At 40.9% G+C, this 1,132,061-nt stretch overlaps 6 protein-coding genes, 5 long non-coding RNA genes and 2 pseudogenes across 26 annotated transcripts; 4 read left to right on the top strand and 9 right to left on the bottom strand.

The window, feature by feature from the left end:
* Positions 1-2,505: 2,505 nt before the first annotated feature.
* On the bottom strand, positions 2,506-21,824 carry LOXL4 (lysyl oxidase like 4). 2 transcript variants are annotated; one of them, XM_082722219.1, is made up of 15 exons: positions 21,680-21,824; positions 17,608-17,916; positions 16,878-17,056; positions 15,776-15,981; positions 14,384-14,422; positions 14,052-14,238; positions 13,013-13,196; positions 12,678-12,832; positions 11,840-12,007; positions 10,427-10,589; positions 8,130-8,373; positions 6,932-7,047; positions 6,123-6,259; positions 5,710-5,821; positions 2,506-3,550 (listed from the first exon to the last, which is right to left on the bottom strand). In XM_082722219.1, the coding sequence occupies exons 2-15, from the start codon at positions 17,879-17,881 to the stop codon at positions 3,483-3,485; spliced, it is 2,232 nt and encodes a 743-aa protein (XP_082578345.1). In that variant the 5' UTR covers positions 17,882-17,916; positions 21,680-21,824; the 3' UTR covers positions 2,506-3,482. The 2 variants fall into 2 exon arrangements, with proteins under 2 accessions (XP_082578345.1, XP_082578346.1); XM_082722220.1 differs by lacking the exon at positions 21,680-21,824 and adding an exon at positions 21,346-21,492.
* Positions 21,825-52,612: 30,788 nt separating this feature from the next.
* Positions 52,613-60,127, bottom strand: LOC309858948. Its single transcript, XR_014308452.1, has 3 exons — positions 59,916-60,127; positions 54,802-54,937; positions 52,613-52,835 (listed from the first exon to the last, which is right to left on the bottom strand). It is a non-coding gene; the product is annotated as an uncharacterized lncRNA (long non-coding RNA).
* Positions 60,128-123,318: 63,191 nt separating this feature from the next.
* PYROXD2 (pyridine nucleotide-disulphide oxidoreductase domain 2) lies at positions 123,319-150,444 on the bottom strand. The gene is made up of 16 exons (XM_082722260.1): positions 150,266-150,444; positions 145,962-145,981; positions 143,590-143,683; positions 143,433-143,506; positions 137,939-138,094; positions 135,633-135,786; positions 133,817-133,878; positions 133,623-133,720; positions 131,476-131,617; positions 130,931-131,065; positions 129,557-129,629; positions 129,162-129,318; positions 126,853-127,007; positions 126,082-126,188; positions 124,228-124,348; positions 123,319-123,569 (listed from the first exon to the last, which is right to left on the bottom strand). The coding sequence occupies exons 1-16, from the start codon at positions 150,390-150,392 to the stop codon at positions 123,499-123,501; spliced, it is 1,746 nt and encodes a 581-aa protein (XP_082578386.1). The 5' UTR covers positions 150,393-150,444; the 3' UTR covers positions 123,319-123,498.
* Positions 150,445-152,232: 1,788 nt separating this feature from the next.
* On the bottom strand, positions 152,233-175,392 carry HPS1 (HPS1 biogenesis of lysosomal organelles complex 3 subunit 1). Of its 9 annotated transcripts, none has more exons than XM_082722251.1 (20): positions 175,020-175,392; positions 173,638-173,740; positions 172,157-172,264; positions 167,156-167,293; positions 166,804-166,946; positions 166,423-166,531; positions 165,551-165,711; positions 164,972-165,074; positions 164,290-164,388; positions 164,113-164,182; positions 162,252-162,307; positions 160,837-161,004; positions 160,562-160,741; positions 159,503-159,564; positions 158,830-158,964; positions 158,686-158,751; positions 157,478-157,622; positions 155,279-155,392; positions 153,435-153,517; positions 152,233-152,940 (listed from the first exon to the last, which is right to left on the bottom strand). In XM_082722251.1, the coding sequence occupies exons 3-20, from the start codon at positions 172,262-172,264 to the stop codon at positions 152,778-152,780; spliced, it is 2,103 nt and encodes a 700-aa protein (XP_082578377.1). In that variant the 5' UTR covers positions 173,638-173,740; positions 175,020-175,392; the 3' UTR covers positions 152,233-152,777. The 9 variants fall into 9 exon arrangements, with proteins under 9 accessions (XP_082578377.1, XP_082578379.1, XP_082578382.1 ...); XM_082722253.1 differs by having other exon boundaries at positions 173,638-173,749; positions 175,261-175,343; XM_082722256.1 differs by having other exon boundaries at positions 164,831-165,074; positions 173,638-173,749; positions 175,261-175,327.
* A 7,547-nt stretch (positions 175,393-182,939) lies between these two features.
* Positions 182,940-896,369, bottom strand: HPSE2 (heparanase 2 (inactive)). Of its 2 annotated transcripts, XM_082722258.1 has the most exons (12): positions 895,912-896,369; positions 892,779-892,936; positions 819,632-819,793; positions 441,974-442,147; positions 429,535-429,706; positions 410,994-411,041; positions 353,629-353,722; positions 337,572-337,678; positions 332,496-332,610; positions 215,334-215,479; positions 207,883-208,029; positions 182,940-187,464 (listed from the first exon to the last, which is right to left on the bottom strand). In XM_082722258.1, exons 1-12 carry the CDS (start codon positions 896,199-896,201, stop codon positions 187,299-187,301), a joined length of 1,779 nt encoding a protein of 592 aa, XP_082578384.1. In that variant the 5' UTR covers positions 896,202-896,369; the 3' UTR covers positions 182,940-187,298. The 2 variants fall into 2 exon arrangements, with proteins under 2 accessions (XP_082578384.1, XP_082578385.1); XM_082722259.1 differs by lacking the exon at positions 441,974-442,147.
* LOC309860311 lies at positions 304,113-332,242 on the top strand. 2 transcript variants are annotated; one of them, XR_014309306.1, is made up of 6 exons: positions 304,113-304,310; positions 313,216-313,319; positions 320,563-321,172; positions 329,674-329,909; positions 330,019-330,199; positions 331,946-332,242. It is a non-coding gene; the product is annotated as an uncharacterized lncRNA (long non-coding RNA). The 2 variants fall into 2 exon arrangements; XR_014309307.1 differs by lacking the exon at positions 320,563-321,172.
* Positions 462,498-463,107, bottom strand: LOC309860310 (ATP synthase subunit O, mitochondrial pseudogene; annotated as a pseudogene). The gene has a single exon. The product of its transcript is annotated as an ATP synthase subunit O, mitochondrial pseudogene (transcript).
* LOC309858756 (large ribosomal subunit protein eL6 pseudogene) lies at positions 765,587-766,358 on the bottom strand (annotated as a pseudogene). The gene has a single exon. The product of its transcript is annotated as a large ribosomal subunit protein eL6 pseudogene (transcript).
* Positions 893,567-920,716, top strand: LOC309860312. Of its 2 annotated transcripts, XR_014309309.1 has the most exons (5): positions 893,567-894,776; positions 896,379-896,509; positions 897,784-897,879; positions 917,323-917,447; positions 920,264-920,694. It is a non-coding gene; the product is annotated as an uncharacterized lncRNA (long non-coding RNA). The 2 variants fall into 2 exon arrangements; XR_014309308.1 differs by lacking the exon at positions 917,323-917,447 and having other exon boundaries at positions 920,264-920,716.
* A 34,433-nt stretch (positions 920,717-955,149) lies between these two features.
* On the top strand, positions 955,150-1,015,680 carry CNNM1 (cyclin and CBS domain divalent metal cation transport mediator 1). Of its 2 annotated transcripts, XM_082722247.1 has the most exons (12): positions 955,150-957,087; positions 980,851-980,994; positions 984,040-984,180; positions 986,894-987,063; positions 988,691-988,790; positions 989,182-989,229; positions 992,368-992,430; positions 1,001,576-1,001,739; positions 1,010,102-1,010,285; positions 1,010,431-1,010,580; positions 1,012,151-1,012,252; positions 1,013,239-1,015,680. In XM_082722247.1, the coding sequence occupies exons 1-12, from the start codon at positions 955,521-955,523 to the stop codon at positions 1,013,316-1,013,318; spliced, it is 2,913 nt and encodes a 970-aa protein (XP_082578373.1). In that variant the 5' UTR covers positions 955,150-955,520; the 3' UTR covers positions 1,013,319-1,015,680. The 2 variants fall into 2 exon arrangements, with proteins under 2 accessions (XP_082578373.1, XP_082578374.1); XM_082722248.1 differs by lacking the exon at positions 992,368-992,430 and having other exon boundaries at positions 955,151-957,087.
* A 1,959-nt stretch (positions 1,015,681-1,017,639) lies between these two features.
* On the bottom strand, positions 1,017,640-1,048,314 carry GOT1 (glutamic-oxaloacetic transaminase 1). The gene is made up of 9 exons (XM_082719954.1): positions 1,047,699-1,048,314; positions 1,038,925-1,039,106; positions 1,031,252-1,031,375; positions 1,030,690-1,030,802; positions 1,030,353-1,030,457; positions 1,028,482-1,028,632; positions 1,028,236-1,028,401; positions 1,027,425-1,027,567; positions 1,017,640-1,018,210 (listed from the first exon to the last, which is right to left on the bottom strand). Exons 1-9 carry the CDS (start codon positions 1,047,814-1,047,816, stop codon positions 1,018,071-1,018,073), a joined length of 1,242 nt encoding a protein of 413 aa, XP_082576080.1. The 5' UTR covers positions 1,047,817-1,048,314; the 3' UTR covers positions 1,017,640-1,018,070.
* Positions 1,048,315-1,057,365: 9,051 nt separating this feature from the next.
* Positions 1,057,366-1,066,782, top strand: LOC309860313. Its single transcript, XR_014309310.1, has 3 exons — positions 1,057,366-1,057,444; positions 1,060,657-1,060,751; positions 1,065,803-1,066,782. It is a non-coding gene; the product is annotated as an uncharacterized lncRNA (long non-coding RNA).
* A 949-nt stretch (positions 1,066,783-1,067,731) lies between these two features.
* Positions 1,067,732-1,071,439, bottom strand: LOC309860315. The gene is made up of 3 exons (XR_014309311.1): positions 1,071,354-1,071,439; positions 1,070,070-1,070,158; positions 1,067,732-1,067,894 (listed from the first exon to the last, which is right to left on the bottom strand). It is a non-coding gene; the product is annotated as an uncharacterized lncRNA (long non-coding RNA).
* Between the last annotated feature and the right edge of the window lie 60,622 nt (positions 1,071,440-1,132,061).

Raw genomic sequence — 1,132,061 nt, forward strand, 5'->3', positions numbered from 1 at the left:
GCCTGACATTCTGCAGAAGGCATCTGGCACTCGGCAAGTTCTTGGTTTCGTCTTCCCAGCCTGTGCCAGAGGCGCTTGGCAAGCGACACCAAACCATCCATTACAATGAAGAGTTGCCAGAATAAAACAAACACCTCTGGGCAGTGAGAAATTTCCTAAAGGACACTGACGAGTCTGAGCCACCATTTAGGCTTTATTCATATTCTGCCTGCATTCTCATTGCTTTTCGAAAGAAGTTCTTCGCTGAAGAAATGGCAGCGCTAGGCCTTAAAGAGGCTGAGGTAGCAAGAAATAATGTCCCATCCGTGCTTTCACTGAGGGCAAGAGCCTCATATGTGTATGATTTCACGCCCATGACAATGATGGAGTATTAGCATTGCCTAAAACATGGTGGAGTGGGGGCTCTGTTCAAATGTTCCTCAAAGGACGCTGGCCTTGGTTCTTAGCCCTGACCCGGCAATCCCTGCTGCTCTCTGGTCTTGGAGCCCTCTTGCAGTTCTTCCTCAGCATTGTTTTCTCATTCTTGGTCAGTTCCGAAAGTGTCCCTTGTTCATACTCAGTGCTCCTTTTCACGTTTGGGGCATTGAAAAAAATCCTCCTCTTGACCCTCATCCTAGTACTGCCTAGACCAAGGCACCTCTCTCCGGCAGGCAGCTAGAGGACTTGTGCTCTCGGTCTTCACGCAGCAGCCTTCTCTAAGACAGGCAGGTCTGTTTGGATGATATGGCTGCATTGGAAAGGCAGCAAATTCTCCACATTGAATGGTTTCTCTCTGAGGTATACCTTTGCTCTGTTTTGATTCTTCAAGGCTAAGAGTGACCTGGGAGAGTAAAAAAGATGATTGTTCCTATCACTTGTCTTTGAGGTGCTCCCCCTTACTGATAGCATTCTGGCTTTTAAGGGCCTCATTAATGGTAACGTAGAGCCACATGTTCATTACCCAGTTTTCTTGTTTTACTCATAACTCCATAAGGTACTGTTCTCATTCGGATTCTGTGTACTATGTGGCTAGTAGAATATGCTTTTTTCCCAGCCACCTTGAACTTTCAGATTTATCCTTATAATTAGGCCCAGAAAAGGGATTTGTTTTTAGCTAATACTGAAAGCTATGGAGTGTTGGTGCTTCCACCATTAGTAGAAAATGTGCTTTTTAGTTCTATTTTTCCAGTCGTTGGGATTGATGTATAGTGGGTGGGGGTAGGAGGAGCTTCCCTGGCCCAGCAAGGACTACACTGAGCTTGTCCAGAAGGGAACCAGATTGCTGGTCCCATCTAACCCGTGCCTTCACAAGCAGAGCTGACCAGAGACACCCCGTAGCTGCCTCTGGCTCCTCTGTTAGATGTTCCAGAAGACAGTGAATGCATTCTGCAAGGTGTTTTTGTTGCTTCGTGTAAAATGACTAAATCCCAGTGTCACCTGGAATTTGTAGTAAAAAGGTATATTTCCATTGAGTTCTGATATGCTCCCCGTAGAGTGAAGGTTTTGGTGGAATAGAAATAAATTGGGCTTCTAATTAGTAAGCTGCGGTTCCCAGCCCTTCAGCCTCTGTGAGACTAAAGAATGCTGAAGTGAAAATCTTCCGACATTTTTGGTTCTGTCTGGAATTTGGTGGTTGGTATTCTGTTAACATTCCTCATCTAGTTACAAGTCATGCCCGCCAGCAGTCTTCCTATGTCCTTCCCTTTCAACTCGGTGGTATAACAGCACAGCCCTTGTATAGCTTTTTCCAAGAATTGGAACTGGCTGCATCTATCGAACGTGTGATGTGGGCAGCAGGACTGAGACCAGAGCCAGTGGCTGGCTGCCTGGCCTGCGTTTCCTGGCTCTCTTGGAAACTGGATCCAGGAAGAAGCGGTGGGTCACCTCCCTGCCTGAATGTAGTCATCAGTCGCCACACACTCCCCCACGGGCTGCACATTTTTTCACAGACCATTAGCCGCATGTGCGAGTATAATGTTGTTACTGTTCGGGCGATGTTTGCTGGGTCCAACAGGAAATCAGTCCTTCCCTTGTTTACCTAAACTGCCATGCCAAGATATAATGCTCCCTTTGCCTAATGAAGGAGATGAAGAAGGAGTGGAGGAGAGAGAAGGTAGGAGAGAAGGAAGAAAGTACGTCTGTGTATTCATAGAGGATAACTGCAGATCGTGTCCCTTGTTACTCCCTGAGGCAGGGACGGCGCTCATGGTGTGGGGAGGGGAGTACTGTTGTAAATCTGCCCGTCTGCTACCGCTCACTTTGGTTTTACAGCCTCCGTTACAAAAGTTTACAGTCCTTAGACTTTTCCTTCTTGCCTCCTCCCTTTCATCCCTTGACCTTTCTGACCCACATTTCAGCGCTGAGCCTGGGAGGGAATTGGGAAGCAGATGATAGGCTAATATCGGAGAAATGTAGTAGGACTGTTGTGAGTAGTGTGTCCCCCACACATCCTAGTCCCCAGCTCAGCAAGAGTGGAAGAAGTTAGACTTCGTGTGCTGGGAACTGCAAAAAGCCAGTCTCGTCATTATAGCTGTCCATAGTGAGCAACCTTTATTGGGATTAGAGCATCAAACCTGTAAAAATCATTTCTTATGTGTATCTAATTTATTCCATGCGAAGTTCACTCCAGAAGCTTGGTTGAGACCTGAAATTTAGGCCAGTCCTGAGACGTACAGTGATTTTGAGGGAGACTGGATTGCCTGCCAGGGGCTTGGCATATATATATATATTTTTTTTCCATGGCAAGGCCCTGGCAAGGGCTGGAGTCCATACCACCGCAGCAATCTTTCTGCTTGGCCTTCTCTAGCTGTTTTGTAGGAAGGCCCCATCTGGCCAGCTCTGCAAATCCTGCCCCTTCTCAAGCACTCAGTAACGGGTGGTGTTGGCTCATCAGAAGATAAGGGGATGCCTGAGGCCTATGCTTCCAGAAGCATAGAAACGCCCATATGTGGGGTAGGATAAAGGTAAAGGCACTAGAGTGGATTCTTAGGAATAACAGGTGAGTTCTAAAGGAGCACAGACCAAATGGGGGCCTGGATTCATCAGCATCTCTGCCAGTTGTGACTTTGAGCTTTTAGCAGAGTTAATCCTATCTTCCATGTATCTTTATCCTTTTGTCCCCTACTCCTCCAAGACATTTGCAAAGCACCATTCAAATGGGGGACTGAGCCATAGTCCATCTCTAATTGCTCCTGAATCAGGAACTCTGGGGCAAGATCCAGTAAGGACTGGGTCTCCTTGTGGAAGACGAGCTCAGCTCAACAAAGCCTGGAGGCCATAGACCATAGACCAAAGACCCTTTAGGGGATAGGCCCAGAGTCCTCCTGAGGGAACAGTACCATTTTGGTTTGATGGCCTTGCCATCAAAAGGCTTCCTGAGCGGTTCTTGGTGCCCCTTGGCACTGACCCCTTTCCCTCTGAGTTAGGGCTCTGTGAAGGGCATGGCTCCAATAAGCTGAGGTATCTGGTGTGTGGGCAGCAGCCGGAAGTGTGCAGTCATGGCTTCAGATGAAGTTGTTCCTGAGACGCTCCTGCTCCAGGGAGAGCTCTGAATTAGCTCGGTAGGAATCCCCTGTGGACCAAAGGAGAACGGGTAAGAAGCCAGCCTTCCCATGCTCTTAGCCCCTCCTGACAATTTCTCTCTCTCTCTCTCTCTCTCTCTCTCTCTCTCTCACACACACACACACACACACACACACATACACACACACAAGTTACATTCTGCCCCACTCACCCTTTACATCAGGTCAGCCATAGGCATAAACAATTTTGTAGAAACAGACCCTGCTGTGTAGCTTCAAGCACGTCAGGAAGAACAGGCTATTGAGTAGAAAGGGTTGTGCTGATACTCTGCCTACCCACCATCCCCAGATTCACTCTCTACCCTTATTTGTTTTCTCTGTGCTCTAGATAGCTTCCCTCTGGCTTCCTCAGCCTCTGTTTCTGGTTGATTTAGGTCAATGAGAAGCAACAGCAGAAGATTAGTGGATAGAAGGAGGGAGACATTGGTGTATTTCTTCCCTGTTCCTGTGGTGGTGGCCTCCCTTGCCTCCTGCTAGGGTCAGGTTCTCCCTCCAAGCTTGAACTTGAACCTGCCTCTAGGACACCTTATGCCCCTTCAAGCTGAAAGGCATGAACAATTTCCCACTCTGGCTTATCCTCAGATGCCTCCACGACCCTCATTTCCTTAGTCCTATTCACAGCTCTTCACACCAGTCCTTTCATTAAATAACTGCATTCTCACCTGGTATGTCCTCTGTTTTGTGCAAGGACCCCTACGGTGCTCAAAAGTGCACTGTTTTCCTTTCCTCCCTCGCCACCCTGGATCCCTTGCAGCCCACCACTAGCATCTGGGAGGCTCGCTCCACTGTGCAGCCTTAGGTTCCAGTCCCTGGTAACTGATGTTCTTGTCTCAGTTTGGGGCAGCAAAACCTACTCAGTTACACAATTTTGAATCTTTGGACTATTTCCTCTTTCTCCTCTTACAGTGTTGCATCCATTGCTATAGTGACCTTTCTGAAAACATAAATCTGATCTTTTTGCACCTCCTTTGACTAAAATTGGTCAGTGGTCCCCAGATCCACAGGAGAGTCATTCTCTTAGCAAGACCTATCATAACCCCCCCCTTGCAAAGCACTTCAGTGGGTTTGAAGTACACAGTTCCCCCATTTTAAAAAAGAAAACTTCTTTGAGGTTGAGATATTCCTCAATCTTACAGCTAGAAGGTGGTGGACTTGGATTTGGAACCCAATGAAGCCTTCAGGGGCCAAATCCTGTGCTCGTTCTCTAGTCTTCCCTTCTTCCTGGACTTGGGCCTCTCCTTTGAAACCCGGTTCAAGCATCGTTTCCTCCGGGAGACCTTGCTAGTTCCCAAGTTGTTGCTTTCTCACTGTGCCTGCTCAGCATTAGTTCTTACGGGTTTGGAATAATCAGGAGTATTGGGGTTATCCTTTGGCATGCCTGCTTACCCTGTTTGACACTGAGCTCCACATTTTACTCCTATTTTCCTAGTGCCTGGCACAGTATTCAACACAAAAGTAGGTCTTCGGTGTTTGTTGACTGAATAAACCAGTCCCGTCCTGCCCTATGTGCTAAGTGTGGGTACGAACACACACCCCATAGCAAGTTCAGGCATTTCGTAACTTGAAGCCAGAGGAGGGACTGCTACCTTCCTCTACAGACAAGTAGGGCAACCATTTCCGTACTCTGTCCCTTACTGAATCTGCTTCTTCCATTGTCCAATACGACCAATCCTGTAAGCGTCCTGAGCCCTGTTCTCTGTGGCCACCTTCTTGTGCTCCGTGATCCCAGCTGGAGACAGCAACACAGAGCTGGCGGACCTCCCCTTCTGCCTGTGAGGCAGTCAAGTTAGGACGGGCACGACTAAGAAAGACCATACGAAAGGGAGGGCGAACAATAACGGGACTGGGGAAGAGAAATCCAGACTTGGCTTGAAGTAACAGAAAAGACTCCAGGACAGATGGGAGACTGAGTTTATAATCCAAACAGCCTTAAGGACAAAGATGGGTGTAGAAGTCAGTTGTGACTGGGTGAGGCTGCTGGTGTCACCAGTTGGGTCTAGAAAGGGACCTATGAAGATGTCAAGGGATGTTCATCTCTGTCCTACCCCTAACCTTCCACATCAACCTTCCAGCCCCATGGAGGGTGCGGGCAGGGGCTCCCAGCTTCCCGAGCCCATAGGTGGCTGGCCCTACGAGGGCTCGTGGTTACCTGTGTGGCAGTTGTGCAGCCACACCCGGTGCCCATCATACTTGCAGTGGCACCGCATCATGTTGTTCGAGAAATCAGACTCCGCCACCTCGAACTGGGGGTTCACAACCACCTGCAGAGAGACAAGGGGACAAGTGAAAGCAGGTGACGATAGTGGCTGTGATCATCATTTACATTACACGCAGTCTCGCAAAGGGTGTTTACACCCTTCGCTTCACTAGTCCTTCCAGGCACCCAGAGGGCAGGCATTAACGTTCCTATGCTACGTTGTCCACTGACTCAAGACTCAAACCCAGGTCCTCGGGATCCTGTTGGAGACCCTATTTGTGAAACTCTTCCCTCATGAGACTGCAGGGAGACTTGGAATATCTGCAGGAAATGGAGTTCCTCTGGGGGATCCCCAGCCCCCTTACCTGGAAGATGTAATTCCCAGGGGCCACATCTGTGATGTCCACCCACTGGCAATCGATGTCATGCCGGTAGGTGTCCCAGCAGCCGACAGTCACTCCCTGCTCCCCAAAGTTGGCACACGCATAGCGTTTCTGCAGTCCTGTATGGAAGGGCACCAATGGTTACTGAGGCATGGGGGAGGGGCTCGGGACCCTGCAAGCCAGGCCCTACACACGGAATCCTCACACTGGTCCTCTCCCTCGGTGGAATCAGACAAGGGACCTGCAGTTCTGTTAGATAACCTGCCTGGGAATCAGAGCCTGAATTCCTACTAACCATGAATCCAGCACAGTAGCAAACCCCATATGTGATAGGATTTCTCTGGATGCACTAGTGGGAACTCCTGTTGGCTAGGAATTATGGGTGGAAGGTTCCAGCCCTACATCCTTCTGACCCTCTGAAAAGCGAGCGTTTGCCATGCCATTCTGAAAGGCTAGAAACTGTGGGACTGCAAACAGGAATTAGACAACCCGTGTCCTCAGAGAACTTAGCCAAAGTGAAACACGCCTGCAACTCTTCTCCAAAACCAAGAGTATAAAGCCTTTACAGGTGGTACAAAGCATGCTGGGAATGCAGCAGCAGCAGGGACCTTCCACCTAAGATGTCAGGAGGTAAGACACCGATCTTTCTGGAGTGCCTTGAGTGCTGACTGTTGCCAGAGCAGAGTCTCCAGGTGCCTGAGGGGGTCTTGGCTGAGGGCGTAAAGGAGCCTCACTGGGACAGGGCTGAGGAAGAGAACACCAGGAGGCTGTGCAGCCGGGGATCCGCCTACCTGGGGGGCAGTGTGTGTCCTCCAGGCAGAAACTGGCTTTGTGCCCCTCAGCCACCTTGGAGCCGTTGAGAGTGAGGAGGTCATAGTGTGTGAAGACCTCGATGCTGTGGTAGTGCCTGCGGGAAGGGAAGCGCTGTCAGCCTGGAGCAGTCGGCAGGCCAGACCGAGGCGCTGGGCCCCGTCACTATCCAGAGAGGAACGGTATGGTCAGGGCAGCGCCCTTCTCCCTCACCAAGCCAGGATCCCTGGGACCATGGTCTACTTTCTGGCACCCCCCTGCCCGGCAGCCAGGCACAGCTGCCCTCACCCGGTGTGGACCCAGGGGAGGAGGGGAGAGCACAGCCCTTCGAGCCTCCAGGAGGCCGGTGCCTGGCCACAAAGCCCACTCGGAGGCAGGAGGGAGGGGCACCTCCAGGAACGAGCCTCGGGCCGATCTGCCAAGGAGGGGTGCTTACTCTGCTCCCTGGGAGCCTGCGACCAAATTGCTACCATTGCTTCCAATCCAGGCCTGATGACAACTCTGTTCCTGCTACAGGGGAAGGTGCTTATTATCTGAGCAAGGCCAAGTCCCAACGCTGCTGCCCGCTCCACTCCGCTTTCCCCACCCATGCTGCATCCTGAAGGCAGAAACCACCACTTTCCCATTCTGCCTTTGTCACAGGCCTTGTCTCTCCTGTCTGGGCTGGAGGCTCCTGATAGGAAAGAGAACCCATTGTCTCCTTTTAGTCCCTGCGTTCCCACTTTTCTCTGGGTGGCCTTGCTCTACTGCTGCAGAAGCCAGAAAGCTTTTTCTGCAGAGCCAGCATCCTGGCTGGGATGTCTATTTTGGGTTTCCAGGTTTCTAGGAGTTTTCACTTTATGTGGCTTTTAAAGACAAGGCCTAAGCTCCACCACAGAGAAATTAATTGTCCATATCATTCTAACAAAGACCAGCTCTGCTGACAATGAGTGCCGCTGCTGGGGGAGTGCACCCCATGAGCACCGTTAAGGGCTGTACATCCAGGGCAGGGATGGCCAGTGCCCCCGCAGTTCCCTACTGGCTCCTGGAGGCAAAGCCAGTGAGGCGTCGAGGAAGGAAGGCTCTCAGAGTGCGCAGCCCTCCCAGGAGAGCGCCCAGGGTCAGGGGAAGACCACACTGGTTTGATTCTTGGACTTGGCTGTTTGTCCCTCGAGGGCCATGGTGTGGCTGAGCACTGACCTGTGGCACTGGTGCCAAATCCAGTTGTGGCGTCCTGTCTTGGGACGGAAGTCGGCCCGGCCTAGGTTGTAGATCTGGGAGGAGAAGCGCAGGAGGCGCCGGTAGCCATAGGGCCAGTCCATGTGGTCGGCAGACTGGGAGAGGCAGTTCTCTTCGTGCGCGCAGTACAGCTGGCTGAGGTGCCGGTCCTCCAGGTAGGCGGTCTCCTGCACGAGCTGGGCGTTCATCACCAGGTCTGGAGCGCCTGCGGCCACAGGGGAAAGGAAGGGAGGCAGCCGTGTTGCTCTTGGGCAGATGGGCTCTCTGGGGGAGCTACCAGCAGCGCAGGCAGGGCTCTCCCCAGGACAGGAGTCAGGGAAGGTGGGTTCAAGCACTCCCAGGCCCTGGTTAGGCATGACGGCTTTGGAGTCGGCTGCCGGCGTTCAAGTCTTGCTTTGTTTTTGGCCACACCTTTCACTAGCTCTGTGACTTGCTTAAGCTTCTGGCTCTCGATTTCCTCAATTTCCTCATCCCTATGGTGGGGATCGTAATAATGCCAGTAGCGCCAGTACCCGTAACATGCTCAGGTCACTGTCGGGTAAGCATGCCCTCGATGTAAGCTGGTATTTCCTTTGTAAAATGCTCCTCAGCTTCCAAGTGCCTCTTTGTGGTCTAACTCACACAGCCCCTCCTGAGCCCTGCTGCCCAGCTTGGCTTCCCCAGCTCAGTCACTCTCTCTGGGTCTCAGTTCCTTCAAGGGAGGGGCGCGGAGGGGAGAGGGCAGGCAGGAAGAGCCGCAAGAGATCATCTCTGAGCCTGCTCCTGGGCTCTGCCATTCGGTCCACCCTGCTGCAGTTTCAGGCCCGTGTCTCCCGCAGGGTCCCTGTTCTAACCTGACTGCTCTCCTGGGTACTCGCACTGGCCTGTCCTGTGCATTCTTCCCTGATGACATTCCCAGTGCTTCTCTGTGCATAAGCGTCCATCGTGCCGGAAATGCCTGTTCCCTTCCTGCCACTGGGGCTCTCACCCACCTTGGAGCCCCATGTGTCCTTGCCCCCATGCCAGTGGAGCTCTGCTGCTGTTACCATGTCGCATCAGGGGAGAAAAGTTGCCCGTTCTCAGGACTTTGCCTTGCAAGAGCGGGGTGACAGTTCAGATCTGGGGAGAGGCATCAGCTGGGTGAGAGTCTATGTGCTGAGGACAGTGAGATGGGACTCTGGTTAGTTTCGGCAGGCGGGCACTGTGGGTGGTAGCGGGGGCTGGGCTGGGCGGCCAGAGGGGGCTTGGACCATCACCGAATGTTCCCGAAGGTCCTGCGCTTATTCCTAGGCTCTGCTCATGGCAAACCCTTGAATTCCTGAGGGAAAGAAGGAGAAGAGCTTCCAGAGAGATGGAGAAGGAGAGAGGGCAAAGAAGAAAAGGAATGAGAAAGATCACAGAGGAGAAATAGGGATGGTCACACAGTGGGCAGGTTGCCTGTCCGTGCTCACCCATGGCAAAATGTCAGAAGCCTTCAGGCTGAGAGCTGCTGCTCTGAGGGAGGGGTACAGGGGCCCCAGGCTGGGGAGCAGACCCCCAGTGCGCTGGGAAGGCACAGGCTGGTGCCACAGCTCCCTGCTGTGAAGGTGTGTCGTGAGGACCCGGTATTTTCTAAGGTGTGTGGGACGGAGAAGAGCGCTCAGGCTCGCTGACAAAGGTCAAGGACGTCTTGGCGTGCAAGCCTGGCTGGGGAGAAGGTCAAGTGGCCGCTTGGTGCGGTGCCAGCCGCAGCCTCGGGACCAGATACAGTATCTCAGCGTCGACCTGGTCAACAGGTGTCAGACCGATGCGGCTGCCCCAAGCACCCGGATGCGTGGGGTGGACCCCTGCCTCGGAACCGTCTCGTCCTGTAGCCTGCCGGGGGACCAACAGCTCAGGACGAGGACACGTGGTTGTGGCCTACTGCGTGTGTATAGAATTCCCAGCAGAAAAGACTGCCCTTACTAAGTCTAACTCATTCTCTTGTTTTCTCACCTGTTTCTTTTTTTCTTTCAACTTTCATTCACAACACAGGAAGTGAAAAACATGACTGTGCATCCTCGTGTGTTCCCCTATCCTCTGCTTTAATCCTCACCATAACCCTGTGAGCCGGGCAGGGCAGGACTGTGTCCCCAGGGGATGGGTGACTTGGGCACCCACAGCTGGTAAAGGGCAGGGCCGTTGCTCCAAGTCCAGCCCTCCTTCTACCCCCGACCCTTCCAGGCCCTCCCCGAGGATGGGCGGTGTGGGCTGGCCAGGCTGGGGTGGCGGGGAGCGGCGGCGCCGTGGGTGCTACTTACTCTCTGTGCAGGAGACCCCGGCCGAGGAGCTCCCTGAGCCGTGGGAGCAGAGCACCGGCCCATGTCTCTGACACTGCTGCAGGGCCAGCTCTGTGCCCGAGCAGCGCACGCCGCTCATCACCACGTTGGTGGCCCCAGGCGTCCCCTGCCAGTACCAGGTGTCCTGAGAAAAGAGCCGGCGGCACCCGGTCAGGGGGGAGGGATGCTTTGGAGTCATCCCCTCCGACGCCCGTCTGATGCTGGAACCCCGTTGGACCACCACCATCTGGTTGTGCCCGGCCCCAGCTTGAAAGTCTCCAGCGTGGTGATAGTCCCCGCTGCTTTGCACCCCTCCGGCAACAGAAGTTTCTCCCATGGATCTAGGCAGGGAGATTCTCCCGCCACTGGCCTTGCCCCACCCTCACCCACATGGCAGCCCTCAGCTGTTGAAGAGGACAGTCCCGTTCCCTTGCTGTCCACTCAGCTTTGCTTCCCACAGCTGGGTGGTGGGGGGTGGCGGTGCTCATGAACAGGTCCCATTTCCTAGGGGCAGGGTGCCCGGCATTCCCCCAACCAACAGTGTGGGCCCAGCAGAGGACGTTGTGCCAACCCAGCCACTCCACGGCCTTGTGGTTTTCTTTCCCGGATCCCTCTCGAATCTACCCACAACTCCCCCAGGACTGCCACTAGTCTGGGCCACGCCAGCATCGTCTCTCAGCGGGGCTGCTGCAGTGAGTGTCAGCGTTCTTGCTGCTCCAGCAGTGTGCCGAACAGCACAGAAGAAATGTTTGAGACATCTGCATTGCGGACTTTGAACGTTTGCCAGCCTCTTCCTCCCTCCCTCCCACATCACACCCTTGACAGCCCTGCTCCGGCCCCAGTCCCTGATCTTCCCAGTGGGGTCAAGCTTTCCCCGCGTGGGCTATTTATCCCCTCCCCACCTGGTCTGCTGAGCCTCAAGTCCTCTTCCCTAGAGACGGAAGTATGGGCCTGTTGCATGAATGTTTTTTTTTTGTTTTTATTTTTTAAAATTTTTTTAAAAGATTTTATTTATTTATTTGTCAGAGAGAGAGGAGCGAGAGTGAGCACAGGCAGACAGAGTGGCAGGCAGAGGCAGAGGGAGAAGCAGGCTCCCTGCTGAGCAAGGAGCCCGATGTGGGACTCGATCCCAGGATGCTGGGATCATGACCTGAGCCAAAGGCAGCCGCTTAACCAGCTGAGCCACCCAGGCGTCCCATGAATGTTTTGTTAATGACCGCCTTCCCCACTTCGCTGACTGTTCCTGAGACAGGAGCTGTGTCTTGTTCACCACACTGTCCCCAGCCCCCAGCATGGCATCGGCCCCCAGTTTCACTCAGTAACTAATCAATGAATGCATGAATGAGTTGTTCGCACTTTTAACAGAGGAAGTTTGGAAGCAAGACAGAGACCTACCTTGATTGCGTGGTTGGCAAAACCCAGGCCGAGCTGTCGGCAGGCCACCATGGCTTCGGTGAGCCCCCAGTGGTCACTGCACACGGCCCCCCAGCGCCGGACTCCGTTCACCTCCACCTGCACTTCCACCACACCCTCCTGGGGGTTGCGCCCGCCGGCCAGGCGCACCTGCAGTGGTCAGAGGGGTGTGAGGAGCACAGTGGCCTCCGGGCAGAGGGCTCAGGACTACAAGCCTGGAGCCGGGTCCCGGCTGGCTCTCCCCTTCTCTGGCTTTATCTCTCTGTCACTTGAGATACTTAGCTAGAGAGTCCCTGCTGTCCCTGACCTCTAGAGCAGTCGGACTCAAGGTGCCTGCCCCTACCATTCGCGATGACTTGCCAGGTGCAAAAGGATTTCGTATCTCTTATTGCATTCATAATAACCCCAGGAGACAATTAACCCCAACTGACAGAAGACAGATCCACGCTCAGAGACAGTAGTGACTTGTCCACTGTCTGCATGACACATGACACCTGAACTCTGGCAATTCCGTGCAGCCTCGCAGTGACACTCCCCAGCACCGACAGCACTGGGGTCCTCTGCCCTAGCCCCCTTCCGAACAGGGCACCTGTCGTGGAAACGCGCATCTGCGTGAAGGGCCCCCATTGCCATGGACATCTCTGAAGGCCAGACCCTGGCCTTGAGGACACATGGGCCAGTTGGGGGAGGCTTAGAGGAGAGGCTTTCCAGACTAGCTCTGAGAACCCCCTCTCCATGGGCTCCATGTGGTGTCCTGGGGTGCTCTCCATGCCTTCCAACCCTCCCCCCCAATGGAGGCTATGCCGGAAGCTGAGCTCACCTGATTCTTGAAGCCCATGTCAGGGATGTTGCACCTGACGGCAGCATCATTCTCGTGCTTACAGCCATTCTGGGGCCCCTCCAGTGAGGGGCAGTCACTGAGGGTCCGCTCAGAACCCTTGCAGCGTACCTCGCGCAGGTGGATGGGTCCCAAGCCTAGCGGGGAGATGGGGAGATGCCAGGTAAAGCTCCACCTCTAGAACCCTACCCCCTTTGACTTCCCCCCCATCGTCGGGGAGAACTTTCTGTCCTGGGCCTCAGCACCAGGGCCACCAAGGGACGGAACAGTGGCCCATCCACAGCCTCCTACCCCCCACCCCAGGCCTCCTTGCTTACCCTGCCCCAGTTGGGCCCCAAAGAGGGCCTCCCGAGCTGAGCCAAAGCCAAGCTGACGGCACACGATGCTGGCGGAGATGAGGTTCCATCCGTGGTCACAGACCGTCCCCCACTGGTGGTTCATGAGCACCTCGACACGGCCCTCTCCCATCTGGGCCCCCGAGCGGAGGCGCACCTTCAGCTCCTGCTGGGAGAAAACCAGCTTCAGGTCAGGCAGAGGAGGCAGCACCGGGCACAGTGGAGCTGCTGTGGGGAGCCTGGGCTAGGCCCCTTCCCGCAGGTAAGCTGATGATCAGGGTTCCAGTCCCACCTCTGGTGGTTCAGAGCTACTGCCTCGAATCCACCAGTAAGCCGTTCTTCATAAGCGCCCTTCCCTCATGACAAAGAGCCACCGCAGGGGCCACAGTGGTTACAAGGGAGCCTTAGGAGCTGGGGTTACTGGCCTTCACAACCCTCTACCTGCTCTCTTCCGGGGGGGGGGGTCCCCTTCCTGTCGTCTGGCCCTGGCTCCTTCCTTATCCTTGGGGTTAAACTAGATCAGTGTTCCCAGCGGGATCCGTGAGATGATTTCAAGCCGCACAGGGACGTGGTATGAATGAAGCTGACTCACACGGTGGGGCAGTGACTTCCGTGTGAAACCTTCTCCAGTCCTTCCGTTTCACGGAGAATGCTATCCCACTGCCAGGAGGCCATGTCCGTAACACCTCACCAGCACTTGCTTGTTGCTTTTTCTAACAGAGGGCCAGGCTCAGGTTCACTAGTTTGGCCTCAACCCTGGAGCTACGATGTAATTACTGTCTTTATGGTTACCTGCTATTCCTGGCCCGTGATGTCAGCTTTCCATTTATGGGCGGGTTATAAACGGTTCCTTTTAAATAAATCCCACGTTTTTACCATGCTAGGCTTCGCTCTCCTCCTCCCAGTCTGCACCAAGTCCTCCTCGATGGGGGCGATTGGTCCTTCCACTCCGGCCTGTCCCGGAGTGTCCCTCCCTGCCTGTCCCGCTCACCCACTCCTGCTGCCACGCAGTGGGACCCACCTCTGCCCGGGACTTCTTGTGCCCCGCCACGCAGCTGACCACAGCGTGCATGCCGCCCAGGCAGGCCGGCTGCAGCCTGCCCTGAGCTGGGGCCACCTGCACCTGGCAGTTGGCCAGGTGGGACTCTGTCCCCAGGCAGTTGACCCGGTGGATCCAGAAGGAATTCTTCTGTGTCAGGTTCTTCAACCTGGAAGACAAGGGAGCCTGAAGGTGGGGAGGGGTTGAGGGAGCTCGGGGGTCAGGGAGGCTGAGGCACCGGGGAAGAAAGGGATGTGCCCTGCCCCTTCGTGCCATACCCCTCGGCACCCTCCCCTCGGGATGCGGCTCCTCACCTAGATTTGGGGTCCTCCATCTTCAAATTCCAGACTCTCCTAGGTGGGAGAAAACAAGTCGGGGGGATGGAGGGAGTGCTGAACACCAAGTGTGCCCTGGCTTCTCATGGCTGTCCTTGAGTTTGCACGGGGATTCCGTCTGGAAACTCGCCCGCATTATTTTAATGCCAAGCCGCACAGCAGCCCTCTTAGCGTGGTCTTGTCACAGACGCCGGTGATCTCCATGTCCCAGAGAGAACAGCGGGGCCCAGCAAGGTACCTCCTCAACTAGTTGCAAACTGGGGTCTCTTCGGCACTGGACTGCCCCTGAGTGGGCAGCCCCCCAGCTCGCCCTCTCCCCATGCAGATGGACGGGAGCCTACAGGGAGTGTCCCGAGAAACGCGACCCAGCGTAAACGTCCTCTGGGGGCAGGAGCAAGTTGAAGGCTTTCTGGTAGGGGCTGCCCACCCAGAGGCTATAATCAGGGCTGCCCTCCTCGGGGGTGGTGGGTGAGCCAGCCGGGCCCAGAGGTGCAATTACCAGGCAGTGGGGAGTCAGGGGCCCACATCCCAGTCGTCCCCACGGATGGAGCCACGTGGCTGGTTCCAGGGAGCAGACCCATCTAAGAGCCGCTCAACTGACTGGGGGTAAGCAAGGGGAGGCCACACAGACAAAGTGTGGGGGGGTGTCTCCCTTGATGAGAAACACAGAGAGTTTTCACTGGCACAGAGCTGGTGTCGTTTAGAGGCTGATGCAATCTTGCGACAGTTCAGTCACGTTTTGGACAGAGTGTTTTTATGTCTTGTCTCCCAAGTGCTGCCCCGCCCCCCCCCCCGCCTTGCTCACATGCGCAGCAGTCAAAGCCTGGCTCAGATCAGAGCAGAGGACATTCCCTGCCGACTGGCTGATCGAGGCCCGGAGGCCCTACCGATGGCCATGGCGTGTTACTGGCAGAGCTGAGACCCGGGGCTCAGGTGGTCTGTCCTGGTGGGTCCGGCCAGAAGCATCTTCAGTCAAGTCCACTTCTTTAACCAGGCACGCGGGTTTGCATTCAGTTGTTTTCAGCTTCTCCATATGACTAGCAAAGGCTGTTTTTCTTTTCTGACCCTTTCTAGGTATTTACCAGGGTCTCCAAGTTCATCCTCAGTCCTCATTATTCTGAGAGCCCCGCAACTCGGAAAGTCCATGGGACCTGTTTCCCTCCCTATCACACACCCAGGGAGTGTCCTGCAGCAGACACCACCCTGCACATCTCCCTGGACTCTGTAAGGCCGTTGCCTTACAAAGGCGCATGCATACACACGCACACACACAGGAACACGTGTGTATAGCTCGCACAGGCATGCACACACTCGGCCACCTCTCCACGACCCCAAGCCCCCCACGACCCTCTGTCCACTGGTTCTCCTTACCTGTAGTAGTGGCTTTTGACAGGTGCCTCGCTGGGGAAGCCCAGCATGCCACACACCACCTTGCTATTGCTCTCGGTCCAGTCCCGGTCACACACCTGCCGCCAGTGGCCCTCGTACTTCACCTCCACCGCCCCCTCGGTCACCAGGCTGTGCCGCTTGGCACTGGCAAGGATGGGTTTGAGCCGCACCTCCTCCAGCCGCTGGTCCTGCAGGGCGCAGAAGGTTACCAAGGGCCCCAGGCCTCCTGCCCCTGCTGAGCCCGCTGCAGACCTTCATATGGGCAGGCGAGGGCTCAGAACACTTAAAGATCACCCCCCAACCCTGGCCCTCCCTGGACAGGTCAGAAAACAGAGGCCCAGATACGAGTATTTGCCAAGGCCACACAGTGAGCACGAGGCAGAACCTTGGTCTGTCTGCACTCCTCCCCTCAACTCAAGAGAGGACTGTGCCCTCCTTGGGATCAGGCTCGGGGCCTTTGGAGTTTGGGAGACTTCCGCGGGATGCAGAGGGACCTTCTCTGTGCCACCTGGGGAGAGCGGAAGATGGACACAGACCCGCTGCTTGAGACTACCAGCAGGATCCTTGGCCAGAGGACCCCAGGTCTGGGGTGACTTAGACCATGAAGACCACCGACCGCACCCTGGTCTGCTGCATCTGTGGGCCAGGTTCAGCCGTCCTCAGGCTAGGGCTGCCCAGCAGTGGAGGGTAAGGGCCAGGACCTGCCCTGCCCGCTTCTGTTGTTTGGCTTGGGCTGTTTTTAGTTCGAGGTTGTTTGTGTTGGGAAGAGGCAGCAATTGTGGCCGGCCTTGTGGGTAAGGCAGCCCCGCACCCCCTCCTGCCTCCCTTATGGGGAGCAGCTTCAGCAATCCCCAGCAACCCCAGCCTAGACCCCCCGGGCCCCCAGCCTGGCCTGCTACAGACAGGGCCTCTGTCCATGCACCTGCTCCGGGCCACCAACAGGAGGTGGGGTCCCCGGGGACATTTCTCAGCCCAGTCTGCTGCTCCCTTTCTCTTCCTTCTTCCTCCAGGTTCATCACCCAGGAGGCTCTATGTCCCATGACTCAACCCTTAGCTCCGGCCAAGGCCTGAACGGCCTCCTTACCTGGGGCCCAAGGACATTGGAGACGCTCTCAGAAAGATAGCCGCGGTGGCGCTGGGGGTGGCACACCACCCCGACGTCCTCTGAGTGGCTACAGTCGTTGACACCCCAGCCATTGGACCTGCACTGGTCCAGGGAGCTCTCTGTGCCCATACAGCGTACATTGTCCAGCCAGATGGGTCCTGAGAGCAGGGGAAGGGGGGTGCTTAGGGACAGAGAGGCACTTGTGGACTGTGCCTCCTTCCTAGGACCCCACAGGTATCAACTGTCTTCTTCCAGAGCCTGTGTAGAAAGTAGGGGTGGGGGAGGGGAGTCGGTTCTCCTGGGATCTTGGTATCTATAACCCTACCCACTGCCAAGAGGAGGTAGAATCTGTTTTTGGAAAATGCCAGGTAGGTCTAGCAATCAGATCTACCTGTCCACCTATCCCTCCGTCCATTCATCCACTCAGCGACATTTGCTGAGCACCTCCCTTGTGCCAGGCACTCTGTAAGAGTGGACTAGGGTGGCAGCGGGGGGGTGGGAGGGTGGGAAGGGTGGTGGCCTCACTGCGGGAAGGTCAGAGCAGGGGCAATGGCAGCTGGGGTGCTCAGGGAATGCCTCCCAGGGGAGGCCACCGGAGCTGGGTATTAAAGTGTGGGCAGGAGTGTGCGGAAGCCTCAGTGAGCCCAGCCTTGGAGCACAACCGACCATCATCTCCTCGTCATCCTGCTGGGTAGCACCGGGCACTCACCCTCCCCTTGACCATAGTTGGCACTGTGGGCCCAGGTCAGGGCTGTTTCAAAGCCCAGTTGGCGGCAGGCCACAGTGGCCTCCTGGAGAGCAAAGTCATCATCACACACGGTACCCCACTGGCCCTGGTGGAGCACCTCCAGGCGGCCCCTCTCTGGCCTGCTCCCTGGGCCCACCAGCCGCAGCTTCGCGGGGCTCAGCGCCTGCAGCCAGCAAGGGGGGGCCTGCAGCAGCAGCAGCAGGAGCAGGGAGAGCGCGGCCGGTAGGGACCACATCCTGGTGACTTCGAGGGCAGCTGGGGCCAAGGCACCTGGGGAAGGAGCAAACGTGACGGTGATCACCACCTCCACCCCTGAGCTCAGCTTCTTCTGCAGGCAGGGACAAAAGATGGCAGGACCCTCCAAGGGTGTGTGTGCTATGGGTACGTGTCTACGGTGGTATCGATGGAGTCTGGGTTTGGAGGCTGGTAAACTGGGTTGAAACCCACTATTCAGTGTTCACGTGACCTTGAGGAAGTTTACTGAGTCTTGATTTCCTCGTCTATAAAGTGGGAATAATAATCCTTGTCTCAGTGTTGTTAGTGTTAAATAAAACACTGTATTTAAAGTGCTTAGTACAAGCCTACCACATAGCTCTCAATAAATAGCTGACCTTGACATAGTCCTGTATGTAGGTGGGAGGGGGGGGGGTGAAGGTGGAGGCATGGGCTGGGGCCAGACAATTGGGGGCCTTGTGCACCTGTGGATGGTCTGCTCTTCATCCTATAGGAGGTGAGGGGCCGTAGAAAAATTGTAGGCAGTGAGTACACGCCAGAGAGAAGGCTCCTGTTTCCAGAAGCCTATAATCAGCTGCTCTCTGGGTCCTTAGAGGGGTGAGGTTAAGGGCGGGTGTTCTCCCCCTCACACATGAGCAGCCTTGGTCTTGGGCATGGGGGCAGGGGGAGGAGATGGGGGGCATGGGGGAGAGGTCATGGCTGATGAGGGCTGCCAGAGGGTCTGCAGTCACCAATGCTCGATGTCTTCCCCTGCCAGGCTCTGCAGCCGGTGAGGAGTTGATGCCAGTCTAGGACATGATGGAGGACATTGTGTCCTTGACTCCCTGTTCTGCACTGGAGTCATAAGAGAGCTCATTCTGGGGACACCCGCTCTTGCATGGCCACTGCTGTCCCGAGGGTCCTGTGTAGCTGGTCAGTCTCGGTAGGGGGAGCCTCCCAGGGCCCCCTGCTGCTCCCTTTCCCACAGACTGCTATGTTGGCTGGGCCTCAGTCCTATTCCTTCCTGCACACAACCCCCAACCCCTCCGGCCACCAATCCTCTGGCTTTGGGGAGCCCAGAGCTGGCCGGAGGGGGCTCCTAGAAGTACACTAGACAGGCTCAGGACTTATGCTCCACAGGGACAGCGTCTCTGTGTCATGCCCCCAGTGCTCAGAAGAGTGCCAGGCCGGTACGTAGGTGGTCCTAGTAAATATCCATGGTTGCATGGCTGCAAGGTGGCACTGCACCATGCTTAATGGGAGAGACTGGGAGTCAGGCTGTCTGGGTTCTCATTCCACTTCTGGGCAGTCTTGGGCAGGTGATTTCATAGCACAATGCCCCAGTTTTGCCTCCGTGAAACAGGGATACCAAATAGCAAGGACCTCATAGGATTCTCGTGAAGCTTAGACGAACGGATGCACGCTGGATGCTGACAAGAGCAGCTGTCCTGGACGAGTAACTATCACACAGCAGCAGGAACGGCCCTTGGGGAGCCCTGGGCTGGGGCGGTCCCAGCCCGTCTCAGATAAAGAAGGAAGAGAGGCCATATCTGAACTCAGCAGCAAGTCCCCACGACACTTCTTTGTGACATCCTCCAGATTTGCCTCTTTTCCCTCTGAGCCCAGGTTCTCCGGGTTCCCCTCCCTGGGGCCGGGTGCTGTGGTTAAGTCTCTTCCCACCGTGATCCCTCTTGCACTTCCTTTCCAGACTTAAACACTGTTTTCTTTATGTGACTCTCTGCTCTGGAGCAGGCGGGGGCTCCTGACGGGCTGTCACCATGAGCGGCTTGTGCTTGGCTGCTTGGGACGTTGCCCCACTAAGGATGAGGTGGACAGCTAGGGACTGAGCCAAAATGAAGTCGCTCTGGGTAAGGACCTTCCCCAGATGACAAGAGAAAAAGGACTGGGTTCAGAGCCCTCCAGCTGCTAGGGCTCAGTGGTCACCTTGAGTCTGACCTGAATGAGGACCCCCACCCCCGACCCTTGCCCCATCCCCCAGGAATCAGGATGCTCCTTGCTCTGGCACCAAGTCCTTATGTGACTTGAGTCAGGAGCTTTCCTCTCTCTGCGACTCCGGTGCAACACCTATAAAATGATGGGGTGGCACTAGGGCTCCAGCTCCCCATGACATGCGATGATGGGCCACGGAGTGGGCTGATGTCCCACAGCACCCTGGAGCTCTCATTAGAGGAGCATAGTCCCAGGCCTGCCTGGAGCTGGGGTGGCCTTCTGCAGCAGGACGCTGGGATCTGGGTGAGGACAGTTCCCTTCCATGTGAGTGGCCCCAGAAGGGGGAACAGGTGGCAGCAGGAACCGAGGGTCAGATGTGGGGAGGACCCCTCTTCCCAGCCTGCCTGCCACCACAGGACCTTCTGTAGCTTCTGCTCACCCCAAACTTGCCTTCTCACCATTCCCCAAACATCCTCTGTCCATCCTCTGCTTCCACATCCAGGCCTCTGCTCTCACTGCTCCTTCTACTTGGAGGACCCTCTCCCTCTGTGTCAGATCGGTAAATCCCTACAGGTGTTCCAGCTTAGATGCTGCCTCCTCCATTAAGCCCTCCCAGCTACCTCCCACCGCCCCAGCACTCAGTGTTTGCTCGCTGTCTCCATACCCAGCCTCCACCGCATCTCCCCAAAACTGTTCCTCCAGTGCCCAGCACGGGGAAGACCACCCAGCTGAGAAGTCTCCCTTCAAGAAGGCAACAGCCTCAGAAGTGGCCATTCTCTTCACAAGCAAAGAAGAGGATAGTGTAGGGGAAGGAAGGTTGGGGGATAGTTAATAATTAATTATTGTAATACATTTGAAACTATTTACGGAGTACTTATCTCTACTTTATAGGTGAGAAGCTGAGGTCCAGAGAAGCTAAGTAACTTGCCCAGCCAGGATTCAAAGCCAGGCAGCCCGGCTCAGCCGCGGGAGACCTGGACGCTGGATCCAGGAGGAGGAGAAGGAGGAAAGGAGGCAGGGGGATGAATGAGATTCCACCCTGCTGCAGGCTGATTGATGACCCAGCCGCAGTGTAAGGGCACTGGGGGTGGTGCCAACAGAGTGCAACTGAGTGACATCCAGGATCCCTCCAGCTTGATGCAGACAGGCACCTGCTCAGGTGTTCCCAGCGGACGCTGGCACCTGGCCTGACCTGGCCCCCCTGGAAAGGGCTGGAAATGCCCAAGGATATTCAGGAGAGAACATGGTTGGGGGAGGGGGGCTGCCCTCATGTGCACCAGCCTTGGGATCACTCGAAGCCCCTTCTCTCTAGCTCTTTGGGGGATGGGGTCCCTCCCTGGGACCACGAATTATGGTGACCTGAAGCAGTGCCAGCAAATGACTCTGAGCTTTACCTGGCCAGGCACGGGACATACTGCGGTTGAAGCCCTCTGCCCACCTGCACTTGCTGTCTCCCTACCCCTCAGCGTAATCATCTCTGGTTTATGTACCCTGCCTCTTTGTCCTCCAAGTCACAAGTTTGACATCTGAACCCACCTTGCCCTTTCCCTTGCTTCTTCCTGGATGAGGGCAGAGAAATGGTTCCCCACAGCATGTTCACAAACAAGACGCAGGCACCCCGGGCAGGCCAGGGCCAGCCACCCTGGGCGGGCCTTGGGCCAAGCTCCCTAATTTGGTCACTTCCCTTGGAAGCAGGTTGGTGAGCGACTAGGAGGCTAAGCCATCTGCCCATGGGACCCCCACCTCTCCCAGCCCCCAGCCTTCAGGAACCTTCAGAGGCTGGCAGCCTCACAGAGAGACAGAAGTGGGACAGACAGGACAACGCGAGACAGACCCGGGGCCAGGGGCCAGGGGCCAGGCGGGGGCTCACCAGCCGCAGCACAGAGGACGGTCGGGCAGGGGCCGGACGCCGGGATGAGAGCGCTGACGGGCCTCCCGGGGCGCCCTGGGGCCCTTTTATTCCGCTGCGGCCCGCGGGCGCCCCCCACCCCGCCGCCGCCCGAGGAGGAGGCCCCGCAGGCCCCGCCCCCGGGCGGACCCGGTCAAGGCGGGCGCTCAGCCCGGCCCGCTGCTCCGCGCCTCTGCCCTGTGCCCCCGGCCGGCCGGGAGCGGGCGTCCACGGGGCTCAGCCCGGGAAGTCCTGGAGTGGCTAGGTGCAGGGGGCGGCGGGGGGTCGGGAGGGGCTGTTTCCCGCGGAGGAAACGGGCGCGCTGCAGCAAGGAGGGACTGTGGGAGGATCAGAGTCCCCTGGAGAGGCCTTGCGGCAGGGCGCCAGCGGCTGCGTTTGCCTGGGATGCCTGTGGCCTCAGGAGTCCCTGTCCCCAGCGCAGTGTCCTCCGCGAAACCGGGTGACCTGCCCCCCCCACCCCGAATCCCCAGATCCAGTGAGGACAGGGAGGTGTCCGTGCCCAAAGCACAGTTTTCCTTCACAAGGAAGTGCCTCGTGGTCACAAGACACCAGAGCCTCTTGCTGGCTGGAGCGGTGAGCGGTGAGCGGGGAGTGGGGGGCTCAGTTCAAATGAGGTTGGGATGGCGTGGTGCAGGTGTGCTCTCTTTGGAGTAACAAGCGGCCCTCGCCATTGCCCTGGTGCCTCCAGATGTATTGAGTACTCCGGGAGCGCGTGGTCTCTGGTCTGCCCATTGCACAGCTGGGAACACTGAACCTCCAGAGACGCGACTGACTTGCTTCCCCCAGTAATAAACAGTAAATGGCAGAACACAAGTCCTTCTCTACAACTCCTTACACAGTTGAATGAGGCCCTGCTGGCCCTTGACAGGCCCGTGGGGGGAGGGTATGTGCAGAGGGTGGGTTGGAGTTAGGGGTTACTGTGAAATAAAAGGAAAGTAGAAAAGGCTGAAAGAGGGGAGGACCAATCAACTTAGCTGAACTCCCAGGCATGGGATTCCCAGCCCCTTTCCTCCAAATTCTTTCCCATGGTCCTCTTCCCTCCTGGTGCCTCAGTGTCCCTGTCTATTAAATGGGCAGAGAGTTCCAGCCTCCCAGTCTCCTCCCTAGGTCCAGATAAGTACAGCCTGGTTCCCCTTCTTTCCCTAACCTCACCTGAGTGTCCTTCCAAAGGCTCATTCATTCAGCAAATCTTTATTGATTTTCTCCTCTTTGCTAGACAGGGTGCTGGAGTGCTAGACACTGCGGGGGAGCGAGGGGGGGCTTCCCAGTCTGGTGGCGGAGACAGACGTGTTAGGAAATACCACCACAAGGCATGAGGCTGAATGTGATAAGGGCTAGGATGGCAAGGTAGACCTTTCTGACTCCTGGGGGACAGCCAGGTCACACTGACCCAGCTGCTGGAGGACTACTGTCCACCCCTGGCCGCTCATGTCCCAGATGTCCCTCCAGTGCCCCTGCCCCACCCCAACAGGGCCCAGAGCGTTCCCTGCGTGAATCAACAGGAAAGAATGCTCCCAGCCTTGGGTCAGTGGTAGCAGCAGCAGCCCAACTCCACCCGTGGGGACAATGAGGCAGCTGTGGGTTAGGGTGCCAGGTATGCCTCAACCCCCTCCCCAATCCCAGCCACTTCTCATGCCGAGCCAGGAACAACACAGAGGGCTCCACCTGCTGCCGATCACCCGCCCAGGCCCGACTGCCCAGAACTAAAAATACTCTGGAGGCTGGCCCTGGCTAGAGCCAGGGAATGAATGGATGTGTTGCCCGGAAGTCCATTGACCTACAAAGCACTGGGCAGAGGCTGAGGCTGAGAAGCAATCTCCTGGGGAAGGGGGGAGGGGGTCACTGTGAGCCTCTGTTATTGAGAAGTGAGGGGCGTGGGTCCCAGGCTCAGGCCTGTGGCTTACTACTGGGGGGATTTTCTCAGCTGAATGGCCATCTCCTCACCCTTAAATTTGATTGCTATGGGGATCAGATGGGACAGTTCAGTTCATCTCAATAAGATTGGGCTTGATGGAGACTGCCTGCTTCCTCCTTTGTGCCTGACTGTGCTCAAACCTCAGCCAGAGCCAAGGACCTCTTGATACGCAGGTCTATGCTTGCCTCGACTCTGGGGGTCCTTGGAACTTCTCATTTATCTCTCAACCCAGAGTCCATCACGGGGCTTAGGGCATCACACATGCTCAGTATTTGCTGGCGATTGGAATAAATGGGCCTGCTTCGTGCTGATGCCGGAGCTAGAGCTGTGTGGTGTTGGGAGACACAAACAAGCCAGATGTGATCCCTGTCCTCAAGGACTTTGCAGGGTGGTGGGGGAGACAGACTCATCATCAGCCAAGAGAGGAGACATTGTCATTGTCATCGTCATAACAGTGGTGTGATTGGTCTGTGTATCATCTCATTTAATTCTCTGAAAATCCCCACAGATGACACTTTCATCACCCTTCTTGACGGATGATGAAACTGGGCCACAGAGAGGTTAAGTGATTTGGCCAGAATCACACACCCATTATCTGCGGACAGTAGCCAGCAGCGAACTGCAGCAGAAGCCCGGTTAGATCTGGGCTCCAGGTGCTGCAGGGGGTTGGGCAGGGGGAGTCTGAGGATTGAAGGCTTCGTGGAAGAAGTGCCTGGAAGGATGGCTAATGGCTAGACCTGCTCCTGTTACGATAATGTTGACGATGCCTCATCTTTTGGCTGATGGGGGGGGGGGTCTGTCTTTCCCACCACTTTCACTAAGTGGGGAGGTCATGGAGCCATGGAGCACTGGGCAGGTGTCAGCAGTTATCCCGTCTCCCCTCCCCCAGGCCCCCCAGAGCCCAGAGTATAAGCATCACTCTCTGCCTCCCCACCAGGGTGAGGACCTGAGAGGTTGAAAAGTATCTGAGTCTCTTCCCCATGGGGTGTTCCTCAAACCTGCCCAAGTCAGGGCCTATGCTTCCAAATGGGAAGGCCAAGGTATCCTGCAGAAAACTGTGTCCTGGGTTGTTGCCAGTACCCCAGGTATTGTACCTGGCTAGAGTCCCCAGTGCCTTGGCTGTTGGGCAAGATTTCCTCCTCTATGGCCTTCAAGGCTCGGTCTGGCCCCACTTCCTTGGAGACTCATTATGGAGGAAACTGTACAGTTTAGGGATTGGGGGAATCTGAGCTCTTGCTCTGACTGTCTGAACTGTGTGGCCTCAGGCAAGTCCTTCTGCCCATCCCAGGGTAGAGCCTCTTGCATACATGCCCTCTGACGTCCAAGGGCCAAACTCCTATCTTCCCGCATCTTGGCTGTTCCTGACTTCAGTAAGTCCTCGCTGACTGATTTTGTCATGCCTCAGCTCAAGAATCCTCAGTGGCTCACTCTTGCCCATAGGATATGGAGAATCCACTGCTGCTCCTCCTGTTCCCTGTCCTTCTTTCCTCTTCTGACTTCATTTCTTATATTCTACCTGTCCTTGAGGCCTCGGTCTGATCCCAGCTCCCTACGAATTCGCCCATGAAAGCTTGCATGAATGCTCTCAAAGCATCAGGTCCTAGAGGAGTCACAGAGCTGAAGCAGACAGTCTCTGTCCTCAGTTGTGCGCCAACCTGATGGGAGCTGACTCACAGACGTGGCCGGGGTGACAGAGGGCAGGACACGGGGAGGGGAACTGACCATTTCGACATGGGACCCTTTGCCGAAAGCTATTTAACCAGGCACAGGACTTTCGTTCCAAGGGGAGGGGTGGGAACTGGGGGGATTTTGAGAAGTCTGGCCAGCGGTGAGGGGTGAAGAGGTGGATTGGTGGTGGGGGTGGGGGGTGCTGCCAAAGGGAGAGTCTGGCCTGGGAGATGGTTCCTGGGGATAGAGAGAGAGAGAGAGAGAGAGATGAGCTGACTGCAGGAGGGAGAGCTCATTTGGGGGAAGACAGAGCTGGTTGAAGAGAAATTTCAGAAAGTTTTGCTTTGTGATATGCACAAAGCACCTTCCCCTCAGTTTCTCTGAAAACTTTGGAAAAATTGCCATTATTTGATAACATTTGGGATTGGACAGGCCCCCTCAACATGGGCGGGGCCTGGGCAGGAGTCAAAGGGGGCCTCATAGCATATGTCTAAGAGTTAAAAATCCAACTAACTCATTGTTAAATAAAGCGTAGTCCATCTTCCTGTCTTGACAAACAACCTTTGGAAAGACCTGGAAGGTCGGATTTGAACCCAGAACTTTCTACTCCTTAGAGTTCTGTGTGAAACATGGTATTACGGGAAACATCTACCCCTATCCCTGAGCCCCATTGTGGCACACCTCCTTCCTCTCCACCTTCTGCCCCATCCCACACAGCAAGGGACCTTCTGCTGTGACAGGATCACACACACAGGACGGTCTGTCCAGACCCCCACAGCAGGGGTCCTTTGGCCACCCTGGGCCTGGGCACACAGCTTGGAGGTGTTCTCTGCACTCAGGAGGAAGACCTGGAAGCAGGCTTGGCTTTTTGGTCAAGAAACTGAGCTCAGATTTGGAAGTGGGATGGGGGCTCCCATGGGCACATCCACTTGGCCCTGGGAACTCTGTGCCCTGTGGGGAGGGAGCACCTAGACAATGGCCTCGGGGATGCCCTCCGATGCATGGAGGGCAAGAGCAGGGAGCGTTTGCCCAGTTCTGAGGATGGCTATGGGTATGGGTGGGGGACCAGGAGGTGCCACATGGAGATGGGACTGTGGCTTAGAAGAGGGCCCTGGGGGTACAGGGGGGTGCCTAGACACTTGTGTGGTGCTTAGAGAGCTGTGGGCCAGGCAGCCCCGCAGCTAGGTGGGGCCTCACCTCACCTTGGCAGGTGGGGGGCACTGAAGCTCTCTGAGGAGGGGCAGGGGGTGAGGGCGGGTTTGATTGGAGCCTGACTGTGGGTGTTTTCCTCTTTGCTGGTGCTGTCTTGAGCTGGTGTTTAATTCTTCACAGACTCATACCTCTGGTGGGGGGCTGGGGTAGGGGGCTGGGGAGGGGTGTTCTGGTGGGGTGCACAGGGAGGATCGTAATAACCCATAAGCTGCTGGAAGGCAGAGAACCTGACTTAGGCTCCCCTGTTTCCACCTCCTCCCCTGGGAGCCCCAGCTCAATGGCCCTGAGTTCCTACAGATGTGTGGGCGATCAATTTGATTTGATACCGATAGCTTAGCACATGCCTCTGTCGCCAGCCTGTTTCGGCCCCCATTCCCCCCAGATACAGGCCCGCACCTCATTACGCTGCTTCTCATATTGAAGTCCTTGCCTGAGGAGGGTCATCAACCAGCATTCTCCCCCTCCTCTCCTCCCTACCCCCTCCCCTCCAGGCCCTCCCACTCCTGTTCACCCCCTCTCGTTCTCTCCCCACCTCCCGCCCTCGGCTACGTGCCCCAGCCCTTCTTCAGTTCCCTTGAGAATCTCTCTCCTCCCATTCTCTCTCTTCCCCTCTAGTGCCACCTGCAAACCCCCCTTTCCCTGTCCCAGCAGCTAATGCTGGCGGTGCTGGGATGCACGTCTATTCAAGTAAATTAAAGTCATAAGTTCTGGGGGAAATGAGACGGGATGAAGACTCAGTGCACAGCCTAGAAGCCTCTGAGGCCCCTTCAGAAGCTCCCAGAAGTCTGTGCTGACCTTCTCACATGCGTGTAATTGAACCCCTTTGTCCTCAGGCAACACGAGACAAGTTAAATTAAAAAACATTTCTTATTCCAAGCTGCTTTCCTGGATCTTCAAAAGCAGCAAATATAGTAACTTCACTGTTTCTCCCAGTTTCCTGTGGCACTGGAGGGTACTAGGCTTTAGTGGGCCAGACCGGGCACCTTGAAGCCGGTGTAACATCTCCCCTAGCCCGGGGTCTCGCCTCTTCTTAGCCTCCTGGGGAAGATTGTTGACCAATCTGGGGACAGAGCCAGACTGAAGACCTAAGTGTTAGGAGCCACTCCTAGCCCCGGATCAACCATTTCTGAATCATCTCCGGGATTCATTGTGTTAGTGAGTAGGAAATCCAAGTTCAGGAACAGAGCTATTGATTCAAGAGAGATACACGTGCCCTAAACATAGTCTTGTATTCTCTCACATTGGATTTTGTTGATCTAGAACTTTGCAAATATTTTCACAGTTCTTTGTGAGAAATTGGTTCTCTCCAACTGGCTAGAATCTAAGATCAGTCTTACAGGCTCCAAAGGGTTAATTTTGTAACCGAGGCTCAACTTCCAGGAACCAGGAGGGGGCAGCAAGGAACTGTCTGGGTGGAGATTTCCCCTGACCTGGCTTGCCAGGGAGGGTGAGGGTGGGAACCTGCCAGGACAGAGGTCAAGCGAAGTCCCTGGATGAAGCAGGAGCTGAGCCAAGACCAGGGCCAGAGTCCTGGAGGTGAGGTGAGGAACCATTGACCTTAAAGGCCACACCAGGAGTGAGGATGGAGGTGAGGTGCAGGGGAGAAAGACAACCCCCACCAGAAGGCACTGCTGACGGATGGGCCTATTCGGACAACAGCAGACAGAAGAGACGGGCCTGGCAACGCACAACGCCCAACATTTCCTGGGCTGTGGTCCTAGACCAGCAGCATCAGTATCCCCTGGGAACCTGTTAGAAATGCCAGTTAGCAGGCCCTGTGTTTCAACATATCTTCCAGATCATTCTAATTCCTGCTAACATTTGAGAACCTCTTCTCTAGATGATACTGTTGGAAAATGTTTGCATCGATAGAATTAGAGTCCTGTGGATGCCTTTTTCCTTAGAGTCCCAGATATGCCTGGTAGGCTCAGTCCTCTTGGGGTCCTCTTGCTTTATGAGGAGCCTCCTTCATGTATGATGGGCCGAGTTTTGGGGGGATCATAGTCTTCTACATCCCAGTTATTCTCAAATGGATTTTCAATCCTTTCATGCCATATTTTCTGTCCTATGTAGAGTTCTACCAGGACCTTTGTGTGCCTAAGGAGAGCATCACTGGGGTGGTGGTGGAGGGATTCCCCACTCCTCAGGAGCCCTGCTCTTGCTGGGCCAGGGGTAGGAGGTCAGGCCAACGTCGAGATTCCAGGAGGATCTTCCTGCACAACAGGAATTTCACCATCTATTCAATACCACAAAATCTATGCCATTGTGAACATCAGCCTAAAGTCTGAGATCTGGGAGACCAGTGGGCCAACAGGTACCACAGATCCCCACCAGCTCCAGGCAGGCTGAAGACACCTGGAGCTGATTCTGGAGGCCCTCTCCTTCCTCCTGGAGCTGGTCCTGGCTTTCATAATTGACAGTACATCATGAGTTGCAGGGATAATTTTTCATCTTGGACCATTCTGGACACACCAGTGGCTCAAGAAGAGTTAAAGAGCTACAAGATTGTTAATTTGTTCACAAAGGAAACTGCCCAGAAAGGACAAGAAAAGCTTCATTTCCTAGCCATTAACTGAAAACCACTTTTCTTAGGACAGCTTGACCTCTAAAGTATGACTGAACTACCCAGAAAAAAAAAAAAAAATGCAGATAAACCATGTCTCCTTTTAGCACTGAGTGCTAATAAACAAAGTGGAAGAGAAGGAATTCCACCAAGATAGCAGCAGAAACTTAACTTCTTAGGGGAAATAATTTCCTCTCCTCATTAGCAATTAATGAGCATAAGCTCCTGCCCACCAGCATTCTGAATTACTGTCGCTGTGATGAGGTGGTGTGATGGGAACTTGGTGCACTGCCTTGTGCCTTGGGCAGGAATCTGTAAACCAGAGCTAATAGGTGAATGTGTCTCATTCAAGTGGGGATGTTATCTTGTATTTAATATCAGGCAGGTATCTGTCATATCCATATCCTTTGCTATGCTTGGTGGAGATACAGAGAGATAAAGACCCAGTTTCCTATCCTCAATGTAAGTCACATATGTCGTGAATTATATTTACATCATTATATGAATTACATCAATTACGTCAGCCAGTGAAATCTGTTTGTGCAGATAAGATCCTTTATTTACTTGTTCATTCCACAGATGCTTATTGAGCACCTATAATTTAATGTAGGTGCTTTGGGAAATCTAGAAAAGTAAATATAACCCAAGTTTCCCAGGCTCTTCATGCTACTGAGGTCATGGTAATGGAAAAGGTTACATTTTCTAGGTTCTTGTCTCTATTATTTAAGGAGCTCTTCCAACACCCCTTGGCCCCACCCCCACCCCAACCAAATTCTCACCCAGTTCACATCTAGGACACATGCTCATAAACCAGGCTATTAACTAGAGTTAGATTGCAGCGTCTTCCTTAATCTTCTACCCCAGCTTTGCATCCTCCCCTCTCCCACCATTGATGTCCATTATCTGAGAAGCTTCTTGAAAAACAAGTATTCATGGCTAGTGCTCACTGGGGAAAGTGCTGAGATCCAAGCCAGAGGGACTAGCTCTTGATGCTTCTGAAGCTGCCACATCTCAAGGCACAGAATGGTGCCACCTTCCCACAGAAGTGAGGAGAATGTCTCCCTGCCCCTCCTCACCCCCGGTTCCGTGTTGTGTCACCTGCACTCTGGTCTATTTCACTGGCCTACAGCCTATCTTTTCACCAGTAACACCCTGAGTTGATTGCTAATAGCTTTATAATAAGTCTTAGATAGTATGAGTCCTCCAACTTTGTTCTTTTTTCAAAATTGTTTTGGTTTGTTCTAGTTCCTTTGTGTTTCCACATACATTTTAGAATCAGCTTATCAGTTTCTACCAAAGAACCCACCAGAATTTTGATTGGAATTGCACTGAATTTATACATCAGTTTGAGAGGAATTTTTAAGAAAATTGTGCCTTCTAAAACATGAACACCACATAGTTTTCCATTTTTTTTTTTTTTAAAGATTTTATTTACTTGTCAAAGAGAGCACAGGCAGGCAGGGGCAGAGAGAGAAGCAGGCTCCCCACTGAGCAGAGAGCCTGATTCGGGGCTTGATCCCAGGACCCTGGGATCATGACTTGAGCCAAAGGCAGCCGCTTAACTGACTGAGCCACCTAGCTGTCCTAGTTCTCCATTTCTCACTGAATTCTTTATTTAATGATTTGTAGTTTTTGGCCTGAAGATGTCAAATATGACATGGGTATGGTCTACAGGTGTTATAGTCCCTGCTTTATTCCTGATATTGGTAATTTGTATATTCTCTCTCTTTTTCTTTGTCATTTTCTTGCTAGAAGATTATCAATTTTGTTAGTCTTTTGAAAGAACCAACTTTTTGTTTCATTAATTTTCTCTGTTGCTTTTCTGTTTTCAATTTCTGCTCTTATCCATATTATTTCCTTCCTCTGATTTGTGTTTATTTTGTTATTTTTCTAGGTTCTTGAGGTAGGAAATTAGATTACTGATTTGAGACTTTACTCTTTTCTAATGTGAGCATCAATGCTATAAGTTTTCCTCTTAATACTGCTTTATTTCTGTCTTGTAAGTTTTGATGTTATTTATTTATAAATAAATACTATAAATATTTAGTTATATATAAACATATTTATATAACATAAATATATTATAAATTATATATAAATATATTTATATATTATAAATAAAAATCCATTTATGTTATAAAGAGATATGTATATGATATTATATTTTCATTTTCACTTAGGTCAATTTTTTTATTTCGAGACTTCTTCTGTGATCTATGAATTATTAAGAAGTGCATTGTTTAATTTCCAAGTATATGGCAATTTTCCTATGAATTAGTTACAAGTGTGTCATTTAATTTTCAAGTATTTGGCAATTTTCCAGTTTTTTCTTTCTTTCTTTCTTTCTTTTTTTTTTTTTTTAAGATTTTATTTATTTATTTGACAGACAGAGATCAGAAGTAGACAGAGAGGCAGGCAGGGGGGTGAAGCAGGCTCCCCCCTGTGCAGGGAGCCCAATGCAGGGCTCGATCCCAGGACCCTGAGATCATGACCTGAGCCGAAGGCAGAGGCTTTAACCCACTGCTCCACCTAGGCACCCCTCCAGTTTTATTTCTAGTATTGATTTTGATTCTATTATGGTCAGATAACACATTCTGTATGATTTAAATTTTTAAAAATTTGTTGAGGTCTGTTTCGTGACCAAGGATATGGTCTATCTTGGCGTATGTTCCAGGGATATTTGAAAAGAATGTGGATTCTGCTATTATTGGGCAGAGTGTTCCATAAATGTCAATGAGATTCTGTTGACTGATGGTGGTGTTGAATTCTGTATCCTATTAATTTTCCATCCAGTTGTTCTATCAGTTGTCAAAAAAGGAATGTTGACATCACCAACTATAACTATAGATTATAAAAATAATAGATATTCAATATTTTTTCTTTCAGTTATTGCTTCACATATCTGCAGCTCTTTAGTTCATACATACATATTTAATAATTGCACTTTTTGGTGGATTGTCCCTTTTATTATTACATAATGCCTCTCTCTTTCTGGTTGTCATCTTTGCTCTCAGCTATACTTTATCTGAGATTAATATAGCACCGCTTGCCTTCTTTTGATCAATTCTTGAGTGATGTGGATTTTTTTCCCCTATCCTTTCCTTCCAGCTACATATGTCATTATATTTGAAATGAGTTGCTTGTAGACAGAATATAGTTGGGTCATGTTTTTAAGTCCACTCTGTCAACTCTGCCTTTTAATTGGTGTATTTAGACCATTTACATTTAATGCAATTACTTATATATCAGTGCTTACGTCTGTCTTTTTGGTTCTTTTTTCTTTTCTGTTTTGCCTGGTTTTTTTATTAGTTTTTTTCTCCCTTTCTTTTCCCTGCCTTCCTGTGGGTTACTTCAACATTTTGATTAATCTATAGTATTTAAAAAAAAAAGATTTTATTTATTTATTTGAGAGTGAGCGAGAGAACAGCATGCGGGGGAGCGCCAGGGGGAAAAGAAACATCTTGCCTGCTGAGCAGGGAGCCAGACACAGGGCTCATAACCTTAGCCAAAGGCAGAGGCTTACCTGACTGAGCCATCCAGACACCCCTAATCTATAGTGTTTTTGAGAGTGTCTCTTTGTGTAGCATTTTTTAGTGGTCACTTTAGGTAATACATTAAACATATATAATTTTTAAGTCTACTGATATTGCCATTTTCCCAGTTAGAGTGAAATGTAGAAACCTTATCTTCCTTTGTCTCTTTATCTTCTTCCATTTATAATAAAGTTGTCTTAAATATTTCCTCTACACAATTTATAACCATACCAGATAGTGTTAATAAGTTTTGCTTCAACTGTCAAACATAACTTAGAAAACTCAAGAACAGAAGAAAATAGGTATTTACTCATCTTTTTATTTTTCTGTGTTTCTTTCTGATGTTTCAAACTGCTTTCTTTTTACCATTTCCCTCTGTTTAGAGAACTGCTGGTCATTCTTTTAGGATACACCTCCTGACAACAAATTCTTAGTGTTTTTTTTTTTTTTTTCATCTGAGAAGGGCTTGATTACCCCTTCATGCATGAAGAATTTTTCTTGTTGGATATAAAATTCTGTCTTGACACTTCTTTTCTTTCATTTCTTTCCTTTCTTGAAAATGTGCCATTTATTTCTGGTCCTTAGTTCCTGATGATAAATCTACTGTCATTCAAATTGTTTTTCCCCTATAGGTAAGGTAATTTTTCTTTCTCTGCTTTCAAGATTTTTCTGCCTTTGGTTTTCAGAAGTCTGACTATGATGTGTCTTGGTATGAATTTGTTTGGGTTTATCCTGTTTGGAGTTTGTTCATCTTCTTGAATTTATAGGTTTATTCATTCTGCTAAATTTGGAACATTTTCAGCCATTACTTCTTCAAGTATTTTTTCAGTCCTGCCCTCATTTTCTGCTGTTTCCGGGATTCCAATGACATGAATGATGAATATTAGATCTTTCGTTATAGTTCTGCAGTTCCCTGAGGCTTCATTCATTTTTCTTCTTTCTTTCTTTAATTCTGTTTTCTTTACGTTGTTCAGATTAGGTCATTTCTATTTCTCTATCCTTGAATCCAACAGATTCTTCCCTCTGTTCTCTCCATTCTGTTCCCAAGTTTACCCACTGAGATTTTAAAATTTGGTTATTGAATTTTTCTGTTCTAAAGTTTTCTTTTGGTTTTTAAAAATATTTTCTTTCTTTCTTTCTTTCTTTCTTTCTTTCTTTCTTTCTTTCTTTTTTTCTTCTTCTTCTTCTTCTTCTTCTTCTTCTTCTCCTTTTTCTTACCCCTCTCCCCTTCTATTTCTTCTTCTTCTTTTTTTTTCTCTTCTTCTTCTTTTTGTTCTCCTCCCCACCTTCTCCTTCCTTCTTTTTCTTCTTTTTCTCCTCCTCCACCTCCTCCTCCCTCTTCTTCTTTTTTTTTTTCCCTCCTGAATATTTCTTAATATGCCTCCACTCAGTAGAGATGCAAGTCTCAGCTCCCTACTCAACCTTCTACTATTATACCACCCTGCTTTGGGGTGGGGATTAGATGTCTTGTTACAGCCTCATAATGGTGGAAATCTAGACTCTTTACTAGGCTCTTGCTGTTGTGTATATAAGTGTATGTTCCTTAGGTTGTGGGGGGAATGGTACCACAGTGTTGTTGTTGTGTTTGTTTGTTTGTTTGTTTTCCCAATGGTGTTTGCAGAAGTAGAGCAGATATTGTCTAAAAGTTTTCTGTCTGGATAGACTTCCCGAGCCTTTGGCTGAGAGAGTAGTCTTTGGCTGGGGCTTTTGTGGTCTGTGACTATTGGTGTTACCAGGTAGCTGGCTTCTTCACTAACAAGTCTGGAATATATGAGGCAAAAAGAAAACTCAGGGAACTCAATGTCATGTCATTCCTTGGTTTCCAAGGTCCCTAGATGGTTTGCCTTCTTCTCTCTACCTTTTAGAGTCTTATGTTTAGGGCATTTATTTACCATCTCTTTCTCCAACTGTGTCCTCTATTGTGAAGTTTACCTTTGAGGGGTGAACCACCCTGCGGGGATGTGGAATGGTGCATAAGAAGCATCTACTATATTACCATGCAGTGAGCATGGAATCTATGTGCACTGACTAATAGTCCTATAATCTTTGCCCTGCAGCATATTTTGACCTATGGCATACCCCTGACCATTATGCCTCGGTTGCTCCTAACCTGATTCAAACTCTGCTATACTTTTAGTCAATCAAACTTCCTCCAGCATTGACTCCCATGAGATACAGACTGCTTTCTGATGGGGGGGGGATGGGGGTAGGAAAGGCTGGATTCTATTCTCAGATACCATCTGTAGCAGGTTGAATAGTGGCCCCAAATGCAATATGTCCAAGTCCTAACTCCCAGAATCTAAGAAGGTGGCCTTATTTGGAAGAAAGGTATTTGTAGATGCAATTAGGGACACAAAAATAAAATAATCTAAGATTTAGGGGGCCTCTCAAATCCAATGACTAATGTCATCATGAAAGAAAGGAGAGGGAGATTTGAGATACATGAACACAGGAAAGAAGACCACCTAAAAATGAAATTAGAGACTGGAGTTGTACTGCCAGAAGTCAAGAACTTCTGGAACTTCCATGAAGCTGGATGAAGCAAGGAAGGACTCTCCCCTAGAGCCTTCAGAGAGAGCGTGGCCCTGCCAACACCTTGATTTCAGACCTCCGGTCACCAGATTTTCAGAGAATAAATTTCTGTTGTTTTAGGCCAGATAGTTTGTAGTAATTTGTTACAGCAACCATAGGAAACCATACTTCTAGAACAGATGGATGGACACTTCTGCTTTGAGAGGACCAAGCTCTGCAAAGAAGGAGCAGCCCCATTGCTGTGTCACCTCTGGTTGCTGGAAAGTGGCTATTCCACAGTGTTTTGTCTTCATGGACCTCAACCCTGATATGGCTGAACTTGGCCACACCTGCAGTGTTGGTACCTGCTCAATATGGCCTTGACCTGCATGGTGCCTACACTCAGGCTAGTCCTAGAGCAGCTTGCATGCTCCCACCCTGTCCTGGTAGAAAACACAAGATACAGCTTCTTATCTGGCACCCCTTGGATCTTTCCTACGAGGGCCCTTTGGGGTGACATGGATCAGTTAGTCAGCCTGTGTTACCTAGAAACAATAGACACCAACTTTAGCTAATTTAAACAAAAAAGGAATTTATTGCAAAGATATAGGAAAAGCTGAATAATCCAAGCTGGTAACAGGCTCCCAGTGCAGAGAGCCTGGTTAGTAGCCAGAACCAAAGGGCAGTTGGTTTACGTGGCTGCCCGTAAAGCGGTCTTAGGTTATATCTGTCAAGTTGAAATTCAACCAGTGAAGCTCCGACTGGGGCAGAGGATGCTTAGGGACAAGGGGGTGGGGGTGGAATGGGGAAGTTTGGCAGTGGTACCAAGGCATCATGGAATGAGGTTTGAGTCCCTCAATGGGAGTGTGGGACTCAAAGTGGAGTGCCACAAAGGGGACAGGATGCCGGACAGATAGAAACCCCAGCTGCCTAGGCAAGGGACAAGAGTGGGCCCACTGTTCCTCTTCTCCCCCTGAGTCCCCACCCTCAATCTCTACTTCTTCCTGCCTAAGTTCCCCAGAAGGAGTAGGGATAAACCACAGATGGTTTTTTCTAACTTTAGAGTGTACCTCGAGTCAGCGATGAGCGATCATTAGACTGGGATTGTTTTATTTAAGCGCTTCACTTAATCAATTTACAATCGCCTATGCTGTCTCCAAGTATTGATTGTGGAGTCCCGCGTCTTGGAAGTCTTAAAGTACCTTCCTGGGATGTCCTCCGGCCCCGTGATTCTCACAGGCGCGTGAATGCCCTGGGCTGAAGCCGACCTTTCCATGTGGTTGCTTGGGATACTTCTTCATCTTAATTGTTTCTGAAGACAGGACAGAACAGCAGCTCCTTCTATCGCTAATCTGAATCTAAGCGGGAAGGAGCTGCCCGGTTAATGGGGCATACGGCCGTTCCCAGGTGGGAAGGATGGGGTTGACTGCTCCAGACGCCCTATCAGAGAAGACACTGTTACAGCCTAGAGATTGACCATGAACCTTTGTGAGGATGATAATTGAAGTGAGGTGACCCTGGACAGACATCAAGCCATCCCATCCACCCATAATCATCATGGCAAGCAACAGGGGCTCAGGACTGGCCTGGGGCCCCGCGAAGCAGAAGGGCCTTAAGAAGGGTCAAAGCAGTGTGGAAAGGGGAGGAGAGACTGGTCTAAAGGAAGGAGGCAAATTGCAGTGTTTTCAACTTGACCGCACATTAAAAAAGATTCAAGCCTCCTTCCCGCCCCAGACAGATTGCGTCAGAACCTCCAGGGTGGTGGTTATGGGCGTCTCTGGGCATCTGTATTTTTTAAGTGCCCAGGCGACATCTTATTGAACACCTATGGTTAAGAATCGCCGAGGTAAAGCAGGGTCCTTGATCTGGGTTCTGTGGTGGGCTTTGGGGGCATCTGTGATGTCCTGCCAAATTGCATGCAATATATTTTTTTGATATTTTATTTATTATTTGTCAGAGATAGAGAGCAAATGCAGGTAGAGTGGCAGGCAGAGGCAGAGAGAGAAGCAGTCTCCCCACCGAGCAAGGAGCCCAATTTGGGACTCGATCCCAGGACCCTGAGATCATGACCCAAGCCAAAGGCAGTGGCTTAACCGACTGAGCCACCCAGGCATCCCTGCATGCAATATTAAGAGTAGATGTGCTTTTCTAGGGGAAGGAATCCATGGCTTTCATCAGGTTTGCAAAGTGGTCTCCAAGGGACCACAGAGAGTTGAAATAAAGGGATAGCTGGCCTGCACCAGGGAAGAGGAAGGGGATTCAAGCAACGGTGATTCTGATGCCAGCGGTGCCTTGAAGCAATCTGGTCACCACCCTGCAAAGCTGCCCTCCCCACTTAGCTCACAGCCGGGCGGCCGGCCACGGCAGCCGGCTGCATAAAGCCAGCTGCAGAAAGAGAACAAGATTTGGCGATGGATGTAAAGTAACCAGGGATTTCCCTCAGGCTCATCTCACCCAAAATTAGGGCAGCAGGAACCAGTTCCAAACCCTGGAAAACAGTGGTTCTCAAAGTGTGTCCCCTAGACCCGCAGCTTCAATATCCCCTGGGAGCTTACTAGAAATGCCCATTATCAGGCTCCAACCCAGACCTTCTGAATCCGAAACTCTGGTGGGGCCTCCACTGAGTCTGAACTAAAGTCCTCGACTCCCGTGCAGCCCAAGGTGAGAATGCTGCCATCAGGGAGAGAGGGTGTGGGGACTGTAATTGATGCGTTCTGGGCTCACCCAGCGCCCGGTGAGGCTGGCCCCGCAGCTCAGAGCCCGCAGCTGAGGGAGGCTCAGCAGAGGCTGGGAGGTGGAGGGCTTCGGGGCCCACAGCCAGGCCTGAGGAAGGACTGGGCCGTCACTTGCTGAATCAGAGAACACAGAACTCGCTGGGACTGGGATTTCAGACATTACGAGGCTCTGTGCACTGGTGCTAGCAGTCAGCTAAGAGGGTCCATTTGACGTGCGAAGAAGACGCAGCAAACTTTAAGTCACGCAGGGAACACGTGAAGGCAAGAAGGAGGCAACTACCTGTGAACGCCACGGTCCTCCCTCGGGGTAGAGCCTCTCCTGCCCCCAGCCCAACTTAGAGCGAAGATCCCAACAGGAGGGGGACATGTGTCTGGGGAGTCCGAAGGCCGGCGGGAAGGCCTGCAGCGGGAGTGATCTGAGGGGATCTCGTGGAGGAGTGAGCCCCCTGCGGGGTTTGAAGAGCAGGTGGTTTGTCCAGAGGGACACAGCCTGGGTTGGGAAGGCTGCCCGCACAGCCTCCCGCATGGCACTCAGTCAGAGAGTGGGCACTCCCCACGGGTTGGAGCAGGTCGGTGGCGGGACCCGAAGGGGGGCGACCCTGGACAGGCGTGGACTGGATGGAGCTGTGGCTGGGGAAGGAGGCGGGCCCTGCCTGGAGCCGCCAGTGGAGGAGGGGAACAGCCCAATCTCATGCTGGGTTAGGAAGCGCCAGGTGGTGGCATCAAAGGGAGACACAGCGGGGAGGTTATTCCACATCCCAAGGGGTTAAGGTGTAGGCAGGTAAGTGAGAAAAGCTCATGTTTGAGCTAAGGGCCTCCTTGTTGTTGGAAGGCTGTCCACCGAAGTGCCGCCTCGCCAGGAGCCGTCCCCAGAGCTCTCTGTCTCCTTCCTTGCCTAGGCCTAGTGCCCGTAAATAGTAAGAGTGGGAATGAACCCCAGGCTTGTGCAAAGAGATGTGGCTAGTGACCAGAACAAAGGAGGGGGGCCGTTTACACATTCCTCAGCGGGGGACTGATGAAATAAACCACGGCAGAACCTAGTTATGCAAGGCCATGTGAGACAGCGAGAGAATGAGAGAGAGAGAGGGAGACGGAGAGAGAAACAATGAGGCAGATCTGCAGGCACGGACACGGCGGCGTAGCCTGGCATTTTGTAAAGGGAGAGAAGCAAGTTCCCCATCAACACATGTAGCATGACGCCATCTGTGTACCTGAGAGGAACTTCAAATGACATACGGGTCTGCAAATACATTTTTAAAAAGGTCTAAAAGAAAAAAAAATAATAAGAAGGTCTAGAAAGAGGCACCACGAACGAGTGACAGTGTGGCCCCACTGGGAGGGAAGGGTCGTTCCGGCGTGGCTCGCGGAGGGCCCTCGCATGCGGGCGTGCTGGCACGCGGGCGTGCTGGCACACGGGCGTGACCGGGAGTGGGTGAGGGGAGACTCATCCCCGTGCAGGGATTCTCAAGCCCCAGTGTGCACCAGGGTCAGACAGGAGCTGGCTGACAGGCAGGTTCCTCGGCCCTGTCCCAGCCACAATGTCCTGGGATGTCAGTGGGAGGCCCAGGCTTCTGCATGTGAAGAGCTGCCCACGACACTTGACACCCGTGGTCCCTCCTGGGGTGACTCCATCAGCCTGCCTTCCCCACCTTAGCTCCGCAGCCAGGCGTTGGGGCAACCGTGGGCCTTGCAGGGTGACTGGGCAGGGCGGCTTCTCCTCCAGAGGAGGGAGGAGCAGGGGTGCATTGGGGGGCAGCCCTTTGGCTCTTCGTGGGATTCCCACCATTCCTAACAACCGCCTCTCACTCACTCACTCACTCGTGAAGCCTGATGCCACTGCCTCCTCCAGGACCTTCACATTCTGAGGGGCAAAGGTAACTATGCGGACATCCCTGGGCCATTTTTAAAAGAGATCAGAGCCCCCCAAATCATCCTTCCCAAATTCATTTGGAATTCAAAGCGAGTAGGGAAAACGGGCATTAATTAAATATTTAATTGATGTCCATTAAGGCTGGAATATTGGTTTTAGTTCAGATTTATGACACAGTTGTATTTTTTATAGCTGCACATATATTGCATATAGGCCATTGGTTCCTTTCATGTAGTAAAGTGTTCAGTATATTTATGCCCATTTTATAGGACTTGGAGCAGAGCTGGAATATCGTAAGTGATTATGGAGACATACAGTATTTGCTTTTATGACGTTGTTGGTGATATAAATTTGCTGTTAAGTCACCACTGATCAGACCAGTAACCACCAATTACAACCGTGGGCCTCTGGGACAACGTGACTGCTTTACAACAATTCATTTTATTATGCAGTTTTCAGGTACCTGTTGAGGCAAAATGGAGTCTGCTTGTACATTTATGAGTTGGGGCGGGTGTTGAATGTCCCCTCACGGTGTGTGGCTGAGTCCAGGAAAAAACCTCCATGACTTAAAGCATGCGTTTGGAGTATGACTGTGGGCCGGAGGGGGCGTGAGTTGACAGATGGCTGCAGGCCGGACCAGGACCCCAGGCCCCTCTGGGTCCTGATTCAGCCTCCAGAAGCCCTTGACCTGACTCCTTCCACCAGGGATGAGGAGCTTGAGAATTTCTGGTCTGCAATCAACAACAACAACAACATGGTCATGTCATTTTGGGTCCAGGGGTGAAAACTAGGCCAGAACTGGCTCTTTTCCCAGGGTAGCCCTTGTTTCCAGGAAATCAGTTTTGGATGACTGTAGATTTCCAGAATGATGAAGTAGGACCCACTCTTTTAACCAAGACTAGAGCTGGGAGAGAGTTTCGGAAACTGAGGTCCGGCATCCTTCCTTGAATTTTAAAAAATGATCACAACAACAGAACAACAAACAAACCGACTTTTCCGGAAACACAGTGTGCGCCGGGCCCACGTGGAGGGCGGTCCAGGTGTTGCTTCATTTGACGCTCAGGACAGCCCCGTGATGGAGGGGCTGTTATCACCCCCATCTACCGATGAGGAAAGTGAGGCTGGCAAAGTTGAGGGACTCTTCCACAGTCATCCAGCCAGAAAGTGGCTTGAACAAGGCCTTGAACTAGATCTCCCTGGTTCAAGGTCTCATTTCCTGACCGACCCTCTGCTCGGGGAACCTCCCTGCTGCAGAAGCTTCGATTCTCAGGGTCCAAACCCAGGAAGGTGAGGAAGAGCAGAGGCATAGGGGTGGTCCCAAGAGAAAGTTCTTATTTACACCCCACTTTTGCCATTTTTACTCTCTCCCCTGGGTCAGTTCTGCTCCCTGGCTCTCATGTCCAGGAACTCTTCTCCGACCACCACAGACTTCTTAGCAGGGAGTTTGCATGGCTACAAAGTTAACTTGTTCTCACTATTTCAACACCGCTTCCAGATAAGCCACACTTGGGGCCTATGACTTTGTGCAGACCTTCTTCACTCACCACCAAGCCTGACCCCCCCCTCCCCACGGAAACACCCTTCTCAAACCACCTGCAAGCATCAGTCCCAGTAAATGGAGGTTCAGAAAAGCCCAGAAGCCTGCCGATGGGCACACAGCTGAGGCCAGGCTAAGACCCAGCTCTCTGGTGACAAATCCCCATCTCTCCCCACCAATGATCATGTTCCCCTGAGTCCACCTGAAGCCTCGGCTTGAGGGGTTCTCAACCTTACGCACGTTACGGTGTTTTGGGGGAAGCCCCGAATGGCTCACCATCCCTGCTGCCCGCCATGTAATGCATTCCTGGACTTTGTTTTTACTTGGTTGGCAGAAGGTCTGCATTGCCAGGGGTTGTGATGGAAGGAGGGTTGTCTACGAAGCAGCAGCGCGAATTTTGGGGGTGAAGGAACTGTCCTATACCCTGACTTCTGTGGTGGTTATGTGAACCTATACACGTGTTCCTGTACGCCCCAAATAAAATCAAAATGGAGAAGTGAAGGATCTCCCTCTGCTGGGCCATGTCTAGCTCTGACAGTCCCAGGAAGACAGACGACATGTGCAGGAGGGCGGTTCTGGGGCCCAACCCGTGGACCCTGCCTTTAGTTCTCTGGACTTCAGTCCCACAGCAGGTCTATCCACCAGGGCCACTTGCCTCAGGTCTTGAAGGAGTGTCCACACTGCCAACCGTCTGCCCCCCTGACCCCATGGTGTTGGTCTGTGGGGGCAGCAGGCTCCAGGGCTTTCTCTGGAATCTTTTGGGACTGCCTGAGGGACCCCAAAGCCCTTTTCCCTCTGGATGCTGGGGAGCAGTGGATGGCTGTGGGGGCCATGTGAGGTCTGTGTGGATATTCCTTTGAGTTATGCTCTACTTCCTAGGGTCCCAGAGAAAGAAAGCCCACCCCTCACTCCCATCCCCCAAATCATACACATGCCCAGAGAGGACAACATACAGTCACTCCACTTGCTCCTGGGGAAAGCCCCCCAGAGAGGAATGAGCCGAAACTGGCCAACCGAGCCAGGGTCCCAGAGCACATGGGCATGAGTGACCGAGGACCCAGGGAAGAGACCGGGGGCGGTGACACGGATGTTGGCACTACCCACCAGCCCCATGTGGCTTCAGTGCCTCGAGGAGCTGGAGTCTGCGGATGGCCTGGGCCCCGCGGGGCCACACCAGGAGGTATGGGGAGGAAAGGCCAGCGTGGTGACTTGACCCAGTTGTGGTTCCACAAGGGAAGTTCTCTGAGTGGCAGCTCATGGCATGAGCGACAGGCACAGGCCTTGGCACGGAGCCGGGCCATCCCCGGCGGGACTGGGCTGCTAGCCTCGGCTGCCAGTACTTTTCCTCGCTTACTCATCAGACTCAAAAACAACCCCACCCACTTGTGGCGAGCGCTGCCCTGCATTTTTCACCTTTGGGCTATCATTCTCAAGAAGAAATACCAGCCTAGGAGGAAAGTTTTGGCCAGGTTCAAAGCGAAGGGTTTGGGGAATGGAAAGTCCTTTGAAACCTTGCTTGGATAGTGACTGTCTGACCTAGATTTTCCCTTTTCAAAAGTATGCTTGGAGCTCAAAGGGCCGGGTGTCATGTAGATATGGGTGTGACAGAGTTTCGGGGAAAACATACCAACCCAGGCTCAGCAGGGCTCGCTCAGAGAAACCTCAAGCCTGAGTGGGCCAGCCAGACTCCCAAGGGCAGCCCGGCTGCAGGCACTTCCCATGGGGGCCTCCAGGGCTGCCGGCAGTGGTAGAGGCCCATATGTCATCCGTATCTGGGTCTTCTTGGAGGGCCAGCTTTGGTTTGAATATGAGGCTTCTCTCCTTTTCACCATTTCCTAGGGGTCTTGGACCCCAGATGAGGATGATGAGGCCCAGGAGGGGATCCCAGGCAATCGGGCTGTGGGGGTGGGGAAGGGGGTCTCTGAAGATAGAGGAGAATCCAATTCTGCTGAAGGTGGTGTAGACAGGCACCTCAGTATCAGCGCACCTGGGAGCAAGGGATTGGTGAGGGCTGCCAATTCAATCACTGCTTGTCCTGAGCGGGGGGAAGAGGGGGCGCAGGCTGCGGCGGTGGTGGGAGATCTGGCTGCCCCATGACATAGTAAAGGCCGAGGGCCCGTAGCACACAGTGTGGCTGCTCCACTGGGTCATGTTTCTGTACAGGTCTACACAAGCAACTGCTTCCCAGACTCGGCGCTCCAAGGTGAAGGAACCAGTTCAAAGAGACCAACACAAAATTTGACACATGGCTCTGGTGCATTGCCGATATCTCTAGTATAAGAATAGGAGCTCTAACCCTTCTTCCAGTGGTGAGTAGGTTTGACCCAGCAAGGACAGTGGTTGGTGGAGGCAGAAGCAGGGCCCCCCGGGGGTAGGAGGGGGGTTCCTCACTTCTTACCCATACCTGCATGGAGGAGGCATGGGTTTCCCCAGGTCTCTTCCGGCTCACCCCAGGGGAAGAAGCGTGGACATCCCAAGGGATGAGGCCACAGGCCAGCCTTTGTCCACTTTCCTGTCTCTGGAGGGGACTTGTCCAGCCCTGAGTTACTGAGACACCCACTGCTGCCATCCTGAGCTTGGGTCTCACTCCAAATCCTGCTACTGGACCCTGGGACTTCCCTGGATCCCTAAGCATCACATCAGAGCAAGCTTTAGCTGAGTTTTCACACTGCCGCCCACCCCCGACCTCCTGAATTCTCCCCCACCACCAGGCCCCATGGCTACCCAATAGTGACTCAGCCAACCCCATTCTCTGCATTTAGCTCTGTGGTGCCCCAGCTGGGCCAGTGGAGAGACCGGAACAGGACAAGAAGGCAAGAGGAGGAGAGAACTCTTTCTTGCTCTTTCCAGATTTGCTTCTTGTTCCCGTCAGCCTCACCCTAACGAAGGTCCTGCATCCTGGCAGCAGAAGTTCGTTCCGACAGGCTTCTAGAATCAGCCTCCCTGCACCCCAGCTGGGCAGCAGATGCCCGGCTCCCCGCTCACTCCTCCCGCCGCAGCCCTGCTTACAAGCAACTTCACTCTGGAGTCCATGGTTGTCCCTCTGCTCCTGCCCTGGGGCCAGCGGCTCCCATCCATGGCTTGAACCAATTCTCTAGATTAAATTCTCTCTGCTAAAAGAACTGCTGTGGTTTCTGTTTCCCCCACCAGAGACTGACTGATGCAGACCCCACAGCTACCAGATAGCACGAGGAAGCTGTAATTCAGCATCTGTTTTTCATCCATCAAAGGCGTGGGTGGCTGCCCCCTTAGCCAGTTACCACACTGCAATGGGTAATTCCAGCCTGGAGCAAAAAACCTGATGCCCTGATCAGCCTGCGTAACTTGATTGTGAGCAGAAATAGGGTTTCCCTTCTGCCACTGGGAGTAGTGAGCCCTCCTTGCAGGGTTCCTTGAGGTCCTTGGGGAGGGCGTTGTAGGAAGAAGCCCACGATGGGAACATGGGTCTGGTGTCGGGTCTCCTTATGCTGTCAACCTCTCTGCTCCTTAGATGGCTGTGATACCCCACCTCCATGGCCCCCTCGCAGGCTGCCAGACTCCTCCTTCCTCCTAGTCTGTTATTAGGGGTGGTCCCCTCAGAATGGGGGTGAGGTGGTCCCACAGACCCAGCCTGGGGTGAGAGGGAGTCCAGCACACAGAGCAGCCCTGGTTGAGTCTCCCCTGCTTGATGGAGCTGGAACAGAACCTGAAGAGCCGTGACTCCCGCTCCGCCATTTTACTGATGGAAAAACTGAGACCCAGCGAGGCTTGGTCGCTTGTCCAAGGTCGCACAGCTTGTTAGAGGCAAGTTTTTGGCTAAGGCCAAATCCTCTGCTTCTGGAGAGGTCTGAAAACTCTTCTCCTGAAATTTCCCCTGAAATTACTCAAGTCTATAAGCCTCTGTAGGCCAGCTGTGGTCAGCTTGTTTCTGCCCAGTATCCTTCTCTGGACTTCCTGAGAAGTTGGTGTTTTCTGTCTAGTTCTTTGCTCCCTCTAACTGAGTTTCCTCTGAGCTCCCCAGTCCCCTCGAGCTCTTCCATATTCTCTGCTTGTTGTCCAGCTGCCCTGAATCTTTGCTGGTCCTAACTGTCCTCTCCCACCCAGCGCCAGAGCCTTTCTGCCCCTCTTAGCCAGGCTGAGGGCTCTTGTTTTCCAATAGCAGTGACTCTTAGCAATTAGTCCTGGCTGTTGGATTATGTAAACAGTGGCTCAAGGAGGAATATGGCCCTGTAATCACAGGCCAGTCCCTGCCCCACTGTCCCATGGGCATTCACGTAGCTGTCTTTCATTGAAATATTGTTCTTCTCCAATTGCAGGCTTGTAGGTACCATTCTTCTGAGAGCTCTTGGGAAAACGGGACATAACCCTTCATGGTACGGAAGCAATCATTCTGTTAATCACCCTGGGGTAATCCCCAAGGCATCGTGCTCTGGCAAGCTTGCCAGTGCAGCAGACAAGAAAGCCATCTTTTCCCTCTGAGGAGTGAAGCAGAAACAGTTTATAGAAATCATATCTAAAGCCTTTACCCCCAGGCTTAGCATAATAGAGCCTTAACTTACGTTTGTGCTAAAAGACTGTTTACTCTGGTTCAGGGCTCTCAAGTCTGATGTAAATCCAAATCACCCAGGGAAGCTGTTTAAAAATAAGTTCCTCCCCATCCCCCCACCCCACCCCCAGCTTTAAAACAATCCCTGGGAAAGGGGTGGAGGGTGAGGATGCTCTAAGGATCCCCACACTTTAAACACTCTCTACGTGATTCTGATGGTTGGCTAAATTGAGAAGCACTACCTAGGCAGGTAACAGAGGCTGTGGTGAGGCTGTTAGGACACACGGGTAGGAAAAAGGATGTGGAGAAGTATCCCAAGAGCATGGAGAATGAGGTTATGCAGGTAAGCCCTTTGAGCCTGGACATTTATTCTAGAACAGGTTGTATGGAGACGGTCTAGGCTCGCTTCTATGTATGGCAGTTCTTCTTGGTCAGGAGTATCTTCTTCACGGTGCCATTGTCTCTGGCACACAGACTGGGAAACCAATATTGGATGTGTGTTCACTCTGTCTCTCCTGGGATGGGCCAGTAGCCATGTTCCCGCTGGGTGACCCGCCCCCACTCTGGCTTGTTTTAACCAGGGGACATTCCCAACAGGTCCAATCTTATTTTCTCTTCCAAAAAACAAGAATCAGAACTGAAAAGATAGAGCCAGTCTAGCCCAGTATCTATTTAGACCTATAAAGTGAATGCTCGTGAACATCAGAGTGCATTTTCTGCCGGTGGATGGAAGAACAGAGACAATTGCCTACAGATGGAATAAGGAGACACCAGAGAGGAGCAGGGATGGGAGATGGCAAAGGGTGCTGGTGACCTCACCACTCCCAGGTTACCATCCTACTGAGGTGTGGCACACTCAGGCTCTTGGCTTCCTTTAGACATCATCATGTCCTTGTAATGCGACACCCCCCATTTTTTTTTTTAAAACATAAGCCCATGCCCATTTTCTGTTGCTGGTGACCACTGAGTCCTAACTCAAGAACGGGGAATTAGGGTCACCAGTCCAGGGATTGACAGGTTGCTAAAGCAGCCCAGGCATGGCACGAAAGCTGACAAACATCATAATGTCATGCATTTGTTAGTGAAATCTGCTTTATGTCAGACACAAACAAGATAAGTATTGAATATTCAACAACATTAAAAAATTTTCCAACCCAAAAAGGCACATGTTGTTATCTAATTTTACAGAAAAGAGAGTTGAAGCTTAAGGAGAAGAGGTAACTTTCTCAACTCACCTAGGGGATGGTAGAACTGTGATCCAAACCCACATCGGACATGAAAATCTAGCTTCTTTCAGCTACCCTGATTTTGCATGCTGTGTGAATCTGCAGAGGCTACAGACACTGGCAAGCTGTTCATATTAGGTGTAGCTGGTCTCTGGAGGGTAAAAGCCAGGAAGGCAGAGACTACAGCCCAGCTCATGGCCCGCCCATGGCCTGATGGTCCAGTAGGTCAGTTTCATGCAGAGGCTGTCCAGGACCCTGGAGAGCTCCCAAGGAGTAAGGAAGACCAAACCCTTCTGCTTGGCCGCTCAGCCCCTTCCCTGCACCTTTGGAAGCTGAAGGCTGTTCACTGGCATGCAGGGAGGCTTTCTTCCCTGGGACCCCAGGGATTATCTTGGGTCATCCTCTGTACCCTCCTTCCCCACCTTATGTTTTCATCTGCGTCAGCTTTTGGGAGAAAATGCTGACTTTGGGTGCTCATGCCTCCGTGTCCAAGAAGTTGAAAACAACTTAAAAAAAAATATCTTTCAGGCTAACCCACCTTTTCATAGATGAAGTGATTGACAAATGTGATCTGTTAATCATCCAAGCTTCCTTTGGCAATGTAAAACCAAACTGGCTGCTTTGCATAATAAAAGGTTAAAATTATGAGCCATACAGAGAACAAATAAAGCTTGATCATTCAGGCTCGAAATCTGTGACTGAACATCCTTGCACTTGCTTTTCGCATTTGCTCCATTGTCACATGTCTGCCCTCAACCACGGCTGTTTATTTTTAATCTACGTCTCCCCAAAATAGATATTAATAATTTTCCTACAGCTTCTCCAGCAGCACCCTCCGCATCGACCAGGAGCAACAATATTTCTTCGACCCCAGGCATTGGGGGTTTTCTTTGACACTGTAAATGGATACTTTGCTTGGTATTTAAGTTGGCTCTTTGTGGGAAGCACTGGCCGGTTCAAACTTCCTTAATACGTTCTTCATGACTGCATTTGTGATGACGTTAATGAAATCATTCTGAATATCAGTGGGCAGATAATGAGCCCAGAGGCAGTGACAAGGGTGAGGGCCCAGATGGATGGCAGGAGGGTTAGTGGGGTAAGGGAAGAGAAGTGGGAGACTTATTGGCTCCTAAAGGAAGGTGGAAATAGATTTTAAGCCCCCAGGGTCTGACTTCCATCTTCTTCCCCTATTTGGAGAGATTGTGGTGGGGAGGACTAGGAGTCTGGTAGTTCTGTCCTCAGCCTGTGGGGAATCTTACCCAGCAATCTGTTCTCCCCCCGAGAAATTAGTTAGGATAATCCTTTCCCTGCTTAGAGAAAAGACCCTGGGAGTAGAGTCTCAATGCTTTCTGGAAGCATTCAGCGCTCTGCCCCATTTATTGCTCTCCTTACATTCCTCCGTGCTGGCTGGTCCTCAATACCCACCACCCCTTCAACACCGTCCATCTACACGGCTAATAGCCGCTCCCTGCTCTCCTGCTCTGCTCTTCCTGTTCTAAGCAGATGGTAGCCTCTGAGCTCCTATCTCTATGCAGAGCCTCTGGCCATTTCCCTGTGCCGGGGAGGGCTGGGGAGGCACTTAGGGCCTCGCCAGGGGTACCCTCAATCTCCTCCCTGAGTTTGTGGGTCACCACCAGCTGTCTGTCCCAGGCTGAGCCAGTTGTTCAGGGAATGGAAACGGAGAGTCATAGGCCTGGACAGGGCCACTTTGGAAGGGTCTGAGGTAAGAGGCGGTGCCTTAGGCCACCACACACCCCTGGGCCAGTGACATTGTGCGTAACTGTAGCGGTTCCCTTCACGTCGTGTATGTTCCAGGTTTGTAAACGAAGTACCATAGTTTCCTGGCCATCAGGTATCTTGTGCTAACAAAATCAATACATCACAACAACTTTTCAATAGTTGGAAACAAAATGAGCTATAGAGGGGAATTTCTTAATGTCTGAGCCACCCAGGCGCCCCTGTAGAAGGGGAATTTCTGTCTGTTTTGTACAAAGAGGTTGTATGTGCTGCTGTGGTCCTCTATTTGGAAGCCCCGTATATTTTGAGGTACTTTCTGCATCTCACTTATAGTAAATCTCATTCTGTCCATGGTGTCTGGCCCAGGTACCTGGCACTAAAGTGGTTTCCAAAACTCCGTTTCTAGAGGGAAGAGCGGGAGCTAGCGGCCAGGCTGCTTGGTTGACTGCTTGATCCCCAGCTGATCATCTCTGGGCTGTGGTGGCTCCAAAGCCCCTTGGTCCTAACCTCTCGGGGGCCATGGGAATGGGCGGGCATGGAAATGATGCATACAGGCTTTGAAATCGGGGACCATTTAAGAATTCTGACCTCATAACACACGCAGGGCTAGCACCAGGCCCAGATCACTCCCCGTCCCTGTAAACAGCTACTTCATCCTTCTAGACATTCCAGAGTTGCTGGAATAACAGTCCGCTCTTCAGAAGGGCCATTCAATTGCTGTGGCCCTGCCTGGCCCCTCTGGCTCTTCCTGTAAGAAAACAAACAGGAAGGCGATGCTGGCAGTAAACAGAGTGAGACCAGGGGCCAACCAGATGGCTGGAGAGGGGCGCTGGTGCAGCCAGATGTGGCCGTTACTCCGGGCAACAGATGACCTGGCTGAGTAGCCCAGCCAATGAGTCCCCCAGGGAGGTCATGGTGAGGCCAGGAGCTGTGGCTTTGCCTCAGTGAGGGCTCAGAGAGCGCCTTGCTCTTTGGCCTTAGCTCCCTAGCTGTTTGCCAGAGAGGCTGCAGGAGAGGATTTCTGTGGCCTCGCCAGCCCTAATAGGTGTGGTTCGGGGCAGCCCACTTCCTGACATGGCTTGTAGGTGCCAGGTAAGGGGGGGGGGGCTCACATACGGGTTTGTGTCCACCTTGGCCCTGCCTCTAGAGCCTGGAGCTCTCAGGCCACCCCCAGACAGTTGGTCTGGGAGAAAACGCGTTCTTCTCCCATCAGGCGTGGGGGGCAGTGGTGTGTATGCCAGAGCTCAGCTCCTCGGCCCAGCATCCCAACAGCTGGTCTCCCAGCTGGAGCTCACAAAGGTGCCAGAGCAGCAGAACCACTCTTGCAATTGATTTTAAAGAGAGGCTTAGAGGTTATGTGGGTTTTTTTTTCCCCTCCCACCGGAGAAGCTGTTCCCTGAAGCCAAAGAGCTCAGGGGAGTACAAAGCTGATAAAAATAGATTTTAGCCAGGGCAGCAGAAATGGGAGGAGGGGACAGGGGTTCAAACCCTCTTCATCCTAAAAAATCAGCACAGGCCATGTGCTCTATCCTGGGGGAAGGGACGATTTGTTCTTGGAGGGACTCGCTTCCTGCCATTTTCTATCTCCTGAAATACCATAGGACAGCACCTGGGCCAGTGTCCTCGTTCAGGGAGGGACAGCAGAGAGAAGAAGCTTATGTCAGGAGGAAGGCTTCTATCATCTCTTAAGAGAACGGGAGCTTGGTTGTCAAGCTCATCATACCTGGCCAGGAATAATAATAGTAATCATGGCAACAGTAATAATAGCAACAGTAACTAACATTTATTGAGTGCTGGCTATGTACTGCCAATGACTAAATGTATTATTTCATTTAATCTTCATGGCAAAAAGGATAAGATAGTCACTATTCGCTTCATTTCCCAGACAAGAGACTGAAACTCAAAGAGAGTAACTTGCCTGAGGCCACCCAGCTGGTCCGTAGTAGCAACGCCAGGATTCAGACTCAGGCCCACAAAGACTCAGCCACAAAGCCCACCCACGTGTTTCGCCATGGGGCGGTGCTCGGGTGGTGGGGAAGCAGATCTTCCCATAGGGCTTGTGGATCCCCAGCTGAAAGGGGCGAGAAGCTGACCAGCCTGGGGCTCTGGGGAGGAGGACCGGGGGGTGGGGGCGGTGGTGGACAGGTGTTAGTGGTTCAAACTGACAGCCAACACTCAGGAGGATGTCCTGTAAGAAACAGCTGGGGACATGGGCCTGGCAGATGGGCCTCGGTTATTCAGAGTTTGGGAAGTTGGGAGGACCCTGGGCAGGTGGTCTGTGTTGGGTGCCTTGCTGGAATGCAAAGCAGAACTAGCAGCAGGGGGTCAGTCCTGGGGAGGGATGCCAGGAGAAAGAAACCCTACCTCATACGAGAAGGCAGCCTTCAGAAACTTCTACAAACTCTTAGGGGTTGGTTTTGCACAAGCTCCTTGGGTGGTTTTGATTCGGATGTGCTGGTTTGATACTTTGAAACACTCTAGCCTGGGAAGAGTGAGGAGAACAGGGAGGCCCCAATCTCAGAGAAAATGGACTGCAGGGCAAATAATCAAGGCTGGAAATTGAGCACCAGGACAGTGGGGGCTGGCGGCCAGGACAGAGGGGGCTGACGGCCAGGATAGTGGGGGCCGGCGGCCAGGACAGAGGGGGCCAGCGGCCAGGACGGTGGGGGCTGGTGGTCAGGACAGAGGGGCCGGCGGTCAAGACGGTGGGGGCCGGTGGCCAGAACAGAGGGGGCCGGCAGCCAAGACAGGACACTGGCCCTTGGGGAGGAAGCAAGAGCAAACAGTTAGGTGAGTGAGGTCCTTAGATCCTGCCACGTGGGACTGGTGGGGCAAAAGTTAGGATTTGGGCTTATAGTGACAGGGATAGGAGAGATCTTATCATTCCCCAGCTTGAAACTTTACAGGGATTTTCTAGACCCATAAAATAAACCCCAGTTCCTTCCATGGCTGTCCAGACTGCGTGCTTGAGCCCTTGGCTATCTGTCAGGTTCATCTCTTCCAGTCTCCTTGTCATTATCATGTTGTATCCATATCGCTCTTCCTTCAAGTCCCCTAACATTCTGCTCCTTCCAGCTCTGAGCCTCTGAACACTTTGGCCCGATGGGCTTCCTCTCATTTATGACTGCCTCCTTCTTTTCTGAAGGAAATAAGCCTTCTTTTCTGAAGCATTAGAAAGGCTTTGGACATCCTGTGTGAGACGGATGCCTCACCCTCTAGCCCCCAGTTATTTTCCATCTTGCTCCTTGTTGCTTTCTCTCGGGGCTCTCATCAATATTCATGATGCCTCGTCCCCCACCCTCTCCCAGTGGACCATGAAGTTGGAAGGTGTGTCTGCCTTGTTTATGTGTGTTTCCCTGGTACCTTTTGCTTTGTTGACACCTGATTAGTATTTCCGGGGGTGGTGGGAGATGTGGGGAAACTACAGGGCTTAAGAAAGATCTCTCTGGAAACTTTCTAAATGTTTTCTTTAACACGATTTTAATTTTTAATCATAGGAAAGGAGGGAAAATTCACATCACCACCTATTTATTGTCCAGGTCTGAAAGGGATGAGGTCGGGGAGAGAATGTATATTCTCAGTGCTTAAAAGGGTAAAATAAATAAATACAACAAAACTCATGGATAGGTTACCCTTCTTGAAGGCTGTGCTTGAAATGCCACCTCCTTCAGGAAGCCCTTCCTGATCATCCCCTGCTTTAGCCAGTCAGACCTGACTACTCCCTCCCCTGTGTTTTTGCTTATCTTTGGTATGTCTCCTGCTATGCTTATCACATCCTGCCTGGATTGTGCTATGGCTGTGTGTGCGTGTCCGAACTCATCAAGATGCTTTTGACTGCAAACAACAGAAACTCAACACAAACTAGCTTAACCCATGAGGAATTTATTGACTCATGTAACTAGGAATAAAGAGGTATTTGCTGGCATCAGAAAAGGCTGGATGGATCCAGAGTAACTATGATGAGAGCTCATCTCTCCTCTCTTTTTCTCTCCCTCTCTTCCCCTCTTTCCTTCTTTTCCTTCTCTCCTCCACATCACTCCATCTCTTGGCTCTTCTCTCTTCTTTCATTGTAGAGTTTTATCTGTCTGTAGGGAATAATATGGCTGTCAGCTCTAGGCTTATGACATCATCCATTGCTCTCTATGGAGGACGAAACCTCTCTCATTGTCCTTACATCAAATCCTATGGAAGTATCCCGACTGGCCATGCTTGGGTCACATGCTTAGCCCTTTGACCAATCACTGTGAATGGGGGGGGGTAGGTGAGGACTTGGTTACAGACCCATTCTTTCTGCCAGGGCATGGCCCACCATGATTGGCAGTCTCATTAGAATCACATGATTAGAGAGGGGGAGGAGTAGTTTGCCGCAGGAAAGGGACATGGACAAGTGGTGTTGGGAAGAGGAAAGATGTTTACTAAAATATCTATAATGTCTTCTATTTCCAAAGTGTCTATATGTTAGATTTGGTGCAAGACCTTTTCTATATGTTATTCTAATCCTTTTACCAGCCAGTCAACATAAGTAGTATACAGGCAATTAAAGATGAGGAAACTAAGTTCAGAGAAGTAAAATAACTTGCCCAAGCTACAGGATCCAGACACAGGTGTGCTTCCCCCAAGACCCAAGCTCGACCCACTCTACTATTATTTCTAAAGGTAGAGATTATCTGGGAATAAAGTGGTAGATATTCTCACACATTCCCACATGTGAATTATATCAGTCAAGATAGGTTTGGGTAAGATACAGTAACAGTCTCCAAACTTCAGTGAGTTAAAACAGTTTTCTTTTTTGCTTGGTCAGCATGTCCATTATGGGATAACAGGAGTGCTGTTCTCATCATGGTGGTCTAGGGACTCCGACTGATGGAACAGCCACCGTCCCAAATGTCACCAGTCACTGTGCCAGAGGGAAAAGGAAATTTGGAAGTTCTAGAAATTTCTACTTCCCAACTCATTGGCCAGAAGTGGGCATACAACTTTATCTAACAGCAGGGCCTCACAAATGCCTATCCGTCCCAGAACCCAGAAAGAAGAAAAATTGCAAAAATTTAGAGAACAACACTAATTAATTTTTAAAAATCATTTTGTAATTTTTCTGTGGTATGGAAGAGAGTAATTTTTAAATGTAATAATATAATTTTAGTTCAGGGTGTTATTAAAGATTGTGTTATAAAGTTTATTTTAATCACTCTTTAATTATATCCGTAATGCTTAAAGATGAATTTAAGCATTTCTCCCACTGCATAAGTGATAAATAATGTTTAATTTGTTTTAAGTTAATTATGCAGAAAGGTGATTTGTTGACAAAATTATAATTTGATGTTTAATTTGGAGAACAAATATATTTTAAAATGCAGGTTTTAATTATAAGTTGCAGCATCAAAAGCTGTTTTTTTTAGGACACATTTCTTGGGGTTACTGAAATTTTTGTGTTTTGAAAAATCAACTTAAAAGAAAAAATTATTTATTTATTTATTTGTCAGAAAGAGAGAGAGATGGCACACACAAGCAGGCAGAGGTGGAGAGAGAAGCAGGCTCCCTGCAGAGCAAGGAGCCCAATGTGGGACTTGATCCTAGGACCCTGGGATCATGACCTGAGCTGAAGGCAGCTACTTAACTGACTGAGCCACCCAGGCGTCTCCCCACTCCTTTTTTTTTTTTTAACGTAAAGGATTTTCTTCCATATATTCCGTATATTGAGACTAAGAAGAAAGCTTGAAACTGCTATTTATAAACACTTTTCAAAAACACATTACAGTGGATCATCTTTATTCTTAATAAATAAAAAGGCCAAATTGGCTATAATTAATATTCTTAATAAATTAAAAGGGCAAACTGTGTGTTTGCCCTTTTTAGCAATGGCTTATGGAGTACCGGGAAAATTTTGAGAATTATTCTGTTTTTTATGCTCCTCATTAACTCAGTATCATATTTCCATCTCAGTGTTCCTTATGCTTCTTGTCTTAAACCAATGGTCCATACTGGGTGTAAATTAAGCTGAGTATGACTAAACATAAAAAGAATTTAATACTGTGTGATGGCGAAAACTACCAGGGTGCTTCTCAGGGGTCTGCTACGTGATGAGCCAATGGGCTGGGGACCGAGTCACTGGCAAGTTTTCCTGATCTCAGCTGAGTCGGTGCGTGTGTTTTCATGGCATGCCTTCAGAGCACGCACACCATCCCATCTGAAAAAGCAAATATTTTATTTTTTATTTAGACGAGAAATGAGAACACAGTATCATTGTCTTAAGCTCCTAGATCCCCTGTTCTACCTTCATGAATCCCTGGGCTCATAGTCAACCCTTGGGAAATGCTTCACACCAGCTTCCACTGGACAGCAGGGCAGGGGGGCCTGTCTTGGAAGTCAATCATCTTTGCATGGTGCCATCTGGAGGTGCTGGCCAGGTGTACACCCCACGGTGTAGATGCTTGGTATTTGCAGATTGGACGGAGCAAAGAGAAAAAGGAGGGAAAGACCAACGTCCCCTTCTTCTTCTTCTTCTTTTTTTTTTTTTAAAGATTTTATTTGACAGAGATCACAAGTAGGCAGAGAGGCAGGCAGAGAGAGAGAGGAGGAAGCAGGCTCCCCGCTGAGCAGAGAGCCCGATGCGGGACTCGGTCCCAGGACCCCGAGATCATGACCAGAGCCGAAGGCAGCAGCTTAACCCACTGAGCCACCCAGGTGCCCCCCAACGTCCCCTTCTTGAGGAGATTCTGCTTCCCAGTTTACAAGGGGGAGGACAGCACGGCCCAGGTCTGCAGCCAGGGATCGGGAAGTGCTGTTGGGCAGAAGGACAGAGATGGGGCTGGAAAGAGAGGCAGACCTCCCGCAGTAACCCATGTGTGAACTCCTGGGCAGTACCCTCCCCTGGCCATGAAGAGCCGAGATAATGAAGATAGAACAAATTCAGAGGAGGGTGGTAGAAGCCATCGGGGAGACATGACTTACGGGCAGAGTTTAATTGATTTAGCCTAAAAAGCCCGTTATGCTCTCTGGTGGTCACGGTGATGCTATAAATATGAGCAAGGTGACAACAGGAGAGGGGGTGGAATCCGTCTGGCGGGCACTAACGTGAAGACAAGGCTTGGAGGAGCTCAGCACCTGCTGAGGGTGTGGCCCACCTTAGGGGCTTGAAGCCTCCTCACACTCAGAAAGAACTCTTTGTTCAAAGAGAAGTATATGCATGGAATTCTGTTACATGAAACAGACTGACAGTTGGGCCTCTCGAGTAGAAGTGGGGAAGGAGGACCAGAGCCCCTCTCTGCCTGCCACCCTGGAGGCACCTCTCCAGCTACCCCCCACCTCCCTCCTCTGCTGGCCCCCAGGGCTTGGTCCGGGAAACCAAGGTCTGAAGCTCGCCCACTGAGGGAGAGGGCACATAAAAACAGAGGCGATGGCATGCAGCTCGGAGCAGGGCAGCTGAGTGGAGAAAGGTCTGGGATGAGATGTTGGGGGCTATGAGATAATCCGCCTCTCAGGAACTGGGTTCATGTCGTGGTGAGTCGCCCTCCTGTCCTCACTGCAGCCCCTGGGGTAGGAGCTGGTGGGAGCGGGGGCCTTGTGCGCATGCCTGTGGGGTCTGGCAGGCTTGGAAAAGGAGCTCAAGCTGTCAGGAAGCCCCTTGGGCTGTACAGGCCGCAGGTGTTAGAAGAGAGGCCAAGAGTGGGGTCCTCTGAGCTTGGGGCTACCCAGAGGAGGCAGGGTGGCAAGGACAAGGACCCAGGCCCAGAATGGGGGTCTGAGCTGCAATCCTGGCTCCCTCCAAATCTGCAGCGTGAGCCAGGGGTGACTGGGTACGAGAGGTAAGTCTCTCTTGGATCTGACAGCGCAGACGTGGAAGCCAGCTGCAAGGGCTTGGGAAAAGCTCCGAACTTCTCCATACCTTGGCTTTCTAGTCTGTGAAATGGGACAGTAACCTCATAGGGCTGTTGTTGAGGATTGAATCAAGTGTCCCCTGCTTAGCAGAGCACCTGGGGCATTCAGATGTTTGCTCTACTCATTCTTATTTGCTCACTTAATTGGGTTCCAAGGTTCTCTGCAGCTCATGGCTGGGATAAGGGTTTTCTACAGGAAAAGGGATGGGCCACACAGAGGGGAGCAGGGAAGGGAACACAGAAGAGCCATGCTGTCTTTGAGCACTGTAGGGTGGGCGTAGTCCTCAAAGGCCATGGCTTCTGTGCCCGGATAAGCCATCCACATGCCCAGTCAACATCTGGAGCATCTGTCTACCCCAGGCCAGATACCGCTAAGGGTTGGGGCTGTCCTGATTCAGGCTTTGTCCCTGTCCATGGGGAGCTTGTGACTGAGTGGGGCGGTAGGTGATTAGAACTCAGCGTGGTTGGTGATTTGATGGAGGGATGGAGGGAGTAAAGAGGCAAGCGAGAGGGGACTCCTAACCTGGCCTCGGGGAGAGGGGACAGGAAGGCCTTGCAGAGCATGTGAGTTTTAGGTGGAGAGCACCTGGCACGTGGGAGCTGAAGAAGGGAAAGGAGGAGCTGGGGAAGAGAAGGGAAGCCTGGGGACAAGCATTCTAGGAAGGGCAGCGCACATCTGGGAGCCTCAAGCCTTTGGGGAGTATGAGAGATGGGCAGAGGCATGCGCGGGACCGTGTGGGTCGTGTTGGGCTGTGTGATTTTTATCCTGGAGGCCATGGCAAGCCCTGGGGGAGGTGAAGCAGGAGAGTGACATGATCATATAGGTGTATTAGGAAGATCCTGTGATACTTTTTTGTGGAGGGATCAGAAGGACAAGACTGTGGACTGGGTGCTGTTGGAGTCATCCAGATGAGAGAGTGATCAAAGGCAGGACAGAACTGAGAGATATCTAAAGGGTGATGGAGTGGCCACAGGGGGTTGGGTGAGGAGGAAGGCCAAGCTTCTAGCCTGGGTGGCCCAGGCTATTCCTAGAAACAGAGAGCTTGAGGGATAGGAGAGCTGGGACCAAGGATACAGTCCTTCCTTTTATGTTCTGGATGAGTTGCCTGGACCTCTAACATGAGCTCTGCATGGGTAGAGGTTGTGCACCCCTGTCAGGACCCAGAAGGGAGGTTGCCCTTGAAAGAACCAGACACCGTGCTTCGGATCTGCACACTGGCATATCTGGTCCTTAAACCTTGATAAGGTGAGCAGTGCTATTATCATTGCCTCCATTTTACAGATGGGAAAACCTAGGCCCACAGAAGCAAACTGGTTTGCTTAAGGTTGCAGAATCTGTTCCAGTCTTAATCTCCTGATTCTCAGGGTGAGCAGTTCTCCTAGGAGCTGGTACAGGGAATCTTGTCTAGGAGGGCCCATGAGTGGCGCTTAGCTGGGGAATCCATAAATTCACTAAAAATGTATGCAGAAAAGAATGTGACGGTGGCTTTCTCTGGGGAAAAGTTTCGATTGCTTTTATGTGATTCTCAAAGGGGTCCATGACTCCCTAATTGTAAGGACCTAGAGATTACTAAGGTGGTGACCCAGGGCCAGCTGCTTCTATTTGCATGATCTAGGGTGAGGGCAGGGGGGCTTGTGGTCCCCAGTAGTTACCAGGTAATTGGAACACAATGTGATGACCACACATATGTATTGGGTGAACTGAGAGACCCCCTGTTGGGGGCTGGGAACCCCCAAAATAGTAATACAGGTGTGGTCTTCACCTCTGTTCCCCACCACCTCTCTGAGCATCCCTAGGGGCCATCAGTGAAGGGGATCTAGCACCCTTCTCCCTTAACCTGTAGATCCTATGGGGACAAAAGTGGGGATGTGCAGGAGGCAGAAGAGGAATGGGATTAAGAGCCCCAATTTACCCAGGCAACTCCCCGGGGAAGACTTTCCCTAAGGTCCGCGCTCTGAGACTCTGTGTGTGCATGTGTCTCATGGACTTCAGACTCACTCTGCTCTGGAGAAGTGGCCCTTGCAGGCTTCTTAGGGCATAGGTGGAACGAATTCCTCGAGGGGACCCTCACACTTAGAGGCACATCCTGGCCACACCTTGCAGTCAGGTGCTGGGTGGGCAAGCTTCCTGGTGTTGCCTGGGAAAGTGATAAGGATGGGGTGAGGGACGAGGGTGAGAGGGGCCCTGGGGAGACTGCAGGTGAGTGACCCCAGTGGACTTTCTTCCAAATAAAGGTGAGAGAAGCCCCCATCCCTGACCACATTCAAACCACTGTCTGTGCACCTCTGTGTAAGACAGGCATTGGCCAGAGCTTTAGGATCATTGCAGGACTGCCCCCCCTTCTTTGGTGTGAACACCTCAATAACTTTGCTGTTAACATTCCCTAATTTCCCTTAGAGGAAATGACGCACAGAGAGGTCCATTAACTCGCCCAATCTCACACAGCCAGGAAGTGATTCATCTGGGAATCCAACCCAGGTCTGTCTGACATAGTCCAGTGTTCATCGTGGTATTTGTGACAAGGGACGGTGTTAGCCTTGCTCCCCTCTCTCTCCTTCTCTTTCCCACACCCCACTGCATCCCACCCCATCCCATCCGGACACCTGGACACCTGGCAGTGCTTCCAGGGTCTCCCGCTGCGGGTCAGGCCCCTGCTGCTCTGCAGAAGCAGAGGCTGCTGCAGTGCCTATTACCAGAGCTCTCCTGCCCTCTTATGGCCATTCCTGAACCAGCTTCTGCTACAAGGCTCCCTGGGGCCTCCGGGGCCTTGGAGTCCAACCCCGGGGAAAGCTGGGGCTTAGGCAGGCTCCGCAGGGCAAGGGTGTCTCGGTCCTGGCTCCTAGAGAGACACAGAGGGCTCAAATCTACCCTCAGAGAGAGAGGCTCGAGAGTTCCTTCTGCAAGGGACCCCACCCTATGGGGCAATCCTTGGACCTTCTTTACACCAGGGAACAGAGACAGCAACACGTTATCACACCCTGTGTGGAAACAGGGCTCTCTGCTGCCTGGAAACCAAAGAAAACAGCCCACCCCGCGATGCGGAAGCACTTCTATGCTCTGGTTTCCCAGTCCCAATCCTCCCAATTCCCTCCTCGGGCTCTGGGCTCCACTAAACCTCCAAACTTGGCCAACCCCAGCTCCCTGCACAGCCAGTCCCTTTACCTGTAAATGCTGGTCCCGGCCCCCAGCACCTCCAGTCCCACCGGGGAAGTCTTACCTTCCTTCTGCTCCCGTAGCGTGGGCACCTGTGCCCTCTCTCCCCCACTTACAAAATACAATTAACTCACGTGAGAATCCACCGAAAAGCCCACTGCTCACATCTGGGGGTGTCGCCCCCTCGCCTGCAGCCGTGGTGCACCCGGCATTTTGCTCTCGTATTTTCATCGTTCTCCACTCATTTTCTTCTGTCTCTCCCTAATGCTTATAATAGTAATTTAGTGGCTAATGATTCATCATTTCCATTCACTGACCAGGCGGTAACAGACACCTCCCTTGAAAACAGATCATCTCTCTCTCTTTTTTTTTTTTTTTTTTTTGCGTCTTTCCTCTCCCCAGCTTGGTCCCCAGGTCTTCGTCTCCCTAAATGTGAAGTGAAGCTAGTCTTGCCCAAACCACAGGGCTACATGTGTACTCGCTGATGTACAACCCAGCACCCCCGGTGCCGTGGTCGGCTCTTAGTATGAGCTCAGTGAAGGTCACTTTTATTTAAAGGAAGGGAACCTATGCAGGTTGTTGGAGTGCTAGGCTGAAAGTCAGCTGAGTCTCCAGGGAGGCGGTCACAGCAAGCTGTCCCCGAAGGGTATGACACTGCCTCCATTGCAGGATCCAGAGAGAAGAGCCTCCTTGCCCTGCGCAGCCCATACCACACCTCGGAAGCCCCGGCACATCACGGGGCTTGTCCCAAGAAAGAACATCAAAACAGCTTCTCTTTGAATGGGGGGACACTCCACAGTTTATAAAATCTTTCCATTTTGCTCATTTCATCTTTGTAATAACATTCTGAGGAGATAGGCATCATGATTCCCATTTTATAGGCAAGGAAAATGAGGCTCGAAGACATTAGCATGCTCCCAATCACACTGCTACTAAATGGCCAAGCCAGGACACCGGGGCACATGTGTCTGTCCCTCTCTGCTGGCTCCGAGCTGCCGACTGCCCAGCGTCAGCTTCAGTGCCCCGAGAGGGAAGTCGAGTTTGGTGATGCGGGTTATGAACTATTTGCTAAAACCTCAGGCTGAGTACCAGGCACTCTGTGGTTCTGAGTAAGTGTAGATGGCTTCCGTCCGGCAGAGGACCTCTGTAAGCTGGGACAGCTCAGCCGGGACCTCACTTTTGGGCCTCTGGGGAGGTACAACGTTGCCGTTTCTGAGCCTTTCGTTGGGTCAGTTGGAGGTTTGCGTTTCCCTCTGCAAAGGTCTCGCCCAAGCTCCTCGGCAGCACCTGTCAGCAGGTGAACCTGTCTCTGGGACTCACTCAGACTTGGGGAAGTGTGACGAAGGAAGGAGCTAATATTGAGAAAGGGCCCACGGTGTGCTGGGTATGTCACTTCCATTCTCTCATTAAATCCTCAAGGTGAGCCTAGGAAGGAATCACTCTCATGTTTCCCATGAGAAATGGAGTCTGTGTCCTGCTCAAGGCCATACTCCAGGGAAGGGAGGAGCTGGCTTGTAGCCGATTGCTTTTCTCTTGACTTCAAGGGGAAGAGCTAGGTATCCCAGGAAAGAGTTCTCAGAAGCCAGTAACATCCTGGGCAGGAATTTAAGCTACATCTAATTGAGGCCAAAGTAGAAACTGCTTCGAGTTTCTTGGGAGCATTAAAATCTGTTGCTAGAATTCCAAGGACAAACACCTTGCAAAGCTGCTGACGAACAGCTTTAGAATGAAAAGGGGTTTAGAATTCAGTTAAAGTCAACAAACTTTTATTGCTGTCTACTGTAGGACAGGTGCTGTGCCAGGGGCTTTAGGGAAGCAACGATGAAGAAGGCGAGCTTGGCTTTTGTGGAATTCTCAGGATGGGGACATTTCCAGAATGGCCGCATTTCCAGGGCCCGTTCCCCGGGGGGTGGGAGACGCTGATGGAAAGCATCTCATTCTGGACCCTTCTCTTGTAGCTCCTCTCTGTTAGCATTTTCAAAAGCTTGAGAAGGAAGGACACTGGTTTAACGTTCTTTAGTCCAGACTTTCTCAAACTTATTGGGTAATGGCACCCCCTCTTCCAATGCCTTCTTGCACCTGGTGAAATATTTATTCACATTGCTGGAATGTTCCATGGAGCATATGTTGGGACCCGAGGCCCTGGGGTAGCTCCAAAGTGGGGCTAGGGGAGTAATGAACATATTTTATTCTTTTAGAATAAACTAGAAGGATCTCTGTTTGGGGCTGCTGGTATTCATCCATCTTTGCTCTCTTCCACAGAAGAAGTATCTGCTGATGCTTGGGTTTAGCTTTGGCTGCTCTCTTAAAGGGTGTCTTTTGAAATCGGGGGATTACTCAGGCCTAGCCATAGGGATCCCTTGGGTCAGCAAATGAGTGTTTGGGGAACATGAGTACCGTCACAGTGTCCACAACATATGCAAAAGCACAATTTCCAACAGGGCATTGACATAGGCTGCATTTTAATGGGGAGAAAATACTGGAAAACAACAGAGGAGGGGCCATTTGCCTCCAGCTTGGGGAGTGGGGTTGTCAACAGGGCTCTGCTTTCATCTCTGCTTAGGTCACCCTGCCCCTGGCCAGACGCCAGGTGTTTATTTACAGGATGAAAAGAGGTGAGCAACTGTTTCTAGCCTGTCAACATCCAAGGTTTGGCCTTGTAACAGTGGTCCCTTCTCAGAGGTGACATGTAGCAAAGCTGTTTGCCCACAGAGCCGGGGCCAAGAAGTAACTTGGATCCCCAGGGCTGTAAAAAATTAAACGTCTCCATGGGTGTGGTGACATTTTTTCCTTGGTTGGGAAATAGCCTGGCACCGTGATGAAGGGGATACTCTTCCGTGTCATAAGGCTTGGCCCGGCCTTGGGTCTGTCACGTGTCCTTTCTGATCCTTGAGTTCTTTTGGCAAACGGGCTAATTCCCACTTTGGAATGGCCAGCACCCTGGGGTCTGCCACTCTGATTGGACGGTCAAAAGGAGAGACAATATGTAAAAATGCTTTATAAACTGTAAAGTATGGTACCGATAGGGTTATAGCCAAACTCTACCGAGGGCTCATGATTTGCCAGTGTCTGTTCTAAATGAGTTACATGCATTATCTCATTTAAGGCTTAGCCCTAGGGCATTGGGCACCATGATTTCCCCCACTTTACAGATGAGGAAACTGAGACCCGGCGAGGCTAAGTACCTAACGTATGGGGACATGTAGCAGACCTGGGGTTCCCGCCCTGGTCTCTCTCTACAGAGCCCCCGGCCTGAATTCCTGAATCTTTGCTAGGGGAGAAGTGTTCTCCTACAGAGGATGTGGGGGGTTCTGTGTAGGAGGGCACAGGGTCCTAAGGGTTCCAGATCCTTTCCTGGGGCCTTTGATGTCGGGTGCTCCAGTGCACGGCATAGGGACTGAGGGGGCCTTCTCCGCGAGTTCTTGCTGGTGACGGTGCTTCCCCGTCTCTGGGGATGAGGAGGAGTCGTCACGAACAGGCTGTCCCTGCTGCTGCTGTGAGGTTACTAGTTAGAGGGACAGTCCTCCGGCCTTTCCCTTCCTTCATCCTCACAACTGCGGAAGAGGAACGAGTGCACGCCATGTCTTAGAGCCGGAGAAACTGAGGCATAGAGGAAAACCGTGAAGTCGTGCAACCAGGAAGCTGTGGAGCGGAGGCTCTGAGCCGGGACATGTGGTTCTAATGCATTTTACTGCCGTCCTGTGTGAGGCTGTGTTTCAGACCCAGAAAGACTCAGGCCAGTCCCTAGGCCAGATCAGGAGAGACCTGGGTAGGCCCTTCACGTATTTGTATCTTATTCATCCTCATAATTAAGAGGGCTCACCGTCCTGTGTTTATAGGTGAAGAAATGCAGCTTTTGAGGGCTGAGGCTCCCCCGAGCCACCCAGCTGGGCCGGAGCACCCACTCAGTCTGCCCTCTCCAGAGTCCTGTCCCTCCACGTCTTGGTCACCCTCAGGAGCCCTCTGCTCTCTGAGACTCTGATTCCTGGAGAACAACCAGGTTCACTCTGTCCTTCTCGGTGGGCACCCCGGGGACCAGGCCTCTCCTCACATCTACTTTATGCCTCTTTACTCAGCAGCCGACACCAGGCACAGGTGGTCTGCAGAAGGAGAGGGAGGGGAGTCACGAAACAGGAAATGCGTGGACAGGACAAACCACTTGTCTTCACCTGTGGTGGCCACACCCACGGGAGCCCTGGCAGACAAGTTTGGTTTCTCTCTCTCCTCTTCTCTCCTCTCCTCTGGACTTTCACTCTGTAGAACTATGACCAGCTACCCCCCTCCCCCGCCCCAGTCACACTGCAGCACCGGTGAAGTCAGCAGGCCGGGGTCCTTCAGTGGGAGGCCTGGCCGGACTGGCCAGGCTGCAGTCTCAGTGCTGGGAAGAGCTGATGGGGGTAGGGCCTGCTGAGCGTGGGCAAAGCAGGGCCATAGGGACAAGGTATTCATTTTTCTACTTGTTCTTTTCGCTGCATTTTATGAAATGCCTCCTGGGTGACAGGCACTGTGTTTGGCACTGGGGGTAAGAAGAGAAGCTTTGGGGGCACCTGGGTGGCTCAGTGGGTTAAGCCCCTGCCTTCGGCTCAGGTCATGATCTCAGGGTCCTGGGATCGAGTCCCGCATCGGGCTCTTTGCTCAGCGGGAAGCCTGCTTCCCTCTCTCTCTCTCTGCCTGCCTCTCTATCTACTTGTGATTTCTCTCTGTCAAATAAATAAAAAAAAAAAAAGAAGAAGAGAAGCTTTGGTGTCAGCAGGGTCGGATTCAGACTCCAGCTCCATCCCTGGGCCACTTCACCCACCGGTGTATCAGCACCGTCATCCTCAAAACGAAGCCAGCAGCAGCACCCAGCTCGCCGAGCGATAATGAGGTTTCGCCGAGGTCGTGTATATGAAATAAATGCTTAGAACAGCGCGGGGCCCACAGTAAGCGCCGGATAAATGGTGGCTATTAGTGCTATGATCATCTCTGTCCTTGGGAGTTCACAGTCTGGTGAGACACAAGACATTAAAAAAAAAAAAAAGAACCCAGACTATTTTCTAACTACTCGGCCAGGAAGTGATGCTGAGGTACCCCTCAGCCAGAATTTCCTGCTTGCTGCTTTGTCTGAGACACACTGAGGTCATGGTCCATGCTTGCCGCTGGAGGTGGGTCTGTCCATGCCGGCGATCAGCCCTGTAGGCTGGGAAGGGTCCGGACGGGGGCGGGGCGGGGGGGTTCCCCCTCACCGCCTTGCTTCCGTTCAGTGTCACCTTCTGCAAGGAGAGAAAAACGGTGTTGGCATTGGAAAGAGCCGTCCAGGCTCCTTCACCATTCTGCACTGCGTATAAGAGACAATGAGATGGAAAATCCAAATGGCTCAAATGAATATATAAGAGGAAGAATTTTAACAGCCTGATGACAAGCAGCACGAGAAATGATTATCCTCTGGCAGATGGTAAGCATTTCAAGCACCAAAGCACGAAGGGATTCGTGGGGGTAAAGTTGGGGACCCGCACTCACCGGCCCCATGGAATTCCTCTGGGGTTGGGGCTCTGTCTAGACTTCGCAGCGACTTGATCTTTCCATTTTGCCGCACCTGGAAGAACCAGCCAGAGGTGAAGCTCTGTTCTCAAGCATCACCTGCTTTATTATATTCACCATCTTTAGGACAATATTTCCCCAGAGGCAGAGGAGATGAGGCTTTCCAGTGGCCTCAGAAAGTCTCAGCTTTAATCAGACTGTGATAATCCTACTTTCTGGTCCTAATGGTAGAAAATAAACAATTGAAATTGTTTTCTTTACTATTGTCAACTTTGTCCCCAAAAGACCATATCCAGAAGCTAGCTTTAAAAAGATAAAATTAAAAAAAATAATTTATTTATCATTTTGGAGTAAGCCTGTTTGTATGGAAAATCTACTTCCTTCAAGAAGGTTAGGTGTGCTGGTCTTAGGATATGGGAGTGAAGCTAAGTGCAATTCTTAGGTTCACCTGTTGGGGGGGGGCTGTTCATTCCTTGGGGTTGCTTCTGTAGGGTCCAGGCATGATCTAGATCTTGCAATAATCTAAGCCAAGACTGTGGGCAAGAGTGAGATGGGGAAGCAGACTAGGGCATAGGGAACACACAGAGGAGGGATGTATAGGCAAGCTAACATCATCCCTGGTGATGAGATTTTTCACTAGAGTGATCCTATCTTGGGTGTAGTAGATTGAGCAGTGGACCCCCGCAGGTCCCCAGTTGCTTTCCCCCAAGATATGTCCATTGCCTTAATCCCCAGGAATTATGAATGTCACCTTATTTGGCAAAAGGGTCTTTGTGGTTGAGATCACATTAAGGATCTTGAGGTGAGATCATTCTGGGTTATCTGAGTGGACCCTAAACCCTTATAAGAGACAGAAAAGAAGAAGACCAGATAAAGTGAAAGAAGGAGGGCTTGGAGTCAAGCAACCACAAGCCTAAAGAACATTTGGAACCAGCCACAGCTGGGAGAGGCATGGGATCTCTCCTACAGCCTTGGAGGGGGTGCAGCCCTGCTTGATTTTGACCTAGTGATATTGCTTTTGGACTTCAGGCCTCCAGAACTATGAGAAAATAAATTTCTATTGTTCTAAGACCCAAAGTTTGAGGTCATTTGTTATGGCAGCCCTAGGAAGTGGGTGCGAGGGGTACAGAGCTAAGTGGAGGAAAACATCGGTGGAAGACAGGAGTCCACAAAGACCGCGGATGGCAGAAAGAGCAGAGGGTGGGGCTGTGGTGGGAGAGGAGGGAATAAAACAACCTCTTCTTGGGTGGCACCTGCTCCGGTCAGGGGTGAGATCATCCTGGATTATCTGGGTGGGGTCTCTCCTGGGTGACATCCATTGTCAGGTGGCAGCTTTTTGCTCCTCCATCCTTCTAGTTACAGCCACCTGGTTTGTCACGGTCACGAGGGAGAGACTGGCCCAGGTGATGTAAGGTTGTATGAGAACGTGAGATCGTAGGGATCAGACGAGGAATCAAGGGCTTTAGCCCCAGGTCTTAGCAGTTGCAGGGCCTGGGGACAGTGCAGGAGGGCTGCCAGAGTCCCTGGGGCACCGCAGACACCAGAGCCCCTTGTCTGGGCAGCTGGAAGGGGCTTTCTGACCCCCGAGGACTGCCCGCTCTGTCTGCTTACCTCCATCCCTGAGTTCTTTCTTAAGGCTTTGGTGTCTACAGCTCCTTGCCTGCTGGGCAACCCCAGAAGGAAACAGCATGAATGAACAAGCAACCAACAGATACCAACTAGAAACTGTGCACAGAGCCGATCTCAGCCCAATAGCTTTATTTCCCCCCCCTTGCAGGACACGTGTGTTTGTGGTCATGCTATTAGATGGCACACATTCATAGAGTCATATTTTCTGCTAGTAAAATTGGTCCTGGCCCACATAATGGGATTAAATGTATCAGTATTTCATGGTGTTCCGCAAAAAGCCCTTAACTTCCAGGTGCTCAGCCGCACGGACAAGTTTGAGAACCACTGATCTATAACGAAGGGCAAAATCATTGAACACGTAAGTAAGCAGGATGTTTGAGAGAAGCCGTTTGTCACTAATTCATCAGTATTTGGGGAGGTGGAAACCGTGTATAGGAATGGGCAAACTGATAAATGTAAGGCATTGAAGATTTTGCAGAAGTATCTCATTAGACTTCATGTCTAATAGAATTGATAGGAAACTCTCTTGAAGACATTTTTTGGCCTTTGGGATGAAACCAGAAAAGCAGCTTCGTTTCATTAGCCAAGCATAGCCTCATTGCTTCCTGGCCACATTTTGACTTGTCTTTCTCCACCTGCCCATGCAGAGGGATGTTGTGTGGGTCAAGGCCACATCACAGATGTTGGCCCTGGGCTCTAGAGTCCATACACCCCACTTCTCAATCAGTCTGGGGAACAACCTATCCTGGGATCAAGGCCACTGTCCTCCTGACCTAAACTGCATCTTACTGAGCTCTCCAATAAAACCCAGTAAAAGCACCTGGTGTCCCTGCAGAGCCCCTGCAGGAATTTACAGGAGGACCTGCTGCAAAGACCCGGATGCCCAGATGTCGGACACTGATTAGCCCTCCTCCTAGAAAACATTGCCTACCTCTGAACTCAGCATGAACTAGCCACGGGGGGTGTGTGGCATGCTTCTTGATCACTGATAACCCCCAGGTCAGAAATGGTTCAGAGAAGTTTCCAGAACACCAAGAGGGCGAAGGTTTGGGGTGAGAAAACAGAGAAATAAAAAGAATAATTAGACTATACAAATAATAATAAAATTATTTTAATAATAATATGAGACAAGGATGAAAGAGAAAAAAATAGTTAAGAGGGAGCACGTAAGCAAAGGATACACTCTGGACCTGGAAGAAATGACTTTAAATCAGACAAAAAAAAATACTCTCTTATAAAATGGAGTCTCTTTTTAAAAAGCATACGCAGCAAACAGAGCTGGAGGAAAAAAAAGATTTAGGGAGATCCCTCTTTGATGAATCCACAATAGGCTCTTAACGAAAATGATGGGTTTGGGGCATGGTGTTCCTTCCATTATAATGTACTCAGCCCTTACCATGTGTCAGGCTCTGGCCTAGGCTCCACGGAGACAGCAGGCAGAAGGCAGACACTGTCTGCCCTTTAAGGAATGAACTCTTAGGTGGGAATCCAGAAAGAAGGGTGGTAATTCCAGGATCAGCTGTAATGATGGATGATAGGAAAGGACCCCATGGGAACACCAGCATCTGAACAAAGCGGGGACATCCCCCTAGCCTGAGAGAGAGGGGACAGAGCAGACATTGTTGCAGTCACTGGCACTGAGCCCCGGAAAGCTCCTGCCCCCTGGAGAGGAGCTATCAGGAGCATAAATGGTTTTGAAAGTGTTTTAATGACTGGGCGCGTCTGTAATGCAGCTGCCACTGGCCCCAGAAACTCAGACATCGGGCTGCATGATGGAGTCTCCCCTGTTATAAATATTTGATCTTCTAAAACAGTATTACCGTAAATACTATTTGCTGCCCTAAAAAGCTTCGAGCTCATAGTTTTAATTTCCCACATTAGGAGTCTAATGAAGAGGATTTCCAAGTGCCCTCTCTGGGGAACAGAGTTTACTGGCAGGTTCCACGCTAGGTCCTGGGGGAGGTCAAATGCGGATCAGGTGATTCCTGTTCTCAGCAACTGGAGGGGTGCAAGGAGGAGTGAGAAGCACAGCAGGTGTGGGTGAACCAGCCGGTGCGGGGTGGGGTCTGAGGACAGCCTCCTTCTGAAGGTCCTGCGGAGAGTGGGGGAGGCTGCACTTCACCAGGGCCCCAGAGAGGGGGTAAGGCATCGCTGCCTGGGGACCGGAGCTAACTTGGCTTCTGATTCTCCCAGGGGCCTCACGTGGGGAATGAGGTTGCTTCCCCTGTGACATGCAGGTGCTGACTGCCTTCCTTTACGGTGACTTCTCTGGGAAGACCTGTGTGTGGCGCTCGGCAGGCAGTCAGTGCTCAGGACACGTGTGGGCACAAGTTAGCTCCTCTGAGTCCAAGCTGCTGCGGCTGACCGCCACCCTGTGATCTCAGGTTAGCTCCAGCTCCCTCGGGGTGGCCTACGGGCTCCTGCATGAGCCTGCCTTCTCTTCCCGCTCCTGATCTCCTGCTGCGGATATGAGCCCGAGGCCCCAGTCGGTCATCTCATCCTCCTTGTCCTTCCTCTCCTGCTCTCTCTCAGCCTTTGGTCTGCCTAAGCCCTTCTGGTTGTCACGTTTTAACAGTTCTTGCCTCCTCCAGGAAGCCTCCCTGACACGGGGCACACCTGCCACTCTCCCTGGCCTCCCCCAGACCCTGTCCTGAGGATAGGAGCTTCCTGACTGCCTGCTTGTCCGCACAGCCGAGAGTGGTTGGTGAGGATGGAGGCTCACTCTTCTGTCCATCTCCAGCGCTTGGCAGAGGGCTTGGCTCGCGGCGTTCAGTGAATGTTTGTTGAACAAATGAGTGAATTATGCAGAGATTTACAACTTCTGAAGGACTTTCATCCTGATGCCGTGTGTATTCTTCCAAAGTCCCTGGGAGCATTACGAGACTCAGAGAGGTTAGATGACTTTTCTGGAGTCACTCAGCAGATTCACAGTGTAAAGCAGCATGCCTCTGCTCTACCCTGGGCCCCAGGGCAACTCTGAGTGATTTCAGAGTAGTCCAGGGTCTGAGCCATTTAAGGCTGGGTCAGAGCATATCTTTCTGACTCTGGGTGATTAAGAGTTGATGGCTTCTACAGCAACATGAATCGTGGGCCTCTGGTGTTCCAGGTCATGGTGGAGTGAAGAGGGAGGAGAGGGGTTCTTCCTGGGGCTGGGAGCTACCAAGAGCACCCAGAGTCACCGTATCCTATAACACTACCCTTGAACTTCCTAGGCATTCTCTTTCAGGTGCTTACAGCCCCGCCTACAGAAGAGGAAACTGAGGCACAGAGATGTTCTGTCACCTACTCAAGGTCATACAGCTAGTACGTGGCAGAACTTGGCAAAGAACCAAGCTATTAACTACCACTCATTTCCCTGGGTCTTTGACACAGAGATCATGCCAGGGTCTAAAACAAATCTAGCCCCCAGGATGGCTGGTGCTGATGATTTAAAGGGACCAACAGTGCTTAATCTTCCTGCCGGGCTCCCTCATTTTAGTAAATGTTGAGATTTAAGAGCTCATAAAACTGAGCTATAACAGTGCCCTGCCAAGAGCTCCACACAGGGCTTTCTATCCTAGGCTGCGCCCGGCCTGGCGATCCTCGCCTTGTCCCAAGTCACCCCGCCGGAGCTCTACAGCCAACTTCGTTGCCAGGCTCCTTGAGTCCTCAAGGGGCCCATCAGGTTGTTTATGTCCTTGCCAGGGCGAGACTGACATGCGACGTGGCAACGTGCACAGTGACTGACTGAATTCATAAATTGTTCATGATGCTGGCAGCAGTGGTGGGAACGCAGGCGGGCGTCGGGGTGCAGCCTGGTCACGGGGGCCATTGACTGTGGACGGAGCATCTGCACGGGGACCGTCTTCCTGTGGCCACAGCAAGACAGAGACGACTCTGTTCCTGCAAGCAACTGTGGCTATCAGCAGCACCTCCCTTTGGATCTGCTTCCATGGTGGCTTTCTTCAGACTGGAACCTGCTTCTGGAGTCTGGGGCTCATGTCGCCACCATGCACGTTCTCCATCCATGCCTCCAGCACATGGCGTGGTTCTGTCCTATGGTTGGTACCCAAGCAGTGTGAAAGGATAGATGGAGGGATGGAAGCAGGGGTGGATGGCGGAAGGAGGGGTGTATTGAAGGATGGATGGATTGATGGGTGGATGGATGGACAGATGGATGGATAGATGCAAGGATGGATTGAAGGACGGAAGCAAGAAAGGGGAAAATTGATTAAAATGTCCTCAATTCTTCATATCTCTCTATAAGTGTACCTTTTCCAAGGTAATTCTAACTCCTCCCATGAAGTGGTAGAGGTCCCCCTACGCTCACCCCTTAAATAGGGGCTGGCTTTGTGACTTTCTCTGGCCCGTGGAATACAGTAGAAGCAACAGTGGCTAGTCCATGTCAAGACCTCAAGACGTCTTGGGCGCCTCCGCTTTGTCTTTTGAACCCAGCTAAGTGGCCGAGTGAATAAGCAGGAGCTAGCTTGCTGGGTGATAGGAGACTCACAGCCCAGCACCCCATCACCCCAGCCTGCCCCGTGTGAGGGGACCCCAGCTGACCTGCCAGCTGACTGCAGATGCAAAATGGAGCTCAGTTGAGGCCAGCCAAGCCTGGCTGGGACCTGCCCCGCAGACCCATAGCCTCATGAGCAATCGTAAATGCTTGTCACGTCGAAGCCATTTAGCCACGACCTGGCCAGTTGTGTGGAGAGCTGCTTGGGGGCAGACACCTGGGAGATGAGCCCCGTTGGGTTCAGAATTGTCCTCACTTCTCTTCTTACTTCCCTGCTTAGTGCTGTGCCCTCATCTCCTGTCACAACCTGGCCAGAACGTTCCACCCCATGTTGGACTTTCTTCGTCTAAGTCTGTGTCTGAGCTGCAGAGCAAGTTGCTGCGGTTCAGTTCAACCGATTACCGTCACGGAGCACCTGCTGTGTGAAAGGCGTCCTTCCAGCCACCGTGGGGGGTAGAGAAAACCACCAAGGGCTCCTGCTTTCCATCGGCATCCGGTCGCCATTACGACATTAATAATAAGTGCTATCTTTACAGCACCTGGCAATAGTCAGAGGGCTTTCATATCTATCACCTGGTGGAGCTTAGGATTTGGGGGCGACACAGCAGGTTAGCTACAGAATTAGCTGGTAGTGAGTGCCTACTGCATACTGAGCGACTACTGCATACACAGCACCGTGGCGGAGGCTGGGGAAGGAGACATAGAGGGTCAGGGTAAAGATGCCTGCTTCTCTGTTAAGGCGGCTCCCTGGATGCACCCACCCCTGCTTGGTTGAGGAAACAGAGATGCAGAGCCCAGGACCACAAGGAACAATGTATAAAGTTCCACTTTTAGGTGAAGGAATCAGTGCGGCAAATGCAGGAAAGAGGAGTCGCGCCTGAGTACCAGTTCTAGAGAACAAGACCTGAGGAGGTTTCAGCTGTCCAAGCTACACCCGAAGAGCCCTTCAGATTTTAGATCAGAGAACACATCTGAATTTCACGTGGGATCACAGTGAAGGTCGTGAGAGCCCCTGGGCCGGTCGGGCCACATCTAGACGGATCTGTTCCAGGCTCTGCATTGTAAAGAATGCATTAATGCTGGTTGTCACAGTCCCAGGGTATGGTCAGGGGAGTGACTGAGATGGAGAAGGGTCCAGAAACTGGTCCTGGAATACTTGAAGGAATTTGGGCTTTTTTTAGCCTGAAGAAGAGAGGATGAAGGAAGGATGGGGTGGGGGTGGAGAGTCAAATATTTGAAAAGCCTGTTATGTTGGAAAAGGTCCGGTTTTCTTCAGTGTTGTCCAAGAGGGTGCCTGGCAAGGAATTGTAAAAGGAGAAATTTCAGTTCCACTTTTAAGAAGTCCCTTTCTAATATCTTGAGCTGCCCATCACTGAAAAATCTCTCTCCATGGAGACCAGTATCCATTGACTAGTGGTGGCTGGAAACGGAGCTCGTAGACATGGCTAGAGTTTGGGTTCAGTAACTCCTGAGCTTCCTTCCACCTCTGAGTTCCTTAGAGTGACCTCTAAGCCCCGGGGGATCTGCAACATTCTCCGAGAGGCAGGCTAACGTGGAAGGCCTCCATCAGCACGTTGGACTCTGGTGGCTGCTGAGAACGTTTGAGAAATGGTCTGTGCCAAGAGAATGCACATTCACCTTCTTAGAGGAACCCACATAGAGAAGTTATCTATATAAAGGTTCATATGTACATGTTATAAAAACATTGCCTATAATTTATATAACTATATAGCATCTATAGAAATGTGATGCATCATTTACCATTCTGCTCTGAAGCGGTGGGAGCAAAAGCCCAAACCCCTCTTTTCATTTTGACGTGCCTCGCCTCTCCTGATTAAAGGGTGTAAGAAAATGTGAAGCCACTGTGTCAGTTGGGGAGGAGCTGGAGAGGAAGGCACACAAGGGAGGGAACGAATGAGACACACGGAGCCAAAGGAGTTGTTGGAATAACGGTGCTGCAGTGTGGGACCAGTCGGCAGTGCAAATGGATGGGTAGGGTGCAGTGTTCACTGGCTTCCAGCTTGCTGCTTTGGGACAACAATGTTGTTGATGATAATAGCAGTAATCGTTAACATTTACTGAGCACTTAGTATATATGCCAGGGAATAGGAGTTCTAAATATCATCTCATTTAAACCTCACACCAATCCAACGCAGTAAGTGCTCTTGGTACTTCTGTTTTATAGAGGAGCCATGCAAGCACAGAGAGCTGAGGTAACTTATTCAAGGTCACACAGCCAGGAAGTGAGAGAGCTTGCATTTGAACCTGATTTGATCATCTGACTGTGAGAGAGCTTGCATTTGAACCTGATTTGATCATCTGACTGGAGCCTGCATTTTCTGCCTCTTCTTGGTCACATCTTGTCTGTCTGTCTCTGTAGGGCTAGTGGAGGGCCATCTGTCTGTCTTTCAGTCACCTGCAGTCCCTAGAGGGTGATGGCATCAAGGAACATTTGAGAGAGCGCTGAGCGAGCCCACCACCTCAATATATTGATTCCTCCTCTGGAATGAGACAGGCGAGAAAGATGAGTTCTGCCTAGTGGCATAAATTAGCTCTGTGCCCTTGGGGGTCCGTCTCACCATGCAGCCTCCTTGCCATTCCGGCGGCGGCCCGCCTGCAGCAGTGCTCTGACTCTGGAGCGATTCACAGCCGGCACGTGGCAAATGCCGGGACAACAGCTTCCATGTTGAGCCTGGACAAATGGCAGAGCAAAGCAGAGGGCAATGCAATTTACAAGGAGTCTTAGCAACCAGGCAACGGGCAATAAACCAGAAAATCGCCGAGGAAACGCAGTGGAGCGCGGGCGAAAGGAATGGCAGGATTTGTGAGCCAATTTACACCTGTCAAGGGAGGGGTGAGGGAGGCGCCCGGCGGCTGCGAAAGCCAGGGGACCTCCAGGCTGTCACCTCTGGCAGACCTGTCGAAGGGCAGTGGGGACATGCATTCCCCGCTGTCCTCTGGGGACATTTCTGAGTGGATCTCAGCCTCCCTCTCTGTGAGGAATCCGGGTCTGTAAGAGCACTGTGGGCCAGGCATGGGGGTAAAGATGGGGAGGGAGTGACCCTCTCTGTTCTTTGCTCCTGGAGAATCGATACAGGATAGATAAAACCTTCTCAGACACAAACAGAACCCACCTTGGGTCACCACTCCAAGGAATTCGTCTCTTGGGAAGTAAACCTCATCTCTCAGGTGAGACACTCATTGCAGGGTGGGAAGCAGACGTGCTAGGAGGTGGAAAATAAGTGGAAGTAGGGGGACCCCTTCTCTCCAGGATGCCACTGGCACACGTCTGCTCGGAAACATATTCCCATCCCTAGAGACTTCTGGGGGGAGCAAATTCTACCACCCCTGGGGGCTGTGGAGTAGGGAAGGGACAGGTTTTCATGATATTAATCTATGCACCTAAACAAAAGATCTGGAGGTGTCTAGAGGAAAAGGGGCACCTTCCATTCCTGTGGGGCCCAGAGAGTGTCTGCCTTGGGAGAGTCTGGTGCATTCAAGCCTCGGCTGAATGAGTTCGCACACGAGGAGTAATGCTCCAGATGCAGAATTAGGATTAAGGGATACGATCTTGAGCTAAGTTAAAGACATAGGCTTATAATAAGCTTTGCTAAGAGGACCGTCATGCTGCTCTGGCCCTATACTTCTTGCTGCTGCTGCTGCTGGGAAGTGTGGAGTGGGATCCTGCAGAGTAAAGAAACAGGCCACAGTTTCCCCCTTTGGAACCAAAGTTCTCCAGGGTCCTATCCAGCTCTGCCTTGCTGTGACTGTATGGTTTGGGACAGTTGTGGGCCCTTAGGCATCCACCTGGAGAAGCAAGTGATCCTTTGCACAAGCCACCTGGAGCTCCCCATTGAAGTTCTGGAAAGCCTTCTTGAGGATCCATCATTCCCTTGCTTCTGAATTCTCTGGCCTCCTCCCCCACAAGGCCTCACTCCTGCTCAGCAGGACATTAGCAAGGGGGTCTTACATGGGACCTACACAGGCTCCTGTCACGATCCCCATCTAGGACGCCACTTGCAGGAGTATTAGGAGTGTGGGGAGGGAGCAATGGTGAAGTGGCAGCTACCCAGCCCAGCACATGGCCCCTCATTCAGCCTTCTGCCCCAAGCACAGAGATGAGGTGAGCCCAGCATGACTGAGACTGCTTTGTCTGCCAACCTGGTTGACACTCACACAATTAAAATTAAAAAAAAAAATTATTTATTTGAGAGAGAAAGATAGAGATTGCGAGAAAGAGCGTGAGCAGGGAGGAGAGGGAGAAGCCATCTTCCCTCTGAGCGGGGAGTTTGATGCGGGACTCGATCTCAGGACCCTGAGATCATGACAAGAGCTGAAAGCAGCTGCTTAACCGACCAAGCCACCCAGGCATCCCCAATTCACACAATTTAGGCAGCTAAAAGGGTGACTCTGGACTAGCACATAGGCAGGTTTGAGTTCCCCTTTCCTGCAGCCAGGAGATCTGAGCGAGTTACTTTCCTTTGAGGGCCTCTGTCTCGTGTACAGCGAATATGAGGATAATACTTACCTCGTAAATCTACGGAGCATTGGAACTGACATGTGGAGGCACTAAGCACAGGCCCAGTGTGTTGTTACTGCACCCTGGGAACAGGGCACTATGCTTAGTGCCAAGGACCCAAATTCCAGGGACAGATGCATACATTCCACAGTGACCTAATTAGAGATTCTAGCCACGGGACAAACAGGAGGCTCAGGACTCTGACCTCAGCTGGGCTATTTGGGACAGGCTGGGACCATACAGGGAAGTGAAATTGGATTTCCAGGGACCTGGGAATGCACCAAATGGTCTGCAGAATCCAGGCCAAAGGATAAGGGCAGAGAAAAGAACCAGATCTTCCCAGAAGTATCTGTCACAGGGTGTACCAGTCAATTTTGCTGTATAACAAACAAAGATAGCATCTCTGTGCCGTAAGACAATAGGCATTTGGTTTGCTCACAGATGTACAAGTTATCCAGGAAAGCTCTGTGTCCTATGGAGCCCAGCCTGAAGGGGCATCAGTGTCCTCAAAGCTCACAGGGTACAAGAGGAAGCCTGCCAGGCCTCTGGAGACCTTGGCTGGCAACTGTACATTGTGACTTTGGTCCCTCTGCTATTGGCCGAGGCAACCGCCAGGGACCAGCGTGAAGTCAGGGAGTGGGGACCTGCATGTGCCCATGCTGAGGCCAGAGGAAGTGCGTATTTGCAGGGAACGCGTGAACAATTGTGGTCTCTACTCTAATCTACCATGCAAAGAGTGGGCCCTGAGAGGAGGAAGAGCGTTTACAAGATCGAGAGATCATCAAGGTGACAAACACCAAAGTGAGAGACACACACCAGAGAAGTCTGGGTTCTCTGCGCAAGGGAAATGTGTGACATTGCGGGGCTTTAGGGGGATCTGTGGCAGTGGGGCTTTAGGGGGAAGGAAATGTTCAGTGACAGAACTGGGTCAGAAAAAATAGTGTCCCCTCCCACAGGTCCCAGGGCACTGCCTAGAAGCCCCTCTGCATTTTATTTTATCAGTCACCAAGTGGGCTGGCATGGAAGTGGCTTGGCTACCATCCTTGCAGGGAAACAACCTACTGTCACAACAGTAAGAAGTGTATTTTTTAAAAAGACTTTATTTATTTATTTGAGAAAGAGAGAGAGCATGAGGAGAGAGGGAGAAGCCGGATGTGAGGCTCTATCTTGGGACCCTGAGATCATGACCTGAGCTGAAGGCAGACCACCCACTGAGCCACCCAGGTGCCCCGTGAGAAGTATATTTGTTCTGAGAGAACACAAGGACTGTGGTTATACAGGAAAATGACTAAGCGGCACTGATATATTATAATTTATTCCTAAAAAATCCAACTCTTCTCATTCAGGTCTAATGTATCCAAGTGCATCTTATAATAGCTCCAAGTGCAGTTGTCTGGAAATACCAGGAAGGCACTTGGAGTTAATGAAGGGAATTATTAATTACTAAGTCAGATATGACCTTAAAGAGGGGACCTATGGGTCAAGATGATTGTTTATTTATTTATGACGGGTGTTCCTACCAACTTCCAAACAAATTTGCGATGACTGACAATCAAAAATATAGGCCCCAGGACAGTGAGGTTAGAGATGAAATATCCAAAGTCACATGGATGAAGGGAGGAAATGATTAAAGCGGAAACCTAGCAGAAGATAGTTACTGCAATTGCACATTAAATTGAGCTAAAGCGAAAAGGGAGATATGATGAGTTATTGGATGAAAGGAAGTAGAGCCATTTGTCGGGAGAGGCAAACTTTTCCTCGGCACTCAGTTTGAGCACAAATTTCTCACGAGGCTCTCAATATTAAGGACATAGAGGCACATCATACACGCTCTCTCCAAAGACCTCTGCAGGAAATACAGAAACATTCTTCAGGCGGTCGTTCATTACACAGGTCCTGGAGAGAAGCTGAGGTCTTAGGGATGAACCTTCTAGACTTTATGCAGCCTCAGCTAATGGCTTATGGGTGGTTGTAGAGGCAGGCCTGGTTAGGCGTGTTTAGAGGCCTGGGTTAAAGCCAGAGGTCAAGGGCTTGGGGGAGATGTGTGACATCCCCCCGGGACCCAGGCCGAGAAAGTACAGCACCGGCACCCCCCGAAGCCGCCTTGCCCTGGTCCCCCTGAAAGCAAGAGAAGCAAGCAAGGCAGTGTCTTAAGTGGGAGAAGGAGGACAAGCCATTGGTAAAGGACAAAACATGATCACAACACGGAATGGTACCAGTATTATTTTCTTTACATGAACAAGACACATCTGCCGACATGAATGACCAAAAGGAAAGCTGCTGGAATCATGGCGCGAACCTCTGGGTGGTGGAAATTCAGAGGATTCTTTTGTTCCCAATGTGCTGCACCTCCCAGACCTTCTGGAGGGAGCTCGTGTGCCTTCTCTAAGTAGAAAAACAAGAGAGAGAAGGCTGGCTTTTGTAAATCCTGATTCTGGAGGTCTGCTTGAACAGACCTGTTTCATTCCTGTTTCTCCTTCTCTCATGGTTGCTAAACCTGATCCCACTTTTCCAAATTGGGTAAAGAAATCACATGCATTAATTTCGCAATAGGATAAAGAAGATGCTGGAAGACACGGGCAGCTGCCATCTCCTGCCAGGAAGAACGTGTTGCTTCATTGATACAACTTCTTGGGCAGAAAACCAGGCAGTATATTATAAAAGCTTTTAAAATGTGCATCCTGAGACACCTGGGTGCTTCAGTGGGTTAAGTGTCTACATTCTGCTCAGGTCATGATGGGTCCTGGGATCGAGTCCCATATCCGGCTCCTTGCTCGGTGAGGAGTCTGCTTCTCCCTCTGCCTGCTGCTCCCCCTGCTTGTGCACACTCTCTCTCTCTGTCATATAGATGAATGAAATCTTAAAAAAACAAAGTACGCATACTATAGCTAGACTAATTTTGTCTGTGGGAACTTATTCTAAGGAAATAGTCACAGTTGCGTGTGAGGACTGAGCTCTAAACAGTATTCCTTGCAACATCGTCTATAAAGTGCGGAAGCAACCGAAGTAGTACCGTCAGATATTGAGTCAAATACCTGGTGTTCCGCGGGAACATAGTACAATCAACACAAAGCATAGCTTGGAAGGATTCTTAACGACGAGGGACGATGCTTCGTGTTCCCCGTTCGGTGAAAAATGGAGGTTGCAAAAGATCAGGCATAGGACCATTCTATTTTTGGAAAAAGAAAAATACGTATTTATCAGTAGGACTGTAGGCTATTTTGTTTTCTTTCCCTCACCCTCATTTTGAGCTTATCTGTATTTACTAAAATACTGTGTATGTCTTCGGCAATGAGAAAAAGTGGGGAGGAAGCACTTTTAAAACGCCGTACTATTTTATAGTTCTGTCTTGTGGGGAAAAGAGAGGAAGCCGCGTGTCGGGGTGCCCTTCGGGAAGCATGTTTGGAGGCAGCTTGCCGGCTTCGGGAGAGTAAGTTGGCTCTGAATAGAATCAGAGCATCTTTAGGGCCATTTGTCTGTACTGTCCTTTCTTCTCTGTCCCCCTCGGTTGGAAGCAATTCGTGTGAGAGCCTGAAAGCCCAGAGGGTCCATCCTTCTCTTCTCCCTCTCGAGTCCCAGCTGACATGACGGTGATGGATAGACTAGGAGAGGATCGTGAGGCCTGTCCCGCCACGGCGGCTCCCTGGCCACTCCCTACTGTGCGTGACAAACGATGGGAGAAGAGCCCAAGAACAATTGCTCGTCCTGACATCAGGCTGGCTTTGAAAAGATGACACATTCTTCTCCAGATAAACCAGCCTCTCAGAGACAAGGACCCAAAGCCCTGCCCCTGGGTCTCATGTATACACTCCTTCAGATTTATTTGGCTTTTTGCTATTAAGTTCAGTCCTTCGAAAATTCATCTCAGTCCAATTTCTTACCGTGTTGCTCCTCTTTGCAGACAGGCTGCGACAGACAAACATTTTTCCTCTGGGTCTCCCCAGCTTATAAGCCATGAGGAGTGAAAGGAAGTGTCTTCAAGGGAAAAGAATAAATTTGAGAGCGTCAGAAGCATCACCGGAGCTCGGTGCTGCGAGATGAAGGGATGTCTGGTTGAAATAAAGACAGGCAGAAGGAATGGCATTCGGGGGAAGGCAAGAAATCACAGCCGGCTGGAGTCCTGGGCTCGGAGAGATGCCCGTGAACCTGGCAAAGTGCCTCTGGGTCTGCTGAGATGGCTCCCAAAGCATGGCCCAGGGATCCGGGTGGGCCTTGACGTTTTCCGTACTTCACAGAAAGCGAGGTGACAGGTATTTACTGAAGGTCTTTCAAATGCAGGATGCTTGACATCTAGTACCTCCTCAACCCTCACCACAACTGTAGGAAGGAGCTGCTCTGATACCCACCCTCCAGGCCCGGCAGCCAAGGTACAGAAGGGTTGCGGGACCCGCCTGAAGACACACAGCTGGAAAGTGGAGGAGTCCGAGTTCGAATCCAGCCACGGCAGACTCCCAGGCATGGGCTCCTCAGGCTCGGCTGTCTTCTTCAATGTTGAGATTTGTAACAGGTCTGAAGTAAATGAAAACATTATGGACAGTGATTTTTGCCTCGGCACAATCGGATCCAGCCGTTGCAAGAGGCACTTATATTAACATTCAGAATTTCGACTTCCGGCCTGAATTGGTAGTTTGCTTTTGAGAAACAAGGGGTTTACCTCATACTATCTTACCAAAGCAGGACCAGTTCCTTGTTTACTCTCGTGAGAGATTTTAAAATTTTATTTTATTTTGCTTTTTTTTTTTTTTTTAGTTTTTATTTTGTTTTGTTCTGTTGTTTTTGTTTCTTGTTTTTTGGGGTGTTTTTGTGGTGGTCAGTAGAAGAGGGGAACATCCTTGCTTCACTGAGGTAGATAATGGCTGGAATTTTTCAGAGGCTCTGCTCGGCAGAGTGAAGAGGCTCTTCTTTCCAGTTACATCCAGAGTTCAAGGGCAAGATGGAATGGATAGAAATTGAAAATGCATAGAAATTTAAAAACTTGTTCACTTTTTAAACAAATTTTTATACTTTTGGACTTTTATCCTTTTGGACTTATGGGAACTTGTAAGAAGAGTTCCAAGAACTTCCTTAAGATACCTTCTATTTATACTTAATGTCCTTGGATGTATCTACTTCCATTATTATACCTTTATCCAGATTCCCCATTTGTTAACACGATACCCCGTTTGTTCCATTACCGTCTCTGTTTCCATGTTTCTACCCATTATCAATATTCTTTTCCTGAACTCTTTGAAGATGAGTTGCAGACATGATCCCTCATGCCCCTAAATACTGCAGTACGTACTTCCCTAAATCAAGGACACTCTCCTCGGTAACAGCCACAAATCCTCCAAAACAGGAAATACTGCTGTGACAGGGCCATCTCGTTCACAGAGCTCATCCAGAATTTGCCCACTCTTCCAACAATGTTTCCTCTTCTTGCCTGGTTCAAGACCAGTCCAAGATCCCCTCTGGTTATCACACTGAGTTCCTTTCAGTGTGGGACAGGTCCTCAGTCTTTCCCTCTCTTTCTTGACCTTGACCTAGATCTCTCACTAGGGTTTTCCAGTGAGAATCTAGGCATGTTCTTCATGCCTAGACTCAGGCCATGCATTTTAACAGGGAAAGCACAAAAATGAGGCTATGGGGCATTTCATCAGGAGGCTCACGGTCAACTCTTTGTACCACCGTGATGGGTCCTCAGTCACCGGTCAGGTCAAGGTCGTGTCTACCGTCAACTCACCACTTACCCCTCTGTGGCTGACAAGTATTTTTTAACCACAGAATACGGTTGGGGAGACATCTCCGCCTCAGCATTTGTTTCTGCCTTTATCAACAGCCCCTGCAATGGCTGCCCAACAGGGATAATTGGTTGCCATCATTCTTTCCCCACTTGTTTGTTGACATCTTAAGATAAAGAAGAGCTACTTCTTCCTTTTCACTTGCCTGCCTACTTATCTCTGTCATCTCACTGTCTCTGTCTCTGTTGGGTCACAGGTTTACACCAACACTTCCAACAACAGCCCATCACTTCAGGATACTATGGTTCTTTGTTCCCTCCTTGTAAATCCCTTCTCTAGCAGAGAGAAACTTAGCTCCATCCAGCCCCAAAGTATTTACTCCTCCACTCACTCCCCCTTATGTCTCCCATCTCCTGACTAGGCCAGAAGCCTCTGAATTTCCAGCCTGGCATCCACCATCTTAGCCCATAGAAGCTTCCTGAGCCATGGGCCAGGCACCACCGCCTTGGCCCAGCTGTCCCTTAGCCCCTGGCCCTATTGTCACCTCCAAGGGAAGGAAAGGGAAATAAAGAGAAGGAAGAGGAGGAAGAGCAACTGGGGGACTCGGTCATTTTCCTCAGCGTCTTTCCCTGTAGGTTGCCTCTCACTGCGGTTAACACAGTCTGGGGCTACCTTCTGTGGGGATCCCCCTCACTCAAAGGCTATGTTGAAAGGACAGCTGCATTTTCATACCAATGGATTCCCCTCTGCTACACTCTTCCCAGTGATTGGATGAGGTGAGAGTCAGGCATTGTTGGCCAATAACTGGTGAGATCCTTTCTAGCCAGGATCTGAGCCGAAAGCAGCAGCAACTTCCGGCGATGTACCCAGGCCCTGTGCTGAATGATATGTAGAGACTGGCCTCAGGTTGACAGTTTAAACACTGCCCACAGGTCGGTAGGCCAGAAGAGGAGGCCAATCTGCAGAGAACCAAAGCATGGAGCACAGGAATAGTCCAGCTTGGGTGGGGGCCGAAGCTTAAGAATATATTCTTTAAGAAGAAGAATGAGGATATGAGTGTGTAACCCTGTGAACTTCAGATGCCCTTCACTCTTTTCATAACTGTTTTATTTAAATTAGCTCAAGTGGCTTTCTGTTTCTTGCACCAAGAAGCCAGAACATGGAGTATTAAGGCACGGACAGAGAGCAAACACAAGCTGTTTTCTCTTCTTTCAATTTTGAAGGCAAACTCAGTTCAACATTTTTGTCCCTGAGAAATGTCCCTCTTAACTAGACCGCTGAATTGACAGATAAGGTTTGGGATTTGGCAGCAGTAAATAAAGAAGATTCAGAAGTTATAGTTTCGACATTGCTATCCCAGATTTTTAGTCTGGTTCACAAAGATGCTTCTAAATCAACTGTCTGGGTGTCCTTCAGAATTGCTATTGATTCAAGATCACTGGGGAGGCTTTCCATCCATTTCCGGATAACTTCAGAGTTCAAATCAGAAACAAGTTCTCTGACTCACTAGCAAGAGATACTTTTGGAAGTGGGAAATTAACCTGTTTTGCATGGGTCAGTGGACCCCAGGTGAGGAGAAATGACCTGCTAATTGGGGAAGCTATTAAGGTTTCGAGGACTCACCAACATGAGACAGTGCCCTCTGGTGGGGGGGTCCCTCCAGTCACTCCCACCTCCATTTCCTTGCCAACAAGGGGCAATGTCCTGGATCGGGGACTCTGCCTACTCTCTTTATCTCCCTGACAGTCCAAGAGTTGTAAGTGGGATTTGGGAGACCTTGTAGGAAGGAAGATGTGGAGTTAACATTGCTGGTGTCAAAAAAAAAAAAAAAAAATTACCTCATGCTAGAGTGGGAGGGACCTTTCCATCATATAGTCAATTCGGGGCTCAAGTTTCAGCTTGATTCACTAACTAAGCAAGTTACTTAACTTTCTTAGACCTTGGGATCCTCCTCTGTTGCATGCATACAAAACAAACACCTAACGCTCTTTGTAAGGGGCACAGGAATGAACAGCCACAGCTATTGCATCAATTCATTTAATGCTTATGTAAACCATATGACTACCCGTATGACACATATGGTCATAGTGGGTCATAGTCCCATTTCACAGATGAGAAAAATGAGGCACAGAGACATTAGACGATTTGCCCAATGCCACTTAACTAATAACTTGTTATGTTTATTGTATCTGAGGGAACTAGTGCAAGGAAGGCTGACGTGACTTGCTCAAGGTCATGGCATTAGTCCGAGGAAGGGATACTTTATTAGTTTCAGAGGGGAGTCAGCCACAGGTTCTTTTCCTGCTAATTGGGGAAAATTGAGACTTGAACACTTGCAGGCTTATGAGGTGTGGGTACAACAATCTCAAGACCCAAAAAGAGAGAAAAGAAAAGCTTCTTATCCCTCTTCCAAGCAGGATGGAGCACTGGGATATGGAGAAGAGCTAAGAGCTCTGATTCTAATAACTTTCTTCTCTGGTAGGGAGGGGAATAGGACTTCCCCTTGTGGGACTCAGAAATTCGGCATCAGCAGTCCTGTCCATGTGGATAGCCTGCTACCTCAGCTTCCCAGAGGAGTGGCCATGAGGGACTCTCAGTGACCCACCCATTTTTTAAAAATATGGAGTAGCTGGGGCACGTGGGTGACTCAGTTGGTTAAGCATCTACCTTTGGCTCAGGTCATGATCCCAGGGTCCTGGGATTGAGCTCTGCATCAGGCTCCCTGCTCAGCAGGGAATCTGCTTCTGCCCCTCCCCCTGCTTGTGCTCTTGTGCTCTCTCTCAAATAAATAAATAAATGAATAAATCATAAAAAAAAACCTCATTAAAAGTATGCAGTGGAAAGTCAAATGCACTTTTATGTTTCAAACATAGTGACTCCTACATTCAAATTGCCACATTATAGTTAAATGGCATCAGCCAGCTTTTTATTTAAGACTTACAGGCTTTGACTAATTTTGGAAATAAACTGGTGAACCTGCCCCACCCCCCATCCACCCAAAAGGGGGAAAGTCTTATTATAAAGAGACATTGCTTGAGAGGTGTTCAGGCCCTTGGAAGCATATTTGCATGGGGACCCTTTCAACTCAGTCACTTGGCTGTTTAGTGGCAAAGCTAGGACTAAATACTTCTTTGGATTTAGGAGATTAGGCTGTGGAGCCATTTTGATATGGGTCCAATTCCAGCTCTACCCCTTACATACTGAAGGAATTTGAGCAAACTACTCATTATTTCTACACCTGCCTTTCCTCCTAAGGTTGTTATGAGGATTTAATGAGATAATGCTCATCGTGGTTGACACGGGTTATGCACGGTGCTGAAGATGAGCTGTTACTGTAGTCTGATATTCCTTCTATGGCTCAAGAGTAATGAACAGCACTGCCTATCTTATTCTTTTGGAGTAGTTTTAGTTTTCCCATCTTTTTTGAAGTATAACCAATGTACAACAAACTGTACATACTTCAAGGGTATAATCTGATGAACTCTGACATATGTATCTGCTCACGAAATCATTGCCACAGTCAAGATAACGAACATGTCCATCATCCCAAGATTTTTCCTTAAGGCCCTATCATAATCCCTACCCTCCTCCCTTATTGCTCCTAGCAAATGAAGATATGCTTTCTATCACTATAGATTAGTTTGCATTTTCTAGAATTTTTATGAGTGGAATCCTTCCATATGCACTTATTTTTTTGTCTGGCTTCTTTTACCCAGCATAATTATTTTGAGATTCATATATTTTATCTGTTATTGATTTGTTTTGGAGGGGAGGTGTCCTTTTCTCTTGCACGTGGTGGACAAAGACAGCTTCTTCAAGATCTCAGCTGGGGTTTCTAGGCATAGACTTGCAGTGGCCTGGCCTTTCTACCACCTGCATTTTGATTACTCAGATGTTCCCTGTGACCTAGTAGAATGCACGTGCAGATGGTTCCAAAACAGTGGGATTGAATGAGCTCAAACCAGGCAACCTTTTCACATTACACGTACCCAGACTCCATCTGTAGGTGCTCATAGGTCGGAGTTGCGAAGGGGTGGAAAACCACTGATCTGAAGTAATGCCACTAATTTCCAAAAGTCACCCAGGCAGCGAACACTAAAGCGAAAGGAAAGGAATTCAAGGAGCACTTAGTGGAAGGAATCACGTTTTGTAGAAAAAAATGGGATGTTCTGTGGTGTCTGAAATTCACTGTAAGACATCCATGGGCCATCATGAACGTGGCACCTACAGGTTTTGTGACCACACGTGAAAATAAGTCTGCTCCCTGGTTTACATCCACATTCTCAACAGAAGTGGCCAGAGGGCCACTGTGTGTTGTGTGTACCAGGAAGTAAACAAGGGTGGTACCAGGACCTGCCTCCACCTGCGATTCCAGAAAACCACACTCGAGAGGGTACTGAAATCAGTATCAAAATTGAGACACTCAAGTTTACCGCAAAGAGCTATTTTGGCTTTTTCCAAATTGCTCTGTTTCTCTAAGGCGCTATTTTCGTGGCAAAGCCAGCTTCTTGCCTGGCTATGTATAGGGACGACTCAGCAGCTTAAAAACAAGTGGGAAGGGAAAAGAAATCTGCAAATAGGCTCACACCCCAGGGATAAATCTGGGGGCAATTCAAAAGGTAGTGTGAGTTGGTTATTTTCCCAAATATCCGGCCTCTTCAAATTCCGCCCAAGGTTGGAAACCGTCAGGAGCTAAATATATGTGCACATTGGAGGGTCACTCTCTAGTAAGTGCTCAGTGTTTAAAAATAGGGATTTGAAAGGAAAAGTTTCCTTTGCCTCTAGCCAAGGCAGTTCCCCAGCCTATCGTCTGCTTTGCTGTCCAGGGACAGTGTTTAGATGATGGCAGGTGAGCGGAAGCTTGGATGTATTTTTAAAGCTCTCTGGTTTTCTGACTGTTGGAGAAGGTGGCCAGAAGTGGAGCACCGCAAAAAGAAGGTCACCTCAAACATTGGCTCAGTGAGTCACTGAACAATTATTTACTGGTGCTGCCTCCCCAAAATACATTGCATCTGACCACTTGATTCCATCTCCTTGCTGCCATATTTGCCCAGGCGGCCATTGTTTTTCACCTCGCCTTCGTGGACTTCCTGTTTTTGCTCCTGGCTCCTCCTGGACTCCATTCTCCACCCTGCAGCCAGACAGAGCTCTTTAAAAGTGGAAATCATACCCTTGATGAATGGAAATGCATAATAAAAGGTCTGGACGCATACCGGACAACCTATTCATAGCAGCTATCCTAGGGGAAGAGGTGAAGGGAGACCAGAATGTCTTCCCTAGGTGGTTTGAATTTCACACTGAGAGCTGAATTTCTTTCATAATTGTGAAAGGGTCTCAAATATTTCATTTGGTCCCTACACTCGAGGAGCTCTTAATCTTGCGTTCAATTCCCAGACACTGAAAATTTGAGGAATTATGCTTTTTTATGATGGCCCCGGAGAGGGAGAAGCCATGATCACGGAGTGGAAGTCATTTTGGAAATGAACAGAAAGAGAGCGCGCTGAGAATCATGGTGGCCCAACCACCTGCTGGTTGGCCAGCAAGGGTAGCCATGACCAGTGCTGAGTTTGGAGCTGAGGCTGGGTGCCCTCTTCTGGAACTGGTGTCATGGACTTCAGCGTCACAGTTCCATGAATCTACGTGATGCCCCAGAAGGCACATTTTTGTAGCCTGACTGCTGAGGGGGGATTCTCCCAGGGGTCTAGTCATGGTCTGCTCTCTTTCGTGTCTACCTCTAATTTGTTATTTATTTATTTATTTATTTATTTATTTATTTTTATTTGACAGCCAAGAGATCACAAGCAGGCAGAGAGGCAGGCAGAGAGCGGGGGAAGCAGGCTCCCCGCTGAGCAGAGAGCCCCATGTGGGGCTTCATCCCAGGATGCTGGGATCATGACCTGAGCCGAAGGCAGAGACTTTAACCCACTGAGCCACCAAGGTGTCCCTCTACCTCTAATTTCAATCAGTCAAATACAGCCCTAGAAGCTTTGCGTTAGTCTCTGAGATCCATGTGCCAAGAAGGGGTGAACAATGGTCCTTCCATAAGAAAAAAGAGAACACATACGAAGTACGTGGAGCCACATGGGTTTCTTAATGTGGAAAGGGGAAAGAACTCCTGGAAATGGGGCCAAGGAGAAGTTAGCAGCATGGGTTTTCCCAGCTAAGCTTTGCTTTCAAGCCTGGAAGCTACTTCCCTGGGAGCTGCTGTTGGTCCTGCGGCGTGTGGCTGCCCGCGGCTGTCCCCACCGGGCCCCCTTCTGATCGCCTGGCTCATTCCCTCAGGCAAGGTGCCACTTCTTGATGTAGCTCATTGTTTGGTTTCTGGAACAGAAGTCATATCACTGTCCAAAGGGATGACATAGCCTTTGAAATGTCATTATTCTTATTTTGGAATAAATAGAGATATTAGTCTGATTGGACAAGGGCTTTATGGAGCCTACCTTGTTCCCTGGAGTCTCTCAGACATTTACAAATTGGTTGAACCATGTTTTTATTTTTTCCACCACCTCAAGACCGTACCATTTTTCTTCTTAATATACAGACCATGCCTTGCACAGAATAAGTGTTCAATAAATATTTGTGGAATTGATTTTCCTGTTCAGAGATGTGGCAGAAAGACCCTCTTGCTTTATGGGCATAATTCTCTGGTGCGGTATCTTCGAATTCCTTTCTTGCAGATGCTGGTCACACCGCCTCGCACCGGGGGTGTGTCTTGAGGTCTGAACCGAGCGTGGTTTAGCTCAACAAACACAAAGGCAACCCAAGGCTGAATGTGGATCGTGGTGGGGAGGGGAGCCCAGAAATGGTAGAGAAAGAACATGTCCCGTCCCGCGTGGACAGGGATAAATATGGGCCACAGGCTGGGGTCAAGGTTGGAAGTCGAAAGTGTAGGAGATGAGGAACAGATGAAGGAGTGGAGGACGAGGCAGGATGATGTGGCAGGTTCGAGACCAGACGAGGAACACCGAGAGGAGCCCGGTCAGACAGCCTGGTTTCCGTGCGGGTCCTGGGATGCACCTCACCTTGGACAGCGCAGCTCATGGCCCCCACGGGGTCGTAACCCCAGCAGTGAAATGAGGGGCAGGCAGTCCCCGTGAGGACTTCATGAGGGAGCTCACATAAGTGAAAACACTGGAAACTGGGAAATGGGCTGCTGAGAGCAGGAGAATAGCAAGACCTGAAAACCTCGAGTGTCTTTGAAGAATTCTTTGCAAGCATTCCTCTGCCTCTCATCCCTCCTGCAGTTTTGCCAGGGGGAACCCAGTGTGTCTGCGTGTGGGTTGAGGGAGGACCTCGGGGCTCCCTTGGCCCATTTCTGCTATGTTCTAGACAAGCACGTGGGCTTGGAGAAATTCTGTCACACGTGCCTACTCGGTCTGATGGCAAATCAAAGGCCATCCAACCCATCAAATGTCCGAATTGGACTTCCTGATTTCAATTTTTGCTTTGTTCTTTACGCCCCTAGCTTACATTTTACTTTCATTCTGCATGTCCTTCTAAGGGACTCATGGTGCTTAGCGTCTCACCATGGAAAACCGAGGTCTGACCGCCGAGTGTGGCAGAGTGCAGCTCACTCATCGGAGCCCAGGCCCTGTCGTCTTCTTGGACTCTCTGTGGCGATGGGTAGTCCTTTTCAGAAAGGAGTCAGGATTCCACTGCCGAGGCAGGAGGGAAACAGATGGAAAGCCTCTGCTCTCCCGTGTCTAGCATCATCATGCCCAAGTCAGGGTTTCCTCCCATTCTGTTTGGTGTCTCATGCGGAGACCGCTTCCCGCCACCCGATTCCTCAGATGTCCCTGACAGACTCCAGCACCATCTCAATGACCAGTCCCCCCCCCCCCCCGCCAGCTTCTGCCCCAAGGGCGCCTGCAAACACGATGGACTGATACGTGTCCACACGTGCGTGCGGACGTGTGAGGTTACCCAGCAGAATGCTTAAAGAACCGATCAGAGAGTGAATAAAACGTGTCCTGTGTAGGTTTTGTGGGTTTTGGTTTTGGTTTTGTTTTGTTTTTTTAAGACTAAAAGTCGAACGGTGAGCAATCTGGAGAAGGATGGTGCTTGGTGCTCTGAGTTGTCTCTTCTTAGTGGATGGAGGAGGAGGGAAGGGCGGAGAGTCCTTGCGAAGGCGGAGCCTCGGCGAGGGAGCCAGGAGCATTTTTTGTCACCTCATTTAGCAGACTGCCAAACGCAGCCGCCTCCTCAGTCGTTAGGAGACATTTCCTTCTGCCTCTCCGTCCCGCAGCCCCCACAGCGCAGTTGTTTCCCTGCAGCTGTGCGCAGTGACCCGCCAGGGGCTCCTGGCCTGCCCCTCGGTCCTGGCTATTGAACGGAGTGGCCTTGTGACCTCCCCAGATGTCTCACCCCGCACTTCCTGACTCAGAAAGCTGCCTCCCTGCTCGGTGATGATGTCCCTTCCTCCCGGCCAGTCTCCTCCTGGCTCCCCACATCAGGGTCCTCCCTACAAACCTGATGATGATGGGGGAAATCCAAGACCCACCGAAGGCACCCAATAAATATATGAACCCATACATTTGTCAAAACCCGGCATGCGATACTGCTAATGCCCGGATGAGAGCGGGGAGCCCTCCCTGGCTGTGAGTTGCTGCTAAAATGAGTCTCAGTTTTCTCATTTGCAAAATGAGCTTCAGGATCAAAATAATGCCTATTCTGGGAGGCACTTGGGTGGTTCAGGCTGTTAAGTGTCTGCCTTTGGCTCAAGCCATGATCCCAGGGTCCTGGGATCGAGCCCCACGTTGAACCCCAGTCCTAGATGCCTGTCTGGGGCACCCTGCTCAGTAGGGAGTCTGCTTGTCCTTCTCCTTCTGCCCCTGCCCCCCCCCCAGCTCTCACTTTCTTTCTCAAATAAATAAATAAAACCTTAAAACAAAATAATGCCCATCCTGTTTATTTTACCAGGTTCTTGTGAGGATCAAAAAGCACAAAGTTCTATGAAGCCCATACAAATAAACAAACCCTATACTTCTACCCAAGATGATTTTTTTCCCAACAGCGAAGTGCCTTGCTCAAAATAAGCGCTCACTAGATTTGAGAACTATAGTCCGACTGTGAACGAAAATGTTATTATTTTGTGACATTTCCTACCTGACATTCTTGTTTCTTTGCCTGTCTCCTCCATTAGACTCAAAGCTCTAGGAGAGTGGGAATTCTGACGCCCTTCCTCAGCTGTCGTCCTTATGCCTTGGTGGCCTTGGCGCATAGATGATGCTCATTAAGGAGTCTCTGAGGGGATGAATGTCAGCTTCCTGGCTCAGAAGGAAGCAATGGAGGGGATAGTCAAAATGGGCTTAATTCTGGTGAATGCATACGGATTTAACTAGAATTTGCTGCCAGAGTAGAAATAAAGTGTATTTTAGAAACTGGCCGGTTCGTCGTAGAGATGGAGATACGGGCGGAAATGCTGGGCTTGAAGTGAGGTGAGGGAACCGTAAATTTCAAGCAGAGAGAAAAGATTTGTTCTTGTCTTCTAAAGGCCTGCCTCCATTTGTGTTGCTCCAGGAGGTAGAGCCAGCAGCTGCAGGGAGAGCGAGCTTGGGTCATTCAAAGATACTTGAAAATGGGCGGGCTTAGGAGGTGGGAGATAGTCAAGAAGAGGTTAACTGAATTTGTGGCATGACTTTCAAGAGCCTGAGTTACTATGATATGAGAATAGACAGACTGTGGCCTCCATGGTTCCACTGAATTCTGCCCGTAGGGCTCTGGAGGCAAAGACCAGAATCAATAAATAATATAAAATAATAGGAAAAGGGGAAAGAGGCGGGGGAAAAGGGGGGACCTCTGTTATTTTGCTTCTTTGAGAACCCTTCCATCCACAAATCCCAGATCGCCTTTGGGAAGCCTCAAACCCCACCCCTCTCAGAGTAACCTGTGGCTCACACACCCCTTCTCCAGCCAGACCTATGCATCTCACTGGGATGCATGACCTAGGTCTAGCCCTCAACCCCAGTAACCCCAGTTCTCTGCCACCGCTCTCATCAGACTCGCCCAGGTGCAGCTCTCCTTGAAGGAGAGCAGGTGTAAGCAAGACAAATGTTTGCTTGCTGAGCTGGATATAGGGTTTTTTTTGTGTGTGTGTACTCACGTCAGATCAGAATCAGTAGCCCTCCATTGTGAATTGTGCCTCCACCCCCAATTCATAATGCAAAGCCCTAACCCCCAGTGTGTCTGTATTTGGAGACAGAGCCTCTAAGGAAGTGGTTGAGGTTAAATGAGGTCATGGAATGGGGCCTCGAACCCATAGGGCAAGTGTTCTTCTAAGAAGGGACACCAGAATGCCTGTCTGTCTGTCTCTCTCTCTTTGTCTCTTCCTTTCTCCCTGTTCCTGTTCTCTCTCCCTGTCTCTCGCTCTTCCTCTTCCTCTCTCTCTGTCTCTGTGGTATGAGGACACAGCAGGAAGGTAGTGGTCGACAAGCCAGGGAGAGGGCAACCCCCCCAAATCGGAATGGACTAGCACCTTGATATTTCACTTCCCACTTTCCAGCACTATATCCAGCACTGCTGTTGTTTAAGTCATCCAGTGTGGGATATTTTGTGAGAACAGACCAAGCAGATTAGTACATCTGTTTAGCAGTAAAGGAACTTCAAGAAGGGGGGATGAATTGAACCTCTGTCCTGCCACTTGCAAGCTGAGGGCACATCCTTTGGTGCTTTCTGAGCCTCATTGTCGTCATCAGTAAAAGATGGATCCCAGCACCGGTGGCAAAAGGCTACTGGAAGGACTGGGAAGTCTCATGCAGAGTATCTGGGACACAGCAAAACTTTATCTTAGAAAATGTTAGGTTTCAATGAAGACACTCTTCTCTTAGGAATATCTCTTGTTGGGATCCTTTGGAAGGACAAAAATGACAGCAAAAACCCACCTGTCCCCAGTAGGTCTGTCACCTGTGGACATTGAACCCGATGTTCCCACTGGTTCATCAGTCGCCTCCTGGATCAGACTGGGACTGTTCCCCATCCATCAACACTGGCCTCTCCTGGGCCTCTGACACTTCCATCCAACAACTCCTTCGCATGTTCTTCTCCATAGAATTTCTAGATCACAGCTAAGTGAATCAACCAATCTGCTGGAACATTTAAGTTCTGCCCTCCTAGGACCTGCAGACATAGGTAACAATTCCATGTGCAGAATTTCCAAGTAATGATCATGGCCCGGGGGCCATAATTCATTCCCTGAGGCCACCTCCCCGCAAAGGACAGCTGGAGGTAGACCACTGAGAGCCAACCTACCTGTGTGTCCCATGAGGGCTGGCAGCTTGCTAGATCCAATCAGAGGTGGGAGAGATTTATAGCCGATCTCCAAACCCCCTGACCGGCAATGTCAATTCCAGACAAACGGCAGGAAAGGGTACTTGGTGCCAAATTACAGGCCTTGCTTCTGAAGAGCAGCTGCCCTGAGTGTTCACCTTGAACGCTTCTCAGCGTGCTGTCTCTTCTGAGTGTGCACATCTGGACTCACAGCTAAGCAAGAACTATACATTTTTCTTGCTGTTGGAATATAGCTCCCCGGGGACCCAGCGGGTCTGGCCAACACAGATCCTTCCCGCATCCTGACCTCAAACAAGCCCACAGTCTCCAGGATAACGGAGGGAAATCTTCCAAGTCTGCAAGCGGCTGTCAACTAAGAATTCAGGCATCCTTGCTTCGTGCTGAGAGGAGGCTTTAAACATATCACAGCCTGGTCTGAGTTTAGTGGCAAAGGAAGTAGAAAATGGGATTAACATGTAACTATAAAATGTTGCAGCCATTACAAAAAAAAAAAGGGAAAGAGGCTACGTGTGAGTAATGGCTGTGTGAATGGCCACATCAAGTCACTTCCAAAAACACCATCTCACTAAAAAGCAGCAATCTCGCTAGCCAAGGGGAAACCACTTTAAGGCATTTCAAAATTAGTGACATTCTTCCAGCAGCCACACTAACTGACTACACAAAGACCCACTACCGTCAACTTGCGTTAGGTTTGAAAACATAGGCTGCATCTTGCAGGATAAAATGATGGGGGTTGATTTGCTGTCAACCACCGTGTCCTGATCAGGCGGGATATGTTACAACTCGTTTCTTTCAGAGGTAAAGACATCATACTGGGAAGAAGAAAGAGAGGAAACCCATTTGAGATTTCTTTGTAATACACATCATCATCCCCCTTTGTAGTTCGAAGGGATCGCCTGAGCGAGAGGGAAAGAACTTGTTCAAGGAGAACCAGAGACCACAGGTGACCCACGAAAGGCTTGCTTTGTGATGGGACTCACACAAGAGGAGAGATCCATTGAGGTGCTCCAGGACGGAAAGCGGTCTGGGGAGTTTATGTTCTAGAAAAGGGAGTTTCATTGTTGCTATGCTAATAAAAGAATGAATTGTAGAGCTTGGACAGAGTGGAGTAAATCTGGAAGTCCGTATGTGATGATTCCATACTCTGGATCCACAAGGCCATAGGTGAAGATCCATGAGTCCACACCAGCCAATACCCAGTGAATCCACTGGTCTATGCGTGATGAGATAAAACAAAATCACTTTTCACGGTTCAGGAGATTCTTTCTTTGGGCACAACACACTGGGCATTGCTCACAGTTCATGGTCCTCTTTTGGTTCTGCCTGGTTAGAAGCAGTAGGAAAGACACACAACCTCCAGTTTTGATATCCCCGTAGCAAATGAAGCCGCAAGTGGGAATTTCTTTTGGAGAATGGAGTAGGAATAAGGTGGGAATGGAGGCAGGCACCCCGGAGTCTGCTCTGAACAGCATCACTGCTGTGTGGGGAGGAAAACGTGGAGATTTGCGGGTCTCTGTGTATCTGTAGCACCTTCTAGGTGCCTCCTTCCCCCCCTGCCACTTACCCCCCCTCCAGCGATCTTCGGCAATGCGTTTCCAACCCGATCTGACACGGTTCTCAAGCCTCCGGCTCACACCTCTGTCTTGGCTTGCCCTTCCCTGCGAACCCAGAGAAAACCTTCTTCCTGCTCAATTTCATTCTCTTACAAATCCATTCTCTTGGGTAAGGTTGACTTCTCCTTAAATGATGTTGTTTTTCTATTTTCTGCCACAAACCACTTTCCACACTAAACATTTGCTAACCTGAACCCGGAGAGTGTCAGGTTCTGGGGACGAAATCAGACAAGGCAGATGTAAGGATGATATTCTCCTCAGTCTCTGGGTTCAGATGGTCCAGCCCAGCCTGATCCTCCACAGGTACAGGCTAAAAGGGGCTCCTGACCCGGGCCCTGAGGCGACATAGTGTGGTTGGCTATATGACAGAGAGCCGAAGACCCCAGCTTCAGTCCTTGCTCTCTGCCCCTTACTAGCTGTGAGACCCTCGGGAAGACGCGTGTCCATGTTGTACTTCGGTCCTAATGATTATAATTAATAATTCAGGAGACAATCATAGACTCTGGCTATACAGGAAGTAAAGGAGATTCTGCTTAGCAGAGCACCGAGAACCTTTTTAGGACCCTATGAAAGGGAAGCTATATTTTTCATACAGATAAGATAGTTTTGTATTTTGGCTGTGTTGGTGTTTACATAAACCTAAATGGGAGAAATGGCATAGAACCAAGGTCACATGTTGCCCCCAGGGTCGATTTCCTTGTTTTGAGATTAGGCTATAATTACATAAGAATTTGGGGAAACGAGGTAAAGTTTTGTGCTCTCTTTTAAAACGAAGATCAGCAAAATGAAGTTTTGCCCATCTTTGTACTGTTTTGCAACTTCCTTGGGAATCTAAATTATTTCAAGATAAAAAAAATACCAAACTGGAAAAGGTAAAAAGAGGTGGGGGTAGGAATTGCTAGGAATGGGGTTTTGTTATTTATTTGTGCTTGTTTTATTTTTTTCCCAGTTTTACTGATGTATCATTGGCAAATACAATTGTAAGATAATTGAAGTGTAGCCCTGGTGATCTGATATACATACGCATTATGAAAGGATCTCCCGATCAATTTAATTAGCACTTTCATCACCTCACATAGTTTCCTTTCTTTTTTTCCTTTTTTTTTCCCAGTGAGAATCAGATTCTAAGATTTAATTTCCTGAACTGCCCTACGCTAAGATTCCATTGCTCTCTTTGCTGACCCGGCTCTCCTTTCTCCTGTGCCTGTCATTACCATGAGCCTTGGTTTAGGGCATACGGCTGTCTCTCAGAGAGTTTTGCTTTCATCAGACCAACACTCCCACGGACAGCTCCCCCACCCCTGTCCTACGCCCACAAGACACACACTCCTTGAGCTGTGACTTCTCGGGAAGGCTCCCGCGACTGGAGGAAAAGCTATACAGGGAGAATCCCATGCCAGCGGGGCACCTGGGTGGCTCAGTGGGTTAAAGCCTCTGCCTTCAGCTCAGGTCATGATCCCGGGGTCCTTCGATCAAGCCCTGCATCGGGCTCCCTATTCAGCGGAGAGCCTGCTTCCTCCTCTCTCTCTGCCTGCCTTTCTGCCTACTTGTGATCTCTGTCTGTCAAATAAATAAATAAAATGTTTTTAAAAAAGAAGAAGAAGAAGAAGAATCCCATGCCAGGAAGAACTATCTCACTGTGCGAACAAGACTCTTCCCAGTCCCACAGAAGGCAGGCTGTATAGACAGGAGGTACTGCTGAGGACTACAAGTTTGTGTGATCCCCAAATTCACAGGTTGAGACCTAATCCCCAGCGTGATGGTGTTTGGATCTGTAGGCTTGGGGGAAGTGGTTTGGTCATGAGGCACTTCCATGAATGGAATTAGTGCCCTCATAAAAGAGACCCCCAGAGAGGGGTCCCTTCCATCATGTGATGAGACAGTGAAAAGGATCATCTTTTATGAACCAAGAAGCGGGCCCTCACCTGCCACCGAATCTTGATCTTGGACTTCCTGGACTCCAGAATTGTGAGAGATCAAAGTGTGTTGTTTCAGCCCCCTGCTCTATGGTAATCTGTTACAGCAGTCCGAGTAGACTGAGACAGGTGCTCATGGTGGTGGCCACAGGCTTTGGATCGTGGGGATGGTCCAAGCTTGTGAGCACAAGCCCAGAGGAAGTCCTATTTCTGAAGGATGTGGTCGCTTAGGCCATGGAGTCTGTTCGAGCCAAGATGAGAAAGCGTCCCGTGTCTCTTCCAATCAAGAAGGAAAGCATCAGTTATGAAGAATTTAAAAGGTTCATAAGTTCCACGGGTGTTAACGTCCAGAAATTGCATGCAATCAGGAGAACTGTATAAGTTCAAGAGTGGGGTGGGTGGGTAGGGAGACGGGCAGCGGCAAGGTTATCGAAGACGTTCCCGTGTAACTTCCAAAGTGTTTTAGAATGTTTGGAAAGGAACAGATAAACTCTACTGTGACAACCTATAAAATGCAGGGACTGATGCATTCTGCAAAGAAGGTTCTAGATGTTGAGAGGGGGCAGAGATGTGGGAGAGCTGCCAGACGTGGCCCTGAGGCCAGACTGGAGAGGGGGGTGGCAGATAAGCCTATGGAGGGGCTCTCATTGTCCCCCACAGAGCAGAAGAGACCTGGAGCCTAGAAACATGGGACAAAGAGGAGCAGATACCGCTCAGCCCTTGCAGAAGTCAAAGAGTGGTGGCCCAAATTCTCCCTTTTCCTGGTTGCTGAGCTTGGGCAGACACAAACACGCACGTGACCCACAGCGCGGTCCTCCCAGAGAAAGAATGTATCGAACATCCCTGGGCTGTTGCTGGTCCCAAGTAATGAGGTAAAAGGAGCAAACACACTTTCACAAGGCAGGCGCCAGGATGGCTGGCACGGCAGAGCAGCCTCAGAGAGTCTCTGAACCTCAGTTTCCCCAGCAGCGAAATAAGCTTGGGGTCACTGGGAGGGTTACCTGGGACAAGGAATGGGCTTGGAAAACGGGGACACCTCCCACGCTAGTTCGTATTGCTATGAGGACAGATGAAGAAGCCGAGGCTTGTGGTCTGGGGGGCATCTTCCTGGGGAGAAGGGCGGAGAGGGGCTGCAGATACTTGGCCTTGGGGCAGAGGTTATCATCGCAAGGAAGGGAAGAACTGCACCACATCCAGGACACAAGCGGGGACAGAGCAGCTTCAGGAGACTCAGGAAGTGCCCACAAAAGTCTTCAAAGGCTGGGGGGGGGGGCGGCAGCGGAGGTCTGTGATTAAAGCAGGACCAACCCAAGGAACAAATAGTGGGAATTAACGCTCTGCACACAAGAAAAGGCGGGGGAGGGAAAGCCTCTGCTCTCCCTGAGGGCGCTTCCTTCATCAGGTGCAGGGAGGAGGTGAGCCAGCCCGGGAGCTTTGAAGAACAAAATGGGGCAAGTCCAGGCCACCTCATAGCTAATGAGATAATGACAGGGTGATAAAAGCAATTTCCAGATCTTTCAGAGAATGTAGGCGGGACAAAGCTGGAACACAACTTGGAGGTCCCCATAAGATGCTACCGACAGAAAAGGAAGCAGGGGATTTAAGCATCAGAAATCTTGCCCTGGGAAGCAGGAGCCCTGGAGAGGAAGGACCCTCTCTGGAACTTTCTCCTGGTAGCTGCTGCCTCAGCGTCCAGCGGGGAGGGGAGCTGGAGAGAGAGCAAAGGCTGGTCAAGTCCACCCCTACCTGCTGGGGCCGGCACCCCTGCCTGCTCCCTGGACAGCCTGGAGGTCACTCCACACCACCTCATGTTTGCACAGCCCTGCACATCAATTCCAGGCTGGGGTTTGAGCCGCACTGCTGTCAGTGGCCACAGCGGACGAGGGAGACTGAGGCACAAGTATGCTCCCCAAGGAATGCGGGAGCCTCCTTCTCTCCTAACCTCAAGAGGCCCCGATCTGGGTTCTCATCCCAGTGCCACTCCCTGCTAACCACATATCCTTGCAAAGGGACTGGGCCACCTCGCCATGTCTCCGCTTCCCCAACTCTCAAGTGGGAATACAGCACCTGCTGCAGAGGATGACCGGGAAAATCACCAGAGATGACAGGTACTGTGCCCATGGTTATACCGCAGTACGGCACTCGGGACAGCCCTTCCTTCCTGCAGCAGGAAGGGAAACCAAGGTGCCTGGAAGGGCAAATAGGGTATTAGTTTGTAGCTGCCCAGACATGTAGACATCAGTGCAGGCTCAGAGAAGTCATGCTAGTCTCCTTTGGGCCTCTCCCACCTTCCCAAGTCCTGAAGTGCCTTCTAGAAAACGGGAAAGGCTAAACCCCTTAAAAGAAATACCAAGTGCCAGGCTAATGCCATCGTGGGCAGTGGGGGCTTAGCCCCTGGGGTCCACCTTCTGGCTTGAAGGGGGGTGGTGCAAGGCGCCAGCCTTTGCTTTGTCCTCAGCCAGCCTCCTGCTCCTTCAGGCCTTGGCCCCATCTGCTCCTGACTGAGCCCCATGTTCATTCCTGCGGGGCCTGCTGGCTTCTTCCCTGGTTTTGGCCGCTCTGCCCTAGACTTTATATTTGCCCACGTCTTCTGGTTGGGCCCTTTGTTCTGTAGCATCCTGCTTTTGTAGTTCCAGAAGCTTCGGGTCTCAGGTCAGTATCAAATGTGCAGTTCTCCGCCTTCCCTTGGCTGATAGATGGCGCTAATCTACACAGAGGGGTGAGTGAAGCGTAACTCGGGAGAGTACTTGCCGCCCGCCCGCAGGAGAGAAGAGAAGGTGTGAGAGAGGGAGGGTGGCAGGCAAGGACAGACAGGCAGACACCAGATGTGCAAGGACGGACAGGCAGACACCAGATTTGCAAACCGACCCGCACCTTCAAGAGCAGCAGGATGGCCCCTAGTCCAGGAGGACGGCCTCCTCCCCCAGCAGACAGGTTCTCCCCAGGCTGTTCGGGGAGACAGGGAAGCACTAGACACAGGAATCATATGGGCCAAAGTGCCCTTGGTCTGTGGCTGTGCCGGCCACGGGACTGGGCCGAGTCCTCTTCCACCCCCGCCACCCTGGGGCACAGACTCCTCACCTAACAAATATGACCAGGACCCACTGGCTAGCCGTGAGCTCAGCGTTTTATTCCCCTGCTCTGACACACAGTATTAGAGCTGTGAGATCCCATTAGCTCTCCCCTGACCCCGGGGCTTTAAATTTTCCATTGAATTCATTTTGACCAACATTTATTGGCTGTGCAAAGCTCTGGGCTCAGCGGTAGAAAAGAAAATGGTTACTTGGCCCCGGGGGAGCCCACGGTGTAACAGGACCAAAGCTATAAGCCCACGCTTTCAGTACTGGGCAGGCCACCGGGCTGGTGCGTCTGCAGCCAGCAGGAGGGGGCGGGGGCCAGGCAGTGGGCCTGTTGTTGTTCAGCAAGAACTCGGGGCAGGGGAGACGTGATGTGGGCCTTCTTAGAAAAGTGTCTTCAGAAAGAGGGGATCTCATGAGTAGAGACCGGAGGACAGAGTGTGGGCCCCGTCTGTAGCAGGTGGTGGAGAGAAGCTGCAGAGGTCGTTGGGGCCGGATCACAAAGGGCATTGGTTAATATACTTGAACTTGAGGGCCAGAGTGTAAGGGGGCATCTTGAAGGTCTGTGATCTCCCAAATTGTATGGCAGTATCTGAGTGTGTGTGTGTATTTTTTCGAGTGGAGACAATATATTTCATCTGGAGTCTCGGTGAAATCCGTCACTGCTGCTAGAGGCCCTGGGTTCCCGGGGAGCCATCAGAACACTGTTTCCATGTAAAAATTTTATTTTAGGGGCGCCTGGGTGGCTCAGTGGGTTAAAGCTTCTGCTTTCGGCTCAGGTCATGATCCCAGGGTCCTAGGATCGAGCCCCACATCGGGCTCTCTTCTCAGCAGGGAGCCTGCTTCCTCCTCTCTCTCTGTCTGCCTCTCTGCCTAATTGTGATCTCTGTCTGTCAAAAAAAAATTTTTTTTATTTTAGCAGTTTTCCAAACATCCCCAAAGTAGAGGGAACAATACAAGGGACCCTGTCTAGCTCGTGGCCAGTCTAGTGTCTACTGGACCTCCACTTCTTCCCACCCTCCTGGGGTAATTCACCACTGAGTCCCAGACATCATGGTCTCTGACCATTTAGGATATGTCTCTAAAAGGGTAAGACTCTTAAAAAACAAACAAACAAACAAACAAACAAAACAAAAAACCATGACCACCATACCCTTAAGTCATGGAAAATGTTTAACAATGTTTCCTTAATATCACCAAGTATGCAGTCAGGTGTCATTCCCCGCCCCCCCTCCCCGCCCCCGCTTTTTCTTAACAGTTTACTTAATTTATATGAAATTTGTAAATTGCTTTCTGAAGTCCCTTGAATTCATAGGCTCCCCTTACATCTCTTCTCCCCCTTGCAATTTTTTGTTGAAGAAACCTGGCCATGGGTCCCGTAGAGTCTTCTACAACCTGGATTTTGTGGGCTGCGAACCTATGGTGTCATGAAGCATGTACTTTATCTGTGTGTTTCCTATAAATTGCAGGTTAGAGCTGGACACGGTATCAGATGCAGGTTTGACTGCTTCCCCCCCCCCCCCCCAAAAAAAAACTACATCAGGAGGTTCAGAATGTCTGGCTGTCTCCCTTCCTGCCATCAGGGAGGTTTTAAGCCGGGAGGAGAAGTGCTAAGACATTTCTGAAAGGTCTCGGAAGGAGTGCAGCCTGGGCAGAGGGACAGAACCTGGAGGCAACTGAGGCCCAGTTCAGAACCTTCTAAACCAGTTCCTGCCCTTCCAGCCTCACAGATGATCTCCTGCAAACAAGGGGGCCTTTGTGTTTGCATTTAGAAGGTCCCGCTGGAGCTGCTGGCTTGTTTTTGTGACCTGGAGGGACTTGTGAGCCCCCTGAGGGCCTTGAAGCAACTAAATATGGTAAAATAAATGGGCCATTTATGGCTCTGTTTGCTTTCTCTGTGTCTGCCTGAAGTTTGCTAGGTGAATTAGATTTCCAGTGTGCTGCCCCTTCCGGGAAACATAAAGTCCCCGGGGGGTTAGGAGGTAGGATGGAAGTGACTGGTTCGCAGAGAGAACCCCCCGCCTGTGCGGTTTGGTATGTGTGTTTTAAAGGAGAAAAACAGCAGCTGGTTATTTAATGGCAAATGCTTCTTCCACAGTGAAAAAGCCCCAGATTGCAATATCTCATCTTTCCAAAAAGGTACAAGGGACTTAATGTTTAAAAGTGGTTTTAAATTTCTATGGGGGCCCAAAATATTCTGTTGTCTCTATGCCCATCAGTCTCTGACTCTCTTTGAAAAGCAGGAGAGCAAGGGGTGGGGGAGGGAGAGAAGCATGTTATACCTCCTTTTGGAATGGGAACACATAAAAGATTTCAGTAATGTAATTTTTTAATGTAACTAGGCTTATTTTCTGATAGTCTTGAGTCATAAAACCAGACATTAATTTTAGAAAACATTTTGATTCCAAGATGTAATAAAATCATATTGGATGCTGTGAAACATTTTCAAGTGTGCTTTTAAAGGGAAATACACTTCGGATAGCTATTAAGGAGTTCAGCTATTCAGAATAAACTAGAAAATGCAAATAAAAATGTACTTCAATTATATTTTGAATTCTGGCCCCACACTTTAGAGTTCTGCTTTCACAACAAGAATGGCAGCTAAACAGAGCAGACTCCACAGGGTCTGGCGCCCACCGTGGCACCCACTCCCCAAATCCTGCAGCTCGAGCTAATGCTGACTGATGGCTCCTCAGTGCCCGTTCCTGAGAGTTGCAAGGAAGCTGATTTTAAGAATGACCAGGTTGTTGTGGAGGGACCATGTTGTGCGTGGAGAGAGCAGAGAAGTAGGCAAGGCCCAGCCCCAATGTGCCCACCCAAGTGTTTTGGACCGTGGTTTGGAAAGGAAAGACTCCAAAATCTGATGAACTTGACTACCACTTCCTGGTCGGGTGATCTTGGACATGTCACTTAACCTCTTCTTCTTTTTTTTTTAATCAATAAATATGTATAAAAATCTCCTGATTCTATACCCAGCAATAAGTGGGGACTAGAAATAATGGCCAGGAAAATTGGCTGTGTGCAAGGAACCAAGTAGTTTGCTTGAGAAATGATAAATTTTATTATTTCCAGGATGTAGAGAAGGTAAATTGATAATAGAGGAATGAATAGCTATCGCTTGTAGCTGAGGAAATCTTTTGTAATCTTATTTTGTTATTCATTAAAGGTAACATAAGGGATTTCTCTGATTTATGAATATGAAAGTCTGTGGTATTGTAACCAGCTTCCAAGATGGTGCCCAGTGATTCTCACTGTTTTCATGACCAGAGGAGGAAGTGTAGTCTCTTGCCACATCGTAGCCAGAATTGGCCTTTATGGCAAACAGAAAATGGCAGAAAAAAATTCTAAGTCACTTCTGAGATTAGGTCATAAAATACATTGTGTCCGCATGCAAATGAACAAAGTTGGATCCTTACCTTACACATGTGCAAAAATTCACTCAAAATGAATCAAAGACCTGGACGTAAGAGCTAGACCTATAAAACTTTTAAAACATGTGGAAAATCTTTTCAATCTCAGATGAGGCAGTGGTTTTTAAAATATGACACCAAAGCACAAAGAACAAAAGAAAAAATAGATAAACTGGACACCATCAAAATGAAAACCTTTTGTGCTGTGAGATCAAAGTCTGATCTGCTGAGATCAAGAAAGTGAACAGAAAACCCACAGAATGGAAGAAAATTTTTGTACATTGTATTTGAAGGGGCTCTTGTACCTGGATTGTATTAAGAGCTCTTAACAGCTCAATATTAAAAAGTCAAACAACTCAACTAAAAAATGAACAAAAGGTCTGAATAGATATTTCTCCAAAGAAAATACACATATGGCAAATAAGCTCATGAAAAGATGCTCGGCGTCACTAGCTATGAGGGAAATGTAAATCAAAATGAGCTACCACTTCATGCCCATTAGGACGACTGCAATCAACAAAAAAGACAGTCACAAGTGTTGGCATGAATGTAAAGACATTGGAGCTCTTATCCCTCCCTGGTGGGAATGTTAAGGTGATGCAGCTACTCTGAGTAGTTTCTCAAAATGTTAAATGGAGAGTTACCGCATGACCAAGCAATTCCACTTGTGACGTATACCCAAGAGAGATATAAACATATGTTGACATAAAAACATTGTACCTGAATGTTGATGACAACGTTTGTCATTATAGCCAGGAAGTGGAAACAACCCCAATGTCTGTGGATTGATAAATGGATAAATGAGATGTGGTATATCCATACAATGGAATGTTCTTCAGCAATAACAAGGAACGAAGTACTGTTATCCTGCCACCAGGGAGACCTTCGAAAATGTTACGCTAAGTCAAAGAAGCCGATCACAGAAGAATGTGTATTGCGTAACTGCACTTCTTTGAAGTGTCCAGAATAGGCAAACCCATTGTGGCAAAAAGTAGATTACTGGTTGTCTAGAGCTGGGGGGATTTAGGGAGAAATGGAGAGGGACTGCTCACGGTTATGGGGTCATGAGGTAATGAAGATTGTGGGAATGGTTGCATAGTACTGTGAATGTATAAAAAATATTCACTTACCATTCATCCAAGTACTTAAATATTAAATAAAAATATTCCCAAGTTTTAAAAACAAAATATTACCAAGAACATTAGTTTCATATGCTTTCCCCAGTGGAAGTCCCCTCTCTCCTGTCAACAGTAGCTCTGAGTTTGATGTTATTCATTCCCTTCCTTTTCTTTCCGTCCATTGTTCTCTGAGGTTTCTAGCTGTTTGATTGCTTTTAATGACCAGCATGTTCGCAGCGGGGAAGATTCTAGACCGGACTAAACAAGTTCTTAGGTTTCTGAGTGAGAAATCCAGACAAGAGGAGTAAAATAGCTGTCTTCGCGCTCCCATGGCCACCCTAAGGATCAGGGATTCTGGGTGCCCTGGCTCTATCTTAAAACAGATTGGTTTAGACCATTAGTCATGGGCTATCAAAGGTCAAAGGGATTTTAAATATCATCTAGGCCAGAGGTGGTAAATAGACATGGGCTCATGCAGACATCACTAATCAATCATGGCATTCTCTCACTGTCCTGTCTGGCTCCAAAGCCAAACAGTTTATTTGTTGTTAAATTACAGCCATTCCTCATAGTCTAACTCAAGCCTTCTCCTCCAAAAGTCTGTACAGAACAATTCAACTCCCACTTACTTCTGCACATATTGCTCTGAACATACTTTTCTGGGTCTGGTTGGCATGGCTCCCATGGGGTACTTGTAAGCCACTGGAAGGCAGGGGCCTTCGCCTGTTCTTATATTCCTCTGGGTGCCTAGGCAACCGTGGGTATACAGTTGGTGCTTCATTAGCACCCACTCATCGATGGATCTGCTGAGTTCATGTTTGGCCAAGCCTTGAGTGGGTCTCTGACCATTTGAAAGCCAAAGGTCAGCTTCTCCAGGACGATGCGATTGGGAGAGACTCTAATTCACTCACAGTATCCCTAGATCTTGTCCTTAAAATCATTTACCATGATCTACTTGGATCTTTATTTCCCACGTATACCTAAGTCTCCCAGACTGTGACCTGCCAGCTTCTGGCCTGTCTTGCCCCATCAGCACCGGCGCAGCCACCATGACGGGGATGCATGCGCTGAACTTGCCTCCGGCCACGGCTGCCCTGTCTGCCCTGGGCAGCTGCCTCGCTTGGCCCAGCTTAACTCTCCTGGGTTGGGCCCCTCCCAAGTTTGCCTGGCAAACTGGACATCGGGCCACTTCCCTTTCTGTGGTCCATTTATTTGTTTAGAAAGTGAATTTAACTTAATTTCCAGAAAGTTTTGTCTCAAACCTCTAATTTTTTGCCATGGTTTTTAGAATTTAGATGGATTAAGAAGCAAATTTCCAGGATGCGGGACAGCTAAATAAAAATCCAAATATTAAGTGAATCATCTTGTTGTGTCAAAGAATACTGACAAGAGATCAAGCTGTGGGACCAACAAGAGACCAACCCTAAAATATTGCACGTTTGGGAATGACCTTTTGAAATAAATAGTTTAAAGATTTTTGTCTGTGCCAGCGGAAGCTGCCAGCTGGTAGCTGGGCCACCTCAGTCCCCTTGCCACGGTCTCTTCTCCACGGGGCTCGAACAGGCTCGGCTGTAGAGCGTCAGGGTTCCAGGAGCAGCAGAGGGCAAGCCCCACTATGCAAGCACTTTTCAGATCTCTGGGTCACAGTTGCTACTGTCTGACTGCTCAAAGAGTGTCACATGGCCAAGCCCAGAACGAGAGCAGGAGGACAGACACCTCCACCGAGAGTGGACTCAGGGAACCAACTATGGTTGTCACTATTGCTAAAACTGTGGTCGATATTAATCAATGTTAATTTATTAAGCACCTACTAAATACCACAGAGTGTGCCAGACGCTTTACTCCTTATGCCACGTAACCATCACAGCTCTCTGAAGCATCGCATCCTCACTGAGGGAGGAGGAAGCATCACTCGGAGACACTGAGTCACGTGCTCACATGGTTAGCAAATGTCGGAGCACAGATTCAAACCTGGGGAGCTGGGGAGCTGGCTGGAACCTGTCCCTCAGAGAGAAACATAACGTAATCACAGTGAGAACCCTCGGGAGACAACACAGAATCTACCTGAACCGAACCTCTCTGGGGAGCTCCCTAGTACATCTTTCTCCTGACCTAAGAGGGAGGGAGCCATGTGTCTCTGGGCAGATAAGAGTAACTAGCAATGATACCCACTGGTACCTGTGGTCCTCTTTCCCTCATGACTGGAGATGAGAAGAAAAAGGAGGGAGAAGGGAAACACGTTGTTCCTTGGGGACCAGTGTATCAGAGCCGAGGCTTCAGCCCGGGGGGGCATCTGAAGAACCCCTCTTCTTTCTTGCCCTGCTCAATATCAGGCTTTGCTTTCTAAGGGTTCATGGGTCACCTGAACCTTCACACACAAACTTTTCACAGGTTTGACAGTGCTAGAGTAAAGACATGACTTGAGATGGGCCACACACATGGCCAAATTCAGATAGTTCTCATCTGATACAAAATCTCAGAAACCTTATTACTGTGGCCCCAATGGGAGTGCTCACTTAGGCATGTGCATCCTACCAGTGACAGGTCAGAGGACAAAGGAGGCATAGGTCGGGCCATGCCAGTGGAATTCTGCCCTTCTAGCGTAAGAGCCTCTGGCCTGGTAGGCTACTGGAAGTTGCGTGGGGTTGAGTCAATAGTTCATTATTATCTAAGACCAAAAAAATTTTTTTTTTAAATGCTGCTTTCAAGTTCAGTGGAAAGGACCTCAGAGCATGTGGAAAGAGCACGGAGCACGACAGTGCAGCCAAGGCCAAGCCCAGGGCAATCTGGGGCTTTGCCTCGACAATTCAAAACCTGGGTCAGGCCCTGACCTTTCACTGCCTGCTGACTTCCTGACGGCTAATTACTGCACAGGGACCAACGCGTCCTTCTGGGTGATGCACAGAGGCCCAGACACAGCCCCAGTGATCCCTCTTTCCACACACAGTGTGAGACAACAGGAAAAGGATGTCCGGCCCCCAACACAGCACCTGACTCAGGCCCAGCCTGACCTTCACCTGAACCCACCCCAGCACGTTCCCACACTCAGTGCCCTCTTTATGCCCCATGAAAAGCGGTGGTTGTCTTGCTTGGTGCCCAGCATGCCAGCCTGTTTACTCTTCTCCAGAGAGAATATTTCTGGGCCTGTCCTCTTTTTCTTTCAAAGTATCCAGGACAAAGCTCCCCTTACAGATCAAGGCAGGATTGTGGGTCCTATTCGAGTTTCGTCTTCCTCCCCCAGGATAAACAGCTTTATCCTCAGCCCTTATGAATTCCTTCCTTATTCTCACTTATCTTAGAAGCTGTTTTTAATGCCCCTGAAGTCTCATGATCTATTCACAAAAGCGCCTCTGAACGTATCCCATGAGCCTGTAACCCACCGTTAACTGGCTGGTAGGTCAAGGTCTTGGCGGAGACTAGATTCAAACTCAATTCTTAACTTGGATTCCAGGGCTCTTCCCTTTATACTATTCTGTGTCCTCCCCAAGAGGGAGACGGAGGAGAACAAGAGCATGAGGAGTAGTGGGAGATGGAAGTCATCCCCTCGGCTCTGGTTGCAAGTCACAGGGACTGGTTCTAGCTACTTTCAGTGGGAAATGTTTTTCCTGGAGGGCCGCTGGATGGCCCAGATTCCAGGGGGAGGTAGGAAAGCCAGGCTTTGAAAAGGACAAGAACCAGAGTGATCTAGTGCCTGGGCAAGAGAAACTCATTAATAGCCTTCTTGGGGCCCTCTCCCTGGAATAAATTTGTGTTAATGATTTCCCTTTCACTCTGCAATTGTCGAAGGCCCAGGAGAGAGCCTGGTGGATTGTCCTGGGACTTTGTGGGTACCAGTAGGCCAGCGAGACAAGAGCCCTGAGATGGTGCACATGAGGGAGAGACATCTATACTCAAGACGCTATTAGCAAATGAAGAAGAAATGGATGCTGTGAGTCCAAACAGCAGATGACAGCTACTCTAGAACATTCTGGGTGTTGGGAGCTAAGACTATGGCCACTCCAAACTGAGTTAGGCCTAGAGCAGGGCCCTGGAGGTTGAGTCTTATGCCCTTGGGATGGCCACCATCTCCTTCTCTCTAGCAGAGATGGGCTGGGCCTTCACATCCTCCAAGCCTGGCTGCCGGGAGGGAGCAGATCAAATTCTCTCCAAAAAACTTAAAAGATTCAATGGTAAGGATGAAGACCAGTCAACAGCTTATAATTGGCTATGCAGACCACATACTGGAGTGGGCTTTATAGTCAAGCGACTTGAACTGGAAGATTTAGCACGATTCGCCAGATAGGAGATGCTGGGAAAATGCCCACCTCTTCTCTGAGCCTCAGCTTGTTCTACTCTAAGATGGGGATATAATAATGTGTCCTCAGTCTCCACTGTTGTTCCATCAAATGAACCAAGAATTATCAGAAGTCTGTACGCTGGGAGCTATAGACAGCTACAGGAAAGCATTGTTCTACTTTTCATTATGATCGAGTGAGGCCAGGCTGCTCAGGATAAGTGGCTGGCGCCTGGAACAGCAGCTGCGAACCCAGGACCCAAGTGGAGGCTTGAGGGTGGCAGATGGAGGGTCTGGAAGGTATAATCGTTTGGACTTTAAGACTGCTCTCCACTTCAAGCATTGCAAATAGCCGAAGCATTGCACACATCCCAAGGCCAAAGGGCCTGAGCAGGGGCGGGGGTGGGAGGTGGGGAGGGAGATGATAAATTTCACTCCCATTTTTACTGCTCTGATTTAAACTCCATCTCCTTTCCAAAGAGCCCTACTGCTAAACTCTTCCCGGTAATTAGGCTCCTGAAGCTGAGCACTAACAAGGGGTGGGGGTGGGGGGCGTCCCTCCAAACATCCCGTCTTCGCCTTCCTGGGTTGGCATCTTTCCCTTCCCAGGTTGGCACTCTGCAAGGATGGGACCTGATGAAACGCTGCCTCTTTTATCGCCTGCCTGTGTCGCGTTGGCTGTCCTTCCTGCAGCTGTGTTCCACCGCAGGCACTTCAATCGTCACTGCGAAGAGCCCCACCTCCGTGCCCCGGGAGGACGTGAATTCCTCTCTCGGCTCCCATGCCCACTTCAAGCCATCTGCGTGCCCTCCAGGGAGCGCGCCACCTGCCATCTTGATGTTCACAACCATCCAAAGCCTCCGGAACCACACTGTTGACGCTATTTATGCCCCCAGAGCATGAAACAGAAAGAAAGCCCTCTCATCTCTCTATTCTAACTGCATGTTCCGTAGGGGTTCTGGGGACAGGGGCCTATGTGAGCCCTTTTCCTAATTTCTCGTGGGCTTCCTCCTCCTTGGCCCTTAGTAATCCTTCCAGACCTTCTTCTCTTAAGACATTATTCCCACTCGTCTCTTTATTGCTTCTTTACTTCCAGGAGGCTTTTTGTGATTATGGACTCGATTTTGTGCTGTGTGGCCAGACCCTAGCACAAGTGCTCAGTACGGGCTGGTGAGGTGAGTTCCCCCAGGGCCGCTGTCCCACAGTCAGAACTAGGCCTTAGTAAAGCCACATTCTGGAAAGGTTCTGTTAGCCTCACTCCAGGAACTGGAATCTTGTTTGCCAGAGTCCCTTGGGGGAACCCTCCAGGACAGATTTATAATTATAAAGGTATCCCGTAAGGTTTTTACTGTAGAATTTCTAAAGGCAACAAAGAATTGTTTGAGACTGTCTGTAGCTACACCACAGAATGAGAATTATAGACTGTTTACTGTAAAGTCAACTTAAGTCTAATTATATACCATGAACGACAGACACACAGTGGGCTTCTGCTATTAATTTCCAATCACTCCTCACCCGGGACTGGTGAAAATCCTCAGCCAAGCGTGGTTAAGGAAGTGTTTCCGTTTTCACCTGGTTGGGGTTTACCATCTCTTGTACTCAAACTTCTAGGCAGTTCCTGCCCCACACTGGTCGGTCCTGGGAGACTCCCTTCCTTCCGCCAGGATTCCTCACGTCGAGATCTGTGCAGACCCCTTAGTTCTGCTTACGACCCTACACAGGTAAACAGGGAGCAATTTGGGTGGGGCTCACCGCATGCCAGCACTAGAAGGGGCCCTAACCATTACGGGGTCCTGGCATGACACGGTTCTGTCTCCGGTGTCACACCCACCGCGCTGAGGCCAGGCATTGTCGGAAAGCACGCCGTAACCATTTGGTGATTTGGCCACAAGGAAGGAATGAGGGCTGATGTGACATATGCCGCTACTTGCCTCCTTGGGGAAAGACAGGGATGTGACTGAGTGAAGGGAGGACAGGGTTCGAGCTGAAGATATCCCTGGCGTTTTAGGAAAATGGAGACCTGGGGGCCAAAATGGTGCTCATTTACTCAACATCAATGGATATTCACAATCACTTTCAGTCCCACAAGGCCAGTAGCAAAGTGAAAAACAGCAGCACGGGTGGCTGGTCACGAGCTGGCGGGCCGGGGAAGAAGAAGCCTAACTTCAAACGTTGGCCACAGAGGGGCAACTCAGCCGAGCGTGGGCGGGACGCAGGAGGCGACAGACTGCCAGCCCCGCCTCCCTCGGACAGGTGCAGCCAACACGGGCCACATGTGTAGAAGAATCTTAACTCTCATCAGATTACTGCAAACTCTCTTGCGACTTTAGCAGAAGGGAAGTTGACGTTCTGTGAAGGCAAGTCACACTGGATGAAGGTTCATGAAAAACGCAGGTGAATGAAAGTTTAAGTATCTGAGGCAACTATTATGCACCTATTAGATAGGATGATTATTATGAATGGAAGGGTTTAGAACCACACGGGAAAATGCTTGTTATGACTTTAAGTGAAATCAGTTTTGTAAACCCAGGATGATCTCAATTAGGAAAAAAAAAAGTGCTTCACTGGAAAAAGCCCTCTTTAGCCCTTGCTGGAGTAAGAAATGGTTAATGTGATGTATTAATGCGTCGTTATGTTGTTATAGCTCTTGGTGTTTTCATCTATCAGGCGTCAGAACACTAGCAGAATTTGTGTTGAAGGGCTGTGCTTGTGGGTGCAATTTTCTTTGGTTAGTTTTCTTAGATCATTCCTTCCTGTTTAATGCAGCAATATTAGAAAAGAAAGAAGAGTTACATAAAATAAAAACATTCATAATTCTACCCCGGATAGAAAACATTTTGGTGTTTTCTTTCCAGATATTTTGATATACAAACAGACATGTAAGTACCCTTATACATTTATAAAGTTTGTAAATTTGGGGCCATTCTCTGCAGCTGGTGAATATTTATAAAGCTATCTGCCTCCCAGGGGATGGTGCCATCCTAGCCCTGGGGAAGTTGACGGGCTTCACACCCCGTGGACTATTATGGGCAGAGGAGTTTGTAACCCAACCAAGTCTCTGTGTTGCATCTAGAAGAAGACATGAGATGTAAAAGCAAGATAATGGGCAAACTTCTCAGTTTCTGAAGTGGCGGCCTCCCCCACCCCCATCTGATGAGCTCTTTACTTTTGTCCTAGAAAAAATGGCAAAGGGCAGGCTGGCTCATCGAATCTCTCACCCCTGCCAAATGGTGTGTGGACAGGAAAATGTCAAGTGATCATACTAGAAGGATGTGACCCAGAACGGTGCCCTCCTGGAGGAGGGGGCGTGCCAGCCAGGGTTCCCCCACCTTCCTGCGACCCAGATACGGGCCCTGACGCCACCCACCCTCTCCGTGTTGGAGATGTGTGCCCACCCAGTGGGGCAAGGCTCCAGAGCTCTCTAATGCTGCCACAGTAGACGGGTAAGGCACAGTAAGGAGGCTGATGAGGAACCGCCTCTTTTCTTTTGTTCCCAACCAGCTGCCAGGAGAGGTGTGAGAGGGAAGAGACCCCATCCCTGGGGGCGGGAGCCACTTTGGGGTCCTGGAGTAATTTCCCAGGCTGCTGTCACAAAGTCCCCCAAGCTAGGCAGCTTACAACAACAGAGATTTGTTTTTCACAGTCTGGAGGCTCAGAGTCCCAAATCCAAGTGGCAGCAGGGCCCTGCGCCCTCAGAAGCCTCCAGGGGAGGATCCTGCCCGGGTTTCTTGGCGAGTCTGGTAGCCCCAAGAGTTCCTGGGCATGTGGTGCGAAGTTAGAGTTTGTGTTTGTGTGTCCTTCTTATGAGGACGCCTGTCCTACTGGATTAGGACCCACTCTAATGACTTCATCTGAGCTTGACGCATCTGCAAAGACCCTCTATCCCTGTGAAGTCACAGTTACGGTTCAGGGGCGGGGGTTAGAACTTCAACATGTCTTTGTGGAAGCCAACGGAATTAATTCTCTATATTTATCTATAGCTATCTCCCTGTATCTGGAGGGACGATGAAACAGGACAGACTTGCTATCTGAAAATCCTGCCATTCTGCCTTACTCACGCAGCTCAGCTCCGTAAGATGCAGGAGATCGTCTTAGTATTTCCATGACAATTAGAGCTTTGGAAAAGTCATTTAACTTGTCTGGGCCTTGGTTTTCTCATTTATTAGGTGAGCTCAAGCAGAGACTTCTCAAGGTGTTGTGGCTGTGAGATTCTGGTAGGAATGAAGTGTCTTTGGGACAACCCTGAACCGCCCCCGCAAAATGCGGATCGGTTCTGTGGTTCCTGCCCGTGACGCCCAGACACATTCCAGGGACTTTCCTCCTCGCCTACAATTCAAGGCTCTTTGCCAGTAACCTGCAAAAATTTGGTATTCATAAGCTAAAATTAGTGTTCACATAGTTTGCTAAGGACTCAAATTTGTTTTTCCTCCTCTACTTTACCTAGGTGGAATTTCTCCGAGTTTTGGAAGGAGTCTTTTTACTTGATTTTTCAGCAGTGGTGATGTTGTGGCTTTCAGTGGCTGGTATTCCTACTTTTTATTTATAAATTACCACTGGGTCTGTGCTCTCATTATCCATTTTGGGCCGATGACAGATTTTTGTTTGTCCTGAGTGGGTATTTCCGGCCTGTGTAATCGTCCACTGCCCGGACATTACATAGAAATGAATTGCAGGTCGGTTAAGCAATGGCTCATCTATCCCTGTTGCTAAGGGAGAGATAGACATAATCCCTGACCGTTTGCTTGTACAGTAGAGTGACCAGCCAGGCCAGTTTGCCCAGGAGAGAGGGTTTTGCTGGGATGCAGAAGTGTCAGTGCCAAAACCAGGAAAATGTGGGCAAGCTGGCATGATTGGTCACCCTGTTATTTACAGACTCTTCGTTGGTGGCTCACTTGCCTGTGGATTTATGCTATTCAAATAGCTTTCATCTTACACTCGAGGGTTATTTTTGAGACCAGAAGGCATTCACTTATAATCAAGTGGATAACGTCAGGTTCTTCTCTTTTTAAGACAGGCAGGAAGTGAGTCACAGATGTTGCATGTTCAAGTTCAACATCATGGATTCATCTGGTTCTTCTGTATTCTCTTCTCCTTCCCTTAAACCCAACCCCTCTAATTTATCCAGAAGAGACATGGAGTAGGTGGGGTGTTGGGGATCTTTGGCCCCCATTCAAGTAGGTATAGCCAGCAAAGTCTGGAAAGCCCTGCAGAAGGTTCATGATAATGCCCTCTCCTCACGCAACCAAGGCTACAAGTCTGCTCTGACTTGGTCCAAGGTTCTAGCAAACGCAGAAAAAAATCACAGCTTCAGGAAGCATCCCTGGAGGTCCTTACTGAGAATCATTTAAAGGGTAGTTAGCTCTCCCCACCTTAGGAAGACTTTGACGTTGGTATGATCTCCTTTAGATGATGTCCAATACCGATCCTCTTATTTGGCTCCACTGTTTCAAGCGAAGGGGGAGGGGGAGGAGAGGGAGCTGCCATTTCTTTCCATGTTCATCTTAACATGTCAGAAGGAAGATGAGGGCCTTTGCTTTTGACTTGATGTAATTTAGACCTTCCCAACCACCGCAAGAAGCATGACTGACCCTACTCCATATATCAGGAGCCTACATTGAAACTCCAGCCCAGCATGCCCCCTCCTGGCTCAGCTCAAACCCTGGTCTCCTCACCGCTTCCCACAGCCTCTGAGGTCCCCTAAACCCCAGCATGCCACTCACCTGGACAGAGGTCACTGTCAAATCGTGAAAAGGCAGAAGACTTAAAAAGCCCAAACAACCCATTGAGAGGTTGACAATTTTTAAAAAATGATTTTATTTATTTATTAGACACAGAGAGATATCACAAGTAGGCAGAGAGAGGGGGGGAAAGCATGGCCCCTGCTGAGCAGAGAGCCCGATGCAGGGCTCAATCCCAGGATCCTGAGATCATGACCTGAGCTGAAGGCAGAGGCTTAACCCACTGAGCCACCCAGGCGCCCCAAGAGGTTGACAATTTAAAAATAAGACCAACACGTTCTCAGCTTGGAACGGAAGCTCCTGATGGGTCCGTCTGCAGAATTCATTGCCCCCAATTTGCCCCAAGTCCTGGGTGACTCCTCCCCCCACCCCCGGTTGCATTGAGGGCTCTGTTGACTCATGGGGCATCGTGGCCACAGGAACGGAGGCTGAACCATCAGCAGAAGCAGCTCACAGCTCCTCTTTTATTTCTTTATGTTTTTGACTTGGAATGTCTTTCCTAACACAAACATTTTTTCTGCCTTACATTTCTAGAGGAGTTGTCCTTAAAAGTGGGTAGGCGACCGTGTCGTGACCTAATTCCTGTTCAGCCATAAGACTTTTCTGGCAGGGGACAGACACCCAGCATTCCAGTCGGGGTTAGTGGTGGGGCTGCTATTTATTTAACTGCTAATCCCACTTATGTGAAATTAATTTACTTGACTACTATAACTCCCCCTGCTTCCTGCCCCAGAAGGCCCCTATAATTTACACCTGACTGCCCCATTATGCTCCTGCTTCCGGGACTAAGGGTTGGGAGCTGGGTCTTGAGGTGACTCCCGTTAGGAGGTCGTTTATACAGAAGAGAGGTTTTCTCATTATAGACTGCGGAGAGTAACTGCAAAAGCAGTGGTGTTGGTTTTATTTTTTTTTCCTCTTAATAATCAGTTCCCCTTTAGGCCATCCCTTCAAGGAAGTTTGTTTACTATTATTAACCTTCTTCCCAAACCAAATATGGACCGCTCCAGTGTATACAGTGTGTGGATGAGTTTCTGCCTTCTCTGGGGAAATCCAGCCCCTGGGTTGTCACCTGCCTTGATCCTTGATGAAATATAGGTCAGCTGCACAAACCCAGAGCAGGTGCTTCCAGCAGAGGTGTCTGGACAGCTCTTGAAATAGGAGGATCTAGGGGTCGCTACTTTCACAAGGTTTTACAAATCTCTAATAAAAGAGCAGGAGATGCTAACTATGCTCCCCAAATCCAGGTCCCATGGCCAGGGTCTCTCCTGCGGCAAGAGTGAACAAGGAGCCTTTGGCATTGATGCTGCTGATGACAGGACTTTCTACAGAGACCAGAAGCCTCACAGGCTTCCTGCTGACACCCCCAAACTGAGCTCCTGGCCAAGGAACACAGCTGGGCGTGATGGTCTGAAAAACCGATTCTAGCGGCTTGGAGAGAAGATTCCATTCCTAGCTCACTCTCATCTCATTAGAGGGCTTCAGCAGAGAGCCAAGAGAGGGGATGCAGGCAGCCCAAAAGCTTGCCTTGGATGGTCTCTGCTAACACTCTGAATGTGGCCACTTAGACAAGTGAAGGGACTGGCCATCCTCTGACTAGTGTAAAATCCCCAATATCTTCTCAAATGAACTCCCCGTTGCTTGTAGAACAAAGCCCACCTTCAGCCAGACATGAAATTTCCCAGTAGTTTGAACCTTTGTTCCCTCCTATTTCCCATCACTGCTTTTCACAAATCCTCTTCCCAGCCAACTGTGTGTTCCTGAGCTCATTTACGCAGTGGATCCCAGCCCGCTTTCTCTGCTCCTTCTCACCCCTCTGCCTTTGCCCCTGCATGGAGGAAGCAGGATGCCCTCTTTATCCTTTTCAGTCAACAAGTCTTTTCACCTGTGAAGTCTAGGGTACTCTCACTGTAGCTCAGGTCCCTCTGCTGGAGGAAATTCTCCCTGAACCCACCGGCTCACAAGCAGCCGTCTCTCCATTACTTTTCACTGGTGTGCTCTGTGCAGAATCACACGGGCCTGGAGACGTTAGTGATCCTTTATATGCACGTCCCTTGTCTCCTCCCTACTAGAGTTTAGATGCTTTGAGACTAGAGATCATGGTTTCACATTCACCGACAGCTCTATACCTAAATCGGTCAACAATTAGTAGACTTGATTATGATATAACCATATCTACTAATTGGGTCCAGAGAGTAGCTTGCTTAGACCATGACCTTGGGTGTGAGAAAGACTTCAACTCAAATCCTGTGTCCACTCACAGCTTTGTGACCTTAGGTAAGCTATTTAATGTCATTGGCTCGTTTCCTCGGTTATGAGCACAGACAACTAGTGTAATTGACTCCTGGGCTTGTTGCAGCTTTAAGGGAACTAACGTATGTGAAATGCATGGTCAGTGCAGTACCTGACACAGGCACGGGACCCCATAAACAGCAGCAGTTAGTATTTTCCGTTTTGTTTTTTTTGGGGGGGGGAGGGTGGCTGGTGCCCAGATACTTCTGCTACAGCAAGACTCGACAAATTGCAAATTAACAGACACGGTTTTAGAGGAGGCTCCTAGAGAGAATGTTGAAGTGAGTTTGGAAACCTAACAAGGACAGAAAGGAGAAGTTAACTCAAGTCTATTCCTACCAAGTTTTCAGGGTTTCGCAGGTGGACTAGTTTTTAGCTGATATCCCAGATAGTGCAGAGCTCTTCCCGGAGGCCAGTGAAGATTGACTGGGCCTGACTCTGAAAACCTGTACTTGTCACCTGACCTTGAACGTAACAAACAGCCCCTGAGGAAGGTAGCTCCAATTACAGTCATGGAGTCGGAGGAACTCATTCAAGGCGGATTGATTTATCAGACCAGAAATACAGCTCAACAGCCCACACACCGATTCTGTCTTTGGCAAACTGCCCTGCCTGCTTCTCTCTCTCTCACCCTGACATATTGATCTGTGTATGTGAGTTGGTGTAGTTTATTGTAGAGGGGTGTGTGTGTGTGTGTGTGTGCATGCTGCTGTCCCAGAATGGCAGCCCTTCACTTGGGGGTCCTCTTTCTGAGGGATCTCCAAACCTGAGATCAAAGGAGATCTTGCTCCAGTTCTTTAATTTCATCCCTTTGCTTCAGGTGGGCCCAGAAAGTTCTCTTGCCCTGTCTGAACATTATGCTTCTGAGCGTGGCAACATGTCATTCTGTAAGGAAGAAAGAAACCTAGCCTTTGTTGTGTGCCTCATGTTGTGCAAAATATCATGATCCCCATTAATCAGGAGAAACTGAGACTCAGACATGCAAAGAACCTTAGCCAAGGTCAAATGTCGGTAGAGCCAAGATCTAAACCTGGGTGGGTCTGACTGTTGACCTCAGCGATGGCTGACTCCGGGCTTAGCCCCAGCAAGAGATTTCATTACCACAGGGTCATTTAAAATGGGAATATTCTGAAATCTAGGGCCACAAATTAAATGTGTATCATCAGATACATTTTGTACCCAGATCTGGCTGTTTGGCCTCTCTTGGATCCTCTGTTGCTGTGTAACAAATTATCCCAAACTTAAAACAATACCCACAGTTTTTATAGGTCAGGACTTCAGGTGGGTTTAGCTGAACCCTCTGCTTGTGGTCTCGTGGGGCTGCAGTCAGGTGTTGCCCAGGGCTGCACCGTCGTCTGGAGACTCAACTGGGGAAGGAGCCATTTCCGAGCAGCATTCAGTTCCTTTGGACTGTAGGACTGAGGGCTTCAGGCTTCTTGTTGGCTGTTGGGTGGGGGCTGCTCTCAGTACTTAGAGGCCACGTCAGTGACTTGCCATGTTGACCTTCCCAGTGGGGCCCCTGCTCTTTCACAGCCAGCCAGGGAGACCAAGCTTCCTGAAAGATGGGCACTATTACCTTTCGTGACACAGGTATTACCTATGACCTTTCATGACACATACATTCCATGACCTTTGTCATCATCTGTTGGTTAGAAGCAGGTCCCAGGTTCTGCCCACACTCAAAGGGAGGAGTCACACAAGGGCATGAACAGCAGGAAGCAGGGCTTATGGGTGGGGGCATCTTGAGGGCCTGTCCACCACATCCCTTTTGTCCTTTTCCTTCTTTTTTCCCTTTGCACCCTCCTCCTCACTTCCCAACCTAGTCTAGACTCAGAGCTAGGGCTTTGCCAGTAAGTAAGAGCTTTACAGTAATAAGGCTAATAAGAAATATCATTTTGTGCCAGGCACCAAGCTAGTTTTCATTTCACCTTTCTATTCAAGTATAACACACATGCAGAAAACGGCAACATCCTGTGTGTAGAGCTCCGTGATTTTTTTTGGACACTGATCACATGCCTGTAACCATCACACGGATCAAACACAAGAATATTATCAGCAGCCCAGGGCCCTCCCCCATCTCCCTTCCAGTTCCTAACACCCTCAAGGGTGGATCGCTAACAGCAGAGATTACTTTTTACATGTTTTTGTACATTTTATAAATGGAAATCTGCAGCCTGTAGTCTTCTGTGTCTGGTTTTCTTGACTCAACGTGGTCTTGGGTCATGTTGGTCTGGGTGTACTTTTCTAATTGCTGAATAGGATTCCATTTGAGTGGACCTAGCACAATTGACTTGTTTGTTCTACTGTTGATGGGCACGTGGGTGGTTTCCAGTTTGGAGGCCCTCATTCATGGGGGTTTAGTATGTGTCTTTTGTGAACACATAATCACGTCTGCTGGATATATACCTCGGGCTGAGTTGGTGGGCTGCAGGGTACACATATTTTGGTGAGCTATGTTCATATATATAATCCTCACGTCCCCACTATGAGGAAGGCATCTTCAGCCCCTTTATGCACAGCAGTATTTGAGCCAGACCCACGTTTCCTGAAGAGGTCCTGGAGGATGGGACTGGAGGAAAGGCCAACTGGCACAAGGGAGAAAGTGTAGGTCTTGGATCTGGTGTTTTTTCAGTATTGACAACTTGTTATGAGTGTTTTTTAAGAGAACCATTGTTTTGGAAGATTTCTGCATGCCAAGCTACTAAGCAAATTCTGTTGGCCCCGTATCATTTAAGTCATCTCCCAATTCTCTTATTAGTCACAGAGCAGCTACAGAGCTGCTGATCTGACATCCTGCCTAACAGAACTGTTGTAATTTCAGATAAAACCAAAGAAAGTCCAGGTTTTGGTTCACCTTTGACATCTCCTTTCAGGAACACAGGGTTTCTCTGGGGCTGTTGAACCCCTGGTGATACGCTGCCCTTCCCCTTTGTGATGTTTAGGGGACTCTAAGTGAGACTGATCTTCACTCTCCCACTAAGAAAATCTAAGACCCACACCATGTCTGAAATCCTTGGATTTGTGATCCATAAGTAGATATCAACACACAAGTAATTCATGTCTTTTAGACCAGGCCTGGATCATCACTTTAAACAATGTTTCAGAGCCCCGTCCATTTACACTGGGCTTGTTCTTCAGTTGAGATAGGCTGTCGGAAGGTAGTAAGGAGCATCTTCCAAACCGCCACCAAGTGGCCAGAAAGACTTCCGGCTACTGCTAACATTTGGGTGTGCTTGGTTCTTTCTCATTTGTCTCTGTCTATTCTTCCACTGTGTCTGTCTGCCAGTCTTTCTGTGTCTCTGCATGACATGTATGTCATTATGTCATACATATAGCTCTAATGTCTCCATATATATGCATACATACACACACATATTAGGCATACCCATCACATGCAATTATTATGATTCTTTTTTTTTTTTTTTTTTAAGATTTCATTTATTTGACAGAGAGAGACACAGCGAGAGAGGGAACACAAGCAGGGGGAGTGGTAGAGGGAGAAGAAGGCTTCCCACTGAGCAGGGAGCCTGATGTGGGGCTCGATCCAGGACCCTGGGATCAAGACCTGAGCCAAAAGGCAGACGCTTAATGACTGAGCCACCCAGGTGCCCCTATTATGATTCTTTTAACTAATTCTCTATTTGGGGACATTTAAGCTGTTTTCAGTATTTTGCCATTGGCAGTAACACTTCATGCATATGCTTGTGCCTAAATCTTTGGGGGCATCCCTGACATTTTCCTTAGACTACAGGCCAAGACGTTGAGTCACCCACCAAATAGTTTGCCTTTTGGATGTTGGTTTTTGTTTCTCATCAAATACAAATTTATGCCGCTGCCAACAATATGTGAGTGTCCTCTCTGCTCACACTGGCAATTTTCTTTTTATTTATTTATTTTTTTAAAGAAATGTGGCCCTTGATGTTTAGTCTTGTTGAGTTACCTTCTCCAGAAGCAGTTGCTTTTTTTTTTTTTTAAAGATTTTATTTATTTATTTGACAGGCAGAGATCACAAGGAGGCAGAGAGGCAGGCAGAGAGAGAGAGAGAGGGAAGCAGGCTCCCTGCTGAGCAGAGAACCCGATGCTGGACTCGATCCCAGGACCCTGAGATCATGACCTGAGCCGAAGGCAGCGGCTTAACCCACTGAGCCACCCAGGCGCCCCCTGGCGATTTTCTATTATAATAACTTTTCTCAGCTATAAAGCGAGAAAATGATAGTTTAGTTATAATTGCATTGCACTGATTCCTGGTGAGGTTAAATATTTTTTCAGATTTGCTCTCCCTTTGAGTTTCTCCTTGTTTGCATTTCACGTTCCTTTTTATTTGATGTTTTTGCACTCCCCCACAGAATGCTGCAGGCAAGTCTCATCTCTGCTTTTGCCACCAATGTAGTATCAATGTCCCATAGAAAACTCTGCATTCCTAAATGCTTGCAAACAGAACATGTGACAGAAAATCGCACATTCCCAAGGCCCGCAGGTGGCTCAGCCAGCCACATCTGTCATTCCTCCAACGAGGACCCCCAAACTCCCCCCAGGGCTATAAACCTCACTTCTCACCCGGACTGTGGACACCATCACCCAGGGGCCTTCCGAGTAGGAGGAGCTGGCCATGTGACCTAATGACTTAAACAGGTGAGGTTCACACACGCTTTGGGTTTTTACACAGTTGTGCCTCAGAGGAAGAGTCCCCCACTGCTCTGGGGAAATGGGCAACAGTAAATCAGGTAACAATACGGGACTGACTTATTTATCCTTGTAAGAGTTTCACATTCTGAACTCAACAAGGGACCCATTGCCCGATCCACGGCCAATTTGCAGTCAGCACTTAGGGAAAGCTCAGTCCCCCTTGCTCAGCCAGGGCTGGGGGAGGGGTGCTGCCGGGGGCTCGTAGGAGCAAAGGCACCCCATAGGGCCGAATCCGGTCCATCGATTGTATCTCTTGGTCTGGACCAAATGTTATCTTTCCAGAGACGGGAAATCACCAAACAGTGGGAAACGAATTCTCTTTCCCTTCTTTCCATGTGTTCTCTGAGTTCTGCCCCCATGAAGGGGTGTTTGCCTGGGCAGCAGCTGCACCCAGGCAGATACGATGGCCAATCACTCAAGTGGAAGCAGATGCAGAAAGCTACTCTTTCTAGCCTTTGGCTGGTGCTAGTTAGCAATCAAAGCCAAGGATAAACTCAATGTCCCATCATTGTCCTTGTAAGAGAATATTAGGCAGCTATTAAAAATAATGTTTTTAATGAATTTTTATGACTGAAAAGTGCTCACGACATGAATTAAAACTAAATGAAGATGTAAAGCCCACATTCAGAATACAGATCTTCATCCAAATTGTCTAAAAGACTATCTGGAAGTAGTGTAAACAGTAATGGTGATTTTCTCTGCAGGCAGGATTATGTTTGCATTTTATGTTCTTATTACATTTAAAAGTTTTCCTACATCCTATAAGCTTTTTGACTTTTATTCCGCCCCCTCCCCCACCCAAGCACTGACACTCTGAAACACCAGATCAGATGTGATGGGCCCCAGGCCTGTGGGGATTGGGCTGGGTCCTATTTGTTCTTCAGCTCTGCTCTCTGCAGGCCTGTGTTGGGAACGGGGTGTGCTGAGACCAGGAGAGATATCCACAAGGCAACTGACTTTGCAGAGAATGAGGGCCCGTCTGACTACAGATTTCAGCCAGCACTTGCCCTCAACCCCACATGCTTCTTCCTCCCTGTCTTCCAAACACTTCCCCGTCCTCCCAACCCCTGCACTGCCCTGGGGGGCCCTGGAAGAAACCTGTAAGGGGTTGAGGGCAAGTGAGAAAAGTGTATCTCAGAACCCAGACCAGAACCAGATTTCCAATAAGGTCACTTGTGCCGGTACTAAACAGGGACCGTAGCCTGGCAGCCATTCTTCTGGAAAAAGCTCCGCGATCTCTTAAGATCACTCTGTTCTGCCATAGTCACGCTACCACTAGCCGGCTGGTTTCAGTTCTGGGCGCCAGGTTAGAAAAAGAGCGTGGAAGAGCCCGCCTTCTGCAGAATGCAAACCCAACAGCAACGCCTTCACCAACAGGCTTAGCAGCCGGGCTGCCGCCTGCACAGAATGCCGATCGTGCACCTAATCTGGGACCAAAGCATGACCTGTTGTCTTGTTTGATCTTTGAGGCAACTCCTGTGCAGATGAAAAATCTGAGTTGAGCACGATTAAGTAATGAGATGGTTCAATCCTGATCCGTGCAAGTCTTCCTGGGTAGGGGAGGGAGGAGACGCCCAGGGAACCTTCTGCCTCCCGGCCCCCGACAGGGCTCCCTTGGACCGCAGCAGCCCTGGCTGCTGGAATTGAGAAGCAGGGTGGAGAGCTGCGTGGCATATGGGGCATCTGTGTGGATCTTTCTGGTCAAGAGTGACGACCCAGCTCACTTGAGAATAACACGGGTTTCCAACTGAGGGATTTACTGATGCATCAGGTGTAGCTCATGGGTGTGATTCCTCTTGAACCAGGAACGTGAGCTCTCACGTGGCCCTCAGCTGCACGCACTTCATCCTTACCCTTGACTGCTGCTGCCTGACGGTGTTTTTGATGGCTTGATATGCCAAATTTCGCTCGGACCCCTGGCCCCTATATGGCTTTGTGTCCCGTGAGGGAACTGGGTCCTTTCTTCCAGTTTTCCAGGAGTGGGACAGCAGCAGATGAGGCCTCCCTGGGGCTGTCCCCAGGTCCAGCTGGTGTTGGGGCCCAGGGGTGAGTAGGGATGCTTGCATTGAAGCCTTGAGCTTTGGACTGCTTGGAGCCGATGTGCGAAGGCTGAGTACCTCAGATAAGCTTATCCCACCCATTACTACATAGTCATGTGCACTGACTAACAATAGAAAAAGCTAAGATGTAAAAAAAATGCAAATATCTACCAGTACATAGAAAATATATAGAAGAAAATCCACAAACTATCTATATAAGACCCTGTTTTTAATAAAACAACACCAGTCCATCTAGGAAGTCAGGGGTGCAAGATTAAGTGTCAAACGTAACCTGTATGTGGCTTGAGCACGAGGGCTTGTCGGCCTCTAGCCGTATCCTGGACACTGACCCCACGGGGACTTAAAATCTCAAGGTCAGAGTTGGTTCAGAGTCACATGCTCTTGAGGTCTCTGAAGACAACTTGGGCTGCATTGCGTCCAGCGGCTCCCATGACACCTCCTCCTGGAAGACAACCACCGGAGAAGCTAAGTTGCGCTCACAGCCCTCCCCAGAGAGCCTGCTGGGCCAGGGCTCACAGAGAAGCTGAGCGACGCCCAGACCGTGGGCATGAGAAGCCCGCGGATGACTACTAAGACAGATTCCAGGCGGCCTCTGGGCAGGGGGCCCAGCGCGTGGTCCAAGCAAGTGCGCCCTTCAGTCTGGAAGCGGGTGAAACCGACTCAGGGTTCAAGGGGGAAGGGTGGGGGCACAGACCTCTCCCGGACGTGTCCATGAGGAAGGGCAGCCTTGGTGAGGTCAGCTGGGCTTGGCAGAGAGGCTGGGAAGAGTTTTTAAATTGAGAAACACCTTACCAACCCGTACTGGTCTAAAACTTGGAGGGGGGATTCAGGGACACGGGTCTCTCTCAGCCCAAAGTCGGCATTCGGATGCCACCGCTGCGACCTATTCTCAGACCTCGCGAGGGGGAGGTGTGAGCTACCCCGGAGGGGGAGGGTGCGGCCAGCTGGCAGAGCCCCCCACCCTCGGTTCCTGCGCTCCAAGAAGCCTGAGTATGGGGGATGGCTTGTTCTTGTAGGCGGTCCCTGCTCGCAGGCCTCTCCCCCTGCATCCCTCTACTGCTGATCCCAGTGGCACAGAGAAGGGGCCCCGGGGCACTCACCCGGGTGTGCGCCGCTTCCACAGAGATACAGGCCCCGGAGGGGACAGCGGTAGCTGGAGTGCAGGGGCACAGGGCGGGCGAAGTAGAGCTGGTCCAGGGTCATGGCGCAGTGGAAGATATTCTGCGGGAGGCGGGGCCACAGTGGTTAACGTAGGAGTGTTAGAGGCTTTACAGCCTTTTCGATTTTCTCTACCCCCCGCTTAGGAAGGTTCTTCTCCTTCTAGCATGTTCTCTTGGATTCTTATGAAGCAGAAAGGGGAGGGGGAAGAGCGAGAACAGGTGCATATCCTTGCTCTGGGGATGTTTTCCAGAAGCAATTTTCAGGAGGAAAGAAAGGTGAGCATCTTCAGAGCAGAAAGGAACTGAAAGGGAAAAGAAGAGGGAGATTTTAAGGGTTTTGCTGAGAACTATAAATCCTCCTCACTGTGTTTGAAAGATGGGAGGTTTGACTTATTTTGGCAGCTGGCTCACCTTCCCTTGGTGCAGACACCCACTTGAGCCTGGGCCCTGGGTGGGGGGGGGAGTCATGTCCCAGAAGTCACTGTTGATGGCAGGCAAGGGGCAGGGGACTCCAGCTTGGTTCTGCTCCCCTAGCCTGTGTCAGAGCAGCCAGGAAGTGGGGAGCAAGGGCCGGGACGGGGTAGGAGGAGGTCAGACTTTCGGGACAGGTCTGGACAAGAAGACTGACACGTGCTGGACATCACCACGAGGATGTCCTTCCCGCTAATGCTCTCAGCATGTCCCGAGCTGAGCTCTTGTCCTCCCCTGCCCAGTCTGCTTTCTCGCACCTTCCCCGCCTTGGTGCGCGGCATCACCTGCCCTGCCTGGGCCTCCAGGCAGACCCTTCCCCTCACCTCTGCCCTGACCTCTGCCTGCCTGCCTGATGCCTCCCCCATCCCTCTGCTCTGCCCCCTCACCCCCCAGTGCCTAGTCTCCTGTGCTCTATTTTCAGACCAGTGCTGTCCGATAAAAACATAACATGAGCCACATATGCAATTTTTATTTTCTAGGATCCACATTAAGATTTAAAAAGAAACCAGTGAAACGAATGTCAATAATATATTTTATTTAATCTTATAGATCCAAAACATTATCATTTCAACATGTGATCAATATAATAATTATTAATGAGATGTGTTTCATTTTCTTTCATCCTAAGTCTCTGTGAGGTGCTGGGCGGGTTGCCTGTGTAGCCTGACTCTGTTTGGTCTCACCCCACAGAAGCCACCAGGAGGAATACGAAGCTGGTGGCTGCCTTGTGGACTGACCTCCTAGCTGCTCCTTCTAACCCCAGTGTCAGCGAGGTTTTGCAATCAGAGAGGCAAGTCCAAGGACATATTGCCTTAAGAGGGGAGTTCCCTCTGAAGAAAGCCAGATGGGAGTGGTGGCCACGGGTGTCCAGACAGAGGGGGCCACGGTCTTGGTGACCTGCTCAGCGGGCACTGTCTCTCCTGTCTGATCTCCTTACTCCTCCCCAAATCCCCAGGTTGGACCACTTCTCTGTCCCCTTCCACTGCGGTCTCCGCACCATCCTGCCTTCCCAATTCAGGGCGGGTGTGGAGGGACAAGAGAAAGCTGAGCGGGCATGCCAAGGTGGGGGGCGTGGGGAGAAGGTGAGAGAGACCCCTCGTCTTTTTTTTTTTTTCTTAAAGATTTTATTTATTTATTTATCAGAGAGAGAGAGAGTGAGCTAGCACACAAGCAGGCAGAGTGGCAGGGAGAGGCAGAGAGAAGCGGGCTCCCCACTGAGCAAGGAGCCTGATGCAGGACTCGATCCCAGGCCCCTGGGATCATGACCTGAGCCAAAGGCAGCGACTTAACCGACTGAGCCACCCAGGCGGCCCTTAGACTCACCCCTCCAGGAAGCCCGAAGATTCTCTCCAAATCAGGTGGTGTGAGGATGTCCCTGCCTACCACTGAGCTCTTGAAGCCAGGGGCGTAGGCCTCGATGCAATCAAACACTGGGCACCAAAGAGCAGAGAAATGAGACAGCGTGAGGAGGAAGAAGAGGAGGCGCTAGGATTCTACAGCTTGGCAAATTTATGAAAATTCATTAAACTACACACTTAAAATAAACTTATTTTACCACATACAAATCATATCTCAATAAGCAAAAAATAAAAACAGTCCAGGGCAAATAAATAATCATTACAAAGTCCTATGGGTCTACCCCACTTTCCCACCTGCTCACCCCAAACCTAACTGCAAAGTTACTCGTCTCCCACCTCCTTGGTTTGTTCAAGTTGTTTCTTTGCTTGGAATGCCCACCGGTGCCTGACCAACTCCTATTCATCCTTTAAAACCCAGCTCAAATGTCCCTTTCTTTGGAAAGCGCTCCTTGTCTGGTGAATATCTTCCTCCCTTGGTTCACACAGTACATTGTCTTATAAGATTGGTTCCCCCAAACCCCGTCTGGGTTGTGAGCAACCTAAGGACAGGAACTGCGTCTTTTAGGCTTTCTTGGCCCAGTGCCTGTTCCTGGCAGGCACTCACTGTGTTGACTCAGCTTCTGTTGGGTACTTCTCTCCCGCTGGGAAGGGACTGAACAGGTGTTAACCCTGAACGGGGCAGTCAGGAGGGGAGGGGTCCCAGCTGTCAGGAGACAGGACGGTCTGTCCTCTTTACCTTTGTCAGCATAGGCGCTTCTCTCCTGCTCATCCCACACCTTGCCTCCGGCCAGTGTGTAGGGAGTGTACTGAGTGAAGAGGGAGATGACATGGCAGCCGGGGGGAGCCAGGGTGGGATCCAGCGCGGAAGGGATGCAGAGTTCAATCATAGGCCTGCCGCAGGAGGAAGAGAGACGGTCAGGCGTGAAGAGCGGCAGCCGCCCTGAGGGAAGGGGCTGGGAGTGGTGACAGGGACAAAAGGAAGGAAGGCCTAGGGTGAGATGATGGGCTTCTGAGAGGCTGTGGTGGCTGCTTGCCTGTGTGGGGTCCGTACCCCCTGGGACGGTCCAGACCAGCAGGGGCAGCTCCCAGCCCCTGATGAACCTCTACACCACCACTGCTCCCAGCAATCATGTCCCTCCTAGCCTCCACCTGTGTGCCTGTCCCCACCAGCCTCCACAGCAGCCAGCACTCTGATGGTCTCAAACCTCTCCAGGGCCCAGCAGACAGCGCCCTTGAGGGAAGGGGCCAGGCCCAGGGCAGCAAGTGCTCAGGTGGCCAGATTTCAACCCAGGTTAGCACTGTCTGCCCACCTTTCCCTGAGCAGCCTGAACAAACCAGAGCTGCTGGGGCTGAAGCCCCACAACAGAACCCCCACCTGTCCCGCCCCTCCTCTGCTTACAATGCTGCGTCTACTTGGAGCACACTTCCCCTCTCATCTCCAAATACGAGCACCTTCGAGGCCATGTGAAATGCCCTTCCTCCCTGCCTCTCTCACTTGCAATGTATCCTATGAACCTGGATGTCCCCTAGGTGTCTCCAAAGCAACTTGTCCAAACCCGAATGCCTAAAGCCTGCTCCTTCCCCTACACAACAGGTTCCCCCTTTTTATAAAGACGAACACCATCCTCCAGTGACACCTCTTTAGCTCAACCCCACTTCCCATCCAACAGCACATGCTGCCAGCATCACCTTCAAATACCCAGTATCTGGCCACTTCTCGTCACTTCCACTGTCCCCACCCTGGTCCAGGCCATCGTCTTCTGTCCTTTGGATTCTGCAACAGTAATCAATTGCAACAGATGCCTTTTTTTTTTTTCCCTCCCAGCAGTGGCCAGAGTGGTCTTTCCAAAATGGAAGTCAGGCTTGGCACAAACTTTCCAAGAGTAAAAGACAGGAGAGGCTGACACGGGCCCGGCTGCTGCTCTGGGACCCTTCCTTTCCTTTCTTCCTTCCTTTCCTTGCTTCCTTCCTTTCTCTTTCTCCAGCCTCTCTGGCTACATTCCTGGGCCTCCAACACAGTAGTCCACTCCTGCCCCAGGGCATTTGCACATGACTTGCCCTCTGTCTGAATGTTTTTTCCTCAGATATAATGTATAAGACCTTTGTGCTCATTTACTTTGGGTCTCAGCTCAAATGCCATGCTGTCAGAGATGCCTTTCTTTCCTGACCTCCTTATGAAGACTAACGAACCATTGCTCCTCTGACCTATTTTTCGCCATACTATCAGTACGTGTTTGATTGTCTTGCCTTCCACCATAGGTCAGTGAACCGAGGGCAGAGGCCATGTGGACTTTGCTTGCTGCTCTGTGCTCAGGTCCCTGGACTAAGCCTGGCAGAGCAGAGGCTTGGAATATTTATGAATGAACAGGGCTCAATCCTCTTTATGTCATGCTATAAATATTTGCGTGCCTGCCCTAAGGTAAGTTTTGTGCCTTCCTGCCCCTGCCTGACCCCTGACTCCCCTAACCCACACTCAATATGGAGTCCCACAGAGAACAAGTTTTCAACAAGCTTTGGCAGACCACTGATAGTATGGAAAGGTACTTGCTCCTATAATATCCCTGCCTGTTCCCAGGATGGAGATACAACTGGGGTGGGAGGTAGGAAATGCTCTTAAAAGTTTTGCATGAAGGCAGCTTATCAGTGACAAGAAAATACAGAGCAGGGGGACCGGAGGAGTGTGTGCCCTCTGATGGGCTGCCAAGTCAGAGAGACCCCTTCTCTCCCAGTAAGCATTTTCTCCAATTCTCCCCAAATGCCAGTGCTCTTCTCTCTGCCATCCCTTGCCTCTTCTCCTGATCTGTGACACTTGGCCTCCCTGTGTCCTTCTCTTTACTCCCCACCTGCCCTGGCCCATGGATTTATCGCCTGGGATGAACTTCCTATCCGTAGAACTTAAGTATGGATTTAGGTAGATCTAAGACACTGACCGTTAAGACCCACGAAGAAGAGGCAACCTCACTTGGGTCTAGATAGTCACCCTCCCTTCCTCAGCCCATGTGTGTAGGAGTGTCACAGGGGACACAAAGCCCAGAGCACACCCACCTGTGGGAAGGCAGGCCATCCACGGCATCTTCGAAGGCCTGGTGGAGGAGGAGTGTGTCTTCACAGTTCAGGTGGATGGAGCACTGGTGATGGGGCCGTGGCTGGCCTCCGGGAGCATTGGGGGCCGCCAGGAAGTCAGGCAGCCTGTCGACAGCCACTGAGGGACCAAAGAGGAGGGTGAGAGCCCAAAGGCCTATGTCCTTGGCCTCCTGGATCTTCTTTCTCTACCCATCACCCTGCTCGCCCAAGTAGTGGATTGGAAAAAAAAAAAAAGTATGGGGGTGGAGGGAAGGGGGCTGGTCAGGGGATAGAGATGATGATGTAAGTCAGTTTTTCCCAAACTGGGAGATTTCTCACTCAGATAATGTCAAAAAAAGACAGCTCTGCAATCTTACCGTTGATCTTGGTAACAGGTGACTTGGTGTCCAGCTGGGAGATCCTCTCCACAAACTCCTTAGGAAGCCATTCCTGGAAGAAGGTTCCATGGAAAGGCCTGGGGATGGCCGAGACCCCCAGGGGGGTGCCGCCTTCCTTCGGTGAGGATGGTCCCTCAACCTCCACTGCCAGAAATTCCTCCCATCGTTCAGAGCTCAGCCAAAACCCCTCCTCTGTGAAGCTCCCCTGCACCGCCTCCCCCGCCCCCCTCCAGCTTATCACTGATTACTTCTTCCTTTGACTTCCCACAGCAAATGCAAATGGCGCACACCAACTCCTACTTTGGATATGGCCAGATGGCCGAAGGCCACCTTTCTCCTCTGGTCTGCAAGCTCTTGGATGTCTTGATTATCTCAGAATTATCTTGACCAGATGCTTTTGAACTGATGTTTGTTGAATTTTCCTAGTGGAATTATTCAGAAAACCTGATGTCTTGTGCCCTCAGATAGTCCCAAGAATGGTTGGGAGCTCCATACTCATAGACATATTATTATATGTTTTGGGGACAGGGAAGGTGTGATCGGTTGCAAAAATTGTCCCCAGTCCTCACCCCTCGCCGTATCCACACACCTTTGTAACATCTTCCCACTGTGACTCTGGGCTTGGGACAAGTAAAAGGCTTAGCCAGTAAAAGGCAAACAGAATCCTGAAAACCACCTGCATGAGTGAGTTTGCTCACTTTTGGCTTCTGCCAGACCCCGAGAACCTGCCTGGACTTATCATCCTGGACAGTGAAAGACATGTAGAGCAGAGCTGGTCAACCTGGTTATTCCAGCAGAAATTGTCTTGGGCTAGTGTCAGCCAGCCAACCTGAGCACAAGACAACCTATTGCCAAGACAAGCAGGCCCTACCAGCTGACCCACAGCTGATGGAATTTGCAAGAGCAAGCCCAGATCAGTCGAACTCAGCCAAGTTCAACTGAATTCTTGCATTCTGCGTGCCAAGGCAGGACTTCTTACTAAACATCCAGAAGCTGTGCTATGGTTTCATGCAGCACTGATAGGCCCAGAAAACCGACACAGAAGGAATCAGAGTTTGTGAGAGCGGTGAGTCAGGGGAGTAGGATAACTCCGGATTAAAAGTCAGACCTGGGTTCTAAATCTGGTTCTGCTAATTGCTAGCTGCATGCCTAGGTCACCTCCTCTGCCTGGATCTTTCTCCCTACATCTGAGGCTTCTTCCCTGTTTGCTACCTGACTGTTGGGTCAGGGGGAGAAGGACTGGCTTCCCCCAGCGCAGAGACACCTGGCGCTTGCAATCCCAGCCTCATGAGGTCCTGGAGCCCTTGACCAACACCCTGCACAGACGTCTTGCCTCCAGCCCCCAGGGCTCACCTGCGGCGTCAGCTTCAGGAAGGTGGCCTGCGGGGAAGCGTTGGACAGCACCACTCTGCTCCTCACCTCCGAGCCATCCTGCAGCACGACTCCTTGGGCGCGCCCTTCATTGCTTACCAGCACTTTCGCCACTGTCTAGAACCCACCAGAGCGAGGCCCCAGAATCCCCCCAGGAAGGAAGATACAGGTTGGATCTTGGGGGGATTTCCATTGTCCGTGCTGCTCCGGGTGCTCCCAGCTTCCCCACCTGAACCCACCCTGCGGGGCTCTGCGGCAAAGCGTGGAAACCTCAGTCCACCCACACCAACGCAGAGGCTCAGCTCTAATGGGCGTTAGGGGTTCCAGGGCATTCAAAGGGAGGTGGTCAGAAAAACTGGGACCTGATTGACAGCTGCTCAGCCAAGAGCAGGCTGCATAAACTCAGCCCCTTGATTCCAAAGCCCCACTTTGTGCATGGGTAAAATGAGCAACCTTCCGAATTTAGGATTTTGTTCTATTCTGGGATCCCTACAGATCATCAGGATAAGGGGTGGGCGGGGATTCACCTTTTCAGTGAAGACGCTTGCTCCGTGTGCCGTGGCTGAGCTCATGATGGCTTCCGAGAGGGCACCCATGCCACCCTGGACATAGCCCCAGGCCCCCTGCACCCCCTCCAGGCCCCCCATCACATGATGTAGCAGCACATACCTGAGGAGAGACCACTGGGGTCAGTGGTTGGAGGTGCAGTTTAACTCCCCAGAGCTCTCGGTGCAAACAGCTCTTTCCTTCTGGTACCTTTAGCCTCTCCGTCCCCCATGCTGCCTTTCTCATCAGCCTTAAAATGGGCTCTCGGCTCCTCTAAGGCCTATTGCCTCACACCCTACATCCTTTCCCCAGGCAAATGCGTCTACAGGCAGAGCCATAGCCCCAACCACACGGTGGTGATCCCACACCCGCAGCCCTAACTCCCTCCTGAGCGCCGGCTACCCCAGATATCTCCACCGGAGTGGGTCCCCCCCCCCCACCCAGGCAGCCGCAACCCATCTCTTTCCCCATTCCCCAACCTGTTTTTCCTTCATTCTCCCCATCCTGTGATGGCAGCTTCCGTTTCCCACAGGAAGCTGGGCACCAGTCGTGACTTGCCCCTGTGCCTCACTCCCTCCATGCAGTCAGGCACCATCAACCTGCCTCCCAGAGAATGTTCCTGTTCCCGCCCCCTGAGGCCTCCTCCCTGGCCCAGGTCTCTCCTCCCTTCCTTCAACTCCCACAGTGATGTCCTCCTGGTTGGACCACCTTCTCCCACTCTTTCCTCCCTGCCGACCTGGAGCCCCATCACAAAACCTAGCCGAGTCCTGTCACTTCTCTCTGGGGATGCCTTCGCCGACTCAGCGTTGCCCTCGGTGGCATGGCCAGTCTCCAGCTCCCCATACCCGTCCCTTGCAGTCTGCAGTTCTGCCAAAGCAAACGTCCACATGGTCCTGGCTCAGCCCCCAGCGCTTGTACGGACTGATCTGGCCACCTTGAAGCCCCTTCCTCCCTCATGTCTGTCCTGAGAGTCTCAGATTAAATATCTCTTCCTCACGGAAGCCTTCCCTGACCCTGGACAGCATGGCTTCCCTGCTCCACCCCCTTCCCAGCCCTCACAGAACTCCACTCGTGCCACTCACCCTGTGTCTAACCCTCCTAGGAGGATCTCAGTGCCCTCCACGCCCTGGCCCTGCACCTGGCACAGGTAAGGGCTCCATCAGTATTCACTGGAGGGGTTAATGAGGAAACAAATTACTTAAAGACACATTTCACACACTGGGCAGTAGCTTTGCCTCCAGGAGAGCCACAGAAAAGAGGCCAGGAGGCCCCAGTAGAAGATCCAAATTGGCGGGTGGATCATAGAGTTGGCCAAGGTGGGGCCGCCGTTGCCAACCCCCTTTTCCATGGCCCTGGGGAATTTGGACCTGGCTTAGTGTGTGCTGAAAAACCACTTTCAAGGGTGGTTCTTGTCCTTTGAGAGAAAAGCCACGTTGACAGCTTCTAGCTGCATCTTCTGATGTCCTGGAAATGGCCCAACACTTGGCAGCATCCTCTATCCTAACACACGCTTGCGCACACTCCCTCTGCTCCTGCTCCTGCGAGGGGCTCCTTTAGTCACACCACAGGTACAGGCTTCACTGGGTCTTGCTGCCCCCTCTTGGCTCTGCTGTCAACACTCCCCCCACACAAAAAAGGGAAGGGCAGCACCCCACCCTTATGAAGGTGTCTGGTGTGCGTGTTCTGGAACCCAGGGAAAGGATCTGTGGGGGACAGAAGGGCAGTGGAACTTTGTGGGAGGAGAAGGGATAGAAAGAGGAGAGAGAGAGAGAGAAGATGGGGTAGAAGGGAGAGAGAAAAAGAAGGAGGAAGAGGAGGGGGGGAAAGAGCTGTTCATGTTGGGCTCCCACAGTGGGAGAGAGGCTTTTCCCACTGCAGCAGGAGAGAGAAGTGGCTACAAAGGAAGATTCTGGAGGGCCAGCTGCAAATCAGCTCTGCCACCACCAGCTGTGTGACCTGGGGCAAGACCTGTCCCTTCCCTGAACCATGGCTCCCAGGTGTTGCTTTGAGGGTTCGATGAGCACTTGGCTTCGTGCCTGGTTCGCTGGCGGAGCAACAGCTGTTAGCACCCTTGTTGGGAGAGTCGCTTTGCGCCCGCTGCAGCCCATGGCCCCCGTCCCGCACTCACCCGCTCCCCGGAGTGTGGGGACTTGTCATGGCTCCGATCACAGCATCTGTGGCCAGAGTGGCTTTTAGGGGCTCGGACTCAAACCACTGATCCAGCACCTGGGACAGCAAAATGTCAAGGAGAAGGGCAGAGGGGCCTCAGGGGGAGCGTCTCCCTCCCTGTGAGGTCCAGCCTGAGGCTGGGGAGCCCCTTACCTTTGTAATTGGAGCTGTGAGGACCTGGTAATACTGGGGCAGCTGGGCTCCCAGCACGCGACCTAAAAGAGAAGACCCGTAAAACAGAAATCGAGACAGTCAAGGAGTCCTTCCCATCCACAATATCTCTGTTCCTATTTCTTTATCTGCAAAATGGGAGTGATATTTCATATCCCCAAGGGCTACTGTAAGGAATAAATGACATATGTACAGTGTTTGCAAGTTCACGGGCATGAATACATTTTAGTGCTTGGAATTATTTTTGCAAAGTGTTAACTTGTACCTTAGTCTCTTACTTTGAACTCTTTAAGGCCCACCCCAGGGAGGTTGCCAGCTTGGCGGGTCCACTGCTCAGAAGCTGATTCACACCAGCTCAGGGACTAACTTGACAGTAAGGCCCCCAGGGCACAGATTGTGATCTCTAGCAATTTCAGCCCCAGTGCCTGGCTTAGTGTCTGGCACTAGAACTTGCTTAATAAATTTCACCACATGAGGCTCTTTGGACAGGTCTTCTGAAAGGCAATGTCGACTTTTATATTTCGTGATAGATTCTACTGGCTCAGATCCTTCCCATAGCCACACACTTTTTCTTGCAGCTCCACAGCGCCTCCAACTGCAGCTGGGCTGATCTGCCCTGTTCCTTGACTCTGGGCTCACCCACGTGATTTACTTGGGCCAATGGGATGTTTGCAAACGGGATGCAAACAGATGCTTAAAACTGGCCTGCTCCTGCACCCTTGACCTCTATGCTTCTGCCATTGATGTCAGATGGCCAGGCCTGGACCAACTGACTGTTTCCAGGAAGAGGGTGGGAAGCCCCTGGAGGCAGGTTGACTGATGTGCCCCAGTCATAAACCCACATGTGAGACTAGTCCAGACCAGACTGCATGGACACGTGAGAAACAGATGTTTATTTTTATGTGCTACTTGAGTTTTGTAGCTGCTACATAGCAATTTTGTATGAGCTAACTCATTCAGGGCTTTTCCAGAATGCAGGAGCTAACCTGGCCTTCATATGGTGGAGGAATGGTAGAAAATAGCAGCATGTTTGGTGAAACGTCCCTTCTCAAACCTGTGGCAGACATCACTAGTTCATCACAGAATTTCTTCTTGCTGAGCCCAAATCTAGCATCCTTCGTGTATGGGGACATCCCTTCAAACTCCCTTGGCCCCTGTCTCTCATTCTAGCCAAGACTGTGGTTACAAGCTCCATGCAGGCTTTAAGTCAGCTTTACGCCGTCAAACCCGACAGCATCTCACCTCAGATCTATAGGATGTGTCTCTTCATCTCATCCCGGGGGGGGGGGGCGGTCTCTGGCACCATGACAGGACACACAGGAGAACCCACTTGGCAGAAGTTAATGCTCCAGGAGGGAGTTAAGCCCCGTGGAGCATTCTGGGACCAGTGGGGGCGTGAACCTGTTGGACCAATGTGTCCCCTTTTCTCTTGGGAATGGTCTTGAGGTACCCCTTGTGAGGCTGCGTGGGTGGTCCCCCTAAGAGCTAGCACCCGTCGCCTGCGGTGGTGACCACAGCAACAGTAGCACCCCCCGTGATGGACTCCCTCCTTCCGCACCCGCCCTTCCCCTTGGGGTCCCCTTCCAGATGAACTGTGTAAACACCAGCCTCCGTCTCAGGCTTTCTATCTCGGGCAGCGAGGCTAGTACCGGCTCGGCACAGTGCTCCGGGCAGCCCCTATCCACTGCTGGTAGTGGGCAGGTGCCTAAAGGTTCAAGCTCATGTCCAATCATCCAGAAAATGGGCTCAACTCCCCAAAGGTCACTCATTAGACCTGATGCCTGCACCTTGGACTTACCTGCCTGCAGCAGGGGCTTGAGCGTGGAGAGCGCCTGGAGCCTTTGCAGCACGGAACCTCTGTGGAAGGCCTCCGTGTCCACGGGGGCTGCGTCCAGCAGAGGTTCAATGGCTAATGCCATGCGATTCATGAACACCTCATATTTGGGAAAGGCCTGGAACAGAGAGCTCTGAGTCAAGACCCCCTTGCTTAGCATCCCACAGGGACACTGCCCCCACACTCCGGCCTCCATCCCACCCCCACGTGGCCTGCGGCTCCTAGCTGAGCCTCCGTGGCTTCTCAGGCCTCACGCCCAGCCTTGGCTCAGTTGGGCCGTGGTAAATTACTCCCAGTTCCAGGCCTGCGAGCTGATGTCAGCACTGGGGGAGGCCAGAGAGATCCCAAGCACACGAGCCACCAGGGTGCTGGGAGGGACAAGGGGTTGTGCTGGCTGAGACCAGCTGTCAGCCACAGAAAACTGGCGAGTGTCCTAGCCTGTGGGCTCCATGATAAACCAGAAAACCACTGCAAGGTTTCTTCTCTCTGTCCTGTCTTTCCTTATATTGCTGGTGAGAGTAAGATCTCTCCCCCCTGTATAGCAGCACGATGACTGTTCTTTCCTGGTCTGCAGATCTCCTCTGTTCTCTTGACATATGCAGAAATAGAAGCCTACACCGCTTCACCCCACAAACCCCAATAACAGAATCCATTTCTTTTCTCCTCCTTCCTTCCTTCTTTGTTTCTTCTTTTTCTCCTTCCCTCCCTCCCTTCAGAATCCATTTCAATAGTGTGGTTAGGACACACCTCGTTCCTTCATTGGGTGGGCGACAGGAGCAGGGATGGATGCCTGTGCCCTGGGGGGCCCTAACTTGATCCTCAGACCCCAGCTTTCAATTTTTCATTCCTCTACACTCATGAATACATCCATGGAATTTTAATTAGGTTGCAGAAAGAAAAGCTCTGCACTGAAGTACGTTTGAGAAGTGTTGGTACAAATGATCTTAAATAGCCTTCTCTACAGCACGCCTTCAATGAGACAATGCGAGAAGACAAAGCCAGAAATATTTCCTTACTTTCCACAGTGGGAGGTGGCCCCTGCCTCCTCCTCCTGTGGTCACTAGCAGGCCAGGCCACAGCCACTGTCCTCTAGGCCCAGCGACATAGCCTCGTCCTGTGCTCCTCTCTAGGGCAGCTGAGATGGTCAGGGTTTGGAGGAGGAGCTGGAGGCTCTGGTCCCTGACCCACTGCACAGAAAAGAAGCGCTTTAAGAAAGCAGGCCCCCCAGGTGATTTGGATCATCACGGGCTTAGGAGAGATACTGAGTATCAGTGGTTCTCTTGGTTTTACCCAATACCAGAGTACAAAAAGCAACACAGGTGGATTGTGTTAATCTAGGTCTTCTTCTGGAAAAGTCCTCAGTGAGACAGGACTTCATGCTATGCCGTCAGGTCATACCTAGACTTGGTACTAATATCTGTTCCTTCAAAGGCACACCAGGCCCATAACATTATTCCATGGTTCGCATACGTGAAGCTACCCAACAAGTTCCTTATGATGCACTCCCAGGAAGAAAGTGTGCATTCTCCTTCAGACGTATGTCTGCTGGAAGGCATCCTGGACAATTTCTTGCCTTGGGCTGCCAGGGGAGTGATGCCAAATCCAATGAATATTTATTATAACTCTCTTGTCCTAAATACCTGATCCAGTTCATTCCATCCTTAATTGTCTCTGATCCTCCCTTCATCCTTCTTTTTGGCTTTCATGGGCTTTAACACTGATAAGCACCTGCAGTTCTTTCCAAAGGCAAGCGAGATGGAAAGCACATGCAGTATAAGTACATACCAGCGGGTTCCCTTTTGAAATTCTGCTGGCAGAGACCACCTAACAGTGGCCTCATACTGAACACACAGGTTTGAGGTTGTCCAGTGTCCACTGGTCTTTTTTTTTCTTTTTTAAAGATTTTATTTATTTGATAGAAAGTGACCATGAGTGGATGGGGAGGGGTAGAGGGAGAAGCAGGCTCCCTGCTCAGGACCCTGGGATCATGACCTGAGATGAAGGAAGATGGTTAACCCACTGAGCCACCCAGGTGTCCCCAGTGCCCACTGGTCGTAATCCGTGTTCTCCATCCCCTCCTCTTTGAAAAATCTGAGATCAGAGGCTGCTGCAGACTGGAGCCCTCCGAGGGCAGGAGAGATGGCCTGTCCAAGCCCTCATGGTCTTTGGACAACATGTTCTAGGATGATCCAACCAGGCCCAATTCCTTTCAAGAGCCACCTACAGGCTGGCGAGGGAGGAGGAGATCCGTCGCTGGTCCTGTTCCCTACCTGGGCATCTTTTCGTGAGAACTGGGCAATCTGCTTCTGGTTTTCCGCCATGTCCATGCCCAAAAGAAGGGACCTGGGCACCTTGTTCCCCAAGCCCTCTTCCAGCATTGGGGTGAAGGAGTAGGGGTCTCGAAGATGAACCTTCAGCCCGTGTTTCTGCAGAACACACACAGCATAGCAACAGTTGAAGGGGTCTGTGTCCTCTGCCCTTGACCCTTCGCTGATTGTTTGCAGCCTTTTGGGTACCTGAGTACGGTTCCCCAAGGCAGGTGTTGCTGCTTCTTATTTTTTAATGCAAGTATACAAAAGCGCTCTCGCCCAAGCATCCTTTGGCAGGCCACATCATACCCTACCACACCACACCATACCACGCCACACCGAACCCCGCCATGCCACATCGTAGCACACCATGCTACCCTGTGCCAGTGACTGTCCTGGGGTTTACAACGATCACCTCACAATAACAATGAAGTTAATGGTCCTCATTGCACAAATACAACAACAGAGGCTCAGAGCAGAGGAGGAAGTTGGCCAAGGTCACCTTGGGAGGTGGGTCTAGATTTCAAAACCACATCTCTGTGACTCCAAAGCTTTGTCTCTCAGCACTGGTCTATAACTACCCCCACTTCAGAAATAAATAATTAAAATGTAGAAAGACACAAGAAAGTAATGGTTATGTGAAAATCCATACTTATAAGGTAGATAAATTATTCACATCCAAAAATTTTATTTACTTTGCAGACTCATTTACTCCAGGGTCACTTTAAAGGGAAGTTCCCTCAAAGTATTTAAAATATGATTTGATTTACAAATATTTGACTGGCAAACAGAACTTTCCAAGAGCACAGCTATTTTTTTGATGGAGTATAGATAATACAAAAGGGACCTGTGCTATCCCCACAAATAAGACTTACTCTTCCCACCAGAGACGCCTTTTTTCTGAAACCACTCTATTGAGGGATGATCAGCATACTGAAAGCTGTACGTCTTTAACATGTTTAACCTGGTGAATCTGGCATCTAGAGACTTCTTTCCCAGACATGTGGCCAGCTCCCTCTCCCAGGGACTGCTATCACCCGACAGGCAAGACCTCCCTTCCACACCCCTCACTTCCGGTCCCCTCAGCCTGCTTTGTCTCTGAAACACTCTCTGTCACCTGGCTAACCGCATACTTAGTTTCCCCATGTCTCCCCCACCCCGCCCCGCCCCCCGTAGACTGTAAGCTCTGTGGGCTCAGGGTTATAGTCCCTTTGCTCAGGGCTCTATCCCCAGCCCCTGAGGTACTACAATGAACATGTATTCTGTTGATTGAATAAATGAATGCCATGTTTCAGACAGGGGACCTGTCCAGAGCAGAAACAAGAGCTGTGAGGAGAAATTCTAGAAAATACAAAGAAACCAAAAGCCCTCTACAACAGTTACAACTGACGATTACCCAAGCCGGAGATATTCCAGATGGTGGGATCGCCACAGATGGAGCACACTGTGGAGGTGAATCCAAACGTTGGTAGGGGTTTGGGCTGGGAGACCTCCAGGGTCCTCCAGGGTCCTTCCTCACTCCACTTTGGGGAAATGTCTCTGATCTAAGCTGGAGGAAGTTCCAGCTTGGTTTCGCTCTCTCGACTCAGTCAACTCCTTCTCACCCAGGAAGCATCCTTAGTGTCTCCGTTTCCTTCCTCTTCAGACCATCCATCACCACGTCTCACTGGCCCAGTCTCTCCGGAAGTCGCGTGCTTCTCTCCGCCTCCACCGCCCCTCAGCCCAAGCCACCATCCTGTAGACCCCTGCAGCTGCTGCCTCGCCCGTCTCCTTGTGACCACAGCTGCTTCCACCACATTCCACAGCACCCAACAGGTGGACTGACCTTTCGCAACATTACAAATCCCATCTCTCCTTTTCCTCTGTCCGTGGTGCTCAGGATAAATTGCAGTCCCTCCCTCACACCCTACAAAGCCCTATCTCAGCTGGTCCCGGCCCCTCTCTCACACCATCTGCCGCCCCGTCCCTTGTCTGCTTTCTTCCACCATGGGCCTGTCCATCTCTACCTCCCTCTGACTGGAACACCCTCTGCTCAGGTGACCACAAGGCCGGTAACTCCTTAGTGTTTGCGTGTCAGCTTAAATGTCACCTCCTCAGGAAATCTGTCTTGGTCAGGCAACCCAGGCTGGACCTCTGGTCCCTCACTATGATATTGTCTTGTTTTCCTTTCTTCGGGTACTACTTGCTCTACCTGAAGTCCTCTTACTAAGGGCAGAAGCCTTGCTCCTTCCCTCACCATGGTATCCCCAAGGGCTTCTCCCAGCGAGGGACGCAAGTCAGGGCCTCAGAAGCATTTACTGAATGAACAAATCAATAGCCCATCCCAAATAAGGGACCCAAGATTGGCTTCCAGTATAACTAATTGAATAGGAGTAATTTTTTCATCTAATTCCAGGACTTTCTCATAAATTGGACCTTTGTCATTATTTTTTTTTTAAGATTTTATTTATTTATTTGACAGAGAGAGATCACAAGTAGGCAGAGAGAGAGGAAGGGAAGCAGGCTCCCTGCTGAGCAGAGAGCCCGATGTGGGGCTCAATCCCAGGGTCCTGGGATCATGACCTGAGCCAAAGGCAAAGGCTTTAACCCACTGAGCCACCCATGTACCCTGACCTTTGTCATTCTTGATGGTTTTAGCTATGTGATGTCAGAATAAGAAGAGAGATGTTAAATCCCCATTAGATTTGCTTAGATCATGTAGTTTTCCTCTTATAACAACAGAACCCTTCTTCTGATTCCCCCAGGAGCATTCTCAGCTGGGTGGAAATTGCTAGGAAGGGGAAAGGTATATACGAGGGACCAGAGAGATCCCAAAGCTGTGGTCCTCAGCCCCTCCACAGTCCTGCAGAATCAGCTCTTGGGTCAGGGTCCCATCAATTTCCCAGGCTGTACTGATAGACTTGAAAGTTGGAGAGCCCTGACTTAGGTTTCTGGGAGTAAAGCAGGAGCACAGCGATCTGGCTGAGACCCAGAAGATTATTAGTGAAGGGAAGGGAAGACAAGGGGTTGCCACTTGAACGAGGTCCAGGCTGGCCCAGGAAGAGCTGGACAAGGTGGCTGCGTGCTGACGTGCGAGGAAAGACCCCACCAGGGCAGAACTCCACCCTCCCAGCCTGGAGTCCACTAATTAATGTGGGGCCATTTTTAAAGCAAACCCATTATCTAGTGGACAGAACCAGGAGGTGATCGAATCTGATGCTCTCGGTGACAGCAATGGAAACCAAGACCCAGGAGACAGGCCCCATGGAGGCCCCATGTGGGTGGGGGAAACCATCCTCTGGCTCAAGGGTGGCAAGAGAGGCAGTGGCACCAAAGCCAAGACTCACACTTCAGGTGAGGACTTGGTCTAACTGGGGAGAGGCCCCAGGGATGCTGTCTTATCTTTCTGGAACCTCAGGTTCTCAAATGTGACACGGGAGTCATAATGCTAGCTGGCAATTTTGGGGTACACAGCATGCCCCAGACAAACCTATTAACCGCCACAATAGTCTTACCATCCTCATCTTGCTGACGAGGAAGACGAGGCACCATGTGGCAGCTAATAAAACCATCAGGAGGGATTCAAGTTGGCCCGTTAGGTCTCAGAGTCTGTGAGCTCAGGCTGGGCTGCACGGGAAGCTCCCATCTGTGACCTTGTCCCCTGCAAACTGCAATGTGCTGGAAGGTGTGGGGCTGAGCAGGATGGCTCTAGGATGCCTGTGCTGGAACGTGGGAGCCCAAGAACAGGCAGCGGGAGGCAGCCAGGCCGGTTCAAGTTCTCTATCGTTTCCTAGTGTGTGAACCTAACATCCCAGAACCTTAGTTCCCTCGTCATAGAATGGGACACTAACATTCCTGCCTCATAGGTGAAGACCAGTAGCTAGAGCCTTAGAGCTCGTAGCCCGAGTTGTACACTGCTGAAATAACTGTTCTTTACTGTTGTTTGGAAACAGAACATTCCCAGAGTTTAGCTGCCCTCCTAGAAATGCTGTCCAGCCTGCCAGTGTCCTATTAGAGAAGGTGCTCCGTACTCCACATAGAGTTAGTTCTGTGTACCATGAAGTAGGACTGTTTTCTCCCTTGATTTGAGCACCATGCTCCTATTAATGCCGCCCAAGGCAGCAGGTCAAAGCATATACTCATTTCGGTGGTGGGGGGGGGGTTCCTAGTTAAAGAAACCCTATGGAAGAAGCCATTTTCAAAGGAGTAACTTTTTTTTTTTTTTTTTAAGATTTTGTTTATGTATTTGAGGGAGAGAGACAGTGAGCAAGAGAGAGAGAGAACACACGAGCAGGGGCAGAGGAAGAGGAAGAAGCAGACTCCCCAGTGAGCAGAGAGCCCGACACGGGGCTCGATCCGAGGACCCTGGGATCATGACCTAAGCTGAAGGGAGACGCTTAACCGACTGAGCCACCCAGGCGCCACTCAAGTGAGTAACTTATTTTTATAAAGAGAATATGCACGTAAAAATTTCTATTCTGTGATCCTGAGTTTTTGTAAGTTATATTTTTAAACAAAGAGGGTGTACCCACAGTCCCCACCCGCAGCCACGTCTGCCACTGTGTGTAACTGGTGTGTTTGCAAGCTGTCTTCAACTGTGGTCTGACATGGGCTGAAGACCGAGACCCTTTCCCGGGCCTTGGCTGGACTTCATCCTGTCCTGCCTGGCGAGCGGCTCGCTCACGCGCTCTCTCTCAATTTCTCTCCCAGTAGGCAACGGTGGCTGAATGTCTTATTAACTTCAAACTTTCAGTTTAGAGCAAAGTTGGTGCTCACATGCTCACAGCTTCTCACACGGATGACACACAGGACCCTTCTTCCCGAGTGGAGGTGACAGAGACACCCAGCGGAGAGAGGCTAAGAGGGCCCCAGGGATGTGGTCGCCCAGCTTCCGAAAGAGGCAGCAGGGGTGGCAGGAATCTGAAAGGACAGGGCCGAGCTGGGCCAGCCTGTGGACCGAGGTTAAGCTGACTAGAAGTCGGCAAGGGGCACTGAGCATTCTCGGGACTCCCTCAGAGCAGCCCGGGAGTCAGAGGAGGTGAAAGTCCCTGGGGGCCAGCTTTGGGCTCAAGCTGCCCACGGTGGTAACAGGACATAAAGTTGAATGAGGGCAGAGATCAGGCTTTTGTCGGAGGCCCAAGGGTTCAGGCAGGTCATCAGCGAGGGCCAGGCGAGACGCCAGGCAGTGATGGGGCCCGGCAGAGCTGGAACCCCAGTCCCATGCAAGACACAAAGTCTCGTTCTTCAAAAGACATCCATTTTTTTCTGTGAAATTTCCCATTTGTAAGACCCTGGGTGGGCTAGACAAAGCCCATCTGTGGGCCCGCACTGAGGAGAGCATGTGGGGCGGACAGACCCTCCAATGGAAGAGACACCCCAGGTGCAGGGAACCATGTGGGCACAAAATAGGGAGGCCTCACCCAGGTTGGGAAGCTGGAGCTGCCCCCCCCCATCTTTGGGCCCTGGGGGGCTGTACCTTCAGCTCCAGGTCAGTGTAAATCTGCGGCCTCAGCAGGCTGAGAAGGTAGGATGCTCGAGAGAACTTAAACCCTGAAACAGAATCCAGTGAAGACAGTCACCAGCAGTCACCAGCGGTTCCCTCTGCCACCCCCACATCACCTTTCAGGGCTTACCTGGGATGATCTCCTCTGTGACAGCTGCACCCCCGATCACAGGACGTCTCTCGAAGACCGCTGTGTCTACCCCCAGTCTCTGCAGGTATGCCGCCTGAAGGGCACACAGGGCCCTCCTTTCATCCCGGGGACCAACTTGCTGGCTCAGGGGTCCCGCTATAGGGCCGGCCTGCTGGCCCTAGGCTCATGCTGTTCCTGCCTCTGGGAATGCCATTCCCTTGCTTCCTCCATGAATTCCCACTTGCCCAGATGTCTTGGGAGACGCGACGTGACTATTCCTGCCCCTCCGTGTCCCAGCGGTGACCTTCCCTCCTGCATGGCCTGGTTCTGTGAAGTCCTACTGCACCGTGCCCAGCCCTGCCCGGGCTGCCCAGCTCCCCCAGGTTGGGGCAAGCCTCATGCCTCCTCACAAGCACGGAGAGGCAGGAGCACCCGGGTGGCTCAGTTGGTTAAGCATCTGCCTTCGGTCATGACCACAGGGGCCTGGGATCCAGGCCCACACTGGGCGCCTGCTTCTCCCTCTCGCTCTGCCTCCTGCTCCCCCCTGCTGGTGCTCATTCTCTCTGTCAAATAAACAAAATCTTTAAAAAGTAAATTAATAAAAGTTCACTGCCAGACACTGTTTAATCCAGCTCACAACCCTAGAGGTGGGCACCATGGTTCTCCCCATCTCACAGATAAAGAAATGGAGGCCCAAGGAGGTTAACAGCTTGCCTCAGGCTCATGGAGCTCCTGAGGAGAGGTGTTGGGAATTGAACCCAGAGGGTCTGGACCGAGGACCTATACTCCTGACCCATCCCAGTGAGGAAGAAAGCAGAATCGCCCTGGTACTGGGACACAGCCTGACCCTCAAAGGTAGGCTGTGTTGTTCTCACATTAGCTACGAACAGCCTCCCAGAATGATGGCACCTTGGACAAGCAGGTTCTGAGACCACTGAAGATTAGGCAGAGCAAGACCACTTCATGATTCTGTCTGAGTACACACAAGGGCTCTTAGTCACCCACAAAATACCTTACACCTCTTTCAGCCAGAATAAGTGGCTGCTACTTCCTTACCAGGCACCCTCTCCTCCTATAGGCCCCCCTCCCTGATAGGTAAGATTCATCGAGATGCCCAGCCACGGGGGTGTTTCCACTTTCCAATCTAGAGCAGACCCTGCATCCTCACACTGTCCCCCTAGTCATCCAACCAGAGGTCAAATTCTAGAACAGGTTCATCCAACCCCCTCCTTCCTGAGCTGCCTCACGGCCCCCCTACCTCCAAGCCCCCACAGCCAGTCACCCCCTGACTCCATGAACTGCAGGGCTGTGCTTGGGGGGCCCTGGGTCTTGGGCTGGGGGCACAGACACCAGCCTCCCCTGGACTGAGTCCCCATCTGGGAGACCTTGGATAGCAGGTCCTTGAAGCATGTCCTCTGATCGCTTCACAGCAACTCTGAGATAGGCTGTTTTTTTTTTTTTTTCCCATCCTACCATGGCTCAGAGAGCCTGAACAACTTGCCTTGACCTTCACAGATAGGAAGTGGCAGAGCTGGAGGACGAACCTGTGTTTCTATTAGCATAGAATCCATGTTTTAAATTACTGATCGGTTGAGTTACATAATGCTCCCTGTAAAACGTTCACGTAAAACTAGTATGTCAGGGAAGTGTTCAGATTGATCACCGGTCTCCTAGCCCACCCTCCCCAACATGCTGAGTTCCCCTGTATCGATATCCTGGAGCAGCTGTTGCTTCAGGGAGATGCTCCAAGTTTGTCTTGTGAACATCCTCTGGCACACATAGTGGCCTCGGAGGGGTGCCGGGACCAGAGTTTGAGAAGCACAGCCTTAGGCTACCCCTGCCTGGCCTGGCTCAGCTTTGGTTGGAGGAGCCATTGGTGTTGGGAGCAGGGCCCTGCCTCCTCTGCTAGGCTGGCTTCCTTGCTTTCTCCGGGATGCACTTGGGGCCATGTAGCTGCTGGGCACTTCAGCCTTGACCCAGCTGGGGAGCACGGGGGCTGCCCATAATCTGTAGTCAGAGGGCCCCACCTGGCCCCAGCATCCGAGGCTCTAACCTGTCTCCCTGGTTCTGCCAGTTACATACTTTCCCACCCTGTCATCGTCTTGTTTCTGAAAGCCCCCTGACTCTCCCAAAGTCATGGGGGAAATGCACATACATTAAGGAAAGGAAAGGGAGCCCCTGCTAGCCTCCTTAACTACTGTGGATACCCATTCGAAAGCCACTTGTGGGGGCCAGGGAGAGGAGACAAGCTGGCTGGGCTCCTCTCCCCGGCCGGCACCTTGCAGGCTTTCTCGGTGCCAGCTTCCTTGCGTCTGGCTAGCAGCCACGTGTGCAGGGGCTAGGGAAGCCGGGCGCGGGGGGTGGGTACTCACAGCCACGAGCCCGTTGTGTCCTGCAATGAGACAAGGGGGAGGAGGAAAGCAACAGTGGTCAGTGGGCACATAGACACGCTCCTTGGGGTCACCCACCCCTGTCCCCATGCTTGTGACGATTCTGCGGAAGTAGCAGGGAGTTCTACCTCCTGTACCTGGATGTGTTAACAGCATCTTGTTTGATGCCATAAGTCACCTGGTCTGTGTGTAGAAAACCCTGGCTCTTGCCCTAGCTTGAAAAAAAGCTGGCCTGGCCTGTGGCTCTAGGCTGGAGTGAGGGACAGGAGAAACCCACAGTCATCGGACAAAAGCTATCTCATGAAGCCTTGCGTTGCTGGACTTCCGTCACTTGGGAACAAGCAGGTGATGGGTGGAGAGTGCGTCACAGTTTCCTTGGCTGCTACGCTGGGGCTGGACCCCCTCACTGGGACAGATTCCCCGTCTAGGGGCTATGCTGGGTGCGCGGACGGCTGCCAGCAAACACAGCTGCTTCTGCCCAAGTGTGCTCCGCTCTAGTGTCCCAGAGGGCTTCAGGCACATGGCTTTGTCTTTGTCAGTCACCAATGTTCCCCGAATAAGAACAGTTCAAAGGAAGTCATTAAACACATACGGCTTCAGCATGTGCTAAAGGGGTGCCGGCTGACTAGGCGAATTTATCTGTCTTCTACGTGTTTCTTTTCCAAAATCTTAGGAGGGCCGCCCCTGGGTTGGGACCCCTGAACTTGACTTGAGGGTTCAGGTTGCACACTAGTGCCTCTCCTGCTCTGAGAAGCTTTAGGACATCCGAGAACTTGTGGGAACGAGGATTCAAAACCCTTCCCCAGAGTCTGCTGGGCAGGGACAGGGGATGGATTTCTCACAAGCCCGAGGGGTCATTCTGATGCAGGTGGGTCTAGCACGGCCAGGGGCTGGGAGTCTCTTGCCTCACTCTCAGGATAAATGTAGCTGCTTATGAGAAAGCCCTTACGGGGCGGACAGCAGGCCTGGGTTGTTTTCAGGTAATGGGGACGGGTCTCATCTGCAACACGCGGCACGTGTTTCTCCTTGGTGACAGAAGGTCACTCTGAGTCTTCAAAGATGTCAGTAGAAGACTATGTTCTCGGAGCACCAGCCTGAACCCGGCGCTCACTCAAATCAAACTTTCAGCCATTAATTTGACAAACATCCATAAATAGGAGGCAGCGATGACCCACATGATGGATTTCTTCATGGCTGAGCTGACTTTGTTTAACATTTTCCACACGGAGACACCCAGAATTTTAGAGGTCATTGAGCCAACTTCTCTTCCATTGAAGGAATCTCCGAATCAGTGGTTCAATCCTCTTTGAGCACAAGCCACAGGGAGAGCGTGTCTTACTCCACGACCTGGCCCCCACCCCACATACACATGTATCCATAGAAACAAAAGTTTCACGAACTCATATTAACTCACCATGTGATAAGCAGGTGGTGATCTATTTGATTATATTTCCTTTAAAAGGGAATGGTTAATATGCTATTTTTATGTATTTTTGAAAAGTTTTTTTTCTTTTTTTTAAATTTGATTTTTATTTTTTCAGTGCTCCAAGACTCATTGTTTATGCCCCACACCCAGGGCTCTGGTTTAGAAGCTTTGCTGGATGGACTCGTGGGTTTGGAAAGCCCTGCTCTCAAATACATTTATCAAATTAAAGGCCGACCATCCCGGGCTCAAGCTGGTTCCTATTTATAAGACGTGGCTCTCAGAGAGTCTTTCTAATGGGCCATGAGCTTCAGGCTTCTTGCAGTGTTGGGGCGAGAATAACCAGTAATATATGCAGAGCACCTGACCCTCAGCAGCCCCGCGATAAATGGTAGCTATTCGTCTCTTAAATATGCTGATCATAAATCTTGGAAAATGAAGGCTTCCAGGCAACTGGGTCCAGTTCCATCATCCCACATGAGCCCACAAAGGCACAAACAGACCTTAAATGACAAAGGTCAAGATTCCAGCAGCTCAGGACCCTTGGCCCTCCACCACCCCATCCCTAGTCCTGCCTGAGCCCTCCTTGGGCTTCCAGTGATCTGTCCTTTCCTCCTGAGGGGGTCTGAAGCTGCAGGCTCTGACTGTCTCCAGCCTGACTCCAGGGATCCACAGACAGCCAGGCACGTGGGTCCTCAAGTGTGGCCTGCAGCCCCCTGCACCCAACCCGCTCTAAATTCTGGCCGGATGTGTTGACTTTCCCTGAATCTTAATCACCAGGGACAGGGGCCAGGAACTGCATTTTAATAAGCTCCTTGGGTCATTCTTGGGCATATTTAGTCAAGGGACTAATCAGGGCTCATCTTCAAGGCCCCTGGATACTGGTGTGACCTCAGGGAGCAGAGCTAACCCTTCTCTCCGAAGGTGCCACTCTGTTCCTCACTTGATTCCCAAATTCCCTTAATTAAACCAGGCTGCCCTGAATGCTTAGCAATGGCAGAAACAATGTCAAGGAAAAACTCACACCTGAGGCTCACAGACGTGCGGGCCAGTTACTCAGGCCTCTGGTGACCCGGAGTCAACCCTCCCTGTCAGGAGACATCGGGGTTGTGTTGTCACCAAGGGCAGGAAAGCAGGGGGTGGGGGGAACACCTTCCAGGTACGGAGCCCAGTCCAGTCACTGAAGTCTGGAGCTGGCTTTCCCCAGCTGGGATGTTTGTGATGGTCGTCAAAGGCCACCGTTGTTAAAACTGAGATTATTATAAACTTACAGTGAAATACATTATATTGAAAACAAAGGTAATCGATACTCAAAACTTGTCACTTCCTCATCATTTCGCCACAGTTTACAATTACCTTCGTTCTAGTGGTTCTTTACCTCTGAGCAGCCGTGAGCGGCCGTGCCTCCTTCCCAGGGGCACACACAGCCAGCCCCTCACGGTGGCAACTTGCAAAAGGCCGTGATGGGAGCCCTTGCACCAGGGAAGCCAGACGACCGTCCACCTCGGGGCTGGGCGGTGTGACTCTGTTGGCGGATCCACGCGAGAAAGTGATGGAGAAAACACTAACAGTGTGGATGAAACCCGGCTGTGTGCCTGTGGTTGCCACTGCTCTGCAGCGAACAGCACAGACCTCGAAAGAATGTTCTCTCAGTGCAGGAGAAAGGTCATCTGATGGAGCTAAGCCCCTCCCATTACTGCACGAGTGAAGTTCAGAAAGGACTGTTGCTTCCTGTCGGTTCTACTCTTTTAAATTCAGTGCAAACGGCAAGCCTTGTTCCTTTCCAAGCTGGCCGGATTGGTAGAGGGTAACCACAGGTTTGCTGCTATGTTTAGCAAAAAGCACAGAAATTTGGTGAGAGCCAGTTGGCTACCTGGAACTTAAGGGTACTATGTATCTTATTTGTAAATGTGTCTGCTCTACGTCTTTTATTTCAGTATTTATCATGAGCTTCCCTATGTATGTTCACAGACATTTTTCCCTGGAGGGGCCACTGGAATGTTCTCTGGCCGTGACTGCTCTCAGAGCACATATAAAGATCTGGCAGGATAGGACGCAGCTTTATAACAGTGATGAGCATCTTCTTTCGATCCTGCCATTGTCTGTCTGTCTAAGCCCAATGGGAGAGAATGCCAGAAGGTGACATTTGGGGCCCAGGAGTGTGAATGAAAGGCTCTGAGCAAAGACAACCTGGTCCAGGCCCTTTGGCCTCCCACAGTCACGGGGCAGAATTGGACACCCGCAGCCTGGGGGTGAGCAAAGGCAACAGGACCCTACATGCCCGATATCCAAGACAACAGGGGTTGTCACCCTCCCCAGACATGTGCTAGTAACCCTGCAACTCATTTCTATTTTTTCCTAACTCCTCTTTAAGGAATCTCCCAGTTTCCTCAGGGAATGGGTAGTCCTAGGGGGGAGGTGGTGGTAACCAGAACTCAGGGCACTCAGGGTGGCGGGATTTCATGGGTCTTTTATGCTAAGGCTCTTTGTTCCCAACCCTTGTGTACCTTCTGCTTTCCAAGAATGTGGTGGCAACTAGCTAATTTTGCAAGAGATACGTGGGAACTCTTGAGCTCACCTATTCCTCCCTGGTCATTCTAGAAGGGAAGATCCAAGCCTGGAGAGGGCAAGAAACTGCCCCAGACCACGGAGCAAGTTGATGGCAGAGCCAGCCCACAACCTTAGTGCCTGCTCACAGACTAAGCAGACTTTCCACCACCACCCCTGCTCTGGCCCAAATCCAGACCAGCTTGTGCCCAGAGCAGAGGGAAGTGTGGGGCCTGGGAATACCCCTCCCCCCTGTCCCCGGGACTCAGAGCAGGGCTGCCCTCCCCGCCCCTCAGCTCGGGCACAGCCCTGTTACCTGCTCCTATCACCACGGCATCGTACTCAGGCTTCAGGCGTCCCTTGGCTCCCCAGTGAGCTCGCCTCCAAGCCGGGCAGGGAGAAGCACCCAAGGCCCTGCTGAGACCTGGGCCCCTTGCAGCCATTCCTGCCCAGCACCAGGCCAGGAATTTGCTTCTAGTCAGCTTTGTGCTGCCCAGGCAGGGGGAGGGGCAGAGCAAACCGGAAGAGAGGAGGAGCAGCAGTCCAGCTGCTGTACTTGGCTTTGGGCCATGAGGACAGGCAGCTCGCAGAGTCCACACGGGACAGAGTCTCAGGAGGCCGCCAGTTCACTAGGCGTAAGTCGGGTCCCCTCCAGGCCGCAGAGGACAGCCACTGTGCTGGTCACTCTAGGGCTCCCACGTGCGAGGCGCTATGCTCACGGGGGCCCCAGAACTCCCATTTCAAGGATGAGAGCTCAGAGAAGGGAGCGGGGAGGTCAGGCAGCCTGTGAGCATGCTGGTAGGGCCCCCTTCCCCAGCTCTGTCCTGCCTCTTATCAGGGAGTTTACTGCCGGGGGGTGTGCAGGGAGCAAATCCTGAGGACAAACTGGTCAGACCCTGTACTAGCTCCCTATCCTTCTGCCAGCAGAACGGTGAGCGGCTCTATACCCCACAGGGTTGCCATGACTGGGGCCTCTGCAAAACTACGCCGTGGGGGAAGACACATCTATCGCTGTGGCCCCTGGAGAGCTGCTCGTGCTCCCCCAGACCCTGAAGCACCTTGCACTCAAGAGGCCATGGGAGACTGCAAGGGCTGGGGAACTTGGGGTTCGCTGCCTTCTTTTGAAGCCCTAGACATCCCTCTTCTGACTTTGGCGCCTTTCCCATTTCCTCAGAATGCTCAAGGATTAAAGATCACATCTGCCAGTCACATCTTCAGCTACCACACTTTCTTGCCATCCTCCAGCCTGCCTTGAGTTAGCAGCCCTTTTGTTCTCTACCCATTAGCTAGCAGGCCATTCCTCTTGTTGGAGGAAAAAAGCACCCAAGAGTTGAGTTTCTGTGGTGCCATGACATGGGTCCATGTTCTAGAAACCCGCCATTAGAAATGCACCTTAACACTGGGAGAGTATGCAGAGAGTATCCATGTCCGAGCGGGAGAGCCTTCCGCGGATCCTCCTCCTGGGGACCGAGACACCCCACGCTCGCCAGGGTTGCACCGTGTGAATCTGTGCTAGAGTCTGAGGCAGGGTGTTTGCCCCGGTGTCACAGCATTGAAGAACTGGGGGGACTGGCTCACCTAGACATGTCAACATTATGCAGCTACTAAAAATTAAGGGACAATACTAAGTGACAGAATACTAGAGTACTAGGTGACAGAAGCGGCAGTGGGCTTCTAGACTTACTCCCCTCCTCCTTTGTGCTCTCCTGTGTTTTTCCCAATTGAGGTTAAATTTCCACTCATCAAGTCAAGATATTAAGGGGGAATGCAGTCCCCGTCACCTCAGGTGACTCCCCCTCACTGCCACCTCTGAGGACATTCGTGTGAGGTGTGGTTCTGCCCCCCTTTCGCCTCCACTAGCTGTTTCCTTAACAGGAAAGAAGAGTCTTTGCTTGAATTTTGGCTCAAGACTGAAGACATGGAAGGCCCGGCTGCAGTCAGCAGGTCAGGAACGCTGCCCGGGGGCCTCTCCCTGATGGGGCGCTTCTCTCCTCCCCGCGGTGACGTGCCCCAGTCCCAGGGCTCAGGTGCTCTCCTGTCCTGGGGTGGGAGCTTCCAGGTGACAGGAGAGGGGCCGCCCTCCTCGGCAGCAGTTCTCAACCCAGGGCACACAGGGATCGGCTGGGATATAAGGTTTATAAACCACTGCCTGGGATGCAGAGGACCCAGTGACACGAGGGACACGACTCTCTGAGGTGGGGCTGAGGCCGGAAGCCGGATGGAGCGGGATGTGAAGGGGCCAGGACTTCTGCGCATCAGGAAGAGCCCAGGAGACCAGGCATGTTCGGCTGAACAGCAACAACCACGGGGGGCGTTTATTGAGCTCACACCATGGCCCGGGCCGCCCACCCAGCCATGCTGAGAGGTCGGTGCTACCCCTCCGAAGGCGGGGAATGGGGTGCAGGTGTAGGAAACCCACCCCGAACTGCAGAGAGGAAGGGGCCCAGTGGGAGCTCCCATCCAGCCAAGGCAGCACCCTGCATTTGGGGAGGGAACCGGCTTCCTGAGGAAGCTCTTTCTCCATTCCAAGGAGCCTAAAGGAGGGATCTTCGGACACCTGCAGGCACCGGGGACTCCCCGTCTCCTGGCGATACGGGGAGAGGCAGCTCTGAAAGCAGGTGCCCCAGGTCTACCTTCACAGCCACTGTTGTTTTAAGGAGAACAAAGGACCCTTCCCACCTCCCAGCTCCTCCAAAGAGAATTTGGGGGTTTGGTACCTGGAGGGGAGCCTTAGTCTAGGTGGTTTCTTTAAGAGACCCAGGGGGCTGTCCCACCCCTGGTGGCTGTTCTGCGTGGGGACCAGGGGTGCACACCCGGGCTGCACCAGCCTACAGCACAGGGAGGCGGGAGGTCTCCCACAGGCGCCGGGCCAGCTCGCCAGCCTGCTGCACCAGCACGTCCGTGGGGATGACCGACAGGTGCAGGGCCAGCAGCTCGTGGCACTTGACGGCCTCAGCAGGGTGTCCCTTGCTATAGTAGCGCAGGAGCTTCCTAGAGAAAGGGGGAACAGGACTCAGGAACGAGGCCACAGCAGCCTTCCTGGACACAGGCGTCTCCCACACCCTCTGGCCCAGCATGGGCACTGTCACCTGGCGAGGCCCCAGCACCTGGCCAGGGAAGCCTTCCCACCCAACTGCACGAGGCATGGCCCCGGGGCTGCACACTCCACCCCTCTGGGTTCCCAGTCCTGCGCAGGGTCTGCCGACGGCCATGTCTGAGCCACGGGAAGCCACAGAGGCGGTGGGGAAGGCTGAAGGCCCAGCACGAACGCCGGCGGGTGCTGCCAACAGTGTGGCGGCCAGAGACAGGTAGAAACAGGGTGTGCGCCCACCCACCCACTCTCGCTGAACACGGGGCTGGGCAGCAAAGAGCTCCCACCTAGGGCTTCCTGGGGGGCTTTCCTGAAGGATGAGCTGCTCCCCAGTAGGGGAGGGGCACTCGTCGGGGTACCCCCCGTTCCCCGCTGCCTTGTGAACCGCGGTCACCTGTAGTAGTCTCCTCCCAGCACGCCGAAGGACGCCGAGTCATCCGAGAGGACGGGCACCTCTATCAGCTGCAGTTTGTACCCCTGCGGGAGAGGAGGAAGCTCTTACGCGGGGCGGTGGTAGTGTGCTGCACAGATCACGAGCCCGAGCTGGACACGAAGTTCAAAGCCTGGCTCAGCCCGCATGGTGGCTGCTTGCTGCTTGGGCCTCTTCCTACCTCGTTTTCTCATCTGTGAAGTGGGACTAAGAGTAACCTCCCGGCGGATACTGGAGGTGACGTATGTCAAGTTCTGAGTGTCCTGGCCAGTGCACGTGGGGAGGCTCTCACTCCCCTCAGTGCGTGGACCTAAGTCAGGGACCTGCACGAGCTCGGGATGGCTACTGGGAGCGTGACCCTGGGAGGTGGCCTTGCAGGGTTTTGAAGGGCTAGGCATTGTCAAAAGGCCCAAGTCTGTGCTGTGAAAGTGACCATAGTCTCCAGGGCAGGATGAGGAGGAGAAGGTAGCACCTGGGGGGCTCAGTCATTAAGCGTCTGCCTTCAGCTCAGGTCATGATCCCAGGGTCCTGGAATTAAGCCCCACATCGGGCTCCCTGCTCAGTGGGGACTCTGCTTCCCCTCTGCACCCCACCCCCATTTATGCTCTCTTGCTCTGCTCCCTCTCACTCTACTCTCTCTCAAACAAATAAATATAATCTTAAAAAAAGGATGAGGAGGAGAAGGGAATTAAGATGCACTGGGCAGCCACTGTGTGTTGGGCACAGTCATGGAATCGTCTCCACGCTCACGTGGGCACCGCGGGGCCCGTCCTGCAGGTGAGAAGGTGTGCTCAGAGCACCTGGTGGCTGCCCAGGATGGCACAGGTGCAGGCAGCCTCCACAGCTGGCTCTGTCCCCCATAGCCCTACTTCAGTCTGTCCCTCCGTCGGGCCAGCCACACACACAGAAGCTAAGGTAAAGGTTGTACACACATCCCAGGCTTGGAGCACAGATGGGCCTGTCGGCCAGGAGAGCTGAGCTTGAGTTCTGGCTGTTTCATCTATGGCCTTGGTGGCCCTGGCCATGGAGTTTGATCTCCACGCATCAGTGTCTCTCTCTGTAAAATGGGGCTAATAACCCAACCACAGCACGGGCTGGGGGGACGGGAGGTTGTGAAAGACCCAGGAAGCAGCCTGCACTCTCGAAGGTGCTGGCTGTCACTCTCATGGCAGAGTGAAGAAGGGCTGGTGCCAGGAGTGGGAGAGGGCAGGGTCCAGTGGGGGTGGAGGGGCGTGAGGGGCAGAAGGAATGGGGAGAGCTGGAACACTGACTCCGAGTGACCAGTGAGGAGACATCAAAGAGAAACAGGAAAGAAAGAGAAGAGAGAGGGAGAGAGAGAAATAGTCCTGTGCTTACACTGGGGTAACTGTGAGGGCTAGGGAGGGAAGTACTGGGCCAGGAGGCCGGACTGTCCTCTTCACCTTGGGCAGGTTGCTTAACTGCTCTGAACCCCGGTTTATTGGCCTCTCCAGCGGGAGCGACAGCATGCCATGCTCCGTAAGGGTGGCCGGAAGCATGCGTGAGCAGCCATTCTCACCGGGCACACGTCCATGTGTTCATGTGCGACCTGGACGCTGCCTTGAGTGACAGCATGAGTCATTCAGACAGCTGCTGGAGGGTCACACAGCGCCCCTGAACACGGGACCTCTGAGTCTGGGTCCCAACGGCTGTGGCTCCCTGTCAGCTCCACTAGGGATGAGAAGAGATGAAGAGGCAGATTGAACACAGTGCAGAAGAAAGGGATCCTGGAGTGAACAGAGAGGAAAGCATTTCGGGAAAGTCCTGCCTCAGGACCTGGCTGCACCCACCATCTCGTTCTCGAACCACAGGAAGTAGGAGAAGCAGAAGTCGCCCTCCCGGAAGAGCAGCGTGGTGTAGCCTTTCTGCAGGTATCTGCGTGCCAGCCGGATCAGAGCCCAGACCTGGGGACAGGGGGACAATGTGCTCGTGGCAGCCCCGACAGCCTCCCCGGGCCTGCGGGGTTGGCTCTCTCTTCACAGTGGGCCCGGGGCTCAGGCTCCTGCCGCGGGAAGAAAAGCACTCAGGAGGAGCTTCTGGAAGGCCAGCGGCTGCTCCGGCTCGCCTGTTTCCTTAGTGCAGGGGCACGGCCTAGATCAAGAGTGCGAGCTCAAAAACAACTCATTATCGGGTGGGTGGGTGGACTACCCGCTCCCCCTGCCACCGTTACTACGACAATAAAATATACGTAAAAATACTTCACTTAACTTTACCATGCACAGAAGCCACAAACTAGTAAGCTGATCATTCAGCCCAGAAAACAGCCAAGCATGTGGTTAGTTAACAGGAGACGAGGGTGTGGCCACCTGGAAACCCTTCCTGCTGTCCAGGACCACCTGCCCACCTGGTCCCCTCCAGGGCCGGGCATCTGGCATAGCTTCTATGCCAGGAAGGTGCTGCGGGGCATGTGAACACAGAGGAGCCTAAGCCAGGCATGTCCTCTGCTCCAGGGTAAAGTCCCAACCAGGACTCACCAAGAGATCCGACAGAAGCACAGTGACCGAGGGACCATGTGCGTTGGATCCCCTGGGTGACATTCTCTTGCCTAATCAAGGACTTCCTGGTGCCACCTGTGACCTGCCCAAGGGAGGACAGCGGGGACAGCCTGACTCCTCCATTTCCCAGACTGGAAAAGGCCTGATGAGCTCTCGTACCAAAGAGCTTTGTGGAAAGCATGCATGATTCACAGCCAACCTGACCACAGCGTCATGTCTAATTACATCTGCAAACACGTTTGGGGATTTGCTGTATTTTCAGGAAAACAATCTGACAATGTGTATCAATAACCTTGGAAACATTCCTCCCATTTGACTTAGTAATTCCATTTCTGGGAATCCATATTGAGAAAATAATCAGACGAGGACAAAGATGGATGCACGAAGGTATGTGCTGCAGAATTATTTATGACTGCGAGAGCCTGGAAACACTCTAACTGTCCAACATTGGGGAAATGGCTAAGGAAATTATGTTACAGCCACATGATGGACTATTGTGGACTTGTTAAAAATCACGTTGATAAAGAATTAATGACATGAGGAAATGCATCAGATAGAAAGCAAAAACGTGGGTAAACACAATTGCACCTACGGAATGATCCATGACTATGACCGATGGCAAAAAACCGCACCGAAAAACAATGCAAAGAAATGCAGCCAGAGAACCACAAGGATCTCCCGACAGATGGCTGGGAGGCGGGTACCAGCAACTGTTCCCGGAGTTCTGTCTCTCTTCTGTGCCACGTACCGAGCTGAGTATTTAATCCGCAGCATCTCGCGCGTCTGTAATCATTGCCACGTGTGGACGTCAACAGTGTCAGTAGCCTCCTTCACAGATGAGCACACGGACACTCAGACCACATAATGCCCCGGGCCACACGGCCAGGGAACGGCAGAGCCCAACCCACCTTCTGTCTTCCTCCTGACTTTACCTATTAGCATATGCTTTATCGAGATGAATCTATCTAATTTATGTTTATACCATGCTACCTACTACATAGAAATACACTAGTTTGCCATGAAAGAGTCTGTTAAAGAGAATACAAGAACCCCCAGAGAATGTTTCTTTAGTGCGAACCACCGAGTGTTAAATCCTATATCCAAACTGAATGACCTTGCATTTCTTCTTTCCATTTGAATTCATTCAGCAAAAACTTATTGGGATTTATTTATACCAAGCACAATGTCAGGGCCTGGCTGCTGCCCCAACTGACCTCACTACCCAGACACGCTCCTTCGGGCACATTAGAAGACACCCAGGAAGGTGCCCCCACACCGACTGAGGCCCATGTGGCCCTGGGTGCCAAGGCAGGAGCCTGCAGACCAGCTGGGTGCAGACACCGACAGAAGAGTACAGTAAGGGTTAAGGTGGGGTGGGCCCAAGGCCTCAGGGGAGCCCCTGGGGGGGTGGCATCAGTCTCTTCTGGATAGGGGTCAGACCAGCACATCTTGTCTGACAGGGGTGAAGAGTTACCTGGGCCAGGCAATGGTTACCTTGGTTCTGATGAACGTGGCCAACGGCCCCTTGCCCAGCTCCGACGAAATCCTCTTACTGCTGCTAAGGGAAGGGGCCACCATCTGGCCAGTCGTGCGGTCCACGTAGATGAAATGTACCAAGCCTGGGAAGTCTTCTAGGTAGGTGAAGGTCGGGGTTAAGGTGAAAGCCAGGGACCGGGGCAGGGGTAACTCTGCCCTCCACCTAGGCTTCTGGCAAGGCTAAGCAGTGGAGTCCGGAGGGCAGGCCTGCTGTGCCCACCTGTCCCCACAGCTGCCATGCCAGCCAACCCCCTAGGGTCCCTGTTTTCCCAGACCTCTTTACCTCTGAACCCCCAACACTGTGAAATTCTATGAAGCAAGTACAATGGATCCCCACACTAGCACATCTAACCTGTGGGTTTCTAGACCCAATAGGCATAGTGAGTGTTCCTATTTTATCATTTTCACGAGAGATGAGTTTACATCACATAAAAGGTGAGGCTGGTGGGGCAGCAGAGCTACCCCTCTGATAAATGAGCCTAGCTGACCGCCCAGGCGTGGTTTTGTTCCTCTCTCCACACTTCACCTCGTGAACCTGGAAGGTTCCCACTGGAGAGGGAGCAGCCAACAGGGCAGGGTGGTGGCTAAAGAGGGCCTCTATTACCCTTTCACCTGCATACTGGCCTCTCCACACAGGAAAAGCTGCTTTATAAAAAGCTGCAGGGAAAATCAGTATTCAACAGAACTAGTATTACACGGTAAATAGTCAGATAGGTCTTGGACAGTGGTTTTTAAACAGATAAACATTTTTGGTGCAGGCCTTCTCAGAGCCTTCACGTCCCACTGTGTTCTGTGACTCCTAAGGAGGACATGGACTCTCTAACCCACCTTACCCCAGGAACCTTGCCTCTCCTGATCCCAGGACCCCTGACCCTCCTGGAATGTCCCAGGACCCCTGCCCCTCCTGTTACCACTTTGCTGGCCAGACAATGTCAACATAAACAATCTCCAAAGCCTTTAGGAAGTCCCTGTGGGACAGCAGGGATTTGGGAACTTTCAGTCCTGGAGCATTCCTACGGACAAGATACCCATGACAGACTCCTATTCTTCAGAGAAAAGATGCTGAGCTGGTGGAACATATCTGTTACTTCCTGAAAGCCCGCACTCTGACAGAGTGGGCAGGTGCGGGGGACAGACGGACACGAGAGGCTTAGGCAGGAGGATATGACACCATGGTGACGTTCCTCCTACTCTTCACCAACAAGAAGTCCTTCCAGTCCATCAGCTTCTCTCTGTCAGGGAAGCAGGGAGGTGGGTGTGGTGTGGCTCCTGGTCCAGCTACGGGGGCAGGGGAGGGTGCCCACACTTACTGCATGATGGTCTGGACCTGGTCCTGTAGTTGGTGGGGCAGATGGGGGCCCCCCCGGCCTGGAGCCGTGTTCAGGAAGCTGAGACGGTAGATGGCACAGAGCTGTCGCTTCACCTTGCCGCAGGCCTGGAGCAGCCTGGTGCCAGGAGAAGAGAGCATGACAGTGGGAAGGGCCCTGGAGGGGGGCTGTCTGCATGTGTGCTGAAGACACACCCCTACAACCCACTGGACTTCATCCTCTGGGTCAGGGTCACCTGACCGATGACAGACACAGCTGCTGAAGCACACCCTTGCCCTCAGAGATTGAGGAGGAAGCTTCCCGGTTTTCCCCCACCATGGGATACAGTACTTGGGTGGAAGCTCCTGAAATCTTGCCCCTCCCCACCAACGGTTTATTTTACAGGGAAATGAGGGAAAGTGCACCCTTCAGGGCTGAGGCTGGGTGGGAACTTAAGCCCCTATCCCACGTTAAGTCCTCAAGGCCCCCTCTTCCACCTGCAGCCCCCCTGCCTCCCAGCCCCTCTCCAGTGTCTGCAGGCGGGACTCTGCTCTCTGGGAGGCCCCTGGCCCTCCTGAGCACCTTCCTGAGCATCCTTTCCCTCTTGGCCTGGAGGAACCTGCCCCTCTGGCCAAATGACTCCCCCACCCCACCATCCTCAGGGCCCACCACTCACTCCCGGGACGATCCGGGTTCGCTCCTGGAGAAAGCCTTGCTCTTGAACTCCAGCCAGGTGCTCTGTAGGACATGGGACATGTTGGCTTCGCGCTGACGGCCCCATAGTGAGGTCTCGGGGAGAAGCCTGTGATGTCGGGCTCTGGGAAGGACCCACACCTCTCATCTGCTTCAGTATTTAGTCTCAGCATGCAGCTGCCCTCACACAGTCCGAGCTGGCTCTCCGGCAAGTCCCCCAGCTCTCTGCGCCCTACCATACACACCAGTGGGCATTTCTTTAAAGAGCAGTTTCTGTGCGGCAAGCAGGGGCTCACTGCCTAGTGGCACAGACACATGAACTAAAGCTGTCAGGGGACAGGCGAGCGCCCTGAACAGGAGCGGACATGGGGCAGGCACTGGCGAGTGAAGATGAGGCCCTGGCGAGCGCCGTAAAGGGGGACTGTGCACCCCACCCCCACGCTCACTGCACAGTCTGGGTCCATCTGGGTCTGAGCTTCACTCACTTCCTCCATCTCCTCCAACCCTTCTTCTCATTTTCAGACGCCCATGTACGGCAGCCACAGTGAATTTCGGGTCCTCAGACGGACCCAAGCACCACCAGCTGCTTCCCAGGTGACCCACCCCTCCTGAACTCCTGCTAGGCTCCCGGCAGAGACTGGGCGTTTCTACCATCTAGGCCTCTCCCGGTCTCATCTCCCACCTGAGGTGGGGGTGGGCGTCCCGCACGCCGGCATGAGCTGCCACACAGGAGGGACGCCGGGGACAGGCCGCTGGCCTTCACGGTGGCCTAGAGTCAGGCTCTGGTCCTGCCATCTGCCTGCCAGTAACCTCAGCTCTGGTTTCCTCACATAAAGCACAGGAAATCCAACTCGTGTTCTACCAAACTCACATCAAAATGCTCTGAAAATACTGTCACGTTTCTGTTATCAGTTCCTGATGGGGAAAACAAGGATCACGGGCCCACGGTGGGGCTCCCTTCCCAGTGTGAGCAGAACAGACCCTGCCGCCCCGGCCCTGCCTCCTCTCCCAGAGGCCACCATACCTGGGACCCAGGTCTCACCTGAATCTCCTGCCCCCCACGATTCTTGACAAACTTGTCCATCCTCTGACGCAGGTCCCCCATGAGGGGGTGGGACCGCAGGGTGCTCCCGGCCTCCTGCGCCTCCTTGAGCTTCTTCTCCAGCAGGGAAAACCCCTCCAGCAGCTGGTATAGGACAAGAGCCAGGGGGGTGCTGGGGCCCTACGGGAAGCAGCACAGAGCGGGATGAACAGTGGAAGCCTGCGGTGAGGTGTCCCGGCTGCGGCACTGCTGAGGGAGGTGAGGGTCACTCCCACCTTGGTCAGGAGCACCATGTTGATGCCTGGCCACAGGGGCAGAAAGTATGCAGTGTGGGGCACCATGGGGCAGTGGCTCTCCTTGATGCTGGCATCCAGAAAGATCCTTCTGGGACCAGAAGCGACTGGGGAGGGTGAGTCCAGCACCTGGAGGGTGTCTTCAGCTATCTGTGCAGAAGAAGAAGAGCTGTTTGTGGGAGGGCTCCAGTCGGGGGGGCCACTCAGCCTCTGCCTCATGCACCCACCATAGCTGCCCATTTGTTGTCTTCCCTGTGAATCATGGGGGTAGACACTTTCACTCCAAGAGACCCAGCTCTTCAACCCCTGTGCTCTGTTACCACGGCCCCAGCAGCTCTAGGACCTGGTCTCCCTGTGTCCTCGGAGCCATTCAACCCAGAGTCAGGACTGGATGGCAAGCAGGGGCCGTGGGGAACAGGACCTGGAGTGGGAGGCAGAAAAGAGACTAAAAGGGCAGGAACGATTGGGGGTGGGGGGAGCTCCCTCCCAGGCCTTCACTGGGGCGAAGGCCTGTCAATAACGCCGTCATTCGACCCATCCTCAGAGTATCTGGACTGCTGGTCTCGGGGGGAGACTGAGGCGTGAGAGGACTAACTGAGCAAGAATCCAGCCTTACTAAATAAGTAAGAAAGGCTTTAGTGGGAAAAAGTAGAGAACTGAGGAAATCACCAGAGATGCCACGAGAACTTGGCACTGCAGTCTTACTATTCTAGAATAGCCCAAAACCTAGCAACAATGTACTAGTTGTTTGGGAATCCACTAAAATAATTAATAGAGGCACGTGACGGACTCTTAACCCTTGAAGACCAGCACGGAGTAAACGGGAAAACGCTTAATGAAAACAGTGTAATGAAGGACATTAGGATTCAAACTTGGTAAAAGAAAAAAAACCAACCATGTAGTGTGTAAATATACATACACACGTGTATATGTTCATATGTGAACATAAAGTCAGAGGGAAGACAGAAGGAAACATCCCAAAATATTAATAGAAATTAACATCTGAATGAAGGATTAAGACTGATTGAGTTATTTTCATTGCTTTTCATACTTTCATATTTCCCAATTTTTCTACAACGAATATACTTACTTTCTAATTGAAAAAGTCATCACCAATTAAGCTGGACTTTCAGTCCCAGCAACAGTGAGGAGGGTGGGAGTCCTCTGGAGTTGAGGTCACCTTTCGCCCACCACCTGCCCCTCCGGGGCCGCCCACCACCCAGCCCCAGCCTCTGGGATGAGCTCTGTCCCCACACTGACCAGCCCCGAGGTGGCAGCAGGAGGGCTGGCCCTGTGTGGAGTTACAGGGAGGAGACACCTCGGAGTCCCCAGGGCCCACCACAGCGTCTCAAATCAGCTGGTGCCTATGGACCCTCCCTCTCGCAGGAGAAGCTCACCTGGACCTGGAGAGCATCCGTGGGTGGGGTGCCCTCATCCAGCCAGACAGTGCTACCTACAGGACACGGGCCATAAGAGAACATAAATACCGTGAACGTCTGAACAATGGCTCAGCAGCGGGTCAGAAGGGGAGGGTGCAGCAGAGAACGTGGCTGGAGCCGCACTGCCCTGCTCATCGGACCCCAGGCTGGAAGTGCAGGGTGTGCTCTGCAATCCCCGAGCAGCCTGTGGAAGACACGCTCCCCCCAAGGCCAGCTGCTGGGTGTGGGCTCCTGACGATGTACCCGGCAGGGGCGGGGGGGGGGGCATGGCCCTTCTTGGCCCCCCTGAATACCCTCTCACGCCTTCCGTTTCTTCCCGTCTACCACAGTGCCTCTTCCCCAAGAGGCAGCACACTTACTCAATCAGCAAACTTCTACTGAGCACCCACTATGCGCAGGGAACGCAGCAGCCTCCCTTTCCCAGAAAACCTACTGAGCCCACTACGGATCTGAAATATTACCTGTTTGTAATAATACAGTGCTCCCTTATATTTCATTGCAGATAGCTATCATTTGTAATCATGTTTCTGTAGGGAAGGCCGTTTCCATGTTTTGAACACCCGATTTACAAATGAACGAGTCCAACTCAAGCCATTTGTAAGTGGGGAGTTCCAGGCACTGTGAAATGGCATTATTTACAGCTCGGAGGCATAGAAACTAACCACTGAGAAAGAGGCCAGGAGGAAGATTGTGATGGATGAGGAGAGCGAGTAGTTACAAGAAAAAGGAACTTTGGTGACGACCCCAAAGCGGTGTCTCCTGATGTGTTCTGGACTCACGGGGAATTTAGAGACCAGAGGGTAGCTATGGACCCTGGGCCCAGAGGAATGTGCAAGGCAACAGGAGCTAGTGTGGGCTCTCGGGGATCCCGGGCTGCTTGAAGCCCATCCATGGAATTACAGTTAGGAACATCTAACCCACTAGTTTCGAGCTATGGCGGCACATGAGACCTTTTGAAAATCCTGATGCCCAAGCCACATTCCAGATCAATTAAGTCCAAATCCCTGGCACTGGCAGGCCTGGTTTCAGTAGTTTTTAAAGATCCCTAAGTAAGCCCACAGTGTAACAGGGCTTCGAACCACTGTGCTAACCTGAATCTGTGCACAGGGTCGGTTCCCACTCTGATGCTCGCCGGCCTCACGGGGCCAGTTTCTAGAAGCATTCACACCTGGGTCCCAGCCTGCAGACTGTAGCTTCACCGTTCTGGCTGAAGCCACCTGGTGGGCTCCCACATGTAGCCAGGGTTAAGAACTGGCTTAAGGACGCCACACAGTAAACTCCTTTCAAAACTCAGTCCCCGAGAAGTGTCTTCTAAAATCTTGGCCTTCCTCTGTTAGGTGATGGGATCCTTCCTTCTCCCTAAGAACTTCAGAGGTCAACGTGATGCTCACCCAGATGGACGTCAACGGTACAGATTCTGGCTTATCTTTGTTCTTGGCAATGTTGCCTATTCATTAGCAAGATTTTGAATATTTTCCGTTTCTTTTTACTGTTTACCCACTCACATCTTCCGGAAAAACAAGTAAGGTATAGAAATTGAATATGTACATTTTAAATCATTATACTTGAAAGGAAATGATTATTAATTTTAGTTACTATTAATTAATTACCAAAAAAGGGGCAGAAATTACACTTACGGGAGATGAAATTTTAAATGAAATCTGCTTGTCACACAGAATCATTTCCGTGGCCGCGCTTTCATCCAGGCTGGAGCTGGGAGTGGTGCAGGGCAGCACCCTGCGCTCTGGGAATCCCGGTGTCTGTGTCTGGGCTCCTCCCACCCACCCCTGCCGCCTTCCTGCTCCTCCCCAGGTCTCACCTGAGCTCTGCTCTCCGGGAGAAGGTGCGGGCGTGAAGTACTCCTCAGGGAGGGAGAAGCTGTCGGTCTCCTGGAAGGGAGAAGAGGGCATCTTGGGCTGAGGGCTGGGAGAGCCTCTCCTGAGGGGCTCGACCCTGGGCCCCCCACCCCTCCACGCAGCAGGCGGACAGCACACACAGTTGCCGCAGAGCTCCTCCTGGCCTGGGCTGTGGAGGCAGGGCTCCTGGCCTGCTGCATGGGGATGCTCTGGCTGCTCCTGGGCTTCCGGGGAGAAGGCTGCCATAGGCAAGGGAAACCTAGTTAGAGCCCCTCTGATCTGCTCCTCCCCTCCCCCGTCGGAGCCCAGCTCTTCCACCCGCAGCCCTCCCACCCTGGTGCCTCCCGCCACCACGCATCCATGGGTGGGCGTCCTCACTTCCCACTGAGGTTTCAGTTCCAGGTGGCCTAGTCTTTCTCCAGAACCACTGAAATGTCCGAACTTCCAACACAGTGGTAACCAAACTGCCACTGACAGTGGGGTCAGCGTGGGCGAGGACAGTGGCTAGCACCCTCCAAGCACCCCAGGCACGGCTGGGCTCTAGGTAAGCTGTCCCCTTTACTCCTCCAAACAACCCTTGTCCCAGTGCACAGAGAAGGGAATTCAGGTCTAGAGCGGCAAGGACTCCAAAAGTCTGTTCTTTTCACTGACTAAACCACATCATTCTAGAATTCCTCTTACACCTGAAAACAGCAGGAAGTCAAGGCCTATAGCACCCCCGCTGGCCCAGAACTGTGATGCAGAAACATAGCCTCCCCAGGTGGCCTGCCCAGCACACTCCAGACTGGGTTTGGGAGCTTCCCCCGTGAGCCGGCCCAAGACCTGAGGGTCATCATCGTCCGCTGTGCTCTCGCTGGGGTAGAGATCCTGGACCAGGAGGATGAGGGCAAGAAGGTCAGCCGGGCGCAGGGAGCTGGCACTGTGGCTACAGAGAGAGCAGGCGGCTGTCAGCGCACACTGGCGCCCCCTGCAGGTAATAGTGGGCGCGGGGCAGGCAGGTTAAGGGAGTTTGGAGCAGAGTCCCTGCTCTCAAGGAATTTATGAACGTGTCAGCTGGCTTCATCCTTCTTGAAGAAAGGCAAGGTACAAATAAAATTAATCAGTTCATTATTTTTTTAAATAAAACTTGTGTTAAAGAAAAAAAACCACCCATGAGAAACCACCTGGGACCAGTTACAGCCCATGGGGAAGTTCTGGAATTCAGATTCGGAGACGGTGTTCCAGGAAGACCTAACTCAGAGAAGGGAATGAGCTGAGAGGGCTAAGAACGAAAGAGTTAAGGAGGCTTCAGGGAAGAGACACATCTTGAAGTTCTTCTTGGCTGGGGAGGTGGTGCTTTTTCAGCTGGGGGTTGGGGGAAAGTTAGGGTTCTGGGCCTCTGCTGCCAGGACCAGGGATCACCTGGAGTAGAAGGCCAGCAGCTTGGAGTGCACGAGCAGAAAGGCGTGCAGGGCCTCCTCGCCGGCCCTCTCGGGGCTGGAGTTGACAGCCTGGATGACATGCCGTTCCAGGGCCTCTATGCACAGCTCACAGAGCTGAGGATGAATCAGCCGTTCCACAGCCTAGAGGGCAGGGAAAGGAAGCCATGTCACTGACCATCCACCCCTGCTCCAGGCCCGGGCTGGTGGGTCTCCTCACTCCGTCCATGCTGAACGCACACTACGTGCCAGACACTAGGGGATAGGGTGACTCGGGTCAGCCTTCCTGGGCATATGGTCCGGTCACTAGACTCTAGGGGGTGAGACAGACAATATGCAAGGAAAGAGACAAGAGAAACGTCAACTCTAGTTAAGTGCTGTGTAGGAAACACAGGTACTGCAGGGACCCCTTGAGCTCCTCCGTGGGAGCTTGACCTGGGAGTCTCCGGCTCAGCTCCGCAGCTGCTGAGGGCCTAAGTCAGTGTTCTGGTGGCGGTGTTACCACCATCTGCACTTGGGCCATCTTCCCTGTAGGGCTGTTTCTTTTTCACTACTTTCCATGCTAGTTTCGGTTCAATGTAATTTCTTGGGGAGGAGGGGGCGGTCAGAATGGAGGGAGCTAGCTTCAGAATTTCCATAATTTACTGTGACCCCAAATTGTGTTAAAATGTCTGTTTTATTGTAGAGAACCCCACCAGAGCATCTAACCCACCATGCGGCCACAGACAGCAACCTTCTAAAGGTAAGAGTCTGAGGGTCTGTCATGACCTCACTCATGGTGGGGCGGTGGTGTGTCTCCTCTGCCCTCTGACCCGGCACCCCTGGGGCCTGAGGCCTCCCGCGCCCAGTAGTCACCTCCACGGCGAAGCACTGCTCCTGCTCCCGCAGGCGCCCGTATGTCCACAGCAGGCTCTGGAAGTGCTCCCACACCCGGACTCGCTGCTCAAGGTCAGGGGGCCGCAGCCTGGGGGCGGAGCAGGAGAGACCCTGAGAAAGCTGCCCGTGCCCACCATCCACCAAAGGAGCAGAGTTACCACCAGGGCTGGGCAGGCACCTGCCACTCGAGACGACAAGTGGGAGAGCCCTCTGAGCATGGAAGGACTGGTCCAGGCAGTGCCGTGGCCCTGGAGTGGGACGGGCACAGAACCGGGAGGCAGGTGCCCGAGTAAACCACTACACGTCTCGATTTCCCTCACACATGGACACAGGACACAAAGTCAGCCAGAGTGGACTCACTCCTTTCGGATGAGCTGGCCGTCCACGGTGACCAGCCCGAAGTGCACCTCGAACAGGTACTTGAGCACACACAGCTTCTGCCGCAGGTCGCCCTCGCCCTCCGTGCGGTCTCCGTTGATGGCAATGAAAAGGCATTCTCCAAACTGCAGGCCAAGGGGGCTGGGGTCAGCCAGCTCTGGAGACCCCTCACCTGGCCTGATCCCGGAGGAGAGCGAGGGGAGGCCTAGATCCCTGGGGAATCTGACAGGGTGGTTTCTGCTTTCTAAGAGAATCTGAAGTTCAAGGGAAAGGCTCATGGATGGCCCGTGGCACTGAGGGAAGAGGAACATGGGCCCCGGGGCTACACACTCACCAGGTGAAGGACGTACAGATAGTTGCCATTTTCCGTCGAAAAGCAGGTGTATGTATCTGAGAGCTTCTCCAGCATGGTCATGGAGGAGATGATGATTGGGGCCAGGAGGGTGCTGAGCTGGTCCTCCAAGGCGGGAAGCTGCAAGAGGGCAGAAAGTAACACCTCTTAGAGTGCCAGACCCTGGCGACAAAAGGAATGGACAAGACCCAGGCCTCGTTAGCAAGGGTGTCCCTTGTTTTAGACCTGCTGGAAGGTACCACCATCCTGACAGGGAAGCGGGGCAAGAGGAGACTGCCCCCAGCACCCTGGTGCTAGTTAGAAGAGGCTGGGAAGGGTCAACCAGGTACCTGTGCCCTTCTGGCTCTGAATCCAGAAGGAAACATTAAGGACTCAGCCATCTCCACAGTGCAATGCGGGGGGCATTTAATGGAGAACTGACCAACTCTGAGGAAGTTCCCTATGTGTCCCTGAGTCCGTGCTTTTTGTTACACTTGGTCGACCTCGGGGGAACATATCCTAAGGACAACAATCAGGGATAGGGCAAAGGCAAGCGCACAAAGATGCTCACTACAGCATAATTTACAGCAGCAAGTGACTGTAAGAACCGGAAATGCCCAGTGCCAGGGAAACAGTTAAATAAGTAACAGCTCAGCTAAATGAAGGAAGAATGTGAAGCCACCTAAAATACTGGAAGTTTCAAGGACATGGAAAATTCCTCTGATGTTACCTTAAAAAAAAAAAAAATCGCTGAGGACAGTATTTTAAAACACATAGAAAAAACAAAGTATTGAAAAAATATTTAAAAAGTCAGTGTAACGCTGTTAAAGGTATTCCTTCTGGCCGAGAGAGTAGGAGAGACCCCCCTCCCCCATTTTTTATGCTTCTGTACCGTCCCGTATTCCAAAACAAGCCAGCCTTCACTTTTCCAAGCTCTTCCTCCAGCCATTTTCTCTGCCCTCCAAAATCAGGAGCAAAACAAAGAGAGCCAAAGAGAAACTGGACACAGCTGCTGAAAATCTGCAGATAAAACTGGCATAAAGCCAGCAGAATGGGCACCCCCAAACCCTCCTCACTGGAAGGGGAAGAAAGGAGAACAGCTGCCCTTCCCCACGCTGATCTGCGCAGACTTGACCGAAACACGGAGAGTGCCAAATCCTGACTTTGAGCTTGTGAAATCTGAAAGGAGAAGAGTCTGACATGAGGACGTGGAGATGCAACGTGGGGGGCTTGGGGGGCAGGAAAAGAATAAAGGAAACAAGATGGGATCGGGATGGAGACAAACCACAAGAGACTCTTCATCTCACAAAACAAACTGAGGGTGGCCAGGGGGAGGGGGGTGTGGAGAGGGTGATGAGGGGGTGTGGTGATGGACATTGGGGGCGGGGGTATGTGCTATGGTGAGGGCTGTGAAGTGTAAACCTGCTGATTCACAGACCTGCACCCCTGGGGCTAATAATACATTATATGTTTATAAGAAAATAAAAAAAAAATTAAAAAAAAAAAAGAAAGAAAGAAAGGAGAGGAAGTAAGACCTTGCTTTGAAAAGAAAAACAGGCACCTAACCACGGGCAATGAGCAGCATTTACAAACAGGAGCGGGAGGCAGCTCTGCTCAGGAGCAGAGGTGGGTCCCGCTAGCGGTGGTTCGTGGGCCCCAGCTCAGATGGCCCCTTTTCTGACCATCTTGGCCACCCTGCCCCTATCACTTCTCACCCCACATGGTCTAACTTCTTTGGTGCATTTAACATTCCCTGAACTCATGTGTTTCTTTGCACCCCGTTCACTCTCTGTCCTCCCTCTGTAGCCCTAACTTCCACGAGAGCAGGATCCTGTCGCTGTGTTCACTGCTTCACCCCAAGAGGCCGGCGCATAGTAGGTTCTCAATTAATATTCGTTGAATGAGTATCCCTCCACAGAGCCAAACGTTTGTTGAATTACTCATGTGCCACAATTTTCTTGAACTGCCACGAAGAGATTATGGTAAGAGAAAGTTGCTTAAAAATCTGGATTGTGTAAAGCAACTCGTTTTTAAAGGAGTGGCTTTTCCTGCAGGTGTTGTGAGATTTTTTTTTTTTAAAGGTTGGGGAAGACAAAAATACTTGGTGTAGGCAGAGTGCAAAGGAATTACTATTACTTGGAATTATAAAGTGGTGCATTATTATCTTTGAATGGCTTTTGAATCAACGTTTCTATTTATAGGAAATTATCTGAAGGAAATAATGAGATGTGGGATCAAATTCAAGCATAAGTGTTCCCTGCAGCAACAGTTTTAGCCAACTAGAAGCAATATACATGCCCAGTATGGGAAAAATGGTCGGATAAATGATACATTTATTTATATACTGGGATATAATGCTTCCACTAAGATTTGTGCTTTTGAGAATATTTAACAAAAAAGAATAATGCTTTTGATGTAACGGAAAGTGGAAAAACAGAAAATAAAACTGTAAATGTGGTATGATCCCAACTACATATAAAAGATAAAGACCCAAAGGAAATATATAGAAGAGCTAATGGCTCTGGTACTAGAATTATGGGTCATTTAAAAACGATTTCTCTGTATTTCCAAATTTCCTACAATTAATTCATGTTATTTATAGAATCAGGAAAAAAATAGCGTTGTGTACATAAAAATGAAACTTTAAAGGCATTTTTTTCTTTACAGTAATCACTTAGGAAGTGAAAAAAAATTAGGATTTTGTTCCCTTACGAGGTTTTAAATAAAGAGGAAGATAAACACAATCAGATAACTTGCTTCTTTTGTTTTATCCATTCATTCACTGATATACCAAGTGCCTTTCTGTTCATGTTACGGCAGGTTCTGGGGATACAGAGGCCTATTGACAGCTGGCTTCTTCAGCTAACCTGACTGAAATAGTAGGTTAAGAACAAAAATATTTAAAAATTCTTTAAAAAACTATATGCATTGGGGCACCTGGGTGGCTCAGTTGGTTAAGCGTTTGACTCTTGATTTCGGCTCAGATCATGATCTCAGGGTCCTGAGATCGAGCCCCCTGTCAGGCTCTGCCTGAGATTCTCTCCATCTTCCTCTCCCTCTGTCTCCTCCCGACCTGCATTCTCTCTCTCTTCAAAAAAGAAAATACTGTACATATTGACTGCTAAAAATAAAAGAGCCTAATAGACCAGTTTTTTAGCTTAAAGGAAACCACTAAAACATCATGATCTCTGATATCTTTATTCCTAAAGACGGGGACAAGAATAGTGGGGATGTTGGGCGGATTAAGCTGCTGAAGTGGAACTGGCTGAGCGGTGATTACGCCCAGCAGAGCGAGAAGGGGCCAGGCAAGCCACCTGTCGGGGCTGCTGCAGAAGTGCTGGGATGCTCTCTACTGCTTTCCCTGCAAATATGTTTAACCCCATATTCATCTGGAAAAAGTTTTCAAAATAAATCACTCCTTTCAAATGTAGAGTAGAAATTATGAGTGAAAATGACAACTATCTCCATGCTGTAATATTTCAGGATTACCCTGGATGTCTCCATGCAGAAGATAAACCTTAATCCACACTTGACATCATATACAAAAATTCAAAGCAGATCATTAGACCTAATATAAAAGCTAAAAAAAGGAGACCTAATATAAAAAAGAAAGCTTAAAAAAAGCATATATATATACATATATATATACATATATATGTATATATATATGTATGTAACTTCTAGAAGAAAATACAGAGAAAACTCTCGGATCTTGGGTTGGATAAAGATTATCAGAATGAAAAACATCTGCTCTTTATAAAATACTGGCTAATGGATGTGAAGACAACACACAGACTGGAAAAAAATATTTGTAAAATACTTACTGAATAAAGGACTTGCACCCAAACTACGTAACACTCTCAAAACTCATTAAGAATAGTAAGAAATAACATACCCAATAAAAAGACGGGCAAAATGTGAACCAACTTCAACTCAAGAAGACATAGAGGGAAAGTAAGTACATGAAATGATGTCAAAATCATCAGCCAACAGGACATGAAAATTATGACGAGACCCAGGAGATGCCTATTAAAATGGCTAAAATTATAAAGACCACAGCAAGTGTTAGCAAGGATATGGAAGTAGAACTCTCATACTGAGTAGTGGGCTCTGATGTGCTGCGACCCCTCTGGCAAAATCTGGCAGTTTCTTACAAAGTTTCACATGCACCTCCATGATCTAGTCCTTCTGTGCTAGGTATTTCCCTAAGAAAAGTGAAAGGTGAAGTCCATAGAGAGACTGCACATGAATGTTCACACCTGCTTTATTGGGAAAAGTCAAAAGTGGGACACAGTTACCATCAACAGGTATCCAGATACACAAGCCATGGCTTGTCGATACCCAACGGCCCCCTGCTCAACAGTCAGAAGGACCACACTACCGACACACGCTACAACATGGGTAAATCTCAAAATTATGCTGACAGAAAGAAGCCACCCCAAAACCACTTGGAGTAAATACTACATGACTTCATTTACATAAAAACCTACAGAACACAAACTCCTCCATTGGGACAGAAAGCACACTGGTGATGGCCCAGGCTGGGGGAGGTGAGAGTGTGGTCACAAACTTCTGTGATGACCAATATGCATACTTTATTGTGACAGAATCACAGATGTGTGTGTGTGTGTGTCCGCAAGCGCATGTGCACGCACTTATCTCCAACTGCCCTGTGAGAGCATTCGGTGTACAGTAAGTCCATTAACTGATGGGTTAAGTTTATGCTACACTTTTTAGGGAGAGGAAATGAGGACACCAAATTTCTCTGTTGGGTGATTAATACTCTATCCCCTCCTCCGGCTCTCATTTAGCCCGAGGAGCCCTGGTAGAGTAGGGGTGAGGTCACCAACTCAAGAGGACCAAGAGGCCAACTGCTGACGATGAGCAGCTGGATGTGCAGGAGCCCGGACCTCACGTACAGCCCCGGGGGAGGGGCAGGTTCTCCTGCCACCTGGTACTTCTGGGCTGTTGTTCCCTCCCATGCCCCGTTGGCCCAGCACTCACCTCCTCGCCCTCAAACCCAAACTTCCGCCGCAGACTGTCTGCAAACCCCTCATCTGTCCAGTAGAAGAGGACCTCTGCACCTTCTGTGGCCACCAAGACACACTTCATCTGCCAGGGAGAAGCAAAGGCAAGGTCACCTCCCAGCCTCTTTATCCAGAAGCTCAGCCTGAGTAACGAAGAGAGGAGAACCCCAGCCAGTACCCACTGAGCCCTCGCAGGGCACCAGGTCCCACAGCAGGGGCCTTCCTGCTGTTATTTTATCACACCCTCAGAACGACCTAAGGATGTAGGAATCTTTAGTTACTCCCACTTTCTAGAGCAGGACTCAGCACAGCTCAGAGCCCCTGGGATCGAAAACCAGGCCTAAGGCTGGGGCTCTTGCTTCTGTGTTTTCCCGCACCTCTCGCCAGAGCGTCAGATGCATACGGGCCTACCTGCACCAAACCTACGGAAGGACCCCACTCCTGACTGGGACGGAGGATCAACCGCCCAGGAGGACAGGCAGTGTGGTGGCTCGTGGCCGTCGGTGCCTGGTCTAGAAGGAGGGAGGCTAGCACACCTCCCTTTGGGCAGTTCAGAAATGTGTTTCTCCTCGAGGCAAAAACAGCCCCAGAAGACAAGCTTCAAAGCCCCCAGGAGTGGGTTCAGCATGTCATAACTTCCTTCGTGAGCTCCTTCTGCTCTGGGGGGAACAGGCTGCCTAACCTTGTCCACAGCTCCTTCTCACACTCCCGTAGCTGCTGCTTCCTCAGCCACACCCACCAGTGCCTTTGGCCCCCCAAAACTGCCCGTCCCACCACCCACACGTTCTGTGTCACACATATTAATGCCTGATTATACAAAATGTGTTTCATTATTCCTCATTGGGGAGCTTCTTGAGCCAGAGTGTCCCACACTGTGCTTTTCATTTCGGGGGCCGGCAGGACATCCATCCTCTCAACCCTGGGGAAGCCTGGCCAAGCCAGGGGAGGCCAGAGCTCTCCAGCCATCTGCTTGTAGCCAAATAAAGGGCAGGCAGGGGCTTCTCATCTTCGCATGCCCCTTGGTGTACCACGTGGACAAGATCACGTTGTATGTGTGCCCAGATGTGACCATGACCCGAAAACTCTGCTCCGACTGCCCCATGAGTGGATGCCCAGTTTCAAGCAGGATCATAGCATCTTGAGGTCTTGGACTCAGTGACACTCTTCAGAATCCCCTAGCTCCCAGCTTGGTGGCACTTACTGAATTCCTCCCCAGTTTCCTGTGGGTTTATCAACTCTACTCTGAGCCCCTGGCCTCAAGGTGGTTCCTCCACACTGAACAAAGAATGCAGCCTGTTCCCATGGAACCGCTAAACCCCAGGCGGAGAAGGGGGAGAGCAGCGGAGTGTGAAGCGGTCTACTGCCTGCTCTGGTGGGTACCGCCTGCTGCCCCCAAGCAGCCCCGGAGGGGGTACTGTCTGCCTCCGTTCTGCCCTCAGGTCAGGCAGGATCACCTACCTTGGCAAGAAGCACCGCAAAGCCCCCAGCCAGCCAGAGGTTCTGAAAGGGCCGCAGCAGACTCGATGACCAGCTCACGCAGAGCAGCGCAGCATCTGGGGTCCTGCAAATGCTTATAACACACAGAAGTCATGAGGGCCAGCAGAGCCTCTCATCTGCCTGCTGTCCATTTCTGGGAGGACAAGCTGGTGAAGGGCTCAGAGGTCAAACGTCTCTCTCTGGCCCCTAGGGAGTCTCCTCAGAACATACACTCCACAGCCAGGAGGTGCGGGGTGCCCTGTATCCCATCCACCCCCATCCTCTCGCCACTGAGAACACAAACCCGGCCAGCACAGTCCTCTGGGCATCGCAGGGACCCACAACCATTAATTCCTGCCTACTGTTTCCTTCTAGGCACTCTCATTTTACCACGGGTCACTGAGACCTCTGGTGTGGTCTGCAAACCCACTCTGAGCAGTCCCAAGGGGCTTGCCAGGAGCGACTGGAGACCGCACAGCACATCCAGCCCCACAGGGAAGCGGTCCCAGGAGAAGGGAGGGGACACCCTGGGATTATGAAGTAAACCAAAACAGAAGGCACCAGAGACCTGGTTCTAGTTTTGAGTTGGCCGAGGCACTTAAACGCCTGCGTCTCAAACCCCTCCCTGCTCTACCTCCCTACAAGGTTGTAGGGGAAGACAGAATAACCAGGCTGGAAGCCCTTAGCAAACTCTGCTTTCTTACATGAAGTGGGCTTCCCTTCCCTTGTTCCCCAGCTTCCCTTTGTCAAATAACAGGGTGAACTAAACTGGCTCCAGAATTATTCACATTGGGATGATGAAAGGCAGAACAGCATAAAGCTGTAAACTAACTAGGAAACTGAACACTGTAAGCAAGTAAGAGGCAAGAAAGGAAAGCGGGAACTCAGCTTCTTCTGGAGCGTAACTGAGACTTGCTACATCACCGGCATAACTGGCCTTAATGACAATTCACAGAAAAGTGGAAATGCTTTTCAGCGGACATGAGGTTCTACTGTTTTATTCCAAATGAGTCTTGGAAAGCGAACCTCGCCGGTGTCATTTCGTGCTTTCCCTGTTCCCCTTTCTATGCTGCTCCGAAGTGGTAACACAGGCCTCACTGGAGCTCCAGATGGCGCGGGCCCAATGTGGGGAAGAGCCCCGGCCCCATTTTCACCGCCTTCCCCAGCAAACCGCCCTCGAGCCGCCGCGCCGGTCTCCCAGCAGCTCTGTCCCGGGGTGCTCCCCTCCGACCGGGACCCGCGTGGCCCCTGCTGGGCTGGAGGACCCGGGAGAGACTCCGCGGGGCGCCCGCGCAACGGCAGCCTTCCGTGCGCCCCGCACTCCACAGTGTCTGCAGCCCCCCGCTAGCCCCCGCAAAGCTCACAGCTGCCCTGGGAAGCGGGCCGGGCTGGGGGTGCACGCCCCACTCCATGGCTGCAGAAACTTAGGCTCCGAGAGGTGAGGCGGCGGGACCCAGGCCAGAAGGGCGGGGTCCGTGCGGCCGGGGTGTGGTCGGCCTCCACTTTCCGGAGGGCCGCGCGGGCCGGGGCGGTGCTCAAGAAGTCCCGCCGCCCACGGAGGGGCCGCGGGGAGCCGCGCTCGGAAAGAGGGCGAGGACCACGTACCGGCGGCAGCAGCACACCCCCCAGCAGCTTGTGCCCCGGGAGCGCTTCCGGGTGCGATCACGTGACCTCTCGCGTCACCGCCCCGCCCGGGGAGGGGCTGGAAGCGGGTGCGCGGTCCGCGGGTTCGAGCCCAGCCTCTGCCCGGCGTCGCGCGTTCCCACGGGGGCCCTTCGCTCCGCTCGACCTCCCGGCCCTGTGAGCAGGGGCTCCTGCAGTTCCTCGGCCGCATTCTTCCGGTGGTCCAGGAGCTCGCGGAAGCCTGTGGAGTTGGGGGCTGCTACCCGCAGCGGTCAGGGACACCTGCCTGGGCTCCACCCCCACCTCCCCTCAGCCACGACGCCGGCGATTCCTCACCGAGGCTCTAGGGACATGTCGGTTTTCACCGCGCTTCACACAGTGGGAAAGTAAGGCCCAGGAAGAGGAAATAATTTGCAGAGGGCCCGAGCCGGAATCAGAACCCGGGCTCTTTCCCACCCTTTGGCTTTACCTGCTGAACCGCAGTTCCCCTTCGAGAGCTGCCCCAAGGTGACTTGATTTCTGTGGCCTGGGGAGAAGACAGCCCGCAGAAGGGCCGGCTTGGCCCCACAGTGCCAACGCTGGAATTCTCTATAAAGATTCTCAATCCATCTGGGAGGCGGGCTGCACATTAGGGCCTTTGTTTAGAACCTGTGCTTTAAAGATTTTCTTTAAATTGTGTTATTTAGAGTGGCTGAAGTGTGGGGTTGCTGATGAAGGACATGGAAGGGAGTAGATTCCCTCCCAGGTCACCCCCTTGGTGACTTGGTGCTGCCTGGGGGCTTTGGGCGAGGCTCAGCAGGGGATGAGTTGTGGGGACTGGTGGGACCCGGCAGATTGCACACCCCCTGGGGAAAGACCGGGGTCCCAGAATTCATGCCCCCACCACCTGCAGACAAAGCAAGCAACCCTTCCCTTCCCCCCTCCAACTGGTCCCTCCCTCCCTTAGGGCTCACCTTCCAAGGACCCATCTGCTCCACACGCCTGCTGTAGGCATCGCTCTCTGCAGCCCACACTTGTGATTGGTCTGTCTGTCCGCTCTTCATCCTGATGTTTTCATTCACCTTGCTTCCTCTGTCGGACTCTTCATAAGCACGAGTTTTCAGTGGTTGAATAAATTCCATCAGATGGGTATGCCGCCATTCTTCCCTCCGACTGCTAGTAGTTGCCAGTTCCCACCATCATAGTAGGAAGGTCCCAAGGCTCCACATCTGCGCCAACACTTGTTATTGTCTGTTTCTATTTAGCCATCCTAGTGAGTGTGAAGTGATAGCTCCTGATTTCGATTTGTGTTTTCCTAAGGACCTATCGTGTTCAGCATCTGTTCATGTGCTTTTTGGCCATTTGTATATCTTCTTTAAAGAAACAGCCATTCAATTCATTTGTCCATTTTAAATTAATTGTCTTTTTATTATCAAATTGTAAGAGTTCTTTATATACTCTGGATACAAGTCCTTTAGTAGATCTATGGTTTACAAATTTTTTCTTCCATTATGTGGTTTGGTTTTTTGCTCTCTAAATGGTATCACTTCTGGCACAATTGTTTTCAATTATAATTTAACCCAATATACCCATTTATAATTCTATCCAGGCTTTTGTATCAACATAAGTTTTTATTTTCCTTGGGTAAATATTTAGGAGTAAGAGAGTGGGGCTGTATGAGAGGTAGCTCTATGGTATGAGCTGTAGGGTAAAGTGCCTGCACCTATCCCCCCACCTCCCCAGCACTGAGAATTTTTGCTGCCCTATAGCCTCCTTAGCACTTACGTCCTTTTATAATTTTAGACATTCTAGTACGTCTGTTGTAGTATCCCCCTGGGGTTTGAATGTTCATTTTCCTAATGACGTCGAACTTCTTTTTTTTTTTTTTTTAAAGATTTATTTATTTATTTATTTGACAGAGAGATCACAAATAGAGAGGCAGGCAGAGAGAGAGAGAAGCAGGCTCCCTGCTGAGCAGAGAGCCCGACATGGGACTCGATCCCAGGACCCCGAGATCATGACCCGAGCCGAAGGCAGCGGCCTAACCCACTGAGCCACCCAGGCGCCCCGTCGAACTTCTTTTCATGTTGTTATATGCCATGTGTAAAGTGTTCAAATCATTTACCCATTTTAAAATTGGGATTTTTTAGTTGTTATCACTTATATGGTTTCTTTAACAGGTATCTTTTTCCTTTTTTTTTTTTTTTTGGCCAGCCTGTGGCTTTGTCTTTTCATTTTCTTTACAATGACTTTTGAAGAACAGAAATTTTTGTGCTTTTTGTGCCATTGCCTAAATCATTTTTGCCTAAACTCAGGGTCACGAGGATTTCCTCCTGTTTCCCTCCAAAAGTTTTATAGTTTGTTTTACACTTTAAGTCTATGATCCATTTCATTTGATGTTTGTAGAAAGTGTGAGAGAAATGTTTCTTTTTTTGCATATAGATATCTAATTTTTCTAGCACCATTTGTTGAAAAAAAGATCCTTCCTTCATTGAATTTCTTTGACACATTTGTCTCGAATAAATTGACTATAAGTAAGTGGATCTATTTCTGGATTCTCCATTCTGTTCAATAAATTTAGAAGGATTCAGGTCACAGTAAGGATTTTATTGATTTTCTCAAACAGCTTTTGGTTTCGATAATTTTCACTGGTTTTTCTGTTTTTTTACTTCACCAGTTTCTGCACTATTTACTATTTCCTTCTGTTTACTTTGGATTTAATTTGCTCTTTTTTTTGTTTGTTTGTTTTTGGTTTCTTAAGGTAGAAACTGACCCATTGATTTGAGACCTTTTGCCTTTTTTTTTTTCCCTAACAAGGGACTTGCTGCTATAAATTCCCGCAAGGTACTGGTTTTTCAGGACCCATAACTTTTGATATGTTGTATTTTCATTTTCAGTGAGTTCAAAATGCTTTCTAATTTTTCCTTTGATCATTTCTTGACCTATGGATTATTTAGAAATATGGTATTAATTTCCAACTATTTGATGGTTTTCCAGGTATCTTCCTGTAATTTGTTTCTATTTCACTGCCTGTTGGCCAGAGAATATGCTTTGTGTGGCTTGAGTCCTTTTATATTTATTGATGGTCTAGGATATGGTCAATCTTGGTGAATGTTCCAGGGGTACTTGAAAATAATATATATTTTTCTTTTGGTGGGTTGAGTGATCTATAAATGTCAATGAGGCCAAGTTGATTGATACCCACATTTTAGTCTTCTCTTCTTCATGAATTTCTGTGTACTATCCTATCAAATATTGAGATAGTGATATTGAATTCCCTAACTGTAATTTTGAATTTGACTAGTTCTCTTCATGGTTCTGCCAGGTTTTGCTTCATAAATTTTGAAGCTCTGTTATTTGCTGCATAAACATTATGATTGTTATATTCTCTTAATGAATTAGCACCTATGTCATTATAAAATTATCTTTTAATCTTTGACCCTATTCATTGCATTGACTCTACTTTGAGAACAGTGTCACCACTACAGCTTTATTTTGATTAGTTAACATGGCATGCGGAAGAGTTCAGGACATGCAACCCCAAAATACGCCACTTTGGCGTATTGATTATTGTGAGCCAAGGCACCTGAAACACAGCGGGCGCAAGAAGGGCCTGCTGACCTTCCCTTTTCTTTCTGCAAGCGGGAGATGAAACTCCCATGGGAAAAATGCCCTCCCTTTTCTAAGAGGAAAGGAACTTTCTTCTCCAGAGAAGAGGAGTCTAGGCAGAGCGAAATCTGTACAAATAGACTGGGTTAAAATAACTTCTCTTTCTGTAGTCTCCCCATATGGTTCAGTTGCTTTTCCACAATCGCCACTCTTTCTTTAACCTAGTATGAAAGTACTTAGGCCTGGCCAGTTCTTTGGATCTTCATTCTTGTGGGGGTTCCCCTGGACTTGTTAAAAATTACTAAATAAAATCTCTGTGCTTTTCTCCAGTGACTCTGTTTTGTATCAGCCTTAGCTGGAAAGCCCGAGAGGGTCGAGGAGACATATTACTTCCCCTGCATATTTAATCTTTCATCCTTTCTCTTAACCCACTTGAGTCTTCATATGTAAAACACTTTTTTTTTTTTTTTTTTTTTGTAGGCAGCATACAGTTGGGTCTGATTTTTTATCCAGACTGACAATCTGTGCCAGATGGAATTGTCAGATCGTGTGTGAACAACTCAGGTGTAATGTGCTGATTATTATGGTTTAAAGTCTATCAGTCATTATCTTGCTATTTGTTTTGCATTTGTCCTATCTTTTCTTTGTCCCTTTATTTCTCTTTTTATGCCTCTAAAAACATGTATTGGGTACTTCTTTGATTCCTTTTTATCTTCTTTATGGCTTCAGGACCAGGACTGGGGTGGGGGTGGATGAGATACTCATCTTGAGTGTAGAGTTTAAAGGGATGTCAAAAAACTTGGTAATCAACACTATTTTAATTAGTGTTTTTAAAAGTCAAAACTAATGCAAAAAATCTGTAATGAACAGAATATCAAAGTTTTCAATAATAAACATGTCAGTATTTCTGATTTTTCTTTTGGCCTCAGGCTCCAGTATAGCTTGGCATAACATTATTACTGACTGTAGGTCACAGTTTCCTGCTTCATATATATATGATTAAAATGTCATTTTAAAATTTATCTATCAAATTTCATTTAGGTGAAATTTGTTGATTTTCTAGTCTCCTGAAATTTTCTCTTCTTTCTGATTTGGGCTGCCTTTTCTGTCATTTTCTGAAAGAAAAGTATTTAGAATCTCCTATTACAATTGTGAATTTCTCCTTTCCCCTTTTATTTCTGTGAGGCTTTACTTTACAGATTGGGTTTGTCATTAGGTGCATGGAAATTTAGAAGTTTTACTGTTAAAAATTCTTTATGAAATTCCCTCTCCATTATTCACAGTGCTTTTTGTTCTACAAAAGTATTTATTATCTCTTATTAACATTACCTTTTGTTGCATGGCATATCTTTTTTTAATCCTTAACCGTTTAATATTTTAGATGTTTCTTTTTAAATGGCATTCAGTTGGGCTTTGTTTCTTTTTATCTCATCTGACAATCTTTGTATTTTAATTGGAGCGTTCTGTTTTCATTTTATAACATTACAAATAAATTTGTGTTCAAATCTATCATCTTACACTTCTCTTTCTATTCGTCCTACACATTCTTTGTTATCTTTCTTTTCTTTCTAGCTTTCTTTTAGATCAATTATGATTCCACTCACTCCCCTGCCCCCACTCACTTAGAAATAATACACTTTTAATATTCTTTTAGCGGTTACCCTAGAGATTAAGACATTCATCCCTGACTTATCAAAGTTTAATATAAATTGGTACTTTTGCCTCTTCCTTGAAAATGGAAGGATATTAGAATACTTTCCATTTGTCTGCTTTTAAAATGTATACTATTGTAATGCATTTCTAATTGTGAGACATTATTATTGTTTTATATTTATTTAATTTTCCCATATATTTACCATTTGTGTTGCTCTTCTTTCCTGCAATTCCCTTAGCATTATTTTGATTATTCATTCTTTTTGCTGTCCACCCCCCGTCTTTCATTGCCCCTTCAATTTCTTCACCTCTCCATGGCCCACCCCACCTATAAATAGTGGATTTCTAGGATATCGGGTGTATGCATGATAAAATTCTGCTGTGTTACATTTCAGATGCTGCTGTAGCAATGCCATGTACATGTCTTAAAGTTCAATTTAATTTCTCAAAAGTGAGGTTTTTTTTTCTTTCAAAAACCCAATAACAAGGTGGATATACTTCAAGGCATGCTTCATTTACATTAAATTTGCTCTAAATCGCTGCTTGGAAGACATTTGGATGGGAATAGTCAAGTCATTAACTCAAAGAAAACCATGACATCACCTCTAGAAACAAAAATCGCCAAATTGTGTTGTCTGTGTTAATTTTTGTGTGCATGCATCCTGAAAGGCACATTGCATTTATGTAGAAACAGTGACAAAAAATTTGAGGCTAACTTTGAAACTTATCTAAAAGGTGTATCTAAGTGTGTGTGTGTGTGTTTATGGACCATCTGATACAGGCTCAGACAGTGGAGAGTCTCAGGTGATGCTAGAGCTCACTTAATCCAAAGCTCTCATTGTAGAGATAAGGGCTCTGAGCTCCAGGGAGACTCAATGACTGGTATAACATCACACAGTGGATGGAGAGTCAGGACTAGAATCAAGGTCTCTGGACAGAGCAGCCTCCTTCAACTGCCTAAAAGTATAGTCTTCTGCCCACCCCCCCAGGTGCAGTCAACCAGTGAAATCATGTTATCTCCAGGTGTGGGTACCCATTTGGTCTGTAGCCATTGGCTCTAGGATTTTCTAGCAATCTGTTAAACCACTTTGTTATTTGATGTTATCAATTAGATTTTAGATGTGTCTGGTAGAGGGTACAGTGAGTGTCCAGTACTAGATGCTTCCTAACTGGACAGCAGTGGAACAACACAAAGATTGTTTTTTGCTAAAATTCAGTTAAGTACCAGGAGTGGCAGGACTTAAGGGAAGGGAAAGGGGCAGAATAAAGCTCCTTGAGGTCATTCTGAAGTATGTAAAAACAATCCTTGGAATTTAGATATCACCACACACGATCTGTTTCTAACACTCACTTGTCAAATTAAAGAGAGACCCAATATCATTGATACATTTTCTGGTCTCCTAGCTGTCCATCAATGTTTTGTGTTCCTTTTTCATGAATGTCTTAGTTTGTTCAGGCTACTATATAAAAATATCATAGCCAGAATACTTTACAAACAAAAGAAATTTATTCCTCACAGTTCTAGAAGCTGAGAAGTCCCAAGATTGAGGTTCAGGCAGCTTCAGTGTCTGATGAGAGCCCACTTTCTTGCTCATAAGAACCTTTCAGTTGTGTCCTCACAGGGTGGAAGGGGCCAAGGAGCCCTTACAGTCTCTTTTCTAATCCCATCCAAGAAGGGATCATGCTCCTCCCTCATGATCTCATCACTGTCAAAGGCCCCACCTCCAAACACTGTCACACTGGGAATCCATCACATAGTGTTAGGTTTGAAGGTATGAATCTGGTGGTGGTGGGGGCGGAGATCAAAGACATTCCATTTAGAGCAATGAAATGTAATTGTTGAGAAGTGACTGTCCCACCATGGACTTCATTTCTGAAACCCCTGCATCTAGATGGCACCACGTGACTGACTTATGGCTGGTGGAATTGAGTGAAAGGAATTCATGCCAGTTCTAGGTGAGCCCCTACACTACCACATACGGTTCTGCACACTCTCTGTCCTTGTCTGCCAGCCCATAGCAACCTTGGAGGCCAAGTGCTGAAATGGCAGACCACCTACCAGTCTGGGTCCCTGAAGGGCTATGGAGAATGGAACCACTTCTCCATGGACCACGAACTGAACTTTGCATGATCTGTTAGCAAGAAATAAATATTGATTATGTTAGGCCATCGAGATTCTGGGGTTTATCTGTTATTGCAGTTAACAGTTACTTTAACATAGTCAATGACCTCTAACTTGAATAATAACATTTAATTTCCGATTAGAGTGCTGGAGGCAAAGCTTGTGGGGAAGAGGAAAGAGGGAGAGGGCAGCACATCACAAAATCAACGATCCCCACCATGTATTAGTTCATCGGGTCAAAGTGTAGTGTGGACAACGGTGGCCCCCATCCTCCACAGAACACCCTGAGAACAGAAAGTTAGAATATTCACATTTTATTACTTACAGAATGTTACCTCAAAATATAAACTACCTCATGGGCTCTAACTCTCTGCAATTGCCAAGCTCATATAAACCTTAATATGATCTGATTTTGGAAGCAAATATTAACACCTGTTCAAATCCTCTGCAGAGAAGAGACTTTCCCTGGGAGGTGTTCCTGTACTCATTTTGCCAACTTCAGATGAATAAAGCTTGGGTTTCTTTTTGCTGCTTCCCAAAATATAATTTATTATATAACATTTACAACTTGAAAAAGGATCCTAGGATATTTTCATGAATAATAATTAGAAGAGTAGTTCATCCCCTTTTCTCTGCTGAGTGCATAGGATAGTGGGATTTATTTGTGAGCCATCATTAGGAACTTGTTCTGCTCCTCCTGAGTGCTGGGGGGCTGCTCTGGTGTTTGGAAGGAAGTAGGTGCCAAAGAGGTATAAAAGAAATAGAATTTCTTATATTTTAGCTTTTCTGTTTTAGAGTGATCTTTGCAAAATACTGCCTCTCTGGCAATAGTTAATGGATTTATTATTTAGTCTGGAAGACAAAGAGAAACTTCCAGATCTGTTAGTGGTGGGGACAGGAGGAGCAGTGCCCTCAGAGCCAATGCATGCCTGGGTGCTGCCTGGCTCTCCAGAACTTGGAAATGTCAAGACTCATCACCTGTGGTGGGTGGTAGGAGGGGTCCTTTAAATTATTCTACAGAAGAACACAGGAACGAATGGCCAGGAGGGTCACTGGTGGGCCCAGGGGAGGCTGGATTCCAAATGTTACAGCCAAAGTTGGTTGGTCACAACCCTATTCACAACTCATCAGAACAGCTAGTCCACTTTACTGCAGACTGGTTCATCTCGGCTTCTGTAGAGTTTAGACACTGCCCTTTTGTTTTCAGAAATAAAGCCACTCTCAGTGGATTTCCAAGGTAAATCCAGCAGCAGCAGCCCTCCCAAACATGGGCCTGCAGTGCACTTGAGGAGCACACCTGCAGGTGTGGGGCGTGGCCAGGACCATTCTAGCCCCATTCTAGCCCCTCATCAGTTCATAGCCCCTCTGGGTCCTTCCCCGGGCTGCCTCAAGGAGGCCTCAGCACCTCCTGGTGCTCAGGGCCATGTGGAATCCACCAACAAGCTCTGCCATTTTAGATGGTGCAGGGCTTGGGCCCAACTGCTGGGGAGGGGATGGGGCTACCAGGGTGATGGGCCATAAGCAATTGCGGTTCTAGGGGTCTCAGGCCTTAGTCTCATTGTAGCTCAGTTTTGGAATTTTCAAGCTTTTCTCCATCAAGAGATAAGCTAATATCTCACAGTGGCAGCTTTTTCAGGGCACGAGAAGAATTGAGACTTTTTCTTCAAATAACAATGAGAATTTGTTCTGAGCCTTTGTGATAAGAAAGGAGAAAGAAAATCATTCCTAGAGGCAGGAAAAACAGAAAATTGTCTCAAGAAAAGGCACAGACTTCTCATTATACCTTATTATGCTTTCAAATAAGCATTTTTGCAAGTCCATTCTTCAGTTTAAAGTAAAGTGGCTCAAAAGTCTTAGATGATCTCAGCCATGTCTTGTCTTGGGAGGAAAAGTCTCGTGGGAAGCTGGTGGATGAACTCTTTTGTCCCAGGGCCCAGCCTGGCAATCCACGCCCCTGGTGTGCACTGTGAGGCTGTTTTGCCACCGGCTGTCTTGGGTGGGGAGTGCGATAGGGGAATCCCTCGCAGGAAGTGGTCCCTACTGATTCAGTAATTATCATCCACCCCAAAATGAAAAAGCTAGGACAGATACCTGGCACCCAAATCCCTAAAGAATGTGATATTATCATGAGTTTCTCAGTATCCTTTGAATAATGCAACTATTTCTTTCATGAGACAGTTGCAAAGTTAGAACTGCAGGACCCCAAATATAAATTTCAATGATTCCCTCTCCTCCCTTTTTATTAACTAACAAAAAATAAAAAATTAAAAACAAACAAACAAACAAAACCTTAAACCTCTTGGGAGCATTTAATACAGAAAGAAAGATCAAAGAAGCAGATACGGCCTATCTTCTGCGGGCTGGGAAGCTTAGGGAAGAACCAGCACTTGTGTACAAGAAGCGTGCTTGCACGGAGCTCTGAAGGCTGGGTGGCACTCAAGCAGCAGGGGAGGGGGTGAGGCTGGGAAGTGGGCAACCCTGGGCTTGGTGGTTAAATGAACAGGCACTGGATTATTCCACGCTCAGGCGCCCACTGCCCTGGGTGACGCTGGGCGAGCTCCGAACCCTCTCCCCGCCTCTCAGGAAGGCGGGGGTAGAACCAGCGACTCCTTCATGGGGAAGCAAATTGGCCTGGGTCAGGTCAGCGGGACCACTGCCTACTTGTGTTCTCATCGGGGGCCTGCAGCTCTGCCTGCACCTCTGTAGAGAGGAGATTTTGCTATCTGCACGCCTTTTTCGAAGTCTGGGGAGACAACTTCATTGTCTCTCTTTTCCTCTCTCTTCCTCACGTGGGCTGTCCTCTGCCACTTCTCTCCCTGCTTTCTACCCCAGTCTGGGCACTTCTTACTCCTTGCCTCGCAGAGCTGAGGCTTTACTCCTCGCCTTGCAGAGCTGAGGCTTCAGCAGGAGCTCCGGGCTTCCCAGCTTCCCGAGGAGGCCGCCTGGGTAGCCTGGGGCGTGGTGGTGCTGGGGGTCTGCGCCCCTCTCTCCATAAACCTCCAGGCTGGGCATGCCCACTGACCAGGTCCAGCCCAGTCCTTGCCCCCGCCTTTTGCTGACCATAGCACACACCTCCGGACCCGCTGACCCACACAGCAAAACCGAGTCCGCTCTCTTCCTCAAGCACAGAGCGGAGCTGCTGGCTTCCCTCTTCCTGATTCCCTGTTCTCCATGCGGAGTCCGGAACTTCCTCCCTTACCTCATCTTCCTCCTGTGTCTCACCTCACACCCGGCCCTGTCCTTAGGCCCTGTCCTTCATGTCCTTTATCCTGAGAAAGAAAATCAACCCCACGGGAGAGTCTTTTCAGCGGTAGCTTGTCTCTTACCCCTCGAATCATACAGGTTTATCATAATCTTTAAATCAGTCCACTCCGCCCTGCCCGATTCAGGGACTTCCCACCTACCACCCCACAGTTCTCCATCAGACCTGTTTCCAGACTCCCCCATCCCCCAGGCAGTACATGGAAAGCTTTGTTCTGGGCTCACACTGGCTGGTCTGGGAAAGCGCGGACCTGGTCAGCTTTCACTACCACATTAGATTTCTGCCTAGTAAATGCCTGGAGAAGCACACAGCTCCTTGGGGAACAGGAAGGACTGCTAGATTCGGTTGTGTCTTACAGGGATGACTTTCGATTTACACTTTTTTTTTTTTAATAACTTTGGTCAAACAAGCCATTAGGGGCCTGACTGACAAGCCCTTAAGATTCCTTCAGATTTGATGCAAGTCTGATTATTTGCTTGTTCGGTTGGGGTGTGTGTGTGTGTGTGCGTGTGTGTGTGTGTGTGTGTCTGCGTTCCTTTGGTGGTTCAGTGTGCTTTCTCTTTGTGCTGAAACGCTCTCCCTCCCAGCCACATGACGGATGATGATTGCTTTTTGTGGTGCCTAATACATTGTTCTCCACTCCATGAATATTGTTACCTGACTCCCATTCCAACCCAAGGGGAATCCGGATTCACAGAGGAATAGAACCCTCTTACAAATCTGGAGTACAATTACAATTTTACTTCTGAAGCACCCGTCTCCCAGAGGAATAGCCAGTGATTGATGCCACTGCCAGAAACCCAGATGCACACACTCATACATCAGCCAGGAAATGACATAAACAGCTCACCCAGCAGGCCGGTGCTGACCCACCCACTTGCTCCCCGGTGAGAAGAGAGGTGACAGGAAACCCGGGGCAACAGCAGGGAACAGACAAGGAGAGGAGTTTGAAGAGGACTGGGCTCCTGAAGGCCCACTTGGTGGTTTCCTTCCTCATCTCGTACTGCGGGAAGCAGTCCCAGGCTAAGGTCTATAGTGACACTGCTGTGTGACCCGGATGATGGAGAGCTGTTTCATGGGTCCTGCGAGCGCACCGCCGGCTTCTCTTCCTGGTGTGTGCACATGGGTACATACGGCTCCACACACATACCTTCATCCTTATATAGGCACAGGTGATGGGTACACTTTCCTTTGGGGTGCATGTGGCCTCCCTAGGCAAAGCTCGTGCTATGGCATTTGTCTCTTTAGAGAGCAAGTCTGTGCTGATTCCAGCAGGATGGGGCAGCAGACTGGTTTGTTGCTAAGAAGATGTCTGAAAGATCAGGATACGATTAGGGCAGGAGAGTGGAAAGCAGTCCAGCAGGCCTGCGGGTGGCTTGTGGGCGTGAGGGTGGTTTATCGGTAGCGGCAGGCCAAGGCGTTGACATTCTTGACCACATAGAAGCCCATGGTGACTGGAGGGATGACCAATGTCCGGCCGGCCCGCAGGGGGCGGGGCTTCAGTTCGGGGAGGGTCCCATCGTCCACCATCACTAAGGGTTGGCCGTTCAGCTGCACTGACCTACAGCAAAGACAAATAGCGTGGGACTTGTCAGTGCCTCATCACAGCCAAGCCTCGGCAGCCCTGGACTGCCTGCCAGTCTGTCTGGGACTGGCCCTTACTGACACTTCCTATGCCCAAACTCTCAGCTCTGTGTTTTACTTTTGAAAAACTCATTAAAAAGCACCAGCCATGTTCCAAAAAAGAAATTGCCATCATTCCATTTTACCTAGAGTGGCTAAGTGACCGGTCCAAGGTCCAGCTTGTGGGTCTGGGAGCCAGGATTTGAACACAGGCTGTCTAGTTCCAGAGACACATCATTTAGACAAGTGAAAAGTATGATGCAGAAGCTGAGAAGTGTATTACACCTACTTTTTAAAATCATAATAGCAGTTCGGTTTGATTGTATACCTGAAGAATTTTTCCCTGTGGAGTGATGCACAGGCTTAAGATGATTTCAGAAGTCTTCTTTTTAAAAGATCTCTTTAATTTATTTGAGAGATTTGAAAATGAACATCATGTAACTTGTCTAGGTTTGTTCTGAAGGAGGAGAGAGACACTTAATGATTCTCCTTTTTCTGAGAATGAGTTTTCAAATCTTTTTTTTTTTTTTTTTTTTTTTTTTAAGGAGAGAGAGATTGCGAGCGGGGGTGGAGGGTCGAAGGGAGAAGGGGAGAGGGAATCTTAAGCAGGCTCCATAACCAGTGTGGAGACCAACTCGGGGCTCGATCTCATGACCCTGAGATCATGATTAAGAGTTGGACTCTCTACTGACTAAGCCACTTAGGTGTCCTTTATATCTCGTAGTTTAAGGATGTTTATGTTCCAGCAACATGGTGGAGTAGGTGATAAAGTAGGGGTTTTCTAACTCCTGCTCACCCATCCTGCTTGCTTTTCTTCTTCCTGTGTACCAGCCGTCTTCAATCCTGAGAAGAGGGCCACATACAGAGTACACTGAGGAGAAAGGGAAGTAGCTCATCACCCATCCTTGGCCTGTGGTACAGAATCCAAAAAACTTCCCAGCTGTTCCTGGAATGACTTGTACAGCCATGTATCCAGATTGAAGCTCAGTTTTCTGGGTCAGAAGAAAAGGCCAGAGCCAGACCACCCTAGAAACAAGGCCGTGAGTCACCCTCAGAAAATCAATGTTGCATAGTGATGACTATTTTGGGGTCCTGCCCGACCTCCAATGTGATGACAATGCAGTGATATTATCTGAGCTGTAAAGAGAATGAAGTGTTACACACTGATATAAAGGTCTTTGTTCCGTGTTCCTGCTGTTCTGTGAGTGGTAACCAGGTTTGGAGAGAGGTGGTCAGCACAGCAGACCAGAGAATTCCCAGAGATAAGTGAGCTGTGAGTTGCTCCCAACAGAGGGCAAGGCAGGGAGGCAGGTTCAGGCCTGGTCCCACATGGATAAGTTTGGGTCTGATCCAGATCCAACAGGCCAGAGGGACAGCCGCCCTCCTCTTATTGGTGCGACTAAGGAATGACAGAGTGAGCAGGGGACACCTGTGTGGAGAGCCAGACCTGCCTCTGGAAAAGTATAGAAGTAGGAGAATTGAGATCTGGTAAGTATTGACCTTATCAAACCTGGAAGGAGCTTTTGCTCCAAATTTAAGTGACTACCTCTGGTGAAGAGAGCCTATTCACTGGAGTAGGAGGTAGGGTAGGAGAAGGGATCCAATTGCAAAAGACAAAAAAAAAAAAAAAAAAGCCAGAACAGGTCTTCAAGGCGTACTATCATTATTTTGTTTCAGGTGGTGTGAATATCCAACAACCAGACATATACATGCACCATCAAATACAAGTTCAATAATACTAATTAATCTTTCCAATGCATCCTCAGGTAATATCACTGCTCTACTTGAAGACCTTCAATGATCCCTCTTGCATACGGAACTGCGAGCAAGCCCTCCCCATAAGGAATGAGGTAATGTCCTTTTAGCATCACACCATCCCAGAGCATTGCTCTATGTCTGGGTTCTGGGAAGTGTGATAAGCAAGCCTTTGAATGCCTATATTGTTATTCTCTAATAGGACCCATTCTGCTTTCCTTGTTGGTTATTTGTAAAAAGCTAACCCAAGTGTGGGTTGAGCCAGGGAGCATGGTTGAGATTCTGGGGACAGATCTCTAATTCCAGTCACTCACTCACTTAGACAGTCACCTCCCTTCCAGAGCTTTCCTGTCTATGCAATTGCTATAGGCTCCAGGACCAGGGATGTGAAGTACAAAGCATGGGACGCTCTGACAGCATAACCAGTCCCGTAAGTAGGAGATGGGGTTTTGTTATTAATTCTTTTCACCATAGCTGCGGGTAAACTTACTGGTCCTTGTACTTGGATGCTCTCGGGACTGACAAGTTTCAGTCCTCTCTTCCCTTGGTTCCCGTGGTGTCTCTGTCTCTCTCTCACCCCCATTCTCCTCCTCCTTCATTTCTGCAAGTGGTTGCCTGTTAAGAGGGACTGTTCGCTTCTACCTGTCTCATATATTGGGGTTCTTGGTGCCTTGTCCTTGGACCTCTTCTCCCACTCCATACTCCCACTGAGTGCTGTCACCCACACCCAGAACTTTGTTATCCATGTCAATTCTCCTCAAACATAGCCTAAATCCTTCTTCTAACTAATGTCATCTCCACTTGGCTGTCCCACAGGAACTACAAAGCCACTATGTCCAAAGTAAAAATGGTCTCCTCAAACCCTGTCCTTTTCTTAGCCTTTTCTGTGTGGGGATCACCATCTACCCAATGACCTAAGCCAGAAAGCTGGCCATCTGGGACTTCTCCCTCAATGCCCACATCGGGTGTCACAAAGTCAATTCTACCTTTTAATATTTTTCATATCTGCGTCTTTCTCTCTACTACTGCTACTACCTTAGTTCAGAACTTGCCATGTAACCGATCTCTTCGCCCCCTGCCTTGCCTTCCTCCTGCTGCTTGCCACACTGCTGACAGAGCAATCAATTTCTGTCACTGCTTTTAACTCTTCAGCATCTCCCCATGCTTCCACTTTCACATGGTCAGTGAAGCCCCATTCTGGCTAGCTCTCCAGTCTTGGGTCCTGCCAGTACCCCCGACCCCAATGCTAACTACGGCTCCCTGGCCTCTGGGGGTGAGCTTGGGCTGATTGGCTGTTCTTTTCAGGTCATCACCAACATATGCACAAACAAAGATTATTTCACAATGAAAAGCTAGTTAAATCTTGCTGATAAATGAAATAAATAGTTCTCAAATGACAACGTAAGTAGATATTGTTGGAAATGAAGTATGAAAGTTCATTTAAAAGTATAGTAAATATTTTTCAAGTACCAGTAGACACTGTTGGGATTAATAAGACACAAGTTCACTTAAAACTGTTATAAAATTCCTAATAGCTTTTTTGGGAGGAGAAGGGCATCATGTGCATTTTTCAAGCAAGAGATTTTAAAGATTTATTTATTTATTTGAGAGAGATAGAGAGAGATCGAGAGAGCGAGCAGAGGTGGGAGGACCAGAGCCTGACATGGGGCCGGGTGCTCAACCTCAGGACCCTGAAATCATGCCCTGAGCTGAAACCAAGAGTCAGACACTTAACTGACTGAGCCACCCAAGTGCCCCTCAAACAAGAGATTTTTTTTTAAAAGATTTTATTTATTTGAGAGAGAAAGAGAGAGAGAGAGAGAGAGAGCATGAGAGGGCAGAAGGTCAGAGGGAGAAACAGACTCCCCATGGAGTTGGAAGCCTGATGCGGGACTCAATCCCAGAACTCTGGGATCCCGACCTGAGCCAAAGGCAGTCTCCTAACCAACTGAGCCACCCAGGTGCCCTCAAGCAAGAGATTTTAAAAGGACAATTACTGCAATGTGGGAGGATGGTGACATAAGCTGATATCACTAAGGAACCCTGGTCCTTTTACAGGCCTGGCCCCCTTGCCCTGCAGGGCCAAAGTAAATAACGTGCAGTTCCACTTCACAACTCACCCTCCTCCCCTGTCGGACTAACCACACTGTGTCCTTGCAGAATCTGCTCAGGTGTTGTTCTCTCTGGGGAAACTTCTCTGATCTCTGGGCTGGGCTAGGAGCTCCAACTCTGGATTCTCTTGTATCCCAAACTTATCTATGACTACCTCACTGAATTGTAGTGACTTACTCACTATCCCCCTCACTGGGCTGTGAGCTTGATCAGGAAAGGGATCATGTCTTTCATCCCTAACTCCTCGGTGCCTAACAAAGTGCTCGGCCTGGAGGAGGGATGAAATATCTTTGAACAAGTGAATGAGCTTTGAGGTTCTTTTGCACTACTTCTTATCTTTGAGGTGGAGTTTCTCCAGCTTCGGAGAGGCTCCCCGGAGGTTCGCTGAGTGTCTTTACGGATTTCATTAACCTACCAATTACTCTCTTGCTCTCAGTGGCTCTGGAGATATGAGATAAGACCTGAATTATTGCTGATTCTCAGTCACTTACCAGATACCTTATCCCAATCTGACACGAGGCCATTGATTACGGATAGTATTTTTCTTCCTAAAAAAAAGATCCATTTGATCATCTCTTAACTAAGCCAACATGAGTTAATTCAGGGAGACCCTGAGTCTCCACACATCCTCACCTATAAATTCCCTCCATTATAGACAGGCCACATACTTCACCACCTCCATTCTATTTTTCTGCTTACATTTTTATTTTAATATTCATCCTGTTACCCAGTAAAGTCATATCATGCTAAATATTACAATAGTCTTTCATTTTTATGAACAATTTGTAAGTTTGAAAACATAGTCAGTCACACTGATGATAAAAATCATTGATTAGTAATGGCGATGACTATTTTGTACACAAAGGCATTTTGTAATGATTTCATTTGACTATCGCATTTAGTCCTTCCAACAACCAGCGGAGGCAGGGCTTAGCAACCCTATATTACGGATGAGGAAATCAAAGTTTAGAGGGGTCTCACCTAAGTCACACAGCCAGTAAGTGATATGGGTGAGATTTGCAACACTGCCCTTCACCATGGTCCTGTCTGGCCTCCCTTATGATCGCTAAAGAGGCCTGTGAGGTAAATGAGGTGATTATTATTATTATTTTTGTAACTTTACTACTGAGATGAGGTCAGAGAGGTTAAGTGGTCTGGGCAAGGTCACACAGCTAATAGATGGCTTAGCTGGGTCTTGAATTCAGTCCTTTCTGACACCTCTTTCTACTATTTATGTTATTCTCCAATTCCAGATGGCACTCACCAGGATTGTGTTTCTTTATTTTAAAACCCTTCCTAATCATATTTCCATCATATTTTGGGACCTCCTTACTTACTATGACTTTTCACACCAAATGCTAAATGATCCAGCCTATGTTGAACTATTTCTTTTAAATCCCTAGCTGCTGGGAGCATTTAAATTGTCCAAATATTAGGACAACTGCATTTTATCACCATCTGTTTTTACAAAGTCTGAGTTAATTTTTCAATTCCTAAACTTGTTTTCTTTATTTTGCATGCTATCTGAAATGAGATTCAATGTGTCAGTGTGGAGTCAAGCCTTCTGTTCTCCTGGTCTCTATGGGACCCCCTTGCCTAGGTCACCCTCCTTCCCCCACCACCTGTCTACAGTCTCTGGTCCTCATGGTTTACCCTGGTTCTTGCTAGCCGTGGATCCTGAAGCAAGCTTTCGACTATCCTGAGGGCTCAGAGAAGCAGGTGTAGCGCGCATACTCTTTGCCAATCTTGAAGATAATTTGCTGGACTCTGGTCTGGCCCTGGGTGGATTTTTGTGGGGCAGAGGCTGGGGAAGACCGTATTATTGGGAGAAGTCCTAGGAGCTCTGTCTGCTTCAGGCTGGCATATTTGGGACCTTGAGTGGGAGGTAAAGGGACTTAGAGATAATCACTCCGCCTCAGCTACTTTGAGGAAGTGATTTGCGTTCTCTGAACTTGGGTTTCTCTATGTGTAAAACAGGCTAGATGAAACCTCAGAGTCCTTCTGTCCTGAACATTTTTTAAGTGGGTTGTCCAAAGTCTAACAACTAACTTGAGGCATTTAATGCCAAACTCAAGAGTCATCCTGCACAAACAAGAATCTGATCACAATATTCACCTACCTAATGTTCAGTCGCTCCCTGCTGATCTTAGAACACTGTCCAAAGCCTTTACAAGACCCAATAGGCAAAGCCTTCTTACCTATGTCTCCAGCCCTCTAGAGGCTCACCCTAGTTCCTGTCCATTCCTGCACCCCACTACTCACCACCTCCTCCCATTCCATGCTACAGTGTCGCCAAGCGCAATCTCTGACCCCAGAGTTTTTGTACATGTTCCTGCTGCTTGGAACCTTCTCCACATTCCCTCCCCCTTCCAGCTTCCTTTCCCTGGCTAACTCCTATCTGTCCTATAGGTCAGATGCCCCTCCAAAGTGTTTCCATATTACCCTACACTTCTGAGATCTCTGCACTCATCACCGGGTACTGGCATTGCTGACCTACTGTCTGTGTCTTCACTAGGCAGGAAGACCATGTGTCTGTCTTGTTCATTCTTGCACTCTCCCTCCACCAACTCACATAGCAGGTGAGCAATAAGAGGAGAACTGGTTATAAATATGCAGGGAGATGAATCCAGAAGGAAAGACACTGGACTGGAAGTCCAGAGACTTGAGTTTTAGTCCAGACTCCCAACATGAAATGTGCTGGCCTGGACATGACACCCGTCTGTTCTAGTGTCGTTTGTGTATGGTTAAACCATGAGAGGGGGAGAAGAAGGGAGGCAGCGGAGGGAGGAAGGAGAATGTCTAAGAATCTGAGTGTGTGTGTTGGGGAAGGGGCGTCAGCTCCCTTTGCTCCTTGTAATCCCACACATCCAGCTCTCTCATTCCAGAGTGTTGTCCCGTGCGCCACTAGAGGGCACTCTTGTTCTACACAACAGCACGGGACAGCATTTTCCACTCCCCCCCCCCCGCCCCGCCCCGCCCCGCCCCGCCCCACCCCGCGACCCCTCCGGCGCGGGCTCCCAGGAAGCCAGAGCGCGTGCGCCGTCCCCACACCCGCACTCGGTCCCCGCCACACTGCACTGTGCTCGGCCTCCCGGAGGAACAGACCTAAGGGTCATTCAGAGCCCAGCAAAACGGCCTTGCGGTACACTTGGCAGCACCCCCGCCCGCCCCCCCGCCCCAAATGTGGCCAATATTAAGGAAAGGAGCGCAGCCCGGCTTCGATTCCCGCCGGGGTGCGGGCTTCTTGGCCCGCGTGCAGGGAGGGGGTCGGCGCAGGTGCGGGGCTGGCGGCGCCCGCGCGACCCGGCCTCCCAATCCTCCGCGCCGGCCGCGCACCTGTGTACGCTTTACAGGCCCTCCAGGCCCCGCTGCCCCGTGTGGCCCCCTCGCTGAGTTAGGAAGCCGGTCTCTGCAGCTGCCCTGCCCTTCGCCAGGTCAGGGGCAGGTTAGAGCCTGGAGGGTTTGAGGACAGAGGGGCCTTCCTCCTCTCCCCTGCTCCGGGAGAAGCTGTGCTTCTGGGGTAGCTTAGAAAGGAAATTCCTTTGAAATGGCCAGGAGTGATCGCCATCCCGCTGACCAGGGCCCCTTTGGAGTGGCCCCTAACCCTTCTCACTAGCCTAGCTGGACCAGAGGCTTAAGGATGCTCATTACCCTCTCAGGGGTACTCCTGCCTCTGGGGTTGTGGGGAGGATGACTTCCAGGTGTGCCCTGAAGCTTTCCTGGAATCTGGTAGATTCTGTCAAAAAGTCTCCCCTTCCCTCCAGGCCCCTGTGGCCTCCTTCACAGGGTCTTATCGGATAGCCCCAGCTGGAAGGCAAGCATATTAGCCGCAGCTCCCCCTTTAGTTAGCACCGGTCCTGCTCAGCTTTATTTTATCTGTGCGCTGGAGTCATTTTGCCTGCTAAACCAAACTGTTTGCATTTCTTAATTTTCAAGAGCATGCGGTTCGGTCCCTTCTTTCTTTCGAGACTAATTCTAATTAATGTTGGTCAACCTCGCTAGGACTTCTCCTGATTGGATACTCTGACCCCTTCCTCTGTTGTTAAAGGGAAGAGACTGTGCAAGAGAGGGCAAACGGAGATGAAGGCTTCCTGGTCCCCTCTCTCCTCCGGGAGCCCACATCATGTGTGAGGTTCCTGGCCATGGATACCCTTTGAGGCTGATAAGATCATATGCCCTTCATCCTATTCTTTGAGGGGCATATTGAAACAATGAGGAGTTTTGATCTAGCTTCTGTATCACGGAGCAAACCCTAGGATTCCTTCATCCAAGCAGAGCTGGGGGGATTTTATAGGCAAGTTGTTAGAGATATAGACTTTTCCTGTTTGCAGTTAGGTTTGGGGTCATGATTTGATCTGTGTTCTAGCCAAGTGGTGTAATAATGGTCCAAGCCATAATGGGATTCTATCATGTGTCTCTAATGGCTTAAAGTAACTTAGCACATTTGGCAGACAAGATGAGAGCCCAGCTACGGAACCTGGATTTATACTGATATTGTTAATTCCCAACAGATGAGGAAATCATCTGGGGGCAGTTTGGGAAGAAAATTTGATTCTGTGACCATCTCAAAGCTCCATGTCATAGGCATATCACACTCAAACCACAGGACACAATAGGAACCAGCTATAAAAACCATGGAGAGACTTTAACATGTGGTTAACTCTGCTCCCTTCCCATTGTAAAGACTTGGTGCCGTGCTCTCCAGCACTCATGAGTGGTGTAGAAGGGGCATTACTCATATTCCTCCTATTCTTTGTGTTGTACAAACTCAGTTGTAGCAGTCCTTACCCATGTAGACAGAAACCCAGAAACACGGAAATGTGTGGTCAGACACAGTATAATTAAAATTACACAAAGAGAGAGACAAAAGGAAAATCACAACTCTCAGCCTGAATTTTGAGGTCTTCTGTTCTGGCTCTAGTATATTTTTGTGGCCTTTCCCCCTCACCCTACAAAGCATCTTATATTCCAATCATGTAAAATGATTTGCCACTACTCACTCCCTCCTTGAACTTTTGTGCTTCTGAACACTCAGTAAGCTCATCCCACTGCCTAGAATCTCCTTTGGTCTAGCGTTTCCTAGGTGTATCTCTCATGCTTCCAGCTCCTGCTCAATGGCCTTCAGCCCAAGGACCTCCCAGACTCCCAGGTTAGAATTCATCTCTTCCCTCCTTACACTCCCTTCTCCCATATATACCTTCTGTAGTCTGTCTTGTCTTGTCTTCAGGTATCCTCCGTGATGAGAGATCAGGTCCCCAGCCCTAACTGTGTGGGGCTGGAAGATGCAGTGTGGGTTGAGAAGCATCTCCCTGGGGCGCCTGGGTAGCTCAGTTGTTAAGCATCTTCCTTCGGCTCAGGTCTTGATATCCAGCCCAACATCAGGCTCCCTGCTTGGCAGGAAGCCTACTTCTCCCTCTCCTACTCCCCCAGCTTGTGTTCCCTCTCTTGCTGTCTCTTTCTCTGTCAAATAAATAAATAAAAACTTAAAAAAAATTTTTTTTAAAGAAACATTTTTTTTATGGGCAGTCTGCAGGTGGGATGAAGAGAGTCCGGCACAAGGGTAGGAGTGTGTGCATGCACGCACATGGACAGGTGTGCAGATGGGTTTTCCGTGTGTAAAAGTATGAGATAAAGTCCAGAAACCACACCCAAAATTAGCTCTTTCATTTTAAAGTCATGGTTCCCCGGACACCTATTCAAATATGTTAAATGAAAGGGATAAACATCTCGGTTTTACAGGATTTTGAGAAAGTGCTCCCTGTGATACCAGGTGCACTGGTGCACCTTCAAAAGTGAAAAGTAAGACATCCCAGGTGGCACAGGCTCTCTTCCAGCGTCTATGGATGGCAACAGCCTCGGGAGGGTGTGGAGGAGGAAGAAGACAAGGGCCATTTCTTCCCAGTCCTGCAGAGCCACGTATTCTGCGTCCTTGCCCTTCAGTTTAGAGTAACTGCTGTGAAGCCCGTGAGCTTTAGCCTTAGGTGCCCATTTACCAGTGTTTCATCAGGGCGATCTGGAACAGAATGGAAATCTCTGCCTGCAGCGAGAGTCCCCAAGTGAGTGAATGAAGGGAGGGAGGGGAGACCACAGCCTTGATGGACAGCTGTGCAGAGAGATTCCAGCTGCTGGAGCGAGCTGCAAGGAAATGTATTCCAAAGCCGAGAGCAAATGAAAAACTCTCAGAAAACAACCCTGAGTGCAGAGTGAAAACCCTGAATTCCTAAACATCTTGGTTTAAGATGTCAAGTCTCTGTAAAGTATAAAAGCATTTTATAATCCTCTAATCTGCTCAGCGATCTGTACATTACTAATCTGGGAGTTAAAACAAAACAACAATAAACCCTTTGAGGAGCTGTACACATCCTTCCACTTAGTCATAGAGAAGGCCCAGGGGCTCATGGCATGTTCGCACCTTTGGCAAAATGGCTTAGTGCCTAAATGAAGGTTAGGATCCGGGTGAAACAGAAGATGAAAATCAGAAAATCAGCTGGGATATTGTTCCAGCATTTTCTGGAGCCACAGTTGTTCGCAACCTTGGCCACATATTTGAATCACCTGGGGAGCTTTAAAAATACTGGTGCCTGGTCCCAGCCTGGAGAATTTTGGTTTAATTGGTCTGGGGTGTGGCTTGGGCACGGGGCTTTTTAAAGGTCCCAGGTGATTCATCTCGAAGCCATGGTTGAGCCCCAGGGGTAGGAGAGGGAGTGGGAAGGTGTTCGCAGTTGGGTAAGAGGAGATGCAAGCAGCTTTCTAACCATCACATTCTGAAGTCATTTTGAATAAAAAGAGCCTTTCTCTCTGTTTTGGAGTACCATGTCAAGAGGCCACTTTTTTTTTAAAATCTAAAAGTAAGATGTGAACTTTCCAAAGGCAAGTTTTTTTTGGCTAGTCTGAAGTGAGCATTTTTGCTCTTTCAAGAGAACTGCTTCCCTTCATGCCTCCCCTCCCATTCGTCCACCAGGGAGATAAGCATTCTCCTCAGCCCCTACAGGCAAGCATGTGTGTAGCACATCCCAGGAGGAATTAAGACTCGAATCTTAAATCTGGATGAAGTATTTGCATAGATAATGAACTCTGCATTTCTTTAACATTAAAAAGGAAAACTCGGTGCTTTTTTTGAAGAGCAAGTTCTCAAAGACATTTCAGTTTCTCTCAGGTCACAGGCTGTGGCACAGAGTTCCCTACAAACCAAAGGTGGTTCAAGCTCTTTCCAAGCAAGAGACACCCAAGAGGATTAAATATGTCATTCAGTACTTTCACGGCATTTTCCAGATAGGTCTATAATTATTTACTCAGATCACCCTGTATACGTTGGTTCTGGCTACTGTCTCTTTTCGAACCACAGAACCACAGAACACCTTGAAATGAGCACAAGGGTGAAAAGAGTCCAAATTATCTATGTCTCAATGAGTAGTTAAGCTTACATTAACCAGAAATGTGTAAGGCTCATCTCTGTGTAGTTACTTCTTTGTAGTTTTTCTACAGATTGACTCAGAGCCTTGTGCAAGTATTTTTATAAATATGCATACTCATATATATTTACATTTCTACTTTCACAGTGTCCGTTTCAGACTTTCTCACCAGGAACTCTAGCTTGAACGCTGCTGTGAGCCTAAGTATGACCATCCCGCTCACTTGCCACCGGGTCTCTGGCTCGTCTTTCCTCCTGGAGGGCTCTCAAGTGCCCTAACAGGGCTGCTGATGAGGTGGTGGCATCGGCACAGCAGGGCCTTTACCTCCAGGTAAAAGAGGTCTCCATTCTAATGTCTGCTTTTAAAAAAAGGGATCCTCTTGGGGTGCCTGGGTGGCTCAGTGGGTTAAAGCCTCTCTGCCTTTGGCTTGGGTCATGATCCTGGGGTCTTGGGATGGAGCCCTGCATCCCTGCATCGGGCTCTCTGCTCAGCGGGGAACCTGCTTCCTCCTCTCATTCTGCCTGCCTCCCTGCCTACCTGTGATCTCTGTCAAATAAATAAATAAAATCTTAAAAAAAAAAAAAAGGATCCTCTTTTTCCTGACTTTTTAGAACCAGCACCTGATGCCCTGTATGGATGGACAACTTCCGCACCCACTTTCAGCTCCAATAGTACTACGGACAGCCCTTACCTCTTACAGAATATCAAAACGCATTCCAGAGGCACTGAAGAAATAAACATAAAAAATGAAACAAAAAGGAAACTAGAAGAAAATAAAGATACATATTTATCAGATTTCAGGACTATAAATACATAGATATATGAGTGGGATGGAAGAAACCACAAAGCAAAAGATATATAGACTTGGGGCGCCTGGGTGGCTCAGTGGGTTAAAGCCTCTGCCTTTGGCTCAGGTCATGATCCCAGAGTCCTGGGATGGAGCCCCATGTCAGGCTCTCTGCTCCGTGGGGAGCATGCTTCCTCCTCTCTGCCTCTCTGCCTACTTGTGATTTCTCCTGCTCTGTCAAATAAAATCTTTAAAAAAAATTAATAAAAAAGATATATAAACTTAACTATATCTTATTTATCATATATATATATATATATATATATATACACACCTTATTTTATATCTTATATAAAAAGGGAATACTTCTGTATGTCAAGATAATATCCTAAAAATGAAACAGTTGGAAAAACAGCAAATAAAATACTGGGGAAAATATTTTAACACATCTGATAGGTAGCAAAGCAGAAATTACCTCATGTTAGAAAAAACTTACAAATCATTAAGAAAACAGATAACAACCCAATTGAAAAATAAGCAAAAGACATAGAAAATGCCTAAAAGCAATACTAAGAGACATGAAAAAATTTTCAACCTCACCAATACTCAAAGAATACAAATTAAGATGACAGCATTATTTTTCATTATGAAGTTGGCAGAGATTTAAAAATGTTACGTTTCTGTGTGATGAGGCAAACTGAAATAAGGAAATGCTCACACTTCCTACTCCTTCTCAGACCTCCACCACTGAGCTTGTCTGAGGTGAGAAAATTGAGCAGTTAATCATAGGAGATAAGGTTCTATAGCTCAGTGGATTCCAAGGTGAACAGAATAGTGAGCAATCTGGAAACCAGGCCATTTGAGGAATGGCTGAAGGAGTTAAGTGTTTAGCTTGGAGAGTACAACTCTACAGGGAGACACTGAAAAATTATTATGAAGAAGGTATAGATTTACTCTGCTTAATTTTCCTAAAGCAAGGGGAGAAATGGAAGAAAACACCCTTTGGCCACATACAAGGAGGCTCTTTCCTACCATCAGAGCTGTCAAGTCCCAGAGTGGGCTGACTCAGGACAGAAGCAGTTTCATCAAACAGAAGCTGACAGGCTTTCTATCAGGGATGCTCTAGAGGAAACTTCTTCTTCTTCTTCTTTTTTTTTTTTAATATTTTATTTATTTATTTGACAGACAGAGATCACAAGTAGGCAGAGAGGCAGGCAGAGAGAGAGGAGGAAGCAGGCTCCCCACTGAGCAGAGAGCCCGACATGGGGCTCGATCCCAGGACCCTGGGAGCATGACCCAAGCTGAAGGCAGAGAGGCTTAACCCACTGAGCCCACCCAGGTGCCCCTAGAGGAAACTTCTTGATTGCTAAGAGTACTCTCAAACTTATTTCTCCTCTATAAAGTCATCTTTTAATAACTACAGAACTTTTATAACATGGTTTATTTTAAGAAGAAACTAATTTAAATGATCCCAGACAAATGAGAGAATGGAAACCTGCACAGAGTGGGTCTGGTCACACGGAATTCAGAAACCCCACCATCATCATCAGAAGCTAGTATCAGCAGTGGAGAACTTACACACTTACGTGTCTGGAGTCTACTGAGGTAAGTTGTTTCTAAGTGTGTGAGTGAGATGTCTTGGTATAGAATTCTGAGGGTTAAGACTTTTCCCCAAGTTCCTTTTCCCAGATCTGTCCATGCCCCAAAATAAATGTGGCACTTCTAGTCATCTTTAGAGGCTGTGGTAGGTCAGGTGGTGGCCAGTTCTGCCCTCACACTCTCCAAACTCTGAATCTGGAGATGAAGTATCATAATGTGGTCTATTCCAACAGGGTCATGAAGATATTTTTAAACTCTTAGCACCTGGGTGTTAACTTGTGTATTTTCAGAACTATTCTGTTTGGCTAACATCAAATGACACCCTTCTAAAGGCATGCAGTTAGATGCCACTGTTTTTCTTTGATATAGGATTTAATGAATATGAAATCAAAGCAAAAGTCATATCCCAGAGAGATGGAAAAAATAAGCAGTATTCAGAAAAGAAAAAAATATGTTCATTTCTTCACAGAACAGGCAATAAGATTCTAGGTTCATAGGAACATTAAGTTTCTTTCAGCTAACATCACGACAGCTATGCAGATATGAATATGAAGATACAGATATGAATATGAATATGCATCATACAGATATGAAATACAAACATTTAATATGGAACCTATTAGCCCTGAAGCAGAAATTCTCCACACCTCTCTCATGTACCATCCACAAGCCACTTCCTGTTAGCTGTTTGTTTCTAATAGCAGATGAACTCCTCGAGGACAGGGACCTCAGAATCCCGTTCCCCCTTTCCCCTAAATACTCTATACTGAATAGCTTTTGAAGGCTATTGATGGCGTGGGTTGGCATGAGGAAGATCAAGAGACATTCTGAGATGAAGCATTCACATTGAACTTCATGTTCAGACATTTTCCCCTAGTTTATCTACTTGGGATTCCTGAGCTCTTTGTAGTTACTGGACTATAGTTCATTGAAAATTTCAGCTGCGTTACTGGCCACTGCACAATAGACTGCTGAAGGGGAACAAGTCATGTCTGGCACAAAGTAGAATCTCAATAAAAGGTGATGAATGGATGAAGAAATATGAGACGGCTCATGTGCCAGCATCTTTCCCTCAGAGATGTAACTCTGGGCTTGAGCTCCAGTAAGGGAAGGAGAGTTAGCTAGCAGTGCTTATGTGTATAAGGTCAGAATGTCCTATGTCAAAATTGATTTTTATAGGTTTCAAATTAAACCAATTTATAGTAAGTGCTGGCATTGAATAATCCTTTTGTCCAAGAAGAGCATAGAAGAAACAGAAGGGAAAACACCAATTTTGCAAAGAAAAAAACCTTTCTATTAACATTCTATATGACTGGGAAAAAGAATCTTAGAAGCAGTTCACAGAAGACTTTTTAAGAAGGATCTGGAATTAGGACTTCTGAAGAAAAGTTAATGGAACAGAGGTGAGTTGGCGTAGAGGAGAGAACATTGCTGAGTACCCTGATACTCTTCACATTCATTCTGTGAAAAGCTTATGATGAAATGAAAGCAGACAGTATCGTGATAGCGTTCAGTGATCCGTACTGTATGTTTGTCAATATGTCACTATAATTTTATATTGCTGGACTACTGGGGTAGCACAGTGTTGAGGAGAGTGCACTGGATTTGGGGCCAGGAAAATTGGGTGCTAGATACTTTCTAACTCTATCACTTAATAGTTGTGTGACTCTTGAGGAAGTCACTTAATGCTCTAAGATTTCGTTTCTCCAACTCTAAAGTGTGAGGGAGGCAGGGATTGTTCTACTTTCTTCTTGGTGCTATTCAGAGGGTCAAATGAGATAATGGCTCTTAAAGTCCTTTATTATCTATAAAGTCCCAGCCACAGTGGGTCACAGTGTTCTTATAAAATTGAGTGTTTGGACAAGATTGAAATTGTGGGCACTCATTCCCCAGAGGTCTTTAAACCTAGAGCATCGTCTAGTCCAGATGGCTTTGCCGTAGACTATTTAAGGGTAGGGAGAATGAAGCAGATCACTTCAAAATGTCATTCTGCCCTGGGATTCTTAGTAGCTGCTCATTCCCTCGAGTTACTGTGTCAGAATAGAACAGTCAGTGTGATGAAGGTTGTTTCCTTCTTTTCTAATTTTTGGATAGCTTTCCCTTCAAATGGAATTGAATTAGACATATAGGGCAGGACACTGGGATGTGAGCAAACACCTGCTCTTGGTTTGACTTTTCCCTAAAAACGTGAGTTCTGTTTTTTTTATGTAAGTTGACTTCTTTGGCCCAGCTTCCTGTTGTTTCCCTGTTTGTTGAAAGACACTGGAGATATTTATGTCTTGGATGGAATCGATTCCCTAGAGGACAATGCTCACTGATTTGTGATTGCATCAGGCATTGGGAAGATTCTTTCCTTTGTGGATACAGAGATGCCCCCACTGTGCTACCCCAGTAGTCCAGCAATATAAAATTATAGTGACATATTGACAAACATACAGTACGGATCACTGAACGCTATCACGATACTGTCTGCTTTCATTTCATCATAAGCTTTTCACAGAATGAATGTGAAGAGTATCAGGGTACTCAACAATGTTCTCTTTGACTTCTCCAGAATGGGAACTATTATTGTCTTGGATATAAATGGTCAGTCTTCCTCCCAGACAGGTGAGAAACCAGGGAACAGGACAGAGAATGGACCTGCAGCTTGGAGATTTTCTGGAGAAAAACTAGCCCAATATTACTGCCACATCCTCTTACAGCACAGCCTCTTTGTGTGGCCTTTTAGTGGCCTGAAGAAGCTACTTGGCTGGTGACCATCGGCTCCAAAAGTGAAGTGGAAGTGGGGGATGGAGAATAGAAGAGAAAAATCGAATTTTACAGTTCAATGGGAAGCAGAACTCTTTTAGCTCACCCTCCCACTGAGTGAGAATCTTGGAGCCCCTCTGGGTTGGCCATGGCCGCTCATTCTCTGAATAATAGGCTACCTCCTAACAACCCTGTCCTCAGTCACACCAGATGAGTCTTTGGAAAATGAGCTCTTTTTGTGGTGAAATCTTTCTCTTTTAAATTATACTCCCTGGTTTGCCATCACTTTAGAGGATTCTAGGCTAAATCTGTTTTCTTTCACTTCACAGTCCCTGAGTATCTAAAGAAAGTCCTTATGATTTGTGTTATTTTTCCTCTCGGAATGAAATCTCCCTATTTCCTTCAGCCATCCTTACAGAATATGTATTCTAGACACAGAACCCCCTCCTCTTGTATACACTATAGTTTTTGAAACTTCCATTCTCCTATCCTATAGGGTATAGGGCACCCACCTTTTGTCTGATTCCAAGAATGAGAACTATTTCTCACATAGAGAGTTGAGACTTGACGGGTGGGTCTTATGATGGGCTCACTCACTGAAATGACAAACAGGAACCTTCATTTGTGGACTCGGATTCCCAGACTGTGCCTGATTAGCCCCTTAGGGAGGCTTCATGTGCAAAGCCTGACATTCTTAAGCCCCAGGATCTCATGGAGATCCCTTTCCAGAGATTTCAAATATACCCAGCCCTGCTGACCACTCCAAGAGAATGAGAATTACCTCCTTGTTCTCAACCAGTCATAAATGTTTGCTGGCATCTCTCTACTCCTGAAACGCCAGGCTACAGCGCCTAACTGGTGGCTTGAATGGCACACTGACTTGCTCTGTATCCTCTTTCTGGTTCCTCCAGACAAGAGCAATTACAGGTTCCTCAGCTCCCAGAGCTTTCCATTTTTTTCTGAATTAATATGGCTCCAGGCTGCAGCAAGGAATTAGCAGACACAGAACACAGAATCTGGCCCCAGAGGCTTATAAAACAGAGAAGGAGACACCAAAGGCTGAAATCACTTCCTTGCATTTCCTTTCATCCTTTCCTGCAGAGTCTGCTTCACCAAAACCACACCCTTCCTGTAAGACCCCCATCTCAGAACCACGGAGGGCTCCTGCATGCATTAGTAGTTACTGAGCAGAGCCCTGGGGGCACTGAACATATACACGACAGCCCCTGCTGGCAGCTAACAGTCCAAGATGGCGGGGCACAGGGTCAGAGTCACTGAGGTCAAGAACGGGAGAGGTGTCAAATTAGCAGTAGTTTACAGGAGAGAAATAGGCTTAGAGAATTAAGTGAAGGGCTCAAAGCTCCACAGTGAAGTAATGGCAGGATTAGGGCTGGAATCCAGTTCTCCTGACTTCAAATCCAAAACTCTCTTTAAAATGATATACGTAAAATCATATGTGCCTGACTGTATTTCTATACTTCTGTACAGATGTGTATGCATGGGTGTGCGAAATTTTCATTTGTAGAGAGCTCACATGCTCTAGCTCCCCCACATGCTCTAACCTGGTTCTCACAATCACCCCATCTGACAGGTATGGGAGCCGAGGTTTGCCCACACGAGTAAATGGTAGCAACTGGATTCATAGCTAGGCCTTCTGATTCTAGCTCCCTCCTCTTCTGACTGCGTAACATTGTTAGTTTGATCTCAGTGTCCATTACTGAATCCCTCTTCAGGACCCCCATGGAATGAAATTCTCTTTTACCCTGTCCCCCTCTAACATTCTCAACAAAACCCCTAACACAAATTGTCACTGAGATGGTGACGAGGTGAGGTACAAGAAAGCATAACAGGAGCACAGAGCACATCAGTAGCAAATGGGAGTCACCTCAGTCATTCTGCAGGACAGGTATAGGCAGGAGGGTCCGAGTTGTGGCCAGGTTCAAGCATCGGGAATAATCCTGGAGTAAACAGGGTTGGAGGCCCATATCCTTGGTTGATGGGGGAAACAAACTCATAAAATGATGCTATGCTCTGACTACATTTCCTCTTGTTCCATGGTTTTGCATTTATACCATCTTTATTATAATCTTAACAAGCATCTTAGCAACACATTATCTTCAAAATCCGAGAAGACTCTGCTTTGGAAGAACATTTTAGAGATGTTAGAAAGAGAGCAATTGTTTCCTTTGTCCCAGCCAGCTAGAGTCCCGAGCTGAGGAAAAAGAAGGCAATGGGTATTTCCCACACACCTCCTATGTGGCAGGAACTTTACACAGACTCCTGTGTTTACTCCTCTCCCCATGAGATGAAGAAACCGAGACCATATTATAGAAATTACATAACTTGCTTAAGGACACAGTCAGCAAATGGCCTATTAGACTTAGGCATTTGGCTAGTTCCTTCCATGCAGTACACATGGTTTTCCCAGTTTGGGGCAGGCTCAGCTCCTAACCTGGAGCTCCATACTCTGGTCTCCAGAGGACCAGGAATGATCACAATCACAATCACTGCTTGAGGTGTCAGCCTTTCTGCAAGAAGCGACTTTGCAGGTCACTAGTGAATGGCAGTGGAAACTTGAACACACTCATGATCCTCAGAAAATCAGCCCCAGGATGAGAACTTTAGAGCTGGAAGAGACCTTACCAAACATACAGCAACTCTTGAATTTTGCAGATGAGAACACTGAGGCCAAAGAATTAGGATTAACTGATTGGCCAAGGTCAGTTAATTTGTCAGACTCTGGGATAAAAACTCATTTTCCTGCCTAGGATAAAGACCAGGAATTCAGCATACTAGTCATGAATGACTGGGAAATAGAAAGAGAAGGGATAAAATACTTGAGTGTCTCCTAATACAGGTAGGATTGCGAGGAAAGAAAAGTAGAAGCAATGTACATGTAGCTGGAGAAAAGAGCCCGTATATGAACCAAAATTGAAAATACAGATCTAGGGTGGGCTAAAGAGACTCAGTAAGTGACTTCCCAGATTGTGTTTTGTTCCCATTGCACATACAGTTGGAAGCCAAATGCAAGCCACCAAGGTTGCAGTGAAACAGCGAACAATTATAGCGCAAATAGTTGTGGGCAGCTGTGGGAGTGCAAGCCACCTGCTCCAAGTTTACAGCTTTGTTAAACTTGGTAAACATTAAAAATGTAATAGGAATGCTCCCAGTCTGTACAGCATCCCATACTCTTCCTGGGAGGCCTTACTCAGGGAGCTGAGGTGGCCTTGTCTTCGACGAGGCTCTTCTCCCTGTGGCCTAGAGCTGCTTTCTTTTGGTGGAGGTCAGGGTTGGCAACAGTCTCTGGTAGAGTCGAAGGGAGGTAGGGAGTATCACAGAATCATATATTTTTAGAGTTTGAGGGAATCACAGAGCCCCAGAATATAATGTCTCTCCTAACATTCTGATAAGGAAACTTGAGATCCAAGAGGTGATGTGTCCAAAGTTATAAGTTTAGGGGCAGAACAAACTCTTGATCTCTGAAATTTTGACCCGTTGTCCTCATGAGGTTCATAGATGCCCACAACAAGGGAGTTCTAGCATTACCTATTCATTACAGCTGAAAGGGGCATGGCTCTCAAGCCCCAGGGTTTTTACTTATCACGTGACTAGGGGGTGCTATTGGCATTTAGTAGGCAGGGGCCCAGGATGTGAATAAGTAACTTGAAATGAGATCATCCTTCATAACGAATTGTCTTGCCCAGATAACAAAAAATGCCCTTGTTGAGAAATATTTTGTCTACCATTTGACTTTACAGTTGAGGAATCTAAGCCTAGAGACAGGAACAGGCTTGACAAGGGTCCCAGAGCGAGTCAGCAGTCCCCTGACTCCATCCCACTGAGACCCTGAGTGAAATAGCAGCAGGAAAATGACAGTGCTAGATCCTTCCCTTTCCAATTCCTGCTGCACTTGCTCTTAAGCTATTTCTAGGTCAGCACTTACTTGGACTTGAGCCCCTCCTGTCCATAGGGCTGCAGCAGATACTGGTGCACGAGCTTGTCCCTGAGAGTCCCAGCCAGTTTGATTTTCTTTCTTGATCGGTGCAGGTTGATGATAAAAAGTGTAATAGACCCTCGAACATAGTTGTGGCTGAGATGGAGAAGGAGAAGGGTAAGATGGAAATAAGGTGGTCATTCAGATGCTGCTCAATAATTTATAGACTGCACCAAACAGGACTGCCCCAGGAAAGGACACTTATTTTATGATTCTTGACCACCCATGAGCATCAAAGATAGAAGGCCTTGTTATTGTTTGTGGTTTCTTGCAGAGAAGATACCCGGTTCCCACCACACTCCTTTCGTTTTTGTTTAAATATATTACAATGAATTTAGAAAACAAAATATCTTTTTCTGAGAATGAAAATAAAACATGCTGACTGCATGGGGAAAAAAGGGAAAAATACAGAGAAATACAAAGAAAAAGAATTCTCCTATAATCCAAGTATCTTGAGATATGATAAAATTTTGGTAAACATCCTTCCAGTATTTTTTGTTTATTAATTCAACATTAATTCACGTATTTACTGAGTACTTTGACATATATATATATATATGTATATATACATATATATATATATATATATTTCCCAGTTTTCATCTAATTGAGACCACATTGTTTTTTCAGTTCATGAACATCTTAAACATATTCCCATCTTATTATGTTAGTATATTTTCTTCTACTTACAGAAGAATGCTAAATTCTTCACTTATATAAATGTACCATAATTTATTTAGTTAACCCCCTACCTTTGGGGACTTACATTTTTTCAAAATTTGCCATAACAAAATTACATATGCTAGTATATACATTTTTTGCATGTCACCATTATTTCAAATAAAGTCCTGGAAGCTGGACACATTAAGACTAGGGGAAGGCACATGGCATGATTCCTAACCAAATCTTCTGGTTCATTCCCAGTGAAGCCTCTCCTTGTGGGAAGATTTTCTGTCCCTACTGTGTTGAACCCTAGGGTTCACACGATTGGTTTTGGCCAATGAAATGTGGGTAGATGTGTTCAAATTTCTGTGCAGAAGTTTTATAAGGCAGCCTGTGTTTTGCCATGTCTCTTTTCCTTGTGCCAGAAGACCAACGATGTTCTCAAGAGAGGCTACTCTATTGACCTGCAGCCCAGAATGAAGATGATGTAGAGCAGAGCCACAGTTGAGCCATGACAGACAGGTAGTATGCATGAGAAATACACTTTTTTATTGAAAGCCATGGAGATTTGTTGGTCCTCCATTATCATGGCATAACCTCACCTATCCTTGCTAACACTGATGTTAACTGCCTAGAAAGCTTGTACCAATTTGCTCTGTTCAACTACCTACAAGAGCACCCATTTCCTCATACCCTTAAGAATAATGGATATTTCTTTTGCCTTTGGGAACATGTCTTGAAAGAAGTGACTTCTTGGACAGGATAGGATGGATAGGACTGGAAGAGATTATGCTGAGTGAAATAGTCAAGCAGAGAGAGTCAATTATCATATGGCTATACTTACTTGTGGAGCATAAGGAATAACACAGAGGACATTGGGAGATGGAGAGGAGAAGTGAGTTTGGGGAAATTGGAGGGGAAGACAAACCATGAGAGACTGTGGATTCTGAGAAACAAACTGAGGGTTTTGGAGGGAAGGCAAGTGGGGGGATTGGGTAAGTCCAGTGGTGGGTATTAAGTAGGGCACGTATTGCATGGAGCACTGGGTGTGGTACATAAACAGTGAATTTTGGAACACTGAAAAAAAGATAAATTAAATTAAATTTAAAAAAAGAGTAAAGGATATTAACCTTTTAAAATACTCTTATCAATCTAAGAGGTGATAGTAGGATTTTGTGTTGTACTAATTTGCATTTTTAAAAAAATTCATACTGAGGGGCAGCATTGTTTTCATTTGCCTGTTTGCCATTTTATCTCTTCTTTTGTGAACTGGCTATTCATGTCCTTTGCCCATTTTCTTATTGATTTATAAAAACTATTTATTAAAGATAGTGATCTTTTGTCTGCATGTATGTTGCAAAATTTCCCCCAGGTTTCTTTGATCACTTCAGTTTGTTGACATTGTATTTTGATGTATGAAACTTTAAAACTCTTAGATAGCCAAATGTATTGATCTTTTTGATTTCAGCTTTTGCTGTTTTACCTACACCAAAATTATAAAACTATTCACATTTTGGAATCCTTTTAAACCAGCACAGGATGTTCAGAAGCCTGGAAGAACTATATGCCTACATGCAAGAGCCTTTCAGCATGTATCAACAAAACTATAATGATTTCCTTCTTTCTTGTAGGAAAAAAGACTTTGTTTCTAAGGGGTCCCCTAGGGCCCCATCTGGATGGGTTAATGAGAGGAAACAGAAGAAATGACCCAGTCCTGCCTTCAAAGGAGGAGTTTAGAGAAACTCTAAGTCAACTTTGCCCAGAGGAAAATATCATTCTTTGCAGAAACAGCATCCCTTAGCCTCTGGTCACTCACCTCTGCTTCTAAAGGTGCTAATTAAGAGTAGAGTGACTAAGGACAGGTCAACGTGATAACTTGGGTTGTTTCTGTTTTTTAATAAAACAGTTGCTAGGGCTCATCCTGAAGACTTTGATTCCATCTGTTTGTGATGGAAGCTAAGAATGTGTGTGTGTGTGTGTTGTGTGTGTGTATAAGTCTTTCTAGGATATTTGGCAGATAATTGAGTTTGGGAACCATTTGCCTAGAACAATCCATTAAGGTTAGAAGAAGAATTCCCAAAGTATATTCCATTGACTTTGTGTCAGATAATTTTCCTTACATCTGTAGGAGGGCACATTACTATGTTCGAAGGCTTTCTGAACGCCTGCACTGATACTCTGATAAATTATTATATGACTTTTCTCCCTGGTTCCTTCTCTGGTGCTTCTTAATCTTCTGAAGCATGTGAAGTAGTTTTTGGAGCCAGCTGAGTTAGGTCAGAAAAGAATGCCCATTTACTGTGCAGACTTGTGTCACTGGAGCTCAGAAGATGCTGCTAGCTGGCGTCCTGCATTTGCTGTCATTAAAAGAACACGAACTATATTCCATTGGTGGGCTTTAAGCTTAGCTTTGCTGAAGAAATTGAGTGAAACACCATTAACTACAGGTACTCGGGGCCTCAGTGTGAGCAAAAGTAGGCATGCCTGGGCACCAGTTTTGCCAGACTGTGGTAAACTCTTTTGCTAACTACCATCAGATAACCTCAAAGGCCATCAGTGGAGGAGGGAGAGCCTCATGCTTGCATTTACGAGTTTTTCCTCTGCAGAGCTGGGGCAGGATGAGCCCTTGGAGACTGAAGAGAAGGGTGGGATGCTGGGAAATGGTGGGTTGGAGGGAGACCTGAAATCACAGCATTGCTGCAGGGAAAGCTGTCTTTTCAAGCTGCTTGGCAATGGTCTGATTTCCATTTACATAGTTCCCCTGGGGGAGACAAAGCAGTACCGAAAGCCAGCCCAGAGACCCCTGAGCAGAGGCTTTCACAGAATCCATGGAACGTCCTCAGGTAGGAACTAGCATTGAAGACTGCCTCAGCCATCCCTTCTGCTTGGCTGAGGGGCAGGGATTTAAGCAGAGGTCATTTGGCTGTGAAAATACATTCTTGGCTGGGGAGTGTAGCACCAACCTGAAAGTACTGTGTCGAGAATCCAGAGTCCTAAAGAATATATATTCTCTGCCCACAGAAAAATAATCTGGAGGAGTATCTATTGCCCATGAAGATAGGGTCTGACTGGTGGCTTTTGGTTCTCTTAGTGAATGTCCTTTTCTGCTTGGTAGAACATCTACTTTACCCCATGTCTCTCTCATGGTGAGACTTCTTCCTCAGCAGGGAATCCATGCATCTGGAGTTCATCTTTCTGGCTGTTCCTTTGCTGCTTGACATCTTCTCTGTGATGCCATGGGGGTAAGAGGAAGTGAATCAGGGAAGGGAGGCTCAAAGTGGGGTATCCTCAATGTAAGAGGTGGGGGACATCATAGGGAGAGGTGCATTTTGACTTCCAGATAAAAAATAGTCACTGTTCTAGAAATGTCTCCAGTGAAGCTGGGAGGCAAGAAAAGGAAAGAGAAGATGGTGCTTTGGACTCCATGGTTATTTCCAGTGAAAGTCCATGTGTTTGAGAACCGGGTTGGTCCATTGACTCCAAATCTAACTCAAAGTTTTTGGGTTCGGTAAAAGTCAGGCCATGTTTTGCCAAACATTTTTTTCCCCTAATTTCAAAGCCCCTGTGTATTTTAAGGGAAATTTAATCCACATGTTTCTGATTCATTTACACTTAACTCATCAAAATATTGTTTTGTAAGAGTCATTTGATGTCCAAGAAGCCTCAGGAACCTTTTTTATGAGCCTTTAAAAAAGTTTCTTCTAAAAAACAGGAAGTCATGTTTTGCCAATAATAAACAAACTTGAACCCCAAAAGGCTCAATTTTGCTTCAATATCCACCAGGTTCCAATTGGTTCTGAACTTGGCTTAAGACCTCAACTCCTCCCCAGAAACATACATTGTTTCAGCCGAATGGTTTATAAAAAAACAACGTTTCCCAGTCAAAATGTATTTGTTCTCTGAACAAGAAGATCTAAGGTGAGAACTGCCATACTGCGGGGCTCCTGATCTATTGACTCTAGAACAGAAGGCAGCAGAGCACCTGCTGGTATTGGTGTGCATATGGAACTTTTGGTTCTCAACTGATCATAAAACACACCACTCTCCTAGGTCAGAAAAAAACCACAATGTAAGAGAGTGCCATGAAAGGCAGTGAGGTATTCAAATAGAGGTTGCAAAACTGCCAAGGAGGTTGCAAAAGGAAATTCTGCTGTACAGGACATTGGGCCCAAAGATCTCTGAGGGTTCTTCCCAAGTGTAAAATTCTTTGCATTATTAATGGTATTATTATTTGCATAGAGGGGTGATACCATAAGACTTCTGGAATTCAGTCTGATAATATAAGTGCAGATATCTGGCAAGATGCTTGGCACACAGCAAGTGCCCAGTCTACACTGGAGTGCAGGAGTTGTTTCAATGTCTCTCTGGATTGTTCTACTGCTAAGTTTATACTTTCTCACCCAATCCCTGTTTTGACCAAGGATGTATATTTTCAGAGTATTGGTCAGGAGTGACTAGTGTGAACATGCCCACTCTGGGACATTTCTGTGACCTTGAGTTGTTGACCATGAATAAACCAAGTGAATCAGTAGTGCTTCCTCATGACTGTCGTGGAATATGAGGGGCGCAGGCACGGTACATGGCTTCCCAGGGAGAAGGAGCAGACACACTTGTCCTACCTTTGTGCTTACCTATCTGGGGTACCTGACACCCACAGACATGGAGGATATCTACAAACCCAGCCATCTTGTGCATCCATCGTGGGCTTACTTTCTAATAGGAACAAAAAGACCTTCCACCCTGTTATTCTCATTGCAGCCATATGTGCAAGAGATCACTCAAACCTCATCTTCCTTTTTTAATGGGGAAGAGGGGCGGTACTGACAGAAGCACAGTGGCACTGTTTCCCCAGAGAGGTTCTGAAGTGGATTCCCACAGAAAGCAGAGGAGAGCTGGTGATTAGAGAGAATATGAAATCCAGATGATTTTAGTGACTGGTTTGAGGTCTCCTGCTAGTGAATGGTAGAATTCTTAGCCATTCTAGTACACCACTGCGTTCTGGATGATATGCTGATATCAAAGGGGAAGATGTAAATCATCCATGATGTCTTGATGCCCTGATTCTGCATGCATGCGTTCATTCATTCATCAAACATTTCCTGAGGTCTTCATGCCAGTTTACCATATTAGACACCAAGAATACAAAAATGAATGAGACACTGGCCCTGAGTTCATAGTATATTTAGAATATTAGTGACAACTCCCTACAAGCATGTTAAAGAATGTGAGGATGAGCACTGGGATGAGACTATGTGAGGAGCCCTCTCTGAGGACATGGAAATCCTGCTAAGCCCACCACCACTGACATTTCCCCCCTGGTTCCTCAGACCAATAGTATAAAGGGCACAACTGATGTGTTTCCCAAAGGAGACAAAAAGTGCCAAGGGTAATATTTCTCTCTTGAAGCTGGGGATCCTCCTTTTGAGTGGTTACCTCAGGGCCAGGGTGGAGACAAGGAGTACAATGTATCCTTGTGTGGTGATCAGATAACTCCAGCCAGAGCCATAAAGCAGTCACTCTCTGTCAGGTATTGGATTGAGCTTCCTGTTGAGCAAAAGGCACGTTGAAAGCCTCTGGCCTGGGCCCAAACCAGCCTCCTCTCATCCACAATAGGCACTTGTATCTACAGACAAGACAACTGGCCCCTGGCCCCACTATGTTCAGAGTGATTCTTTGAAAAATCTTATCATGATAAATTAATTGACTTGGCTCCTCTCTCATCAAGGAAGGAGAAGGAACGTCTATTGTAACCTGACCACTGGAGCTCTTTGTGCTATCCACTGCCCATGATCAGCCCCTGATAGGCCCACCGGAATAAAGTTCTGGCTGGAGGCACTGGCTTCCTCCTCCCATCCTCCACTGGCATTAAGAGAAAGAGTTCTTTTTCAGAGTTGCCTACTCTGCTCCTTAAATAGGAAGTGATGTAGAAGAGCCAAATATGGTCAGATGGGTTTGGCTTTAGGATCTGTTTTCAGTTTTTACATTCCGATCCTCATGTTTTAAAATTCTATCTGCCTTACTTTATTTATTTACTGATAATTATTTTTCCTGTTTATTTACAGACAACTTCAATGACAACCAGTGCTTCTGATCAAAAAGAGAAGGATAGACACACTGTACCACACTGATTGTTCTAAGTCCAGCCCAGTAAAAAAAAAGAAAGTCTAATCTTTATTTAACCTCCTATGATTTAAAATAGTTGGAAAGATTTCTGAAATTCTGAAAATGGTTCTAAAGCTGGCATAACTTCCTTTGGGCTTTCCAGCTTGGGACACACAGGTCTAGGGCTAGATTTCTAATGGGAGAGCTTTCTAGCGTGCACCTTAGAAATGTAGACTTATTTCCTCAAGCTCTGCTGCTGGATCATAGGAACACATTTTGTGTCTCTAGCTTTGGTTCAGGTGTAGATACACACAAAAAGCCTCGTGGGCCTTATCAACTGGAAGAGAGAAAATGTTCAATAAAAATTTGTTGGATGAAAAAGTAAATGAACAAATGGCATGTGTTTTTATGAACTTTTTGTGTATCAATCCTTTGAGAGTGGGAAAATGGTTTTACCTGGGGAAAAAGCTATTTATCAGAGGTCCTTTGAAACCTGCAAAGAGCAGGTATAATGACTCCAGAAGCAGTTTACAGTTAGTCTTTTAGGGGTCCCGAATGGTATGGAATTCTAAGAGCAGCCTGAAGCCTGAAGCCCCTCGGGAGTGGCTTTCTGTGACATGTCTCTGAAGACTTACTTGTGATGGTTTGTGCAGTGAGCATATATCCTTAGTTTGTCCCGGATCACTCGGCCTGGCCGTGGCTTCCGTTGGAGCCCAGCCACATGCACAGCCAAGACTTTGGGGCCGATCAGGCGCTTGTAAAGGAGAGAGAGCCAGTAGTCCTGAGGAGAATAGAGAGGTGGAGGGTTAGAGAAAGAAGCATGTTGACTGTCATGAGTAAACATATCAATACATAGGCCAGAAACCACTTCTTACCAGGGGTACAGTGAATCATGACTAAAGAGACCCTAATCCTCTAAGCATGTCAACTCAATTAAGTGCTCACCTTGGGTTGATCATGAAATGGGCACTGTCTAAAGTGACCTTTTCAACTGACTAAATGAATTTGGGGAAATTTAAGTGGGGTGGACCCAGACAGGCATGCAAAACAAATGAATCAAAGTTTTTCACATACGAAATAATAACCTTTTGGGGCCTTACATTTTCAACTTTCTTTTCCTATGACTTGACTTTTGCACTGGTTTATGACTTATGATTAACTGTAGAGTAGAAGATTTCCAATCTTTAAGATTGTCATCAGTATAAGAATCCAAATGTCATCCTCCCAATATTGTTACTAAACACTATTAGTGTGGTGGGAGGGAGATGAAAGTCCTCCAGGCAAGACAACAGGGTCCTGGATTCCAGAATCAGAAATGCAAACAGAAGAATGTTTACAAACCATGGTGCTACTTCTTGGTCATCCTCAATAATTCTGAAATAAAAAGAATAATTCTAAACTAACAGAATGTGATGTTTTTGACCATTCTGACATCCATTTGTAACTGATTAATAAATATTCAATCTGTGATCCACACATGTATTTGAACTTACAAAGCCTCTTCACTGCCACCTTAATTTCTATGGTATTTGCTATTATCACATTTTGTTTTTATACTTGATACAAGATATATTTTATATTTTGTAATTGGATTTGCTCTTATATCCAATTATGAGGTAATGACTTCAGTGTTTATAACTCCCCATGTAAAAAAGGGCTCCCTAATTTGTTTGGAGGCTTCCTCCCTCCCCATAATTCTGGATTTCCAGAACCATGCCATTCAGTGTGGACATGCTACTCAAGGTCTTAAAGACATCATGCATGTTTTCTCAGTCTTCATCTTTCCAGGCACAAATCTTTTAATGATCTTCTTCTTTTTTTTTCCCCCTTGTGTGGTCTTCTATAATATCAGCTGCTTAAAAATGTCTGTTGAATTGCATAAATCAGAACAAAGTCTCAAAGTCCCTTTGCTGGCAGAATAGCTCTATGTCTGCTCTGAGTAGTGAGTTATAAGACTTGCTTAACCACCTACCTTAGTTAACTCTAAGTGTCCTCAGAATGGCTGCTAAATATGGTCTCCTAATATTTAAAATGCCAAATATTTTATCACCATCAATCATATAAATGAAAAAAACTCATTGGTTCTATTTGCTCTTATTTGATGGCAATTTCCGTATTTTTAATTTGCAGTAAACTTTGTGAAGTGATTATCACAATCATCCCTGTTTTCAATGGGATATCCACCTTTTTCTAATTGATTTGCAATACATCTTTTAATATTATTGGTAAGAGTCTTTAGAATGAAAAAAAAAAAGAGTCTTTAGAATGTATATTGAACAAATATATTCCATTCAAGTTTGTAGCTTACTTTTTATCAATGTTTATGATTTTTTTGACATGGAAAATCTTTCAAGAAAATTTTAGATAAATATATCCATTTATTTCTTTTGATTTATTTCACTTCTTTCATTCTTACAAAGTCCTTTCTCACACAAAGATCAGATCAATCTTCACTGTTATTTCTTATAGTTCTTTTTATATAATCATTTAGAAGTGTAACCTCTTGTGGGGTGGGAAGTTGGGCCAGCCTAGTAGTGGGTATTGTGGAGGGCATGTATTGCATGGAGCACTGGGTGTGGTGCATAAACAAGGAATTCTAGTACACTGAAAAGCAATTAAAAAAATTAAAAAATTTATATAAAAAAGTATAGCCTCTTAATTCATTGAAAACTATTAGCTGTATGGTACTAATTATTTTCTAAACTATTTACAACTAGCTGTAGAATCATACAGTTGATAACCTGTTCTTGAACACATCTTGATCACGTACCAAGTTTTATATATATGTAAAAACATAAATATATCTATAATATATATTATAACATTATAATATGCAATATAACATCAGTTTTATATCATTTTCATTATTACAGTTAACATCTTAATATCTAGAGGTTCAAGTTCATTTCATTTATAATTTTTCTTTGTTCAAACTTTCTTTAATTAGTCATATCCATTTATTTTTCCAAATGAACTTTGAAATCTTTTTGTCTTGTTTGTTGCACAGAAATTTGAGGCTAGGGTGAATTTTATTCTGTTTGATTAGCTCATTTATTTTCTATCTTTTGTATTCTGCCAGAATGCTTATAGAAGTCATGTTTTATCCTTGATATTTGAAATGTGTCAATGTGGTTTTCTGCATTAATTTGCTGATATTTGGAGAGTACTTTTGATCAGAAAGACTAAGGTCTGGGGCACCTGGGTGGCTCAGTGGGTTAAAGCCTCTGCCTTCGGCTCAGGTCATGATCCCAGGGTCCTGAGATCGAGCCCCATGTTGGGCTCTCTGCTCCGCGGGAGCATGCTTCCTCCTCTCTGCCTACTTGTGATTTCTCTCTGTCAAATAAATAAATAAAATCTTTAAAATAAAAGAGACAAAACATCAAATTTCAAAAAAAAAAAAAAAGAAAGAAAGACTAAGGCTTTTTTTTTTTTTTTTAAACCTATGAGGATTTTCTTTAAATATAGCTTTGACTTTTTTCTCTCTGTTTGCTCCACTCATGGTTTTAGGAAGACTCCTAAAACCATTGTTGTGAGCCCTCCATCCTGGGCCTGCACATCTATTATCACCTTTCTCATCACTTTTTAATCTTTTTGTTTTCCCTCTGCAACAGGACATCTCAAGTTTGTCCTCTACATTTCCTCCAGGATCATTTCTGTCATTTACCAAGTCTAATGAGTATTTTAATTGTTATGACAATTTTCCTTTCCTTGTAATCTTGTCTCATTTAGCTTACCTGATTGTCTGGCACTGATTTAAAAATTGTTTTCCATTTTATGTGTATTGTGTATATGTTTTCCGTAATATATGACAAATATTTATTAAAAAATTTTCATGTACATATAACTTACATGAGAGTTCTGAAGCATATGAGAACCTGCCACCCACCTGAAAAGCTACCTTAACACCCAGGCAGTGGCATCTTCTTAGGTGATTCTTCCCTTTCCCCATTTTGTGTTTTCTATTCACATTTTAGTTCATATTTTAGTTTTATCCATACATATGCTCTTAAGAAATATGTTATTAAATGTTAGCTTTATAAAAGTGGTATCATGCTGGATGTCATTTTCTGTGAGTTACTTTTTTCACTTAACATTGTGCTTCTAAGATTCATCCAGGTTGTTATCTGTACTTATTGTTCATTCATTTTCAATACTGTATGATACTTTATTGTGTGAACATGCTACAATTTGTTTATCCATTCTTCTGCTGATAGATATTTGGGTTGTGTCCACATCTTTTCTGTTTTGAACAATATGACTTTGAATATTCTTATTCCTATTTCCCAAGACACAAATGAAGAAATCTGGAGAAGCATTGCTCCAACTGTGATTGGAAACCAGGTGCAGCCTCAGCAGCAGGGTGTTTCTCAGAAATACACATTCATAGACTTTATCCCACTTTATCCCAGACCTACTGAATCAGAATCTCCAAGGGGTGGGGACCCCAAATTGTGTGGCTCTTTAGGTAATTCTGATGCTCATGAAAGTTAAAGAAGCACTGTTCTACCAGAGTACATACCTAAGGGTGGAATTGCTGTGTCATACCCAAGTAGACAAAGACTCAACTTCAGGATAAGGCCAAACTCTTTTCCAAAGTGATTTCAATTATTCCATCTTACAGTTCCTCCAGCAGCATCTGCATGAGTTCCCTCTACTAACCAACACCTGTTATTTTCTGACTGAATTCTTGCCAAGCCAGTGGGCATAAAATGTCTAGCTCTTTTTGTGTGTTGTATAAGAAGTCCTTCCTCAGGTCCAATTCATAGATATTTTATATTCTTTAATAATTTTGACGGTTTTATCCCCCTCTAATCATTAAATCTTTAATCAATCTGGAATTAATCTGCTGGTGTGGTGTGTGAGGTAGGTATCTAACTTCCTATTTTTCCATGTGCATAGTTAGTTATACCAGCATCATTTACTAACTAGTCTCTTCTTTCTGTAGCAGTGTGTAGTGTCCTCTATGTCATCTGTCAAACTTCCATATGTTCATGGGTTTGTTTCAGGGCTCTCTATTCTGTCCCACTGTGCTGTCCTGTATCACTGCTGCACTGTTTTAATTACCATTGTTTTACATATGTCTTAAAATCTGGTAGAGCAACATCTCCTATCTTATTCTTCAGGAATGGTTTTGCTAATCTTGGGCCTTTACTCAGGCACAGACATTTCAGAATCAGATTCTTAAATATCTAAACAAAATCTGCTGGGACTTGGGAATTTCAATGAATTTATAGCTCAAATGAGAAGAGTTTACATTTTTATAATATTGAGTCTTCTCTCATAAATACAGAAGGCAGTGAAAAGTAAACTTCTTACAGTCAAGGAATCTTTTCTCTTTCTTTGTTTCTTGTTTATTTGTTTGTTTCTTTCAATTTTTTTTCTATTAAGAAAGTATCCTAGATCTTTCACAATGAAAACAAATCTTGAAAGGAAGAGAAAACATGGAAATGTTTTCTGTTCAGAGACTGAAATCAGGAAGTATTTTATTTTTAGGAGTTTTAGTTAACCATTTAGTAGTAAGCATAAGCAATAAGGAGAATCTAGTGTTAAACCCCAAACTTGTTCTGTTGGCACATTCACTGATTTTTCCATTTCTAGAGTAAGTACTTTCAAAGTGCTTCTATACTTCTTCTCTCCCTTTTTTTTTCTGCTTTTCCTTTTGGTATTCTGTGCAAACTATTTGTGATGATCTCGTTAATTCTAGTTCCAAAAGTGTCCATGGATCTACAAAAGCCTTCATTTTCTCACCTCCCACCCCACCACATCCCACCCCACCTCCTTGAATTCACGGATAGAGTGCTCAGGTAAAGCATGTGATCTAGGCAATAGTTGTGTGTTTCTCAGATGCTGTAGGCAAATGTTTGCTTTTAAGAAAAAAATGTTGACAGCTCATAGACATATTGTTTAAGTGCACATACATTTGTGATAACATTGTGTATATATGCAGTTGTATACGAAATAGGTTGATAAACATGAAACTTAGGATAATGGTCACCTTGAGTGGGGCAGGAGGAATCAGGGGAATGGCATAATAGGAGAATGTAGAGGCTGATGGTACTATCTTAGATTTGGGGTTGTGTGGTAGAGGAGTCACAGGTGCTGATTGTTACTGTTTTGCTTTCAAAGTAACATGTAGGCCTTGATAATTTTTTGAACATGTCAAATAAAATATTAAGAAGATAATAAAGGAAAATTATGTATGCATTTGTTTACCAGAGTTTCCCTTCTGAAGATGACATTGTCAATCCACACATAGGCTGGCATTTCTTTGAAATGTTTTGCCCAAAGAGAGATGGGTTTACAGTGATAAGCTGTTAGTTCATCATCTCTTCCCTCAGGGGAATGGAGGATTTGAGTTGGTGTCAGTTGATGGTAGGTTAAAAGTCAAGGTGAATGTGAAAATTTCACCTTTACTTAGTTCCATGTACCGTTTTCAGACTCCTCTCTTACCCTTGTTCTTCTCAGTTCCCTTATTTACCTTACCTCTTTTTAAAAATTCCACCGTCCCTGCCTCTCTGTCCTTATCTCTCCTTCATTTACACCAGCTCTCAGCAGAATCAAATTATATTCCCCACCTGCCTCCCCCTGATCATTTCTCCCTCCCTTTCTCCTCTTTCTTTTATTTTCCTATGAATATGTTCCATTTGTATAATCATAAATAAAATTTAGCAAATGAAATGATCCCTTAATTATCTCTTAAGGAAATGACATGAAAATGTAGAAAAGATGACCTCTATGCATAGAACAGATAGGAAAAAATAAAGAATGCTCATACATACCTAACAACAGGACATTATATGAAAGAAGGATGGAATATAAATAGATGTTTTCAGACAGTAAGGGTCAACAAGAAGGAAGGCTAATATAATGGCTTTTTATGTCAATAATAAAAAAAAATCTAAATCAAGGAACACACTGCAATTTTTAAGGGACAAAGGGAGACACAAACAGAAATTTTTTAAGTGTATCAGACATAAGAGGAGGTGGAAGAAAAATAGTGTCCATTTATTAGCTGGAGAGGGAAAACTAATAACAGATGACACTAAAAAGACAGAGGTTTTAAATCTTTTCTTTCTCCTTACTATTTATCAAAAAGTCAATTGTTGTCTGAAAGCTAGACAATGCTGTATATGGAGTAAGTTGAACCAAAATAAATGGGAAAAGAGAAAGAAACTGACACAATTTTGCAAAATTTACTGGGTTAATCACAGAACTGTGTGCTCCTCGAGGTCAAAGACAACTTACCCATTGCCATAGTCCATGCCTAGTAGAGCTCCTGGCTTTCTGGTGTGGTTAGAATTAAATTGTGGAATGTGTACTATGTTTAAGGTTTCATGCTAGGCATTAGGGATAGAGTGGTGAATAAGACACACAAGTTCTTGCTATTTTGAGGCTTATATTTATCAAGAAGAACACTCCTTAAGCCAAGGAGTTAAGCAATTAATTAATTTCAATCATGTAATGGTAATGGAGAAATCTATGAGACTGTTATCTAATAGAACTTATGACCCCATCTAGGTAGGGGCAGAGGGATGGTAGGTGAGGAAAGAAATCTTTCATGCAGTGAGAGACTTCATTTAAGATTTGAGGAAAGGAGGGGAGGGGATAGAAAGTGTTTTGATCAAGAGACTTATGCAAAGTCTCTGAGATGAGGAGGAGTCTGGAATGCTTGAGAGTCTGAAAGCAGACCAGCTCAGCGCAAAGACAAGATGAGGATGGCAGGGCCAGTTCTTGTAGACCACAGGATTGTAGAATTTGTCTTAAAATAAATGGGAAGCCACTGTAGAATTTTAACAGAATAACTGACATTATTCAATTTACATTTAGCAAGTTGACTTTCACAGCTGTGCAGAAAATGGATTGGAGAAAACCATTTAGGAAGTTAGTTTAGAAGAAAAATGATGCTCATTTGATTAAGGTGAGGAAGTTAAATTAGAGGGAAGAGGAGGGATTTGAGAAATATTTAGGAGATAAAATTGATTGGACATGGTGATTGATTGGATACAGAGAATGAGCATGAAACCCGGATTTGGAGCTTTTTCAATGCTCACATCCTTAATTCCAGAGGATGGGATGGCTATGGCAAGACAAGAGCAGTGTGTCCCTTAAATTCTCAGCCACACTTCCTCCTAACCCAACCCCAGCCTGCAAAAACTTACTAAGATCAAGTTCTTCCAGGAACAAGCACAGAACATACCTGAGAGAAAACAATCACAGAACGATAGTGATACCTAATAAATGTACACTGCATAGATATTTCCTAATGTGTCCCTGAAATTTAGTTCTGAAGTTTCTTTTTATTTTTGGTACATACAAATCCAATGCATAGTTTTGAAATGTTTGTCTTTACTCACTTACTTCACTCACTACTTCTCACATTTATTATTCCACTACTCTAGAGCTGGGCAAGGGGACCCTTGCGTGTTAGAAAGCTAAGCTCTGGTTTTCCTTCAGCAGCACCCCTCTCCATGGGGTAAGAAGTCCACAGAGCCAAAGGCCCATCCTTTTTTCTAGACCATGTTCTGAGTCTCCATGGCCCCAGAATTCCCTAGCTTATTGTCGGGACTTCAGGACTTCATAACATAGACTTCAACCTGGAATCCAGTTTCCTAAGAGTGGACAGTAGTTCAGAGGTGTGCACTACTAGGCTGAAATGGCATCAGGGGGTAGCTGATTATGGAGGTATGAACAGGGCTTAGAGACTGGGTTATCTACACTGCATGGCCATGACACTCTTGATTATATACTCAGGGTGGGAGGGGTGCTGACCTATGGTCTTAGGTGCTTGGTGAGGGAGCTATGAATACATTCTTTCCTTCTACAAGCATTTCCTGAGCACATATCAGTGGCCTGCAAAGTATCCTGTTGAGTCTGGGTGATACAAAGATGAACAAGACATCTTCCCATCCTCTAGGAACTTAGTGGTCAAGATACATGTAAACAATTCTCTGTAAAACAAGGCTGACTAAAGTAAACTCCACATGAACAGAAACCACTTGTAGTACTTTGGGAATTCAGAAGAGGAAATGATTATTTATGACGAGGAGATTCAGGGAAAGCTTCACAGAGAAACGAAAGTGGAGAAATAATTTGCTTAGAGTTGAAAGATACACATTCAAATGCTGGAAAGCGATTTATTCTCTCTAAACTTCAGTCTCCTTGTCGGGGTTTAATGAGATAATATATCTGGAAACATCTGTCATGATGCCTGGTTAATAAAATATTTAATACATGTTGTTTATTCTTCTCTTTTTTCCTTGAAATACTTTTTTAGCCTCCTGAAAATAGTTACATTCCAGTATGTACATAGCTCTGTTGCAAGTTTCCCTGGAAACATAAACATAACTGGTATGTGTGTGTGTGTGGGGGGGGTGTGCATGTGTGTGTGTGTGTGTGTGTGTGCGTGCGCATGGGTGTGTGTGTGTGTGTGTGTGTATGTATACATGTGTGCCTGTGTTGGGAGATTAAGGATGGTTGGAAGGAACCTCCTTGAGATCAAGGCTTACTTTTGCAGCCCCAGTGCCTGTGAACATAGATATTGGCACTCAATAAATGTTTGATTGAATGAATGATTAAATGAAGATTCCCCTCCTGAAGATGATGGGAGGGCATCTAGGGCTGAATGGAAGTGAAACGATAACTTTGCAAGATTCAAAGGTTATAGTTTTCCTAAGGATTGACAGGCCTTGTTGCAGCTGCCTAATCTTGTCTAATCTCAATGTTTCCCTCTTGTGAGATGTATAAATGCACTGGAATGGGCAGCAAAATGACAAATATTTTTCCTTCACAGAACTTCTTGCCTGGCTTCCAAAGTCACAAAAACTTAGTTACATTCTATGGTCACAAATGCTACACCAACAGCCACCTTCATCTAGATATCTGACCTCAGAGAGCCAAGAAGAAATGAAGTGGAACATCGCCGTGGAGTTTTGCACTAGACGTGGCGGTATGCCAGAGCTCACATGTGAGGACAAGAACCCCGCGGCTCCAACTTCCTCCACGGAAAGGGAGCTGCAGGGAAGATCCACACAATTTCCATGTGACTAAAGTATCTTTGGAAATACTAAAATCTACAATTTTCCCTGCTGCCCTCCCTAGAGGGGATGAAATCCCTGCCTATCAATTTTTTTTTACCACCTTACTCACAACTATCAAATGGTTTCCTGTTGCTTGTAGGCTAGAGACCAGGGGCTAAAACTAGTGGTTTTTAACATGAATTGGCCCCTTACCACCCTGCCTTTCCAACCTGGCCTTTTATGCTCAGGGGCATTGATTTTTTTTATTTTCTCTCTCTCTCAACCTCAGTTAGGGCCTTCCAGTTTCTCTAATTAACCCCCAACCCCATCCTACACACCCCTCCCCCAGTATGTAGGATCACTAGGGCACACACATATGCTTTGTTAACTCTTAGCCCAGATGTTAGCTTTAGGGTAATTTTCCCAAGGAAGCCTTCCTGGACCACCCCCATTCCCTGCCTAGGCTAAGTCACTTTTCTGTGTTACATGTTCTCATAGAACAGCAGAAATAGTTTCTCGTAGGAAGCCTGATTTGGTTTGTATTTACACATTTATGGGTAGGATTTCTGGTTCACAGTTCTCTTCTCTTCTACGCTATGACTTCCATCATGGTGGGACTGTTTTCTCAGAGCTGTGTGCCTGAGTCTGACACAGCACCTAGAACATAAAGGTGCTTGATAAAGAGGCAGTACTAGCAGGGCCTAAAGGTACTCATTTTCCCCTTAATCTGGCCTCCTGCCCTTGCTCCTCTTACTCAGTCTTAACAACAACTGGATTTTGGGCTATCTACTTTGAAACAAATTACAAAGTTTTTCTGTACTCAGCTCCATCAATCCCAGCCCTAAGTAAGGGTGGGAGGAAGCACTAGCTCCTCTGGGGCTCTGTGATGCAGTCAGAGGGAAAAGCGAGGAACTTCTAGCTCAGGACAATGGGGATGATGCCCAAACCAGAGAACTGAGTGGAATTAAGATCCAGGAAAACTTGCAACCTGGAAATGCAGCCCAGACGGTGATTGCTCAAGGGGCACCAGAAGTACTGTGGTATGACCGAGAATTCCAGGAATACTGTAAGTGAAAGCAATCACAGGCTTGCACAAAGAATTACAAAGACCTGCCTTTAAACTGTTCACTGAGACAAGGTAGGTGATGTTGTCTGGCTCCAAAATGCTGGGGGCAGAACTGAGAGGTTTGCTGTAAAATGAAGCCAAGTTATATGCTTTCAGTGAGAGTTATTTTTGGCAAATATGCATTATCTGTTCTTATTTCAACAACTTTGATATTCAGATCATGAAGATCTAGCGTGTCATTGAAACATTTCCTAGTGCTGAATATTAAGAATGAATTGCCAAATGATATAGCCACTGTGGAAAACAGTTTGGCAGTTCCTCAAAAAGTTAAACATAGAATTACCCCCAACACAGCAATTTCACTCCTAGGAATATACCCCAAAGAACTGAAATCAGGGACTCAAACAGACACTTGTACGTGAATGTTCATTATAGCATTGTTCACAATAGCCAAAAGGTGAAAACAGCCTAAGCGTTTAAATGTGGTTTATCCATACAGTGGAATCTTACTCAGTCAACAAAGGAAAGAAGTTCTGACATATGCTACAATATGGATGAACTCTGAAAACACTATATAAGTGAAAGAAGCCAGACACAAAGGACAAATATTGTATGATTTCACTTACATGAAACATGTAGAGTAAGTAAATTCAGATACAGAAAGTAGAATAGAGGTTATGAGAGGGTGGGGGAGGAGAGAATAGAGAATTACTGCTTAATGGGTACAGGTTTCTATTCCAAGCAATGAAAAATTTTGGAACTAGCAGAGATGGTTGCAATTATTGTGAATGTACTTAATGTCACTGAATTGTATACTTAAAAATAGTTAAATTAGCAAATTTTATGTTCTATGTATTTTACCTGAATTAAAAAAAAGAAAAAAGAAATTGCCAGAAATAAACTTTCTTGAGAATAACTTGGTAATATGCATCTAAGTCTTAAATTCCCACCTACTCTTGGACCCAACAATTCCACGTCTCATAATTTATCCCAAAGAAATAATCATAGATGTGCAAAGATTCATCTCCAAGATGTTTGCTTTGGTTATTATTGGTTTTGTGCCCTAAATTCCTCCTCCTGATTATAGCATCTGGATTTCTACTAGGAAATGATTCAGCCATAATTGTGATCTCCCTTCAGTAGACTAAGTGATCTTATTAGGCTAGTTGGGGTTTCTCTCCATGGAAATCTGGAAACTGAATGGTATGGACAAGTGCAAGAAGAGTGGCTGGAATAGATTTATTCTATGGAGTGGCACTTTGAGCTGACTGTCATGGTGCTGTCCCCTGGGTTCCATGCTGCCCTGGATTCTATCCTTTCTAAGCTGTGCGCTTTAGCTTTTCAACTACCTCATTTCTTCTCTGCTTAAGATCCCTAGATGTCTTCCCTCCCTCTTTTTCCTATGACTAAAGAATCTTAATTGGTTCAATGGTCATCACAGCATTATTTTTAATGGGGAAAAAAACCTGAAAACAATGAAAAGTTAAAAAATAAAGTATTGGATAAACAAATTATAGTAGACCTAACTGGATATTTTGCAGTCCCTAAAAATTATGTTTTAGAAGAATAATTAATGATGTTAAAAGATGTTCATTATACTGTCTAGAAAAAGAGGAGGCTCAACACTTCCATTCAAAACACCTGGTGCTCATCATAAGTGCCCTAATTAATCCCCATTACCTATTTCACCCACCCCCACCCACCGCCCTCTGGTAACCATCAGTTTGTTCTCTTAGTTAAGAGTCTGTTTCTTGGTTTTCCTCTCTTTTTCCCCCATGTTTGTTTGCTTTGTTTCTTAAATTCCACATATGAGTGAAATCATATGGTATCTATCTTTCTCTGAGTGACTTTCTTGGTTTAGCATAATACCCTCTGGTTCCAACCACACCATTGCAAATGGCAAGATTTCATTCTTTTTATGGCACAACAATATTTCATTGTGCATATTTATATACCATATCTTCTTTATCCATCCATCAGTTGATGGACATTTGGGCTCTTTCCATAATGTGGTTATTGTAAATAACGCTGCTGTAAACATCAGGTGCATGTAACCTTTTGGATTAGTATGTTTGTATCATTTGGGTAAATACCTAGTAGTATAATTGCTGGGTCACAGGGTAGTTCTATTTTTTTAAATTTTATTTATTTATTTGACAGAGAGAGAGTACAAGCAAGGAGAGTAGCAGACAAAGGGAGAGGGAGAAGCAAGCTCCCTGCCGAGCAAGGAGCCCGACACAGGGCTTGATCCCAGGACTCCGGGATCATGACCTGAGCTGAAGGCAGTTGCTTAACCAACTGAGCCACCCAGGTGCTCTGGGTAGCTCTGTTTTTAACTTTTGAGGAACCTTCATACTGTTTTCCTGAGTGGCTGCATCAGACTGCATTCCCACCAACATTGCAGGAGGGTTCCCCTTTCTCCTATTGTTTCCTGTACTGATTGATTTTAGCCCTCTTGAGCAGCATGAGGTGATTTATCTCAATGTAGTTTTGATTTGCATTTCCTTGATGATGAGTGATATTGAGCATCTTTTCATGAATCTCTTGGCCATTTGCACATACGTAAGTGTTGAATCACTAAATTCTACATCTGAAACTAATATTACACTGTATTTTCACTAACTGGAATTTAAATAAAAAGTTGGAAAAAAAACCCAGCAGGGTCTAAAATAGGGTCATCCTATTTTTGAGGGGAATTAAGTATCTCTGTGGAGTTAAACTTGAAGTACATACACCTAAATGGAAACAGTACTTATCTCTGAGTAGTACTACTTTTCTTCATCCAGTTCCTTGAAAGCCTCATTCTTTCATACCTCTGGGCCTTTAGAAACACTGTTCATCATCTGAAGTACTTCTTCCTCCCATGCCCCTGCCTGGCTAACACTTCACATTCTTCAGGTCTCTATCTAAATGAAATTTCCTCTTGGAAACCTCTCTGAAGCCCTGAGTCCAGCTTAGGTTTTCTCTTGTATGTGATCCTGAGAATCCTGCAGTTCCCCTGATAGCAGTTTTCACAATGAACACTAATTGCCTACTGATCTGTATGTGTTGTATACTAGACCCTTTGGTGAGATCAGGGTCCATGTTTTTCATAACAAGGCCAATGAACATTTCTTGAGTGTTTAATATATGTTTCATATGTATTCTTGAATTTGTCAATGAATCCTATGACGAAGCACTATTATTTTTCCTTTTTATAGGTGAGGATGTTGAGCTTACAGATATAAAGCAATGTACCTAAGCAATGGAACTATAGCTATAACCCCTAGCATAGTATCTAGGTATATAGTAAGTGCTTGATAAATACTTATTGAATTAATGAATGAATGCACAAAAATTATGTAGAAAATCTCACTATTGCAGCTCTCTGAATATATAATTAAAAAGTGTTATTAGAATTTAAAATGTCAGCCCCAGGGGTGCTGGGGTGGCTTAGTCAGTTAAGCGTCTGTCTTTGGCTCAATTCATGATCTCAGGGTCCTGGGATCAAGCCTTGCTTATCCCTCTCCTTCTGACTCTCTCCTCCGCTCATGTACTCTCTCTCTCTCAAATAAATAAATAAAATCTTAAAAAAAAATAAAGTGCCAGCCTGATTAAATGGGTAAGATATCAGTATACAGCCAAAGGGGGAAAACATTTTACCTTACTGATTAGTGATTTCACTGTGAAGCTCCCTTTAAAATTCAGAGTCAGAGTAGAGATAAAAATCAATCCCATCTTTTCTCCTCCTCTGAGGGCTTCTGTGAGAATTAGAAAACTAGCAGCCACATTTCACTGGCTAAATTAGGTACTGGGCAAGGCAAGAGGAAAACACACTCCTCCTTACCTGGAGTGGCCACCAATGCCAGTACTCCTCTCCCTGCACTAGAAGAGCTTGCACAGGGCTTGAACATAGATGTGAAAAATATTCCAGGAGTATAAAGAACTAACCTGGGCAAATGTGATAATCAATAGAGTGTTGCACTGAAGAGGAAAGTTGCAGGCTGCCAAAATGTCAATTTTAAGTTGGGATCCAGCAAACAGAAAAGTAAGTGATAAGAACTCTCCTGATTTTCAGTGGGATTGTTAAGTTTCCTAAATTCACTGGGTTCTCCCTGATTCTCTGAGAGATTCTATGAAAAAAATACATATACATGTATTTATCTCTACCCTTGTTTTCTGCTAATATTTGGTCTTTGACCACATTTCCTGACACAGAGCTCCTAAGTCCCTTGTAATTTCCTGGGTGATAGGAGCATCTATTTGTTCTAATGAAGCTACTCTTGTTGGGGCCCTGGGTGGGGTCTGGCCCCCAGAAAGATAAAGCATGATTAGGAGCTTAAAACTTTCAGCATCCCCTCACCCATTCTCTAGAAAGGAGAGGAGGGCTGGTAATTGGGTTAATAATTGCTCATACCTACACAATGTCGACTCCATAAATATCCCCAAAGCACAGGGTTTGGATTGCTTCTGGGTTGGTGAACATAGCCATGTGCCAGGAGGGTAGTATACTCCAGGGACACCATTCCTATGCTCAGGACGCTTCTGAACTTCACCCTACATATCTTTTCATCTGGCTGTTCATCTGTATCCTTTATCATATTCTTTATTACATAATAAATGAGTGAACCTAAGTAAGTATTTCCTGAGTTCTGTGAGCTGTTCTAGCCAATTATCAGACCTGAACGGGGAGTCATGGAAACCCTGACTTATATATAGCAGGTTGTTGGTACAAGGGAAGTACAAGGGACAGCCTGGGATTTGTGACTGGTGTCCAAGGTGGGGGCAGTCTTGTGGGACTGAGCCCTGGTGGGACCCGATGCTACTCCAGGTAGACAGTTTCAGAACTAAACTGAACTGTAGGACACTGAGATGGTGTCGAACAACTGATCGGTATGAGGGGGGAAAAAAACAACCCACACCTGTCTGGGGTTAGAAGTATTAGAGTGTGGCAGAATGTGCAAGTAAAGGAAAAAAAAAACAGAGTCTGAGCTAGTTCTAGTCAGTCACTTTTTATCCAAGATGCAGGGAATGTATTAGGAATAATCCATGCTGCAAGTTTCTAGAGACCTGGCAGGAATTATACCATTTCCCCTGACCCTAAACCTGAGAGCATGGTCATCCAGCCTTTGCACTAGTGGTAGCGTGGGCCTGGTCATTCTCTTGGGACAGGCTGCCCTGCATTGTGTAGGAGATTTAGCAGCATCCCAAGCCTGGAACTACTGGATGCCAGCAGCACCCCCTTCCTCCAGTTGTGACAAACAAATATGCCTCCAGATATTGCCAAATCTCCCTACAGGGTTCAAATCACCTTCCCCCATTTGGCAAAGCACGGACCTAGATTGTAGCAAGTGGAAAACATTGGTGTATCCCTAAACTTCATAGGCTATCTCATAAATATATTGTGGACACACTCATCCTTCTTTTTTATGTGTGCGGTGTGGAAGTATGTAGCATCCCATTAACCTTACATTTTATGAATGATGCTGGTATGTAAGGATGTCTAGTAGCTTGTTAAGGATCATTTAAGAACTTTCCTTCCAGGAGAGGATTCAAGATGGCAGAGAAGTAGCAGGCTGAGATGACATCAGGTAGCATGAGATCAGCTAGATAGCTTATCAAACCATTCTGAACACTTACAAATCCAACAGGAGATTGAACAGAAGAAGATCAGCAACTCTAGAAACAGAAAATCGACGACTTTCTGAAAGGTAGGACCGGCGGAGAAGTGAATCCAAAGCGACAGGAAGATAGACCACGGGGGGAGGTGCCAGCTCGTGGCAAGTAATGGAGCAACGGAGCACAAAATCAGAACTTTTGAAAGTCTGCTCTACTGAGGGACATAGCTCCAGAGGCTAAGCTGGGTTGAAGCCCATGCGGGGACAGTGTGGTCTCAGGTCCCATGGGGTCACAGAAGGATCAGGAGTGTCTGAGTGTCACAGAGCTCGCAGGTATTAGAGTGGGGAAGCCGGCTACAGAGACAGAACAGAGGAGTGAGCTCTCAACTTGGGGTTACCTTAAATTACTGCTTTGTGAGCAGGGACCCCACAAGATCCAGGGAGACACCCCTTCAAAGAGTGCAGGACTCTGCAGGGTTTGGAGACTCCAGGCAGGGCTGTGTGCCAGAGACAGAGACACTTGGTTATAAGTTGTGTGAGCTCAGAGTGCAACTGGAGGCCATGGAGATGGGAGTGATTGAGCACTTTTCTCTGAGGGTGCACTGAAGAGTGGGGCCCCAAGTTCTCCGGTCCTCCAGGCTGGAGATTGGGAGACTGCCGTTTTCATTCCTGTCCTCTGAAACTCTACAGAAAGCATTCAGGGAACAAAAGCTCCCCAAAAAGAAATTGAGCGGATTACTTAGCCTGGCTCCTGGTAAGGGCAGTGCAATTCCACCTCAGGCAAAGACACTTGAGAATCACTACAACAGCCCCCTCCCCCAGGAGATCAGCAAGAACATCCAGCCAAGACCAAGTTCACTTACCAAGGAGAACAGCGGAATTCCAGAGGAGGAGAAAGCAAAGCATGGAATTCATGGCTTTCTCTTTATTTTTTTTTCTTATGCTAAACTTTTTTTTAACATTTATTCTTTCTTTTTTTTTAACATTTTTAAACTAGTTTATCTTAACAATACCTTTCATAAAAAAATCTTTTTTGAACCTTCATTATTATAGTCATATTTTATGAAGTTGTCTAACTTTATTTTTTTTTTTATACACATAGGATTTTTTCGTCTAAAAATTTTGAGTTACAATTTCTTCTAATAGATCAAAATATACCCTAAATCTAGCACAGGGCTTTGTTCTAGTCTCCAGCCTGGGCAAATTCTCTCCACTTTCTTTTTCTTTATTCTCCCAACCAACTTATCTTATCAACTCCTTTTATATAAATTTTTTTAAAAAAATTTCATTTTTATAGTCATATTCCATCCCTTCATTATGTTTACCCTTATATATTTTTTCATTTTTAAAAATTTTGGGAGGTAGTTTCTTCTAAGAGATCAAAATACTCCCAAAATTAAGTCAGTGACCCTGTTCAATTCACCAGCCTAATATATATATTTTCTTTTTTATATTTTTTCTTTTTCTAATTTTTATTACTGAACTTCTTTTTACCTCCTTTCTTCCTCCCACGATTTGGAATCTCTTCTGATTTGGTTAAAGCACATTTTCCTGGGGTCTTTGCCACCTCTTTAGTGTTTTATTCACTCCTTCAAATATTCTTATCTGGATAAAATGACAAGGCAGAAAAACTCACCACAAAAAAAGAGAAAAGAACAAGAGGCAGTACTGAAGGCTAGGGACCTAATCAATACAGACATTGGTAATATGTCAGATTTAGAGTTCAGAATGATGATTCTCAAGGTGCTAGACGGGCTTGAAAAAGGCATGGAAGATATTAGAGAAACCCTCTCTGAAGAAATAAAAGCCCTTTCTGGAGAAATAAAAGAACTAAAATCTAACCAACTTGAAATAAAAAAAGCTATTAATGAGGTGCAATAAAAAATGGAGGGTCTTATTTACCCCAAAGATACAGATGTGAAAAGAAGGGCCATCTGTACCCCAATGTTTATAGCAGCAATGGCCACAGTTGCCAAACTGTGGAAAGAACCAAGATGCCCTTCAGTGGACGAATGGATAAGAAAGATGTGGTCCATATACACTATGGAGTATTATGCCTCCATCAGAAAGGATGAATACCCAACTTTTGTAGTAACATGGACAGGACTGGAAGAGATTATGCTGAGTGAAAAAAGTCAAGCAGAGAGAGTCAATTATCATATGGTTTCACTTATTTGTGGAGCATAACAAATAGCATGGAGGACAAGGGAAAATGGAGAGAAGAAGGGATTTGAGGGAAATTGGAAAGGGAGGTGAACCATGAGAGACTATGGACTATGAAAAACAATCTGAGGGTTTTGAAGTGGTAAGGGGTGGGAGGTTGGGAGAACCAGGTTGTGGGTATTGGAGAGGGCACGGATTGCATGGAGCACTGGGTGTGGTGCAAAAACAATGAATACTGTTATGCTGAAAATAAATTAAAAAAAATTTTTTTAATGGAGGCTCTTACTGCTAGGATACATGAGGCAGAAGAAAGAATTAGTGATATAGAAGACCAAATGACAGAGAACAAAGAAGCTGAGCAAAAGAGAGACAAAAAATTACTGGACCACAAAGGGAGAATTTGAGAGATAAGTGATACCATAAGACAAAACAACATTAGAATAATTGGTATTCCGGAAGAAGAAGAAAGAGAGAGGGGAGCAGAATGTATATTGGAGAGAATTTCCCTAATAAGGCAAAGGGAACCAGCATCAATATCCAGGAGACACAGAGAACCTCCTTCAATTTCAATAAGAATAGATTCACAACCCATTATCTAATAGTAAAATTTATACGTCTTAGTAACAAAGAGAAAATCTTGAAAGCAACCCAGGACAAGAAGTCTGTAACATACAATGGTAAAAATATTAGATTGGCAGGAGACTTATCCACAGAGACCTGGCAGGCCAGAAAGAACTGGTATGATATATTCAGAGCACTAAGCGAGAAAAACATGCAGCCAAGAATACTATATCCAGCTAGGCTGTAACTGAAAATAGGAGAGATAGAAAGCTTCCAGGAAAAACAAAAACTAAAAGAATTTGTAAACACTAAACCAGCTCAACATGAAATATTGAAAGGGGTCATCTAAGCAAAGAGAGACACTAAAAGTAGTAGATCAGAAAGCAACAGAGACAATACACTGTAATAGTCACCTTACAGGCAATACAATGGCACTAAATTCATATCTCTCAGTAGTTACCCTGAATGTAAATGGGCTAAATGCCCCAATCAAAAGTGTATAAGAATGGATAAAAAACAAAACCCATCAATATGCTGTCTACAAAAAACTCATTTTAGACCCAAAGACACCTCCAGATTTAAAGTGAGGGGGTGGAAAACAATTTACCATGCTAATAGGCATCAAAAGAAAGCTGGGGTGGCAATTCTCATATCAGATCAATTAGATTTTAAGCCAAAGACTATAATAAGAGATGAGGAAGGATATGATATCATACTCAAAGGGTCTGTCCAACAAGAAGACCTAACAATTTTAAATATCTATGCCCCTAACATGGGAGCAGCCAACTATATAAACCAATTAATAACAAAATCAAAGAAATACATCAAGAATAATACAATAATAGTAGGGGACTTTAACACTCCCCTCACTAAAATGGACAGATCATCTAAGCAAAAGGTCAACAAGAAAATAAAGGCCTTAAATGACACACTGGATCAGATGGACATCACAGATATATTCAGGACATTCCATCCCAATATAACAGAATACACATTCTTCTCTAGTGCACATGGAACATTCTCCAGAATAGACCACATCTTGGGTCATAAATCAGGTCTCAACCGGTATCAAAAGATTGAGATCATTCCCTGCATATGTTCAGACCACAATGCTCTGAAGCTAGAACTCAGTCACAAGAGGAAATTTGGAAAGAACCCAAATACATGGAGACTAAACAGCATCCTTCTAAAAAATGAATGGGTCAACCAGGAAATTAAAGAAGAATTGAAAAAAAATCATGGAAACAAATAATAATGAAAACACAACTGTTCAAAATCTGTGGGACACAGCAAAAGCAGTCCTGAGAGGAAAATATATAGTGATACAAGCCTTTCTCAAGAAACAAGAAAGGTCTCAAATACACAACCTAACCCTACACCTAAAGGAGCTGGAGAAAGAATAGCAGAGAAAGCCTAAACCCAGCAGGAAAAGAGATCAGAGCAGAAATCAATGAAATAGAAAACAAACAAACAAACAAAAAACCCAAAAGAACAATAGAGCTTGTTCTTTGAAGGAATTAATAATATTGATAAACCCCTGGCCAGACTTATCAAAAAGAAAAGAGAAAGGACCCAAATAAATAAAATCATGAATGAAAGAGGAGAGATCACAACCAACACCAAAGAAATACAAAGAATTATAAGAACATATTATGAGCAAATATATGCCAGCAAATTTAACAATCTGGAAGAAATGGATGCATTCCTAGAGACAGATCAACTATCACAACTGAACCAGGAAGAAACAGAAAGCCTGAACAACCCATAACCAGTAAGAAGATTGAAGCAGTCATCAAAAATCTCCCAACAAACAAGAGCTCAGGGCCAGACAGCATCCCAGGGAATCTACCAAACATTTAAAGAAGAATTAATTCCTATTCTTCTGAAACTCTTCCAAAAAATAGAAATGGAAGGAAAACTTCCAAACTCATTTATGAGGCCAGTCTTACCTTGATCCCAAAACCAGACAAGGATCCCATCAAAAAAGAGAATTACAGACCAATATCCTTGATGAACACAGATGGGAAAATTCTCACCAAAATAATAGCCATAGGATCCAAGAGTACATTAAAAGGATTATTCACCACGACCAAGTGGGATTTATTCCAGGGCTGCAAGGCTGGTTCAATAGCTGCAAATCATTCAATATGATACAATACATCAATAAAAGAAAGAACAAGAACCATATGATACTCTCAATAGATGCTGAAAAAGCATTTGACAAAGTACAGCTGCCTTTCCTGATCAAAACTCTCCAAAGTGTAGGAATAGAGTGTACATACCTCAATATCATCAAAGCCATCTATGAAAAACCCACCGCGTATACCATCTCAATGGAGAAAAACTGAGAGCTTTTCCACTAAGGTCAGGAACATGGCAGGGATGTCCATTATCACCACTGCTCTTCAACATAGTACTAGAAGTCCTAGCCTCAGCAATCAGACAACAAAAAAAATTAAAGGTATCCAAATCGGCAAAGAAGAAGTCAAACTATCACTCTTTGCAGATGATATGATACATTATGTGGAAAACCCAAAAGGCTCCACTCCAAATCTGTTAGAACTTGTACAGGAATTCAGTAAAGTGTCAGGATATAAAATCAATGCATAGAAATAAGTTGCATTTCTTTACACCAGCAAGACAGAAGAAAGAGAAATTAAAGAGTCAATCCCATTTATAATTGTACCCAAAACCACAAGATACCTAGGAGTAAACCTAACCAAAGAGGCAAAGAATCTATACTCAGGAAACTATAAAGTACTCATGAAAGAAATGGAAAAAATTTCCATGCTCATGGATTGGAAGAACAAATATTGTGAAAATGTGTATGCTACCTAAAGCAGTCTACACATTTAATGGAATCCCCATCAAAATCCCATCCATTTTTTTCAAATAAATGGAACAAATAATCCTAAAATTTATATGGAACCAGCCCAAGGAATATTGAAAAAGAAAGCCAAAGTTGGTGGCATCACAATTCCAGGCTTCAAGCTCTATTACAAAGCTGTCATCATCAAGACAGTATAGTTGGCACAAAAACAGACACATAGATCAATGGAACAGAGTAGAGAGCCCAGAAATAGACCCTCAACTCTATGGTCAACTCATCTTCGACAAAGCAGAAAAGAATGTCCAATGGAAAAAAGACAGTCTCTTCAACAAATGGTGTTGGGAAAATTGGACAGCCACATGCAGAAAAACTGGACCATTTCCTTACACCACACACAAAAATAGACTCCAAATGGATGAAGGACCTAAATGTGAAACAGGAATCCATCAAAGTCCTTGAGGAGAACACAGGCAGCAACCTCTTTGACCTCAGCCGCAGCAACTTTTTCCTAGGAACATCACCAAAGGCAAGGGAAGCAAGGGCAAAAATGAACTATTGGGACTTCATCAAGATCAAAAGCTTTTGCACAACAAAGGAAACAGTTAACAAAACCAAAAAACAACTGACAGAATGGGAGAATATATTTGCAAATGACATATCAGATAAAGGGCTAGTATCCAATTTCTATAAAGAACTTATCAAATTGAACACCCAAAGAACAAATAATCCAATCAAGAAATGGGTAGAGGACATGAACAGACAGTTCTGCAAAGAAGACATCAGATGGCCAACAGACCCACTAAAAAGTGCTCCACATCACTTGGCATCAGGCAAATACAAATCAAAACCACAATGAGATACCACCTCACACCAGTCAAAATGGCTAAAATTAACAAGTCAGGAAATGACAGATGCTGATGCGGAGAAAGGGGAACCCTCCTACACTGTTGGTGGGAATGCAAGCTGGTGCAACCACTCTAGAAAACAGTATGGAGGTTCCTCAAAAAGTTGAAAATAGAACTACCCTATGACCCAGAAATTGCACTACTAGGTATTTACTCTAAAGATACAAATGTAGTAATCCGAAGGGGCATGTGTACCCAAATGTTTATAGCAGCAGTGTCCACAATAGCCAAACTATGGAAAGAACGTAGATGTCCACCAACAGATGAATGGATAAAGAATATGTGGTATACACACACACACACACAGACACACACACACACACACACACAGACACACACACACACACACACACACAATGGAATAGTATGCAGCCATCAAAAGAAATGAAATCTTGCCATTTGCGAAAACATGGATGGAACTAGTGGGTAGTATGCTTAGTGAAATAAGTCAGTTGGAGAAAGACAATTATCATATGATCTCCCTGATATGAGGAAGTGGAGATGCAATGTGGGGGGCTTGGGGGGCAGGAAAAGAATAAATGAAACAAGATAGGATCGGGAAGGAGAGAAACCATAAGAGACTCTTATTCTCATAAAGCAAAATGAGGGTTGCTGGGGGGTGGGGAGGGGGATTGGGTGAAGGTGGTGGGATTATGGACATTGGGGAAGGTATGTGCTATAGTGAGTGCTATGAAGTGTGTAAACCTGGCGATTCATAGACCTGTACCCCTGGGGCTAATAATAGATTATATGTTAACTAAAAAAAAAAAAAAAGAAGAGCTTTCCTTTCAGGGGTGCCTGGGTGGCTCAGTTGTTAAGTGTCTGACTTTGGCTTAGGTCATGATCCCCGGGTCCTCGGATCAAGCCTTGCATCGGGCTCCCTGCTTGGCAGGCAGCTTGCTTCACCCTCTCCCACTCCCCCTGCTTGTATTCTCTCTCTCTCTCTCTCTCTCTCACTCTCTCTCTCTGTCAAATAAATAAATAAAATCTTTTAAAAAAAAAACTTTCCTTCCATTCACCCCACTCAAATGGTTTCCAAGCATGGAAACCATGGCCTACAATCTTTGCCTCCATCACAGAGCTGCCTCCCTGCACCACTCTGGATTTCTGGACATTTGTGTATGCTTCTAGCAGGGGCAGAAAAGCTTATGCTTTGGAGTTAGGCACCCTGGACTGGAATTCCAGTTAGAACTCATTGTATGTCACTCAACTGGTCTAAGCTGCAAGAACCTTCCTTGCTTGATCATTGTGAACATTCAAGATGAGATGAGGGATAGGACAGTTCCTGACCCAGTACCAGCAGGCAGAACCAGTTTCTACTCATTCCCTTGGTCTTGGATTACTGTGCAGGGAATAAGAGTAAGAAAAAGCTTCCACCTCAGGTTTAGTGCCCCAGAATATTCCTTCAGCTCTTCTCAAAGCACAGTGCTGGCAGGTGGCAAAGCCATGCTGGGATAATTAGGGAAGACTCCTGAGTTAACTTAGAGCTCTGACCTGGACTGGTCAGAAGCAGCTTGGGAGACAGTAAGTGGAGACTGGGCTTGAGCAGGTAGGGCTTTATCAGGGAGGGTGTCCTCACAGGGTGAGAGGGTTGTGGCTACAGAAGTTTTGTTTCACTCAGGAGGCTTCTTCAATGGCATTTTGCAAGCTATAATGGGGGTGGCAGCAACTGAAGTCAGACTTGGGTTCTAGTTTAACTTTACTACTTCCTAGGTGATACCACCATCTTGGACAAGTTACTTGTTCTCTAAGCCTTAGGATCATAATCTATAAAATAGGATGATACTTGCACCTACGTATTAAGGATGTTGTGAGGATTAATAAAACTAATGTATGTAATGGGATTGGCTCAGTGCCTAGTCAGTTGTAGACAATGAAAAATATTAGCTGATATTACTATGAATAATCTTCTACTGTAAATACCTGTGCTTGTATCTCTTATATTGAATGTACTCTAGAAAGGATGAATGATGGAAAACCATTGACATCAAAAGAAAGCTGGGGTGGCAATCCTCATATCAGACAAATTAGATTTTAAACTAAAGACTATAATAAGAGATGAGGAAGGACACTGTATCATAATTAAAGGGTCTATACAACAAAAAGATCTAACACTTGTAAATATTTATGCCCCTAACACGGGAGCAGCCAACTATATAAACCAACTAATAACAAAATCAAAGAAGCACATCTACAATAATACAATAATAGTATTGTATTAACACCCCCTCACTGAAATGGACAGATCATCCAAACAAATGATCAACAAGGAAAAAGGGCTTTAAATGATACACTGGACCAGATGGACTTCACAGATATATCCAGAACATTCCATCCCAAAAGCAACAGAATACACATTCTTCTCTAGTGCACATGGAACATTCTCCAGAATAGATCACATCCTGGCTCACAAATCAGGTTTCAACCAGTACCAAGACTGAGATCATTTCTTGCATATTTTCAGACCACAATGCTTTGAAACTGAAACCCAGTCACAAGAGGAAAGTTGGAAAGAACTCAAATACATGGAGGCTAAAGAACATCCTACTAAGGAATGAATGGGTCAACCAGGAAATTAAAGAAGAATTAAAAAAATTCATGGAAACAAATGAAAATGAAAACACAACTATTCATAATCTTTGGGATGCAGCAAAGGAGGTCCTAAGAGGAGAGTATATAACAATACTAGCCTTTCTTTTTTTTTTTTTTTAAGATTTTATTTATTTATTTGACAGACAGAGACCACAAGTAGGCAGAGAGGCAGAGCTAGAAGGGGAAGCAGGCTCCCTGCTGAGCAGAGAGCCCGATGTGGGGCTCGATCCCAGGACCCTGAGATCATGACCTGAGCTGAAGGCAGAGGGTTAATCCATTGAGCCACCCAGGACCCCCAATACTAGCCTTTCTCAAGAAACAAGAAACATGACAAATATACAACCTACCTTACACCTAGAGGAGCTGGAGAAAGAACAGCAAATAAAGCCTAAGCCCAGCAGGAAAAGATAAATAATAAAGATCAGAGTGGAAATCAATGAAATGGAAACCAAAAGAACAGTAGAACAGAACAACAAAACTAGGAGCTGGTTCTTTGAAAGAATTAATAAAATTGATAAATCCCTGACCAGACTTATCAAAAAGAAAAGAGAAAGAACCCAAATAAATAAAATCATGAATTAAAGAGGAGAGATCACAACCAACACCAAAGAAATACAAACAATTTTAAGAACATATTCTGAACAACTATATGCCAACAAATTAGACAATCTGGAAGAAATAGATGCATTCCTAGAGACATATAAACTACCAAAACTGAACCAGGAAGAAACAGAAAACCTGAACAGACCCATAGCCAGCAAGGAAATTGAAACAGTAATCAAATATCTCCCAAAAAACAAGAGTCCAGGGCCCAACGGCTTCTCAGGGGAATTCTAACAAACATTTAAAGAAGAATTAATACCTATTCTCCGGAAATTCTTCCAAAAATAGAAATGGAAGGGAAATTTCCAAACTCATTTTGAGGCCAACATTATCTTGATCCCAAAGCCAGACAAAGACCCCATCAAAAATAATTGCAGGCCAATGTCCACGATTAACATGGATGCAAAAATTCTCACCAAAATACTACCTAATAGCATCCAACAGTCCAGTAAAAGGATTATTCACCATGACCAAGTGGGGTTCATTCCTAGGCTGCAGGATGGTTCAACATCTGCAAAGCAATCAATGTGATATATACTACATTAATAAAAGAAAGGACAAGAATCACTGATACTCTCAATAGATGCAGAAAAAGCACTTGACAAAGTACAACAAACTTCCTTGATTAAAACTCCTCATGGTGTAGGGATAGAGAGTACCTACCTCAATATCATAAAAGTCATCTATAAAAAACCCACATCAAATATCATTCTCAATGGGGAAAAGCTGAGAGCTTCCCCCTAAGGGCAGGAACATAACAGGGATGCCCACTATCACCACTGCTATTCAACACAGTATTAGAAGTCCTAGCCTCAGCAATCAGACAACAAAAAGAATAAAAGGCATCTGAATCAGCAAAGAAAAAGTCAAATTCTCATTCTTTGCAGATGATAAGATACTTTATGTGGAAAACCAAAAACTCTACTCCAAAACTGCTAGAACTCATACAGGAATTCAGTAAAGTTGAAGGATATAAAATCAATGTTCAGAAATCAGTTGCATTTCTATACACCAACAACAAGACAGAAGAAAGAGAAATTAAGGATTTGATCCTATTTACAATTGCACCCCAAACCATAAGATACCTAGGAATAAACCTAACCAAAGGGGCAAAGAATCTATACTCAGAAAACTATAGAATACTCATGAAAGAAGTTGAGGAAGACACAAAGAAATGGAAAAACTTTCCATGCTCATGGATTGGAAGAACATATACTATGAAAATCTATGCTACCTAGAGCAATCTACACATTTCCTGCAATTCCTATCGTGATACCATCAACTTTTCTTACATAAATGGAACAAATAATTCTAAAATTTATATTCAACCAAAAAAGACTGCAAATAGCCAGAAGAATGTTGAAAAAGAAAAGCAAAGCTGGTAGCATCACAATTCCGGACTTCAAACTCTATTGCAAAGCTGCAATCATCAGGACAGTGTGGTAGTGGCACAAAAACAGACACATAGATCAGTGGAACAGAATAAAGAGCTCAGAAATGGACCCTCAACTCTATGGTCAACTAATCTGTGACAAAGCAAGAAATAATGTCCAATGGAAAAAAGACAATCCTTCAACAAATGGTGTTGGCCAGCCACAGGCAGAAGAATGAAACTGGACAACTTCCTTATACCACACACAAAAATAGACTCAGTGGATGAAGAACCTATATGTGAGACAGGAATCTGTCAAAAATCCTTGAGAAGAACACAGGCAACAACCTCTTCAACCTCAGCTGCAGCAACTTCTTCCTAGACACATCACCAAAGGCAAGGAAAGCAAGGGCAAAAATGAACTACTGGGACTTCTTCAAGATAAAGCCTTTTGCACAGCAAAGGAAACAGTCAACAAAACCAAAAGACAACTGACAGAATAGGGTAAGATATTTGCAAATGATGTATCAGGTAAAGGGCTAGTATCCAAAATCTATAAAGAACTTATCAAACTCAACACCCAAAAAACAAATCATCCAATCAAGACCTGGGCAGAAGACCTGAACAGATATTTCTGCAAAGAAGATATCCAAATGGCCAACAGACACATGAAAAAGTACTCAACATCACTTGGCATCAGGGAAATAGAAATCAAAACCGCAATGAGATACCACCTCACACCCCTCAGAATGGTTAAAATTAACAACTCAGCAAATGACAAATGTTGGCGAGGATGTGAAGAAAGGGAATGCCAACGTTGGTGGGAATGCAAGCTGGCACAGCTACTCTGGAAAATAGTATGGAGGTTCCTCAAAAAGTTGAAAATAGAGCTACCGACAACCTAGCAATTGCTCTACTGGGTATTTACTCCAAAGATACAAATATCATGATCTGAAGGGGCACGTGCACCCCAATGTTTATAGCAGCAATGCCCACAATAGTCAAACTATGGAAAGACCCTAGATATCCACTGACAGATGAATGGATAAAGAAGATGTGGTATATATAAAAAATGGAATATTAGTCAGCCATAAAAAATGAAATCTTGCAATTTGCAATGATGTGGATGGAACTAGAGGGTATTATGCTATGTGAATTAAGTCAGTCAGAGAAAGACAATTACCATATGATCTTGCTGATATGAGGAATTTAAGAATCAAGGCAGAGGATCATGCGGGAAGAGAGGAAAAATGGGATGAAACCAGAGAGGGAGACAGATTGTAAGAGACTCTTAATCTTCAGGAAACAAACTGAGGGTTGCTGGAGTGGAGGTGAGTGGGAGGGAGGCAGTAGCTGGGTAATGGACCCTGGGGAGGGTATGTTCTATGGTGAGCACTGTGAATTGTGTAAGACTGAGGAATCAGACCTATACCTCTGAAGCAAATAATTAATTGTATGTTAATTTTTTAAAAAGTGAATAGTGACACTCTAATGTAAAAGCTAGGGATTGGGCAGCTGTCTGCTCCAAAGGCTTAGAGAGTCAGGCCAGACACAAGGTCCTGCCTTCACTAGAAATGAATGGACAGGTAGTAGAAGGGCTTTTTGTCTTGCTATCATCATTAGGCAATATTTACAGAGCATGTGGACAAACAAATAATGAAGACAGTGTCACACCTTGAAGAGCTCATGATTTACCTGGTCTCTAAGTAAACTTTCTGAGCTAACTCAGAGGTCTCACTTCTTTCTTAATTGCCTCATCCTTGGCAGAAGGATTCAACCCCTGGTGGCCCTGAACAGATTCTTTCCCTCTCCCCAAACGTGTGCCCTTTTGCCACCAAAGGTTTTCTGTACCCAATGTATTTGTACAAGTCAGGAATGTTAAGTGCATTGAGGTGCTTATAGAAGAGGCTTTCAGAAGAATACATTGCCTTCTAGGCAGAAGCTGAGCCAGTGGAGAGATTTCTAGAAGGACATTTGGAGAAAGGTTGGTTTTCTCCTTTGTGCTGGGTGGAACCCTGCCACCACTGTTGTGACTACAAAGAGAAGAATCAAGCCTGTGAAGTCAGTCACAGACTCAACCACGTTCCACAGGCCAACAGCAGGGTCAAGCAGAAGACATTCTTTTGATAGCCACTCTGACAGGCTCTGGAGATGCGGAACACAAAAGTGAAGGTGGTCTGCACCCAGACAGTGCCAGGAAACACTGTGGAGGAACACTGCATTGTCCACAAGCTCTTCTGCAGCTGCTTTAGTTAAAGAATTAAACTATATCTGAGTAGCAGCAACATCCATGAGCGCCAAATTGGATTTCTCCTTGGAAAACAAGCTACAGACCACATCTTCATTGTGCAGACACTCATTAACAAATATGTTAAAAAAAAAAAAACAGTCAGAGAAAGATGTTTTCCTGCTTTGGAGACTTTTAAAAAAGCATTTAATTCAATCTGGCACGCATGGCTGAACCTGAAATGGCTACAATGTGTAACTGGTGGGAAAGCATGACCGAAGCCGTTTTGTCTATCAACCCATGCTCCACAGGACAAATACACCCCCCACTCAGCCAGCAGGACGAGAAGGGGCTAGCTCTGCTTACTTTTTCGGAGCATGGAAGAAGGGTTTTCTAGGCTTGAGGCACTTCTAAGTTCAGGACCTTCATCTCTCCCCTTGCTCCTGAGCAAAGTTAAATTGCTAGATGGGCCACAGGTTTTAGACCCTCAGGCCACGTACAGAGAAATTTAAGAACTGATTTTCGGGATAGAGTCCCAAATGACCTCATGTTTTACTTTTTTAAGTGTAGAATATGCTCTCTTTGCTTTTATGGGGTCCTCAGGGGTCTGAACTTCAGACCCTGCTCTAAAAGGCCCATACTTATTGGATCCAAATCTCCCAACAAAGGGAGCTTCAAGGTTCAGGGTAGGAGCTGTCCTTTAAGAAGAAACTGTATATCTAATGCCTTTTAGGGTATCTCCATTGATATCAGGCTTGATGTGATTTTAAAAGAATACTTAACTTTGCAGTCACCAAAGTGTATTTACTGTACCCTAAAGTCAGGGCCTATGTGTAGAAATATGAACAAGATAAAGAGTCAAGCTGGGGAGGGACAGTCTTTGTTGTACTCCATACCTGATACTGGAAGCTGGTAGGTACTTTGCTGTTTATGAAAGGCAGTGTATGAGGTATGTGGGGCAGTTTCAGGATGTGAGAAAATAGGTCTTGTGGCATAAAGCCCACTGCCATCGGAATCTAGAGAGGGGGGGGACACAGGCAATAGACAGAAAAGGTAGGAGATCTGCATCTATCCCATGCCTTGAGTATAGTTCTCATTACGGTAACCACAGAGAACTGATAATTAACTGGAAAACCTATGTTGCCAAACTGGATGATTCTCAGCAGAAAATACACTAGAAACAAAATCCGCCAAAGTGGTCATCCATACTCATTCTGGCTCAATGCTTCCTATCTGGATACTCCCCTATGACCAGGGACAACAAGCAGTTCTCTTGCATGGGCATAGCACAGAATGACTAGAAGAAGTTCTTATCCTCAGCCATTACCTCATCCATACTATTCAGGGAACAGTTGAGGGGTAGGGCAGGAACACTTTGCACCAGGAACTCGGCTGCTATGTATTACTATTTTAATAAGTGCAAATGGGAAGCCACAGTACCAACTCAGTAACTATCTGATGTTTTCATACACAACTCCCACATATTGGAAATCAATCATTATAAACCTGAAGAGCTTCATTTATGAGGTTTTATGGACTTTGCATAAAGAAGGATTAGTTGATGGAGAAGCTGGAAAGAATAGCAACCTTGGCACAGAAATCCAGTAAGAAATAGAATATGGACTCTCTGAAATGTGCAAAATTTTCACAGTTCAAAGGAAAGTCCAATTCCAGAAAATGGCCAGCTGGAAAACAGCTTATTGAACCCTGAATGAAAACATTATTATAAATCTCATTACATAATTTGATAATTCTGACATTTGCAAAAGCACACTGACTTAAGTCTTGAATTGCACGAATTCTCCACACAAAATAAACTTGATGGAAAATTTTATTCTATTTTGCTCTGATTACTATTCTTCAGTTTTAAGTGACAGCAGTTGTTTTAGAAGTGTAAGTGGGACACTGAAAATGCATTTGCAAGTTTCCCGTATGATTAGGAATTAAAGACTATGTCATATAAGTTCACTCTCCAATCTCTTCCTTCTACCTCAGTGAAGTTTCTATGTCAACTATAATGAAAAACTTGGCAGAACTCCCTCCTATCTTCTCTAACCCCACAGCCAAAGATATAAATAAAAATTTCAGGTGTTATTGACAAAAACTGAACCAGAAATCCAATAGGCTAGGGAACTTTCATAACATAACAATGGATTTCTTTTGGCAGTTTCAAGACTCAGTTCCATCTGCTTTCTCCTAACTACCCAGTCCTATAACCCCTCCTCAGTCCCGAGTCAGCTTCATGGGCATGTAACCTAAGCAAATGCACAAGACCCCATGCTCAGAAGGGCCCTGAGCTCAAAAGAGCCCTGTGTAAGACTTCATGTTCTGCTGCTACTGTCCTGAAATTCTTAGTTTTGCTTTTGAATTTATATTTTGTAAGCGAAATCTAATGAGACAATGGAGCGTGCAGCTGAGGAGAGGAGATATGCACAATATGCACATTTGTAGTTCTTTGCTACCCAAGTGACATAGTGTTTACAATGTCCAATGAACACAGAATTCTGGTGGATTCATGATGCATGAGTGTTCAATGAGGCAAAGTGAGTGCCAGGTGAGTGTTTAAAGCAATGTTTCCATTGTTCCAAAAGAACAAAAATACATATGCTTATACAAACTATGAAATACAAACTGTATAATTTTGGTAATTTGTGTGCAATTTAAATGCTCTTATATTAGCACTGAAGTCTCACATACATAATAGAAAGGTGAATGGCAAACCCATATTAATTCTATAAAATTTTAATTGTTCCTTACTTAAAAAAGCTTAAATAGCAAATAAGAAAACACCGTAAATCAGAAGAGAGACTGGCAGAAAGGAAAAAAAAAAGCTTTACATTTTGGAATATGCTTAATGGTGCTTTACAAAGCTGAGATTCCACATTTTCATTCTGCACAGGCTCCCGCAAATTATGTAAGGTGGCAGGATCTGTCCTCACTTTTCCTAACAATTCTGCAGCTCTGCAGTATCCCCGTCCTGTATATTTCATAGGCATATACCAGAAAACAGCGTGCAAGTCCAAAAACCTGAGAGAGACTGATGGGAAGATAGGCCTAAGGGAGGCCCCAAAGTGGTTGTTGGCCATAAAAGGAAAAGTCATAGAAGAGATGGAAGTTGCTAACTAAGGGAACTAGACGGACTTTCCTCTGGTGAAAATCGAATTTGATGGGTGAGACCCAGACGCTTCAGAGAAAGTAAAGCGGGCCTGTGCGCTGCAGCAGTGAGCTGCGTGTACCGCCATGGCCTCTGGACGTTGGCAGGGTAGGAAGTGAGACACGGAGGGGGGTTAGGGTGAGGAGCATGTAAACGCAGAAGGATGAGACTGATATTCTACCTCTATGAAAGAATTTCCAAATTTGGCAGCACAAGGGAGGTGGTGTTTGGCATCTTTCGACATTGACCACAAATAATGTTTCAACTTAAAATTTTTGGTATAACTCTTCTGTAGGTTGGATGCTTTCACAAGTGTGAGGCGAAATCTCATGCAGAGTTGTCTAAGAATGCCTTGTCTATGATGTACTTTCTAATATCACACACCCCTCAGTCGCCCCATAGAACAGGGATGTGTTGATTGCCATCATACCTTGGATAAAAAGACCATAACCTCAGCTGCTAGATTTTTCCCTGTTTTTATCCTTCAAGTACAGTTAGATGTGGGAACAAGAATGTGTTCTACTTAAGGACTTGGGTGTGTGTGTGTGGGGGGGGGGATGTAGAAGAGAATTCCATGGAGAAAGGGAAATCTCAGCCCTGTGAGTACAATGACTAGAAGTAAGGTCTATCCTTTCTGACAGAGGTGTAATATTCCATTGTATATATGGACCATATCTTCTTTATCCATTTGTCTACTGAAGGGCATCTTGGCTCTTTCCACAATTTGGCGATTGTGGCCTATGAACATTGGGATACATATGGCCCTTCTTTTCACTACATCTGTATCTTTGGGGTGAATACCCAGTAGTGCAATTGCAGCGTCATAGGGTAACTCTATTTTTAATTTCTTAAGGAATCTCCATACTGTTTTCCAAAGTGGCTGCACTGGAGGAGATTATGCTGAGTGAAATAAGTCAAGCAGAGAAAGTCAATTATCATATGGTTTCACTTACTTGTGGAGCATAAGGAATAACATGGAGGGTATTAGGAGAAGGAAAGGAAAAGTGAATGGGGGTAAACCAGAGATGGAGATGAAGCATGAGAGACTACGGGCTCAGAGAAACAAAGTGACGGTTTTGGAAGGGAGGAGGGGTGGGGAGATGGGTTAGCCTGGTGGTGGGTATTAAGGAGGGCACATATTGCATGGAGCACTGGGTGTGGTGTATAAACAATGAATCTTGGAACTGTGAAAATTTAAAAAAAAAAAGAAGTACGGTCTAGATAGAATCTTTGTCTTTCACTGTGAGCCTGTATTCATAGGGGTGACAAGGAAAATTTTGACAATTCTTATACAAAAACTACGGCTTTGGTGGGGCTGTGAAATAGTAATGTGTGTAAGTCATTTATACAAATGTCATTTCTCTCGGCATAATAGCATTCACATTATTAGATGTATCAGATCAACTCTGCTGTAAATTTTATTTTGATTACAACACTAACTCCAATATTAAATTAAACTCTATAGCATAAAGTTTAGCACTAGTCATGGGGAACCAGTCTCATTCCAAAATCACATTTCCTTGGTTCAAATTTCAGTGCCTGTGTTCATGCAGCATGGCCATCTGCTCAAGACTTCAAAAATAAATACAGAGAACATTGTTTCTAAAGGACCTGGGGGCTAAAATACAGAACATGGTCATCATTAAGTTTACAGATGACACTAATGGGAAGAAGGGCGGGCTGGGAATTCCAAATAGGAATAAATGCAGGGTAGAGGCTCGGAGAGAAAATCTTAACCATAAAAGTGAATGATGGTGGGGGACTGCCTTCATGTGGTCATGTCTAGATTAGGATAGGGGCACACTGGGGTTCAGGAAGATGAAGGTGGTATAAATTTCTGGGGCCTAGCACTCTGGAAGAGGGCCCAGTGTCCAACTGTGCTAATATTAATTCGAGTCCCTTGCAAAGATGTTCTGTCAGTCCACCCTCACTTGGGAAGGGGTGAAAACATGTTTTCAGGAGAGTTCAAACCCATTCTGGGGTTTGTACAGTGTTGATGTGATGATTTAGGATAGTGTTATCCTGGGGGTTATATAAAAGGAGTAAAAGGAAAAAAAAAAGGTTCCTCTCTTGTCCTTACTCCTCCTTCCCATGCAATCCATCCACATGGCCTTTCATTTCTGCCTCCTACTGTATCTCTCATCAGTCCCCTTCTGTCCTCTTCATTGCCACTGCCAATGCCCTCCTGTGAGCCAACACAGTTTCCCATCAGGTCCACGACAGTGTCTCTCCATGCTCTCTGCCCCAGCTCTGGGCTCTCTGCTATCTGTTCTCCACAGAGCAGTTCAAGACCCCCTCCCGATATTTAGGTCAGATTATAGCAGTTCCCCTCAGTGGCTGCTCATTGCTCTTAGACTAAAATCCAAGCTCTTTCGAGCTCCTCATGGTGGTCCTCACGCTCTGCACGATCTGGCTCCTGCTTAGCTCTCCAGCCCCCTTTACGTCCCTCTTCTACCTCACTGCCTTGCTCGGCTTTCTTCTCCCCACTCTAAACCTTCTGGACCCACTCCCATCTAAGGCCCCTGCACAAAGGTGCTGCCCACAGCTCTGCTTGAAACCACCTCATTCCATCCTGCAGGTCTCTGCTTAAGTTCCACCTTGGGGACCTGTCTTTGCCACTTCATCTAAGATAGCCTTTTCACCATGTTTCTCCAAACCTTTATTGCACTTGTCACAATGCTTAGTAATGATCTTACTTATATGGTTACTTATGTATTATTTGTTTCTTCCCAGGATAGACTCTGAACTTCTTGAGAACAAGAAGCCATGTCTGTTCCCATCAGAGCTATACTGCCAGAACCTAGCAGAGGGTTAGTGCAAAGCCGGCACTCAGTAAGAATGGGTGAATAACTAAACCCATCTCCTGTCACAAGTCCAACTTCAGTGGCTAGCATATTTTAAAACTGGATCTCTGAATCCTATGGTCATTTCTGGGGAAGTTGTCTGTAGCTACAGAGGTGATAAACGTAACTTTTGGTATGATACAAAACATATCTTTAGGTTCTGCTGTTGCTTAGGGGAGGCCCTTTGGGGACAGGGCAGGTGGGTATAGAACAAGGTCAGGTGATCTCCGAGCCCTCTATCACAGCAGTAGCAGCTTTGGCAAGAACATTTTTTCTTTTGTGGACTTTCCACCTACATTTCTATGCCTCAGAGAATGCCTCTAAATTTAGCATCACCTACATTCTCATTAAGGTAGCCTTAACATCTGCCTTCTCAATGGGGAATGGTGGTGAGGGATAAGGACAACAGTGAAGCAGCTCCTCCTTCCTGACAGCCTCCCAGCAGGCATCCCTCTGTGCAGCCCAGAGTCACTCATCACCCTCCTGTGTTTGTCTTCCCCCAGCCAGCTTTTAGTTCGTTTGGCTGGCTTTGGTTCAACACACTTAAGTTTTGAAAGCTGAGCTTTATGAGATATAATTCTAGATGCATTCTCTGAGTCATGTCATTTTACAAAAAAAAAACAAAAAACAAAAAACATATGATGCTAGTTTTAGAGGACATTTCCAGAGGCAGAGCTGGAATTAAAAAAAATAAGAAAGAGAGAAAGAAAGAAAGAAAGAAAGAAAGAAAGAAAGAAAGAAAGAAAGAAAGAAAGAAAGAGTTAAGAGAGCAAGAGGATGGCCGGTACACTGATCGACACTCTTTCCCCAAGACACATGGAGATTCCATCAGTGGAGCTAAGTGTGTGCTGATCAACCTGTGAGAGCCAGTAGAGGACAGACACCCAGTTAGTTACAATAACCTTTGACTGGTAAGTGAAAGGAGAGAACTATGGAAATGTGGACACACAGAAAGAATTTGGGGACCAAACTACTGGGAATTTCCCATCTGACACATCAGCCGGAAGTGCAGTCCCCCTTAGTGATGTGCTATGCATTCTTCAGAATTTGGGGAGCCAAGCAGTTGGGATATGACAGTCCCAAATGAGCTTCACAGTTAATGTGAATGAGAAAAGAAGGCCATATATATTTTTAGAAGAAAAAAAAAACATGAATCTGACAGTTCCACCCCACTCACAGCAAATCCCAACTATCTCTAGCCAAACCACTCTGTTATCTGACGGAGACTTGCACAGTAGGAAGACATTATGAAAAATCAGTGGTAACAACAGCAAACCATGTATGGTACCCTCTGGGCTCAATCATGAGGTCTTTGGGTCCATTTAGGACAAGGTCAGTCACCTTCCATTTTCAGACACACACACACACACACACACACACACTCCCAAACACTTACTCACCAGCACATTTGTAGTAAACAGCCTCATAATACAAGATTAATTATACAAGTAAATTTTTTGCTTTTCTCCTTAAGTTGCACTATTCTTCTCTCTTTTGAAATTTCTAACTTATTGGTCTTAATAATACTATCATCCAGTTAGAGCTTTTGTTTTTGTTGTGTTGAAATAGAGTACGAAGGATGAAAAGAGTGGTTTTTAAATTTTTTCCCAGGTAAATCTGCAAATATACTGATTGGTAGTGATACCTATCAACACTGAAATGCATATACCCTTTGACTTAGAAATTTTAATTCTAGATTTTTAAAAAAGATTTTATTTACTTATTTGACAGACAGAGATCACAAGTAGGCAGAGAGGCAGGCAGAGAGAAAGGGGGGAAACAGGCTCCACACTGAGCAGGGAGTCTGATGTGGGGCTCGACCCCAGGATCCCGAGATCATGACCTGAGCCGAAGGCAGAGGCTTAACCCACTGAGCCACCCAGGTGCCCCTCTAGATGTTCTTACTAGAGACTTACTACACTGCACAAAGACATCCTTAGGCATTCATCTTTTCTGTTTTCTTACGGAGCTGAATGTAACTGTAGAAAAGCACACACTCAGGCAGACAGGTTTCACTTCGAATATGATCCCATATCTCACTTGCACTCTCGGCGCTACCAGTAATCCAAAGACATTTCTGTAGTTTCTTCATCAAGCTTGCCTTTCTACTCTCTGAGATGACTATTTTGTGCATTTCTTTTCTGCTCAAATCCTCTTCTCCACTCACTTGCCTTCCTCTCAGACAATCATCCTGCATTATGTTTCAAACAATGTAAGGAACCATGATCTGGGAGTTTCTTTTTCTTGCCATTGTGCAATATGTGCATGGTTGCCTCTATACCCTACATTCTTCCTGTACAAGTCAGAAGGGCTGTCTCTTAAAGAAGGTTAGCCTCTCTCTATCATCTCAAAACCACCTTCTCTCTTGCATTGTCAATCCTCATACTTTCACCTGGCTTTAAATATCCTGACAAATTTGTATCTTCAGTCCAAACATTTTTGAGTTCCAGACTTATGATTAATCTACATACTTGATAGATTGATACTTGATACCTGATATGTGGATGACTCCTAAGTGTCTCAGACTTAACATGTTCAAAGAGGACTCTTGATTCATCCTTCCCTACAAACTTATTCTTCCCCTACTCGTCCTTACACAGGGAATGGTTGCACCACACATTAGTTGTCCAGGTCTCTCTTCTTTGATTCCCACACCCACTCCTATTATTCATGTCAGTTCTACTGTTTAAAGAGATGGGTGTGGAATCTGTCTATCTTGATAGCCACTAGTCTGGCCCAAACCAGCCATCAGCATCTTGCTTGTACTACTGAGTTTCCTTCCTGGCTTGACTCTGTCTCATTACAACTTATTCTTCAGAGTATGTGAGTGGTCTTTTATATCTAGATCTATTTCTATATTGGTATCTCTCTCTCTCTCTCTCTATATATATATATATATCTATATTTATATCTGTATCTAATCATATTACTACTCTGAATAAAATTTTCCAGTGGTTTCCCATAACATTTCAGATAAAACCAAACTATTTACCATGGCTTACAAGATATTTTGTGACGGGTCTCTGTCTACCTCTGCAATCTTATTTCATGCTACTCTCCCTTACCAATCACCTTTTAGACACAGTTTCTTTTTAATTCCATAAAAAGGCTAAGTTTCTATCTAGGGTTTTCCGAATGCTTTTCCATATGCCTGGAATTCTCTGCCACCTTTGGGATCAAATTTAAATATCAGTTAATCAAAAAGTCCTCCAGGTAAGTGTTCCCAGGTAACTTTATATTAGCGTACTTCATTTTCCTCATAGCGCTCATCACAATTTGTGATTATCTATTTACTTCCTCATTTATTCTATAAATTTTGGCTACTAGATTGTAAGTACCACAAGGCAGGGAATATTATTTACATATTATCAGATATTATTAGACCTTCCCACAGTATGTCACACATAGAGATCAATAAATACTGATGAATATTTGAGTAAACAAGTAAATGAATATAAGAATGTTAGCTATAGCATTGTTACAATAGCAAAAATATAAACAATGTTAATGTCTACTAATAAGTGAAAGGTTATATAAATGATGGCGTATCCTTAGAATACTAAGAGGTAGAACAATTTGTACAGAGACAGAAAACTATCCAAGATATATGAAATAATAATAATAAAAAAAGCAAGCTGCACAATGTGGTATTTAAAAAGGCTTATGCCCCACCTAAATATATTATAGCATATGCAAGGAAAGTTCTTGAAACTAATATGAAAAACTGTGAATGACAAATACTTCTGTTTAGAGGGAATCCTTTTTGTCCCCACGTACAGCTTGACTTTCTTACCATAATTATGGGTTACTTTTTTTTTCTTTTAAGATTTATTTATTTATTTATTTATTTGAGAAAGAGAGAGCATTAGAGGAGAGAGGTCAGCCAGAGAAGCAGACTCCCTGCCAAGCAGGGAGCCCGATGCAGGACTTGATCCTGGGACTCCAGGATCATGACCTGAGCCGAAGGCAGTCACCCAACCAACTGAGCCACCCAGGTGCTGCATGGGTTACTTTTATAATTTAAAATCTTCTGAAAATTATAATACAAATATATATTAATTAGCAAAAACTTAGCTATGTGTTGCATTTCTGCTCCAAGGTTTACTAGGCCATGTTTACTTGAAGCTATTGGGGTAAAGAACAGGTATGTAAATAACCGTTTTCATTAATTAATGGTGCCTTTTTCCAAAAAATTAACTTGAGGTGGTTATAAACAACTGTGTTGAATGTGACAATTAGAAATGTAGATTTGTAACCACATCAGGAAGGATCCTGTATGGGGAAAGAGTAGTCTGCCTGTAACTGAACAGGAACTAGGAGGTCATAAAAGACTTTGTGCTTTAAAAAGTTCAACTCATTTTATGAGGCCAGCATCACCTTGATCCCAAAACCAGACAAGGATCCCATCAAAAAAGAGAGCTATAGACCAATATCCTTGATGAATACAGATGCGAAAATACTCAACAAAATACTAGCCAATAGGACTCAACAGTACATTAAAAGGATTATTCACCACGACCAAGTGGGATTTATTCCAGGGATGCAAGGTTGGTTCAACATCCACAAATCAGTCAATGTGATACAACACATCAATAAAAGAAAGAACAAGAACCATATGATACTCTCAATAGATGCTGAAAAAGCATTTGACAAAGTACAGCATCCCTTCCTGATCAAAACTCTTCAACGTGTAGGGATAGAGGGCACATACCTCAATATCATCAAAGCCATCTATGAAAAACCCACCGCAAATATCATCCTCAATGGAGAAAAACTGAAAACTTTTCCGCTAAGGTCAGGAATACGGGAGGGATGTCCATTATCACCACTGCTATTCAACATAGTACTAGAGGTCCTAGACTCAGCAATCAGACAACAAAAGGAAATTAAAGGCATCCAAATCGGCAAAGAAGAAGTCAAATTATCACTCTTCGCAGATGATATGATACTATATGTGGAAAACCCAAAAGACTCCACTCCAAAACTGCTAGAACTTATACAGGAATTCAGTAAAGTGTCAGGATATAAAATCAATGCACAGAAATCAGTTGCATTTCTCTACACCAACAGCAAGACAGAAGAGAAATTAAGGAGTCAATCCCATTTACAATTGCACCCAAAACCATAAGATACCTAGGAATAAACCTAACCAAAGAGGCACAGAATCTATACTCAGAAAACTATAAAGTACTCATGAAAGAAATTGAGGAAGACACAAAGAAATGGAAAAATGTTCCATGCTCCTGGATTGGAAGAATAAATATTGTGAAAATGTCTATGCTACCTAAAGCAATCTACACATTTAATGCAATTCCTATCAAAGTACCATCCATCTTTTTCAAAGAAATGGAACAAATAATGCTAAAATTTATATGGAACCAGAAAAGACCTCGAATAGCCAAAGGGATATTGAAAAAGAAAGCCAACGTTGGTGGCATCACAATTCCGGACTTCAAGCTCTATTACAAAGCTGTCATCATCAAGACAGCATGGTACTGGCACAAAAACAGACACATAGATCAATGGAACAGAATAGAGAGCCCAGAAATAGACCCTCAACTCTACAGTCAACTAATCTTTGACAAAGCAGGAAAGAATGTCCAATGGAAAAAAGACAGCCTCTTCAATAAATGGTGCTGGGAAAATTGGACAGCCACATGCAGAAAAATGAAATTGGACCATTTCCTTACACCACACACGAAAATAGACTCAAAATGGATAAAGGACCTCAATGTGCGAAAGGAATCCATCAAAATCCTTGAGGAGAACACAGGCAGCAACCTCTTCGACCTCAGCCGCAGCAACATCTTCCTAGGAACAACGCCAAAGGCAAGGGAAGCAAGGGCAAAAATGAACTATTGGGATTTCATCAAGATCAAAAGCTTTTGCACAGCAAAGGAAACAGTTAACAAAATCAAAAGACAACTGACAGAATGGGAGAAGATATTTGCAAACGACATATCAGATAAAGGACTAGTGTCCAGAATCTATAAAGAACTTAGCAAACTCAACACCCAAAGAACAAATAATCCAATCAAGAAATGGGCAGAGGACATGAACAGACATTTCTGCAAAGAAGACACCCAAATGGCCAACAGACACATGAAAAAGTGCTCCATATCACTCGGCATCAGGGAAATACAAATCAAAACCACAATGAGATATCACCTCACACCAGTCAGAATGGCTAAAATCAACACGTCAGGAAATTACAGATGCTGGCGAGGATGCAGAGTAAGGGGAACCCTCCTACACTGTTGGTGGGAATGCAAACTGGTGCAGCCACTCTGGAAAACAGCATGGAGGTTCCTCAAAATGTTGAAAATAGAACTGCCCTATAACCCAGCAATTGCACCATTGGGTATTTACCCTAAAGATACAAACGTAGTGATCCAAAGGGGCACGTGCACCCGAATGTTTATAGCAGCAATGTCCACAATAGCTAAACTATGGAAAGAACCTAGATGTCCATCAACAGATGAATGGATCAAGAAGATGTGGTATATATACACAATGGAATACTATGCAGCCATCAAAAGAAATGAAATCTTGCCATTTGCGACAACATGGATGGAACTAGAGCGTATCATGCTTAGCGAAATAAGTCAAGCAGAGAAAGACAACTATCATATGATCTCCCTGATATGAGGAAGTGGTGATGCAACATGGGGGCTTAAGTGGGTAGGAGAAGAATCAATGAAACAAGATGGGATTGGGAGGGAGACAAACCATAAGTGACTCTTAATCTCACAAAACAAACTGAGGGTTGCTGGGGGGAGGGGGTTTGGGAGAAGGGAGTGGGATTATGGACATTGGGGAGGGTATGTGCTTTGGTGAGTGCTGTGAAGTGTGTAAACCTGGTGATTCACAGACCTGTACCCCTGGGGATAAAAATATATGTTTATAAAAAAAAATTAATTAAAAAAAAAGTTCAATCTGGGCAGCTAGGAAGACTGATCTTCTAGAGTAAATTTGACCTCTTTATAACATTTCTTTTTAAAAAATCACATATCAGTTAACATCCCCACTGTTCCTCTGCAAACAGTAACAAGACAGAATTGCCTTTACTTAGGATCGCTAGAGGATTAGAAACATCCCTGAAGCCTCTGGCACAGACCCTTTTGATCCTCACCAAATTCCAGGGCTATGTCTGAGGTAAAGAACCCACAGATCACATTGGAGCCCACTGGCTCCTTCAGGTTTCCCTCTGGCCACCATATTTGTATTCATGGACAGACATAATGGAGGGTGTGTATGTGTACAGATGGGATAAGGGGGCATAGGTGGTCTCTCCCACTCAAAGGTACTAAGTCCAACCAGACTGACTTTGTTCCTTCTAAGTTAGGGAAGTGAGGGTTCCATCCCTCACTTAGAGGCCTTTCAATCTTCTAGTGGTTCTCAAATCTTAGAGTGCATAAAGAATCACCTGAAGGTCTTGTTAAAACTTAGATTCCTGTGCCTTGTCCCTGGAGATTCTGATTCAATAAGACTTGGGTAGACCTCAGAATTTGCATTTCTAACAAATTCCCAGGTAATGCACGTGGTCTGGGGACCCTATTTTGAGAATCACTGCTTTAGTGGAGTAACCCAGACTCTCCTTTCCCCATGCATAGGGATTCTGAGACAAGCGCCATGAGGTCATTCAGGAGAGCACCCATCCTTTTGCTAGTGCTCAGTCCAAAGCCTTAACTTTGCTGTCTGACCAGCTTCCAGTAATGTCTAGCTTTAGATAGACAGGCAGCAAATAGCCCTTTGGAATGCCTTTACTCTGCCTGGGTTCAGGGGTCTAGACTGCCACCCTACAGTGTGTACACAGCACATATGTAACCTCTAACAGGACTTTGGAGAGTCAGGTGCAGAAGAGGATGCATCCCTGTGTTCTAAACCCCCTCGCCTTCCCCACCCCACCCAACATTGTGTTGCCTCTCATCTTTCCAGGGAAGATGGCCTCCTGTTGCAGAATGGAGAGTCAGCAGACAGACTTTTCAGGGAGTTGTTGCAGGAAGGACTCTGGGCCCTGGGGAGAAGGACCTGATATGTTAGCTGCTCATTTCGTCTCTCTGTTTTCTTGTTCCTAACCGACCCAACACACATGTTCTTCTTTCCTTTCTGCCTCAACATTAACTGAATATGTGCTCTGTGCTGGGCACTGTACTGTGGACTTCAGAGACAACAAATGCAGAAAACCTGGCTGCCATTCTTAAATGACTTAGATGCCAGTGGAGCAGACAGACATCTTAGTGGTTACCATAGAAGATCAAAAGCATTTAATGCTATAATCCAAGTATGTGGAAGTACAGAGAGCACAGAAATAGGAACAGTTACTTCTGACTGAAGAAATTAGAGACTCTGAAAAGGGGATGCCATTCCCTCAGGCCATAAGAGGAGAATTGGAAGAACAGGAAGTCTGTGCTTTGGGGAATAGAAGAGCGACTAGAATCTCTCCACAGCAGAGTGCATTTTTGTGCTGCAGGAGTTGGGGAGGAGGAGATGAGGAAGCAGTGTATTTTGAAGGTTTTCCTTAGTGCCATCAAGAACATGGGGTGTCTCCCACTCCAGCTTTGCCCTCCAGGGGTATTCATCAGCCTCCTGAGTTTCCAGCTGCTGCCTTGATCTGTTTTACTCTGGGCCTAAAAAACTCAGTTCCGATGTAGACAAAATTACTGATTTAATTACTGATTACTAATATTTTTAGCTTAAAACCCCAAAGAGGGCCCTTTAAGTGAAAGAAGTCCAGTTTTTCAAATGTAAGACAACAAACTCAGTCTTACACATCTATTTTCAAATATGTATCAACGTTTCAGAAAGTTGGCCCTTCTTTACCTATAGCCTGTGACATAGGAAGGGGAGCAGTGATTTTTCTGGGTGTCTTATTGACAATGCAACATAGAGAGCCTTCTACTGACTTTGAACTTCTATTCCACTTTCTAACTCCTAATTATGCAAAACTTAGCAAGTTACTGTATCTCTCTGTGTCTCAGTTTTCCTCACGCATAAATGGGAATCATAACACTTTCACTCATAGGATTGTTATGGGAATGAAATGAGTTATTACCTGTAAGCCCTCAAACTACTAGCTATTTTTTTCTATTGACACTTAGCCAAGCCAATGTATTTTTAGGTGAATAGGCCCCAAAGGCCCTCATATTTCCACTTTTATCATATCTTTAATTCTGGCTTTCATAAGGGCCATGTGCAGTATTTGCCCCTTCAGCATGGAAGACCCCTAATGAATCCTATGGCTGAGCAGTTCAGATATTTGAGAGCTTGTGGGAAGAAAACTCTCTTTCCTAGATCTTGGGAGTCTCTAGCACATCTTCAATACTTCTCTGAAATTGTTTATGAGTTGCAAGGTTACAAGGAATAGGGAAGGTGCATCTTATCCTTGGGGACAGTTTACAGTACAAATGACCAACACAGAAGTCTTGAACTACCCCTTCCTCTAAAGGGAATGTGTCATAGTTAAGTCCACAGACTCTTGAGTCACATGGGTCTGGATGCTGCCTCTGCTTTGTGATCCTGGGCATGTACCTTAACTGCTCTTTGCCTCATTTTCCTTATCTGAAAAAAAATAGAGATGATAAAAGTACATATCTCAAGAGCTTGTCCAGAGGATCAAATAATATATTTTGGGTAAAACATTGTTAGTATAGTGCCTGGTACTTAAAAAGTACTCAGTAATATTAAGTCTTATAGCATAATGGAAAGAAGATCAGATTGGAAGTTGAAATAGCACATTTCTAGTTCAGCTGTGCCAATTATAATCTTTATGATATTAGACAACCTCATGAGGCCTTAGTTCCCTTTTTTAATAGAATGAAGGATCAGGAGAAGATGATCTTAAAGATTCTTCCCAAGTCTAATCAGCTGACTTTAGCCTATCATCTTACCTTTCAGAGTGTGGAACTGTAGACTTCTTATTCTCTGGGATTCAGAGAAAAGACTGCAGACCCTGGAAAAGCTTCCTTTTGTCTCTTTTGAGTATTATTGCTGGTGGCATTACCGATTCTCTGGGAGCAGGGCTGCTCTGACTTTTTTTCTTTCAAGGGTCTGTGTCCATTTCCATTTCTGCAGATACTTCTTTGGTATCTGCAAACTCGCTGAGGGTGTAGGACCATATATGCCCCTTCTTGGAGCCCAAGATTCTCGTTACAGAAACCGGATGATCTCTAAAGTCCCTTCTAATTTCAATGTTCTGTGAGTCTGTAGATCTCAACTGGTACCCCTTTCCCATGGGTGTTTAGCTAGGACTGTTACAAAGCTGGATGCATTCAGGGGCAGTGTGGGCAGCAAAGATTGCAGCCAGTGGGCTAGACTGCAAATGAAGCAGCTGTAATGTCAAGCAGTATCATAGTAATTTATGGCTTAAGTAGCCTAAAGTAGAATTTTATAGAAGAAGGTAGGTTTGGGGAGGTATTTAGAGGACTCACAATTGGACATTCTAAAGATATAATAATGCCTTAATACAAAATTTCCTGGCTTTCTTTTGAGTCACTGGAACACAGTGTTTATGTTTCGTAATGTTAATCACATGCAATTCTTCTAAATCTGGGATCTAATGGATGCAAAAATTGGTCCAAATGTCAATTTTAAACATATGTTTTTTATATTGAATAGACCTGTATGGTTCCAAACACCAGTTAACTCTTTGATGAAAGAGTTAGGTTCTGATTTTTCAGAGATGGTTCTGATTGGTATTCAAGATGGGGAGAAATCCTTAGATCACTCTAGCAACAGGGTGAGCAGAGGAATTAGAAAGGTACCTCCTGAAGCAAAGCATGAAGGCCTGGGATAGTTCAGTGAATATTGTTCACTCTGAGGAATGGAGGGAGTTAGGAAGCTGTCCGGCAGACTTTGGTAAGGTCTGGAAATTTCAAAATTGGACAGAACAACGAAAGCCAACAGAACCCTTTTGTGGGGACTTTAAATGCAGATGGAGAACATACTGATTTTGTTGGTCATTAATAGTCATCCTGAATTTCAAAATGACCATTTTCATTTTTTTCTAATGATGTGAAACAGTTTCACTTGGTCCTCAGAGAGCAATTAACCAGACTCTTTGTTGGTGTCCAACAACTGTTCTTGTTGTTTTGTCTGAAGAAAAGGAGGCAAGAGGGATGATTTAGCTTTACAGGACAAGAAGAAATTTATAATTTAAAAAGTAACAGAGATATCGGTTAGACATAAGACATCACAATTAGAAGAACCGCCATGACACTGTGGGATATGAGTGGCAAATGCCCTGAACATCTGACAAGTACACCTGTTTTGTCCTACTGAGAGATTGAGTACAATTTGATTCTTAAAGTCCTTTTTTTTTTTTTTTTAATTTATTTGACAGAGAACACAAATAGGCAGAGGGGCGGGGGGCAGAGGCTTCAACCCACTGAGCCACCCAGGCGCCCCCCTCCCCACCCCGAGGACAATTTGATTCTTAAAGCTGGACACCAATTCAGTTGCTTGGTGCTTCAAATAACACTGCCATGACTCAACCATTTGGATATCTAAATTGGAATTGCCTTTGAGCCAGTAAAAGTCATGGTAGAAATCGACTCCATAGTCATAATCTGGGATTTTTTTTCACCCCAAGTGAAATGTCTCAGTTAAATTATCCGCTCTATTCATTCATCCTGGCTCCAAATAACATTTAGCTCCTTCAAAAAATCCAATCTACCACTACAGGATAAAGATTAACAATAGATAAGACACGAAGGAATGTGCCATAAAGTCAGGAAGCAACTCTCTCTAAAGAAACGTTTCACAGATATTTTCAGCAAAGGCACTATCAGTAGAAGAAATGTAGAACTTCCTGAAGAGGCTCTTTTTTTTTTTTTTTAAGATTTTATTTATTTATTTGACAGACAGAGATCACAAGTAGGCAGAGAGGCAGGCAGAGAGAGAAGGGAAAGCAGGCTCCCCATTGAACAGGGAGCCTGATGCAGAGCTTAATACCAGGACCCCGAGATCATGACCTGAGCCAAAGGTAGAGGCTTAACCCACTGAGCCACCCAGATGCCCCGAGGCTCTTTTTGAAGAGAACTTTCGTTTGGATATATTAGCTCTGGCATGCTTGATAAAAAGTTAGCAAGTGATTCCCTGAGCTTACTTCTTATGAGGTACTTCATTCCATCTTGCGCCCATTAGACGTCAGGTGTACAAGCGCAGTGATTTATTGAAAGGGCTCACCATGGCGGGGGTACCCAGAGAAAACAACTTTATACTACTTCTTAAAATCACTGCCTTTCAAAGCCACTTTCCTATTCCTGAATATTATCTCAAATATCTAAGCTTATTTCTTAGCTTTTGAATATTAATCAATAATTTCATTTTCAGGTATTTAAAAGTCCAGCCCAATCTTATATCAAAACTTTCATTTTCATCCAGTTTGATTCAGATCTCAACCAGTTTAGGTTTGACATAAAATCAGAAAACTGCAGTGGAGGGAGGGGATACACATTTTGTTTGTTTACTTGGAGGGGAAGAAGAAAGGAAGATGGGGGCAAAAATGTCTTATTGACCGATGTCATTGCATTGTGGCTTTGGTGTACCCTCTGAGGGAGATGCCCAAATCATGGACCCTTCTGGGACATTTTTTATGGCTTCTTCTAGTACTTTCCTGCTGGGACCCTCCGTGTTCTACTGTTCTCTTTTGTAGACAATAGGCTTTATGGATCACTACTTAGAATTCCTTTAACCTTCTACCCTGTTGATATGTCTCTCATAGTCTTTTTCTGCTGGGATATGAATCTTCTAAGACAGCTCAAACTTGGTTACCTCCTGTGGTATCTACACTAGGCCAGCTCTTTCATCTCATTCAGTTGTTAGGCACAGCTCCAGCCAGCCTCTTCATTAGACTTTTCCAGGTGAGGACCAGGCTCTGGACCCTGTATCTGCCAAGCTACAGGGGACACATGTCAAATCTTTCTAAGAACTCTCTTATACTCTTCCTAGAACACTTCTAGGGCTGAGGAGCCCTCTCACTTGGCTTGGGGTAGAAAGAAAGAAGCTTCTTCCTGTCCCTATTCCTAGGCTGACAAAAATTTCTTCAGACCCAGACATAAATCTCTTTCATCAGCCTTCTAGCCTCTCTTACATGCAGACAGGAAGTGGGCAACGGGTCCCATCCGGTTTGGGTCCAGAACCGGTTTGAGACCACCCTGTAGGAGATCCTGAATGAATATCTAGCTCTAACCTTTCTTTAAGATGTGTGGCTCTTTATACTCATTGACCTTAGCTTTGGGGTCTTAGCTGAAATGGACAACAGAAAAGCTCCATTTGTTACAAAAACAAAGACTCAATGAGAATCAAACCCAAAGGAAACTTGAATGGATAGTTTCAATTTGTCATTAGAAAATTATTTCAGGGGTGCCTGTGTGGCTCAGTCAGTTAAGCGTCTGCCTTTGGCTCAGGTTATGATCCCAGGGTCTTGAGAGCGAGTCCTACATCAAGCAGATGGCCTGCTTCTCCCTCTGCCTTCTACTCTTGCTCTCTCTCTGACAAATAAATAAAATAAAAATAAATAAATAATTGACAACTAATAACTAATCAATAAATTAGTGCTGGTGAATTAGTCCATTATAAGAAAGAAAAACATCTAAGGCTTTAAGTGCCTGAAACATATTTGGTCTCTCAAGCACACGTGAGCAAACACACACACACACACACACACACACACACACACACAACTGCTTCTTGGGTGCTTACTCTGTACAGGTACTGTGGAAGGCACTGGGATTGCAGCAATGAACACGGTAGAGTTTACCCAGAGATGAAAAAGAAATAAACCGCATTTAAGGAACTAAAAAAATTCAATTTGGCAGGAGATAGGGCTGGAGATGTGGGTGGAGATCAAATCTTGTGGAACTCTGTGCATCATTTTTTTTTTTTTAAAGATTTTATTTATTTATTTATTTGACAGACAGAGATCACAAGTAGGCAGAGAGGCAGGTAGAAAGAGAGAGCGGAGGAAGCAGGTTATCCGCGGAGCGGACAGCCCGATGCGGGGCTAGATCCCAGGACCCAGGGATCATGACCTGAGCCGAAGACAGAGGCTTTAAACCACTGAGCCACCCAGGCGCCCCTCTGTGCATCATTTTAACGAATCTGAATTTCATTCCGGAGGCAATGGGTTAAAGGTGTTTTTTGTTTGTTTGTTTGTTTGTTTGTTTATTTTAGTAGGTGTTAATAGGCATTGGGTTTTAGAAAAACTCTTTGGCTGCAGTATAGAAAATGCATTGAAGAGAAGCATAGCAAAAGAGCCAAGACAAATTAGGGAGACTTAGGGAGTGAGATGAAGGGACAAGTCAAGATTTCTAGCTCAGGCAATGGTAGTGCCATTCATTTAAATATGGCAGAAAAGGACTTCCAAATTTATGGCACAGAAATAGAGGGGTAGGGAAACTGAGGGGTTGAGTTTATATTTGGACATCCTGTGAAGCATCCAATCAGACATATTTAGTAGGAAGCTCAAAGGATAGAGAAATTGGCTAGACATATCTACATGAATGATGAACAGATGGTAATTGGAGCTATGTGGAGGATGAAGATTACATAGGCTATATTCAGAATAAGAAAAGAGGTAAGCCTATGGAAGAACCTTAAAGAATATCATATTTAGGGGATGGGTAGAGGAAGAAGAGATTGCAAAGAGAAATGAAGTATAGCTGGGGGAATAGGTGGGAAGCCAAGAGAAATGCTGTCTCAAAGTCAAGCATCTATTAGCCTTCTTCTCCACTGGGCTTTCTTCATCTTTCTATGGGTCCTGAAAGTCATGAACTTTTCTAAAGCTTGGTTACCTAATATTACCAGTAGGTTTTGAAATATATTTATTACCTTTGTACATTAATTTCTTGAGGCAGCTGAGAGTGAACAAGGCAGATTATTAATTCTCTGGGTCTCTGTAATGTCCCCCAGTATATCTCATTAAGAAGGCTCAGGTCAATGGTTCTGAACTTTGGCTAAACACCGGAATCATCTGGGGAGCTTTAAAATATACTGATAAATGGGTCCTACCCTCCAAAACTCTGGTTTAATTGGTCTAGAATGTTGTCTGGGAGTTGGAATTTTTAAAAGCTCCCCAGGTGATCTTAAATGTGTAGCCAAGATTGAGAACAATTGACCTTAATTAAGATGACTTCTGATCTTGCCTTATTGTTTCCTAATAAAGGACATATATTTATCTCTAGAGAATTGCTTGGTTTAACTTAACGAAAAAAGTGAAAAGCTCGAGCAGGCTCTGGAGGAATGCAAGTGAATGGAGTGAGCATGCCTGTTTGTGGGGATAGAGAAGACATTGGTGGGGCCACAGCAGGTGATTTCTTATGTACTGCCAAGTACTGTGCTTTGAAATATCTTATCCAAATTGTCTATGTCTAATATGGCCAGACATAGACTGGCTCTGTGGCAGCTGCACTAAACAGAGAACCAGGATACCATTATCTAGCACTACTGACTCAGTACATGGGGAAAGAAATAGGCAATTGCTTAATATTAGGCTCAAGAAAGTGGTGGAGAGATTGAAATGTTTCTGATCGTCTCTTGTCAAACCATCTTATCAACAAATCAATTCCATAATATTTAACAGTCTGGTAGGTGAAGGCATGATGCCTACCCTTCCTTAAAAAGCATGTTAAGAAAGCTATTTGCATAAACAATGAATTCTGGAACACGGAAAATAAATTAAAAAAATAAATAAAAATAAAAATAAAGAAAGCTGCTTCTATGATCCTATTTTTTAACATTTTACTCATTTTATTAGAAGAGTGTAGATGGTATTTTACTTCTGCAACTTTTCCACCCACCTCTTCCTTGTCACCTCTGTATCTCTTTTCTTTGCTCCTGGCTCTCTCTGCCCCCATACCTCCCACCTTCACTCTTGCCCTCCACTTCCTTTTCTTTCCTTCTCCGTCTCTCACTCCTCTGCCTCCTTCAGTTTCTCAGCACTACCAGACACTTGAAGTACAATCATTATCTCAAGAAAAAGCATTTATGTGATTGAGTTATGAGCTAAATTTACTGCTCTCTTCTTAGAGCATAACTTCTGCTTGAGTGAATGACTAACAGACAAACCATGATTATTCGGACTTGGATACTTTGGCAGATATCCTCCAAAATGAACAGAGTCAGTCACTTCAAGGGAAATGACAGGATTTGCTGCCAATAATAAAAAAATTAAACTTTCAAGTGAAAAATTTGAATTTTGGAACTTGAATCCACCCCTGTGAGACTGACAGCTTCTCAGTAATAAATGACTTTTCTCATGAGATTGCTAGTGATAACAACAAGGTGATTTTTAAATCATTATATAATGAAATAATATAACATTTGGAAGATTTATATAGTTTAGCGAGCCAGTATTTTCCAGATGACCACTGAATGATGCTACAAAATCATCATGAATAAAAAGATCCATTCAAATTATAAGGCAGACCCTGGATTTTAACATAACACTATGAAAAGTTCATTGGTAGAGTTTTGGATTCTGCATTGCAATTAACCTTTGAAAAATCACTACTACCAACTGACTTTTGGTGTAGTATCAAATAGGAATATCTGAATTATCTGAAAAGGCTATTGAATACCCTTCTATTTTCCCCAGATTTTTTTCATATAGTACCAACACAGCAGATTGCAACAAACTGAATGCAGAAGTAGATGAAAATTTGGCTGACTTCTTTGAAACCAGACACAAAGAGATTTGCAAAAATAAAAAAAGTCAATGCCATTCTTCTCATTAACTATTTTTTGTTTTAGAAAATTTAACTATTTTCATAAGAATTGTTATTTATGTTAACATATAATGGGATTTATTGTTATTTTTGAATGTATTAATATATATTTTATTTTTCTCTATAAGGTAAATATTGATATATATAACCCACACATCTTTGTGTTCTTCAATACTTTTTAAGAGTGTAGAGGGTATGTGAGACCAAAGAGTTGGAGACCTTCTGGTGTAATGTGACAAACTCTTTTACTTCACATATCACACTCAGTCCTTTTGGCCTCATACAGTATTATGTATGAGGTTTGTTATGGAGTGGGAGAAAAAAAACACTGACAAGCCAATCAGGCAATTTATTCATTCTTTGATTCAACAATGTTTAGTGTTCCAGGCACTAAGAATACGGTAATGAAGAAAAATGAAAATCCCTTTCCTGTGATGCTTCTTTCATCCTCAGTGTTCTGGTTTCTAGTCCTAACCCTATCCCTAACTCATTGAGTAACTTGGGCAAATAATTTTATATTTTTTGGACTTAATTTTCCTATATCTGAAATGGCAAATTTGGGAAGAGTGATGTCTAAGGGCCCCCTGAAATCTATAACTAAAACTGTACTTTGACTCAGCTTCCTCACTGTCACCTAGCTAAATTCAAGGGGATTTTCCTTGACTCTCAGATTGACATCTTAAAATACCTTATTGTACTCTACTCTCACCTTTTAAGATCACTCATCAGACTGGTAATTGCTTATACAGTATCTGTCTTAGCTATAGGAGTATGAGCTCCCTGAAGGCAAGAACTGTGTTTGGCTTTTTACCATATACATGGAACAGAGCAGGCACCCAACAGATATTTGCAGAGATGCCACTCTATGTAAAATTTTACCTTCTCTCAGATACCTCCTATTGATTTTTTAAAAATCCTGGGCATTTTCTCTAGACAACATATTACATATCTTTTAGTTATTATGTTAATTATCTATGTTTGGGGTGGGGGTCTAAAATAATCAAAATTCCATGAGGGCTGGAATAGTCTCTTTTGTTTGCTGCGTGTCTCTGAGAACTAAAAGTGCACATTGAACATAAGAAAAAGTCAGTAATTTTTTATTGAGTAATGAAAACATGTGTTAGTTGAAGAAGCCATCAATGACAGGGCACATACATTAAACCATTCTTTTAGTAGTGGGGTTGGATCTGGATTTATGCATATGTTTTATTCTAGTTTCTCTTGTGCTTAAAAATATACATTTGTGTGAATTTTGAATAAGGTCACGAGCAAGGTCTGTGATCTGTAAAGCAGTGTGACACAAACTGGCCCATGTGGTAAAGGGCTTGTGACCTTGACAATTACTGGACCATGAAGATATAGTGGGCCAAATGCAATTATGGTTGGCTTGACCATTCTCTAAAATCATTTACAAGTGTGTCTTAAGCACATTTTTGAGCAAATCAAGAGCATATGAAGACAGCAAAAGAAGCATTAAGAAAACAGACTACATGAATAAAAAACAGAGTCCAAAGGATCTTGAAGCAGTAAGCCAAAAATATAAAACATAAACTCCTTCAAAAGCACATAAATAACTTAAATAGATAATGTTTGCTCTCTGAAAATACAGTTTGCAAGACAGAAGGAAAGTTAAACAGCAAGAAAATTAAGTAAACAAAAGCAACTAAACCATAGCACATTAAGACTTATAATCCAGTTAGGAAAGTTTGAAATGCACAGCCATTTTAAATGCATCCACCATGATATAATTGGATTCTAGATGTAAAAAGGAAATATCAAGATAATTAAATTTAAGGCTATATAGACTTGAGGACTATAATAGAAACTGTATCAAATTAGAAGGGAAAAGAAAGGACAATGTGAAGAAGAGGAATAGCTGTTCTCCTAGAAATAATTCTTATTTAGGATTCGGATGACTCAGTAGAGAATGTTTCATTAGTTCCCATCACATAATTTTAAAAACAGGGTTTTAATGTTATGATTTAGTATGGTACAAGTGTTCAGAGCCACTGTACTCAGAAAAATTAGTTTTTTACTTTTAAATTATAGTTAAAAAGTCTTGAATATTAGGGTATCTTTATACCACTACATCAGGGTTTAATTATTAAAATTTAATTTTTCAAAGTTGAAGTCTACTCCCCTGAAATGTGCTGCATATGTCAAATTCCAAACTACACAGAAGCATTATATTTATTGAAACACTGCAATTGTCTTCACAAATCACTTAAATAAAAACTAATGTGAAGATATTGAAAATGACTTGTTTATGTCCAAGAATGCATTTAAATTCAGAATTATTTGAACTAGACATAATTTCCAAAAAGTTGGAAAAGAGCTCTTTCTCCCCTACAATAATTCAATGTAAGGACATATTTACACACTGAGGGGAATCCAGACACTAGAAAAATAGATAAGGACAACACATAGTCCTTGTATTCCAAAGCTGATAGACTCACAGGAAGACAAAAAAATGCCCACAAAAAACTATGATCTAATGAAAGTTATAGATTTCATAAGAAGATAAACATTAAGGTCACAGAGAAAAAGAATGTATGTATTACTCACATCTAATAGCTCTTATAAAACTTTGACTATAATCTTGATTCTCTGGGTTAGTGAATGAATGTCAACAAAAAAAGCTAATGTCCACAATGAGTGGACAAATCCCCTTCTCAAGTATCTTCCTGTATAATTTCAGAGATTCAGAGATGTATACTTAAAATTTTTAATAAGAGCTCCTTTCAACAGTGCCATAGCCATACCATTATAGGAATCCCATTCAGCCCACTGAGAAGCTGAGACATTAGGCTTTAATTCTATAATCAAGTACTTTAATTGATTAATAATCAAGTACTTCAGCATCTGGATACATTTTGGAAGGGTCAAGAAAAAAAAGCACAGTAATCTTACCATAATATTCATATTTCTCTCACTGTGGCGGGTAAGGAGGATATGGATCTTTTGATTCATCTCTTACTAGTTCCATACTGAATTTCTTACAGTAGAGTCTCGAATCATCTGTGTCCCCATAGAGATCCCCAACCTTATCTTCTTTTGCTCACCTACAGCAGACAACCTCAAATTCTATTTTACTACAAAGTTTTAGGCCATCTGACACAAGGATCCTAAGCTTCCATTTTAGCACTCTCAACATCTTTATTATTTTACAGTGTACTGGTTTAAACTGGAGATTCTAGAATCAGTAATTTAATTCTTGGGATTAAATATCGCCTATACCACTTACTGACATTGAGACATCAGTTGTTTATAACACTGAGCCTCATTTTTTTAATCTTATAAAACGAGGAGAACAATAGTTTTACTTTACAGAATTTTTGATAAGATCAATTACTTATAAACTACTTAGAATAGTTCCTGACACTTAGCAAAAGTCCAAAATAATGATATTGTTATTATTATTATACCTTCAATGCAGAGAATGAAGTGCCCTACTTGTTAAGGACTCCCCTTTCTTTGGCTTCCTTCAAAAGTTGATTCTCTGATTATCTGCCTCTTACATCCTGACTTCTTTCCACTAAGTTCATTCCCTCACTACTTCAAAATTCCATTTTAAAAACCTGTTTTCCTCATTCCTACAGGACTGTAGCTCTCCCTCACAGCACAGATGAACTTTTGAAAACACTACCTGCAATTCTGCCTTCTGTCAAAGTCACCTACCCACTAGTTTCCATGTGGTCAATCAGATGCAAGTGTGCTTTCCCATCTCCAGGGAGCTTCTCCTTACAGAATGTGAGGGCTTCAGGTAAGTCACTCTACTCCACCTCTGCATTTAACAGTAGCAATTTAACATTGAACAACAACTTCCACCTTCTTGAAACTCTTTTCTTCACCTTCGATGACCCTCCAGGCTTTGAACTCTTCCTACCTCAGACTGAGCCTTCTCTTCTTTCTCTCTTAGACACGGGTTATTCTTCAATTGTCCTTAGCTTGCTTCTACTAGATCTCTTCCTCAGAATATCATCCACTATCACAGTTCATCTCTTCACCTGACTACCAAATCAGTATCCCTGGCCTGGTATCTGCCCAAATCTAAACACTAGTGTTTCCAACTGAGTAGAGGATATCTGGGCCTGCTTATCTTGAAGCATTTAAAAAGCTCAACTTGTCCAAGTTTAAATATTTTCCTTCCAAAAGAAATTTTCTTATTTGACACCCTTATCCCTACTGGTGATTGTTATAGACTGTTTGTGTCTCACTCAAATTCATGTGCTGAAACCCTAACCCCTAATGTGATGGTATTTGGAGATAGGAGGTGGTTGGGTTTAGATGGGGTCATGAGGGTGGGGTCCCCTGAGGGGATAAGTGTCCTTATAAGAAGAAGAGAAGGGGGGATGCCTGGGTGGCTCAGTTGGTTAAGCAGCTGCCTTCGGCTCAGGTCATGATCCCAGTGTCCTGGGATCTAGTCCCACATCGGGCTCCTTGCTCTGCAGGGAGCCTGCTTCTCCCTCTGCCTCTGCCTGCCATTCTGTCTGCCTGTGCTCGCTCTCTCTCCCTCTCTCTCTGACAAATAAATAAAATCTTAAAAAAAAGAAGAAGAAGAAGAAGAAGAAGAGAAGGGGTGCCTGGGTGGCTCAGTGGGTTAAAGCCTCTGCCTTCGGCTCGGGTCATCATCCCAGGATTCTGGGATAGAGCCCTGTATTGGGCTCTCTGCTCAGCAGGGAGCCTGCTTCCTCCTCTCTCTCTGCCTGCCTCTCTGCCTACTTGTGATCTTTTTCTGTGAAATAAATAAATAAAATCTTAAAAGAAGAAGAAGAAGAGGAGAAAGCAGAGCTCATTCCCTCTCCACCATGTGAAAACACAGTGAGAAGGTGGTCATCTACAAGCCAGGAAGAGGGCCTCTCACCAGGAACTGAAGTTACTGGCACTTGGACTTCTGTGAGAAATAAATTTCTGTTGTTTAAGCCAGTGGTATTTAGCCTGTGATATTTTGTTATAACAGCCTAAGCTAAGGCAGTGATTCTTCCTATCATTTCCCTTTTATTTATTTATTTATTAAGATTTTATTTATTTATTTGACAGAGGGAGAAAGAGATCACAAGTAGGCAGAGAGAGAGGAGGAAGCAGGCTCCCTGCTGAACAGAGAGTCAGATGTGGAGCTCCGTCCCAGGACCCTGAGATCATGACCTGAGCCGAAGGCAGAGGCTTAACCCACTGAGCCACCCAGGTGCCCCTATCATTTCCCTTTTAAAACCTTACTTCTTTCTCAGCTTCCATCCCCTTTCAGTTGACAGGTACTATAGATTCAAATCCTGTGATTTGCAATGTCTCTCATGAACATCTTTCCTAGTTCTGTCACTTACTAGTTCTGTGACTTGGGCAAGTCACTTAATCTCTATGCAAAATAGGAATAATAATAATAATAATACTTATTCACAGGGTTTTTATGACACTTAATATAAAACAGAATACTGCCAGGCACATGACAGTTATGGCATAAGTGTAAAATAAACTAGTGAAATAAAACTGGACATAAAGGTCTTCTTTTGAGAGGAGAAATTCTGCCAGGAGATGAAGATTTATGAGTTATCCTAGAGGCAGAGATTGAAGTCATGTGAATGATCAAAGAAAGTACATAGTATATAAAAAGCAGAAGGACCCCTGTGTGCTAGGCTTTTCTCTTATTTCAACCTGTCAAAATTCTTCAATTACCACATTTCATCAATTCTAAGATGGCTTTTTTAATGTTTTTAACATCTCTGGAAAACGGATGCTTCTTACAATCAATGACATATCATAGTTGACACTCAGAGTTCTTTTTTCCTTTGTGATGGGTAAAATAATGGTGTGTCATTCAATTGACAACATCTTAGACTTAATGATATGGGAAGTGTAAACTACTTCTTTGATCCACCAAGATATCCTAGATGAGCTTTCCTTATAACATGTGTAATCTGCCTATAAAGAGATGCCAAGATTCAGACTCATCTGTTCTTAAAGTTTTACCTCTCAGAACATCCTACACACTGCTTCCTCTACCCAGGTCTCCAATCAGATGAGACTAATCACCATTATCCAAACTCACCACATACTCAGGCACCTCTCAATCTTGTTCCTGCTTTTTACTTGAGCCTAGAATTTTCTTTCTTTCTTCCTTTTTTTCTCCATTTTAAAAATTGTGGTAAAATATATAAACATAAAACTTATTCTCTTAACCATTTTTAAAAAAGATTTTGTTTATTTATTTGACAGAGACACAGCCAGAGAGGAAACACAAGCAGGCAAATGAGAGAGGGGGAAGCAGGCTTCCCGCCCAGCTGGAAGCCCGATGCAGGGCTTGATCCCAAGACTCTGGGATTATGACCCAATGTGAAGGCAGACGCTTAATGACTGAGCCACCCAGGCACCCCTCTTTTAACCATTTTTAAATGTATAGTTCAGAGGTACCAAGTACATTTAAACTGATGTGCTATCATCACCCCATCCATCTGTAGTACTCTTTTTACTTTGCAAAATGGAAGCTCTACAATAACTCCCCATTTACTCTTCCCCCCAGCCCCTGGCAGCTACTTTTTGTCTCTGTGATTTTGTATTCTTGGAAATACTTCATATGAATGGATTCACATAGTTTTTGTCTTTTTAGGACTGGCTTATTTCAATTAGCATGATGTTCTCAAAATTCATGTTGTTGCATGTGTCCCAATTTCCTTCTTTTTTAAGGCTGAGTAATAGCCCGTAGTATACACATATCACATTTTGTTTATCTATTAATTTGTCAATGCACACTTGGGTTGCCTCCACATTTTAGCTATTATGAATTATGCCTAAACATAGGTGTACATATAGGTGTATCTCTTTGAGACCCTCTCCTTCATTTCACACACTGAAATCCTATTCATTCAACAAAACCTAACTCAAGTAGCATCTACTTCATGAAATCACTCAGACTCTACCTGGAAATTGCTTCTTCCTCTGTTCTTCTACAATTCTTTTCTTTTATTACTGTATCAACACTTACTTTATTGTGTCTTAAATAATTATTTGTACTTTAACATCTAATTCCTCATAGAATTATAAGTTCATTGTGGTCTGGGGCCCCACCACCTTATCTCAGTATTCCTTACATCACTCCTCACAATTCTTTGTTATGTTTATTAAATGAATGACTACATAGAGACAGAGTTTATTTTCAATTAAACACGAAAGGTAAGTTGAATACCTAGAAACTTTTCCAACTTTGAAATCTGTCAAATTAACTAGGAAGCCTCGTTAGTTGTCCAAGAAGGCACACTGCTCTAGGAATTAAGAGACTTGCTTTTATCTTGGTTCTCCGTGGGTGGATCATGTCTCTTCTCTTGAGTTGAGGTGAGAGGGTTGCCCTAGAACAGAATTCCCAAACCCTGATTTTTGTAATATCTGCTCAACCTTGTACTTTATTTGCCTAATAGTTTTCTTTAAATTAGTCTGGGTCTTACATTACCACCAAATTTAGCCTCAACCTAAATAAGGATATCTGGGCAATTGTGGTTTTACTGTATCAGTTATAATTTTTTTCTAACCTAAATTAAAATAAATGTAACTATTAAAGTAAAAAGAAAATCTCTGTACCATTAAAATAACTTCCTATGCCAGTTGTGGCCCATGGGCCATGCTTTGGGAGATATTGGCCTTAGACTCTCCCTGAGAGCCCTTCCAACAATAATAGCTCTGTCTTCTCTGGGGAAGTCATGCCCCCTCTGAGCCATTTAGCAAAATGCATTCAATGAATCTTTAACTGGGAATGATTCAACATTAGCCCCAGGGAACGAAATGTAACTTAATAAGTCGTCCAGCACCTCTAATGCCTGGGATTCCACCCTCTTTATGCCTCCCCTCTGAGTGGTGCTGTTTGCACATTCTGCCTTTTCTGTAGCCTCGGCTTTCCTGCAGGGCCTTGTCTGAGTTTGCCTGACCAGATCTCCCCTCTGAGGGCTGTTTATGTTTGCACACTCGGCTTGTCCTGTGGATTTGTCTAACTAAATTCCCCTTTGAGGGCTGTATATTTTGGCACAGTCTGGCTCTCTCAGGGATTCTTTTGTCCATTAACACCTCTTGTCTCGCAGTTATACCAAAGTCTCTGCTGCTCTTGCCTCAAGCAAATAAGTCCATACTGTGCTATTCTTAACGATTCTTCTGTGTATTTCCATTTGTTTTCTATACTTTCTACAATGACCATGTATAATGTTTATAATAAAGAACTATAAATTTTAGTTTTTTAAAATGTGAAGGGGGAAAAGTGAAAGGGGACATCTGGTTGCAGATGATGTAATAAACGCATTTTAACTTTATTCTCCTCCTTCAAAACCCAGTGACAAAAACAAAAAGAATGGAAACAGCATTAAGAAGGTCCATTATCATGGAAACAACCACAATATACAATAATGAGCGCCATACACCACAATTAGCATCCTTTCCAAATGTTAGGCTTGTTTGTTTTAGGTAAAATAAAGTCAGTCTTAAAAGCATACTCTTGTTGGCACTAAGAAATCTAAGAGCCTAGGTAGGCCACCAGAGAATTGGAAAGTGTCCCTAGAAGAGACTTAGCTCCATACCACAGAAAAGACCGAGCTGAACAAGAAATCATATTGACTTCTCACTTTTATTGTTTATCACATACACTTCTAGTGAAAACAGAGTGGTATAGATAAAAGGAAAAGTGAGTTTGCCAAAAGTGAGTTTAACGGAGGGTCTAAAGAAATTTACTGTGAGCTACACTGACCCTTAGAATGTAGAGAACAGAGGAAGAAGTATATATAATTCCAGAGCAAAAGGAATATAAATGTGGTAGAAGGAGGTATGAACAACGAATTCTAACGGAAATAGTAGATCACTTCTATAAACATACTTCTTTAGCAAATAGGTGGCCCTAATCAAAGATCGGTAATAATCAGAATAGGAGAAATAATATTACAATTATTTGCTGACAATATTATTGTATATGTAGAAAATCCACAAGTATCTACAAACTATTAGAATTAAGTGAAATTAGCAAGATCACAAATTATAAGGTCAACATACAAAATCCATTTGATTGCTATATACCAACAACAACTACAAAGAAAAAAAACTTTAAAGAAATATATAACTTCAACAATATAAAATATATCTAATAAAAAGTAGGTAAGACCTAACCTCTATCCTGAAAACCACAAAACATTATTGAGAGGAACTGAGAAATCTAAATAAATGAAGAGATTTAGCATATTCATGGAATGGAAGACACACAGTTGTAAAGATGTAAGTTCTTTCCAAATTAAAGTATAGATTTAATGCAATTTCTATAAAAATTTCAGGGGGTTCTTTTCCAGAAATTAAAAAGCTAGTCTTAAAATTCATGTGGAAGTGCAAAAGGCCAAAAATATCCAATGTAATTTTGAAGAAGAAACCAAAGCTGGAACTGGTGGATACCACTAGGTATGATGATTTATTTTAAAGATATAATAATTAAGACACTAAGGGTTGTCCAAGAAGGCACACTGCTCTTGCTATTCTGCAAGAATAGACAAACTAACAAATGAAATGTAATACAGAATCCAGAAACATACCCTCACATCTCTGAGAAGCTGTTTTATGACAAAGGCAACATTGCAGAGCACTGGGAAAAGGATGATCTTTTTCAATAAATGGTGTTGAGACAATTGGATATCCATATGGAAAAATGTTTATTGACCATACCTTATATTATATGATAAAGCAATTCCAGATGGATTGCAGAGCTAAATATGAAAGATAAAACAATAAAGCTTCTAGAGAACACATAAGAGAACACCTTTATGACAGTGGAGTATACAAATAAAACACAAAGAATGCTGGTTATAAAGAAAAAAATTGACAATTGGACAATTAAGAACTTATGTTTATCAAAAGGCACCATTAATAGAATGAAAAGGCAGATGACTGAATAGAAGATAGTCATAGTACATGTATCTATCAAAAGCTTCATAACCAGAATATATTAAGGAAAGGATGGACAAGTTAATAGAAAAATGAGCAAACAGCATGAACGGTCACCTCATGAAAGAGATTATCTGAGAGGGTAGGGGGTTTGATGAGCCTGGCGGTGGGTATTATGGAGGGCATGTATTTCATGGAGAACTGGGTGTGGTGCATAAACAATGAATCTTGGAACACTGAAAAAATAAGATAAAGTTTTTTTTTTAAAAGATTTTATTTATTAATTTGACAGAGAGAAATCACAAGTAGATGGAGAGGCAGCCAGAGAGAGAGATAGGGAAGCAGGCTCCCTGCTGAGCAGAGGGCCTGATGCGGAACTCGATCCCAGGACCCTGAGATCATGACCTGAGCCGAAGACAGCGGCTTAACCCACTGAGCCACCCAGGCGCCCCTAAGATAAAGTTTTAATATAAAAAAGAGATTATCTAAATGGCCAATGAACAAAAGGAAAGATGTTCAGCTTCATTATTCATCAGGTCAATATAAATCAAAACAACATATAGTACTACTACACATCCACAAGAATGCCTTAAAATGGGGCCGCCTGGGTGGCTCAGTGGGTTGAGCCTCTGCCTTTGGCTCAGGTCATGATCTCAGGGTCCTGCGGTCGAGCCCTGCATCAGGCTCTCTGCTGAGTGGGGAGCCTGCTTACCCCCAACTCTGCCTGCCTCTCTGCCTACTTGTGATCTCTCTCTGTCAAATAAATAAATAAAATCTTAAAAAAAAAAAGAATGCCTTAAATGAAAAAAAAATCAGTGTAGACAATATTGTAGGGAAACCAGAACTTTCATATACTGCTGGTGGGAACGCAAATCTGTACAAACACTTTGGCAGTATCTACCAAACCTGGACATATACGTATTTTATGATTCTGCAACTTTATTCCTAGGTATCCTCAGTAAAAATGGGCATATATGTTCACCAAAAGATACCTATTAGATGTTCCTAGCATCACTGTGTGTTATAGTAAAAATGTAAATACTAAATGTCCTCCAACAGTAGAATGAATGTATAGAATGTGTATATTGATACAGTGGGATACTATGCAGCAATGAAAATGAACAATCCCATAACTACATCCAACAATATGGCTGTTTCTCACAAACATAATGTTGAGTGAAAAAATCTAGACATATAAAAAATTAAGCACTACATGATTGCATTGTATAGATTATAAAAGTGGCAAAATTATTCTGATATAGGAAGTCGAGAGTGGTTACTGCGAAGACAGTAAAGACTGGAGGGGAGCCTGTGGGTGCAGGGAGGTGCTTCTTAACTGCTGGTGACATTCTGATACTCGATCAGAGTATTGGTTACATGAACATTGTGAAAATTTATTGAAAATTCACTTAGGATATCTATACATTTCTCCATATATATTACGTTTCAGTGAAGTTTTTAAAGCCCAAAGTAGCTTGTACTATTTCACAGAGGGGAAATCTTACCAAAAAACACATATTTCTGGCTTCTCCTGAAAACATTTCAAGACCTGTCCATGGTGCCCCACCTCCAAGAATTCACTGGAGCTGAGCTGAGGCTATACCATCAGATATGCATTATTCCCTACTCATTGGTGCCCCATGGCTAGCCCCTGTAGGCATCTGAGTTCATTTCGGGGAATAAACCAGCTCTATTTGTTCTTTAGCTCAAGTCTGAGCCCCTAAGGTAGAGCTTACTTTTTGCCCTGTATATTCCCTTCCTTTCTGCCTGCTCTTACACCCCATCACCCATCTCCACTCCCATCCAACTGTACTGCACTCAGCACAGCTGCAGTCATCTCTCCATGAAGCCTTCTCTCCTGCACTGGCACTAACCTGAGTCTATCCCCACAGCCCTCAAGTCCACCCTTCTCTTCCCTTGTCCACACCTCTGTTCCATTAATTCATGCACTCAATGATCCAACAAATATTTATTGAATATGTATTATGAGCCAGACTTTATATCAGGGGCAGGTAAATTTGAGAGGCCTATCCTCTAATGAGAAGTAAAGGCAACATGTGAGTGGCCTTGTATGGGTTAAACATTATATGTATCCTATGAAGACTGAGACTAATTTTTTTTTTTTTTTAAGTAGGCTTTATGCCCAGTGTGGACTCCAGTGTGGGGCTTGAATTCATGACCCTGATATCAACACCTGAGCTGAGATCTAGATACTTTAACCTACTGAGTCACCTAGGCACTTCCTGAGACTAATTCTGTCTGGGAGGGGGATGTGCGGGTTCTGGGTAGTCCTTGTGGAAAACATGGTTTGGAAGCTGGACTTTGAAGAACTGGCAGTACTTTGGATATACAGAGAGTAAAGGAGGTAATTCCAGACAAAGCCTGAATTCTGGTTGCATTTGTGAGAGGGTAAATAATTCGGCGTGGCTGGATGTACTGAAAGGGAACAGGGGTAAATGAGGATGAAGAATTAAGCTGAGGTCAGACCATGGAGGTCTCGGATACCTCACTAAGGGCTTCACTTTACAGTAGTACAGACTATTGAAAGGTTTTGAAAAATGGGAGCGCAGAGCTGGAAACAATCCCATTTCATCCATGCTTCCCTCACCCACTCTGTCTAAATCCCCTGGCCTCCCCTGCCCCCTTATGCTTACCATTACTGTCAGTCACATCCCCAAATCTCCTTGAAGATCTCACTCAACCACGACAGCTGTGTAGATAGTAAGCCTGATGTCACAACCTACTTCTTTCTCTCTGTTCCTTTGCTGGTGAGCCTGTAGTTCTCCTTCAAGTGTGATTGTATATACTGCCTTTTTCTCCCAACCAGATCTGATCAGGATAAAGAGTAGCTGGACAAAGGAGCAAAGCCACAAAAGGACCAAAGCCACACAGGACTTGTCTTTGCCCTGACATGTACCTCACAGATGGTTGTGGGCCCTTTAGAGTCTCCTGATAAAACCTGAGCAGCCTGAGACCAAAGCCTGGTCCAGTACCTAAGTAAGAAAGTACCGCCTTCCTCTCTGCCTCTTGGGCATTTTCTTCTCCACTGAATGCATTTTCTTGATCTATCTCAGGAGGATTTTGCCTCCCTGATCCTTCTTATTGCAACTCCTTCACAGCTGAATAGACATTTACAGTGTACAAAACACGTGGTTCTATTGGAGCCTCACATACACCCTTCGAGAGAGAGCCTGAAAACACAGTGATTAGATCTGACTTCAAATCCTTTCTTATATATAATAGATACTCAAAAAATATTTGTAGAATAAATAGACAAATGACTCAATACACATATCAATCTCTCTTGAGGACTAAGCTTCTTATTTTTAATTCTATTTTTCTTTTTGTTATTTGGACGATTTGACTTCATAAGAGGCCTGACATGGAACATCTAATTTTAAGATAGTTTTTCCTGCTCCAACTATCATATGTTTCCTGGGGCGCTGGCTTTAAAACAAATTACTTTTAAAGAGATACATATGTTCCTCAAAAGGTTACACAGAGTTACTACATGACCCAGCAATTCCACTCATGGGTACATACATTTATGTATGTAAACATATATGCACACAAAAACTGGTGCATGATTATTCTTAATAGCCAAAAAATGGATACAACTCAAATGCTTATCAGTTGATGAATGGATGAACACAATGTGGTATATTCACATAATAGAACATTCTTTGGCAATAATAGAAATAAAGTACTGATACATGTGACAACCTGGATGAGTCTTGAAAACATTACTAAGTGAAAGAAGCAGTTAACAAAATATCATATGTTACATGATTTGATTTATATGAAATGCCCAGAATGGGTACGTCTATTGAGACAGAAAGCCGATTAGTGGTTCCTCAGGGCTGGAGGGGCTGGGGCAAACAGGGAGTGACTGCAAATGATGTGGGAATTGTTTTAGGGTGATGAAAATGTTTAAAAGTGATTGTAGTGATGGTTGCATAATTCTGTGGAGCTACTAAAAACCACTGGACTGTATGTGTTAACTGGATAAAGTATTTGGCGTGTAAATTATATCCCAATAAAGCTGTTAAAAAAGATACATATTCATTAAGCAAAATTTAGAAAATACATACAGAAGAAACAAATTACCTATAATTCTACTACCCTTAGCTAACCACTGTTGACATTTCTGCTGTATTTTCTTCTTATCCTTTTTCTGTGCGCACGTGTACACACACACACACACACACACACACACACTCCTAGGGTCGTTTTCTATATTCAAGTTTGTAATCTGTGTACTTGGCATAGTTGTGATGGCAGCCATTTCCCACAGATCCTAAGAGCAGAGTTTCCTAGTCAGGTGGGACTTCTGAGTTAGATTCTTGCTTCTGCCTCTGACTTACAGTGAGTCCCGGGCAAACTCCTTAACCTCTCTAAGCCCTCACTTTCCTGAGCAGTGAAATGAAAATGGAGATACCTAACTTCCATGGACATCATGAGGATTCAATGTAAAGTTCTAGAATACTATTTTTCTTCAATCATTCCTCAGTGAGGACCAGTTTGTTTTCCTCAGTTGCAAGGCAGTCTGCCCTTACCAGTAGCTACCTCAGATCAAACTAACCGGAGCGACTGCCCCCACCTCATTGACACTAAAGTGTTCTCTCTTCCTGGGGAACACGCAGCAGAGTAGCACAGTAATGGCGAACACAGGCTCAGGATGCAAACAGCCAGGGACAAACTGTGATGCCGCCACCTACTTGAGCAAGTTCCCTAAACTCTCTGTGACTCCATTTTCTCATCTGTAAATGTGTCTATTGACAGCAGTAAGTTCAAATGTGTTACTATCTATGCAGTACCCGGTACACTGTTAACTATTCTTACAATATTCTTACCCAAGTAGTAGACTACATTCATACTTCAAACTTCTAGCTGCCCAAGCATTTGTTAACTTGCACACCCATATCTCTTTTCTACAGTCTAAGGCATAGTGTTACTGGCTCTAAGCTCATAATGGTTGCTCATCCACTAGCCCACAGCACAAAGCAATTTTTCTTTGGCGACTTGAGTAGTTAAGAATGTTGTTTCCATTAATTTTATTACCTACGTGCCTCCTGGGGGCAGGGCAAGGCAGTTTAGCTAAACCAAACCAAACAAAGCATTTTGGGGGTTTATAAAGGAGTACTTATTTGCAGTTGTTCTAAATCATCCCAGCCAGATGGGCATGTTTTAAGTATTTCCAAGGAAGAGATTTCACAAACTCTCTTAGTAACCTGGCTTAATGCTTCCAATCTATATTGAAAGTCTTCTGAATATCTTACGTCTGGGGCAACTCAACAGTTTGTTGTCCAAACGGAGATCTTTGAGAGTATTAATAATTACCACAGAAACAAAGCGGGGCAATGCTGGGCAAAGTGCCGGCATGCGTAGTCACCCCACGAATAGCAATTAGTTATGAGTGCTGTTTTGAATGCTGGCCACATTATTTTACTTAGTACTCAGCAGAGAGCGACTGGTTCTCATGGTCAACGTAACAACCTTATATCTTTTAACTTTTTTGTTGATGTTTAGAATGGAAAAAAAAAGAATTAGGCAAAACTTGAAGGATTTCTTTCCTTGTCCTTTTCTCACTGACTGTCACGTGATGATTATGATGATGATACTTAGAGAGCACTTAATACATAACAGGCACTCTTATGCTTTATGTGTATTATTTTATTTCATCTTCACAAATCTCAGCTCACTGTCCTTGCTCTGCAGATGAGGAAGTAAGTCACAGAGAGATGGAACATCTTGCCCACAGGTATACAGCCAGGATTTGCCCCTGACAGGGGTCCAGAGGCTGGGTTTTTAACCAAGACACTCAGCTCCAGGCCTTCTGCAAGACCATGGCTGGTCAAAACCTTGTTGTTGTTCAGTGCCCGGCCTTGACTGCCTATGCCAGTCCAGTGGGTGGATTCAGATTTCTGCTTCCTGAGTTGGGACACAGAAAGGTCTGAGCTAAGGCTCTTCCATGAAAGGGAGGTAACAGAAGGTCAAATTCAGCCCAATAAATGAGAACTTTCTCCTCCTTACAATCACCTTACACTAGACTCAGCTGCCCAAGGAAGTAGGGAGTTCCACATGACAAAACGTACTCAAACAGGGGTAGGTGGTTTGCTTCTTGGAGAGGTCACGTGGGGACCTGCCATTTACAAACATCTCTTCGGGGCTTGTGAAATGGAGCTTCTCAGGTCATGTCCAAAAAATGATGATTCCCAGGAACCTGCCTTTTTAACAAGTTTCCTGCCTCTGATGCAGGTAGCCCCGACCATTGCTGTACAGGGATTCCTGTTTGGAGTGTGAGGCGAGATGAGGTGGAAGGCGGGGTGAAGGCATAGAGAAAAGGGCCGACACACATCCCTTCTGAGCTGAACCATATGGTTTGGGTGAACTTTACTCTCTTAGTCTCTCTAATATTAATCTTCTTTTTGGATGTTTATCCTTCGTTTCCTGACAGAGAATGCTTGAGTGACATATGAGGTGAGAGATCTGGGGTGTAATAATACCATGTCATGGAAACACTCAGAAAGCCATGACCCTATGGCATGTGAATTCTACGTGGAGTTTGCACAGGTATTAAATGTTCTGTGGTTGGCTTTTGGAAGCCTGTTCTATCCTGACACCAGGATTTCTAAGCTGGCCTGGAGGGAAGCAGGCCTGCAGCTTCCTGGTGTTTGGAGCAGATGGGGAAAGAGTCTGAAATATTCCTTGTCATCACCTCCAGCTGACAGACCACAGGCAAAGGAGGCAACAGGGAGAAGTCAGACCAGTTGATCTGGGAGAAAAGAGAAATCAATGGTGATGCCTTGTGAATGTTTCCTTCTTCGTGCTCCTCTCCAAATGGATGGGGTACGTCTATGTGTGTGTGCATGTGCATGTGTGCGTGTGTGTGTGTACCAATTACGTAGCACTTGTCTCTGGCCAGAGACAATAATAAATCAGGGGCTACAAAACCACCACTAGCCACCTCCTGCAGGCCCCGTCAAAGAAACAGGCTTTCCCGAGAACAGCTGAACCGGCAGGATCCCCAGAACTGTGGCCCCCACCGCATGGGATGAAAATCACACATCTGGGATCTAGCATGCCAGATGTGCAAAGGGCTAACACAGAAAAGACACTGCTGGGAAGACCACATCGCTTTCAAAAACATTAGTGAAGGGTTCAAAAATTTTTATAACCTTAGTCACCATAGTGCTTTTATCAGACTTGAGCAATAGAATTTCTTCAACCCTGCTTCTTTGTTTTGGGGTGTCAGGAGGGATTCAGAAGGATGCTGAACCCACTGAGGCAGTAAAGATCTAGATGCTAAATGAGTCCTGGTTGGAGTCCTGGGTTTGGAATCAAGTCTAGCAGTTACCAGGTAAATGATCCCAAGCAAGCTACTTTAACTTCCTTTAAAAAGAGGGATAGCTGTTTCTACCTCATTAGGGCTGGTGTGAGGATGAAAGGATCTCTGGGAGGCACTGCAGAGAAAGTCCCTAGCTCGGGATCTGGCACTGAGCAGCCGCATGGCAGAGAGGGGGAGAAGATCATACTCCACTGCTCCACGGAGGAAAGGCAGATAAGGGGGAATTACTTCTTGCTTAGTCAAGCCCCAGAAGGCCTGATTGTCCTGTGAAGTTCTCACATTCCCAGAGCTACTAGGAGAAGAGCTGCCTTGTTATCTGCTCTACACACTGACCCTGGTTGTGTTCTCCTTCCCTTGGGCCCAACTGCTCCCTTTCCATCCCTTGAGGACATCCCCACAGCCTAGCCACATCAGGATGTTTTTCTGTGGAGCAGCAGGGACATGGGACTCAAAGATTAATTAAGAGTTATTCAAGGTTCCTACCCAGCCAGGAAAGACAAGAGTTCCTGACAGGCAGAACCTCCATTCTTTTTTTTTTTTTTTTTTTTTTAAAGATTTATTTATTTATTTGACAGACAGAGATCACAAGTAGGCAGAGAGGCAGACAGAGAGAGGAGGAAGCAGGCTCCCTGCTGAGCAGAGAGCCCGATGTGGGCAGAGCCTCCATTCTCATGAATTTATGAGTTTTAAATTTAAAAATAGGTCAAACTATTGGCAAACTATGGATGTGGTTTCTTCTTGGGGTGATGGAAATGTTCTAAAATTAGAGTGGTGGTGTTTGCACAACTCAGTGAATCCATTAAAAACCAGTGAATTGTATACTTTCAAAGAGTGAATTTTATGGTTACATGACTTATATCTCAAAAAAGCTGTTATAAATAAAGTAAGTCAGACTATTTAGTTAGCTTTCCATTCTTCTGTCCTTCTCTAGCTTTAACTGAAATATAAATTATAATTTAATTATAAATTTAAATTACACACTTAAATTATAAAGTATAAATTTAATTAAACTATAAAGAGCCATAACATATCACATAGTATTTTGAACCAAGATGAAACACTACCCCTCTTCCTACAAATCTACATTCCTTCTCATTCTCTCTCCTCTTCCCAAGTACCATTGTGCCCATCAAAATTCAATACTCTTTCCAGATTTATCCCATGAAGTCTTTCCTGGTCTCCACCAGCAAGTGCCCTCTTTCTAATTACTTATCAAGCCTGTGCTTTGCTATATGTGTCTGTTCTGCATGCAATCAGGCTTCAGGGTATGAAGATGAGGGGTGGTAAAGGAAGATACTAACAGGACTACACAGGTGTCTTATCTACCTAGGAATCTTCCCCATTCATCTCTTCCAGGGTAGCTTCCCAGTCTCTGACTCAGACCAGGGCTGATGCCCAGAAGACCTTCCTGCCTCCTGGATCCTCCTTGCTGCACTGATCCCCAAAGAGCTTCTGCAAAAGAAACTTCCTGATACACCACTTCTGTGTATTCTCCTCTCCTAATTAAGGAGATCCCAACATGATCCCAATTGCTTATTGAGTCCACCTAAGTGCTAAGAGGTCTTCTCTGGACCAGCTGTTTTACACCTCACTGGCATCTCCCGCCATTCTCTACATGCCCCCTTGCTCTCTCTGCAAGGGTTCTTCCTGGCAGATGGAATCTTCTCCCAAATCTACTCTTTCCTTGTCCCTCACCACCTCCCAGAGCCAGATCCAAACATTCCTTTTTTTTGGCGGGGGTGGGGGGAGATTTTATTTATTTATTTGACAGACAGAGATCACAAGTAGGTAGAGAGACAGGCAGAGAGAGAGGAAGGGAAGCAGGCTCCCTGCCAAGCAGAGAGCCCGATTCGGGGCTCCATCCCAGGACCATGGGGTCATGACCTCAGCCAAAGGCAGAGGCTTTAACCCACTGAGTCACCCAGGCACCCTGAGATCCAAATATTCCTTATCCTTGAAGGAATTCTTTCTCTAAATAGCCTTATTCCACATTTACCTGATCTTTCTTTGTTCAGCTCATGGTCCATGATTTGGCCCTTACTGGTACTATCTACATGGCATGGCTTCCGTTGCTTTTATGGCCACATCACATAGTTTGTTATACTGTACCCAGTAGGTACTCAAGTGAATGTCTGCTAATGTGAACTTTCTTCTTCTTCTTCTTTTCTTTCTTCTCCTTCTTCTTATTTTTAAGGATTTTATTTATTTATTTGAGAGAGGGAATGAGGGGAGGTCCAGAAGAAGAGGGACAAGCAGATGCTGTGCTAAGTGCAGAGCCTGACACAGGTCTCCAGCTCTCAACCCTCAGATCATGACCTGAGCTGAAATCAAGAGTAGGATGCTCAACCAACTAAGCCACCCAGGCACCACTGTTTTGTTTATAATAATAAACTGTTAATAAAGTAATTAATTAACTCTTAATTGTCTTTGCATTAGGTACTGGGGAACCTCTCTTCCTCCCTGCTCACCAGACCTGGCCATTAGAATAAGAAAAACAGCAGTTAGTGGTGACCTGGTAGTTGGAATCATTGTTTTGTCTGCTCAGCCCTCATCTACTGATTCTCTTGCTTTTCCTGTAATGCAGAGCCATCAGATGGTTACCACAGAAGCAGCCTTTTGTGCATTGTGACTTTATGGCCACAGATGGGGTTGAGGGTCTGGGTAGACCACAAACCGGGAGAGGTCAACTGGAGCCCCTTCTTTCAAACTGCACCTTGCATCTTCTGACTCTAAATTTAAGGCTTGAAATAAATCCTGTCCAATTTAGAAAGTATTCTTCCTTCTCAGATTCTGTTTTCAACTGTTTAGCGTTAATTATTGTATGTTTAAAGTTCTTAGTACTGTACAGTGTAAAACCTCAAGGGTATAAATCTAATGAAATATGCTTGAATATGTTGTGGCCTCACTGAGGGCAGTGGGACTGCATAACTTTCTCTTTAAAATATAATTCAGGCAAATAAAGGCATTAAGTTATACTAGTGCAATGGAAGATTTATTATCTAAACTTGGAAAAGTCAGGAAATTCCAGAGTCTGATTCCAGGAGAGATATTTCTAGAAAAGAAAGTAGAAAAGACCTAACGCATGTCAGTGCTTGCTTCATTTGCTGCCTGGTACAATAATCCTGTGGATTAAGCATGGGGATCATGTTGCACAGACTCAAGCCCTGTACCTTGCACAAAGGAGACCAATATTTAATGAATGATTGTCAAATGGGTCTCAAAGGAGTAAAATAATTTCACATTTTTGCAAGCATTTATTCTGAGATAACTAAGAAAACTACATTATCTCTGTTACAAAGGGAGAAATGGAGGAAGAGAAAAACTGGTAACCGACTTGTGTTCCCTAACATGTCCACAGTACACCTATGAATGAATTCAAGATTTACTTACTTCAGAAATTAGACTCCAATTTTTAAGTTATGAGATGCATGGACTACTGATTTATCTCACGAGATGAAGAAATGACAAGCAGAATTGAGGACATTCAGGAGCGCCTGGGTGGTGCAGTCGGTTGAGTGTCCAACTCTTGATTTCAGCTCAGGTGGTGATCTCAGGGTCTTGAGATCAAGCCCCATGTCAGGCTGCATGCTTAGCTTAGAGTCTGCTTGAGACTCTCTCTCTCTTTCTTTCTCTGTCTCTCCCTCAGCCCCTCCTGCCTCCCTCATGTACTCTCTCACTCTCTCTCAAATAAATAAATAAATCTTTAAAAAAAAAAAATTGTGGGACACCTGCGTGGCTCAGTCGGTTAAGCATCCACCTTCGGCTCAAGTCACGATCCCCTGGTCCTGAGATGGAGCCCCACATCTCGCTCCATGCTCAGCAGGAAGCCTGCTTCTCCCTCTCCTTCCCTCTTCTGCTCTTTCTTGCTCTTCCTTGCTATCTTTGTTGCTATCTCTTTCTCTCTCTCAAATAAATAGATGGAATCTTAAAAAAAAAAAGAGAGAGAGAGAGAGAGAGAGAGAGAGAGAATTGAGGACTTGCAAAGATGCCTCCAAAACAAAGTTCCATAAAATCCCCACAAGGTGACTGCTAGGAACTGGAGGCTCTTTAGAGGCACCTGAGTCACTTCAGGCGCTGGCACTTAGGCCAGGCTTATTTGTGGAGTGGTCTGTCTCACAAGGACTTTGGTCCATCTATTCTGGACTCCCAAGTCCTAGAGTTCTAATCCAGAAGAAAGGAATTCTTTTATTCCTTTTCTGTTCTTACCTGGTCTTCTAATTTCAAAACAAACTGCTTTGCAGATATAATATTTCCCTTCCACTGAGAGAAGATGCTGTAGTTGATTTATTTTTTGTCTAGGGATAGCATCTGTGTGTTCCAGAGGTCAGCTTTATTTGTTTCTATGAACATATAGCCATATCTCAATGTGCCTCTTTCTGCTTTGGCCACTACTCTAAATTTTCTCTGATCCACACGTGCTTATGTGCATTAGGGATGACTGAGGCTGGGCTTCTTCCTTCTGAAGGTACTTTGTTAACTATTGTACCTGTCATTTCTTCCTGCCAACTGCATCCTCCCCATCTCTCCACTTTTCTGCTTTCTCAAGAATGAATTCACCTTCCATGACTAATGTAATCTGTAAGCAGCCTTCATGTTGATTCTACAGATTTTAATTTCCTAGCATTTCCCTGTAGACTCTTCCTAACAACCTCTTTAAAAAGAAAATCCCCCTCTTGGAGTTAGACAAAGGGTTCCTGGCCCCCTCTCCCCCCAGCCCCGCAGGAACTCAGATGCCTTAAGGTGGTACAGGGCCATGGTCAGGCATGACCTGAACAGATAAAGTAGGGAATTCTAAGAATGCGTTTCTACCAGCATGCATGAGGAACAAACTGTGTGCTAAGCACCCTGCTTGTGGGGGGCCAACACAACAGAGATTAAGTGACTAAGGCCCCTGACCACAAAGAACCCTCAGGTCTTTGAGAGTCCTCAAGGCTAAAACACATAGAAGATGGCATGATGTAGTAGAAAGGACATTGACTTTAGGGCAGCAGATCTGCATGACCTTGGGACAGTTACTTAAGTTTAAGGTCATGGCTAAAACCTAGCAAAACTTTAATTGCTAAAGAGAATAGGCTTGTCACAGAGTATACCATCTGTGTAGATGAGCTGAGGTTAAAAACCACCAGCACTATTAGGTAGTCCCTGGAGGCTGCTTCTAATTTAATTAGTCCTGATGAAGCTTACCTAATGAGATGACTACTATATTTCTTCCTCTTTTATACAGCTTTATTGAGATATAGTTCATGTACCATACAATTAATTGATTAATATGTACAATTCAATGGCTTTTAGTATATTCACAGGGTTGTGCATCCATCACCACAATCAATTTTAGAATATTTTAAAAAAAGAAACCCCGGGCCCCTCAGCCATCACTCCTCAACACTGTCTCCCCCCACCCCTGTCCCAGCCCAGGAAACCACTAATGTACTTTCTGTCTCTATAGATTGGCTTATTTAGGGATATTTCATATAAATGGAATCGTATAATATGTGGTCCTTTGTGGCCCTGCTTCTTTCATTTAGCACAACTATATTTCCTGAAGACAGAGGTATCCTTAATATTTGTCAAAAGGGGAGTTGCTAAATAGAGCCAAGAGCAGCCATACTGGGGATTACTGCAGCACTTTAAAAAAAATTAGGTAAATTGGGGTGCATGGCTGGCTGTCAGTTAAACATTTGCTCAGGTTATGATCTCAGGGTCCTGGGGCTCTCCGCTCAGCGGGGAGTCTGCTTCTTCCTCTCCCTCTGCCCCCCACCAGCTTGTGCTTGCTCTCTCCCACTCTCTCTATCTCAAATAAACAAATAAAATCTTTAAAATAATTAGGTAAATCTACATATGTTAATAAAGGTCTCCAATATATGTATATAAATATAAAGTCTAGAAGAATGAACAATAAAATGATAAAAGTACAGACCTCATGGAGGGGGAGAGAAGAATGAGGCTGTGGATGGAATACAAAGAAGACTCTCCTTATTTGAAATTCACTAATTTTTTTTCAAGGATAATTTATTCATTTATTACTTTAAAATTAAAAATTAGTTAAAAAGAGAACAAATTCTTCACGTTTCTGGTTCCAGCAGTAAGGTGCTTAGAAGTAGCCACCCTGTCCTACACCTCTTTGTAAGTGAGGGGAGGACACGGTGCAAACAGCTGCTCTCAAGACTGGAGACAGGGGAATATGACCCTTACAGGAGCAGAGACCTGGGAGCAGACTCTGTTGTGGGCACAAGTGCCCTCTAGGGAAACCTGAACTGTAATTGACTCTGAGAGTTAAAAACTCCAAGGGGGACCCAGTCATAGAGGGGCCCCACGATACTGTGAGAGTTACCTCCTGAAGCTCGATCAAGTTCCCACTGTAAATATCAGAGAAAAATCTCCTTGGGCTTTTGGCAGGGGAAGGGGAGAAGGAACAATTTTAAAATACAACAGAACACTGTTCTTAAGTCCTGCCCTCAGAGAAAACTAGTTGACCAGAGTCTAAACTGCTAGGGTTTTATCAGAGCCTGATTGAGTTGGGGAAGGAAAATATCCAACTCCAGCCCACTGTAGCCATCATGTCTCACTTAAAGTGGATAAAGGAAAAAAAAAAGAAAAGAAAAGAAAAGGAGATGGGCACCTGGGTTGCTCAGTCCTTAAGCATCTGCCTTTGGCTCAGGTCATGATCTCAGCACCATGGGATCCAATCCTGCATCCTTGCTCTGCGGGGAGCCTGCTTCTCCCTCTCTCTCTGACACGCCCCCTGCTTGTGCTTGGGCTCTTTCTCATGCACGCAAAAATAAATAAATGAAACTTTTTTTTTTTTTTTAAAGGAGAGGGGTGCCTGGGTGGATCAGTGGGTTAAGCCTCTGCCTTCAGCTCAGGTTGTGATTTCAGGATCCTGGGATCAAGCCCTGCATCAGGCTCTCTGTTCAGCAGGGAGCCTGCTTCCCCCTCTCTCTGCCTCTCTGCCTTCTTGTGATCTCTCTCTGTCAAATAAATAAATAAAATCTTTAAAAAAATAAATAAAGGAGAGAAACATTTGAGAGATTGGTAGTCCAGAGGCACAGGCTCACTGAGACCCAAACAGCACTACAGAATGATTCCCCTGCCCCACACTTCACCACTACCTTACTAAAGTACTATTTATAGTAGTTCCTTTTTGCCCAGCATGTCATGTCCAGCTAGCAAGAAAAAATTACAAGACTTACTTAAAGTAAAATAAGCACCATTTGAAGAGGCAAAGGAAGCATCAGAACCACACATGGCAGTTCACAACACACACAGGCCCATTAGGTGACCCACCTCAAAACATCCATAAACCCTAGCTGACCAATGGGCTACTTACAACCAGACATGGTACCAAAAAAGGAAAATTCCTTTTGTTTCATACCTCCTCATTCCCCCCTTAACTACAGCGCCCCCCTCCCCCATCACTGTCTTTTGGCAGACAGCCTAGCCTCTCCTTTGCTGTCCTGCCCACTGGTACCTTGCCATATATTCAACAAACTTCTATCCCCTTTGTTGTCTCAGGTGAATTCTTAGCCAGCCTCCACCTGATTGGGTCACCTCACAGAATCCTCAAAAACCAGGAACCAAAGAGAACAAAGACTGAAAAAGAGAACATCAGAAATGAGATAGAGGGAAGCAGGCTTTCCTTGGAAAGCCCCCAGAAGGAAGCTGGACAGGAAGTCCCAGGTGCCCTGAGAGCTTCCAAAGCATGTGGGACCATTCAGGCATTACAGACCCCTCCAGTTGACTGGATGTGCAAACAATTCCTTGGATAAAATTTAGGTACAAAGCAAAGCCCAGGGAAGAATGAGGCCCTTTGTGTCACAGAGTCACAGACAGGGTTTACTTCAACCATAGGATAATCCCAATTTTGTGCTCAGTTTCCTATTAATTCAAAGGGAAGTGGAAGACTGGGGATAGTGATCACCGAGAAAGACTGTCAGGATCCAGGATTTAGAAGAGAGACAGGAACTACATTATCTAGGATGGTTACACAAGAGCAAGATTCACCTTCTAGAAACCTGGGAACTACCCTAACTTCAGTAGTCTCCATAGACATTAGTGTCTACACAGAGAATAGTGAAATAGCTCCTGAAACAAAGGAAAAGGGAAATTTCTTTATTTTCTTTTTTTTTTTTTTAAACTATTTTCTGAGATAGCAGGGAAAAGAAGCTGGGCAAACGAAATCAACAGCCTGTAATCATAGGGGATGATCCGGAAGGAAAAGACATCAGATAGGGTCTTGAGTTTAAAGAGCTAATTATGGATTATGAGAAGAATTTTGGTTTGTTTTCAACAGACTGTGTTGTTACTTAAGATCTAAGCATAACTGAATTTGTATATATAATTATAACCTTAGAAGGTATGTTTGCCATCTACCTATCTAGGGATAGAAGCTAGGTCACCCAATAGCTGTGGAAGTCCATGATAGATCTTAGGTGGAAGAGAGCCGAACTGGGGAGTCACAAAAACACAGATGAGAAAGAACTCATCTATTCTAACAGACGCCCAAATAGATAGTCACTTGCATGAAACCCAGTGGTGAATTTGTAGTGGCAAGAGTCATAGAAACATTGATGATAAAAGAGTTAATATTTATTAAGTGCTTATTTATGTGTCAAGCATTATGCTAAGCATTTCATATTCATTATTTCTAAATCCTCACAACAGCTTTTTGATGCAGATGTTACCATTATTCCCATTTTACAGATAAAGAAATAGTATTTCAGAGAGATTAACTAATTTGCTTAATGTCATACAGTAGTAAGAGACTAGAAAGACACCTCATGTTTTCTGATTCTAGTCTGATATAACCATGATGCGTTTTCTTGACTTTCTTGCCCTAGGCCTCCTCCAACCCCAGAAATCTTTAATTCCTTATAGTTTCCAAATTGAAGATAGGCTTCTTAATCCTTTCTTGTCATTTTTAATTGTATATTTGAGCTAAACTCATCTGATAAAAACAAGAGGTTATTTCAGTAAATAATCATCTGGCAGGATTTTATTCATCCTGTGTGAACCTCGAACTGACATGGTAACATTTATAACCTAAGAGTTTATGGTCACGTTCAAAAATTGAAATTGACTACTGAGTTTCTAAGTAGAGTGAAAGCTCTCCTTTACTATTTACTGGAAGAAATATATGTAAAGGTCAAAATGAGTTTAGAAATAATTTGAATATTATACATTAAGCTACAAAGTGACCACTTCATGATCAGAGATAATAAAAGTAGGTTAAAATAATCAAAGGTGTCTTAGAAGAGGACAGATCACCACGGAAACAATAAGAATTCTGGCATCTGAGCAGGTGGATTATATTAACCAAAGGTAATAGTGTAGGCTGGAGAGAGGGGGGAGGTACAAGTCACTGAAGACCACTCACCCACAGAACAAGTCAACTGAAGACCACAGAGACATAAAAAGCAACTCAATTTGGTTTAACATTTTTTTGTGTGTGAGGAACATGAAATATTTAACTCATCTGCTTTTTCAATTATGAACAGGAAACATAAAACTACAGTCAATAAATACACCAAAAATTATAATAAAACCTACTCCAGACCCATGTTACAGCCAGTGTAAGAGGAAAAGGAGAAGCAGAGAGGGAGGGAGTGCAGGGGAGAGAGTGGAGGATGGCTCAGCAGGGTCCCAGCCACCTCTGCATCTGTCTCCATGGGGCTGCCCCTCTCACAGAATTCCCTCCTCAGGACTATCCTATTTCTTTGTTTCCTTGCTGCCTAAACTTCCCAGGCACTCCCTTTGCTCCCCCTTTTGCCCCTCCCCCATGCCTTCTCTGCCTCCCCCCTCCGCACCACTCTGAGGAAACTTGGAGAAGATTATCAATGACCCCTTCTCTCACTCAGCCCTTGTTCTTTATGGCCTTTGTCTGGAACTTTCAGTTGCTCATCAGCCTTTCCTTCTTCTTTTTTAAAAATTACCAAAGAAAAAAATAAATAAATAAAAATTACCAAAGAAATATATATTCACATGGTTAAACTACCAAAGTCTTATAATGAAGAGTGTTACCTCTCCCAACAAATACACTATTTCTTAATTATCAAGTTTAGAAAATATCCCTGATTTTCTGATATGGAAGATGGGGATTTAGCTCTTTAAAAGCCCCCACTTTCTATTTCCTCTTTCATTCTCCCACAACAGGACTAAATTATATTTTTACTTCCTCTATTGTCCACCTCTGCAATTTCAAACAACATGTTTAAGCCTCTGATTCTTTTGTTAGCAACCACACACATTACCTATTGATACTCTACTGAGGAAGGAAACCAGCTTCTTGTCTTTATTATTTTACTGTCTTCATCAACATGACTTTACTATTCTGGGCAGCTCTTGTACAGGAAGATGCAACTTGAAAATAAGTTTACTGTTTGTTTCAGGAACTTTCTAAAATGAACATCTGACTTCTCAAGTTTTCAATATATAGTATCCAATGACTCTCTAAATCCTTGAAACCCACACCTCAAAATCCTTCCTTTGCTATGTCCACCAATCCTAAACCACATTGTCATCATACTTACCCAATCCTAATCAAGCCCATACACTGAAAGACCTACTTTAAGCCACATCTCAAGAAAAGCCTCATATATACCCTGACTTTGTCTTTGTCCTTCTGAGAACATTAATTACTCTTGCTGCTTTGTGTGTGAGACTATGATTCTGGGAGAGATCTCCTCTCCAAACCTTCTGTCCCATGGGAACTGGAAAATTTCTTTCTTTCTTTTTTTTTTTTTTTTTTAAAGATTTTATTTATTTATTTGACAGAGAGAAAGATCACAAATAGACAGAGAGGCAGGCAGAGAGAGAGAGGGAAGCAGGCTCCCAGGAACTGGAAAATTTCTAATGGAAACAGCCAGCCATCAGGATGGGACCGAAGTCAGTAGGTGCACAGTCACATGTTTAACCATTTCCACAGTCTCTGATGGGTGTGACCCAGCCAGAGTCTAATGATTGAAACTTCCAGGCCACACTCCCTTCTTCTTCTTCTTCTTCTTTTTTTTTTAAAGATTTTATTTATTTACTTGAGAGAGAGAGACAGTGAGAGAGAGCATGAGCGAGGAGAAGGTCAGAGGGAGAAGCAGACTCCCCGTGGAGCTGGGAGTCCGATGCGGGACTCGATCCCGGGACTCCAGGATCATGACCTGAGCCGAAGGCAGTCGTCCAACCAACTGAGCCACCCAGGCGTCCCACCACACTCCCTTCTTATATTACTCATACAAAGTCCAAATTCATGTGCCTACTTTCTAAATGACATAATTTCACCAAGAATAATTTAGAATTATGGAATTTCTCACATAGAAACAAAATGCTCATTTGAGAAGTAACTTAGAGCAAAAGCTTATAAATACCGAATGGTCTCCATTTTTTTGATTGGCATGAAGAAGCATCCAAAAGAAATTTAAATTCCAAAATCATTTCATTAAGAGAGTCTTCAGCCAAGGAAAAGGAAACATGTGAAACCCTTAAAACTTTTTTTTAGATACCTTCACAACTCATGACTTGAAACAAATAGCCCTCATCTTATTTTTCCTCTTTCCCCATCCTATGCTCTTCCATGCCCCTCTGCTTCTCTCTTCTTCTTCTTCACCATCTCCCCTTCTCTCCTGACAGGCCAGACATCCTCAAAGCTCAATTACCCCTTAAAGTTAAACCCCTTTCAGAACAGGGAAATCCTCTGGCTTTTGATTCCTGGTCTTGATCTGAGTTGAGAGAAGTCATTGAGAAAAGACTTTACAAAAGATTCAAATTTGCAGAAAAATTTAGAATAGTTTAGTTGTATATAATTCAGAGCTCCCAGATGTACACCCATTTCTTAACGTTTGTGGGAATGTCAGAAGCAAAAATCTGGGTGGAGAAAGCAGAATGGGAAGACCCCAAGGATGACTTAAAAGAACCAGAATCACATTGGTAGCTCCAGTTCAGATTTGTAAGTAAAGAAAGGATGAGTCCATCTAAGACTTCAAGGATAAACTTTTTAACACTTTCAGGCAACATTCAGGGTAGATCCTGAAGCAGAGGTGACTGTTGCTCTATTCTCACTTTTGTGAATGGCTTTTAAGCAGATTTAATATGCAAGCAAAATCTGAAATGGGAATGAGTCCTATTGCCAGACCATTCATAGCTCAGTGCATATTTTCAAAGAATCTTAGAACAAAGATAGAATAAAACTTGCTACAGTAATGGTCTCCATTACTGTGGCAGACAATATACTCAGCTTTGCCATATCAATAGATTAATTTTCTGATTTTTTTCTGCCATATTAACAGGATATTATTTCACTTTGTAAAATAAGGTCATTAATTTCCTGTCTTTCCTTCCACCTCTCCTCTAACCTTCCACCTCCCAATTTTTATCAGCTGTACATTTACTTCAATTTTCCAAGGCTTTGATAATATTTATGGGCTATTCTATGACCATGGTTATTTTCCATTATTTGTATAAGGTGTACTCTAAATATTGAAAACCACCACTGAAATTCATATCAGCTTTTAGTTTGCTCATATTTGAATCTCTACTTTCTTGTTTAATTCTCTCCTCTCTCCCCACTCTTCCTCTCCACCTCAGAGTGTCTGAAAAGCCTTTCTGTTATTCTTGAACTCTGTTGCTTTATCATGTTTCAGTTTTTTTCCCTAAAATCTCCAACATACTGCCTGCTTCATCAAATTGCTATTTTCTCCCCAGAAACCCTCCTCTGGGAGTCCTGCATCTTCCTACCTCAATCTAGACCTTCGGCTCTGTAGATGTGCTACCCAGCTGGCGCTTTGTGGACTTTCAGGTCTGAAAATTCCTCTATTTTGTCCTCACATTTGATTCAAAGTGAGATGAGGTACAGATTTCTGAGTTAAACACTATCTTTTCTTAGAACTTTGAAGGAATTGCTTTATTGAATTTTGGCCTCCTGTGTTGTTGATGAGAAATTTGATGCCATCTAAGCCTTGTTCCCTTTTTCCTCTGGAAGCTTTTAGTATTTTCTTCTTATTCTTGGTTTGTGAAAATTTTAAGTGATGTGTATAGATGTGGATAATTTTTCTTTCATTCTGCTCAGAATTTTCTAGACTTTTAAAATGTCAATTTTACTTCTCTTCCATGTCGGGGCATACTCACTTCTAGGATGTTTTCTTTCTTTCTTTTAATTTTTAAAAATTTAAAATTTTTTTATTTTTTTAAATTTCAGCATACCAGAATTCATTGTTTATGCACCACACCCAGTGCTCCATGCAATATGTGCCCTCCATAATACCCACCACCAGGCTCACCCAACTTCCCGCCCCCTGCCCTTTCAAAATCCTCAGATCGTTTTTCAGAGTCCATAGTCTCTCATGGTTCATCTCCCCCTCCAATTTCCCTCAACTCCCTCCTCCTCTCCATCTCCCCATGTCTTCCATGTTACTCCTTATGCTCCACAAATAAGTGAAACCATATGATAATTAAATCTCTCTGCTTGACTTATTTCACTCAACATAATCTCTTCTAGTCCTGTCCATGTTGATACAAAAGTTGGGTATTCATCCTTTCTGATGGAGGCATAATACTCCATAGTGTATATGGACCACATCTTCCTTATCCATTCGTCTGTTGAAGGGCATCTTGGTTCTTTCCACAGTTTGGCAACTGTGGCCATTGCTGCTATGAACACTGGGGTACAGATGGCCCTTCTTTTCACTACATCTGTATCTTTGGGGTAAATACCCAGGAGTGCAATTGCAGGGTCATAGGAAAGCTCTATTTTTAATTTCTTAAGGAATCTCCACGCTGTTTTCCAAAGTGGCTGCACCAACTTGCATTCCCACCAACAGTGTAAGAGGGTTCCCCTTTCTCCACATCCTCTCCAACACATGTTTTTTACCGTCTTATTAGTTTTGGCTACTCTAACTGGTGTAAGTTGGTATCTCAATATGGTTTTGATTTTAATCTCCCTGATGACTAGTGATGATAAACATTTTTTCATGTTTCTGATAGCCATTTGTATGTCTTCATTGGAGAAGTGTCTGTTCATGTCTTCTGCCCATTTTTTGACATGATTATCTGTTTTGTGTGTGTTGAGTTTGAGGAGATCTTTATAGATCCTGGATATTAGCCTTTTGTCTGTACTGTCATTTGCAAATATCTTCTCCCATTCCATGGGTTGCCTCTTTGTTTTGTTGACTGTTTCCTTTGCTTAGGATATTTTCTTACATTATTTCCTTGACCACTTCCTCTCTTCCATTTGCTTTGTTCTGTCTTACTGGAACCCTACTCATGAAATTGGGGCCTTCTAGTCCTCTCCACCTCATAAGTCTTATCTCATTTTTTCTGTCTCTTTTACTTTCTGCTCCATATATGGGGATTCTTCTACTTCATTTTCTATTATTGCTGTTGTTGTTATTGTTATTAGTATTATTATTTTGGAAATCATATTTTTCATTTCCAAGATGTCTTTATTTCTTCATTGTTTTCCTTTTTAGTATATAAGATAGTGTGCTGTTCCAATTTTTGAATATTAAACACTAGAGGTCCTCTTAGCTGACTTCCATCAAGGAACTTACTGGATGAATGGGTACTTTCCAGTCCCTCTGAGAAGCACAGTAATTCATGGCTTGCTCATGGCTATTGCGCCACTCACTGGTATGCCCACATTCTTAGTTCCATCAGCTGAATTGAAAACCAATCAAGAAGAGTTCCAGTTTTCCCCCCAAATTTAGTAATGCCATTGGTGGTTGATTTTCATATGTATATAATTTATGATGCAAACTAATAAAATATGAAGAGAGTTGTTATTTCCATGAAAACAAAGTTGAATGTTTTGGAAAGACTTGGTATAGAAGAGGCCCACCAAGAAGAAAACTGCTCCCAATTTAGGTGTGGACAAAAACAGGGGAAAATATCATAAAATTGTATAAGGACTCTAGTCCCACACTTTTGAAAAGTCCTTTTGACTTTTTCCAATTTCCTTTTTTTAAAGCAGAGCCAGATATTAAAGATACTTGAGAAAAGGACTTATGTACATTTTGGACTAGCAACTTTTGTATTCTTTTTTCGGTTATATAAATACTGAGACTACAAGATGAGTGGCAAACCTTATGACCTGCTGTTTTGCAAAAGGAAACTCCAAAAATATTTTGGGACTTCAAATTTTGTAACCCCTAAAGTTCCCAAAATATTAACTATATGGCTTTTAAAAAGATCTTGAATTCAACCTTAGTACTCAAGTACTTCATGTTATCTTGGTTATATAACATTTCTACCATACAAATTTTATAGAACTATAAATACTATGCCATAAAATGATACACTATCTATTAAGTCCAAGTGGTTAAAAAAAAAATCAATTGAATAAACCATGTGAAACTAACCCAAAGAAGTATTAACTAGAACAGAAGCATTAAGTTTCTGACTTCTAGAACTAAGGTGGTTTTGCTACAAACTGGATGAAAGAGAACTGAAACTAAAGTCAGAATAACCAGTTCCAAAATCATTGTAGCCATGCAACATTAGACAAGTCAAAACCTTTCTGAAGATTAGTTTCTTCATCTGAAAACAGAGGATAAATATCAAATGCTTACATATCTGAAAGGATTTTTGAGAGTGAGAAAAAAACTTATTTAAAAAATTTTAATTTTCAAATTATTAGAGATTCTTAGGAAGTTGCAAAGATAGTACAGAGGTCTCCTGTATCCTTAGCCAGCTTCCTTTAGTGATTACATTTTAATGTAATATAGTACAATATAAAAACAAGGAATCTGACATAGGTATGATTATGTGTGTCACTATATGCCATTTTATCCCATGTGTACCTCTGTGTACCACCACCACGATCAAGATATAAAGCTATTCCACCACAGAAGTCTCCATTATGCTACCCCCTTATAGTCATCCTCACCCTCCTTCCCCCATTCTCTAACCTCTGGCAACAAATCTGTTCTTCATCTCTATAATTTTGTTGTTTCAAGAATGTTATACAAATGAATTATACATTACTTGACTTTTTGATATTGGCTTTTTCACCTAGCATACTGCTTTTGAAATCCATTCTAGTTGTTGGGTGTGTCCACAGTTCACTTTCTATAGCTAAGTAGTATTCCATGGCATGGATATAATACAGTTCAGCCATTCACCTATTAAGAGACATTTTGTTAATATACTTTTAACTATTACTAATAAAGCTGCTATGAACAATAGCATATGTGTTTGTATGTGAACGTAAGTTTTCATTTTTCTGGAATAAATGCCTAGGAGTACGGTTGCTGGGTTATATGGTAGGCGTGTATTTAGTTTTTAAGAAACTACCAAATGTTTTTCCAGAGTGGCTGCACCACTTCACAACAATATGTGATCCAGTTTCTCTGCATCGTATTCGGCAATATACAGCATTGGAAACTGTAAAAGGTAGACAAATCTGAGGTAGGTTGTTATTAGTGCCAGAAATGTAGAAATGCCAATTCGTTCTCTCCAAAGCTCCTGAAACTTCTATGTATTGGGCCCGCTCTCCTAGGATGACCAAAAAGAAACACAGAAGTTATGTTGAAGCCAGGTGGAAAATGAAATGCCGTGTCCTGCTGAGTAGAGTCGGGAAGCAGGAGGAAGAGAAGAGTGTACAAGTCAAATCCTGACTGATGGTCTGACAGGCAGGGTTACTTTAATCATTCACATTGGATTCCATCTATAGCTCTCAGACTCCCAGCCATGATGAAAGTGTTATAATCTCAGGAGGGGGCAGAATAGCTAGACCAACTTCTTTTTTTCCCATTAGATATAAATAGAAAGGCATAAAGAAAAAAATTTAGGTGACATTTTCCATTACCATGTGTCCTACTTAAATTAACCCAGCACAAGCCTAGAAGTAAAATATCTGTCATGATAGATCCATGTCCTAGGCTATTTTAGCATCCTAGGTCAAAGAGATTTATAGGTTAAAAGTATCAGACTAATCTAGAAAATAAAATGTTGATAAAACAATTACAGGGACTCAAAGGATGGGGACTAGAATCGGATGGGGACTAGAATCATGGGGATGCATTTTTACTCATATATCTGGTGGCTGATATTGGCTATTCATTGGGACCTCAGATAGGCTATTGGTTAGAACACTTACATGGGACTTCTCTGCACACCTTTCCTTGCAGGCCAGTTTGGGCTTCCTCATAGCATGGAGGCTGGGATGTAAGACCAAGTGTCTTGAGAGAACATGGCAGAGTGCTTCTTTTTTAAAGACCAGTCTTAGAAATCACATAGCATGTCCTCCTGAGCTCTATTTGTAAAGGCTGTCACAATGGCTTGCCCAGATTCAAGGAGAGGGAACATAAAGCCTTTCCCTCTAAGGGGGGAATGTCAAAGTCACAAAGTAAGAAGAAAAAAAAAAAAAAAAAGAAGAACACACGGGATGAGAGTCATTGCTGTGGTAGATTGGAAAACAATAAGGTGCAAGCATGCTTCCAGGTTTTGTGTTGAGTGAATTTTTGTTGCTCAAAGACTGTGTGAGAACAGCTCTGTTTTTGAGAAGCAGCTCTCCTTTTCTTAAATGTCTAATTTTGCTATGGTTGGGAACTTCGGGCGCCTTTGGTAGCCCTTAGGCTACCAAGGTAACTTAGGTAGCCCTTGGATGGGCCTGATGGCGTTTCTTTCAATGAGACTGAACATGCCTCTCAGCCTGAGACAGCTTTCTGAGGAAAAAGCATGTCCTGGAGGGCTACTGGCTCTCAAGGGAATCAACCAGGGTAAGCAGGTTTTGTAAACTAAGTTATGGACTATTAGAATTAACAGGACCTCTCAAACCTGAAAAATGGAACTGAGGAAAAGTTATAAAGTACTGCTTGTCCACAGCTTACTCTTATGTAGAGCGAAGCAGAAAGAAAAGGAGATTTTAGGGTTAGAATTCAAATGTGTGCAGATCGGACTTAAGTGTACTTGACAACCAGTTCAAAAAAGCAATTCATGATTTGTAAGCAGTCAATAATCCTGGAATTTCCCATTAATTGAATGTTATATGTATGAAGTGCTGAATAAAATACTGAGAATGAATGAGTTTTAAAGCACCTTAATTTAAAGCTGAGGAACACAAGAACAACAAAGTAAATCAAGTGTTGGGCTCTCCCTGTAGAATGTCTTCCCTCTGCTCCACCCTGCCTCCCACACGTCTATGTGAATCACTGCCTGGGGAAGTCCTGAAGCCCTTCAAACTCAGTTTGATGTCACCTCCTGCAGAGAGTTCCTCCCCATCCATACAGAGTGATTTGCCTCTTCCTGGTGCTCCTGAAGCTCTCTGCGCATTCTTATACGATGTTACTAACCACACTAATTATAATAAGTTGCTTAAGTGTCTGCCTTTGCCACAAGACTGAGAGATCTCTGAGGGCAGAAACGAGAATTTATCCAACTTTGTAATCCACTACTTAGCACAGTGCCTGGAATATAAGAAAAACTGAGTGAAGAACAAGAAAAAATGGGGCAAGAAAGTCAGAAAGGCAGGCGGGCAGGAAGGAAAGACAATAAATGGATAGTTTGATGGAATATTTCAGTTTTTCAAATAAATGTCAGATTCCTAACATATGAGGAAATTATATAAAATGTCTTTAGAATTCCTAATGATTCAGATTATAGGGTCAACTGGTCTTGTTTTATATATATATATAAATGTATATATGTATATATTTCTCTTATATGTATATATATACACATATATGTGTATATTTCTCTTATATGTATATATGTATATATTTATATATATGTATATATGTAGATCTTTCTCTTATATTTCTTTTTTAATTTATTTACTTGACAGACAGAGATCCCAAGCAGGCAGAAAGGCAGGCAGAGAGAGAGGAAGGGAAGCAGGCTCCCTGCCGAGCAGAGCCTGATGTGGGGCTTTATCCCAGAGAGCCCGATGTGGGGCTGGGTCCCAGGACCCTGGGATCATGACCCCAGCCGAAGGCAGAGGCTTTAACCTACTGAGCCACCCAGGTGCCCCATATTCCTCTTATATTTCATACCACCTCTTTGTTGAAACAGAGGTGAACTCAGACAATATGCCATTATCAGTTACAGTTTCAAATGCTTTCATAGAATACTGTTATAATTATTTGCTTGTTATTATTCATCTTTTTGTGTCCCATTTTTTTTATATTAAAAGATTTTCAACACTTAAAAACAAAATGTGTTTTGGATGCCCCATGAGCTCACCATCTGGCTGTAAGTAGTTTATAAAATTTAGTTTTTTCTTCTCAAAAAATAAAATCAATTTTTACCTTGAGAAATCTACTTTAACTTAATTGCAAATTAGTGTGGGCTTTAGAGCCTCCATGAGCTCAGAGGTGTAATATAAATTAACTTTTCAATTCTAGTTCTAGGATTATATTAAAAACTTTTAGCAAATTTAGATTTAAATGATAGAATTTTTTTACTCTTAAGTTTACCTATTTTATTCAGAGTAACGATAGTTGTTAGAACATATACACAATCAGTTACCATGGATGCAGCTAAATCTACACAGAATTTGTGACATAACTTCAGTGGAGTTCCATGTGCAGGGTGGGGGGGGCAGTCTGTCTTGGATACAGGCATTGAGGGGGTACATTACGTGCAGAGATTTAAAAAACAATAATAAAACTGACTAAAAGTCAGTCTGCTTTTTATTACCACCATGTGCCAACAATTCTAAACATTGCCAGTGATAAAATACTCCTCCTTGAAAAAGTTTTTTGTTGGTCTAACTTCCAAACAACTACAGTGGTTACTGGTAAGTTTTAATAATATATGTGTAAGCTTCAAATTAGCACATTTTCAGAACATATCTGTTCATTAAAAACTGTATTCTACATGGACCTTAATTCTGAGAACTCCCAGTTATTCAGTGGGTCCCCTACACACATGGAGTTGGCTACACATGTTCCTTTCTAGAATAACTTTGTAACAATTCAAGCTGCTCGCCACTGTGGGAGCTCTCTTTCCAGCCTGTGCTTCCCATATCACACCCAGTGGTACTGAATATACCTACATTTAAACCACCAGCTCTATATAAATAGTGATTGCTTGGTGACCTTAAGAATGATACAACAGAACTAGGGTTATTTTCAATTCTGCCATTTTATGTGACCACTTGGAGATTTTGTGTTTGAAACTGAAACATTAAAACAGAATACCACTTATGAGGTACACTATTCTTGTTTGACAAATGCAAATTCTAGCTCATACTAAAATCTGTTACTGAATTTGAACACTCTCTTTGAATAGAAACATCTTGAAAATAGAAATGTATTCACTCTTAAATTGTCAACTGTTTTAATACTAAAAAAGGAGTCAAGAAAATAATGCTATTACTGATTATCACTACAAAAAGCTATCACTTTGAGGAAAGGGAATGTTAAAAACTGATCTCCTTCTGAGTGCCAAATGCACTGAGGCTACCCCTGCGTGACTTGGCCTCTGTTAGGGCAAAGCCAGGCAGGGTCTGAAGCAGGCCAGGTCCACGCCGCTAGAGCATCACAACAGGGGCGTTTCCGCTCTCCAGTCTTGTTCTTTCCCAGTCCCCGATGTGTTCTGCACCAGCCACAAATGCCTTTCCTGGAATTTTGCTCTCAGCGATCAGTTCTTTTATCATCAATGTATTCTTTAATACTATGACTCTTACTGTGACTTTATGGGAACATTAAAAAAAAAAAAAACAACAGCTTTATGGAGACCTAGTTTACATATCACACAACTTGCCCATTTAAAGTGTACCATCCAGTGGTTTTTAGTATATTCACAGAGCTGTGCTACCATCACCACACTCAATTTTAGAACATTTTCAACACGCCCCCAAAAGGAACCCCTATGACTGTTAGTAGTTATTCCTCATTCCCCTCACTTACCCCTCCCTCCCACCAGCCAGCCTCAGGCAGTCACTTTTCTACTTTTTGTGTCTATCTGCTTGTCTATTCTGGACATTTCATATAAATGTAATCATATGATATGTGGTCTTTTGTGACTGGCTTCTTTCACTTAGCTTCATGTTTTCCAGCGTCACCTATGTTGTAGTACGTACGATAATTTGTTTCCTTTGTTGCCAAACAATATTCCATTGCACTGACAAATCACATTTTATTTATCCATTCATCGGTTGATGGACATTTCGGTTGTTTCCACTTTTTAGCTAGTGTGAGTAATACTGCTATGAACATCCATGTACAAGCTTTTGTGTGGACATATGTTTTTAATTCTCTTGGGTGTATATCTAGGAGTGGAAATGCAGGGGCATATGGTAACTCCATGTTTAACATTTTCCAAAACAGCTTTCTAAAGTGGCTGCACCATTTTACATTCCCACCAGCAATGTATGAGGGTTCCAATTTCTTCACATTTTAACAGAAGCCTTTGAAAGCAGAGAGGAAAAGGAGTGTGGAGAGAGAGAGAGAGAGAATGCTTACCAAGCAGCAGGCTAGGCAAAATCAACTAGTTCCAAAACCTGGGCAGTTTTCACTGTGCTACCCTAAAGACCAAAAGCCTTTACTGGAATGAATCTTCAGCCATGTAAGGACAGAAATAAGGAATTGGTAGTTGGGTGGTATGAACCCAAACCATCTATACTTACACAGAACTTTACTATGCTACTGTCTTCTTCAATATAACTTTACTACTTCACAAAATTCTTGCCCAACTATGATAGATATGGAAATAATTTAATTATGTATTCCAGGAACTTGCTGGGAGGCCCACCAACCCTTTGATGGATAATAGCAAAGAACAGTTTACACCCCAAGGCTCCTTTGAACCCCTCACCTCAAAATCCCCACCTGGCTGTCCAGCAATATTAACCTATTTTATCATGATTCCTACCAAATTCTAACCAAATTCACATGCTGTATACAGTATTGTTTCTTTACCAGAAGAACTAAACATGTTTGCCTTATCAACCAAGTTGCTTTGGGGATATCCTGGAAAGTTAGTGTTCAAGATATTTAGTGGATATTTGTGAAAGGAAGCCAGCAGCCCCAAGCACTTATCTAGACAGGTGTCTTGCCTTCCTACCTAAAAGACCAGACCTGCACAGGGATGAGTAATAGAAGGTTCCTGTGTTACAAAGGAGAGTATAAAAAAGAAAGTCACAAAATATTGTGGTTGTAAAATGAGAAAGACAAAGACAGAAAACAGAATTTAAATATTCTATAAGAATACAAGTTCTTCTAGAGGTTTCTAATAATTTAATGACCCAATCACTTAAGAAAACCATTGCAGTTTGGTCTGTTGCTACCAGATGGTGGTAGTGTGACAAAGCCTTGACCAGAATGCCTTAAGTCACATGGTTTGCTCTGAATCTTGGGTTGCTCCATGGAAAGTTATCATCAGCAAGAAAGGTGCCAAATTATACCACAAGCACTTCTTTGTTTTAAAAAGTTGTTCTAAAGTAGTTTCTTTGAAAGAGAATGATTGCCTGATGTTTATTTGATGCAGAATGTTTTATATTATAGGTATATTTTTGGTAAGTGACAATTTGTTAATGATTAAATGAGGAGGGCACAGGCAGCCTCCACCCTGGGAAAAGGACATACCTTTGCCTTTGGCTTTATTTCCCCTCCTCTCCCTTCACCCTAAGGCCAGCTCAGTGACATAGCATGTAGTAGTATCATTATTAACCCAAGGTGTTTGAGGGCCTCAATTGTCTTTTCTACCTCCCCAGTCTCAAAGATTCTCCCTCTTTTCTATACAAATCAAAAGCAAAAGAGGGGGTTTGGGAGAAGGGGGTGGGATTATGGACATTGGGGAGGGTATGTGCTTTGGTGAGTGCTGTGAAGTGTGTAAACCTGGTGATTCACAGACCTGTACCCCTGGGGATAAAAATAAATGTTTATAAAAAATAAAAAATTTAAAAAAAAATTTAAAAAAGCAAAAGAGAGCAGTATGTTCCCAGGAACCTAAGAATCTCTTCTTAGGCTTTGCTTTCTGCAGAAGAATGTTTGACTGTCACCACAACTTTTTTTTTTTTTTTTTTTTTTGGTCTTTCACAGAAACGATTTACTTTATAGACTTGGGAATGAGTATAATTTCATTTATAAGTTCTCACCTATTTTTCTTACTATTATTTTACTTGAAATAACTGGAGATAAAGGATTGGGAAAAGTCAGAAATTTTCTAAAAAATACATTTCTTTCTTTTTCAAAAAAATATTTTATTTATTTATTTATTTATTTATTTGAGAGAGTGGGTGTGGGGTGGGGGAGGGGCAGAGGAAGAGGGAGATGCAGACTCCCCATGGAGCAGAGAGCCAGACCTGGGGATCCATCCCAGAATCCTGAGATCATGACCTGAGCGAAGGCAGACACTTAACCAACTGAGCCACCCAGGCAATCCTAAAAATACATTTCTCAAAGGAGACAGGCACATCTCAATATAGGAGTGTATTTTTCAAACTAAAAACAGCCTCATTCTTTTCTCACTTTCCTTCTGAGAAACTTGTGATGAGGCTCAATTGCTTAAAAGACCTTTGTAGAAGAAGAAAAGAATTTTCCCTCTTTCCTCTTAGGTTCTGTTTCTGAAGTCTGTGAAATTAGGCTGATAAAAAAGAGACAGATTACCAGGAGAAGTGGCATATAAATTTTATTTGCTGTTAATATTTTAATTTTTACATGCATAGAGATATTCATAGGAAAGAAGAAAAGACCCAAAGAAGCAGTGAGATTCAGAGGTTACTTACCATTTTAACAAAGGGTGATTGATAGATTTGTGAAGTGGCAAGACTAAGGAAAAGGATATTGGGACTCTAGGAGTGGTAAACTGTGGGCAGGTAAATCTGTAGGGGAAACTATTATATCTAATAGAAGGTAAGGGTTATTTTAGTAAGGTTTGTTTGTGCCAACCTGTCTTGGTGCTGACTTTCTGTCTCCAGTGATGAGCATAGTTTTTCATCCTTCTGGTATGGAAGTGGGGAGGAGAATCCTTCAAAAAGAGAAATTATGTCCTGCTTTTAGGCCAATGGGGGAGGCGGACAGTTCTTTCTGTGTTTTACTGCCTCTTAACTGCCTTCAGCCCCAAACAAGTGGCATATTTTGGGGTAGCATATTCTGATTCCCTTAGTCCTCATTTCTTACCTACTTACATAGAAAAAGCTTTTCTAATTTTTAATCAAGTTTATGGCAGCTTCCTTCAAAAGAAGAGAATTCACCATAGATAACAAAAAAGGCAATTGGATGCTGTTTATTATCAGTCACATCTCTGTTATGGAATAGTGAGGTAGAGGATTCGTGTATAATAACATTGCCAGCTCCATGCCTCAATATTCATCATGCACACCTTAGCTGCCCACACTGGTCACTGTTTCCAAATGCATCATATTTGGATATGCTTCTCATCTTAGGAGTCATGTCCTCTCTTTGGAGTGTTCCTTTCTCTTCACCACCAGCAGCTCTGTCTCATGATCACACATGTCTAGTGTAAACCTCATCAGTAAGGTGTGGTTCTGGAGTCCCAATGTCACTTGGGAATGCCACTATCACATATTCATCATACATCTCTACCAGTATGTTCCCAGTATTTAAAAAAGACTACTTCCTTTTTAACTTAAATAATTATATACATTGGAAACTTTGTATCAAACTATGTAAATTTTTTAAAAAGCATCATTTTCTAGAGTGAGGAAGTAACCATAAAAATAAGTACTATGAAAAAATACATTATTAAAGTCTAGCTAGAAAGCTACCAAAAACACTGAGCCTGAGGCTCTTTGTAAAATAGGAGATCGGCAAGATTTAAGAAGGGTGTGGACATATTCCATCAAACTGAAATTTTCTCTTAGACTTTAACAGAACAGTGACATGAGAATAATTCCTCCACTGTGGGATTCAGTGTTATGTAATCTCATACCATGCTTTTATTCTTAATCATCTTCACAGAACACCTAGAGGTGTTCTAGGGAGAGGACTCTAGGGAGAGGACCCCCTTACCTGCTGCCTGCCCCACACTTTGGGATATACTGGTACAGAACAGTGGTAGGCTTTGGAGCCAGACTATGCTGGGCTCAAATCAGAGCTGTGCTATTTATAAGTTTGGCTTTGGACAAGTCATTTGATCTCTGTAAGCTGCGCTTTCTACTCCTTCTTTTTTTTTTTTTTTTTTAATTTTTTATTTTTTATAAACATATATTTTTATCCCCAGGGGTACAGGTCTGTGAATCACCAGGTTTATACACTTCACAGCACTCACCAAAGCACATACCCTCCCCAATGTCCATAATCCCACCCCCTTCTCCCAAACCCCCTCCCCCCAGCAACCCTCAGTTTGTTTTGTGAGATTAAGAGTCACTTATGGTTTGTCTCCCTCCCAATCCCATCTTGTTTCATTTATTCTTCTCCTACCCACTTAAGCCTCCATGTTGCATCACCACTTCCTCATATCAGGGAGATCATATGATAGTTGTCTTTCTCTGCTTGACTTATTTCGCTAAGCATGATACGCTCTAGTTCCATCCATGTTGTCGCAAATGGCAAGATTTCATTTCTTTTGATGGCTGCATAGTATTCCATTGTGTATATATACCACATCTTCTTGATCCATTCATCTGTTGATGGACATCTAGGTTCTTTCCATAGTTTGGCTATTGTGGACATTGCTGCTATAAACATTCGGGTGCATGTGCCCCTTTGGATCACTACATTTGTATCTTTAGGGTAAATACCCAATGGTGCAATTGCTGGGTCATAGGGCAGTTCTATTTTCAACATTTTGAGGAACCTCCATGCTGTTTTCCAGAGTGGCTGCACCAGTTTGCATTCCCACCAACAGTGTAGGAGGGTTCCCCTTTCTCCGCATCCTCGCCAGCATCTGTCATTTCCTGACTTGTTGATTTTAGCCATTCTGACTGGTGTGAGGTGATATCTTTCTTAAGAAAAGATCTATCTCAGTGGATATTATAGACTGAATGTTTCCATCCCTCCTCAAAATTCATGTGTTGAATCCTCAACCCCAAAGGGAATAGTATTTGGAGGTGGGCCTTTGGGAAATGATTTGGTCATAAGCATGGAGCCTTTCAGAATGGGATTAGTGCCCTTGGAAAAGAGACCTCAGAGAGATCCCTCACACCTTCCTCTATGGGAAGACACAAAGAAAAGGCAGCCATCTATGAACCAGGAAGTAGGTCTCACCAAATCTGATACCAAACCTGCTAGTACCTTAAACTGGGTCTTTTAGCCTCCAGAAGTGTGAGAAATTAATGTATGTTGTTTATAAGCTAGCTAGTCTATGGTACTTTTGTTCTAGTACCTGAAGGATAAAGATGGTAGGAGACTTTGAAGATTTGAAATACTGTATATAGAGAGTGGCTAGCACATGATAGGGCTATGTGAACCATAGCTTATATTAATGTTATTTTTATCATCATTATCATCCTCCCAGGTATAAACCAAATGTCATTCCCTCTGCAGAAATGCCACTTTCTTCCTTGAAATTTCAAAACTCTGAACATACTCATAGGATAATTTGTTTTGTATCTGTCTCACTTGCTGCTTGGTGAGTTCTTCAAAGGCAGAGCCTCTTCTCAAGCCAGCCAAGCTGACATGAATTAAAAGCCTGCGATGTTCAAAGTCTCTTGAACCATATCATTTTTTTTAGAACAAATTTGCAAATTTGGTTATTGAGAGACAGAATCCTCAAGATGGGTTATGGCCATATCATTAGAATAGTTGCTCAGAAAACAGCCTTTCACATGCTAAATAGAGTACCAGGTATATTTTTCCACTTTGTAAATTAAGAGATATTTAAGGCCAGAGAATTTTCCACTATGGCCTTAGTATGTCCTTGTCTCCCACAGCTGTTCTTCTCTACTCTTAATAAAATCAAATTGCCCAAACAACGGCTGCTAACTCACATGTACAATTCCTCCCTCTTCTGAGAACTGTCTTGATCCAGCTATTCCCGAAACCAGTTGAACTTCAGCTAACCCCTTCTGCTAAAAGCCCTATTAAAATCTTCTGTCCTGCTTCCCCCAAGTTAGAACACTCCTTCAGAACATTTTCTTGCCTGGTATTTTTGAATAAAGCCTTATGATAACAGGCTTTGGTTGATTTTTCTTCACTACAGAAGGCAGTAGAGTATAATGAGAATGATTATTTTAAAATCTTAAACCAATGTATTTAAATTTTTTTATTATAAAATATTTCACTGAAACAAAAGAATACATGAAATAACCAATTTAGTTTTTATTCTCTGTAACCAATTTTAGCTTTCATTCTCTGTAAATCTTGTTGCCCTTCAGCTCCTTTTATATTGAATCAAGAACATTCAAGCTTCTTTAGAAAGTCAGAAACCACGTAGACTAGAAGGGTCAGTGCTCAGTTTTGAGTTTCAATAGCCTAAAAAACATTAGTGAGGCAAAGTCTTGGAAAACAGATTTTGTTCAGTAGTCCACTCCACTCCTTCAAATTCTTAAAACTTTTCTTATCTAGCAAAGCTCAGCAAGGTGAACATAAAGTTCCACTAGAGGCCTTACTGTAGAGAAGATTGAGGATATGACAGAGAAGGTTCTGAGGGAATGAGACCAGGGTTTGGAAGTTGCCTGGATCACAGAAAAGAGACCCAGTTCATCCCTCTAGTTCTCAGGCCGGGAAGAAGGGGGGACTGAAAGAAGAGCATACATGTGTTCCACTTCCATATGGAACTCCGGGGTGGGGGGAACCTCACATACCAATACAGATGGCAGTACTGTGACACAGAAATGGTGGCTTGGTGTGATTCTGCAAAGGGAAAGCCTGAGTCAATGTCACCCATCTGCCATGGCCTCCACTTGGCTATAGAAGATCCATGAATTTCCAAGGGTTCTGTAACACCACACAGAACTGCTGAGGGGACTGGTGTTCTGGAATAATCTTGGTGATAGTACATCCCAGAGTATGGCAGGCTTAGCATGGAGCAATGGTAATGCCAATGCTCAACAGTTGCTGCCAATATGAAGCCAAGAAGACCTGGCAGTGGCCACTATACCTCAGTAAATACCAGGAGTGTGTCGAGTAATTAAGGGGTGATGACTGAGTGAAGGTCACTGAGTAACCCAATGGCAGCACAGGACCCATGCAGCCCCTCCTCATTACTAGCATATAATGTCAGCACCCCATTGTACCCAGATGGCATCTAGGAGGAAGAAAAGAAGGAGAATGCGATCAAAACTCTGAAAAGTCGGGGCGCCTGGGTGGCTCAGTGGGTTAAAGCCTCTGCCTTCGGCTCAGGTCATGATCCCAGCGTCCTGGGATCGAGCCCCATATCGGGCTCTCTGCTCAGCAGGGAGCCTGTTTCCCCCTCTCTCTCTGCCTGCCTCTCTGCTTACTTGTAATCTCTGTCTGTCAAATAAATAAATAAAATCTTTTAAAAAAAAAAAACTCTGAAAAGTCTGTGAAATTAACAAGAAAAGACGACTGAGCTACCTTTAACCAGCAAGTTGATTTCTGTTGTTGTTCTGTTACTCCCAAACATGGTTAGGGGTCAGGGGAATAGGTTAGTGAAATAAATTTTGTTTTTTGTTTTGTTTTTTTAAACTATCTGAGTTGTATAGTATACATTCAAGCCCTCCAGTTAAAATAGCATAGTGGTTAAGACAAGTGATCTGGGGTCAGGTTTGGGCTTCAAATCCTGGATCACTTTTAGCAGGAGTTGAAATCCTTTTCTTTTGGGTTTTCACCCAGGGGTGCAGCTCTGTGCCTTACAAGAAATCTATGCTTTATGGAAGAATCTACACTCTCTTAATGTGACTACCTCTCAGACATCAGAAGACAACCTTACATCACCTGTGAGTCTGCTATTCTTTCTCCTACTCTCCCAGAACCTCCCCCCATGCTCATATCATCTGATTCACAGTCCCTTGCACTGCTCTCTGCTGAAGTGTTTTCCCTTTGCACCACATTCATTCCACACTGGTGCACATCACTGCTTCACATGACTTCTCTTTCATCCTCAGTTTTGATTGGAATGGTTCTTTTCATTCCCCTGAAATCCTCATCTTTGACTCAAACCCCTTATAGAATGACTGCAGAATTTAGTTGGCCTGTCAAGAGAAAGAGTTCTGGCAGTTGTGACTCAACTACCCAGATGCTCACCATTTTCCCTTGTCTCCATTAAGTTGGTAAATTTAAACAAAGAGATGAACTGAATTAGGAGGTCAGCTGTGGGGTCCAAGTGCCCTGGTCAATCCTTCTCTACAAAGCAAGGGTAGAAAAATAGGAGAGGAAGGCCAGGGTCTGCATGTCCCAACACAAAACCCTACATCCTTTCCCCTTTCTCCTAATCAAAAAAGATGACTTTCCATTCTCTTCATTCCCTGATAAGAAGGAAGAAGCCACCATGCTGCTAATGGGTCTCTCTCATTATACTTCCAGGTGTCACATCATTTAAATAGTACACAATTTAAATATCACTCCCCCACTTTTTTTTTTTCACTCTTGGAATTCTCTTTGCAATTAATTGAAATCTGTACCCCAGGATTAGATATTCCCAGAATTAGATGCCAATTTCATTCTGATATAGCTTTTCCTTGACCATGGGACATGGTATTTATGATAAAGAAGTTTCTAAAATCAGTTCAGGGCACTGGTTAGAGAGTGTCCTGGAACCCGAATGCCTGCATTTGAATTCCAGCTCCTCCACTTATAACCAGTGGGCAAGTCACTTAATCCCTGTGCAACTGTATCTATCTACAAAATGGGGGTAATAATAAAGTCACCTCATAGTCCTATTGTGAGCATTAAATGAGTTACTAAAGTGCTTAGACCATCTACTCAATCAAATCATCAAGGACCTTGAATTATGTAGATAGATTTTCAACAAGCGATAGTCATCTTCTTTCCTTTAAAGTTATACCAATAAGCTATTAAGTTATTTAGATACAGGAAGAATACTGCATTAAGAGTCAGAAGAACCAGACTTGAGTCCCTGACATTGCCCCTGGATAGCAAATTTATTTGTCATTTCTGTGCTTCTGTTTCTTCATCTGTAAATGTGAGATAGTAACATTACCTGGTAGTGACTGAGAAGTTTATAGGACAATTTATAAGGAGCAGCATATGAACAGCAAAACATTGTACAAATGCAAAAGACTGTTATCATTATTAATTGTTATCATTTTTCTCACATTTCATTATACATCCAGAGACTTCTGTAAGATATCCTGCCACCTAGAAAGCAATAGATTACTTTCTTCAACTCTCTTTTCTAGACTCAAAGGAAACTTCTTTGCATTTCCTTGGTATTAGAGCATTTGGTATTTACTTCAATGTATTTGTAAAACACTGCATGGCCCAACTGCCAAGGTCAGAAGTTGCCTATAATGTCTACTTTAGTTTGGTCTATTCAAATGTCTGAGCTCTTCAAGAAGTATGTTAAAATGGCAAGGGAGAATAAAACACTTCTAGGAAGGTCTCCTGTGGCTTCAAAGACTGTGTCCTTTCCTAGGGAAGGAACTTGAGCTTCAATATATTTTGCTTTGGATCTCAGACTCCATCTTGCCACCGGACTCTGCTCAAAGACCACAGTCTTGACCTTTGTCATTTATTTCCTTGAATTATCTGCAGAAGTCATTCTAAAATGACTTTTATCCAAACCTTTTTCCACCAGTAAATCTTGATATAATCAAAAGCAAAGGTTTTGTTTATGCTGTCTGGGCAATGAGTAACATCTCATATTCCATAGTTAAGGACTATTGCATCCTCAAGAATAAGAATGACCTGCTTTATATCACATGAGCCATGCCAACTAGAAATCATCCTGAAAGTCTTATAGTCTTCATAACTTTATTGGGTTCTCACTCAAACAAAAATCTCTCTGTTTCTGATTATTTTGCCCCAGATGTACCTGGAGCATAATTTCAAGCTGAATCTCATTTTCTTATTTCCTGTCCATATTTCTAACTTCCCCAGACCCCCCTGGACAATTTATCTATTGCACTAATATTTGCAGTTAAAGAAGTATAGACTTGTTCCTTTTTTGTCTTTGGGCTCAGGAAATATCTCCAATAATTTTTCAATCATTTGTGGTCCACAGAGAGCCAAAACATGCCTTTTCTGGGGAAATCTAATCCACATGTTTATGATTAATTTATATGTAAGTCATTAAATTGGTGTTTCTAAGACATTTCATTTGGCAAGCTACCTCTCTTTCACCCTTCAAATCCCCTCTCAAGTCTTATTTGAGTTGGTATGGAACCACCACGACCAGATGCTTCTCAGAGCTAGAAAAACCCTGAATATATCTGAGATGCCATTCTGTAGAAACAGAACTACTCTTTGTAGTTGCTACACGGCTGCCTGAATGGTTGGTGACTTACAATATAGAGAATGATTAAAGAATTTATAATCAGTGTCTCCTTAGTCAGAGGCTGTAATTGTGCCTCAGTGGGGCATGCTTCTAATTGCTTATTCACCCCAAATCAAGCTCATTTCAATGTAATTCAGCAAATTTAATAATCTTTCCTTAGGTACCAATTATGTGCCAGGCACAATAAGTCATAATATTCCTTGCCTTCAGTTTTCTCATTATCTAAAAGGATGGACTGACCTGTATATTTATAACTATGATGGACAGCATTGTATAGTGAGGACCAATGATAACATATAATCAAAGTGCTACAAGAGAATGAGAGTAAGAGACTCTTACTGGAGACATTGGAGAAGGTGTCAATGAACATGGACTTTGAAGCAAAGTGTTGGGTGTGTTGATGGTAATAATGAGTAGGGGGTGATTCCAGTAGAAGACATGCCAGGAGTACCAGGAGTACCTGGTTAGAAACAGGACGAGAAAAATAGGGCAAGTCCAAATTATGGGAAGCCTTGAATGCTGTGCTTAGGAATTCAGGGCAGTATGTAACCAATAAGGATTCAACAAAGGTTTTTGGAGAAGGAAGATGACATGATCATGATTCTACTGATATTGTGGAAGACATAATGGAAGTGGGAGAAACTACAAGCAAGAGAAACATGAGGAGGCTACTGTGATGATCCAGTTGAGCTAAAGAGGTTTCAAACGATAAGAGACCAATGACAGCGGATGGCTTAGCTTTGAGACACACTGCTGAGACAGATTCCAAAAGGCTTAGAGATGAGCAAAATATCAAAATTAGGTGGGCTGTCAGTGATCTCCTGGTAAATTACCAAAACTCTTTGGACCCTTGTTTCCTCATCAGTAGAAAGATAGTCTTCCCATTTGTTTTAAGGGTTAAAAAACATGGTATGAAATGATCTATTTCTGGGCATATAGCAGGCTTTTGCTTCATGGTAGCTCAGAAGATGAAAATAATAATGAGGTGTATGAACTAGGATTTCTTGAACAATTCAACACCCATGCTACTGGGTCTCTGAACCTTTCTTCTCCTCTCCCATGAAGGAGAGAAACATTTGAGTTGAAAGAGATTGTGAAATGTTGGGTGCACAAACTTTAGTAATCCCTCTCTTCCTCAAATGTAGTAGACACTCAATAAAGTTTTGTTGACTAAAAGTGGGACTGCGTGTGTGAGTGCATGATTGGTGTTCTTCTGTAGCCCATAGTTGCCTTCCTCAATATCTCTATCCAGCAAAAAGCCCAGCTATCGTTCAAGGTCTGTCTCACAGATCAAACCACTTTTAGCGCTTTTCTTTAACTCTTCTAAGTGAATGTTTTCTCTCCTGCTCTTAAATCTCATTAACATTTTATCTATATCCCATTATACATTTAGTAGGCATGCTGTTATCTATAAATACTTAGTCTTTTGCAAACTTGTCATATTTCCCTTTCTAAAATATAAGTTCTTTGAAAGTAGGAACTTGATACACTGATCTTCTACCTCCTCTAGCAACCAATCCACTGTCAGTACCTAATAGACACTCAAAAATTTTCTGCTGAATTGGGTTGTCTCAAACCAGGATAGGGAATCACTAGCCTAATGTGCTAATTACCCACAGATGGTCTTAAAGGTGTTTCTGATTATTACTTAGCAATTCAGCTTCCCTTTAGGAAACAGCCTTTTTGCTAATGATTGCTTTAACTACCACACATCTCAGTAATGACTGGTTACCTTTAAAATGAGCCAATAACTAGATGTTTATAGAGAGCATATATGTGAAAGACCTCTGAATAGAATCCATAAAAGGTTCAGAGACCCAGTAGCATGGGTGTTGAATTGTTCAAGAAATCCTAGTTCATACACCTCATTATTATTTTCATCTTCTGAGCTGGGCTTTTTGCTGGATAGAGATATTGAGGAAGGCAACTATGGGCTACAGAAGAACACCAATCATGCACTCACACACGCAGTCCCACTTTTAGTCAACAAAACTTTATTGAGTGTCTACTACATTTGAGGAAGAGAGGGATTACTAAAGTTTGTGCACCCAACATTTCACAGTCTCTTTCAACTCAAATGTTTCTCTCCTTCATGGGAGAGGAGAAGAAAGAGAGATGAACAGGTGAATTTATAATACAATATGATCATTATTTTATAAAGGTCCTGCTGATGGAAACTTTAATCAAATGCTATATATATTGGTGTCTTCTAGAGAAACAGAACCAATAATCAATAGTGTCTATGTGTGTCTGTCTATCTAAGAGTTTGATTTTTAAGTAATTGGGTCACATGACCATGGAAACTGGCAAGCCCAAAGTCTATAGGGTAGGCCAGTGGGCTGAAGACCCACGGAAGAGTTATATTGCAATTAGAGTCTAAAGTCAGTCTGCTGGCAGAATTATTTCTTGCTCAGAGGAAGTCAGTTTTGTTTCTATTAAAGCCTTCAACTGTTTGCACAAGGTCCGCCCACATTATGGAAGATAATGTTTCATTCCAAGCCTACTGATATAAATGTTATCTCATCCAAAAAGTATCTTTACTGAAATATCTATAATAATGTTTGACCAAATATGGGCTAGCCAACTTGATATATAATATTAATCGTCACACTCTGTGAAACAATGGAAGAAATTTGGTCCCAGCCTCTGTCAGTCAGATTAATCAGGATGGTTGACAGAGTGGCACACTCAAGTGTAAATATGAGTTCAACCAAGAACATTTAAAGCCAAGTGGATGGATTATTGGGAGAGGCAGTTGGCCACCAGCCCCAATTTTTGCTGCATGTTCTTGGTGAGGGTGCTATACAGCAAGGCTTATCTATCTTCTGATAAAGAGCATCTTATGTAGCTCCTCACACAGGTGATGAAGTGGGTCAAAGTGGCCACAGACGAAAAGCTCCTTCCCCTAAAAATGGCAAAGACTTTGAATAGACACTTCTTCCAAGAAGATTCATAAATGGTCAAGAGGCAAATGAAAAGATGCTCAGCATTATTAGTCATTAAGGAAATGCAAAATCAAAACCACTTCACATTCACTAGGATTTTTCTAAGTCACCATTCTCTAATCAAAAGACAGACAATAGTAAGTCCTGGTGAGGAGATGGAGAACCTAGAGCCATCATACCTTGCTGGTGGGAATACAAAATGGTGAAATCACTTTGGAAAAGAGTATGGAAACTCCTCAAATAGTTAAATGCATGACTCAGAAGATCCATTCCATGGTGTACACCCAAGGGGAATGCAAACATATGCCATGTATGCACTAATGTTTTCTAGTGGCATTTTTCATCACAGCCAGAAAGCAGGAACAGTTCTACTATCAACTGATAAATAGAGCAATACATTGTGATGTATCCACACAGTGCAAATACTATTCAGCAACAGAAGGGAATGAAGTAGTGACACATGCTACAACAAGGATGAACCTTGACAATATAATGGTAAGTGGAAGAAGCCAGTCACAAAAGGCCATCTATTGGGTGATTCCATTTACATGAAATATCTAGAACAGGCAAATCTAGGAAGTTAGAAAGTAGCTTGATGGTTGCGAGGGGCTGGGGGGAAAGGAGAATGAGGAGTAACTACTAATAGGAATGGGGGTCTCCTTTTTGGGTGATATTCAAAAACAGATTGTGATAATGGTTGCACAGCTCCATGAATATACTGAAAACAATTGAACTGTACACTTTTAAAGAGTATTTAATGGTAGGTGAGTTTATCTCAATAAAGCTGTTATTTTTAAAAACCCTAAATTAATGTAAATGCAAAGCCTTGCTTACTGGTAGGGAGTTGCTCTCTCCCTCAAGGCCCCCATCCTTCATGCCCCTCTATCCTAGCTTTAGCTGTTTTAAGAAGAAAAATGACTAGAGGTGGGACTGAGGTCTCCCTGTATCCATGGGGACCAAAAGCCATATGCATACATTCAAGTATGTGAGAAACTTCAGGGAGGAAGGAACTCAAACTCTCATGGCTCTGTTAGATTCAAGTTCCCAAGTCACTATCCTATCCATTTCGTTGGGGAGGAGAGCTCTTGAATTCAACTAATAAGGTTTGGGCAAGGTTCCCAGTAGGGAAAATAAATCTAAAGTGACCTTGTGGGTGAGACCCATGGGACCAATTCAATGTCCTGTTGTTGTGGCTTCCAACATACATTCTCTACTAAATGTATATTGGCATTGATGTTTTACATGCTTGTGCTGTGAATGCTCATAATGTCCAGAGGGGATTGTTCTGATTGAGGAGAGTCACGTGTAGAGAAGTAGTGGGACATGTAATAGGAATATTCACATGGAATAGGCCATGTAAATCACTCCCCAACCTACCTCCCAATTCCATCTTGAGTGGTCCCAGGAGGAGAAAGGAAATCACAACCTTGATTAAGGTCTAAAAGGCAGCGTAGATAGTAAGAGATGCAATATCTCAATACTACAGCCCTGTGTGTCCAGAGGAATGGGAATTGGAGACTTATGTTAGATTATTACCAACTGAATTCGGATGTTACTTCTATAGCCCCCGCTGTTCCAGCCATTGTAACCATAACTGAATCTGCTGCACAGACTGATGGCACTTGGCACACTCTATTGGACACTGCCACCACCTTCTTTCCTATTCCATTTGGCCTCAAGGCCAAGGGTCTGTATCAGTTTGTATTCATGGCAAAGCCTTGTTTGCAGTACTTTCCAGGAAGATTAATGAAGGGACATTACTGATCTTTTGTCTTTCAGAGCTGTCCTAGGACCTTCCTTAAGGAAGCAAATGCCCTGGTGTGGCTCTCCCAAACAATTTATTTGACTTCTGGATCTGCAATTATTCATCATCAGAGGGCTAATCATCACAGGATGGTCCAGTTCCTGCACTGCTCATGGTTCCAGGGTTTTAAAGGTTTTAGTGGTCCCACTATCAAGGAGGTAGATGTATGCACATATAATAATGGGGCAAAGTGAAAACTACCTTAAGAGAAGTAGACCCTCTATATTGCTCTTTTAATACATTCAATATAGGCAGTGAAACTAACCTACTGCTGCATGAAATTGAAAACTTGTTCTCTTCTTTTTATTCATTGTTCAGTAAAAACGTAAATCTGTAAGAGTCAACCACTGTTAACTCCCAGGTTTTATCTCCTGGATCATTTTATTTTACCTTGAAGCCAGCTTTTCTGTTTCCTCATGGCCACAACCTGAATTCTTGACTTGACAAAGCTGTGGCAGAACCACAAGAAAGAAACAAGTAGTAATGAAGAATCCAGAACTCAGAACCACTGGCTCTACCTTGCTATGTTCCCTTGAGCAAGCTCCTGGGCCTCTCTCGACCTCAGTTTTCTTCTCTGCCAAACAGGTTTGGTATATCTGTCCTACCTATCTTATCAAGAAATTGGAAAGGCCAGATGATTTAAGGGATGGACATAAGCTATGGAAACTTATAGCAGGACATAAAGAATAAAGTCAAAGAAGCCAAAGAAGAAAACTATTATTGGATAGCTATATGGAGTAGGAAATGATATTTGAAGGATTTTGGATTCTAAAACAGTCTCTATGTGCCAACTAATATTATCGTAACTGAAATATTTTCTGTTACTTATAATTTTTAAGTAGTACCTACTTTTGAGGATGGCTGTTTCCCGCATGTTCCCATGTTTCCCAAGATATTAGAATTTCATCCAATTCCAAGGAATAATTTTTGTGTATTTAGAATAGATAACAGTGGTCACATTATTATGTACTTATTAAATGTCAGGCACTGTCTTAAGTCCGTGAGGCATAGATTATTAGCATCACTATCATACAGATGATGGAAGATGAGGAATCTGCCAAATGTGATACAGCAAGTAGGCAGGAGATTGGAATTCACACCCACATCTAATCTGACTCCAGAGCTCAGTCTCTTAAGCACCAAGCTCTACTCCCTCCCAGTGTGTACACAACACCTGATGGTAAAAACTTACCTTCCCTATTGCCATTACTGAGCAGTGCACTGCGACCCCTAGAATCCCAGTCACTGAGCATCTTTAGAGTGCAGGGAAGGATTGCCTGGGAGAAGGGCTACAGGTGATAAAAATATAGGGAGGGTGGTTTCTGTTTTCAAAGAGCTTACAGTCAGAGAGAGGAGGTTAGATGCACCCAAACAACTCTGATAACAAAAGTGTAAGCTGCTATAACAGGGCTACAAGAATCTTAAGAAAAGAGGGATTCCTCCCTGAATGATTTAAAAGTGAAATACTGTTATTTAAAGATTTTTGTTTTTTGTTTTGCTATTTAATTTAATTTAATTTAACTTAATATTTTTAAGAGTAATTAATTAATTAATGAGCAAGAGAGAGTACAGAGATGGGTGAGCAGAGGGAGAGAGAGTCTCAAGCAGACTCCACATTGAGCACAGACCCCAACGTGCTGGACTAGATCCTACCACGCAAGATCATGACCTGAGCTGAAACCAAGAGTCAGACACTTAACTGACTGCACCAACCAGGCATCCCTTTATTCTTATTTTAAGGTTTTATTAATATAAGTTCAGCTGGGAGGTCTGTCTGAAGATACTGTTATGGAAGTCTTAAAGATGAATCAGAAAACCTCAGAGCTAAAGGGGATCTTGATGATCACATTCAACACCTTCATTTGACCTAGAGCACCCAGTACCCCAGGGTGAATGAGTTGGTGACAGAACCTGATATCAGATCTAGAAATCCTGCTCTTCCTTCTATCCTAAGGCATTCCTTCCTCTCCTTCCTTTCTATGGTCTCAGGACCACAGGGCAAGGAGCTTTCTTAGGAGCATGTATTCTTTGGGTAATTATTATCACAAATGTCCACTTGGGACATGTTGCACAGGTCTTCCCCAATTCTCCCTTCCAGCTCCCTCCCTCCAGCCAGTAGGAATCTCTCTACTCAGAGATCTCTCTCTGGAGATAGATACTGAAGCAACAAGACAGACCTTCACATCACTACCTACTAGCTAGAGTCTCCAAGGCTTTATGTGTTGTCACTCCAGATTGTAAACACAGAGAGAGAACACAACTTTATTCTTCATGTCTCAGAACAACTAAAATGGTGCGTTGCTTTCATATATGTCACAACACCCTAACATGGGAACATCAAAAATTTATCACTGGCATTTTTAAACATACACAAAAATAGAATAGTATGACAGATTCCTATATGTTCACTGCAAGCTTCCACAAGTGACATCATTCTGCCATTCTTGTCCAAAGCCTGAAGAGGTGACTAAAGGTGCCCATGGAGATGGCCAGCTCAGTGGCAGGGAGACACAGTAGGCATTAGTCTCAGCTGAGGATTCTAGACAGAGGGGCAGGCGGTGGGATATACTACCATTAGTCTCACAGAAGGCAAAACGGTTTGCCAAGTGTAGAGTAGGGATCAGGTAGGTGCAGAGAGAGCCCGAGATAAGCTGAATCAGGCAGTTCACTGGCTGTCTGTGGCAGGCTGTGGGTAGACTAGGCCTCAGGGTGGTCTTAGAGGCACTGCAGGACCTCTGATGTGCAGCTGGGCCTCTCCCTGTAGCAGCTTTTGCAGACACTACTCCTCCCTCTGAGAGAATGCGGTGCTCTCCCACCAGCTCCTCTGGTGGCTGCCTCTTCCTCAAAGACTGCCTTGACAACACTTTCTAAAGCACTATCCTTTCTTTATTATTTTTCAATTTAGCAGGCTGCTTGCTTCCTACACACCAGTCTGAATTTTGTAATTAACTATTTGTTGGTTTACTTGTTTATTTTTAGTTTTCACTACTAGGCTATAACCTCCAATGAGGAAGGGGTCTTGTCTTTCTCCTTCACCTCTATTTCCTCACAAACTGGAACAGTATCTGGTAAATAACAGTTAATAAATATTTGTCAAATGAATTAATGATAGACCATATTAAAATTTTGTTAATATCTTGATTGGTGAAGCAAAGGTTGAGCACAAAAGAGCAGAGAAAAGGGGAAGGGTAATTTCTGATTTAAGCAGGATAAATGGAAACTTCTAGCCCAGTGGTGCTCAAATCTGGCGGCATGTTGAAATTACCTGGGAAACTTTAAAAAGTACCAACACTTGGCATTCTCTATAGACCAGCTGACTCAGAATTTCCAGAGGTGGTACTTACGCACTGGCATTTTTTAAAAGCCCCCTAGGTGACTGTAATGTGCATAAGGCTTGAGAATCACTGTTCTAATGAAGAAAGGCTATAAGGATTTTGACATTAAGATGAGAGCAGTGAGTTCTGGAGTAGAAGACAGGTCTGCTCAAGTTCGATTTAGAGTGAGTCAAAATGATGTGTTCTAGTCAATCCTTTCAATGCTTAAAAACAAACCAGAGGAGTGCCTGGGTGGGTCAGTCAGTTGAATGTCAGACTCTTGGTTTCAGCTCAGGTCATGATCTTGGGTTCATGGGATCAAGCCCTGCGTCAGATTCTGCACAGAGCACAGAGTCTGCTTGAGATTCTCTCCCTCTTCCTCTGCCCTTCCTGCTGCTCATGTGTACCCTCTCTCTCTAAAATAAATAAGTGAAAAATCTTTTTAAAAACCCCACCAAATCTGGGCGCCTGGGTGGCTCAGTGGGTTAAGCCGCTGCCTTTGGCTCAGGTCATGATCTCAGGGTCCTGGGATCGAGTCCTGCGTCAGGCTCTCTACTCAGCAGGGAGCCTGCTTTCTTCTCTCTCTCTCTCTGCCTGCCTCTCAGTGTACTTGTGATTTCTCTCTGTCAAATAAATAAATAAAAATCTTTAAAAAAATTTAAAAAAAAATTAAAACCCCACCAAATCAGAGATGAAATAAACAGAGATGGATATTAGTTGAAAGTAAGCTACCTAATGATGGATAGTTTTTAAAAACTTATAAATAGTGTAGTGTATTTAAGTAAGAATGAAAAACAAAATTGGGGTGCCTGGATGGCTTATTTGTTAAGTGTTTGCCTTTGGCTAGGGTCATGATCCCAGGGTCCTGGGATCGAACCCCACATTGGGCTCCCTGCTCAGTGGGAAGCCTGCTTCTCTTTCTCCCTCTCCCACTGCTTGTGTTCCCTTTCTCACTGTGTCTTCTATCAAATACATTTTTTAAATCTTTTAAAAAAAAGAGTTAAAAACAATATTTATGTGCATATGTTCTATTTCTATTTTAAAAGACTTCTGTTTTTATTTACACAAGCAACAACAAAATATAACTGAGTTTGAGAGAACATCATGTATTATCTTTGGCTCTCAGGTCGCTTCTATCAGAATCCTACTCATTGGTTCCTAAATGTCATAGTCAGAGTACATTGTGCTTAGAATAGATGCTTAAGAAATAACTTTAAATTTGTCATATATGGCACTCACCAGAGATCTTTCCAACCCACCAAAGCGCATTCTGTTTCTTCTCTCCTCTCTTTTCTCTTCCTCTCTCCCTCCCTTCCCCTCTTTCCTTGTCAGATTATTTTTAGATAATGTTCTTTCTAATGTTTTAGGCGAACTGATGGGGTTAGGTGAGGTGCAGCTTTTCTCATTTCCAGAGCTTGCCTTCTCCTCCATCATGTGAAGGTTGCTTCGAGGATGGCACCCTGCTCCTGAGCTCAAAGGCTATGGGGCTGTAATTGCTTCTTCTCCCTAATTTATTTAGGTTGCTGCACGCCTTGCCGTCACTGCAATCCCTCAGTACTGCAATCTGGGAACAATATAAATGGTTGATGGAGGAGAGAGATTTTCAATTGTTGCTTCTCAGTGATTCACATAATGTGCTGTCATTAGCACTTCCATGTGACATATCGTGGTTTCCAGGGCTTATTGGGCCATTTATAAATACCAGATGAAGGTGTTAGAGCTGGTATTGCCGTGTGGTTATTGCCTTAATTGCCTTCACTGGGAAAGGTGGCAGCATCTTCTCAGGAGGAAAATAAATTGTAATTTTTAGTTTGGCTTTAACCATTTGCAGTCAGTTCCTCTCAAGGGCAAGAATCACAGCTTTCCTTTTTCCTTCGTTTTTCTTCTAATTTTCTAGTAATTTCATTTTTGCAAAAAATATCTACCCTTTACACTTTAGTTACCACTACCTGAGTTGATTTCCAGATTATCTATACAAATATTCAAATGTATTTTTCCCCACAGTTAAGTTCTCATTATTAATGATAATTATTACTGAGACTTACCACATTTTACACTTACAAAGTGTAATGGCAGCTAATATTTATTGAGCATTTACTATGTGGTAAAAGATACACAGGCATTGGCTTGTTCAATCCTTTCCAACAACACTGTGAGCTAGACACTATTGCTGCCTTCATTTTATGAGGGGAATTTGATATTTACTGAGGTTTAGAAAGCCAGCAAACGGGAGAGCTGGGTTTGAAATGCAGGTCAGTGTGATTCCAAAGCCAATAGTTTTAAGCACTCCCTTTAAGCACTCCCCACCCTGAACCCCAGCATAGTCAGCAACCCCCTTTTCCAAGCAGGAAATGAAGACTCCAGCAACAGGAGCACTGCAGGTTTGCACTCAGTGCCTGCTTCTTCCCACTTGAGCGGCAGAGCTCCTTCCCCTCCCTTAGGCAGCCCCCAAAGGGGTGAGCCCTTATAAGGGCTGAGGTATGCTACTGATGTCGCATGAGCACCACTCAGGTTGATAAATAAGCAAAGGATGAGGACCTATAGTTAAAAATCAAAGGGACTTCTATTTAAAGCATTAGAGACAAAAGAGCTGCCTGCCTGGTCTGCTGGTGCAGGCACAAGCTCTGAGCTGGGAAGCCAGGGTTTAGAGGCACAGAAGAGGAAAGAAGCAAGTCATGTCCACTGGGCACGCAGCCCAGGAGCTAGGGCCACTGACATGAGCCAGCCTGGGTCCTAGTGATTGATCGTGCAGCGTGGATGGCCTTCCCTCAGCAGCCACAGGGCCCCACAAAGAAAGGCTGCTCATGGAGAAGTCTTTGTCAGGGCCTCTAATGAGAGGATTGGGTTTCACACCACAACTACCCCGAAACAGGTACGCTCTGCTTCTTTCATCTTCCTGATGGCTCCCACGGGAACAAAAAGAAAAAGAAAGGAAGCTACACCAAGAAACAGGTCACAGGCTGGTTTGGCTAGGCTTTGTACCTCCCCCGCCTCACCACCTCCAGATGAACAGCTTTGAATTCTTTAATTTTCACACACCCTGTGTGGCCACCGGACAGCAATGGGGAAAGCTTTCCTAAGAAATTTTTCATGATCCATCCACTGTGACTCTCTGGAAAATGAATGCCCCTGTCCCTTTGCGTGTACTGTTGCCTTTGTTCAGAAGATCCTCCCCAGACCCCAAGTTCTTCTTCCTGTGGCTAACTTGTCCTTCTTCAAGATCCAGCTCAGGCACTGTCTCCTCCAAAAAGCCTTCCTCAATGTTGCATACCTGCCCTCCACACAGGCTGGCTTCTGTTGCTCCTCTGTCCTGCTAAGGCACTTCTGCCTCAGTCCCTGCTGATTCCTCTGTCTCCCATCAACATTGTAAGCCCCTTCAGGGCAGGGACTGTGTCCCCAGGGCGAAACACAGTATCTAACATACAGAATAAGTATAAGAAGTGTTTCTGAATGAATGAATCATGAATGATAAATGAAGTAGGCTGGGATAATATTTGCTTAACTATTTAAAGCACTTGATTTTTTCAAAACAGTCTATTTTTCTTTTAAAAACAACTTTTTTTTTTCAGATAAAAAACAAGTAATGCTGACTGCAGAAACTTTACATATGTAAAAAAAAAATCCACAAAGAAGAAAATTAAAACTGTAATTCCACTGCCCAAAGAAAACCACCTTTATCATTTAGATGTATGAAGAGATTCCAGTAATTTTCTCTGTGTATGAATATATATGAAATTGGAATCCTATTGTCCTCCCTAATTTTCTTAAGGATTGTAACAGTATCTTTTGGAGGCAGATAGAAAAGATGTTTTTATTGCATTTAAGTGATGAGAAAAAGGAAAGCAAAAATACCTATCTTGTATCAAAGACACATATTAATGGCAGAGTCAGGAATAGCAGCCCTGAATCTTGTTCTAGTCCCAGGCTCCTGCTGCTCCCCATGAGGCCTCCTGCATAAGCGGTATTGTTCTTACAAAAAGAAATTGTGCATTAACCAAACATCAATGGAACAAGGGTTTGTAACTGGACATTCTTCCTCAAGAAAGGGACAGATTTAAGCTGATCCTGTGTCTGCATCGCAGCTGTGTGGTGCATAAGAGTGATGTCTAACATTTCTAAGCATTTGGGAGCTCATTCCTGGGAAAGGCTAACCAGCAGAGTTAGGCAGGCACCATTAAGATTCCGTTTCCTTCCAGCAGTCACATGACATCTGAACAGTGATGGCTTGGCAAGAGCATGTTGCTGTGGGAACCACAGCCATTGTTTTGATCCCACCATAAACTATCGGGTAGTACACCAGTCCATGACCACTGACTGTACTCCACAACAATGTACATAGTAAGTGCTCAATAAATGTGCATTTGGCTGAACTGAATGTTTATTATTATTCAGCAGTGGCAGTTGGCAAAAACGAAGGTGACATCAAATATAAATCTCGCCACCACGATACCCAGTATAGAAAATGCAGTCCAGTGTGAACTAGCCTTCTGTTTTATTCTAAATAGAGAACTAAACTGTAATCCCCCAAACAGAAACACATGCTAGACTGTTAGCTCTGCAGATGAGGGAACCACAGCTTATTTATCTGTGTGTCCCCAGAATACCTAGCACAGAGCCAGACACATTTGAAGTGTCAATGTCTTTTGAATTGAATTATATTTGCTTGGCTGGCGTGGGAGTTAAAAAGATGTTGACTAGTAATTCACCATTCCTTTCCCTGCAAGCACGGTAAATCAAGCTTTTAAAAAAAGCAGAAAGCTAAATTCCAAAACCCTCTCTTAGGAGAAATGCCCACGGCTGGTGGGGTCTGGACTATGTCCACCAAATGTGCAGATCTCTTCTGCACAAACATCACTTACTCCCGAGGGAGCCCCTGACTGGCTGACTGGCTGTGGAGACTCACACATTCCCTCTTTCCCAGTGGCAGGAGGGTCAGGGGCAAGGGGTGGGAGTCGATGATGAAGCACTGCTGAACTAAATGTTCTCCTCTTCCCAGGAGAGGGAAACTCTCCAACAGTAGGAGTGTTGGCACTTTTCTAGAAGAACAACCATAAAGAACCTGGGATGTAGTTGGAAATGATCTTTTCTGAAGACAAGTTTCTTTTTTAAAGGGCCACCCTCATCTTCCCTCTTACCTTAGACTAAAAGGGTGCTATTGGAATGACTTTGCCAGAGCTGCTAGAATCCCACAAGTTGGGATCAAAGTCGACTGGGCAGGTGAAGGGGTCCTCTGGGATAAGCACTGGGGAGCCATTAGGCCATATCCTCACTTTTTCTAAGTTTATCAAAGAGAAGTGACAAAAACAAAAACAAAACAGTTTGCTAATAAGATCCATTCCTTAAATACTGAGCTGAGTTTAAAGAAACTGGAATAGAAATTACTGATTTTTCTGGGAGACAATCAAAGCACAACTCACCGATCCCCTAAGCTCTTTACAAACTCTCTTGGAGATTTCATCACCATGTAAAATCCACAGGTTTTTATTGGCAACGTTTGGTTATGAACTACAACCCTCTGAGGTGGTGCCAGTACAACTCCCAGGTCTGCCTCCATTACCCATTCCAAGGGCCTGCTGGCAAAGTCTGTTCAGCCGGTGCCCTGGCCTAGCCTCCTACATTCTTTCTGGGGGAGACTTAGGACACACTCTCCCAGCTGTCAAGTGCTCTACTTATAAGGTGCAGAATTTATTAGTGCAAAGAAAGATAAAAAGAAAGTCTGCTACCTTATGTGCTTTTATGTTCAGCTTCTTTACTACAATTTGGTGTTTCCAGAAATACAGCTGCCCAGCTTACTGGAGCCTTTGTGCTGAATCAGTGGGACTTGTTTTAGCATTGCATGGACCTGAGTGAGCTCTGCAGCCACCACCTATAACTGAAGTCTCTTGTGCCATGCTTTGAAAGGAAGTTACCCACAGCAACTCTCATTTGAGGAGAACAAAGCCATGAGGACTTACATTTTTAACCAACACATGGCCAGCAAAGGCACACAGAGTTGACATGGAACACAGGTTTGTCCATCTCTGGAAATCCAGCCTGTCTAGTCACCCAAAGACCATCTTTTTCTAGCCTAGGACTTTCTTCTCTCCCTTTCCTAAACATGCCTGTTTCCATTTTCAGAACCAACTAAGGCTAATACTGGCCTCAGAACACAGAACAGACACCAAAGAGTACAACAAGGAAGAGAAATGAAAATGAAATTTAGAACTGCAAAACTCTGAGAGTCCCAGTTCCCAATACTTGTAGGACCTTGGATAAGCCACTTAATATCTTCATAGAACCCTAGTTTCTCTTCAGCAAAGTAAGTATAAATAGTTTCTCTCACCAGCCTCTCTTCATAGCAATTATAACAAAGTGCAATTATCTTGTTTATATGTTTATTTATTTTCCATTGCTCACTGTGCTGCTAGCTTATAAGCTCCAAGAGTTCAGGGATCTTGTCTTTTTGGTTCATCAAAGAGGCCCACTGCTAGGAATAATGATCAGCAAGTTGTATAAGATCAAGAGGAGCAAATGAGATTTGAGTGAGGGAGGGAATGAGGCAAGAAGGAAGGACAGAGAAAAGGGAGGACAGAATGGATGGAGCTTTATTGAGGTACCATGTATGAAAGTGGTCTGGAAATTATTAAGTATCACCCACATTATTAAAATAATGATAACTAATAGTTGATGCATGAATTGTACTAGGGTGATATTTTAAAAATAAAAGCTAGATCATATTATTTCCCTGCTTAAAACCCTCCAGTGGCTTTTCATACTACATACAATAAAGTCAAATTCCTGTTAGCTTACAAAACCTTATGGGATCTGACCCCTTGTGGCCTCATGTCCAACCAGTCTCCCCCTTCTCTGCCAGGCCCCCATCACTCAGCATCCTTGCATCTCCTCAAACATGAAAAGTCCATTCTTGCTTTGGAACTTTGTGTTAGCCACTTCCCCTGCCTGAAAATTCTGCATGGCTGGTTCCTTCTTGTCACTGGGCTCGTGGCTTAAATGTCACCTTTTCAGAGAATTCGTCCTATATACTCACTCCAAAGCAGCCCTCACTGACTCCTTTTTATAGTACTCTACTATCTGTTTATTCATTTTTTTATTACTAGTCTCCTCCTCAGTGCCTAATGGTCAGTATTTATTTTTGTGTAGCACTATATTTGTTTAATGCTGACTCTTCATAGAGACTTTACTAATTATGGGCCCAGCACGCTTCCACTGCGCAACTCTGCTAGGCACGAGACTTTACTAATTATTATTTTGTTTTATCTCCACGGGTTTATAAGCTCAGATCAACAAACAAAAAACCATATGGTTACAACCTGAAAGTTCCCTCCCAACCATATATTAGCCACCACAGAGCCCCTCCACCCCGCTCCCCAACACACACACTTGAGGTAGCCGGGCCCTGTGACTAAAAGCAACTGTGCCAGTCAGTTCTAATATTTGTGACTTACCTGGAGTCACATATGACCAGTGATAGAATAATTACTTCATCCTCTAATCTATAGTGATTCTTTTGAAACATGGAAATGCTACCACTGGGCGCGAAACTGTTCTCTGTTCTGGGCTTGGAAGCCTCTTGTCTCAGGCAGGGGTGAAAATGAGGGGAATGCAGGGCCAAAATAGGCAGAGGGAAGCAAACGGCAGGAACACTCACTGGCCTCAGTTGAGTTTGCTTACTGTGGATCCAGGGGCAGGAATAAATCTGTAGGAAGAGTACTGGACTAGGGCACAGGGAAGCGGGTTCTAGAGCGGGTCCAGTATCTTCCTCTCCCCTCTACTCAGACTATCAGTTCCTCTGTTATAGGAGGTGCAACTGGATCTCCTCAAAGGGGATTCCCAGCTCTGACAGTCTATGAGCTAATGAGAGGAGTGTGACTTTTCTCTGTGACCATGATGTCTTTGAAAAAGGTAACCCATGTAATATTTCTGACGAGCGCATCTTCTCGGAACTTAGTGGGATCTCTCTGATTGGCCAGTAGAGTCACCCAACAAACCAAGATCTCTGCTCTTGCCAGTCTTCTTCAGCCTTCCCTTTCCTTCTCTTTCCTAGGAAGTTGGTGTCCTGGGAAAATCCCCTCATTGTCACATAGGGATCAGCACCTAACTGCAAGTGCAATTCAGCCACTCCCTAAGAGATGGGTTCCTACTGCATCTGATCTCGGCCAAGATGCTCCCATCTGCTTTCAACATGTAGCGTCTGACGTTAACTAATGTCTTCTATTAGCATTAAAAGAAAACAATCTGGAAAAATTCACTCTCAAGCAGAGTTCAAACAGGCCACAAGTAGATGTGGAATCTCAACTGTACAAGGTTTGTTAAAATAATAGTAATAAATAAATACATACATGGATATATGTATATGCAAACATGCATTTGTATATATGATTGTGTATATATATATATGTGCATGTGAGTGAGTGTAGTGAAGCCATAAGTCTGTGAAATGGGTCAAGAGAGCAAAGACATGAATATTTCTATCCAATTTATGAAATTACCTGGTTACAGAGAGAGGAGAAAAATTCTCCCAGTATGGAACAAGGTATGGTCAAAATACCTGAAAGACATGGAAGAGGAGTTGGGGATCTTTATCTCACACTTACTGGTAATGGGTTGAAATTCTGGTCCACCAGGTGATTATATCCATGGTCAAAAAATGAGTGTCGTATCACAACATCAATGCCCTGATTGGCCAGCATTCCTAAAGTGTTCAACCATCTAAAAAAGCATGAAAAAAAAATGCTGCATCAATACATCTTAAAAGTTGCATTAACAAGCTCTGTAGGGATTGGCTAACATACATACACACATACACCAACCCCCACTACGAAATTTACCTAGTATTTTACAGGAGAAGATTATTGTAAGCACTGAATACACAGCTGGAAGACATTTTAGGGATTATCAAATCTAACCTCTTCATTTTATAGGAAAAGAAACAGAGGTTCAAGGGAATAAAATGAATTGCTAGGGGAAATTTCTAATTGTAATAATATATATATAATAAATGTGACTGAGAGCTTCAGTCTTATGGTATAAAAGATAAGGTGTTTCACCATCTTTCCTGAGCACACATGTGAGCCTTCATTTGTATCTCTTTCTCCCTCTTCTCTCACCCTCAACTCCATTCCCTGGTTCTTAGCCGCATATAACTACTCTAGGCTGCCCAAACTCACCATGCTTTCACATACTGACCTGAGTCTTCTCACGTATCTTAACTTCTGCTTAGAATTCTCTTTCTCTCCTCCTCTAACCTGTTCACCTCATCTGGCAAATTTCTTCCTATCTGTTCATCTCCAAGTGAAGTGTCATTTCCTTCCAAACTCTGCTGTCCCGGCAACCAGTAGTACTTTCCTCCTCTGTACCTGACAGAACTCTTGTTTATACCTTCTGTCAGCCCATGATAATTACTTCCTTACATCTTCCCCCAGTTGCTTAGGAGCTCACTGAGAACAGACATGTTTTAGCTTTGTACCCAAAATATCTATCTCAGTTCCTAGCACACTGTAGGTGCTTCATACTCTTTGTTAAGTTGAAATTGATGTGGATAAAATTAGATTCAAGGAACACTGAGAATCACCATTTAGCACACTAGGGGCAAATTTGCATAACTATGGTATCTCAAATTTGAAACCAGATGGAACTCCAAATCAGTGACTTGTAGAGTTAAACTTTTTCTTTATTTGAATAAAGAACATTGCTAATTTTTATACTGTGAATGGACATTAACATTTTAAAATCTTTTTCCCATTGACAATTTTATTTTTTTCTCATAAAAACTAACATCTATTGATAATTAGAATTATAAAAACAAAATAAAATAAAGCAAAATGCAAAAACAGAAGTTTTAAGTCAAAAAGAAAATCTGAGGGGCGCCTGGGTGGCTCAGTGGGTTAAGCCGCTGCCTTCGGCTCAGGTCATGATCCCAGGGTCCTGGGATCGAGCCCCGCATCGGGCTCTCTGCTCAGCTGGGAGCCTGCTTCCTCCTCTCTCTCTGCCTGCCTCTCTGCCTGCTTGTGATCTCTCTCTGTCAAATAAATAAATAAATAAATAAATAAATAAATAAAAAAGAAAATCTGACAATAATACAACAGAACTTTTGTTGTTGTTGTTGTTCAGACTAGGATATAAAATTACTTTTAGAATATCACATACCTAAGCTACTTGTCTTTATTATTTTTATTAATTTACTAACCCTGTGATATCAAGATAACAGATTTAGTTATACTAAATATATAACTAATTAATTATATAACTAACTAATTAATATATACTAATACTGAGACACAGTATTAAACATCCTGGGGTAGAATTACAAAGTAAATTCTGGGCTAATGCACTAAATCAGTGCTCTCTCCAGCAATGCAGCACAGATACGACAGGGTCTATATCTAACAAGTACTAACTCATAAAAACGAGTATGTCTCATTCACCCTTCTATCCCTATGCTTGCTGAACGAAGAAACAAAATGATGAGTAAATATATAATCACATCGAGCAGCAGCTGGATATCCATACAGGACTGTATTTTGGTATTTAAAATATCCCTTTTGCTCAGTCATTCATTACTCATTCAACATGAATTAATCAGCTGTAAATGCCAGGCCTTGTTCTCAGCATTGAGGATAGACACAAAAATGTTTGTGTGACTATGTGAGTCATTTATAAAGCACTGGGTATGTAAATACTTGCACTCATTTATAGGAATGGTACCAAATTCCTACTTGTGACCTTGATAGACCTTGTAACAGTGATCTGCAAAGAATATATTCAACAAATAAATGCTAACTGGTAAATCTGGGGGGTGGTGTTTTTGCTATACAGTGAGGTTTTGAAGGAATTCTAATGTGAGAGGGAAGACTATGCAACCTCCCTTCCAAACTCACATCCTATATACATATCCAGGGTCTGAAGCATTCAAAATGACTATGACCAGACCCCCTGTTTCCCTGTGCTTTTCAGAATGGAATGGTTAGAGGAAATTATCATCCTCTTCCTCTTGTGAATAATAAGCCCTCGGAGAGGGAAGATAAATGGTGTTCCAAGTCTCTCTTTCAGTGAAAAGTAGTGAAAAGTGGCAAGATGCCTGGTACATCCCACCAAGAATGCTACTGTAGCCAGCAGTTTCCATTCCACAAAAACAGATTGACTATTGACTGGGTGGCAGATACTACCAGGTGCTGGAGACACAGCAGTATGCCGAGGTTATGTCTGTAGTACATCACAAGGTCTCAAAGCCCTGGCTAGAATCAAATAGTTCTGATCTTTGCATAAGTGTGCAAGTGTCCTTGTAAGCTCATCATTATGCCATATATTGAAAAACACCTGAAAGATGCCTTCTTCCCAAGGAATATTGCTAGGCTTTTGGGAGCTTCTTAGAATGCTTTATTCCCCCCCACCCCCACCACCCAGGAAGCTATTTATGCTCCTGGGAGAACTAGACTCAAAGGACACTTTGCTGGGTGCTGCCAGCAGAGGGGAGAGCAAATGGGTGATAAAGAGATAAGACAGAAGACCAGGAGCCAAGTAAGCTAGTTTTTAGCTGATCTATGTCCACCACACATTGGTTACTTGAACTACAACCTAATCCTGAACAACTGTGTTAATCTGGGTTTGCAAAGTGACCTCAGAGAACTATGGAGATCTGGCTGGTGCTCATGAAAAGGCAGGTCTCTCTCCAGCTCCCTCCATGAAGGGCTATATTATTTCCCATTTCACTTCATTCCCTGAAGGGAAGAATGTTCATGAAAACACTGAGGCCAGCTGGGCTGCTTGCTGGCCCAGCAGCAGGTTCTGTCTATGACGGCTGAGCAAAAGCCATTCCTCTGCTGGTTCTAAGAGGTCCCTATGGTCCTAACTGCCACTGGCTTCTTGCCAAACTCCATGGCTCACAGTGAAACCTAGCAGGGAGTGTATTTTTGAAAGAAGACTCTCAGAAACAGTGTATCAAATGCTGATTCATCCATTTCATTCACTGGAACCATGCTTACCGCACAACTGCTCGGTGCCCCTCAGTGCTAGGTACCAAGAACACAGGCACGGAAGACCCAGAGTATCATCATATATTCTTTTAACCCATTATCTTCATCTGCATGTATCAGGATTCCATCTGCAAAGACAATCTGCCTGACTGCCCTGATTTGTTCTTTACAAATGTATTTAAGAAACTGCCTTAATGGAGGGAAACTACATGTGTTTAATTAGGAACAGCTGTTAGAAAAGAAACACAATAAGTCAAGCAGAGAAAGACAACTATCATATGATCTCCCTGATATGAGGAAGTGGTGATGCAACATGGGGGCTTAAGTGGGTACGAGAAGAATAAATGAAAGAATCTGGGATTGGGAGGGAGACAAACCATAAGTGACTCTTAATCTCACAAAACAAACTGAGGGTTGCTGGGGGGAGGGGGTTTGGGAGAGGGGGGTGGGATTATAGACATTGGGGAGGTTATGTGCTTTGGTGAGTGCTGTGAAGTGTGTAAACCTGGTGATTCACAGGCCTGTACCCCTGGGGATAAAAATATATGTTTATAAAAAATAAAAAATTATAAATTAAAAAAAAAAAAAGAAAAGAAAAGAAACACAAAGCTGAGGACAGAGCTCAGCTCTTAGGCGGACCTTGCCGCAGACAAAAAACCAGGGCCATGGGACTAGAGGAACACAGGTCAGATGCTGTCTCTCTCTTCCTCCAAAGTCTTCAGTGGCTTGCCACTGAGTGTAGAATAAGGCCTTACTTCCTCTGCCTGGCATTCAACAGCCTTCCACAATTGGTGGAGAACCACCCTGCTGCCCCTCGTTGCAGTCCTCGCTACATTCCTGTAGCTCCTGAGGCTTTCATCACATGACTCGTTTTCCACCCCCTGTGCCATTGCCCATAATGTTCCTTCTGCCTCGAATTCTCCCCTCCATCATCATCACCATTCTCCACACATAGAAATTAGAATAATCTTTCTATGTCCCCCTCAAATGCTACTTCCTCCATGAAACCCTTCCTGATCTTCCCTGTCAAGAGAAATTCCTGATTCCTTTGCCTGTCTACCACTTCCTTTTGTGGACAGACCATGCGAGGCAGAAAGAAAGATGGTCTAAGGTAGTGGCAAAGAGGCTAGACTCTGAAGCAGACTCTCTGGGCTTAAGCCCAAGCTCTCATATCTATCTATTGGGTAGTTGTAAAATAGTACTATCTGTAAAATAGTACTACACTGGTTGTCAGTTATTAGAGAGAGCACTTCAGAAAGCATGTGACACATAGAGTTAAAATTATTATTAATACAGCACTGATCTCCTACATCTTTTCTTATCTCCTGTCTCTGTTCCTCCAATCTTACTCTTACCTATCTCCTAAGAATATGGTGAAAATTAGAGGAGAAATTGTATGTTGTCTACATTGTCTTTGAACTATAGACATTAAATAAATGTCTTATGCCTATATGGTCACTCCTACTACTATTACTACTACTATCTTTGCTCTGATGCCTGTACCTGACATCTTGGTGTCTAGAGAAGTGACTCATCAGTGTTTGTGGAATGGGTTACACCAATTCAAAAAGGAGCAGATAAAGAACTTTCAGTGGGAAAAGAACCTCCCCCCTCCAGTGGACAGAACAGTGAGCGGTACCACTTCACTGCCCTTCTCTCCTCAAAGGCCCTGGGAGTGAAACTGCACATGTTACTCACAAGAATCCCGCAGCATAGGAATCTGATAGGTTGTTTGCGCCTCCAGCCGAGGTGGTCACCACACCTTCAAGCCAAATCTTCTTTCCTGGGGTGTATGTGTTAACCACCTGTTCACACAACAAAAGCAGAAGGGGAGAGGAGATTTTTAAAAGTTGTTTGCAAGTGAGAAGGGAGACACATTCCCTTGAGGGAGTTCTGCCGATAGCCCGCTCCCAGGTGGTCATGATCTGTGTTTTTTCCATGATGACTCACCCCATACGGTGAGCTGGTATGCGTATGAGCATGTGCGCGTGCACATCCAACACACACACCCAACACACACACAAGCATTAACACTGACATATGTCCACTCAGAAATGATTATTTTTCCCTAAGTAAACCCAAGTGAAAATATGACTGTTAAAACAACTGCATTTTCCAGGACGTAACCTGACACCCTTCACTGGAGAGTATAAATTATGTGATGTTTCCATATTGACAAGTATCGAGAAGAAAATTTTCTTAATACTGTTATGGCAGATCCCAGGATGAGTCTCCTGTCCATACCTCAGATATCATAAATCATGAGGGCAGAGGTCAGTGTTTGGGAGAAATATTTTATAATCACCAGGGCATGTATATATATTACAACCACATTTTGAAAGTAACTGCACTAAGTATTTAAAAAGATCACTGATCCTCAGGTGAGAGATTCCACCTCAGCAACTTATCAAGCAGAGGCAAAGCCTCTCGTTAAGAGGTGAGCCTCCGAAGTTTTGAAATGGCCCAGCCTCTGGTCCCCAAGTTGGAGGCTGGCCAGACTATCCAGATTAAGAACCAGATGCCTCAGACAGCAGTCTGGCAGTACTTAGGGGTAATGTTGTACTCTGGGAAGCCCCTGGAAGCAGGGCCTGAGACAAAAACTTATCTATAGATAGTCAATTTGGGAAATAATAACAGGGAGCAGGAATGAGGAACTGGAGGACTAAATAAGAGAAAAGGTAAAACCAGTACCAGGATGTGTTTTCAGTTTGGCAACCACTGTTGGCAACTTAAACTCAACCCCATAATGAACTTGGTAAGAGTCTTATGAACTATGTCTTGGAACTTCCAGGGGAATTCAAAGAGAAGCATACTTATCCCTTGGCTCTTAAAATCCAAAGGGTCAAGAGTAGTCTTGGGACTGTTAGCTTCGGCTCCTTTCCATTACACCCCTAAACTATGTAGGCATTGAGTAGGTTCCCTGAGTTCTGCATCTCTGCCTTCGTGAAGTCCCAGAGCAGGAAATAAGAAGTGAGGTTGTACCGCATCCCATGGGTGCCAAGCTAGTCACAGCCTGTGCACCTGCCAAGCTCTGGTCCCTGCAGCAATAGTTAGTACAGGACGTAGAAAACTGAGAGGATGTTAGTTATGCACAAGGGGAGCTGGATAAAGACAACAGCGTATTTAGATCCTATGGCCCAACAATTTTTCTCTTAGGCATACAAACCAAAAGAATTCTTCCTCAGGTTTCTAAAGAGACAAGCATGAGGATGTTCACCATGTCATTGTTCCATACAAGTTTGTGTTGCTAGAGGAATGGAAAAGGAAAAGGTGGTGGATGCATACCATAAAACATTATGCAGCAGCTGGGAGCAATAGAATCAATGTAAATGCAGTAACATGAATTAGCTTTAAAGATTTAGTGGTGAGTTAAAAAAAATAGCAACAGAATGAGATTTATGTCACAATATTACTTAGGTAATTACTCATTCACCTCCACTAACACTAAATAGTTTCTAAAGATACATGTAAGATACATGTCTCTAATGGACATGTACCTAACACCGAAGGAAAGCAAGCTTAAGAGGAAGGCGAATGTGAGCAGAGATTAGAGATCCAGGTGAAAATCAAAACAAAAACAAAAATTAAAACAAAAGGTTTTGCATGAACTGCTGAGAGTCTGCTGTAGTTGAGAAGTGTGATTTTAATTTAATTCTCTGCACTTCAGAACCCCAAAAAGAAAAAAAAATAATGTGAGATGTAGCATAAATGCCAGAACTTTCCTTTTCCCAAACATGGAGGCAGATATCAGCAAACAATCATGCTCCTCTTTTCATCTCTCCCTAGATATCCCTGCATCTACTTGAATATTTGCATTATCTGAGACCTATTTTAGAATCAGGGTTGGCAAAGTGCTCAACCCTTTCAGGAGAAATGTCCTTTTTTTTTTTTTTTTTTCTTTTTAAGATTTTATTTATTTATTTGACAGAAATCACAAGTAGTCAGAGAGGCAGGCAGAGAGAGAGAGAGAGGGAAGCAGGCTCCCCGCTGAGCAGAGAGCCCGATGCGGGACTCGATCCCAGGACCCTGAGATCATGACCTGAGCCGAAGGCAGCGGCTTAACCCACTGAGCCACCCAGGCGCCCCAGTGAAAATATTTCACAAATTTGAGATGGAAGTAAGGATTGTGATCAAGAATGGAAGAAAGAGCCTGAAAACTGAAAGTGGAGGTCAAATTAGAATGTTATTAAAAATTAACTACAAATTCCCCCTGGCCCCAGAAAGAGAAAAGTCATTGAGGATACCACAAGGTTGTTCTCTCTCCCTTCTCACTGCTCACAGTGCCCAACCCAACAGGAACTGGAGATGGTATTAATAAGAAAATAAGGAAAACACCTTAAATAAGAAAATAAGGAAAACACCTTAAATGATCAAGAGACAAAGCCATATGCTGAAACTGAATTGCACTGAGGGTTTCCCTCAAAATGTAGGCTTACCAAAACCCTCTGCTTGTGAGAAACTGTGTGATTCCTTTATAGGTAACTTGCGTGGAGTGACACATTTGTGTTTTTTCTTTTTTGCCTTTGGCTTCCAGGATATCCAGAGTTTAATTTTTGCTCAAAGATAGATATTAAAATAAGGCAGTTAGAGTAAAGGGGTTAAGCAAAACCAAAAGGTAAAATTATAGCATGATGAAGCTTGAAGTCATTAAGCCAAGTGAAAGAAGCCAGACACAAAAGGCCCCATGTTGTATGATTCTGTTCTGTTACATGAAATGTCCAGAATAGGCAAGTCTGTAAAGACAGAAACTAGATTAGTAGTTTCCTAGGGCCAGAGAAGGGGAGGGGAAATGAAAGCAGTGGGGAATGACTACAAATAGATATGGGGTTTCTTTGGAGGGTAATGAACATGTTCTAAAATTAAATAGAGGGTTTCATAATTCTGTTCATACCTTAAAAACTACAAGGCTGCACACTTTTAAAGGGCATGCACAATTTCATGGTATGTGAATTTTATCTTAATAAAATTTGACTGTGTGTGTGGGTGTGTGTCTGTGTGTGTCTGTGGTGTCATCAGCAAAAGGAGAGGTAGAATCTAATAAGCAGATACTACTGTAGAATCAGTAATGTACCCTGAAGTTCTAGGTTTTGCCACATAGTAGTTGTGAGATTTGGGGCTTGTTATTTTCTGAACTTTATCAACATGTGAAGCCATGCACTGGGAGTAGAGGAAACTTAAGTTCCTTCTAAATATAAAATGTTAAGCTGATCCCCTTACCTCCTATTCCTCAACAGTCAAGAGTTTCTTTGACTATGTAAGTTAAAATTTCATAAAAAAACAAGAAACAGAAAAAAAAAAAAAGAGTCCAGATGAAGGTAAATAGTGAGAGTGGTAGAAAAAGCCGCTGAATTAGATGAAATTACTTAAGGAGAATACCTAAAAATGAGACTAGATGGCTAAGGGTTTCCATCCCCACACATTAAGGCATTATCAAATGCATTTATTCATTCACTCAACCAATACTTATTGGGTGCCTGCTGTATTCCAAACAGACTCTAGGGGCAGAAATACAGCAATGAGTGAAACAGAACAAAGCTCTGCTCTTTGGCTTACTATTAGTTCATTGGAAAAGACTAACAATAAATAGTAAAGAAATTTAGAAATAAAAAGAGCTAGGAAGAAAATGGAACAGAATAATCTGAGAGAAAGTGACTCGGCAGGAGGGGCAGGACTGGATACTTCAGATAGTGCTCAGGTCACTCCCCTGAAGCCTAGACCTGACTGAAGGTGGAACCCGCCCCTGATGGATCTGTAGGAGGAGCTCAGGAAAAGGACAAGATATGGAAGCAGGACTGTTGTTTGTAGAACCAAGAGAAGACCGTCTGGAGTACAGTGAGTAAGGGAATGTGGAATATGTGGCATTTAAGAAACAAAACGAATGAGGAGAGGGGAGCAAAAGAGAGAGAGACAAACTAAGAAACAGACTCTTAACTATAGAGAACAAACCAATGGTTACCAGAGAGGAGGTGAGGGGGATAGGGGAAATAGGGGATGGGATTAAAGACTACACTTATCATGATGAAAACAGAAAATAAAATAAAATTAAATTAAATTAAAGCAGTCTTCCTGCTGAGCAGGGAGCCCAACCCAGGGCTTGATTCCAGCACCCTGGGATTATGATGTGGGCCAAAGGCAGACACTTAACAACTGAGCCACCTAGGGGCCCAGTCTAGCTCTTTTAAATGAGAAATTGGTTCTGGGAAATGGTTGGATTTATAAAATACCATGTACATAAGATTCTGCAGGGTCAGAGACACTGTATAAAGAGAAGTTCATCTGAATGCTCTTCTGATTTGCAGGGGGCTTCATAAGTAAACAATTATAAACTGCTGTATTGGTGAGGTAGCATTGAGGAGTGGTTTGGGGCATGGACTTTGCACTCAGATTGCCTGTGTCTGAATCCTGATTCTATGGTTTACTCACTGTGTGACTTCTCTGTGCTTTAATTTCCTTAGTTATAAAGTGAGAATAGTAATAATACCCATCTCTGTGCATGTTATGATATTTAAATGACCGAATATTTATAAAGCACTTGGAAAGGTATCTGGCTTATTGGTAAGTTCTTAAAGTCAACCGAATGTTAACCTAGACCACTTGCCTGTCTAAAGCACAAGAGTTGGGTTCAGGGAGCCTGGGTGGCTCAGTGGGTTTAAAGCCTCTGCCTTTAACTCAGGTCATGATCCCAGGATTCTGGGGGACTCTCTGCTCAGCAGGGAGCCCGCATCCCCCTCTCTCTCTGCCTGTCTCTCTGCCTACTTGTGATCTCTGTCAAATAAATTAAAAAAAAAAAAATAAAGAGTTGGGTTCGGATCAATCTAACATAAGAGTTGGCTGCATGTCTTTTGGACGTGTTTGTAGAGGTAGATAATAACCCAGATGTGCTAACTAGCAGGGAAAGGTCTACTTAAAATTTAAAAGGCACATGGATAATTCACATTAACATAATTAGCATTCAGAGTAGTTCATTTACCGAGTAGTTCATTTACTGACACTCAGCACAGGAGTAATTCCCGTCCTTTGCTAGAGAAGCCATGTGAACAAAACACACAGTGAGGTAGGATTTTTATGTACAACTTAAACCAGCTTTTATGAGATGTTCTGCAGGGGGAGAGATTTCTAGAAAGTTTTAAAACTAAAGGCTCTGGGACTAGTTGGTACAAAATCAACAAGGATTTTCTGAGCATTTGCTATTGGGGACATAGTGAGAGGTTTGATGAATTGTCTACAATGAGCAGAGATGACCATCATGGTGAAAGGTAGGGGAGGTACTGAGGCTGGGGGCTGGTTAGGACTGGGGAAGAAATCAACATGGGCAGAAGAGAAGAGGAAAAAAATCCAGAAAAGTACTTGGAACCAGCTGCAAAATTCCCTTAGAAAGTGAAACTCTAAGAAAGCGAGGGCTATAGTTCAACACTGTGGTTTTCTGAGTAAATATGATTCTCCCTGTGCTGGAAGAGAGAAAATTGGAGGACTGGAAAGAACAGGGGTACAGTTCCTGGTGAGAAATGATGTGCTAAAGAAGGTCATTTTAAGGAACACATTGTCTGGGGACAGGGAAGAAGTACAAGAGTTAAGATTACTGGAATGAGGGTAGAGAGGGACTGGGTGGCGGGCTCCCTTTCAAGGGTTCTATTGTCCTATAAGACTTCTGCCCTTGGGCTCAAGTGGACAAGGGAACTGTGAGGCACCCACAGAACAGCTCAGCAAGTGGCCAGTGGCTGCTCCAACTCCTTGGGCCTGCTGGGGGCAGACTGATGTTAAGGGAAGCCTCCAACTCTCTTCCCTCCCATCTGAGGAGTTGAGGACATCAGAACTGTTCCATGTGGCTGTGTTGAGAAAGCAGGGGTGAGAGAGAAGAATGAGGAAAAACCATACTGAGATATATATATATGTATATATTTTCTTTGTAGTTATATTTCCCCTGCCACTTTTTTTTTGGAAAGGTAAAAGAGAAAACATACGATAATAACCATTTATGTGGCACATTTTCAAACCTGGGCTTCCTTTTCCTGTTTCTCCAAAATTGTGACATAAGTCTTTAACAAAGACACCCAAGAGCCTGTTTTCAGCCATTGGCTGTGCAAGAGATGGTAGCCCTGTAACAGCAGACATGTTGTTTATGGTTATCCAAACCCAACACCTTCCTTAATGAGAAAGGAAGCAATAAAACAGGAATAGTGGACAGGCCAGCTGGGCTAATCAGCCCTGGCAGGAGGCCCAACCTCCAAAAGAACCTGGAGCCCATTAATTCCAGCATCTCATCTACTTGGAAATCAACCTTCCCCAGGACATTGGGAAGAGCAGTAGCTCTCTGAGTAACCAGAACTGGTCCCCTAATCACGGGTTAGAAGGCAAATAGCTCAGGAAGCTTCTTAAACCTCACTTATCCATAGCCCTCTTCTCGGTGGTACCTCTGCCTCTTTGTTTCTTATTGTATTGACTAGAGGTCCAAGTGAGAGTTCAGTAATGTTTTTTTCTGTCCATTCCTCTTGCATATTTTTTACTCTAACATACCTACTATCTTAGAAGAGGAAGGGATCATTCCATTTTGACCCCTCCTTCCTCACTGTCCCTTGCTAAGTCCTGGATCTTATCATTTCTCCCTTGGTCTGCCACTTCTAATCTGTTCAACCACAAGTTCATCCCCCATGCTGCCATTTGTTAACTTGTAAGGTCCCTCCCCAGCTTCAGAACTTTCACTGGCTCTCCATTATTGGCAGAAGCACTCAATCATGTGCTCACAGAAGTCTGTGTTGTTAGTTGGGATATATGCTATGTTAATACTGAACACAGCTTTCTAAGGAATGGTTTACTTAAAAATAAAAAGAATAGGGGCACCTGGGTGGCTCAGTCAGTTAAGTGTCTGCCTTTGGCTCAGTTCAAGATCCCGGGGTCCTGAGATGGAGTCCCATAGTAGGCTCCCTGCTCCATAGGGAGCCTGCTTATCCCTCTGCCTCTGCCTCCCTCTCTCTCTGTTTCTTATGAATAAAGAAATTATTAAAAAAAATTAAAATAAAAATAAAAAGAATGGATTCTAAGATGTCACAATAACATTCTTTTCATTCACTGAAATTATGAAATGTTTCCCTAACTGGGAAAAAAAGCTAAGGAGCCAGTAAGTACACACAACCCCTAGTCTGTTTTACTGATTTGTCCATGGGAGTATGTTAGACATCACAGAATGATGATGAGAACCACCAGGCCTCGGGACACATGCCAGCTGCTTCATTTAACTTGGTATCATAGACCCTTCACAATGACTGCTTAGCTGCCTCTTCTTCCCTCCCTTCCCACAAGACCTATGGTTCACCACACAGAGTGGACTTACCATTTTCCAACTACATGACCTTCTTTTAGGTTTTTACTGATTGCCTCTTCCCCTACCCACATCTCATCCATATTCATCCATATTACCTGATTTTTTTTTTTTCTGGCTTATTTCAAATGTTACCTCCTCTGTAAAACTTTCCTCAAACCTTTAGAAAATTAACTCATTTCTCCTCTGGACTCCAGAGTTCTTCAAAACTATCTCTGACCTTGACCTTATTAAACTGAATTGTAATTTTCTCTTTGTCTATCTGTCTTCCCTACTATAATATAAACAGCTTGAGAAAGTCACACTTTTTTTTTTTCCTTTATAGATACCTTATAGAAATAGCTAAGTACCTGGCATGTTGCTTGACAGTTACTTTGCTTATTAAATACCTGTTAAATAATATGATAATGAAATAATTTATTTGTTAATAAGTGGGAGATATAATATTTTACTGATGAAAAGGCCAAGTTTCAGTGAAGATAACTAAAAACCTCAAAACCTTAAAAGCAAACACCAAACCATCACAATTACAGTTCAGGGGTCTGTCTACTTTCTATTTGAATTTTCTCATTTGAGCAGACCCAGAAATGACTAACCTGCCTCATATTTAGTATGTCCTTCTTAGGTTAGACACACTGGGCTATTCTGAGCTCAGCTATTCCAATATCTCATAACATTCTTCCTGATTTATTTCTTCTGTCTGATGTACTTCCTGTCAGTTTCATTAATTTTTTTCTGTATAACTTATTTTTATCATCTCCCTTTTCCGGAGTGCCACATTTACCCATTTTCTTTTGGTAGCAGATCAATTTTTAATTTGTGGCTTCTCTTTCTATGGCATTTTTAGGATTTAAAATTGCATTCTGTTCTTGTTATCTCCAACCACAGAAAAGCCACTGTATGTAATTGCAACAAAACGTAAAATTAAAATAAGAGCATACACAAAAAAGATAAAGTTCCAGGGAAGGCAAGGAAAGTATTAGCATACGCCAAAAAATAAGGTAGATTTCACAGAGTCCTGAAGTAAAGACTATGTTCAAGGATAAGTGCTAGCAGAGGGAGAGACTAGACAGCAGCTGCTTGCATAAGAATGACTCTTCTTCTCTTCCCAGTTCTTTCCCATGAGGAATCAACCCCCAGGCTTACTGGACAGTCTCTTTACTGACAAGTCATAGACAAATCCTATAATCCTCCCACTTCCGTGTGGAAAATTGGAAGGTCACCACAAGTAGCCTCTTCCACCTGAAGAGGTTTTTTTGCTCTAAACTACGATTTGTTCCCAGGGCCATTCCTCCGAGTGTCCATGGGCAGCACATACCCCCACATTGTCACTGCTTTGCACATAACGGGACCTCACTGCATTGACCAAAAGCCTGTGTGTATGAGACATAAGAATGAAGTCCAGTGAATGAATGCAAATCACTCCCTGAAAAGCCCTGTCCTCTTCCACTAATATTGGGGTAATATATTAGACATTACTTAATATATAGCTTTCATTTAATTTTTACTTCTAGGATACCCACTCCAGATTATATGAACTGATCATGGGGTCAAATTGATCTTCTTTCACCAAGAACATTCAGTATTCTTTAAAAGCCTTCCTAATCCTGGGACTTTAGGAATATAAGTATTACATGGGCTGTAAGATAAATGGCTAACATGTATGGCAGATGCAGAAGAGTGTATTGGGTAAGAGTGTGAGCTCTGGACTTAGGTGGGCCTGGCCTTGAATTCTGATTTTACTACCAGTGGCCGTGAATGAATGACTGGTTTCTTCAATGAGCTAGAAATACATGATGCAGTCAATAAATGGCACTGTAACCTATATTACTATATTTCTGCAAATTAATGATGCATTTTCCACATTTTAATGGTTTTGAAATCAGAATGTTTTTCATGATATTAAAAGAAACTTGCCAGCTGTTTACCCTATCTCCTATCTGCTCCCCCTACAAGCTGTTAATAAGTTTATGGTACATTTTATAATTATTTCTGTTTATGAATTAAGGAGATACAGGGGTGCCTGGGTGGCTCAGTGGGTTATAGCCTCTGCCTTCGGCTCAGGTCATGATCCCATGGTCCTGGAATCGAGCCCCGCATAGGGCTCTCTGCTCAGCGGGGAGCCTGCTTCCCCCTCTCTCTATCTGCCTGCCTCTCTGCCTATTTGTGATCTCTGTCTGTCAAATAAATAAATAACATCTTTTAAAAAAAGAATTAAGGAGATACAGTCCATAAGATGACAACAACTAAAACTTTAGAGCGCTTTTGTGGTAAACATGCCTTTCTAGCTAGAAGCCCGTATTTATTATCAGTGTCTTCTCTATGAAAGAGAAGAGTCGAAGATCCCTTGGGTCATACTGCTCATTTGCAGATACACAGCCAAGTGGTGTCAAAGAAACTAATTTACCGGGAAGCTCGGGAAGCTCAAACTTCCAGCTTCCTACTCTCCCAGGCATCTGCTGGTGTCCCAGGCAGCGCCCTAGAACTGGGTTCCTGTGATCAGATATACTTCTATCTATTCAACACTACACTACACAGTTAGCAGTAGATTAGTTTCTCCTGCATGAGAACAGCTGAGACAGCAGATCCAAATGTGAATGAGAGGAAGACACTACTTTACTTTTCTTATACTTCTACCATTTTACTCTGCTCATTTACTTTCTCCATCCTGCTTATTTCCCATTAGCTAACATTCATTAAGTACCTGCCAAATGATAGGCATTTTGATAAATAGGCACTGGCATACTGAAATGAGCCTTTAGCATTGCTCAGTGAATGGAAGAATCAAAAACTGATTTTTGTGGTGGTATTGCTGTTCCTAGCCTAGTAGTACCATTTTCATTTTCTTATTTCTTCATTAAGAGAAGGTTAACAGGGGCACCTGGGTGGCTCAGTGGGTTAAAGCCTCTGCTTTCGGCAGGTCATGATCCCAGGGTCCTGGGATCGAGCGCCATGTCAGGTTCTCTGCTTAGCGGGGAGCCTGCTCCCTCCTCTCTCTGCCTGCCTCTCTGCCTACTTGTCATCTCTGTCTGTCAAATAAATAAATAAAATCTTTTTTTTTTTTTTAAAGAGAAGGTTAACATTATTATTTTCTTCATTTTTCCTTTAGTTGTGCTTTTAGTTATTCTGTGATCCTCAAGAATCACTGCTATTTTTATTCCCTTCCCCTTTCATGTCCTAAGAAGCTCAAATAAGTGGGCAAACCAGAAAAGCTTCTTTTTTGATCTACTAATTACTTCAAAAAGATTAAATATTCTTTTGCTTCATATCTTCCTTGATCCTGTAACTAATGCATTCTGGAAAAATAGGCCTCAAAAGAGTTCATCTTAATAAATATTATAGTCAACCATAAGCAATGATATTAACAAAAGAACAATCATGGTCATAACATGAACCAGACAAATCATTCTCTCTACCATATATATTTAACACTGCTAGTCCTCTGTTCGCATGCTCAGAACTGAATAAATTACAAGGAGTCTGTTCTTCAGACACCGAAATGTCACTCACTTCCACTGGAAAGATTTCTTGGTTTTCCCTTCTTTCACACACTGAGGTAGATATTTTCCACCATGGGCTTGCATGGAATGGATGTGAGCACTCACGGGGCACCCTAGACATCCCTGTAACAAGAGTCATCATATCTTATTATCATTGCTTGCTTCATTAAGTGTTTTTCCACTAGACCACAGGTCTAGGAGGACAACCACCATGCGAATCTTGCTCACCATTTTATCCTCAGGGGTCTGGAAAAAAACTAAGAATGTTATAAACAGTTGATAAGTAAAGGAAAGAAAGGAAGAAAGAAGGAAGGAAGGAAGGAAGGAGTTTTTCAAATATTAGGAAAGCCAATTGTTTGGTTTATTTAGTATTCAAAATGCAATCATATAGACAGTACTTTTGGAACTACTTCTCTTATGACTGGGATTTCACCAACTCCTTCCTGTGCTTATTGAATTGCTGAAAATAATATCAAAAAGTGTTATTTCCTCCTCTGATTCCTCTAGGAGATGCAGACACAAATCATAGAGTCCAAGTGACTTAAGCCAGAATGGTTCTTCTTGGTTCTTATGTCATTGTTTTGGAGTCAGACCAGGTATCCACACTATACCATCTGCACTGTATCCTCAACATCTCTTACTTTCCCATCTGACTCTTGCTTACATTGTGAGATTCTCAACTCTCCGCTGATTCATCTCCCAAAGTACAGATGATTATCCCTATGCTAATGGAAGGGAGAAAATGTGTAGATCATCCAAAAGGGTGGCTTGTCCAAACATTGTCTCTTTTTGGCTTTCAAATACATAATATAGATTTTCATATACCAGAATTTGCCCACGGCCCAGAAAACTCGAATTCTTCTGTAAGTGGCAGTCCAAATTTGAAAACCACAGCTGTTTTTAGCAATTGAGTCACTGCCTTTCAGATGCCAAAAATATCACCTACCATATTCCCCAAGGTTCAAAGAAAGAGGAAAGAGGGAAAAAAGCAAAGAACCAGTTGAGGATAAAGGTAGCCAGAAGCTTCTCTAGTCATACAAATTATTATTAAAAATAACTATAATAGTGCTCACTTCAGCAGTTCATACATTAAAATTGGAATGATACAAAGATTAGCATGGGCCCTGCAAAAGGATGACACAAAAACTTGTGAAGTGTTCCATATATTTTACTGGAATAAAAATAAAAAGAAAAGAAAAAATTTAAAAAAACCTAAACTGAATTAACAATAATATTAGCCATAAGAACTAGCATCCAATAGCAGTTAACAAAACAGGGCCTCATGTGACTTTCCTAATCTCCCTAAAAGGGAAAGATCATAGTATTCTTAGCAACCTCATTTTACAGATGAAGAAACAAAATTAGAGAGGTTAAGTGAATAACCCAAGGTTACACAGCTAAGCCTGAGCTCCAACCCAAGCCATCTGACTTCAAATTCCATATTCTATCTCTTTTTCAAACACAGTCTCATCACTGATTTATCTAACCATTACTTCATGAATTGATTTTGCTACAAAATCTGCCCTTTTTCCATCACTGTAGGCCTAAGGGGAATCATTAGACTTTCTGTGAGCTTCTCAAAATAGAGTAGAAACAAAGGTTCTACTTTTAGCTTTTAAATGAGGGTTCTAGGTATATACATATTAAAATCTTACTTGGCCCTTCTCTAAATTGGTTTTGGAAACTCCAGGAAAGAAGCTTGGCCAGTGTGTCCCAGTGCGCACCTTGGACTCTGATTTCCAGACCCTCCACCCACCCACACAGGACCTCAGGAACAGCCAAAGCAACTTTTTAACTGGCAAAACATGGTGACTCTTCTCTGGTCTCCCAGTCCCCATCTCCCCAGAGCAGACCAATGCTTAGCACCTCCTGGGCTGTGGTGAGAGAGATTCTCATCCTGGAGGTCACAGCAACTGGGTCCAGGCTGTATAGCCAATGGAAAGGCTACCCCATAAATCAAATCTCAGGGAATCTGTGATCCAGCAACACCTCCAGTAGATACACATTTAAGGCAATATCTGGCAAGAGCTTTGTGAAAGAGAACTGTGAAAAGAAAATTAGACAGGGAAATGAAGGGCTCCTTAATGATAGAGGGAGGCTGAAACTGTGGCAGACAGATTTTCCAAAGATGACTGCAAAAATCATTCTCGTACTAAACGCTCTTCCAGAATCTTGCTACTCTCCCACCAAAAGGAATTTATTTCCTCTCTCCTTGAATCTCCATTGGTTTTGCTGACTGTCTCAATGAATGGACTATGATTGAAGTAAAGTCCTATGACTTTTGAGGGTAGGTTAGAAAAGGTGGTATGACTTCCATCTGACTCTCACTTCTGGGCATGACTTTTGAACCTTGGAAGGAAACCCTGGTTACGTAGAAAGTTCAGAAGTCACTATTCCAGTTATCAGCCCAACAAAGGTGCTAGCTGACAGCTGGCATCAACTGCCAGACCTGTGAGTGAACAAGTCTTGTGATTCCAGCTGCAAGCCTTTGAATGACCCCAGGCTTCAAGTCTTCCAGCTGAAGCTCCAGACATCATGGAGCATAGATGGAACCATCCCCACAGGGCACTGTGGGGATTCCTGACCCATAGAATCAAAGGGCACAGTAAATAGTTATTTAATGTCACTAAGTTTGGGGATAATTTGTTGCACAGCAAGTCATAACCAGAACAGGGACCTAGGTCTGAGAGGATCTCGGGCGTGTTCTGTCTGCAACAGCCAAAGGTGAGATCAGGTCTTACTACTAATTATAGCCATCCCCAGCCAGATGCCTTCTTCATAAAGGTCATTTTTCTTAAGGGTGCCACTGTTCCTCCCTGCAGCTGTATGTGGCCCTCCCATCCAAGTTCGTTAGACTTTAAAAGGTCTGAATCTGAATCTCAATTGTGCACAGGATTTGAGCCATTTTCTTTAAGGTTCTTTGGCCCTGCCTGGACAAATGAGAACATGAGCTTAGCCACTTATTTCAGTCTTTGAACATTCTGTGATGATTAAGAAGTATCCAGCCTTGGAGGAAGACAGGCAGTGCAGAGAAAGGGAAGAACCTAACTCCCAACACCTTTGTCTTAGTTCTGACGTAGTTATGTGTTCTTCTTAAATAATTACATGAGCACAGTTAGAAACTTCACTCTCAATGCCATGATACCAAGAATCATTTTACTTCCAATGATAGCCCTTTAAGCAGGTCATAAGATTTGGTATCAGAAAAGCCCAAAATACAGGGATTTGTCTATCTCATACACTACTGTAACACAAAGACCGAGCATACTGCCTGGAACTTGGTACGTGCTCAATAAATATCTGTTGGATATAAGAATAAACAAATGAAAGAAATTTCCTCCCTCCTTATAGAGATTAGAGAATGATACCTACTCTCAGATTAGTATAAAGTGCTTAGAAATTTGCAGTGTTCAATAGAATGATATTTAACTGCCTTAAGTAATATTTTTCAACCTTTTTAAAGCAACTGTTAAACTTTAAAACTGTGAGTTTCTTGAAGGCAGAGACTATGTCATATTCCGTATCCCCATATCCCTAGCACCTGGCACTTTGCCTAGTACTTGTTAAGTGCTCTGTAAATATTAAATATTTAAATATTAAAAACTAAATGAATGTCAAATGGAGACTGGCAGAGATGTTTCAAATTATTTAGTTTGCCTAGGCTTTACATGGTAGGAGGCAATGGCAGATAAAGATGCTAGGCAATGCACCTGATTCCCAGAGGGATCACACTGGGATGCAGAAGTCCAGGAGTCCTGAGGCTTCCCAGCTGCTAAAACCCTTTGAGAACATGTGGACTCAAAAGGATTTTGTAATCTGAGCAGAACACTGGTGTGGATACCAAAAAATGCACCACTTTATCAGTTAAGAGTACTTTTTTATGATTATACTCCAAATATGATTTTCTTTCACAGATAATTTGATACATGATCCATTTATTCATTTGTTCATTCATTTATTCATTCATCCCATATTAATGGGGGTCATTTAACTGTTCTTATTTTTCTGCAAAGATTTGTTTAATCTGACGAGATAGGGCGTGTTCAGGGTGGTATGGCCATAGACAAAGATTTGTTTAATCTGCTCAAGAGATAGGTGAGTGTGCAAAAGGTCCCCATTCCCTGGAGAACTGACCTGACTGGGCAACAAAAGATGTAATATAATTTTGTAGAGGTAGATGGAAATTACAGACATAAGATCTTTCAAAATTCAGAATGAACTAATCCAGTATATTTCAAAATGTGATCTGCATTGGGTAGGATCACTTGACAGATTACTATTAAAAATAGAGATGTCTGGGATCCACCACTCCAGACATACTAACTCAGAACATCAGGAGTGAGATGGCAGACTTTATGAGCAACCTCTGGTGATTTTGATTATACTCAAGTTTGAGAACTGTTGACTGAAGATGTCTTGCTAATGGGACATACATGCAACTGTTTAATATAATATAGATTCCCCCCCATCTCTACAAAAGTAAGATGATACTTGACTGATTCTAAAACATCTAGGAATAGCATATATATGGCTCAGATATTTAACACAATTTAGAATAGTGTAAACATGGCCGATGCACCAGACTAGAGTTTCGCTGAATAAATATAATCATTCCCTCCATAAACTAGCCCCATATAAACCCTTGCAAAAAGAAAATAAAGTAAATCTATCCTTCCCTTAAGAAACTCATAATTTAGAAGCAAACGCTTACAAAATAGTTGTTATTAAAATAGAAAAGCTTTTAAACCCAGAAATGGCACATTCAAACAGTTTTCCATTTGAAAAAACAATAAACAACAATCATCAGCTGTGAAAGAGAGCTCTGGACTATACTATTTTTCTACCCTGGTTCCCACAGTGCTGACGTCCAGCTGGGACCCTGAGACCTTTACATTGCCTTACCCCCAAACTCACTCCTTCCCAGAGGACATTTACTCACTTTCTGAATTTTCCTAATCTGGTCAGAGAGTGTGTCTAACAGGCGAGTTTTCAGGAAGTCCATCACCTTGACCACCCGGCCATCAATGTAGCAACTGGAATAAAAATAAAGTAAGAATCAGGTAAAATCTCGAGCAGGAGACTATAAATACACTTCTCTAGCCAGAGGTCTCTGTCGCCTAAGGAAGCAGCCCAGAGTTCACCTAGGCTTTTACATCTTAAAAAGTTTTGACCCTGGGTGCTTTTCAAACAAGTAATACAGTTTTTATCTTCTTCATTTCTACCTCCATTTGTGGCATATATGGTGATTTTTTTCAATCTTTGTCACATAAAACTGCATTGTTTGCTCTGTAGGAGCTGACAGGAATCTCTAATACAAATTAAGTAATGGGGAAAATGTTACCTTCTTTTCCCCCTAGGAAGAGTAATTTAACACCCATACCATACCACCCTACCCCCACCTTAAACTAACAAAGATATGTGAGAAGTTTAGAAAGAATATTCAAACACTTTTTATGGGTTTCCACACCTTTCAATAAGGAAACAAATCCCAACCACAAAAATCTTTTAGTGTAGTGTAGTGAGTGGGTCTCAAAGGTTTCATCTCTAGCTCACCTAGTAGTCAACCTTCTCTGCCCACCTCCAGAGTAAAGAAATGGATGAATGAATGAATGAACAAATAAATAAATCAGATAGATTAAATCTAGGCGCACTCTCTTAAAATAACAAGTTTTGCATTCACTGGGTATGGTGGTGTGGGTTTTATTAGGTTGCTTAGGTGTAACATCAAGTTGTGCTGAAAATGTTGTGAACCTTTGACCAAAACAGGTCCATCCAGCTTTGTGAGGCCCTCTTTGTGAATCTTTATTCTGAAGATTAAGCCAAGACCGGCCCAGGTTTAGATGACCTTTATTATCTCAAACTTCCCCACTCCCATCTTTATAAAATTCTGAATTAAATCAACTGAATTAAAATAAATGCCTATGACTCCTGAGTGCCTTTTCCAGTCCACTCAGGTATCCCCAGCTGATGGAATGGATAATGATAGATTATTTCATTTTTAATAAGCTACCAATCTATCAGTATGATAGATTTTCACATGATAGAACCATGTGAAAATTCTTTTTAATGTTAAATCCCCATACCAATACATGATGTAATAGAATGGTTAAAAAAAGTTTTTAAAATTTCATTTATTTATTTAATTGAGGGAGAGAGAGAAAGCAGTAGCATGAGGGGCAGAGGGAGAGGGAGAGAATCTCAAGGAGACTCTGAGCTGAGTGTGGGGCCCCATATAGAGCTTAATCTCAGAACCCTGAGATAATGACCTGAACAGAAATCAAGTCAGAAGCCCAACTGACTGGGCCACTCAGGAGTCCCTAAAAAAGTTTTAGCTGTAGTTAGTGAGTGTGGGACATGAGCTCCACCCACTCTGCCTTCCCCTTAGCCTCCTTCACCACCTCAGACATTTCCACAGAATCCAATGTTTAAATTATTGGTATATTGGAAACAACATAGATGTGGGACCCAGAGATACCTGAGTTCAAATTCCAGATCAGTTATTTACTACCTATACGAATTTAGACAAGATACGTGGCCTCTTTGGGCCTCAGTTTTCTTATTCTTTTTTATTTTGTTATTTTTAAAGAGAGAGAGAGTGCAGGTGAGCAGAATGGGGAGGAGCAGAGAGAGAATCTCAAACAGGCTCCAAGGCCAGCATGGAGCCAGCTTAGGGTTTGATCACACAACTCTGAGATCATAACTTGAGCTGAAATCAAGAGTTGGCCACTTAACCAACTGAGCCAGGTGCCTCTCTCCTTTTTTTTTTTTTTTTTTAATTTATTTATTTGAGAGCGAGTCAGAGATCGGGGTGGGAGGGCAGCAACAGAGGGAGAGGAAGAGAGAGAATCTCCAGCAGAGTCTGTTGAACATGGAGCCGGACACAGGGCTCTTTCTCATAGGCCTGAGATCATGACCTGAGCAGAAATCAAGAGTTGGACACTCAACCGACCGTGCCACCCAGGTACCCCTGTTTTTTTATTCTTAAAAGAGGTAACAGATCTACTTCTTAAGATTACTTGACAATAAAGCAGATAAACCTAAGTGTTGGGCACATAGTAGGCATTCAACAACTCTGTTGTCTTCTAATTGCATTTTCAGCTCATAAAGATGGGTTCATAAACAATAGGGTACTGATTGATTAAATTATGTGTTAATATAGAATCCTAAAAGTAGAATTAATATATCAAAGGGTACATGATTTTGAAAATTTTGGTGGTTACTTATATTAGGGAATAAAACAAAATAATGACATGACCTTTTACTTCATTCCTGATACAGATCCAATAAACATTTAGTATGTGCAACACACAGGGCTGAGCATGTCCATGTCCATGTCCATTACTTACCTCTCCAACCTCTTTCTCTTAGTACTTCACTATTAGCATTTCTGACTTTTTTTTTTGAAAAATTATGATTAAATAGCTTGCTACATGGAAATAGGTATATCTAAACATGGTAATGTTAAAATTAATAATTCATGCAATGCTAATCTAATATACACTGAAGGATAAACATACTTGTTACTATGTTACATGACCACTAGGCACATGATACAAATACACCCTAATTAGTGTTCTTTTATGTTTTAATCCAATATATTATAGTTCCCTCTTTCCTTTTTGTTAGCTCCCAGTAGCTATTTTAAACATCAGAATTTATGAATTTTGCTGGCAGCACATATAGTTTAATACTTACTGAGATAAAAAGTCAGATGTACTTTTTCAATATGTAGGATTCCCCCTGAATATCCCCTATCCTACACTGCTTAGTTAAGAGACCTTTTGTTCCTTCACTCCCTTTTGTCTCTTTTCTCGAGTACTCAGAACTTGAAGTTAGAAAAGCCTGGTATAGTTTCGGTTTTGCCACCTACCACCCATAAGATATTAGGTTTCCCTTTCTTTGAAGTTGGTTAAAAGAAGAACCTCAAACCCATAGTATTCAGAGTACTGTGTACTAGTCAAATCAGGAAAAATTCTGGGGAAAGATCCTGGCATGTAAAAGATATTTAATAAGCAAATTTACCATCCAGATTATTTAATGTGCCCATGGTGACAGCAACCTAAGCTGAAAAGCCATTGGATGAGGTGAGCAGAGGAACATCTGTCTGAAGGAAAGCATGTTCATTCACTGTAGATTTGGAATGAGGGAAGTATGGGGCAGCAAGAATAGACTGGATTCCCAGTAGGTGGGAAGCAGAGGGAGAAATGGGAAGAGTTGTGTTCCTATTGCAAAACTCTGGAATTTGAAAAGACCTTAATGGCCATATGGCAAAAAACCTTTGCCCCATATTATGATCTAAAGCATGTAAGCTTACTACAGTATGACTAAGAAGTGATTATCTAGGACAGAGAACCCATTCTCATATAGAATTTGTACTATTCCACGTACTACAGCTTGAATCCATGGAAACCTCTTCTAACGAGTCTAAAATTTACTCCCTCTTACTGTCCGCTCAGTGGCTGTTTTCTTGGACCAAGAAATAATCTAATTCCTCCTTCATGTGACACGTGGGGGAGGAATTTCAATAAAAACTTTGACTTAAGTTTTTTAGAGCCTATTTTTGGCCCCACTTTTAACCTAACAGGCTGGATTCAATCATTCTCAGTTGGTCTCAGGCTATTTCTGTGGACTATGAATTAGTTTGGAGGAGGGGAGAGCTCCAGAGCTTCAGGCAGGAAACCAGTGTGACAAGGTTATCTTACCTCAATAGTGCAGGCAAAAAGGGATCTGGGTCATGAAAAGAAGTAAAAGTGAGAGCCTGTGACAAAAAAACTAATAAAATAAGGCTTTTATAGAGAGTAAGAGAAAGAGGAAGGGAATCTCTGATGACCAAGAGCTCATGAGAAAGGATATCTTGGAGAACATTGATACCCAGAACATGTAGGCTACTCAGACTAGGTTTTAGATTTGTCAAAGGAGATGAATGATTCTATTTGAGATACCAAGGGCACAGAGAACACCAAGGAGAAAGTATACAGCAGGTAGTTGGAGATATGAGAGGGAGGTACAGGTAAAAGTTGAGACAGGAAAAGAGATGGGTCTTCAGCTTATTAGTAATGAATGATGCAATGACTATAGACAACCTCTCCGAGAAGATAAGAGAACTTAACAGAGATGTCAAAGACCTTCTAAAATGCTTGTCAAATATGGCCCTGGACATTGCCTCTACATTTGACTTAGCTAGGAGTCCTTTCTTTCCTCACTCTTTTTAATAACCTCAGTCTGAGCCAAGTTGACATTTGGACATCAAAGGAATCCCCATATCATACCCCATATCAGCAACTTCATCTGCAATCTTGAATCCACAAAAATATCATACAATGGAAATATGAACCTTGGTCCCCCAGAATTTAGTATCACTTTTAAGAGAGGGGCCAATTTAACCATAGATGTGAATCTGATAATACCTAAGCCTTTTTCTTGTGTACCCTTGGATAATTAGCTTACTACACTTACCCTTCATAAATGTGACACTTCAAAGAAAACATTCAGGGTTGGTAATCTGTCATTATTTGAAAAATTCCTGCCTGCTACAGAGATTTAGTTCTCTGATAGTTTCTGCCTCCTTAATGGCCCATTATATCATTTAGATTTGGACACGAAGGAGGTGGGGTAGTCTGCCATAACCATTTAGAAAGAATAAATCATTAAAAATGATGAAGATACTGATTTTTAACTAAGATTGGGTAAAAGGAAACAGGACTGGAATGCAGCTGACTGTCCAGTAATCTTGGGGCAACTCTCTTTTGTCTTTGTCATTAGGAAGATAAAGATGATTTGTAGACATTAATCAATCTCTCTGGAGAGTTAATTACTTTAGTAATGGCTACAGAGTGTTGGAAGACCAAATAAATGAGAGAAGAGGGTAAGGATTGAGAGGGGGGAAAAAAAAAAAAAGAAGAGAGAGAGAAGGCAAATTCATCAATTGGAGGTGCTTTGGCATCTTCCACATAAACCCTGGCAGAACATTTAGACTGACACTTTCAGGTAAATCAAAATCTTCCTCCAAACTCTCTTGAAATTTTAGCATCTCTGAGGATCAGACCACAAGTGGCTAAGTTGTTCAACTAAAAGCTAAAGCCAAGAGAGGCTGTGTAGAAATAACGTTTCTGGGAACTATTACAAATGCAATGAGGGTTGAAACCTTTGTGTGTGGACAAATAGCCTGTCTGGCTCAATACCAGCAACCATTATTCCTGCCTCTGCTGGTCTCCAGATTGGCAGGTCATATCAAGCACACATCTGGGGAGGTGGCAAACATGGCAGAGTATACAAAGTAACTAAAACCTTTTACCAATTCCTTCACCAACTCTCTTGCCCTCCTTAATGTTTATTGCTAGTGTAATGCCTTTCATCTTATTTAAAATTGTGCCCTTTGTTTATTATAAAAGAAATAAGTGCTCTTTACAGACAAATTAGAAAATGCATGTAAACAAAATTAAAATATGAAAATGAAAAATCATCAATAAACTCAACATGTAGAGAAACCCATTGTTAACATTTTGCTGTGTATCCGCTCAGAGATTTTCGTAGTAAATGCACATAAAATTTCCCATAATTAGTTATTTTTTTAAAAAACTCACTCTAGATCCTATTCTACTAGTATATAAACTTAAAACTGTACCAGCTAAGATTCCCAAGTCCATCCCACTAGGATACTGACAAGAGACATTAGAGACTCCAGGTCAAATCATCTTACTCTTATTTTAAGTCCATTTTGACCATCTGGGATCCTCTGCCAGGGGCAGGTCTCATCTCCTTTCTGTCTCTGCCTGCCAGGTTTTAACCCTGGTCTTCCTACTCCCCCTTCTGCAGAGCCTGAGCTTCAGTCTTCAGGATTGTACTACAATTAGCTACTTGGGCCCATTAGCCTCTTAAAACATTTAATGAGGAGAATTTGTTGGCTCCAGCGACAGCTGGTTTTGTTTACCTGGCTCTTTACTTTAAAAGGAAAAACCTTTGCCCTTTATTATCTGACCCCTTCTTTTATTTCAGGTAATTGGGTTAGTGCTGGCTTCCCAATGCTCAGGAATTTCCGGACCTATTTTGCTGCCTGCTGCTTTCAGGGAGGAGGGGCAGTTTGCTCAGAATTCTAACACCCAGCCTGCTGGCTGGGCAGGTAATTCCATAAAACTGGGGCCTTCCCCCCTGAAGGGGGAGAAACTTGGATAACCATTCGAACAACCCTGTTGACCTGTAAAACCTATTCTGACACCCTGAAGCCACAATCTCTGGAGAGGCAGACCTGAGTTTCTCCAAAGCTTTATACCTTGCATTTGCCCCTCCTCCAAAGGCCCTCACGGTGGCTCCTGCAGAGCACATTGTTCTTCACACTTGCCTTTAGGTTTTCTTTCTGAGGCTTCTTTTTCTTGATCTTCTCTGCAATGGGTCAACCTTCTTATCTCCTGTTCTGAACAACTTTGGGCAGGTAAAGCTTAGATGAAATGAACACTGTTACAAACTTTTAAAAAAGATCCTACAGAATATAGATCTTTCTTTAGCTTTCTTAAACCAGTTCCTATAAATCCATACAGGAGTCACCCAGCTAACTAAAGGGCTCAGGAATTATAAAGTTTTGTACTCTGGAAAAATGTTATCATTGAAAAATAGTACAAGTGAAGGTCAAGGTTGAAGGCAATCCCACAGATATATAATGGGTACTCAAAAAATATATTTAATAAAAGTGTGTGTGCTTGCATAAGCTAACACTCAATGAGCCAAAGGGTGGTCCTTGGGTGCAACTGCTGTCCTAATGATGAGGGAGCAGGAGACTGGCTGAGGACAGAGCAAAAGCTGGCGCCTTGCACCCTCTCTTCACCCGCTCCCCTCCATATGTGTAGCATTCCTCAGGCACCCCTGACCGCCATAAAACGATAAATAGTTAACTTGCAGGGATCGCAATCCTGCAGAACAGGAATCTCCCTTGCTCTACAGATGTCCTAGAGACCTAAACAGGGAGGTTACCTTATCAATAGCACAAATTTCCAAAGGCAAATAACTATCGGTTCCTGAAACCCTAATGTCTCCCTCCCACCATAAACTGGAGGAGACTGAAGTAGAAGGGAATGTAAATGATAGCCGGATCATAATACCCCACCAAGAATCTCCCAACTATCTTGATGTTAATGCCTGACCTAAAGATGACATTGATCAAGCCATAAGGGCAAGGCCTCCCCCAGCACCTTGTAGGCCCTCCTTAACATGTGAAAACTCTGTTGAAATCTCCCATCCCTTCACCACCTCCCCCCAACCGCGAGGTATATAACATGCCTACCCTCACAACCTGGGGCAGCAGATCTTCCTGCCCACGGGTCCTGTCCCCGTGCTTTTGGTGCATTTTGCACCAAAGATGTCTTAAGAATTCTTTTAGTCATCAGCTCTGAACCTCACCCCACCAAACCTGACTTAGGTTCTGGGACTTCATCACTAAGGGCCCCATTTATTTGACCTTTTCTTTCCTAATTCCTTGCACATGTTGGGTTCTGAGCCTGGAGCCCAGGTCACTCTCCCCCATGAACCCAGTATATGTGGAGACATAATGTTTTGGCAGAGGCTCAAACAGCTGGCCCTTGATTCTAGCAGCTTTGAGGTGAGCTCTATGGGAAGCAGGAAAGGAGAGGTGTAGGAAAGCCATCTGCAGCTCCAGCCCCCAGAGGAGGCTCTGAGGAGAGCACCTCTGGGACTTTTCAGAATAGTAGCAGGTAATGGCAGGAGTGTGGGCAGGAGCAGATCCATGTGTTTGAGTTCTTAAACTTAAACAATTTGTGGGGCCATCTTTGAGAAAAAGAAGCCAAAAGTACAGAATTAGGGGCAAAAGTAAATATTCATTTAGAGTGACCAAATAAATCACAACAAACACCCAGAAAGAGAGCTCTTTCAGGATTTATCAGAAATGCTTAGAAAGCAATGCTTCCTGATAGGAACCTTCCTTACCCCTTTCTACCTAGAACATCCTAAAACTCTCACCATCTCCCAGCACTCACAGGAGCCAAGGCAAGTGAGGGGCTCAAAGCTTCAGTCATTAGCTTCATGGCCAATTAACTGTGGGCCATCAGTAGTAAGAATGGCAGGATCTAAGTTACCAGAACCTAACCATCTATGTGCAGTACTTTTTTAACTCAATGTTTGTAAATTGGGAGCATCCTACATAGTTACCTCATCCTTCCCTGACCTCTTTTCATATAATTGTCATTGTTTGTAGCAGAATAGCACAACCAACTTAACCATAATTAAGTTAGTACATTATTAACTAGGAGACCATAGAAAGAGGAAAGAAGAAAGAAGAAGGAAGGAACCTTGTATGTATTAAGTTCCTTATTTGCTAGATATTTTACATATGGTTATCTCATTTAACCTTCAAGAATACTCCCTGTTTTATAGGTTACAAACTCTGGCTCACAGAGATAGAGTAGGAAACCTGAGATCTTACATGAACTAAGTAATAGATACCAAACGCTCTTCCCTCTCTGCTCTACCAGTTTCTTCATCTATCCTGTAATCCAGTATAATCACTTTCCAGCCATCTTTAGTCTTGCCTCCCTCAACCATTGTGACCAATTAAACAATACTGAGCTAAACTAAAATTTCTCTAGAAAACAAAACATTACAACAAAATAAAAGCAAAACAAAAAACAATAACAAAAGCTAAACCTTGGGTGATAAGTAAAGGAATGGAGGTGGTATAGCTTCACTTTGCAAAAATGTTTTTCAGAGTCTTACTGTTAGATGAAGAAAAGTGGCTCCATGGTCAAATAGGTTTAAGAGGTGCTGGGTTAAAACCAAGTTCTAATTCCTGCCATCATGGAATTGGTGGTATAAGAAGTAACCTTCTGTCACAGACAACTCAAAATCCGAGACAAAATATATAAAATAACTGTTTGAAGGAATTAGATGTAACCAACTCAGGCTGTGAATCTTTGAGAGAAGGGGGGCACATGAGGTGAGCCCCACACTCACCTGGGTTTGCACCCCTGGGTAGGGTAGAGACAGTTTACTGACCACCAAAATTTTGTTTTCTCCTTCTACAGTGCAGAGCTATTTGTCAAGAAGCAGCTGCCCAGCCAGAACCTTTTATTTCTCTGCCACTGTCAGAGGAGAGGGGCCTAAAAGACTAATAGGGCCAAAACAATGTGAGCAGAAGTAATACATCACTTCAGGGTTGAAGTTGATGGAGATGTGTATCACTTCTGGGAAGAAATTAAGAAGCCATGTCTCGCATATAATCTCTTTTCCTATTGCCAGATGAATGGAAAGTCTCCAAGGAAAAGTCACAAGATGGAAATAGCCTGGGTCCTGAAATGACCCATCTATCAAGTATATCAGCATTGGACATGACATTAGTGAGAAACAAACTTCTAATGTTTACACCACCGAGATCTTGGCGGGGGGGTTATTTACTAAAGCAATTAGAGTTATATTTAACTATATTTATATATTAACTATATTTAATGCAAATTTATATGTTAACTATATTTAACTAATGCAAAGGTATTAGTTACAACAAAATCAATCTTTTTCATCAGCAGTTCATAATAAAGAGGGGTCCTTTGAAAGAAAATGGTCCCTCGTATGAAAAATAAAAGAATTACCTGAAGAATCCTGGCTAATTTTAGTCTGAATTGACTGGGTGACTGTCAGTAAGGGGCCGAATTCTAACTATGCGAGTACAGTCATTCTTCTGAATCTAGGCAAACTGAGCCCAGGGTGAAAACAATGACCAGGGCAATTACAAATGACTGAGAACATGGAATCTAGGGCTTTGGAAGGGAGGTCAATTACTAAAGGTCACATATCAGTAGGTGGCAGCCTTTTAACTTTACATTCAGTATTTTCCCTTAGGCTTCTGGGGGGAAAATCTGAGTTTTCATTCAGAGGGACAACTAGCTTGATGTGGCTGTATTTTGGCATTCATACTGTGAACAAAATCACGTGTCCTCACTTGTATCGCATATGCAGGGAAGCCAGAGGTTCAGCTCTACTTTGCATGAAGTTGCTTATTTCCAGACACCCAGTGTTCATAAATGCGTGCGCGTGCACGCACACACACACACCACACTGTTTCTCTAGCTATACCCACCAATCTCTTATATATTTTAGTACCTGCGTCTTTTATTCTCAGCAAATTCAGTGTCATAAAGCTATCCTCCTTGAAATTACTCACTGTGTAGAATATTATACCTAGAGAAAATCTTATATCAATACAATTTTTTTTCATGACCACTGCCACTTCCATATTTAAAATGAAAGGCTGGCTCTCACCATATAAAGTCTTCAAAGAGACTATTTACCATGAATATATGTCATTGTACACACATGCATATGTATATATATGTATTAAGAGAGAAAGAGGTCAAGAGGGAGAGAGATACCCATATATTAGTTAAATTTCAGGAATGTGGCAAAATAAAATTAGTTTTTGTTTTTCATGGAATGTGAATTGAGACCCCAAGGAAACCATTTCCTGTAGGATATTTTAAATTTAAATATTTGCATAACTGTATATTTTGAGTATCAGTAATATTTAAAAATAAAATTATAATTTTCCCTTAAACATTTTATTTTCAATTGCTATATTCTTTTGATTCATAATTCTTAAACATAACAATTCTGTAATAAAAATGCATAGTCACTTCAAAACTTTAACAAGATAACAAAAAGTAAAAATAAGTTTAATAATCAAACCAAATCCCAATACATCTCTTTTATCAACATTCAGAGAAAATCATTGCAGACAGGTCAGTATGTGTGTACACATGTATAACAAAAATACTGATATTAATTTTAGAGCAATGTTATCATGTTATTTATTCTGTTTTGTTAACAAAATAGGCAAAATTTCATGGTATTTGAATGTAATAGAAGTTAAAATAAATGTAAGAAGTTAAAGTAAAATAAGTAATTATGAATATTACATACTTTAAAATAATTACCTAATTAAAATATTACATACCTTAAAATGTTTTTATAAAAAACTTAAAAAGAGAAGGGTATTACTCCTATAGCTCTACAACTTTGACAACCACATCAGCTAGTGTAGCAATTTTTGCTTCAACCATCAAACATAATTTAGGAAACCCAAGAAGAGAGGTAAATTCTATTGCAGGTATTCCTCTTTTACCTTTCTGTTTTTCTTTCTTCCAACTCGATGTCCCAGGTTTTCATATTTTATTAGTTCTTTTCTTTTTAGAAAACTTACTTTAGCCATTCTTTTAGGTAGGTCTTCTGCCAACAAAGTTTCTTGTTTTTCCTTCCTCTCAAAATGTCTTATTTCCTTTATACTACTGAAGGAACTTTTTCCTGGATATAGAATGCTGGGTAGAAAAATGGTCCTGCAGATCCCTGAGACTCTGTTCATTTTTTTTTTTTTTCCAGTCTATTTTCCCTCTATTGTTCACACTGGGTAATTTCTATTATTCTATCTTCAAGTTCACTGATTTTTAAAAATCTCTCTCCTTCATTCTGCTGTTGAACACACCACACCCACTGAGCTTTAATTTCATTTTTTGTATTTTCATTTCTATTTAGTTATTCTTCATATCTTTTATTTCTTTGTTAGGATTTCCTACTTCTTTGCTGAGTCTATTTTTTCATTTGTTTCAAGAAATTTATAGTTGCTCATTGAAATATTTTTATGACAGCTGATTTAAAATCCTCAGATAATTTGAACATCTCTGTTATCTCTGTTATCTATTGCTTATCTTTTCTCATTCAAATTGATATTTTCTGGTTCTTGATGGACAAGTGATTTTTTTTTACCTGAAATCTGGGTATTTGTGGTCTTGTTTTATAAGACTTTGCATCTTACTTAAGTCTTGTTTTGGTTGGCCTCCTCAGATACCTCTCTGGCAGGGTAAGGAGGGAACACTACCTCATCACTGCCACATATGGGTGGAGGTTCATGTTCCCCACTTGATCTCCATGGACACTCAGGGAATAGGGGAACTCATTATTGGTAGTTGGGTGTAGGAGTTCCCATTCCCCACTAGGCACACACTTATATCTACCCTAAGTTCAAGGGGTAGAGTGCTTCCTTACTGCTCCTCACATGGCCTCCAATGACATGAGTAGGAGAGTAGTATCACTACTGCTGAGTGGTGGTGAAAATCCTGGCTCTTCCCCCAGAAAGAAAAGATGTGTCCTTCCTGAGGACTGGAGGTGGGAGTCCAACACCCCCCCCCCATTTTGTTTCCACTAACACTGAGTGGGGATGGTAGAGAGAGTCTTCATTATAAACTAGCATAAGTGCAAGTCCCAGCACTCCCCATTAGGCCTTTACTGATTGTACCCCAGTAGGGGCACTGAGATGCTTTTTTATAGCCTGGGCACAGTGAAAGTCTCAGGTGCCCATTTGGCCTTTGTTGGAAGGGGTTGGAGTGGGGATGGTACACAGCTTTTTCTGTGGTGCTTGACTAGAGTATGGTGGTTGTTGTCTAAGACTTTTCTGTTTTGCTAGACTCTTCCTTTCCTGGCCTCTTGCATAGGGAGAGCCGGTCTTGGAGCATTTTTTGTTTGTATTTTTTGGTACTTCTGGATTGTCAACTTCTTTAGAACCAAGTCTGGGGTCTATGCAGAACACACACACACACACACACATACCACAAACCAGGGAATTCACCACTGTGTTGTTCCCTGACTCCCAGTCTCTTATCCTCTCCACCTTTCAGAATTTTTCCACATTTCTTATATGAATAATAACTAGAGCTATTAGTTCTACCTAAATAGAGGAATAGGTAAAAGTATGTATACTCCCATCTGTCTGGAAGTAAAATTTCTATATCTTTTTAAATTGTAATCCCAGCAATTTTAATTTTAATCTTAATCCTAAAATATAAAAATAGGTAAATTTATTTTATACATTTACAACTAATCCCTTTTACCACCATTTCTCCATTATGATTCCATTTTTGTTTGTCTGCTTCATCTTCAAGTTAATTTTTCAACAAATTCTTATGTATAATTAATTTTTTCCTAAGCTTCTGTATGCTTGCAAATTTCATTCATACTGCCTTTACATATGAAAGATAAGTAGGGCATATATAGTTGGCTAATATGAGTCTTTCAAAATAAATGAGATACCTCAAATATCAAATTGTCAGTTTTAGGTATCTCTGACTACATTAAAAGTTATAACCAGAAGACAGTTCTGATTATTTAGGAGAAATGCTTAGACATTACTTTCCCAAACACAATAAATCACTCTCTTCCATTTTAGCTGAATGTCCTTTAAATCAAATAGGGAAATGATAAGGATGTTGATGACAGTGTAAAACTAACAGTTATGCTTAGTATGCATCCTGCATTATATGCATTTATAACATTCACAAAATATTATGAGATTATTTGTTCAATACACACTTACAGAGCTTATACTATATGTTAGCTATGTTCTGGATTCTTGATAGAATCTATTAGTGCTCATGTTTTACATATGGAGAGACTGAATCTCAGAAAAGTTGAATACCTTGCTACTAAATGGCACAGGCCAATATTTGAAGTCAGATCTGTATCATGTTTAATCACAACACATACTTGATTTCTACCTAAGTATGATAAATCACATCAATACCATGAAATAAAATATTCAGAATATATAATTATGTGATTTGTAACTGATAGATGATTTGTTTAGATTTATTGAGCAAATAGGAATTTTTAAAGTCATAATACCAAGGTAAAATGTCACATATCTTTCTACAAATAGATGATTCCTTACCATCCTTTCCTTTAAAAATTTTTCAAAAAAATTGAAATTTTTATCATACCTTAAAGTGTCCTATTTTGTCCTTTCAAATCTCCTACAAATTTACTGTTTATTAAACCAAAAAAGGGACTGGGAATCAGGGAAAGCATTAGCATGCTGTCTTCTCTGTGACTAAAGGAGCTTTTGTTCAAACAGGAAGAAAAATCAAGCTAACTACAAAGATTTTTAGGTAGAAGAACAGCCCCCTTTGAAATAATTCTGTGTTAATCAATCAAAAGTTAATTAAGACAGAAATAAAAAGAAAATACATTCTGTTTCTTTTTTCCTTGAGAGACATAATGATAGCTTGATTTCTAAATTAAGAATAGTAAAATGTGGGGCACCTGGGTGGCTCAGTGGGTTAAGCTGCTGCCTTCGGCTCAGGTCATGATCTCGAGTTCCCGGGATCAAGTCCCGCATCGGGCTCTCTGCTCAGCAGAGAGCCTGCTTCCTCCTCTCTCTCTCTGCCTGCCTCTCTGCCTACTTGTGATCTCTCTCTGTCAAATAAATAAATAAAATCTTTAACAAAAAAAAAGAATAGTAAAATGTCTTTTAATATATTCTGGTTACATGCTTTGGGCAATTGCAGTAGAAAGAAGTATTTCAAGAAGAGAACAGGAAAATAGGGGGAAAGAGGTTATTTCGCTTTCAGGGATCTTTTGCCCCAACTCAAATCACCCTCCTGGCCACGGTGCTTTACCTCTCCACAGCCCACCAAGCCTCACCACTCAACAACTAACCACACAAACACCCTTCCAGACATCTGTCTTTTAATTGGTGTATTTTATTTCATACTTGAAATGATCATTGCTCTAGTTGGGATTAATATTTACTATGTAAGTATTTTATATTCCTTGCATTTTTTCTTTTGTTTTTGTTTTTTTGGTCCCCTCTTTTTCTGGCTTTAATTTAACATTGTATATCATTACATTTTATCTCCTCTCTTAGCATGCAATGAACGTCTTTCTAGAGTTTCCAATACATATTTTAAACTAATCTAAACATACCTTCAAATAAGAATATATCTTTTACATGTAGTATAAATACCATATAACATTATACTCAACTTTCTTTCCTGTCTCATGTCATACTGCTGTCATTCATTTCACTTATCCATATGCTTAAATTACCTAATACATTGTTGCTATTATTACTTTAAACAGATATCTTAAATCAATTAAAAAGAAAAATAAAAGATTTTATTTACCTTCATTTATTCATTCCTTGACACTTTTCCTTTACATGAATTCCTGAGCTATATTACGTTTCTTCTCCCTAAAATACTTCTTTCAATGTTACTTGCAGGGCAAATCTGCTGGTGATGAATTATCTGAGTTTTTGTTTATCTGAGAAAACCTTTATTTCCCCTTCACATTTCAAGGATAATTTTGCTGGACATAGAACTCCATGTTGGTGAGTTTTTCTTTCAACTAATATCACTAAATTCTCTTCATGCTTGCATGGTTTCTGGCTGAGACTTCCTATCTTCGTTCATATTGCTTCATATAACTGTACTTCATATCCTTGTCCTGTATGGTAAAATGTAGTTTTCCCCTGGCTTCTTTCAAGGTTTTCTCTTTTTCTTTGGGCTTCCTACAGTTTGAATATGATATTCTTAGATGTAGTTTTCTTAGTATTTATCGTACTTGATATTCTTTGAGTTTCCTGGATCTGTGGTTTTGTGTTTGTCATTAATTTTGGCACGTTTTCAGCCGTTATTACTTCAATATTTGAATTACTTCAGCCATTATTATTTCATTATTCTTCCGTTACATCTTTCTTCTTCTTCAGGTATTATAAGAATATGTATGTTACACAGTTTCAACGTGTTCTCCCCCCCCCCCCAATTCTTCATTTATTTTGGGAAATTTCTGTTGACTTAATCTTAAACTCACTGATTCTTTAGACACATCCAGTCTACTTATGAGCACATCAAAGTCATTTATTTCTGTTACAATGTTTTTGATTTCCAGTATTTTCTTTTGATACTTTTGTAGAGTTTCCATTTCTCTGCTGACATTAACCATCTATTTTGCATGCTGTATACTTTTTACATTAGAGCCTTAACATATTAATCATAGTTATTTTAAAATTCCTGTCTAATAATTACAACACATATCTGAGTCTAGTTATGATGTTTGCTTTGTTTGTTCAGGTTATGTTTTTTCCTTGTCCTTTAGTAAACTTTGTAATTTTTTGTTAAAATTTAACAGATTGAAATGGTCATGGGATCAGAGATAAACAGACCCTTAGTGTGAGGATTTGTGTTAGAAGTTGGACTGATTCATTTTTGCTGTATTTGTAGATACCAGAGGCTTCAAATTCCTTCTAATGTTCTTGTTTATGCATCCTTTCTTGACTTCAGGCTTCCCTAATTACCCCCCCTCAGAGAGACTCTGTGTCTTGCAGTTCTTTCAGCTATAACTCACTGTTTTTATACTGGAACCCCGTTGATGAGGTGGCTGGGTACAGAGGAAAGGAGTATTCCCTAACTTTATGAGTATATCTTAATCTTTTAGTGGGTCTATATCTCTGGGTAATAAACTTCATAATTTTTTTCCTAGTGGTATAGCTTCTTCACCCATAGGTGAGACAGAAAGGCTAGAGGAGATTAGAACAAAAATCCCTTCCCCAGATGGGACAAGGCTCTGGTTACATCCTTCTCCTTGAGAGCTGGCTTTTGTTACAGAGAGAATGCTCTGGTCGTATTCAACAATGATTACTCTTACCCTCTCCCTACCAGAACTACTAGAAAATTCTGGATTCCACAAAAGTATGTGGGAGTGAGGGAAGGTATTGGTGGGAGGGATGAAGGGTTGATACTGCAGCCTCCACTCTTAGGCCAGTCCAAACTAAGTCTCTAGCAATTCATCAAAATTAACCTAAAGTGTTCCTATAGGTTTATGTGCTAGTATTTTCTGATCCAAGTAAGCATATTTTGGTGACTCCCTGAATTCACCTGGATTTCCAGATTTCAGGATAGTGTAGTTTGCCCTACAATCTTAATTCTCTGATGGGCCCAAGAAAGTCATTCACTTTCGAACTGTTCATCTCTTTCTTGCTGAATGAATGCAAGTTAAAACTTCTAAGCTCTTTCTATGCTGGGGCTAAAACTAGAAGTCTACTACAAACATTCTTATTTTATAGGCCAGCACTGATTTTTTTGGCAGTATTAGCATCAAGGATGATGTTGAGAAATAGACCTCTCTGTACTTTGTACTGTTAATTCGTGTGTTAATGTGATCAATTAGTGATGTCTGCCATGCTAATGAGAGTAAGGAATGAAGCCATGTATGCCACATATTTGCCATTTTTGACCAAAATGATTTCTAAGGCCTTTTCTAGATTTAAGGATCAAGGCAAAGAGTGGAATAACACTGGTGTCCCCTCAATACATACGAGAATCCTATTTGCTAATATTAATGGTACTGCATTTGTGTATGATGTTGTATAACAGAGGTGTACAGGGATATATCCAATATATGAGTAAACTGAAACAAAATAACTTGCCCAAAGGTCTCGTGTAAGCTTCCTAATTGAATTCGATTTTCCACACCCTCATTTATGTATGAGATTGAGAAATTACCATTGTTTTACACCACACCACCTCAGGCCCATGCTATGACTTTTCCTTAATGTGGATTTTGCATCCATGCCTTTGAAAGAATAGATAGACAAAAAGTGTCTATATTATGTGTGTGTATAGAACAGCATCCAGGTCCAAGTCAACATGGTTGACTTACTATGAGGACCTATCAGAAAATTTTATCTCAAGGCTTAATAATAGGAAAAGCATGTTTCTCATGAAAAATTAGTTTAGTTTTTGATTTATAGCCACTACATTTTGTATTCTACTTTGCTTTGGATACCTATGTGGAAGCATGGAATCATATTTGTAGTCCATCACTAACAGGAGAATAAGACCAGCTGATACACATTTTAGAGTGCTAATCTTTCCTGCTGATTTATTATTCTTCTAACCCTATTTTCCATTTACTATTATTTCCTCATTTATTTATTTTTATCATTTTCCTATTGGACAGAAAAGTGACCAGAAGAAGAGGAGTGAAAAAAGAAGAGACAGTCAGTAATTCACAAACTATGTATTTAGTCCTCTATATACACAAAGCAAAGACCTTTTGTCTTAATTCCTACTTTCTATCTTTATAACAAAATCCATCTTTTATTTTATCAAGTATTTGGAAAAGCTTTAGGAAGTCCTACTCTCTTACCAAGTTTAAAAACGCTCTTTTCTTTGTCAGGTCAAATGTTTTATTTGATATAATATAGTTTGAGGTTGAATCATGAGTCCATTAACCTTAAGTTTGTTGTAAATGGATTTCCCCTTCTTAGAAATTTTTTGACATTTTTATGTTTTCCTGGGGCTAGAATTGGCTGTCATAAGTGGCCCTGAGAGTTGGTAAGGATTATATTAATATAATCCGGTACTTCCAGAATATTTTTTCCCCAAGATCACAGAATTCACAGGAAACTTAAAGGATCTTTTTTTTTTTTTTGCTTTTGTTTAGGTGTGCAAAGACCTTTTCTTTTAAAAAATTTTTATTTATTTTTTAAAATTTCTTTTCAGTCTTCCAGGATTCATTGTTTATGCACCACATCCGGTGCTCCATGCAATATGTGCCCTCCACAATACCCACCACCAGGCTCACCCAACCTCCCACTCCCCTCCCCTCCAAAACCCTCAGAGTCCATAGTCTCTCATGGTGTGTCTCCCCTTAAAGGATCTTTCTGAATGAGAACAAGGCTGTCTTCTTTCAATATAAAGAAGGAGTCCAGAGGTTCACTGCAAGACACCCAGTCAGGCTGTGTGTGGAGTGTATGTGTGAGGGGAGGGTGGGGGGTGGGGATAGAGGGTTGTAGTTTGGTAGAGAAGTGGAGACAGATTTAAGATTATAGGGAGACTGACAGTCCTGCATAGTACACGAAAGCCTATAGCTTTGCCAAGGGGCCTACAATTTTTTTCTGTGAAAAGACAAGTAATTAGTAATTTAGGTCTTGGGGGGCATATGGGCTTTGTTGTAACTTCTTTTTTTTTTTTTTTTTTTTTAAGATTTTATTTATTTGTCAGAGAGAGTGAGCGAGAGCGGGCACAGGCAGACAGAGTGGAAGGCAGAGTCAGATGGAGAAGCAGGCTCCCTGCGGAGCAAGGAGCCCGATGTGGGACTCGATCCCAGGACGCCGGGATCATGACCTGAGCCGAAGGCAGCTGCTTAACCAACTGAGCCACCCAGGCGTCCCTTTGTTGTAACTTCTTGAATCTACTTTTGCAATGCAAAAGCAGCCACAGACAATTCACAAATTGATAAGCATAACAGTGTTTCAATAAAACTTTATTTATGGATACAAAATTTTAATTTCATAAAATGTTCACACATCACAAAATATTCTTTTGATTTTTTTCAACATTTATAAATGCAAATAACATTTTGTAAGGCTTGCTGGCCATACAATAACCCAAGATGGGTTGGATTTGGCCTGTAGGCCACAGGCTGCTAGTCCCCACCACCCTAAACAATTAAAATTCTCTGACACTAAAACACTACCAGTTAACCCTTTGGACTAAGCATTATCTGCTTATTTACAATCACCATTGGGAGGGCTACCATTCATATCTCTGATACCTATCTATAATGATTTTCACACTTAAGTATATGAATCACCATCATACAAAGTTTGTTAACTATAGATTCTGTGGCCCTGGGTAAAGCTCTTGAATCACCATTTTAATCAACCCAGATAATATGATCTGTGAATAGATCCAAACTTCATGAATCATTGGATCACTATAAATTATTAGATACTTTACTTATATAAAACATACAAACAGGGATGCATGGGTCCTCAGCTGATTAAGCAGTCAACTCTTGATTTTGGCTCAGGTCATGATATTGGGGTCCCGAGATCCAGCCCAGCATGGGGTTCTGCATTCAGCAGGGAATCTGCCTGAGGATTCTCTCTCCCCCTCTCAAATAAATTAATAACTCTTAAAAAAAAAAAAAAGCTGCCCTCGGTCCCTAGTGATAAACAGCAAGTGCTCAAAGTAAGGTCAAGCAGAAAAGAAGGTGCTAAAAATATACCTGGCCTTCCAACACTGGTTTCTAATTGTTATATAAAGCCCCAGATTTCTCTGTTTTACTCTTCCTACTCTAATATAATAGCTTTCTTTTCTGTGAACTCTTCTAACCTACTGTGTCTACTGTAATTTATAGTAATATAAAGTCTTGAATCCAGAAACAATTCTGGTCCATATAGCTCACTGTAATAGAAACTGACTTTATAAAAATGTCATTTGGAATTCTAAGTAAATGCACATGACTGAGTGGATGCTAGGAATCCCCACTCCAATCTTAAACTTGTAAAAATGTTGTACAAATAAAACAAGGAATATTAGCTAATCTTGAAATGAAAGGAAATCCCTGAATAGTAGCAATAAATAGTATTTAAAATTGGAATGATAATTTAATGGAATCAAGAGAAACTGGATAAGGTACTGGCCTGAAGGGTGGGAACTGGGGGCTACATCTTATCTTGTACTAGAAATCCCAGAGGCTGCTCCATACCTAAAACAGGAAATTTCTGAAGCACTTATTCATGTCTTTTGCCTATTTTAAGATCATATTCTCTTTTTTTTCTTACTGACTAGCAGAAATATTTTATATAATCTGCATGCAAACCTTTTTGTTTGGATTGCATATATATGTATGTGTGTGTGTGTGTGTGTGTATATATATATATATATCATATATATATATATATATATATATATATATATGATATTAGGATATATATATGATCTCCAATATCTTCTCTCAGTTTGTGACTTGCCTTTCCACTCTTGTATGGCATCTTTTTTTTTTTAATTTAATGAACTTGTTGATTGACATGAAGTCCAATTGATCAATCTTTTTTTCAGAGTTAATGATTTTTATGTTCTATTTACAACATCTTTGCCTACAAATCAAAGCATCTGCTGTTTTCTTCTGAAGCATTTTTGTTTTACCTTACACATTTTGGCCCGTGATTTCTCTTGAATTAACATTTTTGTTCATATTGTGAAGTGTGGTTCAAACAAGAATATTAAAAGCAGCCAAATTAAAAAATACTTTACCTTCAAAACAGTGACCATATTACTTATTTGACTTATCTGTGCAACCTACGAAAATTAGAAGATAATGAAATGACATTTTTCGACTTAACTTTGTTTTCTAGCAGTATGATTGTTATTTATTGAGATATGATTTTCTTCGTATGAATGAATCCTTATTGTAATTTAATGAGCTTCTTTTCTAATTATTTTTTCAATTGAGCCAAAATTGCATAACATAAAACTAGCTATTTTAAAAATTTACAATTCAGTGGCATTTAATACATTCACAATGTTGTGCAACCATCATTACTATCTAGTTCCAGTACATTTTCACCCTAGAAGGAAACCCCATATCCATTTAGTAGTCATTCTCCATTCCCCCCTCTCCCCAGGCCCTAGAAACCACTAATCTTCCTGTCCCTGTGGATTTACCTATTCTGGGCATTCCATATAAATGGAACCACATAATATGTGATCCATTGTGATTGACTTCTTTTACTTATCATAATGTTTTCAAAGTTCATCCATGTTGTGTCATATATGTCTACTTATTCCAGCATAGAGAAATACATTTCTTTGTATTTACATACTTATTTATTTATTTATTTATATTATTATTATTTATTAATTTATACATTTTATTTACACAATTCATCCTTTATTTACACAGTTCATCCTTTCATGTACATTTGGACTGCTTCCATCTTATGACTATTGTCAATAGTCAATAGTGTTGCTATGAACATTTCTATACAAGCATTTGTTTTTAAGAACACCTGTTTACAATTTGAAGAATACCTGTTTTTAGTCTGTTGGGGTATATAATTAGGAGTGGAATTGCTGAGTCATATAGTAATTTTATGTTTAACTTTTTGAGGATATGAGCTTCTTGAATTTGTGGGATTTCCTTTATAATTGTCTTCAAAAATTGTTTGTTATATTCTCTCCTCTTTTTCAGATATTCCAATTTTAGGTATAATAAAAGTTGACTGTATCCCATATGTCCTTGTATTCCTTCTTCACCATATTTTTTATTCCTTATGCTTTGTTTTGGATATTTTGTATTAATCTGGCCACAAGTTAATTAATCCTGTTTTTTGTTTTGTTTTGCTATAAGTTGTCTGCGGTTAAACACATCCAGTGGGTTCTTAATTTCAGATATGTTTGCACTTCCAGACTGTCCATTTGATTTTTGTAAAACAGATTTTTTTTCTTCTTCTTCTTCTTTTTTTTTTTTCAAAGAGGAAGAAAAATAGAGGGGTGAGGAGGAGCAGAGGGAGAGGGAGAGAGAGAATCTTAAGCAGGCTCATCATCTGGTGTGGAGTCCAATCTCACAACCCTGAGATCATAAGCTGAGCCAAAATCAGATACTTAGCCAACCGAGCTACCCAGGCACGCCTGTAAAATGGATTTCAATTCTCTGTTAAAATTCTCTACTTTTCTCTGCTTTTCATCTTTTATTCATATTTTCCTCTGTTTTCTTGAACATATTGTTCAGACTTATTTAAATTTCCTTGTCTGATAGCTTCAATGCCAGGTATGTGCATGCAATTTAGTTCTATTTTTTAGCATGCTTCATAATTTTCCAGTGGATCTTGGAGGTTGTGAATGAAAAATTTTATAGGATATGGATGAGTTGTCATTCTCCAAAGACAGTTATGTTTTCTTCTGGAAAGAATACAGAATAGCAGAAGATCACCTTGATTCTGTTTAAGGCTTTTGTAGTTTGGGTCTTTCATATTTGCCCTTACTTCTATGATACTGTCTTTATTTCTAAGACATAATCATTACTCTCAGGATATAAGCCTTGTAGAGTCACAACTAAAAACCAGGCAGCTTTATTAAAGCCCCTACACACTGGCAGGACATGAGCTCCAATCTGTCTCTATGGATGCTGAAATCTTTGGATGCTGAAATCTTTGTTCAGCACTTTAGACTCTCAGCTCCTAGTTTTTGCTTGGGTTCTAGGCAGGTCTCATCATTTGTACATAGAGCTGAAGAGGTGGCCCATGACTTGTGGAAAACTTGCATTCATATTTTTGGGCTCCTTCTCTGTGTTTTGCTTTTCTCTGGAATTTCACCCTTTAATGCCCAGCCACTCTGATGGTCCCAAATTCTGACTCTGAATCCCCAGCCCAACAAGAATAATACTTATGCTTAAACTCTATTTTCCTAGGCTGTAATCTGGAAAATGTCCTTAGGGAAAAATCTAGGGATGATGAAGATATGGTGTTCACTTCATGAATTTCCCGTCTTTTAAGGATATTAGCCCCTCAAGTCTCCCTTTGTTGTTATACTGTAGTGCCTTCAAAAGGTTAAGTTTTTAGAGTTGGTTTTGGTAGGAGGGTCGGTTCAATACAAACTACTCTATCATGATCAGATTAGAATTTCTCAACAAAAAAGTTACCAAATATTAAGAGAACAATTATATATCCCTATATTAATTATATTGTAGCAAAGAATAGAAAAAGAAGGAAAACTGTTCAAACCATTTTATAATAGAACTCTAATTTTTTTTTAATTTTAGATTTTATTTATTTATTTGACAGAGAGAGAGAGTACAAGCACGGGGTGAGCAGGGAGGGGGAGACCCAGGTTCCCGCTGAGCAAAGAACCTGACATGGGGCATGATTCCAGGACCCTAGGATCATGACCTGAGCTGAAGGCAGCCACTTAACCCACTGAGCCACCCAGGTGACTCTAGAACTCTGATTCTTTTTTTTTTTTTTTTAAGATTTTTTATTTATTTGTTTGACAGAGAGAGATCACAAGTAGGCAGAGAGGCAGAGAGAGAGAGAAGGGGAAGCAGGCTCCCCGCTGAGCAGAGAGCCTGACGTGGGGCTCGATCCCAGAACCCCGAGATCATGACCTGAACCGAAGGCAGCGGCTTAACCCACTGAGCCACCCCAGGCGCCCAGAACTCTGATTCTAAAAGCAGTAAAATATAGTACAAGAAAACAATATTGTAGAATCTAGGTTATGAATATGGAAACAAAAATTTTAAAGTGAAATATTAGCAAACAAAATTCAACAATGTATTAAAAAATACTTCAGTCTAGATAGGGTTTATCCCATAAATAGAAGGATCATTCAGTATCAAAAACTGTCCATATAATACACTATTTTAACATATTAAAGAAGAAAACCCACAGGATCGTCTTGATAGATACAGTAAATAAGTTGGATTAAATCTGATAATTTTCATTACTTAAAAAAAATAAAATAAAACCACTCTTTAATTGACTGGAAAGGCATTATCTTCTTAGCTTGATAAAGACCATCTACTAAAATCCAGAAAAAAACACATTTATGGTAAAATTAAGCCGTTCCCATTCAAGTCAAGAACGGACAAGGATGCCTTCTATCTCTAATAACATTTAATACTGTACTGAAGGTCCTAACTAGTTCAAAGAGTCAAAATTAAAAAGAAAAGTACATAATTATTGGAAAGAAAGACACAAATATATTGTTATTTACAATAGAGAATCTAAAAAAATCATAAGAAAAATTTGGAACCTAGTGAAAAAATTGATCATGGTGGCTACTTAAAAGATGAACATAAGATATCTATAGTGTTCTCAAATACTAAAAATACCTAATTAGAAAATGTATTAAAAATATGACTTTCACAATAGTAGCAAAACTATAAGATCCTTGGGAATAAATCTACCCAAATGTACAGGAAATATATGAAGAAATTTATGAAATCAGATTTCTAATTCAGATTCATAAATAATAATATATTCAAGTAGAATTAGACCTAAGTATTAAAAAAAAACTTTAAAAATCTAAGAAAAAAATCAATTATTTTGCCCTTATAATAAGAAATGTTTTTCATTATATTGCTGAGAAGACAAATGAAATTGATTCATATGTAACACTATACATAGATCTTAAAAACACGTTGAGGAAAGAAAGTAATATGCAGAATAAGCATTCTTTTCACTTTATATTTATGTAATTTTTAAAAAGATTTTATTTACTTATTTGAGAGAGAGAGAGAGAACAGGAGGGTGTGGAAGAGGGAGGAGAGGGAGAGAGAGTCTTAAGCAAACTCCATGCTGGAGAGCCTAAAAGGAGCTAGATCTCATGAGCTTGAGATCACAACCTGACCCAACATTATGAATAATATGTTAATTTAAAAAACATTATGAATAATATTAAAGAGTTAGAATGCTTAACTGACTGTGCCACCCAGGTGCTCCTATATTTATGTAATTTTATATAATTTTCAATTATGTAACTTACGTGAACAATACAAAACAATACAAAAGATAGTTTACAGATTCTCCTGGCTTTAGTAAAAATATAAAAATAAGTGTAGAACAGCAGCATGCAATCTAAAGTTAAGTAAGTGGCTATCTCTGGAATCAAAGAGAACATGTAGACTTTAATTTCATATCTGTGATGTTTTGTTTTATATAAAAATATCATAAGCAAATCTCAAAATATATTAATACTTATTAATTATGAACATAGATACACTAATGTTTTCTTATAATTATTTCTGCTGCCATTTCTGTTTTTTTTTTTAAGATTTTTATTTATTCATTTGGCACAGAGAGAGATCACAAGTAGGCAGAGAGGCAGGAAGAGAGAGACAAGGAAGCGGGCTCTGCGCCAAGCAGAGAGCTGGACACGGGGCTCAATCCCAGAACCCCAAGACCATTACCCGAGCCGAAGGCAGAGGCCCCAACCCACTGAGCACTCCAGGCGCCCCCATTTCTGGTTACTTATAAAACAAGACAGGAGGATAACCCTATGGATGACCCATTAAATGTAACCAACCACCTTCTCACCTCAGAAAAAGAATCAGTAGAGAGTCTCCTTTAATCAAACTTCTACACAAAAATTTTAAAGATAAAGAAAACAAGCAAACAAAACCCAGGCCAAATTGAAATAGAAACATTGCAGGAAATGGGTCCTTTTCTAAAGGTAGAAAGGAGGACTGACAATTGATGCCCAGTGTTAGCATTTTCTTCCCTGGGAGCTAGGGGTGGCCAATTTCACTGAGTGCTTGCAAGGCATTATGGGCTAAGAACAGGAAAGTCATGAGTTCAATTAGAATTTGGTTGCAGCATCATTAAAATTAAGCTGTTTTGCCTGCTACTAATTTCATTCTTGGCCACTAGGATGGTTACTTATTTGTTTGTCTCAGTGAAGAGAGAAAGTGCTGCTGGCAGAGTAGATGAAATTGAAATACACAAGAGAAAAGAATGGTCATGTGCTAATGAACAAGAGAGAGCTAGTCCTGCAGAGGTTCTCAGCACAATCTTCTCACTGCAAATTTATTTTCTAAATTTGATGACAGTCTGAGTGCAGAATTGCACAAATACCTAGGGTTTCTGTTTTCCTTTTTCCAGTTGTGCTGGGTAGTTTTCTCACTTTAGAATTGGAAGGGCTGCATGGTCCTAAGGATCTTCTCATTTACAGACTTGGAAACTGAGACCCAGAGAGGGTAAATCATTGGTCCAAGGTCATACAACTCATTACTGGGCCTCCTTCCAAACTCTCTGAAAATAATTCCATGTTCTACTTCTAAAATTATTCCACCCCTATTAAAAAGGCAGCTTTTAAAAGGCACCCTTGACACACCATAGCCTCTCTTGGCCACAAGAAAGACCTTGGCAATGGGGTGGCAAGTGAGCTCATTTGAACAGGGGAGGTAATTCCTGGCATCATCTGTGTCTCTGGACTTACTTCAGCTTCCCCATATGTCCCTTATACACTCAGGTTCCAGAGCCTGAAGAAGACATGGCTACTTCCTTTTTCCTTTATGAAGGACAATGGTGGAGCCCCCAGGAACAATGCTGCTTTATTGTCATGTTAGTAGATATACCGGAGCAGTTTACTCTCCGTAACAAACCTCTCTCCCTTATACATAGAACCCACTGTGTCTGCCAAGCACATTTTCATCTGTAATCTCATTTGAGCCTCAACACTTTCCTGATACAAGTAAGTCAGGCCCTATTATCCCAATTTTCCAGAAAGGCAAGCTGACATGCAAAAAAGAGTATACTGAATTGACACCAGAGACCAGGGATCACCTTGGGATGCCCACTTTGAATTCTGGTTGCTAGCCATTCCCTGGGTCCTCCTTGCCCTGATACAGCCTTCCTCCCACGTTGTATCAAGTCTGAGAGATACAGAATAACCAGCACTGGTGCTTCCCTGGGAATCATGAGGCTGTGTGAGAAGGGAGAGGCAGGAGAAGTGAAGGGAGTATAATCTTTTTCAAAGGATGCATAAGGAAAGCCAGTAGAGGTAGCATGATAAAACTTGAACTAATGAAGTCTCACGGGATTCTGGTCCAGAAGAAAAATGTATATAGCCCAGTGGTTTCCACAATCCTGCTTCTTTATAATCACCTGAAATTACTTTCTATTTATTTGGTTTTGTTTTTAAATAGGTACTAGATTCACAGGGTTCAGAAATCAAAAGGAGCAAAGGGTATGTGATGAAAAGACTCTCTCCTACCTCTAAGTCCTTGTAACTCTACTCTCTCCCTGGGAAGCAAAAAACATTATGAATAATATTAAACAAAGCATATGTTTACCTCTCTTGCCCACACACATTTTTATACAAAAGGTAGTAGATTGTTGTTGACTTTTCTTTTCTCACCTAAATAATATATTTGGGGAATTGTATCATATTAGTATACAAAGAACTTCCTCTTACTTTTTTAGCTATATAGTGTTATACCATGCATATACCATGATTTTCATTTAACCTATTTTTCCTAATAAACCATTAAATTATTTTTAATCTTTTGTTATTACAAACAAAGCTGCAATAAATAACTGTGCAATGGATGTCTAAGAGAACTGAGTTTTGGTCTAAGCTCTTATACTATGCAGTCAAGTGGCCTTGAGCAATCAGTTAGTATTCTGACCTTTTAAAAACGGAAAGAATCTTAATGACCATTTGGTCTAGTATTTTCCCAAAACATGTTCATGAAACACTAGTCCCAAAGGGTGCACACCCTGGAAATTGATAATACAAACTAGATTCTGAGAAGAACACCATGAATAAAAATTAATTAATCCAGGGTTTCACAAATTTATTTAATAATGGGTATTTTTTTTCAGAAACTGATGGTTAATTTTATGCATTAATTTGTGGAGTATTTTTGGATGAGATTAACATTTAAATCAGTGAACTTTGAGTAAGCAGATTGTCTTCCACAATGTGGGTGGACCTCATCCACAGTTGAAGGCCTGAGTAGAACAGAATTACTGGCCTTCCCAAGTTAGAGAGAACAAGAGGCACTCCAGAAGATGTCTTTGGACTTCATTGGCATCATCAACTCTCCGGGGTCTTGAGCCTGCTGGACCACACTGTAAATTTGACAGTCTCCAAAATTACACGAAGCAATTCCTTATATAAATCTCTTTCTGAATATATACACATCTTATTCGTTTGGTTTCTCTGAAGAATGCTGATTGATACAGGGGCCAACTGTTAACATGCTGTGGAATTAATGTTCCTTAGAATTCACTTTGAGAAAAGAGAGTCTGGTTGGGCTTCCTCTTATTTTATAGCTATGAAATCAGAATGGATCAAGGTTTTGTATATCCAGCATCTAACATATGCTTAAACAGTATAGCTCAATAAATGTTTACTTGCTTTAAATAGTAATCTGTCTAGGAAGAAATACAAACTTGTAAAATAAATTTTAAAACATTCAAGGAACTCTAAAGAAAAAAACTGAAGCGATGGAGATATGATGAGTTATGAAATAAATTTCCCCACACTAACTACCAGCATTTAGAGATAGATGAAGGTCATTTTAAAGGAAGTGAGAATTAATATGGGTGACAAAGGATGAGTAAACTCAATAGCAGAGGTCTGAAAGTTAGACATTTCCAAGACTCAAGAAAACACAAGGCATGCTCTGAGCATAATGGAAACAAGTTTGAGCAGGCCACCAGTCTTCCCCAATAATCCATTAGTTATATCATTTAATTTATTACTGAGCATCTATTATGTACCAGGGACCATTCTAGGAACTGGGGATACAGCAGGGAGTAAGATGAATAATGCCTCTGCTTTCATGGGACTTACATTCTAGGGGACAGGAAAAAAAAAAAAAAAACACCAAAAAATGTGTCAGAGTGGGGATTAATGTTATGAAGAAAAAAATAAAGCAGGATAAAGGGATAATGAAGGAATATTGGGCTGGGGGAAATGGCTCTTTTACAAATGGTAGCTAGGGAAGGCCACTTTAGTTAAGTGACTTTGGAGCCAAGTTCTTAAAGAAATGAGAACCATGCAGATTTCTGGAGGAAAAGCAATCTGGGCAAAGGGAAAAGCAAATGAGAGCATGACTGCCATTTTCAGGCAACAGAGAGCAAATGGAAGTAGGGCTGGGCAGGGGATAGGAGGTTAGCTGTAGGAGATGAATTCAGGGAGCCAGTTAACTTTGGCCTTATAGGCCAACTTAAGGGTTTTAGTTCTTATTCTTAAGTTACATGAAGACACTGAAGGATTTTGAGCATGGTGATGATGGGATCCCTCTAGCTGCTTATTGAAAAATAGGCTTTAGGCAGAATGAGGAGATCTCGCAATAGTCTGGAGAAAAAATAAAAATTATTTTGAAATTTGATGGTAGTAGTGGAAATGGTTAGAAGCGTTTGGAATCTAGATATATTTTGAAAGTAGAACTAAGAAGATTGGCTGTTAGATTGCCTGATGGTAGTGTAGCATGAAATGTTCTGCACAAGGAGGGAAAAATCCTGGGTTCTGGTCTCTCTTGCTACTATTTGGTCCTGTGACTTTGAGCAGCCCACATAACCTCTTTGGGTCTTATTTTCCCCACTTGTAAAACGCGGTCATTAATTTCTTGCTTGGAGTTAGGGGACCAATTCAAATGGTCTCATGAAGTATCTTCAGTTGTAAGATCTATAAATTTAGTTTAACTTAGTTTAGTCAAAATTAACACTCCTTTATTTACTCTTTAGTATTGCTCATTATAATTTCATGTAAAGAACTGTATCTTTCTTACTACATTGTAAATTTCTTGTTTGCTGGGACCTTGTCTAATACCCTTATATATCATCCAATGTTTATCAACTGATTGAGAATAAACAATCCACAAATAATAAATATAGTGCTGCCCACTACTCTTTTTTATTTTCCCATGAACTTTAAATTTAGTGCTTAAGAAAAAACTCCAGTTTCAAAAAGCAAGGAAGGGAAGGGAACAAGGAAGTTCCAAATCAGTAGTTACATGTTGAGGTAGATAGATTAGTGAAGAAAGGCTTAAAGCAGTTGAAAGTTTGACATGGGAACTCAACTACAGAGAGCAAAATGGAGTCTCTCATGTCAAGCAGGAGACTGTGTCAAGCAGCGGCTGTGTCAAGTATGATGCAAGCAGTTAAGGTACTACAGCTAGGAGATACTGCTGGGACCAACGTCAGCTGACATCCCAGAACTGATAACGAGCAGAACCAGAAGAGGTCTGCAAGGACACAAAACCGATTAAATCCCTTTAAAAGGGAGGGATTTTGGCAGCAAACTTCAGACATGAACCCCTGTATGTCTGACCATTTAAAAAAGGCAACTGCCACTGAAGGTTCTGCCCAACTGATCTCTGAACAGACCAAGATCTTTCACTGCTTGAACATAAGAAGCAGTAAGGGCTGAGAGCTGACCCAGACCAGACCCAGGCCTTATCTCAACTGAGCACCCACTGACTAACTTTGCATTTGGTTCACTCACTTCCTGCACACTTCTGTTACCTTGTTTGTTGTGTGGCTTGTCTTCTGTCCTGCTTTGTGTGCTGTGTTAGAAGCCAAATTTAATCACATGATGATCTGTCATTGAGATTGGAATCCTGAACCTACTTTTTAATTGACATTTAACTTTGTTTTATGATTGAATAGAGCAGACACGAGTTGTGTGTGTGCCCTCATAACATGCTCGTGACATCAACTTTATTTATTTATTTTTTAAAAAGATTTATGAGCAAGAGAGAGAGCATGGCAGGAGCAGAGGGAAAGGGAGAGAGAAAAGCAGACTCCCTATTGAGCAGGAAGCCCAATGTAGGGCTGGATCCTAGGGTCCTGGGATCATGACTTGAGCTGAAGACAGATGCTTAACCAATTGAGCCACCCAGGCGCCCAGGGAAATTAACTTTAAGGAGGGTAAGATTTTGCAAGATAGAAAAGGGAAAGAAAGACATCCGAAGGAGAAGAATAGCACCACAGGAACGTCCAGGCTCTGGAAAAAGAACCATTGCCCTAACTGGAGTGTGGCATTCCCTGGAGAGGAGTGGAGAGGGGTAAATCTGGAAAGTTAAGTGGCATCCAGACTATGATAAATTCTGCATGTCATTCTAAATTGTTGACATCATGCAACTAATGAATCATTGAATACTATACCAAAGACTAACGATATTCTAGATGTTGGTTAACTGAATTTAAATTTAAAAAAAAGAAAAATAAATAAGTAAAAATATACTAAAAAAAGAAAAAGAAAATAAAACAAAATGTTGACATTACCAAGGAGAAAATGAGAAGTTATCTTTAGAATGTAATCACCATGACAGCAAGTCCTTCTGTCTGTCTGCTTTCTATTGTATTCCTAGTGTCTATTACATGTCTGGCACATAGTAAGGGTTCAATAAATAGCTACTAAGTGAATCACTGTTTTTAAATGTAAGAATGATATGATCAGACTGTGTTTTAGAAAAGTAACTGGTGATGGTGATGAGAAGGGTTTGGGAAGTAAAACAGACAAGAGGCAGGGAGACCAGTTAGTAGATTACTGACAGTTTAGATTTGACTCAATAGGACCAGGTACACACTGTTCTTAATTAAGGAATTTTGCTGAATAGAATTTAAATAATTGAATGCTAATAATAACTACATTTTCCTCAAAAATACTAGTATGCCGGGGTATTCAACAAATATTTATAAATTTAATGTAGAAAAGCCATTAATTCTACATTATCTAATCTGCTTTGTTGACTGAGTGATCAAAATATGCAATGATTATGATATGAAAACTGCTGTAAATGATTAGTTTACTTTGGAGAATAATAATCTCTATGATGTACACAAAATAGTTATTCCTTTCTTGCAGTGATGGCTGGTTTACATGGTTCTTTATGAGATCCAAGTACTTGAGGATGCTGAGGATGCAAACAAGCAAACAAACAGATCGAGCTTTAAATCCTAAGCCTTGCCTATCTCATTAGTAAAAAGGGGATAAGAGTACCAACCCTCCTTGGTGGTTATGAGGATTAAATGAGATGATAAACATGAGGACAAGGCATATAATAAAGTATGTGAAAATGCAGCTATTAATTCCATCAGGAGGAAGGCAAAGGGCTGGTTCTGTAAGTCAAAACAACTTAGGGGCACCTGGGTAGCTTAGTCAATTAGGCATCTGACTCTTGATTTCCAGTCAGGTCATGATCTCAGGGTTATGAGATCGAACTCCACATCAGGCTCTGAGCTGGGCATGGATCCTGTTTAAGATTCTCTCTACTCTCATGCACAAACAACAAACAAACTTAGGAAAGGTTAACCTGAAGTAATAGGGGAATTTTAGTGTTTGAAATTTTGGAAGCTGAAGAGATTCACACTAAATCATGCTATTCACATCTTATTCCTTAATGCCCCTTCTTGCACCAGGTTGGAAAGGTATTTGATGATCTTTCCAACAAAGTCAAGCATTTTAATGAAAATTGTAAAAGAGTAAAAATGTGGTTGTAAATGGTTGTAAGGAATTAGGACTGCCTACAGGATTTGTGGAGTCTAGTGCAAAATGAAAATGAAAGACCCATTGTTTAAAAATCATCAAGGAGGGGCACCTGGGTGGCTCAGTGGGTTAAGCCTCTGCCTTCAGCTCAGGTCGTGATCCCAGGGTCCTGGGATGGAGCCCCACATCGGGCTTTCTGCTCTGCAGGTAGCCTGCTTCCTCCTCTCTCTCTGCCTGCCTCTCTGCCTACTTGTGATCTCTGTCAGATAAATAAAGAAAAAATCTTAAAAAAAAAAAATCATCAAGGATTTCAACAGTGACACAGAACATTAAACCAAAAGCAAGGCCCTCTGAGCCCTGAGCCCTGAGTACTGCATAGGTCACAAAGCAATGAAGCCACCCCTGTAAAGAATAAACCATGCTGGCATTCCAGTGGTAAAGCATAGGATTCTTGGCAATGAGTATTCAAAAAGTGTGTCAATTGACTGTGAAGGTTCTGGGGTCTTGAGGTACATGGCATTAAGGAGCTGGCCACAATGCCAGCTGGCCCTGAGATGCTGGTTGGTGGCTAACTGACATTAGAAGAGTTGGCACTAACTGCTTTTGAAAACTGCATGAAATATAATAATTTCCTGCCTCCTTGATTTTTCACATGCTAGTTAATTAAGTTACCACTTGAGGTCAGAAAGTAAGCCACTGATTGGATTTTTAAAAAACTATCCTAGAACATGTAAAACTTTTATTCTGGACTACCTGAGGTGGGTGCATTTCTAGCTAAGGTGAGGGAGGTGGAATTTCTCCCCAAATCCAGCACCTCCTAATGTGCATATTAAAGGCAGGCTTAGACTTGGGAAAGAAAACTGGTCACATTTTAAGGGGTAAATTTGTTTTTAGCATTCTCACTTTTCATCTCCCTGTCACTGTCCTCCTAGTGAATGCTAACAAAAAGAAAAGCCCTTTTAGAAAACACATCATAAATAGTTTTAAGATTTAAATCTACTAGGGGCGCCTGAGTGGCTCAGTGAGTTAAAGCCTCTGCCTTCGGCTCAGGTCATGATCTCAGGGTCCTGGGATCGAGTCCCCCATCGGGCTCTCTGCTCAGCAGGGAGCCTGCTTCCTCCTCTCTCTCTGCCTGCCTTTTTGCCTACTTGTGATCTCTATCAAATAAACAAATAAACTCTTAAAAAAATAAGATTTAAATCTACTAGAGACAAAAGATGCAGACAGCAAGCACCCTTGGACATTGTTACTTCCCTATTGTTTCCATTTTCCTATTTTTGTCCTGTTCTTGTTCTGCTCCCTTCTCTTCTACGTCACCTTCTTATTTACGTCAATCCAGTGTAAACGTAATACCTGATTACAAAGTACCTCATTGTGTCACCACAGAACTGATTAGACAGTGGACCAATCTTATTTCCAATCCACTTACAGATGCCTATTTTACCCTTTGGGTGGAATACAAAAAAGCAGCATCATTATTATATTGACATTTGACAATTACTTATCTTGTTTCTATTTAGAATTGTATCTAGAACTAAAATGGAGTCTAGAGATGACTCTGCTTAAGCACTTAATTTTGCAGGTTAATTACAACCTCAGAGAGATAACCTGTCCGGGGTAAACCCATGCACTGGTGGAGAGCAGGACTCACAGTGTAAACCAGTAAACTGTACCATGGGACTAAACAGAAAGAGCACAGAGCTGTCAACTAGCAGGTACTCAATAAGTATGTTGTCCAACTTGAGTAAAAAATGCAGGAAGACATGAAATTCTAGAAATCTAGGTTCTTATAAAGCCTCCACTATTAACTAAATATACTACCTGATTAATTATTGTAATTAATAATAAATATGAATCGTAGTAAAAATAATAGAGATATATTATAATAAATTATAATAAAGATACAAAAAGAATTATAAGAAAGATAAAAATAAATTGACTGTAGTAAAAGTAAAGATAAGCTGATGAAATGACTTAATTTTTTACAAACTCTTTTTTCATCATCTACAAAATAAAATAATACTGCTTTGACTAAAAGCATAGTTCTGGGAATAATACTCAATATATGTGCTATAACATAATTCTTATTAATTATATAACAATTTTAACTTTGGCCAGACTGTTGAAAAGTTTAAAAGTATTGTATTTAAGGTTATTCTTTTCCAGAGAACCTGAAAACCATCTTGTTATCTAACCCTGTGGCCTTGGAGCAGCATATTTTACCCTCAGGGGCGAGTTGTGATATAGAACAGACCTGAACTGTCTCCCCACAGTCCTCTATAAGGGTGTGCTTCAAGAATAAAGCATGTATTTTATGGTGTAATCAGGGAAGGTCTCTGAAAAGCAGCCCTGTATTATCATTGTACCACTTTTCCCCTAGTGGAGACAGATTCACGTTCAAAATTTACCAAATGTCTTCCATTTACAATGGTCTGTGTTTGGTATTAGGTTGTACCACACAAAATTGTCTTTCTGGTGGGTAAAGAACAGTCGAATGTTGACAATTTCATATGGCTCAGCCTAATACTTTTACATGTTATCTCCCTTTTCTCTGACAATTATCCTACAAGGTAGATGATGTTACCCTCATTTTACAGGTGAAGAAATGAAGCCTCAGAAAAATTAAAGTGATTTTCCTAAGGCTCTAAAACTTGTCAACAGCAGATCATAGAAGCCTAGTGTCTCTGGAGGTCACGTAGGATGCTACTTCTTCCATACTACAAAATAATACATACATTTAAAAGACAGTGATTCAGGTAGGCCACTGGGAAGACTGAGTGGGCTGAGAAGCTCTAAAAGTCTTCAAAGAAGTTGAGAAGTAGAGAAATGAAGTAAAATAACAATTATTTACAAAAATGTATCAATTCCCTTCCTCTTGGAGACAGTAAAATTGTAGCTTCAATAGTGTGTGTGCCTTGGGCAGAGAGCACAGTAGGCAAGCAACAGCTACCATATGACTTGTTCCAGGAGGCGGTAAATGACTACAATTTGACTAAATGGAGGTAGAGATAGTACCAAGGAGAAAGAAGGGGACATAATGAGAATGGGCTAGAGTCAAGAGGATTTTCCTATCTGCTAAACTCACTCACAGTTATAGCTCTTGGAAAGCTGAAGTTGAACACAGAAGAACTAAGCAGAAAGCAATTATTAATCGAATAAATTCTAAGGTTGTGTCACATTAATCAGCAGCTTTTTGTAATTTGTCCACTAAACATCTGATATATGGGTTATGCATGTTCTGTTAATTAAAATTTTTAGTACAATTGTAGTAAAAATGCTTTGTCTTCACAGATGCTCCCAGAATTCTTAGAAGGAGAATGTCCCAGAAATATCCCATGAATCTATGAGGAAGAAATTCATAAAATTGTATGGATCATGATCTTTTACAAATATTTCACTGCCTTTTTTTTTTTTTCTCTCTCACACCCAAATAACAGTCCAGGAAAAATGAAATAAGATAAAACAAAATGTCTTCAGACAGCTATGTGTGTCTTTTCTGTGTGCCTTCTCCATTTCTCTACAGTGATTTAACGAACGTTAATCACATAAAAAAAATTATATGAAATAATAGAGGAGAGACTAAGAAAGACTTCTCTCTCCTAGTACCCATACTCTTTTCTGCCTCTTGTTACACAAGAATAAGTTAATTTACATTATGATTGTTGGACCTTTACATGTTCTACTTCGAAGCTTTTAAATGAGGACTTAGGGGCATGAGAGTCAGTAGTGTGGTATGAGGGCAGGAGGAAGCCATGCTCAAGCCTAGTTCTTAACATAAGGGTCTTTGGATTCCATATGAGATCCATGGATGGGCTTCAAGGGATCCATAAAAAAAACCTTGAAATCCTATGTAAAATTGTGTGTGCTTCCTGCATATACACATCCATTTTTTTCTAAGAAAATCAATAGTTATCATCAGAATTGTAAAAGGATTGATTACTTTAAAAGGAAACTTAAACTCAAAGAAATAGCACTAGAGATTTGGTGCCTCTGATTAAGTGGATAAGGATCTGCAAAAGCTCTTAAAATCTGGAGGTTGTTCCTGGGATTTCGAGTTCCATGAGCCCATAGACTGCCTACTCACTAGCTTGGTTTTCTTAAGTGAAGAAAGGTTGCTGCTGCTGGTGATGCTACCAATTTTGCCCTGCCTGGAACAGAGGCTTTATGCTCTCTTTATGGCCTTGGCTCTTAATGAAATAAAAGTTCCCCCATGCCACTGGGAAATCACCATCTCTTCACTCAGGGCATGTCAAATATCCAGAAGGGCATTTTCCAAACTCAGATGGCCATCTTCCTTTTCACTCCCCTCCTAGCTTGTTAGGCTAAGACCAAGTTTACAGAATTACCCACCCAGAAGAGGAAATGCAAATGTTAAAGTGCTCATAATGTTTGGCTACATTTTTCATGTGATTCGCATTAAAGCATCTTATGTAAAAGCTGAGCAAGCACTAAAACAAGTATACTAATTACAGTGTAAAGGAATTTTTAAGAATTATAGAATATGTGAATTCCTTGACTTCTATAGGCCAAGTTTGGAACTCTAACAGAAGTGTTTGTTGGTGGCAGTGCTTTTGTTACTCTTTGTTTCCTTTTATTTATATGAAATGAAGTGGGAATAGAGTGGGGGTGGCGGGAGGAAAAATGACAGGAAACAGCTATCCACCTCCGCACCAAAATACCAGCAGAAAACCACAGTTATGCCGCCATCTAACAATATATTCTGTTTAAGAAAATCCCTGATCCCAGAAACAGCCATGTAACTCTAGACAATAATGAAATTATATCCTGCACATGCTCAAACCCATCCTCCATAGTTTCCAATGACATAAATTTTTTTGTTGATGTTCTTTGCTTTTTTGAATTCTCTGAGGAGATTTTGTTTTAGAAAAGAGCCCAACTTTGGCTTTCAGAGAAGGTGGGGATGGTGATAATGGGGGGCACAGATGTGGTAATATAAGTTCATCAGGACCTCTAGTTTCAATACCATTAATTGGGAGCTGGGATAGATGTGCCTGACCATTCCTTATCAAAGAGAGGAGAAAGCAGCTGCTTTTTTTTTTTTTTTAAGATTTTTTATTTATTTATTTGACAGACAGAGATCACAAGTAGGCAGAGAGGCAGGCAGAGAGAGAGAGAGGAGGAAGCAGGCTCCCAATACCATTAATTGGAAGCTGGGATAGATGTGCCTGACCATTCCTTATCAAAGAGAGGAGAAAGCAGCTGCTTTTTTTTTTTTTTAAAGATTTATTTATTTATTTATTTGACAGACAGAGATCACAAGTAGGCAGAGAGAGAGAGAGGAGGAAGCAGGCTTCCTGCTGAGCAGAGAGCCGGATGCGGGGCTCGATCCCAGGACCCTATGATCATGACCTGGGCCGAAGGCAGCGGCTTAACCCACTGAGCCATCCAGGCGCCCCAGCAGCTGCTTTTCTTAGAGAACAAATGTCGTTAGGGTGAATGATTCCTGCAGAACAATCAACATTTCCTGTGTGACAGTAACTGGCCTCATTGTTAATGTGTCATCAAGCAACCAGTCATTTCTAAACTTCTTAAGAGAAAGGGTTTAAGCTGCTCTTGGAATCATAAAAATGCATTCAATTCTACTTTGCAAACCTACAAATGGTGAGTGTCCCCTGTTTGATTTTTTCCAAGAAAAAGATAAATACTAAATAATGATAATAACAATAACTTTTGTACTGACATTGTTTCAAAAGTGTGGCTCACAAAGATCATCTGAGATGAGAACATAGAATAGATTACCAGAAATTGAAAATTAGAGATGATGTAGACTATCTCCATGATTTTCCCAGATACTATTAAGGTAGGTTTTGCCCCTGGAAATCAGAGATCTGATGGTGGTAACCATAATGATGGTTCTATGAGATTCTAGGATCCAGTCACCTGTGAGGTTGCCATGTTCTGTAATCCTAGAATCCAAATTCTCAAGGGAATATAACCAAAACTCCATGTAATCTGAGGAATACAATCAAACAGATGTGATTACTGAACAAAGTAAGCCTGAAAGTCAAACATTCACATTGAGGTAATACAGCTCTCAAAGAGATCAAATGACACCAGAGACAAATGTATCAAGTTGTTGTGGCAACTGATCCAAAGTGTGGTCCAGCTGTTCCCAGTCTGTTTTCCCAACATCAGAGACTATTCACTCAATGCAAACCATAAAAATACCTCCTTGCTCATAAAAAAAGACATTCTCTGACTTTCACGCCAGATTGTTCATCTCCTCAGGCCATGGTCTGCCTTTCCCCATTCTTCTGTTCATCAGTTCAGGATTTGGGAAGAATCCTGCCAACAATTACTCTTGGGTTCCCTAATTTGATAGAAAGTCAGGTGACATCAGAAGTGCAGGGAGGCATGCGACTCATCCATCCACAGCCTCACACAAACTCAGTTCTCCTTTTCTAGGCCCACGTCTTTGAACCAGGTGTTTACACTCATCCTGTCTGGGCAAATGCTTTCATAGTACCTTCAAGGGGAAGATGATTTATTTTTTTTTTCTCTATAAAATAGATTATGAAATACACCTATTAAAAAAAACTAGTGAGGGAAACAGTATAGTGATAGAGTTAAAACTCTTCTCTGTGAACAGACCCTTGTTAAATCCTGCATCATCATTTATTAGCTGTGAGTACTTAGACAAGTTACCTGCTCTCTCGTTGTCTTGTCAGGGCAATACTCAGACTTCAATGTGCATATGAAACACCTGGGACCTTATTAGAATGCAGATTCCCATTCAGTAACAGGCCTGTGTTGAGGCCCAAGAGTCTAAATTTCTAACAACTCCCCTCCCTGTAGATGCTAATGCTGCTGATCTGGACCACACTTTGAATAGCAAGGTAGTCAGGTCTTTGGGGATTTAATTTTATATAAAGCAGCTAAAACAATGTTTGGCAGATGGAAGACTTTCAGTTAGTATTCTTCCTTTTCATTTTCATCATCCTCACCCCACACAATATATCACATAAATCACTATAGAGAGCTTTAGTTTCTCTGAGGATTTGCAGTTTGAGACAGCCAAAACAGAATTCTAATAACATAAAATCTTTCATTCATTTCTTCTAAAATGAAAAGACACATGGAAAGGAAAAATGGTCAGGTTGGTTGTGAGTCTTGGAAAGTCCTGACCAGATGGTGGCTGTACTTTGGGTCATAGCGGCCTTTCTGACAACAGACACTGAGAAGATGAGGAAACACAGGAAAATGTGGGAATGGCAATCACATCTCCCATTTAGCTTCAGAGCATTTGTAATATAACACAATTTAAAGCTTTTTCATGTCTCTTGCCAAGGAAGGAAGTTCTTTGGAGATTGTGTATATATATACATATATATATATATTTTCATCTCAAGTAGTATGCATTAAAGTCAAGAATATGTATGGAGGGAAATAGTAATTTCAAAAAGTCTCCGTTCCACTCATGTGCTATGCGGATGAATCATCTTGAAAGATTCTACAACATACTAAACATTTAGAAATGTGAATTCTATAAAAGTAATAAGTAATCATCACGATCCAAACTTACTAAACACTCGTGATTGTAAGTATTAACACTAAATGCTTTACATGCAGCATCACATCTATCTTCACAGCAATCCTACATGGTAGGGAAAACTACATGACATCTATGACATCTCAGACCCACCCCCATCTTGGAGACACTGATCTAGCTGTTCCCTCTACCTGGAACATACTTCCTCAGGGTATCTGCTTAGCTGGCTCCCTCACTTCTCTCACATCTTTGCTCTGTCACTTTCTCAAAGATCACCCTACTGAATACTGAATACTGTGGCCAGTCCTCCTCCCTCCAGCACTTCCTTTGTTCCTTTAAATCTACTTAAGACTCAGTGTAGTCACATGATAAATAATGCTAGAGGCTGAATTTAAAACCAGAGATTCTGACTCCATGCCAGTCCAAAACTTGTTTAACAGAGGAGTAAAGATAGCGAGGGTCAGGAATTCCTAAGTCTAAGCTGGCATCATCCACACCCGTCCATTTCCCATGAAGTTGCTGACTAGCACTTCCCCAGGGTGGGCTCCAGGGTGACTGAGACAAGGATGATTAGGATGTGGCACAAAGAATAAAGGGGGTGATCTTGGGATTTCAAGCCCAGCAAGTCTCTAAAAGCAGCCTATTTAATACACATACATTCAGCAGATGCCCTTGATGTAATGCATATAATGTGCTAGGGAAGCTTTAATGAATGGCAGATGTTATTAGCTATGCACGGGGGCCTGGACGAGTGTTTCCCCAACTTTTCATCCTCAGGCAAAGGAGATACCCGTGGGAACCTGAAGATAATGCCATAGGAAACTTCTTTGAGGTTTTGTGTATGTGCATATACTCTGATGAGACAGGAATAGCCCAAATCAATAGTAGCCACTTGAGGCATCTTCTCTAGGAGGGACTGAGGTAAAAGGAGCCACTAATGGAGACTACACCGACTTCCAGAATTAGGTTGAGAGAAAAGCTACAAGCATCCCTTTGGCTGATGGTAGGGAGCCTACTACCTGCGTTACAGGTATTACGCCTGATTTACAAAAGAAGGCATTGATGTTCAGTGAGGTGCTGACCAACTTGCCTAAGTTCACACAGACAGTAGGCACTAAGGATTTGAATTCAGTCCGCTAGACAGCAAAATCCATGCTCTGGATCAGCACAAAGCTTGACCCCAGAAAATGCTCAATTAAAATTAAATAAGTATACACACACACACACACAACCACACACACACAAAAAGGTTTATGTATAAAGTTTTACTTAACACAAAGAGCTCTTTGATTCCTCAATTTACTTTTAGAAAGTTCTCTCTTTATCCCTTTTCCTTTTCTCCCTTTCATCCTTACTTCCTCCGCCAGGAGCACCTCTCCTTTCCTACCTCCTCTTCTGGAAGAAGGAGAATAGCATGGTTTCCAAAATTATCACAAGAAGGACAAACTCTTTGCTAACTAGAATCCCAGGGGGCAGGATCTTGTCTCTTTTTCTTCTCTCTAGTCTAGAACATCTAGAACAGTACCTGGACCTAGCAGGTATTTAATAACATCTTTTGAATGGATTAACCAATAAAACACAACAGGGTTACCCCCACAAACCATCCAGTGTCCTCCTTTGGCTGGAAAGACCAAAGGGAAAAGTCTTGAAGCATTGGCAGAGTGCTATAAAAATGCTCAGTAATAGCATATGTGCTAAGCATCTGTATACTCAATAGTGAGACACTTTCATAAACACAAGGAGATGGAGAGGGATCACAGAAAGACAGAAGGGCAAGGAAGAAGAGTAATCCCATTTTGTGAGAGCTCAACATACTGTGTGTGCTGTGCAAAGAGCTTACATTTCTCACCTCACTTAGCTTTCTCAATAGTCTTGTGAGGTGGGCATTAACTCTACTTAATAGATGGGAAAACTAAAGGATCCTTCTGAAGGATTTACTTCTTCCTCAAGGCTTCAAGTCTAACTAAGGGTCAGAGGGATTCTGTCCAGGCCTGACTTCAAAGCCCTCGTTCTTTTTAACAGAGCATAATGTACAGCTCCAGAAGCTCTTTGCTTCCAAAGTAGTGTCTTAAATAAGTTTTAACACTCTTATAATTCACTTACATTGTTAAATCTTGCTTCTATTTTTTTTCTAAGTAGGGTCCACATTTCAATAGCACTCTTTTCTCTAAAATTGAGTGTTGATGTGATGGATTCCCTCAGCTTTTCCTTTTAAGCAGAATCTTTGCTTAACAAGTCATTCTAATGTCCCATTACCCCTGGAAATGCCCATGAATTTCCAATAGCTTCTATTCTCAGAGTCATTTTCCTCACATTTACTTATATAGTAGACAAATCCATAGTTGCACTTGCAATGACTTCTTTTTTAAATGTTCATTTTTATGCTTTTAAATGTAACTAAAAATCTAAATTATAGAATTGATCCATTAAAATTGATCTCTTTAAGCCTACAGCTGTAGTAGACTCACCATATTTCGTTTTTCTGCAACAGCAGAAGAGAGGAGTGATATATATAAGTGCAGACTAAGACCAAAGAGAGAAAAATGCTGACTTTTGTATAACAGAAAAACTTTCTGAAAATTAGATGACTCGAAGTTCTGACTCTGCCTACAGGGGCAGGAAATTTTCTAAAGGCCAATTCCCAGACAATTTTTCTTATACCATTTCTCCTATCCACATGTCAGAAAAGAAGGAGAAAGCTTTATGCCAAAAACTCTGGTGATAAATGTATCCTTAGAAATCAGATCCAGACAGTCATCTTCTATGGCAGTGGTCTCCAATTTTAGAGTGTGACCAGCATCACCCAGAGGGTGTGTCACAGCACAGATTGTTGGGTTTTGGTTCAGTGGATCTGGGGGCTTGAGAATCTGCATTTCTAATAAGGTCCCAAGTGCTGCTGCTGCTGGGGTCTAGGCCACACACTGAGTGTATTCACTGCCGTTTAAATGCCCAGTGGTGACTGATGCTCAGTCAGAAGGCTCCAGGGTTGTAGTTCTCAATCCTCATTAAATGTCAGAATCAACTAACCAACTTCTTAAAAGTACTGATGTCTGGGCTACATAGCCATAGAATTGTATCTTGTTGGTCTCTGGTAGGGCTCAGACATTGAGAACACCTGGGATTGCCCAACTCGACAAATACTAAGGAAAGAAAAAAAATGATTTTATATCTTTTTAGAAATTAACTTTAAAATTTTATCTCATTTAAAATAATCTGAGAGGTTACTTACTTGTAAAATGGGAATGTTATCTTTTTCCCCAAGATGACTGTGAGAATGAAACAAAGTAAAATATATACAATACCCTGACACAGTGTGGACCATTATAGGCATAAGACATTGTTTAGTAATGTTTTCCCTTCATGGCTCAGCACACTCTTCATGACAGCCAATAAAAAGTTCACTTAGAAAAAAAAATCTGAGAGAAACAAAAAAAGCAGACAGCAGACAGCAGAAATTGGCATTTACTAAGTTCTCTCCTAAAACAGCAGCAATGGGACCAAAAAAAGGGTGGGGGGGTGTTCACCTACATGGTCTCAAAGAATAGGACAGAAAAACACCACAATAAAGATGTCATTAGCAAGAAGAAGGAAGAGTGTTATCTTAGCTGACCAGAAGACACTGGATTCCACATCAGTCTCAGGAACTGGAAGCACCAGGTACCACTGAGAATAAGAGGGATAGATTCAGCGAAACAGGGCAACTGAGAAACAACTAGATATTCAGATCCCTACCCTCTGATATATCAATGGTTAATTGAGTGTGGTCTAGGGACTCCTGGGGAGCCCCAAGACACTTTCGGGGGTCCATAAAATCAAAACTGCTTTCATAATTATACTAAGACAATTACTTGCCATTTCCACTCTCATTCTTTCACAAGTGTGTAGTGGGGTTTTCCACAGTCCGTTTGACATGACAATGTTATTGTTCTGAAAATCAATGAAATGTATAACTCCTATTTTCTTGTTTTCCAGACTTTTCTAAGGCACGGTTTTGGGGTATTAAGTAGGTATGTTTTTAAGTTAACTTAGTTGGTTCTAAGACTTCTACCATGTTTTTACAATCTATTTTCCATCATACCTGCCCTAATTGGTGTAACCCCATGATCATTCAGTAAGTTATTTAGAAATTCTAATGTTCTACTTATGCCAATATGGAAATAAAAATACTTTGTTGTCTTGGTTTGCAATAACATTTTAAAATCATTCTGAACCCTTCTCTAAATTTTAAATTTGGAAAAGCATCTTAAAGAGCAGGTTATCATACTACATTGTGCATCTAGAAAGATGGGACTGATAGAGCTTGTACAAATGTTATCATTAAATGCCTGCTGAATGAAAAGTCAGTAAGTTAGCAAAAGAAATCACCCCAGTGCCCAGTGTTGTTTCTCAACAATACAGTAACTTGTTAAAGATTTAGTAACAAACATGAAGACAAAGTTAATATATCAGAATATTAATATCTGGATAAGTCTACAGATAAAACTTTTTTTTCTTGTATCCATCTAATGCCAACACCAACTAATCACTGATAAGATCTTTTATGTGAATGACACTAAAATGTACTTAGTGTATTAGCCCGAAATACAAATAGATGAGATAAAGTTTTAGATAATTATTGAATTCTCATTTGTTCTAGAAAAACTATATTGACATTTGAACTGATGGTACAAAAGCAACAGTGGATAAAACTACTGGCAGCTTCATATAAATCAAGTCAGGAGCATCAAACTGCTGGTGATTACTGTCACATGCTTGCAATAAAACAAAAATGACAGTTTCACTTAATAATTTCATTGATAAAATTATTAATTTTATTAATGTAATCCCTGAATACACATTTTAAAAAATATTCTATATGACTAAATGAGAAATATACATAAAAGACTATCTCTACAGTAAAACATGATGTTTGTCTCAAAGATAAACACAGGTATGATTGAGTTGCAAACTGAATTGCTCATTTTTTTCCCATATGATAATATTTTTACTTAAAAGAAATATGAACAAATTATAGATATTCAGTGTTGGGTGTTTGGAAGACATTTTTTAAAAAAAATGCATAAAGTAAGCCTGTCATTTCAAGGAAAACAATCAGAACTTGTTGCTGATTATAAATTTTGAACTGTTAGGTGAAAACTAGAATTTTAGAATTTTAAAAAGCTCATGGTATCATGAGCTTATCAGTTTCCCCAAATTTAAAGACTTTTCTGATTAGGTCAGTTGTGATATTAATAAATATGCTTTTTTTGATGTTTCATAACAAAATGTGTTGACATTTGGGAGATATGCATAACTAACAACCCAATAAAATAATATTTTCCAAATAATAGATGCATGATGTTACACAATCATGCATGGGTAAAAGATATATTCAAAACATAAGACCAATAGATATTTATACATCAGAGAATGTAAAGTTCACTGATATGGCTTCATATTTCACACTTCAACTAACCTTTAGAAAACTACTGCTTATTGGTTTTTAGTGTAGAATCTGAAAAAAATAGCCATAATAATCTGAAAAAGGCTATTCAAATACTCTTACCTTTTCTAGATACATATCTTTGGGAGGGCAAATTTTCTTCATATTCTTAAACTAAAACAAAATATTATCATAGAACAAATAAGAAAATATGAGTTTTATCTTCAATTAAGCTAGGTATTAAAGAGATCTGTGTGAACATAAAATAATGGCACTCCCCTCATTTAATTTTTTGTTTTTGAGAAAATATAATTATTTTATAAAATACATTGTTTATGGGAAAATGTAATGGGTCTACTATTTTAAAATAAGCATTTTTAAAAATTCTACTTTAATTCTAAAATGGTAAGTATTCATAAATATGATCTGCATAAAAATTATTTGGGGCATTCAGTAGTCTTTGAGAGTGAAAGTAGTCCTAAAACAAAAAGTTGGAGGACCATTGTCATGCACAGTTAAGAAACTGCTCCATTTCTGATAAAGTAGAACACTAGAGGTGAGCCAGTGTCAGAGCCACTATGCATAGTTGAGGTGCACTCAACCATATTGCAAACAAGAAGATTAAATGAAAGGCTACATAATAAACAATAAGATACCTAGCCCCTTTCCTCAAATGTGAGAATGCCTGCTGATTTATACTTCTAAGATGAGAAGAGATAGAATTCTTTTCTGGAAAAACTAAATTACAACAGAAAAGACGAACAGATATGGACATTGAGGAGTCACCTAATGTGATAACCCAGCCAGACTACCTGACCCAGACCTCTACTAGTTAAGGAAAAATATCCATGAACAAAAAATGTCTGAGCCACTTTTCATGCCCCTATCTTAAGTAAGAGGAGAGTTCCAAGTATCATCTGACATTTGAGGAAAATCTATAATGTGAAAGACAGAAACAAAATTTAAAAATGGCAGAAGGAGGGAAAAACATGGAGGAAAAAAATGTAATGAAAATGACATAAAAATTATTGGAGAAAGAAAGGAAAGAGGGAAGGGAGGGAGGGAGGGAAGAAGGGAACAGAAAAGAAGAAAAGGAACAAAAGAAACAACAAAAGTTGATATCCTCAGAAAGTAAACAGAAGATATTGCATCCCAAAACAAGTAAAGGAGCTATAAGAAGTCATTAAAAGAAAGGTTTGAGGAACAAAAAGAACTTCTGGAAATTAGAAATATGATAACAGAAATGAAAATGTATTTATTATTTTTAAAAATATTTTTTAAATTTATTTGACAGACAAAGATCACAAGTAGGCAGGGGCAGGCTGGGGGGGGGGGGGGAGTAGGCTTCCCACTGAGCAGAGAGCCCGACACAGGGCTTGATGCCTGGATCCTGAGATCATGACCTGAGCTGAAGGCAGAGGCTTAACCCACTGAACCACCCAGGTGCCCCCCAGAAATGAAAATTTAGATGGTTAAGGACATTTATCAGAAAACAGAAGAAAAAGTAAGGGAGAGAAAATATAAAACAATGAGAGCACTATTTGAAGAGTCTTGACATCTGACCAGTAGAAGTTCCAGAAACAGAAAGCACTAAATAAATAAATAAATAAATAAATACAAGGAGATTATCAAAGAAAAAAAAAGATCCAAGAAAATTTCCAAAACTGAAGAGTATGAATTTCAGATTGAGATGGTCTACTGTATACCTTGTGAATAGAACAGAAGAAAGTCACATAAAGGATAACTGGGGACAAGGAAAAGATATTAAATATACCAAGAGAGTAAAAATAGGGCAAATAAAAGGACTGGAGGTTAAAAAGGCATTGAATTTCTCAATAGTTACAGGAAAGCTAGAATAAAATGGAACCAAAGCATCAAAATCTGAGGGAAATTTACATGTATCCAAAATATAAATCAAACTCTAATACAAGGTCTCAACATGTTTACCTCTCATTTATCTTCTCTCAGGAAGTTCTTAGGAAAAATATGTTCCATCAAAATAAGGGAGTAAACCTCAAAAAAAGGCATGGATCCAATAAATAAGAGAGTAAAAAGGAATCCCTAAGATGATGGTGAAGGGAGATCCCAGGACAACAGCTGTGCAGGAAGCACGGAGATCAGCCAGTCCAGATGGGACCAGAGGAGGGACGGCTTCAGGAAAGCAGGACAAGGACAAGATGAAACTAATGGCTACCTAGGGTGTTTGCATAGAAAGAGAGGATATTTACCCCTCTGGTACAGAGTTGAGGGATGAATTGGGGATAGATTAATAGGAAACTAGGCAAATGAAAAAAGAGACATTATTAACTCCAGGGAAAACAGAAAGTTGTGAAGGAAAGAAAATGTATGCATAGTACACCACATTCTTGCTGTGAGTCATATTTACATAGTAATAAAAATGTGAATACTGAATTCTGATCTAGCCAATACTTAGATATAAAATATTGGAGTATGGGGAAAGGTAAATATGTTTCAGTATGTGAAGAGTTAGAGAGGTATGAGAGCTAAATTCTTATCTTTATGGTAGGAAAGTAATAGATAATATTTGAATTGGGAAAATATCAAGAAGCAGTAGCTTCAGACTATTTAGAAATACGGAAACAAATAGAAGTGGCTTGAATTGTGATGATTCCTTGTGGAGAGGTGGATATGGGGGTGAGAAGGGTAGAGCTGGGTACTGATGGTTTGTATTATGAACAAAAATGCAATACATGCTTATTACAGAAAAATGGGAAACTATAGAAAAGTGAAAATGAGAATGAAAGAGTCTCATTACTCCCTTTATCTAAAGATTAACACTGACATATTAGTGTCTTTTGGGTTTATGTACATTTTTTATATTACTGAAGTATGATTTATATTTTACTTTATATTTACTAATACATGTTCTAATTTTTAAAACTTCATATAATTGCAACATATGCAATTTTTTATCTTGCTGAGTATCATTCCTTTATTTAGTAATATAAAGTAGTTTATATTTTACTTTATACTTTATATTTGTATTTTTTACTTTATACTTTATATTTATCTTAACAAAAGCATTTTCCATTTATTATATTTCATAAATATTTTTTTAAAATTTTATTTATTTATTTGCCAGAGAGAAATCACAAGTAGACGGAGAAGCAGGCAGAGAGAGAGAGAGGGAAGCAGACTCCCTGCCGAGCAGAGAGCCCGATGTGGGACCCTGAGATCATGACCTGAGCTGAAGGCAGCGGCTTAACCCACTGAGCCACCCAGGTGCCCTATTTCATAAATATTTTTATACCAATTTGTTTTATTATATAATAGTTAACATTATTTAGCTGTAACAATTTAGGCTTTTCCTGAATATTTTACCATAAAAAAGTTCAAACAGAGACAAGTGGAAAAAAACTGTATAGTGAAAACCATAAAGCTACCACCTAGGTTCTGCAATTAACATTTTACTATACTTGCTCTATCTCCCTTTTTTCAGTCTATCGCTCTATCCATCCATTGATCCATTTTATGTTTTGAAACATTTCAAAGTAAATTGCAGACTTTACACTTCATCCTAAACTTTAGGCACAACTAGAGTTCAACAGCTGTTTATGGCTCTTTTTCTTAAGTAAATTTTACATATATAATGATATGCACAAATTTTAAGTATATCATTTGATGAATTTTAACAAATGCATCCTCCTTTGTAACCCAAATCCTCTATCAAGATGCAGAACATTACAATCACCCCAGAAAATTCTCTCATGTGTCTTTGCCCCTCTATCCATATCCTTGCCCTTATAACCACAAAGGCAATGTTCTAATTTTTAAAACTTCATATAATTGCAACATATGCAATTTTTTATATAAGCCTTTTTCCACTTAGCATAATGATTTTGAGACAACATCCGTGTTGTGGAGTATATCATTAGTTTGTTTTTTTTTATCTTGCTGAGTATCATTCCTTTGTATTAGTAAACAGCACTTTGTTTCATTTATTCTCATGCCAATGGACACCTGGGCTGCTTTTAGTCTTTGCCTGCTATAAATATTCTTGTAAAAGTTTTTCTGTGACATTTTCATTTCCTTTGGGTAAATACCTAGCAATGGAATTGCTTTGTCACAGGACAGGTTATGTATTTAGTCATATAAGAAATTGCCAGATTCTCCAAAATGAGACATTATATAAGGACATTAAGAATTTTTAATCTGTGTCATTTTTGGTAAATTGTATTTTCAAGAAACTTGTTCAGTTGTCAAATTTGTTGGCATAAAGTTGTTCAAAATACTCCCTTATTATACTTTTAATGTCTATGGGACCTACAGTAAGAACCCCTTCTTTCCTGATACTGACCTACTCAAAGAAATACTTTTGGTCTTGTGAGTTTTCTCTCCTGTTTGTTTTATGTTTTATTGCTTTCTGCTTTTTTCTTTATTACTTTCTTCATTTTACTTCTTTTGGATTTAGGTTGTTCTTTTTCTAGCTTAATATAGAAATGAAGGTGATTATTTTTAAGTGTTTCTTCTTTTCTAATTACACATGTTAAATAATAAATTTCCCTCCAAGCTCTGCTTTTGCTGAATCCCAGAAATTCTGATAAACATCTTTATATTCATTTCAAAATATTTCTTACTTTCTCTCATGATTTCTTCTTTGATCCATAGATTATTTTAAAATGTATAACTTAATTTCCAAATATTTATGGGTTTGACAGATATTTTTGTTACTAATATCTAACTTAATTTCTTTGTCATCAAAAAACATTCTGTATCATCTCAATACTTTCAAATTTATTGAAACTTGTTTTATAGCTGAGCACATGGTTTATCTTGATCAGTGTTCCATGTGAATTTGAAAGGAATGTGTATTCAGTTGTAATCTACAAATGTCAATTAAGTCAAGCTGATTCATAGTGTTATTCAAATCTTTGATATTCTTCCTTTAATCTAACTGTCCCTATTAATTACTGAAAGAGATGTTTTTAAATCTTTGGTTATGACAGTGCATTTGTCTATTTTTTACCCCTGTGGTTCTTTTAGTTTTTCCTTTGTGTATTTGGATCTCTGTTATTAGGTACTGCGTTAGTTTTCTGCTGCTGCTCTAAACAAATTAATGGGTAGTGGCTTAAAACAATCCAAATTTATTATCTTACAGTTTTATAGTTTAGACATTATCATAGGTCTCATTGGGTTAAAATCAAATATTGGGAGGACTGTCTTCCTTCTAGAAGTGCTAGGGAAGAATCCATTTACTTGGTTTTTCTAGCTTCTAAAGGCTACCCACATTCCTTGGTTAATGGCCCCCTTCTTCAATCCAGCAATGGTGGATCAAGTCCTTCTCATGTCACATTAACATAACTTTCTCTTCCGTAGTTAAGTCTTCCTCCCTTACATTGGGTTCATCTGGATAATCCAGGAAAACGTGGATTTACTTTATTTTAGATCAGCAGCCTTAGTCCCATGTGAAACCTTAATTCTAGGAATTGCAGTCTTCTTAGAGTGAATGTTGTATTACCTCACATAAAAGAACTTCACAATAGTGTTATTCCATTTGGTCCTCCTCCCTTCTTCCTCCTTTGTGGTAAGATTGTCATACGTTTTACATTTCTATATGTTATAAACCCCATAATATAATGTTGTATTTTTGCATTACCCAGTATATTCTTTAAGAAGCAAAGAGAAAAAATAGTCTTTTATATTTATCTACAAATTTACCATTTCCAATGTGTTTCATTATTTTTTGAAATCCAGGTTTTCCTTCAGGTGTTACTACTGCTTTTCTATCTGAAAAAAATTGTTTTAGTATTTCTTGTAGCACAGGCCTACTGGTTTTCATTTATAAAAAACATCTTTATTTCACTTTCATTTTTAAAGAATATTTTTGCTAGATACAGAATCCTGGTTTTTTTTTTCCTTTAGCACTTTAAAGATGTTGTTCCATTGTATTCTATTCTCCATTGCTTCTGATGTCCAGGTAGCCAAAATTTGTGTCTTTGTTCACTATATATAAAGTACAATTTTATCTGAATATTTTGAAAATTTTTTTCCTTACCCCTTGCTATCAGCGATTTGACTATGATATCCCAGGCAAGATTTACCTTGTATTTATCCTTCTTAGGGTTTTCTTTTGCCTTTCTTACTTCCTTCCTCCCTTCCTTTCTTTTTTAAGATAGATAAGATTGATTGATTTTGTTAGAGGGGGAGAGATCGATTGATTTTGTAAGAGGGGGGCAGAGAGAGAGAGAGCGAGCAAGCTAATCTCAAGCTAACTCTGTGCTGAGTGCAGGGCCCAACACAGGGCTTGATCTCAGGACCCTGACATTGCGAACTGAGATGAGACTAAGAGTCGGATGCTTAACTGATGGCTGCACCCAGGAGCCCCTATCCTTCTTAGGGTTTTCGTAGGTTCTTGGTTCTATAAGTTAATGTTTTTTGCCAAATTTGAGAGGAGTTCTGCTTTAGTTTCTTCAATAAAGTTTTCTGCTTTATTATCTGTTTCTTGCCTTCTGGTCTGTAATTATACAAATTATACATTTTTTTTAAGATTTTATTTATTTATTTGACAGAGAGTAGGCAGAGAGGTGGGCAGAGAGAGAGGAGGAAGCAGGCTCCCCAGTGAGCAAAGAGCCCGATGTGGGGCTCCATCCCAGGACCCTGGGATCATGACCTGAGCGTTAAGGCAGAGGCTTTAACCCACTGAGCCACCCAGGTGCCTCCAAATGTTAGACATCTTAATATTGGCGATGAGATTGTTGAAACTTTGAACATTTTCTTCCCAGTAGTTTTGCTCTGTTCTTTAATTGTATAATTTCTAATGATCTATTTGCAAGTTCACTAACCCTTTTTTTCTGTAGTTATCAATTTCTTCTTAAGTGCACCCAGTGAGTTTTTCGTTTCAGTTTCTTCTTTTCTTTAAAAATTTCATTTGGTTCTTTTATATATGTATTGTTTCCATTTCACTGCTGATCTTTCCCTATGTTTCCACTCAATGCAAACATTTTCCCTAACTATTTGAATATATTTACAATAGTTGTTTAAAATCCTTGTCAATGGATACTTAAAAAATTTTTTTAATTAACATATGATGTATTATTTGTTTCAGAGGTACAGGTCTGTGAATCATCAGTTTTACACAATTCACAGCACTCACCATAGCACATACCCTCCTCAGTGTCCATCACTCAACCACCCTATCCCTCCACTCTTCCAACAACCCTCAGTTTGTTTCCTGAGATTAAGAGTCTCTTATGGTTTGTCTCCCTCAATACCTAGGTCATCTCTTGGTTTCTATTTATTGCTCATTCTTTTGGCCAAGACTCACAATTTCCCATTTCTCTGCATATCTAGTAATTTTTTAATTGTGTACTTCAAAGTGTGGGTGATATTTTATAGAGACAGAAGAGTGTTGGTTTGGATATATCAGGAAATTGGATGAATTACTGATCATCTTGTTCTTATGGCATCTTCAGTTTATACTTTGCTAAGATGAATCTGTTTTATTTATACATTGGATTCAGGGCAAACAGACCCAGGACAAGACTTTACTTCTGAAGCATAACTCTTAGTTTTCACTGGAAAGCACAAGGTACTTATGAAGTCCCTCTAAATTTGTGAAATTCGAGTTCTAATCTCTGTCCCTCATATGACAGCAGCTGAAATTGCTGTTCAACTTTTTCAGATTTCCAGCTGTTATTTTCTACCAGGCTCTTTGGAGTCTCCCTTGAATATGCACATTGCAGGGATCAGGCAAGGATTTGAAGGAAGTTTATTAGCATGTTTTGTGTTTTGCCCATAGCTCCTTCTTTCTGAGATTTCTACCTTCTGAATCCTTCTAAGACTTTACAACAACATACAACCATGTATTTTGTTTGAGTTCTAACCACATAATACTGCATAGATTCTTAAGTGAACACAGATCTTACTAGCATCATTCAATTCTTTCAAGGATTGAATAACTTTCTCTAGCTTTTGGCACCTTTTGGTCATTCTCCTCTGTGTGTATTGGGTGTGTGTGTGTGTGTGTGTATTATTTTTTTGTTCTAGATTTATCATTGATAACTGATACAAACTAGTGTACTACTTACTCATGTAATTGGAACTTCATCTCACTAACTTTTCTTTTTATTAGTTTTGTTAACATATAATGTATTATTTGCCCCAGGGGTACAGATCTGTGAATCATCAGGCTTACACATTTCACAGCATTATCACATACCCTCCCCAATGTCCATAACCCAACCACCCTCTCTATATCCCCCTCCCCCAGCAACCCTCAGTTTTTTTTGTGTGTGAGATTAAGAGTCTCTAATTGTTTGTCTCCTTCCCAATTCCATCTTGTTTCATTTTTTCCTTCCCTACTCACCAAACCTCCCACCCTGCCTCTCAAATTCCTCATATCAGGGAGTTCATATGAAAATTAATTGTCTTTCTCTGATTGACTTTTTAGCTCAGCACAATACCCTCCAGTTCCATCCACATCATTGCAAATGGCAAGATTTCATTCCTTTTGATGGCTGCATAGTATTCCATTGTCTATATCTATACCACATCTTCTTTATCCATTCATCTGTTGATGGACATCTAGGTTCTTTCCATAGTTTGGCTATTGTGGACATTGCTGCCATAAAAATTTGGGCACATGTGTCCCTTTGGATCACTACATTTTTATCTTTAGGGTAAATACCCAGCAGTGCAGTTGTTGGGTCATAGGGTAGCTCTATTTTTCAACTTTTTGAAGAACCTCCATGCTGGCTTTTCTGCATGGATTGGGAAGGACCAATCATTAAGTCATGTATCTTGGTCCTCAAAACCCAAGAGCATGAATTTCAAATCAAAATAGTCCAACTATATAGACATCTATATTTTTTATTTCAGACTCAGAGTTCTTGTTCAAGTTCCAAGTTCCATACTGCAGTACTGAATTGATTCTTTTGGCTACCTATATATAGATATTTACTGACAAATTCAGTGTTCATTTTTTTTTTTCTGACTTTGACTCTTGATTTCTTTACATTAAGTAGTTCACCTCAGCATTTCTCAGGGTTAGGGAAACATGGTATTTGGCTTTAATATTCACTAAATCCTCTTGGCCTCCTGGCCAGGATTTCCTGGAATTGTTCCATGACTATTCCAAGTCTTGATTGAAAACTGTGGGTGGAAGGGATAAATGGTAGATTCCAGGTGCTACTGGTTGTCCCCAAATGTGTGCTGGTCCTGGAGCCAAAAGAAACACAATCCCTTGCCTGCTTTAAGGGGTATTTTTATAGTAGTTGTAAACACATGACATTTATCTTGAGAGGTGGCCAATATTTTAAAAATAACTAATAAAATATATTTATAAAAGTCTTATTTCTCCATTATGAAAAAAGACTGGGCTCATTTCATTCCATTTGTGTTACAGAGAGAGTTTGAATATGGAGGAAAAACTTTTTCTGATCCCTCCTTGTCAGTCACAATAACTGAGCATGTCTTACATTCTTACCCAATAATTTTCATACACTGATCTCTTTATTTCTCCTTACAAACAGTATGAATTCTTCAAGCTTCAGCCTTTATGCTACATTATCCAGATAGTCTTTGATGAAAGACACTGAAGAGGATTTGAATTGCTCTAGTAGAATATAATATTTTTAGCAAAAAATCATTGTCTTATTATTAAAGTAGTAACAGTTAAGAGAATAGCCCTTGGAGTGAGACACACTCAACTATAAGTCCCAAATCTACCACTTACTGTGCAATGTTTGGAGTTTCTACAACTTCCTTTAAGTTATGCAAGAGATAAAACTAGTTCCAAACTCATTTGGTTGTTGTGAGAATCAGACACAGTAAGGCATAAAAGGTTTGCAACGTTTCCTGCAAACAGTTTTCATCATTGTTGTCATTTTCCCCCATAGTAAAGGCTCCGTAAACAATTGCCTAAATAAGTACTTGTTGAACTAAGTGTCATTCTGGTGGAAGAGAAAAACACACAAATTACAAAGACAAGTTAAGAGAAAAAAATAATTATAAGTTTGGTAAAGTAATTATAAGTTATGTAAGGTAACATGGAAAGAAAAGAGCTAAGAAAGAGAATTAAAGGGGGTCTGTGTTAGATAGGATCATCAGGGAAGCCCTCTCAAAGGAGATAACATGAAAGTTGAGCCTCTAGAGATGAGAAGGAACTAGCCACACACAAAATGAGGATAATAGCATTCTAGGCAGAGACAACTGCACTTACAAAGATCCTGAGGCAGACATGCATGTGAACCTTCTAAACAGTGAAAGAGCACTAGTGTATTGGGACAGAATGAATAAGGTCAGGGTAGCACTAGAAATAATCATACAGTAGCAGAGGCAACACAAAGTAACTTCCTTATAGGCCAGAGTATAGTTTAAGTACAAAGGGAAGGTGCTGGGGGGTTTTAAGAATGGGAACGACAAGATCTTTAGATCTACTCCTCTATGACTCACAAAACAAACTGAAGGAGGAAGGATAAGAATTCCTGGAAACATTTAAAATGATGCTTAGAGAAAATAAGTCTAAATGCATAATAAAATATTTTCCATTATGACTGAAGTTATTGATTGCCAACAATCAAAAATCCTTTTAGGATAGTTAATAAAGATTTCATTCACTGCTCTTGCTTCCTTCTCAACTGTTACGAATCCTAGGGGATTCTGTGACCGACTTAAAATGGAGGATGGAGAAGAGAAGTAACTGTGCTGGGAAGGCAGGGTTAGATTTACTAAGTGAGGTGGTCATAGTTGACAGTTACAAGGGCCCAGAATAGAAGCACATGTCTGAACTCTGAAAGCCACATTAGATGAAAGATGACTTAGAAGATGCTATGGGATAGATTTCTTCACTCATATGTGGAACATAAGCCATAGCATGGAGGACCATAATGGAAGGGAGGGAAATCTGAAGGGAGAGAAATCAGAGAGGGAGAAGAACCATGAGAGACTATAGACCACAGGAAACAAACTGAGGGTTTCAGGGGTGGAGAGGGGGTAACAGGGTGATGGGTATTGAGGAGGGCACGTGTTGTGATGAGCACTGGGTATTATACATAACTAATGAATCATTGAACACTACATCAAAAACTAATGATGTATTATACAATGGGTAACTGAATATAATTTAAAAAAAAGAAGAAAGGGCAGGATTCTGGTAAAAAATTGGTGAGACATTGTGAGATGCTGACATTCCAGCACCAATATCATAAGGAAACTTAAAGAAAATCAATTTATATGTCAGATAATGATGTTTACAAATCAAGCTACCAGAGGGTAAAAAGCCTTTTCCACTATAAGCTTCTTGGAATACTGAGGTTTGTCTTCTCTTGAGGCTGCTTCGTTGCCTTCATATTCTTTTTTTTTTTAATTTTTTCATATTAGTTACACTCTTGGCATTAATTAGGACCACTGCCATTGCTATAATAAAGTTTTGTTATTTCAACGTGATATATTGAGTAATTAAAACTATTTCCTCTCTTAAGGAAATTTATTCCCAAGGAAAAGCTTATGGGTAAATAATAGCATGCTCACATTCCCATTACCTGTTCACCAATGACAGATTATTGAAAGTATATATAATAGCTGAGCTTTCATTGTTTTTGTGTTTTGGGGCTTTTTTTGTTTTTGTTTTTGGGTTTTTTAAAACAACAAAACAAAATCATATTACTATGAGATAGTATGATATCTCATACCGTGAGATAGTATGCATCACAAGAACAGTTTTGGACTTAGTTTTGACTTTTTCTCTTGGAGGATAAAGGGTAGCTTATTAGATGTCAGCTATATAGTTCATAACAGCTAATTATCTTTCATTTCACCAAAGCTATAATAAGTAAGAGCAAAAAATGGTGAATACCTACTGTTGCCAGGTAACTGCATCCACCGTGCTTCCTGCCACCTTCATGAATCTGTACAGAACACAAAGAACAAATAAAATAAGCTGAGGCATAGATTAGGCCAATCCTTGGGCTAAGAGTCCACAGCTATGATTAAGGTCTATCCAGAGCTAGTGGAAGTTAAACTATACAGAAGGTTAAAGTAAGGATACTTTCAGTTCTTCACATATCCTTTACCATCTGGAAATCAAGGCCCCAATAAGCATGCTGTCTCTCTCTGTCTTCCCAATCCCATGCCTGATGGTTCCCACATCACTTTCCCCATGCTCAAAACTTCTCTCTCTCTCATTTTTTATTCTCTAAGGACTCTGAAATCTGCTAGGAAACAAATAAAACTATAACATTTCCCAAGGATGGCAACTCAATAGAGCCTTTGAAAATGTCAGGCCTTTCCTTCTGAAAAGAGACCAGGAAAACCCAAGTTTGTTATATAAGCATAAAGCACTTTCAAATATACTCCAGTGATGGTCTGCCATACCTGAGTGTAGAAACCTGAACACCACACAGAGAAATCTTTTTTTTTTTTTAAGTTTTGAGTTTTATTTAAATTCTATTTAGTTAACATATAGTGTGATATTAGTTTCAGGAATAGAATTTAGTGATTCATCACTTACATATAACATAGAGAAATCTATTTCTGAAGCAGCTATGGAGTGTTACCTAACGTTTGTTCAGCTCAAAAGAAGAAACCAGACCTATTTCCTTTCAAAACACACAGCAAAGCCTTGCTACTAATTTCCCAGCCTCCTGTGCTCCTGGAGGTTCTACCAGAACCAAAAAGCTGGGAGGAAGGATCTAAGGGCCCACAGATGCTGCCAAGTATCATAAATTTCAAGTCTGTGAATAACTCAATTATCTACTAACCTCCATTTTCCCCATCCACAAGTTCTGAGGCCAAGTGCTGTCATGGCTATTGTTACTATTTGAAAGAGTTACCATCCAGACACAGGAAATCAAAAGGAGTATTTCTGTTCATTAAGATTTTCCTTCCAACCCTGAGACCCTGGAAGAGAACTTTTCTACAGACAGAAAGAATCTTCCATCAGTATTTCATAACCAAAGAACTCTTCCATTAGGAAGGGAGACAGTGTTTTGTCAAGAAGGTCTATCCTACCCCCTCCCAGCATAATCTTGCAGGCAGACACATGGCAAAGGGGTTGCTATGTGTTGCTCAAACAGAGGCTCTGTTTTGCCATGATGTGGAAGAATACCTAGTTTTTGCAGGACTGGAAGTGAGAGAGGGTGCTAGGACTGCTGCTTAACATTGGAGTGAATTTTATAAAAGAAGATGAAGAGGAACAAGAGGAGGGAAATGGGGGTGGGACAGAAGAAAGAACAGGAGAAGAGAACAAGGAAGAAAAGAAGGATATGGAAGATAGGAGAAGAAGGAGATGAGGAGGAAGAGACAGGTTGGTTCTTGTCCATATGGTCTTGCGTTCTTTTCTCCAGTACCATTCAGCAGTCCAGGAGCAAGAATATGGGAAATGGAACATAAGGGTGATCAGGAACGGAACTGGTTTGATGGGCAAGACTAAAACGTAAATGGAGATTGGAAGGAATATAACACATGTTGAGTACCTACTGAGTACCAGTCATTCATGTGTTATTTCTTATAATTCTCAAAGCTATTTTGCTTAGTAAGATGGATATTATTGATTCCATTATGCAGATTACTAACTTCTCTACTGGCTAGAGAAGTAGTGGCTCTAGACATCCCAAACAGCCATTTTTATAGAGTCAGGTCACCCCTCCTAGTAGCATTCCTGGAGAAGCAGGGCAAGACCAGGCAAAGCAATAAATACCAGCTGGAGTATTTCCAAAACAGAAATATTTTATGTAACACTGTCTTCATTTACATATAAAACAACCATAATAAAAATAACACTGACATTTATAGTGCTTTATCATTATAAAATGCTTTTCAGCTTCTTATATGTATAATTTCACATACAAACGTGGTAGGTAGTAAATATTCCGAATTTATACTGGAGGAAGCTTTGCTTTCTGGATGTTCTATGACTTTCTCAAATTCATAGAGCTAGTTTGGACTAAGCCCAGGTTCTCTCACTCCAAACCCAACCCTCCTTCCCGGATTCTATGCTGCCTCCAAGCTGCTTTCACTGAGACTCAGAAGTAGACTCAAAAGAGACTCAGAAGTGCAAAAAATAAGTTGAACTTTTGCCTTGAGAAAATATTACCAATTTATCCAAAAAAAGAAAAAACAAAACAAATAACAAAAACCTGAGCACCTTCTTTGCTTATTGGCTTCCTTGCAGACTTGAGCATTATAGTGCCTACTTGTAAGAGAATAGGAAGGGTATCAAAGGAGACTGATCCAGGGCTTCTGCTACAAGACAAAAACCATAAAGCCAGAAGACAGAACTGGAGACAATCAGCTATCAGTTTCTATCAGAGTACAAACTTCCGAGGTACAGCTGTCAAGGAAGCAGTTAGCTCTACCCTGTATGGTGTTAGAAGTGAGAGAAACATTGAGAAAAGCTTCACATCGCAGATGACACTGAATTTGGCATGCAAAGAAGGGTACGATTTTTGCCATGAAGAATGGGCAAAACAAGGTAGAGTCAAGGTGAATGTATTCTCAGGAGTCCCTCTTGGCTGATGTCAAGAGACAGGTAAGGGAATGGCAGGAACTTAGTCTGTTCCGGTCACTAGCGGCTACGCTGTGATGCTACCAAGTCTGGCCTTTATCCCTTAATAACTAGGTATAAGTCCAGCTCCTATTTATCTTTGTATAACTAGTACCCAACATAACATTGCAAAATACAGCTGGCTCTTTTCATTTATATTTTTTTGGATTTATCCTGTGTTTAAACAAATGAGGGGAATTAGATTTGAGTGTCAGGAAGATGACTCTGACTGGGTAAATGTGAAAAGTACTTGTGTGGACAAACTGATAGGAGATGACTTCAGAAAGAGGGGATGCTTGAAAATATGAGAATGAAAAGAGAGCCATTGAGTAAGACTGGTGGAGCACTCAAGAGGACTGGATGGGTGAGCCTAGTTGGGCAGGAAACAAAAGAGAGGAGCCCAAAGTTTTTTTTTTTTTTTTTTTTTTTTTTGTATAAAACTGTATCTTCTTTATTTTACATACTTTAATCTCAGAACAAAATAAACAAACAAAAAAAACACAATACACATCCAAACCCCTTGTCAAATAATCAGAAGGGATAGGGCTTTAGGGCCTTCTTTCCTGCCTCAAAGACAGGAGGAAGAAAAAAAAAAAAAAAAAAACCACTAGACAGCAGAGGGAACCAGGTGAACAGGGCCACTCCCGGCTGCTGGGGAGCCAAGGGGACACTATACAGAGGGCTCAAGGTCTGCAGGAAGAACTAATCTACTTCTTCCATGCGAGAGGCATCCTCATCACCCTCAAGAGGGGGGATCTCATCAGGAACAGCAGCACTGGGTTTTAATTGTAGTAATGCCATTGCCCAAGATGGGCAACCTAGGAACAGATTTTTGATGCTGGTATCACTGAATGTATTCCAATCCTCTTGAATATGCCTTAAAGAACTTGAAGTAAATAGTCACTGATGATAACAGCTATGCCTTTACAAGAAAATAAGGAGGAAAAAATATCATCAATGCCCTGCTTGGCCAAAAGGCTCTGGATAGGCAATTAAGAACACATCTAATTTGGTGTCTTAAAAGTTGGAAATTGGTTCTTTGTGGTATTATAATATGGAGATCCTCATATGTATTGGATAGTTTGTTCTGCTATAAGTTGATGATTAACTTCGTAACTAACTTTCCATTATTAAAAGTAGCATTATAAAAAGAATGGGAAAACTGAGTTAGGAAAATTTAGAGTAAGTCTAATGTTTTCTCCGCCTTAACCTATCCCACATCCCTCAAAAAAAAAATACATAAAATCTGTAATTAAGTATAAAATAGACTGGACCTTTATATAGAATATTATAGTTTTCAGAGAAATACTTTACTATTGAATAAAGGAAAAGACTTACTGTGATCCTGGATAGGAAAATCAATTATTCTCCCTAAACTAATTTATGGGTTTAATGAAATTCTAATTTTAAAAATCCCAGTAGATATTTTTGAAACTTCATAAAATCATTCTAACATTCACATAGAAGAAGCCAAGAATATTCTTTAAAATTGGAATAATGAAGGGACATTTGTTTGATCTACTGTATATTAAAATATACCATAAAACCCACAATTATTAAAACATTCCTAGGAATTAGAAAGGAGATCTTAGGAACTATTAAAGAGATTAGGAATTGGTAAGGAGATCTATGGAATAGACTTTTTAAAAAGTTATATAGAAGAATTTATTACATGGAAAATAATTTAGTATTTGAAAAACTGAAACATTTCTTTAATGATGATATGTGATTTGTGGCTATTTGGGGAAAAAAAATTAAAGTCAGATCCTCACCTAAAATTCTATTTCAGATAAGAAATTAAATACTAAAATATAGTTTAGTTTCATTATATTAAAAATATCTCAATTACAATTTAATACTTTGAAACAAATGATGTTATCTTCTTAACTTTGGTAGCATATTGAAGCAGGAGAAAAGCTGCTTTAGCTTTGAGGAAACAGCATTATTAAATATGTATTCACATGAAAATCACTATAAACTACATTCTTCTTTTTTCCCTCTTAGTAAAATGAGGAAACCAACTTCAAACATATGGAAGCATTTCTACACTTATTCTGAGGAGGAAAAATCTAATTCACAAATAATGTCAAACAAAATATGCATTTCCAAATTCTACCAAAATGACCAAAGATACCCTTGTTTTTTGAGAAGTGTAAAGAACTCATCTCAAATGAACAAATGTTCTGTTTTCAGAAGTCTTTAACATGATTTTTTCTAATATAGAGGAAGAGAAAACAACCACAGAAATAACACATAAAGGAAAACAATTAGACAACACCCCAAGGAAGAGACATTTTAAGTCAATGAGTTTGGGGAATGCTCCCCATTCCCATGCCCCTTCCCTGAAAATTAGGACTCTCTATAACTACCCTGTAATCTGTATCATTTCTATCCTTTATTTTTATATCTATATTGGCAACGTGGAAGAAAACAAGTCCAAAAATATCATAATTTTCTTTGTTCAAATCTAACATTGATGGATTCTTCTGCTCTCTCATTCTGTCTGTTTCTCAGAAACTGGCCCAAACCACATAAATGAGTAACTTCAACACAGCTGCAGAATGCTCCACAACAGTAATTTTAAAGGTGGAATAACACGCACACAGACTAGCGCTGTCAGGAGTGAAATACCTCTGGGAAAGTGAAATTCCGTTTAGTGTCTTGTATTATCCAAGGATTTTCAGCCATCCACTTCCATTCTAATCCCTAGATTTAGGTCTATGAATGTGCAAGTAAAAGATGACCCAGGATGTGAATAACAAAAAGGGCAAGATCTTGGTTTTCCAAGGCTGGATGTCTCTATACCTGAATTATGAAGACAGAAATCCCAGATGATTATCCCAGAGAACAGAAGATGTCTGCCCTGATGCTGACATCCAGTCATACAAAGAAGGGTAAGAGAGTGAAAGGGCAGAGACTTGTATCAAAGGAAATTCGCCAGTGCCAGGCAGACCTCTCAGTTTTGGGGAATCTTTCCCATTGGAGACAATCTGCTGCTATGGAAAAGAACAAAATATCCCCTTTCGTTGTAAGTTCCTTTTCCTCCCCCAAGAGATCCCAAATCTGGGAGAATTTCTTTCCTTTGTTATCCACCTGCACATATGACGTATCTGAAATATTGTTGAACCTTCTCTCCCAGGGCATATCACGGCTCTCTCTTATAATAAGGCACATCTTTATTCATGGTCTTTGGGGTTTGATTTCTACTTCTGGACCACAGAATGCAACCCTAAAATCTGGAGTCTGAATTTTGCTCCAGGAAGGAGGATAAATCCTTCACAAGGAACCAGATTTCTAAATGAGTAAAACCTTCAGTAAGAGAGTGGTAGTTGATCTTTTTTCTCTTGTCCACAAAGAGAACTTTGGTTATGTAACTAGCATGAATAAGATGTGACAGCCATTCTACACAAAGCCTAGGAAAAACCTGTGAGGAAATTACTCATCTTGAATTATGGCAAGCCAGGCATCATCCATTTGGTCCAAAGCCACTTGTTCTTCCATGGCTAGTTCTATATTGAGCTATACATACTAGGTACTGCATAGAACAAATGATAATTTTATTAATCTCTCTCTCTCTTTCTCTCTTTCTTTTTCCCTCATTCACTTCCTCTCCCTTTCACTCCCTTCCTTCCCTTTTTCCTCCCTACCCCTATTTATATATAATATTACATTGGCAGTAAGCTGATAAATAGCATGGCTGTATGTTCATTGACTTTATTGCTAGTGCAGCTCTCTATTTAGGCTTTCCTTCTACCATATTATTCCTCCAATTTGATAGATTTATAGAGTTTTTAATATAATGGAATTTGAGATGGATGAGTTTCTTCAACCAATCTTTCTTGCCAATAAAATTTATATCCATGAGATTTAATTTAAGGGCAATCTTGAATAAGAAAGAAAAAAATAAGTTAGCTACCGTATACTAATTGATAGGCATTTGGTAAGTGGTTTATATAATGTAGAACACTGTAAGGTTGTATTATCACTTTCATTTTATAGATAAAGAAACTGTGCTCAAGATCACCCAGGTTATAAGTTGCAGAGCTGAAATTCTAACCCACTTCTGAGTCTAAAGCCCTTGTTTTAACTATGCAGAGATAGCAAATTAGTGATGTGTGTAGTGCTGTCCCCCTTTTTGAAGCCCATGGTAGATATTGGTAATAGAACTCAATATTGTCTCATTAACCTTAGAATTGACCTACTAATCAGGGTACCAGACACTATTACCTGGAACTGGCCCCCAGGATGAAGCCTATTTACTGCTAATGGGGAATTAAAAGGAGAGAGACTATAACAAAATGTTTGGAACAAAATGGAGGCAGATGGGAGGTAATAATACATAAAGGACAAAACAAGTTTGTTTGATTAAAATGAAGGCAAATGGCAGGGGGTGGAGGATGATGAGAGACGATGTTGAAACAGACCTGGAAGGCTATGGCTGGAGCTGGAAGGCGCTGGTTAGGGGAGTATTATCATAGACATGTCTTGACAGTCTAAAATGCTGCTAAGGAAGTCCTTAAGAGTTGGATTCAAGCAAAGAAGGGTATTACTGACCTGATATGATTTGCCCTGGCTGTGGAGCCTGATGGGAAGGAGGAAAAATGCATCAAGATGTCATGATAAATTTCACATGTAAAACTAAACTTTCCAAAAGCTCAAGCCTTGGTATGAATCTGAGTCTGGGAGCGTGAACACAGTGGAACTAAGGTAGGAAAGGATTATATATATTTTTTCTAGTATGCCAGACCATGTGGCTTTGTTAAAATACAAAGATTCAAGAAAATAGTACCACACAGTAGAAAGACCACAGGCCTAGGAGTCAGAAAGATACCTGATTTAGGACTTGGCTCCAAAGCTTACTACCTATGTGGCCTTGGGTACCTTGTTTAATCTCTCTAAACCATTTCAAATGGAGGAAACAGCACCTACTTCTCAAGGCCTTGTGAAGATTAACAAGATAACATGCATGAAGAAGTAAGGCTACTGCCTGGCATACTGTTGGCACTGAAAAAATGTGAGTTTGGAAAAATTTAATGTCTGTGCATCTCCATTCCGTGATCTGTAAAATAAAAATAAAACCCGCTCTGCCTATATTACAGGGCAGTGGTTCTTATGCTTTGGTGTGCAAAGAACTCCTTGGAGTTGCTGTTCAAAATCCAAAATCTAGGTCTCATCTCACCATATTCTGGTTTGGTAGGTCTAGGCTGGAGCTTAGGAATCATGCTGCATTTTTAAGAAACTCTCCCGGTTCTTCCAATGCAGGAGGAGGGCCATGGGCCACACCTTCAACAGATTTTGATTTAGTAGTGCCTAGGCCATTCTTGGAGGAGAGAGAGTAGGGTTCTAAGAGAAAGTAGAAGAAAAAATAATGAGAAAATAAATGGAAAAATAAGAAAGTGAGGAAGAATATCTGTGTCAAATCTAAGTCTATATCGCAGGACTCCAGTCTCCTCCAATATTCTTTCTAACCCCATCTGACTTCTCTGACATTGGAAGAAGAGAGAAACATCTTCATCATAATGGGAATAATTGATGACCTTGGATTTGGGGAAAGAATTAGATTGTTTCTCTAATCAGGAAAGAAGTTCTTTCCTGGGGCAGGGGGGTGGGGCGGGAAGAAAGCAAGTTTAAAAGCTGTAGTCACTAACACAGTGCTTAGCTAGGGAGCAGACTTGAAGTAGCCAATGCTTCCTTGTTAATGAGTACTAAACAGCTGCTGGGGGCCTTTCCTCTCTAGAGGCAGAGATGAAAACTCTTTTCTTATGAACTAAGAGAAATAAATTGTTCTCTCCTCCTATAGTTTGGTCAAGTCATATAACTCTTTCACAGTTGAAATAAAACAGAACAATTATTAGGAATAACATTGTAATAATTACTCTGTACACCAAATTGTCCCCAGCTGTGCATTTTTCCCACTCCAAATGAGAATGTGGTGGTTTCTACATAGGAGGTAGAGCTGCGATTCTGCTCATTATCCTGGCATGTTATTGTAGCTAATCTCTAGTTCCTATATGCACTCAATTCTCTAAACTTCTTGCAAAGCTACATAAAGTTATGTGCAAAAACAAACAAACAAAAAAAGGGAAAAACCTGCCTTTTCAACTTTGAAATATACTTGTTCTTCTTAACAATAGTGGTTGATATTCTTTTATGTGTCAATCGTGCCAGGAATTGTGCTGAGCACTTTATTTCATTTAACTCTAAAATAAACCTAAGAAATAAGTAATTTAATAAGTCCCACTTGACAGATGAAAAGACCAATTTTACAGGCATTAAACAATTCCTCAAAATGACCTAGTGAGTCACTGTCCTGGATCTCATCTAGTTGCAAAGTGCATGCTCTTCACCATCCCGCTATTTTTCCCCCCAATCCTACTCCCTGTAGTAGAAAACAGGTTGTTGTTTTAATGTTTTTATGGAGGGGACTCATGAAGTAAAAAATACTTATGGCCCATAAAAGTCATAATGGGAGCCCAGTAATAGGAGCATAGAGAAGCTTTCATCCTTATCCACCCATACAGCCTTCATTCTATCTATGCTTTAAGTACAAATGTAGCCTAAAAATCAGTCTTCCACATAGAAGAGGAATTAGACACAACTAAAGACAGAAATTCTGGATATAAGAATGATGAATCTCACAGACCTGTACCCCTGAAACAAATAATACATTATATGTTAATTAATTGAATTTAAAATCTAAAAAACTGGAAAGATAAATAAATAAATAAATTTGCTTGGGGCACCTGGGTGGCTCATTTGGTTAAGCGTCCAACTCTTGATTTTAGTTCAGGTCATGATCTCAGGGCTTTGAGAATGAGCCCTATGTCAGGCTTCACACTGGGCGTGAAGCCTGCTCAGATTCTCTCTCCCTTTTTGCCCCTCCTCCCCAACCCCCCACCCCCAATTCCCACACACACATTCTCTTGTTTTAAATAATGATATTGATAATAATAAAATAAAATAAATTTGCTTTAAAAAAAAAAAAGAAATTCTTGGTATAAAAAGGAAAATTTTGTTTCTGGTTGGTAGACCATTGAGCATATAACATAAATCATGTGGTCTGCTGTGATGGAGGAGGCCATTTTTTGCTGCCTAATTGTCTTTTGCTTATATCCTCATTGCCCAGATTAGAATATTTTCCACAGCTCTTTGGACTGCCATGGGAGCTAAAGGCCCTGTCTAGCTTTCTGTTCTAACACAGGTTCAGGTTAGAATATTCCACTAGCACCTCTGTAGAATGTTAGAATAACTTTTTTTTTACATTTTTCCTTCATTCAACACATTTGAGTACCTGCTATGCATTAGACTTATTGCTGGCACTGCTTATACACTGGTAAATACAACAGACATACATTCCACCCTCACGGAGTTTGTAGTCTTTAACCAACAAATAAACATACAATAAATATGTAGTTTTATACTGTGATAAATGCTAAAAAGAGAACCAACAGAGTGTGTTGATAAAGAATTACTTAGATCAATTACTTAAGGAAAGTCTCTGATAGATGAGGAGAAACTGGCCATGTGGCAAGCAGGGAGAACACTCTAGAAAGAAGAACATATGTGAAGGCCCCAAGTAAAGAGAAGCCTAGCACATACTAAGCCAATGAGGCATGAATGAAGTGAGAAAAAGAAAAAACTGAAGAAGATAAGAATGAAGAGCTGGGTAGCAGTCAGATTATTCACGGCAGAGCCTTGTAGACATGGTAGGGAGATTGAATTTTATTCTAAAAGTAATAAAAAGTCATTAAGAGTCTTTAGCAAGAGACTTAGGTTGTGTGAATTATATGTTTGCAGAAGATTTTCTGATACCTGAGTAGTGAATAGATTAGAGAAGGCAAGAATGGAAGCAAGTGCACTGATAACAAGACTGTTAATGCAACCCAGATTCCAAACTCTCCAAATGATAATTCTTTTGTTATTGTCTGCTCTATCACCATCCCTCCCCCAAAGCAGGGTTCACATTCCAAGTTGTCCAGACATACTCGTGGAACACTAGTCTCTCAAGATGGTTCTGAAAATAAGACTCTGGTCAAATAAATGTAAGAAATTCTGCATGCTAACTCTCCTTCTTGGAGATTCAGAATGTAAACTAATGTAGTAAAGGTGTCAGGAAGTGTTTCAGAACATTTGTGAATCCCAGTATTTCTCCGAATTATTAGACCATGGAACGTTTTATCTCTCCTCCCCCAACATAATGTTAATATTCTGCAAAACTGATATTCTCCAGAGCACATTTAAGGAAACGGTACCATAAGTCTTTCTAACCAAAAGTTAACTCATTGTTCTTGCTTAACTGAGACCCCATTTCTCCACTTCCCTATCAATTATTTCAATGGTTTAGACAATATTGTCTGACTCCACATACATTATATGATTTCTTCTCTCCATTTCTATCATCTATTTTCTGTCACTTGTCTCTTTAGTTTTACATTGTAAAGGTTGATAAAGTTTTCCTTCCTTTCAGTAACCATAATTTTCTTTATTTCTGGATCTGGATCTTCTGTGAGATAGCTGTTGAGTATCTTGAAATGATCCTCTATATTAGTAACATTTTATCTCAAATTTTCTATGCCTGTCTAAAGCTCTGTGTATGGGAGATTTTCTCTTCCAATTATTTTATTGGACTCTTAAGAGATTTTTGGAGATATGATTCAATACAAATTTATTTAAATATACACTTGAAGTGTACAACTCAATAGTTATTTACAAGGTTGTGGAAGCACTAATACAATCTAATTCTAGAATATTTAATTTCAGAAAGAAACCCTGTATCTATGAAGAGTCACTTCCCATTTCTCCACAACCTCCACCAGCCCTGACCCACCACTAATCTACTTCTCGTCTCTATCGATTGCCTATTCTGTTCATTTCATATAAAGGAAATCATACAATGTTGGTCCTTTTGCAATTGCCTTCTTTCTGCTAGCGTAACGTTTTCAAGCTTCATCCATGTTGTAACCTGTATTGGTATTTCATTTCTTTTTATTGTCAAATAATAGTCCAATGTATGGATATGCCACTTTTTATTTATCCATTCATCAGTTAAGGATATTTGGGTTGTTCCTACTTTTTGGCTATTATGAGTAATGCACGATGAATATTTATACATGTTTTTATGAACATACATTTTCATTTCTCTTGGGTATATACCTAGGAGTCAAATTGCTAATCATAATGGTAACTCCGTGTTCAACTTTCTGAGTAACTACCAGACTGTTTTCTAAAGCAGCTGCACCATATTACAGTCCCACCAGCAGTGAATGAAATTTCCAATTTCTCCAAGTTTTCTCCAATATGTATTCTTTTTCTTTTCTCCAATATTTATTCTTGCTTATATTTTTTTATTTTGACCATTCCAATGGATATGAAGTGGTATCTCATTGTGATTTTGATTTGCATTTCCCTAATGACTAATGATACTAAGCATACATTCTTGTGTTTACTGGACATTTGCATAGCTTCACTGGAGAAATGTCTGTTCAAGTCCCTTTTGCTCATTTTTAAAATGGGGTATGTGTCTTTTTATTGTTAATTTGTAAGAGTTCTTACTGTATATCTTGGCTACAAGTCACTTATCAGATATATGACTTGCAAATATTTTCTCCCATTCTGTGTGTTCACATTCTTGATAGTATCATTCGATACATAAAACTTCTTAATTTTGATGAGGTCCAATTAATCAATGCTTTCTTTTTTTCCTTATATTTTTAGTGATGTACCTAAGAAATCACTGTCTAAACTTCACTGGACTTAATTTCAGTAATTTAAGTTTAGTTTTAAAAAATATCTTTTTATTCTCTTTGTACCTTTTTTTCCATAGAAATGTATTTTTATCTGGTAAGTGCAATATCTTCCCATATCTTTATAATAATACTAATTTCACATTTTTATTTTTAAAATTCTGATCTTGAATTATAGTTCTTCTGGGTCAGTTTTTTTATTTATTTATCTTGGGTTTTCTTTCTCATGCTACTGGTTTCCTTCTTATGTCTTGTGATCTTTGGCTATCCATATTTAACAAGTGAAGACTAAGTAGATTCTTCTAGGTAGCAGGTACAGATTTTTCTCAGCTGTTGAATATTTAGGCTTTTTAGATAAGTCTTTCCTTTCACTGGGATCTCTATTTTGTGGGCAGAGCTTGTTCACCAGCACACTTCACTTTAGAGAGGGAGTAACGTGGGGCACAAACAGCCTTTTGGCTAGGGCATATGCTTTATCTCAGTGATTTACTATGCAGGATCAACTCCATTTTAGCGGAACTAGCTTATCCCTAGGCAATCCCTTCACTTTCTTTGGTGAACTTCTAAATCTTGGGTTGGAGAGATTGAGCTATCTTTACTCTGTATGGGCAGTGTAGATGACTTAAATGATGGAGGGGAAAGCTGAACTATAAGAGAAGTTCCACTTCAGACAAACTTTTATATAAACCCCTTGGCTTGGTCCCCCTTTCTCACCCCAACTCCTCCTGACTCTGAGGCTATCTTCTAGATGGACTAGCTATCTTTTCCCAGAGCCTATGTTCTCTGGGTTGCTACTTCTTCACTCTGCTTAAGCTGTCAAAGGCCTTCCATCTGCTTACTCTCTTAGAGAAATTTGTCAAAAATCTCTCATCTGCTTATGATCCCTCTGTTGTGAGTTTATTATTATGGATTTATTCTTTATCAATTTTTAATAGGAGTTGGGATGGTAGTTCCAAGAGGAAATGGAGCTTGTGCTCAGGTATCCTGTGCTCAGGTATGCCTCCTGAAGTTGAAACACACCCAATATTTTTTTAAAGCCATCTTTTGTTGCTCCAGGGATAGTACTCCCTGAATATGAAAGTATGTTCATCTTGGCGTCACTTCCTTTTGAAAAGCTCCCTTTTCTGCATGTGATGGCCCTTGAAAGAGAGAGATTAACTGTCCAAAAGGAGGAAGTCATCCTTTATTAACTCACCCCCACTTTACTGAGATATCCATCAATAAATCATATCTACCCTAATTTCTCTTTATCTTCTCTGCCATTACTTTAACCCAGTCTACCATCATCTTGTAATGAAATGGAATTCTTACTGAGCTCTTTTGATCCCTTACTTTTGCACTCTGAAACCTATTTGGCACAGGGAATAGAGCAGACTTTAGTATATGTCACTGCTCTTACAAAAACTCTGTAGTGGCTTTCCATTGCTTATAAAATAAATACACAACTTCTTTACCATGGTATACATAGTCCAGTAATGATCCTGTCCTAGCCCATCTGTGTGTTCTCACCTTCTACCATTCTCTTTTTGCTCACTGTACTCCCCATTCTTCTATTCCTCAAATGCTTTACGCTTAGTTCTTATTCAGGACATTGACAAACATGACCTAGAATCTCTACCTACCTAGAGTCTCTACAATTTTCTTCTCTCTACTCAAATACAAAGTAGGTGTTCAATAAATATTTATTGAGAGGAAATTTAGTAGTCATCTCACTAGGATGTAAAGGCCTGAAAAAAGGCCCAATAAACACACTTTCCATGAATTGCTGTTTTTCTTGACATGCCATATTGGCAAAAATAGATTAGCTCCTTACTCTATAGCAGATACAGCAACAAACTCCAAATAACTTAAAAGAGCCTAACACCGAAAATTTAAACTTTAGGAAGCCTAGATGGAAACGAAATGTGTAAGGGAAGAAACTGAAAAGACTATCAATAAGAACGCAGACAAGAACAATTTTAATAAAAATGAACGTCTGAAACAATAAAAACATGTTTCAAAGTAATAAGAAAAGCAACAGATTAAGATAAAATTGTCATTATATAGATGATGTGTACAAGATTACAAAAGAAAAACAGAAAACTGATGTAACACTAAAAACCAATTATTTACCAATTCTTACCCTTTTAGATTAAAAAAACCTCACTGACTACTGAGCCAGGCATGGCTCAGGTCATTAAGCATCTGCCTTCAGCTCAGGTCATGATCCCAGTGTCCTGGGATAGAGTCCTACATTGGGCTCCTTGCTCATCAGGGAGCCTGCTTCTCCCTCTGCCTGCTGCCTTCTTGCTTACACACACACTCTCTCTCTCTGACAAATAAATAAATAAAATCTTTTTAAAAAAAATCACTGTCTAAAATGGCCAGTTCACAAATGAGGAAATGAAAATAATAAAACAAGCATTTTATTAGGTACTTCCAATATGCTAGTCCTGAAGAAATAAACATGAAGATTCCATCTCTGTCAAACTGGAGTTATATCCTAATTGGGAAGGTAATTCTGTTTAGTCCTATAACTGCCTAAGTAAAAAAGCTTAGTTCTCTAAAACTGAAACTAAATATAATGATTTACATAAATTACCACAAATTCCTTAAATCACTATATAATGATTTTCAATGCTTCACAATCATATTTGTGCATACTGATCACATTCAAATCAAGGAATTTAGAACCATCTGTTGAATAAGACAGTATTCATTCAACAAGCATTTATAACACACCTACTATATTCATAGGTTCTGAGGCTAAATGAATAAACAGACTAGGTCCTGGTCCTAGTGCACAGTCTACCAGGGAAGGCAGATATGTAAATAAATAATTTATCAGTAATTTGATAAGTGCTAACAAAAAGAATACAAAAAACAAAATGCTATTATAAGGACAGAGGAGATGATAAAAAGTCCTGCCTGAGAATGTCAGAGAACACTTATTGGAAGGAGGAAAAATGAGAGGAGAGTGACATTCCAAAGAAAATGACACAAAATAAAAAGGGGCAAAGGTAAAATGTGTATAACCTCTCCCAAAATTTACATGTACTTTGATGTAGCTAAGGGCAGGCTGTGCAGAGAGGTATAGCTGATTGCTAGCTGCAAAGTGAGGCAGTCACTGGACCCTATAGGCCGGGGTGCTTGTGAAAGCATCCAGACTTCAAGCAAGAGAGATCTGACCTCATGTTGTATTTTTTTTAAAAAAACTACTCAGAAAATCTATATGGAGAAATTATTAGAGTCTGACACTAGATATAGAGAAACCATTCAGGAAGAAGAAGGATAAGGTCTAAAATAAAATTGAAAAGAAGATGGGATGTGAGTGATACTAAGAAGTCAGAAATAACAGAAGTTAATAATTAACTAATGGACTATGTGAAAAAGGAGAGGAATGAATGTAAAATGGCCTCCTGGTCTGCACCTCAGGCAAAATGGTTATAGTGTTATTAACCAAACCTGGGATGGGGGAAAGGAGACAACATAAGGTTTTGGAAGATGTTCAATTCCTCCCATAGTTAACAGAATTCAAATTTAAATAGAGACACAGTCTTGCATTAATTAAAATAGAGTAAATTTTTAAAAATGACTATAATCACTGCTGTGGGGTATTGGGGGATAAGATGTACTAATACATTGCTGCCCTACAACCTGGTGAAGTTGTTCTGAAAAGAAATTTGGCAACAAATAAAAAAGCCATAAAAATTACCATGTTCTTTGACCCAGAAACTTTTTGGAACATAGCCCAAGGATATAATTCAAAAGAAATAAAAAACCTATTTGTATAAAGATGTTTATAGCTGTACTATATATTACAGACAAAAACTGGAAACAGCCCAAATGCCCAACAGTGAGGGAACGTTTAAGCAGACTTCGGTACATTAATGCAATGGGATATCTTATTGCTATTAAGAATGACAAATATGAGAACTATGTAGAAATTAAAAAGGGCAATATAAAGCAATGAGTTAAAAATGCAGAACTCAAAATGATGCATATAGAATGATCATAACTATGTAAAATTATGTCTGTATAACCAGGAGTACTGGAAGATACTACAGAGCTGGTAATTTAGAGTGCTGACATTTTTGTTATTGTTGGTTGAGTTGCTGGGAATATTTATGTGTTTCAAGTTAGAATTCACTATAAATTTAGTAAAATCACATTAAGAAAGTTAAATCTCCATTTTTTTCTAACACATAAAATTTTAAAAAGTGCTCATCAGTACCATCCCTTTCCCTAAGTGATTTTCTCTAGTCTCTTGAGTCCTATTGGTTTTTGGATGTATGAGGAAGTGGAACCCACATATACTCCATGACCTCCTAACTTAATCAAATGCCACCCCTTATAGTCATTCATAGAACCATGTAACTTTCCTTGGTATTGTTCTAGTTTTAAGATCAGTTAATTAATGTCTATGTCTCATCATTTTGCATGCTCCATGAGGGCAGAGAAAGTATCTGTTTTTGTTTATTATTACAATCCTAGTTCCTAATGTAATACCAGAACATTGCAGTTAACTCAAGAAACATTTGTAGGATGAATAAATGATTAACCCTGTAGGTCATGTTACTGAGAGGGCATTGTCACTTCCATGACAATACACTGATCAAATCATTAAAGAAAAAGGACAATCCAAAAGAATAACTACATGGGTTAAAAAGATAGTTACTGGCCCTGCTTTATTACGTATTATGAACTATGTATTAATAAAGTTCTATGCATGTGGTTCTTATCCCTTAATTGTAACACATAAAATGAAATCAGTCTCTCCTTCTCCATCACACACACACACACACACACACACACACACACACACACACACACTAATTTCAAAGTTCAGTGAAAGTATGCAAAAGGAAACTAAGAGCTGCATTTGTGGATAAGACCAAGGTCATGAAATTGCTGTGTAAAAAAAGGGGAAGTTCCTCCTGAGAGAGAAGGGAAGAAATGAAAAAGGTGGGGGGAAAGGACAGAAGCTGAACTAAGGGCTTAGGGATACTTTGTAAAAAGGAAAATGCCTAAAATTAAATGTTGGATTGTTAATGTTGTTACAGTGTTAATCCATGTGCCTTCCCAAACCTTCAGTGAAGTCTGCTATGTTCATTGCCTTAGATTAAGACTAAGCTACCACAAAAGGGAGGGTAGAGTTAAAGAGACATCAAGTCACAAGGGCCATCTTAGAGGTTGGCCAAGGTTTCTCTCCCCTGATAATTTCTGTTTGTACTTGTATAACATTTATCTAATCTCATTTGGAATGTGCACTTCAGTGGTACTCATCTTTCAATTTTTCAGGAATAACTATAGCTATCTAAGAGTATGATAGGATTGCACATAACAGGTGCACCTTGGTGCATACTCTATACTCCAGGGGAACTTCTGACTCTCCCAACATCATAGTTCTGACCCTTTCTGCTCCAGTCACATCTCCACTTTAGGTCCTGGATTCAACATTCAATTTCAGCCTACCTCCCACCATTCCCTCAGATGTTCCCTCCCACCCTGTATAACTGAATCTAACTTGCTTGGATTCGATCTGGGTTGGCCCAGCAATAGGACTGGGCATAGAACATTTAACATAGTGACTCATCCATAGCCAGTGCTTAAAGATGATTATTAGATTCAGTCAAAATCAATTAAACATGGTAACAATTCCCTAGGATATCTTCTAATGAATCTATCAGTTAAGTAATGCTTTCATCTACAAGTAGCATTAGTTTTTCCAAACTTTTTAATCCAGCTATATTGGCCAGGGTTTTGTCAAGCTTTATTCTCTATAAGTGGTCATAAGAAAAAAGTAATAATATTTTGACTTTTTAAAAATAAAAATGTGATGAAATGCTATAATTACATGCGCTTTTTAAGACAATGTAATCCCCTCCTGCCTGCCCAGGAGATTGTGACATCCTTCCCCAGTCCCATTACCTTCTGCTGACTATGGAAAGCCTGGAGAGATGCAAAATTCTTCTGCTGTTTGATGGAGAATCACTGATTTAGAGCTGGGGAAGTTACTATGAAAAAAGTCTCTCCATCCTTCTTAATACCACAAATAACTTGGAAAAGTACAAATACATTAATTCATTATATTTATGAACAGTCTTACAAGAACTGCTAAAAAATATGACCTACCCATCTAGGAGGGCAATGACGTTCTTCCTGGGCCGCCCAATATTAGGGCCATACAAACTGGCTCTGGAGTAAATCCGGATGGGTTGCAACAGGCTCTTCAGCTGGATGTAATCCTTTCCCAACTGGCTGCCATTTACCGCCCGGCCATGCATGGTTCGATAGTTATTTGGCTCTAGATTAAAAGCAGACATGCAAGTCAGAGTTGAGAAGGGTAAGACTCTGCCAACCCTTTCCTGTCCACAGACTTTCTTCTTTTCTCTTAACAAGGTGAATAAAATAACCAAAAAGAGAGTGTAAGCTAGTTTAACTTGAAGAACTATCATAACAAAAAGTTAAATGCCACTGTAGCTTTCTAATCATTTTCAAACAATCTTCATATAAGATCACCTAATCCACAACACAGGGATCGTGCTGATTTTTGGGTGATACTTTATAAGAATGCTCTACTGGACTGAATAGTGTCCCCCAAAGTTCACATCTACCTGTAACTTCAGATGTGACCTTATTTGGAAATAGTCTTTGAAGATGTAGTTAAGATGAGGTCATATGGGATTAGGGCATGCCCTAAATCCAGTGACTGGTGTCTTTATAAAAGAATGAATGGCGGGGGGCGCTTGGGTGGCTCAGTGGGTTAAGCCTCTGCCTTTGGCTCAGGTCATGATTTCAGGGTCCTGGGATGGAGCCCCGTGTCAGGCTCTCTGCTCAGCAGGGAGCCTGCTTCTCGCTCTCCCTCTGCCTGCTTCTCTGCCTACCTGTCTCTCTGTCTCTCTCTCTCTCTCTGTGTCAAATAAATAGATAAATAAAATCTAAAAAAAAAAAAAAAAAAAAAGAAAAAGAATGAATGGAGAGGGAAATTCAGGTACACAGACACACTGGGAAGAGGGCCATGTGTTGAAAGAGGCAAAGATTGGAGGGTTGCTGCTATGCCAAGGATTGCTGGCAGTAGCTACTAAAAGCTAAGAAAGAGACAGAATAGATTCTCCCTTAGAGTCTCCAGAAGGAATCAATACTGGCAATGCTCTGATTTCTGGCTTCTGGTTCCCTGAACTGTGAGAGAATACATTTCTGTTGTTTTATACCACTGAGCTTACAGTAATTTTTTATGAACAGGCTTAGGAAACTGATACAAATGGTAACAAAGGACAGCTTTATAAAGATGGCCATTGTATCAAAAAGAAAAAAGTCTTCATGTTCAATAACAAAGTGGCCGGGTGAAATAATTTAGAGCACAACACACTCTCTCAGTTTCTATTAACTTGGTAGTTCTAAAAGAACAAAGAAAGTCCTAAAAACCAGCAACTCCACTGCTGGAGGGAGCTAACTTGATTTGGAATTAAGCATGTGCTCTAGGTAAGGCCAATACCTGGATACCTTAAGATTTTGATACTGGTAGTGCAGCAGACTTTCAAGAAATTTAACAGGGAGATTTAGGGAATAAGTCAGTCTCAGTGGACCTTGATAAGCTCACACATATGATATCGCTTTTACCACTGTGTCTCCTGACTTAAAAATAGTTTATCTGGAGTTAATGTTACTCCCTTCACCATATTCTACATGGTTTCCTCAATGTAAAATGTCCAACACCTGCAGGAACACATCTCTGCATGTGACCAGACCCACTAATTAAATATAAGTAACTCAGTTACTGCAGTCTCAGATGGACAGCCTCACTATTGCAGATCTGTAATTTAAATGCATACCCCTTGTAGTCTGGAAGACTGTGTATGCTCTGGAGAGACTGGAGAGGGCACTAACTATCCATGTACTTGCAGATGATTGTGAAACAGCACATTTATAAAGGAGACATGAGAAGGCATGCCGGAAAGGAGAAGCCTGTGAGAATTAGAAACTGTTTGAATTTGGAATATGTTCTCCAAATCACACACAGATCCATTTGCAAAAGATGGAAGCCTTACTGGTGCAAGGTAAGCACAACCTCTAATCAAACATTGTCTCACCATTAAGCTATGCTGACTCAGGGACAACATTTAGGAAGCTGGTCTTAAGAAATGATTTTAAAAAATAGAAAAACTTAAGATACATCAGCAGCTAAACAATGCAAGAGAGACAGACTTTACAGAGTTATTCCATGTAAATTGCTAAACAAACAAAAAAGAAACAACAAAACAACTTCTGGGATGGAGGATTCAGAATCCAGAGTTGTTCCAACATATTAGTTAGAATGTATAGTTTTCAACAAGAACAAAAATCACAGCATGAAAAGAAATAAGATAGTGTGATCCATAAACAAGTAAAAAAGCAGTCAATAGAAACTATCTCCTAAGGGACCCAAATGTTAGACTTCATGGGCAAGGAATTAAAAACTACTATTGTAAAGATGTTCAAAGAACTAACAGGAATAATATAAAATTAAAGGAAAGTATGATTGAAGAGACAGAGTTTATAAAAAAAAGTTTTCAAATGGAAATCTTGGAACTAAAATGACTTTTCACATATAGAAGAACACAAGGAAATTATCAGCTGAATTTCTACCAGAAATAATGGAGGCCAGAAGACTGTAGGATGACATACTCAAAATGCTAAATAAAAAAAAAAAAAGTCAGCCAAGAATTCTATATGTAGCAATCTATCCTTCAAAACTGAAAGCGCAGTTTAAACCTTAACCAGAAAAACAAAGGACAGAATTTGATGTGAGAAAATCTGCCTTACAAGAAATGAAAAATGGACACTTTCAGGTTGAAAGGAAATGATACCAGATGGTGACTCAAAATGACACAAAGGAATAGAGAACACCAGTAATGGCAACTACATAAGTAAATATAAAAGACAGTTGAAAATATCCATTACTCTTTTCTTAACTAATTTAAATAGCAGTTACATTAAACAGAAATTATAAAACTGTGTTATTGGGCTTATGATACATGAAGATGTAATATTTAGAATAATAAAGATGCAAAGGAGGGGGAAATTGAATTCTATCAGAGCAAAGTTTCTGTAGTTACCTGGAATTAAGTTAGTATTATTCTAAAGTAGATATTAATGAGTTCTGATGTGTTACAATAAGAAACTACTATGAAAATAAAAAAATAAATAAAAACAAAGAAATTAAAGTAATATTTTAGATAATATCTTCTCTGAATAAAAAGGTAGTACAGGAGAAACAGGAATAAAAAATGAAATAAATGGAAAACACCATGATGGTAAATATAAATTCAACCATATCAACAATTACATTAAATGTAAATGGATTGAACACTCCAATTAAAAGCAGAAGTTTTCAGGTTGAATAAAAATCTAAGATCCAACTAAAGAGACAGGCTTTAAAATAAAAGACACAAATAAAAAAAATTTCATTCTTTGTGAAAACACAAATAGGTTGAAAGTAAAGGATGAAGAAGATATGCTATTGAAACATGTAACCATAAGAGAGTTGGAATGACTAATACCAGATAAAATAGACTTTTTAAGGCAACAATGTTTAAGACAACAATGTTACTAGGATAATGCAGGGCATTTTTAAATGATAAAGGGACAATTTTTAGGAAGATATAACAACTATAAACATAGACATACCAACAACAGAATACCTAAAGCATAATTGAAGAGAAAAACAGAAAATCCAGCAATAATTTGAGACATTCTCAGTAACTAATAGAGCAACTAGACATTCTCAGTAACTAATAGAGCAACTAGCCAGAAAATTAGCATATAGAAAACATGAAAAACACTATCAGCCAACTTGACCTGATTGATATCTATACAACACTCCACCCAACAACAGTAGAAAATTCATTACTTTTTTTTAGTGCATATAGAATGTCCTTCAGGACACACCATATGGTAAGATATAAAACAAGTCTCATCTATTTAAAAAGATTAAATTATATAATGTATGTGCCCTGACTACAACAGAATTAAAAGAGAATTCAACAGAAAGAAATTTGAGAATCTATAAATATTTGGAAGTTAAATAATCCATGAGTCAAAAAAGAATCACAAGGGGAATTAGAAAATATTTTTAATAAAATTAAAATGAAAGTATAATGTGTAAAAACATATGGGATGACACCAAAGGCACAATCCATGAAAGAAATAATTGATGAACTGGACTTCATTAAAATTAAAAACACTTGCTCTGCAAAAGACAATGTTATGAGAATGAGAAGACAAGTCACAAACTGGGAGAAAATACTTGCAAAAGATATATCTGATAAACAACTGTTACCTAAAATACACAGAGATCTCTTAAAATTTAGAAACAAGCAACCTGATTTAAAAATGGGACAAAGATTTCAGTAGATACCTCACTAAATGAGATACACAGATGGCAAATAAAAATATGAAAAGATTAAAAAAATGAGAAGATGTTCCACATATGTTATCAGGGAAATGCAAATTAAAACAACAATTAAGGATGCCTGGGTGGCTGTTTGGGCATCTGCCTTCAGCTCAGATCATGATCCCTGGGTCTTGGGATCAAGTACCAATCGGGCTCTCAGCTCAGTAGAGTCTGTTTCTCCCTCTATGCATCCCCCTCTGCTCATGCTCTTTCTCACTTACTCTCTCTCTCTCTCAAGTAAATAAATTTTTAAAAAATCTTTAAAAAATAGCAACAACAACAAAAAACACAGCAATTAATCACCACTACATACCTATTTGAATGGGCAAAATTTGTTAACACTGGTAGCACCAAAAGCTAGGTAGAATGTGGGGCAAGAGGAATGTTCATTCATTGCTGGCAGGAATGAAAAATAATATGGTCACTTTGGAAGAATTTGGTGATTTCTTACAAAACAAAACATATTCTTACTATATGATGCAGCAATTGTACTCCCTGTTATTTATGCAAGGGAGCTGAAATCTTATGTCCTCACTTTTGACTACACATGAATTTACAGGCAGCTGTATTCATAATTGTCACAACTTGGAAGAATGAAGATGTCCTTCAGTAGATGAGTGGATAAATGAACTGTGGTACATCTACACAAAGGATTATTATTCAGCACTAAAAAGAAATGAGGTAACAAGCCATGAAAAGGTATGGAAGAACCTTAAATGTTTACCAGTAAGTGAAAAAAGCTAATCTGTAAAGGCTACATACTGTATAATTCCAACTATTTGACATTCCAGGAAAAACAAAATTAGGAACAGAGTGAAAGAGTAATGGTTGGCAAAGTTTAGGGACAGGAAGGAGGGATAAACAGATGGATCACAGAGGATTTTTAGGACAGTAAAAACACTTTTATAACACCATAGTGGGGATATATATCATTGTATATTTGTCCAAATCCACAATATATTCACACTAAAGTGAACCATAATATAAACTACAGACTTAGGGTGATTATGATGCATTATTGTAGGTTCACGAATTAAAAATATGTCTACCTTTCTTTCAAATTTTCTGTAAACCTAAAACTGTTCCTAAAAAGTGTTTTAAAAAATTAGAGAAACAAAGAGTGAAAATTTGGCCCTCTGAAAACCAAGAAGAAAAGTCTCAGAAGAAACCAGATCTGCTTATACTTGCTGATCCTGGACTATGGGCTTCCAGAACAGAGAGAAAATAAATTTTTGTTGTTTAGGAGAAAAAAAGACTCCCATATTAGAAAAAAAGAATGATCTCAAATTAATAACCTAAGCTTCTATCTTAAGAAAGCAGAAAAAAAAAAAGAGAAAACTAAACCCAAACCAAGAAGGAACAAGACAATAAAAATTAGAGTAGAAATTAATGATATTAAAAAGATAAGAGAAAATCAGTAAGAGCAAAAGTTGGTTCTTTGAAAAGATCAACACAACTGACATACTATCTAGACTGACCAAGAAACAAAAGAGAGAAGTCACAGACTACCAAAATTAGGAATGAAAGAAGAAACGACACCAAGGACCTCACAGTAATTAAAAAGATAAGGGACTACTATGAACAACGTACTGCCATTAATTTAGACAACTTACATAAAATGAAAAATTTTCAAGAAAGATACAAATTATTAAAACCAACCCAAAAAGAAACAGAAAATCTGTATAGGCTTATAACAACAGAAGACTTTGAGTTAATCATTAATAATATTTTCATGAAGAAAGCCCAGATCTCGATGGATTAATTGGTGAATTCTATCAAATATTTGAGGAAGAAATAATACCAATCCTTCATAAACTCTTCCAGAAAATGGAGGAAAAAGAAACACTTCTGAATTCATTTTATGAGGCCAATATTCCCCTGATACCAAAGTCAGACAAAGATATTATAAGAAAAGAAAATTAAGGATGAATGTTTCTCATAAATATAAATTCAAAAATTCCCAGCAAAATAGTTACAGATTGAATTCAGCAATATATAAGAAGTATTACAATACAATCGCCAAGGGGAATACACAAGACTGATTTAATATAAAAACCCAACTAATGTAAAATATCATATTAATGTCTGACCTAAAATACAGTATCACCTCAACAGGTACAAAAAAGAGGCATTTGACAAAATACAACACTCATTCCTGATAAATATTCTCAACAATATTTGAAATTTTTCAATCTGATAAATAGTAGCCTAGAAAAACCCACATATTTAATGATGAAATACTGAATGCTTAATGGTAAAACATCATACGTTGTAGTGAAATATTTAATGTTTTCTCCCCAAGACTGTGAACAAGCAGGAATGTGTACTCTTGCACTTATCTTCAACATTTATGTTAGAGATTCTAGCCAGTGTAGTCAGACACGAAATAAATAAAAAATATCTAAATTGGATAGAAAGAAGTAAAACAGTCTTTATTCTCAGACAATATAACCTGTATATAGAAAACCTTAAACAACTCACACACATGGGATGAAAAAACACAAGATCTAAAAAACACATTCAGCTAGTCTGAAGGATAAAAGATCAATATATAAAATTAACTGTATTTCTAAATACCAGCAATGCACAATACATAAATGAAATTAATAAAATAATTCCGTTCATAATTGCATGAAAAAGAAAAAATACTTAAGATTAAATTTCATCAAAAAAGTGCAAAACTTGTTCACTAAACTAGAAAACATTGTTGAAATTAAAAGTTGAGTAAATGGGGAGATAATCTATGTTCGTAGACAGGAAGACTTAATATTCTTAAGATGGCAGTTCTCCCCCAAATGATCTATAGATTCAATGTTATCTCTATTAAAATTCCAGCAGGTTTTGTTGAGGAAATTAAATGCTGTGTGGAAATGCAAACACCTAGGATAGCCAAAACAATTTTAAAAGAGAACAAAGTTGGAGGATTTATATTTCCCAATTTCAAAACTCATTACAAAGCCATTATATGTAAGACAAGGTAGTGCTAGTCTAAGGACAGACGTACTGATCAGTGGCACAGAATTAGGAGTCCAGAGATAAATCCAGTTTTGGTTTACTTTGACAAAAGTGTTAAGAGAATACAATAGGGATATTGTATAGTCTTTTTTTACATTGTATAGTCTTTTAAATAGTGTTGAGACAACCTGATATCCACATGCTAAGAGATGAATTTAGACTCAAACTTCATAACATATTCAAAATTAACTTGTAATGGATCTTATACCCAAATGTGAAAGCAAAAACTATAAAACTTTAACAGGAAAATATAGAAAAAAAATTTTGTGGTTTAGAGTTAAGCAAGGAAATGATAATCCATAAAATGAAAAACTGATAAATTGAACTTTATCAAAATTTAAAACTTCTGTACTTCAAAAGATGCCATAAAGAAAGTGCAAAGAGAAGTTATAGACTGGAGAAAATCTTTGCAAATCATATATTTGACAAAGGACTTGTATCCAGAATATATTTAAAACTTTTATAACTCAATAAGGTAACTCACTTAAAAGGGCAGAAGATTTGAGTGGACATTTCACCAAAGAAGATATAAGAATGGCTGATAAGCACATGAAAAGACACACAACATCATTTGTCATTAAGGAAGTGCTAATTAAAGCCATATTAAGATGCTACTTCAAACTCACTATAATGGTTATAATCAGCAGACATTAAAGTGTTTCCAGAGATGTAGAAAAACTAGAATCCTTACACATTTCTAGTGAAAATGTAAAATGGTAGAGCTACCTAGGAAAATAGTTGGCAGTTGTTAAAAAATAAACAAACTTACCATATGAATTAGCAACTCTACACCCCTCCTAGGTATCTTCCTAGGAGGAAAAAAAAAAAGCAAATATCCACAGAAAGACTTATAAGTGAATGTTTACAGCAGTATTATTTATCAAAGCCCAAAAGTAGAAACAATGCAGATGTCCATCATCTGGTAAATGGAAAAGCAAAATGGGATATATAGCCATACGCTGGAATACTATTCAGCAATAAAAAGGAATGAGCTACTTTTATATGCTACAACATGGATAAACTTCAAAAACATGGTAGGTGAAAGAAGTCAGATGCAAGAGACTATTATATAATCCAATTAAAGAAAGTGTCCATAAAAGACAAACCTATAGATGGGAAACAGATTAAGATTTCCTGAGACTGGGCATGGTTACAGGGATTGAGGGCAAATGCGTATGAGGGAACTTTTCGGAGTGATGGAAATGTTCTAAAATTGGACTTCCAAGATGTTTGTTTAAATATTTAAATTTGACAACTGAATTGTGAAATGAAGAGGAAGAAAGGGAGAGAAAGAAGGTGAGAGAGGGGAAAAGGAGAAAGTGAGAGAGCAGGATAGGAGGGACTGAAGGCAGGGGTACATTAATTCATTGTCACAATAAGAATAGGGTCAAGTTGAACACTTCAATTTGAATTACTAAAGGGCAAAAATGTATGAGAGAACATAATGATGAACCGTTTTCAAATCTTATTTATTACCTATCTTCTCTACTAGAATGTAGGCAGGGTTATTTATTTGTTATTTACTCAGATATCTCTCAAAATATAAAAATATTTTATATCTCTACAAAATATTATACCTTTGGTACAATACTAGGAAGTCAATAAGTATTTGTTGAATGAAAGTTGAAGGAAGTGAAGAAAACTAAGAAGTTTTAGTACCATTAAAAAACCTTCATAGGGTAATAAAATAGATTAGCTCCTTTTCTGTTAGAAGTCCCAAATGCATCACATTGCCTGACTTCAAGCTATATTACAAAGCTGTTATCACCAAGACAGCATGGTATTGACACAAAACAGACACATAGAACAATGGAACAAAATAGAGACTACAGAAATGGACTCTCAACTCTATAGTCAATTAATCTTTGACAAATCAGGAAAAAATATCCAATGGATAAAAGACAGTCTCTTCAATAAGTAGTGCTGGGAAAATTGGACCGCTACATATAGAAGGATGAAACTGGACCACTCCCTTACACCATACACAAAGATAAACTCAAAATAGTTGAAAGACCTCAATGTGAGATAGGAATCCATCAAAATCCTAGAGGAGAAGATAGGGAGTTACCTCTTCAACATTGGCCACAGTAACTTCTTTCAAGACATGTCTCCAAAGGCAAGTGGGGAAAAAAAATTAACTTTTGGAACTTCATCAAGATAAAAAGTTTCTGCACAGCAAAGTAAACAGTCAACAAATCTAAGAGGCAGCTCACAGAATGGAAGAAAATATTTGCAAATCCCGTTACAGATGAAGGGCTTGGATACAGATATCCAAGATCTATAAAGAACTTCTCAAACTCAACACTCAAAAAACTAATAACCCAGTCCTCAAATGGGCAGAAGACATGTACACTTCTTCATAAAAGACATACAAATGGTTAACAGACACATGAGAAAATGCTCAACATCACCAGCAATCAGGGAAATACAAATCAAAATCGCAATGCGATACCACCTTACACCAGTTAGAATGGCAAAAATTAACAAAACTGGAAAAAACAAATGTTGGCGAGGATGTGGAGGAAAGGGAACCCTCTTAAACTGTCGGTGGGAATGCAAGTTGGTACAGCCACTCTGGAAAACAGTATAGAGGTTCCTCAAGATGTTAAAAATAAACCTATTCTATGACCCAACAATTGCACTACTGGATATATACCCCAGAGATACAGATATAGTGTAAAGAAGGGGCATGTGCACTCCAATGTTCATAGCAGCAATGTCCACAATAGCCAAAATGTGGAAGGAGCTGAGATGCCCTTCAGCAGATGGACGGGTAAAGAAGATGTGATACATATACACAATGGAATATTATTTAGCCATCAGAAACAATGAATAGCCACCATTTGCATCGACATGGATGGAACTGGAGGTGATTATGTTAAGTGAAGTAAGTCAAGCAGAGAAAGACAATTATCATATGGTTTCACTCATGTGGAACATAAGCAATAGCATGAAGGACCACAGGGGAAAGGAGAGAAATCCAAAGGGGTAGAAATTAGAGATTGAACCTTGAGAGACTATGGATCCTGAGAAACAATCTGGGGGTTTCAGAAGGAAGGAGGGTTGGGGGAGAGGGTAACAGGGTGATGGGTATTGAGGAGGGCATATGCTATGATGAGCACTGGATGTTATACTTAACTAATGAATCATTGTACACTGTATCAAAAACTAATGATGGGGGCACCTGGGTGGCTCAGTGGGTTAAAGCCTCTGCCTTCGGCTTGGGTCATGATCCCAGGGACCTGGGATCAAGCCCCACATTGGGCTCTCTGCTCTGTGGGGAGCCTGCTTCCTCCTCCTTCTCTCTGCCTGCCTCTCTGCCTACTTGTGATCTCTGTCTGTCAAATAAATAAATAAAATCTTAAAAAAAAAAAAACTAATGATGTACTATACAGTGGTTAACTGAACATAAAAAAAAAAATTTTTTTAGTTTTTTATAATAAAAAAATTTTCTTAAATGCTCCAAGTTCCTGACATAGATCTAGCATTTACTGCTGTCTTTACCAATTCTCTTTACCTTTTTCAATGTATTTCCTCATCTAGGAAGTGAGGAAATACTTAAAGGGCTCTTCATTTAGCACTTTAAGATCCAAATAGAAGAGTATTTGGACTTGCTATGTAAACTAAATACTATGTAAAAATAGGATGAAAAAATTGTTAACAATTACAAATAAACTCCTAAGGAGGTAACTCAAAGGTTTTTGTCACCAACTGGTACTGGTGGCAGAAAATATGCATGGTATGCCCTTTAAAATAGAAAAGACATTTTGTTCCCGGAGGATGGGAAGACAAACCATAAGTGACTCTTAATCTCACAAAACAAACTGAGGGTTGGTGGGGGGAGGGGATTTGGGAGAAGGGGGTGGGATTATGGACATTGGGGAGGGTATGTGCTTTGGTGAGTGCTGTGAAGTGTGTAAACCTGGTGATACACACACCTGTACCCCTGGGGATAAAAATATATGTTTATATAAAAAATAAAAAATTAATTAAAAAAAAATAAAATAAAATAGAAAAGACAAACACAGTATTTTTCTCTTTTTTTGGTAACAGCAGTACTGAGATAAAATTTATATCCATATAATTCACCAAATTAATGTATTTAATTCAATGGTTTTAAGTATATTTACACAGTTGTGCAATCATCACCACAACAAATTTTAGAACATTTTTTTTCACCCCCCAAAGAAACCTCAGACCCTTTAGCAGTTACCTCTCATCTCGGCCACCCCTAGCTATAGGCAGCCACTAGTCTGTGGTCTCTTTAGATTAACCTATTTTGGACCTTTTATATAAATACGTGACTGGGTTTTTTCATTTAGCATAATCTTTTCAAGGTTCATCCATGTTGTAGTGTGTATCAGTGCTTCATTCCTTTTTTGTGGTCAAATAATATTCCATCATATGGCTATACCACATTTTATTTATCCATTTATCAGTTGATGGACATTTGGGTTGCTTCCACTTTCTGGAGCATATTAATAATGCTACCACATATAAGTTTTTCTCTGAACATATGTTTTCATTTCTCTTAAATATACACCTAGGAGTAGAATTATGAGGTCATTTGGAACTCTATATTTAACTTTTGAGGAACTGCCTGACTGTATTCCAAAGTGGCTACACTGTTTTACATTCCCACTGGCCACGTGTATGGGGGTTCTGATTTCACCACATCCCTGCCAACAGTTGTTATCCCTTTTTATCATGGGCATCCTAGTGGATATGAAATACTATCTTATTGTGGTTTTGATTTGCTTTTCCCTGATGGCTAAAGATGCTAAACATCTTTTCATGTGTTTTTTTGGCCTTTTATATTTTTCTTTGGAGAAATGTCTATTCAGATCTTTTGGCCAATAATATTCTTTCAACTGTTTCTTGCATTGTCCTTAATATGAAGTGAAACGACACAGCAAATGATACCACAGCTCCAAGTAGGTGTAGATTCACTAAATCTACTGTACTTCACTATTTAGTCTTTTTCTATTTAGAAGGTCAATTCAGTGGCCAAATATTTGGAGTGTTTTCTGGGCTAGTACTCTGTAGATAGTTTAACTAAAGCTATACACCAGAACAACTTATTTTTTATCTTGTCAATTCAGAGGAAATAACATCCTTACTCACCATTTCCCAGTTCCCAAGAAATGTTGTACTTTTTGCTGGCGCTGTACTTCAACAGACTCAGGGCACTAGAACTGTTCCAGGAGTTATTAGGATTACGACGCAGTGCATTTAGAGCGAATATCAGGTGGAGTCCAGAGCAATCAGCAAAGTTGTAAAGTTTGTCTAGAGACCTGGCTGGGAAGAAGCAAGAAAAGAGTTGTAACTTTAAAATCAACATTCCAACAAAAGGAAAATATTAGCTACTATAAAAACCCTTTCTATGAACTTCATGCTAATTAATTCCTGATAAAAATTATGCAGAGAGGCTTCAAAAGGATTATGTTACCTCTTGGTTCGAGGTATATTTTGAAGTGATTTTAGAAAGCAGCACACAGAATTCTAGAAACAGGTTGCAAATTAGCAACCAAGTCTAGTCCATAGTATGTTTTATTTGTTAACAACAACAATAACAAAATGGAATTGTTAACATTTAAAAATGGAAGGTATCACAAAGTAGCTCGATTTCTAGCTTCTCTTGAAAAATAAGACAATCTGAAACTGCTGGGTCTGTATTCCTTTATGAAATGATAGGAATAGTGTTGGGAGGCAAGGCCAAGGGAAATGACTCACAGGTAAGTCTTGAATATAGCTCAGCCTAGCTGCGCTTCAAAAAAAGTTTACTCAATTCCACATTTCTAATATTTTTGAGAATGGAAACACCGTTAGTGTAAATATATTCATTGTCTTTTTGATCCCTGATACCATCAACTCTACTCACCATGTGTCCCATACCCTTCCCATTCCTTCATATCTATTGTCGCCATTCTGGTTCTGGCTCTCATTTCCACTTGCATGAATTATCGCAACAATATCTGTGCTTGACTGTCTAGATTCATCTTCCTTCCAATCTCTTTCATCAGTTTCACTCACCTGTGAAAACCTTAGTGGATTTTTAAGACTTTCCTTCCATAGTTCAAGGACTCTACAACTCAATCATAATTTTCCCCCAACTTCAAGCCTCTCTATTGTTGTCTATGAGTTCTCTGTCGGTATCACCCAGTTCTATTACAGAATCCCTTACTCCACTAGCGTTTGCTCTAATTATTCTCCTCATTTGGCATGCCCTTTCCCTCTTTTAAACATATCCAGATCTTACTTGTCCTTTTAGACAGTGTTTTACAAGGTATGAATGATACAATTTTAAGTGCTATGTAGACTGAAAAAACAGTTTAGGTTAATAATTATGTATAGGGGTTCGCATTACCCTAGTATTCATTATCCAAGTCCTTAGAGCAGGGTTCCTCAAATGGGGTTCTGTGGAACACTAGGGGGTTCTACAAAAAATGATAGAGTGATCAAGATGCCTTATTAACAATTGTTGTAAGTGTTTCAGTCTTGGAAAGCAGAAGCACGATCACTTGGTTGAGTCCATTATCAGTTTTTGATGTGGGGTATGGGGAGGCTGCCATTTTTTTCTTCTTACATATATGAGAAAATATTTTTTAAGAAGCACCAAAGGGGCACCTGGGTGGCTCAGTGAGTTAAAGCCTCTGCCTTCGGCTCAGGTCAAGATCCCAGGGTCCTGGGATCGAGCCCCACATCGAGCTCTCTGCTCTGCAGGGAGCCTGCTTCCTCCCCTCTCTCTCTCTGCTTGCTTCTCTTCCTACTTGTGATTTCTCTCTCTCTGTCAAATAAATAAAATCTTAAAAAAAAAAAAAAAAGAAGCACCAAGAACAAGGACAGAAGTTCTCTCATTTCAGCTGAAAATAAAAATCCATGGGAACTTATCTCACATTCAACCCAGAGTCTAGTAACTGTGCAATAGCAAAAGGCATAGGTTTCACATTAAAGAAATAAACTTATTTTTAGCTCCAAAGTAGAAATTAAAATTAAAATGTGTTTATAAGCCTATTAAAGTGGGAAATTGGAGGGGAAGAAGAACCATGAGAGACTGTGGATTCTGAGGAACTAACTGAGGGTTTTGGAGGTCAGGGTGGTGGGAGGTTGGGTGAGCCTGGTGGTAGGTATTGTGGAGGGCACGTATTGCATGGAGCACTGGGTGTGGTGCATAAACAATGAATTCTGGAACACTGAAAAGAAATTTAAAAAATAAATAAAAATGTTTTTAAAAAGCCTATTAAAGTGATCATGAAACCAACACATGTGTATATTAATTTTACATTTATCTTGCATGAGCTTGACCAAGACACTCATTAAGAAAATAGCTTCTTTCAAAGTCTTATATAAAATTGTGTCTCAGGCTATAAATTTATTCATATTGCTTTGACATAAAGTTTTATTAACTCTACTACTCAACATTGCTAATTTATTTTCACATTGAGAACAACATTAATTATATTCATAAACTTTATTTAAGCAAGTCTAACAAGTCTGCCTTTAGAAAAATTATATCCCATTTTGGCTTAAACCAGTTATTTAATAAAAACATATTACGTTTGCCTGTAAGTTTTCAAATTCATGAAAAGGAAAGAAAGGGACTAATTTCAATAAATAAAGTTAATGACTTGTTTTTTTCTTTTTCTTTTTAAGAAAGGTTGTCTAAGAAGTTATTGTTAATTTTGTCTTAAATCTGGATCTGATTTTATTTTTTTAAGGTCAGCTTTATTGGGGTAAAATTTACATAGAGTAAAATTCACTCTTTTTTTCCCCTCCTTAATGTCCATCACCCAGTTACTCCATCCCCCCACCTCCACCCCTCCAGCAACTCTGTTTGTTTCTATGATTAAGAGTCTTTTATGGTTTGTCTGCCTCTCTGATTTCATCTTGTTTTATTGTTTACTCTCTTCCTCTATGATCTTCTGTTTTGTTTCTTAAGTTCCCAAATGAGTGAGATCATATGGTAATTGTCTTTCTCTAGCTGACTTATTTTGCTTAGCATAATACCCTCTAGTTCCAACCACATCATTGTAAATTGTAAGATTTCATTCTTTTTTATGGCTACTATTCCATTGTACATATATACCACATATTCTTTATTGATTCATCTGTCAATGAACATCTCAGCTCGTTCCATAGTTTGGCTGTTGTGGACATGGCTGCTTTAAACATTGGGATGCCGGTACCCCTTCAAATCACTACATATGTAGGTAAATGGAGTAAGAATTCTTTGGGGTAAATACCCAGTAGTGCAATTGCTGGATCATAGGGTAGCTCTATTTTCAACTTTTTGAGACACCTCCGTACTATTTTCCAGAGTGGCTGCAAACAGCTTGCACTCCCAACAAGAGCATAAGAGGGTTCCCCTTTCTCTGCATCCTTGCCAACATCTGTCATTTCCTGACTTGTTAATTGTAGCCATTTTGACTGGTGTGAGGTGGTAGCTCACTGTGATTTTGATTTGTATTTCCTTGATGCCGAGTGATGTAGAGCTTTTTTTAATGTGTCTGTTGGCTATTTGTGTTTCTTTGCAGAAATGTCTGTTCATGTCTTCGGCCCATTTTTTTTTAATCTTTCTTTGTAACTTAAAAAAAAATTAACATATAATGTATTATTTGCCCCAGGGGTACAGGTCTGTGAATCATCAGGCTTACACATTTCACAGCACATACCCTCCCCAATGCCCATAACGTAGCACCCTGTCCCTAACTCCACTCCCTCCAGCAATCCTCAGTTTGTTTCCTGAGATAAAGAGTCTCTTATGGTTTGTCTCCCTCCTGATCCCATCTTGTTTCATTTTCTCCCTCCCTAGCCTTCATGACTTGCCACTCTGCCTCTCAAATTCCTTATATTAGGGAGATCATATGATAATTGTCTTTCTCTGATTGACTTATTTCGCTCAGCATAATAACTTCTTGTTCCACCCACGTCATTGCAAATGGTAAGATTTCAGGTTTTTTGATGGCTTCATAATATTCCATTGTATATATATACCACTTCTTCTTTATCCATTCATCTATTGATGGACATCTAGGTTCCTTCCATAATTGGGCTATTGTGGACATTGCTGCTGTAAACATTCAGGTGCCTGTGCCTTTTTGAACTACTACGTTTGTATCTTTAGGGTAAATACCCAGTACTGTGATTGCTGGGTCATAGGGTAGCTCTATTTTCAACTTTTTGAGGAACCTCCATGCTGTTTTCCAGAGTGGCTGCATCAGCTTGCATTCCCACCAACAGTGTAGGAGGGTTCCCCTTTCTGCACATCCTTGCCAACATCTGTCATTTCTGACTTGTTAATTTTAGCCATTTTGACTGGTATGAGATGGTATCTCACTGGTTTTGATTTGTATTTCCCTGATGGCTGGTGATGTTGAGCACTTTTTCATGTGTCTGTTGGACATTTGGATGTCTTCTTTGCAGAAATGTCTATTTATGTTTTCTGCCCATTTTTTGATTGGATTATTTGTTATTTGAGTGTTGAGTTTGAGAAGTTCTTTATAGATCTTGAATATCAGCCCTTTATCTGATATGTCATTTGCAAATATCTTCTCCCATTCTGTGAGCTGCCTCTTAGTTTTGTTGACTATTGCCTTTGCTGTGCAAAACATTTTTATCTTGGTGAAGTCTCAATAGTTCATTTTTTGCTTTTGTTTCCCTTGCCTTTGGAGACAGGTCTAGCACAAAGTTGCTGCAGCCAAAGCTAAAGAGGTTGCGGCCTGTGTTCTTCTCTAGGATTTTGATGGATTCCTGTCTCACATTTAGATCTTTCAACCATTTTGAGTCTATTTTTGTGTATGGTGTAAGGAAATGGTCCAGTTTCATTCTTCTGCATGTAGCTGTCCAATTTTCCCAACACCATTTGTTGAAGAAACTCTCTTTTTTCCACTGGATATTTTTTCCTGCTTTGTCAAAGATTAGTTGACCATAGAGTTGTCCATTTCTGAGTTCTCTATTCTGTCCCATTGATCTATGTGTCTGTTTTTGTGCCAAAACCATACTGTCTTGATGATAACAGCTTTGTAATAGAGCTTGAAATCCAGAATTGTGCTGCCACCAGCTCTGGTTTTCATTTTCAACATGACAACATGACTTTGGCTATTTGGGGTCTTTTCCGGTTCCATACAAATTTTAGGATTATTTGTTCCAGCTCTGTGAAAAAAATTGATGGTATTTTGATAGCGATTGCTTTAAATGTATAGATTACTATAGGTAGCATAGACATTGAAACAGTATTTGTTCTTCCAAACCATGAGCATAAAACATTTTCCATTTCTTTTTGTCTGGATTTCTTTCATGAGTGTTCTACAGTTTCCTGGGTACAGATCCCCTGTCTCTTTGGTTAGGTTTATTCCTAGGTATCTTATGGTTTGGGATGCAATTGTAAATGGGATTGACTCTTTAATTTCCCTTTCTTCTATCTCATTGTTAAAGTATAGAAATGCATCTGATTTCTGCACATTGATTTTTATATCTTGACTTTACTGAATTTCTGTATGAGCAATTTTGGGGTGGAGTCTTTTGGGTTTTCCCCATAAAGTATCATGTCATCTGCAAAGAGTGAGAGTTTGACTTCTTTGCAGATTCATATGCTTTTTAACTTATTTTTGTTGTCTGATGGCTGAGGCTAGGCAGTGATGATAGTGGACATGCCTGCTATGCTCCTGACCTTAAGGAAAAGGCCTCAGTTTTAGTTTTAAATAGAGAGGGGGAAAAAAAAACAACACTATCTTTGTACTCATCACATATCACATATCATACTCAGTAGCACTGCATACTCAATAGTATGATAGAAATTTGTGGTAAGACTTTTAGCCCTACTTGGGTAAGGTATAAAAAAAATCAAGTATTAAATCTTAAAAAGGAAAAACGGAAGTATCTTCTCTCTATACCACTGACATACATTGGAGTTGGTATCCTTTGTGGGAAAGGGGAACATACAAAAGAATAGGTTAAGAAGTTGGCTAAACAGATTCTGAGGAAACTATCACTGCCTGTTTAAATGACATTGGCAATTATTATTGGATAACAATATCAACAACTAAATGATCTCTTTAACATATTATGAGATTTAGATATTTAATCCAGAGGTTCCCTGAAACTTGAGAGTTATTTCAAGTGTTCATCTGGTATAAAAAGTTTAAGAGAAAGCACTCCTAGAATTAAAGAATGCATAGGAAAACAAATCATCTGAACACCAAAATATTCACTCTTGAACTGAGAATTGACTTAAACATTCTTTTCACTTGGCAAAATCCTCACTAAACAAGTCAATAATGTTTTTAATTTCTCCAATATAATGCAAACCCATTATGAATCTATTGGAAAGCCAAGCTACAAGTCTGAGCTAAAGAGCCAGGATTTCATGAAATCAATAAAAATAGCACCTGATAACTGCTCAAATCACATGCAAATCCACTAATAAATAAGGATCTAGAAAAATTAGATCAGCTAGCTGAACAAGAGAAAACTCACAGGGATAAAAACAGATTGCTCAAAAATAATTTTGAATATTAAAAGATAAAGAGGTCTATTTTGAAGTCTTTTAATATTTATGCTCATGCCACAAAAGTTAAATTATTTTCTCAGAAAAATACTCAATATTCAATTAAATAATGTTCTATTCATTGAGATTGTTCATAGTTGCAATAAGAGTTTATAATTTGTTACACTTATTTTCGCAATTTTAGTGTCATTTAGAAATCATACTTTTGCAACAAAATTGAATATGAATGACTAATATTCTTTTTAGGTAGACTGATTCCCTTAAGTGGCCTTTATCTACAATTAATTACCTTTATATGATGAGTATTTCCTGTGTAGTTTTCATGTATATTAGAAAAACAAACACACACACACACACACACACACAGAAAAAAGAAAAACAGATAATATATACATATATATCAAACACAAAAGCATATCAAACCAATGATTTCATGGAGCTTATGGTTTAAGACAAGGCAAAGGGATTTATACCCCCAAAAGATGTTAATACAGAAAAAAGTATGGGGAAATAAAAATATAGATGGTTTGTTAACATGACAAAAATTGAGAACTAGAGCACTCAGTTCTCTAATTTCTCTTAAGGAAAAACCTCCTTAAGGATAAGTTTGAGTCCCGCCTCCTTATGAAGCCATTCCTGAACACATCAGTCTCCCTACAATGACCATGACTTTCTCTAAACACAGGTTCTATAACATATGTAGCATGTGGGTGTCTTGTGGCATCTATGGCATTATCTTATTTTGGGGTTTACCTCTTGATTTAGTCACTTTTCCAGAGTGAATGGCTTGTTTTCTGTTAACCTGCTAAATTCCTTAAGGATTGTTCTATAATTCATTATAATGTAATGTTCTGTAATGCTTCATAGTATCTATCTGAGAACAATTTCTTGCCTTAAATGCTAAAGTATTCTCACAACCCAAATCTTTTTTGTTGCACATAAGTGGTCTAGTAAGAAATTGAAAGGACCCAAAGAAAGATTTGTGTAGTAATTATTATTGCTAGCTCACACATGTACTCTAAAGTTTATTAGAAGATCATATATATAAAAAAATATGATATACGTTTGAATATAGAGCACTTAGTAGATACTCAACAAATGTAATCTTCCTAGTCGGGTCCATCCAAGCAGATACCTAATATGACTTTGTACTCTCTCCACCAGAGGGTGCCAATGCCTCTATGTCCTCTGGACATGTTCCCTGGCATCTCATATGAATAGATCTCTAAGCAGCCTTGTCACAAAGGCAGCTGAAAATGAGCTGGGGCTTAAGATGAAAAGGAGAATAGGTTTGGGAGTCACCTATATAGTGCTGACAGCTGATGCTATGAAAGTTCTTGAGGTTTCTGAAGAACAAAATGATTGAGGATGAAATCTTAAATGTATACATAAAAAGGTCAGAAAAAAAGGCAGAGAAGAAGGACACAGAAATGTCATCTGAAGGAACCCCAAAGAAGATAGTTTCAAGGATGTGCTAGTCAATAACATTACATGTTAGTGAGAAATTGAGAAGCAAATGGACTGAGAAAAAAAGTCATCACATTTGGGATGCCTGGGAGGCTCAGTTGAGTGATACAGAACAAGGAATAGACTCTGGACATTCACCTTATTTGTTGAAGTTCTGTGGCAGTAACAGGAAGAAAAAAAAACCCCACAAACGTTACTAAAGAAGTACCAACAATATTTTTAAGAAAAAAAAAATCAACATCAAGACCTTATTTTGTCAAAAAGCCATTTCTTCAATAAGGGTAACCTCAGCTTTATATTATAAACACATAAGATCAATCAATTCACACTAAGATATGCATGATGGCCATTTTCCTTAGTTTCCTCAAGACTTAGTACTTTAAAAACAAAGTAAATAAAAACAAAGTTGATAAACTGCAAACCAACAAACACACAAAAATAAGATTCTTATTAAAATCTAAGCAACTGGTGGCTGAAATTGCTAGTAGGATTCCTTCATTTGATAAAGATTGACTAAACACCAAGTAATATCATACACTTGAAGGTTATAGCAATGAACCAAACAGAAAACAGGTCCTACCCTTGTGAAGTTTATGTTTAGTGTAGTTGTCATGAGGTACAAAGGCGGAAATAAAGCAGGGGGAGGGAATTGTAGAACCAATGGAAGAGGCATGCTATTCTAAAAAAGTCTCACCGATAAGGTAACATTTAAGCAAAGACCCTATGGTAGTATGAGAGTAAATCAAATGGTCTTAAAGGCAAAGGTCCAAGACAGGTATGCGACTGATGAATGTGAAGAACAACAAAGAGCCCAGCATGGCTGCATTCAGAATGAATGATGGGGAAAACAGTAGGAGATAAGGTCAGAGCAGTAGGTCTTTCTTTCTTTCTTTCTTTCTTTCTTTCTTTCTTTCTTTCTTTCTTTTTTAACCCAGAATGACAGGAAAGCACTGGCTGGTTTTGAAAATGACCCAATTTACATTTTAAAAGCATTAGTCTGGCTGTTGAGCTAAAAAGAGACTAGAAGAGGAGGAGAGGGAAAAGGTGAAAGCAAATAAAGTAGGTAAGAGTCTATGGTAATAATTCAGGCAAATTATAACTGTCTTGGACTAGGGTGGTAGCAGCAGTGTGATTAAAGTGGCTGGGTTTCTGGGATATTTTAAAGGTAGAGCTGATAATATTTGCTGAAGGATTAGATGTGGAATATGCAGGGGGAAAAAAAGAGGTCAAGGAAAACTCTAAGGTTTTTGGCTGGAGCAACCAGCAAATAAACTTGACATTGAAGAAGGAAGTGTGGAAGATTAGGAGAAGAAGAGGGGAAGACAAAAGTTAGTCAGCTCCCATTATAGCAAGAGCCAACTATGCCTTCACTGTTCAAGTCTGCTCACACCCTCTAAAAGCATACTGGATCGTTTGCCAAAGAGAAGGTATCATGTCTGCCTTTTTAGCATCCATTTCAATGTCTGATACATGATAAGGCTTAATAAATCTCTAACTCATGCATTCAATGTCACTTATACTCGGTACCATAAATACCCAATCTCAGTAATCATTATTCACTATAGCAAGATCACTCTTGATTATGTCTCTTACTCCATGTTGTTAAATCCACTCACATAATATAGTTATTGCTAAGTGTTCCGTTTAGACTGAATAATATGGGAGAGGTATAAAAGACTATTCACCAGTTGCTGGAAAAACAAAGGAATTTCTAATGGAAGCCAGAAAGAGATGTGAGAGTAAAAGCAGAGTGAGGTGAACTCTTTACCAACTCTGTCTCTTGTAATTCAGAGAGAAACCATCATTTAATGGGGAACCATTTGAATTAGTGAGTACAAACAATAAAAAGGGTAGCATTTTAATCGTAACTATTAAGAGAGAACAGTTTGAAAATTGCCTGGGAGGAAAACACAGCCATTTCACAAAGACTGAAGATAGCTTTTTAAGCTAAGAGCTAATTTTAATATGAAGAGAAATATCTCAAGTTTAGTCAGGGCAATGAAACCTTAGCTAGGTTATAAAGAAATCAGACTAAATGTCTATAGTGACTGAAGCTGTTGAAGGAGAATGAGATTTGGGAAATTTCTGTGACTAAAAATCACAACACTCTCAAAGACTGTAAGGCAGAAACTAATTATTGTATTAATCAATTTAACTAGATTTAAAGGGAAAATTAAATGCCAGTGAGCATAATGGGACCTCTGGGTCCCATCAGAAGTCCATCTAAATCATGACAGGAAAAGAATAAAAAAGATACTGGCATTATTAAAGAGGCTAGGATTGTTTTTTAGAAGTTGCTTTTGGATTGTTTTTAAGAAATGTGCCCTGAAGTAAATTATTTTAAAAGATGCAAATATTTGTAGAAGATGGTTAGAAGTATCTGTCAAAATTTACATGTGCTGGCGTGCCTGGGTGGCTCAGTGGGTTAAAGCCTCTGCCTTCGGCTCAGGTCATGATCCCTGGGTCCTGGGATCGAGCCCCACATCAGGCTCTCTGCTCAGTAGGGAGCCTGCTTCCTCCTCTCTCTCTGCCTGCCTCTCCACCTATTTGTGATCTCTGTCTGTCAAATAAATAAAATGTTTAAAAAAAAAATTTACATGTGCATTCCCTTAGACCAAGCAAGTCCACCACTAGACATTTTTCCTATATATACATATACTTTCATAGATCCCCTAAGATATAAAAAGATTATTCTTCCACCTCTCCTTTTAATAGCAAGTAACTGAAAACAATCCAAATAAGGGGATCTATGAAATCAAGACTGTTCAACAAAAGATAAAGAATCTATGTTACAGAAAGAGATTCTAAATAAGGAAAAGAAGGCTAGAATAAACTGGAGTTGAATTAGAATTGGAGGTATCAGTGTAACTCATGGTTTTTAATGTGTGTGTGTGTGTGTGTGTATGCACCCATACACACACATACATACACATGGATAGAAGCAGAAATATAGATGTGTACATGGGTGAGATATCTATATCTATATCTGTATCTACATCTATCTATCTATCTATCTATCTATAATTTCCTGTCCACTGAGCAAGCCTGGAAGCAACAACATTCCAGTATCAATGAACACACTTAGGACCCAGATCTTGGTTTCTAAATACCATTCTCTCATATAAAGAATCAAGGCTCCTTAAAGAAATGGCTGATGCCAGAGCAAGGTAAGAGAAGATACAAAATAAGCTTAGAATATTTTGTGGTACCATAAGTTAAGGGAGTGCTCAAAAAGTAATGAAGTTATGTAAAAGTGACATAGGAGCTAACCTGAATGAGCCTCCAATGGCTAAAGCTGAGAGAATTTGAACAAAACAAATAATGATAGCACTGGATTATAACCCCCAGAATAAAAATAAAGACCCCAAAGTCATCTGGTATAAATAAATGACTAAATATATAAAACAGAGAGGAGAAATAGCTCTTCCTCACAGAATACCTATAAATAAATATAGGAGAATGAACACAGAAAACTGCCATTAGGCAACACCTTAGTATTAATTGCCACAGTCAAGGACCACTGATGGATGCTAAAATTAGTATGTTAGATTATGATGACAAAAAAGATTTGGATTGTTTTGAAGTAACCTCTTTAAGATAAAAGATAAAGAAAATAAAGTAACTTTACAGAGGTACAGAGGAAAAACCTGAAAGACACCATCTTAACCTTGTGATCAAGATTAATCTTAGTGGACATATTGACATAAGGTATGCTGATATAAAGCCTTGAGACAGGTAGAGCATCATTTTAGTTGTATTTTGATTAAAAATGCAAAACCTGCACAGCAAAGGAAACAGTTAACAAAATCAAAAGACAACTGACAGAATGGGAGAAGATATTTGCAAACGACATATCAGATAAAGGACTAGTGTCCAGAATCTATAAATAACTTAGCAAACTCAACACCCAAAGAACAAATAATCCAATCAAGAAATGGGCAGAGGACATGAACAGACATTTCTGCAAAGAAGACATCCCGATGGCCAACAGACACATGAAAAAATGCTCCATATCACTTGGCATCAGGGAAATACAAATCAAAACCACAATGAGATATCACCTCACACCAGTCAGAATGGCTAAAATCAACAAGTCAGGAAATGACAGATGCTGGCGAGGATGCGGAGAAAGGGGAACCCTCCTACACTGTTGGTGGGAATGCAAGCTGGTGCAGCCACTCTGGAAAACAGCATGGAGGTTCCTCAAAATGTTGAAAAGAGAACTTCCCTATGACCCAGCAATTGCACTACTGGGTATTTACCCTAAAGATACAAACGTAGTGATCCAAAGGGGCACATGCACCCGAATGTTTATAGCAGCAATGTCCACAATAGCCAAACTATGGAAAGAACCTAGATGTCCATCAACAGATGAATGGATCAAGAAGATGTGGTATATATACACAATGGAATACTATGCAGCCATCAAAAGAAATGAAATCTTGCCATTTGCGACAACATGGATGAAACTAGAGCGTATCATGCTTAGTGAAATAAGTCAAGCAGAGAAAGACAACTATCATATGATCTCCCTGATATGAGGAAGTGGTGATGCAACATGGGGGCTTAAGTGGGTAGGAGAAGAATAAATGAAACAAGATGGGATTGGGAGAGAGACAAACCATAAGTGACTCTTAATCTCACAAAACAAACTGAGGGTTGCTCGGGGGAAGGGGTTTGGGAGAAGGGGGTGGGATTATGGACATTGGGGAGGGTATGTGCTTTGGTGAGTGCTGTGAAGTGTGTAAACCTGGTGATTCACAGACCTGTACCCCTGGGGATAAAAATATATGTTTATAAAAAATAAAAAATTTAAAAAATAAAAAATAAAAAAATGCAAAACCTGAGTTTAATCATTAGAAAATATCAGACAAAACCAATTTAAGGGACATTCTACAAATATACGTCCTGGACTCTTCAAAAGTGAAAGAAAACAAAAGACTAAAGAATGATCACAGATTGAAAGGGACATGACAACTATATGCAATGTAATGTCCTAAATGGAATTCTAGAATGAATAAAAAAAGGACAATAGTGGGAAAATTGGTTAAATTTGAAAAAGGCCTATGGGTTAGTTTACAGTATTGTATCAATGTTAAATTTCCTTATTTCTATAACTGTACTATAGTTATGTCAAATGTTAACATTAGGGGAAGCTAGATAAAGAGTATATGAGAACTCTATAAACTACATATGAATTGTGATTTCATAAAATCTGATGAATTTTTTCATAAGGCTAAAAATAATTCAATGTAAAATGTGAGAAAAAGAACAAAGTAGATCTGTATACATTTACATGAAAAAAAATATCAAGATGTATTACTGCTTTAAAAAAAATGAAAAAGAAAAAAGCAATGACCAGAATGGTGTAATATGATCTCTTCTAAGTGATATATTCATGTACTCATATACACAAATATATATACAATCATATATGTATATACATATTGGGTATATAAATAACAATTTTTGTAAGGAAACAAAACCATTAAAACTCATAATTGGGGATGAGGGAAAGTGAAGGTAAAAGAAGCAAGTGAGAGTTTTATTTTTGTTTCAACAAGTCTGCATTTCTACACAAAAAAAGGACTATCTTTTTTTAGTCCCTTTCTTGGTTTCTTTTCTATACCTCCCTATATTAAAATAAAGGAATAAAAGAAAATTTGAAAATATTTAATTGTAATATTTATCATATAATTTAAGGGTTTGCTTTGTGGGAAAAAAAGTCATTAAGTCTTCAGCGCCATTGCTTAAATCTTCTACATAAACTATATTCTTTTGCATATAATCTCCAGTATTCTGAGTCTGGTTCACATTAGTTCTGGAATTAAAAGTTTTCCCACTCACTTCTAGTAGACAATACAACCTAGCATTTTGTTGTAGTGAAGCAAAAAGCATGTATATTATTCTTAGGTATTATGAAAGTTTAGCTAAGAATAACATCACTTTTTCTGTGAAGGACCACATAGTAAATATTTTGCTTTGTGGGCTACATATCATCTCTGTCACATATTCTTTTGCTTTTTCTAAATAGCAATTTAAAAATATGAAAACCATTATTAGTTCATACTGGGTTCCCAACCTGAGGGACTTGGACAACTTACTGCAGGATTCCAGACATTATTCTACCTCTAAGCTGAGTAAATAATGTATGTCATACATATATGTAATGATATTTCCTGAGTAGCTATAGATACACCTAGGATTAACATAAAACAAATTATTTTAAGAAGCATTACTGAATTCATATAAACTTCCTATCCTTATTAATTTTCTTAATCAGTGAATACCAAAATTGTAACTGATCTTCTATGGGGGGTTCATTAGATGTCTTAATATTAAAAAGGATGCCTCACACAAGGACTCAGGAAATGTAACTTCCATATACATCCTTTAAAAAATTACTTTAGGTTGAAATTCAGTCAAACAAGAGAAGAAGCCATGAGATCCAGAGAGGACAGATCAAATTCAGAGAGTAATAATGGAAAGTCCATGAATGAGACTTATAGAGACGACCAAGAAAGAAATAAGCTTATATTTACTGAAAGGAATAGAATTGTAAATGTGATAAAGACATATTTTGTAAAGGGAAAAAAAGCAATTTAAAAACTTGGGAACAAAAACGTTGAATAAGAAACTTAAGTCCAAATATGAAATAATCTAAAATGTGTTACGGTCTTAAGCAGTTAAAAGAGTATAAAGGAAAGAAAGATTGTTTGACCTTGATGGTGGGAAAATTCTTTGAGTGGCTCAGTAATTGTGACATTAGACTATCAAAGTAGAAAATGTCAATCGAACTAGAACTTGTCCCAACACTAAAGGACTTTTATGTCATAATTCTGTAGATCCTCTTTATTGCTTTTCAATATTTGGAAACTTTCTAGAGCAAAGCATAGAGAATTTGGTTAGGATTGCAGAACAAAATGAAAATAACATCAATGATAAGGTAAAAATGGCACAGTCCTGAAAGAAAAAGGAAATAAAAGGGTAGCAGTATTAATATTTTATCTTACAGAACAGAGTATCAAAAAACACACAAGTTGACAGAACAAAAAGTAGAAGTTAAAATGTTTTTAAAGTAATAGTGATAATCAATATTCTAAAATATTTATATATTTAAATATACTCATTAATATATTATAGATTTATATAATTGATATAATACATATCTTTTTATCAAATATATTTCTATCACAAAGCTATCAAATATTGGGAAGAAAAGAGGAAGTAAGAGAACATAGTTAACCATGTTCTATAGTTCTATAGTCTAACTATCAGTAGAACTAAAGTAATTCATCAGATAAAAGGAGGGATGAGCATATTATTTGTAAAAGAGATAAATATTGAAAGATTTAAAAATAGTAGAGGGGCACCTGGGTGGCTTAGTCGGTTAAAGCCTCTGCCTTTGGCTCAGGTCATGATCCTGGGGTCCTGGGATTGAGCCCCACATTGGGCTCTCTGCTCAGCTAGGAGCCTGCTTCCCTTCCTCTCTCTCTGCCTGCCTCTCTGCCTACTTGTAATCTCTGTCTGTCAAATAAATAAAATAAAGTGTTTTTAAAAAGTAGTAGAAAATCCCATGGTATCATAAGCTAATTCTTTGGAAGACTAATAAAAAATGTTAAAATCCCTAGCAAGTCTGATGAGAGGGAAGAGAAAGAAAAAATGAAGAAAATGTATAGAACAATAATTTTAGAAAATAAAAAGGAAATATAACCATTGTTAAAGTATTTTTAAATGATAGTGATACATATAAATAATATTATGTCACTAAAGTTGAGATGGACAATCTTACATGTCAGCAATAACTAACTAGAAAAATATAAAACATCAAAAAATTACCATTCATGACAACATATTATGGATGCATTATAATATATAAATATAAATATCTATAAAATAACAGGGTATATGCCCCCCAAATATATATTACCCTTATGGAGAAAATTATAAAACCTTATTGATAAAAGAAGGTTTTAATAAATAGAAAATTATGTTTTATTTGGGGGTAAGAATTGTTAATATTTTTTAAAATGCCAATTCTCCCTGTATTAATATATGATTATAATGTAATTCCAACAAAAATTCCACCAGAAATTATCAAAGAACTTGACAAAGTAATCTTAAAATTAATATTGACAAATAAAAAGCAAAGAACTTCAGAGAATGGGGAGCCACCTTGATTTTAGGTAATGATTACTACCCATTTTATTCTATGTTGACATTTGCCAATTCTGGACTAGGATGAAGAATAAAAGTTCTAACATATGTGTAACTGAGTCTTAGATGAATGGAGAAAAGAGAATTAGGAGGCAAGCAACATTTGAAGAAATAATAGCCAGGAATTTTCCAAACTTGACAAAAGAAATCAATTCAAAGATTTAAGAAGCTCAGTAAATCCTGAATAGGAAAAATATAAAGGAAATCTAGAAATATCATGGTCATATTGTGAAAATTCAAAGCCAAGAGAACAAATATCACAATCACAGAGCAATCACAGAGAAGGAAAGGCATATTACTTTCACCATAGCAACAATAAGACTGACAGCCCACTTTTCAATATAAACTATGCAAGTCAATGGACAATGAAACTTCTCAGAGTGCAAGCTTTTCAGCGTGCAATGATTTAGTTAGAAGAAAATACACTCCAAAAATGAAAATAAGACTTCTAAGACTCCATACATGTCAAACAAGATGAAGTAAGCCACTACAGCCTATCTCTCACACCGATGTTAATTAAAATCTCTGGGCAGAGAAAGACAACCACCTAACTTCTCTGAAAAGTAAATATTAGCAAGCAGACTGTAAATTGAACTCAAAATCTGGAAAATGATCTGTAATGAGGGCAAGATTCATGGTCTTATTTGCCTTCTTTATTTCCAAGCTTTGACTGATGGAAGGTCCCAGTGGCAGAACTGCGCCATGAGTGCTAAAGCAAAAATTCTCAGAAACAAAACATTACCTCTAGCAATGAAATCAGGAAAAGAGGCTCCTACATTCCAGACAGCAGTAGAGTAATACCCACTTCTTTTAGTCTTTTTCTTCTTTCTCTTTTCTCCCTCAGCCCTACCAGATGAGCTGGCCAGTTAGGAAATTTTATGGCTGTGTGACAATGATGACATAGGCACCTAAAACCCTGAGAAAAGATTCATCTTTCTGGATGGAGATATTTTAAAATGGGCTCCTATTGCCCAAATAATGAGGAGGAATTCCCTCATTATCAAAATTCACCTTTTTCCTTCTCACCAGTTTGCCTCTCAGGTGACCCCAATCTCACAGAACTGCATGAAAATATGGGGGAGTAAAACCTGAAAATTAATAATAGAAAGATACTTGGCAAATTTCCCTAAATATGTGGAACGTATACCACACTGCAAGTAACTTTTAGGTAAAACAAGATATCAAAGGAAATTAATAAATACATTGTGCAGCGTAAAAATGAAAATAGATTTTATCAAAGTTTGTGGGGTACAACCAAAACAGTGCTTAGAGAGAAACTGTTATCTTTGATTCTTCCATATAAAATGAAGACAAAAAGAAAAGCAAAATCCAAAGCTAACAGGAAGAGAAAAATAATAAAGAATAGAAATGAATAAAATTGAAAAAAGTGGATAAAATCAAACCAAAAGCTAATTCTTTGAAAAAATCAATAAAATTGACAAAACTCTCACAAACTGACCAAGAAAATATGGGGAAAGGCACAAATTACCAATACTAAGAGTGAAAAAGAGGAATTAATATAAACCATATTAACATTAAAAGGAAAATAAAATATTATGAATGACTTTAAAGAATTTCCATAAAATGGAACTATGCTATGAAAGACAGAAACTACAAACATTCACTCAGATAAAGTATTTTATAGGATAGTCATACCTTTAGTCATACATTTAAAGAAATTGATTTTATAATTCAAGAATTTCCAAAAAAGAAAACATCTAGTTGGTCTCACTGTTGAAAGCAATTCTATATCAGTGAACACTTAAGGAAAAAATAATACCAACTCAACACAGTTCTATGAGAAAATAAAAGAGAACAGTTCTCAACTCATTTTAGCAGACTAACATTACCTGATGCCAAAATGAAACAAAAAAAATTATAAGAAATTTTTTAAAATGCTTATGTCTCTTATGAAAATATTTTTAATTCCCAAGAAAATTTTAACAAATTAAATCCCAAAATATAAATATATAAAAGAATAAAATGATCAAGCAGAGTTTATCCCAGTAATGGAAGCCTGATTCAAAATTCAATGTAATTCACCAAATCAACAGTCTAAAGAAAAATTACATTCATTTCAATAGATACAGGTAAATATTTTAATAAATTCAAACTCCATTCATACAGAACTATGAAAGAAGAGCTCTACATTAACTTGATAAAGGGCATCTACAAAATTTTCCAACTCTTAAAGGGAGTTGGAACTTTTTAATATCTAGCTTTTCACTGCTGAATATGATATTAGCTATCAGCTTTTTCCTAGTCAGAGTAATTAGGCAAGAAAAAAAACCCATTTAAACTAGAAAGGAAGAAGTAAAATTGTCTGTGTTTACAGATGGCACAATCTTGAATATAGCAATCCTAAAGACAACACACACACAAAATTACAACTAATAAGCAATACAGGAAAGTCTGAGAATACAAAATCAATGAACAAAATTTATTTGCATCTCTATACATTAACAACAACCAACTCAAAAAAAATTTAGGAAAACAATTCCATTTACATTAGCATCAAAAAATAAGATGCTTAGGAATAAATTTAGCCAGGTGAAAGACTTGTATACTGAAAACTGCAAAACAGTGATGAAATAAATGTTAAAAGATACAAATAAATGGAAGGACATTTTCTGTTCTTGGACCAGAATTAGTATTGTAAAATGTTCATATTTCCCCCAAATGATCTATAGATTCAAAGCAATCTCTATCCACATCCCAACAGAACTTTTTACAGAAATACAAAAACAATCCTAAAATTCATTCGAAACCACAAAAGACTTCAAACAATCAAAGCACGTTTGAGAAAGAACAAAACAAAGGTATTTCACTTTCTGATTTCAAAACACATTACAAAGTTACAGTAATCAAAATACTGTGTACTGGCATAAAAGCAGAAAGATATACCATGAACAGAGTAGACAGCCCAGAAATAGGGCCATAAATATATGGTCAACCGATCTTTAACAAGGGTGCCAAGAGGGGTGCCTGAGTGTCTCAATTGGTTAAATGTCTATCTTCATTCAGCTCAGGTCATGATTTCATGGTCCTGGGATTGAGCCCAGTGTTGGGCTCCCTGATTAGCAGGGAGCCTGCTTCTCCCTCTTCCTCTGGCCAGTATATGTGCTCTCCTTCTCTCTTTCTCTCTCAGATAAATAAAATCTTAAAAAAAGAAAAACAACAACATACAAGGGTGCCAAGAATTCATAATGGGGAAAAGATTGTCTATTCAATAAATTTTGTTGTGAAAATTGGATATCCATATGCAAAAGAATGAAACTGGACCTTTGCCTCATATTATATACAAAAATTCACTCAAAATGAATTAAAGGTTTAGATGTAAAACCTGAAACCGTAAAACTTTTAGAAAAAAGCACAGGAGAAATGTTTCTAGATACTGGACTGGGCAATGATCTCTTGGATATGGCATCAAAAGCCCAGGCAACAAAGCAAAACTAGACAAGGGAGATTATATCAAACTAAAAAGATTCTACACAGCAAAGGAAACAATTAACAAAATGAAAGACAACCTACAAAGGGAAAAAATATTTTTAGATCATATATCTTAAAAGTGGTTAATATCCAAAATATATAAGGCACTCTTACAACTCAATAGCAAAAACAAAACCCACAAGTAATTCAATTTAAAAATGGGAAAAGGACCTGAATATACATTGCTCTGAAGAAGACATAACAAATGGCCAACAAGTATATGAAAAGGTGTGCAACATCACTAGTCATCAGGGAAATGCAAATCAAAGCCACAATGAGTTATCCCCTCATACCTGTTAGGATAACTATTATAAAAAAACAAAAACAAAACAAAACAAACAAACAAACAAAGGAAAAGTGTTGGTGAGGATGTGGAGAAAAGGAAACCCTTGTGTCTGTTGATGGGAATATAAACTGGTGCAGCCACTATGGAAAACAATATGGAGGTTCCTTTAAAAATTAAAAATAGAGGGATGCCAGGGTGGCTCAGTCGGTTAAGCATCCATCTTCAGCTCAGGTCATTATCCTCAGGTCCTGGAATTAAATCCCGTGTTGAGCTCCCTGCTCAGCGGGGAGCCTGCTTCTCCCTCTGCCTGCTGCTCTGCCTACTTGTGCTCTCCATCTCTCTGTCATAAATAAATAAAATCTTAAAAAAATTAAAAATAGAATTATCATTGATCTAGCAATCTCTTTTGGATATATAGCCAAAGGAATTGAAATCTGTATCTTAAAGAGATTATCTGCACTCCTACCTTCACTGTAGCATTATGGACAATAGCTTAGACCTGGAAACAAACCTAAATATCCATCAGCAGTTAAATGGACAAAGTAAATGTAGCATATAGATACAATAGAATATTATTAATCCTTTAAAAGGAAGGAAATTCTGCCATTGTAAGGCTGAATAATATGCCCTTGTATGTATACACCACATTTTCTTTTTTTGTTGTTGTTCAGGAAACATTTATTATACCTCCAAGTTTAGGAATTTTCACTGACAGAAAATCAATACCTTCAGAAAATCTCTCGCATAGCCCTGCTCAGCTTCTGAATCTTGGTTTTCACAGACCTATCAGCATATTTCTCTCCAATATGGACAATCATTGCACCCATGCTTGATGGATCAATCTTAATTTCCAATTTCGATACTTGGCCTTTACTTAGGTACTTCTCCACACTGGATGCTCAGCATGGTTGAAAAGGCAAAAATGACTCCAGGGATATTGTTCAAGCAACCATTTTCAGCAAGCAAACTGATCAGGCTGGACATGAGGGGAGAGAACATCTCTTTTGCTGTCATGTCATTTAGTCTTTTCACTTTCACTGTATGCTTTACACAAGGATTCATAATGGAAGTAGGCATTTTGGGTTCTTTCAATATTTGTGCTACTCTCAACAATTCTTTTTCTACTTGTTCCATCTGTTTAGATGCAGCAGAATAAAGAGCAGCGGCATAGCAACCTTTGATACCATATACCTGAACGGGTGGCCTCATGTGCTTGGCAAACAACCTGACCACAGATGTACTAAAGCAACACACCTGTTGGGAAAGCCCAGAAACTGCTGGGGTGGCCATCTTCTCTGGGTGGCTCTAGGTCCATATACTACATTTTCTTTACACATTCAACCATTGATAGATATTTAGGTTGCTAGAATAGATGAACCTGGATGACATTATGCTAAATGAAATAGACCAGATACAGAAAGACAATTACTACACTATCTCACTTACATATAATTTAAAATAGTCAAACAGAGACAGAGAGTATAATGATATCTGCCAGGGATTATAATAGTAGATAAATACAGAAAGTTGGTCAAAGAGCACAAAGTTTCAGTTATGCAAAATAAATGAGTTCTGGAGATCTACTGTATGACAAGGGACGTTTACTAACAATATCGTATACTTAAAACTTTGTTAAGAGGGGAGATCTTATGATAAGTGCTCTTACCACTGAAAGACAAACAAACAAAAACCCCCCAAAAACCAAGGGGATGGAAAAACCTTTTTGAGATAATAAATAAGATTATGGCACTGATAGTGATGATAGTTTCATGGGTTTATACTTATCTCGAAGCACATAAGTTGAACACATTAAGTATCTACAGCTTTTTGTATGTCATTCATACCTCCATAGAATGGCTTCATAAAATCCCCTACAAATGTCATACTTAATGGTGAAAGACTGACTGCTGTGTTGTTTACAGTAACAATAAATTAGAGACATCTTAAATGTCCATCAATGAGAATTGATAATTAAAAGATAATTAACTAGATCTACATGTATTAGAAGAGATAAATCTGAAAAACAGAATTTAAAATGTTGCAGAATGATATATTGTCAAAATAAACAAATAATATCACATATTCATAATAGAAATACAGAGTACGTGTAGACAATATTCTGTGTATATATGTCTATGTGTATTATGTATATAGTATAAATAAAATAAAAATGAGGACAAACATAAGTAAAAAATTAGTGCTTTGTTGTCGGTGCCCGAGTGGCTTGTAGCGCATGTGTGGTGATGCTTATGGGCTCCGCCGTGCCCGCTCGTTGCCTCAGCCGCCGCTGCCTCAAGCCGTCGCCGCCGCTGGTGGCGACGGTGCGGAGCTGCTCTGGCTGGGCCCGCGGGGGGGGCCCCGGGCGCCGCACGACTTTTTCGGTGCCCGAAAGTAAACACGCCATTAAGATGGCGACTGGATGCGAGCCAGTAGGCGGAACTTAGGATTTTGTATCTATGTGGCTACGAGTGATTGGTTGTGCAACCTTGGTATATATAGACATGCACGGGCAGGGGAGAGAGAGAGATCCCAACAGCTACGCAGAAATAAAGCTTGCTTCGCTGAGGTCTCCTGGTCCTTCTTGCTGGCGAGAGCGACAAGTGGTGCCGAAACCCGGGAAACCCGAAACCTACACCGAGGAGTTCTCAGTGAACGCAACGATCCGGTAAGTATGCACAAAATTTCAGATAAGAAAGTTCCTAAGTATAGGACAAGAAGTGAGAAAGTTCCTAAGTATAGGACGAGAAGTAAAAGGGTTCCTAGGCATAGGACAAGAAATAATGGGATCAAAGTTTACTAAGATGGGAGGATTACTGACGGAGGTGCTTAAGGCTAACGGCACTCCGCTAGACTCTAACCATAAAACGGTTAAAAATGTTATCGAGGAGCAGGTCAGAGAAGCCACTAAGGCAGGATCTAGCAGAGGGGGAGAAAATTCAGAGGAGAGCTCCTCTGAAGATGAGCTTGGGGAAGCCATGACACACTTAAAATTAAAAGAGGAAGTCCCTAACGAACCTTTAAAGGGAAAGACATACAAAGAAGCCGGGAAAAAATATGACTCCCTAGCGCCCTCTGTCAGAAGGTCAAGAATTCCTACCCCTGAATGCAGGCCTATAGCGCCACCTGCAGAATGGCTGCCACCATATAACACTTCATGCTCCCGAGGGGCATGCGGTTGTCCAGAATGTAGAAATGCAGGATGGAGGGACATTATGGACTTTACTAAACCCTCCCCTCTTGCATACCCAGTGTTAGAAGATCAAAATCAACAGAGGTTTCATCAACCACTAGACTTCAAACTTATTAAACAGTTTAAGGAAGCAGTCACTACTTATGGGCCACAGACTGCTTATACACTTTCACTTTTGGAAGCAGTCGGTAGGATGAACCTTACCCCAGACGATTGGACTAACATGGCAAAAGCAATTCTGTCTGGTGGACAATACTTGATATGGAAAACTGCTTGGCAAGAGTGTAGCTCAGAAACTGCCCGGCGTAACGCCGCGTCAGGGAATCCCCACTGGAATATTGACATGCTCATGGAAGGAGGTCAATTTGTGGGACAAAACAATCAGATTGGGTACCCCCCAGGGGTGTATGTACAGATAGCAGCTGCAGCCACTAGGGCTTGGAAGACCATACAGGGTTCTGGCTATTTGCAGGGACAACTTTCCAAGGTGTTGCAGGGGCCTAATGAACCCTATGCTGACTTTGTAGAGTGTCTGCTCCAAGTAGCAAGGTGCATATTTGGGGATGTGGACCAAGCAATGCTCCTTGTTAAACAATTAGCCTATGAACAAGCAAATAAATGGTGTAAAGAGGCTATCCGCCCTTGGAAGTCTAAGGACCTGATTACATATATCAAAGTGTGTCGAGACATCACTGATACAGTTGTTCAGGGCCAAGTTGTGGCAGCAGCAGTAGCCCAAGGGATAAGAAGTTTCAATGGAGGAACCAGGAGTTCTTCCAAGGCTTGTTTCCTTTGGGGAAGGGACGGTCATCTTAAGAGGGATTGTCCAAAGGGTAAAGGACCTCCTAGACCAGTCAAGCCTGCACCTGGGTTGTGCCCTCGTTGCCGTAAAGGGAATCATTGGGCTAATGAATGTAGGTCCCAGAAAGATATTCAAGGAAATCCCCTGCCGCCGAATAACTGGATTCAATCCAATTACTCAAAAAACGGGAAGCAGGGCCCCGCGCCCCGGGGCCCAACACAAATTTATGGCACACTAACGCAAATGCCCGGGACATGGTATCCTCCCTCGGAGAAAGGCACGCAACCTCTGGATCAGCAAGGCTCGATATCAGAGCAGCCGCCCGAATGGTCCTAACTCCGGAGATGGGCATTCAAGCATTGGCCTCCGATCTAAGAGGGGGCCCCCCTCATGGTACTGTAGGTTTATTACTTGGCCGAAGCTCCACTTATCTCAAAGGTCTGATAGTTCACCCTGGGGTAATAGATTCAGATTATGAGGGAGAGATCAAGATACTGGTGTCTTCACCAAGGGGTGAAGACTGCAATTAGCCCAGGAGATCAGATAGCTCAACTTCTCATACTCCCTAGCCATCATGAAGCCTTTCCCTTAAAGGAAAAGAAAAAGGTACGAGGGGTTTGGGGTCTACGGGAGTTGACCTAACATGCCTGACCCTGGATATGACTGATAGGCCCATAATTACCCTGAAGATACAAGGAAGGAAATTTTTAGGGTTACTGGATACGGGCGCCGATAAGAGCATCATCAGCCAACAAGAGTGGCCTCCGAGATGGCCCCTAACACAAGCAAAACAAACACTCAGGGGTTTAGGAATCGCTCAAAGTCCTGATCAAAGCACAGCTACCCTTGAATGGGAGGATGACGAAGGCCATAGGGGAACTTTTCAGTGCTATGTCTGCAATATTCCTATTTCCATCTGGGGACGAGACGTTTTAGAACAGATGAGCATCCGCCTGACAACTGAAACTATATACAGCCCCCGATCAATAGCTATGATGCAAAAAATGGGATACATACCAGGAAAAGGGTTAGGGAAACAGGAGCAAGGTAAAATAGACACCATCCCTTTCACCTCAGAATATAAGGGGCAAGGCCTGGGTTTTCAGTAAGGGCCACTGAGGCAATGAAAATAACGTGGAAGACAGATACGCCCTGCTGGGTGCCTCAGTGGCCCCTTACTAACGAAAAACTATCAGCTGCTAAAGCCCTGGTACAGGAACAGTTAGAGGCGGGCCATATGAAACCTTCTACCTCACCTTGGAATAGACCTATCTTTGTTATTAAAAAGAAATCTGGTAAATGGAGACTTTTACATGATCTTAGAGAAATTAATAGGCAAATGCAGAACATGGGACCAATACAGCTGGGATTACCCATGATAACCGCCTTACCGAGAAACTGGCCATCAATAGTGGTTGACATAAAAGATTGCTTTTTCTCTATCCCTCTGCATCCTGAGGATACAATTAAATTTGCCTTTACCCTACCTTCTATTAATCATGCAGAGCCTAACCAAAGATATGAGTGGACTGTCCTCCCTCAGGGCATGGCTAATAGCCCCACTATGTGTCAATTATATGTTTCTAAAGCCATACAGCCTATTAGAGAGACCTACCCTGATTTAATGTGTTACCATTACATGGATGACATATTGTTGTGTGGATCTGACTCTACTACAGTTTCGGAAGCCTTAGTAATGTTACAAAAGGAGCTAAATTCATGGGGGTTAATTATAGCCCCCGAAAAGATACAGGCTTCCAACATCAAAGACTATTTAGGCATGAAACTATACAATACCATGGTAAAACCTTCAAAAGCCTCCATTAGAACTGACAAATTACAAACACTCAATGATTTCCAAAAGTTATTGGGGGACATAAATTGGATCCGACCCTACCTGAAAATAACTACAGGAGAATTACAACCATTGTTTGATATTCTGAAGGGTGATGCCTGTCTAGACTCTCCTAGGAGCCTTACTCTGGAGGCAAAACAGGCTTTGAAAATTGTGGAGGACAGGCTTGCCTTGACTTCAGCAGATAGATGTGATCCTAACCAGATAGTCCAAGCCATAGTGATTTCATCCCCTTCTTCACCTACTGGAGTGCTATGGCAAGGTGGGCCCTTACAATGGCTGTACCTCCCAAATACTCTTCCTCGGATAATCACAACATATCCAGTTGCAGTAGCCATGCTAGCTAACAAATTGATCACTGTTTGTATTTCTACTCTTGGAATCATACCTGACAATTGCATCGTGCCGTATACTAGGGAACAGATTCGCCTACTATGTGCTACCCTAGATGATTGGGCAATACTGACCACCTCTTACTCAATAGAATTTGATAATCATTATCCTTCACACCCACTTATAGAATTCACAAAGCGTATTGAATTCATACTACCAAAAATTAGTAGATCGACACCACTAAAAGAAGCCTCTACTGTCTTTACAGATGGAAGTAAAGAGGGCACAGGAGCTTATATCATAAATGGAATCGTGAACCCAGTCATAGTTCCTGCCAGGTCGGCTCAACAAGTAGAGCTACTAGTAGTGTTCCTAGTGCTCCAAAGATTTTCAGACACTCCCCTAAATATTATTTCTGATAGTCAATACATGGTAAATGCAACAAAAAATATTGAAACAGCCATCCTCTCCTTAAGTGATTCACCTATTCCATGGATCTTAAGGCTACTACAAGAGGTTGTGCAACTGCGCACTGCACCATTTTTTATAGATCACATCAGCGCCCATATGAGCCTACCAGGACCATTATCCGAGGGCAATGCTCTAGCAGACCACAATAGTCGTTTCCAACTTATTTGCCCTACCTTAGAACAGGCGAAGCTGTTCCATAGCAAATGGCATGTGAATTCTGATACCTTAAGATATAGATTCCATATCACCAAAGAACAGGTAAGAGATATAGTAAGGACCTGTGGGAATTGTGCCACATTACTCCCTCAGCCTTCCTTAGGGGTAAATCCCAAAGGCCTTCAAGCTAATCACCTATGGCAAATGGATGTCACACATGTACCTGAATTCGGGCAATAAAAGTACGTACATATATCAGTGGACACTTATTCGGGTATCATAATGGCTACTCCCCTCACAGGGGAGAATTCAAAACAAGTCATCACACACTGCCTACGATGCTTCGCAGATTGGGGTATCCCAAAACAAATAAAGACAGATAATGGACCTGCATATACATCAAAATCTATCCATCAATTCCTAAGTCAATTTGGTATAGTCCATACTACAGGTATACCTTACAATCCACAAGGTCAAGGAATAATTGAACGCGCCAATGGCACCTTCAAACGATGCTTACAAAAAATAAGAAAAGGGGGAATAGGGGATGACTACAAGTCACCCCGTGATCTTACATCTCTCACCCTTTACATTTTAAATTTTTTGTCCTTGGACCATAATGGTATATCTGCAGCGGACAGGCATGGGGCGGTTACCGAACACACTCTAGCCCAGGCAAAGTGGAAGGATATACTCACGGGCCAACGGAGAGGCCCTGACCCGGTCCTAAGATGTTTGTCTTTTTCCACAGGATGCCCAAGTGCCTATCTGGGTCCCGGAGCAACTGATTAGAAGAATCGATCAATATGGCCCGCCCCGTCCTGATGCTCGGCCTGATAGCGATCCTGGCGACACCAGCATCCCTTCAACAGATGCACCAATGGGCAATAGTGAAAGCCTGGCCGTTCCCCATGCCACTGACGAATGAGTCCGCCATCCTCCCTCCTGTATACCTACTTTCATTCCCATGCCCGTTTCTGTAAATCCTAACAATTCGCCTGTATTGCTCTCAAGACATAAAAGAGACTTTGGGATCACTGCAGCCATTATTGCGGCTGTAGCAGCCTCCGGAGCTGCAGCAACTGCAGCGGCCGTAGCTCTCACTACATCTGTAACAAGTGGACATTCTCCAGAAACTACTGACGACTGGATGCATCCAATCACTTTCTGGACTTTGCATAACCTCCAGGGCCTATAATGACCTTTCGACTGCTAATCTGTCGAAAGAGTTAAGCAGATAAGATTGACATAGCTCCATTACGGGATTGGGTATCTGTTGTAAATCCTTATGTTCCGCCGTTTTGCATCATTACGTAAACAACAATGTAGGCAACAGTTGGCGCTAGTACAAGCTTGCATGGCACTGGAAGCTGGTACATTTCCCCAAATCTGGCTGGCAGCGCTAGATCGGTAGTCAATGATGGGTAAGATTGGCTGCATACACATAGCAACCTAAGCCAGTAGTTCTCCAACCAGGGGGAATTATCCGATGACGGGTAAGCATGTTCATGGCAGCTGACAACCTAAGACAGGCACGATCTCCTGCCTTGCATGCCTAATATAAAAGAAAAGGGGGAGATGTCGGTGCCCGAGCGGCTTGTAGCGCATGCGCGGTGATGCTTCTGGGCTCCGCCGTGCCCGCTCGTTGCCTCAGCCGCCCCTGCCTCAAGCCGTCGCTGCCACTGGTGGCGACGGTGCGGAGCTGCTCTGGCTGGGCCCGTGGGGGGGCCCCAGGCGCCGCACGACTTTTTCGGTGCCCGAAAGTAAACACGCCATTAAGATGGCGGCTGGATGCGAGCCAGTAGGCGGAACTTAGGATTTTGTATCTATGTGGCTACGAGTGATTGGTTGTGCAACCTTGGTATATATAGACATGCACGGGCCGGGGAGAGAGAGAGATCCCAACAGCTATGCAGAAATAAAGCTTGCTTCGCTGAGGTCTTCTGGTTGTTCTTGCAGGCGAGAGCGACACTTTGTGATTACCTATGTGTTGGGATGAAGGGCAGTGGGACTGGAGAGGAACACTCAGGTGGCTTTAACTATATCTGAGATGTTTTCTTTGGAAAAAAGAAAAAAAAAGAAAGATGGGACACATGGTTGGTTAAGTGTCTACCTTCATCTCAGGTCCTGATCTTGGGAGTCCTGGGATTAAGCCCAGCATCAGGCTCCTTATTCACAGGAAGTCTGCTTCTCCCTCTCCTTCTGCCTCTGCTTGCCACTCCCCCTGCTTGTGCTGTCTCTGTCTCTGTCTCTCTCTCTCTCTGTCAAATAAATAAATAAAATCTTTAAAAAAATAAAAATAGAGAAAAGATCTGAAAGAAATATGTTCATATGCAAAGACTTCTTAGTCTTAATAAAGTTATTCATTGGTGGATAGATGGTACTTATTTCATCATTCTCTATACACTTTTTGTGTAGTTTGTTTTTTTCCAAATAAAAATACTAAAAATAAAAAAGTTTTAACATACTTGTTTTCATGAAAATGTTTGCCTCTAGAGAGGGGCTAAGGTAGGTAGTGGCAGAAAGGTAAGGAGAAGGAGACTATTGCTTCTTATCATAACCAACTCTGCACTATTTGATTTATAAACTTGTTGACTTACAACTATAATAAAAAGATTTTTATTTGTTTCAATGAAAATGGTTTTATACTGGAAAAGATTGAGGACTACTTCCCAGATTCTAAAATCTTTGATGCTTCAATCTTACTTGTGTTCTTGAATCTAGCTGTAAATACATATTTATTGTTTGTTGTATTTCATTTCCTAAAGATTATGGTCCACCTTGATCTCTGTTTTCTAATCACTGGTCACAAATTTACTCCTTAGACACATCATTTAACTCTATGGTGCTTCAAATTCCTTATTTTTCAGGTATCAATAATAATACCGGTCTTGCCTACTTCCCAAGGCTATTTTAAATGTCAAACAAGAAAATGGGTTTCAATTTTCTTGAAAAATATAAAACATATTTGAATTGAAGAAATGTAGGAGATCACTGAAAGATTGGGAAGAATTCTCAAGAGATCATACCATCCCATTAACATCCATAGTCCAACCTCTCTTCCAGAACATGTCAGTAACCATAAAAAAAAAATCTTACTTCCATATATGTATCTTGGAGCCTCTAAATATGTCTTGTTGTCTGGTGGAGTAGAAGTGGAGGTAGCAGTTGTGATATCTGGTTAGGAACATTATGAAAATTGGCTTCTTTGGTCATGAAAAATATTTTTTTAGGAAGAAATTTCTTAAGATGCCATGATGACATACTAGCCAGTTTTTTGGTAAAGGTCCCATTGAGCCAGTGATAAATCTTACTATATGACTGTAAGAAGTACAACACTTCTTACTTGACTTAAAACAATGTTGGCTCTAGGGCTCTCCCATGAGGGAGGGGTGGGGATGCTAAATAATTCAGGGAAGTGAAATGAGTATGCAGACATATGGGGCATCCCTCCAAAGTCTGTGATTCTAATGGGGAACAATAAAGAACTGGTCCAGGGAAGGAGGGAGGAGGTTAAGGAAAAAGGTCACTTGTTGGCATTGATTTAGTCACTTGGGTATTGAGTGTAATCAATGATGAGACATGGTCCTTGCCTTCAAGGAATTTATAGGCTGTTATATAGTGACTTGGATACAACAAGCAGATTATCAACATGGAACAAAATAATGAGGCAGAAACATATGAACTAGTCATGTTCACATACAAAAGCCACACTTTTATATTGTATTATATTGTATTATTTTTCTTTTGGACATGAAGATCAAATGCTGTCGCTAAGTGTGAAGAGTCTTTGTTCAGAAACAGCATGGATAGACAAGTCCCTTTGCTGAAGCCACTGAAATAATGATAGTGCACACACCTGGTGGTTTATATTTCAAGTGCCCAGAAGCCCAAAGTTTTCAGTTTGTAATTTTGTTGTGTTCCAAAGACTCACTTATCAGTCAGCTGTGGGAAATTTGGCACCTATTTTCACATAGAAAACAAAACCACAAATGGGGGTCCTATGTTAGACTGGCCCATAAAAGGTTGTACAAACCCACTTTAAATAAAAAAATTATACTACTAATGGTATGGTAGTGTCCAGTTCCTATGTGTACTACATGTGTGTCTTTTGAATTTGAAATGCCAGGATCCCCTTTCTCTGGATATAGTCCCTCATCTGCTAATACTAAACATGAAGATACATTGATCTTAAGCAATGACTCTGTGAGTGTGTATATGTGTGCCATGAAATATGCCACTCTGAAATCCTGCCACAGGAAGTGTAACTGATTATTGTTCTAGCTGCTGCCCTTCCACATTCATTGATATGTTCATGCTGAGTTTCTATTTTCCATGAGCTATTTTTCCCAATGACTAAAAATGATGGGCAGAGTATTGAGGCATGCCCATTCTGGCAAGTTGCAGGACTTTTTTTTTTTTTTTTTTTTGGCAAGTTGCAAATTTGGTTTGAGGACTTCCCATCACCCTTCCTAGAACCTTTTTTGGAATCATGCTGTAGTCTAAGATTCCTTCTATCATATTTTTCCTTTCCTCTCTCTATAGATGTTGGACTAATCTGAAGTATTTCTTTCCTTTGACAACTCCCCTGCCCACAATTTCTGGCATAGATAGTCCTATCTTTGTGTCTCCTTGACATACTCAAACTCCTGCAAATGAGAATGAAAGTGGCCCAAGTAAGATGGGGATTTGAGACTGGCTCACTCAATATCTTGTGGGGAAAAAAAAAACCATCTTGAGAGTGGGATGTGGATGATAAAGATTTCACTGGTAGTGACATAAGACAGGAGCCAGGTACAGAGATGCAGCTGCAAAAGAAATGGGTCTAGGGAAGACATCTACAAGGATAGCAGAGTTGCAGATTACTGCAAAACAGCATTCAGGCTCTGAAGAAAAATAATGAGAAATTGAGGGCCCTTAACAAATAACTAATCGCTAAGTGTGAGAGCCAAAGGATTTTACTGGTTGTTTATAAAGGCACCCTTATTTTCTGTGGTGGAAAATCAGACCCAGCTAAGTAGAAAACTGAAGATCTGATAGTTACAGGGCTTCAGAGACATTTGGAGCTTAATCAAGACAGGTCTGTTATCATAACATCAAGTCTCTGGGTGGAAAAACCCAGTACCCTGAAGTACGAGTTAGGGACATCTGGAATGATGCCCCAGATGTTGGAACTGAAGATGTCCCCGAGGCCCAGAGCTTATAAGTGGCCCACTCTTCCCAAGTAAGAGGTTGTACTTGCCCTGTATTGCAAAACACTGCAGAAGCCTCTTTCTGCAAGACAGCAATTTCCCTCCTCAGAACCTGCCTCATCTTCTCTTCTTGCTTCCAGCCTCATTACTAGAACTAAAGCCCAGCATTACTGGTTAAGGAAATGAAGAGAATATGCAGCTAATGACTTGAGACAGTCAGCTAGTGTGTATAAACAGGAGCTAGGGATATACTCCTGGGATTAAATTTTGAAGATGTCCAACCAAGAGGGTCAGGATATCAGATGGATAATCAAAGGATCTTTGACTTGGTGTTTTCTTAGGACATGGGATTTAACACCCTGGCAAGGATGCCAGGCGACTGGGTAAACTCACTGCTAGGATGACATTTAGAGTAGAAATGCCCAAGTTTCCCTAGCAGATAGTAGAGGAAGGAATAAAAGAGACTGAGGGAAGTGCCCAGGCTAGAATGGATATATTAATAAGGCCAGAAGACCCACCAGAGGATTAGGGCCCATCAGAGAAGTCAAAGGGCACCATTGCACCAAGGCCATAAGTAATGTGCTAGTAAAAAAAAAAAAAAAAAGAAAAGAAAAGAAAAAAGAAATGTGCTGATGAGAGGGGCACAGCATCTCCAATAAATTCAGTGGTGGCTCTTAGCCACAGGTCAGATTTGGGCTTCTCGATAACCATAAGGATAGGATGATGGGGACCAAAACAATAGAGCCCAGGTGGTGGTACTTAACTATATGAAGCCAAAAGGTTACAATTATGATAACAGGAAGCAAGGTAAAAGGGGCAGCCAAGAGGGTCAAATCAGCAGGGAATTGTGAAGATGGTTAATAAAGCATGACATCCCTAAGGGCAAAAAGATGGGTAGCCAACAGGAGTGTTACTTAATATCTATAAACACAAAAAGACAAAAACGGATGAGTAGGAAGTTGAGGATGACTGCTCCATGAAAATTTCCTAATACCTTACTAGTTCTTGGTTCTGAGTCAATTTTAGTAGTTACTTAATATCTACAACTACAAAAAGACAAAAATGGATGAACAGGAAGTTGAGGATGATTGCACCAATGAAAAGTTCCTTATCCTTTACTAGCTCTTGGTCCTGAGTCAATCCAGAACCTGTTGACTAAAAACATGTTCAGATCTTTAGGGGTAACACTACAGCACCATATAATGATTCTCCTTCCCCCACAAAAGTACCTATAGTCATTCAGATGACCATACATGGAAGAAAAGAAAACACCCAGACATTTTGAGGAATATTTAGTACAGAGTCTGAGTGGACAGTGATACCTGGAGAATCAAAGTGTCAGTATGGCCCTCATAATAGAAAGAACATTATGAAGGTCAGGTAATGAATGGAGTCCTAGAATTGTGCCTAATGTGAATTGGATGTCTATTACTGATTGATTTGATTTGATTAGTAAATCAAGAATGAGTATGGAAAATATGGAGAAAGTTTCCATACTGTGGACATGGCTACAGAAAGTAACCTTCCATGTATAAATTCTTGAGGCAAAAATATCACTTGCAAAAAGCATTGAGAATGAGAATTAACTGCAGGGAGGTTGGAACTCTGAAGAGAAATTTATCAGACACTAGAGGTTTCTAAGAAAAATGAAAGCTGCAAGGACAGTCCTTCCATTCGCCTGCAGTAAGTTAATGAAAACAGCAAAGAATTATAACTGATTAAGGGAAATCTATTCCCTCTTCTTGTGAGGGCCCTTCTACTTTGCTGCTCTCTATTTAAAAGCTTACTTTTCGTGGCCTGTTCCTGAGATCCTAGCCAGAGGTATATGAACCTTCACCCAGAGTAAGGGCTGTTCTGTATGTGAGAAGTATTAAAATCAGCAGACATGGCAAGAATCTATTCCTTTACAGTTTTATTCTTTTTCTACTATAATATTACTTCCTTATTACTTTATTGGATTTTTTAAAAATAGGCTTTTAGTATTCTGCAACTCAGAACCTGTGGGTTCATTTAGATACCAGAACTACTTTTGCATCCATCAATACCCCATTAATAGACAATAAGAGACCCAGTTCTTAGATTAGCTCTCTTTCTATGAACCAATCCACAGGAGTAGAGAGGACTTACTCTTGCACAATGTTCAAGGACAACTATCCCAAATATTCTGGTTCTGGCACTTTTAGGATATATAGTAATGACATCCCATGCAATCTGTAATCTCCTGCTCTAAATTCCAATTTGTTTATGGAAATTTCAAATCAGATAGTCTTCATAAGACTTTCACACCTCCCCTGGAAAAAGATATTTGGGCAATATGTATCAAAAGCTTTACAAAATGCATATACCCTTTGACTAAAAAACTCCACTTTCATATATTTTCTCTGAAGATTTTAGAGAACTGAATTCCAAATGCGTAAGAATGTTCATCACAGGGGTGCCTGGGTGGCTCAGTGGGTTAAAGCCTCTTCTTTTGGCTCAGCTCATGATCCCAGGGTCCTGGGATCGAGCCCCGCGTCAGGCTCTCTGCTCAGCTAGGAGCCTGCTTCCCTTCTTCTCTCTCTGCCTGCCTCTCTGCCTACTTGTGATCTCTGTCTGTCAAATAAATAAAATCTTAAAAAAAAAAAAAGAATGTTCATCACAACTGTGTTTAATGGTAGAGAGAGAGAGAGAGATAAAATGGGAGAGTGAAAGACTGGCTCAATTTCCAAGAATAAGAGAAATGATTAAATAAATCCATACGACAGATTTAATAAATGCACTACAGAAAAATGTTTTTTGACATAGGAAAATATTAATATTGTTAGATGAAAAACATATTGCAAAACAATAAATATAATACTTTTGTTTAAAAAAAGTCACTAAATAAATATTTATGTGCTTTTAAAGTTTTCTGCCTTGGCTGCAGTTCTGAGCCTTCTGTCTTATTCCAGCCTTAATGAAAATCTTTTAGATTAAAACTAACATCAGGAAATTTTAATCATCTTTTGGGTAAACATATATATACATATATATGTGCACATATATCTTAATTTTTTTTTATATCTGTATATCCATCCATCCACCCAATCATCCATCCATCCATACATGCACCTATTTTGGTCCTTAATTTCTTCTCTGCTTTCACTGTATGTGTGTGTATGTACATATGTGCATATGTGTACACACACCCAAAAATAGAGAAGACATTAAAAACCAGAATAGAAAATAATATAATAGAATACTATTTTCCTGACCAACATTACAGATCTCCTTGGAGAGATATTTAAGAGATGAAGAGATGATGTAATATTTAAGAGAATAATTCCTATCTGCTCCACATATTCTTATCTGCTCCCCAAAGCTAATGATTCAAGAAAACAGAAGCTAGAGAGCTATAGCTATGAAACCAATATCACCAACAACCACCCAAACAAAATGCAGCATTATGTTTAAATGATTGTGTCAGGTCTCCCTAGTGCTTCTTGGCGCTTGACTATATTATCAATGTGTGTTAGTGTGTGGGAGAAACCTCCTAATTCAGTCACACAATCAGATCAAAACTCTCAAGAGGTTCCCACTCATCCCAATCTCCATTCACCAGTTAATTGAATCCTCCCTTCTTTTAGTCATTATGGCTGTGGCTGGTGAGGTGTGGGCCTGGACAGGGGAAAGCAGCAGCGCAGATGCTGCAGTTTTAAGTGAAATCAGGTGTTGCCTTCCCTGAAGTGAGATCTGGAAAATGTAAGTTCCTAAGTAACTGGTATTGGCAGCTGAACAGTCAGGCTCAGCACCAGGCTCAGCATTCCCTTCCCTTGCAAGAAGCTTACCCTTTTCCTCTTATATTGCCTCAGTCTCTTTCAGCTCCTCTTTAGAGCTCATTAAATAAGAATTTCCACTTTGTAGATATTCATCAGACATGATTCTAAGTGTATTGGGAATGAGAAGGTTTTGATGATAAAATACCACAAGTGTCAATAAAAACTCTCTAGCGTTATTGGTGACCTAGAGTCTTACCTGTGGAGGAAGTATAAAAGGTTTCTTGGCAGAGTGGGAAAGAATGATTGGGTCCTGAATCTTTTCTCCATAGAGAGAGAAAACTGAGAGCTACAGGCAGAAACACAGCACACAAGTTTGATCAAGTCAAGGCATTAAATGGAGTTGAGAGAACGTTCTTTGGGTTTCCTTTCTTTTTTCTTCTGTTGGTCAGTCTGGGAACATTCCATTAAGAATTGCAATCCAGATTGCAGAAAAACACATGTGTGCATACACAGCTGATGTATGATCATTTTTATTTTATTAAGTTTGGTTGATTTGCATAATGTGCCACAGTACATTTTAAGATTGAACTAAGTAACAGTGGGGAAGGTCTGGTAGTCCCATCTTAAGTAGGATGTGGCTCCTTTGGAGGATACAGCCTAACACTTACTCTAGGGTACCTGGATGAAATATGGATTACTATGAGTATGGGATCAGTGCCAGTGATTCTCTAGTCTAGTTGAGGCAAATGAAGTCTGTGATGAGACCCAACAATTCTGAGTTTAGCTGATGACTAAGGACCAAATCAGTGAAACAACAACCTCAGAACTTAAAATAATGAAAGAAACTATGGAAAGACCACTGGGGCTCTGACCAAATCTTAACTAAGAATGCATCATCACCCCATCACTCTTCACCCTAATACTCTCTCTAGGCAATCTGATCCATCCCTATGGCTTTACCCCTATCTGTGTATAGCTAATATTTTAAAGATTTTTTTTTTTAATTTGACAGAGAGAGATCACAAGTAGGCAGAGAGGCAGGCAGAGAGACGGGGAGCTGGCTCCCCACTGAGCAGAGAGCCAAATGCAGGGCTCGATCCCAGGACCCTGAGATCATGACCTGAGCTGAAGGCAGAGGCTTAAACCACTGAGACACCCAGGTGCCCCTATAGCTAAAATTTTAGTTCCAAATTTAAATCTCTAGTCCAGGGTTCATCTCCTAAACTCCATCTATACAGGACATATCAATCATCTCTGTTAGAATGATCCATAGGCATTTCAAATAATACATGTGAAAAAATAAACTCATCAGCCATCCCAATAAATTTTTTAAATATTCTCTGAATGGATAAATGATATAGTCACTTACCAATAACTGTGGGAATTATCCCAGGCTCTTCCCTATCATCCATCACAACCAAAGCTGGTCATTCTAAACCTTTCCCAGATTTTCCCTTCTGCAGTCCCTACCACTTCTACCATAACCCAGGCCACCATATCATTCACCCAAAAAACTGAGAACACAGCCTTCCCATTTACCACCCTTCAATCCTGTCTCCATACTACAACCCAGAGAGCTTTCTAAAAAGGAGATCAATACATCATCTGTGTAGCAGTCTTGCCAAACATATTTAAACAGAATCTAACCCTAAGGAAACAATCAGACAAATCCAGTTTTAGGTGCATTCTATAAGAAAACTGGCTCAGAAAAGAATATTGAAAAAGAAAGCCAAAGTTGGTGGCATTACAATTCCAAACTTCAAGCTCTATTACAAAACTGTCATCATCAAGACAGTATGGTACTGGCACAAAAACAGACACATATAGCAATGGAACATTATAGAGAGCCCAGAAATAGACCCTCAACTTTATGGTCAACTCATCTTCGACAAAGCAGGAAAGAATGTCTAATGGAAAAAAGACAGCCTCTTCAACAAATGGTGTTGGGAAAATTGGACAGCCACATGCAGAAAAATGAAACTGGACCATTTCCTTATACCACACATGAAAACAGACTCAAAATGGATGAAGAACCTACATATGAGAAAGTAATCCATGAAAATCCTTGAGGAGAACATAGGCAGCAACCTCTTTGACCTCAGCTGCAGCAACTTCTTGTTAGGAACATTGCCAAAGGCAAGGAAAGCAAGGGCAAAAATGAACTATTGGGATTTCATCAAGATCAAAAGCTTTTGCACAGCAAAGGAAACAGTTAACAAAACCAAAAGACAACTGACAGAATGGGAGAAGATATTTGCAAATGACATATCCGATGAAGGGCTAGTATCCAAAATCTATAAAGAGCTTATCAAACTCAACACCCAAAGAACAAATAATCCAATCAAGAAATGGGCAGAGGTCATGAACAGACATTTCTGCAAAGAAGACATCCAGTTGCCAAAAGACACATGAAAAAATGCTCCACATCACTTGGCATCAGAGAAATACAAATCAAAACCACAATGAGAAATCACCTCACACCAGTCAGAATGGCTAAAATTAACAAGTCAGGAAATGACAGATGCTGGAGAGGATGAGGAGAAAGGGAAACCCTCCTCTACTGTTGGTGGGAATGCAAGCTGGTGCAACCACTCTTGAAAACAGCATGGAGGTTCCTCAAAAAGTTGAAAATAGAGCTACCCTATGACCCAGCAATTGCACTACTAGGTATTTACCCTAAAGATACAAACGTAGTGATCCGAAGGGGCACGTGCACCGAATGTTTATAGCAGCAATGTCCACAATAGCCAAACTATGGAAAGAACCTAGATGTCCATCAACAGATAAATGGATAAAGAAGATAAGGTGTATATATACAATGGAATACTATGCAGCCATCAAAAGAAATGAAATCTTGCCATTTGCAATGACATGGCTGGAACTAGAGGGTATTATGTTGAGCGAAATTAGTCAATCAGAGAAAGACAACTATCATATGATCTCCCTGATATGAGGACGTGGAGATGCAATGTGGGGGGTTGGGGGGTAGGAAAAGAATAAATGAAGCAAGATGAGATTAAGAGACTCTTAATCTCACAAAAGAAACCGAGGGTTGCTAGGGGGAGGGGGCTCAGGAGAGAGTGGTGGGGTTACAGACATTGGGGAGGGTAAGTGCTATGGTGAGTGCTGTGAAATATATAAACCTGGTGATTCACAGACCTGTACCCCTGGGGCTAATAATACATTATATATTTATTAAAAAAAATTTTTTTTAAAAACTGGCTCAGGCTCTTCAAAAATACCAACATCATGAAAGATAAAAATATAATTGAGAGAACTGTTCTAGATTAAGGAAGACTAAAGAAGAAAACTAAATGTAAACATGATTCTTCTTTGCATCCAGGATTGATGGAGTGGGAATAGCTACTGTGCACATTATTAGGATAATCAAGGAAAACTACCATATGAACTTGGTCCTAGATGATATTGAATCAAAAAAGGTCAAGTTTCATAGGTGTTGTAATGGTATTGTGCTTATGCAGGAGAAAGTTCTTATTCCTAGGAGATTCATGCTAAGTTATTTAAGGATGAAATATGATGTCTGCAATTTACTCTCAAACGATTCAGCAAAAAATTACATAGGTAGATGGCTAGGTGATAGAAAGAAAGCAAATGTGGCAAAATGTAAACAACTGATGGATCTAAACTTTCAACTTTCCTTCTGGTTTTAAATTTTTCAAAATAAAAGTTGGGGGAAAAAGAGAGAGAAGAGACAATCACCACTGCTAAATTATTCCTCCAATAGACATTTTCCACATTATAAAAACAACTTGAATTTTTTTGAGATTAAAAAAAAATGGTGGGGAGAGGTCATTAAGGCTGAATTACCAAAACCATGTATTTTCATCCTCAGTACCTTGGGCAGGTTTAATTCCCAAGTAAGCACCATATCACAAGTTAAAGCAAGACTTAAAAGCTATATAAGAAGTGGCTAGGTAGTTAGTTCAACAGACAAATTGAATCTAAGCCAGGCATTTTCTTTCACACAAAAGAATATGAAAACAATTATAAGCAGATTTTCATCAAATCCTCATAATAACCAAATGAGATATTAAATTCATTTTAGCAATGAGAAAAAAAGGGAAATAAATAAGGGAAAGCCTAACTGAATTATGTCCTAGAGTTTTTATAGCTTTTCATTATTATGTGATACTAGAAGTTTGCAAAGAGTAAACACGTTAACCTTTTACAAACAGGATAATTGAAGCTTTGTTTTCATAAACATTATTAATTTGTTGTTTGTCCTCTGTATTATGATTTTCTTCTGCCTCACAACAAAATAAAACAATTTTTTAAAACTCTCTATCAAGCCCGAATAAAATCCTTATTGAATTTAGGATAATAACCGGAAGGTTGCTTATGAAGGAGTCCCCATCTCCTTAACTTTTCTTTTCCCTTATTACATTCCCTTTTAAATCATTATGTTATAGTTACATTTAACCACTTGTATTTCCTGGAGGCATAGGTCCTCTCATGCCACTAGCATTTCTTGCTGGGTGTTTAAATCAAGAGAAAAGTGAGGTACCCCTTCATGCCACAGGTATGCCTAATACAAACATATTAGACACAAAAACACTCAAGACCAAACCTATGCATACAGGCAGTCAGGTCGTCAGGATTCTGCTTCCAGGATGACTACTACGGCAAGTCCCTCATCCTCACTGAGCCTCAGTTTGTTCATCTATAAAAGGCAGTGGTTAAATCAGATGATATCCAATGTCCATCTGCTCTCTGTCCTCACTGTCAAATCTAAGAAGTGGCCTAAAGAAATCACAAGAGAACTTGTGTGATACATGCTGGTACTAAAGAGGTTTTCCTCTTAAAAAAAAAAAAAAAAAGATTTTATTTATTTGACAGAGAAAGACACAGTGAGAGAGGGAACAAGCAGGGAGAGTGGGAGAGGAAGAAGCAGGCTTCTGGATCAGCAGGGAGCCTGATTCGAGGCTCACTCCCAGGACCCTGGGATCATGACCTGAGCCAAAGGCAGACACTTCGCAACTTAGCCACCCGCATGCCCCAAGAGGTTTTCCTCTTAACAAAAAATCACCTCAAAGAAGTTATGAAAGTCAAATAAAGGATAAAGTTCCAAGCCACAGTTAAGTTTGATGGACTTAATTGATATGATATAAAAGAAATCCAAATGTGTCATCTTTGAGATTTATATCAAATTACATATGAAAATCTAAATAATACGGTGAAACAGAAGTTAAGTGAGAGATTAATTTTAAGTTGTGGTATGAAATTTAACTCAATTTTGGTTACTGGGCAGAAAATGGATTCAGGGAGCAGTGAGGAAATGCACAAATATGAATATAGCCCATGAAGGAAAAAATTCATTTCTTAGTGTCTCATTTTCCATCATCTGATAGATGCAGAGATAAATCATTGAAAGCTCTGAGGAATATCAATGTCTGAAATCCACTAACAGTGGAATTGCCTTGCAATTATTCAATATCTCCCTCTCTCTCTCTCTTCCAAAAGACAGAGCTCCTTCCACATACTGAAACTGACACTTGGGTGGGGTGGAATAACTTGTAATGAAGCTGGAGGAAGAAGCACTTCCATATTATTTAACTCACTCACCAGGGACAGTGGGTACACAAATGAGGGAAGGGTACTCTTTTCCTTACTGAGTGCCATTATTTTTTTGTGGGGAAGACTTCAGTCAACTAGCAATACTACTAGTAGTACTTCTAATAGTAAAACTAGAAAAACATATATCTTGAAGTCCAAACTATTGGAGTTAACTTAGAAAGTTTTTACCAAAAAGCTGATATCTAAGGGTAAGGAATTGCTTGGTTTGGAAAATACTGACTGGATAACCAAACATTGGTTGCAAGCATGGGGGATCTCCCATAATACTTTTTTTTCTTTTATGCTGGAACTCTCTGAGCAAGCTTTTTCTTTTTGATTACATAAATTAAAATTGTTTCCTTTGTAAGAACAAAGTAAGGAAAAGGAAGAGGGAAAGAGGGAGAAACAGTATATGCAAGAAGGCAGATTTAGAAAAGAGGTTCTGAGAATTGTTTACAAAGTATTCAAAAAACAGGAAATACCTCCTTTCTCATAAATTAAAGGCAGAAAACTTAAGAGCTGAGGGAAGTGTGCAAAGAGCTAACATAGGAAATGAAACCATAGTCAAGCACAAAGCATAGAAAATCTCTAATTCTGAGAAAAAAATTGTTTATCAATTAGTGCTGGCAATGATTAACAAATAGCTAAATTTTTATTAAGAAGATATGTCATTTGTACAAAAATATTCGTGACTTTTTCAGTCTTGCTCCTTGTTATAACTTTTGAGATGTGTAAATAATAAGAATTGGAGGGAAAATCACAGACGCATGGTTACAATTGTATTTCTTACATAAATAAAAAAAATACTTTTAAGTAAAGCATACATCAACAGGAGTTTTGCTTTACAACTTACACCCCAACTATCACATAGAAGATGGACTGGGGACTGGAGAGTGGGTTAGGGAGAGGGATAGAAATAGAGATAGGAGATTATTACAATTCTATAGACAAGAGTTAGACTGATTGTTTAGATAGAGAAGATGAAAGAAAAATATAAGATAAATATATGTTTTCAACAGGAAAGAAGTTGTGAGTAAAAATACATTTGACAAATGTTAAAATACAGAAAAAATTCTGGGAAAATGCCTTCAGGTCTTTATTCAAATTTTACTATTTCAGAGTGAAGCCTTCTGTGGCAGAAAACGAAAAAATGCCATGATCACCACACCATTTCCTTTCTCTGGGCCGACAAGAAGACCTTTTCTAGCTTCCCTTGTATTGTACTTACGGGTGGGAACACATGACTTAATTCTGCAAATGAGAACATGAGTAGGAGTGATGTGTCACTTCCAGGCCAAAGCACCAACCTCTGGTGCTACCTCTATCTGTCTCTATCCCTAGAAACTATATGTCATTGTGGTAGCTTTAAAATATGGAGGAAGCATCAAAATATGAAGGAAGCTTGGAATCCTGAATTGCTGGGTGGAATAATGAATCACCTATGTCAGACTTCCTCTGAGCAGAAACTAAACTTTTATTGGGCTAAGCCATTGATATTTAGATTTATTACTACAGCAAAGCATAGCCTATTTTGATTAATACACCTTCTCTGGCCACCCTATCTAAAATTTCCTCTGCCCCCCTCCCCACACAAAAACCCAAACACACACATACACAATTCCCATCCTTCTTCCTTGCTCTTTTAGCACTTGTCACTCTATAATTTATAATGTATTTTATGTATTTATTTTATTTATTATCTCTCTTTCCTAGTAGAATGCCTTCCATGAGGCATGGATGTGTTTATGTGTGTTTTCTTCATTGTTATAACCCCACTGATACAGTGCTTGGAAGCCGCTCAAGAGATATTTATTGGATGAATGAACAGAAAGATAAGTTCAGTCCTGTCAGGAAAACAGTGAGATTTTAAATAGATAGGTATTAAGATGCATTTGTGAATTCAAATATGAGAGACCCATCCATAGACACATAGTTGGAATACATCAGTATGGTTGGAGGGTTCATACTTGAAGTCATAGAAATGAGTTCCTTCAGAGATGAGTGTTGCAAGTTACGTTTTCAAGAGCAAAAGCTGAGACAAGGTCTGGGTGTTTACTAAGGATCAATACCTTTCAAAGAAAGGGAAAGTTAGTGGATTGGACAGAGGAAGAAGTTAAAACTGCAGTGCAAGCTGAAAAATACCTCAGCCAACCTGATGCGGAGCTCTGAGGCAAACACTGACAGAGTTGTCCTGCATCAGACCAAAATGTTTGGGTCTTAGACTCCCACTTCATTCAGTCATTAATGTCAGCTGCCCTGAGAAGGGCTGACCTTGAGTGAGGAGAACCCTAAATGGGTCGAGAGCTTGCCTTACTCCCCAAAGCCAGGTGGTAAATACTTCTTTGAAGGGAAATCTGAGCAATATATCACCATATCTATCACAAATGAAAAAAGAAGAAAAGGTTATTGATTAGGGTTGTCAGATTTAACAAATACGAATACAATAATAATAATGCTATTTCATTAACACAAACCTGTCCTATGTAGTATTTGGGACATACTTAGGCTAAAAGTCATTTGCTGTTTATCTGAAGTTCAAATTTAGCTGGGTGTCCTGTATTTTATTTGGCAATTCAGCTGAGAACTGACTCTTACAGTAAAGACAGAGTTATCAGGAAAGAAGTAAGTGGAACTGTCATGAAGAGATATGAGGAAGTCACAGAATGATCCAAGAACCAAAATGAAGTAATAGTAATGAGATCTAAGGAAGGGGGTGATTTTTTTTTTTTTTTAATAATAAGATGATGATAGAATAGAGAAACTTGAAAAGTAGAGAGGAGAGATAAAGGAAGGTATAGACTGAAAATTACTTCAGTGATAGAGGCCAGGAATAATAAAGCTCCAAACAGGAATGGATTCCAGTGTCAAATGACACGGAAAAGCAGAACACAGCTAAAAACTCTTTGGGGCATGGAGGTACAGCAGACCATGAGCTATGCCAAATTAGAGGTGGTAGGGCATGCGTTGCCACAAGATGGCACTCATAGTTCCTCTTTTTCAGAGTTTCTATCAATAAACATTCTGCAAATTTTTTACTGTTGTAGAACAAAGAGAATATCTTAAGTTTCACAACTTTACACATAGGTTATGTTTCATATTCTATCATTTTCCCACGGCCTGTCATCGTTTTCCCTTTAGACTATAAAGACATAGTGAATATTGGAATTGACTGGCAAGGGGTATGGGGGGGCGGGCATTAGTACCTGAAAGGGAGCAAAAGTAATGTTATTGCAGGTATTCAGTACAAAGCTTTAACAGAAAGTTGCTGGATTTGGTTATCAGATAATGATCGAGCTTCAAGAAAACTAGTATTGTTAGAAATGGAAACCAGACTGTCTGGTATTGAGGACTGACAGTGTGCTGTGAAAATGTGTTTAGCACATCTGCTGTGAAAGATAGGAGGGTAGCCAGGGCGACTTTTTTTAAGGAACAAATATGGGTGTGTTTGCCATATTCATAAGCCTCAAATATTTCATAAAAATACCTGTTAAATGGCAGTTGGGCTCACACCATAATATCTCTGCAGTACCAGTGCATTTGTGTTGCACTGGTACTTCTACTTGACTAACTCCATTAGTCTCCCAATATTACAGCATTTATATCTTTTCAAAATAATTTTGTATCTATTTCTCATATTACATTGCTCATAGAATGAATATTTGAATAGATACCTAAAGAAACCCCAGAATTTGCCTCACACTGCACAGCTAAAGAAAAATGGAGCCATGGAACAGTTTTCTGATGCCTAATTCCATACCCCTTCTACTGAATTATTCTTTTTGTCACTTGATTTCTAGTTCAAATTTTCCACTTATCTAATTTTTATTTTTTCTGGCATGCATACAATGAGATTGATTCTTTGAAATTACCCTGTCTTGACTAGCTTCCATGCTATCTCAGGTATGTAGTAGTTAAAATTTACCTTTTTCCAGCATAGTATGGAAAAAAATATGCTCATTATCATCTCTACTTTTACAAAACTGAGTATAATCCTGAGCTAAACATAAAAGAACTTATAAATTAATGTACCACTGAAGAGGTAAAACCCTGTGTCTGTTGTTTTGGGTATATAGGGACTTCTGCTAAAATAAATTTCTACCACACAATCCAGAACAGTTTTCTTTTCAACCAATAAATCTAATCATTAACCATTTCTTTTTATCTTTTTTTAATCATCAAGGTAAAAACATTACTGGTGTATATATTTATGTAAAAATCTGTTTTGATCCCTTTAAATGTAAAGAAGAGTGAAATGAAGACAATTTAGCTTTGTTTCTCCTATTCACCTCCTCCACCCCAAATGGAAAAAAGAGTAGAGGAGCTTCTATAGCTAATTCACCAAAAACTCCATATAAGTCAAACAAAAGAAAACTTCAAACTTATTTTGTGGCTAGGCCTCCATGGGGGAACAGCTTTCTTACTGAGTTGGAAAGAATAAAGAGTATTTTTGAACTTACAAGTGTCTGAAAACATCATGTCTGTAAAGTGAGGTTGGCATTTTTATGTATTTAAAAGAGTCTAATGAAGCTCAGCTCCTTACAAATTCCGACAAGAAAATGAAGAATGGGACATGGTTCCTGCCACCCAGGGGTCAGAGTGGTGGTTATTGCTCCATCCAATTGTACAAAGGAAACCTGTCATTTATAGATAGCTCCACAGTCTTGCATTAGCAAGAAAATCATGAAGACTGGCCTTTACCCAAAGAATTTACTCAGAGAGACATTTAATATGGAGTAAATACAGCCTCAAAGAGAACAGCTTTGAAGAAGGGCTTTGAAAAGGTCTGAAGAAGATGAAATGAGGAATGTTGTTACTTAGTGCCTTTATTAAACAAATGCTTGCCTTAGCTCTTCTCCAGCACGTCTCAAAATGTGGCAAATGACATGCCCACTTCACAGACAAAAAAGAAAAAAAAGACTTGGAATGTGAAGTTTTTCATTAGGATGGGCCCTAAAGCCAAAGGACTGTTCTCAAAGTGTGGGAATGTCCTATTTCTACTAGACTGGAGTCCCCTGCTCTCTCAGGGACAGTGTTTCAGGAACACTCCAGGATACTTTGGATTTCAGACATTTTCCCCTGTCATACCAGTTACATTTGGAAACTATTCTCCCTAATCCTTTTATCATATCCTAGTTCCTTGGGGCTTTCCTATAGGTAAAAAGTTAAAAGTATAGCTACCACTATAGCAGACAGCACCTTATGTGTTAACTTTTTTGGAGTCATGGACACAATCTAGTATAAAAATCAATAAAATCTAGTGGTGTTGAATAAGTTTTGTAGTTATACATAACAGCACTCCCTGCAATTGATTTCTTTTTCTGCTGCTATTCATCTCTAGTCTTTTTACATATAAATGCATTCATCCATTTGACAAATATTATTGAGCACCTGCTATATGCCAGGTATTGTACTAGACAATGTGTTTATAACAGTGTAAGACAGCCTAAGTCCCTGTTTTCAAAGACCTATATTCTAAATAGGTAAGAAAGGGAGAGTGGGAGTGAGGGAGATGACAGGTAATAAAAAATTAGGTAAAATGAACAGACACTTCTCCAATAAAGACATACAAATGGCTAACAGACACATGAAAAAATTTTCATCATCACTAGCCATCAGGGAGATTCAAATCAAAACCACATTGAGATACCACCTTATACCAGTTTGAATGGCCAAAATTAACAAGACAGTAAACAACATGTGTTGGAGAGGATATGGATAAAGGAGAAACCTCTTATATTGTTGGTGGAAATGCAAGTTGGTGCAGTCACTTTGGAAAGCAGTGTGGAGATTCCTTAAGAAATTAAAAATAGAACTACCCTATGACCCAGCAAGTACACTACTGGGTATTTACCCCCAAAGATACTGGATGTAGTAAAAAGAAGGGCCATCTGTACCCCAATGTTCATAACAGCAATGGCCACAGTTGCCAAACTGTGCAAAGAACCAAGATGCCCTTCAACGAACACATGGATAAAGAAGATATGGTCCAAATACACTATGGAGTATTATGCCTCCATCAGAAAGGATGAATACCCAACTTTTATATCAACATGGATAGGACTGGAAGAGATTATGCTGAGTGAAACAGTCAAGCAGAGAGAGTCAATTATCATATGGTTACACTTACTTCCAGGAGCATTAGGAATAACACAGAGGACATGGGGAGATGGAAAGGAGAAGGGAGTTGGGGGAAATTAGAAGGAGAGATGAACCATGAGAGACTGTGGACTTTGAGGAACTAACCGAGGATTTTGGAGGGAAGGGTGGTAGGAGGTTGGGTGAGCCTGGTGCTGGGTATTGTGGAGGGCACATATTGCATGGAGCACTGGGTGTGGTGCATAAACAATGAATTCCGGAACACTGAAAAGAAATTTTATAAATAAATAATTTTTTAAAAACCAGGTAAAATCTGATAGTGGGAAATCCTATGAAGACAAGAAATAAGGTTACTGTAATTATTGAGACTAGGTGGAGAATGACTTTCCTTTGAGTAGTCAGAAACTCTGCCCTGAGGGCCAGGGCCAACCATACACAGATCTGGGAGGAGACTGTTGCAGGAAGAGGAAACTGCAAGTACCGGAAGTTTTGAGACAGAACGACCTTGAAATGTTTGAAAACAAAAGAGTACCAAGGTTGTTAAATGCTAATGAAAGGTAGTAGGAAATGCGCATGAGTTCTGAGAGATCCAAGAGACCTACTGGGACTGCTAAATCGTGAAATTATACATGGGAGATCTCAAAATCTATGAGGTGCTGTTTTTAAAAAGACTCCTAAATATTTTAGTGTGTTTTTCCTAAGATCAAGAACAACTGTGAAAGTACAATTATCAAAATCAAGAAAATTTCACTAATATATCCAATAATTATCAAAATCAGAAAGTAACATTGATATAATATTATTATCTAATTTATAGATCTTACTTAATTTTTGCTAATGGTCCCAAAAACATTCTTTATAGAATTTGTTTTCATCTGACCCAGGATCACACATTTCATTTAATTTTCATGCTTCTTTAGTCTCCTTTAATCTGGAAATGTTCTTCATTCCTTCTCTTTCATGACATTGATATTTTTTTAAAGTACCAGCCATTTTTTTCACAGTATGACCTTAAATTTAGGCTTGTTTGGTGTTTCCTTAAGATTAGATTCAGATTATGCAGATTATTAAGTTTATCCTTTTTACTGTGATCTATAAGGAGGTACACAACATCATTTGTTCCCTTACTAATATGCAAAGGGGATAAGATGGTAAAAAGGCATTTTAGCAAAGGAGAGATCAGTGTATGTTTATGCTTTAGATGGTAGCAAAAATACAATATCAATTCTAAAAGTAGAAGAATAATGTAGACAAATTCGGAATTAAATGCAAATGCAAGAAGGCTTTTCTCACTTCCTCAAACCTGAATATAGGGCTTTAGGAAAACTTTAGGAGTCTCTAAAACGTTAAAGAAGAAAGAGATGGAAAACAGAATGTGAGTTATTAATAAGGGCAAAGGTATGTTAGCAAACTTTTAACATATAAAAATAACTGTGATTTTGAATATAAATCTATACAGTTTAAATAAAATAAACTAAATATTTAGGTATATAAATAAATTGCTTTTATACAGGCAATGCAAAAAGAATTTGTTGAGCATTTATGAAACTGCAATAAGTGCACACTCAGTGGCAATCACAAGGGTTTTCACTCTATGTAGCCTCCCTTTGATCATAGTATAGTATAGTGTTGTGTAGTGTATTTTATTTACCATAAATACTAGTGAAAAGCAAACAAACAAGAAATGCGTGGTTTGAAATGTTGTCATAAGGAATAATGGAGAAAGGAAAGAACAGCAAATCCAAAGCCTATATAGAAAATAAAAGAGTGGGTACAGATTGGCAAGAAGATCCATAATCTGAATTTAACTAGACCACTGGATCATAAAGGTCTTGGGAGCATGGAATATGGTTGTTCTCTGGGTTTAGTTTTTTTTTTTTTTTTAAATCAATGTCTGTCTTAAAATAGGGGATCCAGAAATCAAATTCTCTATATGACTTAGATAAAACAGGACTGCTGCTTCTCTTTTTATTTCTATACCTCTATTAGTGCTAAGTTACCATGAAACCGAATCTGTAGAATTTCAGAGATGAAGAAGAACCAAGACTATCATTTATTTCATTTTCAAATGAGAAAAATTAATTGATTAAAGTTAAGTGACTTGCCAAAAGTTACCCAACAGTGACACTACTAGAGAGCAGACAGTTCAGGCTTGGAGCTCCAAAATGCTGGTAAAAGAGTCATTAAAACATCAGTATCAATACAACACCATTTATTTTTCAAATAAGTAGATTGTCGTGTGGCTGTTGTATGACATATAGTTTGTATCCCTAATTCTCATGCTTCAGATAAGATGTTGCATACATACAATTTGCCTTTAAAGAACCTTGATTTTTAGAAAGCTTTTGATTATGGAAAATTCCAAATGTTTACAAAGTAAAGAGAACCTAATAAATCCCCCATGTACCTATAACCTAGCTTTAATAATTTTCAAAATTCTGCCATTCTTTTTCTTTATTGTAGCAAAATACACATGACATAAAAATTACCATTTTACCCATATTTAGGTGTACAGGTCAGTGGCCTTCAGTACATTCACATGCTGTGTCTGCCATTCTCACATCAGCTAAATCTCTACCCATTCCCTAACTATCCCTCCATGATTCTGAGAATCTCACTTTTTAAAATCAGATATCTAATTTTTCATCCAAATTCACATGTGAATTTTTGCTCTAATCCTCAGTTCCCTCTACATGAGTGTTATAATACCTCTCTTTCAAAGTTGCTGTGAAGTTTAAAGAATGCACTGTAATTTCACATAACAGGCACTTAGTTCATTCACCCACCCATTCACACAGTAAGACTGTTCCCAAAGAAGCTGTGCTGATAACCCAATGGATTCCCTTTCACTGATGTGATGACTCTCAATTTTATTTGTATTTTCTTGACATTTCTTCATTGTTCTTTTTGTACCTTATCTAGTTGGGACCTATAAACCTAATTAAGTTTCCAATATAAGGTCTTTGTAGTAAAGTAATGATGTTCTTTATACTTAGTGATCATATTTAATTATAACACTAATAAAACAAACTCTAGTAGCCTAAGTGAGGAATTTCTCAATTTATTGCATCCCCTTATTCTAGAGCATTGGTGGGCAAATCAAAAACATCCTTGACTTCGCTTTATGGATGAATTACTATGGAGAGCATAGGAAAGTGCTGATTCCCCTTTTTCTGGGTCACTCCTCTGACTAGACTCTTTGATCTCTGATAGATTCTTCATAGCTTCACTTTTTCTTTCTGTGTACTAAAGGGGGAGATATTCTAAGACCTATTCCTCAGTCTTGAGTTCTTTTACAAGCTCCAGTAGATAATTCATTCATGTGGTTTCAGTCTACGTCTATGAGCTATTACAAAATCAACATCTTTAGCTAGCAGTTCTCTGACCTAAGAATCTTATGAACTCATCAACATCCTCCCAAACTATTTTTCCCTCCCCAAAATCCTCTGTTTCTACTGATGGGACCATCATTTTCTTGGTCATCCTGTCTAAAACTAGAGCCTCATCCTTAACTTTTTAAATCCTGTATCCCCTATACCCAATTCAACTCCAATGAAGAGTGATTCTTCCTTAGAAGTATCTCTTTGATTTGTTACACACTTTTCCCAACTCCACTAATTGCACACATTACAACCTAATTAATACAACAGCTCATGTGGTCAAATACAATTTCTAGCAAATAATGTTTAATCAAGAAATCAGAATTCTGAACTCTTCTAGAAATTAAATGAAAGTCAACCCGCCCTTCAACTAACACTTGGGGAAGGTTAAAAACACATAAATCCTTTTTTTTTTTTTTTTTTTTTTTAGCCAGGAAAAAAGCGCTTTTCTTTATTGGTAAAGCATGTTATTTTATAACTAGATCTGAATAATGCAAACATCTGATAATCTTTAGAGAAATCACACCAACAAAATCTGAGTGCTATCTGGGCCTTCTCAAATACAGCTCACATTTCCCTAATTTTACAGTCTCTATATAAAAACTTATATTCCCATTATTACATTTAGAGAGCTCTTCAAAGGTGCCATAAAGTTCCAGTCTTGATAATCTCCAATTAGTGTCCTAGCTACATGGCTCTCAAGTTCCAGTTTACTAACTTAACATGCAAGCTAGAGATTATTTTAACTGAGAACATTTAACCTCTAATGACTGGTTTCCATTCTAAGCCCCCAGCTATACAAAACAGCTAACTTTCAGATTTTAGTTTTCTGCTTCCTTTTTTTCCTTTTGAATTCTAGTATAATACAGATAACTACTTCTCACATGACTCTTCTATCAAAGAAAACCCCAATTAACACTCACTCACTCCAGTGTTCTGGGGCTCAAACTTTTGAAAATATGCATGCACAAATACATTTACAAATATATCTACCATGGTTACATTTGTTTAGTAAAGTCTTAGACATCACCTTAATGTCTATTCATAAGTAAGTAGGAGAGTGGGTGAGTGTATAGATAAAAAAAAACTGCCATGAGTTGTTAATTGCTAAAACTGAATGAAGGGTTCATTATATGCCCCTTTTATTGGCAAATGTTTAAGTTTTTTTCCATAAATTAAAGAAATTAAGTTATATATCTGCTATAAATATGATGTAACACTAGAAAAAACTAACATTGATAATCTGTACTCATAGAAATAGGGCTATGATATGTGCTAAGTGAAAAAGAGCAAGTTAATAAACAGTAAGTACAGTATGGCTCCATATTGAGGTTCTGAAAGCTCTCTGTGCATTTATGGGTAAATGTATTTGCATATTCACAGAAAAAAGTCTGGCTAGAGACCCACTATACTGACAGCTAACCCTGGGAATTAGGTGGGATAGAAGTGGATGATCACATCTACTCTACATATTGTAATAAGGTTTGGTTTTGTACCAGCATCTGCGAATAAAAAAAATAAAGAAAATAATATTAACATCTGGAATCTTTAATGCTACAGGGACTTGCAGACATTCTTGGGAGTACTGAATACTAAGAAATACTAAAGGTATATGACTATACTTCAAAGCATGCTACATACTGAAAGTAAAATCCATTTATCCGACCTATTCTCTCAAGGCATTGACTTTAATTAAGTGCTTTTCCTACTAACCTTATCTGGGATTGCCTTCTGTTACTTCCTGGCAAGGTCTTACTTAATTCTTTGATCTCTGTTTGTTATAGGCAGAACAGATGGAGGAAAACCCTAAAAGATTTTCTTGCCCTTTAGTTGGTCCAAATTCATAATTTTCTTCAGAATACTGATAAAAGTAAATTTATGTTTCCATGGCACCCAGTAGCTACTAACTTTCAGTTTGGCCCCCAAATACTCCTACTACTTCCATATTTTTACTAAGGGATCTGTACCCTCTCCCTGATTTTGTACCTACTAATTCTTGTAACCTTCAGGTACTATTTTCCTTGCCTACCGTTACCTCCCCACCCATGTCTAGGTCCTATGCCTTCCTCTATCATAGCACTTATCATATTATACTAAAATTGTTTACTGATCTGTCTCCCCTGTAAGACTGTAAGATGGCTGCAAGTAGGAGTGGATCCAGGCTTTGTGGGATCTGACAGTACTGTAAGAAAGGGAGCTTTCTTTAAGAATATAGGTTATTTAAAAAAAGAATATAAATTATAGATACAAAATTATGTAAAACATAACTTATGTTAAATGAAAAAAGAAATCAAAACAGATGACTGAAGCTTTAGAGATTAAGATTTCTCTTTTCTGAAACTTCCTTAGACAGTTTACTAGCAAAGCTTACATAGAAACACATCCTGATTGGCTTTACTGTCACATTACAAGCACTCACAAGGGCCTGTGCAAGTGTTGCCTCCTAAAGTCTAAGCTTCATTAAGTTCACCATAAACCTATGTTTCGCTTCTTCATTACTAAATTCTCAGCAATTCTGAATCAGCCTAATGACTTATACATAATCAGTCTTCAAAATATAGTTGTGTTACATGAGAGCAAGCACTGATGGATATATCCTCTTTTTACCAAATCCCAGATAGAAACCCTTCAGTGACCTCTTATTACTCTTGATAAAAGACTACTGCATAGGGACACCTGGGTGGCTCAGTAGGTTAAGTGGCTGCCTTCGGCTCAGGTCATGATCCCAGGGTCCTGGGATGGAGTCCCACTTCGGGCTCCTTGCTTGGCGGGGAGCCTGCTTCTCTCTCTGCCTCTGCCTGCCACTCTGTCTGCCTGTGCTCGCCTTGCTCTCTAACAAACAAACAAACAAATAAATAAATAAATAAAATCTTTAAAAAAAAAAAAAAAGACTACTGCATAATCTAGCCCTTGCTTTCCTCTCCAGCTCCTTTCTTCTTATATACCTAGCTACACTAGCTTTTTCTCCTTGTCTCAAAACCTGCCCATATGCAGTTCCTTCTGTGTAGACCCCTCATCTTACCCTCTACCTCACTTCAAATACTACTTTGTTAATGAAGACTTTCAGCATGGGCTAAATCTCCCAGTTATCTCACTCATGGTATTCTCTGCTTTTTCAAAACATTTTTCACAATTGTAATTACAGAGTTGTGTAAAAAGGAGTTCAATATCTATTTTGCTATTGGAACACAAACTTTATGAAGACAGGGGTCACAGTATTTTTTATTTATTTTACCCCAGTTTAACACAATGCTGTGTATAGAGTAGGTGCTCAAAAATATATGTAGAATTGACAAAGAAATGAATGAGAATGAGTGTCTGAGAGGATACAGTATATTGAAGGAAATACAGTGTCTAAGTTCAGATATCCACTCACCACAGGGAACAATGAAAATTGTGTAATAGCTAATATTTTATTGCTTGCTCTATGCTAGGTTTTGCAGTAGAGTCTTTAAATGTAGTTTTCTCATCTGATCTTCAGAACAACCTTAAAAGAAAGTAGATATTAGAATCAGCTTGTTAATATCCATAAAAATCCTGCTGGATTTTGATTTGAATTGCATTCACTTGACAGATCATTCTAGAGATCAGACTGACAATTTAACAACAATGAGTACTATAAACCACGAATACAGCAAGAATCTCAATTTATTCAGGTATTCTTTAATCTATTTTATCTCTGTTTTATAGTTTTCCACATGCAGATCTTACACATATTATGTTAGAGTTATACCTACTTGTTACATAGTTATGGTGCTACTGTAAACAATACTATTTTTAAAAATTTCAATTGTCGGGACACCTGGGTGGCTCAGTTGGTTGGACGACTGCCTTCGGCTCGGGTCATGATCTCGGAGTCCCGGGTCGAGTCCCACATCAGGCTTCCAGCTCCATGGGGAGTCTGCTTCACTCTCTGACCTTCTCCTCGCTCATGCTCTCTCTCACTGTCTCTCTCTCAAATAAATAAATAAAATCTTAAAAAAAAAAATTTCAATTGTCAATTGTTCATTGTTGGGGTACAGAAAGAGTGTTTTTTTTTTTTTAAGATTTATTTATTTATTTATTTATTTGGCAGAGAGAAATCACAAGTAGGCAGAGAGGCAGGCAGAGAGAGAGAGAGGAGGAAGCAGGCTCCCTGCTGAGCAGAGAGCCCAATGGGGGACTCCATCCCAGGACCCTGAGATCATGACCTGAGCTGAAGGCAGCGGCTTAACCCACTGAGCCACCCAGGCGCCCCCAGAAAGAGTTTGTAAAATTAACCTTGTATTCTGTAATATTGTTAAACACACTTATCAGTTTTAGGGATATTTTTGTGGGTTCTTTGGAATTTTCTATACAATCATGTTCTCTGTGAATACAGACAATTTTTTTTTTTTTCAGTCTGGATGCCTTTTATTTCTTTTCCTTGCTTATTGCTCTGTTGAATAGACATGGTTAAAATGAATATCTTGCTTTGTTCCTTATTCAAGGGCAAACATTTAGTCTTTCGCCACTAATCATTAGTGTTTTTTGCACATTTTCTTTATCAGGTTGAGGAAACTCTCGTATTCCTAGTTTGTTGGAAGTTTTCATCATTAATGATGCTGAATTTTGTTGAATGCTTTTTCAGTATCTATTGAGATAATCACATAATCCTTTTCTTTTTAAACTTTAATTCTAGTATAGCTAACAAACAGTATTATAATGGTTTCAATAGTACAATATCATGGTTCAACAATTCTAAACATTATTTAGTGTTCATCTTGATAAGTGTACTCTTAATCTTTATCACCTATTTCAACCATTCCTCCATCAACCTCCCCTCTAGTAATCAACTGTTCTCTATAGTTAAAAGTCTGTTTTTTGGTTTGTGTCTTCTTTTTTCCTTAAATTCCACATATGAACTAAATCATATGGTATTTGTCTTTCTCTGGCTGACATATTTCACTTAGCATTAGACTCTCTAGATCTATCCATGTTGTTGCAAATGACAAGGTTTCATTGTTTCTGCAGCGGACTAATATTCTTTGTGTATATATATCACATCTTCTTTATCCATTCATCTGTTGATGGATACGTCAGCTGCTTCCATAATTTGGCTATTGTAATTAATACTGCAATAAACATAAGGGTGTATATATCTTTTTGAATTAGTGTTTTCATTTTGGGAGGGTTAAATACCCAGTAGTGGAACTATTGAGTCATATGGTAGTTCTATTTTTAATGTTTAAGGAACTGTATTTCACAGTGGCTGTACTAGCTTGCATTCTCACCAACAGTGCAAATGATGCTTTTTCCTCTGCATCCTTGCCAACATTTGTTTTTTGTATATATTTTTTATTTTAGTCCTTATGACAGATGTGAGGTGATATCTCATTGTGGTTCTGATTTGCATTTCCCTGATGGTTAGTGGTGTTGAGAATCTTTTCATGTATCTGTTTGCCATCCATAGGTTTGTTTTGTAGAAATGTCTGTTCACATCTTCTGACATTTTAAAATTAGATTATTTGGGGTTTTTGGTGTTGAGTTGAATAATTTTTTTGATATATTTTGGATACTAAGCCTTTATCAAATATGTCATGTGCAAATATCATCTTCCATCCCATAGGTAGGTTGCCTTTTGATTGTGAATGGTTTCCTTTGCAGTGCAGAAGCTTTTTAATTTGATGTAGTCTTAATAGTTTACTTGTGCCTTTGCTTCCCTTGCCTCAGGAGACTTATCTAGAAAAATGTTGCTATAGCTGATGTAAAAGAAGTTATGGTCTGAGCTCTCTTTCAGGATTTTTATGGCTTCAGGTTTCATATTTAGGTTCTTAATCAATTTTGAGTATATTTTTGCATAAGGTGTAAGAAAGTGGTTCAGTTTCATTCTTTTTGCATATAGCTGTCCAGTTTTCACAACAGCCATTTATTGAAGAGACTGTCTTTTTCGAATTGTATATTCTTGACTCCCTTATCGAAAACTAATTTATCAAGTAATTGTGAGTTTATTTCTGGGCTCTCTATTCTCTTCCATTGATCTATGTGTCTTTCAGCCTATTCCACACTGTTTTGATTGTTATGGCTTTGTATTATATATTGAAATCCGGGATTGTGATACATCCAAGTTTTGTTCTTTTTTAAGACTGCTTTGACTAATTGGGGTCCTCTGTGGTGCCATACAAATTTTAGGATTGTTGGTTCTAGTTCTGTGAGAAAATGATGCTGGTATTTTAATAGGAATTGCATTAAATCTGTAGGTTGCTTTGACTAGTATGGCCACTTAACAATATTTTTTGTTCCAATCCATTAGCAAGGAAAATCTTTCCATTTGTTTGTGCTGTCTTTAATTTCTTCCATCAGTGTTTTATAGTTCTCAGAGCACAGGTCTTTCACTTCCTTGATAAAGTCTATTTCTAGGTATTTTATTTTTTGGTACAATTGTAAATGGGATTGTTTAATTAATTTCTCCAGCTGCTACTTCATGAGTAGTATATAGAAATAAAACAAATTTCTGTACGCTGACTATGTACCCTGAGACTTTACTGAATTCATGTATCAGTTGTAGTAGTTTTTTGGCAGAGTCTTCATGACTTTCTCTATACAGTACATGGCATGTACTAATAGTGAAAGTTGATGTCTTCATTATCAATTTGGATCCTTCTTCTTGTATAACTGCTATGTCTAGGGTTTCCAGCACCATTTAAATAAAAGTGGTAAGAGTGGACATCCTTTTCTTGTTCCTGATTTTAGGGGGAAAGCTCTCAGTTTTTGCTTTTGAGTATGATGTTAGCTGTGGGCTTATCATATATAGACTTCATTATTTCAAAGTGTGCTACCTACATATTTACTCTGTTGAGTGTTTTTATCATGAATGGATGTTGTCCTTTGTCAAATGCTTTTTATGCTTCTATTGAATGATCATGATTTTTATCCTCTTATTGATGTGATCACGTACCATGTTGATTGATTTATTTAACCTCCTTATATTTGTGTTTTTTCTAGTGTTTTTCTTGTGATCAATTTCTAGTTTTACAGCATTGTGATCAGAAAAGATACATGGTATGACTTTTATCTTTTTGAATTTGTTGAGACTTATTGTGGCCTAATATGTGAACTGTTCTGGAGACTGTTCTACATACACTTGAGAAGAAGTGTACTCTGCTGTTTAGGATGGACTGTTCTGAATATATATGTTAAATCCATCTGGCCCAATGTGTCATTCAAAGCCAATTTCCCTCTTGATTTTCAGTCTGTATGATCTAATCACTGATCCAAGTGGGGTGTTAAAGTGCTTTACTATTATTGTATTACTATCAATTACTTCCTCTATGTCTGTTACTAACTGTTTATGTGTTTGGGTGCTCCCATGTTGGATGCACATTGACAATTGTTATTTTCTTGATTATATACTGTTCTTTGTCTCATGTTACAGTCATTGTTTTAAAGTCTGTTTTGTCTAATGTAAGTATCGCTTTCCTTTCTTGCATAGTAAATGTCTTTCCATCTCTCTCTTTCAACCTGCATGTATCTTTAGATCTCAAGTGAATCTCTTGTAAGCAGCATATAGATGGGTCTTGTTTTGTTTTGTTTTGTTTTTTAAATCCATTCCATCACTCTATGTCTTTTAATTGCAGCATTTAGTCCACTTACAGTCAAAGTAATTATTGATAGGTTTGTATATATTGCCACTTTGTTACATGTTTTATAATTGTTTTTGTAATTCTGCTCTGTGTCATTCTTCCCTTGCTCTTTTCTCTCATGATAAATTGGCTTTCCTTGGTGATATACTTGAATTCCTTTGTCTTTATATTTGCCTATATATTACTAATTTTTGATTCATGGTTACCAATTAACCATAATATAATATGTTATGCATATAGCAGTCTGTATTAAGTTGATGGTTGCTTAAATTTGAAAACACTCTTTACTCCTCTCCATCCATGTTTTAAGTGTGTGGTGTAATACTTTACATCCTTTTATTTTGTGAGTCAGTTGAGTGATTTTTATAGATAGCAGATTTTTAGTACAGAAAAGCAGATTTTTACTGCTTTTGTGTTTCCTACCTTTGTTAATCCTATTTATAGTCTTTTCTTTCCACTCAGGGACACCCCTTTAACATTTTTTGTAAAGCTCGTTTAGTGGTCCTGAATTCCTTTAACTTTTGTTTGTCTGGGAAATTTGTCACTTTTTCCTTCTTTTCTGAATGATAGCCTTGCTGGATAGAGTATTCTTGGTGGTAGGTTTTTTTTTTTTTTTTTTTTTTTTTTTATTGCCAGCACTTTAAATTTATCATCCACTCTCCTCTGGTCTGCAAAGTTTCTGCTGAAAATCACCTGATAGCCTTATGAGGTTTCCCTTGTAACTATTTTTTTTTCCCCTTGCTGCTTTAAAAATTCCCTTTATCACTAGTTTTTGCCATTTTAATTACCATTTGTTTAATTACCATTTAATTACCATTTGTCTAGGAGGTGTGAACCTCCTAGGGTTGACTTTGTTGGGGGCTCTCTGTGTCTCCTGGACCTAGATTCCTGTTTCCTTCTCCAGATTTGGGACGTTTTCAGCTATTATTTCTTCACATGAATTCTCTGCCCCCTTTTCTCTCCTCCTTCTGGGAGGAGTGAAACTCTATAATGATAAGTGAAACTCTATAATGTGAGAATCTTATTATGCTTGATTGTCTTGTTCACTGTCCCAAGTATATTTTCATTTTCTTTCTCCTATTCACCTTGATTACTTTCCATTACTCTGTCCTCCAAGTCCCTTATCCATTTACTGCTTCCTCTGGTCTACTACTAATTCCACCTAATGTATTTTTATTTTATTTTTTTTAATTTACTTTTTATTTTCAGTATAACAGTATTCATTATTTTTGCACCACACCCAGTGCTCCATGCAATCCGTGCCCTCTCTAATACCCACCACCTGGTTCCCCCAACCTCGCAACCCCTATCCTTTAAAAGCCCTCAGGTTGTTTTTCAGAGTCCATAGTGTCTCATGGTTCACCTCCCCTTCCAATTTCCCTCAACTCCCTTCTCCTCTTCATCTCCCCATGTCCTTCATGTTATTTGTTATGCTCCACAGATAAGTGAAACCATATGATACTTGACTCTCTCTGCTTGACTTATTTCACTCAGCATAATCTCTTCCAGTCCCGTCCATGTTGCTACAAAAGTTGGGTATTCATCCTTTCTGATGGAGGCATAATATTCCATAGTGTATATGGACCACATCTTCCTTATCCATTCGTCCGTTGAAGGGCATCTTGGTTCTTTCCACAGTTTGGTGGCCGTGGCCATTGCTGCTATAAACATTGGGGTACAGATGGCCCTTCTTTTCACTACATCTGTATCTTTGAGGTAAATACCCAGTAGTGCAATTGCGGGGTCATAGGAAAGCTCTATTTTTAATTTCTTGAGGAATCTCCACACTGTTCTCCAAAGAGGCTGCACCAACCTGCATTCCCACCAACAATGTAAGAGGGCTCCCCTTTCTCCACATTCCCTCCAACACATGTTGTTTCCTGTCTTGCTAATTTTGGCCATTCTAACTGGTGTAAGGTGGTATCTCAATGTGGTTTTAATTTGATTCTCCCCGATGGCTAGTGATGATGAACATTTTTTCATGTGTCTGATAGCCATTTGTATGTCTTCACTGGAGAAGTGTCTGTTCATATCTTCTGCCCATTTTTTGATATGATTATCTGTTTTGTGTGTATTGAGTTTAAGGAGTTCTTTATACATCCTGCATATCAACCTTTTGTCTGTACTGTCATTTGCAAATATCTTCTCCCATTTCGTGGGTTGTCTCTTAGTTTTCTTGACTGTTTCCTTTGCTGTGCAGAAGCTTTTGATTTGTATTTTTTAATTTCATTTATTGAGTTCTCCATCAATAATTTGTTCTTTTTTTCTGTTTTCCATCTCTTTGCTAAGGGTCTCACTGAGGTTCTCCACTCTTGAGAAAAGTCCACTGAGTATGTTTATGACCTTTACTTTAAATTCTCTACTGGGCATATTAGCATCTCTGTTTCATTTAGGTCTCTTACTGTGATTTTTGCCTTTTTCTTTTACTTGGAACATATTCCTCTGTCTCCTCATTTTGTCTAACTCTCTGTATCTCTTTCTATGTGTTGGGAGAGTCAGCTACATATCCTGCTCTTGAAAGTAGTTGCTTTTTGAAGAAGAGGTCCTGTAGTGCCCCGTAGTGCAGTGTCCCCTGTTCACTGGAAATTGGTGCTTCAGTGGTGTCTTCTATATATACTTCATGTGCCCTGCTATTGTGTCTGAGCCAATTTTGCTTTCAGTTCAATCATCTACAATGGTTCTCTTTGCCTATTGTGGGCAGGGTTTGGTTCCTTTGTTGTTAGTAGATCAGTCTGGGACTGTTTTGAGTTTAAGCCAAGTCAGATGAGGTGCTTCCAGAGATGCAGCAGCACGTGAACTTTGTAGTGCTGTCAGGAGAGGATTTGCTGTTGCTGGGTTGAAGGGGGCAGATTGACAGAAATATGTTGTGGTATTAGCAAGGTTTGCATGGGTCTGCTGTGGGAAGGGACTTGAAGCTGTGGCCTGCTGGAGTGTCTGCAGGAGAACAAATGGGTGAGATGCATTGTTTGCATATTTGGTGTCAGGTGTTGGAAAAGCATGGATTCCCTCAGGTATCTGTGTTTATGCTTTGGTGTGGGGAGGGACATAATGTCCACCATGTCTTTTGTTCCCAGAGAAGTCTCCCAATAATCCCTGCCCCTCCAGTACATGTTCTGAGAATAGTAAACAAATCTCCCTTTCATATACACCTAGCATTTTTCAAACTGCTGCTTTCTATGTTTTATCTCCACAGAACTATTTGCTGTGCTATTCTCTTGAAGGGTGGAGACTTAGTTTCTTCTCAGCTTTTCAGTTCTCCCATGATCCTGCTGATTTTTAAAGTTCCAGGCTTTAAGTATTGCTGATTGTAAGAACTCATGAACTAGGTCCCTCTGGTTTTCAGAGCCAAATGTTATAGGGATTTGTCTTCCTCATGCAAGCTCACTGGTGTGAAAATCTGTTTCTCTCCCTTCTCCAAGCTCATGGAATCCCTCTCCTTCACACTGTCCCACAGATCCATTTAGCTCTTGACCATGTCTCTGCTCTTCCCATCCTCTTCGATGTGTTCTCTTATCTGTATTTACCTGTAGAGTTTGTTGTGCCAGTCTTCAGGTGGTTTCCGGGGTTATACACACTAAAGTGACTGCTAGCTAGTCATATGCAAAGGACAAGGTGAGCTTAACATCCTCCTATTGTGCCATATTCCCCAGAATACCCCTTTGGTCTTTCTTATTTAGTCTGTAGAACACTGATTTTTGAATGTAGAACCAACTTTGTACTCTCAGCATAAATGCTACTTTTTTACATATTGTTAGCTTCAATCAGCTAATATTTTGTTAAGGATTTCTGATTCTGTGTTTACAAGAGATGTTGCTCTGTAGTTTGTAATGGCTTTGTCTGGTTTTTCTATCATAGTAATACTAACTTTATAAAATGAGTTGGGAAGCACTTCCTCCTCTTTTATTTTATTAAAGAGTTGGTATATAATTGGTACTATTTCTTCCTTACATGTTTAGCAAGGTTTATCAGTGAAGCAATATGAGCCCAGAGTTTTCTTTGTTGAAAGGTTTTTAAAAATTCAATTTATTTCCTTAATAAATGCAATACTATTCAAGTTATTTCTCCTTGACTGAATATTGGTAGCTCGGGTCTTTTAAGAACTTGGTCTATTTCATCTAAGTTCTTGATATTTGGGGCATATAATTTGTGTCTTATCTCTCTCTCTCTCTCTCTTTTTTTTTTTTTTTTTTGATCATTCCTGCTAGAGATTTGCCAATTTTATTGATTTCAAAGAACCTGGTTTAGTTTAATTTTCTCTATTGTTATTCTGTTTTAAATTTCACTGATGTCCGTTCTTAACTATTTCCTTCATTTTGCTTGCTTTGGTTTTAAAATTTTCTTCTTTTTATAGTACAATGATCTTGACACTTAGATCATTTAATGCCAGAAATTTCCCTCAAAACAGTGCTATAGCTGCATCCACAAATTTTAATATAGTGTATTATCATATTTATTCTATTTAAAATATTTTTTAAGCTTCCTTTGTGACTTCTTCTTTGACCCATAGGTTATTTCGATATGTGTGGTTTAACTTACAAATTTTTGAGGAAATTCAAAATATTTGAGGAATCTTCCGGATATCTTTCTGTTATTGGTTTCTGGTTTAATTCCATTCTGGTTAGAGGATATACTTTGTTTGATTTTAGCCCTTTTAATTTTATTTAAATTTGGCCTGAATTTATGGCCAGAATATGGTCTATCTTGGTGAATGTTTCTGTGCACTTGTAAAGAGTGTGTATTTTGTTGAATTGACTGTTCTATAAATGTTAATCAAGTAAAGTTGGGTGACAGTGCTTTCAGGTCCTTACCCTTATGATTTTCTACTTATCCTATCAATCATTGTGAGAAGAATATTGACTCCAAGTAGAAATGTCAATTTGTCTATTGCTCTTTTGAATTATATCTGGTTTTGCTTCACATATTTTAAATTTCTGTTTTGCATACACATTTGGGATTTTTATGTCTTTTTGGTGAACCAACCCCTTTATTATTATGCAGTTTTCCTCTTTACCTATAGCAATACTTTGTCTCATTTTAATAAAGCCACTCTAGCTCTCATTCGATTAGTGTGGTTCTTTTTCATACCTATGCAGCAGTAGCCAAGGAAAATGTTACATTAATACAAGATAGGTTTCAATCACAGGACAATCTTCTTATGGGTAAGTCTTACTCCATCTTCAATTCATAAGGAATATTGTTCAGAGAGAATTATGAATGGATCAAGAGTTATTAATAGGAGACTTTTTGGTAGCAATTCTAACTTGACCTCAAGTGTCCTGACTCCTATTGATTTGGAAATGGGAAAGACAGGAATGAAAGACTTCTCCACAAATTCTCAAACTTTACTATGCACAGGAGTCACGTGTGAATACCTGTTAAAAATACAGATTTCTGGGTTGCGTGGCTGGCTTATTCAGTAGAGCCATGTGATTCTTGATATTTGGGTTGTGAGTTCAAGCCCCCATGTTGGATGTAAAGATTACTTTAAAAAAATTTTAAAGGGGTGCCTGAGTGGCTCAGTGGGTTAAGCCTCTGTTTTCAGCTCAGGTCATGATCTCAGGTTACTGGGATCAAGCCCCGCATCAGGCTCTCCGCTTAGCAGGGAGCCTACTTCCCCCTCTCTTTCTGCTGGCCTCTCTGCCTACTTGTGATCTCTCTCTCTGTCAAATAAATAAATAAAACCTTAAAAACATTTTTTTAAGTTAAAAAAATATATAGATTTTGAGGCTCACCCTCAGAAATTCCAGTGCTAGTACTAAGGAATCTGCCATTTTATTTTTTTAATTTTTAAATTTTTTAAAAGATCTTATTTATTTACTTGAGAGACAGAGACAGAGCATGGGGTGGAGGAGCAGAGGGAGAAGAAGACTCCCCATTGAGCAAGGAGCCCAACAAGCTCAGTCTCAGAATCCTGAGACATGACCTCAGCCAAAAGCAGAGGCTTAACAGACTGAGCCACCCAGATTCCCAGGAATCTGCCATTTTAGCAAGCCACCCCAGATGAATCTGATGCAGATATTCCATGAACCATACTTAACAAATACTAACCTATTCGGTGCTCTTTAAAGCAGAATGGTCCAGAAAAACCAATGTCATACAACCCACACATGTAATTTTGAGTTTTTGGTAGACCCTTTAGAAAAAATAAAAAAGAGAGGCTTCTCTCTTGCCTTTGTCTGCTTCTCCCTTGTCCTCTCCTTCTGCTTCACCACCCCTCCTCTTCTCACGTGCTTTCTCTATCTCTCAAATAAATAAAATCTTTTTTAAGAAGTAAAAAAAAAAAAAAAACCATATGAAATTAATTTTAACTATACATTTTATTTAGCCCAATATATCCAAATATCATTTTGACATATGGTACTGGCCACATTTCAAACACTCAGTAGTCACGTGTGGCTGGTGGATAAAAACAGTACAGATTTAAAGCAATGTTTCTGAACATATTTGATGACAATAGTCACCTCAAATTTTTTCTTTGAATACTTTTTAAATACATAGTTAATAAATTTCTCCCTTTAAGTAATGAAACTTCCATTATTCACAGATGCTTTGATTGTGTACATTTAAAAAATCCAAAAAATCTGAAGATAAAATTTTAGAATGAGTAAGTGTATTAAGCAGGGTCACTGGATAAATGTCAAGCTAAAAAAAACAATTATATTTCTACATTCCATCAACAAATAATGAGAAAATAAAATTAGGAAAACATGAGACTATTTTGAATTATATAAGCATATGAAACCAGATTGCTTTGAATAAATTTAAGGATATATAAGACATCTACAGAGAAAACTATAAAATATTGCTAAAAATAAAAGATAAATTAATGAATGGATATGTCATGTTCATTGGCTGGACAACTTAATTCTCCCCAACTGATTTATAGATTGATGGTTTCCTAATCAAATCATGAACAGGCTTTTTGTAGAAATTGGTTAAATAATGCTAAAGTTCATATGGTAATGTGTAAGTCAAGAATTGCCAAGCCAACCATGAAAAAGAACAAAGTTAGAGAATCTATGCTATTAGACATTAAGGTTCATATATCTATAATAATTAAGATATTGGGTGCTTGGGTGGCTCAGTTGGTTAAATGTCTGCCTTTGGCTCAGGTCGTGATCCCAGGGTTCTGCTTCTCCCACTGCTCTGCCTCTCTCTCTCTCATGAATAAACAAATCTTTTTAAAAAAGAGTGGATGGTATTGGTATAAACATGGGCAGAACGAAGTCCAGAAGCATACCTAAGTTTATCTGGGTACTTGCTTTATGATAAAGGCTACACTGTGGACAAGCAGGGAAAGAATGATCTTTTTTAAAAAATGGGGTTTGGCAGTGAGATACCATCTCACACCAGTCAGAATGGCTAAAATTAACAAGTCAAGAAATGACAGACATTGGTGAGGATGTGGAGAAAGGGGAACCCTCCTACACTGTTTATGAGAATGCAAGCTTGTGCAGTCACTCTAGAAAGCAGTACAGAGTTTCCTCAAAAAGTTGAAAATAGAGCTACTCTATGGCCCAGCAATTGCACTATTGGGTATTTACCCAAAAGATACAAATGTAGTGATCTGAAGGGGCACCTGCACTCTGATGCTTATGTATATAATAGCCAAACTATGGAAAGAGCCTAGATGTCCCTCAACAGATGAATGGATAAAGAACAAGGGTAATATATATACAATGGAATATTATACAGCCATCAAAAGACCGAAATCTTGCCATTTGCAATGACATGGATGGAGCTAGAGGCTATTATGCTAAGTGAAATAAATCAATTAGAGAAAGACAGTTATCATATGATCTCATTGATATAAGGAATTTGAGAAACAAGACACAGGATCATAGGGGAAGGGAGGAGGAAAATGAAACAAGACGAAGCTAGAAAGGGAGACAAACCATAAGAGACTCTTAATCTCAGGAAACAAACTGAGGGTTGTTAGAGGGTAGGGGGGTGGAAGGGATGGGGTGGCTGGGTAATGAACATTGGGGAAGGTATGTGCTATGGTGAGTGCTGTGAATTGTGTGAGACTGATGAATCACAGACCTGTACCCCTGAGACAAATAATATATGTTAATTTTAAAAAAAGAAAGAAAGCAAGTAAGTGGTTGGTCAGCCAGATATGCAAACAGAAAAAAATTAACGTACCCTGCCTTACTACTTCATATACAAAATAATCAGTTCAATGGGTATTTTAGGTCTAAATGTAAAGGGTAAAACAATAAGACAAAATAATACAGAAGAATATATTTATTACATGGGGTAGACAATAATTTCCTGAATAAAAAATCACTAATTAAAATGCAAAATATTGATAAATTGAACTACAATACAGTTAAGAACTTCTTTTCATCAAAAGACACCACTAAACCGTGAACAGAATAAAGGGTGGGTAAAGATATTTGTAATACACATAATCAACAGAACGATTACATTCAGAATATATGAAGACCACATACCTATTTGATAAGAAAAAGACAGGTAACAGAAAACAAGTAGATTTCAAAAGGCACTTCATGGATGATACCCAATGGTTAAACATTTGAAAAGGTGCCTAATTTAATAAATCACAAGGAGAATGCAATGATATAACACTGTGTACTCACCAGAATGGCTAAAATGAAAAAGACTATTGATGTCAAGTGTTGGTGAAAACACAGAAAAACTGGAATAGCTAATGGGGTTTGTAAAGTGAATAACCACTTTGGAAAACTGTTGCACAATATATAAAGCCCCAAATCTTGGACCTACCAATTTCACTCCTAGGCACATGTCCCCCAATGGAAATGTTCACCAACATCTAAAACTGTGTAGAAGTACTTTTATTAATAGCCCCAAACTGGGAAAAGCCAAATGTTCATCAACAATAGACATTAAATAAATCTGATATATTCAAATATTAGAATATAATATAGCAACAATAATGAACAAACTATAGCTATATGCAACACAAATCTCACAAAAATATTGAATGAAAGAAGACAAACATAAAAAATATCCTCTCTTTCCACCTGTATTAAGTTCAAAACAAGACAAGATTAATTTATAGTATTTGAAGTCAGAACAACTGGTTATCTTTAAAAGGAGATAAAGGTTGGTGAGAGAGTGTGGTTGTGCCCAGACCTTGTCAAAACTGGTAATGATCTGGGGTGCTGCGTGGGTCTGTCAATTGAATGTCCAACTCTTGATTTTAGCTCATGATCTTGCAGTCATGAGATGGAGCCCCAAGTCGGGCTCAGCACTCAGCATGGAGTCTGCTTGAGATTCTCCCTATCCCTCCCCATCTGCTCCTCCTTCCACTCTCTCTCTCAAATAAAAATAAATAAATAAAATCTTAAAAGAAAAAAAACAACAAAAAACCTAGTAATAATCTACTTCCTGAACTGGATGGTTGTTACACAGTTTTGCTCACTATAAAAATGCATCTTGCTATTCACTAATGCCATATGTACTTTTCTGCATGTATGTTCTTATGCAATAAAATTTTGTTAATAATAACTCTGAATATATTCCTTCATTTTTCCTTCATGTGGTACTTGGAAGATTTAGTGTGTGTATTAACATCTTTTATCATCAGAGAACTAACTAGGTTAGCAGTGTCACTTCATTTACCTTATCTTTAAAATGAAGTAGTTAATCTTTAGATGACTTCAGATGTCCACCGACTTCTAATATTATATTAGTCAATAAACTGGGAGAAAGATTTAGTTACATTCTGATTCTCATACTATTATTTTATTCCCTTAAGCTATTCAATTAGGTCATCTGAAGACTAAATTCAGTGATGGAACTTGTCTTGAACATCAAAACCACTTCTTGAGTGGGCTTTGTTTTTAAGAAAACCCTTCAGGCAGCATTAGTTGTTGATGTTTTCACTCTTAAAACCCTTTTAATACCTTACTTCTACTATAGCTCTTAGAAGTATGCATTGAAATTGTTTATTTCTCTATCCTCTTTAATAGTCTGTATATTTCTTAAGGATAGGAATTCCCTCCTTCTTATTCAGTATCATGCCTTTTTTACTTAATGGGTAAAAGACACCTGCGATTCAGAAACAAAAGGCTTCAGTATGAAAATACTCTGTACAATGGCAAAAACTGAGCTTCAGGGGTAGTTACACCTCCTGGCAAGGAGAATTTACATGAATTATTGCTTGCCACTTCCTGAATCTGATCTTAGGGTAAAAATGCTCATGTGAACACAAGCAAACTTTATTAACAAAATTTCTAACATAATGAGAATTTTTGCTTCACTTTAACCGAGAAGTTAAAAAAATAAACAGCTATCGTATATGTGGGGAAAAGACTTGATGGTTTAAAACATTCTTTAACTTAACATCCCTTGGTTAAAAGCAAACACACATTTCAGCCCTAGAGAGCATGATTCTCCCCTCAGAATCAATGGGAAAGCAGGGCCATGCATTTTCAATAGTGGACATGAAATTCAATTTGATTCACAATAGTCCATGCAGATTTTTCCCAAGTTATTTTTATATTAAGGCATGCTTGAAAAATTTCAACCCAGATTTAGGTTTAAGTTTCCCAGACTTGGTAAGTAATTGCGGCAGTAATGAGTTCTTATGTCTTAATTTGGTCTGTTCCAGATGTTAACATCTAGATTGTTTGTTTTTCATTTTCCACCCCTCTGCATTTCCTTATAAAACAGTACATTTTTAACTGTTCTGATTTTTTTATATGGTGTGTGTTTGTGTGTGTGTGTGCATGTAAGAAATCAGGAAGAAGTCGGGTGGGCAGGAAGTTTAAGATCTCAGTGCTATGCCAATTTGGCCAGTTTTGTCTGCTGGAGAGAAGCTGCAGAAGGACGAGTTTTACCTCCACAGAAGTCATACTGATCTATATTTGCAAGATGGTGTGGTCCTAAGGAACATGCATTCAGGGCTGCTGGTGTGCTTCCCCTAAGGCAAGTTCCATATTGGTGGTCCTCTTTGAATGGGAAATAAAATCCCTGTGGCAGAGTTGGCTTTGCTGTACTTAACTCAACTTATTCCTCTCCTTTTAAAGGAGAGGAACTAGGGGAATGAGTCCCCTCCTATAAACCAGCACAACTGAGTAACAGGAAAAGCTTGGCTTATACATCCAAGCTAATAAAGTAGTGTACTGATAGAATATATTAATAAGAACCTGCATTTTAGACCCAGCTGGTGAGCAGCTGGATGGCAGCTGAGATCTGGGATTGTTCTTCAACAGATAAGGGAGACCTTGCTTAAGGGAAGTGGTTCTCAAATTTTAGTGTGTATGGAAATCACTAGAGTGCTTGCTAAAAATGCAGATTCCATGGTCACAAGCCTAAGAATTCTGAGCCAGAAGAACTTGGATATAACCCAGAGATCTGCCTTTTTAATGAGCAGCCTCAGGTGATTCTGAGGCAGGTGGTGGGAAACCACATTTTGAGAAATACTGTTTCTCAGAGCTACTAATATCATCATTCAAGATCTTTAGCAGCTGAAAAAGTTAAATAGACTTTCAACCAATCTTTTCAGTTGGTTTTTGACAGCTGAGTCCAATCCACAGCTGGTAAAGGGGCTGGATAATGACCAGAGATAGGTTTGATCCCTCGGGATAGAATGCTTAAAGTGGTTTGGGGACCTCTGTTTCTCTCCCACCAATAAGGGGGTTGGACGGCTGCCACAGACTGGGCTGGAAATCCAGCTGGCACAAAACTTGGAAGACAATCCTCAGTGAGGCCTGGGTTCAATATCTAGCTGCTAAAGACCTTGGCTGTCCGCCTTATAGTGTGCAGTCAATCTCCAATTGATATAATGCTTTGATAACGTATGAGCAGCACGGGTTAAATCCAGAAACTGTAAAGTACTTAGATAAAAGTTCTAAGACCTAAAGTTTGGTCCCCAAATGGCATGGATCTTGGACAATATTTGGGAATGAATTTAATCCTCAAATAGTAAGAGTTTTGGATGTCAGGAATGAGGTCTGGGTTCAATCTCTTGTCATTAAAAAGCTTGGAAGACCCGCTTGGGGTCTGGTTTCAATCGTTAGATGGTAAAGAGTTCAAATGACAACAATGGTTTCTAGGTTCAAGTGAAAGCTGACAAACAGCCTGAAATAAACTGCAAGATCTGGGTTCAATCTCAAAATGTTAAGGGTTTAGATAATTGTCATGAGGAATGAGTTCAGCTTGGAAGATTCTAAAGTCTAGGTGAGGTAGCTAAGAATCTGCACCAGATGATTAGAGGCAACTTGTGTTCATGATCCATGTGGGAAAGGATTTAGACAGTGGCTTCTATTTTCAAATTATGAGATAGGGTGCCCGGATACCATTGATCCAGGGGTACACATTTAGCTAATGAAACAAGAAGCTTGAATTCCAGCCATGGAGTAAGAAAATATGTATACAAGTACTATGTCATGGACTAATTTTGCAAAGAATACTATGGGACTTCTCCATATCCATAACTATGGAGATATAGGCACCAGGGCTGGGAATGTGATTCTTGAAATAATGGAACTCTTTTGCCAGGACTTTTGCTGACAGAACGACTGTTTTATATGGCTACAAGAGCAGATGTCTGAAAAGCACTGAAATCTACGATGTGTGTTCCTAAGTAGGATGACAGCTGGCACCACTGCATAAAATCTTGTTCCTACTTTTACAGTTTCACTAATACTTTTCTTTCTGATTGCTCTGATTTATCAACAAACAGCAGTTCCTGGAAACTTTTAAAAGCATATTCAAATAGTCAAGAGGCAGGCAGCTCTCCAAACACCTCTAACAATCCATGAGGCTCTTTGAGAGACAAATATGGAAATGATCCCTTAGAGAAGAAGCAAAAATCAAGTCATGATAACCAACTAGTTTTCTTCCTGCAGATATTTTTTCTTTGACCTGACAATTCAAGGTGATTTTTAAAAAGATGGCTTCATTAGGGAACTGGTTTAAAGCATGGATATATCTGCCAAAACCTTCCATACTTCTTAAATCTGAGCATGTTCTGAAGAATATTTTTTATGGAATAACCATGCTTCAGAATTCTGGAACATACTAGGCATTTGTTTTAAGACACTTATTGAAATAATATTGTTATTAATAGATAAGATTTATTTAGCACTTATTATATGTTAGGTACTGTATGAAATATCTACTAGGTTATTTAATCTACTAGGTTATTATATCTACTAGGTTATTTAATACTTAACATGACCCTATAAAGGAGGTCCTGTTATTATGCTCATTTTATAGATAAAGAAACTAAGACACAGATGTTAAGAAAGTTTCCTAATATTACTGCTTAAGGCTACATTTCCCAGCATCCCTTGCAATTCAGTTGTAATCACATGATTAAATTCAGCCAATGAGAAATGTGAGTAAAAGTGATACATACCACTTTTGGGCCTAGATTTTTAAAACATCTGGTGCAATCACCAGATTTTTTATAACCTTGTCACAGTAAGCTTAGATGTCAGTGGTTCAGATGACATAATAAGATGAACAAGGATTGTTAACATGTTTCAATCAGACTTTAAGCAAGAAACAAGTTTCAATTGTGTGGAAGTATTTCCACAAAATTAAGATTTTACTGATTCTTTTAGTACCACTATGTTTAAAAAAATGTCAAAAAATAAACAATGTTGTCAAATTATAAGACACACACTTCCCCCTTCCCCCTTATTTCACAGATGTTGATTGTGGAAAAAAGGACAGGCCTTAGCTTCTTCACAATGGGGACTCAGGCAGCAATTTCAAGAGGTTCTAACTACTTAAAGAGGGAGCAATATAAGCTTCAAAAAGGATATTAATTGCAACTGATAGGAACTCACAAAATATATTTAAATCCATTAATATATATTAATATAAACATATATAATTTATATAAATATATATAATATCATATATAAATATATAATTTATTTAATAAAAATATATTAAGTCTATTAGTCTATACATAAAAACCAACAGGTTAGGGTTCCTGGTTGGCTCAGTCAGTTAAGTGTCTGCCTTTAGGTGAGGTCATGATCTCAGGGTCCTGGGATAGCTGGGCTCCCTGCTCAGTGGGCAGTCTCTTTCTCCCTTTCCCTCACCTTCCCCTGCTCATTCTGGTGTGCTTTCTCTCTCTTAAAAAAACCAAAATCTTTTTAAAATTTTTAAAAATAAAAAACCACATTGTCACCTTTGGAGAATGATAGAGACCAATTAATTATCTTGAAAAATGGTAAATAAGGGAAAAGAATCACTTATCCCATCCCATCTTTCCTGCATGGAAATCCTACTTATCCCACTTACCATTGATTAACCAGTAGATGTGGGAAACAAATTTTTATAAAAACATTCCAATTGATAAATTAAAAATAAATGACAGAATATCACCATTTTTGCAACCTCCAATGATTTAATTTATTTGGACACTGAGCATCAATAGCTGCTATCATCACAAAGAAGAGGGGCCACCAGACACCATGCCTTCTTAATGAAAACTAAAAACCATCTATAGACTTGTCCAGAGTGTAGTCTAAAGACACTGGAACCATTTCAAGGGATTTGTGAGGTCCTTACATTTCCAAATACATATCTGTGTGAGACCAGGTTTTCTTCACATACTTCAAATAAAATAATATACTGCAACAGATTGTATGCAAAAGCAGATATGATAATCCAGCTGTCTTCTATTAAGCCAGATAGTAAAGAGATTTGCAAAAAAAGTAAAACAATGTCATTCTTCTCACCATTTTTTCATTCTATAAAATACAGTTATTTATGATTTTAAAATGTTATTTATGTTTGAAAAGAACCAAAATACATGGAGACTAAACAGCATCCTTCTAAAGAATGAATGGGTCAACCGGGAAATTAAAGAAGAATTGAAAAAAATCATGGAAACAAATGATAATGAAAATACAACAGTTCAAAATCTGTGGGACACAATAAAGGCAGTCCTGAGAGGAAAATATATAGCGGTACAAGCCTTTCTCAAGAAACAAGAAAGGTCTCAGGTACACAACCTAACCCTACACCTAAAGGAGCTGGAGAAAGAACAAGAAAGAAACCCTAAGCCCAGCAGGAGAAGAGAAATCATAAAGATCAGAGCAGAAATCAATGAAATAGAAACCAAAAAAACAATAGAAAAAATCAACGAAAGTAGGAGCTGGTTCTTTGAAAGAATTAATAAAATTGATAAACCCCTGGCCCGACTTATCAAAAAGAAAAGAGAAAGGACCCAAATAAATAAAATCATGAATGAAAGAGGAGAGATCACAACTAACACCAAAGAAATACAAACTATTATAAGAACATACTATGAGCAACTCTACGGCAATAAATTTGACAATCTGGAAGAAATGGATGCATTCCTAGAAACATATAAACTACCACAACTGAACCAGGAAGAAATAGAAAGCCTGAATAGACCCATAACCAGTAAGGAGATTGAAACAGTCATTAAAAATCTCCAAACAAACAAAAGCCCAGGGCCAGATGGCTTCCCGGGGGAATTCTACCAAACATTTAAAGAAGAACTAATTCCTATTCTCCTGAAACTGTTCCAAAAAATAGAAATGGAAGGAAAACTTCCAAACTCATTTTATGAGGCCAGCATCACCTTGATCCCAAAACCAGACAAGGATCCCACCAAAAAAGAGAGCTATAGACCGATATCCTTGATGAACACAGATGCGAAAATACTCAACAAAATACTAGCCAATAGGATTCAACAGTACATTAAAAAGATTATTCACCACGACCAAGTGGGATTTATTCCAGGGCTGCAAGGTTGGTTCAACATCCGCAAATCAGTCAATGTGATACAACACATCAATAAAAGAAAGAACAAGAACCATATGATACTTTCAATAGATGCTGAAAAAGCATTTGACAAAGTACAGCATCCCTTCCTGATCAAAACTCTTCAAAGTGTAGGGATAGAGGGCACATACCTCAATATCATCAAAACCATCTATGAAAAACCCACCGCAAATATCATTCTCAATGGAGAAAAACTGAAAGCTTTTCCACTAAGGTCAGGAACACGGCAGGGATGTCCATTATCACCACTGCTATTCAACATAGTACTAGAGGTCCTAGCCTCAGCAATCAGACAACAAAAGGAAATTAAAGGCATCCAAATCGGCAAAGAAGAAGTCAAATTATCACTCTTCGCAGATGATATGATACTATATATGGAAAACCCAAAAGACTCCACTCCAAAACTGCTAGAACTTGTACAGGAATTCAGTAAAGTGTCAGGATATAAAATCAATGCACAGAAATCAGTTGCATTTCTCTACACCAACAGCAAGACAGAAGAAAGAGATATTAAGGAGTCAATCCCATTTACAATTGCATCCAAAACCATAAGATACCTAGGAATAAACCTAACCAAAGAGACACAGAATCTATACTCAGAAAACTATAAAGTACTCATGAAAGAAATTGAGGAAGACACAAAGAAATGGAAAAATGTTCCATGCTCCTGGATTGGAAGAATAAATATTGTGAAAATGTCTATGCTACCTAAAGCAATCTACACATTTAATGCAATTCCTATCAAAGTACCATCCATCTTTTTCAAAGAAATGGAACAAATAATGCTAAAATTTATATGGAACCAGAAAAGACCTCGAATAGCCAAAGGGATATTGAAAAAGAAAGCCAACGTTGGTGGCATCACAATTCCGGACTTCAAGCTCTATTACAAAGCTGTCATCATCAAGACAGCATGGTACTGGCACAAAAACAGACACATAGATCAGTGGAACAGAATAGAGAGCCCAGAAATAGACCCTCAAATCTATGGTCAACTCATCTTCGACAAAGCAGGAAAGAATGTCCAATGGAAAAAAGACAGCCTCTTCAATAAATGGTGCTGGGAAAATTGGACAGCCACATGCAGAAAAATGAAATTGGACCATTTCCTTACACCACACACAAAAATAGACTCAAAATGGATGAAGGACCTCAATGTGCGAAAGGAATCCATCAAAATCCTTGAGGAGAACACAGGCAGCAACCTCTTCGACCTCTGCCGCAGCAACATCTTCCTAGGAACAACGCAAAAGGCAAGGGAAGCAAGGGAAAAAATGAACTATTGGGATTTCATCAAGATCAAAAGCTTTTGCACAGCAAAGGAAACAGTTAACAAAATCAAAAGACAACTGACAGAATGGGAGAAGATATTTGCAAACGACATATCAGATAAAGGACTAGTGTCCAGAATCTATAAAGAACTTAGCAAACTCAACACCCAAAGAACAAATAATCCAATCAAGAAATGGGCAGAGGACATGAACAGACATTTCTGCAAAGAAGACATCCAGATGGCCAACAGACACATGAAAAAGTGCTCCATATCACTCGGCATCAGGGAAATACAAATCAAAACCACAATGAGATATCACCTCACACCAGTCAGAATGGCTAAAATCAACAAGTCAGGAAATGACAGATGCTGGCGAGGATGTGGAGAAAGGGGAACCCTCCTACACTGTTGGTGGGAATGCAAGCTGGTGCAGCCACTCTGGAAAACAGCATGGAGGTTTCTCAGAATGTTGAAAATAGAACTGCCCTATGACCCAGCAATTGCACTATTGGGTATTTACCCTAAAGATACAAATGTAGTGATCCAAAGGGGCACATGCACCCGAATGTTTATAGCAGCAATGTCCACAATAGCCAAACTATGGAAAGAACCTAGATGTCCATCCACAGATGAATGGATCAAGAAGATGTGGTATATATACACAATGGAATACTATGCAGCCATCAAAAGAAATGAAATCTTGCCATTTGCGACAACATGGATGGAACTAGAGCGTATCATGCTTAGCGAAATAAGTCAAGCAGAGAAAGACAACTATCATATGATCTCCCTGATATGAGGAAGTGGTGATGCAACATGGAGGCTTAAGTGGGTAGGAGAAGAATAAATGAAAGAAGATGGGATTGGGAGGGAGACAAACCATAAGTGACTCTTAATCTCACAAAACAAACTGAGGGTTGCTGGGGGGAGGGGGTTTGGGAGAAGGGGGTGGGATTATGGACATTGGGGAGGGTATGTGCTTTGGTGAGTGCTGTGAAGTGTGTAAACCTGGTGATTCACAGACCTGTACCCCTGGGGATAAAAATATATGTTTATTTAAAAAAAAAAAAAAAAAAAAAAAAAGAAAGGACCAATACCCAACTTTTGTAGCAACATGGACGGGACTGGAAGAGATTATTATGCTGAGTGAAATAAGTCAAGCAGAGAGAGTCAATTATCATATGGTTTCACTTATTTGTGGAGCATAACAAATAGCATGGAGGACATGGGGAGTTAGAGAGGAGAAGGGAGTTGGGGGAAATTGGAAGGGGAGGTGAACCATGAGAGACTATGGACTCTGAAAAACAATCTGAGGGTTTTGAAGGGGTGGGGGGTGGGAGGTTGGGGTACTAGGTGGTGGGTATTATAAAGGGCACGAATTGCATGGAGCACTGGGTGTGGTGAAAAATAATGAATACCGTTATGCTGAAAATAAAAAATAAATTAAAAAAAAAAATAAAATGTTATTTATGTTAACTTGAAATGGGTTTATTATTATTATTTGAATTATTATATACCTATTTAAATTTCTCAGTTTTAATTCTGAATATGGAAAATATTGACAAATATGACTTAAGTCAACAAGTTTTTAGAGAGGTCTTCAAAAAATTTTAATGAAAGAATCCTGAAATTAAAATGCTCGAGAACTGTTGATTTTGCTAGATATCAAACCTGAGTCTGATAAGCCTCTAGATCCAACTGTCAATTTTCAGAAAATACAGAGGACAGAGAAACATGTTGAACTGCAACACAGTATGCAATCAGCACAAGTCAGGCTGTGGGAAACTCTACAGGTCAAATGCCCTGGATTCTTCCACAGACAAACTATAAGGAACAGAAAAGGATACAGGGAGAACTTACTAAAAGAGACTTCAAAACATTATTTTTTTTTTTTTTATGGGCAAGACTATAATGTTTAAGGATATAGACTTGAATGATAAAAGTATAAAGAAGTATAAGGAAGTGATTGCTGGAGCAATTACTGGGGAGGGAAGGAGGGAGGGAGTCAATAGGGTGGGGCATACTGAAGGAATTCGGGGTGACTAAAAACGTTTTACTTCTTGACGTTAGTATTGTTATAAAGGTGTCCAATTTATGATAACTCATCAAGCCCTAAAGAGTTCATCTTAGAATCAATAAGGTAGGGAAAGCTCCTGAGCCATTCAATCCTTTCCAGGACAGGAATGAGTGCAGAGCCTGTCTGCTTAACAATTATGCTACACTGATGGATGAGTTGCAACTGGAAAACACTACCTTTGAACTCTATATTTAAAAGAAGATGAGTGGGACGCCTAGGTGGCTCAGTTGGTTGGGCAGCTGCCTTCGGCTCAGGTCATGATCCCAGCGTCCTGGGATGGAGTACCATGGGCTCCTTGCTCAGCAGGGAGCCTGCTTCTCCCTCTGTCTCTGCCTGCCACTCTGTCTGCCTGTGCTCGCTCTCGCTCCCTCCCTCTCTCTGACAAATAAATAAAATCTTTAAAAAAAAAAAATAAAAGAAGATGAGATACTAACTACATGCCTCTCAAGTTCTTATGTCTGTAACTCTAATCATGGGTTCTCACACCTTTTCTTTGGAATATAAAACCACCTTTAAAAATTAAGTAATGCTTCACGTATTTAGTCAACTGCCTGAGTTATAAAGCAATCTCCTGCCTCCTTCAGACTCTTCAAGATTCCATGCAGATCTCTAGCACAGAACCTGGAGTTCCTTGCTGTCTTTAGTCACTTAAAATCTACCCTTCTCCTTGCAGTAAATTAGCACAGGGCAGACTCTCAGGAAAGCACTTACATAATGATCTGACAAACTTTAAAGTGGTTTCTAATAAAAAGTCACAGATTTCTGAGCCAGATGCATAGAAATCCATGTCATTTATTCTGTTCCTCCAACACTTACTTAGAGCCTACCTATTCTTATTTCATACACTTTTCTTAAATACTTGCTTGTCAGATTTATATGCTTATAGAATGTTAGAATTGACAAATTAGAAATGGAGAGGGATGAAGATAGACTGTCAATTCAGCAAATGTATATTGTATATTATGTGCAATACACAGTTAAATAATGGAAGATAAAAATACATGAGATAAGAGATAAACAACTCAAATCATAATTTTTTAATATTAGATAATAATAAAAACATACCTAATATTTATAGAGGGAGGGAGGGAAGGAGAACAGGAAGAAGGGAGGGAGTAATGAAAGGAAGGAAGGAAGGAAGGAAGGGAGGGAGGGGGTGATGAACGGAAGGGCAAAAAAACAAAAAACAGACACTCTACCAAAATCTTTTTCAATATAGTATATGCATCAGTCAGAGTTCAACCGGAAGAAGTAGACCAGTAGAAGCTAGGTTTATTACAAGGTTTATGCAATTATGGGATCTGACCAACAAGTCTGAAATGCATAAGACAGGCAATCAATTAGTAAGGGCACAGACAAGTTGCTGTCCATTAGCAGAATTTCTTCTTCCCTCAGAAGTCCCAAACCTACTTTATAAGGCTTTTCAACTGATTGCATCAAACCCCTACCCATATTAGGATAATTTCCCTTAAATAAAGTCAACTGATCACAAACTTCAATCACATCAATAAACTACCTTAAAGCAGCACCTACGTAGCATTAGTTTGAATAGCTGGGGACTTTAGCTTTGCCAAATACACCAAAATGCCTTCACAGCATTATCATTAATACCCATATGTTGACTCAGCAACATTAAGAAATGTATGCATTATTTTCAGTCAGTGGTGACTCAGGAATTTTTGTGTTGGAGAGGCTTGGAGGCAGTAAGCTTGTTATAATGGAAGCTTCAACAGAATTTGCACTGTACATAAGGTTGAGAAATAACAACTGTCTATTTATTTCAATGAATGGGACAAGTACCAGAAAACAGTGGGAGGTCCTAAGGCTGCTATTCAGTGTTACCTACTTGACACTATTGCTATTTCCTTGGCACTACTATTAATTCCTTTTTTCTATCCATAAGAATAAAAAGATAAAATTCAGAGCAAACACCAAAATCAGGATAGTCATTACCTCATGAGAGAGAAGAAATTGAATCTGAGAGGGGTACAAAGAAAGCTTAAAGTATAAGTAAAGTTTTGTTTAAAAAAAAAAAAAGATCTGAAACATATTTGAAAAAAATACTAATATTTGACAAATCTGGGTACTAGATACATGGATATTAATTGTATTATTCTCTACATTATTCTGTATGCTTAAACTATTTAATAATATATTAAAAGGCATCAGGAAAATATATTATATATTTCAGACAATTTCCTCTCAAAAATAGTTGAAACTGTCCCTAAAACTGCAAGTTGAAGTATTTTTTCTCTTTAATCTCCCATAACAGTTTGTATCTCTCACCTAATCTGTAGAGATAATAGTGTTTATCTCACCTTTTCATTATATAGATTAACTACATTAAAATTCAACAATAATGTACATATAGTGTGACACAGAAGAGCAGCATGTATTGTATTGTTTCTGCCTACCTTGTGACATAATTATCTTTTTACATTTTTATCCTTTTAGAGAAGGATCCAGGCCTGATTCATCTTTATACTCCTCACAGCACCTAGCACAGTGCTACATGTTCAAATGATTATAAAAGAATGTGGGAAGATACCCATTTCCCTATTTACACATGCTACTGGCTTCCTAAACCCTCAGCTAATCTATGAGCAGAGCTCTCCTGACAACTCACATAGGGGCACATCTGTGGATCCCCTATATAGTCTTCACCTGGCTAGAGGACTTCAGAAATTTATGATTTCCTTTATATTTAAAATTCATAAACCATCTAGAGAGTTAATATAAAACCATAATACATCAGTTCTAGAAATAGGCCAATGAAAAATATGTGATTCATATTTTACTACAGTATGTCTTTACTAATGTAGGTAATGAGCCATATAAAGAACATCCACTTCATTCATCTAGACATAATTAAAATACAGAAACTTTATAAATTAAAGGCCAAAACCAAAGCCATGCAACATTAAGACTGAAAATTTGAATGCAGAAGTTAGGAGAGGTAATTTTCTCATGTTACTGATGTCTAATAACTCAACTCACATAGCTCGGCTATTGCATTTAATATTAGTTTTGAAGCTCTAAACTCTTACAGATTCAAACCCTTCACAAAACTGCACCAGTAGTCTGTTCTTAAAAGATAAAATGGAGATTTAAAAAAATGAATTATAAAAAGGTAAAACTTTTGTAATCAAATTCATCATTCATCTCTTGAGTGTAATAGAATATCTATGATATTTAAGACACCATCTTAATTTCTAGGATAAATTCAAAGATAAAGGGATCTGGAACCCAATCCATCAGATTCTTACAATTAAGTAAGAGAGCTAGGACATACACACAAATAAGTGACCCATGCAAAGTATAAACAAAGTGTCATCTGGGCTTTAAAAAGGGGGAATTTACTTTCTACCGGAGGAAGAGGTGATAATAAATTAAAAATTTCAAGAGTGACACTTAAGATCATCTTCCAAAAGCAGGAATTAAAGTAACTAATTACATTTAAAAATATTTTACAAAGCCTCTTAATACCCTTTTATCTATTCAATCTATCCCTCCACCCACCTTCCCTCTGACAACCACCAGTCTGATCTATTTGAGAATCTTACCGTGGTTTGTTTGTCTCCTTATTTCTTTGTTCATATGTTTTGTTTTTTAGATTCCACATATAATGAAATCATATGGTATTTGTCTTTCTCTGACTAATTTAACTTAGCTTATACCCTCTAGGTCCATTCATGTTGTTGCAAATGGCAAGATCTCATTCTTTTTATGGCTAAGTAGTATTCCATTACACACATACACTAACTCCACATCATCTTTATCCATTCATCTATCAATGGACACTTGGGTTGCTTCCATATCTTAGCTATTGTAAATAGTGCTGTTATAAGAATGCACAAACTTGCACTTATCAAATAAATAAACCATGGAGATGAAAAGTACGAAATACAGAATATGGTCAATAATACTGTAATGCATTGTATGGTGGCAGATGGTGACTACACTTATCATGGCCAACACCGTGTAATGTATAGAATTGTTAAATCAATATGTTGTGCACCTGAAATTAATATGACATATATTAATTATACTTTAATAAAAAAGTGATCACTGAAAAAATATACATCTGCATTTAAAGATGTACATTCTTTTTTTTTTGCCTTTATTCATTTAATTTGAATTTTGTTAGTTAACATACAGTGCAATATTGGTTTCTGGAGTAGAATTTAGTAATTCGTCACTTAACATACAACACTCAATACTGATCACAAGTGCCCTTTTAATGTCCATCACCTATCTAGCCCATCCCCTATCCACCTCCCACCATCAATCCTCAGTTTGTTCTCTATCATTAAGAGTCACTTATGGCTTGTTTCCATCTCTTTTTTTTCCTTTCCCCCTTCCCATATGTTCATCTGTTTTCTTTTTAAATTCCACATATGAGTGAGGTATTTGTCCTTCTCTGACTGACTTATTTCACTTAGCATAATACACTCTAGCTCCATCCATGCCATTAAAATGGCAAGATTTCATTCTTTTGATAGCTGAGTAATATTCCACTGTGTACATATACACCACATCTTCTTTATCCATTCATCAGTCAATGGACATGCAGGTTCTCTTCATACTTTGGCTGTTGTTGATAATTCTGCTATAAACATCAGCGTGCACGTACCCCTTCAAATTTGTATTTTTGTATCCTTTGGGTAAATACCTACTAGTGTAAGTGCTGGATCATAGGGCAGTTCTATTTTTAACGTTTTGAGGAACCTCCAAACTATTCTCCAGAGTGATTGCACCAGCTTGCATTTCCACCAAAAATGCAAGAGGGTTCCCTTTGCTCCACATCCTCACCAATACCTGTTACTTCTTGTGTTATTAATTTTAGCCATTCTGACAGATATGAGGTGGTATTTCATTGTGGTTTTGATTTGTATTTCCCTGATGATGAGTGATGTTGAGTATCTTTTCATGTGTCTGTTAGCCATCTGGCTGTCTTCTTTGGAAAAAATGTCTCTTCATGTCTTCTGTCCATTTCTTAACCAGATTGTTTTTTGGGAGATTTTGTTTGGTAACTTCTTTATTGATTTTGGATACTAACCCTTTATTGGATATGTTGTTTGTAAATATCTTCTCACATTCCATAGGCTGCCTTTTAGTCTTGCTGATTGTTTCCTTTGCTGTCCAGAAACTTTTTATCTTGATGAAGCCCCAACAGTTCATTTTTGCTTTTGTTTTCCTTGCCTCCTGCAACGTGTCTAATAAGAAGTTACTACAGCTGAAGTCAAAGAAGTTTCTTCCTGTGTTCTCCTCTAAGATTTTGATGGATTCCTGTCTTACATTTAGGTTTTTCATCCACTTTGAATTCACTTTTGTGTACAGTGTAAGAAAGTGGTTCAGTTTCATTCTTCTGCATGTTGCTGTCCATGTTTCCCAAAACTATTTGTTGAAGAGACTGTCTTTTAAAATTAAGGACAATCTTCACTTCCATTTCATTTTTTTTGCAAATAAAGTTATTGGAGCTTGAAATATTCAGTGGCTTGTTCAAGATCCTACAGCTGGTGAACTTAAAGTCAAGTTGTTTTATTTCACGTCCACTGTTCACTCCAGTAAACAAATGATCTCTGATTAAGAAAACCTCCTATCAGGATAGAGTAAGAAGTCATTTACAAGGAAAAGTGAATTAATAGGTCAGCTAGGATGGATTATCTAGTAAGTAAAGGAGATGGGAAGAAAATATGGTTGAAAATAGGCAGGGGCAGATGGTAGGTCTAGAAGAACAAGGTATTGTGCCTGGACTATATCCTGAGATGTTAAAAAGTTCTGAACATAGTGTGCCATGAGTTATGAAAATAGGAAGGGAGAATAAACATGACAGCACACAGTGAAAATGGATGGGAGAGGTGATAGACTAGAAGCAGGGACAGAAGTTGGGAGCTATTTCAATACATAGGAGAGAGATAATTAGGGCTTGGGCTAGGGTGATGACAGTGGGAACAGAGAAGAGGGGGACAGAGACTCTGCAGGGTTTGAAAACCAACTGGATTTGGGAGAAGAAAAAAGAAAAAGTAACATTTACAGATGACTCCAAATGTTCAAGCCTGAGTGGCTCAGAGGAAGACAGTGTCATCAATTAAAACATGAAATGCAGAAGAAAAAAATGTTTGGAAAGAAGATGATAAGTCAATGTTTAGTCATACTGAGGCCATACGTGAGAATGGTTAAAGACATTAGCATGTTTGGCCCAGAACTAACAAAATGAAAGGAAGTCTTGATAGCCATGTTTACTTGAAGGTCTGTCATGTTTAGAGGAAAAATTTTTATAACGTACAGTATATAGCACTGTATTCATCATAATTATTAATTCATGTCATACTGTAATTATTATTTAGTTAACTAATTAACACTTATAACTCAAACCCAACACAAGAAATAATACTGGTAATGACATACATTTGCCTATATGCTCCTTCTCTATCCTTCTCTATACCTCTCTGATAGTAGTTATTCTAAGGTTTTTTGTTTATGATTCCCTTAGCTTTTATTTTTTTTAATTATATAATTTTATTTTTTTTCAGTATTCCTAAATCATCATTTATGAACCAAACCCAGTGATCCATGCAATACGTGCCCTCCATAATACCCAGCACCAGGCTTGATCAGACATATATTCTAAAAAGTATATTTCTTAGTTTTAGCTATATTTAGCTTCATATAAAATATATCATGACTTTTTATACTCATGCTTCAATAATCTTCTGGAACTCACTTTTTTCACTCAATAGTATTGCTAAGGTTGATCCTTACTTCTGTGTAGCTACAATGTATCTGTGAAATCATACTGTCTTTCCCCCAGAATTGCATCTGTGAGTAAAAAAGGGACCACAATTGCTCCTCCTGAGCACATCCTCCATAAGGATTCCTTTTTCAGTAATTCTCATGTACTAGGCTAATGTGAGAGTTGTTAAGGAGATGAAAAAATTACATTGTCTTCTCCAATAGAATGAAAATTCATGATTTTGGGCAGGGCTTAGTCTTCCTTATTCACTCTAGAATTTCCTTGCTTGGCTTATAATAGATACTCAAGAAATATTTACTCATGTACACTGAAGCAATGGGAACTAGTACACAGAAAACATCAGTGATACAGGATAGAGTAGGTCATCAGAAGATTTTTACGCACTTACGTAGGAGCCACAACACAGTGCATACTCCAAGTTCACCATGGCTATGGTCTCTGCCTCCACAAGTTTTCTCTTATAAGGGACGTATCCTATTGGATGAGCTGGTTCTGGTTGAGTCTGCCAAACTATTTGCTTCATTATTTTATAGTCCTATCAATGACATGAAATTGGAGTCATTGAGATTTACTATCTCTTCTAACATAAGATTTTATATTAGAATGTAAAGGAAATGGTTGATAACTGGAAGGAGAATATGATACAGAACACAATAAATTCTTAGTTATGACCAAACTGAAGTGAAACAATGATACAGCTAATTCAAAAGTTATAGGCATTTGGCTTTAGGATTTGGGCACTTATGTTTGAACGGTTCCCAATCTAGGGAAAGGGAATTCAAATGTCTTGGTTCTAAAGCCTCCTCATGATGATTTTACTGCCTGGTGAAGAAAGGTAAATTAAATATTAAATATTGAGTCTTCTGACTCAATTTTAGATACATACATTTCTTCTATTTTTATAAAATGTTATTACCTCAATTCTAATTCTAGCTAAAGATTAATGCTCTTTCATTCTTAGGATGGCAGTTACATTGGAAAACAGAAATTCCTTGGTTCTTGTAAGGAGTAACCAATAGCAGGGGCTTATTTAAATAAGGCATTAATTGACCTGATTCTATTTCCAAGTTATGTGACCTTAGGCAAGTCACTTTACCTCTCTGGGCCTAAGGTTCTTCATCTGTAAACTGAAAGTAGACTATATGATTTCTGAGATGTTTTCCAACTCTGATATTCTCTGGATTCATAAGTATAAAAGAAGGGGAGAGAAGCTTCCTCAGAAGTCTTCTGCAGGATTAAAACCTTCCTTAAAAACAACTGAGGATTATGGAGTAGTTGTCTCTAGATTGCAAGAATCTTCATTTAGAATTGTTTATGTTGGGGTGCTTGGGTGGCTCAGTGGGTTAAAGCCTCTGCCTTGACTCAGGTCATGATCCCAGGCCCTGGGATCGAGCTCCGAATCTGGCTCTTTGCTCAGCAGGGAGCCTGCTTCCCTCTCTTTCTCTGCCTGCCTCTCTGCCTATCTCTGTGAAATAAATAAATAAAATCTTTGAAAAAAAAGAACTGTTTATGTTTTAGGGTTTTGGGCTATGCTTGAATTTATGATATTAAGCTATTCATTTTCTTAACTGGTTTTGATAATTATAGTAGTACATCCAACATAATTTCCTTAGGCCTAGATAAGCAATTGAAGAATTTTTTAAGTTTAAGAATTTATCAAGTTTTGATGTGTATGCAGAAAATTTCAGAGGCAGAGAAAAATATTCATGAAATGAAAAAGTCAGCACCATGGAATAGCAGTAATCACAGATTCAATGCATTTGAACCCAGTTCATACCAGAGTATCAATTAGCCAAGTGATCTTGGGAAGATTACTTAGCCTCTGAGAACTTCAGCATTTACTGTCTTTTTTTAAATGATTTATTTTGGGGGGCACCTGAGTATCTCAGTCAGTTAAGCATCTGTCTTTGGCTTAGGCTGTGATATCAGGGTCCTGGGACTGAGGCCCACATTGGGCACCCTGCTCAGTGGGGGAATCTTCTTCTCCCTCTCCCTCCCTTCCCCCCACCCCAGCTCATGCAGGGAAGGCAGAGGAGGGAGAGAGAGAATCTCAAGCTGACTCCACACTGAGTGTGGAGCCAGACACAAGGCTCGATCTCACAACCTTGAGGTCAGGACATGAGCCAAAATCAAGAGTCAGATGCTTAACCGACTGAGCCACCCAGGAACCCCAGCATTTACTTCCAATAATAGCTACCTCATATTAAATATACACTATGTACTGAGCATTAGATAGGTTTACATTACATATATACTTCTAATATTTAATCTTTACCACAAGTCCTGAAAGTAGGTATTACTATTCCCATGGTACAGATGAGAAATCTGAAACTTAGATTGCTGACATTACCTGAGAACCCCAAGATTCTTTTTCTAGCCTTTTGACTGAAAACCCCAACTTCCTTCCAGTGCACTTCTCCATTAGCAAATTACATCAAATCAAGAATATTTATTACCCCTGGGGATAAAAATATATGTTTATAAAAAATAAAAAGTTAAAAAAAAAAAAAAATAAAAAAAAAAAAAATAAAAGAATATTTATTTCTATTATATGCAAGATAAGGCAAATGTTAATGCCAGTAAGATTCTAACTTCCATAAGTGACTCTTAATCTCACAAAACAAACTGAGGGTTGCTGGGGGGAGGGGGTTTGGGAGAAGGGGGTGGGATTATGGACATTGGGGAGGGTATGTGCTTTGGTGAGTGCTGTGAAGTGTGTAAACCTGGTGATTCACAGACCTGTACCCCTGGGGATAAAAATAAATGTTTATAAAAAATAAAAAATTAAAAAAAAAAAAAGATTCTAACTTCTGAAGACATTGCCAAGTGTGACAGAAATGAAATCGAGGTAACTTTTAAAGTTGCACCTGGGAAGGGATAGGTAGTAAGGGATGGCTAGAAACCAGGGAGCAGCCTCAGAACTAGGTCGGGATGAGGAACACATGGAGAAAAAGAAACAGAAAACAATTTGCCAAACGAAGCCAGGAGCACGGGGTCAAGGCAGGAGAGCTCATTACTTTTACTCCTCTCAACCCACTCAAGTCAAGCTGCAGTGCTAGAGACTGGGTGAATAGCCTTAAGATGACTTTCAACATCAGTTTCTCATCTCCTTTTACTGTTTCTAATAATTAGGTGGTAGCAATGATGCCATCTTTGATGGTATCTATCTCCTGTGTAAATCTCTCTACTCAGAGCACCACCACATTTATTTAGCAAATCACAAAGTTTTGGGTTAAAAGACCAACATGTGAAGATAGAGAAATGGGCATATTTTCTTGAGAAGATAATAATCTCTAGAGGCCACTCTCAAGGAGACATTCTAAAAGTGTTATAAGCAATGGCAGCATTTTATGTTTTCCATGGTGACCACTTTGAGGAACAATCCTCACTTGGATGCATAAATCCTGTTCTTGGTCCAGTTGTCTTGTTTTCTTTCTGAGTGAGCCTCATTATATTCCAGTCACACCTGGTGTGTGTCTCTGATGTGGCTGTGAGTAGGCTGAACAAGGGACTTCCCGTCTACTCTCCAGTGTGTCTTGGCCAGTGCACAGGTGTGTCATAGACTAACATACGTTTGGGAACTGGGTCATTTGCAGGCTGAAGGCAGCTGGAGTCTTTAGAGCACAGGCTCCTATTGATTGTCTTGGGACTGCTCAGTAAAGAAATCAGAGCTTGTAATTACCAGTAGTTGTGTTTCCCAACCAAGAGGAATTATTTTCCATTCCGTGTATTTCCCCCTTGAAAAGATGCAGAAAAAGGGGCCTTAGGCCTGGCATGTGGTGTGGGATTTCTGTTTCCTATCAAGCAAGATAACTTTACAGATTCTCTTCAGGCTAGAACTTATTCACCATCAGATGTGTTTTTGTCATGGCTGATTCTACAGAGAAATATATTATTATAAACTTACTGATAGAAAATGTTTATTTTGTCTATATAGAGCTTAAGAAGAAAATACCTGGATAAAAAGCTGGTACCAACATTTGAGAATTTAAAAAAAGAACAAATCAAAGTTGAAATTTTTGATAGCTATGTAATACCTTGCTTGCCTACTTCCTGGGATCACTATAGAGATGTATTTATCTAAAAAATGCTTTGATAAGCAAAATGTTCTGTTTAGATCTAAAGTATTATTTCTTGACTAGGAAGAAAATTAAACCTAATGACTTTACTGACCATGTTCGTATATGAATTATTTTAAGTTCTCTTTTGATAATTACATTAAGAAATATTGAGGGGTGCCTGGGTGGCTCAGTCAGTTGGGCTTCTGACTTGATTTCAGCTTAGGTCATGATCTCATGGGATCTCAGTGGGAAGTTTGCTTCTCTACTTCTTCCTCTCTCTCTGCCCCTCTCTCCACTCGGACAAGTGCACTTTCTCCCTCAAAATAAATGAATAAATCTTTAAAGAAGTGAGAAAGATATATATTCAATTAAAACTTCCACCTCTTTCAAATAGAACACTCTTTAGCATTAGTTAGAACTTCAAAAGGCATCATAGCTATTTTATTTTCAGATTTCATGTTTTGGATTTTTGGAATAGAAAACATAAAGCAGGTGATATAGCAGTTGTTATATTATCCGGAAGTGATGGCTTAAAATTAACAAGAAATAATTTTTAACTTTATGAGTTCAAGGAACAGAGACTGGAAAGTAAAGGTACAAGGGTATTACTGTCTAATTAACCAGCTCCTACAGGCCAGAAATTGTGTTATACCCACATTTGAACATGCCAATTCTAACAGACTCCTACATTCCTTACATGGTAAATCAATGTAGAAGAAGTCTGAAATACCTATAAAGTTTTATTTCTTAATCTTTTTGAATACATGTTCTGCCAGCCAAGAAGAGTTTTTGAGTTTTAGTTTCTGTTATTTTACTTATGGAAATAATGTTTTTTGCTTTTCAAATATAACATTAAAATATTGAATGTACCTTTTCAGACTACTCATATGACATTCTACCAATGCATTCTAATGTGTCTCAGAGGCTTCCCCAAGTCACCAAGAATAAGTACTCTGGATGAATATTTTCATATAGGAGACAAAATTTTTAGGGCCCAGGATGATTATGTGATTTAAACAAGAAAGGTCAAACAACTAGTATGTACTAGATCTGGGATTAGAATTCAAGATTACTAGATCTTTTAGTTCTGCTACGCTACTTTCTGCACTTGGTTATATATTTCTTTTTCATCACAGCCTGGATTTTGAAGTTCAGATGAAAAAGAACCTGGAAACCCAGCATAAGGCTGTATGTGAGTATGCTCAGCATGGACATATCCCTTGCTATGTAGATCTCCTGCACATATTTTGTTGCCTTGTCTAGAAAACCCAAGAATGGGGTAGCAACTGTTAGAGGTATCACTGGAATAACCAATCTACAATTCAAACGTCTCCATCATTAAGGAAAAAACTTCCAGTAAAACCTGAAAAATCAAAAGTTACTGAAACTCAAGCCAACAATCAGATTTTTAAAAACAAATAAAGAAATGCTTTTTTAAAATGAGCTTCCCGAAGGTAGCTAACAAACTGCTGTAATGACACATTGTTTTAAATGACAGGGTTCATACCAATGAGTGCAAGAGATGAAATCTGTAATGTCCTGTACAAGTCAGAGAGTGTGTATCTGCAGATGCAAAACAACCCAGAGAAGTTTCAAGCAAGCATAAAATACAGAGGAGGAATATGGCTGAAGTTAGCACAAGCATATCCTTAACAGTCTGGCACAGTTGCCTCTTCAATTCACCATCCACCTTTGGATTCAATAACAACATTTGATAAGAAATACAAACTCCAGATTGTTAAGAGGTTCCTAGAGGTATGTGGATGTGGAATTAAGAATGGAATCTATGACCCCTTGCCTTTCAGTCAGACATGGATCATACTGCCTCCCAAAATGCACTAGATAACTCCTTTACTTCTAGTCACAAATAACAGCCTATTTATGGTATACCTGCTATATGTCAGGCACTTGCTAAGTACTTCATATTATCTCATACAATACTTACAACAATGTAGGATGTATTTATTACTATCCCCATTTTATAGTGAAGGGAACTAAAGCTAAGAAATGCTAATAAATGGCTGAGCTGAGGTTAAACCCAATTTGCCTAAACACTAAAGCCTGTGATTTTAACTACTACTCCAGATACTGCTACTGGATTTCACTTTCTGTGCCATTTTGTTGGCACAGAAAATGGTACTGGGAATTGGACTGGGAATACATTCTTGTATTCTTAGGCAAAGTGTGACCTCAACTAGAAAAAAAATTGTGATGATTGATTGATGTGTGCTGTAAGGGGTGATAAGTGGTAGCAGTGAAATACACATCAGGTATGTGCCAATGCTACCCAGCTAATGCTTCCTCTATGAAATATTACTCTCTCTACATATGGCATGTGATCTACTCTGTATACCAGCTTATGTCTTGTCTACATGACCATATTTTGCCAAATGATTATCAGAATACTTGGTTTGTCAACTTAACAGAATTTCCTTAATGAGTACTTTATTAGGACAGTCAACCTGTATGATTACTGTATTTAAGGGAAACAAGGACCAGCCTTGATTTCTCTATAAAAATGTGATAGCTCAACTGAGGTAGCAGAACAAGAGAAGTCAGCATAGTAATTTTATAAATGTTAATAAGCCTTTATGCACTAGCTAAATGGTATCTATGCATATCATTTATAAAATGATTACAGTGAAAAATAGAAAAAGATTAAGACTAAGATGAAGCTGATTTGTCCACAGTGAAGGAATTAATTCAAGATTTGAAACTAAAAATGAAAATAGACTGAGTCGAAGTAAGCAAAGGGATTAAAAACTAAGAAAGGGTAAAAAGGGCTGTAAGGTTAAAGAAAGAAAACCCAATCAAAGTTGGAAACTCATAAAAGTTGTATTTTACTCTAAAGAAAGGATTATTTACTCACCACTTATATTCTGGCAATTTTTATCACTGTACCACAACAGATGGATCTTGCAGATACAAGGAATAGAACATACACTTCACAGGCCATGGAAATGACTGAGAGTGCCCAAGTCCTGAGATCTGGGCAGGAAACTCAGGTCCTTAGCATTCCTTTTTTTCCAACACATGCCTTTAGGAGCAACACAGTCTTACCTGCTAAACTCTACTAAGATGAGGAAGTACTAAATGCACTGAAGATTTTTCCTGTACCCCCTTCTCTTCCTCTTCACTCTGTGTTCCCTTCTCTCCTTCCCTTTGCTGCCTTTCCTTCCCCTCTTTGTTCTCTCTTTCCTCTTACAAGACGTTGTTGAGAACTTAGTATGTTCCAAGAACCTTGGGTTTACACAAATGAATCAGATTCACTCTCTGCCATTCCAAGGCTCACAGTCCATGGGGGAGAAGAAAAATAACCTAGTATAATTTCACAGCACTTTACAAAACACTTTCTTAGACAGGGCAGGGAATTACTATCTTCCTTTTCAAATGAAACAAGTGAAGTCCAAAGAGGTTAAGTGAATTTTCCAATATCAACACTTTTATTATAGAATATGGGTAATAAACAAGAGGTAGAAAAGGAACAAATGAATGAAAAAAAAGTGAAGGATACTCTCTTTCCCTCCCAGATAAGTAAATTCCACCACAGGCTACATAATTAGTATGCATATACTTTGACATAAGTGTACACAAACACACATACACACATATAAACACATGTATGTAAATGATAACACTTGGTATATTTGAAAGTACTCTGCACCCTGCAAAAGACTAATAAGCAAGTATAAATTGGCACTATTACACAGAATCAGAGTAAATAATAAGCAAATGAGTAAGCTAAGATCTGAAATATCTAGCAACCATTCTTCTGCTTCCAAAAAATAATACATTTCCAGGTTTGGGAAACCTAGCTGGGCTGATGAGTTCTAAAAATAATGAATGAATGAATGAATGAAGTCTTCCAAGGTAGGAAAATACTGGATTTTCCTACCTTGGAAAATCAGGAAGTTAAGGAACAGATTCACCAAAGGCTTTGGAAAACCAGGAAGTTAAGGAACAGATTCACCAAAGGCTTTGGAAATAAAACTCAAGACTTTAATACAACCATAGGATCTTCTAAAGTGGAAAAAAAATAAGAACTAGAAAGTGGGCAAACTTACTCTTCTTTCTCAATATATGGATAAATGTAATTATTTGATAATTCACTATTAGTTGAAAAATAAAAAATAATAATAAAATTGAATTCAAAAATATGTGTTCTTCTTTGATGTATGAACCAGTGAATTCCAATATACCATGACATCCCTTTTCTAAGAAGGGCTAGTTTGATAGAAGTTGATGATAGAGAAGTTTCCTGATAGAAAAGGCCTCTCTGTACTACACAAATCATCCCATATGGAGTGGTTGCACATTCCAAGCCCTTATGTAAGTGACGAATATAGCTTAGAAGTGATGAGGACAGAATTAGTAAAAGGAGTTCTGGCAATTTTAGAAGAAGCAATTATCTGTAACAAATTGGTAGACTACACTGCTTACTAGGAGGTAGGTATTATGCCAAATGAGTTAGAATTATTATTTTAATTCTCCCAATAAGCCTGTAAAATGGCTATTATCATTGTCATTTTATTAGGAAGAAATCTCAGAGAAGTTGAATAACTTTCCTAGGTAAAACCATATAGATTTTGCTTTTCCCTTGTCTTGTCTTCCTGGAGATCTGAAAGAAATAGATAGTGATTCAGCAGGTGAACCAGAAAGGTAGACTAGAAAAGACTCTAAAATTTAGGGTTTATAAATACATATCAAACTGAGGTGGCAATGTAACTAAAACTAAATATCTGAAGCTCATATAGTCTGTGTTTTGAGATTGACTTACATAATGATAACAAGACTTCAACAGTCAACCATACATGTTGAGTTGAGGTAAATTTGGAAGGGAAAGGGTACCTCAGGAGAGATATCCATGTGATCCAGACCTTATATAATCTTAGGATATGAAACCTGAAAAGGTCTTGATGACAGAGGCAGAGACTTACCTGAGACTTAGCTTCACTGAAAAGAGGAAGTCTTGAATTTTAGTGATGCTATTGTTGCTGCTGTTTCTCTCTGGAATGCCTAAATGTCATTTTCCACTTGTCCTTAAACTCCTGCTGCACAGATTTCTACAAAGTGGAAAGGTTTTTACTTTTTTTCTTTCAAAACAAAGCCAGAAAAGTGTTGTTTCTCAAGAAAAATATGTCCCATAACCAACTCAAGCCTCTCTTGTAGCATCCTCCCAGATCCTTCCATTCTTCTCCTTTCTGAAAAAAGCAAGTATCTCTCACTCGAAACAACACTTTCTCTGTGGTTTCTCCCTGGCTTTTCACCACTTTGGTCTTTGTTCCTAGATTTCTTCACATTTTGAAGGGTTCTTTCTTTAAAAAGTTCTGTAATCCTACATTCATCACCTTTAAAGCCTAGCTAGAATGCTGGCTCCTTGAGGTCATTTAGACAAAGACTAAATTAGTTTTTATTTTAATTGTACTTAGTTCCACTTCCAAGAGAGTTTCTATAGGGGATCAGACCAATTATTTCTGGAGTCCTCACCTCTACACCACCAAATCCTAAGTAATCAGAATGACCTAGTCAAAGCCATTTTGGTAAGGTTTCTCCTACATTGTTTTCTAAGAGAACTGTGAGAAATAGATGCTGTGATTAGGAGGTAAACCAGGAAATAGAGATGACAAATAGCTCTAAATTTAGAGTTTATGATGAATCATCCATGTCAACAAGACTGATGTCCGCTATAGTAGCCCCCATTTTCATTTACACTGGAAGAACTAATCCTCTTTAAATGAAGACTTCGTAAACCTTATAACCTTGCATCTTTTCTAATAACCTACAAACTGAAGGAAGAAACCAAAGAAATAAATTAAGAAAAGTAAGATGAGGTTTCTACCTGCCACTATAGAGCTGCTAACTTCCTTGAACAAAAGCTGAGTTTTTTATATGCCTATAACATTCATTGGATCACTTATTTACTTAACAGCTTCAAAGCCCTCTGCTGGGCTATATGTTGTCTGGCTGAACTAAAAAAAAAAAAAAAAAAAAAAAAAGAATAAGAAGGTTTAAAATGTAAATTAAATACAAATGGCAAAATCCACATATCTGAATAATTACAAATGAAAGTTACAGAGACATTTTCATAAATATCTTTGTCATTAATCTTCTCTGAAAAAGTCTTATGCAATAGACTATGGAAGACTGAGCCATTTTATTCTCACAGCTAAATGAGAAGGAACAGCAAAAATTCCCTAAAAGTTCTCAGCAGTTGGGCTTCTAAAGAAAACAAAGACAAAGGGGAGATGCTTTCCATGCTGCCTGTGATAAAGCCAAGTAAGTCATTGAAGCAAGTTGTTCCATTCCTCTCCAGAGAAGCAAGGTGCTTCAATAAACAAAACTCCCTGAGATCTGAGTTCTAACTCAAGTTCTCCCAGTCAGTGTTACTGCATTTGGTGTTGACAGTAGACAAAAATAGAGCTTCCCATCTTTCTCTTTCTCTTTTTTTTTCTTTCTCTTTTTTTTGGGGGTCAACTCTCCCTATTACCTCTTCTTTCCTTTCATATCCTCTCCTTTCCACATATATCATTAGGAAAAATGTTTTGGCATAGTGAGATGACATGGTTTAGAGTAAAATGGCCAAGAAGCAGTTAAATTGCTGTCTCCCTCATGAGCCCACTGTACCCATAATAATATCTTCCTCAGCACAAACTATTCCATACATTTGGAACTTGAAAGTATATATAAGAGAGCTCAAACAAAATCCAGAGCAGAATCCAGAGCAATTAGAAAGAGGCAGTTTATGATTGTATGCCAGAAGAGATGGTCTAACTCTACTTCTAACTGCATGACTTTGAGCCACTCATGTATTTGCTCTGAGCTTCAGTTACTTGATCTGTAAAATGGGACTAAAGACCCTAACTGTCTCACATATAAGATATGTGCAATTGTTCTGTAAATTGTGGAGTGCTAGACAAGTGAAAGGCAATAGTTTTATCTTCTTCATTTTCCTTCCGGTCTTTTCTCTGATTCTAAGTGGGTTAATCAGAAAAAGCTAGACAATAATCATGACTTATGTATCTTGATAATTTTTTAAAAGTACATTAAGAAAAGCAATCTGGAATAATATAACAAGAAAATGTTTCCCCCTTTCCTTTACCTTGAAAATTAAAGATCATAACAACAAGAATGAGAATTTAAAAGTAAAGTTTTCCTGAATGTCCTCTGTTCTTTCTCTTAATTTTCTCTTGACTGCTTTCCTTATATTGCACAATTCATGCACACTTTACATCATAATGACTATTTTATGAGTTAATGATTCTTTTATGAGAAATGGTTTACTGTGTAATCAAGCAGAGAGAGAATTGTCTCAAGGTTCACTTATAAGAAATGCAATTATGAATTGCTAAATGTACTACTTACATAGAGAAGATTGAAATCTGGGGTTTTTTTGTTTTTTTTTTTTATTTTTAAAATGTATTATTAATCATAAATGTCAACATTTCTTTGCTTGTCAAGGCCAACTTATGACATTTCTACTTCATTCATGGAACAAAATGACTCCAAAGACCTAGTATCCTAGTGATCTATAATTGAGGGTAAATTTCTTTAACTGGAATTTAGCAAACATTTATGAACCTACTGCTACACACAGGCAGTATGATGGGGGGAAGTAAGTAAGGACAAAAATGAATTATAGATATAACTGCTGCCCTCAAGGAAGTAAAATTCTAGAAGACAGAAAAGAGAATGACATACAACATATATAGAGTAAACCGAGAAACATGAAAACCAGAATCCATGGGCACTAAAGAAGGAGGGACCATTCACTACTAATGAAGAGAAAAACAAACAAGCTTTTTATATTTGTTTTATAGGAAGTTATTCAAAATCACTGAGGTCCTTATATATAATATTCACTTACAGTAACCAATAAAACTTAAAAAAGAAATTTATCTATTCAACATCTTTAAAAGTTCTGGTGTCAACCCAATGGACTGTTGATGTCTTCTTAGAATACAGAAAGCTTCACTCCCATCCTTGTGACAAGAAAAAGCCAGGTACTCAACCAACTTTCTTCTCAAGCTCATCAGAAATCTGAGAACAACAAACTAATCTCAAAGACATGCACCTCCAAGCAGAGATGGGATACCTGTACTTGTCTACCCTGGGCACAGCATGGGAGTAGGAGATGCCAGACATCATACAAGCTTATAAGAACCAAACTAAAAAGTTCAACAGCTTGAAAAAGGCAGAATGTGGACTACAGAACCCCTGGGAGCCTGAGATACAAAGGGAGTTTTGCATGAGAGAGGGTTTCAGAGGGGAGGGGTGTGGAGGGATGGGTTAGTCTGGTGACAGGTGTTAAGGAAGGCACATGTTGTAATGAGCACCAGGTGTTATACGCAAATAATGAATCATGGAACACTACATCAAAAACTAAAGATGTACTGTATGGTGACTAATGTAATAAGAAAGAAGACAAAACAAAAAACAAAGGGAGTTTTGCATCCATTTGCAGCTTCTTCTCTCTGAATCTCATTGGGTATACATTAAAATGATTGGGGTGGGGCAGGCAGGAGGGCAGGGCATGAGGGAGAGGGAGAGCTGTATTTGGTGGATCAAGCCTGGAAGAGATGGGGTAAGGGTAAGAGAGGAAAATAATAGTCATTCCAGAAAAGACACAAAGCCTATCCTGGTTCTTTTCCTGTCTTCTCTAAGGTACAAAAGCTCTAAGCTGCTAGGGAACTGGAAGCACACTCTATCATTATCAGGGCACTGTTGAAAACACATTGTAATTGAGGGAGATAAACAGAAATGGAAAAAAACCCACTACAACTGTGAGTAGGGCAGGAAACAATCCTGGGCCCAGACCATTAGAGACTGTCTATCACCCTGAGTGAGGCAGAATCTCTTATAAGAAAGCCCAACTTCTAAGATCCAGATACACAGGGACTAAGACAAATGCTGAACCAGAACAACACAGAATAACTTTCCTGCATTTTGCCTTTCCCAACTAAGCAAGCAAGCACATAGTTACCTCACATGTACATATCCATTGTCTTCAAATGAATCAGAAACATTGTAATAGGTACTATTTTAGTGTTATTCCCAAAGAGAACTCTCCCTACTCAGGGAAGCCTGTGATCAGCTGCAGTCTAACCAAGACTTAGTGACCCAGTGGTTGGTCTAGCTTTTCCATAATACAGATATCTCCTCCCCTTCCATCACTTCCTCACACTCATCTTCTCCTCAGTTGACTCTTACCTCCAGACCCATGTCCATCAAGTCTTGATCATAAAATATTATAATTAGTAGAGTCACTCAGAGCTATCATCTCTCAGGAGATATCAAACCAAATATGTAGAGTCCGCTCCCTTTCTGGGACTTAGAATTAATTCATCCTCTTCCTTTTGGACCTTCTATTCATCTAAATATGTTGGTCAGGCCTTCTTATTTATCCCAAAATTGCCTATTTCACTTAGAGTCCCCTTTGAGTACTTGCATAAGAAGACTTCATATATATACTGTGTAGCCAGAAAATTCATAATAGAAGAAATAAAACACATTTATATATCTGTATAAGTTAGACAATAGCTCAGTACCATGTGAAGGCAATTCAGCCCTTCAAATGCTAGCTGGAATAGGCACAGTATTATCTTTTTGGAGCAAAAAATAGCTCTTTATTGGTTGAAACACTAAACACCATAAATTTTTAAATCATTCCACAAAGTATATTAATATACATACACATTTACAACATAAAAATGAAGTTTTGAAATATAGAATAGGAAACACACACACAAACACATCCCTAAATCAAGTTCAAAGACGTGAAAAAACCTATAACATTCAACCTTAATGGAGGTGTGTCTTTCACCAGAGAATTAGTTAATAATCAGAAGCAAATATGAGGAGTTAAATGTATATGAATTTTATTTAAAAATCATTTTTATGTCAAGTATAATTAACATACAGCATTATATTAGTTTCAGTTTTACAATATCATAATTCAGTAGTTTTATACACGACCCAGTGCTCATCATGGTAAGTGTTCTCTTAATCTCCTTCATCTATTTCACCTACCTACCTCTCTTCTGGCAAACACCAGTTTGTTCTCTATATTTAGGAGTATTTTTTTTTAATTTGTCTCTTTTTTTCTTTGTTCATTTGTTTCTTAAGTTCCACATTGGGAGATACAGAGAAGCGAGTTGGGGGAAATCAGAGGGTGAGACAAACCATGAGAGACTATGGACTCTGAGAAACAAACAGGGTTTTGGAAGGGGGAGGTGGGGGGTATGGGTGAGCCTGGTGGTGGGTATTAAGGAGGGCATGCACTGCATGTAGCACTGAGTGTGGTGCATAAACAATGAATTTTGGGTCAATGAAAAAAATTAAATTAAATTTAAAAAAAAGAAAAGAAAATTCTATATATGAACGAAATCATATGGTATTTGTCTTTCTCTGACTGACTTGTTTCACTTAGCATTATACTCTCTAGATCCAGCCATGTTGTTGCAAATGGCCAGATTTTGTTCATTCTTATGGTTAAGTAATATTCCATTGTACATACTATAAAATTTATAAAATATTTAAAATTTAAATATATATAATATATAAATATACATATATGCTACATCTTCTTTATCTGTTCATTTACTGATGGATATTTGGGTTGCTGCCATATCTCACCTATTGTAAATAATGCTGCAATAAACATTGAAGTGCTCATGTCTTTTAGGATTAGTGTTTATGTTTTCTTTGGGTAAATACTCAGTAGTGGAATTAGTGAGTCATATGGTACTTTTATTCTTAAATTTTTAAGGAACCTCCAAACTGTTTTCCACAGTCATTGCATCAACTTGCACCCCTACCAACAGTGTATAAGTGTTCCTATACTGCCACATTCTCACCTCGTGTTTTTCATTTTAGCCTTTTGGACAGTTGTTTGGTGAAATCTCATTGTTGTGTTGATTTGCATTTCCCTGATGATTAGTAATAGTTGAGTACCTTCTTGTGTCTATTGGCCATTGATGTCTTCTTTGGAAAAATGTCTATTTATGTCATCTGCCCATTTTTAAATTGTGTATTTTTTGCTGTTGAGTTATAGAAGTGCTTTATATATTTTAAATATCATCTCCTTATTGGATACATCATTTGCAAATATCTTCTTCCATTCTTTTTGTCTTTTTATTTGCTCATGGTTTCTTTCACTGTGCAAAAGTTTTTTTATTTTGGTGTAGTCCTGATAGTTTTATTCACATTTGCTTCCCTTGACTCCGGAGACATATCTAGAAAAACATTTCTACTGCTGTTGTCAAGGGAGATTACTGTCTATGTTTTCTTCTAGGAATCTTATGGTTTCAGGTTTCACATTTAGGTCTTCCATCCATTTTGAGTCTATTTTTGTGTATGGTATAAAAAAGTGGTTCATTTTCACTCTTTTGCATGTAGTCATCCAGTTTTCCCAATACCATTTGTTGAAGAGATTGTCTTTTGGGGTTGCCTCCTTTGTTGCAGATTAATTGGCCCTAAAAGCCTGGGGTTATTTCTGGACTCTCTTCTGTTCCATTGATCTATATGTTTATTTTTGTGCCAGTACTACAGTGTTTTGATTACTACAGCTTTGTACTGTAGCTCGAATTCTGGGATTGTTATACCTCCAGTTTTGTTCCTTTTTAAGATTGTTTTGACTATTCAGGGTCCTATGTGGTTCCATACAAATTTTAGGATTATTATCCTGTGAGAGAATGATGCTGGTATTTTAATAGGAATTTCATTAAATCTGTAGGTTGCTTTGAGTAGTATGGCCACTTAACAATATTTGCTGTTCCAATCCATGAGCAAGGAGTATCTTTCCATTTTTTTGTGCTGTCTTCAGTTTCTTTCATCAATGTTTTATAGTTCTCAGAGCACAGGTTTCCTTCATTAAGTCTATTTCTAGATATTTTATTTTTTGGTACAATTATAAATGGGTTTGTTTAATTAATTTATCTAGCTGCTACTTCATGAGTATAGAAATGCAATGAATTTCTGTACACTGATTATGTACCCTGAGAACTTACTAAATTCATTTATCAGTTCTAGTAGTTTTTTGGCAGAGTCTTCAGGGTTTTCTCTATACAGTATCATGTCATCTACAAACAGTGAAAGTTGACTTCTTCCTTATCAATTTGGATGCCTTTGTTCCTTTTTCTTGTGTAACTGCTGTGGCTCGGGCTTCCAGCACTATGTTCGATAACAGTAGTAAGAGTATACATTCTTGTCTTATTCCTGAATTTAGGGGAAAAGCTTTCAGTTTTGGGTTTTGTTTCTGTTTTTACCATGAGTAATGATATTACCTGTGGGCTTTTTATAGATGGCCTTTATTATATTGAGGTATGTTCTCTCTAATCCTACTTTCTTGAGGGCTTTTGTCATGAATGGATGTTGTCCTTTGTCAAGTACGTTTTTTGCATCTGTTGGTAGGATAGCATGGTTTTTATCCTTCCTCTTAGTGATGTGATACTTCACATTGATTGATTTGTGAATAGCAAACCACCCCTGCAGTCCAGGAATAAATCCTACTTTTTGTGGTGAATGATTTTTAAAAATGTATTGTTGAATTTGGTTTGTTTGTTAATATTTTGTTGAGGATTTTTGCATCTATGTTCATCAGAGATATGGGCCTATAGTATTCTTTTGTTGTAGTATCTTTATCTGATTTTGGCATCAGGGTAATGCTAACTTCATAGAATACACTTGGGATCTATCTTTTCTATTTTTTGGAAGACTTTGAGAAAAATAGGTATTAACTTTTTTATGGGTTTGTTAAGTCTCTATTTCACTTATTTCTGCTCTAATCTTTTTTATTTCCTTCTTTCTACTAGATTCGGGCTTTGTTCTTTATCTAGCTGTGTTAGGTTGTTTATTTGAGATTTTTATTGTTTATTTAGGTAGACCTGTATTGTTATAATCTTTCCTCTTAAAACAGTTTATGCTGCATCCCAAAGATTTTGGATCATTGTGTTTTCATTTTCATTTATCATGTATTTTTTAATTCCTCTTTGATTTCTTGGTTGACTCATGCATTGTTTAGTAGCATGTTATTTAACTTCCATGTATTTCTGTTCTTTCCAGATATTTTCTTGTGATTGATTTCTAGCTTCATTCTGTTCTGGTCAGAAAAGATGCATGATATGATTTCAGTCTGTTTGAGTTTGTTGAGACTTTTTTTGTGGCCTGATATGTGCTCTATTCTGGAGAATGTTCTACATGTACTTGCAAAGAATATGTATTTGGCTGTTTAAGGATGGAATGTTCTGAATATATCTGTTAGATCCAGCTCATGTCACTCCAAGCCAGTTTCCTTGTTGATTTTCTCTCTGGATGATCTATCCATTGATGTATTATGGTGTTAAAGTTCCCTCCTATTATTGTACTAGTATCAATGTCTCCTTTAGGTCTATTAACAGTTGCTTTATATATTTCAGTGTCCCATGCTGGATGCATAAATACTTATAATTGTAATATCTTCTTGTTGGATTATTCCCTTTATCATTTGTAGTATTCTTCTTTGTCTCTTGCTATCTTTGCTTTAAAGTCTATTTTGTCTGATTAAGTATTGCTCCCCCAGTTTTTTTACTTCCATTTGCATGATAAATGTTTTTCCATCACTTCACTTTCTATCTGTATGTATCTTTAGACCAGAAGTGAGTCGCTTGTAGACAGCATATAGATGGGTCTTGCTTTTTTATCCATTCGGTCATCCTATGTCTTTTGATTGGAGTATTTTGTTCATTTACAGTCAAAGTGTTTATTGATAAGGTATGTACTTATTGCCATCTTGTCACTTCTTTATGGTTATTTTTATAATTCTTCTTTGTTCCTTTCTTTCTTACTCTGTTCCCTTATGGTTTCATGGCTTTCTTTACAGATATGCTTGGATTTCTTTCTTTTTATTTTTTGCATATCTGTTACAAGTTTTTGATTTGTGGTTACCATTAGTTTTACATATAACATCCTATGCATACAACAGTGTATATTAAGTTGATGGTCACTTAATTTGAACCAATTCTAAAGGTCTTAAATTTTTACTCCCCCTGACATCTTTTATGTGTAGGATGTCATTCTTTACATCCTAATAAAGAGTTATTAATAATGAAAGTACTGCAAGATCCAGCCTAACACAGTTTTAAGCATTATATCAAATAGTGGGTGCAGAGTGAAAACCTTACATATGCGGGGTACAGAATATTTTCTAGATTGTAAGATGTCAAAGAAAATCTAATTTGATCTCACAAAAATATTATGAAACCAAAAAATGTGGAGACTGAACTTTTTAGATAGTTTTATAAAGGAAAAACATGAGTCTTAGAGGCAAATAATAGTAACTATCAGATAATAATCATAAATATCAATAGTTATCAGGTATCATACATCTTCTCGTCCAATCCTTAATAATTGTTCAAAATAGCTATTACTCCTATTTACAGACAAGTTGAGGTTCAGAAAGTTTACGTAGTTTGCCCAACACTAAAACAAAGGTTGCTGAATGCCTACATGAATGAATTTGTCTTAATCCTGAGCACCAGTATCTCTGGAGACTGAAATCTGGTTTTTCATATATCAAAACAAGAACTGACCCTGAAATTATAAATTCTGCCACTCTTGACCTTAATTGTCTAGAATAGGGTTACATGCTGGCAATTAGCAGCCTATAAAACAACAAGAACAAAACTCTTGAGTCATGATTATTAAGTTTTGATTTCTTGGCAACTTTGAATATCTGTGATATTTTTAGGTCACCTAATAGAAAACCAAATTTTAGTATAGGAATTTCATTTCTGTACTTGATGGTATTAAAGCCACAGGATTCATTAATACATCATTAGGAAGTTAGAAAGAGTAAGTTTGGAGAAGAAATAGTGGTCCGTATCAGAGACTGAAAGCTAGAGATGGAAAGTTCTTCGGAATTGTGGAAGGATGTCAAACTCAATATTACTAGTATATGTGAGTTGGTATTACAAATTATTTGTAAGGAAAATGAATTCCTGAGAAATCTGTTCAGAATGTTGCTGTGAATAAAATAAACCAGCAGAGGGGGCTGCCAAAAGAATATAGAAGTTACATAGTCCCTACCTTACCAACAGGCTGTATTACAAAAGTTCGTTTCAAACTTAATTGTTGAAGAATGCAGAATTAATTTCACCAAGGAAACAATATTCTAAATCTGGAATCAGCACTATAGCCTGCAAGTCAAATATAGCCACAACCTGGTTATGTATGGCCTACAAGCTGAAAATGGCTTTCACACTCTTATTATGGTTGAAAAAAATCAAAAGATGACTAATATCTCATGACACATAAAAATTATATGTAACTCAAATTTCAGTGCCCATAGATAAAAGTTTTATTGGACTATAGCCCCGGTCATGTGTTTATGTATTGTCTAAGGCTGCTTTCATATATAAGAGCAGAGTTACAACAGACACCCTATCTCTCACAAAACCTAAAGCACATACACTCACACGTTATCTGACCCTTTACAGAAAAAATTGCTGGTCCTCATAAATGAATATTACATTCCCAATTTGGCTGGCAAAAAGTGATATTTTTTTTTTAAAGATTTTATTTATTTGCCAGAGAGAGAGAGAGAGAAAGGGAGAGAGAGAACACGAGCAGGTGAGCACACAGGCAGAGAGAGTGGCAGCAGAGGCAGAGAGAGAAGCAGGCTCCCTGCCGAGCAAGGAGCCCGATGTGGGACTCGATCCCAGGACGCTGAGATCATGACCTGAGCCGAAGGCAGCTGCTTAACCAACTGAGCCACCCAGGTGTCCCCAAAAAGTGATATTTAAAATGTGATTGTGCTATGGTGTTAATAACATTCCTAAGTCTATGCCTGGTGGCATTCCAGCTGTGTAGGCATTGGATATCAGAGCAATCTTTTCAAAGTCAACTTTCCTACTTTTGTTAATGCTGTTCAGGCAACTCTGAATATTCTTTCCCCAACAAAATAAATAAATAAAAATAGCTAGCATTTATGAGTTAACAAATTGAGCCTTTCTAGTAAAGTATTGCACATGCAATGCTTTATTTATTCTTCACAACAACTCAGTGAAATAGCTGCTATTAATACGCCCATTTACAAATGGGGAAATTGAGACCACAAGAAGTATTACTTCTAGTAAATGTTAGAGTCAGGATACAAACTCTGGCAATCTAGAATATCTAGATTGAAAATCTTGAATATTATGCTATTACCCACAACCCACAGACTATACACCTTTTTCAACTTTTGAAAGTCTCTCAACATTTTAGACTTACTTAAATATGCCAGTTTCTTCATGAAGCCTTTCTTCCCTATGCCTACAAGTTCAAAATAACTACATTAGTTGTTTTATCAGCCCTCTGCACATCTATGAAAGTATTCTTTACTCTGGATTCTAATTTATACATCACCACTCCTCACCCCCCATAGGCAAAAACACAGACAAAATGTGGATTTTAGGCTCACTGAGGGCAGGGACTACAGTTCACTGTATCATACATAGTAGTTGCTTTATAAATGCATTTTGACTGAGTGTATTACAGTAGAAGAAGCTAGTTTCTGATATTAAACAAGAAATTGTAATGAAGAAAATTTCTCAGCTGGTAAAGACACTAAAATAGTCTCATTATGAAAGGTAGGAAGCTTGGTTTCATTTGCTGTTCAAAGTGAGTCATAATTAAGAAATTTTCTGACCTACATAACCATCTCAAGCAAGCCTTAAATATAGCCAAATGCAGCATGGGGGGATGGTGTGAGGGAGCTTGGAGAAGCTCTTTTCATCATATAAGATCTAGCCAGAAAAACAGAAGCCCCAGTATTCATCTCCCTGTGGGATTAAGACAGTGCTTTTTCAATCTTTTTTATCTACTCAATATTTTATTTAATTAAATCCTACATAGAGATCCCAATTATAAAACAGACAAAACCAAAACTTGTGATAGAAGTCATGGCAGTCGGTAGGAGAAGAATAAATGAAACAAGATGGGATTGGGAGGGAGACAAACCATAAGTGACTCTTAATCTCACAAAACAAACTGAGGGTTGCTGGGGGGAGGGGGTTTGGGAGAAGGGGGTGGGATTATGGACATTGGGGAGGGTATGTGCTTTGGTGAGTGCTGTGAAGTGTGTAAACCTGGTGATTCACAGACCTGTACCCCTGGGGATAAAAATATATGTTTATAAAAAAAAAGTAATAAAAAAAAAAAAGAAGTCATGGCAGTCGGAGAGGTGAGGAACAGAAGGATCTAGGATTCTTCCATCTTCAAGGGACTCCTGAAGCACCACACCAAAACATTTAGGACACAGAGCACAACTTGGTTTGGGAAACCATATTGAAATAGATGTTAACTCATCCATGCATTTTAATACACTGTACTGTATTACTTACTAACTCATCAATTATACCTAGAACAAAATAGGCCTTGGAAGCAATCAGCATTCAATATCTGCCTGTTGACATAATGTGAAGATAAATTTTGATAAATACAAGGTCAAGAAAAAATCTGGAGGAATCCAGGAGAGGACAGACACAAAAGGGCAATCATATCAGAGAATCACCGGATAACCAAAGATTATTACCCTGGCACTATCAAGAGGGGGATGTGGAAAAAAGACTCAAAGGGCCACATCTCAACACTGTAGGTTGACCCTAGAGCCACTACTGGTAAAGAATGTGGTTACTTTCACTTATCACTGCAAGATGTCTCATGACTTAAACGTCACCTAGAAGGGGTAAATCTTTGAAAGATAAGCTCTGGGATAATGAGTTGTCCAGAATGATATCAAAGTGGAAACCCATGCTTAAACTGAAAAAAATAATAATTAAAATTAATTAAAAATGAATTACCCCTAATTAAATATTGGTTGGCAGACATATCAAGAAAGTATTCCATTGAATCCTTAACAGGGTACTGGCTGGGTTGGACCCAAGTCTCAAATACCTATAACACTGTGTGGAGCAATGTGACATCTTTAGCACTGTGCAACCAGAGTCCCAAGGGTACTGGAGATCAGGCTGATACCAAGAGAGCCCAAGAGAAGAAGCAGCAAGCTGGTCTCCAAAGAGGAAAAAAAAAATTAGAGATGAAGGGATTTAAGGGGCTTTACTGGTGATCTTCAAATTGGTAAGATCTGAAGGTCTCATAATTCCAAATGTCAATTCTCAGAAATTAAAAAAAAAAAAAATCTCCAGTTTGAAATTCACAAGTCTGCTTTGAAGTCCTGTTACTTCCACTTACTAGACCTATGGCTTGTTATTTAACCTCTCTGATCTGTCCAGTGGGGCTAATAATATTTGTTCCACTTCCTTGTGTTGCTTAACCTAGTATTAAAATGTGGATGAAAAATTGCAAAATATTCAACTTAATGCTACTTAATGCTATTATCAGATCATCAGTTTAAAATCTACAGTTTTACTTGCTTATGCCTATGGGAGAATGACTGTAGAAAGATACACTAGTGTTTACAAAATAGAACAGAATCCCTAGAGAAAATTTTGAAACAAATACTTGCACAAAGTCCCAAAAGAGTACAGCAAGCAAGAGACAACTATCAAGGAGACCTCAATAGGCTTCTTGGGACAAGAGGTAGAAACAATGTTGTTTGTAAGTGGAAAGGAAAATCCTTGATTCCCCCAGGAATGAAACATGTGACAGCAGTTGAAGAGAAGGAAAAGAGAATCTTTTTTGACTACTGGTTCCCACAAAATCACAGGCAATGAGACCCAAACCTTGGGAAAAAAATATGGGAAAGGAAATAACAAGGCAGTTAGAATCTAGGAAATTCCAATGCCCAAATCACTGACATTACTTCTGGGAGATCTTGTCAGTAATTTCAATGGCTAGGAAACAGGAATAAGTCTGGTTAAAGACACACACACACACACACACACACACACACATACACACACACACCCCTATGTGTGTTTATATGTATGATCTATAAGCGTGTGTGTGTATATATATGTGTATATAATTTTTAAATTTATTTCCCAATTTAGGAGCATTTGTCCTGTCAACTACATATATATAGTTGCTGCTGTTTCTCTCCTTTTACTCACCCTGCCCATTGCCACTAAAGGATCGTCAGTAGAGGAAACTTACAGCCAGTGTCCACTTCTTCAGTACCCTCCTGCTTCAAGTTTAGAAGGGACTAATCTTAGAGGTACTCAAGCCTACACTCAGTAAGATAGCTCAGCAACGTTATAGGTTAAATAGATCTTCAGTGCTGGCCTAAAAACCTTAAATCTCCTTTATGTGCTTACTAACCTTATAAGGAACTTTTTCTAATAAGAAACATCTTCTGAGCTCTCAAGTAATGGTAGTGGGATTTTTAAGAATCTGTTAGTTGAGAAAATACATAATAAAGATGCTATGAACTCAAAACTTCTAAATGAATTTCAGTTTTTATTTATCACTATAATATATATTTAATATATATAAATACATATATATATAACTGAGAATTTATATACACTATGTAAAACACAACATTTATTTAGCCTACAGGTAATAATTAGTATGTAAATGGATTAAAAAACTTCTAATTCTGTAGTCCATGTTAGGAGCCATTTATAACACTAATCTCACTCAGAAAATGCATTCTGGGTTCTAATCCATCAATCATGCCCAACTAATGATAATGGTTAAACATTAGACTGAGGCAGTAATTTTCAACTTTCTCTTCCTTATCATTTCCCCTAAGAGCGCTTTAGGACATTTTTTTTTTTTTAAATCAGCCTCCCTCCTCCATGAAATTTTAATACCATACATATTCTGTATATCTGTTTTATTGCTATACCCCTTTGAAGGGGGACAAACTGTTGTACTATCTAAAGGTTTTCACACATATTCCCCTAAAAACCAATTTTTCTTTGGGGCTATGTTGCCCCTATTGCAAATGCATGGACTAAGGAATTGTCTTATTTAATCCTTACATGAAGATGGGTATTATTATTATTATTCCCATTTTTATAGTTAAAGACAGTGAGCCTATGAAATGCTAAATAAACTTACCCAGTTTGTCAGACTCACTAAGCCTACATGAGGACTGTGTGAAAATACTATATATGGTATGTTCCCCAAGCCAGCCAACAAGATACCCACAAATACAAGTTATTCCTAAAGAATGATATTGTCAAAGCCATGTATTCTGCATCAAGAAAAGCTGTTATAGAAATAGCCAGGTTTTCTTTCTCTGACATTCATTATTTGACTAAGCCTAGAAAAAGCTGTCTTGATATTAGAGTAATTTTAGAACACTACTGATCAAATGTACATTATTTAAAAATACTTACAAATGTTTTGAAATTTTCATTCCCTAATAATCCAAGAAGTTTTAAAAATTATGGTTCTCAGACAATTTCTTTCTTCAACGACTTAGAGGATATTTGAGAGCAAGTTTTACCATTAGGTAATTTTAGCAAGCATTAAAGATATTTAACTAGGTCAAATTAATTTTTTTACTATTATCTTCACAAACTGTTACCAAAACAGTTTGTGACTATTATTATAGGAGAACAGATGTATAAAATGTTGGTGTTAAAAAGATTCATAGAGGATAATCTCAACCAAAGCCCAACAATTGTACCCTTAGTTAGGAGAATTAAGACTTGAATTATTATATTCTTTGGCTTAAAATCTAATTGATCTGATATAAGGATTGCCACTCCTGCTTTCTTCTGATGTCCATTAGCATGGTAAATTCTTTTCCACCCCCTCACTTTAAATCTGGAGGTGTCTTCGGGCTTAAAATGAGTTTCTTGGAGGCAATATATAGATGGGTTTTGTTTTTTTATCCATTCTGATACCCTGTGTCTTTTGACAGGGGCATTTAGCCCATTAACATTCAGGGTAACTATTGAAAGATATGAATTTAGTGCCATTGTATTGCCTGTAAGGTGACTGTTACTGTATATGGTCTCTGTTCCTTTCTGATCTACCACTTGTAGGCTCTCTCTTTGCTTAGAGGACCCCTTTCAATATTTCCTGTAGAGCTGGTTTGGTGTTTGCAAATTCTTTCAGTTTTTGTTTGTCCTGGAAGCTTTTAATCTCTCCTTCTATTTTCAATTATAGTTGAGAACTTTCTCTTCTCAACTGGAATAACTAATTTAACTGAGGTGGTCACAAAAAGAAAATAAAATTAAAGATTTAAAAAACAGAAATTATGTTGACTGATTTCTAAAATATTTCCAAATTAGTAAGTCATAAATGTAGTGTAAAGAAAAATGTGAAAGACTTTTTCTTCCAGCCAACATGAAATATAAAAACCAGACAACACATGAAATCACTTTTGAGACACTGGATATAAGACAACAAAGAATAATGAAACTTGAGAGATAAAAAACAAGCTGAGCATTATAATTTCTCATCTTTCTGCCTTAAGAGGGTTTACAGGCTATGACACAGAAAGGAAAACTTCTTGATTTGAAGATATAAAGATGAGAATCTGGGGAAACCAAGGCACCTGGCACTCTGGTTCAGAGGAACAGAGAATAGAGCGATGCAGAGAGACCTAAGTCTGAGTATCCAGGGAAAGTCCTTCTCAAGCATTCAGCAGAGTATAGATCAGCATATATATGTATGAAGAAATTACCCAAGTCTATAGAAAGAACCATACAAAAAAGTATAGGAAACAGTGCCTGGTGAACACCAAGACTGAGAATATTGCTAATTTCCACTAGCCAGACTGGAAAGATTAATAATTAACAGCACATTAGATACAGTATACAGATGAGTCTGAAGTGCCTCAGTTATGCAGACCGTTAATCCTAGACTGAACAGCGCTCCTACCAAATCATAAAAACAAGACATGAAATAGTCAAACAGTTTCCATGTAATTTAATGCTATCCCTAAACAAAGCTCAAAACAATGTATAAGAATGTAAAAATATATAAATCCTGACAAAGTAAGATTCACAGTATATGGCATTCAATTAAAGATTATCTGATATAGAGATTTATGGCAGCAAGATGGTGGAGGAATAGGAGACCTAAATATCATTGTGTCCCAGGAGTTCAGCTAGATATTTATCAAACCATTCTGAACATCTACAAACTCAATAGGCGATCAAACAGAAGAAGAGAAGCAATTCTAGGAAGAGAAAATTGACCACTTTCTAGAAGGTAGGACATGCAAAGAAGTGAATCCAAGGTGATATACAGAAAGAGAGACCATGAGAGAAGGGCTGGCACCCAGGAAGCGGTAGACCAGTGGAGCACAAAATCGGAACTTTTAGAAGTCTACTCCATTGAGGGACGTTGCTCCAGAGGCTAAGTAGGGGGTAGAGCCCTCATGAAAACAATGTGGTCTCAGGACCCATGGGGTCACAGAAAGACCAGGGGTGCTGAGTGTGGCAGAGCTCCCAGGTATCAGAGTGTGGAAGCCAGCTATAGAGACAGAGCTGAGGAATGGACTCTCAGCTCTGGGTTACCTTAAACCATGATACAAAGCACAGTTGGACCACTGCCCTTCCAGCAGGGACCCCACAAGTGGCAGATCTGGAGAGACCCCCATCTTCCTCCTCCAGGAGGACCAGTGTGGGATGTGCTGCAAGAATCTGCTGGGTTTTCCAAACAGGGCCATGTGCCAGAGATAGAAATGCTTCATCACAGGCTGGGTGAGCTCAGAGTGTGGCCAGAGACCAGGGAGGCGGGAGGGATTGACTGCTTTTTGTTGATGGTGCATTGAGGAGTGGGGCCCTGAGCTCTCAGCTCCTCTGCAGGGGGAGATTGGGAGGCCGCCATTTTCCTTCCCATCCTCCAAAGCTGTACAGAAAGCACTCAAGTAACAAAAGCTACTGAGACCAAAACTGAGCAGAAAACTTAGCCTGGCCCCTGGCAAGGGCAGTGCAATTCCACCTCGGGCAAAGACATTTGAGAATCACAGAAATAGGCCCCTCCTCCAGAAGATCAGCACATCCAGAACATCCAGCCAAGATCAAAACCAAAACTTCAGAGCTACAGGAATATAGCACATAGAATTCATGGCTTTTTTTTTTTCCATGATTGCTTAGTCTTTCAAAATTAAATTTGTTAAATTTTAGTTTTTCTTGTTCTATTTTTTTTCTCTTTCCTATTTTAACATTTTTAAACTATTTTATCTTATCAATACCTTTTAAAAAATCTTTTAAAATTTTCATTGTTATAATCATATTCTATCCTTTCATTGTATTTAACCTTATTTTTTGTAGATATATAGACTTCCCTTTCTTTATAATTTTGGGATATAGTTTCTTCTAATAGATCAAAATTATACCATAAATCTAGCACATGGCTTTGTTCTAGTCTCCAGCCTGATCACATTCTTTCCTCTTTTTTTAATTTTTTTTTTCTAACAGCTTCTTATCTTTTAAAAAATCTTTTTAAACTTTCATCTTTACGCTCATATTGCATCCCTTCATTGTGTTTACCCTTATTTTTGTATATATATAAGTTTTTCTTTCTTTAAAATTTTAAAATTTAAAATTTGGGGAGGCAGTTTCTTCTAACAGGCCAAAATACACCCACAATCAAGTGTGTGGCTCTGTTCTATTCACCAGTCTAATATATATAAAACATTATAAATTATATACTATATATAAACACATATTATATATATTTATATGTATAAATATATATTTATTTATAAGTTATGTATATGTATATGTACTTCTTTCCTCCTTTCTTCTCCCTCTGGTTTTAGAGTCTCTTTTGATTTGGTTAGTGTATAATTTTCTGGGGTCGTTGCTACCTTTTTAGTATTTAGTTCTCTTATTCATCTATTCTTATCTGGATAAAATGACAAGGCAGAAAAACTCACTTAAAAAAAAAAAGAACAAAAGGCAGTACTGACAGCTAGGAACCTAATCAATATGGACTAGAGTTCAGAATAATGATTATCAAGGTGCTAGCTGGGTTTGAAAAAGCACTAAAGATACCAGAGAATCCCCTTCTGGAGCAATAAAATCCCTTCCTGGAGAAATAAAGGAACTAAAATCTAACCAAGCTGAAATCAAAAAAGCCATTAATGAGGTACAGTAAAAAAATGGAGGCTCTTACGGCTAGGATAAATGAGGCAGAACAGAAAAACAGTGATACAGAAAACCAGATGATGGAGAATAAAGAAGCTGAGCAAAAGAGAGACAAACACCTACTGAACCACAAGGTTCGAGAGATAAGTGATACATAAGACAAAACAATATTAGAATAATAGGGATCCCAGAAGAAGAAAAAAGAGAGAGGGGGGCAGAAGGTATACTGGAGCAAATTATAGCAGGAAATTTCCCTAATTTGGTGAAGGGCACAAGCACCAAAATCCAGGAGGCACAGAGAAACCCCCCTCAAAATCAATAAAAATAGGTCCACACCCCATCATCTAATAGTAAAACTTACCAGTCTCAGAAAGTAAGAGTAAATCCTAAAAGCAGCTCAGGAAAAGAGGTCTGTAACATACAATAGTAGGAATATTAGACTTAGTCTTATATTAGAAATATAAGACTGCCAGCAGACTTATCTGGCATGCCAGAAAGAATTGGCATGATATATTCAGAGCACTAAACGGGAAAAATATGCAGCCAAGAATACTATATCCAACTAGGCTATCATTGAAAATAGAAGGAAAGATAAAAAGCTTCCAAGACAAACAAAAACAGAAAGAATTTGCAAACACCAAAGAGCCGTACAGGAAATATATTTTTTTAAAAGATTTTATTTATTTATTTGACAGAGAGAAATCACAAGTAGGCAGAGAGGCAGGCAGAGAGAGAGAGAGAGGAGGAAGCAGGCTCCCTGCCGAGCAGAGAGCCCGATGCGGGACTCGATCCCAGGACCCCGAGATCATGACCTGAGCCGAAGGCAGCGGCTTAACCCACTGAGCCACCCAGGTGCCCCCGTACAGGAAATATTGAAAGGGGTCCTCTAAATAAAGAGAGAGCCTAAAAGTAACAGACCAGAAAGGAACAGAGACCTTACAAGCAATACAATGACACCAAATTCATACCTTTCAATAGTTAGCCTGAATGTAAATGGGCTAAATGCCCCAATCAAAAGACACAGGGTTTCAGAATGGAGAAAAAAAAAACAAGACCATCAGTATGCTGTCTAAAAGAAACTCATTTTAGACCCAAAGACAGCTTCAGGTTTAAAGTGAGGGGGTTACCATGCCAATGGACATAAAAAGAAAGCTGGGGTGGTAATCTTTATATCAGATAAAGTAGATTTTAAGACAATGACTATAATAAGAGATGAGGAAGGACACTATATCATCTTCAAAGGGTCTGTCCAACAAGAAGATCTAATAATTTTAAATATCTAGGCCCATAACATAGGAGCAGAAAATTATATAAACCAATTGATAACAAAGTCAAAGAAACATATTGACAATAATAAAATAATCATAGAGGATTTTAACATCCACCTCACTGAAAGGGACAGATCAAATGAGCAAAAGATCAACAAGGAAATAAAGACCTTAAATGACACACTGGACCAAATGGACTTCACAGATATATTCAGAACATTCCATCCCAAAGCAACAGAATACACATTCTTCTCTAGTGCACATGGAACATTCTCCAGAACAGATTATATCCTGGCTCACAAATCACATCTCAACCAGTAACAAAAGATTGGAATCATTCCTTACATATTTTCAGACCACAATGCTCTGAAGCTAGAACTCAATCACAAGAGGAAAGTTGGAAAGAACCCAAATACATGGAGGCTAAAGAGCATCCTACTAAAGAATGAATGGGTCAACCAGGAAATTAAAGAAGAATTTAAATAATTCCCGGAAACAAATGATAATGAAAACACAACTCTTCAAAATCTGTGGACACAGCAAAGGTGGTATTGAGAGGAAAGTATATAGTGATACAAGCCTTTCTCAAGAAATAAGAAAGGTCTCAAGTATACAACCTAACCCTACACCTAAAGGAGCTAGAGAAAGAACAGCAAAGAAAGCCTAAACCCAGCAGGAGAAGAGAAATAACAAAGATCAGGGCAGAAATCAATGAAGTATTTGTTGTTTCCTGTCTTGTTAATCTTTGCCATTCTAACTGGTGTAAGGTGGTATCTCAGTGTGGTTTTGATTTAAATTTCCCTGATGGCTAATGATGTACATTTTTTCATGTGTCTGCTAGCCATTGGTATATCTTCATTCGAGAAGTGTCTGATCGTTTCTTCTATCCATTTTCTACACGATTATCCATTTTTTGGGTGTTGAGTTTGAGGAGTTCTTTATAGATCTTGGATATAAGCCCTTTGTCTGTAATGTCATTTACGAATATCTTCTCCCATTCTGTGTTATTGCATGGGGACTGGGTGTGATACATAAACAATGAATCTTAGAACACTGAAAAGAAAAAAGAAAGAAAGAAAGAGAAAAAAAAAGAAATCAATGAAATAGAAACCAAAAAAAAAAAAAAAAACAGTAGAGCAAATCAATGAAACTAGGAGCTGGTTCTTTGAAAGAATTAATAAGATTGATAAATCCCTGGCCAGACTTATCAAAAAGAAAAGAAAAAGGACCCAAATAAATAAAATCATGGATGAAAAACTGAGAGCTTTTCCCCTAAGGTTAGGAACATGGCAGGGATCTAATAGGATCTAACAGTAATTAAGGATTATTTACCATGACCAAGTGGGATTCATTCCTGGGCTGCAAGATTGATTCAGCATCCACAAATCAATCAATGTAATACGCTACATTAATAAAAGAAAGGACAAAAACCATATGATACTCTCAATAGATGCTGAAAAAGCATTTGACAAAGTAAAACCACCTTTCTTGATTAAAACTTTTCACGGTGTAGGGATAGTGGGTACATACCTCAATATCATCAAAGCCATCTTGAAAAACCCACAGAGAATATCATTCTCAATGGGGAAAAACTGAGAGCTTTTCCCCTAAGGTTAGGAACATGGCAGGGATGTCCATTATCACCACTGTTATTCAACATAGTATTAGAAGTCCTAGCCTCAGCAATCAGACAACAAGAAAAATAAAATGCATCTGAATTGGCAAAGAAGTCATCAAACTCTCATTCTTTGCAGATGATAAGATACTTCATGTGGGAAACCAAATAAACTCCACCCCAAAACTTCTAGAACTCATACAGGAATTCAGTAAATTGGCAAAATATAAAATCAGTGCTCAGAAATCAACTGCATTTCTATATATCAAAAACAAGACAGAAGAAGGAGAAATTAAGGAGTCAGTTCCACTTACTATTGCACCCAAAACCATAAGACACCTAGGAAGAAATCTAACCAAAGGGCCAAAGAATCTGTACTCAGAAAACTATAAAATACTCATGAAAGAAGTTGAGGAAGACACAAAGAAATGGGAAAATGTTCCATGCTGATAAATTGGAAGAACAAATACTGAGAAAATGTCTATGCTAGGTTGAGCAACCTACACATTTACTGCAGTCCCTATCAAAATACCATCAACTTTTCTCACAGAAATGGAAAAAAATTATCCTAAAATTTTTATGGAACCAAAAAAGACCCCAAATAGCCAGAGGAATGTTGAAAAAGAAAATAAAAGCTGGTGGCAGCCCAATTCTGGATTTCAAGGTATATTACAGAGCTGTAATCATCAAGACAGTATGGTAAGTGGCACAAAAACAGACACACAGATCAACGGAACAGAACAGAGAGCCCAGAAATGGGCCCTCAACTCTATGGCCAACTAATCTGTGACAAAGGAAACAATGTTGGATGAAAAAAAGACTGTCTCTTCAACAAATGGTATTGGGAAAATTGGACAGCCACATGCACAAGAATGAAACTGGACCACTTCCTTACACCACACACAAAAATAAAATCAAAACAGATGAAGGATCTAAATGTGAGACAGGAATACATCAAAATCCTTGAGGAGAACACAGGCAGAACACCTTTTGACCTCAGCCACAGCAACTTCTTCCTAGACACATCACCAAAGGCAAGGAAAGCAAGGGCAAAAATGAACTATAGGGACTTCATCAAGATAAAAGACTTTTGCACAGCAAAGGAAATAGTCAGCAAAACCAAGAGACATGACAGAATGGGAGAAGATATTTGCAAATGATGTATTCAGGTAAGGGGCTAGTCTCCAAAATCTATAAAGAACTTAGCAAACTCAACACCCAAAGAACAAATAATCTAATCAAGAAATGGGCAGAGGACATGAACAGACATATCTGCAAAGAATACATGCAAATGGCCAATAGACTCATGAAAAAGTGCTCAACATAATTCAGCATCAGGGAAATAAAAATCAAAACCACAGTGAGATACTATCTCACAGCAGTCAGAATGGCTAAAATTAAAAAGTCAGGAAACGACAGATGTTGGCGAGGATGTGGAGAAAGGGGAACATACTATGCTGTTGGTGAGAATGCAAGCTGGCACAGCCACTCTGGAAAACAGCACAGAGGTTCCCCAAAAAGTTGAAAATAGAGCTCCCCTATGACCCAGAAATTTCAGTACTGGGTATTTACCCTAAAGATACAAATGTAGTGATCCAAAGGGGAACATGCATCCGAATGTTTATATCAGCAATGTCCATAATAGCCAAACTATGGAAAGAACCTGGATGTCCATCAACAGATGAATGGATAAAGAAGAAGTGATATAAAATAGATAGACAATGAAATACTATGAAGCCATAAAAAAACCTAAAATCTTACCATTTGCAGTGGCATGGATGGAACTAGAGGGTATTATGCTGAGCGAAATAAGTCAATCAGAGAAAAACAATTATAATATGATCTCTCTGATATGAGGAATTTGAAAGGCAGGATGGAGGTTCATGGGGGATAGGAAGGGAAAAAAATAAACAAGATGGTACTATAGAGGGAGACAAATCACAAAAGACTCTTAATCTCTGGAAACAAACTGAGGGTTACTGGGAGGTGGGTTGGGAGGGGTAGGGTGGCTGGTGATGGACACTGGGGAGGGTATGTGTTATGGTGAGTGCTGTGAATTGTGTAAGACTGATGATTCAAAGACCTGTACTCCTGAAGCAAATTAATACATTATATTTTAACAATAAAAAAAGATTATCTTATGTGCAAAGAGGCAAGAAATCATGACCAATACAAGGAAAATAATCAATTAATCAAAACCAAACAAAATCTGACAGGTATATTAGAATTGGCAAAAAGAAATTTAAAACAATTACTGTAATTCTATATATTTAGAAAGCTAATGGGGACATGGAAGATACAAAATACAGACGAACAAATCAAGTTCTAGAAATAAAACCTACAAACATGAGGTTAACAAGTATACTGGATGGGATTAACAGTTAATTAGACAATTCAGGAAAAAATATTAATGAACTTGTAGGAGTAATACTGAAAACTATCCAAAATAAAACACATGGAGAAAAGGAGGATCCAAAAAATGAAAGGTAATCAGTGAGATGCAGCACAATTTAAAGAAACCTAATATACAGATAATTCAAATCTCCAAACAGAGGGTATAAAATTATTTAAGAAAATTATGGATGGGAACTTTCTAAATTTGATGAAAACTGTAGTAGCACAGATCCAAGAATCTCAAAGAACCCCAAGCATAAGAAACATAAAGAAAATTACATCAAAGCACATCATAATCAAATTGCTCAAAACTAACGGTAACACAAATATGATTTCACTCATATATGGAATTTAAGAAACAAAGCAAAAGAGCAAAGTTTAAAAAGCGGGGGAGGTCAAACCAAGAAGCAGATTCTTAACTACAGCAAATAAACTGATATTACCAGAGAGGAAATTGGTAGGAAGTAGGTTAAATAGATGATGGGGATTAAGGAGTGCACTTGTAAGGAGTGTCTGGTTATGTATGGGAGTGTTAAATCACTGTATTGTACATCTGAAACTAATATAATACTGTATGTTAACTAACTGGGTTTATTGCTTATTTTAAAAATTTTTTAAAAGATTTTTTTTAAAGATTTTATGTATTTATTTGACAGAGATCACAAGTAGGCAGCGAGGCAGGCAAAGAGAGAGGAGGAAGCAGGCTCCCTGCTGAGCAGAGAGCCCCATGTGGGGCTCGATCCCAGGACCCTGGGATCATGACCTGAGCTGAAGGCAGAGGCTTTAACCCACTGAGCCACCCAGGCACCCCAAAAAGATTTTATTTTTAAGTAATCTCTAAACCCAGCATGGGGCCTGAACTCACAATCTGAGATCATGAGTCACATGTTCTACTGACTGAGCCAACAAGGCACCCCAGCTACCTGGAATTTAAGTAAGAACTTAAAAAAAAATTATTTTAAAGATTTTATTTATTTATTTGACAGACAGAGATCACAAGCAGGCAGAGAGGCAGGCAGAGAGAGATGGAGAAGCAGGCTCCCTAATGAGCAGAGAGTCTGACACGGGACTTAATCCCAGGATCCAGGAATCATGACCTGAGCCGAAGGCAGAGGCTTTAACCCTCTGAGCCACCCAGGTGCCCTTAAAAAAATTTTTTAAGAGAAAATGTTAAAAGCAGCCAGAAGGAAAAAAAAAATACATGTTACATACAGAGGAGCAAAGATAAGTAAGATTTGAGATTTCTCATTGGAAACAATGCAAATGAGAAGATGGGAGTAGTATCTTCAAAGTATTTTAAAAATAAGTATTAAAAACCAACAAGCCTGTGAATACAGAATTTTGTAACTGGCAAAAACAGCTTTAAAAAATGAAAGTGAAATAAAGACATTTTCAGATATGTAAATGGTCAAATAGCTCATTATCAGCAGACCTAAAATGCAAGAAATATTAAATATATTGTGTCATCTCTCTTTTTTGTCCAATTAGTGGCTTGAAGTTTATCAGTTTTATTGATCTCAAAATTTGCTTTATTTTTTTGTTTTATTGATTCTGCTTTGATTTTATTATTATCTTTCTTCTAGTTACTTTTTCTTTAATTTTCTCTGCTTTTTCTACTTTCTTAAGGTAGAGGATGAGATCTAATATAGGCATTTAATTCTATACATTTTCTCCTAACACTGCTTTTGTGTCATCCCATAATTTCTGATGTTCTGTTTTTATTTCATTCAGCTGAAAATACTTTGTAATTTCTCTTTTTCTGCTTATAGACTTTATTTTTTTTTAAATTTTATTTATTTACTTGCAGAAAGACTTAAGCTGAATTTTAAATTAATGGAAATGTGAAGGTCCTAAATTAGCCAAACATCTCTGAAAGAGAAGAACAAAGTTGGAAGGCTAACACCATCTGATTTCAAGAATTATTTTGAAGCTACAGTAATCAGGACAGTGCGGTATTGGCATAAAGACAAACATATAAATGGAACACAATGGAATCAAGAAATAAACCTACATGTCTATGAAAAACTGATTTTTCACAAAAGAGTACTGGCCAACTAGTGGAAAATGAATGGTCTGTTTAACAAATGGGATTACCAAGGGGCACAATAAAGTTTTGGGGGGTGATAGATATATTCACTATCTTGATTGTGGTGATAGTTTTATGGGTGTATGTATATGTCAAAAATTATCAAATCAAACACTTTAAACATATACAGTTTATGTCAATTATATCTCAATAAATCTATTTTTAAAAAAGAAAAATGTGAATAAGAACTTAATCTGGGTAAGGAGAATACATAAGTAATTTAGAAACAGATAAGCCATTTGCTAATAGGAGTGGTAATATAGTTTAGTATTTATAAAGGCTTGTTCAGTTTGCAAATATTAATAGACATTTGTTAATTAGCAATTATTTGTTTTATATTATATTATTATTTGTTTTTCTAATGAAAGCAATCACAGGAAATTCAAGAAATGAAAAAGAAAACAGTTTAATAATGTTTAAGTGGGAAATTGACTTAAATCTTTAGAACAAAAAGTGTGGCATCCAATAGATTTCTGTTCTATAAATTTATTGATATTGAAGACCACTGATACTCCAGAATAACTTTTGTCTAAAAAATTCAATTTCACTTAATGAACTGTCATTAACAAGAAAGTTTTTGTTTGCTTGCTTTTATTTTTTTAATTGGCCTCTATTCTAGAAGAGGGACCCCCAAATGAGTCATTTCTAGGATGTTTTTCAGAAGGCTAAAGAATCTGGCAGACTTCACCCTGTTTTAATTGGAATTCTATAAATTGAATTTTATATACTAAAGTTTAACCAACTGGAATTTTAATTTAAAAAACACAAGAGGCATAAATATGGAACACATTGTTCATTATATTTGTTATTTATGCCACATTGTAATTTTTGTTAAAAAATACAAGGTCAAAGTTTTATAAAAATAATTACATAAAGGATAAATTTGCCTTTCTAGGCCACTAAATTGACACAGCAGACCATTCTTAGTTAACAGCCACAGGGTCACTGTAAAGGTCCATGGTTTCTAATAGGTTTTTTTTTATATGTCCTTAATAGGAAACAAGTACTATAAGTTGAAAGCTAACAGAGCCAACGGTACCAGTGGATGTTTATTAAGAATTATCTATGTGGTTAATAACAGTTGACATGTTTGAGGATTTGTTGTAAACTAGGCTCCATGATCAATAATTTGTTCCTATTATTTATATATATAGATTAAATTAATGCATAGACAATACTCAATGGCCGTACAGATTTAAAGATTCCCTGCAATAGTGTGACTAAGGTCTCTCTCAGGTGAATCTATAAACATTCTTATAAAATTATTTGTTTTGCTTACATTAATATTGATAATTGTGCAAAATGCTTTCCATTTACCATCCAATGTGAAGGAAAGATCACTAGTCTAAAAGTAAGGTGTTTTTTTTATGAGAGCATCTATAAAAGGGTGAATTAAAATGGAATTGGGTTGAGGTATAACCAGAAACCATTTAAAACCATTACATTTGGACTCAAAGCTTGGTCAATGTTTTCCTGCCTGTCCTTCTCTAGGCTAGGACTAGTTCTAGCTCTCTAATATCCAGCTTTTCCTAATAGTTGTATTTGTTTCCTAGTGTTGTAAAAAAAAAAATCATCACAAATGTAGTAGCTTAACCCAATACAAAAGTATTCTTCTATAGTTCTAGAGGTCAGTTTTACTGGGCTATAGTCAAGGTGTCAGCAGAATTGGTTCCTTCTGGAGGCTCTGAGGAAAATCTGTTCTCTTGCCTCTTCTAGCTTGTGGAGTTTGCTGGCCTTCCTTTGTTCATGACCCCTTCCCTTGCAGTCCAACTTCTTGCTTCCATGGTCACATCTCCTACTTCCTCTTCTGTGTTAAATCTCCTCACTCTCTCTCTCTTTTAAAGGACACCTGTGATTACATTTAGGACCTACCTGAATAATCGAGGATACTCTCCCCATTTCAAGATTTTAATCACATCGGCAAAATCCCTTTTACCATATAAATTATCAGGTTCTGGGGAATAGGATGTGGATATCTTTAGTGGTCATTAACCAACTAACACATCAGTGGATATAGGACCACGTGGTTATTACATACATTTCCTTTGTATTTCAGAATGCTTTGCCTTACCTTTTTCTCAGTTGCCTGGTTCCCAAAATGTATTCCTTCAACATACTGGTTCTGCAGAATGTTAAAGGTATTGTGTTAAAGGTATTGTGTTAGTCAATAGATATTGAAAGAAGCATAGCAAAGAAAATGTTAGTTTCTTGCTACAGGACTTTCCAGAGTCTTTACTAAGCACAGAAAACTTCCAAAAGGAGAATATAATTTGCAGCCAGTTTCAAGTTTAGTTAGCCAATGAACCCCTTTTTGTGGAGAATCTCATAAGGTTACTGTTCCATTGCACACATTTTTGGAGACTGTGACTTCAGTGATATGTAGGATTTATGTAATTTTGCTATATTTTTTGTTTATATATGTGACATCCTCTATGACAAAAAAATGTCAGACCTAATTAGATTCTTATAAGTATGTCTACATATTATAAGGTCCTAAGACCTCACAACAAGAAGATAAAATTAACTAGGTAGCTCCTACAAAGTCAAAGAATTTTATACTGATAGGGTAGATAATGATAGCTTTCTCCTCCCATTTCTTCTAATAATGCTGTTACCACTTACAGGGTGTGGTTTGATATGATGGTAGAATAGGGCTGATCTTGGGAGGTATTATTAAATGAGTGTTTTTTAACTAAAAGGGTATTTTTAATTTTATATAATTTTTAAATTTATATAAACCTTTGTGAAGGTTTTAAATTTTATAATAAAGGAATTATACAATTCCTTTAATAATCTAATTCCTTTAATAATCTAGGCTTGAGATGTCACCTTCAGTACTCCTAAGATCTCAATTCAAATAGTGTTTCTAAGATCCTGTAAACCATACTGGTCTCTGTCTTCAATATGTTACCTTAAAATCTCCAGGAGTCCGTACTTACTAATGAGGATGATTTAATGATAAGTAAATTTTGAATGCTAGTCTTGATCCTACTACTAATCAATAGATACTTATGGGCAAGTCATCTCTTTGGGCCCAAATTTATACATCTATAAGATGGAAGGGTAAGTTAGTAAAGTCACCTACAGCTATAATTTCCTGTGATTTTACTATCCCAGACAGGGAACCTACCATCCACCTAACCGCCTCTGGTAAACTGGAGCCATGGGTCACTACGAGTCAACCATTTTTCTGGAAAACTGAAAAATCTCTCAGAGGGTATAGTCTTCTTTTAAGTGTTATCTCCAAAGCTTTCACTCCTGTAAAATAAGCTTAGTCCTAGGACTTAGGACTTAAAGGCCAGGTTCAGAGATGGGAAAGTTTACTGAATTAATTTGCATATTTAAATTTGTCACTAAATTGAAAGTAAAAGATACTAATTTTTTACAACAGCAGAAACAGGATGGTAAAACAAAAATCAGGGAAGCTCATTTCTTTGCATAGAATATAGCTGGAAAATATAGTGAAAAGAACATTAGATTTGAAAGCAGAAAACCTGAATTTGAGGCAAAAGTCTGTTTTAACTAGCTGCATTCCTGGAAACCCAGATGAACCTGTTTTCTCATCTGCCTACTGGGAAAATAATGTCTGTACTATTCACTTCACAAGAGTTCTGAGAAACTTGAATGAGGCGATGTAGGAGAAGAAAGCTTTGCAAAGTGAAAAACTCTTTGCAAATTTAAGAACTCACAGCTGATAACACCTAAATTACTTTATTTCTGTGAAAGTCTACAGTGTCCCTAGAAACAAGATTAAAGAAGTATATGAATAAAATCAACAACTAGTAAGAGAAAACAGGTACCGAATGAATGCACTTGACAAAGAAAATGGATTAAATCTAGGAAGACGTGATGAATATTAAGGGTTGATGAGCAACGATTACAATATGTTAGGCTGGTACGATAACACAAGAGTGGATATAAAGTAGACACTGACTATGAAAAGAATATTATATGTGAGAGGATTGAGTCACTGTTTTAATACTTAGTCCTTCTGTATAGTATTCTAAGAAAGAGAAATATGGAAGCATGGGAAAGAAAAATACTTAAAAATGTAAAAGAGCTATCAACAAATTATAGATGAAAAATACTTTGTAGGTAAACTCAGACATACTCTGAAAAATAGCACAGAACTGATAGGAAGTTCTTTATGTTATATTGTTCTTAGTACATGATATTAAAAGGAAAATGTCATAACAAGTGAACTTATTTATTTATTAAGAGAAATTAGGATTGAGTAAGTTCGAAATTCTGCTACATCCTCTAAGATCAATAAAAATGTTTGCCTTTCTGGGGTTAGAGAAGGAAGATGAAAAAATAAGGTCATACATACAAAAATATATAAGAGTTACATAATAAGTCAATATCTATGTGTCAGGAACTCAAAAAAGTTGATGGGTGCTTTACAAACATTTCTTCAGCTAAATTCCATCTGAGTTTAAGTTCTGTTTAAGTTCTATTTTGCCCATGTCTATTTCCCCAGTATATAAAAGGTATTCAGAAAATCTTTTTTTTTTTTTTTTTTTTGCTTACATTTTTTAAAAAAAGATTTTATTGATTTGAGAGACAGAGAGAGAGAGAGCGAAAGAGAACAAGCATGGGGTGTGGCCGGAGGGGAGTGGCAGAGGAAGAAGAAGAAGCAGATACAGGGCTCAATCCCAGACCCTGGGATCATGAACCGAACCGAAGGCAGATACTTAGCTAACTGAGCCACCCAGGTGCCCCACTCACATTTAATTTTCATTTTTTAAATGCTGCACAAGGCAATACTTTATTTATTTTTTTATTTCATTATTTCTGTTTGCTGCTGTTATTTTATTTACTGAAAGAGGGATAAGCTTTTGTGGCTTTTTCTTTTTTTTTTTTTCTATAGGTTGCCTTAAGATTTCTTAATATGGAATATTTAAAGAAGCTGAAGAGAAAAGGGGGGTTCGGAAAATTGCTTGAGGGGAAAAGGCAAGGTTGTATTGTTAATCATGTTCTATGGTGGGTGATCAACTGCATGTACAATCACATCCTCTAAATGCTCTAAGAAGAGAACACCCAGATTTAACTAAAACCTTAAGCACACCTGGTGGTGGGTATTAAGGAGGACATGCATTGCATGGAGCACTGGGTGTGATGCATAAACAATGAATTTTGGAACACACATACAAAAAATTAAATTAAATTTTTAAAAGACCTTAAGCACAATTAATGAAGAAAATATTTTTTGAATGAATCAGATTTATGTGTGGAAGATATCAAACCAATAATTTCTTCTTCTTTTTTTAAAATATTTTATTTATTTATTTGAGAGAGAGACAGTGAGAGACAATATGAGCAAGGAGAAGGTCAGAGAGAGAAGCAGACTCCCCATGGAGCTGGGAGCCCAATATGGGACTCGATCCCGGGACTCCAGGATCATGACCTGAGCTGAAAGCAGTCGCTTAACCAACTGAGCCACCCAGGCACCTTAATTTCTTCTTTTTGGATATCAGCTTCCTCATCTAGGAAATGACAGGATGAATTGACCACAATATGGGCCCCAATAATTGTATAATGTTCTAAATGGTATTTTCCTTTAGGAAAAGATATTGCAAGTCCTTTCCAACCATCTGATAACTGAACAAGATCTGTACTTTCCCACTGCCATCTTTTGTTCATGGGGTTCCCTCCAAACCAATCCCCCACCTGTCCTAATCTTAAGGCATACTTACGAAAGACCATCCCAAATATCACATTCTAAAATGATTCCATCTCAAATATTATGTCCCTTGTGCGATTTTTGCACATCTACTAGTCATATGTCATCTTCCTCAAATCCTGCATAACATCTTATGCAAGATGGGAAGTATGACATGAGTGAAAGACGAAGCTCTGAAATTCAATTGTCTAGATACAAATCTGGGCTCTACACTAGCTGTATAACCTGGACAAATCACCTAAACTTCACTTTGTTACTTTCTCCTCTGTAAAATGGGAATATCTGCCTCAAGGAATTTTGTTAACAATTGAAAAAGATAATCTAACATAAGAGCTTCTCAGAGTCCTGGTATATACTGTGCATTCTGTAAATTATTGTTTCTCTTATAGCACTCAGAGAGAACAGAGATTAAAAAAACTAGTATACTTTTTCCCTTCTAATATACTACACATGCCTTATGGGTATAAGTGGGGTTCATTCATTTTTTTTAATCACCTTCAGTCATAGTATAGTCCAATGTATACAATAGGGGCTCCATTTTCTTTAGTTATTGAGTTAAATAATTCCATTTTTTTAATATCTGAATTTTTAAAAGTGCCCTAACTCCAAGATGTAAATTAATATGTAACAGGACAAGTGAAAAACTGCTTGGAACCTAAACTACAGCAATCATCTTAGACAAAGCAATAACTCCTCACCACAATCTATTTCTCTTTATCACCCCTGCATAGCTACATATATTCTAGCAAACATCCCCTACAAATACCCAAAAAGAGAGGACAGTGAGACAGCCACAGCAATTGATAGTTCTAGTGCCCCTTATCTCTCAATGCAATGTTCTCCTTGAAATGGAATTTGTTTCCTTTGAAAGTACAGAAAATTCTCCACCATTATAAATATTTCTTCTACCCCATTTTCCCTCTTTTCTCAGTCCAAATTCTAATTATAGGTATACTAGATTGTTTAGTATACATCACAGCTCTCAGATGTTCTTCTCTATATATTTTTTTACTTTTGGGTTTTTCTTTTTTTTTTTTTATTTTAATCCCAATATAGTTAACATACAGTGTTATATTCGTTTGAGGAGTAGAATACGCTAATTCAATTCTACATTTCTCAGTGCTCATGGTGGTAACAAAACTCTAAATCCCCTTTACCTATTAAACCCACCCTTCCACTCACCTCCCCTCTGGTAACCATCAGTTTGTTCTATATAGTTGAAAGTCTAGTTTTTGGTTTGTTTCTTTTTTACTTCATTTGTTTATTTTGTTTCTTAAATTCCATATATGAGTGACACCATATGGTATTTGTATTTCTCTGGCTGATTTATTTCACTTAGTATTATACTTTTTAGATCTATCCATTTTGCTGTAAATGTCAAGATTATATTTTTTTTAATGGCTCAGCAATATTCCATTGTATATCTATACTACTTCTTTACCCATTCATCAATCAATGGACACTTGGGCTGCTACCATGTCTTAGTTACTGTGAATAATGTTGCAATAAACATAAAGGTGCATGTGTGTTTTTGTACTTTTTTGAGTAAATACTCGGTAGTGAAATTTCTGGATCATATGGTAGTTCTATATTTAATTTTTTGAGGAACCTCCATACTATTTTGTACAATGACTGCACCAGCTTACATTCCCACTAACATTGTGTGAGGGTTCCTTTTTATCCATATCCTCTCCAACATATCCTGTTTATTGTGTTCCTAATTTTAGCCATTCTGACAGGTGTGAGGGGATATCTCATTGTGGTTTTGACTTGCATTTCCCAGATGATTAGTGATGTTCAGCATATTTTCAGGTGTCTCTTGACCATCTGTATGTCTTCTTTGGGAAAATGTCTGTTCATGTCTTCTTCCCATTTTTTAATTGATTTGGTTTTTTGGTGTTGAGTTGTGCAAGTTCTTTTGTACATTATGGATTCTATCCTTTTATCAGATATGCGATAGGCAAATATCTTATTTCATTCAATAGGTTGTCTTTTATTTTTGTTGATGGTTTCCTTTGCTGTGTAGAAGCTTTTATTTTGATATATTCCTCGTAGTTTATTTTTGTTTTTATTTCCTTTGCCTCAGGACATATCTAGGACATATCTAAAACATATGTTTTTAGGCCAATGTCAGAGATGTTACTGCCTGCTTTCTTCTACGATTTTTATGGTTTCGTGACTCAATTTTAGGTATCTCATACATTTTGAGTTTATTTTTGTGTATGGTGTAAGAAACTGGTCCAATTTCATTCTTTTGCAAGTAGATGTCCAGTTTTCTCAACACCATTTGTTGAAGAGACTTTTTTTTTTCCCATTGCAAATTCTTGCCTCCTTTGTTGAAGACTAATTGACCATACAATCATGGATTTATTTTTGAGCTCTCTATTCTGTTCCATTGATCTATGTGTCTATTTTTGTGCCAGTACCATACTGTTTTGATTACTATAACTTTATACTGTGTCTTGAGATCTGGTATTGTGATATGTGCAGTTCTGTTTTTCAAGATTGCTTTAGCTGTTCAGGGTCTTTTGTGGTTCCATTAAACCTTTAACATCATTTGTTCTAGTTCTGTGAAAAATACTTTTGGTATTTTTATAGGGATTGCATTATATCTATAAGTTGCTTGGGATCGCATGGCCATTTTAATAATATTTGTTCTTCTGTGAACATAAAATATCTTCCATTTCTTTATGTCATCTTCAATTTATTTTATCAATGTTTCATAATTTTTGAGAATGCAGTTCTTTCACCTCCATGATTAAATTTGTTTCTGTTTTATTCTTTTTAGTGCATTTGTACGTGGGATTGTTTCCTAATTTCCTTCTACTACTTATTAGTGTATAGAAATGCAAGGGATATCTGTATAGTACTTTTGCATCCTGCGACCTTACTGAATTCATGTGTTATTTCTAGCTTTTTTTTTTTTTTTTTTTTTTTGGTGGAGACCTTAGGGTTTCTATATATAGTAGCATCTCTTCTGCAAATAGTGAAAGTTTTAGTTCTTCGCTTTCAATTTGGATGCCATTTATTTATTTATGTCTGATTGCCATTGCTAGGGCTTCCAACACTATGTTGAAATAAAATGGTAAGAGTGAACATCCTTGTCTTGCTCTTGCCATTAGGGGAAAAGCTCTGTTTTTCCACACTGAATATGGTGTTAGTTGTGGGTTTTTTATATACAGCTTTCATTATGTTGAGGTATGCTTCCTCTAAACCTTCTTGTTGAGGGATTTTATCACGAACGTATGCTGTACTATGTCAAATGTTTTTTTCTGCATCTATTGGTACGATAGCATGGTTTTTATCCTTCCTCTTATTGATGTGATGTATCACATTTATTGATTTGCAAACACTGAACCACCCCTGCACCCTAGGAATAAATCCAATTTGATCATGGTGAATGGTTTTTTTAATGTATTGTTGGATATGGTTTGCTAAATTTTTTGAGGATTTTTGTACCTATGTTCATCAGACATACTGGTCTGTAGTTCTTTTTTATAGTCTCTTTACCTGGTTTTTGTACCAGAGTAATGCTTGCCTCATAGAATGAACTTGGAAGTTTTGGGTTTTTTGTCTTGTTTTCCCTCTTCTAGTTTTTGGGATAGTTTGAGAAGAACATGTTAACTCTTCTTTAAATGTTTGTTAGAGAAGGAGGAGTCAAGATGGCGGAGAAGTAGCAAGCTGAGACTGCTTCAGCTAGCCGGAGATCAGCTAGATAGCTTATCTAAAGATTGCAAACACCTGAAAATCCATCGGCAGATCGAAGAGAAGAAAAACAGCAATTCTGGAAACAGAAAAACAACCACTTTCTGAAAGGTAGGACCGGCGGAGAAGTGAATCCAAAGCGACGGGAAGATAGACCCCGGGGGGAGGGGCCGGCTCCCGGCAAGCGGCGGAGCAACGGCGCACAAAATCAGGACTTTTAAAAGTCTGTTCCGCTGAGGGACATCGCTCCAGAGACTAAACCGGGGCGAAGCCCACGTGGGGTCAGCGTGGCCTCAGGTCCCGCAGGGTCACAGAAGGATCGGGGGTGTCTGAGTGTCGCAGAGCTTGTGGGTATTGGAACGGGAAAGCCGGCTGCAGAGACAGAGCCGACAGTGAGCTCGCAGCTCAGTGTTACCTTGAACCAGTCGCAGGCTCGGTGAGCTCAGAGCGCGGCCGGAGGTCAGGCAGATGGGAGCAACTGGGCGCTGTTCTCTGAGGGCGCACTGAGGAGTGGAGCCCTGGGCTCTCGGCTCCTCCGGGCCGGAGAACAGGAGGCCGCCATTTGTATTCCCATCCTCCGGAACTCTACGGAAAGCGCTCAGGGAACAAAAGCTCCTGAAAGCAAACCCAAGCGGATTACTCACCCCGGCCCAAGGTAAGGGCAGTGTAATTCCGCCTGGGGCAAAGACACTTGAGAATCACTACAACAGGCCCCTCCCCCAGAAGATCAACAAGAAATCCAGCCTAGACCAAGTTCACCTACCAAGGAGTGCGGTTTCAATACCAAGGAGAGCAGCAGAATTCCAGAGGAGGAGAAAGCCAAGCACGGAACTCATGGCTTTTTTCCTGTGATTTTTTTTAGTCTTGCAGGTAATTTAATTTTTTCTTTTTCATTTTTTTTTTTTCTTCTCGCCTTCGGGTAAATTTTTTTTTTTAACTGTTACCTTTTTCTTTTTTAACGATTTTATACTAGTTTATCTAATATATATATTTTTTCTTTTTAACATTTTTCTCAGGTGTTTTCTTTTTTTAAAAATTTTTTTCTTTTCCTTTTTTTTTTCCTTTCTTTGTTCTTTTTTTTTCTTTCTTCCTTTTTGAACCTCTTTTTATCCCCTTTCTCCCCACTCACGATTTTGGATCTCTTCTAATTTGGTTAAAGCATATTTTCCTGGGGTTGTTGCCACCCTTTTAGTATTTTACTTGCCCCTTCATTTACTCTTATCTGGACAAAATGACAAGACGTAAAAATTCAACACAAAAAAAGAACAAGAGGCAGTACCGAAGGCTAGGGACCTAATCAATACAGACATCGGTAATATGTCAGATCTAGAGTTCAGAATGACAATTCTCAAGGTTCTAGCCGGGCTCGAAAAAGGCATGGAAGATATTAGAGAAACCCTCTCGAGAGATATAAAAGCCCTTTCTGGAGAAATAAAAGAACTAAAATCTAACCAAGTTGAAATCAAAAAAGCTATTAATGAGGTGCAATAAAAAATGGAGGCTCTCACTGCTAGGATAAATGAGGCAGAAGAAAGAATTAGTGATATAGAAGACCAAATGACAGAGAATAAAGAAGCTGAGCAAAAGAGGGACAAACAGCTACTGGACCACGAGGGGAGAATTCGAGAGATAAGTGACACCATAAGACAAAACAACATTAGAATAATTGGGATTCCAGAAGAAGAAGAAAGAGAGAGGGGAGCAGAAGGTATACTGGAGAGAATTATTGGGGAGAATTTCCCCAATATGGCAAAGGGAACGAGCATCAAAATTCAGGAGGTTCAGAGAACGCCCCTCAAAATCAATAAGAATAGGCCCACACCCCGTCACCTAATAGTAAAATTTACAAGTCTCAGTGACAAAGAGAAAATCCTGAAAGCAGCCCGGGAAAAGAAGTCTGTAACATACAATGGTAAAAATATTAGATTGGCAGCTGACTTATCCACAGAGACCTGGCAGGCCAGAAAGAGCTGGCATGATATTTTTAGAGCACTAAACGAGAAAAACATGCAGCCCAGAATACTATATCCAGCTAGGCTATCATTGAAAATAGAAGGAGAGATTAAAAGCTTCCAGGACAAACAAAAACTGAAAGAATTTGCAAATACCAAACCAGCTCTACTGGAAATATTGAAAGGGGTCCTCTAAGCAAAGAGAGAGCCTACAAGTGGTAGATCAGAAAGGAACAGAGACCATATACAGTAACAGTCACCTTACAGGCAATACAATGGCACTAAATTCATATCTCTCAATAGTTACCCTGAATGTGAATGGGCTAAATGCCCCTGTCAAAAGACACAGGGTATCAGAATGGATAAAAAAACAAAACCCATCTATATGTTGCCTCCAAGAAACTCATTTTAAGCCCGAAGACACCTCCAGATTTAAAGTGAGGGGGTGGAAAAGAATTTACCATGCTAATGGACATCAGAAGAAAGCAGGAGTGGCAATCCTTATATCAGATCAATTAGATTTTAAGCCAAAGACTATAATAAGAGATGAGGAAGGACACTATATCATACTCAAAGGGTCTGTCCAACAAGAAGATTTAACAATTTTAAATATCTATGCCCCCAACGTGGGAGCAGCCAACTATATAAACCAATTAATAACAAAATCAAAGAAACACATCAACAATAATACAATAATAGTAGGGGACTTTAACACTCCCCTCACTGAAATGGACAGGTCATCCAAGCAAAAGATCAGCAAGGAAATAAAGGCCTTAAACGATACACTGGACCAGATGGACATCACAAATATATTCAGAATATTTCATCCCAAAGGAACAGAATACACATTCTTCTCTAGTGCACATGGAACATTCTCCAGAATAGATCACATCCTCGGTCCTAAATCAGGACTCAACCAGTATCAAAAGATTGGGATCATTCCCTGCATATTTTCAGACCACAATGCTCTAAAGCTAGAACTCAACCACAAAAGGAAGTTTGGAAAGAACCCAAATACATGGAGACTAAACAGTATCCTTCTAAAGAATGAATGGGTCAACCGGGAAATTAAAGAAGAATTGAAAAAAATCATGGAAACAAATGATAATGAAAATACAACGGTTCAAAATCTGTGGGACACAACAAAAGGAGTCCTGAGAGGAAAATATATAGCGGTACAAGCCTTTCTCAAGAAACAAGAAAGGTCTCAGGTACACAACCTAACCCTACACCTAAAGGAGCTGGAGAAAGAACAAGAAAGAAACCCTAAGCCCAGCAGGAGAAGAGAAATCATAAAGATCAGAGCAGAAATCAATGAAATAGAAACCAAAAAAACAATAGAACAAATCAACAAAACTAGGAGCTGGTTCTTTGAAAGAATTAATAAAATTGATAAACCCCTGGCCCGACTTATCAAAAAGAAAAGAGAAAGGACCCAAATAAATAAAATCATGAATGAAAGAGGAGAGATCACAACTAACACCAAAGAAATACAAACTATTATAAGAACATACTATGAGCAACTCTACGGCAATAAATTTGACAATCTGGAAGAAATGGATGCATTCCTAGAAACATATAAACTACCACAACTGAACCAGGAAGAAATAGAAAGCCTGAACAGACCCATAACCAGTAAGGAGATTGAAACAGTCATTAAAAATCTCCAAACAAACAAAAGCCCAGGGCCAGACGGCTTCCCGGGGGAATTCTACCAAACATTTAAAGAAGAACTAATTCCTATTCTCCTGAAACTGTTCCAAAAAATAGAAATGGAAGGAAAACTTCCAAACTCATTTTATGTGGCCAGCATCACCTTGATCCCCAAACCAGACAAGGATCCCACCAAAAAAGAGAGCTATAGACCGATATCCTTGATGAACACAGATGCGAAAATACTCAACAAAATACTAGCCAATAGGATTCAACAGTACATTAAAAAGATTATTCACCACGACCAAGTGGGATTTATTCCAGGGCTGCAAGGTTGGTTCAACATCCGCAAATCAGTCAATGTGATACAACACATCAATAAAAGAAAGAACAAGAACCATATGATACTCTCAATAGATGCTGAAAAAGCATTTGACAAAGTACAGCATCCCTTCCTGATCAAAACTCTACAAAGTGTAGGGATAGAGGGCACATACCTCAATATCATCAAAGCCATCTATGAAAAACCCACCGCAAATATCATTCTCAATGGAGAAAAACTGAAAGCTTTTCCACTAAGGTCAGGAACACGGCAGGGATATCCATTATCACCACTGCTATTCAACATAGTACTAGAGGTCCTAGCCTCAGCAATCAGACAACAAAAGGAAATTAAAGGCATCCAAATCGGCAAAGAAGAAGTCAAATTATCACTCTTCGCAGATGATATGATACTATATGTGCAAAACCCAAAAGACTCCACTCCAAAACTGCTAGAACTTATACAGGAATTCAGTAAAGTGTCAGGATATAAAATCAATGCACAGAAATCAGTTGCATTTCTCTACACCAACAGCAAGACAGAAGAAAGAGAAATTAAGGAGTCAATCCCATTTACAATTGCATCCCAAACCATAAGATACCTAGGAATAAACCTAACCAAAGAGACACAGAATCTATACTCAGAAAACTATAAAGTACTCATGAAAGAAATTGAGGAAGACACAAAGAAATGGAAAAATGTTCCATGCTCCTGGATTGGAAGAATAAATATTGTGAAAATGTCTATGCTACCTAAAGCAATCTACACATTTAATGCAATTCCTATCAAAGTACCATCCATCTTTTTCAAAGAAATGGAACAAATAATGCTAAAATTTATATGGAACCAGAAAAGACCTCGAATAGCCAAAGGGATATTGAAAAAGAAAGCCAACGTTGGTGGCATCACAATTCCGGACTTCAAGCTCTATTACAAAGCTGTCATCATCAAGACAGCATGGTACTGGCACAAAAACAGACACATAGATCAATGGAACAGAATAGAGAGCCCAGAAATAGACCCTCAAATCTATGGTCAACTCATCTTCGACAAAGCAGGAAAAAATTTCCAATGGAAAAAAGACAGCCTCTTCAATAAATGGTGCTGGGAAAATTGGACAGCCACATGCAGAAAAATGAAATTGGACCATTTCCTTACACCACACACAAAAATAGACTCAAAATGGATGAAGGACCTCAATGTGCGAAAGGAATCCATCAAAATCCTTGAGGAGTACACAGGCAGCAACCTCTTCGACCTCTGCCGCAGCAACATCTTCCTAGGAACAACGCAAAAGGCAAGGGAAGCAAGGGAAAAAATGAACTATTGGGATTTCATCAAGATCAAAAGCTTTTGCACAGCAAAGGAAACAGTTAACAAAATCAAAAGACAACTGACAGAATGGGAGAAGATATTTGCAAACGACATATCAGATAAAGGACTAGTGTCCAGAATCTATAAAGAACTTAGCAAACTCAACACCCAAAGAACAAATAATCCAATCAAGAAATGGGCAGAGGACATGAACAGACATTTCTGCAAAGAAGACATCCAGATGGCCAACAGACACATGAAAAAGTGCTCCATATCACTGGGCATCAGGGAAATACAAATCAAAACCACAATGAGATATCACCTCACACCAGTCAGAATGGCTAAAATCAACAAGTCAGGAAATGACAGATGCTGGCGAGGATGTGGAGAAAGGGGAACCCTCCTACACTGTTGGTGGGAATGCAAGCTGGTGCAGCCACTCTGGAAAACAGCATGGAGGTTCCTCAGAATGTTGAAAATAGAACTGCCCTATGACCCAGCAATTGCACTATTGGGTATTTACCCTAAAGATACAAATGTAGTGATCCAAAGGGGCACATGCACCCGAATGTTTATAGCAGCAATGTCCACAATAGCCAAACTATGGAAAGAACCTAGATGTCCATCAACAGATGAATGGATCAAGAAGATGTGGTATATATACACAATGGAATACTATGCAGCCATCAAAAGAAATGAAATCTTGCCATTTGCGACAACATGGATGGAACTAGAGCGTATCATGCTTAGCGAAATAAGTCAAGCAGAGAAAGACAACTATCATATGATCTCCCTGATATGAGGAAGTGGTGATGCAACATGGAGGCTTAAGTGGGTAGGAGAAGAATAAATGAAACAAGATGGGATTGGGAGGGAGACAAACCATAAGTGACTCTTAATCTCACAAAACAAACTGAGGGTTGCTGGGGGGAGGGGGTTTGGGAGAAGGGGGTGGGATTATGGACATTGGGGAGGGTATGTGCTTTGGTGAGTGCTTTGAAGTGTGTAAACCTGGTGATTCACACACCTGTACCCCTGGGGATAAAAATATATGTTTATAAAAAATAAAAAGTTTAAAAAAAAAAAAAAAAAAAAAAGAAATGGGCAGAGGACATGAACAGACATTTCTGCAAAGAAGACATCCAGATGGCCAACAGACACATGAAAAAGTGCTCCATATCACTGGGCATCAGGGAAATACAAATCAAAACCACAATGAGATATCACCTCACACCAGTCAGAATGGCTAAAATCAACAAGTCAGGAAATGACAGATGCTGGCGAGGATGTGGAGAAAGGGGAACCCTCCTACACTGTTGGTGGGAATGCAAGCTGGTGCAGCCACTCTGGAAAACAGCATGGAGGTTCCTCAGATTGTTGAAAATAGAACTGCCCTATGACCCAGCAATTGCACTATTGGGTATTTACCCTAAAGATACAAATGTAGTGATCCAAAGGGGCACATGCACCCGAATGTTTATAGCAGCAATGTCCACAATAGCCAAACTATGGAAAGAACCTAGATGTCCATCAACAGATGAATGGATCAAGAAGATGTGGTATATATACACAATGGAATACTATGCAGCCATCAAAAGAAATGAAATCTTGCCATTTGCGACAACATGGATGGAACTAGAGCGTATCATGCTTAGCGAAATAAGTCAAGCAGAGAAAGACAACTATCATATGATCTCCCTGATATGAGGAAGTGGTGATGCAACATGGAGGCTTAAGTGGGTAGGAGAAGAATAAATGAAACAAGATGGGATTGGGAGGGAGACAAACCATAAGTGACTCTTAATCTCACAAAACAAACTGAGGGTTGCTGGGGGGAGGGGGTTTGGGAGAAGGGGGTGGGATTATGGACATTGGGGAGGGTATGTGCTTTGGTGAGTGCTTTGAAGTGTGTAAACCTGGTGATTCACACACCTGTACCCCTGGGGATAAAAATATATGTTTATAAAAAATAAAAAATTAAAAAAAATGTTTGTTAGAATTTACCTGTGAGCCATCTAGTTCTGAACTTTTGTTTCTTGGGAAATTTTTTATTATTGATTTAGTTTCCTTGCTGGTGATTGGTCTGTTAAAATTTTCTCTTTCTTCCTACTTTAGTTTTGCAAGGTTTTATGTTTCTCAGAATTTATCTATTTCTTCTATGTTGCCCAGTGTGTTGACATACAATTTTTCATAATATTCTCTTACAATTATTTGTATTTCTGTAGTGTCAGTTGTTCTTCCTCTTTTTTCACTTCTGATTTTATGTGAGGCCTCTCTCTTTCATTTTGTTTGATGAGTCTGACTATAGATTTCTCAATTTTGTTGATCTTTTCAAAGAACTGGCTACCGGCTTTATAGATCAGTTCTATTGGGGTTTTTTGTTTGTTTGTTTGTTTCTAAATCATTTATTTTTTTCTGCTTTAATCTTTATTATTTCCTTCCTTCCATTGGCTTTAGACTTTCTTTGTTGTTCTTTCTCTAACTCCCTTAGGTGTAAGGTTAGATTGCTTACTTGAGATCTATCTTCCTTCTTGAGGTAGATCTGTATCTACCTCTATAAACTTTCCTCTTAGAACCACTTTAGCTGCATCCCAAAAGTTTTAGACCATTGTGTTTTCAGTTTCATTTGTCTCCATGTATTTTTTTTTACTTCCTCTTTGACTTCCAGGTTCGCTCACTGATTGTCAGTAGCATTTTATTTAATCTTATGTATTTGTGTTTTTTCCAGATTTATTCTTGTGGTCAATTTCTAGTTTCATAGTACTGTAGCTGAAAAAGATGTATGGTATGACTTTGATCTTCCGGAATTTGTTAACTTGTTTTGTGGCCTAATATGTGACCTATTCTGGAGAATGTTGAATGAGTGAGAAAAATGTATATTCTACTGTTTTAGGAGGGAGTGTTCTGAATATATCTGTTAAATCCATCTGGGCCTATGAGTCATTCAAAGCTACTGTTTCCTTATTGAATTCTGGTTCTATGATCTAACCATTGATGTAAGTTAGATGTTAAAGTCCTGTAGGTTATCCCCTTTATCTTTGTTATTAACTATTTTATGTATTGTGTGCTCTCATATTGGGTGCATAAATATTTACAATGGTTTTATCTTCTTGTTGGATCCCCTTAATGATTATATAGTGTATGCTGGCAATTACTGTTTTAAAGTCTGTTTTGTCTAATGTTAAGTATTGCTACCCCAGTTTGCCTTTCACTTTCATCTGCATGGTAAATATTTCTCCATCCCTTTACTTTCTCTTTTTTCTTTGTTTAGGTCTTATTTATATTCCAGTTAGTTAACATACAGTATAATATTAGTTTCAGGTGTAGACTATAGTGATTCAACACTTCCATACAACATCTCCCCACTTTCAATCTGCATTTGCCTTTGTGTGAATCTCTTAACTGAGTCTCTTGTATGCAGCATATAGATAGGCCTTATTTTTTTTATCCACTCCATCATCCTTTATCTTTTAATTGGAACATTATTCCATTTACATTCAAAGTAATTATTGATATGTATTTACTGCTACTTTGTTACTTGTTTTATGGTTGTTTTTGTAGTTCTGCTCTGTTCCATATTTTCCTTGCTCTCTTCTCTCAGGATAAGTTGGCTTTCTTTAATGGTAACCTTGGATTCCATTTTCTTTTACTTTTGCATATCTATTACAGGGTTTTGATATGTGGTTACCATTAGGTTTGTATATAACACCTTATGCATATAGCAGTCTATATTAAGTTGATGGTTGCTTAAGTTTGAACCCATTCTTTATTTCTCTCCACCCATATTTTAGGTATATAGTGTCATACTTTATATCCTTTTATTTTGACTTGAGAAGATGTTTTTATAGATATACTTATTTTTACCATTCTTGTGTTTGCTTTCTTACTCCTACATATCATCTTTTCTTTCCACTCAAAGACCCCTTTAACATTTTGTGCAAGGCTGGTTTAGTGTCATGAATTCCTTTAACTTTTGTTTGTCTGGGAAACTGGTCACTTTTTCCTTCTTTTCTGAATGATAGCCTTGCTGGATACAGCATTGTTGGTGGCAAGGTTTTTTTTACTGCCAGTGCTTTGAATGTATCAAGCTACTCCTTTCTGGCCTTCAAAGTTTCTGCTAAAAAATCATCTGATACCCTTATGTGGTTTCCCTTGTAACCGTTTTCTTTCCTCTTGCTGCTTTAAAAATTCTTTTTATCACTACTTTTTGCCATTTTAATCACCATGTGTCTTAGTGTTCATGAACCTCCTAGGGTTGACTTTGTTGGGGGCTCTCTGTGTCTCCTGGACCTAGATTCCTGTTTCCTTCTCCAGATTTGAGATGTTTTTAGCTATTATTTCTTCACATGAATTCTCTGACCCCCTTTCTTTCCTCCTTCTGGGATTTCTATAATGTAAGAATCTTATTATGCTTGATTGTGTTGCTCACTTTCCTAAGTACATTTTCATTTTTCTTTCTCCTATTCACCTTGATTACATTCCATCACTCTGTCCTCCAAATCCCTCATCCATTTACTGCTTCCTCTGGTCTACTACTAATTCCACCTAGTGTATTTTTAATTTCATTTATTGAGTTCTCCATCACTGGTTTGTTCTTTTTTTCTGTTTTCCATCTCTTTGTTAAGAGGTCCTCCACTCTTGAGAAAAGTCCATTGAGTATGTTTATGACCTTTAAATTCTCTACCATGCATATTATCATCTCCATTTTGTTTAGGTTTCTTACTATGATATTTGCCTTTTTCTTTTATTTGGGACATATTCCTGTCTCCTCATTTTTGTCTAACTCTCTGCATCTCTATGTGTCAGGAAAGTCAGCTACATCTTCTTCTCTTGAAAGTAATTGCTTTATGAAGAAGAGGTCCTGTAATGCCCTGCAGTGCAGTGTCCCCTATTCACTGGAACTTGGTGCTTCAGTGGTGTCTTCTATGTGTACTTCATGTGCCCTGCTATTGTGGCTGAGCCACTTTTGCCTTCAGTAAAGTCATTTGCAATGGCTCTCTTTGTCTGTGGGCAGGGTTAGGTTCCTGTGTTGTTAGCAGTCAGTCTGGGGCTGTTTCAATCTTGAGTCAGATGAGGTGTTGCCAGAGATGCAGCAGCAATGAACTGTGGGAGAACAGAGGAGCCAACTTTGTAGTGCCATCAGGAGAGGATTTGCTGTTGCTGGGTTGAAGGGGGCTGATTGGCAGAAATATGGTGTGGTATTAGCAAGGTTTGCATGGGTCTGCTGTGGGAAGGGACTTGGAGCTGTGGCCTGCTGGAGTGTCTGCAGGAGAACAAATGGGTGAGATGCACTGTTTGCATCTTCGGTGTCAAGTGTTGGAATAGCACTGATTCCCTCAAGTATCTCTGTGTTTATGCTTTGGTGTGGGGGAAGGAAATGGTGCCCACCATGTCCTTTGTTCCCAGAGAAATCCCCCAATGATCCCTGTCCCTCCAGTACATGTTCTGAGAATAGTAAAGATATCTCTCCTGTATACCCCTAGCATTTTTCAAACTGATGCTTTCTATGCTGTATCTCCATGACTGTTGGCTGTGCTGTCTCTTTAAAGAAGGGGACTCTGTTTCCTGTCAGCCTCTCCCATTAGTTTGCTGATTTTTAAAGTTCCAGGCCTTACGTACTGCTCATTGTAAGAACTCGTGAACTAGGTCTCTCTGGTTTTCAGAGCCAAATGTTATAGGGATTTGTCTTCCCCATGCAGGCTCCCTGGTGTGAAAGTCTCTACTTTCTGTTTCTCTCCCCTCTCCATGCCCATGGCATCCTTTCTTCCCGTGAACAGTACACAAATCCATTTAACTCTTGACCCTGTCTCTACACTTCCTACCTTCTTTGATGTGGCCTCTTCTTTATGTTTAGCTGTAGAGAGTTTTTCTACCAGTCCTTAGGTATTTTCTGGATTATTTACACTAATGTGACTGTTATCTAGTTGTATTCATGGTTTTAAGTAAGCTTAGTGTCCTCCTACTCTGCCACCTTCCTGCTGTGCTTTAATTTTTTTAGAAAGTGTGTGTGCATGAGGCAGGGAGAGGCTGAAGAGAGAGGGAAAGAAAGAATCCCAAGCCAGTTCCATACCCAGTGTGGATCCCAACACAGTGCTTGATCCTATGACCCTGAGATCATGACCTGAGCTGAAATCAAGATTTAGATGTTTAACCAACTGAGCTACCCAGGTGCCCCTGCTCTACTTTATTTTCATTTAAAAACAACTCTCTTGGGGCGCCTGGGTGGCTCAGTGGGTTAAGCCTCTGCCTTCGGCTCAGGTCATGATTCCACGGTCTGGGATCGAGCCCCGCATCAGGCTCTCTGCTCAGTAGGGAGCCTGCTTCCCTCTCTCTCTCTGCCTGCCTCTCTGTCTACTTGTGATCTCTCTCTCTCTCTCTGTGTTAAATAAATAAATAAAATCAAAATTTAAAAAAAAAAACTCTCTTTATGTTTCAGTTTGGGTAATTACTAATGATATATCTTCAAGTTCACTAGTTCTTTTATTTCCTGTGAGAAAAATCCATCAAAGGCATTTTTCATCTTTGTTACCATGTTTTTCTTTTTAAATTTCTAGTATTTCCATGTAACTTTTTAGTTTCTATCTCTGCTGAAATTCCCCTGTTTAATACTGCTTACAATTTCCAGTCAAGTCTTAAACATTTTAATTTTAGTTACTTGAAATCCCCTGCCTCATGGTTCAAATATCTGGGTCATCTCCGAATCTTGTTCTGCTAACTCTTTTGTTTTTTGACAGAAAATTGTTTGGTCCTTGCTTATGTGTGTATCTCATAAAATTTGACTGAATTCCAGAGAATGTGTATAGAATTATAGACACTAAAGTATACAGTATTTATGCTTGGAAGGCAGCTAAGCTCACCACATCTACTGAAAGTAATGGATATTTCTTTTTTTTTTAATTAAATTTATTTCTTTTCAGCATAACAGTATTCATTATTTTTTCACCACACCCAGTGTTCCATGCAATCCGTGCCCTCTATAATACCCACCACCTGGTACCCCAACCTCCCACTCCCCTACCACTTCAAACCCCTCAGATTGTTTTTCAGAGTCCATAGTCTCTCATGATTCACCTCCCCTTCCAATTTCCCCCAACTCCCTTCTCCTCTCTAACTCCCCATGTCCTTCATGCTATTTGTTATGCTCCACAAATAAGTGAAACCATATGATAATTGACTCTCTCTGCTTGACTTATTTCACTCAGCATAATCTCTTCCAGTCCCATCCATGTTGTTACAAAAGTTGTGTATTCATCCTTTTTGATAGAGGCATAATACTCCATAGTGTATATGGACCACATTTTCCTTATCCATTCATCCATTAAAGGGCATCTTGGTTCTTTCCATAGCTTGGCAACCATGGCCATTGCTGCTATAAACATTGGGGGTACAGATGGCCCTTCTTTTCACTACATCTGTATCTTTGGGGTAAATACCCAGGAGTGCAATGGCAGGGTCATAGGGAAGTTCTACTTTTAATTTCTTGAGGAAGGAGATGGATATTTCTATTCTAACCAACACATTCAGCAAAACAGAAGGTTCAAATGTCATCATGCTGGCTGGTCCCTTGCCCTCTATCCTGGAACATATAAAATATGAGGTGGTGCTTTTGTTGCCACCAAGTATTTTTATTTGGGGGTTTTCTTTGTCTTTGACTTTCAGCTGACAACCTCTGTTACATGCATATGTAAGAGAGACTGCAATAGTGGAAAAGTTCATATGGCATCAACCCAGGAGGACATAAGCATGCAACCTGGTCAACAAATTATAGTTCATCAAATCACAGAACATTCTTCTGGGAAAGAATTCCATAAGAATTTGTGACTTTCTATCAGACACATTTTATCATATTTTATTGTTAAAAAATATTCTTTTAAAGTTGAAGCAGATAGTGGAAACATTTTTTTTATTTATTTCTTACTTATTTTTTAAAAATTTTATTTATTTATTTGTCAGACAGAGATCACAAGTAGGCAGAGAGGCAGGCAGAGAGAGAGGAGAAAGCAGGCTCCCTGCTGAGCAGAGCACCTGATGTGGGGCTCAATCCCAGGACCCTGGGATCATAACCTGAGCCGAAGGCAGAGGCTTATCCCCCTGAGCCACCCAGGTGCCCCAATAGTGGAAACTTTAAAAGCTATCTTTATTGTGAGTTTTAAATTTTAATTATCAACTTTAAAATTAAAAGTTGTCACAAAATCCAATGAGAAGAGAGATGAGCAGAAAAGAGAAGAAAGGTGAAAAGATAGATTGCTGTGTATCACCTAGAAAGACAAAGAATCACATTTTGTTTGCATACTTTATGTTCTCCTAGATGCCTGGGTATAAATAGGGTTATTCTTAAAAAAAAAAAAAAAAAAAGAACAACAGTATAAATTTTGTATGCACCAGATTACTTTTATTTTTAAAATAAGCAAATTAAAAATTAAAAATAAATAAAATAAGCAAATAATAATCCTTAAATTCTTTATACTTAATATGTAGAATTACTAACTATCAGAGACCAGTTGAAAATTTTTAGAGTATATGTAATCTAACATCACCCATTTGACATAGTGTAAGAAGAAACTTAGCTCCAGGGTGGGAGAAGGAGGTAAGTTAGTGACTTTGATAAAATGAAGTTTAATGATTATCTTTACACCTCATGGTCATAAATAACCCATGTCTAAGTTCTCTCTTGCCCACATCTGGAATATTATAGAATGGGGAAAAGCTGACTCAGAGCATGACATAAAATTCTTAATTATTAGCTATCTAAAAAATGTCTAGTCATTTTAAACATCAGAAAACTGTTATGCTGAAAATAAATAAAAAATAAATTAAAAAAAGAAATCTCTGCTTTATTACTACTGGTTACATTTTTACTAACTGAGAATGAGTGTCTATTTTTAGGACAATTTATATTTTATAGGATTATAGAATATTTTGGCTGAAAGTACCCTTAAACTTTTAATCCTCTCTCAAGCTAAACTGATTCTCCATATCATACTGGAATCTTCTGTATAACATCCTAGCCTTGTGGTAACCTAGGTATTCACTTGGATACATTCCCTCTTTGAGAACTTTTGACTGTTAAAAAGGATTTCTTTAATTGTGTCAAACTTTATGTCCTTTTGATCTCTCTACCCACTATCCCTACCAAGAGTACTACATTTTAACAAAACATAAAATGTTTCTTATCTCCCCCTTCCATATGATAACCCTTCAGAGTTAGGAAGATGGTGAACACATGGCTTTTCCTCTCCAAGTAAAGCAGCTCTAATTTTTTTAGATGTTGCTTATATGACATGTTTGGGAAGAGGTAAATTATAGTAGTAAAGAATACAGTCTTTGGCATCATACTCCAAAGGTTCAAATCCGATAACCACAACCTACTGACTGTGTGATAATACCATTAATACCATTTCTGTATCTCAATTTCCCCATTTGTGAAAGATAAATGGGAATAGTACTGATTCCACCATACTGTCATAAAGATTGAAATAAATTATGTATCAAGCACTAGGGTAGATTGGACAATCATTGTTCCCAAATTTCATATACTCTGTCCCTGTGTTCAAAGTATATTCATGCTCTTTTCCGTGTGTGCAGGGACTACCATTATAGTGGAGCATACCTCCTTGTCCCATTGATAATGGGTTTAGCCAAATGATTTGCTTTAGCCAATGTAATGTTAGCAGAAGTGACATCATCAGAACTTTAAACATGCTTGCATGGTCTGCTTGCTTTATTGTGCTCTGATGATCTTCTATATGAAGAATATGCCCCCCAGGGAGTCACTTATCCAAGAAAACTAAGAAAACACACACAACAAACTTGAACCCAACCTGCAGTCAGAAGCCAAGCCTCACCTATCTCAGCTAAGTCTAGTAGAACCACAACTGTTTCATAGCCTTTGTCCAGGGAAAAAATTTTTTTTGGTGTAAGCCATTGAGACTTTGAGCTTGTCTGTTATAGTGCTGATCACCTATTGCCACAATAATGCTGCATAGCAAACCACATCAAAACTTAATAGCATACAACAATAAGCATTAATTTCTAGCTCTCTTGTCTATAGGTTGACTGGAGTTCAGCTGGTCTATACTGGTGTTGGCTGTGATTTGTTCCAAAAACTGCATATTGGGTATGAGCCTGCTCCAAATAAGTCCTATCCTCCTTAGACCAGCAACTACCCAAGGCATGTTCATTACACAGTAACAAGCAGGAGTCTAAGAGGGCAAACCCAACTAAGAAAATACATGCAAAAACCTGGGCTTTTGCCTGTAACATGTACTAGCTGACCATTGGTCAAAGAAAATCACGTGCCCAAATCCAAAGTCAAGAAGAAGGGAAGCAAATTTATCCTCCTAATGGATTTGGGAGAGGGAGGAATGAGTATTTATGAAACAACAATCTAATCTACTACAGTTAAAGCAGCAAAAGCCCATGTAAGTTCTTAACAGAATTTTGGATACATAGAAACTGGTAAACAAATGCTAGTTACAATTAAGCATTATCAATGATTCAGGTTCTTCTCCATTTTTGTCACTCTGCTACAAATGCAATTTGTTACTGTTCCTCTCAATAATAAGATGCTGATGCAGAAAGCATCTGATCTGATAGAAGAGATTGTCACAGTTCTCATCCTAGGTACTTTTCTTACTTTAAGCCAGCCTAGGCATTAGCATTTTTGGTACCCCATCACTTTCACCTAAAATCCTATTTTTCATACAGACTGATTCTCAAACATCTCTTCCCATTAAGTGATAAATAATTTGGCTATATGTATACTTAAGTCCATCTTGCTATATTTAGTTGCAGACTATTCAGATATTTTTAGATCCTGATTTTATCACCCTCATGGCACACATACACTCTCTATCTTCATCCAAGTCATTGAGGGAAATTTTATACTGAGAACATAAGAAAGAAGGACCCAACTGGACTGGATCTACCCAGGGAAGCTGTGGAATCCCTACCCATAAAAACAGAGCTGACAGCTTCCTGCATGAGTAGACCTCCTGAAAATACTAGCAATTCTATGACTTCATCATTCTTTCTGTGTTCTTCCTGAGCAGCTGCTCACAGCCTGTGCTGAAGCCATGAGACTGTGGGGAGAAAAGGGAGGAGGCCCAAATCTGGAAGCAAACAAAGTTATGTTTCTGGGCAAGAACAGTGGGTCCTATAAGCTACCTTGAATAAAGGAGAAAACTATGGGATAATGAGAGTAGCAACAATAGCAGGGTACAAATCCTTACCTAGCATGGTAGGTAGACTTTCTGATGACAGTAAAGAGGATTGACCACTTAGGACTGGAAAGGCAAACTTAGGAATATCTGAAAAGGCAAACTCTAAGAACAGAACATTTTTCTCACAATTCACAGGACAGGAGCTTGTATGAATACTGATTTTGCCTTGCTGTTTTTATAAAAAGTGATACTTGAACATGGGGGGAAAAAATCAATGGTACAAAGGATATATAGTGAAAAGATAAAGTCTCCCTCTTACCTCTACTCAATCCCTGTTATTCAGGTTCTATAATAGCTCTGTATATTATTTCCATGGAATTACATGCACGTTTATAGATAGATAGGTAGATAGATAGATAGATAGATAGATAGATTTAATAATCAAAAGGAAGCACAGCATATAGAGTTATTTAATTTTGAATATTCATTTTGTATCTGGTAAGAGCAGAACATGTGATTTATACATATGAAGCTCCTAAGGTTCACAAAGGCTAAATGACTTGCCAAGATCATGAGCCTGTAAGAAGAAAACACAATACCTGATCTGAAAAGTCAGGCCTGGCGTAAGACTTAGTCCTAACAAACATGAGTTTATATAAAGGAAAAACAGTCACCATATTTATGCAGGGAAGATTTCCCAAATCTGTCAATAGGTTGTAGACATTTACAGGGGCAAAAACGTTACTTAGTTGTGACTGTGACCCAAATCCATGCCTTATAACCTTAGTCACACCATAGCAGCTTAAAGCAACTGATGATTTTTTTTTTTTTTTTTGGTATGGGTTTTTTTTTTCTTTCTTTCTTTTTTTTTTTTCTTCACTTTGTGAATTGGGGATCTGGTATTTCTCAAACCCCTAAAATATTCTAACTGAAAACCATCCTAAGAAAAAGGAAATGTTTCTATTTGAAATCCTTAATTAAAACCACATTCATAATTCTAAGTATTTAAAGAGAAAGTTAAAGAAGAAATTTACTTTTGCACATCACAGAGATTATAATAAACACAGAACCTTGCCAAAAGACATGCCTCCAGCTGCACTGAAGAAACATCAGAGTAGCCCAGCACTACAGCTTCAGCAAGAGAAAGACTGAAGGCAAAATCGTGTACAGGAAGGCAAACAACCATAATGTAAAACTCATGTTCCCTGTTGGAATAGAATAATAGAATTCTGCAGAAATGCATCTTACACACACATACAGACACATACGTGCGCCTGCGTGTGCACACACACAGGCATGCACACATACGGAGCTACTATTGTTCTTCCCTATTAACTCAACAATCGTCAGCTGTACATCTATTTTATTGAGGTCCACCAGGCCACAGATGTTTGCTCCATAAAGCCATTGCCAATTTGGGGACAAGCTCAATCAACTTGTGCCTGAAAATGATTCACATGGGTCTTTACACCACAGAGCTCATTACTTCAGGGATTTCCCAGAGCTCTACATTCCTGGCTGCCTGAATCAATAAGGGAATGTGTATTTATTTTGCCAGGATACACATCATGGTAGAAGGAAAAAACCCTTCAAAATTTCTGTAATTCCTAAGAAACATACTGCCTCAAATGTGGAATGATATACCTGTTAGAAAGAAATGTGGGTCCTTAACAGTCACCGATTGGAACAGGAATAATTCTTCCTGATGTGTCTATTTAAAATGTTCACAGTACATGCATTATTTATAAAAGTTTATATCAGAAGCAAGGAAGAAGTACTCTAGAGGAAATCAAGGACTAAGGAAACAGATGTGTGTAGAACACCTTAAAACAACTACTAAACACAGAGAGAAGTAAACAAGAACAAAAGTAAACAGAAAATGCTCAGGCACATTGTGGGAGAAAGGGCTACTTTTACCAACAACCATAACTCCCATTACTATTTACATGCAGTAACCTCCCATATCTTGCTAGCACCTGAGCTCCAGAAATGTGTATTCATTACCTTAACAACTCCACGTGGATATTCCATTGGCATCTCAAATGCAATGTCAAAAGTTGAACTTATCTTGCCATCCCTCAAATATATTTCTTCTTCAGAACTGTCTCTTCAGTAAAGGACTAAAGCATTCTTCCAGTTGCTGAAGACAGAAATAGGGAAATCATCTCTTTCTCGCTCTCTCCTTTCCTAGCTCTCCAGACATCCATCTCACTCATCTACTTCTGTCCCTCCCACTCTCATACTGTAATGAGACTCCATTTATCCATGGGGCATCTGCTTTAATCTCCTAATTGATCTCCCTGCCACTTACCCATTCCAATTCATTCTTGACTTAGAGCAGGATGATCTTTTAATAATACAAAATTGATTCAATCTCTTCTTTGCTTAGAAAAACCAGCAGTGGTTTCCATTATTGCTGGGATAAAGCATCATTCTTAACATGACCCACAATCCTCTGCATTTTCCGATCCCTGCATCACTCTCTAGCGTCATCCTAGCTTCTCACCTGTCAACTACCTCTTTTTCCATTATAATCAAACTAAATGCTTATTTGCTGAGACATACTAGGATCTTTCTCACTTCTGAATCATTGAACCTTCTCCTTCTTCAGTTTGCAACATTTCACCACCCTTAACCAACCTGACCTACTTATTTCTTATTTATCCACCAGGAAAAAATTCCATGAGAAGAAGCTGCCTACCTTGTGTTTTGTTCAGCCTGCCACCTAACACCCAGAACTATGCACAAGATAGATGCTTAGTAAATATTTGTTGAATGAATAAATTAATCTCTTAGGTCTTGGAATAAATATCACTTCCTCAAGAAGACCTTTTATTATTCCCAGGGGAAAAAAATAGATCCCTTTACTATACACTCCTATAGTATCCTATACATGGGCTGTGACCTCAAAACTACTTCCAGGCAATAAGTTGAAGATATTTGTTTCCCTTGTCTCAGTGATCACAGTCCTCTGCTGCCTGTTGTTTAAGATCATAAACCTATCTATATTTTGTCCAGATTTTTAGTTGTTAAAGTCAAGAGCATAATTCTGGTTCTTAATTATTTCTCTTGGCTGAAAGTGGATGTTCTAATTTCAAATTATTTTCTTTTAAGATTTTATTTATTTATTTGAGAGAAAGAAAATGGGAGAGAGAGAGAGAGCATGAGAAGGGGGAGGGTCAGAGGGAGAAGCAGTCTCCCTGCTAAGCAGGGAGTCTGATGCAGAACTCGATCCTGGGACTCCAGGATCATGACCTGAGCCAAAGGCAGTTGCTTAACCAACTGAGCCATCCAGGAGCCCCAGATGTTCTAATTTTAAAAATTAGAACTCAAATACTTTCCTTTGTAATTATTACATGTTATCTTCTGTGGTACAGATTCTATTTTACCCTTGAAATTGGCCTTCTTCCCTTAATACCTTCTTAAGCCTAGATGTTAATTTCCATTGGGTTAGGACTCTATTTCTGAATCACCAGGGCCCAGAGCAACATTTGAAATATGAACATTTTGAAACATTGAATAAATTAAAAGTTGAGTGAAAATTATTCCCAAAATACCCTCACTTACTGCATATCTGCTTTGGCAAATCACAATCCTACAAATAATTGCTACTCTGGTTTTGGAAGTGAAAAACAATTGCACATTTAATTTTTGACTATTTCAATTCTTTATCAGTTTACTTTTCATAATGATTAAATACTGTTCATTTAATTTATCACGCTTCCTGCTTGTGAAAAACAGCTAGCATTTGTTTTCAGCTATGATTTGCCAGGCACTATACTAATTCATTTAATCATCTCAACAAACTTATGAGATGTTATCTGTTATTATTCCCACTCAACTGATGAGAAAATGAGGCACAGAAAGATTAAGTGACTGATAAAATAACACAGCTAGAACACAAAGGAGCCACCATCTGAACACAGACAACTTGACCATGTATACTTTTTATCACCACCTAAACTGCCTCCTTGTACTTTCTGCTTCCAAATAGGAATACAGATGGCTTATAATAAGACATCTATGAAATAGTTTATTAAAATAAAATTTTTAAATAGAAGCCATAGTGATAGGAAGCATGTAGTTCCTTAAAAATCTAATCTATGTTTCTGTAAAAGAATATCAATTTTAGTTCCAAGATTCCCATCACTTAAAAAGTAAAAAAAAAAAAAAAACTCAATGAGTCTCCAAATGAATTTTATTTTATAATAAAAGGAAGGATAGTAATTTATCTTCTAAAGGGAATTTATATAATAAATTCTTATGTAATAGATATTTCACAGTAAAATGGTGTTTTGTGGAATGGTTTTATAAAATATTCAATAGCATTCCCTATAATAAAACCATGTCCAATTAACTCCAGAGGTATAACAACAACAACAACAACAACAACAACAAAACCTCAATGAAACATATATTCAGGATAATAAGGAATGAGATTCAGATAAATATTCATCTGTTGGTTTTATCTGGTCTGAGACTAGAACCTGGAATTCATAGAAAGGCAAAAAGCATGTCCTTTGGCCCATCTTCTTCAAATCTTAATGATTTCAGCTAAAATTATGCCAGCAATTTCAGGACAAAGCTCTCTAGTGAGAGCCTGCAGTCAAGATATTCTATGGCTATTGTTTGCAAGAAAATCCATATGCTTTAAATATTAATGTACAGCTGGAAAGTTTGCCATTTTATTATTAAAAACAAACAAAAAAAACCCGAAAAATCTACCCTTAGTCTGCTTAGAGATGGGCTACAAGGTGGCTGAAAATAGGCTCAACATTTCCTTCAGAAAGTAAAATAGAAAAGTTGAATTTCAGCCAAGAAAATTCTATTAGTCTATGTACCAGTTATCTGCAATCATTCATTACTCAATAAATATTTATAGAGTTCTTATTAAGTGCCAGGCTATATATTAAGTCCACTGGTCAAAACTTTGGAAGTTTCACAGAACATTTGATTTGGTAGTGACTGCCTCTTGGTGGCTCAACCAGAACTGGTTAATTCACTTATAACTAATACTCTAGCACACTACTTTCCAAGTTGATTCATTCACCATCAAGATTTTAGTTATAATCTCCAACTACTTATGTTAGTATTTACTTAATATTTTCTCTATATTGACCACTTTTTTAATTCTTAAATTTTAACATAAAATTAATTTCCTACTGCAATGGGAAAGTATTATCACTTGCCAAAAATAAGTATAATAGCTAACATTTATTGGGTACTTGTTAGTGCTTTCTATTATTTTAAGAAAGCACATTCGTTAGATCCATTTAATTTGAGAGCAAAGGGACACAGAGAAGTTAAGTAGCCTACCCAAGACCTCATAGCCAGTAGGTAGCAGAACTGGTATTTTTAATCCAAGCTAAGTAACTACAAAGCTTGTCTGCCAAACCACTATAATATACTGCTCTGTAAACACATTTACAAACAGAAAACAAAACAATGCTATTAAAATCTAATTATGTGATTCCTGGGAAGATGGCAGAGTAGGAGGTCCCCAAGCTCACCCCATCCCATGATATAACATATCATGTTAGATAACTATCAAATCATCCTAAATACCCCAGAAAATGACCCAAAGACTCTCAAAACAAACTCTACAACTATATGTAGGAGAAGGCCACCAAAAAAAAAAAAAAAAAAAAAAAAATGTGTAGAAAGGGCAAAGATGCAGTGAGGAGCTAAATGGAACATGGACTGTCTGGGGGAAGGAAGGACCCACCAGTGGAGAGAAGGGAGAGAAACAGATTATCATACTGGGAAGCCCACATGGGGAAGAAAAATCCCCATAACATTTGGCTTTGAAAACCAGGGGGATGAAATTTTGTGATTTCTTAAAACCAATAGGACTGAAAGCCTAGAATTTTAAAACTCAACAGGTTTGACCCTAGGAAAGATGGGAGGGTAAGAGTCCCTACCCTTAAAGAGACAGCACAATGAACAGCCTGTGGAGATACAATATAAAAGAAGCAGTTGGAAAAATGCTTAGGGCATATGGAAAGAAAGTTATTTACAAATCAAAGACTATATCCCAGAAGGACAGGGGTCATTGGGAGACTCCTCTAGGAAAAAAGGAGCTTGTGGACACAATTTCCCTCCCCCTCCACCAACATAAACACAGGGCCATCTGCAGGAAACAGTGTAGTACCAACATTCACTACCTAGCTCGCTTACACTGTGCCCTACCCCCTCACAGCCTACCCCACTGCTATCCCCTCATGCTGGCTTCTGTGGATCTGCCCCTTCCAGACAGGCCTGCCTCAGTTCTGGTGCTACAGGACCCCTCCCGCAGAGGACCTGAGGCACACAAACCTTGGTAATACCACACACCACCTCACCTACCCTATGCACATTCCAGATCTGCTCCCTCCAATACTCTCTTGGTTAGAGCTCATTCAAATCTGGGCCATAAGCTTGATAGTGTGCAAGCAGCCCCAACAGGAGCCAGCACCTCACCAAAGTGAGTCCTTCCCTGGGAAGAGGGAAAGATAACCACATCCATCAGTCAGAATGCAGCCCTGGAGTGGGTTGGGCACAGACAGCTGGTCTAATTGCAGGCCTAGGCTACCAATAAAAGATACTCAGGAGAAAACACAGAAAGCAGCTGGCAGTTTGGTGCTACTGCACTTCTGGACAACACCTGCTCTGACTCAACTAAAGCCCAAGGCAGCCCCAGACTGGTCCATTAACTGGACCACTAAACACAAAAGGACCAGCCCCAGACTGGTCCACTAACTGGACCACTAACCACAAAAGGACCAAACACTGCCAACAAACAGGAAAGATAGCCACAGTAGATGACTAGACTGAAGGCAAAAGTGGTTTAGCCACAACAACAGTTTGCATGCAATACACATATAAGACATCCCTGAAGTGCCAGTTTCCAGCAAACAGGGGACATTACAAATGCCGGGCAGAACTTCTTTTCATAAGGTCACTATTTTCAAGGGCAAGAGACAGAGCTGACTCTCCTAACACAGAGAAACAGAGAGACAGACAAAATGAGGAAACAGGAATATGTCACAAATGAAAGAACAGGACAAAATCACAGCAAGAGACCAATAAGTAATATTGCCTGATAGACAATACAAATAATGATTCATAAAGATATTCATTGAACTTGAGAAAAGAGATGAAGACATGAATGAGACTCTTAACAAAGAGATAAAAAAGAACCAATCTGAGAGGAAGAATACAATAAACAAAACTAAAACTATACTAGATTGAATAAATGGTAAACTAGAGGAAGCAAAAAAAACAAACTGGTGGTATAGAGGACAGAGTAATGGAAAGTAATTAAGATGAGCAGGTAATAGGGGCGCCTGGGTGGCTCAGTGGGTTAAGCCGCTGCCTTCGGCTCGGGTCATGATCTCAGGGTCCTGGGATCGAGTCCCGCATCGGGCTCTCTGCTCAGCGGGGAGCCTGCTTCCTTCTCTCTCTCTGCCTGCCTCTCTGCCTACTTGTGATCTCCCTCTGTCAAATAAATAAATAAAATCTTAAAAAAAAAAAAAAAGATGAGCAGGTAATAGAAAAAAAATATGCAAACTGAGAATAGAGTTAGTGAACTCAGCAACGCAACTCAATCAATGATATTTACATATTATAACATTCACATTACAGGAATCCCACAAGAAGAGAGAGAAAATGGGGCAAAAATTTTGTTTGAAGAAAAAAGCAACAGAGACAGGAATAGCAGTTGAGTAGGAGGACTGTAGGCTTGTCTTATCCCACAAACCCAACTAGATAACTATTGAATCATTCTAAATACCCCAGAAATCAATCTGAAGACTGACAGAACTCCACAATGAAGGGAGAGAAGAGACCACATCAAAGAAGGAAGAGAGTGCAGAGATGTGGTTGAGGGGAGAACCTGATCCTGGCTGCTGAGGAGGGGAGGGAGTCATGGTCATGAAGAAAGGTAAGAGAGAGACAAGCACAAGGGGACACACAAGAAATTTACCCATAGCCACTGGCTTGGGAAATGAACAAAGGTGAATTTTATGAATCCTTGCAATCAGCATGGCTTATAGCCTGGAGTTTTAAAGGTCAGGAAGCTTGGCTGGGTTAGAGCCTGGAGGGCACTGTGCTGCTCTTTGGAGACAAGGCAGGAAAATAGTCTGTGGGACATTCAGTGATGTAAGAGTGATCTGAAGAGCCCCTAAAGCACAAAGTGGGGAGATAATCTGCTCTTCCCGGTGCATGCCCCTGAGAGTCAGCATTTAGGGACAGACATCTCCAGGAACAAAGGAGCTGGATGGCACCACTTGCTCCCATACACCTCAGCATAAATACAAGCAGGAAGCAGCACAGGACAGACACCGGCTACCTAACTTGTTTACACTAAACCCCATCCCCTGCACTCTGCTAGAATGGCCCTTTACAGTCATGCCTACTTCACTCCCAGGATAGCAGCCCTTCCACCAGAAGGCAAGCACAAACTCCTATGCACACCATGTCTCCCAAACACAGAGTTTTACAGGGCCTCAGTTCTGATGCAGGTAGTAATAGGTCTCATTTCAGAAGTAGACCAGGACTCATCTAGTTAAAACTCACCATAATCAGGCCAGGGACCAAACACTGTTCAAAGCAGGCAAAGAGAGCTTCTGCAGATGACTGACCTGAAGGATAGACTCCAGAACACACCACCAGAATGCACACTGCACACACCAAAGGCACTCCCGTAAGTGCAAGGCCCTGGGCACTGACCTCCTCATCATAAGGCCTTTACTTTCAAGAGTATCAGACATAACTCACTTTTCTAACACAGAGAAGCAGGCAGAGACTTGGACAGAATGAGAAGACAGAGGAATTTATCCCAAATGAAAGAAGATAAGGCCATAGTCAGAGATCTAAGTAAAAGTAAAACAAAACAAAACAAAAACACAAAAATAAGTAATATGTCTGATGGACAATTTAAAAAACAGTCATAAGGATACTCACTGGTCTTGAGAAAAGCATGAAAGATATCAGTGAGACCCTTACCAGAGAGACAAAAGAGTTAAAAAAGGAATCAATCAGAGGTGAGTGCAACAAACAAGATCAGAAAGAAACTTGATGCAATGAACAGCAGACTGGAAGAAGCAGAGGAAGGAATTAATGATCTAAAAGATGAAGTAATGGAAAGCAATGAAGCTGACCAAAAGAGAGAAAGAAGAATTATGCAAAATGAGAATAGACTTAGGGAACTCAGTGACTCCATCAAACGTAATAACATTCATATTATAGGAGTCCCAGAAGAGGAGAGAGAAAAGCAGGCAGAAAATTTATTTGAAGAAATAATAGCTGAAAACATTGCTAATCTGGAGTAGGAAACAGACATCTAGATGAAGAAGACACAGAGAACTCCCATCAAAATCAACAAAAGCAAGCCCACACCAAGACATAGTGTAATTAAATTTGCAAGATATAGTCATAAAGAAAAATTTGTTAATAGCAGTAAGACAAAAGAAGTCAATGAAATAAAAATCAAAACCCCAATGAGATACCACCTTTCACCCGTTAGAATAATTAAAAATTAACAAGTCAGGAAACAACAAATGTTGGCAAAGATGTGGAGAGAGGGGAATCCTCTTACACTGTTGGTGGGAATGCAAGCTGGTGCAGCCACTCTGGAAAACAGTATGGAGGTTCCTCACAATGTTAAAAAATAGAACTATCCTACGACCCAGCAATTGGATTACTAGGTATTTACCCCAAAGATACAGATGGAGTGAAAAGAAAGGGCATGTGTACCCCAATGTTCATATCAGTGAAGTCCACAATAGCCAAATGATGGAAAGAGTCTAGATGTCCATCAACAGATCAATGGATTAAGAAGATGTGGTTCATATATACAATAGAATATTACACAGCCACCAGAAAGGATGAATATGTACTATTTGCATCAACATGGATGGAACTGGAGGGGATTATGCTAAGTGAAATAAGTCAATCAGAGAAAGACAATTATCATATAGTTACATTCATATGTGGAACATAAGGAATAGTGCAGAGGATCATAGGGGAAGGGAGGGAAAACTGAATGGGAAGAAATCAGAGAGGGAGACAAACCATGAAAGACTCTTAACTATGGGAAATAAACTAAATTTCATAGAAGAGAGGGGGTGGGGGGATGGGATAACCAGGCAATGAACATTAAGGAGGTTACGTCCTGTGATGAGCACTGAGTGTTATACATAACTAATGAATCATTGAACACATCAAAAACTAATGATGTACTGTATGTTGGCTAATTGAACATAATTTAAAAAAGAAAATCACTAACTTACAAAGGAAAATCCATAAGGCTGGCAAAATATTTTTCAACAGGAACTTTGCAGGACAGAAAGGAGTGGCATGATATTTTCAAAAGTGCTGAAAGGGATAAATCTGCAGCCAAGAATACTTGATTGAGCAAGGCCATCATTCAGAACAGAAAGAAAGATAGAGTCTCCCAGAGAAACAAAAATGAAAGGAGTTTTTGACTCCTAAGCCAACTCTGCAAGAAATATTGAAGGGGGCTCTTTGAGTGGAAAGGAGAGACTAAAAGTAATGATATAAAGGCAGGAAACACAAAAGCAGTAAAAATGAATATTTCTATAAAAAATCAGTCAAGGAACTCACACATAAAGGATATAAAATATAATAACATATACATAAACATGAGGAGGAGAAGAGAAAAGAATGGTTCCAAACTTAATTAGCCATCAACTTAATATAGACTGCTATATCCAGAAGATGTATTAAACAAACCTAATGGTAACCACAAATCAAAACCCACTAATAAACATGCAAGGAATAAAGAAAAAGAAATCCAAATATGTCACTGAAGAAAACCAGCAAACCATGAAAGAGACAACAATCTGAGAAAATCTCCAGAAACAGCCACAAAACAAGTAATACAGTACCAATGAATACATATCTATCAATAATTGCTTGGCATGTAAAATGGACTAAATGCTCCAATCAAAAGACATAGGATGTCAGAATGGATTAAAAAAATAAGATTCATAGATGTTGACTACAAACAACTACTTTAAAGCCAAAGACACCTGCACATTGAAAGTGAGGGGATAGAGATCATTTATCATGCAAATGGATGTCAAAAGAAAGCCAGACCAGCAATACTTATATTGGACAAACTAGACTGTAAAACAAAGACTCTAATAAGAGACAAAAAGGACACTTTATGATCATTAAGGGGACAATCCAACAAGAAGATATAATTATTATAAATATTTCTGCATCCAAAATGGATGGGGAGGACCCAAATACATAAAACAGTTAATAACAAACATAAAATAAGTAATCAATGGTAATACAGTAATAGTAGAGCACTTTTAAACCCCACTTACATCAATAGATAGACCATACTAACATAAAATCGACAAGGAAACAGTGACTGTAATGACAGATGGATTTAGCACATACATTCAGAATGTTCTACCCTAAAACAGCAGAATGCATAGTCTTCTCAAACACACACAGAGCATTCTCCAGGACAGATCACATATTAGCCCACAAAAGAGGCCTCAACAAATTCAAGACTGAAGTAAGACTATGCATCTTTTCTGACAACAATATTAGAAGTCAACTATAAGAAAGAACCTGGAAAAAAGAAAAACACAAATACATGAAGGTTAGATGGGTTAATGGGTGAAGCAGGAAATAAAAGAAGAATTAAAAAGTACATGGAAAAAAATGAAAATGAAAACACAATGGTCCAAAAGCTTTGGGCTGAAGCAAAAGTGGTTCTAAGAAGGAAGTTTAGAGCAATAGAGGTCTAACTCAAGAAGGAAGAAAAATATCAAATAAGCAAGCCAGCCTTTACCTAAAGAAGCTAGTAAAAGAAAAATAAACAAAGCCTAAATCCAGCAGCAGGAAGGAAATAATAAAAATTAAAGCAGAAATAAATGATACAGAAACAAAAAAACCAATGGAACACATCAATGAAACAAGAGATGTTTCTTTGAAAAAAAAATCAATGAAATCGATACACTCCTAGCTAGACTTATTAAGAAAAAAAGAGAAAGGACCCAAGCAAATAAAATCACAAATGAGAGAGGAGAAATAACAAGCATCACAGAAATACAAACAATTGAAGAGAATACTATGAAAAATTATGTCAACAAATTGGACAACCTAGAAGAATGGATAAATTTCTAGAAACATATAACCTCCCAAAACTGAAACAGGAAGAAATAGAAAATTTGAAAAGAGCCATTACCAGCAAGGAAATTGAATCAGTAATTTAAAAACTCCTAATAAACGAAAGTACAGGATCAAATGGCTCACAGGTGTAGTCCAACAAATGTTTAAAGAAAAGTTAATGCTTATTCTTCTTAAAATATTCAAAAAAATTGAAGAGAGAGTGCCTGCATGGCTAAGATTTTTTTTTTCCCTTAAGACCAAGACCTAGTAATACCAACATTTCTGTGAATGTAGGGGGAAAAAGTATCTGGTTCTATATAGCCCCCCTATGGGGGGGGGTAAAAACCTATTTGGGTGTACTTCCTAACTTCTTTCCATGTAACTATGCTGGGATGCAGCCAAAAGGATTATGTTTTGGGGACGCCTGGGTGGCTCAGTTGGTTAAGGATTATGTTTTGCCTGCCCTTGACCACGAGTGGGGGCATACAAATTAGAAGTATATTTCCATGAGTCTCAAAGACTAGACCAGAAATAAATGATACAGAAATATATAATCAAAGGTATATAATCAAAATCCTACTAAATGAACATCTATGCTCTGCCTACACTTTCTCATGACAACAACACTGCAAAGTAGGTAGAATTATTCCCATAATATGAATATGGAAGCTGAGGTTGAAAGAAGTGAGATTACTTTCCTAGGGTCACTAAACTGTAAGTAGCAGGGCTAAAATGTATACATAGAAAGCCTTTTATTTTTTCCACTGCTTTACCCTTCTGAGAGGGTTTCTCTGGGACACTGTGGCTTTGGCTCTGGCTGCTGCATAAAGCCAGCTTAAAGCCAGCTCCTAATCTTCATGGCTATACATCCTTCTGACTATGAGGGTATCTCAGCTGCTCTGGTTGCCAATTAAATTATACATCCAACTTTGGGTTCTGATCAGTAAAAGGCAATATAACAAAAAGAGATAACATTGGATTCCTGGGTTCTACTTCATTTTCATTCAAATTCACAATTAACTGTTTATTCACCATATAATTCATTCCTTTCTGATAGTCTCCTAGATAATAAAATAACTATTCTTACTCTACACTTTAGTTGTGTTCTTCCTAATAAAATGTCAATTGTAAGAACTATTTTTTCCAAATCTGGAAAGTTAAATTTAAATTACAGCATTAAAAAAATCACACTTCTGAAAAATACTCATTCTCTCTTCTCCCTGTCTTGAAGCTCCACCTCGGGTTGCCTCAGGTTGTTTGTTGCTTTTATATGCTACTGATTTTCTAGTGTGATCACTGAATGATAAGAGTTGGACGCTACCTCTTCAATATACTGAGGAAGGAAACAGGCCCAGAGGAAATGACTTGTCCAAGATCACACAAGTATTGAGGAAATGGCACCTTTATTTCAAACTTTCCATCATTGGTTCTCCTTGGGCACTGCCTTCTGAGCCTGTGAACAAACACTCACTGGTGGTAAATCTAAACCAATCTCAAACCAAGTTAGTAAAAAAAGCTTGTGACTAACCTACCTAATTACATTTGGAATAGAAAAACCAATCTTAATTACATTACAGTGAAGTTGATTTTCTTTTGATGAGACCTTAAAATAACTGCCTGAAAGCTAGTTTCCCTAGACAAAAATGTTTAGCTTGATAACAACATTACTGTGGTATAGGTCTGACCTCTAATACATACTTTAAAAGGATTAAAACTCATTTGAACATTAGAGTTCTAATACGTTTGTTTTTCAAAGATTCTTGCATATTCTTGCAAAATTTACAATAGAACAAGGAACAAAAATAAGAATAAGAATAATCAGACACTGAACTTAATATATGTTACCTTATTTTACTTCCAACAGGAATTCCTCCACAGCAGCTAGTACTTGGACAAAATTCTGGCATAACATATTTCTGTGTATCTTTTCTCTTCCAATGAATTTATTCCAAAATGTGTTAATTTTAAGCCACTCCTACTAGAGAATCAGATGTAACAAAAATACAGACATATAAAAAAATATTGATGTTCATTCCTTAATCTAATGATAAGACTACTTCTTCCAGGAAAGGCATAGAACTTAATTGAAATAAATATTTTATATGCTTAAAGTTTGGAGTGAAAATGCTTAAATAATAAAAGAAGATCATGGCTTCTAAGCAATACTGACTCTACTATCAAGGGTCTTTTTCTTTTTCTTTCTTTTTTTTTCTTTTTTCTTTTCTTTTTTTTTTTTTTTTGAGCTCTGTGATAGATGTAGATGTATAAATTTGCAGATAGGAGAGAGAACTGACCTCAATATCTTTGCATAATGAAGTGAGGAACTAAGGAGTCTCATGGAAAATCTGGTAAAGAAAGGAGCCAAGAAAGCTGAGGTATATGGATAAAAAATTTAAAAAGAAAATCTTTGATAGTAGCAAGCCTAAGGAGAAATTTTAAAGAAAAGAGATAACCTAACAGAGATTCTGAAGGTACTGGCTGTGGGACAAGTGATATAAACCGTCTCTTCTGCTCCTTCAGGAAATCTTCATCAAAATCTACATTGTTTGCTGGTGCTTTAGAGCCTGTGAATTTAGAGGAGGTGATGAGGAAGTTCTAATAGGTGCATACATCCATAACTTCAAAGAGACTGAATGATGAATAGCTGACTTGGGGGTATTGGAGGGGGGCAGAAGACATTGTTGGGAAGTTTAAAAAAGTAAAAATGTTTGCAGAGCAGGAGTAGAAATGTTTGCCATGCTGTGTTGAAGTACATAAAGGAAACTATAAAAGGAAAACCAGTATTTAGAACTGTATGCTTAAATTGTTAGGAAAAATTAAGCTAAAATATGTAGGACAGGGGCTGAAAAAATATGCTTTGGCATGGACAGAACTAAGACCAGGAGAATTGGAAAATGTCTGCTCATTTCTGCAGTGTATATTAAATTAAGTCTATCTGTAATTTTTTTAATTATTATTTTTGTGTTTCCATTCAAAGTATCCAAATTATTTTAACCTCTGGAACCATGGTGAAACCTGGAGACAGAGCATACAACCTGAAAGGTGTTGAAAGTTTAGATGAAAGACTAGCTATAGAAAAATAAACATCCTCTTCATACCCATATTATTTGCAAATAAATAAATAAATAAAGCATAACCAGCTTATGAGTATCTTGTTAAAACTTTAGGATGAAAAGAATTTGAAAAGTGTCTTGTGAGGCAGGCATCAATATCAAGATATACAAAGTAAAGAATTTTATAAAGATGTTTATAAAAGAGTTTTTAATCCTCTGGAGATGATTTTTGCATGAGTTCCTATATTTTCCATTCATAAGTATTCTGCCACATGGTTTTTCAAAAATAAGGCTGGAGAAGAGATATTGTAAATATTCATTTATTCTATATAAAGGCTATATAATTATAATACATAGATACAGCCAAAACACATAAGGTAAAACCACATTTGCTTGGGTTAAATAAAAGTCATGCCAATCTACTCTAGTAGAATATATTTAAATAAAGATTTATTATTTTCGCATATGCCAAACCCCACATAAATTTACAGAACATTTATTATGTATAATGCCTTAACACTATGGCAACACATAATTTTTGGCAGAAGGAGCTAAAGGTATACAGAAGAGATGCATGCTAATGACTCTAATACAAAGCCTACTAAGAAAATTGCACTGCAGGAAAGCTCCTGCAGAACTAGGAAGATTCAAAGGAGACTAGAAGGGAAAGCATGGTTAATCTATTCAATGGAGCTAAAAACCTGAGTTTTAGGCTTAGTGCTAGAATCTGAAATGGTGTGAAGAGTAAACTTCTCAGTGGATAAGAAAGGGAGATAAGGGGGGAGAAAGGGGTTTAATACTTGATGCAGAAGCAGCCAGGTATGGTTCCTGGAGTACTTCCTTAATTATGCAGGGAATGGGAATAAGCCAAATGTTGTTATTTTTAAGCAGGGGAGTAACAGGATGAATCATGAATTTGGAAGATACAATAGTAAAACCAACTGCTTAAAAACAGTTTTAAATCATGGGTTGCATTTGCAATTACTCATATCCATATAAAGACAATATGGTCAGATCCTTTTCAGTCTTTTGCTTTCTGAAGAAGACAAGGCAAAGACTTATGGTTTTGGTTCCTCTGTTAATTTTTACAGATACAAAGGAATGCTTCAGTGCTGACAGTCAAAACAGTCACAAATTAAGATATCAATCAATTTTTAAGATATCAATCAATTTTCCTGTATCACAAAACCTACATCTACATAATCACCTCTGATTAATGTCCTATAGAATATAAGCATACAGTAAAAGTTAATTTCTTCAGGTCAAAGCTGGGAATCATATCAGCTAATTACTGCATAAGTTCCAGGGTTGGATCTCAATTGACATTAATTTCTTCAAGTCATTAGCCTCCTTTGTTTCTTCAGTGGGGAAAAAAAATTGATACTACCTACTAGCTCTGTTACTGTGTGACATAACTAAATAACATTGGTAAAGAGGTCTAAGACATTGGTAAAGAGGTCTAAAGAGGCTAAGTTTAATTATTTATTATTAGCATCTCCCCATGCAGATGTTTCCGGTTTGAAAAACGTGAACCATGTGGACAACAACAGGATCCACAAATCTAGTAAATGAAATGCAAGAAGAATAGACAGAGAAGCATTATGAAAGCCCAGGGGTTGGGAAAGAAAACATCCAAGGTGCGGAAGGAGTTTAAAAAGTAAAATACAGGGGCGCCTGGGTGGCTCACTGGGTTAAAGCCTCTGCCTCAGCTCAGGTCATGATCCCAGGGCCCTGGGATTGAGGCCTGCATAGGGCTCTCTGCTCAGTGGGGAGCCTGCTCCTCCCCCCCCCCCCCCCCGCCTACCTCTGTGCCTACTTGGATCTCTGTCTGTTATATAAATAAATAAAATCTTTTAAAAAAAGAAAAGTAAAATACGATTAATTCAAAAAATATTCATGAGGATGGGCTTTGAAGAAAAATAATTCGGCAGACCAGAAACTAACAGAAAGAGCATAAAGAGAGGAGGGGCAGAAATTATGCTGTCTTGGGGCACCTGGGTGGCTCAGTGGGTTAAAGCCTCTGCTTTCGGCTCAGGTCATGATCCCAGGGTCCTGAGATCGAGCCCCACATCGGGCTCCCTGCTTCCTCCTCTCTCTCTGTCTGCTTCTCTGCCTATTTGTGATCTCTGTCTGTCAAATAAATAAATAAATCTTTAAAAAAAATAATAAAAAAAAAAAGAAATTATGCTGTCTTGAAGACATAAAGGCAAAACCTATAAAGAAAAAGGTAAGAGAAGCTGTATGGAGGAGAGACGAAGTATTTGCCAAGTTTGGTGCAAAAGAATTCTTTGGAAAACAGGAAACATAAACCTTGGTGAAAGCAACATGACACAAGAAAATCTAACTGAGGCAATTTTGAAATGAAAACACACAAGAAGACCAGAAGCAAAAATTAATAAATAAATAGAGACAAACCTTTAATCAAACACACACATAAGTGCGTGCGAACGTGCACCCACGTACACACGTACACACATCAGGATCAGTTCTAAAGAAAGCCCAACAGTATACTGTAATCAAGGCTGAAGAAAATTTAGTAAATAGAGTCCTCTTTCTGTTATCTCTACTTTTATTTTCCATTGAAATCTGTTGATGGAGTCTGATCACTTACAACCTCATAATTAAAGAAATTGTCTCAGAATAACTCAGTCATTATTCAGAAATCACCTTTTCTAAAGCCAGAAAAGTCAATATTTTTTTCTACCTATTGAAAATGATACTTTTAATTGACTATCCCAATTTTGGTACCAGGAAATTAAGGAAAAATACCAATGAGCTTCAATGAGAAACAAACCATGGTGGAATCACATAGATACTATCTCACCTCATAATTATCTATTGTGAACTTCAGTAAGTCAGTTAACTTCTCTGAGCTTCAGTTTTCTCGTCTATAAAATGGGACTGATAATACCCTTGGTTTGGGGAAGAAGAGGTATGTTAAACACAAATCTGGCACACATTAAGTGCTCAATTACCCTTTCCTTTTCTCCTCCTCCTCATACTGGCTGGCATAAACACTAAGACACATAAAATTCACTTATGTACATAAAAAAATACTTATCTACAGTCCATGGCCTTAGTAAATCTCTTGTTAACAGTGAACAAGGCATTTCTCAAAAAAAAAAAAAAAAAAACCCAAAACACAAGGAATTGTGGGAAACCAGTTAAATTTGATACTTCTCTCAATCTGGAATTGCTTAAAAAATACGTAAAAACTAGTAATTTGGAGCCTATTCTCAGAATTAGTAATCTCACCAGTGATACCAGTGTCAGATCAATCACTTTCCCTGCTAAAACAACATAGATTTTTGTTTTAGATTTTGTTTCTCTTGCCCTTTTCACAATAAAAATTAACTGGAAATAAAGTTGGTTCGGTCTTATAGACTGGATTTATTTTAGTTTTAAACTTTTATTCTGGGGCTTACTCTGAAAAATTTATATTTGGTATCTGAGAGTAAGGACCAAGTGAGAACAAGAAAGAGAAGAAAGACACAAACAGCTGGATGGCAGCAAAGTACACTACAAAAGCACTAGCCCAGGGAATCAAGTGATCCCAGGTTGGTCTTGGACGTTACCTCACTCCTCTGAACCTCAATTTATTAATCAATAAGATGACATTCCAGGAGTTCCCTTCTGTTCTAACCATGGGGTAACCTTTTGCTTTTATTAAATTAACAAAGCTGAGCAGAGGGTGGTGCAGGGGAGAGGGGAGTGCATAACCTAAGATTCTGTACTCTAATTAATAGCTTGTATGGACAAGACAGGGTGGAGAACTACTACAAATTAATGTAACTCTTTAGAAAAACAATTTAGTAAAATACATCCAGAATGTGACACTCCAGAATGTGAAACTCACACAGTGGTTCCAAGTTGCAGTTCCTAGTTTTCAGAGTGGCATGGTTCTAATGCCCATTTAGTTTAGTTGTTTTACTACAGTTATTGTGTCTGTAAAATAAAGACGCTAATGTAATTATGGAAGGAGTTATTGTGAAGATTAAATTGAATTCAGGTTGTAGGCCTGCCCCCCTGACAATCTGGCATATGGCAAGTACCAAAGGCATATGAGCTATTATTTTTTATTATGTTTTGACTCAATAAACTCATTCCTGGGTACTTGTCCTTAAATAATTGTAAAGAAGAAACAAGGCATTTGATGTGATAATTTGTGATATCACTGAAAACAGCAGGGGAAAAAACTGCAAAAAAAATCTGAATGTTCAACAACTGAAAAGTGGAAAAAGTACTTAAAAGTAGTAAAAAACAGAATAAGAAGCTGTTGAAATTATTACTGTAAGGGGTAGTAATATTACGGGAAAATATGTATGGCATGGTATTAAGAAAGCATGATTCAAATTGCTTATATGTTATGATTTCAACTACATAAAAATGTGTATGTGTATATAGAAACTAGAAAAGAATAGAGAAAAGTGAAATGAGTTGGTATATTTCAATAAATTGAGTTATCATGTTATTCTTCCTTTTGGTATGGATAGTTTAAATTATTGACTTTCAGAAAATAAATAATGTAACTTATTACTGCTTTTCAAATGCTGGTGAATTATACTGCTAATGGACTTTAATCTTCTTATTCTTTCACCACAATCCAATAGTATTAAAACTGAAGTCAGCAAAGTTGTAACATGTATAAAAAAATAATAATATAAACTTTGCAAAAATTACCATTCTATTGCATTCAAGAATGGATTTTTTAGGTAATCATGTGACAATCCATAGTTTCTTTTAGACATTATAAAGATTTTCCTTAAATAAACTATATTTTTATTTTATTTTAAATTTTTATTTAAATTCTAGTCAGCTAACATACAATGTAATATTGGTTTCAGGAGTAGAATTTAGTGCTTCATCACTTCCATATAACACTCAGTGCTCATCATAACAAGTGTCCTCCTTAATACCCATCACTCATTTAGCCCATCCCCCATCCACCTCTTTCTATCAACCCTTCATTTGCTCTCTATCGTTAAGAGTCTCTTACAGTTTGCTCCCCTCTCTCTTTTTTTTCTTCCCATATGTGCATCTGTTTCGTTTCTTAAATTTCACAAATGAGTGAAATCATATGGTATTTGTCTTTCTCTGACTTATTTCACTTAGCATAATATACTCTAGCTCCACCCATGTTGTTGCAAATGGCAAGATTTCATTCTTTTTGATGGCTGAGTAATATTCCATTATATGTATATATAATGGAATAGATAAAGAAGAGTGGTATGTATATACATACACATACCATATATACCATATATATACATGTATACATGTACCATATATATATACACACATATATACACATATACACATACCATATATATACATATACACACATATATATGTGTGTATGTATGTATACACATACCACTCTTCTTTATCCATTCATTAGTTGATGGACATTTGGGCTTTTTCCACAGTTTGGCTATTATTGATTAAAAACTTTTTTCAACATTAGTGGGGTATTGTTATAAAATGCATTTCTAAAATTAACTTGTAGACAAAAACAAACACATAAAACAAAAGTAAAGAAAAACCTTCCAAGTAAAGAATAACATTAATAAATGACACTTCTGGTTTATTGGGATATTAAAAAGAGTACTAAGCCCAGGGTATCCTAATAGTTAGGTAGAATCTTACACATCTCCAAGCTGTGTGCACAGGGTGATTAGAGGGTATGCTTTTGACATGGCTATTTATTTTACTTGCTGCATTAAATTTTAAATTCTTCTGGTAACTCCATCAAAATATTTACTGCAAATATCAGTTGAATTCAGAAAACAACAACACAAATATCCAAATTAAGAGCCATAGTCAACAAAAACCATTTGAATAGTAGGTCACCACCATTTCAAAATGATCTCACAAGAATAGAAGGATTAAGAAAAAACTAAGTAACTCAATAATTCAAACCACACAGAAACAGCGCAGCTGAAAGTCCATAGATGTGAAACATTTATTTCTAATGGACTCATGAAATATAAGTAATGGAATTAACAGTTGTTATATTCTTAAATCAAGAGTGTGAAGGCGAGGCACCTGAGAGGCTCAGTCAATTAATTAAGCATCTGCCTTTGGCTAAGGTCATGACCTCAAGGCATGATCTCAGGGTCCCGAGATTGAGCTCCAGGAGGGCCTCCCAGCTCAGCAGAGAGTCTGCTTCTTCCTCTGCCCCTTTCCACCCTCGTTCCTGCTTTCTCTCTCTCTCAAATAAATAAATGAAAAAGTCTTTAAAAAGAAAAAACAGCGTGAAGGGGGGCGCCTGGGTGGCTCAGAGGGTTAAGGCCTCTGGCTTCGGCTCAGGTCATGATCTCAGGGTCCTGAGATCAAGCCCCGCATCAGGCTCTCTGCTCAGCAGGGAGCCTGCTTCCCTTCCTCTCTCTCTGCCTGCCTCTTTGCCTACTTGTGATCTCTGTCTGTCAAATAAAAAAATAAAATCTTTAAAAAAAAAAAAAAAGCGTGAAGGAATTATTTATACTTCTAACATGTGGTCATGAATCTTCCAAACACAAAACTAGATATGGGGAACATAAAGAAAAATGATGAGCAAAAAATTGAAAAATACTCTTGCCAAAATTAAGTGAAAGGAAAAGAAAAACGTAAATAAAATAAATGTTATCAGAAAATAAGAGAGGCCATAGGATTAGGTGCAATATATCTGTTGCATTATCCAAATCTTCACCTGTCAAAGGCTGAGACCTAGTTATAAAAAACAAGGCCCCATCACAATCCCAAAGATTCTAACTGGGCTTTGGAATAAATTTGGAATAAAAATTCTTTAATATTATCCTGACACAACCAAGTCCTTCTTTTTAATTCAGCAAACATTTATTAAGTGCTTATAATGTGCAAAGCATGAAAACAGTTATAGGAAATCAACCAGAAATGAACAAATCTGAGCCTTTCTCTCCTGAGCTCCCAATTTATGAACTCTCAGACATTTCTTGAACAGAAGAACCTTCTACTATCCTTCATAGATCTCTTTTTGATCAAATAAGATATTCACAACTGGGCCACTGCCTTTTCTGCTGAGTTGAGTTTCAGTCCCAACTTCCAAAAACCACAAACTCATTCATCAACCAGTTAACTCTGTCTGACAACTAAAATAAATTGCCTTATGACAAATCTGTTTCCCCTGAATGATTTTAATTATCCCTGTAGCCAAGAATTGTGACTAACTTCTGTGACAGAAGTGAGAAGTACATTGTTGAAAAAGTCATTAACTCTTGTTTTTGGTGTTAAACCTTTGTAGAGCTGTTCTCTTTCTTGCAACAGGGAGGAAGGGGATCACTAACTTGGGTACTTACCAGATGCCATACCATAGTCTGAGTGCTTTATGTACATGTACATTATCTCATTTAACTCTTGCAAACAATATTATGAAGTAGGTATCATTATCATCATCATTTTTAGAATGAGGTTTAAAAGCACAAGTGACTGGTACACAGTCACAAAGCTAGTAAAGATAGTCCTTTCTCCTAAAGATGAAAGAGTATGCATTCCATGTAAACATGTGCATTGATAAAAGTCAAAATAAAAGACATGAGCTAAGACACCAAGTGCCTGAACTCCATTTCTGGTTCAGATAACAAATTAGATACCCTAAATATTACTTGGCCTGCATAAAAAAATTAAATTCTGAACAAAATATAAAAACATTTGAAAAATGCTGTGAATTGGTAAGAAAATAAGAGAAATCAAAGGGGGAAAATAGAGAATCCAGAGAGAAAAATGAGCACTGAAGCCAGAAGTCCTAGGAAAATCCATCAATGCCTAGAAACTTTGAGCACTGGTTTTATGATACTGCTGAGTAGTAGGACAAAAGAAAAAGTTCAGAGTTCCTCAATGCAGGGAGTCAGACAAAAGATTCCAACATAAAGCTAGAGATCTCTAAGGCCTCCTCCACCATAAAATGATAAACTAGAAAAAAAAATTAAAACATCAAACAAAACATCAAAAAATTTTCTTATAAAAGTTGACAGCAGAGAAAACCGCATTTCTTAATATTGGCAAGAGACACAGATAAAGGGAAAACAATATTTTCTGAAAACATATGCCACAAATTTGACTTTTATGTAAGTATATAACCTAAATTCACATTAGTGGTATGGCTGAGAAAAGGAACCCCTCAGTCTTACAATTTATTTTAAAGTGGTCATGGTTGCTGGTACCCAAAGTTACCTGGTAAAACCACATTCCTGAATTGAAGACTTTTCCTTCAATTCAGGACTGAATCTCTCCTAATAAGTAACAACAGAAAACAAGGCACCATGAGCAAAAAGAAGCAAGAACAACAGATATTAGAATCACACTAAAAAAGATTTCAGACATTATAATGATCGGGTACGGAATACGACAAAACCATATTTTCTATTTTTAAAGATGTAACACGGGATATCCCGTGCCTTGTTTATCCCAAGTAAGTGGGCTAGTTTAACACTTGAAAATCAATGTAATCTACCAGGTCAACATGCTAAAATATATGAATGTTTATAGCAGCTTAATTAATTAATTGGCATAACTGCCAAAAATTGGAAGCAACCAAGATGTCGTTCAAGAAGTAAATGTACAAACAAATATGGTACATCCATACAGTGGGGGATATTATTCATTTATAAAAAGAATTAAGTGGGCGCCTGGGTGGCTCAGTGGGTTAAGCCGCTGCCTTCGGCTCAGGTCATGATCTCAGGGTCCTGGGATCGAGTTCCGCATCGGGCTCTCTGCTCAGCAGGGAGCCTGCTTCCTCCTCTCTCTCTCTGCCTGCCTCTCTGCCTACTTGTGATCTCTCTCTGTCAAATAAATAAATAAAATCTTTAAAAAAAAAAAAAAGAATTAAGTTATCAAGCCACAGAAAACATGGATGCAGCTTAGATGTATATTGCTAAGTGAAAGAAGTCAGTCTGAAAAGGCTGTGTACTATATGATTCCAAATATATGACATTCTGAAAAAGGCAAAGCTATCAAGATTGTAAAAAAATCAGTGGTTGCTCAGGGAAAGAGAGGGTGGTGACTCTTTTAAGGTGATGAAACTCTGTATGATACTGTAATGGTGGGTACAGGTCTATCCATTTAACAAAACCCAGAGAACTTAGCACAAATGTTAGAAAATTTCATGTAAATTTTAGGAAACTATTGAGGAGGTCAGAAAATCCAGGAATGGAATGCAGAATGTGAGACTATAATTTAACTGTATTACAAATGTCTGAAACAACCTCACTGAAGGGAGTAGGAGAAAGGGTGCTCTTTTACATAACTTAAATAATGAGTGGAATCTGTAAGACTGAAGGTAAGAGAAACCATACATACACACTGTAACATAGTTGATAAAGTTGTTCTCATGGGGACATGGGCTAATAATTCTGACACCATGATAGATAAACACCAGAAATGAACATTAACTAAATGGATGGATGATGGTGTGAGGCAGATTTCTGTCAGAAGGAAAGGTTACCGATAAACCAGGAGAGAAGGCTACAACAAAACATGTGGTAATGGATTAGATTCGGGATATCTTTATTATGTTTCTCTTAATATAAATAAAGTGTATTATATGAACATATCTATAGGTATGTGTATATGCATATATACATGTATATTTCCTTATTCTGTTGTTGGTAAGTCCTAGAAGCAAAACACCCCAGTAGCAAGAAGTGCATCAGGCACCCAGATCTTGGTTTCTAATACCATTCTCCAATAAAAGGAATGACAGCTTCTTGGAGAAATGACTGATTCTAGGCTGGAACAGGAAATACACAAGATAAGCCTGGAGTAACTCATAGTGCCAGAATGCAAGGAAGTGCCAAACACACACACACACACACGACAATGATATGTCAAAGGATACAAAAGCCAACTGAAAGAGCTCCCACTGGCCAAAGCTGATAAATTTCAGCAATGAAATAGAGTAGTAGTGGATTATAACTCAAAGTATAAAATAAATATCCAACATCTCATACTAATATAAATGATTGAATAAATAAATGGGGAAAAGAGACTGATCTCTCATTCAGAATTCCAAATAATTTATATAGATATTCCACCCTCCAGGAGGTAGAGCATAACTCCTTATTCCTTAAACATGGGTTGTGAATAATGACTTACTTTCATAGGAAGAAAGGGGAGGGCACCATGGGATGTAGTAAGTCTGTAGTGGAGAAACTGGACAAATACCACTTTGGCCAGGTGATCAAGGTCAATAACAGTGAGAGGTCATGTTAATAACATATACCTTTGATATTTTGTGAAGAAAGTGGCACTTTACTTCTGTGGTCCAAAAACACATAACCCCAATCAAATCATGAAAACAAAATCAAACAGATACAAATGAGGGACATTTTACAAAATACCTGACCACTGTTGAGGTTATCAAAACAAGGTAAATCTGAGAAACTTATAGTCAAGAGCTATAGCAAACATGACGACCAAATGTAATATGGTATCCTGGATAAGATTCTGGAACAGAAACAGGACATTAGGTAAAAACTAAGGAAATCTGGGGGTACCTGGGTGGCTCAGTGAGTTAAGGCCTCTGCCTTCAGCTCAGGTCATGATCGAAGGGTTCTGGGATGCAGCCTCACATTGAGCTCTCTGCTCAGCAGGGAGCCTGCTTCCTTCTCTCTCTGCCTGCCTCTCTGCCTACTTGTGATCTCTCTCTGCCAAAACAAACAAACAAACAAACAAACAAAAACACTAAAAGGAAATATGAATAACACATGGACTTTATATAAAAGTAGTTTATTAGTATTGGTTCATTAATTGTAACAAAGGTACCATATTAATGTAAGGAATAAACAAGGCCAGAAGGCTAGAATGATCCATGTGAATGATGATAATAATCATCATACTACTAGGGGAAAGTAGGTGGATATGGGAACTGTTAATATGGGAACTGTCAATTTTTTCTGTAATTCTAAAACTGTTAGGAAAGTTTTAAAAAAATTTAAAGCATTCAGGCCATGAAAGTCAGATTTAGATTTTACATAGTAGGGGACATGAAGATAAATTAATAATTACATGTAATATTGGGTCCAGAATAAGATCCTGGAACAGAAAAATAAAGTTAATGGAAATATTGGTGAAATTTAAGTTGTACAAATGTCTGTTTCCTGGTTTTGATAATTGTACCATGGTAATATAAGATGTTGACATTAGGGTAAGTTGCTGGTAAGGTGAGGGCTATTCAAAATTCTCTGTATTATTTTTGCAGCTTTATTTGTAAGTCTAAACTTTGTCCAAAATAAAAAGAAAAGATAATCAGTTGGGTATATTTATGTGAGTCTATTTCTGGACTAATTATTATATCACATTGATCTATGTTTCTATCCTTTTGTCAATAATACACATTCTTGAAAACTAATAGTGATATAATAAACCCTGAAATTATGCAAACTATTCCCCTAATTTTATTCTTCTTTGCAGAACTGTTTAAACAATTCTAGATCTTTTGCCTTTCCGTGGAAATTTTGGAAAATAATCTTGTCTATATCTACAAAAAATCTTGCTGAGATTTTGATAGTAATTTATATTAAACTTTTATATAAGCAATAATATAATAAATGAGAAGTTCCCAAAAATATATGAAAATTAAACAACATGCTTCTAAATAATCCATGGGTAAAAGAAAAAAAGACAAGGAAAATTACAAAACACTTTTTTACTGAATAAAAAAGAAAACAAAACATATCAAAATCTGTGGAATGCACATAAAGCAATTCTTAAAGGGAAAATTTATACCTTTAAATGTTTCTATCAGAAAAAAGAAGAAAGATTTCAATGATACAAGTTCTATCCTAAGGTGATAAAAAGAAAATGTAAATTAAACTATAAGTAGATAGGAAGATATAAATCAAAATAAGAACAGAAATAAATGAAATTTTTAAAAAAGATTTTTAAAATAGAAAACATTAAATAAATCAAAATCTGGTTCATTGATCCTCTCTCTCTCTCACTGCCTACTTGTGATCTCTGTCTGTCGAATAAATAAATAAAACCTTTAAAAAAAAGGGGGGGGGGGGCGCCTGGGTGGCTCAATGGGTTAAGCTGCTGCCTTCGGCTCAGGTCATGATCTCAGGTTCCTGGGATCGAGTCCCGCATCGGGCTCTCTGCTCAGCAGGGAGCCTGCTTCCTTCTCTCTCTCTCTGCCTGCCTCTCAGTGTCCTTGTGATTTCTCTCTGTCAAATAAATAAATAAAATCTTTAAAAAAAAAGGGGGGGGGGGGCGCCTGGGTGGCTCAGCGGGTTAAAGCCTCTGCCTTCGGCTCTGGTCATGATACCAGGGTTCTGGGATCGAGCCCCGCATGGGGCTCTCTGCTCAGCGGGAGCCTGCTTCCTCCTCTCTCTCTCTCTCTCTCTCTCTCTGCCTACTTGTGATCTCTGCCTGTCAAATAAATAAATAAAACCTTTAAAAAAAATCTGGTTCATTGAAAATATAAATAAATAAACTTTAAATTAGACTGATCATGAAAAAGAATGAAAACACATGTTACCAACATCAGGAACAAAAAAGAGTCATCACTAGAGACCTTAGATATATATTAAAAAGATAATAAGGGAATATTATGAACAACTACATGCCAATTAATTTGATGATTTGACAATTTAGATTAAATGAAAGATTCCTTGAAAAGCACAAACTGTCAAAACTGACTCAAAAAGAAACTGAGGAGGAGGAGTCAAGATGGCGGAGAAGTAGCAGGGTGAGACTACTTCAGCTAGCAGGAGATCAGCTAGATAGCTTATCTAAAGATTGCAAACACCTACAAATCCATTGGCAAATCGAAGAGAAGAAGAACAGCAATTCTAGAAACAGAAAAACAACCACTTTCTGAAAGATAGGACTGGCAGAGAAGTGAATACAAAGCAACGAACGGGAAGATAGACCCCTGGGGGGAGGGGCCGGCTCCCCGCAAGCAGAAGAGCAATGGAGCACAAAATCAGGACTTTTAAAAGTCTGTTCCGCTGAGGGACATCACTCCAGAGGCTAAACCGGGATGAAGTCCATGAGGGGTCAGCATGGTCTCAGGTCCCGCAGGGTCACAGAAGGATCGGGGGTTTCTGAGTGTCGCAGAGCTTACAGGTATTAGAATGGGGAAGCCAGCTACACAGACAGAGCTGACAGTGAGCTCACAGCTCGGGGTTACCTTGAACCAGTCACAGACTCGGTGAGCTCGGAGCACAGCTGGAGGTCAGGCAGATGGGAGTTACTGGGCGCTGTTCTCTGAGGGCGCACTGAGGAGGAGTGGGGCCCCAGACATTCAGCTCCTCCAGGCCGGAGACCAAGAGGCCGTCATTTGTATTCCTGTCCTCTGGAACTCTACGGAAAGCGCTCAGGGAACAAAAGCTCCTGAAAGCAAACCTGAGCGGATTACTCAACCAGGCCCCTGGTAAGGGCTGTGCAAGTCCGCCTGGGGCAAAGACACTAGAGAATCACTACAACAGGCCCCTCCCCCAGAAGATCAACAAGAAATCCAGCCTAGACCAAGTTCACCTACCAAGGAGTACAGTTTCAATACCAAGGAGAGCAGCAGAATTCCAGAGGAAACGGAACTCATGGCTTTCTCCCTATGATTCTTTAGTCTTGCAGTTAATTTAATTTTTTTTTCATTTTTTTCTCTTCTGCTGCTAAATTTTTTTTTAACTTTTACCCTTTTCTTTTTTAACGTTTTTTAACTAGTTTATCTAATATATATATATATTTTTTTCTTTTTTATACTTTTCTTTATTCATTTTCTTTTTTTAATTCTTTTCTTTTCTTTTTATTTTTCTTTCTTTCTTCCTGAACCTCTTTTTATCCCCTTTCTCCCCCCTCATGATTTGGGATCTCTTCTGATTTGGTTAAAGCATATTTTCCTGGGGCTGTTGCCACCCTTTTAGTATTTTACTTGCTCCTTCATATACTCTTAACTGGACAAAATGACAAGGTGGAAAAATTCACCACAAAAAAAAAGAACAAGAGGCAGTACCGCAGGCTAGGGACCTAATCAATACAGACATTGGTAATATGTCAGATCTACAGTTCAAAATGACAATTCTCAAGGGTCCAGCCGGGCTCGAAAAAAGCATGGAAGATATTAGAGAAAACCTCTTCGTAGATATAAAAGCTCTTTCTGGAGAAATAAAAGAACTAAAATCTAACCAACTTGAAATCAAAAAAGCTATTAATGAGGTGCAATAAAAAATGGAGGCTCTCACTGCTAGGATAAATGAGGCAGAAGAAAGACTTAGCAATATAGAAGACCAAATGACAGAGAATAAAAAAGCTAAGCAAAAGAGGGACAAACAGCTACTGGACCACGAGGGGAGAATTTGAGAGATAAGTGACACCATAAGACGAAACAACATTAGAATAATTGGGATTCCAGAAGAAGAAGAAAGAGAGAGGGGAGCAGAAGGTATACTGGAGAGAATTATTGAGGAGAATTTCCCCAATATGGCAAAGGGAACAAGCATCAAAATTCAGGAGGTGCAGAGAATGCCCCTCAAAATTTGTAAGAATAGGCCCACACCCCATCACCTAATAGTAAAATTTACAAGTCTTAGTGACAAAGAGAAAATCCTGAAAGCAGCCCGGGAAAAGAAGTCTGTAACATACAATGGTAAAATATTATATTGGCAGCAGACGTATGCACAGAGACCTGGCAGGCCAGAAAGAGCTGGCATGATATATTCAGAGCACTAAACAAGAAAAACATGCAGCCAAGAATACTATATCAAGCTAGGCTATCATTGAAAATAGAAGGAGAGATTAAAATCTTCCAGAACAAACAAAAACTGAAAGAATTTGCAAACACCAAACCATCTCTACAGGAAATATTGCAAGGGGTCCTCTAAGCAAAGAGAGAACCTACAAGTGGTAGATCAGAAAGGAACAGAGACAATATACAATAACAGTCACCTTACAGGCAATACAATGGCACTAAATTCGTAAATCTCAATAGTTACCCTGAATGTAAATGGGCTAAATGCCCCAATCAAAAGACACAGGGTTGGGGCCCCTGGGTGGCTCAGTGGTTTGGGCTGCTGCCTTTGGCTCGGGTCATGATCTCAGGGTCCTGGGATCGAGCCCCGCATTGGGCTCCCTGCTCCGCAGGAAGCCTGCTTCCCTCTCTCTCTCTCTCTCTCTCTCTCTGCCTGCCTCTCTGCCTACTTCTGATCTCTGTCTGTCAAATATTTACCTTTAAAAAAAAATAAAATCTTTAAAAAAATAAAAAATAAAAAAAAAAGACACAGGGTATCAGAATGGATAAAAAAAACAAAACCCATCTATATGTTGCCTACAAGAAACTCATTGTAAAACCGAAGACACCTCCAGATTTAAAGTGAGGGGGTAGAAAACAATTTACCATGATAATGGACATAAGAAGAAAGCAGGAGTGGCAATCTTTATATCAGATCAATTAGATTTTAAGCCAAAGACTATAATAAGAGATGAGGAAGGACACTGTATCATACTCAAAGGGTCTGTCCAACAAGAAGATCTAACAATTTTAAATATCTATGCCCCTAATGTGAGAGCAGCCAACTATATAAACCAATTAATAACAAAATCAAAGAAACACATCAACAATAATACAATAATAGTAGGAGACTTTAACACTCCCCTCACTGAAATGGATAGATCATCCAAGCAAAATAAACAAGGAAATAAAGGCCTTAAATGACACACTGGACCAGATGAACATCACAGATATATTCAGAACATTTCATCCCAAAGCAACAGAATACACATTCTTCTCTAGTGCACATGGAACATTCTCCAGACTTGATCACATCCTCAGTCGTAAATCAGGACTCAACCGGTAACAAAAGATTGTCATCATTCGCTGCATATTTTCAGACCACAATGCTCTGCAGTTAGAACTCAACCACAAGAGGAAGTTTGGAAAGAACCCAAATACATGGAGACTAAACAGCATCCTTCTAAAGAATGAATGGGTCAACCAGGAAATTAAAGAAGAAATAAAAAATTCATGGAAACAAATGATAATGAAAACACAACTCTTCAAAATGTGTGGGACACAACATAAGCAGTCCTGAGAGGAAAATATATAGCGGTACAAGCCTTTCTCAAGAAACAAGAAAGGTCTCAAGTACACGATCTAACCCTACACCTAAAGGAGCTGGAGAAAGAACAAGAAAGAAAGCCTAAACCCAGCAGGAGAAGAGAAATCATAAAGATCAGAGCAGAAATCAATGAAATAGAAACCAAAATAAACAATAGAACAAATCAACGAAACTGGAGTTGGTTCTTTGAAAGAATTAATAAAATTGATAACCCCCTGGGCAGACTTATCAAAAAGAAAAGAGAAAGGACCCAAATAAATAAAATCATGAATGAAAGAGGAGAGATCACAACTAACACCAAAGAAATACAAACTATTATAAGAACATACTATGAGCAACTCCACGGCAATAAATTGGACAATCTGGAAGAAAGGGATGCATTCCTAGAAACATATAAACTACCACAACTGAACCAGGGAGAAATAGAAAGCCTGAACAGACCCATAAACAGTAAGGAGATTGAAACAGTCATTAAAAATCTCCAAACAAACAAAAGCCCAGGGCTAGACGGCTTCCCGGGGGAATTCTACCAAACATTTAAAGAAGAACTAATTCCTATTCTCCTGAAACTGTTCCAAAAAATAGAAAAGGAAGGAAAACTTCCAAACTCATTTTATGAGGCCAACATCACCTTGATCCCAAAACCAGACAAGGATCCCACCAAAAAAGAGAGCTATAGACCAATATCCTTGATGAACACAGATGCGAAAATACTCAACAAAATACTAGCCAATAGGATTCAACAGTACATTAAAAAGATTATTCACCACGACCAAGTGTGATTTATTCCAGGACTGCAAGGTTGGTTCAACATCCGCAGATCAGTCAATGTGATACAACACATCAATAAAAGAAAGAACAAGAACCATATGATACTCTCAATAGATGCTGAAAAAGCATTTGACAAAGTACAGCATCCCTTCCTGATCAAAACTCTTCAAAGTGTAGGGATAGAGGGCACATACCTCAATATCATCAAAGCCATCTATGAAAAACCCACCGCAAATATCATTCTCAATGGAGAAAAACTGAAAGCTTTTCCGCTAAGGTCAGGAACAGGGCAGGGATGTCCATTATCACCACGCTATTCAACATAGTACTAGAGGTCCTAGCCTCAGCAATCAGACAACAAAAGGAAATTGAAGGCATCCAAATCGGCAAAGAAGACGTCAAACTATCACTCTTTGCAGATGATATGATACTATATGTGGAAAACCCAAAAGACTCCACTCCAAAACTGCTAAAACTTATACAGGAATTCAGTAAAGTGTCAGGATATAAAATCAATGCACAGAAATCAGTTGCATTTCTCTACACCAACAACAAGACAGAAGAAAGAGAAATTAAGGAGTCAATCCCATTTACAATTGCATCCAAAACCATAAGATACCTAGGAATAAACCTAACCAAAGAGACACAGAATCTATACTCAGAAAACTATAAAGTACTCATGAAAGAAATTGAGGAAGACACAAAGAAATGGAAAAATGTTCCATGCTCCTGGATTGGAAGAATAAATATTGTGAAAATGTCTATGCTACCTAAAGCAATCTACACATTTAATGCAATTCCTACAAAATACCATCCATCTTTTTCAAAGAAATGGAACAAATAATGCTAAAATTTATATGGAACCAGAAAAGACCTCAAATAGCCAAAGGGATATTGAAAAAGAAAGCCAACGTTGGTGACATCACAATTCCGGACTTCAAGCTCTATTACAAAGCTGTCATCATCAAGACAGCATGGTACTGGCACAAAAACAGACACATTAATCAATGGAACAGAATAGAGAGCCCAGAAATAGACCCTCAACTCTATGGTCAACTAATCTTCGACGAAGCAGGAAAGAATGTTCAATGGAAAAAAGACAGCCTCTTCAATAAATGGTGCTTGGAAAATTGGACAGCCACATGCAGAAAAATGAAATTGGACCATTTCCTTACACCACACACATAAATAGACTCAACATGGATGAAGGACCTCAATGTGCGAAAGGAATCCATCAAAATCCTTGAGGAGAACACAGGCAGCAACCTCTTCGACCTCAGCCACAGCAACATCTTCCTAGGAACATCGCCAAAAGCAAGGGAAGCAAGGGCAAAAATGAACTATTGGGACTTCATCAAGATCAAAAGCTTTTGCACAGCAAAGGAAACAGTTAACAAAACCAAAAGACAACTGACAGAACGGGAGAAGATATTTGCAAATGACAGATCAGATAAAGGAAGAGTGTCCAAAATCTATAAAGATCTTAGCAAACTCAACACCCAAAGAACAAATAATCCAATCAAGAAATGGGCAGAGGACATGAACAGACATTTCTGCAAAGAAGACATCCAGATGGCCAACAGCCGCATGAAAAAGTGCTCCATATCACTTGGCATCAGGGAAATACAAATCAAAACCACAATGATTTATCACCTCATACCAGTCAGAATGGCTAAAATTAACAAGTCAGGAAATGACAGATGCTGGCAAGGATGCCGAGAAAGGGAAACCCCTTACACTGTTGGTGGGAATGCAAGCTTGTGCAACCACTCTGGAAAACAGCATGGAGGTTCCTCAAAATGTTGAAAATAGAACTGCCCTATGACTCAGCAATTGCACTACTGGGTATTTATCCTAAAGATACAAAGTAGTCATCCGAAGGGGCACGTGCACCCGAACGTTTATAGCAGCAATGTCCACAATAGCCAAACTATGGAAAGAACCTAGATGTCCATCAACAGATGAATGGATCAAGAAGATGTGGTATATATACACAATGGAATACTATGCAGCCATCATAAGAAATGAAATCTTGCCATTTGCAACAACGTGGATGGAACTAGAGCGTATCATGCTTAGCGAAATAAGTCAAGTGGAGAAAGACAACTATCATATGGTCTCCCTGATATGAGGAAGTGGTGATGCAACATGGGTTTATGGACATTGGGGAGGGTATATGCTTTGGTGAGTGCTGTGAAGTGTGTAAACCTGGCGATTCACAAACCTGTACCCCTGGGGATAAAAATATATTATATGTTTATAAAAAATAAAAAATTGAAAAAAAAAACCTGAAAATCTGCATAGCTCTAAATCTATTAAAGACTAATTTGTAACTTAAAAATTTCCCATAAGGAAAATTCCAGCAGCATATAAAACATACATCAGATGTATGTTTTACTTGCATACTTCATACATCATGATCCCATGAGGTTTATTCCAGGTACAAGGTTATTTGAACATTTGAAGAAACAATCAATGTAATTAACCATATCAGTAGATCAAGAAGAAAAACTATAAAATCATCTCAATATATGCAAAAAAAATTGGCAGAACTCAACCCCCATTTATGATAAACACTCTCAGGAAAGTACGAATAGAAGGAAAATTTTCAGTTTGATAAAAATCATTGATAAGTAATCTCCTGCTAATATTATGCTTTGATAAACTGATAATTATAAAACATTACCATGAATTATTAAAGACTAAATAACTGGAGAATATACCATGTTTATAGGTTAGAAGACTTAATATTGTTCTGATACAATTTCTCAAAAATTTATCAATAAATTCAGTGCAATTCCAATCAAAATACCAATAGGCTTCTCTTCTTAAAATAGAATTGACGAAAAAAAATAGAAATGAGGAAATTCAAAGGACTCAGAATACTTAAATAATTTTTAAAATAACATACAGATGGTTATCAGAGGGGAGGATGGGTGAAATAGGTGATGAGGATTAAGGAGTACACTTCTCATGATGAGCTCTGGATGCTATATGGAATTGCTGAATCACTATATTATACACCCAAAACTAATACAACACTGTATGTTAACTGTACAGGAATTAAAATTAAAATAAATTTTACAAAGAGAAAAAAAGAAAAGAACAAAGTGGAGGTTTAATATCTCCTGATTTTAAGACTTACTTTAAAGCTAAATGTAATCAAGACTGTATGACATTGATATAAAGATTAAAAAATGGATAAATGAAACACAATAGAGAGCCCAGAAATAAAACATATAAGGAAAGCTGATTTCAAGAAAAGTGTAGGGGTGCCTGGGTGGCTCAGTGGGTTAAGCCTCTGCCTTCAGCTCAGGTCATGATCTCAAGGTCCTGGGATCAAGCCCCACATTGGGCTCTCTGCTCATCTGGGAGCTTGTTTCCCCCTCTCTTTCTGCCTGCCTCTCTGCCTACTTATGATTTCCCTGTCAAATAAATAAATAAAATCTTTGGGGGAAAAAAAAAGAAAGGAAAAGTGTAAAGGCAATTCAGTGGAGAAAAGATAATCTTCTCAAAAAATTTTGCTGAAATATAGGTCCATCTGTAACACAAGTTTTGATCCATAATCTATATTTTCTACCACTAAAAAGACATCAACTCCACATGGATGATACACCTAAATGTAAAATCTAAAACCATAAAATTTGTACAAGAAAGCTTGAGAAAAACCTCTGTGTCTTGGGTTAAACAAACTTTGTGGTCCATGTGGTTTTTGTTCTAATTATTCAACCCTGCTATTGTAGCTCAAATCAGTCATAGCTAATATATAAACAAGTAGTCATAGTGGTGTTCCAAAAAAAACGTTAAAGCCAGGAGCAGGCAACAGCCCAGATTTGGCCCATGAGCCCTAGAGAGAACACCAAAAAGCACAGTCTATAAAAAGGCAAATTGAGAAGTTAGACTTTGTCAAAATTTTAAAATTTTGCTTATTGAAAGACATCATCAAGATAATAAAAGACAAGTGACATACAGGGAGAAAAATATTTGCAAACCATTTAACTAATAGAGGACGTGTATCTACAACACATAAAGAATTTTCAAGATTCAGTAATAAGAAAACAACCAACCAAACTTTAAACTTCAAACTTTAAAACATTTGAATAAACATTTTACCAAAGAAGATACATAGGATGGAAAATAAGCACAGGAAAAAGTGTTCAACATCATCAGTCATCAGGAAAATAAAGTTAAAACCATAAGAAGTACCACTACATACCAATATAATGGCTAAAAATAAAAGACTGCCTTTAACAGGTTTTGGTGAAGATGTAAAGGAATGGGGAACTCTCATATACAGCTGGTGGGAATGTAAAATAGTACAATCATTTAGAAAATATTTAGCAATTTCTTAAAAATTTTAGCATATATTAACCATGTGATTCAGCCTATATATTTATCCAAAAGAAATAAAAGCATATGAACAAAGACTTGTATAAAAATGTCCATAGTAGTTTTACTTATAATTGTAAAAAACTGGAAAAAAAAAGTCCATCAACAGATGAATGGATAAGCAAAGTGTGAGATAGTGAGACAATGGAACACCACTAGCAGTAAAAATGTATACTACCGCATGAATGCATATGAAAATAATTATGCTAAATGAAAGATGCCAAATAAAAACAGAGTACAAACTATAATATTCCATTTATATGCAATTCTAGAAAATGCAAACTAATCTAGAGTAATTAAAAGCAAATCAATGTTACCTGCACACAGAGCATAGGGCAGGAGGGAAAGAAGGAAAAGTTGTGAAAAGGCACAAGAAAAATTTTTGGGATAGTAAATATACATGATCTTTATTTTGGTTGTAGTTACGGTTTCAAAGGCATCAAAGCATATCCAAACTTGCCAAGTTGAATATTTTAAATAGGTACAGTTATTGTATGTCAACTTACCCCCAACAAAGCTATTATAAAAAACAAATAAAATGAGTTGCTACTAAATATTCATCAAAATGGGTAAAATTTACAATACTAAATGCTGGTGAAGATGCAGAACAACCGGAACTCTCATACACTGCTTATGGGAATGTAAAATGCTGAAAAGTTTAGCCATTTTTTATATTTACCATACAACCCATGTATTCCACTCTGAGGTATTTACTGAAGAGAAAGAAAAACATAGTCAAAAAAGTTATGTGTCAATTATGCCTCAACAAAAAACTAAATAATAAAGTCCATGCAAAAGGGTATACATAAATATTCACAGCAGTTTTATTCATAATATCCAAAAATGTGAAACAACCATAAAGTCCATCAACTAGTGAATAAATAAACTGTACTATATTCATATAGTACAATACTACTTAGCAATCAAAGGAATGAGTTACTGATACATGCAACAATATGAATGACTCTAAGAAGCACCATGCTGAGTAGAAAATATCAAACCCAACCTACAGTATGATTCTATTTATATGAAACTCTAAAGAAGACCAACCTAATCTATGGTGAGATAATCATATTAGCATTTGCTTGAAGATGGGGAAATAGAGGGTACACTGGGGAAGAGTACAAGGGCACTTTGGAGGCTTATGGAAATGTTTTATATCTTCATTTTGGTGGTGGTTACATGGTTGTATAAATTTGTCAAATGTACAATTAAAATGAGAAAATTTGACTGTATGTTAATTTTACCTCAATACAGTTAATTTGGTGGGGAAAATAAATTTCCTCCAAGTGACTCCAGTATTGGGGAACTTTCTGAGCAAAGCTCATGTTCACTGTATGCAAATATCTTCTCTACAACAATCACCTACTCCTGAGTATTTCCCATGTCTGAAGTTAAAGAGTTACATAAGGCTGCCTTGTCCACTTCTTGACAGCTTTGTCAGAAAAAACTTCCCATGCTGAGTCTAAATATATTTCCCTCTAATGACCATATTTGGTCCAAATTCTGCCCTCTGTAGTTGCCTTAATATAATCTTTTTTGACAGCCCTTGAATATTCAAAAATACCTACTTGGGGACAGTACAGTAGAATTGTTGTAACATGGGCTCTGGGATCCAATACGCCTGGAATTTAAATCTGGTCATGTATATTATATACCAGTGATCTTGAGCAAGTTACTTAACCTCTCCAGGCCTCAAGTTTCCTCAGCCGTTAAATATTCATAGTAGCAGCACAATTCAGATTATGGGGATTAAGGAGATAATGCATGGAAAGCACTTCATAAAATACCTGGTGGTGTGGTACATCCTCACTTATTACCGGTTTTCCTTATCTTTCTTACCCAGGCTAATCAACACTATGTACCTCAATCTCTAAGACTAATTTCAGGACATTCCACATCTAGGTTGCCTGAAAATGCTCTGATTTGTTAATGTAAGCACAACCCAAGCAGTCATTAGTTATTTCTTTCAGCATTAAAGATGCCTCAGAATCTGAACCACCATCACAAAATGCTGCTGAAGAGGTATTAATTATGAGAGACAAACAATAGGGTGAGAGGATTAGAAAAGAAAGAGATTTGGGGTGAAGCAGGACTTGAATAAATATGATTTTGCAAACTAGAGAGTATATGAATAAAAGTGTGTTGACTGAAGTGAGAAATTAACTTGTGATCTTGGCTAGACTTTCCAGGGTCTTAATTTATTTTGTTTGATGAAGTGCTCTAAAAAAGAACTTTATTACTTCACATGGGAAGTCCTGCCTCATTTAAACCTACATACAACAAGCATGGCGTTGCAACCTAAGACTACTGCCATGTTAGGGAGCTGCCTGGAGATCATAGCAACCTCAATACCTAAGGTCTGGATAACAGTGTGAGTCAAAGCTTGCTAAGCTGATGTTCTAGTCCTCCTTACATTTTGAATAACTTACATCTGCTCTCTAGACGTAAGTTTTCCTCTCTGTAAGCTGGAAGGGGGTAGTCTAATGACCCCCAAGGTCCTTTCTAACTTAAAACCTGTAACTTGGATTACACATGCGTATGCATTTGTTAAAACTCAATGAATATATACTTACTATTTGTACATTTCATTGTATGCAAATTTTGTGTGAAATGAAAAAAAATCCTCTATGCAAATAATAAGCATTAATGATATGCCTGCTAAAACATTTAAGGATGAGGTATACAGATTTCTTCGCAACTTGTGTTAAATGCACCAAAAAAAGATGAATGGGGGGCACCTGGGTGGCTCAGTAGGTTCAGCCTCTGCCTTTGGCCCAGGGTCCTGGGATCAAGCCCCGGGTCTGGCTCTCTGCTCAGCAGGGAGCCTGCTTCCCTTCCTCTCTCTCTACCTGCCTCTCTGCCTGCTTGTGATCTCTGTCTGTCAAATAAATAAAATCTTAAAAAAAAAAAAAAGATGAATGGAGGAAGGGAGAGAGGGACAGGAGGAGAGAGAATAAAGCAAATATACAAAAATGTTAGACAGAATCTACATGGTGAGTATATGTGTGTTCACAGTAAAATCCTGTCAACCTGGCTCTACGTATAAAATTTTCCTTTAAAAATGTTGAAAATAAACAACAGTTAAGTAATTGTTTAAATATCAGAAAAAAATTCTCCATAGTCTTGATTCTTCTTACATGTTTATACCCTATAAACTCCTCACACATGGCAAGATTCTCTTCCTTAATCTTTTCCACATAGTTTCTTAGTCCCTTGTACAGAAAACAAGGCTAATAAAAGATAATAATAACGCATGTTGGCAAGGATATGAAGAAATTGAAACTCTTACACACTGCTGGTGGAAATGTAAAACAGTGAAGCCTCTTTGGAAAACAATCTCATAGTTCCTCAAATGTTTAAATACAGAGTAACCACATGTCTGACAGTTCTAGATATATACTCAAGAGAAATAAAATCATATGCCCTAAAAAACTTGAATGCAACATGCATAATAGCATTATTCATAATAGTAAAAGGTGGAAACAACCTAAATATTCATCAGCTGATGAACGGATAAACAGATGTGGTAAATCCATATAACAAAATATTATTCAGCCATCATAAGGAATGAAGTTTTGATACATGCTACAATATGGATAAAACTTGAACACATTATGCTAAGTGAAGAAAAACAGTCACAAAAGACCATATATTATATGATTCCATTTATATAAAATGTCCAGAATAGGTAAATCTATAAGAGACAGAAAGAAGGCTAGTGGTTCCCGAGGGCTGGGGAAGATGAGGGTTTGGGAGATGACAGCTAGTGAATGCAGGTTTTCTTTTTGGAGTAGTGACAATGTTCTAAAATTGATTGTGGTGATAGATGCACACCTTTGTAAATATACCAGAAGTCACTGAATAGTATAAATGGGTGAATTATATGGCTTGGGAATTACACCTCATAAAGTTATTAAAAAAATAAAAATCAAGTCAAAGAATTTATCTAGTCTCTACCCTGCATCCCTTTAGAACTGTGATCAGAAGTGGTCTCACTGACTCTTGTTTCTTGTGTTAGAGGCACTTAAAATTTTCTTATGTATTTCTGGGAGACTCCTCAGATTTTCTTTTGGGGTTTTATTTCACCTTTGTTCTTGAACTACAATAATTTTCTGAGGCTTTCCTGATTTCACTCACTCACTTGACGAATTTACAGAGTAGTTCCATTTTGTCAGACATTCTGTTAAGTACCCAAGATAAACAGTTAAAAAAAAAAGATGTGGTTCCTGCCCTCAAAAAGTTTACAGTCCACTAAAGGAGACAGATATGTAAACATATAATTAGTATATAAATCAACATGTACCATAATTTGAAGCATGTAAAAGTGTTCAGGGAGAACAGACTTTGCCATAAACTTAGAGTCAGACACCTTCAGTTAAGTGAAGTAGGTTTAATAGCTTTCCGATCTTAAGTAAGACATATAATTATCCTGTGTCCCAGTTTTTTAATTGTAAAAATGAAGAAAATACCACCCACCTCACAGGGTTATCATGATAATTAAATGCAAACATGATATGAAAGTATTTTTTAAACTATATATTATGGTATACCATGTCATGTCAATATTTTAGAAATAATTATTGCTTTATCTAACTTTCTTTGTAAATTAGTGAGGATAAAGTTAGTAATGTGCTCTAGGGTCTGAGAAAAAAATAATAAATACAATATTTCCCTATTAACTGAGAAGAACAGATGGAATTTTAATAGTTTCTGGAAGAAAGGAAATAGCTTGAAACATAATGATTTCAAGACTGACTGAGGAGATGGAGAATAACATGGAAGAAGTGTTAGAGCATGGTTGGAAAAGACAAAAACCAACTGAATAGTAAGCTTGAACAAAGCATAGGTGTGTAATAGAAAACACAGCCTTGAAGACAGGGCTTTGAAAGTAAAGAGGAATTCTAGTGAGAGCTATGAGCATACACAATATTATTAATAACATGCATTTTCTTATGAAAAGTGAAAATGAAGTTACCTCAGTGAGCACAATAGCCTCTCTTAGGATAATTTAAAAGATTTTATTTATTTATTTGACAGACAGAGATCGCAAGTAGGCAGAGAGGCAGGCGGGGGGTAGGGGAGAAGCAGGCTTCCCGCTGAGCAGAGAGCCTGATGTGAGGCTCCATCCCAGGACCCTGGGATCATGTCCTGAGCCAAAGGCAGAGGCTTTAACCCACTGAGCCACCCAGGCGTCCTTACGATAATTTAAACACGAAGTTCTAATGCAATTCAAATCTCCTACAACTGAAGACCAAAGCAGCTACACGCACAGACATAAGAACAATGTGTTTTCTGCATGATTTAGTATTTGCTTATCTTTACAATGGTGGCTTCTGGTAAAAACGGTGGATTCTCTGCACATTTTCTATTCCTCCCTAAGCTAAAGAAGAAGTTAACCAACAAATCTATATAAAGTAAAGAAATATTTAAAATGTAAGAGTAAGCTGGCTCTCCAAATTATCTATATTAGGCAAATGATTTAAATTATAACCTCAAAGAGTACCCTGTAACTTAAAAGAGTTAATAGTATTATTTGACATTTAATATTTCAATGTCCCAACTCTTAAGTGCTTATATTTCAATTTTAATCATATATAAATATAAAATATTTTCAAAAATTTTTAACATTTAATACAGTATTGCCAATTCTTACTTCTCTGAACATGTAAGAGACAGGAAGAAAACAGAGATCACTAATAACATAAAATATACTATTATGGTTACCACAAGTACTTCTGATTGGATCCCAGCAACTGAGGGGTAAGAAAGAAAAAAAAAAAAAAACACTAGACTAAAACTTAGGGAAAAGAATCATTTTATTTAAATAACCTAGAGAAACATTTAAACATTCAGGCCCCAATGACTCCTATCCAGCAGTCTACATGCACGAAGGTAGCGACTATTACCCATTGCATTTAGTGGCCTTCCTTTGAAATTATTTCTTTCAGAGACAGGGGAAAGAGAGAAAGCCAATAGTATCAGAAATGAAAGTAAACTTGGAGTATAAAGGATATAGGTTAGATATAAAGATATTTGTCAATAATCAAAAGTGTTAGGCTATTAGAACAACTTGCTAATGGAGGTAATTTATTCACTTAATATCATTTATAATAATTTGAGTTAGGAGCTATACAGTATGTCATATAAGATATTTAAGTATTTAATTCTCACAACAATTGTATAAGGAAGGACTACTATTAAGCCCTTCTTAGATATAAAGAAATCAAGGCTTATTAAAAATAAAGTAACTTGCGTCAAGATGGCGGAAGAGTAGCAGAGTGAGATGAAATCAGGTCACAGGAGTTCAGTTAGATATTATCAAACCATTCCAAACACCTATAAACAGGAGATTGAAGAGAAGAAGAGCAGTAATTCTAGAAACAGAAAATGGACCACTTTCTGAAAGGTAGGACCGGCAGAGAAGTGAATCTAAAGCCATGGGAAGATAGACCTCACGGAGGGGCAGGCTCCTGTCAAGTGGTAGAGGAATGGAGCACAAAATTTGAACTTTTAAAGGTCTGCTCCACTGAGGGACATCACTCCAGAAGCTAAGCAAGGGTGAAGCCCTCACAGGAGCAGTGTAGTCTCAGGTCGTGCGGGGTCAGAGAAGGATCAGGGGTGTCTGAGTGTAGCAGACCTCACAAGTATCAGACATGGAGCCAAGGAGGAAGCTCTCAAATCAGGGTTACCTTAAACTGTGATCCCTGGCACAGTCAGACCATTGCTCTTCAACCAAAGACCCCACAAATGGCAGATCCAGGGAGACCCACCTTCATCCCCCAAAGAACAGAGCAGCAGCAATCTGCTGGGTTTGGAGACTCCAAACGGGGCATGTGCCAGAGACAGGAATGCTCAGTCACAGGCCAGGTGAGCTCAAGGGTGGCCGGAGACCAGGGAGACGGGAGTGAATGAGCGCTGTTCTCCAAGGGTGCACTGAGGAGTGGGGCTCTGAGCTCTCACCTCCTCCCCACCAGAAATTGGAAGGCCGCCATTTTCATTCCTGTTCTCCAGAGCTCTATGGAAAGCCTTTAGGGAACAAAAGCTCCAAAGAGTGAACCCGAGCAGATTACTTAGCCCAGCCCCTGGCAAGGGTGGCACAATTCTGCCTTGGGCAAAAGCATTTAACAAACACTACAACAGGCCCCTCCCCAAGGGGATCAGCAAGAATGTCAAGCCATAACCAACTCACTGATCAAGGAGAACAGCAGAATTCCAGAAGAGGGGAAAGCAAAGCATAGAATTCAAGGTTTTCTCCCAATGATTCCTTAGTCTTGCAAAGTTGAATTTTTAAAAATTTTTTTTCTTATTCTAATTTCTTTTACCTTTTCCTCTTTCCTCCTTTAACGTTTTTTAATCAGTTTATCTTAATACCACTATAAAAAATATTTTTAAACCTACATTATTATAGTCATATTTTATCCTTCATTGTCTCTAACTTTGTTTTTTGTATACAAATATGGTTTTTTTCTTCCAAAGAATTTTTGGGCTGCAGTTTCTTCTAATAAATCAAAATATACCCGAAATATAGCACAGGGCTTTGTTCTAGTCTCCAGCCAGAGCAAATTCTCTCCACTTTCTTTTCTTTCTTTTTCCAATGAAATTATCACCTCCTTCTTTAAAAATATTTTAAATTTTTACCTTTACAGTCATATTCCATCCCTTCATTGTGTTTACCCGTATATTTGTATATATATATGTTTTTCTTTCTTTAAAATTAGATTGGCAGTAGACTTATCCACAGAGACCTGACAGCCCAAAAAGAACTGGCATGATATATTCAGAGCACTAAATGAGAAAAACATGCAGGCAATAATACTATATCTAGCTAGGCTATCATTGAAAATAGGAGAGATAAAAAGCTTCTAGGACAAGCAAAAACTAAAAGAATTTCTAAACACCAAACTAGCTCTACAGGAAATATTGAAAGGGGTCCTCTAAACAAAGAGAGAAGCAAAAAATAGTAGACCGACCAGAAAGGAACAGAGACAATATACAGTAACAGTCACCTTACAGGCAATACAATGGCACTAAATTCATACCTTTCAATAGTTACCCTGAATGTAAAAGGGCTAAATGCCCCAATCGAAAGACACATGGTATCAGAATGGATAAAAAACAAAACATATCAATTTGCTGTCTACAAGAAACTTATTTTAAACCCAAAGACCCTAAAACTTATTTACCATGCTAATGGACATTTTAAGAAAAAGCTGGGGTGGCAATACTTATATCAGATCAATTAGATTTTAAGCCCAAGACTATAATTAAGAGAAGAGGAAAGACACTATATCATTCTCAAAGGGTCTGTCCAATAAGAAGATCTAACTATTTTAAATATCTATGCTCCTAACATGGGAGGAGCCAACCATATAAACCAATTAATAACAAAATCAAAGAAACACATCAACAATAATACAATAATTATAGGGGATTTAACACCTCCCTCACTAAAATGGACAGATCATCCAAGCAAAAGATCAACAAGGAAATAAAGGCCTTAAATAACACACTGCACCAGATGGACTTCACAGATATATCCAGAACATTCCATCCCAAAGCAACAGAATACACATTCTTCTCTAGTGCACATGGAACATTCGCCAGAATAGATTACATCCTGGCTCACAAATCATGTCTCAACCAGTAACAAAAGACTGGGTTCATTCCCTGCATATTTTCAGACCACAATGCTCTGAAACTAGAACTCAACCACAAGAGGAGAGTTGGAAAGAACCTAAATACATGGAAGCTAAAGAGCATCCTACTAAGGAATGAATGGGTCAACCAGGAAATTCAAGAAGAAATGAAAAAATTCATGGAAACAAATGATAATGAAAACACAACTCTTCAAAATCTGTGGGACACAGCAAATGTGGTCCTGAAAGGAAAAATATAGAGCAGTACAAGTCTTTCTCAAGAAACAAGAAAGGTCTCAAATACACGACCTAAGCCTACACCTAAAGGAGCTGGAGAAAGAACAAGAAAGAAAGCCTAAACCCAGCAGGAGAAGAGAAATCATAAAGATCAGAGCAGAAATCAATGAAATAGAAACCAAAAAAAAAAAAAAAAAAAAAAAAAAAAAGAACAGGGGCACCTGGGTAGCTCAGTGGGTTGGGCCTCTGCCTTTGGCTCGGGTCATGATCCCAGGGTCCTGGGATCGAGCCCCACATCAGGCCCTCTGCTCTGCGGGGAGCCTGATTCCTCCTCTCTCTCTGCCTGCCTCTCTGCCTACTTGTGATCTCTGTCAGATAAATAAAGAAAAAAATCTCTAAAAAAAAAAAAACAATAGAACAAATCAATGAAACTAGGAGCCGGTTCTTTGAAAGAATTAATAAGATTGATAAACCCCTGGCCAGACTTATCAAAAAGAAAAGAGAAAGGACCCAAATAAATAAAATCATGAATGAAAGAGGAGAGATCACAACCAACACCAAAGAAATACAGGCAATTATAAGAACATATTATGAACAACTATACGCCAGCAAATTTGACAATCTGGAAGAAATGGATGCATTCTTAGAGATGTATAAACTACCACAACTGAACCAGGAAGAAATAGAAAACCTGAACACCCACATAACCAGTAAGGAGATTGAAGCAGTCATCAAAAATCTCCCAACAAACAAGAGCTCAGGCCAGACGGCTTCCCAGGAGAATTCTATCAAACATTTAAAGAGGAATTAATACCTATTCTCTTAAAACTGTTCCAAAAACTAGAAATGGAAGGAAAAGTTCCAAACTTATTTTATGAGGATAGCATTACCTTGATTCTAAAACCAGACAAAGACCCCATCAATAAAGAAAATTACAGACCAGTATCTTTGATGAACACAGATGTGAAAATTCTCACCAAAATACTAGCCAATAGGCTCCAACAGGAGCCTATTAAAAGGATTATTCACCACGACCAAGTGGGATTTATTCCAGGCCTGCAAGGTTGGTTCAACAACCACAAATCAATCAATGTGATATAATACATTAATAAAAGAAAGAACAAGAACCATATGATACTCTCAATAGATACTGAAAAAGCATATGACAAAGTACAGCAACCATTCTTGATCAAAACTCTTCAAAGTGTAGGGATAAAGGGCACATACCTCAGTATCATCAAAGCCATCTATAAAACCCACCGTGAATATCATTTTCCCTGGAGAAAAACGGAGAGCTTTTCCACTAAGGTCAGGAACACAGCAGGGATGTCCATTATCACCACTGCTCTTCAACATAGTACTAGAAGTCTTAGCCTCAGCAATCAGACAACAAAAAGAAATTAAAGGCATCCAAATCGGCAAAGAAGAAGTCAAATTATCATTCTTTGCAGATGATATGATACTATATGTGGAAAACCCAAAAGACTCCACTCCAAAACTGCTAAAACTTATACAGGAATTCAGTAAAGTGTCAGGATATAAAATCAATGCACAGAAATCAGTTGCATTTCTCTACACCAACAACAAGACAGAAGAAAGAGAAATTAAGGAGTCAATCCCATTTACAATTGCATCCAAAACCATAAGATACCTAGGAATAAACCTAACCAAAGAGGCAAAGAATCTGTACTCAGAAAACTATAAGGTACTCATGAAAGAAATTGAGGAAGACACAAAGAAATGGAAAAATGTTCCATGCTCATGGATTGGAAGAACAAATATTATGAAAATGTCTATGCTACCTAAAGCAATCTACACGTTTAATGCAATCCCTATCAAAATACCATCCATTTTTTTTTCAAAGAAATGGAACAAATATGGGGTGCCTGGGTGGCTCAGTGGGTTAAGCCGCTGCCTTCGGCTCAGGTCATGATCTCAGGGTCCTGGGATCGAGCCCTGCATCGGGCTCTCTGCTCAGCAGGGAGCCTGCTTCCCTTCCTCTCTCTCTGCCTGCCTCTCCGTCTACTTGTGATTTCTCTCTGTCAAATAAATAAATAAAAATCTTAAAAAAATAAAAAAAAAGAAATGGAACAAATAATCCTAAAATTTATATGGAACCAGAAAAGACCTCAAATAACCAGAGGAATGTTGAAAAAGAAAACCAAAGTTGGTGGCATCACAATTCCAGACTTCAAGCTCTATTACAAAGCTGTCACCATCAAGACAGTATGGTACTGGCACAAAAACAGACACATAGATCAATGGAAGAGAATAGAGAGCCCAGAAATAGACCCTCAACTCTATGGGCAGCTCATCTTCGACAAAGCAGGAAAGAATGTCCAATGGAAAAAAGACAGTCTCTTCAACAAATGGTGTTGGGAAAATTAGACAGCCAATGCAGAAAAATGAAACTGGACCATTTTCTTACACCACACACAAAAATGGGCTCCAAATGGATGACAGACCTCAGTGTGAGAAAGGAATCCATCAAAATCCTTGAGGAGAACACAGGCAGCAACTTCTTCCTAGAAACACTGCCAAAGGCAAGGGAAGCAAGGGCAAAAGTGAACTATTGGGACTTCATCAAGATCAAAAGGTTTTGCTCAGCAAAGGAAACAGTCAGCAAAACCAAAAGGCAACTGAAAGAATGGGAGAAGATATTTGCAAAGGACATACCAGATAAAGGGCTAGTATACAAATCTATAAAGAATTTATCAAACTCAACACCCAAAGAACAAATAATCCAATCAATAAAGGGGCACAGGGAACAGACATTTCTGCAAAGAAGACTTCCAGATGGTCAACAAACCCATGAAAAAGTGCTCCACATCATTCGGCATCAGGGAAATACAAATCAAAACCACAATGAGATACCACCTCAAGGCAGTCAGAATGGCTAAAATTAACAAGTCAGGAAACAACAGATGTTGGCAAGGATGCAGAGAAAGGGGAACAGTCCTATACTGTTGGTAGGAATGCAAGCTGGTGAAGCCATTATGGAAATGAGCATGGAAGTTCCTCAAAAAGTTGAAAATAGAGCTATCCTGTGATCCAGCAATTGCACTACTGGGTATTTACCCTAACGATACAAACATAGTGATTTGAAGGGGCACGTGCACCTGAATGTTTATAGCAGCAACGTCCACAATAGCCAAACTAGGGAAAGAACCTAGATGTCCATCAACAGATGAATGGATAAAGAAGATGTAGTATATATATATACAATGGAATACTATGCAGCCATCAAAAAATGAAATCTTGCCATTTGCAATGACTTGGCTTGAACTAGAGGGTATTATGCTGGGCGAAATAAGTCAATCAGAGAAAAACAATTATCATATTATCTCCCTGATATGAGGAATTTGAGAAGCAACGTAGGGATTTTGGAGAGGAATGAAGGGAACAATGAAGCAAGATGGGATAGGGAGGGAGACAAAGTATAGGGGACTCTTAATCTCACAAAACAAACTGAGGGTTGCCAGGGGGGTGGAGGTATGGAGAGGGTGGTTGAGTTACGGACATTCGGGAGAGTATGTGATATGGTGAGTGTTGTGAAATGTGTAAGCCTGACGATTCACATACCTGGTCCCCTGGGGCTAATAATACATTATATGTTAACAAAGAAAATATTAGGAAAAATAAAAAGTAACTTGTCTAGAGTTATTTAGCTAAGAAGGATGAAGGAGGGACTCAAATCCAGGTCTTTCTGACTCTAAAACTCATGCTCCAAATTACTGCCTCTTTGTGTATATAACTGTGTTCTGTGTTAGCATCTGAGAAGATGCTTAATTTTCAATAATCTGAAAGGAAAAATGACTATTTGATGTCGACTTTGACAAATCAAAAAATCTTTGAGACCTCTGTAGCTATCCGTGCCAAACAGACATAATGATTTCTTTTTTGGCTAGAGGCATTCAAAAAAACAAATGATTGTCTGAGGACACTCTTATCAATAAAATCTAGGATTTTGTACTTTTGCTGAACAGAATAAAAATTTTTCAGAATGTTAATGGCTTTTGAGAAACTAAACAGTATTATTCACTTCTAGGAGCTGCTCTGAGTAAGTGATTTGGAAAAAACAGGACAGAAATAATGTTCTTACATGTAGTCCTGTTAAAAGCCAAGTCATACTCCTAGAAAATAGAGATCAACAGAGTAGGAATTCTGAAAACAGAGTAAATTAGGCTTAGGCAAAGGGATATGAAAGTTCCCAGGAAGAAAGAGACCTAGAGATAAAGATGAACACTGAAAAGCTGGTAGAATCAGGATAGATGTGAGGTAATATGGCAGGCAGGTCATTCAAGCAAGACAGAAAAAGATGATTAAGATCAAAAATAAGCATGACATATCTGAGAAAGATAAGTCTTTGAAAATGAAAGAATAACTTTCATACATATGGAATAACTTAACACCATCTTTTTATGAAGGCTGGGGAATAACCCCGATCAGTGCTCTGCAAAGTTTTTCATTTCAAGGCACAAGTGCAGATTTTCCTTTTGCGATGGCACACACCTGGAAGGTTAACAGACCACAGCATTGCTATTTTTAAGATTTTATTTCTTTATTTGACAGAGAGAGAGCACAAGTAGGTAGAGAAGAAGTCGGGGGCGGGGGAGCAGGCTTCCTGCTGGGCTCGATCCCAGGACCCTGAGATCATGACCTGAGCCAAAGGCAGAGGCTTTAACCCACTGAGCCACCCAGGCAACCCAGCATTGCTATTTTTAAAAATGAAATATTTTATGCACTGACAAGTAAGGATATCCGCAATGTACTGTTGAGTCAGAAAAAAACTGTAGATACATATTTATATGTATATGTATATGTATATGTATATGTATATGTGTGTGTATAAAAGGCTTGAAAAGTTTCCCCTAGACCTTAAGATACATGCACATGGACACATATATTCTATAGTGCTTAATATATTTCTCATATACATGAATTACTTATATAATTAAAAAATTTTTAAACCAAAAGTTAGAATGTCAAAACAAGAATTTAAAGATCATACCATTTCACTTCCCGTTCTAAGTGAGGATGCAAATAGAGGAAGTTTGGTCTGGGACTAGAACCCAAGACTCCACAATCAAGAGTTAGTACTCATCACACTGTGTCATATACCCTGCTGTCTCTGTGAGGGATTTTCCCTTGGATTCACCTGCCAGAAACAATCTAGATTAAGTGTCAACAAATTTTCTTTCTGTGAAAGGCCAGGTAGTCAATATTTTGACCATCAGGATTGTCACATCACCATCATCATCTTATTATTATTATCCCCAATCCTTTAAAAATGTAAAAACTATTCTTTAAGATTTTATTTATTTATTTGACAGAGATCATAAGTAGGCAGAGAGGCAGGCAGAGGGGAGCGGGAGAAGCAGGCTCTCCGCCGAGCAGAGAGCCCGATGTGGGGCTCAATCCCAGAACCCTGAGATCCCTGAGATCATGACCTGAGCCGAAGGCAGAGGCTTAACCAACTGAGCCACCCAGGCACCCCCGTAAAAACTATTCTTAACTCTCAGGACAATGAAACAGGCCAGAGGCCAGACTTGGTCCACAAACTTGTGAAGCTGGAATAAAAGGAAAAAAGATCAAAGGCAAGGAAACCTATCAGACAGCTATCATTACCAGTCAGCTTATAGAGACCCCAACCAGGGTGGCAGGAGTAAAACTGAGAGCACAGCCAATGACATTGACAGTGAAAAAGGAGTTAAATATGTTCAATTGTGTTCAAACTTTCCCAAGTTTCTCCATCAGTCCAGACTGAGTTTTAAATGGCCAGCAAGGCACGTCATTAATATATGAAATTTTGATGGGTAGTTGGATTTGTGTTTTGATATACATTCACAGCTGATGTCTCAGGGCAATGTAGCCAATATACTCAGAATAAGAAGGTATAATGTTCTCCCTTGTTTTTAATGCTGGCATATTATTTGAATGTTTATAAACTAAGGTGAAGAGTTCTTCTGATTCTTTTTTTTTTAAGATTATTTATTTATTTATTTGACAGACAGATCACAAGTAGGCACAGAGGCAGGCAGAGAGAAAGAGGAGGAAGCAGGCTCCTCCCTGAGTGGAGAGCCCGATGAAGGACTCGATCCCAGGACCCTGGGATCATGACCTGGGCCGAAGGCAAAGGCTTAACCCACTGAGCCACCCAGGTGCCCCCAAGTTCTTCTGATTCTTAACTGAAAAATGTAAAAGGAAAAAGAAAAAAAGGATGGAAGAGTAAAGAAACAAGCTCTCAACCTTAAAGGATTCTCAAATGTGCTTCAGATTTCTTTTCGGGGTGCTTAAAAATCATCACTGTAATTGCTCTGATACCGCTTGACCTAACGACTGTACATTATTCCATGTAAACATACCACAAGTGCAACAAGGATAACAGTATAAATAGAAGGCACCACAGAATAGTAGAGAGACTTTGGTGGGAGACAGACCCAGGTTTAAATTCTGACCCTACTACACTAGAATTTGTGATCTTGGATTAGTTGTATGAATGTCCCTTTCCTTATCTAATCAACCTAGATTATAATACATACTTTAAAGGGTTGCTGGGAGAATTACATGAAACCCAGTATAAAAGTAAAAAATCATGTCTGATATACGGTAGGTGTTCAACAAACAATAATTTCCTTTCCCTTCCTATATGCTTAACAGCCATTCAGTATTTACTGAAAATCTCACCACTGTAGTTAAGCTTATTTGACAGAGACCACCCTATTTTGTAAATTAAAAAATTACTTAAAAAGTGCCTAAAAATATGGGGTGCCTGGGTGGCTCAGTTGGTTAAGTGTGTGACTCTTGGTTTCAGCTGAGGTCATGATCTCAGGGTGGTGAAATCGAGCCCCACATCAGCTCCACATTCAGCCGTGAGGCTGCCTGAGATTCTCTCCCTCTCCTTCCCCTTCTACTCCTCCCCCCCAACTCACACACTCACTCTCTCTCTCAAATACATAAATCTTTTTTTTTTTTGAAGTGCTTAGAAAACCCAATACAAGGAAAGAAAAACATATCCAAGATACCAAAGTTAAAGCATAAGATTGATAGTTGACTTGGGGAGTTCAAATCTCTGCAGACAATAATAATTATAGATAATATCTACTGAAATGTTATTCTGTGCTAGGCACTAATTTTAAGATCTTTATCTGCACTAAGCTGTTAAACATTCACAACAACCACATAAGGTAGGTATGTGAGGAAACAAGGCCCAAAAAGATTGAGCAAGATATGAGTCAATAAAGAACCATGCAGTTCACTCTTAAACCATGCTGGTGCCACATTTTGTAAAAACAGTGTGTCATCATATATCAAGATCTTCAAAAATATTCAAAGCTACAATATTTAATGGCATTGAAATGCTTGTAAGTTGTTAGGAAACAGATATAAGATATGCAAAACAATTGCTACTTTATTTAATATTCAGTATATTTATATAAAGAGATTAAAAGAAAATATATCTAAGCCTACAATCTTTGTCCATTTATGCTGCTACTATGACAAAAAAAAACTGTAAACTAGATGGCTTATAAACAATAGTAATTTATAGTTCTGGAAGGTGGAACCCCAAGATCACAGTGTCAGCATGGTCAAGTTCTATGAAGCCCTCTCTTCCATATAGCAGACTACCAACTTCTCTTTGTATCCTCACATGGTAGAAGAGGCAAGGGATTCCTCCAGGGTCTCTTTTATAAGAGCAATAATCTAGGGCAAAGCTTTCATGACCCAATCACTTCCCAAAGGCCCTATTTCCTAATCCTACCATTGGGGCATTAGGTTTTCAACGTATTAATTTGAGGGAGGACATATACAGACCATATCACACATTACCAGGGGTTACTCCTGGAAGATAGAGGACCATGGGAGATATATATCTCCCATATATAAACATATATCATCCAAGCTATATATCCTCTAAGCCATTTCATTTTCCTCATGGCACAAAAAGACAAATTCTCTGCCCTGAAGACCCTCTTCCTTGTACTCATGTGGCTCTCTTGGCCATGTAACAGAGTTCAGGCAATGGAATGTAGGCTGGAGAGATATGTGTCTATTCCAGCCCTAAATTAATGTGTGATCTTACATACTTACCTTTCCATCTGGTCGATCAGCTATGACTCCAAGCTGACTGGGAAAGCACAAAATGATGGAGCCACAAAGAACTTTTCAGGGTCTCTGATGCTTAGAGGAGAGTTATATAAGAGAGGCCTAATTCATTCTTCTCTGAGACTGAAATTAACTAGTAATGTGTTAAATAATTCACATTTTGCAGTTAATTTGTTAATCAGTAACTGATACAGGTAACTTTTGTAATATTCTTTATTCTTTTCTATATTTTAAAAATCTCAGTAAGGAGTATATTATACCTCCATAATCAGAAAAAAAAAGTTGTATTTTGAAATGCATGTCTTTTAATTCAATAATTTCATCTGGGGGAATTTAGTCTAAGTCTAAATGAAATATAGACAATGAATTGAAATACAGACAAAAACTTACATACAAAGATGTTTACTGATTTATACTGCTTATAAATTTTAAAAACAACAAAAAACAGGAGGAGGAGTCAAGATGGCGGAGAAGTAGCAAGCTGAGACTGCTTCAGCTAGCCGGAGATCAGCTAGATAGCTTATCTAAAGATTGCAAACACCTGAAAATCCATCGGCAGATAGAAGAGAAGAAGAACAGCAATTCTGGAAACAGAAAAACAACCACTTTCTGAAAGGTAGGACCGGCGGAGAAGTGAATCCAAAGCGACAGGAAAATAGACCCCGGGGGGAGGGGCCGGCTCCCGGCAAGCGGCGGAGCAGCCGCGCACAAAATCAGGACTTTTAAAAGTCTGTTCCGCTGAGGGACATCGCTCCAGAGGCTAAACCGGGGCCAAGCCCATGCGGGGTCAGCATGGCCTCAGGTCCCGCAGGGTCACAGAAGGATCGGGGGTGTCTGAGTGTCGCAGAGCTTGCGGGTATTGGAATGGGAAAGCCGGCTGCAGAGACAGAGCCGACAGTAAGCTCACAGCTCGGTGTTACCTTGAACCCGTCGCAGGCTCGGTGATCTCGGAGCACGGCCGGAGGTCAGGCAGACGGGAGTAACTGGGCGCTGTTCTCTGAGAGCGCACTGAGGAGTGGGGCCCTGGGCTCTCGGCTACTCCGGGCCGGAGACCAGGAGGCCGCCATTTGTATTCCCGTCCTCCGGAACTCTACGGAAAGCGCTCAGGGAACAAAAGCTCCTGAAAGCAAACCCGAGCGGATTACTCACCCCATCCCCGGGTAAGGGCGGTGTAATTCCGCTGGGGCAAAGACACTTGAGAATCACTACAACAGGCCCCTCCCCCAGAAGATCAACAAGAAATCCAGCCGAGACCAAGTTTACCTACCAAGGAGTGCGGTTTCAATACCAAGGAGAGCAGCAGAATTCCAGAGGAGGAGAAAGCCAAGCACGGAACTCATGGCTTTTTTCCTGTGATATTTTTTAGTCTTGCAGTTAATTTAATTTTTTCTTTTTCATTTTTTGTTTTTGTTTTTTTTTTTTTTTTTCTTCTCGCCTTCGGGTAAAATTTTTTTTTAACTGTTACCTTTTTCTTTTTTAATGATTTTTTACTAGTTTATCTAATATATATATATATATATATATATATATTTACATTTTTCTCAGGTGTTTTCTTTTTTTAAAAATTTTTTTCTTTTCTTTTTTTTTTCTTTTCTTTTTTCTTGTTTTTTCCTTCTTTCTTTTTTACCTCTTTTTATCCCCTTTCTCCCCACTCACGATTTTGGATCTCTTCTAATTTGGTTAAAGCATATTTTCCTGGGGTTGTTGCCACCCTTTTAGTATTTTACTTGCCCCTTCATTTACTCTTATCTGGACAAAATGACAAGACGTAAAAATTCAACACAAAAAAAAGAACAAGAGGCAGTACCGAAGGCTAGGGACCTAATCAATACAGACATTGGTAATATGTCAGATCTAGAGTTCAGAATGACAATTCTCAAGGTTCTAGCCGGGCTCGAAAAAGGCATGGAAGATATTAGAGAAACCCTCTCGAGAGATATAAAAGCCCTTTCTGGAGAAATAAAAGAACTAAAATCTAACCAAGTTGAAATCAAAAAAGCTATTAATGAGGTGCAATCAAAAATGGAGGCTCTAACTGCTAGGATAAATGAGGCAGAAGAAAGAATTAGTGATATAGAAGACCAAATGACAGAGAATAAAGAAGCTGAGCAAAAGAGGGACAAACAGCTACTGGACCACGAGGGGAGAATTCGAGAGACACCATAAGACGAAACAACATTAGAATAATTGGGATTCCAGAAGAAGAAGAAAGAGAGAGGGGAGCAGAAGGTATACTGGAGAGAATTATTGAGGAGAATTTCCCCAATATGGCAAAGGGAACGAGCATCAAAATTCAGGAGGTTCAGAGAACGCCCCTCAAAATCAATAAGAATAGGCCCACACCCCGTCACCTAATAGTAAAATTTACAAGTCTCAGTGACAAAGAGAAAATCCTGAAAGCAGCCCGGGAAAAGAAGTCTGTAACATACAATGGTAAAAATATTAGATTGGCAGCTGACTTATCCACAGAGACCTGGCAGGCCAGAAAGAGCTGGCATGATATTTTCAGAGCACTAAACGAGAAAAACATGCAGCCAAGAATACTATATCCAGCTAGGCTATCATTGAAAATAGAAGGAGAGATTAAAAGCTTCCAGGACAAACAACAACTGAAAGAATTTGCAAATACCAAACCAGCTCTACAGGAAATATTGAAAGGGGTCCTCTAAGCAAAGAGAGAGCCTACAAGTGGTAGATCAGAAAGGAACAGAGACCATATACAGTAACAGTCACCTTACAGGCAATACAATGGCACTAAATTCATATCTCTCAATAGTTACCCTGAATGTGAATGGGCTAAATGCCCCTGTCAAAAGACACAGGGTATCAGAATGGATAAAAAAACAAAACCCATCTATATGTTGCCTCCAAGAAACTCATTTTAAGCCCGAAGACACCTCCAGATTTCAAGTGAGGGGGTGGAAAAGAATTTACCATGCTAATGGACATCAGAAGAAAGCAGGAGTGGCAATCCTTATATCAGATCAATTAGAATTTAAGCCAAAGACTATAATAAGAGATGAGGAAGGACACTATATCATACTCAAAGGGTCTGTCCAACAAGAAGATTTAACAATTTTAAATATCTATGCCCCCAACGTGGGAGCAGCCAACTATATAAACCAATTAATAACAAAATCAAAGAAACACATCAACAATAATACAATAATAGTAGGGGACTTTAACACTCCCCTCACTGAAATGGACAGGTCATCCAAGCAAAAGATCAGCAAGGAAATAAAGGCCTTAAACGACACACTGGACCAGATGGACATCACAGATATATTCAGAACATTTCATCCCAAAGCAACAGAATACACATTCTTCTCTAGTGCACATGGAACATTCTCCAGAATAGATCACATCCTCGGTCCTAAATCAGGACTCAACCGGTATCAAAAGATTGGGATCATTCCCTGCATATTTTCAGACCACAATGCTCTAAAGCTAGAACTCAACCACAAAAGGAAGTTTGGAAAGAACCCAAATACATGGAGACTAAACAGTATCCTTCTAAAGAATGAATGGGTCAACCGGGAAATTAAAGAAGAATTGAAAAAAATCATGGAAACAAATGATAATGAAAATACAACGGTTCAAAATCTGTGGGACACAACAAAGGCAGTCCTGAGAGGAAAATATATAGCGGTACAAGCCTTTCTCAAGAAACAAGAAAGGTCTCAGGTACACAACCTAACCCTACACCTAAAGGAGCTGGAGAAAGAACAAGAAAGAAACCCTAAGCCCAGCAGGAGAAGAGAAATCATAAAGATCAGAGCAGAAATCAATGAAATAGAAACCAAAAAAACAATAGAACAAATCAACAAAACTAGGAGCTGGTTCTTTGAAAGAATTAATAAAATTGATAAACCCCTGGCCCGACTTATCAAAAAGAAAAGAGAAAGGACCCAAATAAATAAAATCATGAATGAAAGAGGAGAGATCACAACTAACACCAAAGAAATACAAACTATTATAAGAACATACTATGAGCAACTCTACGGCAATAAATTTGACAATCTGGAAGAAATGGATGCATTCCTAGAAACATATAAACTACCACAACTGAACCAGGAAGAAATAGAAAGCCTGAACAGACCCATAACCAGTAAGGAGATTGAAACAGTCATTAAAAATCTCCAAACAAACAAAAGCCCAGGGCCAGACGGCTTCCCAGGGGAATTCTACCAAACATTTAAAGAAGAACTAATTCCTATTCTCCTGAAACTGTTCCAAAAAATAGAAATGGAAGGAAAACTTCCAAACTCATTTTATGTGGCCAGCATCACCTTGATCCCCAAACCAGACAAGGATCCCACCAAAAAAGAGAGCTATAGACCGATATCCTTGATGAACACAGATGCGAAAATACTCAACAAAATACTAGCCAATAGGATTCAACAGTACATTAAAAAGATTATTCACCACGACCAAGTGGGATTTATTCCAGGACTGCAAGGTTGGTTCAACATCCGCAAATCAGTCAATGTGATACAACACATCAATAAAAGAAAGAACAAGAACCATATGATACTCTCAATAGATGCTGAAAAAGCATATGACAAAGTACAGCATCCCTTCCTGATCAAAACTCTTCAAAGTGTAGGGATAGAGGGCACATACCTCAATATCATCAAAGCCATCTATGAAAAACCCACCGCAAATATCATTCTCAATGGAGAAAAACTGAAAGCTTTTCCACTAAGGTCAGGAACACGGCAGGGATGTCCATTATCACCACTGCTATTCAACATAGTACTAGAGGTCCTAGCCTCAGCAATCAGACAACAAAAGGAAATTAAAGGCATCCAAATCGGCAAAGAAGAAGTCAAATTATCACTCTTCGCAGATGATATGATACTATATGTGGAAAACCCAAAAGACTCCACTCCAAAACTGCTAGAACTTATACAGGAATTCAGTAAAGTGTCAGGATATAAAATCAATGCACAGAAATCAGTTGCATTTCTCTACACCAACAGTAAGACAGAAGAAAGAGATATTAAGGAGTCAATCCCATTTACAATTGCATCCAAAACCATAAGATACCTAGGAATAAACCTAACCAAAAAGACACAGAATCTATACTCAGAAAACTATAAAGTACTCATGAAAGAAATTGAGGAAGACACAAAGAAATGGAAAAATGTTCCATGCTCCTGGATTGGAAGAATAAATATTGTGAAAATGTCTATGCTACCTAAAGCAATCTACACATTTAATGCAATTCCTATCAAAGTACCATCCATCTTTTTCAAAGAAATGGAACAAATAATGCTAAAATTTATATGGAACCAGAAAAGACCTCGAATAGCCAAAGGGATATTGAAAAAGAAAGCCAACGTTGGTGGCATCACAATTCCGGACTTCAAGCTCTATTACAAAGCTGTCATCATCAAGACAGCATGGTACTGGCACAAAAACAGACACATAGATCAATGGAACAGAATAGAGAGCCCAGAAATAGACCCTCAAATCTATGGTCAACTAATCTTCGACAAAGCAGGAAAGAATGTCCAATGGAAAAAAGACAGCCTCTTCAATAAATGGTGCTTGGAAAATTGGACAGCCACATGCAGAAAAATGAAATTGGACCATTTCCTTACACCACACACAAAAATAGACTCAAAATGGATGAAGGACCTCAATGTGCGAAAGGAATCCATCAAAATCCTTGAGGAGAACACAGGCAGCAACCTCTTCGACCTCTGCCGCAGCAACATCTTCCTAGGAACAACGCAAAAGGCAAGGGAAGCAAGGGAAAAAATGAACTATTGGGATTTCATCAAGATCAAAAGCTTTTGCACAGCAAAGGAAACAGTTAACAAAACCAAAAGACAACTGACAGAATGGGAGAAGATATTTGCAAACGACATATCAGATAAAGGACTAGTGTCCAGAATCTATAAAGAACTTAGCAAACTCAACACCCAAAGAACAAATAATCCAATCAAGAAATGGGCAGAGGACATGAACAGACATTTCTGCAAAGAAGACATCCAGATGGCCAACAGACACATGAAAAGTGCTCCATATCACTGGGCATCAGGGAAATACAAATCAAAACCACAATGAGATATCACCTCACACCAGTCAGAATGGCTAAAATCAACAAGTCAGGAAATTACAGATGCTGTCGAGGATGTGGAGAAAGGGGAACCCTCCTACATTGTTGGTGGGAATGCAAGCTGGTGCAGCCACTCTGGAAAACAGCATGGAGGTTCCTCAGAATGTTGAAAATAGAACTGCCCTATGACCCAGCAATTGCACTATTGGGTATTTACCCTAAAGATACAAACGTAGTGATCCAAAGGGGCACGTGTACTCGAATGTTTATAGCAGCAATGTCCACAATAGCCAAACTATGGAAAGAACCTAGATGTCCATCAACAGATGAATGGATCAAGAAGATGTGGTATATATACACAATGGAATACTATGCAGCCATCAAAAGAAATGAAATCTTGCCCTTTGGGACAACATGGATGGAACTAGAGCATATCATGCTTAGCGAAATAAGTCAAGCAGAGAAAGACAACTATCATATGATCTCCCTGATATGAGGAAGTGGTGATGCAACATGGAGGCTTAAGTGGGTAGGAGAAGAATAAATGAAACAAGATGGGATTGGGAGGGAGACAAACCATAAGTGACTCTTAATCTCACAAAACAAACTGAGCGTTGCTGGGGGGAGGGGGTTTGGGAGAAGAGGGTGGGATTATGGACATTGGGGAGGGTATGTGCTTTGGTGAGTGCTGTGAAGTGTGTAAACCTGGTGATTCACAGACCTGTACCCCTGGGGATAAAAATATATGTTTATAAAAAATAAAAAATTAAGAAAAAAAAAAAACGAAATGGGCAGAGGACATGAACAGACATTTCTGCAAAGAAGACATCCAGATGGCCAACAGACACATGAAAAAGTGCTCCATATCACTCAGCATCAGGGAAATACAAATCAAAACCACAATGAGATATCACCTCACACCAGTCAGAATGGCTAAAATCAACAAGTCAGGAAATGACAGATGCTGTCGAGGATGCGGAGAAAGGGGAACCCTCCTACACTGTTGGTGGGAATGCAAGCTGGTGCAGCCACTCTGGAAAACAGCATGGAGGTTCCTCAAAATGTTGAAAATAGAACTGCCCTATGACCCAGCAATTGCACTATTGGGTATTTACCCTAAAGATACAAACGTAGTGATCCAAAGGGGCACGTGTACTCGAATGTTTATAGCAGCAATGTCCACAATAGCCAAACTATGGAAAGAACCTAGATGTCCATCAACAGATGAATGGATCAAGAAGATGTGGTATATATACGCAATGGAATACTATGCAGCCATCAAAAGAAATGAAATCTTGCCCTTTGCGACAACATGGATGGAACTAGAGCGTATCATGCTTAGTGAAATAAGTCAAGCAGAGAAAGACAACTATCATATGATCTCCCTGATATGAGGAAGTGGTGATGCAACATGGAGGCTTAAGTGGGTAGGAGAAGAATAAATGAAACAAGATGGGATTGGGAGGGAGACAAACCATAAGTGACTCTTAATCTCACAAAACAAACTGAGGGTTGCTGGGGGGAGGGGGTTTGGGAGAAGGGGGTGGGATTATGGACATTGGGGAGGGTATGTGCTTTGGTGAGTGCTGTGAAGTGTGTAAACCTGGTGATTCACAGACCTGTACCCCTGGGGATAAAAATATATGTTTATAAAAAATAAAAAATTAAAAAATAAATAAATAAAAATTAAAAAAAATAAAAACAACAAAAAACAAATGCCATTCATAAAGGAATCATCTAGCAAATTATATCCATGTGACAGAATATTAGGCATCCATTAAGATGATTTTGATGAAAAATTTTTTTAAAAAGATTTATCTATTTATTTGACAGACAGAGATCACAATTAGGCAGAGAGGCAGGCAGAGAGAGAGAGAGGAGGAAGCAGGCTGCCCGCTGAGCAGAGAGCCCAATGTGGGGCTTGATCCCAGGACCCTGGAATCATGACCTGAGCTGAAGGCAGAGGCTTTAACCCACTGAGCCACCCAGGATCCCCTTGATGAAGAATTTTAATAACATGGGCAAACATCTATATTGATGTAATGCAGCTACAAGAAAGGGCATTTAGAGACCATCACCTTCTCAGGGATCAAGGAAAGAGGCTGACAGGTGTAGGAGGGAACTAGCAAGCAATCATGGTAACCAAAGACGAGCTGAGGCAATGAGATGGGGCTGCTCTATTAGATAAAGATTTCCATCACCAGATACAGTGTCTTTAGTACAGCATCAGATCCAAGAAGGGTTCTTAGTCATGAGAAAAAAAAAAAAGTATTTAGATACGAGAAAAAAGAAGTTTCAACTAAAAGGAATAAAGAGACCAGTGCTAAAAGTGTGAAAAATCAACAAAATAACATGTGGAAGATGGCATGGGAAGGACTTCAGGGAGTGCCAGCAATGTTCTGCTTCTTGCTAGCTATATGATGTTTTATGTATAATTATTTTTAAACTGCACATATATGTTTTCATCACTTTTTAGTTTGTATGATATATTTAACAACAAAATATATTTTGTTAAAAAAGCCAGCAGCAGGGGCGACTGGGTGGCTCAGTGGTTTAGGTCTCTGCGTTCGGCTCAGGCCCTGATCTCAGGGTCCTGGGATCGAGCCCCGCATCGGGCTCTCTGCTCAGCTGGGAGCCTGATTCCCCCTCTCTCTCTGCCTGCCTCTCTGCCTACTTGTGATCTCTGTCAAATAAATAAATGAAAATATTTAAAATTTAAAAAAAAAATCCAGCAGCAATATCTTCCTAGAGACAGAAGACTTCAGAGGCAGGAAGGGACAATGTTAATGTAAACCTAAGAACAGGCCCAAAGGAACAATTCATCACTCAATGCCAGTGTACTGCTTTGGAGCTTGCAACGTTTAAGAATCAGGATGACACACAACAGAGACCTTGAACCTTGAACAGATCCGCTGATCACACCCAGTGGTTTTTCCACTAAAACAAATTCTGTTGATAACAGAAGTGGTTTGGAGGGGAAAGAGGACTTTGACAACTGTTGCTTTAGTCTTTGAATTGTGTCTCTTTGACTAAGACATGACCTGGTTCCTAGTTGTCTAGGAGCAGCATGTTTATTAGTGCCCATTGTCAGACTGTTTGCTAGGAGCTACAGGAGACAGTACAAAGAATAAGACTTGGCTTCTGCTCTTAAGGAGTTCACAGGCTTGGGAGGGAGAAATAGGCACATAAACAATTAAGATTCTTTAAATGTATAGCAGAAGTACAGAGGTCAGAGTAACTAATTCTGCCTGAAAAAGTTGGGAGAGAACTCACAAAGGAAGTAACACTGGGGTCCGGTCTAAGAAGATGAATAGAAATTCACAGACTAAGAGGGAGGAGGCAGAGTGTGTTCTAGACAACTGAAATAGCACAGGAATGTTAAAAAGTAGGGAATATTCAGGGCTTCTGGGTGGCTCAGCTGGTTGGGCGACTGCCTTTGGCTCCAGTCATGATCCTGGAGTCCCAGGATCGAGTCCTGCATTGGGTTTCCAGCACCACAGGGAGTCTGATTCTCCCTCTGACCTTCTCCCCTCTCATGCTCTCTCTCACTGTCTCTCTCTCAAATAAATAAATAAAATCTTTTTTAAAAAGTAGGGAACACTCAGATAATGCCAACTAGTATGAAGCATAAGCAGCTGAAACGTAAGGAACTGGGAAGTAGGCAGACAGGGAGTGAGTAGAAGAATAGCCAGAGATGAAGTAGGGATCCAGGGATCAGAGGTTTGAAGAGGTTTGGCCAAGAGGATTAGATTTCATTGTTTAGGCAGTTGGGAGCACAATGATGTTTCTATACTTTAATATTAATATTGCAGTACTGCAAAAAAGGACTGGTGGGAGCTGAAAATGAAATGGAGGTAGAGGCAGGAAAATTAAGAGGCTGTTGTAAATAGAGAAGGTAATGGATGAAGCAGTTTTGTAGCCAGATAGATATGGGCTTAAAACCGGCTTTATCATGTACAAGTTGTTTAACCAGGAGAAATGACATAATCTCTCCAATGCTCTGTTTCCTCTTCTGTAAAATACAGATAATACCTACCTTTGCAGAATTGTTATTGTGAAAATTAATCGAGATACATATAAGGTAGTAAATGATAGTGACAAATACACTGATAGTACAGTGGTATTGAGGTTATGGAGACAGATCACCACCAACAGGATTAGGGCACTGATTGGCTGTGGAGGAAGGAAGATGCAAGGAGAGAGAAAAGTACTATATTTAGCAACTATTTTGTTCTCTGTAATAAACATGTCTAATACCAATCCACGGAACTGCTAACATCTGCTTCAGCTAGACACCATGTCTAGTACAACAGAATCTCTAGCAATGCCACCAGTGTGCGTTTAGGCATCTCTTCTTTCTTATATTGCCCTCTACTTCATTGGTTAATATTATCTATTCAAAGATTTGAGGTATTTGAAAGAAATATATTAGAGAATTGTATTAAGTAATACATATCCAAGGCAGAGTTATAATCTAATTAGCAACAACAACAGCTGTAAAATGCTAAAAGGACCCTATCTCTGTATAGTGAAATCTTGAGAAGTCCTACAACCAAACCGAAAGGACCAAAGTCCCTATCCTGGCAACTGGATACATACGGGAAATCAATCACCATCTTAAATTATTTATCTGCTTTAATGGGAGAACTGTTGAGATGGACTTCAGGAAAAAATCATTTGTAATCTATCTTCATGTAATGAAGTAAACTACATATAAATCTCTATAACCTCTTCTGGCATCTTTAGTTTGTACAGTGTGGAGGTAAAGCAGGAACCAACAATTCTTGGGAAAAGAACTGGCCTCAGGCAAGACTGAAATATGCTGGGTTTTGGTTTTCTTCTGAAATATTAGAAAACACCACCCTAAAGATGACCACCCTAAAGATGAGAAAAACTGATCTAAAATTTTCCCAAATTAGAAAGCCAAACACCACTGAAAGTGCCCAGGGATGTGGCCCACTCACCATGGCTTGGAAATACCTGGATCACAGCAACTAAAGTGCAATTAAAGCTCTCACTGGAAGCATCTGAGATGGATTTTCAAAAAATGTTAACAGATTTCTTGAAAAAGAAGTATTTAAGAATTTAGAAAGAATAGGATGGTTCCTTAATAAAAGCAAGTAAGTACCTTACTGAATGGCATGCAGAACATCCAATCCACAAATAATAGGGGGAAATAAAACAAACAGATCATTTTTTTCTCCTTCTCATAAGATCAATGAGGGTAATGAAATTTTAGTTGCTGAAAATGGAGGATTTAAGCATTGTGTTATCTACTGCTATTGCTACAACAAAAATAAGACGCAAAAAAGCGGCACTTGGGTAGCCCAGTTGGTTGAGTTTTGGCTCAACCAACCAACTCTTGGTTTTGGCTCAGATTGTGATCTCAGGGTAGTGGTCAGGCTCCAGTCTCAGCAGGGAGTCTGCTTCTTTCCCTCTCCCTCTGCTTCTCACCCAACTCGCATGCAAGCTCCCTCACTCAAATAAACAAATAAATCTTTAAAAAAGAAAAAAGATGCAAAACAAAACAAAAACACTATGAATTTCTCGAATCCAAACAACTTAGTATCAGTTGGAGCATTTATTTTCCTGTAAGGAACTATAAAATAAAAGTCAAGTTTGCTCCAATATGTTGTCTAAAGACCAAATAGCAAACACTTTTAATCCAGGGCAGCCACACTTGGTAACGTGCTGCAATATTAGATGTGTTTTTGACATAGTATCTCCTTACATACTGAATAATGTTTAATAAGTAGCTCGGGTCGCATGAAAGAAAAAGCACCCTGATGGAAGCCAAGAAATCTGGAATGTGGCAGCACTAAGATACCTGCCCTCTACACTTAAGAATGAAGGGAGAAGTGCTGAGAAGATAGATGGACATCCATCTGTTGCCAAACTGAAGCTGATTTTACCACATTCCAGATACCCTGCTAGCTGAACATTGGAAAGGAGGTATGAGGTAGACTTTACACCAAGGCCAGGCCCCTACACCAAAGATCAATTTAAGAAAAAAGCAAAATTTTCCAAGGGGAAAGCAAGATGCAAAGTGTGTATGTATATATATATATGTATATATATATACACACTGTGTGTGTATATATATATACATATATATATACAGTGTATGTGTGTGTGTGTATATATATAAAATATATAATATCCAAAAATGTATATATATATACATACACTGTATCATCTCAATAATATACAAAGTAATATGCACATAAAACATTTAAATTATTCCTTGTTTTTGTCTTTAATGGTAAGACCATTTTTTTCATATATTTCTATTTACCTTCATAAACTTTCATATAATTTTTATATTTTCTATATACTTTCCTAAGTTTTCCATATCTTCAATAATGATGAAGCACTAGTTTTATAGTAAGAAAATAGATGTTAAGATAAAAAAAGAAAAATGAGAGGGAGACAGAAAGTTAGTTCTAAGATAATTCTACATTCTTCTTTAGAATGTCATCATCTACTCTGGAAGTTAGCATAATCAAAAGTCTGTAATTGTGCTTTCAAAACATAATTAACAGCCTATGACTTCACATGCCCAGCTCTGGTGCTTCTGTGTTTGCTTTTCCTCTGTGCAAACTCTACAAAATGCTGACAATAATCTCGTTCCATGAAAAGTGTGTGAGAAGAGAGAAAAAGGGAGCAATTTGCACTTGGGAGGAAGAGTATTTGGAAAGGATGATGAGGAGTGACTGAAACTTTCAGATAAACATGCATGGGTCCAAACCCATTTAAAGCCCCAAATGAGATACCACAGAAGCTGGCCTTACCACTGGGGAGAAGAGTATGGAAAGATGACAATGGACAAGAGAGAGCAGAGCACAAAAGAAAGGATAGAGGGAAACATACAAACTTTGTATGTGTGGTTTTGGTTTTTTTTTCCACATAGGATTCACAACATTCCTCAGAAAATTCAATTTAGTTGCCCTGTTCTAGCTTGCTAACCAGAACCAATTTAATTTTAAATCTACACACAGAGCCAAGGGGGATGAAATATTTTGCAATTACTTTTAGCTCCCTGTTGGAAGGCAGAATAAGATTTAACCAGTTCTGCTCTGGCTGTGATAACCACCCAGGTTTGTCAGAGGCCTAAATGGTGTCCTTTGGTTGAGGATTAAAGAAAGAAAACTCTGTACCACAATTATTTGCTTTGTTTAACAACTTAATAGAAGGGAATTTTTACGAATGTGACAAATTGCTTTTGATATATCTGCACAGGGCATGAAATACTGTGCAAGACCGTAATTTGTTACACAGACAATGTCTACCCCTTGCTATAAATCTGCCCACTGTCACACTCTATTTGACAGCCAGTTAGGTGATTTTTGAAGAACTAGTTTATTACTGCATTTACAAAGAGTAGAAAACTGATATATTACTCTCTTGTTGCATCTCAGCTACTAGGAACACATTTCTCAGATATCAGTCTATGCAAGCATTTCTTGGTTTTATGCTCTATTGTGACAGATAGGAAAACAAGCTGATAAAATCAAATGTTTTCAAAAAAGGAAAAGTTATCATATTCATGTATGCCCCTGGCTTGTCATGGAACTTCAAACAGTTTCTGGTTCTGCTTATCATCTGCACAGATTTATTCCAAATAACATAACAAAGTTTGTTTCTCGATATCTTTCAACATAAATAGAACCATTAAGTTTTGGGATGTTTACATTCTAGGAGATAATCAGATCATCTATTCTGATTAGCCTTAACACATAGGCCTGGGCTCTGCCTCTACACAAAGCTCAGCCCTGGTCCTCTCCTTAGTCAGCTATTTCCACATCAGCACTGCTAGGAGGAGCTCTAGAGCATCTGTCCTCAGAAAGGTTCCTCGTCATGCCTCCTACTGGGAGGAAATGAGGCTGCTATAGGTCTGACTGGAGTTCCCCTTGGGCTATATTGTGGTCTGTCTTTATTAAAAGCAAAATAAAAGGCTCACATAGGGACTTGGCAACCATTCCAGACTGTGCCAGGTTTTTCAATTCTTGCTTTTTTGGTGGGGGGTTGTAGGGAAGGAGGAAGCCGTTTATAAATGTTACATACAGATCCACCCAAGACTATTTTATCATTGTCAGTTTAAAAGCAGACACCCTCCCCACAACCAATTCACCATTAACTGGTTGAAAACTGAAGGAATCTGAAGAATTAACAGCATTTCTAATAAAACTTGTAAAAAAAAAAATTCTTGTAAAAAAAAGAAAAGAGGGGTGCCTGGATGGCTCAATAGGTTAAGCCTCTGCCTTCAGCTCAGGTCATGATCCCAGGGTCCAGGGATTGAGCCCCACATCAGGTTCTCTGCCCAGCAGGGAGCCTACTTTCTCCTCTCTTTGCCTGCATCTTTGCCTACTTGTGATCTCTGTCTGTCAAATAAATAAATAAAATATTTTTTTAAAAAAAGAAAAGAAACAATTCTTGTAGGCAAAATAAGGACTAAACTGCAAATGCTCTAATTATATACATGAGCTGTTCAATAAATATGATGGTGATTCAGAATTTTATTTTATGTATCACCATCTAATTTAGAAGTTGGTATCATCATATTCCTGGATTGAGTGGGGAAAAAAACTGAGTACTGAATATTACATGAGCAATCTTCAGGTGATTAGGTGGATATGATAATGAAACAGATGATTCTGCAATCAATCCTGGAATAGGCTATTGCAAAGCACTATATCCTGCTTCCAGATCCTACCTCCACTTAACTTCTCTGAGCATCCAATTCTTCATCATTAAAATGAAAATAATAGTTTCTACCTCATAGAGCTGTCTTGAGGATTAGTCACCTAGTTTGGTGTCTAAATTAGCATCAGTAACTGGCATATACAACTTCTTGTCTCTTGGATTATTTTTACATATCACTGTAAGCTGAAAGATGAGTGAGTGAATGAATGAAGAAAGGAAAAAATGAAGGAACATAAATATCTAGCAATACTTGGTAGGCAACTAGCAAGGAAGTTTCATTTTCTTCTTTGTTAGTCTTTCTGAAGGCAATGCCCATTGTCCAGGTACAGATTATATGAAAATAACATGATATCATAACAGGGCCATACTTGTCAGATAATTCAGACCCTCAGTTCTTACCCTAATGCATTATCACAGTTATGTACACATAGGTGATACACATATGAATGGTGCTGACCCCACAGTGAGGCATGTAAGGCTGTCAACTAACAAAATGATAAAATGGTAAGATGCAACATCATCAAGTCCACTCAATGAATACTGAAACTGATGTTTCCCATTCCCTAAATGCATTTTCATTTTATTCATTTACATCCCATTTCATAAATATTTGTTCAGGGAGACTCTGTGGAAAACACTGTGGCCAATACAAAGAATGTACCTCAATTTTGGTTCAGTTCACCAACATTTATTGAGCACCTTTCATGGGCCAAGCCCTGTGCTAGGTGCAGGGGATATAAAGAAAAATAAGACACAATCTGGACACTTGAGGGAAAGGTACAAATAATTACAACACAAAACATGGAGTTTGCAGTTACAGACTGGTAGGAGACTCAACAGAAATACAAAAGATGAAGTGATCAATTCTGAACAGAAATCAGGAAAACCTTCAAAGAGAATGTGATACCTGACCAGATTTTTAGGTACCAGTGTGTCAAGTAGACACAAAAGAGTACAGTGTAGACAAAGGAGCAGGCAGTGTGCAGAACTATAATTGGTTCCATAGCACTTGAAAAAAAAGCACATGGGGGAGGAGAACAAAAGGAGATGGGCTAGCAAGATAGGCAGGAGTAAGTTATGAATTCCTTCACTTGCCATGGTATGGAGCTTGGATTTTCTTTTCCTCTCTAAGTGCTAGTAAGTCATTAAAGCTTTCTAAAAAGGTTAAATATATTTTTGTACCTGTATAGAAGGTGACTTGAATGTTGACAAGACAGAGGCAGAGAGAACAGATGGAAAGCTAAGAAAATAATCTGAGGAAGTGAGAATGAGTGAACTGAATTAACAACAGCAAACAAATTTTAAATATATTCAAGAGAAAAAATTATTAATCTTTTAGGTTAATCAATATTTATGGAAAATGAAAGTGAAGAATATATATACAGAAGTGTTCTTTCTATTCACATCAGAATAGATATTTAAGCCATTTAGAGAAATTATTAGATACCAAAATGGCAAATCTTTTAAGAGATTCCAGAAAAAAATAAAAATAAAAGGCCAGAATAGCTAGATATGGTTTCCAGAAAAGAAGGGATGAAGAGATTTTTATAGACAATGCAGTTTGCTGCCAGGGCATTTACTTTTAGGAGAAAATACCACTGAAATGGAAAGTCTTCTTGGTTCACTTGACACTAGCAGTAAATTTTAGGAAAGTACTCCAGTTTGGCAAGGCAGTATGTAACTGTGGCAGACACAAAGATACCCTGGTCAGCTCTCCCTTCAAGAGAACCCACTGTTAGAAACATAGATGTCTGACAGCCTCCAGCTGCCATACCTTTAGATCCACCGCAGCATTCATTCTGAGGCCATGCTACGCACCCCACCCCATCCTCTGATTCCTGTGCTGCTCCCAGGCAATGACTGAGCACAGAAGGTGCAGCAGAGCTAGGCCATTCCCCCAACACAGGATTTCTCTAATGGGGATCTTTTGCATGAATGCTCCCCATCAGCCTGGCCAAGATGTTCTCAGAACTGCCCTGTAGTCTGAAGCTCTTCCTGCCCAATTTTCTTCTCTTCTGCAACCTTCCCAAGTGTCAGCTCTGCGTCTCCATCTGCAAGCTCTCCCTGCCCACTCCTGTTCCTTTCCCCTTTACTCTTCATGGGATTAGATAAAAGTTGTGCAAGCCTAAGTCCTCTCTTGTTGTCTGCATCTCAAGGGGCCTTGATTGACACAATACTATAAATTTATTTAAAAAAAAAAGAGATACAGGGAAATGTGAAGCTCTCCTCAGAGAATCTCACACCTCAACCACCTCTGGGAGACAGAAATATAGCTGGTCCTCAGGATTTTCCAGAAATTACATAATGGCCCAGTGTTTAGCAGCTCTCATAGTCAGACATTTTATTCCTAATGACATACCCACCTCCCTTGGGTTACATGTTCCATTCTAACTTCCAGAACATCTTTTACTAACATTTCATATAATTGAATTAAATTAGATTAAACTTCCCATAAAAACCAGATTGAACTAAAAATAGTGAAAACTCTATCCATAAAAATTTTGTTTTGAACCAAGTGAATTCTCAACCTAAATAATTATAGCCTCTTCTTTGAGCCCCAGGGGCACAAGCAATTCAGGCAGACAAGAGTCTTCTCTGGAGTACAATGTTCATCCACTTCTCAGAAGAATTTGCCTTTCCCACTGCAAGCAGCTACATCCAGCTGCCGGGAGAATATTTGGATGACATTGCCTCAAAGTCAACACACAAGAATTCTGGTCAAGGGAGGCAGTCTGGCATGATAGTGCACAGGCTCTGTACTCCTACACACTTGAGTCTAAATCCTGGCACCACTAGGTGCTCAAACTAGGTGACCTTAGGCAAATTTTTTTCCCCTCTTCTAATCCCTCATTTGTAAACTGATCGTAATAATAGCACCTATATGTTATATACTTCCTGTGAGGAGAAAATGGACCAAGGCAGATAAAGCATTTAGTACAGTTCCTAGCACATACCAAGTACTCAGTATCCGGAAATTACTATTATTTATGTCATTGTTACTGGGAACATCTGCTCTGGGAGTGGACAGACTTGATCTCCACAATGGAGAAGTCAGTGACCATATAAAGTGATCTGGCCTCTTTTTTGACTAGAAAGCTGAGAAGCTATGTAAGTGGCCACACATTAAGTCTCAGCCCTCACTTACAGCAGCAAAGGGGAAGCTGGCCTTTCTCTGAATAGGGGCAGACAGCTGGAGAGAGCCAAAACAGGGATTACCAGAGGATTACGATGGTCAAGGGAAAGCTGAAATAACTATTTTAACAGACAATTTGTGCTCCAATTACCATATAAACATTCATGGTAAATAAGGATCCATAAAAACACATCTGTAAAACCCCAACTTTAGTGACTGGGGCTTTGCATGGTTTGTTTGCACATACTCCTTTGCCCAACTGTGACATCACTTATCAGCACAGACTTTCACTTTTCAAAGTCCATTCCCCAGCAGTTGGAGCCAGTGTCCTGTGAGGAAATTTCATGAAATGAGTATAGTCACAGATGTCCCATCTGTTCAGGAGAACCTTATTAAGGCAATATTTTCCATGATGTTCTCTTACCTATCCTCATGCTCTTCTTTTAAAGGGTTGGTAACTACTAATTAGTAGGTGATAAGTTAGGGGGAAAGACTTGTGTGCTGGATGCAAGTGATCAGCTGAAAGGAAAGAGCTAAATCTAGGACCTCTCTGGCATGCTCAGAGATTCTATGAGTTACCTAATATCCTTTCATAAATTCCTGTTATGCTTAAACTAGCTAGAGTGGGTTTTATACTTTCATGCAGGAATCTAAACTGATAAAGTAGTCTAGATAATATCCTATCCAGATTATTATATTATACAGATTTTCAAGTCCAAGTTCTGCCATTTACTGGCCCCATTACTCTGAATAAGCCACCCAGCCTCTCTGGATCTCCATTTCCTCATTTGTATATGTAAGAACAATAAAAGTATTCTTCTTTATAAGGGTACTTGAGGATTAACAGAGATGATGTATGTCATGTTCTTATCACAGCAGTTGGTACATAGTACATGCTGACATAAAGTGCTCAACTGTTATGATTATCAAGAATGACAAGATCAGGTATTCTACTCCTTTGTAACCCATCCTCACTCCTTAGTGAAGGGTAGGGTATCTAAAAGCCTAACATATTGAAATTAGGCCACAAATGGCCATCAGTTTAAAGAAAAGAGGTGTGTTTGTATGCCGATGTGATGTTGAACACAATGAGATACCAACTCACACCAGTCAGAATAACTAAAATTAACAAGTCAGGAAATGAAAGATGTAGGCAAGGATGTTGATGGGAATGCAAGCTGGTGTAGGCACTCTGGAAAACAGTATGGAGGTTCCTCAAAAAGTTGAAAATAGAGCTACCCTATGACCCAGCAATTCCACTACTGGGTATTTACCCCAAAGATGCAAATGTAGTAGTCCAAAGGGGCATGTGGGTCCCAATGTTAATAGCAGCAATGTCCACAATAGCCAAACTATGGAAAGAACCTTATGTCCATCGGCAGATGAATTGATAAAGAAGATGTGGTGTGCCTATATACAATGGAATATTACACAGCCATCAAAAAAGAAATCTTGCCATCTGCAACAACACGGATGCAACTGGAGGGTGTTATGCTAAGTGAAATAAGTCAATCAGAGAAAGACAGTTATCATATGATCTTACTGATATGTGGAATTTGAGAAAAGGGCATAGGGATCATAGGGAGAGGGAAAAAATGAAACAAAAAGAAAGCGGAGAGGAAGACAAACCATAAGAGACTCATAATCTTAGGAAACAAATTGAGGTTTTCTAGAGTGGAGGGAAATGGGAGGGATGGGTAGCTGGAGTATAGACACTGGGGAGGGTATGTGCTATGGTGAGTGCTGTGAAATATGTAAGACTGATGAATCACAGACCAGTACCTCTGAAACAAATAATACACTATATGTTAATAAAAATAAATAAATTTTTAAAAGAGGTGTGTTTGCCTTTCCCTTGGAGGTGTTCCACTCTGAAATATGGGATAAACAGCACGAAAGGGAGAAGATTCTCACAATATTTGGGTACAAACATGGCAGCAGTATGAAACTGCCACACTATGAGAAGGGGACAAGGGGGAAAAAAAGGAAAGGAGAGAGAACAAATAAAATATTTCTCAGCATCTATCTAAATCATATTCTGTGAAATTAAAGGAAAAATAAAGGGAACAGAAGTGCTTTGCCCCCTTTGTTCTTAGTACATATATCTATGATTGACCAAGAGCAAGAGTATTTGTTTCTGTGATGGAATATGCCTGAACCACAACAAAGTTATACAGGTAATCCTACTTGTTATATTATAAATAAAATTCTAAGAAGAAAATTGGAAGAGTTTGATCTATATAATAAAACACAAGGTTGTGTTTTAGAACAGAATTAAGGAATTTACTCCATATTTATGTGTCCAGCTAACTATTAGATATGTAGATGCAAGTAAGACATAAACTTAGTCTTCAAGAGTCTTAGATCCTAGGGGCAGACAACACACAAGCAGTTAATTATAAATCCTTAAATCAAGCTACTGATTATAGTAGCTGGTCCTTCTAGCTGAATGGTTTTTCTCCTAGACAGGCATGCAGTTAACTTCCAAACCTGTTCAAATGTCAATTAGACATACTCTGACCACTCTAAAATCATATGCCCTCCACACAAATCTAGAAATCCCATTTCCCCTTAACCTGTTCTACTTTGTTTTCCTATAGCATTAATTAATTTTAATTAAGCTTTTTATTGAGCTAATTGTTGATTCACACACAGTTGTAAGAAATAATATAGAGATCCCATGTACCCTATACCCCATTTCCTCCGATAGTAACATCTTTCAAAACTATAGTACATAATCACTACTAGAATATTGCCACTGATATAATCAAGACACAGACCTTTTCCACTATCACAAGGATCCCCCATTTACTCCTTTTACAGCCACACCCACTTCCTTTCTCTGCCAAACTCCCATTTCTCAACACCTGGCAAGCACTAATCTGTTCTCAGAACAGATTAACTTCTGTAACTTCAAGAGGTTACATAAATAAAATTTATATATATCTTGAGAGGCATTGCCTTTTTTTTCATTCAAAATAATTCCCTGGATATTCATCCAATATGTTTATATTAATAGTCTGTTCATTTCCATTGCTGAGGAGTATTCTTTGGTTTGGATATACCACTGTTTGCTCAATTCACTGAAGGACATCTAGGTTGCTTCAAATTTGGGGCTATTACAAATAAGCTACTATGAACCATCATGTACAGGTTTTTGTGTGAACATGTTTTCATTTTCCTGGAATAATACCAGTAGTACAACTGCTGGGTCAAATAGTGGTAGCATGCTTAGTTTTTTATAAACATATATTTTTATCCCCAGGGGTACAGGTCTGTGAATCACCAGTTTTTTAAAGAAACTGCCAGAGTGTTTTCCAAAATGACTGTGCCATTTTATACTCTCATCAATAATGTATGTTTCTTTGCATCCCCACCAGCTTTGCCACCAGGGCTGTAACTATTTTTATTTTTAGCCAATCTGAGAGACCTATAGTGACATCTCATGGTTTTAATTTGCATTTAATTTGCATTTCCTTACTAACAGTTTTTCATGTGCTTATTTGCCATCTATATACCTTCTTCAAAGAAGCATCCATTCATGTCTTTTGTTAGTTTTCTAACTGGACCATTTGGTTTTTAGTTGTTGAGAATTGAGAGTTCTTCATATATCTAGATACTAGTCCTTAGTAAGATATGTAATTTGCAAATATTTTCCCCAGTCTGTAGCTTGTCTTTTTATCTTTTTTTCTTCTTTAAAGATTCTATTTATTTATTTGACAGAGAGAGAAAGAGAGAGAGCAAGCGCCCAAGCAGGGGGAATGGCAGGCAGAGAGAGAGGGAGAAGCAGGCTCCCCACTAAGCAGGAAGCCCGATGGGGGCTCGATCCCAGGACCCAGGGATCATGACCTGAGCTGAAGGTAGACGCTTAACTGACTGAGCCACCCAGGTGCCCTGTCTTTTTATCTTCTTAACAGGGCCTTTCACAAAGAAAAATTTTAATTTCTATGTGGTTTCTCAATTTCAGGAAGCTCCCCTCTATTTCTATTAGTCTGAGTTTTTATCATAAATGGATGTTGAATTTTGTCAAATGTTTCTTCTACATCAGTTGATATATATCATATTTCTTCTTTAGTCTGTTAATATGGTGAATTACATCGCTTACTTTTTGCATATTGAACCAGTCTTATATCCCTGGAATAAGCCCCACTTGGTCATGGTGTGTATTTCTTCTTAAATATTGCTGAATTCTATTTGCTAAATTTGTCATTTTGTTAAGGAATTTTGCATTTACATTAAGGAGGAATGCTGTTCCACAGTTCCCTTTATATGTACTGTTTTCCTAGATTCTTTTTTTTTTTTTTAAAGATTTTATTTATTTATTTGACAGGCAGAGATCACAAGCAGGCAAAGAGGCAGGCAGAGAGAGGGGGAAGCAGGCTCCCCACTGAGCAGAGAGCCTGACTTGGGGCTCAATCCTAGGACCCCGGGATCAGGACCTGAGCCAAAGCAGAAGCTTCAACCCACTGAGCCACCCAGGTGCCCTGCTTTTCTTAGTTTCAAAATCAGGGCAATACTGGCTTCATAAAATGAATTGGAAAATGGTCTCTTATTTTATGAAGGAATTACAAAGAATTGTTGTTAATTCACTAGAATTCTACAACGAAACCATCTGAGCCTGGAAATTTCTTTCTTGGGAGTTCTAAAGTTAAAAATTCAATTATCAAAGTACACAGCTATTCAAATTAGCTATTTCATATTGGGTAAGTTGTGGTATCTTGTGTTTTTTGAGGAAATGGTCAATTTAGTTTAAGCTGTCAAATTAATGTGTATTATTAAAGGTATTATTATACCTTTGATGTCTGTACGGGCTCTAGTAATGGTCTATTTCACCCCTAATATTGATGATTTGTTTCTCTCTCCTTTTCAGTTTTGCTAGTTTATCAATTTTATTGCTCTTTTCAGAGAATCAGCTTTTTGTTTCATTAATTTTTCTATTGTCTTTCTGTTTTCAATATCATTTATTTCTGCTTTTTATTATTTACTTTCTTCTCCCTGCTTTTGGTTTATTTTGCTTATCTTTTTTCTTCTTAAAATGGGAGTTTAGATTATTGATTGAAGACTTTCCTTCTTTTCTAATGTATGCATTTATTGATATAGGTTTCCCTCTCAGCAATCCTTTAACTGTGCCCAACACATTTTGATATGTTCTATTTTCATTTTCATTCAGTTCAATGCATTTTTAAAATTTCTCTTGAGACTTCCTCTTTGGTCCATGAATTGTTTAGTGTTTGGTTTATTGTTTAATTTTCAAGTGCTTAGAAATTTTCCTGTTGTCTTTCTGTTACTGATTTCTATCTTGTTTCTTTTGTGGTTGGATAAACCTCTGTAGTGTGTTGATTCTTCTACATTTGTTAAGTTTGTTTTAAAGCCCAGGATATGGTCTCTTTTGGCATATGTTCTGTGGGCACTTGAAAATTATGTGTATTCTGCTGTTGTTGGGTGGAATGTTCTATCAATGTTGATTAGGTCCTCTTGGTTGATGGTACTTTTGATTTCTTCCATATCCTGCTAATTTCTTGTATAGTCATTATATCATTTGTTGAGAGAAAGATGTTGAAGTCTCCAACTGTAACTGTGTATTTACCTATTTCTCTTTTTAATTTCACCATTTTTTTGCTTCATATATTTGCAACTATATTATCTGGTCCATACACATTGTTCTTTTCCTGGTGTACTGACTCTTTAGTCACTATGTAGTATCTTTTCTGCTTCTGGTAATTTTCTTTCTTACAAATCTACTTTATCTGATTTTTTTTCAGCTTTACTGAGGTATAATTGACAAATAAAAATTTAAGGTGCACGTGATTATTTGATAATTTCAAAACTCAAGAGAAGAAAAGCCTATTGTATTTATATGTCTTTTTGTTTATGGTATTCTTATTTCCTAATCAAGTTCCTTCTTTTGTTGTTTCCTTTCTATTTAAAGAAGTTTTTCTAGCCATTCTTTTCAAATAGGTCTGCTGGCAACAAATTCTCTTTATTTTCCTTAATCTGTGAATGCCTTGTTTTCTCCCTCAATCCTGAAGTATATTTTCACAGGATACAGGATTCTGGGTTGACGGTTATTTTCTTTCAGTACTTAAAAAATATTGTGCCACTTTTTTCTGGTCACCATGTTTTCTGATGAGAAATTTGCTATCATTAGAAATGCTTTTCTCTATGGGTTAGGGGTCTCTTTTCTCTGGTTGCTTTCAAAATTTGTTTTCAGAAGTTAATTATGTTGTGTCTTGGTGTGGATTTCTTTGGGCTAGTTCTATGTAGGGTTCACTTAGATTCTTGAATCTGTAGGTTTACATCTCTTGCCAAGTTTTCAGCCATTTTATCTTCGAGTACTTTATCAGTCCCTTTCCTTGCCTTCCACGACTCTAATGACAGAATGATTTAGCTCATCTGTTATAATCCCACAGATCACTAAGGCTCTGCTCTTTTTTTTTTTTTAAGTTTATTTTTTTCCCTTTTTCCCAGATTGAATATTTTCTATTGTTCTATTTTCCATCTCACTGATTCTTTCCTATGCTCTTTCCATTATGCCCTACCCAATGAGCTCTTTTATTCTGGTTATTATATTTTTCAGTTCTAAAATCCCCATCTGATTATTCTTTATAAGTTCTACTTCTTTGCAGAGATTTTCTATTTTCCATTTGTTTCAACTATATTCTTAATTCCTCATTGAAGTCTCTCTCATGGTTACTTTAAAACCTTTGTCAGATAATTCTAACATCTCCTTTACCTCAGTGTTGGCATCCACAAAGGACTGAATGTTTCTGTCTCCCAAAATTCATATGATGAAATCCTAACCCACAGTATGATGGTATTAGGAGGTAAGGATTTTAGAAGATAATTGGGTTATGAGGGCAGAGACCTCATGAATGGGATTAGTGACCTTATAAAAAATTAACTAAGATAGCACCCATTATCTTTTTTCATTTAATTTGAGATATGGCTCTTGTTATAACAAGTAATTTTCAAATGAAACTTGGACATTTTCATATTATTCTATGAGACTCTGAGTCTTCTTTAAACCTTCTGTTTAACTGGCTTTTTTGTATACCATTCTGGTAGAAGTGAGGGTACTGACTTATTACTACCAGGTGGTAGTAAAAGTCCAGGTTACCCACTCAGCTTCCATTGGCACCTACAGGGAGCTCTTTGTCACTCTTGGGTGAGGGTGTGAGTTCCAGTTCTCCAGTCTCCACTGACATCACAGTGGAAGAGGAAAGAGGCACTTCATCACCAGTCACAAGGAATGAAAGTCCAGGATCCCTACTTGAACTTATCTGACATCACTTTGGCAAGGGTACTGGGGAATAGCAATAGCACTTCACAAGAGACAAAGTATAGAATTCCCACTTAGCCTTTGTTAACATGGTAGGAAGAGGCACATTTTTTTTGGTGCTGTTTGGCTTAGTAGAGCAGTTATTATCTCAAAGTTTTCTGTCTTACTAGGTTGCTCCTTTACTGGTCCTTTGGCTAGAAAGAACTGGTTTTGCTTGGGCTTTTTTTTTTTTTTTTTTTTTTTTTTTTTGGTCTGCATCTTTTAGCATTTTTAGGTTGCTGGCTTCTTCAGTTCAAGTCTGGGACGTATGAAGCAAATGAAAACTTCAGAAACCCATCACTGTGTCATTCCTTGAGTCCTGGTCTGCCTTCTTCTCCCAGCTTTCTTATTATATTTGATATATATGTGGGTATATGGATATATAGATGGGTTATGGATATATAAAGGGTTTTAATATTATTTAGCAAGAAAGATAGGGAAAAGTACATTTACTCTATCTTTCTGAAGGTGGATTTAGGCTACATTAACTTTTAAAATACTACATTTATTCAAGGATAATGTTTATGCTGTGTTGTGTGTCTTCCTCTGCTAGAAAGAAAGCCTCAAAACATCAGGGTCTTACCTGACAGTGGTACTTGCTGAGTGAATTCATGAAGTCACAAAATGAGTGCTCTCAGAAAAAAAATAATAAAAGAACTCTGATTTTTAAGATTAGTTCTGTGCCAGTGGGAGGAATTTTGAAGGTGAACAGGGAGAATGAAGAAAAGTCTAAATAAGTAGAAAAAAAATTAAAATATGACCAAAAAGTAATGAAAGAGAGTACATATATCTGAACTGAGGGGAAAATATGGTGTAATACAGCTAAGATTACCCACTTATGGAGATAGCTTCTAATTTAGTGTACCCTATGATCAGCACACACTGCATCAAGCATAAGAAAAAAAAGGCATGCTTCATACCAGCTTTTTAAGTAGTTAAATTATTGTCAACCTATTTCCCTAAATTGTTCTAATCTTAATGCCTGCCCTCCTAATCATCCTCTTTCCAGCATCGACAACAATGGTTATGACAACAAAACATTCACATGTCTTTAGGGAACTGCTAAATCTGAGACATGCTTTTTCCACCAAGCCCACAAGGTGAAGGAAAAAAATTTTTTAAAAAGCAGTTATTAAGACACATTAAATGAAAGTTACAATACAACGTCTTCCTTACTCATCCTTATTCTTTCCAGGACAACAAAACCCTGCCCCCAAATTCTAAAAACAAAAACAAACAAAAAACAAAACAAACCACAAAACAATACAAACCAAAAGCCAACCAGAAAAATAAGCTTTTATTTATCCAGTTACCACTAAATCCTACATTTCTGCCACAAACCCACCCTCTTTTTTTAGGTCTCTCTGAACCCTAATGCTCCCTAGCACCCATCAACATCCTGACACATTCCTATTAATACCCTTGGTACAGTGAATGTGCCCTTGAAAATAAATAAAAGACACAAAGTTCCAGAAACATACACCACTGACATCATTCCAGATCAAGGAACAGAGAATTTGGAAGCTTCAGTGACAGTGGACACTGCAGATCCTATAATCTTCCATTTTCCTGCTATTTATGATCTAGAGCAAAATAAGGCTTTCCTTTGACCAGGGTTGCAGTACTAGCTCTAGCCTTGCTAAAATAAAATTTAAAAAATTCTAGACTTCTGGGTTTCTTGTCTATAAAAATGGAAAAAGGAGTAAGGAAGTTAACAAAATGATACCCAAATCTCCTTTGGCCATATGATTTACTTTTTTTTTTTTTTTAAATTTACTTATTTGACAGACAGAGATCACAAGGAGGCAGAGAGGCAGGCACAAAGAGGGGGTGGGGGGGAAGTAGGCTCCCTGCTGAGCAGAGAGCCCCATGTGGGGCTCAATCCCAGGACCCTGAGATCATGACCTGAGCTGAATGCAGAGGCTTTAACCCACTGAGTCACCCAGGCACACTTCCTTTGGCAATATTGATCAAGATACTACATACTAAAAGTTTCCTCTTTCTGGAAAAAGGGAGGAAAATCTCAGCTTTGTGACGAAGTATGATGTTAAATGGCTCCTGAAGATGTAGAGTAGCCAGCAGAAATTCCAAAAACCAAAAGGTGATAGACTACAGATAAGAGGCCTGCTCTGAAGTGACCCAGAATTGTTTAACGTTCCTAATGGGAAAAAAAATAAGACTATATATTCGTATTTGCCTGTTTTTGCATAAAGATTGTCTAGAACAGGTTGTGGTAAGAGACTGCCACTAAGCAAAATCAGCCTATTTTAATATAACCCACAAGCTAAGTAAGAATGCTTTTTACATTTTTTAATGGCTGAAAGAAAATCAAAAGAATAATATTTCATTACACAAATTTTAGTTCAAATTTTAGTGTCCATGAAGTTTTATTGACATAAGGCCATTCTCTCTTGTTTACTATTGTCTATGAGCACTTTCATGCTATAACAGAGTTGAGTAGTTGCAACTAAGACTGCGAACTATAAAGCCTAAAATATTTATATATGAGCTTTTATTAAAAAATTATTTTTCTGACCTCTGCTCTAAATTAATATACAAGAAACTTTTTTAAATGGCTACCTATGAAGAGGGAAAGATGAGAGAAATATCTTTTTATACTTTATTTTTAGACTCATTAAAATAGCTTTTAAATAAATTTTAACTGTTTCTGGATCTCCTTGCCAAAAAGCACTCCACACTCTTGTACAGCCAGCCTCCAAGATGAATCCTAGTAATCCTCACTTCTTGGTATTCACACCCTTGTATAGTCCCTTCCCTATTGTGCCAAGAAGATCTGTGTGACAAATAACATGTGGTAGATGGTACATCATTTCCAAAACTGGGTTATAAAAGGCAATGACTTTTCTCTCCTTCTCCCTCTTTATCTTTCTTTCTCTCCCTGTCTCTTGGCTCACTAGCTCTAGGTGAAATCAGCAGCTATGTCATGAGGACACTCAGGCAACTTGTGGAAAGGTCCATTGTGGTAAGGAATTGATGTCTCTGACCAAGAGCCAGTGAAGAACTGAAACCTCCTAATAACCATGAGAATGAGTTTGTAAATGGATCCTCCCCATGTTGAGACTTCAGATGAAACTGCAGTCTCAGAAAGTATCTTGACTGAAACCTAATGAGAGACCTCAAATCAGAACCACCCAGCTCAGAAACTCCCAAATTCTCTACCCATATAAACTGAGATGATAAATGTTTGTAGTTTTGGGGTAATCTGTTACACAGCAATAGCTAACTTATAAAACCATTATCTTTGACTTTTTTTTTTTTTTTAAGATTCTATTTATTTGACAGAGAGTGAGCAAGTGAAGAGAGAGAGAGAGCACAAGCAGGGGGAGAGGGAGAAGGAGAAGCAGGCTTCCCCACTGAACAAGGAGCCCAATACGGGACTTGACTCCAGGACTCTGGGATCATGACCTAAGCTGAAAACAGATGCTTAACCAGCTGAGCCACCCAGGCATCCCTTACCTTTGACTTTTTAAGAGAGAAAGAAACAACTAGGTTAGTGTTGAGGACCGAAATACCAGATTGGAAGAAGTAAGGGATACTAAGATGCTGAGGCCAAACAGGTACAAAAACAAGTGTGTAGATCAGTATGGAAGGTAAAGCGTGGAGGCAGGTAATGAGCTCAGGAGTGACTGACACAAGTCCATTTATATTAAGCACACAGGTGGGAAACATATTAAGGCACTCCCTATGAAAGAGCTGAAGCAGAGAAAAGAGGAGAAAAAAGGCAGGGAGAAAGTTTTGCTGGACTAGGATCCAAGCGACCAGTATTTCCTAAACCGATTGTGTTTCTAATTAACTACAGAATCCTAGACAAGCCTCTTGGTCTCTCTGGGGATTCAGTTTCCTTATCTGATTAAAAAAAAAAAAAAGATTTGGATAGTATGTTTATAAACTCTATCATTGGAATATTCTCTTTGCACAATGCCAGAGGTAAGTAGCACTGCCCTGGGTGAAGTATAAATCTATTCTGTTTCAGCGGTCTTGAGGGACAGAATTACTGGCAGGGCATCTTCTCCACTTGGAAGGCAACCCATTCATGCATTTGTATTTATCACTTATTCAGTAATTGTTTACTGAGTATTTTCTCTGTTCCAGGCATAATGCACTAGGCTTTAAGGGTTAGAATGGATTAAAAAGTTCAATGAGACATAATACCATTCCTCAGGAAACCCACAATACACTCATTCTGCCTGGTCTGACATTATCACAGTATCTGCATTTGGGCTTAAATAGAAAGTTTCCTCTTTCCTTCATCTATCCCTGAAATCTCTAGTTAGCTTCAAATTTCTTCATCTCTGACCTTTTTAAGCTCACATATCTATTCTTTTGTCTTCTCCACAGTGCTGACTTTGGAAAGAAAAGGGCACCTGGAAAGCCAAGGACCTTCCTGTGCACTATTAATTTTAATAACCAGGGAGACCACTATTTCCCTTTTTATGGACATTACACATCTATTAATGGAGCCTAAGATTGCTTATATTGTTTTGCTGTCACACCACAATGGTTGCTCAATCAACTGCAAATTCACTTAGGTGCAAATTCATCGTTTTAGCTACAAGATGTATGACATGGAAGCCTTTGCAAATTGACTTGCTGAAATCAATATACTCTTTGTGTACGGAATTCTCCCATACATGAAGTGCACTAACCCCACCCAAAAAGGAAGCAAATTTATTTTGGCAGGGTTTCTTCTTAGTGGCTCTTACTAATCACTCTTTCTTCTGAATGTTTACAAAGCACAAGCTTAATAATTCTCTACATTGATATGGGAACATATAAATCACTCAATTGTTTCCAGAATTCACTACTTTTCTCTTTAAGAAAAAAAATGACCTTTTGCTCACCTTTGATCTTCTCATAGTTGTTCCTACTTATTACATTTGTAGATGACACAAAAAGATCCTCTCACTGCTTTCTTTCTTTACACTCATTCTTTACCCTCTCTACCCTCTAAAACTGTCGAATAAGTTCTTTACTGCCTTTGGCAGACACTAGCTTCCAGCAGCCATCAAGATAGTTAAGCTCTAAATAAATAAATAAACAAACAAACAAATAAATATAGGTAAGTTCTCACAATTACTATGATTTGCTCTATTCAGCTTTGTAAACTGTATTAGGAAATTATTATCCATATCCTCTCTTCAATCCAACATCTGTAGATAGTCATCAGACAACCAAATAATTTTTATTTGAAAATTTTAGGAACCCTTCAGAAACTGAGACTCAGGAAAGTAAAGGGTTTTATTCAATGTCACAGAGCTGGGCAGATAGAAAAGTCAAAGTTCTTGACACCAAGGGCATCTTCCATTGCAAAACAAGACCTCTCATAATTTTCAAGTGCACATCTTTGCCTTCTCATTTTATCCTCAGCCAAATGCTCTTTCCACATTAAAGTGTATTTATTCCATGAAACCCATTCTTGGACACACTCACCCATGCAGTAGGTATTTATAGAACACTTACCAAACAGTATTGCAGTTGCCTATTTGTGAACAATTTTATTAGTACGACCTATCTTTCATCCACTACCCCAACTAAGAATCTACAATGTCAAAATCTGTAACAGCAAAAAATGTGTTATATTAAACTATGAAATCCAACTTATAAATATGAAGTACAGCATAAATTATGATCCATCAACATAATGGAATAGTATAGAGCCATTACTTTATCATTCTGAATGCTACCTAGAAAGATGGAGAATATTTATTACATAACATTAAGAGCAAGACAGAAAGCATAGGTAAATACAATTATAATCCCATAGATGTTTGGGGGAAGTGGAAGAGGCCAGGAAGAGAATATATAAAAATGTGTTAAGTGAGTAAGGTTGTGGGTAATTATTTTCCCTCTTCAAAGTTTCTCTTTAATCTTAGATATTTTTTTTAACGTCAGACCTTTTTTAGAGGAAATTTAACAGTATCTAATGAGAGACAATTAGATAATAATCTCTTGTTTTACACTTACAGTCTATATTATAATATTTCATTTTGCCCAGTCCTACAAATTGGTTGATACTGAAGCTGGAGCACAGACTACAGTCTCTATTTTACAAAAACACAGATGAGACTATGCTTTTCACACTCACAGAAAAATTACAAGAAGAATAACATAAACCAAGTATTTTAGAAGGATTTTTGTTTCTAACTCTCATGATCATCCTTCAAAAACTATGTAATACTCCCATATACATTCTAACCAGGAAATTTTCTTGAGGGTTGCCAAATACAGTTTTTTTTCCCACAACCAACGTAAACCAAGATGGGCTAATCAGTCTTTCCTCAGCATTTATTAAATTGGAGCTTGAGAAAGAACTCCAGTCCTTTTCTGGTGGCAAATGTGTCTCAGAGATTTAAGAAATAGGAGCTGGTGGTAAGCAAGTTTCCAGCCATGTCAAACCAGCCAGTCTAAAAAAATGAAGCTGCCTAGAATGTAAGAAAATTTTACAGATGGAAAGGGACAGTTCTCTTGACATTACAGACTCTGGTGTCAGTAATCCCTAAACTTCAACTGCACTCATTTCTGAAGTTCACTGAATTGAGGAATTTCTACTTTTATAGGTTGCCTAAGTTAGAGTTAAGCCTCCTGTCACTTGAAATAAAAAAGCTCATGTCTAATACAGCAGATGTCATTATTCCCAATTTATACATAGGAAACCTAAGTTTCAGAAAAATTAAGTAAGATTACAAAGTCAGTAAGCTTTGGCCTTGAAGCACAAATCTTTTCTGTAAAAACAAGTTGCATCGCAGGAAAGAAAAAAAAGGCAGCTAAATTAGTAAAAGGCATAAAAAGGGGAAAAAATAAAACTTAAGCAGAAGTATAGCAAATGGAAAAAAATGTTGTAAAAATAATAAAAATAATTATAAACATATATTTAAAAATTTAAAAATATGTACACCTAACATCATTTATGTCTGGCTGAAACTGGGAAAGACCCAGTATTTCTGTATGAAGTTAGGAAATAAACTTTTGAGAACAAGTGATTCCATCTTAGTGCTTCCTTGATCCGGGAGAAACTTAAAGCATCTTGCTGGCTCAGGGTCTCTCACATGGGCCTCTCCATAGAGGATATCAAATATAGCAGCTTGCTTCAGAACAAGCAAGCAAGAAAAACAAAGGAGAGTGCCAGAAAGAGAGAGTTTTAGCAAGATTAAAGTCATGGTCTTTTGTAACCTAGCTATAAGGGACATACCATGTTTTCCCATATTCTGTTCTTTAAAGGTCACTAGGTCCTGCCCATAGTCAGTGATTACCCAAGGGCATGATTATTAGGAGGTGGTAAGCCATATCAGAACCTGCCTGCCATTCTATTGTTACCTCAAATGATGACGGTTCTTACAATGGATGAAGTCTTAGGTTCACTGAAATATAGTAGGAGGTACTCAGTAAATACCTGTTGAATGATTAAAATGAACGAAAAAGATAAAATGTTACTGTCCTTTTTCACAGAATCAGTTATAATTTTCCTATGTTCTCAATATTTCCAAATGTTTCTGACCATCTCTGTGATTAAATAAACTTCCCAAAAATTGATAGTCTAAAAGCACAAATCACAGAAACAATATAATCAGCCTGGTGTTTCATTATGATGTCATATAATGGCAGAATAACCAGCACTATTCTTCAGTGCAATACTGACCTGTGCTCACTCAATAAACAAATCAACATTCCATCTCAAAGAACTCATTCAAGAAGATTAGCAATTCAAAAATACATCAAGAGCTAATAATAGGGCCACCTGGGTGTCTCAGTGGGTTGAAGCCTCTGCCTTCAGCTCTGGTCATGATCCCTGGGTCCTAGGATCTAAGCCCACACCCGGCTCTCTGCTCAGCAGGGAGCCTGCTTCCCCTCCTTCTCACTCTGCCTGCCTCTCTGCCTGCCAAATAAATAAATAAAAATCTTTAAAAGAGCTAATAATATGCTAAAGCCACATAGTACCATGGCAATTTTTACCTCATTAAGAAGTGGTAAGACTTTTTTCCTCTTTACTTGTTCTAACTATTGGCATCACTGTTTACACATGCACTGACTTCTGCCAAGAACTCTAACTGGACAAGAGTGTGACTACAGAACCACTGCAGCCCCGAGTCTAACAGAGCAAAGAAGCAGAGTGTTTTAATCTAAACTGGTACCACTAAAATATGCTTATCATTCTTACAGAGCTGTTTTTTTCCCCCCCAAGAAAATATACTGTCTTTGTAAAGAAATGACAAAGTCAGCATGTGTGATACGTGGAGTCTCTGGACTAGATGTTCTTCCAAGAAAGTCTCCTTCCTTTGCATGCAAGAAAAGGTTCTGCTTTGGAGAAGCACCAGGGAAGTGACAAAAAAAATAATACATGAGGTATAATATTTGGCCATATTGTGTATAGGGCTAGAAGGAAAGATGCAATAAAAGCCTAGTGTAGCTGATTTCAAAAGGCTTAAAAAGACAGATAAACTGAGTGTGCAGAAAAATATGACAGTAGCTTTACTAGAGAACAGGAATTTTGAAGATATTTTAAAAGACTTGATGTCTAAGTGGGTCTCATAATTTCATAGGAATGTTGCATGCTGTTTTTCATACCTGTAGGTTCCCCGAGGGCAGGAACAGAACATTATTTTTCTGTGTATATCCAAGTATGGAATCATATACAGGAGGTGATTGGTAAAAAAATAATAATAAAGCTAACATTTATTGACTACTTAGATAACCAGATTCTCTGTTACACTAAATCTCTACACCACTTTAAATAGCTATTATCATAACCCCATGTTATAGGTGAGGCAACAAAGGCTTGGAGAGGTAAAGTGACTTTCCTAGGTTCATAAAGCTATAATCTGTGGAGCCAAGATTCAAGCCCAGGTAGCTGATTTCAAAGCCTTAACCTAAACTCTTACCTACACTGGATATCTGCAAACCTGAATTGCTGTTCTTAGTTATAGAGGGGAATGATGGGTGACTTCTGGATTCTATTTTATAAGATTTTGTTTCTCACATGTCACAGACAAAAAAGAATAATTTTCTGACAGAGGTGGGCTTCCTTTTACAAAAAAGGTACTAAGGAGATCACTTCTTGTTCCCATTCCCACCACCCACCACAGGTACCGATGAAGGTGATTAAGAAAACAGAGGGCCACTGAGAAGTAATCCTTGCCTAAAAGGATTAGTGTGTGTGTGTGTGTGTGTGTGTGTGTGTGTGTGTGTGTGTTTAGTTTGGGAAAATGCCACTGAGAAGTAATCCTTGCCTAAAAGGATTAGAGAGAGAGAGAGAGAGAGAGTGTGTGTGTGTGTGTGTGTTTAGTTTGGGAAAATGGAACAAGACTGGGGGTGGAGTAGTGGGCAAGGAGAGAGAGATGGGTTGCAACAAACCTCACTTTAAATAGTAAAGCCTTCCTCCCTCAGGTTAAATTTATCACTCATTCACAACTCTGCATTACTCTGATCAGTTTGTTTTAGGACTGAAAGAATTCCTGCTGCTCTGGCCAAAGAAAATGACATGCACCTGAGGACAAAGGCTCTGATGATAAAGTAGTTGTATTCATCAACTCAGACAGCTATAACAAAATACCATAGTCTGGGTGCCTTACACAACAGAAATTTGTATTCTCACCGTGCTGGAGGCTGGAAGTCCAAGACCAGGGTGCCAGCATGGTAAAGATCTGGTGAGAGTTCTCTTCTTGGCCTGCAGATAGTCTTCTTTTTGCTGTATCCTCACATGGCCTTTCCTCTGTGCTTGTATGTGGAAAGCAAGATCTCTTGACTCTTCATCTTCATATAAGGTCACAAATTCTATGGGATTAGGACCCCATCCTTATAATCTCATTTAACCTTAATTACGTCCTAAAAGTCCTATCTCCAAATACAACCATATTGGGAGTTAGAGCTTCAGTACCAATTTGGGGGAGACAATATTCTGTCCATAGCAGTAGTGGTACTAAGTTCTGAGAAAGAAGATGGACTTACAACACCCAACGCACACTTTCTCTTCTCCCCACTTCTGCCAGAGCTCCAAATAAGTCAAGGATTGTTACACAGTTGAAAAAAGATGCCCAAAAAGGTATTGTTACTAACTTGCCAAAAAGATGCCTGGGGTGCAGGGGGGTTGCTCTTAACAGAAGAGAACTGATAGCATGTAGCAGGATTGAGTTGGCAGTTCTGAGACACTCAAAAAAATTCTTCACTTGTAAGATACCAGTGGGAATTAGAATTCATTGATGCTCTCCTTGGTATTGGGGTCTTGGAATAGCTGTCTTTCCACGTGACTGGAACCTTGCCAACTTGGCCTTATGGCCACATGGGTATGTGCAATCTAGTTCTGCCATTGTGATCACAACCCTTTGGCCTTATTAATGTCAGTTTAACTCACCACGCTTCTATCCGCAGCAGGGATCTGGGCAAACTCAGCCATCATACTGCACCAAACTGTGTTCACACTGCCTGAGCCTGGTTCCTTCTGTCCCCCAACAGGGTCGGTGCACTATGATATTCTATATTACCCACCCAGCTCTACTTAAGACTTATGGGCCCACTTGGTTAAGAGCAAAAGAACACAACTCCACACTGATGGAGTGGAAAGGATACACTATTTTGAAGCTTGAGGAATTGGGGGAGATAGTAAGACTTACTTGGATGACACTTACTCACACAGTTTTTTCCAGGATTAAAAATGTAATACTAGCAAACTTCTGACTATAATGTCAAATCTATAATAAGCACTCTACAAGCAATAGTCAGTATTATTAAGAATAATCATGAAGATGGAGGAAAACAGCATGAAGAGTTTGAGGAGGGATATGTGCAGGAAAATGGGAAAGCTTAAGAATCTTCACTGGGAGCCCTAATGGCACAAAATGTATCACTAAAACACTTCTTGATTAAACACTCATGATAGCAGGGGCACCCAGGTGGCTCAGTCAGTTAAGCATCTACCTTCAGTTCAAGTCATGATCCCAGGGTCCTGGGATTAAGCCCCACATAGGGCTCCCTGCTCAGCAGGGATCTGGCCATTACCTCTGCCACTCCCATGGCTTATGGTCTCTCTCTCTTTCTCTCTGTGTGCTTTCTCTCTCAAATAAATAAACAAGCAAATAAAATCTTTTTTAAAAAATAAATAAATGCTCATGATTACAAGATACCAAAGTTTCCTCAAAAATGACAGCATCAGGCCACCTGATGGTTCAGTCAATTAAGCGTCTGCTTTGGTTCAGGTCATTATCCCAGGATCCTGGGATCAAGCCCTGCATCAGGCTCTCTGCCCAGTGAGAAGCCTGCTTCTCCCTCACCCTCCGCCTGCTGTCAGCCTGCTTGTGTACTCTCTTTCTGTCAAATAAATAAATAAATAAATATTCTTTAAAAAAAAAATGACAACACTAGCAGCATTAGGTAGAACAGAGAGCTTCAAGTTTTTAAAGTCACCAACTGATTGAAATTACTTTCTGACATTCCCAAATGTTCTTTATTCCCTATGCTTTCATTTTTCTATAATAGAAAGTAAATCTTCAGATTGATTTCAGAATAGGTATTTTTCTATGCCTTTTGTAACTTTGGTGTAGAAAGCCTACTGATACCTCCGAAGGAATATAATGAAAGAGAGTGCGTCCTTCATTTTGAAATAGGAGATAAGGTATAGCGTTGATGGTACCCACTGAGGTGACAGGCTATACTTCTACTCAATTTACCATTTGCTGAGCCTCCCTAAGTGCCAGCCCTGTGTGAAAACTAAGGACACTGAATTAAAGGAGTCCTTTTGGGGACAACTGTACTCTCCAAGTCTGCACTGGCATAATATCCTCTTGCATTCCCTCTACATTTCCTTCTATTCTCATAATCCTCCTCCATTCTTCTTTCCAAAAAAAACCTGAAACCTCTTGTCCCTCGCAATCTACCCTGACTCTTATGGATCCAGAGGTCTCATTCTTATGTATATGAGCACAAGACAGCATATTTTCTTGCCCTTCTCACAGATTCCCTATAAGCATTAATACCATTTGGTTCTGGATTGCTCCTCATTTTCCTCCCTTAAAATATTAGAAATATTTCAGAGTTAACAAATATTCCTTGGTTTTCCACTACTTGCAAAGTAATCTAAATATTTTCTCATACCACCAGTGGTTGCCTTTGAATCACTCTTAGGGGAATCTCATATGTTTTTCTGCATGGAGTCCAAAGAGACGACAAGTTGAACATCAGTTAGCAAAATGTAGCCACTGGAATCCTGGGAGCACAGCTCTACAAAGCACTAACCTTGCCCCATTTAGCACATTAGTGAGAAATATATGAAATTAATACCTTTCATTCTATTTGAGGCAACAATGTAAGTATGAGGCGAGTACTACATAAATAAAAGCGTTTTCTACCTATGTCTTTCTAATGTATGTATACTTGAGGCTACATTGCAGTAAAACTGAAAATAACTCAAATTTGATTGTTTTAAGTACTTGGAGATGATAATGTATGTCCCTCTCAACACAAAATTAGAAATAAAGGTTAAATTGAGTATTAAATTTCAATGGATCAAAGTATTAATGATGTATAAAACTCTAAGGCTAGCAAGACCTATTTAAATACATTATCATATCCAAAGAAAGGAAGTATAATCAGAAGACTAGTTAACTACAGGAGTAGAATCACAGAGAAAAATACTGATGTGAGTAGGAGGAATTTTAGCCTACAGAATTTCAACAATATCAGTATTTTTACTAAACATTGTTTTGGATCCTAGGATACCATAGTGAACAATGAAGATAAGGTCCTGCTCCCAAAGACCTTACATTCTAGATGGAAGGAATAAACAAGAAAAAATGAAAGAAATGAGACATTCTAATTGTTAGAAAGTTCCATGAAGAAGACAAACCAGAGTAATAATGGTATGATAAAGCATAGTGTGTGTAGGCAGGGAAGGAATATTTATATTGGTTGGTGGGGGCACCTGGGTGGCTCAGTCGGTTAAGCATCTGCCTTTGGCTCAGGTCATGATCCCGGGGTTTTGGGATTGAGCCCTGTGTCAGGCTCCCTGCTTAGCAGTGAGTCTGTTTCTCCCTTTATCGCTGCTGCTCCACCTGCTTGTGTGCTCTCTTTGTCAAACAATTAAATAAAATCTTTTTTTAAGATTAGTTTGTACAGGTTTGGATGAATATACAAAAGAATTTTTTAAAGGCAGTGACTTAAGTGGGATAAAGTTTATTTTTCTGTCATTTAAAAGAAGCCTAGAGGGATGCCTGGGTGGCTCAGTTGGTTGGACGACTGCCTTCGGCTCAGGTCATGATCCCGGAGTTCCGGGATTGAGTCCCGCATCGGGCTCCCAGCTCCACGGGGAGTCTGCTTCTCTCTCTGACCTTCTCCTCGCTCATGCTCTCTCTCAAATAAATTAAAAAATCTTTTAAAAATAAATAAATAAATAAATAAATAAAAGAAGCCTAGAAATAAACAATCCTGGGCTACTTGACGGACTCTCAAATTCATCAGAAACTCGGGTTTTCCAGATCGCTGCTCCACAATCTCTAGTAAATGCCCTTTTCCCCATGATCCAAGATGGTTACTGGAGTCCAGTCACCACATCTGATATTCTGAGGATCAAGATGGAAAGAGGGAAAGAGAAGGACATATCTTTCTCCTTTCAGGTACTGTTTTCAAAGCACCACATTGTGCTTTGTTTTATATTTCCTTGGTCAGTTATAGGACAATATCCAACTGTAAAGAGAGGCTGGGTAATATGGCTGTGTGGCACCTAACAAGGGAAGAAAGGGAGAAAAGATATTGGGAAGCATATAGTATTCTTGCTGAAGGTGTTCTAGAAAGGCCTCATATGGCCTGAATCCTTGATGATGAGAAGGACACAGCCATGAAAAGAAGTGGACATAGAACATTTCAATCAGAGTAAAGGACGAGAGAAAAATCCCCAAAGTGGGAATGAACTCTACATATCTCCAGAATCAAAAGAAAGCTAAAGCACTGAAAAAATTAAATGAGGGAAAGTGTGCTACAGCATGAAATCAGGAGATTGGCATGTTAGACCTTATGATAGGTCACAGTGATGAATTTGGATTGTGAACATTTTCAGTCCTCTTAGAAGGACTGTCCTCAGTGTGATAAGGATGCATAAGGTCATCTTAGCTGGAGACCATCAAACATCTGATTTATCTAAGTTCCTTGTGGTGGTTATCTAAGTACCTTATGGTACATACCCACTCAGCAGTCTTATTCTACAAGCTCCATCAATAAAGTGGCTTCTGATTTTTGAGTCTCCTCCTTCCCCTAACTTAGCAACTTTTCTCAATGGTTGCATTGGAGTGCTTGGGTTTTAAGAAGATCGCGGAGGCATGTCCTGAGCAGAAATACAACTCAAGGTAGTTAAATCTTAAATTCCCTCAAAATAAACAATTGGCCAAGTAATACAAGATTTCATTCTCAGCATCCAAGAAAAATATTCAGAAAAGACTCTCTTAACCTTTGTTTGCAATAAAATAAACAGCTCAACAGTTCCCCTTCTGTTTCTCCCACATTTCATATAGGGGTTTGTGGGAAGTGTTCACATCTGCAGAGAGAAGAAAGGGAGCAGCTGGAGAGGTTGTATCATCTTCCAGCATTTGCTCTCTGTAAGCTTTGACAGTCTGAGTCACAGATCTCCCAGAAAGTTTAGCTGTTTAAAGATGGATCTAGATTCCCAAGAGGAGATCAGTAGGGCTGTTAATAAAATAATACCCTATAAGGCTAGTATCTTAGAGGTTTTTCATTGTCTCCATAAATGTCACTCACACACACACATACTCATACCACACAAACACACACGCACACATATATACAAAAACTAAACCAGGCTAATTAATTTATATGTGACATATTTTTTAATTCATTTGTAGAACCTAGCTGGAAATGTAGAGAACAAGTTAAAGTCAAGGATTAGTCAAACCAGTAATAGAGTTAACAACAACAATAAAAATACAAGGAAAATGAGGTCACAAAAACCTGTAGAACAAAAGAGAAGCTGATGATGGGACGCCTGGGTGGCTAGGTGGGTTAAGCCTCTGCCTTCAGCTCTGGTCATGATCTCAGGGTCCTGGGATCGAGCCCCACATCGGGCTCTCTGCTCCAAGGGAGCCTGCTTTCTCCTCTCTCTCTGCCTGCCTCTCTGCCTGCCTGTGATCTCTGTCTGTCAAATAAATAAATAAAATCTTAAAAAAGAGAGAGAGAGAGAGAGAGAGAAACCAATGCAATAGGAAAAGTTAAACTTCAATTAAATGCATGTAACAATGAATCCTGAAACACTGAAAAAAATTATCAAATAAATAAATCCATGAAAAATTACAATTATTATTTGTGCTCTCTACTATTGAGCATTTACTACATTCTAGGCAATGTGCTAAACACTTAAATTACCTTATTTCATTTAAAATAATAATTTCAAGAGACAGGTGCTCTTATTACACCTATTTATAGTTAAAGAAAGAGCACAGAGAGGTTAAATATTTTGCCAAGTCTGAGAACTCGTATGTGATGAGGCCGGATTCAAACCGGATCTCTCTGACTCTAAACCCATGCTCTACCATCTTCTTATGCTTTTGTGATGCTCATACACCACAAGACTTAGGAAAGAGGAGGGAGGAAAAATATAAAATTAAGCTATGTTAGTATTGCAAGTTTATAATATTTCTATGGATTATATTCTTATCACAGCTCACCTGGAGTATAATGTCATATTTAAGAACGAAATTTAAAGACACAGACTTGCAGAGTTAGGAGATACTGGCTCGCACCACTCCTGGCTATGGGACCTTGGCTAGCTCCACAAGAACCTCAATTTCTCCATGGGAAAGTGAGACAAATGTTTACTTTTGATGTGAAGACTGAAGATAATGTGTGTGAAGTGAAAATCACAATGTCTAGCATAGAATAAGAAGAAAAGGCACTAAAAATATGGCAGCCAATACATTTATTAACATTATTATCCTGGGAGAAAGATAACTAGAATATTGATCATGCTTTCTGAATATTAGCCCAAGACGTGAATTCACACTTTCCAAGGGAGTCCTTTCATTATTGTTTTGCATTCCACTATAAATTACAATTCATATCAGGCTTAAAGTTGGGCTCTTCTAAGACAAACAAGATAAATCTTATAAATCTAGTAATTTCACATTCCCCAGAGAACTGAGAGGGATTCTCTCCAATCTCTTGTCAAAATTATCTCTGAAAAAAACAGCCAGTGGGAAAGGAGTCCCAGTGGCTGCTGATGTGCTGCCAAGTCCAATACCCGAATCTCTTCAAAGGTTTAGCCCATAAAGAATTATCTCTTTCTAGCTTGACTGACAGCATTTATCTTGGATTTCAAAGCATCAAAATACTGCTGGTGCCCAAGATGTTTGTGAAATGATTCTAATGTGTTCGATGATCTACATTTGAAAGGTTGTATTCCTGAAGCTGGTAAACTCAAGCAAACCTTATAGGGTAGTCCATTTTCAGGATATAAATGCCATCTGCATTCAAAAAAAGCACCTATTAATCACATCTGCAGAGGCATTATACTCTAAAGCCAACTCACAGAGGATTGATTGGGAGGTGGACGCCTTCACGTAGATGGAGACAACTAAGTAGACCTTAGAAACATGGGAAAACTGCCATTCAGCTCATCCTTACTTCTAAATCCTAAAAGAGTTCTGGGGACAGAAGAATAGGGCTATAAAGTAGAAGCCAGTGTTCCTCCTCTTTCTACTGCCACCATTAGAAACCAGTATTCTTCTGTGTACTATTTTTCCATAGGTATACCCTGCCCTCAGATTCTACCAATCAGAAGTCTCAGACACCACTTCCTCCATGATATCGGCTTCTTTTCTGCTAAGATCATATCCGTCAGACTTAAAATCTGGACTTGATTCACCAAAGTACTTCCAAAGAAGTGAGACCAACACCATGAGTGGTAAGAGAAGTCATTAAATAGCATTGGATCACATGGTGAGAAAGTCATTCCATTTTCAATGCTTTTTCTGATTTTCTGATTTATTAAGAAGCAAGTCCCAGAGCCCTGCTATAATGTCATTAGCATGTCTCCAACACGTGCTTTCTTTTTATAAGGACTCAGTCTCAGCGCCAAGGAACACGCAACAGTACCTACACAGAATTTAATAACATTATTTTGTTTATACTATATTTTTAGTTACTCTTTTTATGGCAAGGGAACTAGTTTTCCATTTATAGTAGTAAGATAAAATTTACTTTCTTAATTCAATTATTTGAATTATTAAAGTTAAAAAGATGAATCAACTATAAAACTGATAGGCTGATAAGGGGGAAATTATGAAGGTGGATTGAAAATGATTAAATTTGGGAGATACTAGTTACCATGTAATTGCAAAAGAGGATGTTTAAAAATATATCCTCTACTCCCCCAATATGCAGTCACACAGCTCTGTTTGTACCTGTAATAAAGCATGAATTTAAAAAAAAAAAAAAGCATGAATCCATCTTCTTTGGATTCTAGTTAGCTATATAAATTTCTCATTTTCCCTAAATGGAGTTTGCTCCTGGAAATCCCACCCATTTTTATAGATCCCCTCTATATTATACAGAGGGTAATTTTGTGTGAATGTTTGCTGAATTGAGAACCTAATTCACATGAGTTCCAGCTGTAGAATACTGGTAGTTACTTTAAGTATCCTCAGGACCAACAAAGCCTAAGATTTCTCTACAGCAAATGACTTTCGTTATTTTCATTAAAGATCAATCAATAAACAATCAAGAGAGACTTACTAAACTTCCATCATGCTAAAATACTTTGGGATATGCATAAAAAACTACCAAGACACTTTTATAATTTTTGATGATTATAAAAGTTAAATAAGCTAATTGTAGACAATTTAGATGATACAAAAGGCAAAGGCAAAGAGGTCCAAAAAAAATAGAAAAAAACCCCACAATTTCCACATCTGCAGAGAACTACTATTAACATTGTAGAGTGTTTACTTTGCTGGTTTGTTTTCAGCACTGAGAATGCATTTGTGTTTCAAACGGTGTCCCTGTCTTTCATCTTACTCATCTTCACATTCACTCTTGGGCCACCCTGTTTTGTACTTGGTTTCTATGTACCAGGAACATGAATGACTAGAAATGTAGAAACATCCAGAAATACAGAAATATGGATATAAATGACCCTGGTAGACTTTTTGCCCAGTAGAGGCATTCCATGACTGAAAAGGAAACATAAGGAGTTTTTAAAAAGATGTGTTAACATGTTTCTTTAGATGGAGAATAGTAATGATGGCAGTTTTCAGTTAAGGATCAGTCACAGAACCATAGACTGTAGGCTGGAAAAAGGTTTCAAAAATGCCTTTACAGAGTAGGAACCAAAGGTCAAGATAGTTAATGACCTAGTAAAGAACACTCATTAGTAACAGCAGGCTTTATTATCTAGATACAACACCAGATGGAAATAAAATATTTCACATTCTAATGTAAGTCAATGGGAAACACAGGTGAATATTCACACAAGCTAATAAGAGCATATCTATTACTAAATGAGGAACACTGACATGGCCCAATAAATCCACAAAATATGAAAGCTTTTCCCCACCCCAGTGCCCGTCCAGAGACTTGTCACCATCACCTTCCTGAATTTTTATTTTACTCTTCTCTGAACTACCTACCCCATCCAATTGTGTATTTTATTTTCTATTTTCCTTCCCATGAATGTGTTATAAGCAATTCCTATTTAAAGTTTTCTGTACAGAGATGTAAGCTCTTTGGGGGGAAAATAGCTGCTACATATTATATATGACTGAGTTTACTGAAATTGTAATTAGATTAGTATTCTTTGGCATTAGTTTCATTTTGGCCCTTTTCTCAACTAATAATTTGATTATTTAAATAATAACATGAACACCATATTATCTCCAAGTATCAAGCATCTGACACTGCCATATTACTAATTACACTTAATTTCTTAAAGCACCTTCCTTCCCCTCCTCAGTATTCTTCTAGTCTGGTTCTCCCACCCTCTAATCACTATACTGTCTAATTTTGGTACCACGTCACCCTCCCTACCCTCTAGATGTTGGTATTCCCCAAGGATCTGTCGCTAGGCCTCTGTTCTTGTCTCTATTAAAACCCTCTACTCCTAGAGATTGTGTCCGCCTACATGACATTTGTTATCCCATTTATTAGTCTATTGTTAATTAAACCTTTCAAGCCTTGACTTCTCTCTCAAGTTCCAGTCACATCTTCTTAAGATACCTGCAGAACATCTCCAATTATAGTCCTGCTAGCATCATATGAATAACCCACTTTCTCTACACTTGCCTCAAAATCAACTATTAATCCCTAGTTTCCCTTTTTTTCTTAATAGAGGTAAACCATTTTCCTAGATGACTCAAAACCCGGGAATTACTCTTGGTTTATCTTTCCTGCCCATTACATTTAATCCTCACCAAGTTCTGTTAATTCTTTCTTCCTTGATCTTCCTCCTAATATTCATAACTTTCTTTCCATGTTTTCATTTCAGACAGGGTGATCTTGCCTTGATTACTGCAATATCTCTCTTACTAGTCTGTCAACCACTTCTCCCCTATTCTGCACCTGACCCCCGGAATAATCTTCTGAAAACACTATTTTCATCATGTAATTCCCTCTATCAAACTATCAAACTATCTTTAATAGGTACTATGGGCTAAAAAACAAAGTTCAGATTTCACATTCAGGTCCTCTACAATCTATTTCCACCAAAGATTCTTATTTTGGGATTGTAAGAAATGGCACAGGAAAGTAGAAAGAATATTGGACTCTGCGTAAAGTGATAGGGTGTTAAAATACCAGTTCCTGCTGCTTGTTAATTATGTGATGTTGGGCAAGTTACTTAACCTCTATGAATCTGTTTCCTTTTCTATCATATAATGATAAGTAATAAGGTTTTCATATAGTTGGCATCAATATAAATTCAGTAAAAGCATAATTAACATGCTTGATGCATGGTAGACATTCACTTTAAGTCAACTGAATCTGAATATAAGGTCTCTTCTAAAATTGAAGGTTGTCCTTCCCCAATCAGTCTTTCTACTCCAGTCCAACTCCTATAGTCACTTCTCCCAAACACAAAAACTCTTCCATTTTTTTGTGCCCCTCCTCCACACCTACACAAATATTATCATCCTTCAAGTTCTCTTCAAAACTTGTCTTACTTTGTAACATCTGTAATAAAACCTTATTTTAAAACAGTCACTACCTCTTCTAAGCACTCAACTCTCTTAACTTACTGGCTGTCTTGTACCACAAAGTTTTCATGTATTCAGAACATATCACCCTCACAGTATTACATGTTCTTTGAGGGCTACCATTCTGCATTGTTCTTCTTTGTATGTTTCATTCATTCAATCACTCATGGGAAGTCCTTGTTGATGAGCACTGAATTACACTGAGTTCTAAAGTATTAATAAAAGTTGGTCAGCCAGATAGAGGGAGGAATACCTTCCAGGTGAAAAGAATAGCTACTGTGAAGGTCTTGGGGCCAGAAACAGCTTGGTTTCTGGTAACAGCTTGGTAAATTAAAGTACCTGAAAAAAATAGATGAGGTAGAGAAACAAAATAGACTAAAATAAGGTGGGCAAGAAAAGGAAGTATTTCCTTCCCCTGAGCATATTCTACCAAAGTGCCACATTTTTTTAAAGGTACCAGTAATACACTGAATTATAGTTGTTAATTATAATTGTTAATACCATAATGAAAAGACTTTGGAGGTAGCAATATGAAAACTGCCAGGGTGGTTAAAAAAAAAAGAAAAAAGAAAAAGGCTATTAAATGGTGGTGCTTTTTTAAATTATAGCTTTTCTACTGACCAATGGCCAAGGTCCCTCATCTATTCCCTCCCTAGTACTCCCCCTCAATTCAGATGACCTTTTTTTTTTTAACTTGATGATACAGATTTGATTTTAATCACTTTAAGTAAAGCAATGTTTTAATCTTCATGCTATTCATGCGGGGCTAATCTTAGAAGAGCAGGGAGGCAGGTTTTGTTTGCATACAGACAAGTGACAGTTTTTTTGTTTTGTTTTTGTTTTTTAAGAGTAGGCTCCATGCCCAGTGTGGAGCCCAACACAAGGGTTTGAACTCAGGAGATCAAGACCTGAGCTGAAATCGAGTTGGATGTTCAACCAAGCCAGCCAGGCACCCCTGCCTCTATCTCATTGGTCTCATTGGTATATTTTACTTTCTGACAGTGCCTACTTTATGACCAGTCAGTAAATCTAATCTTGACAATTTTTTTAAAGATCTTTTTTATTTTTTTTATTGGACAGAGAGAGAGAGCATGCAAGCAGGAAGAGCAGCAGCAGAAGGAGAGAAAGAAAGAGGCTCTCTGATGAGTCCTATAAGGGGCTCAATCCCAGGACCTTGGGATCATGACCTGAGCAGACGGCAGACACTTAACTGACTGAGCTGCTCAGGCACCCCTAGACATCCTTTTGTTATCCCTCAACATTTTACAAATTGAAATCATCTTCTACCTTAAATTTTCTATTTTAGTGCTGTGTAGACCTCCTTCTAGGCTGGAGTTCAGATCATGCAGATCATGAATCTTTCAGGCTATGAAAAAAAGTTAGGGTTTTATGAAAGGGAGTGTATGATCTGGTTTGCATTCTAAGATCATTCCCTGCCATATGAACCATGCTTTAGAGGAGAGAACTGATAGGAGAAGGTGGTATACTCCAGAACGTTTTCTTCTGAGCTTTTACCTTTAGTTTCCATGAAAGCTGAAGCTCAAAAGATGATAGGAACACCAGAGCTGGTTTAAGCTAAGAAGCAACAGAGTATCCCAGAAACAGCTTAGCACAATCCCAGTATATTAGTCCCATCCCAGTCATGTCTCAAATGTGGCTCTGCAGTGGAGCTTATGATACTGTAGAGTACTATGACAGACATGAAGAAGGTATATTTTCTTTTCATTTAAGCCAGTGGAAGTCTTCCTTCCACGGGTTTCCCCTTATCTAACCCTTGAGCAACTGCAATGTGAACTGTCTCCAAACCATCTGAATTTGAAACTTCCCTCTGTTTTGTCTCAGCACAAATACAGACTCTTTCTGGGAAAATCTGAGGAAAGCTCATGAGATATTTGCATGTTTTATTTAGTCTTTCAAGTGGAAAAAACAATAGACATTTCCCTGTTTAAAAGAAAAAACAAATCTGTTGACTTACATACAAATAACTCAAACCAGCTGACCTTTAAAATGTCAAACTTCACATGTGGTCACGTCTCAGACAGACTCTAAGCTAAGTTTGGAGGAAAAAAATTTAAATAATGAACTGGTAAAGCAAATAAAATAAAATATTTAGATGATGATTCAGTTGAGTAACCACTAGTGACCCCAAACTGCCACTTGTTATGAATAGATGCCTCGTAAGATTTTAACTTGGGAGAGTTCAGAAATGACCCAATTATGGTGGGTGTCTTTCCAAACTGACCAGGGGCTAGAATCAAGAGCAGAGGGAGAAGCTGACCCACTCAAGACTGAAATGCTCAGGCCTTAGGGAATACCAGAAACAAGTCTATTGCACACATGTCTCATTTACTCCTGGCTTACATAATGAATATTTTAGATCACGGACTGGCTAAAACCTTTATAGGACTGAAAACTTAGTCCTACATATCTCTCACCATGTAATTCAAAATAAAAACAATTGGGGCGCCTGGGTGGCTCAGTCAGTTAAGCGTCTGCCTTTGGCTCGGATCATATCCCAGGGGCCTGGGATCAAGCTCCACATGGAGCTCCCTACTCAGTAGGGAATATGCTTCTCCCTCTGCTTCCCCTTCTCCTCTGCTCATGCTCTCTCTCATTCTATCTCTCTGTCTCTCTCTCTCAAATGAGTAAGTAAAACCTTTTTAAAAATAATAAAATAAAAACAATTATTAACCTGTAAAGGGAAACAAAGTATAAGGAAGCCCAACAAATTTCTTATTTTCTCCATGATGGCCACTTTTTGTCTTTTCACAAAAAAGATATTAATAATTTTTCTCATTGACTTTTCTTTTGCTAGCACCCCAGGCATATGCTTAGTTTGTCTTCTGGGTTATCAGCACTGTCTGGATCCCCATAGCTATGTTGTTCAGGTTTCTTATCCTTAACTTTCCTGACTTATAAAAGTTACTGCAGATCTTCCTTAACTTAAGGTAAACCCATCGTAAGTTGAAAATATCCAGTCAAAAATTTTGACTTGAACTTATTGATTTAGTTAAATAATACACTTAACTTGCCAAATATCCTAGCTTAGCCTAGCCAATCTTAATGTGTTCAGAACACTTAAGCTAGCCTATAGTTGGGCAAAATCATCTAATATGAAAGTTATTTTATAGTAAACTTTATATATCTTATTGAATATGTACTTATTGAATATCTTATTGAATAACTTATTGAATATGTACTCAAAGTAAAAAAGTAAAAAACAGCATGGTTGTATAGGTGCAGAATGGTTGTAAGTGTGTGGGCTGTTTACTGCCTCCCTGCCCCCATCCCATTCCATGATCCCGTGCCTCTGACCAGGAGTTGTGGCTCATTGCTACCTCTGCTCAGCATCAGGAAAGAGTATCATATCATATATTGCTAGCCTACGAAGACATCAAAATTTAAAACTCACAGTATAGTTTCAGTTGAATATATATCACTCTCACAACACAGTAAAGTTAAAAAAATTGTAAGTAAAACCATCTTAAGTCAGGGACCCTCTATTTAGAAATGCTTATAAAAGTACTTGGTTATGTAAATCAAAGTCATTTTACTTTACTAGATATTTAGTGCCTATCTCTAATAAAAAGGGAGGTAATATGACTTCTCAATGAGACTCCTGTTGGGGCTTCTCATTCCTCACACAACAAACTACTCAAGGCTGAGCATAACATATATGTTTATGCACCAGGAAAAATTTATCTTGGCTGATGGAAAACTAAGTAAAGCCAAGTTTACATAAGTCAAGTCTTAGCAAACCAAGGCTTTTTACATGAACCTTTCCTTTTTCCATCTGCTCTTCAGCATTAGAAAAGAAATGTTCACTGTTCATTCCTACTTCAGAAAGGTAATAGTTGCACTGATCTGAAGCCCAATGCCAACTGTTTTTGCCCAGACTTCCCCTATTCTACAGGAAAGGGAAAATGCCACAAGCCTTAAAGTGGCAAATGGACAAGACTGTACTTTAACCTTCTCTTCTTATGTTTCTGATTTTATCTTTCTAGGTAAGTGTTCAAGTGTTCATGTTCAAGTCTCATATTTGAGGTTAACTAAAAAGCAGCACGATGAGGTTTCTAGAAAGTTTCCTTGTTGTGGCATTAAGCCATTCTCTACTGTCTTCAGTTCCCAAATAGTGACCCAAGAATTTGCACTAGTCTGACCTTAGAGGCCCCTTGCAACTCTGACATTTTATAATTACAGAAACTTCTCTAGCTCCACGAAGGCAAGAATAAAATTAAATTAGTGGAAAATTAATAATTTGGCAACCCTGTTCAATCAAGCGAGTTGATAATAAAAAGCACATTAACTTAAGTGATGTATCCTTTTCTCTTCTTTGCCTCCCTTGAACCAGGACAGTGCTTAACACTGCCCTAAAAGAGACTTTTTTTGACTGTCCCAAGTATCTGAAACCACCTTGTAAATTTCTTGAGTGAAAGAGCATTATTCCAATATCAGAATTTGTATAGACAAATGGGGATCAAACAACGTACACATTTGTGAAATAAAAGAGGTTCCCTATGACAAGGAGCTCAGGGTGCTTAAAGAAAAAGATGAAGCAAAGAGATATGGTCGGAAGCCAAATCATGTGTATGTTACATTTTTAAAAGTCATTTTTCCCCCAAAAAAGCTTAAAGGGAGTCAAAAAAGGATTTGACCATGGAAGTAATCAAATTTGTATTTCATACCGATGTCTCTAATTTAATTAAAGCACTTTGTGATATGGTAGGCAGAGCCATCAAAATGGAGGCTATATTTATTTCCCTGATTCAGAGCAGTTTAAAATGGAGATAACAACTGTAAGGAATGCTGTGTTACTCGGAAATAATTAATTTTATTCTTTCCTTCATGTATTTTACTCATTTAATTAATATAAATTTACTTGGCACTTATCTACAAGTCAGGCACCAGTTACAAAGACTAACAACAACAACAACAACATGCATTCTTTCAAACAATATGAATCTGTAGAGGAATTATAATTTTTATTTTTATTTTTTAAAAGACTTTATTTATTTATCTGACAGAGATCACAGGTAGGCAGAGAGGCAGGCAGAGAGAGAGGAAGGGAAGCAGGCTCCCTGCTGAGCAGAGAGCCGGATGCGGGGCTCAATTCCAGGACCCTGGGATCATGACTGGAGCCGAAGACAGAGGTTTTAACCCACTGAGCCACCTACAGGCACCCCTATAATTTTTATTTTTAATTTCTGTTATATTATTTATGTTAATTATTATAACATTATTTTGTGTTGTTTTACATGTGATATCAAGTGCAGAGGGTAGAATTAATTATACTCCGTTCATGACACATCATCATGATCAATCTTCACAAAGTCCTGCTCTTGTTGCATTTATTATTTCTCTTTATACCCATACCTACAGTCAAGTCCCCCATCCTTAAGACAGACAACCACTTAAATGTGTGTAATATATTTTTCTTTGCGTATGCTTTTATAAAGGTGTGTAATTTTGTGAGTATTTGTATTTTTAATTATATAAATTGTATTGTACTAAATAGTGCTGTCTCTTTTGCAATGCTTTTATGATCCATCCATGTTGCTACCTAACAAGAAATTGGTTGCTTTTAATTATTGCATACTTGTTGTGTAATCGCCACATTTTAACTATGCATTCACCAGTAATAAACACCCAAATTGCTCTCTCTCTCTCTCAGCACAAGGTCAACGAATACCTTGTACATGTCCCTTTATAAGTCCACATGAGAATTTCCATGGAAGTAAAAAACAGGAGTGGAATTTCAAAGTCAGACAGTAAGGATACTCTTTATTTGCTCTGCAGAATGGCTGCACCAGTCTACAATCCCACCAGCAATATGTGAGGGTTTCCATATCCCTCATGTTTGTCAACACTTGGCTTTATCAAACTTTCTAACTTTGCCAGTCTAACAGGTAGAAGGTAGTATCCTATTGCTTTTATGTGTGTGTCTTCAAAATTATTAATGGTTTTGAGCACATGCTTGCTAGCATTTAAGGTTTTCTCCTAAGTAAATTGTCTATTCCTATCTTTCACCTATTTTTCTTTTCTTGTTGATTCCAGGAGTTCCATATATACCCAAGATATTACTCTCTTGTTGGTTATACACATTGCCTATATATTCTCCTTTTCTGTCATCTGTATTTAACTTTGGTCCTGGAGGCTTCAATGCAAAAAAAATCCTTCATTTAAAAAAATTTTTTTTCAATTTATGCCTTAAAATTTTATCAAGAAGTCATTTATTGAGCCTTTGGATAACACATGTATTCATTATTTTCTTCTATTAAGTTTATGGACTTGGGGTGCCTGGGATGCTCAGCAGCTTAAGCCTCTGCCTTCAGCTCGGGTCATGATCTCAGGGTCCTGGGATCAAGCCCTGCATCAGGCTCTCTGCTCAGCAGGGAATCTGCTTCCCTCTCTTTCTCTCTACCTCCCTCTCTGCCTACTTGTGATCTCTCTCTCTGTGTCAAATTAAAAAAAAAATAATAAAAATTTTAAAAAACATAAAAAAAATAAATCTATGCACTTATCTTTCACATAGAGGTCCACTGATTGTTTTTATCATACATAAATAACATACACATATGGATTGTTCTTTGAGATCTCTATTCTGCTCCACTGTGCTGTTTATTTGACATCACATCATCTGTGCTCACTTCAGCAACACATATACTAAAACTGACATCACATCATCATTTATATAATAAATAGAACAACTTTGCTACTACCTTTCCTTCTGCCTCTCCTCTCTTCCTTAGCTCAAAGCACCATATCAACTCCCATCCCCAAAAAAGATGAAAACTGCCAACAGAAGAAAGACAATCATCCTAGTGTTGTTATTTTCTTTTTATATTGAGTCCTATCTTGCTGACTAAAGAATCAGTAAAGCAGAAATCATTTTAGTTCTTAGAAATGTCATCTCATTTGATGCAGTTAACTCTTAATGTATTTATAAGATACATATTTTGGGGGACTACTGTATATGGGCATTTTCCTTGTTTAGACATTGAAAACATTTTGATACAGATGATCTTTTCTAATTTTTTAATTTTTATTTTTTTAAAGATTTTATTTATTTGAGAGAGAGAGCACAAGCAGGGGAGAGGGCAAAGCAGACTCTCTCCTGAGCAGGGAGCCTGATGCCCGGCTTGATCCCAGAAACCACAGATCATGACCTAAGCCAAAGGCAGATTCTTACCTAAGCCACCCAGGCACCACTACAGATGATCTTTTTTTAAAAGATAACAAATTGTATATATTGATTCCTGCCTGAGTCATGCAATAATAACATCATCATGCTGAACTGTGTGTTTATTTTTCTAGATTTTACTAAGCAACCAAAAAAAGAAGTCTGTGAATACGTTTTTCTTATGAGGGCTGCAGTGGCTTCCACTATACAAAACAATTTTGCAATGATTTGTATAAATCAACGATAATCAATTACACTAATGAACTAATAAATTTAAAGTTAATTGTACCTTCCATCAATCAGAGGTTGTAGTAACCCTAACCAAGAAAGCCCTCAACAAATTTGTAACACAAAAATGACAGTGTTTGCATTTTCTCTTTGAGCTATATAAACATGATTACCAGTATGTCAAAATTACCTAAAAAATAAGCAATCTTGGGACGCCTGAGTGGCTCAGTGGGTTAAGCCTCTGCCTTTGGCTCAGGTCAAGATCTTAGGGTCCTGGGATTGAGTCCCACATTAGACACTCTGCTCAGCAGGGAGCCTGCTTCGCCTCTCTCTCTGCCTACTTCTGATTTCTTTCTGTCGAATAAATAAATAAAAATCTTAAAAAAAAAAAAAAGCAATCTTCTGTCTGATTAACTACAAGTCACAACTTCACCACAAAAAAAGAAACATCTTTCAGAAAAAGCTGCTACCAAAGTAAAAGTGCCAAGCTGATTCACTGATACCAGGGTATTCCTCCACTATATCTCTAATTAAGAATGTTCAAAGAATGTCCTGCCCACAAACACCTTTGTCTCTTAAGGTAACTTCTCACATATAATGAAGATGCTGTCCCTGAAATAAAATATCCAGGCCCACAAAACTTAAAACAGCATCTGCTATGTAAACTAGATGGTCTTGATGTTCACATCTTAATTATAACAAAGGGTAAATCCCAAATTTTCTTTACTAAATGTGAACAACTTATAAGAACAAGAATATATATTTTTTTCACTTGGCTAATATGCTCATGTTTGTCTTTGGAATTTTCCAAAAATATGTTTGGGTAATATTTCTAACTTGTCTATATTTTGCAAATTGCTTTTTTCTACTTGTCTATATTTTGCAAATTGTCCATGATGAATAAAATGGACAAAAGTGAAACCCTTTAATTAAAAAACTATACTCACACTCATCATGCACCATATCCCCACTACCAACACCACCACACACATATACAATGACAAAAGAGAAGTTCAAAATACAGGGGAACTTGAGTGAGCAAAGAGAATAATTTGTAATGCCAAGTAAAATACAGGTTTCCCCTGTTAGCTGAAAGTACAGTGTTCCCATGAAACGTTTTGTAAGTCAAAATGGCAAGTAAGGGGAAAATCCCATTTGGATTTCTTTTGGTTTATAAAAACACATTCATTATAAAGTAAAAGAAAATCTTATTGCCTAGTTAGTTTTTACTCTCTCCAGCTACCACCACTAACTGAAGATGTCTGCAGATATACTATTTTTTTAAAAGATTTTATTTATTTATTTGGCAGAGAGAGAGAGAGAGATCACAAGTAGGCAGAGAGGCAGGCAGAGAGAGAGGAGGAAGCAGGCTCCCCGCTGAGCAGAGAGTCCAACGCAGGGCTCAATCCCAGGATTCTGGATCATGACCCGAGCCGAAGGCAGAGGCTTAACCCACTGAGCCACCCCAGGCACCCCATGCAGATATACTATTTTGGAAGCAGAGAACTGATGCTAAAGAAAGATTACATCAAACCTTTAGTAGTGGGAAAACTTAATGTAATTATTTCTGTTATTCTGGTGTTCCCCAGAGCAGATGAAATATTAGATTTATCTTCTTGGAATGAATAACTACTACATGAATGCTGAATTATGAAAATAAAGTAAGAATGTTCTTCTAATTTGGTTTTAATTTTATCTTCAACTTTATTTCCTAAGTAGATTCCTTTATCACATGTGTTTGGGTGACTGCTTATCATGAAATTTTATTAGATTTGATAGAGAAACTGCAACAGTTGCTGAGATTATAAAGTTGCTATATCTGGCTGACTCAGTTGTATTCAGCTGCATAATTAAAAAGTAAAAATCTCCAGTGAGATTATACTAACTGTTCAAAGAAAAAAAAAACAACAGTCACCTCTTTTCACAGGACTTTTGCTCTTTTCTTCCTGGCTCTTTCTCTGTATTTCTATCAGAGGAAGGGACTGGAAGGAGTATACATATTTAAAGGAAAATATAAGCATATGTAATTTATTCAGGAAGTCTTCTCTCATATAGAAGCACCCAGCCCATGTGTTTCAAGAATTGTAAGAGCAGGAGTGAGTGAGAATAAGGATAGATTATTCAGCAGAGAATAATTCAGGCAACAGTAGAGGCTGGAACTAGGTTAGGCTTCCAACATTCAATTCACCTGAACAAACTGTTGGACCTCTGGAATTTCTTAAAAACTCAGAAGAGGGGGTGCCTGGGTGGCTCAGTGGGTTAAGCCTCTGCCTTCGGCCTGCTTCTCTGCCTACTTGTGATCTCTCTTTGTCAGATAAATAAATAAAATCTTTAAAAAAAAAAACAAAAAAAAACTCAGAAGAGTTCAGATTCAGAACATCTTAGCCCTGGAAGGAATCTTATCTTAATTCACCTTAGAGAAAAAGTCTAAGCAATGCCAGTTTTAGAAATAGAGTGAAACTAAGAAAAAAATGTTTTTCCTCCATAACACGGTAGAATAAAGTTTCCAAATGCTGGTCCATGGTTCTTTAAAAACCTTTACTTACCCAACACTTCTACTCTGTCCGACAGCTCCAGTTCAGGTCCTCTTATCTCACTTGTGATTTACCGTAACAACCTCAAGACAATCTCTTGATTTTGGTCTCTGATCCCTCAACCAGAACTCAACTATGTTAGTCCTTTATTTTCCAGATTTTCCCTAAATGCAAGTTCTGTATTTCCTCCCCTCAAGGAAAGGGACCACGTCTTATATTTCTCCTGTATCCCCAACAAAGGCAAGTACAATAATAGCTAATTAATATACATTAACTAATTAAATACTACTCAACAGGCACTGTTCTAAAAGCTTTACATGTATTTATTCACTTAATCCTTACAATAACCCAATGAGGTAAGTACTATTATAATTCCTATTTTATAGACAAGACTTACTCAGGGCCACATGACTAGAAATGATGGGGTAGAATGAGGGATTTGTAGCCAAGTGATTTAAAATATAGAGCCTGTATTCCTCTATCTTTCTTGATGGGGGCTGGGGGAAGGAGGGTTGAATGCATATCAAATTTCTCAATAAGAACTTAGTGTGGGTGGCTGGAAAGATATTCAGAACTTAACATACTTTAAAAAGATAGTCCTTAAGCATGGCTGAGCTGTGTTTTATACATGCTGCCATCTCTCTATTTATGGTTGGCAACATAATCATTCCTTACACCGAAGTAAGGAACTTTTTTTACCCTCATAAAAATGGACTTAATCGTGGTTGCTATCTATGGTAGGCTAAAAATGGCCCCCTCAAAATACTCTTGTCAAATCCATGGGACTAATGAATGTCACCTTATTTTTTCAAAAGGTGTCTTTATAGTATGAATTAACTTAAAGAATAGAGATGAGATCATCTTGGAGATCTGTGTGGGTCCTATTTCCTTGTAAGGAATAGACACATAAGGAACAGATAAAAAAGGAGAAGGTAATGTGATTGGAGTGACGGACCCATAAGTCAAGGGAGAGACTAGAGGCAGGGATTGGAGTGATGGACCCATAAGACAAGGGATGCCTGGAACCACCAAAAGTTTGAAGAGGCAAGGAAGAGAGCCTCCTGATGAGGTTTCAAATGAAAGAGACTCTTGAAAACACCTTGATTTTGAACTTCTGGCCTCTAGAACTATGAGAGAATAAATTTCTATTTCCTTATGCTATCATGTTTGTGATAGTTTGTTATTGGAGCCACTGGATACTAATACATCATCCATCTGCTATCTGTAATAAACTACACACATGACTGGAATAGGAAGAGTATTTTTTATCTCTAGAGCCTTCACTTTTTCAATTTAGTGTAGTACCTAAGAAGCATGAGTATAATGGCAATAATATTTGAAAATAAGAATTGAAATGGAACAAAAACACAGTCAAGATCGTGAAGGAGTAGCAGGCTGAAATGACATCAGGTTTCAGGAGTTCAGCTAGATAGTTATCAAACCATTCTGAACACTTACAAATCCAAGAGGAGATTGAAGAGAAGAGCAGCAATTCTAGAAACAGAAAAGCAACCACTTTCTGAAATGTAGGACCCGCAGAGAAGTGAATCCAAAGCAACAGGAAGATATGCCACGGGGTGGGGGGGGAGCTCCCAGCAAGCGGCAGAGCAACGGAACACAAAAATAGAACTTTTAAAAGTCTGCTTCACTGAGGGACATCTCTCCAGAGGCTAAGCAGGGGGGGAGGGGGGCGGGCTCTTGGGGACAGCATGGTCTGAGATCCCACAGGATCAGAGAAGGATCAGGGGTGTCTGAGGGTAGCAGAGCTTGCAGGTATTAGAGCAGGGAAGCCAGCTACAGAGACAGAGGCAAGGAGTGAGGACTCAGATTGGGGTTACCTTAAACTGGGATCTGTGGCACAGTCAGACCACTGCTCTTTAAGCACGGACCCCACAAGTGGCAGATCTGGGGAGACCCCCCCCCCCGGAAGATCAGAGCAGCAGCAACCTGCTGGGTTTGGAGATTCCAAATGGGGCTGTGTGAAAGAGATAGAAACGCTTGGTCACAGGCCAGGTAAGCTAAGAGCGCAGCCAGAGACCAGGGAGACAGGAGTGAATGAGCACTTTTCTCCGAGGGTGCACTGAGGAGTGGGGCCCTGAGCTCTCAACTCCTCCAAGCTAGACATTGGGAGGCCGTCATTTTCATTCCAGTCCTCCAGAGCTCTACAGAAAGCATTCAGGAAACAAAAACTCCCAAGAGCAAACCCAAGCAGATTACTTAGCCTGGCCCCTGGCAAGGAGGGTGCAATTCCATCTTGGGCAAAGACACTTGAGAATCAGTACAACAGGCCTCTCCCCCAGAAGATCGGCAAGAACATCCAGCGAAGACCAAACTTACTGATCAAGCAGAACAGCGGAATTCCAAAGGAGAGGAAAGCAAAGCATGGAATTCATGGCTTTCTCCCCATGATTCATTACTCTTGCAAAGTTAATTCATTTTTTTTTAATTTTATTTTTTTCCTATTCTAATTTTTTACCTTTTCCTCTTTCCTCTTTTAACATTTTTAAGTAGTTTATCTTAACAGTACCTTTCCAAAAAATATTTTTTGAACCTTTATTATTATAGTCATATTTTCTCCGTCATTGTATCTAACTTTATGTTTTGTATACATACATGGTTTTTACTTCCAAAAAAATTTGGGATACAACTTCTTCCAACAGATCAAAATATACCCTAAATCTAGCACAGGGCTTTGTTCTCGTCTCCAGCCAGAGCAAATTCTCTCCATTTTCTTTTTCTCTCTTTTCCCAACCAACTTATCCTATCAAATCCTTCTTTAGATTTTTTTTTTAATCTTCCTTTTTACAGTCATATTCCATCCCTTCATCATGTTTACCCTTTTTTTATATATACATATGCAAGTTTTTCTTTCTTTAAAATTTTGGGAGGTAGTTTTTTCTAAGAGACCAAAATACACCCCAAATCAGGTAAGTGGCTCTGTTCTATTGACTGGTCTAATATAAATACATATATATTTTTAAATTTAAAAAGAAATTTTTTTTGAACTTCTTTTTATGCCCTTTCTTCTCACCATGATTTCAGGTCTCTTCTGAGTTGGTTAACACAGATTTTTCTGGGGTCTTTGCCACCCTTTTAGTATTTTATTCTCTCATTCATCTATTCTTTTCAGGATAAAATGACAAGGCATAAAAACTCACCACAAAAAAAAAAAAAAAGAACAAGAGGCAGTACCAAAGGCTAGGGACTTAATCAATACAGACATTGGTAATATGTCAGATCCAGAGTTCAGAATGACAATTCTCAAGGTGCTAGCTGGGCTCGAAAAAGGCATGGAAGATATTACAGAAACCCTGTCTGCAGAAATAAAAACCTTTCCTGGAGAAATAAAAGAACTAAAATCTAACTAAGCTGAAATTAAAAAAAAAAACTATTAATGAGGTACAATAAAAAAAGGAGGTTCAGGGCACCTGGATGGCTGAGCGGGTTAAAGCCTCAGCCTTCAGCTCAGGTCATGATCTCAGGGTCCTGGGATGGAGCCCCACATCAGGCTCTCTGCTCAGCAGGGAGCGTGCTTCCCTTCTCTGCCTGCCTCACTGCATGCCTCTCTGCCTAATTATGATATCTATCAAATAAATAAATGAAATCTTTTTTTAAAAATGGAGGCTCTTACTGATAGGATATATGAGACAGAACAAAGAATTAGTGATATGGAAGATGACATGATGGAGAATACAGAAGCTGAGCAAAAGAGAGACAACACTGAACCACAAGGGGAGAATTCGAGAGATAAGTGATAGTACAACATTAGACTAATTGGGATTCCACAAGAAGAAGAAAAGGGTGGGGGAGAAAGTATATTGGAGGGAATTACTGTAGAGAATTTCCCTAACATGGCAAAGGGAACAGAGATCAAAATCCAGCAGGAGCAGAGAACCCCCTCAAAATCAATTAAAATAAGTCCACACCCCATCATCTAATAGGAAAACTTATAAGTCTTTGTGACAAAGAGAAAATCCTGAAAGCAGCCCAGGACAAGAAGTCTGTAACATACAATGGTAAAAATATTAGATTGGCAGCAGACTTATCCACAGAGACCTGACAGCCCAGAAAGAACTGGCATGATGTATTCAGAACACTAAATAAGAAAAACATGCAGCCAAAAATACGATATCCAGCTAGGCTATCATTGAAAATAGAAGGAGAGATAAAAAGCTTCCAGGACAAACAAAAACTAAAAGAATTTCTAAACACCAAACTAGCTCTACAGGAAATATTGAAAGGGGTCCTCTAAACAAAGAGAGAGGCTAAAAATAGTAAATCAGAAAGGAACAGAGACAATATACAGTAACAGTCACCTTACAGGCAATACAATGGCACTAAATTCATACCTTTCAATAGTTACCCTGAATGTAAAAGGGCTAAATGCCCCAATCAAAAGACACAGAATGGATAAAAAACAAAACACATCAATATGCTGTCTATAAGAAACTCATTTTAGACACAAAGACACCCCCAGATTTAAAGTGAGGGGGTGGAAAACAATTTTTGATTTCCATTTTGTCCACGCTAATGGACATCCAAACAAAAGCTGATGATCCTTATATCAGATCAATTAGATTTTAAGCCCAAGACTGTAATAAGAGATGAGGAAGGACAATATATCATACTCAGGGGATCTGTCCAACAAGAAGATCTAACAATTTTAAATACCTAGGCCCCTAACAGGAACTACATAAACCAATTAATAACAAAATCAAAGAAACACATCAACAATAATACAATTATAGTAGGGGACTTTAACACCTCCCTCACTGAAATGGACAGATCATCCAAGCAAAAGATCAACAGGAAACAAAGGCCTTAAATGACACACTGCACCAGATGGACTTCATAGATATATCCAGAACATTCCATCCCAAAGCAACAGAATACACATTCTTCTCTAGTGCACATGGAACATTCGCCAGAATAGATTACATCCTGGCTCAAAAATCATGTCTCAACGAGTACCAAAAGATTGAGTTCATTCCCTGCATATTTTCAGACCACAATGCTCTGAAGCTAGAACTCAATTACAAGAGAAGTTGGAAAGAACTCAAATACATGGAGGCTAAAGAACATCCTACTAAGGAATGAATGGGTCAACCAGGAAATTCAAGAAGAAATGAAAAAATTCATGGAAACAAATGATAATGAAAACACAACTCTTCAAAATCTGTGGGACACAGCAAAGGTGGTCCTGAGAGGAAAATATATAGAGCAGTACAAGCCTTTCTCAAGAAACAAGAAAGGCCTCAAATACACTACCTAAGCCTACACCTAAAGGAGCTGGAGAAAGAACAAGAAAGAAAGCCTAAACCCAGCAGGAGAAGAGAAATCATAAAGATCAGAGCAGAAATCAATAAAATAGAAACCAAATAAACAATAGAACAAATCAAGGAAACTAGGAGCTGGTTCTTTGAAAGAATTAATAAGATTGATAAACCCCTGGCCAGACTTATCAAAAAGAAAAGAGAAAGGACCCAAATAAATAAAATCATGAATGAAAGAGGAGAGATCACAACCAACACCAAAGAAATACAAGCAATTATAAGAACATATTATGAACAACTATACGCCAGCAAATTTGATAATCTGGAAGAAATGGATGCATTCTTTTTTTAAAATTTTATTTCATTTATTTATTTTCAGCATAACAGTATCATTATTTTTTCACCACATTCAGTGCTCCATGCAATCTGTGCCCTCTATAATACCCACCACCTGGTACTCCGACCTCCCACCCCCCTGCCACTTCATTCTTAGAGATGTATAAACTACCACAACTGAACCAGAAAGAAATAGAAAACCTGAACACACACATAACCAGTAAGGAGACTGAAGCAGTCCTCAAAAATCTCCCAACAACAAGAGCTCAGGGCCAGACAGCTTCCCAGGAGAATTCTATCAAACATTTAAAGAATAATTAACACCTATTCTCTTGAAATTGTTCTAAAAACTAGAAATGGAAGGAAAACTTCCAAACTTATTTTATGAGGCCAGCATTACCTTGATTCTAAAACCAGACAAAGACCCCATCAATAAAGAGAATTACAGACCAGTATCTTTGATGAACACAGATGTGAAAATTCTCACCAAAATACTAGCCAATAGGCTCCAACAGTACATTAAAATGATTATTCACCACGACCAAGTGGGATTTATTCCAGGCCTGCAAGGTTGGTTCAACACCCACAAATCAATCAATGTGATACAATACATTAATAAAAGAAAGAACAAGAACCCTATGATACTCTCAATAGATGCTGAAAAAGCATATGACAAAGTACAGCAACACTTCTTGATCAAAACTCTTCAAAGTGTAGGGATAAAGGGCACATGCCTCAGTATCATCAAAGCCATCTATGCAAAACCCACTGTGAATATCATTCTCCCTGGAGAAAAACGGAGAGCTTTTCCACTAAGGTCAGGAACACGGCAGGGATGTCCATTTCACTACTGCTCTTCAACATAGTACTAGAAGTCTTAGCCTCAGCAATCAGACAACAAAAAGAAATTAAAGGCATCCAAATCGGCAAAGAAGTCAAACCATCACTCTTTGCAGATGATATGATGCTTTATGTGGAAAACCCTAAAGACTCCACTCCGAATCTGCTAGAACGTATACACGAATTCAGTAAAGTGTCGGGATATAAAATCAACACACAGAAATCAGTTGCATTTCTATACACCAACAACAAGACAGAAGAAAGAGAAATTAAGGAGTCCATCCCATTTACAATTGCACCCAAAACCAGGAGATACCTAGGAATAAACCTAACCAAAGAGGCAAAGAATCTGTACTCAGAAAACTATATGGTACTCATGAAAGAAATTGAGGAAGCCACAAAGAAATGGAAAAATGTTCCATGCTCATGGATTGGAAGAACAAATATTATGAAAATGTCTATGCTACCTAAAGCAATCTACATGTTTAATGTAATCCCTATCAAAATACCATCCATTTTTTTTCAAAGAAATGGAACAAATAATCCTAAAATTTATATGGAACCAGAAAAGACCTCAAATAACCAGAGGAATGTTGAAAAAGAAAACCAAAGTTGGTGGCATCACAATTCCAGACTTCAAGCTCTATTACAAAGCTGTCACCATCAAGACAGTATGGTACTGGCACAAAAACAGACACATAGATCAATGGAACAGAATAGAGAGCCCAGAAATAGACCCTCAACTCTATGGGCAGCTCATCTTCGACAAAGCAGGAAAGAATGTCCAATGGAAAAAAGACAGTCTCTTCAACAAATGGTGTTGGGAAAATTAGACAGCCAATGCAGAAAAATGAAACTGGACCATTTTCTTACACCACACACAAAAATGGGCTCCAAATGGATGACAGACCTCAGTGTGAGAAAGGAATCCATCAAAATCCTTGAGGAGAACACAGACAGCAACTTCTTCCTAGAAACATTGCCAAAGGCAAGGGAAGCAAGGGCAAAAGTGAACTACTGGGACTTCATCAAGATCAAAAGGTTTTGATCAGCAAAGGAAACAGTCAGCAAAACCAAAAGGCAACTGAAAGAATGGGAGAAGATATTCGCAAAGCACATACCAGATAAAAGGCCAGTATACAAATCTATAAAGAACTTATCAAACTCAACACCAAAGAACAAATAATCCAATCAAGAAATGGGCACAGGACATGAACAGACATTTCTGCAAAGAAGACTTCCAGATGGTCAACAGACCCATGAAAAAGTGCTCCACATCATTCGGCATCAGGGAAATACAAATCAAAACCACAATGAGATACTACCTCAATGCAGTCAGAATGGCTAAAATTAACAAGTCAGGAAACGACAGATGTTAGCGAGGATGCGGAGAAAGGGGAGCCCTCCTATACTGTTGGTGGGAATGCAAGCTGGTGAAGCCATTCTGGAAATGAGGATGGACGTTCCTCAAAAAGTTTAAAATAGAGCTACCCTATGATCCAGCAATCACACTACTGGTTATTTACCCTAACGATACAGACATCGTGATCTGAAGGGGCACGTGCACCAGAATGTTTATAGCAGCAATGTCCACAATAGCCAAACTAGGGAAAGAACCTAGATGTCCATCAACAGATGAATGGATAAAGAAGATGTGGTATATATATACAATGCAATACTATGCAGCCATCAAAAGAAATGAAATCTTGCCATTTGCAATGAAGTGGATGGAATTAGAGGGTATTATGCTGAGAGGAATAAGTCAATCAGAGAAAGACAATTATCATATGATCTCCCTGATACGCGGAATTTGAGAGGCAATGTCAGAGGTTTGGGAATTAGGGAAGGAAAAAATGAAACAAGATGGGATCCGGAGGGAGACAAACTGTAAGAGACTCTTAATCTCATGAAACAAACTGAGGGTTACTGGGGAAAGGGGGTTAGGAATAGGGTGGTTGGGTTATGGACATTGGGGAGGGTATGTGTGCTATGGTGAATGCTGTGAAGTGTGTAAGCCTGGCAATTCACAGACCTGTACCTCTGGGGCTAATAATACATTATATGTTAATTTTTTTAAAAGAATTGAAATGGGAGGAATGCTTTACTACATAAAAATTGTGATCTTGGCATTTAATCCATTCATTCAATAATCATACACTTACTATTGTGCTAGGCAGTGAGCTAGGCAATCAGAAGTCAACTATGTAGGCAACAAATGTGATCTCTGCCCACATGTCATTCTGAATGATTTACTGTATTATCTTGTAATTAATACTTCAAGAGTGTAAGAACAGGATTCATTGTAAATTCATAGGACAGTTAACTTAAAGGTGTTAGAGTCTGGGAAGTAAGTCACTTAACCTCTCTGAGATTTCATTACAGAACATAATAGCAGAGGTAAGATAAATACTGTCTGCCTTAGAGAACTGTTGTGTTTTCATTAAAAATAGGTTCTTTGTGTGGTGCCTGGGTGGCTCAGTGGGTTCGACCGCTGCCTTCGGCTTGGGTCATGGTCTCAGGGTCCTGGAATCGAGTCTTGCATCGGGCTCTCTGCTTGGCGGGGAGCCTGCTTCCCTCTCTCTCTCTGCCTGCCTCTCTGTCTACTTGTGATCTCTCTCTGTCAAATAAATAAATAAAATCTTTATAAAAAAATGGATTCTCTGTAATGATATTATATATGTTCTATAAAATGCTTATATGTACCCAGCATTAAACTAAGCATTTAAAAAAAATTCTTTTTGAGTATAGCTGACATACAATGTTACATTAATTTCATGTGTACAACATAGTGAATCAATAAGTTTATACATAATGCTATGTTCATCAGAAGTGTAGCTAATATCTGTCCCCATACATCACTACCACAGTACTATTAACCATATTCCTCATGCTGTTGTGCTATGATTTTATATAAATTATCTCATTTAATTCTCACAACATACAAATTACTTATCTGTATAAGTTATATATTGATTATTTATATGTGAAATACATATTTCTTAAATTTCATATTTATAAACATATATTTCACATGTTTATAGGATATAAGAAGTAATATACTATTACTTCACCAGTTTTACAAACAGAGAAACAGATTTAGGGACAATAAACATCATGTTCTAATCTATACAGCTAGTAAAAGACAGGGCCAGCATTTAACCAGGCTTAATTCCAAAGCCTGAGGTTTTAACCACTACATCATACCTATTAGCTGAATGTTAAAAATTGAAAATATTGTTAGATAAAGCCTTCAATAAATATTTGCTAAACAAACATGTATCTTCAAACAGCATAAAAGATAAAGGAGAAGCTATACAGTCTCAAAGAAGTCACCTTCCATCAGCAGGCCCTCAAAAAACAAACAAAAAAGAGGTGTTCTGTTGTACCAACAAAAGTGGCAAAAATAACCTGGCAATCTGGTGCTGTTTTAGCACAGCTGCATTTGACTCACCAGTGGCTTGTTCTGTGATTTGAAAATAATCACTTTATTTACTTCAGCTTCTGTTTGTCTAACGGAAACCAATAATAAATTCAAAGTTTTCCTTTATAAGGCTACTCTGAGAAATACACAGTAATCAAGTACATGGTAACTTTTAAGATGTTACCTTGTTCTTCCTAATTTATTCACGGAATTTTAGAAGTCCCGAAAATTGCAATGCATAAAAAACTGGTTTTTAATAAATCCAATTACAACTGGTCCCTTTTTTACTGATTCTGTATGTGCAAATTCGCTCACTTGCTTAAAAATGTATTTGTAACTTTCAAGTTGATACTCATGGAGCTACTCCCTTGGTCATTCATAGACATGTGTAAAAGGACAAAATAAAAAAAATAATAAAACTGATCTCCAACTCACATGTTCCCAAGTGAGGCCGAACAAGGCGATATCTTCTTGCTTTGGTTTTTAAACCATAAAACAAGTATGCTTTCCCTAGCCTATCTAAATGTGAAAAATGCTACATTTTTCATATTTTTGTGCCTTTTGTTGGTGATTTTACCATTTAAAATAACCCCCAAGCATAGTGCTGATGTGCTCTCTAGGATTCCCAAGCACAGGGATGCTTGATGTGCTTACCAGGGTAAATAAGTGATAATAGATGATATTCCTTCAGGTGTGAGTTCTAGTGCTATTGGCCTTGAATTCAGTGACAATGAATCAGTAACGGAGTATCTCCAGAAAAGGGGGGACACTCCAAATAAAGGTAAAATAACATCTATGTGTGGCAAAGCTATGGAAAAGATGGAAAAGCAGCTACTTCTGTGAACTCATGATATGATGACCAAATTAAAAAGAAGACAGCACTGTTGTGAGCTGAAAGCCAGAGAAATTTGCAATCACATTATCTAGGGTCAGAAAGACATTACACTCTTCTCAACTAGAATAACATCACTACTATGGTAGTTCATTAAAGAGGAAACAACAAGTAGAAAAGAACGAAATCCTTTCTAATTGATATACTCTTTCAAACACCCTCTCTATTTTCTGAAAAAATGTTTAAGCAACCAAAGGAGAAATGTCTACAGAAGGAGTTTATAAGGCAAAAAAAAAAAAAGGGGGGGGGGAACCACACTGGATTGACCTCAGAATAAAGAAAGTCACTCCAAACTTGAAGAGCCAAGATATCTATTTTTCATGGCTAATTAAAATGGAATGTGTTACCTTCTGTGTAATTATTACTACAAGTGTCTTCACTTTGCTGCTTCTCCATAAGAAATCAACCCACCATACTGAAAAGCAGGAAATTTATAGTCAGAGAGATCTTCCATACGAATATCTGCTACCTTGCAACCTAGATGCCTATGAACAACTCAACATTTCTTAGCTTCATCTCTAAAAAGAGGAAATAGTATCACACAGTTTGCTTGAAGAATTAAGTGAGATAATTGATGGTAAGCATTTAGCACATCATAGAGAATGATGTCAATAAATTATTGCTTTTATTATTTTTTATTCCTACTGTCAAAATGATGGAATATGGAAATTTCATATGGCTGAACCTAATATTGTACAGCCCAATGTTTAGTATCAAATAAACAGTGAAGACAATATTTTTGTCTAGTAACTACATATTCTGGCTGACAAGTCAAAATGTTTTCCCTCTATGGCTCAATCTCGGCTGTGGTTTGACTGCTAATTTTGGAGTATGATGGGATATTTATAGTTAGAACCTTTCCCAGTTCTGGTAATTTCAGTAGCTATCCCTTGAGAAATCATTAACCAAAGAAGACAATATGTTTATTTTAGGTGGCAACATTCCAACATATTGAGTATATGAAATACTGAGAGAAAAAGTCAAGCATACCAGGCACCAGACATCTCATGTAGAATCAAGTCCACATTTATATAACCTGGTTTAGATAAAATACTACTAGTCAAATAATCAGATTCTCACACTAAGTTACTCCCTGTTTTCTTCAGCAACTTAACTTCTTCATGCTCTCCAATCTGCTCTTTCATCCCCAAATTATTTTCCTTAGATAGTTCTTAATCCCTGTCCCCAAAGTTCCTTTCCAGTTTTCTTCCTCCCTGATGTCTGAATCAGTGTGACATAAACGGGGAGAACATGAACTTGGAAAATAAAATACTCAGTTTAACTCTGGCTTAACCAGATGCTAACAAGTCCCTTAATATCCTCATCTGAAAAATGAGGCTTATACCTTCACAGGGTTAGTGTTAAGAGTTTTTGAATAACATTTATGAAAAGTTGTTATAGCATTCAATCAATTCACTGATGGGTACAAGAAGTGTTCGTTCTTCCTGTTTCCTCTCACTCTGGTTCCATGAGGCAATCCAAACGGTCTGGATAAAAGAACTCCAGACTACTGATAGTTTAAAACCCCATTTCCAATACTGACACCTACTTCTTGTCCAATATTGTCACCTGCTTGATGACTCTTTCTTTCCTCTACACCCTTCTCCCCCTCCGCCAATACATCTAAAACCAGTTTGCCCTCCTGAATGCTTTATATCTGTAGCTATTATTATTTCTCCCTTACTGTTCTTTAAAAAAAAAAAAAGTCAATCCTATCCTTGAATTCATACATTCTTTAACATTTTCCCTAATATCTCCTTAACTAATACCTGACTCCCAGATTAAACAACACCATTCTTACTGGCCTCATTAACTCCGTACTAATCTTAAATCACTGCTTCCAAATTAAAACTATAAGAAAATGCCTCTTCTGTCCTTTCTTTCCCCTCAAAAATTAGGTTTTGTTTCATCTTGGTCGATATGTTTCAAAATATTTTTAGAGGAAATATGTTCAGCCCCCATCAGAAATTCACAGCTAAAAGGTCATCTGTTGTAAGAGATTAAAGAGATAAAAAGTCACCTCTGATACAAAAGAAAGTCAAGAATTGGGGGGAAGAGCTTTTAAGCACCTAAAAAGAGATATGGCTTTCTAAAGTCAGAGTTGCAAAAAACCAACCAAGCAAAGGCCATGATAATGTTATGGTAAAGAAAGTTCACTATGCATTCCAGATAAGACTCTAGTCCTAATAAAAAATCAATTAGGAATAGGTAACTTGAAGTTACAGTTCTATTCTATTCCATTTTAATCCAAAATATATTTCACTTAGTTATTTACCTCTAATACAGCAAATACTGTTATATTTTAATAGTTAATCATTTAAGGGAGGAAAATCTAATCTCGAGTCTGGATCATGTGGCTGATCACTTGAATTACTTGCTTGTAAAGAAACCATGAAGGATAGGGGCACCTGATTGGCTCAGTGGGTTAAAGCCTCTGCCTTCAGCTCAGGTCATGATCTCAGGGTCCTGGGATCAAGCCCCTCATTGGGCTCTCTGCTCAGCAGGGAGCCTGCTTCCCTTCCTCTCTCTCTGCCTGCCTCTCTGCCTGCTTATGATCTCTGTCAAATAAATAAAATCTTTAAAAAAAAAGAAAGAAAGAAAGAAAGAAAGAAAGAAAGAAAGAAAGAAAGAAACAAACCATGAAGGACAGTTGCCAAATTGTTGGGAACCACTTTGTGGTTGCCCTTGAGGTAAATCATTCAAATTCTTTAAGACTTGTTTCCACTCAAATGGTATTCTTACAACCAATATTTACTGGCTCCTACAGATGCCAGATAATGTGCTAAACAATGGTTCTTTCCATGAAAGCACTTATAGCATCATGGTAGTTAAGTAGTTCAGACAACATATCAAATGTGTCTTTTAGCTCAAAACATAAGTAAAATCTGTTCATCTATATTCTAATATAAAGCAAGCTTCTGGGGGTCTAGCAATAGGAACACTGGAGAGATCATAAGCTTCCATGGGATGTGCCTAATGGATTCTGCCCTGGTGGCAGGAAAGATATTCCATTCTTCTAAAACCCGCAATCACTTCACATTATCTACACATACAAATAAAACACCTGAACTTGTTCTTCAGAACTTTTCACAATATACCCCCACATAACTTTCTACGTTTTGTCCTACCCTTTCCCAACTCAAACCCAATGCCCCAGTCATACTGGTCTACAACTATCTCTAGAATCTCTACTGATCATTCGTATTTCCATCTCAACTTTTTTCCTTATACCATTTCCCTAACATGGAATGACCTTCCTAGACATTATTTATCAAATCTGTACCCATTTTTCAAACATCTAGTTCACTCATTTATTCATTCAAAATTAGTGTCTATACCACAGAGGCTCTGAGAATACAACACAGAGCAAAATAGTCCCTTACATTCAAGTACAAATGGCAGGCACTAAGCGCATAAACGAAGAAATACAAAATGTAGAGAGAAATAAGGCAAAGGAAAGAAGCTACAGAGTGTTGAGGTCAGAGTGGGGATTTGTATTCTACATAGATAGCTAGGAAAAGACTTTCTGACATTTGAACAAAGACTGAAAGAAAGTGAAAGTCAAGCCAACAGTTATCTGCAGAAAGAAGTCTGCAAGCAGAAAAAGAGCTAATGCTTTCTTTTTAATTTTCTGAAGAATCTCCACACTGTTACCCTATGACCCGGCAATCGTACTGACTATACAGTACTCAGTACAAAGATACAGATGTAGTAAAAAGAAGGGCCACATGCACCCCAATGTTCGTAGCAGCAATGTCCACAATAGCCAAACTGGAAAGAGCAGAGATGCCCTTCAATAGATGAATGGATAAGAAAGCCACTGATTTCTGTACATTGATTTTATATCCTGCCATGTTACTGAATTGCAGTATGAGTTCTAGCAGTTTGGGGGTGGAGTCTTTTGGGTTTTCCATATAAAGAATCATGTCCATGGAAGACAAGGGGTGTTAAAGAGAAGGGAGTTGGGGTAAATTGGAAGGGGAGGTGAATCATGAGAGACTATGGACTCTGAAAAACAATCTGAGGGGTTTGAAGTGGTGGGGGTGTGGGAGGTTGGGGTACCAGATGATGGGTATTATAGAGGGCACGGATTGCATGAAGCACTGGGTGTGGTGAAAAAATAATGAATACTGTTTTTCTGAAAATAAATAAATTGAAATTTTTTTTTTTAAAAGTCAAAAAAAAAAAAGAATCATGTCATCTGCGAAGAGAGAGAGTTTGACTACTTCATTGCCAATTTGGATACCTTTTATTTCTCTTTGTTGTCTGATTGCTGTCGCTAGGACTTCTAATACTATGTTGAACAAGAGTGGTGTGAGCGTGCATCCTTGTCGTGTTCCTGATCTCAACAGGAAGGCTGCAAATTTTTTTCCATTGAGGATACAAAGTCAATGTACAGAAATCAGTGGCTTTCTTATACACTAACAATTAAAATACAGAAAGGGAAATTAGAGAATCAATTCCATTTACTATAGCACCAAGAACCATAAGATACCTGGGAATAAACCTAACCAAAGAAGTAAAGGATCTGTACTCGAGGAACTACAGAACACTCATGAAAGAAACTGAAGAAGACGCAAAAAAATGGAAGACCATTCCATGCTCTTGGATCAAAAGAATAAACATTGTTAAAATGTCTATACTGCCTAGAGCAATAAATACTTTTAATGTCATTCCAATCAAAATTCCACTGTATTTTTCAAAGAGCTGGAGCAAATAATGCTGAAATTTGTATGGAATCAGAAGAGACCCCAAATCACTAAGGAAATGTTGAAAAACAAAAATAAAACTGGGGGCCTCACGTTACCTGATTTCAAGCTTTACTACAAAGCTGTGATCACCAAGACAGCATGGTACTGGCATAAAAACAGACACATAGACCAGTGGAAAAGAGTAGAGAGCCCAGATATGGACCCTCAACTCTATGGGCAAATAATCTTCGACAAAACAGGAAAAAATATACAGTGGAAAAAAGACAGTCTCTTCAATAAATGATGCTGGGAAAACTGGACAGCTATATGTAGAAGAATGAAACTTGACCATTCTCTTACACCAACGTGACCTCAACGTGAGACAGGAATCCATCAGAATCCTAGAGGAGAACATAGGCAGTAATCTCTTCCATATCAGCCACAGCAACTTCTTTCAAGATATGTCCCCAAGGGGCACCTGGGTGGCTCAGTGGGTTAAAGCCACTGCCTTCGGCTCAGGTCATGACTCCCAGAGTTCTGGGATCCAGCCCCATATCAGGCTCTTTGCTCAGCAGGGAGCCTGCTTCTCTCTGTCTCTCTGCCTACTTGTGATTTCTGTCTGTCAAATAAATAAATAAAATCTTAAAAAAAAAAAAAAGATATGTCTCCAAAGGCAAAGGAAACAAAAGCCAAAATAAACTTTTGGGACTTCATCAAAATCAAAAGCTTCTGCACAGCAAAGGAAATAGTCAAGAAAACAAAGAGGAAACCCAAGGAATGGGAGAAGATATTTGCAAATGACAGTACAGACAAAAGGTTGATATGAAGGATCTATAAAGAACTCCTCAAACTCAATACACACAAAACAGATAATCATATCAAAAAATGGGCAGAAGATATGAACAGACACTTCTCCAATGAAGACATACAAATGGCTATCAGACACATGAAAAAATGTTCCTCATCACTAGCCATCAGGGAGATTCAAATTAAAACCACCTTGAGATAACACCTTACACCAGTTAGAATGGCCAAAATTAGCAAGACAGGAAACAACATGTGTTGGAGAGGATGTGGAGAAAGGGGAACCCTCTTCCACTGTTGGTGGGAATGGAAGTTGGTGCAGCCACTTTGGAGAACACTGTGGAATTCCTCAAGAAATTAAAAATAGAGCTTCCCTGTGACCCTACGATTGCTCTACTGGGTATTTACCCCAAAGATACAGATGTAGTGAAAAGAAGGGCCATCTGTACCTCAATGTTTATAGCAGCAATGGCCACGGTCGCCAATCTGTGGAAAGAACCAAGATGCCCTTCAACGGATGAATGGATAAAGAAGATGTGGTCCATATACACTATGGAGTATTATGCCTCCATCAGAAAGGACGAATACCCAACTTTTGTAGCAACATGGACAGGACAGGAAGAGATTATGCTGAGTGAAATAAGTCAAGCAGAAAGAGTCAATTATCATATGGCTTCACTTATTTGTGGAGCATAACAAATAGAATGGAGGACAAGAGGAGTTAGAGAGGAGAAGGGAGTTGGGGTAAATTGGAAGGGGAGGTGAACCATGAGAGACTATGGACTCTGAAAAACAATCTGAGGTGTTTGAAGCGGCGGAGCGTAGGAGGCTGGGGGAACCAGGTGGTGGGTATTAGAGTGGGCACGGATTGCAGGGAGCACTGGGTATGGTGCAAAAACAAGGAATACTGTTATGCTGAAAAATAAATAAATAAATAAATAAATATTGGCATAAAAGAAAAAAAATAGATGAATGGATAAAGAAGATATGGTCCATATATACAATGGAATATTACTCAGCCATCAAAAAGGATGAATACCCAACTTTTGCATCAACATGGATGGGACTGGAGGAGAATATGCTGAGTGAAATAAGTCAAGCAGAGAAAATCAATTAGCATATGGTTTCACTTGTGGAACATAAGGAATAACATAGAGGACATTAGGAGAAGGAAAAGAAAAGTGAATTGGGGGAAATCGGAGCAGAAGACGAACCATGAGAGACTGTAGACTCTGAGAAACAATCTGAGGGTTTTATAGTGGAGGGGGTTGGGGGGATCGGTGAACCTGGTGGTGGAATTAAGGAGGGCAGGTATTGCATGGACGACTGAGTGCTGTACATAAACAATGAATCTTGGAACACTGCATCAAAAACTAATGATGTATTTTATGGTGACTAACATAACTCAAATATATATATATACATATATATACACATATATATGTATATATATATGAGACCAAAAGACTAATGCAAAAGCCTTTACATAAGAACATTCTCTACATTTCAAGGAAGAGCAAGGAGGCCAGTGAAGGTTACAAATGGGAGAGCAGGAGAAAGGTCAGAGAGGGAGCAACCAGTGGGAGTTGCAGTGGAAGGTGGATGGCAGACCACAGAACCTTGTAGGCCACTGTAAGAACTGTGGCTTTAATCTGAGAGACATAGGAAGCCAATGGGAATTTCTGAGCAGAAGAGTTGAATGGTCTGACTTAGGCTTAAAGGACCCATGTTTGTATGCCAAAGAAAGTAAAAGATGGGTCAGGGGAGGGCTGAAGTGTTGTAGGTTTTGAGGAGAGACGAGAAAGTGAGGAGAGTGACTAGACAAGAAAAACAGTAAGATTGCTGAAAATCACCAAGACCTATTTCAAGTCATTGAAAGTCATGAAATTAAAGTTTAGTTAGTGAGAAAAATTAAATGTTTAGTTAGTGAGATGGTATGTTTTTTTCTAGCCACATAAAACTGCTTCAGAACAGTCCTGAAGCACATTGTACCCAGACAAATCCATTCTCTCCAAAACTCTCCCTGACCACTCCAGGTTTCAGCCACATCTTTATTTCATCAGTTCCACAAATATTTCCTAAAGACATATAGCACTGACTCCTTTCCACTCATGTATAGATAAACCAATTGCATCTTTTATCAACTGCTTCTTTTAACTTTATCTTATCTCTCCAACCACATTTTAACTTCCTTGAAACAGGGACAATATGTTAGTGAATATTCCTAAATACAGGATAAACTCATATGCAAAGCAAGGTTCCTTCTTAAAAATAAATGTGAAAGATGATAAAAATATATTTTACTATGTAAAATATTTAATTGTTCTCTTGGGCTTTGGAGAACTAGAATAGTCCCTTTCCCCTTTTGTTTTCTGTCTTCTTTAGAACAATTCTATAATTTAAGTAGTTGTTTTTTCATAGTAACAGGTTTCTTTTTTAAAAATACAACTTCTTAAGTAATAACTCTCTAGAAGGGCCAAAATAAGATATTTTAAAATAGAAAATGTTAATGTATTCCAGAACACAGGCATGAGATTATGTTGCTGCCAATCATTTACTGGGGAGATCTAAGGGGAAGCTGAGGCAATGAAGGTTTTATTTCCAGGCCACAGCCCAGCTCTGTGCTGAATCACTGAATACAATAAGATAGAATTCAATTAATTCAATTTTCAGTGAGCACCTTATATGGCAAAACAGTGTGTTAGATTGTAGTGGAAATAATGAAGAATAAGAAAAGCCTTGCAGGGGCACCTGGATGGCTCAGTGGGTGAAGCCTCTGCCCTTGGCTTGGGTCATGGTCTCAGGGTCTTGGGATCCAGCCCCGCATCAGGCTCTCTGCTCAACAGAGAATTTGCTTCCCCCTCTCTCTCGAACTGCCTCTCTGACTACTTGTGATCTCTGTCAAATAAATAAATAAAATATTTTAAAAAGGAAAAGAAAATCCTTGCAGTTGAGAAATCTACTATGCAAGACAATATACAAAGAAGAGTAGAATGATTCCTGTAAATGAGGGCCAAAGTACTAAAGGAGAGTAACATCCCTCTTTCTTACTATACTCAAGTGTGAAGTAAATTAAAGTGTGATAGAGGAGTCAAAATGTCTTCATATGGTACTAGTTAAAATCCTGGCTATACTTCTTTACAGCTGTTTGACCTTCACGTAAATTACTTAACTTCTCTGAACTTTAGTTCACAACAGGAATAATAGATAGTTACAGTTAGTATCACTATAGTTAACCAATATCCAGTTTTCTAGGTCTGGGTACACAGGAGGTCTATACATTCTTGTCCCCTCTTTGATCTCTCTGAACTCAAGATTTGCCATAAAGTTATTCACCAGTGAAAATTTAGGCTATAAAATTAAACACTGAAATTGTGTGCTAAAATAGAAAAGTAGAAGAAATTACAAGTACACAGAACAGAGACCAACTGCCTGGAAATGCTGGGTAAGGCTTCACAGAATATGTACATTTTGAGCTGAGCCTTAATGGATGAAGAGTCAGAGATAGCTGCATATATAATAACATAAAAATACAATATCATATTCTGGAAAAGACAAGTCGTTTGGACATATGCAATGTCCTAAAGTTTTACAGCGAGATTTGCTAAAATTGAACATAATTGTCCTCTTGGACATCAACTTCAAAGCTTAGGAATGTCTCTGTCCCCTCCCTGTCACAGGCCAGCTTCCCTAAATAACTCCTAGAACTGCCATTCATTAAACCTTTCAACCTTTCCTCTGAAGGTATTTCTATTTTTATTCTTCACTACCTCTTCAGTTAATAAGTTCTATAAGTTATATAAAAGAGTTCTTCCTTTTATTATGCTCATGTTTTCATGAACAAAAGAAGTTTTAATGATGGTCTTCTAATGCTACAGTCCTGGGATCCAGTGACTAAGAACTGAGAATGCTCCTTTTGTCCATACTCTGGGTACTTTGAAATTTTCATCATGTTCTCTCCCAGCTTCATGTATCAGTTCTTCCTTTATGAAAGGTTTTAGGTTTGTTCAGGAATAGGCAAGGAGGAAAAACTGATTTTTTCCCAACATTAGGTAAAGTGGATCTTGATTACTTTAAGTTAATCATAGTAATTCCAATTTTTTCACTAGTGATTGGTTTGGGAATAGCCATTGAAATAAAAATGGATTCTACTGTGGGGATTCTGGGAAAGGTTTATTCACTTTCCAAAGATACACCCTGTATATTTGTCCCTGAATATACTGATCATCACCACTTCCTCCTCTTACTCTATTATTTTAGTTGATTCCATCATTTTGAAGTATGGTGAACAAACGGTGTTGTAGGTAGAAGGGCACCTGTTTTACCCAAGGAAAAAATAGTGTTTTCCAGAAAATTATTGATATGCACCTTTTGTCACAGCAATAACATCAGGAAACAATATTCCATAGTTCTGAATTTCCATGATTACATCCACATACACTGATGTTAACTGATTTTCTTTCTGTCAGAATGCTACAGAAATTAAGTCTGCAGGCTCTGGAGTCAGACTATTTGGATTAAAATCCAGAATTCATCATTTTCTATTTGTAATATGAACAAATTATTTACCTTCTTTAAACCTTGAGTTCCCCCACTGTTAAATGTGGAGATTAATAATCCTATCTCTTAATACTGTTCTGAGAATATAATAAAATAGTGCCTACAAAGTAACAAACAAAGGATCTGCTACATGGTATGCACCCAGGCAAGTATTAGCAATTACCATTGCTTATTATTATTAGGCCCATTTCTGATATATCCTCCTTCAGGTTTGTATTTCAATGCCTGGACAAACTTAGTTCAACCTACCTCTTTGAAGAAATCATTGTATAGTCTTCTTTTCAGATTAATTTTAAAATGATTAAATCTGGGTCCTCTTTCTGATCCATGGAAACTCTATAATATTATACTTCCGTTTAAGGTAAGTATTCAGTTCTACTCATCAAAAGACATCATAAAGAAAATAGAGAGGCCATTTTTTGTGAAAAAAAAATCGCAATACATATATCTAACAATGGACCCATATCCAGAGCAAATAAAAAGTTCTTAAAAATCAGAGATAAAAAAACAAATAATCCCCCTCCCCCAAAAAACAGGGAAGACACTTTAGCAATTTATAAAATAAAACCCACAACTGACTAATGAAATCCTCCCTGGTCACCAGAAAAGTACATATTAAAACTGTAATAAGATTCGGGCGCCTGGGTGGCTCAGTGGGTTAAGCCTCTCCCTTTGGCTCGGGTTATGATCTCAGGGTCCTAGGATCGAGCCCCTCATCAGGCCCTCCGCTCAGTGGGGAGCCTGCTTCCCCTCTGCCCCTCTGCCTGCCTCTCTGCCTACTTATGATCTCTGTCAAATAAATAAATAAAATCTTTAAAAAAATTTTTTTAAAGTTGTAATAAGACTAATTGCAGGGGTGCCTGGGTGGCTCAGTGGGTTGGGCCTCTGCCTTCGGCTCAGGTCATGGTCTCAGGGCCCTAGGACCGAGTCCTGCATCAGCTCTCTGCTCAGTGGGGAGCCTTCTTCCCCCCTTCTCTCTCTACCTACTTGTAATCTTTCTCTCTGTCAAATAAATAAATAAAAAGCTTAAAAAAAAAAGATTAATTGCAATGCTATATCCTAGATTGGCTCCTGGAAGAAAAAAAAAGGACATTACTGGAAAACCAAGGAAATCCAAATAAAAACTGTAAATTAGTTAATAGTATTGCTATGATGCTATCCTCTTATTTTGATCAATGTATCAGAGTGTGTAAGATGTTAACATTAAGGGAATCTAGGTGAAGAGTGTATAAGAAACTTCAAATCCAAACTTATATACATTTCAAAATTTTTGTAAATCCAAAATTATTTGAAAATAAAAAGTTGAAAAAAATGACATATGGCTCCATACCCACTAGAAATGGTAAAATGAAAAAGAATTAATGTTGGAGAGGATGTAAGACAACGTTTTATATATTGCAGGTTGTAGTATAAAGTGGTAGAACCACTTTGAAAAATAGTGTGGCAGTCTGAGAACATTAAACGTACATCTATCTACCCTATGAATCAGCAATTCCACTCCTAGAAATTTTTATGAAAAAAACAAAAATGTATGTCTAAAAAAAACCTTGCACAAGGATGTTTATATTCATTTTATTCATAATAGCCAAAGACTGGAAATAATCCAGATGTCCATCAACAGGATAATGAATAAATAAGCTGTGGTACCATCATATAATGGAATAGTACTCAGCAACAAAAAATGAGCAATACAAAAAACAACATGGGTAAAACTTAAAAACATTGCACAGAGTGAAAGAAGCCAGACGCAAAAAAGTACATGCTGCATAATTCTATTGTTATGAAACCCCAGAGTAGTCAAATTCAATTTGTGTGATAGAAATCAGACCCTGGTTACTTGAAGGTGGGGCAGGATAAGCACAGACTGGAAAAGCATAAGGAAGCTTTTTGGGGGTGATAGAAATATACCAGGTGCTGATAGGGATGGGGCTATACATGGGTATGCATTCATGAGAATTGGTAAAACTGAACACATAAAATCTCTGTACTTCATTGTATGTAAGTTATGCCTCATAAAACAATTTTTAAAAATAACATAAGTATGTATTATTCCTTCTTTTTGTTCCTTGTTCCTAAATAAAGTCCCCACTTCAGTCAAACAGATTCTTCCCACTCCAAAATCAATGCAACAACTACAGTTTAAAGGCCTTTAATTACAAATCCTGTTATAGATTTATGAAAATCTAATTGGATCATATCCACTTGTTCCCCCTCAGAATAGCTGGCAACTTATCTTCATGATCAGAAGAGTGGGGAACTACAGTATTTCCATCCTTTATATTTTATACTTAGGCACATTTTTCACACACAACTTAAGAATATACAAATAGCTCTCTTATCTGAAGGAATTCTAAGTGTTTTACAAACCTTCAAAACAGATTTTTAAACTATCTAATATTTTATAGGAGGAACATTTCATGCAGACTAAAGTGCAGCGACATCTGGCCTGCAACATGGCAGCTGTTTAACAGCCATGACACCTCACAAAAGTTTAGGACAGGAAGCAAAGAATTCTACAGCCAACTGAGGCGAAGACGAGGAAGGCTGCAAAAGCAGGAGGCTGCAATGGCTTGGGCTGGAGCACCGCCAGCACGATGTGGTTAACACCTCCATCGTAATGAAAAGCACAAGTGTCATTAGTGGTCAGAGCTTCATCTTGCAGAGGGCACGTCCCACAGCACGGTACCTTTTCCTTCCATCAAGAGCACTGGTTTATTTCTAATACAACTGGAAAAAAAAGTTCCCTCTAGCCATGCCCCAACCATTCCATGCTGAGGTCCCCTTTCCAGGTACAATACTGCACATGAGCTTAGCTGTGCAGAAATTTTACAAAAAGTCTTTATCCTGATGTCATAAGGTCAAACCAACACTTAGTTTGATATATTTCATCACAAGCAAAGAGAACAGAGAAAACAGTGATGTGGGTGATGGGAGTACAGACAAACACATTGCCATCCAAAGACTCCCTCTCCTAGAATTTTTTGAAAACTTTTGTTTTGCCAAATTAAAGAAGAAAATTTTGAGTGTTTTTCTTCCCCCTGTGATAGCCTTCAAGTATCTACCTGATGGGAAGTTCAGTTAGTTTTTGTTGAACCTGGAGAAGAATTCTAGATGCTCAAGAGATAAAGGATCACAGACCTCTTCATGTGCTTTCGGCCATTTTGTGCCCATGAAACCTTCTTGTAAGAAAGGTATGAACGTGCCCGTAAATAATCGTCCATCTTGGCCCCAGCTCCCTGGAAACACAGATCCTCCTTCATTTAACTCCAAATTGTTCTGGATACTAGACCTCAAATCATTTTTTCCCATATACAAAAACTAAACCAAATCACTCATCCTTCCAGCAACTCCCCATCATTTCTCCCCTTAGATAAGGATTTGTGCCTTGAATTCAATGCTTCCCCCTTGATAATCACACACTCATTATTTGAAAGGCCAGTTGAAGATAACCCAGTGCCCAGAGTTCCACTCCCACAAAAGGTGCATTCTACCCTTTCACAATGCATATAAAGCATAGTGACACCTCCTGGATACCAAGGGATACAAGAGACTCCAACCTTGTAAATTCATTCATCATTATCAAAGGACAACTTCTTTCCTTCTTCCACTCTACCCAAAGGGCAAAGCAGATCAAAGATAGAATTCTAACTGAGGCTGGAATTAGATTTATCTATTACTGCTTGGATCTGAGCATTATGGGTATATTCTGGGGGTGGGGTGGGGACAGTGTTTGGGGATTGCTGAGGTTGATGGAAAAGGAGAGAGATGGTTCCAGTTAAATTCTGTGCCATCAGGTGAAATAATATATAAGTCAATAATCACTGCTCTCAAGCCCAAAGAACTTTGCTAGGTTGTAGATGACGGGGGGTTGGGAGTGGGGAGTGGTCAATTACAAAGAGATAACTCACCACAGTGGGCAGTAAATACACAGAAGGAAAAATGACTTGTGCAACAATGCTATTGCGATTTGGCTTTGGAGACTCAGATGCAACAAACATCTGTGGGCAATGATTAGATGCCAGATACTATGCCTGGAGAGTCAGCATATGTCTTTCTTCAAACCTCTCAACATCCTTGTAAAGGTAAGAGTATACTCTAACTTTTACAGATAAGGAAGGAAGGTTGGGCATATAAAGTGATTTGTTGGGGCACCTGGGTGGTTCAGTGGGTTAAGCCTCTGCCTTCGGCTCAGGTCATGATCTCAGGGTACTGGGATTGAACCCCACATTGGGCTCTCTGTTCGATTGGGAGCCTGCTTCCCCCCGCCCCTGCTGCCTGCCTCTCTGCCCACCTGTGATCTCTCTCTCTCTGTCAAATAAATAAAATTCTTAAAAGGAAAAAAAAAAAAAGGAAGAAATGGAGCCTAAAGAAATTTAGTCCATTTTAAAGTGATTTGTCCAAAGTCACCCAGATTGTTACTACCAAGGTAAATCCTCTATGTTCAAATCTCTTAGTTCTCCATCTGTATATTATGCTGTTTTTTCCTGCTGCCACTCTGTACTAATGTAATCTTATTGGATATGAAACATAAGCCAGGATTTTAAAGATGTGAAAATTTCACTGAGGAATGGAAGAGGGAAGGCATTTTAGGTAAGCACACTCTGACTGCCATGAAAAGCCTAAACAAAAGGTGAGTTTAATGGGTTAAGAGGAAACTTGCTTTAAAAAAAGAGGATTACATAGAAAAGAAGGGGACTCACTTGGGCTCTCTGCCCAGTGGGGAGCCTGCTTCCCCCTCTCTCTCTACCTGCCTCTCTGCCTACTTGTGATCTCTGTCAAATAAATAAATAAAATCTTTAAAAAAAAAAGCCATAAAAAAAAAAGAAAAGAAAAGAAGGGGACTGACTCTCCAAAGACAAGCCTTGGCCAAATCATGGAAGAATTCTACCATTAATCTTAAAAGAGTTTTACCTTATTCTCTTTATAGTGGGAAGCCACTATAGTTCTCTGAATGACATTATGGAATCCACTTTAAAGAAATGTAATCTGGGGACGCCTGGGTGGCTCAGTTGGTTAAGCAGCTGCCTTCGGCTCAGGTCATGATCCCAGCGTCCTGGGATCGAGTCCCATATCGGGCTCCTTGCTCCACAGGGAGCCTGCTTCTCCGTCTGACTCTGCCTTCCACTCTGTCTGCCTGTGCTCGCTCTCGCTCGCTCTCTCTGACAAATAAATAAAATCTTAAAAAAAAAAAAAGAAATGTAATCTGGCATAGGGTATGATAGATTAGTGGAGAAAGAATAAAGCAGAGAAGTCAATCTGAGATAGTCATTGTAATATTGCAGATGAGGAGAGGTAAACTAAGAAGGGAAAGAAAGAGAAATATGAAAACAACTTCTGGCACATGGTGGACAGTACTCAGTAAATATTTATAGAAAGACAGAGCAGGGGGGACAAAAGCAGTGCAAGGAGAAAGTCATGAGAACTTGTTAACTCACTACTACTGAAAATAAGAGAAAAGGTATATCAAATGTCACTCTAAGGTAAGGCCCAGATGACCTTGAGAATCGTAGTACTATTAGTAGCAGTAGAAATTAGAAATTTTAGCAGAAATAGAAGTTATTCTATTTCTAGTAGAAATATTATTAGTAGAAATAGATAATTTAGGAGAAATGAACCAAATTTAAGAAAGAAAAATGACAGATTATATACACCAAATCTGAGACTTTAAGACTTTATTTCCATGGGAAAATGTTTACCCAGGAGAGAGATCAGGCTTCAGATTTAGATTTGACCATCATCTCCACTAGAGGTGGAGTTAAAGCAGGAAACAATGTCACCAAAGAAAATTTCATTGTGACAAAAGCTGAGGACTAAGAAGTAGACTTAAACACGTATGTGCACGTGCATGCGAACACACACACACACACACACCCCTCCCACAGGTGCAAAACAGTATCAAACACCGCATGCAAATCAAGCAAACTAAGGCTGGGAAAAGATAATTGGATTGTTTGGTCACATGGTGATCTTCAACAGTTCTGGTTCAGGCAAATTATCAGAGAAAAAGGGAGATTTCAGAGAACTAATCAGAGTGTGGATTGAAAAGTAAAGGCTGGGGCGCCTGGGTGGCTCAGTGGGTTAAAGCCTCTGCCTTCAGCTCAGGTCATGATTTCAGGGTCCTGAGATTGACCCGAGCATCGGCATCGGGCTCTCTGCTTAGCGAGGAGCCTGCTTCCCCCTCTCTCTCTCTCTGCCTGCCTCTCTGCCTATTTGTGATCTCTGTCTGTCAAGTAAATAAATAAAATCTTAAAAAGAATAAAAGAAAAGTGAAGGCTGTGGGACAGACAACATATTTGAAAAGACTGGAAGTGAAAGAACAAGAAACAGAACTTCATATTATGTGCTAAGCTTAATGTACCTGAGAGAACTTTAACTTTCTCAGTTCATTTTTTTTAATTTTTATTTTTATGGTAAAATTCTATTATAAAGCACCACTATACTATAATCTGAATCAGGCTATACCATGGGTCAAATCGTGTCCCCTGTGTGCATGGCGTTATGTAGGATATCAGTCTCAATACACCAGAGAAAGCACATGCGTATTATCCTTGTCCATTCCACTCCTATCTATGTTATTACAAGGTTGAACTGTAATTTGAATTTATAACACTAATGTTGCTTCATTGGGACTTTAATACACTTACTATTTGAAATAAATCACCCCATTTCTCTAATCACCCTCTATTGACAACTTCACTAATTTGGTGAGATGATGATGTTGGACTGTGAAAAACATACTGAAGTAAGATTTATGTTTAAATCCAGATGTTTAGACATATTAAACCACTATGGAGACTGATGATTTATTTTCTCTCACTATAGGTCAGAGCATATGGCTTAGAGAACACTTAAGAGAAGTGGGCTAATGTACTCATATTTCACTACTGGAACCTCTGGTTCTAAATTGAGTAAGTTTACCAATGAAATAAGCTTGATGGCTGTATACAAAACTCTAGTCAATATTCTTCATTTCACATCAAGTTCTCTGCCTATCTGCTTCCAAGGGGAAAACCAAGTGCTATCAACAAGGGTTTATCAATACACAGCCACTTAAAACCCAGACCTTGAGTATATGAATTCTTTTAGTCCACGTGAGTAAAAGGAATAAAGACGCAATAGACTGGACCTTTACATTTTCCCTCTCATTGAAAAAACTACTAAAAGAAAAGGCACTTTGCAACTTGTCAAGTGCCCAGGCAAGGAAACAACTGTAGCCAAAGGAACATAACCATCCAATCCTCTGAGTATTTACCAAAGACCTGTTGATAGTACTACTGGTAGTTTATATACTTCAGTCATGTTCTAGATTATGATCTAGGGTCTAGATAATGAAAAAAAATGACATAAAGTTAAATCTAAAAATCCTGGATATTATATTCCATCAAGTTATAGCTATAATTCATTACCATAAAACATAAAGAATGATCAAAACCAAGAATTAGCAAATATTTTTCTATAAAGATTCAGTAAATATTTTAGGCTTTGCGGCCATATGGTCTTTGTAGCAATGACTTAATTCTGCCTTTGTAGTGCAAATTACCCATAGGGAAAATGTAGAACAATGAGTGTGGCTATGTCTCAATAAAACTTTATTTAAAAAAACAGGTAGTTGGGGTGCCTGGGTGGCTCAGTGGGTGAAAGCCTCTGCCTTCAGCTCAGGTCATGATCTCAGGGTCTTGGAATTGAGCCTCGCATCAGGCTCCCTGCTCAGCAGAGAGCCTGCTTCCCTGCCCCCTCTCTGCCTACTTGTGATCTCTGTCTGTCAAATAAATAAATAAAATCTTAAAAAAAAAAAAAAAAAGGTAGCAAAAGGAACTGCTTGATGATGACAACAACAAAAACTCAATGATGGAGTATGTCAGAAGGATATGGAAACCAACTGGAAGAGCTCGTAATGGCCAAAGCCAGAATGATTTGAACACTGAAACAGATAAAGTAGTACTGGATTATACCAAAATAATAAAATAAATATTCATAAATTGATACTGATATTAATAAATGATGAGTAAATAAATAAATGGAAGAGAAGAGGCAAATCTCTCATGCAGAAGAATACTATGTTCTCATAAATGCCCAATTCCTTAACTGTGGACTGTGTGTGCATAAGACTTTCTTCCACAAAGTATAGTATTGAAAGAGGAGAAAAGGGTAACATCATGGTGGAGAAATCTGACAAACACTACCTCATCCAGGTGATCAAGTTGACATCAATAGTAAGTCATGTTGGTAATACATACAGTTGATATGATACAATGAGAATGGCACTTTACTGCTGTGGTTTTCTTCCCAAAACTTGTCTAATCATGAGAAAAATATCAGGCAACCCCCCCAAAAAAGACAGTCTAAAAAAATACCTGACTAGCACTACTCTAAACTGTTAAGGTTATGAAAAAAACAAAGGAACTCTGAGAAATTGTCACAACCAAGAAGAACCTAAAAAAGGCTTGATGACTAAATGTAATATGGTATCCTGGATGCTATCTTAAACAGAAAAAGAACCCATGCAAAAAATAAAGAAATGTGAATAAAGTATGCACTTTTTTAGTTAATTTAAAATAATAAGAAGAAGAACTGGCAGACCAGATTTGGCCCTGATTAACCTGGGTTAACTGTTGAATTCACTATAGATCATGATGGTCTCCCACACCACAAATCAAAACATAGAAATAGATGACAATGACAGCAGGGCCTTTAGATACTCCCCAATCTAGCCCCCTCTTTTACAGCTGAGAAAACAGGAGCAGAGAGGTGAAGTGTCTTACCCAGAGCTGACCAGCCTGTAATGCGATGCAAATGAAGCTAGGATTTGGGGGTCTAATTTCATAGGTAATGCTCTTTAAGGTATACTATGCTGCTGCCCTCTGCCCCTCCCCTATATACATACATAGGGAAGTCACTACAGAAACAAAGGAACACTTAGGCAATTCATCTGACTTGTATCCTCCAAAGAAGAAAATCCTACTGTGCTTTCAGTTTTCTTCCCAGATAATATTTTTTTCCCTAAATCCTGCAACTGAAAGCTAGAGTCCAAGAAGCACCAGGACCCAGAAAGACTGACTGCTTACTGCTTTCCATCTCCTGACCTTGTTTACATGTGTTTGTCTGCAATAGTTTTAATGGAATCAGAGAAAACGAGTGCTTTAATTTCCCAATAAAGTCTGTGCCACAGTATGAGTCATTGTTTTCTTTTTTTTACACTAGCCTTCTGGTTTTAATAACTAATACTGCTGAGTTCAATAAAAAGCACTTAATTTAATTTAATCCAAACCTTGATCAATGCCAGCTTCCCCTGGAATTTTATCTTTGTTTTAATTTGAGTCTCCATGTTCAGAAAAACGAGAGGCCAAGAGGAAAGGAGCAGAAGTCAATTAGCTTGTAGGCTTGTTTCTAGGCAAAGGACATGAAAATACAAGATTGACAGGTAAACCACAAGACTCTAATATTTCTGCCCTGCTAGACCAAATTTTCCTGGCAGAATCAATGTTTTCTTTAGTCCTGAATAAAGAAACTTAACAATTCACAGCCCCATTTGGAAAATGTTTTTTAAATAAAATATCCCAAAGCCAATTAGTATCAGATTTCTATGCTAAAAGTATATTGTCTTTAATGTGTTAATAGTTGAGAGATATGCTACTGTAAAATTAGATACAGAAAGCCTCCCGAGTCAGTCTATTTGAACACTAAAACAGCCAGGCTGAGTGCTTGGAGACTGGAATGGAAATAGAATGAAGCAATCCTGAGGACAGTTTGATAAGCTTTTCTTAAATGGTCCCTTTATTACTCTCATAGAATTCAGTTCTGTATCTGAAAACATGCATCATTTTAGAAGAATTGCTGCTGATACCACTTCCTTAGCTTATACCTGAAAGTTCTGTTGCCCTGTCAAATGTGAACCAAAAACTTCTTGAGGGTTGGGGGGAATGGTGAAAATCTGCATTTTGGTTCAATGATGTAGTTTTTCAGTGTAAATGCTTTTAGAGATAATCTGAAGGATCTTAAAATAGTTACAGGCACCAAGGCCAGCTTTCAACATCCTCCCAGAGCATGGTTACTGGCACCACATATCCTTGCTACCACCCTGAAGTACTGACTATACAGTGGACCACAGGGACAACGCAGTCAGTCTCCTGCAGAATTCCAAACTTCAGTTCCTGTAACACCTGGTTTCTCCACAGGGGTTTTGTGTCCAAACCTGATCCAACTACAATTCACAGACTATAGAATGTTGACTCTGGAAGGAGATCAATAGAACTTCTAAGCCAGAGATTCACATGTATATGGATTTCATAGACCAGTAACCTTTCAAAAAAATAATTATTGAGGACACCAAAACAGGGTTGCTCATTATCTCACAGTCGTTTGCTTTAGCAAAATAAAGACATTTAAAATAGCAACTACTGGGTAGTTCAGTTGGTTAAGCATCTGCCTTCAGCTCAGGTCATAGCTTGGGGTCCTGAGATTAAGCCCCACTTTTGGCTCCTTTGCTCAGCAGGGAGTCTGCTTCTCATCTCTCTCTGCCCCTCCCCCCATTTGTGCTCTATCTTGCAAATGAATAAATAAAACTTTAAAATGAAATAAAATAAAATATCAAGTATCAGCAAAATTTCCTAATGTTATACACATTTAAATGACAAAAATGTGGGGAGTGCATAAACTTGGAACTTAAAAATTAAATAAACGATAGCCTCATTAAAACTCCCCACATTTTTCTTATACTGTCATTTCATCCTAAATCGCAAAAAATTTTGTCAAAGACTGGCATTCATCTATAGACCATTGTTTGGAAAACAACCAGCTAGCCCAACACTTTTACTTTATTTATTAGAACACTGACTTTCTGAGAGATGAAGAAACTTGCTCAAAGAAATCGAATGGACTGATGGCAGAGCTTAGACTAGAACCCAGAAGTCTAAATTCTGAGTATGTTGCTTTTGCACTGATAGAAGATTATCTCATTTGCTGAACAAACATTTCATGATCCCTGAATACATGCTTACAGAAAGTTAAAAAAGAGACCTCTTTGTAAATCAGCATGAAATAGAGAAAAGAATAGAAGCTTGGAGAAAAAAAATCCAAAACTCAGTGAGATTTTTGGGGGAATGAGCTACTTTACTCTGTTTAAAGAGGACATCAAAAGATACTTGTCAAGGGGCGCCTGGGTGGCTCAGTGGGTTAAAGCCTCTGCCTTCTGCTCAGGTCATGATCTCAGGGTCCTGGGATCGAGCCTCGAATCGGGCTCTCTGCTCAGCAGGGGGCCTGCTTCCCTTCCCCTCTCTCTGCCTGCCTTTCTGCCTACCTGTGATCTCTGTCAAATAAATAAAATATTTAAAAAAAAAAAAAAAGATACTTGTCAATACTGAAAGTAACAAACAAAAATGTAAAGTAACAATCATTTTGGAAAGTCAGAAGACTGGGAAGGAAAATAAATATGTTTATTAGCTATTACCTTCAAAATCTGTAAGCACAAAATACTAGAAAAAGTGCATAGAGCATACTCTTGAAGAAAAATAACTATGGAATCAATCTGTTTAGGAATCTTCATCTTCCCTTGGAAACAGGAATACTGTTAACAATATACCTACCAAGCTTGGGAAAAAGCCAACTCATGAATTGCAGTCTTATGGAAGAGGAATTAGATTTGACTCCTCTGATTCTAGAGAGCGGAACTACCACCAATGGGTAGAAATTTTAAGAGATGCAGATATTGCTAAAGGTGAGAACTTTTTTTAAAAAGGCATAGCTTTCTAAGTCTGTTCAAGGATGACTGGACCAGCTCATGGTATGCCCTATCTAATAAGTACATTGAGCAAAACCTGGTTAATGATTTGGCAAGGTCATTGCAAAGGGAAAAATCAAGCAAGGCTTGGACAGGAGATTGGCATAGATGACCTCTAAGAAGCTATCCAACTCTAAGAACCTAGGATTCTTTAACCATCCCAACCCCTACCATTGAAGAAGGAGCAAAAAATTGGTCAAATATTTCAAAATAAACATAAAACCTTCATGAGGATGAATGCTAATTGCACAATTTCAGAATACTGAAAACTCAACAATCATCAGTCATGCCTGGATGAGCTACTATTGGGATTGGGAATCTGGACTCTTAATGTAAAATGCTCTTCCTTCAATACAATGTTACTTTAAAGCCATTTTGATACATGTTTTCATACACATTTTTAAGTACCTGCTTCATGCCAGGCACTGTGCTTAGGTGTTGTCCTAAAATAAGCATACCCAGATATTATGTGGAATGAAGACTCTTTAATTTTTAAAAATCTTCCTCCCTACCAAAGGATGAGTCATTCCTAGTGAGGAAGAAAAGTAGATGGAATAGGCACCTACATAATCACTTCCCTCCTTTGGACTTCAGTTTCCCTATCTGTGAAATAAGTGGTGTTCTCCAGCTATGAAGACTTAGGACTTACAAGACCAACAGGCCAGAAAACAGAGGGCTGGGTTTTTCAGGCTGCCTAGAAACAGAGGTTGCAATCATAAGCAGCCCAAAGTACTTACAGTGGTCCTAACCCCTGAAGTTATAGGGGAAGATTTAACATGCCTCCAAACCTCATGGGCAATTCACTCCCTTAGAGCTGTTGGACAACCTCTGGCTAATAAAGATTAAACAAATAAATATAAAAAATGGTTCTATCCAGCATCCTGAGAGGCCAATTTGTTGTTAATGGTGGTGTTTAGGCCCTAAAAGGGTATTAACTTACAGAGTAGTTAAGTCTCCAAACACAGACCAGAGCTTTAAAAGATGTACAGGTGCCAAAATTAAGGGCCAAATTACCAATCTGTTTTAAATGATGGTCTGGGAATGCTCAGTATGACAAGTAAAATGTATGACAAATAATATCTTCAATACAAAGAAAAAGTTGCTTGAATTTATTAGAGGAAATGTGGTACCTCTTGGGACTTCTTTTTTGCCCACTCCCAAAGAGGTGATTTTTCAAAATCGACTTGAAGACACAGCTAATGCAAAATGACCCTTTAAGCACAAAATAAGCTCATTTTTAACTAAAACAGTTTTCATGTCAGCATTTGCCAAAACCTTTGAGAACTTAGAAAGCTCAAGGAAATACACATTCCATTAGTATCAAAACTAGGTACTTCCATGACATGCTAAATGCCTGCATTACTCCACATGTGCAAAAGCTTTAGCCCAGAGGAAAGCTGGCTGCCTCTACTCACCAATAAGTTTAAAGAGTTGCCTTGGCAGCCCTGCTGGATGACAGCAGAATGACTTCCTGTCAAGTAACCTCCATCCTCCAAGGTGACAGGAAATGGGTTTAAACACTGGTAATATCACTAATCAAGTTGAGAGAGCACATGTTCCCAGTCGGCAATTGTGAAGTTTGGTTGCAATGTGTTAGCAGCTTGCTGGGCCATGTGATTCAGCATAATGACAGATGAAAGGAAAGGTCAGATTTACTAAGTGTTGAAGAGGTGTCATCAAGAGTTGCATATTACTTCAAGATGTCCCTGCATCAGAGGCATCTCATATATAGGTAGAAGTCAATTTCTCCTACAGAATTCTTCAGTTTCCCAATTACTTCTATGGAAACTCCCAAATTTATTTCAACACATGAAGAATTGGACTTTCTCTTATTCCTGATTGAGACCAAATACTCCAAAATAATGATCTTATACGATTCTACCTTGATATTTAAATGCACACATGCATATACTTTCAAATTTTGCCAAATTCACTCTTCTCAAGTTAAAATAGCCACATTTTCCTCAAAAGTTCTTTCTAGTTCCTCCACTATCTTGATGCTTCAGGAACTGAAATATAATGGCATTTCCTCAAGAAACCACTCTTTAGTTTTACCTTAAGGAGAGCATGAGGAAATAGGATTTTCCTTTATTTATAGGACAAGAAGTCACTTTAGAGATCCTCTCTCAGAGCCTACTCATATTATAGATTCATTTCTTCAGTCACAATTAGTTTTTGAGCACACACTGTAATTCAGAAATTGTACTAAAGTTACAATAACTAATAGGACCAGACATAGTCCCTTATCTCTTGGAAGCACTTAATTATATAATAGAACATTAAATAATTATCCAAATAAATTTATAACTTATAAATTAAGTATTAATGATTAAATAAATTATTATTCAGTTAATATATAATTATTAACTGGGGAGGAATAAATAGATATGGAAAGGTAAAGCAACTTCCTAAGGGCCTGATGTGAGTCTTTCCTAAAATACCAGTCTCCTGGTTCCCAGTCCAGTTCTGTTTCACTCTGCATCCCAATGTATTTCACAGGATGCTTCCCATGGATTGAAAGATGATCTGACATTCCATATCCAAGGCAATCTCACAGCAGCTTCTCTAGAGCAGGATTTTCTAAACTTTTTATCTCGTACCACAACTACAGAATGTTTCGTGTTTGCTGAGGCATACCCAGAGGGAAGCACAGGGTGAGTGTACGTTTGTGCTTTAGGAAGCATGGCTGAAGGACACCTCCATCGTGAAGGTGTCTTAAGCTTTTGTGAAGAACACATGAGTACTCTAGTAAAAAGGAGAAGATGGCAGTGCCCACATGGCTTTACTTTGGGAATAAGCTGGCCCCAAAGAAAAAGAGGTAGGTGAAGGGTGGCATTCTACGTGATTTTCTAGAGTAACCACCAACTTCTGTTTTAAATACTGGGTGAAAATGATGACTCAGTTTAGCTTAAAAGGCCAGGGAACACAGCATGGACATGACTTGGCAAATCAGAACAACCAGCTATGGCATAGGAGTGTGCTGCTTGGCTAGGAGAGTGTACTCACGGCCCTCTGAAGCATTATCCCAAAAGTCAGGTAGCTGGATTGAGTAGTCCCAACTCCTCCTCCACTAGCAGAGGAAAAAAGGACACAGAATAAAGAACTCTCAGCTATCTGATCCCTCCATTAAGAGCTTTACAATTTCTTGTAAACTGTAAAACTTTCTCCCATAAATATAACTCCTCTCACAGCTTAGATTTCTGTCTCCACAAGAAAAGCAAGCTGTCCCCAACACTCAATTTACAAACTGTGTCTAAACAATATTTGCTGAATGTACAAATGGTGTACAGGGGATTTTCGAATATTAATAAATAATAAGAACTTATTGAGTATTTAAGTTTGTGATAGATACTGTGTTAAAGCTGGGAATGCATCTATATCACTTAATTCTAATATTCCTATAAGAGAGCTAATATTATTATTCCCATTTCATAGATGAGGGGGAAAAAGGCAGCTTTAAGAGATTAAATAGCTTATCCAAGGTTACTCAGCTAATAAAAGGCAAGAGCTAAGATTTAAGCATATGTCTGGCACACTTCAAAGCCCATGCTCCTGATCACCATATTTACTGCCACCTTGAGGGTCAAGGCAGGGCAAGATGTAGGGCATCTCACTACAGGGTCCTACTTTCAATTAATTAGGGTACTTTCGGCAGCAAACAAAAGGAAAAAAAGTAGTGGAACACTACACAAATGTATTAACTCACACAAGAAAAGAAGTCTTGAAATAAGGTGTTTTTAGGCTTGATTAATTCAGTGGCTCAGTGATATCTTTACTGATGCAAATCCTTTCCAATTTCTGCTCTGCTAACCTTAAGAGGATTGGCTTTTGTGCTCATGCCTGTCCTTTAATGGTAGCAAAATGGCTGCAGCAGCTGCCAGCATCGCCTCTTCACACAACTGTGTCTAAAGGGAGAAAACAGACCATTTTTCTCAGCGCATTTCTTTTAAAAGTGAACAAACCTTTCTCAGAGACCTCCAGTAGACTTCTCTTTTTACTTCCTTGGCCATTGCCAAGCCAATCACTGGTAAAGAGATTAGAATTAACATGATTTACTTAAAGTAATTAAAATCCACCTACACTTGTGGTTGGGAAGGAATCAGCGTCCCCTGAGGCATATAGCTACCAGTCCCTGAACAAAAGTGATGCCCTTTTAGAAAGGAAGAAGGGCAGGAATGGCTGCTAGGTAGAAAACTAATGGTAACTGCCACATTCCCAAATCAAATCATAAGTGAAACTAGAAGCTGTACCAACTGAAGCATCTTCTAACCACTGCCAAATACTAGTTGACAAATGCTTTCAAATCTAGTTATGTACAAAGGAAAAGTGGTAATCAATTCCAATCTTCTAGGCTTTTGGAATGAGAGAAAATTATAGAAGCAACCAAAATAATCAGTTTTCCATCCATCTTATGTCAAAGAAGGAAAACTATGGTTTCTTTCCTAGTGTAGAGTCAGACTTTAGATAAAGAGAAGGATGTAGAAGCCATTCTTCCAATCTCCCCGTCCTTGACTAAAAGACAAAGAAATACATGATGCATCGAGAGCCCAAGATGACTCCTGAATATTATGTTTCAGAATTTTTTCTGTATTAAATCAAGTGGTAACCATTCCTGTCTATTCATTCCTAGAGAATGTTAATCTGGAATTGCCATATCATGTCTCTGACCTTTAATTTAGAAATAATAATCTCTTCTTATATAAATAAACAGTTCTGAAATAACATATATGGAAGTTTTTTGTGAATTTGAATTTGCTATGTAAATAGAAAGGTCTGCTCTAAGTTCCAGTTTTAGCCAGGGGCATGACTTACATGGTGGAAATCAATATCATGGGCCCCAGACTATCTGGCTTTTTGACAAAACTTGGTCAGTGTTCTCAGAGCCTGTGGTTAATAGATAAGTGTTCAAAAATTTTCACTCACTCTCCTTCACCTCTGTAAGTCAAGTGTACTTCCCTGCCTCTTGGCCATAGTTTTGGTTGGCCATGTGACTTTCTGGGGCCAACTGAATGAGGCTAAAATGACAATGACCCATCTCTGAACATATACTTTACAAGGTCTTTCATGTTTCCACCTGCTTTCTTGTATTCTACCATCAGGTTAAGACTCAGCTTGGTTCACTAGACCAAAGAGCAGAGACGTCTAGGCCAACTGTAGTCTAGATTGGCTAAACTCCAGGAAGCTGATGCTCAGACTTATAAGCAATAATAAATATTTGCTGTTTAATGCCATTGAACTTTGGAGTCATTTGATACATAACAATAGCAAACCAATACAGTGTTCAAAGTGTAACCATCTCCAGCAGAGAAAACATGTGAATAAACAAATTGGGAAGTCTCCCAAAATAGGGTCCCCTAACATTTCATCCTAGTCAGTTTTTTAAAAATTTATTTATTTGTTTTAGCGAGAAAGAGCAGGAGGTGAGCAAGTGTGTGGACAAGTGGGGGGAGGGACAGAGGAAGAAGGAGACTCCCCATTAAGAAGGACCCTGGGATCATGACCTGAGCCAAAGGCAGATGCCCAACCAACTGAACCACTTAGGCATCCCCCAAATCGCTTTCTACTACGAACAACACTCAGGAATGATTTCCAGTGTTTTTCCTCTTTAGGCCATGATTCTAAGAGAATGTATTTTTTCCTTATCAATTCCTTTAGTACCTTTTATCCAAAACTGGCTATCTGCACTGCATATCCATTTGCTCATTTAAGCAAGCTCCTGAAGAATATGGGCTTTGTCTTATATGAATATACCAAGTTTAACAAAGTTACATAAGACATTGCTGTATGGCCATGTCTTACATAAGACATCGATAAATACCTATTTAACTAAATTCTGATTCTATTTAATTACAATGTCTGATGATCTAGAACAAATGATTTGCAAATCCAAAATCTCACTATCTAAAACAGACTGATAAAGATGAGTGCACTGATAAGACTTTTATAGGCTGTCGCTCCTTTCCTAACTCTACCCTTGCTTTCCTTCCACTCCCACCCCTAAGTCCAGGAAATATCTCATTGCTTTCATGATTACTTAGAAGTAGAGATCTTTCCTCTCTTATTCTTCAAGACCTATCCCTTAGTTCAGATCAGGCTGCACAGTTGGTGGTCCTAATGTCCACTCATGGACATTTTCCTGTGGGAACCTTTTTGTCCTCCAAGTCTTTTCTGTCTACCTAAAAGTTTTCTCTGTGACTGTCTTCCCCCTACTTCCAAGTGTTCTCTAACAGAGTTGCTACTAATAGGATATGTAATCTTTGTCTTCATCATGATGGTTTAATAGCTAATATGTATCAGCTGTTTACTCCACATCACATCTGATATTAAGTGGTTTGTAATGCATGATTTTTTTCATCCTTAAGAGAATCTTGAGAAAGACACTATTATCTCTTTTATAGAGATAAATCAACTTAGAGATAAATCATTGTCAACTTAGAATACATATCCAAGGCTTACATAGAGTAAAGATCACTATCAAATCACCCCTATCTGTAAGTTCACATTTCCCAGCAGCCTTTTTCTAAATCACTATACCTGACATAGTACACATTCTATAGGACACACAATGGATTGCCCATAACTTCTATACATCCTATCCTGAAAGGCTCACTCCCTGAGCCCCAAGGTGTCTGCTTTGGTATTGTTTTCTCCTGCAATAGTAGCAGTCTTCAAATTAACATTGACTTTCCAATGCTTTGTAATCCCAGAAGCATTTTAGGGGTAGAGTCAAGTGTTTGCTTTGAACTGCAAAAGCTCTGTGAGACTTATGAGGACCCTTTTCCTTCAAGCAAGAATGGAGTAAATTCAGTTGGGAAAGGATCATCTCTTGCTGATGTTGGTAACATTAAGTGATCTCTAACCAAGCAAAAAAATTCAGAAGGCTAGCATTAAGTGCACTGAAATGTAAGTAGTTTTCTCCCTCATGAAAAAAAGATAATGACATTTACATCACTGAAATATTGTAAAAATCAATGAGACTGCATATAGTAAAATCTTCTTCAAAATTCAGAATATTCATAAAGTGTTAGTTACTAATATTCCAAGAATACACAAGTTACTCTTCCAATTAATTACAGTTGACCTGTGAACCATGTGGGTGGTTAAGAGAACCAACCCTTCCTCTCACCCTTGCACAGTCAAAAATATGTGCATAACTTCTAACTCCCCCAAAACTTAACTGCCAATCACTTGCTGTTGACCCAAAAGACTTACCAATAATATACACAATTAACACATATTTTGTATTTTACATATATTATATGCTGTATTCTTAAAATAAAGCTTAAGAAAATACTATTAAAATCAAAAGGAAGAGAAAAAAACATTAACAGTACAATACTGTATTTACCGAGAAAAATCCATATGTAAGTGGACCTGCACAATTCAAATCCTTGTTGTACGAGAGTCAACTGTATCATCTTCTTAAGACTTTTTCCCTTCTAGGATTCTTCTAGAGTCCAAACACTTGCCTGGGCTCTCTGTTTTACAGTATTCACAAATTTACAGCGTTTTAGAGGCAGCACATACTTAAAAAACCTTTCTACAATCATTTAATGAACAGAAATACAAGCACACATGACATCAAACAAAACAACCCACAGATCACATCCCAAAGATATCACCTTCAGACCATAAGCACACAATTTTCCAATATTGTATGATTCCAGCATCTTCACAACCTTGCCAACACTTGCTATTTTCCATTTTGAAAATCATTATTATGGATCTCCTATTGAGTATGAAGTTGCATTTCTTTGGGTTTTTTAATTTGCATTTTCTAATGACTAATGACAATGAGCAACTGTTCATGTGTTTGTTTGGCGGAGGAGAGCACTTAACTTCCTGTAGACCAAGCTTATAAATTACTGGTAGTTTTGTGACTTCAAGATTCAAGATTTTAAACAAAATTTTTAAATATCTGTCCTCACACTCTCTTCCTTTAGATTTGTCATTTCTCAGCTGGAATGGTAAGGTCAGGTAGTTGAGAACTTCCCTTAGGATCTTGACTTTCCCTCAAGCATGACCAGAAAGGGGCTATCCAAAAAGCAAAGAAAGTTGGAAAGATGCCAGAAATCCAAAAAAGGTAAACAGCAGACTTGGTAGGGAAGAAGAGTAGGAATAGGGAGAAATTTGGAGCCTAGAAGACTTTAGAAGATTAAATCTGTTATAATCTATCTCTTTTAAGTTTCTATATAACTTTATTAAAGCCTAATATACAATAAACAACAAAATTAAAGTAACAATTTAGGGGCACCTGGGTGGCTGAGTTGGTTGGGCAACTGCCTTCAGCTCAGGTCATGATCCCAGAGTCCCGGGATTGAGTCCCACAGCAAGCTCCCACCTCCACGGGGAGTCTGCTTCTCCCTCTGACCTTCCCCCCTCTCATGCTCCCTCTCGCTCACTCTCTCTCAAATAAATAAATAAAATCTTGAAAAAGAATGAAGTACACAATTTGATAAATTTTAAAAACAGGGAACTATCAAAACAATCAAGATAATGAGCATATCCACCACTCCGGAAAGTTTCCTTGTGCCCCTTGATGATCCTACCTTCTTGTACCCAGGCATCCATTCACCTGATTTCTGTTGTTATAAATTAATTTACCTTTTGCACAATTTTACAAAATACAAAAATTTTATATTTAAATAATTAATTTATCTAATGAGCTTTGTTCCATGTATTTTGAAGCTCTGTTATTAGGTGCATACAAATCTAGGATTGTAATGTTTTCATGATGAACTGATCCTTTTTATCATTATGTGGTATCTTTGTTTACCCTTGGTAATTTTTTTTTCTCTGAAGTCTGTGTTGTCTAACACTAATGTAACTTCTCTACCTTCTTTTTATTAGTATTTTCACAATATAAATATCTCTACCCTTTTAATTTTTTGTGGTAAATAAAATACACATAACATAAAATTTATCATTTCTATTATTATTCATTTCTGATCTTTCAAATTTCCTTTTTTCTGATGAACTGATTTTAGAAATTCCTTTAGAAGAGGCTTCTTAGAAATGAATTATTTTAGTTTGTCTGAGAACATCTTTATTTCACCTTAGTTCTGAAGGATATTATTAGCTGATACAAAATTTGCAGTTGGCAGTTCTTTTCTTTCAACACTTTAAAAATGTTGTTCCAAGGCACCTGGCTGGCTCAGCTGGAAAAGCATGAGACTCTTAATCTCGAGGTTGTGAGCTTGAGCCCCACATTTGCTACAGAGATTACTTAAAAATAAAATCTTTATAAAAAAGTGCTGTTCTTGGGATGCCTGGGTGGCTCAGTGGGTTAAGCCTTTGCCTTCCATTCAGATCACGATCTGCTGAGATCGAGCCCCTCATCGGACACTCTGCTTGGCAGGGAGCCTGCTTCACCCTCTCTCTCTCTGCCTGACTCTCTTATAATCTTGGACTTGTAATCTCTCTGTCAAATAAATGAATAAAATCTTAAAAAAAAAAAAAAAGAAAAAGAAAAGAAAAATGCTGTTCAACTTCTTTCTGGCCACCATGGTTTCCGGTAAGAAATCTGCAATCATTTAAATTGTTGATTTCCTATAAAGAATACATCATTTTTCTCTGACTGCTTTGAATATTTTTTTCTCTGCTTTTAGTTTTTAGTAGATTATGCATCCAGTGTACATTCCTTGAGTTTATACTATTTAGAATTCCTAAGCTTCTTGAAACTGCAGGATTAGGTCTTTCAACAATTTTGACACATTTCAGACACTATTTCTTTAAATATTTTTCTGTACTCCATTTCTCTTCCTTTCCCTCTGAGACTCAGATGAAGCAAATATTAGACATTTAGTTGTTTCTTTGTTTTTTTAAGATTTTATTTATTTATTTTACAGAGAGAGAGAAAGCGATAAAGAGCACGAGTGGAGAGTATAAGGAGAAGCAGACTCCCTGCTGAGCAGGGAGCTGGGGGTAGGGGCGCTGATCCCAGGACCCTGGGCTCATGACTTGAGCCGAAGGCAGACACTAACCAGATGAGCCACCTAGGCACCCTAGAATTTGGGTATTGACTCTCAGATTCCTGAAGATCTCTTTAATTATTTTTTCAATTCTTTGTCTCTCTTTTGTTCACATTTGTTTCTCTTGATCTATATTGATCTCTTGATCTAACATTCACTGACACTTTCATCTGTCATCTTCACCCTGCTATTAAGCCACTGCAATGCATTTTTTATTTCACTGATTATACTTTCAGTTCTAAAATTTCCATTTGCTTCTGCTTTATATTTTCTATTTCTTTACTGTGACAGTCTCTATTTCCATTTGTTGTGTCCACCTTTGCTTGTGGTAGCATTATTAATACTACCTAATAGTCTTTGTTAGGTAATTCCAACATCCATATCATCTTATCATCTGCATCTGTTATTTTTTCCAATGCAAGTTGAGATTTTCCTGGTTATTTGTATGCCGTGGTAATTTTGGATATATCCTGGGCATTTTGAATTGTATGATATAAGACTCTGGGTCTTATTCAGTCCTATGGAGAATGTTGGTATTTTTGTTTTAGTAGGCAATCAAGTCAATGAGTTCAAGGCCTTAAGTTCAAATCAGTCCTCCTTGGGTTAAGATTTCAATAAAAGTTCTAATTTCAAAGTCTTTACAGTGCTATTTCAATATATTCTGCATTTGTGCCCCACAGTGACCAGTATCAAACTGGATTCATGGTCTAGCTCTTAGTTCAGTTCTCAAAGTTTTTAATACGGTGTGTAGGATTAGACTCATGCATGTCCAGCTCAGGGACAAGCCTTGATACACCATAAATAATTCAGTCACTCCTCTGAGTTCCTCCCTTTTAGAACCATTTTGATTCTTTTGATGTCTTTTTTTAGTGTTGTTAAGCAGGACCAAAACAACCTTTAACCTAATACTGATTTTACCTCATTAATGAGGTAATACCCTTCTGAGTAACTTATCCAATGTCCCATTAATTATGAGGTTTTTCACTATGGCTGGTGAGAATATGAACTATTACCAGACCTGTGTAACCCCAGAGATTGCTCCTTCTGATTCTTTTTGGTAGACACTCCCTGGCCTTTGACAATTTCAATTCATACATATGCTGGTCAGTAGTCAACTGAAAACTCACTAGGGACCCTCTGAATATCTCTGAAGCTTTCTTTGTGCACAGATATGAACTCTAACCACCTTTGCCTTCCTGGAATCCTAGTTCAACCTCATCTCAGGAAAACCAGTGGACTTAGCTTTGGTTTCCACTCCTTCCACTGAAGTCTGAAAACTCTGCAAATAGTAAAATGGCATAACTGCAGAACTTACCTCATTTGTTTCCCTTTCTGAGAGATCACTGTCTTAAGTTGCCTGATGTGCTCTTCAAAGATTTAATTTTGCCCAGTACTGAAGATGTTTCAGGTGGGAAATTAAATTTAGTCCCTATTCCTCCTTCTCAGTCAGAAGCAGAGGTCCCTAGTCTCTTTTGAGAGCAAGCTCCAGGTCTGACCTTGCAAAACAGTGATTTGTAGATGAAGATTAAAAATAACAGTGAATTAAAGCCAGAGTTTTGGGCATCGAGGTAACATGGGTTTCAAGTACTATATAATAGCAAAAATAAGGTGAAGTCACAAAGGAAGATAGAGTTAAGTCCATTATGGTAGCTGAGATCAGCAAAGATTTGGAAAAAAAAGAAGATAAGAAAGCATGGACTTTCATTGAGAAAATGTGGATTAATGACCTGGAAAACATCCTCACTAAAATGATTGCCCTGTGAGGGCAGGGACTTTGTCCTAGTCACTATTGTACGAGCTAGCCACCCTTCCAAGTATCTATAAAGACATACATTTATGTTGAATAAGCATTTGCTGAATTAATACAGTTGAGTCTGACCTTTCATTCTCTCTTCTTGAATAAATGAAAATGGAGGAATGAGAGTTATGTGCAAAAGACCTACTTGGTTTCACTTGAAAGCTAGTTTTTGTTTAATGTGAGCAGCTGAAAGGAGAAATAAGATTGTGTTTAACAAGAAGGAATTTGCCTGTAATAAAACAAAAAGCCTTAGAAGACTTCATCCTTTACCCTTCTTAGCCTCCCAAGGCTTAATTTCTTGAGTGTTCTTGAATTATGAGATGAGCTCAGAAATAGCACAGTCAAATTTTCCCCTTTTTTTGTTCTAAAGTCACATTACCAAGGAGACTAATATACTATTTACTCCTAAGTAGTCTAGTTCTTTGAAATTTCCATATCAAATACATGAAACCATTGTGTTAGGAATAAAAGTAGATTAATATATAATAAAAGGCACACATATGAACATTAATACCAAGTGATTTTTAAATGTGAAGAATTTTCTGTGTGGGTGGACCCGTGTCAATTGTTCCGGTTTTTCTACTCCAACAGTTATTTCGTATAACTTTATGTAATACCTCCTGAGAATCTAAATTTCTATACTATGTCCTAAAGAAATGAAAAAAATCATTCAGAAAGTCTCTATCTCAAGGAGTTTATAAATACTCAAAAATCTATACTACACAGCAAAGAGAATTACCCTCTCTGACAGACAAATTCCTTCTAATTCAGTGGAAGTAAGAGGAGACTTCATGGAAGGAGATACACAGCTGGGATTTTAAAAAAATGCCTAAAACTTCTGTAGGCCAGAATGAAGGAAGAATGAGAGAGAATTCTAAGTAGAGTGAGGTATAGAAAGGAAAAGATACAGTTAGTTGTAGGAATCAAGAGACATTTCGATTTTTTTATAGAGTGCTCCTGGGGGGCAAAACAGGGAAGGTTGTGAAAGTCCACAAATACAAAGATGAACAATTTATAATTAAGTTAGTAGGTCCATCTCTAAGGTAAATGTGACATATTAGCAATGAAAAGGAAATAGGCGCAGCACTTTTTAGGCTTATGGAGAATGCCAGAAGTTCAAATATGGCAAGCTATTAGTCTGTGATTTTTGTTCCCAGGATTTGCACTACCTTATTAAGTATGAGAGTAATCACAACATTCGCAAAATATGCACGAATCAACCTAGGCTTTTAGCCTTAGTTTGAATGTCTGCATCAATCACACCACATATATCTGGCTCAAGTATAAGCACAATAATCTTAATCTCCACTTGCCACTTCATAAATAAGACATTTTAAAGGTGTTTTTTATAGATACTGCTGAATGTTTGAAGCACATCATAAGAAAGTGAGAAACAGCTGTTGTATCTAGATTCAACAGACACATATTTGCACATAGGGCAATGTTTAGAAAATGTCTTCAACCTGTTCTCTTTTGAGATCATGAGGTCTCCCTTCTGTTCACCCACGGCTTGAGAAAAGAGGCAGAGTGAAAAAAACATCAGCACATAGAAACTGTGGGTCTACAAAAGCAGAAATATACACCACTATTCAATCATTAAAAATCAACAATCTATTTAAAAGGTATTAAAAGATAGAAACTTACCAGTTATAAAATAAATAAGATGTGGGAATATAATATACAGCACCAGGAATATAGTTAATAATATGTAACAACTTTGTATGATGACAGTTGGTAGCTAGATTTATGATATTCATTTCATATATATAAATGTTGAATTGCTATGTTGTATACCTAAAACTAACATAATATGGTTTGTAAACTACGCTTCAATAAGAAAATAAATAATATTCAAAGTGAGTATCATGGAATCTTAAGGACTCTATTTAAGTACTTCAGGATAACACACACACACACACCCATCTCTTTAAAATTCATGTTTATCTACTTTAATATTTATTTTATTCCTCTACCTTTTCAAAGATTTTAAAGGTCCTATAGTGGATAAATACTTTTTGATGTAGAATTGTATTATGTAATTTAATTTTTCTAGTGCTACTGTAACAAATCACCACAAATTAAGTGGCTTAAACAGTACAAATTTATTGTATTATTGGAACTAAGAGGTATGCAATGGGCCTTACTGAGCTAAAATTAAGGTGTTGACAGTGCTGCAATCCTTTCTGAAGGCTCTAGAAGAGAATAATTTCCTTGCCTTTTCCAGTTTCTAGAGACTTCTCACATTCCTTGGCTCATGATCCCCTTCTCCTCCACCTTTAAAACAAACAACAGATTGAGTCCTTCTCATATCACATCTAAGCTCTCTAGCTTAGTCTTCTGCTCTGGTCTTCCATTCTTAAAGGTCCCTGTAATTACATCGGCTCCATCTGGGTAATTCAGAATAATTACCTGATTAGCAACTTTTATTCCATCTACAACCTAAATTCCCCTTTGCCATATAAGGTGACATATTCACAGTTCAAGGGAACTCAGCAGTAAAATATACAAGCAATCCAAATAGACAATGAACAAAGTACATAAAAGATATATGGATATCAAATAAGCACCTAACTTGCCATTAAAAAAATGGAAATTAAGACCATGATGATATCACTACATACCTATCAGAACAACTAAAATGAAAATAGTGACAATACTGTATGCTGGCAAGAATGCAAAAAAAACATTACTAGTAAGAATATAAAATGGAATAATCACTCTGAAAAGTTGTTTGGAAGGTTTTTAAAAAAATCAAATATACACTCACCATACCATTCAGCAATCACATTTGTGGGCATTTATCCCAGAATGAAAACTATCCACATAAAAATCTGTACATAATTATTCATACACAAATTGTAATAGCCCCAAACTGGAAATGACCAGAATGTGCTGTAATAGATGAATAATTAAGCAAACTGTGGTACACAATGATGGGGGTAGGACTATAAAGGGGTAACACAAGAAGATCTTTGTGGTGATGAAATAGTTATGTAACTTGCTTGTGGAGACAGTTACCTAAATCTACCCATGTGACAAAATGACACTGAACTCTATACCCACTTCATTTCCTGGCTTTGATGTTGTTCTATGGTTATGCAAGATATGTTAACGTGGGAAACTAGATGAAGGATACCCAGGACATCCCTGTACTAATCTTTGTTACTACCTGTATCCCATTAATCACTCAAATGTTCTCAATTAAAAAGTTTTCAAAAGTCAAATCATATTATAAATTCAAAATCCCCTACCAACTGCCTCCCTCGTTCATTCAATTACTTTTCTACGTTACAAAAAGCATAAAATGATGTTAGACTTGAAAAGAAATCAACTAATCCAGAAGTTACAAACTGGAAGTCCATGCACTGGATATGGACAACAGACTTGCTTTAATTGGTGCTAACAGCATCATTTTTTTTTTTTTAAATTTCAAAGTCCTTGGAGGGAGACTATGAGATCTAGTTGATCAGTTTCCACTCCTTTATAATCTTATACTCTGTGCTCCATTCATTTAAACTCCTGTCTAGGGGCACCTGGATGGCTCAGATGGTTAAAAGTGTCTGTCTTTGGCTCTGGTCATGATTTCCAGGTCCTGGGATCAAGGTCACATCGGGCTTCCAGCTCACACGGAATCTGCTTCCCCTTCTCCTTCTGCCTCTCCGCTGATTGTGGTCTCTCTCTCTCAAATGAATAAATAAAATCTTTAAGATAAATAAATAGGTACATAAATATAAATTCCTATCTAATCCTTAAAGGCACTCTGACTAAACTTTCAAAATAGCATGAAGCAGGAGGGAGGAGTCAAGATGGCGGAGAAGTAGCAAGCTGAGACTGCTTCAGCTAGCCGGAGATCAGCTAGATAGCTTATCTAAAGACTGCAAACACCTGAAAATCCATCGGCAGATCGAAGAGAAGAAGAACAGCAATTCTGGAAACAGAAAAACCACTTTCTGAAAGGTGTTTTCTTTTTTTAAAAATTCTTTTCTCTTCTTTTTTTTTTTTTCTCTTTTTGCTTTTTTTTCCTTTCTAACTTTTTTGAACCTCTTTTTATCCCCTTTCTACCCACTCACGATTGTGGATCTCTTCCTATTTGGTTAAAGCATATTTTCCTGGGGTTGTTGCCACCCTTTTAGTATTTTACTTGCCCCTTCATTTACTATTATCTGGACAAAATGACAAGACGTAAAAATTCAACACAAAAAAAAGAACAAGAGGCAGTACCGAAGGCTAGGGACCTAATCAATACAGACATTGGTAATATGTCAGATCTAGAGTTCAGAATGACAATTCTCAAGGTTCTAGCCGGGCTCGAAAAAGGCATGGAAGATATTAGAGAAACCCTCTCGAGAGATATAAAAGCCCTTTCTGGAGAAATAAAAGAACTAAAATCTAACCAAGTTGAAATCAAAAAAGCTATTAATGAGGTGCAATCAAAAAAGGAGGCTCTCACTGCTAGGATAAATGAGGCAGAAGAAAGAATTAGTGATATAGAAGACCAAATGACAGAGAATAAAGAAGCTGAGCAAAAGAGGGACAAACAGCTACTGGACCACGACGGGAGAATTCGAGAGATAAGTTACACCATAAGACAAAACAACATTAGAATAATTGGGATTCCAGAAGAAGAAGAAAGAGAGAGGGGAGCAGAAGGTATACTGGAGAGAATTATTGGGGAGAATTTCCCCAATATGGCAAAGGGAACGAGCATCAAAATTCAGGAGGTTCAGAGAACGCCCCTCAAAATCAATAAGAATAGGCCCACACCCCGTCACCTAATAGTGAAATTTACAAGTCTCAGTGACAAAGAGAAAATCCTGAAAGCAGCCCGGGAAAAGAAGTCTGTAACATACAATGGTAAAAATATTAGATTGGCAGCTGACTTATCCACAGAGACCTGGCAGGCCAGAAAGAGCTGGCATGATATTTTCAGAGCACTAAACGAGAAAAACATGCAGCCAAGAATACTATATCCAGCTAGGCTATCATTGAAAATAGAAGGAGAGATTAAAAGCTTCCAGGACAAACAACAACTGAAAGAATTTGCAAATACCAAACCAGCTCTACAGGAAATATTGAAAGGGGTCCTCTAAGCAAAGAGAGAGCCTACAAGTGGTAGATCAGAAAGGAACAGAGACCATATACAGTAACAGTCACCTTACAGGCAATACAATGGCACTAAATTCATATCTCTCAATAGTTACCCTGAATGTGAATGGGCTAAATGCCCCTGTCAAAAGACACAGGGTATCAGAATGGATAAAAAAACAAAACCCATCTATATGTTGCCTCCAAGAAACTCATTTTAAGCCCAAAGACACCTCCAGATTTAAAGTGAGGGGGTGGAAAAGAATTTACCATGCTAATGGACATCAGAAGAAAGCAGGAGTGGCAATCCTTATATCAGATCAATTAGATTTTAAGCCAAAGACTATAATAAGAGATGAGGAAGGACACTATATCATACTCAAAGGGTCTGTCCAACAAGAAGATTTAACAATTTTAAATATCTATGCCCCCAACGTGGGAGCAGCCAACTATATAAACCAATTAATAACAAAATCAAAGAAACACATCAACAATAATACAATAATAGTAGGGGACTTTAACACTCCCCTCACTGAAATGGACAGGTCATCCAAGCAAAAGATCAGCAAGGAAATAAAGGCCTTAAACGACACACTGGACCAGATGGACATCACAGATATATTCAGAACATTTCATCCCAAAGCAACAGAATACACATTCTTCTCTAGTGCACATGGAACATTCTCCAGAATAGATCACATCCTCGGTCCTAAATCAGGACTCAACCGGTATCAAAAGATTGGGATCATTCCCTGCATATTTTCAGACCACAATGCTCTAAAGCTAGAACTCAACCACAAAAGGAAGTTTGAAAAGAACCCAAATACATGGAGACTAAACAGTACCCTTCTAAAGAATGAATGGGTCAACCGGGAAATTAAAGAAGAATTGAAAAAAATCATGGAAACAAATGATAATGAAAATACAACGGTTCAAAATCTGTGGGACACAACAAAGGCAGTCCTGAGAGAAAAATATATAGCGGTACAAGCCTTTCTCAAGAAACAAGAAAGGTCTCAGGTACACAACCTAACCCTACACCTAAAGGAGCTGGAGAAAGAACAAGAAAGAAACCCTAAGCCCAGCAGGAGAAGAGAAATCATAAAGATCAGAGCAGAAATCAATGAAATAGAAACCAAAAAAACAATAGAAAAAATCAACGAAAGTAGGAGCTGGTTCTTTGAAAGAATTAATAAAATTGATAAACCCCTGGCCCGACTTATCAAAAAGAAAAGAGAAAGGACCCAAATAAATAAAATCATGAATGAAAGAGGAGAGATCACAACTAACACCAAAGAAATACAAACTATTATAAGAACATACTATGAGCAACTCTACGCCAAAAAATTTGACAATCTGGAAGAAATGGATGCATTCCTAAAAACATATAAACTACCACAACTGAACCAGGAAGAAATAGAAAGCCTGAACAGACCCATAACCAGCAAGGAGATTGAAACAGTCATTAAAAATCTCCAAACAAACAAAAGCCCAGGGCCAGACGGCTTCCCGGGGGAATTCTACCAAACATTTAAAGAAGAACTAATTCCTATTCTCCTGAAACTGTTCCAAAAAATAGAAATGGAAGGAAAACTTCCAAACTCATTTTATGAGGCCAGCATCACCTTGATCCCAAAACCAGACAAGGATCCCACCAAAAAAGAGAGCTATAGACCGATATCCTTGATGAACACAGATGCGAAAATACTCAACAAAATACTAGCCAATAGGATTCAACAGTACATTAAAAAGATTATTCACCACGACCAAGTGGGATTTATTCCAGGGCTGCAAGGTTGGTTCAACATCCGCAAATCAGTCAATGTGATACAACACATCAATAAAAGAAAGAACAAGAACCATATGATACTCTCAATAGATGCTGAAAAAGCATTTGACAAAGTACAGCATCCCTTCCTGATCAAAACTCTTCAAAGTGTAGGGATAGAGGGCACATACCTCAATATCATCAAAGCCATCTATGAAAAGCCCACCGCAAATATCATTCTCAATGGAGAAAAACTGAAAGCTTTTCCGCTAAGGTCAGGAACAAAGCAGGGATGTCCATTATCACCACTGCTATTCAACATAGTACTAGAGGTCCTAGCCTCAGCCATCAGACAACAAAAGGAAATTAAAGGCATCCAAATCGGCAAAGAAGAAGTCAAATTATCACTCTTCGCAGATGATATGATACTATATGTGGAAAACCCAAAAGACTCCACTCCAAAACTGCTAGAACTTATACAGGAATTCAGTAAAGTGTCAGGATATAAAATCAATGCACAGAAATCAGTTGCATTTCTCTACACCAACAGCAAGACAGAAGAAAGAGATATTAAGGAGTCAATCCCATTTAAAATTGCATCCAAAACCATAAGATACCTAGGAATAAACCTAACCAAAGAGACACAGAATCTATACTCAGAAAACTATAAAGTACTCATGAAAGAAATTGAGGAAGACACAAAGAAATGGAAAAATGTTCCATGCTCCTGGATTGGAAGAATAAATATTGTGAAAATGTCTATGCTACCTAAAGCAATCTACACATTTAATGCAATTCCTATCAAAGTACCATCCATCTTTTTCAAAGAAATGGAACAAATAATGCTAAAATTTATACGGAACCAGAAAAGACCTCGAATAGCCAAAGGGATATTGAAAAAGAAAGCCAACGTTGGTGGCATCACAATTCCGGACTTCAAGCTCTATTACAAAGCTGTCATCATCAAGACAGCATGGTACTGGCACAAAAACAGACCCATAGATCAATGGAACAGAATAGAGAGCCCAGAAATAGACCCTCAAATCAACTAATCAACTAATCTTTGACAAAGCAGGAAAGAATGTCCAATGGAAAAAAGACAGCCTCTTCAATAAATGGTGCTGGGAAAATTGGACAGCCACATGCAGAAAAATGAAATTGGACCATTTCCTTACACCACACACAAAAATAGACTCAAAATGGATGAAGGACCTCAATGTGCGAAAGGAATCCATCAAAATCCTTGAGGAGTACACAGGCAGCAACCTCTTCGACCTCTGCCGCAGCAACATCTTCCTAGGAACAACGCAAAAGGCAAGGGAAGCAAGGGCAAAAATGAACTATTGGGATTTCATCAAGATCAAAAGCTTTTGCACAGCAAAGGAAACAGTTAACAAAACCAAAAGACAACTGACAGAATAGGAGAAGATATTTGCAAACGACATATCAGATAAAGGACTAGTGTCCAGAATCTATAAAGAACTTAGCAAACTCAACACCCAAAGAACAAATAATCCAATCAAGAAATGGGCAGAGGACATGAACAGACATTTCTGCAAAGAAGACATCCAGATGGCCAACAGACACATGAAAAAGTGCTCCATATCACTCGGCATCAGGGAAATACAAATCAAAACCACAATGAGATATCACCTCACACCAGTCAGAATGGCTAAAATCAACAAGTCAGGAAATGACAGATGCTGGCGAGGATGTGGAGAAAGGGGAACCCTCCTACACTGTTGGTGGGAATGCAAGCTGGTGCAGCCACTCTGGAAAACAGCATGGAGGTTCCTCAGAATGTTGAAAATAGAACTGCCCTCTGACCCAGCAATTGCACTATTGGGTATTTACCCTAAAGATACAAATGTAGTGATCCAAAGGGGCACATGCACCCGAATGTTTATAGCAGCAATGTCCACAGTAGCCAAACTATGGAAAGAACCTAGATGTCCATCAACAGATGAATGGATCAAGAAGATGTGGTATATATACACAATGGAATACTATGCAGCCATCAAAAGAAATGAAATCTTGCCATTTGCAACAACATGGATGGAACTAGAGCGTATCATGCTTAGCGAAATAAGCCAAGCAGAGAAAGACAACTATCATATGATCTCCCTGATATGAGGAAGTGGTGATGCAACATGGAGGCTTAAGTGGGTAGGAGAAGAATAAATGAAACAAGATGGGATTGGGAGGGAGACAAACCATAAGTGACTCTTAATCTCACAAAACAAACTGAGGGTTGCTGGGGGGAGGGGGTTTGGGAGAAGGGGGTGGGATTATGGACATTGGGGAGGGTATGTGCTTTGGTGAGTGCTGTGAAGTGTGTAAACCTGGTGATTCACAGACCTGTACCCCTGGGGATAAAAATATATGTTTATAAAAAATAAAAAATTAAAAAAAAAATAGCATGAAGCAGAGGTCTAAAGTGGCAATATCAAATGTTCAAAGCCATAGGCTTCTGATTCCTACGGGTGCTCTACACCCACCCTCCCTTGGAATCATTTCACTTTGATTTGATTATGCTCTTGTTCTAACAGTATAAATATCTAGATCTATGTTTTACTTCCTTTCTTGCCTGTCTCTAGTAAGACACCATTAAATATACATATACATATATTTGCCATTTCCCCTCTGAAACAGTAGGTACTCTGAACTCTGTTTGGTCTTTCCAAATACAGTTTTAACAAAATCATCACATTGCCATAGGCTATGGAAGGCCCAAGCTAGAGAAAAAGAGCAAGCTCAGTGGAATGAGCTCTGAGAGTCTTAGAATTAAACAACAGAAGAGAGTTAATGCTAAGAGTGCCAGGAAGAAAAGGAAAGGAAGGAGGATGACTCTTTGATCCAGTAATCTTATTTCTGACCTAGACAAAGTAAAATTGAGTTAGTGCTATACTTGTTATGCTTTAATTATATCTTGTGTGTATTCACATATCCTTAATTATTCTACAAAAATGATTATTAAGTGTAAATGTATACCTCCATCTGTTAAAATCCATAAACTAGATCTAACTGCTGTTAACTGTAAAATATATATCTTTCCACAATTTTTTCTATGGTTATATAAGAAGATTATAGATTATATATAAGCATATATGCACATATATACCTTCACATACACTTTTTTGTAAAAATTAGATCATGCTATACAGATGTTCTTCAAATTTATGTTTTCATTTAAAAATATATTACAGGCATATTTCTGTATCAGCTCACATAGTGCTACTGCATCACATTTAATAGCTATATGCATGTCAACTGAATAGATATACCAAAATTATTTAATCATTTTTCTACTAATGCAGATATACTTATTTCTAGCATTTTGCTTTTTTAACTATGCTACAAAGAAAATATATATTAAGATATTCATAGAATTATTTCTATAAGATATGGTGCCGGATGTAAAATTGTTAGGAATGGGCCTCTTAATTTTTGCAGTCTATATTCCCACCAGTAATGTCCACTTTCACACATTTCACTAATATTTTGCCTTCTATATTTCACATCCATTTTCTTCAGTCTATTGTTAATCTTTTACTTTTGACAGTATTTTGTAAAACAGACAAATATAATAATGCACTCAAATCTGCCATTTATTTATTTTATTAAGTTTTAAATAATCTGTTTATACCCAAACTTATAAAAATATTCTTCCACATTTCCTTAACATTTCTATAGTTGGGAAAGAAGTTATATTTAAACTTTTAATTCATTTAGAATTAATTTTTGTATGTGGCATAAAGTAGGAAAAAAATCTAAATTACTTAAAGTTGTAAAGTCAACTATTCAGCACAATTTATTAAATCTGCATTTCCTTAATGATCTGAAATGTCACAACTTTTTTATAAATAATTTCCATATATATTTACTTTTTTCTAGATTCATCCTTCTATGCCACTGATCTTTTTCACCTATCCCAATGTTTTAAAAACATTAGCAGTATAATATATTCATTTCCCAAAACTTCTTGTGTACTCTCACATATTTACTATTATAATGAACTTTAAAATCTCAACTTGCCAAATTTCATTCCCTCAAAACCCTTTTGGATTCAGATTATAATTGTATTACTAATGGTGTGACAAACGTATATTATGTGTCACCTGGTATTATGAAAGATAACACAGCATTTGGGAAGAAATAACATTTATTTCTCGCCAGGAATATGGCATGCATCTCTCATTATTCAGATCAAGTTTTATGAACTTGGTAAATTTTACCAATTTTCACATTTAGATTTTATGTCTTCTTACTTAAATTTATTTTAATTTAGACCAAGCTATTTTTAATGCTTATACCTAGATATAGTCTAGTTTGAAATTGAAACAATAAGGATAAATCTTTAAAATCATTCAAGTAAGAAAAAAGTTTTATGTGAAGGAACAAAAGTCATATTTCTATTCTATACCAAATGCAAAACAACTATGTATTACAGAATTAATTAAGGGGAAATGATTGTGGCCACAACTTTTTATAAACCAAGTTACCATTTATGAGTGAAGAAAACAGAAAAATATTCTCAGATATTCATGGGCTCATACAATAATTCACTCCATTATCCACCCTCAGAAAGCCCTACAGACATATACCTACAGACTGACAGAAGAATGGTACAAATTCATAATATGGATAAAGAATCGTGAAAAGAATCTTAAAATATGAAGACAAGTGAGGCTTTCAGCAATAGTTGGTAAAGACATCAGCAAATATTCTCCTCATAAATCAGTTTTAGCAGGTGTAAGTAACAATGCAGAACTGAAAAGAAACTGAACTATCCAGAAGAAACTATGCAGTAACTGAAAAAGCAACCCTGGAAACGAACAAAGCAAAGAACTACATAAGCTCTTCACAAATCCCTGGCAACAGGCATGCACAGAAGATACCAGAAAGAGCCAGGCAGAACGTGAAGCCAGACGTGTGAACTGTCTGAACTTTGAATACACTCTTCTGCATACAAATTCATCAATAGAAAGTGAAAACCTTAGGGTTGAGGGAACTTAGGCACAATATCTCTGAATCTACTAATGACCTCTAACTTATACAGGTACAAGGAAACCCATTAGAAACTAAAATTTTAAAAATAAAAATAAGAATAAAAAACTAAACAGAAATATCAACAGCTGAACACCATAGAGAAGACACATTCCTCTGTATAAGTACAAGCAAATTACTAAAAACTAACAAAAATAAAGCAAAAAAATAAAACACACAAACTGTAAATGGGGAAAAAATTCAGTCAGAGTTGCTACAATATATTATCTAAAATGTCCAGCTTTTTGGGGTGCCTGGGTGGCTCAGTAGGTTAAGCCTCTGCCTTCGGCTCAGGTCGTGATCCCAGGGTCCTGGGGTCAAGGCCTGCATTCAGGCTCTCTGCTCAGCAGGGAGCCTGCTTCCCCCTCTCTCTGTCTGCCTCTCTGCCTACTTGTGATCTCTCTCTCTCTCTCTGTCAAATAAATAAATCAATAAAATCTTTAAAAAAATTAAAATTAAAAAATAAAATGTCCAGCTTTTATAGTAATCAAAACAATATGGTACTGGCACAAAAACAGCTACATAGATCAACAGAACAGAATAGGAAGCCCAAAAATAAATGCACAATTAATCTGTGATAAAGGAGTCAAGAATATACAATGTGGAAAAAAACAGTCTCTTCAACAAATGGTTGAGAAAACTGGGCACCTACATGCAAAGAAAAACCACTTTCTTATACATTCATACACAAAAACAAACTGAGGGTTGCTGGGGGGAGGTGGTTTGGGAGAAGGGGGTGGGATTATGGACATTGGGGAGGGTATGTGCTTTGGTGAGTGTGTAAACCTGGTGAATCACAGACCTGTACCCCTGGGGATAAAAATATATGTTTATAAAAAATAAAAAGTTAAAAAATAAATAAATAAATAAAATACTATAAATATTAAAAAAAAAAAAAGTTTTAAATACATATTTGTGAGACCTTAAACCATAAAACTCGTAGGCAGTAATTTCTTTGACACTGGCCTTCCCAACATTTTTCCAGACATGCTTCCTTAGGTAAGGGAGACAAAAGAAAACTTAAATTATTGTAACTATACCAAAATAAAAAGATTTTGCACAGCAAAGGAAGCTATTAGAAAAACAAAAAGACAGCCTACCAAATGGGAGAAGATACTTGCAAATGATATATCCAATAAGGTGTTAATACCCTAAATACATAAAGAACTTAGACAATTCAAAACATAAAAAACCCCCAAACCATCCAATTAAAAATGGGAAGAGGACCTGAATAGACATGTGTCCAAAGAAGACAATAGACGAACTACTGACACATGAAAAGATGTTCAACATCTCTAATCATCAGGGAAATGCTAATCAAAACACAGTAAGACCTTATACCTGTCAGAATGGCTAAAATCAAAAACACAAGAAACAACAACTCTCGGCAAGAATGTGGAGAAAATCATGTACTGCTGGTAGGAATGCCAACTGGTGTGGTCACTGTGAAAAACAGTATAGAGGCTCCTCAAAAAGTTAAAAATAGAAATACCATATGATCTAGTAATTTCACTACTGGGTATTTACCCCAAGAAAACAGAAACACTAATTCAAAAAGACATATGTAGCCCTATGTTTATTTTATCATTCTTTACAGTAGCCTAGATATAGAAGAACCCAAGTGTCCATCGCTAGATAAAGATATGGGGTGTGTGTGTGTGTGTGTGTGTGTGTGTATTACTCTATACCCACTAAAATGTCAATAATTAGACTGACAGTACCAACTGTTGGCAAAGATATGGAGAAACTGTAACTCTCAGACATCACTGGTAAAAAGGTGAAATGGTAGTCACTTTGGAAAAATTCAGTAATTTCTTAAAAAGTCAAACATATACTTAAACGCTCAAACAGTTCTACTCCTCCTAAGTATCCACACAACAGAAATGAAAGCATATGCCTATACAACAAATATTTATAGTAACTTTTTTTATAGTAACTTTACTCATAACTACAGAAAACTAGAAACAAACCAAATGTGCCTCCATAGATGAATGGATAAATTATAACAGAATACTATTCAGCAATAAAAAGGAATGAAATGTGATATATTCACGGAATGGATGAATCTCAAAAAGTATTATGCTAAGTGAAAGAACCCATTTCCATTCATATGATATTCTGGAAAGGGAAAACTTAAGGAACAGATATCACATGAGAGACAACTAAAGACTGGGATAGGGAGACTGAAAAGGAGCATAAGAGAACTTTTCTGGATGACAGAAATCTCTATCTTGATGGCAGTGGTGGCTCCATGACTATAATTTATAATCATTTGTTAAAATCATTTTTACTGCATGTAAATTATATCTTAATACACTTGACTTTATGAAATTTTAAAATACATGTACTTTTGACCTAGACATCCCACTTTGAGAAATTTATTCCACAGAAATAAATCTACTCTCAGTAAATGAGAATATTCATGCTTCTTCATTCTAGCATGGTTTATAGTGGCAACTTTTTAAACAATACAAATAATAATTATTGATAATTTTATCAAAAATATTTTGACAGTATTTTCAGCAGCAAAAACATTAAAAACCAATCTAGCTCACAATTGGCTATTACTTTAAAATCTATTATAAATACCCTTACTGCAAAAGAAAATCTTTTTTGCTATTCTTTTTTTTTTTTTGCAGTTCTATTTGTTCTTTCTTTAAAGGTTTTACTTAAATTCCAGTTAGTTAACATACAGTGTAATATTAGTTTCTGGTGCACAATTTAGTGATTCAACACTTGCATATAACACCCAGTGCTCATCACAACAAGTGATGACCTTAATCCCCATCACCTATTTAACCCATTCCTGCACCCATCTCCCCTTTGATAACCACCAGTTTGTTCTCTATACTCTATAGTTAAGAGTCTGTTTCTTGGTTTGCCTCTCTCTTTTTCTCCCCCTTTGATCATTTGTTTTGTTTCTTAAATTCCACATATGAATGAAATTAAATGGTATTTGTATTTCTCTGACTGACTTACTTCTTTAGTATAATACTAATACTCTCTAACTCCATCTCCATCATTGCAAATGGCAAGGTTTCATTCTCTTGATGGCTGAATAACACTCCATTGTGTGTGTGTGTGTGTGTGTGTGTGTGTGTGCATGTGTGTGTGTGTGTATATATATATATATATTTGGCTATTATTGATAACGCTGCTATCAGGGTGCATGTATCCCTTTGAATTAGTATATTTGCATTCTTTGGGTAAACACCTAGTTGTGTGATTCCTAGATCATACAGTAGTTCTTTTTTTAACTTTTTGAGGAACCTCCATACCATTTTCCAGAGTGGTTGAACCAGTTTGCATTCCCACCAACAGTGTAAGAGGGTTCCCCTTTTTCCAAATGCTCACTAACACCTGCTATTTCCTGTGCTGTTAATTTTAGTCATTCTGACTGGTGTGAAGTGATATCTCATTGTAGCTTGATTTGCACTTCCCTGATGATGAAGGATGTTGAGCAACCTTTCATGTGTTTGTTAGCCATCTGTATTTATTCTTTGAGGAACTGTCTATTCATGTCTTTTGCCCATTTTTAATTGGATTATTTGGTTTTGGGGTGTTGAGTTTTATTGATATGTCATTTGCAAGTATCTTCTCCTATTCTGTAGTTTGCCTTTTAGTTTTATTGATTTGTTTCTCTTTTTTTTTAATTTTTAATTTTTTATAAACATATATTTTTATCCCCAGGGGTACAGGTCTGTGAAGAGCTTTTTATTTTGATGAAGTCACAATAATTTATTTTTACTTTTGTTTCCCTTGCCCCCAGGAGACATATCTAGCACAAGTTCCTACCATTTTACTTCTTCATAGTCTGAATTTTTTATATAGCTAACATTTTGAGCTAGGCATCAAAGTATACATCCTACTTGGATTATCCCATTTAATCTTAACACCATTTAGCAGTAGTTACTACTATTATCCTTATTTTACAGATAAGGAAACAGATTCTAGAGAAGTGAAGTAAGTTACCCAAAGTCACATAACTAAAAAATGGCAGAGCCAAGATTTGAGACTAGTCTGATTCTAGACTCATGTTCTTAACCATCATTCTTTTCTCTTCGAAACTGACTTTGTGCCTTGATTTGCAAACTTTGGAAAAATACTTTATAAAACCAACACACTGAACAACCAACAACCCTTTAAAAAATATTTTGTGGGGAAACATTTGTGGGGGACTTTTCTTATGTCCCTGAATGGAAACTTGGGCAGTTCCATGGTTTTTAATTCTCACTCTCAGATGGCAAATGTCTAATCTCAGGTTATCAGACCTTTATACTTCATTCAAACTATATCTACTCCCTACTAAAAGGGTCACAGAAGGGTAAAGAAAAAGAATTCGGCTTCATGCTCTCTGAAGGTGAGAGTGCCTTTACAGATATTTCAAAGCATCATACACACACTCAATGCTGGCAGTCTGTCACATTCATTTCCCTCAACTTGGGAGACTGCACTCTACCCTGACAGCTCTTTCCTTGGGCTCCCAGGAAAGAGTAAGGTCCACCTTGTTGAGGCCTGTTTGCCTGTCTGTGAACTTCTACTGAACTGGATAAGACATCCCCCATACTGCCCTTGTAGGTATGATCCCATATCTGACCTGCTATTCCTTTAAAAATCCTCCTCAAAGGGCACTTGGGTGGCCCAGCCGGTTAAGCATCTAACTCATGATTTTAATTCAGGTCATGATCTTGTGAGTCAGGAGACTGGGCCCTGTGTTGGGCTCTTCATTCAGCAGGAGCCTGCTTGAGATTCTCTCTCTCAAATAAATAAAAATCTTTTTTTTAAAAATTCCTCAAATATCTAACAAGATATAATTTAATACCCTCCTTTTAGATGAGGAGTCTTTAAGACTGTGTGGCCAGTTTCTAGGTATAACCTTCTGCACCATGGACTGGTACTCAGCTTTAGTATGTAACTAACACCTATTGTATATTGATGCCTTAGTAGAAACTTCTAATTTAACATGTTGCTCTAATTCCAATTCCATACATTGGAATGTAAAATGTGTAACTCAATCTCCACATAATTCCAAGAGTACACAGGCCAGGGCCTCTCCTCAGTCATCAGACTCTGAAGCAACTATAAGGAAGAGTCTGAGAACTCTAATTCCCGGAATATTTGGTTCTTCCTTTAAATATCTTCATTCATTCTCAAAAGGCTGGTTGACCAGAGATAATTTGGTAATTAAAATAGTCAGGAATGAGGTAAAATCTACAGTTGGCATTGGAGGTTATGTGCCCCCATATCCTTTTTGGTAACATTCTATATTCTCCTTATCATTTCTGACAAGAGCCCTCCAGAACACCAAACTCTTTGAGAATTCTTTGGCCTAGCTCTACTTCTCATTTTCCAAAACATATTCCATTGTATTTAATCTCTTGTGATCCAAACAAAAATTCCAAAACATTTAACCTTCTATCACTGGTCATCTGGCCAAGAATTAATAGTAATAAATTTTCTTCAAATCCTTGAAACAACTAGTTTGAAAATGCTTAGCATTGCATGAAATCTGGAATTTCATGGAAATGATTCTCCTGAAAATGCAAACTGCCTATTTATTTTTAAATGGTAACTTTATAATTTCTTATTTGATGACACGTTTCTGTGAGGAATTAAGCAAATATGTGCAGCAGCATGCTAAGTGAAAATTGGGAAGAGCTGTTTCTAAGAGAGAGTGCTCGAAGTCTTACTCAGGGACAAGAACATTAATGGATTTTGAGGTATATTTTCCTAGAATCATTGAAATTTTTATGGTAAATAAGCTAATTAGGCTATTTAGTGTTCTGGTACTTGTTAAAAGGTTTGCTTTAAGTGTCTTTTGGTGGAGCAGTTTTCACACTGTTACTAATTTTTTGGATGTCAGATTTCTTTAAGTTAGACTTGTGTGTATTCCAAATTAGGTGATCCATAAGGAATAAAGCATAAGGGCAATGGTTTGCCTTGTGACTTCACTTTTCTGATGAAAAATAATAATAAGTAGAGCTTATTTTTCCATTTCTTCAGCTTTTTATTTCTTGTTACAATGGAGTGAGCTGTCCAAGCTCCTTATGTGCCAGACCAGAAGTCACAATGTTTATTTTTAATTCTAATTGTTGATGAAATTCCTCTCTATAAAATAAGGATGAATAATAACTCCCACATGCACACAGGATTTCAGGATTATGCCAGAAAACATATCTGAAAGCCCCTAAGATAGTGGCTACTTTAGGCACTTACCCATTTGTTGGGTCTAAATTTGTTGATGATGAACCACTCCAACTTATAAACAGTTGTTTTATAAATATCCATATACAGGCTGAATATTTTGAACTTAATAACAATTTCATAATGAAACAATGATATGTACAGTAATTAAATTACCAGATTTTCCAAAAAGCTATTCTTATCTAACCTATAGTAGAGTAATGGTATTTGTCTGAAAATCCCTACCAAGGGAGCTATAACTCTGATATGATGGAGTACCTGAGAATAGCAGAAAGAACAGGAAAATGGAGATGGTTGTAAAAGTAACAGATACATCTTAACCAGGTGCCATCATTCCCACTTCCTAAATCCTTCTCCCTCTAGCCAGTCTGTGACATCTTCCAAGCCTCCTAATTCACAAATATTACTTCAATGATGCTAATGGTACTTCTCCAAATTCAAGACAGAGAACTGATACACTTGAAATAGGTATTTCTAGTGAAAGAACTGGGGAACAAAGTCTTGAAGGAAACATGTGAATACTCCTGTTTCAAAGATAAAAATTACACTGCTCTGGGGAAGTAAGGGTCTAGTCTCAAACACACTTTCTCTGGAATTTTCATCTCTCTTGGTCATGCCCCAACAATATATTGATGAGGTCCATTTCATGAATAGCTTTGCCAACTTCTGACTCATATTTCATAGAGAGATGGTATCAGGTTAAGAAAGAAGAATTTGGGTGCCTGGGAGGCTCAGTGGGTTAAGCCACTGCCTTCGGCTCAGGTCATGATCTCAGGGTCCTGGGATCGAGTCCCACATTAGGCTCTCTGCTCAGCAGGGAGCCTGCTTCCTCCTCTCTCTCTGCCTGCGTCTCTGCCTACTTGTGATCTCTCTCTGTCAAATAAATAAGAATTTAATTTTAGAAAGCCAATGTCACAATTGCTGCATGATTCTACCAACATCCATTCATTCTATTAAACATTCATTTACATTTTTCCAGGTCTGTGCATGGTACAGAGGGTACAACAGCAAGCAAAACATGGATCTTGCTTTAGATGGGCTAACAGGGGTGCATATATCTCTTCAAATAAGTGTTTTCATCTTCTTTGGGTAAGTACCCAGTAGTGGAATTACTGGATAATATGGTAATATTATCTAAGATGAAAAGAAATATTCTAAGGAAAATTTTATTTGGTCTTACTCATATCCTGGCCCATACTTGAATTAATCCCTGTGGTAATTTGGCATTATATTTCTACCCCTGAGGTGAGAAAGATGGGGTATAGATCAGAAAGACAGGCAAAGAACACAAAGATTGCATGTCCCATATAAATGACATTAGGGTTCTCCAAAGAAGTGGGATGGTAAAAGAAATGCTATAATCAGAAAGAAGAAAACAGAATATGTTGGCTTAACATACAAGAAACCCTTTCCCATGGATAGTGCAAGTCAGAAAGAAGACATATAGTCACGTACATGACAAGACATATAGTCAAGTGCATGAGGTTTCACAAAGCTACATATCTGGACAGCTCATCAGGAAAACTATCATTCCCCATCTACTACAGCCAAACAGAAAGAGTAAATCTATATATTCTTCATGTGAATCCTATAAAAACAACAACAACAACATGGTGATACATGTTGCTCAGTGATCTATTAGTAAAAGATCCTAATTTGGCACTCGTGAAATACAGCGTGCCATTCTAGTTTTGCCAACTTTTTTTTTTTCATGAAACATTCTTCTAATTATTCATGCAACATTGATTCAGTCCACAGAAAATGAAAGAGCCACATACAATAATTTACCCAATAACCTATTTAGGGCATCCCCTAGTCTGTGTAGAATAGTGCAGAAATGCTCAGGGTACAAGGTTAGGGCCAGAAAAGAGTCTGGAAATTGAGATAGGAAATCCAAGAGAGGAAAAAATCTCTTGGAAAATCCAAGAGAGGAGGGGAGCTCCCAAAACTCTGAATAATGTCTAAGATGAAAATTATAATCTACCTACAAAATCTAAGCAGAAACTTACCACAGCACTGTGACCCTCCAAAATCTCTGTTGGAAAGCAAGAGCTGGAAAGCTGAAAAGGCTGAGCAAAGATTTCAGCTGCTGCCCAATGCAGGGAAAGAGTGTTCTGAGTGTGAATTATGCCAAGTTAAAGAGGCTTGACAAACATCTGTACTCTCCAGTAAAACTGCAGAAAGAAGTAATGCCAAGGAGTAAAGTCTATGTCTCACCCTAAGACTAAAAGAGAAACTAAAACAGATCTGCCCTATTAAAGTGTAAAAAGAAGCCTACATTAGTTCAAGGTGACCAACCAATAATTGAACTGTCTGCTTGAAATAAAAAAAAAAAAAAAAGCACTCTTCAGGGGAAAAGAACAAAATCCAGATTCTCTGTCTGTATCGAACATAATGCCCAGACACAATCAAAAACATACTAGACATGGAAATAGGAAAATGTGATCCATAGTCAAAAGAAAAAGTAGTCACTAGAAACCCCAAAATAATGCAGATGTTGGAATCAACAGATAAGTACATTTTAAATTTTATTTATTTTTTAATTCCAGTATAATTAACATATAATGTTATATTAGTTCCAGGTGTGCAATATAGTGATTCAACAATTCTGTACATTACTCAGTGTGCATTAGGAGAAGCATACTCTTAATCCCCTTCACCTATTTCACCCATTCCACCACCCACCTCCCCTTTGGCAACCACCAGTTTGTTCTTTATATTTAAGGGTCCATTTTATTTACATTTTATTTATTAGAAAGAGAGAGAGCATGAGCTGGGGGAAGGGACATAGGGAGAAGAAGAAGCATACTCCCTGCCGAGCAGGGAGCCTGATGTGGGGCTTGATGCCAGGACCCTGAGATCATGAACTGAGTCAGAGGCAGATGCTTAAACAACTGAGCCACCCAGGAACTCCAAGAGTCCATTTTTTGCTTGTCACTCTTTTTCTTTGTTTAGTTTGCTTCTACATGAGTGAAATCATACAGTATTTGTCTTATTCTGATAGACTTAATTCACTTAGCATTATACCCTCTACATTCATCCATGTTATTGCAAATGACAAGATTTCATTCTTTTCTGTGGCTGAGTAATAATATTCCATTGTGTGTGCATATCACATCTTTATCCATTCATCTACTGATGGACATTTGGGTAGTTTCCAGACCTTGGGTATTATAAATAATGCTGCAACAAACATGGGGTGCATATATCTCTTCAAATAAGTGTTTTCATCTTCTTTGGGTAAGTACCCAGTAGTGGAATTACTGGATAATACAGTAATTCTAGTTTTAATTTTTGAAGAGCCTCCATACTGTTTGCAGACAAGTATCTTAAAGTTGCTATTATAAATATAATCGAGGTCTAAAAGAAAAGTGATCATAATAGATGTGAAGATAGGATATTTAAGCAGAAAAATAGAAACTTTGCACAAGAACCAAATGAAAACCCTAGAAATGAAATCTGCAATATCTGAAATAAAAAATTCAATAGATGGGCTTAACAAAAGATTAGAACCATCCCCCCAAAAGTCACAAACTTGAAAAGTTCTTTGGCTGAAGAAAAATGACATCAGATGGGACTCAACACATATAAGGAGAAAAAGAGCAGACTGGAGGGGCACATGGATGGCTCAATTAAGTATCTGACTCTTGATTTTGACTCAGGTCATGATCTCAGGATTATGAGATGGAGCCTCATGTCAGGCTATGCATTGAGTGGGGACTCTGCTTAAGGTTCTCTCTCTCTCTACGTTTCCCTCTGCCCCCTCCCATCACTCCCTCCCTCTTTAAAAAAGTAGGGGGGTGGAGATTGGATATGGTAAATATGTGGATAATCTTAACAGATGATATATTTTTTTAAAGATTTTATTTATTTATTTATTTGCAGAGAGAGAGAGAGAGACTGCGAGAAAGGGAACACAAGCAGAAGGAGACTGAGAGGGAGAAGCAGGCTTCCCGCCAAGCAGGGAGCCTGACGCAGGGCTCGATCCCAGGAGCCTGGGACCATGACCTGAGCCAAAGGCAGATGCTTAATGACTGAGCCACCCAGACACCCCAACAGATTATATTTTTCAATCTCTATTCATTTATTGGAAAAACAACTGTGTATACTTAATACTACTGAACTATACACTTAAAAATAATTATGATAAATTTTGTATGTTTTTTTACCACAGTAAAAAACTTACTATTTAATGAAAAAAGCAGAATATTGTATTGTGGGTATTACAATACTCATAGATATAAATATATATACAATACTCATAGATATAAAATATATAAAACAATATCACAAAGGATGGGGTGTCTAAGTGGAATTACAGTGTTATGCAAGCTTTACTGCAGTTAGTATTATATTAATTCTTTTTTTTTAGATTTATTTATTTGTCAGAGAGGGAGAGAACAAGCAAGAACACAAGCAGGGAGAGAAGCAGGCAGAGGGAGAAGAAGTCTCCCTGCTGAGCAAGGAGCCTGATGCAATATTCGATCTCAGGACCCTGGAATCATGACCTGAACTAAAGGCAGACACTTAAATGACTGAGCCACCCAGGTGTCCCAGTACTACATTAATTCTAAGCAGAATATGATAAGTTAAAGGTCAATACTGTAATCTTTAATACAACTACTTAAAAATAATACAGAAGTTAATCTAAAAGTCATTAAAATAACTAAAACAAAACATTAAAAATTTGATTAACTCAAAAGTAGATAGTAAAGGAGAAAAATAGGAGGAGGGAAAGGTAGGAGAAACAGAAAGCACAGAGGAAAATGGTAGACTTAGAATTCTACTTTCAACTATGTTTAAGTAACTGGTATTAAATCAGCCCTCCTGAAATAAACTATAAATCTGAACAAACCATTTAAGACAAATTTATTAAGACAAATTTATCAGATAACAACAGATAGCACATAACTGCAACCCTTGAGAGAAAGAAACTCATGAGGTGAGTGAGCACAGGATCACCTAACTCTCTAACTGGATATAATTTTCCAACTGTAATACAGAGAAGCTAGAGCCTGAGCTGATTAAGGTGATATGAGGAGGCAGAAATCAGAGTTTGGGTTGGTTGAATTGGCTGTAATCTATAACACAAGGTAACAGAAAAAGGTGGCTGTGCAGAGAAGGCCCCAGGAGTCCTGTCGGAGGTCCTATATAAATCCCTGAGGACAAGGCTATACATGTTCAGAGTGAGACCATGCGAGTTTAACAGATAGCAGTTAATGTAGAGTTGAGAGGGAAATAGAGATATTAAAAAAACAAGCACTGCTAGCAAATTCCTGGTCCCTTCAGAGTGGAGAGATCCTGCTAATACTTTGATAACATCATTATTGGCATTCAGTTGAAACAGTAGAAAGCCACACCATAGGAGTAACAACCAAGACTTAGTGTAAGACCTACTCTAGATGCATCCTAACAAAGTATGAAACCAAGTTTTAATAAGATCCAGAAGAGAAATGGAGTTTGAAATTTAAGTCCTGACAAGTTAGTCGAGCTTGAGAAACATCCTGAACTTTCCACAGATCTGTGGAAATTAAATTAAATTACAAGTCAAAAATAATGAGATAATTAGAAAATCACCTAGTATTTGGAACTTGAATCTTTTCTAAATAGCCTGTGGTCAAGGAAAAATCACAAGAGAAATTAGAAAATACTTCAAACTAAAAATCTAGTAACTTACCAAAATTCATGGAACACAGACGAAACAATGTTTAAAGGAGAAATTTAGTTTTAAATTCACACATTAGAGAAAATAGCAAGATGTAATATCTATTACCTAAATTTCCAACTTAAGAAACTAGATAAAGAACAAATTAAATCCAAAGTAAATCATAAGAAAGGAACAATAAAGATCAGAGTAGAAATCAGCAAACAGAAAATCGACAAAGACAACACTTTTTCTTTTAAAGTATTAATTAAATTAACAAACACCTAGCAAAAAAATTAAGAAAAAAAACCCAATAAAATCACAAATAAACAATATCAGGAATTACAGAGAAGCATCACTACAGATCCCACAGACATTAAAAAGATAATAATGTAATATGATGAACAACTCTATGGCAATAAATTCAACAACTTAAAAAAAATGGGCAACTCTTTTTTAAAAAAGAAAAAAATTGGGGCACCTGGGTGGCTCAGTGGTTAAGTGTCTGCTTTTGGCTCAAGTCATGATCCCAGGTCCTGAGATGGATCCCCAGCCCTGTGTTGGACTTTCTGCTCTGCAGGAGACCTACTTCTCCCTCTCCCACCGCCCCCACCATTTGTGTTTCCTCTCTTGCTGTCTCTCTCTGTCAAATTAATTAATTACATAAATAAGACAAAAACTTATGAAGAAATACAAAATCTGAATAGGGCCTATATGTGTGAAAGAAACTATAATAAAAATTTCACACAAATAAAACACCACGCCCACTTGAGTTCACTGGAAAGTTCTATCAATCTTTAAGGAGACTTAATATCAATGTTACATAAACACTTCTGGAAAATAAAAGAGAAAAGAAAGTTTTTGCTTTTTAAGTCAGCTTAACCGTGATACCAAAATCTGAAAAAGACATTATAAAAACAGAAACTTACAGACAAATAGCCCAAATCCTCAACTGTATTAATGGGAAAAGATGGTATTTTCAACAAATGCTGCTAAGATAAATGGATAAACATATGAAAAAAATGAATATTAATCTCTCCCTGACACAATTAACTGATGTGAAAGCCTCAGTGTAAAAGCAAAACTATAAAATGTCTAGAAGAAAAAATGAAAGAAAATTTTTGTGAGCTTGTGAGTTGACAAAGATTTCTTAGATATAACACCAAGAACATTAAGTATAAAAGAAAATTTTGATAAACTGGACTTACCATAATTAAAACTTTCTGCTCTACAGAGCAGAATTGAGTTTTATAAAACTGAATAATAAGTTAGTTCACTAAATGGAGAAAGTATAAACAGATTGTGGGATGCTCATACAGTGGAGAACAACTCAGAACTTATTTTACTTATTATTTGAAATGGATCAGTTATCTACTTAGGTTCTTTGAAAGAAATTTGGAACACCAATTTGTAAAGATAAACTCCATTTGTGAGAAAACACAGAGCAGAAATAGCTCTAACGCTGAGGAACAGCTTTGATTTTTAGCAGAATTTGTGAGTCCACAGCTTTCTGATCAACCTTGCACTGTTCTGTAATCTCATATTTCTCCTTCTCTATGTTGAAAATCTCACCTTCCTGGTGTCTGGGTTTATGCAGCTTCTCCTGAAGTAAGCATAAGTGAGATGTTTTGGAATTTTTGCACTGATCTCAATTTTGATGGACTGGCAATAACAAATTTCGGGTGTAGTCTATGCAGAGGAACTCGACTGAGGGCCAGCGATCCAGTCAGAAGTAGTAAGCCACTATTCAGTTGCTTCAGGAAAACCACCCTCTTGCTTCCCTGGTGTCCAGTGCAGATAATCGAAATGGTCTCAGGAGTGGCGCTAGCTTGCAATTTTCTCACATGCTGACTGAAAAGTTTTGCCATACCTCAACAGCTTTCAAGCCACATCTTCCATAGATAATACCTAGGCAATTTGTGAAGCTTAACCACTCAGATATCACCATTCCTGTCACCACCAACTGGGTTTTATGACAGTATCAAGAACCTTCTTTTTCCTTTCAACCCTGGATTTTGCTGCTTAATACTTTCTCTTGTACATGGTCTTTTTGTATTACATAGCTGATTGGGAATATCTATCAATTCTTCTGACTAGGTCAGACTATTAGTTTCAGGGTCCTTCTTCAGCATTTCAGCCTTGAGATTACCCTTCTTAACCTTGCCTCCAGCATCAGCCTTCTTGGCTTCAGGTTTCTTCTCCTTGCTATCTGGCTGCTCAGCTTTCATCTGCCAACTATCTTGTGAGCCAAAAAAATTTTAATGAACTACTGATACATTTAACAAAGATAACTATCTGGGGGGGCACCTGGGTAGCTCAGTAAGGTTTCAGCTCAAGTCGTGATCTCAGGTTCATAGGATTGAGCCCCGAGTGGGGCTCTGCACTCAGTGTGGAGTCTGTTTGTGATTCTCTGTCTCTCTACCCCTCTCCATGCTATAAATAAATAAATAAATATCTTAAAAAGAAAAAAAAGATGAGTATTGGAAACATTACACTAAGCTTTAAAATTTAGATACTCAAAATGGATGAAAGGCCTCAATGTGAAACAGGAATCCATCAAAATCCTGGAGGAGAACATAGACAGTAAATTCTTTGACATTGGCCACAGCAACTTCTTTCAAGACATGTCTCCAGAAGGAAGGGATACCAGAGTGAAAATGACCTTTTGGGACTTCATCAAGATAAAAAAACTTCTGCACAGCAAAGGAAACAGTCAACAAAACAAAGTGGCAAACCATGGAATGGAAGAAGATATTCACAAATGATACTACAGACAAAAGGCTGATATCCTGGGGCACCTGGTGGCTCAGTGGGTCAAAGCCTCTGCCTTCAGCTCAGGTCATGATCCCAGGGTCCTGAGATCAAGCCCCACATCGGGCTCTCTGATCAGCAGGGATCCTGCTTCCCTTCCTCTCTCTCTCTCCGCCTGCCTCTCTGCCTACTTGTGATCTCTGTCTGTCAAATAAATAAATAAATAAATAAATAAATAAAATCTTTAAAAAAAATTAAAAAGGCTGATATCCGAGATCTATGAAGAACTCCTCAAACTCAACACCCAAAACACAGATGGGCAGAAGACATGAACAGACACTTCTCCAAAGAAGACATTCAAATGGCTAGCAGACACATGAAAAAATGTTCATCATCATTAGCCATCAGGGAAATTCAAATCAAAACCACATTGAGATACCACTTTACACCAATTAGGATGGCAAAAATTAACAAGGAAAGAAACAATATGTGTTGGAAACAATATGTGTGGGAAAGGATGTGGAGAAAGGGGAACCCTCTTACATTGTTGGTGGGAACTCAAGTTAGTGCAGCCACTTTGGAAAACAGTGTGGAGATTCCTTAAAAAATTAAAAATAGAGCTACCCTATGACCCTGCGATTGTACTACTGGGTCTTTACCCCAAAGATACAGATGTAGTAGAAAGAAGGGTCATATGTACCCCAATGCTCATAGCAGCAATGTCCATAATAGCAAAACTGTGGAAAGAGCCGAGATGCCCTTCAACAGACAATGGATAAAGTAGATATGGTCCATATATACAATGGAATATTACTCAGCCATCAAAAAGGATGAACACCCAACTGTGCATCAACATGGACAGAAATGGAGGAGGATATGCTCAGTGATATAAGTCAAGCAGAGCAAGTTAATTATCATATGGTTTCATCTATATGTGGAACATAAGGAATAACAGGGAGGACATTAGAAGAAGGAAAGGAAAAGTGAAGGGGAGGAAATCGGATGGGGAGACAAACCATGAGAGACTGTGGACCTGAGAAACAAACTGAGGGTTTTAGAGGGGAAGGAGGTAGGGGAATGGGCGAGCCTGGTGATGGGTAGTAAGGAGGGCATGTATTGCATGGAGCACTGGGTATTATATGTAAACAATGAATCTCGGAACAATACATGAAAAACTAATGATGTACTGTATAGTGACTAACATAACACAATAAAAAAATCTAGACACTGAATAGTATACACAAAGTTCAAGAAAAAGTAAAATAATCTATAAAATCAATATGTATTTGCCTTATGAGACGTGAATGGACTGGAAAGGGACAGTAGGGGACTTTCTGGATGATAGAAATGTTCTAGATTCTATTTAAGGTGATGAATACATAGGTGCATACTTTTATCAAAAGCAATCAAATTGTACACTTCAGATTTTTGCATTTTATAATGAATAAACTTTATTCAATTTTTCAAGTGACAATATTAAAAAAATTTAATTCCTGATGAACTATGTAATTTTCCATCTGGATTTCAAAAGCTACCAAATACCAAGTAAAATAAAACTCAATGACTCATACACCTTACATGAATCCAATTATAGACTATAACAGCTAAAATGAAAGGTCCCAAAATTTACTCACTTAATATTCTACAGATAAGAAAGGCATATCCACTATGAAAAGACCCCACAAGAACAAGTAAGAAGTGTCTTCTGTTATCTACTTCTTCTCTTCACCTCCCCACAGTGTTCAACTTCCAAGGAAACCCCATCTGAACACTCTGAAGACCAAAAGCTGTCCATAAGCTTTCAACCCTTGTCACCATAAGCTAGGAATAACTGCAGACAAAACTTATCCTCAAAACAATAACCAGGACCAACCCAAAAGCAATCACTTCTTTGGTAGCCACATTAAGGTCATTCAAGTCAGTGAGACTGACTTTTCTCAACATTAACCTGGGATTCTAATCCAGCTGACATGGAGATGAACTTATTTTGTCCAGCTGGCTACAAAAGCATATGCATGAATTCTTTTTTGCTCACCCTCATGCTAGCCTTTCCCTCCCCTCTTCCTGTTTCTTTTCTTTTTCACACATGCACAAACAGTCACGTCGTCATATGAGACAAGTGAACACTGAAACTTATGGGTAAAAAAACAGATGTTTTCCAATTATCCTTCACAAAACCATATTTTATATCAGGTTCTTCTATGGATTTATAGCCAATGAAGAGAGGTTACTACATTAGCTCATGGAGGGGGATGATAAAAACTGGAAAGGAAGAGTCAGACAAGGCAAAGAGAAGCTATCCAGAAGGCTGCAATTGGAGAAGCATGACAAATGGGCAGCACAGTTTTAGAGGGTTCCGGCAGAAAGGCAGATTGCCTGACTGGGAGAGATTCTCCACAGCTGGAGCATCGCACACACCATCTGGAATTTTTTAAATCTGCTTTCCCCAGGTGATCTGATTCTCAGAGTGCCAGTGGAGATGAGAAAAGAAGTAATTGTATAGCTCAGAACAGCTCCAAATGTTCCCCAAATTAGTTAATGAAATCTTGTTTGAATCAGTTTCAGCTTTTCCTCCAAACTGAGCCCCTAGTTTTGTGGTGCTGTTCCCCCACTAAAAAAATCAAATGGTAGGAGTTTAACCCCTAAATGTTTTCGATACAGTGGAACAAAACATGATTCCCAGCACAATGGTCAAAAATGGTGCTCCAACTGTCAGATCTGGTTTGAATTTCCCAAGACAGGCCAACAAAGCTTCATTTTCAGTCTCACTCTTCTTGACTGGTCTTCACACTACTTTTAGCTGTTGCCAAATGGAGAACCTACATACTGAGGTCCCCAGGTTTTGTTCCCAGATGGTCCAAACTCCAGATTTAAAACAATAAGGGAAAATACAATTTTAATAATTAAGAGCAATTATAAACCAAACTCTCATAAAAATGAAAGACTTTGTTTTTCTTTTTCTCAATATATATGTGTCTGTGAATATGAAGGTGGAATGCAGTAGGGGTACATGCAAAAAAAAGAAGAGATAAAGCTTACTGGGGAATAAGAAGGTGAGAAAAGGAATAAAAAGTAGCAGGAAAGGAATTCTGCCTCTATCATCTATCTCATATCTTCCCCTAGTTGACTTTTTTTTTGTCTCCTATCTTGTTTTATACCAGAACTATAAAGCAACTTTTTCTATGAAGGGCAAGATAGCAACTTAGCAGCTATTTTAGGCATTGTGGGCCATGAGGGTTATGCCACAAGTACTAAACTTTGCCACTGTAGCATAAAGACAAACAGAGACAATATGCAATGAATGAACATGGCTTTGTGCCAACTTATGCATAATGAAATTTGGATTTCAAATACTTCTCACATGTCATGAAATAATATTGTGATTTTTAAAACCACTTAAAAATGTAAAAGCCATTCTTTGCCCTCAAATCAAGCAAAAAAAAAAAAAAAAAAAAACCTGTCAGCAGGTTGAATTTGGCCCATGGGCCACAGGTTGCCAATCCCTGTTTATTATTAATAAATGCCATTATTCAAGGTTCAACTGCAGAACTAAACAATGGCTGCAGCAAGAGTCTCACATGATTCCTTACTCACAGCAGCTTTTCAAAATTGAAGCCTTCCATTATACCATGAGGAACTGTGATAAACTCGTCATTCTCATGATCACAGATGCCTAAAGGTATAAATAAATTTGTATCTAAAATACAGTCCTGGGGCACCTGGGTAGCTCAGTGGGTTAAGCCTCTGCCTTCGGCTCAGGTCATGATCCCAGGGTGCTGGGATCAAGCCCCACATTGGGCTCTCTGCTCCGCGGAGAGCCTGCTTCCTCCTCTCTCTCTGCCTGCCTCTCTGCCTACTTGTGATCTCTCTCTCTGTCCAATAAATAAATAAAATCTATAAAAAATAAAAAATAAAAAAAATAAACTCCTCCCCTGCTTTTAAACTTAAAATCTTCTCCTTTACCTATTCTTTTTATGGATCTTCTTCATTGTTGCTGGCATCAAGAAAGGACAGTGTCTTGATGATCGTAAACATTTTCAAGTATCTACCAGTGCTTTACTATGATGATGATAAAGATTAATACAGAGAGTGGTACTTTTTTTCTCTTTCTTCCCCCCCACAACCCCACTTTTGTTTACATGAAAACATTAACATGTCCACTCAAACAAATTAGCATCTCTATGTAGGCAGACTATTTTCTGGGAACAAAAATCTCCTGTGTCATTCTTCAGTATCTGAACTTACAATTATAAGTTACGATTTTAAGAAAGGGGAAAAGAAACTGGATACAAAAAGATAAGCAATAGTAGTTTGTAACTTTTAAGTTTGGGCACAGCACTTTTCACAAGACTTTTCACTAAAGGGACCATTCTTAGCCAAAGGCACTAAGCCAGGAGCTGGTGCTACAGATATGGTCCTGTCCTCAAAAAACTTAGTCTACTTGTGGAGACATACATAAGAGGTAAAAAGAAGAGTAATATAATAAACCATGAACACTTCACAGATTTCAATATATATTAAAATATACAACAGGATAGAATTCCACACAGATGTTCTAAAAATGAAAGCTTAGAGAAATTGTATGAAAAGAATTCCAAGCCAAAAATATATTGAAAAGATAGTTTTGCCTAACAAAAACAAAATTAGAAAAATACCCCAAAAGTCAATAATAAAGTATAAGTCCCTTACCTACTCTCCCCAAAAACCTATGGATTAAAAGGAAGGATCATCCCGAAAGAAAGACAATTGCAAATATAGTAAAATATAAGAAATAAAGCATAAAAGATATAATAAAATGATATATGGACATAAATAAATGTCCTTGTGACATATATTGGGAGTTATATTTTTTAGGTTTAAAGTCAACAGTGAATTTAAAAGTTTGAGCTAGTGTGTTTAAAACTCTACAGAAAATGCCAACATTTGGGGAATGCAAACTGGTACAGCCACTGTGGAAAAACAGTATACAGATTCCTCAAAAAGTTAAAAATAGAACCACCATATGATCCAATAATTGCACTACTGCATATTTACAAAACACTAATCCAAAGGGATACATGCACACCTATGTTTAGAGCAGTATTATTTATAATAACCAAATTATGGAAGCAGCCCAAGTGTTCAACAACAGAGGAACGGATAAAGAAGATGGGGTATGGTATATAATAATGGGATATTACTCAGCCATCAAAATGAATGAAATCTTGCCATTTTCAATGATGAGGATGGAGCTAGACAGTATTAATGCTAAGTGAAATAAGTCAGTCAGAGAAAGACAAATACCACATGATTTCACTCATATGTGGAATTTAGGAAACAAAAATGAGCAAAGGGGAAAAAGAGAGAGAGAGAGACAAACCAAGAAACAGACTCTTAGCTACAGAGAACAAACTGATGGTTATCTAAGGGGAGGTGCATGGGTGGAAGGGGTAATGGGTGCAATAGGTGATAGGAATTAAAGAGTACACTTATCACGAAAAAAATAATAAAATAAAATAAAAAGATATACGAACTATATTGAAATACATGCAGATAAGTGTCTAAAAAAACACAATAAAGACATTTCTGAAAGTAATAGATAGATAGATAGATAGATAGATAGATAAAAATAATCCAAACATGGGTAACAAAAAAGAACTAAAGGTACCTAAGCATCTGGTGATAAGAACAGATGACAAATAATCCAGGAACTCAGAGAAGGCAGCAGGGAGTCTGTTTCTCTCTCTCCCTCTGCCCTCCTTTCCCCCTCCTCTGCTCAAGTGCATGCTCTCTCGCTCTCTCTCTCTCTCTTTCAAATAAATAAAAATTTTTTTCAAAAATAGAAGCATTTGTTAATAAAAAGAATAACTTACAGAAATTTCCTTCTGCTAAGAAGTATGAGAGGAGGATGGGACGCCTGGGTGGCTCAGTTGGTTACGCAGCTGCCTTCGGCTCAGGTCATGATCCCAGTGTCCTGGGGTCGAGTCCCACATCGGGCTCCTTGCTCAGCGGGGAGCCTGCTTCTCCCTCTGCCTCTGCCTGCCACTTTGTCTGCCTGTGCTCACTCTCTCTGACAAATAAGTAAATAAAATCTTAAAAAAAAAAAAAAAAGAAGTATGAGAGGAAAATGTGGCTTTTCCCCATGGTTGCGTATGAGATGGTGATTATACATGCTTCTAGTAAGCTGCTGGTGGTAGTGGGAGGGGTAGGGGGAAATGGGCAGAAACTTCTCCAAGATTTCTATCTATAAGCCACCAAAATCCCTATCAGTAAGTCTTCTGTGCATAACTAAACTGCCTGTAACTAGTTCTTTCCAGTCAGAAAGAAGAATGAAATGTTACCATTCTTCCAATCTACCCCTAATTCCTAACAGATATTTGCTATTTAGTAGCTGAAGTTTCTAATTAAAATTTTGAGGGCATTTTATTTTTAGGGCATTTTTAGATATTTTTTTCTGTTGCATTTTTGCCAACTCTCCATCTCTCTATTGTTCACTGATACAAAGGCCTAGGAGCCCAGTATCATCACCATGACCTTCAACCAGGGCTAAAATTCTAAATTTGGAACTGGGAGATCTACTGAGATTGCAGCCAGTAATCTGTCCATAGGCACAGCCAGTGGTCAGAGCCAAAAGTCATGAAGTAAGTAAAATTAATAACCAAGACCTAAGCCAAGAGAGCCATAAAACAAAGTTGGCAAGGAGAGGCGGGGAAGGGAAATGGGTGTCAAAGCTAAGCCAAAGGAGTTACAAACACCTCATATTACCAGAACCACCTAGAGGCCATTGCAAACTATTACTGCTGCTTTAGGCACAGTCTCCTTAAAGACTACTGACCAATGGCTGAGCCATAAGGAAAAGTCAGTTTGGAAGGGAACAACCTTTGTTGGGTGGCTCCTTAGCCAGTTCTCCTGTTTTCTAGTTTCCCTTATCCTGGTGCGCTATTTCTAGCAATGTAGGCTTAGATATGAATCCCTTCCTTCTTGGGCCAGTAATTTAAGCTCTATGCTAGTTCATCTGTACAATGATAATAATAATTCTTACCTTCATTGATTTGGTTTAAAGATTGTATGAGGATACATGTGAAAATCTTAAAGATTTGACAAAATACAAATGAATTTTTTTGTAAGACACACTCTTAACAAAGTTAAAAGAGAAATGTTAAACTGAGGAAAAATATTTATAACAAATACTTAAAATGTCAATATCCCTAATAATTCAAAAACTTCTACAAATCAGTATAAAAATACAAATAACACAAAGGGGGGGGAAATGGCAAGGCCTAAATAGGCAATTCACACACACACACACACACACACACACACACACATACACACACAATACAAGATGCTCAACCACACTGGGGATCAAAAAACTGCAAACTACAGAGGGGGGTACCACTTTTCAGCTTGGCAAGAATTGGAGAGATTGATAATACCCATGCTGGCAAGTATTTGGGAAACAGGATATTCATACATAAAGTTGGAGATAGAAAACTTTTAGGTAGGCAGTTTGCCTCTACCATTTAAAATGTGACTAACTTTCACTCTAGTTATTCTATTGCTAATAAACTATCAATCAGAAATACCATCATAAATTCATAAAAATACATGCATAAGTTATACATTAAAATACCTAAGTTGTATATAAGTGTGTGCCTATATATAGATATTTTATATCTGTATCTATACTTTTAAAAAGAAAATCACGTGCTCAAAATGACATCACTTAGGTCAAGTCATCAAACCAGGGGTTAATAACTAATCTAACTGCAGTTTTGACATCCTCCAGAAATTTAAGTCTGAACTAGTCAGTCAAAATTTTCTGTGCTAAGGTTATCTGACCTCCTGCTTCCTCTACTAAGGGAAAGTGACCTTGCCTGAAACAACCCTTTTCATTTGCTAATAATTTCCTTGCCCCACCCTCCTTCCTATAAAAATCTTTCATTTTGTGCATCCCCTCTACCTGCTGGATGGGATGCTGCCCAATTCTTGAATCATTTAATAAAAACCAATTAGATCTTCAAATTTACTCAGCTGAATTTTGTTTTTTAACATACTGCTGCTATAAATGTTATATATATACACACATATATATTTATATGTGAACAGAAAAAAAAGTCTGGAAGTTTATACAACTATTAATGGTATTAATTCCAGGGAAGCGGAATTGGAAAACATGGGAAGAAGGGACCTTATATTTTATATCTATGACATACTAAATATATACACAGTATGTTGTATAATTTCCTCCAATTGAATGAACTTTTCATAATTTTTAAAGAAAATGTTCTGCAGATCATAAAGCAAGTACAGGTACTATTTTTCTTAAATTATACCTTATCAACCAAAGGAAACTTAAGGTGACATACAAATGTAAAGTGTTATTATTTATTACCAGAATTTCTTACTTAAAATTATTTTAAGTCAAGAAAAAAAGTTGTGTCAAGCCTTCCATATACATAAAATGTAGTGATTTTAGGTTTAAAATATAGAATTATAGCTCTCTTTAGAAAAAGTATGATTAGAGGGACACCTGAGTGGCTCAGTTGTTTAAGCATCTCACCTCAGGTCATAATCCCAGGGTCCTGGAATCAAATTCTAGGATCAAGTCCTGGGATCAAGCCCTGCTAGATCAAGTCCTGGGATCAGGATCCCTGCTCAGTGGAGTGTCTGTTTCTCCCTCTCTGTCTACCCCTTCCCCTGCTCAGGTGCTCTCTCTCTCTTTCTTTGAAATAAATAAATAAATAAAATCTTCAAAAAACAGAGTATGATTAGAGAAAAGTTCCTTGTAAACTTTAGCAAGTCTTACCCTTCTTTACTATTCTCACACTTAAAGCATATTACAGACATTACATTATTCTTAGAACATGACACCATATCTGATCTAGTTGTTTTCTAAAGTAATCACTGCAAACTAAAAATTCCTTCTTTTTATATCTTTCCTTTTTCTCAGTTTATTAAATCATTTTAAATCTGAACATATTTCTCCCAGGTACAACAAAATGACAAGCTTAATTTTGTGAGATATAAGCAAATTAAACACACATGCTTTCCATTTCATCATGCAAGATAACATAAAAATATTACAAGTTCATAAAAAAAAAAAACAAGAATTCCAGTAAACCGTGTTAAGCTCAGAGGCAAGTGGAGCTTTAATGTGCCCCTTCTGTGCCCAATTCTCCTTCAGTACTGCCTCAGGTTATCCCAAGGATCCTCCTAACAATGCCTGATTTCAGAAAAGGATCTGAAAAGCAAATTGATGAGTAAAAAACACACAAAGGGAGACAAACCATAAGAGACTCCCAATCTCAGGAAACAAACTAAGGGTTCCTGGAGTGGAGGGAGGTGGGAAGGATGGGGTGGCCATGTGATAGACATTGGGGCGGATATGTGCTATGGTGAGTGCTGAGAATTGTGTAAGACTGATCAATCACAGACCTGCAACCCCTGAAACAAATAATAATAGTAATTATATGTTACTTTTAAATAACATACAAAGGAATAAAGCTATAACTGGTAAATTTCAGAAATTGATTTTTTAAATTCCACATGAGTACCCAATACTTCCAGGTACTGTATACAATGTGACACAGATTGATGGGCCCTATCCTCAGAAAACACAGATAACAGATAAACAAGTAGTTATACTAAAGTATGGTTTACTATGAGACACAATGTTTTGAGAGGGAAGGTCTAACCAAGTGCAAAGGAGCAGAGAATTCTAGAAGAAATAAGCAAGCCAAGGAGTGAAGAGTAAATGAGCATCAACTAAACAAAGGTGTGGGGGAAGAATGAAGGCATGAATAATGCCTTCCTGAAATCACATCACCCCATTTATCCAAAATATATGTCTGAATCTGATGAGTAGTGAAGGGGGAACAAAATTCAAACATTCTAACTTCCAGTTCTTTTCATCATTTGGAACACTAGATCCTGGCATCCTCACCTCTCTTCAGCTTCAAATGGGTATGGAAAACAACAAAACTAAGGAAATAAGTCACAGAAAACCACAAATGCAGAGTACAAAGTGAACAGCTACAGGCAGACAGCTGGGGAAATGGTTTTGTAAGACTTTCTCTAAAGGACAAATGTTTAGAACAAAACAAAATTCCCAGGAACAGTGTATATGCTCCTAAAGACTATAGTTTTGGCAGGGCAGTAAATATTCAACCCCAATGTCCAAACAGAACAAATATCTGGATAGTCTCTGCCAAATCAAGATTAAAAACTTCTGAAATAAAAAATAGCCAGCAATAAATTTATCCATTTTCAGCTAAGCAATATTTAGAGGGGAATTTACAACTTTAAATGCCTCTGCTAGAAAAATATCTCAAATCAATAACCCGAACTTCCACCTTAAGAACGTAGAAAATGAAGAGTAAATTCAACCCACAGCAAAGAAAGGAAAGGAAAAATAAATAGTAGGTTGTAAATCAATTAAGTAGAAGTTAAAAAGGCAAAAGTAAAAAATAAATGAAACCAAAAATATGCTTCTCAGAAAATGAAAAATAAAAACAAAGTTTTTCAAATTTTAGCAAGACCCACTACCAAAAAAAAAAAGAAGACAAATCACGAAAATTAGGAATGTATAAGAACACATAAAAGATTGTAAGGTAGTATTATGAACAGTTTTATGTCAATGTATCAGATATCTTAGATGAACAAACTCCTAGAAAGGCACAAATAACCAAAATTGACTATGGAAGAAATAGAAAATTTGAATAAACCTATAATGAGTAAAGACACTAAATTTATAATTTAAAATCTCTGCTCAAAGAAAAGACAGATCCAGATGGCTTTAATGGTGAACTCTATTAAGCATTTAGGAAGAAATAATACCAATCCTTCATAGACTCCTCCAGAAAATGGAGAAGGAATACTTTCCAACTCATAATATGAGGTCAGTATTCTCCTGAGAGTGTTTTCTAAACTGGGTCTAAACAAAACCCAGGATCACAGAACTCAGTTAATTCCGATACCTTTGGGTTCCAGATGGATTCTTAAGGTGAGCTAGGAAGCTGGAAATGTTATCCAAGAACACGTTAAGAAAGCTCTAGAACCAACCTGGATCTCAAAAGTCCTTTAAAATGTAAGACGATCTCATGAAGAAATTGAGAATAGCTACCTTTAAAAAAAGAAAAAAAAAAACCTATAAAAGAACGTCTCCCCTCCCCCATTTCTGCCGGAAGAAGTTAATAACTGGTATATTTTGGCTTATAGGATCAAGTCATGAAGGTCAGGCCTCTCAGTTCTCAAATCACTTCATAGTTTTTAGACAACCTTATTGGTTTATTGATGTTATCTCATATTTGAAGTTACTACATCTATGGAAAAAAAGTGATTTCCAGTTTAAAAAAAAAAACAAAAACTTTTTCTTCCCTCTCTTCTTTCTTCTTATGTACCAAATTGTATGCACACCACAGTTTTATCTATATAGCACAAATACAGGGAATAAAAAGACAAACCACAGAACCAGAAGAAAAGATCTGTAAATCATGTATCTAATAAAGGACTTTTATTGGGAATATATGAAGAACTCTCAAAGCTCAATTACAAATAAAAAATGCAATTTTTTAAATGGGTAAATTTTTTGAAAATACACTTCCCCAAAGATGATATATTGATGACAAATAACCACAGGACATGATGCTAACATCATTTTTCATTAGGGAAAAAAAACTAAAACCACAATTAGATACTGCTGTCTTTCGATCAGAATGGCTAAAATACAAAGACTGATCATACCAAGGATGTGAAGCTACTAAAACTTCCATTCAACAGTAGTAGAAAGTAAAATGATTACAAGCGTTATTAAAAAATGGTTTGGGGGGCGCCTGGGTGGCTCAGTGGGTTAAGCCTTTACCTTCGGCTCAGGTCATGATCTCAAGGCCCTGGGATAGAGCCCTGCATCAGGCTCTGTGCTCAGCAGGGAGTCTGCTTCCCACCCCCCCCCCACCCGCCTGCCTCTCTACCTACTTGGGATCTCTCTCTTTCTGTGTCAAATAAATAAATAAAATCTTTTTTAAAAAATGGTTTGGTAGTTTCTTAAAAAGTTAAACACACCCTTTCCAGAGAAATAAATGCATATATCCATATAGAAAGACTTGCACAAGAATATAATTAGTGGTTACATTTATGATAGTTAAAAACTGAAAGAAAAAAAAAGATGTCCATCAACAGAAAATGGATAACCAAATTGTGGCATATTGATACAAAAATTATTCAACAATAAAATAGAATGAATTATTGATAAGTGCAGTAACATGGATGAATCTCAAAAATATTATGCTGAAAGAAGTCAACATAAAACAGCACATACTGTATGATTCTATTTATATAAAAAACTTTTAAAGTGCAATCTGATGTATAATAACAGAAAACAGGTCAATGGTAGCCTAGGGATAGGGAAGCCTGAGTGAAACAGAAAGCCTGAGTATTATAAAAGGGCACGAGGAAACTTTTGGGGTATATAGATGTGTTCATTATTTTGATTGTGGTGATGACTTCATGGGTGTATATAAATGCTAATACTGATTACATTTTATGCTTTAAATATGTGCAGTTTATTGTATGTCAATTAAACAAAACCATTAAATTTTTTGTTTTATAAATTTCTCATACTTTAAAGATTATATATCTTAATTATGTTCGGTTACATTTTTCTGCTAAATGCTATTGCTCTGAATTAAGATACTACAAAGTGGGAGGTAGGGATAGGGTGATTGGGTTATGGACATTAGGGAGGGTATGGGCTATGGTGAGTGTTGTGAAATGTGTAAGCCTGATGATTCACAGACCTTGTACCTCTGGGGCAAACAATACATTACATGTTAATAAAAATATTTTTTTAAAAAAATATACTACAAAGAGACTAGTCATGTGGAACCCAAGTTATATCAGTGTGTCAGTTGTCATTCTCATTTCATGAATAAACAAATTGAACACCAAAGTAGAAAAACAGCTTGACCAAGCCCATTGAGACTATACATGATAAAGCCTAGATTCAAAGCCAGATCTGACTGGCTACAAAGCCCATGTTCTTCACACTGTTATAATCCAGGGGAAAAGTGGAATACAAAATGATATGGATACAACACTGTAATTATCTAAATAAAGGACAAGGAAGATAATTTCTTACCATAAAATGATTTCATTGGGGTTTTAAGTTGTTAGCCTATTGTTCTTTGTGGGATACGGTTTTAAAATACACTAGTTTGTACTATCTTGGCCAAAAAAAACAATACTTATAAAATATTTATAAAATGTTTTGTTGCGTTTTACTTTTCTAGTAAACAATATAACAAGGTCTATGGCATTTGGGAAGTAATGGCTTTCAGGACAAATCCTTCTTAAAACCATGGATTCCATCAGGGTCAGGGTATCTTTGAGATTGACTATGGAGAGCCTGGAACCAAGCACTTTTAGATATATGTGAAAATATTGTTCAGAATTCATGACATTGGGGCGCCTGGGTGGCTCAGTGGGTTAAGCCGCTGCCTTCGGCTTGGGTCATGATCTCAGTGTCCTGGGATCGAGCCCCGCATCAGGCTCTCTGCTCAGCAAGGAGCCTGCTTCCTCCTCTCTCTCTGCCTGCCTCTCTGCCTACTTGCGATCTCTCTCAGTCAAATAAATGAATAAAATCTTTAAAAAAAAAAAAGAATTCATGACATTGTTTTACTTGGCATTATCCTGACACTGCTCAATCATTTTGTAAATCTGAGTGATTCCAAGTCTACATGTTTCTGATTTAGTTCCACTTAGCAAATCAAAGTGCTGTTTTATGAGTGCTGTTTGAGATTTAAGGCAATATTCAACTGGTATCCTTTGAAATAAGGAGACTGAGTCAGAAGCCATCATTCAAGTGGCAGATGGGTTAAAGATGCTTTATACAAACCAGCTCTATCAGTTTCCACTGAAGTCTATGCTCTTGCCAAATTCATTCTCTTAGAATATACAATGAGTTTTTTTTCACATTTATAGGCCAAAATTCCTCTTGCAGCCACATCTTGCTTCAGTTTACTTGGAATAAGTTTCTATCTCTTTTATATAATGCTGATTATGGAATATTTGAAACTATGTTGCTTGAATTCTAAGAGTCAAGAAATGCAGCAGAATTGACAGGTAAACAAAGCACAGAGACTATGAGACCAGGACCAGCAGAAGTGCTCATATTCAAAGACAAATAGATGAGAAATAAATAGAAAGAAATGGGAATGTGTATAATCACAGATCTTTCTTGAAATTAAGGTAGAGCTGAGATGGAGTGAATAGAGATAATCTAGGTGTCTGGAATTTTGAAGCATTTCCATAAATTCACACAGTTAAATAGAAAGACAGGCTAATCAGACATTCTCTCTCCCTTTCTCTTAGTTTCTCACTCACTTTCATGTTTCTCCAACACTCTAAATTTTTTTTCCTACTCAACAATGAGAAAAAGTGTGGTGCAAATGAGAATTTTAAAAGGAGAAGGAAGAGGATGAGGAAAGGAAAGGAAAAAAAAGATGAGAGAGAAAGTCTAGATGGGAGAATGGAGAGGAGAGAAAAAGAAGAGTATGAAAACAGCTGAGCACCTTTATCACCAAAGTAGCTTGTTTTGCTGGAGGGGAGCTAGGTGAGGGGATAGGGTAATTGGGTGGTGGGCATTAAGGAGGGCACTTGATGTAATGAGTACTGGGTGTTATATGCAACTGATAAATCACTAAATCCTCCCCTGAAACTAATAACATACTATATGTAACTAAATTGAATTTAAATAAAAAATAAAAATAAATAAAAATAAAGTAAAGTGTTCTTAAAACATGGTCTCAAATTTTTGATACTTTTTCCATCAGTAAGTGGGGTCTATGTTCCATCCCCTTAAATCAGAGTAGTCTTTTGACTGCTTCTACCAACAGAGTATAGTAGAAGTGATACTATGTGATATCCAAGATTAAGTCATTAAAAGTCAAACCATTTCCACCTGGTTCTTTTGGAATATTTGTTCTCTGGAAGGTCCCTCTAAGGACTCCACAGCTTGGTACCCAACCACCACAATGGCAGAAACCCAATTCATATAAAGAGGCCACATGTAGGTGCTCTAGTCAAGAGACCCAGTTTAGCCCAACTTTTGAGTCATACCATCCCAGGCATCAAAAATGTGAGGGAAGAAGCCAGGACCAACTTCACAGGCATACAACCTATACAGTCACACAGGGACCACACTCAGAAGGGCCTTAGCCTTGGTTGGATCTCTGTTGTTGCCATCTTAAAATTCTTAATAATTTTATCTTTGAATTTGTGTTTTATAAGTGAAGTCCAATGCAACATGAGTGTGAGCAGAAGAGATGCACACAATATGCACGTCTGCCACAGTTCCTCGCTGTCCCATTAGCATATAGCTTTTGTGATGCTCACTACACAGCCTCTATAGAATACTTATCTTATACCGAAAGTCCTGTGCTGATAAAAGCCCTGAGCTTAGTTTAAAAGTCACCCTCTTAAATTCAGAATGATTGTATCTTTGACCTTGTATTTTGTAAGTCAAGTCCATGGGACAATGCAGCATACATGCATAATTAAAGGTGATAGACACAAAATGTATGTCCCCATCACATCCCTCCCCACCCCACCAACCCTTTCACATATATTCTCCATCATGCTCTACAAGCACAGACTTTTCACAGATCTACACTATGTGTAAGTTCAGGGAGACTTAAATTGAGTCCAGGATAAGTATGTTTTACACCTATGCTTGAGTAAGCAGAGGCACTAATAGCCTGCAGAAATCACACTTTTCATTTAAACTAGAACTTGCTTTGAATTAAAAAAAAAAGCTGTGGCATTCTAAGAAACTAGAACAACCACGGAAGTCTATCATATCCTCTTACTCATGTTCTTTCCTTGTATTAACCAACTACCTACAATGCAAATGATTACATGAAAAGGTAAGAGAAAAGACAGAACAACCCATAGTTCTTTTTCCTTTTGATTCTTCCTTATTGATCAGTAAGGCAAAAGTACGGAATGTCAGTAGAATGTGTACATTATCAAAGAGGGAAGTAAAAACTGTTGAGATGGACTGCACAGCATTTCCACTGTTATGCTAAGATTAAAATACATATGCATATGTGAGTTACAAAATACAAACCATGTAGTTTCTGTGGTTCTGCACACAAGTTAAATGCTCTTATATTCCCATTTAAAACTCACATTATGCAATAGAAAGATGAATAATGGTCCACCTCCTCCTGTGTGCTGCTTTAATCTCTATACACCACCATCTGTCAAAATGGAGAACCCACAAAGTCTCTTAAGTTTCAGGTTCCTTATCTGTGAAACAGGAATAATGAGACTTCACAGGATGGTTTGAAGGTTAAAAACAATGCTGTTATAGCCTTCAAAGTACACTATCTGGACATACTAGTTATTCAATAAGTAGCTACTAAATTACTACTCTACTAGGAAAAATAATGATGGTGATGATAATGACACAACTTTCTAAAGCTACCAATGAATTTTGAGACAGCTTTATTGCAGAGCCCTTCCATACAGTGAACTAAAACATGTTTCTCTTTTCAAACTATACCAGTCGTATTTCACGAAACTCTGGACCTTACAAGCCATGCTCAATCCTTCTTCCACAGCCCTTCAGATGACTAGAGACAATGACAGGCCCTATCACTTGCAAACTTAAATGAGTTTCTACACAGCCTGTTCAATGTCTTTGCTAAGGCTGAACATTCCAGGTAAGCTCCTGAATATTGCAGTCAGCTCATATTGCTTCCTCAGAAATTCATAGCTATTCGGTGCTATACTCTGTACTATATCTAAGCACGTAAGTTGCTATCACCCACCTTACATATCCAGTCTCAGCTACATTTTCAGGCCATGTATACACTTCAAATGGAAGAGTTAGGGTGGGTGAGAAATTCTTGACCAGAATGTTGGTGCCATAAGGGCAGGGACTTTGTCTTATTTGTTTACAGTTGAATTTCTAGTACTGGGCTCATGCTAGATACGTATTGTTTGTTGAATGAATGAAAAAACAAATTCACAGGGAGAATAAACATGACTGGTATGCCATTACTTCCACCCTATTTCCTAGGAACCTCAAAGTTCATATTTACCCAGGTCCTAAGTGAAGGCCTTAACAAGCAAAATACAAAAATATCTGAATGTCAAAAACTATGCTATATCATTTGGTAGAAAAAAAACCTAATATGTGAGTGCTACCTACAGAAAAACATTAAAAGAAGACAACAACAAAGTCATCTTTCAGCAATAAACATGCCTTTAATTAGAGATCTCTACTTTGGGGCTCTACAACTAAAACAAAAGTTAAAAAATTGAGAAGATGTTTGGAAAAAAAAGTTTTTTAAAATAATCAATATATAGAAAAATCTAAAGAAACCAGATAAATTTCATCCAAGGAAACTGAGCCTTCAAGAATTTAAAGAATTTAAAAGAATATTACACTAATAATGGTGAATGGCTGTTCTGTTTCCATTGTAATGGAACAAAAGGAACAGCCTTTAATTATAGCAGGAGATCCTGCTATAATAATTGCAAATCAAAATTCACATCTCAAGGGATGTGAAACACTGACAAAGTCTGCCAAAAGAGATATCAATTCTTCAACTCTACAGATTGATGAAAAGAGTATCCATCTTTCTAAGATCATTTAAGTGGATTTCTGCCCAAAGTAAAGTGTGAACTAGAAAACTTCAAGGCCACTATTCTACAGACTTTTCAATCAGAATCAACTGTGACATATAGGGCATTTCCAAGTACCTGAAGTAAATCACATAAAAGATCTAGAAAAAAATTTTAACCCTCCATTTCATTTTTTATAAGATGTTACATTTAAATAGCATTTCACAATTTACAGTGGGCTTTGGGTTTTTCACCTATTTATTTCTGTTATGATAGATGATTCTATTATGATACATGATATCCCAGGTTGCCTGTTTAAGCTTGAAGGATAAAGGAACCAAGGAGAACAGATCAGAAGTCTTGGTTTTAAATAAACCTAGAAGAGAAACTTACAAAGGCCTCATATGGGATGGACAATGTAGTTTCACCCAGTATAAGATAAAGGGAGAAGACTGCAAAGACAGACCCAGGTTACAAAGAACACTAACCAGCAGCAAATGTCTTTTCTTCTTCAGTCCACACATCACTATTTCTTGGTGCACCAGAGAACAGTGAAAACTCCTCCAGCCCTTCTCAACTATCTTGTCACTTATTTTTTCTTAGAAACAGGTGTTTGTTGAGAGGGACTTCTTACTTCCAACAAATGAGCTTTTGGTGTCAATAGTGGAAAAGAAAATGTCCTGAATGAAAAAGAGCAAATGGCAAAGACATGATAATTTTGCAAAAGGCTCAAAATGCCTATGAACGAGAAGGCGCTGTTCTTTTGCAAGTCTGAACTAAAGGCCTATCAAACTATGGGAATGCACAAAGCCTTTTTTTTAAGCAACTGCTCAAGATTTTCTCCCAAGAGTCATTTCAGGCCTAGTTAGTTACCCCATTTTTGATCAGAAACAAGAGGCACAGCTATTGGAAAAAGTCTGCTGTTCACAGCCAGGTCAAAGTCCGAGATTTGTTTGGCTTGTGCCCTTTACAGAGAGGACCATAAAACTCCATTCCTCCCCTTCCTGAAATAAATGCTAGGCAGAATAATGTTCCCAGAATGTCAACAGAATGCCACAGAGAAACATTTGCTTTTCTTGGTAACCAGTGCATTTAAGGGCACTGAAGTCCATATTTTTAATTCCAGAGAACTAAGGGCAATGACAATTTCAGGCTTTTTTCCCCCCTAAAGAAAATGCTTGAGGAAATTAAGATGTAAAATGGCCTTTTTTCTAGCAAATATATATTGGTCCATTTCACTAAGAAACCATTTGGTACACATTAGCTTCCAGGTAAGTCAAAAGTCCTCACAGAAGGATCCAAATGTTCTCAGGGCATGGGTTTCCCCTTATACTCAGAGAGTTATTTTTAAAGTTAGATATTTCTGCAAACAAGCCAGCACTGAGCCTCCCTGGGGAACCATTTTGCTAGGCAGGTTGGCTCCACTGGTTTGAAACTGATTTGAAGAAAGCCAATGATTTGAATTGTATCCCTTAATGGATAATATTCTAAAAAGCAGAAACAAAAACAAAAATAAGAAAACCTGGAAAAAGCAGAGATAGCACCTCTTATAAATGCAGCCTTTAGTTGCCAGCAAGACAGTGTGATTGTACCTGAAGAAGTTAACAGAGTAGAATCTGCAAAAACAAGTCAGTGAATAAACTGGCCCCTCAGTCAATACTGCCTAACACACAGAAGGTATATAGAAAGTAAGAGCCTCAGCAGTGAAAAAGATCAGTTTTTCTTATTTTGTAATTGTCCGTCTCCTGGTCTACATCCTTCACCCTTCCAGCTGAAAGTATACCTTGAAAACCAACTGTTCTACCTCTAGCACCTTTTATTCTCATCCCCTCCACTACCCTTCACTTGGTGTGCAGAGCCAGCCAGTTACAAGAATCTGTGAAGTGTATCTGTGAGTGTATCCAGAATAGATGCTAGTGCACCTCAGCACTGCCCAGCAGCCGCAAAGAAAAAGAAGAGGTTTCTCTTGCTAGGTTCAGCCACAAAGGACCAATATTGAATTACAGAAGAGGAAGGAACCTAGAGTTTATTTAGATCAACTCCTATTTTCAAAAGAAGGAACACGAAGCCCAGTGATATGAGGGAATTTGTCCAAGTCTGTGCTCTTAGGGCTAACACAGAGACCCCAGATAGCTTGCCAGCAGAACAGCGGGATAGGCGAGGGCTAGTTGCATGCCTGCACATAGTAACCTACCTCATCTCCAAGCAACAGAAAACTACAGTGAAAAGATAAAAGCTTAAAATTGTTTTTTCTTCCTGTGTGTCTTTTTCCTACCCAAAGATTTTCATATTACCATTTTCCACTTTGAATCCCTTCTAGGATATCCATCATCCTGGTTCATAAATCTATTTGTTCAATATTAAAACTTTCCTGAATAAGAAAGATAGAAAATTATATTTATTAAAAGCATTGAAAGAAAGTGAAAACATAAAAACAATGTGCATCTAAGAGGCTTAGAGATAATATCTGTGAAACTATTTTTATAAAGAGAAATGACTGGAATTTTATCCTGATATGAACTGAGTTTGGACAAGAACAGTATAAAATGTGAAGTGCTTTCAGAGCAAAATCCAAATTTCTTAGTTTGGCATTCAAAGGCCAAAGTTTGGTCCCAACTTTTTTTATCTCCACTACTACTCAGGCATTCTATGTTCTAACCACACCAGACATCTCACTCGTCCTCAATATCTTATCAAGCACTCATCTAATTCCTTTTTCAGTTTTATCCCTCCATGTGGAATACTGTTCTCATTATCCCTTCCACACCTCTGTCATCAGGCAAAACCACCATCATTTTCAAAGTACACCAGAAATGATCAGAGCAACTTGAGGCCCTTCCAAAACATCAGGCAAGTTTGAACTTTTCCCCTCCCAGTTTCTTCTCTCCCAGAATCTTGTTTCTATGTTTGTTTCAAGAACTTACAAACTCTTAAAAAAAAAAAGAACTCACACACTCTTGGTCTTCTGTGCACAGTGTGGTATGACTGTTCCTATCAATAGATGCTAAGTACACCTGGATAGCTGAGACTGAGTTTTCAGCCCAGAGTGTCAGCCCTCAGACTAGCCTAAAGAAGCCACACAATCAATGTTTCTTTAACTAAATTGAAGGTTTAAAAAAAAGGAAGCATTACTAATCAGCATTAAACAATCCACATACAATAATACATAAGAAATAATACTTTCATCTGAAGTGTTTTAATTGATGACATATATATATATATTATATATATATATATATATATGAATTGGATTTCTTATGGAAACAAATTATCTAAATCTCATCTTTCATTCAAAGAACAAATGTGACAAAGTCTCAAAATGAAGACTCATTTCTATTTACTGCTATGCAAAAAAAGAACCATTTCTCTCCTTCTCAGGATTGATAAGAGTTCAACTCCATCCAATCCCCAGATAATATCATGCAGATAATCATTTTCCCATTTGTTGAGTCCAAAAGACTCCTAGCAATTCTCAAACTCTAGATATCTTCATTGAGAAAAATGTATCCACCTATGGATGAAATGTACTACTAGTTTGGAGAATGTCTGGTTTCCTCTGTATTATTGCAAGTCTAAAATTATAGAATGAGAATGATTTTGGAATGTTAGGGCTTAGTATTTTATTTTCACTGCATTTAAAAGCATATTAACAAGCAAAGGATGAAAACAAGAGCCATGTCTTGTTTGAAAAATCATGTGTACTCTTGAAAACACATTTGCCCATCATAAATGTTGGTAAATTTAAACAGTAATGGGCAGAGCCCATATTTTGTATCCCTGGGCCATCTTCATCCATTAGTGTTGACATTACCAAAGAAAAACTTCACTTTCTTGGTTAGTACTTTGTCCCTCTCAGCAGATCTGTGATACTTTCTGGTATCCCACACAGGGATATATTTAATTTAATTTCTAAGGGCCAGATCCTGCCCTTGGATACAAGTGAGCAGTAGTATTGATGTCAATGGAAATTCTGGGTGTGCATTTGAGGGCGGACCATGGTCCTCTACATATGCCAAATGTGACTGCTGAAATTTCTCTTTGTTAAGATCGGTTTGATTTTGGCTCCCATTCTCTTAAATGTGCACACAATACCAGAAGAAGTGCATGAACGCTGTGAACAAACGAAGAACTTCACAGCCAGGATGGATCAATTGTGACCTTCTGACCTAAGGAAAGAACTAGCTGTTAAGTCCTCTTTGTTCCATGGTCTGTTATTGCCCTGATGGCCAGCCCAGAGCAAGGTTTTTTATTTCCAGATCCATTTCCTATTTAAAGAGAAAATAAGGGACGCCTGGTTGGCTCAGTTGGTTAAGCAGCTGCCTTCGGCTCAGGTCATGATCCCGGGATCGAGTCCCACATCCGGCTCCTTGCTCAGAAGGGAGCCTGCTTCTCCCTCTGCCTCTGCCTGCCATTCTGTCTGCCTGTGCTCGCTCTCTCCCCCTCTCTCTCTCTGATAAATAAATAAAATCTTTAAAAAAAAAAGAGAGAGAGAAAATAAAACTGAGATTCCAATTTAAACTAATCATTTTTATTTTTTTTAAGATTATATTTATTTATTTGACACAGAGAGATCACAAGTAGGCAGAGAGAGGCGGGGGAAGCAGGCTCGCTGCTGAGCAGAAAGCCTCATGCAGGGCTTGATCCCAGGACCCGGAGACCATGACCTGAACTGAAGGCAGAGGCTTAACCCTCCCAGCCACCCAGGCACCCCAAGGCTAATCATTTTTAAAACCGCTATTAAGAGTATTAGAATGAAAGCTGCATTCAATTCTAAAACAATCTGTCTGTCTTTAGTAATTAAATAATTGTTTATTGTTTTTATTTATTTGTTTTTATTTGTTTTATTTGCTATTTGGTATTTTTTATTTGTTGTGTGAAAAACTATAAACCTAATAATTCCAGGACATTTACGAAATTGCATACAAATAAGGACAAACTGGTAAAGTGGCAATCTGGAACCACATGGAAACCTGAGACTCATCCCATATTTGTCACTCTCCCTTGCCTGATCTCCACCCTACGTAGTCCATACACACACAAAACCACACATACACAGTTAGTCACCAAGACCTTTCAATTCTATCTCCTTAGTAACTCTTAAATCTCTCCCTTCTTCAGCGCAGCTATCTTTAGCCCTGTTCATTTTTTCCCCCAGTAACAACAGTCTCCCATTCCCCTATCTTGAACACAATCCATTTTTCACACAGGCGGCAGAATAATCCTTTTAAACCCCTAATCTAAGAATGAAGCTCTCATTAATATAATCCAATGGCTTTCCATTAGCTTCAGGCAATACCTGCAGTCCATTATCTGAACTCTGCCCAAACTGCAAATTTAGTAGTTATCTAGATGCCTCTACCAACCCATCCATCAAGTTCAATAAGATTTAGAAACTCGGAATTAAGCTCTGAATTCTTTACAATTTGCTTAAAATCCCGAGTGATAACAAACATATTATTTTGTAGAATGGGTGCAATGCACAATTTTAAAACTGAAAATATACACACCGTATTTGTTTTAGAAGTTACTAAGGGAAAAACATAACTTTTATCTCAAAGGAATGTTTTCTGTGATTGTGTAGGTCTTGAATTAACTCAGATATCCAAGAACCAGGAGTTCGCATCAAGAACTGATTAACAAAATTTGACAGAACTTTGTCATTTATCACCAAAATCAACTTGCAAATAATTTCTTCTAAAAATTCTTCATGTGGAGATTTCAATCCCAAACCCCATTTCTGACAATTCATTTCAAAAATGCAGCTCAACAAAATATTTATTAAATGCTTACTTTGTAGGCACAGATTTTGAAAGGGGAATATGATAATTTCCCTGATCTCCAAAATTATTTTATCACAGTCATGGTCTTGTATGGCAATTCTTTTTTTTTTTCTTAAGATTTTATTTATTTATTTGACAGCCAGACACACAGAAAGAGAGGGAACACAAGCAGGGAGAGTGGGAGAGGGAGAAAAGCAGGCTTCCTGCAAAGCAGGAGCCAGATGCAGGACCCTGGGATCAAGACCTGAGCAGAAAGCAGATACTTAACAATTGAGCCACCCAGGTGCCCCTTATTGTGACAATTCTTAAGCAGATTATTAAAACCAATCTCAGAATCCTATAATGACTTCTGATTATTTTAGAATGGTTATTCTTTTGTTTTTATTATTAACATATAATGTATTAGCCCCAGGAGTACAGGTCTGTGAATCACCAGGTTTACACACTTCACAGCACTCACCATAGCATATACCCTCCCCAATGTCCATAACCCAACCACCCTCTTCTTAACCCTCTCCCCTCTGCAACCCTTAGTTTGTTTTGTGAGATTAAGAGTCTCCTACGGTTTGTCTCCCTCCCGAAATCATCTTGTTTCATTCATAGAATGGTTATTCTAACTTGAAAAATTCACAAGACCTTAATCGTCTGTCCCCTCCTACCCCTTCCTTCCCAGACCTCCCTTCTCATTAATTCTCAGATTTGTTCAGAGAATCAGATCTCCCTACTACACTCCCCTTGCTCACACCTCTCTGGCCACACAGCAGCCAAGCTCATGGCTCAGTGTCTTTGCCCATGATACTCCATCAGCCTGTAACACTCTTCCCCTATCACCTGTATGACTTGTTCCGCAACAACTTTAAACCTTCCTCAAATGTCACTTTCCCAATGAGTCCATCTCTCAAAAGTCTTCCTTAAAATGAACACCTACCCCAGCACACCTCCATCCCATTTCTGCTTTTACCCCACACCATGTTATCACCACCTAACAAAGTATATGTTTTATTTATTTAGTTTTTTCTTCTTTCCTAAAATGGTCAATGTGATATTCTGTAGTAATTAAAACAGTGCCTGATACATACTGAATCCCAGAAAGTATGTTTTGGATGAATGAGAGAACTCACTCAGGAAGAATCTAGAGCTTTTGGGGAAGCTCTACTGCAACAAGACTTCCTCAAAGCAGTAAATCATTATCAGAATATTCTCCTTCCACATAAATTTAAGTATCTATAAACACTAACTAAAGATTCAGTATACATTCTTAAATGAGAAATACATAAACCAATAAACAAATGATCAGAATAAGAAAAAATATTTCAAATAATTTAATGTGGTGATCAAAAATGCAAAAATATTAATATATTTTCTAAAACCCATTCTTTCATGTGTACATCATTATTGTACTTTATTCTATTAGTATGATGATGGTTTTATATAGGTTGTAGCTCCATATTTTCAAAGTGTGATCAAATATCGAAAACATCTGAGGTACTTATTGGTAAAAATGGAATTTCCTGCCTCCCCTTCTAGGGCTGTGGCCTATAAATCTGCATTTTTCTAACAAGTTTCCCAGGGGACCCTTATGGTTACTTACATTTGAGAACTACTGCTTTAGTCCCTCAGTCTGCAAAACCCACTGTAGCCTCTCTCCCACGGGAATCTCCCTGAGTCCAGATAATCTTTCAATTCAAACACGTGGATTTTACCTTAACTAGGGATTTAAAAAAAAAAAAAAAAAAACCAAACCTATATTTTCTCCTTGTGATAGTAAAAAGCCTTGAGAGACATTATTTACAGAGCAACATTGCTATCAGTGATAAAAATATTCTTTTTATTAGTTCTTGGCAGCCTCTTGTAATAGAATCCCGTAAAATCAGAAAATGAAATAGAAGTTCTAAAGTATCCCAACCTTCTTTTATATACTCCAAGAGACACAGAGCTACAACTTATTAAGTTCCTACTATGCAGCATAGGAAATCACATTCACTACCTCATTTAACCTGAATGTTATGAAATAAGGGTAAATAACATTGTTATTTGTCCAGAGCCACTTAACTGGTATCTGCAGAACAAAAACTGAATAAGAAACTCCAGACTCTTGGTCCACAATTATTTCTAGAATACTCACAGCTTCATCAATCTACAAATGAGTTCTTTAAAGCTAGAGCCACTACTTCCTGTGTTCTGGCCTAAGTTGCTCTTTCCTTTGCTGCTCTTTTCTTTTTTTTTTTTTTTTAAAGAACACAAAGTCACATACACGTTCCTTTTGGTATTTTGTGCTCCATTCTCTATGGTGATGTTTCTTGATAGCTTTGCCAACATAGTCATCTGTCCCAGCTGCTTTTAATTCACCCTTTTATGGGGGCATGAATGTCATTATTATGTCCCTAATTCAAATGTCTTGATGTTGCTGTTCTGCCATATCATTTTTTTTCTGGTTTCTTTACCATATTCTCTTTCAATAAAGGACATGTTACTTTGTTCATTAACTTAAAACAAAATTCACTATGAGTTTTTAATTCTCTGAGCTTTCCTTTTGAAGGTTAACTCAAAAGTTGCTTTCATCTTTGTTACATGCATGAGCTCAAATGCTAAGAATACTGAGGTTTCCAAACAAACCCTTTTAGACAGTGTTTTGAAAGTATATTCTTCAGATCATCCCAGTCTCAAGACATATAAAGTGGGGAGGAAGAGGAGAGATAAAGTGTTAGTGGTCAAATAAAACCACATTCTATATCAACCTCATTTAAATTCATATGTATATCAGAATATTAAAAGCTCTGATAAATTCTTCAGTGAAATAATGGTTTTACTCAGTATGTTCCAAACCAGCTTAACCATGCAACCTTTCTCCACAACCCCCAACACCTAATAACATCCCACAGAACTTACTATATGGTAAACATTAGAAAATCCAATAAGTGTACATAATGCCTACTATATAAGTTCTCAATAAGTGGTAGCTTTTATTGTAATTATTAATAAGCAGGTCAATAAATGTCATGACTCAGCTAATCCATTACTCTAAAGATGGCAAGCTATGGTCAAATGTGTTCAGTCCAAAGCACCTCCACTGACCCTTGGAAATAATGTCAGTTCACTATTTTCAATGAAAAATTCAAAGAGGAAAATTCTGAGGAACCTGAGCATCAACAGTTCTAAAATGCTACAACTTCAAAGTATCTTAAAGCATGATCAGTGATAGTCTGGGGACAGAATCGGGTGAGGAAAGGAGACCAATGGATTTTGAGAGTCAAACATTCAAAACCAACCTAGTCCTTTAGCTTTCCTATACCACAGTTTCTTAAGATGTGAACTGTGGATATCACTGTGACTTTTTGCTAAGTTGTTGTAAGAATTAGAACACCTAATGTTCTAATTGTGTTCTAATTCTAAATGTGTGTTGTAAGAATAACACCCAGGATATAGCAGGCATTAAAAAGATAGATTCACTATGTTTGTAGTTCCAGTCAGACTTGTTGACTTCTGAGAAGCTTAAATTATATAATATAGATATGGCCATGTGAACACACTTCATTCTCCAAAATGGACATTTCTTGAAAAGTATAGCCCATTTCTCCTCCCAAGAATTCCTCTCTCAGCTATCTATCATAATTGTTAAGGTTTCTGCATATTTTCCTGAAAAAATGAGTAAAGACTTTTAAAAATTTTTTAAACTTTTGAGTATACTTGAATAACTTTTGAATATACTTTGAATAAACTTTTGAATATCTAATAGTTTAAGAAGCAAAACATCCTAAGTAGGCATATAAAGTCTCCCTCTCGACCGTTTAGTCATCCCAGGTCCCTGCCTGCATCCATTCCTAGATCATCACTTTTATGTTTCCCTTTTGAATTTCTTTATGCAAATACATCCTATTATCAAAGTGTATAGATGTATTTTTTCATTTTTTTAAATTTTCTGAGTTAAGTGCTTAGTACTTTGACTTTCGTTCTTTCCTGAGATAATTATTTAAGGCTCCAAATTTTCCTATGAGTACTGCTTTACCTTATCCCATAGATTCTGACATCTTGTATTTTCATTACTATTGTTCTCTAAAAAATGATTTACTTATAGATTGTATTTTCTGTTTGATTCAGGAATTAAGAGAGCTTTTTCGAGTTTTTATTTCTTGGGTTGTTTTGTTTTTTGTTTTTTGTTTTTTCACTTTTCAGGTTGTGGCAGGGTTCCATAGCAGTTGTTTTTGTAATAATTTCTAGTTTTATTGCATTACATACTACATAATTACATACTTATTCTTTAGGGAATATATTGAGATTTTCTTTTTACAACCAAGTTCAGAGAATGTTCCATGAAGCACTCAAAAAAATGGCATATTCCTTATTTCAAAGCAAAAGTATATGTGTATATTTATATACATATACATTTCTGTACTTACACATATTTTTGGTGTCTACTTGATCTATGTTGAACTGAAAGGTGAAATAGTGAATACTTATGTTTCTAATTATTTTCCTTTTCTCTCTTGAATCTCTTGTCCTTTAATCTCTTGTATTAAATTTCTGCTTTAGGAAAATTGGAGTTATTTGGCACATAGATATTTACAGTTGTTATTGCACTATGTATTTATTAGCATGGTAAAGTTTGCTTTGCCTTACTTAATGCTTTTTAGCCTAATAGTCACTGATATTTCCATTTGACTCCTACTCTTTTTGATATTTGCCTACTATACGTTTTTAAAGTTTTTTTTTAATTTTATTTATTTATTTGACAGAGAGAGATCACAAGTGGGCAGAGAGGCAGGCAGAGAGAGAGAGAAGGAAGCAGGCTCCCTGCTGAGCAGAGAGCCCGATGCGGGACTCGATCCCAGGACCCTGAGATCATGACCTGAACCGAAGGCAGCGGCTTAACCCACTGAGCCACCCAGGCGCCCACTTTTTTAAAGTTTTAATCCACATACCATACCATTCACCCACGTAAGCTGTACAATTCAATGGTTTATAGAATATTCACGAATTGTGCAACCATCACCACATTCAATTCTAGAACACTGTCATCGCCTCAAACAGAAACTCTGTACTCATCATCAGTCATTCCCCTTTTCCTCCCAAGCCTCCAGCCCTAAAAGACCACTAATCTACTTTCTGTCTCTATTGATTTGACTATTCTGGACTTTTCAAATAAATGGAATCACACAATAATGTGGCAATTGTGACTAGCTTAGCATAATATTTTCAAGACTGATCCATGTTATAGCATGGTCCTATCTTTATTCATTCATCATTTTTGAATATTTGGGTTGTTTCTACTTTTTGGCTATTATAACTAATGCTGTTATGAATATTTGTGTACTAGTTTTTGTGTGGACATTCTAATACTCTTTTCATATGCTTTTATCTTCAGTCTTTCTGAATCACATTTCAAAGTACTTTTCTCATATACAACACAGTATGGTTTTGCCTTACTGGTGCAATCTGAAGATTTTTTTTTCTAGATGAGTAAGATCCATACAAAAAACATAAAGAAGAAAATTAAAATCACACACAATGTACCACTCAGATATAAACCGTATTTTTTACATATTTTCTTCAGATCTTCAGAAAACTCTATCCCTTTTCGAAACAAAACTGAAATCACTGAGCAGTTGGTTTTGTAATATGATGGGTTTTTTTTAATATCATGCCATAAATATTTTTCCTTTTCATAGAAATATCCAATTTAATAGCTGCATAACATTCCACTGAACATACAACAGTATATAATTTAAAAATTTGTTCCTTTAGGGGCACCTGGGTGGCTCAGTGGGTTAAGCCTCTGCCTTCAGTTCAGGTCATGATCTCAGGGTCCTGGGATTGAGCCCCGCATCGGGCTCTCTGATCGGCAGGGAGCCTGCTTCCTCCTCTTTCTCTGTCTCTGCCTGCCTCTCTGCCTACTTGTGATCTCTCTCTGTCAAATAAATAAATAAAATCTGTAAAAAAAAATTGTTCCTTTATCCAGCATTCTATTTTGTCTACAATTATTCTATAACCAAAATTTATTGAATCTTAATGTATGTCAGGAACTTTTCTTTTAATTATTTTTATTAATATATAATGTATTATTTGCCCCAGGGGTACAGGTCTGTGAATCACCAAGTTTACATACTTCACAAAACTCACCATATCACATACCCTCCCCAATGCCCATAGCCCAACCACCCTCTCTATAACCCCTCTGCCCCCAGCAACCCTCGATTTGTTTTGTAAGATTAAGATTCTTTTATGTTTTGTCTCCCTCCTGATCCCATCTTGTTTCATTTTTTTTCCTTCCCTACCCCCTGAACTCCCAACTCTGCCTCTCAAATTCCTCATTATCAGGGAAATCATATGATGATTGTCTTTCTCTGACTGACCTATTTCACTCAACATAATACCCTCTAGTTCCAAACACGTTGTTGCAAATGAAAAGATTTCATTTCTTTTGATGGCTGCACAGTATTCCATGGGGTGTGTGTGTGTGTGTATGTGTGTGTCCTACATCTTTTTTTTTTATTTCTTTTCAGCATAACAGTATTCATTGTTTTTTGCACCACACCCAGTGCTCCATGCAATCTGTGCCCTCTCTAATACCCACTACCTGGTTCCCCCAACCTCCCATCCCCCGCCCCTTCAAACCCCTCAGATTGTTTTTTAGAGTCCATAGTCTCTCATGGTTCACCTCCCCTTCCAATTTCCCCTAACTCCCTTCTCCTCTCCATCTCCCCTTGTCCTCCATGCTATTTGTTATGCTCCACAAATAAGTGAAACCATATGATACTTGACTCTCTTTCCTTGATTTATTTCACTCAGCATAATCTCTTCCAGTCCTGTCCATGTTGATACAAAAGTTGGGTATTCATCCTTTCTGATGGAGGCATAATACTCCACAGTGTATATGGACCACATCTTCCTTATCCATTCATCCGCTGAAGGGCATCTTGGTTCTTTCCACAGTTTGGCAACTGTGGCCATTGCTGCTATAAACATTGGGTTACAGATGGCCCTTCTTTTCACTACATCTGTATCTTTGGGGTAAATACCCAGTAGTGCAATTGCAGGTTCATAGGGAAGCTCTATTTTTAATTTCTTGAGGAATCAAGAAATTCTGTTCTCCAAAGTGGCTGCACCCACTTGCATTCCCACCAACAGTGTAAGAGGGTTCCCCTTTCTCCACATCCCCTCCAACACATGTTGTTTCCTGTCTTCCAATTTTGGCCATTCTAACTGGTATAATATGTATACCACATCTTCTTTATCCATTCATCTGTTGGTGGATATCTAGGTTCTTTCCATTGTTTGGCTATTGTGGACATTGCTGCTATAAACATTTGGGTGCATGTGCCCTTTCCGATCACTACATTTGTATATTTAGGGTAAATAGCCAGTAGTGCAATTGCTGGGTCATAGGGTAGCTCTATTCTCAAATTTTTGAGGAACCTCCATGCTCTCTTCCAGAGTGGCTGCACCAGCTTGCATTCCCACCAACAGTGTAGAAGGGTTACCTTTTCTCCGCATCCTCTCCAACATCTGTTGTTTCCTGGCTTGTTAATTTTAGTGTCAGGCACTTTTCTAAGTGCTTTACTTATTTAGTTCTCACAACAATTCCTGTGGGGTAGATGATAATTTGTTGCCAATTTTAGAGATGAGAAAATGAGGTCTAGAGTTGTTAAGTAACCTTCCCACTGAAACTAAGAATGTCCTTAATATATGCTCCCCTCTATCTTACTAATTCATCCTTCTGTATAGTCTAGGTTTTAAACACTTCTTAGTTTATCCTGATTTGAGTTGATCAGTGAAGTATTTGCAACTGGGGATAAATAATTATCCCCATTTTACAGATAAGAAAATGGGTTCATGGCATGTCCTAAATCAAAACACAAGTAAGTAGAGGAACTAGAAATGAAAGTCAGGTCTCCTGCTTTTCAAAATGCAGATAGAAAAAGTCCCTGTCTCCTCATGAAATTTCCAGATCTCTGAAGTAGGGGTGGGAAGCATCTCTGGCTCTAACTTATTGTTGGTTGCTTATTCCTCCCCCTGGGCCTTTCTTTCCATCTTTTCCATTTTCAAATCTGATACTCTTATCGCTTCCTCATTAAATTCTAGTGCAAGATATAAGTGAGTGAAAAATACATACCTCAAGCTCTAAGTGACTATAAATGATAGAGAACTGAGGGTTGATGGAGGGTGGTGCGTGGGGGATGGGTTAGGTGGGCGACAGGTATTAAAGAGGGCACTTTTGATGAACACTGGGTGTTGAATGTAAGTGATGAATCACTGAATTCTACTCCAAAAACCAATATTGCACTGTTTATGTTAACTAATAAACTTTAAATTTTAAAAAAGTACACCTCAAGCTGATTTCCTAGGTGTTCAAAATGATTTGGTAGATATCCAGCTAAATTCAGGGGACCAGTTGAAACAGGGTCCCCTACTTCTCTGCCACCCTGCCCCAGATCACAAAAGATTCTGGACTCTGGGCAACACAACTGAGGGTTACATAAGGGAGGGGAGTGGGGGGATGGGGTAGCCTGGTGATGGGTATTAAGGAGGGCCGGTATTCTGATGAGCACTGGGTGTTATAGGCAACTAATGAATCATTGAACACTACATCAAAAACTAATGATGTATTGTATATTGGCTAACTGAACATAAATACATATACACACTCATTTTTTTTATGTTTGATCAGTTTTTTTAACACCTTAATTTTTTTTTCAGTGTTCCAAGATTTGTTGGTTATGCACCACACCCAGTGCTCCATACAATACGTGCCCTTCTTAGTACCCACCACCAGGCTCACCCACTCCCACACCCCCCTCCCTTCCAAAACCCTCAGTTTTTTTTTCAGAGTCCACAGCCTCTCATGCTTCATCTCCTGCTCCAATTTTCCCAATCCACTTTTCCTTTCTTTCTCCTAATGTCTTCCATGTTATTCCTTTTGTTCCACAAGTAAGTGAAACCATATGCTAATTGACTTTATCTACTTGACTTATTTCACTCAGCTTATTCTCCTCCAGTCCATGTTGATGTAAAAGCTGGGTATTCATCCTTTCTGCTGGCTGAGTAATATTCCATTGTATATACAGACCACATCTTCTATATCCATTGGTCTGTGGAAGGGGATCTCTGCTCTTTCCAGTTTGGCTATTGTGGACATTGCTGCTACAAACACTGGGGTGCATGAACACTAAGTATCTCCTGGACTCATCTTTTTAAGAGGGTATCCCACTAGCCTTTTGCAAACATTAATATTCTACAAAGAAGCAAGATAGGACTAATTGTAAGGAAACCTTCTTAGTAGCTTAATCTGTTTTGCTTTCTCAAAGAGGGCATAAAAATTTTTATCTAACTCCCATAAAATAACATTCCTCCCTAAATGAAGAAATTATAAATAACAAATCAGATGACATTGCATGCTTCTTCTCTGAAAGATGCTTCAGAGCTCCTGAAGAGTTAAAAGAAAATACTGTCATGAACTACAAGACAGGAAACAACTAAGAACAAAGAAATACAGAAATACAAAACTAGGCGGTTGGAGAACAGCCTTGGGGTGAGAGGACCTAAGAAGCTGATAAAAGCTTTTTGTGTTCAGAAAGATTAGGAGGAAAGTACTAAGCAGGTATTTCATAACTTCAGTCTAACCAGCATAAACTAAAAAGAGGTCATACTGAAAATGATCTGCAGCAACCCCAAAGAAGAGAAAGAGGAGACACTGTTTAGAGAAAAAAAAGATCAGTTTACTTTAGTAACACAGCATACCCGTCCTATTCAGAAATGTTTCTTCTGATTTCTCTCTACATACTATTTCATGACTAATTTATATTATTGCCTAGGTAAACAATTATAATTCTATTAAAAATATAAGCATATGGCAAAGGAATATTGTTTTTCTCCATTGTCTATGCCTAAAATCTAATCATTACCCTAAAGAGAAACCATATTAGAAACTACCATTCAGCCACCAAAAATTAAGATACAAGACCTAAAGAGAATTTTAAATCCCTCTTATATTTGTCCTGTAGGCTTAATCCTCTTAACATGAAGTGATTTCTTACATTGGATACTCCCATAACTGACACATAAGGAACTTAGAACTCTCAGTACACCTTAAAGGGTTAAATGATGTATCACATTTTCAATAAAATTAAACTATCTTCTCATTCATTTTATAATTCATATTCTTCCTTCAAGACTCAGGTACTTCCCTATTCCCCAAACCAAGTTACTCCAGGTCCTGATATCTGAGAATAGAGTACTTCTCTCCTTGCATTGTTGTAGATCTGCCTGTCAGTCACATCCACAGACAGGTAACTTATCTGGGGCTACAATAATGATATGTTCACCTCCACGTTGTTGTTAAGGCCTACCTCTGCATTAGACAGAATGGCTCCTCAATAAAATTTTTGGAGTACATAAATTAAACCTTTAACTGTATAATTCTTTTTCCTTTGGACAGAAGATATTTCATTTCCAGAAGAGATAGCATTTTGCAGGGTAGTAGGATCAAGGAACTCAAGAGTCCAAAGCCTAGATTTTAGTCCCTTCTAGGCAACTATGTGTCCTTGAACAAGTAGCCTCAGTTTTTTTACCTGTAATTTGGCAGGGTTGGACTTGATTTTAATAACACTCTCAGCTATAAACTAATATTCAATTTAGAAAATTGTTTTATCTGGTTAGGTTTTATGAGTTTCTTGGAATTCTTGCCTAGAGTACTAAATGCTGAAATGACTTCAGCCAGGGAAACAAGAGTTGTGCCCAACTGGCACAGGGTGGAATGGATAATTTCCCAGCCAAAAATGGGGTTCCATTTCCATGATGTGTCATTCCAAGAATGGAATGGTGATGCTAAGCAGGAAGCTCTTGTGTTATATAGGGCTAGCTCTTTACTGTCTCTTCTTATGAGGGAAAAAAAAAAATGGAACATAGTGTGATAACACTGAATGTCCCCCAAACATTGTAGAAGGTATTTTGGCTGCATAGCAAATGTGGGCCCTGTTCTTCTCTTCCATTAGCCTCTTCTACAAAGAGATGAAAATGACATGAAGAAAAAATTTCCATAAACTGGACTGAATACTGCCAGCACATGGAGGGAAAAAAAAAAAAAAAGGACTCATCACAGGTACAACTAAATTGGAAGAAATAAAACTAGGGGCTCTGTCAGTTAAGCCTCCAAATCTTGGTTTCTGCTCAGGTCATGATCTCAGGGTCATGAGACTGGGCCCCATGTTGATTTCTGCCCTCAGCTTAGAGTTGGCTTGAGATTCTATCTCCTTCTCCCTTTCACCCTCCTGCTCATGCTTTCCCTTGCTCTCTCTCTCAAATAAATAAATCTTAAGGAAAAGAAAAATAAAGAAAAGTAGTAAACATTATTGTTGAATATGACACTGATTTTGTGAGGTCCCATGAAAATCAGATTCTGCAAATCTACTCATATGGAGAATCAAGAAATACAGGCCTGGGAGAAAATGATGTGATGGAGACAGGAGCATAAATAATATTTAAGGAGACAGGCCAATTTATTCTCCAAAAACCATATTAGTTAATAAGTTTGTGTCATAACCAACATCTCTTAAACACCATAAATAGAATTATCTAATTCAAAAACACAAGAACATTAATTTGGGGGTTTCTCTCCTAAGAAACTATTATCGTGAAGCTGCTTAAGTAGAAAAAGGCATGCTCCTTAGCATTAGTTTCCTGTATTGTTTCCTGCTTAGCATATACTCTTCTTTTGAATAGGCCCACTTGAAAAGGAGATTGGTTTTCAGTTCTTGGTTGGCTCTTCAATCCGAAGTTTACTCTAAAGAGAAAAGAAAGCAGCCACAGAACAAATGTAGGAACTGCTCCTCAAGGTGTATGCAGAAGCTCCACCCTTGACAAGTATACCATGACTGGTATATCTCTGTGCCTTAGGAACATAGGATAATAAGCATTCGCCCCTATTCTAAAGTGAAGTATGACTTCTGTGCACTGGAAAGAGTAAGACTTATCAAGAAGACTCATCTATATGATGATAGAGTCCCATTTTCACAAATATTTTCAGGAAATATGGAAGTTGGCAATTGAAAAGCCTTTTTACTGGATTAAATAAATATTTTATTTAAATCCTGATCACGGAAGAAAAATATCTTTAGTCCATCTGTCTTTTTTTGTTTGTAAGTTTTTTGTTTATGTTTTCAAGGGTCTTTTTATTTATTTTTTATTTATTTTCAGCATAACAGTATTCATTATTTTTGCACCACACCCAGTGCTCCATGCAATCCGTGCCCTCTATAATACCCACCACCTGGTACCCTGATCTCCCACCCTCCGCCCCTTCAAAACTCTCAGATTGTTTTTCAGAGTCCATAGTCTCTCATGGTTCACCTCCCCTTCCAATTTCCCCAAACTCCCTTCTCCTCTCTATCTCCCCATGTCCTCCATGCTATTTGTTATGCTCCACAAATAAGTGAAACCATGTGATAATTGACTCACTCTGCTTGACTTATTTCACTCAGCATAATCCATCTGTCTTTTATCAATGGATTAGGAAACCCAAAAATTCTATTGAAATTACCCAAAAAGATTCCTAAAAGCATCATTCACATCTTCCCTATTGATCATTTTTCCTTTTATAAAACAGAAATTTCTAACAAGTTTGTAGAGGATTAACAAATTCACTTATGAAATAAATACCACAATGTATGTATAGAGAGAAGGAAAATAATTTTTTGATGAATCAAACATAAAATATTTTTTTATTATCCCAAACTAAAATTTAAGAATGCAGAGGATTTCTGGATCTACTTGATCATTCTCTTACAGTGTCTCCTGAAGAGTAAAAGTTCTTCATGTTAAGGAAGCTTAACTTTTCATTTCATAGCTCATGTTACTGACTACAAAGTCACCTAGATTTTCTTCTATTTTATCTTCTAGAAGTTTTATAGTTTAATGTTTCTCTTGGATCTATGACTCATTCTAAGTTAATTTCTGTGAAACATAAAGGGTCTGTCTAGATTTTTTTTTAACATGGATGTCTAGTTGTTTCATCAGAATATGTTGAAAAGACTAACCTTACTCCACTGAATTACCTTTCCTCTTGTCAAAGATCAGTTTCTCAAAGACTAGATTAGGGGCACCTGGGTGTCCCAGTCAGTTAAGCCTCTGCCTTTGGCTCAGGTCATGATCCCAGGGTCCTAGGATGGAACCCTGCATTGGGCTCATGCTCAGTGGGAAGCCTGCTTCTCTCCCTCTCTCAATGCCGCTGCTTGTGTTCCCTCTATTGCTATATCTCTCTCTGTCAAATAAATAAAATCTTAAAAAAAAAAAAGACCTGATCAGATATTTGTGTGGGTCTACCCCTAAGCTCTCTATTCCATCCCATGATCTATTTCTCTATTCATTCACCAATACCACGTTATCTTGATTACCGCAACTTTACAGCAAGTCTTAAAGTTGGGTAGTGTCGGTCCTCTGACTTTGTTCCTCCTCAGCACTGTGTTGGATATTCTAGGTCTTTTGCCTTTCCACTGGTGTGTTCTTTTCAGTTCATAATTTTGTATTCTTTGTCTTAAAAAGGGCAAATAAAATTCTATAAACTGCAGATCTCATAAAACCAGAACCTACCTATATGTGACAATTCAAGCCATGGTGTAGATTAAAACCTGGAGGAAAAAAACAGAAGGTGAGGCCCTAATGTATATCCTCACCTAAGCAAAAGAGAGATGAAAAAGAACCGAAAGAAGAAAGATTGAGATCCTTCAAGTTGCTCAACAATTCCAAATCTAATTCCAAATCTCATCTGCAGGTACATACATATATCTCTAATTCTAGTGTACAAGAAATAAAAAGATATGGTACTTACTTGTAAACTAATTTTCTTTTATTTGAACACACCAGAGGCCGCCAACAAATTTGAAGAAAATGCTCCTGTGTTTTTCCGTTTCAGTTTACCAAACAGTCCTTAACTTCTGAAATAAGTGCTAACAAGAATTTGTATGTAAGAGCAAAAACTCAAAGATCATTAGCATCACTTCCTTCATGGAGACCTCTCTGATTCCCCTAGGTCAATCCAGACTTATTCCTCTAATACAGCCCTAATCACAGCGAGCTACAGTTATTTGCATTTATTTCCTTATTAGAAGTACTATACTTTCAGGGAGAGCAGGTATCAAATCAAGTCTTATCTACATAAGTTAGTACTTATGTGGACAGCACAGTACTAACACATGATAGGTGCTTTCATATGGATTGAATGAGGATCAGGTGGCTATTCCAAATGAACAAAATGTTATTTTTCCCTGCTGCATAGTACAATTTATCACTTCCTACTCTCACCATACTTTCATTCACCCAGATTATGTGTGAAGATTTATCTACAGACCTGTAAGTTTTCTCCATACTAAGGAAAGGAACAAGAAAACTGTAACAGCTGAAGCTATATATTCAAAGGAAATAGGTCAAAAACTAAAGAAATTGTAGGATGGTTGCATTTCTCCTGTGCAGAGACTAGAGCTGCTTTAGGGGAGAAGGGTGACAAGCATGTTCATGTGCCCATGCTCCTGTGATCTCTATAAATATTCTACTCCCCCAAAGCCGCCTCAGCCCTTACACACACACACACACACACGTGCACGCACGCGCGCACGCCAGAGGCGTGAAAAACTTTAGTCCTGACAACAATCATGAAACTTAAGGACTTGCCCTTTTTAAATCTGTTTAGCTCTTTTTCACTTTGCATTGTGGTAGTACCTGAGACATGAGCTTATTAATGGAAGATTCCCTGAAGGATAATCTCTTTATTAATAACAACATAATAATTGTAATAACAAAACATAGGTCTCACTGAGTGTACGGCTTTGTATTAACCACTTCATAATATTAGTTAATCTAAACCTCAGAAACCATATGAATTATTACTTTCCCTATTTCACTAATGGGAATGAGATGAAGTAATTTGCCCAAGCTCCATACAACTAGTACATGGTCAGCACAAGATCAAAACCTGGTCAGTTTAACCCTAAAGTTTCTGCTCACATCTACCTTCTTATACTGCTTTGAGGAACAAAGAACTTCTTAGGCTGGTGGTCTCTAAATTTTTTTGAATATGTATGAGTAAAACATTTTTATAATAAATCATTCATACACAAGTATTAATATATATGAAATATATAATTATATATATGCAATGCATATATATTACACGTGCACTTACTGCAGTTATATTTTAGTCACATTACAAAAAATAGGTCAAAATAGAAACTTTTAGTTAATCAGCTAAAAATTAAATAAGCAATACATTAAAGTTGTTTTATTTTGATAATCATTCAAAAACCTTTTTTCCTCCTATTTTAAAAATAGTATTAATAATATCTGGGCAAGAAAAAAAATAATATCTGGGCATTATTAAATGTTTAATAAGACACATTATTGAAAATAATATATAAATTCAATTAATTACAATTTCCTATTAGTCTCAAAAATTCAGAAATTTTTTGGATAACTTCTTGTCAGATTATTTTCACCAAATTATGTGGCTGACAGAGATTGTATGTAAGTGTTGAATCACTAAACTGTACACCTGACACTAATATTATACAGTATGTTAACTAAGTGGAATATAAATAAAAAACTTTAAGAAAAAGACAGACCATCAGCTTTGCAATTTTCTTTTTGTTCCTTTGTGCTGGCATTACTAGAACCATATTTAATCCAATTTGTTTTTTAAAAATCTCTTTAAATCTACTTAACTGGGCACATGTGAACTGCAACATGTTGAAATACACTGAAAATAAACTAACAGATGATATACATTATCAATTCCTCCCAATTATGAAAATTCTCACTCCATTTCCAGAATAAATAAAAATGTATAAAACTAATAATTATCTGACAGTAATTTATTAGCAAACTCTTCTACTCAATGGAGTTTTATCTACACATCTTCAGGAGCGCTTATACACCCTCTCCTACAACTGCCTTGTCCTTGGATATCACTGACCTAAATACTCTAAAATATGCCACTGAGTTCAACCAGACCTGCCTAGAACTGTCAGCATTTAATTCATTGTCCAAAAAATTGCTTTTATTCAATTAAGTTTGATGTGATACCATCAGCCTAACTGAAGGAATGTAGGAGAAACTGTTTTCATAGTTAGAGAACAAGAGAACTAAAGTTAAAATGAATTCAAAGTATTCCTCCCTACATCATCTTTTATAGACTACGACTGAAAAGCAAGAAATAATCATTTCTGCACATCTCTTAACACAAATAGTCCAGCAAACAAGGAAATTCATTCTGTGATTCATACAAAGTTTGCATCAGCGTGAGAGAGAAAATCAATTGACGCTCCTAAATCTAATTTTGAGAGAAGCAGAACATGAACACTTTTTAAAGACATCCTTTTAAAGACACTTTTTAACGAATACCTTTTAAATACTAATTGTCAATACAACAAAATGTACAGTTTGTATAATTCCATCCTTTTTATGTTGTATATTTTCTTATATTTACTAAACTGTAATTTTATGTCTGTTAAATCCAATAATAAGAAACTGAGTTTGCAAAAAACATTTTTTTCATTTATGTGAAGGTTCATAAAAGGACCCACCAGCAAGTGAGTGTATCTTTGTACTTAAAACCATAAAACAGGGTGCCTGGGTGTCTCAGTTTATTTAAGGTTGCTCAGATGCTTGTTTAAGCATCTGCCCTCACCTCAGTTCACAATCCTGGGGTCTTGGGATTGAGCCCCACATCAGGCTCCCTGCTGCATGATGGAAGGACCTGCTTTTCCCTCTCCCTCTGTCTACCACTCCCCTTGCTTGTGCGCTTTCTGTCAAATAAATAAATAAAATCTAATAATGATAATAATAATAAAGCAGCTAAAGGAAAGGGGAACTAGTCCTGTACTTCATGGGTGTGGGCTTATATATGGTCACTGACTTTTATGGAGACATCTCATTATGTTGATAACAGCAATAGACTCATTCTAGTTTGTAGAATACCACCTAATTTCTGTCCTGCACAGTATCAGAGCTTCATGTTAGGATAATCAGGAAAGGTCTAATACCAAGTAATATTCATCTAGTTAGTGCCATGTCTTTAAGGAATTCAAAATGCTTGACAAAAAAATTATGAACAATGCTTCCCATATGACATATTTTCAGACCTTTCTTTTCTAGGAGACTGAGTGACTCTTTGTGCTTTATTTTATCAATGCTTATACACATCCTAGATAACTGAAAAATCCAAGGTTCAGAGTGGTAGGGAGACTTACCATGAAGTTACCACAAGTTAACAGCGGAGCTCAAAATAGTTTCCAACAGACAGATTTCAGTACCAGAAAAGAAACTGAGCTACCCAAGAGTAATATTCGCATTTGAAAGTATAGTAAAATTAATCACAATAATGAAAATAAATACGGGAAACTTTCTGTACACGAGGCACTGTACTAAAGCATTATGCACACAAACTCATTTAATCCTGAAATAATTCCTGAGATATGTAAGATACAAACATCATTTTATGCCTGAGGAAGTCAAAGCTAAAGAGAGGATAAAAATTTGCCCAAGATAAGAAAGTTGGCAAGTCAATCAATGTGATAGAACAAATCAATAAGAGAAGAGAGAAGAAACACGTGGTCCTCTCAATTGATGCAGAAAAAGCATCTGACAAAATCCAGCATCCGTTCCTGATTAAAAAGTTTCAAAGTATAGGGATAAAGGGAACATTCCTCAACTTCATAAAATCTATCTATGAAAAACCCACAGCAAATATCATCCTCAATGGGAAAAAGCTCACAGCCTTCCCGTTGAGATCAGGAACACGACAAGGATGTCCACTCCCACCACTCTTGTTCAACATAGTATTAGAAGTCCTAGCAACAGCAATCAGACAGCAAAGAGAAATAAAAGGTATTCAAATTGGCAATGAAGTAGTCAAACTCTCTCTCTTCGCAGATGACATGATACTTTATACGGAAAACCCAAAAGACTCCACCCCCAAAGTACTAGAACTCATACAGCAATTCAGTCATGTGGCAAGATACAAAGTCAATGTATAGAAATCAGTGGCTTTCTTATACACTAACAATGAAAATACAAAAAAAGAAATTAGAGAATCGATTCCATTTACTATAGCACCAAGAACCATAAGATACCTGGGAATAAACCTAACCAAAGAGGTAAAGGATCTGTACTGGAGGAACTACAGAACACTCATGAAAGAAATCAAAGAAGACAAAAAAAGATGGAAGATGGTGAGTGCTGTGAAGTGTGTAAACCTGGCGATTCACAGACCTGTAACCCTGGGGATAAAAATATAGGTTTATAAAAAATTTTTTAAAAAAGGAAAAAAAATCTAAATATCTTGGCGTGCAAAAGAATTAAAAGTCAAAAAAAAAAAAAAAGATGGAAGACCATTCCATGCTCTTGGATTGGAATAAATATTGTTAAAATGTCTATACTTCCTAGAGCAATCTATACTTTCAATGCCATTCCGATCAAAATTCCACCGGTATTTTTCAAAGAGCTGGAGCAAACAATCCTAGAATTTGTATGGAATCTGAAAAGACCCCGAATTGCTAAGGAAATGCTGAAAAAGAAAATCAAAACTGGCAGTATCATGTTGTCTGATTTCAAGCTTTACTACAAAGCTGTGATCACCAAGACAGCATGGTACTGGCATAAAAACAGACACATAGACCAGTGGAACAGAGTAGAGAGCCAGATATGGACCCTCAACTCTATGGTCAAATAATCTTGAACAAAGCAGAAAAGAATATACACTGGAAAAAAGACAGTCTCTTCAATAAATGGTGCTGGGAAAACTGGGCAGCTATATGTAGAAGAATGAAACTCGACCATTCTCTTACAATGTACACAAAGATAAACTCGAAATGGATAAAAGACCTCAACGTGAGACAGGAATCCATCAGAATCCTAGAGGAGAACATAGGCAGTAACTCTTCAATATTAGCCACAGCAACTTCTTTCAAGATATGTCTCCAAAGGCAAAGGAAACAAAAGCGAAAATGAACTTTTGGGACTTCATCAAGATCAAAAGCTCCCGCCCTTTCTTTTTTCCTGCTTTGTTTGTCACTGAGTTTAAAATTTAACAAGATAGTAAACAACATGTGTTGGAGAGGATGTGGAGAAAGGGGAACCCTCTTACACTGTTGGTGGGAATGCAAGTTGGTGCAGCCACTTTGGAAAACAGTGTGTAGATTCCTTAAGAAATTAAAAATAGAGATTACCTATGACCCTGCAATTGCACTACTGGGTATTTACCCCTAACATACAGATGTAGTGAAAAGAAGGGCCATCTGTATCCCAATGTTTATAGTGGCAATGGCCACAGTCACCTGTAAGGGCCTGGTTAGCCAGAGGAACTTAGCTGCAAATCCCGGATATAAGGGCGGGCCAGGACGGATGGAGACATCCAATCAGTGGGGCACACATATATTTACTGTGGTGAGTTGAAATCCCATTGGCCACCTGTGTGTGGGCCGGGCTCAACCACCTCTATAAATGTTAGTCTGTGAGGCTGGGGTGGGGGCAGTAGTAGGAGGAGTCAGAATAGCCCTTAGAGTAGTAGGAGGAGTTAGAATAGCTGTTAGGATAGCCGTTAGAATAGCCATTGGGATAGCTGTTAGAGTAGTCCTCAGGAGAGTCAGAGCGTCGTGATCATCCTGGTCATCGTAGTCATAGGCAGCGGCACCAGGGCGAACGTCCTCACTGCCAGCGTCCTCACTGCCAGCAGCCTCGCCACAGCGAGAGGCCCCGCCACCACCGAGCCCCAGCCCTGCCGCAAGCGGCCTCTCCGGAGCGGCATCATTCTGGGGAGCAGCCCCATCCCGGGAGCGACCTCGTCAGCAGCGGCCATGTCCTGGGAGCGGCTTTGTCCAGAGTGGCCTCTTCTTGGGAGCGGCCCTGTCCAGGGAACGACTTCGTTAGCAGCAGCTTCATCCTGGGAGCGGCCCTGTCCAGGGAGTGGCCTCACAGGAGCAGCCCCGGTCTGGGGAGCAACCCTGTCTGGGGAGCGACCTCGTCAGGAGTGGCCTTGTCCAGAGTGGCCTCTTCTTGGGAGCGGCTTCGACCAGGGAGCAGCCTCATCCTGGGAGCGGCCTTGTCCAGAGTAGTCTCGACTGCGGAATGGCCTCGTCTAGAGCGGCCTTATCCAGAGCGGCCTCATCCAGAGCAGCCTTCTTGGGAGTGACCTTGTCGGGGTCATCATCGTCATCTCTTCATAAGAGATGGCCCCTATCAGTCAGTTTGATTTTCGATGCTTGGCACAAAATAAAGCTTTGTTTGATTTTCGCTTTGTGTCAGTCTCGTTCCTTTGATCACAGACCCTAACAACCAAACTGTGGAAAGAACCAAGATGCCCTTCAGTGGATGAATGGATAAGGAAGATGTGGTCCATATATACTATGGAGTACTATGCCTCCATCAGAAAGGATGAATAGCCAACTTTTATATCAACATGGACGGGACTAGAAGAAATTATGCTGAGTGAAATAAGTCAAGCAGAGAGAGTCAATTATCATATGGTTTCACTTATTTGTGGAGCATAAGAAATAACACGGAGGACATGGGGAGATGGAGAGGGGAAGGGAGTTGAGGGAAATTGGAGGGGGAGATGAACCATGAGAGCCTATGGACTCTGAAAAACAACCCAAGGGTTTTGAAGGGGCGGGGGGTGGGAAGCTGAGTGAGCCTGGTGGTGGGTATTATGGAGGGCACGTATTGCATGGAGCACTGGGTGAGGTGCATAAACAATGAATTCTGGTACACTGAAAAGAAATTAAAAAAATAAAAAATTTAAATTAAAAGAAAGTTGGTAAGCAACTGTTCTAGAGTCAAATTCAGACCGATTCCAAAGGCTCACATGTTGAACGAACATAACAAGGTAGATTTAAAAACTGCCCAACCACTTGTGTATTTCTGCACAAAGAGACCATTGTGATTCCTTAATTAATAAAGACATAAAGCAGATTCATTTATAATAAAGAATTTTCACACTCATTATCTTATTATTCAAACACAGATCAGAACACTATTTCTCTAGTTTTAACACACTTCGAGATGATGATTCCCAAAAGTAACTCCAAAAAGAAAAGCAATGCATATATTACTACCAAACTATTAACAATGGGGACACTGATGCTTAGAACACACTAATGAATGATTATACAGTGGAAAAGTCTCAGCTAAGAAAGGCCTTCCCTGACTGCCATATCTAAAGTTGTCTCTGCTCCAAAACTGCCAACCTTATCGCTGTCACAGTGATGTCACAGTAGTTTGACTGCTTAGAGACAATGCAGATAAAAAGTGCCCTGGGAGAGATGAAGACCAGAGCCCGGCTCACTAAGTGGAAAAACAAAACTAAACAAAAAACCACTGTAACCTGCTACCCAAAGACAAGAGTTGATGGGGAGTGGTCAGGGAGAAACAGTAAGAGGGGCTGCAAAACACCTAGAATTCAGGCAGGCCCTGTGGCCCAGAGGCTGGATGTACAAGACCCCAAATACCACCACAGAGCAGAACTACAAACCATGATAAAACCTGGCTCTGAGCTAGGAACACCAAGGGTAATAAGACGATAGCCAAACTGCTAGCCTGTCAGGGGTGAGCACAGAGGAATGAAGATACAGAAAAGAAAAATAAAATTTAAAGACTATTAAACTATGTACTCAACAAAAACAAATTTTAAAAGCCCAAGAATACATTTTTTTCAATATACATGACAAAGAATTACCATTACTGATATGTAAAAAGGATCTTGTAATTCAATAATAAAGTAACCAATAACCCAATAAAGCTGGCTAAAGAATGGACAATTCATAGAAGAAATTAAAATGATGGTAACCTCATTAGCAATCAATGAACTACAATTAGAAACAATGCCATATCAATTATAATCTATTACACTAACACATATTAAAAGATAGAAAATAATTGGCATTAGCAAAAAAACAAAATAAATTTGTTTTCTCTTATGCATTGTTGGTATAAGTATAATTTGACATCAACTTCCTAAAATCCACTTACAATTTTTTTTTAAAAAGTTCACTTCTAAATGTATCAAAAATTTAAAAGTTCATTCCTTTGATATAACACTCACACTTCTAGGAAGTGTACAAAGATACATATGCAATGACGTTCATCATAGCACTGTCTGAAATCATGAAAAATTAAAGACAACCATGATGTCTATCAATAAAAGATCGGTTAAATAATTACAATATATCCATAAAACATACTTCTAATGTAGCCATTAAGAAGAATATAAGTCTATATCCTTTGATATAGAAAGATGTTCACAAAATATTAAGAGAACAAATGTTACAAAATAGCAGGCATGTATTATATTACATGGTTTGTATAAACTGGTATGTGTTTCTTATAGGTTTATAACTTATGTATATGTGTGTATGGATAGAGATGTCTAAAAGGATATTAATAAAAGTATTTTTCTCTACTATAATCATTAGTTTTATTAAAAGTTGCTCTCATTTTGAAAACAATGTATTTTTACTTTAAAGTATTAGTTTTAGTGGATAAATATTTGGATGTTTATGCATATGAAATAATATAGTCATTTCACCAAAGTAAAAAGCAACTATTACCACTATTTTTCAATATTGTTCATGAGGTTTTAAGAAATTAAATGGAGAATACTTGATAAAAATTTAAAAAAGAGGCCAAAATCTACCTTTGTCTTTGATCAACAGCTTCTTTCTTACCCTGGAAATAAGTAATGAAGAGAAAGACATTCACTCTCAACATTAGCAAAGGTAAAAATAATAAAGAATAAGTTAAACAAGTTACAGGAAAAAAATTTATGAAATATTTTCAAATGACATAAAAAAAGAACTGAACAAGTAAAGAGATGTAACCAAATTCTTAAGTGGAAGACTTAATATCAGAAAAATATTAATCCCCTCCAAATCAGGATATAAATTGAATATAATTCCAATCAGAATCCATTGATCAGTATTCTTGAACTGGAAGAATTTAAAAATTCATTTTAAAAAGTAATTATAAGAGAATAGCTATGAAAACCTTGAAGAAAAAAATGAGAGAGTGGTTAATAAACTCTACCAGATATCAAAACAGTATAGCATTGGCACAGAAATAAAGAATAGAAAAATGAAAGAATATACAGTTCAGAAAGAGGTACATGTGTATGTGGGGGTATAATATATAATATATATGATGTTTCAATTTAGTGCTAAAAGAATGTTTTATTTTAAAAACAGTGCATTCAGGGACGCCTGGGTGGTTCAGTTGGTTAAGTGGCTGCCTTCGGCTCAGGTCATGATCCCAGCATCCTGGAATCAAGTCCCAGATCGGGCTCCTTGCTCGTCAGGGAACCTGTTTCTCCCTCTGCCTCTGCCTGCTTCTTTGCCTACTTGTGATCTATCTCTCTCTCTCTCTCTCTCTCTCTCTCTCTCTGAAAAATAAATAAATAATCTTTAAAAAATAAAAACAGTGCATTCATAGCTTGGAAGAAAATAATGTCATATACTTCCATCATAGTAATATAAACATATACTCCAGTTATAATAAGAGATTAAAGCTCTAAATTAAAAAGAGTAAAAAGACTAATGATAGCAAAAAAAATGGTTTGCAATACATATGATAAAGGATTAACATTCCTAATTCACAAAGAATTACAAATTGATAAACATCAATCTAAAAAAAAAAGGGGGGACAAAGAATATGTATAGGTAACTCACAAAACAAAATGCAAATCAACAATAAGTACCTGAAAATATACTTTCTCTGGCTATCACTGGAAAATTCCAACAATGAGATATTTCTCACCTTTTCGGCTGAGAAAGATTAAAAAGAACACTGATACCCATTGCTAATGAGAATGCTAGGAAATAACTACTCTCAATACACTTCTAGTGGGAATAGGAATTGCCAAAATTTTTTCTGAAAATTATCTGGCAAGGTGCATTACAATTTTAAATGCAAACCAAAAAAAAAAAAAAAAATCAAAAGTTGTACTTCATCAAAATTAAAACTCTGCTCTCTGAAAGAAACTGTTAAGAAAATAAAAGGAAGGGTGACTGGGTGGTTCAGTCAGTTAAGCATCTGCCTTCAACTGAGGTCATGATCCCTGGGTCCTGGGATGGAGTCTCATAACAGGCTCCCTGATCTATGGGGAGCCTTCTTCTCCCTGTCCTCCCTGATCATGCTCTCTCTTGCTATCTGTGTCTCCCTCTCTCTCAAATAAATAAATAAAATCTTAAAAAAAAAAAGACAGGAGTGTCTGGGTGGCTCAGTTGATTAAGCATCCAACTTCTGATTTTGGCCCAGGTCATGATCTCAAGGTTGTGAGATTGAGTCTGGCAATGGGCTCTGACACTGGGCTCTGCATGGAGCCTGCTTAAGATTCTCTCTCTCCCTCCTTTCCTCCCCTCTCCTCCCCTCTTCCCCACTCCCCAGACAAAAAATTCCCTTTCTCCCTCTCCGTTTGTCCCTCCCCCTCTCTAAAAGAAAAAAAAAAAAGAAAAAAAATTTGCAAATCACGTATCTGAAAAAGGACATATAGCCCAAAATATATATAAAATATATTTATATATATATATGGATATATATATAATATATACAAAACTCTCAAAACTCAACAGTAAGAAAACAAACTCATTATTTTTTTAATAGGGAAAAGACTTAAACAGACACTTTACCAAAGAAGATATATAGATGGCAAACAACCACATGAAAGATGGTCAAAACTATTAATCATAAGGTAAGTTGCAAATTAAAGCCATAAGATACTACTATATATTCACTGGCTAATTTAAATGACAGACAATACTAACTGTTGGCAAAAATGTGGATGAAGTAGAACTCTCACATACTGTTCGAATACAAGATAGTATCAGCCACTTTGGAAAACAATCTGACAGCTTAATTTAAGTCAAATAGACAACACGAAATCAAGCATCCCCACTCCTAGGTACCATACTACCCAAAAAAAAAGGAAAAATATGTCAACACAAAGAGCTGAGAGCAAATGTTTATAGTGAGTGGCTTTATTCATCATCACCAAAAACTAGAAACAAACCAACTGAGGAATGGATAAATTGTAGCATGTTCACAACATGAAATATTACTCAACAATAAAAAGGAATGAAATATTAATATATGTGACAAGTGAATGAATCTCAAAAGGAATTATGCTAAGTGAAAGAAATGAGACACCCAATCACTTCATCATTCCATTTATATGACATTTAAAAACAAGTATCAGATCATATACAATTAAGGACTAGAGGGAGGGAAAGGAGATTTTGAAGGGAGATGGGAGAACTTCTAGGATGAGGGAAATCTGTATCTTGATGGTGGTGGTGGCTATTTGACTCTATGATATATAACATTTGTCAAAATTTATTTTTTCTTATAATTATACCACAAAAAACCTGATTTTATGAAATTTAAAAATACAAAGTTTTTGACCCAGACATCCCACTTTGAGAAATCTATTCTACAGAAGTAAGTGTGCCAACATGTATTTAATTATTGTACATTGATAGGGAAATAGTTAAAGTAATATTATATTTAATCCATAGAATGTAATCCAAATAATTTAAAAGACCTGGAAATAGTCCTCTGAGCATTATGATTTATGGGAAATGAAAGAACAGTTCTTGTTCCATTTATTTGAACCCTTTGCCCAACTAAAATTAGAAGAATGGGCCACTACAGGGAAGAATGAGCTTCTTTTGTTCAATTCATTTGCACAGTAACACAGTAAAGCTGACCATCAGGATCCCAATCCACTTTGGAACATAAGACTGAAAAAGGAGGTACAAAACAAAAAGTGGCACCATTAACATGAGAAGAGTCCTCACTGGAAAGCATCTTATGTAATGTCATCCATTTATAATGGTTTCCTTTGAGGCTGCCTCTTATAGAGGGCTGACTATGACTTGACAACCTAAATAAATTTTGTTTAAATTTGACCTCATTTCAAGATCATTCACTATGCTCCCTATACTATGAAGAATAATGTACAAATATGGCATTCCTTGCCCTCCAGAAGCTTATGTTCTAAACAAAATCCTAGAAAATACATTGCCCTTTAAAGCTGACTTTTTCATTTGATTATAGGAATCTACCACAAAAGCTGAATTTACACCTGAAGAAGTATGGGATTGGGGCAAGGATAAGGGGAAATGAGTAACTGAATCTGAACCTATAAAAGTTATTAGTTAGCTGTCAAGTTATCCCAAGTGAATTCATTCATCATTTATACAGCAGAACATTCCCAACAAATATACAGAACATTATTACATTAAGAATCATGAGAACACAAAGAAATGGAAGAACAATCCCTGTTCTTTCTTAAAAGCTCCAGGACAAACCAGAAGCTACAGGACAAGCATACATCTATGCTTTTTAAGTCAGTGTAAAAAGTGCAGCATGTTACTTGTCACCTTTTAAAATAATGCAATCACTGATGTTCTATTGGTATTACTCCATCACCTTCCCAAAACCTTGGAGTTTATTTCAAAACCCTCTAGATAGGTAAGGCTAATATTATTTCCATTGCTACGTAAATCATTCACATGAAAATATTGTGCTTAATACCAGGCAAAAATACAATCCACTTTTCCAAAACTATGATATAAGGAGGAATACTTGAATAAGACATACATATTAAAGAATTGTTATTAGTTTCTGTTAACTGGGCTGTCACAAGGACTGCAGAGTTATTCACCTTTACTGAATAGTCAGAAGACCTTCAAAGCTAGAATAACATTTGTTTGTGTCTGAGGGGTAGCTGTTTAAGAGAGCTCATGGGCTGGAATGCAGAGTATGAAGGCATGCCTCTCACCTCAACACTGATGGTAACATCAGCCAAAGATGGAACATCTAAGAACAAGAGCTTGCTAGTGAGGTGGAGGGCAACAACCATCATTTTTAATATGCTTTTAACTCACTGGCATTTCACTTTATCAATTTTCTGCTGTGCTGACTTTGTTTTTTCCCATACTATGATCTTAGTTATCCAATTTTAAAATAACGAATATACTGCAACTGACCAGGAAACAATAATGATACCCTGCTACCCATATACATGAAATTCTATAAATAATTGGAGAGAAGGGTTGAGAGGAGGGCAGAAGCGTGAAGAAAATGAGCTCTTTCTGAGACTTTGGGAGGCTCAATTTCTTCATCTTGTCCCACATAAATACTTGCACTACAGACATTTCAAATATTATGCCAGAGTTACACAAAATAAGTGGAACATCACCAAGCAGAAATCCTAGAGTAGGTGTTCTGAACATGTTGGTAAAGAAAGTCACTTCACTTGAGAGGTCTCTGCCCCTTCAACCTCACCCTCCTTACCAATATACATTCATCACTGAAAAGGGAAATATTTACAAAAGTTAGTTTAGTTATGTTTAAATATTATGTTTAGCTGTCTGGAGACCATGTTCTCAAAATTTATACAAGAAATCAAGGATTAAACTTCATAACAATTAGGAAACCACACTGTGTAAAATCAAAGACTTAGTTAAAGGACATTAAAATAGTTTTACCATTGGTGCTAAATTGAAGTGAGTGCATCTCTTCCCAACACCTGGAACCAAAACCTTTTGAACTTTCATGTAAACAAATTGGGGCATACCAAATGCTCTGTCTGTAGTCAGGTACCACCTCTATACACGCATTTGGGTGAAAAATGTGGAAAATGCCTGAGGACTCTTTGAAGCAGCTTAGGAGAAGTGAGAGCAGGAAAGAGGCTCTTCTCTGGGGTAAGTTTATTTAGTGGAAAGTAAGCAAGTTGTCAGGGTAAAAGTTGACAATGTTGATTCCAACAGTTTGAACTGCGAATAAACATCCAAAGGGATTATGTTACTGAGAATTAGAAAAGATTCCATTGAATGCAACAGAACACTTGTGTTTTCAAAGATAATATGCCTTCAAGCCACACTCTGGATCCACAGTTTAAGGTTAAAATTACCTTAAGCCCTTTCTATGCCACATTAAAGAACATGGGGTCTGACCTCTTTAGAAAGGACCTAAAATTAAAATAAGAACAGGATAAAAATATTTCATTTCTAATAACTGAATTAGAAAATACTAAATACATGTACATTTGTACATCTGAGAGATAGAATAAAGAAATTTGGATTTAAAAAATCTATGTTCTTCCCAAGCATCTAAACTTAAACAGTTAACACTAACCAACTTAGGGAAATAATGCATTGGCCATAAATCACTTTTGAGTTTTCCCTCTTAATGACCTATCAAACAGCAAAAATAATAAGGCCTATACTTATGAAATCCATAATCCTCTTCTCTGCTCACCAAAGCCACATTTAATCTGGCTTTCATCTCATGCTGTTGGATTTTCCACCAGGTACAAGATGAAAAGCTGGAAGAGACTTGAGCTTTTTCTAAAGCACAACAATTTGGTTGCCACTCAGCAATTCCTGGTGAAATGCCAGGAAGCCTATAAAAAAAATTAAAAATTTTCCTAACTTGGAGTTTACAAAAGTGTGAGATGTTTGTAGGCTATCAGACATTCCATCTCTTTATTTTTTAAAAATTCATAAACAAGGGGAAAGAGACACTTTTGATTTGTTAAACTTTATTTAGATCAATATACGCAGGTATGTCTTACATGCCCTCAAGAAAACGGAGGTAACTTAGACAGCTCTTCTTAATCCATCTTAAGTCCTCCATGATTTTTACTTCAGAGTCGCTGTTAAAATCTTTTCCAAAACTTGACAAAAGCATGCAACTCACATGCTCTTTACCAGCCAAGTTTGCAAGCAGCCCTGCAAAAAGTTGCTTCTCCTCTGAGCTCTCACACAAATACACTTCCCTCCTTGAACCAAGGATGTAAGGGAGTATGGCTGTCTCATAGCCTCTTTGTTCTTAAAAAGAAAATCAAATTCTCCAGATATTTTCAAACTCCACCAGGAATAGAACATTCTCAGCTCAGCCTGTGGATCATTATCTCTTTTACATTTCATCTTAATGTTCCCTGGGTTCATGGAAAGGGCATACACAGAAAGAGGAAAATAGCTGCTTCTTGACACCAAATTTAGTAATTCTTTCAAATCTATTGGCACACATTTAAAAAGTTGTATTTTTACAAGGCTTCATTAGGTTTTCATTGGTTCTGTCTTTGGAGAACACATACTGCTGAGTTGCCTATAACCTTAAGCCAAATACATCTGTAAACTACAAGAAATATTTTTCACAGGAAGACAAAAGTCATCACAATTTAAAAAGGGATATAGTGGGTGGAGACAGACAGATGTGGGCTCATCCACAGCCCACTTTAATATCTCCCAGGCATCAAGTTGTTAACTAATGGAAGCCAACAATCTATAATGATCTAAGATTCCAGATGACTCCAATAGCCTTACCTGTTAATATTAGATTACTATAAGTATTAGAGAATTGCTCCTTTAGAAGAACAAGGTGCATCTGAGCTGCCTTCTCCCGTTGGAGCTCCAGCATAACATCAGGGTGCTGAGCAATCTTGCAGCCTTTCTGTTTATCCAGGGCAACATCACTTCGAACAATGTCTACAAAAATAAATAAATAAATAAATGCAGCCAGCAAAAACAAAACAAAAAAACTGGAAAACTATATACAAATCAAAGTCTTGTTTCACCCAAAATGAAAGAATTTATAACCTATCAGTCTTTCATCAGAATGAAAAGATTTTAAGTAGAGAAACCTGAAGAGCCTCCAACTTCATGATACATTCTGCAAGTTTCTCTGACCATTTCCAAATTCTTTGGCAGTTTCCATTTTATTACCTCACTGTAATCATTTAAGATTCTCACTCTTCCGTTCTACTCTCAGCTCACCTCTAGGACTTAGGCACTTCCTAGGGCCTTTTCTGAACTTTTACCATTGTCCACGGAAAAAAAATAATATAACTTTGTCTGAACACCAGTGATTATGATATTTCATCTATCTCTTGCTGTAGTACAGATGGTAGCTCCTCCGTGTATATTCAGGATATGTGGCCTGTTTTCAAATTTACCTCCCAGCTAGCCCATTCAGTCCAAATTAGGGTTGTTATCCTGTGAGCTAGATGCTCAGGATTTCTCCTGCTATCTTTCATGTGCCTCTGGCTGCATTCTGACTCATAAATAACTCTTTAAAATCTGTAAGTATTTGTAGGCACTGAAGAAAGCAATAGGGTGAGTCACTTTACAGTTCTACCTCCTTTCCAATTATTTTCCCATTAGTAACAAGCTGCTTTTTATACTTCAGTATGATTTTCACTCAAAGCAGAAGTATCATCCAGAAAACAGTCTCTGCAAAAACAAACATTGTCCTAAAATATTTCCCAATTAACAGGGAGCTTTAATGCCCTAAAGTTGTTTACTTTTATAAATTAAAATAAAATTCAGGGGAGGAGTCAAGATGGCAGAGAAGTAGCAAGCTGAGACTGCTTCAGCTAGCCGGAGATCAGCTAGATAGCTTATCTAAAGATTGCAAACACGTGAAAATCCATCGGCAGACCGAAGAGAAGAAGAACAGCAATTCTGGAAACAGAAAAACAACCGCTTTCTGAAAGAACTCTACGGAAAGCGCTCAGGGAACAAAAGCTCCTGAAAGCAAACCCGAGCGGATTACTCACCCCGGCCCCCGGTAAGGGAGGTGTAATTCCGCCTGGGGCAAAGACACGTGAGAATCACTACAACAGGCCCCTCCCCCAGAAGATCAACAAGAAATCCAGCCGAGACCAAGTTCACCTACCAAGGAGTGCGGTTTCAATACCAAGGAGAGCAGCAGAATTCCAGAGGAGGAGAAAGCCAAGCACGGAACTCATGGCTTTTTTCCTGTGATTTTTTTTTAGTCTTGCAGTTAATTTAATTTTTTCTTTTTCATTTTTTTTTTCTTTTTCTTCTCGCCTTCGGGTAAAATTTTTTTTTTTTTAACTGTTACCTTTTTCTTTTTTAACGATTTTTTACTAGTTTATCTAATATATATATTTTTTCTTTTTTACATTTTTCTCAGGTGTTTTCTTTTTTTAAAAAAATTTTTTTTTCTTTTCTTTTCTTTTTTCTTTCTTTCTTTTTGAACCTCTTTTTATCCCCTTTCTCCCCACTCACGATTTTGGATCTCTTCTAATTTAGTTAAAGCATATTTTTCTGGGGTTGTTGCCACCCTTTTAGTATTTTACTTGCCCCTTCATTTACTCTTATCTGGACAAAATGACAAGACGTAAAAATTCAACGCAAAAAAAAGAACAAGAGGCAGTACCGAAGGCTAGGGACCTAATCAATACAGACATCGGTAATATGTCAGATCTAGAGTTCAGAATGACAATTCTCAAGGTTCTAGCCGGGCTCGAAAAAGGCATGGAAGATATTAAAGAAACCCTCTCGAGAGATATAAAAGCCCTTTCTGGAGAAATAAAAGAACTAAAATCTAACCAAGTTGAAATCAAAAAAGCTATTAATGAGGTGCAATCAAAAATGGAGGCTCTAACTGCTAGGATAAATGAGGCAGAAGAAAGAATTAGTGATATAGAAGACCAAATGGCAGAGAATAAAGAAGCTGAGCAAAAGAGGGACAAACAGCTACTGGACCACGAGGGGAGAATTCGAGAATTAAGTGACACCATAAGACGAAACAACATTAGAATAATTGGGATTCCAGAAGAAGAAGAAAGAGAGAGGGGAGCAGAAGGTATACTGGAGAGAATTATTGGGGAGAATTTCCCCAATATGGCAAAGGGAACGAGCATCAAAATTCAGGAGGTTCAGAGAACGCCCCTCAAAATCAATAAGAATAGGCCCACACCCCGTCACCTAATAGTAAAATTTACAAGTCTCAGTGACAAAGAGAAAATCCTGAAAGCAGCCCGGGAAAAGAAGTCTGTAACATACAATGGTAAAAATATTAGATTGGCAGCTGACTTATCCACAGAGACCTGGCAGGCCAGAAAGAGCTGGCATGATATTTTTAGAGCACTAAACGAGAAAAACATGCAGCCCAGAATACTATATCCAGCTAGGCTATCATTGAAAATAGAAGGAGAGATTAAAAGCTTCCAGGACAAACAACAACTGAAAGAATTTGCAAATACCAAACCAGCTCTACAGGAAATATTGAAAGGGGTCCTCTAAGCAAAGAGAGAGCCTACAAGTGGTAGATCAGAAAGGAACAGAGACCATATACAATAACAGTCACCTTACAGGCAATACAATGGCACTAAATTCATATCTCTCAATAGTTACCCTGAATGTGAATGGGCTAAATGCCCCTGTCAAAAGACACAGGGTATCAGAATGGATAAAAAAACAAAACCCATCTATATGTTGCCTCCAAGAAACTCATTTTAAGCCCGAAGACACCTCCAGATTTAAAGTGAGGGGGTGGAAAAGAATTTACCATGCTAATGGACATCAGAAGAAAGCAGGAGTGGCAATCCTTATATCAGATCAATTAGATTTTAAGCCAAAGACTATAATAAGAGATGAGGAAGGACACTATATCATACTAAAAGGGTCTGTCCAACAAGAAGATTTAACAATTTTAAATATCTATGCCCCCAACGTGGGAGCAGCCAACTATATAAACCAATTAATAACAAAATCAAAGAAACACATCAACAACAATACAATAATAGTAGGGGACTTTAACACTCCCCTCACTGAAATGGACAGGTCATCCAAGCAAAAGATCAGCAAGGAAATAAAGGCCTTAAACGACACACTGGACCAGATGGACATCACAGATATATTCAGAATATTTCATCCCAAAGCAACAGAATACACATTCTTCTCTAGTGCACATGGAACATTCTCCAGAATAGATCACATCCTCAGTCCTAAATCAGGACTCAACCGGTATCAAAAGATTGGGATCATTCCCTGCATATTTTCAGACCACAATGCTCTAAAGCTAGAACTCAACCACAAAAGGAAGTTTGGAAAGAACCCAAATACATGGAGACTAAACAGTATCCTTCTAAAGAATGAATGGGTCAACCGGGAAATTAAAGAATAATTGAAAAAAATCATGGAAACAAATGATAATGAAAATACAACAGTTCAAAATCTGTGGGACACAATAAAGGCAGTCCTGAGAGGAAAATATATAGCGGTACAAGCCTTTCTCAAGAAACAAGAAAGGTCTCAGGTACACAACCTAACCCTACACCTAAAGGAGCTGGAGAAAGAACAAGAAAGAAACCCTAAGCCCAGCAGGAGAAGAGAAATCATAAAGATCAGAGCAGAAATCAATGAAATAGAAACCAAAAAAACAATAGAAAAAATCAATGAAAGTAGGAGCTGGTTCTTTGAAAGAATTAATAAAATTGATAAACCCCTGGCCCGACTTATCAAAAAGAAAAGAGAAAGGACCCAAATAAATAAAATCATGAATGAAAGAGGAGAGATCACAACTAACACCAAAGAAATACAAACTATTATAAGAACATACTATGAGCAACTCTACGGCAATAAATTTGACAATCTGGAAGAAATGGATGCATTCCTAGAAACATATAAACTACCACAACTGAACCAGGAAGAAATAGAAAGCCTGAACAGACCCATAACCAGTAAGGAGATTGAAACAGTCATTAAAAATCTCCAAACAAACAAAAGCCCAGGGCCAGATGGCTTCCCGGGGGAATTCTACCAAACATTTAAAGAAGAACTAATTCCTATTCTCCTGAAACTGTTCCAAAAAATAGAAATGGAAGGAAAACTTCCAAACTCATTTTATGAGGCCAGCATCACCTTGATCCCAAAACCAGACAAGGATCCCACCAAAAAAGAGAGCTATAGACCGATATCCTTGATGAACACAGATGCGAAAATACTCAACAAAATACTAGCCAATAGGATTCAACAGTACATTAAAAGGATTATTCACCACGACTAAGTGGGATTTATTCCAGGGCTGCAAGGTTGGTTCAACATCCGCAAATCAGTCAATGTGATACAACACATCAATAAAAGAAAGAACAAGAACCATATGATACTTTCAATAGATGCTGAAAAAGCATTTGACAAAGTACAGCATCCCTTCCTGATCAAAACTCTTCAAAGTGTAGGGATAGAGGGCACATACCTCAATATCATCAAAGCCATCTATGAAAAACCCACCGCAAATATCATTCTCAATGGAGAAAAACTGAAAGCTTTTCCGCTAAGGTCAGGAACACGGCAGGGATGTCCATTATCACCACTGCTATTCAACATAGTACTAGAGGTCCTAGCCTCAGCAATCAGACAACAAAAGGAAATTAAAGGCATCCAAATCGGCAAAGAAGAAGTCAAATTATCACTCTTCGCAGATGATATGATACTATATGTGGAAAACCCAAAAGACTCCACTCCAAAACTGCTAGAACTTATACAGAAATTCAGTAAAGTGTCAGGATATAAAATCAATGCACAGAAATCAGTTGCATTTCTCTACACCAACAGCAAGACAGAAGAAAGAGATATTAAGGAGTCAATCCCATTTACAATTGCATCCAAAACCATATAAACCTAACCAAAGAGACACAGAATAAACCTAACCAAAGAGACACAGAATCTATACTCAGAAAACTATAAAGTACTCATGAAAGAAATTGAGGAAGACACAAAGAAATGGAAAAATGTTCCATGCTCCTGGATTGGAAGAATAAATATTGTGAAAATGTCTATGCTACCTAAAGCAATCTACACATTTAATGCAATTCCTATCAAAGTACCATCCATCTTTTTCAAAGAAATGGAACAAATAATGCTAAAATTTATATGGAACCAGAAAAGACCTCGAATAGCCAAAGGGATATTGAAAAAGAAAGCCAACGTTGGTGGCATCACAATTCCGGACTTCAAGCTCTATTACAAAGCTGTCATCATCAAGACAGCATGGTACTGGCACAAAAACAGACACATAGATCAATGGAACAGAATAGAGAGCCCAGAAATAGACCCTCAAATCTATGGTCAACTCATCTTCGACAAAGCAGGAAAGAATGTCCAATGGAAAAAAGACAGCCTCTTCAATAAATGGTGCTGGGAAAATTGGACAGCCACATGTAGAAAAATGAAATTGGACCATTTCCTTACACCACACACAAAAATAGACTCAAAATGGATGAAAGACCTCAATGTGCGAAAGGAATCCATCAAAATCCTTGAGGAGAACACAGGCAGCAACCTCATCGACCTCTGCCGCAGCAACATCTTCCTAGGAACAACGCAAAAGGCAAGGGAAGCAAGGGAAAAAATGAACTATTGGGATTTCATCAAGATCAAAAGCTTTTGCACAGCAAAGGAAACAGTTAACAAAATCAAAAGACAACTGACAGAATGGGAGAAGATATTTGCAAACGACATATCAGATAAAGGACTAGTGTCCAGAATCTATAAAGAACTTAGCAAACTCAACACCCAAAGAACAAATAATCCAATCAAGAAATGGGCAGAGGACATGAACAGACATTTCTGCAAAGAAGACATCCAGATGGCCAACAGACACATGAAAAAGTGCTCCATATCACTTGGCATCAGGGAAATACAAATCAAAACCACAATGAGATATCACCTCACACCAGTCAGAATGGCTAAAATCAACAAGTCAGGAAATGACAGATGCTGGCGAGGATGTGGAGAAAGGGGAACCCTCCTACACTGTTGGTGGGAATGCAAGCTGGTGCAGCCACTCTGGAAAACAGCATGGAAGTTCCTCAGAATGTTGAAAATAGAACTGCCCTATGACCCAGCAATTGCACTATTGGGTATTTACCCTAAAGATACAAACGTAGTGATCCAAAGGGGCACATGCACCCAAATGTTTATAGCAGCAATGTCCACAATAGCCAAACTATGGAAAGAACCTAGATGTCCATCCACAGATGAATGGATCAAGAAGATGTGGTATATATACACAATGGAATACTATGCAGCCATCAAAAGAAATGAAGTCTTGCCATTTGCGACAACATGGATGGAACTAGAGCGTATCATGCTTAGCGAAATAAGTCAAGCAGAGAAAGACAACTATCATATGATCTCCCTGATATGAGGAAGTGGTGATGCAACATGGAGGCTTAAGTGGGTAGGAGAAGAATAAATGAAACAAGATGGGATTGGGAGGGAGACAAACCATAAGTGACTCTTAATCTCACAAAACAAACTGAGGGTTGCTGGGGGGAGGGGGTTTGGGAGAAGGGGGTGGGATTATGGACATTGGGGAGGGTATGTGCTTTGGTGAGTGCTGTGAAGTGTGTAAACCTGGTGATTCACAGACCTGTACCCCTGGGGATAAAAATATATGTTTTTAAAAAATAAAAAGTTAAAAAAAAAAAAAATAAAATAAAATAAAATAAAATTCAGTTGACTATCATTGAAACAATTGATGTTTATCAACAGCAATCTGGATGACAGTCTAGAAACTTTCAAGTTTTATGTAGCAAATTGAAGGACTTTAAGAGAAAATGCTAAAAAATTATTATTATTATTATTATTATTATTATTATTATTAAACCAATGGCTTTGGAAGGGATAAAGTAATACCCATGTTGATTGTACCAATAAGAAAGATTTGGTTCTTTCAGCAATGCTCAAAGAGAAAATAGGTTATATGATATAAAAGATGGGACACTGTTGTACTCTTCAAACCCATCAACATAGCCCTAATAGAGAAGCCTAGCTATAAATACAAACCCAGGACAATGAGGGTTAGGATGTGTGTCACATAAAGATTAGTCAGATGTGGGAATGGTTCTTACTTAATCTTGGTTGAAAACAGAGGAGCTGGTTGGAAACAATGGAGTATTTATTCCTAAACCTATTAATGCCAATTTTTAGACTGCAGGCAAGAAAGTGAACTCATTTAACATTCAAGTAACTACTCTCATAGATGTTCTGAGGCTCAAATACAAAGGTAGAATAAATTAATTCAGGATACACTCTAGTTTTTAAGACCATCAGAAGAAAACATGAGGAAAACTTATTACACTATATAACTGAATCCTTCCAATAATCCTATGAATGTGGCAGATATTGTTGACTAGCTGACCCAAACCCTACACACAATCTCTTCTCCTTTGCTTTCCTCTGCTACAGAGATGAAAACATGAAAACAAACAATTTCCCAGCTTTCCCTGAAGCAAGGGCTGACCATGTAACATGGTTCAGGCCAATGAGCTACAGACAGACATCCTTAGGGTATACTTAACCTTAGTGACAAAACCACACTAAGAGAAAACCAGGATATTTTTCCTTCAACCAGTTAGCCTTTCTTTATTCCTTATGTCTAAAACATAGAAATGAAGCCCAGACTTAAAGAAGTCATTTTGTGGCAATGACTCAAGAAGCCAGAGGGCAAAGGACTACACACTAAGGATGATGAAATCGAAGACTGGAAGAGCCTAAGTCCCTAATGTTTTTACGGAGTTCCCACAGCCACCCTACTTGTTCTATACTGCCCATCTGTTGATATCTTGTTATGTGAAATATCAGTTTCTTATTTTCAAAATCCTGACCTGTTTTTGTAATCCTAAATGATAAAGAATAATATTACTCTCCCTATTGTATATCTGAGGAAACTGAGGTCCACAAAGCTTAAGTGACTTGCTCAAGTTCACAGTGCATGGTCAGTCCCCAATCCAGAAATTTTCAAAGCTAATCCAGTGATCTTTCCAAAAGTTACTTCTACATAGAAACTCAGAATGTAACAATAAAGTATGGTAAATAATAAAAGTGAGGAACTAAAGAGAAAAACCTAATTATACTATTACAGCAGCATACCACAGATGGTCTATCTAGAAAAGAAATATGTATGATACTTGCCCAGAAAACATCACAAAACTTGTACCAAAACATACTATATAGAGTGAAGAGGAGTTTAAATTATTCAGATATCTTCTAACCTGTTAGTAGAACACCTACCAAACTCTCTACTTCCTATGTAATAAATGTCTTGCTCAGAAGGCAGAGAAAGCAAATATTATAACTGATAGTCTCAATATCATTCCAACCAGAACCTTAAAATAAAGTGACCATATTATCTAAATAAGAAGAAAAGAAAACCATGAGCATGGCCAAACATATGTCTGAGACTTTAGAAATGTACACAACAACGTTTGGGGAAAAAATAGATATGCCTTAGAGATTCTTTATTCAACCCTGATCTATTTGAAATTATATCAAAGACTAGAAAAACACACACAAAAAAGTACTTATCAAAGATGTATGTGGTCATATATATCTGGAGGAAGAGTTAATATTATCGATGGCAGATTAAAAATTCAAAATTATCTTGACAACCTAGAAACTGAAACTGAAATCTCCAAGACATAGACATGAACACAAAGTCTTGCATCTATACTGAAAATTAATTACATAAGAGGGTAAGGCCAGACCAGACAGAAGCTCAAATTTAAGATTTAAGATCTTATTAAGTTTTATAGGTTTTAGTTGAATGCAAACTTCATGTAAGCCAGTAATATGCTGTCAAATATGATATGGCTGCCAAAAAGATTAACATAATTCTTAGACTGAATTAATAGAATGAGAACACCCAGAATATAGGAAGTAACATAGTCACCCTGAATTCCATGCCAGCAAAAGGCAGCACAGTAAAGAGTTGGAGTTAAAGCAGACCTTGGTTCAAATTCTAGCGTGGAAGTTATTTACTAGCTGCAGAAGTGACAGATAATGCCCTTGTAAGCCTATTTCTTCATTCTGTTATTATCAAGAGTCATAAAAGATTTAACACTATATGTGCCACATAATAAAAATTCTATTAAAGGAAGCTATTACTATTTTTATTATTATAATACTCTATTTTTAGTATTATATGTTTTCTACCTGTAATAGTTTCTCAGGATAATCTAGAGTCCACAAAAAAAAAGTGCCAACATGGGAAATAATTTTATTTTTTAAAAATAGCTGAAAAAACAGTGTTGAACCTGGCAAAGAAAACATGAAAGATGACTTGCTTCATACAAAAGAGAAGACTGACTTATTCTATATAAATAGAGAAAGCCAAACATTACAGGAGTAACCAAAGGAAATACTATTTAGTTTCACAAGAGAGAACTCTTAACAACAGAAGTGATCATATAAGGAAAGGAGCTATTTGAAGATGGGGTGAGTTTCCCATCCCTGGAGATATTCAAGCAGAGACTAGGTGACACGGGCACAATAAAATGATTTCAGTATAGTCATTACAGCCTGCCAAGAACAGAGTTAAATTACTTTCACCAACAATATATGCTTTGAATTCAAACATATACAAGTTTAGATCCCAGCCTATCACTTACTTTCTGAGACAAATCATTAAATCTCTCCTTTCCTAATTTTTCAAAATGAGAGTATTAATAGCATTATCTATAATGCGCTTACACAGACAGTTACAGGGACATATTGGACATTCAACAAGTGCTGGTTGTTTCAATGGGTGAGAATAGTAATTATATTTATATTGGGAAGTTGTTAATGAAGGGTATTATATACCTTTAGCTCATCTTTATCTCAAAAATGTTATGGCTCTACAAAAACTTATGCTTTTGTCAGACATGATAGAAAAAAATAAAGATTCATAGCCAGGAGATTTAGGTATGAATTACAACTACTTTACCAATTAACCATGAAACTATAGACTAAAAACTTAACATCCTTGTGCCTTGGCTTTTTCCTGCTCTACCAAACTGAAAAGTTGATGGACTGAATGACCTCTAAACCTCCATCCTGCTCCTACTAACTTTCTTCTTCTTGCTGATATTTTTTATTGCTATGTGATCAAAGTAGTTCCAAAGAACCAGCTATCCATACATCATCTCCTCATCTGCCCCATGGTCTTTATTCTGATATTGTTCAAGGATGCCAAAGACCCAACATATACCCTGAGGGAGGCAACAAGGGAGAAAGCATCCTGAACCAAAACTGATACCCTAACATCAAGTTATTGCCTATGAGGACTTGTAGACATGTTAGTATGATCATGTATGTATTTTTGTTCTTGCTTCTTTCTGCAATACATCCTTCTCCATTCTTTAATCAATTAGTAACCCACAGCTGTATTAGCCTAAGGTTGTAGTTTTGGTTGGTGTGAGTGACAGACTAACAGACCAGACAAGAATTTTAATAGAGAGATCCTAAAACTTTGAAAGACATAAAAATGAGCTATATAACTTTGCCATGCATCTCTGGCTGACTGGGCGCACATGCAGGGGATACTCAGCATAGGATTTTTCACACAAAAATGGTTAACTGGGAAACCATACACAAACTCAAGAGATTGGGAGGAAAGTAAATGGTTAGGCAGACTTAAAAATTATCATAAAACTGAACATTCGTACCAATCCCCACAGAAATCCATCAGCAGAAAGCCTTAGGGATTAGTGATTCAAAGTGTTTGAAACACAGCTACTGAACAATCTCTGGGTGATCATTAAGCTGTTAAGACTCAGAGGTGAACCCTAGGAAGCCAAGCTAAAAAAAATAATAATAGTAATTTTAAGAGCAGAAAAAACATCAGTGGCAGCACAGGATAAAAAAATTAAGTCCAAATAATTTATTTTTAAAAAGGCAAAACAAGGGGCAACTGGGTGTCTCAGTGGGTTGAGGCCTCTGCCTTCGGCTCTAGTCATGATCCCGGGGTCCTGGAACTGAGCCCCACATCAGGCTCTCTGCTCCGCGGGGAGCCTGCTTCCTCCTCTCCCTCTGCCTACCTCTCTGCCTACTTGTGATCTCTGTCAAATAAATAAATAAAATCTTCAAAAAAAAAGGCAAAAGTTCTAGCAGTTTTGGAGTGGAGTCTTTTGGGTTTTCCACATATAGTATCTCTTAATCTCACAAAACAAACTGAGGGTTGCTGGGGGGAGGGGGTTTGGGAGAAGGGGGTGGTATTATGGACATTGGGAGGGTATGTGTTTTGGTGAGTGCTGTGAAGTGTGTAAACCTGGTGATTCACAGACCTGTACCCCTGGGGATAAAAATATATGTTTATAAAAAATAAAAAATTATATTAAAAAAAAAAGGCAAAACAACAATTCTCAGGGGAAAAAATTACAGATTGGCTATGGTATATCTAAAATGTCCAGTTTCCAACAAAAAATTATGAGTCATTGAAAAAAACAGTAAAGTGTGACTCAAACTCAAACTCAAAAAAAAAAGCGGTCAATTAGAACTAATTCTGTATTAGCCCAGCATGCAAAGACATCAAAGAATAGGGATGCCTGGGTGGTTCAGCCAATTGGGTGGCTGCCTTCAGCTCAGGTCATGATCTCAGGACCCTGGGATCAAGCCCAATGTCAGGCTCCCTCCTCTATGTCATATCAATAAATAAATAAATAATTTCTTTTAAGAAAAGAATAGATTATAAATATTTTAAAAAATTAAAAGGAGCCTTGTTTAAATAATTAAAGAAAAACCTAGTAATGACTCAAAGAACTGGGGAATAAAACAAATAGAAATTTTACTTAAAAAAAGAGGAACAAGGACACCTGGGTGGCTCAGTCAGTTAAGCGGCTGCCTTCTACTCAGGTCATGATCCCAGGATCTTGGGATGAAATCCCTCATAGGGCTCTTTGCTCAGCGGGGAGCCTGCTTCTCCCTCTGCCTGCGTCTCCCCCTCCTTATGTTCTCTCTCTGTCTCCTGCTCTCTGACAAATAAATAAATACAATCTTTAAAAAAATCTTTTAATTAAAACAACTTAAGAGGAACCAATGGATATTCTAGAGTTGAAAAGTACAATAGCTGAAATGAAAAATGCACTAGATGGGCCTAATAGCAGAACCGAGAGGGCAAGAGAAAGAATCAGTATGTGAAGACAGATGAATTAAAATGACCTAACATGAAAAACAGAAAAAGATCAAGGAAAAATGAGCAAAGCCTCAGAGATTACGGAATAAAATGAAGCAACCCAACAAAGAGGAAAGAGAAGGACAGAAAATTATTTCAAAAAATAATTTTAAATTTCCAAGAAGTACAACAAAAACAATCATTACAAAGAAATCTATACCTAGAACATCATAGCACAACTCCTCAAATCCGAAGATAAAAAGAAAATCTTAAAAACAGAAAGAAAAAAACTTATCTTAAAAAGGGACTCAACAATACAATTAATGGCTAACTTCTAATCTGAAACAAGGGGAGCCAGAAAGCAGTGGAACAACATATTCAAAGTGCTGAAAGAAAAGAGTTCTGGTACACCTGGGTGGCTCACAGTTGGTAAAGTGTCTGCTTTTGGTTCAGGTCATGATCCCAGGGGCCTGGGACTGAGCTCACCAGAGAGTCTGCTAGTCTCTCTCCCTCTGCCCCTTGCCCTGCTTGTGCTCTCATGGGCAAGCACATGGTCCCTCTCTCTCTCTAATAAATAAGTAAAATATTTTAAAAATTCTTATAACCAAGAATTCTATATACAGCAATACTGTCATTGAAAAAATGAAAGCAAAATAGACACTTCCATATAAAAAACACTGAATTTGCAAGCAAATCTGTAATATGAGAAATATTAAAGGAAGTCTTTCAGGTTGGAAGGAAATGATACCAGATAACTCAAATACACAGAAAGAACTAAAATACATTAGAAATGATATATATGTAGGTAAATGTAATAGAATTTCTATACTCTTAGTTTCTTTAAAAAACACAAGATTATATACAGAAGATAATTATGTTGTAGTTATAACATATGTAGATGTAGTATGTAAAAAATTGACATTATAGGGGGAATAGGAAAATAAGGTGAATTGATGTGAAGTTGCTTTAATTTATCAAAATTAGGTATTAACTTGAATTTGACTGTTATAAACTAAGATGCACAGTGTAATTCCTGAAGCAACCACTAAGAAAATAACTAAAAATAACACAGTGTAAAAACCAACAAAACAATTGTTAAAAAAAAACTTTTAAATCTAGAAAACTGGTTTAACAGAAATAAAACAATAATCATAAGAAATATAGTACATACCAAAATGACAGACATAAATTCAGCTATACCAATAGCTACATTAAATGTAAATGGACCAAACACTCCAATCAAAAGCTATAGATGGTCTTATTGTATTTAAAGAAGCAAGATCCAAATATATGCTGTTGAAGAGACACATTTTAGATTTAAAGACAAATACAGGTTGAAAATAAAAGAATGTGAAAAGATACATCATGCAAACAATAACCATAAGGGTGCTGAAATGATTAAATTCATGACAAAAAAAAGTTACAGGGATTTGGAGTGGTACCCATTATGCTGTTATTAATCAAGTTTTTTTCTGGAGAGGGGAAGAAGGAAAAAGATTTTCCTTCTCTCAACAATTGCTCTCCATTCTGTATCGAAAGGAAACTTGATTCTTCTCTCCTTCCCTTTAGGCAAAAAAATCTATGACTCAGATTCACAGCCTGCTGAATTTGACTATAGGTTGCCCCACCCCCACTTCCTGCCTCTGGCAACCACCAATCTGCTCTTCATGAGTTTGCATGGCTTTTTTTGTTTCAGATTCTACGTATAAGAGAGATTGTATGGTATCTGTCTTTCTCTGACGTTATTTCAATTAACGTGATGACCTCAAGGTCCATGCATGTCATCACAGATGGCAAAATTTCATTCTGTTTTTATTCGACATCGTGTATGTGTGTATGTTTGTGTGTGTGAGTGTTTCACAATTTTTTTATCCATTCATCCATTGATGGATACTTAGGTTGTTTCCATATCTCTTGGCTATTACAAATAACACTGCAATGAACATGGGGCTGCATGCATTTTTTTTTCTTTTGAGTTAGGGTTTTCATTTTCTTCAAATAAATACCCAGAAGTGGAATTTCTGGGTCATATATAGTTCTGTTTTTAATTTTTTGACAAACCTCCATACTGCTTTCTATAGTAGATGCACCAATTTACATTCGCACCCACAGTGTATAAGGGTTTTCCTTTCTCCACATCCTCATCAACATTTATTTCTTATCTTTTTGATTATAGCCATTCAAACAGGTGTGATAATGAGATATTTCATTGTAGTTTTGATCTGCATTTCCCTGATGATTAGTGCTGAGCAGCTTTTCATGTACCTATTAGTCATCTGGATGCCTTCTTTGGGAAAAAATCTAGACTTTCTGCTCCTTTTTAATTGAATTGTTTGCTATTGAATTATAAGAGTTTTTTCTATATTTTGGATGTTAACCCTTACCAGATACATTTACAAATATTTTCTTTCATTCAGTAGGTTGTCTTTTCATTCCATTGATGATTTCCTTTGCTGTACAAGATAAAATGGTTTTGAAGACAGTAAATATTACTAGAGACCAACAGGGACAGATCATGGTGACAAAAGGGTCAATGTATCAGAAGATACAACAACTATAAATGTCTATGCACTTAATAAAAGAGTTCCAAAATATGTGAAACAAAATCTGAGACTACATTGAAAGGAGAATTTAACAATTATAGTTCAAGATTTCAATACCCTACCCTATAGTTGATGGAACAAGATAGAAAATCACTTAAGGACAATATACCTTACTGACATTTATAGGACATACTAAATAAAAGCAAAATATACATATTTTTCTAATCACACATGAAACATAACCATAATAGTCTTATGCTAGGCCATAAGTCTCATAAACTTAAAAGGACTGAAGTCATACAAGGCATGTGTTCTGACAATACTGGAAATAAATTAGGAACCCATAACAGAAAGACCTCTAGAAAATCACCAAATATTAATATTTAGTTAAACAACACACTTCTAAATAGTCTAGGGGTCAAAGAAATCACAAGGGAAATTAGAAAATATTTTGAACTAAATGAAAATGGGAACACATATCAAACACATATCTAGTTTCTAGTTTCCACTTAGAAACTAGAAAAATAAGAAAACAACACAAAGCAAGCAGAAAGAAAAAAGACACTTCTCTTGATTTCTATTCTGAAATAAAAAAAAAAAAACAGAACAACAGAGAAAATCATGAAACAAAATATTGTTCCTTTGAAAAGATCAACAAAATTGAAAAGTTTTGAGATAATGGCAAAGAGGACACAAATTAACAAAAATCAGGGAGGAAAGGTAATCTCAAATGGTTATATAGTGTATGATTCCATTTATACAACAATTTCAAAAAGACGAAATTATAGTGATAGGGAAGAGATTACGAGGTTGTTGCTTTTGGATGGTACAATTCTGTATTCTGACTGTTATATTGGTTACACAAATTCATATATGTAGAAAAACTTCATAGAATTATGCACACAGAGAAGAAATAACTATACTTAAAAACTGATAAAACACAAAAGAAGTCTATAGTTTAACTTCCTCTACTATTTTTGCAAGTTTTTAGCAGTCTAAAATTATTTCAAAATAGAGTTTAAAAAGAAGTTAGACATTTACCTCTCATCATACACACACACAAAAATTAACTCAAAATGGATCACAGACCTAAATAGAAGAACTACAGCTATAAATTTTCTAAAATAATAGGAGAATGGCTTTGTTTCCTTAAGTTAGGTAAAGATTTCTTAGTTTATAACACCGATAGTACAATTCACAGTGGAAAAAAAAATACCATTAAGAAAATAAAAAGCTAAGACAAAGACTGAAAGAAAATATTTGAAAATCACCTATAAGATAAAATAGATATAGGAAATATTTAAAACTTAATAAAAAGACTAACAACCCCATTTTAAATGTGGGAAAAATATCTGAACAAACATTTCACCGAAAAAGATATACAAATGACTAATGAGAACATGAAAAGATGCTCAAATCATTCATTAGTTACTAAGAAATGCAAACCAAAATCACCATGAGGTGCTACCCTTAGAAGGGCTATAATCCAAAAGACTAAAAATACCAAGTGCTAACAAGTATGTAAAGAAACAGGAACCCTCATACATTGCTAGTGGGGATCTAAAATGGCACAGCACTTCAGAAAACACTTCAGCATTTTCTTAAAAGATAAACATAAACTTACTGTATGACCCAACAAATCCACCCCTAGAAATCTACACAAAACAAATAAAAGCGTATCTTCACACAAAGACTTGTACATGAATACTTACAGTGGCATTCTCCACAACAGTCAAAACTAGAAACAACCCAAACATCCATATACTGGTAAACTGATAAAACGTGGCAGATCCATACAGTCAAATACTAATCAGCAATAAAAACAAAATATTGATAAATACTAGACCTGGAAAACCTCAACAACATAAAGTAAGTGGGGGGAAAAAAACCCAGACAAAAATGTTATATTTTGTATGATTTCATTTATGTAAAACTTATAGAAAAGGCAAATCAAATTGAAAGAGAAAACTATTGTTGGTTTCCTAAGGCTGATGTGGGAGCAAGGACTGACTGCAAACAGACATGGAATGTTCTAATATTGGATTGTGATGATGGGTGCACAACTCTATACATTTCATAGAAATAACAATACACTTATAATGGGTGAACTTTAGCACATGTAGATTATAGCTCAAAAAGGCCATTAAAAAGTAACAAAAATAATACACCCATGTTCATAGCAACATTATTCATAATAACCAAAAGGTAAAAGTAGTCCAAGAGTCCTTCAATGACAGATAAATGAAATGTGGTATACACATATAGAGCAATATTGTTCAGCCTTAAAAGGAGGGAAATTCTGACATATGCTATAGCATGGATAAACCTTAAGTATAAGTGGAAGAATCCAGTCATAAAAACAGAAAATTTTTTAAAAAGAGAAATATTGAATAATTCCATTTGTATGAGGTACTTTGGCTGCTCAAATTTGTATACACAAAAAGCAGACTGGTGGTTCCCAAGGGCCGTGAGGTTAAGAGATAAAAAGTTTTTGTTTTTCTCCTTCTGCCTCTGCCCCTCTCCCCACCTCAAAAACAAACAAACAAACAAACAAAAACCCTTCATTGCTACTTTGTTTCAATTATAAAATTATAAAATGTTTGGGAGAGAGAAATGTACAAAGAATACCCTCCCATACCCATGCATCCTCACTCAGCTCTATCTTTTTTTTTTTTTTTTTCAGCTCTATCTTTGCAGGACATTTTATCATACTTGCTTCAGATCAGTTTAAAGAAAATAGTTCAGAGTGTTTGAAGCCCTTTGCTTGTCTGCAATAACATTCTCCTTTCTCTCTCCACCTTCACAAAGATGACCACCATCCTAAACCCTGCAAGTAATACACTTACATAGTCATATGTATGTATGTATGTATGTATGTGTTTGTATGTATGCTTTTCTTACATAAATAAAAAATACTAGTTTACATTTTTACAACCAAGGACAATTATCAAAACTAAGAAACCAACACTGCTACAAATACAATTACACTACAGACTTCATTGTATTTCACCAGTTTATTGGTATTCTTTGGGATTCCAGAACCTGATTTAAAAACCCACATTGCATTAGTTTCCAAATCTCCTTAATCTCCTCTGAACTCTAACAGTTCTGTCTTTCCTTGTCCTTCATGACTGTCAATTTTCAAGAGTACTCATCAGGTTCAAATAAACTGTCTTTCAGTTTGCACTGGATGACGTTTTTTCATAGCTGGAATAAGTTATAGACTTGGGACAAGGATACCAGAGAGCTTGGTTAAGGTGGTCTGATAGGTTTCTTCACCAATAATTTATTATTTTGTCTTTGTAATTAATGAATATTTTGTGGGAGAAATTTTGAAGGTATGTAATACTGTGCTTTCCTATATACTTCTACCCACTAATTTCAGCTTTCATTAGTGGATCTTGCCTAAAGCAATTATTCCTCTGGTATTCCAATAGTGATTTTCTATTTTCCTCATTCCTTCTACATTTATTAATTCTCTAAGAAATTAAGTGGCCCTTTTCCACTTATTTGTTCAACCACTGTTTATATTAGTATGGACTTAAAAGAATTTATTTTAAGTTATTATATTTATCTATTTTGTTGCACAAATTGTTCTGGCTTTAGCTATTTGGAACTCTTCCAGGTCACCTTTTGTGCCCTTTTGACATACTCACATCATTTTTTTAAAGAACTTCCTTATTTTCTAACACCACAAATGTTCCAGGAACATCTTGTATTTTCCTTGCCCCAATCTTGGGGCTATATACTTTGCCAAGGAACCCTGTTTCCTTTTGTGTGAGAATGATATTTAAAAACCAAGATCCGGGCACAACATGTGCTCACTGCTACTGGGGTGTCACTACTTCTAGAACCTCTTAGAAGATAAGGCTAGGAAATGTGTATGTATATACTAAGTGGTGTACATGGGTAAATCTATATTTATTGTATCTATTTACCTATTAAAAGGGAAAAAAACACACTAGTTCAGGGCACCTGGGTGGCTCAATGAGTTAAGCCTCTGCCTTTGGCTCAGGTCATGATCTCAGGGTCCTGGGATCACGTTCCACACTGGGATCTCTACTCAGCAGGAAGTCTTCTTCCCCCTCTCCCTCTCTGCCTGCCTCTCTGTCTACTTGTGATTTCTATCAAATAAATAAATAAAATCTTTAAAAATTAAAAAAGGGGGAAAAAATATTAGTTCATATTGATGTCTCCAGTTCCAGTCCAGTACCAAAGGGTTTATTCTAGCATTCCCATTTGCTTATTTGTAATTTCTTTCTCTTACAGTAAGACACCTGCTTTTCCTAAACTACAATATATTTACTTATTTGTTCACAGTAGTATACATGCAGTTTCAGAACTGCTAATCCATACCCCTAGGAGAAACAAATTTATCAAGTACAGTGGTTTTTATTTTTGAGTTCTTTTTTTCATTAGCCTTATAGAACCCAGTCCAAATAAAGCTTCTTAGGCCATTTCTTTCCTTCTCTAAGCCTTCAGTGTGGTCCTCTTTCATTGTAATAGTTAGACTCATTTGTAAATCTCAATCCTATCATTGTTCTCCCAACATCCTGGTTAATTTCTTTAAATTTGAAGACAGTAGAATTCACTTTATGGTATGACAGGTTATGTGAGTTTTGATAACTGCATAGAATTGAATAACCACTTAGCACATTTGCACACAAAATTTGATCACTCAAGAAATCCCCTCATGCTACCCATTCCTAATCAATGTCTCACTCCATTCTCACCCTGGCAAACAATGATCTGTTATTTTATGGTTTCTGTCCCTATAACTTTGTCTTTTTCAGAATGTCCTATCAATGGAATCATACAACATGTAGCCTTTGTATTATGGCTTCATCTACTTAGCAAAATGAATTTAGAATTCATTCATGCTGTGATACATTAATAATTCATTCCTTTTTATTGCTGAATATTATTCTATTGGATTGATGCACCACAACTTGTTTACCCTTTGATCCACTGAAGGAAATCTGACTCATTCCAGTTTTTTGAATAAGGTTTCAAGAACATTCATATTCAGGTTTTTCTGTGAACATAAACTTTCAATTGATTTGGGTAAACTTCCAGCAGCAAGACTTTGGATCATATGATAAGTTTATGTTTGGCTTAGCAAGTGATAGCCAAACTCTTTCCCAGAGTGTTATACAAATTTGAATTCTCAACGGCAATGAGAGAGAGTTCTAGCTGCTCCACACATTCATCAGCACGTGGTATTGTCAGTTTTGTCTGTTCGATATTCCAATTGATTTGTATTTACATCTCATTGAGTTTTAATTTTCATTCCCAAATGACAATGATATTGAATATATTTTCATATACTTATTTTCCATCCAAATTTTTTCTTTGGTAAGGTGTCTGTTCATATCTTTTGCCTATTTTCAAATTGCAGTTTCTAAATTTTTTAAGATTTTTTCTAGTTCTAAATGCAAATCCTTTATCAGATTTGTAATTTTAAAATTTAAAAAATTTAAATTTCCCAGTATATGGCTTCACTTTTTCATTCTCTTTATAGGTCTTTCACCCACCAAGCAAAAGATACCAATTTTGATAATTCAAATTTATCAATTTTTTTCTTTTATGGACCATACCTTTGGTATTATATCTAAAATTATTTTGCCAATTATAAGACCATACAGATCTCTCCTATGTTTTCTTGTAGAAGTTTTGTAAGTTCCATGGCTCATATTTAAGTAAATATGATCAATTTTGAATTAATTTTTGTATATACATTTTGTAGATACATTTTGAAATATGTATCAATGTTCATCTTTTCACATAGGAACTTCCAATCACTCCAACACCATTTTTTGAAAAGACTTCCAAGTTCATTAAATTGCCCTTGCATCTTTGTGAAAACTCAGCTGACAATATTTGTATGGATCTATTTCTAAGTTCCCTATTCTCTTCCTCTGTTCTACGTGCTTCTCTTTAACCAATACCATACTTTCTTGATTAATGCAGCTTTATAGTAATTATTGAAATCAGGCCATGAGAGTCTTCCAAATTTGTTCCTCTTTTTCAGAATTGTTCTGCCTATTCTAGTTCCTGTGTGTGTGTGTGTGTACATATTCACATATTTTAATAAACATGGACATCTATAGAAAATAGACACACATCTATAGAAAAGTTTCCTGATTCTGAATAGGATTGAATTGAATCTATAGATAACATATTAGGGAAAACTGATATCAACAATATTGAGTCTTGTCGTCCATAGAATTATATTACATATCTCTCTCTTCATTTATTTGATTTCTTTTACCATTGGTCAGTAGTTTTCAGCATAAATACTGTGCATACGTTTTGTTATATTTATAATTACTTGTGATATTAAAAATTTATAATTTTGATGCTACTTTTTGTAAATCTCCAATTCCAATGTTCATTTTAAGTGCATATATAGAAATACAATTTATTTTTGTATATTAACATGGTATCCTGAAGCTTGGTAAACATAATTAGTTCTAGAAACTTTTCTAGAGCCTTTGGAATTTTCTAATGTATATTATCATGTTAGCAAATAGATAGAGTTTTATGCTTACTTCTACTAAACTGTATGCATTTCATTTATTTTTCTTGCTTTATTACACTGGGTAGGACTTCAAGGATGATGTGGAATAAGAGTGGTGAGAGTGAACATCCTGCCTTCTCAATCTTAGATAGTTAGTATTCAGTTTTTCATCATTTAGAATAATGTTACTATAGCACTTTTATAGATTCTTTTTATGTGGTTAGGGAAGTTCCTTACTCTTCCTACTTTTCCAAGAGCTTTTATCATGAATGGATGTTAAATTTTTTCAGATGCTTTTTCTGCATCTGTGGAGATGACCAACCTGTTAAGTAAGTTAGACACACACACACATGCACACACGGCCTATAACAATTTGAAATGCGCTGAATTTATAAATTAATTTGGAGACAATTTCAAGATATTTAGCCTTCTTAACCACGACATTATGCATCTCCATGAGGTCTTCTTTTATGTTTTTCAATAAAGTTTTACAATTTCCTCTATTAAAATGTGGTGTAATGTTTCTTGATTTATTCAAAAGTTCTGTGGTTTTTGCTAATTTTATAAATAATACCAGTTTTACAATATGTTCTAAATTTTGTCCCTAGTTTATAAAAATGTAACTTGTTTTGCTACACAGATTTTGAATCCAGCAATCTTGGCAAACTCTCTTATCATTCTGTAGCCATTTGTAACTGGATATTCATGAATTCACTATGTAAATAACCACCTTCTTAATTCTTATATGTTTTAATTATTTATTATTTTGTTGAAGTATAATTGACATACATTATATTAGTTTCAGGTATACACCATTATGATTCAACATTTGTGTACACTGCAAAGTGATCAACATGGTTTAAGTCTAGTTACTGTCTGTCACCATACAAAGTTACCAAAACTTTTTAAAATTTACTCTTCTTATGTATTGGAAGAAACTGGTTTATTACATTTATTCTTATCTTACAATCAGAGACACTGCCTGCCTTTGTTCCAGATTATCTTTTCAATGATGTCTGTATATGAATAGTCTTAGACGACAAAGATAGTCCCTGCAAAGGGCAGGCATGCATAGTGTCCAATATAATAAAGATAGCATCTCCTTCCAGAAGAAAGGGAAGGCCTCTTTATTTCTCATCATAAAAGATTCAGGTTCGCTAATCTTTGGGTTCCCCTGTTGTTATATAACCCACTGCATGTTTAAGTATCAGTTAGCATTCTTCTTGTTGTCTTTTGGGAACTGAGACTCAGGAAAACAGTGCAAAAAACTTGCTGATATTCTGTCGATTGCTATTGCTACAAAAAATAAACTCCTTTGTTTCTGATGTCACCTCTTCTGCCAGCAGCCATGAAACTCTAGAAGGCTACCTTCTTAGCTTTCAAGTAGGCTAAAACCACAGACCTTCACAGTTCTTCACATTAATGTGTCAGCTAGAACCTCCAGTACAAAGGTGACTTGTGGGCAGCTTCATCCTGATTTTTAAAGGGAATACTTTTAACATTCCACCATTAAGCATAATAATGGATTTAGATTCTTAGTGGATACTCTTTTTCAGGTTATGGGGAATGGTTAAAAAAATTGTTAAAATGTCTATACTGCCTAGAGCAATCTATACTTTTAATGCTATTCCGATCAAAATTCCACAGGTATTCTTCAAAGAGCTGGAGCAAATAATGCTGAAATTTGTATGGAATCAGAAGAGACCCCAAATCACTAAGGAAATGTTGAAAAACAAAAATAAAACTGGGGGCCTCACGTTACCTGATTTCAAGCTTTACTACAAAGCTGTGATCACCAAGACAGCATGGTACTGGCATAAAAACAGACACATAGACCGGTGGAACAGAGTAGAGAGTCCAGATATGGACCCTCAACTCTATGGGCAAATAATCTTCGACAAAACAGGAAAAAATATACAGTGGAAAAAAGACAGTCTCTTCAATAAATGGTGCTGGGAAAACTGGGCAGCTATATGTAGAAGAATGAAACTCGACCATTCTCTTACACCATACACAAAGATAAACTCAAAATGGATAAAAGACCTCAATGTGAGACAGGAATCCATCAGAATCCTAGAGGAGAACATAGGCAGTAATCTCTTCCATATCAGCCACAGCAACTTCTTTCAAGATATGTCTCCAAAGGGAAAGGAAACAAAAGCGAAGATGAACTTTTGGGACTTCATCAAAATCAAAAGCTTCTGCACAGCCAAGGAAACAGTCAAGAAAACAAAGAGGATACCCACAGAATGGGAGAAGATATTTGCAAATGACAGTACAGACAAAAGGTTGATATCCAGGATCTATAATGAACTCCTCAAACTCAACACACACAAAACAGATAATCATATCAAAAAATGGGCAGAAGATATGGACAGACACTTCTCCAATAAAGACATACAAATGGCTATCAGACACATGAAAAAATATTCATCATCACTAGCCATCAGGGAGATTCAAATTAAAACTACATTGAGATATCACCTTACACCAATTAGAATGGCCAAAATTAGCAAGACAGGAAACAACATGTGTTGGAGAGGATGTGGAGAAAGGGGAACCCTCTTCCACTGTTGGTGGGAATGCAAGTTGGTGCAGCCTCTTTGGAGAACAGTGTGGAGATTCCTCAAGAAATTAAAAATAGAACTTCCCTATGACCCTGCCATTGCACTCCTGGGTATTTACCCCAAAGATACAGATATAGTGAAAAGAAAGGCCATCTGTACCCCAATGTTTATAGCAGCAATGGCCACGGTCGCCAAACTGTGGAAAGAACCAAGATGCCCTTCAACGGACGAATGGATAAGGAAGATGTGGTCCATATACACTATGGAATATTATGCCTCCATCAGAAAGGATGAATACCCAACTTTTGTAGCAACATGGACGGGACTGGAAGAGATTATGCTGAGTGAAATAAGTCAAGCAGAGAGAGTCAATTATCATATGGTTTCACTTATTTGTGGAGCATAACAAAGAGCATGGAGGACATGGGGAGTTAGAGAGGAGAAGGGAGTTGGGGGAAATTGGAAGGGGAGGTGAACCACGAGAGACTATCGACTCTGAAAAATAATCTGAGGGTTTTGAAGGGGCCGGGGGTGGGGGAGGTTGGAGTACCAGGTGGTGGGTATTATAGAGGGCACGGATTGCATGAAGCACTGGGTGTGGTGCAAAAATAATGAATACTGTTATGCTGAAAATAAAAAATAAAAAATTTCTAAACCACCTAACTTGGGAAATTGTTGCCTGAATGGCCTAAAAGAGTTGACATAGTTTTCAAAAGTGGCTTTCCTTAGAATTAAAATTAGGAAAGGGATTTCTAAGATGAAGCTATTAGAATTTCAGGTAATACAATTTTTCATTATGTCATGCCCTAAAGGACCCTTGACATTCTTGGCCCCCACCAACAAGATACCAATAGTATCCCTAGTCTTAATGATTGAAAGCCCTTCAATTTTCTCAAATGATTTCCCAGAGTAGGAGTTGCCAGATTTTCTACTATAAAAAGCCAAACTAAATATTTTAGGTTTTGTGGGCCTTCCAGCCTCCTGTTGCAACTAAACTTTGCTGTCATAATGCAAAAGCAGCCATTCAGAATACATAAATAAATGAACAAATCTGTGTTCCATTAAAATTACAAAATTTTGTAATTTTGTGGTGGTAAGACTTGGCCTGTAGGCTATACTTGACTCCTGCACTAGAGAGATGGTACAGAGTAGATCTTCAAATTTCAAGATAAGGAAACTGGGATCAGGGATGAAATGATTTGGGATGCCTGGGTGGCTAAATGGGTTGAAGCCTCTGCCTTCAGTTCAGGTCATGACCCCAGGGTCTTGGGATCAAGCCCCACATTGGGCTCTCTGCTCCACAGGGAGTCTGCTTCCTCCTCTCTCTCTCTCTCTCTCTCTCTGCCTGCCTCTCTGCCTACTTGTGATCTCTGTCAAATAAATAAATAAAATTTAAATAAAAGATTTGGTCAACATCTTAACTGCACAGAGCAAAGATCAGAACCCAGGCTTCCTAACCATCATTGCTTTTCCCACTACATCACCCAGCAGAATAAATGACACCCTGACACAATCTGCCTCAGTAAGTATTTTTATCCATTTCTACTAAGTGTATGCAAAATGTATGGATATTTGGCAGATATTCATGAATATTCAAGTCTCTGCTCCAGGTCCCTCCTCTGTGGTCTGCATCATTTCTCTAGTTTTGCATCATTCCCAGATGAAGACACCATTGTTCCATCTCAAGTATGTTCATTAAAACATACACTACAACTTGGTTGTATACTGAACTCAGAAGCAGAGACATCCCACAACTCAGCATAAATCACTCATCTGTTGAATATTTCTAAGGCCATCCTCACAGTATTGAACACAGCCCTGATTATTCATGTGTACATGAGAACTCACACCCAATCAAATTGAAGTTTATTATCTACTGAGAGTCCCTACAGAACTGGATCTAATACTAATGTATACAAAGTCTCAGAGTGTATCACATCTACTTATCTTCTGTCATCTGCAACTGCTGAGATCCCATCTACAAAGATTTTTTATTTGGCCACACTGATTACTTTTTTTTTTTTTTCATTTTAAATTTTTTATTTTTTTTATAAACATATATTTTTATCCCCAGGGGTACAGGTCTGTGAATTACCAGGTTTACACACTTCACAGCACTCACCAAAGCACATACCCTCCCCAATGTCCATAATCCCACCCCCTTTAAGTTTTTAATTCCAGTTAGTTAATATACAGTGTTATATTAGTTTCTGGCTGATTGATTCTTCACAAAAGTGCTAACTAAATAAATTGCCTCATGGAAGGACTATGTAATCATAAATAGTTGTTAGCAGTGATACACACAACTTGAAGTAAAGCACAGAAGAAGAAGAAGGATAGCTACACAACCAGCCTTGGCCAAAACCAAAACTTTTGCTAGTTTATTCAGTATACCCGGGGCCATTTTCATCCACACTTGGTGGGATTCACACATTGGATAGGAGACTGGACTACATGAACTGAAGTACTTTCAACTCTAACATTTAGTTAACCTGTACTCAAAAGAAAAAAAATATTAATATTTCATCCTGGTGAAACTCTCATAGAAGTACTCAGCCATGAAGAATAGACAGAATTTAGACGTAGAAAGAGAAGACAGAAGTGCATGAAGAGATCAGTGTAGATTTGCACCAATGGGTTAGTCTCTTCCTCCTCACACTGAAACAGTAAAAACCACTCAGAAGCTCAAGAAACCCCTAAAGAGACAACCTTCTAAAAAATGGTTTAGAATTTAATGCACCAAAAGCAGCAGTCATGAATGCCAATTAGAGCCAATGGCCCCGTATATTTGGTCACTGAGTAGCAATAATCCTAAACGGCAATTTCAGTTGGAATCTGATCTACTCAAATCTTTTGAAGCAGGCAAGGACAGGAGGCAACAATTAATTTAATACATGCTTTTTAATGAAGAAGAGAAGAAATATTTACACACTGGATTAGAGTTCAGTAGCAATTACTTTCATTCTGTGCCTGAAAAAACTAGTTTAGGTTCTTGGAGAGTTGACTTCTTCCCATGGTATGGGTAGACTGGATCAGATTAGAACATTTATATCCTTGGCTTATCATCATTTAGATGTATTATAAGTTCTTCAAAGAGCAATGTTTAATACAAAGTTGATAAATGTCAAAGTCAAACAAACTAAACAGAATTCTAAAGAAATTACAACAAAGATTTAGACGTCCAAAATTTTGTTAAGAATTTGTCAAGCATCATCAGTTCCTTGCCTAACTTGGAAGCAAACCAAATTTCCTCATATGGATGGCTTTGGAGCCTCCTAGTGGCAGCCTCAGGGGACCTACTGAATGAATAGTTCCGGAAAGGACCAGGCTTTCAAGAGAAAGTTAGTTGGTATGCTGCTCATCAATTCAAACAAACTCATCAACTCCCACAATGTGTTCAATACACTATATTGGAAACTAGCAATGCAAAGGTGAATAAATGTTGGTCCTTACCCTCATGGAGCTCACAACCTATTATACAAACAAGTAAGAAAAGAAATAACTCTGAAATGATACAGTGAGCACTTATAATCTGCATGAACAGGGAGGGGGGATGAAGTCAGGAGTGAGTACTAAAGAAGGCTAACTTCTTAGCCAAGTCCTTATTAAAGGATAAGTCTACCTGATGGAGAATCCAAGTAGATTACATATTTTCATGCCTTCGCTAATTTTGCTTCCTGTCTGAAATATTCCCTTTTCCACATATTATACTTAGAATACTAAGACTAGAGTACAGTAAGGTGGGAAGAAAGTTGAAAAAACAGGGTGGAAGCAAACTTATCAGTGCCTTTATGATTTGTTATCTTCCAGGCTCTGAAGAGATGTCAGAGTGTCTAACTCAGGCGACTACTGAAAATTATTCAGAAAATAACTCTGATAGCAGTATGATATTTCTATTATGAGAGCTGGGGAGCAGAGAGACCTAGTAATCTGTCTTCACAGTTCAGGAGAAAGATATGAAATGATAGTAGCACAGCAGTAGCAAGAAAAAAATTCTAGAGTGAAGAACAACTATCTCTAACAGCCATGTGAATATAAGAGATTAGGCTCAGAAAAGAATCAAAAACAGTTCAGTTTTCCTCAAGAGAAAAGGTAGACAGTGATGCCATTAATCAAGGTAGGGAACACAGAGGTCAAGAGAATGAGAAGTAACAGGGAACTTAAGTAAATTTTATTTGGCGAACAAATTGTATCTGGGATTTGTTTAAGAAACACTAGAAAGTACCTATAAAACTCATAAGTCTAACAAATTATATTATAACAATCTCAGAACAACCACAAGAGTTATAACCACTATTAAAATATTAAATGTTATCTACTAGTGGTATATGAAAAGAAACAATCACTTCCACTTTCATAAATAACATCCTGAAGTTGATTGATCCAATCTCAGAAGGCTAACCTCCTATTAGACAACAAAAAAAATTTAACAAAGGTGAACATCTTATTCCTCTAACTTTTGTCCTCTTTGGCTTATCCAAAAATACGCATCCTCCAATAATATACCTTGAGTTTCATCTTGGCCATAAACTTTTATCTTATTCTTTAGGACCTTATATATTAATTAGGCTAACATCTATGGACTTTCATAGCATTTATAGATAATATTCTACTATATTAAATTTTGTTGTGTTTCTCCAACAATACCTAAGTCCCTTAAGAAGTGAGGCATCGGCCTACTTCTGCTCTCAGCCAGAGGCCAACTAATCACCTATTCTAACTAATCACTCATTCCATCCCCCTTATATTTTACAAATGATAAAACAGGGCCCAGACAAGTTATATAACTTAACCAGGGGTTCATATGTAGCTTGTGGTAGATGTCAGACTAAATCCATATACATTTCTATGCTTTCAGATACCCCATAAGTATCAGTGAGCTGTGTGTTATGGGGCACTTTTGCATCTTAAAAGGACACTTAAATACCAAAAGATACAAATTAGTGATTATTTAGTGATAAAATTATAAGCTCCCTGAAAGGCAGTAAGGAAGATATCTGGGAACAGAATTCTGGGAAACTTAAAATGGTATCACAAATTTCAGCATCTAGTCATGAAGGAAAAATAGGAACTGGGTTAACCCTCCTACCTTAAATAACTTTTTAAAAAGACCAAGATATGCAAAACAATGGAAAACAGAAAATACAGGACAGTGATACCTGAGTAAGGGGGAAAAAAAGTGAGCTGTATGATGCTATACCACCTTACTACCTAAGGAGAGCTTTCAGGCTGTAGTACAAGCAGGAGGAACCCAAACAGAACTCAGAGTCTTGCTAACTCGAAGAGACAAAGTTCAGAGTTAGGAGAGGCCCAGGCAGCTAGAGTTTATAGAACAAAGGACAGGAGAAGAAAGAGTTACACAAAGAGCTCAGAGACTACAGTGGATTGCCTGACACTGCTGGCTGATGACCTGTAGTATGTGAGAAAACTACCAACGCCAGGAAAAGAACCACAAGGAAGCAGTAAGTGAAACAATCACCACAGTTCACACAAGACCAGAACAGTTCATGTTCAGGCCAGCAAGACTAAAAAGACCTCATAACACACAAGGTATAAAGTAAGAAGGGTATGGATGTATAAAGTATTGCTTCAAGAAAGATTCTGCCTCAAGAGAGAAGCTAAATTAGCCAAAGACTAAAGATTCTTTTTGAACTTAAAAGCAAGCCTTGAAAAAAATCAAACTGATCCATAGAACTTAAATTTCCCACACAAAAAGACAAAAAAAAAAAAAATTTAAAGGAATATCAGAATATCCAGCATCCAAAAATGCAAAATTGAAAATGTCGGGCTTCCAATTAAGAATTCCTAAGCATACCTATAAATCAGAGAAAAATCAATAAACACACAGAGAAATGACAAAGATGATGGAAGTAGTAACCAAAGATTTCATTAAAAACTATTAAAAATATATTCTCTATGTTCAAGAAGAGAAAGCTCAAGAGTGAAAATGAGAAAAAAAAACTGAATTTCTGAAAACAAAAAATGTAATAAATGAAACAAAATTAAACTTGATTAAATTAATGCCACTTATACACTGCAAAAAAAGGATTAATAGAATTGAAGACACAGCAGTAGGAACTATTTAAAAAAAAAAAAAAAAACAGATTCAGCAAGGAAAAAGCATCACTGAGCCACCAGACAATACTCAGCAGTGTAACACATGAATAATTTTTGCCAATAAAGGGTGGGAGTAGAACAGGAAAAAATTCTTGAAAAAATAATGTTCAAAACTTCCAAATTAGATGAAACTACAACCTAGAAAGACTCTAGAAGAGGAAATAGGAAAAGCACTACACCAAAGCACATGATATTCAAACTGCTATAAGCCAGAGATAAAGAGAAAATCTTTTTTCATTATCAATGTTTTTTCATTTGATCAAGCCTAGAACACACAGAAAATAGTTTCACAGTTGCTAACTCATATTACTACAAAAAGGAATTTATATTTTTTTACTGTTCTCTCTTTGTGGAATACAAAAACCCTTTCTCAAGTTTTATCAAGAAAAACTTGACATACATCACTGTATAAATTAAAGAATTATGGTTTGATGTACATATATTATAAAATGATGACCACAACAGATTCAGCTAAATTCCACCTTCTCATATGGATACAATAAGAAAAGAAAGAAAAAGGGGGGGGGGATTTTTCTCTTTGTGATGAGAACTCTTAGGGCTTACTCTCTTAAAAACTTTCCTATATATTGTACAGCAGTGTTAGCTTTAGTCATCCTATGTATATTACATTTTAGTACTTATCTTAAGCATTCAATTCATTTTCCCAAAAGCAGACATTCATTTAATCCCCACCCCTATCAAGTTTAGAACATTTTTCTCAGGCTCCTTTCTAGCTGTTCTCTTCTGGTGCCGAGTTATTTTTCTGAATTTCTGTCTTGAATATACCACAATCTGTTTATATAGTTTCCTGTTGGTGGGCATCTGAATTATTTCCATTTTTTGGCTATTTTGAACAAAGCTTATACAACTATTTTTGGGCAAAATTTATTTTTTAGGTTGACTGATGGACTGACTGATTTGATTTGACACAGAAAAACACAGCAAGAGAGGAACACAAGCAAGGGGAGTGGGAAAGGGAGAAGAAGGTTTCCCACTAGGCAAGGAGCCCCATGCAGGGCTTGATGCCATCAGAACCTGATCCCAAAGCAGACGCTTAACAACTGAGCCACCAGGCACCCCAGATAAAACTTTCTGTAAAGACGTATTTTCATTTCTCTTGGATAAATACTTAGGAGTGGAATTATTTAGATCAGACAATAGGTACATATTCAATTTTGTAAGACACTGCCAAACTTTTCTGTAATTTATTGTTCCAATTTACCTTGCCATAGTCTACGTGTAAGTATTTCAGTTGCCCCACATCCTTGTTTACATTTGCTTTATTTTCTCACCCGAGACTTTATTTAAAGTTAAGTTAGTTAACATATAGTGTAGTATTAGTATCCAGGGTACAATTTAGTGATACATCAGTTGCATACAACACCCAGTGTTCATTACATCAATTGCCCTCCTTAATGCCCATCACTCAGTTACCCATCCCTCCATTCCTCCAGCAACCCTGTTTTTTCCCTTATTGTTAAGTGTCTCTTATTGTCTCTTTCTCTGTTTTTATCTTGTTTTTCCTTTTCTTCTCCTATGTTCATGTGTTTTCTTTCCTAAATTCCACATATAAGTGAAATCATATGGTATTTGTCTTTCTCTGACTGCTTTATTTCGATTAGCATAATACCCTCTAGTCCCATCCGCACTGTTACAAATGGCAAGATTTCATTCTTTTTGCCAGCTGAACAATATTCCACTGTGTACATATGTCACATTTTCTTTACCCATTCATCTGTGGATGAACATCTGGGCTCTTTCCATATTTTGGCTATTACGGATATTGCTGCTATAAACATGGGGTGCATGTGCCCATTTGAATCAGTATTTTTGCATTCCTTAGATAAATTCCTAGTAGTGCAACTGCTGGGTCATAGGGTAGTTCTATTTTTAACTTTTTGAGGAACCTCCATAGTGTTTTCCAGAGTGGCTATTCCAGCTTGCATTTTCACCAACAGTGTAAGAGGGTTCCCCTTTTTCCACACTGAAGAGAAAATCTTTTTTTTTTTTTTAAAGATTTTATTTATTTATTTGACAGACAGAGATCACAAGCAGGCAGAGAGGCAGGCAGAGAGAGAGGAGGAAGCAGGCTCCCTGCCGAGCAGAGAGCCCGATGCGGGACTCGATCCCAGGACCCTGAGATCATGACCTGAGCCGAAGGCAGCGGCTTAACCCACTGAGCCACCCAGGTGCCCCTGAAGAGAAAATCTTAATAGTACACAAAACAAAAGACGCTTTGGTATGGGGTGGCAACATGAAATTATGTATAGATATATAATGACAGCAAACTTTTTGTCAGAAACAACACAAGCAAGAAAGAGGCAAGATGATGGAGGAATAGTGGACTGAAATGACATCAGATCGCAGGAGTTCAGCTAGATTGTTATGAAACCATTCCAAACACCTACAAACTCAACGGGAGATCAAACAGGAGAAGAGCAGCAATTCTAGGAACAGAAAATTGACCACTTTGTGAAAGGTAGGACGAACAGAGAAGTGAATCTGAAGTGACAGGAAGAGAGACTGCTGGGGGGAGGGGCAAGCTCCCTGCAAGCACTGGAGCAGTGGAGCACAAAATCAGAACTTTTAGAAGTCTACTCCACTGAGGGACATCACTCCAGTGGCTAAGTGGGGGTGGAGCCCTCACGGGGAGAGTGGGGTCTCAGGTTCCGCAGAGTCACAGAAAGATTGGGGATGTCTGAGTGTGGCAGAGCTCCCAGGTACCGGAGCAGGGAAGCCAATTACACAGACAGAGCAGAGGAGTGAGCTCTCAGCTTGAGGTTACCTTAAACTGTGATCCAAGGCACAGTAGGGCCAGGGCTCTTTGAGCAGGGACCCCATAAGCAGAAGATCCAGGGAGACTCAACTTCTTCCTCTAGAAGAGCAGCACAGCAATAATCTGCTAGGTTTGGAGACTCCAAATGGGGCACCAGAGACAGAAACGCTCAGGTGAGCCAGAGTAGGGCTGGAGACCAGGGAGACAGGAGTGATTGATTGTTTATCTCTGAGAGCTCACTGAGGAGTGAGGCCCTGAGCTTTAAGCTCCTCCAGGCCAGAGATTGGAAGGCCACGTTTTTCATTCCCGTCCTCCAATCTCTACAGAAAACGTTTTAGGGACAAAAACTCCCAAATGAACCCGAGAAGATTTCCTGGCCCCTGGCAAGGGCGGTGCAAATCCACCTTGGGTAAAGACATTTGAGAATTACTACAACAGGCCCCTCACCCAGAAGATCAGAGAGAACATCCAGCCAAGACCAAGCTCACCAAACAAGGAGAACAGCAGAACTCCAGAGCTAGGGGAAAGCAATGCACGGAATTCATGGCTTTCTTCCTGTAATCCTTTATAGTCTTGCAAAGTTAAATTAAATTTTATTAATTTTATTTTTTTCTTATTCTAATTTTTTAAATTTTTCATCATTCCTCTTTAAACATTTTTTAACTAGTTTATCTTCCTAATACCTTTCTAAAAAAAAATCTTTTTAAACCTTCATTATTATAGTCATATTTTACCCTTCAATGTATTTAAGCTTATTTTTGTATACAAATAAGGTTTTTTTTTTTTCCTAAAAAAATTTGGGATACAATTTCTTCTAATAGATCAAAATATGCCCTAAATCTAGCACAGGACATTGTTTTAGTCTCGAGCCTGAACACATTCTCTCTTTTTTTTCTTCTCTTTTTTTTCCAACCAACTTATCAATTCCTTTTTAAGAATTTTTTTATAATTTTTAACTTTACAATCATATTCCATCCCTCCATTGTATTTACTCTTATTTTTGTATATATAGAAGTTTTTCTTTCTTTAAAATTTTGGAAGATAGATTCTTCTAAAACCCAAAATCAAGTCGGAGGCTCTGTTCTATTCACCAGTCTAATACACATATATATATATATTTTTTTTTAATTTCTTTTTACCACCATTCTTCCCCTCCCGGTTGGGGGTCTCTTCTGATTTGGTTAGTGTATATTTTTCTGGGGTCTTTGCCACCCTTATAGTATTTTATTCTCTCATTCATAAATTCTTATTTGGATAAAATGACAAGGCAGAAAAAGTCACCACAAAAAAAAAGAACAAGAGGCAGTACCGAAGGCTACAGACCTAATCAATACAGACATCAGTAATATGTCAGATCCAGGTTCAGAATGACGATGCTCAAGGTGCTAGTCGGGCTCAAAAAAGGCATGGAAGATATTAAAGAAACCCTGTCTGGAGAAAAAAAAGAACTAAAATCTAACCAAGATAAAATCAAAAAAGCTATTAATGAGGTGCAATCAAAAATGGAGGCTCTTACTGCTAGAATAAATGAGTCAGAAGAGAGAATAAGTGATATAGAAGACCAAATGACAGAGGATAAAGAAGCTGAGCAAAAGAGAGACAAACAAAACTGGACCAGAAGGGGATAATTCGAGAGATAAGTGATACCATAAGATGAAACAATATTAGAATAATTGGGATTCCTGAAGAAGAAAGAGAAAGGGGGGCAGAGAGTATATTGGAGCAAATTATTGTAGAGAATTTCCCTAATATGGAAAACGGAACAATCATCAAAATCCAGGAGCTGCAGAGAACACCCTCTCAAATTCAATAAAAATAGGTCCACACACTGTCATCTAATAGTAAAACTTACAAGTCTTAGTGACAAAGAAAAAATCCTGAAAGAGCAGCCCGGGACAAGAAGTCTGTAAAACACAATGGTAAAATATTAGACTGGTAGCAGACTTATTCACAGAGATCTGGCAGGCCAGAAAGAACTGGCATGATATATTCAAGGCACTAAATGAGAAAAACGTGCAGCCAAGAATACTATATCCAGTTAGGCTATCACTGAAAATAGAAGGAAAGATAAAAAGCTTCCAGGACAAACAAAAACTAAAAGAATTTGGAAACACCAAACCAGCCCTACAGGAAATATTGAAAGGGGTCCTCTAAACAAAAAGAGAGCCTAAAACAAGTAGACCAGAAAGTAACAGAGACAATATACAATAATAGTCACCTTACAGGCAATACAATGGCACTAAATTCATATCTCCTCAATAGTTACCCTGAATGTAAAGGGGCTAAATGCCCCAATTAAAAAACACAAGGTATCAGAATGGATAAAAAGAAAAAAAGACCCACCCATATGCTGTCTACAAGAAACTCATTTTAGACCGAAAGACACCTCCAGATTTAAAGTGATGGGGTGGAAAAGAATTTACCATGCTAATGGACATCAAAAAAAGCTGGGGTGGCAATCCTTATATCAGATCAATTAGAGTTTAAGCCAAGGACTATAGTAAGAGATGAGAAAGGACTATATCATACTCAAAGGGTCTGTCCAACAAGAAGATCTAAACATTTTAAATATCTATGCCCCTAACATGAGAGGAGCCAACCATATAAACCAATTAATAACAAAATCAAAGAAACACATCAACAATAATACAATAATAGTAGGGGACCTTAACACGCCCCTCACTGAAATGAACAAATCACCCAAGCAAAAGATCAACAAGGACATAAAGGCCTTAAATGACACACTGGACCAGATGGACTTCACAGATATATCCAAAACATTCCATCCCAAAGCAACAGAAAACACAATCTTCTCTAGTGCACACACGAACATTCTCCAGAACAGATTACATCCTGGCTCACAAATCATGTCTCAACCAGTACCAAAAGACTGGGTTCATTCCCTGCATATTTTCAGACCACGATGCTCTGAAGCTAGAACTCAATTACAAGAGGAAAGTTGGAAAGAACCCAAATACATGGAGGCTAAAGAGCATCCTACTCAGGAATGAATGGGTCAACCAGGAAATTCAAGAAGAAATGAAAAAATTCATGGAAACAAATGATAATGAAAACACAACTCCTCAAAATCTGTGGGACACGGCAAAGGTGGTCCTGAGAGGAAAAATATAGAGCAGTACAAGCCTTTCTCAAGAAATAAGAAAGGTCTCAAATACACGACCTAAGCCTACACCTAAAGGAGCTGGAGAAAGAACAAGAAAGAAAACCTAAACCTAGCAGGAGAAGAGAAATCATAAAGATCAGAGCAGAAATCAATGAAATAGAAACAAACAAACAAACAAAAAAACACAATAGAACAAATCAACGAAACTAGGAGCTGGTTCTTTGAAAGAATTAATAAGATTGATAAACCCCTGGCCAGACTTATCAAAAAGAAAAGAGAAAGGACCCAAATAAATAAAATCATGAATGAAAGAGGAGAGATCACAACCAACACCAAAGAAATACAAGCAATTATAAGAACATATTATGAACAACTATACGCCAACAGATTTGACAATCTGGAAGAAATGGATGCATTCTTAGAGATGTATAAACTACCACAACTGAACCAGGAAGAAATAGAAAACCTGAACAAACCCATAACCAGTAAGGAGATTGAAGCAGTCATCAAAAATCTCCCAACAAACCAGAGCCCAGGGCCAGATGGCTTTTCAGGGGAATTCTACAAAACATTTAAAGAAGAATTCATTCCTATTCTCCTGAAATTGTTCCAAAAAATAGAAATGGAAGGAAAACTTCCAAACTCACTTTATGAGGCCAGCATTACCTTGATCCCAAAACCAGACCAAGACCCCATCAATAAAGAGAATTACAGACCAATATCTTTGATGAACACAGATGTGAAAATTCTCACCAGAATACTAGCCAATAGGCTCCAACAGTACATTAAAAGGATTATTCACCAAGACCATGTGGGATTTATTCCAGGCCTGTAGGGTTGGTTCAACATCCACAAACCAATCAATGTGATACAAGACATTAATAAAAGAAAGAACAAGAACCATATGATACTCTCAATAGATGCTGAAAAAGCATTTGACAAAGTACAGCTGCCTTTCCTGATCAAAATTCTGCAAAGTGTAGAGGTAGAGAGTACATACCTCAGTATCATCAAAGCCATCTATGAAAAACCGACCGCAAATATCATTCTCTATGGAGAAAAACTGAGAGCTTTTCCGCTAAGGTCAAGAACATGGCAGGGAAGTCCATTATCACCACTGTTCTTCAACATAGTACTAGAAGTCCTAGTCTCAGCAATCAGACAACAAAAAAAAAATAAAAAGTATCTAAATTTCCAAAGAAGTCAAACTATCACTCTTTGCATATGATATGACACTTTATGTGGAAAACCCAAAAGACTCCACTCTAAAACTGCTAGAACTGATACAGGAATTCAATAAAGTGTCATGATATAAAATCAATGCACAGAAATCAGTTGCATTTCTATACACCAACAACAAGATAGAAGAAAGAGAAATTAAGGGGTCAATCCCATTTACAATTGCACCCAAAACCATAAGATACCTAGGAATAAACCTAACCAAAGAGGCAAAGAATCTGTACTCAGAAAACTATAAAGTACTCATGAAAGAAATTGAGGAAGACACAAAGAAATGAAAAAGGGTTCTATGCTTATGGATTGGAAGAACATATATTGTGAAAATGTCTATGCTACCTAATGCTTTAGGTACACATTTAATGCAATCCCTATCAAAATACCATCCATTTTTTTCAAAAAAATAAAACAAATAATTCTTAAATTTGTATGGAACCAGAAAAGACCCCAAATAGCAAGAGGAATGTTGAAAAACAAAGCCGAAGTTGGTGGCATCACAATTCCAGACCTCATGCTTTATTACAAAGATGTCATCATCAAGACTGTATGGTACTGACACAAAAACAGACACATATATCAATGGAACAGAATAGAGAGCCCAGAAACAGACACTCAACTCTATGGTCAAGTAATCTGTGACACAGGAAACAATGTCAGATGGAAAAAAGACGGTCTCTTCAACAGATGGTATTGGGAAAATTGGACAGCCACATGCAGAAGAATGAAACTGGACCACTTCCTTACACCACACACAAAAATAGAATCAAAAAGATGAAGGATCTAAATGTGAGACAGGAATCCATCAAAATCCTTGAGGAGAACACAGGCAACAATCTTTTGACCTCAGCCACAGAAACTTCTTCCTAGACACATCACCAAAGGCAAGGAAAGCAAGGGTAAAAATTAACTATTGGTATTTCATCAAGATAAAAGGCTTTTGCATAGCAAAGGAAACAGCAAAACCAAAAGAAAACTGACAGAATGAGAGAAGATAATCGCAAATGACATATCATATAAAGGGCTAGTATCCAAAATCTGTAAAGAACTTATCAAGGGGCACCTGGGTGGCTCAGTGGGTTGAGGCTCTACCTTCAGCTCAGATCATGATCTCAGAGTCCTGGGATTGATCCCCACATTGGGCTCTCTCTTCAGTGGGGAGCCTGCTTCCCCCACCCTCTCACTCTGCCTGCCTCTCTGCCTACTCATTATCTCTGTCTATCAAATAAATAAAAAAAATCTTAAGTTCTTTTTTTTTTTAAAGAACTTATCAAAATCAACACCCAAAGAACAAATAATCCAATCAAGAAATGGGCAGAGGACATGAACAGACATTTCTGCAAAGAAGACATCCAGATGCCAAGAGACACATGAAAAAGTACTCCACATCACTCAGCATCACGTAAATACAAACCAAAACCACAATGAGATACCACCTCACACCAGTCAGAATGTCTAAAATTAACAAGTCAGGAAACGACAGATGTTGGAGAGGATGCGGAGAAAGGGGAACCCTCCTATACTGTTGGTGGGAATGCAAGCTGGTGCAGACACTCTGAAAAGAGCATGTTAAGTTCCTCAAAAAGTTGAAAATAGAACTACCCTATGACCCAGTATCACACTACTGGGTATTTACCCTAAAGATACAAATGTAGTGATCTGAAGGGGCACGTGCACCTGAATGTTTACAGCAGCAATGTCCACTATAGCCAAATTATGGAAAAAATCTAGATGTCCACCAAGAGATGAATGTATAAAGAAGATGTGGTATATATATATACAATGGAAAACTATGCAGACATCAAAAGAAATGAAATCTTGCCATTTGCACAAAGTGGCTGGAACTAGAGGATATTATGCTGAGCAAAATCAGTCAGTCAGAAAAAACAATAATCATATGATCTCCTGATATGAGGAATTTGAGATGCAGAGTGGGGAGTCTGGGGTGAGGAAAGGAAAAAAATGAAACAAGATGGGATCGAGAGGGAGACATACCATAAGAGACTCCTAATCGCACAAAACAAACTGAGTGTTGCTCAGGGAAGGGGGTTATGGAGAGGGTAGTTGGGTTATGGACATTGGGGAAGGTATGTGATATGGTGAGTGCTGTGAAGTATGTAAGCCTGACGATCCACAGACCTGTATCCCTGGGTCAAATAATACATTATATGTTAATAAAAGTAATTCTTAAAAATTTTTTCAAAAAAGAGAAACAACATAAGCAAGCAAGAGAGGCCTGACCAAATAGGGATCACCTAAAGAAAACAAAAAAGGGAAAAAGAAAGAGTAAAAAAAGAACAAAAAACAGACTAGAGAACCCAAGAGCAGAGGAGAAATATCAAATGATATATGCATAACTGGAATTCTGGAAGGTGAAGAAAGGGACAATAGGGCTAAATTAATAATGGCTGAGAATTTTCCAAAACCATGCCAGATGCAATAAACTCAGATAAATTATAAGATAAATACCAACAACAACCAAACACAAATGCACATGCGCATGCACACATACACACACACACACACACACATCCACACGACACACACCTAGGCATATGAAAGTCAAATGCTAAAAACCAAAGATAAAATCTTGAAAGGAATCAGAGAAAAATGACACACTGCCTACAAAGGAACAAGGATAAGAATTACAGCAAACTTCTCATTAGAAAGCATGGAACTAGTGACACCTTTAAAGTGTTAAAAGAAAAAAAATGGCAACCCAAAATTCTACACTATGAAAACTAAAGGATAAATACTTTCTTAATCAAACAAATTGATTGTTGGTATACATTTTCCTTAAGAAATGTTAAAGTCTTTAGGCATAAGGAATATGATATAGGTCAGAAACCTGGATGTAAAAACATAATGAACAGTGTCAGAAAAGGAATTAATGAAGATAAAACAAAATATTTTACTTATTTTTATTTACTCTAAGAGATAACTGAATGATTCAAGCAAGTACAGGAGTAATGAATTTTGTGTATAGCATATGTTAAAATTAAATGATATCAATGGCATGAGGAATGGGAAGGAGAAGTATGGTACTGACACTATGGCTAAAACTGTGTAATATTAATTAAAAGTAGATTCTGATCACTTATTTTTTTGTTTGTTTCAAGTTTTTATTTAAACTTCAATTAATTAACATATAGTGTAACATTTGTTTTTCAAGAATAGAATCTAGAGATTCATCACTTACATATATTACCCAGTGCTCATCACAACAACTGCCCTCTTAATGGGTCATGGGAATTAAGGAGATTCTGATCAATTAAAAATGTATTTTGAAAACCCTAGAACACAAAAGCATAAAATGTTTTTTAACATGATGAGTTGGACTTCATCAAAATTAAAAACTTTCTTTAAGGCACAGCACACTGCCTGTCATGTAGTAAGTACTCAATATGTTACTATCAATTTCTTAAGAGGTTAAGCATACACTTAACGTGCAATCCAGCAATTCCATTCCCAGGCATTTATCTCAAAGAAATAAAAACATATGTTCATGTAAAGATAGGAATATTCAAAGCAGTTTTATTCATAATAGCCAAAAACTAGAAAGAACCCAATTTCCATCAGGTGGTAAAATGGATAAGGAAATTATATTATATTTGTTCAATGGAAACTACTTACCAATACAAAGAAACAAACTACTGATACATGCAACAACACTGATGAATCTCCAAAGTGTTACAGTAAGTGAAAGAAGCCCAATATAGACTATCTATTGCATGGTATCACTTATTTATTTTTTAATTATTTTAGAGACAGAGCATGTAAGTGAGTGAGGGAGGGGTAGAGGAGGAGAGAAAGAGAATCCACACCCAATACATTTCACAACCCTGAGATCATGACCTGAGCCAAAACCAAGAGTCAGACACCGAGCAACCAAGGCGTCCCTGCATGATTTCATTTAAATAAAAGTCTAAGTATAAAACTCTAGTGACAAAAAGCAGATCAGTGGTTCCTAGAAGAATGGGGTGTTGACTCTAAAGGAGCAAGGAGAAACTTGTTCAGACATGTTCTACATCAAGATATAGAAATGTATAAGACATTGTGGAAGTAGTTAAATTAATACATTTGTCAAAACTCATCATCAAATTATGCACTTAAAAATTGGAAAAATTTTACCTAAATAATACAGATCAAAAAGGGAGGTACTGGGACGCCTGGGTGGCTCAGTTGGTTGAGCAGCTGCCTTCGGCTCAGGTCATGATCCCAGCGTCCTGGGATCGAGTCCCACATCGGGCTTCTTGCTCAGCAGGGAGCCTGCTTCTCCCTCTGCCTCTCCCTGCCATTCTGTCTGCCTGTGCTCGCTCTCTCCCCATCTCTCTCTCTGATAAATAAATAAAAAAAAATCTAAAAAAAAAAAAAAAAAGGGGGAGGGAAGGGGAGGTACTAGGGAGGAGGTGGAAGGAGAGGAAACAACAACAACTTCTTCTTCTTCTTCTTCTTCTTCTTCTTCTTCTTCTTCTTCTTCTTCTTCTTCTTCTTCTTCTTTTTGAAGAGGAAACTTCAGTACAAAATCATTTGCAAAGGCTGTCATTTGTTCTATCTACTCACAAGGTAATTCCTTACCTAAACTTAATTGAGAGAACTACTAACACACTTAAAATACTAGCAAATTATACAATATATTGAAAAAGAGCATGATTATTACCTCCCTAGTGCTTTAGAACTTCAGATAAGAGAAGGTTTAATAAAGTTACTGCAATAAAAGAAAGACTGGGAATAAGGGAAGATAGCACACAAACAGAACTTGAAAGGGAGGATAAATCCAGGATAGAGAAAAAAAAAGAGACTAGTGAAATAGTTTGTTTAAACAGTCCTAGAATATCAAAATGGAAAATTCATTTATAGAGATGAGAAGCTGTTCTTGGAAAAAGACCCTAAATTCCTTATGGATTTATATGGACTGGTCTGTGTTCACTGCTTCCCAATCCTGAAGAAAATTGGAAATTCAACACTTCGTTCCCTCTGCAAGAGTCCTGTTCTCCCATATGACTTTTCCCCCTTTTAACACAACAAGAGACATTTAATTAACTTTTCTGCCACATGCAGCTGGCACCAAAGCAAACCAAGCTGTGGGGTGGCTGACCCAGAAACTGACGAATGTTCAGAGTAAACATGTTTTCAGCCAATCTGGAGTGGTATATTTCTAAGAGGACAGACAGCTCTTAAAATTAATTAAGTCATCTGGACAAACTGTCCATCCAATTGGAGTTTTTCAGTAATGACTATCAGACCACAGATCTTCCTGCAGCTGAGCTTGTTTATCATTCAACAACGCTACCTCTGCCATGTCTCATGGACAGCTTCATGATTTTTATTTTCACTGGCTTCTGGCTTCTTGTATTTATATAAACAGGCCAAAAAAGCAAAACACACATGAGAGCAAGTTTAAATGGAAGATCCCACATTTTCCCAAAAGGCAGAGACACCTATCTTTCCTTTTCTGCATGTCAGAGTAGAGTAAAGGGGGAAGAAAAGGACCCCATGAATGGCAGGAGAGCAGACGGCCTCACTTAACAGCATGAACTCACTTAAGTGGTTTTGTCATTGGGCAGAAATTCTAATAAAGTGATCTCTGCTGCAAAGTCTGATGTTCGCATAGTAGAGGCTACACACAAAATGACATCAGACCCCATGAAGACTGCAGCTTAACTCTTAAGTTAAGAAGTACCTAAATTAGTGTCCTGAGAACCTGGCTGCACAGTATAATTCCACGTCCAGCACAGTTTTTCTCTGTTGTTTTGTTTGCCTGTTTATGTTCACCCTATCTTCTCAATAAACTCTGACTGTGGCTCTGAAGGGAATAGTGCATCTCATAGGGGTTCTTTTTGAGATAGGAGACCCCTGAAATATCCTAGAGTGCTCTTGCTCTCCTCTGAATTCATCCACCACACTGCCTGAAGGGAAGTTCTTTTTTTTCTCTTAGTCACAGGAGACCCAAGAGATATTCTGTCTAGCTTAGGAAGCAGAGCCCTTTCAACCTTTTGAGAACTAGCCTAACTAGCCTTAGGCTAGTACATGAATCTCCCTTAGTGCCTACCTCCCTGTGTAGTTTTTCTAACTTCATTTGGTTGAGTTTTTCCTGCCACAGATTAACTTCACAAGGCAATCACATAATGACTCCTCTAAATGAAGAGAGTAAGTATCATTTGTTAAGTATCTACTAAGCGTTGGCACTGTGTTAACACTTTACATATTGTGTCATTTAACCCACCATGTCATGACACATATATATATATATAACCTTTCATTCCACAATAACACAACGTGGCAGTATGGAGTAATAATTAAAAACTACAGGTTCTAGGGGTGCCTGGGTGGCTCAGTGGGTTAAAGCCTCTGCCTTCGGCTCAGGTCATGATCCCAGGGTCCTGGGATGGAGCCCCACATCGGGCTCTCTGCTCAGCAGGGAGCCTGCTTCCTCTTCTCTCTCTCTGCCTGCTTCTCTGCCTACTTGTGATCTCTGTCTGTCAAATAAATAAATAAAATCTTTAAAAAAAAAAAAAAAACTAAAATCAAACCACCTGAGTTAGATTTTTTTACTTCACCACCCCTAAGCTGAATAACCTTGGAGAAATTGTGTAACATCTTCATTCCTTGGCTGCCTCATCTGTAGAGAGAATGAGAGCATCTATTTCACAGAATTTCTGTGAAGATTAAACGAATTAATTAAAAAAAAAAGTTAGCTCTTTACTATTTCTGTTGTCAAACAGATAAAAAAACTAAGACCTAGCAAGACCAAATGACTTGTCCAAGATCATACAGCTCGAGTTCATATGTAGGCCTGCCTGACTCTAAAACCAATGTCCCTACTGCTCTACCACATTGATTAAAAAAAAAGAAGAAGGGGCGCCTGGCTGGCTCAGTGGGTTAAAGCCTCTGCCTTCGGCTCAGGTCATGATCCCAGGGTCCTGGGCTTGAGCCCCACATCAGGCCCTCTGCTCAGCAGGGAGCCTGCTTCCTCCTCTCTCTCTCTCTCTGCCTGCCTCTCTGCCTACTTGTGATCTCTCTCTGTCAAATAAATAAATAAAATCTTAAAAAAAAAAAACCTTACCTCATTAAAAAAAGAAGAAGAAGAAGAAGAAGAGGAAGAAGAAGAAGAAAGACAAGAAAAGAACAAAGAAACAAAAAAACTCAGACCCATAGTTTCTCAAAGCATGTTCTGTGGAACACTGATGTCATGAAATACTTTATCCATCTTTTAGAGATTCACACTGCATGTTAGTATATTAAAAGCTCTTAAAAATTAATTTGCTTTAACCTAATGTTACACAAATATATTTGACAAGTTATATTTCACAGACATTCAGGATCGCTGGGACATCCTTTGCTAAAAACCTAAGGAGCTAACCCATCACAAATAAAGTGTGGATAATGTTGGCAAGAACTATTTCAAATGTTCCTGATTTCTACAATTAGCATGTACACCAGTTATTACCTACAAGTGTATACTAATTGTATTATAAGAAAGAGTAAAATTACAACTCTTGGGGCACCTGGGTGGCTCAGTGGATTGAGCCACTGCCTTCGGCTCGGGTCGTGATCTCAGGGTCCTGGGATCGAGTCCCACATCGGGCTCTCTGCTCAGCAGGGAGCCTGCTTCCTCCTCTCTCTCTGCCTGCCCCTCTGCCTACTTGTGATCTCTGTCTGTCAAATAAATAAATAAAATCTTTTTAAAAAAATTACAACTCTTTTTTTTTAAGATTTTATTTATTTATTTATTTGACAGAGACAGAGAGACAGAACAAACGCCAGACGAGTGGCTGGCAGAGGGAGAGGGAGCCAGATGTGGGGCTTGATCCCAGGATCCTGGGATCATGATCTGAGCCAAAGGTAGACACTTAACTGACTGAGCCACCCAGGTGTCCCAAATTATGACTTTTTTACAGGAAAACACAACATATAAAGTTCAACTTCTAAGAAGAGAGACCCAGAGATGATAAATTGTCAGGGCAACAGAGCCAGGAACAGAACCTAGTCTTCTGAATCTAACACTGTCTTCCACACCAGTGATCTCCAAAATGGTTATGTTTACACCAGAGAAATGAGGAGAAAATAAGGTAACATTTATGTAACATTTTAATCTGTTATAATTTCTATTTTATGGATATACAATATTAGTATTATAATTAATAGTATAAATAATTTATAAATAAATACACTCACAAACAAAATTTGTGGGTGTGCTCAAAAGTTTTTATTAAAAGAAGTACACTGTCAAAAAATTGGGAGTCCAGTATTTCAATCTCTACACCCAGAGAATGACATGCTGCTGTGACAGAAAGCAACAAAAAGTAGAACATCTACAATGTTCCCTGGAAGTGTCTCTCAAGTATAGCTCTCCTTTTAAAGACAGGAGGGGAAAAAGAAATTCTCACAGACCACCCCAAAATTAAAATAAGTTATTTCATCATCATGTTATATAAATATTTAGTAACATAAAAATTAGCTTTTACCTATAGTTCTTAAGCAACTACCAAAAACAAATTTATTAATTAAACAGAAACAAACCCAAAAAATTCATAAAATTTAAATTATCACCATCAATTTAACATGATGGGTGGTGTCATTTTATTGAAATACCAAATCAGCATTCATGACCTGATTATAGCTAAGATTAATGGCACAAGATATGCCTCAGTTTCCTTATACCAAAAATACAGAAATAAAAATGCTTGGCTCACAGAGTTATGATAAGTTAATAAGCTAACACCTGAAAAGTATATGATACCTGGTACATAATAAGTACCCCCAAAATATTAACTGTTACCATAATCAGTATTGTCATCCTTGTCATTGTCATCATCATTATCATCATCTTGATTCCTATGGATCATTTCCCCCATGACTTTTCCTTACTGGAACTATTACTCAATTTTTGTTCCTAGAGCCCTCCCTGACATGATTTTGAGCTCTTTACATTATTCATGTATTGTTTACCCATCCTCTTTCCCCCCAAATCTGAGACAATTAAAAACAGTATGTCTTGACACCAACACAATTCTAAAGACCAATGAACACAGATACTAAAATCCTATGGCAGAAGTATTCACCCAGATGAATTAGAATGTATTCATATCTACATATCTATTGGACTATCATTAAGATTAAGGGGGGGCACATGTTGTAATGAGCACTTGGTGTTATACGCAACTATAACGTATAAAAAAGATAACAATATAAACAATAACAATATAAAAGATAAAAACAAACTATAATAAACATTTAGCACAGTGTCGGGCACAGGGTTAATGTTTAAAAAAATTAGGTTCCAGAGCACTGGCTGGCTCAGTCAGAAGAGCATGGGACTCTTGATCTCAGGGTCATGAGTTCAAGCTCCACATTGGGTATAGAGATTACTTAAATATAACTTAACAAGATAATCTTATAGGAGTGCCTGGGTAGCTCAGTTGGTTAAGCATCTGACTGTTGGTTTCAGCTCAGGTCAGGATCTCAGTCATGAGATTAAGCCCCAGGGGCTTCACGCTCAGCATGGAGTCTGCTTAGAATTCTTTCCCTCTCCTCTCCCTCCCCTTCTGCTTCTCCCCACTCGGGAGCGCGCACACACACACACATACACACACACACACACACACACACACGTGCTCTCTCTAAAATAAATAAAATAAAATCTTTTAAAAAAGATAATCATATAAAAAATCATTTTCCATCAGTTTGAAATCCTTACTCTCCTCATAATTAGTAAACCTATCCGTTAATCAAGTGTTAACTATACACTGTGTGGTTTTGCACTATTTTAAAAGCATGAGGTATGGAAGAAATAAAAGACATGGACTCCATTTTCAAAGAGTTTACAATTAAGTTAGAATGCCAAAAATAGTCACAGAGAGCCCTTTAAAATCCTACTATATTCATAAAATAACTTTAAGGTTTTATACTATTGTTATGATAAGAAATCTTTTTTATTGTGGTAAAACACAATATGAGATCAACCCTCTTAAAATTTTAAGTGTACAATACAGTATTGTTATAGCAGATGTTATACAATGTTGCACAGTAGGTCTCTAGAACTTAATCATCTTGCATAACTCAAACTTTATACCCACTGAACAGCAACTTCCTAAGTGCCCTTCCCCTTAGTACCTGGCAATCACCATTCTGCTCTATGTGTTTGACTATTTTAGATACCTCATATAAATAAGTGGGATCATAAACCTGTTCGTCATTCTGTCACTGGTTTGTTTCACTCAGCATAATGTCCTCAAGATTCATATATGTTATCACATATAGCAGGATTTTCTTTTTTTTTTTTTTATCTTTGCTACTGTGAATGATGCTACAATGAACACAGGAATGCAAGTACCTTTGAGACCTGATTTCAATTTTTTTTTATATATATACCCAGAAGTAGTATTGCTGGATCATATGGTATTTGTTTTTACTTTTTGAGGAACCTCTTATTGTTTTCCATAATAGCTAGAGCATTTTACATTGCCACCAACCATGTGCAAGAGTTCTAAATTTTCTTCCTCCTCACTAACATGTTATCTTTTGTTTCTTTGATAATAGCCATTCTAAAGGGTACCAAGTGATATCTCATTATGGTTTTATGATTTGCATTTCCCTGATTATTAGTAACATTAAAAATCTTTTCATATACCCAATTACAGCCCTCTGTATATCTTCTGGCCATTTGTATGTCTTCTGTAGAAAAATATCTATTCAAGTCTTTGGCCCAGTTTTAATCTGGTTATTTTGTTTTATTTTGGTTTTTGTTTGTTTATGCTCTTGAGTTGAGGTAGTTTCTTACACATTTGGGATATTAACCCCTTAGCAGATATTTGGTTTACAGTATCTGTAAATTGGTTTATTTCCTCCCATTCCATAAGATGCCTCTTTACTCTGTTGTCTCCTTTGTTCTGCAGAAACTTGTAGTTTCATTTAGTCCCTCTTGTCTTTTTTTTTTGTTTTTGTTGCCTAGGCTTTTGGTGTCATTTCCAAGAAATCATTGTCAATACCAATGTAATGAAGCATCCTCCCTGTTTTCTTCTAGGAGTTTCACAGTTTCAGGTCATATATTTAAGTCTCTAACCCATTTTGAGTTGATTTGTGCATAATGTAAGATAAGGATCCAATTTTATTCTTTTGCATATGGATATCCAGTGGATACCCAGTTTTCCCAGTACCACTTGCTAAAGAGACTGGCCTTTCCCTATTGTGTATTCTTGGCACTCCTTTTGAAGATCAGTTTATTACATATGCTTGCATTTATTTCTGCGAACTCTGCTCTGTTCCACTGGTCTATGTGCCCGTCTTTATGCCAGTACCATACTGTTTTAATTACTGTAGCTTTGTGATGTATATTTTATTTTATTTCCAGTATAGTTAACATACAGTGTTATATTAGTTTCAGGTGTCCAATACAGTGTGATTCAAAAATTCCACATATCGCCCCATGCTCATCACAAGTTCCCTCTTTAATCCCAATCACCTATTTCACGTATCCTTGCACCCATCTCCTCTGAAGTCATTCCATGCACCTTTTCTGACCACGAAATTTAAAAACTAGAAATCAGCCACAAGAAAAATATCTGAAAAGACCACAAATACAGGGAGGTGAAATAACATGCTACTAAATGATGACCACTCATTATTTAGTCCACTAAGAAGTCAAAAAACTCAAAAAGTGCAGGGAAACAAACAAAAATGAAAACACAATAGTAGAAAACCTTTGGGATGCAGCAAAAGCAGTTCTAGAGGGAAATCATATAGCAATACAGGTATAACTCAAGAAGCAAAAAAAAAAATCTCAAACAAGCTAACCTTATACCTAAAGGAGCTTAAAAAAAAAAAAAAAAAAAGAACAACAAACAAAACCCAAAACCAGCAAAAGGAAGGAAATAATAAAAATTAGAGCAGAAGTAAGTGATATGGTAACTAAAAAAACAATAGAACCAGTCAATGAAATGAGAAGCTAGTTCTTTGGAAAGGTCAACAAAAGTGATAAACCTCTAGCTGGACTCATCAAAAAAAAAGAGAGAGAGAGAAAGAAAAAGAAAAAAGATAAAGGGCTCAAATAAACAAAATTACAAATAAAAGGGGAAAAATAGCAACCAGCACCATAGAAATACAAATAAATGTGAGAGAATATAATGAAAAACTGTATGTCAACAAATTAAACTACCTAAAGGAAATATATTTTGAAGTCAGGACGTGTGATGCTTCCAGTTTTGTTTTTCTTTCTCAAGATGATTTTGGCTATTTGGGGTCTCTTGTGGTTCCAAATGAAGTTTAGGACTGTTTTATCTATTTCAGTATAGAAATAAATGTCAAAGTACCATTGGGATTTGATAGGGATTACATTCAATCTCTAGATCACTTTGGGTAGTAAGTCTTCCAGTCCATGAACACAGGATGTCTTCCCACTTATTTGTGTCTTCTTCAATTTCTTTCACCAATGTTTTATATTTTTCAGTCTTTCCCTTTTTTAGTCAACTTTATTCCTAAGTATTTTATTCTCTTTAATGCTACTATAAATGGTTTTTTTTTTATTTCCTTTTGGACAGTTTGTTGTTAGTATATAGAAATACAACTGCTTTGTTGATTTTGTATCCTGCAAATTTACTGAATGCATTTTTAGTTGTAAAGTGGTCAATTTTATGTTATGTGTTTTTTGCCATAATTAAAAAAATCCTACCTGAGCAAATACTGACTCATTACTATTAATCAGTGACTTAATTAATACATGTTCAGTATGTAGCAAAGTAATAGGCACCTAAAATTGGTGTCAAAAATTTTATAAATAATTCCTTGCCCCTGTAATCAGATTTTTCTTTAAGAGTTACAAAAATATTGCTATTGTCATTTTTAGATTTGATACTGATGCTCCCCACATATCTGCTGGATTTGTACTTGGAAATATTTTACTAGATATGATAGAGCTTTGGGGTCAAAGTGATCTGAATCCCTGTCCTAGTTCTGCCACTTACTAGCTGTAAAATCTTGTGAAGTTAAACATCTCTAAGCCTGAGTTTCCTCAGTATGCCATAATAAAAATGTTACCTATACCTCATAAGATGGTTATGAAAATTAAGTAAAATAGTAGGTATGATGTGGATATCATGTCTGATTCATTAAGGGTTTAATAAAAGTCATTAGTAATAAACAGCCATAGAAGAAGGAGGAGGAGGAGGAGGAGGAGAAGTAGCAGTAGGATGAGGAGGAAAAGAACTAGGCCACCCACTCACGCACCTGCTACCTATTTATAAGCAAAAACATGTAACTATAGCGCAACAGGGCAGGTTTAACAGTGCAGATTAGCTACAGGAAAAAAATTCCCCTAAATGTTAACTAGCTTCATACTTATCTGTCACACAGATATTTCACAAATATCTGAGAAAGGCAGAAATATAAGTGTTTTTTGTCCATGTACTACTATTTAGAAAACATTTTTTTAACTCAATCCTCAACTATTCAATTTGGCTTTATTTGCCTTTGGGGAGAGGAATCAGGCTGAATGAATGAATGAATAAATGAACAAATAAATAAATAAATAAATGAGGGATTATTTCCAGTTGAACTCACAGAGCCAAAAACCTGGCACTCACTAATTTTTAAAAAATTGAGGCACCTGGGTGGCTCAGTGGGTTAAGCCTTTGCCTTCAGCTCAGGTCATGATCCCAAGGTACAGGCATCTAGTCCCCCATCCAGCTCCCTGCTCAGCGGGAAACCTGCTTCTCCCTCTCCCACTCCTCCTGCTTGTGTCCCCTCTCTTGCTATTTCTCTGTCAATTACATAAAATCTTTAAAAAATGAAAAATTAAGTTTGACTCATGCCAATACTAGTAATCCCTCAGTTTATAGCATTCTTTGATCCCAGTGAATCTCAAAAAAAAAAAAAAAAAAAAAAAAAAAAAAAAAAAAAAAAAAAAACAAGAACAAGAACAAGAAAGAAAAAAAAAAGAAAAACCCTCTCCCTTTCATGTTTGAACTGGAACACAAATTAATTGCAAAGGATACTACCCATATCAAATCAATTACCACGTCCTGTCAATTTTTCCTCTGTAATGACTCCCTATTTTTTTCTTTCCCACTGCTGCTTCATTAATGTAATCTTTTCTCATCTCATTCCTGGTTATCTTCACTAGCCTCTCACCACTGCCTCTGCAGCTAGGCATCTACCACTTCTTCTGTTCTGTCCTGTGAGGAACAATGAGATAAATCTCCCTAAAATATCACACATAATTTTCCTAGTTACAATCCTTCCTTGATTCTCTGTTGTCTAAAGGATAAAATCCAAACCCTTTACTTGACTCTCAAGTTTGCTATCAGATAGTCTTCCACAATCTGATCCTAAACTCCAATTCAACTTCACCTCTCAAGGAAATCCTTTTACAACCTGTTCCCAAATGGCTTTTGTATATTGGAAATGGGACTTGCCCAATGACACATGATCATTATCTTTAGTTTATCAATGACCAAACATTAAGTAGTTTTTGAAACAAATAAACAAAAGATGAAGAGTATACTTTCATTTCCAAATACTCCTAAGACTAAAAACCCTAGAAAAGGAATCAAAGGTCAATATATGCATAAAACAAAACCCAGCCTATGTTTCTTCATTCCCAAAAAAATTTTACTTCTCATATATCTATGAGGTCCGTCTGGTCTAATGTGTCATTCATGCTCTTGTTTCTTTATTGATTTTCTGCTTGGATGATCTATTACTGAGAGTGGCATGTTAAGATCCCCTTATATTAATGTATTCATATCAGTGTGACTCTTTATCCTCCATTAACAGTTGTCTTATATATTTGGCTGCTCCCGTACTGGGGGATTAATTATCTACAATTGTTATATCTTCTTGGTGAATAGACCCTTTAAGAATGATGTAGTGTCCTTCTTTATCTCTGACTACACTCTTTAGTTTAAAATCTAATTTATCTGATATGAGAATCACTACACCATCGTTTGAGGCCCATTGGCATGGAAGTTGCTTCTCCATCTCTTCACTTTCAGTCTGGATGTATCCTTAGGCTCCAAATGGGTCTCTTGTAGACAACATATGGATGGGTCCTGTTGTTTTATCCAATCTGCAACCCTGTGCCACTTTGTTTGTTTGTTTGTATTTTAATAGACTTTTGGGGGGGGGGTAAGATTTATTTATTTATTTATTTATTTATTTATTTGACACAGAGAGAGAACACAAGTAGGGAGGCAGGCAGAGAGAGGAGGGGGAAGCAGGCTCCCTGCTGAGCAGAGAACCCAATGCAGGCTTCTATCCCAAGACCCTGAGATCATGACCTGAGCCCAAGGCAGAGGCTTAACCCACTGAGCCACCCAGGAGCCAAACCCTGTGCCATTTTATGGGAGCATTTAGGCCATTCATGTTAAGAGTGATTATTGAAAGATATTTTTTAAAATCTTATTTATTTAATTTGTCAGAGATAGAGCAAGCACAAGCAGCGAGAACAGCAGGCAGAGGGAGAGAGAGAAGCAGGTTCCCCGCTGTGCAGGGAGCCTGATATGGGGCTTGATCCCAGGACTCTGTGAATTTCTGCTCTATGTCACTCTTGGGTTCTTTCTTCTTTTATAGACCCCCCTTAATATTTCTTTTAGTGCCGGCTTGGTGGCCACACACTCTTTTAAACCGTGCCAGTCTTGGAAGCTCTTTATCTCTCCATCCATTTTGAATGTAACTTTGCTAGATAAAGTATTCTTGGCTGCATGCTCTTCTCATTTAGTGACCTGAATATGTCTTGCCATCCCTTTCTAGCTTGCCAGGTTTCTGTGGACAGGTCTGACGTTATTATGATGGGCCTTCCTCTGTACGTAAGGAATCTCTTCCCCCTAGCTGTCTTCAGAAGCTCTTGTCTAAAATTGTGATTCGTCAGTTGCACAATCAAGTGCCTCGAGGTCTTTCTAGATCGTTGATTTTGGGGGGGGGTCTCTTTTTTTCTTTAATTTTATTTATTTATCTGACAAAGAGAACACAAGTAGGCAGAGAGGCAGGCAGACAGAGAGGGGAAAGCAGGCTCCCCGCTGAGCAGAGAGCCCGTTGTGGGGCTTGATCCCAGGATCCCAAGATCATGATCCAAGCTGAAGGCAGAGGCTTAACCCACTGAGCCACCCAGGTGCCCCAGGGGTGTGTTCTTTCTACCTCTAGGACACAAACATTGGTTCCATTTCCCAGACTGGGAACATTTTCATCCAGAATCTGTTCAACTACATCTTCTAGTCTTCTCTCTTTCTCCACCCCCTCACGAATCCCAGTAATTCTGACATTGGAAGTCACGGTGTCACTTATTTCCCTAATTCTGTTTTCATGGCTTCTAATTTGTTTCTTCCATGCCTCCTCCTGATCCTTTTTCTCTATCAGTTTGTCCTCTAGATCACTAATTCTATCTTCTGCCTCAGTTACTCTAGCTGTTAGAGTATTTAGATTAGACTGGATCTCATTGATAGCAGACACATGGACCAGTGGAACAGAGTAGAGTGCCCAGATATACACCTTCAACTCTATGGTCAAACAATATTTGACAAAGCAGGAAAAAATACACATTGGAAAATAGTCTCTTCAATAAGTGGTGCTGGGAAAATTGGACAGCTATATATACAACAATGAAACTCAACCATTCTCTTACACTATAAGCAAAGATTAACTCAAAATGGAGAAAAGACCTCAACATGAGGCAGGAATCTACCAAAATCCTACAGGAGAACATAGGCAGTAAACTCTTTGACACTGGCCATAGCAACTTCTTTCAAAACACGTCTCCAAAGGCAAAGGAAACAAAAGCAAAAATTAATTTTGGGGACTTCATCAAGATCAAAAGTTTCTGCACACCAAAGGAAACAGTCAACAAAACAAAGAAGCAACCCATGGAATGGGAGAAGATATTTGCAAATGACACTACAGACAAAGGGCTGATACACAAGATCTATAAAGAACTCCTCAAACTGAACACACACAAAACAGATAATCACGTCACAAAATGCACAGAAGATGTGAACAGACACTTCTCCAAAGAAGACATACAAATGGCTAACAGACACATGAAAAAAATGTTCATCATCATTGGCCATCAGAGAGATTAAAATCAAAACCACATTGAGATACCACCTTATACCAGTTAGAATGGCCAAAATAAACAAGACAGTAAATAACATGTATTGAAGAGGATGTGGAGAAAGAGGAACCCTCTTACACTGTTGTTAGGAATGCAAGTTGGTGCAGCCACTTTGGAAAACAGTGTAGAGTTTCCTTAAAAAATTAAAAATAGAGCTATCCTGTGACGCTGCTATTGCACTACTAGGTATTTACCTCAAAGATACTGATGTAGTGAAAAGAAGGGCCATCTGTACCCCAATGTTAATAGCAGCAATGGCCATAGTCACCAAATAGAAAGAACCAAGATGCCCTTCAACAGATGAATGGATAAGGAAGATGTGGTCCGTATACACTATGGAGTATTATGCCTCCATCAAAAAGGATGAATACCCAACTTTTTATCAACATGGATAGGACTGGAAGAGATTATACTAAGTGAAATAAGTCAAGCAGAGTCAATTATCATATGGTTTCACTTACTTGTGGAGCATAAGGAATAACATGGGGGACACTGGGAGATGGAGAGGAGAAGTGAGCTGGGGGAAATCAGAGGGGAAGATAAACCATGAGAGACTGTGGACTCAGAAACAAGAGTTTCTGGGGTTTTGGAGGGGAGGGGGTTGGGAGGTTGGGTGGGCCCGGTGGTGGGTATTAGGGAAGGGCAGGTATTGCATGGAAAACTGCGTGTGGTGCATAAACAATGAATTATGGATCACTGAAAAAAAAAATCAATTAAATGGGAAAAAAATTTACTTCTCATTCTATGCTCACAGTTATTTCCAGAGTCCTCCAACTCCCAATAAACAAAGACTGTCATTAGATGAGCATGACACTGGTCTCCAAGGTGGTAACGCACTGGCCTACCAGTGTCATCAAGGTTTCACAATGCTCATTTCCAGGCCCTCACTACAGCCCTCTTCTAAACTAGTACAGAAAATGAGATCACTGTGGGACAAAGCCAAGGGCTGGAAGTAGTGGAGAAAATCAGCTGCCAGGCTGGGAAAAGAATCCAGGAATTCTATTCTCTCCTCATATCCAATTACTAAAAGTTGTCTATTTAGCTTTTGTCTGTTTTTAGTTTTTTCCCATATTTTTTTCCTTTTGAATAAACAAGCTAGCTCTAAGACAGCAAGACTCTCAAGATGTAAGAGCTCCTTCTTCACATGCAAGCTGCAGCTCCTCCAGACCTCTATCTTCTGCATGTGAATATTTAAATACATTAGACTTCTATATTCTCTATAGACTCCAGGGCTCTCTTGGGTAATGCTGATTGCAAATTCAGATCTAGAAACAACCCTTAGAAAGACAACTACCCTCAAGTTACATGAAGTAAAGACTTGTTTTCCATTTTAATGGATTCCAGACCACCACAACCAAACCAATTCATTATTCTTTCAACAAATATTATTGAGCACATACTATGGTCAGGTCCACTAAAATACAGCGATTTTTAAAACACAACCATACATTCAAAGGCAGAGATACAAGGGACAGAGGTTTACTCTAGGATGAAGTGTGGAGTTAGTCCTTAGGCATCATTAGTTTATAGTAAGAAGATCATTAGTCCCTCTCTGGCTTTTAAATATTGTAAGAGTATGTTAAAAACAAGAATCCAACACAAGTAATTCAACACATTTTTGACCATCTACTATCACTACTATCTACTATTTTGACCATCAACTAGATATTACCAGATTCTAAAATTAATTGGGACGAGCCATATACTGTTGAAAAAACACAGATTTCAGAATCATCATTTCTGACTCTATCAAGACCTAGGTGTAAACTTGGACAAGATATTTAATCTCTCTGAACTCAGTTTCTTCATCTTTAAATGATGATTATCTGAAAAATCTGCCTAGTAAGGTTGTTGTGAGGGTTAAATGAGATATATCATAAAGTTCCTTGCAGAATGCAGGTGATCAACAACTGTTCATTCTCTTCCTTTCAAACAAATTAGGGCACTGATACTAATTAAGAGGTTACCATTTTAGAAGAAGGTCTACAACAGTAAGACCAAAGGGAAAGTGAGAAATATTAAAAAAAAAAAAAAGACAGTTGGCATTCCATCAAAAAGGCTTCATTCTACTCAAAACCTAAAAGAAACATTCTTTTAGGAATAAACAAAATGTGATATATCCATACAGTGGGACATTATTCGGTGATATCAAGATACGAAGTACTAACATAGCTACAATAAAGATATACCTTGAAAACACTATGCTAAGTTAAAGAAATCAGTCCCAAAGAAAGGCATATTGTATAATTCCATTCATATGAAATATCCAGAATAGACAAACCCATAGAGACAGAAGGTATATTACTGACTGCCTCAAATGGACAAGGGAGGTAACTGGGGGAGATAACTAAGCAGTGCAAGGTTTCCTTTTGGAGTGATAAAAATGTTCTTTAAAATTGATTGTGGTAAAAAAAAATAATAACAATAAAAATAAAATTGATTGTGGTGATGGTTGAACAACCCTGTGAATATACTAAAAGCCAAATGTTATGTGAATCATATTGAATGCAAATTATATCTCGATGAAAGTGGATTTTTAAAAAGATTAAATGAAAATAAAATAAAAAGATTAGATGAGACAATGCTTATAGTACCTTGGAAGAATTCAATATGTAGTGTAGGTTGATGATGTTACTGATACTGTTTCCAGAAAAAAAAATTCTTTTAATCTCAATTTTTGTGCATTCTATTGATGAGAATTACCTGGATCCTTTACCTCAAAATTATAAAACCATTCTATAATACAGAATTAAGAAACCTCAGCAATGGTCTAATAACCTAAACTCTAATAAATATTTACAACAATCAGAAATAACAACAGTAATTTGTCTAGTGACACCTATGAACTTGTCCCCAGGTACTTCAGGTAAAGTTTACTGCTTCTTCCTCTGTAATTTGTCTTTTATCTTTCTACATATCATTATCTGTTATCAATATTTCTACACATCATTATCAATTTTTCCTACTAAGTATAAGTTCTATCAGGGGAAAAACTATATCCCATTCATTTTTGTATCCTTTGGGAGAGCATATTGCAATACTGGTATATAACAGGTACTTAGTAAATGTTTATTGAATGAACATTTTACTGATAATTCAAGGATTTCTTGTAACTTCTCATCTATCTAAACTCCTGTTTCAGTCTGCTTAAAGAGGAGAAAGGAGTTTTAAAAACTGACCAACTTTGCAATTACACCCCCATATTCCTACTAACAGATTAAAATGCCTCAACAACTAGTTTTGTCACAGACTTGAAGATCCACGGGCTCTCGAGAACAGGGAAATATGCTGAAACAGTTTAGTTAGCCCTAGGAAAACACTGAAAAGTTTATGTAATCAGCCCATGATCTCTGCCATTATCACTAAAGTAAAATGGATGAGAAGCCCTTCCCAGCTCCTCATTCTGCTGCTGCCTTTCAGTAAGTATCTTTCCCTTCTGGCTCCCATAGGCACTAATATTAGTAACTAGCAGCAAAGCCTTGCTACTCCAAGGATGGTCCCCAAACCAGCAGCATGGGCAAGACCTAGGAGTTGGTTAGAAATGCAGAATCTCATTTGTAAGTAGATCCCCAAATGACTTGCATGCATGTTAGGATTCGGGCATCACTACAGTAGAGCTGGCTATATCCGGACTCTAGTGTCAGACTATCTAGATTTGAACTCCACAGCAAACCAGGAGGGGTGCCTTAGGCAAGTCACTTCACCCAGAGGTTCTTACCATGGTGTGCACTTTTCAAGTGCCTGAGGAGATTTTTAAAAATCAATACCTCAGTCCCATCCCAGGGATTGATTTAATCAGTCTAGAGGCCAGTATTTTTTAAAGCTCCTCTAGCTAATTCTAATCTGCAGCCAGAATTGAGAACCACTGACTAACATCTCTAGGCTTCTATCAAATGGGACAGTTAAGAGTACCTGCTTCATGGGGCTGTGAGGAAAAAAATCTGATCATCTTTGAAAAGCTTTTGGCCCAGTGCTTAGAATGTGTCAATACTCAAAAATTGGTAGATACTATCATCATACCTGGAAACCTGAAAAATGAATTGTCCTGGAGAAAGGATTCAAAAAGAACAGGCTCAAATGTTCTAGTCTGGCCCCGCCCTACAGGCAGGTAGGTACCTGGCAAACCTCATGAGGCACCAAAGAAAGGACATAACCAAAGAATGCATTATCTCCAGGATGAGTTTTTCCTAGCAGCAGACTGTTGATTGAGGCTTCAAGGAAACTACAGTGTGTCAGGTAACGGGCAAACCATCTCTGCAAGGTGTCAGAAAATGTCAGCACCTTCACTTGGAATGTATCGTTGGAGGGTGGGGAGCACTATTTCAACAGTTCTGTAACACAGGAAATCCCCCTTACCACACCTTCCTGATTTATAGTGATTCTTGATACACACCACATGTGTCCTCAACTCTCTTTTCCCCTCCCCCACCCCAGGTTTCAATCATCCTGTTCCATATTTAGGTGATGAAAACTTAAAACCTGTGGTTATAACTTCTACGAGAAATTTCATTTTGAAAGCTTGCTAAATTTCAACTTTATTGCCATGAGGAAAACAGAAGAAACAAAAGACCTCAGTCATCTAGTAACACAAAAACCCCTAGTGAAGACATTTAATAAGTGTAAGTTTTCTGCTGCAAGTTGTTGAAAATCCTGACCTTTGGACTGGGGTGCCATTCGTTTGCTTCTACAAATGGTCTATGAAACAACAGCATTTATTTGTGTAATGGTTTTAGGTTATGTGTTTAGTTTCACCTATGGATTTTAACTTGGCTAAGCCTAGTCTGTAGTTCCTTTTGAATCTATATCTCACTGGATTTAACCTGAGTCTACTCTTCCATAGGGATTCACAATGGCCAGGCAAATAATTCACAATCTTGCTTTTTAACAATTGCAAGGAAATAAACACCCAGATGAAAACAGCATACCTACTAAGGTACTGAGAGATATGTAAAGATTTATTTCAATGGTGATTACAAAGTTTTTTTTTTAATTGTGCATGGCTCAGTGACTATTACTACCAAAAAACTCATGTTCTATTTCTAGCTCTTCTGCCTACTCACTATGGGGCACTTCAGGGTAAATGAAACAGACTCTTCCTCCCTTTCATTGAGTGCACTGCGATAGCTAATGAATGTCTACCTTTAAAAGGCTTTTAAATTATTTGTTGGAAGTCTCCTCGGAGATACTGACATTCTACAGAGTACTCTCAAAGTCCCCTAGTCCCATTGTCTGGGCTAGTTCTAAACTTACCCTGGATTTGGACCTGGTCTCAAGGGAGTCTAGAATTCAGGTGCTATATCTCCAAAAATGATATTCTATAGCCTGTCCAAGAGTTTGTCAGTGAAGAACAGTTCAAAAAGATAAAAGAATCCAGGACTAAACTGGAACCCCACATACCTTCACGCAAACACACCCCCTCACAAAAGCCATAGACCCATTCTAGTCCCCCAGAGAATTTGCTTCAGAGTGGCCCAACCACGGCAGAATACAAGTACCCATGTGGCTCACTAAGTGGAGTGACAGTACTATCTTTAGCTGTGATAACTTATTTAAGAGTGTCGGGCTTGAAGGGGAGGTGCTGAATTCTAATACCAGCTCTGTCACTTAAAAGCCATGTTACTTTGAACAACTTCCCTGAGTCTGTTTTCTTACTTATAAAGTGGAAATGACAAAACTTAAACTTACTCTACACACAGTCCCTGTAAGGATCAGAGGTGTTTTTATCATCTTTATGATTATGATTTACATTTACATTATGAATGTAAAAATATAATGATTTTTCTCCTGCAAATGAATTATTAGGGAGCTCTTCAAAAATGGCTACCTGTTTCCAACAAGACATTATGCAAGGTCTTCATAAATCTCAGTTCTTTGGCTGACTAATATTCAAATTCACAGAGCAGCTTTAATGAGATGAGTGACATTCAAAGAAAATCAGGAAATCCTCAGCTAAGGTTTCTTTTAAATCACACAGTCATATAATATTTGAACAAAAACTCAAAATATTTTGAGTGTCACTTTCCATCTGTATTCAAAACTTCACAAAGCACTTATTTCACTAAAGGAAGCCATACTTTGATGCACAGAATTAGTTTTACTGTGACTTTTTTTCCTGACATTTACTCAAAGAATGTATTATAGCTAAAAGGATTAAAATGGATAAGGGTGTTTAAAAAGACATTAGGGGAAAATGAATAATTTAGATCAAGTTCCAGTATGGAGAAGGAAATACAATACCACAGCACTGCTTTGTTAGAAACTATGGACAAATAGCAAACATAAGTTGTTGGGAAAAAGTACCGATGAAAGAATTAAAGAGAATGGTTAAATTATAGCTCATCCATATATGGATTATTTACTCACTAAAAAACAGACTGTAGTTATTGACTAAAAGATTACTTAGATAAGCAAGTTGTACAATATGATCCCAGCTATATATTTAAAAGTTTATATACATCTGTATACAAAGAAAAAGGTCTGAAAAGATACATGCTAGACTATTAAGAGTGATTACAGAGTGGAAATGAGGATCATTTGATATTATTGAATTTATACTAGTGAGAATGCATTATATTGATAATTAATAAGATAAATAAAAGCATAAATCTTTAAAAGTAAAAATATGAACAAAGAAGTTAAGCATTCACCAGAAATATCCTATATGTTTCTTTAAAAAGGCAGAAACAGGGGCACCTGGGTGGCTCAGTGGGTTAAAGCCTCTGCCTTCGGCTCGGGTCATGATCCCAGGGTCCTGGGATGGAGCCCAGCGTGGGCTCTCTGCTCAGTGGGGAGCCTGCTTCCTTCTCTCTCTGCCTGCCTCTCTGCCTATCTCTGTCTGTGAAATAAATAAATAAAATCTTTTTAAAAAAAGAAAAAGGCAGAAACAATGAATGGAAAAAAGCTTATTCCCTTTAGTATATTAAGCTACCAAATAAATGGCAAATATTAGTCAACAAGTATTTGCTGAAGAGCTACTATGCAAAAGACATTTTACTAGATGTTGTAGAAACTACAGAATTGATATAAACACTACTCTCACAGTGACCTATAATCTAAGGGTAGAGCCAAGTTTACATGAACACATACAAAAAGATACATGAGAAGATAAGGCAGACTATGAAAAGAGCAAAAGAGTGATTTTTAGATAATAAATGCCTGAGAAATTCAGGCTGGATGAATTCATCAGGGAATGAATTAGTTAAATCACTTTGAGCTGAGATAGTGAAGAATTCATAGAGAAGGAGGACAAATGTAATCAGGGCTTTGCAACGTAGGAAGAATTCAGAAATGGGTAGAAAGTGGGCAAACAGATGATAGAATGGGGTACCCAAGGGTTAGAAATGATAGCAAAGAGAGAAGCTGACTCTCAAGGGCCTTGAAAAACTAGAGGAGAGTGAGAACTTGAATAGGCAGACAAGAGAGGTCTCTGAAGGTTTCTACCTGGACATATAGTAGACAGAAAGATTAGTCAGGCAGCAGGCAGAGAGAGGACAGAGACATGGAACCCAGAGCCCTGAGAGGTGGCAGAATGAAGAGATAAGGGACCAAACTAGATGGAAACAGCCACAAAGGAAATAGTAATACTTTTCACATAGCCCCATTTTCAAACTTCCAAATCAGACTCAAACTAATAGAAACCCCTAGTGGAAAGGCCTCTGAAGCTATCTCAGTAGAAGAATAAGGAACATAGGTAGTACTGTTATGCTATAAGGACAGTGACAATAACCAACTTCAGAGTGAGAGTGTCCTGGATCCAATCATAGCTCTGCCACTTAACAACAGAGTTTCTTAAATCACCCCTGAGACTTTGTGCAGAATATATAAATCTCTACGTTCCTTGGTTTCTTCATTTTAAGTGGCTGTAAAAGTGTTCTTCACTTGAATTTAAAAATCTCAATTCAAAGAGAAAGACAGGGAAGGATGTTAGAAAGGAAGGGTACTCTTGAAACCTCACCCTTATCTGTTACTTTTTTTTTTCAAGATTTTATTTATTTATTTGACAGAGAGAGATCACAGTTAGGAAGAGAGGCAGGCAGAGAGAGAGAGGAGGAAGCAGGCCCCCTGCTGAGCAGAGAGCCCGATGTGGGACTCGATCCCAGGACCCTGAGATCATGACCTGAGCCGAAGGCAGCGGCTTAACCCACTGAGCCACCCAGGCGCCCTTATCTGTTACTTTTACTCTTCACAGGGTTTCACTGGGCTTACAACTCAAGGCTGAGCATGGTTCTGTTTATAAATAAAAAATAAGATAATTCTGAAACTGTCCAAGAATTTGTTTATAACTTTCCAACAACTTTTGATATATACTTAATTTTCTGCTTTATATTCTGCCATTTCCTCTGTATCAGTAATACTGTTGATACATTTCTATTATTCTCTTCAATGTATCCACTTCCAAATATAACTCCTTCCCAGAGAAACTAGTAAATTCTATTCCATATTAAATGAGTTGTTGTTCTATTCCTTCAATGTGTCATATGTGACAACCATCTCTTTGAGTTGTTCATGTGTCTCCCTGTGATTATTCTTGTGTTGTTTTACTTAGCAACTATTTAGTGTCCCACAAGACTTTCATTAAACTCATAGGAATTGAACTCATGGCACAGATCATTTTAATGTTCCACAGGTTTAATATAAGGCTTTTGAGTGCCAGAAAGATGAATTGATGAATAAATAAAATAATGAATAAATCAAAGATGGGATCCTTCTACCTAGGCACGGTAAAGAAAAAACAGGACTGAGTTCTAATCCTGGTTCTACCAACTGCCCATATTTATGGCCTTGAGCAAGTTACCTGTCTTTTCTGAATCTTGGTTCTTCACACACACACACACACACACACACACACACACACACACACATTATTTCTCATCAGATTAAGAATTAAATGAGAGGGGCGCCTGGGTGGCTCAGCGGGTTAAAGCCTCTGCCTTCGGCCCAGGTCATGATCCCAGGGTCCTGGGATCAAGCCCCGCATCAGGCTCTCTGCTCAGTACAGAGCCTGCTTCTCTCTCTCTCTCTCTCTCTCTCTCTGTCTGCCTCTCTGCCTACTTGTGTTCTCTGTCAAATAAATAAATAAAATCTTTTAAAAAAAAGAATTAAATGAGATAACATATGGAAAGACAGTAAGAAGTCAACAAACAGTAGCTATTACTAGCATTATTATTATATACTCTTAAGGCCAGGTCAGGAGCCCTCCTCCTAGGCACATACACTGACTACTCAAACTCTCATTTAATCTCCTTCTCTCAGCTCCAATAGCCCTTACAGCTTGTTCTACATGGTTTAACATTTGATTATATTCTCTCTTGTTCTTATTATTTTTTGCATGTCTTCTGTGTCTGAAAAGATATTTAAGTCTGCAGGCTTAATGACTGATGTCATTGAGTGTCTGCTCTACAACTCATTAGCTAGGTGGTCTTGGACAGGTTACTTAACCACTCTGTGTCTATTCCCCCATTTGTCAAGTGGAGAAAACAGAACTTTTCTCATGGAATTGATAAAAGAATTAAATGTACCAGTGCATGTAAATTGCTTAAAATAGTATTTGGCTCTATAACTCTATAACTCTATAATGTTAAGTAATATTATTATTACATTATGACTAATATTAAGCTACAGAAAAACATCCATTCTTATTTCAGAAATTATGCCCCAAATCTAAGCAATTTATCTTTTCCCAGCTTTCTAGTCTCACCTTCCTTCAAGGAATTTTTGCCTTTCCAGAGCAAGTGAAAATAAGGTAGTGGTTTACCCCTAACAATACAACATCCTCAATACAAACATATAGATACAGACATATACCCCATCTTTTCTATATGCAGCTTATATTTTTTTTACTCTTTATTCTTTGCCATATAAAAAGCAAAACACATGTATTAAGGTTTCTAAATAACATAAATATTTTGCTTGATTTAAAGTGTCTGTTCCATGCAGTGTGATCTCTGTAAGGATTTTTATGTGTGTCAATGCCAGTCTGTTTTGATTGTAAATTCCTAGAGACAAAAATTATGTCCACTTAAGTCAATCAAGCATAAATTCTGGGGCACTTGGACTAAATTAGATCGAGTATTCAGAGAAGAATCTCAGAAAAATTTAGAGAATGAGGAGGGGTGGATGAGGATTGGCTTAGCAGAAGGTTTAGTAGGAGAGGAGACAGGCAGAGCTTTGAAGGACAAGTAAAATTTTGAATTCAAGAGGGAGGATGAATGTTCAAGGTGGATGATATAAACAAAATGGAAGGACTAAACAAAGATTAATCTGACTTAAGTAGAAAGATAATACTGGAGATAATTGTGAAATTCTACAAATATAAAGACCAGAGTAATTTGAGACTGCGGTTTATGCTTTATGCCTCTTGGTGCCCCAACAGTTAACACTAAGCTTGGCATATAGTTGATAATCAGAAGTTTATTATTTAAAAAAAGTCTGTTATTAAATTGTGCAAAATTACTCTGTTTTTTGCTACACTAAAGTGAAGAAAACTGACAGAACTGAATTTCACTCCATCAAATCATGAAACCAAAGGACAGCAGAGATCAACAAGGTAACTATACCTTGCACAATACTAGGCACTAATCTAGAAATATGTATTTACTCTGATTACATCACCATCCACAGACAAATGCAAAAAGTAAAACACACCAAATTCTCTCGTGCTCATATATTCTCTCTTATACACACATACACACATACACACACACACACACACACACACACACACATACACATACACACCCCTACCTCAGTGTTCCCAATCCAACTGTCTCACAGACTGAGACAACTGAAAGCTTGATTAAGGCACTAAGAAGCACTGAAGCTAAGACTCTTAACATATAATCCATTTTTTTAAAAGATTTTATTTATTTGACAGAGATCACGAGTAGGCAGAGAGGCAGGCAGAGAGAGAGAGAGAGGAGGAAGCAGAGCTTCTCTGCTGAGCAGAGAGCCCTATGCAGGGCTTGATTCCAGGACCCTGGGATCATGACCTGAGCTGAAGACAGAGGCTTTAACCCACTGAGCCATACCTAGGTGCCCCCATCTAATCCATTTTGATGAAGGATTCTCAGAAGAGGCTCCTGACTCTAGGAACCCAGACCATGTGACTGGTGGCCTGATAAGGCCCAGGGAATCACCAAAGAAGTTTCTTTTCCTCTGCGAGATACGCATCCCACCAGGAGGGCTTGGTAGAACAAGTGAGAGAATTTAAACTAATTTAGCAAGGGAAATAATGATATTTGGTATTGGCGATAGTAGAACAATTGTGTTGTATAGGAATACACAACTGTCTGTGGCCCCAATGACCAGGTGATAAATTTATACAAATGTGGTCATTATTATAAGGTTTATTTGCTGCATTTTCTGATTCACTGAAATTAATTAAGCCACCTCTACTCATAACAGATCCCAGAGTTTCCTGATCTCTACCACTTTCAGGACTCTATAGATGGCCACAATGACTAAATGACAGAACAGCTATATCTTTTTGAGATACCCTATTCAAATTCACAAGGTACAATGAGCTGCAGCTAACATCAAGTCTTATACCAAGTTTTAAACATTACAGAAAATGCATCCTTTTGTTTTCAAAAGGCAGAATAAGACATACATAAAACTTCAGGTGATTCCTGACACACTTTAATAAAATATTAAATTAAATCAAATCCTTCTAAAGTTACAGGCAGACAAATCGATAAATACCAAATGATGAAACTGAAAGTTCATCCTTGGCCTGAAAATCTCCAGAAACTGCTTTTGGCTGAAGTGGTAAGAAGTCAGTAGTATGAAATTTGACATTAATACCTCGACCTCATTCATATTCTCAGCCTGTGTCAAACAGGAACTAGATGTCTGCCCAATGAGTAAATTCATGAGTGAATGTATATTATAAAATACTGACTGTTTTTATTCTGTATGAAGGGTAACAAAACTTATCAAACAAGTTCTAAAACCTTTTCTTTCTTTTATATACTCTATAATGTAAGAACCAAATTAATTATTAAATTTTGAATTCTCTTTCAATCATGTTTCATAACTCAAACCTCATCAAGTACTTTAGCTAGGCTATGTGAATGTGTGCAGTAATTTTGAAAAGAAGAATGGGAGAGGGCAAGGGGCACTGCCTATATTGAAAATATGTCCTACCCTTCTCCAACAGAATAAGAGAACTTACAACAGCCTCTAGTTTCCTACAGAACAATACCAATTTACTATGGCTAAAATTCAAGATTCTCATAATGTAATCTAGATTTACCCAAATAACCTTTTCCTTCAGACAGGTACTTCCTTCTTCGATTACATATTTTGGAACTAACAAAAACATATTAGAACTTTTTACAACTCAATTTAGACATAATTTTAGCACCATGAGCTTTTCTTAAAATCATTTCTAATGGGATGCCTGGATGGTTCAGTCAGTTGAGTGTCTGATTTTTTATTTTTGCTCAAGTCATGATCTCAGGGTCATGAGATCGAGCACGAGAAGTCTGCTTGGGATTCTCTCTCCCTCACCCCACCCATTGCCCCTCCCTTACTTCTCTCTAAATAATTATTTGTAACACGTACTTTTTTTATGTTTTTAAATTATAAACATTTCTGAATTAACAAAAAAAATGTACAAATAGGCCTCTAAAAAATATAACATAGCTCTGCCAACATGAACTAAGATAATTCTTAACATGTGTCTTCTATGTGACCAGGATGGTTTTCTTACTACCTAAACACATATTTAGGCTTTGTCCTCATGCTCTTTCCCTTGAGTTAAATGTCCTCTCTTCTTGTCACTACCTTTCCAAAGTCGACCTCTTTAACAAGGCCCAACCTAACTCCTACCTAAATCTGGCCCATAGCCATCTCTACTTTTCCTGTTACACCTGGCAAACTGTTTCGCTTAGCACTTCCTGCTATATTGTCTCTGAGTTACTCTTAAGTTTTATCAGTATAAATGTTATCTCACTAATTAAGCTATTGGTTCATTGACAGCAGAAACAGTGTCTTTTGAAGGGCACAGGTCAGTTATTCTGTAGAATGTCTTTCGGTTTGGTTTGGCTAGTGTTTTCTCATAATTACAGAGTCAGGGATTCTTCCAAAGAATATCAAAAAGGTGATGTGCCTTCTCATCACATCACATCAGGGAATACATGATTATCCACATGATTTATCTGCTCATGTTAAGCTTGATCACTTTGCTGTAATGGCAGTTCTGTCAGTTTCTCCACTATAAGGTTAGTGTTATCCCCTGTACAGATTCTCTTCTTTAGAAACAAATCATTAAATGCAGCCTACACTTAAAAGGACAAAAGTCAAGTTCTATCTCCTAGAAAGAGAAGTATCAAAGAATTTGTGGACAAAAGCCGAAACCACCACCACAATTCATTAATATTATGAGAGAGATGCTTTGAGGCTATGCAAATATCCATTTTACATTAAGGTCTTAGCTATTTTTTTTAAGATTTATTTATTTCAGAGAGAGAGAGAGAGAGAATGTGAGCAATGGGGGGGAGAGAGAATCCTCAAGCAGACTCCCCTGTGAGCACCGAGCCCCACGTGGGGCTTGATCCCAGGACCCCAAGTTCACAACATGAGCTGAAACCAAGAATTGGATGCCCAACCAACTGAGCCAGCCAGGCACTCCTCACCTATTTATTTTAACACTGATTAGATCTTGCCTATAGCAATTATTACTGTATTCTAATGGTGATTTGGAGCACTACCATTTATTTATTTGATATTCTGCCATTCTTTGTCTAGCATGAAACTGAACAGGGTAAGTAACCAATAAATACTTAAAAATATAACTAAATTTCAAGAATCTATTTTTTTTATTAACAATTTTTTTTTTTAATTTATTTGACAGACAGAGATCACAAGTAGGAATAGAGGCAGGGGGGTTGGGGGAAGCAGGTTCCCTGCTGAGCAGAGAGTCCGGATGCGGGCTCCATCCCAAGACCCTGGGATCATGACCTGAGCAGAAGGCAGAGGCTTTAACCCACTGAGCTACCCAGGTGCCCCAAAATTTCAAGAATCTTTATAAAACATTTTATTTTAAATAAAATGAGATAACAAAATGCGGGTAAGTTCAAGGCAAATATGTTTTTTGGTGGTTGTGCTGTTTTTATGTCCTATGTCTTGACTGATGGTATGTAAATAGAAAGAAAGAAAAATTAACTACCTCACCTCTACTAAAACTGGAAAACTTCCTGAAGAAAGGTGAACAGTAATAATAGTTGCAGAGTGCCTTAGAGTTTATAAGTATACTTGCATTCATCCTTTAGTATTTCAGAAGCTCTCTGAAGAGAAAATCTTCAAGACAAGAGAGATTTTAAAAATTTCTGAAGTTTGTGAAAAAGCACTATTAAATCAGGAATTAGAAAACTAGGCATAGAAACTAAGTAAGGCTAACAGGGAAAAGCAAAAATAAAGGCAAAGAAGAAAGAGATACAATATAAAATTAATAATAGGTCCAGTGCAAGGCTTTAAACCAGGTGATAAATTTAAACGTATAGCATGAAACCAAGATGACTTAGATTACATAAGATAAAGAGTACATGGTTAAAATAATGAAAATTGTCATTAAAATGAGCATTAAGAATGAACTTTAAGACTATGCATTGAAGGTAAAAAAGGAATAGAATCTTCACATACAAATTCATTCATTTCTTCATTAGTCACCTCCATTTTCCCAGAGATTTAACAATGTTAAGCTAATAAATATCCAAAAATATTTACTGAAGCTCTATAGAATGCTAGACATTTTGGAATAAACACTAATTAGATATGGTCCTTTCCTATGGAAAATATGCTTTCTAAAAAGTAATACATTTAACAGAAAGGAAAACTTTTCACATACGTGTTAAAAGTTAAAAAACAAAATAAGGCAGACGGAAACAACCTAAAGAGTAAAAGTTACAACAATACAGAGAAAGAAGAGATCACCATGCAATCATAGGCTCAGGAAAGAAAGGCCTTGAGAAAATAAGGGGCATTTGCAATGGGCCTTCAGGAATTAGGTAGTGGGTGAGACTTGAACAGAGCCAGAAGAAAGGCATTCAAAGCAGAGATATGCGGCTGAACAAAGGTAAGGGGTTGAGATAATGATGGTGCTTTACAAAGAGTGAAAATCAAGTAGGACTGTAATAAAAAGTATATGAAAACATAGGATACAAAATTGTAAGCCAAGACTGAAATGTGAAAGGCTTTGAATGCCAAGTTGAGGAGCTTGGACATTTTCTGTAAGCAATCCAAAAATAATCGAAATTTCTGGGCAAAAGAGTGATATAATGAATATGATATTTTAGAAATATCAAGTTGGCTTTTGATGTGCATAATAAATGGTGTACCAAAAGGTAAGGCAAACAGTAAGATTCCAAGGTTTGAAAAACAATTCTATTTTTATTTCTTCCACCATCACCATGTTTGTATGAAATTCAAGATGCCTGCCTAGAGTAGAATATGAATAGAAATGCGTAGAGTGGAATAGATAACTGTATTAAAAGAGTAACCAGAGACTCTCCTAAAGTGATACAGAAAGTGTGGTTTTAGAAAGTTAAGAGAAAATGCAGTTTGCACTAAAGCTTAAAAAGTATGTGGAAAATAGAAGCCACATGCCTTCTTAATTGCACTATTCATTCAGGGGGGAACAACCACATATAACATCAAAGTAGCAATATGAATTAACCATATTGTATTTTACCTAAGCTAGAACTGTTGGTTCATTTCATTGTTAGCATATAAGAAAACTAAAGATATGTCTCTTCTCTCATTACCACAAAAAAAGTAAGCCACCCTATGTTTTGCATCTCCATTCCTTAAAGACAATTCTCCCAACATTCCCTTAATCCTCTCAGACAATTCCCTAATTCTATCTCCTTTCTTCTGTTTAAACTTGTCTCATTGAATTTTATTCACTTCTTAATCCCACTTCAAAATATAAGATGTTACAAATTTTCTGAAATTGCTCTTAATAAATGTAAGATCCTTAGCCTTTACATAGTGCTTTGTAACTGACAAAATATTTTATATACATTACTTCCTAAAAGCCTCACAGAAGCAATGCACAGCAGGTATTATCATCATCTATATGCTATAGAGAAGCAGCAAGCCCAGGGCCACATAATCCTAAGTGATGGAGCAAGGCCTACAATACAGGCTTTCTAAGTCCAAATTCCATATTCCCTTCACTATAGCATTCAATTTCATAATGTGCCAATAAGTGTATCTTATTACTCAAAATGTATGCTATTACTCTGTATTATGTTTAAGTCAATACATCTTGTTTTTAATAAGGTCCTTGTGCCCAAGTGCCTATTACAGGGCCATTTACTAAGAAGACCTAATTATGTTTAAGATGTTCATGATGATGATGATAATTATCACTGGATGAAAAGTGAAAACTGAAGTATAATGTTTGCAAAATTGCTCAGACTATACCAAAAATATTTTTGCCTTAAATTCTGTAATGCAACATAAAGAACAAAGACAATATGGGTGATTTAAGGATATGTGAGCATCAAAGGGCAAAAACAGGGCATTCCTACTCTCTTTAACTCTGCTAAGGCCTTAAATACTGATATAGTTCAGAGCATCTTATTACCAGGGAGACATAAATCAAAAGGAGTTCAGCTAAAAGCAATAAAGCAGATTAGTGTCTGGAAGTACAGACTTTAAAGAAAGTTTTAAAAGAATTAAATCCAGGTAGTCTAGATAAAAAACAGCTATGAAAAAACCTTTTTTTTTTTTTGAAGCTGTCACTCACACCAAAGACAAATTATTTTGAGATAGATATTTTAAAAATGCAAAAAAAAAAAAAAGAAATAATCGTAATTTGGGAGAATATTTGGAAGAATATTTATAAAAGGAGAATTCAAGATAAGAATATGCTGGCAAAAACCTATGGGACAGAACTCTGTCCCACAAGTGTGGTAAAAACTACATTCCTAGAGATATTTAAAACCAGGTTGGACAAAACAAGAAAAGGATTCCATATGGAATGATCCTGTACTGGCCCCTGAAGTAGTGGAAAGATCGAAGATGACCTCTTAGATCTTTTCCATTTCTGATTTTTTTTTAATTCCATGAAATTTAATGGGGCACAGCCTTCTACCAATTTCCTATCTCCCCATGATGCCCACTTTCTCCCTTCACAAAGGGAAACAAATTGTATCTTTCATTTTAAGTGGATCTCATGTTCTCAGTGAACTGGTAATATAATCCTAGGTACAAGTTTGGGAGAAAAAGACCAATTCCTGTCATTTATAATGGTCCTTTCTCCCCTTCTCCCCCCAGCGGTTCTTGGGGCTCTTAAACATTTTTTCACAAGCCAAAGAAGTAGTAGTCGACATGGATTCGAAGAAGAGCTGTTTCATTAGGAAAATCATTAATATTCTCCCTTTGCATGTCTGATCACAGAGCTGACAGTGACCCTGGGAGCTCTAAGGCCCTAGGTCAAATTACCATCAGAACTGCTGTTCGGGATTATCTTTAACCTTTCTGCATTTTATGCTGAGTGACAGCAAAATCTATTGCAACCCACATTTTTACTGCAATGACATTTACCTCTAAAAAGACCTAGCCTTATACTCCTATACACTTCGGCAAATGTTGTAAGTCCATTCACACTTTAAACTCAAGAAGACTCAGCCTCGCTCTCTTTCTCCACTCTAGCACTTTAAAAAAAAAATTTTTTTCCCCAGTCACCCTTGGGATAAATCCCAGCATCTCTCCAAAATCCCATTCAGTGAAATCCCAGAATATACATACATTCAACACATACATACAATTTCCTCATTTTGCTGATTTACAAGGACAAGATATAACAAAATCCAGGGAGCTCTAAGAACCTGTCTTTGAGCTCTGTAAGCTCTGAGGCTCACTTATGAAAAGGGACAGTAGGGCAGAGATAACTCTCCAAGAATGGACACCAATGCCTCTTTTATACAACCTACACAGCCTCAGTAGCTGGGGACCCACCAATTCCCATCTTGACTATTTGAAAGAAATATGTCCCCTACCCACAAAGAAAATTCATATATATTAACATTATTCCCTCTAAACAAAACTTTTAAATACCATTTTCATTTTTTCCTAGTAAAAAGAAGACTATTCAAACCTAAAAAGATTGGCTTCCCGAACTTGAATATGATTTGGAGTTTTCAAAGCCCTTCCAACACTTAATTCATTTGAACCTGGCAAGAAAGAAGGCTGGCATTTATAAACCCATTTTAAAACAGGAAAAAAAAAAATGCGACTCTAAGATTAGGCAGTCTGAAGGAGAACCCACTGTGGAGATAGTCAAACCTTTCCCAACAAGGAGGTCCAATATAAAAGGATTATCCAGAAAACTTCAGAGTGGGTTTCAGAAGAAGCTGTATCACCCCTATCCTCAACTCAGGAAAGCAAGAAATAAAAAAAGAAAGACACTTTTTTCTAGAATTTTAGGAATGAAACGTGACCCTGACCTATTAGTAGCCCAAGAACCTATCTGAATTTTCTCAAGAAACACTCTACATCTTCTGCCCCACAGAACTGGCCTGCCAATTATTGTTCTGGCTACCAATTCTCGGCCTCTGAGCTCAGACGCCCAGCGAAAGGCCGGCAACCTGGTGACCACCAACCACCCTCCCCCGCAATCACGCCAGGATTCCCAAACTCCCGCATCCCCTAGACCAAAGCTACTAGCTTTTCAGAGGAGCTTCCACCAGGCTCTCCTCCAAATCTGCTAACACCCCCACCTCACCCCACACATCAAGTGCCCGCTCCTATTCCTCAAACTTCCCTCACCCCGCTAGACTGGAAGCAAGTTTCTCACCATCCTCATAGTTTTTGAGATAGTAATCCGGACCGGGGCCCCCGCGGCTTTTCGCCGGGTTCCTCAGATTCTGGAACTGCAGGAAGTCCGTCCTTTTGCCTCCAAAGCGCAGAAAGGCGGGCGAAAGTCCCCGAGCCAGGGTCACCAGACGCTTCGAGCTGCAGAGGTGAAGAGAGGAAAGGATCCTGGGGGAAGGCGAGAGGGCGCGGGATACCGACCGAGGCCCTCTTCCCACTCTCCGCGAGAGACCTGGCGGAGGCTACGGGCTGTGTCCCACCCCTCCAGCCCGCCACCCGCGCGGTCCCCGGCATCTCGCGTGCGCCTGGCTCCCAGGGCTTTGCCTCCTGCGCACAGCCGGCCGCGGCCCCCTCCCTCAGACAACCCTACGCGGTTCGCCAAAGGTACTTCTTCCCAAACGGTTAGTCTGTTTGCTAACACAGTGCATGTCGGGGGGTAGCGGTGCGGGGTGGGGGGCACTTCTGCTGAGAACACGGGGCCAAGGCGCAGTTGCCCAGCTTCTGCCACTGCCTGAAAAGCGCTCCTGGCGGAGACGCGCAGCGCGCGGACTGCCGGGCTCCGACTTTTGCCAAACTTCTAGGCTGAAAGCCGAGATCTGTTTCCTCCGCCCCAGAGGCACTGCAACCGCTGTGGATAAGGTGAAACCTGCCTCCTTTCTCTCAGACCAGGTACCTGAGATGGAAGGTTTTGTGTTTTGTTTTGTTTTTGTTTTTTTCTTAATGCTAAAGTTGATTTTCCTTCAACACTATCTTTTAACAACCGCATCCATCTCCCAAACCCTGGACAAGAGATTCCCGGGGTAAATCCTTGCTTTTTTGAGAACTCTTGCCCATTCCTTGCCTGGCACGGTAAAAGCGGTGTCTCTTTGGTCCCTTAAGTAATACAGCGTGATCTCAAGAAAGGTAACATCCTCTCTACTCTGAGTTCAACTTCATCTTTTTCCTTCCTACGTGGGACCCTTTGGAAACAAGCTCTGGGAAAAGTAAAGTTTGCCGATACTTGGAACCCACTCCTTAGAGGAGATTCGAGGAGCTACAGAGCAGCATTTACATTTATTTAGGTTAGGATTTCCATAAATAAGTTGTCTTAAAAGCCAAAAACTACTTCAGGGTGGGGTAAAGAAGGGACAGTGCAGATGCTCTTAGTACTAAGACGATCAACTGTTGAATTCTGGATCTGTTATTTTTAACACTTTGCTGGTTCAGGCTCTGAAAATCCAAATCCAAATGTAGAAAACACAGGATTATAAAGGAGGGGGATATGAAATTAAAAAGCCGAGGACTCCAGTTTCAGAGAGTTGCTGACAAAAGTGGTAGCCGCCCCAAGAAGTGGCCGGGAATGTCGTTTGCCCGAGGACTCCAGGACGGCGTTCTCAGACAGGCGCAGTCATGGCATCGCGTGGCCCCACGGCAGACAGAGGAGACATCCGTGCCAGTACCAGCCAACAGATAAGGCATTTCCAACAACCGTCCATCGGGAAGCCTGTACAACCAATGCAAATGCGCCCCGCCACGGCTCTTCTTCGAAAAGCCGCTTTCCAGAATCTTTTCCGCAGCATGCATTTAACGAGACGGTTTAAAAAGGAAGGAAGGAAAAAGAAGCCCGAAGGAGTCCGCGCAGCTGGAGTAGTGCTATGCAAGTGGGGCGTGTATTTCGGAAAACTCCCGTCACTCGCAACCAGCGGACGAGCTCAGAGACCCGCTCTGCTGCGCGACAGAACTTCCGAGGAGGGAGCCCCGCCGCACGTAGCTCTTCCCGCCTTCCCGCGGAGGCACCGCCAGGAACCGAAACAGCCTCTGCGGCGGCAGCAACACCACCAACCGCTCAGTCCTCCCGCAACGCTCGCTCCACGTGGAAGGAGCGCTCCACGCGGCGCCTCCTGCTACCTGCCGCGTCCGCTGATCCGGCTGAGGCCCCGGGCAGACCCGCAGCGCTGAGGGGAGGGAGCACGCCAGCAGCAAAATGGATTTCCCAAGGAGTGTAAGATACTCACGAAAGACGCAGGGCCTCTGGATGGAAAAGTGGGAATGAGAGAGCGCTCAGGGCTCTTCGGAAGAGCCCACAGCTGATGCTCCAATTTGGATAGAATTTTTAATAACTCAACACTGGATTCGACATTGCAGACGATTTATTTATTTATTTTATTTATTTATTTTTTTTAACACTACAACTCTGTCCCTGATGGGTAGGGGTCTTAGTTGCCTAACTGCTAAACAGTAACAACTCAGAAAGTGAGCACAATTAGATCAAGCTGTTGAGTAAGGGGGGAAGTCCATGATGACAAACCACCGGTTTAGTGGTCCGCTGGTGCCAAGTTCAGACCTCCGAAACATCCCCGTAGTATTTCTAGGACCCTTTCCGTTCTCGAGAATTTTTTTTTTCTTTAAAGAAAAACTGTGCAGTTACCGCAGGAGATTTAAGGAGGAGGGACTGGGGGGCCATTCAGTCTATTAAAAACGTCTTACAAAGTCCTGAAGTCTGGAAAGGACAGCGGAGGATATAAAAGAAAACTCCAAAAATCCAATCCAACTTGCCCACCACTCAAGTCTCTGCTTAAATTCGTTTTCTGTCTTGGAGTGGGAGAGAACTGACAAATCGATCTTTCCGTGGAAAATTCCACTTCCGTGAGATCCCCGATTGAACACTCACATATACACATAGGCGCTCTCTCTCTCTCTCTCTCTCTCTCTCACACACACACACACACACACATACACACATATACACACCAATTCCTCTCGGGTCTTTGTTGCTTAAGACCTTTTCTTCGCTTTTGTAACTGCCCTGAACCTCTTGTTTCTCTTTCAGAAGGAGACGGGGAGGCTAATTGTGGATATATGTAAGCACAACATTTTTTCAGTCATAACTGATAAGTTTCTGAAATGCCTTCTGCATTGCAAACATGTGCATCTTAATAGAAAACACTGCTTTTCTCAATCACCAGCTAAAGCCTCACAGCAAATATTCCAGGAGGAGGAAAAACCTCTTTTCTTCTCTTTGTGAGATCGCTTGGCTTTTTTTCTTCTTCTTCTTCCCCCTTTGGAGTGGGGGATAGGAAGGGGTGGGGGTTGTTACTTTAAAAAAAAAAAAATGATCATGGAAGCCCCTGCCTTACCTTAAGAAATCGAGCCAGCCATCATGAATGATGGACGGATCCAGCTGCAGAGAGAGGAAGTTTTCATTGACTGTCCTGACTGGGTTCTTGGTGCTCACATCAAGTAGAATCAGAGTCTTTTCCTTCAAACCTGGAGCTCTTTCTACAGGCAAGGGTCTCCTGTCTCCAACTTGGGAGGAAAGGGAGAGATGGACCAACAGAGCCAAGAAGAGAGCCACCGGGGCTAGGCACGCAGGGGGGCGGGAGTTGCTGGAGGGCATGGCTTCAGGGAAGGCACAGAGCACCCCCATTAAATCCCTCTGATTTAAACCTCTCTTCCTACAGGGTCTCACTGGTGACTAATTGTCCTTATCTAAAGTGTGTGTCTGTCTGCCTCCCCCCCACACACACTTTTTTTTTCTTTCCTTTTCCCCCCTCTCTCTCTCTTTCTCCCTCTCTCTCTCTCTTCTTTTTTTTTTTTTTTTCAGTGTTTTGGTGCTGGTGGAGCAAACTCACGCCCCTAGCCAGCCTTCTCAGCAACTCGTGCCAAGAGTACTCGTTCACCAGCACCGCCCCTTTAAGAGATTTCGACTGCAGACATTTTTTTAACTTTTTAAAGGTGAGGGGGTGGGGGGGGGGAGGCGGGAAGTAGGAGGAAGGGGTGGCGTTGTACCCTCCTGATTTAACCCTCTAGGGTCAGGAAGCAGAGAGAGGGATCGAAACTGTATGGTTGTCATGTTTTGGGTAGGGGCGGGACATCTTTTTTTTTTTTTTTTTACTTCCCTCCCAGCGAGGCTCTGGGGAGGGCGGTTCTAGCTTCAATCCCGACTGGAAAGCCTCAGCGCCAGCCCTGGACGCGCGGGAGTAAAAGAGTGCACACCCGCGGGATACTGTTTCTCCTGACAGTGGCAGGCATTTCTTCCGCTCTGGGCCCTTCCCTTTGCGCTGAATGAGTAAAACCAAGAGTGGTTAACTTGCAGAGGGGGTCCTGCGGTGGCGACTGTGATTCCTGCTAAAGCATTAGAGTGCGGATGGAGACTTAATGGACACAAGTATGGACCTCTTGCTACTAGCTGCGCAGCCACACAGAAGCATCCTCTAGCCTCAATACAGGAAACAGTAGCCGGAAGGAATACAATGTGACCTGGTCAAAGGGCTTATCCACCCGTAGGAGCAAAAGGGCCCGGGCTGCACATGGCTCGGGTCTACCTACAGCCAAGAAAAAAGTGTCTTGGGGAGACTTCAATATACCCCAACTTAGGCCAAGTCAAAGCAATCTGGTACGTGCTGGGACAGTCTGGGCTACACTGCGCCCACCAGAGCCATGGCTTGGGTACTCCATTGCGGAAGCGGACTTGCCCTTCCAGCCTTTCCTAGAGGTCGACCATGGTTATCCCTCCCGCGGGGAAGTGCGCCTTTACAGTGCTGGAAAGGAATAGAGTAACACAGTTGGGTTTTCAAACTTGGCCAGGAGTCACTGACAGGGCCCGAGGGCACACATTCCCTAGATGCACAGGAACAGCTAGGAGCAGTGTAGTGCACCACCCGCTCTAGCTCACCAAGCCAGACCCACCCCACCTCTCAGTCGAAGCTGTGGGTTCCAAGCCATGGGTTCCAAACCCAAGCCCGGAAAAGAAGTCGGACCAGTTTGCTATACCCACAGCAAAGTTGTGGCCCCACTTTCAGCTTCTTTCTGGAACAAAATGGGGCTTCTACTTGGCAGATGAAGATAACTATTTTATGTACTGTGGGTATGCATGAGCATCCCAGAACCTCCAAATATCAAACAGGTAAAATGCAGAGCAAAGGTTTTCCCCAAAGGTGGATGTGCAAATGGCAGTCACAGAGCCATAAACACTGAAATGGCAACCTGTCTCCCCTCTCTCCCCCCAGACAGGATGAAGAATCCGAAAAGGGCTGGAGTGCATGACCTCCAACTGAAGTTCTCTGAGGAGCTTCTATCAAACTAAGCAACCAAGAAATACAGAGGTTAGATTGGGTTAGACTGGAAAGTGCCATTAAGAACTTCTAGAAGTAAGACTGCATAAAATGAGGCCAAAAGAGAAGGAAAATCCAAGGCATATTATCTAAGATGATTTTAAAGACCAGGATGTTATATACTGAAATATTAGATGTGAGTTTTGGCCCTTAAGACCTGCCTGCTTTTTTTGGTTCCTGAACATTTCTGACATACACCTAAATCCTTTAAAATATGTGTGTTTCTGTGAGTGGGTGTGTGGTATGGTTTAAGTTCCCATAGAAATTATTTTAATTTTAAAATGTGTGCTGAGCACCTCCTTGAAATAGATGGTAACAGCCTGGTGAGCAAAGATTTTTTTTTTTTTTTTATTCTTGTATCTCTAGACCCAGGCACTTAGCAGGCACTCAATAAATGTCTATGAAATAAATCAATCGTAAATCAAATCATGCTCAATACAATAAAATCATTTGGTGCATTCAAGAAGAATGTGAAAAAAAAAAAACGACTTATTGTCACAGTGAACTTTAGGTTTCAGTTCAGTCATTTGTTTACCCAGCTATTAGCATTTTCCTGGTCACCTCCTTCAGGAAATACTTATCTTACAAATTCTGAAGCCATTAGTTCAGTTGCTGTATTCAGAATTAAAACTGATTATATATGTTTAACAAGGAGTCAGATTTTCCAAGGGCCTAAAAATTCCCTGGCTTACAAGTGAATGTACTTTTAGAAGCCACATTATATGGGACCAGAAGACAAACACATAAATGAAATAAATCACTCGCCCCCTAGATGTCTATAATTAACGTACCTTTCAAAAATGCCTACCCTTGGGACTAAGGATGAACTTGGATATAATGAGAATCTGCCATTAATTGCGGATTAATTTTATCCATGATTTTTGCTTACTTACCCAACTATTCTATAATTGTTTGGTGTCCTACTTACTTTAACCAGTATTTAATGTTCTCTTAAACAGAACCGGTATATAGAACAAAATCAAAACCTTTCTTTTTAGGGGCGCCTGGGTGGCTCAGTGGGTTAAGCCACTGCCTTCGGCTCAGGTCATGATCCCAGGGTCCTGGGATCGAGTCCCGCATCGGGCTCTCTGCTCAGCGGGGAGCCTGCTTCCCCCTCTCTCTCTCTGCCTGCCTCTCTGCCTACTTGTGATCTCTCTCTGTCAAATAAATAAATAAATTCTTTAAAAAAAAAAAAAAAAAACCTTTCTTTTTAATTCCTGATGAAAACCGTCTTCTTTAGTGAAGCAATTGAAATTCTGTAGTCATGTACAGCCTCAGGACATCAAGGCAAAGAAAGCAATTCAGTAACATTTAAGGAGTTCCAGATAGTTGACTCCAAGATGACCTGATTGTTTGGTCCTTCCTTCTAGTTAGGATAAAGATCTTTGCAGGGCTACTCTTCCCAAATAGCTTCACCTCCCCATATCATGGCTTTTGTCTTGCTTCCTATCTAATCCTAAATTATATGCTGTAAGTAGCTCATTATTAATCTCTATATTAGATTAGTTTCTACTCTGGTTTCTATGTGCTGAGTGGCAATGACCTGGACCTCTGTTCTGTCTTAAATTGTAATTTCCTAGGAGATAAGAAGTGGGACCTTTGTATAAAATATGAATTGGGTACTAGATGCATCTCTTTGGAAATGCTCTTCTTGATGTTATTGAATGATCTTCATAGATAAACTCCTTTGATATCTAGGAGTCTAGTTTCCCACACCTGTAAGAAATCTTGAAGATTAACTCATTATTTTTCTAGACTATGGGATTTCAAAATAAATATTAGTAGAGAAGAGCTGACATATATTTGACAACTTATTTTATCTAGCAAGCACCTTAAAAAAACTATCAACTTGTCACTATTATTTCCCAAACGAAAAAAAAAAATTTAGTAACACCCCCCCCCAAAAAAAGCTGACACAGTATGTCAAAAACAAAAAGCAAGTGTTTAAACTGAATAAATTTAGCTTCATGAAAAATCACTATAGTATTTTCATCATTTCATCTCAGACCAACTGAGATATGCCAGTGACCAAATGACTGGGACTACTGCTACATCCTATTTCTATGGCCAAATTCTACTTTGTAGTATATAGGAATGCTGCAAGATGTGCATGCATGCTTTTTAATGCTTGTCTTCTTGACTACAGTAATTTCTGTCCATTTTTCCTATGCATTTTCACACTTATAGCCTGTCACAAATTCACTGATTCTATATGCTACCTCTCTTTCTATTAAACATTCAGAGCTATAGTTATTTTTATACTTATTTCCCTTCTGGAAGAATTATATCTAGATATCAAATAGCAAGAAAACAAATTCATGCCACAATAACTGGAACTGAGAAGGATGAAGCTATAGCAGCCAACCTGCTATCTCATTACTGCGTGTGGACTTGTCCACAATGACTACTATTTATTAAGATCCTGTGGTCCCATAATGGTATTCAGAATTATACGTATGCTATTTTATTAATCTTATCAAATAACTCTGAGAGGTAGATATAATTCATTAGTATACCTAGTTTACATATAAGAAAATTGACTCAGAGATATTAAGCACTTTTTCATGATACACTGCTAATAACTAGCAGCAAGGATTGAAACCTAGGGCTATCTGACTCCAAAGCCTATGTCTGTGTTCTTAACCAACACACTCTACTGTAAGTGCTAAAATATTGCATACCTTTTAACAATTTGTCATTGTACAGTTGAAAAAACCTTGGACTAGGAGTTAGAATACCTGGGCTTAAGTCCTGACTTTCCCAGATCCTAGCTTAATGACCTTGGGTAAACTTTATAACTGTTGTCTCAGCTGCCTACTCTGTAAAACTGACATAATATCCTTGATTAAGAAGCAAATAAGGTTATGTCTGGGAAAAATGCTTTATGAATTCCAAAATAGTATACAATTGTGCTACTGGTTTCTTGTTATGTCTTGTTCTCTCTCTCCCATACTGACTAAAAGTACATCCCCTTAACGAAGACTGGGGCAAGAATTAAGTTATAAATAAAGAATTCAATGATAAAGTTGAAACAAAAGTTCAACTATAATATAAGATCAATAAATGCAATAATAAAGCAAGTATGCACCACATAGTTAAGCCACGCAGGCTCTTCTGCCTGTGACTAGCATCTGAAAAAGGAAGGAAGTTAAGTTTTACATGCCTCCTTCAGTTTTCCACTAAGACAGCAGAAGGAAGAATAGTGCTGGGGAATAACAAAGACTGTGTCTCTGTCATGCTCAGAGGAACAAGGAAGGGCAACACTTTCTCCATATGGAAAGCTGAAGGGGAAATGAATTTATAACTATGGTTGTTCTACCTCATTATATAAGAAAACTTGAGCTGGATGGGTTTTGTTCCCATTGTTCCCACTGAGCAGTAAACTTATGTGGGGAAGATCATAACCATAATAAATTCAGTTAACTCTAATAAGTTCAGTTCAAAATCGATTAGTATGTTTGAGGTAGGGATGATAGTTATTTGAGAAACTGCTATAGGTGGAAAACCAAGTAACAGAAAAACATTATATTTATTCATGTCATCAGTTGCATTCATTGAAGAGTCATTTTACTATCTTGGCCCATTTTGCCTTTTGTACATTCAGATTAGTCCTGAAAAGCAGCAGTTCTATTGCAAATTGCATGGGCTTTGGAGTTCAACAGACTTTGATTAAACCTAGATCAGAATTTACTATCTGCTCATGTAACCTTTGTTGAACAAGTCATTTATTCTTGCTGGGCCACAATTTCCTCATCTACAAAATAGGTTTAAGTATACTCCTATACTTCCCTTCACGTGTACTGTGAGAATTATGTCAGAATTAAATGAAGTAATGTCTTTAGTTCTTGGCACATAGTTACTATGCAACTATCATTTTCACTGCTTGGGTTTCATGGTAGAAATAATCATAATTTGCATAGATCAGGTGGGAAGAAATTTATAAACCTGAAACCTAAGATTTTGAAATAGTATAGTAATAACTTACAGGGATACATTCTATTTTATCCTTATAGCATAGACAGGACAAGCTTTATCCTTATTACTCAGGTAAGGAAATACAGAGTCAAAAAATTCAAAATGTTGGGGTGCCTAGGTGGCTCATTTGGTTAAGTGTCCAACTCCTGATTTCAGCTCAGGTAGTGATCTCAGAGTCATGCAATCCAGCCAAGCATTGGGCTCCATGCTGGGTATGAAGCTTGCTTAAGATTATCTTTCTCTCCGCCCCTCCCCCCACTAAAAAAAGAAAGGTTCAAAATGCTGTTTCTTAAAGAATCTGAGGCTAAAGCCAGTTCTACTGACTGATAATCAGACTCTACTCTTGATATGTTTGTTAATGAAAATACCTGAGAACTTTTTACACATAATGTCCCAGGACATAAATTCAGATTGCCTTTCACATATTCTATAAATTTATTAACTATAAGTTGTTTATACATACCTTCACACAACTAGACCACTTTCCTAGTCAGATGATTCTAAGTATTTAATTAATGCTAAAAATAATCTCTAAGAAGGTGAATATAAAAATCTTTTTTTTAAAAGATTGTTAGGGGAGGAGCAGAGGGAGAGGGACAAGCAAACTCCATGCTGAGTGCAGAGCCCAGCTTGGCCTTGATCCACGACCCCACAATCCTGACCCCAAAACCCAGTCAAAACCAAGAGTCAGACACACAACAGACTGAGCTATCCAGGTGCCCCTTTATAAATCTTAATTTATTTATCTCAGTATATCTATTTTGGTATCTACTTTGAAATATGGAACCCCTACTAAAACATTTGCTTGAACACAGTTGTTATTTGTTGACCCCCAAAGAGTGACTGACTATGATTGTCTTTCTTTTGCTTCGTAGACTAACCGGGACCTTTTTAAATATCCAAATGTATTTAGTTGGACTTGGACACTTTTTAAATATCCTAATGTGTTTAGTTCATAATAATGAGAGTTAAACAAACATTGAAAACAGAAAGCCCACCATGGGTTCAGTTCTCAGTAATCAAAATCAACTATAAACTACTTGTACATACCATGGAATATTTTACCTCTGCCCATACTAACATCTAGATCCCTAGCTCTTTGGAGTTGCCATATAAGCATACCCAAGTCCTTCCCTGATTCAAAATCAATTATGCTAAACCTTATTAACCTTAACTCTCACCAGATTTTTCAATTCTTCTAGTCCCTTGGGTCACTAGGACAATGATGTGGTGTGACTTTCAGAAAGTATGTTTCATTTTCACTGGACATTTAAATATTACATTTCTGGGGCACCTGGGTGGCTCAGTGGTTAAGCCTCTGCCTTCAGCTCAGGTCATGGGCTCTCTGCTCAGCGGGGAGCCTGCTTTCTCCTCTCTCTCTGCCCGCTTCTCTGCCTACCTGTGATCTCCATCTGTCAAATGAATAAATAAAATCTTAAAAAAAAAAAGGTTTAAATATTACATTTCTCTTTTGATTTTCTGAAGCCTAGGCAGCATGATACTGTGTTTAAATACTTTTAAATGCTTTTCTCTTTCAGGAAGAAATAAGAATAATTTGAGAATCAAGAGTCACTGACATTCAGCCCTGGTTGCACATTAAAATCAGCTAGGAGCTTTTTAAAAATAATTATGCCTCACGGCACTGGGGTGGCTCAGTCAGATTAAGAGGGCAACTCTTGATTTTGGCTCAGGTCATGATCTCTCAGGGTCCTGGGGCAGAGCCCCGGATGAACTCCACATTCAGTAGGGAGTCTGCTTGTCTCTCTGACCCTACCCCTCTTCGAGCTCTCACTCTCTCTCTCTCTCTCAAATAAATTAATAAACTCTTTAAAAAAAATTATGCCTCACCCCACCTACATATATTCTGAGAACTAATTTTGATGTGGGACCTCAGCATATCTTGGATCCATTGCTATACAATTCTGTTTGGTTCTAGTTACAGCTAATTTAGATGGCAAGGGAAACCATGTTACTTCCATCTATTTGATTCCTAGGTTTCAGGTAATTAGGAGCAAGAGTTCAAACACTAAAAGATATCTCAAAAATATTATCAGAATCTATTCTGTTCCTAAGTTTAGACAATGAAAGTTCAGATAGTGAGAGGCCATCCTCAAAGAAGGAAAAATTGTGCAAGTAAATACCATATATCCTCTTAGCTTTAATAGATTTTCAACTGATTATTCCTTCATTCAAGAAACATTTTTCCTTTATACCATGTGATTGGCAAAATGTAAATACTGGATAACACTAATTGTGGATGTGGGGAGAATGCAACCTTCTTGCATACTGATGGGAGTATAAATGGGTGAGGACATTCTGAAGAGGAATCTGGTAATATTTAATGAAATTACATACATATATTCCCTTAGATCCAGTAATCCCACCATGGGCATAAATTACCCAAGTGACTCCAAAAAGACTCACAAAAGGACTTGAATGAGGACAGTCAGTAAAACACTGATTTTAATACATGGGAATTAGAGAAACTTAGATGTCCATTACAAGGGGAATGGACAGGTACAATGAGAAGGACAGCAGATAGAAGCAATGAACTGAATGTAAATACAAGAACATGGATGGTCTTTAAAAAGAATGATATGTGAGGAACAAAAAACCCAGAATAGTATAGAATAATAACATTAGTACAAAATAAACACAAACAAACCAATATATTTTACAAGGATAGAAAAATATCAAAGGACACACACCAGTCACATTAGATTTGATACCCATAAGGTAATCATTCAAAGGAAAAAAATAAAAGGCTTTACATGGATCAATGTTAAACATTCTCCTGCATTCAAGGTAATAGTTAACCAATTTTCTAGGGAACAAAAGGGAGAAATATTGAGTGCTGACTGTAGGCTAGGTAGTGTGTCTTCCCCCATCCTTGGAATCCAAACAATATTCTTGTCCTTGGAAGCCTTACAGTATACTTGGGAAAACGAACAGGCTAACAAAAATCCATTTGATAAGTGCTATATTAGAGTTTAGTGAAAACTGCTATGGAGCACTGTAAGGGATTATGATGTAATACTAATTCATGTGTGTGTGTGTGTGTGTGTGTGTGTGTATACACACACACATATACAAATACATGGGAGTCTGTTACTCGATACATATGTAACTTCCCATCAAAATGATGACAAACATACCATACTTTAATGAGTTGGGCTTTTTTTTTTTCCTTTTCTCTTTTTTAACCTGTCTCCAGGTTTTCTCCTGTCTTTCCATTTTGGTAATGGCTAAGGGGTTGCCAGTTGCAGAAATGCTGGAGTGCCATCTGCTGGTAGAAAGTTTTAAATTCCCAATCTTTCTCAAAATCCATTTTCAAAAACAAAACTATCACATGTATTATAGGATATCTGGGCTTGAAGGAATCTTAGGGATCAGGAGCCTGGTTTTAGGGGTAAAATATCTCCTTACAAGAGTGCAGCTAATTTAAGGGAAATGTACACACATGCGCTCACAAATGCACAGGTCTCTCCCATCACCACTGTAAGCTTCACAGAACTCTATGGTAAATACAAAGCTAAACTAACTAAATTATCTTAGATATACATATAAACTCCTTTACAGGGGTCCACAAATACGTTTAAACATTTCTATAAGCTCACTTCCCAGGAAAACAATCTTATTAGGAAGGCAGCTTACTGTAGTGTCAAAGGAATGAGCTTCACGATCAGACTTCAGTCCATCTCAGCTTTACTATTTATTAAGAAGCCTTAAAGAAGTTGTTAACTTCCCTGAATCTCAATTTCTTTATATCTAAAAAGGGAATAGTAACCTAATTTACAGAGTTATTGTAGTAATTTGTAGGGGAATATGAAAACTAAAATGCCTAGCCATGTCACAAAAATATTTAATGACTAAACTAAACCCCTAATACTAATTTAAATATGCTTTCTAATCCATCCTCAATGATGTCAGATCTTCCTCTCATTTATATTCGATACTTATATTTAATATAAATAATTTGGCAGCTTTAAGAAATTTCATACAATTAATTCCATAAAAACATAAGTGGAAGGCAAAATGTGTTTTAACAGTACATCTGGTCAGATCATACTTCTGCTCTAAGATCTTGCTTTTCAAAGTGTGGTCCACAGATCCAGCAGCATCAGCACAATGTGGGAGCAGTTTGAAATGCACAATCTCAGACTCCATTCTAACTTAACAAATTAGAATCTACATTTTAACAAGTTCCCCAAGGGTTTAAAATTTTGATTTAAAATCTGAGAAGCATTACTTTGGGGGACAGCAAATAGAACCTGAGCTCCATTATTTCAGAAGAGGGTTCCAGAACTAGCTGCTTTACTCCTCTTGGTTAAATTTATCTATGTTTTAGCAATTAAGTACTGAAACGTTTTCAGTTCTTTAAAATTTTGGTAAAACTAATTTTGGCAAAACACACAGCACTTAACATACAGCCCATGGAAAGAAGGGAGAAAGGAAAATGCAATACTACTATGACATTAATTAAAATGATGCGCCAAAGCCGAAAATGACAGAAATTGACTTGGGTAAACACTATAAGGAATATGGATTTGCAGAGTTTCTGTTACACCAGAGTTTCTGGTGAATAAACAATTGTAAAATATGGAATTAATCAGTCAGAAACATCATCCAAATTAATGCCCACAGATACATCTGCCCACGCATCTTTTTTTTTTTAAGATTTTATTTATTTATTTGACAGAGAGGGAGATCACAAGTAGACAGAGAGGCAGGTGGGGGGAAGCAGGCTCCCTGCTGAGCAGAGAGCCCGATGTGGGGCTTGATCCCAAGACCCTGAAATCATGACCTGAGCCAAAGGCAGAGGCTTAACCCACTGAACCACCCAGGCACTCCTGCCTATGCATCTTTATGAGAGTAATGACAGATGAAGCAGCAATCTCAAACCTAGCACCCAGAACGAGTCAGAGAAACAATCCACAGTTGCTGGGAAATCTGAAAGTCCAGGTGATAAAAAGGCATAAAATTCATGAAGATAAAATTGGGCATGGCCCACCCAAGCTTTTAACCAGATATCCTAAAAGCAAGTAATGTGTTACTCTGTCCTGTGAAGACAAAACCATTATGAAATATTTGTTTAATATCCACTCTATGCAAGCCATGATGGAATCAAAACAAAGTCATAAAACTATTAGAGAGAAAGAACAGGCACATAATACCATGCAGGCAGGCAAACAGGCAAAAACTGTTTCTGTCAGATAAAGACGCAATATGGAAATATAGCTAATGTCATTGTAAGTCCTTTATTATCTCAAGTATGAAATCTATCTACCTACTCATGCAGACAAACAATAATAAATAACTTTTTTGAGTGTTTATTAAGAACTAGGAACTGTGTAAAGCATTTTAATGCATTACTTCATTTAATATTTACAATAAAACTAACAGGCAGGTTCTCATAGCCTTATTTTAAGAAGGAAAATTGAGGTTTAGAGAGTTTAAATTTCTGGAAATAACTAGACAAGACACAGCTTGGGGAATCAAGTCTAGGTCTGTCTAGCTCTTAATCACTCAGATATTCTGAATCAGTCTATGTAACATATAAGTAGGACCATATATTTAGAGTTAATAAACATTTTAATCAATGTAGCTTATCTTTCAACTTTTTTCTCAGCTTTCTCTCCTCAATCTAAATGGCACCCCCTTCTGTATAATGGAGGATATAGTCTGAAAAAAACAAATTTTATTTTCCTTTCAACAATATTGAACACTTGATTTTCTCTATAGATTTTGAATTTGATAAACAATGTATACTAATGTGTAAAAAATAAAACTATGTGTAGTTTTACTTAGTATACTGTGGTTAGAGAGTAGGCATAGAAAATATGGCTCCTGAAGCCTCAGAAATTCCCTAATTCAAATGTACACTTTTCGTTTATGTTCATTTTTCCCTGCCTCTCTCTCTCTAACACACACACACAAATACTTACAGGAAAGAATAACAGGCATATTTGAAAACACTAGCAAACAACCAGGAAGATTTTATATAATCCAACTAGTGGGTGGGTTCAACTGTAAGAAGTCTGAAGGACCTGAAGCACTCTAAATCCTGTGAACTCACAAAACCAACCAGCCAAAATTATCTTCCACAAACAAAACCCTAAAATAAGGAGAAACATTTGAGAAAAGAACCCACATGGTATAGAATATAGATAATTGATGTAAAGGAAACAGAAAACTCAAATAAAATTAGAGAAAGTGAGCAAAACCAGGATATCTCAGAGAGCAGTGAGGTATAATTTTTAATGCTACATACAAATATAAATATAAATATAAATATAAATTATATATATGGGAGCCCTACAGGTGTGAAGCTAGAAAAGCTCTCCTAATCTACTTCTCCTTCCTAAAAGTTCACTAAAACTAATTTTGCATTAAAATGATCAACAAAGGTGTTCCTAGGTGGCTCAGTGGGTTAAAGCCTCGGCCTTCGGCTCAGGTCAAGATCCCAGGGTCCTGGAATCGAGCCCCACATCGAGCTCTCTGCTCAGCGGGGAGCCTGCTTCCTCCTCTCTCTCTCTGCCTGCCTCTCTGCCTACTTGTGATCTCTGTCTGTCAAATAAATAAATAAAATCTTTGAAAAAAAAAAATGAGCAACAAGAAAGAATCACAATCAACCCAATGCAAAAATATTGTAAGAAAAAAGAGAACAGGGACGCCTGGGTGGCTCAGTTGGTTGAGCAGCTGCCTTCAGCTCAGGTCATGATCCCAGCGTCCTGAGATCAAGTCCCACATCGGGCTCCTTGCTCAGCAGGGAGCCTGCTTCTGCCTCTGCCGGCCATTCTGTCTGCTTGTGCTCGCTCTCTCCCCCCCCTCTCTCTCTGATAAATAAATAAAATCTTTGAAAAGAAAAAAGAGAACAGAGGTTGAATAATCTCTTTAGAAATAATAAAGCTGGAGGAGTCAAGATGGCAGAGAAGTAGCAGGCTGAGCTGACATCAGATAACAGGAGAATAGCTAGATAGCTTATCAAACCATTCTGAATACTTACAAATCCAACAAGAGAGCGAAGAGAGGAAAAGCAGCAATTCTAGAAACAGAAATTTGACCACTTTCTGAAAGGTAGGACCGGTAGAGAAGTGAATCCAAAGCGACAGGAAGATTGGGGCGGGGGGCGCTCCCAGCAAGCAGTGGAACAATGGACCACAAAATCATAACTTTTAAAAGTCTATTCCACTGAGGGACATCGCTCCAGAGGCTAAACCAGGGTGAATCCCACGCAGAGACAGCGTGGTCTCAGGTCCCGTGGGATCAGAGAAGGATAAGGGGTGTCTGAGGGTGGCAGAGCTCACAGGTATTAGAGCGGGGAAGCCAGCTACAGAGACGGAGCCGAGAAGTGAGCTCTCAACTTGGGGTTACCTTAAATTGTGATCCATGGCTCAGACTACTGCTCTGTGAGAGGGGACCCCACAAAATCCGGGATGACCCCCCTGTAAGAGTGCAGGGATCTGTGAGGTTTGGAGACTAGAAGTGGGGCTGTGTGCCAGAGACAGAGATGCTTGGTCACAGGCTGGATGAGCTCAGAGAGCAGCCGGAGGCCAGGGAAACAGGAGTGATTGTGTGCTTTTCCTCCAGGGCGCACTGAGGAGGGGGGCCCTGAGCTCTTGGGTCCTCCAGGCAGGAGACTCGGAGGCCGCCATTTTCATTCCCATCCTCTGGAACTCTATGGAAAGCATTCAGGGAACAAAAGCTCCCAAAAGCGAACCCAAGTGGATTACTTAGCCTGGCCCCTGGTAAGGAAGGTTCAATTCCACCTCAGGCAAAGAAACTTGAGAATCGCCTCAAAAGGCCCCTCCCCAAGAAGATCAGCAAGAAATCCAGCCCCAACCAAGTTCACTTACCAAGGAGAACAGTGGAATTCCAAAGTAGGAGAAAGCAAAACTTGGAATTCATGGCTTTCTCCCCATGATTCTTTAGTCTTGCAAAGTTAATTAATTTTTTAATTTTTTTCTTCTGCTAAATTTTTTAACTTTTACCCATTCTTCTTTTAATATTAACTAGTTTATCTTAATAATACCTTTTAAAAAAAATTTTTTTGAAACTTCATTATTATACTCATATTTTATCCTTCATTGTATCTAACTTTATTTTTTATATACACATAGGATTTTTTCTTCTAAAAAAATGTGGGATACAACTTCTTCTAATAGATCAAAATATACCCTAAATCTAGCATGGGTTTTGTTCTACTCTCCAGCCTGAGCAAATTCTCTCCACTTTCTTTTTCTTTATTCTCCCAACCAACTTATCTTAACAACTCCTTTTATAGAAAATTTTTTTTAAAAAATTTTGTTTCATCTTTATACTCATATTCCATCCCTTCATTGTATTTACCCTTATATATGTTATTCATTCTTTAAAATTTGGGGAGGTAGTTTCTTCTAAGAGATCAGAATACTCCCAAAATTAAGTGGGTAACCCTGTTCTATTCACCAGTCTAATATATGTATTTTTTTCTTTTTTCTATTTTTTCCCCTTTTTTTCACTTTTCTAAATTTTTTTTCTGAACTTATTTTTACCCCCTTTCTTTCTCCCATGATTTGGGGTCTCTTCTGATTTGGTTAAAGCACATTTTCCTGGGGTCTTTGCCACCCTTTTAGTATTTTATTTGCTCCTTCATATATTCTTATCTGGATAAAATGACAAGGCAGAAAAACTCACCACAAAAAAAAAGAACAAGAGGCAGTACCAAAGGCCAGGGACCTAATCGATACGAACATTGGTAATATGTCAGATCTAGAGTTCAGAATGACAATTCTCAAGATGCTAGCTGGGCTCAAAAAAGGCATGGAAGATATTAGAGAAACCTGTCTGCAGAAATAAAAGCCCTTTCTGGAGAAAAAAGAGGACTAAAATCTAACCAAGCTGAAATCAAAAAAGCTATTAATGAGGTGCAATCAGAAATGGAGGCTCTTACTGCTAGGATAAATGAAGCAGAAGAGAGAATTACTGATATAGAAGACCAAATGACAGAGGATAAAGAAGCTGAGCAAAAGAGAGAAAAACAACTACTGGACCAGAAGGGGATAATTCGAGAGATAAGTCATACCATAAGACAAAACAATATTAGAATAACTAGGATTCCAGAAGAAGAAGAAGAAACAGAGAGGGGAGCAGAAGGTATAGTGGAGAGAATTATTGTAGAGAATTTCCCTAATATGGCAAAGGGAACAAACATCAAAATTCAGGAGGCACAGAGAACCCCCCTCAAAATTAATAAGTCCACACCCTGTCATCTAATTGTAAAATTTACAAGTCTTAGAGACAAAGAGAAAATCCTGAAAGCAGCTCGGGACAAGAAGTCTGTAACATACAATGGTAAAAATACTAGATTGGCACAGACTTTTTTTTTTTTAAGGCTTCAAATATTGATTGAGGTTTTATTTTGCATCAGTGCCTTTCTGAATACAGTGGGCAATGCTAAAATGAGCTTCCTATATACATATGGTTATAGAGAGTAAATAAATCAACCAGAGATCAATGCTAAGATATGCAATTCTAAATATGCTGAGGATATTTAGAATAAAAAAAAGATCCTTGAAAACTTTAAAAAAAAAAAAGAAGAAGAATATATTATTACTAATAGGTTTTTTTTTATATTACTAGAGTCCTCATTTTATTTATTTATTTATTAATAAACATGTATTTTTATCCCCAGGGGTACAGGTCTGTAAATCACCAGGTTAAAACACTTCACAGCACTCACCAAAGCACATACCCTCCCCAATGTCCATAACCCCACCCCCCTTCTCCCAACCCCCCAGCCCCCAGCAAAAAAGAGAATTACAAACCAATATCCTTGATGAACAGAGGTGTGAAAAAACTCTCACCAAAATACTAGCCACTAGGATCCAACAGTACATTAAAAGGATTATTCACCAAGAACAAGTGGGATTTATTCCAGGCCTACAAGGTTGGCAACATCTGCAAATCAATCAATGTGATATAATACATTAATAAAAGAAAGAATAAGAACCATATGATACCCTCAATAGATGCTGAAAAAGCATTTGACAAAGTACAGCATCCTTTCTTGATCAAAACTCTTCAAAGTGTAGGGATAGAGAGTACATGCCTCAATATCATCAAAGCCATCTATGAAAAACCCACCGTGAATATCATTCTCAATGGAGAAAAACTGAGAGCTTTTCCGCTAAGGTCAGGAACACAGCAGGGATGTCCATTATCACCACTGCTCTTCAACATAGTACTAGAAGTCCTAGCCACAGCAATCAGACAACAAAAAGAAATTAAAAGCATCCAAATTGTCAAAGAATAAGTAAAACTACCACTCTTTACAGATGATATGATACTTTATGTGGAAAATCTAAATAAAAGAATTCAGTAAAGCATCAGGAGGTAAAATCAGTTGCATTTCTTTACACCAACAACAAGACAGAAGAAAGAGAAATTAAGGAATCAATCCCATTTACAATTGCACCCAAAACCATGAGATACTTAAGAATAAACCTAACCAAAGAGGCAAAGAATCTATACTCAGAAAACTATAAAGTACTCATGAAAGAAACTGAGGAAGACACAGAGAAATGGGAAAAGGTTCCATGCTCATAGATTAGAAGAACAAATATTGTGAAAATGTCTATGCTACCTAAAGCAATCTACACATTTAATGCAATCCCTATCAAAATACCATCCATTTTTTTCAAAGAAATAAAACAATCCTAAAATTTATATGGAACCAGGAAAGACCTTGAATAGCCAGAGGAATATTTAAAAAGAAAGCCAACGTTGGTGGCATCACAATTCCAGACTTCAAGCTCTATTACAAAACTCATCATCAAGACAGTATGGTACTGGCACAACAACAGACACATAGATCAATGGAATGGAATAGAGAGCCCAGAAACAGACCCTCAACTCTATGGTCAACTAATCTTCGACAAAGCAGGAAAGAATGTCCAATGGAATAAAGACCGTCTCTTCAACAAATGGTGTTGGGAAAATTGGACAACCACATGCAGAAAAATGAAACTGAACCATTTCCTTACACCACACACAAAAATAGACTCAAAATGGATGAAGGACCTCCATGTGAGAAAGGAATCCATCAAAATCCTTGAGAAGAACACAGGCAGCAAACTCTTCAACCTCAGCGGCAGCAATTTCTTCCTAGGAACATCACCAAAGGTAAGGAAAACAAGGGCAAAAATGAACTATTCGGACTTCATCAAGATCAAAAGCTTTTGCTCAGCAAAGGAAACAGTCAGCAAAACCAAAAGACAACCAACCGACAAAGTGGGAGAAGATATTTGCAAACCACATATCAGATAAAGGGCTAGTATCCAAAATATATAAAGAAATTATCAAACTCAACACCCAAAGAACAAATAATCCAAGAAATGGGCAGAGGACATGATCGGACATTTCTTTAAGGAAGACATCCAGATGGCCAACGGACACATGAAAAACTGCTCCATATCACTCGGCATCATGGAAACACAAATCAAAACCACAATGAGATACCACCTCACACCAGTCAGAATGGCTAAAATTAACAAGTCAGGAAATGACAGATGCTGGCGAGGATGTGGAGAAAGGGGAACCCTCCTACACTGTTGGTGGGAATGCAAGCTGGTGCAACCACTCTGGAAAACAGCATGGAGGTTCCCCAAAAAGTTAAAAATAGAGCTACCCTATGACCCAGCAATTTCACAACTGGGTATTTACTCTAAGGAAACAAATGTGGTGATCCGAAGGGGCACATGCACCCGAATGTTTATATTAGCAATGTCCACAATAGCCAAACTAGGGAAAGAACCTAGATGTCCATCAACAGATGAATGGATAAAGAAGATATGGTGTATATATATAGTGGAATACTATGCAGCCATCAAAATAAATGAAATCTTGCCATTTGCAATGATGTGGATGAACTAGAGGGTATTATGCTTGGTGAAATAAGTCAGTCAGAGAAAGACAACTATCATATGATCTCCCTGATATGAGGAAGTAGAGATGCAACATAGGGGGTTTGGGGAGTAGGAAAAGAATAAATGAAACAAGATGGGATCAGGAGGGAGACAAACCATAAGAGACTCTTAATCTCACAAAACAAACTGAGGGTTGCCAGGGGGAAAGGGGTAGGCAGAGGGTGGTGGGGTTATGGACATTGGGAAGGGTATGTGCTATGGTGAGTGCTGTGAAGTGTGTAAAGCTGGCGATTCACAGACCTGTACCCCTGGGGCTAATAATATATGTTAATAAAAAATTTAAAATTTTTTTTAAAAAAGGAATGTTATCAGGCCTCACTAAAACCTCTTAAATAAACATTGCTGAGTGAAAAGCAAAAAAAAAAAAAGAAAGAAAGAATAAAATTATGCAGAAGACACACCCATAAAAACTATAACCTAATATTTCAAAACACAGTAAAGAGAATTAAAGAAAATGGCAGAAGAATGACAAGGATGTCTACCTACTCTTACCACTGTTGTTCATCATCATACTGGAAGTCCTAGCCTCCACAATCAGATGACAGAAATAAAAGGTATCCAAATCAGCAAAGAAATCAAACTGTCATTCTTCACCGATGACTTGTGCTCTATGTTGAATTCCCAAAAACTCTACCCAAAAATTGCTAGAACTCATACAGGAATTCAGCAACATGAAAGGATATAAAATCAATGCACAGAAGTCAGGTTCATTTCTATACACTAATGATGAGACAGAAGAAAGAGAAATTAAGGAATCGATCCCATTTACGGCTGTACCTAAAACCATAAGAGACCTAGGAATAAACCTAACCAAAGAGGCAAATGATCTGTACTTTAAAAAACTATGGAATCCTTATGAAAGAAAGTGAGAAAAACACAAAGAAATGGAAAAGCATTCTATGCTCATGGATTAAAAGTACAAATATTCTTAAAACATCTATGTATCCAAAGCAATCTTCACATTTAATGCAATCCCTATCAAAAATACATCAACATTTCTCACAGAGCTGGAACAAGTAATCCTAAAATTTGCATGGAACCAGAAAAGATCCCACCAAAGGAATATTGAAAAAGAAAACCAAAGCTGGTGGCATCACAAGTCCAGACTTCAACCTGTATTAGAAAGCTATAATCATCAAGACAGTATGGCACCAGCACAAAAAAAGACACATAGATCAATAGAACATAACAGAGAACCCAGAAATGGACCCTCAAGTCTATGGTCAACCAATCTCCGACAGAGCAGGAAAAAATATCCAATGGAAAAAAAATACAGTCTCTTCAACAAGTGGTGTTGGGAAAATTGGATGGCCACATGCAGAAGAATGAAACTGGACCATATGGATGAAAGATCCAAATGCAAAACAAGAATCCATCAAAATCCTAGAACACAGGCAGCAAACTCTTTGACCTCAGCTGCACCAACTTCTTGCTGGACATGTCTCCAAAGGCACGGGAAGCAAAAGCAAAAATGAACTATTAGACTTCATCAAGAAGTCTTTTGCACAGCAAAGGAAATAGCTGACAAAACTAAAAGACAACTGACAGAATGGGAGACGATCTTTGCACATGTCTTAATAGGTAAAGGGCTAATATCTAAAATCTATAAAGAACTTATCAAACTCTATACCCCAAAATCGAATAATCCAATCAAGAAATGTGTAGAAGACATGAACAGACATTTCTCCAAAGGCATACAAAAGGCCAAAAGACACATGAAAAAATACTCAACATCAGGAAAATACAAAATGAGATACCACCTCACACCTGTCAGGATGGCTAAAATTAACAACTCAGGAAACAACAGATGTTGGCGAGGATGTAGAGAAAAAGGAAACTTCCTATACCATTGGTGGGAATGCAAACTGGTACAACTCTGGAAAACAGTTTGGAAGTTCCTCAAAAAGTTAAGAATAAACTATCTTAGACCCAGCATTTGTACTACTAGGTATTTAGTCAAAGGAGACAAACAGTGATTTGAAGAACTTATGGTTACAGCTGTGTTTTTGCAAATGCCCTTATCCTTTAGAGATACATAATAAAGTATTTATGAAAATGTCCTAAAGCTCTGAACTTACATGTGGGAGCCCTAGAAGAGCAACTGCTTACAAATGAGATAAATAATAACTGTAACAAGATGATATGAAGGGTAACCCGTCAGTGTAACAATAATGCTAATCTTCACTGCTAGGCTCTCATACCCCCATATTCACACCCTAACTTCCCCTTCCTTCTTTCATTATGCTCTTCCCATTATCAAAGTTCCCATTAAGCAAAAACTAGAACATCAAAGATGGAACAAAACTCAGGTTGTCTTGGTAATGTCTAAAAATAAAGAAGGAAAAAGTTCTCAAAGTTAATGATGCATCCTAAAGTATTTATAAGTGAAATTACATGTTGGGATTTGCTTTAATATACACTATGAAGAAAAGAGAGAGAAGAAAGGTGGCTGAAAATTTTCTCAAAATGTTGTAATTATTGAATCTAGATAACAGATACATGGGGCCCATTACATAATTCTATTCTTGGAGCCTTTTGGAAACTCTCCATAATAAAAGGGCTTTTGAAGTTAAAAAAATATATAAGGCCTGAGAATTTTCCTTCTCCCTCTGTCTTTGGACCAAATATAATGACTATCAAGCAAGTTAAATGTTTAACAAATTATAGGCAAGGAAAATAGAATCTAAGAAAATAGGGCTAAATCTAGGCACTGGAATCTGGAAGAATGAGATCCAAGACACAAAGACCCCCTATAAGTATGGGACTAATTTCCAAGAGAAACAAAGGATGCAAATCTTCTCTCCTGAGTTACATGCTCTTTAGCAGGGCACATATAAAATGGGCAGCTGGACAGACAGGCGGATGGATGGGTGGATGGATGGGTGGATGGATGGACAGACACACGAACAGGGGGAGTGAGAGATAAATAAAGGATCCAGTAACTGATGGACCTTTTAAAAGAAATTAATGCTATAGAGACAAGGAGTGGCCATTAGCAGTGGGGATGAAAAGGAAGCCATGACCCTCTGGCCAGTAAGTGTATGTGCAGGTGCATGATCTTTGATGCCAGGGACATGACTTCTAAGATCCCATCTGAAGCAAGCCCATGTACAAAATAAAGGCAAATAGATCACTAACCAATCTGGGGCTTTATATACAACTTCTCTGATACCATTTGTATAAATAAAAAATAGCTAAATGCCTGTTAATAGTGTGAGGCAAGAAGTCCAAGGAAACAGAAACTAAGAACTAAGCTTGGAGCTCCTAAACTGTAATCTATCAATCAATGGACACAGAGACAAAAAGGGACCTTTCAGCTCCTGCATCAGAACTGCCTCAGCAAGAGATAACATCTCTGGGGAAACTCCATGTTTTCAGAGCTTCCCATTCTGTCAGAGATCACTTCTCAGGAGGCTAAATGCAGATAATGAAATCCTCTAACAGGAATGGTACCGCAGCTGTCTGAAAAATAATATTTTCTCAATATCCACAGAGCAAACTGGAGCAAGTCTTTATGCAACATAATGTGAAACCACACAACTTTCAGCTGGGAAATATACTTCACCAACAGCACTTACATGGATACAACTTTTTAAACGAGAACAAAATTCTGCAAGGGTACTCAATTCTTAATTTTTTCTTTTTTTTTTTAAGGGTACTCATTTCTAATCCACTTCTCATTTTTTTAAAAAATCATTTAATATGAGAACTGCAAGGGACCTTAGAAATAATTTAATTTGGTCCTTCATTTTTAAAGATGTAGAGACAGGCTTTTGCAGGGCCAAAGGCAAAAAGCCATAGCAAATCAGTGACAGAGTTAGATCTAAAATCCAGTTCTTCTAAAAGCCAGTGTTATGGCTCTTGAAGAACTGGAGTGTTTTTGCATTCAACTTCTAATTTTTCTCCTCAAAATCAAGACAAGCTGAGGTGAAAGTTTTAAAATTTATCTTACTACTTCCAGTGAACTTTTTTTTTTATCATTTCCCCTCAGTGCATCCTGTACTCTGTAGAGGTGGTCATATAGATACCATGAGCCAAGGAGAACTTTTTGGAAACCTACACCTTAGTACCCCTAAAGGCAGGATGACCACATAATTTATCATCCAACCTGGGACACTTCTGAGAGCAAAGGGGTTATTACTAATAAGTACACAAGGACCAAGGTATAAACTGGACTCTTCTGGACAAAGTGGAACATATAATTTTCGCCCCACTAAAGTATTACCTGCTTTAGCTATCTAGGCCAAAAAGGATCCCAGAGACTGTGCTCTCCTTTCCTTCCTTTTGAATTTAATCCTGACCCATTTTACTGACTACTTCCCTCTCCCTATCTTCATTCACTACCCCCACTCCTAGGGTCCATCCCAGGGATATATATAAATCCCTTTACTTTGAATCATCCTTTTTACCCGCTGTAGCATCCTCCCTGGTCTCCTTAATCCCCTCTCCCCATGAACAAGACATCTCCCCTCTAGCCCTGACCAGGTTCATTAGCCCAGAATAATTAGGACATGGGACTATAAGAGAACATTTCTACTGGGAATGAAGGGAAAACACTATTTTAGGAGGGCATGTATGTGTATGTTTGTGATATAAAATGCTGGTAATCTTAATGATGACTAAAAGTACATGGCATCATGAACATACACATGAAAAAGAAAAATCAAGATACTAAAAATTTGGTTTTATTAGTAATTTTTGTGATGATAGTTTGTATCTAAAATAATAGTATCTAATTCATCTTACCATACATAGTACTTTGTCGATAGTAAGTACCAAATGAATGCTGGAAAATGAAGGGAGGTTCCATCAAGATGGTGGAAGGGTGGGAGACTCCATTTCCACCAGTCCCCTGAATAGAGCTAGAAATCTACCATGCCACTCTGAACATGCACCCAGGAAATCAGCCTGAGATATAAGATTATACACTTCTGGATCTCTATGGGGGCAGAGGATCATGAGTTGAGAGGTATAAAAGTCAGAGTTGGGATTACACAGAAAAGATATCAGAGGATAAACCGAAGGGGGCGGGAGCCACCAGAAACCAGCCATTGGAAAGTAATACCCCATTGCAGAAGTGCCCTGCTCTTGGGGACCAGCCATACCTTGGAGACAGGTGGCTGCAAGATGGGAAGGGACTGTTACACAGTGCTCAAACAGAACAAAGGGGCTTAAGGAACAATCACTGGAACTGGGAGGCCACAGGTGCGGGTTGGTCCTGGGACCGACCACAGCCACTGCCCACCTGCTCCTGAGAAGACCTGGCCCAGACTTGAGTCAGCAGTCTCTGGGACTGGCAGCTACTGCCACCGCCTCTACCTCCGCCTCCACTGCCTCGGCTGAGAGGACCTGGCTGGACTAGAGCCCACGGTCCCGGAAACAGCAGCCACAGTGGTTCAGGATCACCCAGACTGGGGTTGCTCATAGTTTTGGTGGCAACAGGGGTATAGAGACAAGCAGGGGCCTCAGTGGACCACTGACAGGGTCACTGGGGGTGCGCACTGCCTATGGGAGGCTGCAGGATTCAACTGGGTTTATGGGGGGCTGTCTGTTCTGGACGTTCCAGTGACCAACAGACTGTGGCTTCTTTCTGAAGCAGAAGTCTAGGAGCAGAAACTTAACTTTGCTCTGACCCTTGGAAAAGGTGGGAAAAGCTGCCAGAGAACAAAAGCCTCCAAGAAACAAAAGCAGAAAAACTGGTTAACAGGTATCCCAGCCCCATGATAGGGGCAGGACAACACAGCCCAAGTAGGACTAACAGAAAAACAACTCGGCAGACCCCTTCCTCAGAAGACAAACGGAAAGAACAAGAAGATAAAAACCACAGGGTCCCCATAAAACTGTAAAACCTCAACACCATGGGAAAACAGTATATTAAGCTCCTGGTATTGCCTCACAGCCTGTATATTTCTTAGATATAACTTTTCTCTTTTTTTAATTCTTTCTCATGATTCTTATTCTTTTTTTTAAACCTACTTATCATTTCAATTAGATTTTTAATACAACATATTCCATAGTAAATTTTTAACTTAAACTTTTTCATATACTTTTTTCTTTATATAGATAGATATAGCTATAGATATAAATATGAGCTTCAAAGTAGTCCTTTAATCCTATTCAATACTACCTTTATAAATATCTGTTTTAATTTCCTGCATCTCTGTAAAGTTGAGTTCTCTAAAAAAATAATTAGATACACACCAGAAGAACTGAAATACCCTTCTTGCCCACATCAAGGGATTATAATCACATTCCTATCACCTCTCCCTTTTTATTCTTTGGTGGGGTTTTTTTTGTTTTTTTTTTGTCTTTTTCTTTGTTTTTGTTTTTGGACTTTATAAATCTTACTCTTGGGGCTCATTTTGGCTGTTTTTTTTTTCTTCTTCTTCTTCTTCTTTTTTGTGGTGACTTCTAATTGCTCTGAACCTTCCCAGGGTTCATCTTGCCTGGATTGTCGTTGATATTTTCGGCTGTACATCCCCTCAACTACAACTCAACAGAATGACAAAAAGGAGGAACTCCCAACAAAGAAAAGATCCAGAGACAATGGCCTCTCCAGCATATCTAACAATATGGATCTAGGGAAGATGTCAGAAATAGACTTCAGGCTAGCGGTTATAAAGACAAAAGGCTGGAGAAAACTATTAATGACAACATAGATTCGTTAGGGGCAGAAGTTAGAGCAGATCTGGCAGAACTGTAAAAATGCTATCAATGAGATACAATCTAATCTAGATACTCTAATAGTTAGGGTAAAAGAAGCAGGAAATCAAATTAGAGATCTCGAAGACAAACTGACACAAAAGATGGATCAGGATGAGGCCTGGAACAAACATCTTAAAATCCATGGAAACAGTATAGAGAAATAAACAAGGCCATGAAACGTTCCAATGTCAGAATTATTGGGATCCCTGAGGGGGTGGAGACAGAGAGAGGACTAGAAGATATATTTGACCAAATCGTAGCTGAGAATTTCCTTAATCTGGGGAATTTAAAGAAGCATTCGTGTCCTAGAGGCAAAGAGGACACCCCCCAAGATCAATGAGGGCAGACCAATGCTCAGGCATGTAACAGTAAAACTCACAAATCATAGAACCAAGGAAACCATTTTATGGGCAGTCAGGGGGAAGAGATTCCTTAAATACAGAGGGAGGAACATCGGAATAATGTCGGACCTATCCACAGACCTGGCAAGCCAGAAAGGGCTAGCAAGACATATTAAGGGGACTAAATGAGAAGAACATGCAGGCAAGAATACTTTATCCAGCAAGGCTGCCATTCAGAATAGGTGGAGAGGTAAGAACTTCTAGAACAGCAGAAACTAAAAGATTATGTGACCACTAAGCCGGCCCTGCAAGAAATATTAAGGCCGGGGGAGGTTCTATAAAAGGAGAAAGAACCCAAGAGTGATACAGAACAGAGATACACATGGCCAATCTATAGAAACAAGGATTCACAGGCAACATGAGGACAATAAAATCTTATCTGTCAATAATCGCTCTCAAGGTGAAGGGCCTAAATGCTCCCAAGAAACGGCACAGGGTTGCAGATTGGATAAAAAGACAGAACCCATCCATACGCTCTCTACAAGAGACTCATTTTGAACCTAAAGATACATCCAGACTGAAAGTGAAGAGATGGAGGGCCATTTTTCATGCCAACAGACAGCAAACGAAAGCCAGGGTAGCAATTCTCATATCAGACAAATTAGATTTTAAGCTAAAGACTGTAGTTAGAGATACAGAAGGACACTATATCATTCTTAAAGTGTCTACCCAGCAAGCGGATCTAACAATTGTAAATATCTATGCTCCCAACATGGGAGTAGCCAACCATATAAGCCAACCATTTACCAAAATAAAGTATCATATTGATAATACTATGTTAATAGTAGGAGACCTCAACACTCCACTCTCAGGAATAGACAGATCATCTAAGCAGAAAATCAACAAAGAAACAAGAGCTTTGAAAGACACTCTGGACTAGATGGACCTCATAGATATATACAGAACATCCCACCCTAAAACAACAGAATACTCATTCTTCTCGAGCACACATCACAAACCAGGTATCAACCGATACCAAAAGACTGAGATTATTCCCTGCATATTCTCAGATCACAAAGCTTTGAAACTGGAACTCAGTTGGGGAGGGTATGTGCTACGGTGAGTGCTGTGAAATTTGTAAGACTGATGAATCACAGACCTGTACCCCTGAAACAAATAATACATTATATGTTTAAAAAAAAAAAACACTTAAAAAAGAAAGAAAGAAAGAAACTAACTAACTCAATCACAAGAAAAAATTGGGAAAAATCCAAACACCTGGAAGCTAAAGACCATCCTGCTCAAGAATGTTTGTGTTAATCAGGAAATCAGAGAAGAACTTAAACAATTCATGGAAACCAATGAGAATGAAAACACATCAGTTCAAAATCTATGGGATACTGCAAAGGCATCCTATGGGGAAAATACATAGCCATCCAAGTCTCACTCAAAAAAAGAGAAAAATCCCACATCCACCAACTAACTTTATACCTTAAAGAACTTGAGAAAAACAAACAAACAAACAAATGAAGCTTAAGCCACACACAAGAAGGGAAATAATTAAGATTGGAGCAGAGATCGAGGAAGTAGAAACCAAAAACACAGTAGAGCAGAGCGATGAATCTAGAAGCTGGTTCTTTGAAAGAATTAATAAGATTGATAAATCACTGGCCAGACTTATCCTAAAGAAAAAAGACTCAAATTAATAAAATTATGAAAGGAGAGAGAGATCACAATGCAAAGGAAATAGAAAAAATTATCAGAAATTATTATCAACAACTATATGTCAATAAATTAAGCAACCTGGAAGAAACGGATGCCTTCCTGGAAACCTATAAACTACCAAGACTGAAAAAAGGAAGAAACTGACAACCTGAATAGACCTATAACCAGTAACGAGACTGAAGCAGTGATCAAAAACCTCCCAAAAAACAAGAGTCCAGGACCTGATGGGTTCCCTAGGCAATTCTGCCAAACATTCAAAGAAAAAAATAATACATATTCTCCTGAAAATATTTCAAAAAACAGAAACAGAAAGAAAACTTCCAGACTCATTCTATGAGGCCAGCATTACCTTGATTCCCAAACCAGGCAAAGATCCCATCAAAAAGGAGAATTTCAGACCACTATTTCTGATAAATGCAGATGCCAAAATTCTCAAGATCCTAACTAACAGCATTCAATAGTACTTTGAAAGGATTATCCATCACGACCAGGTGGATGGTTCAATATTCACAAATCAATCAATGTGATAGAACACATTAATAAGAGGAGAGAGAAGAACCACATGGTCTTCTCAGCTGATGCAGAAAAAGCATTTTGACAAAATGCAGCATCCTTTCCTAATTAAAATTCTCCATGGTGTAGGGATAGAGGGAACATTCCTCAATTTCATAAAAACCATCCATAAAAACCCCACATCAAATATCATTCTCAATGGGAAAAAGCTGAGAGCCTTTCCCTTAAGATCAGGAACACGACAAGGATGCCCAACTCTCACCACTATTGTTCAACATAGTACTAGAAGTCCCAGCAACAGTAATCAGACAACAAAAAGAAATAAAAAGTATTCAAATTGGCAAAGAAGTCATCAAACTCTCTCTCTTCGTAGATGACATGAATACTCTATGTGGAAAAGCCAAAAGTCTTCATCCCCAAATTACCTGAACTCATACAGCAATTCACTAATGTGGCAGGACACAAAATCAAAGCACAGATACCAGCTGCATTCCTAATCACTAACAATTAACTATAGGAAGAAAAATTAGGGAATTGATTCCATTTATAATAGCACCAAAACCCATAAGATACCTTGGAATAAACCTACCAAAAGAGGTGAAGGATCTATACTCTAGAAACTACAAAACACTTATGAAATAAATTGAAGAAGGCACAAAAACGTGGGAAAACATTCCATGCTCATGGTTCGTAGGAATAAACATTGTTAAACACCATTTCAACACCATCCCAATCAAAATACCAATGGCATTTTTCAAAATGCTGGAACAAATGCATGGAACCAGAAAAGACTCTGAATTGCCAAGGAAATGTTGAAAAAGAAAAACAAAGCTGGGGGCATCGTGATGCCTGATTCCAAGCTATACTACAAAGCTGTGATCACCAACACAGCATGGTTTTGGCACAAAAACAGACACATAGATCAATGGAACAAACAGAAAGCCCAAATATGGACCCTCAGCTCTATGGTCAACTAATCTTTGACAAAGCAGGGGAAAATATCCAATGGAGAAAAGACAGTCTCTTCAATAAAGGGTGCTGGGAAAATTGGACAGCTATATACAGAAGAATGAAACACGACCATTCATTTACACCATACACAAAGATAAACTATGAATGGATGAAAGACCTCAGTGTGAGACAGGGATCCATCAAAGTCCTGCAGGAGAACATGGGCAGTAAACTCTTCGACATGGGTCACAGCAACTTCTTTCAAGACACATCTCCAAAGGCAAGGGAAAACAGCGAAGACCTTTTGGGACTTCATCAAGATAAAAAGCTTCTGCACAGCAAAGGAAACAGTCAACAAAACAAAGAGCCAACCCACAGGATGGGAGAAGATATTTGCAAATGACACTGTAGACAAAGGGCTGATATCTAAAGTCTATAAAGAACTTCTCAAACTCAACAACCAAAAAACAAATAATCAAGTCCAAAAAATGGGCGGAAGACATGAGAAGACAATTCTCCAAAGAAGACATACAAATGGCCAACAGACACTTGAAAAAGTATTCATCATTAGCCGTCAGGGAAATTCAAATCAAAACCACACTGAGAGGGGAGGAGTCAAGATGGCGGAGAAGTAGCAGGCCGAGACTACTTCAGCTAGCCGGAGATCAGCTAGATAGCTTATCTAAAGATTGCAAACACCTGCAAATCCATCAGCAGATCAAAGAGAAGAAGAACAGCAATTCTGGAAACAGAAAAACAACCACTTTCTGAAAGGTAGGACCGGCGGAGAAGTGAATCCAAAGCGACGGGAAGATAGACCCTGGGGGGAGGGGCCGGCTCCCGGCAAGCGGCGGAGCAACCGCGCACAAAATCAGGACTTTTAAAAGTCTGTTCCGCTGAGGGACATCGCTCCAGAGGCTACCCGGGGCAAAGCCCACACGGGGTCAGCGTGGCCTCAGGTCCCGCAGGGTCACAGAAGGATCGGGGGTGTCTGAGTGTCGCAGAGCTTGCGGGTATTGGAACAAGAAAGCCGGCTACAGAGACAGAGCCGACAGTAAGCTCGCAGCTCGGGGTGACCTTGAACCGGTCGCAGGCTCGGTGAGCTCGGAGCGCGGCCGGAGGTCAGGCAGACGGGAGTAACTGAGCGCGGTTCTCTGGGCGCGCACTGAGGAGTGCGGCCCTGGGCTCTCGGCTCCTCCGGGCCGGAGACCAGGAGGCCGCCATTTGTATTCCCGTCCTCCAGAACTCTACGGAAAGCGCTCAGGGAACAAAAGCTCCTGAAAGCAAACCCAAGCGGATTACTCACCCCGGCGCCGGGTAAAAGCGGTGCAATTCCGCCTGGGGCAAAGACACTTGAGAATCACTACAACAGGCCCCTCCCCCAGAAGATCAACAAGAAATCCAGCCGAGACCAAGTTCACCTACCAAAAAGTGCGGTTTCAATACCAAGGAGAGCAGCAGAATTCTAGAGGAGGAGAAAGCAAAGCACGGACTCATGGCTTTTTCCCTGTGATTTTTTTTAGTCTTGCGGTTAATTTAATTTAATTTTTTTCTTTTTCTTTTTTTTTTTTTTTTATTGCCTTCGGGTAAAATTTTTTTTTAACTGTTACCTTTTCCTTTTTAACGATTTTTTACTAGTTTATCTAATACATATATTTTTTTTCTTTTTTATATTTTTCTTAGGTGTTTTCTTTTTTTAAAAAATTCTTTTTTTTTTTCTCTTTTTTCTTTTTTTTTATTGTTTCCTTTTTGAACCACTTTTTATCCCCTTTCTACCCACTCACGATTTTGGATCTCTTCTAATTTGGTTAAAGCATATTTTCCTGGGGTTGTTGCCACCCTTTTAGTATTTTACTTGCCCCTTCATATACTCTTATCTGGACAAAATGACAAGACGGAAAAATTCAACACAAAAAAAAGAACAAGAGGCAGTACCGAAGGCTAGGGACCTAATCAATACAGACATTGGTAATATGTCAGACATAGAGTTCAGAATGACAATTCTCAAGGTTCTAGCCGGGCTCGAAAAAGGCATGGAAGATATTAGAGAAACCCTCTCGAGAGATATAAAAGCCCTTTCTGGAGAAATAAAAGAACTAAAATCTAACCAAGTTGAAATCAAAAAAGCTATTAATGAGGTGCAATAAAAAATGGAGGCTCTCACTGCTAGGATAAATGAGGCAGAAGAAAGAATTAGTGATATAGAAGACCAAATGACAGAAAATAAAGAAGCTGAGCAAAAGAGGGACAAACAGCTACTGGACCACGAGGGGAGAATTCGAGAGATAAGTGACACCATAAGACGAAACAACATTAGAATAATTGGGATTCCAGAAGAAGAAGAAAGAGAGAGGGGAGCAGAAGGTATACTAGAGAGAATTATTGGGGAGAATTTCCCCAATATGGCAAAGGGAACAAGCATCAAAATTCAGGAGGTTCAGAGAACGCCCCTCAAAACCAATAAGAATAGGCCCACACCCCGTCACCTAATAGTAAAATTTACAAGTCTCAGTGACAAAGAGAAAATCCTGAAAGCAGCCCGGGAAAAGAAGTCTGTAACATACAATGGTAAAAATATTAGATTGGCAGCTGACTTATCCACAGAGACCTGGCAGGCCAGAAAGAGCTGGCATGATATTTTTAGAGCACTAAACGAGAAAAACATGCAGCCCAGAATACTATATCCAGCTAGGCTATCATTGAAAATAGAAGGAGAGATTAAAAGCTTCCAGGACAAACAACAACTGAAAGAATTTGCAAACACCAAACCAGCTCTACAGGAAATCTTGAAAGGGGTCCTCTAAACAAAGAGAGATCCTACAAGTGGTAGATCAGAAAGGAACAGAGACCATATACAGTAACAGCCACCTTACAGGCAATACAATGGCCCTAAATTCATATCTCTCAATAGTTACCCTGAATGTGAATGGGCTAAATGCCCCTGTCAAAAGACACAGGGTATCAGAATGGATAAAAAAACAAAACCCATCTATATGTTGCCTCCAAGAAACACATTTTAAGCCCGAAGACACCTCCAGATTTAAAGTGAGGGGGTGGAAAAGAATTTACCATGCTAATGGACATCAGAAGAAAGCAGGAGTGGCAATCCTTATATCAGATCAATTAGATTTTAAGCCAAAAACTATAATAAGAGATGAGGAAGGACACTATATCATACTCAAAGGGTCTGTCCAACAAGAAGATTTAACAATTTTAAATATCTATGCCCCCAACGTGGGAGCAGCCAACTATATAAACCAATTAATAACAAAATCAAAGAAACACATCAACAATAATACAATAATAGTAGGGGACTTTAACACTCCCCTCACTGAAATGGACAGATCATCCAAGCAAAAGATCAGCAAGGAAATAAAGGCCTTAAACGACACACTGGACCAGATGGACATCACAGATATATTCAGAACATTTCATCCCAAAGCAACAGAATACACATTCTTCTCTAGTGCACATGGAACATTCTCCAGAATAGATCACATCCTCGGTCCTAAATCAGGACTCAACCGGTATCAAAAGATTGGGATCATTCCCTGCATATTTTCAGACCACAATGCTCTAAAGCTAGAACTCAACCACAAAAGGAAGTTTGAAAAGAACCAAAATACATGGAGACTAAACAGCATCCTTCTAAAGAATGAATGGGTCAACCGGGAAATTAAAGAAGAATTGAAAAAAATCATGGAAACAAATGATAATGAAAATACAATGGTTCAAAATCTGTGGGACACAACAAAGGCAGTCCTGAGAGAAAAATATATAGCGGTACAAGCCTTTCTCAAGAAACAAGAAAGGTCTCAGGTACACAATCTAACCCTACACCTAAAGGAGCTGGAAAAAGAACAAGAAAGAAACCCTAAGCCTAGCAGGAGAAGAGAAATCATAAAGATCAGAGCAGAAATCAATGAAATAGAAACCAAAAAAACAATAGAACAAATCAACGAAAGTAGGAGCTGGTTCTTTGAAAGAATTAATAAAATTGATAAACCCCTGGCCCGACTTATCAAAAAGAAAAGAGAAAGGACCCAAATAAATAAAATCATGAATGAAAGAGGAGAGATCACAACTAACACCAAAGAAATACAAACTATTATAAGAACATACTATGAGCAACTCTACGGCAATAAATTTGACAATCTGGAAGAAATGGATGCATTCCTAGAAACATATAAACTACCACAACTGAACCAGGAAGAAATAGAAAGCCTGAACAGACCCATAACCAGTAAGGAGATTGAGACAGTCATTAAAAATCTCCAAACAAACAAAAGCCCAGGGCCAGACGGCTTCCCGGGGGAATTCTACCAAACATTTAAAGAAGAACTAATTCCTATTCTCCTGAAACTGTTCCAAAAAATAGAAATGGAAGGAAAACTTCCAAACTCATTTTATGAGGCCAGCATCACCTTGATCCCAAAACCAGGCAAGGATCCCACCAAAAAAGAGAGCTATAGACCGATATCCTTGATGAACACAGATGCGAAAATACTCAACAAAATACTAGCCAATAGGATTCAACAGTACATTAAAAAGATTATTCACCACGACCAAGTGGGATTTATTCCAGGGCTGCAAGGTTGGTTCAACATCCGCAAATCAGTCAATGTGATACAACACATCAATAAAAGAAAGAACAAGAACCATATGATACTCTCAATAGATGCTGAAAAAGCATTTGACAAAGTACAGCATCCCTTCCTGATCAAAACTCTTCAAAGTGTAGGGATAGAGGGCACATACCTCAATATCATCAAAGCCATCTATGAAAAACCCACCGCAAATATCATTCTCAATGGAGAAAAACTGAAAGCTTTTCCGCTAAGGTCAGGAACACGGCAGGGATGTCCATTATCACCACTGCTATTCAACATAGTACTAGAGGTCCTAGCCTCAGCAATCAGACAACAAAAGGAAATTAAAGGCATCCAAATCGGCAAAGAAGAAGTCAAATTATCACTCTTCGCAGATGATATGATACTATATGTGGAAAACCCAAAAGACTCCACTCCAAAACTGCTAGAACTTATACAGGAATTCAGTAAAGTGTCAGGATATAAAATCAATGCACAGAAATCAGTTGCATTTCTCTACACCAACAGCAAGACAGAAGAAAAAGAAATTAAGGAGTCAATCCCATTTACAATTGCACCCAAAACCATAAGATACCTAGGAATAAACCTAACCAAAGAGACACAGAATCTATACTCAGAAAACTATAAAGTACTCATGAAAGAAATTGAGGAAGACACAAAGAAATGGAAAAATGTTCCATGCTCCTGGATTGGAAGAATAAATATTGTGAAAATGTCTATGTTACCTAAAGCAATCTACACATTTAATGCAATTCCTATCAAAGTACCATCCATCTTTTTCAAAGAAATGGAACAAATAATTCTAAAATTTATATGGAACCAGAAAAGACCTCGAATAGCTAAAGGGATATTGAAAAAGAAAGCCAACGTTGGTGGTATCACAATCCCGGACTTCAAGCTCTATTACAAAGCTGTCATCATCAAGACAGCATGGTACTGGCACAAAAACAGACCCATAGATCAATGGAACAGAATAGAGAGCCCAGAAATAGACCCTCAAATCTATGGTCAACTCATCTTCGACAAAGCAGGAAAGAATGTCCAATGGAAAAAAGACAGCCTCTTCAATAAATGGTGCTGGGAAAATTGGACAGCCACATGCAGAAAAATGAAATTGGACCATTTCCTTACACCACACACAAAAATAGATTCAAAATGGATGAAGGACCTCAATGTGCGAAAGGAATCCATTAAAATCCTTGAGGAGAACACAGGCAGCAACCTCTTCGACCTCAGCCGCAGCAACATCTTCCTAGGAACAACGCAAAAGGCAAGGGAAGCAAGGGAAAAAATGAACTATTGGGATTTCATCAAGATCAAAAGCTTTTGCACAGCAAAGGAAACAGTTAACAAAATCAAAAAACAACTGACAGAATGGGAGAAGATATTTGCAAACGACATATCAGATAAAGGACTAGTGTCCAGAATCTATAAAGAACTTAGCAAACTCAACACCCAAAGAACAAATAATCCAATCAAGAAATGGGCAGAGGATATGAACAGACATTTCTGCAAAGAAGACATCCAGATGGCCAACAGACACATGAAAAAGTGCTCCATATCACTCGGCATCAGGGAAATACAAATCAAAACCACAATGAGATATCACCTCACACCAGTCAGAATGGCTAAAATCAACAAGTCAGGAAATGACAGATGCTGGCGAGGATGCGGAGAAAGGGGAACCCTCCTACACTGTTGGTGGGAATGCAAGCTGGTGCAACCTCTCTGGAAAACAACATGGAGGTTCCTCAAAATGTTGAAAATAGAACTGCCCTATGACCCAGCAATTGCACTATTGGGTATTTACCCTAAAGATACAAACGTAGTGATCCAAAGGGGCACGTGTACTCGAATGTTTATAGCAGCAATGTCCACAATAGCCAAACTATGGAAAGAACCTAGATGTCCATCAACAGATGAATGGATCAAGAAGATGTGGTATATATACACAATGGAATACTATGCAGCCATCAAAAGAAATGAAATCTTGCCCTTTGCGACAACATGGATGGAACTAGAGCGTATCATGCTTAGCGAAATAAGTCAAGCGGAGAAAGACAACTATCATATGATCTCCCTGATATGAGGAAGTGGTGATGCAACATGGGGGCTTAAGTGGGTACGAGAAGAATAAATGAAAGAAGATGGGATTGGGAGGGAGACAAACCATAAGTGACTCTTAATCTCACAAAACAAACTGAGGGTTGCTGGGGGGAGGGGGTTTGGGAGAAGGGGGTGGTATTATGGACATTGGGGAGGGTATGTGTTTTGGTGAGTGCTGTGAAGTGTGTAAACCTGGTGATTCACAGACCTGTACCCCTGGGGATAAAAATATATGTTTATAAAAAATAAAAAATTATATTAAAAAAAAAAAAAACACACTGAGATACCACCTCACACCAATCAGAATAACAAAAATCGACAAGGCAAGACACAACAAATATCAGAAAAGCTGTGGAGAAAGGGGAATCCTCTTACACTGTTGGTGGGAATGCAAGGGGGTACAGCCACTTTGGAAAACAGTGCGGAGGTTCCACAAAATGTTAAAAGTAGAGCTACCCTATGACCCAGCAGTTGCACTACCGGGTATTTACCCTGAAGATACAGATGTAGTGAGAAGAAGGGCCATATGCACCCCAATGTTCATAGCAGCAATGTCCACAATAGCCAAACTGCAAAGAGCTGAGATGCCCTTCAGCAGACAAATGAATAAAGAAGATGTTGTCCATATATACGATGGAATATTCCTCAGCCATTAGAAAGGATGAATATCCAACTTTTGCATCAACATGGACAGAACTGGAGGATATTATGCTAAGTGAAGTAAGAAGAGAAAGTCAATTATCATATGGTTTCACTTATTCGTGGACCATAAGGAATAGCACAGAGGACATTAGGAGAAGGAAGGGGAAAATGAAGGGGTGGAATCAGAAGGGGAGACAAACCCTGAGAGGCTACAGACTCTGTGAAACAAACTGGGTGTTTTAGAGGAAAGGGGGTGGAGGATGAGTTAGCCCAGTGATGGGTATTAAGGAGGGCACATACTGCATGGAGCACTGGGTGTCACACATAAACAATGAATCATGGAACACTACATCAAAAACTAATGATGTATTTATTGTATGGTGATTAACACAGCATAATTTTTTTAAAGAGATGAAGAGCCATTCAATATCTTCAAAACCAGCAATTCTGCATCTTTTTGACCTTCTTCCACAATTAAATCTCTTCCTCATCACAGCCAAGAAAGGTCCTCTGTGTTTAAGGACTCCTATAATTAGACTAGACACCACCAGATAATCCAAGACAATATCCCTACATCATAAGTCTTTACCTTAATTATATATGCAAAGTCCCTTTCGCCATGTAAATTATTCCAGAGATTATGACATGGACATCTTTGGAGCCATAATTCTGCCTACCACAGAAATGCTTTAGCAACCTCCTCTCATATATCTTAGACCTCAGGATCACCCCTGATAACCACGAATTGTCTGTGGGTTTTCAATGTAAGAAACTGCTCTCCTCAACCCCACACTACATGCTAATAGAGAGAGGCAATTATTGGCTCATTACTGGGATCTCCTGGAAACAGAGGGTCTCATAGACTGACCCAGTTATTCTACACACTCAGCTGCTCATTATGCGTTGGGTCATGGAAGCAGCCCCCACAAATTCAGCATGGCCACTGAGGCGCCCTTACTAAAATGGAAACAGTACCTTTAGGTTAGAACCAAACCTGGGCCCTCTGGCATTCCTCATTTGCCAAAGGGGGTAGTCTCTCTTATTATCAGTCCCTTGACAAATGCCACATTGCCAGAGAAGTCCACTTATCTCTCAGATGCCTGGGGAGCCCCTTTGGATCATCTGAGTGAACAGCAAAGGGCACTCATATACTTTATAGACAGCAGTACCACCATCACACATGATGGAGTTTAATGGTCAACTACTGCTTTTCATTAGGCACATCTCTAAGAAAAAGGACAGAACTCAAAGGTCAGCAAAACTGGCCAAACTTCAGGCAGTCTTCTTAGTCCTGGATGCCCTATTCACAATCTGCCCCCTTTACACGTTTTTATAGACTCCAACAATTTCTTATCCAAGGCTGCCCCATTTGAGGCAAAAAACTCTCAGAATGTCATGCCTTACTGATGTCCAAAATATACATTAAGATCACCCATATCTCTTCACATCCTAATGCTACACTACAAGATCTAAGACATTTCTTATTGCCTTTGGTGTTCCAAACATTATTTATAGTGACCAGGACACACATTTCAATTATCAAAATACATAATACTGGTTTCTTGAACAAGGCATTCAATTGAACTGCAACTCCCTTAGCAGCTTCAGGCTGCAGGCCTTGAAAATGCCACATGGCTTAGACAAGTTCAAATTCAATTCAATAAAACATGGAACATCTCAGTTGTCAAATATCAGAGTTGAATTATAATAAAGAGGTTTGACTCCCATTTTTTTAAAGATTTTATTTATTTATTTAACAGACAGAGATCACAAGTAGGCAGAGAGGCAGGCAGAGAGAGAGGAGGAAGCAGGCTCCATGCTGAGCAGAGAGCCCCATGCGGGGCTCGATCCCAGGACCCTGGGATCATGACCTGAGCCAAAGGCAAAGGCTTAACCCACTGAGCCACCCAGGCGCCACTTGACTCCCATTTTTTATGTCTGACTACTGACAGCTTTCAAACCCCTTATCTGAGAAAGCTGATAATCATGTTCATGAACTCCCTCCTTTGGTACAAATGGAAATTTAAAATGTACAAGCCCTAGCCAACATATAAAAATCCTCACTGTGGCCCAATCCCTAATGACAGTAATAGCCAAAGCCAGTTACCTCTTCTGGTTCTTGCAAGGCATTTTTGGACCTATTACAAACCTAGCTATACTCTCCTGAAAAGGCTCATACACATTCCAAATAAAATCCTAGCCAGTTTTTAAAAATATGTAATAGAAAAACTGATTCTAAAATGTGTAACAAAATGCAAAGAACCTAGAACAGCCAAGGCAATCATTTTTTAATTTTTTATTTAAATTCAATTTAGTGGGGCACCTGGATGGTTCACTTGGTTAAGCGTCCAACTCTTGGTTTCAGCTCATGATCAAGCCCTGCATTGGGCTATGCATTCAGTGTGGAGCCTGCTTGAGATTCTTTGCCCCTGCTTATCCTTCTCCTTCTGCTCCTGCCCTTGCTTACGTGCTCCCTAAAATAAGTAAATAAAATCTTTAAAAATAAATAAATTCAATGTAGTTAACATATAGTATATTATTAGTATCAAGGGTAGAATTAAGTGATTCAACAGTTGCATACAACACCCAGCGCTCATTACATCAATTGCCCTCCTTAATGCTTGTCACCCAGTTATCCCAACCCTCCACCCACCTCCCCACCAGCAACCCTGTTTGTTCCCTATAGTCAAGAGTCTCTTATGGTTTGCCTCCCTCTCTGTTTTTTTTTTGTTTTTGTTTTTGTTTTTGCTTTTGTTTTTAGGTTTTATTTACTTATTTGACAGAGACACGGCGGAGAGGGAACATAAGCAGGGGTAGTAGAAGAGGGAGAAGCAGGCTTTCCATGAGCAGGGAGCCCTATGTAGGGCTCAATCCCAAGATCCTGGGATCATGACCTGAGCAGAAAGCAGGCGTCCAGTGACTGAGCCACCCAGGTGCCCCCCACCCTCTGTTTTTATCTTATTTAATTTTTCCTTCCTTTCTCCTGTGTTCATATGTTTTGTCTCTCAAATTACACATATGAGTGAAATCATATGGTATTTGTCTTTCTCTGACTGACTTATTTCATTTTGCATAATACCCACTAGTTCCATCCACACTACTGCAAATGACAAGATTTCATTCTTTTTGACAGCTGAATAATATTCCATTGTGTACATATACCACATCTTCTTTATCCATTCAACTGTCTATGGACATCTTTCCATATTTTAGTTATTGTGGACATTGCAACTTAAACATTGGGGTCCATGTGCCCCTTTGAACTATATTTTTGTACCCCTTGGATAAATACCTGGTAGTGCAATTGCTAGGTCATAAGATAGTTCTATTTTTAACTTTTTGAGGAACATCCAATCTTGAAAAGGCAATCAGGAAAAGAAAAGAAAGTGACTGAATTACGAAGTAAGAAGGCCTAATATAAAATCCTAGGAATTAACACATTGATGAAAGGATAAACAAAAACTAATGTAACAATACATGCTACAATGTGGATAAAAGCAGAAAACATTATGCTATGTGAAAGAAGTCAGGCACAAAAAGGTAACATGGCCTATAATTGAATTTATATAAAATATCTAGACTGCACCCATAGAGTAAATCCATAGGGACAGAAAGCATAGTGGTGATTATCAGGAGCTGGGGAAAGGAATATGGGAAGTATCTGCTTCATGGGTACAGGGAGTGACAAAAATGCTTTGGAACAAGACAGGGATGATGGTTGCACATTGTTCACTTTAAATTGGCTGATTTTATATTATGTGAATGGCTTCTTAACTTTAAAAACTATGAGAGGGGCGCCTGGGTGGCTCAGTGGGTTAAGCCTCAGCCTTCAGCTCAGGTCATGATCCCAGGGTCCTGGGATCGAGCCCCGCATCGGGCTCTCAGCTCCGCGGGGAGCCTGCCTCCTCTCTCTCTGCCTGCCTCTCTGTCTAACTGTGATCTCTGTCTGTCAAATAAATAAATAAAATCTAAAAAAAAAAAAACTATGATAAATTGGGCACCTGGATGACACAGTAGTTTAAGCATCCAACTCTTGATTTTGGCTCTGGTCATGATCCCAGGGTGGTGAGATCGAGCAGAGCCCGCTTAAGATTGTCTTTCTCCCTCTCCCGCTGTCCCCTCCCCCAACCCACATGTGTGTGTACTCACGTGTACACATTCTTGCACACGTATGCACACCTCTCTCTTTAAAAAAGTAATTTAAAAATTATGAAAAATGGTTTTCAACTAGAAAGAGTAGCTAGCCATGAAATCAAAAAGCTGAGCAGCATGCATAAAAAAAATTTTTTTAATGTTTCAACACTATTAAAACGGAATAGAGAGCCCAGAAACACAACCCATATATGTGGCCACCTAATTCAAGAAAAAAAGATGATAGTCCACCCAGGAAAAGTGAATTGGATATCCATATAGAAATAAAAGTAACCTTGACTTCTAATACCCAAAATCAATTCCAGATTGATTTTATGGAATACAGACCTAATTGTGAAAAGTAAAACAATAAAGCTTTCAGGAAAAAGAACACAGGAAAAACATCTTCACAATCTTGGAGTAGACAGAGATTTTTAAATAAGACAGAACTGTTAACTAAAAAGAAGAAATGGTAAACTAGACTATATTAGGAGTGAGACCATTTTCTGATTAATAGACATCAAGATCTATGCAAAAAAATTGTAATTCTATATACTTACAATGAACCCCTAAAAATGAAATAAAGAAAACAATTCCATCTACAGTAGCATTAACATGAACAAAATACCTAGGAATAAATTTAACAAAAGAAGTATAAAACCTGTACATTGGAAACTACAAAAAACTGTTGAAGGAAACTGTAGAAATCCTAAATAAATTGAATTCCAATGTTCATGGATTGAAAAACTTCATACTATTAAGTTGGTAATACTCTCAAAACTGATCTACAGATTCAACACAACCCATATCAAAATCCCAGCTGTCTTTTTTTTTAGTCCTTGACAAGCAATGGTGACCACCTGGAGTGGCCAAAACAACCTAGAAAAAGAATAAAGTTGGAGGACTGATGCTTCTAGACATCAAAATTTAATGCAAACCTACAATAATCAAGAAAGTGTAATACTGGCACAAAACAGAACCAAGAGTCCAAAAATAAACCTTTACATATATAGTCTACTGATTTTCAATAATGGGGCAAAGTCTTTTCAGCAAATGTTGGGACAACTGGATATCCATATGCAAAAGAAAAAAGCTGGGCCCTTACCTGATGCCATAAACAAAAATCATCTCAAAAAGGGTCAAATGCCTAAATGTAAGAGCAGTTTTGAAACTATAAAATTCTTATGAGTAAACGTGAGTGGAAATCATTGTAACTTTGAATTAGGCAATGGTTTCTTAGATAGGACACTAAAAGCCCAACTGACAAAAGAAAAATTAGATAAATCAGTTTTCATCAAAATAAAATACTCTGTGCTTCAAGGATACCATCAAGAAACTGAAAGACAACCCAGAGAATGGGAGAAAATATTACAAATAGTGTATCAGATAAGGGACTTGTATCCAGAATGTATAAAGAAACTGGACAAAAATAAAAAGATAGACAACTTGGGGCACCTGGGTGGCTCAGTGGATTAAGCCGCTGCCTTCGGCTCAGGTCATGATCTCAGTGTCCTGGGATCGAGCCCCGCATCGGGCTCTTTGCTCAGCGGGAGCCTGCTTCTCTCTCTCTCTGCCTGACTCTCCGCCTACTTGTGATTTCTCTCTCTGTCAAATAAATAAATAAAATCTTTAAAAAAAAAAAAAAAAAAAAGATAGACAACTCAATTAAAAATTGGCCAGAGAATTTAAATAGACTTTTCTCCAAAGAATACATACAACTGGCCAATAAAGCATGAAAAGATGCACAACATCATTAGTCAATAAGAAAATGTAAATCAAAACCCAATGAAATACCACTTCACACCCACAAGACAGCTATAATGAAAAAAGACAGACAATAACAAATTATGGTGAGGATATGAAGAAACTGGAACACTTAGATGTTCTTGGTAGGATTGTAAAATGATTCACCTGTTTTGGGAAACAGTTTGGCAGTCCTCAAAATATTAAACATAAAGTTACCATATGACCCAACAATTCTATTCATAGGTATATACCCAAGAGAATTAAAAATATACATCCATACAAAAACTTGCACATGAATGTTCATAGCATCATTATTCATAATAGACAAACAAATTAATCCAAATGCCCAACCACTGACAAATAAACAAAATGTGTTTTATCCAATACAATGGAATGTTATCTGGCCATAAAGAGGAATGAAGTAATGATACATGTCACAACTTGGATGAACTTTGAAAATATTATGGTAAGTAAAAGAAGCCAGACACAAAAGATCCCATATTATGATTCCACCTATATGAAATGTTCAGAAAAAACAAATCCACAGAGACAGAAAGTAGATTAGTGGTTGCCAGGGGCTAGGAGCAGAAGGAATGGAGACCATAATTGTTAATGGATATAGGTTGGTTTTTTTGGTGTGGGGGTAATGAAAGGTAGTGAAATTAGGTACTGATGATTATTACACAATTCTGTGAATATACTAATGACCACTGAATTGTTATTTTAACAGGTTGAGTTTTATGGCATGTGAATTATATCTCAAACTGCTATTTTAAAAATGAACAAAATACTTGAGGGATGCCTGGGTGGCTCAGTTGGTTAAGCAACTACCTTTGGCTCAGGTCATGATTCTGGAGTCCTGGGATCCAGTCCTGCATAGGGCTTCCTGCTCAGCAGTGAGTCTTCTTCTCCCTCTGACCCACTCCCCTCTCATGCTCTCTCTCTCACTCGCTGTCTCTCTCTCAGGTAAATAAATAAAATCTTACTAAAAAATGAACAAAACATTTGAAAAGACACCTCACAAAAGAATACATCTAAATGGACAAAACCTGAAAAGATGCTCAACTTTATCAGTCATCAAGGATATGTGATTTAAAACCATAATGAGGGCACCAGGCTCAGTGAGTTAAGCTGCTGCCGTCAGCTCAGGTCATGATCTCAGGGTCCTGGGATCGAGTCCCACATCGGGCTCTCTGCTCATCGGGGGCCTGCTTCCCTTCCTCTCTCTCTGCCTGCTTCTCTGCCTACTTGTGATCTCTGTCAAATAAATAAATAAAATCTTAAAAAAAATAAAACCATAATGAAATATCAGTACATATTGACTAGAATGACTAAAATGAAAAGAAGAGAAAATACCAAATGTTGGTGAGGATACAGAGTGAGAGTCAGCAAACTAGGACCCACCACCTATTTTTGAAATAAAGTTCTATTGGAAAGGGTCCATACTCTTTCATTTATGTGATGTCTATGGCTTCTTCTGTGCTACAATGACAGAGCTGAGTATTTGCCCCAAGTCCATATGTCCTATAAAGCCTAATATATACACTAATATATATACTATCTGACTCTTTCATATCTGGCACCCAGCCCTTGATGCAGAGCAACCAGAACTCTCATACATTGCTACTGGGAGTGTAAATCAGTACAATCACTCTGGAAAACTACTCCGCATTATCTACTAAAACTAAACATTTGCATACTCTATAAAGTTTATGTATTAGTTTCCTGTAGCTGCTGTCACAAATTACAAGGTTAAAAATAACCTTGATGGTTAGCTTAAAACAGAAATTAATCCTCTCAAAGTTCTGGGGCTCAGAAGTCCAAAATCAAGGTGTCATTTACCACAACCATAAGAATCAAAGTATTAAAAAAATTTTCTTTTGAGTGATACTGTCATTACAATTAGTACCCAAATGAGCAAAATAGCATAAACATAATTTATATAGATATTAAGCATAAGAAAATTTTTTGACATCATAAATCTTACTGAGATGAAATGTGGTTTTTACTTTATAAATCTATTGATAGTATTAGTCAATGTACAAAATCAATCACTTCCCTTTTTAAATTTTATTTTTAAATATAAGCTCTGAGTGAAAAAAAGTCAGTCAGAGAAAGACAATTATCATATGATCTCACTGATATGAAGAATTTGAGAAACAAGACAGAGGATCATAGGAGAAGGGAGGGAAAATTGAAAGGAGATGAAACCAGAGAGGGAGACTCTTAATCTCAGGAAACAAACTGAGGGCTGCTGGAGGGAAGGAGGGTAGGAGGGCTAGGTGATGGACATTCGGGGAGGTATGTGCTATGGTGAGTGCTGTGAATTATGTAAGACTGATGAATCACAGACCTGTACCCCTGAAACAAATAATACATTATATGATAATTTTAAAAAATACATAAACTCTGAGAAAGTTTGTTTACATAAATAAGTAAATAGAAATAATAACCATTTTATTAGAGCAACATCACATAACTCTTTGCTTTCCTCTAGAGTTATATGCCAAATCTCAGTGATCTCTTATTAAAAATTACTTTTATCTATCAATTAACAACTACAGTAGGCACTCCTTCAGTTTTGTAGAAAGAAGTGGAAACCACCTAAATTGTATAAGTATTTGTAGTACAATGATTTGGGTCATTCACGTTCTTAAGATTGACACTAATTTTCCTTCTAGGCACCATAGTAAGATTAGTAATGGATGAGAAATACGAAAAGGAAACCAATTATATTGAACTATACTTATAAAGACACGTTTTAAATTACTGACATACTATTAAATGTTTCAATGTTAACACTGAATAAAAGATCAGGAGGCAGGGGCGCCTGGGTGGCTCAGTGGGTTAAGCCTCTGCCTTCTGCTCAGGTCATGATCTCAGGGTCCTGGGATCGGGCCCCGCATCAGGCTCTCTTCTCAGCAGAGAGCCTGCTTCCTCCTCTCTCTCTGCTTGCCTCTCTGCCTACTTGTGATCTCTCTCTCTCTGTCAATAAAAAAAAAAAAAAAAAAAAAAAAAAAAAATCAGGAGGCAAATCACATAACTCAAAGTTTTACAGTAGTGAGCAGGAGTATTTCTAAATATCCACAATGTGACCGTCAACACCTAAGATTTCTGTGGTCAAAGGTACAGGTACTGTTAATACTGCATGATTTCCACTGATGACATTGTCGCAGGTACTGCTAATTACTTCTGTGGTTTACAATTTCATAGTTGATAAAAATGCAAAAGTTGGTTTACATGTTAAGCAAAATAAACATGTGATTTTCCTTCCATCCCAGTTCACGAATCACCAAAATTCTAGGGTTAAAAACGCCTGGTTTAATGGACGAAAAGAGGGAGTGATGAGGATAGGAAGAAAGAGAAGGAGTGACAAGTGAAGAGGGGAAAAAGAGAGGAGGGCAGGCAGGAGGAAAGGGAGAAGAGCAAGCAAGAAACCTATGTATCTAAATCTCTACACTCAGACTAAGCAAGTAAGCTTGGATATTCACTCCCATTGTTATCGTTATGTCTAAAGAGATGTTATATATCAACATTTTATAACTATTGTTCAGCGGAGTCCTACCCACTAATCTCCTCAGTTCCATAGTCACCCAACTGCAGCAACTTAAGAGTCCAAATACAACCAGTGTTTCCCGCGGTCTTCCAGAACAGGGAGTATAAATCTCATCCCATTACGGCCATAACCCAAATCTCGCGCCCTCAGTCCCCATCCCCCCTCACCTCCAGTTAACAGGGAGTCCGTATTTTCTCCGGACACCCCTTCCTCCATTCGTCCCTCTAAGAGTTCTCAAAAGCAGGCAGTGCTCACCTGTCTCCTGGCCACCACCTGTTGCTCTCCAATCTCCGCCCAGGGTCCCTCAGGCTCCGGTGGGGCGTCAGGCCCGGTGGGCTCTTCTAGTCACCAACCCTAGGGCTGTGGGCAGCCCTGCTGGCTGCAAAAAATAATCTCCTCCTGGTTCCCTCTTTTTTCTGGAAACAGAGCTTTCCCGCGTTTGCCAGTCTGAGTTTTTCCGCTTATCACCAGTCCTCCGCCCCCACAGGGCACATGACGATTCCCCAGAGACAACGGCCATTCTCCCCTTGCGGGCATTTTTCCTCTCAGGGACTCCAGTCAGGTGGCCACCATTCTCCCGCAAGCTCTGTCGGTCCAGTCCGGTGTTCCAGGCCCAAAAGACAAGCCCAGAGGCAGAACACGTGTTGGAAGGTCGTTAACCATTCGAAGACCTAAGAAGATTCCTGAACTTTCCATAACCCCCGGGGAACCTGTCAAATGTGAACGAACACGCTGGGCTTCGGCTGTGGTATCGTATCGCTAGGTCCTGATTGGTGAGGAGGTATCGCGATATTTCCGACAGTGAGGAGGGTCTTGGCTGAGAAGGATCCGCGCTCTCTGGGCTCACGGTGGGCTGGTGGGATGGTGTGACCCCTCGCAGCCAAAATACTGTTAGACCCACAAAGGACCACGAGGAGAAAGCACTAAGAGCAAAGAGGTACAGCGTCCACCTGCTCCAGCTCTTTGTGTTTCTCCTGAGCATCTCTGCTGCCTTTGATTTCTTTCTAGGATGTGCTTTGAATCGCTCCCACAAGAGATTCAAACAGGAAAATAACTCTAGTTACCTTATCGACCCCCCACGATTAAGTATCAGAATAGGAGAATACCTTATTAAGGAATTGTAAATCATACATTCATTTATATAACAAAAAATGTTTCCAGTGCCCACTGTGGGGTAGGTCTTGGAGATGTAATGATCCATGAGATCATCACAGTCTCTGAAATCACAGAACCTAAATTCCTATCAAGAAACTAAATAAATTAGCCACTATAATATAATGAATAAGTTATATGGCAAAGGAAGAAAGGGGATTTAAAGGAATATAGAGCAGGATCTCCTGACCCAGACTTGGGAAATTATGTAAAGCTGTATGTAAGATACAGAAACTTGTAAGCTAAGATGTGAAGGATAAATAAGGGAGGAGTTTTCCAAGCCAGGAGAGTGAACAGAGAAAATTCCAAGCAGAAGCAAGAGCATGTAGTAAAACCTAAAGATAAGAAAAAGCATAGTCCATAGAAGACAATGAAAGAGATTATGGCTGGCTGCTGGCACAATGCGGGTAAGCAATTAAGAATATTATTACTTGGGGGCACCTGGGTGGCTCAGTGGGTTAAGCCTCTGCCTTCAGCTCAGGTCATGATCTCAGGGTCCTGGGATGGAGCCCCACATCGGGCTCTGCTCAGCAGGAAGCCTGCTTCGCCCTCTCTCTCTGCCTGCCTCTCTGCCTACTTGTGATCTCTGTCTGTCAGGTAAATAAATAAAATCTTTTTTTTAAAAAAAGAATATTATTACTGGGAAGTCAGTTATCTAGGTTTAAATTTCAGTTCTGCCATTTAGCACCATTGAGAAGTAAAATGATGAAGCAGAGAGAAGACTGCTCGCAAAGGACTTTAATAATCCATGTTAAAGGATTTTTACTTTATCTTAAGATCAATAGATAGCCATTGGAGGCAGGGGATTGATGTAACCAGATATCTGTTTTATAAATACTTATCTCTTCCCAAACAAAAGCTGAAAGAATTTGTCACCAGGAGACCTTCCTTACAAGAAATGCTGAAGGGAGCTCTTTTTTTTTTTTTTAAGATTTTTATTTATTTGACAGAGAGAGATGACAAGTAGGCAGAGAGGCAGACAGAGAGAGAACAGGAAGCAGGCTCCCTGCCTAGCAGAGAGCCCAATGCAGGACTCGACCCCAGAACCCTGAGATCATGACCTGAGCCGAAAGCAGAGGCTTAACCCACTGAACCACCCAGGATGTGGAGCAACAGGAAATTTCATCCATTGCTGGTGGTAATGCAAAGTGGTATAGCCACTTCAGAAGACAGTTTTGGTGTTTTCTTAAAAAGCTAATCATACTCTTACCATATGACCCAGAAATTGCTCTCCTTAGTATTTACTAGGTAGTCCTAATAGGGGGAAAAGATAATAAATGAGTAAGTAAGTAAATAAGTAAGTAAGTTGTGGTAGTGCTATAAACAGGATGGTCTTATGGGGATGGAGACTTGATTTTTTTTTTTTTTTTAGATTTTATTTATTTATTTGAATGAGCGAGGAAGAGAGAACAAGTGCGGGGACTGGGGAAGGGAGAAGCAGACTCCCAGCATGGAGCTGCATGTGGGGATCCATCCCAGAACCCTGGATCATGACCCGAGTTGAAGGCAGACACTTAACAGACTGAGCCACCCAGGCACTCTGGGGATGGAGACTTTAGAAGACATGTTTATGAAAGGAAGAAAGATGAGAAGGAATCAGTAATGCAAGAAGCTGGAGGAGTGAACAACAAATGCAAAGACCATGAGGTTGTAATGATCTTGGAAAGTTCTACAAACAGCAAGGAGACCAGTGTGGCTGAAGACTGGGGAGCTCAGGGGACAGTGGTAAAAGTCAAGATTTAGGCAAAGGCCAGATTCAGCAGAACAATGTAGTGTGGGCCCTGTTAAAATGTTAGGTTTATTCTAATGGAAGGTTTTAATCAGGAGAGTGTCAGATGTATGTTTTGGGTTGGGTTTTTTTTTTTTAAGATTTTACTTATTTATTTGAGAGAGAGAAAGAAAGAAAGAGCACAAGCAGGGGGAGGGGCAGATGGAGAGGGGGAAGCAGGCTCCCCGCTGATCAAGGAACCTGATGCAGGACTGGATCCCACAACCCTAGGACTATGACCTGAGCCAAAGGCAGATGCTCAACCTACTGACCCACCCAGGTGCCCCTCAGATCTATGTTTTAAGAGGACTCTTTCTAGAGCTCTATGAAATGCAAAGCCCAAGAGCAACCTGCCCAGCTAACAGAATAGAATTTTAGCACAGCCCAGGAATTTAAACATCATCGGAATTCACCTCCAAAATCTCTCCCTGCTTTAACAATCAGTGGGTCCATGCTGAAATTATAGTGAAAAGATCTTTGATTTCTTTGATTTCTCAGCAACACAATCTAAGTATAGAGTTTCATTATTCCTTTTTCCCTCTGTGACATTGGTTTTGAATGGTTGAGTCGTGTCAAATAAATGTTTTTAATTGTTCCTGTTTCTTGCTTCCCAACAATTCCCAAATGTTAACCAACAATTTTCCACTAATGAAGTGTCCAATACTAAAAACAGCATACCAGGTGCTATCTCACTAGGGCCAAACAGAAAGAACCATTATCTCCCTGCTATGTAACCAGAGGTCGGTGTCATATTTTTCTCACAATATTATACAACAGACATGTATCTAATTTGCCATTTAGCATCACCCTTGGGCCTATTATAGCCATCACTACTTTCCAGGTGTTGCCCTTCCTATGAAAAATTTTCTTTCCAATGACTTCTCCCCAGATGCCTCTACTTGAAATTTTTCCAAGTCGACTGTCATTCTCTTTGCCATATTGCTAATGTTTTACATAATTTCTTCAGCTTTCCTGGTGTTTGCAGCATATCCTCTTTTGGGGTCATCTGCAAATTTCATTAACATGTTTGTGGACAGGATGTAGCTGGAAAGAAATTGTTGAGGGATCCATCTTCTGTTTATTAGTTAGGAACTACTTCTAGAAATGGAGAAGGAACCCTTCATCAAAAGTAGAAATTCCTTTTGTTCTTATATACAGAGGCTCACGGGTACATACAGACATACAGACACACACACACACACACACACACACACACAGTTAAAAGTGTTCTCAAGTCTCTAGACCTCTCCTTTTAAAATAAACTTTTTGCCATGAAGAAAAACAAAACCTCCGTATTGGGGTCCCTAACATGAGGCTCATGGACACACGGCTACTGAGTTTCCCATGAATGCCCTACAACTGTACTCCCAAGATATTCACATTATTGTGTCCTTGTATACATGTGCAATTTTCTAGGAACAAAGCCCATAGCTTTCATTAAAAATTCACAGGAATGCATAAATATAAAAAAGATTAAAAACTTCTCCTCTGGGGTGCCTGGGTGGCTCAGTGGGTTAAGCTGCTGCCTTCAGCTCAGGTCATGATCCCAGGGTCCTGGGATTGAGTCCCACATCAGGCTCTCTGCTCAGCAGGGAGCCTGCTTCCCTCTCTCTCTCTCTCTCTGCCTGCCTCTCTATTTGTGATCTCTCTCTGTAAAATAAATAAATAAATAAATTAATTAATTTTAAAAAAAAACCTCTCCTCTGTATCATTGTTTCTCCAAAAATGAGCCAACCAGTCAGCCAGTCAGCTCTATTGGAATCAAAAGAGATGCTTGTTAAAATGCAGATTCTTGATCCACAGAATCAAAATGGAAATAGGAATGTGCATTTGTTAATGAAATGTAAATTATGTTGAATAGGAAATCGATGTTAATTGTACAAAATTTAAAATATCAAAAGGAAAAAGTTTCTCTCCTATTTCCCAGCTACTGATTTCTCTTCGGAGAGGCAACCACTATTACCAGTTTACTAGTTTCTGTATTCTTCTAGAATCTGTTTCAACAAAAACAAACTTTCCCAGGTGATTTTTATGATTATTAAGCATAATGAAATTAGAGAAGCATTGCTGTATGAAGGAAAAAAAATGTTTTGCTACATTAAAGACTGTCTTAATCACATTGATTTTTCCCTTACATTCTGAGAACATATTATCCTGAAAAACAGTACCCAAGCTGATCACATCTGTATCATTTTCCCCATTTCTTCTCAGTAAAGAAAACATCTTCAATATTTTTTTCTGTATGCCTAGAGGTTACCTCTGCTTCCAGCTCTCTGTCACCCAGTCTGGTAGCCCACATTGGGTTGCCTGATTTCAGTCAGGTGATCAAGTGGGGTTGATTTACTGACTGCCAAGATGCTGGGATTAATCATTTATTTTTTTTAAAAGATTTTATTTATTTGACAAAGATCACAAGTAGATCACAAGTAGACGGAGAGAGAGAGATAGAGGGAAGAAGGCTCCCTGCTGAGCAGAGAGCCCGATATGGGACCCGATCCCAGGACCTGGAGATCATGACCTGAGCCGAAGGCAGTGGCCCAACCCACTGAGCCACCCAGGCGCCCTGGGATTAATCATTTAAAAAAAAAAACTCTTGACCTTTTTTGAAAGAAAAAGGGAAAAAAAACCAAAAACCCTCCCTGCTCTAGGCAAGAGCTTTTCTTATTAACTATAGAAATGCCTGTATCAAATGGCTAACAGACACAGGAAAAAATGTTCATCATCACTAGCCATCAGGGAGATTCAAATTAAAACCACATAGAGATACCACCTTACACCAATTATTAACAAGACAGTAAACAAACTGTGTGTTGAAGAGGATGTGGAGAAAGGGGAACCCTCTTACACTGTTGGTGGGAATGCAAGTTGGTGCAGCCACTCTGGAAAACAGTGTAGAGATTCCTTAAGAAATTAAAAATAGAGCTTCCCTATGACCCTGCAATTGCACTACTGGGTATTTACCCCCAAAATACGGATGTAGTGAAAAGAAGGGCCATCTGTACCCCAATGTTTATAGCAGCAATGGCCATGGTTGCCAAACTGTGGAAAGAACCAAGATGCCCTTCAATGGATGAATGGATAAGGAAGATGTGGTCCATATATACTATGAGTATTACGGCTCCATCAGAAAGGATGAATAGTCAACTTTTGTATCAACATGGATGGGACTGGAAGAGATTATGCTGAATGAAATAAGTCAGGCAGAGAGAGTCAATTATCATATGGTTTTGCTTATTTGTGGAGCATAAGAAATAACACGGAGGACATGGGGAGATGGAGAGGAGAAAGGAGTTGGGGGAAATTGGAGGGGGAGACGAACCATGAGAGACTGTGGACTCTGAAAAACAATCTGAGGGTTTTGGAGGGACGGGAGGTGGGAGGTTGGGTGAGCTTGGTGGTGGGTATTGTGGAGGGCGTGTATTGCATGGAGCACTGGGTGTGGTGCATAAACAATGAATTCTGGAACACTGAAAAGAAATTTTAAAAATAAATAAAAATTAAAAAAAAAAAAAAAGAAATACACTAAGTCCTACAAGGTCCTGCTCTACCAAAAAAAAAAAAAAAAAAAAAAAAAAAGCCTATATCTCAGAAACGCTGTGCACACAATTAACTGTTTATTGTAGACATTAACAAGTCCAGACTGCCTTACCCCTGCTTTACTGGGAAGTTCCATCTCATGTTTCTGTCTCAGTAGGGTCCAGGGCTTCAAGCAGAGTAAAGCATGAGTTAGTGTTTTCAGATATAAACCACTGTTGAAAATACGTCCTATAAAAGAAAGAGCAGGTGAACTTTAAATGTCAGCCCAAAACTTTAGCCCCATTCCACTCAATTTCACACCTGAAAGACTAACAAATATATATGAAGAGATGCTTAAAGTTATTGAGAATAATCAAAAGCAGGCAACTCCTCCCTCCTTGGGAGCTTTGTACTATCACTTTGTTATCACTCAATAAACCTTGCTTTGCTGCCCACCAAAAAAAAAAAAAAAAAAAAAAAAAAAGAGAGAGAGAGAGGGAGAGAATCAAAGACATTCGTATTTTAAAAACGAGATAACACTTCATACCCCATTAGCCTGGCCAAATTTGAAGAGTGAATAATACTAAATTTTAGCTAAGACATAGGAAAACAGGAAATTATAGACAGTGCTGGTGGAGATAAGCTGATCATACTGAGTGAAATTAAGTGTATGTAGGTATACATACATATGTACGTAAGTATGTATACACTGTGACCCGACAGTCCCACAGCAGGCACATCCAAGAGGAGTCCTCCATAAGTCCAGTAGGGAATGGCCAAGTATTTTAGTGTGGCTTTGTGTGTGGTAGTGGAAAGTTGATGGTAATCTAAGTGTCCACCCCCAAAGGATAGGTGAAAAATATGTGGCTCTCCACTGTGGAAGACCATCCAGCATTTAGGAACATTAAACCAGGCACACATTCAGCAACATGGACTGATTTTACAAACACAGTGTTGAGTGACAATGTAAGAAAAACAACAAGTTCTAGAGCACGTATAATGAAAATGAAAAGCACCTACATAGACAAATAGAGATCAGCAGATGCTAGGACATAGGGCAAGAGAAGGAAGGTGATTGCTAATAGGTATGGGATCTCTTTTAAAGGTTATGAAAATACTCTGGAATTGGGTAGTGACAATGATTGTAGAACTTTGTGAATATATGAAAAACCACTGAATTGTTTGGTTTAAAGGGGTGAATTTTATGGTATGTTAATCATATCTCAATAAAACACACACAAAAAAAACCCAATTTTACAAGGATACATATGTGTTTAATGATACATCAAAATATTGGAGTGGCTACCTAAAGAGAGAGAGGATGGGATTGGGAATTAGGATGAGGTGAAGGAGGGTTCTTCACAGCCCCTGAACTGAGGAAGATGATTAACTCAATCCTCTGGGCCAATGATAAAATCAACAAATAACAATAGCCACCACCATCACCATTATGCCAGAGGATGAGAGGAGGGAAGAAAAAAGGAAAAACATGCTTATAAACAGTTTTACTGAGGAAAAGTATGCTATAATGATGAATGAAAAGAAACAGAATATTTTAATTATAGGAACATAAGTACAACTATTTAAAATAACACAAGCAAATATTTGTATGTATGAATGTCAAAGGAATGGGACAGATAGCTATAGTGTGTGTAGAGTAAAATAGTGTAGTCTAGTAACAGTACCTATGCCACTAGTTGTATAATCTTGTCCATCAAGGTACTTAATATGTCTGTAGCTTGGCTTTCTCATGTAAAGTGGAAATGATAATAAAAATACCTACTTCCAAAGGTTCTTATGAGAACTAAGTGAGTTAGTTGATGCCTGATACATAAGCCTTATGTAAGGGTTACCTGGTATTACTATTATTTTCCCAGCTTTTTAAACTGTAAACTCCAGACTCAGACTCTGTATACAGTTGGGCTCCTCAACACATTGATGACAATTCACAAAGTTACACAATCTGAGTCCCAGTTTTTATTTATTATGAAGATTAAAAAGGAGAATATACTTGGCACATAGTAACTCAATAAATGTTAATGAGTTTATTATTAAGAATATTATTAATACATTGTCATCGTTTTTTATGTACAAAAAAGGATAGAAGGCATGAAATATATTTTTCACATTCTTCCAATGTATAAATTCTTCCATTTTCATTGAATTCCATTTTTGGGTATAGTCTTTCTAAACTTTCCCCTCTAGATGGGTGCCCAGATTATATACTTGTGTGACACTTTGACCATCATCTTCATAGGAGTGATTAATTAATGTCTGCCATCTAGATATCTGTCATCTAGAATCTAAGCTCCGTGACAGCAACCATGGTATCTGTCCATGCAGAATATCTAGCACTGCCTGGCACTTTGTTCAAAGGCAAGAATTCACTGAATGAATGAACAAGTAATGAAATAAACAAAAAGCATTTTAACATGTACATTCTGAAGTAGCATGGTCTTGAAATTAAAGGCAACTATCATTTTCTCTATCTCTCTAGGAAGTGAGAAATTGCCCATCTTGTAAACTAGAAGTGCCCATTTTATAAGAAATCTGATGATCTCATCAAAATTCAGATTCCAAGAAGATATTTTTTTGCAGTTCTTCCTTTCTAGAATCACACTGCCTACACCTGTCCCTAGATATCCTTTTAGTTATAGTAGAGCTCCAGAAACAGTACTTTTCCAGAGCCTCCTGTTCAGTAAAGGAAAAGTATGTCTCTCTAGATTATCTTCACCCAGTGTATATTAGCCCTTACTCACTGACTCATGAGAGGTTAGGGACCTTAAAACTGTATTTCATTTCACAGATGAGGAAATGGGCCCAGAAAAGTGGATTGACTTTTCTAAGCCTAACACTTGCAAAAAATAGAATTGATGCAGCTGGAAATAATTTCCTTCTTACAGTTCCCCCTTTCTCACAATATAATAGATATATAGTAATAGTTCCATATTTTAAAAATTACATTTACAAAATATTTTTTTATATTTAAGAAAATGCTCTTGAAGGCAACCCACGGAATGGGAGAAGATATTTTCAAATGACAGTACAGACAAAAGGTTGATATTCAGGATCTATAAAGAACTTCTCAAACTCAACACACACAAAACAGATAATCATATTAAAAAATGGGCAGAAGATATGAACAGACACTTCTCCAATGAAGACATACAAATGGCTATCAGACACATGAAAAAATGTTCATCATCACTAGCCATCAGGGAGATTCAAATTAAAACCACATAGAGATACCACCTTATACCAGTTAGAATGGCCAAAATTAGCAAGACAGGAAGCAACGTGTGTTGGAGAGGATGTGGAGAAAGGGGAACCCTCTTACATTGTTGGTGGGAATGCAAGTTGGTGCAGCCACTCTGGAAAACAGTGTAAAGATTCCTTAAGAAATTAAAAATAGAGCTTCCCTATGACCCTGCAATTGCACTACTGGGTGTTTACCCCAAAGATACAGATGTAGTGAAAAGAAGGGCCATCTGTACCCCAATGTTTATAGCAGCAATGGCCACGGTTGCCAAACTGTGGAAAGAACCAAGATGCCCTTCAATGGATGAATGGATAAGGAAGATGTGGTCCATATATACTATGGAGTATTATGCCTCCATCAGAAAGTATTCATCCTTTCTTTTTTTTTTTTTTAAGATTTTATTTATTTATTTTACAGAGAGAGATCACAAGTCAGAGAAGCAGGCAGAGAGAGAGAGGGAAGCAGGCTCCCTGCCGAGCAAAGAGCCTGATGTGGGGCTCTATCCCAGGATCCTGAGATCATGACCTGAGCTGAAGGTAGAGACTTAACCCACTGAGCCACCCAGATGTCCCGTATTTATCCTTTCTGATAGGATGAATAACTTTGGCAGCAACATGGACAGGACTGGAAGAGATCATGCTGAGTGAAATAAGTCAAGCAGAGAGAGTCAAGTATCATATGGTTTCAGTTATTTGTGGAGCATAACAAATAACATGGAGGATATAGGGAGATGGAGAAGAGAAGGGAGTTGAGGGAAATTGGAAGGGGAGGTGAACCATGAGAGACTATGGACTCTGAAAAACAATCTGAGGGTTTTGAAGGGGCGGGGGGTGGGAGGTTGGAGGAGCCAGGTGGTGGGTATTAAGGAGGGCATGTATTGCATGGAACTCTGGGTGTGGTGCAAAAACAATGAATTCTGTTATGCTGAAAAGAAATTTAAAAAAGAAGAAGTAGTTGAACAATGGCCGAATGACCATTGGAATCAAGCTAATCAAGGGGAAAGAGTAATAAATAGTTCCTGAATAACATATATTAAATATATTAGCCTAAATTTAAATATGGTCTTCCTCCCAAGAAGCTGAGAAAAGTTTACATTTTTGTTCTTAAAATATTTTTGCAAGTTATCTAAATAATGAGTTAACTAATAAAGATTCCTATTCTCATTAAAAAAACAAAAAGAAAATGCTCTTGATATATTAAGTGACAGAAGCAGAGTAGAATTGTATGTATAATATGTATTCCAATTATAAAATAGATAAATATATGAGGGCTTATGTGTGTGTGTGTGTGTGTGTGTGTGTGTCTATGTATTTCTCAGTTATCTTTGTATATAGAAAATAAAAAAGGAAATGTGCCAAAATATTAACACTGTTTATCTCTGGATGGTGGGGTTATAGTTTATTTTTATTAATGCTTTTCTGCTTTAAAATTTTATTTGCAATGAGCATATAGTATTTTATAATCAGAAATTTAAGTTTTTAAATTCCTGATCTAATATTTTTGAAGGGTTTTATTTTGGTACTGGTCAACACTGCAAGGTGAGGGGGCATCAATCTAGGGTCCAAAGAAGTTTTACCAGTCATTTAACATGGTCTGTAAAATGGGTAGAATCACATCTACTACACAGCGCTAGTGTGTATGTGTGTGTGTAATACTAAATTTGACATTCCTTTGTAATACTAAAGCTTGATAAAGTTGTTAAGTGGTGTTATAACAATAATAAAGTCCTGTGGCCCTAAAGAGGTGGGAGAACCCTTAGGATAGCAGGTAGCTTTGTGTTGAGGAAATTAGGTTGGGAGAGGAGACAGGAGAGAGGATTCAGGAGAGGATTGGGAGAGAATTCAGGGAGAAAAGCGAGAGTGGTTTTTGCCAATGCTTAAGAGAAACGATCACATGCTTGACCCCTTTTCTCCCCTTCCCCCATACTTCCCCTACATGCTTCAATGTTCCCTCTTGTGATCCAATCTTCCTTCTATCTCTCAAGCTGCCCTCACAAAAGGCAGCTTATAATAGACAGGCTCTAGTGCATGTTAATGCAATGGTAGTTTTGTTTCACAATCTATCAGTCCTCCGATGAAGAGCCTCCTCAGCGTTCCAGACTCTTTGGAAGACTCTGACTTAGGCATGACGGTGGTGGGAGGGAGACTAAGGATGCTTACTCGTCAGCGTCATGAGCAGAAAGGAATAATCTAATGAAAGTATTTCTCAAATATTCTTAAACTGGTAAATGGATAAACAAACTTTGGTGCATCCACATAATAGAATACTACCCTGCCATTATAGAATACTACCCATAATAGAATACTACCATAGAATACAGCCATAATAGAATACTACCCAGTTAATTCCAAAAAGGAATGAACTATTGATTAAACACAACAACATGGTTGACTCTTAAATGTGTTATACTAAGGGAAGTCATATCCAAAAGGTTTTAATTGTATTATTGCACTTGTATGACACTCTAGAAAAGGAAAATATAGGGGAAAATAAATCAGTGGTTGTCAGAGGATGGGATTGGGGGAGGGGTTCTGCAAAGAGAGACTCAGGGTGAATATTGAAGGGTGATGGCATATTTTTTTTAAAGATTTTATTTATTTATTTGACAGAGATCACAAGTAGGTAGAGAGGCAGGCGGGGGGGGGGGGGGAGCAGGCCCCTGCTGAGCAGAGAGCCCGATGCAGGGCTTGATCCCAGGACCCCAGGATCATAACCTGAGCCAAAGGCAGAAGCTTTAACCCACTGAGCCCCCAGATGCCTCGATGGCACTATTCTTTTTTTTTTTTTTAAGATTTTATTTATTCATTTGACAGAGAGAGAGAGTGATCACAAGTGGGCAGAGAGAGGAGGAAGCAGGCTCCCCGCCGAGCCCCTACTTGGGGCTTGATCCCAGGACCTGGGGATCATGACCCGAGCAGAAGGCAGAGGCTTCAACCCACTGAGCCACCCAAGTGCCCCCAATGGCACTATTCTTTTTTTTTTTTTTAAGATTTTATTTATTTATTTGACAGAGAGAGATCACAAGTAGGCAGAGAGAGAGAGAGAGGAGGAAGCAGGCTCCCTGCTGAGCAGAGAGCCCGATGCGGGGCTCGATCCCAGGACCCTGAGATCATGACCTGAGCCGAAGGCAGCGGCTTAACCCACTGAGCCACCCAGGCGCCCCAATGGCACTATTCTTAATGGCGATACAAGAATATGCATTCATCAAAACTCATAGAACAGCACATCAAAAAGTGAATTTTACTATGTAAATTTAAGAAATAAATTTATAAAAGTAAAAATAAAGTAACAGGCCCATGGTAAATTCAAACAATACAAGTAATTCAGTAAAAAAAAGGTCTCCCTCCCAGAGCTTTATGGTGATAGAAAAATTCTGCATTTTGATTGCAGTGATCGTTATGTAAATCTACCCATGTGATAAAATGAGGTAGAACTATAACCACACTTTACACCCATGCCAATTTCTTGCTTTTGGTATTATATCATAGTTAAGATGTAACCCCCGGGGAAAGCGGGGTGAGGAGTTGGAGGATCTCTGGATTTTCTTTGCAATCTCCTGCATATATATACTCTCAACCAAACTTTCAATCTAGTCCAACTCTCCGGAAGTGAACACTTAGAATTTCTTGTGTATCTTCTGCATAGTAATCCTTTATATGTGTATATATGCACATCTATACTTAAATTTTAATACAGACTAGCATATTACACATTTTTCTGCTTTTCACTATCTTTCTTTTTTTAAGATTCATTTATTTTATTTTTTTAACATCTTAATTTAATTTTATTTTTTTCGGTGTTCCAAGATTCATTGTTTATGCACCACATCTGGTACCCCATGCAATAGGTGCCCTCCTTAATACCCACCACCAGGCTCACCCATCCCTCCACCCTGTCCCCTCTCAAACCCTCAGTTTTTTTTCTGAGTCCACAGTCTCTCGTGCTTCCTCTCCCCCTCCGATTTACCCCAATTCACTTTTCCTTTCCTTCTCATGTCCTCCATATTATTCTTTATGCTCTACAAGTAAGTGAAACCATATAATTGACTCTCTCTGCCTGACTTACTTCACTCAGGATAATCTCCTCCAGTCCCTAAGATTCATTTATTTGAGAGAGAGAGAGAGGACAGGCAAACACGAGTGGGGTTAGGGACAGAGGGAGATGGAAAGAATCTCAAGCAGACTCCCTGCTGAGCACGGTCCCCATCTCAGGACCTTGAGATCATAACTTCAGTGGAACTCAAGACTCCCATGCTCTTGAGTTCCATGCTCTGACTGAGCCACCCAAGCACCCCTCCCTATTTTCCCACTGTTACTTTGGAGATATTTCCATATCACAAACACATGGAGCCACGTCACTTTTTTCCTGCTGCATAGTATTCCATCACATAGTAGTGTTACAATTTGTTTTAACAGTTTCTTATTGATGGACATTTGGATCTCAACAAGGAGTTGAACTTAAGTAATGCCTAAAATTTTAAAGCATTAAAGGTCAACCAGAGTGGAGACCAAATGCAAAGTTTTTTACAGATTCAAGGCTGCCTCTGGAATATTTTTTGACCAGAAGGGGGAAGGCAAGAGACAGGAGGAGAGGCAAAACGCTGGGAAATATCCCTGGCCAATGGGGAAGCCCTGGTGACAGGGAATTTACTGCCGGGTAGGAGTTCGCAGAGTGCCTCCCTACCGCTGGAGCAGGAGGCCGAGCTCCAAATCAAGCTTTTCTTAGGCTGCCGCTCAGATTCACCCGTGTTTCGGGGGTTATGCGTGGTGCAGTGATGCGTGGCCACCTCCGGCCTCCTACGGGGACTCCAGGCGGGGGCTGGGTCTGAATCCCCATCGTCTACAGCCCACGCTTGCAGGGGGTGCACACGTGGTGACCTGCCCCAGGCCGGGTTGCCGGCTCCGGCTCCTCCTCCCTCCAGATCTCCCTCTGTTCTCTGCAGTATCACGTGCATCCGCGCCGGGTGCAGGATGGCGGCTGCGGCAACAGCGGTGGGTGTCAGGCTCCGGGACTGCTGCAGCCGAGGCGCTGTGCTCCTGCTCTTCTTCTCCCTGTCTCCTCAGCCCCCAGCCGCCGCCGCTTGGCTGCTGGGCCTGCGGCCCGAGGACACCGCTGGAGGCCGCGTGTCCCTGGAGGGGGGCACCCTGCGCGCAGCGGAAGGCACCAGCTTCCTCCTGCGCGTCTATTTCCAGCCCGGGCCCTCGGCGCCCGCGGCGCCGGTGCCCGCACCCACCCTTTCCTCGGGAGAAAACGGCACCGGCGACTGGGCTCCCCGGCTCGTGTTCATCGAGGAGCCCCCGGGGGGTAGCGGCGTGGCGCCCAGTGCTGTCCCCACACGCCCCCCGGGGCCGCAGCGCTGTCGGGAGCAGAGCGACTGGGCGTCGGACGTGGAAGTCCTGGGGCCGTTGCGCCCCGGAGGCGTGGCGGGTTCGGCTTTAGTCCAGGTGAGGGTGCGGGAGCTGCGCAAGGGCGAGGCAGAGCGGGGCGGCGCGGGCGGTGGCGGGAAGCTCTTCTCGCTGTGCGCCTGGGATGGACGCGCCTGGCACCACCACGGCGCCGCCGGCGGCTTCCTGCTGCGCGTCCGCCCGCGGTTGTACGGTCCTGGGGGGGACCTATTGCCCCCAGCGTGGCTCCGGGCGCTCGGGGCGCTCCTGCTGCTCGCCCTGTCTGCCCTTTTCAGCGGCCTGCGCCTGAGCCTGCTCTCGCTGGACCCGGTGGAGTTACGGGTGCTGCGGAACAGCGGCTCGGCCGCAGAGCAGGAGCAGGCGCGCCGCGTGCAGGCCGTGCGCAGCAGGGGGACCCATCTGCTCTGCACCCTGCTCCTGGGCCAAGCCGGAGCCAACGCGGCCCTGGCCGGCTGGCTGTACGCCTCGCTGCCGCCGGGTGTCGGGGGCACCGGAGAAGATTATTACAGCGAGGCAGGGATTCACTTCCCGTGGCTGCCGGCGCTCGTCTGCACCGGCGCGGTGTTTCTGGGCGCCGAGATCTGCCCCTACTCAGTGTGTTCTCGGCACGGGCTGGCCATCGCTTCGCACAGCGTGTGCCTGACCCGACTCCTGATGGCGGCCGCCTTCCCCGTGTGCTACCCCCTGGGTCGCCTGCTGGACTGGGCGCTGCGTCAGGAGATCAGCACCTTCTACACGCGGGAGAAACTGCTGGAGACGCTACGGGCCGCAGACCCCTACAGCGACCTGGTGAAGGAGGAGCTCAACATCATCCAGGGAGCCTTGGAGCTGCGCACCAAGGTGGTGGAGGAGGTGCTGACCCCCCTCGGGGACTGCTTCATGCTGCGCTCCGACGCGGTGCTCGACTTCGCCACCGTCTCAGAGATTCTGCGCAGCGGCTACACTCGTATCCCCGTGTACGAGGGCGATCAGCGGCACAACATTGTAGACATTCTGTTTGTCAAGGACTTGGCCTTCGTGGACCCCGACGACTGCACGCCGCTACTCACCGTCACTCGCTTCTACAACCGGCCCCTGCACTGCGTCTTCAATGATACCCGGCTGGACACCGTGCTGGAGGAGTTTAAGAAGGGTGAGCAGTGGTCTATCTCCTCTCTCAGCTCCTTACCCCCTCAGAAATATTCATAAACATGTAACGTTTCAGGTGTGCAAAGCAATTCCTTATGATAGCAAAAACTCAAGGAAGGCCCCACCTCTTGGTGGCTATTTTCATTTACCTTCCCTGCAGCTGACTGAGCCCCGGCCTCTAACCTTTCACTTGGCTCACAAGACGCTCTAGATTCCTCATTCATTCCCTTTCAGGATTTTTCAGGATCTAACAATTGCCAGGTACTGTGCAGGTTGGACTCTGTGGATAGTCCTTGGAGGTCATTGGGTAGCTCCCCACCCAATAGACAAGGATCCTCTACACCATCCTGTAATAAGCAGTCTTCCTTTTAAACTCTTCCCAGGGCTGGAAACACAATCTCCCAGGCAAACGAACTCCCTTGTTGGACAGCTCCAGCTGCTGATAATGTCTTTCTTACATGGAGCAGAAAGTTATGTCTCAGGAACTTCTCTCTGGGTCGTCTTTCTGTCCTTTGAATCACAAAGAGTGATAAGCCCCAGACTCCTCTAGTGGTTCTTTTCCCTTATTTAACATTCTCAGGTTGGATTAAAAATTGACCCAGCTTAAAAAACTGATTAAGGCAGCGAGGTCCTTGTACTTCTGGGAACCTGGGTCCCCTAAGGGAGGGTTGATCTGGATGAGAGCAAATAGTCTGGTAAAGGGAACCGCTAGAAAATTTGCATATACAAATGAATGGGGTTTCTTTCAGAGTAGTCACCACTCCACCCCTGTCAGGTCTCTAGAATGTTTACTACTGTCTGGGGTTTGCCTTTAGAAACTGTCTTCTGGAGCTGAGAACAATTCACTCAAGAAAAATCAGCCTGTATTCTTTAGGATCGATCTTCTTGGGATTACACAGTTTGACTGGTTCTCCTAGTTACCCAGAAGGACACTTGATTGTTTTTGAAAATCAAACCGACCTTCAAGAGTCACTGAGTGCAGAAGACTTATCTTACAGACCCTGAAAACAATTCCAGGAATGAGTTGAGGACAGTGACATGGTTAGAGTACGTGTAGAACCTTCTAGAATGACCACTTTGAAGGAGGCATTCATCTGTACATATGAGTTAACATGTTTAGTAAAAAAACAAAAAAATCAATCCCCTGATTTTAGAATCAAGCTTCAAATGTAGATTCCCTGTGGTTAGCAGGAATCACATTTGGCTTATCTTTTTAAAGATTTTTTTTTTTTTTTTTTTTTTTACAGACAGGGATCACAAGTAGGTGGAGAGGCAGGCAGAGGGAGAGGAGGAAGCAGGCTCCCTGCTGAGCAGAGAGCACGATGCAGGGCTTGATCCCAGGACCCTGGGACCACGACCCAAGCCGAAGGCAGAGGCCTTAACCCACTGAGCCACCCAGGCACATTTGGCATATCTTGACATATCTTTTTGTTTATCAAAAATTCAGTCTCATTACTTTATCATCACAGGTGCTCTTTAGGACTTTCATACAATGAGAAAACTTGGGTCTTCCTCCTGCCACAATTTTTATAGACAGATAATATTGTGTTAAGTATCAAAGTGTAGCCTGAAGGGGGAGAGGTGTTGAAAACCTATTTTCAGTCAAAGCTGTAGACTTCCTGTTGGTATCATGAGAAGGGGAGGGAAATGTGTACATGTTACTGCTGTTTTAGCCCAATCTGGGCTACTATTTCACCCTCTTCATCTGTCTCCCCCAAGTCCTTGCATGACTCATTCTCACTGTACCCTTAGGTTCATTCATCTACTCTTAGAATTATTCTTACATGTTGTAAGACTCCTACAGAAAGGAGTCTTGGATCTGGGCATAAAAACTGTGCAAATCTATATATTAATTTGCAAAAACTACCATAACAAATCCCGTAAACTGAGTGGCTTAAACAACGTAAGTTTATTTCCTCATAGTTCTAGAATCTGGAAGTCCAAGATCAAGGTGTGGGCAGGTTTGGTTTCTTCTGAGGACTCTCTTTTTGGCTTGCAGATGGCTGCCTTCTCTCTGCGTCCATCCGCGGTCATCCTTCAGTGTGTGTAAGCTCATTCCTGGAATCTCCGTGGCTCTAAGCATTTCTTCTTTTATAAAGACATCAGTCAGGTTGGATTGGGGCCCACCTTATCAGCCTGATTTTGACATAACTATCCCTTAAACATGATAGTTAAGACAGAGGGCAGTTAAGATAGTATATCATTGTCATGTGCTACTGAAGGACATTTTTCATGAAACTCCTGTAAACTCATTAATTCATTTACTATTTATTATCTATGGAGTAGGCAATAGGCAAGGCAATAACAGTGCCCTTAGAAAGTTAACAGTTTACAAGGATGTACCATGTCAGAAAAAAGACAGTCTTCAAGCAGGAATTGTGTCTCAGTAACCTTTGTATCCCTAGCACCTTGCACATAGTAGGCTGCCCAATAAAGTCAGTACTGATCTGAAATGAGCTGTGCGGCAGAATGTCTAAATCTTGTCTGAAAAAGGCTTGTCAGTGTTCTATCAGCAGTTAGTTTGTACTTAGATTGCTAAAGAGAAGCTGGGAATTACAGAGCACACCATGCCAACGAAGAGATTTCCACATCTCTTCAGAGCCTTGCTCCTTACTCACAGTGAGCTACTAAAACCAGCAGCATGGGCTTCACCTCAGACCTTGGTAGACATGAAGAATTTCCTACCTCATTTTAAATCCACTGAATGACAATCTGCACTTTAATAAGCCCCCAGGTGACTCATGTGTACATTAAAGTCTGAGAAGCACTGCCTCCAGAGAACCCTTATTAATAGTGATTGGTAGATTTACTTAGAATAAATACAAGGAATAAGTATCAAGTTGAGTGTTCTCTGGCTTCATGCCATATAACACGGTCATTTGCTTAACACGGTCATTTGCTAAACACGTGTTTGCGCCATAGATTAGAAAAGGAAAGCTGTGCTGAGCTACTTTTCTTTACCCTTAAAGTAAGTCATAAAAGCCCTTCTGTTCCCCTCACTTCTTTTGCATCTCAAGTAACTTAACTAAGCAAACCCCTTAGGAGGTAGGGGGAGGAAAATGACAAATCGGAACAACAATTACCATTAATTGAGCTGACAGCTCTGATAGGCACCCTGCCAGGCCCTTTATGTACTCTGAATGACTTCCTGGGTGGGTATTATCAACTCCATTTTATACTAAAAGAAGAAACTAAAGCTTAGTTCCATTACTTGACTTAGTCAACTCCCCACAGTTGATAACTGAATTGTGATTTGACCTAGGTCAGCAGGACCCCAGAACCTGTTCTTTTTCCCACTACACCAGTCACAGTCCATCCTCCACCCCATAGGCTTCAAAGGCAGCCTTTCACCTCTGGCTTGCTGCCACTGGCTGATTTACCTCTATTTTTCATAGATTAGAAATGGAGCTTTTATAATTACAGTGATTGCTAATATGTATATTGTATTTTACAAAACATTTCTACTTATCTTCTTATCTGATCCATAAAACAACTCTGCAGTTACATGAGGACCCCAAGACCCAGAAAGGTTGCTTGGCCTATCTAAGACCATCACCTAGCTAGTATTTCAAGGCCCAGATTCAAATCCAGGTCATGTGACTCCAAAGGCCTTATCCATATGGGATTTTACCACTATACTTCTTATGAGCTCCAGGTCTTTAGAAATGGGGAAAAGGAAAAAGGTCTTTCTAGCTAGCATGCTAGCTTTACTAAAAAGAAGAGTATTTATCCCCACTGGACTGTGAGCTCCTAAAGGCAGACAATGAATCTTATTTATTTTGTATTCTCAGGACAAGCACAGTGGCCATCAATGCAAGGGGGGTGAATAGAATATTTATTGAATGAAGGGTTTTAAATAGCTAATTTCTACTGTATTTTTTGTTTGAGTAAGGTGAACCCAAAGTATAGGATAATTAGTGTTGTTCCATTGACCATAACCAACCTCTCCTTTTCCCAAATTCTCTACCCCAGTCAGTGGTACCACTGCCCCTCCAGTTTCCCAGGTGAGAAAGCCCCCCTTCACCCCTCACCCTCATCCACTGCCTTAGTCTGCTTGGGCTGACATAACAAAATACCATGGACTAGCCAGCGTAAACAGACATTTATTTTCTCACAATTCTGGAGGCCAGAAGTCCAAGATCAAGGTTCCACCTGATTCGCTTTCCCATGAGAGCACTCTTTGTGTCTTCTCACTACATCTTCATATGGTGTTTCTCTCAGTACATGTCTATAGAGAGTGCAAGTTCTGGTCTCTCTTCCTCTTACAAAGACAGCAATCCTGTTGGTTTAGGGCCCCACCTTTATAATCTTAGTTAACTTAAATTACTTCCATAGACCCCCCCCCCACTGGGGAGGGGGGGTTAGTGCTTCAACATATGAATTTGGGACGGGGGAGAGAGACATTCAGTCCATAACAGTCACCAAAGTCTGCCCAAAATTTGCCAAAATTGCATCTAAAATATTTCTTGAATCTATATATGATAGAGTCCACTAATTCTTTCACTTAGGTGAGTCATGGAGTTTATTCAAGAAATAGTTACTGTGTACCTGTTGTTTAGGCATGGCAGAGAACATACAACAGTCCTCCCTGCCTGCCTGCACAGAGCTTTCATTCCAGTGGCAGAGACTAAAATTAAACAGATGAGATAGTGATTAAGAACAGAAGCTTTGCTGCCAGACTGTCCGAACTACATGCTGGCCTTGGGAGTTACTTAACTGTCTGTTTTGTTACTTGTAAAATGAGGATAATAATGGTATTTACTCATAGGGTTGGTTGAAATAATAAGATACTATTGTATTATACTGCTTATTTAGTAAGTATCATTATAAATGCTAAATAAATGTTTGCTAAGATTCTTAAATATAAACACAAACCTATTACTCTTGTGCAAATGCCTCCTAAGAAATTCCGCTTCATCCAGTTTTTGTGTCCCTCAAATCTGTCCTCTCCCTTGCCACTAAAATAATCTCTGGTGACATGATCCCCTGCTTAAAACCCTTCTGCACTCCCCGGACTGCCTGCAGGATCAAGTCTAAGCAGTGCCATCCTGACCTGCTCCCTGCCCTCCCCTCCAGGCTTATCCCTCACCACTTCCGACCACAGTTGGGGCAACATTGAATTTCATGGCCCTACTGCTATTGCTATTCTTTGTCCCTTTCCTCAGGCCATACTCTTTGTCAGGAATATGCATTGCCTGATTAGTCCGGACTCCAGCTCCTCCTCTAACACTCAGCACTGGGGCCACCTCCTCTGGGAAGCTATTCCTGTAAATCCCAGGTTGAGCCAATGTAATTGTCCCATATCTCTCTTATTGAATCAACAGGCTGCACGATTGGTTTTTGCTTATTAGTGCTACTCACCCATATCATGAGCCAAGACTACCTTATCTGTCTTTGTAGCTATAGCACCTAACAATGGATAGAGCCCTTGCTAAGTTTTCAGTAACTTGCTAAGTTTTCAGTTGCTGAATGACTAAATCAATAACTAAAGGAGTTAAACTTTAACAGAAAGGATCTGAACAGATTTGTAGTAAATGCATCATTAATGATCTCAGCCAATCATTGTGGACCATGCAGGACAAAGGCAAATTTTAAGTGTTAGAAGAAAAGTGTTGCATATATGGTTTCTCTTCTTTTTTTAGGTATATCTATTTATTGTAACAATTATTTATCCCTTGTCATGTTGAAAGGAATGTGCTAAGAGTTGGATGTATGAGATACAGTCTCTGCTCCCAAAAAGCCTACAGCCTGATAGAAGAATGTTCCCCTTTGAAAAGCTAGGAGACAGGCTGGACTCACCTTTCTCCACCCCTACCCCCCAATTCAATAACATTATAGTTTACAAGTCATGTTCTAGCATGGAGCATGTGGATAAGACAGACCTGTATATAAATCATTAAAACAAGAGTGATAAATAGAAATATAAAAATGCAATGAGAACATGGAGAAGAGAGTGACTATGCTGAGGTTTTTTGGCTTTTATAAAATTTTTACAAAGTTTGTACATTTCTATACTACATTACAACTTAAAAAAAATTGTAAGTTTTCATTACAGAAAACTGAAAAATATAGAACAGTAGACAAAGTATGGAAATCACATGAAGGTAATCATCCCACTATCCTGAAGTAATAACTCCTAATATGCTGTCATATTAAAAAATATAGCACCCATAGTAACAACCTTAATCAAATTCTTAAAAAGAAAATAAACAGAAAAAGCCCTGGTCTTGCCTTCTTTCATTAATAAAATATCCCATTATAATCCCAAGAGTGATTTTTTGTTAATATGATGATAATTATTTTCACTGTTGTCTCCTTGGGAGTGAGTCCCATAATTTGGGAAGACTAATTTATCAAATGGAGCCCTAAAGATTTGTTGAACTTAATTTCTACAGTTTACTCCGTTTATTGGATTATTTTTAGGAAAAAACCAACCCTATGCAGAGAACAGGGAGAAGGAATAAAGCTTAGGTCTGAAGCCAATGGCCTCTGGGTGCTATTGCTCCAATATTTAACAGTTAAATAAATTGGCTTTGCCAGGTTAGTAACACCATCTTCCTAAACAAAAGACCTCATCATGCACATAATGTTGGGTTATTCTGTCTATAGACCAGCATGGCTATAAGATAGCTTATTGCAGTTTTCCTACTCAGTCTTTGTTCATTCATTGATTCCTTTGTTTATTCAGTAAATATTGAACTCCTGCTTTAGACCAGGCACTGTACTAGGCCTTGGGAATACAGTGGTGAACAAGACAGACAGAGTGGAGCTGAAAAGGTATCTTCTTCAATCTTTGGTTCTACTTCATGTGATCTGTAGCTTAAAAGCCATCCAGCTTGCCAATAAGTGCTCCTGGCACAGACACATAATGTAACATTTTCACTGAGGAATAATCTGGTTGAAAAGTCAGGGTTTTGCTTTATCACTCCAAATTCTGGTGTGATATTTTAGCAGGAAGAATAATCATCCCGTTGCTTAATTCTATAAAAAGCTGCTGAAACATTAGTGCTACATTTTTTATCTTTCATAAAAGAAAATGAAAAATTATTTCCACTCAAAGTTCTATTTCACTGATTTAATTAGATGTGATGTGTTTAAAAACGTTAAATATGGCTGCCTAATAATTAGTCCACGTTAGAATGTTTTATCTTCTAAACAGTATTTAGATTAAACAGTAAACAAAGCATAGCCCATCCTGTACAGGGAGGCAGAATAAAAATGAACATGAAAAAGTAGAAATTATTAAATATACAAGGGATTAAATTCCCAATTTATATTTCTTTCTTTAGACATATCTATTATGATTGTTGTAATACTGTTCTGAAATAATTTTCTTTTTCTCAGTCTGGCAAAAGAAATATGAGGTAACGATAGAATCTGAGCTGGAAGGGGCACTGAAAAACCTGACAGAATCTAATTCACGCTTTCATTTTTAGATTTGGTTATCTTTTCAGGACATAACAGCCTTCATTGTCAGACTTTTTATCTAATCTAAATCCCACAGGCTGCAGTTAAATTGCATTGCCTCGTTTTATCATCCTTGGTGAGTCCTCTCTTATTTGAAGAATATGGTAGCTCACCTCAATTACATTTTTTAACAATCAGATACATTTGGTTGTGTTTCTGGACCCCTTGAAGCATTTGGGTATCAAGGTAGGGGGTGGTATCTGTGGATGATCCTAATACTTTCTTTCTTTCTTTTTTTTTTTTGATCCTAATACTTTCTTAAACTGGTTTAAATCTAGGCCCAGTTTGGGGGTCCCTAGACCTTCGATAACATCTCTTCCAGTTCTTTTTATTTTCTGATGTCTGTTCCTTTCCAAACTGGGATTCTTCTCAATTCATTCTTCTTTCCTTTCTTTCTCCCTCCTCCCTCTCCCCTCTCCATCCATCCTTCCCTCCCTCCCTCTCTTCCTCCTTCCTTCCCTTCGTCCCTTCCTTCTAAATGACATTATTCTGGGACGCCTGGGTGGCTCAGTTGGTTAAGCAGCTGCCTTCGGCTCAGGTCATGATCCCAGCGTCCTGGGATCAAGTCCCACATCGGGCTCCTTGCTCCGCAGGGAGCCTGCTTCTCCCTCTGCCTGCCATTCTGTCTGCCTATGCTCGCTCTCTCCCCCTCTCTCTCTCTGATAAATAAATAAAATCTTTCAAAAAAAAAAAAATGACATTATTCTGTGTCAGGCCTCTTGCCACCCTGGTGCTTGCCAGGGGTGCCTGTGTGGCTCAGTTCGTTAACTGACCAATAAATAATTATAAATGGTAACAAGTGATTTGAAGAAAAGGTAGAGGGAGCCATGAGAGCATATAAGAGGGGCCCTGACTTGGTCTTGTGGGTAAGGATAGATTCCTCCTCCTCCCCAAGTGATATTTGAGCTGAATCTTAAAGGGTAGCAAGAAGGAGTTTCCCAGAAGAAGAGCTTTCCAGGGGAAGGGAGCAGACATGCAAAGCTTTTAGGAAAGGGGGCCAGTGTGGGTGTCATGTGGGTTCCTGGGCCATTTTACATCCAGTAGGGAAAGTGCCATCTAGGCCAGCTGACCTTCCCTCTATGCCTAGTGATTGTGTGGGCAGCTGAGTTCAGGAACTTTCGTAGCTACTAGGGCTCTAGGAGATGGATGCAGATACAAATATGGAAAAGAGCCTGCCCTCCGGGAGCATGAAAGCAGTTAGGGCCTTGATGGAAAGGGCTCTGAGCAGCCTGGTAGACAGGCAAGTGCATCCAGACATCTGTGGGGAAGGCCCAAGGGAGAAATTCCCTAGAAGGACCTGGGAAAACTCAGAGGAAGTGAGAAGAGAAGGATTCTGACAAGAAATTATGAAAGGAAACTGAATGAGAAGAATAAAGGCAGAAAGGAAGCCAACGCCAGCCACACTTGAATGCTGGCAAGGCAAGGATCTTCATGCTGCTTTTCTTCCAGCAAAATAGGGAACTAGGCAGAATAAGATATTTGTCAAACATAATTTCTGTTCTCTCCAAAGGCCAAAGCTATATATTTTAACCATTTTTGGTGGTGATATTTCTAAAACGTTTTATGCCCATTCCTGCCTTCCTTAGGAAAGAATCCTAAATATAACTTAATCTTTTTCTTGATGACGCAGGAGGGTGGTCATGAGAATGTAGTTATTTTATGCTGTGTTATCAAGCCATTTGTTGTCTACTTTATCTTTTTCTGTCCTCTGGCTATCAGTTGCTAGTTCTGAGTTGGCCTCAAGCAAGCCTCTCCCCCCACCTCACTCATCACAAAACCACTCTTTTCTGTGTGTCTTTCACAGCCTCTACTGAACTGAGAAATCAAGTAAATATGCATGTTAGGAATTGTGTGTCTGGTACACAATAAGCTTCAATAAATATTTGGTGAATAAATGATTAATTAGAATTTGACGGGGAGCCTAGGGCATGGGCTGGGTGTATGGACCTGGGGTAGTTCCTTCTGGGACCAGATTTAGAGCTGTGCAAATTCAGATCTCCAGATAATGGGTCGTTACTCTGCTATTTTTGCAGTGTTGCTTAGCAAGCCAAATTGCCAACCAGCTCAGTTCCTAGTGATTAACAACTATTTTTTCATGCCCTGGTGATAACTGGTTACCATGGTGTTCTGGGTGACACAGTTGGCTTTTCAATAACTGCCTTTTAGTGGCTCAAGAAATTTTTTTATGAGGAGTGTATTGATTATTCTTTTTTTGGGTGAAGTAGAACAAGGTAATTATACTACAAAGTAGAGCCTTTTTTAAAAAGATTTTATTTATTTGACAGAGAGAGATTACAAGTAGACAGAGAGGCAGGCAGAGAGAGAGAGAGTGAAGCCCGATGTGGGGCTCCATCTCAGGACCCTGGGATCATGACCTGAGCCGAAGGCAGAAGCTTTAACCCACTGAGCCACCCAGGCACCCCGAGCCTTTTTTTTTTTTTTAAGATTTTATTTATTTATTTGACAGAGAGAAATCACAAGTAGATGGAGAAGCAGGCAGAGAGAGAGAGAGAGGGAAGCAGGCTCCCCGCTGAGCAGAGAGCCTGATGCGGGACTCGATCTCAGGACCCCGAGATCATGACCTGAGCCAAAGGCAGCGGCCTAACCCACTGAGCCACCCAGGCGCCCCCCGAGCCTTTTTTTTTTTAATAGAGAAAACGACTGTTTTGTCTTCCCAAATCAAGGTGGTGGCTACAGGACTGGTAAGTAGGGTAACATTTTTGTGTTTCTCTTCCTCATTTGATACAAAGTAATTTGATTTGATTGTATATATAAAAAAATAAATCTAGCATGTGTCGTGGCATCTTTTTCTCATCTTATTCCAACAGAATTCTTTAATACTAAGAAATAAACATTAGGAGTTCACAACCCTTTGTAAGCACAAGAGGCTATAACTGTTAGCCCTGTTAAAATTCTGGTGTATCATTACCAAGAATCGTCCTATAAAACCAAACTGTTTTAATGTAGCCCAGAAGTGTTTAGACCTCTAAAAGTAGAGAATTTTAGGGGTGCCTGGGTGGCTTAGTTCGTTAAGTGTCTGACTCTTGACTTCTGCTCAGGTCGTGATCTCAGGTGTGGAGCCTGCTTAAGATTCTCTCTCTCTCCCTCTGCACCCCCCCACTCCCAAAGTAGAGAATTTTGCCAGAAAAGGCTCCTTGGAGGTCGCCTGGTCCCATCTTTTAATTTTAAGGTGGAGGAAACTGAGGCCCAGAAAAGACAAATAATAAAAATAGCAATGATAATCCCTTATAGTTAATCTTTACATTTGCAAAGAACTTCCCCAAACAGTTAACCCATTTTGTACCACCATGCATGTGAAGTCGGTAGCATTTTTTCCCTTATCATATATGAGGCACCTGCAATCTGGAGACCTGAATGTCCTACTCAATGTTAGTGACTGAGGCAGAATCAGGAGCCACATCTATGACTTGCTGCCTCAGGCCATGGAGCCACAGACCAAGTCCTGGACACATGGACTCAGATCCCAGCTTCTTTGTTTACTAGTTGTGTAGTAGGGCGGGTGATTCTACCACTCTGACTGAGGCTCATCTCCCTTCCCCAAGTGGGAATAATGATACTATATTTTAAGTTTACTACAAAGGCTAACAATGCCTGTATACTATACCACATTCAGGATACTCCACCATTTGCCTCCTACCTTACTATCTAATGACACCTATTGTATCTAGTTAATCATTTAGCATAACAGGTGCATTCTCGGATATACCCCATGTAAATGTGACTGGACATAATGAACAGAAGTGAGAGCTATTTACTTTGGACAGTGACTATTTCTGAGTCTCTATTTTCTCATTCATTTCTGAGTAGTAACAATCCCCATTTGGCAGAGAAATGGTTAATGTGTGCACCAATAGATATGGCAGTTACTCCTAGGACAAAAACTGGAAAATGGGGTGAATGTTGACCTGGGCTCACAGGAGTCAGCTTGGTTCAGATCAGAAATGGGGAGAATGCTGGAGTAGCTGTCAGCTATCTTTACCAGAATGAGAACTGTCAAAAGGATGGGTTTTAAGGTCACCTCCAGAGTCTGGCTTACTTAAATAGAGCCCCCTGAGTGCCACATCTCTCTCATCCCTGGGACTAGCCTAGCTTGGCCAGAGCCTCTGGACTGGCCCAGAACCGTATGATCTTTAGACAACTTAGGCAAGGCCTATTTGCCTTTCAGTGTCTTTCCTCGTGTCTGAGGTTGGTTCATGGCCTGCAAAAATCACCATCAAAGCTTAGCCAGATCACTCTGGGTCATCACAGTGATTTTTTTAAGCTGTGGATCGTGGTTATGTTTAGCCTGAACCTAGAGAGAGATAAACTAGCCCCACGGGCTGCCTCTAAGACCAGCTCTGAGTCTGAGAAGCCTGAAGCTCAAGGATCCAGTCTCATTTAGTTGTCTTGAAGCTTACCCCAAACCCCATGTGGGTGGGTCCTATTCAGTTCCCTGAGTTCGAATATGGGCTCTACCATTTATTAGTTGAGTATCCTTGGACCAATTATTGTTTGGAGAATAAGCACAATCCATTTTGGTAGAGTAGTGGGAAAGAAGGCAAGGTATATACCGAAAAAACCATGGAAGTCTTTAATGATAGTGAGAAGACTTCAGAAATGATCCTTCCTGGTAACTGGTACATGTTACTGAAGTGGGGAATAACTCATGAATGCTGTTTGGGGGCAATCAGTCTGGTTTCGGTGGATAGAATGGATTGGAGCTGGAGAGACCAAAAGGAGGACTGGTTAGGATATTAGCACATTTATTTGTCCAAGATGTGATGAGGACATGGAAATTAAGGACTGTGCACTTGCAACTAGAATGGAGAAAACCTCTGAGATTTCATTACCTTCTAGACATTCCTTCTCAGGCTCCTTTACTGGTTCCTCCTATATCATATTCACTGATACATCCTCAAGCACTTGGAGCAGGGCCTACCCATATCAGATGCTCAAGTATTTGTTGCATGAATGTTCTATGACCTCTAAATTTTGGAACACCCCAGGGCTCAGAAAATGGATCTCTTTGTCTAGTCTCGCCCCCATGATTATTTTATTCATTCTCCCAAAGTTATAGTCAACTCTGGACTTATATTCCCAGCTTGTACTTGACATTCCACTTGGAGGTCTGAAAGGCATCCCAAACTTCAACTGTCCAAAACTGACCTTCTGCTGTGGGTGCCAAACTGACTCCTCGCGTAATATTTCCAAACTCTGTAAATTGCAGTTTCATTCTTGTTGCTACTTGGGCCCAAACTTCTCTTTTGCTCTTGCTCCACATCCAATCCCTCATGTAGGCTCTGCTTTCAACAGGTCTAGAGAGCCTGCTTACATCTCACCACTTCCCCTGCTACCTCCCACCCAAGCCACCATCCATCCTCGCTTAAATGACTGCCAGAGCTTCATATGAGGTCTCTGTGCTTCCTTCCACCTCTGCCCACTTTGTATCCATTCTTAAGACAACAGCCAGAAAGAGTCTTTTAAAACATAAGTCAAATCACATCACTTTTCTGTCAAAAAAACAAACATACACACACACACAGACATGCACACAAGAAACTGTACAATGGCTTCATCTCGCTCAAAGAACCAAGTCCTAATAAAGGCCTTCCAGGCTTTTTCACACATGCACCAACCACCTCTTACTTCCCTGATCTTGACTCTTACTACTATCCTCTCCCACACCCAGCAGCCACCCTTCTGGCATCCTTGCTATTCCTTAAGCACACCAATAATACTTTTTTAAAAAATTTTTTATTTTTTATAAACATATATTTTTATCCCCAGGGGTACAGGTCTGTGAATCACCAGGTTTACACACTTCACAGTGCTCACCAAAGCACATACCCTCCCCAATGTCCATAATCCCACTCCCTTCTCCCAACCCCCCTCCCCCCAGCAACCCTCAGTTTGTTTTGTGAGATTAAGAGTCACTTATGGTTTGTCTCCCTCCCAATTCCATCTGGTTTCATTGATTCTTCTTCTACCCACTTAAGTCCCCATGTTGCATCACCACTTCCTCATATCAGGGAGATCATATGATAGTTGTCTTTCTCTGCTTGACTTATTTCGCTGAGCATGATATGCTCTAGTTCCATCCATGTTGTCGCAAATGGCAAGATTTCATTTCTTTTGATGGCTGAATAGTATTCCATTGTGTATATATACCACATCTTCTTGATCCATTCATCTGTTGATGGACATCTAGGTTCTTTCCATAGTTTGGCTATTGTGGACATTGCTGCTATAAACATTCGGGTGCATGTGCCCCTTTGGATCACTACGTTTGTATCTTTAGGGTAAATACCCAGTAGTGCAATTGCTGGGTCATAGGGCAGTTCTCTTTTCAACATTTTGAGGAACCTCCATGCTGTTTTCCAGAGTGGCTGCACCAGCTTGCATTCCCACCAACAGTGTAGGAGGGTTCCCCTTTCTCCTCATCCTCACCAGCATCTGTCATTTCCTGACTTGTTGATTTTAGCCATTCTGACTGGTGAAGCACACCAATAATACTAAGGACCTTTGCTTCTTGTTCTATTGCAAAAGTTGTCCCTGAGATACCCACAGGGCTCCCCACCCCACTGCCTTCAGATCTTTACTCAAAACCTACCTTCTCGGGGAGTTCACTCCTCCCTTCCCTTACCTAAAATTGTAACACTCACACACTTACTCATTGCCTTTTCCTCTTAGAACTATGATGCAGATTTTACATATTTATCTGGCTTATTATCTCTCACCCCAAGTTACTAGAATGTAAGCTACAGAAGGAAAATGATTTTGTCCATTGTGTTTATTGCTGAATTTCTAGAACAGTGCTTGGTACATAGTAGGCACTTAATAAATACTTGTTGGTGAAATGAAGGAAGAAAGGAGGAATTGCAAGCATGTGGGGATTTTGTTTCCTAGTAGGAACAAAGGAAAAGAAAGTAAAAAGTTAACTCCTGAGTGATGACCCTGGGTAACTAGAAGGTTGATAGTGCCACTTACTATAGTGAAGAGGCAAGAAGAACGAGAATAGTGGCCCTTGAAAATCATGTGATCCTATTGTGATAAGTGATTTTGACAAGGCAAGGAGACTACTCAGGCAAAATGTTTAAAACAGGATGGGAGACGAGTGCCTGGGTGGCTCAGTCGTTAAGCGTCTGTCTTCGGCTCAGGTCATGATCTGGCTTGAACACCACATCAGGCTCCCTGCTCAACAGGGAGCCTGCTTCTCCTTTCCCACTCCTCCTACTTGTATCCCCTCCTTGCTGCCTCTCTGTCTTTCAAATAAATAAATAAAATCTATTTAAAAAACAACAACAACAACAGGATGGGAGGTCAAACTAGACACTGATGCTGGCATATAAATTTAGTCCTCAGGGGCGAGGTAGGGGTGATATTTAAAATGATGGGCTCTGCTGGGATCTGTAATCAAGAAAAGGGGAGCAGAGGATTAAGGACTGGAGGAGAGGCTCTTAACTGTACAGTAGAGTCACCTGAGGAAGCTTTAAACATCCCAGTGCCTGGACTGTACCTCAGGCCAGTTAGATCAGAACTTCTGCAAGTGGCATATAGGTAATCAACAGGTTTTAAAGCTCCCCAGGTGACTCCCACTTGCAGCCAGGATTGAGAATCTGAGCTAGAGTCTTTGAGATGTATTTACCTTTAGGTGAGGTTGAAGGAATCCACAGTGGAAACAGAAACATGTCAGTCATAAGGGTGGGAAGAAAGCCAGGGTCCTGACCAGTTCTTCTCAGACCCAGATGTGCATAAGAAATCCTGAGGACAGGCAGATTCTGACTCAGATGGCAGGGATGGGGGCTGAGCTGCCATGGCTCTCACGAGCCTCCCAGTAATGCCAAGTCTTCGTCCGTGGGCTCCACGGGGAGTAGCAGGTGTCAGAAGTAGTGCTTCTCAAACTTCAGTGTGCGTAAGAGTCACCTGGGATATCACTGAAACAGCTGTGTGGGCCGCACCTCCCCACCAAGTCCTGATTCTGTGTGTCAGAGGTGGTACCTGAGAACCGGCATTTTGAACAAGTGCCCAGGTGAGGTTCAGTGCTGCTGCTCCCAGGAACACACAGGAGTTCAGACACTCTGGGGTAGAGGGTTCCCAAGACCAAAGTAAGAAAGAAGAGGCACTCAGTGCTGCCTACTAAATGAATAAGAGATGTTGCAGGGACACCAGGGAGAATAAAAAGATAGCAAATGTCGGGACGCCTGGGTGGCTCAGTTGGTTAAGCACCTGCCTTCGGCTCAGGTCATGATCCCAGCGTCCTGGGATCGAGTCCCACATCGGGCTCCTTGCTCAACAGGAAGCCTGCTTCTCCCTCTGCCTCTGCATGCCATTCTGTCTGCCTGTGCTCGCTCTCTCCCCCCCCCCTCTGATAAATAAAAAAAAATAAAATAAAAATCTTTATAAAAAAAAAGATAGCAAATGTCAATGTATTTTACAAGATGAAGGTCATAAGAGAGGCAAAACCCATAAAACCATAAAATGATTTCTGCTTTCCTTACTTCTCTGTTTCCAAGCAATTATGCTTTTGTCTTGGCTTCTAAATTTTATCTTGGGAACAGTTACCTTAGCAAAGTGCTGTAGCTATTTTTGAAAGAGAAAGGAAGCAAATCAATTATTTGCTCTCTTTTTTTTTCAAGGCATATGCTAACAGAGGCCTTAGGAAGTCTTCTCTGTGATGTGCCTAAACCATCTAGATGCTATATTTATTAAAAACCCTTAGGGAATATTTCCACTTCTTCCAACACTAAAATATAGTTGTGGTATTGCCACCTCTTACTGACTTACTTACTGATGCTCTAATGTATCCCATTAGATTGCAGTAGCATTCCCCACCCCAAGTGTGAAAACCCAAATTTGTCTCCAGGCATTGTCAAATGTCCCCTGGGGGGTGGGGGGGGGGTAGTGAATCAACCCAGTTGAGAACCATTGCTTTAAAAGCAATGCTTGAAAACCTAGTTGCCCTTCTAAGAAATGTGCCGTGCAGTTTGGGTGTGTTGATGCCTGCGGTGATGAGATAGGCTACTTCCAGAAACTAGAACTAGAGCCATCCTTTGGATTTTGGGTACAAGAGAAGTGACTGGTTTGATTTTCAGTAGTGGGGAATTTTTATTGATCTGAGTGAGACATACCAAGAACCTAACCGATAGTTGCAGTACCTCAAGCTTGTCTCAGAGGTGATTGGTACAAAAGCTGTAAGAAACCCCTTTTCAAGCACAGCGTTAAACAGTCAACACTCACTCTCTGCCCAGTGTCAAACCAAATGCCATAACCACCACCACATATGAGAGAGCACACACATCAGCTTGCTACTGCAGCTACCCTTTGTTCCAGGAGGTTCTTTTCTGTCTTAAGTATTTAGCATCTGGCAACTTAAACCAGGTGCACCAAAGGGACCAGAATTTTAACTAGACATCTCAGTGCTTGTTTTTCTTCCTCATTAGTAAGTCATCCGACAACCAGAGTGCCAGAGACTACCCATAAACCAGTGGTTTTCACACTTTAGCCTGCATCTAAACTAGCTGTTAAGCTTCTTAAAATCACAGATCACTGGGCACAACCCCTGAGATTCTGATTTACAAGGGTGGGGTGGGCCCTGAGAATTAGCATTTCTAACTAAGTTCTCTAGTGCTGCTGATGCTGCTGGTCCAGGGAGCACACTTTGAGAACCATGACTATAAACCAAGTAGTAGTTCTCAGCCTAGGCTGAGTATTAGCATCCCCTGGGGTATGTTCTAAACTATTGAGGCCATGGCCCCACCCCAAATGGCTGACATCAGGATCTCTGGGTGTGGGATCCAGTCTTTGTTTTTTTTTTAAGATTTTATTTATTTATTTGATAGAGATCACAAGTAGTCAGAGAGGCAGGCAGAGAGAGAGGAGGAAGCAGGCTCCCCACCAAGCAGAGAGCCGATGCGGGGCTCGATCCCAGGACCCTGAGACCATGACCCGAGCCGAAGGCAGAGGCTTTAACCCACTGAGCCACCCAGGCAGAGGCTTTAACCCACTGAGCCACCCAGGCGCGCTGGGATACCATCTTTAGAACATCAAAGCTTCTCAGATGATCCTACCATACCTCCAGTGTTGTCAACCATTGAACTAGTGAAATGCATTCCAAGGGATTGGACTTGGAGGGTCTTATGTTTAATGGAGGGCTATAATATGACTTAATCCCAGATAGATGTGACTGACCCCATTGAGGACTGAGTTCCAATAAAAATCATCCTAATGCTGTGGTCCAAGCAGGACTCTGGCCATAGGAATGTCTTCTCTACTTTGTAGGGTGTGGACAGCATTAAAGTTAGAGACTAAATCAGAGGTTGAGAGAAATTAGTCGAGGCTGGAGGGAAGCAAACCAAGGCTTAAGGAGCTCACAGTTGCTAGATGCCAGGAAAGGCATATTGGCAAGTCAAACCATCAGGATAGAGTTGGGGCTTCTGCTGAGACTGGACACCAGGAACATGGCAGGGATTCAAGTCAGAGGACGGAGTGTCTATAGTTACCAGTTCAAAAGTAGAACACCAGTAAACCCAGAATAAAATATACTCTTTACAACAGAGACAAATGTAGCCTTAACTTTTAGAAAGTACATTGCCATAAAATCCCCTGTGTCTGGATCGTTCAGCTCAGCTCCCAAATTTCCCATCTGTTGGTGTTCAGTGCCACAGTAGTGTGGTTCAGGGATATAGTACCTCATAAAGCAGTAGCATTCACAAGTTTTCTATGTAAAACATTACCTCTTGCCTCATTATGTCTTAAAGAGATCTTCGTTCTTAGATTCTTTCATCCCAGCTGTGACAAACCCTCATCCCTGCTTGCCTTCTCCACCACCACAGAAATTGACAAGATGGTGCCCTCTCCCCTGTTCCTATTCTCCTGATGGCCTCGCCTCTGTCTGCTTTGGTCTCTGCCACATCCTAGAGCATAAAATGACAAGTGCTCTAAACTAGCATTTGATCGGCATCACCACCTGTGTCCAAACTGGTGTTGCTCTTGTATTTCAACCTATTCTCTTTTTATGAAACCAGTCCTATTTTTACTCACCCACTGACTTCCTGTTCATTCAAGCACCGGTTCTTTTTTTTTTTTTTTCCCCAATTGGCTTTAATAACAACTTTATTGAGATAAAATTCAAATACCATAAAATTCACCCTTTTAAGGTATACAATTCAGTGGGCCATCAATTGGGCAACCATCACTATCCAATTCTAGAACATTTCATCACTCCAAAAGAAACCCCACAGTTTTCCCCCATCCCCTTCTTTCCCTAGCTCCTGGCAATCACTAATCTACTTTCTTTCTGTATAGATGAGCCTATTCTGGACATTTCATGTAAATGGAATCATACAAGGTGTGTCTTCTTGGGTCTAGCTTCTTTCATTCAGTATAATGTTTTCAAAGTTTGTCTATGTTGTAGCATGTACCCCTACTTCATTCCCTTTTTTTTTTATGGGCAGATAATATTGCATTGTCTATCCAGATATGACAGATAATATGGATAAGTATCCATATTATCTATCCAGATAATATGCCACATATTTATTCATCCTTTCATCAGTTGATGCCCTTTTGGATTGTTTTGACGGTTTAGCTATTAAGAATAATATGAACCTAAAAAAAATAGTAATATGAACCTTTCTGTACACATTTTAGGGAGGACATATGCTTTCAGTTTGCATGGGTGTTTACCGAAGTATGGGTACACACCCATATATGGATTCGGTAGAATTGCTGAATCATATGATAAATTACGTTTAATATTTTGAGAAACCACCAAACTTTTCCAAAGCAGGTAACTCATTTTATAATCCCACCAACAATGTCTAAGGGTTCCAGTTTATCCACATCCATATCAACGTTTGTTACTAACTTTTTTATTATTGCTATTCTGGTGGGTGTGACGTGGTATCTCCTTAGGGTTCTGATTTGCATTTTCCTAATGATGAAGATGCTAAGCATCTCTTCGTGTGCTTATTGGCCACTTGTATATCTTCCTCAATAACTGTCTAGTTCCATTTTTTTTATATGTCTAGTTCCATTTTTTGCCCACTTTTTAATTTAGTTGTGTTTTTATGAGTTGTAAATTTTCTTTATATATTCTTGATACAAGCTCCCTATCAGATATAGGATTTGCTGGTAGTCCGTTAAATACGTTAATTCTAAAGTCCAGTTGATCTATTTTTTTCTTGGTTGCTTGTGCTTGTGGTGTCTTATAAATATAATATATAAAATATAAAAAATATAAATATAGAAAATATAAAAAAAATTTTCTACTCCAAGGTCATAAAGATTTACTCCTAAGATTTTCTTCTAAGAGTTTTATAGTTTTCACTCATATATTTAGGCATTTGATCCATTTTGAGTTAACTTTTGTGTACAGTGCAAGGTAGGCATCCAGCTTCATTCCTTTGCATATGGATATCCATTTGTCACCCACTAGATATGGAGCTCTTACTCTGGGCCATGTGCTATGCTTAGATTCTGGGGAAATGGAGGTTAAGTAGAACATAGCTATTGCCTCTCAGAGAGCTTGCCATTATAGAAGGGGAAATCACAATAGTGTGGTGAAATTATGTCTGGCTCCTGGAGAAGATATAGCAAATTGTAGCTGTGATGCTGCTGCTGCTGATAATAATAATAATAATAATAATAATGGCTATTATTGTTGTTATAAATGACAAAGAGAGATCTGTACAAAGTGTTGTGATGGGAAAGAGTGACTATATTGTCCATGTCTCAAGACTGGCTTCACTGGGAGCCAACCCCAACCCTTCAGAGGCCTAGAGGGGTTCAGGGAGATGGGTCTCTTAAAGGGCAACCTTTTTGAGAGAAGATGGACCTCAGGTCTGTGTGTCATGGGCACAGATGGTTTCTGGTGTTATGCGATTTCCGATTCCTATTTCAGTCTGTACCCAATAAAGAACAAATTCCTTCATTTGTCTGATAGATCTCTGTAGGCATTTGAGGAGATCAGAAAGGCTGATTGTGAATTATAAAATATTTCTAATAGATTATGTAAGTGTATTGTCTTGAATATTATACAATTAGGACTTAACATCTCTATTCCCTTGTGCTCACAGAGTGGACATCCTCAAACTGACCTTATGAAGTGTAGACCAATGGTTGATTTTCACACAGAGGGTAAAGGCCCTCTGTGAAGCATCATAAAATGTTCATTTATTTAATCCCATTACATGAACTAATCTCTTAGTGGCAGAAATATGGCTCTATTATATATATTCCGAGCTCCACACTATAGAAATTATCCAATTACAGAAAATAATTTTAAGAAATCACTTTTCCAAGAGTTCTGCTATACTAGTCTTTTGTCATCTGTTAGCACATGTTAGCAGGAAAGTGAGAACAGGTGCCATAAGTTTTAGAACAATGTGTTGAGGAAAAACCCTTTAAATTGAACACATTCTAACAATTAACATAATCTAATTTAAGCTACAAAATATAGTTGCAGTTGTTCCAAAGAAGGATAATTTTAGAACCACTGATGTAGAGTTTAAATTCTAACTTAAATACATTGTATTTTATAAAAAAATGAAGGTTTTAATGTCTGGTTTTAATATATCTATTGTATCAACTATGAATGTTTGTTCATTTTAGTTCAGTTCATCAGGCATGTATTTGGCCTCCTGTTATATGGAGGGTACCCTATCTTAGTGTATATCCTGAAGGAGCTTATGGCCTAAGGAAGAAACATTGTCCAGTAGATGACACACACACTGCTAGTTAGAGAAGCAGCAGATTGGGACAAATGCTCTAATGGGTTTTGAAACACAGGCAAGGAGAAATTGGTTCAGATTCAGAATGAGGCAAATCTGGTAGGACTTTCTTGAGGATCTGGCCCCTGAGCTGGAACTTGGAGAGTGGAGATGGAGTGGGAGGGACTGGAGGGCACAAAACCTTAGAAAGTACACATGGACAAGGTCGGGGAGGTGAAGGTAACATGGCGCACCTGGCGTATTGAATGAGTAGGGGATGGAGCGGGGCATTTTGCTGTCTTGATAATACCAAATCCACGAGTCTCGATTTGATTCAATGCATACTATGGACACTTTGAGGGTTTTTGAGCAGGCCAGTGGAATGATCAGACCAGTCAGGAGATAGTCAAAGGACAGAATGAAGGTGGAAAAGAAATGAGAGACCATTCTTGAATGAGACAAATCCCATCTTTCCAATTAAAATTCCTGATAGGTACCTATCCTCTGATTTGAAGTATCTGATACAGGTTCATGTGTATAATTTTAATGGTTAATTATACCTCCAGCAAGCTGACTACTCCTTTTTACTCTGATATTTTTTAGCAATGGCCAAGCTTATAATGGGTAACACTGATAAAGCATGAACTTCCTCCCCCCACCTTTTTTTCAGGCAAGAATAACTTCTAAGTCAGTACCCTAGATATTTCCCCTTTAATGTCTCTCACCCAAGGAAAAGAACAACCCATATTTGCATTTTAGAAATAGGAACAGGAAATGTGTTCATCAGCAGATAGAAACAAATGAAGGTGAAGCAGGAATACAGGACTGTTCAGTAAGACTCAGTCCCCACTTTAGGACTGAGTCCAGTAATCTGGGTTTGCAATCCAGCTGTGCCATTTCCAGCCTATGTAACTTTAGGCATGTTACCTAACTCATTTGTGCCTCAGTCCTTTCATCTATAAAATGGGGATAATAATAGTACTTGTCTCAGGTTGTTAGAAGGATTAGATGAGTTGGTACACACAAAGCCCTCCAAATAGTGCCTGACTCACAATGAGAGTTCAGTACACATTAACTGTTATTATTCAGTTGTTGAACAATAAAGACTCCTGCCTGCCTGTGACCACAGTAGTTTACAAAGCACATTCATGCACTCTCTAGGTCATCTGAGCCCCACAGTAACTATGGCTATTGGTTATCCTAGTTGCCATTACCGCTCACAAATCACCTCAAAACTTACAAGCATAAAGCGACAACCATTGTATGATGCTCACGGATTCTTTGAGTCAGGAATTTGGATGAGGTCCAGCAGGACTTGCTTATCTCTGCTTGGCAACATGCAGCCGGAGAAGGCTGAAGCAGCTGGGGAGGCCTCCAGTGGGTGGGGCTGGATCAGCTGAGGTTGCAGATCTGCTGCCAACACAGCTTCTCCCACTCATCTGTCTGGCAGTGTGGTGGGATGACTGGAAGGCCAGGCTTGGCTGGAACTGTCACCTAAGCACTTAGACTTGCATGTGCCTCTCCATCACGGTGGCTTCAGACTTCTTGGAGCATCTCTCTAGCAGAAGCCGCATGCCTTTTGTGACCTAGCCTCAGAAGCATCCATGCAGACGCATCCCTAGCCTCTGTTGGTTAAAGCAGTCACAGGTCTGCCCAGACTCAAGGGAAGGAGATATAAACCACACCTTTCGGTAGGAGGTGTATCAAAGAATTGGGGGCCAATTATAAGATCACCATACTGGTATTATTCCCTAATTCTAGATGAGAAAACAGAGACTCAATAGAGGTTAAATGATTTGCCTGGTCATTTGCACAGAGAGTAACTGGGATAGTTAGGGGGAAATTTGGAGGAGGAAAAAAGACTGCTAACCTACTTCTTTTGATTCCAAATTCTCATTCTTTCAATTAAATTATTCATCCTTGGGGCACCTGGGGGCTCAGTGGGTTAAGCCTCTGGCTTTGGTTCAGGTCATGATCTCAGGGTCCTGGGATTGAGCCCCACATTGGGCTCTCTGCTCAGCAGGGAGCCTGCTTCCCCCTTCCCCTCTGCCTGCCTTTCTGCCTACTTGTGACCTCTCTGTCAAATTAAAAAAAAAATTATTCATCCTCCTTCAGCTTAGACGTACTTGTTAATATGTGAAAGCTAAAATTAAAAAGTTAACTGGCTTTGTGTTTATTAGGTAATTAATCTCTCTAGAAAAGAAAGAAATATAAAAGTATAAGGTTTGGATGTGCCTGGGTGGCTCAGTTGGTTAAGCATCTGCCTTCGGTTCAAGTCATGATCTCAGGGTCCTGGGATAGAGCCCCATGCCCGGCTCCCTGCTCAACAGGGAGTCTGCTTCTCCTTCTCCCTCTGCCCTTCCTTCTGATTGCTCGTGTTCTCTCTTGCTCTCAAGTAAATAAAATATATTTTTTAAAAAGTATAAGATTTTCATTTGTAGGAGCTTATACACAAACTTCATATATTAAATAGGTCCTCAGATGAATTCCATCCCAAGATTAGCCACAGAGCAACTTTGTATAATTTTCTCATAAGGAAAGATTTCTAAAAATATTCCAGATCCTTAACTGGAACTTGGTTTGTTCTCTAGGAAAATCTCACCTGGCCATTGTCCAGCGGGTGAACAATGAGGGAGAAGGAGACCCCTTCTATGAGGTGATGGGAATTGTCACCCTGGAGGACATCATAGAGGAGATCATTAAGTCGGAGATCCTGGATGAAACTGACCTCTACAGTAAGTCCATGGCCTTGGCTCCTGTCCAAGGTCATCCCATTTCTTCTGAGATTCTCAGAGCTGGCTTAGTTTGACATACTGTGTGAAAGGATGTTGGGACAAGCCGATGCATTACTGAGTCAGCCCCCAAATGTTAGGTGCTGGCACGGCGAGATACCCTGGCTTGAGTCACTCTGAGTCCCTGAGAACCTGCTAGCTAAATGTTTGTCAGGAGGGAACCTGTGGGAACCAAGCCAAAGAGTGAAAAGGAGACCTCCTGGCCTTAAGATGGAAAAGGAAGTAAAAGAGAGTAAATGTGCCTCGGGTGGCTGCTCTGCCCTTGTTTCCCTCCCTCCCCCCCAACCCGTGTTGGTTTGTTTTGGTTTTGTCTCTTCAACCATCTAAACGCAGACCCCAGCTGTCCCTGGGGTTGCCCTCACAGTCGGCCAACACCACAGCACCAGCGCGCAGCAGGGACTGACGTGAGACTGCCCGCACACAACCTAAGCCAAAGCCTTAAATACCTCCTTCTTTGACGCTACTCTTCTCCCTCACACTTTTCCAGCCCTCTAGCTGGGTTTCTCATTCTCCCTTCCCACCCCTGCCCTCCTGCCACACCCCCTCTCAAGAACAATATGGACTCTACGCAGACAGGGACTGCTTTCAGTTACTGAGCCTTATCAAAGCTTTGCTTGCAAACATTACAAAGGCTTGCTTTGTCTGTGGGAGGAGAGTGTTATCTAAATCTATGGGAGTCCCTAGGCTAGGAAGTGTTTCCTCCTCTGAATTTCACTTCTTGAGACAGCAGTCCCTTTTCCCTACCTCAGATAACTCATTCCATCAAGACCCCTGTCCTTAGTTTGCTAGAAGCAACCATTCAGAAGCCAGTTCCCAGTACAAAGAACTTGAATGCTGGAAGGCAGTGAGTGATGCAGAAAGACTGCCATCCCTTTAGAAGAGATCAAACCCCAAAGATGGATCAGGCCCTGACAAAATAAGAGTGTCACAGTATCTGGTATTGCTCTGATATCCTGGCCAGGCCCAACTTCTTCAAACAGTGGTTAACCTCTACACCCCACCCCCATTTTCTTCTTCCCCCACCTCTGCCCACGCTCTGATTTAGAATTCCCATCTATCTCAGTAGGTCTGTTGGGGAAGGCAGTCACACTACCACATTGGTCATGGCTGATAGTCGTGATGGTAGTCTAAATGAGCATGCTCTCAATGAATCTTGGAATACCGAAAAAATTTAAAATAAATAAATAAATAAATAAATGTGCTCCCCCTCCCGAATTTAACCACCTTAATTCCCATTAAAATAATAGGAATGAAGAGGGAAATGAGGAATGGTTCTCCAATGATGAAATGTTAAGTAGCATTCTGGTAGAGGAGGGAGAGGGGATATTTAGGCAAACATGTCCTATAAAGCAGAGGGCTGCTCACCAGTGAGAGCAAAAGAATTGATCCCACACAAGTATCTGCTGCTCTCTTGCTGAGCAATCCTCTTTCTGAAGGAGAGGATTAGGGCTTTCCTGCCCTTATAAATAAGCTGCTGGTATGATTCCGTAAGAGCTGTGAGAAGGCCAAGGAGCAAGGAATACGGTGTTTCTTCTCACTTGACCCTGACCCACAGGACAGCTGGGTCTGCCTCTTGCCACTGTTGCTACCTGAGCAAAAGGGGTGTTAAAGCAGCAGCTCAGAGTCCAAGACAGACCCATAAGACCTCAGTACCATAGAAGGGCGCCTTCTGTCTTCTAGAGGGAAATCCAAACAGTGGGGCTGAAGTGAGCTCCAAAACGAGAAGGAGACTACCAGGGAGCCAGATTCTAGGGCCCAGTTCCTTGTTCCTAGGATTCATTCCCCTCAGTGTCCACTGTGTCCACTCAGTCTGCACTGAAATTCCCCCCAGCCCTGTTTGTCTCCAGGCCAAGTCTGGAGAAAACTCAAATCCTTTTCTCTGCTCCCCTTAGCACTATGAAGTAGGCAAGATGTTTCAAAATCTTATTAAAAACTAAGGGAAAGCAAAAGACACCCGACCAGGGAAAACATTCCCTCTAACCGTAAGAAAGTTTTTTTTTTTTATTAATTTTTTATTTTTTATAAACATATATTTTTATCCCCAGGGGTACAGGTCTGTGAATCACCAGGTTTACACAATGGAATACTATGCAGCCATCAAAAGAAATGAAATCTTGTTTGTTTTTTTTTTTTTTTTTTTTTGAACAAGCTTTAAAAAAAGAAGGGAGAAAAAGTTAAATTGGAAAGGGCAGATTTTCTTCATCAGTGTCTCAGGCCATCTAAAGTTCCCCTAGGTTCTGCCTCAGGGCCCCCGCCTAGAGAACCCGACTTTGTAAGTTACAGGGCTGTGCCCATTCCTTCTCCTTTCTTCTTCACTAGATTTTTTCCCCAATCCTCTGCCTGGGGCAAGGCTAGGGTTGAAGCAGGAGAATTGTGAGTGGAAGAGGAGGTGACGACCCAGGTTCCTTGGGTGACATGCCTCAGATACTGCCCAGGGTGTGGTTTAAATCAGCAGGAAGAGACCTGGTGAACCCAGCTCTGGGGACAGGAGAAGGGCAAGAGGCGGAAACCTCCTGGGCTCCACCAGCTCCCCTGATACTGAGAAAGCTAGTCCCTCATGCACGAATGCCATTTTGTAGGCCCTTCACAGGTGGTTTTGCTCGGAGTCTCAGAATAACCACAGGGGACGAGCATTTATCGCTACTTATGAACCTCATTGTGTAGATGAAAATGAGCACACACTCTGATGCCCAGAGAGGTCTCACAGCTGGTAAGGAGGGGAGCCACTACCAGAAACCTGCCCTCAGGGGCACCAGGCTAGCCTTTCCCCTCTTCCATTCCACACCACCTCAGTGTAAATAGCCCTGAGACCTGGCAGCATCTCCCACCTTCTACCCCTTAGTAGCATCCTTCTGCTCCCTGGGAAAGAGAAGTCGTGAGGTCACCTACAGTTGACATGTCGCAGAAATCCATGGGATCCCAAAGAATCTAACTCCCATATGACTGTGGGAACACTGATTCTGGTATCTCCACTTTGTGACCCTGTAGCTGACAACCGGAAAAAGCAGAGGGTTCCACACAGGGAGAGGAAGCGGCACGACTTCTCCCTATTCAAGCTTTCTGACTCGGAGATGAGGGTGAAGATCTCTCCCCAGCTTCTGCTGGCCACACACCGCTTCATGGCCACAGGTATGACTCTGCCCCCCATCCCCTGTCTGCGTCTCCTCCCCAGACAAGGAAAGCAGAATCTGGAAGGTGAAACCCACACACCAATCACATTAGTACCTCGCAACCTAATTCCAGTGCATAGCAGAGATGGAGAACCACTGCTCCAGGGAGAGGGGATGCTGTAGATTGGGCCCCAGGAGGCCACATACTGTCCTATTTAGCCCCAGGCCTGATCTTCTAGGACTGAAGTGAGTACAACTCAGCTCTGCTTTCCTCTCTTCTACTCAAGGAAAGAGCTAAAGAAACCACTGCTGCTCTCTTCCCGTCCTCCCCTTGCTTTCTGGCAGGAGCCTGAGGCCAAGCTCCATCTTGTTAGAGCTGTTCATAACATGACATAACATAATCCCCCAAGGATTTACTGAGGAAGGAAAGGCCTTGTCCTACCCAGCAAGGAGGCCTGGGGTTGGTACCCTCCCTGGACCAGATAGGCTTGTGAGCTATACAAGTTTTTTTTTTTTTTTTTTTTCAGATTTTATTTATTTACTTGACAGAGAGAGACAGATCATAAGTAGGCAGAAAGGCAGGCAAAGAGAGGGGGAAACAGGCTCCCCAGTGAGCAAAGGCCAATGTGGGGCTCGATCCCAGAACCCTGGGATCATGACCTGAGCCGAAGGCAGAGGCTTACCCACTGAGCCCCCCAGGCACCCCAGCTATACACGTTCTTAAAATACAGAAGTCAATTGTGAACCTTGGAATCTTTAGGGGGAAAAAATAAAAATGAAGATCCAAATACAAACTTCCCCTTCTTATAAAGAAGGTACTATTTGTCTTTGAACTTTCTCGTCTTCTCACCCAGGCCCAATTAAGGAGCTGACTTGGAACAATAACACCCATGACTAAGTTCAATTGTCAGTTAGTCCAACATCTATTTATTGAGTGTGTTAGGAGTGCTAGGACTATTCAAGGTGCTAAGAAGTAGAAAATTTTAAATTGGAGTTTCTTTTTTTTTCTAAGATTTTATTTATTTATTTGACAGACAGAGATCACAAGTAGGCAGAGAGGCAGGCAGAGAGAGGGGGAAGCAGGCTTCCTGCTGAGCAGAGATCCTGATGCGGGGCTCAATCCCAGGACCCTGAGATCATGACCTGAGCCGAAGGCCGAGGCTTTAACCCACTGAGCCACCTAGGCACCCCTAAATTGGAGCTTCTTGAAAATAGTTTTCAACATGTTTTCTAGTCCTAATTACAGATTTAACTACTGGCTGCCTGTCACAGCAAAACAGCTGTGTCTGTTCATAACATGACATAATAATATAACATAATAATATCTGTTAATATGAAAATGTGATACCACAAGGCTTCACATTTTGGGGAACGTATTACTTAAGTAATTAACTCTGTATTAACTTGGAATTTCATTTTATTTAACAGATACATGTCATACCAATAAGATTAAATTCTCTGTGTTTCATTTGATGATAGCAATAAAGCCTTTGTTGTTCACATGCCTTGCTTATCCGTGCTCCTCTTACCATTGCTTTTTTTCTTCTTGAGCCATTTCATTGAGGTAAGATTGACATATGAAAAGCGGTACGTATTTATCATATATGACTTGAGGAATTTGGAGCTAAGCTGCCATAAGCATATCCATCACCTCTAAGTTTCCTCCCACCCTCTTTCTTTATTACTGTTTTTCCTATGTTAACAAAAGTTCTACCATCTTAGCAAAATTTTGCATATACAGTACACTGTTGCTAATTACAGGCACTAAGCTATGCAGGAGATCTCCAGGACTCACTCATCCTGCATAACTGAAATTTTGCCCCCTTTGACCAGTACCTCGCCCATGTCCCCCTCCCACTAGCCCCGGCTAACTGGGGTGCTACTCTCTGCCTCTCTGAGTTTGACTGATTTGTTTCATACTTTTAAAAATTTTTTTGAGAGAGGGACGCCTGGGTGGCTCAGTTGGTTGAACGTCTCAGGTCATGATCCCGGGGTCCTGGGATTGAGTCCCGCATTGGGCTCCCTGCTCAGCGGGGATCCTGCTTCTCCCTCTGCCTGGTGCTGCCCTGCTTGTGCTCTTTCTCTCTGTGTCAAATAAATAAATAAATAGATAAATCTTAAAAAAAAATTTTTTTTTTGAGAGTGCGCGCGCATAAGCGGGGGAGGGGCAGAAGGAGAGGGAAAGAGAATCTTAAGGAGGCTCCAGGCCCATTGTAGAGCCCAATGAGGAGTTCAGTCTCACAACCCTGAGATCATGACCTGAGCCAAAATAAAGAGTCAGATACTCACCGTCTGAGCCACTGAGGCGCCCACAGCGTGACTATTTTAGACTCATCATAGAGGTGGTATCATACATATTTGTCCTTACGTGTCTGGCTCACTTCATTTAGCATAATGCTCTCCAGGTTCATCCATGTTGTTGCACGTGGCAAAACTGCCTTCTTTTTTAGGCCACACTCAACTTTAAATAACATCAAGAAGAAAATTAATAGCAAAAGTGACATTTCCAAAATGGTGACCTGTCTTCTCCAGGGTGCCAGCACAGGGACACATATCCCCAGAGGGCATGGGGAGAAGCTGAGGTGCACAACCCCCCACTCCACCTGAGACTCATTAGAGCCCTGCTGGCTCGGTGCCCCAGAGCATGAATGAAGGGGGCTATAGACACGTGCCTGGTTTGCCCATCCGACTCCCATGGCTGCTAATCCGTCGTGCCTCCCTATCTCCCCTAGAAGTGGAGCCCTTTAAATCTCTGTACCTTTCGGAGAAGATCCTGCTCCGGCTCCTCAAACACCCCAATGTGATCCAGGAGCTGAAGTTTGATGAGAAAAACAAGAAAGCCCCAGAACACTACCTCTACCAGCGCAACCGCCCCGTGGACTACTTCGTGCTGCTTCTGCAGGTGAGTGGGAGAGTTAGAGATCCTCCAAGGGTGGGACGAGGGCATCTCCAGGCTGGACAGAGAGGAAGGGCTGGGCCTTCTCAGCCAGGTTGGAAGCCTCAGCGTGCTACCTCAGGGCAGGGCCAGGTGGGGTGGGCATTTGTCCTTGACCCACAGAAGGGCCAGGTGTGACTGGCCACTGTCCCGAGAGTGGTGGGATCTTGATGGCAGTTAGTCTGACCGGTCAGCAGTGTTTATGGTGGGGTGGGGGACTTTTCCAACAGAGGGGTTCTGAGACTACACTTCCAAAACTGTCATCCTGCAGAATCCCAAAGCCCCCTTATCTGCTCAGACTTGCCCAGGAATGCGACGGTCCATGCCTCCCAACCTGCAGGCCTGTCTCGTGTCTGTCATGCTGGCGTCTCACCATATCTGGTGACTCCCACCCGCTCCTTGCTCTGGGGGTGCGTGGAAAACATCTACTCTCACTGCCACATTTCAGCCTTTGCAGCCACTCTAATCTTCTCCTCCTTAAGAGACCAGGGAGGGAACAGATGACTGAATGAAAGAGGTGTAGCATCTTCCCAGTGCCTTCCACCCTGGATGCCTGGATAGAACTGTCGTAAATACACGTGACATGTGGTTCTAGCTTGTGATGCTGCTGGCTCCCTGGCCCGGCTCTACCATTAGCTCTGTCACTATTACCCATCACTTCTCAACAGAATCTTACAAACCCTAAATACAGTGATTGCCTTAAAATCTTAATTAAGCTCAGTGACCTTAGAAGTGGCCTCTTTGTGCTTACTGTCCACCTATAGCCTATCTGCTCTGACCCTGTAATGCCTCACACCCATCCTAACACAGAGCCTCCTTTCTCCTTTTTCCAAAATGGAGTCACAGTCTTCACTGCTGAAAATCAACAAGAGTCCTATTCCATTGTTTATATAACGTCATGAACTCATATAACCTTATGAGTTATATGCTTATGCTTCATGTAAACATAGCCATTTTCAAATAAAAGTCGGAGGGACTGAAAGGTAGTGGCAAGAGTGTAGGTTCAGCAATGGGAAAGATCTGGCTTTAAAATGCCAGTGTTGCCGCGTTCTAACTAACCTTTACCAAGGTATGCGACCCTCTGAGCCTCAAATTGATTCACCTGGAAGCTGGGGGAAAAAAGCAGTATGGGCCCCATAGGGTGGTAGGACTGAGTGAGTGAGAATCCTTGCAGTGCACAGAACACAGTACCAGGCCCGCAGATACACGCTACATGCTAGCCATTAGCAATCATTATTCCCGGCAATGAAATACACAAGCTCTGCACAGAATCAGATTTTCTCTCAACTGGGCAGTTTATGGGGCCAGGGGCTAGCTGAGGCCAGGACATTCATCACGGAAGGGCCATCAGAGCATGCAAAGAGAGTTGGTTAGCCAGGACGGGACACTCCTCTATGAACGAAGCAACTAACATAGTGCTGAAGTCAAAGCTTCTATTTTTGAAATGGATCTAGACAGACTTCACATTTCCCTGTGATAAGAACTTAAAATTAAGTCCACCTGTTTGTTACCATACAAAAGTGCTTGGAGTTGTAGTCAATAATAGCACTGAAAGTGCTCACACACACCCTTGCACACTTCCTTCTTTCCCCAGGGTAAAGTGGAAGTGGAGGTTGGCAAGGAAGGCCTTCGCTTCGAGAACGGAGCTTTCACCTACTATGGAGTCCCAGCCATCATGACCACTGCTTGCTCAGGTATTCCAGTCCCTAAGCCAGAGCTTCTTGGGGAAGCAGAGGGATATGGTGGAAGAGAACATCTGGGTTCAAGTCCTGACTCCTCTTAGGGACTCTCTATACAAGCCATTTAACTCCCTAGACTTTAGTTTCCTCCTCCGTAAAATGGGTGTGAGAGTCCTTTCTTAATCGGAGAGTCTCTTCATGGAAGTCTGTGGTAAACTGCAGTGTTATCAAATGTCAGGACTGGATAGTGGTATATTTCTATATGAAAAGACAAGTTTATTTTGCTTTTTACACTTCCATTTGATTGCCTGGTTTTTGCAGAGTTCATTGGTGCTGCGGGTGTGGTGGAGGAGGGGGCATTCCCTTAAGGAGGTGTGCGTTCTCAACTGCATCCTTCTGTCCTTAGATAACGATGTGCGGAAGGTTGGAAGCCTGGCTGGATCCTCAGTCTTTCGTATGTATCTCTCAAACCTCTCTCCCACCTGTCCCCATCGTAGTCTTGTCTCAGCCCACTCTGGGGACCTGGACCGAGCACTTTGAGGCTGGGCTGGGGCTAACCCAAATGTTGGCAGCCTCTTTGTAATGTTCTGCCAGGAACACTGCCTCCTGCCAGGTACCTACAGACCACAGGTGCCTCGTTTCTGTGTTTGGAATGTTTCCTGCTGCTTCTCTGCTTGTGTGCAAGGGACGAATGGCAGGGAGGGAAGTGGTGAGGGGAGGGGACCCCATTTATTGTCACCTGCTGGGAAATGCAGGCTGGTGATTGGGTGCTCTGATGCAGGTTCAGCCTTTCCTTCTCTGCTACGATATAATTCACCCACTGGCCTTTACTTTACCTGACATAGGTCTGTCATTACTGTATTACATTACCATACCATAGGAAATGCCCACAAGGTCTTAGGATGTGGGTCCCAGGCTGCCATGGTATGTTGCTTACCTGCTTCTCTTTCCTCGTTACACGTCTCAGCTGGTGGAGAGCTGGCTGCCAGTTGGCTGTGCATGCTGGTGCTGGCGGTTGCCACAGGGCTCATGGCTGGTTTGTTCTGCCCCTTCTGTGCTCTACCTTCTTGCTGTTTCCTGTGTGGGGATATTGTACTTGCGCTTAGAAGGGATGGTGTTTATTGGGATGTAAGCGTGATCCAGAACAAATTATTTCTCTAGATTTCTTTTTGGTTCACGGGTCTGAATTTTGCGTTGCTTTCAGCTGTTCATGTTTACTGCGGTGGCCATTTTCATGCCAAATGGGGTGTTTTCTCTCATCATAAAAAAGATTTTTATGGAGGGCTTTCTATTGGGATTTACCAGAGGATCCTCAAGCTTGATCTCACAATCGCTGGCACAGGAAAGGTAGATACCATTTTAACACAGAGAAATTAAAGAATTGACTTGCTCCAAATTACCCAGCAAGTGGATGACTACCCAGATGCATCCCCATGTCCTGGCTAGTTCACACAGCACAAAGAAATTGATTTGAGACCCATCACATTCCCGAATGTAATTTCCATGTAGAAACAGTGGAATGGTTTACAGTGTAATTTATACCTTAGCTGAGCAGAAGGCTGAAATGAAGTTGAAGTATCTGTCCATACCCAAGGCATGGTCCAACAGGAACAGAAGATCGATAAAAGTAAAGCCCTGGTACATATGACACTTATATAAGCCAACAGATCTCAAGCAAGGTTGAGGAAGGAAGCATCATCATCTTAGAATAAGAACTCTGAATGGGAGGGGGTGAGCTACAGGACCAGGGAAATCTTGGTTCTCTAAAGGAGATTTCCATCCATCACATTAGGGCTTGCTTAGGGTGGGGTAATTCCTAGGATTCTAAATGTTACCCAGACATTTGGCCCTGTTCTGGCTCTTTCAGAAGACCAAAAGATAGGGGGACAAAGAGCTACATGAGACTCCCCAGCCCACGTAATATGGATGATCTTTTTTCTTTGAAAAGAAAATTATTTTAAAAATCTTGGGAAGCTGTTACCTGGTTTCCTCCCTTCCTTCCTTCTTTCCTGTCTCTAGTTCTTTCTATCCATATCTCCTTCCATTTTATCAGTGAGACAGGCATAAACTTGTAACACTGATCTCTCCTTCAAAACTGGTTAACTAAAAAGGAGCATTAAACTTTTCCCTTCCCTCACTTCTGAGCATCTTTATAATCTTCAGAAGGAGAAAGAAATCGAATTAACCAGTAGGGGTGTGGAGACATTTTCCATCATCCCCCACAAGCGCTCCCCACTTAGCAAAGTACAGTGTGAAATATGGGCCAAGGCTGCCACATCCCACAGTTATGCCTGGGTGCACCCCCACCCCAGGGTCTTGCTGCCCAGCATCACTCAACAGCAGCAAACCTCAGCCTTCAGTCAAAGGAGAGCATAAGGGAGTGAATTCGTATAGGGTCTGGGTCTGGCCAACTACCCTTGTCCTGGAAGCCAGCCTATAGTTTTATTAGCCTTTGAGAGAGAGAAATGAGATGAGGGGTTCGTCAGAACACTGGCCCTGGGACCTAGCCTCAAAGTCGAATTTGAGATTATGAGTAAGTCACCTGGTTTTCCTGTGCAGGGTAAAGGGAACACAGCCAGCACTGTCTCCTCTCTCTTGGATCTGATTGCCAGGGACTCTAGGAGGATCACAGTGAGCCTGGGAACTCTGAAGAAACCAGGCTTGAGTTTCTTCAAGCCCACGGGGCAATGCAAGCAGGGAGAGGCTGTCTCCTCCCTGTTTGGTGGGGTATACATTTCATTTGCACCCCCAAGAAACTCTAGGATGCTTCTTGAGACTGTGGGGTTTCTTATCCCGGTACGTCTCACAGTAGGAGCCCATTCCAATATTCTTTGACATCTGGTGTCAGACCGAATGATTATCAGTCAGGTAGGTATAAATCTCCCCCGCTACCCTGCGCGTGTAAACTCAGTACAATCACCTGGCACGGCAGGTAAGACCACAGAAGTTGCCGGTTTCGGTGCGCTGTCCTCTACAGACGGACTTCATTTAGTCCCCAGGGAAGGGACACTCTGAACAACTGGATAAGAGGGAGGAAGACAGATTTCCCAGACCGAAACACCGCTTGATCCGGCAATGCACAGTTGGCGCCCGGCACTGGGAGCACCGAAGAGCTGCTGGGAGGCTGAGGCAGGCTTCTTCCAGCCGCCGCTGGCTGGAGCATGCGCTCTGCTTGGAGCCGCGGCGCAGGCGCGCAGAGCCCGCGGGCAGTGGGGGAGAGCCGGGGGCGAGGCGGTGCGGGACCCCCAGCCTATTTGTGGGCTCACGGAGAATGCTGTAGACACACGTCCCCACCCCGCCAGGGACCCTGCCTGCTCTTGTCATCGGAAGGTCGAATCCCCTCCAAGATTACTGCGCATCTTTCCGGAAAGACTTTCAGCCAAGGCCGTTTTACGTTTGGGTTTCTGGAGGGTGACTTTGAGAGGATTTGCAATTTCCCTGTTCTCAGAGGCAAGATTCCTTTTTGCAGAGAAATGTGTCGTTGTGAAAACTCAAGAACAGACTGACTCACACACTTTGCTCTTTTGTCTTTCTCCTTTTCTGTTTATCTTCCCTTTTGCAACTCACAAATCCTTGGCCCTTGACTCTTTAGTGCCCGTCTCTGTGTCCCGTACCTTCGCCTTCAGCAGAGGGGACTCTCTGGCGGGCTCCCCAGGTAAACATGCGTGGGTGTGTCGGGTCTCCGTAGAGTCAGTGGGGTGTGCAAGAGGCCATTGGTCTCTGTCGCTGTCCTGGAAGGAACTAGTGTCTCCCACAGGCACTGCCAGGACTAAGGCATAGCCCATCGCACAGATAACACTCCCTGGCACACACGGCCCAGGGGTTGCTGAGTCAGTGGTGTCACTTGTGAATTTAGCTCCTGGGAAGTCTCTGTGTAGGTAAGGGGAGAGATGATAGAGTGAGGGCTGGTGTGAATTCTTCCTCATCATTTGTCTCGCTTGCAGAATGGAGGGATGAGGAGTGCAGGACTAGAAAGAACCAACAGAGTACCACCCCTTACTGCTACCTATTTTCCCTCCACCATTCATTCTCTGTGGCCTCTGCCTTTAGCTGACCACTAACTAACCCAGTCTCATCTTCCCCTGTAATGTTGCTCTCTGGTGACCATATTCTCTCTGGCCTTACTCATACAAAGAATATGTGTAAGAATTTCAAAACAACTTTTCATTAGGTTTAACCTCTGTTGTTAATTGTATAAAAGTTGCTGGGTTTCTTTTTAACTGGGTCAGGCAGCTCCTCATAGAACTGCAGAGTAACCCAAGGGTTGAGGAGAATGTAATCAGTCTAAATAATTGATGAAGTGTTTGTATTGTTTCCATGTCTAGAGGATGCTCTCTCAGGCTCATGAAACAAGTAATGAGCAAACCAAGAATCTCTGTCTTAAACCTCCCTGAAGTTAGAATGTAAAAACACGTCCAGTTCCCTGTACCCCCACCCCACATCTGTCTCCCTATCCCAGTGCGACAATAGGATTCTGAGACCCCATCATAACCTCAGCCAGCAAGAATTCAGTTATGTTTTGCTATCTGTACACTAGACCCTCAACTTTCAAAAAGGCTGTGTCCTGAGACCTCAAACCCCCAAGTTTGCAGCTTCAGAAGAATTTATGTTGACTCCTGATTCTTCCAAATCACATTTTTCCCATCAAAAACCATCTGGTTCCCATGTTTATCTGTACAAGACAAGTTAATCATTTTCTCAAATATCTTCAAGGTTTTCTCTCTCATTTAATGATTTTCCACCAAGAAATAAAATCTTTCTTGCGTTGTGAGAGCTCATGCCTTCATGATGACTACTGACCAGCACGGTCCATGCGGGGTGCCAGGCTGGTAACTTCTACCAGCTAACTGGTCTACTCCTGCCTGTCAGCAAAATGAGAAGTGACCACATCATGGACCTTCAAGATCCTTCACATGCAGGGAATCTCCATGAAGGAAAAGTAGCTATGAAGCTTCAGCCGAAAGGCAAGGCTTACATTTTTAAAAGATACTCAGTCAGAAGGATCAAAGCAGGGATGTCATTACCGTTTAAATTACCCTCAGTTAACCAGACAAGCCAGTTCTCTGTAATTTTGTCACTCTAGTTAAGGGAAGGTTAATTCTAGTTCATTGATATTTATTATGAAAAACTTGATGGTAAGCCAGCATCAGACCAAGATGAAGGTGACTTGTTCCTGCAGTGTGACACCCCCAGCCCCACCCCCACCAGGAGGTGCTGTAACTTCTGATCCAAGCCTGGTGGGTGGCAGCTGCTCCAGAGAACTCTTTCCACCTTCCCCTCATTTTCCATTGCCTGGGTCTTCAACCCAACAAGAAATAAGTGAGCCACAAAGCTGAGAGAGCAGGCCAACTTCTTCCCACCCTTGTTTTATCTTTGCAGAGTGGAGCAGTGACGAACAAAGCAGGAAAAAAGAAAGGTCAGGAGCTTTTGATCTTGATGAAGTCCCAAAAGTTCATTTTCGCTTTTGTTTCCTTTGCCTTTGGAGACATATCTTGAAAGAAGTTGCTGTGGCTGATATCGAAGGGGTTACTGCCTATGTTCTCCTCTAGGATTCTGATGGATTCCTGTCTCACGTTGAGGTCTTTTATCCATTTCGAGTTTATCTTTGTGTACGGTGTAAGAGAATGGTCGAGTTTCATTCTTCTGCATATAGCTGTCCAATTTTCCCAGCACCATTTATTGAAGAGACTGTCTTTTTTCCACTGTATATTTTTTTCTGCTTTGTCAAAGATTATTTGACCATAGAGTTGAGGGTCCATATCTGGGCTCTCTACTCTGTTCCACTGGTCTATGTGTCTGTTTTTATGCTAGTACCATGCTGTCTTGGTGATCATAGCTTTGTTGTAAAGCTTGAAATCAGGTAACATGATGCCGCCAGTTTTATTTTTGTTTTTCAACATTTCCTTAGCAATTCGGGGTCTCTTCTGATTCCATACAAATTTTAGGATTATTTGCTCCAGCTCTTTGAAAAATACTGGTGAAATCTTGATTGGAATGACATTAAAAGCATAGATTGCTCTAGGCAGTATAGACATTTTAACAACGTTTATTCTTCTGATCCAAGAGCATGGAATGGTCTTCCATCTTTTTGTGTCTTCTTCAATTTCTTTCATGAGTGTTCTGTAGTTCCTCAAGTACAGATCCTTTACCTCTTTGGTTAGGTTTATTCCCAGGTATCTTATGATTCTTTTTTTTTTTTTAAAGGATTTTTTGTTTTTGAAGATTTTATTTATTTATTTTACAGAGAGAGATCACAAGTAGACAGAGAGGCAGGCAGAGAGAGAGAGAGAGGGAAGCAGGCTCCCCGCTGAGCAGAGAGCCCGATGCGGGACTTGATCCCAGGACCCTGAGACCACGACCCGAGCCAAAGGCAGTGGCTTAACCCACTGAGCCCCCCAGGCACCTGGTATCTTATGATTCTTGGTGCTATAGTAAATGGAATCGATTCTCTAATTTCCCTTTCTATATTTTCATTGTTAGTGTATAAGAAAGCCACTGATTTCTGTACATTGACTTTGTATCCTGCCACTGCCAACTGCTGTATGAGTTCTAGTAGTTTGGGGGAGAAGTCTTTTGGGTTTTCCATATAAAGAATCATGTCATCTGCGAAGAGAGAGAGTTTGACTTCTTCATTGCCAATTTGGATTTAAAAAAAAAAAAAAGAAAGGACAGGGATGCCTGTCTTCTCCTTTGACTCTCTCCTCCCCACCTCCTTTCACTCGGTCTCCTTTTGTCTGGCCCCATACTTGATTTATGATCCAAATACAATTATTTGCTTATATTACATCTTGCCCCCATCTTACACAGAGGAGAGAGAAATCCTGGAAATTAATAGGGCCTTTACGTTTAAAAAGAACCCAGTCATTTTATTTGATCCCCACAACAACCTCAGGAGATGGGAAGGAATTAACATTGCAAAACAATAAGTAGGGAAACAGCCTCTGAAAACATTGAGCCATCCAGCAATATCACCTGTGTAGTGAGAAGGTGAAGGATGAAGACTGGAATCCAAATCTCTCTCTTTCTTACTGTTACATTTTTTTTTTCTAATTTCTCCAATTCTTTTTTTATTTTTAACAAAAAGTTTTCACTTGAAATGAGTAAGTCACAGGAATAAAAAGCAACGCAAAAGGAATAGTCAGTGACACTGATAGCGATGTAATAGGATAGAGGGTAGCTTGTCAAATCACTAAATGGTACAACTGAAACCAATGTAACACTGTGTGTCAACTATACTCAAAACAAAGTTTCCAGTTTTATAGAGACATAATTGACATATAACACTGTAAATTTAAGATGTATGTGATAATTTTATAAATATATATTGTATACATTGCAAAATTCTTTTGTTGTTTTAAATTCCAGTATAGTTAACATACAATGTTCTTTTAGTTTCAGGTGTACTATATAGTGATGCGTGGCATTTTAGAAACAGAACAAATGAGCAAAGAAAAAAAGAAAGAGAGACAAACCAAGAAACAGACTCAAACTGATGGTTCCCAGAGGGGAAGGGATGGGGAGACGGATAAAATAGGTGATGTGGATTAAGGAGTGCCCTTGTCTTGATGGGTGATGTATGGAATCTGAGTTTCTTAGGTCCTGCTTCTATTGTCCTGGACTTGGCTACCCCTCTGAACATGGGCATTTTGTGCCCCCTAGAGGACTGTGACTTACTAGCATTTTGAAAGCAGTCATGATAATGAATTATGGTGCTCTCTGTGGATTGAGGCCAGCAGTCCCTGAACCAAAGATTGCCACCATTATCCATCCATACATAGGCAGTTTCCTTCTATTTGAACTTTAGTTTGAAATAAGGAGAGAGGAGTGGTTTTGTGCATTGCATTGCTTCCAGGGTATGATGTAATTAGCCAGCTTTGCAGGTGCTTTCATTTAAAAAGTAGACTTCTGATCAACCCACTGAGAGTTCACAGCTCCACTGCAGTTATCATCCCCTCTCCCCAGACTCATTCCTTTTTTTTCCCAGTGGAGATGATTTCAAGTTCCCCATGACAGTCCTTCCAAATCCACAAAAGCACAGAGGCAGGAAAGAGGTCAGGAGCAGTGATTCTTTTTCAGTGTTCAAATGACATCTGTAATGTGCTTTGAGATCAATGGGGACCGTTTCCTCCCAGAATATAGAGGGAGTCTCTAAAAATAATCCTTTTACTTTGTGAAATGTGGTAAGTGGCAATACTCCTTTGGGTTGGCTTGTGTGTCGTAAACATTTGGGAACCATTAAAGCTCCGTGTAATGTGAACGAGTTCATCTGGGCTCCTAACTTGGGCTGATTTGCAGAGTTCACATTGTAGCTTTGACAGAGAGCTTTTGGATTTTGGTTGTCTGATGTTAAATATTACCCCAGAATGATGAATTTTAATAATCCTAGTTTGTACTCTTATAGGCCTATGTAATTAAGGTCCCCCATCCAGTTTGGAGAACACAGGTGGCCCATGACACTGTGACTATGACGAGAGAGGGCTGTTCCCTCTTGTCCCTCACTGATGCTCCAAAAGATAGAAGCAGGCAGCCGCTGAACCCTACTTTCCCTTCAAATCCCCAGACTGAAACAGGAAGTGGGGCATTCTCCTGTATCATGGGTTCTGCTCTAGGTACAGGTGTCGTGAGTGAGGCAAGCATCACAGAGTTGTGTGTAGGTTCAGGGAGCCTCGTGCCTATCAGTGCACAGGAGATTCCATTCAGCCCCAGTTAGAGTGTCAAATCCTCTTCCACCCCCTCTCCCGCCCCACACCCAATTGTACCCCAGGATCTTCTCCGCTCAACCTCAGTATCTCCAACTTGCCGTCTAGGACAGATATCCCTTGCAGCCTGACTACGCAGAGGCTGAAGGAAAGGGGTCTATCATGCTTCTCCACTGCACCTCGGAGTCTAGAGAAGAAAACCTGGCTTCCCACCACCCAGTCTGCAGGGCTAGCTTGCTGGTGCGAAGTAAGGAAGAGGGGACAAAGGGATATGTCCGCGGCGTGGCCTACCTCCTGGTGAGGAATTCTGTGGTCAGTTTGATCACTGTTGGATCTGCCCCCTCTTAGACCTCTTTGACTGTAGTTTCACATTTTCTTCTTCACTTCACTCCCCCCCGGCCTGGGCCTCTGCTCTTAGGAAATGCCAAGGGGAATTATACAACTTGAACTCGTTTGCCATGCTGCTGGGACACTCGTCTGTTACTGATTTCTTCTCTTTTTTTATTAAAAGCATTTCCATTTCCCTTGCTCAAAAACCTCTGAGTGTATGTGCACAATTACCAAAATGCCGAGTCATCAGCATCCTACCTATTGAGGAATGTCAGGCTCCGGGACATGAAAACATTGATGTTGCACAACACTCACACGAGCTGGGACTTCCTTTGTTGTGAAGTGAGGCTTTTTTTTTTTTTCCTTTGAAAAATTGCTTTTATAGGCCCGACCTTTATAAGACAGTTGTATCTTTTCGTATTGGGAATCCTTTGGGATTCTGAATAAACCTTCAATAGCTTTGTTCTTACTTGAAAAAACAGAACACAATACTTCTCCTCCTAGCACAACAGTGATGTCACTTGCATTTGACGTGTGGTCCTGGGAATGACAGCAGAGTGGCATGCCGGTGGGGACCAGAGCTCTGGGTGGGATGGGGAGGCATTTGTGGCCTCTGTTTCCAACAGAGTGTGGAAGTGATTCAGGCATAGCCTTCTATGGCTGGAAGTGGTCCAGTAGATAAGAGAGCCTTGTCTCCCTGCCATCCTCCTGGCATATGCTTGGGATTGTGATATAAGGGATGACAAGGTGGAACAGGACACATGGGGTATATGTAGCACGTGTCCCACCAGGCAAAACCCTGGAGGGTTGTCGGGGAGAGATGGTTATTTCCCAGGCCCTACTTATACTCCCTTCAATGGTTCCAAACTGCGCTGAGGACAAGACCACCAGGTCAGGGTATGGTGTTCCAGATTCCACTCACATGACAAAGAAGTCACCCTCCAGCAGAACTGCCTGCCCCCCTTTTCCACAGCAGTTATCCTGAGGAAGTGCCATTGATTTACTTGGCAGCCACCACCTCAGAAGACCACAAAGGGTCTAGCCAAGCCAAGAACGCACCAGCTTGTTTTCAAGGGACCAGAACCAGAAGTGAAACGCATATACTTCTGCCCAGTACTGCTGCCATTTACAGTCACCTGGGTGCTTCACTCTGTTCTCCACGGCACCATCACTGGCTTCAGTCCTTGGTCACTATGGAAGAGGGTCTGGCCCTCCATCTCCCAGTGGAGAAGTAGGGCCCTAGAGACCTGAGGCCAGGATCCCCAGTTTCACGTGCTTTAGGTAAACAAAGTCCTGGTTTTCCCTGTGGCTTCTCCTCAAGTTACTGTACCAAAGCCCGAGGCCTCTTGGTGCCCTTGAGTCTCACTGCACACTCTCTGACTCTGTCCAGCCACAATGTTGGAGTGTCCTTCTCTCTGCCCTTAGTTTCTTGGAGAAGTCAGCTTCCCCAGGATGATTTTAAGTTGCAAAGGCAAGGCTTTCCCATCCAGGATGCTTTGAGAGCTCTGAAATCTTTTTTTAAACAAAATTTAGGTTCTACATTAAAACTCTTTAAGGGATGCTTAGGTTTTGATTCATTCATTCTCTACATTTTTATTGAGCACCTACTCTAGGCCAGGCATAGTGCTAGATACTGAGTGGACCACAATGACCAGAAAACACAAGACCTCTGTCCTCGTGGAATTTAGCATTGAATTGAATAGATGTCACAAGTACAAACACATAATGAATTAAAACTTGTGAAAAGTACATTGAAGGAATGAACAAGGGACAGTGATAGAAGAAAACAGGGAAATCTTAGGATAGCCAAAGTCTTCAGAGAGGGTAGCTTTCAGCTTCGTCTGAGACCTGATGACCAAGGTCTTAGCTGGGGAGGTAGAGGGAGGTGGGCAGGAGAAATGGCATCTTCTGAAGAAGTGGGGGAACACTTGCATGATTGAGGGCAGCAGAGCAAGCAGGGGAGGGAAAGAGAGTCCTCAAGATGAGACCAGACAGGAAAGCAGGAGTCAGGTCATGAGGGACTTTTGGGGACAAAATGTCCCCAAAACTTCCCTGGAGTTTAGGGGTCCAGGGAATTGGGACTTGGGGGGGACAGAGATAGAGACCAACAGGCTTATGACCACAGTGGAGGTGAGAAGGCCTGGTATGGGGCTAGGGGAGCAGCAAGGGTCTGGGGGCACCCCCCAGGTTTCCGGCATAAGTAATGGAGTATACGTGAGGAGACGTCTCACGTATACTCACGTATACTCACGTCTCACTTCGGGAGACGAGGACACTGGAATTAGAATCCTTAATTCTATAATCCTATCAAGGTAGCGATTGTTATGGTTCTAAAGAGAAAAATGATGCTGCCTGTTGTTATTTTACCCTTTCCACTACGTGGTTTGCCAGACAACGGTAACAGCTTGCAGCTAAACACACCATCAACCCTCAAGGACTCGCTCCAAATAGATGCTAATCAATTATCTTGACTGATGGCACCGTTATCTCCTGAGACAGGATTGAATTCCCGCGGTTCTCCCCTGAAAGCACAGGAGCGGAATTTCTGAGGAGCCAGACTCCGCACTGGAGCCCCTGAACTCAGTCTGTGTTCCGAGAAGCTCGCAGCACGCCCCTCCCCCTCTGGGGAAGGAAACATGGGATGGCACTCTCCCTCAGGTTGATTCTGTGCTTGAGATCATGCTCGGGTCACCTGAAGAACCTCTCTTCCATTGATCCAGGGAGGGTAGTTCACATAATCCTTTTAGAAACCAAGGGCCGTGGTCTTAATTGAAGTTTCCCTAGAAGGTTCTTGAAAATGGGAAAACAAACCAACCAACCCTGACTCGGAACATTTAGGATGCCTGTGGATTATTCCAGTATCCCCTGCTCTCGTGTAAGCCTAGATGGAGTCCTGCCTTAGACCCACACTTTAGAGGACCTCACTTTGGCCCTCCTCAGTCCTACCCCTTTCTGTGGGGTGAGGAACTCACGGGGACAGAGCCTGTGTTCTGCCTCTTGAACCACAATTCAGATGGAGGAACCCCGGAATTCCTTCTCTAAGCCACCCCGGGGGAAGGGGACTGGGAAGCCCCTAGGTCAGGGGCTGTTTGTCCCCATACAGCCCTGTATCAGACTTTACACTTTAACAGAAATCCTAAGGAGTTGGACCTTGCCTTCCAAGTTATGCCAGCATAATTGTCAAGGACAAGGATGGAACAAATTTTAACAGTTCCTTCATGTGACTCAAATCGGTACCCATATAGTTTGTGGGCCTCTGCTTGTCCAGGGTCCTGCCAGTGTTAGGGCAGACCTGAGTGATCCCTGCTAACTTGCTCACCACCACAAGGATCAGTCGTCTGTGCCTTCAGACCTAAGGCGTTTGCCTTTCTGAACAATGAGGCTTGTGAGCAGAGTTGAGATCCTGGCAGAGGGTCTCTCGCTCAGGCGGAGCTATACCCACACCCACAGCATGGTCCTCATCTCTGACATTAGTCCAAAGACCTGAACTGAGAGAGGCTGCGGACCGCCTCTGCCCAGCTCCTCCCAGGTGCAGGGTATGGGGAGCTGGAGGGGCCTGAGCAGAGCCGAGCCCTGAGCCTCCGCTGTGAAGGGTGCGGGCCTGGGTCTAGCACCTGGGGTTAGCGTTGCCCAGAAATCCCTCCGGCCCTCAGTAAACACCTCTCTCTCTCTCTCTCTCTCCCCTCGTCTCTGTCTTTCCATCCCCCTCTCTTTCCTCCCTGCCCACCTGTCCTTGCTTTTTGTCCCCGGCCTCTCCCCCACCATCTGCAGTAAACCGGTCCCCTTCTCGCTGCAGCGGCTTGAACCGCTCCGAGTCTCCAAACCGCGAGCGCAGTGACTTTGGGGGCAGCAACACCCAGCTGTGCGGCAGCAACAACAACCTGTACACTCCTGACTACTCAGTGCACATCCTGAGCGACGTGCAGTTTGTGAAGGTAACTCCCCCGGGGGACCGTCCCCGTGCCAGCCAGCCAACCAGCCAGCGGGGCTGGGATGCGCCTCCCCGTGCCCCCTGCTCCCCGAGAACGCTGGCTGCTCGTGGTTCCCGGGCTTTATAAGGGCCCTGTTTTCAGTTAGCTTCATGACTGTTCATTATTTGTCATTTGTTTATGATATCCTGATCCCCATTTCGTGGGTGGGGAAACTGAGGCACAGAACAAAAAGGCGTTAGCTTGCCTGAGACAAGTTGCCAGCGGAACTGTTTCCTTTGGATCCCCTGCCATTGGCACCAGATTGCTTTGTTTTTTCAAGATAGATTTGCGGGTGATTAATAAACCAAGTGTCTAGAAGAAACTGTGCTATGGTTTGATGTACAATGGTGTATTTCTACATCTTACTGCTCCAGTGCAATTTGGCATGTGGGTTAACCACTAACCGTTTGTGTAACTGTCCTCCCCTTAGCCGTCACGGGGCTGGTAGAGCATCACTTGGCACAGGTCGGAGAGAGAAGCAGCGATGCTTACACTTTGTAGTTAAAGAGGAAGGGAGCTCTTTCTTCATACTTCTCATTGGGATTGGGATTACACAGAAACAGTTCTAGAGTTTCTTCCTTTGCTTGCTTTGATAGGTTTTGTTTGATTTGTTTGCTAGCATTCTGCAAACCATTACATGCTTGGGCGGGGGAGATCAGGAGTGAACCCCATTTCTCCAAGTCCAACAAAACACCCAATGAGTTCACTTGGTAAATTGCAGGCTGGATTACGAGAGATGTATCATTCACAAAGGTGGGAGGAGGTCCTCTCCTTCTGTTCAGAACACAAGCTCTGATCATTTGATAGCAGTGTGCGCTGGCTGGTTTTCTGTGTTCCAGAACCTTGCAGACACCCTGAGCTAAAACTAAGGATGGAAAGTTAACAGAGGCTGGATCTGAGCCTGGAGGGCGGGGTGGAATAGCTGTTTGTGGGGTACTCTGTGCATGTGGTCTGTGGTTCCTTTGTCTGATTGATCCACTTAGTGTTACCACCGCCCTGTGAAGTAGGTCCTACTGTCATTCCCATTTTATAGATGAAGACATTGGAGCTTGAGGAGTCTGAGGCCCCAGGGCTGTTGAGTGGCAGAGCCAAGCTTCAGAGTTGGGTCTCTGTCTCCAGAGTCCAAGCCCTCAAATCCCTAGGCTTTAGGGAGAGTTGTGGGAAATCAGAGCGGAAGGAGCCCCAAGGAGAAGTGACTTTGGGAACTAACCCAGCAATACCCATGGGTCTATAATGACTGGAGACACTTAACAAATCCTGTATGACAAGGAAGGTAAAGAAAACTGAAGCCTGTAGTTCCCCGGAGGCCCTCTCATTGCAGGCCTTCCTCAGCAGTGGAGGTAGGAAAAAATGGGAGTGGAGAAGCTTTACTATGTCAGCTCTCATTGGTTTGTAGTCCTTGTCACTTGGTTTGTGGGGAAAGAACTTGAAAGTCATAGTGTGAGTAAGTGCTCAACAGTACTGACCGCAGGCCTGCCCTGTGCTTGTCTCGGCATTGACAGGAGACTGTGGTGAACAAGACCATAAGTTCTTGCCTTTCTAGAGCCTCCATGCTGGGGGGAGGGGGAGCAGAGAGGATAAACAAGTAACCACAGCATAAAGAACTGTGCGAGGGGGGTGGTCTCACAGCCCAAGCCCCTGTGAGGGGCTGCAGGAAGATTTTGCAAGGGTTTTTCATGTCCAACAGACTGAAGTTCCAGAACAATTATCAAGTCCAGGAAAAATTTGACTTCCAGTTTAGTTACCAACTTAGATAGAAAGGGGTGTCTCATGATTATCTGGGAGAGCTATTGAAGCCGTGATTAATCATAGTTAATGAATTATGAATGGAGGCACCAAAGCATCCTTATGAATTTTTAAAAATTGTGTTTTGTAAATATCATTATTAGACTATTTGGCAGCTGTCTTACGGTCTTGATTGTGTAACCGTGACCAAGATGCCCCATCACCACCTGGTGGCAGAATCCCTAAATTGCAGGATGGTATTTTGGAGAATGAACATCATAAAATCATAGGAGAGACAGCACCCTGGTTGAAGGTTAACTTCTGAACACGTTGGCTGCAAAGTCAAAGTGTCCAGAAGGGCACACTTGCTTCTGGTTATTCCCAAGATAAACAGATCTCCATTTCCTTTGTAATTTAGTGGCTGCATGAGTTCTTAACTGGCCACATGTAAGAGAAGACTATTTGAACTCAAGCAATTGCTCAGAAATGCTTGTAGCTACAGTGATAAAGAGAGAATAAAAACACACTGCCTTTTGAGCAGTGGTTTGATTTCCTCAGTGAACGAGTCAGTATGTATTTATTAGCATTATTAATGGTTCTAGACACTACAGGCTACTCTAAGGAAATATAAACCTATCCTCTGCTTTATGAGGAGATTAAAATCTAGCTAGGGAGAAGAAATGTAGGTTAAGCTGTAGTGACCCAGGTGATTATGAATTCGTAGGGCTCATACTTTTAAGCACCATGTTGCTGGAGAATGTACCAGGCGTTTAAGGGTGAGGAAGGAATAGGAGGAGGGACACTGATGAACAGGCATGTGGAAGGCAAGTAGGCAGGTGCATTCAAGGGACAGTGAAGAAGCAGCTGAGCTAGTCCCGTGGTTGTGTGCAGGCCATGGGAGCACCACTGGCCACGCAAGTCCATGTTCTCAAAACTGGGCGGAGAGGTTCAGGTTGATCTGCTGGACCTTTGCTGTCCCGCCTGGGAGCCAGCAGCCACAGGCAGCTGCCGAGCACATGAAACGTGGCTCGTCCAAACCCATGAGCCGTAAGTATAAAATACTGCTGGATTCCAAGGACTTTACACACAAAAAAGAATGTGTGGGTCCCCATTCATAATTTTATGTTGATTCCATGTTGAAGTGAATTTTTTTAATATGTTGGGTTAAATGCAACATTATTAACATTAATTTCACCTATTAGTTTTTATTACTTTTAATGTGACTACAAGAAAATTATCAACTACCCGTATGACTCCATTCTATTTCTGTTGGATAGTACCGTGCCAGAGAGGAAGACATTCTCAGACGTTTGAACAGGAGAACCAAAGTGACAAAAAGTCATGCTTGAAGCAAAATTAGAACTTTAAAAAAAAAAAAAAGAAGAAGAACAAGAAGAACTGAAGGGATTGGGAGGGAGAATGCTTGAATCTAGAAATGCAGCTGCGGAGAGGTTGTTTCCTGAACACATTTTCTAGAGTGGTGCCTTGTCAACAATTTCTTTGAAGGTGACATGTTGACAGGGCAGTAGTTTATGACTTTTTTTTTTTTTTAGTTTAAAAAGAGGAAGCATTGTGAAAACACAGTTGTGAGACAGAGAGAGAAGGTAACCCGTGGTATGGTGCCTTTCCTTTAACACAACCATCCACCGACAGTGTGGGTCCTCTCCCAATCTCTGCCCCTGCCCCTGAACTGGGCAACCGCCCACTGGGACAGTGAAGAAGCAGCTGAGCTGCTCTCACTCCCAGAGCCATGCTTCTGCCCACTGATACTGGGTCCTAGCTGGGGTCGTCTGAATCTTCCCCTAACACCATCAACTAGTGGTTATCTAATGTCTGTGTGAATACCTCCATGTCAGGGAACTCAGTACCTTGTAAGAAAGGGATGCAGAAACAATACTTTATGCCCAGCTCCTTGTCTTACTCCAGAACAATGCTTAAAGAAGGTTAGAGTTCCTGGATCCTCGATTCCAGCTGACCGGAGGATGACATCCCTTTTTCTAAAGAACAAGAGAGAAGGGTATGGCTCACTGCACATGCAGCCTGGACAGAACCTTTCCAAAAATAAACAAAATACAGCACTTTGCAACACTCCCAAGAGGCTTCTGGCTTGGGGACCACAGCAAATGCAGCAGCTGATCGGAGCCCTGAACCCTCAAATCCATCTCAGTCAAACCAGAGCACACCCCCTTCTTTTCCCTCCCTCCTGTCTTTCCTCACTCACTGTCTCTCCTCTCTCTCTCTTCCTCTTTTCATTGTTCCCACTTGGAATCTCCTTCCTTCCTCTACTTCGTCTTTTGCTTTATTTTCTCAGTTAAGGATTTACTTTCCTAAGACCTCATCCTGCTTTGGCAGCCCCTCCACTCACTCCTTCTCCAGGGGCAGAGGGACCATGGCCCTGGCCCCCACCTATGTCATGATGTGCCGTCCACCATTTAGACATAATGAGAGGGTAGGTTTGACCCCTTTCTTTGAGGTGTATGGCCATGATAAAGTTAACCTGTGAGAGATGTATGTGGACGTGTTGAAAACAGTCATTTCTAACAGCTGGATGACAGGTTCACTGATGTTATCTCATAATCTCTGGGCCTCTATTCTGGGCTCAGAGAGGTTAATGATTTGGCCAAGGTTGCCCAGCTTGAAAATGGTGAACCTGGGACGAAACTGGAAGACAAATCTAAACTAACTGGTTGACCCAAAAAGAGTAACATCAAGTCTTTTGTTGAGCTTAGCAGGGTTCATTTAGGAAAATCTTCTGTCCTTTAAGCCAGGAGAAGCTACAAGATCCCAAAGAAAGTTTCACCTAGGGGAAGGCTCTGGGCATGTTAGAGAATTGGGTTTGATGGCAACCCATCTTTCTTTCAGTCGTCAGATGCCTGTAGACCCCAAGCCTACAAAGCAGTTACTGGAACACCTGCCCAAAAGGACTGTGAAAGAAGCCTTGTGCAGCCAGGGACAGCCACACAGTGTCCAGAGCCCAGATGGTTGTCCCTGGGGAGCAAGAACAAAGTCCTTTAAATCCCGGTATCTAGGTTGCAGGGGTACCATTATGAGATTCCGGGGTTTCCCCCTCTGGAATTCCCCCGTCTCACTTCCCCTTCCATCTCCTTGGCTCCAAAGAGTGACCAGCACAGTGCACAGCCTAGGAGACAGTGCACTGGCTGGGATTCTGAAAGCTTGCTAACTGTCCAACTTTAGACAATCCCTCGACATTTCGGGACCTCATTTTCTGATGTGCACACTGAGGATCACAAGCGCTCTCACACACTATGACAGCAAAGGAGATAACACGAATCCCAGTGCTCTGAAGGCCATAATACACTCTATGGATGGAAGGTTCCGTCCTCATATCCCGACCTCTCCCTGCAAAAGTAAGCTCTTATGGGTAACATAGCGCTTGGGTTTCCACCAACATCTGAACACCTAGTATCAGTCCTATTCTGTAGGATATTTATAGAACTTCCAGCAATGTATATGATTCCCCCCCAAAAAATTAACCTAGTGATGCTTTAAATAAGAAAATGAGAAAAAATTACAAAGCAATTTGATGAAAAAACTAGCAGGTGTGAATTTGTTACTCTCAGTAAATAATAAGTTTATCTGTGAGCTTCCTCGTCATAAAAGCAAAGAGGGCAAACCTAGTGGAATATTTGGATTCTCGTGTGATGTAAGGAAGTACATCATTTATCTATAGAAAGGAGGGTTGTTTTGTGTTGTTTTTTTTTTAATAGAAAGGAGCTTTTTCCTGGCAGTAATTTCTTGAAGGGCTTATTCGACAGATTTCTGTAGAACTATGGAAGGCATCAGAAAGTAATACATATTGGCTTCATCTGTAGTTTTGCCAGAGTTTCTGTTCTTCATATGGAGGTTTCTTATTTCAGGCCTCTGTGCAAGCTGGGGGTCCAGTAGGAAAGTTGAACATCAGTGAAGGCAATTATCAAGGGGAGCCAAGATAATAATTGATTACAGGGAGCATTTCCAAGAGTCCAGAGCTGTGATTCTCACCCATGGTGCACACTGGGATCACCTGGGGAGCTTGAAGTGATCCTGATGTCTGCGTCCCACTCTCAGAGATTTGGATATAATTGCTTAAGGGTGTTGCCAGAGTTTCAGGATATTTTAAAGCTTCCCAAGTGGTTCTAATGTGCTGCCAAGGTTGAGAAGCACTGTCCCAGGAGGCATGAATAATTAGCATGTCACTTTGATCCTTTCTCTGCAGCACTGCAAGTCCCTGAACCATCAGCATGGGCTGCATGACAGGCCGTTGGTGGTGAAATCTCTAACACATGCCTGATGGTCTGTATGATTGACTCAAGATAAGGTTTAAGACTGAGGGTAGGCTCAGAGTTGACATCTCCTGGGGAAATTTCAGAGCCTGACTTCTCTTCTCACTTCCCAACAGAGAGGCCTGCAAAAGTCGGCAATCCCATTGAATCTACTGAAGACTTTAGATGCTAAATGGAGACCCCAGTTGTTACATGCCTTAATACACAGAACATATCCTTTTGACCTGAAAAATATCAATGCCCGTTAACGCTTTGCCACTTTATCCATTTGACTCCTTTAAATGGAGAAAAGCAAAAACCTGAGAAGGACTGTGTCTGTTTTTAACCAGGTCTTAAGTCATTGGTTCTCAGAGTGTGGTCTCTAAAGCAGCCACGTCAGCATCACCTGGGAACTTGTTCGAAGTGCCCACCCGGGGCACCGCCCCAGACTAAGTGCATTAGAAACGTGAGCAGTGGGGCCCAGCAATCTTGCCTTAACAAGCCCTCCAGGTGATCTTGATGCTGAAGTTTGAGAGTCATGGTTTTAAACCATCAAGAGAACTCTGTCCCCTCTAATGGACAATAGTATGGCTAGAAGCTTAGATCTCTGCATGTGTGTGTCCTATAAGAATCGCAGAAAGACACACATTCTTAATAGGTGTTTTGCAGTTTGATTAGTTGTGCTTGGAATTTGCTTGATCTGCATGCAAGATATCCCGAAGTCTGTTAGAGAAGGAAAGATGGATAATGTCCAACAGAGTAGTGCGTTCCCAACTTGAGGGAAAATAGAACATTTCTCTTTATGAAGAGGAAACGCTCATTGCCTAAACGGTCGTGGAGGTATTTTGGTGAAGATGGTTGTCAAACATTCGGGATGGGCACTAAATTTTAAAACATCCTGGAGGAACTGGAAGACCATAAGATCTAGAAAGTATAGGAAGAACATCAGAGGATGATAAAGCAGGACAAATTAACTCACCTATTCAATAAAAATGATCAGAGCACCTGCCCGTGCAGCAAAGAAACGAGGAAAGCCGGTGTGTGAGGAAGGCAGAAGTGAGATGAGCCCCAGGTGAGGAAGAGTCAACCCAGAGCATGTGAGGACAGAGCAGTCTAGGCTTGACTCTTGGCCTTGGGTTCGACCATCTCCCACAGACCCCAGGGTGGCCAGACATGGGGCGCATTCCAGCCAGTGGGGAAACGGGGACCTGGTAGCAGGTGCTGAGGAGTAAGCAGTTGGCGAGGGGCCGATGTCGGAAGAGCTCTTGCCAGATACCAAGCCAGCTTCTAGCAACCTCTGTTCCAAGTGGAAATCTTAACCATTCCCTCCCCTGTTTCCAGCTGCACACCCTTCCTGTTCCCACATGTAATCCCAATCCTGCCCCCTAAAGGAAAGAGGAGGACTATGAACAGTTTGTAGTTTTGCCAGTTGTCTAGCTAAATGCAGCGAAGACAGAAGGAAAACACTGAAGGGGCTGTGGTACATGGGAAGGATGTACCGCTATAGGCCATTTTCACTTTTCACCCGGGACCTTTCACTGAATAATGGCATCACGTTTCCATATTGGGTGGTGCAGAAAGCAGCCCCCCCCTTTTTTTTAACCAGAAACCAGGATATCAGGCAGACATACACCCAGAGAACAGGAATGACCGATAAACCTTTCCGTATTCCAGAAAAGACATTTGATCCATACTTTTCCTGCCTGGAGTTCTGGAAGCTCCCTTCTGCTCTGGCTAAGCCTGACTGTCTAGATGCTTCTACTTGTAGGTGAGGCTCGATACATCAGGAACATCACAAGTAAGATTCCTGTGATCTGAGGAGGCAACTGAGAGACCTCTGCTGTGCACTTTTCCCACACAGGAACAGGAGCCCACATCCGGCCATGGCCCAAGTCCAAATCAGAAATGCCTGTGTGCTCTGGGGCCTCAGCCTCCAGCTTCCTGACGGGAAGACCCAGAGCGACAGAATGTCCTTCCCATAGTCCCCAACTGATCCTCAGGATGGGGGCCCTTGGCAATTGTATGCATTTAAAATTTGTCTGTGGGCAGCTCCCCTGCTAATTGAGGGTACCCTCCATCCTCTCCCGAGTCTCAGGAGAAGAAGGTTTAGTTCTTCCAGGTGCACTGAGGAGCCCAGAGCCAATAAAAAAGAGAGCGGGGACACTTCTAGGCTGGTATGGCTTGAGAAAGGACCCAGTTCATGGATACTAGACCACAGAGGCCAGGGGTTCCAACGCACCCTAGGAAAGCTGCTTCCGAGCTGGGAGAAGCTGACCGCATCCAGAGAGGACTCTGCCCCGTCCTCTTGAGCTTCCTCCCACTCTGCTTCTTTCCTCCAGATCACACGGCAGCAGTACCAGAATGCACTCACTGCCTGCCACATGGACAGCTCACCCCAGTCCCCTGACATGGAGGCCTTCACTGACGGAGACTCCACCAAAGCCCCTACGACCCGGGGTACGCCCCAGACCCCCAAGGATGACCCTGCCATCACCCTCCTGAGCAACAGGAACAGCCTATCGTGTAAGTCAGGTGGGTGGGCTGGCCCGGGCTGAGCGCAGCATCCCCCCTTCCTCCCTCACCCCTGCCCAGAGCTGCCATCCGAGGCCAGCTGGAGTCTCGGGTCTTCTCTGAAGCAGACTGGTCACACACTTGCTGTCCTCCCCAGGCAGCCGCTCAGATGGGCTGAGAAGCCCCGGAGAGGTTGTGTACCTGAGGATGGAGGAGATGGCCTTCACCCAGGAGGAAATGACAGACCTCGAGGAGCAGAGCACACAGCAGCTCTCACTGTCTTCTGCAGCCATTCCTACGACAGCAGGTCAGGGAGGGAAATCAGGGTCCTGTCGGGTTCTGGGATAGCCCCGGGGAGAGCCGGGCGAGGGACACCAGCCCCCATGTGATATTTCCCACCTCCTCTCACAGGGAGCGGGGGAAGGGAAACACACACACACACACACACACACACACACACACACGCCCCGAGCTCCAGCCCCTGCTCAGGCCCCTCCCTCCATTCTCCCAGGAAGATCTGATCTTAATAGGTAAGTTTCTTCCTTATGTTAAGGGATATAAATCACGGTGGCCAGATCATCAAGTAGCTTTGGGCATAAATGAGATAGCAAATACAGAGGGCATCTCACAGTGCTTGGTACCAGGCTCTGGGCATAGTAGGAAGTTCTCATTAGACCTGCCTTACACACGAGGAGACTGAAGTCAGCTGTTCCTCCTACTGACAGGGCTCTTCCCTTGCTTTGGGCCGGAGGTGATCTGTAGGACTTGTCCTGAGCGCTGAGATCCTATCCCCTCCCTCTGAGACTTTGAACACTTCCATCTTGGCGGTGGTGTTGCTCCGAGCTCCCAGCGACCCACCAGTCCTAACACCCTCTTGTACCTGCCTTGCTGAGATCTACTTCTCCAAGCCTGCAGCCCGCCTGTGCTCCCCCCAACCCGTCCTCGCAGGGCAGCAGTTACCCCACCTGGCCTCCTAGACCTGCTCCAGTCCATAGTCTGAGACCCCTCAAGTCCAGGGCAATGATCCAACAAGTGCTCTTCATTTTTGTGGTCAGTAAGCCAATATATTTGAACTTGTGGCTAATTCAGAGTATCTGGGACATACAGAGTCACCATTCCAAGACCTGAATACAGAACGGATGTTCTTTTTCTCCCTTGCACACTGAACTTAGTGGCTAAAGCATGTAGCAAGAAATTGTATCAAAGACAAAAGAATGGAGAAGATAGTCTTTGGAGTTCGTCTAGTCCATCGCCTTGTGTGATACAGGGACCTCGTGTGAGGACCCTGAGGCCTAGAGAAGGGACTTGTCTGGTCTATAACACTGCATTGAAGCAAGCACCCCCAGAAGTGTCCACCACCCCACTCTGCCTCCCAGGTCAGGTCCTTACCTCATGGGCATTAAGGGCCTGGGCCTCTTCCTAGCTTTGAGATTCTGTGCCCCTGAACCCCCACTGGGTTCGGTGGGAGGTGTTAGAGACATGTGCTTAATTATTATTGAGTCCCATGATCTCCCGAGTCTGAGCAAGTATTAGAAGGTGATACCCCACCTCCAGAGTCCTCAAATATGCTTTGGGTCTGGCAAAGATACTGAACAGAGAACATCTTGTCCTCGTCTCCCCTCTCCTGCCAAAGAACGTTTGGATAGTTGGATTCTCACTCCTGAAATCTTTGTTCCTTTTGTGGCCCTGAAGTACCCCTTGCTGGCTGACAAAAGCCCACGGCTCCCTGGGCATCCCTCCACAGGGATGTCACAGCCACCACGGCCTTGCCTCTGGTTTTGAACTGCTACCTGCTAAGAAGCATTAGCCAGAGTCACCCTTCCTAGCTCCCTGGGTGTTGGCAAGACCTGAGTTCTTTCTTCTCCCCTTTCTCTCAGCGTCAGACAGTGAATGCTGTAATATCAACCTGGACACAGAGACAAGCCCCTGCAGTAGTGACTATGAGGAGACCGTGGGCAAGAAGCTGCTGAGAACCTTGAGTGAGTAGCTCTTTGCCCGGATGAAGGACTCCCACCACCTGGTCACTAGAAAAAGCATGTTAGGACATCACTCCTGGAGGAGGAACCGTTGACTCCTTGCAGGAACCTGATGAGTACACCCATGAAAATCCATAACTGGGCTTGGACCAGTACTGTGCCCTTGAGAGTTTGGGGATGTGTCCCATTTAGCTGGTGGTCATCTAGGACTGGGGTCTGCAAGCCATGGTCATGGCCAAATCCTGACCTCCCTCTCCTGCCTGTGAATCAGAGAGTCCTATAAATCAAGACTTATTGGATGCTAGACCCATTTGTTATCTATGGTCATAATGGCGTCATTGAGCGGTTGCAGCAGGGGCTAGGTGGCCTGCAGAACCTCTAAGATTTACTGTCTGATCCTTTAAAGAAAGAATTTGTGTCCAGGAGGCTTAGTAGCAAGGAAAGCAATATCCTTCATGGAAGGAAGTCGATAGCAGATAGAACAAGGTAAAAAATACTCCTTCCTAAAAACAACAGAGCTGGGGACAGACTTCTCCTCCACCCTTGAGGACAATTATGGGATTATCCCACCTGCCCCATTGCAAGAGGGTTGTTTCCAAGCTACAGAATGTAGATGCGTGGGCATGGCTCCCAGCTACACCCACTAAAACCCTGGCTCCTGGAACATCACAGGCTGGAAGACCAATCCTCTCTCAGGTGTCTGACTGTGATTTGGGCCAAGGCCTTCAGGGGATGGAGAGATGATCCTGAGGCATTACGTGGGCTTCACTCAAACCTCTGGGGGAGAATCTCCATTCCACTGATACTAGCCTGGCTTTTTGGAGGTGTTATCTAGGTAGAAAAGTGTTGCCTTAATTCTTCCAGATGTACCTATGCTGATACCTGCATCGGGATTCCATGCAGATTACTTCCTGCCAAACTGTCAAGGGCTTTGTCTGCATTTCTGCCTCTTCCCGGCCAGAAGGTGACCCTTACAAATTGTTTTCCAGGTGGTCGAAAACGGAAGAGGTCACCCGATGGAGAGAGAGCCTCTGAGGAGAACTCCAATTTAATGCCTCTGATCACATGACGGTGCCGAGTGTTTGCTGGGAATGTGAGATTCAGCATTGAGGGAGAACCCACCCTCCCATCTTCTGCGTCTCCCGAGGCCTCCCACAGGTGACAGAGCATTCTGCTTTCCTTACCACCTCCTCACCCCTCGCTGTCAGCTTGGCAGATTCCCCCTTGTTGCCTCCACTTTGACTCAGAACCTTGCTGTGGCCATGACGGATGGAGATGCCTCCGGTGGAACATGCTAGAAATGGTCTTTTCCACAGTACAGTCCGGGACTGGAGGAGAAATGACCCCAAGCTGACAATGCCACTCTGGGACCCCTGACTCCTTTTTTGTTCTTTGGGATCCCCTGATGCCATATTTCATGCTTCGCTCAGCTCAGAAGGTGCCACCGGTGGACGGGCACGGAGACAGTGGAGAAGCAGGTGTGAACGTCAGTGCAGGAGATGCCCCAAGATTTCCTCCAGGACTTTAATGCAGTGGGACCCGGCTATGTTGGCATGGGATGGTACAGAACAGAAAACTGTCGGTGACCAGTTTCCTGTTAGATAAGGGTTCTAGCAGCCAGGGAAGTGTGTCTCGGCTGGAATGGAAAGACCGCGAGATGGAACCTCAAGTCACTGTTTTTTCCCAGGGACGTTATCTTTTTGGCTCCCAATTAGCAGTTCTCCATCCAGTCGTAAATCTGCTCTGTTAGAGGAGGAGCAGAGAACAGAGACCGGACTGGGAGCCAGAGATGGAACTTCAGGTTTTAAGTTGAAATCAAAGCAAACAAACAAACAGAAACTTACGTACAAAAATTCTAAGCTGTTGAAGCAAGTTTAGCCATGACAAACCAAAGAGTGCCCAGGTCAGCCAAGAAGGATGCAAACTCTCATGGGACTTCAGTGTGCATTACATGGGAACACTGGAGAATTGCTATTCTGTTTCATCCGCTCCCTCCACTCCACCCCACCCCTTACTCCTCCACCCCAGCAGGTCAGCTAAGGGTACTTTATTCTAAGAACTTAGTAGATCTCTTTTTTCACCCGGATGTCAGAGCAGATGCAATTCCAAGTATGACCACCAGATGGCAGAATGACGCCATACCTACTTCAGTACTAAAATTCAGCTCACTAACCACACCTCCGACAAACCTTCAGGAGTTATGTGGGAGTAAGTGAAGGTTGTCTTTGGGACACCTGTCTCCCATCTCTTGAGTTCCCTCTATCAGGGATCCAGTGATCCCATTCTGCCTGCTCAATCTCCAAACCATTCTCAAATCTTTACCAGGCTTACCTTGCCTTCCCCCAAAACCTTTAATGTCACACCCCCATACCCATTCAATCAGTAATCACAAGGGTGCGGGGGGGGGGGGGGGGGGGGGAAGACTGATAATTCCTCTGGGTTATTTGCATCTCAAAAGAAAATGCTAACCCAAAGGCACCTTTAACTCAGGGGTTCTTAATTTGGGGGTCACCCCAGGTGGGTCCATTATTGGACTTCAGAGGGTCTGAAGTCTAATTTAACTGTCAGAGTTTAGTGTATGTGTTCTTACCTGTTTTGTCCAGAGGGCTAAAGCTGTCAGGAGATTCTCAAAGGTCTGAGACCCACAAAGGGTTAAAAACCACTATTTTAACTAGTGAAACTTTCAGGCCGAAGTTTCTGCAATGCAGAGTGAAGTGAATAGGGGCCAGTCCGAGACAGACTTTGAGAGACAAGCGGTCTTCTCCAGTGTTTATCGAACCAATGGGGAAAGTTAGCACCTGCCAAGAAGTGAAGGTCTTTGGAAAGCCTTGGCACACCCCAGGGTACCGTCACCATGCCCCCATGTAATTTTGTCCCCTCTTCCCCACCAACCAGAGCAGGTGCTGCAGATGGGAGGGCCACAGCACGTGGAAGGACTTTCCAGCTGGAGATGCCCTTTCCTGCAATGGATGATTGACTTCTCTCCCCGTGCCCGACTCTCCCTGAGATTCAGCAGTGCATGACCCCTAGAGAACCCCATAGCTGCCACCCATCCCCAACACCTGCTCCTACCTAATAGGAATAGGCCAAGCGTCAGCCCCTCCATGCTGGGCACCTGAGACCCAAACTGGCCAACAGTGAGTTTCCAACAAGAACTGTCATCATGCAGTCTTCTGGCCCGGCTGGCCACTGGCCGGACAGGGCCTGACTGGCTAATCTTCATGACCCCTCAGGCCACAGGGCTCAGGCCACTGCTGCTGCATTACATCCATCCTTTGCAAATTCCCAAAGGAGCCTGTCACCACTCCTCCCCGCCATTCCCTGCTCCATTCAAGATTTTCTTCAGGTTAAAAAAAAGTTTAAAAAAAAAAAGAGGATTTTAAAATAAAGCATTTATGAAGGCTTAATAAATTGTAAATTTTTAAATAAAATGAAAATGCTTTTCCTGGAATGTTTTTCTCGCCCTTGGAAGAGCTCAGTTCTGATGTGGTTTCACATTTGATGAAGGTCCAGTGGAGCACAGGGATAATATCTCAGCTGCGGCCCACCTGCTGAGGAGGTGCAGTTCTCAAGGACAGGTGTGAAGCTGTGGCTCAAGTTACAGGAAAGTCCTTGCGTTCTACTCTGGGCCCCAGATGGGTAACGTTTTACTGCAGCAAATGCCAGCACTAAAACAGAAAAACTCAAATGAGCAGCCAGAGTGTGAATGAGGACAAAAAGTAACGAGAAGGGCTGGCATTTGTTGAATCCACGTGATGGGAAAGGAACTGGACTGGGCACCTTCCAAGTTCAAGGTCTCGGGGGCCAGCCCCTGAAGCAATGTGCTGGGCACGCTGCCTCGCTTCCCCAGACCCACTGGAGAGGAACCAAAGTGCCACAACTCCTTTGATTTCCAGCCAAAGGCTGGAAAAGACACAGGGTGTGGGTCAGGCATATGGGTCAATGTTAAGCCAACCAATACCAGTGGGAGGCGAGAACCAGGCAGGTGAGGTGTGTTTGGGCGTCTAGTAGTATCTTTGTGGAAGGCAGGCTGAAATTTGATACCTATCAGGGGTTTCTCAGACCCCTACCAAGGTCAAGGTCAATGGGTGGCCTATGGACAACTACTGATTCCTCCCAGGAGCCTCCCGAGTTTGCTACCCAGCAGCAGTTGTTTTGGTGAGGGCTTTCTGTGCCTGAGTACTGTGCTAGGTACACATTTGCTTGTTTCTGTCTCAAAACCACCCTGCAAAGTTTAGTTTCTGAAACAGGCTCTACGTGATTAAGGTTACACGGCAAGTAGCAGAGTCTGGTGGTGGGAGCACCCCTCCGTCTGAGGAGACGAATCACAGAAGGAACAGTCTTGCCTCCCGGAGTGCGCGGCGCACACCTGTATGAGAGGCCCCATGAACACCGACCGTGGTGAAGAAATCCGGACAACTCCCGAAGCCCATCTCTCTGCAGACCCAACACAAAACGCTTTTTTCACGTGAGCACGGAGGGGACTAGAACACTAAGGGGGAACACCAGCCTATGTGTCTGGATAGAAGGAGGACCCAATTATCCTTGATTGGGGCTTTCTTTTTTTTTTTTTTAACACAAAAAAAGTATTTTAGCACTTTGGTAGGACATTTTGGTTTAAAGAAGTGCTTTTAACCATTTTTTTTTTCATCAAAGTCTTCCTCCAGGGACGCCTGGGTGGCTCAGTTGGTTAAGCAGCTGCCTTCGGCTCAGGTCATGATCCCGGCGTCCTGGGATCGAGTCCCACATCGGGCTCCTTGCTCCGCAGGGAGCCTGCTTCTCCCTCTGACTCTGCCTTCCACTCTGTCTGCCTGTGCTCACTTTCGCTCGCGCTCTCTCTCTGACAAATAAATAAAATCTTAAAAAAAAAAAAAAAAAAGTCTTCCTCCATGTGAAAAAATTAAATTCTCCCTAACAAGAGAAATGAAATACTAAGAACCAAGACTTTGTGGGGTAGGTCTGCGCTGGGGAGGGCTACACCCGCTTTACAGTCTCAGACTTCTTTTGCCCCCTTGAAGGTACTGTCACCTCCTAGTTTTTTCTTAAGCAATTAGCAAATTCCTCTAGAGCATTCTCTTTAGACTATGGCTTGCAACCCATGAGTGGATCACAAAATCAATTCCACGGGTCTCAATTCAACTTTCATTTCTTCAGTGAAACAGAACCCAATAGGACAGAAACTAGGACACACTGCTCACAGCAAGGGTAAATACTGTTGTGTAAAACTTCTGTTTCTGTGTGTGTGTGTGTGTGTGTGTGTGTGTGTGTGTGAGAGAGAGAGAGAGAGAGAGATGTAAAGCTACCTCTTGCATTGCTCGCCCCAGAGAGCTAAAGCTTAAGGCTAGGGACAACACAGCCACAGAGGAAGAGCAGGAGACAGACACTCTGGGTGGAGATGACAAGTTTTAATGACGCAGCCAACACTCGCAATCACAGTTGGCTCTTCAGACAACTTGATCTTTGGGGCAGGATTTTGTGCAGAGTCAAGCAATACACAGAAGCACAGGAGCGACAGAGATAACATTCTGGCTTCTAGTGAGGGAGCAAGATAACTACCTCTCATGATCAAAGTACCTTTTTATTCTTCTTAAATAAAAACCTGATTTGCTCTGGCCTCCCAAGAGGCTCTGATCCCAGGTCCCCGTTCCTTGACAAGGGATGTTGCCCTATGCGGGGCCGCCTTAACCAGAGGCCACCTCACCAGAGCCGGTTCCAGTCCTCCGGAGTCTCTTATCCACAACACACAGAGCGAGGCTGGCGCAGGCAGGGAACACATGGGACAGAGGGCCGCTTTGGTGTTGCTGGTTCGGGTGCTGCTTCTTCAGTGGATTTTGGTGACCGCTTCATGGATGGAGGTAGCCACATAATCTAGATTTTTCGTGGTTAAGCCACACATGTTGATCCGACCACTTGGCAGCAGGTAGATGTGCTTTTCGTTGACCAGATATTCAACCTGCTTGGCTGTTGAAAACAAAAAGAAACGTGATTTAGAGTAGGAGGCATCCTCTCAGCAATAGAGGTTCGGAGATTCTGTGACATTTGCCTTTTTCCTTCTTTCCCCCAACAAAAAGATGCAAAATAAAAGGAACTTTTTTTAAAAAAAGATTTTATTTATTTATTTGACAGAGAGAGAGAGATCACAAGTAGGCACAGAGGCAGGCAGAGAGAGAGGGAGGGAAGCAGGCTCCCCACTGAGCAAAGAGCCCGATGCAGGCCTTGATCTCAGGACCCTGAGATCATGACCTGAGCCAAAGGCAGAGCCTTTAACCCACTGAGCCACCCAGGTGTCACAAAAGGAACTATTTTTATCCAACCCAAAACATAGGGAAGTATGCTCAATTGATTCATACTTCTAATCCCCAGAAAGTTTAATATGGCTCCTCCTGATGGGAAACTTTAATCTGGGACTACCTCCCAATGGAAGCTTGCATGTTACCTTCACCGAGAGACATCTTCTGAAACAACCCTCAGAATTAAGAACATTCCACTGATACAAAAAACTGGTTTGAAGGGCTTCCTTCAGCTCTTCCTTAACCCCTGGAAGGAAGGAGGCTTGTTTCTCCCCAGAAACGGAGCAGCAAACTCTCTTTGACGTCTGCGTGTCACAGCACATTGTCCAAGGTCCCACGCTAGAGGTAGTGGGTAAGCGCTTGCTAGGTACCATGAACCTGCAAGCTGAGACACTGCCAAGCTCCTGTGACCTGACACCTCTCAGGTCCCTCACTCACACACAGAAGAGCTATCCCACGTGTCTGCAGAAATGCTCATGCAGGAAACAGGAAGGGGCTGCCTATTCTTCTCTTATGCCACAATCTCTAGAGACTTTTGGTTTACTGCAAAGCTATGAGACAATTTTATCCGATTTTTGCCTAAATAATTAGCACCCTTAATTAGCACCACTGATTTGGAGGAATGGGCAACTGTCATGGACTGGAGGTTTGTGTCCCTTCAAAACTCTGGACTGGAACCCTGACCTCAATGTGATGGCAGCAAGAGCTGGGGCCTCTGGCAGGTAATGAGATCTGGGTGATGCCTGGAGAGTAGAGCCCCTGTGTTGGCCGGAGGGCCCTTGTAAGAGACTAGAGAGCTGTTGTGTGTTGTTCATGTGCTCTCTCTCCCTTTCCCTTACCCCCAGCATGGGAGGACACAGCAAGAAGGCAGCCAACTGGAAACCAGAAGAGAGCCCCCACCAGAACTGACCATGCCAGACTCCCATCTCAGACTGCCCGGCCTCTAGAACCCTGAGAAAGAAATGCCTGTTGTTGGAGCACCTGGGTGGCTCAGTGGGTTAAGCCTCTGCCTTTGGCTCAGGTCATGATCCCAGGCTTGATCCCAGGGATCAAGCCATGCATCGAGCTCTCTGCTCAGCAGAGGGCCTGCTTCCTCTCTCCCCCTCTGCCTGCCTCACTGCCTACTTGTGATCGATCTCTCTCTCTCTCTCTCTCTGTCAAATAAATAGATAGTATCTTTAAAAAATTTAAATTAAAAAAAAAGAGAGAGAGAGAAAGAAATGTCTGTTGTTGAAGCCACCCAGCCCATAGTATTTTGTTACAGCAGCCCAAACTCATATGGTAATAAAATCCTAGTAATCAGAGGAGCAGAGAGAAGCAAGATGGTCAAAGAGTACCAGTCCTTGTTTCATCTGGTCCCTTGAATTTAGCTAGATCATTCTGAACACCTATGAATTCAACCTGAGATGTAAGAAAAGAATTGCTGGAATTCTACAAATAGAAAGGTGACCACTTTTTGCAAAGGTGGGAGGTGTAAAGTCAATCAGAAGGCATTTATGGGAAGATAAACAGCAAGGGAGGGAGAGCCTTCAAAAGCCAGCTACTGGGAGTGATAGAGCCCCAGAGCCCCAAATCAGAACTTTTAGAAATCTGCTCCAGTGAGAGACATCCCTGCCTGAAAGATGCTCGGGTAACCAAGAGGGGCAGAATCCTAGGTGAGACAGTGTAGTCTCAGGATCCCTGGGGGTCACAGAAAGAAGGGGTGCCTGAGCCATTCCCGTGCTTGGGAAACCAGATTGAAAGTGAGGGGGCAGAGAACCATTTATTATGCCAATGGACAGCAAAAGAAAGCTGGTAGCACTTTTCATATCAGACCTAAATTAGATTTTAAACCAAAGACTGTAGTAAGGGATAAAGAGGGACATTATTATCACTTAAAAAGTCTATCTAACAAGAAGATCTAACAATTATAAATAGTTATGCTCCTAACTTAGGAACAGCCAATTATATAAACCAATTAATAACTAAATTAAAGAAACACACTGCTAATAATACAGTAACAGTAGGGGACTTCAACACTTCACTCACAGCAATGGACAGGTCATCTGAACAGATCAATAAGGAAACAATGGCTTTGAGTGACCCACTGGACCAGATGGACTTCACACATAAGAGCATTCCATCTTAAAGCAAAAGAATACACATTCTTCCTGAGTACATATGGAACATTCTCCAGGATAGTTCACATACTGGGTCACAAATCAGGTCTCAACCAGTACTTAAAGACTGGGATTGTTCCCTGCATATGTTCAGACCACAGTGCTTTAAAACTTGAAATCCATCACAAGCGGCAAATTGGAAGGAATTCAAACATTTGGGATTGAAGAGCATCTGACTAAAGAATGAAGGGGTTAACTAGGAAATTGGAGAATTTTAAAAACTTATGGAAACAAATGAAAATGAAACACAACCTTTCAAAACCTTTGAGATATAGCAAAGGCAGTTCTAAGAAGGAGTATATAGCCATACAAGCCTTTCTCAAAAAAAAAAAAAAATCTCAAATACACAAGCTAACCATACACCTAAAGGAGCTGGAGAAAGGACAGCAAATAAAGCTTAAATAATACAGATTATAGCAGAAATCAATGAAACAGAAACCAAAAGAAGAGCAGAACAGATCAATAAATCTAGAAGCTGGTTCTCTGAAATAATTAGTAAGACCAATAAACCCCTATCCAGAGTATCAAAAAAGGAGAGAGAGAGAGAGAGAACCCAAACTAATAAAATCATGACTGAAAGAGGAGAGATCACAACCAACATGAAGGAAATGCTCTAACAACATATTAGGAGCAATTGTCTGCCAACAAATTAGGCAATATGGAAGAAATCGATGCTTTCCTGGAAACATATAAACTACCGAAACTGAAAAAACAGAAAACCTGAACAGACCCATAACCAGCAAGGCAGTTGAAGCAGAATCAAAAATCTCCCAACAAATGAGTCCAGGTTCACAAAGCTTCCCCAGGTAATTCTATCAAACATTCATTCATTCATTCATTCAAGATTTTATTTATTTATTTAACAGAGAGACACAGCAAGAGAGAGAGAACACAAGCAGGAGGAGTGGGAGAGGGAGAAGCAGGCCTCTTGCAGAACAGGGAGCCCAGGGACGCCTGGGTGGCTCAGCTGGTTAAGCAGCTGCCTTCGGCTCAGGTCATGATCCCAGTGTCCTGGAATTGAGTCCCACATCGGGCTCCTAGCTTGGCAGGAAGGCTGCTTCTTCCTCTGCCTCTGCCTGCCGCTCTGTCTGCCTGTGCTCGCTCGCGCTCTCTCTCTAAAAAAAAAAAAAAAAAAAAAAAAAAAGAGCAGGGAGCCCAATGTGGGGGTTGATCCCAGGATCCTGGGACCATGACCTAAGCCAAAAGCAGATGCTTAACAATTGAGCCACCCAGGCACCCCTTCCTTCCAAACATTTAAAGAACTAATACCTATTCTTCTGGAGCTGTTTCAGAAAATGGAAAGGGAAGGCAAACTTCCAAATCATTCTCTGAGCCCAGCATTACCTTGAAACCAAACAAAGGTGCCCAACAAAAAGGAGAATTATAGAATATCCCTGATGAATATGGATGCCAAAAACTCTCACCAAGATACCTGCCAGTAGGCTCCAACTGTACATTAAAAGGATTACTCACCACAAGCAAGTAACATTTATTCCTGGGCTGCAAGAATGGTTCAACATTTGCAAATCAATCAATGTGGTACATCATATTAATGAAAGAAAGGACAAGAACCATGAGACTCTCTCAATTGATGGAGAAAAAGCCTTTGACAAAAATACAGTATCCTTTCTTTTTTTTTTTTATATAAGATTTTTTTAAAAGATTTTATTTATTTATTTGACAGAGAGAGAGATCACAAATAGGCAGAGAGAGAGGGGGAAGCAGGCTCCCCGCCGAGCAGAGAGCCCGATGCGGGGCCCGATCTCAGGACCCTGAGATCATGACCTGAGCCGAAGGCAGAGGCTTAACCCACTGAGCCACCCAGGAGCCCCTACAGTATCCTTTCTTGATTAAAACTCTCCACAGTGTAGGTATAGAGGGAACATACCTCAGTATCATAAAAGTGATAGACAAAAAGCCCAGGGTGAGTATCATTCTCAAGGGGGAAAAACTGATAGCTTTTCCCCTGAAGTCAGGAACACGACAGGGATGCCCACTCTTACCACTGTTTTTCAACATAGTACTAGAAGTCCTAGCCTCAGCAATCAGACAACAAAAAGAAATAAAAGGCATTCAAAATGGCAAAGAATAAATCAAACTCTCACTCTTTGCAGATGACATACTTTATGTGGAAAACCCAAAAGACTCCACCCCAAAATTGCTAGAACTCATACAGGCGTTCGGTGAAGTGGCAGGATATAAACTCAATGTACAAAAGTCAGTTGCATTGCTATACACTACCAGTGAGACAGAAAAAAGAGAAATTAAGGAATCGATCCCATTAACAACTGCACCAAAAACCATCAGAGACCTCGGAATAAACCTAACCAAAGAGGTAAAAGATCTGTATTCTAAAAACTGCAGAATACTTATGAAAGAAACCAAGGAAGACACAAAGAAATGGAAAAACATTCCATGATCACAGATTAGAAGAATAAATATTGTTAAAATGTCTATGCTACCCAATCTGCATGTTCAATGCAATCCCTATCAAATACCATTGACATTCTTCACAGAGCTGGAACAAATAATCCTAAAATTTGTATGGAACCAGAAAAGACCCCAAATAGCCAAAGGAATGTTGGAAAAAAAAAAAAAAAAAACCCAAAGCTGGTGGCATCAAAATGCCAGACTTCAAGCTCTATTACAAAGCTGTCATCATCAAGACAGTATGGTACTGGCACAAAACAGACACATAGATCAATGGGACAGAATAGAGAGCCCAGAAATGGACCCCCAACTCTATGGTCAACTAATTTTCAACAAAGCAGGAAAGACTGTCCTGTGGAAAATACAGCCTCTTCAACAAATGGTGTTGGGAAAATTGGACAGCCCCATGCAGAAGAATAAAATGGAACCATTTCCTTATACCACACCAGAATCAAAATGGATGAAAGACCTGTATGTGAGAAAGGAATCCATCAAAATCCTAGGGGAAAACACAGGCAGCAATCTCTTCAACCTTGGCCACAGCAAATTCTTGCTAGTCAGGTCTCCAAAAGCAAGGGAAACAAAGGCAAAATGTACTACTGGGACTTCATCAAAGTAAAAAGCTTTTGCACAACAAAGGAAACAACCAAAAGATAACCCAAAGAATGGGGGAAGCTATTTGCAAATAACATATCAGATAAAGAGCTAGTATCCAAAATCTACAAAGAACTTATCAAACTCAACACCCAAAGAACAAATAATCCAATCAAGAAATGGGCAGAAGACAGGAGCATACATTTCTCCAAAGAAAACATTCAAATGGCCAACACACACATGAAAAAATGATCAACATCACTCAGCATCAGGGAATTACACATCAAAACCACAGTGAGATGCCACCCCAGACCAGTTGGAATGGCTAAAATTAGCAAGACAGGAAACAAGAAAGGTACCTTCTACAAGGTTAGTGGGAATGCTGGTACAGTCCTTCTGGAAAACAGAGGTTTGCCAAGAAGTTACAAACAGAGCTACCCACCCAGCAATTGCACTACTAGGTATTTAACCCAAAATACAAATGTAGTGATCTGAAGGGGCACCCACACCCCAATGTTGATGGCAGCAATGTCCACAATAGCCAAACTATAAAAAGAGCCAAGACGTCCATGGACAGACGAACAGCTAAAGAAGATTTGGTTTATAGATACAATGGAGTATTAATCAGCCATCAGAAGGGATGAATACTTACCATTTACCTTGACATGGATGGAACTGGAGGGTATGTTGAGTGAATAAGTCAATCAGAGAAAGACAATTGTATGGTTTCATTCCTTTGTGGAATGTAAGGAACAGTACAGAGAATCATAGGGGAAGGAAGGGAAAACTGAATGGGAAGTCATCAGAGGGAGACAAACCATGAAGAGTCTCTTAACTATGGGAAACAAACTGAGGGTTGCTGGAGGGGAGGTTGAGGAGAACAGGGTAACTGGGTGATGGGCACTAAGGAGGGCACACGATGTGATAAGCACTGGGTTATCACATCGTGTGCCCTCCTTATACGCAACTGATGAACTACTGAACACCAAATATGAAACTAATGGTGTACTGTATGTTGGGCAACTAATTTATTTTTAAATAATTTAATAAAAAAATAATCAGAAGTAAACACTATGTGCCAGGCAGTATTCTACACTTCATATTAATTCAGTTATGCAGAGGGAAGTTAGAAGAGCTTCTCAATGTCAGACAGCTAGTCAGCAATGGGTCTGGGCTTTCAAGCAGGCAGTGCTAACTCCCAAGTCTGAGCTCTTAGCCATGAGGCTAAGCTGCCTTTGTATGGAAAATGTAAAATCTGGACCCTGTACCCAGTGCTACCAAAGCAAGGTCATCTTCAGAAGTCACCCTGGACAGCACTGAGGTGTGTGAACTACAGTCAGGCAAGGACACAAGGCCCAACCTCACACACCATCAGAGCCACCACTATTTGTAAAGCCGGACGCCCACTGGCAGAAGTGGATCCAGAGGTCCAACCTTGTTTTTTGTGTCTTTGTTTTTAAGATTTTATTGCTAAGGGGCACTGGATGGCTCAGTCCTTAGGCATCTGCCTTTGGCTCAGGTCATGATCCCAGGGTCCTGGGATCGAGCCCCATATCACATCCGGCTCCTGGCTGGGCAGGAAGCCTGCTTCTCCTTCTCCCCTTCCACCTGCTTGTGTTCCCGCTCTCGCTGTGTCTGTCAAATAAATAAATAAAATCTTAAAAAAAATTTTTTTTTATTGTTAAGTAATCTCTACACCCAGTGTAGGGTTCAAACTCACAACCTCGAGACCCAGAGTTGCATGCTCCACCACTGAGCCAGCCAGGATTCCCAGCCCTGTCTTTTTTTTTTTAATGAAAATGAAACTTCTCTCCTTTCATCAAGGGAGGGGAGCATCACAGTTCAGAAGCTAAATTTATAGACTCTCTCCCTAGAAAAAGGCCAATACACACATACATAATTTTTCAAATATCATTTTAGGGGCTTCACAGATCTGCCAGAGCAGAACACAGACGACATGCTGCCAACCCGTTCTGAAGGACAGAGTGCCATCAGGGAGCACCACAGCAGGAGCACGGTACAACCAAGATGGTGGGTACAATCCCTGCAACTGTTCTATTTTAAAATTCTTCCTCATAGGGGCGCCTGGGTGGCTCAGTGGGTTAAGCCGCTGCCTTCGGCTCAGGTCATGATCTCAGAGTCCTGGGATCGAGTCCCGCATCGGGCTCTCTGCTCAGCGGAGAGCCTGCTTCCCTCTCTCTCTCTCTCTGCCTGCCTCTCCATCTACTTGTGATTTCTCTCTGTAAAATAAATAAATAAAATCTTTAAAAAAAAAATAAAATAAAATAAAATTCTTCCTCATAAAATGTTGGGAGGGAAAAACCAAACCAAACAAAACACGTTTTTAAAAAGGATAAATAGCGCCAGGTGCTAAAAATGTCACTTATGTGTTATAGGCACAGGTCTGTTCTCACCATTTTTTAATTCATAATAAAACTAACTTCCTACTCTGAGAGTGGATAATATGGGTATTTTATAGGGAGACATCCCCACCTTGTGAACTTTGAGAGTATTACTCCTAAATACCATTTCCATTATACTTAATAGTCTTAAAAATGATAAAGGATGATTTTACTTATTTAAGTGAACTAATGCCCTATTCCAGAATCCCAAGTACACCTATGGCTAACTGAGCCATCCCTTTACTTTTCGGGAAGCCTCATTTTACCCCAAAGTCTTCCTAGGGGTCTAGTTATACGCAGTTGCCGCCACCTTTCTTGTATTTCCTTGTATTTCCTTCCTTCCAGTAAACCAGGGTTGCCTGTGCTACCCAGCACCTCTCATGTTCCACTGACTTACCCATGCCAGGCACAAACTGTCCCTAGAACCACATGGACACAAGCTCCACACCCAGGCGAATGGCCACATCAGCACCAGGTGACCTGTGGCTTGGCCAGTAGGTGCTCAGGAATTACTTATTAAGTGAATGAATCCTGTCATCAGAAGGACAACTGATTGCTAATAAGCCCCACTGATGGCTGACCAAGATCACACATAGACTTTCAAAGGGCTCTCAATTCCAACTACCAATCTAAGTTCTTATTTATGAAATAGATACTCTGTAACCTCTTCTTTCATGGCAATGCTTAGAGACTAGGAAAGACCTGTTAAGAAATTAGGTCCCTGAATAAGCAGCTATAATAATTATACTTAGGATTAAGGAAAAGCCAAAAGGCACCCGAGCATTTATTTATGAGAGACCTTTCATGAAGCAAGGCTCCTGGCTACAAATCCTGTTACTTCCCAGCCCACAAAAACGAAAATATCCTCAGTATGGGTCAGCAGGTTTTCACTAAGAAAACTGAACTTGAGGGACGCCTGGGTGGCTCAGTTGGTTGAGCGGCTGCCTTCAGCTCAGGTCATGATCCCAGCGTCCTGGAATCGAGTCCCACATCGGGCTCCTTGCTCAGCGGAAAGCCTGCTTCTGCTTCTGCCTCTGCCTCTGCCTCTGCCTGCCACTCTGCCTGCCTGTGCTCACTCTGCCTAAAAAATAAAAAACAAACTAACAAACAAACAAACAAACAAAGAAAACTGAACTTGAAAAAAAAAAGGAAAGAAAGAAAAAAAAAAGAAAACCAAACTTGTTCTGGCCCAAGTTTATGGCCAACCAAAGAGGTGACAGCTAAAGGAGTCAAACCCAAGAGCACAGAGAGAAGGGCTGTGTCCAAGAGCGAGCATTTGAGGTGGTTGGGGGACACTTACGGTTCAAGCCAGTGAAGCTGAACATTCCAATTTGTTCAGTGATGTGGTTCCAGGTTCCAGGCGTCTTGAGGGCTTCTAAGCGTGCCCTGAGTTCAGATCTCATGGTCAGAATCCGGTCAGCCATTGTCTTCACATTACCTGTCCTGAGTGGACAGCAATATAAGTATCAATCCAGATAGGGCAGACAGATGGCTCACGGAAGCATAAAGATTTAAGAAATGTAATGTAATCTATACACTGAAAATGAGATCACAACCTGCCCATGGTAGTATGTAGGTGCCCGGATGGGTGGACAAGCAGGCCAGAGAGACACTTACCAGGCAGAAGGAAGAAGTGAGCTTCTGATGGAATTTAGTGCCCGTCTTGGGTCTACTGGCAATACCACTCATGTTTTAACCCAGAATTCACCTAAGCACTGACCCAGATGGGGATAATGAAGCAGACTGTAGATTTAGTTACTATATAAAAGTTACTGTTTCAAAATGAGGCAAAATATATGCAAATCAAATAAGGATGAAGAGTCCCCAGACTGTCCCACTGATTTGCAGCTAGGTCACCTGTTCTATCAGGAATTCCTTCGTTTGTTTCCCAACAGTCAGGGGAGGAAGCATAGTACTGGGAGGGCAGGGGGAAACGCCCCATTCCTCAATGCTTCCTCCTCCGGGCCTCAGCTGTGGGAGTAGGTGCCAGCCTCATTTTACAGAAGTACCTAAAACTCAATAATTGTCCTGCCTCTGCCAAAATCAAAGGGAGAGTTAAATGTTCTGTTCTCCATTCCCAAACCTCACCCATCAGGCTCTGCGCCCCTTACCATTCCTTAAAGAGCTCAGGATTAGAGAGGGTACAGGCCACAATCCGTGCGCCCTGAGCAGGGGGGTTGGACCAAGTAATTCGCACAATCTTCTCCATCTGGGAAAGGACCCGCAGGATGCTATCAGGATCTTTTGCAACCACGGTCAGATTGCCCACTCGCTCATCTAAAGGGAGGGAGGAGAGTCAGCTCGGGGCACCAAGGCAGGTGGGGTGGGGCAAGGCTGAAACTCAGGAGAGCACTCACTGTAGAGCCCGAAGTTCTTGGAGAAGGACTGAGCGCAGAAGAGCTCAAATCCTTCAGACACGAAATAGCGAACGGCCCAGGCATCTTTCTCTAGGTCTCCAGATGCAAAGCCCTGATAGGCTGAGTCAAAGAAGGGGAAAAGAAACCGGCGCTGCGAGGAAGGAAAGCGAGTCAGGGCAGGAGATCCTTCTGGAACCAACCTCAGACACCAGCCTTCCTTCCCCAGCTGGTGCCCGCACAGAATCCCTAACACTACCCATTTCTTCTCACTCTCCCTTTTTGCATTCAGCCACCACTTTACATCTGTTTCTCTGTTCAGCTTAACACCAACAAATCTAACAATTATTGTTGTCCTAGGGCATCACAATGCCGCTCTGCCAACTGGACTTATTAGTGAGACATGGAGGTAGTGTCCTGTGTTGGCCGGGTCTTCCCTCTGAATTCCTGGTGTGGTAAGCTCGGTCAGCTGGGTCTCCCCAGAACTCCCCAACGATTCGGGGCTAGTCTAGCAGGCACTCAAGACAAAGGAGACCTCAGAGTCCCTACTCTCATCCCCTCCGACCTCCTCATGGGACTCCCCACAGTTGAGCTTGCCCTCATACTGGGCTCGTGCTCTGAGTGGACACCACTTCTACGCCCCCAACTGTCCAAGCCAGGGGCCAGGGTGTGTCCTTCACTCCTCCTCTGGTAGCCTTCGCATCCGGCTACAGCCAACCACATCCCAGTTCCTATCAACCCATTTTCCCGGAGCCCGAGACTCCTTTCAGGTCTACCCCTGCCACCGCCCACACTCAGCTCCCAGTCAGCTCCCATGCGGATCATGGCACCAGCCTCCTCACTGCTCTCTGGGCCTGTCTCATCTTGCCTCCCTCTGATCCACTCCCTGCTACGTAGCCTGAAGACCACAAAGTTCTGATGGCATCAAAGTTTTTCAGTGGCTCCCCCACGCCCTCCAAATGAAGTCCAATGCCTCAGCACAGGATCTGGCTCCCATTTACCTCTCACTTACTCACCGTAGAACTCGAGGCTATACTGAGAATTACTTCCAATACCTTAAATGGGCCGTGACTTCTGCCTTGGGCACTGATCACACTCCTCTCTCTGTAGGGAACACTCCATTCCTGCCAACCCCCACCTGTCCTCATCCTTCAAGTTTCAACATGACAGCTTCTGCCACTACTGCACACACGTGCACACACATGCATACATGTGCACACACTCCTGAAGTCTGTGCTACGTTCCTCCACGTGACCCCTTCAACACAGCCACAGTACTTGGCTGTCTCCTCAGACAGGCTGGATGCTCTCCTGAGGGCAGGGACCATCTCCGCTCTGCTCACTCTTATACCCTACTTGGTGCCTGGCACGTAACAGTTTCTCAGTGAGTATTCTTTAAACATGTTAAAGAAGAATACACGCACTCTGAGCTAGAAATCCCAACCTAGAAAGTTATCCCAAAGAAATTATAAAAGGGAGTCCTATATATAATTGTTCAGAAGAACAAGAAACCTGAGATCTCAATGTCCATCGACTGATTTAATCAATCATTAATATGACACAGCCACGCAGGGGAACTGTGCTACAGAACTTAAAATGACATGTGAAGGAATGCCAATGAAAGACAAAGTATGTTACAAACAGATAAAATGATGCCATCTTTGTGGAAGAAATGTACTTACATGTGTAACTATTTAAAAAGAAAACAAAAAAACAATGCTCTATATACCAAAATAGTAACAGTAGCTTTCAGTTAATCCTTTTCTTCTATGGGCTTTTCTCCATTTTCCAAACTCTTCTGTACACAGGTATTGCTTTTGAATACATTAAAAAAAAAATACAATTTCTCAAGAGATGCTCGGAAAGTGCAGTTACCTTCATGACGGATGCGATCTGCTTCCACTGCTCCGGAGTTGGGTCAGTCCCAGTTGGGTTGTGAGCACAGGCATGGAGGACAAAGATGGAGAACTCAGGGGCACTCTGAGGGGAAGGAAGCTACGTCAGCTCCGACGCTAGCAGAACACCCAGGGTCAGCGTCAGTGACACACAGGGCAAGGGGCAGCATATTTCTTCCTCATGTGCTAACTCAGAAACCACCATTTTGTTTTGAGTAGGGCCGTTTCAGACTTTCCCTTACCGACTAATCCAAAGACCTTTCCCTGCTCCTCCTGACACCATGGGGTTCTGTTTACTTTTCATCTTAATTGCCCACCTCCAGATCATTCAGGAAACCTTGGAGATCGAGTCCTCTCTTCGCTGCATCCCAATAGTGATAGGACCGAATGTCTTTAAATCCAGCAGCAGAAAACACACCGTTATGATTCTCTGTAAGCAAAAGAGTGAAACGTTAAACGACCTGACACACACAGAGCCCTAACTGGAAGGGACACACATCAGCTGCTGGGGCCCTCATAGGCTCAGCATTCACTGGGTTAAAACAAGGTGAGCAACAAAGACTTAAAAGAATGACTGTAACCACCAAGAACAAGTTCAACCAGTCAGTCATGTTAAACTTCCATCCTACCATGGTGGGACTTCCTATTTCCACACTTTCTGCCTTCTCAGGGAAATTTCAACACGGGCTAAAACATGAGTCTTGAGAACAAGGATTCCTAACCTGGCCCGGAGCATAGTGCCATAATCCACTGCTCCAGACGTTCCCAAATGTCAGCGGATTCAGGGGCTGGGTTACATTTCTGCATCAACAGTGAGAGTCACGAGGGTCATTCCCCCCACTCCTCTGTCTCTCCTCTCTCTGTAGCTCAAGGACTCACCCCAGGTTGGTGAGGACACATAGACAGGCGTGTCCTTGTTGTTCGTTCCATTGTACCATCGGGCTAAGAACTCGGCTCCAATTCGGAGTGCCCCTGTCCCCCCTAGAGACTGCACACCTCCAACCTGAAAGAGAAGCAGCAGCAGGGTCACTGGCTGGTTAGTGGCGAAGTCAGATGTTTATCAGGAGAACTGTGGTAATGAGCACTTACTCTATGCCCGCTCTGTGCTAAGCCCTTTATTTATTTATTTATTTATTTTTTCTTTCTTTCTTTCTTTTTTAAAAAGATTTTATTTATTTATTTGACAGAGAGAGGTCACAAGTAGGCAGAGAGGCAGACGGAGAGGAGGAGGAAGTAGGCTCCCGGCTGAGCATAGAGTCCTATGTGGGGCCCTGAGATCATGACCTGAGCCGAAGGCAGAGGCTTAACCCACTGAGCCACCCAGGCACCCTTATTTATTTATTTTTAGAAGATTTTATTTATTTACTTGACAGAGATCACAAGCAAGCAGAGAGAGAGGGAGATGCAGGGCTTGATCCCAGGACCCTGTGATCATGACCTGAGCTGAAGGCAGAGGCTTAACCTACTAAGCCACCCAGGTGCCCCCAAGCTAAGCCCTTTAAACATTCTCTTATGGAAAAGCTCACACTACACACAGAGATGCTATGATTTGCCCATGCATACAAACAAGGACACTGAGCTGATTAGAAGTGAACACTTTGCTCAGTAAGCATCCCCTGAGCACTAAGTCGAGTTCTTTAATCCGGGAAGTCTGGGAATCTAACTCTGGGGAGAGCTTCCCAACTGAACACAGGTTGAGGACACACCCAGGCCACATTCGAGTTTGTCCATCTGGAAGGCAAACCCATCCCTTCAGCAGCACCTAACCCAAGATCAGAATTTATGCCTCCAGCAGGAGCCTGTGAAATACTGTCTTTGGTTTGCCAGTGACCTCAATCTTTAATACTCACTGCTACAAAGCCCAGAGAAATATGTCCTAACAAAGGTGACCTGTGAGGATTTCCTTCCTTAACTTCCAAGCATCTCAAAATGACCTCACATGGGCAATGATAGGATCCTAGGCCTTCCCATTTACCGAAGACCTTCACACATTTGACTCTTATACAACTTTCCAAAGTAAGTCCTAATCCCCCAACTCACACACAAAAAAATCAATTCAGAGAAGTGGTCTGCAAAAGGCTAGGAGTGGCAGAAAACCCGGGAGCCGCAGAGCTGGAAATGAATGCAGGCGGCCATCTTGCTTCAGTCCCAGTCACCCGCCCTGGTTCCGCTCCTCCACCTACACGCCTCCCAGCCTGCCCTCTCGCAATTCTCAGCAGGCTTTGGCCTCTTTCGGCAGAGAAATGGCCTACACTGCTCAATACATCTAAAGGACTAAGGAGAAAGAAAAGGATCATCTGAGAAAGTCTATCTAAATAAAAGGAAGGGCACACCAACCCAGCAACAGTGGCAACCTTCAGGGAGGGTCCTACAAGTGGGTAGAGGGTGAGGGGACTCTGACCTACTCTAGAAGTTGTTTTTTAAATTAAGGAAAATATATTCATGCATTATTTACCAAATTTTAAAGTAAATTCTAGAATGTATTTAGCTGTCTGGGATTTGCTGTAAAGTAATTTGCCTTTGGCACAGGTTGGGCAGTGGGGGTGGTCACTGTTGAAGCTGGGTGACGGATTCAACCAGGTTTGTTCATCACACTTCACTACCTACTTTTGTAAATATTAAAAATTTTCTACAATAAGAATGGTCTTAAAAAAAACCTTCCTAGATCAAGAAGAAAAACTTCTAAAATTTTTAAAAAATGAAACAGTGATGCTAAAAGATAACAAAGGGGGAAAAAATGGAAAAAGGGGAGACTGAGCTCATTCATGAATACTGGTACTCAATTTCCAAAGATTAATGAACAGCACAAATCCAACAGTACACTAAAAAATACCCCCTTCCTCAAGTGACAGTCAGCCCATGAGTGCATTATTAAGAAATATAGTATAAAATGTATCATGCTGGGCGTCTGGGCAGCTCAGTCAGTTACGCAAGTGACTCTTGATCTCAGCTCAGATTTTGATCTCAGGGTGGCTGAGTTCAAGTCCTGACCTGTGCGCCACACTGAGCAGAGAGCCTACTTGAAAAAAAAAAAAGTGTCAGGCCGCCAGGTAGAGAAAACCCAAATGATCTTCGTAACAGATTAAAAGCATAGCTATTCCTGATTTTGATGCTTAGTGAAACGGGAGATAATGGAACTTCTTGAAAATAACAGGAGAAATTCATTCAGCCGTGATGAGTAAGTCAGCTTCATGATGAACAGTGAATCCTTGGCAGAAATCCTCTTGAAGCCAGGAACGAGGCAGTGCTCCCAATTACCACCATTTGTTACTCCTCCCCAGCGTTCTATTTGTATTCAGAGGTCTGACGTCTGTGAAGGAACACTGCTGCAGCGTGAAACCGAAGCCAAGTGGGCACTCAGGGGAAGGAGCTGTGCAGGGTCGCACGCTGTAGGTGAGCCAAGACAGCGGACTGGCTGTGAATGGCCAGTGCCCGGCAGGCTAGGCACACCAGCGTGCCTCTCCTTCTGGCTCTCCCATTACTTTCCAGATCTTTTTTTAAAAGATTTTATTTATTTATTAGAGAGAGAGTGCGCACATGCAGAGGAAGAGGGAGAAGCAGACTCCCCGCGGAGCCAGAAGCCCCACATGGAGCTTGATTCCAGGACCCCGAGATCATGATCCAAGCTGAAGGCAGATGCTCAACTGAGCCATCCAAGCACTCCTCCTCTCCTTTCAAGGTCTTGCTTCCACATGTCATCTATCTGGATTCTTCATACAAATCATTACACCGAGTTGATGTTAAGCCTTATACGCATTTATTTTTCATGGATTTGTCACCAGCTAAGTTGAATGTCAACTTTATTCATGATTTCACATTTCAGACACCTAAGCAATTCTGGAATGTTGATATTTTTATACAAATGAGCAAGGGTCCCCTTGAACCTCGTTTTCAGTTATCATGGATACGTGACAGGTGTATGCGGACATTAGTGCAAACATTCCCAGGTATCATCTTTTATTTCCTTTCTCTCCCACTTCAAAATGCAAAGTCAGAAGGTCAACAGACTAGATTGAAAACATGTTTAGAAGAAATAAACCCACTTCAGGAACACTGACCTAATCCTTAACATTCATGACGTGTATGACCCTGGACATCAAATTCTCAAAAAATTATCATTCCCTAAAAATATGCTGAACACAGACAGCATGACTTCAGTGAAACACAAACTGTATCAGCAATGAAAAGAGAAATATTTGGGGTGAACCAATAATGTATCAATCTGGTCATTCTGTGACTTGAATTTTGGCAAACTGTTCTACAGCCCAAGTAAGGCCTGCATTTGGGATGAAGGAAACAAGTGTGAAGTTCCAAAGGAGCCAGGCAACTAGCCCTGGGCAAGTGTCCAGAACCAGAAAAATCCAGTAACACACAGTGTGCATGATGCCAGAGGTAGTCTACACTCCCACTTTAGCTACATGGCCAGGAAGAAATTCCTGCTGGACACGATTAACACGTGTCCAAGACCACAGTTTGCCAATGTGAGAACTTCACTGTGAGGAGCAGGGGAGTAGACCAGAAGCTGCTTATGGCCAAGACCATGGCGCATGAACCTGGGTACGCCTAGGAGTTCACACGGTCTCTGGCACAGGGTGCTAACATGGGCAAAGCATTGAAAGGATGAGCCACAACAAAAGCCCTAAGCCTCCCAGAGGTGACAGTCAAAGTGAGGACCTGGCATGGCATCACATAGCCCACAAGCCCTCCTGCGAATGGCGACTCAGGAATTTCCGAAGCTGAAATACTACAACGCACGACGTGAAAAATGACATATGGTCTGGATCCTAAGGTCTGAAAATAGAAAGGAGTAAGACGCAGGTCTCCTCAAAATAGTTCATGAACCTGGTAAAGTTAAATCTAAAGAAGACAAATCTAAGGGAAGACATGATTACAGATTGTTTTCTGGTCTGTTCATTCACCTACGCTGCATCTCCTTCAAGTTTTGGCTGAGGGACACCGGGGTGGCACAGTTGGATAAGTGTCCAATCATGATCTCAGGGTCATGAGCTCAAGCCCCACATTGGGCTCCACACTCAGCAAAGAGTCTGCTTAAGACTCTCTCTGCCTCTGGGGCACTTGGGTCACTCAGTGCGTTAAGCCTCTGCCTTCGGCTCAGGTCATGACCTCAGGGTCCTGGGATCCAGCCCCACATGGGCTCTCTGCTCATCAGGGAGCCTGCTTCCCCCCAACCCCCACCTGCTGCTCTGCCTACTTGTGATCTCTGTCAAATAAATAAATTAAATAAATAAATAAATATATATATTTTTTTAAAAAGACTCTCTCTACCTCCTTTTCCCTCTGCCCCTCCCCTCTGTACTTGTTCTCTCCCCCAAATAAATCAATCTTTTAAAAAAAGTTTTGGCTGAAACGTCTTTTCTATTTCCATCATGACCACCCTAGTAAAAACCCTATCTACCCCAACTCCCACACTCAGCCTCTTCTACTGATACGCCTCTTCTACTCTATTTTCACAGCATTTATTATATTCTTTTAATCTACTCTACCATGACCTTATCTATTACATTTACAGCTGGCTTCTCCTCACAAAACTGTAAGCAAGGGCAGAAGATTCTGGGTCTTTTGGTCACTGCTGTGCTCCAGCTTCTAGAACAGTGCCTAGCCTACCTTTAGTGGTAAGCACTCACCTGCTGATTGACTGACTGACTGAATTCAAACATCTGAGAATCTCTGATATGCCAGGCTAGGAGCTAAGTGCTGAAGATACAGGAGATAATTAGGTAAGCCATCATCCCTGCCCTGAGGGAAGTCATGATCTTGTGGGAGACAGACATAAAATTATACATCATGGTAATGAGCACAGTAAGTACAGTTATTCCTAAGCTATGAACAAAGTCCTGTGATAACTCGGCTTCACCAGAGAGAGCTAAGGATTCAGCATGGAAGTGACCCTTGGCCAGGTCCGGTACAACATAGTCTCCTGGAATGTCAGGAACCTGGGGGGGCGGGGGGCGGGACATTGGGGATTGAGAGTCACTGGAGGACAGGATGAAAGCTGGCTACAAATTATAACACACACCCAGCTCAAAAGTCTAGATTTGCTCTGTAGATAGTGGAGGAGCTACCATGTGTACATATGTGGGGTCAGGTGCAGGTGACATGATTATCAGCTTTCTTTGCTATGAAAGATCTTCCTAGTTGAACTGTGCAGAATCTTTTAAGATTTTTTTTTATTTGAGAGAAAGGGGGAGAAGCAGATGTCCCGCTGAGCAGGGAGCCCGATGCAACTCCATCCCAGGACCCTGGACCCAGGACCCAGGACCCTGAGACAGACACCTAACTGAATGAGCCACCCAGGTGCCCCTGGACTGTGCAGAATCCAATAGAATGGGGAGGAGACTAGAGGCAAGAGGCTATCACAAGAATCCTAACGAGAGGATGGTGGGCTGAACCAGGACAGTAGCTTGGGAATGGTGAAGACATCTGAGGGGAAAAGGAAGAACTCAAGAGCTCAGAACCAGCCAGGACCTAGGGTGATGCAGATGCCAAGACAACATCCTAAACTATCCCCCCACACCCCGCCCCCAAAAAAGCCTTCAAGTATTTACAGACTGCCATCTAAATTTGTTCTCTGATTAAATACACAGCATAGGAGGAAGCCGACTAAGAGGGAAGGCCATGTAAATGACCAAAATGGGAGCACAGGGCAGAGGAATAAGCACCTGTCCAAGACGTTTAGTGTTCTAAGAAGTGTCATAAGGTTACTAAGTGTGTAAGAAACATACAGTTTTAGAGGAAGGTCCCCAACACAGAAACTAACTTTCTTCATCAACAATGAATTCCACCGAATCTATCCTCAGTGTCTCTCAAGATAACCCTAGCTGCCTAAGTCCTCCACTCTCAAACTTCATCAGGACTCTCCTTCAGTGAAACTCATATTACTTGTCTAATCATAACCCCTCCTTCAGCGAAACTCATTAATTACTTATCTAATCACAACCCCAGTTCCAGGACTTTCACTCATAACCTCCCAGCCTCCTGACAGAACCCTGGGCCTGTGTGCCCCGCATTTCTCCCCTGCTTAAACAAGGTATCTGGGTAACAGCATGTGGAGAATAAATCAGATGATTCCAAGATGTGGTCCCTTCCATCACAAAGGCTTCGCTCCGACACTGGCCCAGAGGAGCAGTAAGGGCAGCTGCCTTAAACTGCACAATACCACCTGGGCTATCGTAACATCCCAAGCCCATCCCCTGCCGACCCGGCTGCCAGCTTTATCTTCTTTGAACATTTTGACTGGTTAACTCCTCTGCTCAAACCTTCAGGTGGTTTCCCCTGTCCAAGGTGCCAATATCAGCCTGGACATGCTCCTAGCTCCAATCAGGTAGGTCTCTTTTCCGCCTAGACCCACTTACCTCCTGACCCCAAATTCCCTCTACTCCAAAAAAATACCTCTCCTTTTCCTCCCTCTGTGTTTGCAGTTCCCAACCCTGGCTGCACTTTGGAGTCACATGGGGAGCTTTTAAAACTACACCCTTGCAGGGAAGGGAACTGGGGGGAGGAAGGGGGAACTGGGATCTCCAAGGGCAGGGAGGCAAGGGCAGGGAGCGGGGCGCCCGGGTGGCTCAGTGGGTTAAGCATCTGCCTTTGGCTCAGGTCATGATCCCAGGGTTCTGAGATCAAGCCCCACATCAGACTCTGCTCAGCAGGGAGCTTGCTTCTCTGCCCACTGCTTTCCTTGCTTCTGCCTGCACTCTTTCTGTCAAATAAATAAAATCTTAAAAACAAGAACAAAAACAAAAAACAAACAAGTAGAACAGCAAGTGAAGGGGCACATGTACTCATCCGTACATGTGTATGTAAAATTCCCAGGGGATACTATTCTACACTAATTCCCAGAATTGGGAACCAGAGTCCTGGCCTCATTACCCAAAGTTCAGTCCACATCCCAATTCTATCCCTACCACTATCCCTGGCTTCTGAATCCCCTTCTCCCCAGAAAAACACATACACACAGAATTCTGCATAAAATGTCAGGGTGTGGGGGCGCCTGGGTGCCTCAGTCAGTTAAGCATCAGACTCCTGAATTCAGCTCAGGTCATGATCTCTAGAGTCAGGAGATCAAGCCCCAGATCAGGCTCTGCACTGGGCTTGCCGTCCGGCCCTACCACATGCGCTACCCACTTTACACTACTTAAACCCCTGTTCACGGACACTTCAACAGACTTTAAACCAAACTCCTGTCTCACCTTTGCAGTTTCTAAAGAAAATATAGTTGACCCTGAATGACACAGGCTTAAATTGTGCAGGTCCACATACACCTGGACTTTCCCCCCCAACAAACCCAGTACAGTATTGGAAATATATTTTCCCTTCCTTACGGTTTTCTTAATAACATTTTCTCTTCTCTCACTTTATTTTAAGAACACATATGAAACACGTGTTGTGTGTTCTGGTTATCCATAGGTGGCCAGTAGCCTATTGGCAGGTCAGTTTTGGGAGAGTCAATAGTGATTTAAGGATTTTCGACAGAGTCGGCACCCCAACCCCCACACTGTTCAAGGGCCAACTGTCCATCTTTTCCCAAAACTCACCCGCTTCTCCTGGATAGCTGGGCTGTTATCCCCGAGGGCCAGGCAGGAAGCACAGGTCCGGAACTCAGTGAGGCCGAGGATGGGCAGGTACTCATGGTTCAGACTGCTGTCATTAGCGAGCTTCTGCTCCACCTTCCTCACGACTGGCAAAACCCAGGGCTGGCAGTCATCTGTGCGATAAGCTGGAACACAGCAAAGAGTCGCTTGCTTAAGAGGGAGGAGGCAGGCTTCATTCAAGGAAAAGCAGGCGCTGGGACTGAGCGCCTTCCATCTCCTTCCATCAAACAACAGAGAGCGAAATGAAAATCAAGTTCATTTCCTGACTGTCCATCTGCTTTGGGCCAAGCACTGGGTGAGGCGCTAGGGCAGGCAAGACAGCCATGGTGCCACCCTTACAGATACTCAAGCTCTTAAATACATGACCTCAAAAAGACAGAATGCTGAAGTATCACTGGGACATCACAGAGCCTGATGGACGGAGAGTGCACGAGACAGCACTCTGCACACTCACGACCACCTAACAGTTGCTCTGCTGATTGTCCTAGTACATTGAGATCTGTAAAGCCATGAGTCCAGAATCTTCTTCCTTCTCCCAAGAAATCTCCCAAGAGAATTCTGGGAAAGTGCTAGGTGCTACTTCGTATGACTGCTGCAACTTCAAACATAAAATGTGGAAAGGAGGTGGCAGAAGGCCTACCTCCTCCTCTTGTCCTAGAATAGTGGAACAAATCGTGAGCAGAGGCCCCAGGGCTGAAGATTCCAGCAGATGGTTACACAATCCCCGGACAACCTATTTGATGTCTGCACACATCTTTGTCCTCTCTCTGCCATGCCTGACCATTTGACTATTCCTCTTACTTCATATTCCACACTTTTATTGATCTAAATGTATCTATTTCATAACATTTAATCTTGCCTATAGCAAATTTCTAAGCACCTCAACACTGAAAGTATTTCTAGTCCTGTTATCTTATCACTGATTTTTTTTTTCCCCTCTTGTACCGTATGATTATCTCAAGATTACAGCTTTAGAGGGCAGCGGCTGTGGCTTGCACCCAAGCCAATGATCTGAGCCGATTCCTCACAGGGGTCACCTGACTCTGCTGGAATGTTTAGTTCTCCAAGAGACCCATACTTTTTCAAGTGATTTTGAAACCGAAAAATTTAGAGTAATTCTGATTATTTTATCTTGTTGATTTCTGCCCAATACGAACCCCTGACTTCTTTTTAAAAACCACTTTTTAGGGTGGTTGAGATTGTTTACAGAACAACGTATTCTGACTGTAGGAAATTTTAAAATTTTAAAAAGCCCAGAGAGCAAATGATAAACATTATCTCAGCACTGGGAGACAGAGTATGAACATCTTAGTGTACAACCTTCTGAGCTTTTACAGGAGCATATTCTTTTATAAAATCTGCATCATACTATATATAAAATTTTCAACACGCTTTTTTCCACTTACTAAATACAAGTTATTTTTCATTGTCATTAACTATTCTTTTAACAGATATATTCACATCCCCACTCCATCCTAAGCCTCCATCTATCTCGTTCCAAATCCTCCCCTCCAATAAATGTTCTTCATTTCTTTTTTGCATCTTTCCAGAATTTCCTTATGCATACATAAGCAAATACAGCCTGTTATGTCCCCCTTTCTTACATAAAAGGTAACATATACTATACACTGTTCTATTCCTTTCTTTCTCTAAACATCTTTTTCTATCTATGTACAGAGTGCCCTTGATTCTTTTTTTTTTTTTTGAAGATGTATTTATTTTGAGAAAGAAAGCACAAGTGAGCGCAAGGGAGCAGGGGGAGGATACAGAGGAAGAGAGAATCTCAAGCAGATGCCAGGCTGAGCAGAACCCCCTTCGGGCTTGAGCTTACTACCCTGAGCTCATGACCTGAACTGAGATCAAGAGTCACATGCTTAACCAACTGAGCCACCCAGGTGCCCTCTTTCATTCTTTTTCTACAGCTGCGTAACTGATGAATGTACCATAATTTGTTTTGCCAGTCTCTTGCTGATGGACATGTGAGCTGTTTCCAATCTCTGGCTATTACATAACAATGCTTCAGTGAACAACCTCATACATATGTCATCTTCATGTAAATATATCCATAAAATGCAGGGTTGAAAATGGAACTGTAGGCTAAGAAGTATGTGTAAAAATTTGTAGTTCTGACATATATCCAAATTGGCCTCCACAGGGATTTTATCAGTTAACATTCCTACCATCATCCAGAGTAAATTTTTGCCAGTATGAGGATGCAAATGGTAACTCAGGGTAGTTTTAATTCACGTTTCTCTTAGCATGAATTCAGCTGGTCATCTGTCTTATTTACTTATTTGTTCTCATACATATTTATTTAAGTAGGCTCCATGCTCAGCACTGACCCCAACACAGGACCTGAACTCATGAGCCTGAGATCAAGACATGAGCTGAGATCAGGAGTTGGAGGCTTAACCCACTGAGCCACTCAGGCACCCCCATTGTTCATATTTATGATCCATTTACAACACAGTTTTAGTGGCTAGACAACATTCCTTTTCATGCAAAATTTATTAACTATTTGCATTGCTTCTGATTATTTGATATTATAAACACTGTGAAAAATGTTCTTATATCTTCACATATATTCATGCATGTTCCCTTATAATAAAGTTTCTAGATGTAAAATTACAGTCAAAAGTCATACAACAAATAAAGACTTTATAAGATCATTTTGACTTGGGGTCTTTCTTTTCTTTAAAGATTTTTATTTATTTGAGAGAGAGAGAGAGAAAGCATGAGAGGGGAGAAGGTCAGAGGGAGAAGCAGACTCCCCATGGAGCTGGGAGCTCAATGCGGAAGGCAGTGGCTTAACCAACTGAGCCACCCACATGCCCTCAGGGTCTTTCTTCTATCAGTGAACTCTACCCTCTAGGGATGTGTCATCTATGAATCTGATAAGCACCTCAAACTAGTAATAAGGATGTAGATCGAGGAGCAGATGGACACAGCCACTAACCAATCAACGGTCTCTAGGTAGGAGGCTGTGACTCACAACACTGCCACAACACTCACACAGCTCCACCCTGGCCTACCAAATTCCTTCCAAACAAGTCATAAGCCTATTGTATCAGGTGGGATTTAGTCTGTTTTTTTTTTTTTTCTTTTAAGATTTTGTTTATTACTTGAAATGAGAGAGAGCGAGCAAGAAAGAACACATGTGTGCAAGAGCAGGGGGTAGCGGCAGAGGGGGGGGGTGGTGGGAAGCAGGCTCCCTGCTAATGCAGGGCACGATCCCAGGACCCTGGGATGATGACCTGAGCTGAAGATCATAATCTGAGCCAAAAGCTGCCGTTCAACCGGCTGAGCCACACAGGCGCCCCTGGTGTGGTCTTTTTTTAAAGAGATGCCAAAATAACCACTTCCAAGTAAGAGTTGTCCCTGAAGATTTCTCTGTGATCACAATGCTACCATTGTTCATAATATTCTTGGAATTCTTCTTTTGGAATTATTTTTAGACATGATGTCTCATTATTTTGAATATCCTCAATAGTGCCAAATCTTTGTCCTTTGAAAGTGAATCTGATTTCTGGAAATGCAACTTGCAGCAAGGGCAAACGTATCTTTAACTAAACCACACAGAGGGGATACTATTTACATGTACAATGTGGGTGTTCATAGAAAAACCAGTTGTTACACTTCACATCTGTGTTTGGAGATTATGTGTATTGCATAATTATGCCATATGTATTGTATTTATGATAAGCCATTTGTAAACCATGTATTATAAATAGGAAAGACAAAAAAAGTCCCAGAACCACCATTCTTACCCATACTGTCTACTCTGTACTACTCTAAAAAATCTTGTCCTAAGACTAGATGCAAGGAGTCATTTTGTATATATTGTGACAAAGGAGAACTTGGCCAACTTATACCTCCCCTGCTTCCTCCACTGTCCAGTTTCTCCCGGGTTCAGTTCCAGGTTCATACCCCAGGCCTTGCCTAACTGCCCTAATGAAGCAAACAGCAGAAGGCTCTTGGTGACCAGAGCAATGAGGTCAAGCATTATTAACAACTATGATTCCTCCTCTCCCAGTGGATTTTCATTCCTGTCTGTCAGACCCGGGAGTTTCTCATTCATGTTTTCATTCACTCATTCATTCAACAAGGACTTACTGAATCTACCAAGAAGGAGACATTGGCTACAAGTAGCTACACAGAAATGGGCAAGAATAAGATACTGTCTGCCCTGGAGGAAACACAGCTTAGGAAGTGCCTTGGGGGCTCAGTTAAGCAGCTGCCTTCAGCTCAGGTCAGGATCATAGGGTCCTGGAATCGAGCCCCAAGTTGGGCTTCCAGCTTAGCACTGAGCTTGCTTCTCCCTCCCCCTCTGCCTGTAGCTCCGCCTACCTGTGCTCGCTATCAAATAAACAAAATCTTAAATAAATAAATAACCAGCTTAGAGCCTATTTGGGGAGGGGGGGTGTTGTTACGTTTTGCTTCCCTTCACCAGACTGAGGGAACGCCTGTCTGAAGGTCCAAGAGGCTTGGAGACAGGAGGCTTCTGAGGATCTGCATCTTATGGCTCTGACATAGGACCCATGGAGGAATATGGGTCAGAGTCTTGGAGGACATCCTCATCTAAGGAACGTAGTTTCAATGGGGAAAGCACTAAAAGCACTCAAGAGAGTGATGTGGATAGCGGTCCATTTTAACAGGATCATCTGAGTGACACGACAGAAAATAAACTGCAAAGGGGAACAGGGATGGATCATGAAGTCAGGCGGGTACTGCAGGCATTCGGAGAGACAGTAATGAAGTCTCTGATTCAGATAGTGGCAACAAGGAGAAAGAAAAGACGAGACACTCAAAATAGATTTATGAGGTAGAAAATACAGAACCTAATGACCAAAATAAACTGATGTGGGAACAGGGAAAAGATGACAAATGACTCAAAAGTCTGTCTAGTCTGGATAAAGGCTTGTGGTGATGTGGGGGCGGGGTGGCGGTGGAGGGAGAAGGGGTCCCACTAGATATAAAATGTAAGCAGAAAAAGAAAAGACTGAGGGGAAGGTGGAAATGATGAGTTTTCTGAACACGCTGCATTTGTAGGATGTGTTTAGCAAACTGTACCGAGTACGGGTCTGGCATTCAGGGAAGCAGTGCAGGATGGAAAGAAAGATTCCCTAATTACAGACGTCAACAGTACCTGAGCCATCGTAATAACAAGGACTTACTGAATACTTAGTACCTACGAGGCACTGTGCTAATAAGCGCTTTACTTTTTCTTCTAACCCCCGGTTAATTCTTGTAATGACTCACAATATAGATACTATGATCTGGAAACTGAGGTCAGAAGAGTTGAATAATTTGCCCAAGATCAAGTGGATTATAAGAGCTAGGCTGTCATATTATTATTAAGTTCATGGATCCATGTGGTTTTTTCTAAGAGCAAGAGAAAGCATGAAGCAAGCAGACCCCAGAGGCCTGTGTGACGGAGGCCTCTTTATCACACAGGTTTCAGGAGAGTTCAGGAGTGCTGCTTTCCAGAAGAAAGGAGGAACTCAGAGAATTAGATGATCAAACCATCCCCCTCCTCTCCTCTGAACATCTCCACTTCCCTCACCCCCCTCCCCAAGAGCCCCTGCACATATATATGCCTCTTAAGGCCCTTTTTTCCAACTAGAGTCCTGGGACAAGGGCCGGGGAGTATTCAGAAACACCTGATATAGCACTTATATCCGACAATTTTATGTGAAGATGCTAAAAATCCCCATTAAAAAACACAACAAATATTAAAATAAGAGCAGGTTATTTGGAACTAAAGGAAGCTCAATTCCCGTGATAAACAGGCTGGAGTCTATGAAGCAATGTCTTGGTTCAGGCAGCATCAGGCTGTACCCATGTTCCCCCTGCCCTTGAAGCCACGGGTCTCAAACCCTGAGAAGTACCAAAATGGCCAGCTCAGGGCACATTGTACTTAAATGTGACGCTCTGCTTTACCTGGAAGGAAATTAGGGAACCAGTGCCAGCAAGAGTATCTCTGGAGAAACTCAGCAAGTAGAAACTAGGTAGTGAAATTATCGTTGCAGCTTATTTTAAACACATCCAACAGCACTAGAACATGAGCTGGATAATCTCCCCTGGGTTTTATCTTAAGGGGGTGGGGGGGTGGGGAGTATCTTCTCCAAAGTCAGTGATTAATTACATTTCCTTCACAAAGGATATACTTGGGGATTTGTATTAACTAGAGCTAGAACATACAAACGCTGGAAGGAGACCTCTCATTCTACTCTAATTAGACCCTTCCTTATCTGAGCACCTGCCATCCACCAAAAGAGAGATCATAAAAAGATAGTATTTTTATCACTTTTCACTTATGTATCACATTTCATACATAATTACTCATTTATTTTTTTTTAAAGATTTTATTTATTGATTTGACAGAGAGAGATTACAAGTAGGCAGAGAGGCAGGCAGAGAGAGAGGAGGAAGCAGGCTCCCTGCTGAGCAGAGAGCCTGATGCGGGACTCGATCCCAGGACCCTGAGATCATGACCTGAGCCGAAGGCAGCGGCTTAACCCACTGAGCCACCCAGGCGCCCCCATAATTACTCATTTAATCCTTAACCAACTAATGAGGCCAACATCTTTATCCTACATGTAATGTGCTAGTGAATCTTTAAGTAGAGTTTTAGAAAAGGAGGCATTCCATCTCTGCTCCTCATTTAACAGAGTTCCAGGACGTTATACAGCCCTCCCAAGGTCACGCTGCTGGACTGCAGGGATGGCCTGTACTGAGATCTCCCAACTCTTCCCACTACAGTGCACTGGCAGCCTCTGGACCACCTGAAGGACCCCAAATAAAGGAGAGGGCAGTTTCACCACCAACAGCCCTATGACCTGGGGCAAACTGCTTCATCCAACTGGGCTTCAGCTTCCTTCTCGCTGCAAAAACCCTCCAGAGACCCTGTACGCATTAAATAAGATTAAAGGCACACATTATTTGTTCCTGGTAAGGAGGGGACGTTCCTGGGTTCCTGGGAAACAGGACAAAGGCACCGTCACAGGTAAGATGACCACCTGAACTGCAAACTCTACTTCTGGGCCAATCACTTCTGACCTGGGCTGACCAGACACTACTTCTCTGCACCCAGCAGTTTATTTCTGAACCAATGTCAGAAATGATTTCATTTTGCAGTTCTTAAGCTGAAAATTTTTTTCAACATCTTCTGTGCAACCTACCCAAAGAAATGCCAAAACAACTCTTACATAACCCGTACTTATTTGCCAGACATTATTCTAAGTGCTTGAAATGTATTTGAGTCTCACAAAAACCCTGTAAGATCGTTTAGCTGACTAACTGAATTACTGAGACCCTCTCCCCCCCAAAACTGAACATTTTTAAAAGATGTATTTAAGTCAACATCGTATTATATACCTGGCCCTAATTAAATACTTGGAGGTTATAAATTGGATTTAAATTAAGAGCTTGAATGGTACCCGACTGCAGTTCAAACTCCAGGCAAACTTTCAATACGTCTCCTACTCAGTAAAAACATCACTTACTCTCCGTGGCTGAAACTATATGCTATTTACTTTTTAAAAAATGCTTTATTGTAGAAAATTTCAAACATACACAAAAGTCACAAGAATAATATAGTGGGTGCCAATGTACCCATTACCTAGCCTAAACAAACCATACTTTTTAACGGCTTTTTTCTCACCTCTTTCCCATACTCCTTAGTGAAGACTTGTTTTTAACAGGTCCTATGTACAGTCACTGCAGGAAGCCTGATTCTGAAGCTCCTTCTCACCACCATCCACTACAAAATAGTTCGATTTTCTCTTTCCAAAATTTCTGGTCCTTTTACTCTCAATCTGTTCCTTAGCATGAACATCATATTTTCTTCCACCTGGCTGATCTTTGTGTGTAATCAAGTGTGTTTGGAGCTTCAAACATTTAAATGAGAGTGATAAGAAATGACAAATTCACCGAAGGTTAGAGTTATTCTGAGGTACTCCAATCTAAACCCTTCTCTTGCAGAAGGGGAAACTGTGGCCCACGCTCTCAACTGTCCAAGCAAGAACTGAAGACAAAAATGGGCGAAAGCGAGCTTCTTACTTCCTTTCCACTCTTTCCACTCCTTCCTACCATCTCTAACCATTCCTACCACATCTGCGAGGACCAGAATGAGACTCCCAGGTCCTCCCAGGCTGCATTAACCTGTCTCAGAAGCACTTTAGATTTCTATTGTATCACACCTTGATGTTGATATCTTTGAGACCAAAAGCATGCCTCAGGCTTTCTCCCCGCAAGGCTTGGGTAAAGTGCTGATTGTGACCTACCTGGTAGTCACTCAAATATTTACTAACCCAGACCAGAGTCTCCTAAGGCTCAGAGTTCTCCTTCATTCGTTCTCCAGCAACCAGGACATTAAGCCTATCAGAATTCCTAGCTTCCTCTCTCCCCTTATCTTGGGCCTCCCCATTTATTAACAGTTGAACGGATATAGTAATATAAAGAATACAGAACGGGAAATCAATAATACTGGGCTTGTGTCCTGGCTGTTAGACCTGTACTGTGGACCTTGGACACATTTCCTTTTTCCAAGGACTCCACATGCCCCTCTGTAAAATGGGCAGGTTGAAAAACAGCCCTGTGATTCTTGCCACCTCTCCAGCCAGCATCAAGCCAGGCCTTGGCCTTTCCCACCGCACCCACCACCCGGGGTAGGTCCGCTCCTCTGCCCAAGTTGCTCCTACTCGCTGCATCTTTACCTCCCACTCCCAGGTTGACCTTGCGGGGGTCCGGATCCTCCCGGAAGTCGGCAGTGAGCTTAAAGACCAGGACCGGCTGGGCCTGCGGAACCTCGGCGAACACGGACGGAGGCGCCATGGCAGGAGAGCTTGAGACAGGCGAGAGCTTTCACCCTGCTTCTGGAGCCACTCGGTCCGGTCTAGACCCGGTGACTGGAGGAGACTCTCACCTTCACCTAGCCGGCAGGGGCGGGCCTGCGGCCTCCAATTGTCTAGCTGCGTCTGGAACTTGGCAACGCGGCTAACCAATCGGGAGCTTCTGACGCAGAAAGGGCAGGAGGGAGGGGACGCTCTTAGCCAATCCAAGCAGAGAATCTTATCGGAGGCCAGTCATGATGCAACCAATGCACCCGGCGCCGGCAGAGAGGGGGACCCGGACTAGGGTTGATTGGCAGAGCGGACTCCTATGGCTGAGAGCGTTCTTCCGGGGCCTCCGGGGCTGGCGGGAGGAGCCGAGCGGCACCGGGAGCGGGAGGTGGCTTCCCTGACCTTCGAGGGCCCAGCGAGGAGGAAAGTGGCTGGACGGAATTCTGGAGGATCGGCCTTCCGGCACCCAGGAGCAGGCGTTCTCGGGGCCGGGCCGGGCAGCGCGCGCCTTCCTGACCCCGGCTGGCAGCCAGATCCCCGGCGTCTGCGCGCTGGGGACGAAAAGTCCTTGGCCTGAACGTGCAGCTCCGGAGCGCGCGCGGCGACCTTGACCATCCTTGCCCGCTCCCCGAAAGAAATATGGGTGGGCCGCCTGCCTGGGTTTCAGGCAGGGGACATCCTACTAAAAGTGGGGGAGTGACCTTTCTTTACAAAGAGGGTCCTGGTCCTCAAGGACCTTCAGGATTTGGGCAAGGTGTCCTTCTCCAGCTTTGCTCCCCCGCACGCACTCAACCAGATCTTGCTGTCATCATCTGGCTGGTACCCAAACTGCCTCTTCTTTTAGGTCTGGCTGTTCCTTCCTCCCCAGCTCCTCTCTCCACCGGGCGACCTTCAAGATCCCGAGTAAATAAATGCTTCCTTCATAAAGACTCTCCTTAACCCCTACTCTGGTCAAAATACGCCTCTCTTTTCCTGTGCTTCTGTACCTTGTTGGCAATATTACCATTTCAGAAAATGCCCTAGTTAAGAACCTAGCTCTGCACCTAGAACACCTAGCTTTAGATTCTGGCTCTGTCATTTACTGACAGGCAGGTGTAGGGAAGTGACTTAACCTCTCTGTTCCTGTAAAGGGGAGATACTAGTATTTTCTTTAGGGCTGTTGTGGGGATTATATGAGTTGATACAAACAGAGTGTTTAGTTGCATATAGTAAGCACCCCCTAAATGTAAGTTAGCTGTTGTGTCATTGCCCATCTGCCACACCCCTTGTAGATGGTAAGTTTCTTTTGGCTAGAGATCCTACCCTATGTAAGTATCCCCTAGTGTTTTGCACTTAGTAAGCAATAAATGTTGGAAGGACAAATCCATTCTCTTGGTGTTTCAGGAGAAAACAATACCCCAGCCTCTGGGGTATTGATAATACAACAAATCTCAAAATGAATTTTCCATTCATAGTAACCAATACAAGCCAAAAAGACTTTGGACAGCACCTGCCAACCTTTGTTATCACCTGCTTTTTTCCAGGAGCTTTGCCTCTGCTTTCAAAGCTAACTGCTCAGGGTGTTTCATTAATACTGCTTTCCTCTAAGATTGCAAGTTCAACACTGAAGGTGAAATGACAATGAACTGTTAGTAGTTCTAAAAGCAGAGGCAAAGGGCAACTGCTGAGAGGGGCGTTCTACAGCCCAGCCTTCCCAGAGTTTGAGAAGGATGATCTTCACAGCATTGGCCAACAATATCATGGTCATTTCTTACGTCATTCCTGCAGGAAAAACAATCCGTGGTTACCTAAACATGATGAACTTAGCTAAGTCCAAATAAATATTTATTGACAATCTAAGCAGCTCCATAACCAAGTCAAGGAGATAGGGGCAAAAAAAGTGACATCTGTAGTTTTGCTTCATGTCTTCATAATATCTGTTCTAAATTTTAGAAAGGGGCAAACAGTTAACTGGGTGTAGCGGGGAGGGAAAGTACATAACATGTGGGATCCAAGTCTCAAACATTTTCCTTGGTAATATTAGGTTCTTGGAGATTACATTCAGTTCTCTCTCTCTTGAATCCTGCACCCCATCCCTCTACACAAAATGCCAGTCTTGAAATAAACAAAATGCTTTCCAGGCCATTGCTAATTTTAACACTTTGACTTGGAATTGAGCAATGCTGCCTCCCTGCTGAATGGATAGAACAAGCAAAAGACTCTTCAGAGGCAAACATTGCCCAGACAAGTAGGCAACCAGGCAAAGTGAGTGTCCAGGAAGAGAGCAGTAGAGTCAAAGGAAAGAAGGACTAGTATTCTCCTTGCCTCATGATTTGCTATGACTGTCATAGCATCCTCCCTACCAACTCCCTCCTGGCTTTTTTTCTTTCTCTTTTTCTTCAAAAGAATTGGGAGGGAGGAACTGGAAACCCACACAGCAACAGCTTCATCTGGAATGAATTCTTGTAGAATATACTTGCCGGGAAATCAGAAGTGTTCGGAGCTGAGCAGCGCTGCCCCAAGCATAAGAGGCAGTCCAAGCCAGGTGGGCCATGGACACTGCACAGACCTCTAAACAAACCCAAACCTGCTTATTGTATTCAGTTTTGCCCCTGATGCCCTCAAGGTCTAAATTTAGGAACAAGTCGGGTGAGGGAGGAGTCTTTCACACTTTGCACTCAAGGGCAAAGTGCCTCAGAATAGTTACATTTAGGTGTATGCTGTCACTAAGGGTAGGATATTATTCAAAAGCTGACTTGTGTGCTGAATGAGTATTTCTTTAGAAGCCAAACCTGCAGTCTGTTCAGAATCACTGTATGGCTGAGTAGTGGCCAATAAGATAAGCATAGAGCCCCTAAGGCGGTGGTGTTCTCCGCTGTGTGGCATTTACTCTTGCTGAGGAAGGTGATCGCTTATCAACCTCATCCTTCAAATTAACTGGCTTGTTTCCTGGGCATGCCTTAGTGGATCTATCATCTCCTTTCGCTTCTCTTCTCTCACTTTGCTCCTTCCTGCTGTATGTTAGACTCTCCTCCCCACCCGCACACATGGATGGGACCAAGTGAGGGTCTGTTGGTCCTTCCTAACCCATAGAAGGGTATGTGCAATGAGGCCTGAATACACAGCAGCTAACCTTAGTTTCTGAACCGGGCACCCACATGGGCAGAACTTTTTTTTTAAGCTGCTGAGACCTTTGTACAACAGAGGTATCAATTGGATGACAACTGTCGATGGTTTTATCTACTTGCTGGCCATAATTCAGTTCCAGGGCACCAGTTAGAAACTCCTGTGCTGGTGCACCTGGCTAGCTCAGTGGAACATCTAACTCTTGATCTCAGGGTTTTTGAGTTCAAGCCCATAGCAGATACAGAGATTACTTAAGAATAAAATCTTTAAAGGGGCACCTGGGTGGCTCGGTTGGTTAAGCATCTGACTCTTGGCCTCAGCTCAGGTCTTGATCTCAGGGTCTTGATCTCAAGCCCCATGTCGGACTCCACTCATGGAGCCTGCTTAAAAAAATAAAATCTTTAAAAGAAATTGTGCTGTAGAGTGTTGGTACTTAAGAAGCAGTACAGCTTCTTGTGTTTAAAAGCATGGCCTCTAGAACTAGTTTCCTCTGCATGCCTCAGTTTCCTCCCCTCATTTATAATGTGGGGATAATAACAATTCTATTTCATGGGGTTGCTGTGAGGATAAAATGATGTACTTTTAAAAGACTTATTTATTTACTTGAGAGAGAGAGCAAGCGTGATCAGGGAGAGGCACAGAGAGAGAGGGAGAGAAGCAGACTCCCCACTGAGTGTGGAGTCTGATGTGGGGCTCTGTCTCACAACTCTGACATCATGACCCAAGCCGAAATCAAGAATCGGACACCACAGGTGCCTGCGTGATTCAGTTGGTTAAGCATCTGCCTTCGGCTCAGGTCATGATCCCTGTGTCCTGGGATCAAGTTCCGCATCACACTCCCTGCTTAGCAGGAAGCCTGCTTCTCCCTTTCCCACTCCCCCTGCTTGTGTTCCCTCTCTCACTGTGTCTCTCTGTCAAATAAATAAGTAAAAGCTTTTTTTAAAAAAAGAGAGAGAGAGAGACTCACACCCAAGTGCCTCAGAATTAAGTGATTTAATGGAAAACACTTTGAATTTTACAGGACACTTACTAAGTACTCAATATGTTCTCAGTCACCATCATCATCATCATCATCATCATCATCACAGATGTTGTTTACAAGCACTTGCCTTTGAGATTTGTTTCGTATGTTCATTGAAAGACAGCTGCCTAGTAAAACAATGCATCTGCTTTGCACATACAATCAAATTCTAGTTTGATTACTAGTCAGCTAGTCCTCTTACTAGTCTTAAAACTTGGAATAAGCTTCTAAAATTGGGACAAAAAGATTTTTGCTAAGTGTTGACACATACACTTTTAACACAGTTGTAGAAACTATTGCTATTATTTTATTTTGATGATGTTGATGATGATGATGATGATTACTATAGAGATTACACTTTGGTCCCTGAATAGCTATAAGGTATTAGTTAGGCGAACTCCAAAATCTCTCTGTCCTGGCCTCTTGCAAGCATATACTCTGGAATTTTTTAAAGATAAAAAAGAAAGCAGAGAACACAAGTTCTTAAATATTTAGAGTCCTCCAAAAAGTCTTTGTAGAGATCTGTAAAATCTCAAAGCGATTTAAAGATAACAACACAATTAATACTTAATTAAAATATAAGAAATGTTAATAATAACTTCTTGTATTTCTATATTAGCTCTTTCTGATGAGTAGAAGGTGTTTTAGAAATGTTATTCCACTACTCTCAACATTTCAAGGTGACTGTTGCCTCCTGTCAGAAAACACAAAGGAAATGGATAACTTTAGCAAAAAACAAACTTCAAGTAACAGAAGAATAGGAAGTCTGCAGACCTTAAGTCATAAGAAAAGTTCCTCTCCTTGCCCTGTTTCTCCCTAAATGCATCACAAATGCAGCCTCTTACTTCTAGAGCAAGGTGTTAAGCTTTCCTCTGTGCCTCCCACCCCAAGATGAGATATCCCTTTTTTGTTGGGTATGTCCTAACGTCCTATGCTTTGATGCAAGATGAAGGTAGGTGAAGAGATAATGAAGGGAACACATCCAATGGGTTTGCCAAACAACTCCTAAAAGGATAGTCTAACGCAGTGGGGTATTATCCTAATCCATTCCACACAGCTCTTGAGGATAAAGGAGTGTATCACTAAATTTCAACATCCAGCAGTAGAGGGCAGCACTGCCCTTCTTTTGCAAAATGCTGAGCGCTCCTAAGAAAAATACGACACTCTTGACCATCGTGTCTGTGTGTTTACTTTAACCTAATGCTTTAGAAAAAGAAACTATTAGAGTCTTTTTCTTATTGTTTAGGTGATTAGGTAGAAAGAACGTCAGAGCCTGTATTGCCTTGAAGTAAATGGTGAAAAACACAGAATATGCTCAGGATATGGGTTCTGTCTAGCAAAGATAAACAGTAGCTTGACCCTGGGCAATCAGATAGGATTATTGTATGAACGGACCTAATTCTCCTGCACTTTCTGGGTAGAAGTCAATCTACTGAACTAGCAGGATGTGGTTTTAAAAATATGTGTAATTCCTATGGTCTTAGCCAAGATAACTAATTTTAAATCAGGATTCGCAGATTTTATTTGGCTGTGTTAGATTTCCTCTCTATCAGACCTGGGTCAGATCAGACCTATCTCAGCTATACCACTTGTATTATGATCTTAAAGAATGATGTCAGACATAATGGTAAGGAATGTCTTTCATGGGACCATAGTTGGCTAAAGGACTGTGTGTATATAGCAGTAAAACTGAAGGCTCGTGTACTAGTCCTCATTTTATTGCACTGTGATGGGAATTTCTCTGCCTAGTAGTAACAAGAAAAAAATAATCTGTTATTTTGTACTAAAAGTTACTTGATGCTCCTTGGCAAGATGACAGAGAGAAGAGAATAATCTTAACTTTAGCAAATACATAACCGTAGTATCCCTAGCACATTTGGGTTCTGCTCTAACCCTCAAAACTTCCTTGGCAGCAAATCTTCAGTGCTGATTCAAATCAGTTCTACCAGGAGAAAGAGCTGGAAGACAGAGTCTAGTTCCCAGCTCTCTGTGTGAACTTGGAAAAATGATAACCTCTGAGCCTCTGTTTCCTCATCTGTTAAACAGAGATAATGCCTCTGAGATCCAGCAAAAGGGTCAATTTAGAAACCATTAAAATGCTTTGAACGCCATTGAAGTAGCTAATGAATATTTCTGTCACTGTAGCCCAAAGAGATTCCTGCCTTTTCTATAAATAAGATGGTGTGTCTTTTCCCCGCCTGTGGTGACATTATATTACCTGAGTTGGTTCGTTTTCACGGGTACTTAAGTTTATCCTCCAACTAGACTGCTTATGAGTTCCTTGAGAACTGAAAGCATCAACGGTACTTCCTGGTATTCTCTATGAGAATATATTTGGTACCTAATAAGATCTCAAATATGGGCTGCTTGATTAAAAGCAAAAACCACAACAATGCAGAATTAACTTTGTATTGAATCGTAGTAAACACACATACACACATAATGTAAAATTTACCATCTTGACCATCTTAAAGTGTGTATACAGTAGTGTTAACTATATGCGTATTGTGGAGCAACAGATCTCTAGAACTTTCTCATCATAGTTATTTCTATTTCAATTTAGTTATTCTTAATAACTGTCTTCCACATCTCATGATGTCCCAAGTGCTTCTCTATTGTTTGGGCAAAAAAAAGGGAAAAAAATTACAGGACTGTCCCTCTGTGGCTAGAGATGTACGGAACAAGCTTATCAAGACTCCCACTCTTTTAAATCCTTCCTGCCCTCATTGAGATTCCACCTTAGTCTCTCTCTAATCCACAGATAAGGCATTTTCTACAAATTTGGGATCATACGCCAGAAAGGGAGTGCCTCTGTAAAATGCTCCTGTAAAAATGTGTTCACAAGTCATTCACATCTAACATGTAATTAAGCATTTGTATAAAGGAAACTATTACATTACAATAGCAACACTTGCCAACTATTTGGTTTTTCAGAATATGTGACTTTTGGTAATGACTGAAAATAAAGTGCTATTTTAAATCATTAATGGTATCATAGTAACACTTTAATTTAGCTGGTATGGGGAGGCCTGGGAAAAGGTCCTCCAAAAAGACTCTGCTTTAGCTACCGGTCTATGTGCTATTAGGGCTCTCCCAGGACAGTGTGACAATATTGATCTCTCAGTATGTGGTTTTAGAAACTGCATCTTCTCAGCACAGAGTTTCATCTAAAGTTACTACTGATAATCATGTCAAATTCATTTGTGGTAAAAAGTTTGGTTTTCTCTTTTCCACCAAGTGAAAACAAAAATAAACTTTAGGTGGATTGAAGGTGTAAACATTTTAAGCTATGAACAAACTATGGAAAATAAAGGAGGTTTTTAAAAATGATATTAGGGTAGAAGACACTTTCTCCATCATGACATAATTTCAGAAGCCATAAAGATAAAAATTGCCTTTGTATGGCAATAGATACCATAAATAGAAATATGATGACTTGGAAAAATTGTCTGGAATATGTTTACCATGTATATCACACCTGTTATATGCTCAGTGCTTCCTTGTATTGATAGAAAAATGAATTAAGGATATAAAGAATCAATCAAGACAGAATAAATACAAATGGCCAATAAACATACAAAAAAATCATCCTTATTACTAAATTGAAACCCCACCAATTCATCCATTTATGTTCATTAGACTGATAAAAACTAAAAATATTGGTAAATGATGTCATTGAGAATGCAGGAGAAAAGGCACTCTTGTGTGCTATTGGTGAGGGTGTTGACAGATGAAATGCTTTCTTACACTGCATTTTGACAATATCACTCAAAATTAAAATGGACATATCATTTTACCAAGCAAGTTCTCCTCTAGGAATCTATCTGAATGAAGTTTATACATGTTTGACAAGATAGACAGGTACAGAGGTAAACAGTTGTGCATTGCAGCATTGCTTTAATAGAAAAATACTAGGGGTGCCTGGCTGGTTCAGTCATTAAGCGTCTGCTTTCAGCTCAGATCACCATCCCAGAGACCTGGGATCAAGCCCCACATCTGGCTCCCTGCTTGGCAGGAAGCCTGCTTCTCCCTCTCCCACTTCCCCTGCTTCTGTTCCCTCTCCTGCTCTCTCTCTGTCCAATAAATAAATATTTTTTAAAAAGAAAAATACTAAATGACAGAATTTCCAACAAATGTGTCATTTTATAGTGTAAAAAAAACCAAGTTCTTACTCAAAACATAACAGATTTGAAAGAGATTTCACAAGGATACAAAATTAAGATAGTCTCTAACAATGATAATTAGAACAGGAAGAAAAATCATTGTCCAAAGCACTACAGATATTACCATTTAAAACTTCAGAAGTTATGAGGAACTACTTTTACTAAAGAGCAATGTTGTGTGCTATAGTTTAGAGTTAATCTGGAAATCGAGAGAACTATCAAAAATCACATATTAATAAAATAGTGATTTTTAAAAATATAAATCCCAGACTCTGTATCCCAGGACCTAAAGAAAACAGTTCCCGGCACCTAGTAGACAATAAATACTGGCTAAATGAATGAATGACAATGACACTTCCATTAGGGTTGTCCTAAGACTTGATGCAAAACTGCCTAAGGATTAGTGTTGATATATAACAAGTGTTTGGGAGATAAGAGTTCACTGCCTTCCTGGAGGCCTGTTGGTGCTTAATAATTGCCTGGCACATTATAAGAGTTTGTTTATTTAAAACTATGTATATAGTGCTTCCCATATGCCAGGTACTGTTTCAAGTGCTTTACAAACACTAACTCATTCAAATGACAAGAAGCTGAAGTAGCTGGTCTTATCATCCCACTTAAAAGATGAGGCAATTGAAGCAAAAAGCAATTGAGCGATTCCCCCAAGATGGCACCGCTGGACAACGGTGGGAATATGAACACAGAAAGTCTAGCTTCAGGTCCCTGCCCCACTGTGCCATATTTACTGGTCATTTGAGAAAAATTTATCCAATGAAAAAATGAATGTCACTGCTTTTAGAAATTATATTGTGTTTTTCATCTAAGGAGCTCAGAATATTTTATATCAAATCATACCTGAAAGTTAATCTTGCAACTTCCCTTTGAAGGAGAGCATATTTTAAAAACATTTAAAACGTATTATGAGTTTGGGGCGCCTGGGTGGCTCAGTGGGTTAAAACCTCTGCCTTCGGCTCAGGTCATAATCTCAGAGTCCTGAGATCGAGTGCCACATCGGGCTCTCTGCTCAGCGGGGAGCATACTTCTTCCTCTCTCTCCGCCTGCCTCTCTGCCTACTTGTGATCTCTATCAAATAAATAAAATAAAATAAAATAAAACTATAAAACGTATTACGAGTTCATGAATTGTGTTTGAAAAGACCATGGGCGGGCCTTGTTCCTGGTGATGAAGTCACTATATTTGCTTTCTGATGTCACAGAATTTCCATACAACAGTTTAAAGTTCTGAGCATAAAGACACCTTGCTGTAGAAATGGAAGAGGCATAAAGGCTTACAGAGAACAATTATATAACAAGATCAAATTATTGAAAGGGGTAAGGAGGTGTGAGCTGCAATCTTCCACGTGACTAACTCATTGGCTCTCCTTTCCAATTGGATCTCTTCTTTCCAATTAGGAATACTTCTGTATTAGGCTTTGCAGACTTTATTTTTTCTTTTAAGATTTTATTCATTTATTTGACAGAGAGAGAAATCACAAGTAGGCAGAGAGGCAGGTGAGAGAGAGGGAGAAGCAGGCCCCCCACTGAGCAGAGAGCCTGATGCGGGGCTCGATTCCAGGACCCTGAGATCATGACCTGTGCCAAAGGCAGAGGCTTAAACAACTGAGTCACCCAGGCACCCCTAGGCTTTATACACTTCTTGAGAGATTTTTGTTTGTTTTAGTTTTAATCTAATTTAACTTCATCTCATAACATCATACCACTGTTTTTCATGATTTACTCATTCATATATTCAATTCATTTAATTAATATTTATTTATTTTTTTTAAGATTTTATTTATTTATTTGACAGAGAGAAATCACAAGTAGATGGAGAGGCAGGCAGAGAGAGAGAGAGGGAAGCAGGTTCCCTGCTGAGCAGAAAGCCCGATGTGGGACTCCATCCCAGGACCCTGAGATCATGACCTGAGCCGAAGGCAGCGGCTTAACCCACTGAGCCACCCAGGCGCCCCATTAATTAATATTTATTGATCATCTACTATTTGCCAGGCATAGCACTGGGCGTTAAGGATAACGTGAACAAAAACAGTCCTCGTCCTCATGGCTTCTCTAATCTGATGGGCAAAACAGATAACAAGAACACTGCATACATGAAATTATGAACATCACAGCCATGAGAAGGGCGACACACCTTTGTGGAAAAGGCACATGAGAGTATATGAAATGGGAAATGAATCTAGTTGAGGTCAGTTCTTTCCCTCTCAGAATGTTTCCTCCAGCATAGATACCATTCCTCTTATACTTCCCATCTCAGCAGCACCTCTTAGATCCCAGCTAATATATTGAAGAGAAAATGACCCATTAAAAATAATACCTTTATTAATTACATCATTATTGCTTCTGGCTCTTTTGTTCCAAAAGACAAAAACAAAAAAGGTCACTTTTAAAAAATCTAATTTCCATTAGTAAGATGTATTTTTTAATTTGAAGAATGAATTGGTTTCATTAAATGATACATGAACATGCCCCTGTTTAGGGCATGGAATTCTAGGATGAGGGCTTCCTGGTTTAGCTGATGCAGAAGACAGGTTTCTTTGCCCTCCATCCTTCCCCACCTGTATTCCCTCTCCCTTCGCTTGTCAGTCTGATGACACCCTATGTTTGCTGCTGGATTGGGTTCCCCATTGTATTTAGCTCATTACCATTTACCTACATGTTTATTAATCAGAGAGTGTGGTCCTTGGACAAGTGTGTGGACCGGTGGCTTCGGTGTCATGTAGGTGCTTGTTAGAAACGCAAAATCTCTGTCCCCACCCCAGACCTACTAAGGCAGGATCTGCATATAGAAAAGATCCCCAGATTTTTTTCTAAGCACATTAAAATTGAGAAGCATCATTTTATCCCTATTAGCTTCCAAGAATGTAAAATGGACAAGGTCATTCCTGCCCGGCCCACCTTGTTCACAGCTTTGAATTAAAGAGGCTCTGAGATTTCAAAAAGCAAAACAAAAGACACTTTCAAGAGATAAAAATGCTATGTAACTATTAAACATCAAATTTAACACTATTTATTTTCACCTAGACAAGCTGATTTATTAAACCTGTTTTAAGAGGAAACAAAGATTACTCCTGATCATTAGATGGACTCTGTTCCTATAAAAATTTGTTGCACTATCTTAAAATACCCCAGCGTTCTGTTCTGTTTTGTGTAATGTATAGATCAATGATCCTTGCTGCACATGAGAATTTTCAGATGTTTTTTCCTGAAAATCCAAAGCCTGAGTCCTACTCTCAAAGATTATCTGATTCAGTGGGTCTGTGGTACAGCTTGGACAGATACACTTTTTAAAGGTTCCCCAGGTAAATCCAAGGTACTGCTAGGGTTCAGAATCCTTGACAGAAATAATAAGAGATGAAGAGAGTTAGACCTATGTAATAAACATAGAAGTAGCAACTGCAATGGTTTTTAGGAATTCATTCTACAAGAATATGTATGCAAAGATGTATGTGCACAGAGCCTTGTTGCAGCATTCTTCTTCTTTTTTTTTTAAGATTTCATTTATTTATTTGACAGAGATAACAAGTAGGCAGAGAGGCAGGCAGAGAGAGAGAGGAGGAAGCAGGTTCCCCAGGACCCTGGGATTATGACCTGAACCGAAGGCAGAGGCTTTAACCCACTGAGCCACCCAGGCACCCCTGCAGCATTATTTGTAAGAACAAACGTATGGGAAATGATTTTAATGTCCATCAATTAGCAAATGATCACGTAAGCAGGACGCGTCCGTATAACACAATAATACAATACTGTGCTAATGTTAAAGTGAATGAGGAAGACATACCTCCTGCCATGAGAATATCTCCAAGATACATATTATGAAAATTTTTTAAAGTTACCTAACAATGTGTGATAAATGATCTCATTCATGGGAAAAAACAAGTGTGCATATATATACATACATGGATATGTCACTGTTTAGAAAGATCACTGAAGGATACTTACCCATCTGCCGACAGTGGTTACCTCTCGGAATAAGAATGGGTGGTTAGGGGACTTACCACTCTGTAAACTTCTAAATATTTTACAAGAATGTATTCATGTGCTCCTTGTGTAAGTACTCAAAATACATTCCAGGGCTGCTGGCTGTCATACCATCTGTAATCCTGGATAATCGACTATTTAAACTAATTATTATTTTAATATCATAATCTTGAATATAATTGTACAATAAATAGTACAGTGGCTGACAAAAAGAAAACAGATCTATAATACCCACACAACACAAACACGGCTGGGACATAGAGCATTTCTGGTATTTGACTTGTCACTTCTCAACTCTGACATGACTGGAATTATGTCGTTCGGACCCCTCAAGATCTCATCCCATTCGATGTTCTACTTGACACTGACTCTGAGGACCGCTCTAGTTCCTTGAGTTAAGAACCCCTCCAGGCAAGCGGATCCCACTTCTAGAAGGATCTCTATATTAGCATTCTGTAACTTCTCCCTTGTCCAGCCCTAGAAATCATGAAGGACAGAAGGCCGCCTACAGCTCAGCCTTGCTGAGAGCCAGGCCTCCTTCATTTTAGGTCATCGGGAAGAGCGGGCGGTAGTAGGAAGGCTGTGCGTCCTGTCTCGGGAAGAGTCTCCAAGCTGGCTGGGACAGCTCTTCCTCTTTGAAATGGTGAGTAAGCCCTGGAAGTGTGTAATGAGAGAAATTGCTTACGAATCTGTCCCTCTCGGCCCCAAGCCACTTCTCGCTCTCTCAGAGAAACAGGAGGATTTTACACTAATAGCATTGGGATAAAGTCAGCGTGGAGGCCGCCTGACAAAGAGCAAGCTTCCAGCCCTGAGTGGGGCCCTGCTGACAGCTCCTTAGAAACTGTCTCTCTCCCGAGCCCCCTTTCATTACTTCAAGTCCCAGAATCTGACAGAGTTTGATGGGGAAAACAAGGCAAGAACATCCCCTGCGGCAACCAAGTCCCCACCGATCACTCTGTGTCTGACAGACAGGGAGAGTCGATGTCACCTACAAAATGTCTCCCTCACCTGAGCCGAGTGTGCCCTAACGAGCCCTGTGGGAAGGATCCCAGCAAGACCCACCTACCCCGACTTAGACTTCTCTGGAAAGAAAATTATTGTAACCAGACAGTTCCTGGAATCCAAATGCCCCCTCTAGTCCCCAGAAAAGTGCGTAACATCTCAGGACTCCAAGGCAGCTACGCTTTGATTTACGAAAGTCTTTTCCCGGGTTACACCCTCCATGTGGTCTTTGAGAGCTGGGGACCGTATGAGATCTGAGAAGTCAGTCTGCAATTCCGAGCAGAGTGTCTGGAACTCCAACCTTGCCAAATTACCAGGGGGTGGGTGTGAAGAAACCAAACGCCGCTGTGCTTCAGACTGTGGTGAGAAAACGTGCTGCGGGCTCTCCGACAGTAAATTCACCTCAGAAAGGGCTCTGAAGTTCGTTTAAAATACAGATCCTGGGGGCGCCTGGGTGGCTCAGTGGGTTAAAGCCTCTGCCTTCGGCTCAGGTCATGATCCCAGGGTCCTGGGATCGAGCCCCGCATCGGGCTGTCCGCTCCGCGGATAGCCTGCTTCCTCCTCTCTTTCTTTCTACCTGCCTCTCTGCCTACTTGTGATCTCTGTCTGTCAAATAAATAAATAAATAAAAATCTTTTAAAAAAATTAAAAAAAAAATTAAAAAAAAAAAATACAGATCCTGACTCAAAAGATGGGGGGTGGGTCCAAGGAATCTGCATTTTACAAACTCTCTAGGGGAGTCTGGATGAAGGTGATCCCGGGACCCCACTTTGAGAAACACTGCTGCTACCGTGCCAGCACCTCTAGCCAGGGCTCATAATGGCACACCTCTTGGCCAACAAGTGTCAGCAGCTCTTTCCTTTGGAAGTGGAGCCAACTGTCTCTAGGCTTCTCCTACAGGTACCAAGAGTCCCCAGAGGCCACTCCCAGCAGAGAGGCATTGCCAAGATCCATCATTCAGAGCCTCCAGTAGAAGGCAACACTCAACAAAGAGCTGCTGAGCCCCCCACTGCCACATGGTCCTAGTAGCTGATTTGAACCAACTGATTTTTATTAGATCACGGGTTTTTTGAACACCACTGTGCATCGGAATGACACAGGGCAGCTTGGTTAAAGTCCACGGACCCAGGCCCCATCTCAGAACCACCCTCAGGATGGAGCTGGATGAAGTGGTAGTTTAACAAGCTACCAAGTGATGTAGATTTACTCCAGAGCTTTCTTTTCATCTCTAAGAAAAGCATCATAAAATTCCAGCCATGGCACTGCAAAAATTGAAATCTAAAACACTAATTTTTAAAAAGATTTATTATTTTAAAAAATATTTTATTTATTTATTTGACAGAGAAATAACAAGAGAGGGAACACAAGCGAGGAGAGTGGGAGAGGGAGAGGCAGGCTTTCCGCCCAACAGGGAGCCCGATGCGGGGCTCGATGCGCGGCTTGATCCCAGGACCTTGGGACCATGACCCGAGCAGATGCTTAACAATTGAGCCACCCAGGCATACCTATTTACTTATTTTAGGCAGGGGGTGAAGGGGCAGAAGGAGAGAGAGAACCCCAAAGCAGACTCCCTGCTAAGTGCAGAGCCCAGAAAATTCAGGGCTCTGTCCCAGGATCCTGAAATGGTGACCTGAGCCAAGACCAAGAATTGGCCACTCAACCAATTAAACTCCACTCAGGTGCCCGGAAATCTAAAACATTATTAACACTGAAAACAATTGGTTCTCCTTCTTTGCTCTTTTAATGTCCCTAATAATTTTCTACCCAAGTATTCAAATACTTTCCTAGAGGAAAATAGCTACTAGACTATATGACTTGCTAAGTACCAATATGCTGTGGTTTAAGAAAATCTATACTCAAAAATCCAAACTCAAAAAATCCAAAAGATTTTTATCATGACAAAAATATAGTGATAAAAACTAATATTTATTCATTTCTTACTATTTGCCAGGTCCTCCTCTAAGCATTTTTTGAATGTTAAAATAATGGGGCACCTGGCGGCCTCAGAAGAGCATGGGAGTCTTGATCTCAAAGTCATGAGTTCCAGCCCCATATTGGGTGTAGAGATTACTTAAATGAGTAAATAAAAGCTGAAATGTTAAAACAACTAGCATTTATTGACCATTTGCCTTGCAATGAAAAAGATTATTTCATTTGTCTATCATTTCACTTAAGCATATTAGATGGAGTAACAGAAAAGGACACTGAGGCACAAGCAACTTAATTTACTTGTCAGACTTTGCACAGCTGTGAAGCAGTAAGGCTGTCTTTGAATCCAGAGACCAATTCTTAACCATTTTATCACCTTGTTCATGTTAATCATAATAGTGTTTTAGTCAACATATCCATCATAAGGCTAGTAAGTGCCAGTATTGGGGGTTATGTTCTAAGTACACAGTGACAAACAAGACGAATACGGCGCTTGCTTTCACAGTGTCCATAATCTGCTGAACAATCCAAATGGGTAAACAAGTTATTCATTGCAGTGCGAGGAGCGCAGTACCAGGAAATCACGGGTCAGGGGATAAGACACACAGCCTAGTCCTGGAGGAGTAAGGAATAAGGAAGTTTTCTCATGAAAAGCGAGGCATGACTGAACATCTAGAGGATGAGTATGATGAATTGGCCAAGAAAAGAGAAGGTGAAGGGAGAGTCAGGGCTGAAGAGAGCGGCTGCGACAGGCCTGGTGTTGAGTCCATGATGCAGTGCGTCAAGGATATGAAAGTGATTGATACGATGGGAGCAGGGAGGGACGAGGGCATCTGTGAACAGTGAAATTGGAGAGACCAATCTGAACCAGATTTTGAAGTGTTAAAGGGTGTCAGTGTGGGGGAAAATAGGGATCCGTTTAAACGTGTCCGTAGGAGCATGGAGCTGAGGGGAGTGATTTGGCCTCAACCGTTGACTTGTGAATCACAGGGAGATCGTAACACCCAGGGAAGGGAGAAGCCAGAGACCTTGGGATCACCAGCCTTCTGGGCTGGAAAGAGGAGGAGCTCCCAGAAGAGATTCAGGTTGTGGAAAACAATGAGATGTGACTCAATTTCCCCAAGACCACAAAGCTAGGAAGTGGCAAACTCAGAATTCAAAATGTCTCTATCTTTCCAAAGCCACGGTCTTGACCGTTATATCTCTTAAATATTGTTTTCCTTTTCTACCTAAAATTATGGTTGATATAAAAAATTTTTATTTATACATATTTTTCCAGTAGCTCATTTCTACCAAACAAAGCTAAAAACAAATAAACAAATAAACAAAAACTTGTCAAGAAATTGGTTTCCTGGATCCTTGAATTGAGTTAAGGAAGCAAACTCATGAAACAGGCTTCTCACTGCCGCCTCGTCTCTTTCCTGGTGTGCCCCACCGTATCTTTGGCTTGGATATCCCTTCGTTCTACCGAAGAATGTCTCCTAAAGCATAGCCATGTATAGCCCATGGGCAAAGGCTTAGGATTTCTCTTCAGAGGTCTGCCTGTGTGGCACCAACGCACTTGTACAAATCCAGGAAACATTCAGGCTTCCGGAATTCTCCAAGGCACAAACCAAACATTAGTAATAATCTTGTTCCCGACCACATGTGTGTCTTCTCCAAAAGGCAGATTAACGAAAACTCTGGCTGCTTTAGTTAACTATTTATTATTTTATTAAAGTAATCCATATATATATGTATATATATATAAAATTAAGTGCAGAATATACAACAGTTCAGAAGTTATAGAGTGAAAATAAACTCTCACATTCTCCTGCCTGCCTGTCTCTTCCACTCCATTGCCTATAACCCCATTCCCAGAAATACCACTGTTAACAATTCAATATATATCTCTATGTGCATTCTTCTACACCTATACAGAGTTCTTAAATGGAAAGGATCATATTATCTCTCCGTAGACCCCCCCACACGTGAAGGTGCCGTTCTTTTTTTAACCCGTTCTCCACTGATGGCTATTTGTATTCTTTCTGGGGATTTTTTGGCCTGCTCTTACTCTACAGAGCATGAGGGCCCCTAAAAGAATGTTGTTTGGCCTCAACTTTGGACCGATCATTTTTCTGAATTTGCCATTGTTTGTCCTTACATTTCCTCCCTTTTTGAGCTTGGTGGATGCTTCTCTCCTGCTGTTCCTTCTAATCAGACTCCTACTCAGTGTAAGTTTTGTTTGCTGCTTTAAAGATCTCCTTACAGAGTCTAGGACACTGGAGGAGGTAGGTTCAGCAAATAAACAAACTATTTTCCTAACTTTACATTCTTATTGTAGAGGATTTTGGAGACACGGGAAAGAGTTCACTTGTTATCTGGGAATCAGCTTCAAAATCTCCTTAGGTTTGAACTGCGCTTTTCATTTCCTTTCAAAGAGCACCCCAGACAGAGTTGGACTGACTGTATTTAAAGTGAAGGCATAGCCTACAACTTCCAAGAGATTTACGTCTTCTACAGTGTGTTGGGAAGCAAAATTAACCGAGGAAACAATTAGAGTGCAGCTGAGTGTTAATTATGTGATTATGTGTTAGGAGTGCCTGGGTGACAGAGTTCAGGGAAGACAGAGCTGGCAGAGTTCTCTGCCTTCAAGGGGAAAGCTCTCGAGCTGGGATAGGAGGCAGGAGATGACATTCAGAGAAGTCTAGGCAGAAGGTGGAAGGCTTTTCAAGTACCTGGTAACAGTTCATACTTTTTTTTTTTAATCTGACCCTTTTTTAGTTTTTGTTTAGGATTTGCCGACCCACGTGAGAACCTTAGCTTGACGAGGGCAAAGACCATGCCTTGCTCACTCCTGGATCCCTGGTTCCTGCAACAGTGCCTGACACATGGCGGAAGGCCCATGGGTACAAGAACTGACGAATGAATGAGCACATGACCCTAGGGTGTGCAAGGAACTGTGGGAAGAACGGCCTGTCTGGGAAGAAGTGTGTGTCCTTGAGGAGTGGGGGACTCTCCAGCAGACCAGCAGATGGGGCACCTAAGTAGGCCTGCATGGGATTCAAACCACGGGGCAGGTGAACCTAGCTGAACAGGGTATGGGCACCACTGACAACTGCCAAGGACGACTCTGTATAGAGTGCAACAGGGGACTTGAATCTGAAATTAAACTAAAGCACAAACTAAACAAAATTGTTCTGCACTGTGCTTGGTCAGCCAACAGCTATGCTTAAAAAAGAAAAAAAGATCTGTTCAGTTCTTGTTAAGAACACAGTAAAATGTTAATGGGATCACAAGACTTTTATGAATATCTTCAATGATCACCTTCACCTTCAAGCAGATAGGTTCATCGCCTCATATTGAACCAGTTATCTACTAAAAACTATCTTGCTGTTGTCGTTCACCCATAAGCTGTTGTTCTGTAGATCTTTTCTGTCTCATACTCGCACCATTGATTATTGGACCTAAATGCAGTGCCTCACATTCATGGTACATCCTATCTTATTGATTTTAGACTATCTTTCACCTTATGGAATTCATTTTAAACCTTGATCCTATCATTAATCACAGTATTCCTCTTAGCTGGGTGTAATTCATATGTGTGATCTGCAATCCCCCAAGGTCTGGGATGCCTGGAGGTAATTTCAAGAGCTATAAGGAGGGGGGGGGTGTCTACCAGAGGACACACCACCAGCCAAGTATAAGAAAGAAAGATGTATTCACAGACCTGTACCCCTGGGGATAAAAATATATGTTTATGAAAAATAAAAAATTAAAAAAAAAAAAGAAAGAAAGATGTGCGGCCCTATGACTGCAGATACGAGGCACAAAACGGTGGGGGGGGGGGGGAGTGTGGGCCTGGGAGGGAATAACTGCTAGACCTCCCTCCAGGTTAGAGCAAACCGAGTCAGACTCTCCAGTGGACGCAACCCACAAAGGGTTTCTTCTAGGAAGAAGCATTTTAGAAGTAAAAGTTGGTGGGGGGAGTAGCTTGACCTGTTTTGAAGCAGGCAGGGAGGGGAAGGGGCATTTTGGTCCCTTTGGAAGCCAAACTGGGGCAGCAGGGTGAGAAAAGGATGAGCTCCTCCCTCCCTGCTGGGCGGGCTGCTTTGACTATTCTTCCCCTCCAGCTCTGGCCAAGAGATCCCGCTTTCTATGTAGGATGCTTCTCCCCACTTAGTCACCCTGCAGGTTTTTCGCTGGAACTCTGCATCCCCGAGTCTCCTACGCGCCTCTCCGGCACTCCCGCCTCTGCTGTAAAAATCAGTTCCTACTGGCTTCCCTCTCCAGTTAAGGGTACACGTTCCATCTGCTCCCGGCTCGCACACCCTCCCGCTGCACCGCTGCCCACTCCCCTGCCTCCCCCTTCCCACCCCCTCCCCACGAACGCTATCGCCTCCAGCAGCTCAGGAGCACAGATGTTTTCACCCTGCCGCGGCAGCACACGGGTATTTTCCCAGTGTCTCTGTGTGTCTGCTCCAGGCACCGTCTCTCTGGGGAGGGAGAGAGTAAATGTTTTCATTCCAAACCCTCAGGGTCAGGTCTTGTTTGTCTAAACTGTGTTTGTTGCTGTAATTATCAGATTAGCTGATCTCTGGCAGCAAGTTGGGGGTCGCGGGGGGGGGGGGTGTGGAGAAGGGGGGGAGCATTTAACCCTTTTGGGTTGGTTGCTGTGCTTGGTCATGGGAATCCCTTTGGGGGGCAGCAGTCATTTTTCTTCTAACCTGAACGATTTGGCTAGAATTCTTTTTTGCCAGCCCTAAGAGGCCTCAGGAAGTCTCTGTTAGTCCAACCATCCAGTGGGCTCCACCGCTGGGATCCAAAAGGCATTTAGCAGAGACGCGCGGGGTTGAAAGGCCATCTCTCCCGGGATCTGCTGGGAAAAGAAAGAAAGGGAGCTTAAGGAGGATCCGGATAAGTAACTCAACAAAGGGTATGGGTGTCTCTCAGGCGGAATAAGGAAACCAGGAGTATGCGAGGGATGGCTTCAGCTTGTCCACCCACCTCATTCCCCCTAGCATAAATACAATGAGACTACCGGGCCCCATTTAGGTTTGTTTTGGGATTCTCTGTTGTTCTGAAGAATATCAAGATCATTTTTCACCACCGCTATTTAAAAAAAAAAAAAAAAAAGACAACAACTCAGCAGTCTCACTGGTTAAGCCATTCCCAAGCCTTTGTCATCAGACTCAAATGGCTGGTCAAGTTAAGGCTTTCTCATCTGCATCTCATCTCATTCAGCACCACTGAACTCTCTGGTCTCCAAAGATGCCGTAGACAGAGATTGCTCTCTCCTCTCGACACCACGAGGAACAACTCTTTTGCATTTTTATTATCTTTTACAAACGAATAAATCTCCCCAAAAGTAGTGAATGCTCTTTGAGGACAAGAACCCTGCATGTTGGTCACCTGGTTGAGGATCTAAACGCATCAGTAACAAGTGCTTAGTCAATTCCTGTTGATGGCATTTTTCTAAATGTTCTTTCCACTTCTCACCTCTGTTCCTTTCTGCTTTGTGTTTGATTTATTTTGTTAGTTTGATTGTTTACGAATCACTTATTCCTAGAGTGGTCTTCCAATTTATGTTCATCAACTTAGTTCCTCCTCTTCATTCCAAGTACACACACACACACACACACACACACACAGAGGGATAGAAGGAAACTAACATTTACTGAGCATCTATATACTCAGCACTATGCAAACGTATGCTGCGTGCTCTCCAAATATCTTGTTTGAACCTCACATTGGTCTGTGAGAGAAGTGCTGTTACATGGAAGGAGTGTTAAGTCACATGCATGAGCTTCCACAGTTACAAGGGGGATGATGAAGATTCAGGCCCTGATGAGTGTGACCCTAAAATCCATACAAATCCCATCTTTCTAGTTAGGAAGTGGAGAAAAGTGCAGACAATTTAGGAAAACACACTTTTGCCCAAAACCTAATTAAAAATCAACCAATCTGTCTTCAGTACTTTTTCCCAACAAATACAACTATAATTATATCTATATTAAAAAATAAATGAAACTCAAACCCAATAAACATTTTGAGCAATAATTCTGTACAATCAAATAGTTTGGGAATAGCCTTAGCATTAGTGATAAGTTGAATTTGGTTCATCTGTCCCTGTCCATACCGTTTATAAAGCAGTCATTATTTGAAGGCAACTATAATTTTAAATTGTTCTATGTGTCCACGCGCTGATGCACCAAACTCATTTTAAAAAGAGAAAGAAAGAGTGAGCAGCTGCTAGCATAGAATATTCCCATGTCCTGAGAGCACAAAATCTTTCCTGTCTATGAATGCTGCCAGACCTTGTTCCAAATGTGGATGGGACAGAGGCTCTTGGGAAGAAATGTTCACAACCAGAACGGGACAAGAGTTTCCATATTGTGTTCCTGGGCTGTCCCAGAAGCAAAATTTAGATGGATTTCCATGGAAACAGATAGCCAGGGATCCAGCTTACTTTTCTCCTGCCAGAGAGGTGTCCGTTCGACATGCAGCCAGCTAAGACACTTATCCATCTCCTTTTCTACCCAAAGGTCTCCTCTCCTCTTCACTGCTGCTTGTATCCTTCACCTTAAGCCATCCGAGGAAAAAGATCCAGAAGATCTTGAATAGTTCAAGTGAGCTGTGTTTGTCAGTTGTTCTGGTAGAAGCCAATGGCAGGGAGGTCAAAATGATTGTTTGGTTTCCCAGCCAGAAATCTCACTCTTACTTGGGAAGAAAACTCACTTGGCTACGTTAGAAAACTTCTAAAGTAGACTGGGAAATGAAAGGAGAGATGCTACAAGGGCTGAAAAGGAATTCAAAGAGGGGTATATTGTAAAAGATAAGAAGGCAGAAAAAATAGAAAGGTGATTTGAGCACCTTATGGCAGAGTCCTCAACATATGGAAAGCAAAATGAGGCAGTGTTTGAACAAAAGAATCTCAGGTTCATAAAATACCTTACTTGATCCTGGATCTGAATGGTGAGCTTGTTGTTATTAAGACCTTTAAGATCCCTTTCTGCCACTAATAGCTGTGTGACCTCAGTAAAACACTTACCCTCTCTGGGATGTACCTGTAAAGTTGGAGCTTGGAGCAGATGACATTGAGATGCCTTCTCTCGTTGATGTGCCATTACATTCTAGACCCTTTTAGGAAAGCAAAGAGGAGAAGTTATTTAGAGAAATCAAATTTTCTTGATTTCATGTATACAAAATGCTTAGAATAATGCCTGGCACGTAGCAAGTGTATAGATGTGTTAGCTGTTACTACTATGCCTGATGATGAGGCCGATGAGAATGAATCCAGGTGCTACAAACACTTTTTTATCTCCCCCATCTGTAAATTTCAAAAAGACAAACAGCCCTGTACTCTGATAACTTTAAAGCCCTTTCTCTTGCAAAGAACTGATTGGAGGGGAATGACCTGTGGCTACTGAGAATGAAGACTAATTGTCAGTCATGGAGGGATAGTTTGCTAAGCAAACCACCACCATAACCAAACATGAGCATGTTTTCTTTGAAAATTCAGCTTTCTTACTTGGCCCTCAAAGCGACCCAGGCTGCCTTGGAAACTAGTGAGTGTCCCCTTCCCTGGATTCAGGGATGCAGAAATCAGGTGATGCAGTGAACTACACTGACTTTGAAGAAGCTCTCTGCCAAAGCCTCTGTAATTCCAAAGCAAAGTCAACCAAGAATTACAAAGTTTCCCAATGCTTGTGGGCTATAAAGTAGCTGAGATTGGGTTTCAACCAGAATATCTCGTCCCAAACAAGAATAATATCAATGGCATAGCACTGGCCTGGCATGATTCATGGAACACGGTCCCAAGCAAAACTGTAGTTCATTCTCTCTTGTCAATGCTGAAACTGAAAATTGAAAGCACTAAGGGAATAACAGAGCCACACAGTAAGAGAAGGGACAAACCCAGAGCTCTGGATTTTTCCTAGCTCTTTCTCTCTATGAAGAGATGGACTTGTCTTGGGCTGAAGTTGAGTGGAAACTCGTCTGTGGCGTTAGAGCAAGATGAATAGCGGGTAAGACAGAAAAGTAAATAAATAACCAGAACAGAAGGGCAAAAGGGCAGGAGATAGAGAGTTGAAGAGGCAAAGGGAGAGAAAATAAGGAAGTGAAGGGACATTAAAAAAACAAAAGTCTGTGCTCGGAATAAAAGAGTTGTAGAGAGACATTTCATAAGGAAGAGGGGTTGCAAAGAAAGATGGTAAGATGCGTCAGGTACTAAGAAATCTAAGCAGGATAGAGTGATTGGGGTAAAAAGAAATAAAGAAGTCTGTTATAATTTAACCAAGTTTATCTAGTGAGAGTATACAGAGGTGACACTCACTGTCTGTGCGAAAGAAATTCTTAGCCAGGAACCTCAGGATCGGGAGAAGAGATGGCCTGTCTGCTGCCAAGGATCTCAGCCTGTGCAACACAACACTGGTCCGTTGTCAGCACGGTAAGCTTCTGAGGAGCCACCTAAGAGCCTTAACCCTGCCTGTCTCTGGAAGGCTCTCTTCCTCCCTCCTTTCACCTCTCTCCTGTTCCCTTCTTTTTTTTTTTTTTTTTTAAGATTTTATTATTTGTTTGACAGACGAAGAGCACAAGCAGGCAGAGAGAGAGATGGGGAAGCAGGCTCTCCGGTGAGCAGAGATCCCGATGCGGGGCTCGATCCCAGGACCCTGGGATCATGACCTGAGCTGAAGGTAGAGCTTTAACCCACCAAGCCACCCAGGCGCCCTCCTGTTCCCTTCTTGACATCAGTTACCATCCTCACTGACTCAGGGGTAGCGGGGTTGGTCAGGAGAACCTTTAATGCCTTCCAACCCTATGAGTCAAAAATTCTCCATTTTTTGCTTTCATATTTCTTTCTTCTTTCTATTGATGCTGTTGCCTTTGTCAGGCTCTGGGGTTCAGGGAATAAGTGAGGAGAAGCCTGGGGGCAGGGACAAATCACATGACCGCTGAACTGTACAGCTATTGCTCAGCTATCACTTTTCTTCTGGCAGAAAAAAGCTAAAAGAGTGGATTCCAGAAAGATTGCTTGTTATCAGTTATTAGACACCCCTAGAAGCGGAAGCCATGTTTCCAAACAGGTAATTTATTTTATTAACAACAATAACAATGAAGAACTAAGTAACTTAACGAGTACTTAATAAAACCATAGAACCTGCCCTTGAGGGGCTCCCAAGCCAGAAGTGGTAGCCCTAAGTCTTGACAGTTCCATAGTGCTCCATAGACAGTTCCATAGTTCCATGGTGCTCATCACTGCCCGGTCTGGAGCACCAAGGTGCTGGGTGTGGTGCTGAGCTGGCGACAGTCATCACGGTATTTCATTTTCAGGACAACCCAGTGAGGCAGGTGCTGTTGTCATCCCCACTTTATGCATGAGGAAGTGGAAGCCTGAAGATTAAATGATCCATCTGTGACAACCTGTGACAGACTGGGATTCGAACTGTGCTTGGAGGCACTTTACTAGACTGCCTTCCAGAGTCCCCTTTCTGCATCCACCAAAATCCTTTGACTGACTCAAGATTGACTGCAAGAGGAGTGAGGTCCCCAGATGTATCTCACTCCTATTTCAACACTCATTTCGAGGATTCACGCTTGAGAGCCACTCCCATGAGCCCTTTCTCACTGTTCACCTGTGATCCAACCTGCTTTAACCTGTCTGTGTTTTTACCTGTCTGAACCCGCAGATGCCCACACTTAGGGATCCTTGGCCCAGGTTCCTCCCTCTCGCCACCCCCCCCACCAATCCATCCACAACCCCAACTACGTCAAGCCTTCCCGGCAAAGGTGATATTACCCTCAACTAACTGCACATACCTCTGACCTTTGGGGCTCCTACTGGTTGCCTGTCCTCTTCATAAATTAAATTAATGGCTCAAGGAACATAAACCTCCTTCAAGACATGAAGGCCTGTTCTTGAGAATGTTGTCCTCCAATCCAAGGCATGGTGTCTTCTTTACAAGTACTTTCTGGGGGCGCCTGGGTGGCTTAGTGGGTTAAGCCTCTGCCTTTGGCTCAGCTCATGATTGCAGGGTCCTGGGATTGAGTCCTGCATCAGGCTCTCTGCTCAGTGGGAGCCTGCTTCCTCCTCTCTCTCTGCCTGTCTCTCTGCCTACTTGTGATCTCTCTCTCTGTCAAATACATAAATAAAGAAAATATCTTAAAAAAAAAAAGACAAAGAAAGAAACAAGTACTTTCTGCCCATAGCAAAGTCCAATAAAAACCTCCGCCAACCATAGAAGACTCAATCTCACAAAACAGGCTGAGGGTTGCTGGGGGGAGGGGGGGGTCGGGAGAGGATGGTGGGGTTATGGACATTGGGGAGGGTATGTGCTATGGTGAGTGCTGTGAAGTGTGTAAACCTGGCAATTCACAGACCTGTACCCCTGGGGATAAAAATACATTACATGTTTATTAAAAAAAATTTTTTTTTTTAAAGATTTTATTTATTTGTCAGAGAGAGAGGGAGAGAGAGCGAGTACAGGCGGACAGAATGGCAGGCAGAGGCAGAGGGAGAAGCAGGCTCCCTGCCGAGCAAGGAGCCCGATGCGGGACTCGATCCCAGGACGCTGGGATCATGACCTGAGCCGAAGGCAGCTGCGTAACCAACTGAGCCACCCAGGCGTCCCTATTAAAAATTTTTTAAATTAATTTTTAAAAAGTAAATTAAAAAAAAAAAGAAAACCTTCACCTGGGCTCTCTGCTCATTTCAAATTTGAAATCACTAGCTTTGAGAGATCACCCACAAAGCATTCATATAACCAGGATTGGGGGAATAACAACTATTAATACAGTGATTACAAGTCACATTATTAGTTTTATGTCCTCTAATAATACTTTCTTAGCCCAGTTTGAGGATTACAATTGTCTGAAAACAAGAATGTAATATTAAATATTATAGTTTAGACTTTCATTTTGTAAGATCAACTTTCCCATTCCTCCAACCCCCCCACAACCCTGCCTTCCCCACTTCCTCCAGGCATCCAAAATGGTACAACCTATAATCACAGGGCCTAGTATCCTATAAATACTCAGTAAATATTAACCAACTGCTGTCTAAATGAATTAATCTATTACCTGCTGGTATAAATGCTTTTCCTGTCTCTTGAATTCAAATCATTTCCTCTCCTTTCACTAACGCGGGCATTCATGCATTCAGTTCAAACACTTGTTTATTTAGGGCTATCATGGCCTCCACGAATGTGCCGCTTCATCACAGTGCAAGACAAGATGAGAACAAATACGTATATGACGGCCACTGTGATGAGGAAATGGAAAGAAGGGGGCCCCTGACCACCCAGACCTGCGTTTAAAGGCTGCCTCATCGGTGTAATAGGGGCACTGACACCTAGAGCACAAGGTCATGGATAACAGTGACCATTTGGGGATGTTACTGAGTGCTGTGTGTATTTACCTCGTCAGTCCTTCCTGCTACCCAATATAAGAGGGAAATGGGATGTGGAGCGGTGGAATGATTTGCCCAGCATGACATCTCACCGCCAGCGGTGGACGCTGCTGGAACCTGAACATGCTCTTAACTCTTCCTTACAACACCCTGTCTGCAGGCATGCCCTCACTCTGTGCTGCTCTCACACCAGCGCTCAGTATTTTATTTTGTTTTATTTATTTATTTTTTTAAAAAGATTTTATTTTATTTATTTATTTGACAGGCAGAGATCACAAGAAGGCAGAGATGCAGGCAGAGAGAGGGGAGGAAGCAGGTTCCCTGCTGAGCAGAGAGTCCGATGTGGGGCTCGATCCCAGGACCCTGAGATCATGACCCGAGCCGAAGGCAGAGGATTTAACCACTGAGCCACCCAGGCGCTCCAGCGCTCAGTATTTAAGTTTCCTTTACCATCACCCCCCACCCCACCCAAAGAAGACAATAGGTTCCAAGTATCATGTCACTTGAATGCTGGAGAGATGTGAAGGTTCTGGCTCTAGGAGCAATGGTCCATTTGGCCCCTGGACCTACTGTTGGCCCAGGAAGGATGAACGAGTCCGAATTTGGCTACCTTCCCCTTGAGGAGATCTGGGAGTGCATATGGGGCATAGAACTACAGCCGGATCAACCCTGAGCCACTCTGGAAGGACTCCTTCACATCATGAAAAAGGTCCCCCTACAGTCAGGACATCTACTTTGATGGTTTTATCTGTCCTGATTGCAATTTGGTTTGGTTTCATCTTAAATTCACAGTAAACTTTTGTGTTTTACTTTACTTTTGACAAATGTTCTTGTTTCTCCTCAAAAGAGGGAGGAAGGGGATCTGTCTCTACCCAGGCTGTCTCAAGGTGAGGACGGAAGTGTCCTTTGGGTTAGATGTGGTGGTGGCTGCTGGAGAGCTGGGCAGGGGGAGGGAAGGGCGCCGGGAACTGGGCAGCGAGAGAGGGGAGCCAGGGGAGGTGAGTCAGAAAACTGTGATGACTCCTCTCTTACTGCAGGGGATCCCACTGCCAGCTCTCATGGGCAGGCTTCCCAGTCCCCACAGAAGGTAGTCAGTGCTCCCGGGGGTCGGAAATAAGATAGCTAATGCCTTGGAGTAGAAGGAAAAGACAGGGTGCAGGCAGTAGAGAAAGAAAGACATTCCAAAGCTTTGGAGCCAAAGACACCACGTGTGAGATTTGATTCAGTTACCTAAGCTCTCTGGGCCCCTGTGTATAACGGAGACGATCCCCCCACCTTTCAGGGAGGTTGGGCAACCCGGTGCAATTATGTTCATAAAGGGCCTGGCAGGGGAGGTGCCCCTTGAGCAAGCACCTAGGGGGAAATACATCATTCGTGCTACAGCCCAATAAGTGGTACAATTTGGCTTTTGCTGAATCTTACCTAAAATGGTGTTAAGCAAAAATTAACTATTTGGGAAAGAAAAAAAGGCTGCAAAATTTTGAACTTTGTTGTTGGAGAGAGGAAACATGGAAAGGCACATCTTAGAAAAGAAACTGCATTGTAAATCTAGAATGAAATCTAGAGTACCTCAATGGAAAGTCTTAATTTAACCATTAAAAAAAGAAGTCCAGATGCCTGAGGTGGAAAACCATTATGCTGGCCATTCAAGTAAGATGTTAATAGTAAGAACAGAAAAGAGGTTTTTGGTTTTTTTTTTACCTTTTTAAAAAAGATTTTATTCATTTATTTGACAGACAGATCACAAGTAGGCAGAGAGACAGGCAGAGAGAGAGGGGGAAGCAGGCTCCCACCTAGCAGAGAGCCCGATGTGGGACTCAATCCCAGGACCCTGGGATCATGACCTGAGCCAAAGGCAGAGGCTTTAACCCACTGAGCCACCCAGGCACCCCAGAATAGAGATTTTTAAAGAATGATGGTGAAGATAAGGTTAAAGAAAGGAAAGCCCACATGTGACTCCTTTTTTAAAAAACTGTGGTAAAATACGTGTAACATAAAACTTACCATCTTAACCATTTTTAAGCATACAGTTCAACTGTGGTAAGTACCTTCCCATTGTCACTGAACCCACCATTAACCACCACCCATCACTGAGCCTCTTCTTCCCACACTGAAACTCTGTCCCCATCAAACACTAACTCCCCATCTGCCCCTGGCACCCACATTCTCTGCCCATCCCTAGGAATTTGGCCACTCCAGCTACCTCATAGGTGGAGTCATACTGTATGTGTCCTTTTGTGTCTGGCTTATTTCACTTAGTATAATGGGCTCCCAACTCTTAAGTTACAAATATCTATATACTTAGATAGATAGATAGTTATCTAGACATAGATATAAAGATATTCTGAAATCATTTGCAAAGTGATTTAAATAAACTCAAAACACAGATCCTACCATGTGGGCACAATAAAATGCCAATTTCCATATGGAAGAAAAATGCAGATGGCTCTTCCCAGACCTGGAGGAAAGAGTGGATGCTGATGAAATGTGGACCCAGTGAAACCCCAAATGCAGTTTTGGGGACCAGAGACCTCTGTGCCTTTCTTAAATTCCTTTTTGTTGCCACAACATGAGTCCAAAGGAGAGTTGACCATAATATTCATAGCATTTCCCTTTATGTGTCCTGTAGGGTCATTATTACTGCTTCCTAGAATGGTCATTCCAGCTGGTAATCAGCAGGCAGATGGTCAGTTAAACAGATCATATTTACTAAGAACTTGCTATGTGCCAGCCACAGCCAACAGCTTAAAGTGGACAGTTTTAAAGAGGAAATTATAGTGAGCACCAGAGTCACCTCCCATCTTTTCTCCTTTCTTTCCCAGATTATGAAACAGTTGTGAAATTTAGAAGGGCTGAGTCTTCCTTCAGCTCTTGGAATGAACTTTGGTTTAAGTGAATCAGTAAAGTCCTTCACACTGGCCATAGTGTGATTGGTTTAGGACTTGGTCCATGCCATAATTATAGCTAATGAGACATGGTCACGGAGGTGAACCGAGAAGCACAAAGTCTCAGACATCCCACGCTGAGAAAATAAACAGTCTTAGTATGAAGGTAACACTATGGACATCAAAGTCCTTGATGATGTGGTTCAGGCTCTACATCACCTAATCCTGAGTCTTACCCTAATTTCCCTCCAGGTATCTGGGCCAACAAATGCATTTTATGGTTTAAGTCCCTGATTTGGATCTTCTATTACTTACGACCAAAATCATCCTAACTGATCACTATGGACTGAATTGTGTTCCTTCCAAATTCATTTACTGAATCCCCAAGCCCAATATGATGGCATTTGAAGATGAGGTCTTTGGTTAAGATGAGGTCATGAGGTAGAACCCCATGATGGGTGTAGTGTGCTTATAAGAACACACAGCAGAGGCATGTGGGTGGCTCAGTGGGTTAAGCATCTGCCTTCCACTCAGGTCTTGATCTCAGGGTCCCAGGATAGAGCCCCGAGTCAGGCTGCCTGCTCAGCCTGGAGTCTGCTTCTCCCTTTCCATCTGCCCCTTCCCCCGCTTATGCTCTCTCTCTCTCAAATAAATAATAAATAATAATATATAATAAATAATAAATAAATAATTAATTAATAAATAAATAAAGTCTTTCTTAAAAAGTTGAGGGGTGGGGGGAAACAGAGCAAAGAGCCTTTTTCTCTCTCTGCCATGTGCAGACATGGTGGCAAGGCAGCTGTCTGTAAGCCAGGAAGAGAGCCTCATCAGAAACTGACCACAACAGCCCCATAGCTCTGAGATGACTCACAAGCAAGCTGCCCTTGGGCTTCTCTGAGAAGGACAACATCACTTAAGTAAATGCAAAGGACAAGAAGAACAAGGAGGAGGAGGAGGGAAGAAAAACAAAGGAGGAGAGGGAAGGAGGAAGAGGTGAGAAGCAGTATGATGGAGGACAGTTCATCTCCCTCCTTCCCAGCAGAAGAGCAGAGAGCAAAGAAAGAACCATCAGAGTCTGAGGCAGGGCCACAAAATGTCCACATTAATGCCAATATCTTCAAAACCTTGTATTTTTATCATAAAAAGTCATGCAAGTTCTACATTCTACTTCATAATGTGTCTTTACATTTTTTATATCAAAATGTTTCCCCTAAAAATCTCAAGAAGTGTCATTTTATACCAAATCTTTGAAACAATCTCCTGGCCCTGCCCTGTCTACTGGCACAGCATACCCCAATGGGAGTAGCATAAATGCATTGAAAGGGCGCTGTCCTCTGAGTTTTCTATTCTGGATTCTCTTTCCAGTTCTTTCCCTTCCTAGCCAAATACCTGGCAAAATCACTCACCTTCTCTAAGCTTCTCTTGCCTCCTAAGTTAAAGGGAAAATGACATCTTTTCTGCCTTTCTCACAAGGCTGGCAAGCTCCAAGGAATTACTGGAAGAGAAAGGATTTGTGAGACCACAGCACTCTGACCCCATGGCCTGGTAGGGTCATATTAGTATTATTCCAAGACCATTTTGGAAGTTTCCCCAGCCCAGACTAATGCATTCTTGGACCAACCTTTCCTGTTCATTCTGATACTTGTTTATCCAATTCTTGCACCTGTGTTAAGAAGTGGAGTACGAAGAGCAAAAAGAATGAGGAAGAGCTACTTATAACCAAGTTGCCCAAGGGGATAAGAGAAAAGTCATCTTATTCTCATTCTTGACCTGTCTCAGTTCTCTGCATTTCTACATCCTGCTCCTTTATTATGGAATCTCGGGTTTCCCTACTCAGTGAAATCCTGAGTCTGTAGCCCATGCACTTGCCTTATGAACAAATTCCCTAAGATAATAGGGTAGAGCAGGAAAAACAAGTTGGTTTCACCTTCAACACCAACTCTGATTAATTGGTTGCAAAAAACACTGCATTAAGAAGTAAATTAAAAAAAAAAAAACCTCTCAATGGGAAAGATTGTAGAGACTGATTAGAGATGCCTGCCACAGGCCCAGAAAGTGAGGACAACATTGGGCTCTTCCTGGCCACCCCTGGTTTATAGGCTTACAATGAGACAACTCTTAAATAGGCAGCAAATATCGAAAGTTGGAAGGTTCCCAGAAAAATCTCAAATGTGAGGGTTTTTATCCTTGGGGTCTGGGATCCCCGGGGCATTTATAAAATCAGAAATAATGACTTGCGCCTTATTTTTTAATAGTATGAAAGGCTCCTTGTCTCTGATGGGGTTTACTAGGTTAATTAAATGTCAAAGTTTCTTTTCTTTTGGGTAGAATAGGATCTACTCTCTCCACTAACCCTAGGTGTATCATACTAGTCACTGTGTCTTAAATTTGTTGAAATTACAGACAATTTTGGAATATCATTGGTTAACTTGACAGCCCAGCATTGAACCCATGAGTAATTGCACACATGAATAGAATGAAGACCTAAGATAAGTGACTGCAGGAAATAATCCTTAAATTAAAAAAAAAAAAAAAAAAAGCTTAGTGATTAAGAGGAGTTTGGGAATCACTGTTCTAAAGAAATCTGACGTCAGTCTTAATGAAACTACTTCAAATCCTACCCTATATTTCTGGGAACTCAGATTTGGATGACTCCATGAGTTTATTTCAAAGTATCTATTTCTGGGGTGCCTGGGTGGTTTAATTAGTTAAGCTTCTGCCTTTGGCTCAGGTCATGATCTTAGGATCCTGGGATCAAGCCCCCAACTGGTCTCCGACTCTTTGGCAGTTTGGCAGTTTGCTTCTCCTTCTCCCTCTGCCCTTCTGCCTGCTTGGGATCTCTCCCAGGCATGCAAGGACGCGCTTGCTCTCTCTCTCTCTCTCTCTCTCACTCAAACAAATATATAGAATCTTTAAAACAAAAACAAACAAACAAAAACCAAAATACCTACTTCTATCTTAGCATAGAATCTTTAAAACAAAAACAAACAAAAACCAAAATACCTACTTCTATCTTAGCATGTGTTACTTGAGATTTTTTTTTTTTTTAAATAGCAAATAGCTTTCATTAAACAATTAAATAACTTTTTGTTGGGGAATTCTAAAGGGTTTGGCTCTGTGTACATGCACTCCATTTAAGCTTTTAGGAATTTATTTTACCACTTTGGTACTTTCGGTTTGTCTGAAAGCAGGCCTTCTTGGCTGAAAGGCCCAGATGGCATTTAAAAGCTGTCAATTTCTTTAGGCAACTAGACTTCTGGCTGAGTAGAGTGTGTTTGTTTAGGTTTTGGTCACGTCCTTTTGTGCTATAAGAAGCTACACGACATCAATAAAAGATGTAGTAATTAAATATTTTTGGATTTCCTTATTCTGTTTTATTTTTTCTAGCTTTCTTTAGGGCCCACCATTTATTTCTATATTCTGAGTTTTCCTCGCTAATGAATTCTTGCATTTTAAGCAGGCAAGGGCCTGCAAGGTGGGTAACAATGTCAGAGAAACCCCACCATAGAGAGTGACATGCTCAGGGCTGGGGTGCCCTTCAGGGGAGTTGAGCATGGAGGAGATTACAGGCTCCTGGGTCTCTCCTAAAAGCAGTAATAAGGAGCCTCTCTATTGAGACTTCCCAGCTCCACTTTTTTCCTCATTCTCTTAAAATTTTCCCTTCTCACTTTGCATTCATTCTCGTTTTTTTTTCCTCATTGTGTTCCTCTTCTGCCTCTCCTTTTTTTTCCAATTTTCCTTCCATTCTCCTGCTTTCCTGTCCTCTTCTTTCTCTCTTCTCCCATCCCTTCTTTTCTGTGGAAACCATTTTCCACTCACGGCATCAGACGGTGGTTCCTAAAGTATGTTCCACCGAGTGCTAGATCCATGACATGCACTGTGGAAAATAAAAAAGATGAGAGTGGGGGCCAGATCTGCGCTTAAATATAAAGCTTGGAAACCATTACCTCCCCCTCCCTGCAACACACACCCCTTGGAGCTTCAGCATCCTCCATTAGCATTGTACAGGAGATCTCCTCCTGTGAGGAAACTGGTCTAACCGGGTTTGTATCACTATTCCCAAAGCCTTCCGACCCCAGACACTCTTCCCTCCAAATAAATGAATTTCGTTCAGGATACGTTTTGGGAATCTTCCCATGGTAGAGCCTCTTTGAGCCTCAAGCTTGCCTGATGTCAAAGAGTCTTCTCTCCTGTCTGAGCCTTCCTCAAAGCCATCACAGCCAGGGTGTCCTTTTCTGTCTGTGCCCAACACGGCAGTCACCCACCGCTGTCCACCACCTAGACCTGAAAAGTTCCATACAGCTCACCTCTTATGTTAAATGTTTAAGGTTGATTCATTTTTGTTTTTTTGTCTAACAGATTGTCAGAGGTGGTTTCTAAAGGATAATATCAACATGGTAACAAGCAGGGGAAGGTTTTGATTTCCTGCTGGTGGCACTGTACATTGGTATAATCATTTCAGGGGGCAATTTGACGATACGTAGCCAAAGTCTCAAGATGTTACTTTAGGGACTTTATCCTAAGAAAATAATTAAGGATGTAAGCAAAGATTTAGCTACAAGGATTTGTTTACTGGAGAGTTGTTTGTAATTGTAAAAACTTGGAAGGGAGCCTGACATCCCACAGTGAGAGTCTGCTTGAGAATATGACGGTAGATTTGAGTGGTGGGCAATATGTAGCCCTTACAAGCAGAGTTTTAGGGAAGTATAAAATAGATGCCCCAAATGAATTCCACGTAAAAAACATATATGAAGGGGTGCCTGGGTGGCTCAGTGGGTTAAAGCCTCTGTCTTAGGCTCAGGTCATGGGCCTCGTGTCCTGGGGTCGAGCCCCACATCGGGCTCTCTGCTCAGCAGAGAGTCTGCTTCCCCTTCCCTCTCTCTGCCGGCCTCTCTCCCTCCTTATGATCTCTGTCGGTCAAATAAATAAATAAAATCTTTTAAAAATGTATGCATATATATGTACAGTGTACAGTGGGAGCCTATTTTTGTAAAAGCAACATTCATGAGTGGGATATATGCCTATGAATATGTAAACGCTAGAAAGAGGATCCACCAAAATGTAGCAGTAATTATCTCTGAATGGATAATGGGATTTCAGATGCTTCTTGTTGATTGGAGCTTTCCGATTTTTATATAAAGAGCTTGAGTTTTTTGTTTATTGGAAGGAAACAGTAAGTTAGAAAAACGAAAGAGAATAGTTGATGATCCTCTGTAAGCTTTGCTACAGTCTGAACTCCCAGCTGACTCCAGATAGGGTCCTGTCAACGCCATCTGAGCCTTCCCTGTCTCCTGAGGGAAAGGTGCTCCATAAGGAAGGTTTAAGACAGTGTCACCCATCCTGCTGCTATCTGAGGAAATCTGGGTACAAGAGCCAGCTCCTATGTTGTGATGCTGCAATTTACTGGGAAAAAAATAGATCAACACATCCCATCATGTATTTATTTAATATTAAAAATAATATTTCACTGAGTTTGGCTGGCGTCAGCTAGAGCAGTTACTCATACAGGAATTCAAACAAAAGCAGCATTGGCCCTGAGCCAGTGGGCTGGTGCTGGGTGGTCCATGTCTGTCCTTAGCCCAGAGGAGCTCCTAGTAGCTTTCAGACCTGCTTTGGGTTGGGAAGATGATGTATTCATTTATTTATTAGAAATGTTTTAACAGGAAATGCTAATAGTTTGCATTTAGGGAAAGTCGCCCCCGGGACAGCTGGAGGCACCCAGCAGACACGGCTGGGGAGGAGACTGTTGCTTTTAGCTTTGGAGTCAGATCAGGGCCTGGGGTAAGAGTCTACAGTGCAGCCCAGCACCCCACATTAGCCCAAAGAATCCTGATGGTTTTGCTTCAGGACAAAAGAGGGAAGAGCAGGGCCATTCTCTTAGCTGCCCTGTTTCCCTTCTCTGCTGCCATTTGTTTCCAGGAACCCGGAGATGGGTTCTTGACGCAGCTCTGAACACTCACTTCTGGGTGGGAGTATGCGAGCTGCGGTGTAAGCAAACACCCATGTAACTCGAACCCACTTTGAGTGTGGCTGTGGGCTGCTGGAGTCCCGTGTGAGTTCAGGGGTTATGCACGCACATCCTTTCTGTGTGTGAGGAGGGGTGAAAGACAAGTGTTTGCAGGGGATTTCAGGCGTGTCTCTGAGCTCCAGAGTGCATTCCAGTGTTGGATAGCGTTCACGGGTAGTTCTGTGGTGCCCAGAGGCAAAGGGAAATACAGAGCGGAGTAGAAATGGAGCACAAATGTGTGTGCCTGAGAGGAACGTGAGCACGTTTGAGTGTTTTTAAAAATCCTCTTCCAGCTGTTCTGGAAGAGTATAGAACTTTAGTGGTGGGGGAAGGGCGTGATTCCAGAGCCGTGAGGAATGGGGTCCAATGTGTAACCCAGTCTGGCCCGACAAAAGGGCTGTTCCTGTGCTTCCAGATAACAATGGAGGTGAAGCCTGACCCTGGAAACCAGTCAAGATTCCTGGAGATAAACCCTCGGGCAGCGAGAACACTGTCAATGAAAAGAAACTGACCTTTTGCCTTCTGGAGTCACAGAATTCCCACAAATGCTATGTCCTCATCAGCCCTGGCAGGCTCGCCACCACAGCCCCAGACTTCGACGCCAGTTCATAAACAGCCCAGAGGGTGCTGCTGGAAGCCCGGAGGAGGGGGCTGTGCTGGGAGTCAGGCTTCTCCACCTCCCGCACCTCAGAAAACAGGATGCCCCCCCACCTCAATTTTCTTCTGGAGGCTTACCTTCCCACCAGGCTCACAAAGCTATGAGGGAGCCCCCTATAGGGTTTTCCTCTGCCCGTGTGGTCGGATCTGCCAGAATATTGTCTTTGATGGCTTTGCCTTTCTCAGGACAGCCCCTCGGCCTCATGATTCAAATTTGGGAGAGTGGATAAACAGAGACGAGACGGAAAGAAAGGAGGAGAGAACAAGAGACAGGGTCTCATGGGCTGACACTGTCGAGAGTTTCATGACAGGAGAAATGGAAAGTGAGGGGTCAAGAGAACGAAATGTTCCAGAGCTAATGAAATGTAAGACTTACTGAGAAAAGGAAAGCGATGTTTAAGAATTGTTCCTAAAGCTTATGAATTGCATGCTTTTTAATGTTCTTGGAGAATGGCAAGCAAAGAGTGCCTGGGTGGCTCAGTGGGTTAAGCCACTGCCTTCAGCTCAGGTCATGGTCTCAAGGTCCTGGGATCGAGTCCCGCATCAGGCTCTCTGCTCAGCAGGAGCCTGCTTCCTCCTCTCTCTCTCTGCCTGCCTATCTGCCTACTTGTGATCTCTGTCTGTCAAATTAAATAAATAAAATCTTAAAAAAAAAAAAAAAGAATGGCAAGCAAAATTCTTCATTAGTTTTAAAATAGTTTTGTTTGCTAGACTTTTTTTCAGTTTATCGTTGCTCTGAGACTGGGTCATGTGGATGTCCAGCTTATATCTGAGTTGTACATGACATTGCCTTCCTCCTCATTTGCCACATCTAAACAGTTGCCAAACCTAGTAATTTTTTTCTCTTCCAGGCTTACCACTCTCTACTGCCCAGCAACACCATACATGCCAACTTGACTTCGTCATATGTCAAACATTTTTACCTTGGGATGTCAGCTCATTCCCTTTCCTACCCCCAGAATTACTGCCCATTTCCATTATTCGTTCTTTGCTTCCCCAGCTCTTATTCTACCTTCTCAAGGAGACCTTGCTCTTAATGCTGTGTAGTCTATAATCTTTTCAGCTCCTGTACACTGTATATTTCTCTATATTTCCTGTATATTTCCACCTGTTGTTCTCAAAACAACAACAATTATGATGAAACTGACAGCTAAGGTTCTATTGAGCTCAGTCTGTGCAGACACTAAGTGCTTTGCACATGGGAGTTCATTTAATTCTTATAACAACCCTACGAGGCAGTACGGCGGGAACTAAGACAGGAAGGATGAGTGAATTTCCCAAGATGATACAACTCTCGGTGTCTCAGATAGGACTCGAACCCAGGCCCTAGAGTCTGCCTTATTTCTATAGTGCACTTAACACGTTCATACGTCCGTACATGCCTGAGATGTCCTTGTCCTTCCTCTGGATCTCCAGGCCTTTTTCATTTGTTACTGCTTCACATTTTGCACCCCCCCCCATTCAACACTGTCAAATAAGTGCTTGTCCCTTCCTATCGTCAGATTTACATAGTTACTTAGCAATTCCCACTGGTACCCAAATAGAAGACCTCAGCGTGTGCACGTGCAAGGAATTTGACTTACAGAGATCCACTTTAGGTTGAAGTCTTTAGGGACACTTAATCTGAGAGCAGGGAGCGTATGTTTATAAATCTTACCTTTGAGTTTCATCTTCTTCTTCATAATGTCTTTGACATGTCAGCTGTAAAGCAAACCACAGAACAGCCAGACTTGAGTGAGGCAAAGATTTAATGCCGCTGCTCTAGTTCAAGTGGCTCTACCTAGAACTACAGTTGTGTTTTGCCGGTCGTGGTGAAGTACACACACAGTGATTTAGTGCAGCTTGGTTTATATTCAGAGGCAGCTCTATTCCAACAACTTGGAGTGAGCAGTGGGGTTGCTACAGTAGCAAAGGGCCATTCCTCTGGTCAGGAATAGTTTTCAGGTGAAGAAAACTAGAGTTATGGTTGAGAAAGACATAAACGAACTCTTTTTAATTCTTCTAAATGGATAAAGAGCTTTTTGGATAAAAGCACATTTGGAGAAACTTAGATGTAGACTTAAAATTCTGGCCAACATGAAGGACTCGTTTCTCCCATCTGAAACAACCGAAAAAGTTGACAAAGTATCTGCAACACAGTTTGAAAGGCACCAGGTATCAAGCAAGGGACAGTGATCCCTGCCAGATGGGAAACAACTGAAGTCAGCCCTACAGTTACCCACCGCTTACTGCCTTGAAAGAGCTTAGTCTGCAGGTCACAGTGCAGAGAAGGGGAGCCCAGGCTGAGCCAGGCAAAGTTGGTGAGTTGAGAAGACAAAGCTGAGAGCCTGAGGAGGTCAAGGCTGCTAGTGCAGAGTATAAAAAAGGAGGGAATGGTGCAGAGAAGGAAATTCTGGAGGTTTTCAGGAGGTTCCCACTTGAGTATTCAGCTGAGGAGTGATCAGCACATACATGTAAAGAACCTATCTGAGCCCAGAGAAAGAACCGTCCAAAAAGATTAGAGGTAATTGACTGGCACTCACATAGGGCTGGGAATAGTGTCTGTCCTCACTGGATGGACTTGAAAACCTCAAGATTCATGGGGGAGGGGGCGATGGGAAGTGGGGGAGGGAAGCATAGAGTACCCAGAAGAGTATTGCCTCAGTAGTAAGGGCTAATTAGTCCTAGACTGAACACTGCTCTGGTCCTGACTAACAGATCTTAAAAACAAGACCCAAAGGATCCAACTAGTTCCAGGTGGTTTAACCAAATCCTAAAACAAAGTTCCAGAATATTTATAGAAATACAGAAATATCCAGCACACAACAAAATAAAATTCAAATGCCTAGAATCCAATTTTAAAAAATTACTAGCCATGTAAAAAGGTAGGAAGTACAATCCACAGGGAGGAGATGAAACTGTCAGTTGGAACTGACGCAGGACAGTTACAGATGTTAGACTGAGCAGGGAAGGATATTAAAGCAGTTACCATGTTTCAGAAATGAAGACATGAAAGATATGTTTCTTTAAGGAAACAAATACCTTTTGTTTTCTTTCTAATTATATGGTTAGAAAGAACATTTTTATAGTAATTTTAAATGATTTTATTGATCATATAATAAGTATAAGTCAAAAAGTTACATTTTTAAAAATAAATTATCTTAAAATACAGTATATTGTGCTATAATTGACATCAGAAAATACTGTAGATCTTTAATATACAAAACTTATGGATCGGATACACCTGTGAAACAATGATCACAGTAAAATTCATTTTTAAAATAGACTACGGGGCCGCCTGGGTGGCTCAGTGGGTTGAAGCCTCTGCCTTCAGCTCAGGTCACAATCCCAGGGTCCTGGGATCCAGCCCTGCATCTGGCTCTCTGCTCAGCAGGGAGCCTGCTTCTTCCTCTCTCTGCCTGCTTCTCTGCCTACCTGTGATCTCTGTCTGTCAAATAAATAAATAAATAAAATCTTAAAAAAATAAAATAGACTATGAGGATGAACAATATTTTACTTTTTCCAAAAATATTTTGGCATTATGTTCATAGATTCCTTGTTTATTATGGTTTTTTTTCAAGATTTTATTTATTTATTTGACAGACAGAGATCACAAGTAGGCAGAGAGGCAGGCAGAGAGAGAGAGGGAAGCAGGCTCCCAGCCGAGCAGAAAGCCCAATGCGGGGCTCGGTCCCAGGACCCTGAGATCATGACCTGAGCCGAAGGCAGAGGCTTTAACCCACTGAGCCATCCAGGTGCCCCTGTTTATTATGCTTTTGCTTTATACTCTACTTTGTGTTTTGCTGTGAATTTTTTTATTGTGGTAAAAAATGCATACCATAAAATTTACCATGTTAACTATTTCTGAATATACAGTTGAATAGTATTAAATATATTCACATTGTTTTAGAACCAATATCCAGAACTTTTTCATCCTGCAAAACTAAAACTCTGTACTGATTAAACTACAATTCCCCCATTTCTCCCTCCCTCCTGTTCCCAGAAACCATCATTCTACTTTATGTTTCTTTAAATCTGACTACTCAAGATACCTCATATAAGTAGAATCAGACAGTATTTGTCTTTTCGTGATTTATTTTACTTAACATAATGTCTATAAGTTTCATCCACGTTGTAGCATGTGTCAGAATTTCCTTCCTTTTTAAAGTTGAATAATATTCCACTTATGTATATACTACATTTTGTTTATCCATTCATCCATTGATAGACACTTGGTTTTCTTCTATCTCTTGTCTACTATGAATAGTGCTACCATGAACATGGGTGTGTAAACATTTCTTTGAGATCCCGCTTTCAATCCTTTTGAATATATACTCAGAAGTGCAATTGTTGTATCATATGTTAATTCTATTTTTAATTTTTTGAGGAACTGCCTTACCACTTTCCATAGTGACTGCACCATTTTACGTCCCCACCAATAGCACACAAGGGTTCCAATTTCAACAGATCTTTACCAACATTTATTTTCTGTTGTTGCTTTTTTATAATACCTACCCCAATGAGTGTAAGGCAATAATTTGTTGTGGTTTTGATTCAAAATGATTAGTGATGGGGACATTTTTCATATGCTTATTGGCTATTTGTATATCATCTCTGGAGAAATGCTTATTTAAGTCCTTTGACCACTTTTTTTTTAAAAGATTTTATTTATTTATTTGACAGACAGAGATCACAAGTAGGCAGAGAGGCAGGCAGAGAGAGAGGAGGAAGCAGGCTCCCCTGCTGAGCAGAGGGTCCAATGCGGAACTCGATCCCAGGACTGTGAGATCATGACCTGAGCTGAAGGCAGAGGCTTAACCCACTGAGCCACCCAGGTGCCCCCAAATATGGTAATTTTAAAAAACAAACTACCAGCGATCAGAGGAACAATTTCAAGCCATCTAAAATACATGTCGTTAGAATTCTCTAAGGAGAGGAGGGAGAGGAGGAAGGAAAATATGTTTTCTAAAAAATGGCAAAAACTTTTTCTGAACATATAGAAAACCTGTAGAGCCAAGAAATTCACTGAATTTTTAACACAAGGCACATAGAAACTATACCAAGGCACATCATAAACAAATTGCTCAAAAGGAATGATGAAATGCAATATATAAGAAGAAGCCAGAAAAAAAAAAAAAGAACACTGCTCTTCAGGGGAATAAAAATAGATTGATGGCAGATTCCTGTCTGGAAATAATGTAAACAAGGAGACAATGGAGCAACATCATTAAAGTATTAAAAAATATTGTCAACCAAGAATTTTTTTAAAAGATTTTATTTATTTATTTATCAGAGAGAGATCACAAGCTAAGGGAACAGCAGGCAGAGGGAGAAGCAGACACCCTGCTGAACAAGGAGCCCAATGTGGGGCTAGATCCTGGAACCTTGGGATCATGACCTGAGCCAAAGGCAGCTGCTTAACCAACTGAGCCACCCAGGGGTCCCTCAACCAAGAATTTTATATCTGGTGAAAATATCCTTCTAAAATAAAGACTGAAAGAATTCATCATCACAGATCCATACAAGAGAATTATTAAAAGAAGTCCTTCAGGCAGAAGAAAACTGACAACAGATGGAAATACAGATCTATACAATGAAATAAGGAAAGCTGAAAATGGTAACTATATGGCTAAATACATGAATTTTCTCTTTATTATTTAATTCTTTTTGAAACCTAATTGAATATCTAAACAAAAACAATAACAATACATAAAAGTAAAATGTGTGGCAACAATAGTACAAAGGTTAGGTGATGAGAAATGAAAGTATACTATTGTTAAGGATTTTATACTAGTCACGAAATAGTATAATATCATTTAAAGGCACGCTGTGATATATTAGAGATGTATATTATAAACCCTAAAACAAATGTTAAAATAAAACAGAGTTATAGGTAATGGATCAACAAAGACAAAAAGGAGTCATTTAAAAATTTGCTTCATCCCAAAGAAGGTGGAAAAAGAGGAAAGGGGTATAAAGAGTAGAAGGGACAAGGAGAAAACACTTAGCAAGATGGTAGACTTAAACCTAATCATATAAATAGCAACGTTAATGTACATGGTCTAAATACCTCAATTAAGAGTCAGAGATCATTAGATGGGTTTACATTTTTAAAAAGCAAGACCCAACTATATGCTCTATAAGAAGTGCCTTTCAAATCTAAAGCTACAAATAGGTTAAAAGTAAAAAAAAGTAGGAAAAGATACATTGCACTACACTGAGCAAAAGAAACCTGGAGTTGTTATGCTAATTTAAGATAGGATAGATTTCAGAGCAAAGAACATTATGAGGGATAAAAGAGTCAAGTCATCAAAAGGATATAACAATCTCCTAAACATTGATATACCTAATATCAGGACTTCAAAACATATGAAGCAAAAACTGATAGAAATGTAAGAAGTGGACAAAGTCACAATTTTAGTTTGGTATTTAAGTACCCTTTTCTCATGATTAATTTGATCAACTCTATCAAAAGTAGAAAGAAAATCAGGATAGAGAAGAGTTAACCAACATTATCAATCAACTTGCCCTAATTGACATTTGTAGAACATTCCACCGAAGAGCAGCAGAATCCACATTCCTGTCATGTGTAAATAGAGCATTCGCCAGAATAAATCATACACTTAGCCCCAAACCAGTCTAAATAAATTTAAAAGAACTCAAGTTATACAAAGTATATGCTCTGACCACAATGAATTATGATATAAATAAGACCCAAAAGATCCCTGGAAAATCCCCAAGTATTTGGAAATTAAATGACAACTTCTAAATAACCCATGAAACAAAGAAGAAATCAAAATGGATATCAGAAAATATTTTTAACTGAAAGAAAACAAAAACTCAATCTGAAAAGTTGCTTCCAAAATTCAGATGGAAATGCAAAGACCTAGCATTGTCAAAACAACTTTGAAAAAGAACAAGTAGGAGGACCAACGTCATTTGAGTATAAAGCTATGGTAATTAGACAATGTATGAGAGTAAAACAATTAGATCAATGAAATAGAACAGAGAGTCCAGAAATAGACCCACACATTTATAGACAACTGATTTTCAACAAAGGTGGAAGGCAATTCAGTAGATTGTCTTTTCAACATATGATCATGAAAAAATTAGATATCCATATATAAAAAATGAGTTATAGGGGCGCCTGGGTGGCTTAGTTGGTTAAGGGTCTGCCTTCGGCTCAGGTCATGCTTGCGGAGTCCTGGAATTGAGCCCTGCATCAGGCTCCCTGCTCAGCAGAAAGTCTGCTTCTCCCTCTCCCTCTGTTCCTTGCCCTGCTCAGGCTTTCTCTCACTCAAATAAATAAGAAAAATCTTTTTAAAAAACAAACTCTAGATTTCAATGTAAGACCTTAAACATAACATTTCTAGAGGGAAACAGGAGAAAATCTTTGTGACCCTGAGTTAGGTAAAGATTTCTTAGACACAACCCCTAAAGCATATTCCATTAAAGCCAAATTGATAGGGGAGTCTGGGTGGCTCAATCAGTGAAGCTTCTGACTCTTGGTTTCAGCTCAGGTTGTGATCTCAGGGTCATGAGCTAAAGCCCTAGATCAGCTGGGCACTCAGCACGGAGTCTGCTTGAGATTCTTTCCATCTCCCATTCCCTCTCCTCTGCTACTCTGTCCACTCCTGCACACTCTCTGTCTCTCTCTCTCTAATAAATGAAATAAATAAGTAAGTAAGTAAGTTAATTAATTAATTAATTAATTAATTGATAAGGTGCCTGAGTGGCTCAGTCAGTTAAGATTCAACTCTTGATTTTGGCTCAGGTCATGATCTCGGGGTCCTGGGCAAGCCCCACATTGGGTTCTCTTCTCAGTAGGGAGCCTGCTTCCCCCTCTTTCTCTGCCTGCCTCTGCCTACTTGTGATCTCTCTCTCTATCAAATAAATAAATAAGTATCTTTAAAAAAGGACTTATATCCAGAATAAAGAACTCTCAAATGTAGTAAGAAAAAAAAACCTCATTAATTAACAACCCACCCAATAAGAATATGGCAAAAGATTTGAATAAATATTTCACCAAAGGGTACATATAGATGACAAATAAGTATATGAAAAGATGGTGAACTTCATTAGTCACTAAGGAAATGCAAATTAAATCATAACAAAATATCACCATATACCTATTAGAATGACTAAAATTAAAATACAGACCATGCCAAGGTTTGATGAGGATATGAAAGAACTAGAACTCTCATCCACCAATGGTGGGAATGTGAAATGGCCCAACCACTATGGAAAATAGTTTGGCAGTTTCTTAAAAATTGCACATATAATTCACATGATCTAGCAATTTTACTCCAAAGCATTTACCCAAAAGAAATTAAAAAACGTATCCGTACAAAGAATTATACACAAATGGTCCTAACAGCCTTATTTATAAATTGCCAAAAAGGGTGGTCACTGAGCCAGCAGCATCAACACCGGGAACTTGTTAGAAATGCAACTTCTCCTCCTCCCCTGCTTCAAACCTACTGAAGGATGTGGTTTATAGGTTCGCCAGATTCCCTTTGAACTGTGAATTGCCCCAACAATCTGAAATTAGAAACCAGACAGGTAATTCTGATGCAAACAAAAGCATGAGAACCACGACCCCCACTACAACCCCTTAGCCCAGATGGTACTGGTGTACCACACTGCTGCGTGCAAGTGCTTAGAACAATGTTTCCCAAACTTCAATGAGTACATGAATCACCTGGGGAACAGAAGATTTTCATTCAGTAGGTTTGGGAGGGTTGGAGCTTGAGATTCTGCACTGCTTAGAAGCTTCCCCTTGGTACTGATTCTGCTGGTCCTGGGAATTTGGTGAAGACCATTTTTGGAAAAGTCCTAACTTCCTAACTGCCAAGCACATTTGGCTATCTCAGTTCTTCTCCCAGAGATTGTTCTTTGTCCATTGATTGTTAAAATGGAATCTTCTGCTCTAGTACTTACACAGTTTTGCAAGGAAATGAAAACTTTCCTCTCCAGCAGAAAGGGTCCCTGTTCTGGAATGTTCTCTTAGCTGCCCTAGATTCTTACACTCCGTTAGAGCCTGACCCAGAGGTTTCCAACATTAGATTCACCTATGAAGCTTCAAGAAAATGCCAATGCCTAGACCTCACCCCAAGAGACTGTTATCATTAGTCTGGTGTGGTGTGTAGGTATCAGTATCTTTAAAACTCTCCTAGTGATCTTACGGTGAACCAGAGCTTAGAATCACAGACTAGTCTCATGTGTACTCCCACATTGCTCCCTCCCCCTCTAACATCCATTCAACAAACATTGATAAGCCTTCTTCTACTCATACTCGGTGTGAATGTCCTCGGGAAACTACGGTGAGTGAGCCACGTCCCTGTTCTCAGGAGGTCATATTCTGGCAGGAGAGTCACACAGGTGTACGTTCATTTTCCACACATATGATAACTACTACCACAGAGATATTTCATTAAATAAAAAAATGTTGATTGAGAATTTATAAGTTTTAGGCACCAGGAATGTTACAATAAGCAAGACAGACAATCCCAGCTTCATGACGCTCATACCCCATGGAAATCCCAAATCCCCTGGGACACAGAAAAGGGGTCCTTAATCCAAATTGTGAATGATCAGAAGAGGTTCCCCCTAAGGTCCTGAAGCTTCCACTGAATCTTAAAATCTCATATCATTCAAGCGCAAGAAGAAGGGAGAATACTCCAGGCAGAAAAAAAGCAGCACCCGCAAAGGCATGGAGGTGTAAAGAGCATGGCAGAGAACTGGCGATACCAAGCTGAGGGGCTTCCCATAGCTCAACCCTTGGCATTTGTCTAAGGGTTCTCCCTCCCTCCACCCCCATGCTTAAGGCAGCCTTCCCCTTTGCACTCACTAACCCTCTTCATTGTTCAGTCAGACATGCACAGCTCTCTTCCAGCCCATTCTATCAACCCAGAACTCCACAATTCTGCCACTCTTTGTGGAACATGCCGGGTGAAGGACCCTTCTCCTCTCTTCTTCAAGACCCCAAGACTACGTCCCAGACATCTCCCCCCCCCCCCCGCCCCCGGTATCACTTTTCTGCTACCACTAGGTGGAGCCCTTTCATTGGCTTCTTCAGCTATTGTCAGACACACCCATTTTAGGTTCCCAACTGATTTCCTCTTCACTGAATTTCCTTCACTGGAACTATAATCATCTTTAATCTGAGGAAGAGGATCACAGGAAGTGTGTTTAAAACACAAACCAGCAGAGCTACTCAGTTTGCGCCTTTCCCTCAATTCAAGCCATGCATGGGTTCATTCTTAGCTCTCAGCGCACTTCAGCAGCTTCCGTTAAAACCCATTGTGCTCCTACCTAAAAGACTTCCCCACTGTGAGGTGGGTGTTCCCCACCCCTTGGTGAAGATTTCTTTCCACCCAGACAGTACACGCTCAAAGAGTTGTCCTCCAGATAATTTGAGATCTAGGCATAGAAGAGGGTAAATGTTTTAGGAAAAAGGTCAGGATCCAAAGTGCAATCCCCATTCTTATTCTCATGGAATAACCACTGTGATTTGTTCAACCATCACAACTATTGTGGCGATTCTACCGCTAGCCATCTCTCCTTGCGAGCCAGAGCCTCTCCATGTTTCCAGTGGTGCTTAACACTTAGGCTGGACAATAGGACCCCAACAGAATGGTAGGGAGGATTTGTTATCAATGTTCCTGAGAGGAAAAGCCATGCCTAAGTTGTCTTGGCATCCCACATAGCACCTAGCACAGTGCCTTAACTAGTCCAGGCAGATCACTCTGTAACAGACACAAATAGAGCAAAAAAAAAAAAAAAAAAAAAAAAAAGATAGATTTCAGCTTCTTTGGAGAATGGAAGCTATACCAGGTTTACCCAAAAGTCCACAGAGATATTCACTACTTCCATTTTACTTCTACTTCCTATATATGGATTTAAAAGGTGATGTAATTGCCCCATCAGACATTTATTGAGCATATACTATCTACTGGTGCTATGATACTATGACGGGATGAAAATTCTCAGACATAAGGACTTATCTTTCCAGTGACATATATACCATTTTAATGAGTTCCTCCTTACCATGCTCATCCATTTGGGGACTACCACAACTACTCTGTTGATTAAAGATAGCTGCCAATTTTTTGCTATTTCTGTTGTGATGTGAAGTCTAATTCCCCTTTTCTTGAATCTGGCTGGCCTAAGTGACTTTCTTGACCAATAGAATGATACAGAAGTGATATTCTGGGACTTCTAAGACTAAGTCTTAAGAAACCTTGCAACTTCCACCCAGACCTCTTGGAACAACTGATCTGGAGCCAGCCAGATACCAAACAAAAATCTGATTACCTGAGACTGCCCTGTTGCTAAAAAGGAGTAGAGGATGGAGTAGCCATGAGTAGAAAAGATGCCTTACCATCCCAGCTTCACATGAGGGAAGAAATCTTCGTGATGGCTCTAGCCTCAGTGGCCAGGTGATAGCAACTGAAAGAAGCCCACATGAGAGCCACCAACCGAGATCATCAATCATAATAAATATTTGTTCTTAGATGCTACATCAGAAACAACTATGGTTATGTAAGATATTACCATTGGGGGAAGCTGGGTGAAGGGTATACAGGAATTCTTTGTACCATTTTGGAACTAATTCTGGGTCCTATAGTACTACTTTTGAAAAATATATATATTTATTTATTTTAGAGAGAGAGAGCACAAGTGGGAGGAGCAGAGGAAGAGGGAGAGAGAGCACCTCAAGCAGACTCCATGCTGAACACGGAGCCCCAAGTGGGGCTCAGTCTCACCACCCTGAGATCATGACCTGAGCTGAAACCAAGAGTCAGATGCTTAACCAACTGTGCCACCCAGGCACCCCCACCCCCTAAAGTGCTATTTTTTTAAGTTTTTAAAAACAGAAACACATGATCTGAAAAAGGTCCATTTTGAAAGAACTAAAGACAGCTGAAGGTTTTCCCTGAGCCACATCCCAGGCGCTGACAATGCTTGCGCTGGCTGCAGCCAACAGGTGTGTGTAACTGTGTCCCTCAGCATGGTTGCTGGCTTTTGAAGCTCAGGGGAAGCTCTGACCCCCACCTCCACCCTCCCAGTGCCAGTGACTCAGTCTCAATCCTGATGTCTCACTCATCACATTTGGCTCTCCCACCAGGGAAACACCCAGCTCTTCCTTTTGTCTACGGAGGAAAGCAACTACTTTAGCTCTTCATTTTTCAAAGACTGACAAAACGATATCAACAGGCATGAAATGTCACTCAGGCACAGGAGAGAGATTTTCTCTGCTAGTGTTTTCTAAAGACCTCTTTTCTTTGGTTCAAGAAAAAAAAATCCTCATACAAACAAGTGAAATCATGTCCTTATTCTGCCATGCTTTAGAGCTATCCTAACTGTAGCTCTTCAGGGAGACCATGCCCCTCACCACGGATGGCATCTCTGAAGAAGAGACCCCAGCCCCACTCCCCAGATACAGCTTCCATCAGAGACGAAGGGGTGGGAAGATAACTTCTACCCCTGGTGATTTGTAGACTTGTGGTTCATGAAAAAATGGAAGCAATCGCTTTAGGTTGGGAGCAGGTGGGCTATAGGAAGAAAGACGAAGATTTGACAAGATCAATGGAACCACCTACATATAGTTGTTAGAGGGCTTCATTTTTCTCAGTTCTGAACCAGGTACCATTGAGGTATGGAAATGTGAGAGAAAGACAAAAGAGTCTAGTGGAAAAGTTTTGGACTTCCAGGACCTGAACTGACATTCCAGCTTTGCCACTTGCAATATGGTCCTGGGATGGTTTTTCACTCTCTCTTGAGGGGTCAAGAAAGTTCTCCTTACCAACCTCAGGGGCTTGTGACATTCACAAGTGAGTGCAGTGCTTTGTCAACCGCCAGGCCAGAGAAGGCTATTATTATCCTATGCCATTGTGTACTAGGAGGTCAGAGAAGGAAGAGGGAACTGGGCAGGAGCTGTCAGGGAGGACTTTGATGGAGGACATTGGGCTAAAGTGGACCTTGGAGGAAGGAAAGGATTGGGAAGCAGAAAAGGCATTCCTCCCTAGGGGAACTGAGGGAGGGATTTGTATCCTGTGGGGGAGGGATGAAAACAAGGAAACTTGACTTAACCTGTGAGAGGGGTTTTGATTGAGGAACCATATGGAAAATAAGTTAAGGGAGATAAGGGAACCTCTGATTATGAATGATCAAGACAAACAAAGAGAAAAGAAAGGGTAAAGAAATAAGGGGAGAGATGCTCACAAACTTCTTACCTGCACGTCCGACAGAATATATCCAATATTCCAATATTCTGAAGTATTAATTGCTCTGGTCTATACTGCAAAGCCATCATGGTGAACTATGTTGGATAGTAAACACTATAATAGTAATAATACAATCAGTTATACTGATGGATGCTATATGTAAGGAAGAGGTACTGTGAAAGTTTTTATGTTCTCAGATTCAAAATGATGTTTATCCAGTTGGATGTCTTCTGAAAGATACAAAAACATATCTTACTAATTAGAAAGTTCCAGGAAAGGTAAACCTGTACTTCTCTTTTCTTTCATACATGGACTTACTCCAGTATTAAATCAGCACACTGAGAAAAAAGGGCAGCATGTGTCCTTACGGTGTCCTTCACCAAGACGCAATCTGGCTGCAATCCCAAAATTCCAATATGTCATGTTCCCTGACCATGGGCATCTCACAATTACTTGTAAATGGGATTCTTAGGGTAGTAAATAAATCTCCTTATAGAGTAAATATCATGAATCATGAAAAGATCAGTCTCTCTCTCTCGTCTCTCTCATTTGGTACAGTTGTCCTAAAGTGTCTTTGGCATCTTACTACTTATGACTTTGGGGGCCCTTTTATCCTCACCTGTTTCCTTATGAAAAGGCAATAGCTAGTGGAGCCTGGTTGAATGCTAGAGAAATGCAGAGATGCCAAATGTAAGAGTAAATTCGGCCATATGGTTTATTAGTTGATGCCTCAGGACTTGAAGTCTGAGATTGTCTTGTTTTTTGTTTCTTTCCTGTTACCTAGCAAATAAGTGTTTGTTGAATGAATAAATGAAGACATTTAGTAAAAATCTAACAGTAATAGTAATAATGTGTAATGAAAATAAGAAAGGATGATGAATTTCTGGGTCTAATACAAAAAGCAAATGAAAATGATCAGTGAAGAAACACTATGTACCCAACGTAAGTATAATCACATCATCACCAGGAGCAAACATATATTAACTTCCCACAAGGCAAAAATAACTATGCTCTCTTCTTAGTCTAGAGAGCAAAGAATAGCCATAATTCCTGTTCTGAGGGAGCTTACAAATTAATGGGGAACACAATACACAACCTTACTCAATAGAAATATTTGAGAACAGTTTTGTACAGACTGGCGTGAGAAAGATGGCATGTCAGAAATCGTGCTGGCAAGTTGGAGACTAGGTGGGGCTACTCAGGAAACATGAAATTCCTTTGAATCAACTACTATTCATCGAGGCTGATTCTCCCTGATCCTGGGGAGAAGAAGGCGAAATTAAGACTGAAAACAAGTTTATGATTGAGAATAAATGAAGAGGAATAAGAAAGTGGAGGCTAAGAAGGAACTAGAGGCCACCATTGAGGAATGACTGAGGTTGGATCACCTCTACCTTCTGGGATATTTTTATGAAAGGGATGGTGAATGGATTTCCTTTAGTATTTGAGTTTAATTAGCATATCACTCATTCTGGTATAATCAAACTTCATTGCCCCACACAATCTAAGACCCTACTTTTCTATGACCTCATATGTGGTAATATACATAAAACACATCTTGTAATGCTTGGCACATAATAAGTACTCAATAAAATTTGGCTGCCTTCCTCAGGCTTTCATGAGAAGTCTGCAGGTTTTCTTCTCTGCCCTCGTCTTGTTCACTGTCCATGGCTGTTTGTCCTTGTTCCAACTCTGCTGTTGATTTACTGTATGACTTTAGGCAAATCTCATGTTCTCTCTGAGCAAGAAAATGGGGATCCTGTCTGTCCAATATATGCCTCAAGCCTGGTTAGGAGATTAATGCATGTGAAAGTACCATGAAATGTACCAAGCGCCCAGTAAATCTAATATATTAGGCTTAAACCCTATTTGTATCTCTCCCACAGAGAGTATGTCCATAACCCAGAACCTGAGTTAAGAGTAGAGAAGACTGAGTAACTTCAGTGACCTAATTATTGCACAGACTCCCTGGGATGGTTTCACCAGCTCTGTGGTTCTTCCACGGGGGAGATTTGTGCACCAAGGGTGTTTAACTAATCCTTTTAAATAAAATTTAAATAAAATTAAACTGCAGTTACAATGTGAAGTTAGAAAAGCAGAGGGAATTAAATGATTCATAAGTATTTATCAAGTAACCACAGAGACCCTTATAAATACTCATATTATTGTAAAAATGAACATAACCTTTCACTTCCAGGAGTTTGGAGGTGATTCCAAGTTGATAAAAAGTCAAGACTTTGGGATGCCTGGGTGGCTCAGTTGGTTGGGCTCCTACCTTCAGCTAAGGTGATGACCCCACGGTCCTGGGATCAAATCCTGCATTGGGCTCCTTGCTCAGCAGGGAGCCTGCTTCTCTCTCTGCCTCTGCCTGCAACTCTGCCTGCTTGTGCTCTCTCTCTTCTCACTCTCTGACAAATAAATAAATAAATAAAATCTTAAAAAAAAAAAAAAAAGACAAGGCCACCAGTTATAAGCACACACACATGCACACAGACAGCCATATTCAGAGACACTGAAGGATCATGCTTATTTTCAGGTTGAAACATAGATTCAAGACCTTGAGAAAATATTCTGCCAAATACCCCAGGGGACAGGGGGATTAGGCTGAGATGGAAATAGAATTCAGTTTCTGTCCTCTACCCTCAAACGTGCTGAGAACAAAAAATGGAGTTGATTCTTCCATGAGATTGTTAAAACTTCTTTGTTTTGTTTTAATGCTGTTGTACCATGAATTCATTGGGAATGGATCCCAGTAGCTCAGATCCCTTCTGTTGGTTGTCATAAAAATGTGCTTCTCTGGGTGGAGTGGGCTGGTGCTTCACTAAAACCAGGTACCTTCCTCTTTGGCTTCCTTCTTTTTCTCATCATTTTCCTTCACATACTTCAGGAAGCTACCTCAGCCCTTGGAGTGCTTATTATGCTGAATGCATACATTAATTTTGGGGGCAAGAATCATGCCCTTGTTCGTTATGACAATGCCAACAGCAAGTTGGGTAACACTGTAAGCTTTTTGGGTTCTGCCACGTAACACTTGTGAGATGGGTGCCGATTTCCTTGACAGTGACAATATCACCTTCTTTGTAGATTCCCATGTGTGGCTCAACGAACAACTCCATGATTCTTAAAAGACCTTAAGAACATGTAAAGAGTACCTTTCCTCTCTCTCTTTGTGTTGGTCATTTTGGCAAATTACTGGAAGATGGTGGTTCTGGGCCCCCTTCCCCAACTTAAAAAAAAAAAGCAGATACAGTTTTAACTTAGCTCATACAGTGAGATCACATATAATAAAAACTATGCTTGAAAAGTCCTTAGATCGGCCATAAAGTAGAATAGCTGTGCCCACACTTTCATGCTTCTGTAAAGACATACCCATGGTGGGGGTGGGGGGTGCCTGGGTGGCTCCGTCATTAAACGTCTACCTTCGGCTCTGGTCATGATCCCAGGGTCCTGGAATCGAGCGCCGGTCTTGGGTTCCCTGCTCCGCAGGAGGCCTGCTTCTTCCTGTCGCACTCCCCCTCTCTTGCTGTGTCTTTCTATGTCAAATAAATAAAATCTTTAAAAAAAAAAAAAAAAGACATACGCATGGGTCAGCCGAGCCAGTTCAAGTGTCTTTAAACACCAGGAGCGCACTCACTGTGGAACTCACCTTACAACAGGCACCTGGCAAGTGAGACCACAGGAGCTAGGAGCAGATTCAACTCTCCTGTCTCACTTCCTTTTGGGGAAGAATCAACCCACACTAGCATTTTAAGTCCCAGCTCTCTACTCTAGTGGATCCTATCTGCCTCTTTGCTGAGAGGCAGGTCTGTTTCAAAGGATCCGTTTTCAAAAAATTGACATTATGTATATATAGTCTACAAACAAAGAAATCTATCTTAAGTACACAGTTTGAAGAGTTTGACAAATGTATACCCTCATGGGACCACCACCAAACTTTAAAAAAGATAGAACACTGGGGGCCCACGTGATCTCAGGGGCTCTGTGCTCAGTGCGGAGTCTGCTTGAGATTCTCTCCTTCTGCCCCTCCCCTCACACATGCGCTCGCTCTCTCTCTCTCTCTCTCAAATAAATAGATTTTTAAAAAATAAAAGGCTAGAACATCGCCATCACCCCAGAAAGCTCTGTTATGACCCATTGCAGTAAATCCCCATTCCTGACACTAGGTAACTATTGATATGCTTCTCTTTTCAAGTATTTTCTAGAATTTCATGTACATGGAATCATAGAGTATTTACTCCTCTGTGAAAATGACCCATTGAAACAAGGGTTTAACCCATTCATAGAAATACAATGATTTCTGTAGGTGGTAAAGTCTTTGAATATAACTTAAAGGGAAAAGAAACATTCTCTGATAATTAAGGAGGGCAGTTTTTCTATAAATATGGGGCAAATTACTGATCTTTTAAGATAGGAGAATTGACTGATAATTAAGCTCAGGGACCCTCAATAAAACCAACTTCAGGGGAAGGATGGTTTGGGATGCAGCTTTGTGGAAGATGGAGGCAGATAAAACCCGTTTAGATGGCTGTGGAGGAAAGAAGGAGGTAAGGTAGAGAACACCTGGAAATCAGTGTCAAACCTTATTTCCAGTCCTAGTTTTGTCGCTAAGAAGCCACATGACTGAAGACGGTCTTTGAAGCTGTCCCTGAGTTTACAGTTATGAGAACATGGCAGCCCAGAAAGCCAGGAGTGGAGATTGATCTTGTGGGAGAACGTTCGTCATGGTAAATGACCTGAAGTGATTTCTGCATACAAAACTACCAAGCGTTGAAGGGCGCCGTGCTGTGGTTGTGTCAGATAGAGACGGAGTGACTGCTGTTGGAGTGGCTGGTGATAAATGTCCCAGAGCATGCTGGGAGACCTGGTCGCTTATCTACTTTTGCCTTTGCATCAGACCGAGGAAGCAAACTCGGACTTTCAAAAAATAAAAGGATCAGCTGTTACGATAACACCCATCAGGTGGTTCAATTCAGTCATTTACCTTTGGTGGTGAGTTTCACAGCCAGCGGCAATGCCAACACAGAACTCACTATCAGCCTAGAAAGGGAGTTTGCTCTGTGGTTTGAAGAATTGAGACAAGTCATGGAAGTTTCTTATTCTGGCAGTGATTTTGATGTACACCTTATTTTCATTATAATAGACCCAATATCAGTTCAGCAATCTTTAGACCACAAAAATACTTGTATATATGTACTCAAGAAAGGGTCCCTTTCTCCACCTCACACTAAAGAAAGAGCTTTAGATAGATACAGTTTATGGACATACTGATTGTTATCTTTCTTGTATAGAGCCTTTTCTTAATTTAGTGAGATCTGGGGATGCCACAGAAATGGCTCAGTACGTCTCAGCTCCTGGGGAGTTAGTCCAGTCACCAAATATGCATGAGATGTCTATTCAGTGGGTCAGAGTCAAAATGGTACTTTGGTCCACTCGGGCTGTGAAGTTCTCCCTATTATAGAATAAGCCCAGGACTGCAGAATGAGGCAGACCTATTTTATTGTGAATAATAATGAGGGCATATTTTTCTTTATATTATTTCTTTGCATTATTTCATTGCATTATTTCTTTGCATATGAAGAACATAAAATGGCTTAGTAAAAGCAATGAAATCAGTACAATAAAAAAAAAAAAGGAACCACATGACTTTAGGCAATTCGTGTGCCCACTCTAATCCTGTTTTCCACAAGGAAACAGACAACTGTGTAATAAAGGTGTCAGACTACTAACTTCTGAGTAGCTACATTATTAAATTGAAGTTTTGTGAAGGCAGGAACTTTGTCTTTTATTCCAGTGACCCCAACACCTAACAAAATACTAGCACTTGATAAATACTTGTTGAATGAATGAATCATCTACGGTCTCTTCTAGCGCTGATACCCTGCTACTTTGAACAGAATCATCTGATACAGTGTTGGTTCCCTAACCCCTGCCAATAGCAACTGGGCCCCAGTCTTGGTCCAAACTGTGTTTTTACTACAAAACCCTTGTACATGTGGAAACTAAAGTTTAATCTTGCCCACCCATTAAAAGTCGTCGAGACCAACACTTCCCATATACTCCAAGTGAGAAATGGCCTCCAGCCTCCGAGGAAAGCCAAAGGTAGGGGACAAAATGGGGAAAGATCTGACCCTCAAATTTGTAGCAATAAATCTCATGGCATATGGCTCTTCTAATGGGGTACACTTAGTGGAAAATGAAGCTGAAAGGTCAGATGTGAGACCTTCCAGAGTTAAGATGGTTGTAAGCATGGCTTTCTTTGGCTTCACAGATTTTCATTGAACAAGTGCTAGTATTTCACAGTTTGGCAGCTTCTGCCACATGGCAAAAGGCCTTATCCCAAAGGCTGCAAACTCGAATGCCCTCAGGGGCTGCATGAGTACTGGCTGAAGGGTTTGGGACTACGCCCAGTGCAGAATGAGAGAAATAAGTATGGTGACCCGGACAGGGCACACTCAAGCTTTAAAAACAATAAAAAATTTAAAAATTCAAATTCATTTTTTAGATGTTGTGCTGTCAAAAATTTTGCTTCCAGAATCAGGCTTCTGGGTTGCCACTTTGCAAACCAGGGGTCACCTCATGACTACACTTATGATGGCAGGAGCCTCTCCACGGCAGCTCTTTGAAAAGCCCTGTACCTAGTAGGAGTGGAAGGAACACTTCTGGAAGTTCTAAGTTGTAGTGACAGACTGGGGGTTTATTGGGCCGAACAATGGGATGTGATTTCATCCCTGCTTCTCTCCATCTTGCCTCCCAGGAAAGTGCCTGCTCCAGGGCTTGTTTATTCATTTCCACACTTCCAGCCGGGTCTGGTTGCCTTGAAACAAACCTGACCCCAGTGGGCTCAAAACACTCCAGTTCTCCTCTGTCATACCTCTCGCTCTCTCTCCTTCCTCCCTCAGCATGACCTTTTCCTCCCAGGGCAGAAGCTGATTCATTTCATTCCCCCTTTCTTCATCCACACCATGATTTTTGACCCTGGCGTCCCCACGTTCTCTTCTGTAGCATTCTAAGTTCACACTTCTCTTTCTACTATAAAGACTACCCAGTAGACCTGTCACACAAGAGGTATTAATGACTCCAGCTGTTCCTCCTCTAAGAATGTTGAGGTTCGAAGCGGGTATAAGGGCAATACTGAATGTAGTCAATGAAAAAAAAACTGATCTTTGGCCAGCTGACCTTCCAGGTGACCCTGAGATCACAGCAGCATTCTCACCTTGTCGGTGGAATAAAGACAGAGAAGAGCCAGGGGTACTGTGCTAGGAAGCGGGAAGAATAAAGCCGACTTACCACAAGGTTTAGCAGCTATGGGCTTAGTTTGACATTCCAGGTTGCTTCTTACTAGAAGGTCTGGGGCAAATTACTTAACCTATCTATGCCTCAGTTTCCCCATCTCTAAGATGGAGATCATAGCGGTATCTACCACATACATTGCTGTGAGAGTTCAAGGAATTAATACATCCAAAGTCCAAGAAAGCTTGGCACATGCTAAGAACTCAATGAACTTTAGCTTTTATTGTCTGCAAAGTGGAACAGCACCTCCTTTACAGATTTGGAGAATTAGATGAGTACCTGCATTAGGAGAGCTAACATAGTACTTAGAACACAGTAAATGCTCAATAAATTCCTATGATTATTACAAGTTATGATAGGCTGAATTATACCATCCTGGTCCTAATCTCTGAAACCTGTGAATGTTACCTTAATGTGACAAACAAGACTTCATGGGATTTTTAAAAAAATTTATTTATTTGAGAGACAAAGAGAGATTGAGCATGAGCAGGGGTGGAGGAAGGGCAGAGGGAGAGGGAGAAGCAGACTCCCTCGTGAGCAGGGAGCTCAGCGTGGGGTTTGATCCCAGGCCCCTGGGATCATGATCTGAGCTGAAGGCAGACCCTTAACCAACTGAGCCACCCAGGCACCCCTGCAGGTCCTTGAAATGGGGAGATTATTTTGGATTATCCAGGTGGGTCCTCCATGTAATCCTGAGCATCCTGTTAAGAATCCAATCCAAAAATGAGGAAATGACTTGAATAGATATTTTTCCAAAGAAGATATTTAAATGGCCCATTCGCATCTTGCTCAATAGCATTGATCATTAGGGAAATCAAATCAAAACTCCTAGAGATACCACAACACGCACACCCATTAGCATGACCACCATCAAAACAATGGAAAGAAACAAGTGTCGGTAAGGATGTGGAAAAAATGAATCTCTTGTACACCATCGGTGAGGATGTAAAATGGTATATAGCAGCTGCGGGAAACAGCACAATTGTTCCTCAAAAAATAAAAATAGAATTACCATGTGATCCAGTAATTCCACTTCTGGGTATATACTCAAAAGAATTGAAGGCAGATTCTCAAAGAGATATCTGCATACCCATGTTCACGGCATTATTCACAAGAACTAAAACGTGGAAGCAACCCCCAAGTGTCCATTGACAGAAGAATGGATAAGCAAAACGTGGTATATACATACACAACAGAATATATTCAGCCTTGAAAGGAAGGAAATTTTGATGCATCCTATAACATGGATGAACCTGAGGACAATATGCTAAGTGAAAGGAGCCAGCCACAGAAGGATAAATACTGTATGGTTCCACTTATCTAAGATAACTAGAGTAATCAAATGCATACAGACAGAAAGTAGAATGGTGGGTGTCTGGGGCTGGGAGAAGGGGGAAATGGGGAGTTAGTAGAGTTTCAGTTTTACAAGATGAAAAGAGAGAGAGATGGTTGGTGATGTTGGGGGCGCAGCGTTAGAAATGTATTTAATACCTCTGAAATCTACTACACTCAAACATGGTCAAGATGGCAAATTACACTGTGTGTATTTTACCACAATAAAAAAAAAAAATTGAGGGGGAACAAAAAGGAGGCAGAAGGAGATTAGACCATAGAAGCACGGGCAAGTAGGTGCAGGGAGAGAAGGTGCTGTCCTTCCAGCTTGAGGACGGGTCTGCACGCCAAGGATTGCCTGCAAGCTCCACAGCGGGAAGGGATGAGGACTGCATTATCCCCTGGAGCTTCCAGAAGGCACCAGCCCTACCAGAATCTTGGTCTGAGCCCCATCAGACTCAGTTCAGACTTCTGGTTTCCAGAAATATCAGAGAATACATTTCTGTTGTTTCAAGCCACTAAATGTGTAGTTGGTTATGGTAGCTATAGGAGACGGATAGGGAATGTTCATTTTCCAGGATCTTCAGGGAAGTCGGAGGGTTACAAATTCATAGAGATGAACAGAAATATTAGCCCACTTTCTTGGGGGGAAACTCATTCTCATACCTCTCTTGACCATTGCAGGTATCCAGGTAAACTTTCTTTCTTTCTATTTATTTATTTATTTGATTGAGAGAGAGCACAAGCAGGAGGGAGAGCGAGAAGTAGACTCCCTGCAAACCAGGGAGCCCGATGTGGGGCTCGATCCCAGGACTCTGGGATCATGGCCAGAGCCAAAGGCAGATGCTTCACTAACTGAGCCATCCAGGCACCCCCAGTTAAACTTTCTTTTGCCCTGGGTTTGAAAGAAGGGAAAGGAGCCAATACTCCTAATCTATTTGTAGCACTGTGAAAGCCAACAGCCAAAATGGTCATTTTTGCAGTAAAAACAAAAACAAAAACACCACGAAAACAATGGAGTTTGTTATTTCTTCTTTAAATGCATCAACAGGGCCTGTGGAGAAGGTCTGGAAAATGACAGCTGAGATTAGCTCCCCACCTCCCCACCAAGACCTTGAGTGGCTGTCAGCTCTGCAGGGAACAGCAGCAAACCCTCACGCAAATGGCCTATAAAAAAGGCCTTGTCAGAGGCACCTTGACCTGCCAGGGCTTCTCTGGTACTCGGATTCCCAGCGGCCCTCCCAGGGTTACGCTCCCTCGCATGATGTATTTCCCCTGCCTTTTTTAGAGCTGCATTATGCTTGCTCCAGGAAACAGCCTCTTCCTTCTCATAAACACAGCCTTGGGTTCCTGACCAAGCACGCTGCCACTCCACAGCTCCTCGTTCATCCATCACACTTTGCTGTCACCCTGGCCGCGATTGTGGAGAACTGGTCTAATTCCAGAGGTGAACCCAGGGTGGGGAGAAGGAAGGGGAAAGCCCTGGGAGCAGCTGAGGGTCACACACACCCCCGTTCCAGCCTGCTGATGAATTCCCTGGAAGCTGACTCGCCGGCACAGTGAGCAAGCCTTTCCGATGACCCAGTGGGTCTGATGGAAAATTCTTGATAAGGTCACCACCAGAGCTGGGCTTGGCATCTCTACTCCCTCGGCTGAGTGTGCAGTACCCAGGGACAGGATAGAACAGAGACCTTATGGAGACATTGGGAAACCTAGTGAAAAGCCCTGGCTCCTTGTAAGCGAGATAGGTATGGCTAAGAGCGGGATTTGAAGGGTCAACGTGACCAACCCCCCAAATATATGCTCCACTGGCTCTGGCGGTGCACCCGGAGTTCCCACCAATGGCTTCGGAAGAGCTTACCTTGACTGAGTGTTTACTATGTGCCGGACACTATTCTCAGTGCCTCATTCAGTGTTCACCACCACCCCGTCTAGTAGGTACCCTTATTATCTCAGTTTATCTCAATTATGGCTCAGGAATGTTAAGTAAGTTGCCAAAGGTCACAGAGCTGGTAAGGCGTGGAGCTGAGATTCAAACTCGGTAGTAGCCCGGTGTCCACCTTCCAACATTATGCTATCCTGCTTTTCAGGAGCAGCTGGACATGGAAGTGAGGACTTCTCCCCCACTGTGGGTTCACCTCTGGAGTTGGGCCAGTTCTCCGAAATCACAGCCAAGGGCATTGAGGGCACCTTCTAGGCTGCTGAAAATGTTCTCTATCAGCATGTCGATAGTGGCTACTCAGGCACATACTGCATCACAGCTCTGAAGCCACACACTTAAGTATGTACGCTATACCTTATTTAAACACATACACACACACATTCTCTCTTTCCCTACCCCCTTGATCTCTCTCTCATTATTACCAGGACTATGGTAATATGAGTATTTTAAAGCACAAAAGCTACAAAGGACATAGGGTGGTAGATGACAAAAAGCCTTATTTTATAACCCCTTACTGGTATTTTTGTTTAGAAAGGAGGTAGTTTAAATGAACACCAACAGCAGATTGGAATGTAATATGTACTTGCTAGAGATCAGAAGCTGGGACTTGGCGGTGCAGGGAGACAGAAAGGAGTATCCCATTACTTTGTCCTGGTTTGAGCCAATCACATCCCAAAGGAGCATAAGGGGGTGGAATGATACATGTTTATTTTATCCATACTTCATCCCATTCACAATCCTTCAAACTGGCGTTTACTTTCCCTAAGCCACTCAATTCAGTAACATACTGTCAGCTCTCAACACATCCAATAGCCCTTTCTCAGTTCTCATTCTCCCTGACTGTCCTGTAACCTCTGTCTGTTGATAAGCCCTGCCTTCCTCTGTGGGACTCTTCATCAGACTGCGGTGACATTACACCATCCTCCTATCATTCTCTTCACTGATGCTTCTTCTCTGTCTTCATGTGTTCTTGCTTTTCTCCTTCTTTCTCCCGATGACCCTATATACAGCCTCATCCTTGACCCACCCCACTTCCCTCTCTCCACTGTCTCCATCCATTTCCTGCCATGGCCTCTACCTACCGTTGCCTCTGCTTCAGGGACTCCTAACTCTACACCTTTGTTTCCTTTTCTGAGCTGCAACCCTGAATCTCCAAATAACCACTTGACAACTTTATCTAGATGTTTTCCAAAGGCAGTATGTCAAAGTCCATGGTTACTGTCATCCTTTCTCCAAAACCAGCTCCAAGCACAAATTCTTCCTTTCATCCAACCTCAAACCTTGGCATTTTATCAGATTCCTCTTCCTCTTCCCCAACATCCAGCAAATTCCCAAATCCATTTAGCTCTCTCTTTGCAAAATCTCCCCAAAAGGCTTCCTCCCCCAAGAAAGACCCTCATGCATTTGCCTCCCATTCCAGATGAAGCAGGCAGAGGCTGGTCTTTGGAAAGATGGTTCTTTCAAAAAACCATCTTTTTATACACATAGATAGATAGATAGATAGATATCTTCTAAAGCCCAGAAGCCCACACCACCACTTCATTACTGTTTATAAAGCATCACTCCCTCCTATGGTCCTTTTTTAAGATACAAAACTCCTGGGATGAAGGTCATTTGGTTTTGAAGTAAGAAGATGAGTTAGAATTCCTATTCTTTAGTGTGTAAGCTTAGAGCAAGTTCTTTTTTTTTTTTTTAAGATTTTATGTATTTATTTGACAGACAGAGATCACAAGTAGGTAGAGAGGCAGGCAGAGAGAGAGGAAGAAGCAGGATCCCTGCTGAGCAGAGAGCCTGATGCAGGGCTCAATCCCAGGACCCTGGGATCATGACCTGAGCTGAAGGCAGAGGCTTTAACCCACTGAACCACCCAGGCGCCCCTATAGCAAGTTCTTAACTTCATGGAACCTTGGTTTTGTGGTCTGTGAAGTTTAGATATTAAGGTCTTCCTTAGCTACCTTAGAGCTAATGCTGCCTTAAGAAAAAAAATTTAATTTAAATTTTAGGGGCACCTACGTGGTTCAGTCAGTTAAGTAGCTGCCTTTGGCTCAAGTCATGATCCTGAAGTCCCAGAATCAAGCCTCACATCGGTTCTCTCCATAGTTTGGTTATTGTTGATAAACACGGCTATAAACATCGGGGTGCATGTACCCCTTTGAATCTGTATTTTTGTATCCTTTGGGTAAATACTTAGTAATGGAATTGCTGGATAGTAGGGGAGTTCTGTTTTTGACTTTTTGAGGAACTCCCAAACTGTTCTCCAGAATAGCTGCACCAGTTTGCATTCCCACCAACAGTACAAGAGGGTTCCCCTTTCTCTGCATCCTTGCCAACACCTGTTGTTTCTTGTGTTGTTAATTTTAGCCATTCTGACAGGTTTGAGGTGGTACCTCATCATGGTTTTGATTTGTATTTCCCTGATGATGAGTGATGTTGAGCATCTGTTAATGTGTCTCTTAGCCATCTGGATGTCTTCTTTGGAAACTCTATTCATGTCTTCTTCCCATTTCTTAACTGGGTTATTTGTTTTTTGCATGTTGAGTTTGATAAGTTGTTTTTTTTTTTAAGATTTTAGTTATTTATTTGACAGAGATAGAGGGATCACAAGTAGGCAGAGAGGCAAGCAGGGGTGGGGGGAGCAGGCTCCTCCCTGAGCAGAGAGCCCAATGCGGGACTTGATCCCAGGAACCCTGAGATCATGACATGAACTGAAGGCAGGGGCTTAACCCACTGAGCCACCCAGGTACCCCTGATAAATTCTTTAGAGATTTTGGATACTGACCCTTCATCAGATATGTCATTTGCAAATATCTTCTCTCATTCCATATGCTGCCTTTTAGTTTTGTTGACTGTTTCCTTCACTGTGCAGAAGTTGTTTTTTTTTTAATCTTGTTGAAGTCCTAATAGTTAATTTTTACTTTTGTTTCTCTTGCTTACAGTGACATGTCTAGTAAGAAGTTGCTGTGGCCTAGGTCAAAGAGGTTTCTGACTATGTTCTCCTCTAGGATTTTGATGGATTCCTATCTCACATTTAGGTTTTTCATCCATTTTGAGCCTATTTTTGAGGACGTTGTAAAGAAGTGGTCCAGTTTTATTCTTTTGTATGTTGCTGTCCGGTTTTGTTTTTGTTGAAGAGACCGTCTTTATTCCATTGGACATTTTTTCCTGTTTTGTCAAAGATTCATTGGCCATAGAGTTGTGGGTCCATTCCTGGGTTCTCTTTCTGTTCTCACTGATCTGCATGTCAGTTTTTGTGCCAGCACCATACTGTCTTAATAACAATAGCTTTGTAACAGAGCTTGAAAAAGAAAAAAAAAAACTTAAAATTTACATGCTCTTCAATACCTGTTGTGTTTTCTTTTCACATTCCCAGCAACTTTGTGTGAATGGTTTTGTTGGGTCCCTAGAAAAAGGACAAAGGTGCTGGGTACCTCAGGACAAAGAGCTTGCTTGGATCTACGTTTTGCCTTAGGGAAGCCCTATAATTCTATCATATAGATAGATCGATAGTATCACACATGTTCATCATATGTTATTAATTGCAAAAAGTGAGTTAAGAAGCAATGTGTATAATATGTTACTATATTTATTTTTAAAAAAGAAGAAGAAAAGGAATATAAACTATAGCACTAGCAGTAAATTCCCCCAAGATTATAAACTGGTTGTAGCTGGGTGGGATTATGGTTATTTTCTTTTAAATTCTTATTTTGTTATTCTATATTTTTTAAATTTTATTTAGCAATCATTAACTTTTTGCCTAATTGCATTGTGGAAAATGTTATTTAAGAATAAACAAATATGGGGCACCTGGGTGGCTCAGTGGGTTAAAGCCTCTGCCTTCGGCTCAGGTCATAATCTCGGGGTCCTGGGATTGAGCCCCGCATCAGGCTCTCTGCTCAGCAAGGAGCGTGCTTCCCCCTCTCTCTCTGCCTGCCTCTCTGCCTAATTGTGATCTCTGTCTGTCAAATAAATAAATAAAATCTTAAAAGAAAAAGAATAAACAAATAGGAGGGTGCCTGGAGGGCATAGTCCATTAAGCATCTGATTCTTGGTTTCCGCGCAGATTGTGATGATCTCAGGGTCCTAGGATGGAGTTCAAGTCGGTCTCCATGATCAGCACAGAGTCCGCTTGAGTTCCTCTCTCTCCCTCTCCCTTTGCCTCTCTCTCTACCTCTCTAAAATAAATAAATAAATAATTTTTTAAAAAAAGATTTTATTTATTTATCAGAGAGACAGAGGGGGAGAGAGCAAGCACAGGCAGACAGAATGGCAGGCAGAGGCAGAGGGAGAAGCAGGCTCCCTGCTGAGCAAGGAGCCCGATGTGGGACTCGATCCCAGGACGCTGGGATCATGACCCGAGCTGAAGGCAGCTGCTTAACCAACTGAGCCACCCAGGCGTCCCATAAATAATTTTTTTAAAAAAAGAAACAAATAGGGATACCTGGCTGACTCAGTTGGTAGAGCATGTGACTCTTGGTTGTGAGTTCAAGCACCATGCTGGGTGAAGAGCTTAAGAAGGAAAGAAAGAAAGAAAGAAAGAAAGAAAGAAAGAAAGAAAGAAAGAAAGAAAGAGCCAGCCTATTAGATGGACAAACATCTCAGAGACTGCGACTAACTTGTACTGTGAAAGCTGTGAAGAAAGGGCACTTTCTCTTTCTTTAACAGCTTTATTGGAGTATGACTGATATACAAAAATTGCACATATTTACTGTAAACAACTTAATGAGTTCGGACATATGCATATGCCCATGAACCATCAGCACAATCAAGGAAATACGTGTATCCATTAGTTCTAAAAGTTTGCTTGTGTCCATGTGTGTGTACGTGTGTGTGTACTTAATATGAGATCTATTTAAGATACTTAATATGAGATCTGCCCTCTTAACATATTTTTAAGTGCACAACACAATATTATTATCTCTAGATGCTATGTTGTACAGCAGATCTCTAAAAATTACTCATCATTTAAAATAAACTTTCTACCTGCTGAACAACTCCCCAGTTCCTGTCTCCTAGCTCCCAGTACCCACCATTCTATTCTCTGCTTCTGCCGGTCTGACTGTTTTAACTTCCTCGTGTGAGTAAAATTATGTAGTATTTGCCCTTCTATGACTGGCTTATTTCACTTAATATAAGGTCCTCCAGGTTTATTTACCCATATTGTGGCAAATGGTAGTATTTTCTTCTTTTTTAAGGTTGAGTAACATTCAAAGTAGGGGCACCTGCGTGGCTCAGTGGGTTAAGCCTCTGTCTTCAGCTCAGGTCATGATCCCGGGGTCTAGGGATCGAGCCCCACATCGGGCTCTCTGCTCAGCAGGGAGCCTGCTTCCCTCTCTCTCTCTGCCTGCCTCTCTGCCTACTTGGGATCTCTGTCTGTCAAATAAATAAATAAAATCTTTAAAACACACACACATATTCAATTGTATATGTAAACCACGTCGTCTCTATCCATTCATAACTGCCAACAGACAATTGGGTTGTTTCCATATTTTGGCTGTTGTGAATAAAGCAAAACAGGCTCTTTCATATATTTGGTGAGAATGTAAATTGCCATTACCTTTTCAGCGCGTAATTTGGCAATTAAAATTCTAAATGTTTATGACCTATTTTTTTAAGTTAAAAAATAGAAATTTAAAAGAAGAGTGAAGGAAAGACTGGGAAATACAACCTTGAAAAGAAAAAGTAGAGATGAAATACTCCTCAGTATTGGGTCGGCCGGTCGCACTGTGGTTTACCCACACTGTGGAACACTGTGTAGAAGTATGTGAAGCAGCAGCAACAGAAAGTGTAATTTGGTGGCAAAAGAGGGGCAGAAAGCTGTGTACAGTACACTACCACCTGTGCAAGAGGCAAAAAAGGAAGGAAAAAAGAAGGTATATTTCTGAAAGATACATTTGAAAAACTTGGAATACTGGTTGCCTCTAGACAAGGACACTAGGAGAAAACACTGGAAAAAAAGAGACGCATATGTCTTGAAGTTTAAAAAACATGAATTTAATAGCCATTCACACAAGTAAATACAGTTAATTCAAAAATACAATGAAACAAAAAAAAGAGGATGTGGCACCAAGTGAACATATTACCAAGGGAGAGAAATTAAAGGAGAAAGAACAATCAGAATGACATCAAAGATAATTTTAGAAGCCTCTGATTCCTATTTTTTACTATGATTCTATCAACTGAGCCTACTGGGAATAACACTTCTCCATACTGATTTACAGCATGGCTTGGGTTTTAATGATGGGTTTGGAAATTGGGGTTCTAGCTTTGAATTGCCCCTAGTGGGGGGATGGGAGATGAGGTATTCCTCCCGCATTTTTTCTTGTTATCACGCTGTCATCAGCTCCTCCAGGACCAAGCCCTTCCCAAATGTTCAGAGCTTTATCACAAGGGGGGAAACCTAATGAGGGAACTTCTGTACACCTTGCTTTAGTGTACTGATCACCTCTGAAATCCCTCAAGATCCAGACTTCTGGGAACCCTCTCTTCCCCTGGGAGATGTGTGCTCAATGATCTTAGCTAGCCATCAGGCAAACGCAGCCCAGAGAACGCTTTCTGGAGCAAATACAGGGTGACTGGCTTGTCAGGTTTGAATTAGTTCCAAAGCGACTTCCCATTTTGAATATTGAATTCTGCTCTTGTGGGAATCCAAGATTCTCTTCATTACCTGGGGGTAATGAAGAGTTATTGAAGTAATAAGAGGTAATGAAGATGTTCAAGAGTTAGTGAACATCTTGGACATAGACAGTATTATTTGTTTGTTTGTTTTTCATCCTTTCATACATGTCTGACTCCTCTCTGAAGTAAAAATTGAATGTGAGATGGGGCGCCTTAGTAGTGTGGTTGGTTAAGCTTCTGCCTTTGGCTCGGGTCATGATCCCAGGGTCCTGGAGTCAAGCCCACATTGGGCTCCCTGCTTATTGAGGAGACTGCTTCTCCATCTCCCACTCCCACTCCCCCTGTCTGTGCATGCTTTCTCTCTCTCTCTCTCTCTCTCTTTCTCTGTCAAATAAATAAATAAAATCTTTTTTTAAAAAATTAGATGCGAGGATCCAGAATTTAACCTCACACCATTGTCCTCCCTTTCTTTGTTTGTCCTTTAATTTTTTCACCTCCCATTGGAGTCGGATAAGGACAGATGACAGAATCAAGAAAACTGAATCCCAAGCTAGCAGTGGGAGAAGCTGAAAACCGATCTAATTTATACCACAGAATCCAAAAATTTCAGAAAGAGAAGCATCAGGCGGCAGACTGGAAGATTCTTCCCTGCGAATCTAACCAGTCGAAGAGGAAATACCTCAAGATTCTGCCATGGGGGGTCTGCAGCAAAGAGCTCACCCAGATCACCGTACAGTGAGGCTCAGTGTCCAAAACTGCACTCTTGCTCTCAGAAGCTCTGATCAGCATTTTAGATGCCCATTCTTAATCACCACCATTCAAGTATGACCAGACATCAGAGGAAAACCACTGTTATGAAATGCAAAGACAAACAAACAAATGAATCAAACAAACAAACAAACAAAACCCAAAGCATTAAAAAAAAAATGTAACAGCAGTTATGCAGACAGGAGAAAACGCAACAAAATTATCAATATTGCCTTCGGAGAAATGAGAGAAGAGCTTACAATCATAAAAAAGAACGGATGTGTGTTTCAACAAAGAATATTCAGAGAACAAACTTAAAAGGAGCTCTTGAGAATTAAAAACATAAACGCAACACTGAAAAGCCAAGCTGTTAAGCTGGAGAAGGCCATCAAGAAAAACTCTCAGAAAGTTGAGCAAAAAGTCAAGGAGATTTGAGAAAGGAATGAAAAGAAAAATTAAATAGAGGATCAATCCGAAAGATCCAATATCCAAATAATAGAAGGGGGGGAGGGAAGTCCAGAGAAGATAATAATTGGTAAAATAATCCAAGAAAATTTCCAAAACTAATTGATATACTTAAGGGATCCTCCAGCTGCCTAGCACAATGAAGGAAGACAGACCCACTTTAGGCACGTTATTGTGGAATTTCACAAGATGGATGAAAAGAAAAGTTTGTCCAAGGTTCCAGAGAGAAAATACAGGTGATTAGGGAGAGGTAGAACTTCTCAACACTAAGAAAGCTAGCAGACAATGAAGCATTGTTTTCCAAATGCTGAAGAAAACTTACCTTCCAAAAAGAATTCTAGATTCAGATAAACAATTGATCAAATATGAATGTAAAATTCACTTTCAGATATCAAGGTATTGTTGACTTCCTTCCTTGTCTCCTTCTTCTTACAAAAACTCTTGGAAATAGCATTCTTACAAACCATGAGGAGAACATGGGATACCAGGAAACCAGGAAGCCAACCTAGGAGAGAGGTGAATGGAATCTCTAAGACAGTGATAGAGATCCCAGGAGAACAGATTTCTCCCACTGAAGAGGACAGCCAGTTCCAGCCAGACCAATAAGATCCAAGGACCAGACGCTCTTAGCACTGTCATCCCCAGGATTTCTTCTGCCATTATGTCATCTTTTTAACCTAAGGACAGAGTACCCAGGTAAGCCTGGTCCAGATTCTGAAATGGTCAAGTGTGGATGAAATTCCAATTCTCCCTTCCATGCTACTTCTAGGGCCAACTGAAGACATTCGTTTCACCCCCTTGGAAGTCTTCTAGAAGCCAGAGCATTAGAGAGAAACTGTAGGTGCTTAGAAGAAAAACAGACAAAGCATGTTTATGTACTGGACATCCTGTCTTTATCCCATACTACAGCGCTAAGATTCCCTGGCTCCAGAGCCCATAGACTTCAGGACATGTTTATGGTCTTGTCCACTGACTTCTCCTAGGTGGTTCAGCTAATCCCTTAAGAAAGCTACAGGAGGATCATGACCTAGAGACTGACCACCTTCCCTGCTGGGAGCCTTCATAATAGTGGCAACACTGTCCTTTTCTCACACAGCTAGATTTGCTGGACACTCTGTTTCTTCCCCAGAGGAAGCAATATTATGTTTAGGGATGCACACATAGGTTGAAAAAAAATCTAAGGAAACAGTAAACACTATTGGGGGGAAAAGGAAGGCATACAAATTGGGGAAGAGCACAGAGGAGATTTTTAAGTACCAATAATGGTTCTGGTTTTTTTGTTTTTTTTTTTTTACCTAGGTGGAGCATAAGTGTTTATATTATTGTGGTTATTAATAAACATATGTGTTTTACACCCTCCTTTCTGGGTACTTAGTACACACACACACACACAAATAACTACCCAGAGGGGGTAATGTCCATAATCCCAATACCTAGATTCAATGAGTGTTAAACTTAGTATGTCCTATCATCTATTTTCTGTGCATTTTTCATCATTGAGATCATATGGTACATATTTTCAATACATGCTTTTCTTGGGAGGCTGTATTACATAAGCATCTTATTTTTTTTTTAAGGATTTTATTTATTTTTTTGACAGACAGAGATCACAAGTAGACAGAGAGGCAGGCAGAGAGAGAGGAGGAAGCAGGCTCCCTGCTGAGCAGAGAGTCCCATGCGGGGCTTGATCCCAGGACCCTGAGATCATGACCTGAGCCGAAGGCAGAGGCTTTAACCCACTGAGCCACCCAGGCGCCCCAGTATCTTATGTTTTTAAATGCTTTGCATCTTATCATTTTAGGGATCACTGTAATAGTGTATTAAGACTCTTCCTGGTTTCAAAAACCATAGCTCTTGGGAATGACACGCTCTGAATCTTTGTACTAGTGGAAGCTTGTTTCCTGAAAGCTTGTACCCTGAAAACGCTTGTAGGATAATCCAGACTGTCTTCCCGCCACCCAATCACCTCGTCAAAACACACCCTTCTTCAAGGCCCTGCTCAGATCTCTCCACCTCCAGGAAGCCTCACCACCATCCAGGGAAACCTCTTTCTTTAACCTTCCAGGCTGTTCTCTCTTCTGCCTCTTTTTATAACTATTTGTGTTCATTTCCTTTCTCCCCTTGTACACTATAAATTCTTGGGACAGAGACCCCTCTCCAGGGGGCCTGGAAAATACTAAGTACTCCATAAATAATCAGTGAATAATTGAAAGACTATTTTTTATTCTTTGCTTTACTATCCTGCATTACCAATAGTGTTTGTCTATATAATTAAGTCACTTACGGGCTTTCACCCAAATTGAAGGTTCTCAGATGGAAACACATTCTGTTTATGCGTAATTGCCACATTCAGAAATTGGGAACATGACTACCCCTGCTGTCTCTAAATTAGATTTGGTAGTTGCTTTGAGGGTTGGATTAAGGAGTGTTCAAGCTCTGAAGATAACAATTTGTGTTTATTGAAGGCCTAGTGTGCAACAAACACCAGCCTAAGTGGTTCGTATACATCTGTGACTTAATTCTCACAGAAGCGCCACGAGATGGCAGCTATTTCATGTCCTCATTCTACACCTGAAGAAATGGAGCCACTTGTGCAGGGTCGACTAGGTTGTACATGGAGGAATTAGGACTGAACCCAGACCTACCTGCATCTCATACTTCTCACTTCTAGGCAAAACTGGCTCCTCAGAAATAAAGGTATTATAAGATCTAAATCCTGATCTCCAACTCTCAATTCCTTATTGCAAAATGAGATCTCTATCAAATGGCTAACACATGTGAATATACATTTATATCGATAGGTACAAAAGAATGGCAGGTAATGTTTAAGAGAGCTATAAGATGGAAATCTGTTATTTTACCAACTAACAAATATTACTGTTTTGGAAGACTCTTCTCCAGCCCTTTTCCGTATATATACCTTTAAAGGGGTGTGTATCCTCAGACAATTGCATATGTGCTCTAAAAAAAAAAAAAGATTTTTTTATTTATTTGCGGGGGGCAGAGGGAGAGGGAAAGAGAAACCAAGGAAGACTCTGCACTGGGCATGAAGGAGCCCTGTAAGGGGCATGGTCTCATGACCCTGAGATCATGACCTGAGCCAAAACTAAGAGTCCGACGCTCAACCGCCTGCACCACGCAGGCGCCCAAGCTATGTATGTGCTTTTAAGCAGAGGTGTCTGTTTAGTGGTAAAGACCAGAGTGGCACCAAAGACAAACATCAGCTCTCCTGCAGCTTTGCCTGGGGCTCATCTTGCATCGGATGAAAACCTGGAAACAGGACACAGATAAAGTATAATTAACAGGAAGTTGATTTCCAGAATGCTCAAGGAGAGCCAGCATGTAGCACAGAACTCCTGGGTGAGAAGAGATGGCAGAGTATATGTTATGTTCTCTAGCTGGTGAATGTGTAGGTAAAAATGTAATTTACTAAGAAATATTGAACCTCAGCTGCAGTCTTAATTCTTTAAAAATTTTGCTTTATTTGAGTAGAGTTGTCATGCAATGTTACATTAGTTTCAGGTGTACAATATACTGATTCAACTTCTCTACATGTTATGCTATACTCACAACAAGTGTTACCGTACACTATTTCAATAGCATTAACTATATTCCCTTTGCCATGCCTTTTATTTCCATGACTTACTCATTTCCATACCTGGACACCTGTATCTCCCACTCCTCCTCACTCATTTTGCCCATCCCCTACTCTCCTCCCTTCTGACAACCCTCAGTTTGTTCTCTGTAATTATAGGTCTGCTTCTGGTTTTTGTATGTTTTGTTTTGTTTTTTTTTTTTTTTTTTTTTTTATGTTCCACATATGAGTGAAGCCACACGGGATTTGTTTTTCTTGGTATGACTTATTTGTGATTTATTTCACTATAGATCCATCCATAGCGTCGCAGATGGCAAAGTGTCATCCTTTAATATGACTGCATAATATTCCTATGTAAATGTGTGTGTGTGTGTGTGTGTGTGTGTGTGTGTGTGACATCTTTTTAAGTTTATTTAGTCTTCCAATGGATACTTGGGTTGCTTCCATATCTTGACTATTGTAAATATTGCTGCAAGAAACATAGGGATGCATATATCTGTTCAAATCAGTGTTTTTGTTTTCTTGGAGTAAATATCCAGTAGTAGAATTACTGGATCATATGATATTTCTATTTTTAATTTTTTGAGGAACCTCCATACTATTTTCCACAGTGGCTGTACCAATTTATATTCCCACAAACAGTGTACAAGTGTTCTTTTTTCTCCCTCACCAACACTTGTTATTTCTCGTCTTTTTGATGCATTCTTAATTCTTAATTGTTTAGTTACTGGAAATCCATTTTTCTGGGAAAGACACCAAGCAAACTTTTGTTGTCCCCCTCTTTCTCCGCACTCCCCCTCCTCTCTCTTCTCCCCTCTGCTTCTCTCTCTCTCCCTCTGGTAGGCAGACTAATGGGTTCTAAAAATGCTCATACCAGAATCCCTGGAACCTGTGAATATGTTACGCTACATGGCAAATTTGCACTGTGATTAAGGATATACACCTTGATACAGGGAGATTATCCTGGATTATCCAGATGAACCCAACCTAATCACATGAATCCTTAATAGGAGAGAAACCTTGCCAACAGTGGTCAGAGTGAGACTTGACTACAGAAGAAGGGTCAGAGAGAGAACCAATGACATGGCAGTTGAGAAGGTCATAACCTGTTATTGGGATTTCAAAGATAGAGGAACGGGGCTATAAACCAAGAAATGGAGGCAGCCTCTAGAATCTGGAAAAGGCAAGGAGATAGATTTTCCCCTAGATCCTCTAGAAAGGCTAACACTGCTTTTAACCCAGTGAGACTCAGGTAAAATTTCTAATCCATAGAAATGTAAGATAATAGTTACGCTGTTTCAAATCATTACATTTGTGATAATTTGTTACAGAAGCAGTAGAAAACCAATTCTATTTTTTCTCCTGCCCTCTCTCCCTCTTTCTCTTTCCTCCTTCTCCCTGTTAACTGTGTCCTTATTTTTTTTAAAGATTGTATTTATTTAACAGACAGAGATCACAAGTAGGCAGAGACCAGAGGGAGAAACAGGCTCCCCGCCAGGCAGGGAGCCCGATGTGGGGCTCAATCCCAGGACCCTGAGATCATGACCTGAGCCGATGGCAGAGGCTTAACCCACTGAGCCACCCAGGCGCCCCTAACTGTGTCCTTATCGACTAATGTGTATAAATATGCTTGAGTCTCCAGTCCTTTGTATATCCTTGAATTTCTCAACGACTACCTTCCCAGGGACAGTCACTGCAGTAATTTCCCTGCACTTCAACCTCCAGATTCTCAAGCCCACTTATCTCAAAAAGAAAATCAGTAAAGAAACAGCAACAGCCAGTGTTACTCTCTGCACTGGCTAATGGGACTGATGACAGAAATCTTGTCTGTCTTATTTCTTGCTGAATCCCCAACACCTAGAACAGTGTTTAGTACACAGTAGTAACTCAATAAACATTTCTTGCTTTATTACTTGATTGATGAATTTAATTTAGAAACTTGTATCTTAGGGCATGTATTGCATGGAGCCCTGGGTGTGGTGCATAAACAATGAATCCTGGAACACTGAAAAAATAAAATACAATAAAATAAAAAAGAAACTTACATCTTTTCCCCAAGCCATGTGCTGGAGCCATGTGATACTATTGACTCTCTGAGTATCATTATGACCCTGCCTTCTTCCAAGGAGAAGGGGGCATGCACTGGGTCCATTGGGGTGGAAATGAGTTTGGAACTGACCCAGAAGTAGCTCCACTCAGTCAATGAGGACTTTGTGCTAAGTATAACGGACACTGTACCGATTGCTTCTACTATTTGCAGCACTCTGTGCTATGGTCTAAGGACACAAAGATAAATAGGACACAGTCATGGCTGTCTTAACATTGACATCCTAGGAATGGGTGTTGACTGCATTACAATATCTTGGACACTTTTTTTTTTTTTAAAGATTTTATTTTTAAGTAATCTCTACACCCAACTTAGGGCTTGAACTCACAACCCTGAAATCAAGCAAGAGTCACATGCTCCACTAACTGAGCCAGCCAGACAGCGCTGATGGAGACTCTTTCACACACAATGATCTTATTTAAATCTTAGAGCAATGATCCAGAGAAATTGGTATCATTATTCTCATTGATAGGTGAGAAAACCAAGCCTGCCTGCAAAGTTAAAGAACATCTACAAATGGCAAGTAAGTGGTATACGTCAGAGTTGAATCCAGGTCCTTCTGGCTCCAAAAGCATGTAATAAACTATTCACACTGTAGGATGGCTTACGTTTTACAAAGCACCTTTACCATACATTATCTTACTGCTTCCCACACGTTTATAAGATGGGGCGCCTGGGTGGCTCAATGGGTTAAGCCTCTGCCTTCAGCTCAGGTCATGATTTCAGGGTCCTGGGATTGAGTCCCTCATCGGACTCTCTGCTCAATGGGGATCCTGCTTCCCCCCTTCTCTCTGCCTACTGGTGATCTCTTTCTCTGTGTAAAATAAAATAAAAATAATTTTTAAAAATATGGGGGGAAAGTTTATGAAATAGGTATTACTGTACTCATTTTACCAGGGAAAACGCAAATTCAGCTTACTTGCCCAAATCAGAAAGTTCCTAAGTGACAGAAACAGAACTGAACCCAAATCGTCTGACTCTAGATCCTGTTCCTTTTCCACCTTTCCCTCTTTGTATTAATCTCTAAATTCTGCACACAGACCCACCTGCTATCTATGCGGTTGTGATATGAGACCCTGATGAAGACACGTGTGAGAAGACAGAAGGAGGCAAACGGTACTGTTAAAGTTGAAGCTTACGCCAGGTGAAGACTGGTTTGTTAGAGTTGTGTTTACTCTTACGCTCTCTGTCATAATCACTTGTTTGATCTGGAGCCAACAGTGTCGTAACTATTCTCGAGTGTCATGTGGGGCATATCTTGCACATTTCTTACATTTGGAACAAGCCCCACTTTGTTCAACATTTTGACGTTATAATGATGCTCATCAAACCTCAGGGTCTAACTAGTCACCTTTTACAATAGAAAAGACAGGTCCCTGACTAATCATGATGCTGCAAGCTCTTCTTCCCTTCCAGTAAGTCCTCTTTGGCCTCTGGGGATCGTGCAAACATCAAATCAGATTTGGGTCAAGAAAGATTTGATGCTTATCAGTTACTTAAGATTGGTGGGGATAAGAGCAGGTGTCTATGAAAATCTCTTAAGGGTGGTGATCAATCTTTTTACTCATCTATGTATCTTTTCTAGTATCTAGGACCAGGCCTGGTCCGTAGCGTCCACTGAGTGAGTGAAGGAATGAAAACTCCAAATATACCAACAGGGTAAGACTCTGTAAAAGAGCTCAGAATGCAGGAGCACTCAAAGCACAAAGGAAGCCAGTGCAGAGAGCTGATGGAGGAGACTATTAAGGACCACAGGGATGCAGCTTGCTACTGACCATGAACTAACCACCAGCAAGTGTGAAGACTAAACTTGACATTTCATATAGTGGACTCTGCAGATCTACCTCCACCACTAGAAATGTGGCCTTTGGCAAGTTTCTATTCTAATGTGTAAAATACAGGATCAAGGTGGGAATGGGGAACAGTTAATATCCAACATTTCCCCAGAGCTTCTCCCAGCACACTGGAACCCTTCACCAAAAGGTCCTACTCCAGCCTCTTTCTCTGGTGGTCTCCCAGGCCCCAGCTTGCTGTGCCCACCACGTTGGTGTGTACCACTTCAAAGTCATCTCCATGGTAGAGCTTCTGCCCAGAATCCCCACTGTGCCACCCCACCTCTCAGCTCTCCAAAGGGATCTTCCTTCCTTTCATCATCTAAGCAGCCAGCCAAAGTGCTGATGTTCATCAGTGAAGTCCTGACATACTTTGCAAGAACATAATCCTTTGATTATTAAGTTTAAAATGCACTTTTCTGGGTCTTACCTAAATCTCAGAACACCCCCCAGAAGATTCTGTTGTAGGTGAGCCAAAGGCCACTTCTTGAGATGACATGGTCTGGATTTTGACCCTAGACAAGTGGTTTTTTTTTTTTTAAGATTTATTTATTTATTTGACAGACAGAGATCACAAGTAGGCAGAGAGGCAGGCTGAGAGACAGAAGGGGGAAGCAGGCTCCCCGCAGAGCAGAGAGCCCAATGCGGGGCTTGATCCCAGGACCCTGAGATCATGACCTGAGCCAAAGGCAGAGGCTTAACCCCCCAAGCCACCCAGGCACCCCTAGACAAGTGGTTCTTAACCTGGCAGTTTATGGATTCCTAAGAGACCTGAGGATAGAACTCAGGGGATCCATGAACTTGGAAGTGGAAAAATACATCTTTATTTTTTATTAGTTCCAGTTGTGATTTAGCATTTCCTTTAGTTTTGAATGTAGATAACACACTCAGTAGTATTATTAGGACCTGTGACTTTGGAACGAATAGAAATCCTTCATATTGTCACTGCATGTTCCTGCTGCTGCAGACACCTTGAATTCCATTTATATTCATCACTACTTTGAATTATGATTGTTGTTAGACTTGCCACTAGCTTCTGTTATTTAATCAATTAATAAAGGAGCACATATATTACTATAACACTATTTTTTTAAAAAAAACATTTTGATAACTGGGGCCCCTGGGTGGCATAGTCTCTTGAGCATCTGACTCTTGGTTCTGGCTCTGGCCGTGATTTTGGGAACATGAGATAGAGCTCTGGGCTGAGTCTCCAGGCGGAGTCTGCTTGAGACTCTCCCTCTCCCTTTGGCATTCCCCCCAGTTCTCTCTTTCTCTCTCACTCTCTCTAAAATAAATAAATATATTTTCTTTAAAAAAGATTTTGACAGGAGGCGCCTGGGTGGCTCAGTGGGTTAAAGCGTCTGCCTTCGGCTCAGGGTCCTGGGATGGAGCCCTGCCTGCATCCATCGCTCTCTGCTCAGCGGGGAGCCTGCTTCCGCCTCTTCCTCTGTCTGCCTCCCTGCCCACAGGTGATCTCTGTCTCTGTCAAATAAATACAATCTTTTTAAAAAAGATCTTTTAAAAAATATTTTGATAACTGTACCTTAATATCATCATGTGTATTTTATTTTAAGCATTTAAAATATTATTCAGGGGGTGCCAGGGTGACTCGGTGAGTTAAAGCCTCTGCCTTCAGCTCAGGTCATGATCCTAGAGTCCTGGGATGGAGCCCTGCATGGGGCTCTCTGCTCTGCAGGGAGACTACTTCCTCCTCTCTCTCTTCCTACTTGTGTCTGTAGGAATAAATAAATAAATAAATAAATAAATAAATAAAATTTTTAAAAAGTAAAATAATATTCAGGAAGGGGGGCGTCTACAGGCTCCACCAGACCAACTTTTGTCGAAGTTGTCAAAGGGCTCCTTGGCATAGGGGGGAAAAAATGGTTAAAAGACCCTGCTTTAGATAGAGCCAGTAATACTAAGGGACCAAAACCAATTTCTGTCACCCTTCTGCTCCCTGCTTTTTCTCTATTGGCCTTCCCAAAATCCAACTCATTAGCCAGGTGGAGGACCTCACAAGAATTACTGAATTCTCAGGGTTAAAGAAGGAGCTGCCTCCCCTTAGGGACTACATCCTGAAAGTGACCTTGGCAAAGCTTAGGGGAGTCTCAGTTCTAATGAAGCTTCCCTTGGCCTGGATAATTTGTTTATCTCTTGGTTTTCTCAATCAATCAGAGCCACTTTTCCTAGTTCAAAATCCTCCGTTTTGTCAGTATAAATATTGACTTGAGGGGGTAAGAAAACCACTGTAGATGAACAGAAACTTCCCAGAACAGGTCATGAGATACTCATCAGAAAGAGAAATTCAAGCAGAGAAGGACCGTCTCCTGTGCTGTGTGCCAGCACCATCAACCTGACTTGATTTCATACACTGGCTGGCCCAAGAATAAATAAGGAGGGTATTTCCTTTTGGAAAGAGAAGCAAAAATAAGACCATGCAAGCTGGCAAAATGAGTGCCCTAGGTCACAGGCTGTTTGGGCAGTGCCCACCAGTGTAACCGTGCTGTGTTTTATAGACATCTAAGTAGCTGCTGAAAGCACTATCCAGTTTACAAATGAGAAAGGAGCCTGAAACACAAGCATTCTGGCCCCTGGCTCTCTCTACGCTGGTTGCTCTCTAAGAGCTGCGGGGGACCTGCAGAGTTTATCTGTATCTCCACTGCCAGAAAGGAATCAGCATTCCTGGGGTTGTGGCTTAAAGAAAATTAACGACTGGGCGCGTCCTGGGGACTCCCTACCCTTGAAGTCCTAACACCCAGGGCGGGATTTCTAGGTTGGGGGAATGCCCTACCTCCTGGCCTTGGTCAAGACTGGGATTTCTTAGAAGGTTGGGGGGCCAATCAGTGGCCATAAATCTTGGAAAACCTTCGCGATTTTACAAGGGAGTTTGCGGGGGCTGTTCTTCTCCCTCTCGCTGGCTATTTACAACGCCAAAATCTCCGTGTTAATGGACCTGGGATAATGGTGTTTACTTTACCGCGATAAAGCGTTCGGCTCCCTGGGGGAGCGGCTGTAAAATGTCCTGGAGGTAGAGGGGAAGGGGGGCGCCGTAAAAGCGGGCGTTGGAAGGGGCGAGGCACCGGCTTCTCTTCCAGGCGGGCTCTGCCCCTGCACCCGCTAGGCCCGCCTGAGCAGCCCGGGCCTCGCGGGTGAGGAAGGTTCCCACATAAATCACCAGCGCCAGAGTCTCGGGAAAAGGCGCATTTTTCATTGCTGGCTGCAGGGCAACTCCCGACAGGGAACGAGAAACAGAAGTTCTCTTTAGATAAACCGTTTACCGGAGTAAGCGCCCTGGCAGCTCGGCCCACAGAACACAGGGCAACGTTGGGTCCTGGCGCTGCGCACCCGCCAGCGGACTACCTTGCATAGGCCCCCAAGAAAACCCAGATCCTCCAAGGGCTGGCCTCATGTCTTCCCAGCGGGGGAGAGAACATGAGAGCCAAGAAGGAAGGAAAAGGAGAACTTGGGGGGCTGGGGAGACTGGAGAAGTGATGCACCCGAAGACCTGAGAGGTTCACCTGCGCATTTACCAGCTGTGTGATCTTGAGCAAATGACTTTACTTCTCCGCAGTCTGGAATCTTGCGTTATACAACGGATATAAGAAGTACTACCTTCCTAGTTTATGTCCAGAATTAAGAAAATATATCAAAAGCGATTTGTATAACCTGTAAAACCAAAATGGTTAAAGGTCCATGAGTGAGCCTGGGGGGTTCCGAGAAACCCCTGGAATTGTTGACAGAGGGCTGCGTATGGCCATGCGCATTCTTCTGAGAAGGGGATCCACAGCTTACATCAGGTCCCAAACAGGTGCTCCAACCCCAAAAGGCGAAGAACTAGTTCACCAGTCCTGGCGTGTACCGCGTTAGGGTTCTAGTTCCGCGCTGGCTGTGAGCCCTTGCCCAAATTACCTGAACCTCTTGTTTCCTCCTCTGTAAAATGGGATAACAGTTCCTAGGATCGTCGGGGGGATACAAATGCTTGGCATGGTGTCTGGCACATAGTAAATGCTGATTAAATGTTAGATATTTTTACCCATCCACCCTGACCCTGTAGTAAAGACGTTTGTCTCTGAAGCCGGGAATCCCCGGCCTACTCTGTTCAAGCTGAGGGCTACCAGAGCTTCAAAACCTTCCCCGGAACTGAGCGCCAGCGAGCGTGCCACTTGCGGACTCTCGGACCGCGGCCCTTGCGCCGCGCCGGGTGGGAGCGCAGGCCGCGTTTGCCCCCCGAGTGCTCATTGGGCGTGCGGGTGCGCCCCTGGGGCCTGGTGCGGTGGAGCCTCTCCAGTTTGGGGAGCTGCGCGCTTGCTGGGCGGCCCGCTTTGAAGGCGGCTCTAGCCCTGCCGGCCGCCAGGCGCCCGGGGCTCAGCCATAATCCGCATTTGGAGGCCGAAGCACTAAGCTCGCCGCCACCGACTGGGGGAATCAAAGCGGCCGCCGTCCTGGTAGCTCCAAGTCTTGTTTACTTGTTGACGTGTACGCACCCAAGCGGGACGACCTCGAGTTTTGAATCAGCCTTGAGAGTAGAGAGCACCCTCCCCCGCCCCGCTCCCCCCCTGCTCTCCCCCTCCCCCACACACACACCCCGGGAGCAGGCACCTCCAGCCTCCACCCCACCGGAGGCCCAAGCTTCCTATCGCGAGCAGACACGTTTCCTTCCCTCCTAAGGTCAGAGGTCGAGCCCAGGAGGGGCCTGCTCCCTCTCCCCTTGCCGCCCACCCCGCGCAGCGGCCCGCCGGAGCCCCGCTTCCAGCCGCGCCTTCTCCCCCACCCCCCGCCCGGCTCGCCATCCATTAGTGTAATCCGCTGTCCAAACACTGCGGCCCGGACGGCCAGACGTTGGTGTAAACAGAGCCAGGGGGGACAATTCAAACGATATAAATAAAATAACCATTAATAGCCAAAATTGTTCGATGAGCAGGAGGCCGAGCACCCCGGACTCTGGTCTCGCTCGGGTTTGTGTACACAGCGCGGACACCACGCATCTGTCAGGTAAACCGGAGGTCCATGTCCTCGCCGAAATCTAAATCCAGCGCAGGTGAGGTCCCCTCAGGCGCGTCAGGGGCCACCCGGCTCCTGACACGCACAGGCCTCCACACGCACGCGGCTTGGGACAGACGCACACGCCCAGAGCGCAGTGTCGCTGGGGCTCGAGGTAACGTATCCGCCAGAGCCCGGCCCCAAACACAGCGCGACTGGGGTTAACCGGCACTTCTCCAATAATTCGCGCGCCTAAGTGTCCAGCCAGGGCCCCCAGACGCCACCTGGCCCCATCCGCGGCCGCGGTGCGCTCGGGGACTCAGAGCTCACACCCAGAAACGGAAAGAAGTCAGCCTCCGCTAGCCCCGGGGTCAATAATAATAAACTAACATTTATGGAGCTGGGCACCCCGCTAAGTGCTTCACAGAGATAATCTCCTCTAATCCTCAGAGCGACCTACAGAGGTAGGTACTTCTAGGTACTTCTAATATTCCCAGTTCTCCAAGTCGGGAAAGCAGAGCTTGGCGTTCAGTTCACCCAGAGACAGAGTGGAGACAGGATTTGAACCCACCACTCTTCTCCCGGAAGCGCCCCATGCACACCCCAGAGGCACGCGTTTGCTCAGATTCGGACGTGCCTGGCTCCAGCGTGCCCCTGGCCCGGCGGGGACGCAGTGATTTTCCAGTGGGAAGTTGCTACTTCTGCAGAGGGCGTGGGCAGAGTGGTCTGAGATGTCGGGACAGAGAAGGAAGGGAGCTGCCTGGAAAGCCAGGTAGCCTGTTCTGGGAGCCCAGAAGTTGATGGCTCCAAACTCCCAGAGGACCAGGATGCCTGGGTCAGGCTGGGAGGAACTGCTCCCAGACCAGGGCCTCCAGGTTAGGGAGTCGGCTCAAGCAGAAGTTCTGCTTGGAGCCAGGAGGCCTCAAAGTCCAGGTTCCTAGAGCTGGGCTGGAGTAGGGTCTTCACTCCAGCCCACCCAAGCTTTGGAGTCTCAGAATGGCATCTAGCTCACAGGCCTGCAGGCTGGCCTCCACCTCTTACCAGCTCTGTGACCTTGGGTGAGTCATTTCATCTTTGTGAACCTCAATTTCCATGGTTCTAAAACGAGGGGGAGAAATAGTAATATCTGCCCTGTAGGGATCTTGTAACAATAGGAAAGAGATCACACACGTGGAGTGCTTTGTTCATGTAGGGGAGTTTATCATCATGATTAATATTAACTGCATGCCCGGTGCCTCAGAAGGCAGAGCAGAGGCTCACGCAACCCCTCTTCTTTTTTAAAAGAAAGCAAACAAGGATAGAGATGGGGAGAAATGAAGCAGCTCTGGGGGGGTGCTGATAGGGAGAAGAGGAGAGGGGGCTCCACGCAGCTCAGCCCCACCGCCAAGACGTGCTTATCTTCAAGGCGGCTTCCATTCAATCCCAGGGCCTGGGGGCTGGGGATGACTGCTTGGGCCTCAGGAAGATTTGTGCTGGGGGTGGGCGGTCCACTACCCACAGCAGGAATTCATAAAAGCAAAGAGAACAGTGCCTGGGCAAGCAGTCCCTGCCTGGTGCACAGCCTGGTGACGCTGGGGCTGCCCAGGGAAGGGAGAGGAACAAAGAGAGGCAGCTCCATGTGAAAGGCAAGGAACTTATCCTTAGGCAAGTTAGTCGCCTTACCTCTTAAGAGACTCAGTTTCCTACACTCCATATATAAAACAGTGACATTAACGGGGCCATAGACAAGACCTGTTGCAAGAAGCAGAAACAATAACCAGGATGGACACTTAGAAGAGTTTACAACAGGCCTGGTGCCAGTCTCCCCTCTCCCAGCCCCGCCAAGGCAGCTTGCCCACAGTCTGACAGTTTATGTGTGAGTGGGGAGGCTCTTAATCACTGAGCCTTACTGTGCGCTTGTAGGAAAGCCCTGAACGGGAGCCGATGTTGTCTATAGGACCGCTGCTTATGAGCGGGTTATTGCTGTTACTGTACGCAGCAGTATTCTTCTGCAGTTACTGCTGCTCCCTCCCAATCCGGAGAGGTAGCAGTCATTAAGTCTTCTGTACAGAGGAGGAAACAGGCTCAGAGAGGATAAGGGACTTGCTTGAAGTCACACAGCAGATCTGGGACAGAGTGAAAAGATTAGAAACCAAGCGATTTCCAAGGCCAGATGTTCTCCCATTCCAAAAGGGGAAAAGAGAGAAGCAGGAGTGCTGGGCATTGGGTTGAGGCCGGGTGGGAGAGGGACGCCCACCCCCCACTGGGGTAGGACCAGGGCAGCTGATTTATTTACATTCCAGTGTGGACACCAATTGGCCAGATCTTTATCTAAACATGATAACAATGACAAGAGTCTTTGGGGATTTGTTTACCGCTGCTAAAAATGATGCATTTGTGGGAGCGGGAAGCTCAGTCTGGGTGTGGGATTTCTTCGCTGCAGCTCTAGAGGGGAGGAGGAGGAGCGAGGAGGCTAAGAGGAGGCTGTTGCTTCCAAGAGTATATCCTAAAACGCCAATGATTAAGAGGACTGGTCTCCTTGTTTGGGGACACACACACACACACACACACACACGCACGCAAAATTTGATTGATAGTTTAATAATGCTTCCCTCCCACCCCAAGTAAGAAAAAGGAGTGTGCCTGGGAATCTAACTCCCTGATCTCCGCTCAGTGGAGAGGTTCAGAGCCTCCCTCCTTGAGTTAACAACCACCCCGTGTGTCACCCTTGGCATTTACATGTGCTCAGAGCTCTCTAAGTGCTTTCCTTCCATCATTTCTTTAATCCTACTGCAGGTCTATAAAGTCCAAACCATTATTACCTCTTTTTGTAGGTGAGAAAACAGCTGCTTAGCAAGGTTGAGGGACTGGTTCAAGGTTACAAGATGACGAAATGACGGACTGGGCTCCAAACTCCAGGGTTTGGCTCAAGACAGACACAGGAGGTGCTATCATGATTTAGAGAAAGCCACGTCTCCCCCCATGCCACACCCCAAAACCCAGCTCTCCCTGCCGAAGACCTGTGTCCTAGGCACCATCTTTTACCCACGTATGCTTGTGAGGTTTCATGCCTCCTATTACAATGGGGGAGGAGCATGTAAAGTTTTTAAAAGTCTAAATTACAGAATAATTTCAGTGTGGTTTTATTACTTTCACGAACACACACAGTCATTACAACTCCAGCAAGAGAACCTGTGCCCTCTTCTCTGCTGCAGTGGTCCCTGTGGGACTGCTTAGTACAAGACTAATTGTAATGATCCCATAAATTGTCTGTATGGAAATAGTGTGTCTCATAGTCATGGAAGCTAGTTTTATTCTTGGACCATATAAACATTTCTCTCCAAACTTCATGTCGCTACTGGCAATCACATTATTGTGGTGGGAAAAAAAGAAGCAAGAGGGAGAGATTCAGAATGAGTATCAGTCCAGCCCCCTTGCTTTGCCCACATTCTGAAAGAGCAGAGCCCTAATGTGGACTCTACATTGATGGGCACTGTCCTGAAAGCCTCCTTTCCCATGCCCATCCACACGTGCACACACTGATGTGTTCACACAAGAAAGCACTTTCCTTTTCATCTAAGGAGAAACAGAATTCCATCAAAACATACATGTCAGGACTGTGTCCATCTGTTGGAAACCCGTATTTATCAGAGTGATGCAACTATCATCGACCTCAGAAATGTGCTTGCAGATGGAACGGAAGAGGGTAGAGGTGGCCAGCTGTCTCCTACGCAGCTGGGGAGCCTGACTCACAGACCCTGTCAGTGGCCCCACTGGCCCCATACCCAGCAGCTAGGAAGAGGGTAAGATACTATAGGTGGGCGGAGAACCCGCTTCAGAGTGTTCAGTCCTTGCTGCTGCTGGCCGGGTTGAGCCAGAATCCCAGGCTCCTCTCCCAGATTTGGCTCCTGCATTTTAAGGCAGCCCCTGAAACACATCCCAGCTGGGGTGATCTCAAGGTGCCCCAGTGGGGCTGGCAAGAAAGAAACAGGAGG

Source organism: Mustela nivalis (assembly GCF_964662115.1).
Source record: "Mustela nivalis genome assembly, chromosome: 2".
NCBI classification, from domain to species: domain Eukaryota; kingdom Metazoa; phylum Chordata; class Mammalia; order Carnivora; family Mustelidae; genus Mustela; species Mustela nivalis.

What these genes read in the sequence shown, in the direction of transcription:
- HPS1 (XM_082722256.1), bottom strand. Translation starts at nt 172,264, where the DNA reads ATGAAGTGTGTCTTGGTGGCCACAGAAGGTGCAGAGGTCCTCTTCTAC. An exon ending in ATCTGTACGTCCTTCACCTG is followed by an intron (nt 166,947 to 167,155) that starts GTGAGTGTGTAG and finishes CTTGGCCTGCAG; the next exon opens with TTTGGAGAATGCCTTTTCAT. An exon ending in GGAGGAGCTCTGCGGCAACT is followed by an intron (nt 164,183 to 164,289) that starts GTGTGTGCTGTC and finishes TCTCCCTTCCAG; the next exon opens with GAGACCGACAGCTTCTCCCT.
- LOXL4 (XM_082722220.1), bottom strand. Translation starts at nt 21,403, where the DNA reads ATGCTGTGGGGAACCATTTCTCTGCCCTCATCCAGGAAGAAGCAAGGG. An exon ending in GTCAAAAGCCACTACTACAG is followed by an intron (nt 14,423 to 15,775) that starts GTAAGGAGAACC and finishes TCTCCCACCTAG; the next exon opens with GAGAGTCTGGAATTTGAAGA. An exon ending in ACAAGAAGTCCCGGGCAGAG is followed by an intron (nt 13,197 to 14,051) that starts GTGGGTCCCACT and finishes TTCTCCCAGCAG; the next exon opens with GAGCTGAAGGTGCGCCTCCG.
- CNNM1 (XM_082722247.1), top strand. Translation starts at nt 955,521, where the DNA reads ATGGCGGCTGCGGCAACAGCGGTGGGTGTCAGGCTCCGGGACTGCTGC. An exon ending in ACACCGCTTCATGGCCACAG is followed by an intron (nt 984,181 to 986,893) that starts GTATGACTCTGC and finishes TATCTCCCCTAG; the next exon opens with AAGTGGAGCCCTTTAAATCT. An exon ending in GCGACGTGCAGTTTGTGAAG is followed by an intron (nt 1,001,740 to 1,010,101) that starts GTAACTCCCCCG and finishes TCTTTCCTCCAG; the next exon opens with ATCACACGGCAGCAGTACCA.
- HPSE2 (XM_082722258.1), bottom strand. Translation starts at nt 896,201, where the DNA reads ATGGGGGTGCTCTGTGCCTTCCCTGAAGCCATGCCCTCCAGCAACTCC. An exon ending in TAGTAATCTAATATTAACAG is followed by an intron (nt 442,148 to 819,631) that starts GTAAGGCTATTG and finishes GCTTCTTCCCAG; the next exon opens with CCAGGTCTCTAGACAAACTT. An exon ending in CACTGCACAAACCATCACAA is followed by an intron (nt 208,030 to 215,333) that starts GTAAGTCTTCAG and finishes TCTCCATCTCAG; the next exon opens with CCACAACTATGTTCGAGGGT.
- GOT1 (XM_082719954.1), bottom strand. Translation starts at nt 1,047,816, where the DNA reads ATGGCGCCTCCGTCCGTGTTCGCCGAGGTTCCGCAGGCCCAGCCGGTC. An exon ending in CAGCTATCCAGGAGAAGCGG is followed by an intron (nt 1,031,376 to 1,038,924) that starts GTGAGTTTTGGG and finishes CTTCTCTTTCAG; the next exon opens with GTTGGAGGTGTGCAGTCTCT. An exon ending in TGTGTCCTCACCAACCTGGG is followed by an intron (nt 1,030,803 to 1,031,251) that starts GTGAGTCCTTGA and finishes TTTTGCTTACAG; the next exon opens with AGAATCATAACGGTGTGTTT.
- PYROXD2 (XM_082722260.1), bottom strand. Translation starts at nt 150,392, where the DNA reads ATGGCTGCAAGGGGCCCAGGTCTCAGCAGGGCCTTGGGTGCTTCTCCC. An exon ending in GACACAACGGGCTCGTGGCT is followed by an intron (nt 143,684 to 145,961) that starts GTGAGTACCCAC and finishes TGTGCCCTTCAG; the next exon opens with GCGGCATACCTGCAGAGACT. An exon ending in CAAGCGTCTTCACTGAAAAG is followed by an intron (nt 131,066 to 131,475) that starts GTGAATCCCCGC and finishes GGTGGGTTCTAG; the next exon opens with ACAGTGGCGAAAGTGCTGGT.